The sequence below is a fragment of the Typopeltis vanoorti genome, chromosome 24, assembly GCF_054136105.1.
Source record: "Typopeltis vanoorti isolate ZY-2024b chromosome 24, IOZ_Tvanoo_1.0, whole genome shotgun sequence".
NCBI classification, from domain to species: Eukaryota; Metazoa; Arthropoda; class Arachnida; order Uropygi; family Thelyphonidae; genus Typopeltis; species Typopeltis vanoorti.
Genome location: NC_143572.1, coordinates 9,166,075 through 10,113,684, shown reverse-complemented (window position 1 = coordinate 10,113,684; position 947,610 = coordinate 9,166,075). Strand labels below are relative to the sequence as shown.

At 35.7% G+C, this 947,610-nt stretch overlaps 3 protein-coding genes across 6 annotated transcripts; all 3 read right to left on the bottom strand.

Moving 5' to 3' along the window:
- Nucleotides 1-32,969: 32,969 nt before the first annotated feature.
- Nucleotides 32,970-841,111, bottom strand: Usp32 (Ubiquitin specific protease 32). 2 transcript variants are annotated; one of them, XM_090413901.1, is made up of 34 exons: nucleotides 840,968-841,111; nucleotides 767,465-767,592; nucleotides 754,922-755,027; nucleotides 748,964-749,085; nucleotides 709,651-709,810; nucleotides 696,297-696,428; nucleotides 655,290-655,397; nucleotides 631,596-631,720; nucleotides 587,250-587,318; nucleotides 565,036-565,119; nucleotides 546,459-546,520; nucleotides 541,006-541,111; nucleotides 532,276-532,575; nucleotides 510,971-511,090; nucleotides 476,957-477,097; nucleotides 449,110-449,245; nucleotides 436,530-436,699; nucleotides 389,624-389,705; nucleotides 381,230-381,304; nucleotides 354,323-354,461; nucleotides 329,178-329,283; nucleotides 319,426-319,529; nucleotides 291,864-292,108; nucleotides 266,802-266,953; nucleotides 225,369-225,525; nucleotides 216,269-216,438; nucleotides 206,015-206,191; nucleotides 182,508-182,698; nucleotides 158,991-159,077; nucleotides 139,601-139,721; nucleotides 124,045-124,236; nucleotides 95,960-96,568; nucleotides 73,255-73,347; nucleotides 32,970-35,121 (listed from the first exon to the last, which is right to left on the bottom strand). In XM_090413901.1, exons 1-34 carry the CDS (start codon nucleotides 841,023-841,025, stop codon nucleotides 34,951-34,953), a joined length of 4,998 nt encoding a protein of 1,665 aa, XP_090270027.1. In that variant the 5' UTR covers nucleotides 841,026-841,111; the 3' UTR covers nucleotides 32,970-34,950. The 2 variants fall into 2 exon arrangements, with proteins under 2 accessions (XP_090270027.1, XP_090270028.1); XM_090413902.1 differs by lacking the exons at nucleotides 32,970-35,121; nucleotides 73,255-73,347 and having other exon boundaries at nucleotides 96,358-96,568; nucleotides 124,041-124,236.
- A 20,157-nt stretch (nucleotides 841,112-861,268) lies between these two features.
- On the bottom strand, nucleotides 861,269-862,753 carry LOC150092918 (zinc finger MYM-type protein 1-like). Its single transcript, XM_090414105.1, has one exon. It carries the CDS (start codon nucleotides 862,751-862,753, stop codon nucleotides 861,269-861,271), a length of 1,485 nt encoding a protein of 494 aa, XP_090270231.1.
- Nucleotides 862,754-909,670: 46,917 nt separating this feature from the next.
- Nucleotides 909,671-947,019, bottom strand: LOC150092917 (peritrophin-1-like). Of its 3 annotated transcripts, none has more exons than XM_090414174.1 (6): nucleotides 946,626-947,019; nucleotides 942,454-942,552; nucleotides 930,402-930,611; nucleotides 929,316-929,357; nucleotides 916,378-916,599; nucleotides 909,671-910,026 (listed from the first exon to the last, which is right to left on the bottom strand). In XM_090414174.1, exons 1-6 carry the CDS (start codon nucleotides 946,642-946,644, stop codon nucleotides 910,022-910,024), a joined length of 597 nt encoding a protein of 198 aa, XP_090270300.1. In that variant the 5' UTR covers nucleotides 946,645-947,019; the 3' UTR covers nucleotides 909,671-910,021. The 3 variants fall into 3 exon arrangements, with proteins under 3 accessions (XP_090270300.1, XP_090270302.1, XP_090270301.1); XM_090414176.1 differs by lacking the exon at nucleotides 946,626-947,019 and adding an exon at nucleotides 945,872-945,989; XM_090414175.1 differs by lacking the exon at nucleotides 946,626-947,019 and adding an exon at nucleotides 945,766-945,876.
- Between the last annotated feature and the right edge of the window lie 591 nt (nucleotides 947,020-947,610).

Here is a 947,610-nt window from a genome sequence, read left to right as displayed (position 1 = left end):
TTCACCGTTTCACTTTAGATTCCGCAGGCAAGCATTTAGCCTGCTGTCGCTACAAAATTTTAAACAGCCGGCAATATATAATTTTTTAAAATTTTTATTCGGTATTTGGCCTTATTTATTTTAATATTGATCATTCTAAGAATTTTTTGTTTTTATGATAAAAATTTTGTTTCTTAAAAATGAACTTATGAACCATGCCCAAGCGGTGGTGCCCCCTTCGTAGCGGCGCCCGCATGCACCGAATGCTCTGAATCCCCACTTCCGCTGGTCCTGAGTATGACATAGGTAAGATAGTAAACTGGAGAATATTATGAATATAGCCATATATAAAAAGAAACTGAAAAAAAGTTTCAAAAATCTACTAGATAGCTTATGAGAATATAACCTTCGGCATTGGAGTTGCCTAGGAATGCAACTTTATGACAGTGCGCTCTGTCCAGGATCCGGATATTCTCCTTTTACTGGTGCTTAAATCGAATTGCTCATGCCAGACAGCTGTTTCAAACATTGCCTTTGTTTTTACAACTGTTTATTTTTATTAGAAATGAAGAACTTAGAGACTAAAAACTCATAATACTAGATCAGTATTATGTCAGAAATTCTGTCATGCTGAATGTCAGATCTTCTAAGCTATTTGACATTAAAATATGGCTGGGTCAAAGATATGGTCCATAAATAAATTTCTCTTAGACCACGAGAGTGGTCTGAAAAGTTCACGACCTTGACCATAGAAGGCAATATTATCAGCAAGATATTTTTTGTAAGTTGGTACATCAGTCATAAACATTCATGTGAAATTGCAAGTCATTCTATCAAGACGTTTGTTTTATACAGCTGTCTGTATCCCTTGAAATGGATAAAATTGAGTATCGTGTAGTTATAAAATTCTTTGTAAAGGAAGGTTTAACGCCAAACGAAAGTCATTCGAAGATCATAAAAGTTTATGGGCACACTCTTCTCCTTCGTTTTCGACAATTAAGAAATGGGATGCCGAGGTTAAACGTGGCAGCAGCAGCCTTGAAGATGATTCACGTGAAGGACGTCCAACACCAGAAATCATTGATCAAGTGCACGATATGATATTGGAATACTGGAGAGTCAAATTGCGTGAAATTACTGAGACTACATGCATTTCAAAAGAACGTGTAGAACATATTTTGTATGGAGAATGGCAAATAAAAAAGCTTTTCGCAAGATAGGTGCCACGCTTGCTCATAGCAGATCAAAAACGCACTCGCGTGAAAATTTCCAAACAGTGCTTGGAGCATTTTAACAAGAATAAAACGAGGCGACTTGGATTGAGCAGTACCCACCAAAATCCAAACAGCAGTCAAAACAGTGGACAAAAGCCGGTTGTTCAGCGCCAAAGAAGAGAAAATCGGTTCCATCAGCATTCGGTTCCATTGGCATCAGTGTTTTTGGATGCTAAAAACATTTTTTTGTTAATTATCTTGAAAAGGGTAAAACAATAACTAGGGAATATTCTTCTGATCTTTTAACCAGACTAGGTGAAAAAATTCGTGAAATAATACCCGTTTGCAGAAGAAAAAAATCATCTTTCATCAGGACAATGCACCTACCTACAATGGTGTTTTGGCAATTGGAAAATTAAAGGATCTGCACTATGAATTGTTGGAACATCCACCCTATTTCCCAGATTTGGCTCCCTCTGACTTCTCTCTCTTCCCAAAACTGAAACCCTTCCTCGCTGGTCAGCGTTTTTCTTCGAATCATCAGGTGATTGCAGCTGTAGACGGGTATTTTGCAGATCTTTCTGAGAACCATTACATATACGGGATAATGGCGCTGGAATAAATGTATTAGTCTTAAGGAAAATTATGTTGAAAAATAAAAATAATTTTGAAATTTTAAATTCGTTTTTTCAATGTTAGGCCGAGAACCTTTTCAGACCATACTCTTAGATACTTTACATATATTCCATACATACACTGTATGTTATGCACATGTGCGCATGCGTGAGTGTGCATAACATGCACATTATCAGTATCAGTCTGCGTTTTGATCAGCATCATGGGATTTTGATAAGCACTTGAATGCAAAAAAGGATAACGTTGGTTACTATTAACTGATTGGTTCGAGATTATGTGACCCATCATCTCTGATTATCGCATCTTATTGTGCATCTTGATCCAACTTTCCAGCCTTCGGATATTGGTAAGTATCATTTTTTCTTTCTTTCTCTCTCTCCTTACCTTAACCATTCGCAACAAAACAGAGAAAACAATAGATCTGAACTCGGAACACGTGGACTATGAACAGGTGCTCATGATGCATGAGCAGACTAAGTTGGTCTAGAAAAGAATGGCCCACAGTTTAGAAACCGCAGCGTGCAATCCATCTACCGATACGCCCAACATCAAGCCAACAAAAGAGCAGGAACAGGTCACAGAAGACTTTGCACAGACTTAGAAGGTTTCGAACAAATCGGCCAGAACACAGGAAACAAGTAATGAAAATACAGACAGGCACATAGTGGCAGAGCCCAATAAAAGGTTAAGAATATCGTTGTCATGAGGCGGGACAAGGTACCGTGGACCGCATTAACCTCAGCTCTAAAATTTCGTGAAATAGAGTTCAGCAATTCCAAGAACACGAACGAAGGCGTCCGTATTCAGCCATGGGCAGTTGTCTTTCTGCAGCACAGTTACCAAATTTATTGACGAAAAACGTCTTTCCATACCTTTGCCTTGAAAAGCGAGGAAAAAAAACCTAAAGGTAGTGATGCATGATATCACTTAATCAGTGACAAAAGTAGTGGGGTCATATCCAGAATCGCGGATTACAGCTCATCACAATAAGCCGCATTGAATAGCAAATGGACAATGCGGCTTACGCAAATTAGTAAAGAGCAACAGAGATCTTTGACCTCACGATTGTCTGCGACTTCGTCATCAAACCATAATCTCTCCACCGAATGGCATCCAATGCCACCGCTGCTAAAAAAAAAAATAAAATAAAATAAATGGGCCATTCACAACGCTGCTGCAAGGTAGGCTTTCATTGAGTCAAGTGCGCGGAAGATCACGCAAAAACTACATGCAAAACACTGAGAAAAAATAAAGAAAAATTGAGAAAGGATCAGCATAATGTAATAATTGCAGTGGATCACACCATATCGAAGAAACTGGTAAAACCACCAGGGCCCCGCCTGACAAAAAGAGAGAGAAAAAAACCTATCGCGTCCAATCCTGAAATATCGGAAGACACACAAAAGCGTATACAGACACACGCCTCATACACAGAAGTGGTGGCTTCTAAAAAAAGCAACAAACTGGAACCTCCGCAATCCAAATGATCCGATAAAACTGCGAGGTTGCAACCATTTTGGCAAATATGCTTATTAGATATTACAATTCTAACCCCAGTCGAGAAGCCACAAACTTCTTTGTGAGACAAATGCAAACAAATCTCACACTAATCAATGATGGCTAACGAACGTAGAAAACTTATTTCATTCAGATCGTTTTCTGGAATGCCAACAGCCAAGGAAAGAAAGTGCATGAGCTTCAACAGTTCATGACGCCGACTTAAGACTGGTAAACGAAACGCATCTCCGCCCGACAGACAATTCAAGGCACAAAAGCTATGTTTTATATCATGGTGACACGCCCAACTCCAGGGAAGGCAGAATGGGTATATTTAACAAACGCAACACTGAGTACAGAGAAATTGAAAAACACTCAACTGCTGACATTGAGATCACAGTAGTGGAAATCCAGAGTCAATGCATGTAGCCTGGAAATCTACTCTGTGTAATTCTACCAGAAAAACGGAAATTTCAAACCTACTTAGACATAAACCGAGCAGTGCTAATAGCAGGTGACTTAAACACCAAAAAGTCAGCCTGAAATAGCATAATTACTAATCCAAACGGTAAATAATTAACGATTTCGTCTTCACAAGGAAAATGTCTCGATTGTGGGACCATTAGAACCCACACATTACAGAACAAGACGTCCCAATAATTTTTGACATCGGCCTATTCTGAAACGTCGCTCAGTAGTACAGGCCGAATGCGGCGGACGACTTTATCCAACACAATGCGGTACTACTTCACTTAGATATATAACAGGGAAGTACTTCTGACAGTCTATCGGTAATCAACTGGGAAAAGCTACCTAACACACTCTTCGAGATCATTGGTCCAGTGCCAAATATCAAATGCAAAGAGATGATTAACACTTCGATAAACAAAGCTGCTACCTCTTCAAATCTCCACCATGCTGGTAAGAAGCTGACATAAACTTAATCCCGAAACTGGGGAAAGCAAAGCAGTTCCCTCAGAATCAGCCTGCTCACTTGACTAGGAAAGATTGCCGAACGAGTGGTATTGATAAGATTGCAAAAAATCATGAGGAAAAAAAAAAACCTTATACCATATGAGTCTTTTGGCTTTAATGAGAATTACTCCACTGTACAACACATCGTGAGAGTCGTGGAACACATTAGCATGGGATAAAATTGGAAGCATCGTCTCACTAGACGTTGCAAAGTCATTTGACAAGAACTGTCATAGAGGGCTATTTTATAAACCAATCGATGTCAAACTACCATTAAGCCTGACCAGCCTTTTCTGTTCTTATCTTGAAGATGGGAAGCGCCGTGTGAAACTATACGGAATCAGATCAGCCGAACATGGGATTACAGCAAGAGTTTCTCAGGGCTTTCTACTGTCACCTTTACTCTTATCCATCCATATGGCTGACATTACCCACCTGTCCAAATGGATCCCAATGTTTGTTCAGAGGCCATGTAGTCATTTGGAAATGACATTTTTATCTATCGCACTTGGCCCCCCAAAAGCAAAACCGTTTTTTGTTCCTTCAGACCGCAACTAGAATAGAGCGTAGAACGGTCTTTCTTTGAGCGGCCTAGCGCAATAAATGAAAACAGAATTTCCATAGGGTTACACAGACATCTGAATAAACAGCAAGATTCATTTTAACTTATTCTTAGCTTAGTAGTCTTGCGAACGTCTGTTAAAAGTTAGTATATGCAGTAAATAACTGCAGAATAAAAGCAAATGTATGGAAATCGCAATAAAGCATATGATACAGCCCATCATTTGTTGCTATTTACGATTATTTCGATTGAAAACGAAATGGCTAAAAATTTAAATTTTGAAACAATGTTAGCTCAGTTGATGTGGCGTTTGCACACCACAGCGATTGACTACACGAAGGAAGACCTTTGTTTTGAATCTAGTCGGCGACTAGAAGAAATTTTTATAAGCCTTTTTTTTTTTTTCGACCGGTTCCCAACTTAGTTGATCTCTGGCACGGGAAAGCGGATTTTGTTATCCCGGAAACTCGGGTTTTTCGTCCCGTAAACTCAAGAAAATCGACCGTAGAACCCAAATTATTTCAGACATTAAATATATGGTATTAGGGTTAGTGACCACGAGATGGCGGTTCTTGTTAAGCCGTCTCTCTTCACTGCCTGCCACTTAATTAGTGATAGCTTTCGGCCAGCTATCTCTGATTTGGCACCAGGGGAGATAAAACTGCCCATTCAGTCTCTAAAAATTAGATAGGGCTGAAATTGCCTCGCCTGCTCCCTATACGGGAATAAAAAAGGCTTTAGCTGATTTTTTTTTATTTCATTTAATTGACTTTGCCTGAATATAAGTAAGACTAAGTTAAACGGTATAACTTAACTCTTTACGAGTTGTAATAGGTAAAAGATTTAATAAATATATTTTTGAATCCATAAATTATTTTAATCATTCTCCAAAATATGACACAAACGTATGCAAAACGAGAAGCAAATGATTTGATCCACAAAATGTGTTCTTCTTACTCCAGACACGAAATAAAAACAGCGCAAAATGCAGAGTCTGCTAAATATCAAATTGCCAAACAAAGTAAGGGATGAAGATATAAGAAAAAAGAAACGAAAATGTTGGATACAGAATAAGAGATTTCAAAATTAAAATGGAGATGGGCAGAAAATATTGTACTGATGAAAAACGATAGATGAAAACAGACTACCTAGTGGCATCCAAGCGAAAGAAAATAATTGCTGGGACTACTAGAGAGAAGATGGTATGATGTACTAGTGGAGATGGCAGAGAACGTTGGCACTGGCAAACCTTCAACAGGGAAAGACGGAAACGGATGTGGAAGACATATAACCAAAAAGGATTATAAAAAGGGCTTAATGGAAGAAGAACCGGTTAAATGATAGCTTTCAGCCACATCTAAGAATTTTGCCATCAAAAATGTGTTGTTCTCACTCCAGACACCAAATACAAAATCACTCCAAAACGCTCGCTTGAATGTCATGGCACATAAGCGGGCATAAATATGAGTGACACTGTCACTTATATGTATACGAAAACCAGAAGCAGCGTCACGTTTTAAATAACGTACCTGATTTTCATATTTTTTTTGATTCCTCTCCCTCGAATTACTGCGAATTTTCTTTCTGTTTTATAATTAATAGAAATCAGTGTATCTTCACTAGTTGGAGAAATACTAACTCAGGGCATCATCACCCAGTGTAATTAATACCACCCCCTATTTCACGGAGGTATCAAGTCGATATTGTCATGTTTCATCTTCGGAGTAAGGTCTTTGGTTTTTCCCCCTTCTTCTCACATGCAGTGCAGGCGATAGCCTTGGTCTTCATTCTCAACGAATTGTTATTACTGAATTAGGGAACAAGTATCTCCTACACTGTCAAATGGCCGCCAAATGATAAACTGGAGTGAACCAGATGGTAACGCATCTGTTGAAATCATCCGCATCAGCGGGTGCATAATCATGCTAATGTTAATCACTCTGCCAGATTGTGCCTTGAGGAAGTCCTAATACAGCAGGGTGCTCTGTATGAGGAGTCAGTTTTACTGGTCTTTGGGCACCCCCTGGGTGGGGTTCAGCATTCCTCACTTCATTTGAATGTCCATGCTGTTTGTTTCCTACATCAAATTCTACTATGAAAGATATATATACATATATATATATACTGTATATTCATTTTTATATATACTGACTATAACCGAGACTAGAATAACAATTAAATTTATACAAAACGCAACATGTTTCATTGGATTGTCCGACTTCTTCAGGCCTGGGAACATAGAAAGCAAATAAACACTATAAGAAACATCGTATCACTATAAAAACGACTATTATAAAATTCAGTTAGCTTTGAACTGTAGCTACAGTCCATGTTGAAGTTCTATTGTTAAGCAGCTGCGTGCGTCTGATTTTAACGAGTGTGCCAATATCGGATAACAGAACTGAAAGAGTCCAGTAGATTATATCTAAGGTTATTATTTATGTGATGAGGGTCCATAATAATTTCGTCAGACTCGACACTGCGGTGCTCCACCTCGTCACAGCATATATGAAGGTTTGAAGTTGTCCAGTTTATCTCATGTTGACGGCCTTCATCATTTGTGTTTACTGAAAACAGTACATGGCTAGACAGGGCACTTTCTCTAGTTCTTTTGTAGGCAATGTCCCTCTGGTGTTCTTCCAGACGTAGGAGGATGGATTTTTCAGTTTGGCCATAGTATTGGTTCCCGCAGTCACACATTATTTTGTACACTCCTGGGAATTGTAGATGATTGTGAGCTTGTTTGTATTTGCTTAAAATCGATCTCAGTTTAGGAAGAGTAGAGAAACAGGTTTTTATGTTGAACTTTCGTAAAATTCTGCTTAGTTTCGTGGAGAGCGAGATGATATATGGTAAGGAGATATAACCTTTGGGGTTGTCTTGTGTTTCTGAGTTGTTTTCATGGCGGCGGTATAGATAGTTTTCGACGAGTAGCTATTACTTGTGAAGGTTCTTTGTAGATGTTGTAGTTCATTTTTAGCTCTTCAACATCTGACAGTATAGATTTGGCACGATGTGCTAGGGTTGAAATGATACCTACTTTCTGTGATAGTGATGTGAGGAATCATGCAGGTATCCATCTGTGCGTGTAGATTTTCTAAAGATTGAGATTATAATAGAAGATGTCTTAGTAAGTCTTACGCCCAGGAAGGGATGAGATCCATTTTTATGCAACCTCCATTGTTAATTTGATATCTTGGTGGAAGTTGTTTAAATGATTTAAAAAAGACTGAAGGTTATCTGTGCCATGTTCCCAGATAAGAAATATGTCATCTACAAATCTCAGCCAAATGTTTGGTTTAAGAGTAGCTGAGGAGATTGCCTTTTATTCGAAATCTTCAAAAAAAGATGTTAGCAAATATAGGAGACAGGGGGGATGCCCATTGCCAATCCCTTATTTTGTTTGTAAACTTTTTCTCGTATTAAGAGTATCCGGAGTGAACGTAATGTGATAGCAAGGAAAACATCTTTTTTGAAATCTTGTTCTTTAAAATATCGAGAACCTCTTGAGTTGAACGTTTGTAAAGAGAGCCACCACGTCAAACTCACCATGATATCTGAAGGTCGGCGTTTTAAATTTTTGATTTTCGGGAAGAAATCTGTTGAGATTTTTATATATGAAGAAGAATTTCCTGTAAAACCTTTTATATATGAAGCCAGAAACTTAAATAAGCTGTAGGTAGGAGAGTCAATACTATCTACAATTGGTCTCAGTGTGCAGTTTTCCTTGTATATGGTAAAGATATGTATCATACATAAGCTCTCTCTCTCCCAAAAACTGGCAAAAATTCTTAGGAAATTCAACATTAGAACTTGGTTCACTATGTTTCTAAAACTTCGATACTAAGCAGACTTAAAATAGAACATCTCCTTCTCCAGTATCCAGGAGTCTACAAGATCATGTGTGAATGTGGCAAACCATATTACGGTCAGACGGTTAAATCTATCCTTTTACGTATGAGGAACACAGAAGAGACATATCCTACAATAGGACCAGGACCAGCGCTGTTTCAAGCCACGTTCTCTTCTCTATTAACTCAGATGAAGGCATTCAAAACCTCGTAGACTGGCCGAAAACTTCTAATATTCATAGTTGTTATGATGAGCTAGAAAGCAAGATAGTCGAATCTAAAGAAATATCCCTTGATTAATCCCATATAAACAACAGCCTTAGCTATAATCTTTCTGATGCACACAGTATCACTGTCCAATACTGGCACTCTCGTGACAAATCTCGCATGTAGTCAACTTTAACTGGAATTCTTCCAGCATGCATTGCTATTTTAAACTGTGCTTTGGTCTTTTATATTAGTTCTGTTGATGTAATTTTATTATGTCTCTGTTACTTAACACAGTGCTTTGTCTTTGATATCTGAAGAAGTTGAATTTTGTTCAAGGAAACTAGTAGTACCTCAGCATTAAACTTTATTCTTTTTATTCTCGGTATTATAGTCATTCAAATTAATTTTTTCATAACACTATCTACCGAGTAAATATATATATATATATATAAAGAATTGATTGACTAGAACCGAGATTTAATTAAAAAGCTTTTTAATATAAAAACACGACTAGTTTCGGCTTGTAACAGCCTTCATCAGGTGACATTATAAAAGAAAGCAAAAAGAAAAAACACTAAAACGCTGAAGCTTAATTAAACAATGACATCATAGAGAGTCATAATTGACACTAAATCGTTGTGGTTGTATTTAAAGCTGTTCTTTCGTTAGTTGTATTGTTGGGAAAGTGCGTGCTAGTAGCATCTCGTGAACTCCAGTACATGATTACAGCTAAATGACAATCTGGGAGGTTGTAGCTCAAGTTCTTATTTAGATGAATAGGATTGAAGATTATTTCTCTAGATTCCACGATTTTTCTCTCTAGTTCATCATTCCAACGGAAGATGTTAATAGATTTTTCCCAGCAGAATTTGTGACTTTGGTTTTCATCATTAGGGATTAGCCGAGAAAAGGATATGACTTGATAATGCACTCGCTCGCTGTCTCTTGTAAGTAATGTCCCTCGTGTGTTCTTCCATACGCAATTCGACAGATTTGTCTGTCTGCTCAAAAAAGGAATGTCACAATCACACAATATTTTATATACACCAGGGTATTTGAGTTGATGATGACAAGGTTTTGGGTGGCTAATTAAGAAACGGATCTTTGGAAGTGGAGTGAACAGGGTTCTGATATTGTATTTTCTTAAAACGTTTGCTAATTTATGTGAAACTGCACTTATGTAAGGAATAGATATATTGCCTTTGAATCTATTTGTTTCTTCTGAGTGATGTCTAGGAGGATTAAGAAGGAATATGTCAATGATTCTACTGGAATATCCATTAACTTCGAAAGAAGTTTTGAGATGGTTTATTTCTGTAAGAAGTTCAGTTGGGTCATCCAGAAGAGAACGGGCTCTATGACCCAAGGTGGAAACTATTCCAAGCTTATGAGGAGGGAAATGATGGGACTGACTGTGCAGATATCTCTTGGTATGTGTGGGCTTTCTATATATCGATATTTTGAGTTTACCAGAAGGGAGAGTCAGTTTGACATCAAAAAAAGGCAAAGAATTATCCGTTTTAAGCTTGGCAGTAAACTTAATACTTTGATGTCAGCTATTGAGATGTTCGAGGAAAACTATAAGGGATTCATGTCCATGGCTCCAAACAATGAAGATATCATCCACATAATGTTTCCAAACTTTAGGTGTTAAAATAAAGGAAGAGATAGCCTTGGTTTCAAAATCCTCTATGTAAATATTTGTGAGTACAGGGGATAAAGGATTATCCATAGCCAGTCCATGATTTTCTTTGTATATATTATCTTGAAATTTGAAGTAACTGGACCTGATGCAATGTGTAAGCAAGGCTAACATTTTTTGGATAACTGGTCATGGAGTAATGTTAGGACTTCATCTGTTGGGACATTAGTGAACAAAGAAGTTATGTCCAAGCTAGCCATGATGTCATCTTCATTAACTGTAATATCCTTGATGTATATAACAAATTCTGTAGTGTTCTTGATAAAGGATGGTGACTTGCCTGAAAAACGTTTTATGTGTTTTGTAAGATATTTTGAAAGGTTTACATCGGAGAATTGATACCTTCTAGAATTGGGCGTAATGGGGTGTTCTCTTTATGGATTTTAGGAACACCATATATGCGAGGAATTAACGAATGGAGATAGCGTAGAGATAAGCGATCGTTTTGGGATAATACAACCTTTCAAAATATCTTGCAAAACACCTAAAAACTTTTTCAGGCATGTCACCATGCTCACTGGCGCTCACGAGATGCTACTAGCACGCACTTTCCCAACAATACAACTAACGAAAGAACAGCTTTAAATACAACTACAACGATTTAGTGTCAATTATGTGTAGAGACTTTCTATGATGATCATAGTTTATTTAAGCTTCAGTGTTTTAGTGTTTTTTCTTTCTTTTGTAATGTCAACTGATTAAGCCTGTTACAAGCCGAAACTAGTCGTCTTTTTATATTAAAACCTTTTTACTTAAATCTCGGTTCTAGTCAATCAATTTTTTATAAACATGTGTATGTTAACCGAGTTAATGATCATTCTACAAGTCATTATATATATATATATAATGACTTGTAGTTTTGACTCGGAATTGGGATATGTTCATGCTTTTTATATACTGACTGAGATCCGAGAATTAGAATAAATAAACTACGCAACATGTTTCATCGGGGTGACGACTTCTTCCGTCATGATAGAACAGAGAAAGCCAATTAAAAACACTGTAAAGAAACATTGAGTCACTATGAAACCATACATTATAAAATCGACTATAAACTACAGTTATTTTGAACTGGAGATTCAGTCCGTGTTAATGTTCTATTGCTAGAAACCTGTGCGCGATTTCACGAGTGCGCCGATATCTGACAGAAGGGCTAAAAGAGTCAGGCAAATTATAGCTGAGGTTACTGTTTATATGAAGAGAATCCATGACAATCTCTTTAGACTCGATTATGCAGCGTGTGTGTGCGTGTGCGTGTGCGTGTGTGTGTGTGTGTGTGTGTGTGTGTGTGTTTGTGCGTGCAGGTTTGAAGTTGTTGTCCAGTTTATCTCATGTTGGCGGCCTTCATTAATTTTGTTAACCGAAAACTGGACATGGCTTGAGAGGGCACTTGCTCTAGTTCTTTTGTAAGCGATGTCTCTTTGGTGTTCTTCGAGACGTAGGAGGATAGACTTTTCCGTTTGGCCATAGTATGGTTTCCGGCAATCACATGTGATTTTGTACACACCTGGGAATTGTAGATGGTTGTGAGCTTGTTTGTGATTGCTTAAACTTGATCAGTTTCTTGGAGACCGTGCTGATGTATGGCAAGGAGATAAGCCTTTGGAGTCGTCCTTCAAACCTGCACATATTCCACAACGAGGGTAGAAACGTTTTAGAAACATAATCGAGTCTAAAGAGATTGTCATGGACACTCTCCATATAAACAGTAACCTCAGCTATAATTTGCCTGACTCTTTTAGCTCTGCTGTCAGATATCGGCGCAGTCGTGAAATCACACGCGCGCACAGGTTTCTAGCAATGGGATTTTAACATGGACTGTAGCTTCAGTTCAAAATAACTGTAGTTTATAGTCGATTTTATATAATATGGTTTTATAGTGACTCAATGTTTCTTTACAGTGTTTTTTATTGGCTTTCTATATTCTATCACGCCTGAAAAAGTCGGCCACCCCGATGAAACATGTTGCGTAGTTTAATTAATTTCATTATTTATTCTAATTCTCGGATCTCAGTTAGTATATAAAAAGCACGCACACACACACACACACACACACACACACACACACACACACACACACACACACACACACACACACACACACACACACACACACACACACACACACACACACACACACACACACACACACACACACACACACAAATAGTAAAGAAGTAATAAAAATATATAAACTCCGAAACAACATTAAAATTACTTCTTCACGAATATCCAATACAAACTGTAATGATATACACTACACACAGCCACAACTCGATCTGCTGTTCTTAGTTGAACACCAGCTGTCATCTTCTACAACTTAAGCCCTCGTCAGCAATCCCAAGGACAACTTGAATGATGCGTTCCGCGAATGATGTGCTTATGTCAAATCAGACATCGCTTGACAACGAGTACCCAGAGTTAATGCTTTTTCGTGTAAACTCGCCATACTCGCCATATTCACGAAAAGATATGATCTGCTCTCACATTTGTGGCCATTAATAATAATAATAAATAAAAAAAATTACTCCCCGTTACTGTCGAACCAACCTAACTCTTTTTAATGCATCGTTTCATAAAACCACGCGCCAAGCTATAGTTAATTTTCTTACTCCTAAATATCACGACGATTTAAAGAAAACGGGTAGCACACCAACATGCTGAAGCCAATTACATGACAATTCGACGAATTGCTGTTCGATGAATTGACTTTTCGAGGAACTGTCTCTCGTTTAATTGTTTTTTCGATATATTGCCTTTCAATAAATGTTTTCGGTGAACTTTCCGGATATCACTAAGGTCTTTATGAGATTTAGCTTGGTTTCTAATATTTTTTTTAGTATTTTTAAAAATTATTTAATCAGCCTCTTTTAATTGTTGTTTTAGTTTCATCTCTGTTTTTGGTTTTATTCACGGTTTTTCGGCTATAAGATGAAATTTCTGCGCTCAGTATTGGTTCTTCATTTCAAAAACTTTTACAAATTTTATACCATCTCAGCCCAATGAAGTTCTGTGGTCAGAACGATATCATCCTTGCCTTCAAACTGTATATACAAGTATGTCAAATTAATAATATTTTTTAATGTACTAAATCTCATTTAAATTAAATCTTATTTTTAGGCTACGTTAATTTGGGGGTAGCTCCATTACCAAAATATCATCGATTTTCCAGTTTACAATCAAAGTGTTACTAATTTTTAAAGTAATGAAGGTGAAAAAAATCCAATAGTTCTCATTATTATCCAATGGCAATGGAAAATGCAAGAAAAGAATGAGTTTTATTCTTAAGTTGGAACTTGAAGTTTTATATTGAATTTATATATATATATTATATAGAAAGATGTTTAATGATTAAAAAACCGAGAATTAATTAAAAGTTTTAATGATAAAAAACACAACTAGTTTCGGCTTTCTACAGCCTTCATCAAGTATCTTTTTTAGAAAGAGGAAACAATAATAAAAACTAAAGATTCTAAGAAACTGAGTAGCACAAACAAATTGCAGTACATAACAGAAATAAAAAAACGTTGTAAAATAAAGAACTTTTATAATTAAAAGACCAGAAGATAAATGATAAAATATACAAAGAGCCAACAAGTTTCACAAGCCACTGTCTAGCATTTTCAAGGCTGAACTGGTGTGAAAACAAATGCATTAAGTTACATTTAAAACATACACTTTAGTAACTGTTAGGCCGTTACATTTGATCATTCGTGTTTGATGGCATGCATGTGTTCGAATGCTTCAGTCAGAATCCGGTACATGACCACGTGTTGTGTAGTTTTTTGCATATTGTAGTTCTGTTGAACTGAGAGAGATGATGAGATTTTTCCATATGTCTTTAAGAATAATACCTTGATTTCTATTTAAATTATTGCCTGTGTGTAGTACCACAGCTGTTTCTTTTAAAGTTCTGTGTCTGTAGTCATTCTCGATGTAAGGCATAGAACTGTTTTTCCAATCTATTATGTGATTTGATGTTGAGAAATGATGAGCTAAACCAGATGTGATGATTCTATTATGATCGACATCCCCCACATGTTCCTTCTGTCTTATTTCAAAACTTCTAGAAGGCTGACCAATGTAAGAAAGGCCACACGTGCATGGCATTTCATATACTCCAGGACATTTGAAGAAAGGTACCTCATCTTTGGGTGATTGTAAGATTTGTCTGATCATGGTAGTTGGTTTAAAAACCACTCTGATGTTATGAGCTTTTAACATTCTCGCCAATTTTGTGGAAACTGAATTAATATATGGAATGACAGCTGTGGACACATATTGGGGCATCGTAACACGTTGTTGGTAGTTGTCTTTAAATAGCCATTTGTTTAAAATGTTAGAAGGGTATCCATTAAGAGAAAGAGTGTTAGCTATTAGTGACAGTTCTCTCTGTACATCTGCTTCTTTTGAAATAGACCAGAAATTTTGAAATTTCTGGTCTTTTAATAATAAAAGTTCTTAAAAAACCGTTGTATTAACATTCAAGTTGTTCTATTTTACTTGCCATTGTTTGCTGTATGCGTGGTAGCAGACTCTCGAGAACGCCAGTACTGAATAACAGCAATATGGCTATCAGGGATGTTATAGCTTAAATTTTTGTTTAAATGTTCAGGATTAAGGATGATCTCCTTGGATTCCACTATCTTTCTTTCAAATTCATCATGGCAGCGGAAAATGATTTCAGATCTATCCCAGGAAATTGAGTGACTTGAAAATCATCATGAGGATTGTCAGAGAAGAGAATATGGCTGGATAAGGCACTGGCATGTGATTTTTTATAGGAGATGTCTCTTTTATGTTTCTCCATATGAAGTTCAATAGAATTATTAGTTTGACCATAATAAGGAACATTATAATCACACCATGGTTTATATACACCAGGATATTTCAGATTGTGATGCTTAGGCTTTGTATGGCTTATAAGAGATCGGATTTTTGGAAGTATAGTGAATAACGTCCTGATGTTGTACTTCTTAAGGACTTTAGCCAATTTTTGGGAGACCGAACTAATGTATGGGATTGAGATGCTACCTTTAAAATTGGTAGTTTCTGTATTGCAGTGCCTAGGAGGATCCATAAGAAATTTCTTAACGTTTTTTTTATAATATCCATTTTGTTCAAATACACGTGAGAAGTGATTCATTTCTTTTTGAAGTTCATCTGGATCGTTTAAAAGAGACCGTTGTCTGTGTCCCAAGGTGAAAATAGTTCCGAGTTTTTGTGGTGGAAAATGATGAGAAAGATTGTGAAGATATCTATTAGTGTGTGTTGGTTTTCTGTATATAGAGATTCTAAATTTTCAAGAGCAGCATGAGAGTTTTATATTCAGGAATGGTAGGGAGTTTTGATGTTCTAGTTAGGCTGTGAATTTTATATTTGGATGTTGGTTATTGAGATGATGAAGAAAATCCATGAGAGAGTTTTTGCCGTGACTCCATATAATAAAAATCTCATCTACATAACGCTTCCGAACTTTTGGTTTAAACAAAAAGGACGATATAGCTCTTGTTTCGAAGTCCTCAAGGTAAATATTCGCCAGAATAGGGGATAAAGGGTTCCCCATCGGCAAGCCCTGGTTCTATTTATAGATGGTGTCTTGATATCGGAAGTTGACAGATTGAACGCAATGCTTTAATAAAGCAAACATTTTTTTGGATAATTTATCCTTTAGTAAAATTAATACTTCTTCAGTTGGTACATTTGTAAATAATGAAATAATATCTAAACTGGCTATAATGTCATTCTCGTTGATGGATATATCTTTTATATGTGATACAAAGTCTATTGGTGTTGTTGATGAACGATGAAGACTTATTAGAGAAAAGCTTGAGGTATTTTGCAAGATGTTTTGATAGCTTATAGGTTGGAGAGTCAATACCTTCCACAACAGGGCGAAGAGGAATGTTTTCTTTATGTATCTTCGGGACTCCATAAATACGTGGTATAAGTGGATGTAGGGAGTGTAGAGAAAGACGTACATTGCGAGGAAGTTGACTTGTATTCTGTAGTAAATTGTTAGTACGGTTTTGTAGTTCACGTGTTGAATCTTCCTGTAATATTGGATATGGGTCATCAAGGAGTTGAAGCATCTTACTATGCTTTCTTCAGAATTGAGGATGACTGTGGCATTTCCTTTATCTGCCAGTAACATTGTTATATTTCTGTTCTTTTTTAGATTTCTAATAGCTTGTCGTTCAGCTGAAGAAATGTGATCTGTTGGAGGTTTTGTATTATTAATAATAAAAATGGATTCAATACGTAGAAGTTTAGCCAAATGAGTAGGAAGGAGTAAAGAAGTTTTTCCATTTTAGTAAGAAGAGATTCTTCGGGAATAAATCTTGGTGAAGGAATGAAATTAAGGCCTTTGCTGAGAATATCTTTTTCAGCATCTGTATGAATATGAGAGGATTTATTTATTACCACTTCGTCTAGATTGACGTGGGCTTTTTTTAATATCACATGTATTTTGTACTCCCTTAAGATTCTCAAATTTCCTGATGAGAGTAATCTTATTATTATTTTGTATCTGTGTTGCTTGTATTTTTCTTTGGGTTTAGACTGCTTCGTTTATTTTAACACGCATTTTCCTGTTTCTGAAGTATGATTTGATGAGATGTATCATTTTTAGTGGAAAGTTTCAGATGATAAGTTTGTAAAGCGGGCTTTGGTGCCAGATCTTGTTGAGGGCTTTTGAGATGTCTAGGAAGACGGCTCTGGTGTGCTGATTCCAGTTGAATCCTGTGGTGATGTATTCTACCAGCCTGTGGATCTGTTGGGTGGTGCTGTGTTTTGATGGAAGTCGAATTATTCTTGTGGAATGATTTGTAGTTTGTTTGCATGTTCTAGGAGTCTGATGAGCATGATTTTCTCTGCTATTTTTACAAGGTTGGATAACAGGCTGATGGGATGGTAATTTTGTGGTAGGTGTGGGTCTTTGCCCGGCTTGTAAACTAGGATGATGTCAGCTATTTTCTATGACTGAGGAAGTGCTGTCTTTTGAGGATGGAATTTATGATGTTTGCCAGATGTACTGTGGCTCTGCGTGGTAGTGCCTTAATGACTTTGTTCGTGATTCCGTCAAGTCCTGGGACTTTTTTCTTCTTGAGGTGGTTGATGATGCCGATTATTTTAGGGGTGAGGTAGACGTAATAGGGCTTGTATTGTCATCGGGACGATTTATTGTGAGCCTGACTTTACGATGAATTTTGTATGTGTGGCTGATGTTTAGGTTCTCGTCTGCAGGCTGCATTGTTTTTCTAGGTTTCTTGCTATGACTTCTGCTTTGTCAGCATCTGTGTGCACTAGGTGTTGCTCTGCTTGAAGAGGGGAGGATTTGCACTTGTTGCTGAGGTTATTTAGGAATTTCCAGGTGGAACGATCAGCTGTGGAGATGGATGTGAGCTTGTTTTCCCATTGTTGATTTCCGTGGTTCTGGAGAGCTTCTTAGACTGATTTGTTTAGTTTGTTGAGAAGTGTTTTGTCTCAGGGAGGACGTGTGTTGTGGTATCTTTTCTTTTGTCTGTTTTTCCCCCTTATTAAGTTCATGATTTCTTCCAGGAGACGATTTTGTTTGTGGGAGGTCATGATTACTGTGGCCGCTGTTATGGCTTTCTTGATGTGGTTGGTGAGGTTCTTTATTGCCATGTCTATTTCTTCCTTGGCTTTTATGTGGGAACCGTCCAATATGTTCTGGTAGCACTTTCCTGAGTTTTTCCCAGATTATGGAGGATTGGGGGTAGGTGGTTGGTCTTTGTTTCCTAAATAAAGTAGAAATGGGTTGTGATCTGATGATAATTCGTTCAGTGCTTGGAGGCTGTACTGGTATTTGATGTTGTGTAGGATAGCGATGTCTAGGATTGGCTGTGCCTGTTGGGCTGTGGTGGGTTGGTCCGGCGGGTTCTATTACGACGGCGTTGTTTAGTCCTGTGTAGCTGAAGAGGATACGGCCATTATAGGGAGTATAGGCGAGGCCTTTAAACCCTATCTAGCTATTGAAGACTGAGTGGGCAGTTCTATCTTCACAGGTAGAAAATCAGAGATAGCTGCCCCTTGTCTATCACTAATTATAGGTGGTACTGATGAAGAGACGGGCAAACAAATGGTGCCATATATTAACAGAATAATAATTTAAAATTAAAAACTGATAATACAAAATAGTGCCGCGAGCTGGATTGAACATTAACGCGGGCTGGCTCAGGCCATATGTTTGACACTACTGGGTTAGAACCTTCCGACTTCTCGTTCAGTTTATTTTTGTGGTATTTTCTTGTTTTGCTATCACATAAGCAATTAGTTGCGGTTTTCTCTTTTCCTCTGTTCCCTAGCTCTCCGTATAAACAAACATGCTTTTTTCTCTTGTGCATTCCGCTTTTATAAAAGTATCATGTCACTTCAAATTGGAAAACCAAACTTCCATCAAGCTAGTTATTCACTTCGCTGTAATGTATTCATCATGCTGATTAAAGCATGATGAATTCTTTGGTGACGATTTCTGTTTTACAAACGGTGCTAGATTAACAATAATAATGTTATCAATTGTGTAGTGTACAGTTTAACTGCCTGCATGTATTCCTATTAAGCCAATTAACTGCAAACGAAAGTTACTTGGCATACAAATCAATGTTTATCCTTCCTTACTAAATTATTTTGTTAACTTGTGTTATATCATATGTAATATTATGCGCAACTTCGAGTGTTATAATATAAACATATTTCGGTAAAGGCTAAAATGTATCGATATGCAGAGGTAGGAATAGATGGCGCCAGTGACATGATATTTTATCGAAATTGTCACACTGAAAGAAAGCGCGAATTTGTCAAGGGCCAGTGACAAAGTGTGAACTGCGTTTCTAAAAATACAGTATCTTAATTTGTATGATCTCTTTATATCAGTGGTGCACTCAAGATTTAATCTTGGTTGGCGGGGGGGGGAAGCAATTGTGTAGACGATTTGAGACACATTACACATTGCATACGACCTGAGCGATTATCTGCAGCGATTGCCAATACATGATACTCGTGATCTCTAGTCTGGCTCGAGCACACGAAGTAGCGCTCGGTCCGCCCGGGCATTACTTCATTTGCCTTGGAATTTTGTAAAATTTTCTAGTGTTTTTTTCCTTTTTATTTTGGAGGGGCCAGGGTCCCTTGCCGCCCCACTGCTTTATATATATTCCAACCGATAAAAATAATAATACAGGAGTCAAAAATTGCTGATTTTTGCTCCAAATTAAATAGGAAAATGTATCACACAAAAGTTATTTACATTTTAATCGCTTTTGGAAAAGAAGTGTTATTTTCCTGTGCAGCTGAAATGACCGTGGATTGCTCAGTGATCGTTAATTTTGTCGTCCATTCCCCCTAAAAAAACTTAATGATGCATTAAAAGCGACAATGTTAAACTAGGCTTCAACATGTCTGATCATAAATTCTAAATAGTAGCATTAGCTAATGAAAATTCATAAGTTAATGAAAAATGATCATAAACTATATTTTTTACAGAAAGAGAGAAACAACTAACCCTTTAACGGTGGAATTTTGTTCCGAAATTGTGCATCTGCGGGGTTAATTAAAATCAAGTGCAGATAACTTAACAATGAACAGTATCAAAAAATGTAGAAAGAGAGATATATTAAGATTTGGTTTATTATTATTATAACGGTGTCTCTATGGAATCAATAGAATCATCATGGGAGACCCTACACTGCACACTAACCATTATTTACACAATACCCATCATACGTTTCCTTAAATTCATTCACGAACGAAGCATTTACAACCACCTCTGGCAACGCATTCCACCCATTTACAACCCTCGAAGCCAAGAAATCTACTCTTAGCACCCTTGTTAACCACACTCTTACACAATTTCCAGGGATGGCCCCTTGTTCTCTCCTTTCCTGCACTGGTCTTAAAAAAGTCATCAGTATCAATCCTATAAAATCCATTTAATAATTTATATATATGCCTCTATCATATCTCCTCTCCTACGTCTATTAGCTAGTTTATGGAGCCCAGAGATCTTCAATCTATCCTCGTAGGGAATATCCCACAGACCTGCAACCATCCTCTCTACCATTTCTTCATTACCAAGAAATCCAGGTGACTAGATCTCTGCGCAATAGTTTAAATGAGGTCTTATTAATGCTTATAAAGTGGAACAATAACTTCCTTATCCCTGCTCTTCAACAACCATGTAATTTGAATGTGATGTTTTGGCAACCTTTGCAATATGTCCTTTAAACTGAAGTTCTCTCCACAATAATTCCCAAGTCCTTTGCCTCTTCAATTTCTTGCAGTTGAGTTCCATTAATATAGTAAACAGCATGCGATCTCATCCTCCTGAAGTGCATCACCTTACACTTAGCCACATTAAACTGACAGTCTTAGCCCATACCTTCAGCCTATTTAAGTCATCCTGCAAGATATCTACATTATCTGAATTGACTATCGCTTTACCTAATTTTGCATCATCAGCAAACAAGTAGATATTTCCTTTCAAACTATTTCCAATACCATTAATGTACAAATTAAACAATAGAGGACCAAGCAATGAGCCCTGAGGTACACCAAGTCACCTGCCTTCTCCTGGACTCAGATCCTTCATAAACCACTCTTTGATATCTCCTCTAATCCAAATCAAAAGCTTCAGATCCATGCCCATTTGCTCTAATTTATGCAACAGAGTTCCATGTGGCATCCTCTCAAATGCCTTTGCAAAGTCCAGCAGTATCACTGAGTAAGGATTTCCTTTATCCAAATCCACTGTTAGTTTATTATAGAAAGTAATAAGTTACTGAGGCAAGATTTATTCTTCACAAAACCATGTTGCCCCTTATAAAGTATCATACTGCTGTCCACCCAGTCCTGAATTCTAATTTGTACCAATTTCTCAAAAACTTTAACCACCACTCCAGATATATTGATTGGTCTGTAATTTGCAAATGGAGCCTCCCTTATGCAGTGGAATTATTTTCCCCTGTTTCTACTCTATTGGAACTTTAACAGAACTGAAGCTTAAATTAAACAGCCTGGTTAGATGAGGTACTAATTCTCTTGCACATTCTCATAACACGTGCTGATATGCCATCTAACACACAATGGCAGTGTTAACATTAAGGTTCTGTAATATACTAAGCACCTCTATTTTGTCTATCCTTAGACTCTCATCAGTCAATGACACATTCGGCACTGCAATATCACACCAAGATGGAACACTTTTGCAAAATCTAAGTAACTCAACTATTTGATTTGCTTCTGTAATTTCCCTACAATCAACTTTTTAAAATAATCCTTCCATGGTTATTCTTCCTTTTACTTGCCACATAGCAAAGGAACTCCTTAGGATTTCTTTTGGACTCAACTAGCTTTGGCTTTCCTTACTATACAGGTTACTCTCTTTGCCTATAACCTTGTACTGCTCATGGGAACTCTCTTCTAATTTTTCTTTACCTTTTAACACATTTTCTTTATCTTCAACTCCTGCTTAATATTATGCATCCATCTTACTCCTACTTGATTTCTCCTTCTGACTCTGGGAATACAGTGTGATACAGCTTTCTTCAATCTCCCACGCACCATCAACATCTCTCCCCTTCAACTCATGACATAGCACTGCTGACTTCTCAGCTTGTCATAATCACCAGCCCTGTAATTCTACATATACTTCTTAACAGAATATTCAGCACATCTTACAATCTTCCAGGTCAAAACCACATGATCACTTTCCCAAAGTGCAGACAGTATAAGTAAATTACTTATTAATATGGTCTCCGATGCTATGACCAGATCTAACACCCTCGAATCTCTTGTCCCTTCCTTTACATGCTGTCTCACGTAGTTCTCTCTTAACTGTATAAACTCCATTTCCTTTGTTCCTTGTGACCATTCCTTCCCCCAATCCATGTCCCAAAGTTAAAATCCCCCATAATAATTACTCGCCCTTCACTCTTCATGCTAATTTGCCAATACATACTATCTACATTCCCCCTTGGATTATAACAACCGATTACATATTTCTCCTGTTGATCTCTATCTCACACAAAACAGCCTCAAATGAACTGCCCTCAACATACCTGTTACCTTGAGGCACTTCTACCTTTTTTGGCTTTAACGGCTCGCCTATCATTTGTAAAACTCCTCCTCCCATTCTGTAATAAAGGTCGAAATCGGTCTGGGTAATGACCCTTCCCATAATGCATAGCACTGTACATGTCCGCAAGATGTGCTTTGCATTATGGGATACTAAGGCACGTGATGGGAATTCATACCACCTTTACCATGAGTTGCCTCAGTCCTGAAGATACTTCAGGAGCAAACTTTGTTTGCTTACCTTTGGATAAAGAATTGAAGCAAGTACAGGTATCCTTCGTTATACCGGATTTCACTTTACGCGTTTCCTCTATAACGCGATTTTAAAAAGTTAATTTAAAAAATCGCAACCAGTAACAATTTCGCAGTCACCCTGTGCATGGGCACGTGACTTTGTGCGTGCACTGCTTCAACAAGGGGGCATCATGCTGCATGTCGTAGAACTAGTAAGCTCCATTGTTAGAGTCTTCTGCAATGCAAACATTATGGGAAAAAAGAGGTAATCGTGATCAAAATACTTCCAAGACTAAAAAACAGAGAAAAGCTATAACACTGGAAGAAAAATTAGAAGTTATAAAGAAAACCCACGCACACGCAACGGCTACTCAGAGGATTTGCTTGTTGTATGGCGGTCAAATAAAAATGCATGGATTACCGGAGCTGTGTTTGAGTCTTACTTTTGCAATGAATTGTGTCGTGAATTGATTTATTGTGACAGGATAAACGTACCCTTCAAAATTCTCCTACTTCTGGATAATGCACCAAGATATCCTCTAAGCATTGCTGAAAATATCATTTATTTTTCTGCCAAAAAACAGAACATCCCTCATTCAACCCATGGATCAGGGCGTTATTGCAACTTTCAAGAGTTATCTCCGTAGAACATTTTTGCAGCTAGTTCAAGCTACATGCACCAATGGTGAGGATAAATTTCAGTGAAAGAATTTTGGAAGAAATATATGACAACATTGGAGAGGCATGGGCAGAAGTTAAGCAGTCCTGCATGAAGGGAGTTTGGAAGAAAATTTGGCCTGGAGTTTCTGATTGTAATGATTTTGATCCTGAAAGTGAGCTCACCAATTCAAGACATGACATAGTTAAAATGGCAAAATCTGTTGGATTTGAGAATGTAGATGAGACAAATGTGGATGAACTGCTCGAGTCCCACTCATCAGAGCTCACTAATGAAGATCTTCTGGAAATGGAAAACAATATGAATGATGAAAGTGAGGAGCCCTTTGTTGCTTAGCCCATCAAACAGCCTTCAACAAAAAAATTGATTGAATTTTTTAAACACACTGACAGTGCCATCAGAATAATTGAAGAAAATGATCATAGAAGCGCCAAAGTTGCGAGAGAAATTCAGAATTCTTTGACTTGCTACAAAGAACTTCATAGAGAGATGAATGCTGCCTGTCAGCTGAGTCTCAACTGTTTCATTAAAAAAGTTGATCATCAGCCTATCATTCCAGGGACTTCAAGAGTGTGATGATCCAGACTTATCAGACCCAGTCTATTCATTATCCGATTGAAGACTGTCAGAAGTATGTAGTGTTTAGGTGTTTATGACATTGTATTAATTAAATTCATTCATCCATTAAAATTTGTTTTGTTTATAAGTTTAAATAATTCATTCATTAAAATTTCTTTTGCTCACAGGTGTAAAGTTTTCATTTTTTTTATCCTTCTGAAGAAATCCCCATCCCACCCATGCTAAATTCAACTCACTTTATGCGATTATTTCATAGAACCAATTAATTGCGTAAAGTGAGGGACAAATGTATATAAATTCTTGGTATCTTGCATTCTGAATAGAGAGCCTATAGAACAAGTAAAATATTTCAGCTATTTAAGCACATTTTTTAATGAAGATGGTAGGTTAAATCTGGAAATAGACAATGGAATAAGAGAGAAATTAGCTGAAACACCAAACTTGAAGTATATAAGTGTTCAAACCAGTTTTAAGCTATGGATCTGAGAGTGGGGTTAGAAATAAAGCACTCGATCAAAGACTAGAGACCACAAATATATAACGGTTCTGAGAAAAATTAGGGGAGTGAACCAATGGGATAATTGCAGAATCATATTAAAAATAAAGATATTAGAAAGGAACTTGACATTATTAGCATTCAAGAATGTGTCAGCAGTCAATCTAAGGGTGGTATGGTGATTTAAATAGAATGGGTGACAAAGGTTAGCAAAACAGGTGTTTGATGCCAAGATGACAAGAAAGAGATCCAGAGGAAAACCATGATCTAGGTGGATTAATTCAGTCAGAAGTGCCTTAGAAGCATGGAATGTTAGATACAACAGTATTGGAATACTCACAATAGACTGATTTGGAGGAAAATTGTTGATAGGAGATTAATAATAATGTAAACTTAATTATGTAGTGTTGTTATAGTAAACTGAACACCTCTTGAGGGTACATTATCAGGAAATTGATGATCTATAGAAATCAAACTGTGGGTTTCTATTTCAACATTCCTTATCACTGTATCTAACTTATCAATAACTGGACATCATTCAAGCCCAATTCCAGTATCATTAATATACAAATTATCAACAATGGTCAAAGTACAGAACCTTGTGGTACACAGATAATCACCATCCTCCTCTGTTAAATTGTGAATGAAGATATTTTATATGTTTTAATACTTCATTCACATTTAACATAATCCACCATGTCATAAGCAAGACTTGTAAATATTACTTGTTGTTAGTCTCTTGCTTGTAATATATTATTCATATAAATCCTTTGAGTTTTGTTATTAATTATTTAATCTTAGAATATGTGATAATAATGAAAAGACTCTATATAAACATGTCATTCATTTTATTTAGTTTATTCTGTAAAATTTATTATAAGAAACTGTGTGTATGTAAATTTAAATGTATTATTATATGAATTGTGATATATCTTTTTATTTCTGTATGTAAGAGTGATTTTATGTAATTCTTCTCATTGGATTTGATTGGCTGCTAAAGGAGAAATGGAGTTTATTTTAGTTAGCTCTTGCGAAGAACGTGAGCTACTGTGTATAAACAGAGAAGCCAGTGAATATAAGCTGAATTGGTTAGAACTGGATTTTGGTGGAAAGAAGGAACATAGTTGATTGGAAAACGAAAGTAAGGAAGAAGCTTTAGAGATAGCAGGGAGACCTATGAAAGGACCGGCAATTAATAGGCATCGTGAATTACTTCTATGGGAGTTCTGATACCACAATATTTTCCAAGTGGTTTGTGGAAGAATAGTGCAGAACCGAAGTTAATACATAGAAGAAAATATGGAATTAGTAGATAACTGAAACCTAGTGCATCAAGACATGTATACTTCTGTGTCTATACTTCAGTTATTATAGTGGAAGATTTCTTTAGAATTGTGTTGCCATAAAGTAAAAGTCTACAAGAATTTCAAATGTGTCTTTGTGAATTCGATGTGTAGAAACAGTAACCCGGTAAGAGTTGTCCTTTCTGTAACCTGTGAAGCTATAACTGTTAACTCTGTCGGATATATAACACTACTTAGCTGTAGTGTTATGTCGATTAATGGTCGAATGTTAGATGTACTGAAGTACTTTCCCCTCGAAATAATAAGTGTAGCCGGTCATAAGATTAATTATTGTAACATCTGGAAGGTCGAACTTTTAACTATTTTCAACTTGATTGACTGAACATAAAGAACTGATAAAGGAATATTTGATAATTTATGGATTGTAATTATTCTGAATACTTTAAACTGAGCTAATATATTTATATGATTCATCCAATTGCTTAGAGAGAAATACTAATGCTTTATGAATTAACAAGTGTTAACATTAGTCATGATCCTCAAACCTAATCGAGAAGTTATTAATGTATGAATGTGAATTTATGTAATTTTTTAATTGGATAACCTTTTGCAGATAGTTATACTTAAATGTATATATTGTACTTTTCCACATTAAATGTTTTCTTTTGTTGAGTTAAACTTGGTGTTTGCCTGATTTTCTTTCATTGCACCGCTCATAACATTATTCGGACCTTTGCAGAAGCCTTAAATACTAGTAATAGCCGTGGCCTGAAGATAAAGAGATAATATAAGTATAGTTGATGATTGATTCCTCTATATTATTTAGACTAATCTGAATATAGGGTGGTGCAGTATAATATACATTTCTTTATATTCAGATGAGCATCAATTAACAACTAACCAAGTATAACGGAAATTAAAGAGGTTAAGATATGACTAACAAACCAACATAAATGGAACAGTTAGCTAGGTAGGACGACATAACACCTGCATATAGACTCATTGTCACCAAACATCACCTTCTAATCAGCCAGCCACTCTCCATTCCATGTCACCAATATTTTGCAAATCCAAACCTATTAATTTGTATAACAATCTCCAATGGGAAATCCTGTACTACGCAAAATCCATAAGTAGCATGGTATTTCTATCCCCACACATCCAACTATGCTGTCACTCTATTATAGTCTGACAGAGACTGCTCAAGAAGTTTTAATTTTCTTATTTATTTTTTAATGAAAAAAGACTGCTTATGTCACAAGACAGAAAAAAAAAAAAAAGAAGTTATGTATATTATACACAATTAGATCCAAAAAAGTATAAACTAATTTTGCTTTGCTGGTAAACTATACTGCCAAGAGCAGTGATTTAGTTATTGGCTGTAAAAGCACCATGATGTTTTTATGTACTGCATTTCATGTTGTTTGAGAATAAGGAAAATGATGTGTAAACACTAATAAGATAACCAAAATAGGAATTAATGGAAATTTAAAAACATATACTTATAATTAAAGTCTGTTCATTACTATGACTATGCAAAGAAAAGCAGTGTTTAGTGATGCTTAAATTGTATCTGAAAATGGTGCTTCCACATTTTCAAAATGTGGCTTCTGTTGGAACAGTTGAATACATGCAGATGGAACCTATTTTGAAAGAGATTAATCTTCAATTTTTCTAATAGCAATATTTATTTTTCACCTTTAGTTTAAATTATTTTTTGATTAGACCAGGAGGAGGAGAAATGATTGTGGAAAAATGACATTGTGGGATAAAAATGGGAACAGAGCAACTGATGCAGAGGACATAGTGGAATTGTCCAATGAACACTTTATTGGAGTATTTCATCCTGGAGGAGTAAATTTTAATACTAGAGAGATACGGCAGGTTCAAGGTTTAGAGGTGCAGGAGGAGAGTGTGTTCCAAATACTGGAACACACTGTAAAACTGTGGGACTGGATGGTATTTCATGAGTTTTGAGGAATGGAAGGATGGTAAGATAATGCCATTGCATAGGGGCAGAAGCAGACTAAACCTAATTATAGGCCCAGTTTGTGTGTCATCAGTAGTTATGATCTTGGAGAAATTAGTTAGGGACCATACACAGCATCGGGCAGATGAGGATAATGTTATCTGTGAGAGTCTATGGATTTGTGAAGAGGTGCTCTTGTTTTAATAATATGCTAGCCTTTTATAATCAAGTTACAAGAGCAGTAGATGAGGGAAAGGCATATACTGCATTTTTCTTGGATTTAGTATAGGCATTTGAGAGGGTGCCACATGATAAGCTGATATTTAAGTTGCAGCACATGGTTTTGGATGTCAGGTTGGTCAATTGGATTCAGGATAGGCTGTCTGATAGGAATCAGAGAGTTGTGTATGGTTGGGCAGTTTCAAGGAGGCAGAGTTACAAGTGGGATCCCACAGGGCTCAGTACTGGGACCTATATTGTTTTACCTTTATACAGGGTGTCCCAAAATTCACGCAAGATTTAAATTTAGTGGCATTTGTGCGGTAAAGTGTTGCCAACGAGAAAAAAAGACAGCGTGACAGCTGACAGTTCAGGGTTATTAAAAATGACCACACACAGTGAAGAGAGTTTGTTGAATGGATAATGGAACAACAACAAGTGGATGCTTATTTTTCGAACAAAATCATCTTCAGCGATGAGGCTCATTTTCATTTTGATGGCGTTACCTCAACAAAATTGTAGCATTTGGGGTTCAGAAAATCCGAGTGATTGTTGAGAAACAAATGCATCCACAACGTGTCACTGTTTGGTGCGGATTTTAGGAGGCATCATTGGTCCATTCTTCTTCGAAAATGTGGCTGGTAAGGCAATAACAGTTAATGGTGCTCGCTATTGCAACATGATAATCCAGTTTTTTGTGCCTAAATTGCAAGATATGGATGTGGACAACATGTGGTTTCAACAAGACTGTGCCACATGCCATACAGCCCGAGAAACAATTCAATTACTGCATGAGTCATTTCCTGGTCGTGTAATTTCCCGTTTTGGTGATCAGAATTGGCTGCCCAGATCATGTGATTTAACACCGCTGGACTTTTTTCTTTGGGGTTTTTTGAAGTCTAAGGTTTATGCCAACAAGCCCACGACCACCCACACCTTGAAGGAGGAAATTGAGCGCTGTATCAACGAAATTCAGCTACATTTATGTAAAACGGTCATGGAAAATTTCGACAAAAGAGTGCGTGTGTGCCAGCAAAGCCGTGGAGGCCATTTACCGGATATGCTATTCCATGCATAACTCTATACTGTATACTTTATGAATCAATAAGAAATTACAATTTTTAATTAAAAACCTGCGTTTCCTATCAAAATTACTTCTTGCATGAATTTTGGGACACCCTGTATCAATGACATTGTCAGCAGATTGCAGGGGGGAATATTCAGTTGTTTGTGGATGATGTGAAACTGGGAAGGGTTATTAGTAATAGTGCAGATGTGGTAGTCCTGCAAGAGGATTTGAATAAGCCAGACAGATGGGCAAATGAATGGGGGTTTCGGTTTAATGCAGAAAAATGTAAGGTCTTGAGGTTTGGGACACATCGATGGGATGCTGTATAGCTTCTCTATACTGGAGGAAGTAGGGAAGACAAGAGATCTGGGGTTGATGATTGATAGAAACTTGAAATTCAGGAGACATATTGCAAAAGTGGACATATTCCAGAAATCACTGAAGGTAACACAGAAGATTGCTAACCTCTATGTTACAGAGGTCAGCATTCTTCTGCATGAGAAGAACGGTGACCTGCAGAGATAAAAGTTATCATTCCGTTGTATAAGACCCTGATCAGACCACACTTAAGACTATTGTGCTCAGATTTGGTCCACAGGATTTGAAAGGGATAAATTAACTGTGGAAAGGGAACAAAGGAAGATAACAAAGATGGTTTCCAGACTGTACAATGTCAGTTATGAGGATCAGCTGAGGGAATGTGGACTGCAGAGTTTGGTGAATAGAAGGAGAGGTGATATGATTGAGACTTTCAAACTATTGAGAGCTGGTTACAGGGTTGACACTGGGGAGTTCCTTCGCTTGATTGAACAGAGGGAAGGAGTGATGATAAATGGCCATCCTGGAAGTTACAGAAGGAAACTGAGCAAGAGGGTGAGGAGTGGTTTCTTTGCATGGAGGGTGGTGGAACCATGGAATGCATTGCCTGATAGAGTGGTGAGAGCGAGAATGGTCAATGAGTTTAAGGAGTGGTATGATAGACTGTGTTTCCTAGGAGGGACCTCCCACGATGAGTCTTGATAGACTGTGTTTCTAGGAAGGACTTCACGTGATGAGTCTTTTGACTGCATGGAGGCCTGAATAATAATAATAATTTTATACAATGAGGGTGGTGTGAAAGGTTCTTTCTTGGCCTCGACTATAGATCGCAATGCTATCGGCAAGATTTTTTTTTTTTTTCTAAGTTGGTACATCTGTCAAAAGCAAAAGTATTATCTGCGTCCCTTGAAATGGATAAAATTGAGTATCGTGTTATTATAAAATTTTTTGTAAAAGAAGGTTTAACGTCAAAAGAAATTCATTCGAAGTTCATAAAAGTTTATGGGCACTCTTCTCCTTCGTTTTCGATAATTAAGAAATGGGCTGCTGAGTTTAAACGTGGCCCAGCCTTGAAGATGATTCACGTGAAGGACGTCCAAAAAGTGTAACAACACCAGAAATCACTGATCAAGTGTACAATATGGTGTTGGATGACTGGTGCGTCAAAGTGCGTGAAATTGCTGAGACTATAGGCATTTTAAAAGAACGTATAGGATATATTTTTGCATGAAGAATTGCAAATGAAAAAGCTTTTGCACAAGATGGGTGCCATACTTGCTCACAGCAGATCAAAAACGCACTCACATGAAAATCTCTGAATAGTGCTTGGAGTGTTTTAACAAGAATAAAACTGATTTTGTGCGTCGATTTATTACTACTATGGATGAGACTTGGATTCACCATTACACACCAGAATCCAAACAGCAGTCAAAACAATGGACAGAAGCTAGTTGTTCAGCCCCAAAGAAGATAAATTCGGTTCCATCAGCAGGAAAGGTTATGGCATCGGTGTTTTGGGATGCTAAAAGCATTTTGTTTATTAATTATCTTGACAATGGTAAAACAATAACCAGGGAATATTATTCCAATCTTTTAACCAGACTAGATGAAAAAATTTGTGAGAAAAGACCCAGTTTGCAGAAGAAAAAAATCATCTTTCATCAGGACAATGCACCTACCCACAAAGGTGTTTTGGTAATGGAAAAATTAAGGGATCTGCACTATGAATTATTGAAACATCCACCCTATTACCCAGATTTGGCTTCCTCTGAGTTTTATTTCTTCCCAAAACTAAAACTCTTCCTTGCTGGTCAGCATTTTTCTTTGAATCAAGAGGTGATTGCAGCTGTAGAGGAGTATTCTGCAGATCTTACTGAGAACCACTACAGGAATGGAATAATGGTGATGGAATAAATGTATTAGTCTTAAGGGAGATTATGTTGAAAAAATAAAATAATTTTGAAATTATAAATTTGTTTTTTCATTGTTAGGCCGAGAAGTTTTCAGACCACCCTCGTATGTTAATTTAATGCAAAAAAAGAAAAAACCGCAATGGGTAAATAAAGTTATGGCAGGAGATGTTTGTTTGTAACTGTGGTGACTTAATGAATTCTACTTATACCATCTACAGAAGTGTTTATCACTTCTTATTTGAAATAATATCATAATACATATTTTTAAAAATCATTTACTAGTAAGAACTTCCTTACTGGTAAGTGCATTATAAACTGTATTATCAAGATAATTTTTTTCTTTGACTGTTTGAATAATTTAGAGGTGAGTAAGTGGCACCACTACACATTATTCTGGCAAATTTTTTTTTATTGCAAAACCAATAACATGTGTTAAAAAATCAACCTACGCACACTAGGCATCTGTATGGCAACATGTTTGATATACCTGCATATTTACAAACCAGGAATGATCAACACCCATTAATTATATTTATACTGGCACACCATCCATATAACAAACTATGATTTTAAACCAACCTGAACATTGTCAGCAGTTAAAATGGTGAGGAGTGTAATTAATTTTTTTGTTTATTTATTTATATTTTTTATTACTGAATGACCAGCAATCATACCATTTTCTGATGTATATTTTTAACATTCCTATGTTAACTTACTTGATGAAATAAAGCTGAAAATAAATTCTAAAAAAAATCTTGAACACATTTTATCTGACATCAGTACTTTGGTATGTGTATACTGCTATGCTGCCTTTTTTTTTTTTTTATTCAGAACACACAAACACTGATATTATTATGCAATTCATATATATAAATGAATGATGGATGACTGAAAGTAAAAAATAGAAAAAAAAAAAGTATTTACAAAACTTACAAGTCAATCATCACACTAAATGACAAAACATGTACAAAAGTTGCATCTGTTAAATTTCAATGAAGTTGTCCAAAACCAATCTGTACGTGAGAAGTCCAACAAAAACAAACATACTTTTAACATGGTAGCTAAACAAACACCAGTGTGTATTTATTAGATTTATAATAACTGTAACATAAAAATTAAAAAAAATCCTAAAAACAGACTGATATGAAGCTGATATCACTGCACCTAATGAAAAAAAAAAACTTAGATGAAATAAAATTTTAATTTTGCTGCCAGTGAAAATGCAAAGTTTGCATATTACTGGATATTTATTACCAGATAATTTTACTAATTAAACAAACAATAAAATTATACTAAAAATGTGTACTGGCTTTGTCTAGTTAAGGACTATTACAACAATATTTCCATTAATACTGTATTTGGTAAAGTTTCAGAGACTCTGAATCAAGAAAGAAAAACTGCATAACAGTTTAAATAATAAAAGAAGAAAAAAAATTTTAAAAATAAAAAATAAAATAAACTCTAGCAGACTAGCTTTTTTTTTTCTTTTATTTTTAAATTTCAACAAAACAGTTTTTTTAAAGATATATTTACAGCCTAGGACTTCTTAGGTGAATGCTAGTAAATCTGCAAAAACATTTTATATATATAATTTAACCCATTCACATTTTCTCCTTGTCTTCATATTTAAATACAGAAACATCAATTACTTTACATAACAGTGAATTACAAATCAGTACATATTCTACATTATCCACAAAGGAGGCAGCTATGCAACTTCTGGCCAGTGGAGCAACTCAGGTAGCCAGATGAGGGTAAATTAATAGGTGTTACCAAACCAGAACAACACTATTTACAGCTTGGTGATATAACAATGAATTAAACTGTGGTTAATAAACAACAATGTTACAACTTTTCTTTTTTCTTACCTCTTTTAAATATAGTAACCAAAGCGAGATCATATCATATACATAATTAACTTACATCAACGAAATGATCTCTGTTGTGGCACACCTTAACACTCATAACTGTACAAGACAACTGTTTCTTAATAATAGAATGGATACTTATTTATTTAGTTTTTGTATATACATAAAAAGTTGACATGCACAGTTCCAATTTTTTTTTTTTTTTTTAACTTTATGTATAAATTACTAATAGTCATTATCTTTTCAAATAAAATTACATGTACGTATGTGGGGAGGGGGTGGAGAGAACTTATGGATATTTTGTGTGCACACAAACTGTGTACTCTATATTATTTTTTATATATTTAATTAGAAAAGTAGAAATCTGTCATGATTATTTAAGGATTTCATCTAATTCAGAAAAGCTTCATTTCATAAAGTAAACCTCAATGATGTTTGATAAGAATAATTTTTAATCTATTTCAAGAGAAAGACCATTATTTTTAACCATTAAGGTGAAAGTTGTAACATTTTTTAAATAATATGTCAGTGTAATACATTTCTGCATATAAAATCTATATGCTAGCAATGAAGTTAATCTAATAAATAATAATATATAACCTTTATGAGTTCATAGCTCTAGTGATTTTACATAAAAAAAAAAAAAAAAAAAAAAAAAAAAAAAAAAAAAACATTTAAGGTGAAAGAAAAATCACAGGCAATACTTTGGGGATGGGTGAAGAAAGAGAGAAGAAAATGAAGCAAATTTCTTGAGCTTTTACAAATAATCACAGTTAAGCTTTTCCCTGTTCCCTGATATGTGAACCAGCAGCATTCCTGAGACATCCCAGCACTCTGTGGCACAGCAGTAAGGGCACTTTTTACTAAGTTCTACAGAAAACAATATCAGACACAGACAACAGCCTCATAAACCTGAACATTAAGACAAATCTATCAAGAATGTGCATAGATGTTGTCAAAACAAATAAACAAAAACAAAACAAACAAACAAAAAAAAACAGTATTATGATATTTAAAATTTGTTCTTTCTAGATCTATATTTCACACTATCATTTACAAAGAGTTATGTACAATGATGTCCTTTCTTCAGGTGAAATTTTGTTTTATGTTATTATTTTGATACAGTATCAATCTAGTAATACTTAATTGCTTTTTTTTTTTTTAAAGTTTAAATGAAATGCTTTCATCATTAAAATTTACATAAATTTTTACATGTATATGTAATAATTGCTTCCTTTTTTTCTATAAATCTGGCTGAAGGGTGAAATCATATTCACTTAACATTTATTTGGCAAATATTTAAAATCCAAGACTAATACCAGTGCATACAGTCACAAGAGGATTAGAAAAATACTTTGAGACTGCAGTTATAATCACTGAATAAAAAATGGATGTGTTGCCACATCTGTAGTACACAAAGCTGCTGTCTATACTTACAGAAGTGTATGTGTGTGAGTAAACACACACACACACACACACAAAGAGAGAGAGAGAGGCAGACATATCACCACTTTTAATCATCAACTGCTGGGATAAAGCTCTCTTAATGACCAGATAAGAAAATCAGGGATGATGAAAGGAAGTTACTGCAGGATACACATCTTCCTGAAGTCATTCTCAAACTCATCATCAATGTCACGGGTATCTGGAATTTTACCTGTCACATCGGGCATGTATTGCTGATGATCAATTCCTTCTCTTTCATAGAAAAGCATATATGCTGAATCTGTATCTATATGATCCAGCTGAATCTCCTGAAAAGAAACAAACAAATATGTCTATAAACTGCAGGATTTATTTACAAAACAATGGGAAGTTAATTATTAAGTTTTCCAACAAAGAAACAGAGGAATATTTGAAATCACAAGGAGTTACCTTTTGTATGTGTGGAGGTTATATTATATTATATAACCCCCCTACACACAATATATATGTATATATAATTTTTCCCCATCTCAAGTCATTTATATTTACATTTCACATGTGAAAGATTAAACTGTACTATAATTCATAAAAAGTTCATAGTATCAGTGTTTGCTTTCAAGTGTAATTTTGCAGGTTGAATGGCATTATGTTGTTCACAATCCCATGAACACAAAGTATAATTTCTTATTATTTTGTTTGAATTATCAGTCAGTGTTTTGTAAGTTGGTATTCCTATGCTTTTTTCCTGTAGTTAGTTACAAGTTGGATTGTTAACATAATGGTGATGATACTGTATTATGTGTGTTAATTATGTATGTTTTCAGGCTGGTTTGCCTGTTATGAGAGATAAAAACAAAACAAAACAAAAACATGTTTCCTGGCAAGAAAGCAGTTTTAAGTACAGTAAGTTAATATTGATAAGAGCCTCCGTAGTTCAGTCACTATAGACGAAGCCCTTTGGTCAGAAAGACCTGGGTTTGACTCCAGTCAGTGAGGAACCTTTATCTGGTCTCTTTTGACGTAAGGTGAATTAGCTGGTCTCATACAGAGATAGGGTTTTTTTTTCACACTGAAACTCAGGTTTTTCATCCGCCAGAACAGGCAAACTGGCACATGAACACATGCATCTACAGACATAGGACTAACCACCTTATCCTTGCGTTACAGTTGCAAGAATGAAAACCTTGACACCATAAAGGTAAAAGAGGAGGATTAAGAAAGAAAGAGTTACATGATATGACCTTCCCAACCTGTGACCTAACATCCAAAATATTTTTTTTCTTTTCTTTATTATTGAGAGCGGATACACTAACCACTCGTCCAACCAGGCCGGATAATTATCTTTCATCCTTCTCAACAACCTCCTGATATTCAATCTTACATGTTCCTTGTTCCCAGTCAAGTCATTTGTTCCTATTACCACTACCAACTGTTTTGCTTGCTTACTCTTCATATCCAATGCCTCAATCATCCTATTCATTTTACCTCCAGAAAAACAAATTTTGTGCATCTTCCATGCCTCTTGAATGTGTTAAAGGCATGGTATGATGAGCTATGTGTATGACAAAGGGATCTCCTAGATGAGTCTGATTCCATGGATGTGTTAGGATAATAATAAATATTTCAGACAGAAATTAACAGTCAATCATCATAATCACAAAGTGAAACTAGAACAAAGGACGTTAATCCTATTTATAGAGCTGAGCCATGTGCTAGAGTGCCACCATCCGAATGGTTACAAACTAAATTAAGACTGCAATAAGTGCTAAAACTAAAATGACTGAGTAACATAACAGCATTATATATTTTAAGAAAAGAGGAGGAGAAGAGAAGCAGGCTATTGTTTGATATTATGATGAGACTCTCCCAAATCTTTACAGTCATTCCAATTTAAGTTTGAGTGGTGTAGAAGTTCTCTGGCACACTCTGAATAACTGCTCAAACTGACACCAGATCAAGGCCAGATTTTGCAGGTTTATGTGGTGATACAAGATTGGTATTGATGATGGCTCATTAATTTGTGGCTGAATATTTGCAATAATAAAGCTATTATTTTTTATTCTTGTGAATATGTGTGTCTAATAATTAACACAATGCCTAACATGTAAAATCTCACACATACCACTGAAAAATATTTTTCTAAATTTCCAAAAAAGTGTTGGATTGTGTAGAATTAGTGCTGAGTCACATAAGATCTGGAGGCAACACTCAATGTCTGCAAGTTACATAAATGGAAGAAAAAATCATGCTGTTGTTTCAGAACTGAATTAACTCAGGATTTATCATAAAAGTCCATGTAATAAAAAAAAAAAAAAAAAAAAAAGGGTAAGAATTGTATAAAATTGTGAAAAAGATCATGATAGGAGAAAAGAGAAGAAAAAAGATACATGAAGTGTATTTAAGCTTGTAATTCTGTTATTGCATGAAACGAAAATAACCACAATAGCAAATGAGTCAATATACAGTTTATATAGGAGGAATGATGTCCAATTTGTAGATGTATGAAGTGATCTTGATGGGTAAAAGGACTTAAGTGAAAGATGGCTTGCACCTGAATGGTTGTGAAGTGGAAGAGAAACAAGAGAGAGGAGGGGAGTATTATGAGATTAGAAATATGAGCGTAACTGTGTGTGTGTGTGTGTGTCACATATGCAGATATTGTTGAGGTGAGTGTAAAATATGTAAAAATGGAAATGACTCCATTCTGTGGATAACAAATGACGATAGCAAAAGTGACTTGTAGATACTGTGGGTTCGAGGCTATCTGCTATGAAGTAATTTGGAGTACATAAATGGTTGCTGCTACAGATTGGAGATGAAAGGATTAGAGATGAGTAATGATATATATTGATAAATTGGGGTACAAAGTAAATAATCATTAAGCATGATTTTTAATAATAAACATGGACTGGAGGGCAAAAAAGTGCACGGGGAAAAGAGAATTAATATCAGTATAACCATGCATTGGTTAGAAATACAATTTTTTTTTTTTTAAATAACGAAACCTGTGGCGAGATCATAATTAAAAGAAACACACATATTAACCACAGTGAAAATGATTTAATTGCAAATATTTCAATAAAATTATGAAGAAATACAATTTTGCCACTACTTACAAACCTATCAACCAAATTTACAACTTGTTACCTTCTCCTAAGGACAAACTCTCACCTTTGATGTTGCCTGCCGTTTATGAGATTCCATGCTCATGCAAATTGTTTTACTTTGGACAGACAGACAGGTCTGCTAAGAAACACATCTCGGAACATCAAGACCACATTCGTCTTTTTAAACCGCAGAAATCTGGCCTCAACACGGAATTGAAAATCCAAGCCATAGGATCCATTGGGAAAAGTCTAAACTTTTATATAGATCTTTATATAAACGTTCATGTTTATATAAAGAAAGTTCTGAAGCCCTACTACATAGACCAAATTTAAACTGCAACGACGTTCTTACTATTCCTAAAGTATGGAAATTGTCATACAAAATTGTGTAAAATAATTATTAGTTTTTTTTTACTTCTGTAACACTTTACGCACGTTTAATGAGATTCTATTGTAATCATGTGCCCTAACTGTATGTTATTCCTATTATTGTTTAAACTACTGTACTAATGATGTCCGAAGATACTTAGGATGAAATATTTACAATTAAATAATTTTCACTGTGCTTAATACGTGTGTTTCTTTTAATTAGAAATACAATATCTTCATTAAATACAGACATACGCTGAACTGAGGTAATTCAGCATACATCCTCTGTCCAAAAAGAAACCGAACTTTTCGAATATAGAAGAAACTAGTGGCACCACCTGTTGTATCTTTTTGTTGTCGAAAGCGGCAACCTTCATTAGTGTTGTGTCAACTGTTTATGAAATTGGTTTCATTACAAGCCGAGCTATAGTGCCAAGAGCGACATTTTTTGACGAACGGTCGGAAAATGAGTTTCAAATAAAGAGCTGCGATTGACTTTTTGTGTTAAACTTCGTAAAAGTTTTATCAAAACGCATCGAATGCTTCAAAAAAGCATACGGTGATGAATGCCTAACCATGCCAAACACTGTACTGAAGCTGAGGGAGAGTATATTGATTGAAATAAATGATTTCAATAATTATAATTGGCCTGTGTTTTATTTTCTATCAAAAGTTCAGTTTCTTTTTGGACAGTGGGTACGTCTGTATTTAATGAAAAACTATGACAAATTTAGGAAACTCTTTCTTTCTTTCTTAATCTTTCCCTCTTTTACCTTTATGCTGTCGAGGTTCTATTCCTTATAACTGCAACCGTTATACGATGATAAGGTGGTTGGCCCTATGCCTTCTGGTGTATCCTATGTCTGTAGAAGTGTTACGTTCTCAAGGCTGGTTTGCCTGCTTGCAGGAGGCAAACCTCCCAATAACTACGGAGAAAAACTCTGCAGTGCATGCCCACGAACTGGCTACTTGGCTATGTCTGAGAAACATCCTAAGCTCCTCACGTGAGTGATGGGAATCAAACTCCTTTCCCAGGCATATGGTTGCGAAGCGCATAGCCACTTGGCTAACCATGCGGACTAGGAAACACTATGAAGCATATATATGGTGAAGCTGAATGGATGAGTAATCTCCTTAAGCAAGACATGCATAAAAAAACAAAATAATGTCAAGAGACTTTTGGGAGAGGAGGGATGAGGAACTGAGAGTGATATGCAGTATAGCCAGAGGAGTGACAAGCATAGCAAGGAAAGTGAAATTGAATTACAAGAAACAAAATCAACTAAAGGAAATCTGTTGCTATATGGTTAATAAAAGAAAGAATAAATTGAGTGATAATTTCACTAAAGTATTATACAACACGTAGATAAAAGGATGTCGATCAAGGTGGAGATTGCAAAGGAGCAATTTGGCTTCATGCCTGGTCGATCAATGACAGATGCAATCTTTGGGTTATGGCAGATGATGGAAACATTTTGAGAGAAACAATGGGAGCTACATCTGGTGTTTACTGATCTGGAGAAAGCATGTGATAGTGCCAAGGCAAGAAGTCTGGAGGTGTCTGAGGAAGAAGAAGGTACCAGAGAAATATGTCAGGTTGGTAGGAGATGTACAGAAATATGAAGACAAGAGTTCGGACCTGCCTGGAACAGACAAAGTTTTCAAGTGACAATTGGCTTGCATCAAGGGTCAGCATTAAGTTTGTTCCTGTTTATTATTGTGACGGAGGAGGTGAGAGAAGATGCGCCTTGGACAATGTTGTATGCGGATGACATCTTGCTGTGTGCAGAATCAAGAGAAGAAGTGGCAGCTAAACTGGAAAGACGGAGGAAAGTACTGGAAGAGAGAGAGGGGTATGAGACTGAGCAGAAGTAAGGCAGAGTACATGTGTTGCAAACTGGATGGCAGTCAGGAGACAGATCAGGAGCTGGAAGGAAATGTCATCAGGAACATTAGAGACTTTAGATACTTAGGTTCAACAGTGGAAGAGGAAGAGGCTGAGAAGGAAGTGGGATGGAGGAACTGGAGAGAAAGATGGCTGGAGTGCTATGCAATAAGAGGATGCTGATCAATCTAAAAGGCAAAATCTATAGGACAGCAGTGAGACCAGCTATGATGTATGCTATATAAACTGTGGCCCTGAAAAAATGACATCAGCAGGATGGAGGTAGCAGAGATGAGAATGTTTAGGTGGATGTGCGGTGTGACCAGAAAGAATCATCTGAGAAATGACTATGTGAGGGGAATGGTGAAAGTTATGAACTTAGGAGCGAAGATACAGGAGGCAAGGTTGAGATGGTTTGGTCATGTGATGAGGAGGGAGGATGAATATGTGGGAAGAAAAATCATGCAGATGGATGTGCAGATGGCCAAAGAAGAGATGAAGGGAGCTGGTGGAGGAGGACTTGAGGATGAGGAACTTGGATGTGGTTACAGCCCAAGACAGGAGGATGTGGAGGAGACTCACCATAAACAGCAACCCTACTTAAGCGGGACAAGCTGCAGAAGAAGAAGATTATCCAAGTTGAATAACTAATGTTGTGAAGAGATTAGGTAAGAGGACAGAGGTACACCACATCAATACCAACATAGCAAAAAGGCCAGATGGAACATCACTGTGCATTAAACAGATAATACTGGTAATGTCACTGACTTGGTTGTTTGAGTCTTAACACATGCAGTATCACAAAGGAACAGGAAAAAAGGAAAGTCTATTGTACAAAGATAGTGACAATGTAAAAAAAAACACACACACACACACACACACACACACACACACACACACAAAATGATAAAAATTGGGGGGGGGGGGATTCAAAACTTTTTTGTAAGGTGGGAGCCACATAAAATAAAAATAAATAACAGGCCAATCAGCAAAAAAGGGAAATGACTATATACCAATAAAGTATTTCATAGGAATGTTATTGTATAACTTGGAGCAGATGAGAATGGAAAATAAACTAGTGACATTAATAAGAGAGAGAGAGTGGTTTTTGTCAAAATGAAGCAAGTACAAACAATTTGCTTAAGAAAATGTGAAATCTGTGCAAAGTTATATATTCATGACAGTGCTTACATACTAAAGCAATAACATCACTGTGAATAAGACTATTTAGACATGATATTATTCGTTACTACAGCAAGTTTGAAAACTGAATAAAATATGCTGGCATAATTTTAATTCTTTCTAGGATCTCAATCAGTCAATGTGCTGAAACTCCTGGAAATATTGCAAGTTAATTCAGGTAATGAGATCATTTGGTATCTGTTTTTTTTTTCCCCCCAAGATAATGCCAAGGCAACTAAGGCTACAATTATGGCTGTTAATTGTATGTGTTGTGGGAGGGGAAGAGTGGGAAAGCTGGTCTCCATGAGCATCAATTAAAAAAAAGAACAGGAAATATCCATATATCACTAATAGAATTTGAACACAGATATCCTGTCTTTCCAACTGAAACACACATAATTTTTCTGATTGGGATGTGCTGCAATAATGATCATAGCCCTGACTCATCTCATAGAAAATCAGAAAAGTATTTAGAGGAAATTCATTCAGTAAGCATGTGACTAGAGTAAAGCTTAGTCATAAGAAAGAGTGGAGGAATATATGAATAACTTCAATAGAAGTCATTGATAAGGTCACTATTGTTTATTTTGTATATTAATGATATAGGTGATTTGAGGGGAAGTATTCAGTTGTTTGCTGACGATGCAAAACTAGAGAGGGCTATAATATAAAGGTAACATAGAGATGCTGAAGAATGATTTAAATAAACTGGCAGTGTGAGCAAAGGAAAATAGTTATCAGTTTACTGTGGTAATATGTAAAGTTATGAACTTTGTGAAAATATTACAAACCATGTATTACATCAATGGTACTGGACTGCAGGAAATTGATGAGGCTAAGGATTTGAAAGGATGGGACAAGGGAGATGATGTTGATAGAACACATTGTCACTAGTTAAAGAACTCAGTAATCTAGATGTAGCCTTATTAAATAGGAATAAGGCCACAGATGTGGTTGCCTGGATTCCTTAGGGATGAGGAAGTAGTAGAGAAGATTCAGAGATGAGTGACTAAGATTGTGATAGGTCTATGCAGTGTTCCCTATGAGGACAAATGAAGGTCATGGAAAGAGGAGTCTTTGACTCTATGGAGATACCCAAGAAATTAATAAATATAGTCAAACTTTGTTATAATGAGCATGGAGATAATGAGATCAGCTGTAATGAGCAAAAAGTCATAACGATTTTAATTTTAGCATATTCCCAATACAACTGCTCACGTTTATAACAAGTATACTACATGGATATACTATACAAATTTTGGCAGATATGAAAACATTCTTAGAACCTGTGTAGCTCAGTGGAAATGGTGACTGCCTGAAGGAAGACCTAAGTTCAAATCTAGTCGGCGACTAAAGGAAAATTTTCATAGCCTTTCTTCGGCTCGCGCCTGAGTTAGTTGATCTCTGGCATGGCCAAGTGGGTTTTTCCTCCAGGAAATTTGGGTTTTTCATCCTGTAAGCTCAAGAAAATCAACCGTAGAACCAACACTATCTCAGATAATAAATATATAGTGTTAGAATTAGGGACCATGAGATGGCAGCACTTGTCAGTCACATTCACTGGATGCCGGATATCGTTAGTGATAGTCTTGGGCCAACTATTTCTAATTGTCCTCTGGTGGACAATTGAACTACCCCCTCAGTCTCCAAAAAAGTTAGATAGGGCAAAAATTGCTTACCTATTCCCTGTAAGGGAATCAAAGGCATTAGCGGTGATTTTTTTTTTTGAAAACGTTCTTAACTGTTTGGGTAGCTCTTAGAATAGACAAAAATGAAAGGATTGATTTAGCTTTTATAACCACCTGAATCAGACTGCAGGCCAGTTTATAACCTAATCTTATCCACGGGGACCATCTCCTAACTACTAAACTCTCCAGTGTCTAACCTTTGGCCCTCCTTCTTCACTTCACTAAACACAACTGTAAAAATCAGTTAAAAATGAACCCTTCCATCAGAAACATGTTTAATAAAAGAAAGTGTCTCTTGGTTCACGAAAAAGTTGAAATTATTCATGACTTGGAACTTGGCGAGAAAAATGTTGAGGTGTGTAAAAAGTTTTCTTTGTCATCTTCAACAGTATCGACATTGTGGAAGAATAAAGATGTTTACATATTGGCACTGGAACAATGTAATGAATAAAAAAAAAGTGTGAACTTACGAATGTTGATGAAGCATTGCCTCAATGGTTCACTACACAATAAGTGCTGGATTTTCAATATAGTTTGATCTTGAAGGCTCAAGAGGAAAAATCTGGTAAACAATTTGGAAGCAACGATTTTGTATGTAACAATGATTGGCTGAAAATTGATTTAAAATTTGACATAACATCATTTATGCAAAAATTAATGGAGAGTCTTGTTCTGCAGCTCTGATAATAGCAAATGAATGGATTGACTGTGTGTTTGAAGAATCAGGATAATACTTTTGATCACTTCATCACTGAAATCTTCCTGAATTTTAAGATTCATAAATAAAAAGACTAATTGTTTTTATTATTAATTAGTATTGTTTTAAATACGGAGAAATAAACTTTGCTTATTATTAAGTGTATGATTTTAAAATTATGGACAAATAAATTCTATTTAATGTTAAGTGTACTGTAGTTTATACAAGCATATTCATACAAATAATACTAGGGATGTAATTTTTTTTTATTAAGTTATTATTATTACAGGCGACTCCAAGGAGTCCTTAGACTCATCAAGGGAGGCCCTAAACATCATGTCCATCACAACTATTCGATATTCACATGGTATCTGTCATACTTTGCCTTGAACTCATTCACTGTCATAGCACCCACAACAGACTCTGGCAGCTTATTCCACTCATTCAGCACTCTAAAAGTAAAAAACCCAGCTCTAACACCTTACTAACCACACTTTGCCCAGCTTCCATGGATATCCCCCAGTCCTCCCACCACCAGTCCTGTTCTCAAAAATATCCTCTGAATTAATCCTATAGAAACCCTTCAGCAATTTGAATGTCTCAATCATATCTCCACTTTTCTGCAACCCACAAATTCTCAACCTGTTTTCATAAGGTTCATTCCATAGACCTGCTATCATCTTGGTCACTCGCCTCTGGATCCTCTCAAGATGGGGTCTTATCAAGGCTCAATACAGAGGAACAATAACTTGCTTATCTCTGCTCGTCAAAGTATTCTTCAGCATCCAAGTGATTTGATGAGCTGATTTAGCCACTTTTGCAATGTGTCCCTTAAACTTCAACTCCCTATCCACCAACACTGAGAATTAAAAAAAATAGCCCGCAGATCACTGATATAGTGAGTAATGGTTACAACGAGGAAATTTTGTCAGTCCCCTGGTTCTCATTATAACCAAGTTCAACTGTATTTCATACATAATGAAACAAACAGCTTTGTTTATAAATGCCTTTATGATGAAATCAAATCTGATCCAAGCGTATGGAAAAATTATCTCACTGTATTTTAGTAAGTAACTGTACAGAGATGAGAGCTTCTTTAGTTCAGCTGGTACAGACAAAGCCCTTTAGTTGGAAAGACCTGGGTTCATATACTGTACAGGATGTGAAGAACCTTTATCAGGTCTTTACAACTGAAGGCGAGTTAGCCAGTCTCATATGGAAGTTGAAGGGTTTTCCTACAAGAAACTCAGGTTTTTCATCCCACAACTAGACAAATCAGCCATTAGAACAAATGCTATTTACAGATAAAGAATACTTATAAGCATAGGGCTAATTACCTTATTCTGGTTTATGGTTATGAAATTCAAGAACACTTCGAAGGTCGCGAATCGTACAGGGCTCAAAGTATTTTATTTTATTTTTTTTTGTGATTCAGTATGTTAAATATCACATTATAAATATAGTTCTGTTTGTTTATAAATATTGCACTTGAATGCAATATTTATAAGTGGAGCATGTATATTTGCATTTGCTCTTACACACATGGCCGTTGGCAGATTAGACTGCACCCTGAGGCAAACAATTAAATATCGCCCCTAATGGATTATAAGACAAAAATATAAGAAAATCTCCAATTGCTATTTTGTTTTTATTACAAGATAAACATTAATGCAAAACGATTATATAATAATATTAATTAAATGTTTGCTCTACAGGGATATCGCACAATAAAACTGTTTATAAGCTCTTCTAAATTTAAATTATAAGCTATATCCGCTTCTATCGATATAGTTGCTAGACCAACCAATCTTTCTTGGGTCATTGCTGTTTGCAAATAATTTTTAATCAGTTTAAGCTTGGAAAAACTTCTTTTCCACACTTGCTACATTAACAGGAATTGTTATCATAGTGATGGCACCTACCGCAATATGGCTAAACGAGCTCCCTTATTAAGCAGTGCCGTGAGGCAGGCTGCCTCTATGATACGCCCTGTCGACGGTACTGCTTACACATATAGTTAGTTTTCTCCTAGATATGTTTTTAATATCAAGAGATGAACCGCAGCAGTTACTTTATTTTATAATTTATTTGGCTCACTTTATATACTTACAAAATGTCTGATTAATTTCTTATTCATAGTATACAATATCAATGTATACTCTGAATACACTGATATTGTATACTATAAATGATTCACATTTGATACTTGTGGAGCACAACTTATACGACTTGCCTTCTTCAAAGATTTTGTTACTAAATTTGGCTACTGTTCACAATTCTGCTACATGCAGGATTGTGAACTTCAAAGTTTAGCAATTTATGAAAAGTGTTAGGTATAACACTTTTCATAAATTATAAATCAGAGTTCACTACATAATGTTCAGCATCAATGGTGTAAGATATTTAAATGTTCATCAGCCAGGGTATGCTAATTTTTCTATTTCAGGGAAAAAATGGTGGTCTAATGTTATAAATATTCTGATTATGGCTAGATATAACTGAGTTCTATACTCTATTAAACCATCTCAACTTTGCTTGCTATATCTTTGCTCCTAAGATCATAACTTTAACCATTCCCCGTAGTCATTTCTCTGATGATCCTTTCTGGTCACACTGCACATCCACCTAAGCATTCTCATCTCTGTTATCTCCATCCTGCTGATGTTATGTTTCCTCAGGGCCACCAACAGTTTCCACAGCATACGTCATAGTTGGTCTCACTGTTAAAGTTTGTACAGTATAGATTTCACATGTTTATCGATATCAATATAAAAATATTGATAAACCTGTGAAATCAAGTTACTTTCAATGATATTAAGTGAAAAAGACCATTAGGTCTGATTGTGGTTATGACTAGATAAACTTATTTTGAGCTGAATCCAGAGTTGGTGGATCTTTGAAGCAGGTAAGTAGGGTTTTATCTAGAAAGAAATTGAGCTTTCATTCCATAACTCAGAAAAATTGAAAACAGAATATTTGTACAAGCACACTGAAATGATACTAGATTAGGAAACACCACAGCTTATGTTGCATGACATGGGAATGCAATCATCTCTGAAACTATGAGAGATAGATTGGCTGCCTATCAATTTATTAAAAAGTTAGGGCTGCTAAAAGAGTTCTATCTACCCCTTTTTGGAAATGAAAAAGGATTAGAGACTTTTATTAGTACATGCTAAAGCCATGCTGTTCTAAGATTTAAGCAGTATGCAAAGTAAAATAAATATACATTATCTTTCTTTCTTAGTTGAAGAATATGCAAACTGGTTCCCTAACTAGAGGTGATAAATGACTTAACTTCCTTCATCCAGCCTTAAGGATATGTTAATCACACTATAGGTCAGTGGCGCACCCAGGGAGGGGCCAAGGGGCCCTTCCTCCCATCCAAAAGAAAAAGTTAAAATACACTAAAATTTTTCCAAAATACTTTTCCTAATTAAAATTATTTTTTTAATTTATGTTGTGTCGTGTCTTCTATTTCTATACTACTTATGAATTAGCAGTCACATAAGGTGAGAGTACCCTATAGCAGTGTTTCTCAACCTGTGGTCTGTGACGATGGGACAGGTGGTCCACAGGCAGACTTAAATTAACCAAATAAATCTATATATTTTAATTATCCAAACAAAACAAATTAAAACTGAATAAGTAAAAGTCATTGAAATAAAATGGATAGTTAAAAAATAAAATAAAAATAGTGGCAGAATGTTCATTCCATGAAAATTCTGCCACTATTTTTATTTGTAGCGGCAGAATGACGAGTAATAAAAAAGCGATTAAGTGAACAACAATATGGTTTTATTGCTTCCACTTTCCCTTGCTGTTTTGTCATATTTGAAATGAACATGTGTTGTCCACATAACCACATTTCAACCAATTGCTTGTTGTTTACTGATTTTTTGTTGAAGGGTTTCCTCCTTCAACCAAGGCTCAATATATCTTCAGAAGTGTTAAGTAATACTTGGACAAAGTGTGTTGTGAGTTAACCCCAGTATTTATATTTTTTAGGAAATCGCACGACTGAAAGATAAAAGCAAGCTGCCAGTTGAGTTGAAATGCTAACCTTCTTCAACTGAATTCCATATGTGAAACTGTCATAACAACCTTCACTATATATATATATATTTCTAAGTTTTAACATGTTTACGAATTTTAACACCTTCGGTTGAACTTTATTGCTGCTTTAGGACAGACGAACTCACACACATTGAATTAATAACAATAGTTTTTAGTTACTGTGTTTGCCAGTGCAACATATGGTTTTGCTTGAGTCTAAATAGCATAGTTTCTGTATGAAAGGACATATGATTCATTAATTAGTGTCATTTTTATCCCAATTGTCTCTAATTGCACTATTTCTTGAGAAATATATTACACAGACTGCTGGTACCTCATTCACTGACATAATAAAAGTACTTATTTTTCTTGCCAATGCAACCGCGGGAGCAAATTACTATCCCCCGCTCTGAACGTGCTTCAGGTTTTTTTCATTTGCGAGGTATATGCGAAACTTTTTAATTACTTTTTTCGAAAAGTAAAAATCAGGGGTACGAGTTATATTCGAGTAAGTATGGTGTTTCAATTATGGATAAGTACATTGGTACCTTCTTTAAACGGAAAAATAGCTCGGATAACAGTGATAATACAAAACGAGTTTGTAATGACAGTTTGTGTGCAGTTTCTGAAGAGAAAGAGGTCTGTAACGAATCCATAGAAACACAGAATTCCCATCAGTTGCAATGCGATAATATTAATACGCTCAATGAAAGGAAAGATTTGCTGACTTGCTGGACACTCGACCAGTGGATCTCATTCAAAGGTAAATACAATAGGTTATTTTGTAGGAACATTTTTCTGTTTTGTGACTTTTCTCCCTTTAGGGTAATTATGCCTACATTATTGTGTTATTATTCAACAATTGTTTACAGTTTTGAATGTGTTTATAAATCAATCAAGAGTAGCCTGATTACGAACGCATGATGAAAGGGATGGGGAGGTTTGGAGCTTCCCCAGATAGTATTCAAAAGGTAAATACAATTGGTTATTTTGTATAGGGCCCAGAAACTTATTAGTATAGAATTTAACCACTGGGAAAGCATTTGTATCCACCTCAAAACTCTGAAACAGAAATTGGAAACATATTTTCCGAATAATTTTTATAAGAAATTTCTGTGGGTTCACGATCCATTTCAGACTTGCAGTCATGAGAACAATCTTTCGTTATCAAAAATGAACAGTTAATTGAGCTTTCAAGTGGCAGTGGACTTAAAATGCAATTACTGTAATCATGGTTTGGCTCAATTCTGCATCTTGCCTTCAGTGAGAAGTGAATTTCCCAAATTATCTGAAGCATCGAAAATTGTCATTCAGTTTTCTACACCCTATCTTTGCGAGAAACGATTTTCATCGCTCCTTCAAATAAATACAAAATACAGATTCGTCTTAATGTGTGTGCCGATCTTTGACTGAAGTTGACCAATATTGATCCAGATATCCAGCAACTCTGCAATGCCGAGAAACTCATCCATCTTATTAAAAGTAAATAATTATATCATATTATTTATTTGTTTAATAAAAATTAAAACTTTGTTCGATGATGATATATTTTTACTCATTTACTTCCAAGTTAATTATGTTTCCATATATATTCAAAACATGCTTTTAGATTTATTATGTTATAAATGGCATTTTTTCCCAAATGTTGGTAATCCCCACATACGTTTTTAAAAAATTTACATAACTTAGTGGTCCATAGAATTGTTTTAGACATTTTACTTGTCCTTGAACTTAGAAAGGGTGAGAAACGCTGTCTGAGCCAGGCCAGAGAGGATCACAGGTATCATGTATTGGTGAATCATTGCAGATGCTCAATCATAGGTCGTATGCAATACGCTCGTATTCTGTGCTATTTTGCATTGAGTTTGTTGAAAAGCATGTCTTGAACTTGGAACTTCTTTCCCTCTCTGAAGAGTAACCTTACCATACGTAAATTCTTCAATAACATTTGAAGTTAAGTTAAAGTTCACTTTGTAAATGATTTTATTTTGTTTTTTGGATTTTGTGCTTCAAATTATGGCTGAAAAACATACGCAGAGTATTTTGTTGAACTATTTCAAAAAACCAAAAAAGGATGATTCAAATGTTAGTAGCAATGTTGGCGCTATTAATATTGTCAATATCGATTTGGATTCGGTTTCCCCAGTCGTAGGTCTGACAAAACCAGAATTATCCAGAAGTACTTCCTTAGTTATTAATAATTCTCACGACATCGCACGAAAGAACAAACATTTAATTCTGATGATAATTTAGATATTGTGAAAAAGTTGTGGCAACCAGAAAGATTTTAATTTTTCAAATTTAAAACCAAATTTTAATTTTCCTACAACCTATGCTGCAATTCACAACCAGTTTTCAATACACATGCTTTGAAAAATTTACATGGCTTGTGTACTCTCAAGTTGAAAATAGTGCGTACTGTAAATATTGTGTGTTTTTTGCACCTGCTATTGTTGGAAAATTTAAATCTGAAGTACCTGAGCAGTTAGTTATGCAAGGTTATAATTGGAAGAAAGCCATTGAAAAATTTAATAATCATCAAAAAACAAAATATCATATAATGGCTGTTATGACTTACAAAAGGCTAAACAATATTCGAGATGGAAAATGTATTCCAATCAATCGACAAATTGCTATCATACATTGCCTTGAACTTACTCACCGTCATAGCACCCATAACAAGCTCTGGCAGTTTATTCCACTCATTTACCACTCTAAAAGTAAAGAACCCAGCTCTAACACCCTTGCTAACCACACTCTTTCCCAGCTTCCATAAGTGTCCCCTAGTTCTTCCACCACCAGTCCTGATCTCAAAAATATCCTCTGAATTAATCCTATAGAAACCCTTTAGCAATTTGCATGTCTCAATCATATCTCCCCTTTTCCACCTATCAACTAATTTCTGCAACCCACAAATCTTCAACCTGTTCTCATAAGCTTCATTCCATAGACCTATCATCTTGGTCACTCGCCTCTGGATCCTCTCCACCTCCTCCCCATCAAGAAGGAACCTAGGTGACCAAATCTGGGCACAGTAGTTGAGATGAGGTCTTATCAAGGCTCGGTACAGAGGTACAATAACTTGCTTGTCTCAGCTCGTCAAAGTATTTTTCAACAACCAAGTGAGTCGATGAGCTCATCAATCTCCTGGAGTACAGTTCCACCAATATGGTATACTGCTGCTAATCTTTTCATCCCAAAATGCATAACCTTACATTTTATCACATTAAATTGACATCCATTCTCCTTAGCCCAGAACTCCAATCTATCCAAGTCGTCCTGCAAGATTTTGACATCTTCTACATTCACTATTGCCTTAACCAACTTTGCATCATCAGCGAACAAATGAACTGTTCCTCTTAGATCCTTCCCTATATCGTTAATGAACAAATTAAACAGCAGTGGTCCAAGAACAGAACCCTGTGGCACACCACTAGTCACAGGCCGTCTTTTGGATTCTACTCCTGAATAAACTAATCTTTGATATCTCTCCATCAACCACCCACCTATCCATCTCACCAACCCTATATCCATTCCCATATGTTGTAGTTTACGGATTAGAATTCCATGTGGTATCCTGTCAAATGCCTTAACCAAGTCCAGCAGTATCACTGTAAACCCATTACCCTTATCCAGTTCAGCCGTCACTTGTTATAAAACTTGAGCAAGTTACTGAGGCATGATCTACCCTTCACAAAGCCATGCTGTCCCCCGTACAGTATCTCATTTTCATCAATCCATTCCTATATTTTTCCCTTGGAAACGATTAGAGCCGATTAAAAAAACAGTAATTTCATTGCCTCCATTGGCGATTGGAGCCAATCGCCAATGGAGGCAATTTTCGAGCTTTGTTAAGAACAAGAATCGATGTGGGTGACAAAAACTTGGCTTAACATTTTAAACATTTTGCCAAAAATGCTACATTAACTGGAACATACAAAATCAAATTATAAATGTATGTAATGAAATCATTTTGAACTGTTTGGTTGAAAAATTAATTCGGCGAAATGTTTTTCAATTCTTGCAGATGAAACTTGTGACATTTCTACCACTGAACATCTTTCCTTGTGCGAGGTATATAGACGAAGAAAATGGCAACGAAGTTTGTGAACAATTTTACAATTTGTTCCTGTAATAAGCACTACAGGAAAAAAATTATCCGACAAAATATTAGAAAACTTAAATAATTATGGCATCGATTTGTCATATTTACGTGGGCAAGGTTACGACGGTGCCTCAATGAGCGGAAAGTTTAATGATGTCCAATCTCACATATCAGCTATATATCCACAAGATTTATATGTTCATTGTGCATCACATAGTTTGAATTTGGCAATTGGAAATGTTGTATCTGTGACTGAAATAAGAAATTGCATTGGCATAATTGAAAAGGTACACAATTTCTTCAATACCCATAAGAGATAGGACGTCCTTGTTGACAACTGATAAATATACACTGGATACTAAGAGGCAGAAACTACGCCAAGTTTTCCCGACTAGGTGGGTGGAACGCCATGAAGCCATCATGACAATGGTGGAATTATATGATGCAGTGATTCATAGTCTTGAAACAATAATTTCCTGAGAAGACAGAGACTCGTCCTCTAATGCAAAACTTTTGAATAATTCATTGTGCGAAGGTTTTATAATATCTTTATTTAGCTTGCAAAAAATATTTGTGTACACCTTACCATTGTCTAAATAATGCAAAAATCTGACAGTGACCTCTTAATTGCCATAAATTTTGTTGATGATGTTGTGGCTCAATTAAATACCATTCGTGAAATACCAGAGTCTTCATTTAAAGATATTTATGATGAAGCATGTATAAAAGGCAATAATTTTAATATTGACATTAAAAAGCCAAGGAGTACATCAAAACAAACATTAAGGTCCAATGTTCCAGCCGATTCTGTAGAAGAGTATTTCAGGAGAAATATTTTCATTCCACTTATTGATAAAATATTGACTCAACTTCAGGATCGTTTCACTCGGCACCACAACATTTTGAAAAAATTTTTTTCTCTTGCACCAAATGGAAAAGATACTTCAACAGCAAGTGCAATGGAAGATTTTTGGCAGTTGTGTGAATTTTATGCTGGTGATTTGCCTTATAACAAATCCAGCAATTTTGAACGCCGAATTTAAGTTGTGGTATACAAAATTTTAAAAACCGTTTGCAATAGCTCCATGCAAAAATGTCGTTGATGCAGTTTCAAAATATGACAAAATGATATATCCTAACATCTATAACTTATTAAAAATATTTGCAATGCGTCAGTGAAAGGTAATTTTCTAACTTACGCCTTTTAAAAACCTATTTAAGATCCATCATGACACAATCACGATTGAACGGACTGGCTTTGCTGTATATACACAGAGATTAATGTAACCACGAATTAAAAAGAAAAGAAAACTGGATTTTATTCTTTAAATAAATTTTTATAATCACCTAATGAATTTTATTTAATGAATGAAATTTAACAAATTTTAGTTGAACAGATAAAAATGGCAGACAGATGAACTCAAAACAATCAAACACAGAATAGCGATAGGATGGACCACCATGGGAAAATTACAGAAAATCTGGAAAACAAACAAGATATCTAAACAAGCCAAAATCAAACTATATGAAGCAATAATTATACCAACAGTCATCTATGGAGCAGAAGTGTGGACAGTTAAAAAAAGAGAAGAGAAAAAACTGCTGGCATTTGAAATGAAATGCTTAAGAAAATTAAATAGAACAAGTTGGATAGAAAAGAAACAAACATCACAGTCAGACAAGAACTATTGTATAAAAAGACAATAATAGAAAAAATTAGAAAACAACAATTGAGATGGTTTGGACACACTGTACGCATGGATGCAGACAGACTTCCTAATGTCCTAATCAATACTTTTCCAACTGAAAAAAAAGACCTGGAAGACCAAGAATTACCTGGCTGAAATTAATAAAGAACATCTCGGGATGCAGAACATATAAGGAACTTTTTCGAACAGCAAGGAATAGAGAAGACTGGAAGATCCTGCTCAAGAGAAGACTCAACCCGTCTTAGACGGAAGAGAAGAAGAAGAAGATAAAAATATTTTTAATGCAAATTTTGCATAAAAAATGTTTTTATCTGTTCAACTCGGCCCCTCCCAAGATTAAATCCTGGGTGCACCACACCTCTCACTTGAGGGTAATAGTAAAGTACAGGGTGGCCATAAATTAACTTTCCCTCTTTGGAGGTATCTGTAGCTAAAACTAATACACAGAATGAGACATTTTATATTGACTTTAGAAGGCATGTGGAGATGAATTCCATGAAAAAGAGATTTAGTACCAAAAATCGCCGATAGGGGAAATTTTTGCGCTGACAGAGCCGAAATGCAGTAAAATGCAGGTAAAAAGGATTATGCAAATTTTACTGTGCGTATGTGACAGCAGCGCCACCAATTCCCCTTAAAAAGGGATTGGGAACGTTCAGGCAGTTATTCGAATGACTGACGAATTGTGCTCAATATGCATCCTACCTTGCCTCAGCATGCTTTACTTGTTAAGTTGTTTTACCTTAAACAGTGCAATACTGTAGTGGCCCTTCGAGAATTTAGAAGGCTTCATAACTTGCGTAGCACTGAGAGCTATGATTAAGAAGTTTGAAGAAACTGGATCACTAGGAGTTAGACCTAGCAGAGGACAGAAAGCAGTGCAAGAAGAGACAGTAACAGATGTTGCTACTGCCGTGTTCGACGACACAGGGACCAGTACTGGTCCAAGTGCTAATGCCATAGCTCGCAAACTTGATATGGCTTATGGTGCAGTCTGGAAAATCTCACAGAAAATGCTTCACTTCTATCCGTATAAGTTCCGTCGTGTGGAAGCACTAACTACTGCAGATTATGATAAGTGTATGACCTTCGTGCTAACGTTTCTTGCCCGAATGGAGGTCGACAATGACTGGCATTGGAGAATATTGTAGGGTGATGAGGCTCATTTTTATCTGCATGAGTCAGTCAACACTCACAACTGCAGAATTTGGTCATCTGAACATCCCCAAATGATCCAGCAAGTACCACTCATTCTCCAAAAGTAACCGTGTGGTGTGGTTTCATAGCTGATTTCATAATAGGACCATACTTTTTTTGAGAATATTACCCCTACAGGTCCTGTAACCTGCTCCATTACTGGAGAGATTTATTGCCAAATGCTGGAAAATTTTGTCATTCCTGCATTGCAACAAAGACAATGTTTGGACTCCATAATTTTTATGAAGGATGGAGCACAGCCACACATCGAATGTTCAGTACAGTACCTTTTACGCCAGCATTTAAGTAATGAGAGGGTTATCAGTCAGTTCTTTCCGATGGCATGGCTGCCTCGATCCTTGAAAATCACTCCATGTGACATTTGGCTGTGGAAATCCGTTGTTTATGTTGGTGGCGTTCCCAACTTGCATGTCTTGAAAGAGAACACAAAACGGGCTGTTATGAACATACAATCCGACTCCTTACGCTCAGCTGTAGAGCATGTCGCACACCGGATGCAATTTGTTGTACACAAGAAAAATCAGTACATTGAAAATCGTGTACGTGGTCCAGGTGACCCTGATTTGAATAAAACATTATTTCCGGTGAGTTCAATCACTACATTAATTTCTGTGTCTCTCGTAAGTTGTGTTTTAGTTAAATTATTATAATTCTTATCATCATTGTAATGCACCACATATCCAGCTGGAATGAGTGACACGGCTGCTGCTTACACTGTCGAAATGTTATTATTCCATTTTATCTGCCTTTAATGTAATTATCCGCTTGTTTTCGACTACGCCATCGCCAAAATTTCCCCTACCGCCGACTTTTAGTACTAAATCTTTTTTTTTTTTTGGCAGAAATCATCTCCCCATGCCTTCAAAAGTCTCAATATAAAATTTGGTCTCATTCCATTTATGAGTTTTAGCTACAGATGCCTCCAAAGAGAGAAAGTTATTTTATGGCCACCCTGTAGTTCTACAGGGTTGCTACTAGATAGTAAATGGGAATGAACTATGGTGACATATCAAGATACTTAGTGATCAGAGGGTGAATAATCCAGCTGCCACTTATTCTTTCATATTTTGCCTGGAGAGAGTGAATCTGAGTAAAACTGAATACAGGAAACTGCAGCAAGGCATGTCTGTGGGTCGTTCACACTACACTGCATGCTTCTACTCTTAATAATATCCAACCACTAACTATGCAAACCATTTCAACTCTGATGACACTGCAGATAATGAAAACTCTCTCACAGAAACAATCGCAAAAACAACATATCCACTTTAAATTATATATTTGGATTAATCCTTTATCCACGTGTAAGTGTAAAATTCGATGCAGCATCATAATTCTTACAATGTTTAATTGCATCGATTTTACAGGAGTCACATCCGAAATTCAAAGAATTGTAAAATTGTATATAAGAGATGTAAACAATAATATCAGCACATATAAAATTATCCCAGAAAAATTTACATGATTCTGTAGATAAAAGATATATGAGTGTGTATTTCAAAAGAGAATCCCTCAGAGATTAGAAGTATATTAGAATTACCTACATAAGTAATACAAAATGCCCATCTGTATAGACCCAGAGGAATTAAACATACTAAAATAAAGTAAACAAGTATCTAAAAATAGAAGTTTAGGGGAAATTACCTTAGAGTTCAGAAATATATGTGATGTATCACTTGGTATAGGGTAGAATGGAAACCCAATGTAACAAAAGCAGTCTGATAGCAGAAGGGGGGGGGGCGGTATATATCAGAAGCTGTTACGCTATGCTGAAAAAGGGATTAAACTACACTTCAGGGAGATAGAAGTCAGTCTAGAAGGAAAGGAGTTAGCACGTGATAGGTACGGGGATCTCAGACCTTAGTTCAAAGTTTGCGTGGGAATATTTGGGGTCTATGAAACTTCGCGCAAGGTCCAGAGAGGCGAAACAAAAAGGTCAGGAATGGACTAAGGTGAATCGACTTGGAGAGATGTGACACCAGGGGAAAAGAGGGGAGTCGATCCATGGACTACGTACGATCCCAGATGAAGTCATGGAGAGTAATCGGAGGCGAAACCTTGTAGAGCGACCAGCGGCCCAGGACCAAGATGACCCTACGTCCGAGTGCCTACTACGCCGAAAGATCGCGCTCCAGCCCTGTGAGTAATTCCAGAGAACACGGTGTCCATGATGCATCTGAAGCGATAGAGCAAGCCGTAAGAATAGAGGGGGGATCCAGAATAAGCCTGAAGAGAAGATACGATTAAAGTGTAATTGTGCTTATGAAAGAATTAACGTGAGTTGAATTTTTTTGTCGTAAACTTTCTCTTAATTTATGATGTGAAGGACTGTTTCGGATAGACAGAATTCATAGGATTGAAAGATGTAATAGATTGAAAACTAATTCGTATGAAGTAAATCTGCTTTTACGGTAATTGAAAAGATGTTAATGAAAGTTTAAGCTTTACATTGAAATGGTTTAAAAGAGCTGATAAGAAAATTATAGAGTTTAGAATTGTAATGGTGTGAAAGGTTGATTGCTAAGTGAGTGTTACATTCTTTTTGTGAAAGTTAGAATTGGAGATTTTTTACTTGTCAAAGCATGATAATTCCTAGATTGTAAATGGGCTGATAGTTATTTGATATACAGAATTAATTTAATGATTTACGTATTTGATGCTTAGCTTTGAGAGAAAATGTTAGTTATTTGATATACAGAATTAATTGTTTGATGTTTAGATTTGATATATAGAATTAATTGCTTTATGATTTACGTCTTTTGTGTTTATAACATGCTGAAGAGTTGTCCTATGTGATGTTTTAATTTGGATGCTTAGCGTTGAGAAGAAATGATAGTAACATCATTTAAGTGCATATATTGAATTACTCTCTTAGAGTAAATAAATATGTTTGTTTTATTCATAAGAAGTGCCACCTGATCTTTTTAGCAACTGCACTGTTCCCAAATAAATCCGATCCTGTAAGCGGGAAAGAAATTAAATCTTGGTACAAACTTTATGTTAAGAGTTAGCCACGGCTGTAATTAACTGTATAGAGGTGCTTTACTGGAAGTATAAATATTTTCTTATGCCAATTAGAGATTTTTAGTGGCGCAGACTGGAATAATCAAATAAATTTCTAGAAATCTCAAGTATAAGTTTAATATACTGAAAGTAGGGAAAGGGAATTAAAGATTAAATGACTATATAGAATGGTAATGGATAAGGATAAAGAATAATAAAGTTAACAAAATGAGAACATAGAGACAAGTCAAAAGAAATAGATAGACAGATAAAAATGAAACATAGATATTTTACAGAGGAGAAGAAAACAGTATAGATATATATTACAAAGGTGCAGTAACATTAGAACATTAGTAAATAAATATTAAATAAAAGAAAGACACCTCCACATTTTACATAAGCAAACAAAGTTTGCGCCTGAAGTATCTTCAGGACTGGGGCAACTTGTGGCAAAGGTGGACTGAGTTCTGATCACTTTCCTTAGTATCCTATAATGCAAAGCACATCTCCTTGTGGACACGTATAATGCTATGCATTATGGGAAGGGTCACTACCCAGACCAGTTTCAACCTTTATTGAGGTCTCTTCAGTGGGAGCCAGACCTAGAAGTGAAGTTTTTTTCACTTGGTTAGACTATAAATTATATATTTAATTTAATCCTTTATCCAAGTATAAGCAAACAAATTTTGCACCTCAAGTATCTTCAGGACTCGGGCAACTCATGGCAAAGGTGGACAAACTTCACATCACTTGTCTTAATATCCCATAATGCAAAGCACCACCTTTGCCACAAGTTGCCCCAGTCCTGAAGATACTTAAGGTGCAAACTTTGTTTGCTTATACTTGGATACAGGATTAAACTAAATATATAATTTATAGTCTAACCAAGTGAAAAAAACTTCCAATATCCACTTTACCCACATCTGTTGTTTCAATTTCAACATAAATGATATTTACCACCATTTATTGGCTTGTAAACAAGACCTGTTGTTCCTAACAGAACCTCAATACTACTGTTCACCTTTATAAAGTACCATATTTTTCGGACCATAAGACGCACCTTTTTACATAGAAAAATTGACTTAAAATTGGGATGCGTCTTATGGTCCGAAGGTAACATTAGAATATGAATCTTTACATTGTACCGAAGCTGTTAGCGAAGTTCAATTACTGGCACAATATATTAATAAAATTAGTAAGTACGACACTGAAGGTAGGTACTTAAGTTATCTCGCTGCATGTGGTTGAATCACTGATTTAGAGCGTCAATAGTCATTAGTGTGTAAACATATGTGCTTTTGTATGTTCATTTGAATTATATTTTTTAAGTCGTTAAAATTTTTATCTTAAAATTAGAAAAAATGAGTGTAAAACAAAAAAGACTTTCATATAACGTGAGTTATAAATTAAATGTGATAAATTATGCAAAACAATATGGAAACAGAGCAGCAGAAAGACATTTTGGTCCACCACCAACAGAAAAAATTGTTAGCGAGTGGAGAAAACAAGAGGAACAATTAAAACGCTATGTAAACACAAGAAAACATTCCTTTCGCACCTAGAAAAATGGCCAGAATTAGAAGTGCAAATGAAAAATTGGGTAACAAATCATTGAAACATGGGAATATCTGTTTCTACAAAAATGATAATTTTTGAAGCGAAACAATGGGCAACTGCTAATGGAATTTTAGACTTTACCAGATCACTGTCTTGGTGCTTTAGATTTATGAAAAGACACGGGTCATGCATGCGTACAAAAACCACTCTAGCCCAAAAAATGCCTGCTGACTATGAAGCTAAAATTATACAATTCCATAGATTTGTCATATCAGCGAGAAGGAAATTTAACTTTGAGCTTAATCAAATTGCGAACATGGATGAAGTGCCTCTAACTTTTGATGTTCCTTCAAATCGGTCAGTAGATTCAAAAGGCACCAAATCAATAGTGATCAAAACAACAGGTCACGAAAAAACTCACTTCACTGTAATTTTAGCTTGTTGCACGGACGGAACAAAACTATTCCCCATGTTAATCTTCAAGATAAAAACGTTACCGAGAGATGAAATTCCTCGTGGCATTATTATCCACGTTCAAGATAAAGGCTGGATGGATGAAACAGAAAAAATTATGGATACAAAAGATATGGGCAAAACTTCCAGGTGTGTTGTTTAAAAAGCCTGCGATGTTAGTGTGGGATCAATTCAGAGAGCATAAAACAGAATCAACCAAGAAGTTTCTAAAAGAAATGAATACAGAATTAGCTGTCAATCCTAGAGGCCTTACAAGTCAATTACAACCCTTAGATGGATCTATTAATAAACCATTCAAAAATTTTATGAGGGAGAGTGGAACAAATGGATGGCAAAGCCAAAATACAATGTTACAGCAACAGGACGTATGAAACGGCCAACAATTTCAGAAGTATGTACCTGGGTGAAAATTCATGGGAAGCTGAGAAAGAAGAGACGATTATAAAGTCATTTAAGAAATGCGGGATAAGTAATGCGATGGATGGTACCAAAGATGACGCAGTTTTTGAAGGCAGTGACAACAATAGTTCAGATGAAAGTAATACGAACGGTGACGTTAACGAGATCAATGATAGTACCGAGAGTGAAGATGAACTGAATATTGCTAATATAAATGATTGTAACAATAAATAAAAATTAAGTAAGAATTTGTCATCATCATCAAATTCCTGCCATGTACCCTCAAGGGGTGTACAGGATATGACAGTACTAAATGAAAAAATTACATCATTACTAACTTCCTATCTACAATTTTCCTCCAAATCAGTCTGTTACCTGTCAAGACTCCAATATTATCATTATCAGATCTTATATTTCTATCGTCTAAGGCACTTTGTACCGTATCAATCCACCTATATCTTGGTCTTCCTCTGGGTCGTTTTGCTGCCAACTTGGCAGAGAACACTTGTTTTGCTAATCTTTCCTCTCCCATCCTATTTAAGTGACCATACCACCTGAGATTAGCTCTGCTAATGCATTCCTGGATGCTGACAATGTCAAGTTCTTTCCTAATATCCTCATTTTTAATATGATATTGCCATTGATGCCATCTGTTCACGTCGCTAATCTTTCTCAGGACTCTCATATCTGCGGTCTCTAGTCTTTGGTCAAGTGTTTTACTTCTGACACAGCTCTCAGATCCATAAGTTAAAACTGGTTTGAACACTGTCTTGTATACAGCTAATTTAGTGTTCCGACTAATTTCTCTCTTATTCCATATGAATTTATTCAATTGACTTCCCACCATACCAGCTTTACTGATTCTGTTGTCTATTTCTATATTTAATTTACCATCTTCAGTAAAAATCGTGCCTAAGTAGCTGAAATGTTTTACTTGTTCCACAGGTTCTCCATTCACAACACAGTTGACATTTTCAATGATTCTGCCTATTTTCATTGTCTTTGTCTTTTTATTGCTGACCTTCATACCATATCTATTACAACAGCTATTCAATTTAGTCAGAGAATCTTGCAGACTTGTAGCGGATTTATTTAGAAGTATAACATCATCCGCATAAAGCAAAGAGCTGAGATTAACATCTCCAATTTTGATATCAGGTTTAATACCACTTTCCTTCATAATGTGATCCATATAGATAATGAATAACAAAGGGGATAATGTACATCCATGTCTCACACCAGATTTAACATTAAACCATCTTCCTGTACTTCCTTCAATTCTAACTGCTGACTTACAACTCAAATAAAGACTAAGTATTGCTTGATATAATGCCCCATTGACACCATATAACTGCAGCGTATTGAATAGTTTCTCTCTTGGCACCTTATCATATGCCTTTTCCAAATCGACAAAGCTTAAATACAGATCTTTGTTATATTCCCATGCTTTCTCGACTATTTGTCGTAAAGTGAAAATCTGATCCTGACAGCTTCTGTTTGGCCTGAATCCAGCTTGTTCTTCACCAAGCTTTTCATCCACAATTCTTCTCAACTGTTTCTCAAGTATACTTGTATAGGTCTTGCCAGGAACACTCAGTAGGGAAATACCTCTGTAATTCTCATATTCTGTTTTATTTCCCTTTTTATATATGGGTACTATGAGAGCTCTACTCCAATCATCGGGAATTCGTCCCTCTGTCCAGGCTTTCTGAACTATGCAGTGCAGCCACTGTAAGACTTTTATACCACCATACTTCAGCATTTCTGGTCGAATATCATCTACTCCTGCTGCCTTTCCACATTTCAAGCCTTTGATGGCTTTTTCTACTTCAAGTACGGATATGTATTCCTCACTGCATGCCTGGTCAGTGTTTTTTATCACTGTGCTGTCATCACTGCTTGTTTCATTTAGCAGTTTTTCAAAGTAATTACTCCATACTTCAAGGATATCTTTTTCTCCTGTTTTCATGTCACCTTTATCATCTCTAACTCCTTTTACAGCACTCTTTCCTCCACTCCTAAGTTTCTACAACAACCTCCAGAATATTTTGCCACCTTCTTGATATTTATTTTCTATATTCTTGCCAAAGTCCTCCCATGACTTTTGTTTAGCTAGTTTTACACACTGTTTAGCTTTCTTACATTTGTCTCTGTATTCTGTAAGATTAAAAGCTGACTTATTTGCCAGGAACTTTTGATATGCTTTCTTCTTTTCCTTCACTGCCTCTTTAACTTACTGTGTCCACCAGGGAGTTCTGATTTTTTTATCCTTGCACACAACCTCACCACATGCCTCTCTGGCAGAATCAATCAATGTTTTCTTCAGAGTTTGCCACTGAATCTCCAAGGTTTGATTCCTGTTCTCAAACTCTTTCATTTTCTTTTCAATAATCTTTCTGTATTTTAGTCTACAGTTCACATCTAAGAGCTGCTCAACTTTTATTCGCTTTAAAACTTTCTTACATGTTATTCTTTTCAATATGAAATTCAATTTTATCCTGCTCAAGCCTAAATACTGATCACTTCCAATTTCAAATCCTCTGTACACTCTGGTGTCCTGCACCAGGGAGAAAACATCACTATCAACAATAACATAGTCAATGAGACTTTTCTTATTCCTAGCCTCTTCTCTCCATGTGAATTTGTGCACATTTTTATGTTGGAACATGGTGTTAGTAATAGCCAGTCCATGTCCTGAGCCGAAATCCAACAGATATTTGCCATTATTATTAGGTTTGCTCTTTTCTCCAAATTTTCCCAAATATTTTTGTATGTCTCACAATCATTTCCTACTCTGCTATTTAGATCCCCAACAAGGACCAACTTTTCCTTTTTCATTGTGTCAGTTGCTTTTTCTAAAGCGTCAAAAAATTCCTCCATTTCTACCTTAGTAGAACCTTCTGTGGGACCATAGGCACAAATAAGTCTCATTGTCCAGTTCCCCATTCTCATATTTGCCTACATTACTCTACTTGAGACTGACTGCCATTCAAGAAGATTAGCCTCGTATTTTGTGTTGAATATTACGGCTACTCCTTCTTTTCCTTGATTATCATTGCCTGAATATAACATTTTCTATTTATTGCTCAGAAAGATCTCACCAGTTTTGGTCTTTTTTGTTTCAGTCACCCCTATTATGTCGATCTGGTACTTATCTAATTTCTCAGCTAGCTCCATTTCTTTGCCATTCAGGCTTCTTACGTTGATAGTACCGATCTTTAACTCTGGTGATGTTGAGTTGGGGTTTGTTTTCAGATTTGTTCCAGTAGCTGACTTTTCGCTGTCCGCCCTGGTTCCCTGGCGAAAACAACGGGGGCCTTGTTTAACCGGGCGATGCCCCAGCCGGCATGAAATTTTGTCATGTTGTACCATCATTTTTTTATTTTGGTTTAACCAATAAGAATACAATTTGGTCGGCTAAAGCCCAAATTGCCAGCCCATCCTCGTTCGTTCAGTATCAAAGTAGATACCCAACAGGGCGCACCACGAGAAAGTGAGGATTGGACATTAGGTCAGAAGCCCTGGTCGGTTTTCCGCATTTCTTTAAAGGCTATATGGAGGTCTCCTCTCAGTTATACAGCTTTGACCCTTAAGCACCCCAGTAAGAATTTGTAAATATTTTTAAATAATAAAATATTTTTTTCTAAAAATTGTCTCATAAACTTGGGGTGTGTCTTATCGTCCGAAAAATACGGTATGTTCTACATGATTCATTCTGCTACCAGTACATTTGTGAAATCTGACATTCCCTATAGAGAGAATGCTAAATCTGAATTCCTCTCTTACCACTTTGCTGTGGCTCAACATTTACTTGCTCCACAGTTGCATTAATTTGCTTTCTCTGTTACTCTTCAAATTCTAAGAATCACTTTGTATTTTTTCATTATTGTCTTTAAAGCTTAATTTTCTGCAATCCAATACATGGAGGGGGTTGCCTTGCTTGGTTCCCTTCTCCAATTCTAAAGGTCAAGATGGAAGATATTTGCCATCAGCAATAATTCACTAATTATCCACTTATTTATCAGCAGGTGTTCACTTGATAATTTGCTCTACTCTCCCAACAATTTTGGAAATTTCTTATCCACTTCACCTGATAAATATAATGTAGTTCTCAGACAAACTGAAAAGAAAGGATCAAGTAATACAGTACTGCTAAAAGGATACAAGACACAGTGCTGGGTGAAGGGCCCACTATGATCATACCCACCTAACTTAAATAAATATGGATGCATTCAACTTCCCAAAAATTTGGGAAACAGTAATTGTTAGAGATACAGTTTACATCCTAGGCCACTTACAAATGCCCATAGAGGACGTCACACCTAGATAGGACTTTAGCAGTGCTGTGTATACCAATAGGCGCAAGCTGGGGTCTCACTCTGTATGGGGCCACATTTTAAAACCTTACATTTGAACAAACATTTGAAAATTCGGGGAAAAAAAAAATCTTCTATATTGTCAGTAAAGCGAAAAAACATCAAGTAGTCTTGTTCCATTGCACTGATTTGAAGAATAAAAGACAGCAAACTTACTATTACTAAATAGATTCATTGCAAAAGCTGATTTCTGGTCATTTCAGGGTTGATTATTTTCGCACATGTGAAATTCGTTTTTATTTTTGGGAAGAGACACAATAAATAAATTATGCAGCAAAAAAGAGTCAAATATCGTAGGACAGTAAAGGAAATTCCAAGTGAAATTTCCTTTACTGGAATAACACAGTACACGTAAAGACAAGTGACACAAAGGTCGCTCCCACAGTCAATCCATTAATAACTCTAAAGTCGCCATTCAGGGGGGGGGGGTAATTGCATGATAAAAGGTAGAATGCTGATGAAGTTTTGATCCATGAAAAATGATGGGGTGGTCTGGCTATTTCATCCACCTTGGCCTGTAGGGAGGTTAAGTGTCATTCGTACGCACATGTAACAATCGATAGCTTCGTTACCGTTATTTGGCTAGTATTTATAAAGCAGTATGCAAGTGTATATACCTAATTATATGGTTAAAGTAGTTGTTGCAGTCGGTAAGAATACATTTTTCAATGAATTTATTATTCTTATTTTACTGTTACTCGTTTATTTTAACGAAACCAAGAGCTTTTAACATAATTATTTAGTTTGTTTATTTATATTGCCTAGAAAGTTTGAATCCAGAGCTAGTAAAAGAAAAGGAAAAAAAACAGCTAAATAGTCAAAAAGGTGCAATTTTGTCTTTCTTTTCTTCTTGAAAATGAAGAATTTCATAGAACTGAAGTTATACCTCAAACTTCTCAGAATGAAAGTAAAACATTTGTTTCACTATTAGGAGACGAAAGTGAAAATGAAGAACATCAAAATGATGTAAAAAACATAGGAGGAGAGAAAAAAGTAAATGAAACAAATCAAGAGGGTTTTGATGAAAATTTTCAATTGGAGTCTGTACTTACCAGCAAGCAAACTATCTCTTATATTATCGATATAGCAGTGTGGGCAATTAGTATTCATGAACAATTCATCGAGTATATTTTAATAAATATGCCTCAGAATGTTCTAAAATCGAAAATTTAAAAAAGGAATACAATACACAGAATGCAATAGAATATATGTTAGAAATGTAAATGAATCACATTTTTACTCTAGAAAGGCAAATGGAATAAAGGAGAAACCAGAGTGGTTAATTTTTTCAGAAACCAGCAAAGCAATTTAATGCTTTGTTTGTAAATTGTTTTCTAAGTCAAATAATAGCTTAAAGAAGGGTTTTAATGACTTGAGAAATATAACACAAACATTACGTCATCACGATCGTTCTACTCAGCATATATGAGCGATGTGCACATACCATAAAAGAAAATCAAGTTCTGTAAATAGTCGAATTGCTTCTGAAGAAAATTATTGGGGAGAGGTTTTAACAAGAATAATAGCTGAAAAGCCAAAAGGCTATTTTTTTCTGGCGAGGTTGATATAAGTTAAGGGGATAAAAATCCCTTATTGTTTTTCAGCCAGTAAGCGAAACTAAGATCGAACACTACGATCTGTAACGTTTCATGCCGACGAACTGTCAGCGTATCCAAGCGTAAGTGACCACTTGGTAGTGCCACACCACGGCAACTCGTTGCAAAGGTGAAGCAAGCTTCCTCACTGTTCTTGATATTTTCTCATAATGTAAAACACAGCTCTTAAGAGATGTAGTACTGTTTTACATTATGAGGAGAGGTCACTACCCAGACCGGTTTCAACTTTTTTTGAGGTCTCATCAGTGAGTAGCTAGACCTAGTTAATATCAGAGTTTAAGTGAAGAAAACTTACATACTTTTGCTATACGATTGACCGAAAGGTGTGTCACTATATTACATTATAACATAGTATAACTAAGATGAAAAGCCAAAAGATTTCAGCCAGCTTACTGGCTGAAAAACAATAAGGGATTTTTATCCCCTTAACTTATATCAACCTCGCCAGAAAAAAATAGCCTTTTGGCTTTTCATCTTAGTTATACTATGTTATAATGTAATATAGTGACACACCTTTCGGTCAATCGTATAGCAAAAGTATGTAAGTTTTCTTCACTTAAACTCTGATATTAACTAGGTCTAGCTACTCACTGATGAGACCTCAAAAAAAGTTGAAACCGGTCTGGGTAGTGACCTCTCCTCATAATGTAAAACAGTACTACATCTCTTAAGAGCTGTGTTTTAAATTATGAGAAAATATCAAGAACAGTGAGGAAGCTTGCTTCACCTTTGCAACGAGTTGCCGTGGTGTGGCACTACCAAGTGGTCACTTACGCTTGGATACGCTGACAGTTCGTCGGCATGAAACGTTACAGATCGTAGTGTTCGATCTTAGTTTCGCTTACTGGCTGAAAAACAATAAGGGATTTTTATCCCCTTAACTTATAAGAATAATAGCTATCATTAAGTTACTGAGTAAACTAGGGCTAACATTAAGAGGCAATACAAATGATATTTTTTCTGATTCTTATGGAAACTATTTATCTTGTTTACATTATTTAAGTGAATTTGATGATTTTTTAAATCATCACATAAAAATGGATGCCAACTGTAGTTCTGGCAGATCAAATTATCTTTCTTACCCCACTTGTGATGAATTCATAGCAAATAAACTAAGAGAAATATTAATATCAGAAATTAAGGAAGCTGTTTATTTTGCAATAATACTTGATTCATTGCCAGACATTGCCCATAATGACCAACTAGTTATTTAATTATATTTAGGTACATTACCACAAATTCTGACATTAGAGAAACATTTATTGGGTTCATCAGTATTACACAATATAATTCCTTATATTTAGAAGAGGTAGTATTAAAAAATCGGAATTATTTTTGGAGATAAAAATGTGCAGAGAACAAAGCTATGATAATGCTGCCAATATGAAAGGTGTCTATACAGGTTTACAAACTAGGTTGAAAAAACATAGTCCCTCTGCACATTATATACCATACTCTAGTCATTCCTTAAATTTAATTGGCAATTATGCTGTGGAATCTTGTCTGAAAGCAGTGCAATATTTTTTCTTTTATTCAAAATGTATATAATTACTTTTCATCTTCAACAAGAAGATGAGGTATACACCTTAAACATTTAGAAAAAAATCTTTAACAGAGTAAGTGAAACGAGGTGGTCTGCAAGCGCTGATGCTATACTGACTTTGAAACACGGATATAAACAAATTAAAGAGGCATTACTTGAACTATCCATTTCTCCTAATGAAAAACCTATTTCTAAATTAGAGAGCTCATCATTGGCTAAACATTTTGACAATTCAGAAACAGCAATTTTAACAGCTGTGTGGGACAAAATTTTACAATGAATAAATGCTACTAGTAAATTTCTACAAGATCCCGATATGGATTTGTTAATAGCTAACGATTTGTCAGTCTTTAGTTGGTTTTATTTTAGATATAAGAAACAGTTTCGCTGCTTTAAATGAAGAACTTATTAACAGATGAGAACGAAAGAGTGAAAAAACGAAAAAAAAAAAAAGTGTGACGAAGTTTCACAATTTAACGATGAGATTATATTACATGGGAAAGAAAATTTCATTGTTAATACTTTTAATGTCATTCGGGATATGCTAATTTTGGAAATTAATGAAAGAGCAAAAAGCTATTTAGACAGATATGTTTGACATTTTTTTGAAGAAAGATGGAGATCAAGACAAGTACAAGACTTGTATTAACAAAATTTAACAAACTTATGGGACTGATATTGACTCAGAAAAATTTATTGATGAAGTTAAGCAATTTTTAATAATGATAGAGGAAGAAAATTCTTTAATTAAAAATATGTACAAATTTATAAACGATGGGTTAAGGTCTACTTTTCCAAATGTAGAAACAATTTTTAAAATATTTTTGACGATGCCTATTTCAAATGCAAGTGCTGAATGCTCATTTTCAGTGTTGAAACAAATAAAAAAAATTATTTAAGAAGCAACTTGCACCAAAATAAAACAAGTGACCTGTTGTTATCTTGCATTCAATCAGATGTAATGGATTCAATTAATCATGATGACATCATAGATATATTTGATAAAACCAAAGCCAGAAAAAAAACTTTTAGTTATTAATTTTTTTTTAAAATTTAAATTTGAACTGATTTATACTTTTTTTTAAATGCAAATATATGTATACTAATGTTTTGTTATTTTTATTTTATTAAAATGAGTTACTATGGAAATGTCGACTTTTATTTTCTATAAACTAAAAAAAAATGTGTACGAATTTGACCAACTGAAATAGACTTGTTCTTTTGAGGCCCCTCATAATGATGTTGTGCCTAGGGTCTCCAAAAGTATAAATGTGGCCCTGGACTTTAGAGTCACTCACGTGTTTCATTTAGCATTGTGCTGTTTTTGTGTGTGTTGCAAGTGTTAATTATACTCCCTGAAGATATCTCAGTAACAGACAAAATACTGGAAGCATTAAAATTAGTTTTTAATCACTTCTTAGTGCTGTCTATACTCCATTAAACCTCCAACATGATGCCCATAACCAAACCCAAGTGTCTTCTCTTCTATAGTATGCTCTGCACACTGTCTTGTGTCCCTTTGGCATTACTATAATGTCTAATAGAACAACCTCTGTGATTTCTCCCCACCCCCCTCTTTCCTTGAGCTGATTATTGTTTTCAATCTTATGATCCTAACACTCGCTTCAACTGAAGAACTCAAATAATTCTTGCTGGAATTAAGGTCTTCATTCCTCATTCCACTTAAAACCTCAATCACTCTCCAAATCTTGGCTTTTACAACAAGTGCAATATAAAATGGTATAAGAAAAAAATTCAGCAAAACTGACTAGGAGAAACTAGATTCACACTCACTTGTATGGATTCATTTCAGAAATTATGGACTTTACAACCATGTTATAAATAACTCTTTTAATTTCTCGACGTTTTGATCTTCATATTAAGATCATCATAAGCCTAAGTTCGATTCTCGTCATGATGGGAGGAATCTTTATCTGAACGATTTCAATCGAAGGTGAGTTAGCCGATCTCATACGGAGGTAGCAGGGTTCTTTCTCCCGGAAACTCGTGTTTTTCATCCCGCATACAGACAAATCGGCCCTTCAGAACACACACAATTTACAGACAAAAAATACTAGTTGTGGAGGTGGGCGGTAGATGGCATTGATTCGTAGTAGAGGTTCGGTGTAGTGGTTGAGACAGTTGTAGGCGTCCTCTCGCGATGAGTCTTCAGACTCCTTGGAGGTATCACGAATAATAATAATAATAATCATCTGGAGCATATACAAATATACAGGACAAGCTGAGGAAACAATGATTTGGTCACCAGTTATTCTACTGGCATGACCTCAAGTGGAAAAAAAAATACAAACTAATTAATTATTTAGAAACTACATCAAACTAAATTCTATTTAAGATAACATGAGCAAACATTCTTTCTAATGGATAGTTTTCTTTCAGTAACAATGATGTCCTATTTTTGGCATTACAATTGTTATTTTTGATTTAGGATCCTGGATTATCTATAGTCCTGTTTATAGTTAGCTCTTAGAGAGGAAGGTTCTGTGAGTCGAATATCTGCCCTCCATATGCTTGGGATTTTTAGACCATCATTATTGTTCAGATTGGGGTGGTTGATAATAATCTCACAGGCTTCCTTAAATTTGCGTTCATACCATGTTTTGGTGTAACGTAAACAACTGGTGCTTTTCCAGTCAATTCTGTGTGTTCAGGGCATGATCAGAAGGGCCAGCTTCACCATAGTTATTATATTTAATGTGTCGTTTATGTTCTTTTTGTCTGATAGGAATTGTGCATCCTATTTCCCCTATATATGGTATATTACAGGTGCAATAAATACAGTATACTCCAGGGTGGACCAGCGGAGGAGTGAGTAAGATTTTTAATTTTGCAGGAGGTTTAAAGGTGGCTTTGAGGTTTTATTTTTGTAGCATTCTGTTTATTTTATCTAATGTCCCTTTAATGTAAGGAATGGTTATAGTTTTATTGTAGTCTGGTTTATCTTTGTTTTTTTATCGAGGTCTTGTAGAGAATTTTGTTAACAGTGTTTTGGCTGTAACCATTTTTTAGAAAAGTATTACTGATAACTTTAAATTCGTCTTTCAGTGCCTGTTCACTGGAGCAGATCTTCAAAGCCCTGTTTTTTAGAGTATTAATGACACCTAGATTTTGTGTTGGGTGGTGGTAGGAGTTTATGTGTATATATTGGCCAGTATGTGTCGGTTTTCGTAACAGTGAAGGAAAGACTGCCAGAAGGAAGACATGTGACAAGTGTATCTAGAAACGGAAGTGTGTTCTGTTTTTCAATCTCAATTGTGAACTCTATGCGTTTGTGCTATTTGTTTAGGTGGCTAAGGAAAGTGTCTAGCGGCCATGGGACCAGATCGCAAAAACATCGTCAACGTATTTAAGCCAGACTTTGGGTTTTAAAGGAGAGGAATCTAGAGCATGTTGCTCAAAATGTTCCATATAAAAGTTAAAACACGGTTGTAAAGTTGCAATTTCTAAAATGAATGCTGATCACTATGTAACTAAAAGATAACACGTTTTTGCTTCAAGGATGAAACATATCTATGGATAATACTTTTCATTACATTATTAACTGATATTTCACCTTCACTATCACAGTATTTTCATAGACACAAGGTTATGACAAGAACATGCACAAAGGCGCAACTGCTGGAAAGCACGCAGGATGGATTCAAAATTACATAATCACGATGTCCTAACTGGTGCCCTTTTATGGGTGCTGTGAGGGTATCTTAATTGTTCAGCTATAATGATAATCTCCTAAATTTTGGTAGTGTGAGGCAGCAAAATTTGTTTAGATTAGGCTAGTAAAATATACATACTATGTACCAGTAGGTAACTAACATTCCAACTAGCCTCTCTTGCCCATCTTCGAAAGATGAAATTCATCCATTATCAGTGTCAGATGCGTATAAGAATACACTGCCAATGTAAAAATTTGACTATTATGGGCAGTCTGGTATATTATGGGAGAGTATTGTAAAAATAATCATAATTTAAAATTATGAACATTTTTACAAATTGTTTATGTTAGTACATTATTAGTTTTGGTTTCATAATATGTATTGGTTGGCACTTGCGATGTGCCCGTTATTGATGTTATTTTGTGAAAATAAAATGTTAAGCATTTAAAAAATTTATATACTTACTGGATTTGGATAGTTGTGTTACTTTCAGAAATTTTATTGTGATTTAAAATTATTAAGTGCTGTGTTTTGTAAAGACATTCTCATAACACTAACGGAGACGATACATCAGCCATTATACCTAAGTTCTTGCTTGCCACTTTCATGGAGTGCACATGCTCACCAAAGAGTTTGATGGGTGATTGACAGCTGACAGAGAGAGCATTTGGTATCGAAGTAACGGGGAGTAAACAACAGAGAACTAATGGAAGTTTAAAAACGCAGAGGGAGGAATTTTGTTCTTACGAAGTTTATTTAGTTGTGACAGTCAGAAGAATATTAATAGTAGATTCCGAAAAAGGAATCGTAGAACTGTGAGCATTTATAGTGGAGAAGTTAAGACTGTCAATGAGTCTTTGGACTACCTGGAGGTGTCAGGTAATAATAATAATAATAATAATAATAATAATAATAATAATAATGAGACCTATGATACCCAACTCTAACCATGGTGTTCCGTTAAAATTTCAGGATTTGTGAAGTGTTCCATTAGGAAAAGTTTGAGAAACCCTGGATTAAACAATAATGGCCCAAGGACTGAACCCTGAGGTACACCACTGGTCACCTTAAATCTGGCAGATTCACACCCAATGTATACTGCTTTTTGATGTCTGTCAATCATCCCCTGATCCAAGTCAAGAGTTTATATTCCAATCCCATATTCTCCAGTTTATGCAACAGCCTTTTGTATGGTATCCTATCAAATGCCTTAGAAAAATCCAACATTATCATAGTGTATGCATTCCCTTCATCCAACTTGGCTGTAACATTGTTATAAAATATGAGCAAATTGCTAAAACATGACCTTCCTTTAGTAAACCCATGCTGTTCCTTGCAGAGTATAGCATGTTTGTCTACCCATTTCTGTATGCGAGTTCTTACCAACCTCTCTAAAATATTCATTACCATACCAGAGATATTGATCGGTCGGTAGTTAGACACTTTAAATAGTTTAAATTGGCTGTATATTTGTTTAATCTCACATTTTGAATGGATATAGGAATTTTTTTTGGTTTGAAATAAAGACATTTCACTTTTTTTTTTTAAATTAAAAGGAAGAATCAAAGATTGGCAAGAATTAACTACTCAGTATGCATGGAGAATAATATCACAAGATTTTTCTATCCCCACTTTGTCTTTTCAGAATAAAATCTCTAGCACTGTAAATTCTACTGTTAATTTTCATTCATCAGAATTTCCCAAGTTGAACCATAGCATTTTATAATACTTAAATAGTATTATAAAAATACCTGTGCATTTAATTTTAAACAAAATATTGAATTTCTTACCAAGCTATACTTACTCGACAACTACTGTCATTATAACAGTACCACCGGTTATTAGGATTACAAGCATAGCATACATAATGGCCACCGCCAAGAATTCCAGAATGACACTGAAATATAAAAATATTCTAAATAAATTATGATTGCTAGTTAATTCTTATTAAAGTATTTATATCAGTTGTATTATTATTAGTAAACAGTAATACTTATCCATTACATGCTTTTTTTTTCTTTTGATAGCTGCAATTAAGATATATCTTTACAGTGCGCACACACACACACACACACATAAAAATTGTTTTTGTTGTCTGATATATCTGGTTTAGTCCGTAATAAACTATTGTTTTGAAAAATTAAAACAGTATATTTAATACATATTAAAACAAGTAAACAAGTGGATTATGTTGTCAAGAACATATGACAAATGCAGATATTTTCTAAATAGGTTTGATGCGAATATTGCATATTAAGAAGTTATATTTATTTAAATGACTCTTCATGAATTTATTTAGTTGTAAATTTAACTAATCCTTTCTTCAAACATATATATATATATTTTCAAAAATACAGCACATAAAATTTTGTCCATTCATGTCATCTGTGATAATTCTCTATTACATCATTTTTGTATCATAATTAAGTGTGTTACAACTAATATAAAAGCAACATATCACTGTTCATTCATTCCTTTCGAATTCGTTTTTCATGTTGACATGTTTATAGCAGTAAAAACATACATTCTGGTTACATTTCATTTTCATAATCTTCATATATCTACTAACTAATTTATGAATTTGAATTATTTTATCTTTTATATTTATCTTTATTTTTCTATTAGCTTTTATTGTACTTAGTATTTATTTATTATCTTTATTATTGACTGTCATTACTTTATCTTTTATTTTTAGTTGGTCTTGTTGGCCAAGTTGCCAGCATTATCCACTCTCTAACCAATAAGCTGTAGGATTAGAATTCAGTTCTGGGCATGGATGTTTGTACACGTCTTTAGGTGGGAGATGAATTTCAATGCTTGTGTGAGACCATCACACAACTTATTAGCAGTGGTGAATTCTCCATGCTTGCTGCGCAAGCATTGTTAATAAATGCATGCATTTATAAGCATTCCATTTAGGCTTTTATTTTTGTAGACAGAAGACGTTTTAAGCTTGCGCAGCAATAATTGAGCTTTGCGTTGTGTATCAAAGGCCAACGCTAGTCAAGCTATCTTGGCTTGGTTGGTTGTGGGAGCATCCAGGTCCTCGCTTCAGCACTGTGATTTCCATAGCATAGCCATTTCTGCTCCCTCCACATCATCTCACCCTGTTGCTTAAACACGGGCCATACACAGTCAAAGTAGCTCTAGCCAGTGAGCTTCAGCCAGCCTTTACAAGTGTGCATGTTGCTTGGGAAAATTAAGTTACAACCAACTTTTTATGACGATGTTATTGACCAGGTCATAAAGAAGAACTCTAGGGCAGAATTTGTATTCAAGTAGCTAAATTGAAAAAGATAGAATATCATTTGTAAAATAAATGTTGTATTTGTATGATTAAATGTATAAATTTCTAAATACAGGTAACCCTCGTATAACGCGGTACTTATACAACATGGACCAAAATTGTTGTAACCCTTGTTGAACGTGGTACTAATACAACACGGTTCCGATAAAAAACATGGCCTACAAATTGTAGTAACCCTTTATCTTTTCATATGTTTTTCACCGCGAGACTTAAAAATCAAATTTTATTTTCGTTAAATTTGTGTCTGCTTGTATCCCGCATGTAATTATAAGTAGCGAATTTATATTAGGGGAAAATACCCTTTAGCACGCATGTACCTCAATTGTTTGCCGTATAAAATGTTTATTGTTGAAAATTGTAATCGTTTCTGCCAGGAAAGTGCATTAAAAATCATAAGTGTGTTCATCTCAAGCTGAGCACTTTATTTTCTGGTGAGTTACATAAAATATGTAATGCTTGCTTTTTTGTGTAAAAAATTATTTTTATAGTAATGGCCACAAACTGCAATGAATGGGAAAAACCAACATTGAAAACAAAATTAATTTCTCTCGAAGAAAAATATTCAAAATCTTGGATAGATTGAAAAATGGAGAAAAACCAGAAGTTTTTGCAGGGACTTTGAATTTAAATGAATCAACAATTCAAACAATCAAACAAAATGAACATAAAATCCGAGAAAGTGTTTATTGCTGGGTCAACGATAAGTGTAAAGCGCGTTGCTCATATACGCGATATTCTAATGGAAAAATGGAGAAATCTCTAATGATTTCGGTAGAAGATTGCACCTCAAAAGAAAATTCCTATGGATGGAAATCTTATTAAACAAAAAACTCTCAAAGTTTATAAACATTTATAGTGCAGACCAGGTGTTCAATGCAGATGAATCCAGGTTATATAGGGAAAAAAGTGCAAAAATGCACCTATATTTTGAAAAATGAAAGATCAGCTCCTGGATTCAAAGTGTCCAAAGATAGAATTACTCTACTGTTTTATAGTAATGCATCAGGTGATTACATGACAAAACCAGTGTTTATTAACCAATCCTCAAATCTTCGTGCTATGAAAGATTAAAATATGCACTCTTTTATTTTGCCTAAAACATTTATGCATTATGTGCAATGAAGTTTAAGTACAATTTGTAATTTTTATACTATGTATTTGTTTCATAATTTATGTTTTCTTAACTTACATGAATTAAATAAAAATATATTTTTTGTTGGATATGTCAGTTGTTTATATATATAAAAAAAAAAAAAAAAAAGATTTCGGAACATACTTTTTTTTCGGAACATACTTCAGAACCCTACTTTTTCTATGTGATCTGAGACTCGCATAATGCGATTTATGTAACGTGGCATTTCTGCGGAACCTAACATCCGCATTATACGAGGGTTACCTGTACATAGTTTTAAATGGTCAGTAATCAGACTTCAATCACACCTCTAATTCCCTGAATGATAACAAGCGCAAGCATGAATTTCAAGACCAGCATTCGCCCCTGCTTATTAGAGGTCTGAAGTGGCTTGAAAATGTTCCATGTTTGGTTTCTAGAGTGTAAAAAATACAAATACATATACAGAAAGTACTAACATACTATTGGTTGATTAACCAACCTCTCATGTATGGGCTCAACACACACACAGGCCACTGAATTAGAAACTTTTATTTAATAGTATGTTGGATGTAAATGCCAATAGCAATCCTCTTCAATTCTCTATGCATAGTTCAGTGAGATATGGGTCAGAAACAGGCTTCATTAAATGCTTCAGTCAACTGCTGCAAACAGGAAGTTCTGTTTGTCCGTTCAAGCCTTCTCATTTCTGCCAGACTATCTTATTAGGATGACAGTTACGTCTCAAAGACAAGCAACGTGAGTTATCGTTCCACTGATTAAACACCTTGGATATCTCACCTTTTGAGAAACCACTCAGCTGTGCTGTTTTCAAATTGTGGCTCCAGCTAGACAGGCACCTACAATAATGATGAACACTATAGACAATTACTGAGCAGCAGCATTCTTAAATAGTTGCCTAGAACATGTGACTAAGTATTTTGCATATAAGTTGTGTAAGTGATATTTATGTATATCTGCATAAAAGTTTCTAATTCAATGGTTCGTATGTGTGTGCATATAAAATGTTTGTAAAATCAATAAAAAATGGAAAAAAAAAATCCTTAGATCATCCACAGCATGAATGTACAATAGGTTTACAAATAAATCTTTTGTGAGTGGGAGCTACATAAAAAATAATAATAATAAATAAAATAAAAGAATGTGAAATGTAATTGTAAAATGTTTAGGCAAATTGGTTGGGCATGTAAAAAGAAAGTGAATATAGAATGGAAGGAGGAGATAGTATACAGAAACAAGGAGAATGAGTTTGTTGAATTTCTGAGGGATACAAATCTTAAGCAGCATGTACGCAACTAGAGGCTTTAGTATTTTGGATTTGGTGAAACTTCACAAGATGTAGTTGTTAATGAGCTATTGACACAGCTGATAGCTGGCAAGAGTGACCATAAAGTACTTGTTTGAGAAGTGATGAAACAAGAAAAGGTTACTGCCAAAAATGGACATATGTGATAAAGTGTATGGTGGGTGATTATGGAAAGCTCACTAGTCAGCTAGCATCAATATGTTGGTTGATGAGCTGTGCAGAAAACAGTGTATGGAAATTCATAAGACATTATCTGACACAAGCAGTGTATAACTGCACACAAAGGTTTAAGCGAATAAATAGAATAGGAATGAAATCAAGCAAGTCGTGTTGGAAAAGAAAATGCTATGGAGAAGATACAAAACAGTTGGTGGTGATTGGTTCCATGAAGAATATAAGGTGTAGGCAAGGAAAGTGGTTAGGAATAAAATACAAGATTGGGTTTATGAACATAGTATTCTTTATGATGGTCAGCATTGATTTGTAAAGGGTAGGTCTTGTTTTATCAATTTACTTGCATTTTATGACAAGATGATGAGTGTGTTGGATAAGAGGATCATATGCAGTGATATTATTGGACTTTGCAAGTTTGATAGACTGCCACATGATAAGTTAGTGTACAAGCTGCAGGCGATGGGAATAGAGAGTATACTGGTTAGATAGATCAGAAATGGGCTCTCTGAATGATACAGCAAGTTGTGTATGATTGAGAGGTGTCTAAAAAAAGGTGGGAAACCAGTGACATGCCCCAGGGTTCTGTTCTTGGGCTCCTGCTGTTTAACTTGTTTGTAAATGATATATCAAGTGGACTGACCAGGTACCTTCAGTTGTTTGCTGATGATGCAGAGTTGAGGAGAATTATAAATAGCACTGCTGATATTAATTCCCTTCAGGAAGATCTGAATAGACTTTTGACTTGGATAAAGGAGTGGAGTTGTAGTTTTAATATTAATAAGTGCAAAGGGTTGCATTTTGGAGTGCAGAAATATAAGGCTGTAGATGAAATTCGAGATTTGGGATGATGGCTGACAGCAGACTGAAGTTAAGAAGGCATATTGCAAGTGTTGTAAAGACTGCATATTGTAGTGCCAGAAAAATATGAAGTACTCTAATATGTAGGGATAAGGAGGTGCTTGTGCCACTGTATAAAGTGCTGGTCAGATTGCACTTGGATTACTGTGCTCAGATTTGGTCACTTGGTTTTCAGTGTGATGTGGAAACACTGGAGAGGGTCCAGAGAAGATGACAAACAATATCAGGTCTCTGGAATGCCGGCTGTGAAGAGAGGTTGAAGAAACATGGACTGCAGAGTTTGGTTTAAGTTAGTGAGGGGATTTTATCCGATTAATCCAGAATGGATATAAAAAGAGTAGAATGGGAGGAGAAGAGCCATAAATCATCCCTGAAAGTTGTATAAGAGTGTGGTGAAGATGAGTGTGAGGAGTAGATTTTTTACATAGAGAATTGTAGTGAATCAAATGCATTACTGGAATATGTTGTTAATGCAAGGAGTGCTAAGAATTTAGGATTCAACATGACAGATTCGCTGCCATCTGAATGAACCTCCCACGATGAGTTGGCTGATTCCCTGGAGGCTATAATAATAATAAATCTGCTGCCATTCCCACTTTCCATGATGGTAGGTAACTCAAAGTTTCTAGCAGGTTTTGATATTAGATTCAGAATTTGTTACTAGTACATTTAGTATAACTCACATCATTCTTGTTAAAGATTTAATGGAAATAAAGCAGAAATTAGAGGAGCAAAAGAAGTGATAAGAGCTTGAAGTCCTAGGAAAGGGCATCTTCAAGAGCTAATGAGTTGTCCTTTGTACACTTGAATATAATTTTATAGCCTTGGTTTTTGGGTGGGAGGCTTTGATGCAAGCCTCCCACTAACATAATGCAGGTGGCTTACATCAAGTGTCAGAGGATTTGAATCGGGAGTGGATGGAGGAGGAGGGGGGGGATGGTCAAGTTTCATGGAAAGGAATGTGAAGAGGTCTGAGTGGTTATCAATGTTTGAAGACCAGTAAATGCAACAAATGAATGGAGCAAAGAAACCTGGAGCCAGAAAGGTCAAAAGCAGAGAATACTAAATTAGACATTCCCTGGTAGGCTATGTCAGATTTCAGAAAGGCACAGGTGGTGAAAAGAACTTCATAACTTCATATCTTTACATGTCAAGGTTTGCTTCAGCACTGCAATTATTCTCTGAGTAGTATTTGCAAGTTTTGCTATATGTCCTTGAACTTCAACTTCCTGTGCGCTAAAACTCCAAGATCCTCAAGCCTATTCAGTTTCTTCTAGCATAACCCCACTAATACAATACAACATTGGTTATCTAATCCAAGTGCATGACTTTGCATTTACTAACATTGAACTGTAGCCATTTTCACATGCCCACAATTTCAGTCTATTCACATCATTCTGCAAATAGCTGTATGCCACATGTCAAATCCTTCCCAATGTCATTAATGTACATATTGAATAACAATAAATACCAAGGACTGATCCTTGTGGCACACCAATAATTATCTTACACCCTCTGTCCCAAAAGAAACTGAACTTCTGATAGAAAATAAAACACAGGCCAATTATAATTATTCAAATCATTTATTTCAATCAATATATTCTCCCTCAGCTTCGATGCAGTGTTTTGCATGGTCAATTAATTCGTTAAATGAGTTTTTCATATATCGTTTTTTGGTATACTGTTGAGGGTCGTGGTTACTGCCGCTTGAATGTTTTCAATTGTGTCGTATTGCTTTCCTTTCATCAGCAAATGAAGTCGGGGGAAGAGAAAGAAGTCACAGGGTGCTAAATCAGATGAATATGGAGAGTGATCCAACAGACAAACTTGGTTTTTGCTCAAAAACTGTCTTACAATGTTCAAAAGATGAGACCAGCTACCTGCATCATGATATTCATGCCATACACGATGAATTTTTGTTATCAATCGCTTCAAAACCTTCGAGATAAAACTCATCGTTGACCCTTTGGCCTGGCAGAATGAAATCTTTGTGGATAATGCCCTTGGAATCATAGAAACAAATCAGCATTGTCTTTACTTTTGACTTCTCTAAGCGAATTTTTTTTGGATGCCCCTCTTCTGGTGGTCTCCACTCAGCACTTTGTTTCGGACTCATATGCAAAATACCACATTTCATCACCAGTAACGATCATTTCAAGGAAGTTTGAGTACTTATGAGTTTTAATGAGTTCCTTGCAGTGTTCAATTTGATACATTTTTTTTCTTGTTGGTCAATTTGTGGGGAACAAATCGCGAATTCAATTTACGAAGGTTCACACTCTTGGTCAAAATGTTCTGCAGAGTTGATTTTGGAATCCCCAATTCATCTTCAATCAATCTCATGGATGATTTCGGGTTTTCTTTGATGAAATCACGCACTTTTTGGATGTTAACATAGCTCGGTCCAGTTTTTTTGCCCCTGGCTTTTCGTCGTCCTCAAAGCATCTCACGACCACTTTGAAATCGCTTAAACCACTCGTAAACTTGAATATGGGATAAGCATTCATCACGATATGCTTTTTGAAGCATTTGATGCGTTTAAGTTAAACCTTTACCAAGTTTAATACAAAAGTCAATTGCAGCTTTCTGTTTGAAGCTCATTTTCCGACCATTCGTCAAAACACTGTCACTATAACTCGGCTTGTAATGAAACAAATGTCATAAACAGTTGACACAATACTAATGAAGGTTACCACTTTTGGCAATACAAAAATACAACAGGTGGCGCCACAAGTTTCTTCTATTTTCAAAAGTTTGGTTTCTTTTTGGACAGAGGATCTTGCATTGGAGGATGTGAATCTTGCAGACTCACATCCTCCAATACATCACTTTTATATATCTGTCAGTTAGCCAACCTCTTATCCATGCTAATATTTTACAATCCAATCCCACATTCTCCAGTTTATGTAACAGTTTTCCATGCTGTATTCTGTCAAAAGCCTTAGCAAAATCCAAAAATATTATGGTATATCCATTCTCCTTGTCTAACTCAATAGTAATATTATTATAGAATGTCGCTCAAACATGACCTTCCTGCAGTAATCTCATGCTGTTTACTGCAAAATATAATTTCTCTGTCAACAGCATGAGTTTACTAAGGAAAGGTCATGTTTGAGCAACCTGCTCACATTCTATAATAATGTTACCGCTGAGTAAAAAGACTGATGTTTCTGTATGCGAACTCTTAACTAACTTTTAAAAAATTTCACCACCACTCCAGAGATTATGACAGGTTTATAGTCTGATATATCAGTCTTTGCACTACCTAAAGTATGTATGGTAATCTAAACTTTCCACTTGTGGAATATTCACTATTCTTAGACTCAAATTATATAGCCTGATCTAAGGAACAGCCACTTCAACTGAATACTCTTTTAGCATCTGTGCTGATATCTCATCAGTTCCTATTGCAGTTTTCTCTCATTCAGTTTGTGCAATGGCTCTAGTACCTCCTGCTCATACAGTGAAGAGGTAGCAGTGAGTTCAATGTTGCATATACCAGGTCGATAGCTTTTAACAAAATGATTACTCATTAGTCACCTGCATCAGTAGAATTATTTTTTCATATTCATTCTTCCTTTTACTTGCAGCATAATGAGAGAAATCTTTTGGACTGTCTAGCTTGCAGAACCAGTTTTTTTTTTCATTCTTGGACTTCATACAACAGTTCTCCTCTGCCTGCTCCTTATAATTTTCATAACTGATATCATTCTTATGCACATGGTATTCCTTCCACTCATCTTTTTCTTACAAAGTTCTTGCTTAATAAGATTACACATCCATTTCACTTCTACCCTATTCATTTTCAAACTCCAAGGACATATTCCGATATTACAAGATTTAAGTATTTTTTAAACACTTCCTATGCACTGTCAATATCCTTCCCATCCAACAACTAATATCATCGTGAAGAACCCAGCATACTCTTCAGTTGATAAATGCCACGACAGGTTCATAACTAAGGTTTAAACTATGATCGCAAAAAACATGTAAAAGGTAGATCTTCTAAAGCACCACAGTTCTCCCAGTTAATAGATTGTTCAGCAGCATTTCACATACATGTCTTAGCCTACATATTACATATACATTTTTAGCTCTCTCACTTCTGCCTTGGGTCACAAATCTTAATGATTTTTATGATGATGGGCAGTTCAACCAGTTCAACACGTCTGCCTAATCATGTCTTTCTTTTATTGTTCCATCAGTTTTTGAAGTTTATGTTTCTGATACCAAGTTCAGCTAATTATGGTCAACGATTCATTTTAATAGAATGAAAACTGAGAATGAATTAAACAATGGCTTAATGACTCCAATACTTTCTATCACAGAAATACTGTTGGAGATATACTATTAAAATTTTTAATGTGCACACATGCAACTTAAAGCAAGTGAACTAATCAGACTTTAAAGTCCTGTGAGGGATGTTTGCTATGGACCGTTAGGTTGTCAGGCAGACCAAAGAAATAGTTTCTCATATCTTTGGGAGTTTTATACAACCATATTTATTAGGTTGTATAGTTCTGAAGATCTGCTGCTGATTGTTAAAAAAGTTTCTTCTGTTCGTGCTTATTGTGGTGAAGCATAGTAATCTTTTTCCATCTGATTCTGTGCAGGGTGCCCAAGGTCTACTAGACCTTAGTGACCATAATTGTGGAAGTGGATTCTTGTGTTCTTCAAGAATCCACTTCCACAAAAAAAAAGGGATGTTTGTTATAGACTGTTTGGTTGTCAGGCAGACCAAAGAAATAGTTTTTCATATCTTTGGAAGTTTTATACAACCATATTTATTGAGGTTGTATAGTTCTGAAGATTCTAAAAAACGTTTCTTCTGTTTGTGCTTATTGTGGTGAAGCAGAGTAATCTTTTTCCATCTGATTCTGTGCAGGGTGTCTAAGGTATAGTCTATTAGACCTTAGTGACCATAATTGTGGAAGTGGAATCCTGTGTTCTTCAAGATGGATATTGGTAGATTTTTTTTTGGTTTGTCTATAAAGTCGGTTTGCAAGTAGAAGGAATTTATATACGGCTGGAACTGAGAGGGCCGCACAGTTAGCCTAGTGGCTGTGCGCTTCGCAACCATATGCCTGGGGAAGGAGTGTCCTAGGTTCCATTCCCGTCGGTGATGTGAGGAACTGAAAGATCTTCCTCAGCCACAGCCAAGTTAGCCGGTCTTTGGCAGTAGGGGTTTTTCACCCCACAAAACATAGGATACACCGGATGTAGGGCTGACCAGCTTATCCTGTGAATGGTTTGAGGTCCAATGATTAATAAACCCTCGACACTGCAAGGTAAAAGGAAAATGAGATGATGGAACGGAGAGTGATGGGAGTTGGTTTTTAGGAGGTAAAGATAATGCAGTACAGAAAGTATATTAAAGTTCTTGCTATTTTTTCCTGAGATACCCCAGTTATAGGGAATGATAATAGCATTGCAGCAATCTATATTTTGAAAGAGAGAGACCCAAGTATTTTGTTAATTATATTAGAAATGTAACCATATTGTTCTTCTTTTGATAGAAAATAAAACACAGGCCAATTATAATTATTCAAATAACTTATTTCAATCAATATACTCTCCCTCAGCTTCGATACAGTGTTTGGCATGGTCAACTAATTCGTTAAATGAGTTTTTTTATATCGGCTTTTGGGATACTGTTGAGGGTCGTGGTTACTGCTGCTTGAATGTTTGCAATTGTCATATCGCTTTCCTTTCATCAGCAAATGAAGTCGGGGGAAGAGAAAGAAGTCACAGGGTGCTAAATCAGGTGAATATGGCAAGTGATCCAACAGACAAACTTGGTTTTTGCTCAAAAACTGTCTTACAATGTTCGAACAATGAGATGGTGCATTATCATGCAAAAGTGACCAGCTACCTGCATCACGATATTCATGCTGTACGCGATGAATTTTCGCTATCAATCGCTTCAGAACTTCGAGATAAAACTCACCATTGACCGTTTGGCCAGGCAGAACGAATTCTTTGTGGATAATGCCCTTGGAATCATAGAAACAAATCAGCATTGTCTTTACTTCAGACTTCTCTAAGCGACTATTTTTTGGATGCCCCTCTTCTGGTGGTCTCCACTCAGCACTCTGGTGCTTTGTTTTGGGCTCATATGCAAAATACCACATTTCATCACCAGTAATGATCATTTCAAAGAAGTTTGAGTCCTTATGAGCAGTTTTAATGAGTTCCTTGCAGTGTTCAATTTGATACATTTTTTTTCTTGTTGGTCAACTTGTGGGGAACAAATCGCGAATTCAATTTACGAAGGTTCAAACTCTTGGTCAAAATGTTCTGCACAGTTGATTTTGGAATCACCAATTCATCTTCAATCAATCTCACGGAAGATTTATTGTTTTCTTTAATGAAATCACGCACTTTTTTGGATGTTAACTTCACTCAGTCCAGTTTTTGGACGGCCTGGCTTTTCGTCATCCTCAAGCATCTATGACCACTTTGAAATCTCTCAAACCACTCGTAAACTTGAGTATGGGATAAGCATTCATCACAGTATGCTTTTTGAAGCATTTGATGTGTTTTGGTAAAACTTGTACCAAGTTTAACATAAAAGTCAATTGCAGCTCTGTTTGAAACTCATTTTCCGACCTTTCGTCAAAACACACTGTCACTCTTGGCACTATAACTTGGCTTGTAATGAAACAAATGTCATAAACAGTTGACACAACACCAATGAAGGTTGCCACTTTTGACAACAAAAAAAGATACAACAGGTGGCACCACTAGTTTCTTTTATTTTCGAAAAGTTTGGTTTCTTTTTGGACAGAGGGTGTATGTGAAGGTGTAAGAAATATGGTTATGTTCAGATGTGAGGGAATCTGGTTAGTACAGAGGTTGTTGGCTCTGTTAATAAGAGTTTATATATAACCATATATATTGGTGCATGTGCGTGTGTATGTGGGAAATGATGATGTGAGTACTGGTCTGTATGAGTAGGTTTTTTCTTAACTATGAAAGGAGTACCACTGAGAAGATGATGTAATTAAAATATCTGGAAAGCCAATGGTAATTTGGCCTATGGAATCTGGTTGCTGGCTGTTGAAGTGAAAAGGAATTGCAAATGGAGAACACATCATTAACATATATTAGTCAGAAGATTCAGGAGTGGCAGAGTCAAGAGTATGCCTTTCAGAATCTTCAATATAGAAATTGGCTAAGGGAAATAAGAGCAGAGATCACATAGCAGTATCCTCTATCTGTTTGTATATTTTTACTTTCTAAATGAAGCAGCCATGCTGGCTGCTTCATTTAGAAAGCTACTGACCATGGTATTAGTATTGTTTAAAACTAAATTTTATATTAAAGATGTGTAATAGCAGAATATTCTATATAAGTGGCATCTGATCACTAAGGGTGGAGGGAATTGAAGATTTGACAGAAATGGAAAAGAAAGCCATTTGTGAGAAATAAAAGTAGTAAAGAAATACATTAAATATATGAAAATTATAAAATTGCTCCATCCATAGAAAAAAATTGCATTGGCAAATCAGAAGGGTCCAAAGATTTGAAAGAAAGTATTCTAGAAAAATGTCATTAATCTGAAGGATTGTTTTTCCATAGTTTTATATGTTATTATGGGTTGATGCATTTTAGTTTCAACCACACAGAAGAATAGTATTAGATTCCTCTTCTGTTATATCAAAAAAGGTAACTTAGTAAAGCATTAAAAAAATGTATATCACTGTTCAATCTGTGGATCCCAATTTTCAAACCCTGACATCCAGTTGCATCAAACTGATATCTCCATTCATGTGCCCACCCCTCCTAGCCTATGCAAATTCTCCTGAACACCTACAGTATCAACATTATTATCAACAATCCTCCAAAACCTCAAATCACTTGCAAACAACTGAATATCTCCCCACAATCCAGTGCAGTGACAACATTCTTGCCACAAAATTCTAACAGCAATGGTCCAGCACTGAACCCTGTGGCACTACACATGTAATCTCCCTACTCACCCCTCCCCACCTTAGTTCTTAATCCAGTCCACCAACATGATATCCAAACCCATGCTTCTGCAAAATCCAGAAAACTATAGTGTATGCCTTTCAATCAACCACTGTTTCTGTTCCTATTACTCGATTACAAAAAGCAACCAGATCACTAAAATGTGCTCTCAACAAATCCATGCTCACCCTCATAAATAATATTGTCCTCTGGTCTTCCAATCCAAACATATGCACTAAATCTATCACCAAAGTAATTCTCACTGGCATGGATACATTCCTCACATTTCTCTGAACTGTCATCCTCTAACTAAACCCTGGTTCTCCAAAAAATGTGCCAAGGCTGTACAAATGAATAATCAAGCATACCACAACTGGCTTGCATAAAGAACTCCAATCTCTTTCAATGCTTGTACCTAAGCCTGAAATAGATGCAAGAAAACTATCAATGCTTCCAAAACAGAATTTGAATGGGCAAAAAGTAGGAAACTTGCAGCCTGCCCAAATGGCAGTTGTGCGTTTTGGTCTCTTGACAAAGCTATCGGCCGTAACTTTTGCCCAACACTAATTCCTGCTCCTATCATACCCAGATGGCTCTATTGCATCATCACCGACAGAAAAAGCCAATCTTCTGGCTTCACATTTTGCCTCCAATGCACGCAATGACAATAACTGATAATGGTAAATGCTAACAATTCCAGCTGCCCAACATACAATGTCCCTATACTGTTCTGCCAGAAAGAGATCAGAAAAATACTGTCCAAATTAAACACAAAAAGTCTCCAGGCTCTGATGGCATTCTTCCAATTGTCCTGAAGGTTTGCGCACCAGAACTAATTCCTATCCTATGCTGCCTGTACATGCTATCTTACTCTACTGGTATCTATCTCACAGCCTGGAAATTAGCCTATATTCAATCCATTCCCAAGAAGGGTGACAAATCACTGCCACCTAACCATAGTCCTATCTAAAGTGATAGGAAATTGATGGAGAAAATCATCAATTCCCAACTTCTACACTACCTTCAAGGCATCCAGCTATTAAGCGACCACTAGTATGGATTTCATTGCTGCCAATCAACAGGAGATCTATTCTCACATATCACCCATCTCTAGACAAATGCCATGGAGAAATTTGGCAAATCTCTTGATATCTCCAAAGCTTTTGATTGGATCTGGAAAAAAGGCTTGCTAAGCAACTCCCATCATCATTTGGACTGTGTTAGGGTGCTGCTGTTTGGATGCATGTTATATGTGATGGTAGATGGTTCCTTATTCTCTCACCATCCAATTAATGCTGGGGTTCCACAAGATTCTGTTCTCTAACCAATCCTCTTCCTTCTGTATATCAATGACCTACTTCAGTTGACTTCCAACCCAATACACAATTTTGCAGATGACAGCACATAGCATTCCTCCTTTTCATTTGATCAACCTTACTCTATACAACTCACCTGAATCTACAGAACATCAACCACCACCACTGTCCTTAATTCTGATCTCCAAACTACCCTCCAATTTGTTCAGATAACCTCATCAATTTCAATGCTAGCAAAACCCAGTTCTATTTTATTTCTCACAAAAAAGAACCTGCTGTTTTTTCCCCCAATATTATTTTTTTTTTAAAACACTCGAATTTCCTGAGTGTTTTAAAAGCCTCTCCTGGCATAAACACATCACAACCATTGCAGCCTTAGCTTCCAAAAAACTAGGATTTCTGTTTTGCTCAAGATGTTACTTCACCTCTGAACAGCTGTTAACTTTAATCCACCTAGCTATTGAATATTGCTCTTACATTTAGAGTTGGGCTCCTAAAAGCTCCTCAAAATGCTTGACTCAATACACAGGAGAGCAATTGGAACCGGTGGAACACGGACAGCTGCTGCGCAACACCCTTTTACAGTACACCTTGAAACCCACAGAACAAGTTTCTTTTCCTCCTCCTTCATCCCTGCTGCTGCTGTACTGTGGAACAGTCTTCCCCTTGATGTATTTCTCAAAGAAATATAATATATAGGCTTTTAAATCAAAATGTAAACAAGTTTCTCCTTTCCCAACCCACTACCCATATACGGTACTATGTACAATAGGTTGATCACCAACCTCTCATGTATGGGCTCAACATAAAAAAAACGTGCCAAAATCTGCATGAGTTCTTACCAATATTTCCAAAAATATAGCAGGTATAAGATATTTTACAGCTGTAGTTATCTATTATCTTCAACTTGGCTTAAGTGAATTATCAATTGTAAGATTTTGATTTAGAAGAACAGAGGCCATTAGGTGGATTTCAATTAGTTCACATAAGTTGACATGGTCAAGTGTGAACATCTAAAGATCATGCTGCTTCACTGACTTTCACTTTTCTCAATTCTTATAATCCTTCGGCTAAAATAATGGAGAAAATCATTAACAATCAACTTCTCGACTGTTCAGAAACCTTCCAATTAATTAGAGGCCATTACTACTCTCAAGTTCAGTTGCAGATTTCCTTGTCCATATCAGTCATATCTGGATATGGGTTATTAAAAGATTGGAAAAATTTGTGCAGTCAATCTGAACATTTCTAATGCATTTAACAGAGTTGAGATAGAGAGCTACCCTTCAAACTATCTTCCTATGCTCTGCCTTTAATTGTTTGTAGTTGAGTAGCTGGTTTCCTCCCTAGCTATTTAATGTCATGGTGGATGGCTTCCTTTCTTTAGCTTTCCTAACAATTTCCTAATAATATAGGCTGCTCCAAGGCACTGTTCTTTCACCTATCCTCTTCCTTCTACACAAATCACTTTCTCAGACCTCAAATTCCAACTATATTAATTTTTTGATGATGGCATACTTGATTTCTATACTTCAGTCGAAAAAATCTTGCTCAAACATTAAGAATGTCCGCAACCAATATCTTAAACCAATCTTTTTTTCAGCTTTCCTAACAATATAGGATGAAGGCATTGTTCTTTCATCTATCCTCTTCCTTCTACACACAAGCAATCATCTCTTCTTGGGCATATTCATTTCTAGCTTTTCCTACAAGAAATAGATCATATCCACAGCCTCTGAAAAACTGCCTTTTACTGATCAACTTACTACTTTTTATTTGTATAGCTACTAAACTTGTATAAATCCCAAATCTGGGTTACCTTAAAATGCTGTTTTCAATAAAAATTGCTCTAAAAATTCATGATGTCTGATACCAGACAATTGAGGATCTCCACTTGTAGTCTTACTCTCAATAACTATCCCACAAATAATCTGTGAGATAGTCATGCCACCTCTATAGATAGCTCAATGAATGTCATTCCAAATTGGTGTCCCTCATTACTCCACTTTCTTCTATGCTCATAAAAGTAAGAATAACAGCTAGTCAACATCCTTTCATAGTTCAACTACAAACCTATTAAACCTTTACTTCTTCCTCTTCCATTTCATCCACCTCCATTCTCTACAACAACCCTTATCACCTAATCTTCTCCAAGAGCAGCAATCTCTGTTCAAAAAAATCACAATACCAGATTCCTTTTTCTTCACTCCTCGAATCCACACATGATACTAATGTGTCTATAGCTTTTGCCACAATGTGTGAATGATACATTATTATTACACAGACATCTCCATAATTCTTGTGGAAAGGCTTAGACATTGGTCATACATTTTCACTATATTATTTAAGGAAATTACAAAGTACTAGGATATACATTAAAATAAATTTTAATATATTTCTATATTTCGGCAACATCACGTTGCCATTTTCAAGAACTTAAGTACAAGACACGTGCACGTAGGCACAACAAAACAATAAGTGAGGAAAAAGTATGAAGCTGTTATTTCTCCTTAAGTCCTGATGGTGCCCTCTAGCGGGCAATGTTGGTATTCTTGGGCGATTGGGCTGAAGGTCTTCTGATGTAGGTTTCCCAAATTTGAGGAAGTCTCATGCAGCCAAATTTGTTGAGGTTTGGATTGTTTCTTAGGGCTGAAGCTGATTCTATGAAAAGCCTTTCATAACTGTATTCGCAATGGTGCATTATCCTGGCTTTCTTCCACCGTATTCTATGGCAGGTATCCAGCGCATGGTCAGCAAGACCAGAGTGGCTGTATTGGTGAAACTGGATATAGTCCTTGTGTTCTGAAATTCTGATATTTGCTGTCCTGCCTGTTTGGCCAAAGTAGGACAGCTTACAGCTGCAAGGGACCTGGTATACACCAGGTAGGTCTGGGGGAGAGGTTGGTCTTTAGTAGGGCGAATAAGGGATGCCAATTTTTTATATGGTCTGTAACAAGAAGTTAAGTTATGTTTTTTTAGGATTTTTGTGATTTTTTCCGAGGTGCCTCGGATATAGTGTATGGTGATGGATGACAAATTGAAGTTGAAGCTATCAAGAAAACTGAATCGTCACGCCTTCCTGAAGCGCTGCTGGGATAACCAGGTAATTTCTAACTGTGTGAAATTCAAGCACCGTTTCTCTTCGCAAAAGGCACTTCGTATTTACAACCGTGCCAGCCAAGCCTTACTCAGAGAACAAATTGCCGCCACTCGCCGTTTCCTGAGTGAAGCTAACTCAGCTATACAGGCACTAGAAGATGACCTTTCAAGCACCTTAAGCCACGAAATTTGGTCTATTTTATACGACATCTCGTGCACTGCAGCGGAGAAAGAATTAAAAAAAGTACGAGATCGACATATTAAAAAGTTTGAAAAATTAAAAAAGGACGCGATCTCGAAACCACAACTTCCTACCGAAACGGTAGTTAACCTGTCATCACTCAGTGTGAAACCTGAAGCACTCGATGCCCTCGCATGTAGCCACAACTTTGCCATTGCGCCCAGAAGAATACCTGCTGAGGATATCATGATACGGATTGAACGCGGGATTTGACACCTTCCAAGCCATGTTGCCAACGATATTAGACTGGATGTAGCTTGTGTTCTGACCAAAGCTAAACCGCCCTAAAACCAACATGCCCAGTAAAGAAATTAAATCGCAACTAGAATTAAAGAAAAACAAGAAAATAATAATCACCAAAGCTGACAAAGGGAATGCCACAGTATTGCTGAACCAAAAAGATTACACAGGTAAGCTGAAATCTCTATTGTTAGATTGGGCCACTTACCTCCCTATCGAGTACAATCCCACCAACTCACAAATTAGAAAACTCCACAGGCTCCTTAAGAAGGTCACTTCTTGGCCTGTGAAAATCACCAACAAATTAAAACCATATAACTCCATGCTCCTTCCGTATTTATGGACTCCCAAAAATTCACAAAGAAAATGTGCCATTACGTCCCATAGTGGATGGCATTGATTCCCCCACATACAAACTAGCTAAACATTTGGCCAAAGCTCTCTCACACTATAGTGGCAACACACCTTCATACATAAAAAACTCAGCCCACTTCAAAGCCAGCATAGAAAACCTTACACTCAAACACACTGACATAATGGTCAGTTTTGATGTCTCCTCCTTATTCACAAATGTCCCACTCAAAGAATCCTTAGAGCTAATCCAAGCTAAATTTCCTCCCAATATCACAGCTTTATTTCAGTTCACAATGAACTCAGGCTATTTTGTTTGGCAAGGAAAATTCTACAAACAAATAGAGGGGACAGCCATGGGTTCTCCACTCTCCCCACCCTTGGCCAACTTTTATATGGAGACTTTTGAAGAGAAAGCCTTAACCTCTGCCCCACAAAAACCAACCATTTGGCTTCGCTATGTGATGATGATGTATTCGCTATTTGGCCACATGGCTCCGATGCACTCCTCTCCTTCTTAACACACTTAAACAACCAACACCCCAGAATCAAATTCACCCTGGAAGAAGAAAAAAGACCTACCTGGGGTATACTAGGTCCCTTGCAGCTGTAAGCTGTCCTACTTTGGCCAAACAGGCAGGACAGCAAATATCAGAATTTCAGAACACAAGGACTACATCCGGTTTCACTAATACAGCCACTCTGGTCTTGCTGACCATGCGCTGGATACCTGCCATAGAATACGGTGGAAGAAAGCCAGGATAATACACCGTAGCAAATACAGATATGAAAGGCTTTTCATGGAATCAACTTCAGCCCTAAGAAACGATCCTAACCTCAACAAATTTGGCTGCATGAGACTTCCTCAAATTTGGGAAACCTACATCAGAAGATCTTCAGCCCAATTGCCCAAGAATACCAACATTGCCCGCTAGAGGGCACCATCAGGACTTTAGGAGAAAGAACAGCTTCATACTTCTTCCTCACTTACTGTTTTGTTGTACCTACGTGCACGTGTCTTGTACTTAAGTTCTTGAAAATGGCAACGTGATGTTGCCGAAATATAGAAATATATTAAAATTTATTTTAATGTATATCCTAGTACGTTGTAATTTCCTTAAATAATATAGTGAAAAAAAAAAAAAATCTCCATAGAGTGTGAATTGTGGTAGGCCCATATTATTATTCATACAATACCTATCACACTTGAAATGAACACTCTTGCTAACTGTACAAAACCGAACAGTTTTGTAGAACAGAACCTTCAGGATTGTTCTTCCAGTTATGTATTGAAAAATTTCTTTATCTAATCTATAAAATCCTTTCAATAGTTTAGGTGTTTCTATCACACCCACCACACCCACTTTTTCTGCTATCAGCTAAACACTATAACAAAGACTGTCAGTCTATCCACATAGGAGCACTCCAGATACACAATACCAATTCCACATCCCTAACAAACCTAAGTAACTAATCTGTGCACATCCAGATGTGGAAGTATCAAAGGATTATAGAGAGGGATAATAACTATTTTGTCCATGTTTGCAACCTGTCTTCTGAACCTCAACTAGATGTACATAACAAGCCTATAATCAATAAGCACACAGCTTGCAATTTCTACAGTTTGAAGTGTATAACTTACACTACACTACTGTATAAATCCCTCCACTCAGCAAACTTTTACATAGAACATTTTGAAAATTTGTACTACTTTTAAACTCTGTCTGGTTAGATGATGATGTGTTAGCCATTTAGCCCTACAAGAAAGACGCTTTGGATTCCTTGGTAACTTACTTAATAGAACAGCCCAAAATTCACTTCATTAGATAATGAATCAAATAACTGTTTGCCTTTTATTGATACATTAGTCACTTGCTACTAGAAGATATCTACATAAACAATCACATTATCATCTAGCTAGCTAACAGTATGGAATTCCCAAAATACTAACTCATAGAGCCAGGGTAATTTGTTCTAATGATGCAGCCCTTTCCACAGAACTTGATTATCTTTGCCATACTTTCTTGTGGCCAAATGGCTACAGCTCCTTCAAAATAGATAAAATACTACATGGTCCCTTCCTCAAACACATAAGGGCAAACCACCAATAAATAAAATATAACCTTCACACCACATGCCAAATTAGCAAATCTGATCTGATCTCCTAAGGACAAACTCCACATCCTGGAGTGTATGAAGTTCCCTTTCACTTGGCCTACTATGAACAAATGGGAAGATTTGTTCACATCTGCTTTGGAGAACATTAGAAATACATTCACTATACTTAGGGCACTCCACACAGGATTAGATGGAAGAAAACCAATATGATATATAGAAGCCATTACAAATCAGATTTTATTATCACTATGTAGAACACATACATTCACAAAGTGATTACTCAGTAATTTCACTGTTTCTTTTGTTGTCTCCTTGCTATCAATGTTCATTAACTTTATTCATCCATAATCATTTTTCCTTTTACTCACAACATAACTCTTTGGAACTTCCTTTGGTACGCTTGGCTAATTTCCTTTCATGCTTTCATTTTGCCTTCCTCACCATGCCAATCACCCTTTCTGCTCATCTTTCTCCTTTTATATGTTCAACAAAATTTTCATTTTTTACACCTGCTTAATGATGCTACTCATCCATTTAATTTTTCTCTGAGTATACCATCTGATACTGTTTTTTTTTTTTTTTTTAAATTTAAACATCACTTGACTATTTTCATGCATTTCTAACATCCTTTCATTGTAGTATCTTATCCCATGGCATTGCTGCAAGTTGATTTCTGAGTCTGTCATAATCATCAGCTTTGTACATCACATAAACCCCCTTCTTAACCATGCTACCGGCCAAGACGTCTATAGATGTTCAAGTTATCATGGATGCGAAGTGCATATTAAAATTGTAATACCATTGATATTACATTGAAATATATGATGGATACGAAGCGTATGTGGATGCGTATTTGATCCATAATGGCTGGTAAGGTGGTTAATTGAAAATTCCATATGCTTAGTCACCTCCTAGGTAATGACTGCATGATCACTCTTGCCAACTGCAAGGAAGTGGTTACTTTGATTATAGACAAATTTCTCATGCTATCACCAGATGAGACTCTGTATCCCTTTACTACATGCTGTTTTAGGTTAACTTTTCTCAGTAGCTGCATAAACTTCCTCATTTTGGGTGACTTCCAATTTGAAGTTACTCAAAATGATTGCATCAGAGCTTTGATGCAATTTTTTTGCACCAATTGCCTCTACAAGAGTGATTTGTCATGGCTGGTATTAATTGCTGAAGTCAAAGTAATCATGCTGAAGCAATGCCAACAATGAAACTCAGTCTTTTGCATTTGATGTGACACTAAACACCAGATGCTGCAATTTTGCATGTCAGCATTCTGTTCTTTTTTAATTTGAAATTTAAAACTCTTATTATGTAAAGTTATGAACCAATTTGGATATCTTTATGCTACTATAGTTTAAAAAAGCAAAGATCAGTGCTATCAGTGAAGTCACACAGGAAATAAGCATGCATTATACAAATGTTTGAAATGACAATTCAAAACTAAGTTATATAAATGTGATGAATTCAAAACAACTTAAAACAAAAAACATACAATTAGAAATTAATCAAAAGGAAATCTAATTTCAACATACAAACTCAGAAGCATTTGAGATTGTCTGTGTGTTGAGGAAGGCATTGATGTGAGACTAATTTGTCACTTGCTCATGGCAACTGCTATTCTCACCTGCATCATTTCTCCTTGTTCTGAATCACAATATTACAAACAAAGCAAACTAGCGTATCCATGGATTTTTTGCACATTTTTCTCAGTTAAAGAGATGAGGAATTAATATTAAATTATGTGAAGACTATCTTAGACCTACCCCCTGTAGTAACAAACAGTTACTTAAAAACACTATCTCAAGAACTGTGTTTTAAAGTATTAACACCTTCTTTTAAGTCCATCAATGTCTTACACTCTCAGCTACTGTCACAATGTTTCAGTGAAGCTACTGCAACAATGCAGGCTGGCTGGTTGGCAAAGAAGTTAATGTATCCACTCTCCAATCTAGTTGTTGAAGGTTTAAATCCTGCTGTGGGCATGGATGCCTTTAGGTGATAGATGAATTTCATTGCCCTACTTATTGGATGCTTGAAAGAGTGTGGTCTCTAGAGCAGGATTTCTGGATTATGTAAAAAAAAAAATAAAAAAAAATATATAAAATGAATAAAAACAGAAAAATATCCTTAACTCACCTGTGCTACTAATGTGATATAATTTTACAACCTTCCACGAGAGGGATTCACATAAAAACTGAAGAATGTAATCGGATTTTGTTTTAATTTATTATTTTTTTAAATAATAATACCACATTTTTTAATGTGGTGATTATGTTTATTTATTAATTTTTTTATAAATTAACATATTGTAATATCAATATAATTTTTGGTCCTAAAAACATTTAACTCGGCAAAGTGATTAAATAAAGATAAATACTTACTGCTAAAGAATACAGTTTATACTTCAGAGAAAACGGATGATAATGCTCTTTTAGTTTATGCTGATGAAAGTCTTGTAAACCATAATTACTGAATACACTATGTTCACTGTTTAAAAAATGTCTACTATCTCCACGCTCCTCATTTAGGGGATGACTTGAAACAACACTACCATTTAACAGTTTTTTTTTAGATGGATCACCTCCACCAGTTGGAGAACTACATTTAATGCCACTAGAGTATGCACTACTACCAGTACTTGCTGCACATAAACGAGTACAGTTTTGACTAGGAACACTCTGAATACTGTGGTCAGATGGCCTCCTATTTAGGATTGGACTATTTGTTTTAAAATCATTATGGATTTCACCATTCATGAAGCAAGTTACTTCAGGATCAGTATTTACAGCACCATGTATATCTGATTGTGAGCTTGCTTTGCTGGTGTACTGTACAGATGCGTTCATTTTCTGCTGAAACAAAGTTACTGCTTTTCGTGGTACAGGAGCTAAGTAGTCAGTAGGATCAAATTCTTCAAATGGAAATCGAACTATTTTGTGTGACTTTACCCATCTTCCATTTAAGAGTTGAAATCGTTTCAGATGAATAATCTAAAAAATACATTAAAAATAATCAGACAGCCATATTAAGATTATATGCATTAGAGCAGGGATTCTCAACCTGTAGTATGCATACCACTGCTGGTACATGAGCCACTGCCTTACTGGTACATCTAATATCTTGTATTAAATATAGTGGTATGTCACTGGAAAAGGTTGAGAACCCCTGCATTAGAGTGTAAAAGAGGAAAACACTGGAATAATATGCATTTACTTCTTATCCTTATTTTGGATTTTTTTTAAGAGTGAAATTATATCATAAATGGAAATTAAAAATCAAAACAAATATAACTATAACCTGTCCTTTGTGCAATATTGATGAGATAGCAACTAGACCATCATAAACGTGTGGACAGACTTATGTGTTCATCGAACATGTTGTTTATTATTTTAACGGTATAATAGAACACAGAAACTAAGTAAATAATTAATTTATTAACTTGATGCTGATATTTCGCTGGTATTATAACCAGCATCTTCAGAGCACAAAAACACTGTTTGTCACAATACGCGAGACTACAACAACATGGTGTACTTCAACAAAATTGTAGCAGCAACACAAAGACTAGAGTCCTGATTTTGGCGCCCTCTATCTGAAAAAAAAAAAAAAAAAACGCTATCATATATTACTAGAGTCCTAGAAAAGTGCTAGTTTTTTCTTAAAAACTAGCACTTTTCTAGGGCTTTTCTTAAAAACTAGATCTGGGAGACAGTCATATTAAGAAAAAACTAGCACTTTTCTAGGACTCTAGTAATATATGATAGCGTTTTTTTTTTTTTTTTTTCAGATAGAGGGCGCCAAAATCAGGACTCTAGTCTTTGTGTTGCTGCTACAATTTTGTTGAAGTACACCATGTTGTTGTAGTCTCGCGTATTGTGACAAACAGTGTTTTTGTGCTCTGAAGATGCTGGTTATAATACCAGCGAAATATCAGCATCAAGTTAATAAATTAATTATTTACTTAGTTTCTGTGTTCTATTATACCGTTAAAATAATAAACAACATAGACCATCATAAATTTCCATTCATGGTCCAAATGCAAATTCCACATTTTCTTCTTTCCATTTCACTCTATATACAAATGATCCCCAATCCCCATATACACAAGGTAACAAAACCTACAGCACTATATCTGGGCAGGAGAGTAACAAAAAGGAAGGAATCAAGATATGTGTTTTTTGAGCAGCTGAACTCTTTAAGAGAGAGGAGGAAGAGAAGTTGGCTTTTAAGTTTAAATCTGAGAGGAAATGGATGTTGACCAGCAGCTGCATGTGTTCCTGGAAGGAAGTAGAGAAATGATGGATTCATGAACAGTGTTCACTAAAACACTGTCTATGAAAATACTTACCAAAATGGCATGAAGCAGAGAGAGAGAGAGAGTGTGTTACTGGAGTATGTGTGTGTGGGGGGGGGTCATCAATTAATCAGACTCTCCTCCTCAGAATGGTATCAAGCATTCTTAGAGGTTTTAGGTGCATCACTCCAAACATGCACATATTAAAATGGATGAGAATGGAATGGAAAAGGCACCTACATTTTTGAAGACTGAAGAAGCTCCGGCAGAGAATGTGAGAAATGGATATTATCATCTGCTTTCTGGTTGAAAGGGTGGTTAATGTATCTGCTCTCCAATGGACTGTAAGTTCTAGTCCTATCATGGGCACAGATGTTTGTGATTGTCTTAAGCAGCATATGAATTTCCATGCCTGGTGTGAGGCCACAACCCCATTTACTGGAAACCTGAAATGGTTTGAAATAGTTCTATGTTTGATCTCTAGAGTGGAGTTCCTGGATATGCCAAAATAAATAAATAAAAACAATCCTTAGTCCATCCGAATTACCACTATACTACAAATTTACAACCTTTCATGGGTCAGAGTCACAAAAATCAGCATGGGAAAGGGAAGAGAGATCTTTCTCACAAAAATTAAGAATTTTGATGTGTGGTAATATTGACATTTGGAAAGTTTTCTTGTCTCACTGACTAATAGCAAGGAGTCAATAGAGTGCATCCTGGAATATTCCAGGATGCACTCTATTTAATTTCACCAGTCTTTCACCTGTACTTAAGTTGATCTTTTTTTCACTGATCTCAAATTCTTGCTGATTAGAGTATACATCGTGACTCTCCATTTGACAAATCTTGCGATGCACAATTATTAAAAACTTCAAGATTGTCCATAACCAATGGAAGCTTTTAATAATTGTGCATTACAAGATTTGTCAAATGAAGAAGAAGAGTCATGATGTATACTCTAATCAGCAAGAATTTGAGATCAGTGAAAAAAAGATCAACTTAAGTACAGGAGGAAGACTGGCGAAATTAAACAGAGTGCATTCTGGAATATTCCAGCAACAATGGGGAAAAAGAGGGGAGGAAACCATCTCACCAAGAGATGCCGACTGCCTTAGACTATGGTCTAAGGTAGACCTATAATCTAAGTCAGTTCTATGGTGTGCTTTAGACCACAGGACAGAAGTCTTCTGAGCATGTCTCTGCACCAGATCTGATTAAATGCCAAAATGTCAAAAGTAACCAACATAATCTCCTAACCTTTCCATAGCTGGTATCCAAAAGCTGGAAGCAATGGTTATGAGATTTTCTGTGGACTGAGAGTATGAAATCCATACTATCAGTCACTAATTAGCTTGTGGGCTCCCATATGATGAAGTTAGCAGCTGATGGCAATTTTCATGAATGTTTGAGAGAAATTTAGTAAGAGAAACTGGATGGTAATTTGCTGGCTGACTGATTTTTTTTTTTGAATGGGCTAAAGATTGGCTTTTTTCCAAGCTACAGTGCAGATGTCAGTTGCATAAGAAAGAGAGAGGATAGTAGGATAGTCAGGACATGATGATTTGTTGGTGGTTAAGTTTTTAAAGATTCTTCTAATTTGTTTCTGATTCAGTTGCTCCCGGTAAAATAAAGGGTTATTTCCAATTCAATCAATCTGCCTTCCTCAAGAAATGCTCCCAAGGTTTACACACAACCTACAACTGCTTAAAAATGCATATCAACAGATCCCTTTTCGTATACAGAGCATTACTGTGCTACAAAACTGATAACAGTGAAATAAAATCATTTCCTTCAACCTTTACAACTGTGAAACAATCTCTTTTGAACATTAACTATTTTCGGTAGATGCAAATGATGACCAGTCTACTGGATATGAAGTGGAAGGTCTCAGATATCTTACGAAGATGCTATCGTGATACTAAAAGAAAGATATTACAATTGAAAGAAATTATGCTCAATCCCAGCCACCTGAGTATAAATATAAGTTATAAACAATACTTTGTTACTCAACTATGATTCAGATAACATGTTACATGAGTTCAACAATGCCATCAAGCACAGAATAGTTTTAAACAATAATTATAATGAAATTATGAATAATGAAAAGTTATAATAATGAAAGATGCTATATTCCTAATGTCTAGCATAATCAAACCATACAATCTTACAGAGGCAAATATTTTGAATCTTTTTAAGTTTCAAAATATTTGACTTGGTAAGAATAACGGGTTTTTAATATCCTTTTATTCAGTAACTTGACTATGCTAATAAATTGAAGCCTTCTAGGCTCACACATCAACAATCATAATCCTTAGATTCTTCTGACATACTTTAAAAATCTGACTGAGTAATTTTTTCCTTATCTATAACTTTATATCTATATCTATATATTTTTGTCTTATCTATAACAGTAATAAGGCTAACTGACCATGAGTATTATTATTAACATTTGACCTCTGTGGAGTCAAAGGACTCATCACAGGAGGTCCATACCCTCTCATGCAAAAAGATCATTGAACTTAAATCATTCACAGTTTCCACATTCACTACACTCTTAGACAATGCATTCCACTCACCATTCACTCTCCCAGAAAAGAATCTGCTTCTCACTCCCCCTGCTCTCGCCCACCTTATACAGCTTCCAGGGATGGACTCTTGTTCTACTTTTGTATGAAAAATCTCCTCCATATTAATCTGATAACAACCTCACACCAACTTATATGTCTCAATCATATCCCCTCTTCTTCTTTTATTCACAAGGCTCTGTAAGCCTCATTCCCTCAATCTCTCAACCTTATATCTAACATTCCATAGACTTGACAATGACTTAGTAATTCTTATTCTCTGGAACAGCTCCAATACATCTTTATCTCCTTGAAAGGGATGGACCAAATCAGTTGACCATATATATGCAGTCCTGATCAAAGCCAATACAAGGGAATCATAACCTCTTTGCTTCTGCATGTTAATGTCTTCCTCAATATTACCATAATCTATTGGGATGTTCTTACAATTTTAGCAATGTAATCCTTAAATCTTTAAGTCGCTGTCCACCATCACCCCCAGATCTTTCATCTCCACCACCTCCTTTAAAATTTCTATTAACTGTATACTCTGCATCGCACTGTGCCTACCAAACTTCAAGGCCTTGCGTTTTGCAACATTAAATGAAAGCTAAACTCATCGCCCACTCACTGCACATCTCCAGATAAGCCAGCCCTAATGTCATTAACTTGCAAGTTGAACAATAGTGGCTCCAAAACATACCCTGTGTGACTCTACTAGTAACCTTCCTCTTTTGGAATATCGTTCTTCCAAACACCACCAGCTGATACCTATCTGACAGCCAATCAGATCCACCAACTGACTAGTCTGGTATCTAATCCCACCTTTTTTAAGGTGGGATTAGATACCAGACTAGTCAGGTCTCTGTGCCAGGAACCATGTGCCATGTGGCAATATACCCAAGGAATTTGAAAAATACACCATTGTATGTGTGTCTCCTTTATCCAGTGACTTTGTCAATTTGTAATACATCAAGCAGATTGCTAAAGCATGACCATTTCCAAATAAATTCATGCTGACCATCATAATGAATACTGCTATTATCAACCATTTCTAAATCCTAGTTCTCACCAACTTCTCTAACACCTTAACAACTCCTGACACACAAATTGGCCTATAATTAATAGCCTCGGTTTTATTGACCTCTTTGTGAAGTGGAACAACCCCCCCCCCCCCTTCCATTTCTTTGGGACTCACCCTGTTGCAAGACTAATGTTAAACAGGTGCCATGCTGTTAATTTCTTAGAGCATTCCTTCAAGACATGCAGTGATATATTGTCAACAGTCCCTACTCCACCAAACCCTCCTACACTCTAGCTTCTCATGATGTTGCCTTTAAAGAGGATGAAATACATTGACAAACTGCTCAGTGAATATTTCAACTATATCCTCTGCATCAATTACCAATCTGCCAGTATCATCAACTAGCATCATTCTTCATTGTCAATTTTCTTCTACTTGACACAAATGAAAGAACTCACTAGGATTTTTCTTAGCTTGATTGGCCAATTTCTGCTGTCTTTACCAATCAAGTCACCTTCCTAGCCTGCTCTTTGCACTCTTTATGCAACTGATTATTACCAACATTTATCTTGTGTTGCCTCTACAGTGCTTTCTTCTTCTTCCCGATTTCACACTTAATTTCTTCATTCATCTATTTTACTCTTATCTTATTTAGCCTTTTCACCTTTGGAATACACTCAGACATTGCTGCTGTTAAGAAGTTCTTGATCAATGGCCAAGCAACACCTGTCTCCCTTTCACTCAACTCCTCTTTCCACACTATAGATCCCAGTTATCTCCTAATTTTCATAATCACAAGCCTTGTAGTTTCAGATACTACTTCTTCACTAAAGTTCTCATATGACTGGCTACAACCCAGGTGATCACTTCATGGTCACTCTCCCCAACTGGGGGAAGATTTACACTCTATTCACAATCACATCCTCTGATGATATAACCAGATCTAAGGCTCTTAAACCCACATCTGCATTCCATTATATACTGCCTAAGATTGTTGTCCCTTAAGAACTTGAGAAATTCACTCTCCTTATTCACTGATGCTGTCTCTTCATTTCAATCAATACTGCTGTAACTGAAAGCATCCATAACGATAACCTTTCACTTGCTCATTCCAAGTTGCCTATACATTTCTGTCTCCACATTCCCTGACCTGTATCAACACCCAACTAAAAATTTTATTTGATTAGCCCACCTCACACCATACTGTTTCAAAACCACCGCCTCTCCCCACCCCTTGTATCTCAACCTTGTGCAGACATAATTCCTCTGCTATCATCAGCAGCACTTCCAATCCTGCCTTGCCCTTCCTATTCTCATGAAAAAATCATATTCCTCCAGTTCCATTACCATCAAGATTTCCTTCTCTTCCAAACTTATTCCAACTATTTTTGGACACATAATGATTATTACTTCTTATTGTTGCATTGTTTATCAACATAAACAATGCAACAATTTCATTTCCCTTATTGATATTCCTGGCATTTGTAAATAACCATAACAATTCATTTCTTGTTCTATAGTCAGTCCTACCTATGCTGCCCTCATCTGTGACTTCTCCACACTTGCTGCTGTCTGCTCATCCTTATCCTTTGTCCCATATGCTCCCTCCCTTGACTCAACTTTCCCCATGTATTCCATTCCTGTGCTGACCATACTTGCAAATGCATTCATTACTGCTTTCAGAATCCACTCTCCTTACACTGTATCTCCTTGACCTCCCTGGTGTAACCTATTTTACTGGTCAACTTGCATTCAGTTCTCACATTCTCATCTCCATTCACACTGATCTTACTAGTCCACTCTTCTGCTCATTTATATCATCTCTGGCTTCCACTGATACTTGGTTTGTATCACTGATTACATTCCTTCCAGCAGCAGCAGCAGCAGCCATTCCAGGTGACTCACTCTAAAATTATTCCGATGCAGTCCATCACTCTTACAGAGTTCCATTTGTCCCTCAGACTCATCCCATGCCTTCACAAACTACACTCCTTTCTCTTCACACATTTCTGCTAACATTCCATTGAAAATCTTCCACAACTCATCATTGTCATACCTGGGCATACTCTTCCTACCACACTGTTGTCTTACATTCTCCTCAATAATCACTGATATCCATTCTTATGTTCTCTTTGCTCAACCAAATCATTCATTCCAACCCAAATCATTAACTCTTTCATATGCTTACTTCTCATGTCCAGCACCTCAATCACCCTGTCACCCTCTCATCCACCACACCTTTCATCTCCATATACTGCTACTCGAGTCATTTGGTACTTCTTTTTCTCCACTATCTTTCATTCATATCTACCATACGAATGGAAAAATGGTTCTTCACACCTGGACAATAAGCACAAAAAAAAAAAAAAAAACTACAGATCTAATCAACTCCTTTGGAACTACATGTCTCAGACTGATCCTTGGATACACTTGGATGGACCATGTCAGCTAAGCAAGAACCACTTGTCAATATAGTCAAAAAAACTACAACTCAGATGGCTTGGATATCAATTCAGACATCCTGAAGTCTCACCCCTTTTTGGGGTCCCTCATCCCATACAAACAAACCAGAAGATGGCAATCACAGTAGAGGAAGACCATGCAAACAATTTTGGCAATACATCTGTGAAACCATCGATAGGCTGAACTGTAAAACTCCATCTGACATCTACCAATTAGCTCAAGATAGATAAACTGGAAGATCATAATTTGCAATCTTTAATTTTTAATGTATATCTCTTTTCACATTGTATCACATTGTGAATAAACTATGATGATGATCTGCCATATGTCTCATCTCATTTCTCATCTTAATCATTTTATTTTTCAATTATTATATTTCAGTGGTTATTCCCACTATTGCTCCATCAGTCAAGCTTTCTTCTACTCTCTCAGTCGTGCCAGCTCTTGCATTGTCAGTCAGGCTCACTTCTATTTCCACATTTCTACTCTCTTTTCCTTTTTTAATCATTTCCATATTTGCTATCACATTCTCTGCAATCATATTCTCACACTTCACTCTTCTGGCTATCATTCTGAGTATTATACCCATATAGCCTTTTGCCCAGTACACTTCCCATTCACGACTTTCATCCAGATCACCACAGTCCATTAATATATCACTTTCTGCATATCCTCACTCGCCCACTTCTTTTTTTTTTAACCTCTCAACAAACACCTTTGCTCATACATATTAAACTCCCAACAACGAACTGTCTTAGTAAAATCCACACTGCTCAAGATACTTGATTTTCACACTGTGTATCTGGTTGTTCTTAGCATGATTTTTGTCATCATTAACTGTTATATACAAAATTGTCTACAAAATTTACTAACAATGCTGATAATTAATTTGCATTCATTCTCACTAATGAAATAAATTTTCAGTGCAATGCATAAATTCTTCAAAAATATAAAAAAATAAAAATAAAACTTATCTTTGCTCTAGTGCTACTACCAACTCTTGTTGTTAAGAAGTAAGCATAATTCTCCACTAAATTATGCAATGAACCACTTTTATGAAATGCTAGCAAAGTTCCAGTCAGAAGATACTATTCCAAATCTCTGCACTTTATTGAGGATAATCAAAGACCTTGAAAGTTTGTTAATCTATCCCTTTTTTTTTCTCAGCTTGGCCTACTATAATCTCAAATGCCTTCAAAAAAGTCCAAAAACATCACTAAAAAAATGACACACTAGATTACAGGTACTGATATAGTATATCATTTTTTCATAAAATGCAAGTAGACTACTAAAGCAAGACCACCACATCACAGAGCATCCTATATCTAGTAATGTAATCTTATATTAAATTACAGTCTGGACTAATCTTTCCAATATCTTAATTACATCTACCAGTGGCGCACTCAGGATTTAATCTTGGAGGGGGGCCGAGTGCTCAGGAATTAACCTTGGAGGGTGGGGCCGAGATGAGTAGACGATTTGCGAATACACACTATGCATTTCATACGACCTATGACTGAGCATCTACAATGATCGCTAATTCATAAGTAGTATAGAAATAGAAGACACAACACAACATAAATAAAAAAAATGAATTTTAATTAGGAAAAGATTTTTGGAAAATTTTCTAGTGTTTTTCCCTTTTCTTTGGGGGGTGCCCAGGCCCCTTGCCCGCCCCCCCCCTGGGTGCACCACTGACATCTATAAACGTACAGTCTGTAATCAGAAACCTCTGGTTTGTGCAATGGCAAAATTGCAATGGTATCTACCTTATTGCAAAATTTTTAGCAAACAACCAGGTTAAGGGGAACAATCAACTCTTTTGCACATTCCCTAAAAGGCACAGGATGATATGGCATCCAATCCCACAGCCTTATTAATATGGTTTACTCAATACTGTTTATACAAAACTTCTGGTCCTTGAAGTACTTTTTTCTCGTGGAAAGGCTTAGACGTTGGTTATGCATTTTTACTAAATAGCTTAAGGAAATTACAACATATACTAGGATATACATTAAAATAAATTTTAATACACTTCCAATATTTCGGCAATGTCACGTTGCCATTTTCGCAGGAACTTAAAAGCAAGACACGTGCACGCAAGCACAACAAACAGTAAATGAGGATGAAGCAGGAAGCTATTCTTTCTCCCAAAAGTCCTGATGGTGTCGCCTAGCAGGCAATGTTGGTATTCTTGGGCGATTGGGCTGAAGTTCTTCTGATGTAGGTTTCCCAAATTTGTTGAAGTTTGGATTGTTTCTTAGGGCTGAGGCTGATTCCATGAAAAGCCTTTCGTATTTGAATTAACTATGGTGTATTATCGTGGCTTTCTTCCACCGTATTCTATGACAGGTATCCAGTGCATGGTCTGCAAGACCAGAGTGGCTGTATTGGTGAAACCAGATGTAGTCCTTGTGTTCTGAAATTCTGATATTAGCTGTCCTGCTTGTTTGGCCAAAGTAGGACAGCTTACAGCTGCAAGGGACCTGGTATACACCAGGTAGGTCTGGGGGAGAGGTTGGTCTTTAGTAGGGCGAATAAGGGATGCCAATTTTTTATATGGTCTGTAACAAGAAGTTAAGTCATGTTTTTTTAGGATTTTTGTAATTTTTTTCGAGGTGCCTCGGATATAGGGTATGGTGATGGATTTAGAGTAATCCTTGTTGTGAGGGGGGGGGGGTTGTGGTTTATTGGTTTCAATATTTTTTGAATTTTTTTGGGGGGGGGATAGCTATTGGCTGAGAAAGTGGTTTAGTTCTGTGGTTATGGCATTGTCATTTGAACAGATAAGTTTAGCCCTGTTGTGTAGTCTCTATAATTAGCCACATAAAGCCATAACTTTCATAACTGCCTGTATGGGTGGGTTTTCTATAGACTGAGAAAACCAAGGTTCCATCAGGCTGGCGGGTGACTAGTGTGTCTAAGAAAGGAAGGCAGTTGTTTTTTTTCTTCTTCCAGGGGTGAATTTGATTCTGGGGTGTTGGTTGTTTAAGTGTGTCAAGAAGGAGAGGAGTGCATTGGAGCCATGTGGCCAAATAGCGAAGCCATATTGGTTGGTTTTTGTGAGGCAGAGTTTAAGGTTTTCTCTTCAAAAGTCTTCATATAAAAGTTGGCCAAGGGTGGGGAGAGTACTTTGTTTTCCTTCTGGATGTTTCACAGAATCATTTGCAGTAGTCAATTTCTCAATGTCTATTGAAGCCATTTCTTTCATAACTACTCTTCCTCTTCACAAAACAGAAAATCTCTTGGATTTCCATTAGCTTGACTGGCTATTATTATTTTTTTTAATTATACAGTCTTGCCAAAGATACTGTTACAACTCCCCCTGCCTTCACAGAAATGTGCGAGCCTGGTTTTGTTAGTGGTGCTGTGTGCAGCCAACATTTATGTGTTTATCAGCAGAGAGAGTTGTCTAGCTGTAAGGGTTAACATGCAGTGAAGATATTATGAGAACTGTGCAGGTGTAATAGCATTTCACAAGGTTGGAATGCAGCAACCTGTTATTTTCAACATGGATCAGTAGGATATTTATGTATTGGATTATTAACTGTTATAATGATACAGAAGACATATCTGACTGCCAAAGAACAGGTTGACCATGCTGCGTTAGGATGCAACAGCTTGTGAGGGCTGTGAAGGTACATCTCTGCTTGTAATCCTGTGAGAAAACAGAAAGTAAAGTCACGAGAGATGAATTAACTAACAGGTATACTAACTGATAACCTGGAGTGAGAACCTATTGTCATTCTATTGGACACTTCCCAACACCACAACTTATGCAGCAGAGGATGAGAAAATCAAAGGCACTTCCACAGTAGTATGTGAACAACAGACATAGATATCCTCTTCAGAGATGAGAAGATTTTCACCATTGAAGAATTGTTTAACCGCCAAAACAATTGGGTATATGCCCTGGGTGTTTGCACAGCATGTGCCATAGCACCCAGGATTCAGAGAAGTCATCACTCTGCATTAGTCATGGTTTAGTGGGGGGGGGGGGATTTTTGTATTAGGAGATAACCAAGTTGCATTCCTGCAAGAAAGGGAGTCAAAACCAAAGTGGATCAATATACTGTTGTGCTGGAACCTGTGGTATGTCCCCTGAACAACACCATGGCATGCAGTGGACCTTCCAACAGAACTCAGCCCCTGCACACAAGGCAAGGACCACAAAACAGTGATTGGAGGCGGGTGTATCTGAACAGATATCACCATCTCATTGGCCGCCTGGAAGTTCCAATCTCAATTCGTTGGACCTCAAATTGTGGTCGGAGATTATGCATGTAGCCTGCAAGAAATTACATCCCAGCATTATCAGCCTGAAGGTGAATTTGGAGCGAAAAGTAGCAGTGTTTCTATTGGATGTTGTGTGTGCTGCTATCAATATGTGGCTTCACAGACTTTGGGCATGTGTAAAGGCAAAAGGGGGACATTTCAAACATTGAGTGCTGCTATATGCATGTTATACATGTGGTTTGCATATACTGAAAGCTCTAAATAATTTACTGATAATTTAAAGGTTTAAGTGCTGATCAAGTTTTGATATTTCTGGCTAGACTAGGTTATGTGACTCCTACCAACAAAAGATTTATTTGTAAACCTATAGTACATTTGAACCATGGTAGGCCAAGGATTTTATTTTTATTGATTTTATATATATATATATATATATATATATATATATATATATATAGTCCAGAAATTGTGTTATATAGAGGCCAAACACAAAATTTTTCAAGCTACTTCATGCCTTCATCAGTAAGCAGAGTGGTGGACTCACAATGCAATGAAATTCATCTCCACATACATCTCCAAACATATTATATACTTTTATCTGCTACGCTTTGTCAGTTTTTGGGCATACATTTTACACTTGTCAAGAATTTCATGTTATTGTGTGCTATATCTCCTTCATAACAACTTTTTTCGCTGCTTTGCTAATTTCAGGGTTTTCATCCATTTCACTTCTGCCTTATTTACCTGATTTTTGGTGTCAACTGTGTTTTAACCAATACTTATTCCCTATTAATATCTTTTTCTTGTAGCACATCATTTCAGGGTAGTGATGTAGGTTCCCTATAATATTTTTCCATAGTCATCATTTCGCTGTTTCATATATATGTGTTTTTGAATGAAACCTTCTCTCAATTGATCACCTATCAAGTCACTACTTCATGCCTCTTGCCAGCTGGTAGCATAACATTGCTCACAATTACATCTTCTAAACCTATCGAGTTCAATACTTTAAAACCTTGTAATGGTTTTAAAGTATTGAACACACACATGGTTTCCAGTGCATGATATGACTGTTATTCCTAAATAATTCCAGAAATTCGCTCTTTTTTTTTTGCTTTCTTGCATTATCTCCTCTTTTCAATCTATATTTTCATAATTAAAATCCTGTTAGAATCATTTTTTTTTTTTTTTTTTTTTTTTTTTACTTGTTTAACCAAATTGTCTCAGACATATATATCATCATATTATACATCTTATTCCAATAACCTTTCAAAACAGCTCTAATTTCTCAGTTATCCTCAAGTGGATATAATTCTTGTTATCATTAAACAGTACTCTCCATCCTCCTTTTGTCCTTGTTATCCTTCAGGACAATTTATATCCCTGCATTTCTATTCTTGCCTGTATATCAAGCTCAGTTAACCAAGTTTCGTATCTGTTAATAATCCTCTAGTATGCTGACTCAATTAATGCCACAAACCTATCATTTTAATTTTGGATACTTCTTGCATTAGCACATTAACCTAAGAGAGCATCTGAAGATTGTAAATAAGTTATGATTACATTATTACTCTTGTGCTACTTCACTAGTCCACAACTTTGACAATTCTCCCTTCCCATTATTATTTTCCTAGATATGATGATAAAAAGCAAGCAGCATCCAACACACACAAAGATGAGGATTTTAATTTATACTTTTTTTTAAACAGTGTCTATAGTTCATTCATTTACTGAATTCTTTGTATAAGTTATGCAATTAATACATATTAAAGTAAAAAAAAAATATTCCAAGAATTATTAGTCCTAAAATGACAAGAAAAATTTATACAATATTTGAGTATCTGAATCAAAAGTCTTAGATTTTTAATACTACAATATATTTTAACTGTAGTTTATTATTCAATAATTAAGTAGATTCATTAGAACTTACTGACATGGTTGACTGAGTGGATAGTATATACATATTTTAACTGCAGTTTATTATTCAGTATCCAGGTAGATCCATTAGAACTTGCTGACTGGTTGGCTCAGTGAATAGCATGTCTTCTCTCACCAATACTGGATTTAAGGTTATTATGGCCCCTAAGTTATGATTGAAGAGATCCCCTCTACTGAGATAGAGGTCCATTTGAAATGTGAATGTCCTAAACTATAGCTTGTCTACCTTATGTGTAAAGCTGACACTGTCTCCAGCAGAATAGATTATAGGGTTTGAATTCCACAGAGGCAAGGATTTTTCCCAACGTCTAAGTGGTAGAGGATTTTTTTTGCATATATTAAGAAAAAGTATTGTGTTTGGCATTTCTAGGACATGGTTCCTGAATTATATAACCATTAACCCATTCAGAAGAATACTAAATTTTCCACAGGTTTACAATTTTTGGGGTAGGATGTGAATTATCAGCCTTTCCAAACCAACCTCTACTGTCCTGCAGTACAGCCTGTATTATCCAGAGGTACATCCTTAAATTATTCATCAAGTCATACCTGGCAGTCATATTTGTCAAGTAACCTCATTATATAAATGTACCTGCAACATAAGTATCCCTTTCATTATGTGGAAGAAATAACTAGACTCCTTGATGATAGATATCTTACACTGTTTGGCAAAACACCATCATGCTAACTTTCAGAGCCTCATTAATTTGGTCTCCAGTTTCTATACCTCTTTCTCTCTCTACTTACAAGCAGTGTGGGTGATATGTATTCTTTGAGAACAAACAAAACACATTCTATGAACTCAGTGTCCTCCCTATTCAAAATATTCTGATTGCTAGTATATGGGACTGACCTCTTTATTACTATTACCCTAGAATTATCCTGGTGCCTCTTACTCTTCCAGATTCTGCCTGGAGAGTCCACCTATAGAAGTATGAGGGAGACACTGCTGAGACTAAACATGGAAAGTAGAAATGGGTGCTACGTATATGAAAATCATGTTCAAGTTTCTTACCACCAACACTGGATGCTCCTGCTCTGTTTTCCATCATTAACCATGAAAGACTAATAAATACAGTAACATTGTAGATCAGAAAAAAAAATCTCCCATGATAACAATCATGAAAAAACAATAAAAATTAAAAGAAATAAGTAAAATGCATTAAAAAAATCCATATCAACTTCATCAACATATGTAGCCATGTACATCCACATAAATGATGTGCATGGCCACTTACATATAGGAATTTTGAACCAGACCTGTTATTTTTTACAGAATCTCAAATGGCAACAATTGAGGCTCTGTCCAATAGGTCAGTTAGCAACCCTTTGCATGATTTCTTCCATCATAATATGTGATGTTCTATGTCAAAAAATGCTAAACCTAGAAGTTCAGCTTCGGGATTTTAAGTTTTGCATTTTGGCACTCTAATTTCTGATAAATATTTTGAACTCTTGAGTGAAATCAAATGTGGGAACAAATGAGATGGTATAACATGCTAGGAGAAATGTAAGCAAGAACACAACTGTTAGAATGCAAGATAGTGCTTGTAGTGTGAAAGATGTGACAAAGTGCAAGAAAGGCAATATGAACGGAATAAAAAAAAAATGAAAAGAAGAGTGTAGCATATGTTAGAAATTTTGAGGTATTGATGAGTGCTACAGAAAATGGAGACTTGAAAAGTGCTTAGCAAACAGCTAAGCACTTTTCAAGCAGGAAAATAATGAAAAAAAAAAAAAAAAAAAGAATCACATGAAGTAGTAAAGGAAGGTTCAAGAAAGCAGAATCTGATAAAAAAAGATATAGTGATATACGATGATTGTTGGATGATATGATTTCAAAGAAGATAAGTATAGTATGACAGAAGATATGAAAGAGTTGGTGCATAAAGAGTAAAAAAGAAGAGCGATGTCAAGACTGTGCACCTGTTGCCATGATATAACAAGAGTGAGCTGAGCTTAATCATTTACATCAGCTGCAAATGGTTAAGAAGACTGTGTAGGAGAAATTGTGTGCATCATGTTGATGTATAGGATGACTTTCTCAGAAGAATTTGTACTAGCAATGAATGATATTGGTGTCAGGTGTCTGGAAAAATTGTTGTATAGTGAAAGAGTGAATGTGAAGTCAGAGAAACTAGTTATGTCAGGGTAGCTGCATGAAAATGTGCATTAAATCCTTGTTTTTCAACCTGTTCCACGTTGAAATTTTATAACCTCTAAGCAGCAGCAGATGTCGCACTAGCTAAAAATTGTAATTTTATAACATTGGATTTAATAAATAAAATAAACATTGGTTTATATTTCTGTCATAGCCATCAGCAGGACTGCGAAATATTTCTCCTATTTTCCCGGGTCCGCAGGTACAAAAAGGTTGAAGAATGCTGCATTAAATTACATGGTCCAAATTGTGGGTATAATGTCAGAGTGAGAATGATAGCTCATTAGAGATGATAGGAAATGTAGGAAACTAGTTTTGTCAAGAAAGAAAAATATAAACTTTGGAAATAAGGAAGGGAGGGAATTTGTCCAAGGAATCATTTGCAGCTACAAGCTTGAAATTGTCATGTTTTGATAGTTATCTGAATATCCATCAGCCTATTGGTTGACCTGCATGCACATTTACTAATATCAGAAGCATCAGGAGTATTTTGCAATATCAGATACAGTGGGATCAAAATTTACTGGCATCAGTGAGAACTGGCCGACAGAGAAGGATACTGTTACAGAAAGAGAACATGATGGGTTCAATGTATTCAGGAAGGGCAAAAAAGGTACAAATGTTGCAGACTTTTGCTAATGATTCCTGAAGTCTTAAATCCAACCAAAGTAGAAATCACCAGTGGTAGTATCAGTAATACTATTTGTATTTTCCTTTATATAGCAAATAGCAAAGTGCACAAATTCACACTAGATGCACTCACCTACTTCAACTGGCAAACATTTCCATTCACTCACAATTCTAGCTCTTATCCCCTTGCTTAACTGCACAAAAACTTAAACTTCCCACAGATACCCCTCTTATCCTGTCTCCACCTTCCACATAATGAAAAATTTTATCAATTATTATCTTACAATACCCTCTGAAAAGTTTATACAAAAGTGTCTGCCAGTATCTGAAGTCCACATACCCTCAATCTATCCTTGTAATCTACATTCCATATTTCTTATACGTCTTTGTAATTCTTCTTTGCAGCTTTCCCACATCTTATGTGTACCTTTGGAACATAGAAAACCAAATTTGCACACAAGCAGTCCAGGTGCAATAAAGAGGCAAAAATGGACTCCCATAATCTTACATGTCAATGTTAGCTTCAACATGATGATTATCCTCCGAGCTGTATTTGCAGTTTTTCTTATGTGACCTTTGAACTTTCTATTCAAATAACTCCAAGATCTTTAGCCTCATCAGTTACTCAAAGCATAATCCCACCAATGTAATATGAAGTTGGATATTGAATCATGCCAAAGTGCATAACTTTACACTCACTAACACTGAAATGACATCTATTATTGTTTGCCCACCATAACACCCTATTCAAATCACCATGGAAATGCAGTATATCAGTAGCATCTCTCATTGCTCTGCCTGTATTTGCACCATTAGCAACCAGTTGAAATCTCCTGTCAGGCCCTTTCCAATATAATTAGTGTATAGATTAAACAACAATGGTTCAAGGACGGGATTGCTCCCTGGGGCACACTACTTGTAATCTTAAATCTGGCAGATTCACATCCCACACCTATCAAATGTCTTAGCAAAGTCCAATAATACATTAGTGTATTCATTCTCTTTATCTAACTCAGCCATAACATTATAAAATATGAACAAATTGCTCAGACATAAGCTCCCTTCAGCAAATCTATGCTGTTCCTTGCAAATATAGCTTGTTTATTATTATTATGGGCAACTCCAAGGAGTCCTTACACTCATTGAGGGAGGCCATAAACATCATGTCAAGAAACTATCCAACATTCGTGGAGTATCTATCATACTTTGCTTTGAATTCATTCACAGTCATGGCATCCACAACAGACTCTGACAACCTATTCCATTCAATCACTATTTTCCAAGAAAAAAAAAAAGTTCTAACATCCTTGCTAACTACACTCTTACTCAGTTTCCATGGATGACCTTTAGTTCTCCTACCACAGCACCTGTTCTGAAAAATTTATTCTGAATTAATCTTGTAAAAATCCTTCAGTAATTTATGTCTCAATCATATCATTTCTTTTCCCACCTATCAACCAGTTTCTGTAACCCACAAATCTTCAACCTGTTCTCATAAGGTTCATTCCATAGATCTGCTACCATCTTGGTTACTTGAGTCTGGATCCTCTCCACCTCCTCCTCATCACCAAGAAACCCAGGTGCCCAGTAGTCAAGATGGGATTTTATCAAGTCTCAATAAAGAGGAACAATAACCTGCTTTTCTCTGCTCGTCAAAGTATTCTTCAGTAATCGAGTGATCTGATGAGCTGCTTCATCCAGCCATTTCTGTATGTGAGTTCTTACCAACTTCTCTCTCTAAAATATTTTCAATTACTCCAGAGATACTGACAGGCCAACAGTTAGCCATAACAGTCTTTGCATCCTTGTGCAATGGGATTATCATACATTCTTTCCATTCCTGTGGTATCTCTCCTGAGCTGAGACTCAAGTTATGCAAACATGTCAAGAGCCTAGACAATTCCTTTAGTATATGTGCTAATATTCCATCAGTCCCAAATGATGAATACTTATCCAAGTAATACAACAGTTCTTCAAACTCATTGTTCTGCACCTCTATTCTACACACACCTGGTTAACAGATCTTAGCAAAGTGAGCACTTATTAAATGAACAACTCCATCAGCTTTGACACTAGAGTACAATCTGCATTCAATAAAGTCATTCTTCCACATTCAATTTTAGTTATTACTTGCAGCATAACAAAAAAATTATTTTGGGTTGCCTTTAGCCTGTGCAGCCAATTTCTTTTCCTACTCCAACTTAGTTTTCTGTACAATACTTGTAACTTTTCAGGTCTGAACTTTATATATTTCATAATTCCTCTCACCCTTATTTTTTTCACATCTTATGAATCTCTTGTTTAATGAGATTGCACATATGTTTTACTCCCATTCTATTTGTTCTTCCAACTCTAGGAAATATTGCATAATTTATAAGCATCTTTCAAAGCTTTTCATGCACTGCTGATATCCTTCCCATTCAGCAACTGATACCATGAAAACAAAGAAAGTATTCTCTTTTGAGTTTGTCATAATTTCCAGATTTGTAGTTCAGTATATAACCTGATTTCAATTCAATTTTATCCTGCTCAAGACTAAATAGTGATCACTTCCAATTTCAAATCCTCTGTACACCCTAGTGTCCTGCACCAGGGAGTAAACATCACTATCAACAATAACATAGTCAATGAGACTTTTCTTATTCCTAGCCTCTTCTCTCCATGTGAATTTGTGCACATTTTTATGTTGGAACATGGTGTTAGTAATAACCAGTCCATGTCCTGAGCAGAAATCCAACAGATATTTGCCATTATTATTAGATTTACTCTTTTCTCCAAATTTTCCCAAAATATTTGGGAAAATTTGAAGAAACATGTCTCACAATCATTTCCTTCTCTGCTATTTAGATCCCCTACAAGGACCAACTTTTCCTTTTTTTTTTTTGTGTCAGTTGCTTTTTCTAAAGCCTCAAAAAATTCCTCCACTTCTACCTTAGTAGAATCTTCTGTGGGACCATAGGCACAAATAAGTCTCATTGTCCAGTTCCCCATTCTCATATTTGCCCACATTACTCTACTTGAGACTGACTACCATTCAAGAAGTTTAGCCTCGTATTTTGTGTTGAATACTATGGCTACTCCTTCTTTTCCTTGATTGTCATTGCCTGAATATAACATTTTGTATTTATTGCTCAGAACGATCTCACCAGTTTTGGTCTTTTTTGTTTCAGTAACCCCTATTATGTCGATCTGGTACTTATCTAATTCCTCAGCTAGCTACATTTCTTTGCCATTCAGGCTTCTTACGTTGATAGTACTGATCTTTAACTCTGGTGATGTTGAGTTGGGGTTTATTTTCAGATTTATCCTAATCTGTATGTTATAATTTTTCTTGAACTTAGTTATTGAGTGACTTTTTTTTCTTTGTGAATTACAGTGTCATTATCATTATTTGCTTCGAGACTATTTCTATTAGTATTTTTAGAACAGCTGAAATGTAGATGATATAACAAGATACCGCTGGATATATCATCTATGCAGACAATGACCAGTTTCCTTGCCATAATATAGCATCAATGGTGCCTCCAATATATCAATATTTGATTTCACTTTTCAGCCAAAACCAGCTGAGCTGCTCAACATCCCTTTACAGTTTAACTGCATATTCACCAAATAAATCTGCTACTCCCAGTCACTTTTTATTTTATCCATCCACCTTAATTCTGTGGAATAGTCTTCTCAATGAAACATTTCCAAAGGATGACAATCTCCAACAGTTCAAGAAGAATGACAACAGATTACTCCACTCTTAACTCTTGCCCACATATGGTATTTAAATGTAAATAAAAAAAAAAAAAGTTCAAAATGTAAACTGAGGACTTACAAATGCAGTTAGCAAAGCAACATGCTATAAATAACAATCACTATTTTTAGTTTGAGAGATTCCAAAATATGTATGCCATAAGAGGAGTGAGAGAATAGTGCACCTAAATCATAGAGAAATGTAAACATTAATGGTGTTACACTCAATGGGAAAGTCATGAAGAGTAATTGAAACTTTAAATATCTAGGAAGTACACTTTCTAGTGATAGAAATTTACATCAAGAGATAATGAAGATTTTACTGAGCCAAACCTTTTTTTTTTTAATGGTGTGAGTGGTTACTTTGGGATAGAGAGATTCTACTGAAGTTACTTTTTTACCTATTTTGTCTTATGCAGTAGAGACATAGAGACTAACAGAAGTAGAATATAAGCAATGGAAATTATTATTATAAAGTGACACCTCCACTACTATCATCATCCACACCAATGCCATCTACCACTCGCCACCACCAGCATTTTCTTGCTTGTAAATTGCATGTGTTCTCAAGGCTGATTTGTCTGTGTGCAGGATGAAAAACCTGAGTTTCCGTTACGGAATTGCACGAGAGATTCTGATATTGTGCTATGGAGGTGCAATTGCAAATTAAAGTTTTAAGGATAATGTTGGCAAAAATAAAGAAAGAAAGTATAAAAAATGTGAGCAGTAAGAATATTATGACACTAGAGTGTCGAAGAAATGCACGTGAACTCTTGCTTGGAGTGGTCTGAACATACAATGATCAATGATAATGAATTTAGAATGAATACCATAAAGACAGTATGAAATGAAAACTGAGAAGAGGGAGACCAAAAAGTAGACCACAGAAAAGGTGGAAAGACTGTTTAAGAGAAGATTTAGAAAAAACTAAACCTAAACTACAAACCGAAATTACAAAGAGAAAATTTGGGAGGATAGAAAGAAATGGAGAACTTTGATTTGCATGACCTGATAATTTCTGTTGGAGCAGTTCTTGATAAAGAAGAGGAGGAACAGTATGGCAAAGAAGAAAAAAAGTGTGCAATATATTCACTGATTTTACTTAGGTGTTAAAGGAGACTCTATAGTAGGCACACACACAAGATTAATTGACATAGCCTATTTGTTAAAACTTAAAAGATGCCAAGAAATTATTATATTTTTCCATGTATAAGACGATACTTTTTTCTAAAATTTTTAGACCAAAAATTGGGTCGTCTTATACATGGGGGGGTAACTGGTTGAGAGACTCGCAGTTTCCGTGGCGAAACTGCCGGTACCTTGTCTCAGCGAAGATGCTTCCGCCAATCACTAGCTTTTGTTAATTCTGTCGATTGATGTCATTAATGGCTGATTCTGAATAAACCAATGAGAACTCTGAAAGTAATCGTATGCCTACAACTCGTTGGCAGAGCAAGTTAATGCATTAACAATATTTTAAGCACTAGCCCATAAAAATGTCTGAAAATAAAAAATGATTGTCATATTCTTCAAAATGCAAGTTAAAAGTCACCAATTATGCAAAAGAACATGGAAATAAAGCTTCAGAGAGACACTTTGAATCTCTTCCTACTGAGTGTATGATTAGACAGTGGAGAAAACAGGAAGAACAACTACTCAAGATGCCAAAAAAGAAGACGGCTTTAAGAGGAAAACCAGCAAAATGGTTAAACTTGGAGTAGAGACTTAAGACTTGGATTATGGAGCAGTGCCAGAGTGGGATATGTGTGTCAACCAAGTTTATTTAATATGAGGCAAAAAGGTTTGCAAGAGAAATGAACATATTGATTTCACAGAAAATGCAAAATGGTGCTTCAACTTCATGAGGAAGGAAGGGTTGGCCATGAGAACACGAACCAAGTTAGCCCAGAAAATGCATCTTAAATGCATCTCAGTATGTATCTTAAAAATATTACCTAATTACTAAATATATTTTGAATATTTAAAAAAATATCAAATGTGTTCTGTTTTATGTTTAAAATATTGATTTCTTAATTTTGGGTTCGTCTTATACATGGGTTATCTTATACACAGAAAATATAGTATATACTTGTTTAATCCTTTTTTTCAAGTGTAAACAAAGTTTGTACATGAAGTAATTTCATGACTAGGTTACTTGTATATAAGCTAATGACTTCACATTAAGTGCCTTAGTATCCCCATAATGATTTTTTCACTTAGTTACAAATTAAATTAAAAATGCTAAGAAATTATATTCTTGTTTAATTCTTTCTCCAAGTGTAATCCTTATCCAAAACTTTAAATGACTAGTTTTAACCCAGATTATTTTAATAATAAGGTGTTACACCTTTTCACTATTTGTACGTGGGCTGTTCAATAAGTAATAAGACTAATTTTACTGTGGCGAAACCACTCATCACAATATTAATTTCTGTGGAATAAAGAAATGTTGCTGTATGTATTAACAAAAGAGGTCGATAGATGGCGTATACGGGCTGATGTGCCAGAGTGTCATGTGACTAAACGCAAGTGCTCATCGGCACGCCTACGAGGCGCGACCAGTCTTCGAAATGGAAGCGTCCTTGGAACAGCGTTATGCAATTAAATTTTGTGTGCATTTGCAAAAATCAGCATCGGACATTTTTAACATGATACACGAAGTTTTCCACGAAGAAGCAATGTCAAGGGCAAGTGTTTTTCACTGGCATAAAACTTTTAAGGAAGGAAGGCAAAATGCCAAATATCTTGAACGTGAGGGAAGACCTTCAACGTCCATCACAGAGACAATTATCAACACAGCAGCGATTATCATCAAGCACGTCAAAAGGAAGCGTCCATTGCTGAAGAATGGCTTCTTATTGCACCACGATAATACAAGGCCACATATTGCTAGTTGTGTAGTGGACGTTTTGCAGACGAACAACACAGATATCCTACCACACCCTCCATACAGTCCTGATCTCGCACTGTGCGATTTATGGCTGTTTCCTCAGCTCAAGAAACCACTAAGAGGCCGCCATTTCGAAAGCAACAAAGCATGTGTAAAAGCTGCGGAGGCGGTTTTGAAAGAACTCTCAAAAAACGGACTCTCACGTGTTTAAGAAGTGGACACAACGTTGGGACAAATGCATCGCGTCTCACGGTAGTTACTTCGAAAAAGACCATGAAAATGATGACGATTAAAGGTAATCTGTTTTCTGTATAAATATAGTCTTATTGCTTATTGAACAGCCTACGTATATGGGAAATATATGCCTTCTGCAATAATGTTCATCTTTGCAGATGATTCTGGGGAGTAGAATGGTTCTGCTTGGTGATGTTTTATATGTTACTGAGTGCCACTGATGACAGTCTGATGAGTTTAATTGTGTTTTATAGATGGCTCAGAGTTTTTAGAGAGAGAGGTATACCCTGTACCTTAATAGTACCTCAACAAAGATTAAAACTGGTATGGGTAGTGGCCCTTCCCATAATACATAGTATTATATACACCCAAATGGATGTGTGTTTCGCATTATGGGATACTAAGGCAATTATTGTAAGCCATTAGCCTCTATATACCAGTAGCCTAGTTGCAAAATTATTTCACATGCAAAATTTGCTTATACTGATAAAGGATTAAATAATAATATAATTTCTCAACACTCTTAATTTAATTGACATAGTCTATAAACTTTATTTGAATAATAATATACTAAATCATCATCATCATCATTTATTTATAATTTTATAGTTATAAACAGGGAAACCAATCAAAATAAATAAGTAGTCTGTGTACACTAAGAAAGGACTTGGGGGTTGTTATGACGTGAAGGAAACCATTCACTGTCATAGGATCTTGCTGGATTTCATCTAATATAGTTGAGTTGGGAATGTGGTCTTCCGAGGAGTAATCCAGGATATTTCTTAGACAAGTAGTTCCAAAGCCATTTATAATATTGGTCACTGCTTTTGTTGAGATGTTCCAGGTCTGGGAGCCGTACAGAAAGATAGACTGGCTGATGCACTTGTAAAGACAAATGTTCATCTCCTTTGAGATGAGGTTCGACTTTCATACTTTATTAAGACTTCTGTGGAACTGAAGTGCTTTCTTCAGTTCCACAGAACAGAAGAAAGCACAGGTAACAGATTGATTTGGAGAAAAATTGTAGAAAAGAAGTTGGTAATGATGTAAGTTTTCATATAGTACTATCATAATATCCTGTATACACCCTTTGAGGGTACATATCAGGAATTTGATGATGATGATAATATTCAAAACAAGCAACTGAATAACAAAATGTAGTTTAAATATTTTTTTAATATGTTATATTATATATTTAAGATATGAATGGACAGAAGATTTGTCTTTATTATTGAGTGGCTTTCTGTCTTATGTAATTATGCTATTATATTTAATTCACTAACATTTTTGCCATAACAGGATTAAAAGTATAGAATTGTGACCTACGAAAACACTTGACTCAGTCAAGTGTTCTCATTGAAATTGCATTTTAGTATTTTAAATGTTTGCTATAATTAATTAATTTTTTTGTTTGCAAGAATTATAAAAATGAATTTCACTTTGGGCTCTCTCTCTCTCTCTATATATATAAACACATTATCTGCCAGCCTAGTTGGCTGAGTGGTTAGCGTATCTGTTCTCCAGCCAAAAGGCTATGGATCAAATCCTGCCATGGGCATGGATGTTTGTGATCGTCTTTCACCTTCCTACATTCATTCATACAACTATATATACACTCCCCCAAGATGGAGTGGGTCGCCATGGTAGAAGTAGACCCATCCCTTCTGCAATGGGATTTTCAGCAGATCCAGCACCAAGTGGGATATAACACTAGGAAAAAGAAGAAAACACATTATCTATTTAAAAATATCACATTAGGTCAATTCTAGCAATTGTCATCTCTCAGTGTCTGAATCTGTGCAAGAAACAAGATATTTTATTGAGCCTTACCCCCCACACACTTGAATAAATATATATCAGGGAAATTATTTTTTGCAACATTTTCATAAGCATTTTCAAAAGATTTGCTTTGTATTTTTAACTATTTAACATAAACATGAAATTTTAAAGATTTCTTACCTGTTTGAAATTTTTTCAAAAGAGTTATACCATTTGTTTTGTTCAAAGAAAAAAAATGGTTATGTGTGTGTGAGAGGCAGGTGCATCTGAAACTGGACTATTTCTTTGCAAACTGATAGTCAGTACCCTCTTGTGTTTGCTATTTCTCAATCAGGAAATAGTCTCTATATACAAGTAGCTCAATTGAGAAGGTACCTCATATGCAAACTTTCTCGGAAACTTTAATTTATATTATAACCCAGTGGGGAAAAAAATTTTGAATATCTCTGGTCCAAAATATTTTAATAATAAGGTGATATACCTTTTCAGAGCCTCCGTAGCTCAGTTGGTATTGACGAAACCCTTTGGTTAGAAAGACCTGGATTTGATTCCTGTCCAAGGTAGTTAGTCTCATAATGGAGCTAAGGTTTTTTTTCACCCAGAAACTCGGTTTTTTGTCCCCCAGAAACAGGCAAACTGGCCCCGAGAGCACACACATCTACAGACATAGGGCACACCTGGAGGCATAGGGCCAACCACCTTATCCTTGAGAAGGTCGCAGTTGTGAAGTCCACAGCTAAGAACCTTAATGGTTCGTGAAAAGCTTAAGAAGAAAATATACCTTTTCACTACCTGTATATGGGAAATATGACTTCTGCATTTATTCAAGCCTTGGTATCTCCTGGGTTTGGCTCCCACTGATGACATTTAATAATGTTAATCTTTGGGCTTGCATGCTTCCTGGGGAATAGACTACTTCTGCTCAGTAGTGGGATTTTGTCTCTCACTGAGTGGAGCCACTGATGAGTTTCTTGTCCTGGAGTAATGAGTTGAATAGTGATCCTGTAAGGTCACTTACAGGATCACTATTCAACTATTGACCAGTTTCACCTTTATTTAGTTATCCTGCAGATCATTCAAAGTTTTTGGAGAGGTATTCCCTCCTCTTGCACTTTAATAGTATACCTCAATAAAGGTTGAAACTGATCTGGATAGTGACCCTTTCCATAATGTATAGTATATACATTCAAAAATATGGTGTGCTTTGCATTATGGGATATTAAGCAATTGAGTAGCTCGGTCATGAAGCTACTTCACAAGCAAGCTTTGTTTGCTTACACTTGAATAAAGGATTAAACAAGAATATAATTTCTTAGCAACTTTAATTTATATTCTAAATTTAATGATATGTGTAAAGATTTGTTTTGTTTTCTGTAAAGAACACTAAACGAATTCTGTAAAGTTAGTTCTCAGATTATAAATAAACAAAAATAATTAAGAACAAATGTGCACTTTTAAGACTGACACATATGATATGTTAGAAGATAACTGTCTCATTACATTTTTTGTTCTTCAAGAAAAAAAGATACATTCAAACTAAGCATAACTGGGCAAAAATAAACAACAAAAAATTCTGATATTTTTTTTCCAACTTGATAGAATATTTATGTGAAGTAAATGATTACAGGTGTAATCATTTACTTCATAGTAAATGATCAGGTTTTTTTTTATCACTGATAAAAAAAAAATCAACTATTACAGTGTGGAAGTTTCTTGTATTTTGTCCTATTGTTAACAACAAACTGTATGATAAAAAAATAAAACTCTTGATAAAAGACCAAAAGGAAAACCTAGAACAAGATGAAGAGACACCATTAGTCAAGACTGTAACATCATATTACAATGTCCAAACTGGAGAAGTTTTGGACAGACAGGGTTGGAGGCAACAAATCCAGGAGCCTAAGACTCGAGTTGGGCTGTAGAGACACAAGAAGTATGATAAAAAGACTAGAAATACAAAAATATACTGTATACATTTAGTCTATTTATATATTTAAAATTAGAGCTTTACCTGCATACTCTGAGGAATATACATTTCTCATTTCAGTGATACTGCTCTAAAACATCTAGGAATGCAAGTTAATATGATGACGTGTTTTCCTAAGCATGAAAGATTATGACACCTCATAATAAAGATAATAGTCACACCCATCATATTCATGTTACTGGACTGTTGTATGTTTCACATCCATATTTTGGTGAACATGTGAACACATTATAGTTGGTGGAGAGGTTAATTTTACTAGTGTTTATGGAAAGCTTGTAAAATATATATGATGAAGTCAAATATCTTTCAGTGCAATATTAGGCATTCTTTATTAGCAAATTCATAGTGTGAAATGGAATATAATCAGAGTTAAGCACAAAGTATATATATATATTTTTAAGATATTCATTATAGACAAGTGAATAATGAAGGATGCCTTTGAAATCTATCTTTAAACAATAAATTACACAATACCACAGTAATTCACTTAAAAAAACCCATTCCCAGTGGTTGCTTACTTACTAATACAGGAGGTAACCTCCAGATCTGTAATTTTTTTGAAGCAAGTTGATGTTGCTTGCATTTGGAACAATAATATTTCTCTTCTTCTCCCAACTGTTCTTCTTTGGTAAAAGCTTCTAAACAATCATGAAGGTTAATTGGCTCTGTTTGTTGTCGCCGTGTTTGTTCCACACTTTCATGATCAGTGAAAACCTATATTGAGAGAGAGAGAGAGAGAGAAGGGGAAAAAATACCATTCTTAGGCACATCATGAAATTATGGAAACAACTACCATGTTGGATAAAAGTTTAGTTTAATATAAACCAAAATATACAAGCTGCACTACAATCTGCATGGTATGATAAAGTTACTGATCAACTGTTAAAACTATTGGCCTGACCTCTAGTAAAAAAAAAAAAATCTTACCATCAAAGCTAGAGTCCTGTTATTATTATTATCTATAGGTTACAAAATTAAATTAAGCTAGAGAGCAACATGTTCACACAAAAAAATTACTTTAAGTATACACACATAAATTACAACAAACCAGTATGGATGGTGGCCAATAAAAGCTGAAAACCTGCTTAGAGTCCTAAAATTAGTGTTTGCTAGAAAACTAAGTGGGCTGAATGTGTGCCATCCAAATTCTTGGGATTTTTATGCCACCATCATTGTTAAGATTAGGGTGGTTAATCAAAATTTTACAGGCTTCTTTAAATTTCTGTTCATACCAGGTTTTTGTATGATGTGAAGAATAAGTACTTTTCCAATCAATTTGGGGTAGGGTGTTAAAAGCATGATCTGAGAGGCCTGCTTCAGCAAAATTGTTAAATTTAATGTGTTGTTTTAAAGTTTCTCAGGAGCTTCCCTCTCTATATTTCCTTTGAGAATCATAATCTTGGTCTTTCTAGGATTGAGTTGAAGTCCTCTGTTCTTACTGATTTTATTAACTTTGTTAAGGGTTTGTCCTAGTTCTTCCTTGTCAATACAAAGGAGCTATATCATTAGGTTACCTCAGATTACTGATCAATCTGCCACCTATTCTAATTCCTATGTTGAGCTCATCCAATACTTCACACGTAATATCCTCAGCATAGATACTAAACAAGTGAGGAGAAAGGAGGCATCCTTGCTGACCTGAAGCCAATCAGTTAATCCGATGCCTGTTCTTACTGTGACTTCTTGCTCACTATACAAGTTAGCCATCAACCTGATGTATTCAGGAAAACCCTTTAATTTCATTACTTCCCACAATTTCATATGCTGAATGCAGTCAAAAGCTTTGGAGTAGTCTATGAAACACATTACCACAGAGAGTCTAAATTCATTATACTTTTTAATGATCTGTTCAAAGCAAACTTTCTGATATCTATCTCACAGCCAGTCATTGATCCACCTCAGAAGTGTGTTATCCAATCCCATCCATTTCAATTTATTTAAAAGCTTGTCCTGTGGCAGTTTATCAAAGGCTTTTGCAAAATTTAAGCATACCACTGTATATGTATCTCCCTTGACATCTGTCACCTTGTTATAGTACATAAGTGCAAGTTAGTAAAGCATTATCTCCCTTAGGAAGTCACAGTAAGAAAAGGCATTGGATTAACTGATTAGATTCAGGTCAGCAAGGAAGTAAGGCAAGGATACCTCCTTTCTCCTCACTTGTTTAGTATCTATGCTGAGGATATCATGTGTGAAGTATTGGATGAGCTCAACACAGGAATTAGGATAGGTGGCAGATTGATCAGTAATCTGAGGTAACCTGATGATATAGCTCCTTTGTAATGACAAGGAAGAACTAGGACAAATCCTTAACAAAGTTAATAAGATCAGTAAGAAACAGTTTAGGTAAACAGTTTATACCAATTTGAAAAATTATACTGAATCATTAAAGATCACTTTCAAAAATAAAAATTATTCAAATATTCTAAATTTCAAAAACACATCTACTTGTATGTATTAAACTCTTAATGGTACAAGATTTTTGACAATTATGATAGTATGAAAGAAGATGAACATAAAGAATGAATGTAATGTATGTAAACACATGCTGAAATTTACATTCACCCTCTTTCACACTATTGTAATTGTCAAAAATCTGGCACCATTAAGACTTTAGTTACACTGAGCACATTCTCTTTGTTCCACTGAATTTCTGCTCTACCAAGAAATAATCACATCAAGTCCACTTTCCTGACTAATGGCTTTACTGAATTATACTTCGATAAGATAATTAATAATTATAGTTTCCTCGTCATCTGCCTCTCATCGAAATAGTGATACAGAGGTTGTCCATTGTGTCACCATTCCCTATGGTGAAACAACGCATTAAAGGACTTTCAGAAGATATAGCCAGACTACTTCGATTCATTGGCCTATGAGTGTCCTTTTATTCTATCAACAAGATATCTACTTTTCTAGACATAGCTAAAGATAAACTTCCACCAGTAGCCCATCGTGAAGGAAGTGTATCAAATTCTTTGCCAGTGTGGATTATGTAGTGTGTATATTGGCCAAACACATAGATTTGCAATTGTGAGTCAAGATAAACATGTAGACTACATTAAGTTCCATGAGCCAGAGCAACTGGGACTTGCAGAGCACACTATCACCACCGCCACCAGACACAGCATTCTTTGGAAGAAAATTAAGGTTTTCCATAAAAGTAACAATCTCTTGGAATGTTTACACTTTGTATAAATTCCAAGAGATTATGGAAAATAGTTCTTTACAAATTTCAGAATTAATTTAAATTTTATTTTATTTATATTCAATCTTGTTAAAGTAATTTTTACTAGATTAATTAGACCATGATCACATGCATGCAGTTTGTGTGTGTGTCAATATTGAATATACCCGTTTCTTATTGTTCAATTTGAAATTCATATTGAAGACGCTATTGATATGGGATGAAATTTTTATACTAATAAAAATATATATGTAAGTTAAATCGATTTTATGTTATTTATTAGTTATGTCTTACATTCCTACATGTCAAGTAATTAGAGTATAAAGTATAGATAGAGAAGATATGAGAACAAAGCTCAGAATGAAGAGTATTTCATTTGTACTTGATATAACTGGATGAAAGTGAGATTGAGAATAGCAGGTCTAATGAAAGAATGAATGAATAATGAGTGTGGCGTATGATTTGGGGGTTAGGGAAGAAAGTACTTATGCTGAAGCATGAAATAGGTTGATTGTAGAAGGAAATGAATAGCAGAAGTATACAAAAAGGAAAGACTAAGTGGCAGGCTAAAAAATGTGGAATATAAAAGAGTGGACAAGAAAGAGAGAGAGAGAGAGAATTGTGGAAATGAGAGGGCAACAGACATGAACATGGGGTGTAAGAAGTAAGTAATAGCATGTAGTAGTGAAAAAAAACAAAAAAACAAAAATACTATTACTACTATATCGTGATTCAATGATTTGAATGATGCAAGATATAATAGAAGTGCACTACAGAAAGCATCACTATAAAAAATGTGCCTATAACAAAGTAAGGAAAAGACCCAGCCAAAGTCCAATAAAACTAATGCAATTTTAAGTTTACTAATACAAATAGTAAAAACTCTTTTAAAAACTTTTATGACAGAAGTGAATTTCCTAGCAAATGATGTCACAATCAGTTAATGGAAATTGTGAGAAATTACATGTTGAAGATAGAACAATGTTTATGTCTGGAAAATCATACATAAAGAAAGGAAACTGGCAGAAATCAGAACAAAGGAAATAGCAGAAATCAAATATGAACAAGTACAAGAAAGAAAGAAAGTACAAGAAGAGTATGAAATTATAGAAATGAAAACGCACAATTAATGCTGAAATTTCAAAATGTCACAGCAGCTTAAATCTTCATAATGAACTTTTAATGGTGCAAACTGTACCATTCAAATAAACAAAATTTAGATTTAAAAAAATCAAAAACTAAATCAGTTTTTTATCAGATAAAGAATTTTTCAAATACAAAATTAGTTGTTACCCACACAGATTTCTTAGCTTTTAATTAAACTCCAAATTAGAGAACAGTATCAATTTATCACTAAAAAACACACAGTGATAAGTTTAATATGTAAATCTTTCATCCCAAGTATCTTGGGACATCCTCAGTACAGTAATTCAAACAATACTAGGAATAACATACAGTTAGGGCTCATGATTACAATGGAATCTCAATATGCATGCAGCAGCATGTTATAGAATTAAATTAAAATATAACTGAAAAAAAAATAAAATAAAATAAATAAATAACATATAGATTATTTTACACAATTTTGTATGACAATATCCCATACTTTAGGAATAGCAAGAACGTCATTGTGGTTTAAATTTGGTCTGTGTAGTAGGGCTTCAGCACTCTCTTTATATAAACGTTCATGTTTATATAAAGATCTATGTAAAAGTTTTGTCTTTTCCCAATGGATACTATGGTTTGGGTTTTCAACTCCGTGTTGAGCGAGGCCAGATTTCTGCGGTTTGAAAAGACAAATGCGGTCTTGATGTTCTGAAATGTGTTTCTGAACAGATCTACCTGTCTGTCCAAAAAGTAGGACAACTTGCAGGAGCATGGGACCTCATACATGCCAGGTAACATCAGAGGTGCTAGTTTGTCTTTAGGAGAAGGTAACAAGTTATAGATCTGGTTGATGGGTTTGTAGGTAGTTGCAAGATTGTATTTCTTCATAATTTTTGAAAGACATTCGAAGATGCCTTTGACATAAGGTATGGGAATCCTATGTGCTTCTTCTTGTCTAGGTTGATGTGTGGGGAAGTGACTGATGATTTTTTTGAGTTGTTTTAAGATTGTATCCATTTAGTATGGCTGTATTTTTGATTATTTCTAGTTCTTGGTTTGGAGATTCTTCAGAGGAGCAGAATCTGTGCGCTCTGGTTACTAATGATTTAATGATGCCAAATTTTTGAGATGGAGGATGAGCGGAGGAATTGTGAATGTAGCGACCTGAAAATGTAGGCTTGCGATAGACAGATGTGACGATGGAACCATCTTCTTTTCTTTGAATGTGTAAATCCAGAAAGGAGATATCCTGTGAAGATTCTTTTTCTAGCATAAAGTTGATGCGAGGGTGGAGGTTTATTTTATCTAGAAACAGGTGTAATTCTTGTTCGGAACGATCCAAGACTATAAAGATGTCGTCGACATATCGTAGCCAAATTTTTAGTTTGGGTTCATATGTTAAAATTTTTTCTTCAAGGTATTCTAGAAACAGGTTTGCTAAGTTTGGCAATAAGGGAGACCCCATTGCTGTTCCCTCCTCTTGTTTGTAAATTTTACCTTTCCAAGTGAAGTAACCGGATGTAATAACAAATTTGAATAATTCAACAATATCGGAAGGAAATTTTTAAGCTAATAACTCTACTGTTTCTTTATGGGGAATGTTAGTGAAGAGGGAGACAATGTCGAAGCTAATTAACATGCGAGTTTTTCACAGTTGAATGTCTTTTATTTTTACGTGAAACTCTGTGGAATTTTTAATTGATGAAGCTATTCACCGTAGTGGTAAGTACATTGAAAAAGTCAAATCGTTCATATATCTTGAAAGAACTATTCAAGAAGATGGAAGATGCAAGTTAGAAATGCAAAGAAAAATTGTTATGGCAAAAGAAGTGTTAAAAAAAAAAAAAGATCATTTATTACAAGTAAGATAAGTAAACACATACGGAAAAGATTAATAAAAACATTTGTTTGGAGCATATTCTTATATGGCGTGAGATCTGAACAGCAGAAGACTGGAAAAGAATTGACATGTTTGAAATGTACTATTGAAAAATATTGCTAGCAGTAAACCGGAGAGAAAGAAAAATCAGCGAAGAAGTCCTGCATGAAATAAAAGAGAACTGAGTAAAGAAAGATGAAATTCCAGATTACAAACATATTAGAAGAAAAGGAAAAAGAGGAAACCAAAACATACATTCTTAAAGGAGGTTATAAATTATAAAAGAGGAAAAATGGAAATAGGATGACCTAGAAAAGGGAACTCTCCATAGTCAAAAGAACTATCCCTTAGAATTATGTTGAAGAATTCATAGAGACAATGAACTTACCATACATGTAAATTATGGTAAATAAACCTAAAATGAAGCACTTACTACTTATATTTCATGACAAGTATTTCACTACATCAGAGTGAACACATAGAAAGCGCATAGTTACAAGAAACAAGAATGAAATGACATCACAGAGGAGTGCTTTCATTCTGCTACTCTCTCTCTCTCTGCCCAGTTGCATGATATTATTACGAACTCGTAGGAAACAGTAAGCAAGGCCTTGCACTCTATTGCCACTTGGCTTGAAAAGTGCATGTAAAAAGAGTTTCAAAAGAAAATTTATTAAAGCAGGTGCGTTGAACCACGATTTGGATGAATACCCAATATTCAGCCAAAGCTTACTGCATTAAATTTTAAAAAGATATGTTTTGAAAAAAAATTTCTTTTAATGTGTAAAGATAATGTTCAAAGCATTTGTTTGTACAATTAAATTCAGAATGCTTAAAATTTAATTCACACGTTATGGCCAAATTGTAGAATAAAGATCGAAAAAATGTGTAATAATTGTTACTACAGGCCAGAGAATGCAGAGGGAGATGATTTGGAAATGTTCAGACAGATAAGACTGCTAAGTGATAGGAGGGAGATAATAATGGGTCAATACTTAAATTGACTGGAAGGAGGAAATATCATGTGTGAGTAAGGAGAGTGAATTTTCTGAGCTACTCTGGGACAATTTTATGCAGCATGTAGTTGAAGCAACACATGGGATTTGAGTGTTAGAATTAATAATATCATCTCACACAGTGATGATGCCACCGGTTGGGGAAAGTGATCATGTGGTTTTGACATAGGGAGTGGCTAGCCAGGTGCAGTGGATCTCAATCAGTCGAAACGAAGAGAAATCAGTAGTGCCTGGGATTTGATTACTTAAGGCAATGTCAGAATGTATACCAAAGATCAGGAGAATGAATAATGCAGGAACTTCTTAGAAAGAGGATCATATGAAAGAGTTATAAAGAAGAAGGTATCCATCAGCAGCATGAGTATAAGATGCAAGCTAGGAAGGTGACAAGTATAGTAAGAAAAGAGAAATTGGATTATAAAAAGAGATTGCCTGAAGCAATTAAACAAAATCCTAGAAAACTCTATAGTTATATATATATATGTGTGTGTGTGTGTACACCATGAGATGGATTATATATTTATGTATACCATGATTGTATCTAATTAGGTCTGTGTGTGTGTAGATATATACGTGGGTGGTCTCAAAAGTTCTCAGCCTCAACCATAAACGGCAACACTACTGGCAAGAGTTTTTTTTTCTAAGTTGATACATCTGTCATAAGCATCGATGTGAAATTGCAAGTCATTCCATCAAGTAGTTTGTTTTATACAACTGTCTGAAGCAAAGGTGTTGCCTGTATCCCTTGAAATGGATAAAATTGAGTATCGTGCAGTTATAAAATTCTTCATAAAAGAAGGTTTAAAGCCAAAAGAAATTCATCTAAAGTTCATAAAAGTTTATAGGCACTCTTCTCCTTCATTTTCGACAATTAAGAAACGGGCTGCCGAGTTTAAAAGTGGCCATACCAGCCTTGAAGATGATCCACGTGAAAGACATTCAAAAAGTGTAACAATACCAGAAATCATTGATCAGTGCACGACATAGTATTGGATGACCGGCGAGTCAAAGTGTGTAAAATTGCTGAGACTATAGGCATTTCAAAAGCTTTGCGCAAGATGGGTGCCACATAGATCAAAAATGCACTCACATGAAAATCTCTGAACAGTGCTTGGAGCATTTTAACAAGAATAAAACTGATTTCATGCATTGATTTATTACTATAGATGAGACTAAGATTCATCAGTACACACCAGAATCGAAACAGCAGTCAAAACAATGGACAGAAGCCGGTTATTACTCAGCGCCAAAGAAGACAAGGTCATGGCATTGGTGTTTTGGGATGCTAAAGGCATTTTGTTTATTAATTATCTTGAAAATGGTAAAACAATAACCAGCAAATATTATTCCAATCTTTTAACCAGACTAGACAATAAATTTCATGATTGTAGAAGAAAAAATTCATCTTTCATCAGGACAATGCACCTGCCCACAGAGGTGTTTTGGCAATTGAAAAATTAAGGGATCTGCACTATGAATTGTTGGAACATCCACCCTATTCCCCAGATTTGGCTCCCTCTGACTTCTATATCTTCCCAAAACTAAAACTCTTCCTTGGTGATCAGCGTTTTTCTTTGAATCAAGAGGTGATTGCAGCTGTAGAGGGGTGTTTTGCAGGTCTTACTGAGAACTGCTACAGGGACGTGATAATGGTGCTGGAGCATAAGTGTATTAGTCTTAAGGGAGATTATGTTGAAAAATAATAATAATTTTGAAATTATAAATTCGTTTTTTCATTGTTAGGCTGAAAACTTTTCAGACCACACACCCACCCACACACAATTGCATCCGAGAATCTTTCCATAACCAATGTGATGACATGGCCACCAAATAGTAAAAGTGAATATGGTTTTGACCTGGGAGGGTCTAAATGCAGTTAAGAGAAGGTATATGTGGAATTACAGCACTGGTAGGTATGGTAAGCTTAGGAGATTGCTTGGATCAGTGCCATGACATGTGAAACTGCAAGGGCTAGATGTTGATAGTGCATGGGAAGCAGTAAAGGAGTATTTGAGAGAAGTATTACAAGACAGCATTCTTACAGCAGGGAGAATAAATCAAATGGACGAATACCATCATTAAGCACTAATCATATTAGAGTTACAAAAAAAAGAAAAACTTGTGGAGGGAATTTAAGGAGATAGGTGACCAGCAGGGTAACCAGTGTGGTAACGCAAAAGCACAGTATAAAGGGGAATTAACAGCACGTCCAAAGATAATCCCAGAGTTCTTTCAGTATGTTGCAAGTAAAAGGAAGAATGTTTATGGAAAAATGATTTTAATGAATGCCAATGGTAGGGAAGCAACTGAATTAGGCAAAATAGTAGAATTACAAAGTGAACACTTTGCAAGAAACTGAGGTAAATGAACTAGAAGTGCATAGCATATTATGGAACCTACATGTGAATTTAGTTAAGGATAAGATGGTATACCAGCTTGAGTTTTACAAGAAGGTGCTAGGGAATTGGCAGTGGCTTTGACTATGTTATTTAATCTAAGTGTCAGTTTTGGGTTAGTCACAAGGAGGGGTGGAAAGAGGGGGAAAGTAGTTCCATTGCATAAAGGAAGCTCTGAGATTGATGTAGCAAATTACCAACTCATCAGCATATCAGATGTTGTTGCCAAGGTACTGGAGAAGTTGATCAAGAGCAAAATACAGGAATGGACAGAGAGAAATGGGATTTCCACTATCATTAATTTGTATATTAATGATATAAGAAAGGATCTGAGAGGAACTGTTCAGTTGTTTGCCAATGAAGAACATTCACCAAACAAGGGTAGAGCAATAGTTAATACAGATGATGTTAAAATTTTGCAAGATGATTTGGTTAGACTGGCAGCCTGGACAAAGGAGAATGGATGTCAGTTTAATGTGGCAAAGTGTAAGGTTATACATTCTGGAGTGAAAAGATTATTGGATGTGTATCACATTGATGGAACTCTACTCCAGGATAGTGAAGGAGTCAGAGATTTGGAGGTGTTAGTGGATAGAGAGTTAAAGTTTAGAGGGCATATTACAAAAGTAACTAAATCAGATCATCGGATTATTTGGTTACCGAAGAACATCCTCACGAGCAAACATAAGTAATTATAAGCAAGATGGAGTCTTACCAAGGCTCTTTATCAAGCTTTGGTAAGACCCCATCTTGACTACTGCATGCAGATCTGGCCACCTGGGATTCTTGGTGATGAGGTGGAGAGGATCCAGAGGCGAGTGACCAAAATGATAGTAGGTCTATGTAGTGAACCTTATTTCGGATTGAAGATTTGTGGGTTACAGAAATTGGGTGACAGAAGGAAAAGGGGTGATATGATTGAGACATACATATTACTGAAGGGTTTTTATAAGATTAATACAGAAAAAAATTTTTCAGAACAGGTCTGTGGTGGGAGAACCATGGGAGAAAATGTTGGATAGTGCTTGGCGCAATGTTCGAGTCTCCCTTGATGAGTGCAAGGACTCCATAGAGTAGTCATAATAATAATAATATATAGGCGAATATTCATCATGTGCTAAGTGCGCGGTGCTCATCCACTGAAAGCATAAAAATATAATATCAATGATATTATATTTTTGTATTTATTTCTGTTAAAGAATGAACTAATCGTTTCCATGACTTTGCGTGATTCCTGAAAGCAAATACAATATACTAAAGCTTCATGAAGAGGACACTTTGATGCATAAATATTGCATGACATTCATGTTAATAGCCTAGGTGTATGTTCAAAATACACACACACACACACACCTTTGAGCCCTTTGAAAAGATTATAGATGCTGCAGTAGGTCAAATTATTAGCATTCTAGTAGTTTTAAACCACCCAGAATGGGAGCTCTGAGACAGTAGCACCTAGAGGCTCAGACTGGTTATTGTGTCAACCAATCTAATTGAATGTTGTCATTTATCATGAGTTGCTGTTTTTGTTTTCTGAGTTTCATCTGTTTTGCGTGTGTGAAGTGATGTGGTAGGCAAGTTTTTATATATAATAGAGATAAGTTTTTAATATATAATTTTCGATAAATTTATAACTTTTTTGCCCATATTTTCATGCAATAAGAAACAGTATTGTAGTTGAAGGAGGTTAACAAATTAAGGATATGATTATTGGAACTTGGAATGTTTTATCATTGCATAGACAAAAAAACCTTGATAATGCTCCTGGATGAACTTAAACCTTAAAATATAGACATCATCTGTTTACAGGAAATAAGATTGAAAGGAGAAGGTATTATTGAAAAAAAGGACTGTGCAATATAGTGGCAAGATCTCACGACATGCATTCAATGACTGCATTAACTTCACGAAAGAAGTATACAAAAAACCATCCTAAAATACATATTAAATCCCTTAACAATTGTCTCGATTACAATGTCACCCCAAAATTCATAGTACGCAGCAAAAGCACAATTCCTGGAAATAAAAAAAATTATCGACCATCCAGAGCACTCATAAAACAGGCCCGAAACAAAAGATTTAAAAAGAAAAAACAGTTAAACAATTAATCGAAACTTGACACGGAAAAAAACGGAATGCTCTAACACCCCCATAACAACGAATGTGCAGCTTCCAACCCTTCGGATAATACCACCACACAACCTACACCAAACAATTCAATTATAAACTTATCACATTATTACTTCACACCCGATGAAATCCGATTCCTAAACAGAAGGTCTAAACTTCGTAATATCCCAAAATACCAAACAAAGATATCATCATCATCATCTTCCTTATACCCTCTTTTACCTTGTGGTGTCGAGGGTCCATTGATCATCGGACCTCACTCAGTTTTTACAGGATAAGGTGGTCAGCCTTATGCTCTGGTGTATCCTATGGCCTGTAGTGTTGAGTTCTCAAGGCCAGTTTGCCTGCTTTGCGGGATGAAAAACCCCAGAATAAACTGGGGGAAAAACCCTGCTGTCCACGCCCAAGACTGGCTAACTTGGCTATGGCTGAGGAAGATCCTTCAGCTCCTCACGTCACTGACGGGAATCGAACCTAGGACACTCCTTCCCCAGGCATATGGTTGCGAAGCGCATAGCCACTAGGTTATCATTATCGAAATCCAAGCTCAACTAGAAACAGACCCCGACAAAGAAATAATATTCCAGAAAATAAATAACACCTTAAATAGCAAAATAAAAGTAAAATCCAACATTACTCCCAACCTACAAAAAACCCTGATATTATAAATAAAGAACCCGAATATAACGATAACGATTGCAAATGCAGACAAAGGTGACACAGAAGTCATCATAAACAAAACAGATTACCACAAAAAATAATATCATCATTATCATCATCAAATTCCTGCAATGTACCCTCAATGGGTGTACGGGATATGATAGTACTACATTAAAAATTTACATCATTACTAACTTCCTATCTACAATTTTCCTCCAAATCAGTCTGTTACTTGTCAAGACTCCAATATTATCAGATCTTACATTTCTATTGTCTAAGGCACTTTTTACCATATCAATCAACCTAAATCTTGGTCTTCCTCTGGTTCGTTTTCCTGCCAACCTGGCAGAGAACACCTGTTTTGTAATCTTTCCTTGCCCATTCTGTTTAAATGACCATAGCACCCGAGATTAGCTCTGCAAACGCCTTCCTGGATGCAGACAATGTCAAGTTCTTTCCTAATATCCTCATTTTTAACATGATATTGCCAGTGATGTCATCTGTTCATGCCTCTATTCTTTTTCAGGACTCTCATATCTGCAGACTCTAGTCTTTGGTCAAGTGTTTTACTTCTGACCCAGCTCTCAGATCCGTATATTAAAACTGGTTTGAACACTTGGTCTTGTATACAGCTAATTTAGTGTTCTGACTAATTTCTCTCTTATTCCATATGAATTTATTCAATTGACTTCCTACCATACCAGCTTTGTTGATTCTGTTGTCTATTTCCATATTATATTTATCCTTCTTCCCTAAAAACCGTGCCAAAGTAGCTGAAATGTTTTACTTGTTCTATAGGTTCTCCATTCACAATGCAGTTGACATTTTCAATAATTCTGCCTATTTTCATTGTCTTTGTCTTGTTATTGCTGACCTTCATACCATATCTATTACAACAGTTATTCAATTTAGTCAAATATTTTGCAGACTTGCAGTGGATTTATTTAAAAGTATAATATTGTCCGCATAAAGCAAAGAGCTGACATTAACATCTCCAATTTTGATCAGGTTTAATACCACTTTCCTTTATAATGTGATCCATATAGATAATGAATAACAGAGGGGATAATGTACATCATTGTCTCACACCATATTTAACATTAAACCATCTTCCTTACTTACTTCAATTCTAACTGCTGACTTACAACTCAAATAAAGACTAAGCATTACTTGATATAATGCCCCATTGACACCATATAACTGTAGCGCATTGAATAGCTTCTCTCTTGGCACCTTGTCATATGCCTTTTCCAGATCTACAAAACTTAAATACAGATCTTGGTTATATTCCCATGCTTTCTCGACTATTTGTCGTAAAGTGAAGATCTGACCCTGACAGCCTCTATTTGGCTTGAATCCAGCTTGTTCTTCACCAAGCTTTTCTTCCACAATTCTTCTCAACCGTTTCTCAAATATACTTGCATAGATCTTGCCAGGAACACTCAGTAGGGAAATACCTCTAATTCTCACATGAGTTTTATTTCCCTTTTTATATATGGGTACTATGAGAGCTCTACTCCAATCATCGGGAATTCGTCCCCCTGTCCAGGCTTTCTGAACTATGCAGTGCAGCCACTGTAAGACTCTTATACCACCATACTTCAGCATTTCTGGTCGAATATCATCTACTCCTGCTGCCTTTCCACATTTCAAGCCTTTGATGGCTTTTTCTACTTCAAGTATGGATATGTATTCCTGGCTGCATGCCTGGTCAGTGTTTTTTACCACTGTGCTGTCATCACTGCTTGTTTCATTTAGCAGTTTTTCAAAGTAATTACTCCATACTTCAAGGATATCTTTTTCTTCAGTTTTCATGTCACCTTTATCATCTCTAACTCCTTTTACAGCACTCTTTCCTCCATTCCTAAGCTTCTTCAACAACCTCCAGAATATTTTGCCACCTTCGTGATATTTATGTTCTATATTCTTGCCAAAGTCCTCCCATGACTTTTGTTTAGCTAGTTTTACACAGTGTTTAGCATTCTTGCATTTGTCTCTGTATTCTCTAAGAGCACGAGCTGACTTATTTGCCAGGAACTTTTGATATGCTTTCTTCTTTTCCTTCACTGCCTCTTTAACTTCCTGTGTCCACCATGGAGTTCTAATTTTTGTATCCTTGCAGACAACTTCACCACATGCCTCTCTAGCTGAGTCAATCAGGGCTTTCTTCAAGGCTTGCCACTGAATCTCCAAGGTTGGGTTCCTGTTCTCAAACTCTTTCATTTTTCCTTCAATAATCTTAGTACATTTTAGTCTACAGTTCACATCTGAGAGCTGCTCAACTTTTATTCGCTTACTGGCTGAATGAATCAGGGGTTTTCTTCAAGGCTTGCCACTGAATCTCCAAGGTTTGGTTCCTGTTCTCAAACTCTTTCATTTTTTCTTCAATAATCTTTGTGTAAATGACCAAAACACATACCAAAGAGTTCTAAATGACCCCTGCCCCGATAATAATTTTATAATAATTTATGAAATTATAATTATATCAAAAATATTAATGGAGCATTTATTTTAAATTGGGAAATATATAGAACAATTATGGATTTAATGATTAAAATGAATTTGCAATAAATTATGATGAAATTCTTTGGCATTTTTGGGAGAAGCCTATAACTAGTTTCTCCACAAATATTTCCCCATCTGGGAAAAAAAAAAAAGATGAATATGCTATTAGCTGATGTGAAAAGACATTTTCTCTTAGAAAGTGAACTATGGAATCATTTTATTCGTTAGCATTGGAAATGTTTTTTTTTTTAACACGTTCATTGCCAAGCTGAAAATTGGAATTTCGTGTGGTGGCCAATTTTTTTTTTTACTTGATAGCGATGTCCACTCGATAACGCATGATCGACTGACAGGTGAGAACTCACATCACGCGATATCGCGTGATTGGCAATGAACGTGTTAAACAACTGGTATGGTCTGTCAATACAATTACTACAATGGAAATATTTTGACTGTCATCTGCATCCAATTTTTTAACTTGTTAAAGTGAAGTAATGTTGTCTATTTTGGTGGATTTACTTAAACTAGATTTTGGCTGTTTACTTGTTCTTTCATTGTGGTTTGATATTTAGGTTTCATTGTTTTGTTTTTTAAATTCATTGCTATCTCTGGATTTGCTTTACATTATTAATCATAGATATGTACTTCCTTTTCCTATGTCACAAAGATATTTTGTTGTTTGCATATTTTACATTTTGCAAATTTTAACTCTTCACATAAATCATAAAATTTTCATATATTGCTTTTTTATTATTCCTGTAAAAACTATACTCTGCCAATATTTTAAAACAAAATGAATACTTCATGATCTAAACAGATTTTATAACTGCATAATGCAAACTTAAAATATAAACATCAAAGAAAGTGCCTTATAGCAAATGCAATAAGCCTTTGTATGAAATGACATAAAATAAGGGAAGGTTTTTCTTGATTCTTTGCATTTATTATGATGCATGTCATAGGAATTTTTCTGATTTTGCTTAAGTTGAATATATGAAAAACACACTGATTCAGCCAAATATTCTATGCATACCTAATAAAAAGGGTAAAATTTTCTTTATCACGATCCTAAAATAAGCTTTAATTTTAACATACACACTGAAGCATTATAATTTATTCATTAGATGAAGTAGTAAACATTCAGAATTTCTGATTTTGCCTAAAAATAAAATAAATAAATAAAATATAAATGACTTACTCTTTCTTGAGAAGTTTGATAACGTAGGTGTAAGGCAGTAGGATCCCAATCTATGGCAACATATGCGGTATTAAAGTTGAATTCTTCATCACAGCACCCTATCTGACAACCTCGACAAAACCTAAATACAGTAAAAATAAGAAGAATCATGCTTTTCAAATCCAAGGATGAAACTTATTACTTGAAAGCAAAAGAGAAATTCAGATTGCATTATTGATATTAAAATTGTAGCTCCGCAAATCTTGTTTTTATAAGGTTTAGAGCTACAATTGTAAAAGTAGGCCTTATGTAACAGTGAAATGATAAGGAAATATTTTCTCTTATGAAAGGCGAATATCATCCCTGTCCAATTACATGCTGACAACAAGCTGCAATCTCTTTTACTTCTAATACTGAGAATGTTAAAGCAGAGTCAAGATATATGGATTATAAGACAAAAATATAAGAAAATCTCCAATTGCTATTACATAATAATATTAATTAAACATTTGCTCCATGGGGATATTGCACAATAACATTGTTTATATGCTCTTCTAAATTTAAATTATAAGCTATGTCCATCTCCATCGATATAGTTGCCAGACTAACCAATCTTTCTTGGGTCATTGCTGTTTGCAAATAATTTTTAATCAGTTTATGCTTGGAAAAACTTCTTTCTGCACTCGCTATGCTAACAGGAATTGCTACGGCGCCTACCACAATATGGCTGAACGAGTGCCCTTTTTAAGTTGTGCCGTGAGTCAGGCTGCCTCTATGGTACACTCTGTCGACGATACTGTCCGCATCTTTCTGTTAGCTGAGTAATAGTTTCAATGTGATCTATTGTCGAAAAGCCTTTTTTGAAACCGGCCTATTCTTTGTAGCTTCATTGATGGAGGTTTGTATTCTGTTTAGGATGACTCTGGCAAATATTTTATGTGTGTGCGCTAATATTAAGCCGTTCATATCACGGCACCCTTATTAAGCTGTGCCGTGAGGCATGCTCCCTCTATGCTACACCCTGTCGACGGTACTGGCAGCCAAATTTATCAGAAAGTGTTGAATACCACTGCCACAAGATATAAATCTAAGAGAAGGCAAACTCTCAGTATCGAGGGTAAACCATAATGCAGTTTTTGAAGAAAGTTATTTCTTTTAGTAACTGGACTACTACTGTTGTCCATACGAAGATGTGTCAGCACACCATCTGAATTAGAGACAGAACATTATATAAATTTTAAGGAAAAAAATTATACTTTCTTCTTAACTGTTGCCCATTTTCAAGACATTGTGTATATGTACATCTACTGGTGACAGGAAGGAAACAGTATTTCTGGAGACAGAAATATCAACAGTTCAATAAAAATGTCTATAAATAAACTCTCAAGGCAACACATTTGGTCAGCAACTACAACAATACCTTGCACAGCAGGTTTTGATAGCATGGTTTATAATTTTTAACAATAAAAAAAAAAAAAATTAACAGTAGTAGGTATTTGAGATGAACTTTTTCTCAAGTCATAAAAGCAACAATGGGCGACGGGACCATTTCAATATCAGAAATTCTATTGAAAACGTTGGTGACTAGTGGCTTGAAGTAACTGCTAGGAATATGAATTTTGTGGCGATATGTTTTTAATATAATGTGAGAATGCAATCACTAGTTTTGAATTGTAAGTCAAAACTGTTTTTGAAGACATTGTGCTGATAAGGAAAGGTCTTGGATTTGAAACTTTGGATTCTGACAATGTGCGTGGGAATGCACTGACTTGCATTCAAATGACCTAGATGATGAAACTCTCATGGATATGGATGAACAACATTTATATGAAGAAGAAGAAGTAGATAAAACTGTCACTGTAGCACCTAAAAAATTCTCATTAAATGAGCTTTCAACTTTTATCAGAAAACAGACGATGCTTCTGATTTTTTTAGGGATGCCGATCTTAACATTGAAAAAACTATGCAAACTACATTGTTTAAATACAATTTTTCCAAATAAATTATCAACAATAAAATCTTTACTTTTTTTGTTTGTTTCATTTTAATCGTTTTTTTAATTTTACCGTGTGCAACAATTAGTATTTCTGGTGAGCTTGCAGTAAACAATGAATAATAATTTTTTTTTTTCTTCACTAACACTAAAAATAATGCCTGTAATGCATTACTATAGCACATTATAATAATGCTTTAAACAGTACAGTTTTGTATAGCACAGAATGTTTTTGGCACTCATTAACTGCGCTATGCAAGTATCAAGAAATTGTCATCTTTTACTTTAACTTTTACTTTTACTAAACGCTGTATAATAAAACGCTGTATAACAATTAAGGTGTTCTTTAAGGATATTTTCTAAAGCAAGGTAATTTATGGTAATACTTTTACACTGAAGCATACTGAGACAAGACAAGTTTTTGAAGGATGCTAGCTTGGAATCAGAGTGCTTTGAATTAAAACAAGGAATTCTTATTGAACTGATTGTGGGTATATATGGGTGTAGCAGAAAACTCAATTTGTAAACCTTGAAAAGGTTAATGTTTAATGAACCTTAGTTGCATTAAAGACTTTACTCATTAATTATAAAAACTTCAATTTCTTTTTAATAACAAACCCAAGACTTAAATTTAGGGAACCCCTAATCCAGTAAAGGAAGAGAGAAAAAAGTTATTCAACAGTGGAATGGTGAGATGAGCATGAGTTATGGAATCTTCACATGGACTATTATGTTCATCTACTTGTATTAGTGTCTTTTAATACAAGATGCATCAGAAATAAGGGTATTTGAGCTTGTGACACTGACCGAGGGAAATATGACAAACATTTGGAATATATGAAACTTGGTTTTAACCAAGTTTTTATAACTTTAGTTGATATACACAAGAAATAGAAGGATACAAAATTTTCTAGAGAAGATAAACAAGATAAAGGAATAATGTATTGCCATCTTTCAAACTCAGGAAGAAAGAAAGAGATGAAAATACATTACAGTCATGATATAACGATGAGATTAATAAATTCCTAAATATTCATAACATACTAAGTACCCTCTAGAGGTTTACGATGAACAATTTTCTTCTAAATTAATTTGACATTTGTTAGGGCTCTAAGAGGGTGGTTCAAAACATTCTCGGCCTTGACCATAGATGGCAACGCTATCAGCAAGTTTTTTTTTTTCTAAGTTGATACATCTGTCATAAGCATCCATATGAAATTGCAAGTCATTCCATCAAGTAGTTTGTTTTATACAGCTGTCTGAAGCAAAAGTGTTGTTGTCTGTATCCCTTGAAATGAATAAAATCGAATATCGTGCGGTTATAAAATTCTTTGTAAAAGAAGGTTTAACAGCAAAAGAAATTCATTCAAAGTTCATAATAGTTTATGGGTACTCTTCTCCTTTGTTTTTGACAATTAAGAAATGGGCTGTTAAGTTTAAACGTGACCGTAACAGCCTTGAAGATGATTCACGTGAAGGATGTCCAAAAAGTGTAACAACACCAGAAATCATTGATCAAGTGCATGATATGGTATTGAATGACCGATGAGTCAAAGTGCGTGAAATTGCTGAGACTATAGGCATTTCAAAAGAACGTGTAGGATATATTTTGCATGAAGAATTGCAAATGAAAAAGTGTGCAAGATGGGTGCCATGCTTGCTCACAGCAGATCATAAACGCATTCGCATGAAAATCTCTGAATAGTGCTTGGAGCGTTTTAACAAGAATAAAACTGATTTTGTGCGTCGATTTATTACTATGGATGAGACTTAGATTTTCAACATTACACACCAGAATCCAAACAGCAGTCAAAACAGTGGACAGAAGCCAGTTGTTCAGTGCCTAAGACTGTTCCATCAGCAGGAAAGATCATGGCATCATGTTTTGGGATGCTAAAGGCATTTTGTTTATTATCTTGAAAAGGGTAAAACAATAACTGGGGAATATTATTCCAATCTTTTAACGAGATAGACAAAAAAATTCATGAGAAAAGATCCTGTTTGCAGAAGAAAAAAATCATCTTTCATCAGGACAATGCACCTGCCCACAAAGGTGTTTTGGCAATGGGAAAATTAAGGTATCTGCACTATGAATTGTTGGAATATCCAACCTATTCTCCAGATTTGGCTCTCTCTGACTTCTATCTCTTCCCAAAACTAAAAATCTTCCTTGCCGATCAGCATTTTTCTTCGAATCAAGGAGGTGATTGTAGCTGTAGAGGGGCATTTTGCAGATCTTACTGAGAACCACTACAGAGATGGGATAATGGCACTGGAGCATCACTGGAATAAGTGTATTAGTCTTAAGGGAGATTATGTTGAAAAATAAAAATAATTTTGAAATTATAAATTCGTTTTTTCATTGTTAGGCCGAGAACTTTTCAGACCACGCTCATAATATCGTCAAGAACTGTCTTTTAAACATACTTTAAATCCATCTAGATATTATTCTTACTATGAGTATTTTTTTTATGATCTACTTTTGGTTACATTTTTTTTTCTCTCCACTTCTGTTTAACAAATTACATCACCTTTGAGACCACATTTCTGGATACTAATTATGTCATTTCATCTTCATATTTTAATGTTTGTGCTACATATTCATTATCAAAAGTAAGAAGTTTAGTAGTAAAAAATGAGTGCTAGAAGTGTTTCTGTAAAATGAGAGAAAAAGGTGTGGTGAATGTTTGTGACAAAAGGAGCAATAATGAATGAAACCCAGAGGGGAATTCAGGATGTAAGTGAGAGAATGATCGGGTTGTGAGTCAGAAGAAAGATAACACAAAAGAAGTGGAAGATGAGAATAGCAAGGTGTGTAATGAGAGAGAGACAAAGCACATATGTGGAGTCTTTCAGATGACTATGCAGTAGCTTAAACAAATGATACAAAAGAGAAGAGTACAAAGGGAGATCATGAAAGACAGTAAGAGAAGAGACAATATAGTATTCTATGAACTAGAGATATGCTTGATGATTGTTTTCTGGTATGGAGATTAAAGATGCCATTGAAATGCAGAGGGAAAGAGATAATACTTTTGGCAAGTAGGAATGATTTACGTCTATTGCCAATTTATGATAGGAGCTAACTCAGAAGGGCAATACTTGTAAACGAGTCAAATCACAGGTTGTGCAGCTTTTATGAAGAGAGTGAATATGATGAATGAAAGGACTTGTGTATGACTGATGGACTGTTGAATGGATTTGGAGTTAATGGCATTTTTTTTTAATATACACATACATCAGTACCACACAAGAAAGGTCCCAAGATCCAAACATAACAGTATTGTGTGTGTGGGCAAGTGGTTAGAGAGAAGAAAGGAATTTGTTATGTTTCTTGAAGAGCTGACGGTTGTAATCATTGGAGAAAACAGTATGGTGAAGACTGTTCTGTCTCTTCAGATGATTTGCTGTCAACTACCATTCCTCCACTTCCCTCTAATCATGTAGAAATGTGAGCAGCTGCTAGTCAACAGCCATACACAATTCAGCTTCAAACCAACTACACATTTTTCTTTTTCATTCTATATCCCATTAATGAGACAATAATAAAGGTTGAAACTGGTCTGTGTAGTGACCCTTCCCATAATGCATTGCAATATACACTTCTGAAAGGAAGTGCATGCTTTGCATTATGGGATACTAAAGAAACTGATGCAAAGTCAACAGCCTACATATACAAGTGTAAAATCTCTCATGATAAGTAACTTATCATGTTCTTCTTTACATGTTTTTCTAAGGAGATTGCACTTAAAGAAATGCCAATTTTATCTGTAATAACCTTGTATTTGTAATAACTTAAGCATGGGCCTTTGTTAAAATAATGAGGCATATGATGTCATTATGTAACACTGTTAACCCATGTCCATATATGGCAATTTCAAAAGCGAAGCATGATGTCATCATGTTTGGATGTCAATACATGACCATATATGGAAGTTTTGAGAGACAAGCACATGTGTAGAATGGAAGTTTGGGCCTTTATAAGGCGAAATGTCAAGAAGGACTTTGTCTTAAGTTTCTCAATCTTCTCTTACCTAGATCCGCTGCCATGTGAGGTCCATTGTCGGTAATCGGCAATTGACCTCAATCTTCTCTTACCTGGGTCAGCCACCACGTGAGGTCCACTGTTGGTAATCAAAAGAGAAGCATTGTGGGTTTGAGGGTTCTCAATCTTCTCCTACCTAGATCCACTGCCATGAGAAGTAGTGTGTAGATCATTGGAACATCTTGCTAGGAAAAAAGCTACACATTGTAGCCTTTTTAAGGGTCCTAGAGGGCATAGAATAAATTTGGTGGGAGGTCAAGAACAAACCAGCAGAAGGGAAAGAAAAAAAAAAAAAAGAGCACTTTCATGTGGGAAGAAGATTCATGTAAAAGGCAGTGCTGAATAAGAATTATAAGTACTTATATATGGGATATTTCCAAGAAAGAATGTACATCAAGTGTCTACTTATGGGTAAAATAAGATTGTGTAAGTTAATATTGAAATAAGCTCACTAAAGGTGTTCTTAATCTCAACTGTATATAATTAATTATTGCAAGAGCAAGAAGAGTACTGTACTAGATAATGTGAATTAATATTGAATCAAGCTTACTCGAGGTATGCTTGATTTTCAGTTTGTGTATGTATGACAAGCAGGATATTCCAGATTGTAACTTAACTTTAAAGGAAGAAATAGAACTAAGTCTGATTCAGGAAGAATTGAAATTAACAGAGAACTGTAATCCAATTCTATATATATGTGTTAATGTGGATCGGACTGTGTAAATAATCCTTTCTGATTTAATTAAATGGTTTGTGAACAACACATTGGACTGATTCTGTCAATGTAATATCCTGAAAATTTTGAACCTGCATAAGATTAAATTTAAGTGATCAATAATCAGGCCATAACTAATTAAAGATAAAGATTAACATAAGCGGGAAACACAAATATCTGCTTTACCTTTAAGTTGAAAATCTTATAATCTCACACTCAATACATGGTCTAACTGGCACAGTCGAAAAACAAAACAAATTTGTTAGAGTATAGAGTGTGAGAACATAAACATAGTGGAAATAATAAATGGTGGCAGTCAACCAATCATGACATTTCATGAAGTTTAAGTAAAGAACAAAAAAGAAGTAGGGTTGAGAAATATACCAAAAGGTAACACAAGTAGTCTAGTAACGAAGATACCTCATGCATAAACTTGGTTTCTAACATTTTGGTAAAGGATAAGCAAGAATATAATTTATTGTTAAATATAACTTATTAAGTGCAGTAATTTTTTAAGTTACTATTAAAGTTGATGTAAAGAAAAAAGAATAACTGGTTCTTGTAAGAAATCTTAGCATCAGAAATGGGAGCGAATCCTTGAACATACAAGAAATACTCTGTTTAGGATATTGATAGAAAAAAGGCAAAGCAAACATTATTAGTATGTATATGTTGGATTTCTAATCAAGACATTTCACTATTTATTAATACCAAAGCATTATAAAAAAATACATAAATTCACATCGAAAGAACACACAAGAACTAAGAAAAATCTTATAACATTAGTAGTGATAGTGATATCTTCAGACTAATTTAGGATATTAAAGAGGTTTGAAACAGGGAGTTATAGCTATTAACTTTTGATCAGAATAAAAATAAGTATTACACTGAAAATAAAGTGCATGAAAGTTTTAAAAGGAATTCTGAGACACATTCAAAAGGGAACTGTAAATACAAATATTTATATATTTGAATTTATAGATCACTAATGTATTTGGAGAAGAAAAATAAAAAAATAAAAATCTTATAACATTAGTACTGATATGATATCTTCAGACCGATTTAGGATATTAAGGAGGTTTGAAACAGGCAGTTATAGCTATCAGTGATGTATATACTTCCCTGATAGTTTTTAAGAAAACGTGACAATTGGGAATATATTAAATAGAAGAGTTGAGACTGTCAACAAGTGATTAGTAAATAAAAGAAGATATTTGAGCAGATGTTCTAATTAAATGTTTGAATAAATGCTATATGAAAGTTTCATTTTCTGTCTAAAGGATGCTGGATCTATTTATTATTCTATTGGAAAAAACAACCGATGGAATTAGTAAAATCTGAAACTGTAGTAAAGTGGCTTAACATGAAGAGTTCTTTATTTATGAAATAGTAAAAGAAACTGATTTTTCTCTGGTAAAAAATTTGGCGATTTGTGCATCGTATTGAACTGCATGAGGTAAGATTAATTATACTTCAGTAAAACAGGAGAATGAATGATAAAAAAATATATGGCAAGTAAGAAAATTAAAAAAAGATCCTGTGGAAGTGAAGAACAAACAACACTTTTTGTTTGTACAAATTTGTACAAAGTGTTTAGTCTGGTAGACAAGATTAAGTATATGCTGAACAAACCAGTTATTAAATGAGTCAAAGAGTGAGTGCTTTTATTCTTTTAAGATAAGGAAATCTCTCAAGTGTAAACTTATTTTAGAAGGCCTTGGATCCAATTAATTTTGTAGTTATTTATTTAATTTGATTTAAAATGAATATAGTGTTTTAGTTGCATTAAACGTATATATTTTTTATTTGGTTTCGAGTCAACAATTTCAATAATTTTTTGGATTCTAAAAGGGATAGAATAAAAAGTCATTGCACCGATCGGACTGAACTCTTGTGTAATTACTTAACACTTGGTGTTAAAAACAGTCTCTTTGCAGATATAACATAAATGATACAACTGACAGATTTTTTTTTTTTTTTAAATAACTGGAACAGCTAAGCTGATGATAAAAAATAACAACCAGACCAGTGCCCAATAATCCAGATGTGGTCATATCAAAGCCTTATAAAGGGGAATGATAACTTCCTTTATCTCTGCTTGTTAGTGTATCAGAAGGCTTCATCCCAACTTTCTTTCAAAATGCTTATTTTGTATTATACTTGCCATATAAGACAACCAAAAATTTTAACTACCTGCTGACAACTGTTTACAAACTGCTTTTACTTTAATATACCAGTCTTTGATTTCATATAATCACACCAGTAAGGTTTTATTAGGATTTCGATTAGCAAACAAGCTTACTCTATTGAATACATTTAATTAAATATGTTTATATAAAAACATATTAATATACTCAGTATATTAACATAATACCAATACCCTAAAAACAATATGGGTTGGATTTTTTTTTTTTTTTTTTAAATATCTGACCCAAGGCCTACTAGCAACCATGATGAAGTTTACTATCCTGATGCTACTTAGAAGGTAATTATTTTCATATGTTGCTGTATTATGCAACAAAAGAATTGAATAATTTTACAAAATAATTTTGTAAAATTATTAGTAATTGCTGTGCTATTTTGGTTTTACACCGCAATGCTAAATGTGCCTCTCCATAGATCATCTACACCATGGAAACAATAAATCTGAAGTCTTTGCAATGTTTTTGATTTCCTCTTTACCCACTTGGGTGCTATAATGTGGATTTTAATTTTTGATACAATGTATCCAACACTCACTGTGTCTTAATATGTCTTCCTTTAATCTTCGGTCCTTTATTATCTTCTCTGTTACACCAAATTCTCATACAACAGGCCAGTTGTTGTGCTCCTTGGCAAATGCTACAACTCTCAGCTTAAATCCAAGTTCATAATTCATTCGTGTAGTGTTTGGACCCATGATGGGCCATATGGTATCTTGAAATCATAGAAATAAACACCAATAAAGAAAGAGTTTTAAAAATTCAAATAATATCTTGCATGCCAATATATATGGTAGTATTATGGGCTACTTGGCCACTTCTGTACTATGCCTCCTAAACTTCAATTCCCTATCCATCAACACCTGCAAATCCCTGGCTTCATCAAGTTAAAAATTTTATGGCATTTTAAACAAGTTTATCACACAGTTTACTTATTTTAAAATTAGAACTTTACTGCTAATCTACCAAAAAACAGTAAGTGTTCAGATTGTAACTTGTTAGTCCCAGATAACATGATAATGATCTGACAAGTTTCTGTATATGCTATGAGTCATTAACCCACATGTGAGCCAAAAACTTATTGGAACACAGTATGTGCATCTAACATAACACTGCTACACAACATTACTGTAGGAGCTAGACAACTGTTCTTGATGCTCCCCATTTTCTGAATTCAAAGGTACAGATTTTATACAAAGAGTATAAGATGAACCCCCCTTGTTTCAGCAATTTTTTTTTTTTTTTTTTTTTTTTTTTTTTTTTTTTTTTTTTTAAATTTCAAATATCATCTTACATGCTAATGTCATGACGTTCTATTTTCATGTTGTGTTCTAATTTACCATCTAGTTTCAAGTCATTCTTATAAATAAAATAACTAATTGCGAATTGATCACCGATCCAAAAGTAGGGAAATTTATAATTATACTGCGCCAGCCTATTTTTAGATTAGTCTATATAAAATAGTAGAATCAATTCTTAATTAAGTTAGCAGTCTTCTCATTAGGCCGAATCATTTATTATTGTTCTACTTGTTGGGTTCCTGCAAGATTCGAATATTTATGAACGGTGCAATAAAAAGGAATTCAGGCAAACACAATAATTAGATTAACAAAATAAAACATTTAATATATGATATATATAACAAATACAAGAATTCGGCTTTAAAATGAAACAATACAATTAACTTAATACATCTTGCTAAGTCACTCATGCCAATTCAATGTTCTAAACTTTCACATACAATCCACAGCTTCAAAATCACAAGCTTTCTTAACTCAAGTTAATAAAACGAAACTTCTCATTTGATCAGTCTACACACATCTATCAGTTGTACTTAATGTTTAAATTCACAGCAGGCACTAATCAAGGTAGACAATATTCCAAGCAATCTTATTTCGGATCTTGAACTTCTAAGATACGCAATAGTTAATGTTAGAATGAATAAACATGTATGACTACTCTTACCAGATACAATCTTCAATACATCAATTTATTGCGAGCACACTTATGAATTAACTTATTTCAGCTAGCGGAACACATTAAATAAAATTCTCCAACGCTTTAACTGAACTACTGTTAATCGCGCTTCACTACTCTAAAAAAACAGCAATAAGGTACTGATATCCTTCCTTGTTTACTTTTCTACAACAAGTTAAGTTCATTATATTCTTCTCAGGGCAACACAGAATTAAGACGTAATCCAAGATTAACTGGAATTAATCAGAATTTCCCATTGAATGTCCAGTTCTTTATTTATCCGATTACGACATCAATTTCCCTCTATAACCACAGCAGATTTCACTTGCAGCTGAGTATAAGATTCACTACGTTTTTTTGCTCACTTGTAATACTATGCTCTTGAATTTCTGCCCGAAAGAATTTATAATCTTTCTTTCACTTCTTTGCTTGTATCGTACCTTCCTTCAGGCTCCGCAAAACTCTTTTCTTTTCCTTCTATAAAATTCTTATTGCCTCCCCTTTCTCCTTTCTGGTTCCAAGGTCAGGCACTCTTCGACTCGTGCTTGTTTATTTCATGCGTCTCCATGACAACGCATGAACGTAAACATTTCGCTAATGTAATACAACGCTCTACTCTTACATAACTCATTACATAACATTAAAATTTCACAAATAAGAATAAACAGAATATTTGAGCTACATAATCAGCTCTTTCATTACGTATACAATTATTTATAATAATACTTTTCGTTACATCATATATATATTTCAGTTATTATAAATTCTACACATATTATTGCCTAATAAATTAATAGTAGGTTAAGTTTAGAATAAATAATTAAATAGTAATCCTTAATTAAGGAATAATAAATAATTTTTATGCAAATCATGATTAATATATAACAAGCAATGTTAAATGTGAATGAAAAAAAATAAATTACACAACATAGTTTCATTCACAATTTAACACTAACATATATGGTAATATTATGGGCTACCTTGCCCACCTTCTGTACTATGCTGGCTGAACTTCCCTATCCATCAACACCCTCAAATTACCAGCTTCATCAATTTCCTGGAGACAGTGCTATCTATGTAATAAATGTATAACTATTAGTTATACATTTATCCCGCATAGTATTGCTATCCATAAATTTCTGAACTCTGCACCATTGATAAACTTCTCTTATGCCTTAACTACCACTCCCAAGATACTAGATGGATTATAATTTCCTATAATTTTGTCCCCCCACCACCCTCTCTCTCAGGACTGGGTGGTGGGGGGACAAGTGATTGCCGGTAACCCACTTCTGCAAGTGGGTTACCGGCTATCTGTGATGACTGATGGATCTTTATGCTCAAACATTCAAACTAATGGTGATGTTTTCTGAGGCTTTGTTCTCTCACTTCCTTCTATAATCAATAATCTTCTCCAGTTGACTCCAAATCGAATATACAGTTTTGCTAATGAAAGAACACCACACTCCTCTTTCTCATTTGACAAACTTTGCACCATATAAATTACCAAAATTCCAGAATATTAACTGCTACAATCCTGTATCTGATATCAAACCATTCTGCAGTGGTTATAACCTTTTAATTTCAATGTTAGTACAATTCAATTCTGTTTTATTTCTTGTAAAAAAAAAACCTTTTCTTTCAGTCATAATTTTGACAACCACAAAATATCTAGTGTTGTAATTTTCAACAGAAGATATTTTTTGTAGGGGTGAAGGGTCAAAGCTGTATAACTGAGAGGGGACCTCCACATAGCCTTTAAAGGAATGCAGAGAACAGACCTGGGCTTCTGACCTAATGTCCAATCCTCACCTTCTTGTGGTGCACCCCGTTGGGTGCACCACGAGAAGGTGAGGCTTAAATCACAATATCAAATGATGGTACAATATGATAGAATTTCATGCTGGCTGGAGCGTCGCCCAGTTAAACAAGGTCCCCCCCCCCGTTTTCAGCAGGGAACCAGGGGTGAACAGTAAAAAGTCAGCTACTAGAACAAATCCTAAAACACACCCCAAACCCAATATCACCTGAATTGAAGATCGGTACTATCAACATAAGAAGCATGAATAGCAAAGAAATGGAGCTAGCAGAGGAATTGGATAAGTACCAGATTGACATAATAGGGGTGACTGAAACAAAAGAGATCAAAACTGGAGAGCTCTTTCTGAGCAATAAATACAAAATGTTATATTCAGGCATGACAATCAAGGAAAAGAAGGATTAGTCATAGTATCATCATCATCATCATCATCATCATCAAATTCCTGCCATGTACCCTCAAGGGGTGTACAGGATATGACAGTACTACATGAAAAAATTACATCATTACTAACTTCCTATCTACAATTTTCCTCCAAATCAGTCTGTTACTTGTCAAGACTCCAACATTATCAGATCTTATATTTCTATCGTCTAAGGCACTTTGTACCGTATCAATCCACCTATATCTTGGTCTTCCTCTGGGTCGTTTTCCTGCCAACCTGGCAGAGAACACTTGTTTTGCTAATCTTTCCTCTCCCATTCTATTTAAGTGACCATACCATCTGAGATTAGCTCTGCTAACGCATTCCTGGATGCTAACAATGTCAAGTTCTTTCCTAATATCCTCATTTTTAATATGATATTGCCATTGATGCCATCTGTTCACGCCTCTAATCTTTCTCAGGACTCTCATATCTGCGGTCTCTAGTCTTTGGTCAAGTGTTTTACTTCTGACCCAGCTCTCAGATCCATAAGTTAAAATTGGTTTGAACACAGTCTTGTATACAGCTAATTTAGTGTTCCGACTAATTTCTTTCTTATTCCATATGAATTTATTCAATTGACTTCCCACGATACCAGCTTTGCTGATTCTGTTGTCTATTTCTATATTTAGTTTACCATCTTCAGTAAAAATTGTGCCTAAGTAGCTGAAATGTTTTACTTGTTCCACAGGTTCTCCATTCACAACACAGTTGACATTTTCAATGATTCTGCCTATTTTCATTGTCTTTGTCTTTTTATTGCTGACCTTCATACCATATCTATTACAACAGCTATTCAATTTAGTCAGAGAATCTTGCAGACTTGTAGCGGATTTATTTAGAAGTATAACATCATCCGCATAAAGCAAAGAGCTGACATTAACATCTCCAATTTTGATATCAGGTTTAATACCACATTCCTTCATAATGTGATCCATATAGATAATGAATAACAGAGGGGATAATGTACATCCTTGTCTCACACCAGATTTAACATTAAACCATCTTCCTGCACTTCCTTCAATTCTAACTGCTGACTCACAACTCAAATAAAGACTAAGTATTGCTTGATATAATGCCCCATTGACACCATATAACTGCAGCGTATTGAATAGCTTCTCTCTTGGCACCTTGTCATATGCCTTTTCCAAATCGACAAAACTTAAATACAGATCTTTGTTATATTCCCATGCTTTCTCGACTATTTGTCGTAAAGTAAAGATCTGATCCTGACAGCCTCTATTTGGCCTGAATCCAGCTTGTTCTTCACCAAGCTTTTCTTCCACAATTCTTCTCAACCGTTTCTCAAGTATACTTGCATAGATCTTGCCAGGAACACTCAGTAGGGAAATACCTCTGTAATTCTCACATTCAGTTTTATTTCCCTTTTTATATATGGGTACTATGAGAGCTCTACTCCAATCATCGGGAATTCGTCCCTCTGTCCAGGCTTTCTGAACTATGCAGTGCAGCCACTGTAAGACTCTTATACCACCATACTTCAGCATTTCTGGTCGAATATCATCTACTCCTGCTGCCTTTCCACATTTCAAGCCTTTGATGGCTTTTTCTACTTCAAGTATGGATATGTATTCCTGACTGCATGCCTGGTCAGTGTTTTTTATCACTGTGCTGTCATCACTGCTAGTTTCATTTAGCAGTTTTTCAAAGTAATTACTCCATACTTCAAGGATATCTTTTTCTCCTGTTTTCATTTCACCTTTATCATCTCTAATTCCTTTTACAGCACTCTTTCCTCCATTCCTAAGCTTCTGCAACAACCTCCAGAATATTTTGCCACCTTCTTGATATTTATTTTCTATATTCTTGCCAAAGTCCTCCCATGACTTTTGTTTAGCTAGTTTTACACACTGTTTAGCTTTCTTACATTTGTCTCTGTATTCTGTAAGAGTAAAAGCTGACTTATTTGCCAGGAACTTTTGATATGCTTTCTTCTTTTCCTTCACTGCCTCTTTAACTTCCTGTGTCCACCAGGGAGTTCTGATTTTTTTATCTTTGCACACAACCTCACCACATGCCTCTCTGGCAGAATCAATCAATGTTTCCTTCAGAGTTTGCCACTGAATCTCCAAGGTTTGATTCCTGTTCTCAAACTCTTTCATTTTCTTTTCAATAATATTTCTGTATTTTAGTCTACAGTTTACATCTGAGAGCTGCTCAACTTTTATTCGCTTTAAAACTTTCTTACATGTTATTCTTTTCAATATGAAATTCAATTTTATCCTGCTCAAGACTAAATAGTGATCACTTCCAATTTCAAATCCTCTGTACACTCTGGTGTCCTGCACCAGGGAGAAAACATCACTATCAACAATAACATAGTCAATGAGACTTTTCTTATTCCTAGCCTCTTCTCTCCATGTGAATTTGTGCACATTTTTATGTTGGAACATGGTGTTAGTAATAACCAGTCCATGTCCTGAGCAGAAATCCAACAGATATTTGCCATTATTATTAGCTTTGCTCTTTTCTCCAAATTTTCCCAAAATATTTTTGTATGTCTCACAATCATTTCCTACTCTACTATTTAGATCCCCAACAAGGACCAACTTTTCCTTTTTCATTGTGTCAGTTGCTTTTTCTAAAGCCTCAAAAAATTCCTCCACTTCTACCTTAGTAGAACCTTCTGTGGGACCATAGGCACAAATAAGTCTCATTGTCCAGTTCCCCATTCTCATATTTGCCCACATTACTCTACTTGAGACTGACTGCCATTCAAGAAGATTAGCCTCGTATTTTGTGTTGAATACTATGGCTACTCCTTCTTTTCCTTGATTGTTATTGCCTGAATATAACATTTTGTATTTATTGCTCAGAAAGATCTCACCAGTTTTGGTCTTTTTTGTTTCAGTCACCCCTATTATGTCGATCTGGTACTTATCTAATTCCTTGGGAATTAGTCATAGTATTCAGCACTAAATACGAGGCTAATCTTCTTGAATGGCAGACAGTCTCAAGTAGAGTGATGTGGGAAAATATCAGAATGGGAAACTGGACAATGAGACTTATTTGTGCCTACTGTCCCACAGAAGGTTCTCCTAAGGTAAAAGTAGAGGAATTTTTTGAGGCTTCAGAAAAAGCAACTGACACAATGAAAAATTGTTGGGGATCTAAATAGCAGAGTAGGAAATGATTGTCAGACATACCAAACTATTTTGGGAAAATTTGGAGAAAAGAGCAAAGCTAATAATAATGGCAAATATCTGTTGGATTTCTGCTCAGGACATGGACTGGTTATTACTAACACTATGTTCTAACATAAAAATGTGCACAAAGTCACATGGAGAGAAGAGGCAAGGAATAAGAAAAGTCTCATTGACTATGTTATTGTCGATAGTGATGTTTTCTCCCTGGTACAGGACACCAGAGTGTATAGAAGATTTGAAATTGGAAGTGAATCACTATTCAGTATTAAGCAAGATAAAATTGAATTTCATATTGAAAAGAAGAACATGTAAGAAAAGAAAACACTGATTGACTCAGCCAGAGAGGCATGTGGTGAGGTTTTCTGCAAGGATAGAAAACTCAGAACTCCATGGTGGACATAGGAAGTTAAAGAGGCAGTGAAGGAAAGAAGAAAGCATATCAAAAGTTCCTGGCAAATAAGTCAGCTGGTGCTCTTAGAGAATACAGAGATAAATGTAAGAAAGCTAAACACTGTGTAAAACTAGTTGGCAAGATATTCTGGAGGTTGTTGAAGAAGCTCAGAAACGGAGGAAAGAGTGCTGTAAAAGGAATTAGAGATGATAAAGATGACATGAAAACTGGAGAAAAAGATATCCTTGAAGTATGGAGTAATTACTTCGAAAAATTGCTAAATGAAACAAGCAGTGATAGCACAGTGGTAAAAAACACTCAACAGGCATACAGTCAGGAACACATATCCATACTTGAAGCAGAAAAAGCCATCAAAGGCTTGAAATGTGGAAAGGCAGCAGGAATAGATGATATTCGACCAGAAATGCTGAAGTATGGTGGTATTAAAAGTCTTACAGTGGCTGCACTGCATAGTTCAGAAGGCCTGGACAGAGGGATGAATTCCCGATGATTGGAGTAGAGCTCTCATAGTACTCATATATAAAAAGGGAAATAAAACTGAATGTGAAAATTACAGAGGTATTTCCCTGCTGAGTGTTCCTGGTAAGATTTATGCAAGTATACTTGAGAAACAGTTGAGAAGAATTGTGGAAAAAAAGCCTGATGAAGAATAAGCTGGATTCAAGCCAAATAGAAGCTGTCAGGATCAGATCTTCACTTTACGACAAATAAGTCGAGAAAGCATGGGAATATAACAAAGATCTGTATTTAAGTTTTGTAGATCTGGAAAAGTCATATGATAAGGTGCCAAGAGAGAGAAGCGGTTCAACACGCTACAGTTATATGGTGTCAATGGGCCATTATATCAAGCAATACTTAGTCTTTATTTGAGTTGTAAGTCAGCAGTTAGAATTGAAGGAAGTACAGGAAGATAGTTTAATGTTAAATCTGGTGTCAGATGAGGATGTACATTATCTATATGGATCACATTATGAAGGAAAGTGGTGTTAAACTTGATATCAAAATTGGAGATGTTAATGTCAGCTCTTTGCTTTATGCGGACGATGTTATACTTCTAAATAAATCTACTACGTCTGCAAGATTCCCTGACTAAATTGAATAACTGTTGTAATAGATATGGTATGAAGGTCAGCAATAAAAAGACAAAGACAATGAAAATAAGCAGAATCACTAAAAATGTCAACTGCGTTGTGAATGGAGAACATGTGGAACAAGTAAAACATTTCAGCTACTTAGGAATGGTTTTTAGTGAAGATTGTAAATTAAATATGGAAATAGACAACAGAATCAACAAAGCTGGTATGGTAGGAAGTCAATTGAATAAATTCATATGGAATAAGAGAGAAATTAGTTGGAACACTAAATAAGCTGTATACAAGACTAAGTGTTCAAGCCAGTTTTAATATATGGATCTGAGAGCTGGGTCAGAAGTAAAACACTTGACCAAAGACTAGAGACTGCAGATACGAGAGTCCTGAGAAAGATTAGAGGTGTGAACAGATGGTATCAATGGAAATATCATGTTAAAAATGAGGATATTAGGAAAGAACTTGACATTGTCAGTATCTAGGAATGCGTTAGCAGAGCTAATCTCAGGTGGTATGGTCACTTAAACAGAATGGGTGAGGAAAGATTAGCAAAACAAGTGTTCTCTGCCAAGTTGGCAGGAAGAGACCCAGTCCAAGATATAAGTTGATTGATAGGGTGAAAAATGCCTTAGACGATAGAAATATAAGATCTGATAATGTTGGAGTCTTGACAAGTAACAGACTGATTTGGAGGAAAATTAGATAGGAAGTTAGTAATGATGCAAATTTTTCATGTAGTACTACCGTAGCCTGTACACCCCTTGAGGGTACATGGCATGAATTTGATGATGATGATGAAATTCCTCTTCTTGGGATTATTTTAACCTCCAGTCCCCTCCCCCACCCCAAACTTTAAATCTGAACAGCTGTTGACTATTAATATGAGAAAATGCTGCTAAAAGAGCTAACTATTAGCATAACAGAAATAGAAAGCTCTAATTAGACCATTCTAATATCACCAAGTGCAAGAATGTTAATGTAAGAAGAGAACGAAGATAAAGGAAGTGTAAGAATCTTAATGTATGCACAGTAGTAATTCATGTATAAGCTTCGCTTTTTCAATACAGACTGAAACGAAAAACACGATTTGTTTTCTTCTCTCTAAGTTTTAAAAAATTATGATAATTATCAATACTTTTTCCTTATTTACACTTACAGTATTTACCATGTGATCTACATTTTATGCATACTGTTCAAATATAACTGTTTCCTTATTGTTTTAATTCTAATTTGAATGATGATATCATTAGCAAATTACAAATAGTACTAATAACTCATATCTTGTGGTTCTTTCCATTTAATTCAATATGTATAGTAAGGAACATATTCCACTTCATTATTACAAACTGACTATTAAATGTTTAGGTGGATTGTTACACTCCCTCATCCCATTCTTATCTCTTTATGATTCTGTTCCATTAAAAAAAAGTAGTATGCTTATATAAATGTGTAAAGACAAAAAAAGGAAGAAGGGAGGAAAAACTTTCTATACAAGCCAATACAGTAGAGTATTTCAAATGTTAACAATCTGTAGCTATAACAGCAACTGTACTTTTCAATAAATTCTTACCTATACCATGGACAAGATGCACATAAGAAGCCATCCTTCTGTACTGCTTTCAGAGTAAATGGATATTCGTAACCTAAGCTGTCATCACTATTAAAAAGATAAATGCAACAAAAAAAAAAGCAAACTTTTATTTTTCATTTATTTCTAGATTAATTTAAAAAGTGATTTGAAGAATAAGGTATTAACTTAATGCTGGATAGGCTTGTTTTTAATTTATAAATTAAAACATACAAGAAATCATTTCTTAACATTTGGAAAAACAATCCTGATTTATGTTTAATATATGTACTGGATAAGCCAATATAGTAAAAAAGTTTAGCACTTTTTTTTTTTTTTAAAAAAAATAGTAATTCAGACGTAAAAGGCTAAAAAATATAAAGCACCAGCACCACATGGGACAAGAGTTATGGAGACAAATATCAATATGTACTTTGCACCTAAAGATTGTAGTCTCTCTCTCTCATTCCAGGTAGAACAAGATACTGTAGAGAAGGAATGATGAGGAGTATTTAATACAATGAGTTTGAGCTCACTTAGTGAAAATGGATGGTGACTGATTTTTGAGTTGTTAACAGGTTTTGGGGAACATGGTGGATTTATCAACAGAAGAAGAAAATATCCTTATTCTTCATATAACAAACTAACACTACTGATCAACTTCTAAAAGTTCATCTACAATTACTCCTGAATTAGTTTTTAAAAATATATTCTTTTCAAAGTTCTCTTAGCATTAATCAGAGAGTTATTACTAAAGTATTTCAGGAATGAATGAGAGTCTCAATTTGAAAATCAATTTTTTCTAGAAATAATGGAATAGACTCTGCCTCCCCCCCCCCAATGAAAGACCAGATCTATAGATTTAACCAACAATATGTTTAACAATACAACACAATTTAGCATGGAAAGAAGTATGCTTGGTATCACAAAAGGAATACATGGATAAGAAATCAAACCGAAGTCTCTGACATTATAGGAAGAGTGAAACATCTGAAGTGGCAATGGGCTGGGCATATTGCTCGAAGACAAGATCAACAATGGACAAAAGAAGTACTGAATTGGATTCCAAGAGAGGAAAAACGACCACAATGTCAACCTAAATCACAGTGGATTGATGATATCATCAGATTTGCAGGAATGACATGGAAAAGGAGAGCCATGGACAGAGTTTTGGAGTAATCTTAGAAAGGCCTTCATCCAGCAGTGGATCAACAATGGCTGATGATGATGTTTGGCAATAGTAAGATTCTTGTGGCCTAATAGCTAATCAACTATGGGAAGATACCAAGAAACAGTCTTTAAATGACAACTTAAATCCTATTCAGTGAATATACCAATGGCATATTCATTGTCTGGAAATAGTAATTCTGAACTAAATCTTTTTTGCTTCACAAGTTATCAAAATATAATATTTTAAATTAAACTGGAAAGAAATAATAAATTGCTGCTTTTAGATATTTTGATCAACAAAGACAAGAGGGTGGTAAACCAGGATATTTAACTAATGAATTTTTAATGCAACATGTGCCATTATCACAATTATTATTACACGCATATTCACAATAATATAGTAATTTTATTACTGCAAATATTTCAACCAGAAACTAACTGGTCATCATCAGTGCATCAGCATGATCACAAGGTGAAGCTGTAACAAAGAATGTCAATCCTATACAGAATTAAGCCATGCTGATGCATTGATAATTACAAGATAGTTTCTGGTTTTTTGCATTAATAAAATTACTCTATTCTTGTGAATATGTGTGTATAATAATCAGAATATTCAAGAATTTTGTTTATGGAAAATATTTACTAAACCGATATTTTATTGTAAAATAATATAGCAGCAATGCTTGTGGTTTTGATATTACTGGTCAACTACAGAGGCTGTTAACCTTAACCTCATCTAATGGATAGGTTATCGGTGCAAACAGCTTACCATTCCGCAGCATGAAGAAGTTGCAAGATATACATACATACGTTCCTATGTTGTTGAAATTAAAATACCTGTAAACAATTTTTTATACTGAGTGCAATGAAATAATCATCAAGTGGAAAAGAAACTTCATCACACTGTAAATAAATGTATCCAGTTTGCCATTGCTGAAAAACCTTCTCTTCAGCATTTGTGATACCTGGCTGTCATGATATTATTTCATGCAGTCACAATTGAGAGAATACAGCATATGCTTTACTGTGATATAAAATGAATAGTTGAGAGAGAGAGAGAGAAGATATAATTTACACAGAGAGAGATGTTGTACAAAAAAGGAACGGATATAAATAAGATAGAGTTGGAAAATATAAGAAATACAGAAAAAACATAAGGAATGAATAGTTGTATTCTTTACATTTCTTATTATTTCAAGTTCCTATTGAGGAGTTTAGGTATCTTCACTGTTGTATTATTATTATTATTTTTTTTTTTGAGTGAAGATTAGATGGAAAGCTATTCTCTGTTTGTGGACTGATAGTTGTCAAGTGAAAATGCTGAAACATTCCATACAGCTGTTGTTTGTTTCAGTGCTGGATAGCTGTATTTTATGAAGTAAACTGTTAATGTTTTTTGTACTTGAAACAAGTACTAAAAACGTTATGCTTGAGGCAAGGCATATGTTGAATACAAAAGGTATGAGTTGTCATTTTCTAGTGTGATTGTGTGCGATAAAATTTGTTGCTGCTGTTTCCCTTAGTGAAGTTAAGGATTCATGAAGTTTGATGCATGTGGTTTGATTTGCCAGAACAAGATAGTCAAGTTCTCTGTTATGTCTGAGTCTGACTAAAATATTTTAATTTCTGCCTTTGCATATATTTTGTATTTAATGACAGAAGACCCAATATTTTAATGTTATGAATTTTTATAAACCAGCCATGCTAAGTGAAAACTTGGCATGCTGGTCCCAAGCCTGGATAAATGGGGAGGGTTGAGCACAGGGATAGCATCGCAGTCTGAGAAAAAAAATTTTGCTATGCAAGCTGAAACTTTCCAAAATGTGATAGTGGATAAAGAAAATAGAATACGAACTGCCACGAACACGAGGCATCTCTGTGAAAGTCCTTCTGGGGAAGCAGAGATGCAGAAGAAAGTGACAGACACCTTATCAAAACACAAACTTAGACTGGGATGTTGGCACCATGTCTGAAACTGGGAAAACGTACCAAGTCTCAAGAGTTCAAGAAAAATACAGATAAGAAATAATGGGATTAAGTGAGATGAGATGGATAGGAACTGGAAAAATCAAAACTCTGGTCACTACTTAATCTACTCTGGGAACCAAAATACGAATGACCACAGAAAAGGAGTGCACTAATGATGACAAAGAAAGCTCATAGTGCACTAATGAAGTGGAACCCAATATCGGAAAGAATATTAAGGCTGGGAACCAAAATACGAATGACCACACAATAGGATGCACTAATGATGACAAAGAAAGCTCATGGTGCACTAATGGAGTCGAACCCAATATCAAAAAGAATAGTAAGAAGACTAATACTAAAGCTGGCAAGCAGAACATCACAATAACTGCTATATAGGCGCCAACAAACAACATGATCCAGGAAGAAAAGGATAATTTCTATAACAATACAGAGAAGTATAGAAAAAACAAATGAAAAAGATATGCAACTTATAATTGGAGACTTTAATGCTAAGGTTGGAAATGATAATACTAATAAAAAACTGTTATTGGAAAGAATGCAGAAGGAGAAATAAATTAAAACGGAGAGTTGCTTATAGACTTTTGTATGTTCAACCAGCTTGTAATAGAAGGGAGTCTCTTCCAACATAAAAAAATACATAAGTGGACATGGATAGCACCAGATAGGAAGACCATTCTTTTGGACTGTTCTTTCTGCAGGCATGTAAAGAGGTCCAGAACTGTTGTGGGGCAGGTGTCTCTTGACTTCACCCAATGCTCCAGTTCATCCCACACATTTTCAATAATGTTGGGATCAGGATTCTGTAGAGGCCAGTCAAGTGTGGTGGTGTTCATGTCCACAAACCACACTGTTACAGCAGAAGTCTTATGACACAGTGTATTGTCTTGCTGAAGAGACACTGGTCAGTTCTGTAGAAATGTCACAAAGCAGGAAGCATTGCATTATCTATGCTATGCTTCCTCAATGGACCTCAATGTTCATAGCAGGAAAAACATGACCATACCACCTCAGAATTTCATAGTTGGGTTATGCACATTGCTAAGAGATATTCAACAGGTGTCTGCCATCCCACACCTGTTTGGAAGAGGGTGTAGCGTGATTCGTCGCCTCATAACACAGCTTTCCAAGCTTCCACGTCCCACTGTACATGCTCTTTGCACCGCTGAAGACAATGCAGTATGTTGGTACGGTTAATATGGGGGGGCTTGCATATTGCAGTCATACCATGGAAACCCATGTTATGAGCATTGGTTCTGAATGTTTTTGTGCAGATTTGTGTTCCAGTCAATGCTAGAAGTGTCAATGTGTCGGCTGACAAATGATGGTTTTTACATATTATCCTTCATAATCATGTTCAGTGAGCATGGTGGGTCGTCCATTACAGGTATCTCTTGCAGTGGACTCCCTGTACTTCCATTTCAGTATGGCATCAGCAACTTGACTTGAGATGGCCCAATATATCAACAATTGGCCGAACAGATAGGTTGATGGCAACATGGGATAGTATCTCAATGACTCTTTCAAACTCCATCAGTTCTCTTCTCACAGCCATTTCACTAGACAGTTACACTGACTTGGAAGTTTCATATTCCTCCAATTCATACTGGCTACAAACATGCGACTCATTACATGCACGATGCACCTTGCCCATGTGAGTGTCTGTTGATTTCTTTCCAAGCAAGTGTGTGTGTGTAATTTGTTAATAAAATATATAAAAATAAAATTTGGTTTTCATAAGTAGCAAAGTAAAACATCAAATACATAGGCTTGGGGAAAGAATCTGTAAACTTAGGGGAAAATATTAGATGGCTTAATTAATAACAGGATAAGTTAGTATACAACAAACAACCTTTAATAATTAAGGCAGAAATTAAGGTGGCACCAACACTGAGAAATAGAGCATCATGCATCTTGAGAGACAACAACAACAAAAAAAGACAGAAGTAGATCTCTCTGATATAACTAATTTATCTTTACTGGTTATCCAGAGTGGGCCAATTACAAGTTTTAAAAGAGGTAAACCGTGAGTAGACATATCGGTACACAATAAATAACGGAAAAAACTCACGTAGAAAGATTATTTATTAGTATAATTTTCACCTGTGTGTCACAGGCATCCTCAGTACATTAAGCTCAAAATTAAACACTAACTGACAATTCCAAAAAGCGCCACCTAAGTAGCTGGTGTAAGATAACTAAAAAGGTCAATAACTTTCCTTAAAAAAAAAAAAATTAATACAATAAAAAGTTAGGAAAGATTAGCTGATTTGTAAAGTACTATCTCCCATAAAGGGGACAGACGTAAGCCGTCGGATCTGTTTAAGTTAGGAGAATAAATAATCTTTCTACGTGAGTTTTTTCCGTTATTTATTGTGTACCAATTACAAGTTGTTATATGTATGAAGCTCAAATGCAGCTGTTAGATAAGAGGTGTCCCTGTGATAGTGTAATTTTTAGTTGCATTGCTATTTAACAAAAAGATTAAAAATGTCAGGGTTACTTACAAAACAGGTCAAAAAACTATGCAGTTTGCTGAGGTTACTTCTTAAAGATAGAAATCCTTTCCAAACAATACCCAGGTGTTTACAAAATCTATTATTCCTGCAGAAGGCTTTACATTAGTCAAACTGAGAAACATCATGAAATTAGGGAGGATATATATAAGCAATGTTGCTCATTAAAGACAAGTAACCTTAGCTTTAACCATATGCCACATTTGCAAAGCAACAATGCTAGACTAGAACAGACCTACTGTGACATATTTGGAAGACCATTTTTATACTTTGTCATTTTAAGGAATTTAGAATAGTTATTTACTCATTTGAAACTCTTAGTAGGAATAAATGCTTGATTTTGCACAATGTATGGGAGTTGTTTATTAGATTATGCAATACTTCGCACTTTATTTCAAAATCACTAGTAGGCAATGTGGGAATGTAGAGACAGAAAACAAAATTTGAAAAAGGATACTCAAATTTTCTATAGCTTATAAGAAAGATTATCAGGCTTCTTCTTTCTCCCATTCCCCTCCAGAAGCCACCAAACACAACATATTTTGCTACACTGAAGCAGCAAAATATGTTAATTGTTATGGACATCCATATTTTCATAAGCCTTTTGAGAACATGGACAAAACAAATTTCATTTGTTCATCCACATGCATATATACAGTCGATTGTCTCACTATATCAAACTCACAGAGACCATAGGAATAGTTTTCTATAGTGAATTTCTTTTAGTACAGCATTGTGCCTAAGGAGCTTTATGTGGGATTTTTTTCAGTAGTTTGTTAGTGAGGGAGTTTATTTTATCATAGTTGTGTATGCAAGTGACAAAATGTTTTGTAAGCTCAAATTTGGCTTACATCAGACAATTTGTAGTGGCAAAAAAGATGCAAATTACATACTAGAAATGCAAAATATAAAAAAGTACAGTATTACATTAGTTTTTACATTTTGCTAAATGAATTACTTACACCGTTTTAATTCAGTATGTCGAATGACATACTGAATTATGTTACTATAATTGGCATAATTCATGATGCTAAATGCATCATGTCTGTAGTTCTATTTAATAATTATGCTACTTAAAAAAAAAAAAGAGGGTGTAAGTAAAATATTTTCAAAATAAATGACCACAGTTGTTAACAAAGACTTGCAGAATAATTGAATGAAAAATTTATAATCGAACACAAGATTTATTCATGCAACATTGAATAAATCTCCTTATCTAGCTCTATATTCTGATTACATGGTGCAGTAGATTTATCAACCAAAATCATCATCAAATTCTTGACATGTACCCTCAAGGGGGTGTATAGGATATGATAGTACTACATAAAAAACTTACATCATTACAAACTTGCTATCTACAATTTTTCTCCCAATCAATCTGTTACCTGTCAAGACTCCAACATTATCAGATATTATTTTTATGTCTTCTAAGGCACTTTTACTGTATCAATCCACCTATATCTTGGTCTTCCTCTGGGTCTTTTTCCTGCCAACCTAGCAGAGAACATTGGTTTTGCTAATCTTTCTTTTCCCATTCTGTTTAAGTTACCATACCACCTGAGATTAGCTTTGCTAACACATTCCTGGATGCTAACAATGTTAAGTTCTTTCCTAATTTCCTCATTTTTAATATGATATTGCCACTGATGCTATTTGTTCACACTTCTAATCTCTCTTAGGACTAAGTTAAAAATGGATTGAAAACTATCTTGTATACAGCTAATTCAGTGTTGGCTTCTGACCTAATGTCCAATACTCACCATCTCATAATGCACTCGGTTGGTTATCTACCTGGATACTGAAGGAACGAGGATGGGCAGGCAAATTTGGGATTTAGCTGACTAAATTATATACTTATTGGCTTAAACCACAACATAACAGAATTTCATGCCAACTGGAGGTGTTGCGCAGTTAAACAAGGCCCCTATTGTTTTTGCCAGGTAACCAGGGTGAACAGCAAAAAGTCAGCTACTGGAACAAATCCTGAAATACACCCCAACTCAACACCACCAGAGTCCAAGATCAATACTATCAACATAAGAAGCCTGAAAAGACAAAGAAATGGAGCTAGTTGAGGAAATGGATAAGTACCATATCGACATAATAGGGGTGACTGAAACAAAACAGACAAAAACTGGTGAGATCTTTCTGAGCAATAAATACAAAATGTTATATTCAAACAATAACAATCAGAGAAAAGGAGCAGTAGCTATAGTATTCAACACTAAATATGAGGCTAATCTTCTTGAATGGGAGGCTGGACAATGAGACTTATTTGTTCCTATGGTCCCACAGCAGGTTCTAGGTAGAAGTGGAGGAATTTTTTGAGGCTTCAGAGAAAGCAACTGACACAGTGAAAAAGTAAAAGTTGGTTCTTGTTGGGAATCTAAATAGCAGAGTAGGAAATAATTGTCAAACATAAAAAAAAAAGAAAAAAAAAGGAAATTTGAAGAAAAGAGCAAAGCTAATAAAAATGGGAAATACAGAGGATGATCGGTTAACAAACATAATCCATTCAAAGACGATTTCGCTACCCAAATTGTTCGTTAACCGATCATCGATTTACTATAGACTTTTATGGGAATTTGATTAATTCGTTATGGAGACCCAAAAAAAAAAATAAAAAATTATATAATTTCTTACTACGTTTATTTATAATAAAACAATAATAAATACTTGCACAGTCTTGCATTTTCTTCAGGCATGTTTTTTTTCTCGTTTATGGGGCATTAAAGAATCTGTCCAATGTCAATTGCTTTTCTCTCTTCTTCAGGATTTTTCAGAAGTGATTAATAGCACTGGCGTTGTAGAGATCCCCAAGCCTATTGACCTCAACCTGGTTTGGGTGCCATTCTAAGACCATTATTCTGACATCTTCCCACTTCTTTAAAAGATCTTTAATAGCATATGTCGGCATTGGTCATCTTTAGTCTTCCTCTTTTTCAGAAGAAAACACATCTCGCTGAGTTTCTTGGTGTTCTTCTGTCACCAGAACATTTTCGTGTTCCATTATGAGCTCTTCAATGTCATGTTCATTCACATCCAATTCCAGATCTCTAGCAGTTGTCACAATTTCATCCATAATTTCAGCAACATCATCTCCCGTCTCCCTGAATGCAGGATGGACACAGCTTTCGCCAAGCAGAATTCAACTATCGTTGAGTGACTTCTGACCACACCTTTTGAATGAGCCAGATAGCTTCAAGAATATCAAATTTTTCTTTCCAAAACATTTTTAATGTCATTGTTGAGGAGAACTGGCATGCTTCAAAACACCGACGAAACAGCACGTGAGTGTACAATTTCTTGAAACCCGCAATAACCTCCTGATCGATTGGCTGAATCAACGAAGTGGTATTTGGAGGCAGAAACTGAACTGTCAGCCAGGGAAAGTCTTCCAGCAAATTATCTTCAAGGTCTTTTGGATGTCCTGGTGCATTGTCCAATAGGCATTACAACATGTTTAATGCCAGACTCCTTCTAAATTTTGCAAACCATCCAGTGGTAGCCTTGAATTCTATCTCCTCGTGTGACGAATGTGGAGTTTGTTTCTTCAGTTCTTCAAAAATTTCTCTAGCCTTCTCTTGAATGATAGTCATACTAGTTACATCTGACTGTATACCTAGAGTCCGAATAATAAATCAAGTAGGGGTTAAATGGATGAATAACATCATTAAGCTTGAGTTGCAAAAAAAGAAACAACTATGGAGGGAATTTAAGGAGAAGGGTGACCGGCAGGCACATGAACGGTATAAAGCGCAGGCCAGAAGGGTGACGAGTGTGGTAAGAAAAGCAAAAAAGGATTACGAAAGAACATTGGCCATGCAGGCTAAAGAGAATCCTAAACAGTTTTTTAGATATGTAGCAAGTAAAAGGAAAAATGTACATGGCAGATTGATTTTAAAGAGTGCCGATGGTAGGGAGGTAATTGAATCAGTTGAGATAGTTGAGTTACTGAGTGAGCACTTTGCAAAAGTATATCATCCAGGTGGTGACATTGCAGAAACGAATAAACCAGTAGATTATGCGGGAATTGTGGTTAATGAAGTGGAGGTGAGTAGTCTATTGCATAACCTCAATGTCAATACATCTGTGGGATTGGATGATATACCAGCTCGTGTTGTACGAGAAGCAGCTAAAGAATTGTCAGTACCCTGGACCATTTTGTTTAATTTGAATCTCGGGTCTGGGTTAGTCCCGAGCGGGTGGAAAGAGGGGAAAATAGTTCCACTGCATAAAGGTGGTTCCAAGACTGCTGTTGTAAATTACCGACCGATTAGCATATCAGGAATCATTGTCAAGGTCTTAGAGAAAATAGTCAAGAGGAAAATACAGGATTGGATAGAAGAAAATGGGATACTGTATCGGGGACAGCATGGTTTTGTGAAGGGTAGGTCATGCCTCAGTAACTTGCTCACGTATTATAACACAGTGACGGCTGAACTGGATAAGGGTAATGGGTTTACGGTGATTCTACTGGACCTTGCCAAGGCCTTTGACAGGATTCCACATGGAATTCTAATCAGTAAATTGCAGCATATGGGAATGGACATAGGGTTGGTGAGATGGATAGGAGGGTGGTTGACGGAGAGATATCAGAGAGTGGTTTACTCGGGAGTAGAGTCCACAAGACGGCCAGTGACTAGTGGTGTGCCACAAGGATCTGTTCTTGGACCACTGCTGTTTAATTTGTTCATAAATGATATAGGAAATGATCTGAGAGGAACAGTTCATTTGTTTGCGGATGATGCGAAGTTGGGTAGGGCAATAGTGAATGCAGATGATGTCAGAATTTTGCAGGATGATTTGGATAGATTGGAGGTCTGGGCTAAGGAGAATGGATGTCAGTTTAATGTGGCAAAATGTAAGGTTATGCATTTTGCCACATAATGGTGGAACCGTGCTCCAGGAAATTGATGAGGCACGAGATTTAGGAGTGTTGGTAGATAAGGAATTGAAATTTAGGGGACACATTGCAAAAGTGACCAAAACAACTCATCAAATCACTTGGTTGCTGAAGAATACGTTGACAAGCAGAGACAAGCAGGTTATTGTTCCTCTGTATCGAGCCTTGATAAGACCCCATCTAGACTACTGTGCTCAGATTTGGTCACCTAGGTTTCTTCTTGATGGGGAGGAGGTGGAGAGGATCCAGAGGCGAGTGACCAAGATGATAGCAGGTCTGTGGAATGAACCGTATGAGAACAGGTTGAGGATTTGTGGGTTGCAAAAATTGGTTAATAGGCGGAGAAGGGGAGATATGATTGAGACATTCAAATTACTGAAGGGTTTCTATAAAATTAATTCAGAAGATATTTTTGAGAACAGGGCTGGTTGTGGGAGGACTAGGGGACATCCATGGAAACTGGGCAAAAGTGTGGTTAGTAAAGGTGTTAGAGCTGGGTTCTTTACTTTTAGAGTAGTGAATGAGTGGAATGCGCTCCCTGAGTCTGTGGTGGATGCTGTGACAGTGAATGAGTTTAAGGCGAGGTATGATAGATACTGTATGAATGTCAAATAGTTGTGATGAATATGATTTGGGGCCTCCCTCGATGAGTCTAATGACTCCCTGGAGTTGCCCATAATAATAGTAATAATAATAATAATAATAATCTGTTTTCATTTCCCTTTCTTTTATCCAAACTAAAAGCAATTCTCCATTTTTTCATGGATGGCACATCTTTGTTTCTCAGATGTGATTTTCGTTACTCCTTTAGTTGCTTGAGTCTTCTTGATTATATTTTTCATAGCTAAGATTGTGCCTATTGTAGACCTGTTCAAGCCATACTGCCTAACAACATCATACATCTGCCCACTCTCTATCTTGGCTGTTATCTCTTGCTTGGTTTCTATGGTGAGCACAGTTCTTGATACGCCACTCTTTTTTAGGCTCCATAATATTATCAGTTTTTTGTTATTAAATAAAAAGTTCAGAAAAGCACTTACAAAAATTCGGAGAACAGAAATCAACTAACGCACAAAAAGGTTATGTATACAACTGTCAAAGTCTTGTTCCAGAAACCATTCATAGATGGCAGTAAAATACAGTTCTACAAATCTTACACACAGCGTCGCTTCTTCTTGTGTTTGTTCTGTGAGGTGTTCATTATCTGAACATGTGTTTGTTGTCTGAACTGTTCGTTAACCGATCACCCACTGTACTTGTTGAATTTCTGTTCAGGACATGGACTGGTTATTACTAACACAATGTTCCAACATAAAAATGTTCACAAATTCACATGGAAAAAAGAGGCAAGGAATAAGAAAATTCTAAATGAATGTTATTGTTGCTAGTGATGTTTTCTCACTGGTGCAAGACACTAGAGTGTACAGAGGATTTGAAATTGAAAGTGATCAACATTTAGTCTTGAGCAGAATAAAATTGAATTTCATATTGAAAAGAAGAAATAAGAAAGCTTTAAAGCGAATAAAAGTTGAGCAGCTCTGAGATGTGAACTAGATTAAAACACACAAATATTATTCAACAAAAAAACAAAAGAGTTTGAGAACAAGAATCCAAATTTGGAGATTCAGTGGCAAATCCTGAAGAAAACATTGATTCAGCCAGAGAGGCATGTGGTGAGGTTGTCTGCAAGGATAGAAAAATCAGAACTCCATGGTGGACACAGGAAGTTAAAGAGGCAGTGAAGGAAAAGAAGAAAGCATATCAAAAGTTCCTGGCAATAAGTCAGCTTGTGCTCTTAGAGAATACAGAGACAAATTTAAGAAAGCTAGACACCGTGTAAAACTAGCTAAATAAAAGTCATGGGAAGACTTTATCAAGAACATAGAAAATAAATATCAGGAAAGTGAAAAAATGTTCTAGACTGTTGAAAAAGCTCAGAAATGGAGGAAAGAGTGCTGTAAAAGAAATTAGAGATGATAAAGGTTACATGAAAACTAGAGCAAAAGATATCCTTGAAGTAAGGAGTAATTACTTGGAAAAATTGCTAAATGAAACAATCAGTGACAGCACAGTGGTAAAAAAACACTCATCACGCATGCAGTTAGAAATACATATCCATACTTGAAGTAAGAAAAGGCAATCAAAAGCCTTAAATGTAGAAAGGCAGCTGGAGTAGATGATATTCAAACAGAAATACCTCTGTAAATTCTCGCATTCAGCTTTATTTCCCTTTTTCGTATATGGGTACTGTGAGAGCTATACTCCAATATCTGGAATTCATCGCCTCTGTCCAGGCTTTCTGATGTATGCAGTGCAGCTGCTGTAAGACTTTTATATCTCTATACTTGAGCATTTCTGGTTAAATATCATCTGGTCCAGCTGCCTTTCTACATTTAATGCTCTTGATGGCCTTTTTTCCGTATTTTCATGTCACCTTTATCATCTCTAATTCCTTTAACCCCACTCTTTCCTCCATTTCTGAGCTTTTTCAACAACCCCTAGAATATCTTGCCAACTTCTTGATATTTATTTTCCATGTTCTTACCAAAGTGCTCCCATGACTTTCGTTTAGCTCGTTTTATACAGTGTTTAGCTTTCTTACATTTGTCTCTGTATTCTCTAAGAGCACAAGCTGACTTATTTGACAGGAACTTTTGATATGCTTTCTTCTTTTCCTTCACTGCCACTTTAACTTGCTGTGTCCACCATGGAGTTCTGATTTTTCTATCCTTGCAGACAACCTCACCACATGCCTCTCTGGCTGAATCAATCAATGTTTTCTTCAGGATTTGCCACTGAATCTCCAAGCTTTGGTTCTTGTTCTCAAACTCTTTTTTCTTCAATAATGTTTGTGTATTTTAGTCTACAGTTCACATCTGAGAGCTTCTCAACTTTTATTCACTTTAAAACTTTCTTACATTTTCTTCTTTTCAATATGAAATTCAATTTTATCCCTCAAGACTAAATGGTGATCCCTTCCAATTTCAAATCCTCTGTACACTGTAGTATCCTGCATCAGTGAGAAAACATCACTATCAACAATAACATAGCCAATGAGACTTTTCTTATTCCATGCCTTTTCTCTCCATGTGAATTTGTGAACATTTTTATGTTGGAACATTGTGTTAGTAATAACAAGTCCATGTCCTGAGCAGAAATCCAACAGGTATTTGCCATTATTATTAGTTTTGCTCTTTTCTCCAAATTTTCCCAATTTTTTTTTTTTTTTTTTTTTTGAATGTCTGATAATCATTTCCTAATCTGCTATTTAGATCGCCAACAAGGACCAACTTTTCCTTATTCATTGTGTCAGTTGCTTTTTCTAAAGCCTCAAAAAATTCCTCCATTTCTACCTTAGTAGAAACCTTCTGTGGGACCATAGGCACAAATAAGTCTCCTTGTCCAGTTTTCCATTCTGATATTTGCCCACATCACTCTACTTGAAATTACCTGCCATTCAAGAGATTAGCCTAATATTTAGTGTTGAATATTATAGCTACTGCTTCTTTTCTCTGATTGTTATTGTCTGAATATAACATTTTGTATTTATTGGTCAGAAAGATCTCACAAGTTTTTGTCCTTTTTGTTTCAGTCATCCCTATTATGTTGATCTGGTACATATCCAATTCCTCAGCTAACTCCATTTCTCTGCCATTCAGGCGTCTTATGTTGATAGAATCCAATCTTTAACTCTGGTGATAGAGTTAAAGATCGGTACTATCAACGTAAGAAGCCTGAATGGCAAAGAAATGGAGCTAGCTGAGGAATTAGATAAGTACCAGATCGACAAAATAGGGGTGACTGAAACAAAAAAGACCAAAACTGGTGAGATCTTTCTGAGCAATAAATACAAAATGTTATATTCAGGCAATGACAATCAAGGAAAAGAAGGAGTAGCCATAGTATTCAACACAAAATACGAGGCTAATCTTCTTGAATGGCAGTCAGTCTCAAGTAGAGTAATGTGGACAAATATGAGAATGGGGAACTGGACAATGAGACTTATTTGTGCCTATGGTCCCACAGAAGGTTCTACTAAGGTAGAAGTGGAGGAATTTTTTGAGGCTTTAGAAAAAGCAACTGACACAATGAAAAAGGAAAAGTTGGTCCTTGTTGGGGATCTAAATAGTCGAGTAGGAAATGATTGTGAGACATACAAAAATATTTTGGGAAAATTTGGAGAAAAGAGCAAAGCTAATAATAATGGCAAATATCTGTTGGATTTCTGCTCAGGACATGGACTGGTTATTACTAACACCATGTTCCAACATAAAAATGTGCACAAATTCACATGGAGAGAAGAGGCTAGGAATAAGAAAAGTCTCATTGACTATGTTATTGTTGATAGTGATGTTTTCTCCCTGGTGCAGGACACCAGAGTGTACAGAGGATTTGAAATTGGAAGTGATCACTATTTAGTCTTGAGCAGGATAAAACTGAATTTCATATTGAAAAGAATAACATGTAAGAAAGTTTTAAAGCGAAAGTTGAGCAGCTCTCAGATGTGAACTGTAGACTAAAATACAGAAATATTATTGAAAAGAAAATGGAAGAGTTTGAGAATAGGAATCAAACCTTGGAAATTCAGTGACAAACTCTGAAGGAAACATTGATTGATTCTGCCAGAGAGGCATGTGGTGAGGTTGTGTGCAAGGATAAAAAAATCAGAACTCCCTGGTGGACACAGGAAGTTAAAGAGGCAGTGAAGGAAAAGAAGAAAGCATATCAAAAGTTCCTGGCAAATAAGTCAGCTTTTACTCTTACAGAATACAGAGACAAATGTAAGAAAGCTAAACAGTGTGTAAAACTAGCTAAACAAAAGTTATGGGAGGACTTTGGCAAGAATATAGAAAATAAATATCAAGAAGGTGGCAAAATATTCTGGAGGTTGTTGAAGAAGCTTAGGAATGGAGGAAAGAGTGCTGTAAAAGGAATTAGAGATGATAAAGGTGAAATGAAAACAGGAGAAAAAGATATCCTTTAAGTATGGAGTAATTACTTTGAAAAACTGCTAAATGAAACAAGCAGTGATGACAGCACAGTGATAAAAAACACTGACCAGGCATGCAGTCAGGAATACATATCCATACTTGAAGTAGAAAAAGCCATCAAAGGCTTGAAATGTGGAAAGACAGCAGGAGTAGATGATATTCGACCAGAAATGCTGAAGTATGGTTGTATAAGAGTCTTACAGTGGCTGCACTGCATAGTTCAGAAAGCCTGGAAAGAGGGACGAATTCCCGATGATTGGAGTAGAGCTCTCATAGTACCCATATATAAAAAGGGAAATAAAACTGAATGTGAGAATTACAGAGGTATTTCCCTACTGAGTGTTCCTGGCAAGATCTATGCAAGTATACTTGAGAAACGGTTGAGAAGAATTGTGGAAGAAAAGCTTGGTGAAGAACAAGCTGGATTCAGGCCAAATAGCGGCTGTCAGGATCAGATCTTCACTTTACGACAAATAGTCGAGAAAGCATGGGAATATAACAAAGATATGTATTTAAGTTTTGTCGATTTGGAAAAGGCATATGACAAGGTGCCAAGAGAGAAGTTATTCAATACGCTGCAGTTATATGGTGTCAATGGGGCATTATATCAAGCAATACTTAGTCTTTATTTGAGTTGTGAGTCAGCAGTTAGAATTGAAGGAAGTACAGGAAGATGGTTTAATGTTAAATCTGGTGTGAGACAAGGATGTACATTATCCCCTCTGTTATTCATTATCTATATGGATCACATTATGAAGGAATGTGGTATTAAACCTGATATCAAAATTGGAGATGTTAATGTCAGCTCTTTGCTTTATGCGGATGATGTTATACTTCTAAATAAATCCGCTACAAGTCTGCAAGATTCTCTGACTAAATTGAATAGCTGTTGTAATAGATATGGTATGAAGGTCAGCAATAAAAAGACAAAGACAATGAAAATAGGCAGAATCATTGAAAATGTCAACTGTGTTGTGAATGGAGAACCTGTGGAACAAGTAAAACATTTCAGCTACTTAGGCACAATTTTTACTGAAGATGGTAAACTAAATATAGAAATAGACAACAGAATCAGCAAAACTGGTATCGTGGGAAGTCAATTAAATAAATTAATATGGAATAAGAAAGAAATTAGTCGGAACACTAAATTAGCTGTATACAAGACTGTGTTCAAACCAATTTTAACTTATGGATCTGAGAGCTGGGTCAGAAGTAAAACACTTGACCAAAGACTAGAGACCGCAGATATGAGAGTCCTGAGAAAGATTAGAGGCGTGAACAGATGGCATCAATGGCAATATCATATTAAAAACGAGGATATTAGGAAAGAACTTGACATTGTCAGCATCCAGGAGTGCGTTAGCAGAGCTAATCTCAGATGGTATGGTCACTTAAATAGAATGGGAGAGGAAAGATTAGCAAAACAAGTGTTCTCTGCCAGGTTGGCAGGAAAACGACCCAGAAGAAGACCAAGATATAGGTGGATTGATACGGTACAAAGTGCCTTAGACGATAGAAATATAAGATCTGATAATGTTGGAGTCTTGACAAGTAACAGACTGATTTGGAGGAAAATTGTAGATAGGAAGTTAGTAATGATGTAATTTTTTCATGTAGTACTGTCATATCCTGTATACCCCTTGAGGGTACATGGCAGGAATTTGATGATGATGATGATGAACTCTGGTGATGTTGAGTTGGGGTGTATTTCAGGATTTGTTGCAGTAACTGACTTTTCGCTGTTCTCCCTGGTTCCCTGGCAAAAACCCCGGGAGGATAATTTTGTAATGTTGTACAATCATATTATATTGTGGTTTAAGCCAATAAGAATACAATTTGGTTGGCTAAATCCCAAAATCATTCAGTAACCAAGGTAGATACCTAACAGGGTGTATCACAAAAAGGTGAGGTATATTTGATGTATAAAGCTCAATTACTTGTGTGAAAGGTTGTCAATATTCTTTGAATTAATAACAAACGGTTTGCTATTGTAACTGAAATTAAGCAGAATAAGGCTTGATATAATTATACTTATGAAGCGACTAATGATTCTTGTATCTTTAATTTTTTCTTCAATTTTAGTGTAACTATGTAATATAAATGGTTTTAAATAACATTATTCTGTGTATGTATGCATGTGTTTGCATGCTTGGTATCACAAGACTGGATCACAAAAGGAATACAATACTTGGATAAGAATAAACCAACATCTCTGACATTATAGAAAGAGTGAAACATCTGAGGTGGCAATTGGCTGGGCATATTGCTCAAAGACAAGACCACCGATGGAAAACAGAAGTACTGGATTAAATTCCAATTGAAAAAGAAAATAACAACAATTTCGACCAAAATAATGATCGATTGATGAAAACATCAGATTTGCTGGAGTGACACAAGGAAGAAAAGCCACTGACAGACAGTCTTGGAATCATACTGGAAAAGCCTTCAGCCAGCAGTGGATCAACAATGGCTGTCATAGTGATGACGTGTTTATGTGTGTAATAACAGCTCATCTTTCCCTCAACTTGTCAGGCTTGGTGAACTGGAACAGCTTACCAATCCTACAAATGAGAAACTACAAAACCTATATTGCATGAGTACTGTATGCATGTCTGTGTAGGAGACAAAGCAGTGGCGGCCCATACATAAGCACTGCAACACACCCAAAGGAAAAAATGAAAAATTTAAATTTTGTTTGTGTTTATAAATAAGAACAATGCTTACAACATTATATAAATGCAATATAACATGTTAAAGGTTACAGCTTATGTTTCGACAGTGATTGAATAGTTAATAATTGGAATTGTTCGATTAACGATTTTGATTACGAAACAAATACACTGCGATCTAACACAGTGTCGGAATTATCACGTTCGACCAATCGCAGCCAGTATCGCCGATATTTGTTTGCGCTTGTGATTGCATGTTACAAGTCATTCCAACACTGCTCAAACGAGCAGTGTTGGAATGACTTGTAACATGCTTGCGCAGGTAACTTCTGTGGGATAAGAAACTTATTATTGGTGCGTGTTCGTGGTGAGGGTGAACTATTTTTTGCAAATCTTAATTTATTCTGTTAAAATAACATAATTATTTATTATAGATACAATGCTGAATTATGACAAGTGTCACTGTTGAAAATATGAAAAGAATTATATTTTTCAATTATCGTTACACGAAACAAATACACTGCGATCTAACGCAGTGTCAAAAGTATCGTGTCTGGCCAAATGAAACCATACTTGCCGATATTCATTTGTGCTTGTGATTGCATGTTACAAGTTCATTCCAACTCACACTGCTCGTTTTGGCAGTGTATCATATGCTTGCGTGCATTATTTCTGTGAGATACGAAACTTTTATTATTGGTGTTTGTTCATGGTGGGGGTGAAATATTTTTAATAAAGCCATTTTTTCATATGTAAATTTATTTATTAATAAATTGGTTACTGATTAGGATAAAAAGAATTATTTATTTATATTTTTATTTTGTATATGCAGAATCCCCACTTAAAATTTTCACCGGCCACCACTGGGACAAAGGTTAAGGCAAAGGAAGGAACATCTCTTCAAGAAACATAAGCATGTTTCTTGAAGAGATGGACGTTATAGTCCTTTGGAAAAACAGTGTAGACTATTCCAGAAAATAGAAGCAGATGTAAATAAAAGGGAAGTGCAAGAAGTTGTTTTGATAGGTTTGAAGCTGGACAGTAAACATTAATCTGCTGATTGTGTTCACAAGCTGGAAGAATGATGGTAGCCAGTCTGGTACAATAACTTCCAAGTAATTCAGCTTCCTATAAATCCACTGCTATGAGGAACCAAATGTTATCAATATATGTTAATACATGTGTTTTCTAGTTGCTTAGCAGAATAGAAAAATAGAATAGAATAGAAAACTCAACTTTCTGCAAGAAAAAAGCCCACAGCACTTTCACATGAGACTTTCAAACTCACCATTAGCTGAAAGGCCCTTATAAACATTTCCTTCAACCTAGGTCTTTCTAATAAATGGCCATTACTTTTAACAAATTATTTAAGTAAGACACAAAAGGTAAAATGAAATGTGATGGTCACAGCCTTATAAAATTCTAAATGTACTGTCTTGTAAAAGTTTTGTGCTTTCATCTTTCATTTTCATTAACGGTCAATGAGTTTAAGGAGTGGTATGATAGACTTTGTGTTTCTTAGGGGGAACCTCCCCTCGATGAGTCTTGACAGACTTTTGTTCTTAGGAAGGACCTCCCATAATGAGACTTTTGACTCCATGGAGGCCTGAATAATAATAATAATAATAAATTCTTAAAATGAAAAAAAAAAAAAAAATAAATAAATAAAATAAATAAATAAATAAAATGAAATATATATTTTTTTGGAGGTTTTTAACAATGGGCAGTCTGGAAGACTAATCCCCCCCCACACACACAAGCATGTTATGCTAAAATGCACCATGACAATGATTAACAGTATGGGTGTGAAAAATTAATAAACAAAATAAGTAATGTATATAAATTTATGTGTAAAGGTTAGTAATTTGTAGAAATAAAAAAAAAATCAGATAATATCTGTTTGATTATAGGGAATAGGGAGATTATTAAAAGTGCTAAAATAATGACTGCATACATTGATGAAGAGAAGGCACTTGATTAGACTATAATAAATTTAGTTTAATCCTTTATCCAAGTGTAAGCAAACAAAGTTTGCACCTGAAGTATCTTCAGGACTGTGGCATTCGTGGTAAAGATGGACCAGCTCTCATCACTACTTGTCTTAGTATCTCCCATAATGCAATACATTAAGGGAAGGGGCACTACCTACACCGGTTTCAACCTTTATTGAGGTCTCCTCAGTGGAAGCCAGACCCAGAGGTATTGATACTAAGGTAGAAGTAATGGAGAAGTCATATTTACTTATACGAGTTGCCAAAAGGTGTCTCACCTTGTTATTAAATTACTCTGGATTTAGAGAAAGATATTGGAAGTCTTTTCCAACTTGGTTAGACTATAATAAATTTAGTTGAATCCTTTATCCAAGTGTAAGCAAACAAAGTTTGAGCCTGAAGTATCTTCAGGACTGAGGCAACTTGTAAAGGTGGACCAAGCCTCATCACTACTTGTCTTAGTATCTCCCATAATGCAATGCATTAAGGGAAGGGTTACTACCCAGACTGGTTTCGACCTTTATTGAGGTCTCCTCAGTGGGAGCCAGACCCAGAGGTGGTGATACTAAGATAGAAGTAATGAAGATACTTCAGGAGCAAACTTTGTTTGCTTACACTTGGATAAAGGATTAAACTAAATTTATTATAGTCTAATCAAGTGGGAAAAAACTTCCAACACCTTCTTTAAATCCAGATTTAAATGGAGAGTAATTTAATAATAAGGTGTGACACCTTTTGGCAACTCGTATAGGTAAATATGACTTCTCCATTACTTCTACCTTAGTATCACCACCTCTGGGTCTGGTTCCCACTGAGGAGACCTCAATAAAGGTCGAAACTGATCTGGGTAGTGGCCCTTCCCTTAATGCATTGCATTATGGGAGATACTAAGACAAGTAGTGATGTGAGCTTGGTCCACCTTTACCATGAGTTGCCTCAGTCCTGAAGATACTTCAGGTGCAAACTTTGTTTGCTTACACTTGGATAAAGGATTAAACTAAATTTATTATATATGATGGTTAATGGGGAGAGAAAGAGATAAGCTGTCCTTGCACATGAGCATGTTGTTACCCCTCCTCAATGGCAGTGCTTAGCTAGAAAAACTTGCTTTCTGCAAATCCTGCACAGTCTAGAATAGCTGAGTTTAATTTCAGGCTTACTCCGGTATAGCTTGTTGTTATTCTCTCTATTTCGTGATGTTTGCTACTGGGATATTAATTTTTATCTTATAACCTGCTTGTAATCTGTGTTGAAACAGGTAAATGACTATATGGAACAAGTTTACTTAGCTGCAGTGTCTACAGACTTATTCTCCTTGATTTCAATGTGGTTAGGAATCTAATATATGCAAACAACCAGCTGGAGCCTCCTTATCTGGTACAACAAATCTTAGATTTGAGAGGTCACAATATAAATAATTCACCTTATGTTGCATTTCAGTTTTGTTATTTAATGCAAGCTCAGCAGTATAGTTGCTAGTACATTCTAGTGGGATCAGACTGAATATTATGCTGTCTGGGAAGACAGCTGCAGAACCTGCAAGAGAGACTGAAGGTTCTGCAGCTGCTGATGGAAGATGAAATGTTTCACTAAAATGCACAAGGAGGAGCTAAATGATGGAATGCAACTCTGCCATGGTTGCAGTGCATTTTGTATTGGCTCTCCTGTAGTAATGCTTTTATTCACAAACCAAAGGGACATACGGCAGTCTGAAAGGTAATGAACATGACAATCATTTGCTTCAACATAGTTTTTTCATTGAATATGAGTCTTAGGAACTATGCTTCTGCTGCAGCATTGACTTTGTTTGTCAGGAAAATCTAAACTCATTTACAGCAGCCAGTTTAAAAGAAGTTTGACAGCTTGTTGCAACATCTCTGACAAAAGATGGTAAAGTAAACAATCATCACTTACAAATGGAGGAAATTGATCTGTTATTGAGTTACTCTGGACACTTAATACAGAACCTTGGGATCCTAATTGGACCTGGAAGACTTGGTTAGAAAAGTTTTTGAGAGGGAAGTTTCCTCTGAGACTAAATTCTGCAATTATTTCAATATGTGAAATCTCCATGATATGTCACGTTTTTTTCTATGCCAAAGAAAACTGATATTAAGTGCTCATGTTTTAAGAAAGCAAATGGATGCTTCCAGTTAGATTAAATGATCTACTGTCAGATTGTGGTAGGAAAAAAAAAAACTGTTGCTCCCTCCAGAAACCACAAAAGACCAGAGTCAACCAATTTTTCTAGATCCTACACAACCACTCAGGGCAAATGGATGGTAATTTGTTGGCATTTCTGGATTCTTACTTGGAGATGCAATAATAAATGGATTTTGTCAGACTTTTGGAAATTCATTCTTACAAAAAAATTCTACTAAATAAGTCAAGTAGTTGATTAATAGAAGATGTGACAGATCTTTAACCATCTCATAATTGATGCCATCTGATTCTATGGCAGCTGGTTGGCAATGAAACTTTGAGTTCTTTTTTTTGAATGGTCTATTGTAATCTTCCAGACCATACAAAGATGTTGCCTGTGTTCTAGCTTTTATTTTACCTATCATCCCAAAGTATATCTGCAACTGCTTTCGGGGGAGCAAATTGGTCTATTCTTTCCAAGATTAAAGAGGGGTAAGTGAAATATCCACTCTTCATTTTTCCAGATGTTGTTTTGGACCTTTTTGGTGTTTGATGATGGTTATCAATGATGCAAATTGGATCCACAAGTCCTTTTGGCTCTGAAGGCAAATGCATTGTGCTTGGGCAGAAAAAGATTTAATAGCAATTAAGTTTCATTAGTGGGATACCGTGGAATATACCCTGAGCTTTCATGCTGGTTGTATATTTTGAATTCCACCAATATTTGATGAAGGCAACAATAAAATAAAATAATAGTTATGAATAGTTTATAATTCACAGCAAAATACCAAAACATGCAGTGAGAGAGAGAGATGCAGTGAGCAACGACATTGCGAATGAACTAAGTTCATAAATACTGTGCATTAGCTGATTCATGGGAGAATATCAATGTTGCTACAACTGTTGTATGAGTGAATGCAGCATTGTATAAATGGGCATTGGTCATAATTGAAAAGCATCATATGAGCTGATCATCATAATGCAGGCATTACTATACTAGAGATAAAATATCTGTAGTAATAATTTTTCTGCAAAATTAATTCAATCAAATGTATCACATCATCATATCTTACATAAAGATTCTGGAAAAAAATTATTTCTTTTAATGTTATTCAATTCAGAACAAGTTATATTAATTTTATTATTTACCAGTCCTGTGCATGATTTGGTACAGCAGCTTCAGAAGGGGGGAGAGGAGAAACTAAACGAGCCACTTGAGTCCATACAGCTCGATATAAATCCTGATTGGTGGTCATTTCATTGTATGGAAAAATCAAAGGAAGTCCAAATAATGTTGGCCGAGTCTTCTGACTGGATAAAAAGTATACATCTTGTCGAATCTATTTAAAAAATAAAAGTGCCATTAATAAAGTGATAAAAATGTATACTGATCAAAAATAGCAGACAAAATGGATATATTTTGTTCAGTACAAACACAAAGCAAAATTCACAAAGATATTACATTCTCAAAAGTATCTAACAAAATTTTGTGCAGGTATCAGCTTATATCTCCATAAGTGGAGATATAAGCTGATACCTGCACAAATGACATCAGCAGTAGGTGCAGGTCTTACTAAATTACAAGAAATGCTTGAGCACAGAAAGATTCATAACATTGAATCTTCCATCTTTTAATAACAGCCACTAATTAAAAAAAAAAAAAAAAATCTGGTAGGTAAAGAAAAATCCATGGATAGGGATCAGCAAACCTTTACTATCTATCCCCTCATAGATGTCCCTATTAAATAAGAGATTAAAGATTAAAATTATGATTAATAAGACTGACTGAAGGTGCATTTTCTATTTGTGTGTGTGTGGAGGGATGGCACTGTATTTATTTTCATAGTAATACTGCACCTGGCGAGCATTATTTTATTATTAATATTACACAGGCACTTCCATGAAGTCCCAAGACTCATCATGGGAGACTCAACTATCAACACAATATTTATCCTACCTCACTTAGAAACAATTAACAGACAAAGCACTCACAACTTACTCAGGCCACTCATTCCATTCATTCACCACTCTCTCCAAGCAAAAAATCTAGTTTTCACCCCCTTGCTAATCACATTCTTACCCGACTTATAAGGCCTCTTGTTCAGCCCACATTTTACCAAGTGCTGAAACATTTCCTTTGTATTAATCCTATAAAATCTTTTAAGTAACTTAAATGTTCCTATCATATCCCCTTTCCTTTTTAGATTATCAACCAAATTTTGCAATTTGCAAACTCTCAATTTATCCTTATAAGGAGCATTCCACAGATCACTCACCATCTTGATCCTTTCCACCATTTCTTCATCAACAAGAAAGGCAGGTGGCCAGATGTGAGCACAGTATTCCAGATATGGTAGTATCAAGGCTTTATAAAGAGGAATGACAATGCCCTTATGCCTGCTTGTTAGTGTGTTCTTTAATAACCAAGTAATCCTTTGCACTACCCTGGCTACGTCAGCAATATGCCCTCTACTCTTCAGCTTTCTATCTAATACTACTACCTCCAAATCCCTGGTTTCATCAACTTCCTGAAATAGTTCCCTCAATGTGATACACAGCTTGTATTCTTTGTATCCCAAAATGCATAACTTTACACTTTTCTACATTACATTGACATCAATTATGTTTTTCCCATACTGTTAAGCCTATTTAAATTGTCTCTATACTACCTCGATTAACTATAACCCTGCCCAACTTTGCATATCATCAACAACTCCCTTCAATTTATTTCCTATATCATTTATGTACAAATTAAACAGCAGTGGTTCAAGCAGAGCTTTGTAGCACATCACTAGTAACCTGCTTTCTCCTGGATTTTGCTCCTCCATACACTACTTTTGGTATCTCCATCAGCCACCCTTTTATCCATATCACGTTTCCTATCCATTCCCATTTGTTACAGTTTGCATAACAAAGTTCCATGTAGTATCCTCAAATACCTTTGCAAAATTCAGAAGCATCATCGTGCAACCATTCCCTTTATTCAATTAATTTGTCACTTTATTATAAAAAGTTAGATTACTAAAGCATGACCCAGCACTTCACAAAGTTATGCTGATTGTCATATTCTAATCAAACCATTCCGAATTTTTTTTTTTACCAACTCTTTCAGTATTTTTACCACTATTACTGCTGAGATACTGATTGATCTAAAATTTGCTACCACAGACTTGGATACAAAGGGATTATTTTGTCCTTCCACTCTCTTAGGAGTTTGCCAGAGTTGAGACTTAAACAGCATAGTCAAACACATCACCAGTTCCCATGCACATTATGCACATTCTCATAAAATGCAACCCAATAGCCCATCACATTAAATTCCAAAGCCGTATGTGCATTCAGATTCTACAATATGCTAAGTATCTCCAATTCTTCAACCTCTATTCTCACATCAGTCCTTGTCAACAATATCTTCACTTAGAAGATATAATTTTGCAAAATGATTGATTGCTCAGTAGCTCAACAATTTGGTCTCCTTCTGTTAGTGCTCTACCATCTTTAAAGTTATCCTTCCATAGTCATTCTTCCACCTACTTGCTGCATAGCAAAAAAAAACTCTTCAGGAACTGCTTTTGCTAATTCGGCTAATTTATTTTGATAATCTGATTTTGCCTTCCTTATGCTGGTCACCTTTCTCCTTATACACCCTCCACAACATTTTATTTTTTTGCAGCTCATGCTTCATGATACTACTCATCCATCTAACTCCTATCCAATTTACCCTCCGACTTTGCGTATACAGTGTAATATTGCTTCAGAGAAAGATGTTGGAAGTTTTTTTCCCACTTGGTTAGACTATAATAATTTTTTTTTAATCCTTAATCCAAGTGAAAGCAAACAAAGTTTGCGCCTGAAGTATCTTCAGGACTGGGGGAAACTCGTGGCAAAGGTGGACAAAACTTCACATGCCTGAGTATCCCATAATGCAAAACATCTCCTTGCAGATATGTATAATACATGCATAGCATTATATAGACATGTATAATACATGCATAGCATTACACATGCCCGCAAGGAGATATGCTTTGCATTAGGGGATACAAAGGCAAGTGATGTGAAGCTTTGTCCACCTTTGCCACGAGTTGCCCCATGGCCTGAAGATACTTCAGGTGCAAACTTTGTTTGCTTACACTTAGATAAAGGATCAAACTAAATATATAATTTGTAATATTGCTTCTTCTAGATATCCCTAGAATATCCTTCCCTTACAGAACTTTATGCATTGATACCGCTTCAAGTGGCTTCCTAAGTGTATCATAATCACCTGCTTTGTAGTTCCACATATACACTTTGTTAACTAGAATTTCTATGTTTTGCTACCTCCCAAGTAAAGACCCCATTTTCCTCACTAAAGGCAATGAATAAACCTTAGTTATGGATAGGTTTTCTGATCCTATAACCAGATCCAATACTCTTGTACCATGAGTCCCCTCCATCACATTCTGCTTCAAGTAATTATCTCTCAGTAAGCATATAAATTTCATTTCCTTCCTGCCATGTGACTTTCCTCCTTCCAATCTATGTCTCTGAAGTTGAAGTCCTCCATAATAATTATTCATAACTTAATTTATTTAATGGTATTACCTCCAAACAATTTTCTCAAAAGATGTTTTATTAACTGCTTATATTTTGCTGAATTTCAAATCAGCATCATCAGAGCACAACACGCTGCAATGGACAAAAGATCCAGAGTCCTATTTTGGCACCGTCTAATGTTAAAAAAAAACAAAACAAAAAAAAAAAAAAACATTATACAGCCATGTGGGATGATGTCATCCTCTTAGGATGACAGTCTCCCAAATATTTGGCAAATTAGGAGACCATCATCCTAAGAGCAACTCTCACATAGCTGTAATGTTTTTTTTCGCAACATTAGAGGGCGGCAAAATAGGACTCTAGATCTTTTGTCCACTGCAATTGTATTGTTTCACTTACTCACCATCATGTGTACAAGTGTGTTGCTCTGATGATGTTGATTTGAAATTCAGCAAAATATAAGCAGTTAATAAAATATCTTTTGATAAAATTGTTTGGTGTTGTTAATACTGTTAAAATAATTCAGTTATGAATAACCATCAACACCTAAGCTTATCTGTTAGATCAATAATAATTAGTTGACTTGCATTCACTGTGCTAATCTGCTGATGCATGCCTTCCACAACATCCCTGGCACCCCCTGGACTATAGCAGCAACCAATTTTATATTTTGTCCTACTGGCAATAATCTTACACTAGAGTGACTCAAAAGAACTGCCATCTACCTGGCTGACTCCTACTCTTCTTGCTTGTAATTCATTTGCTATTGGCAGCAGTACCCCACTATATTCTCCCTAAAAATACTAAATCCATCATATTCTATCCATGTAACTAAATTATCTGCTGTTAGGAAAGTCTTGCTAATGCCTACAATGTTTGGTGCGGCACCAATGCCAAAAACTCCTCCCTCTTGTTTACTGATACTTTTGGCACTGGTATATAGAAACTGCAACATCCCTGTATGTTCCCAACCACATTTACCTCCTGAATTGACCACACTATTCAATATTTTTGCTTGACTAGATTCTACATATGTTGATGATTTTCACGTGTGGAGACACCCGAATTTCTTTAGTTTTCCCGAATTTGTGCTTCCACACTCTCAGTGAACAAAGCTCTTTCTAGACACTTAACTCTGAATCCATTTAAGTGCAGTCTACAACTTTCACACAAAGTGCCTTCTTCTTCTAGATTTCATGCTTAATCTGCTCATTCATTCATTTTACATCTACCTTATTAAGCCTTGTGACCTTTGGAATACATTCATGTATTAATGCTGTTATGTATTTTTGCATCAGTTCCCAAGCAGCATTTATTTCCTTACTGCTCAACTCCTCATTCCACGCTATAGGCTCCAAGTTGTCTCCTAAGCTTGTCATGATCACCAGCCTTGTACTTTCACATATATCCTTTCCTCACAGAAGTCTTTATATAACTAGCAACAACCCATGCTACTATTCATATTAAGTGAGGTGATCACTCATGATCACCTCACTAACTGGAGAGAAGTGCAAAACCCCACTCATGATGAAGGGATCTGATTCAAAACTCTCGACCCTCGAGTGCCTTTCTTCACATGCTGTCTGAGAGAGTTCTCTCAAGAACTCAAATTCAGTTTCCTTATTCCCACATGCTATCTCTTCATTCCAATCTATACTGCCATAATTAAAATTGCCCATTATAATCACCCTTCCTTTGTTCACTAACTCAAGTTGTTTATACATTTCATCACCACCTTCAACTGACCTATAGCAACAGCCAACTAAATATCTCTTCCTATCAACAACCATCTCACACTACACTGTCTCATAACCATTGCCACTATTTCCCTCTTTCATGTCTACCTTATGTGGAGATAATTCCCTTGATATTATCAGCAGCACTCCTTCTCCCTTCTTCTCATGTCTATCATCTTGAGAAACACTGTACCTTCCATTTCTATTCCTGTTAGGATATCATCTTCATTCAATCCATGTTTTACTTATTCCGATGATTTTGGGGTAAATAAGCTCAATAAGTGAAATCATTTCATCTCCCTCATTTCTGATACTCCTGGCATTTCATAATAAACATAGACATTCACTTTTAGGTCTATAACCAGTCCTATCCAAGCCACTTGTTGATTGTGATTTTCAGATCACATCTATTATTCAAGGAAAAAATGAGTGTATGGGTGAGTGAGGGGTGATTAAGGGTCAAAGCTGTATAAATGAGAGGAGACCTCCACATAGCCTTTAAGGAATGCGGAGAACCAACCAGGGCTTCTGACCTAATGTCCAATCCTCACCTTCTCGTGGTGCACCCTGTTGGGTATCTACTTTGATACTGAACGAATGAGGATGGGCTAGCAATTTGGGATTTAGCCGACCAAATTGTATTCTTATTGGTTAAACCAAAATAAAAAATGATGGTACAACATGACAAAATTTCATGCCGGCTGGGGCGTCGTACGGTTAAACAAGGCCCCGTTGTTTTCACCAGGGAACCAGGGCGGACAGCGAAAAGTCAGCTACAGGAACAAATCTGAAAACACATCCCAACTCAACATCACCAGAGTTAAGGATAGGTACTATCAATATAAGAAGCCTGAATGGCAAAGAAATGGAGCTAGCTGAGGAATTAGATAAGTATCAGATCGACATTATAGGGGTGACTGAAACAAAAAAGACAAAAACTGGTGAGACCTTTCTGAGCAATAAGTACAAAATGTTATATTCAGGCAATGACAATCAAGGAAAAGAAGGAGTAGCCATAGTATTGAACACAAAATACGAGGCTAATCTTCTTGAATGGCAGTCAGTCTCAAGTAGAGTAATGTGGGCAAATATGAGAATGGGGAACTGGACAATGAGACTTATTTGTGCCTATGGTCCCACAGAAGGCTCTACTAAGGTAGAAGGGGAGGAATTTTTTGAGGCTTTAGAAAAAGCAACTGACACAATGAAAAAGGAAAAGTTGGTCCTTGTTGGGGATCTAAATAGTCGAGTAGGAAATGATTGTGAGACATACAAAAATATTTTGGGAAAATTTGGAGAAAAGAGTAAATCTAATAATAATGGCAAATATCTGTTGGATTTCTGCTCAGGACATGGACTGGTTATTACTAACACCATTTTTCAACATAAAAATGTTGGAACATGGTGTTAGTAATAACACCATGTTCCAACATGGTGTTATTACTAACACCATGTTGGTGTTGTACATCCTCTGTACGACTGGTGCAGGACACCAGAGTGTACAGAGGATTTGAAATTGGAAGTGATCACTATTTAGTCTTGAGTAGGATAAAACTGAATTTCATATTGAAAAGAATAACATGTAAGAAAGTGTTAAAGCGAACAAAAGTTGAGCAGCTCTCAGATGTGAACTGTAGACTAAAATGTACTAAGATTATTGAAGGAAAAATGAAAGAGTTTGAGAACAGGAACCCAACCTTGGAGATTCAGTGGCAAGCCTTGAAGAAAGCCCTGATTGACTCAGCTAGAGAGGCATGTGGTGAAGTTGTCTGCAAGGATACAAAAATTAGAACTCCATGGTGGACACAGGAAGTTAAAGAGGCAGTGAAGGAAAAGAAGAAAGCATATCAAAAGTTCCTGGCAAATAAGTCAGCTCGTGCTCTTAGAGAATACAGAGACAAATGCAAGAATGCTAAACACTGTGTAAAACTAGCTAAACAAAAGTCATGGGAGGACTTTGGCAAGAATATAGAACATAAATATCAAGAAGGTGGCAAAATATTCTGGAGGTTGTTGAAGAAGCTTAGGAATGGAGGAAAGAGTGCTGTAAAAGGAGTTAGAGATGATAAAGGTGACATGAAAACGGAAGAAAAGGATATCCTTGAAGTATGGAGTAATTACTTTGAAAAACTGCTAAATGAAAGAAGCGGTGATGACAGCACAGTGGCAAAAAACACTGAACAGGCATGCAGTCAGGAATACATATCCATACTTGAAGTAGAAAAAGCCACCAAAGGCTTAAATGTGGAAAGGCAGCAGGAGTGGATGATATTCGACCAAAAATGCTGAAGTATGGTGGTATAAAAGTCTTACAGTGGCTGCACTGCATAGTTCAAAAAGGCTGGACAGAGGGATGAATTCCTGATGATTGGAGTAGAGCTCTAATAGTACCCATATATAAAAAGGGAAATAAAACTGAATGTGAGAATTACAGAGGTATTTCCCTACTAAGTGTTCCTGGCAAGATCTATGCAAGCATACTTGAGAAACGATTGAGAAGAATTGTGGAAGAAAAGCTTGGTGAAGAACAAGCTGGATTCAGGCCAAAATAGAGGCTGTCAGGATCAGATCTTCACTTTACAACAAATAGTCGAGAAAGCATGGGAATATAACAAAGATCTGTATTTAAGTTTTGTCGATTTGGAAAAAGCATATGACAATGTGCCAAGAGAGAAGCTATTCAGTACGCTAAAGTTATATGGTGTCAATGGGGCATTATATCAAGCAATACTTAGTCTTTATTTGAGTTGTAAGTCAGCAGTTAGAATTGAAGGAAGTACAGGAAGATGGTTTAATGTTAAATATGGTGTGAGACAAGGATGTACATTATCCCCTCTGTTATTCATTATCTATATGGATCACATTATAAAGGAAAGTGGTATTAAACATGATATCAAAATTGGAGATGTTAATGTCAGTTCTTTGCTTTATGCGGATGATGTTATACTTCTAAATAAATCCGCTACAAGTCTGCAAGATTCTCTGACTAAATTGAATAACTGTTGTAATAGATATGGTATGAAGGTCAGCAATAAAAAGACAAAGACAATGAAAATGTCAACTGTGTTGTGAATGGCGAACCTGTGGAACAAGTAAAACATTTCAGCTACTTAGGCACGATTTTTAGTGAAGATGGTAAATTGAATATAGAAACAGACAACAGAATCAACAAAGCTGGTATGGTGGGAAGTCAATTGAATAAATTCATATGGAATAAGAGAGAAATTAGTCGGAACACTAAATTAGCTGCATACAAGACAGTGTTCAAACCAGTTTTAACTTATGGATCTGAGAGCTGGGTCAGAAGTAAAACACTTGACCAAAGACTAGAGAAAGCAGATATGAGAGTCCTGAGAAAGGTTAGAGGAATAAACAGATGGCATCAATGGCAATATCATATTAAAAACGAGGATATTAGGAAAGAACTTGACATTGTCAGCATCCAGGAATGCATTAGCAGAGCGAATCTCAGGTGGTATGGTCACTTAAATAGAATGGGAGAGAAAAGATTAGCAAAACAAGTGTTCTCTGCCAAGTTGGCAGGAAAACGACCCAGAGGAAGTCCAAGATATAGATGGATTGATACGGTACAAAGTGCCTTAGACGATAGAAATATAAGATCTGATAATGTTGGAGTCTTGACAAGTAACAGACTGATTTGGAGGAAAATTGTAGATAGGAAGTTAGTAATGATGTAATTTTTTCATGTAGTACTATCCTATCCTGTACACCCCTTGAGGGTACATGGCAGGAAATTGATGATGATGATGATGATGAAAAATGAGTGTTTGAAAACAAAGACCAAACATTGGAGACTTGCTAGTCAACTCTAAAGAAACATGGATTGATTCAACCAGAGATGTATGTAGTGAAGTTGCTTGCAAGGATAGAAAAATCAGAACTCCATGGTGAATTCAAGATGTTAAAGAGGCAGTTCTGGAAAAGAAGAAAGCATATCAAAAATTCCTAGCAAGTAAGTTGACAGAATGCCATGAAAGAATGCAGAGAAAAATGTAAGAGCTAAGTAAGCTACATGAAGAAGTAGCTAAACAAGTCATGGGAAGACTTTTATAAGAACATTGAAAATAAATATCATGAAGGGTCTGGAGACTATTGAAAAAGTTTACAAATGGAGGAAAGAGTACTGTAAAAGGAATCAGAGATGATAATTGTGACATGAAAAATGGAAATCATGAAATCCTAGATGTCTGAAGCAATTACTGTGAAAGACTGTTAAATGAAACAAGTAGTGACAACACAATGGTAGAAAACATTCAAGAGGAATGCATTCAGAAGTGAATCAGTACTTGACATAGAAAAGCCATTAAAAAGCTGAAATATAGAAAGACAACTGAGTGGAATTCAACCAGAAATGCTGAAATACTGTGCAAAGTGGTTGTGCTGCATAATACAGAATGCATAGTCAGAAGGTTGAATTCCAGGTGACTGAAGCAGATTGTACTCATTTATAAAAAAGAGGAAATGAAACTGAATGAGAGAAATTACAGAGGAATATCTCCAATAAGTGTTCTTGGTAGATTCATGCAAGTACACTTTGAGAAGACACTAAGAAAAATTGCGGAAGAAAAAACTGAGGAAGAACAAGCTGGTTTAAAGGCCAATAGGGGTTATCAAGATCAGATTTTTACGAGAATTTCTCAAACAGTTGAGAAATTCTCGTAGATAGGCCTGTACGTTGGTTATGCATTACTAAATCAGTTAAGGAATTGACAACGTAGATACGAATATAAATTAAATTACACTTTAATATATATTTCCGATATTTCGGCAACATCACGTTGCCATCTTCAAAAGGCACATACACGTAGGCACTACAACACAGTAACTGAGAATGAAGCGACTAAGTTTAACACACGTGAACCACAGTGGTAGGATTTTTTATTACGTAAATATTTCGTCCTAGGTATCTTAGGACATCATCAGTACAGTAAGGCAATACTAGGAATGACAAAAGAAAGGGCGTGTACTACAAAGGAATCCAAATTGCGTGCAGTGGCGCGTTGCGGCCTGAACTTAAATTAAATTAAATTGAGCTAAATTACTTAAATTCAATTAAAATTACACGACGTTGCCGAAATATTGGAAATATTTATTAAAGTGTAATTTAATTTATATTCGTATCTACGTTGTCAATTCCTTAAGTGATTTAGTAAAGTTGAGAAATTGTGTAAACATAGAAAGGTGCCAGGTGAAAAGCTTTCCAAAATGCTACAATTATATGGGATAGTATGGGATAGGTGGAACCAGAACTCCAGAAATCGACTCACCACAGGTGAGTTATTAGAAAAAAGTAACAAGTGAATTTTTAGCCTTGCTTTAAATGCAGTCAAATTATATTATTTTCTTTGCATAGTTTACACTTTTTTTATTTTAAAACATCACTTGTCATCACGGTGAATTATTTGAACACAGATAACTGCCAACAGTGACTGTTTCCTCTTAGTCATAGCGTAAAACAATTATCTTCACTTACTTCTGTCCTTTCATATCCTTTAAGGTTCGAACTTTATTTTTCTTTCTATTTGAAAAACTATGAAAAATTAAACACTCATTAAAAACTTAACCAACCACATCTTTTCCCAACAGTTGTTATGTTGTCATTGTCATAACATGGTAATTGATAACTTTGAAACTTTTTTTTTCTATATGAAAGACTTCATAAATAACGAGTTCCAAAAATCCCCTAATTTCCCTTACAGTGGTTATAGTGTTCTCTTCACATCACGCATGCTTCCATATGCATCACACTCTGGGTTCTTGTTTCAGTTATGAATGAGAAAAATTAGCCACTATTGTGTGTTATTCTTAAGGTGCTTCATTTGAAAACAGTAAATATGTAAGTTTTTCATATTATGTATACATTTAAATTAAATTACAGTTAGTATTTCTAGTAAATAAATTTTATAAAGAAATCGATGCATTCATATCGTTCAATATTAGGTTTACATGTATGTGTAATATGCAGAACATACATAATAGACAATCGATTAAAAATAATAATTGTATTTTTCTCAAAATATAATTTCATTAACAAAATAAACTGACAATTATAAACAAAGAAAACTTAAATTTGGCACAATCTAATTAAATGCTGTAGTACAGGGATGGCTAACCTATGGTGCATGTGCCAAAAGCGGTGCACTGTATCCCAATGATAATAAAATATGAGCCTATTTATGCAAAAGATATTAACCAAAACTGATATGCAGGAAAAAAAAGCTAAAACTTAGTCATTATTTTTAGCAATTTTATTGTTTTGTGTACATCTTTTGCACATTCACTTGTATGATCCTGAAGTGCCAAGTATTACCAACAGTGGTGCATTGCAGGTTTATATCAGTCAGTTTACAACTGATACTCGTCTACTACGGAGTTGTACTTTGTTTGTCCTTTCCTAACATTTGCAGTTTTGTACTTTTTTGAAAATTAACCCTTGTTTTCACATTCAGACCCATCACAGTGTGAAAGAAAAACAGAAGATGATAGCAGACGTGAATTCAATGAACAGTGGGAAAATGAGTTCTTGTTTATAGCAAATCCATAAGGAAAACCTTTGTGCATTGTTTGTGAAAACACTTCCTCACATAAGTCATGATCTTAATACACACTATAAAACACAATACACTGAAATAGAAGGAAAACTGAAGCTAGTGCTTGGGTCAGTTACAGAGAGAGAGAATATGTGATTAAGAAAAAGGGAGAAATTAAAAGAATGCGAAATATGTTTGTTAAAAGAAGTTATCAAAGTTTGGCGATGACAGAAGCACCCTACAAAATTGCTTTAGCATTGGCCAAAAAAATAGAGGTCTTTTCTCTGATAGAGAAGAAATTGTGAAGCCTTGTCTCCAAATATTTGCAAGATGTCTTGGTGATAAAAATATTGAAAGGAAAGTAGACAAACCATGCCTAGAAAATCTACAAAAGATTCTAGTAAACTCATCAGTATTTGTGCTGACGGAGCGATGTCAATGATAGGTAAAGTCAATGGGATTACAACTTGACTTGAAAACATTTTCAGTCGTCCTTTACTAAAATATCACTGTATTATACATTAAGAGTCACTCTGTGGAAAAACTTTAAATTTGCAGCATATTTTGTTACCGGTTGTGAAATGCGTGAATAAAATTAGAGAAAGAAGAGTGGATTAAACAGAATAGAATTTAGAGAATATTGTGAAATGTTAGATTTGGAATATGGCGATCTCGTTCTTCATTGTGAGGTGAGCTGAATTTTTAGAGGACAGGTTTTGAGTAGATTTTGGATATTGAAAAATACTGTTCGTAATTTTCTAGAAGAGAGAAAAATGAACTGCCTGAAGAAAGAGCCCTTTTATGTGATAACAACTGGCTTTGAGTAAAGGGGGATAAAAATCCCTTATTGTTTTTCAGCCAGTATGCGAAACTAAGATCAAAAACTACGATCTAAATGTTTCATGCCGACGAACTGTCGGCGGATCCAAGCGTAAGTGGCCACTTGGTAGTGCCACACCAAGGCAACTCGATGCAAAGGTGGAGCAAGCTCCCTCACTATCCTTGATATTTTCTCATAATGTAAAAACACACAGCTCCTAGGAGTTGTAGAACTGCTTTACATTATGAGGAGAGATCACTACCCAGACCGGTTTCAACCTTTTTTGAGGTCTCATCAGTGAGTAGCTAGACCTAGATAATATCAAAGTTTAAGTGAAAAGAACTTACATACCTTCGCTATATGAATGCCAGAATGGTGTGCCACTATATTATATTATAACATATTATAACTAAGATGAAAAGCCAAACGGCTATTTTTTCTGGCGAGGTTGATAAGTAAAGGGGAATAAAAAGCCAGAAAAAATAGCTGTTTGGCTTTTCATCTTAGTTATAATATGTTATAATAACTAAGATGAAATGCATTATGAATGAAATGAAAGAAAACACAAACAGAGTTATGATGAGCTGTGTTGCATCCTACATTTTAAATCCACATTAAAGGAAAGCATATATCACTATAATTACATCATACTATACGTATTTTTTTTATAATCTACTTTATAATATTTATTATAAAGTAGATCGATAAGCCTGAATAGCTCAGTGGAAAGGGCACTTGCATCTTCTGCACCAGGCTGCTCAAAGATAAGACTTCAGTCAAGTGTACTTGCCGACTGAAGGAACTTTTTCAAAGCCTATCTTCAACTGGTTCAAGAGTTGGTCGGTCTCTGGCATGGGCAAGCAGGTTTTTTTTCCTACCAGAAACTCAAGTTTTTCATCCTGTAAACTCAAGAAAATCCACCGTAGAACCCACATTAATTCAGACAGAAACATATCCTGTCACGGTTAGGTACCAAGAGATGGCAGCACTTGCTTGCCAGTCTCTTCGTCAGTGGCATCTTATAATTGGTGATAGTCATGGGCCAGCTATTTCTGATTGGCTACTGGTGGAGAATGAACTGCCCACTTAGTCTCCAAAATCTAGATAGGGTTAAAAGGCCTTGTCTACTCCCTATAAGGGAATAAAAAAGGAGTTAGCTTTTCATCAATATTATTATAATAGATCGATACCCTGGGTGAGTGAAATTTTTTTGTGACTAGTAGATTTAAATTGTATTTCTGGAGACTTGGGTGGAACATTATACAGAGCAATATATTATTATTATTATACAGGCACTTTCATGAAGTCCGAAGACTCATTGTGGTTGACCCAATCTATCATACTTCTCCTTGAACCCATTAACAAAACACTCACAACTGATTTGGACAACCCATTCACTCATCCACAACTCTCTAAGCAAAAAATTTAGTCCTCACACCCTTACTAACCACACCTTTATTCAACGTCCAGGGATGACCCCTTGTTCTGGTCCCACTACTCAAGTGTTGAAACATTTCCCCTGTGTTAAATCCGGAATGAAGGGCTTAATTTATTCTTAAGCATTTCATTCAGGATTTAACTGAGTTGCAAAATTTCAAAAGAAAAAATACTTGTAAATAGGCAAGAATAGTAATTGTAAATATGCTAATAATAATTTTGGTAATTTTCTATGTATTATTTCATAAATGATCCTATAAACAACTGGCAGGAAACAAAACATTGTTTAGATTGTGTTGTATTATGAAAGTCAGAGCAAAGTATAGATTGTAAACGAATTGTAAACATAACCCCAGGCAGTTGCCGTGCAAAGTTGGGACACATGCAGGACGCTATTGAACGGAAAAAGTGCTGTGTGTGCAGAAAAGGCTTAAGTGACGTCTGCAAGTGATGACGTAATAGAGAGAGCAGACGTGAGGAGTATAAAAGGAAGTGGCGGCGCGAGCAGAGCTCTCTCTCTCTCTCTCTCTAGTTTTTTTTAGAAGTTTGGGTTCAAGTGTGGGTCGTAGAGTGGGCGAAAATGGTCAGCGCCGATGATATGGTCTAATAGCAGTTCAGTCTGAGAATTTTTTTCAATGCAACGAGATGACCAGCGAACACCAAAGTTCACGAAGCTCCAGCTGTACCATTCCATTAGAAAAGTTTTGAGCACGTGAAGTTTAAGTGAATCATGACTGTATTCACAGGAAAGTCGAAATGGAGGACGAACGATCTCAATACAAGGCACCTACTCGAAGAAAGCCTGAAATAGGATCAGATAAGAGGAATCTCTTGAATGTCTTAGCTGATCGGTAATGTTAAGTTTTTATATCCTTGTATTGTATTCTTAGACCACTGTGAATGAAAGTGCTAAATTTCTAATAATCGGACCTGTTGATATATCTTAGGAGTTCAGAAATTAATCCTCCAGAAAGGAATTAGGTTAATTCTAGAAGTAAATTGTTCCTGATATTATTAATAGTCAAATCTAGAGTGTCATATTTTAACATCTAAGAGGAGAGAAAGATAATGATTTACGAGGTTGAATTAAGTGAATGGGAATACCTGTCTCTGCTAATGTCTTTCAACATAATATGCTGATTGCAAAATAGACTTTGTCTGCTTGTGTAATATTGCATTTTGGGATCTAGCATTTAGTTTGATTAACATGTATCATGCCTTAGTGATAATAAACATTACTGTTTTATTTACCCAATGTGCCTGATATTTCAAGTCAATGCACCTCTTGCTAAAAAAAATTAGAACCTGAATAAGTTGAAGCGCGGGAGTTTAAGATAAGAACGGGCTACGACTGCAATCTAGTCTGAAATAAATATAGTAAGGATTTATTTAATTTGTTAGATTTTGAAAATGTGATAGTCTGCAAGTCAAATCTCTGACAAGAATTTTTCTCTTGCATAGGAATTAAGATGGCACAGCGAAACAAATAAATTTTCTTAATTCCAAAAAGGGTTTGACCTCAGATTTTCAATCAGGGAGAATTTGCTTCTAACTTGAAGCAATCTCTGTTTTGAGGTTTGCACACGTTTCAAAATTTTGAAGGATAGGCCATGGAGGGTTATAGAAACGGTGCATTGGATAAGAATCTAATTCGAGTAGTAACAACACAAGATTTTGATAGGTAAGAATAATTAAGGAATAGAATAGAGTTGATCAATAAGTAACAACATATATATAGGAAACCAACAACGTTTCACCTGTATCTCTCGTATAAAAATTTTTAAGCAACTTAAATGTTTCTATCACATCGCCTCTTTTTCTTATACCAATCCACCACGGAACCCACATTAATTCAGACAGTAACATATTCTGTTACTGTTAGGTACCAAGAGGTGGCAGTACTTGCTTGCCATTCTCTTCGTCGGTGGTGTTTTATAATTGGTGATAGTCATGGGCCAGCTATCTCTGATTGGCTACTGGTGGAGATTGAACTGCCCATTCAGTCTCCAAAAGCTAGATAGGGTTAAAAGGCCTCGCCTACTCCCTATAAGGGATTAAAAAAAGTGTTAGCCTATGATTAATATTATTATAGTAGATAGATACCCTGGGTGAGTGAAATTTTTTTGTGGCTAATAGATTTAAATTGTAATTTAAATCTACTACTTCAATCTATCCTCACAGGGAACATTCAGCAGGCCAAAATTTCTCAAAAATCTGTACAAACAGATTTTTGAGAAATTAGTTATATTCTGTACTTTCTTTATAAAAAAAAACTACACCAATTTTATTTTCTATCATAGTTATATACAGTCGATTCCATTTAATTGGGCCACCGGTTAATTGGGGCAGCCGCTTTTTTGGGCCAAATCTCAAAGAACGGAAACCAAACCAACATATTAATACATAATTTAAACGCTTAATTGGGACAACTTTTCGCTTAATTGGGCAGTAGCTGAAAAGGAATTTAGCAATTTTGATATATTTCATGGATTTTTCGAAAATATGGCAACACTAGCGTGATGCGAATCAGTTATCTTTCGTCGTGCATCTGCTTAAGAATCTACCCTTACTATATACTGTACCTAGCGATATCGATTTATTGTGTCAATTTTATTTAAAATTTTTAAATCTTTGCCAAGAAGCCAAGAAATGATTTTACACTTTCAAGTAAAATTGCTTTGCTGGATAAAATTAAAAGCCAGCCATTAAATACAAGCCATTGTAGACTTGCTGATATAACTGGTGTACCAAAATCTACCATAGCGCGTCTCCTACAACAAGAAAATCAACTGCATGAGGAGTAGACTTTACAGAAAGAAATTCTAGGAACATCCAAAAGAAAGCGTGATGGAAAGGATCCAGAAGCCGAAGAAGCATTAGATCAATGGTTTTCTATAGTTAGCAGGCGAGGCGTGAATGTCAGCGGCCCAGTGTTGAAGGTGAAGTCAGAGGAGATCACTAAAAAGATGGACCACAACGATTTTAAAGCAACTGCTGGTTGGTTGTCTCTATGTAAAGCGAGACACAATATCAAATTAAAAAAAGCGCACTGCAAAAAGGGCAGTGCCGACAATGTAAGCGCTCAACAATGGCAAAATACTAAAATCCTTACTTTTTTAGAGAATTCTGTTCAGATGATATTTACAACGCTGATGAAACCGGCCTCTATTATCGTGCTACGCCAGACGGCTCCCTGTGTTACAAGCACATTGCACTGTCAGGGTATAAAAGGGCAATGGGCTGCATTACTGTGTTATGCTGTGCAAATATGTCGGGTACAGACAAACAAAAACTACTAATCGTAGGAAAAAATGCTAAGCCTCGATGCTTTAAGGGGTTAAGAATAGAGAGTTTACCAGTAGAGTACCATGCCAATAGTAATGCGTGGATGACTTCTGAAATTTTTCGAAACTGGCTTACGAGTTGGGATGTAGAATTACAACGTAAGCAGAGGAAAATTTTGTTGCTTCTCGATAATTGTGCTGCACACCCTCATTTAGATAATCTAAAAAATATAAGGCTGGAATTTCTTCCTCCTAATACAACATCCTTAGTACAACCAATGGACATGGGGATAATAAAAAATTTAAAGATGTTGTATCAAGGAAAATTGGTTAATTACATACTGGAATCCATTGATGAAAACTTATTAACAAGTTCATCAACAGTCAGAGAGATCAGTGCAAAAATTTCCATTTTGCAAGCAATACAGTTTGTCTCTGACAGTTGGCGAGCTATAAAAAGCAGCACAATACAAAACTGCTTTGCTGTTTGCAGTTTAAAACCTTTGGAGGTTCTTGAAATTCTGAGTAGTGATGAAAATGAAGACCTACTGCAAGCTCCTATCATGAATAATGAAGAATTTTCAACAATAGATGACAATTTACCATGTTAGAATGAAAATGAAAACTTTGAAGATGCAATTGTTGAAGTCATTAAATCCAAGCGTCAAAAATTTGATGAAGAATGCGATGATGAGGATGATGACCCACCTATGCTTGTAACTAATCATGAGGCCAAAAAATTTATAGTCAGGTTACAGCGTTATTTTATGCAGGAAGGTAATGAAGGAAGCCCTACATCTGCACTGAATATCTGTGCTGATTTTGTAGAACTGCAAAATTTCAAAAGCAAAAGACAGACTACACTTGATGCATTATTTTTTCTGCACAATTTATAGTTTCTAAATCATTTAAGGAATTGAACAACGTAGATCCGAATATAAATTAAATGACACTTAATAAATATTTCCGATATTTCGGCAACGTCACGTTGCCATTTTCAAAAGGAACTTACAAAAAGGCACGTGCACGCAGGCACTACAACACAGTAAATGAGAATGAAGAGATGAAGCTATTGTTCTCCTAAAAGTCCTGATGGTGCTCTCTAGCAGGCTTCATCTCTTCATTCTCATTTACTGTGCTGTAGTGCCTACGTGCACGTGCCTTTTTGTAAGTTCCTTTTGAAAATGGCAACGTGACGTTGCCGAAATATCGGAAATATTTATTAAGTGTCATTTAATTTATATTCGGATCTACGTTGTTCAATTCCTTAAGTGATTTAAAAATGCATAACCAACGTATAAGCTTGTCTACGAGAATCAACAATTTATAATACAAATATTTTCTGTATTTTGGTTTAATAAACCATTAAAATAGGTACCTAATTATTATTTTATTTACCTGCGTATTACATATTTTATTTTAGAATTTATTATTAGTTCATTTAATTGGGGCAGCCGCTTAATTGGGCCGAAATGGATTAGTCCCAAAGTGTTCCATTTAAGCGGAATCGACTGTATTATTATTATGTGACACCTTCAGGGAGTCCAAAGACTCATCGAGAGAGGGCACCTACTCTACAACTCTCTGTCTCCACCATTCAAATCTACCGACTACAACTAACCACAACTACACGAACGGCATCTACTGCCCATCACCACCACTAGTATTTCCACAGACAATCACAAACATCCATGCCCACGGCGGGATTCGAACCAGTGGCCTTTTGGCTGGAGAACATATATGCTAACCACTCGTCCAACCAGGCCGGCACACAATATCCTCAATTTAATCTCTTGGCTCATCAAGAAGCATAAAATATTTACTATCTGGTCCTCCTCAGAAAAAAGTTTGCAGACTTTTGTGGTAAAAGTTGAAATTGCCACCTGTATGTACATTTATGCATGTTTAATTGATTTTGTGTCACAAGTCATCTTGGATTGGAGCCCCATTCAATGCTAAAAATAACAAATATAGAACTGGATTCATCTCATTAAACTTTTTTTTTTTTTTATGAATGAAAATTTCAATTTCATAATTTTAGTTTCTTTCTTGGGAATATGATGTGCTACTTTGGCTGTGTGGAAGTACAAATATAAACAACATAAAAGTACTGGTGAACATGATATCTAAGAGACAGCATAAATTGTATATTACAAGATACCAGAGAGAGAAGTATTAGAGATGATGCATACTAGAAGGAAAGGATAAAATTAATTAATGATATGTCGCCTTGGTTTCATTATACAACAGAGGAACAGAGTAAATAATGAATGGTGCAGTAGTAAGAATGTGTTTGAGGATGAAAGGACTAGCTCATACATGAGAGGCTGATTGATCAACCTATAGTACATTAGTACTGTATATGGGTAGTGGGTTGGGAAAGGAAACCTGTTTACATTTTATTTAAAAGCCTGTATATTGTAGTCCTTGGGACATTAGGATAAAGACTGTTCCACAGTACAGCAATGAAGGAAGAGGGAAAAAAAAACTTGTTCCATGTGTTTCAAGGTGTACTGCGAAAGGATGTTAGCTGACAGTTGTATGTGTCCAACGGGCTTAGTACTGAGTAGAGGAATTATTGCTGCTATTTCAGATAAATATTCGCCATGGAAATATCTGTAGAATACACAAATTGCAGAGACCAGACATTATGTGAAAGCAAGGAGAGTGAGCTGGTAAGAGATGGGACATTTATCTATCTAATTACTCTCCTCTGTATTGAGTCAAGCATTTTGAGGGAGCTTTTAGGAGCCCCTACTCCAAATGTGAGACCAGCATTCAATAGCTAGGCATATTTGTGATTTGTATAAGGTTAACAGCTGTTCAGAGGCGAAGTAAAGTCTTGAGCAAAAGAGAAATCCTAGTTTTTTGGAAGCTGAGGATGCAATGGTTGTGATGTGTTTATGCCAGGAGAGGCCTGATGTCAGGGTTCTATAGTTGGCACTGTAATTCAGTTCTGGTGAGTTAAGAGATCTAATAAGGGTCTTCCAGATCACGGGCAAGATTAGTCCTAAAAAACGTTTCTAAATAACAACAAGTGAGATCATGCACGCTCTATGCATGCATTGTACGTACTCTGTTCTTTGTCTAATATAATTGGAATCAGTTGATTATAGTTTGTAACAGTTTTTTTACTTTTTAGTGCCTTACATCAGTTATGTACCCTGAAGATGCCAACAGCCTTAGTTGGTGAAACTAGTTGGTATAATATAGTTGTTTATTATATGTACTTGATCAATATAGTCCCATTATAAGTCATTCCGGTGCTTTTATGGTCAAGAAAATTAAATGTTTTTTAACATGAAATTGTGAATGTTATCAAAATAATAATGGGAGAAAATAGTTCTTTTTTTGTGAGAAATATGGAAAAAATAGCTCAAGAGGAGTATTGCTAAAGATAGTATCAACTTCAACTCAGAACCATGACAGAGATGGAATGGAGTGAAGTTAAATGGGTCAAAATATTTAGTACAGTGTGAGATGGTAATTTTAGGTAAATCAATTTAATAGATAGGCAGGTATTCTTATGGCAGAATTCAACTATAGTTTGATATCCAATGTTGAAAGCCACTGTAGATTCCCTCCCCGACACTTCATGTATTTCTTGCAGGTCACCATGGAAATGCCCAAGGGGCAGTCACCAATTAATTTAGTAAGTGCAAAGAATACAATAATTAGTATGGGGGATTTTGGTTACGGAAATACACACTGTGTTGAATAAGTATTGGAAGAGCATTGAATTTCAGAGAAACTTAAAATGCACACAACTCAATAAAATGTTGGCACTCCTGTTTGATTGTGATTGCACTTTCCACCCATTCAAGCATACACTCTACCACTTTATGGTAATATGAGTCAAGTATTTTGGACCATTCTTCCTTCAACATGACTGCCACTGTTGGACCCAATGGTCATCATACACCCAAAATTTTCCAATTTTTATAAACTTGTGTGTGTGTTTGCTTAGAGTATAATGAATGGATAGGTGAATGGAATGCATTGCTTGAGAGTGTGGATAATGCAGAAACAGTAAACAAGTTTAAGATGTGGTTTTGATAAGGAATGTGTTTGGTAGTAAGAAACTCCTGCAATGTGTCATTTCACTCAATGGAAGTCTGGAGATAATAATGTTAAATCATCAGAATGTGCCATAGTGAAAGTAATCTACCAGCTATTATATGTTTGCTTTTTTTTTTTTTTGCTTAACTTGCATATACAATCAAAATCAACATTGTTATAAATATTACTATTTTTTTTCATAGCAAAAAAAGCTGTCATAGTGATATGATTACAATCCTGTCACATAAAATTTCAGGCTATCTCTTCTTCTTTAGTATTCTGCAATTGAATAGGTTCTTCTTTTAGTAGCAGAAACTTTCCTTCCACTCTCTTCTGTTCTGAGCCTTCTTTTTCAAGGTTGTGTACCTGTCTCCATTGAGTATGTCATCTAGAATCATTTTCCTTACTCTTCCCTTGGGTTTTTTTCTGTCTATTTTTCCTGATGATTCCATTCCCTCTCAGAATATGTCCAATCCAGTTTCCCTTGCTTCTTTTTATCTTCCTTAACAGACTTCTTTCTTCTTCTACTCTTTCTTTTTAAGACCTCATCATTAGTTATTTTATCTGCCCATTTGATTTTTTCCATCCTTCTCCAAATCCACATCTCAAAGCTTTCCAAAATCTTAATTTCTTCTTTCTTCAATGTCCAAGTTTCAGATGCATAGAGGGCAACACTCCACACATAACATTTTATTAGTCTTTTCTTCAGGTTTCTATCCATTTTACTTCTGAATAAATTCCATTTTCATTTAAAGCCATCTCTTCCCATCATTATTCTTGCTTTATGTCACTTTTACATCTTCCATCACTGCTAAGATATTTAACACTTCCTAGATATTTAAATGTCTTTACTTGATTCAATTTTTCCCCATTTATTCTGATATCCATATTTGCCTCTTTCCTTGCTATTTTCATCACCTTTGTTTTTCTGATGTTAATTTTCATTCCATAATTGATACAGGATTCCAGTAATCTGTTCAACAGATGTTGTAGTCCTGTTTCAGTGTTTGATAGTAATGTTCTGAGCCTTCTCATTCAAGCATACATGCTCATCTGCGTATCAATGTCAGTTGCGTACCTTATTGCAAATATCTGTCTACCTCCAATCTTTATTCCTTCTTCAGAATTCTACAGTGCTTCTTTTAACATTGCTTCGGAATACAAGTTGAACAAAATTGGTAACAGAGAACAGCCTTGTCTTACTCCTTGTCCAATGATACCTGGTTCTGTTGTACCATATGTCTCTCACCATGGCAGTTTGTCCCAAATATAGTGAGATAATTAGCCATCTGTCTTTCCAATCTATACCAATCTTTTCCATTACTTCCACCATCTTATCCCATTTTACAAAGTCAAAAGCTTTCTCAAAATCTATATAACAGATGTTAACTTCTTTATTCACTTCTAGACTTCTTTCACTTACTATTCTTAACAGTCCAATCGCATCTCTTGTTCCCCTACCCTTCCTGAAACCAAACTGATCCTCTCCAAGAAATTCTTCCACTTTAGATGCAATTCTCCGTGTTAAGATTCTCATAAGTATTTTTGATGTATGGGAAACGAGGCTTATTGTTCTAAAATCCTCGCAGTTCACTGCATTACTTTTCTTTGGTATAGGTATAAATATTTAGGCTATATAAACCAAAAAAAAAAAAAAAACCTTAATCTTTTCAAATTTTTCCATGATTGCATAATGAAAGCTATCACAGTGAGAATTTTCAGCTTCTTAACCCATTAAAACTGCAGTCTATTAACCAATAAGTCACTGACTCTCTTAGCAGTACATGTGGATGGTATGTATAAAATAATGCATATAAAAATTCTTAAATCAATTATGTTATTAATTCATTTTCAAAACAAAAAATATTACATATGAATGTTCATTTATGAAAATGGATAAATAGAAGATTGTGGCATGACATCATGTTTGGCCTCCCTAATAGAGTTTACACTCACTTACTGTACAGTGCTCTATGGGTTTTTGATTTTTCATAGATGGGAATGACATTGAAAACATATTCTGTTGTTCTGTTTATTTTACACATTTGCATTTAAAAACCATTCCTAATGAAGGAGCTATTTCTGATGGAAATGGCTCCTTAGCTTATGCATGGTTTTTTAAATGCATACATATTAACATAAAAAGTAAACCAACTTTACTGTATAAAGCTTAAAGTATAAAGGAAAATATATTTTTTTGATGTCAATGAGCAAAATTTTACTATATTTTTACCATTTTTCGATGGTATGCAATAATGAAGTTCTTAGGCACAACATCTGTGAGATCAGCACCAGAAGAATTACTGACAAGGCTGGAGGACATACTCGATGGATAGCTTCCAACAGCACCACATCCTCCTAACCAAGGCATATTAACAGCAACAAATATATTTGAGCCATTAGGGCAAGTCTGTAAAGAGAAACCATGTTTGAATAATGTTCATACTAATATGCATGAATGGCAAACCTAAAGTAGTTTTACAATATTGAAAGATACAGAAATATATTGGCATCACATACAGCTATGTAATTCTGTCCAAATTTGCATCACCTATGAACACTATTCAGAAAATTTGGGATGGTGCATCAAAAACCTTGTTTTGATGCTATTCAAAAGAGGGCAGTTTGGTTAAACAATGATATCAGAGAAAGTCTGTGTCTACCTTATGTTCTTTCTAGAATTACTTCCATAGGTAACTTGAGTAGCAACTGTTCAATACCCAATCAGATATTGAACCCACTGAATCTATTGTTCCTCCTCTTTAATTTTCTCTGTTTTTTGAAACAGTCTTGAACACCAATTGTTCTGAAGGACTATAACCTCTGGACATTTAAAAAGAACAATAACAGATTCCCACCTCTCAAATCTTGCTTATATACATCACTCATGTACTGAGGCTCTGTAACTTGGGTGAAATAAGGCATTTCTAGTTTGAAGTCATATAAATGATGACTAGGAAAACTGTATTCTCTTATTTCCCCATTGCTCTCTAATACAACATCCAATAAATGCTTTTGTACTTTTACTTGGGCCCATTAAAGACAACAGTTAATAATCAATTTCTGATACGAACTCTCAATAGGTGTATAGGAAACTAAGCTGCAACATATAAAAACACATTATTGCTGGCTTCAAGTGAACAATTTTCTTCCAAATTAACCCACTGTCAGGTTTCCAATATTGTCATATCTTACATTTCAGTCTTCTAGTGCAGTACCTAATTGCATCAATCACCCTAGATCTTAATTTTCCTCTGGGCCTTTTTCTATCTTCTGACATCAATTGCTCTTTTGCTAAACTTTTACCTTTTCCTGTGACCATACATGCTGTAGATTACATATACTCACTTATTCTTGAATACTAACGATACCGAGTTTCTTTTCTACCCCCCCCCCCTTTAGAACTCTCAAATCTGTGGTCTCTTGTTTTTCAAGGATTTTATATCTAACCTATCATATCCAGATGTTAAAACTGAAAATCTTATATTGCTAGCTAAGTGTTTGACTGAATTCTCTCTTTTCTCATACAAATTTCTTCAAGTGGTTCCCCACCATATCATTTTTGGTTATTCTATTAACCAGTTACATATTTAATTTGTCATCTTTGCTAAAAAAACGTGACTAAATACCTGAAACGCTTTACTTGTTCTACAGGTTCTTCATTGAGAATGCGCTGATTTTTTTCTGTTTATTAATGGTTTTCAGAGCAATAGCAACCTAGTTGGCAAAGTAATTATCATATGTTATCCAACAAACAGGCTATAAGTTCAAATTTCACATGTAGAAGTGGACCACCACTCTGTTTATTAGAGGTCCAAAATCGAATGAAAAAAGCTTCATATTTGGTCCCTAAAACAGGATTTCTAGATTATCTAATCCTCATCATCATCATCAAATTCCTGCCATGTACCCTCAAGGGGTGTACAGGATATGACAGTACTACATGAAAAAATTACATCATTACTAACTTCCTATCTACAATTTTCCTCCAAATCAGTCTGTTACTTGTCAAGACTCCAACATTATCAGATCTTATATTTCTATCGTCTAAGGCACTTTGTACCGTATCAATCCACCTATATCTTGGTCTTCCTCTGGGTCGTTTTCCTGCCAACCTGGCAGAGAACACTTGTTTTGCTAATCTTTCCTCTCCCATTCTATTTAAGTGACCATACCATCTGAGATTAGCTCTGCTAACGCATTCCTGGATGCTGACAATGTCAAGTTCTTTCCTAATATCCTCATTTTTAATATGATATTGCCATTGATGCCATCTGTTCACGCCTCTAATCTTTCTCAGGACTCTCATATCTGCGGTCTCTAGTCTTTGGTCAAGTGTTTTACTTCTGACCCAGCTCTCAGATCCATAAGTTAAAATTGGTTTGAACACAGTCTTGTATACAGCTAATTTAGTGTTCCGACTAATTTCTTTCTTATTCCATATGAATTTATTCAATTGACTTCCCACGATACCAGCTTTGCTGATTCTGTTGTCTATTTCTATATTTAGTTTACCATCTTCAGTAAAAATTGTGCCTAAGTAGCTGAAATGTTTTACTTGTTCCACAGGTTCTCCATTCACAACACAGTTGACATTTTCAATGATTCTGCCTATTTTCATTGTCTTTGTCTTTTTATTGCTGACCTTCATACCATATCTATTACAACAGCTATTCAATTTAGTCAGAGAATCTTGCAGACTTGTAGCGGATTTATTTAGAAGTATAACATCATCCGCATAAAGCAAAGAGCTGATCCTTAGCCCACAAATTGTAAGAATACTTAAGTGTTATAGGTTAACAGCTTCTCATGGGATTCATATAAAAATAAATTGAATAAGCAACATGAACTATTATTATATATTCAAAATAATTCACAAATTATTTTATTTATTTTTTTATGAAGCATTACTAAATTTCATTATTTCATATTAAAGTAATACATGTTGGCATATATACCACCTACTTGTGTATACAGCAGGAAATAAAAGAATCTGTAGCCTCAACTTAACTTCAGAAACAGGATATACCTGTATACAGGATGTTGGAAGTTTATTTTACACTTGGTTGGATTATAATAAAAATTTAATTTAATTCTTTATCCAAGTGTAAGCAAACAAAGTTTGCACCTGAAAATATCTTCAGGATTGAGGTAAGGTGGTACATCCCTTGGCAACTCGTAGCAAAGGTGGACCAAGCTCTCATCACTCCTTGTCTCAGTATCTCCCATAATGCAAAGCACATCTCTTTGCAGACATGTATACTGCCATGCATTAAGGGAAGGGCCACTACCCAGAGTTGATACTAAGGCAAAAGCAATGGAGAGGTCATATTTACCTATACGAGTTGCCAACCGGCGCACCACCTTATTATTAAATTACTCTGGATTTAGAGAAAGATGTTGAAAGTTTATTTTGCACTTGGTTAGACTATAAAAAATTTAGTTTAATCCTTTATCCAAGTGTAAGCAAACAAAGTTTGCGCTTGAAAATATCTTCAGGACTGAGGTATCCCTTGGCAACTCGTATAGGCAAGTATGACCTCTCCATTGTTTTTGCCTTAGTATCACCACTCTGGGTCTGCCTCCCACTGATGAGACCTCAACAAAGGTCGAAACTGGTGTGGGTAGTGGCTCTTCCCTTAATGCATGGCAGTATACATGTCTGCAAGGAGATGTGCTTTGCATTATGGGAGATACTGAGACAAGGAGTGATGAGAGCTTGGTCCACCTTTGCTACGAGTTGCCAAGGGATGTACCACCTTACCTCAGTCCTGAAGATATTTTCAGGTGCAAACTTGGTTTGCTTACACTTGGATAAAGGATTAAACTAAATTTATTACTGACATTTCAGAATATACAGGATATTCTGAAATGTCAGTATATAAAAATGTAGTTGAACACTAATTTATTGTTATTATTTTGATGAAATCAAACTACTAATTTTGAATTTTTCTAATTAGTGGTAGTACAAAAAAAAAATGTTCACATGCAAAAAACAACCCTTCCCTAAGAAAATCAGACACCCTTTGCATATTGCAGAGGAATGTGGAGTGAGAAATGCATAATCCTCTCAGCCAATTTAGCCATCCATAGTACCAATGTACTATTGATTGACTAACCAATATCTCTTGCATGAGGAAACAAGAACTAATCAGGTATTTTCCCACCACAGAAGTCAGTCAGTTCTAGTTCTGCTTTTTGTAATAAAAATGTGTTACTAAGGTCATTTTCAAACTGACAGTAACCACATCAGATTAAATTTTTGGGCCAGCCTTCTGCCATACTGAATGGATATTCTGATCTTATTGTCACAAATTGTTTGCTGTTTCGTGCAGTAAACAATTTGTGGCACTTGTAATAGCACTCATAATGTTGTGTGTGTGTGTGGTACATATGTACAAGTAAATGCATGCATGCACACACACCTAAAACAGTAATGCTGACCCAGATGAAAGCCTCATATCATTCTATGTTGTCTTAATTAGAATTACTATAATATAGCAAAACAGGACAAATGCAGCATAAAGTCTGTTATTATTATTATTACATGACACCTCCAGGGAGTCCAAAGACTTATTGAGGGAGGACATCTCTACAGCTCCGTCTCCACCAGTCAATCCACAAACTACAATGAACCGCATCATCATCATCTACCCTTCTATCACCCACCACCAATAGTAATTTCACAGACAATCAAACACCCATGCCCACGGTGGGATTCGAACCCACAACCTTTTGGCTAGAGAGGAAATATGCTAACCACTCAGCCAACCAGGCCGGATATGCTATATGAATATCTGAATGGGTATATTTGGGATTTCATACATAGGTGGAACAAAATATAACTTAGACAAAAAATCTGAGCAATACCCATTTATCAGGATTTTTAAACAAATTATACTACATCACTTTTGGAAGAACTACAAATCTTTCCTTATACCAACAGATATGTATGACATAATAAATTCTCTTATAAAAGCTATTCATCCAGTTTCATAAGGTGAGGAAAAGATAAAAAAATATACCTTTGGCCATTTCCATATAACTGATATGTGTTCAAGAGAAAATGTAGTCAAATCTGTTGCTGGTCTATACTTAACTACAAAGATACTACAGATAAGACAGGATAGAAGGACATAACCAACAGATTAATTTTATTTGTTTACAAAGCAATAACAAAAAAAGAGAATACACTTAGATATCTCTGGGATCAAAACTATATGGAATTCCAATTTCAAAGAGGAGGCGAGAAAGCATGGACATGAACTTCTCTAGAATGCAATTTTATTAGCCTACACATGGCATTTATTTGATATAGGCCTTATGGCCTCTCATGCATATATTTTAAAAAAAAAGTTAGGATTGCAGAAGCAGATCAAGCCATAAAGTAAGCATATGTGAGGTCTATCAATGAAAGCTGTTCACTATTGTCTTTATCCAAAAATAAAATCGAAGTTTTCAAATGAAAACAATTGTGTCATCACCGTCACCACCACCAACAACAACTAATGCTTTTTCTGGACTACAGAACATGACTAGCAGAAACTCTCAATATACAATACGAAAGTGTGGAAACAACTTCCAAAGTAGGATACAGCTCATTTTAAAACCCCACGTCTTCTAAAATTGATATTTATAATTCATGAAGGAGCTTCCTTCAATGAAGCAAATATCAAAGAAAAAATGCAGGTGAACTTATAAGAAGAAACACAAAAGAAAGTATTTTACAAATGTGTGTGCTCCTATGTGCATGTGACTATGACTATCCTGAATGAAATGAAGAAATCAAAAGATCAACTCACTTGGAATTCTTATAATACTGGATAACATAAGAATGAGAGCAGCTATGCGATTATGTATGTTTTTTCCTCTGAGAGAACATCAGGTTGTGATGTTAATGATCAAGAGGACAGAGAACATTAGCATACTAGGAAGAATCACTGGTGAGGAAGCAATTAAATGTTTGGAGAGTGGATAGCATTATTTGATATTTTAGTAGACATACTGAGGAATGTGTATAATACTGCTGGTGATAAGAAATGCTATCACTGTTAGAAATAGTTGAAGTGAAAATTAAGGTTTAAAAACAAGAAACCAAAAATTTTTGTCAATGAAGATAAAAGAAAAGAAGCTCAAGTGGAACATTCAAACACAACATATCAAGAGCGAATATGTACACAAATGGCACCTCTGTAAAAATAGTCAAAGAGCACATGCATAACTGGGAAAACCGAGATGAGTAGTGATTAAAATAAAAAAGTTGAAAGTTTAGTTTCTGTTAGGAAAAATAGGTGTGGTTTGGCATATGTAAGTGATGTGCACCTAGAAAGTTCTGGCAGAAATAAACTTTGGCATAAGGGAGCTAAGGACATTCTTCTTGAAGTCATGATCAAGGGCTATACCTCAGACATCTAAAAGACTGATGGAACTAATATGCTTCCACCACACAGCAGATTATGACAAACTTCAGTGAAGTTTGACTGGTTGCAATCAAATCATTTGCTTATGCCTTAATGCCGGTTAGCACATTGGAAACCCCAAACATATTATGAGCAATGACCCAATTAAGATTTTCCCTATTTCTTCCCATGCAATTTTATGTCAAACATCACAGACACAGAAAGAGATTCAACATTTTCTTTCATTAAAGATATAACATTAAAATGACTATTCCACAGTCTTCACAACTGGGCTGAAACTAATGATAAGGTTTTAGTAGACTTTCCAGGTCAACCAAAGGGCACAGTGTACCTTACATCTGTGGCCCAGCATTTCATGCAGCTATAATAAGGTACACTGTGTCCTTTGGTTGAAAAAGGCTGAGTTTGATTCTTATATTTATATTGATTTATTTGTTTTTTGTTTCGATTGAAGGTGAGTTAGATGATCTCATACAGAGGTAGTAGGGTTTATTCTCCCAGAAACTCAGGTTTTTAATCCTGCATATGGGCAAATTGGCCTTGAGAACACATGTAGTTACAAAAAATAGTAGTGGTGGCAGTAGGCAGTAGATGACACTGTGTGTAGATGATGATAGTAGTGGTTCTGTGTAGTTGGTGGATTAAATGAAGTACCCTCCTCCCAGTCCTTGAACTCCTTGGAGATGCCATGTAATAATAATAATAATAGAATTTAATCCAATCATAAAATCAGAGGGTTGCAAAACTGGTAATCTTCTGCATTACACGTCCTACCCAATATCGGCCTAGCTCAAAAATAACCTTGAAAAGTCAAGGAAGGAGAAAAGAAACAGATTACATGCTGAAAAAAAAAAAGAAAAAAAAGCTAAATCTTTTTTGGATTCATTAAGTAATTTAAGTGGAAATAGTTTCAAGTTGCAATCTCTAATCTGAAAAAACTACATCTACTTTTCCTAACAAACTTGTTGTTAAATATAGTGCATATGCTAATTGTCTCTGTACTATATTTAGTAACACGATAAAGCTGCCCCTCACCTCAAGGTTTAGGATAACCCTTGAAGTTTCATCTAAATCAGCACAAATGGAACATGTCAAGTTAATTTTTAACTCATGTTAAATAAACAGTGATATCAATTTATTCACTATGTTAATTTGAAAAGTGTTTTATTTGAAACTGTAAAAAATGAAGGATTCCTGCATTTAAAATGAAAGATATAAGTCATTAACCATAGGATCTGCTGTATATCTATCTGAGAATGACGCAAGCACTTAAATGCCAATTAATAAAATATGGAAATTTCTGGATTTAAATAACAGATGTTAATTTGATTTGTAATCAAATTCAAATGAAATCTAATATAACTTCAATATCACCACCTCAAATACTAAAACCCATGCCTTAAAATCAGTCTATCTCTGAAATTATTGTATTTGGTAATTTATAATCCTAAAATTCTTCCCATAGTTAATATTTTCTGACTACTGTCTATAGTATGTTATCTGAAACATGTTTTATGTACTCTGATTTCTTGTGCATAATTTTTTGAGTACTATTTCTTATAATGAAGCCATTATAATTTGTACCTATCTTTGAAACGAAACACTGCATTATGTTTACAAACTATAAAATCTAACTAAAGTGTGAATAGATGACAATGTTAAAACATTTTCAACAATGACAAATATCCCAAAAGAATTAAGCACAATATACAGTAACTAGGGGAATGACATCTGCAAAAGGCTATAAACAAAAGAAATGTTAAAAAAAAGTACATTACATAAGTTTTTAATGAGTTTTCCTCCATTTTTATATTTTTTTTTGATTATGCCAACTCATGGCATGCCATTATTGAAACAAAAGGCTATAAACCTATAGTACATTAATATTAATACTACAGAGAGGCAATGAATTAGACAATATGGTCAACCCTGCTCAAAGACCAAACATGAAACTTTTTTTTTTTTTTTTTCAAAAAATAAAAAAAGAAATAAAAATAATAAGTAGGGTGATGTTCTCACACTGGGCATGCAAATCACTACCACCTAAATACATTTGCAAACATATATATCACTACAGGATTTGAAGTCAAAGCTTCTGGTTAGAGAGCAAAGATATTGTCCACTTAGCCAACATCTGGATGGCAAAAAATGATTTTAAAAAAAGTATGATTCGGCTTCAAATCCTGTAGTGATATATATGTTTGCAAATGTCTTTAGGTGGTAGTGATTTGCATGCTCAGTGTGAGAACATCACCCTACTTATTATTTTTATTTATTTATTTATTTTTATTATTATTTTATTATTATAAAGAGAAAATAAGAAATTATTATTTTTTTAAATGTCAATTGCAAGATACAAAACATTCACTGCACCTCAAGTAAATTTAGATTTAGAGGTGTCATAATTATGTCTCTTCTACATCTAAATTCAGAACTTTCCAAATATGGAGATGGTTTGGAAGCTTTCTCTGTATCAGGATTCTTCCCCCTTCTTTAAGAAATAGTGTAGGTTCTTACTACAAAAACGACCTTTATCATCATAATTTCTGATACCTGACATATCACACCTGACTGGGTAATAAGTGAATGACTAATTCTTTTCAAGAACTATTTAATTTTATCCTTATCTTCTAATTATGATTTTTCTTGAATGCTAACAGGAACAATATTATTTACTCAATCGAATCATTCCAGTTTTGTGACCACATTTTTATTAAAAAAGACTGTTTTTTAAAACTAAACAAGTACTAAAAAACAAACCCGACAAGTTTTGTTAGTCGTCAGACTAACATCTTCAGGAATAAACATAACTAACACTTTAAAGCACAAACTATAAGAAATTATGAAAAAACAAGTTCATTTATTGGTATTATGAACATCAAAAAAGTTTGTTAAAAAACCGAATAACAGATCTATACAACCGTTAATACGTGTTAACAAGCATTGTTTCCAGCTAACACGTATTAACGGTTGTATAGATCTGTTATTCGGTTTGTTAACGAACTTTTTTGATGTTCAAAAGATTTTTACCTTGGGTATAATATATGTTAAAAATACCAAGTAATTTTATAACCTTGGTTTTAATTCTTTTTCCCAAGTAAGCAAACAGAGAAGTCAGTCAAGTTTGCACCTGAACGTGGTTCAAGACTTATGGTGGTGGTAGTGGTGCAACACCAAGGCAACTTGTGGTAAAGATGGATTAAGTTCTGATCACTTTCCTTAGTATTTCCCATAAATGTAAAACACATCTCCTTGGAGATGTATGATGTTATACATTATGGGTGGGGGTCACTACCCAGACCGGTTTCGACCTTTATTGAGGTCTCATCAGTGAGTAGGCAGACCCTGAAATGCCAAGGTTATAAAATTACTTGGTATCTTTAACATATATTATACCCAAGGTAAAAAACTTTTCACATCTTTCTCTCATCCGGAGATTCTTAATTAATAAGGTCAAAGCACCTTGTGGCAACTTTGTTGCAGCAATTGGATAAAATTGATGAGCTCTGTATTACTTAAACCTTGGCATTTCAGGGTCTGCCTACTCACTGATGAGACCTCAATAAAGGTTGAAACCAGTCTGGGTAGTAACCCCCACCCATAATGTATAACATCATACATCTCCTAGGAGATGTGTTTTACATTTATGGGAAATACTAAGGAAAGTGATCAGAACTTAATCCATCTTTACCACGAGTTGCCTTGGTGTTGCACCACTACCGTAAGTCTTGAACCACGTTCAGGTGCAAACTTGACTCACTTGTTTGCTTACTTGGGAAAAAGGATTAAAACCAAGATTATAAAATTACTTGGTATCTTTAACATATTTTTTGATGCTCATAATACCAATAAATGAACTTGTTTTTTCATAATTTCTTATAGATTGTGCTTTAAACTGTTAGTTATCATTACCCCTGAAGATGTTAGTCTGATAAGTAACGAAACTTGTCGGGTTTGTTTTTTAGTACTTATTTAGTTTTAAAAAACAGTCTTTTTTAATAAAAATATGGTCACAAAACCGGATACATAATAAAATTAATAAAAGTTGTCAAATAGTGCTTGTTTACCTGACTTCCACAGTGAACTAAATTATCAGTTTCTGAATCACCAATATTATCTCCATGTGAATCTTGAGTGGTACACATTGTGTTTATGTTATTTTTAGATAAATCACCATTGACAGCAAGAGATGGAGCTTTTTTGGGGATATGAATAGTTCCTGAACAGGATCCAGACTCTACAGACAACCAAAAATTAACACAATTTTAAAAATGCACAAATGTGTATATAATTTATATTGCAAGAAAAAAAAAAGATTAGTATGAGAGAATGAGTAGATGCAAAACAGCAGACAAAATTAAACAAGTTCATATAATAAGATGATACAATATTTAAATTTCCACTGAAAAATTTGTTTTACTCTAATCACTGCTAACAAAATATAACTACTGTATATCCATTTGTAATTTGACATAGCTTGATCACTTGTATTTTGCTAGTCAGCCAATAAAAATAAAAACCTGTGTATTTGTAAATTAAAATTTCAGTTATCTTACTGAAGCTTTGAGGTTTACTTAGTTACACATTGCTTTCTTTGCCAAACCCCATTGTCAGACAGTTCACAGTGGGAATAGATATATTCCCATGAAATTAATAAAACAGAATTATCTAACAATGAGTTGGTTAATTACATGGTATTTATTTCATCTTCTTTTCAATGTGTGTGTGTTTATATATGCACATGCACACACACACACAGTCCTATCAGAAACAGCCATACTCATATATAAACAAAATGCCCCTAGTAACACATCTTGCCTTGGATCATAATAACTACTTCAAATCCATTGCAGAAGAATACTCATTTCTAGTGAAAAGTGGGTGATGTTGTACTTCCTTTAAATCTTTAGTAAGTTCCACTAAGAAATAGGGTCATGTTGGCCATGTCCTAATTCTAAATTCCAGTTCATCCCACAGATGTTTTATTGGATTCAGCAAGGATTCTATGAAAGTTATTCTCTCATATGTGTTTACAATTACAGTTTTTATAAATGTAGCATTTATCACACAAATGTCCTGAACATCAATGCGAAAAATAGTATTCACAAATCCATGCACTATGACTAATGAATTTAATTTATATAATTAATTATCCAAATAAAATATAATCAAGAAATAAAATCCAATAACCCCTCGATCATGTGAAAAAAATGAGGTAATATTTTCCTAACAGTCATATCAATGTAATGCCTTAGTGTGATTTCTAACTAGGGGCATTTGAATTAAAAAAAAAAAGGGAGGGGGTTAGGTTAGAAAGCTAGGAAACTTATTTTCTTTTTGAGAGGAAGATTGAGATAAGGTGTGTATATGTGGGCTATGAAATGAGGAAAGGTTTATTCCCAATAAAAAAGGCTTCTGTTTTTCTTTTAGTGTCAGCAGTACTTCAGTATCAGATAGCTGCATAAAGTGGATGAGAATGTAGGAATGTTAGAAACTGAATTTTGCAGTATAAAAAGAAATGATGGGAGAGGAAATATAGATAGCTTTTAAAAAACAAATATTGACTAATGTATCAAAGTAATCCCTAATTATTATTATTATGTGGTATCTCCACAGAGTCCAGAGACTCAAATTAACTATTATATACACAAACCTATCATATCACTTTTTAAACTCATCCACTGTCAATTCATAGTGAAGAATTTATGGAGACACAACATGTGTTAGAATAATGACTTTACTTATCATTAAGAAAGTAACATTCAACCTCTGTATTGAGATCATCATCATGAAAATATACATATGTACAGGATACAAGCTACATGACACTACATTATACAAAAGTAAGATGAATCTAAATGTTTGCTAATCATTTATCCTAGCCTGACCTCTGGCAAAAAAAACTACATTAAACAATTTCTAAAGTCCTCTCATATTAAGATTTTCTTCTGTTTGGGGTTGTTCTGGATGCTATATGGGTTGAAGATGGGTCCTAACAAATTCTTTGAATAATTTATCCAACATTCTTGTTCAGATTTGGATGATGTTTCAGCATTTCACAGGCTTCGAATGTGAAAATTTGCAAACCTTTAATACACTATTACTGCAAATGGGCTAAGGATTTTTCTATTTTCTATTTCATTTTTTGCATAGTCTGGAAACCCAGTTCTAGAGAGTTCATGGTACTTTTTAAAGCCACTTTAGGCCTCCAATAAGTGAGATGGTGGTCTCACACTGGGTGATGAAATTCATCTACCATCTAAAGGCAATCACATATCCACTGTGGGATTCGAACTCACAGCTTGCTATTGCAGAATGGATATGCTAACCACTCAGCAACTAGTTTCTTTCTAATATCTTAATTTTTAATATTAAAAATATTAGATTAGATATTAGAAATTTCCTTCATAGTGTATCGAGTGTAAAGGGTACACCATTTTTAGGAAGGACAGAGAGAATAGGAGAGGAGGAGGCATGCTGCTAATGATATCAGATGACTTGAATCCAGTTAGAGTTGAGACTCATGATTGTAGTACTACTACTATTAACATTATTTCATGTGGCAGTGAGTTTTAAGCCTCTGGTGTGAGGTGGAATCTAACAAGATCAATTACATAGCTGGGTGTTGTTACAGACCTGGTGAATCGCTTGCTAGTGATGAAGGAATGCATCACCAAATAGAGAAAATGAGCGTGAAAAGAGTAATCATAATGGAAAACTTTAATTATCCAAATATTGATTGGATAGTAAAATCTCATGAGAAGAATGAAAATGCATTCATTGAGCTGTTATATTGGGACAACTTCCTCAAGCAGCATGTGACAGAAGGAACTCGAGGTCAAAAAGTGTTATATTTGATTATAGTGTCAGAGGGCATTTCAGTTAAAGACGTAACTATTCTGCCTCCAGTTGGTGACTGTGATCATGCAGTACACACTTGGAAAGTAATTAAGTTTATGAATGCTCCATTCAGAAAAGGTTATATGCTGAACTACAAAGCAGGAAATTATGACCAACGGAGTTCATTATACTGAGTTCAATGAAATGGGATCAGTTGATGGATGGGAAGAATATCGACAGTGCATAGGAAGCATTTAAACAATACTTAAATCATGCAATATCAGAGTGTGTCCTGAGAGTTCGAAGAATAAATAGGGTAGAAGTCAAATGGATGTATAATCCTGGATTAATCAAGAGATTCGTAAGAAAAGGATAATGTGGAAGGAATACCTTGTGCATAAGGATGACATCTGTTATGAACGTTATAAGCAGCAGGCTAGAATAGCCACAACTATTGTATGGAAAGCAAAGTCTGAGTATGAAAAGAAACTGGCTCCACATGCTAAAGATAACCCACAAGAATTCTATTGATATGCTGCAAGTAAAAGAAAGAATGTGTCCTACGTGCATACAGTGGAAACCTGTCAGACTTCATCCATGCTACACCAAGTGCAGTCGACTGGATAATCAACCTAGACGACATTCAGTTGTAGCCTATTCTTGATTCTTGAGTGTCTCTTTTATGACTGTATTATGTCTTCTTATTGTACATATGTCTATTACTATGTCCATATATATATTAAGGATTAATGTAATGTAACTTTTCATGTGTGAGCCATACGCTAAATAAATAAATAAATAATAAAAGAAAGAATGAATATGAAAGAATAACTCTTCTAAATCCAGATAGTGTGAGGGTTACAGATGCAGAAGAGGTTGTTCAGCTAATGAGTGCCCATTTTGTTAAAAGCTATCAACCTGGTCTTCGCAACATAGAGCTCACTGCTACCTATTCACTGGATAAAGAAATGCAGGTATATGAGGACGAGGTATTAGAGCTGTTGCACACACAAAATAAAAATTTAGAAATAGGGACTGATGGGATATCAGCACATTTCTGAAAGATTATTCAGCTGAACTGGCTATTCCTTTGACCAGGCTGTTTTAATATGAGTCCCAAAACAGGGAAGATTCACAGGAATGGAAGGTAATTCCACTGCACGAGGGTGGTGCAAAGACCAATGTACCCAACTATTGACCAATTAGTATCTCAGGAGTGGTGGTGAAGATATTGGAAAAATTGGAAGATCATGTTTTAGCAACTTGCTCACATTCTATAACAATGTTACTATTGAACTAGACAAAGAGAATGGATATACCATGATACTTTTGGATTTTGCTAAGACTTTTGACAAAATATAGCATTGTAGACCGCTGCATAAATTGGTGAATATGGGTTTGGGTTACAGAATAAGAGCATGGCTGTCTGACAGATATCAAAAAGTGGTATACGGTGGATGCGAGTCGGCAAGATTTATAGTAAGCAGTGGTGCACCACAAGAATCAGTGCTTGGTGCATTGTTATTCAATCTGCACATTAATGTTATTGGGAAGGATTTGACAAGCGACATACAGTTATTTGCTGATGATGCAAAGATAGGTAGGGTAATCAGGAATGCTGCTGATATGCAGCACTTGCAAAATGATTTGAATAGGCTGGAATTGTACCCATGGGAAAATAGATGTCAGTAAATGTAAATCATGTGAAACATATAGATCAAGTGAAATGTTTTCCATTCACAATGCAGTTGATATTCTAAATTGCTTCCCTATTTTCATTGTCTCCTTGTCTTGTTACTGCTAACATTCATACCATATCTATTACAACACTTATTCAATTTAGTCAGGGAATCTTGCAGACTTGTACTAGATTCATTTAGGAGTATAACATCATCCACATAAAGTAAATAGCTGAGATAAACATCTCCCATTTTGATATCATGTTAAATACCACTTTCATTCATAACACGATCCATATAGATAATGAATAGCTGAGGGGATAAAGTACATCCTTGTCTGATAACAGATTTAACATAAAACCATCTTCCTGTATTTCTTTCAATTCTAATTGCTGACTTACAACTCAAATAAACGCCAAGTATTGCTTGATATAATGCCCCACTGACCATACAACTGCAGCATTTTGAACAGCTTGGCACCTTGTCATATGCTTTATCCAGATTTTTGTAATATTCCCATGACTTCTCAACTATTTGTTCATCATCATCAAATTCCTGACATGTACCCTCAAGGGGTGTACAGGATATGTAGTACTACATGAAAAATTTACATCATTACTAACTTCCTATCTACAATTTTCCTCCAAATCAGTCTGTTACTTGTCAAGACTCCAATATTATCATTATCAGATCTCATATTTCTATCGTCAATCCACCTATATCTTGATCTTCCTCTGGGTCATTTTCCTGCCAACCTGGCAAAGAACACTCGTTTTGCTAATCTTTCCTCCCCCATTCTGTTTAAGTGACCATACCACCTGAGATTAGCTCTGCTAATGCATTCCTGGATGCTGACAATGTCAAGTTCTTTCCTAATATCCTCGTTTTTAATATGATATTGCCATTGATCCATCTATTCACACCTCTAATCTTTCTCAAGACTCTTATATCTGCAGTCGCTAGTCTTTGGTCAAGTGTTTTATTTCTGACTCAGCTCTCAGTTCCATAAGTTAAAACTGGTTTGAACACTGTCTTGTATTTCTCTCTTAATCCATATGAATTTATTCAATTGACTTCCTACCATATCAGCTTTGTTGATTCTGTTGTCTATTTCCATATTTAATTTACCATCTTCACTAAAAATCATGCCTAAGTAGCTGAAATGTTTTACTTGTTCCACAGGTTCTCCATTCACAACACAGTTGACATTTTCAATGATTCTGCCTATTTTCATTGTCTTTCACTTTTTATTGCTGACCTTCATACCATATCTATTACAACAGTTATTTACGTAGACAGGCTTATACTTTGGTTATGCATTATTAAAACACTTAAGGAATTAAACAACGTAGTTAAGGATATAAATTAAATTATACTTTAATAAATATTTTCCAATATTTTGGCAATGTCACATTGCCATCTTCTAAAGGAACTTACAAAAAAAGCACGTGCACGTAGGCACTACAAACACAGTAACTGGGAAAGAAGAGATGAAGCTATTGTTCTCCTAAAAGTCCTGATGGTGCCCTCTAGCGGGCTAAGTAGGTGTTCTTGGCCGTTGGGCTGAAGTTTTCTGCTGATGTAAGCCTCCCAAATTTGGGGCAGTCGCATACAACCTAATTTGTTGAGGTTTGAAGAATTTCTTAGGGCTGAGGCTGATTCCATAAATAGTCTTTCGTATTTGTATTTGCTACGGTGTATTACTGTAGCTTTCTTCCACCGTATTCTGTGGCGTGTATCCAGAGCATGGTCCGCAAGACCAGAATGGCTGTACTTGTGAAACCAGATTTAGTCCTTGTGTTCAGAAATTCTGATATTCGCTGTCCTGCCTGTTTGGCCAAAGTAAGACAGATTATTCAATTCAATTTTTTCAATTCAACAGTTATTCAATTTAGTCAGAGAATCTTGCAGACTTGTAGTGGATTTATTTAGAAGTATAACATCATCCGCATAAAGCAAAGAGCTGACATTAACATCTCCAATTTTGATAATACCACTTTCCTTCATAGTGTGATCCATATAGATAATGAATAACAGAGGGATAATGTACATCCTTGTCTCACACCAGATTTAACAATAAACCATCTTCCTATACTTCCTTCAATTCTAACTGCTGACTTACAACTCAAATAAAGACTAAGTACTGCTTGATATAATGCCCTATTGATAGTAAAGTGAAGAGCTGATCCTGACAGCCTCTATTTGACCTGAATCCAGCTTGTTCTTCTCCAAGCTTTTCTTCTACAATTCTTCTCAACCGTTTCTCAAGTATACTTGCATATATCTTACCAGGAACACTCAGTAGAGATATACCTCTGTAATTCTCACATTCAGTTTTATTTCCCTTTTTATATATGGGTACTATGAGAGCTCTACTCCAATCATTGGGAATTCGTCCCTCTGTCCAAGCATTCTGAACTATGCAGTGCAGCCACTGTAAGACTCTTATACCACCATACTTCAGCATTTCTGGTTGAATATCATCTACTCCTGCTGCCTTTCCACATTTCAAGCCTTTGATGGCTTTTTCTACTTCAAGTATGGATATATATTCCTGACTGCATGCCTGGTCAGTGTTTTTTTAGCACTGTGCTGTCAGCACTGCTTGTTTCATTTAGCAAATTTTGAAGTAATTACTCCATACTTCAAGGATATCTTTTTCTCCTGTTTTCATATCACCTTTATCATCTCTAACTCCACTTACAGCACTCTTTTCTGCCAAAGTCCTCTGATGACTTTAGTTTAGCTAGTTTTACACAGTGTTTAGCTTTCTTACATTTGTCTCTGTATTCTCTAAGAGCACAAGCTGACTTATTTGTCAGGAACTTTTGATATGCTTTCTTCTTTTCCTTCACTGCCTCTTTAACTACCTGTGTCCACCATGGAGTTCTAATTTTTCTATCCTTGCAGACAACTTCACCACATGCCTCTCTAGCTGAATCAATTAGGGTTTTCTTCAAGGCTTGCCACTGAATCTCCAAGGTTTGGTTCCTGTTCTCAAACTCTTTCATTTTTCCTTCAATAATCTTTGTGTATTTTAGTCTACAGTTCACATCTGAGAGCTGCTCATCTTTTATTTCCTTTAAAACTTTTTTACATGTCACTCTTTTCAATATGAAATTCAATTTTATCCTGCTCAAGGCTAAATAGTGATCACTTCCAATTTCAAATCCTCTGTACACTCTGGTGTCCTGCGCCAGGGAGTACACCTGTTCTATTATTTTATTATTAATAACTAGTTTACTTCTAACTGGAGTTTGTCCACAAAATGCCATTGTTTTAGTTTTATCTATGGATATTTTCATTCCAAACTGTTCTACTATAATGTTTAAATTACATACTGCTCTTTGTAAAAAAAGTTATTGATCATTAAGTAATCAAGAAATACTGTCAACTGTTATAATAATCAGAACATTCCAATGTGATGGCCTGACTAGACTTGGGTAATGATAATATAATTGTTAATTTGCACTAAATCATAACCATACAATTTAAGATTAATTTAATTAAACCTAGCTGCAATCATTTTGGTTTTACCAGTTGTTTTACTAATATGTTTGCTGAACTTAAGTTTACTATTAAGAAAATCATCCAAATCCTTGTATTTATTAACTCACTCTAAACTCAGTATAACTATCTAATTGGTACTTTCAATATGTATACATGAACTTGTTCATTTCATATTTGATATCCTACTCAATGTCAACTCTAATATCTTAAGATCATCCTCTAAGGATGGAAATTATACCTGGCTTCATATCCCAATAAGAAAACCAACGAATGTCAATGTCATCTAACGTTCATTGGTGTTTACAGGAAAAAGCAGATAGAGTCAAGGCCTGTAACTTGTGTATGTTCTCTGGCTGGTTTACAAGTTATTCTGAATATTTTAAAAAAAAAAAAAAAGAAAGAAAGAACTCAGAGTTTTGGATAGCCTGCATTTAGTGAAAAGGCTCATATGAAAACTTCTCTCATAGTATGGCATTCTTGAAAATGAAACTAGGGTGTTCTGTTCAAAGGGTACTATAACTCCTCTCTGCACTATGAATGTAATTCTCACATGAAGTCTTCATTGTATGTGCATATTATTGTGTGTAATCAGGGTATACTACTAATGGATTAATGTTTGTTGGAAAGGTAACACTTTTTTGATGTCCTTATAATACCAAGGACAAAATTAGTTAATTTATTATCCTTATTGCTTGAGTAACAAATGAAGATTAACATCAGCAAGGAAACAGGCAACCATATTCACACATCACAAACAGATAAACATCAGCCAACAGGGGAAAAAAAAAGTTGAAATTAATTAAAGTAGTACACTGCATTCAATTTTAAAGGATGCATTGTTGGTTTGTTAGGAATGCCATCAAGGAAAAGAATTATTTACAGATACACTATTTCTCTTACTCCTGCTTGCTTATGTTTTTAGTGGATTAATAATTATGGAAAAGAACTCACTACAGGTGGTTTGACAAACCATCTGTCATTTAATTTCAAGATAAGAAATATGTTAACATATTGTATAATGATAAACAACAATCCAGCATGAGTGGAAATTACAACAACAACAAAAAAAAAAGATCATTCAAATGATTCTTTGCAAATAAATTTTTAAGTTTCATAAAAAAATAAAATTTTCACAAACCTGCTAATGCCATTCTCTGTATTTGAGTTAGGGTTTGTGGCTCTTTATGCAGTTTTATTTCTTCACTATTTGATACTTCTGGAGGTAGTGATAATTCATAGGCAAATAAGCAGCCACCTATCACCATCCTTATTTTCTGGTCATCTGCTGGCAAACTCTAAAAAAAAGAGGCAATGGCATGAAACTTAAACAGCACATACTTTAATTAATTACCAGAATATGTTCAGTAGAAACTTGATTATACAAAAAAGAAAGTGAACGGTACCATGATATAATACATTACAAAAACCTATTTTATTGGTGGCCTGGTTGGCTCAGTGGTTAGCGTATCCGCTCTCCATCCAAAGGCTGGGGTTTTGAATCCCACTGTGAGCATGGATGTTTGTGATTGTCTGTAAAAATTCTAGTGGTGGTGGGCAGCAGATGCCGTTGGTGTAGATGATGTGGTTTGTTGTAGTTGGTGGATTTGAGTGGCAGAGATGGAGAGTTGTAGAATAGGTGCCCTCCCTCGATGAGTCCTTGGTCTCCTTGGAGGTGTCACATAATAATAATGATAATTAATGAAAATATGTATTTGCAAATCACTGCAATAGTTTTGAAAACAGGCGACTTGAAAAACTGGTACAAAAAAGTCTGAAGCGGTCACGAAGATAATTGCTTTCATGGTTTGGTAAAACAATACACTTGACCTTGAACAACACAGGGGTTAGGAGTATCAACCCCCCCCCCCCCTTCCTGCATTGTTTGAAAATCTGCATATGACTTTTGACTCCCAAAAACTTGACTACTAATAGCTTACAATTGACCAGAAGCCTTACCAATAAACAGTCAATTAATACATATTTCATATGGTGTGTATGAGGTTTGACAATTTAATTCCTGGAATGCACTTGTAAAAAGCCTACGTTCAGAACTATACATCAGTGGATACTGTCACCTTTGAAGTAGTCCCCTTGTGCATTTATACACTGGTTTAGATGGTGTTCCCATTTTTGGAAGCAGGCGTGAAACTTTTTCTGGAATAGTCTTGGGTTCTTTTATCACATTATGCTGGATATCAGCAATGTCAGAAAATATTCATCCTTTTAGCGCAGTCTTTAATTTTGGAAACAGACAGAAATCACAGGGAGCTAAGTCGGGTGAATAAGCTGGATGACCTAATTCGGTAATCAATTTTTTGGGCAGAAAATTTCTCACGATGAGCATACTATGGCTTAGAACATTGTCATGATGGACGACCCACTGGTCAGCCCACAATTCAGGTCTTTTTCTCCAAACAGAATCATGTAATCTTTTCAGCACCAGTAAATAGCATTGTTTGTTGACTGTTTGTCCCTGTTCAATGAATTCATAGTGGACTATCCCCTTGTGATCAAAGAAACACACTAGCATGGTCTTGAACAGAGAATATGATATGCATGCTTTTTTCAGGCATGGCAAACTCAGGGTTTTCCAGTGCATGATCTGGCATTTTGTTTCAGGATCGTACTGGAAGCACCAGGTTTCGTCACCCATAATTACTCTCGGAAACGTGCTTATTTGCAGAAAGATCAGTCGCAACTTGAAGCTGCTACTGCTTCTGTTCATCCATCAAGATCAAGGCAAAAACTTCACAGAAATCTTTCGCATACCCAATCCTTCAGTTAAAATTACCCAGCCTGTTTCTCAATTAATTTGCAATTCATTAGTCATTATTCACACACTTCATCATCTGTCAGACCATACCAAATCTCGCACTCTGTTCACATTTGAATCTGCTATTTTTGTTTTTGACTGCCCACTTCTGGGGTCATTGTTCAGATCTCGCCCACCTTTGAATCTCTTATACCACTACAAGACAATTGACTTTTTCAGAGCCATCTAAACCATATGCCACTTTCAACTGCTCCAACGTTTTAGTAGCAGTTTTGCTGATTTTCACACAAAATTTGATGTTAACATGTCGCTCCAAATTTTGATCACACATTTTTATTCTAAAGTTTACATGCAGATATCTATTGTTTTTGCGATAGCCAACGAGCAAATGGCTGTATTGGCTCAAGGTTTATGCACGCATTAGCTAAAGTATGTGTAAAGATGATTACTCACATGTCTCCAACCAAATCACCACATGGATGACACTACGCAGCTGTTCCAGGATTTAAATTGCCACACCTCGTATGTACTATATTCTTACAATAAAGTAAGATAGAGAAAAGAAAATGTTATTAAAGAAAATCATAAGTAAGTGAAAATACATTTACAGGACTGTTGTATTTATTGATACTGTAAGTTTACGTCATCCGTTTACAAGATGAATTGTATGTCTATCAATACCTACATAAATATTGTCTTATATACAGAACACTGTAGATGTTATACATATTACTAATACTAGACATCAAAAATGAAAACATAATGTGAAAAAAAAAACATATTTATTTACAGGTATAATAATTTACGCATTGATAATGAAAAAGCAACAATACACTAATTAATGAATCGTTTATAAAATTTTTATTTTATGCTAATTAATTAGTTTAACCAATTAACTAATTAATAACAATTTATTTTATGCAGTTATGATTTAATACTGCATCTTTATGTTTGTTTACATTTCTCATTACTACAAATGGCCATGTATGGTCTGTAAATGTTTGTGTGTGCAAGTTTTGATAAATTTTAACTTTTTAAAAATAGATTTGTGTATAGTTTATGGTAGCAAATGATAAAATAGAATAATAGCTACTTATATTTTATGCATTCATGACATACCTAACTTTTTTCTTAATTTTTTTCAATATTTCTAGGCCAAGCAGTTCCTCTGCGAGTTTTTTTTTTTTAATTGTCGAAAATCTCAAAAAAATTTTCCAATGTATTTATTTAAAAAAAATGTGTATAAGTGGACCCGTGCAGTTCAAACCTGCATTCTTTAAGGGTCAACTGTACTGCCTTGCATATTGGAGGCCTGAAGCGACTGCCACATTTTGGTTCACAGAGCAAGGTTTTGGGTTTTCCCCATCCTCCTTATATGCTGCGTGGGAGACAGATTCATGGCTATGCTAACAAGCAAATCATCCAGATGCCACTTATATTACCAAGTAGCACCTGGAGGGAGTCCAGGTATAGTGGTTTGCAGTTTGCAAGGGGGGGGGGGATGTGGAATGTTAAGGATAATACAATGGACTGGAGACTATATGCTTTCTCTGTGTGGGAGGCAAGCTTGTGAGTCTTTCACACATGATGCTTTTACTCTTTAACTTCAACACAAATTGAGAGTTAGTGTTATTCATAATAGTGCTTCATGCTATAAACAATATCACAGGGAAAATAAATAATCAATTTATTGAACTTACTAATACATCACAGGATTTCTTAACCAGTATCATCAGACCACAAATTACAAATGGAATAAACCAACACCTATACATATCTGTACATATTCAAATTCTACATGAAGAAATAACTGGACATTAAGAATTTCAATTAGGTATGTGGAAACTAAAATTGGCATAACAACCCAACAAGTTTGCCTTCCTTAAAAGATGCTGGGACACCAATACCATTTCTAATAATCTAAAATTCAAAGAGAAGTTTCATTTTGTAGGGCAAAATGTGTTGACACCTGGCATTAATCCATAAACAGACCAGTAGCATCAATGTTAAGCTTGCAAAAACCAATGGTACTATCACTTTATTGCAAGAATCAGAAATTGACTAGTTTATGCAGATAATCAAGTGATTACCATGCATACTAAAAAAACTGTCATCTGCTTTCCAATCCCCAGCATTCTGAATGTTGGTTGATTCCTAAAATGCCTCCTGAAGATTATGTCTTTGAAGCAGAATGCCATTTTGCTCATTTAGAAACTTAATTTGTTAGCACAAACTTTTAAATTTCATATACAATCACCTCCCCCTCTTGCCCCACCAACTATACATTTATTTCACGGATTATATAGTCCTATAAAAAAAAGCATGGGAAATGTTGTTGAATCAACTGTATACACATATTTTCATTAAAAAAAAATGTAACCAAATACAGTTTTTTCTTAAAAACTGTATTTGGTTACATCAGTAACATGCAGTGGCTAAGTAACTATTTTGAATGTAGAAAAAGAATGATAGGGTAGTTAGTTCATCCTGATTGCTATATATGTGTATTCTCTAGCCAGTTTGTTTATTTTGCAGAATGAAAAACTCTACAACCTCCTTATGAACAACTGGCTAATTAACCTTCAGCAGAAAAGTTCATATGGCTATTACTAACAAGGTTCAGATACTATTTATTACCATCATCATCAATTTTCTGATATGTATCCTAAAGGGGTGTTCAGACTGCTATGACAGCCCTACATGATTAATTACAGTAAGTTTCATGGCTTACACACATAACAAAACTTACATAGAATTTATACAAAAACTCTAATATATTTCACCCAACTTTACGTGGACATGGCCAGTGAGATAGACAGTTAACTACATTCAAAATATGAATTAAATGAGTGATAAATCATGTGCATATTGGCTTGTGTCTCAATTGCAACTGAAGTATATGATATTACACTATTAGAGTTCAAAGGAACAATTGTAGTAGGTTGTGTAGATAAAAAAAAAAACTAAAAAAAAAAAAAAAACTGATGAACAATTAAATGGTGATCACTGCCCAAAGCTCGGATACTGGCATGCAGTCTGATGGTTCAGGTTAGGATGATTTCTTCACATTTCATGTTTCAAGAAAATATGACTGAATTTGAACTTCCAGAGTGAAGAAGTTTTGTCTGGTTCCAAAGAACTCTGTGCCTAATGTCAACAACATGAGAAGGCAGGCCAGACTTGTCAGATTCCAAAAATGTAATACAGTCATCTAATCAATTCTAATCAAGGTAGAATGGCCAGTCTGTCCAAGATAGGAAGGATGACATGAGTAGAGTACTTGATAGACATCTGATAAGAAAAGAGGTGATAATGTATCCTTTGTTGATGGCAAGAAAGAAGAAAGTTTCTGAGCTGGTTTGAAGGAAGCACATAGACTGAATTTATGGAAAAGGATGAAAATTATCAATAATTTTTGAACTGTATTTTGTTGTATCCATTATATAGCAAATTGCTTTTAATTTTATTCAGTTCATTTAACAAAAGGGAATTAGAAGAGCAGATCATATGAGCTCTGTGTACAAGACTCTTGATAATACCCATTTTTTGTAATGAATGTATCTGCCAGTAAAGGCTGGATTCTGATAAACTGAAAATTCAACATGACCTGTGGGATTACGAATTATTACAGTATCCAAAAAGAGTAGATGATTATTGGATTCATGTTCAATAGCAAACTTGATACGGAAGTACAAGGAGTTTATTAAGTAATTAGTTTCTCTAGGAACTGAAGTAATTCTGACTCAGTATGGGACCAGATTGCAAATATATCATCAACAAAATGAAACCATATATGAGGCTGAGGGAATATAGTGTCAAAGAATTATTTTTCTAAATGCTTTATGAAATAATCAGCTATGGCTTGTAAAAACAGCCTCATTGATGGTAAATTTAAATAGTTCTTCTGGGAAATCAGATGTAAAAACTGAAGAGACTCTTGTTATTAGACAAATGTAGATCTATTATTTTCTCTTTGAAGTGAAGACTGTTTTTGATATAAGAGCTGTGTATGGCCAGTGAGATTCCATGATGAGAGGATGTTTTGCAAAGTAGTAAGTTGGAGAGCCAATATAGTCCATTACTGGGTATAGTGGGTTGTCATTCTTGTGCATTTTAGGAAGACCATACAGAGGAGGTAGGTGGGCATGATGAATTCGTAACTTCTCAACTTTAGTAGCATCCTATGATTTTACATTGTCTAATAATTTATTTATTGATTTGACTTTTTGTGGAACCCTGCTGATAACAGTGTAGGTTGATGTATCTCTTAATAAGATATTAATTTCATGACAACAGTGGCATTACCTTTATCAGCCTTTGTGATGTCAATACTGGTGTTCTGGCATAGGGAGCAAAGAGCTTGTACTTCTGAGAAGGGTATATTTAAAAGAGGTGATTTTGCTTGGTATAAAATTTGGGCAATCTCAAAAGTAATTTATTAGCTTCATCTGTGTAATTCTCTTATACCTTTATCTAAATTTACCATGATTTGTAAGTAGGTATACATCAAGGGAACAAGGAAAAATCTGGAGCTTGAGACAAAACATTTAATTCATCATTTGTTAGTGGTCTACTTGTTAAATTTATAATCCAGCTGTTGCAGTTAGACTCAGTTATTGAGCATGCTAATGGTGTAATATCATATACTTCAGCTGCAACCAAGATATGGGCTAATATATACATGATTTATGACTTATTACTGATTCATCTTTTGAATGCAGTTAACAGTCCATTGCCCTGATTATGTCCACGTAATATCAGATGAAATATTATTATTATTAAGAGAGGCTCCAGGGAGTCAGGGACTCAACGAGGGAGACCACATACTAAATACACCAACTACCATACTTGTTCTTGAATTCATTCACAATGCATGCACACACAACATCCAATGGCAATTCATTTCAATCACATACCACTATGAGAGAAAAATCTAGCCCTCATCCCCTTCTTAGCTTCCAAGGATGCCCTCTCATCCATTGCACTCACTCCACTGTATCAGAATCAAAATGGAAACCAAGAGACCAGACCTGCACAATATACTGGAGTTTTTCAATAAATTCTATATAATTTTTGTTACATGTGTAATGCCATGAAATTTACTTTAATATGTCTATGGCATATGTTTCATTAAAGCTACTAACTACATGATTAAGTTGACATTATTATTATTCTCCAATCCACAATTTTCCTCCAAATTAATCTATTACTTATCAGCACTCCAATATTGTCATAGCTAACATTTTATTCTTCGAAGGCATTCTCACTGAATCAGCCCACCTAGACCCTGGTCTTTTTCTGGGTGTCTTTCCTATCTCCTTGGCATCAGACACTTCTTTTTCCAACCTTTAAGTGGCCATATCACCTAGATTAGCTCTGCTTACACATTCCTGAATGATAACAATGTCAAGCTCTTTTCTAACAGCTTCATTTTTAATATGATTCTGCCATTGATTCACTTTCTCAAACTCCTCAAATCTGTAGTCTAGTTTCTCTCTTATTCCATATGAATTTATTCAGCTGTCTACCCACCATACTGGCTTTGCTTATTCTGTTGTCTATTTCCACATTTAACTTATGATCTTCACTAAAAACTGTGCCTAAATAGCTGAAATATTGTACTTGTTCCATAGGTTCTCAATTCAGAAGGCAGTTGATGTTCAATTGTTCGGCCTATTTTCAGAGTTCTGGTCTTTTTATTACTGACTTTCATGTCAATCTTGTTACAGTTGTTATTCAATTTAGTTAGAGAATCCCAGATACTTGCACTAGATGTGTTTAGAAGTACATCATCTGCATAAAGAAAAGAGCAAACATTTTAATAAAATTATAGAGACAACAACTGTGTTAGGAATAATTACTTAATTTCCTGATGTTTCGACCTTCATATTAAGGTCATCATCTGGAGTACACACACACAAACAAAGACAAGCTACATTACATTTCTAACAGTAAGCCAAAGTGACAATGATTTGATCAATCGTTATTCTACTGGGAGGAAAATACCTTACATCAAAGCTATATTCTATTTATAACATCATTAGAGAACAAATTCATATAGATGTTTTTAATACAGCAAAGTGGTGGCCTAATCCATAATTAACAAGAGCGTTATATTAGAGTTATGATCCTGGATGCTTACAGTCCTAATTATAATTAACTCTTAGATCAAAAGGTTAAGTGGGTAGGATATGTGCCATCCATATTCTTGGGATTTTTACACCACCATTATTGTTAAGATTAGGGTGGGTGATAAGAATTTCACAGGTCTTTTAAATTTACGCTCGTACCATGTTTTGGTGTGATGTAAACAACAGGCCTTTCCAATCAATTCTATGTAAGAATATTCAGGGCATGATCAGAAAGGCCAGATTTACCATAGTTATTAAATTTAATATGCCATTTATGTTTCTTTATTCTGATAGGAATTGTGCATCCTGTTTCACATATATAGGACAAATTACAAGTACAATGAATACAGTATACTCCGGGGTGGGCCAGTGGATCAAAGTGACAATGATCAAAGCATTGTCACTTTGGCTTACTGATAGAAATGTAATGTAGCTTGTCTTTGTGTGTGTGTGTATACTCCAAACGATGATGACATTAATATGAAGGTCGAAACATCGGGAAATTAAAGTAATTATTCCTAACATGGTTGTAGTCTTCATAATTTTACTAAAATAAATGCTGTTCACCATGTAACACTAAAAGAAAGAAAAGAGCAAAGTTTGATATCTCCAATCTTAATATCAGATTTAATGCCCCTTTCTTTCATAACATGATCCATATAGATGATCAATAAGAGTGGAGATAATGTGCATCCTCGTCTTACCCCTGATTTTACATCACACCATCTTCCTGTATTTCCTTTAATTCTAACTGCTGACTTCCAACTTAAATACAGACTACATACAGCTCTGTATAATGTTCCATTTACCCCACATAACAAGGTACCTTTGGGTACCTTGTTATATGGCTTTTCCAGATCTACAAAACTTAAGTACAGATCCTTGTCATATTCCCATGATTTTTCAACTATTTGTCAGAAAGTAAAAATCTGATCTTGACAACCCTTGTTTGGCCTGAACCCAGCTTGTTCTTCTCCAAGTTTCTCTTCCACAATCTTACCTGCAATACTTAATAGAGAAATTCCTCTGCGATTCTCACATTCAGCCTTATTCCTTTTTTTTTTTAAATAGATGGTACTAAGAGCACACTCTACTCCAATCACTGGGAACTCACCTTCTGGCCATGCCCTCTGAATTATGCAGCATAGCCACTGCAAAACTTTTATACCTCCATACTTAAGCATTTCTGGTTGAATATCATCTACTCAGCTTTTGCATTTCAAGATTTTGATGGTTTTGATATGTACTCCTCTTTGCCTGTTTCAATTAATAATCATTCAAAGTAATTATTCCAGACCTCTAAGATATACTTATCTTCAGTTTTCATGTCATCTCTATCATCTTTGATCTGTTTTACAGTTCTCTTTCCTCCATTTCTAAGATTTTTCAATGGCCTCTAGAACATTTTGCCACCCTCCCGATATTTATTTCACACAATCTTAACCAAGTCTTCCCATGACTTTTGTTTAGCTAATTTTATACATAGTTTAGCTTTCTTACATTTTCCTCTGTATTCTTTTAGGGTATCTGCTGACTTATTTGCTAAGAACTTTGGGTATGCTTTCTTCTTTTCCAGAACTGCTTCTTTAACTTCTTGTGTCCAAAAAGGGTTTCTTACTTTCTCTCCTCGCATACAACTTCACCACATACTTCCCTAGCTGAATCAATCAATGTCTCCTTCAGAGTTTGCCACTGTGACTCCAAGGTTTGGTTCTTGTTTTCAAACTGCTTTAAATTTTCTTTGATATTGTTTGTATAGTTGAGTCTACAGTTTACCTATTATAAAAGCTGCTAAAATTTAATTATTTTTAAAACTTTCTTACACATTGTTCTTTTTTTAATGTAATATCCATTTTTATCCTGCTTAGCACTAAGTAATGGTCACTTCCATTTCAATTTCTCTGTACAGTTGTTTATTGAACCATCATGAAGATATCACTATTAAATGATGTAGTCAATTAAGCTTTTCTTATTTCTTGTGTCTTCTCTCCACGTGAATTTTGTGCACATCTTTACGTTGGAACATGGTGTTAGTAATGACTATCTGTGTCCTGCAGAGAAATCCATCAAATACTTACCATTATTATTAGTTTTGCCCTTTTCACAAAATTTTCCTACTCTGCTATTCAGATCTCCAACAAGGACTACTTTTTCCATTTTCTTTATGCCAGCTGCCTGTTCTGATGACTTGGAAAAATTCTTCCACTTCTTCCCTAAAAGAACCTTCTGTGAGACAATAGGCACAAATAAGTTTCACTGTCTATTTACCTGTTTTGAAGTGTGCTATTCATTTTAATGGTACCTTCCTGAAAACCATTACTTAGTTTGAAGATTTTCTCATTTCTTGCATCTTCTCTCCACATGAACTTGTGCACATCTCTATTTACGAACATCATAATAATAATGGCAAGTATTTGCACAAATAAATTTCATTGTTCATTTCAATATTTTGAAGTTTGCCCACATCACTCTACTTGAAACTGCCTTCCAATCAAGAAGTTTATCTTCTTGTTTGATGTTTAATGCTATCACTACTCCTTCCTTTCCTTGATCATTATTTCCTGAATATAATACCCTATACTGATTATTTAGTATGATCTCACCTATTTTTGTTTTCTTTGTCTCAGTAATGCCAATTAAGCACATGTGGTACTTTTCAAATTCTTCTGCTGCAAGTTCAATTTCCTTTCCATTAATATTCCTTATACTGATGGTTCCTATCTTCAGTTCTTCTGATGATGGGTTTATTCTTCTTCTTACAGATGTTGAGTTAGAGCTTCTCCCAGTAGCTGACTTTTCAATGTTTTCCCTGGTTCCTGGAAAAAAGCAGTGGGGGCCCTTGTTTAACCAGGGCGATGTCCCAGCTGGCAAGAAATCGCATCATGTTGTACTATCATATGCATTTGTGGTTTATGCCAACAGACAGTACAATTTGATCAACTAAGTTCGAAATTGCTAGCCCATCCTTGTTTGTTCAGTACCTAGTAGATACCTACTAATGGGGGCACATCACGTGAAGGTGAAGATTGGACATAAGGTCAGAAGTTCCATTCAGTTTTCTGCATTGGTGAAAGACAATGTGGAGGTCTCCACTTAGTTATTTAGCTTTGACCCTTAAAGTGACCCCAAGAAATTATTTCATTTGAAAATAAAAATTGCTACTATTATTATTATATTTATTTACTTTTTAGCAAAGCAAAATAAACATCCATATATTGAAAGCTGGACATGAATATTTTCAACAGGAGCCTGAACCTCCATTGCTGAATTTTTACACTATGTGGCATTCTGAAGAAGTCCTTATTGAAAGGTAACTTGGGGAAATGTGGCCCAGGCTCTACTATTTCAGTAGCATTCTTTTTTCAGAAATGGTTTGATAGAACAAATATCACTTATAGAATATTAAAATAATTTATATGTTCAGTATTCTCCCCACCTCCACCTCAGATGTAAGAAGTTGCAAAAGAGCTGTGTTCATTGAGAGAGCTAGGAAAAAATAAGTTTAAATTTAAAATTGTGTGTATAATAGCTGTGGTTGGTAGGGAGTGTTCAGTTTAGTTAAAGTTCTGTATTAATAAAAGTTCTTTGTGTTTCTTGTATGTAGCTTTGGGCATAAGCAAAATTATGTGAAATGTAGATCACCTCGAAAGATGAATGCAAGTGGCATAGTTTTTCAAAAATGGTGAGCTGCCATGAATGCAATATATATGCTTGGAGAGAGATTGAAGATATTTATGTGGAGAAGATTAATAGGAGAGATGAGAGAGTTTGGGTGTGCAAAGAGTGAAACATGCTTGTGGATTATGAGATCTCAGTGAATGTGAATGGTAATAGGCAAAAGATCATGGATGCAGTTACGGAAGCAAGCAGAGCAGATTGAATGGTTGAGTGCATGGAAGTCGATAATGGTAAGATATCAGGTGTAACTGGCAGCTAGTTAGTAGTGGTGGTGATGAATGCACAATGTAATGAAAATGCAACTGGAATAAATGGCAGTGGGAAAGTAATTGAAGAGATGAAAGCAGAGTTGGTAAAGAAGAAGCAAGAGATCAAACATATGAGGAATGAAGTGAGGAGAATTACAGCTTTGCATGGAAATGTGAGGAAGAATGTGTTGAGAGATGGCCTTTTGAAAGAGATATCTATTGATTTGAGCAGCCCTGTATGGGGAATTCAATGACTGGAGGTGTGGTTAGTGAAAAGCACACAAGGTTTATTTTCTAGGAGGTAAAATAAGCAGGGTGATTGAAGCAAATAAGAGGAGTAAGCAAGCAAAAGAGTTGGTACAAATGATTTGGTAGATAATCAGGAGAATGTAATGATGGATATCAGAGGGTTGTTAAGGAGAGTGAAATATAACTTTGTTGGAAGTTAAGGTAAGGTAAGGTCAGCATATTGCCCAGGCATGATAATGATGAGTTGAGAAGATGAATAAAGATTATAAATGGCATGCTTGCTGAGTTGTGTGAGGAGAAAGGAGTTCATTTTGTGAATGTGTGGGGTGAATTTGAGGGATGGATAGAGCTGTATAAATGAGATGGGCTACATTGAAACAGATTTGGGATGAGTCAGTTGGAGAAATTGTTGCTGCAAAAGAAAGTTATGACTGAAGTGAATGAAGGATTTGAGGAAGCAAGAGATGTTGAAGAAGAGCAGGAAAGTTTGTGAATGAAGAAATAAGTGGCATGTGAAGAAAATGAGAGAGAGAAGGAACACAAGACAGACATGGAAATGGGAGTTGGGGTCAGGGTGGCAGGGAGACATTGCATGAGAAGTGTAGATGATGGTTTCAAAAGTGGTAATGTATGAGTGTGTCAAGGATGTAGGAGGTAACATTTAGGTCTGGGGAGAGGTGTAACATCAGTGATGATAGAGAGGAATGGTCAGGGAGAAGTATGGAGGAGGCATATTCAAGAAGTAGGATCAGTAAGACTTTTTTAAAGAAACAGAAATGAGCTAGTTTGTATGTTTAATGAATGCTAGAAGTATCTGAAATAAGAGAAATGAAATTGTAGCAGTGATAGAGTTCATTTATACAAAAATTGTTATAATAAGTGAGATGTGGTTGGACAAGGATGACATTTTGACAGGAACAGAAAGATGGAGGGACATATAGGGCAAAAAGGGAGGAGTGATGTTGTTGATGGCTAAGGAGTTGTGCCCATCTAGGGTGGAAATGAAAGAAACACATAGTAGCAGTAGTTTTGAAGCATTATGGTGTGAAGTGGAGGAGGGATCATTATGGGCAATTTCAATTATAATATAAAATGAAATGAAGAGATCTGGAACCAAAGAGAATGAATTTCTTGAATTGTTGAGGGACAGCTATCTTAGGCGGGATGTAACAGAGGGTACACACGGATCTTGTCTTTGATTATCTCTTCAGAGGATATTATTGTAAACGAAGTATCAAGTATTCCTTCAGTTGTAGAAAGTGACCATGAAGTGATTAAAAGGGTAGTGACCAGTCATATCAGTACTTTTGTGAGAAAGGGCTATATGCAGAATTATAAGGGAAATGATTATGACAAACTCATGAGGTAGCTTGCAGTTATATATCATGGAATGAGGAATTGGATGGGAAGGAAATCAAGGCTGCTTGGTCCCTACTCAGGAACTGTCTGGCAGAGACAATGACAGTGTATTCCAAAGGTCAGGTGATCAAATCATCATCATCATCAAAATTCCTGCCATGTACCCTCAAGGGGTGTACAGGATATGACAGTACTACATGAAAAAATTACATCATTACTAACTTCCTATCTACAATTTTCCTCCAAATCAGTCTGCTACTTGTCAAGACCCCAACATTATCAGATTTCTATCGTCTAAGGCACTTTGTACCATATCAATCCACCTATATCTTGGTCTTCCTCTGGGTCGTTTTCCTGCCAACCTGGCAGAGAACACTTGTTTTGCTAATCTTTCTTCACCCATTCCGTTTAAGTGACCATACCACCTGAGATTAGCTCTGCTAACGCATTCCTGGATGCTGACAATGTCAAGTTCTTTCCTAATATTCTCATTTTTAATATGATATTGGCATTGATGCCATCTGTTCACACCTCTAATCTTTCTCAGGACTCTCATATCTGCGGTCTCTAGTCTTTGGTCAAGTGTTTTACTTCTGACCCAGCTCTCAGATCCATAAGTTAAAACTGGTTTCAACACTGTCTTGTATACAGCTAATTTAGTGTTCTGACTAATTTCTCTCTTATTCCATATGAATTTATTCAATTGACTTCCCACCATACCAGCTTTGCTGATTCTGTTGTCTATTTCTATATTTAATTTACCATCTTCAGTAAAAATCGTGCCGAAGTAGTTGAAATGTTTTACTTGTTCCACAGGTTCTCCATTCACAACACAGTTGACATTTTCAATGATTCTGCTTATTTTCATTGTCTTTGTCTTTTTATTGCTGACCTTCATACCATATCTATTACAACAGCTATTCAATTTAGTCAGAGAATCTTGCAGACTTGTAGCGGATTTATTTAGAAGTATAACATCATCCGCATAAAGCAAAGAGCTGACATTAACATCTCCAATTTTGATATCAAGGTTTAATACCGCTTTGCTTCATAATGTGATCCATATAGATAATGAATAACAGAGGGGATAATGTACATCCTTGTCTCACACCAGATTTAACACTAAACCATCTTCCTGTACTTCCTTCAATTCTAACTGCTGACTTACAACTCAAATAAAGACTAAATATTGCTTGATATAATGCCCCATTGACACCATATAACTGCAGCGTATTGAATAGCTTCTCTCTTGGCACCTTGCCATATGCCTTTTCCAAATTGACAAAACTTAAATGCAGATCTTTGTTATATTCCCATGCTTTCTCGACTATTTGTTGTAAAGTAAAGATCTGATCCTGACAGCCTCTATTTGACCTGAATCCAGCTTGTTCTTCACCAAGCTTTTCTTCCACAATTCTTCTCAACCGTTTCTCAAGTATACTTGCATAGATCTTGCCAGGAACACTCAGTAGGGAAATACCTCTGTAATTCTCACATTCAGTTTTATTTCCCTTTTTATATATGGGTACTATGAGAACTTTACTCCAATCATCGGGAATTCGTTCCTCTGTTCAGGCTTTTTGAACTATGCAGTGCAGCCACTGTAAGACTTTTATACCACCATACTTCAGCATTTCTGGTCGAATATCATCTACTCCTGCTGCCTTTCCACATTTCAAGCCTTTGATGGCTTTTTCTACTTCAAGTATGGATATGTATTCCTGACTGCATGCCTGGTCAGTGTTTTTTTATCACTGTGCTGTCATCACTGCTTGTTTCATTTAGCAGTTTTTCAAAGTATTTACTCCATACTTCAAGGATATCTTTTTCTCCTGTTTTCATGTCACCTTTATCATCTCTAACTCCTTTTACAGCACTCTTTCCTCCATTCCGAAGCTTCTTCAACAACCTCCAGAATATTTTGCCACCTTCTTGATATTTATTTTCTATAATCTTGCCAAAGTCCTCCCATGACTTTTGTTTAGTTAGTTTTACATACTGTTTAGCTTTCTTACATTTGTCTCTGTATTCTGTAAGAGTAAAAGCTGACTTATTTGCCAGGAACTTTTGATATGCCTTCTTCTTTTCCTTTACTGCCTCTTTAACTTCCTGTGTCCACCAGGGAGTTCTGATTTTTTTATCCTTGCAAACAACCTCACCACATGCCTCTCTGGCAGAATCAATCAATGTTTTCTTCAGAATTTGCCACTGAATCTCCAAGGTTTGATTCCTGTTCTCAAACTCTTTCATTTTTTCTTCAATAATCTTTGTGTATTTTAGACTACAGTTCACATCTGAGAGCTGCTCAACTTTTATTCACTTTAAAACTTTCTTACATGTCATTCTTTTCAATATGAAATTCAATTTTATTCTGCTCAAGACTAAATAGTGATCACTTCCAATTTCAGATCCTCTGTACACTCTGATGTCCTGCACCAGGGAGAAAACATCACTATCAACAATAACATAGTCAATGAGACTTTTCTTATTTCTAGCCTCTTCTCTCCATGTGAATTTGTGCACATTTTTATGTTATAACATGGAGTTAGTAATAACCAGTCCATGTCCTGAGCAGAAATCCAACAGATATTTGCCATTATTATTAGATTTGCTCTTTTCTCCAAATTTTCCCAAAATATATGTGTCTCACAATCATTTCCTACTCTGCTATTTAGATCCCCAACAAGGACCAACTTTTCCTTTTTCACTGTGTCAATTGCTTTTTCTAAAGCGTCAAAAAATTCCTCCACTTCTACCTTAGTAGAACCTTCTGTGGGACCATAGGCACAAATAAGTCTCATTGTCCAGTTCCCCATTCTCATATTTGCCCACATTACTCTACTTGAGACTGATTGCCATTCAAGAAGATTAGCCTCGTATTTTGTGTTGAATACTATGGCTACTCCTTTTCCTTGATTGTCATTGCCTGAATATAACATTTTGTATTTATTGCTCAGAAAGATCTCACCAGTTTTGGTCTTTTTTGTTTCAGTCACCCCTATTATGTCGAACTGGTACTTATCTAATTCCTCAGCTAGCTCTATTTCTTTGCCATTCAGGCTTCTTACGTTGATAGTACCAATCTTTAACTCTGGTGATGTTGAGTTGGGGTTTGTTTTCAGATTTGTTCCAGTAGCTGACTTTTCGCTGTTCGCCCTGGTTCCCTGGCGAAAACGAGGGCCTTGTTTAACCTTGTTTAATGAAATTTTGTCGTGTTGTACCATCATTTTTTATTTTGGTTTAACCAATAAGAATACAATTTGGTCGGCTAAATCCCAAATTTCCAGCCCATCCTCGTTCATTCAGTATCAAAGTAGATACCCAACAGGGTGCACCACGAGAAGGTGAGGATTGGACATCAGGTCAGAAGCCCTGGTCGGTTCTCCGCATTCCTTTAAAGGCTATGTGGAGGTCTCCTCTCAGTTATACAGCTTAAATAGATGACTGAAGAGATGAAACATGCAATCTGGAAGAAAAAAGGCATTGTGGAGGCAGAACAAAATGAGAGTGGTAATAATCAGTTATATTAGGAATACAAAAAGTAAGCAAGGAAGGAAGGTGACTCATTTGGCAAGGATAGCAAAAATGCAATATGAGCAGCAGTTAGCAAATGAAAACTAAAAGAAATCCTATGGAATTTTTTCAATATGTGGCCAATAGAAGGAAGAATAATTATGGGAGGGTGATGTTGATCAGTGATAATGGTAGAATGATAACTGCTGTAGGAGATATAGTAGAGGTGTCAAAAGAGCAAATCACTAAAGTATTCCATTCTTGTGAGTGTATAACACAATGCAGAACTTGAGAACAGTGGGAAGGAGGGGGGAAAGGACCACTGATGATGAGTGAGCAGAAGGTATGCGAGGAATTAAGTAAACTTCATGTCAATAAGGCCACAGGACTTGATGGTATATCACTACGTGTCTTGAGGAAATGTTCTAGGAATTAACAGCAGAGGTAACTTTATCTTAACATGAGTCTTAGATTGGCCCAAATTCCAAAAGAATGGAAAGAGGGCAAAATTATTCTACTTCATAAAAGGAGAGATAAGACTAAGGCTTCAAATTATAGACCAATCTACTTGTCTGGAGTTGTGGTCAAGGTGTTAACATCTTGACCATGATTCAGAACCAGGTTGGCAGCAGCAGAATTCTCTTTGATGGACAGCATGGGTTTGCTATAGGAAGATCTACTTACTTATTATAACAAGGTGACAAATGCGTTGGATAAAGGGGGGGAGGATGCATACACAGTAGTATATTTAGATTTTGCAAAAGCCCGAAACAGACTGCTACATAACTGGAGTTGGATGTTAGATTAGTGCAGTGGATTGGATACTGGCTGTCTGATAGGTATCAGAAGCAATATATCAGAAGAGGAAAATCATTAGTGGTGTGCCCCAGGGATCTGGTTTGAGACCAATGTTTTTAATTTGTACGTAAATGACATTGGAAGGGGGATTGAATGGTAATATAAAGTTGTTTGAAAATGATGCAAAGTTGAGGAGAGCTATGAGAAGTAGAGCAGATGTAGCCTGGCAAGAGGACACGAATAGACTGGATGAATGGCCAAATATGTGGGGATATCAGTTCAATGTAACAAAGGGTAAGGATTTTTAAAAATTGGGATGCAGAGTATAAGATTGGTGGAGATATCTTAGAGATGGCAGAGAAGATGAAAGATCTTGGGGTTATGGTGGATAGGGACCTGAAATTTCAGGGTCATTTTGCTAAAACTATGAAGACAGCATAGCAGATTTTGACAATTCTGACACATAAAAGTATGGATGTTACTATTTCATTGTACAAGACTTTGATCAGACTGCATATGGATTATTGTATGCAGATTTGGGCACCTTCAGAAGGATAATGAGTTATTGAAGAGGGTTCAGAGATGATGGGCTAAATTGTTTTTGGGTCTCTGGAATGAGAATTATGAGAGATTCAGAGAATGCAAATTGCACAGTTTAATGGATAGAACAGGAAGGAGAGGTGCATGATCGAGATATATAAGTTGGTAAGGGATAATTAGCAGATTAATTTGGATGAGATTTTTCATAGAACAGCTGGAGATGGGGAGAGAAAAACAGGCAATCCCTCGAAGCTGTATAAAAAGGTTGTGAGCAATGGGTGGGGGTGAAGAGTAATTTTTTGCATGGAGAGTAGTGAGTGCAGAGACAGTGAATGCATTTAAGTCAAGGTATGATGAACTGTGATGATCTATGAAGGTCTGATGATGATGATAATAATCAGTGACACCTGTGGGTAAGTGATTAAGTAGCAACCCGATTTTTTAACAACTGGAGATTGCAGTCCTTAGGGAAAGCTGTGTGCAGAAGTCTGTTCCAAAGCACAGAAGTAGATAGAATGAAAGAGGAGCATGAGAAATTAGTTTAATATGAATCACTGAACAGTATAGGATGTACAGTATATAACTGATAGGATGCTGATCAGCAGATGCTTGTGTGTTTACAGGCTTTACAGGAAAGTAAGGGATTATGGCAGCCAGTTTAATGCAACTGTGCCCATAGAAGAGGTACAAGGCAAAAACAGTATATTTATAAAAAAAAAAAAATAATAAAAATGACTGGACTGATGTGAGAGTGAGATCACCAAGCATTTTTAGAGATATTTATGGAACACCACAAGATATTAAATTAAACATTTAGTAAGTTTAATTTAATTTATACTCAAGTGGAAAAAACTTGCAACAACCACACATATGTGAAAACAATATTCTATGATAAGGCATATTTGGAATTTATATAGCATTGGTAGTTCTATACATGAAAAGTAATATCATGGGCAAAAGGCATTAAAAAAAAAAGCTTCATTTATTAAGCAGGCTGGAGGTGTCAGTCAGTCCAGAAAAAGATATCTGATCATCTTGCATGAAGATCTCAGTAGTATTAGGTATGTCAGAAAGTGGCACATGGGTCTTTCTTGCATGAAATAAATCAGGAATGCATTTTGGTGGCAGTGAAGATAAAGAGCTTGTCTTTAACCCATTGATATATGGCAAGGAGATCAGTGTTTGAGTCATTAATTATGAATATTTTGTAGCTTGTGTTACATGAGCATTGCGAAATTTGTCAAATGATAAAGAGAATGAAGAATACTGCCGGAAGCAAAACTATGAATAGGATTTCAGATTAGTGACAGAAGGTGATTTATGCATAGAAAAAAGTGCATGTGCTAAAAGCCTGAGCTTCCCAGTTGTTAATGTGGATGTTACATTTCTTCACATTTTCTTGAGGCTATCCTTGAAGCAAAAGAATCATCTGAGCCAGAGCTCAGTTTAAAGAAGAAGAATATTTGTTTTGACAGATGGTATATGGTTCTTCTTTGTCCTCACCATTATCTCATTTCACTTGAGGTATTCTGCCCTGGGTTGTTGATGTCTACAACTGGGCAGTTTGGAGATCATTTTTCATACAAGAATTCATGTGAAACAGGTTAAATGTGGTAGACCCATTTACAGGGCATCTCATTACATGTCCATATCAACTGAGCCAGAGCTCAGTTATTTTATCAGCAGAGATGGTATATGGTTGATGTGATCAAGCCAATGAAGTAAATGTGAATAATCTTTCGTCTATATTCATGTAGCTAATTTCAATAAATACACATATGTACTCGTCTTTCCAGTGAATTTTAGAATTCTTTAGAGGAATGTTGGTGGTATTTCCAATTTTTTCCCACGTGCATGCCATATGTGGTTCACATTTTGAAACTATACAGCTAAGCTGGAATGACAGCAGCCCAATAAACTAAATGTTTGGTTGTAGCATGGATGTCTCAGTCATCTGACTCACTTTCTACAAAAGATCCAAAAGATGCACTAAGAGGTTTCAAATAACACTGAATTCCTTCATGGGTGTCAGCATTTGCTGGAAGATGAATGTCAAGATAAGAAAAATGGTTGGCATTTTGCTAGGATTACAACATCCAGCGAATGACAGACACCTGCATTGAATGGGATGGAATAAGTAGTGAAACACTTTATTTTTTTAATATGTTTACACCCAGATCATTTCTTCTGTGCACCAAAAATGTTAATAATTGGATGCACAGTTTCAGAATGAGGGAAAATAACATCAACATGCATTAAAAGCTTTCTCCTCTATCCTATAAGTTAGTTATTTTGATTTTAAAAAGAGGTTTTCCACAAATGAAATGAAGAATTATTGCCAGTAAAGAACTAAACACAGCCCTGCTTTATGCTGCTTCAAACAGATCTGAACACCTTCTGATCACACTTGTCAAAACATTGTCACATAAGTCTCAAAACAGCAATAAATTTTGGTAGATGACTAATCTTTGTAGAATTCTTCAGAGAACTTTCTAGTCAACAGAGTCAAAGACTTTGGCCAGATTGATAAACGCAAAAAACAGCCTACAGGCCTGAAACTGCCATGAGATTGTGAAAGCAGAGCGCTAGCAAGAATAGAATTTCCTGGCAACAAACAATAGAGAAATAGATACTGCAATAATTGTCACAGCTTGACTTATCACTTTTTTGAAGACATCTACAATCAAGGCATCATGTCTTTGTTGTTCAGATCTGACCAAAAAGGGACGTAGGCTGGTGCTTGAGTTTTGAAATTTGAAAATCTTAGTGGAGAAGCCTTCAGGATCAGCAGTCCTGTTGGCCTGCATATACTTGAGAGCATATTCAACTTCAGTCCAAAGTAGAAGAAAAGTGAGGTCATTCCAAATTTGACTCTTAGGAAATATTTTTGAGAAATTCATCACTGATAAGCATGTTTTCAGTGAGATCTTTAAAATTTCTTCTCTAGAGAGCACTGATAAAGTAATAATGTCCATGAAAGGGTCCAATGTATGCTTGGTGTCAAAGAAGCCAATGAGATCAAATGGCAATGTGCTGCATTTGCTGAGATTATGCAACCATTACCACCACTGATGTTTTTGAAGTTGCAATTTTTCTTTATGTTCCACTTTATTTCCTGATCTGTTTTAAAGAGTGGTTAGTGTCATTCTGTCACACTTGGATTTCCCTAAAATTTTCAAACTACAATTCATTTTCATTCAAAACAAAAACGGGGGGGGGGGGGACTTACTGCCAGCCAATGTTGGCAAATATGCTCGGAATGCTTAGCAGATGGCTATGATATTATTATTATTATTATTTGACACCTCCAGGGAGTCCAAAGACTCATCGAGGGAGGGCATCTACTCTACAACTCTCTATCTCAACCAACCATAATCCACTAATCCACTAGCTACAATGAACCACAACTGCACCAACACCATCTACACCACTACCACTAGTATTTTTATAGACAATCACAAACATCCAAGCCCATGGCGGGATTCGAATCCGCAGCCTTTGGCTGGAGAGCAGATACACTAACCACTCGGCCAACCAGGTCGGCTATAGCTAATTATCATCATGTTATTTGTTATATAACCCATCAGGAGAGTTAAAATCTTACATAAAACCAATTTCAAGCCATACCTGACATCTATAGTATTCATGTATATGCTTCTCCAAAAATTCTGATAAGTCGCCTCTTTAGATATCTTTTTTTTTAAATCCTCCAGTCATTAATATTTTCATAGGTAAAGATTATGTAATGTTCGTGTGGAATGATTTCATATGAAACCAATTTGTATTACTCTATGTATCTCCAACTTTCAAGACTTTTCAATTTAACTTTGTTGACCCAAAAAGTTAACATTTTGAATATAAAAGATAATAGAAGGATTGTTATTATTATTATGTCAGCCTGGTTGGGCAAGTGGTTAGCATATCCACTTTCCAGCCAAAAGGCTGCAGATTCCAATACGATGGTGGGCATGAATGTTTATGATTATCTGTGAAAATTTTACTGGTGGTGGGCAGTAGATGATGATTTGCTGTTTGCTGGAGTTGATGGATTGAGTGGTGGAGATGGAGAGTTGTAGAGTAGGTATCTTCCCTTGATGAGTCTTTGGACTCCCTGGAGGTGCCACATAATAATAATAAACTAATAAATAAAATAAAATAATTATTGCATAGGCATCGCTACATAGTCCCAAAATTCAATGTGGGAGATCCAAACTATCAACACAATATCTATCATACCACTCTTTAAAAACCATTAACAGAAAAAGCACTTACAACTGACTTACGCAACCAACTGCATTTCTTTAACACTCTAGTCCACACAACCTTGCTAACCACACTCTTACTCAACTTCCAGGAATGACCTATTGTCCTGTCTCCTCCTCTCTAGCAATTGCTGAAATATTTCCTTTGTATTAATCCCATAAATTCTCTTAACTCGAATGTTTCTATTATATCTCCCCCCTTTTTTTACACCTATCAACCAATTTTTGTAATCCACAATCTCTCCTCATAGGGAACATTCCACAGACCACTCATTATCTTGGTCACTTGCCTCGTGAGCCTCTCCATCACTTCCTCTTCTCCAAGAAAGCTAGGTGACCAAACTTGAGCACAGTATTCCAGATATGGTCATATCAAAACTTTATAAAAGAGGAATGACCACTCTCTTTTCTCTGTTTACAAATGAGTTCTTCAATCAACAAGTAATCCCGTAAGCTATTCTGGATACTTTATCAATATGAATCCTAAACTTCAAATCTGTCTACCCAAACCCTCCTAAAATACCTAGCTTCATCAATTTCCTGGATTATATTTTTTTAAATAACGAAACCTGTGGTGCGTTCATAATTAGAAGAAACACACGTATAAACCACAGTGAAAATTATTTAATTGTAAATATTTCATCCTAAGTATCTTAGGACATCATCAGTACAGTATTTAAACAAAAATTAGGAATAACATACAGTTAGGGCGCATGATTACAATATAATCTCATGAAAACGTACATAACGTGCTAAAGTAGTACAAAAAAAAAACACGTTAATTATTTAACACAGTTTTGTATGATAATTTCCCATACTTTAGGAATAGTAAGAACGTCGTTGAGGTTTAGGTTTGGTCTGTGTAGTAGGGTTTCAGAACTTTCTTTGTATAAACGTTCATGTTTAAATATAGATCTATGTAAAAGTTTAGCCTTTTCCCAATGGATCCTATGTTTTGGATTTTCAATTCCGTGTTGAGAGAGGCCAGATTTCTGCGGTTTAAGAAGACGAATGTGGTCTTGATGTTCCGAGATGCGTTTCTGAACAGACCTACCTGTCTATCCAAAGTAAGATAATCTGCATGAGCATGGAATCTCATAAACACCAGGGGTGAGAATTTGTCCTTAGCAGAAGGTAATAAGTTGTAAATTTGGTTGATAGGTTTGTAAGTAGTGGCAAAATTGTATTTCTTCATAATTTTAGAAAGACGTTCTGAGATGCCTTTAACGTAAGGAATGGGAATCCTATGCACTTCTTCCTGTCTGGTTTGATGTATGCAGAAGTGACTGATGATTTTTTGAGTTGTTTTGGGATTATATCCATTTTAGGATGGCTGTATTTTTGATAACTTCTAATTCCTGGTTTAAAGATTCTTCAGAGGAGCAGAATTTGTGTGCTCTGGAAACTAGTGATTTAATAATGACAGATTTCTGAGATGGATGATGAGCAGAAGAATTGTGAATGTAGCGACCTGAGAACGTAGGCTTGCGAAAGACGGAAGTGGCGATGGAACCGTCTTCTTTTCTTTTGATGTATAAATCCAAAAAAGAGATACTCTATGGAGATTCTTTTTCTAACGTAAAGTTGATGCGATGATGAAGAAGGTTCATTTTATCTAGAAACAGTTGTAATTCAGGTTCGGGATGATTCCATACTGCAAATACGTCATCGACATATCTTAGCCAAATTTTTGGTTTGGGTTCAAAAGTGAATATTTTTTCCTCAAGGTGTTCTAGAAACAAATTTGCTAGGTTTGGTGATAAAGGAGATCCCATTGCTGTTCCTTCCTCTTGCTTGTAAATTTGACCTTTCCAGGTGAAGTAACCTGATGCAATAACAAATTTGAACAATTCAACTATATCAGACAGAAATTTTTTGAGTTAGTAATTCTATTGTTTCTTTATGGGGAATGTTAGTGAAGAGGGAGACAATGTCGAAGCTGATTAACAAGTCAGTTTTTGATAGTTGGATGTCTTTAATTTTTGTGTGAAACTCATTAGAATTTTTGATTGAAGAGACTGAGTGGCCTATGTGAGGGCGGAGAAGGTTAGATAAGAATCTTGATAACTTGTACGTTGGACAGCCGATACAGTCTACGACAGGTCTAAGTGGAACATTAGTTTTGTGTAGTTTAGGTAAGCCATAAATTCTAGGAGGTCTTGCATGGTATGTTTTAAGTTTTTTGATTGTTTCTTCATCTAAGGAGGAAGTTTCATTAAGTAGCTTATTTCATTTTCTGAGTTGACGATTCGTAGGATCAAAATCCAATTTGGAGTAAGTATTACGATCTCGAAGAAGTAAATTAATTTTTCGGTCATATGAATTGGTATCAAGAACCACAGTGGTATTTCCTTTATCAGCTCTAGTAATGATTAAATTTTTGTTACGTTTTAAGGAAATAATAGCTTTTAATTCCGACGGTGGGATATTTAATTCTGAAGGTTTGGCATTGTAGATCACTTTAGCTACTTCGAAACAAAGTTTGTTGGCTTCAATACCGGAGAGATGCTTGATGTTTCTTTCTATATTATGTATAAAGTCTAAATATGGGAAACACTTTGGTGAAATCGCAAATTTATGGCCTCTTGCTAGAACATTTAATTCATCTTTTGTTAGTTGACGGTTAGATAAATTGACTACCCATTTTTCCGTTGGTAATTTGTTAGTGATCTTTTTTGATCGATTTAATAGATTAAGGTATTTAATATGTAGAGCACTATTGCTTTTATCAAAAGCTTTTTTTCCCGAATTCTTTGAGACAGTTATAATTAATTGTAGCAATTCTTGATTTAACATATTTGACAAATCTGTTTCTAGTTCATGCTTAGACACTCGTAACTGATTGAGTAGTAAGGAATGACTTGCTTTTTGATAGATTTTATGGGCGCCTGGAGATTTGATGGTTTCTTTCAGTTTTGCAAAGGTTGGAATAAGATTATCACGTCTGCACTTTTTTAAAAAAGATATTCTAGCTCGTAGCTTACCCTGTTTTAGTTGCAGTTTTCCTAGTAAGTTTGTCTTCTGCGCTGTCATTTCCCCGTGGAATAAAACTTTTTTAAATAACGAAACCTGTGGTGCGTTCATAATTAGAAGAAACACACGTATAAACCACAGTGAAAATTATTTAATTGTAAATATTTCATCCTAAGTATCTTAGGACATCATCAGTACAGTATTTAAACAAAAATTAGGAATAACATACAGTTAGGGCGCATGATTACAATAGAATCTCATGAAAACGTGCTAAAGTAGTACAAAAAAAACAAAAAAAAAAACGTTAATTATTTAACACAGTTTTGTATGATAATTTCCCATACTTTAGGAATAGTAAGAACGTCGTTGCGGTTTAGGTTTGGTCTGTGTAGTAGGGCTTCAGAACTTTCTTTGTATAAACGTTCATGTTTAAATATAGATCTATGTAAAAGTTTAGCCTTTTCCCAATGGATCCTATGGTTTGGATTTTCAATTCCGTGTTGAGAGGGGCCAGATTTCTGCAGTTTAAGAAGACGAATGTGGTTTTGATGTTCCGAGATGTGTTTCTGAACAGACCTACCTGTCTGTTCAAAGTAAGACAATTTGCATGAGCATGGAATCTCATAAACACCAGGTAACATCAAGGGTGAGAATTTGTCCTTAGGAGAAAGTAATAAGTTGTAAATTTGGTTGATAGGTTTGTAAGTAGTGGCAAAATTGTATTTCTTCATAATTTTAGAAAGATGTTCTGAGATGCCTTTAAAGTAAGGTATGGGAATCCTATGCACTTCTTCCTGTCTGGTTTGATGTATGCAGAAGTGACTGATGATTTTTTGAGTTGTTTTGGGATTATATCCATTTAGGATGGCTGTATTTTTGATAACTTCTAATTCCTGGTTTAAAGATTCTTCAGAGGAGCAGAATTTGTGTGCTCTGGAAACTAGTGATTTAATAAGAAATCTGGCATTATTAAATCACTAGTTTCCAGAGCACACAAATTCTGCTCCTCTGAAGAATCTTTAAACCAGGAATTAGAAGTTATCAAAAATACAGCCATCCTAAATGGATATAATCCCAAAACAACTCAAAAAAATCATCAGTCACTTCTGCATACATCAAACCAGACAGGAAGAAGTGCATAGGATTCCCATACCTTACGTTAAAGGCATCTCAGAACGTCTTTCTAAAATTATGAAGAAATGCAATTTTGCCACTACTTACAAACCTATCAACCAAATTTACAACTTATTACCTTCTGCTAAGGACAAATTCTCACCCTTGATGTTACCTGGTGTTTATGAGATTCCATGCTCATGCAAATTGTCTTACTTTGGATAGACAGGTAGGTCTGATCAGAAACGCATCTCGGAACATCAAGACCACATTCGTCTTCTTAAACCACAGAAATCTGGCCTCTCTCAACACGGAATTGAAAATCCAAACCATAGGATCCATTGGGAAAAGGCTAAACTTTTACATAGATCTATATTTAAACATGAACGTTTATACAAAGAAAGTTCTGAAGCCCTACTACACAGACCAAACCTAAACTGCAACGACGTTCTTACTATTCCTAAAGTATGGGAAATTATCATACAAAACTGTGTTAAATAATTAACGTTTTTTTTTTGTTTTTTTTTGTACTACTTTAGCATGTTATGCACGTTTTCATGAGATTCTATTGTAATCATGCGCCCTAACTGTATGTTATTCCTAATTTTTGTTTAAATACTGTACTGATGATGTCCTAAGATACTTAGGATGAAATATTTACAATTAAATAATTTTCACTGTGGTTTATACGTGTGTTTCTTCTAATTATGAACGCACCGCAGGTTTCGTTATTTAAAAAAGTTTTATTCCTTCACGGGGAAATGACAGCGCAGAAGACAAACTTACTAGGAAAACTGCAAGTTTCCTAGTAAGCTACTAGGAACAGGGTAAGCTATGAGCTAGAATATCCTTTTTAAAAAAGTGCAGACGTGATAATCTTATTCCAACCTTTGCAAAACTGAAAGAAACCATCAAATCTCCAGGCGCCCATAAAATCTATCAAAAAGCAAGTCATTCCTTACTACTCAATCGGTTACGAGTGTCTAAGCATGAACTAGCAACAAACAATTTAAATATTACAGAACTAGAAACAGATTTGTCAAATACGTTAAATCAAGAATTGCTACAATTAATTATAACTGTCTCAGAGAATTCGGGAAAAAAAGCTTTTGATAAAAGCAATAGTGCTCTACATATTAAATACCTTAATATGTAGAGCACAATTCCTGGACTATAGTTCCCTCAATGTAGTACACAGTTTGTAATCTTTATATCCCAACATGCATAACTTTATACTTTTCCATTAAATTGACATCCATTATGTTTTGCCTATGCTGTCAGCCTATTTAAATAATTCTGCAAGCTCTAAATCACCTTGATTATCTATTACCCCAACTTTACATCATCAGCAAATAACTCTGAATATCATCCTTCAAGCTGTTTCCTATATCATTTATATACAAATTAAGCAGCAGTGGTCCAAGTACAGAGCCTTGCAGCCCACCACTAGTTACCTACCTTCTGGATTCTAATCCTCCATATACTACTTTCTGGTATCTACTCACAAGCTATAATTTTATCCAGTTTCATACCCATCCCCCAATTTCTTGTAGTTTGCATGAACAGTTTCACGTGTCAAATGCCTTTACAAAATTCAGCAGTATCCATCGTGTAGTCATTCATTTTATCCAACTCAACTGTCACTGCATTATAAAAAGTTAGATTATTAAGACATGATCAACACTTCACAAAGCCCTGCTGTCCCTCAAGGAGTATATCATATTCTTATGCACCCATTCCTGAATTCTCTTTTTGACAACCTTTTTCAGCACGTTTACCACCACTCCTTAGATATTGATTGGTCTATAATTTGTAACCACAGACTTAGATTCTCCTTTATGCAAAGGAAATATTTTGCCTTCCTTCCCTCTCTTGGGACTTTGCCAGAGCTGAGACTTAAATGAAACAGCCTGGTGAAAGGCATCAACAAGTCCCATGCAAGTTTTCTTAAAATGCAAGCTGATATCCCATCCAATCCAACAGCTGTATTTGTATTCATATTCTGCAATATCATAAGCACTTCCAATTCATTAACCTTTGTTCTCAACATCAGTCCCTGTCACCTTTGCCATAACAATATCTTAACTTGAATAATATAAACCTGCAAAATGGTAACTCAGTAGCTCAATTTTGTGTGCCTCTGCTACCATTCTACCATTTGCATTCATTAAATTTATCTTTTCATAATCATTCTTCCTCCTACTTGCCACATAATGAAATAACTCTGAGATTTCTTTTTGCTTGCTAGGCTAATTTCTTCTCAATTTCTGATTCTGATATGCTTACTATGCCATCACTTTTCTTGCCTGATCCTTGTACTGTACACGAGTTAGCTGATCATCTTCTCTATATACTGTCCACAACATTTTCTTTGTTTGTAGCTCATTCTTAAGGATACTACTCATTCATCTAACTCCTACCTGATTTACCCTTCTGACCTTGGGTATACAATGTGATATTGCTTCCTTCAGATATCCCTTGATTATCTCCCATGCACTGTGAACATACTTCCCTTATAGATCTTTACGCTATGGTTATGCTTAAAGCTGCCACCTAAGTGTCACCTAATCACCCCTTGTAGTTCCACATACTCTTTTTTAACTAGAATTTCCACGTTTTGCTACCACCCAAGTCAAGGCCACATGATTACTTTTCCCAACTAAAGGCAATGTATAAACCTTAGTAATTGACAGATCTTCTGATCCTACAACCAGATACAACATTCCCGTACCCTCAAGTCCTTTCTGTTACATTCTTCTTCAATCAATTATCTCTCAGTAAGCATATAAATTTCATTTCCTACCTGCCATGTGACTTTCCTCCTTGCAATCTATGTCTCCAAAGTTGAAATTCCCCATAATAATTATACGACTTGCATTCAGTGTACTAATCTGTTGATGCATGTCATCCACATCACCTCTGGCACTCCGTCTTATAGCAGCAACCAATTTTATATTTTGTCTTATTGGCATCAATCTCACATCAGATTGACTCAAAAGAACTACCATCTGTATGACTTATACCTACTCTTGCTGGCTGCAATATATCTGCTATCATCAGCAGTATCCCCCACCTCCTGTCTCTACTTTATCCTCCCTGAAAATACTAAACCAATCACATTCTATTCCTTCAAATACATCATCTGCTGTTAGCCAAACCTCACTAATGTCTACAACTTTTGGAAGGGTTGCATTAAATACCCAAAACTCCTTCCTCTTATTCCTGATACTTCTAGCATTAGTATATAGAAACTAGCATCCCTTTAGGTCCCAAATTACCTTTACACTCTGAAGTGACTTTCCCATTCAATACTGTTGCCTGAGAGACTAGATTCTGCATTTTTTGCTCATTCACTACATGGGTGCTTTCGCACGCATGCCTGTATCTGTCCTAATTTCTTTAGTTTTTCCTCAATTGGCACTTCCACTCTCTCATAACCTAATTCCGAATCCATTTAAGTGCAGTTCATCAACACTGTACAAATCTTTCTGTCCATCAAACTCTACATCATTGCTTCTGCACAATCTGTATATTGATTCATTAGTTATCACTGACCTCCTTCTCAGTTTGCTTCCATTATAATGTGGCAGCTGGAACACAATCACCACCTTCCCACTCTTCTTTTTAGCTTCTTCCAAAAACACTTGTCACCTCTCAGGTAATTGGTTCCAGCCAAATCAATTCTTTCACCTTCCCTTTCTGCATTCTAACAGTATTGCTAATATTATTAATTTTTGCAACAGGGAAATAAGATTTTGTAGCACTTTCGTGAAGAACTCCCCTTATCATAGAATCACCACAGAAATTTATATGCTTATTCACTTTCTGTCGTTTATTCTTACAAATTTCCTTATGTCTTCTGACCTATTGCTTTTTTCTGTTCTCAGTTTGACTGATCTATTATTATTTTTGCAGCCTTTTGATATTGTGTTTTGTCTGTGAAGGATTACGTACAAGTGTATATACTTCAATACAGAGACATATGCAGTTAGTAAATACACAATCACTTGTTTCCTCAATGAATAATAATATTTAAAGAGTTGGCTTAATTGGCTTAGTAGCTCAGATGATCAAAGCTACTGCTTGTTTACTGCAAGGCTGCAAGTTAAAATCTTGCCTGAGGTATTAATATTTTTAAAAGTCTTTTCTGGATGAGTTTGTTTTACTTGAATTAAAAAAAAAAAAAAATTCTCAGTTAAGAATGCATACAGGAAGATGCATTTATAAATAGGTACAATTCATTTACACCACACTATCTTTTTTTAAAATTTAATGGTTAAAATTTCTCTTCTCAGGGGTGTTTAAGGGTCAAAGCTGTATAACTGAAAGGAGACCTCCACATAGTCTTTAAAGGAATGCAGAGAACCGACCAGGGCTGCTGATCTAATGTTCAATCCTCACCTCGTTGTGCACCCTGTCAGGTATCTACCTGGATAATGAACAAATGAGGATGGGCTGGCAATTTGGGATTTAGCTAATCAATTTGTATTCTTAATGGCTTAAACCAAAACATAAATGATGGTACAACATGACAGAATTTCATGCCAGCTGGGGCATCACATGGTTAAACAAGGCCCCCATTGTTTTCGCCAGGGAACCAGGGAAAAGAGAGAAAAGTCAGCTATTGGAACAATCTGAAAACACACCCCAACTCAACATCACCAGATTAACGATTGGTACTATCAACATAAAAAGCCTGAATGGCAAAGAAATGGAGTATGAGGAATTAGATAAGTACCAGATCGACATAATAGGGGTGACAAACAAAAAAGACAAAAACTGGTGAGATCTTTCTGAGCAATTAATACAAAACGTTATATTCAGCCAATGACAATCAAGGAAAAGAAGGAGTAGCCATATTATTCAACACTAAATATGAGGCTAATCTTGAATGGCAGGCAGTCTCAAGTAGAATGATGTGGGCAAATATGAGAATGGGAGCACTGGACAATGAGACTTATTTGTGCCTATGGTCCCACAGAAGGTTCTACTAAGATAGAAATTGAGAAATGTTTTGAGGTTTTAAAGAAAGCAACTGACACAATGAAAAAGGAAAAGTTGGTCCTTGTTGGGGATCTAAATAGCAGAGTAGGAAATGATTGTGAGACATACAAAAATATTTTGGGAAAATTTGGAGAAAAGAGCAAATCTAATAATAATAGCAAATACCTTGGATTTCTGCTCAGGGCAGGGACTGGTTATTACTAACACCATGTTCCAACATAAAAAATGTGCACAAATTCACATGGAGAGAAGAGGCAAAGAATAAGAAAATTCTCATTGACTGTGTTATTGTTGATAATGATGTTTTCTCCCTGGTGCAGGACACCAGAGTGTACAGAGGATTTGAAATTGGAAGTGATCACTATTTAGTCTTGAGCAGGATAAAATTGAATTTCATTTTGAAAAGAAAAATATGTAAGAAAGTTTTAAAGAGAATAAAAGTTGAGCAGCTCTCAGATCTGAACTGTCGACTAAAATACACAAAGATTATTCAAGAAAAAATAAAAGAGTTTGGGAACAGGAAACAAACCTTGGAGTTTCAGTGGCAAGTACTGAAGAAAAAAATGATTGATTCAGCAAGAGAGGAATGTGGTGAAGTTGCCTGCAAGGATAGAAAAATCAGAACTCCATGGTAGAAACAGGAAGTTAAAGAGACAGTGAAGGAAAAGAAGAAAGAATATCAACAGTTCCTGGCAAATAAGTCAGCTGCTCTTAGAGAATACAGAGACAAATGTAAGAAAGCTAATCAAAAGTCATGGGAAGACTGGTAAGAACACAGAAAATAAATATCAAGGAGGCAAAATATTCTGGAGGTTGTTGAAGAAGCTCAGAAATGGAGGAAAGAGTGTTGTAAAAGGAATTAGAGATGATAAAAGTGACATGAAAACTGGAGAAAAAAAAGATATCCTTGAAGTAGGGCATAATTACTTAGAAAAACTGCTACATGAAACAAGCAGTGAGAGCATAGTGGTAAAAAACACTTAACAGGCATACAATCAGGAATACAGAGCAATCAAATTTTGAAATGTGGAAAGGCAGCAGGAGTAGATGATATTCGACCAGAAATGCTCAAATATGGAGGTATAAAAGTCTTACAGTGGTTGCACTGCATAGTTCAGAAGGCCTGGACAGAGGGACGAATTTCCGATTGGAGTAGAGCTCTCATAGTACCCATATATAAGAAGGAAAATAAAACTAAATGTGAGAATTATAGAAATATTTCCCTACTGAGTGTTCCTGGTAAGATTTATGCAAGTATACTTGTAAACGGTTGAGAAGAATTGTGGAGGAAAAGCTTGGTGAAGAACAAGCTGGATTCAGGCCAAACACAGGCTGTCAGGATCAGATCTTCATTTTACAACAAATTGTTGAGAAATCATGGGAATATAACAAAGATCTGTATTTAAGTCTTGTAGATCTGGTAAAGGCATATGACAAGGTGCCAAGAGAGAAGCTATTCAATACGCTGCAGTTATATGGTGTCAATGGGGCATTATATCGAGCAATACTTAGTCTTTATTTGAGTTGTAAGTCAGCAGTTAGAATTGAAGGAAGTAGAGGAAGATGGTTTAATGTTAAATCTGGTGTCAGACAAGGATGTACATTATTCCCTCTGTTATTCATTATCTATATGGATCACATCATGAAGGTGGTATTAAAATCAAAATTGGAGATGTTAATGTCAGCTCTTTTCTTTATGCGGATGATGTTATACTTCTAAATAAATCTGCTACAAGTCTGCAAGATTCCCTGACTAAATTGAATAACTGTTGTAATAGATATCGTATGAAGGTCAGCATTGAAAAGACAAAGACAATAGGCAGAAACATTGAAAATATCAACTGCATTCTGAATGGAGAACCTATAGAACAAGTAAAACATTTCAGCTACTTAGGCACGATTTTTAGTGAAGATGGTAGATTAAATATGGAAATAGACAACAGAATCAACAAAGCTGGTATGGTAGGAAGTCAATTGAATAAATTCATATGGAATAAGAGAGAAATTAGTTGGAACACTAAATCAGCTGTATACAAGACCAAGTGTTCAAACCAGTTTTAATATATGGATCTGAGTCAGAAGTAAAACACTTGATCAAATATTAGAGACTGCAGATACGAGAGTCCTGAGAAAGATTAGGGGCACGAACACAAGGCATCAATGGCAATATCCTATTAAAAATGAGGATATTAGGAAAGAACTTGACATTGTCAGCATCCAGGAATGCGTCAGCAGAGCTAATCTCAGGTGGTATGGTCACTTAAACAGAATGAGCGAGGAAAGATTAGCAAAACAAGTGTTCTCTGCCAGGTTGGCAGCAAAACGACCCAGAGGTAAACCAAGATATAGGTAGATTGATACGGTAAAAAGTGCCTTACACGATAGAAATATAAGATCTGATAATATTGGAATCTTGACAAGTAACAGACTGATTTGGAGGAAAATTGTAGATAGGAAGTTAGTAATGATCTAAATTTTTCATGTAGTACTATCATAGCCTGTACACCCCTTGAGGGTACATGGCAGGAATTTGATGACGAATTTCCCTAAAAAGAGAGAGAGGTGCAGCTTACTGCATCTCTCTCTTTCTCTTCATTATAATTCCTTTCTACTGACCAAACCAATTCTATTCCCATAACATACCAGAGATCTAGGGATTTAAGATTAGTGATTCAGGGCATCTTGCATTCCACTTTTCAAATTGCACATTTCTGAAAAACCTTAGTACTGTTCCTGAGACACTCATTTATCCTTTACCATAAAAGTGTATAATGTAACTAGCCAATTGGTCTACTTCAGACAAACACAACAGAATAACATGCAACTTGAAGAACATGGCATGGGCGTAGGATGAGCAGGATACACTCCCCATCCCCTCAATGTTAACTGTGTGTGTGTGAATGTGGGTTTATGGCTACTCACGTTCCAAATTCACCATTATTCTTCATAGAAGCAATTTAAATCTGGATTTTTTTTTTTTTTTTTTTTTTTTTGCCTCATCATTAACACACAGTTATATTTAAAATTAGTAAACATATTTTAAGATTACGCCTTCTAATCACCAAGCAGTCTATAACTGCAGACACAAAAAATGGTTATTACCAGAAGTTTAGTTCTGGTTTTGTTTCAGCTACAATTTTTAATATTCATTGCATGTTGGATTGTTGTGCACAGTGAATCATAAAATAATTAGTGCTCAAAATGCACTCATTTGAACTCTGGTGAATTTTTTTTTAATCGTTATTTTTCATCATCATCATCAAATTCCTGACATGTACTCTCAAAGGGTGTACATGATATTATGATAGTACTGCATGAAAAACTTACATCATTAATAACTTCTTATCAACACTAACTGCAAATCAACCTGTTATCTGACAAGACTACAACATTATCAGATCTTATATTTCTGTCTTCTAAGGCACTTTTTACTGTATCGATCCACATACGAGGGTGTTTTGAAAAGTTCTCAGCCAAACAATGAAAAAACGAATTTATAATTTCAAAATTATTTTTATTTTTCATCATAATCTCTCTTAAGACCAATACATTTATTCCAGCGATGCTCCAGCACCATTACTCCATCCCTGTAGTGGTTCTCAGTAAGATCTGCAAAATACCCATCTACAGCTGCAATCACCTCCTGATTCGAAGAAACATGCTGACCAGTGAGGAAGAGTTTTAGTTTTGGGAAGAGAGAGAAATCAGAGGGAGTCAAATCTGGGGAATAGGGTGGATGTTCCAACAATTCATAGTGCAGATCCCTTAATTTTCCCATTGCCAAAACACCTTTGTGGGCAGGTGCATTGTCCTGATGAAAGATGATTTTTTTCTTCTAGAAACTGGGTCTTTTCATACGAATTTTTTCATCTAGTCTGGTTTAAAAGATCGGAATAATATTCTCCAGTTATTGTTTTACCCTTTTCAAGATAATTAATAAACAAAATGCCTTTAGTATCCCAAAACAGCGATGCCATGACCTTTCCTGCTGATGGAACTGACTTTGTCTTCTTTGGCGCTGAATAACCGGCTTCTGCCCACTGTTTAGATTTTGGTGTGTAATGGTGAATTCAAGTCTCATTCATAGTAATAACGATCCAAGCACTATTCAGAGATTTTCATGCAAGTGCGTTTTTGATCTGCTGTGAGCAAGTGCGGCACCCATCTTTCGCAAAGCTTTTTCATTTGCAATTCTTTATGTAAAAATATCCTACATGTTCTTTTGAAATGCTTATAGTCTCAGCAATTTCATGCACTTTGACTTGCTGGTCATCCAATACCATATCATGCACTTGATCAATGATTTCTGGTGTTGTTACACTTTTTGGACGTCCTTCACGTGGATCATCTTTAAGGCTGGTAGGGAGACGTTTAAACTCAGCAGCCCATTTTTTAATTGTCGAAAATGAAGGAGGAGAGTGCCCATAAACTTTTATGAACTGCGAATGAATTTCTTTTGGCGTTAAACCTCCTTTTACAAAGAATTTTATAACCGCATGAGACTCAATTTTATCCATTTCAAGATATACAGACAACACCTTTGCTTCAGACAGCTGTATAAAAGAAACTACTTGATAGAATGACTTGCAATATTTCACACAGATGTTTAAGACAGAGATACCAAATTAGGAAAAAAAAAAAAAAAATCTTGCCAATAGTGGTGCATCTATGGTTGAGGCTGAGAACTTTTCAGACTACCCTTGTATATCATGGTTTTCCTCTGGGTCTTTTTCTGCTGACCTGGCAGAGAACACTTATTTTGCTAATCTGTATTTAATTCACCATCTTCATTAAAACTGTGCCTAGGTAACTGAAATGTTTTACTTGTTCTATAGGTTCTTCATTCATGATGTAGTTGATATTTTCAATGTTTCTGCCTATTTTCATCGTCATGTTATTGCTGATTTTCATACCAAATTTATTTAAAAGTTGAATGTCATCTGCATAAAGTAAAGAGCTGAGATTAACATCTCCAATTTTGATATCTGGTTTAATACTGCTTTTTTTTCATGAATGTGATCCATATAGATAATGAATAACAGAGGAGATAATGTGCACCCCTGTCTGACAACAGATTTAATATCAATAGATTGTACCATAATTTTATTTGTGGTTTAAGCCAATAAGAATACAATTTGGTCAACTAAATCCCAAATTGCCAGCCCATCCTAATTCATTCGGTATCCATGTAGATACCTAACAGGGTGCACAACGAGATGGTGAGGATTGGACATTAGGTCATAAGCCTGGTTGGTTCTCTGCATTCCTTTAAAGGCAATGTGGAGGTCTCCTCTCAGTTATACAGCTTTGACCCCTAAGCACCCCTCCACACTTATTTTTTATATATTAATTCCACATTAGATCTGGCAGAACCAATAACACATTAGTGTTGTGTTAAGGTGTAAGGATGAGGAAAATTGACAAAATTGTCACTTTTCAAGCAAAAGTGACATTTTGCTTGAAAAGTTGGATGTTTGTAGTTTTGAGAAACAATTCATGTGGAAAATTATTTCAGACAGAATAAAAGAGCAAGAAAAAAAGAGCCAAGTGAATTTGCATTTAAAATTTATTGGGCCTGTTATGCAGCTACTGCTGCTCAGGTTTTAACAGGCCCAATGAAAGCAGGAAATTGAACTATGAGGGATCATCTATCAGCCAAACCATTCACTGTAGACTGCAGTGTGATTTTTAGGGAGTTTTTTGATGCATCACTGCAAGTAATATTGGCTTAGCTGACCAAGTGGACAGCCAAACAGAAGAATCACACTAGGAAATAGTGTTCCGACTATATAAAGGCTATGTGTTTAAAAATAAAACTATCTGATATGTGCATTATTCCAGTGGCTACTTATAGAAGTAATATGTATTATGGCAATGACACACACACAAAAAAAACAACAACAGAAAGATTGGTTGTGAGCGACCCAAAAGAGCCCTGGAGAGAAGAATGTACCACAAGATAAAAATCACAGAATTAGAAAGATGACCAGAGCAAAGATTACTGTGAAGTACTATAAAACATATAAATGGAGATTGGCCAGCTACATCAGCAGATTCACAGATGAAAGACAAAATCAAGCACTGAATGGGCACAACAGAAAGAAAGAAAGAAAAGGTCAACAAACAATAAGATGAATGGATGATCTACAAAGATTTAAGATAAAATGGTGAGCATAGCTAAGAACGAAGATAACTGGAAATTTACAGAAGAGGCCTGTATCCAGCAATGAATGAAAAGAGATTCAAGTGGTAATAATTTGATGGATGAAAAGTAACATCTTTAGTGGAAAAGCGAGTCAATTTTTTTTATGAGGAAGCTTTGATGTGATTTATGTGTTTATGCCAGAAAAGGCCAGGCATAAATGTCAGTCCAGTAAGAGAGTTATGATGACACTTCGTGATTTGTGTATTACTGAAATATGGAAAGGTGAAGGTCCTTTTTGAGGAAAGGAAAACGAGACTTGTCAGCAACACCAAAAGTGACTAAGTTATGCTTGTCCCATTGTAGAATGGTATGCAAAGCAGTTTTAAAGTAGAAAGTCTTAAAGCATGGGATGTTTGTGCATTGCATCATCAATTTCCTGATATGTACCCTCAAGGGGAGTACTACAGGATTAAATTTACACTATTAATAATCTATTACCAGCAATTTTCCCCCAAATCAGGCTATTACTTATCAGCATTCCAACATTTTCATATCTAACATTTTGTTCTTCGAAGGCACTTCTCACTGAATCAGCCTACCTAGACCTTAGTTTTTCTCTGGGTCTCTTTCCTACCTCTTTCACACCAGATACCTGTTTTGCTAAAGTTTCCTCATCCATTCTATTTAAGTGGCCAAACCAACTTAGATTAGCTCTGCTCACACATTCTTGAATATTAACCATGTCAAGTTCCCTTCTAATATCTTTGTTTTTAATACAATTCTGCCGTTGATGCTATCTGTTCACTTTCAGCCCCTAATTATTCTCAGAACTCTCATATCTGTGGTCTCTACCAGTATAAGCCAGTGTTCTGGTTTGAACACCGTCTTTTATACTGCTAGTTTAGGGTTTTGGCTAATTTTTCTTTTATTCCATATGACCATACAAGTTTGCTTATTCTGTTGTCTATTTTCAAATAAATTTGCCATCTTCACTAAAAACTATCCAAAATAGTTGAAATATCTTATTGTTCTATAGGTTCACCACTGATCCTGCTAAAGTTTTTTAATGTTCCTGTCGATTTTCAAAGTTTTAGTCTTTTTATTGTGGATTTTCATGCCAAATGTGTTACAGCTCAGCTGTTATATAATTTAGATAGAGAACCCTGGAGACTTGCACTCTATGTTTAGGAGTACAAATTATCTGCATAAAGCAAACAGCGATGTTTATTATCACTAGTTTTAATATCAAGTTTAATGCCACTTTCTACAATGATGTGATCCATATCGATGATGAATAAGAGTGAAGATAATGTGTATCCTTGTCGTACATCTGATTTTATATCAAACCATCTTCTTGTATTTCCTTCAATTCTAACTGCTAACTTACAACTTAAAAATAGATTATATCTTGCTCTGTATCATGTTCCATTTACCTTACATAACTGTAGTGTTTTGGAAAGATTTCCTCTGGGCATCTTATCATATACCTTTTCTCAATCTACAAAACTTAAGTGCAGACCCTTCCATGATTTCTCAACTATTTTTCATCAAGTGAGAATCTGATCTTAACGATCTCTATTTGGCCTGAACCAGTTGTTAATCTGTAAGTTTCTCTTCCACAGTTTTTATCACCTCTTTTCAAATATGGTTGCATAAATCTTCATGGAAACATTTTAGTAGAGAAATTCCACTGTAATTCTCACATTCAGCTTTATTCCCCCCCCCCTTTTTTTTTTTTTTTTTTTTTTTTTTACAGATAACCTATGAGAGCTCTAATTTAATCATCTGGAATTCAACCTTCTGACCAGACTCTCTGAATTATGAAACCACCACCAAGACATGCAATGATTAACCAGAGAGAAATCTGGCTACCCAATTAGAGATGAAAGATGACAATTTCATAAGCAGGACTTAATGCAGTCACAATCAAAATCTGGAAATCTCAAGAGCAAAGGTTTCCAAAGCATGTGTTTCAGTGTTTGGTGATGTAGGTTAACAGATCTGCTGTAGATCTGGAGTCATGGAACCCATACAGATAGTCATTGTTTTACTGGTGGACCTCTAGCTAGTGGAGTTGACTGTCGATAACTTTCTCCATTATTCTGGAGAAGGCAGAATTAGAGTGACTGGCCAATAGTTTGATGGCAGATTTTTTTGTTCTTTTGTTGAACATTTAGGATCTTCCATGTCTTTGGATAAGTACCAAAAAAAAAAAAAAAGGAGCAAAAACAATCAGGATTAGAAGACAAAGATTCTTCTGATGTATTTTTGCTGAAAGACCACAAGAGGAATATGATACCATGTTTCTAACATAGTAGATGACACTTTGTTTTTGTCATCTTTGCATAAGTCAGAGGAGAAGAATGATGCAAGGAGGTCTGTTTTTATCTGTAGGTCTAGTAACAGTGGCAACATGTTTAGATGAAAGTGGTACTAGGGATCAAAAGAAATGAATGCTATTTGGGCATGAGGGAAGTTTTCTGCTTTGACACTTTCAGAGTAAGATTTGGAATTGTTAAAGGCAGTCTTACATTTTGGAGCATGAAGCTGTATTTATCAAAAGTTACTTAAAAAAAAATTTTTTTTTTAAAAGAAAACATTTGGAAGTGGGTGGAAACTAAACAACAGCTATTGCTAAATTTCTTACTCATAAATGGGGAATAAAAGCCTTCATGCTAGTGAGAATAATTTCTGTAACTCACTATTAGCAATTCTAATAAATGTTAAGAAATATTAGCAAGTATATAAAGGTCTGTATCTTTCTTTCTTTCTTTTCTTTTTTTGAAAACCTGGAAAAACGAGATTGTTAAAACTGTAAATTAGATTTAACATATATTTTTCCAGGTGATAACTAAAGTAATGGTACTAAGAAAGGCACACACAGAGAGAGATCATAACGTGAACTAAACAATGTGATAAGCAAGTGAGCTACATGAGATGTGGGCATCATGATAAACATTCTGAATGAAGCTTCATTCCATCTTTGATCTAATAATTCTTCCTTTAATTTATGAGGATTATGTTTTTTGATGTTAAGATGAGTTTGGTTCTACTTTTGATTCCAGCATTCAGTTCTTCCTAACACTCAACCTTGTTAGAATTAATTCAGTGTATAGGGCTTAAGAAATCAGCTCCCCTTATAGGGAGGATGCGAGTCCTTTTAACCATATCATCTAGCTTTTGGAGGCTGAGTGGACAGTTAAATCTCCACCAGCAAGCAATCAGCGATAGCTGGCCCAAGACTATCACAAATTATATGCGGCCATTGATGAGATGGGCAAATAAGTGCTGCCATCTCTTGGTAGCCAATCCTAACGGGATATGTTATTGTCTGAAATGATGTGGGTTCTATGGTTAATTTCTTTGAGTTTTCAGGACAAAAAACCTGCTTGCCCATCCAAATAAGATAGACTAACTTGGGAAATGGCTGAAGAAAGGTTTAGAAAAAGTTCCACCAGTTGGTGACTGGACTTGAACTTAAGTCATCTTCAGGCAGCCTGGTGCAGAGGATAAAAGCACTACTTCCACTGAGCTATGCAGGCCCTTAGGACTTAACATAAAAATTGTTAATACCATGAAGAGAAAAATGTCTATTTTCATTTTAATGGGAAAAAAGTCTTAATATTATAAAAAAAATCTTTCAAATGATTCTTAATGTCTGAAATATTCTGACTAATGCCCATAAAACAGACATAATGAAGTATAAAAATGATGAAATATTAATTATTTTGCTGATCACTTTATGAAGATTTTAATCATGCAGATGAAAAACTTCATATACTTACCTTAAAAATTGCCCCTGCTACTTCAGCTATTAATAACTGTTGTGGAAGGAGCTGACATAATGTTCCTAGTTGTTGCTTAAGTGTCAAATATTTGTCATCATGATTAAGCCTTAAGCCATATTTTACTGGCACACTGCCATCTAGTCGAACAACTTAAGGAAGAAAAAAAAATAAGGAAAACACAACCAGACATAAAATCAACGTTAAACAGAAATCAACATTCACTGTGTAGAATTAAGGAGACAAACTCCCATGTCAGAGCAATTACTTTACTTTACTAAGATAAAATAACATGACATTTCAACCATTATATCAGGGTCCCAATCAGAAATACAAACAGATATGCATACGCACACATACATGAACACTGGGACACAAGCTGTATCACAATACACTTTAGTAAGTTGCAAAATAACTGCTCTGGTCAACCCTTGATTCAAGCCTGACCTCTGGTGAAGGAAAGAAAAGAGAAAGAGCAAAAATTCAAAAAAACAAAAGTCATAATTAAAAATTTAAATAAGGGGAACTATGTCAGTTGCTACTACTTAGTTCTATTATTTTTCAGTTCTGTTTATTGTCCATCAACCTTTACTTCAGCCACAGTACTCTACCTTTATACCCATGTAAAGAAGGGCTCTGTTGAGAGAACAAATCCTGAAGAAATGCAGATATCTGGCACTAGACCAAAACAACATTTTACAGCTAAAATCAGATCTAGGAATGTAAATCACAATATTTAAGATGTTCTCGAAAGGATCACTGACAACTGTGCAAAACACGTTTGGTATAAAAGCAAAGAAAAACTTATAGCTAAGTTCTAAGACTAAAACAATAACAATAGGAAATTAACAGACAACCTAAAGGCAATGTCCCGATGAGCAATCAACTACAAACTACCGATGTGAGTAGCAGCCAACCACCAATAAAAAAAAAGATTACAATAAGGCAATAGTCATTCTTTATGGAATATCTGAGAAAATAGAACACTAAAAATCCTTAAGGCAAAATTCAAACCACTCCCGATATCACAATATTAACACGTTCGCTGCCACGCTACTTTGGCATGGTCTGTTCCCCTACGCCGAGCAGTTTTACTTCTTCAAGGTCAGTACGATAATCTCGTTACCGGAGGTAAACGTCCTACGAGTATACTCGTAGTTGGCTTGTACAGAGCATATACGGTCTATGAGAATACATAGTTTTGATGCTAGCCCCACAAGCCAAGCATTTTCACTTCTTCAAGGTCACTACAATAATCTCGTTCCCGGTGGTAAGCGTCATACGAGTATACTCGTAGCTGGCTTGTGAAGCAGGTTTACCCACTACGAGTATACTCGTAGTTGGCAGCGAATGTGTTAACAGGCCTGCTCAGCTCCTATAAAGATCCCTTCCTCCTTGCCCACCCAGGGGTATACAAATCCGGTGCACTTACCTCACACATAGAGCAGTCTCCTGTAGTTCTCAAGGTAAGAGCAGTCTCCTGTAGCTCTCAAGGTAAGAGCAGTCTCCTGTACTTCTCAAGTGTGGGATAAAAAAACCTGTAATTTACTATGTATGAGGAAACAGGTTGTACAGTCCCATAAGAAAAGAAAAATATAAATGACACATTAAATTCCTTAATTATGGAAAATCAGGCCTTTCTGATCATGCACGTCAAGCATGCCAAAGAACTAACTGGAAAGGCATACCCAGTCTTTATAATACCAAAACTTGTAAAAAAGAAAATTCAAAGAAGCCTGTGATATGCTCATCCATCAACTGAAACTCAACAAAGATGATAGTTTAACAATTCCAACCTCTGGAAGGCCCATCAGCAATCCACATAGCGTATAAGAATATAGAACAGAAGAACAGGTTAACAGAACTCCAAAACTTTCAAATAAGAAAAACCAATGGTTGATGGACAAACAGAATCTAAAAATAACCAGATTGTAAAGAATTAAACGACCTAGTAGAAATATCAGTGTTTTAATTATTACTTTCATTATTTAATTTTTGCTCTTCCTCATTTTCTTTCCCTCACCAGAGGTCAGGCTTGGGTGAAGGATTGAACAGAGCAGTTATATGTGTATTCTGTTATAACTTTCCAGTCTGTGTGTGTATTCCCGATGATGAGTGATATAAAGGTTGAAACCAAATGCTTTAAACATGAATATAAAAATAATTCAACTTTCTTTATGGTAATACAAAACATTTTTTTCGTTCATAATTTAATAATGTATATGGATTAAGGATTTGAAACAAAGAAGTAATTTATAAACACTGAATTTGGATATAAAGTTGTAATTATTAAAAAGATATACACGATGGGACTGCTCTAAACAATGGCAATACAGGAGATGAATGATGAAGAAAATGTCCACATTTTCAGAAAGTGAATTGTTCATGAACAGTAACTAACCACTAAACACATATTGAAGTAACAATATTATCTCATAAAAAGACATCTTAAAAAAAGTGAGAAGAAAGTTGGATGCAATTTATTAGTTACTTTACTGACATCATTTTACAGTATCACATAATTAGTGATACTGTTATGGCAATGCTGCTCAAATATCAGAGCAGAATTTATGTTCTCAACAATTAAAACAATCATGCCAGCCAGCTGCATTTAAACTACAGCCAACTTTCCACTTCCTCTATATTTTCTCATTTTTTCACATTAATTATTTTTTCTTTTTAAAGAGATATCACTCATTTTCTTTCTCTCTCTCTCAACCCTAATTCCTCAAATAGCTTAAGAAACAAACATATTTATATTATACATGCAATATGTTTATATAATTTATATGTTCATATTGCCAAAAAGGATCAAACAAGTGGAATTGTACTAGGAAAATACACTATGGATTATATATGGATTATACACTAGGGATTATAAATAAAAGGTGACAATAATACACAAGAGCAGTATAAGGCACAGGCAAGAAAGGTGACCAGTAGTATGGTAATGAAGGCTAAGGCTATTTATGAAAGCTAGCTGATGAGGCCAAAAGAAACCCTAAAGTGTTCTTTCACTATGTGACAAGTAAAAGGAGGAATGACTATGGAAGAATGACTTTAAAAAGTGCTTAAAGTAGAGAAGTAACAGAACCAAACCAAATAGTTGAATTACTGAGTGAGCATTTTGCAGGGATGTATGTAGTGACATTGACTGATAGGAGAATAGAGGTTGAAGAAATGGAGGTGCTTAAAATACTGCAGAGCCTGAATACAAACACAACAATGGAATATTGGCCCGTGTATTACAAAAATGTGCAAGGGAATTATCAATTCTTCTGATCAACCTGTTTAATTACAGTCTCAGCACTGGAATGGTGCCAATGGAGTGAAAGAGGGCAAAAGAGTCCACTGCATAAAGGAGGCTACACGACAGAAGTATCAAATTACAGGCCAATCATCATTGGTGTAAAGGTATTGGAGAAAGGCAGAATTCAAGACTGGGTGGATAGAATATGATACTCTATAAGAGACATGATTTTGTGAAATGTAGGTCTTGCCTTAGTAATCTGATTACATCACCATCATCATAACACCAATTACGGGTAGACCATATTGGTCTGTTCCGGTTTCATTATCCATCCAACATCCTTTTTTGAAGTCTACCCTGCCTTCTCTTTCCAATTGGCTTATATTTTAGTATTTGTTTAGGATGTCGGGTGTTGACAATTCAGTTCATCATCATCAAATTGCTGACATGTACCCTCAAGGGGTGTACAGGATATAACAGTACTTCATGAAAAATTTACATCATTACTAACTTCCTATCTACAATTTTCCTCCAAATCAGTCTGTTACTTGTCAAGACTCCAACATCATTACCAGATCTTATATTTCTATCGTCTAAGGCACTTTGTACCATATCAATCCACCTATATCTTGGTCTTCCTCTGGGTCATTTTGCTGCCAACCTGACAGAGAACACTTGTTTTGCTAATCTTTCCTCGCCCATTTGGTTCAAGTGACCATACCACCTGAGATTAGCTCTGCTAATGCATTCCTGGATGCTGACAATGTCAAGTTCTTTCCTAATATCCTCGTTTTTAATATGATATTGCCATTGATGCCATCTGTTCATGCCGCTAATATTTCTCAGGACTCTCATATCTGCAGTCTCTAGTCTTTGGTCAAGTGTTTTACTTCTGACCCAGCTCTCAGATCCATAAGTTAAAACTGGTTTGAACACTGTCTTGTATACTTATCTTGTATAATTATCTAATCATCTTGTATATAATTTAGTGTTCCGACTAATTTCTCTATTATTCCATATGAATTTATTCAATTGACTTCCTACAATACCAGCTTTGTTGATTCTGTTGTCTATTTCCATATTTAATTTACCATCTTCACTAAAAATCGTGCCTAAGTAGCTGAAATGTTTTACTTGTTCCACAGGTTCCCCATTCAAAACACAGTTGACATTTTCAATGATTCTACCTATTTTCATTGTCTTTGTCTTTTTATTGCTGACCTTCATATCATATCTATTACAACAGTTATTCAATTTAGTCAGGGAATCTTGCAGACTTGAAGCGGGTTTATTTAGAAGTATAACATCGTTCGCATAAAGCAAAGAGCTCACATTAACACCTTCAATTCTGATATCATGCTTAATACCACTTTCCTTCATAATGTGATCCATATAGATAATGAATAACAGAGGGGAAAATGTACATCCTTGTCTCACACCAGATTTAACATTAAACCATCTTCCTGTACTTCCTTCAATTCTAACTGCTGACTTGCAACTCAAATAAAGACTAAGTATTGCTTGATATAATGCCCCACTGACACCATATAACTGTAGTGTATCGAATAGCTTCTCTCTTGGCACCTTGTCGTATGCTTTTTCCAGATCAACAAAACTTAAATACAGATCTTTGTTATATTCCCATAATATAACTTAATACTTAGTATCTGGTATACTTTAAGCAACCTTCAGCTAGTATTGGAAACTATTCCATACCAATTGTTTGAAATTTAGATGTATAATCATGTTTTAATATATATATATATATATATATATATATAAACATGTTGCTCTCCAGCCCAATGTAATTTTGTAACCAACAGATAATAATAATAGGACTCTAGCGTTGATGTAGTCAAGGTTGATTTTTTTTTTTTTCAGAGGTCAGGCCAATAATTGTTGTAATGGTTGGTCAGTAACTATAGCAAACCATGTAGATTGTAGTGTAGCTTGTTTCTCTGTATATAGTGTATATGCTCCAGAAGATGACTTTGATATGAAGGTCTAAACGTCGAGTGTTGATTTTGGTTTATATTAAACTAAAGTTTTACTCAAACATGGTAGTTGTCTCCATAATTTTCTGAAATGTACTAACAAGCAGAGATAGAGAGGTTATTGTTGCCTTATGTAAGTCTTTAATAAGGTCACATCTAAACTCCAGGATTTTGTGGGGATAAAGAAGTTGTGGAGAGGATCCAGACGCAAGTGACAAAGATTGTGGCATGTCTATGGAATGTTTGAGAATAGATTGACAGTCTATAGACTTCAAAATTTAGCTGATAGGTGAAAAAGGAGACATGATAGAAGCATTTAAATTATTAAATGGGTTTTATAGGATTGACACTGAACACTTTTTTCAGTACATGGCAAGGAGAGAGAGAGAACAAGGTGTGACTGTAGAAGTTGTGTAAGAATGTAATTAGCAAGGTCATTAGGACTAGGTTTTCTGCTTGGCAGGTGGTTAATGGGTGGCATGGGTTGCCAGAGGTGGTTGTGGGTACTTCATGAGTAAATGATGACTAGTGTGTGAATAAATGGATCTTCCATGATTTGTCTTCTAACTCCATGGAGATTCCTGTATAATAATAAAAAATAAAATATCTTTAAAAATGCTTACAGGAGAAGCTTATTACCTGATTTGGGGGGAGGGGGAGGAAGAAAGATTATTTGTGTGAATCAGTAAAAAAAGGGGAAAATCATCAACCTAAAACATGCCATATATTTCTGCTAAGAAGAATTAGACAGAGAGAGAAGGTATTCCAAGAAGATAATATCTGATCTTGAATAATTAAGTATTTAAAAAAAGCATTTATGAAAGATATTATAAAAATCTTTCATGCAATAATACAAGAACATAGGTAAAAGTTTTGATTCTACTTAAGTTATTTGATCCTTACCTTACAGTGAGGATCAAATAACCAGTAAACACTTAACTAGCTAATAATAAACATTTCTCAAGTTTTCCTTGCATGTGTAGCAAAAAGGCACCTGAGCAAGAAAACACACACACAATTAACAGAGATAACATACTAGCCTCAATGACTATTATTGTTGATAGTGATATCTTCATGCTGGTTACAGAGGATTTGAAACTGGAAGTGACCATCATTTAGTTTCAAGTAGAATAAAAATGAATAGCACATTGAAAAAGAATAGTACGTAAGAAAGTTTTAAAAAGAATTAAGTTAAGCAGCCTGTACAGGTAAACAGCAGACTCACATATAAAATGAAACAGTTTGAAATACAAGAACCAAATCTTGGAGTCTCAAATGCTGAGGAAGACATTGACTGATTCAGGTAGGAAGGCATGTGGTGAATTTGTTTGCTTCTACTTCTAAATCCTTTTTATAACCAGTTTTGGCTAGAGGCCTCCCCAATTTGTTTCCAACTTTCTCTGTTGAAAGCTTCCCGATGTCAACATTCTCAGGCCATCACCACCACTAGGTCATCCTTATAACTTCGCTCTGGTCTTCTTGGCGCTTATCTTCTTCTTCATATGGATGACATTGGGTGATTCTCTTTGTCCACTATTGCATTTTATCCATGCAATATGTCTTGCTCATCTCCATTTTAATTTTAAAATCTATGAAGCCTGCAAGGACAGAAAAATAAGAACAACATGGTGGACTAACGATGTTAATTATGACTGGTTTGGAAAAGAAGAAAGCATACTGAAGGATCCCAGCAAACAATCAGTTGATGCCCTAAAGAAGCCAGAGAAAAATGTGAGAGAGCTTAATGTCGAGTAAAAGCTGAACAAAGTCATAGAAAGACTTTGGTAAAAATATAGAAAATAAATATCAGGAAGTTGGAAAAATATCCTGGAAACTATTGAAAAAAAATTAGAAATGGGGAAAGAGTACTATAAAAGGAATCAGAAATAGTAAAGGTGACATGAAAATTGAACATAAGGATTCAAGATGTCTGGAGTAATTATTTAGAGACTTAAACGGAACAATCAATAACAGAAGAGTAGAAGAAAATATTTATGAGAAACGCCAATGTTTGAGGTAGAAAAGCTATTAAAAGCCTGAAATGCAAAAAAACACCTGCATATTTAACCAGAAATGCTCAAATACAGAGGTAGAAAAGTTGTGCAGCTGGACAGTGCATAATTCAGATGGCATAGACAGAGGAGCAAATTTCAAATTGAAGTAAAGGTCTCATTGTTCCCCTCTGAATGTGAGAATTGCAGAGGAATTTTTCTATTCTACGTAAGAATTTTTTTACCCACGTAAGAGGGTAAGAAAAAGTGTGAAAGAGAAACTCGGAGAAGAACAAGCTGAGTTCAGGCCAAATAGAGGTTGTCAAGATAAGATTTTCAGTCTGTGACAAATAGTTGAGAAATCATGGAAATATGACAAGGATCTGTATTTAAGTTTTGTAGATGTGGAAAAGGCATACGACAAGCTGCCAGAGAAAACCTTTTCAAAATGCTACAATTATATGGTGTTAATGGAGCACTAACAAAGCAATATGGGAGGAGTATAAATTAAAGATACCAAGAAATTATATACTTGATTTAATCCTCTATCCAAGTGTAAGCAAACAAGTTTGTGCCTGAAATATTTTCAGAACTGGGACAACTCATATAAAGAAGCTTATGATTTCACATCACTTGCCTTAGTATCCCATAATGCAAAGCACATAACCTTACGGGTGTGTGCTTTTTTTCTATTCCATGTAAGAATTTTCTTACCCACATAAGAGGGTAAGAAAAAGCGTGAAAGAGAAACTTGGAGAAGAACAAGCTGAGTTCAGGCCAAATAGAGTTGTCAAGATAAGATTTTCAGTCTGTGACAAATAGTTGAGAAATCATGGGAATATGACAAGGATCTGTACTTAAGTTTTGTAGATGTGGAAAAGGCATATGACAAGCTGCCAGAGAAAACCTTTTTGAGATGAGACCTTTATTGAGGTCTTATCGATGGGAACTAGACCCAGAGTGTAAGCAAAAAAGTTTGTGCACACTTGGATAAAGGATTAAACCAAGTATATAATTTCTTGGTATCTTTAATTTATAGTATAACCAAGTGAAAAACCTTCCAACAACTTTCACTAATACAGAGTATTTTAATAATAAGGTGTAACACCTTTTGGCAACTAGTATAAGAAAGTATGACTTCTGCATTACTTCAACCTTGGCATTAAGGCTAATGACTTCATATCACTAAGGTGAGTGATGTGAAGTCATTAGCTTCTATATATGAGTTGCCCCAGTCCTGAAAATAGTTCAGCCACAAACTTGTTTGCTTACATTTGGATAAAGGATTAAACCAAGTATATAATTTCTTGGTATCTTTACTTATAGTATAACCAAGTGGAAAAATTTCCAACAATATGGGAAGATGGTTTGATGTGAAATCAAGTGTAAGACAAGGGTGCATACTATGTCCACTATTATCCATCATTTATATGGACTGCATTATGAAAGAAAGCATCATGAAACCTGATATTAGAATTACAGATATTAAACTTAGTTTGCTTTATATAGAAAATGTTGTTCTGCTAAACACACCCAGCTCAAGTCCCCAGGATTCTGTGAATGAACTGAATAACAGCTGTAACAAACTTAGCATAAAAAAATTAGCAATAAAAAGACTCAAATATGAAAATAAGAAGGATCATAGAAAACTTCAGCTGCATTCTCAATGGAGTAACTATGGAACAAGTAAAATATTTTAGCTATTTAGGCACAGTTTTAATGAAGTGGGAAAAATAAATATGGAAATAAACGAAGCTGATATAGCAGGGAGTCACCTGAATAAATCTATATGTAATAAAAAAGAAATCAGCCAAAAATTTAAAAAAAAAAAAAAAAAAAAAAAAAACCAGTATAGAAGACTGTTTGAACCACTTTTAAGTTATGGATCTGAGAATTGGGTTAGTAATAAAGAACTTCTTCAAAGACTAGAGACCACAGATATGAGAGTTCTGCAAAAAATTATGGGAGTGAAGAGATGGTATTAATTCAGTAATGACAAGGAATTTATTAAATGTTAACATTTGAGTAATGCAACTACTAGTTTCATGTGCCTACAAAGAACTGATGGCTTTGTTAAGGTAATTAACATCAGAAATATATGAGTAAATAAATAAATTCATGCTAACAAATAAATGTGAAGTCGTGTGGCATGCATTAGCTGTCTGAAGTTAATGACAGAAGGTGATTGTTGAAGTGTATGATGTTAAATGATTTAAAGAGTAATTTCTATATGCCACTTAATATCAGTCCTTGGTTTTTATTCAGTGATCCATGTGAATGGAATGACCATAACTGATTTCTTCAGAAGTCTAGAATAAAAATTTTCTTCTACATAAGGCATAGTAGGAATGTTCCATCAGCTGTGTGGTTGATCAGACCAGATTTATCTTTTATGCTCAAGATTATTTTGATGTTGTGATCATTGAAAAGTGATGCTATTTTAATTGATAGACTGCAAATATATGGAATTGTGATCAAGTATCTATATCGGCTATTCTGGTTATTTGGAAAGGTAGAGTTTGAAAATAAAATCCTGTCAACTGTTTTTCTGGACTAATCATTGAAAAAAAAAAAAAAAAAAGAGTAAAGTTTGGTGCTCATTTTGTACAACAGTTACTCTGATATCACATCAGAGTAGAATAACTTTTAAACAGATTCAAACTGTTTGCTATTGTTAAATGTTTGGAGGAAGTGTTGTTCAGTGAGAGTTTGAAAGCGTAAAATCAGGGAAACTAGAGATATGAGGAGGGAAGACATCAAGTATGTGTTTAGTCACCCTGGGACAAATCAGTGTGAATGCATGAATGACTGTGAGTGAAGAATTGTCTGCAAACAGTTGTATGCAGTTTACCAGGTTTCAAATCTGAATGAGCTGGTAATGATATTATGAGAGGGTAACTGTGGATTCAAGGGGATGCTGAAATGCACACATATATGAATACCAAAGTATCAGAAGTAAAGGAAGTTTTCGGTATTGGTTAGCTCGATTTGGCCAAAAAATGTTTGGCATCAGCAAGACCTGGTTGACAGAATCATGTGATTACAGGGATAGAATGTAAGAGATATAGTGGTTTCAGAGAAGACAGAGGAAATGGGACAGAAGGAGGAGTATTATTAGCTGAAGAATTTCACCCAACAAAAATAGAAGTTAAGGAGGATTGTAGATATGAAGGAAATGGTTCATTTGAGGTGCTGTCTGGTGCAAGATAGAGGCCAATAGGACAAAATATATTGCTGGTTGATGCTATTAGACCTAAGGAGTGCAGAGGAAGTTGTGACATGCATCAGCAGATTACCCCATTCAGTGCAGGCCAAGCAATTATCATTGGAAATTTCGACTATGGTGATACAGATTGGAAGGAGGAAAGGGCAAATGACAAAATAGAAATGGAATTTATACAGTTACTAAGGGATATTCCTGAAACAGCATGTGATGGAGGGGACCAGGATTTGAGAGTGATGGATCTGGTAACAGCATCAGAATAACTATCTATAACTACATTAGCAACTCTACCTTTAATCAAGTAAAGTGACTATGTAGTCTTGTTCTGGGAGATTGCTCAACATCTGGAATTCTCACTTGAGAAAGGGTTCATTTGAAAGTACAAACTGGGGATTATAAAAAACTCGGTGGCAGCTTGGAGCATTGCCATGGCATAAGAAGCTACAAGGAATAATTGTCATAAGAGCATGGGAAGCAATCATAGATTCTTTGAAAGTGGCAGTATCAAACTTAGATATCCAGGATCAGAAGGATAAACAGAGTGGGATAAAGTGGATGAGTAGCAATATAAAGCAGGAACAGCAAAAAAGGAAGCATTGTGGAAGGAATATGAACCAAAAGGTGATCTGCATGTGATGGAAAATTATGATTATGAGAAAAAATTAGGTATGTAGGCCAAAGTAAATTGAAAAGAAGTTTTTTGCTATATAGGAAGTAAGAGAAAGAATGATTATGGAAGGATAACTTTATTCAGTGCTGGCAGTAGGAAAGTGACAGAAGAAAATAAGAAATAGTTGTGTTACAAAGTGATCACTTTGCAAGGGTATATTGTCTAGGTGGACTTTGCAGTTACTGCTGTGACAGAAGCTGACAACATGAGAATTGAGGTAGATGGAGGTACTCAACATGTTGAAAAATATCACTGTGAATACAGTAGTGGGAATGGATGGTATTTCAATTTGTGTGCTACAAGAATGTGCAAGAGAACTGGAAGTGCCTCTGACGAAGATGTTTAATCTAAGTCTCAGCTCTGGCAAAGTTCCAAAGGCAGTGAAAAGGGAATAAAATAGTTCCATTACATAAAATGTATCTTCGAGACTGAAGTAGCAAATTACAGACCAATTAGTATCTCGAGAGTGGTGGTGGTTCAAGTACTGGAAAAGTTGGTTAAAAGTAAAATTCAGCAATGGGTAGATAGGAATATGATGCAATATAGGGGCAACATGGCTTTACAAAAGGGAGCTCCTGTCTCAGCAATTTATTCACATTTTATAATAAGGTGACAGCAGAATTGGATAAAGGAAATGGCTACACTATGATACTGCTGGACTTTGCAAATGCACCTGACAGAAAACTGTATGGAAAACTATTACATAAGATGAAGCAAATGATGGGAATGGATATGAATCTGATGGCATTCATAGGAGGTAGCTGACAGACAGACATCAGAAGATGGTGTATGGTGGAGTGGAATCAAGGCAAATGAGGGTGACCAGTAGAGGTGACCCAGGGCTCTGTACTAAGGTCACCACTCCTTAATTTGAGCATTTATAATATAGGGGAAGATATAAGGAAGGATATTCAGTTGTTTGCCAATGATACAAAACTATAGAGGAGAATAGTTGATAAAAGTGATGTAGATGTCATGCAGGATGGTTTAAATAAATTGGCAGTGTGGGCAAAGGACAATGGTTATCAATTTAATATTGTAAAATGTACAGTAATGCGTTGGGATGAAAATATTGCATACGTTGTATCACATGGATAGTACTGGATTACAGGAAATCGACAAGGCTAGGGATCTGGAGTGGGAGAGGGGGGGGAGTGATGGTGGGTAGATGTTTGAAGTTTAGAGATATAGTGCAAAATAGTTCAAAGGATTACTTAGATGTTGAAGAATACAATGACAAGTAAACATCCATCCTTATAAGGCTATGATTCTGTCATATGTTGACTACTGTGCATAAATATTATCACCTAGGTGGTTTCTTAGAAATCAGAAGGTGGTGGAGAGGATTTAGAGATGAGTGACCAAGCTATCACAGGTCTGTGGAATGCTCCCTATGAGAACAGACTGAAGGAGAATGTGTGGGTTGCAGTTATCAGAGTTTTAGAGTTCAGTAGACAAAGAAGCATGGACACAATAGAAGCTAATAAGTTACTAAAGGGATTTTATAAGATTGACACAAAAGAAATTTTTCAATACATAAGAAGTAGGGGAGAAGAACAAGGGATCACTGCTGGAAGTTGTGTAGGAGTGTAGTTAGTAAGGGTCTATGGACTTGGTTCTTTGCTTGGAGAGTGATGAATATGTTTAAGGAGAAGTATGATAGGTATTGTGTTAATAATGGATGGTGTGGGTATCCTGCAATGTCTGAACTCCATGGAGATACCTACTATTACTACTAATAATATTAATAATTTAATTTTCATTTGGTATTGACCTTCCAAAGACATTATTTTCAATTTTTATGTTGCTATTCCAAAATCTTGTTGATTATTTAATAATAAATATGTATCAAGTATAACCAACAAAAAAGGAATCAAAACAGAAAATTATTTTTTCTTAGATACCTTACTCTTTTTAGATGACTAAATGATATTTGGAGCAACTAAACACAATAAAAAAAAGCAGTAATTAAATTGAATTGAATTTAATAATAAAACAATATAATACACTAATCTCCCAAGAAAAACAAAACAAAACAAAGGGAATTAAAGGAAAAATACCCATCTGAACTCAAATAGTAATAGATAATAAAATAATTGAATAAGTCAAGAATCTTAATTATTTGGGATATAAATTAAGTTACATTGAAGTTACATTTGTAAAAAAATGAGAAACTCTCCAAAGTAAATGGAATAATAAATAAAGCATTTAAAAGCCAACAATGATCACCAAAAAAGCACGAATGAATAGTTTACCAAAACTTACATCATTATATGGTAGTGAAATATGAGGAGGAGATAAAAGAATCATTGCAGCAGAAATGAAATATATGAGAAGAACAGTAGGTTATACAAGACTAGATAAAAATAGAAATTGAGACATAATGAAAGAACTAAACCAAACACCAATATGGAAACAACAGAAAAAAAAAATACAGAACAAAACAGAAAGAGAATCTAGAACAAATGACATATCACAGGATACTCAAAAGACAATGAAACTAAAGGCAGAAGAAACAGAGGCAGACTGATGAAATGCTGGCTGAGACCAGAACAGCTAGCTTGGACAATTTTGATCTTTTTTTGCTGAAGTAGTATCATGGAAGATATGTGCTATAAGCATATATGGGATTAATATATAAAAAAAAAAAAAAAAATTTTTTTTCTAAGATCTGTAGAGGCCACTTTGCTCTTTTTATATGTGATTTCCATCCACAAAATGTTGCAAACATATAGTGCATTAGTACAATAGTTGGGCTAAGAATTTTCTTTTCTATTTTTTATTAATTACATGTATATATTTTTGTAGTTTTATATATTTCTTAATGTTTTCTACATAAGAGTGGATGCAATATTTGTTTCCCCCTCTCTTTCTTTCAATTAATTGCAACCAGTTTAACCTGAAATCTTTTAAATGTAAAATGGACTTGAGCTAACTATTAACCACACATACCCAGGTGGTGCTTGTGATTAAGCTACGTTAAACTTGTGCTCCAGCATTTTATCGTTATTGCAAGTGTTTTTCGTGCAAAATAATCAGTAAATGGAAAACTAATAGAGGGTACTAAGGAGCCGATTATTTCCGCACAACTTGTAAGTACCCATAGTCCATCAAATCAGTTATCTTTACAATTAAAAAACAGCCACGTGAAAGCATATGTTATGCCTACTATACAAAGTAAAGATGGCGGCAACAAAGGCCAACAATGAAGGAGTATCTCGAGTCCCATCAGCATAGTGCAGTTCATTGCCAACAAACACCGAATGACAATATGAAGTGCCGCAGTTGTGAAACAAAAGTTACTGGCAAAAAACAAACAAACAAAAAAATTTGGTATGCAATTTCTGTTGCCACTAGCTACATGCTTCCTTCACAAAAATAGATGAATTGCTGCATAAACTTTTTATCAATCTCAATCAGCCTTTCTTCTGTTCGATGTGCCTTCCTTCTGTAAAACAGCTACCGAACTCTGGCAAATGAGCCGAAAGCCTCGAACAACACCTTAATACTATGATCAAAACTTTCTCTTCCAAAATCCGAGTGCTGGAAATTAAGCTCGAGATACTCGACAACCAGAGTCCAATCACAAGTGCACCCTTGCCCACTAACGAACTCCACAACCTAATTGCATCAATGGTACATGAGTCGATCGAGGCTGAAAACAAGAACCTTAACACCATTATTCTGATGGAACGAACTTTCCATGTCTCCTGAAAGTGACCTGGGATACACCAATAAGCACATCAAATTAATAATGGCGATAAACAACATTTTAAAGTCAAGTTAAAGGACAGTTGCCCCCCAATCATGCATATGTGCTCGACCTGACTTACATTTGCTGAGAGGGAACAAAAAACGCCAACTTCGAAGAAAACTTGGAAAAAAAAAAAAAAAAAAAGCCAAATTGGAGACAACAGTTGGATTAGACTACAAACAAGCCAAACTAGTGCAAAAATCAAGTGGTGCCTCTAGTAGCCACCAAGGAGACCAGTATGTAGGCACTGCATAGGAAATGTGCAAGACCTTTGAGGTCAAATACATGCACCTCACAGAACCTTGAATATCCACTTCATCAACATCCATTGCCTCAACTCCAACCTTAATAGTGTCCACTAAACTCCCACTTACTCTTTTTAGCAGAAACCCCCCCCCCCCAGCACTATCCATCTCAACCTTCCAAACTATACACTGTTTGACTCCTTTCAACACAAGAGTGGCATCTGTGCATATATCCGCTCTGACATACCCTGCCAGAGAGCACCTAACCTAGAATCGTCTAACTTTGATCTTCTTTGGTTGAAATTATCCCTTCCCCATTCAGTCAAATTCATTCGCTGTCTCTAGCTCTCCTAATGCCACCAAATACTCTGAGTTCTTTAATTTCATATCCTTAAAAACTGATTTTCTCAATCCCACTCTCTTAACAGCAAAATCATCCTCCTAGGAGCCTTTAATGTCCATAACACCAACTGGTTTTCCTCCTCCAGTTGTAAGGATCTTGCAGGCAGGGATGAAGAAAAATTTGCCATCATTAATGACCTTACAAAAATTGTTCATATGCCAACCAGAATACCAGATAACCCGAACCACTCCCTAAATCTCTTCCTTACCAATGATTTCTCCAAATATGCAGTGAATGTAGTAAGCCCCCTGGGTTATTCTGACTACAATCTAGTGCTTATCCCTCCCATGCAACAATGCTTACACAGTCACTCCCACATAAGAGTAGTTTGGCATTATAACAGTGCCAAGTGGGATAGTCCCCCCGAGACAACTATGTTTCATTCCCATGGTTGGACTATTGTTTATTTCTGATCCAAACATATGCACTGAATGTATCACCAAAGTAATCCCCACTGGCATGGAAACATACATTCCCCACACTACATTGAATTGCCATCCCCTATCTAAACCATGGTTCTGAAAAAGATGTGCCAAGGCTGTACAAATGAAAAATCAAGCATACCACAACTGGCTCAAATCAAGAACTCCATCCACCTTCAGTGCTTATACTGAAGCCTGAAACTGAGGCAGGAAAACTATCAATGCTTCCAAAACAGAATATGAATGGGCAAAAAGCAGGAAACTTGCAGCCTATCCAAATGGCAACTGTGCCTTTTGGTCTCTTGCCAAAGCAATCGATCAGAACTTTTGCCCTACACTATTCCCATCCCTATCATACCCAGATGGCTCTATTGCATCATCACCCACAGAAAAAGCTAATCTCCCGGCTTCACACTTTGCTTCCAATGCACGCATAACTGACAATGGCAAATTCCCTCCAGTCATTCCAACTACCCAACATACAATGCCCCTATATTCTTTTGACAGAAAGAGATCAGAAACCTATTGTCTAAATCAGCGCTTCCCAAACTGTGGGCTGCGTCCCCCTTGGGGGCAGTAGGTTTTGTTCAGGGGGGCCGTGAAATAATGAAAACAAATTTAAAATGTTTTAAGACTAAGTAGATTTTTTTATTTTAAAAGAAACGTATTTAACTTTTATTATTTATTATTTCTTTTTTGTTATTTTTTATATTTTAATGGAAAAATTCACACATTGGTGTTGATTCAGAAACTTTGCTTCCTGCGTATTTCGGCACTTAACGAATATTAGTATATATTGCTTATTCATATGTTTCATTTCAAAGCAGTGGTTAATTGTATTTACTTCGAATGCTCTCCAGGGAAGCTCCAAATCTTCCTGTCCCTTTCATCACGCGTTCGTAATCAGGGACTGTTGATATTGACTTTATATACATATTAAAACTCGTTTTATATTATCACTGTCATCCGAGCTAGTTTTCTGTTACCAATAAAAGTTTCGCATATACTTCACACATGAAAAAAAAAGCTTAAATAAGTTCATGTGGGGAGATAGTAACTCCCTTGCAGTGGTAAACGACATGCCCTCCCTAACAGCCACTATACTGCAGAGGCAATAAAAACAAGTACTTTTATTATGCCAGTGAATAAGGTATGAGGAGTCTGTGTAATATATTTCTCAACACATAGTGCAATTAGAGACAACTGGGATAAAAACATACTAATTAATGAATCACATATCCCCTCATACAGAAACTATGCTGTATAGACTGAAACAAAACCATATGTTGCATGGGCAAACACACTATCTAACTAAAAACTATTGTTATTAATTAGATGTGTGTGAGTTCGATTTCCCAAGGCAGCAATAAAATTCAACCGAACGTGTTAAAATTCGTAAAAGTGTTAAAACTAAGTAATATATATATATATATATATATATATATATAATGAATGTTATGGCAGTTTCACATATGGAATTCGGTTGAAGAGAGTTAGCATTTCAACTCAATTGTCAGCTATGCTTTTATCTTTCGGTTGCGTGATCTTTTTTAATACCGCACCAATCATATGCACATTTTAATAACCTGCCATTGCTGTCTATTTCGCGTTAGGCTTAATTACCTTAAAGGGAGAAAAGTCACAAAAGAGAAAAATGTTCCTGGTCTGGGGATTCCCTTATTTAGGTAATATTCACTAATTTCCAGTTATTAGTCTGTGGTGTGCCAGTATCGGTAAGTGGTGATATTATTTGATTTATTCTACGTTAAAAAATTTAACCCTGAGATGGATAAGTGGCTGATAAAAAATTAAAAAAAAATCCTGTGAACAATCAGAAGAAGCAGAAACAGACTCAAGAAAAAGGACAGTATTTCATATTTTACCTGAACAGCCCGCATCGTCTTCAGAACCAAACGGTAAGAGGCAAAAAATGTAATATATGCATTTGATTTTTGCAATATTTGCTGTGTATGTTTTGTATTGAATATAAATACAATAAATATTATAATAATATATCTCTCTATTACGATTTTTTTTCGAGGGGGGCCATGAAATATTTTAATTTTTGCAAAGGGGGCCTTGACATCCAGAAGTTTGGGAAGCACTGGTCTAAATTAGACACAAAAAAAATCTCCTGGCCCTGACGGCATTCCTCTAACTGTCCTGAAGGTCTGTGCATCAGAACTGACTTGTATCCTATGTTGTCTCTTACTCCACTGGTATATATATATCCCAAAGCCTGGAAATTGGCCTATATTCAACCCATTCCTAAGAAGGGTGACAAATCATTGCCATCTAACTAATGCCCTATCTCACTCACCTCAGTCCTATCTAAAGTGATGGAGAAAACCTTCAATTCTCGACTCCTACATTACCTCGAAGACACCCAGCTATTAAGTGAGCATCAGTACAGATTCTGTCAATTCAGATCAACTACTCTCATATATCATCCATCTTTGGACAAATGCCAGAGATAGATGATATATGAGATATATGATATATTTGGCGAATCTCAAGTCAATATCTCCAAAGCTATTGACCAGGTCTGGCACAAGGGTTTACTAAGCAAACTTCCATCATTTGGACTGCCTCAGGACTTCTGCAGTTGGATTGCCAGATTTCTGTCTGGATGCACACTATGTGTGATGGTAGATGGTTCCCTATCCTCTCACCATCCAACTAATACTGGGGTTCCACAAGGTTCTGTTCTCTCACCAACCCTCTTCCTTCTGTATATCAATGGCCTACTTCAGTTGACCACCAACCCAATACACAGCTTTGCAGATGACAGTTCTGACTTCCAAGCCATCCTTCAATGCTAATAAAACCCAGTTCTGTCTTATTTCACACAAAATAGAACCCCCCCCCCCAATATTGTTTTTGATAACACTCAAATTTCCAGACAAGATGAGATTTCTCTTCTTGGAATTACCCTGACATCAGGCCTCTCCTGGCATAAAAACATCAGAACCATTGCATCCTCAGCTTCCAAAAAACTAGGATTTCTCTTTCACTCAAGACATTACTTCACCTCTAAACAGCCTGGTAACCTTATACAAGTCATCAATCCGCCCAGCTATCGAATACTGCTCTTACATTTGGAGTGGGGCTCCTAACAGCTCCCTCAAGATGCTTGACTCAATACAGAGGAGAGCAATTAGGTTGATAAATGAGCCATCTCTTACCAACTCACTCTCCTCACTTTCACACAGACGTTTGGTCTCTGCAATTTGTGTATTCTACAAATATTTCCAAATATTCATCTGAAACAGCATCAATAATTCCTCCACTCACCACTAAGCCCACTGGAACATGTATAGCTGCTGCCCAACATCCTTTCACAGTACATCTTGAAACCCACAGAACAAGTTCTTTTTCCTCCTCCTTCATCTCTGCTACTGCTGTACTGTGGAAGTCTTTGCCCTGATGTATTTCCCAAGGAATACAATATACAGACTTTTAAATTAAATGTAAACAACTTTCTCCTTTCTCAATCCATTACCTATATACGGTACTAATATACTATAGGTTGATCAACCAACCTCTCACGTATGGGCCCAACATAAAAAATAAATTGATACGAGGATCATAAGAAGTCATCATCAAATTCCTGACATGTACCCTCCAGGGGGTGTACAGGATATTATGATAGTACTACATGAAAATCTTATAATCATTAATAACTTCCTATTAACACTTTTCCTCCAAATCAACCTGTTATCTCTCAAGACTCCAAAATTATCAGATCTTATACTTCTGTCTTCTGAGGCACTTTTTACTGTATCAATTCACCTATAACTTGGTCTTCCTCTAGGTCTTTTTTCTGGCCAACCTGGCAGAGACGACTTGTTTTGCTAATCTTTCCTCTCCCATTCTGTTTAAGTGACCATACCACCTGAGATTAGCTTTGCTAATACATTCCTGGATGCTAATAATATCAAGTTTTTTCCTAATATCATTGTTTTTAATATGATATTGCCATTGATGCCATCTGTTCATGCCCCTAATCAATCTCAGGACTCTCATATCTGTGGTCTTTAGTCTTTGGTCAAGTGTTTTATTTCTAACCCAGCTCTTAGAACCCTAAGTTAAAATTGGTTTGACACTGTCTTGTATACAGCTAATTTTGTGTTTTTAGTAATTTCTCTCTTATTCCGTATAAATTTATTCAGTTCACTTTCTACCATACCAGCTTTGTTGATTCTGTTGTCTATTTCCATATTTAATTTATCATCTTCACTAAAATCATGCCTAAGTAGCTAAAATGTTTTACTTGTTCTATAGGTTCTCCATTCACAATGCAGTTGATATTTTCAATGTTTCGGCCTATTTCCATTGCCTTTGTCTTTTTAATGCTGACCTTCATATCATATCTATTACAACAGTTATTCAATTTAGTCAGAGAATCTTGCAGACTTGTACTGGCTTTATTTAAAAGTATAACATTATCTACAAAAAAAAAAATATTCCCTTCATTTGTTTCTAGTGTATGTTGCATGTCCTGTACAAACATACTGTGAATTTGACCATTTCATTTCCATTAGAGATTCAATGATGGTAAATCAAATTTTCCATCCTGGATGACTGTGGATAGTATCTCCTGTTTGCAACTATGGGTTGTGGGTATGAATCCCACTTTGGCATGAATTACACGAATGTTGTGGGAGATGATTTTCACAACCCAATGTAAGACCACAACTTTAAATTTTGAAATGTGTTATAAGTTTCTAAACTTTGAAGTGGGATTATCTTATGTATATATAAAGTCAGAAAATATCTACATTTTATTTATGATTGTCTCACTATTGATGTAAAATATAAACAAAAAACCTAATTATTTAAGTGAGGTATCTCAGTTATGTGCATACAAATCTCTTCAGTGCATCCCAGTGCACCAAAGAGATTTGTATGAACATACAATAAGTGCTGAAATTCAGACTTAGAGGACAGTACGGTGACTGTGTGCTGCTACACAGAAGCAGATTCAACTGCTCAAAATGTCAAGAATGTTACAGTAATGAAGTACAATCAAGGTGCTCCTCCATATCAACAACTGATAACATTTATTCTCATCAGTGTAATTATTTTTGACAGAACTATAAGGTAGTCAGTCATTCACAACAATTTTATTTCCTTGAAGTCTCTGCAAGATGAGTTCCTACATGACTTATGGGTAGGCACTGATAAATGATTTGATGGTATTTCCTTTGGAACAAATATTATGACAAAAGTGACATTTTCCTTAAGTGCACTGTCATTGATGATGACATGTGGATCAGAAAGCAGAAGACAGCATTTGGAATGGAAACCCTCACAGCATCCCATGTCAAGAAAAATCAGAACTTTTGGTGGGAAAAGTGAGCCTCACATTGTTTGTGGGATTCAAGGACTAATTCTCAAACAGTATCAGCAAAGGAGAATGAGGATAACAGTGCATACTACAATAAGATAAATGATAAGATGAAGACAGCAATTTGGAGTAAATGTTAAAGAATGCTATTATAAGGTGTTTTGCTGCTAAATGACAATGATCACTCCAGTAGTGCAAGCCAAACTATGAAAACGCTCCACATATCACAAACTTTGAAATCCCACAGTATCTCAATACAATATAGACCTTGTTCAATCTAATTATCACATACTTGGGTCCTCTGAAAGTACTTATTTTGAAGTACTTTTTACAAAATGAAGGCCTTCATTTTGTTATTGATCAAAAGGAAGGGGGAAGGATGTATGTGATTTGTAGAAAAAAAAAAAACCTGCAAGCACATGAAAGCTTCTGCACTTTTGGTCCAGGAGTATTCAGAATCAGTTGGCTATGGTGAGAAGTGATATGTCTCGTTATACTCTGTATTGTTGTTCATGCCAATTTTAATAAATATTGTGGATGAATATTAAAAAAAAAAATAATAATAAATATTCATTACTGTTTCATAGCAGTCCATCTAATGGTATAACAGTTTAGAATGGAAGTACAGCAATCCCACAATTAATGCACCCAATGCGTTCTTTAAAATGGTCGTATTAATTGAAAACACACCAATTGTTATGTACCTCTTTTACTTCTATTACCTTTACTATCTATATATATTTGTATGTTTCACTACTCACTCATACACAGTTATTTCCCTTCTAGCTTCTGTAATAGTTTTACAAAAAAATCTAGCAAATCAGCTATCACCCTTCTATCCTTAAACAAACTAAAATTCAGGCAGCTCTTAAGTTTAGTCACATGTAATTCTTTCATTCATAAGGGTTTTATCTAAGTATGGGACAAGGCCTTAAAATATAACCTCCGAGACAGTCCGCCTGTTAAATATTGACGAATTTATATTTTGCTGCGCCAGCCAATACATAGGATAGATGAGACTCTTATCCAAGGTGGCTCTCAGAGTATTACACAGTGATGAACTTTCTAACACTAATTCAACTAATCTCAGCAGTCGTGGTCTGGAGAATCAAACTATGTTCATATATCCCTCCCGCTAGGTTCGATAATAATTTTCTGAGTGGCTATTTGAATTCCCAAGTCAGGCTAGATTCAGGCAAATACTATAAAACATATTTATTTAGGTTTAAAAGATATACATGAGAAAATTAAAGTACATGGTTAACATAATCACTTTCCTAGTAAAATTCTGATATCATTACTAACACAAGAATACATGCATAATAACTAGATCCACAGAGTTTTCTATAAACATACAAACTTCAGGCTTAATTTAACATTATCTTCAATCACTCTCTGATCACTACTCATATCTCACAATATATCTCAGTTATCTCAATCACAGATCCCTTCTAGAGAGACATTTTTCAAGACAGGGACAGGTCACTGCCAAATTGGAATAATCTCTACGGCATGTCCATACACAAATTAACCTATAGAGTTCACTCAAATCTTTAATTGGAAATCAGATACTTTAACATTCTATGTTACCATCCCATGGAATGACTTTCTGTTCTATCATCAGCCTAGTCTGGACATCAAGGCACCTTTGTTATGCGATTCTCCGGGTCACTTACGATAACAGCACGGCCTGGTTCCCCGAGTCGAAAAGGCGATGTGCCGCTCTGGACTTTCTCTGGTACCGCAGGCACACATCTGGATTACCAGTCACTCGATATGGCTTAGCTACTCTGTTATGAAGAGATAGCTAGCCTTGCCTCGCAAACATCGATAGGCCTCTCACAACTTCTACGGCCGACCCGGAATCTTCACGTTGTCGGAGAACGTGAGCCAACGTCCCCGAGAGCAGGAAACAGGAACCAAAAAGCCTCGTGTGGGGGGAGCTTGACCCTTATATTCTTCCCTTTTTTCTCAGAGATTCTCGCGCTTAGCTACATTTTTTACCGCACGGCACTCATCCACGTGTGCTTGGCATTCTTCCGAGAATACGTTCTCGCTTCGCTTTCCTTATAATTTCTCTTTCCCTTAGGCCATACGTTATACTGGACAGCTAAAGTGTGACCCTTGGACTTTAGCTTACACTCAACTTGCTTTCATACAATACATAGAATGGGATACTCTAATTAAATTATAATCTTATATAAATTCCTCTATTCGACTCTGTACAAACGGGTTAAATCTCACATTTCTTATGCTAAACATTTCTTCAGTTTTTGCCTTAAAGTTATAATGTACATTTTTATTTCCTTGCCAAAGCACAACATTCTCTGCCTACAATTAAAGATAGTTGTTCCTGAATAGAATTAATCTTTTGTTCCAATTTTTGATTATTCAGGACACAACACAATCAAATATAATAACCTATGGGAAAAAGTATAATTCGTTCCTCAAATTTCTTTTTTGACCCTTTATTTTTTTTATAAAAAAATTAGGGTATGTCCCAGAGACTAGTTAAAAGAAAACCATGAAGCTGAATGATAATAAAACATATTTAGAATATAAATTTATTATTCTACTTCTTAACAAAGAATCGAGCTAATGTAGTTTGGTGGGCATTCTGTTTCTGTTTTTTGCATACAACTGACGGTATGGCCTCATTGCTTTTTCTACTCTTCTGGAAATTTTACCACTTCTCTCTTCATCAGGGTCAACCTCTTAGGATTGCTGCTTAAAAATTTTGATTGTACGAAAAATATTTTCAAATTGTTTTTGTGAAATCTCTTTTGGCTGACTGTCAGTGTCAGTTAAATTTTCTTCATATTTTTCAGGATCTTCACACTGTGCATCTAAATTTAGCAGGTCAGAATCACTTTGTTGGTCACAATAGCCCACTTCTTCCATAATTTTCTTCAAAATCTCTGGATAATTTGCAGCGACTTCCTTATCTGCACTTGCAACTTTGCATGTGATTCGAATATTATGTAGGCTATTTCTCTTTGTGAAACACTCAAAACTACCCAGCACTAGCATGGAATTCTTCTTTTCCATCATTGATAATCCTTTCTTTCAAGGTTGCAAAGAGACTTAATGCTTTTGATTTAATAAGGTCAGTGCTTAGTGCAGTTCTTTTTTCACACAGTTTACCCTGGATGACTATATTTTCCAGGCAGTTGCCTCCTTCTGCATATGTGTCCAAAATATTGCACAATTCTCTTGTCAATTATGTTTGTCAGTCTTGTGTGGATATTCAGTTCTTCTAGGATACATTTGTTTATCTGTCCAAGACACTCTTAACATTCTTCTCTAGCACCAGAGCTCAAACATCTCAATTCTTCTTCTATTATCTTATGTCACTGTCCAAGATTCAGAAGCATAGAGAAAGATAAAAAAAACTAAGGTTTCTACAAGCTTAATTTTGATCTTTTTGGAGATGTGCCTGTCTTTCCAGATCTTAGTATCACAAATGTGAAGCAGCTGTCAGGTCAGCTAAACCAAACAAATCAGAAACACAACCAGAAAAAGCTAAATATATGGGCTACTGTGGAGTATGTCAATACCCAAATAGTTTTTCTAATGCTGAAAGTTGTGTTTTCAGTCACTCCTGATACTTTTAAAGTTTTAAAAGCAAACAACAATGCTTTACCTTATTTACAATTTATTACAATGTATATATTTTATTACTCATGTATAAAATATTTTGCATGTAAAACTAAAATTTAATGAAATTTAAATATGAAATTTTTTTTTAAATCTAGCATACCCACAACTTCCAAATGAAGACAACTTTCCATTGGAAGTGGAAGTGAAAGGTAATTAAAAGGATCAAATCGAACGCTTGTGTGGCCGCATACTTTACATTTGACTGTCGATTGTAGCTGACCATGAAACAAATCAACAATGATCGAACGATTGCGCAAAATATGATTTTCCCAAGCTTCTCTAGCTACTTCTCCATCAGGTCGCCCATCGCTATCCTTCAGTTCGATGTATGGTTTTTCATGAACTCTAAAAGCAAAAATCATTGCATTTTTTTTTCCATATTATGATAAAATATACAGTTATATTTGTTGATTCTAAAATGAATTAATGTCATATTAACTTTTAATAACTACAGAAGATCAATGTGCTAGATATAAACTTTTCAATATTTCTTGTATGAAACAACTAATAATAAAGTTTATGTAAGCATAAAATTTTAAAAAATTAATGTAAGTACTATAAATATAATGAATTTCTTCTAGAATTTAAGTCCAAATGAGAGTTATCACAAAGAGTAGGGTTGGCTGCTATAATACACACAAATCACTCAGACAAACTTCAAATCCTCCCCCCCACTCCAGCATGTTTCACGAATCTCTGAATTCATGAAAAACGCATTTTACAGCTGGATAGATGGTTGACAAATGTAACATCTGATTAGAAAAGAGTTGGAGCTGAAATCATATCAATGAAGTAAAAATGCTTAATATGGGTATTTTTAGTTAAATGTGAGTTAGACATTCTCATGTAGACTGCATTTCTCACCCAAATCTGGGATTTTCCTTCTGCAAAATAAGCAAAGAGACTAAAAAATAAAAATCCATTTAAAATAAAAACATGTTATTTTCTTCAGGAAAACAATGCAAACAGTGAAAAGTCAGCTATCACAACAAATTCTTAAACTCAACATCAATGAAGAGAAATGAAGATAAGCACAATCAACATGGGAAGTATCCATAAAAAAAGTCAAAAGAGCAGAAAAATTGGAGAACTATTTCATACTAACATAACTAGTGTAAATGAGACAAGACAAAATCAGGTAAGATTCTACTAAATAATAACTATAAGATGTATTTAGACAACAATGATCAGGAAAGAGCATCAACTGCATCAAATATTAAATATGAAGATAAATTTGAATGGTAGGCGGCTTTAAGTAAAGTGGTGGGGACAAATTTCAAAATGGGGAATTGGACAACGAGACTTATTTGTGCCTAAAAGAATTTTTTGTAAAAGAAGTCAGATGGCATAAAAACGAAAAGTTGGTTCTTGTTGGAGACAAGGAAATGGATCTAAAACATATATAAATGTTTCAGAAAAGAGCAAAGTTAATAATAATAATAATAATAATAGGTATCTGGTGGATTCCTATTTAGGACACGAATTGGTCATTATTAACACCATGATCCAAAATAAAATTTGCACAAATATACATGGAGAGAAGACTCAAGAAATAAGAAAAGTCTCATTATCTCATCCCAATATGTTACTGTTGCAATTTATTGTCACACTGGTTCATGATACTAGATAAAAAGGGGATGGGAAAGAATGCTGTTTAGTGTCGAGCAAGATAAAAATGAATACGTTATTGAAAGAAAAAATATGTCAAAAAAACTCAAGCAGCTTTTAGAGCTGCAAACTCGAATTAAAAGTTCCAGTAAAATGAGTCACAAGGTGTTATGAAAGCATATAGAGAAAAGTTTTTGAAAACAAAGCACATGTAAAAGTATCTAAACAAAAGGCAAGGTAAAACTGGCAATAATATAGAAGATAAATATCAGGAAGGTTGTGAGATGTTTGGAGACTATTAAAAAAAGCATGGAAATGGAGGAAGGATAAAGGAATTAGATGATAAAAGTGACATTGTAAAATCTTTCGTGATAAGTGATTCCATAACTTATGTTGTTTTACAATAGTTTTAATTCAGGAAATGTACAAAATTTATATGTAAAATGTTCAATGAGATATTATTCCCCATATGTTGTTGTGTTAAGCAAAATGGAATTTTCTTTGTTTCCATAATGTGTTTTTACATGAATCAGCAAGTTTACGGTGAGATTAACAGCAGAATAAAGAGGATTATCACGAGAGAAAAAGTTACAAAGAGTCACGAAAGATGATGTCATCACATCAAAGGGTCAGTAAGTACCAAACACAAAGGAGTTGAAAAGCATGCAAAGATGATGTCAGCATGCCCAGAGGTAAACGTGATAGGTGCAAAAGTGAAGACAAAGGAAGCTAGACACATATAAGGCAAACAGTAAGCAAAATGATTACAGGATTCTCAATGCTTACTCTTGTCAGCAGACAAAGAGAAGGCTTTGTGTGTCTGCATTCAGGATCCTCAAGATGTGTTCGTGTTTGAAGAATTTTATCGTTCATGATCAGAGGGAATAGAAGAGAAACTTCGGCTATCAGCAACGAGGATCACCTACACGGAGACTTTGTGACAAGACATTAGGAAGGAAGAGATCAACACAGAGAATAGAAAGGTTAAGAAGAATTCTGTAAGACATTTGGTCAACGAAAGATTGTTTGTGAAGGAAAAACTTGTGAGTAACCATATTTCTAAGAATATGTGTAGAATTTGCATTAGTCAAATATATGTAATGTGACAGAGAGATATTGTGTAGAAAGTAGTTAATTTGACCAGATCAGTGTGTATCATGATTATATGATGTTAAAGTTATTGAAGTTGAAAGTTTATTTTTCACTTGGTTAGACTATAATAAATTTAGTTTAATTCAAGTGTGAGAAAACAAAGTTTGCGCCTGAAAATATCTTCAGGACTGGGGTAAGGTAGTACAACACCGGCAACTCACAGCAAGCTAACATCACTCCTCTCTCAGTATCTCCCATAATGCAAAACACATCTCCTTACGGATATGTATAATGTTATGCATTAAAGGAAGGGCCACTACCCAGACTAGTTTCGACCTTTATTGAGGTCTCTTCAGCGGGAGCCAGGCCCAGAGCTTGCTCCACCTTTGCTGCGAGTTGCTCGGTGTTGTACTACCTTATCCCAGTCCTGAAGATATTTTCAGGCGCAAACTTTGTTTGCTCACACTTGGATAAAGGATTAAACTAAACTCATTATAGTCTAACCAAGTGAAAAATAAACTTTCAACATCTTTCTCTAAATCTAGAGTAATTTAATAAAAAGGTGGCACACCATTTGGCAACTCCTATATGTAAAGAGGACCTGCCATTGCTTCTGCCTGGTATCTCAATCTCTGGGCTTGGCTCCCACTGAAGAGACCTCAATAAAGGTCGAAACTAGTCTGGGTAGTGACCCTTCCTTTCATTATAAAATTATTATATACAAAGGGATTTTAGTAAATTTACAAACAACGACAATTCTGTATATATTTTCTTCAGGCAAAACTAGTAAAATGAACATGATACAACATTGTATCATGTAAGATGTTACATAATCACGCCAAAGTGCACCATGACCTTACTTTTATTAACACTGAACAGATGCCATTTTAACATGCCCACAATTCCAGCCTATTCAAATCATTCTGCATTACTTACTGCATATCAGCAGCACTCCTGATTATTCTTAGCATCATCAGCAAATAGCTGTATGTGGCATGTCAAACCCTTCCCAATATCATTAATGTACATATTGAATAACAAGGACTAATCGTGGAGGATTAGTCCGTGAATCCTGCAGATTCACACCCCCACGACTTTTTGATATCTGTCAGTCAGCCATCCTCTTCTTCTTCTTTAGTATTCTGCAATTGAGCAGGTTATTCCTTTAGTAGCAGAAACTTTCCTTCCACTCTCTTCTGTACTGAGCCTTCTCTTTCAAGGTTGTGTACCTGTCTCCATTGAGCATGTCATCTAGCATTGTTTTCCTTACTCTTCCTCTGGGTCTTTTTCTGTCTATTTTTCCTTCGATGGCATCTCTGATGATTCCATTCCCTCTCAGAATATGCGAGATCCAGTTTCCCTTGTTTCTTTTTACCTCCTTAACAGACTTCTTTCTTCCTCTACTCTTTTTAAGACCTCTTCATTAGTTATTTTATCTGTCCATTTGATTTTTTCCATCCTTCTCCAAATCCACATCTCAAAGCTTTCCAAAATCTTAATTTCTTCTTTCTTCAATGTCCAAGTTTCAGATGCATAGAGGGCAACACTCCACACATAATATTTTATTAGTCTTTTCGTTAGGTTTCTATCCATTTTACTTCTGAATAAATTCCATTTTCTATTAAAGGCATCCTTCCCATTGCTATTCTTGCTTTTATGTCACTTTTACATCGTCCATCACTGCTAATAACACTTCCTAGATATTTAAATGTCTTTCCTTGATTCAATTTTTCCCCATTTATTCTGATATCCATATTTGCCTCTTTCCTTGCTATTTTCATCGCCTTTGTTTTTCTGATGTTAATTTTCATTCCATAATTGATACAGGATTCCAGTAATCTGTTCAACAGATGTTGTAGTCCTGTTTCAGTGTTTGATAGTAATGCCTTGTCATCTGCGTATCTTATTGCAAATATCTGTCTACCTCCAATCTTTATTCCTTCTTCAGAATTCTCCAGTGCTTCTTTTAGCATTGCTTCGGAATACATGTTGAACAAAACTGGTGACAGAGAACAGCCTTGTCTTACTCCTTGTCCAATGATACCTGGTTCTGTTTTACCATATATGTCTCTCACCATGGCAGTTTGTCCCATATATAGTGAGATAATTAGCCTTCTGTCTTTCCAATCTATACCAATCTTTTCCATTACTTCCACCATCTTATCCCATTTCACATAGTCAAAAGCTTTCTCAAAATATATATAACAGATATTAACTTCTTTATTCACTTCTAGACTTCTTTCACTTACTATTCTTAACAGTCCAATCGCATCTCTTGTTCCCCTACCCTTCCTGAAACCAAACTGATCTTCTCCAAGAAATTCTTCCACTTGAGATGCAATTCTTCTTGTTAAGATTCTCACAAGTATTTTTGATGTATGGGAAATGAGGCTTATTGTTCTAAAATTCTTGCAGTTCACTGCATTACTTTTCTTTGGTGTAGGTATAAATATTAAGGTCATAAAATCTTTTGGTAGTTCTCCTTTGTTATAAATTAAATTTATTATATTGGTTATTTCTTCAATTCCTTTCTCCTGAAATTGTTTCAGGAATTCTGCAGGTATTTCATCTATTCCTTCTGCCTCTCCACATTTTAGTTTTTTAATGGCCATTTCTACTTCTGTCTTCAAAATGTCGCCTAAATCATCTTCATTTACCTTCTTTATATCTTCTAATAGCAACTCATTTGGTCTATTTTCCTTGTCATATAGATCTTCATTGTATTCCTTCCATCTCATTAGGATTTTATCTTCATCAGTTATGATTTCTCCATTCTTATTTTCTATGCCTCTAGCTGGAATTCCATTTCTCTTGTGATTCGTGCTTCTTGCTTTTTCATATAAAAGATCATACCTTCCCACTCTCTCATAATTTTCCATTTCTTCACATTGTTTTTTAAGCCAATCTTCTCTACTTCCCTTCTCAATCTGTCATTCAGGGTTCTATATTGTATTTTCCCTTCTGGGGTGTCTTTATTTTTCCATTTTCTTCTTTCTTCCATTAGAGAAATCATGTCATTAGTTATCCAAGGTTTTTTTTATTCTTTTAGCTCTTACATATCCAATTTCTTCTTCTGCAATCTTCTTTATTTTCTCTTTAACTTGTTTCCATTTCTTTTCCTCTTATCCATGCTAATATTCTATAACCCAAACACATTTATGCAATTATCCAATTTATGCAACAGTATGCCATGCTGTATTCTGTCAAAAGCCTTAGCAAAATCCAAAAAGTATCAAGATGTATCCATTTCCCTTGTCTAACTCAGTGGTAACATTATTATAGAATGTGAGCAAGTTGCTAAACCATGACCTCCTATTAGTAAACCCATGCTGTTTATTGCAAAGTAGAGATTCTCTGTCAAACCCATTTCTGAATACGAGTCCTAGCCAAATTGTCCATAATCATCACAAATACTCCTCAGATACTGATTGGTCGATAGTTGTATACATCGGTCTTTACACCACCCTTGCGGAATCTTTCTCGTTCTGAGACTTAAATTATATATCCTGGTCAAAGGAATAGCCAGCTCAGCAGAAGACTCTTTTAGTATCTGTGCTGATATCCAATCAGTTCCTATTGCATAATTCTTTTTCAGTTTGTACAACAGCACTAGTACTTCCTCCTCATACACAAGCTTTTTTCATACAGTAAAGAGGTAGCAGTGAGTTCAGTGTTGCATATATCAAGTTGATAATTTTTAGCAAAATAGGTACTCATTACTAGAACTGCCAAGGAGGGGGGTGGGGGTGGATATGCAGACATCAGTGAGACAGTTGAGTGTAAGAATGTATATAATGTACCCGAGCCAGTATTAAGGACAAGAAATTGGAATGGGATAGTTAGAATAATACATCAAGATAGGGGTGGGACAAAGGGACCTCTGCATTTCATGTATACTAATGCCAGGAGTATTAGGAACAAGAAGGAAGAATTTTTGGCCTTGGTTGGCTCTTCCTAGCCACAGGTTATTGGCATTATGAAACATGGCTGACGGAAGATGATATAGTTAGCGGTACAGAGAGAATAAAATGGGGGGGGGGAGGATGTTATTGATGATAGCTGATGAGCTGCAGCCAAGCAGAATTGAAGTAGTATTGCAGGGTAGTGAAAAGAGCTCATTTAAGGCTATTTGGTGTGAGATTGAGACTAGCAGAACAAAATATACAGTTGGGTGCTGTAGACCAGGTGATGGAATAGATGGTGAGGATAGTATGCATAAACAAATTGATGAAATGAGTGGAGAGAGGGTAATTATTATGGGGGATTTCAACTATGGTAACATTGATTGGAAGGAGGAGAGGACACGTGAGGAAGGAACTGGATTTTATTCTATTATTAACGGATAACTATCTGAGACAGCATGTAATTGAAAATACTAGGGGTTTGAGAGTGCTTGACCTGGTAATAGCATCTGAGAATTTGACTATAACGAATATGACCATGTTGCCACCTATTGGTGAGAGTGATCATAAGGTATTGACCTGGGAGGTGGCTAAAGGTGTGGAATTTTCGACAAGGTATATGTGGAATACCGTGCAGGCAAGTATGACAAGCTTAGAAGATTGCTTGGTTCGGTGCCATAGACGTAAAACTGCAAGGGCTGGATGTCGATAGAGCATAGGAAGTGGTCAAGGAGCATTTACAGGAGGTTATGGTTGATTGTATAGGGTCCGAATTGTAAAACAAGTAGGGGTTAAATGGATGAATAACACCATTAAGCTTGAGCTGCAAAAAAAGAAGCAACTGTGGAGGGAATTTAAAGAGAAAGGTGACCTGCAGGCACACAAATGGCATAAAGCACAGGCCAGAAGAGTAACGAGTGTGGTAAGAAAAGCAAATTATGAATGGAAACTAGCTATGCAAGCTAAAGAGAATCCCAAACAGTTCTTTCAATATGCTGCAGGCAAAAAAAAAACTGTACATGGCAGAATGATTTTAAGGAATGTCGATGGTAAGGAGGTCACTGAATCAGTCGATATAGTGGAATTACTGAGTGAGCACTTTGCAAGAGTATATCATCCAGGTGGTGACATTGAAAGAGTGAAGGAACCATTAGTTTATATGGGAATTGTGATGAATGAAGTGGAGGTGAATGGTTCTATTACAGAACCTTAATGTGAATACATCTGTTGGATTGGATGGTATACCGGCACAGGTCTTGCATGAAGCGGCTAAGGAATTATCAGTGCCCTTGACCATGTTGTTTAATCTGAGTCTCGGGTCTGGTTTAGTCCCAAAGGCGTGGAAAGAGGGGAAAATAGTTTCACTGCATAAAGGAGGATCCAAGACTACTATTGCAAATTACCGACCGATCAGCATATCAGGAGTCGTTATCAAGGTCTTGGAGAAAGTAGTCAAGGGAATAATACAGGAATCGATTGATGATAATGAGATACTGTACGGGGGACAGCATGGCTTTGTGAAGGGTAGATCATGCCTCAGTAACTTGCTCAAGTTTTATAACACAGTGACAGCTGAACTGGATAAGGGCAATGGGTTTACAGTTATACTGCTGGACCTGGCTAAGGCAGTTGACAGGATACCACATGGAATTCTAATCCATAAACTACAACATATGCGAATGGATATAGAGTTGGTGAGATGGTTAGGTGGGTGGTTGATGGAGAGATATCAGAGAGTAGAGTCCAAAAGATGGCCTGTGACTAGTGATGTGCCGCAAGGTTCTGTTCTTGGACCACTGCTGTTTAAATTGTTCATAAACGATATAGGGAAGGATCTAAGAGGAACAGTTCATTTGTTCCCTAATGTTAATGTGACAAAATGTAAGGTTATGCATTTTGGGGTGAAAAAATTAGCAGCAGTATACCACATTGGTGGAACTGTACTCCAGGAGATTGATGAGGCCAGGGACTTGGGAGTGTTGGTGGATAGAGAGATGAAGTTCAGGGGGCACATTGCAAAAATGGCTAAATCAGCTCATCAAATCACTTGGTTGTTGAAAAATACTTTGACGAGCAAAGACAAGCAAATTATTGTTCCTCTGTACCAAGCCTTGATAAGACCTCATCTCGACTACTGTGCCCAGATTTGGTCACCTAGGTTTCTTTTGGATGGGGAGGAGGTGGAGAGGTTCCAGAGGTGAGTGACCAAGATGATAGCAGGTCTATGGAATGAAGCTTATGAGAACAGGTTGAAGATTTCTGGGTTGCAGAAACTGGTTGATTAACGGAAGAGGGGAGATATGATTGAGACATTCAAATTGCTGAAGGGTTTCTATAGGATTAATTCAGAGGATATTTTTGAGATCAGGAATGGTGGTGGGAGAACTAGGGGATATCTATGGAAGCTGGGCAAGAGTGTGGTTAGCAAGGGTGTTAGTGCCGGGTTCTTTACTTTTAGAGTGGTAAATGGGTGGAATAAGCTGCCAGAGTCTGTGCTATGACAGTGAATGAGTTCAAGGCAGGGTATAATAGATACTGTGAGAATGCCGAATAGTTGTGTGGACATTATATTTAAGGCCTTCCTCGATAGTCTAAGGACTCCATGGAGTCGCCCGTAATAACAATAATTAGTTGAACAATCTCTTCTGCATCCATCAGTCACCCTCATACCATCTGCATTCAATAGTTATTCTTTCATACTGATTGTTTCTTTTACTTGAAGCATAATGATAGAATTATTTTGGGTTGTCTTTAACTTGAAGAGCCAGTTTCTTTTCATACTGAGACTTAGCTTTCCATACAACACATGTGACTCTTCTGGCCTGCTGCTTCTTATTATCATAACTGATATTATCTTTATGCACATGGTATTCCTTCCACATCATCTTTTTCTCTTGCAAATCTTTTGCTTAATTAGATTACAAATCCATTTTACCCCTACTCTATTTATTCTTCAAACTCTAGAGACACATTCCGATATTGCATCATTTAAGTATTTTTTAAACAATTTCCATGCACTCTCAACAGCCCTAGTACTTCCATTCCCATCCAACAACTGATATCATGACACACACACACCGGCCATGATACACAAACACATATGTGTATATTTCAGCGCTGAGCTAATTGGTCTATGGCAGTGTTTCTCAACGTGGGCAATTTGAATATTTGGGGGGAAATTTGAAAATGTACATATCATCATCATCATCAAATTCCTGACATGTACCCTCAAGGGGTGTACAGGATATGATAGTACTACATGAAAAAATTATATCATTAATAACTTCCTATCTACAATTCTCCTCCAAATCAGTCTGTCACTTGTAAAGACTACAACATTATCAAATCTTATATTTCTATCGTCGAAGGCACTTTGTACTGTATCAATCCACCTATATCTTGGTCTTCCTCTGGGTCGTTTTGCTGCCAACCTGGCAGAGAACACTTGTTTTGCTAATCTGTCCTCGCCCATTCTGTTTAAGTGACCATACCACCTGAGATTAGCTCTGCTAACGCATTCCTGGATGCTGACAATGTCAAGTTCTTTCCAAATAGCCTTGTTTTTAATATGATATTGCCATTGATGCCATCTGTTCACGCCCATAATCTTTCTCAGGACTCTCATATCTGCAGTCTCTAGTCTTTGGTCAAGTGTTTTACTTCTGACCCAGCTCTCAGATCCATAAGATAAAACTGGTTTGAACACTGTCTTGTATACAGCTAATTTAGTGTTCCAACTAATTTCTCTCTTATTCCATATGAATTTATTCAGTTGACTTCCCACCATACCAGCTTTGCTGATTCTGTTGTCTATTTCTATATTTAATTTACCATCTTCAGTAAAAATAGTGCCTAAGTAGCTGAAATGTTTTACTTGTTCCACAGGTTCTCCATTCACAACACAGTTGACATTTTCAATGATTCTGTCTATTTTCATTGTCTTTGTCTTTTTATTGCTGACCTTCATACCATATCTATTACAACAGCTATTCAATTTAGTCAGAGAATCTTGCAGACTTGTAGCAGATTTATTTAGAAGTATAACATCATCCGCATAAAGCAAAGAGCTGACATTAACAACTCCAATTTTGATATCATGTTTAATACCACTTTCCTCCATAATGTGATCCATATAGATAATGAATAACAGAGGGGATAATGTACATCCTTGTCTCACACCAGATTTAACATTAAACCATCTTCCTGTACTTCCTTCAATTCTAACTGCTGACTTACAACTCAAATAAAGACTAAGCATTGCTCGATATAATGCCCCATTGACACCATATAACTGCAGCGTATTGAATAGCATCTCTCTTGGCAGCTTGTCATATGCTTTTTCCAAATCGACAAAACTTAAATACAGATCTTTATTATATTCCCATGCATTCTCGATTATTTGTCGTAAAGTGAAGATCTGATCCTGACAGCCTGTGTTTGGCCTGAATCCAGCTTGTTCTTCACCAAGCTTTTCTTCCACAATTCTTCTCAACCATTTCTCAAGTATACTTGCATAGATCTTGCTAGGAACACTCAGTAGGGAAATACCTCTGTAATTCTCACATTCAGTTTTATTTCCATCTTTATATATGGGTACTATTAGAGCTCTACTCCAATCATCGGGAATTCGTCCCTCTGTCCAGGCTTTCTGGACTATGCAGTGCAGCCATTGTAAGACTCTTATACCACCATACTTCAGCATTTCTGGTCGAATATCATCTAATCCAGAGGAGTAGATGATATCCGACCTTTCCACATTTCAAGCCTTTGATGGCTTTTTCTACTTCAAGTATGGATATGTATTCCTGCCTGCATGCCTGGTCAGTGTTTTTTTTATCACTGTGCTGTCATCACTGCTTGTTTCATTTAGCAAATTTTCAAAGTAATTACTCCATACTTCAAGGATATCTTTTTCTCCCGTTTTCATGTCACCTTTATAATCTCTAACTAGTTTTACAGCACTCTTGCCTCCATTTTTAAGCTTCTTCAACCACCTCCAGAATATCTTACCACCTTCTTGATATTTATTTTCTATATTCTTGCCAAACTCATCCCATGACTTTTGTTTAGATAGTTTTACACAGTGTTTAGCATTCTTGTATTTGTCTTTATATTCTCTAAGAGCACAAGGTGACTTATTTGACAGGAACTTTTGATATGCTTTCTTCTTTTCCTTCACTGCCTCTTTAACTTCATGTGTCCAACAGGGAGTTCTGATTTTTTTATCCTTACAGACAACCTCACCACTTGCCTCTCTGGCAGAATCAATCAATGTTTTCTTCACAGTTTGCCACTGAATCTCCAAGGTTTGATTCCTGTTCTCAAACTCTTTCATTTTTTCTTCAATAATCTTTGTGTATTTTAGTCTACAGTTCACATCTGAGAGCTGCTCAACTTTTATTCGCTTTAAAACTTTCTTACATGTTATTCTTTTCAATGTGAAATTCAATTTTATCCTGCTCAAGACTAAATAGTGATCACTTCCAATTTTAAATCCTCTGTACACTGTGGTGTCCTGCACCAGGGAGAAAACATCACTATCAACAATAACATAGTCAATGAGATAAGACTATTACACTTTTTTATATAATCTTTATCAAGTAGCTTTATTTTATCCTCCTACATGTTTCGCCAATCTGTTTCTATTGGCATCCTCAGGGAATACAAACTAGTAAGCTAAAATGAAGGTTACAGACTAGGTTATAACCGATGGTTCTAAATCATACAAAAAATTGGTATTGTGCATGACAATGTGCGTGTCTCGTTAACGTGATTTATTCGTAATGGCTCATGATGTAATTGTTATGAAAGTTCATTTCTTTGATGTTTAATGATCTGATAAAAGTTTTCAAAATTTCTGCTAAAATTAGACCTTGATTCTTGTTTAGGTTTTCAGTTTTACGGATGACTGTAGCTGCTTCTTTAAAGGTTCTTGAATGGTAGTTATCTTCTATGTATGGCATAAGGCTCTTATCCCACTCAATGTGATGGTTAGTAGAGGCAAAGTGGCATGAAAGGCCTGAAATGTCTTGTCTGTTATTTCTGACATATCCTATGTGTTCTTTCTTTCTCGTTTCAAAGCTTCTAGATGTCTGACCTAAGTAACTAATACCACATGAGCAAGGAATATTATATACTCCAGAGTACTTGTAGAATGGGTAAGGATCTTTCGGTGATCTTAAAAATTTCCGAATAGTGTTGATTGGTTTGAATGCCACTCTGATCCTATGAACAGGATCAACGAGTTCACCAAACGAAAGGTACGCAATCTTGAAGGTTTAAAAGGCAAAAAAGATAGGTATTTAAACCATCTGACTTTTTTTAAAAAGATGTAGAGACAATAGCGTGATCCCAAAATTTCTTCGTTTGAAACAATATTATAAAACTAGACAAGCCAACTTGATTTACCAACGAACTTCGTATGCTCTTCTTAGAGAAAGAATTCGCCATACGAGATTCATGCTTAGCAAAATAGACTCACAGTGCTATAATTTATTCACAGATATCTCTAATAATCTTGACGCTGAGACATGGCAACTATTAGACAATATGATTAACTACAGTTTTACCAAAACATTTAATCACAGCAAAAAGACACAAATTGATAAATTCAATATACTGTATGATAATCATAACAACTGCAAACCGTCTCTACCAGATAACCAAGTGATAATTAACCTATCTAAACACGTTTTAAGTAAACCAGAGATCTCTATCCTCAAAAAAGGATTCAACTTTGCTTTAAAACCCACTGTCATTCCTAAAATAGAGTTCATCTGCAACTTAGAAAAAGCCTTCTCATTACTACCAGCTCCAACAGCTAATGACTTGCGATTAAAAAGCAGCATAATCCTTTCAGCTCAGTCAAGATCTCCTAACACAAACTCTAACCAAATGGAAAGAACACTGCTCAAATTAAGGAATAATAAAGATATCATCATACTCAAAGCCGACAAAGGTAATAATACAGTTATTTTAAATACTTCAGATTATAAAGAAAAAAAAATCTATTATCTGATAGGTCTGTATATGAAGTTCTCAGTAGAGATCCTACCACAAAAAACCATAATGACACCAATGAATTATTACGTGGAATGAATAACTGGCCTATTGAAATTATAAAAAAATTAAAATCTATGCACCCACTTACTCCTAGATTGTATGGCCTTCCGAAAATTCACAAAGAAGGTATAGCATTACGTCCAAGAGTTGATGGAATCTATTCTCCCACTTACCAACTATCCAAGTATCTTGCCAAGATTTTACAACAACACATTCACGTCTCGGATACTTATATTAAAAACTCAAAACATTTTATAGATAAAATAAAAAACATCCCTATTTTTGAAGAGGATATGCTAGCAAGCCTGGACATCACATCTCTGTTTACTAACATTCCAGTGGTTGAGGTCATCAACATCTTAGACAAATTGTTCCCAAGAGACATCACTACTTTGTTCAATCACTGTTTAACTTCTATTTCATTTGGCAAAAAACGATCTACAAACAACTCACTGGATTAGCTATGGGTAGCCCCCTCTCACCTCCTTGTGCTGACTTATTCATGGAAGATCTAGAGAAAATAATCTTAACCCAGATCTTTCCAAAACCGAAAATTTGGTACAGATATGTAGATGACATCTTTATCATTTGGGATCATACTAAAGAAGAACTAAAGAATTACCTCAACCAAATCAATAGTTTCCACAATACCATCAAATTCACATTAGAAATGGAAAAAGATAAAAAACTGCCATTCCTTGACATTTTAATAAAGAAACAATCCAATAATAGTATCAACCTATCTGTATACAGAAAACCTACAAATACTGGACGTTACCTCCATTTCAACTCAGCTCATCACATATCTCAGAAACTTAGCATTATCCATAGTCTCAAGAAAAGAGCTATACAGTATACGACAGATAAGGATGACCTACTAACGGAATTAACCACAATATCTAGAGAACTTTCTTTAAATGGTTACCCAAAAAGACTCTATAACAAGATTCTATTTACTGATATACCACATCGACAACGTGATGACATCCAATATATCAGTACAATTATGATTCCTTTTGTCAACAACCTTTCCAAAAAATTAGCTAACCTATACGTTAAGGGGATAAAAATCCCTATTGTTTTTCAGCCAGTAAGCGAAACTAAGATCGAAAACTACGATCTGTAACGTTTCATGCCGACGAACTGTCAGCGTATCCAAGCGTAAGTGACCACTTGGTAGTGCCACACGGCAACTCGTTGCAAAGGTGGAGCAAGATCCCTCACTGTTCTTGATATTTTCTCATAATGTAAAACACACAGCTCTTAAGAGATGTAGTACTGTTTTACATTATGAGGAGAGGTCACTACCCAGACCGGTTTCAACCTTTTTTGAGGTCTCATCAGTGAGTAGCTAGACCTAGAATAACAGAGTTTAAGTGAAGAAAACTTACATACTTTTGCTATCCGATTGCCCGAAAGGTGTGTCACTATATTCTATTATAACATAGTATAACTAAGATGAAAAGCCAAACGCCAATTTTTTTCTGGCGAGGTTGATATACGTTAAGGGGATAAAAATCCCTATTGTTTTTCAGCCAGTAAGCGAAACTAAGATCGAAAACTACCTTTGCAACGAGTTGCCGTGGTGTGGCACTACCAAGTGGTCACTTACGCTTGGATACGCTGACAGTTTGTCGGCATGAAACGTTACAGATCATAGTTTTCGATCTTAGTTTCGCTTACTGGCTGAAAAACAATAGGGATTTTTATCCCCTTAACGTATATCAACCTCGCCCGTTTGGGTTTGGCTTTTCATCTTAATTAGCTAACCTTTTAAAACCACATAGGATCAGAGTGGCATTCAAACCAATCAACACTATTTGGAAATTTTTAAGATCACCGAAAGATCCTCACCCATTCTACAAGTACTCTGGAGTATATAATATTCCTTGCTCATGTGGTATTAGTTACTTAGGTCAGACATCTAGAAGCTTTGAAACGAGAAAGAAAGAACACATAGGATATGTCAGAAATAACAGACAAGACATTTCAGGCCTTTCATGCCACTTTGCCTCTACTAACCATCACATTGAGTGGGATAAGAGCCTTATGCCATACATAGAAGATAACTACCATTCAAGAACCTTTAAAGAAGCAGCTACAGTCGTCCGTAAAACTGAAAACCTAAACAAGAATCAAGGTCTAATTTTAGCAGAAATTTTGAAAACTTTTATCAAATCATTAAACATCAAAGAAATGAACTTTCATAACAATTACATCATGAGCCATTACGAATAAATCACGTTAACGAGACACGCACATTGTCATGCACAATACCAATTATTTGTATGATTTAGAACCATCGGTTATAACCTAGTCTGTAACCTTCATTTTAGCTTACTAGTTTGTATTCCCTGAGGATGCCAATAGAAACAGATTGGCGAATCATGTAGGAGGATAAAATAAAGCTACTTGATAAAGATTATATAAAAAAGTGTAATAGTCTTATGAATAACTGTCAAGAAAAAATTTAACATAGTCAATGAGACTTTTCTTATTCCTAGCCACTTCTCTCCATGTGAATTTGTGCACATTTTTATGTTGAAACATGGTGTTAGTAATAACCAGTCCATGTCCTGAGCAGAAATCCAACAATTTGCCATTATTATTAGCTTTGCTCTTTTCTCCAAATTTTCCAAAAATATATTTGTATGTCTGACAATCATTTCCTACTCTGCTATTTAGATCCCCAACAAGGACCAACTTTTCCTTTTTCACTGTGTCAATTGCTTTTTCTAAAGCCTCAAAAAATTCCTCCACTTCTACCTTAGTAGAACCTTCTGTGGGACCATAGGCACAAATAAGTCTCATTGTCCAGTTCCCCATTCTCATATTTGCCCACATCACTCTACTTGAGACTGATTGCCATTCAAGAAGATTAGCCTCGTATTTTGTGTTGAATACTATGGCTACTCCTTCTTTTCCTTGATTGTCATTGCCTGAACATAACATTTTGTATTTATTGCTCAGAAAGATCTCACCAATTTTTGTCTTTTTTGTTTCAATCACCCCTATTATGTCGATCTGGTACTTATCTAATTCCTCAGCTAGCTCTATTTCTTTGCCAGTCAGGCTTGTTACATTGATAGTACCGATCTTTAACTCTGGTGATGTTGAGTTGGGGTTTGTTTTCAGATTTGTTCCAGTAGCTGACTTTTCGCTGTTCGCCCTGGTTCCCTGGAGAAAACAACAGGGGCCTTGTTTAACGGGCGACGTCCCAGCCGGCATGAAATTTTGTCATGTTGTACCATCATTTTTTATTTTGGTTTAACCAATAAGAATACAATTTTGTCGGCTAAATCCCAAATTGCCAGCCCATCCTCGTTCGTTCAGTATCCAAGTAGATACCCAACAGGGTGCACCACGAGAAGGTAAGGATTGGACATTAGGTCAGAAGTCTTGGTCAGTTCTCCGCATTCCTTTAAAGGCTATGTGGAGGTCTTGTTGTGTCGCTTTCTTCCTTATCACAACTATTTTAACCTTTTATGCTATATCTCCGTAATACACTCTATCGGTAATAATAGATTTAGTTTAATCCTTTATCCCAGTGAGAGCAAACAAAGTTTGCGCCTGAAAATATCTTCAGGACTAAATATAGTGTTGTACTATCTTATCCAGTAAGTAGTGCAACACCAAGGCAACTCGTGGCAAAGGTGGAGCAAGCTACCAGGCACTTCTAACCCAGTATCTCCCATAATGCAAAACACATTTCCTATGTGGATATGTATACTGTTATGCATTAAAGGGATTGGCCATCTACCCAGACTAGTTTCGACCTTTATTGAGGTCTCTTCAGTGGGAGCCAGGCCCAGAGCTGGAGATACCAGGCAGAAGCAGTAGCAAGTCATCTGTGCCTATGGGAGTTGCCAAAAGGTTTATCACCTTTTTTAAAAATTACTCTGGATTTAGAGAAAGAATTTAGAGAAAGATGAAGAGACCTCAATAAAGGTCGAAACTAGTCTGGGTAGATGGCCAATCCCTTTAATGCATAACAGTATACATATCCACATAGGAAATGTGTTTTGCATTATGGGAGATACTGGGTTAGAAGTGCCTGGTAGCTTGCTCCACCTTTGCCACGAGTTGCCTTGGTGTTGCACTACTTACTGGATAAGATAGTACAACACTATATTTAGTCCTGAAGATATTTTCAGGCGCAAACTTTGTTTGCTCTCACTGGGATAAAGGATTAAACTAAATCTATTATAGTCTAACCTAGTGATAAATAAATTTTCAACATCTTTCTCTAAATCCAGAGTAATTTTTAAAAAAGGTGATAAACCTTTTGGCAACTCCCATAGGCACAGATGACTTGCTACTGCTTCTGCCTGGTATCTCCAGCTCTGGGCCTGGCTCCCACTGAAGAGACCTCAATAAAGGTCGAAACTAGTCTGGGTAGATGGCCAATCCCTTTAATGCATAACAGTATACATATCCACATAGGAAATGTGTTTTGCATTATGGGAGATACTGGGTTAGAAGTGCCTGGTAGCTTGCTCCACCTTTGCCACGAGTTGCCTTGGTGTTGCACTACTTACTGGATAAGATAGTACAACACTATATTTAGTCCTGAAGATATTTTCAGGCGCAAACTTTGTTTGCTCTCACTGGGATAAAGGATTAAACTAAATCTATTATAGTCTAACCTAGTGATAAATAAATTTTCAACATCTTTCTCTAAATCCAGAGTAATTTTTAAAAAAGGTGATAAACCTTTTGGCAACTCCCATAGGCACAGATGACTTGCTACTGCTTCTGCCTGGTATCTCCAGCTCTGGGCCTGGCTCCCACTGAAGAGACCTCAATAAAGGTCGAAACTAGTCTGGGTAGATGGCCAATCCCTTTAATGCATAACAGTATACATATCCACATAGGAAATGTGTTTTGCATTATGGGAGATACTGGGTTAGAAGTGCCTGGTAGCTTGCTCCACCTTTGCCACGAGTTGCCTTGGTGTTGCACTACTTACTGGATAAGATAATACAACACTATATTTAGTCCTGAAGATATTTTCAGGCGCAAACTTTGTTTGCTCTCACTGGGATAAAGGATTAAACTAAATCTATTATAGTCTAACCTAGTGATAAATAAATTTTCAACACTCTATCGGGTAGCACGTGGTACCTCTGAGGGACAATGGAATTTCCTCCAGAACGAAACAGTACCAGAGTATCAGAGTGTCTGAGATTTACCTCTCGTAAAACGCCAAGAAATTTATTTGTTTCGCTGCGCCACTTAACGCTAATATACCCTTTTTAATATCCTGCATAGGTTCGCATTAATATTTTATAAGAGGTGCATCGGATTCCAGAAATCACAGAAAGTCTTTGTTAGAATCAAAAGCAAAGTTTATTAATTCTCAAAAGTAGATATACTTAATAACATTAATTCAAATCCATCTTAAAGGAGATCCATATAAAGCATAAAACATTCAAACACTACTATTATACTTATAACATATTATGTAGCAGCTATCTAAAGTAAGAATGCATTATTTATGTATTATTATCACAGTTATTCTAAAACTCCGTAGCTCTGTCAGACTACTCAAGATAACATTCATATCTTTCACAATCTCTTTATAATTTGTCAATTCTTCACTCTAAACATATCCCTAATTTCATTCAATATAAAAACGAACTTTAACACATCGACAGACAATAAGAATAAATTCAATATCCTTCTAAAGTGATAGCAATACAACCTTATCCTATTACCATATTAACGTGGGCACAAATCTTACATTCACATTCAGTAAAACACAAACAAAGTCTACTTATGTTCCCTTTATGGTTCTTTATTGCATCATAGGTTCACAGGAAACTGGCCTTCTGTGGACAGCCGGACTTGCTTCTTTTCACGGAGAATGCCGCCGAGACCCATAGCTGCCTATCGGGGTCCCTCCGATACCGAGGCACTCTCACCCTATGCCACCAGGAGAGAGGGGAACACACAGGAGATCCAGGAACAAAAAGCCTTGTTTCAGGGTCGCATGACCCTTATATTTCCCTCTCTTCTTCTGGGCATTTCTCGCCCCTTTCGATGTCCAGCGAACTCTCACGTGCTCTTACGCCAGGGCGTCCATTCTCTCCCCCGCTATTGCATGTACGCTGCCGTCACGTTGTTTGCTTGGGGCGAGCCGCTCCCTCGCGTACAGCTCCGTAACCTTTGGACTTGACTCCCCCCCACACACAACTGTTGAATTTGTGCTTACATTCTATAATTCTTTTATACATGTTATTTTATAAAGCTCTGACAATGTTTTACATTTTCAATATTAATTTAACCTCATTTGCAAATGGCACAAAATATATACTTATTTAACTTTTTCATAACAGAACACACTTGATGTACATATACATATTACTTATTTTACACTTAGAGGCAATTTACTGTATTTATTTCCCTTTTTTTTGTTTGGAAACCCATGTTAGATTGTGATAAGATAGGAGTTCATAAAATTCTATCACAATCCAACAGTCTCCTCTCAGTTATACAGCTTTGACCCATACATGTACATATTTATATTACACCTTTTCAGAACTTAGCTGACTATTATGCTGGGGGGGGGGGAGCATCAAAATCTTCGAGACATTGAGGTGGGGCATCAAGAGCTTTGAGACGTTGAGGTGGGTTATGATCCAAAAAACGTTGAGCAATACTGGTCTATGGCTATAGGAATGATTTTACCCATTATAAAAATAAAGTATTCCTTACATACATTTGGTAGAAGTCACATTTATATCAAGTATAAATATTAATTTGTGGCATTCATGTGAATGTCACCCTAGATTGATTCATGATTTCAGCCTTCTGTCTGCTCCAGACAGAAGGCTGAAAATAATAAAACACAAGTGAGATTCATGCAATGTTAAACATAATGAGCTAGACTTGAAATGCCATTAGAGATGAACAGGTATTAAAACGGATATTTAAATTAAAAAAAAAAAAAAACAGTATTTAGCAAACCATCTCTAATAATCTGAAATATTAACAGCTTTGTAAAATTATTACATTAAGAGTTGGTTCTTAGTTTATATTTATTTTGTTTTTTTAATGTGAACTCACCCACAGAATGTTAGATAATAAAAGGATAACACAGTCCATGCAGCAAACAGTATCTTTAATTATACTACCGTATTTTCTTGAAGTAGTTAATTAATATTTCTGGTCATTCTTGAAAAGCATCTCCAGCATGCTTGTAGATTAAAAACATCAAGAATTGTATTTCACCATCATCAAATTCCTGATATATACCCATGGGGGGTGTACAGGATAATTACGATAGTACTGCATGAAAGTTACACCATTACTAACTTCTGATGAATAATTTTCCTCCGAATTAATTTGTTATCTGTCAGGACTTCAATATTATCAGATCTTATATTTCTGTCTTTTAAGGAACTTTTTTAACTGTATCAGTCCATCTACATCATGGTCTTCCTCTGCAAAAGTTCTTTGTCAGATTGGCATTTCCTCACCAACCTGGCAAAGAGAACCCTTGTTCTGCTCATCTTTCATCTCCCATTTTGTTTAAGTGACCATACCACCTGAGATGAACTCTACTAACACATTCTTGAATGCTAACAATGGCAAGTTCTTTCCTCATATCCTAATTTGTAATGGGATATTGCCATTGATGCATCTATTCACACACAAAAAGAAAAAGGCTGTGTTTGCACAGCCTTTTTCTTTTTTTCATCATAAATGGCCTTGTAGAAGCTGACGTTCTCATTAACTGCATGGTAAACCTTTGTAAACCGCTCAATGTTAGGATCTTGCTCCACAAGCTTAGCAAATCCTGCTTCAATGAGAAAGGCTTCAGCTGATTATTTTATCATAAACTTTCTTGGCTCTGGATCTTCTGATTCGTTGTGTTCTTGTGTTTCTATCAGCTGTTTCTCTATCTCCATAAAGTCTTCATTTGTTAGTTCTATTGAATGGGACTCTAGTAAATCAATGATATCATTATCATTTATGTCCAATTGCAGTGCATTGCCACTATCCATCATTGCTTTTCTAGCTTTGGCAATGTTTTCTTTTTTGAAGCATCGAAAATCATCATGGAATTGAGGGCACAGTTCCTGAGGAAACTAGTTCCCGAATTAATAATTATCTTTATGGGGAGCCTTGGTATCTTGTAAGTATGGGGAGGCAAAAGTTGGGTCGTCCATAACCCGGGGACTGCCTGTACTTCTGTAATTCTTGCATTTAGTATTTCCCATTTTACAGTTGAGTAATATGAGAGCTCTGCTTTAATCATCTGAAATTCGACCCTCTGACCAGGACTTCTGAATTATCCAATGCAGCCACTGTAAAACTATTATACCTTCATATTTGAGCATTTATAGCTGAATTTCATCTACTTCAGCTGCCTTTCAACATTTCAGACTTTTGATGAATTTTCCTACTTCAAGCATGGATATGCATTCCTGTTGGGAGTTTTCTACCATCATGCTGACACTGATTGCTTCATTTAGCAGTCTTTCAAAGTAATTACTGCAGACATCTAGAATATCTTGATATGAGACTGAAGGATTGAGACAGCTCTTCCCATGCCCCTGCCAGTAGTGTCACCCTTGTGGTACATTGCTGGTGCTTCAGACACAAGAAGCCACAGAGATGTAACACTGGTAACATGAAGCTAATGTCTCAAACCAGGAGTCCAAACGTACCAAGCCTCCAGGACAACTTGTAGCAACCATGATAAAAACACAACTCAAAAAACTGTGTGCTGGCTCCATTGTGGCCCAGAATAACAAGGATCATGTTGCTTATCTGGGAGGAGGGCAAGCTTTGAAAAATAAGCTACAGTCTCCTAAACAACACTCTCTCAAGATTTATTCCTTAAACATAGAAGGAACATCTAAATCAAACCGAAGTCATCGGAAAAATAGCCAAAGACAAAATGATTGGTGTCCTGGTTCTCCAGGAAACCCATGTGCCTGACACAGCTCTCAACAGACTAAAGATCCCAGGTCTAATTCTTGTGTCTTAAAACTGCCATCCCAAGCATGGCCTGGTCTCAAGGACATAACCCAACGTATGCCTGAAGCAGAATATCCCATAGGTATTAAAATTAAAAACACCACCATCTACAAAGTCTACAAACCATCATTGCAATCCTGGTCTGACCAGATGGACTGGCTGCCACCTCACCCTGCTATCTATGTTGGTGACTTCAACTCTCATCACACCATGTGGGGGCAATTCCTCTACAACCAAGATGGTAATGATCTGGTTAACTGGATGGATATATATAACCTGTATTTGATCTACGACGCCAAGCAAGAAGGCACTCTTCACTCAGCCGGATGGAACAGAACCTACACCCTAGATCTGTGCATAAAGGCTCTAAAGACTACCCTCTGCTAACAACCAGAACCATCTTCAACAGATTCCCTAACTGCCAGCATTGTCCTACACTAATAGAGACAGTCACATCAATCCCAATCATCAGTGGAACACCAATCGGTAGATAGAACCTTCGCAGATCCAACTGGAATGTATTTGAGAAGCAAATTGAACAAACCATTACAGCAATATCATCCACCCCTAATTACTATCCCAGATTTGTCAAAGTAATCAAAACTGCAGCCAAAGCCTCTATTCCTGGAGACTACAGAAAACAATACATCCCATGCTGGAGTAAGGATACTGAGGAATTTTTAGCCAAATATGAAAAATGAAGACCCAACTATTGCTAAGGAGCTCGTAGCAATGCTCGACAAAAACAGATAGAAAAGATGGATCTCAACCATCCATGAACTTGACTTCACCAAATCTAGCCAGAAAAGCTGGTCACTTCTGAGAAAATTACGGGAGGGCAGAACCAACAACAAACAAACCACACAGATAACCCCTGATCAAATGGCTAATCATTTACTGAAAACTTCCAAGATAAGTCCCAGCTCTACCAGGAAAAATAACTGTGCAATCTTCCCTCAGAAAAAATCTGAAGATGGCCTGCAAACTTCCTGAACTTATATAGCCAGTTTCTCTTTAAGAGGTACAGAAAGCCTTAAAACTCACTAAGAATGGCAAGGCTGCATGAGTGGATGGAATCCTCCCTGAGTTTCTAAAACATCTTGGCTAATGAGGTCAAACATGGCTGACCACCCTTTTCTCAAAAATTATAACAACTGGAAAACTACTAAAACTGTGGCGAGAAGACAAAATAATTGCTGTGCCCAAACCAGGGAAAGATCCAAATAATGTCAAAAATCTATGACCTATCTCCTTGCTTTGCTCCACCTTTAAGCTATTAGAAAGAATTCTCCATAAAGGATTTCACCACTCATCAAAAGAGCACTCCCGATTGAACAAGCTGACTTCAGGCCAGGAAGAAGTTGCTGTGACCAGGTCCTGGCCCTGACAACACAGATTGAAGCAGGCTTTCAGAAGAAACTTAAATCTGGAGCCACTTTCATTGACCTAACATCAGCTTATGACACAGTCTGGATCAGGGACCTCCTACTAAAGCTAGGAAATATTATAAGGCGCAAAAAAACTTTCCAGCTTTTAGAATCCATTCTCTCCAACAGAAAGATCCAGGACCATATTGGTGGAAAAAAGAGCAGGCCCAGATTTCTCCACAACGGTCTTCCACATGGCTCTGAGTTATCCCCTTTGCTTTTTAACATCTACATGTATGACTTACTATATACCAGCTCAAACAAGTATATGTATGCTGATGACCAGTGATCCTACATCAATCTACCTCCTTTGCCAACCTGGAATCAACCTTGAACACAGACTTGAACATCCTGGAAGAGTACTTCAAGCAGTGGTGCTTGAAGCCAAATCCAACAAAAACTGTGTCTACAGTATTTCACCTGAACAATACAGAGGTGAATCGACATCACATCTCAACCTTTCTTTCTGTGGAAAAATGGTAGAACACGAAGCTCACCTGAAATGCCTTGGAGTGAGCCTGGACAGAAGCCTAACCTATAAAAGGCACATCACCAACCTGTTCAACAAAATTAAAACGAGAAACAATATCATTTCAAGTCTTGCTGGAACAACCTGGGGTTGTGGTACAGAAGTCCTAAGGTCATTTGCACTAGCCCTCATATTTTCTACAGCAGAATACCGTGCCCCTGCACCAGACACTAATAAATCCACTTAGTCTTCGCCTAAAATCAAGAAACCCTTTTCTGATCCATGGACGAACTCTCTTCAGCTGCCTTACCTTTGACATCTGACATGTGGGGAGAACACTGGTCGAACAAACTCCCAAGAAATTGTTTCCTGATTGAAGATCCCTGTGCTCTGCAGCCTGGTTTTGCCCTTCCTAGGAAGATTTGGTCATCTATCAATAGGATCAGAACTAACCAGGGCAGACGTGGTTACCTAATGAATAACTGAAGACTGTCAGACCATTCTTATTGTGAGTGTTCCCCTCTAGCCCAGACGATCACTCATATTGCGAATGACTGCCCAAGGCGCCAATTTCATGGTGGTGGCCTCCAGGACATCCACGAAGTGACAGATGAGGCCCTGAACTGGCTTTCTGGTCTCGACATTGACCTGTAGCTGCTTTTGCCATAAGAATAAATAAATAAATAAATGTCACCTCTACATCTTCGATTCCTTTTACAGTACTTTTTTACTTTTTTATCCATTTCTAAGCTTTTCAATAGCCTCCAGAATATTTTGCCACCTTTCTGATATTTATTTTCTATGTTCTTACCAAAATCTTCCCATGACTTTTTTTTAGCCAGTTTTATAAAGTGCTTTGCTTTCTTACCTTTTTCTTGCTATTCTCTAAGAGCACAAGCTGACTTACCAGGAACTTTTGATATGCTTTCTTCTTTTCCTTCATTGCCTCTTGGAGTTCTGATTTTTCTATCCCTACAAACAATCTCACCACATCTCTCTGGGTGAATCAATCAACGTTTTCTTCAGGATCTGCTACTGAATCTCCAAGGTTTGGTTCTTATTTTCAATTTCTTTCATTTTTCTTGGATGATGTTTGTGTATTTGAGTCTACAGTTCACTTCTGAAAGCTGCTTAACCTTGATTTGTTTTAAAACTTTCTTGCACACACTTCTTTTCAATATGAAATTCAATTTTATCCTGCTCTAAACTAAATAGCGATCACTTTCTATTTGAAATCCTCTGTACTCTTGTGCCTTGAAAATCAGTGGGAAAACATTACTGTCAACTATAACAGAATCAATAAGACTTCTTATTTCATGCATCTTGTCTCCATGTGTATTTGTGCAGATTTTTATATTGGAACATTGTGTTAGTAATTAACTAATACACCCTGAACAGAAATCCAGCATGCATTTACTATAATATTAGCTTTCCTCTTTTCTCCAAATGTTCCTAAAACATTTCTATATTGTATTTATTAATTAAAATAATAGATTTGGATATCTACAATAAATTTATGACTTTCTGGAACTACTATAATCATTTTATTAATAACAATTATTAGAAAAAATAGTCCTGTGTAAAGATATTTAAATATCTTTATGATTTTTGGTAGCTGAAGGTTTTACTATTAGTTCAGTTAATTAAAAGTGAAATAAAAGATATATAAAAATATCATTATGTTGATAAAATTATATTTATTAAAATGATATTTGAGTGTAAGAAAAATATAGAGCACTCTTTGTAGTTCTGCAATTAGTAATTGTTGACTAGCAAAGCCATTAAACTTAATAACGCCTCTTGGTTTGTGTCATCAGTGAAATTAGTTTTACTTTTTCATGATGAGAGTTTTTAGTGAGCGGAATGCATTGCTTGAGTGCATTGTGAATGCAGGTAGTGTAAATAAATTTTAAGCTCATTAGGATAGACATGCTGCTGGTTGAATGGGCCACCGAAGACAAGTCTGTTGACTCCATGGAGGTTACCAAAATAATAATGATAATTATAATAATTTAGCAGCCACATTCAAGAATTGGCAGAATGTACATACCTTCCTACATTGCAGGAATTAAAATCCTGTAGAAGTTTTTTTTATATTCAGTGCATGAAATGGAAAAGAAACTACGTCACACTGTCCACAAACATATCCAACCAATTAATGAAAAACTTCACTCTACTATCTATGATTCCCAGCTGTTGTGACATAATTCATGCAATTGCAAATAAGAAAATACAGTGTGTGGTGTACTGTCATATGAAATGAACGGCTGATAAATAAGAGAGAGAGTGTAAAAAAAAAAAAAGGAACAAGTAGAAGAAGATAAGGAAGAAATGGAAATATTCCTTTTATGAAATAAAGAAAGATGTAAGGAACAAATAATTTTTTCATGGATTCCTTATTATTTAAGTTCCTAATGAGAAGTTAATATATCTTCACTCTTGTCATTTTGGTATTTTAAGTTCAGATTAGATGGACTAGTGGAATCTGTTGTTTTTGTGTCAAGTAAAAATGCAAGAATGTTCCATAACAGTTGTATTCGGTTTTAAATAGAAACTAAATATGCTTAAAGGCTGGCATGAGTTATCAATTTCTTGAGTAAGTGTGTGCAAAGAAATTTGTTACTGCTGTTTCTTTAGAGAACTTAAGGATTGATAAAGAACTTGTATTTTGACTTTCCAGAACAGGATTTGCCAAGTTTTCTGTCATGTCTGAGTCTCTGACTAAAACATGCTAGCTTCTACCTCAGCAGATATTTTGTATTTAATGCTAGAAGAATCAATATTTTAAGGTTATGAATGTGAGTGAGAAGAAGGGTCATTAATCTGTTTAATATTTTATTTTATATGCTGTGTGTGTGTGTGTGTGTGTGTGTGTGTGTGTGTGTGTGTGTGTGTGTGTGTATACTTTGTTAATAAAATGTATAAAAAAGAAAACTGAGTGTTTTGTGTATGCAGCATAGTGAAACACTGAATACACAGGACTGGTGTTAGAACCTGTAAGGTAAGGGGGAAACCATGTTAACATTAAGTAATAGTATTAGTCAACAAAAAATTAACTGTCCTGTTTTACAGTGTAAAACAGGACAGTAAATTAAAAGGAAATGAAAGAATTACCTGTTTAAATCTTCATGCAATCCATCCATTAAAAATGCCAATAACTCTTGAGAGTCATGTTGTTGAAACCCATTAAAACGTGGAGCATATTTACCAATAGTCCACTGAAAAGTAATCCGTTCAAATCATGTTACTGGTTTTGTAAAATAAATAAAAAACTAAATATAAAGCAAATAAAATATACTGAAATCAGAAAAATGGGAATCAAATTAATTTATATCATACTAGACTATTACATAACTGAAAGGTGTGGTCTCGCAGATAAAAGTACATTTCTTTGTTAACACACTTGTGATTTCATGAAAAGCTTGTGCAACATTTATGTAGAAGCTACTAGTTAAAAGCTAACATTTATTATGTATACTGGTACAATATATCTTAAAAAATTTCTTTTTGAATAGTATGTCAGTTTCGTAGAGGTGAAAACATGATGCTTATATTCTTAAGTAGATTGTAAAATTGTAAATGATAAAATGATTCCCATTACCTAGAAGTTCCTTATTTTAGCTCAAAATTCAAATATTAGTTTAATTAAATTTTTATATATATATATATATCTCAATTTTTCATCTAATTTTTCTTATATTTTAAATCAAGATGATTAATGACTGCTATATCAGGTAAACACGCACCTGCCTATCTGCTAAAATAATAATAATTACCATTAGACCTCCACCCCACATGCTGACCTGATTGGCTGAGTGGTTAGGTATACGCTCTCCAACCAACAAATTCAAATCTTGCTAAGGGTGTTTGTGAATGCCCTACTAACTGCATACCATACATACTGCTGTAAACCTGTGTCCTGTTGCAGCACAACCTTTAATGTCTGCACCATAAAAATCAAATTAAAACAATCCCACACACACAGTTCATCACACCATGACTTAAATGCATTTGCTGTCTCCACATCTACATTTCCAGCCAATGCATTGTAATCATTTACCATTCTCCATGCAAAAATCCTACTTCTCGCTATGCCCTTGCTCACACTTATACAGCTTCCTGTTCTCTCCCTGTCTCTATACATTTTATGAAAAAATCTGATCCACATTAATCAGGTAACAACACTGTATCAATTTATATGTCTCGATTATGTCTCCTCTCTTTCTTCTATCCACTAGATTCTGCAAATTGCATTCCCAAATCTGGAAGAATTTTACACCAACTCTTAAGAATAATTATACTTACTTCAAGACTACAACTTCTGACTCCAGTGATAATATTTTACAATAATCATATTTTAGGATTCAGATTCATCCATCTAGAATAAGCTATACCATCAGATTTGCCATATTTGTACTACAACAACATTGTTTACTGAGAGTCTGGCTTTAACCACCTCACCGGCCATTATGGATCAAATACGCATCCTCATACGCTTCGTATCCATCATATATTACAATGTAATATCAATGGTATTACAATTTTAACATGCACTTCGCATCCATGATAAACTTGACGTCTATAGATGTTTTGGCCGGTGGCGTGGTTAATAGCCAGAAACTCAATAAACAATGATGTGTTTGTAAATATCATACAAAACATAAGACATTCAATGATCTGTATATTCAGATCATTGAATGTCTTCATGATATGAAGGATCTGTATTTAAGTTTTGTATATCTGAAAAAGTCCATAATAAGTTACTAAAAAGCAAAACTCTTCAAAATACTACAACTATGATGTAGCCAGAACATTATGCAGATTAGAGCTGAAGAATTTACAGAAAGATGTGAAAATCTGATGTGAAATCAATTGTAATACAAGGTTATATGTTATTATCTCAACTAATATTCATCATCCATGTGGATTACATGATGAAGGGAATGAGCATTAAACAGGATATCAAAATCGGAAATATTAAACTTGGCTCCTTGATACAGAACACATACATAATGAGAGTTGTTGATAGAGGGAGAGAGAAATTGTCATGAATGTTCACCGTTTATTAATACAGAGAGGTTCCTTCTACTTATTATGACCATTACTAGAAAAATCTCCAGGAAGTCAGGGATTCATCGAAGGAGGCCAAACACCTATACTAGCTATCATATATTTTCCTCAATTCGCTCACACTACTTGCACTTATCACATCTAACAGTAACTTTTTCATATGACTCTAACATGACTCTTTCAATAGTTCGAAGGTCTCTGTCAAATTCCTAATCTGTTCTCATAATCTATACATTCCACAGTCCCAATATTATATTTAACACTGCCTTTGCATTCTCTCCAATGTATCTGCATTACTTCATAAGGTAATGCAGATACAGTGGTCATATCAAGGAGTCATGTAAAGAGACAAAACTTCTTCCTTATTGCTACATATCCGTTCAAGCACTGCAGTTATCCTCTGAGTAGCATCTTCCTATCTACTAGAACTTCAGATCCCTAGTCTGATCACTCTCTTCTAGCATGATCCTATCAATATAATATCTCCATTAAATATTTCATCAATTCCAGCCTATTCAAATCATTTTGCAAGTGCACCATATCAAACGCATTCCTGATTACCTTGCCTATCTTTACATTATCAGCAAAGCTACATGTCTCCTGTGAAATCTTTCTCAATGTTATTAATGTACAGACCAAATAATAATGAATAAAACTGATCCTTTAGATATGTCACTGGCCACCTGATATCAGTCAACTACCCTCTTATCCAAATTAATAATTTTTAACCCAATTACACATCCTCCAACTTATGTAATAGTCTTCCATACTGTATTCTTTCAAAGGTCTTAGCAAAGTCCAAAAGTATCATGGTGTGTACATTTCTCATTTTTTTTTTGTCCAACTCAAGAGTTGGACATCTTTTTTGGGACAATAGAAAAATCATGGAATCTTTTTTGGGACAATAGAAAAATCATGTCCTTTTGAGAGGATGAGTGTTTCATTATCGGTTAAAGGCCGACCGAATACGTTGACGATCCAATTATCTGGAACTTGGAAAGGCTTCATCTGTTTAGAAACAAGAACATCATATTTGTGGTTTAGATGTTGATTCTGTTTTTTATAAGAACGTTGTAAAGAGTGTTTTAGCTACATCCAGAACTATGTTTGAAAGATGTGGTTCTAAGTTTGTGGAGATATAGAGATCAGAAACTAGCTCAATGTTAATATCCAGATCATGTTTAGCAGCTTTGAACTGATTACGGATTAAAGATAAACTGGTGTTCCTGTATATATTATGAGCTCCAGGAGATTTAATGGTTTCTTTAATCTTAGTGAAATTAGGAATTAATTTGTTGTCGTGACATTTTTTTAAAAAGATGATCCTCGCTCGTAACTTACCTTGAGTTACTGATAGTTTGCCTAATTTACTGTTTTTTATTTTTTATTTTTGGTGAAGTTTTCCCCGTGAAGGAATAAAATTTGATTTTTTCATGATACTTGTGACATAATGATTAGAAATATATACACGTTAGCACAAGAATAATGTTTAATTTGTCAAATATTTCGGTCTGAATATTACAGACCATCTTCAGTGGCTACATAGGAATAGTTTTAAAAAACAAAGTGGAATACGAACAATTTAATACTAATACTTAGCGATATGACATTACACGGCGCGTTCTATGTATGAATGATCAATTGTTCATATTCCACTTTGTTTTTAAAACTATTCCTATGTAGCCACTGAAGATGGTCTGTAATATTCAGACCGAAATATTTGGCAAATTAAACATTATTCTTGTGCTAACATGTATATATTTCTAATCATTATATCACAAGTATCATTAAAAAATCAAATTCCTACTTAAAGCTATTCATCCATTTATCTCCTACCTGATTTAACCTTCTGACTAAGTATATATTCAGATACTGCTTTCTTCAAACACTCCTTGATCACCTCCCATGCACCAACAATCTCTCCCCTCCGTATTTTTATCCCATGGCTCTGCTGAAAGCAGACTCCTCAGCTTGTCATAATTACCTAATTTGTAATTCCACATATATATCCCTTCTTAATAGAAAATTCTACATCTCAATTAACAAGGTCGAGACTACATGATCATTTTCTCTAAACAGAGGAACCGTTGCTAGATTGGTTAGTGTTCATTTTGCTGATACAATGAACAGATCCAGCACTCATGAACCTCATGTCCCCTCCATTACATGTTGCCTTAGATAATTATCTCTCAGCAGCTGTATAAACTGCATTTCATTCCCTGTCTGTTACTAATCTATCTCGCCATAGTTGAAATCCCTCATAATAATTAATCAACCTGTACTTATCATGCTAATTTGCAAGTGAGTGTTAACTTTATTCTCCCATATACTTTTTGGATTATAGCAACAACCAATTACATATTTAGTCTTGTTGGTCTCCATCTCACACCAGACAGCTTCAAATGAACTGCTCCCTGAATCCCTATTACCCTGATGTACTTTCTATTCCTTTTGCTTTAATTCCTCTGTTATCATTAACAAAACTCAATCCCCATCCTGATTCTTCTGTCTTCTCCTATCTCTTGCATTCTATTCCTATGACCATACCATTCTCAGTCAACCATATCTCACTAATACCTTATGGGATACTCCAAATGGGATACTTACATTTTGAGACATCTTTTCAGATGTGCTTTTTAGCTAATGACTATAATCCCCAAAGAGTAGACAAAATACTAAACGCTCCTTGGAAATCCCCTTCACTGGCCAATATGCAAGATTACAGCAAATTGTTACAATCCTATATAATCAGGGAACATCCAAAAAGATATCTAGAGTGCTTAATAAATATCAGCCCCACACCATATTTAAACCATATATCAAATTCATAACTCTAATCTGTTCACATAAGGACAAACTTTCTCCTGTTTCACATCCAGGAGTGTAAAGTGCCCTGGACACACAGGAAGAATTGTTGACATCTACCTTGGAGAACATAAAAAATACATTTGGCACTATTGTTATAGCAAGTACTAGCAGATTATGCCTTGGATACCTCTTCATGCAGGATAAAATGGAAGAAAACATAAGCACTAAACAGAAGTTATCATAAGTTAGAGAGATTGTTTTTGGAATCAGCAGCAACTTTAAAAACATTCTCCAAATCTCAACAAGTATGGTTGTATCAATTTACCAAAAATCTGGGCAGTCATTTTAAAATCTAGTACTTGTTTTTCTCTCTCTTTATCAAACAACAGATGGTGCCAATTAGAATTTTAGTTCCTTGTGTTGTCCGTTAGAATGTTTTTTTTTTTTAAATTTTTTATTTATTTATTTATTTATTTATTTATTTTTTAACTGATCCCACTGTTAACTAACTTGTCGTTGTTCGTGTACTGTGACAAACGGTTTTTGGGGTCTGAAGATGATGGATATAATACTAGCAAAATACCACCAAATAAGTCAAATAAATATTAATTATTTTCTTATTATTGTGTGTTGTGAATTAATACAATCAAATAAATTGACATGAAATGTCAACACATATGCTTTGCTACTTGTAGAACACCAAAAAATCAGATATGGTAATATCTGGAGTAGCCTCAAGGGCTCACTTTAGTGAGCACGGGAGTTGAGAACCCATAGTCCTGATGCTGGACCATGCCTTATTTCATGTATTATACATCTGTTATATTATCTGTAGACTGGTTCCTACTCTTCTTTCCCTAATCTTTCCTACTTTACTTTTCCTCATCTCTTCTTCAGCTAAACTAATACTGAAGAAGGCAACAGCAAACCATTTCTGCATATATTTTGCCAAGAAAATCTTATGAACAGAGGCTTAAGTTAATGTGATATGGTGCTGAAAGATGGGACACCCAGGTCAGAAGGCACTGAAATGGCTACTGGGGAAGAGCAGAGGAAACTTCCAATGAAGGTAACAAGAATGATGAAGCTGAATCAAAGCCTTCTGGAAGTTCAATTTCTGATAGAGTTAATCTCAGAAGAGGAGGCCTCCGATTTACTGATTTACATAAAATAGGAACATGGAATGTAAGAAGCATGTATCAAGGAAAACAAAAACTGGAACTGATAAAGAAAGACATGAGAGGAACTCAAGTTCAGATTTTAAGAATCAGTGAACTGAGATGGAGAGGAATGGGTTACTTTGATACTGATAATTTCATGATAAATTACTCTGGATAAGAAACCTTTGAAGAAATGGAGTAGCATTCATAGTTAGAAGAGAATACAAAAAATACATTTTGGGCTACAGTCCAGTGTCTAATATATCTAATCAGAATAAAGTCATATCCAGTGAATGTTACACTTATACAGGTGTATGCACCCACTAAAGTGAAGTTAAATTGAAATTAAGGGCTAAGAAGAAACAAAAAGATAGTAATAGATATGATTTAAATCATATAAATGAAGCATTTAAAGTAGCAGTTGGAAAGAAATTACAAAGTTTGGAGAAGACAGGAAGAGAATTGGAAGACGTGGGAAGAAACAAAATGTACAGTCAACAGTCATAGAAACAAAAAAGAAGACTAAGTAAAACAATAAGAAAGAAAGAAAGACCGTAAATGGCTGTCAGAAGAAGCTATTCAAATAGCAGAGGAAAGAAGAAAATGAAACTTCAGAGAAACAAAGAAAGGGTTAGACAACTGAGTGCAGATTTCTAAAGACAGGCTAGGAAAGATAAGGAAAAACATCTAAACAAAAGGTGGAAGGAAATCGAAGAAAGTAGTATTACAGGTAGAACAAGAGATCTGTTTAGAAAAATGAATGATGTTACAGGGAAGTTTATCCCTAGATTAGGATTTGTAAAAAATAATTTGGGAAAAATGTCTAAATGGAAGAACAAGCAGTGAAAAAAAGATGGAAAGCGTATGTAGAGGACTTGTACAAGAAAGATAATAATATTGAAGGAGAATTTGTTGAGGAATTCATGATAATGAAAAGTGAAGTGCTATCAGCAATGGAACATCTGCCAAAAGGAAAAGCTCCTAGAGCTGACGGTGTGTCAGTGGGATTATTAAGAGCAGCTGGGGAAGAAGTAGTGAATATATTGACTGAAATTTGTCAACATGTTTGGGAAAAAATATACTGGCCTAAGGATTGGAAAACATCAGTGTTCATCCCAATTCCAAAAAAATCAAATCCCAGAAATTGTGAGAATTATAAACCATCGCTTTAATTTCACATGCAAGTAAAGTTATGCTGAAAGTGATCCAACAAAGGCTGGAGCCATATGTGAATAGACAAATTACACAAGAACAGACAGGCTTTAGGAGAGGTATAGGAACTAGAGACCAAATAGCAAACATGAGATGGATTATGGGAAGAACAAGAGAATTTCAGAAGGAAGCATTCATTTGATTTACTGATTATAAGAAAGCTTTTGATTGTGTGGATCACAACAGACTGTGGATTGTAATGAGATCAATGAGAATACATGAGCATCTAATTGGAGAAACAGGCAGTGTTCAAGTGGAAAAAGGGGTCCGGCAGGGTTATATACTGTTGCCCTATCTTTTTAATCTTTAAAATGAATATATTATGAGAATGGCTAACTTAGACAAAGATCCAGCTGGAATTAGGACTGGTGGTAGGAAAATAAATAATTTAAGATATGCAGATGATACAAACTTCATAGCAGAAACTAAGGAAGATCTGGAGTGGTTGATTCTATTGGTTAAGAGGGAGAGTAACAAAGCTAGGCTTAATTTAAACATCAGCAAAACAAAAGTGATGGTTTCTGGCAATTTAAGTGAATTTATAATAGAGGGAGATAAAATAGAAATAATTGAAAGTTATGATTTACTGGGATCCAGAATCAGAAATGATGGTAAATGTGAAGATGAAATTAAAAAAAAAAAAGCTGTCAAACCTGACAAAAATTATGAAAGATAGAGGAGTGAATAATGCCACAAAAGTTAGAATTGTCAAAGCAACGGTATTTCCAGTAGTGACGTATGGATGTTGGAAGCTGGATTATTAAGAAGAAAGACCATTAAGAATCCTACAGACTTCAAGAATGACCAATAAGAAAGTTTTAGAGAGTATAAAAACAATGCTCCTTGGAGGTGATGATTGTGAAACAGAAGTTGATGTATTTTGGAAATATTATGTGAACTGATAAATCATTGGAAAAGACAGTTATGTTAAGGAAGATTGGGAATGAGAAACAGAATGAGAAGAGGAAGACTACAAAAGAGTTGAATGAACCACATGAAAGAACTTACAATTGCTGAAAGAAAGGACAAGAGGCCAAGTGGGATGGAGAGCCTTTGTGTACAAGATCACCAATGGTCGAAAACGATGATGGCACATAACAACAATATCTGGAGTGCTGACAAGTAATAGATTAATTTGGAAGCAATATAATGATAGGAGATTAGTAATCATATAAACTTGATCACGTAGCACTAAGTATTGTGTACATCCTTTTGAGAATACATATCAGGAAATTTCTGATAATATTAGCAACTTTATTTTGAAACCAGGGTATATGTTTCCTGGTTGCTGCTGCCAAAGAATCATAAAATAAATTATACTATCATTAGTGAAAACGTTTAATGCCTACTATCAAACAGCATAACAGAGAAAAACATTTGATGATAAATTATTAAATATTACTAACATGGATAATTACCTACATTTATTTTTAAGTTAAGAAGCTGGTAAAAACATACACAGAAAAATAATTTAAGAGCCTCTGTTGGACAGTTGATAGTAAATCCTACATAAAATTTTTCAGACCCTGTCTAGAATGTAAAGAACCTTATAAAGGTTCTCTGCATCCTACATGGGATCCTTAGTTGAAAATCAACTGAGGATGAGTCGGATGGTCTCATACATAGGTGGCAGTATTTATCCTTCTGGAAACTGGCTTTTCATCATGCAAAACAGAGAAATCAATCTGAAAATACATGCAACTGACATACTCAGCAGACTATACAGATAGGACTAACTGTCTTATCCAAGAGCATCCATAGTGTTATATGAAGCCAAGTAACTTCCATGTAAAGTCAAACTTAATATATTAAAAGGTGAGGTGAAGTAAGAAAAAAGAATTTTCCTTTTTAAACTTCATTCTTTCAAATAAAATGAAAGATGAACATGATGTGTTATGGTATTCTATCAACTTGAAAAAATGATTACAGACTGAAACAATGATTGCTAGAATTAATATTATGCAGTTTTATAAAGCATCTATAATTTTTAACATTTTTTCACACTATAAAAGAAATAACAATCAAGCTTCTAAAAAAATTCTTTTATCCTTTATGTGAACAAACTTAAGATACAAAAGATTCTGATTCAACAAATGCCAAGTAAGACAAGTCAATTCAATGTTAGCCAATGATTTCCTGCATCATATCTCTGTTGCACTAAATCTATTCATTAATTATGAGATTAAAAGCAAACTAGCAAAAATTACATGCACAGAGGCAGGTAATTAAAATGTAATTTATGCACGTATTCAAATTATAATGCTAAAGTGATAGTTCATACACACTACACGTGTTCCGTGGTAAACATCTGATGAATGAACCACCTTGCAAATATCTGTTTTTATTCAGAAAGTATGAAAAATTTACATAATGTGTCAAAAAAACACGCTTCTCTTATGACAAGAATAAGAACTTGTTTCTGTTTTCACTAACTGCATCTTTTAATATACTAGACACCAATTTTACATTTCTATCTATATTTTCTAGGAATGTGAGTGATTGAAACAGAAAACATTTAATAATAATAATTTAATAAGAATAAAAAAGACAAAAAATATTTATTGTTAAAAAGGTAAATTAAGTAATAATTTTTAGATAATGAAACAAGTAACTTACCCTTAGCTTAAGAGGGGCAATAGTTCTCGATGTGCCACTCCACAAATCATGAACTAAGTCTCCATATCTTTTAGCTATGTGACCTTTCATACCCAATGGATTAGTCCTATAAATAAAATGCATTTAGCACTGATTTCAGATATTGTTGGTTTATATACTGACTCATTTTCTTATTCTTCATTTATATAAAGTTATGTTTTTTTTTTTTTTTTTACACACAGTACATACAAAGTACACATATGAGACATACAGTGTGCCTGTTAAGTAATGAGACAACAACTATAATATCAAAACAAAGAACTATATTTGGAATTTTCCATTACACAGATTCAAAATAATCACCCTCCAACTCCACACAATGTTTACATCTGTCGTACAGGTGTTTGAAGACATTGTGGAAGTCCTGAATGGGAACCTCCTTCAGTGTCTGGATCACACTGTGTTGGATGTTTTTAATGTTGCAAGTGATCTTCTTTCAAGGCACACTTCATCTTTGGGAAGAGGAAAAGTCAGCAGGAGCCAAATCTGGTGAATGGGGTGTGACTGATCATGCAGATCGACTTCGAAGCCAGAAACCATTTCACAGGCTTTGTACAGTGCGTGGGCACACTGTCATGCAACAGAAACCAATTGTTATGGTGGAACAGTTCTTTCTTGACATGTCACATGCAGGCATACAGATGCATTACTCCTAAATAATACTGACTGTTCACTGTGGTGCCCTCAGGAACAATCCTCCACATTTTCGTATCTTCGTGCAGAAACTGGCCATCCACAGTGTGGTTCATCTTCCAAGGACATCCTTCCCTCTTTAAAAGTTGAAAATTGCTGCATCACCTGAATCAAAAGTTGCATCTACAATTACAACACTAGTGGTTAAAACTATAAACATGTTTGTTACTTTTATTCAAGAGCTGTCCTGTAAAAAATCAATCTCATTACTTAACAGGACATACTATGTATTTAGTTTGAAATGTAGAATGCAAAAACACTTCTCACATGCTAAAGCATACTCAGAAATCGGGATGTACAATATTTTCTAATCTAAACAATTACAGAGATTTCATATGTTAAGACATTAGTATAATGTCTTGATCAATTTGGTACTAGATTAATGACAAGTACTAAAGGACAATATGATTAAATATTACATTACAATAAACTGCATTCTTCTTTCACCTTCATATTACTCCAGTTTTTAAAGTTTGCAAAATTATCTTCATTTCCAAGGATCTAGTGTTGTGTAAAGAACATTTTCTGGGAAGCACATATTGTCTCTTTATGGTAAGAGTCTCATAACATTTTAGATGTTTTAACATTCACCATAGTCCCTAAGAAGCTAAATCCATGGGGATGCTGCATGCTTATTTAATAACAGATGTAATTTGTGTGTGTGTGTGTGTGTGTGTGTGTGTGTGTGTGTGTGTGTGTGTGTGTGTGTGTGTGTGTGTGTGTGTGTGTGTGTGTGTGTGTGTGTGTGTGTGTAATTAAGCAAATGTCATGCCAGCCAGCTCTAGTGCAGCACATTAAATATGACTGCTACTGTTTTCATCAGGGAACAAGGGTGAATTATGGAAATTCAGTTATTGGAACAACACTTCACACTTGATATTACTGAAGACAGGATCCATCGATGTAACAAGGATATTAATTAAAAAAAATGTCATGTCGATATAATTTCACCAATTATATTGACATGGTAGGCAAGAAGATGAAACAAGTGGAATACTCCTAGATAACTATATGATGTTTTACTGAGGGAACAGTGATCAGGGAACAGAAAGAGGATATTATTATTATTATTAGGGGTATCTCCATGGAGTCAGTAGACTCATTGTGGGATACCCAAGCTATCAAAACAATATCACATCTCTTCTTGAATTCATTTACAGATGGAGAACTCACAACTGAGTCATGCATTGCATTCCACTCATACACCAGAGGAAAAACCTCATTCTCACACCCTTGTTAATCACACTTTTCCTTAATTTCCAGGGATGACCTCTTGTTCTTCCATCACTATCACACAGTGGAAACATTTCCCCTGCATCAATCTTATAAAAACTTTTTAGTAATTTAAATGTTTCTATCATATCCCCTCTTCTCTGCCTATCAATCAACCTTTGCAACCCACAAGCTCTCAATCTATCAATGTAGGGAGAATTTTTTACATCCCTCACCAACTTAGTCACTCTTGTATGAACCCTCTCTACAACCTCCTCATCTCTATGGAATCCAGGTGACCAGACTTGAGTACAGTAATCCAAATGTGGAAGTATCAACACCTTATAAAGGAGAATAATAACCTATTTATATCTGGATGTTAGTGCGTTCCTCAATAACCAAGTAATCCTATGTGCAATCTTGGACACTTTAGCAATGTGTCCCCTGAACTTCATCTCCCTATCCACCAACACTTCCAAGTCCCTAGCCTCATCAATCTCTTGGAGTATTGTTCCATCAATGTAGTACACAGCTGGTAATCTTTTAATCCCAAAATGCATAACTTTACATTTTTCCACATTGAACTGATATCAATTACCTTTTTCCCATTTTGCCAGCTTATTTAAATCATCCTGCAAACTCTCAACATCAGCGCTTGATTTTTTATTGTGCTAACCAACTTTGCATCATCAGCAAACAACTGAATATCTCCCTTTAACCATTTCCTATATCATTTATGTACAAATTAAACAAGAACAGCCCAAGCACAGAGCCCTGAGGCACACCACTGATCACCTGCCTCATCCTGGACTCTGCTCCTCCACACACCACTTTCTGGTATCTCTTCCTGAGCCATTCTCTTATCCATATCATCAGTTTAGTATCCATCCCCATCTGCTCTAATTTGGGCAACAGTATTCCACGGGATCCTGTCAAAAGCCTTAGCAAAATCCAGAAGTATCACTGTGTAGCCATTTCCTTTGTCCAAATCAAATGTCATTCTATTATAAAAAGTTAATAAATTGCTAAGGCTGGATCGACCTTTGAAAACCAACATTAAACGTGAAGATAACATTCTTGAGTGTCAGGCTATTTCCAGAGGAGTGAGGCAGACAAATTTCAAAATGGGAAATTTGTGCCTATGGTCCCACAGAAGGTTTTAAGAGGAGAGAAGAATAATCAGGAGGGCTCTATAGCTTCTTTCTAAAGAAAGAAGCTCTCTTCCAAAGAGCTCTCCTCTTGCATTACTGGCCAATCTTCTTCTTCTTTTGATGTACAAAATTCTGTGCATTTTGAATCTTGATCATCAGGTATGATTATAAGAGATAGTGACATCATGGTCAGTTTTAATATAGCCTCTATTCACTGATGTACCCCTGAAAGAATCCTCAGACTCTCTTCCCCCTGTTATATTCAGCCTTATTCACCTCTACCATTCATTCTGGCTGGCATGGAAAAACCTATAAGCAGATTAAAGGCATAGCCAAGAGCTCCTCGCCAATCTTTACATGGAACATTTATAAACATGGTCCTAAACTCTGACCTACTCAAACAGACAATATGGCTGTGCCATGTTGATGATGCATTCTCCATTTGACTACACAAGAGCGATACATCAAAACAATTTTTAGCACACCTCAACAGCCAACTCCTGAGGATCCATTTCACCATTGAAAAGGAAAACAATAACTGCCTACCTCTCCTTGACACTCTAGTTACCCAACTACTAAATGGATCTTAATCATTTACACTGGAAGGTATATCCACCCCCTTCGGCAGCATAGTGTTATCGAAACCTTAGCAAACAGAGCTAGAACCATGTGAAAGGACCACATTAGCCTCTCCATTGAAATCAAGCATATTCAGGCCATATCTTTAGCCAATGGCTTTCCCTTTAATGAAGTTAACAGAGCTCTCTGTCTATCGGTCCTAATCCCCCCCCCCCCCCAACTCAAAACAAAAAAATCCATTGCTATCCCCTACATCTAGGAAACAATAGAAAATATTGCACACATCCTAAAAAAAAAAAAGTATAATATACATACCTTCTTTAGTCCTTACCAAAAATTAGGAACCCAATCTGCTCACCTAAAGATCCTCTGAACCATCTAGGGTTTGCACTGTCCTGTGCTCCTACAGGCTTAAATACTTTGGAAAATGGGAAGAACTCCCAACATTCATATAGAAGAACACAGAAAATATGTCCTTCATTTATAATAGTCATTCTGGGGTGGCAGACCATGCCATGGATACACATCACCAAATTCAACAGAAAAACACCTTCCTCCTATAAAACTGCTCTGACCTGCTTAGAGGAACAGCCACACCATGTGGAGCTATTCCTCTAATAACAGGGACAGTAATATTCTAGTTAACTGGATGGATACATATAACCTGTATTTGATTTACAATGCCAAGCAGGAAAGCACACTCTCCACTCAGATCTGTGCATTGTCTCTAAAAGACTCTGAAGACCACCCTCTGCCAACAACCAGAACCATCCTCAACAGATTCCCTAATAGTCAGCATTGTCCTACACTAATAGAGACAGGCACATCAATTCCAGTCATCAGCGGAATCTCTAGCGTCATCCAGTCATCTACCAATCTCTAGATGGAACCTTCGTAGGTCCAAATGGAATGCATTTCAGAAACAAATCGGGCATTAGAGCAATTCCACCCACTCCTAATTGCTATCCAAGATTTGTTAAACTAATCAAAACTGCAGCCAAAGCCTCTATTCCTAGAGGCTACAGAAAACAATATATCTCATGTTGGAGCAGAGAAACTGAGGAATTTTTAGCCAAATATGAAGAAACTGAAGACCCAACTGTTGCTAAGGTGCTCATAGCAACCCTGGATAAAAACAGAAAGGAAAGATGGATCTCAATCATCCATGAACTCGATTTCACCACACCTAGCTGGAAAAGCTGGTCACTTCTGAGAAAATTAGGTGGAGCAGAACAAACAACACATAAAACAAGAGATAACTCCTGATCAAATGGCTAATCATTTATTGAAAACCTCCAAGATACATCCCAGCTCTGTGTACGGTTTACTCTATGTAGGAAAATTACTGTGCTATCTTCCATCAACAAATCCTGAAGACGGGACCAGAGCTTCCTGAACTTGTACACCCAGTATCTTGGGAAGAGGTAAGGTAGCCTTAAAACTCACTAAGAATGGCAAGGCAGCAGGAGTTGATGGTATCCTCCCTGAGTTTCTAAAACATCTTGGTCAACAAAGCTGGCCACCCTTTTCTCAGAAATTATGACTGGTAAACTACCAAATCTGTGGTGGGAAGGCAAAATAATGGCATGCCCAAATCAGGGAAAGATCCAAATGATGTCAAAAACTATGACCTATCTCCTTGCTTTGCTCCACCTTTAAGCTATTAGAAAGAATTCTGATAACTAATATTTAAGGAATTGACAGCGTATACTAGAAATATAGATTAAATAAACTTTAATATATACTTTCCGATATTTTGGCGAACGTCACGTTGCCATCTTCTTGGGAACTTACTGCAAAGACACGTGCACACAAGTACTAATAACAGCAAATGAGACTGAAGCTAGGAAGCTAGTGTTTTCCTAAAGTCCTGATGGTGCCCCCTGACAGGCTATATTGGTAGTTCTTGGCCTTTGGGCTGAAGTTCTTCTGATAAAAGTTTCCCAAATTTGGGGCAGTCTCATGCATCCAAATTTGTTGAGGTTTGGCATGTTCCTAAGGGCCGAGGCTGATTCCATGAATAGTCTTTCATACTTGAACTTGCTGCGGTGTATTACTGTGGCTTTCTTCCATCTTATTCTGTGGCGAGCATGGTCTGCAAGCCCAGAGTGGCTGTACTGGTGAAATCGGATGTAATCCTTGTGTTCTGAGATTCTGATATTTGCTGTCCTGCCTGTTTGGCCAAAGTAGGACAGTTTGCAGCTGCAAGGGACCTGGTATACACCAGGTAGGTCTAGGGGAAGTGGTTGGTCTTTGGTGGAGCGGATAAGGGATGCCGGTTTTCTATGTGGTCTGTAACAAGTGGTCAAGTCATGTTTTTTTAAGATTTTATTGATTTTTTCCGAGGTGCCTCGGATGTAGGGAATGGTGATGGATTTAGAGTAATCTTTTTTGTGAAGGGGAGGGGGTGGTGGGTTGTGGATAACTGGGTTAAGTATTTTTTGGAGGGGGTAGTCGTTGGCTGAGAAAGTGTCACGGATGTGATTCAGTTCAGTGGTTAGGGCTTGATCATTAGAACAGATTATTTTTGCCCTGTTGAATAATGTCTTAATAACTCCATATTGTTGTGAGCGGGGGGTGATGGGATTGTTGGTGAATGTATCTGCCTGTGTGGGTGGGTTTTCTATAAACTGAGAAAACCAAGGTTCCATCAGGTTGGTTAGTGTGTCTAGGAAGGGGAGGTTATTGTTTTCCTCTTTTTCCAGGGTGAATTTGATTCTAGGGTGTTGGTTGTTTAAGTGTGTTAGGAAGAAGAGGAGTGAATCCGGGCCATGTGGCCAAATAGCGAAAACATCATCAACGTAGCGAAGCCATATGGTAGGTTTTTGTGGGGCTGAGTTTAAGGCTTTCTCTTCAAACGTCTCCATGAAGAAGTTGGCCAAGGGTGGGGAAAGTGGTGAACCCATGGCTGTCCCCTCTATCTGTTTGTAGAATTTTTCCTGCCAAACGAAATAGCCTGAGTTCATTGTAAACTGAAATAGGGCTGAGATATCGGGAGGAAATTTAGCTTGGATTAGCTCTAAGGTTTCTTTGAGGGGGACATTCGTGAATAGGGAGGAGACATCAAAACTGACCATTATGTCATTATGTTGGAGTGTAAGGTTTTCTATACTGGCTTTGAAGTGGGCTCAGTTTTTTATGTGTGATGGTGTATTGCCAGTATAGTGTGAGAGCGCTTTGGCTAAATGCTTGGCTAGTTTGTAAGTGGGGGAACCAATGTCATCCACTATGGGACGTAATGAGATTACCAACAGACTAAAACCCTATAACTCTAGACCCCCCCGCATATATGGGCTCCCAAAAATACACAAAGAAAATGTGCCATTGAGATTACCAACAGACTAAAACCCTATAACTCTAGACCCCCCCGCATATATGGGCTCCCAAAAATATACAAAGAAAATGTGCCATTATGACATTGGTTCCCCAACTTACAAACTAGCCAAGCATTTAGCCAAAGCGCTCTCACACTATACTGGCAATACACTCACACATAAAAAACTCAGCCCACTTCAAAGCCAGTATAGAAAACCTTACACTCCAACATAATGACATAATGGTCAGTTTTGATGTCTCCTCCCTATTCACGAATGTCCCCCTCAAAGAAACCTTAGAGCTAATCCAAGCTAAATTTCCTCCCGATATCTCAGCCCTATTTCAGTTTACAATGAACTCAGGCTATTTCGTTTGGCAGGAAAAATTCTACAAACAGATAGAGGGGACAGCCATGGGTTCACCACTTTCCCCACCCTTGGCCAACTTCTTCATGGAGACGTTTGAAGAGAAAGCCTTAAACTCAGCCCCACAAAAACCTACCATATGGCTTCGCTACGTTGATGATGTTTTCGCTATTTGGCCACATGGCCCGGATTCACTCCTCTTCTTCCTAACACACTTAAACAACCAACACTCTAGAATCAAATTCACCCTGGAAAAAGAGGAAAACAATAACCTCCCCTTCCTAGACACACTAGCCAACCTGATGGAACCTTGGTTTTCTCAGTTTATAGAAAACCCACCCACACAGGCAGATACATTCACCAACAATCCCATCCCCCCCCCCCCCCCCCCCCGCTCACAACAATATGGAGTTATTAAGACATTATTCAACAGGGCAAAAATAATCTGTTCTAATGATCAAGCCCTAACCACTGAACTAAATCACATCCGTGACACTTTCTCAGCCAACGGCTACCCCTCCAAAAAATACTTAACCCAGTTATCCACAACCCACCACCCCCTCCCCTTCACAAAAAAGATTACTCTAAATCCATCACCATTCCCTACATCCGAGGCACCTCGGAAAAAATCAATAAAATCTTAAAAAAACATGACTTGACCACTTGTTACAGGCCACATAGAAAACCGGCATCCCTTATCCACTCCACCAAAGACCAACCACTTCCCCTAGACCTACCTGGTGTATACCAGGTCCCTTGCAGCTGCAAACTGTCCTACTTTGGCCAAACAGGCAGGACAGCAAATATCAGAATCTCAGAACACAAGGATTACATCCGATTTCGCCAGTACAGCCACTCTGGGCTTGCAGACCACGCTCTGGATACTCGCCACAGAATAAGATGGAAGAAAGCCACAGTAATACACCGCAGCAAGTTCAAGTATGAAAGACTATTCATGGAATCAGCCTCGGCCCTTAGGAACATGCCAAACCTCAACAAATTTGGGAAACTTTTATCAGAAGAACTTCAGCCCAAAGGCCAAGAACTACCAATATAGCACGCCAGAGGGCACCATCAGGACTTTAGGAAAACACTAACTTCCTAGCTTCAGTCTCATTTGCTGTTATTAGTACTTGTGTGCACGTGTCTTTGTAGTAAGTTCCCAAGAAGATGGCAACGTGACGTTCGCCGAAATATCGGAAAGTATATATTAAAGTTTATTTAATCTATATTTCTAGTATACGCTGTCAATTCCTTAAATATTAGTTATCATGTTTAACCAGCGTATAAGCCTCTCAACAAGAATAGAAAGAATTCTCCTTAAAAGAATTTCACCACTCATCGAAAGAGCACTCCCGACTGAACAAGCTGGCTTCAGGCCAGGAAGAAGTTGCTGTGACCAGGTCCAGGCCCTGTCAACACAGATTGAAGCAGGCTTCCAGAAGAAACATAAATCTGGAGCCACTTTCATTGACCTAACATCAAGCTTATGACACAGTCTGGATCAGGGACCTCCTACTAAAGCTAGGAAATATTATAAGGTGCAAAAAAACTTTCCAGCTTTTTGAATCTGTTCTCTCCAACAGAAAGATCCAGGTCCATATTGGCGGAAAAAAGAGCAGGCCCAGATTTCTCCACAACGGTCTTCCACAGGGCTCTGTGTTATCCCCCTTTGCTTTTTAACATCTACATGTATGACTTATCATATACCAGCTCAAACAAGTCTATACGCTGATGACTTAGCGATCCTACATCAATCTACCTCCTTTGCCAACCTGGAATCAACCTTGAACACAGACCTGAACATCCTGGAAGAGTACTTCAAGCAGTGGTGCTTGAAGCCAAATCCAACAAAAACTGTCTACAGTATTTCACCTGAACAATACAGAGGCGTATCGACATCTCAACCTTTCTTTCTGTAGAAAAATGGTAGAACACGAAGCTCACCTGAAATGCCTTGGAGTGAACCTGGACAGAAGCCTAACCTATAAAAGGCACATCATCAACCTGTCCAACAAAATGAAAACGAGAAACAATATCATTTCAAGTCTTGCTGGAACAACCTGGGGTTGTGGTACAGAAGTCCTAAGGTCATTTGCACTAGCCCTCGCATTCTCTGCTGCAGAATGTTGTGCCTCTTTCTGGGAAAGAAGTGCACACGAACATTTTAGACACCCAGCTAAACTCTACCATGTGCACAATTAGTGGGATAGTGTGAAGCACCCCTCTCCCCTGGCTGCCTGTGCTATCTACCATTGCTCCACCAAACATACGGAGAAGACAAGCCTCGATTAAAGAATTTAATAAAGCAATGAGCAACCCACTCCTGCCGCTGCACCAGACTCTCATAAATCCACCTAGTCTTTGCCTAAAATATAGAAAGCCTCTCTGGTCCATGGATGAATTCTCTTCAGTTGCCCTGCAATCAACACCTGACATGTGGAGAGAATACTGGCCCAATAATCTTCCAACAAACGGCTTCTTGGTAGAAGATCCCTGTGCTCTGCAGTCTGGTTTTGCTCTTCCTAGGAAGATTTGGTCATCAATAAACAGGATCGGAACTAACCAGGGCAGATGTGGCTATCTACTACATAAATGGAGGCTGTTAGACTATCCTTATTTTGATTGTTCTCCCATGGCTCAGATGATTACTCATATTGTGAACGACTGCCCAAGGCGCCAATTTCACAGTGGTGGCCTACAGGAAATCCACAAGGTGACAGATGAGGCCTTGGATTGGCTTTCCAGACTGGACATTGACTTGTAGTTGTTCTGTATTCCTTTTGCCATAAGAATAAATAAATAAATATAGAACTGATTTAAATCAGGGAGACTATTTCTTGAATCCACCACAGCACTACAACATTCCCCAAACTTAAATAAATTTGGCTGCATCACATTACCAAAAATCTGGGAACCATCATTTTGAGACCTTGAGTAATTGTCAACATCACTGCACCTATAGAGAGTGCAAGTTAGGACTGCAGGAGTCTGTCTTTTATAATCTGTCTGTGTTTGGCTTCCTAGTGGTGTGCACGATGTGCTCAATATATTCAATATATTTCTTTGGGCCTGAAGATGTTATGGTGAGAAGGCAAAATATTGTCATATTAATCTAATTAGCTAAATACATTTAGTTAGTTTAATTATTAGTGTGAGACATTTGTATTTCCTAATGAGTAAAAGCAGGACAGAATATGAATGAGTAAGGAGAAGTATTTCATGGTATTGTTTAGGGACAATTATTTTATACAACGGTATTCTCTTCTTTAAAAATGGAAGAGAGTATTTGGCAGAAGAAGAACGAGTAGTCTAACGCACATGCTAGGATAGTGATGAGTCTGACGAGGAAGGAGTTGTCAACTTATGAAAGGAGAACATCTGTGGAAGTAAAGCAAAAACCTAGAGAATTTGAAAGTTACATATCTAGTCAAACAAAGGTAAAGTATGGAAGAGTAAATTCAGTTATTGCCGATGGCAGATAGGTCACAAGAACTGAAAATATAATAGAAACATTCAATGAGTATTTTGTGTATTTCATATCAGGGAGTGGGAGGAGGAGTAGATGCTAAATATAACCGGGAAGAAAGAGGGGAATGATTGGAACTTTAGGGATGTGAAATATTTGGAAGTTTTCATAAGACTGTGGGACCTGAAAGGGATATCATTGCATATATTAAGGGACTGTGCAGGGAAAAAAAAAATTTTTTTTTTATTTTTTCCCGCAACAACATTTCTTTTTTTGATGCAACAACATTTCTTCATGAGGTCACTCATTTCAGTAATTTTCTTAAAAGATGAAAGAAAATTAGCCAATGTATAACGGAACATCCAAGTCAGAAGATGCTGAACAATCAAGAGCAAATCTTTCTTGGCACAATCATATCACTTATATAACATCATCAGCTTCCAGAAAACTTGATGTCCTTTTCTGCCCAATATGATACTTCTCTACCAAACTGTTACTTTGTATAAATCCCAAACCTGACAAAACTTGGAATACTGCTCTTATGTTTGAGATGGTGCACTATGACCTCCCTAAAAATTCATGATGCTGTTCAGAAAAGGGCAGTTTGGTATTAATGACACATTTTTTTTTAAGACTTTCTTCAGTCACTTTCCCACAGAAGATCAGTTTCTGCATTGTGTCTGTTCTACAGATACTTCCATGGACACTGTTCAGTAGAACTAGCATCTGTTATACCTCCCATTTCTGCCAGATCTACAGGAACTCGATCAATAGCTGCTCGACATCCCTTTAGAGTTGAACTGCATACTCATTGAAACTGCTACTCCCAGTCATGTTTCATTCTTCCACCTCAGTTCTGTGCAACGGCCTTAGCTGTTGGAGCTCTTACTCCAACTCCCCATGAAAAAGTTTGTGCTACATTTCTTCATGAGGTCAGTCAATTCATTAATTCTAATTACTGTTACTCAGTACTTTTGGAAGATGAATAAGCATTTACTATATGATTCAGGAATAAATCATATGTGGATAAATGAAAACATTATGTCTGTTGTCAAAGTGGATACAGCGAGTTGATAGCTTTTCTACAGTTCTTGCAGCCAAAAGGTTGCAAAGTTTGAATTCTACTGTGTATGAATAAACACATGCTTCAATATATAACTAATTTTACCATATACTTAACACCCGCTTTTGAAGCTATTTCCACATGAAGAATCTGGACCAAGTTTTTAATTGATAGATAAGTGTCACAGTAGTCCACCAAACATCATCCTAAATCGTTTACTGCAGAAGTTTAAAATAATAATAGTAATAATAAGAAAATAAAATAATGGTTTTAAATATGGACTACATATATTTTTTAGTGTGGACTACTCTATATTTTGAATGATGTTGCAATTTTTAGTAAGCAATATGCACACAGTATTGATTTGCTGGTATGACAGTGCTAAAATGAATTTGTTAATGCTGTTTGCTTTTGGCTAAATCAATCTTGTTTTACACAGGTGATACCGGAGTCTACCTGTTCTAATAAACCCATTCTGTTTCAATGTCTAACTAATTTTATCATAGACTTAACACCTGCTTTTGAAGCTATTTCTACAAAGAATATGGACAAGTAACCTGAAATTTAAGCTTTGCTTTAATGATGAAGACTTAACATAATCACAGCACTAGTTTGGGAACTAAAAAATTAAAGTGATATTTTTAGAAGGATAAATTTTAATACAACAATTATGCAATATCAAAAAAGGTAAATTCTGCTGGGCTGGCTGACCAAGTGGTCAGCATATCTGCTCTCCACCCAAACTGCAGGTATGAATCTCGCTGTGGGCATGGATGTTTGTGATTGTCTATGAAAATACTAGTGGTGATGATGATGGTAGTTGCAGTTTGTTGCAGTTGGTGGAAACAGTGAGTTATAGAGATAGAGTAGGTGTCCTCCCTTGATGAGTCTTTGGACTCCCTGGAAGTGTTACATAATAATAATAATAATTTACTAATTATATGAAGAGCCAAAGGCTTCTGTGCGACGGCCTTAGCTGTTGGAGCTCTTACTCCAACTCCTCATGAAAAAGTTCGTGCTACATTTCTTCATGAGGTCAGTCAATTCATTAATTCTAATTACTGTTACTCAGTACTTTTGGAAGATTTGAAACAATATGGGATGTAATATCCCTCAACTTAAATAATGATAATAATAAATATTTTGAATCCAGTAACAGTCAGAAGAGAGCAGCTCCTCTTTTCAATCAATCAGAAAGTCATCTGTATTTAGATGGCAGATGACATTCATCAGGCAGTTTAATACTACACTGCAAACTAGAGGCAAGAAAGACCACATTTAATCTGTGGAGTAGTGTTCATTTATTAGACCTATTCATCTACAGTACTAATGTGTTCTAGGTTTAACCTTTTCATTGGCAGAAATGTCAATAAATCAATTTTAAAAATTCTTTGCAATTGCAAGATGTTCTGCCAGTCAAACCAGCAGATCAGCAAAAAAAGTCATGGCTATGATAAATGTGAACTAATGGATCACACCTCGAATACCATCTCCCAAAGTTAAAAAAAAAATAATAAAAAAATAAAAATAAAAAAAGACCAGTTTTCTATAAAAACAAGTTAAAATTGATACATATTCTTAACATCAGTTACTGCACTCCAAATCCAAATAAATATGGCTGCTCAAAACTGTCTAAAACTTTGGAAATGTCAGTATTCCAAAAAACAAATAAATAAAAATGATCTTCATAAGGCAATCAACGATGCCTTATGAAGATCATAAGGGTGCACCCAGAAGAAACACTGAATATATTGGGTACTCAAAAGCCATAACTTTACAACTCTGTGTGCTCTACAATATGTTTTTATGTCATCAGTGACCTGGATGGAATGGATATCACTTTAATGAGTTATGGAATAACTCAAGTATTGTTATTCCATAAGTCTTCAATCATGTAGTTAAGTCAATTCCAAAATTATTTATAAGTAATTAGATACCTTGAGAATTTAAAGTATTTTTTAATAAATGGATTGCATGATTCTCTTATTAACAAACAATGTTTTTTTTTTGTTTGTTTATTTATAGGAAGCTCATGTGAACTTCAGTTTCATGCAATTTATTGAAATTCGTATTTTCCGTCTTTTATAACATTATTTAATAATTTTATGATACATCTCCTTATGATGAACATACTGTTTTTTTTTTTTTCTAGCTCTTCTTCACTGACTACTGAAGAATTCAAATCTAATTAGAAAACTAGTAATTTCTTTATGAGCAATTAGAAAAGTGTCTAATGCATACAGCATTCTATGTGTGGGTTTATGAATATATATAAAGCCAAATGACTAGTTCTTTTACACTTACTTGTGAGTTGGTTATATGTGTTGATAAAGAAATCGATTGGTTTATTAACATCATCATCATCCATTTACTGACATGTACCCTTATTAACAACAGAGAACTAAAAAAAAACTGAATATTTTAATCTACATGAGATATTTTAAAGGATAAATCAAGGAAGATAAAAAATAAATTAAAGCTGCCAAGAAGTTATATTCGTGGTTTTATCCTTTACCCAAATGTAAGCAAGCAAAGTTTGTGCGTGAAGTCACTTCATCACTGGTCTACTTGTATATTGAGGCTAATGACTTCACATCATTTGCCTTACTATCCAGACCAGTATCAACCTTTATTGAGGTCTCATCAGTGGGAGCCAGACAAAGAAGTGATACCAAGGTTGAAGTAATGCAGAAGTCACACTTCCATATACAAGTAGTCAAAGGTATCACACCTTATTACTAAAATACTCTGGATTAAAGATAGATGTTGAAAGTGTAAAAACTTAGTTATAAGTTATACTATAAAATAAAGAAGCCAAGAAGTTATATTCTTGGTTTCATCCTTTATCCAAGTGTAGGCAAATGTGACGCACGTGCAAGCTTTGTTTGCTTACACTTGGATAAAGGATGAAACCAAGAATATAACTTCTTGGCTTCTTTAATTTTTAATAGAACTAAGTGAAAAAACTTGCAACATCTATCTCTCATCCAGATTATTTTATTAATAAGGTGTGATACCTTCTGACTACTTGTATATGGAAATATGGCTTCTGCATTACTTCAGCCTTGATATCACTTCTGGGTCTGGCTCCCACTGATGAGACCTCAATAAAAGTTGAAACCAGTCTGGGTAGTGGCCCTTCCCATAATGCATAGTATTATACACCATAAGGATGTATGCATTGCATTATGGGATAGTTATGCAAATGATGTGAAGTCATTAGCCTGTATATAAAAGTAATCCAATTGTGAAGTAACTTTATGTACAAACTTTGCTTACACTTGGATAAAGGATGAAACCAAGAATATACTGTATTTATCTGTGTATAAGACGAACCCTATATTTTTGAACCCAAAATTAAGAAATCAATATTTTAAACATAAAACAGAACACATTTGATATTTTTTTAAATATTCAAAGTATATTTAGTAATTAGGTAATATTTTTAAGATACATACTAAGAAATTATGCATCACTCTCAGTTCTGGGCATATCATTTTCTTCATCGTTTTTTTTTATTATTTTCAGACATTTTTATGGGCTAGTGCTCAAAATATTGTCAATACCCTGTCAATGAGTTGCAGACATATGAAAGCTTTCACAGTTCTGATTGGTTTAATCAGAATCAGCTGTTAATGATGTCAACCAACAGAGTTTATAAAGGTTAGTGATTGGCGGAAGCCTGATCACAGAGACAAGGTACCGGCAGTTTCGCCATGGCAACCGCAAGTCTCTCAACTGGTTACCACCTGTGTACGAGACGATCCCCAATTTCTGGTCTAAAAATTTAAGAAAAAAGTATCGTCTTATACACGGAAAATTACGGTAACTTCTTGGCATCTTTAATTTATAGTATGACGAAGTGGAAAAACTTTCAACATCAAAAGGTGAAAAAAGTAATTATCAGCAGACGTAGTAAAGGATACAATCCCAGCGTAAATTTCCATATCATGAATAGTCTAGCAGAACTGCAGTGACAAACAAAGTTCTGCACACCAGCATTACATAATTATGAAACAATATGTGGATTTAAACAAAGTGGATTTTGAGAGACCATGTGCTTGAGACCCTACATCGTTTTAGGGATACTATTTTTCTCCATCTAGAAATGCAGAAAAACTATTACCCTAAAAAGACTATAATTCAAAAAGTGACAAATTATTCTAGGAATCTCCCTATACTACTTTACATTCCTAACCTAAACAAGTATGGATACTTCCAAACATCTGGGAGACCATTATTTTGCATTTAAATAAAAAAAAACGAGACGTGTATAAGTGCTGCCAGAGTATGTAGTCCAAATATTTGAAAGCTTGCTCAATTCAAATTACTTTATCCTTATTTATTATATATTTATAATATAAATATTAATATTATAATATTATAAATATTAATATAAAATATTATAATATTATATATTTAAGTTAGTTGGTGAAAATGACTGTTAAGCAAAATATTAGATTAACATATTCAATTTTTTATTTGTGGTTATTAACACAGAAGTAACAAACTGAAAAGTAAAAAAATAGTTTAATAACCATCATCATAATCAAATTCCTGATATGTACAGGATAATTACGATAGTAATCTTATATTTCTATCTTTTAAGGGGCTTTTTACAGTATCAATCCATCTACATCTTGGTCTTCCTCGGCATCTTTTTCTTGCCAACATGGCAAGAACCTTTGTTTTGCTAATCTTTCATCTCCCATTCTGTTTAAGTGACTATACCACCTGAGATTAGCTTTACCAACACACTCCTGAATGCCAATAATGGCAAGTTCTTTCTAATATCCTCATTTTTAATGGGATACTGCCATTGCTGACATCTGTTCACTCGAAATTAAAGATACTAAGAAATTATATACTTGGTTTAATCCTTTATCCAAGTGTAAGCAAACAAATTTGTTTGCTTACACTTAGCATCATCATAATCAAATTCCTGTATGTAGAGAATAATTTGATAGTACTACGTGAAAGTGGAAAAACTTCCAACAATCTGTTCATTCCACTAATCTTCTAAGATAGGGGTCAGCGAACCGGGGTAAATTACCCCAAGTGGAGTAAATATGAAATTCTTGGGGGTAATGAGGACTCAATAGACATAAATAAAATTATATAAAAAGCACGTTCCTTGTTACGACAGAAATTTTTCTTCTGGCAACACTGCATCTGGCCAATGTAATATACGTGTTTAGGAGACGTCACGCATTGCTGAACTCCAAACAAATTGGTTGCTAAGGTGTTGTCAAGTGGCTAAACAGATATTATTTGTGAGTTGTCTATTACCCACCTTAATCTTATTTTTTGACAAGTGTTTTTGCTTTGTTTAAGTCGATTTAAGTAGTTAATTTATTTCAATAGTTCTATTTTAAGTGTAAGATTTTCATTTATTAACCATATTTTAGTTTTATGTTAGTTCGATAATTTGATTAATATATTTTCTCCTTGCTCGATTAATTTTTGATGGTCAATAAAATAATTAAATTAAATACTGCCTTCATCTTGAGGACATGTCTTAGTGCCATGTTTACCAATTAAATTATCGTAAATTTAAATGAACTTTAAAAACCTTCAATCAATTCAAGTTGATGTCATCCCTTCAGATGACATCAACTAGAAAAAGAATATACCAGGAAGAATCCCTCAATTATGGGTTTACACAAATAGAAGACAAAGGAATAATGAAACCACAGTGTGTTGTCTGTTTGAAAGTACTGCAGAATCTTTCAAAAAGAGTCAATTGAAGAAACACTTGGATAATTTGCACTCACATCTGTCTTCCAAACCGTGGGAATACTTTGTAAATTTGGAATGTCTGTCAAAAGACAAAGACTGGACAGCAACTTGAGAGGTACATTCGATCAATGTTCAGCATCAAAGGCTAGCTTTGAAGTGGCCTGGTTGATTGCCCGAAACAAAAACCATATACTATTGGTGAGGAATTGGTTAAACCAGCAGCTTTGAAAATGGCAGAGATTATGTGTAGTTAGAAAGAAGCCAAGTAACTAAATTCGGTGCCCTTGTCTGCAAAAGTTGTGAAAGAAAGAATTTCTATTTTAGCAGAAAATGTGAGGGAACAAGTTATTTCTTCAATAAAAGAGAGTAAATGCTTTGCTATTCAGCTTGATGAGACTACAGATGTCAGTAGTAATTCGCAGCTGATGGTGTATGTTTGCTACAAAGGTTTACATGCAACTGAAGAGGAATTGTTTTGTTCTCCTCTCGAGTTGCGATCTCGTGGAATCGATGTCTTCAATAAAGTTAATGAATACTTTAATAACGTTAATTTAAAGTGGGAAGACTGCATTGCTGTGTCTGTTGATGGAGCTCCAGCTATGTTGGGTCATGTAAGTGGTTTTTTGGCTTTGATGAGAGAGAATAATTCAAAAATTGAAGTTAAGCACTGTATGATCCATCGGCAGGCACTGCTTGTGAAACATTTGGAACCTGCACTGGAAGCCGTCATGCATGATGTTATCAAGGTTGTCAAAGGATATGCACTAAACACGCCACTATTTCGTGAATTATGTAAATATGGTGAGGCTGAATATACAGACCTACTTTATCATACAGAAGTGAGGTGGCTCTCACGTGGAAATGTTCTGAACCGAGTGTGGGCTCTCAAAACCGAACTGGAAATTTTTATGGTTGATCAAAAGCATGTTCTCGCAGATAAGTTTACAAACTCCTTGTGGGTTGCACATCTCGCATATTTAGCTGATATTTTTGAGTATGTGAATGCAATGAACAAGGAATTGCAAGGAAAAAACAACAATATAATTTCAGCCAGAGAAAATATTTCAGCGTTTGGATCAAAGCTTTTATATTGGAGACAGAAAGCAGAACAAAACAAGATAGCTCCCTTTTTGGAAGATTGTGAAAATATTACTTTTGAGGACATCAAGGATACAGTTATAAGGCATCTTACCAAACTCAAAGAGCGGTTCTGATTACTTTCCAGATCTTGATTCACATACTGTCAGTTGGGTTGTAGATCCCTTTACATGTGAAATTGCTGATGTAACAGAAGAGCCTCAAGGGTTGGCAGAGGCACTTCTTGAACTTCGATCCAATAATGAAGCACGTATTGAATTTGAAAACAAAGCAGATCTATCATATTTTTGGATGTCAATTTTGAAAGCTGCAAAGGCTTTCAAAATTGCACATGAGGAGGCAGTCAAAAAGTTGCTGCCTTTTGCAACAACCTACCTTTGCGAACAAGGATTTTCCATTCTAATGAACATGAAAACAAAGCAGAGAAATCGATTCGACCCTAGGGACACTATTCAAATTGCTCCGACATCAAAATACCCCAAAAACAACATAATTTCTCCAAAACCTGAAGTGAAAAAGTTTTCAAACAAATCCTTCTGTTTCATAATGAGGATATTAATTTATTTTATCGCATTTATTTTATACTTTTTATATTTATAATTGTATTCTCCACATAAATAGATTCAATAAACCTTTTTAATTTAAATAATCTATGATTTTCTCCCTTTCAAATCAAGGGGGGTAACGTCGGTGTACATAAATATATTTTGGGGTAATAGGTAAAAAAGTCCCGCGACCACTGTTCTAAGAGCTTTCATATCAGAGGTCTCCACTCTTTGATCAAGTGTTTTATTTCTAACCCAACTCTGAGATCCATAAGTTAAAATTGGTTTGAACACTGTCTTGTATATAGCTAATTTAGTGTTTGACTAATTACTTTCTTATTCCACATAAATTTATTTAGCTGACTTCCTACCATACCACCTTTGCTAATTCTGTTGTCTATTTCCATATTTAATTTACCATTGTCATGGAAAATTATGCCTAAATAGCTGAAATGTTTTACTTGTTGTATAGGTTCACCATCAGAATACAGTTGATGTTAGCAATTTCCACCTATTTTCACCATCTTTGTCTTTTTATTGCAGATTTTTACATAAAATTTATCACGACAGTTATTCAATTTAATCTTGCAGACTTGTACTGGTTTTATTCAGAAGTATAACATCATCTGCATAAAGTACAGCGCTAAGATTATTAACATGATCAATTTTGATATCAGATTTAACACCATTTTCTTTCGTAATGTGATCCATATAGATAATGAATAACAGTGGAGATAACGTACACCTGATTTTACCTCAAACCATCTTCCTATACCTCCTTCAAGTCTAACTGCTGATTTACTGCTTAACTAGACTATGTATTGCTTGATATAATGTCCCATTTACACCACATAACTATAGCATTTTGAAGAGCTTGTCTCTTGGCACCTTTTCATACGACTTTTCCAGATCTACAGAACTTGACATGTTCGCTGCCACACTACTTCGGCACAGTCTGTTCCTGTACGCCGAGCAATTTCACTTCTTCAAGGTCAGTACGGTAATCTCGTTGCCGGCGGTAAGCGTCATACGAGTATACTCGTAGTTGGCTTGTGCAGAGCATATACCATCTATGAGAATACACAGTTTTGATGCTAGCTCTACAAGCCAAGCATTTTCACTTCTTCAAGGTCAGTACAGTAATCTCGTTGCAAGCGGTAAGCGTCATACGAGTATACTCGTAGTTGGCAGCGAACGTGTTAAATACAAATTCTTGTTATATTCGCAAATTTTCTCAACGTGAAAATCTGATCCTGACAACCTCTATTTTGCCCTAATCCAGCCTTGTTCTTCACCAAGGTTACCTTCTTTTTTTTTACTTCCAATTTTTCTTGGATGTTACTCAAGTATATTTGCATAAATCTTACCAGGAACACTCAGTAGGGATATATTTCTGTAATTCTCATATTCAGTTTTATTTTGATTTTTATAGATGGGTACTATATGAGAGCTCTTATCAAATCATCTAGAATTTGGCCCTCTGACCAGACCTTCTGAATTATGCAATGCAGCCACTGTAAAACTTTTATACCTCCATATTTGAGCATTTCTGGCTGAATTTCATCTACTCCAGCTGCCTTTCCACATTTTAGATTTTAGATAACTTTTTCTACTTCAAGTGTGGATATGTATCTTGACTGCATTCCTGTTAGGAGTTTTCTACCACTGTGGTGACACTGCTTGTTTCATTTAGCAGTCTTTTAAAGTAATTACTCCAAACATCTAGAATATCTTTATCTTCAATTTTAATGTCACCTTTATCATGTCCAATTTCAATGTCACCTTTATCATGTCCAATTTCTTTTAGAGTACTTTTCCTCAATTTCTAAGCTTTTTTAATGGCCTCCAAAATATTCTGTCACCTTCCTGATATTTATTTTCTATGTTCACATGTCTTCCCATGACTTTTGTTTAGCCAGTTTTACAGAGTGCTTTGCTTTCTTGCATTTTTCTTGGTATTCTCTAAGCGCACGTGCTGACTTACTTGCCAGGAACTTTTGATATGCTTGCTTCTTTTCCTTCACTGCTTCTTTAACTTTCCGAGTCCATCATGGAGTTCTGATTTTTCTATCCATACAGACAACCACACCACATACTCTCTAGCTGAATCAATTAATGTTTTCTTCAGGACTGCCACTGAATATTGAAGGTTTTGTTCTTGTTTTGAAATTCCTTCCTTTTTTTTTTTTTTTTGAATGACGTTTGTGTTTTTGAGTCTACAGTTTACCTCTGAAAGCTACTGAAACTATGATTTGTTAAAAACTTTCTTACACACTCTTCTTTTCGATATGAAATTCAATTTTAACCTGATCAAAACTAAATAATGAATACTTTCTATTTCAAAGCCTTAGTTTACCCTTGTGTCCTGATCCAGTGGAAAACATCACTGTCAACTATAACATAGTCAATGAGACTTGGACAAATTAGTCAGGCATTTACCATTATTATTAGAAATGCACTTTTCTCCAAATTTTTTTTTTTGGATGTCTGGTAATCATTTCCTATTCTGCTGTTTAGATCTTTAACAAGGACACCAACTTTTACTTTTTCATTGAGCCAGCTGCCTTCTCTAATATCAAAAAATTCCTCTATTTCTTCCTGCTAGAACCTTCTCTGGGACCATAAGCAGAAATGTCTCATTGTCCAGTTTTGCATTCTGATATTGGCCCACATAACTCTTCTTGATATTGCCTGCCATTTAAGAAGATTAGCCTTGTAGTGTTGAATACTATGGCTACTTCCTCTTTTCCCTGATTGTTATTGCCATAGTATTCAGCACTACAAGACTAATCTTCTTAAATGGCAGGCAAACTCAAGAAGAGTTATGTGGGCAAATATCAGAATGCAGAACTGGACAATGAGACGACATGTACAACAAGCGTTTCTTATCCCTTTCATTTTTTAAAATAATTTTTAAATTTTTTAATAAACTTAATTATAATAAATAAATATAATATTCCCTGAATATAACATATAACCTGTTTTTGTGTTCTTTCTGTTAGTCACACCTATTATATTGATCTGTACTTATCCAATTCTTCTTCTAGTTCCATTCTTTTCTGTTGATGCTTCTTATGTTGATAGTACAAATCTTGAACTCTGTTGATGCTGAGTCGAGACGTGTTCTGGGATTTGTTCCAGTACCTGAATTTTCTCTATTTGTCCTAGTTCCTTGATGAAAACAACAGCAGCCTTTTTTATTGGGCAATGCTCCAGCTGGCATGAAATTCTGTCATACTGTATACTATCATTTTGCATTGTGGTTTAAGCCAATAATGGCCCTTTATTTTCCTATTTCTTTATGTTTTATCCCCTTCTCGCTAAAGCTTACCAATGTTGTTGTTGTTGTTCTTTTCCATAGTAAACAGTACATTTCACAGCTAGCAACTGTTTCTTATAAGTGAACATGTGTACTAAAACATGATGTGATGACTAATATCACAAAATGATAATGATGTGTCCCATTTCAAAAAACTCAAATGGAAACCTTGGCAATTTGATTTTTTGTTGCACATAAGTTACATTTGGTTACAATATGAGATAACATTGTTTGACAATTGCAAGTCATGAATTATCATATGTTGGTGCATCAGATTACTGGTATGCTGTACTTTAACTGTGAATTGTATGGTACAATGGATACACATTAACAGTATGAACAGCCTAGGTATCAAAGAAAAATTGTACAACAAAGTACTTGTATTAAATTGTACCTCATTTAATGTCACACCCAGTTTACGTCTTTTCGTTTAGTGTCAAAGCTTCCATTGGCCTACATGCATTTGTTCTTTGTTGCCTACTCCATTTACCATCATGCATTGTTCACATGATACTCCTGTGAGGCCTGCATGATTACTGGTTGAGGAAGGCATGGAACACCGCTGCCCAGTCAGTTGTTCTCCAAGCGTTTTGTTGATTGGTTGTGTATAGTGACTTCTGATTTCATTTTTAGATTTTTTGGCGGGATAGTATTGTGTGACTCGTGTTTATTGCACCACTATATGTTCTGCAGTACCATAGTGTAAGTTAATTTAATTTTATGTTATTATTAAGAAAGACTCACAAAATTAAACCCATGGGTTTAATTTTATGAGTCTTTCTTAATAATAACTAAGAGATCTCAATATTCGGAAACTGGTTCGGCAAGTAAAGCATCAAGAAAGGCCATCATCAGTTTAACCACAAAACAAGCAATAATAAAAGACCATAATCAAGGGCTTAGTATTAACTTGTGAGAAATATAGCATGGTTAGGACCACTGCAATATGACAACTAAGAACAAAGGATTGCTGGAAAAAATGTGAGTGATTCCTCAACTACACTTTTTAAAGAGCAAGAAATAATTTCTGAAATGGAAAGACTGTTAGAATTATGGATTAGAGTGCATCCATAGAGGAGAGAGAGAGTTAAACATTTCCTCCGTTGAAAACTGCACCGGGACCTATTTTAAAAAGCTGTTGAATGAGAGGAAAAAAACAGAAACCCCCTGCATAGTTTCTTCAAGCCTCTGGCAAGAGATTCTCCTTCGATCTCAATAAAAGAAAGCACCATCACCTTCATACTCTTCTAGTAAAAAGATTCCACTCTATAGCACATTTATTTAGATTAATAAAATTATGGCACAGAGTAAAGAATTGAGTGTAATATTCCTGTGTGAGTCAACATACACTGGTTTCTTAAGTTACAATAACTCAAAAACTGCATGATAAATTTTTATGCAATTCAGTGAAAAGCAGTATGATATGAGATGTAAAAGAAATACCCTGAAAAAAGTCAGTAACAAATAGGTACATGAAGACAATGGTCAAAATGAGACTGTCAAAGTGCCTCAATGTGGTCACCCCCTCACAACAATACAGTGCTCACGGTGATGTTTCATACTGTTTATAATGGTGTGCAGGAGCTCAATTGGTAATAATAACTATTGCTCTGGCAAGGCTATCATAAGTTCCCCAAGGTTTTGAGGAAGGGAATTGATAGCAGCAACATGAGCATCCCAGACATGCTTAATAGGAGTAATGGCAGAACTGGCTGGACAGTCCATACATACAATAATCTCTTCTTGAAGATATTGGTGCATGAGTTTTGCTTGATGAGGATATCATTATTGTCTTGCAGGATAAATGTCTCTTCTATCACACATGCATACCGATGAACACAGGGGTTCAGAACCTCATCTATATAAGTTGTAGCACTGAGAGTTCTGCTAGAAAGAACATACAGGTCACTGCATCCATCCAACATCACACTACTTCTACCATAAGTGTCCCTATCACAGATATCAGAGGGATGATAATGTATCCCTGGTTGTCTCCAGATCAGAACATGCTTGTATCACTTTGTAGAGAAAACAGGGACTTGTCTGTAAATAATACAGATCCCATTAGTCTTGGGTCCAGTTGACATGGAGACTGGCCCATTTCAAATGTTCTCTCCATGTGGTGTGGGGAATAGGACAATCCTAAGATTGCCCTATCCCCCATTGCTCAGTGTCAGCCCCGATATTACTCAGTGTTTATGTCCATGAAGATGACTAAGTGACCTAGGTATAATATTCGCATACTAATTTAATAACTAAATAAATTTAGTCATTATCTGTAGATGTGTCTTTATTCTACTAAACATCAATATGAGTGAGAATCAATGTCTAAGTATCCATACCAGCTTAGGGATGAATTGTTATGGTACTATGCTATTTGCTTATGAATAGTAAACTTTGCAATGCCATATAATTTACTAGTTACAAGTGGAAAATTCCAATACTTAAGTTAGGAAACATAACCCACAACCTTTTTCCTGTTATATTTTTCTAAATAAATATTAATTCTCACATGAAAAAAAATTGACTTATAGGACATCACACACATCACAATGTACCTGTTTAGTTCATATAAATGTCTATTAGAAGTGAAGTACAAAGTGAGTGGTCTTGTGTTGCTGACACACTGAAGTGCAGAATTCATGAAACATGTATTTCCAAGATTATTAAGACCTGTTGCACCTCTTTCAGTTGGGCCTAAAATATACAAATAAATAAATAAAAACAATATATCAACAATAAATAAAATAGAAACAATATATCAACTGCTAAAGTATGTGAAAATAAAGTACACACACAAATATGAGAGAGATTATACATTATTTCCAGAAGCTGTTAGCATGCCATCTGATTTATTTAAAAATAAATCAGATGGCATTTTTATCAAATAATTATAAGCACTACATTGGTTACAATTACACAAAACTGCTAATAAAATTACTACTATTTTGTTGCCAAAGCGGTGGTAGTCTGGTATGCTCTGTTGTAACTGCTATGAAGTAACTGATACGATAATTCACACCATAGACTACTGTTACACAAACATTGCCATAAACTACTGAAAGTCCCAAATATAGCCCCACCACAGGTACCATGATATTCTAAAAGAAAATTCACTATGACAAAAACCATCTATTATAACAAACTATTCCCATGTTCTCTATCTCTATTAGTCTACTGTTGTTGAAATCAATTGCATACAGTGGTCAAGTGTGTTGTGGATGTGGACACATTGAATCAGTTTAAGACACAGTTGGATGAGCATTGTATGCAATAGTGAGTACCTCCCATGATGAGTCTCTGATTCCATAGAGGTCGGGTGTTGATAATAATAATAATCCTTTCACCAAGCTGTTTCATTTAAGTTTCAACTCTGGAAAAGTCCCAAGAGAGTGGAAGGAGGGCAAAATAATTCCTTTGCATAAAGGAGGTTCTAAGGAGTGGTGGAAAAAAGGGTCAAAAAGAGTATTCAGGAATGGGTGGATAAGGATATAATATTCTGAAAGAGGCAGCATGGTTTCCGGATGTATTACTAAGACATATATTCATCATGTCTTAGTAATCTGCTAACTTTTATTTTTTTATAATGGAGTGACAGCTGAGTTGGATAAAGTGAATGGTGGTTACACGATGATACTGCTGGATTTTGCAAAGGCATTTGACACATGGAACTCTGCTATGCAAACTACAACAAATGGGGAGGGATATGAAACTAGTGATATGGATAAAAAGGGTTGCTGATGAACAGATACCAAAAAGTAGTGATGGATAATCAGAATGCAGGAGAAGGCAGATGATAAATGGTGTGCTACAGAGCTCTGTGCATGGACCACTGCTGTTTAATTTGTAGATAAATTATATATGAAATAATTTGAAGGGTGATATTCATTTGTTTGCTGATGATGCAAAGTTGGGTGGATGATGTACAGAGCTTGCAGAATGATTTAAATAAGTTGACAGCATGGACAAAACATAATGGATGTCAATTAATTTTGGAAAAGTGTAAAGTTATGCATTTTTGAATATAAAGATTACAAACTATATACTACACTGAGGGAAGTATATTCCAGAAAATTGACAAAGCTAGGGATTTAGGAATTGTGGCAGATAGAGAGTTGAAGTTTAGAGAGCATATTGTTAAATTAACCAGGGTAGCTCAGAGGATTACTTGGCACCTGAAGAACATACATTAACAAGCAGAGATAAGGGAGTTATAATTTCTCTGCATAAAGCCTTGATATGACCACATCTGGATTACTGTGCTCAAGTCTGGTCACCTGGCTTTCTTGGGAAAGAAGAGTGTGGTGAAGTGGATCAAGAGGCGAGTGACCAAGATGGTGAGCAGTCTGTGAAATGCTCCTTATGAGGATAAATTGAGAGTTTGTAGATTGCAAATTTGATTGATAGGCAAACAAATGGGAGGGGATAGATGATAGAAACATTTAAGTGAAAGGATTTGATAGGATTAATACAAAGGAAATTAGCACTTGGCTAGGGGGGGGGGGGGCAGAACAAGAGGTCATCCCTATAATTTTGGTAAAGAGTGTGGTTAGCAAGGGAGTGAGGACTATATTTTTTGCTTGGAGAGTGGTGGGTGAATGAATGGAATAGGTTTCCTGAGTCAGTTGTGAGTGCTTTGTTTGTTATCATTTATAGAGGAGGTATGATAGATATTGTTGATAGTTTGGCTATCCCACAATGAGTCTTAGGACTCCATGGAGGTACACGTGAAATAACAATAATAATGATATTATTATTATTATTACTATGGGCTACTCCAGGGAGTCCTTAGACTCATCGAGGGAGGTCCTAAACATCATGTTCACACAACTGTTCAACATTCTCACAGTATCTATCATACCTTGCCTTGAACTCGCTCACTGTCATGGCACCCACAACAGATTCTGGCAGCTTATTCCACTCATTTACCACTCTAAAAGTAAAGAACCCAGCTCTAACACCCCTGCTAACCACGCTCTTGCCCAGCTTCCATGGGTGTCCCCTAGTTCTCCCACCACCAGTCCTGATCTCAAAAATATCCTCTGAATTAATCCTATAGAATCCTTTTAGCAATTTGAATGTCTCAATCATATCTCCCCTTTTCTGCCTATCAACTAGTTTCTGCAACCCACAAATCTTCAACCTGTTCTCATATGGTTCATTCCATAGACCTGCTATCATCTTAGTCACTCGCCTCTGGATCCTCTCCACCTCCTCCCCATCAAGAAGGAACCGAGGTGACCAAATCTGGGCACAGTAGTCGAGATGAGGTCTTATCAGGGCTCGGTACAAAAATACGACACCATTGTTCAAAAACTATAACGTGAGAGAATTTGTCCAATGTGATGTGTGTGGAATGTATGCATTCCCGAATGAGGCTGGAGTTTGGATTGAAAGTGATAGTGGTGGGAGAATGTGTAGATAGTGTATGCAAAGTCAGGAGTCGAAGTATGTGTCAGGTTGTGAGACAGTTATGGTTGAAGAAAGCCAGAATGTGAGTGAAAATAGTGGCATGATAGGGAATTGCAGTGTACAAGATGGCAATGTGAGCGGTGATCTAAGAAAGAGTGAGAGCAATTATACAGAAAGAGAAAATGGTTTGAATGATAAAAAAATGAGGAATTATTTGTAGGAAGTGAGATCGCTAGGTTGCGTGCAGTGATACAAAATGCGCAGCGGCAATTAGAGCACCTGCAAAACTCTTTCCAGAGTGATTCGGCTAATGTAAATAAACAGCGTGGGAGAGTTTCCGAAATGAAGGAAAGAGTGTTGTATGGTGACTCGTTATTAAGAGGAGTAATAGATGGGAGTGCAACTAAATCATACTTACCGGGTGCGAAATTTAAGGATGTAAGTGAGAGTATTAGAGTGCAAAAACAGAGGGTGAAAGAATTAATAATTGTGGCGGGTACGAATGAATTGAAAGGTGATACATTTTTTTATGAGAGAGGACTTGAAAGTATTGTTAAAGGTAGCGAAAGAAAAGAGTGACAGAGTTAGAATGGTGAGTCTGTTACCGTGGTATGACAGAGAGGAGTTTAGAAGGAGGGCCATAATCGCAAATGACATTATGCGCAGGTTACGGACGGTGTGGTGTGGAATGAGTCTGATGGGCGAAAGGACTTATACAAGATGGATGGCCTGCATTTGAATGGACTTGGTGTGCGGAGACTGGAAAAAGTGTTGCTGAATGAAGTGAAAATGGATGTGCAGAACCAGGGAAACTAGAACTACCAAGGAGGGGGGAAGTGGATATCCAGACATCAGTGAGACAGTTGAGTGTAAAAATGTATATAATGTACCTGAGCCAGCAATAAGGACAAAAAATGGGAATGGGACATTTAGAATAACGCATCAAGATAGGGGTGGGACAAAGGGATCACTGCAATTCATGTATACTAATGCCAGGAGTATTAGGAACAAGAAGGAAGAATTTTTGGCCTTGATTGGCTCTTCCTGGCCACAGGTTATTGGCATTAGTGAAACATGGCTGACGGAAGATGATATAGTTAGTGGGATAGAATGTGTAGGTTATAGTATGTTTAGGAGGGACAAAGAGAATAAAATTGGGGGAGGGGTGTTATTGATGATAGCTGATGAACTGCAGCCAAGGAGAATTGAAGTATTGCAGGATAGTGAAAGGAGCTCATTTGAGGCTATTTGGTGTGAGATTGACACTGGCAGAATAAAATATACAGTTGGGTGCTGCTATAGACCAGGTGATGGAATAGATGGTGGAGATGGTATGCATAAACAAATTGATGAAATGAGTGGAAGGAGGAGAGGACACATGTGAGGAAGGAAATGGATTTTATTCAATTATTAAGGGATAACTATCTGAAACAGCATGTAATTGAAAATACTAGGGGTGTGAGAGTGCTTGACCAGGTAATTGCATCTCAAAATTTGACTGTAATGAATATGACCATGTTGTCACCTATTGGTGAGAGTGATCATAAGGTCTTGACCTGGGAGGTGGCTAAAGGTGTGGAATTTTTGACAAGGTTTATGTGGAATACCGTGCAGGCAAGTATGACAAGCTTAGGAGATTGCTTGGATCAGTGCCATGGCATGTACAACTGCAAGGGCTGAACGTCAATAGAGCATGGGAAGTGGTCAAAGAGCATTTACAGGAGGTTATGGCTGATTGTATACCTAAGGTCCGAATAGTGAAACAAGTAGGGGTTAAATGGATGAATAACACCATTAAGCTTGAGCTGAAAAAAAAGAAACAACCATGGAGGGAATTTAAAGAAAGGGGTGACCTGCAGGCACACGAACGGTATAAAGTGCAGGCCAGAAGGGTAACGAGTGTGGTAAAAACAGCAAAAGCCGATTATGAAAGGAAACTAGCTATGCAAGCAAAAGAGAATCCCAAACAGTTCTTTCAATATGCTGCAAGCAAGAAAAAAACTGTACATGGCAAAATGATTTTAAGGAATGACGATGGTAAAGAGTTCACTGAACCAGTCGATATAGTGGAGTTACTGAGCGAGCACTTTGCAAAAGTATATCATCCAAGTGGTGACGTTGAAAAAATGAAGGAACCATTAGTTTATACGGGAATTGTGATGAATGAAGTGGAGGTGAATAGTCTATTACAGAACCTTAATGTGAATACATCTGTGGGATTGGATGGTATACCGGCACGGGTCTTGCATGAAGCGGCTAAGGAATTATCAGTGCCCTTGACCATGTTGTTTAATCTGAGTCTCGGGTCTGGTTTAGTCCCGAAGGCGTGGAAAGAGGGGAAAATAGTTTCACTGCATAAAGGAGGATCCAAGACTACTGTTGCAAATTACCGACTGATCAGCATATCAGGAGTCGTTGTCAAGGTCTTGGAGAAAGTAGTCAAGGGAAAAATACAGAAATGGATTGATGAAAATGAGATACTGTACAGAGGACAGCATGGCTTTGTGAAGGGTAGATCATGCCTCAGTAACTTGCTCAAGTTTTATAACAAGGTGACGGCTGAACTTGATAAGGGAAATGGGTTTACAGTGATACTGCTGGACCTGGCAAAGGCGTTTGACAGGATACCATGTCAAACGCCTTGTCTGATATTAGATATATAATCTTTAGTCCCTCGACCTTTTCTGAATCCTACTTGTTCTTCTGAGATCTGATGGTTTATAAAACTTTGTAATCTCTCCTTAATAATGTGTAGTAAAATCTGCTGGTATGTGAGATAAGAGCAATGGTGTGGCAGTTTTTCACAGTTGTTGGATTGATGAAAATGAGATACTGTACAGAGGACAGCATGGCTTTGTGAAGGGTAGATCATGCCTCAGTAACTTGCTCAAGTTTTATAACAAGGTGACGGCTGAACTTGATAAGGGAAATGGGTTTACAGTGATACTGCTGGACCTGGCAAAGGCGTCTGACAGGATACCATGTCAAACGCCTTGTCTGTTATTAGATATACAATCTTTAGTCCCTCGACCTTTTCTGAATCCTACTTGTTCTTCTGAGATCTGATGGTTTATAAAACTTTGTAATCTCTCCTTAATAATGTGTAGTAAAATCTGCTGGTATGTGAGATAAGAGCAATGGTGTGGCAGTTTTTCACAGTTGTTGTCATTGCCTTTTTTTTGTAGATTGGGATAATGGTGGAACTAGTCAAGTCATTCGGCCATCTTCCAGATTTTGTTGCATAAATCATGTATCCAGTTGACTGCATTCACTCCACGGTTTTTCAGCATTTAAGCTGGTATTGAATCAGGACCTGAGGCTTTGTTTTTTCCTTAATTTTTTGATTGCTTGTTCTACTCAATTTTTGAGGATCTCCGTTTCCATGTTTTCCATAGCTCCTTCGTCTTCTTGTTGAATAGCTGGGTCCTTGTAAAGCGCAGCCCAATACTCTTTCCATCTTCTGGCTATGTCATTGGTGTCATTTAAGATCATGCCATTTTCCTCTGCAATTATATTAATTTTGATTTGAATTTTTTTGGTTATATCCTTAACCTTCTTGAATAAATCTGTTGTTTCATTAGAGTTGGAGTGTCTTTCTATTTCTTTATAGATGTTTTGGATATAGCTATTTTTATCTTTTTGACAAGATTTTTTAATAGCTTTATTCAGGTTCAGGTAATTTGGGTTTAGCCAATCTGTTGTTTTAATTTGTTTCCTTTTTTCAATTAGTTCTAGGATTTCTTTTATAATCCATGGACTCTCTATCATTCTTCTTTTTTATTGGGATGTTTTTGGTTGAAGATTTTGGAATGGTTTGTTTTAGGTGTGTCCAATATGATTCAATGTTTCGTTCCTGAGGTGTGCTTTTTTGTTTCTTGAGCTATGTCCATTGTAAATTTGTCCATTTGTGAAAAATCATATCTTTTGTTTTGTTGCTGTTATTCTTGTTTGCTTTCAGATGGATCTTTAAATTGGAGATTAATAATTGACGGTCTGAACCAAAGTCTGCTTTGGTTCAGATACAAAAGATTACCTTCATATACAAAAGATGCAAAGTTTTATAGTAGCACCAAACACAGTAGCTAGCAAAGTACATTTGTCCTAACATCCTCATTAAAATTTTTAGTTATTGCAAATACGCAGTGACACTAATGCAGTTGGACACAGAAAGCAAACGATTCATGTAAAGCAATTTTCTAAGTGAAGAAAACACACACACACACAGTGGCGGCTCGTGACCTGAAATCGTAGGGGTGCTGCAACTTTCGAAATATACATATACACTATAAGTAAAGTGTATACCTGATTGGATAAAATATCAAAATTATGTTAAAAAAAAAAAATTAAACATGAAAAATTATTGTTTATTATCGATAAAATTATACAGTTTGGTATAATTCAAAATTACTTAAAAATAAAATATATTCTTCTTGTTTTGTTTCATGAAAAAATATTGTTTATTATCGATAAAATTATACAGTTTAGTATAATTCAAAATTACTTAAAAATAAAATCCATTCCTTTAATTGTAATGTCCAAATATTTAAAGAGACTGAGTAAACACGATAAGCACTACGAACACTCTACTACTGGGCAAACTGCATATAAACAACAGTGGAACTGACGGACGGACAGTGCTGCCACATTACGCTAATAGCTCGCATCTCACTATGATGTGCATATGCTTGAGAGCATAGCAATATGACACTGTGGTAAACACAGTGCTGCTAGTGTCCTTCGCCCTTCAAGTGCAGCAAGATGGGTTTTTATTATTTTTTATACAAAATAAGAGAATTGTATAGGTTTGTTGATGATAAAATCAACAATCCTATACAATTCTGTATAGGATTGTAGATTTACAAATACAAATAAATTAATAAATATATTTATATATCAAGAAAAATTGGGGATGCTGCAGTTCTGCAGTGCCTATGCATGAGCCGCCTCTGTACACAATATATATATATATATATATATATATATATATATATATTGTGATTGTTCATTTTTACTCAGTAGAAAATATTATTAATTAGTTTAAATGACTGACACCATTTAAATAAACCATGTCACCTCTTCATCTCTTGGTATCAGTCATTTAAACTAATTAATAATATATATATATTCACATCTGAGCTACTTGAATATAGACGCTAAGGACTTCTTATCACTTGCCTTAGTATGTATCCCATAATGCAAAGCACACCCTATTTTAGTCCTGTATAATGCAATGCATAATGGGAAGGGTCACTAAGCAGACCAGTTTTGACCTTTATTGAGGTCTCTTCAGTGGGAGCCAGACCTGGGAGCAAATACCAACTTTGAAGTAATGCAGAAGTCATATATATCTCATATACAAGTAGACAAAAGGTGCTTGACCTCTTAATAAAAATCTCTGGATGGGAGAAAGATGTAGAAAGTTTTTTACCTTGGGTGTAATATGCATTCAGTCGCTTAACACATTTTGTATGTTATATGTATTATATATTGTATTCTTACAATAAAGTAAGCTAGAGAAAAGAAAATCTTATTAAGAATAATCATAAGGAAGAGAAAATACATTTACAGTACTACACTATATCGATACTGTAAGTTTACGTTGTCTGTTTCTCTCATCCAGAGATTTTTATTAAGAAGGTCAAGCTCCTTTTGTCTGCTTATATATGAGATACATATGACTTCTGCATTACTTCAACCTTGGCATATATCCCAGGTCTGACTCCCACTGAAGAGACCTCAATAAAGGTCAAACTGGTCTATAGCCAAACTATATTCCACATTGGCTTAAACCAAAATCAAATATGATGATACATGATAAAATTTTATGGCAGCTAGTTAAAACCACTTGGACATAACTGATGTTAATGAGACAAAGAAGACTAAACAGGTGAGATGCTGCTAAATAATAAATACAGGATGTTATATTCAGGCAACAGTGATCAAAGAAAAGGAGGAGCACCAATAGCATTCAAACACAAACACACAAATAAACTTCTTGACTATAGGATAATTTAAAAACAGGGAATCAGACAATGAAACTTATTCATCCCTAAAATCCCACAGAAGGGATTGTAGGTTCCCCTTAGGAAGCAGTGGAGAAATTTTTTGAATCATTAGATAAAGAAGGCAACATGAAAAAAACGGAAATGTTGATCCTTGTTGGAGATCAAAGCAGAGAATAAAATGAATCCCATATACAGAAATGTCTGAAAAATTTGGAGAAAAGGTGGAAAAGCTGCTAATAATAATAGTAAGAATCTAATGAACTGATCAGGACATGGACTAGTAAACGTCCTGAACTCAACTAAAATCATATTTGAAAATCAAGATGTGTACAAATTCACATGCAGAGAAGACGTAAGTCTTACTGACTATATTATCACTAACAGTGATAACATCACACTGGTTCAGGATGTAAGAATATAGAGAGGATTTGAAACTGAAAATGATCATCACGTTGTGGTTAGGAGAAAAATAAATATATTGAACAGAAAATATCAAAAAATATGTCACAAGTTTTAAAAAGAATTAAACTTGAACAGCTTTTAGAGGTGAACTACAGACCCAAGTTTACAGATATTATTCAAGAGAAATACAAGAGTTTGGAAAAAGAAACCAAACCTTGGAGTCCAAGTGGCACTTAGAAGAAAATATACAGGGTGTTCGGGATAAATTTGACAGTTTCGTAAGGAAAAAGAAAATCTTCTTTGTATCTATTAAATTTAATGAATTGACAAAAAAACATTACAGGCAGAGTTAATTACAATACTATCAACAAGATTTACTCAAAATAACCACCATTAGCATCGATCATAGCTTCAATTCTGCTTCAGAACCTCGAACAAGCTGATGCTACAGTCTCCCTGGGAAGGGCCGCAAAAACTGTTTTAATTTTATCCATTAACTGGGCTTTTGTATTACTGGAAGTGCGACTGGTGTCTTTTTCAACTGCGCCCCATACAAAATAATCCATGGGGTCTGGGGAGTTTGGAGGCCAAACATTTGGACTGGTGAAGTCGTAGAAATTTTCAGACAACCATTTTTGACTTTTCCCAGAGGTGTGGCAAGGGGCCGAATCCTGCTGCCATACATACGGCCTACCATTGGCTACCCTTGTTATCCAGGGCTTGACTACAGTTAGCAACTCCACGAACAAAGCCCGAATTCCAATGCCAGGGTTCTTCAACACCTGTTCCTGCAGATTTGCGAGGAATTCTGCTGTACGAACGCAATCAGATCGTCTGCTAGGGATCTTTCTTCTTGCTACATCCTCGTAGTCACCATTGCAAGTCTCTAGTTCATGCCTGATTGTTTTTACTGTATTCAGGGAGCATTGGGCAGCAGTCGCAATATCCTTATTTTGATGGCGGGCACGAATCATCATGATACAAGTTATTCTCTTCCATGATTCAGGTGGGTTCCAGCTATCCATCCTTTCTGACATCTTGTATATGAATGAAGAAGGGTCCAAACTTTTAAATGAAGAGAAGTGTGTGTTAATACATGTAACTTACGGAAAAATATAATTAATTATAAATATGTCAAATTTATCCCGAACACCCTGTATCTATTGTAAAAACAGAAAGATTTTTTTTCTTTAATTTTTTATTGTATGCTTGATTCGAAATATATTTAATATTATTTCTTATCTTAACTTCTTTTAGTCGTAACTCCAAGTTGTAATCGTTGCTTGAGCCAGTCATCACTTTTAATCCTTTAGTCTACAATTCCCCCCCCCCCCCCCCCCCCAAGGTCGTAACTTTGCAACTTTCACGTGTGTGGAGTATAGATTCAGGAATTGCCTCTGGCTGGAACCAATTCTTTTTTTCTAACTAGCTGGCTTTCTCTTACACTGATCTTTAAAAATGTATTTGTATAACAACTGTGCCATTAAAGGAATTGTTTGTCTTTCCTGTACATGTAAGAGAAATACTCAGCAGAACACAGAATTATCTCTAATATTCAATCCTAATTCAAGCAACGTTTGATATTTAAAATTAGTCAGTCGTGGTTAACTTTAAGGACACACAGGTTCTATATTTTTATAAGAAGTGCATTGGTAAGTCAAAATCAGGCAAGTTATTAACAAACAAAACAATTTATTCATACTAAGACATGGTAATTACAAAAATAAAAGAAATAAGATTTCACACATATCAAATTTATCTGGTTCCTTTCAATTTTGCTAAGTAACAATGCAATGCATGTGTCTGGTTCTCAAATTAATCACTTCTAGCCTTTAGCTTAAAAACAATGATAAATATATACATTCACATATACACCAGGCACACAGGAGGTCGCTTGGTGTCGCACGGATTAGATCATCGGCTTGTCGAGAGCTCCTGAAAAGATTAGTATTATTTTGTGTTAACATTAGATATTTTACTAGAATTTTAAGTAGTATTGTTTGCTTTTTGTTTCTTGGTGTGTCTGTGCAATTTTTGCGTGTTTTCTGTTATTTTAATTATTATTTTTAAGAAAAGATAGCATACACATGGCACCGATAAAGAAAAAAATGGCAGCCAGGTCGCCATGTTTGTTTAAGAGTTTTGATGTAAACGAATTTATGCAATGTGCTGTCTGTGAGATGTATGCCTTGTGAAGAGCGGTAGGAGTCTGGTTAGAAAGTGATAGTGGAGTTAATATGTGTAGAAAGTGTAAAGAGAATGAGGACTTCAAGCGTGTTTCGTGTATCGAGACTGATATCGTTAACGGTAGTCAGAATGTAGAAAATGGCGGTGTACTAGAGAATTGCGTGGTAGTGCCAGATAGGTGTGAGAGCGTCGCTGAAAGTGTAAATGAAGGTAGAAACACAGAAAGAATGGATGATTTGATCGATAATGAAAATGGTGAGATAAATGCGAGTAGCGAAATTGCCCGTTTGAATGGCGCGATACACAGAGCCAAAAGACAACTGGAGCGTATGGAAAAATGTGTGTTGAACGTACCAACAAATAACCGGCGGAAGTCTGTGACGGCAAATAATAGAATGTTCGTAAATGTCAATAAAATGAAGGGAGCAAGTGCTATATGGGGATTCGCTATTAAGAGGCGTAATAATTGAGAGTTTAACGAAGTCGTACCAGCCGGGTGCGAACATAAAGGACGTCAGCGAATCTATTCGACTGCAAAAACAGAGGGTGAAAGAGATGATAATCGTGGCAGGAATGAATGATTTGAAAGAGGACAAAATGGAAATGATAGAGGATGTGAGGGAGTTGTTTGAGGTAGCAAAAGAGAAGAGTGAGAGAGTTAGGATTGTGAGTATTTTACCACGGTATGACAGCGAAGTGTTTAGAAGGAGGGCCATAATTGCCAATGACTTTATGCGTGGGTTATGCGTGGAGAGTGGTGTGGAATTTGTGGATGTGTGGAATGAGTTCGATGGGCGAAAGGACTTATATAAGATGGATGGGTTACATTTGAATGGAGTTGGTGTACGGAGACTTGAAAGAGTATTGATGAATGATGTGGAAGTGGATGTACAGCCTCAGGGAAACTAGATTTATTAAGAGGGGGGGAGTAGATATGCAGACTTTGGGGGGGGGGCAGTTAAGTTAATGAATGAGTATATTATGCCCGGGCGAGTACGACGGACAACAAATCAGAATGGGATAGTTAGTATAAGGCATCAAAGTAGGGATGGGACAAATGGGCTTCTGCGATTCATGTACACTAATGCCAGGAGTATTAGGAACAAGAAGGAAGAGTTTTTGGCCATGGTTGGCACTTCCAGGCCACAGGTTGTCGGTATTAGTGAAACATGGCTGACAGAAGATGATAAAGCTAGTGGGATTGAATGCGATGGGTATAGCGTGTTCAGGAGTGACAGGGTGAAAAAAAGGGGGGAGGAGTGTTATTGACGATAGCTGATGAGCTTCAGCCAAGGAGTATAGAAGTTGAACTGCAGGATGGGGAAAAAAGCACATTTGAGGCTGTTTGGTGTGAGATAGAATCTAGCAGAACAAAATATACAATTGGGTGCTGCTATAGACCGGGTGATGGAGTGGATGGTGGGGATAGTATGCATAAGCAAATAGAAGAAATGAGTGGAAGGAGGGTAATTATTATGGGTGATTTCAATTATGGTAACATTGACTGGAAAGAGGAGAGGGCACATGGGAGGAAGGAATTGGATTTTATGCAGTTATTAAGGGACAACTATCTACGGCAACATGCATTGGAAAATACCAGGGGGCAGAGAGTGCTGGACCTAGTAATTGCAACTGAGAATGTAGCTGTAACGAACATGACCATGTTGCCACCAGTTGGTGAGAGTGACCATAAGGTCATGACTTGGGAGGTGGCTAAAGGAGTCGAATTTACAATTAAGACAGGGTACATGTGGAATTGCCGGGCTGGTAAGTATGACAAGCTTAGGTGTGTGCTTGGCTCAATGCCATGGCATGTAAAACTGCAAGGGCTGGATGTTGATAGTGCATGGGAGGTGGTTAAGAACTGTTTGCAGGAGGCAATGGTTGACTGTATACCAAGAGTCTGAATAATAAATCAGGTAGGGATTAAATGGATGAATAACACTATTAAGCTTGAGCTGCAAAAAAAGAAACAATTGTGGAGGGAATTTAAGGAGAAGGGTGACCATCAGGTGCAGGAACAGTATAAAGCTCAGGCCAGGATGGTAACAAGGGTGGTAAGAAAAGCAAAAGCAGATTACGAAAGGAAATTGGCCATGCAGGCTAAAGAGAATCCCAAACAGTTTTTTCAATATGTTGCAAGTAAAAGGAAAAATGCTCATGGTAGAATGATCTTAAAAAATGCTGAGGGTAGGGAGGTAACCGAATCAGTCGATGTTGTGGAATTACTGAGCGAGCACTTTGCAAGAGTATATCATCCAGGTGGTGACTTTGCAGAAATGGAAGAACCAACAGCTTATACTGGAATTGTGATGAATGAAGTAGAGGTAACTAGTCTATTACAGAACCTCAATGTCAATACATCTGTGGGATTGGATGGTATACCAGCTCGTGTCGTACGTGAAGCGGCCAAAGAATTGTCAGTGCCCTTGACCATTTTGTTTAATCTGAGCCTCAGGACTGGGTCAGTCCCAAGGGGGTGGAAAGAGGGGAAAATAGTTCCACTGCACAAAGGTGGTTCCAAGGCTGCTGTTGAAAATTACCGGCCAATCAGCATAACAGGAATCATTATCAAGGTCTTAGAGAAAATAGTCAAGAGGAAAATACAAGATTGGATAGAAGAAAATGGGATACTGTATCGGGGACAGCATGGTTTTGTGAAGGGTAGGTCATGCCTCAGTAACTTGCTCACGTATTATAACACAGTGACGGCTGAACTGGATAAGGGAAATGGGTTTACAGTGCTTCTACTGGACCTTGCTAAGGCCTTTGACAGGATACCACATGGAATTCTAATCAGTAAATTGCAGCATATGGGAATGGACATAGGGTTGGTGAGATGGATAGGAGGGTGGTTGACGGAGAGATATCAGAGAGTGGTTTACTCATGAGTAGAGTCCACAAGACGGCCTGTGACTAGTGGTGTGCCACAAGGATCTGTTCTTGGACCACTGCTGTTTAATTTGTTCATAAATGATATAGGAAAGGATCTGAGAGGAACAGTTCATTTGTTTGCGGATGATGCGAAGTTGGGTAGGGCAATAGTGAATGCAGATGACGTCAAAATTTTGCAGGATGATTTGGATAGATTGGAGGTCTGGGCTAGGGAGAATGGATGTCAATTTAATGTGGCAAAATGTAAGGTTATGCATTTTGGGGTGAAAAGATTGGAGGCAGTTTACTGCATTGGTGGAACCGTGCTCCAGGAAATTGATGAGGCACGAGATTTAGGAGTGTTGGTGGATAAGGAATTGAAATTTAGGGGACACATTGCAAAAGTGGCCAAATCAGCTCATCAAATCAATTGGTTGCTGAAGAATACGTTAACAAGCAGAGACAAGCAGGTTATTGTTCCTCTGTATTGAGCCTTGATAAGACCCCATCTCGACTACTGTGCTCAGATTTGGTCACCTAGGTTTCTTCTTGATGGGGAGGAGGTGGAGAGGATCCAGAGGCGAGTGACCAAGATGATAGCAGGTCTGTGGAATGAACCGTATGAGAACAGGTTGAGGATTTGTGGGTTGCAAAAATTGGTTGATAGGCGGAGGAGGGGAGATATGATTGAGACATTCAAATTACTGAAGGGTTTCTATAAAAATAATTCAGAAGATATTTTTGAGAACAGGGCTGGTTGTAGGAGGACTAGGGGACATCCATGGAAACTGGACAAAAGTGTGGTTAGTAAAGGTGTTAGAGCTGGGTTCTTTACTTTTAGAGTAGTGAATGAGTGGAATGCGCTCCCTGAGTCTGTGGTGGATGCTGTGACAGTGAATGAGTTTAAGGCGAGGTATGATAGATACTGTATGAATGTCGAATAGTTGTGATGAATATGATTTGGGGCCTCCCTCGATGAGTCTAATGACTCCCTGGAGTTGCCTGTAATAATAATAATAATAATAGTCAGTTTCACACACATTTCAACTCAATTTAACTTAGACCATTAACAGAATTATGCTTAACTAAGCTTCACAATCAATCTCTCCTTCAAACATTAACTCTTAACAATAAACTTAACATTAACAAATGCTCATCACTCTACATATAACAATCTCACAATAATTCAGAAGCACGGTTTTCCGACTTCACAACTTTACATTATGCTAGCAACTATGTAATCAACATTCCCTGCTCTACGGTTCACAATCCATAATAGTTCTACATTAATCTTACTTGAAACATTTCTCAGTCAGATCAGCATTCAAAATCCTAGAGATCACGAACATAATTTTCTTCTTTCCCGTTAGAACTGCAAACAGACACTATTCCACAGCTACGACGACACAGCATTCTCAGAGATTGCTTAAAGAACTTCGCGATGGGATGTCTCGAACAGGCTGACCGCTGTTAAAAATTTCCTACCATCGTCAGAATACTGCTAGCAGGATATCCCCCCCCCCACATCCTTGGAACGGCTGGGCACAGGATCTTCTTCGAAGTGACACTGGAACAAGTCAGGAACAGACAGCCTGGAGCAGAGCACCTGCCTCTTTTTTTTATTCTACCTTCACGGTCTTGGAATTTCTTCAGATCAAGTTCCATGGATGTTCTACCAGGGGTTCCTTCCCCCCTACAAAATCGCTAAGTCATGGCAGGAAAACCCCATAACTTGCTGACTTTCGTGCCTGGCGATAGCCTCAAGTCTATATTTCTAATCATGTCTGGGCTATCTCTTTGTTTGTACAATATTGGCGGTCAAACACTTCAGCAATTTAGCAATTCATTCTAATATTTTATCATATTAGATAAAACACTTATGAAAAACTGTTAAGTAAACTACAAGTATTTTGTATTGACTTTCTTTCTCAAGTAAAATCGGTATATAAGAATTTTGTACATAATTCTTTCTATACAAGATTTTACACTATTGATTCACACCTATGGAGAAATAGGGTAAAATGCCCCCTCCCCCCCCACACAAAAAAAAAAAAAATTGATATACAGTGGTGCCTCGTAGTTCGTATTTAATTCATTCCAGAAACCCATTCGAACTATGAATCGTTCAAAGTCTGAATCAAGATTTTGCATAAGAAATAATGGAAAACGAAATAATCTGTTCCCACATCCAAAAAATTTCAATACTTTTTTTTTATTTTATCTATTTTAGGTTTTTTAATGTTAATAACTTAGAAAAAATTAAACAAAATAATCTTATATTTATTTTATTAACTTTAATTATTACAACATAAAAATAACAGTGCAGAATATTTTTTTAATATAAAAATCACAAAGATGAAAATAATGCTCTCGTTGTTAAGTGTCTTCTTTCTGCTTCTTAGCTGGAGTTGACAATGCTGATTCACGTTCTCTTTTTTCTGCAGAGAAGAATCTATCTAATGTTGTTTGGAACTTACAATTTTCTTTGATATTTTTCAAATAACCCATCACGTTGTCATTGAATAAGTTGATATTCCTGGTCACTACTGTCTTATTAGGGTGCCATTTTTTCAGTTTGTGTTCTAACCCAAATAGAGAACAATTCTTGAAGGTCGGCATTGGAAATGCATCCTTTGGAGTCCTTCTCTTCCATAAAAGTTTACTTTTCCCATTCTTTTTGTTGTTGATCATGAAGATGTTGAAGTTCTTCTGTGCTGAGTTCAATTTTATGATCATCTATTAACTCCTCTACATCCTCATCACTCACCTCTAATCCCATAGCTTTACCCAAAGACACAATTTCATTTACAACAGACTCTTCTTCACAGCTTACTACTTCACTGACTGAAATACAATCTGGCCAGAGTTTTTCCCAAGCAGAAATCATTGTTTTAATAGAAACTTCTTTCCATGCCTTATCGATGATCCTTAAGCAATGAAGAATGTTGTAATGCTCTTTCCAAAATTCTTTAAGTCAGTTCGGTAGCATTGGTTATTTCAAAGCACTTTTGAAACATAACCTAATATACAGTTTTTTGAAGTTTGAAATCATTTGCTGGCCCATGGGTTGTATGATAGAAGTGATATTGGGCAGCAAAAACTTCTTGATGAAACTGAATTCACCAACTAAATCCTCCTCTAAATTTGGGGGATGAGCAGGAGCATTGTCCGTCACTAGAAGAGCTTTTAATGTTAGATTTTATTCAGTAAGATAAGCTTTTACAGTGGGAGCAAATTCTTGATAATTCCACTCAGTGAAAAACTCTCTGGTAACCCACGCTTTCGTGTTGGCCCTCCACATAACACCGAATTTGCTCTTTTTAAAAATGCATGGATTTTCAGAATGGTAAATGAGCAAAGGCTTTATCTTACAGTCTCCACTAGCATTACCACAAAGCAGCAAAGTAATTCTATCTTTCATAGGTTTATATCCTGGTGCCATCTTTTCTTCTTTTATAATATAGGTTCTTTTGGGTATTTTTTTCCAAAAAAGACCTGTTTCATTGTAATTAAAAACCTGTTGAGATACAAATCCCTCACTATCCACATACTCCTTAAAGGTTTTTACAAATTTGTCCGCTTCTACATCTGCACTCGCAGCCTCTCCGTGCATGACAACACTATGGATACCAGTTCGTTTTTTGAATTTATGGAACCAGCCTCTACTTTCTTTAAACTCCCCATTTTCAGTACTGGCCTCAGGTGTGCATTTCTTAAGTTCACTATGCAGATGTTTGGCTTTCTCACAAATAATTATCTCGATAATAACGTCACCACGTAATTGCTTCTTGTTTATTCACACTAAAAGGAGTTTTTCCATCTCTTCAAATAACATGCGATCTCCTGAAGGTCAATGTTGTCACACCTTTAGCCACATTTGCTGCTTTTATTGCTTCCTTATTCTTAAGAATGCTACTTATCATTGATTTTGACATTTTAAACATCGTGTACCGCTTTTGTGTTTCATGATAGTCTCTTTTTTCATCTCAATTGTCGATACTACAACTTTTCTTTTAGGTTTTGTTCTTTCTACATTCTTGGATGCCATGGGCAATAAAAAAAAATGCCAAAAACAGTTAAAAATTCTCTAGACAAACATATCGCGCAATGACTAGGCTGTATAAAGTAAGGGACAACGCCCAGCGGACTGAGACAGACACATACTGCACAGGCAGGGGAAATGAGTGGGGGAGAAGCATGCCCAATGGCATGCCAAAACTGTCTAATGCTATATGACTCTGAGCTCCTGGACCATAGTTCGAACTTAGAAATGCCGTTTGAACTCTGGAACGTTTGAAGTTAGAAGCATTCAAACTATGAGGCACCACTGTGTATATATAGATGTGTGTGTGTGTGTGTGTGTGTGTGTGTGTAAATAAGTTTTTTTATCTTGGGAATAATGTATATTAGGGTTACCAAGTAATTTTATAAACTTGGTTATTTTACTCCTAATCCCAAGTAAGCAAACAGTTAAGTTTGCGCTGAACGTAGTTCAAGTCTAAAGGTGGTGCAACACCAGGGCAACTCATTGTAAAGGTGGGTAAAGCTCTGATCGCTATTCTTAGTATTTTCCATAATGTAAAGCAAATCTCACTAAGAGATGTATACTGCAATACATTATGTGTGAGGTCACTACCCAGACTGGTTTCAACCTATTTTGAGGTCTCCTCAGTGAGTAGCTAGACCCTAAATACCAAGGTTTTAGTAATACAGAGCCTTATCAACTTTACATATACAAGTTGCTATAAGGTGTTTTTATTTTGAATAAGAATCTCTGGAGGAGATATAGATGTAAATAAGTTTTTTTTACATCTATATCTCCTCTAGATTTTCTTATTCAAAATAAAAACACCTTGTAGCAACTTGTATAGGTAAAGTTGATAAGGCTCTGTATTACTAAAACCTAGGTATTTAGGGTCTAGCTACTCACTGAGGAGACCTCAAAAAAGGTCATAATGTATTGCAGTATACATCTCTTAGTGAGATGTGCTTCACATTATGGAAAATACCAAGAACAGTGATCAGAGCTTTACCCACTTTACAATGAATTGCCCTGGTGTTGCACCACCTTTAGACTTGAACTACGTTCAGGCGCAAACTTAACTGTTTGCTTACTTGGGATTAGGAGTAAAATAACCAAGTTTATAAAATTACTTGGTAACCCTAATATACAGGGTGTTCGGGATAAATTTGACAGTTTCGTAAGGAAAAAGAAAATCTTCTTTGTATCTATTAAATTTAATGAATTGACAAAAAAACATTACAGGCAGAGTTAATTACAATACTATCAACAAGATTTACTCAAAATAACCACCATTAGCATCGATCACAGCTTCAATTCTGCTTCGGAACCTCGAACAAGCTGATGCTACAGTCTCCCTGGGAAGGGCCGCAAAAACTGTTTTAATTTTATCCATTAACTGGGCTTTTGTATTACTGGAAGTGCGATTGGTGTCTTTTTCAACTGCGCCCCATACAAAATAATCCATGGGGTTAAGGTCTGGGGAGTTTGGAGGCCAAACATTTGGACTGGTGAAGTCGTAGAAATTTTCAGACAACCATTTTTGACTTTTCCCAGAGGTGTGGCAAGGGGCCGAATCCTGCTGCCATACATACGGCCTACCATTGGCTACCCTTGTTATCCAGGGCTTGACTACAGTTAGCAACTCCACGAACAAAGCCCGAATTCCAATGCCAGGGTTCTTCAACACCTGTTCCTGCAGATTTGCGAGGAATTCTGCTGTACGAACGCAATCAGGCTATCTGCTAGGGATCTTTCTTCTTGCTACATCCTCGTAGTCACCATTGCAAGTCTCTAGTTCATGCCTGATTGTTTTTACTGTATTCAGGGAGCATTGGGCAGCAGTCGTAATATCCTTATTTTGATGGCGGGCACGAATCATCATGATACAAGTTATTCTCTTCCATGATTCAGGTGGGTTCCAGCTATCCATCCTTTCTGACATCTTGTATATGAATGAAGAAGGGTCCAAACTTTTAAATGAAGAGAAGTGTGTGTTAATACATGTAACTTACGGAAAAATATAATTAATTATAAATATGTCAAATTTATCCCGAACACCCTGTATATATATTTCCAGAAAAAGAACAAAGCATATATTGAAAATTCCAAGCAACTAAGTTGGAATGTGTCTGAGAAAACGGAACATGTGTAAAAGGTAAAAGTAGCTAAACAAAAGTCATGGGAAGAATACAGAAGAAAAATATCAGGAAGGAGGCTACCAAAAAAGTTAAGAAATGGGGGAAAAAGTAGAGTGACAGGAATCAGAGATGATAAAGTTATGATGAAAACTGATGATAGTCTGGAATAACTACTTTGAAAGATTGCTAAATGAAACAAGCAGTGGCAACTTGCACATAAAAAACTTCACGAGGAATGCTATAAGGATATCAATATTTGAAGTAGAAAAAAAGATATCAAAAGCTTGAAATATGTGGATATGTAGCTGGAGTAAATGATATTTTATCAGAAATGCTTAAACATAAGGAATAAAAGTTTTGCAGTTCCAGAAGAGTGAAGTAGAAGTTTCATAGTTTCCATTTGTAAAAACAGGGAAAAAAACAATGTAAGAATTCATCATCATCATCATCAAATTCCTGCCATGTACCCTCAAGGGGTGTACAGGATATGACAGTACTACATGAAAAAATTACATCATTACTAACTTCCTATCTACAATTTTCCTCCAAATCAGCCTGTCACTTGTCAAGACTCCAACATTATCAGATCTTATATTTCTATCGTCTAAGGCACTTTGTACCGTATCAATCCACCTATATCTTGGTCTTCCTCTGGGTCGTTTTCCTGCCAACCTGGCAGAGAACACTTGTTTTGCTAATCTTTCCTCTCCCATTCTATGTAAGTGACCATACCATCTGAGATTAGCTCTGCTAATGCATTCCTGGATGCTGACAATGTCAAGTTCTTACCTAATATCCTCATTTTTAATATGATATTGCATTGATGCCATCTGTTCACGCCTCTAATCTTTCTCAGGACTCTCATATCTGCGGTCTCTAGTCTTTGGTCAAGTGTTTTACTTCTGACCCAGCTCTCAGATCCATAAGTTAAAATTGGTTTGAACACAGTCTTGTATACAGCTAATTTAGTATTCCGACTAATTTCTTTCTTATTCCATATGAATTTATTCAATTGACTTCCCACGATACCAGCTTTGCTGATTCTGTTGTCTATTTCTATATTTAGTTTACCATCTTCAGTAAAAATTGTGCCTAAGTAGCTGAAATGTATTACTTGTTCCACAGGTTCTCCATTCACAACATAGTTGACATTTTCAATGATTCTGCCTATTTTCATTGTCTTTGTCTTTTTATTGCTGACCTTCATACCATATCTATTACAACAGCTATTCAATTTAGTCAGAGAATCTTGCAGACTTGTAGCGGATTTATTTAGAAGTATAACATCATCCGCATAAAGCAAAGAGCTGACATTAACATCTCCAATTTTGATATCAGGTTTAATACCACATTCCTTCATAATGTGATCCATATAGATAATGAATAACAGAGGGGATAATGTACATCCTTGTCTCACACCAGATTTAACATTAAACCATCTTCCTGTACTTCCTTCAATTCTAACTGCTGACTCACAACTCAAATAAAGACTAAGTATTGCTTGATATAATGCCCCATTGACACCATATAACTGCAGCGTATTGAATAGCTTCTCTCTTGGCACCTTGTCATATGCCTTTTCCAAATCGACAAAACTTAAATACAGATCTTTGTTATATTCCCATGCTTTCTCGACTATTTGTCGTAAAGTGAAGATCTGATCCTGACAGCCTCTATTTGGCCTGAATCCAGCTTGTTCTTCACCAAGCTTTTCTTCCACAATTCTTCTCAACCGTTTCTCAAGTATACTTGCATAGATCTTGCCAGGAACACTCAGTAGGGAAATACCTATGTAATTCTCACATTCAGTTTTATTTCCCTTTTTATATATGGGTACTATGAGAGCTCTACTCCAATCATCGGGAATTCATCCCTCTGTCCAGGCTTTCTGAACTATGCAGTGCAGCCACTGTAAGACTCTTATACCACCATACTTCAGCATTTCTGGTCGAATATCATCTACTCCTGCTGCCTTTCCACATTTCAAGCCTTTGATGGCTTTTTCTACTTCAAGTATGGATATGTATTCCTCACTGCATGCCTGGTCAGTGTTTTTTTATCACTGTGCTGTCATCACTGCTTGTTTCATTTAGCAGTTTTTCAAAGTAATTACTCCATACTTCAAGGATATCTTTTTATCCTGTTTTCATTTCACCTTTATCATCTCTAATTCCTTTTACAGCACTCTTTCCTCCATTCCTAAGCTTCTTCAACAACCTCCAGAATATTTTGCCACCTTCTTGATATTTATTTTCTATATTCTTGCCAAAGTCCTCCCATGACTTTTGTTTAGCTAGTTTTACACACTGTTTAGCTTTCTTACATTTGTCTCTGTATTCTGTAAGAGTAAAAGCTGACTTATTTGCCAGGAACTTTTGATATGCTTTCTTCTTTTCCTTCACTGCCTCTTTAACTTCCTGTGTCCACCAGGGAGTTCTAATTTTTTTATCTTTGCACACAACCTCACCACATGCCTCTCTGGCAGAATCAATCAATGTTTCCTTCAGAGTTTGCCACTGAATCTCCAAGGTTTGATTCCTGTTCTCAAACTCTTTCATTTTCTTTTCAATAATATTTCTGTATTTTAGTCTACAGTTTACATCTGAGAGCTGCTCAACTTTTATTCGCTTTAAAACTTTCTTACATGTTATTCTTTTCAATATGAAATTCAATTTTATCCTGCTCAAGACTAAATAGTGATCACTTCCAATTTCAAATCCTCTGTACACTCTGGTGTCCTGCACCAGGGAGAAAACATCACTATCAACAATAACATAGTCAATGAGACTTTTCTTATTCCTAGCCTCTTCTCTCCATGTGAATTTGTGCACATTTTTATGTTGGAACATGGTGTTAGTAATAACCAGTCCATGTACTGAGCAGAAATCCAACAGATATTTGCCATTATTATTAGCTTTGCTCTTTTCACCAAATTTTCCCAAAATATTTTTGTATGTCTCACAATCATTTCCTACTCAACTATTTAGATCCCCAACAAGGACCAACTTTTCCTTTTTCATTGTGTCAGTTGCTTTTTCTAAAGCCTCAAAAAATTCCTCCACTTCTACCTTAGTAGAACCTTCTGTGGGACCATAGGCACAAATAAGTCACATTGTCCAGTTCCCCATTCTAATATTTGCCCACATTACTCTGCTTGAGACTGACTGCCATTCAAGAAGATTAGCCTCGTATTTTGTGTTGAATAGTATGGCTACTCCTTCTTTTCCTTGATTGTTATTGCCTGAATATAACATTTTGTATTTATTGCTCAGAAAGATCTCACCAGTTTTGGTCTTTTTTGTTTCAGTCACCCCTATTATGTCGATCTGGTACTTATCTAATTCCTCAGCTACCTCCATTTCTCCATAGTTCAGAAAGCCTGGACAGAGGAACGAATTCCCGATGATTGGAGTAGAGCTCTCATAGTACCCATATATAACAAGGGAAATAAAACTGAATGTGAGAATTACAGAGGTATTTCCCTACCTGAGTATTCCTGGCAAGATATATGCAAGTATACTTGAGAAATGGTTGAGAAGAATTGTGGAAGAAAAGCTTGGTGAAGAACAAGCTGGATTCAGGCCAAATAGAGGCTGTCAGGATCGGATCTTCGCTTTACGACAAATAGTTGAGAAAGCATGGAAATATAACAAAGATCTGTATTTAAGTTTTGTCGATCTGGAAAAGGCATATGACAAGGTGCCAAGAGAGAAGCTATTCAATACGCTGCAGTTATATGGTGTCAATGGGGCATTATATCAAGCAATACTTAGTCTTTATTTGAGTTGTAAGTCAGCAGTTAGAATTGAAGGAAGTACAGGAAGATGGTTTAATGTGAAATCTAGTGTCAGACAAAGATGTATGAAGGAAAGTGGTATTAAACATGATATCAGAATTGGAGATGTTAATGTCAGCTCTGCTTTATGTGGACGATGTCATACTTCTAAATAAATCCGCTACAAGTTTGCAAGATTCCCTGACTAAATTGAATAACTGTTGTAATAGATATGGTATGAAGGTCAGCATTAAAAAGACAAAGACAATGAAAATAGGTAGAATTGTTGAAAATGTCAACTGTGTTGTGAACAGGGAACCTGTGGAACAAGTAAAACATTTCAGCTACTTAGGCACGATATTTACTGAAGATGGTAAATTAAATATAGAAATAGACAACAGAATCAACAAAGCTGGTATAGCAGGCAGTCAACTGAATAAATTCATATGGAATAAGAGAGAAATTAGTTGGAATGCTAAGTTAGCTGTCCACAAGACAGTGTTCAAAACAGAATTAACTTATGGATCTGAGAGCTGGGTCAGAAGTAAAACACTTGACCAAAGACTAGAAACCGTAGATATGAGAGTTTTGAGAAAGATTATGGGTGTGAACAGATGGCATCAATGGCAATATCATATTAAAAACGAGGATATTAGGAAAGAACTTGACATTGTCAGTATCCAGGAATGCGTTAGCAGAGCTAATCTCAGGTGGTATGGTCGCTTAAACAGAATGGGCGAAGAAAGATTAGCAAAACAAGTGTTCTCTGCCAGGTTGGCAGCAAAACGACCTAGAGGAAGACCAAGATATAGGTGGATTGATACAGTACAAAGTGCCTTAGACGATAGAAATATAAGATCTGATAATGTTGGAGTCTTGACAAGTAACAGACCGATTTGGAGGAAAATTGTAGATAGGAAGTTAGTAATAATGTAATTTTTTTCATGTAGTACTATCATATCCTGTAACACCCCTTGAGGGTACATGGCAGGAATTTGATGATGATAGAAAAAAAAAAAATACTGCTTCACTATTTTCATCAATGAATTATACATCAGTTTCTTCAGTTTGAAGAGTACAGCTTATTAGAAACATTTCCACATTAAATGGGCCAGAAAAAACACTCTGAACTTGAGAAACAGAAACTTGGAAATGTACAAGTAGTCTAGTTGTGAAGTATTTGACATCCTGACATCTACCTTGTACTTGATGTCAGGATGCAACGTTAAGCTGAACTGTCAGACTTCCAATGGGGGAGGGAGTGGTAGTTGCATGTCACGCCAGTGGTCTTTGTGTCTATAACATTGCTAGCTGTCTTAGTATACCGAAATCCATTGCTGCTTATGTCATGGTGCTACCACAGTTGGTGGCCTCCCAGGTGCTACAATGCCCTGGGAGGCCACCAACACTCACTGACTGTGATCCAAAAGCTTGTCTTAGAATGTTTGAGCATCCCATGTATCATCAACAGTGGACCTCACAGTCAACCTGGAAAATGCTACAGGGACATCTTTCAGCACTACAACTGTCCACAGAGAGATGCATATCTTAGATTACTATGCAGAGCTTCTGTGAGCAAGCCACATATTACCCCAATGCACAAGCAACATTTGGAATGGTGGCTTTAACACCATTCCTGCACTGTAGATGACTGGAAACGAGTTCTGTGGAGCAATAAATCACAATGTCAAACGTTTCACTTTGATGGTCACTTCTGGATTTGGAGATTACCCGGGGAATGGTTCTGGCAGGTCTGCATCTTTCCAACTGTCAAGTATTGTGGAGGCTTAATAGTGGTATGGGGATGTTTCGGTTGGATGAGATTGGGTCCATTGGTGGATGGGTCCTAAACCATGATATCTGATGGCTACCTGGCACGAATTTGTCCAGCTACCTGGACAATTTCATGCTTCTGATACTGTAGAAATACTTCAGCAGTGACTCTTGCATGTTTCAGCACGACAAAGATCTATGTCATATTGCCCTGCATGTTCAAGGCTGGTTCAACACAGAACAATGTTCAAGTGTTGTACTGGTCAGCTCAAAGTCCAGACCTCAACACCACTGAACATCTTTGGGATGAATTAGAATGCTTAATTCACTCAAAACCAAAGCAGTCAGCATCAGCAATGGGAGTAGCTTTGTAAGAGGAATGGAAGAATATTTCTGCTGCTATGTATCATAAATTGGTCGGAAGCATGCCAAGAAGGGTAGTTAAGGCCAAATGTACTAGAAATGTAATTAAAACACATTTTTTTGACCACAATAAGTGACCAAATACTTTTATCAACATAGTGTATATGGAAAATATAACTCTTGCACTGATTTAACCTCAGTATCTCCCTCAATGTAGCTCACACTGATGAGATCTTAATAAGGTCAAAGACAACTGGGGTAGTGAACCTTTCCTATAATGTACAGCAGTAAATATGCTTGAAACGAAGTATGCTGTGCATTATGGGATACCAAGACAACTGATGAGAAGTCAACAGCTTCTATATACAAGTAACCTAGTCACAAAGATACTACACATTTTATGTTTGTATAAAGGATTATAACAAGAATAGTATATTTGTCTAGTAAAATTTACTAGGAAATGCAATAATAAAACTTTGCATTTCATACTTAACACACACACACACACATACCTTGACTTCTTTGATCCAGCTTTGCATTTATCAAACTAGACATTTCTTCTGGCCAGGTTTGATCTTTATTTCTCACTGAAAAATAATAATAATACAAAATTCACTACTATTATGAGACATGTAAAGGACTGGTATAAAAGATTCTGAGGACCACACAGAACTAATATAAATATGCAAACAACTATTTATCCCCTATACTTTTTAACATCTATGTGTATTTACTCATACCAGATCAAGCAAGTATATGTACGCTGATGACCTAGTGATCTTACATCAATCCACCTCCTTTACCAACCTAGAATCAATCTTGAATACAGACCTGAACACCCTGGAAGAATAATTCAAGCAGTGGTACTTGAAGCCAAATTCAACAAAAATGGTGTCCTCAGTATTTCACCTGTACAATGCAGAGGCGAATTGACAACTCAACCTTTCTTTCTGTGGAAAAATGGTAGAACACGAGCCTCACCCAAAATATCTTAGAGTGAGCCTGGACAGAAGCCTAACCTATAAAAGGCACATCATCAACCTCTCCAATAAAATTAAAAACAGAAATAATATCATTTCAAGGCTTGCTGGAACAATATGGGGTTGTGGTGCAGGTCCTAAGGTCGTCTGCACTAGCCCTAGCATTCTCTAAAGCAGAATATTGTGCCCCTGTCTGGGAAAGAAGTACACACACACACACACACACACACACACACACACACACACACACACACACACACACACACACACACACACACACACACACACACACACAAACACTAACATCATAGACACCCAGCTAAACTCTACCATGCATACAATTAGTGGGACAGTGAGAAGCACCCCTCTCTCCTGGCTGCCTGTTCTATCTAACATTGCTCCACCACACATATGGTGAAGACAAGCCAGGATTAAGGAATTTAATAAAGCAATGAGCAACCCACTCCTGCCCCTACACTAGACTCTCATAAACCCACCTAGTCTTTGCCTCAAATCTAGAAAGCCTCTCTGATCCATGGACAAACTCTTTTCAGCTGCACTGCCATCAATATCTGACATATGGAGAGAATACTGGTCCAACAATCTCCCAACAAATGGCTTCTTGGTAGAAGATCCCTGTGCTCTGCAGTCTGGTTTTGATCTTCCTAGGAAGATTTGGTCATCAATAAACAGGATCAGAACTAACCAGGGCAGATGTGGCTACCTTCTGCATAAATGGGAGCTGTCAGATCATCACGCTTATTGTGAGTGTTCTCCCATGGCTCAGACGATTACTCATATTGTGTACGACTGCCCAAGGCGCCAATTTCACGGTGGTGGCCTACAGGACATCCACAAGGTGACGGATGAGGCCTTGAATTGGTTTTCCAGACTGGACATTGACCTGTAGTTGTTCTGTATTCCTTTTGCCAATGGATATTTATTCTTCTTACAAGTTTATGCTGAAGGCCAAAGTCTTTTGCCTTTTTTTCTTCCTGATTTTTGTTTACAGACTTCACATTTCACAAGAAAATATCTTTCCAACTTAACATTTAAAGGGTTTATGTGCTCAGAAAGTGTCTGCCTGATCTATAATAAGAACCAAAAATTCAGTAGAGCTGAAAGGCCAGTGAAATCCTTAATTAAAAACAGTAATGAAAGAGAAATATACAGGATGCTTCTAGGCTGTATTAGCCTTTTAGCAGCAAAATACAAAAAGAAAATTGTGCCAAAGGTTTTGTTCTATGAGCTTTAAGTCAATTTCAAAAAGAAACCAATTTTTGCTCAGCCATGAAATAATCATGGATATTTATTTTCTTTGAATTTTAATAAACATGTCGACTTGTTTCATATTTTTAATAACTTCTAATATAAGATATTGTTATTCTTACTTACTTCCTTCCATCAAAATAAAAATATAAATCATATACATTATTAATTTTGAGCTAACCAGAATGATACAGATTGTGTCTGTGAGAGAGAGAGAGCACCAGTGCAGATGTGTAAATTTAAGATTACATAAGCAGATAGCAAATAAAAAAAAAAAAAAAAGAAGGGGAAAAGTCTGCAATATGACCAGATATGCAGCAAGACGACCTTCAGTAAATCTGCAGTTAATACACTGCAGTTGTAACAGTTAGATGATTATAATCATTGTTTATCCAGGAACTTCTCTTGAAACCACATAGAGAAACGTAACATAAAAAACAATTATTAACTTTCCGTGCCAAAGCCTCTTATTACAGAAGCCTCTTCACAGTTCTACCACTATACACGATTTACTTCATGTAAAGTGGTGGAAACTGTTGAACTCTAAAAAAAAATGTTTGACCATCTGATCTTATATTTGACAGTGTGTGTGGTGGCTGAATGTAGTACAGAATTTTTTTTAAAAAAATCATCACAGGCATTTAATAGTAGTGATTCACCTTTCTCAGACAAGTGCTGTTCTAATCAAATCTAGCAAATGTTTTTGGCTTCAAAGAGAGAGAAATACTGACAATAGCAATGCAAAAGAATTAATTTGAGATCTGCAAATCTTCCATGGAGAAGAAAAAAATACATTAAACCTTTTACTTTAAATGTAAAGCATAAATTTAAAATAATAATAATTAAAAAAAGAAAAAACAATGTTAGGTCTGCCAACCTATGATTAGAGGATTGAATAATCCACAACAATACAAAGTTGTAAACCAAATCAGTAGAAGACAAAAAAAAAAGCACACTGTACAACTGTCTCTCATTAGCTCATTTCATGATTCCACTAACAGAGGGTTTTACCTTAACAGGAATAGAATATAATAATAGTGTAACTTATAGAGATGCAAATGCTATGACAGAGTAGCTAAATCATTAAGTTAAATCAAATAGCCAAGCATATTTTGACTGAAATCCCACCAGTAATATCATTTCTTCCAATGCACTACCTTCTATGATAATTGATAATTCTTGTAAACTAAGCAGAAAAAGGATATTGGATAACTATTGCACAATAAAATATTTATCAAAAGCTGTGTTTCTTCAATTTTTAATACTTGTAAAATGTATTATTAAATGATGATATATTAACACTCTGGTATATTTTTATTTAGTACAAGAACTCCAGCATATTTAAGGTTGAATAACCAATATGTTTGGATAGTCAAAAATTAGTATCCCCATTATAGCACATTAATCTGGTGATGTGTTATGATGGAGTTTTAATCACCTTTTTTCCATAAATGCTTCCAAACTAAATAACGGGACTGGATGTTTAGACCCAAGAATATTCCCATTATAACACATCACTCTTTAGAATATTAAAGCCATATTTAATCACCTTTTTCCAGGAATGCATACATACTGAATATTAAGACTGGATATTTAGAACCAAAATATTGTAAAATATTAAGTTTCTCTATAGTGCAAGCGGAAGAACAATGCTAAACTGCACCCTTCAATTGGAAAAGGCCTAAGATTAATTCTCATTGTGATGGGAGAAATCTTTATATGGTTTTTTTTTTCAAGATAGCAGGGTTTTTTTCTCCCAGAAACTCGGGCTTTTCATCCCACATACAGCCAAATCAGCCTTCAGAACACATGCAATTTAAAGAAAAAAAAAAACTAGTGGTGGTAGTGGGCAGTAGGTGCTGTTGTGTAGATGATGATGGTAGTAGTGGTTTTGTGTATTTGCTGGATGAAGTGGCAAAGATGGAGTGTTGTAGAATAGATGCCATCCCCTGATGAGTCTATTCCTTGGAGATGTCACAAAATCATCATCATCATCATCAGACCTCTATCACAAACACAGCACATCATACTGTGACTTGAGTGAATTCCCTGTCTCCACATCAACCACACTTTCAGGCAATACATTCCAACCACCCATAACTCTAAGCAAAAGAACCCAATCCTCACTATTTTTGCTCACATCTTTATACAGCTTCCAGGGATGGTTTCTTGTTCTCCCTCTGTGCCCACCCATCCTATGAAAAATTTGATGCACGTTAATCTGGTAATAACTCAAAATATTCAAGTAGAGCTGACCACAGTATTTATCTATGAAACAGGGAAATAAACGTGAGAATAACAGAGGAATTTGTCTCCTGAGAGTTTAAGGTAAGATTTATGCAAGCATACTTCAGAAGAAAATGAGAAAAACTGTGAAGGAGAAATTTGGAGAAGAACAAGATGTGTTTAGCCAAACAGGGGTTATTGTTATGATCAGATTTTCATTTTTAAGACATATACGGTTGTTCAAAGATTAGAAACAAGACATGAAACTTCTGGAATTGATTCAATGGCAAAATTACACTAAAAATGAAGATATTAGAAGGAAACTTAAATTGTAAACATTCAGGAAAGTAGGAGCAGAACTAATGGTCATTTAAACAGAATGAGAGAGGAAAAGATAGCAAAACAGTATGGCAAAGGAAAAAAAAAGTAAAGACTGAAATCTTGGTGGACCGATGCACTTACAATACTGGAATCCTGACTAATATGGAGTCAGGACTAATATGACTGATATGGAGGAAAATTGTTGACAAAGTTTTTTATGTTGGGCTCATACAAAAGAGATTGTGGTCAACCTGTTATATGTTAGTAGTGTGAATGGAAAGAGATCTGGGAAAGAAGGAATTTGTTCACATCTGATTTGTATTCCTTGAGAAACACATGAGAGGGGAGGATGTTCCAGAGTACAGCAACATGAATGAAGGAGGAGGAAGAGAAACATGTTCTGTGAGTATGGAGTTGGACTGTGAAGGGATTTTTGGAGTCAGCTACATGTTCTTCAATGGATTTGGTAGAGAGACAGAGAGAGAGAAAATTACTGATGCTAGTTCTGATGAATATTTCCCATAGAAATATTTATAGAAGATGCATGCAGAAGAAACTAAACATCTATGTGAGATGTTTAGTTTCTTATGTTTAGAGTGAGTTGGTATGAGATGAGTCATTAATCAGTCTGACTGCTTTCTTCGGTATTGCATCAAGTATTTTTAGGGAACTTTTGGAGCACTGGTCCAGATGCATGAGTAGTACTAGCTGGATGGTGGGGCTGGGGAGAATTTGTGATCTCTACAGGATTTATAGCTGTTCAGAAGTAAAGCCTTGAGCAAAAGAGGAATTGGATGCTGAGGAGGAAATGGTTGTAATGTATTTATGCCAATAGTCTTGATGTCAAGGTAATCCCAAAAGAGGGAAATCTCATCTTGCCTAGAGATTTGGGTGTTGTCACTGACAACACCCAGAGGTAAGGCTGGGAGAATGTGGTTGTTTTTATTTATTTTTATTTTTTTTGGAGGGAAGATAAGGCAGAACTGTGTTTAACAGATATTGAAATTGACAAGGTTATCTCAGCCCCATCAAAGAATGGTTTGGGGATCAGAATTCAGGTCTGCCGAGGTTGCTGCTCTGTGGATTGCAATGCTTTCTTTGGTATAAGATTAATCAAGTTAGAAGGATGAATGTAATGTACTATTGTTAGCACAACTGTCTATTGAAACAATGGTCAACTGGAGCAGATCACTGATGTACAGAAGAAAGAGCATGGGATGAGAGGACAAAACCTTGTGAAACCCCAGCATTAGTTACACAGTTAGAAGATGGAGAATTGTCCATCATTATGCACAATTTGCATCCAGTAAGAAAACTGGCAGCCCAGTTGAATTCTTGGGACAGATTGAATGACAGGAGCTTACTTAACAGACCTGGTCGAAAGCCTTGGAGATATCAAGTGCAGCTACTTGGGATTTGCCAAACTTTTCCATGGTACTTATCCAGAGGTGAGCAGATTCCCTGTTGAATGGCAATGGCAGAATCCATACTGGCAGTCATTTATTAGCAGGGTGCTTTCAAGGAATGTATGAGTTGGGTGTTTTTGGTTTTCTCTCCATTACTTTCGAAAGGACTGAGGTGTGTGTGTGTGTGTGTGTGTGTGTGTGTGTGTGTGTGTGTGTGTGTGTGTGTGTGAGAGGGAGGGAGGGGAGAGAGATATTGGGCAGCAGTTTGATGGTAAGGATTTGTCACCATTCTTGGAAAAAGGTTGGATGTGGGCTAATTTCCAGGGTATAGGGCATATGCCAGTGGAGTAAGAGAACATAAAGGGGTAACATAGAGTACGATTCAATTATGGAGTGCAAATCTTCAGGAGAAATGGAGGAATATCATCAGGTCCAAGGGACTTGATCTAATTTGCACAGGGTTTTTTTTTTTTTATCACTTTCTGGTGAAAGGTCAGAGGAAGCAATGAGTGTTGGGTGTTAGAAATGGTTGGAGGCAGGCATTTGAGGAAATGTATTGATGCCAGGAGACTGGCTTTTTTCTATGGGTGATACAATAGATTTATCTGGGTGAAGTAGTGGTAGGAGCAATGTTGGGCAAAAGTTGCAGCCAACTACCTGACAAGAGACCAAAATGCATTGCTGCTGCCATTTGGGCATGATGCAAGTTTCCTGCTTTAGGTTCTTTGGAAATTTTTTTTTTTTTTTTTTTCATGCATTGATGGTTTTCTTGCAACTGTTTCAGGCTTTGGTGTAAATAGTAAGGAATATTTGTTCCTCACTGCTTACACAAGTGAAGAAGATGGTGTTCTTGATGATAGCCAGTTCAGTATGCTTGGTTCATTTGTACAACCCTGTTGCATTTTTTGTAGAACTTAAGCTTAATTAAGGGATGGCAATTGGGATGAAAGCAATAGTCCAAATGAAAGGAAATAAGGCAAAGAAAGAGCAGAGGTCATCCCCCCCCCACATTCTTATAATGCCAGATGACTCTTGGTTGAGAATCATTGTGTGGATGAAGAGATAAGCACAAGAGTGTGGTCTGAATTACCTAAGGGAGATACAAGCTTCATAGTACATTTGGAGGAATCATTAGTAAGGAAGAGGTCCAGAGTGTTTGGTGTTATCTAGTAGTCTGGTGGGCATGTGAACAATTTGTGTAAGGTCATTTGTGATGGCAAATGTTTCAACATATCTACCTGATTGGTCTGCGCAGTTAGAAAAGGAAAACCAGTTGGTATTGTGAATGTTAAAATTGTTGAGTAAGATAAACTTACTATTACGAAAGTTGGACTGAAGGGCATCAACTTTCAAGGAGAGGAAGTTGAAGAGTTCAGAGTGGTTGGTGACATTGGGAGAGTGATACAGACAGCATATAAATTTGATAGAGTAGGACAGAGAAATTTTTGGCCAAAGCAGATTGTAATTAGGAGATTCTAAGTTGAATGCTCTCTGGTATTGTATGCACAAATACCACAGTTGAGCTGAAAGGAGTCAAAGACTGTATATTTGGGAAAGTTGAGATGGGTAGTGCTTGGAGAGGGTGAAATTTTGGTATCTGTAAGGAAAAAAAGTAGGTGGGTTTTTTTTCATACTGGAAGTGATAGTGGACACAGCTGAAGTTGGATCTGAGACTACATATATTTGTAAAGTGGTTGGGTCATACTTATTCTTTATGCATACTTTGGTTTTCAAGTTGGCTATTAACAGCACGCAATTTCTGCAATAGTATTCCTCTTCTGTAGTCAATGTTCTCTGTTTTGTCACCTTTGTCATTTTTCTTCCAGCTGTTGAGGAGGAGGCACAGTGGGCAGAAGAAAGGCTGGTTCAAATTCATGAGAAGTCTATATGCCGATTCATCAAATTTTATACAGTGAACATGTGACCACTCGCAACAAAAAATCACAGAGAAGGAGTTTTTCCAGTGTCTGTGATAATCAACAGCACCACTGGATTTATCAGTGCTGTGTTAGCTATGCTCAGAACGCTGTTGTCATTAGGCTTTGTTGCTACCATCTCTGAATTTTACGTTATGCACTAACAAGCACTTGCACATGGCTGATATATGATTAAAAAAGACTTATGAGAAACTTAGAGTACTTACAGGTTTTTTAGTGATATTAATCCTTTTTAAGAACTGGTGCGATGGTCTTACTTGGTGAAATTTATATAGGAAATCACTTTTTCAATTGGTAATTTCTAATATTATAAACTTAATCATAGTATTCTGAATATCGCTCAAGGATAGATATCAGAAATTGGATGATGATTTTGCTATTCTTATGTCATACATTATGGTCATAAGAAACAGGTGTGCTGTGTATTACAATATAAAGTCATATTTAAGTATCACTTTAATACTTTAATAAATAAGGACTACTGAACAAACTCCTATAAACAATTTTACATACATTTTATTTTACTTCATACATTTGTATGAAGTAAAATAAAATGAAAAAAAAAAATTAACATTTAGATAGACTTCAGAATACAATTGTAGTAATAACTAGCTTGTAAAAATACTTTTATAAGATAAAAAGTTTTAAATTAGATTTTAGAAATTTATGCAGATTGTGATGATCTGGTATAAGAATAAAGTTATGAATGAACATAAAATGCCAACTATCAAAAAATTTAAAAACATACTATAATAAAACTTTACTACCTTCAATAAGAATCTGTTCATTTTCTTCAATGTTCAACTGTTCTAAGGTTAAATCTTCATCCTCCATAAGAATTAAGTTACTCTATAAAGATATGCAGAAGTAAAAGGAAAAAATGTTATAAAATAAAAGTTCAAGTAGGATTTACTCTAATCATATATATTCTTGCATAATTACAGTTTAGGGTGAACAAGTTTTACTTATAATCATTCTTCACTTCATTTGTGTACATTATATATATTATATACAGCTAAGTTGACTAGTATTTCATATCCAGAAGTTAATTTTGCTTTCATTAGCTATACATGAAAGAGACAAACAATTGGAGAAAGCCTGAGCGACTCAGTAACTGCATTGGCAGTCGTGTATGAGCTGCACTGTATGGCTTGCACTACTGCTCGTCATACTACAAGCCATAGAATGCAGCTCAGCAGTATTGATACTGCATTCGATTTGGATCTGAATAGAGACAATACAGAAGAGATAAAAAGAAAGAAAAAAAAAGCAGCACTGGATCCAAGGTGATTCTGATCTTGAAATATGTTTGTGTAGAATAATAAGAAATCACAGTACTCTGTGCATGTAGTAAAGTGCTGCTGATAGACTGGTGACAGAGTATGAAACTTCCTTAGCTCACACAGTGAGAGGTAGCATACAATGCCCATGACTGAATATTTTTGAGTGTAGCTAATAATACTGTCTACAGTAATGCCAAGGTTTCGATAATATCTTTCACATGATACCAATATGACAAATAGCAAGCAGACATGCTGTATTCAGGTAGAAAATTCTGCTCATCTCTTCTCCATGATGAGAGAAAAATTTTAGTTCACAAATTAATAAAGGGGAAGGAGAGTTTTCAGCTTAATTGCCAGTTTTAATTAGAATTACTGAGAAAAAAATCATTCCACCAGAAACTTGTCTGTCTCCAGAAAGAAAATAAAGGATTAATGTTATATAATTGATTTTTGAAAAATGTCGTTAAAATGGATGTAACTTTAGTTAATGTTATAATGTAAAGTTGACTTTGGCAATATTACATAATGGTGGCAAAAAAAAACGTGGACTTGCAAATATACATAGTTCAAGTACTACGTTATATTCTGGCCAATACCAGTAAATCTGAAGCTGACACATGTATGTGAAGATTGAAGAAAGTGAGTGGTAAGGAAGAAACTGTCCAACATGCAATGATGACCAAAGAGGAAGCCGACAATCCAATCACAACAGACAAGTGGGAGACCATATGTGGTATTGTGGAGTATCTGATTAATTTCATTCAGATACAACAGTTCCCCCCCCCCCCCCCCCCCCAAATAGCTAACCTTTACATGGAAGACTTTGAGCAACGAGCTCTAGATTCAGCCAGCCTAAAGTCTGGCTCAGATATGTCAATGATATTTTTGCCATTTGGCTCCACAGCTGCAAAACATTAAATACATTCCTTAGCCACCTGAACAAACAACACAAATGTATCCAATTTACCATTGAAATCGAAAACAACAACTCTCTTCCTTTTCTAGACACACTCGTCACACATCTTGCTCAGATTGTCTCTCCTTTTCTATCTACCACAAACCTACACACACAGGCCAATACATAACAAAAATTCATACCACCACCCAACACAAAAACTAGGAGTCATCAGCACCCTCAAACCCAGAGCACTAACAATTTGCTCGAATGAACAAGCTCTGAAGCAAGAATTTGAAATCATTAACCAAATATTTGTAAAAAATGGCTACAATAAAAAAACAGTTCACAAAATCCTCCATAAAATACCACTAAAAAACAAAAAAGATTACCAGAATGCCATAGCCATACCCTATGTTAGAGGCATTTCAGAAAAAATAGACAGAACACTACATAAATACAACATCAAGACTACTTTCAAACCTCCAACAAATTAAGAAATTTACTCAGTTCTTCCAAAGATCCTCTTCCATACCTGGCCCACCCAGGGGTTTGCAAAATCCAATGTACATGCAACCTACCCTACATAGAGGAAACAGGATGCATGATCCTAATTAGAAAAGACAAACACAACAATACATTAAATATCCACATTGTGGTAAAACAAGCCTATCAGACCACACACTCCAAACATACCATAGAATAGACTGGAAAGGCACCAAGTCCCTACACCGCATCAAAACTGGTTTGAGAGAAAATTCAAAGAAGCCATGTGAAATGCTAAAACACTATCGAAACCTTGAACAAAAATGATGGATTAATCATTCCATGAATGTGGAGGACCCATATGCAACCCTCTATAGCAACCAGAACAAGTCCAGAAGAAAATCTCAATACAAGAGGATTTTAGAAATTTTAATGTAGTTCTGTTTTTAATTTATTGTAATTTAATTTTAATTTATTTTTATATTTATTGGTTTAAAATTTTTTTAAAAATCTATATCTATCTATTTTTTTAAATTTAATATATTAATTTAGTTTTTTTTCACAAGAGGTCAAGCTAGTTAAAAGATTAACCAGCAGATTCATTTTACCTTTGTAAAGTGTAGTGGCATGTAACTTATATCTTATACATATGTATTTTCCTGAGGATGACCTAAAATCGAAACATCGATTGTTACTTTCCTAATATTAAATAAAGTAATTATTTTAACACATGTGGTGTGTCTCCATAAATTCTTAATTATGAATGCTGACCACTGTGTAATAACCTTAAAAGAAAGAATGTTTTTTTATTATTATTTTATTTTATTTTTTTATAGGTGACTGATATGTTAAGAAGTCCTAATAAATGGAATTGGAAATAAATGGGCTAAGTGAACATCCCCCCCCCCCCCCCCCCGCGCCATTTATTGCAGGATGATATGTGCTTTTAATACTCTCTTGCAAGAATTTAATGGTATAATTAAATTCACTTGTCTGTTTCCAGAAAGAAAATGAAGGATAATGTTATGTAATTGATTTTGAAAAATGTTAGAAAAGGGCACTCTACAATGGATGCAGCTTTCTGTTTAAAATTACTTATAGAAAAAAAGAGAATTTAATTTGGAAACTCATCTTTTGTTTATAGATTACAAAAAAGCATTTGACAAAGTAAAAAGATACATACTGTTTGGTATATTACAAAGAATAAATATACCTAATATTTTACTACATGCAATATTGAATATACATAAAGATAATGAAATAAAAATAAATGAAAAGTTGTCTGAAAAACAATCTATAAACCAAGGAGTACGACAGGGATGCCCTCTGTCTCCAACACTTTTCAATATTTACATTAATGAAATATTAATATAGTGGAACACCTTAAACAATCAAGGTATAGAAATTTCCCGGAATACAAAATAAATACGCTATTATTTGCAGATGATCAGGTAATAATATCAGATAAGGAAGACAATTTACAAAGAGCAATATACAATTTAAACATTACAGTAGAACAGTTTGGAATGAAAATTTCCATAGGTAAAACTAAAACAATGGCATCATCATCATCATCATCATCAAATTCCTGCCATGTACCCTCAAGGGGTGTACAGGATATGACAGTACTACATGAAAAAATTACATCATTACTAACTTCCTATCTACAATTTTCCTCCAAATCAGTCTGTTACTTGTCAAGACTCCAACATTATCAGATCTTATATTTCTATCGTCTAAGGCACTTTGTACCGTATCAATCCACCTATATCTTGGTCTTCCTCTGGGTTGTTTTCCTGCCAACCTGGCAGAGAACACTTGTTTTGCTAATCTTTCCTCTCCCATTCTATTTAAGTGACCATACCATCTGAGATTAGCTCTCCTAACGCATTACTGGATGCTGCCAATGTCAAGTTCTTTCCTAATATCCTCATTTTTAATATGATATTGCCATTGATGCCATCTGTTCACGCCTCTAATCTTTCTCAGGACTCTCATATCTGCGGTCTCTAGTCTTTGGTCAAGTGTTTTACTTCTGACCCAGCTCTCAGATCCATAAGTTAAAATTGGTTTGAACACAGTCTTGTATACAGCTAATTTAGTGTTCCGACTAATTTCTTTCTTATTCCATATGAATTTATTCAATTGACTTCCCACGATACCAGCTTTGCTGATTCTGTTGTCTATTTCTATATTTAGTTTACCATCTTCAGTAAAAATTGTGCCTAAGTAGCTGAAATGTTTTACTTGATCCACAGGTTCTCCATTCACAACACAGTTGACATTTTCAATGATTCTGCCTATTTTCATTGTCTTTGTCTTTTTATTGCTGACCTTCATACCATATCTATTACAACAGCTATTCAATTTAGTCAGAGAATCTTGCAGACTTGTAGCGGATTTATTTAGAAGTATAACATCATCCGCATAAAGCAAAGAGCTGACATTAACATCTCCAATTTTGATATCAGGTTTAATACCACATTCCTTCATAATGTGATCCATATAGATAATGAATAACAGAGGGGATAATGTACATCCTTGTCTCACACCAGATTTAACATTAAACCATCTTCCTGTACTTCCTTCAATTCTAACTGCTGACTCACAACTCAAATAAAGACTAAGTATTGCTTGATATAATGCCCCATTGACACCATATAACTGCAGCGTATTGAATAGCTTCTCTCTTGGCACCTTGTCATATGCCTTTTCCAAATCGACAAAACTTAAATACAGATCTTTGTTATATTCCCATGCTTTCTCGACTATTTGTCGTAAAGTGAAGATCTGATCCTGACAGCCTCTATTTGGCCTGAATCCAGCTTGTTCTTCACCAAGCTTTTCTTCCACAATTCTTCTCAACCGTTTCTCAAGTATACTTGCATAGATCTTGCCAGGAACACTCAGTAGGGAAATACCTCTGTAATTCTCACATTCAGTTTTATTTCCCTTTTTATATATGGGTACTATGAGAGCTCTACTCCAATCATCGGGAATTCGTCCCTCTGTCCAGGCTTTCTGAACTATGCAGTGCAGCCACTGTAAGACTCTTATACCACCATACTTCAGCATTTCTGGTCGAATATCATCTACTCCAGCTGCCTTTCCACATTTCAAGCCTTTGATGGATTTTTCTACTTCAGGTATGGATATGTATTCCTGACTGCATGCCTGGTCAGTGTTTTTTATCACTGTGCTGTCATCACTGTTTGTTTCATTTAGCAGTTTTTCAAAGTAATTACTCCATACTTCAAGGATATCTTATTCTCCTCTTTTCATTTCACCTTTATCATCTCTAATTCTTTTTACAGCACTCTTTCCTCCATTCCTAAGCTTCTTCAACAACCTCCAGAATATTTTGCCACCTTCTTGATATTTATTTTCTATATTCTTGCCAAAGTCCTCCCATGACTTTTGTTTAGCTAGTTTTACACACTGTTTAGCTTTCTTACATTTGTCTCTGTATTCTGTAAGAGTAAAAGCTGACTTATTTGCCAGGAACTTTTGATATGCTTTTTTCTTTTCCTTCACTGCCTCTTTAACTTCCTGTGTCCCAGGGAGTTCTGATTTTTTTTTATCCTTGCACACAATCTCAACCACATGCCTCTCTGGCAGAATCAATCAATGTTTCCTTCAGAGTTTGCCACTGAATCTCCAAGGTTTGATTCCTGTTCTCAAACTCTTTCATTTTCTTTTCAATAATCTTTGTGTATTTTAGTCTACAGTTCACATCTGAGAGTGCTCAACTTTTATTCGCTTTAAAACTTTCTTACATGTTATTCTTCTCAATATGAAATTCAATTTTATCCTGCTCAAGACTAAATAGTGATCACTTCCAATTTCAAATCCTCTGTACACTCTGGTGTCCTGCACCAGGGAGAAAACATCACTATCAACAATGACATAGTCAATGAGACTTTTCTTATTCCTAGCCTCTTCTCTCCATGTGAATTTGTGCACATTTTTATGTTGGAACATGGTGTTAGTAATAACCAGTCCATGTCCTGAGCAGAAATCCAACAGATATTTGCCATTATTATTAGCTTTGCTCTTTTCTCCAAATTTTCCCAAAATATTTTTGTATGTCTCACAATCATTTCCTACTCTACTATTTAGATTCCCAACAAGGACCAACTTTTCCTTTTTCATTGTGTCAGTTTGTTTTTCTAAAGCCTCAAAAAATTCCTCCACTTCTACCTTAGTAGAACCTTCTGTGGGACCATAGGCACAAATAAGTCTCATTGTCCAGTTCCCCATTCTCATATTTGCCCACATTACTCTACTTGAGACTGACTGCCATTCAAGAAGATTAGCCTCGTATTTTGTGCTGAATACTATGGCTACTCCTTCTTTTCCGTGATTGTCATTGCCTGAATATAACATTTTGTATTTATTGCTCAGAAAGATCTCACCAGTTTTGGTCTTTTTTGTTTCAGTCACCCCTATTATGTCGATCTGGTACTTATCTAATTCCTCAGCTAGCTCCATTTCTTTGCCATTCAGGCTTCTTACGTTGATAGTACCGATCTTTAACTCTGGTGATGTTGAGTTGGGGTTTGTTTTCAGATTTGTTCCAGTAGCTGACTTTTCACTGTTCGCCCTGGTTCCCTGGCGAAAACAACGGGAGCCTTGTTTAACCGGGCGACGCCCCAGCCGGCATGAAATTTTGTCATGTTATACCATCATTTTTTATTTTGGTTTAACCAATAAGAATACAATTTGGTCGGCTAAATCCCAAATTGCCAGCCCATCCTCGTTCGTTCAGTATCAAAGTAGATACCCAACAGGGTGCACCACGAGAAGGTGAGGATTGGACATTAGGTCAGAAGCCCTGGTCGGTTCTCCGCATTCCTTTAAAGGCTATGTGGAGGTCTCCTCTCAGTTATACAGCTTTGACCCTTAAGCACCCCTATTTTGTGGCATTTTGTGGACAAACTCCAGTTAGAAGCAAAATAGTTATTAGTAATAAAATAATAGAACAGAAAAATACTTTCAGTTATCTTAGATGTGAAATATCATATGAAGGAGAAAAAGAAAAAATTAAAAACTTCAAAATTTTCACAGATTATAGGCCTGATAAATAGAACACTCAACCCAAATATAGTACAAAAAGAAACACACTTGAAAATATACAATACTTTAGCAGTGCCCACATTGTTATATGGCAGTGAAATTTGGGTAATAAATAAACAAAATTAACAAAGAATAAAAACAAGTGAAATGAGATTTATGAGAACTGCAAAATACACACTAAAAACTAAAAACACTAAAAGGAACGAAGACATCTTAAAAGAACGAAAAAGAAAATCAATAGAAGAAAAACTAAACAATTATAAACAAAAATGGATTGAACATGTAAACTGAATGGCTAACACCCGACATCCTAAACAAATACTAAAATATAAGCCAATTGGAAAGAGAAGCAGAGTAAACCTCAAAAAAGGATATTGGATGGATAATGAGACTGGAACAGACAAATATGGTCTATACCCGTAATTAGTGTTATAATGCTGAAAAATGTTGTTGTTAAAAATGGATGTAACTTTAGTTAATGTTATAATGTTCGTGGTTCTGACATGCATGCTGCATTCTGGCCAATACCAGCAAGTTTGAAGCTGGCACGTGCATGTGAAGATTGAGAAAGAGAGAGTAGACAGGAAGAAACATGGCTGAGTAATATGTGATTACGGGAAGTCATAACTGAAGATTCATCTGAAAGTAGTTATTTCTTTCAAGAGATAAGCAACCACCAGAAAATAATCTAGAAGCAGGCCTTGAATACTGTTTTGTTATGGCAAGGTAATGTGTGGTGACAGGTACCCATTTTGATAGAAGAAAGGGTTATAGGAATGTATTCGGTACTATGGATTTATCTGGAAGTAATTATTCCCATCAAACGATGTGCGAGTACCAGAAAAAGGCCTATCTGGAATTATATATTAATTTATATTAATTATTCCCATCAAACAATGTGCGAGTACCAGAAAAAGGCATAGAATATAGTTTTCGTTGTAAGAAATAATGATAGCTTTGGCTACTATTTGTATACAAATAAGCCTGAGTTTGTTCCTGGCAATAGATGAAATGAAGATGGAACATTTTCTCTTGCAGGAAGCTGCATGTTTCTTCTGAACAGTCTTTCTCGTAATAGTATGTGCATTACAGAATACTGAAGACAACTATTATTCAGACAAGGATAGGAAATGAATCAAGTAATCAAGATTACGTTTATGGAACTGTAAAGCAACAGTTTAATGTATTTTGTCTTCATGTTTAACTTTCTGGAGTAAGGTTAATATTCCTGAGAATAATTTTTACTCAAACTACAGAAGTAAAACGTTCTCCTTATTTTGTAAAGAGTATTAACTGTGTACTAGAGTGAGAAAATTTTCTCATTTGAACTGATTATATTAAAATGCAATGGCTGTTAATCTCAGAGTGGATTACTAAAAGAATGTGTTTCATTTATTTCTTGTTTACTGACTGTAGTAAAAAGCTATAGTTATTTAATTCTAGAGAGGATTAGTACAGGAATTTGTTTCCTTTGTATTATTTATTGTTGGAATTTTTTAAAATTCCTGAGTTTAAATTCATGCTGGTGCATGTGTGAGAGAGAAAGTGTATTCTCTTACAGTTTTCTTATGTAAATAATTATGTTTGTATATTTATTTAATTAAACATTGTTTCTTTTGTATCATACTTTTTCCTGTCTTAACTTAAAGATAAAGATAAGTGAATGTAATATATGAGTTTTATCAGTTTGGGGAAAACTAGAAGTGTTTTCAAGGTAGATGAATATATCAGAAGGAAACCAAAGACACCTAAATGATATTCATGGTACAGATGGGGGGAGGAGCCGATGGCAAAATTCACCAAACACCTTGGAAATAACAAGGACAATCATGTGAGTTTCTCCAAAGTTTTCTTTGGCTTGTGTCCAAAGGCTATTAAAGGTAGCTAGATTTACCATGGAAAAAGAGTGACAGAATCCATACTGGTGATGACTAAGTAATCAGTAAGTCTGCAAGGTAGTGTTACTTGCCTTCTCCATTACTTTCAAGAGAAATGTCTTTCTTCCATGCTCTTGGGTAGATGCCATTGATTACAAAAGATTACAGAGGCAACATACAATGGATTTTAATTCTGAATACAAGTCTTTAGAAAAATTCAACGGCTACATCTGGACCTGGAGACATATTAGGATTCTATATTATGGAAAATTTTTCTTGTGTCTTTCTGACAAAAAATCAAAGGAGGCATGTGGTCAATTGTTCAAGGTGAAGTGGCAGGTAATTTTCCTTAGTCTATATATTATGAATTGGAAGATACAATGGCATAGTCAGAAGAGACTAGAAGATCAACTGTCTTCTTGTCCCTCACTAACTACCACGAGTATGAGAAATTTTTTTTTTTTTTAAACAGATATTTCAGGCTGTATTGCAGCTAAGTTTGAAGTACTGATTTTTTTACTTTAACCACTGTTTTCTTATCTAGGAATGCTTGTAAGATACACACTTGTAATACACATTTGTAAGAGAACCAAAAAAGGAAACGTTTTTCCCATTTTTCTAATAGGTAAAATAGGTATAATTTTTCCTATTAGAAAAATATTCAATACATCATATGATGTATCAGGATCATTTGGTAAGTTTAATTTACTTTCAGTGGATACTGAAGTATTCATTATTTTCTATGCAAGTGTCTGGTGGTTTATCATTAAGTAATATCCTTGCTATAATTTTTGTGATGTGTGGGTTCATTCAAAAAATGGTTTTGTTCTCATTGATCAAAACCATTTTTGGAGTTGTTTCTGGAATGAGACAGTTTGCGACTGATGTGCTCAATAGAGTACTCACAATCATCAAGTTTAGGTATGATAAAATTATCAGATGGTGGAATAGATATATGTGCTTGAGATGCTATTGACATCTTCTTAGCTTCCACCTTCTAGAAATGCATATGAGGATCTCAAGACAGGTGTGGCTAACTTCCTTTTTGCATCCTGATATTTTTTTTTCTGCTTTAATTTTTGTATTTTTTTCATCTTTCCATTTCTGACATGCATAGGAGCAAGATGGATGATCTTCCTGATAGTCAACACATTTAGCTTTCTTTGCAGAGCAAGATTTGTTAACATGCTCTTTACTACCACATTGGGCACAAGTGAGAGAGCCATGACAGGCAGTCTGGGCATGTCCATAATTCTGACATTTAAGACATCTTAGTGGATTAGGGATGAATAGTCTAATAGGACAGTTGAGATACCTTGCTTTTACAGATGTTGGAGACTTATATATATCAAAAGTAAGGACGATGTTCCTGATTAGAACCAGATGACTATCCCTATATATCAGGATATACTTGAAACCTGTCACTCCTTGATCTTTAACATAGAACATATCTCATCAGGAACATTAAGGAGATCCTATTCTGATACCACTCATCTACTCTTCTGAGGTGTTACTGTGATTGGAATTCCAGCCATTGATGTTACTCTCAGGAGTTTTTCAAAATGTTGTTGACATGATATTTCCACAAGGATACCACCAGAGCATAGTTTCTTAACAGCTTTGGGAGATACTGCCAGTCCCAAACCATTTTTAATAAAGAAAGGTGACATTTTCCCATTTGGCTTTTTATCTGCTATATGGATGATCAGAAACAGTGGTACAATGATACTGGTATCACATACCTTTTGTTTCTTACTTCTGTTACCAAATGATGTATCTATAGTATCAGTACCTGGATGATGATGAGGCCGAATGAACTCTTTCCACTTCCATCTGTCCCTGGAGAGTCCGAACAATTCTGTCCAGTTTGGTGTTGCTTTTTATGATTTGGTTTTCAGATCCTCTTTTATTTTGTCTATCCATCTAATTCTGGGTTGCCCTTTGGATCTTTTACCTTCCATCGCTATATTCAGGGATTTAGATGGTAATCTTTCTGTGCCCATTCTGGTCACATGGCCAAACCATTGCAGTCTTCTTTATTGAATTTTGTCTATTATTGTTATTTCTATCTTATTGGGACCTTATTAGGGCCAAGAAACACTTGACGATGAAGAATTCATGCTCAAGGGGTTTGTTGTTCAGTGCCAGAGCTCTCCGCTCACTATAGGCCATCCAGGATAGCTTGTCTTGCTAAAGATAAGGCCAAAGTAGTTCAAGACTACAAGGTACATCTTTTCTAGATGTCCATGGGTCACCCCACATGACAAATGTGGTGGCAGGACATATGATCCCAGTGAGGGTGGGCTGAAAGAAAAGAAAAAGAGATCTCCCAGTACTATCACTGTGAGGTTCCCCTCTACCATGAAAAGGTGCCTCGTGGAGAAGGATAATGGCAGGAAGTGTTCTCTCTTCAGATTTTACAGTTAATGCATGTGTTCTTCAGGGTTTTGTTATTTCACCCACCCTCTGCCTCATATACAAACAACCTTCTCTCACCGACTTCAAATCCTGTTCACAGTTTTGCAGATAACAGAGCTCATTACTCATTCTACTCACCTTGTAGTATTCAACATCTCAAGCTTCATGAACACAGTATAGGTGAGTAGTCTTGAAACTACTTAGGTAAAAAAGGTATAAGACAACAACAAACTATGAATGTAATGCAGTTGTTCAGGAAAGATTACTGTGTAAGTTAGCCTAAGAAGAAAAATCTGTTCATGCCTGGAGAGTTGACCATTTATAAAATACAGGTGAAATGAAATGAGATCTTTCTTGTGAGAAACAAGACAGAATTGTGTTTTTATTGCAGCAAAGTTGTCCAAGTCTCATTGGAAAATGGTAAAAAGATCATGTACATGCATGCAATTTATGTTATTGATGCTCTTGTTGCTTGGAATATTTAAACATTACAAGGTTTATGAAATGCAGAAGAAGAATGGAGCACACTGTCATCAACAAACTTTGGACATCATTTGAGGTTAGTGTGTGAAGGTAATTATGTAGAGGAGGAAGAGTGTGAATGAAATTACAAAGTCGTAGGATAGTTTTTGCTGTTCAGATTTCCCTGCCACTGCATATTATCTGGTTGTTCTCTGTATGACAAATAGTGAATGACCAGATACTATAAACAAAGGAACAGAATGACACAGTGATCAAAGTGAGCACTGGCTGAGGAGGGAAAGGGTTAATTACAGCTCTTGCTGCAATTTAGCCCCCCCCCCACACACACACCAATATATGAAAGAATCTACAATTCTTCATTTTTTTTATGCAAAGCCCATCCACAATAAGGATTTTTTCCATTTTTATTAATTTTTAAAATAATAATATATATATTTTTTTAATTGGGTCCAGAAAGCCTGCTTTAGAGATGAAATATGGAACTTTTCAAGCAACTGCAGGCTTCCACTAAGTGGGGCAGTAGTCTCACACCAGATGATGAAATTCATTTACTACTCAAAGACATCACAAATATTCATGTCTATGGTGGATTCGAACTCAGGTCATGTTGATTGGTTAACTGAAATGCATATGCCTGGGAGGTCAATATCTCTTGATTTTACTTTTACTAGTTTGATTGGAATTATGGCTAAAGCAATGAAGGCTATGAGGCTAGTGTATCACATGTTCTCCAGCTGACATACCTGTTTTGATGTAGGGTGAAGAACTTTACATTTCAGAAAGAGAAACCCTGCCACTTTGGGGAAAATTAAACCTAAGACCTTCCATCTAAAGAATAAATGCCATGTCATCTTCATAACAGCAACAAAAATGCTCAACGTTTACTTATGTTTTAGTCAAAAACAACACAGTAAACAATATCATCATGTCACATATATATACTCATACATATACCCGAGTGAAAAGCAGTGTTACAAACAAAAGCAGAACAAATCAAATGGAAGCAAATAGTTTTCAAAATGGATCACTAGGTAGAAGCATAGTCTAGGATGATGAGGATGATGGTACCTATAGTACATGCATAAATGTTTTGCAGCTGTTTTCAGAAGTCCAAAATGGCAACTATTTGTAAGGAGTTTACAACTATTGAACAACGTGCTGTCTCTTCTGAGTAAAAGGACTTCCTGCAAGGGACATTCATAAAGAAACATCAATAACTGGCAAACATATGCTGACTATTTTTGGGATTCCCTAGAATACTGCTGGCTTATTTTCAGAAGCATGGTAAAAATCTGCATGCCACATCATACTGTGAAATTTTACTGAAGCTTCAGGATGCAGTTTACAGAAAATATCCAGTCCTATTGACAAGAAGAGTATTGCTTCTGGATGACAATGCAAGATCTCATATAACTATAGGAACCTTGAAGAAAATTAAAGAATTTCAGTCAGAACTCCTTCAGCATCTTCCTTGCAGATGTGACCTCACCTCAAGTGACTTTCACCTGTTTGTCCTGCTATTTGTCATCAATCTACTTTGATGGCAAACATTTTGCTGATGATTAGGAGGCTGAAAATGAGGGTTAGCAGGGAAAATGTGGGGTCGACTAAGACAACAAACAGCAGAATTCTGTTGCTGGTTTTGAAGGACTGATAAAGTGATGATACCAGCATATGAATGCTGAAGAGGATTATGTAAAGAAAAATAAGGGTTATTCTGAGGTTTGTATTTCATTTTTTATAACCATTTGTAACTTACAACTTCTCGTATATAAAGGAACATCGTGGTTACAGAGATGCTTGCCTTTTCACTTTGATGCTTTAGCCAAAAACAAGGTGGGAAATGGGAATACAAATACCTTTAGGACAAATAAAAAAAAGGGAGTACACTAAATTTCCAAGTGCTTCCATTCATAAATCAATAAAAACAATGTTGTAGCAAAGAAAATGAATAATAATCATCTTATGATGGAAGACAATGGCACAAAGGAATTTTAAATTAAAACTACTTGATCATTATCATCAAATTCCTGATATGTACCCTCAGAAGGTTTACAGGATATTATGATAGTACTACATTTATACCATTACTAACAACCAATCAACAATTTCCCCCTCAAAATTACTCTATCAAGATTCCAACATTATTGGATTTTATATTTCAGTCTTCTAAAGCACTTTTTTACAATCCACCTACACCTTGGTTTTTTCCCACCAGGTCTTTTTCTTGCCAACCTGTCAAAGAACACTTGTTCTGCTAATCTTTCCTCTCCAATTCTATTTAAGTGACCATGCCATTTGAGATTAGCTCTGCTAACAAATTTCTAAATGTTAACAATGGCAGGTTCTTTCCTAATATATTCTAATTTCTAAAGAGATATTGCCATTGATGACATCTGTTCACTCCACTAATCTTTTTCTAAAATTAAAGCTCCCAAGGTTTTATTTTCTTAGTTTAACCCTTTATCCAAGTGTAACAAACAAAGTTTGCATAGGAAGTTTCTTAGCATCTTTAATTTATAGTATAACCAAATGAAAAAACTATCAACATCTATCTCTAATCAAGAATATTTTACTAATAAGGTGTGATACCTTTTGTTTACTTGTATATGGAAATATGACTTCTGCATTATTTCAACCTTGGTATTACTTGTGGTTCTGGATGCTCATTGATTGCTGTAGTTAAGGTATTCCAAGAGAAAAAGGATACTGGGCAGAACAGTAGGTGTCAGGCCAATGGTGGGAATCCACATATCACTAATGCTTGGTGACCGTAAGTTGTCCTGCCTTGTGAAGTATAAAAATTAAAGATTGTGAAATGGCTGGCATGGAATTTAACTATGGAGATGAATGGTGGTCTTTCCTAGACCACAGTCCAATGTACTCACTTCTGTATAGGTTTCTGAAGTAAATGCTCAGTCAAGTTACCAATGCATCTAGAGTCTGCACAAAAGAAATGTTGCTGAAAAACTGAAGACTGAAAAAAAAGGGCCTTTTCAAATGACGCTAATTTCCAGGTTTGCTGTGTACGTGGAGGATTAGACAAAAGCCAGAGGAATGGTACACCTGATGTCAAGGTCTAGGAGAAACATGTGGCAGCATTATGGTATGATGATTATTCTGCCTGGAAATCTTTGCAGATTATTATTATTATCATCATCATCCAGGCCTCCATGGAGTCAAAAGACTCATCATGGAAGGTCATTTTTAGGAAACACAAAGTTTATCATACCACTCCTTGAACCCATTGACTCTCTCAGGCAATGCATTCCAAGGTTCAACCATCCTCCACACAAAGAAACCACTCATTACCCTCTTGCACACAGCCTCATTTCTTAACTTCCAGGGATGGTCCCTTGTCATCGCTCCTTCCCGCCGTTCCACCAAGTGAAAGAACTCTCCAATGTCTACCCTGTAACTGCCTCTCAACAGTTTAAAAGTCTCGATCATATCACCTCTCCTTCTTCTATCCACCAAACTCTGCAGTCCACATTCCCTCAGTCGATCCTCATAACTCATATTGTACAGTCCTGAAACCATTTCTGTTATCTGCCTCTGTACCCTTTCCACAGTCAATTTATCCCCTTCAAATCCTGGGGACCAAATCTGAGAACAATAGTCTAAGTGTGGTCTTATACAACGGAATGATAACTCTTTTATCTCTGCAGGTCAGTGTCCGTCTCAGTATTGCAGCAATCCTCTGAGTTACCATCACCACCTTCGCAATATGCTCCATGAATTTCAGTTTTCTATCAATCATCACCCCCAGATCTTGTCTCCGCTACCTCCTCCAATCGAGTATGCATCCTCCCATTGATGGATCCCAAACCTCAAGACTTTACATTTTGCTGCAATGAACTGACATCCCCATTCATTTGCCCATCTGTCTAGTTTATTCAAATCCTCTTGTAGGACTGCCACATCTGCACTATTACTAATAACCCTTCCCAGCTTCACATCATCTGAAAACAACTGAATGTCCCCTTGCAATCCATTGACAATATCATTGATATAAAGGTTGAACAATACAGGTCCCAGTACTGAGCCCTGTGGAACCCCACTTGTAACCTTCTGCTTCCTTGATATTGCCCCACCATACACAACTCTCTGATACCTATCAGTCAACCAATCCTGAAGCCATTTGACTAACCTGACATTTAAACCCACTTGCTGCAACTTAAATATCAGCTTATCATGTGGCAGCCTGTCAAACGCTTTTGCAAAATCCAAAAAAAATGGCAGTAATGCCTTTCCCTCATCAACTGCTCTTGTCACTTTATTATAAAAGACAATCATATTACCAAAGCAAGAGCACCCCTTAACAAATCCATGTTGATTCTCACAGATGACATTACCCTCATCTGCCTAATGCTGTATATACTCCCTCACTAATTTCTCCAAGACCTTAAGGTACCAAACACACTTGTGGTGACTGTGCTCCCAGATGGTACTGATGTATTCTAGCACAGTGTTTCTCAACCTGTGGTCCGCAACAATGGGTCAGGTGGTCCACAGGCAGACTTAAATTAATTAAATATATATATATATTTTTTAATTATCTAAACAAATTAAAATTGAATAAGTAAGTAAAAATTATTGAAATCAAATGGAGACTTAAAAAACAACAACAAATATTGTCAGAATGTTCAAAGGCGGAAGCAATAAAACTATATTGTTGTTCACTTCACCTTTTTTATTATTCGTCATTCTGCCACTAAATTTGTAGTGGCAGAATGACATTAATAAAAGAGAGGTGAAGTGAACAATAATATAGTTTTATTGCTTCCACCTTCCCTTGCTGTTTTGTCAGATTTGAAGTGAATATGTGTTATCCACATTTCAACCAATTGCTTGTTGTTTATTGATTTTTATTATTGAAGGTTCCCTCCTTCAACCAAGGCTCAGTTTATCTTGAGAAGTGCTAAGTGATACTTGGACAAAGTGTGTCCTGAGTTAACCCCAGTATTATATATTTATATATTTTTTGGAAAAGTGGCTTAGAACTAGGACTTTGAAAAGAAGGGCAAATGAAACAGGTGATGCTAACCCTAATTTTGATACACGTGTTGTAACAGCGAGTAAATCTGATACTATTAAAGAAGAAACAAGCAGTTCAAAGAAAAAATACAGTAGGAAATATAACAGTTCATGTATATTATTTCTGGGAAAACTCCCATGTTACTCCTCTTTATAAACTATTATGATTAGAGCTATTTTGCCTGCTTCAGTTTAGGAGTACCCCTGTTTAAATGTCATTGGCTGTTTACTCATGGATTCTTAGGGCATTATGAGTGTAGATGTACTAAAAAGTATATGTAGCCTAAGGAATAGAAAATTGCACATACCTTTTTCTGGGTGTTGTGGCTTTTCCTCAGTCTGCGATGTCAAAAACTGCAGAGTGTGTGTGTGTGTTGGGGGTAGGCAGTTTGGTAGAATAAGTTAGAAAAAACCCGGGTTTTTTTCGTAACATATAGAAACATATACTTTTATATAGAGTGGGGAAAAAATGAAAGGGTTAATTTTTTTAAAATAGGGAGGGGAAAGGGGAAAGGTGGTTGACGGGGTGTGGACCGTTTCGACTATTCGTGGTTGTCATCTGAACACATTGGGAAAGTGGAAGCTATGTCAGGTCGGGTGAGTGCTTCTGCTTTAGAGGTGTTTGTGTTGTCTCCTATTGGTCGGGGTTGTGACCTCAATTTTATGTTGTGAAGCTTCCAAACCTCGGAGATTATGTAGGGCCTGTGTACGTTGATAGAGTTCGCGTCACACTTTATAGCTATTGTTTCCGATATTCTGAGCATTGTTTTGTTGTCTTGTCTGTCTATTATGATGGCCTTGTCTATCTGCGGGGTGTGTTTTTGTTCAAGGGCGTGAACAGCTATTTCCGTTTTTCCTGTGTTTTGTATACGATTTTTCTTTTTGATGTTGCGTTTGTTAGTGTTTAAATGTTCTGGAATAGGGATGTTACAGTCACGGAAGTGTTCTTGTAGTCTTGCCCATAAAGACCTGATGGTGGAACCTGTGTAGGTGATGTCACAGTCTTTTTGGCAGGGAAATTTATAGACTACATTGTGCTGTTCAAATATTTCTTTTTGTGTGTGAGGTTTGGTGGATTTTAGGAGGTTTGCCAGTTTTTGGCTAGTGGTGAATACCAGTTTGTAGTCAGTATGTTTGAAGATGTATTTATAGGCTTTGTATGTGTTTTGGGTGTATGGTAGTTTGATAATTTTTTGTGTAGGGAAGTTTGTTTTGGTACTTGGGTTGTTTTGGCGGTTTTTTGCCGTCTTGTTTGCGTAGTTAATCAGTTGTGTAGGATAGTTGCGATTTAAGAAGATCTGTGTTAGTTTTTTTATTTCAGCGTTTAGGCTATTTTGATTGGTTGAAAATTTGTAAGCATTTATGAATTGTGATAAGATGACGGATTTTTTAACAGAATACGGATGGTATGAGTGAAAATGGAGGTAGTTTCCGATGTGTGAGGGTTTGTGGTATATTTTCGTGGCTATTTTGTTGTGTGTTCTGGTTAATGTCAAGTTTAAGAAGTTGATGGATTTGTTCTGTTCGGTTTCTGTGGTGAATTTTAATCTGTTGCTGTAGCTGTTTAGGGATGTTTTTAAGGTGGTGATGTGTGTGGGATTACCAATGCACAGAATATCGTCTACGTATCTGCCATAAAAGGTGATGCCGGGGGGAAGGGAAGGGTGGAGTAGAAGTGATTCTATATGTGCCAGGAATAATTCCGCTAGTTTTCCACTGATGTTTTGGCCCATGGTGAGTCCGAAGATTTGTATGTACATGTTGTTGTTGAACTTGAAGAAGTTTGCCGAGATTACTAGTTTTATTAAGTTAATAATGTCAATGGGCGTTAGTTTAGTACGAGAGTGCAGGGTGTGGTCTTCTGTGAGTAGTGTGTGTACGATGTCTAAAGTTCTGGGGACGTCCACGTTAGTGTATAAAGAGGCCGCATCCAAGGAAGTGAGGATGTCTTCTTGGGATAGGGTTAGGTTTTTTATTTTTTTGAAAAGGTCGTCCGTGTTTTTTATCATGAAGTTGGACGTTGTCTTTGAATTTATCATGAAGTTTGTCATGAAGTTTGACGTCTCTACTCATAACTCCCCCACCAACACCCCCCCCTCGATCACAAACACCATTAAAAATAGCCTTCACCTAACGCACATACCAACATAAGCTTATGTCATGGTCGCACGTCACATGTTCAATGAGTGCATAAACTTTACAAAAAGTACATACCAAAAAACCATCCTAACATACACCGCTCCAAAAATACAAATAACTTTCCTCAAAAAATGCCTCGATCACAACATCACACCAAAATTCGCGACGGTACGCAGCAACAGCACGATTCACGGAAACAAAAAAAATCTGCTACCGAGCATCCCGTGCCCTCCTAAAACAAGCCATAAACAACAGATTTAAAAACAAACAACAAGCATATTCATACATTCACAAAACAAAAAACAGATTGAAAAAGCTACTAGAACCACTAATGAATGGGCAGTTTTTTGGGATAATACCCAATCGCACATCAACGACTACACGCTATTATTAGAAGATCGACACGCAAAGAAATGGTACACACTAACAAACACCCAATACAACAATCGCGTCGCTTCCAACCCTTCGGATATTTCTGCCCTAGAACCAACAAAAAACAATTCCATTATCAATCTATCACACCACAATCTCACGCCCGACGAAATCACCATCCTGAACAAAGGATTAAACTTTGGTGTTTCCCCAAAATACATACAAAACAGAGACATCATTACCGAAATGCAAGCGAAATTAGAGTATGACCCTAACAAAGAAACAATATTCCACAAAATTAACAACATCATAAACAGTAAAATAATAATTAAACCCAACATCACCCCCAACTTACAAGAAGCCCTTTTATCCCTAAAGAAGAACCCGAACATTATTATCAATAAAGCGGACAAAGGGGACACCATCGTCATCACAAACCAAGCTGATTACCACAACAAGATAACAGCCATCTTAACCGACCCACACACCTACCGAAAAATACAAATTGACCCCACCTCCGACCTCATAAAACAAATCAACGATACCCTACACATCCTAAAAAATGAAAATAAAATTGACAAAACCACACTGAAAAACACAATCCCCCGCACCACACGCACCCCTTGTATGTTCGGACAAATAAAAACCCACAAAGACAGGTACCCGATGAGACCAATAGTCTCCTACAAAAATACCACCACAGCCCCTTTATCAAAATTCGTAGCGAAACTCCTCAAACCTTTAACCACAACGTCCAACTTCATGATAAAAAACACGGACGACCTTTTCAAAAAAATAAAAAACCTAACCCTATCCCAAGAAGACATCCTCACTTCCTTGGATGCGGCCTTTTTATACACTAACGTGGACGTCCCCAGAACTTTAGACATCGTACACACACTACTCACAGAAGACCACACCCTGCACTCTCGTACTAAACTAACGCCCATTGACATTATTAACTTAATAAAACTAGTAATCTCGGCAAACTTCTTCAAGTTCAACAACAACATGTACATACAAATCTTCGGACTCCCCATGGGCCAAAACATCAGTGGACAACTAGCAGAATTATTCCTGGCACATATAGAATCACTTCTACTCCACCCTTCCCTTCCCCCCGGCATCACCTTTTATGGCAGATACGTAGACGATATTCTGTGCATTGGTAATCCCACACACATCACCACCTTAAAAACATCCCTAAACAGCTACAGCAACAGATTAAAATTCACCACAGAAACCGAACAGAACAAATCCATCAACTTCTTAAACTTGACATTAACCAGAACACACAACAAAATAGCCACGAAAATATACCACAAACCCTCACACATCGGAAACTACCTCCATTTTCACTCATACCATCCGTATTCTGTTAAAAAATCCGTTATCTTATCACAATTCATAAATGCTTACAAATTTTCAACCAATCAAAATAGCCTAAACGCTGAAATAAAAAAACTAACACAGATCTTCTTAAATCGCAACTATCCTACACAACTGATTAACTACGCAAACAAGACAGCAAAAAACCGCCAAAACAACCCAAGTACCAAAACGAACTTCCCTACACAAAAAATTATCAAACTACCATACACCCAAAACACATACAAAGCCTATAAATACATCTTCAAACATACTGACTACAAACTGGTATTCACCACTAGCCAAAAACTGCAAACCTCCTAAAATCCACCAAACCTCACACACAAAAAGAAATATTTGAACAGCACAATGTAGTCTATAAATTTCCCTGCCTAAAAGACTGTGACATCACCTACACAGGTTCCACCATCAGGTCTTTATGGGCAAGACTACAAGAACACTTCCGTGACTGTAACATCCCTATTCCAGAACATTTAAACACTAACAAACGCAACATCAAAAAGAAAAATCGTATACAAAACACAGGAAAAACGGAAATAGCTGTTCACGCCCTTGAACAAAAACACACCCCGCAGATAGACAAGGCCATCATAATAGACAGACAAGACAACAAAACAATGCTCAGAATATCGGAAACAATAGCTATAAAGTGTGACGCGAACTCTATCAACGTACACAGGCCCTACATAATCTCCGAGGTTTGGAAGCTTCACAACATAAAATTGAGGTCACAACCCCGACCAATAGGAGACAACACAAACACCTCTAAAGCAGAAGCACTCACCCGACCTGACATAGCTTCCACTTTCCCAATGTGTTCAGATGACGACCACGAATAGTCGAAACGGTCCACACCCCGTCAACCACCTTTCCCCTTCCCCCTCCCTATTTTAAAAAAATTAACCCTTTCATTTTTTCCCCACTCTATATAAAAGTATGTTTCTATATGTTACGAAAAAAACCCGGGTTTTTTCTAACTTATTCTACCAAACTGCCTACCCCCCCCCCCCCCCCACACACACACTCTGCAGTTTTCGACATCGCAGACTGAGGAAAAGCCACAACACCCAGAAAAAGGTATGTGCAATTTTCTATTCCTTAGGCTACATATACTTTTTAGTACATCTACACTCATAATGCCCTAAGAATCCATGAGTAAACAGCCAATGACATTTAAACAGGGATACTCCTAAACTGAAGCAGGCAAAATAGCTCTAATCATAATAATAACAGTTCATATTTGGAATTCGAGTTTACTTGGTGTGGAGATGAAAGTGAACAGAAACCTCAATGTGTTTTGTGCTATGAAGTGTAGTCGAATGAGTGCATGAAACCTGCGAAACTCCGACGACATTTAGAAACTAAACATTGTGATGTGAAAAATAAGCCAATTGAATTTTTTCCGCAATTAAATCATGGGAAAGATATAGTTTCGGCCATGGGTTCCATTAATAGCAAAGCACCGGAAGCATCTTATCTCTTAAGTTTGCGCATAGCGAAAACAGGGAAACCTCATTCTATCGGGGAAAATTTGCTACGTCCAGCTATAAAGATGTGGTAAAAACGATGTTTGGCAACACATTACTAAAAGACGTTGATTTGATTCCTCTTTCCAATGACACTGTCGGTTGCAGAATTAATGATATGGCAGGTCCTTCCTTCCTTTCCGTGTGATGATACCGTGAGTTCCATTTCACGGGAATGTACGACACCATCTGAGTCCCCCCAAATTTTATCCGGGCTCCAGAACTGGCACAGCTGACGAATCAGGCTATGGCTGGGTCAGTATTCCTGACTGTAATTCCGTGTATGTGTTCGCGGGACCGGTTTGCCTGCTTGCAGGATGAAAAACCCCGATAAACTGGCAGAAAAAACCCTGCTGTCCACGCCCAAGACTGGCTAACTTGGCTATGGTTATATCGTCGACAGGAATTGAACCTAGGACACTCCTTCCCCAGGCATATGGTTGCGAAGCGAATAGCCACTAGGCTAACCGTGCGGACATATGGCAGGTGACGTAGAATCTCAGTTAATCGAAAGAGTTAAGAAGAGCCCTTTATTATGCGTTACAAATAGACGAGACTACGATGTTACAAGTGATGCGCAGTTAATATGCTACGTATATTAACTGCATGCTAAGATATGTGCATAATAACAACATTCATGATGATATTCTGTTTTGAAGAACTTTGTCATCCCAAACAACTGGAGAAGAAATATTTCACACTCTCAATAATTACATAATACACAAAGGGATCCGGTGGGAAAAATGTATAGGTTTCTGTTCGGATGGACCTAGCGCCCTTACAGGCAGGCATAGTGGGGTCGTTTCTATGGTCAAAGAAGTAGCTCCGGATATGATTTGGAGGCTAAAGCTTCCATACATAGGGAAGCTTTAGCTTCCTTTGGAGGCTAATGCCACCAGAATTGAAAACTGTGATATATAACGCTGTAAAGCTAGTTAATTTTATTAGAGCTCGACCATTAAATAACAGGTTATTTTCAGTACTCTGCGATGAAATGGGCAGCGAATATATACAACTTTTGCTTCATTCTGAAATTCGCTGGCTTTCGAGGGTCAAAGTACTAACAAGGTTATTTCAATTAAGGCACGAAGTTTTATTATTTGTAAATGAATGTAATTCTGATTTTGCATCACTCCTTGTTGACGAAGCATGATTATCAACACTATCCTATCTTTCACACATTTTTTTGAAATTAAATGAACTAAAGCTCTCCCTTCAAGGAAATTCTTTAACTGTTCTTGATGCCTACGACAAAATAAAGGCATTCAAGAAAAAACTGGTTTAATGGATTAATTATGTAAAAGATAATTTGCACCTTTTCCAACATTGGAATCCTTTTTAGTGGAAAATGATATTTTTGTTGATTCTGAGTTTCTGGAAAGGGGTTTGTGAACACCTCAAAAATCTGAAACGGAATTTTGAAACACATTTTCTGGATAACTTTTATAAGAAATTTCTGGGGGTTCGCGATCCATTTCAGGCTTGCAGTCACAAGAATGACTTTTCGTTATTGAAAAAAAGAACAGTTAATTGAGATTTCAAGTGACAGTGGACTTAAAATGCAATTCCGTGATCTTGGTTTGGCTCGATTTTGGATCTCGCCTTCAGTGAGAAGTGAATGTCCCGAATTATCTGAAGAAGCATGGAAAATCATCATGCAGTTCTCTACAACCTATCTTTGTGAGAAAGGATATTCATCGCTCCTTCAAATAAAAATAAATACAGAAATCGTCTTCGTGTGTGTGCCGATCTTTGACCAATATTGCGCCAGATATCCATCAACTCTGCAAGGGCCGAGAAGCTCAACCATCTCATTAAAAGTAAGTAGTAACATAATTAGATCATATTATTTTTTGCTTAATAAAAATTAAAACTTTGTTCAATGATGGTACACTTTTAATCGTTTACTTCCAATTTAATTAATTATGTTTCCATATGTATTCAAAACATATGGAAACATTTTAGATCATTATGTTATAAATGGCAGAGTTTTTCAGAAATGTTGGTAATTCCTACTTAGGTTTTTAAAAAAATTTCAAAAAGTCAAATGACGTATAGGGAAATAAATTAAAAACACTATGTTTATTTTTGAAGTATAACTTTAATTCCAACATTCTAAAATGTTATTTTTCTTACTTTTCTGTTTGCAAAATCGTTGAGGACATTGTCGAAGTCTATTTCATCACTCAGTTGCTGTTTTATAGACAGTATGGCAAGATTTCTTAAACGCCAAAAAAGTGCCACCTGGGGCAGATTGCTTCCCCCCCCCCCAGCTACGTCTCTGTAAATTAGTGGTCCGTAGAATTGTTTTAGGCATTTTACTGGTCCTTGGACTTAGAAAGGTTGAGAAATGCTGTTCTGGCAGAACAACAAACTGTGCCACATTATTAGTATCAATTCATCAGTAGGTTGTCAAATGCGACAGCAAACATCATGACTGCTGAATTTAATGTATTTGAATCTCATTGAACATCACTGAGATTACAGATCAACAGATCCAGCATCTGAATCCTCTACCCAAAACACTTGTAGATCTATAGCAAGCAAACCTAATGATATATTTGGTCTGCTACAGTCACTGTCCCTTCAATATATCAATGGTGCTATAGGAATTTGGCTGAAACTAAACTCTTCAGAAGCTATAATGATAACTGACCCTTATACTTAAGTGTATGTACTCCATACAAAACATAATTTTTTATCTGAAATAAACATACTGACACCTATCAGATGACAAGCTGAGTGGCTACAGTTATGGCCACTACCACCAAATATTATCTGAGAACCACATGTTTAGCCTTTCTATGATGTGTCTAGTTGTTTGCTATAATAATGATATGAAGCATGCGATAAATTTGAAATAATATAGATAAGAAGTGCAAGTCATCAATTAATTATTTCCATTACTATTAATTTGCATTCACAGCTGCATCACAGTCCCTGAAATTAGGCAAGAACTAAAAGCAAAAACACATAGTTCCTTACAGTATGTAGGAGAGTTGTAACATTTAGATGGAAATATTACTTACTTATCCTCTTTATGACCAAGATCCATTTTCACCATTTACCTTTGTGCCACTAATTCTGTTTCACTCCAACTCTCCCAACCAGCTATTCTTCCCATTTCTATCAATCTCTGCTGAATTAGTTCAGGCCTTATCCTTTTCCTTCTAGGAATCGATTTCAAAGCTATTCTTGGAGTCTCTTTCTCCATCAATTCTCAGTACATGTCCAATCTATTTCCATCTACATATTTTTATTTCACTGGTGATACTTTTTTTTGCTCAGTTCATTTATATAATTCATCATTTGTTATATATTGGGAGCAAAATATTTTTAATATTTTACTCAAACACTTCATTTGAAAACTATTTAATTTAGCTCCTGTTTTTTGTCATTTTCTATGTCTCTCATTCATATAATAATACAGCCTTAATATTTCTATTGAAGAAGTTAGTTTGATTTTATTATAATATTTGGATGATTTCCATATATTGTTCACTTTTCTGAAAGCAGTATTTGCTTTTTGACAATCTTTGCTATATATCCCTTGTCAGCTCCACCTTCAGTATCAACATTAACTACCAGTATGAAAAAATCTATGGAAATATTAGATAGGCTTAAATGAATAGAATATATTATAATACAGCTATATCGCCTGCTTCAGAGTCTAAGGACTCCCTGGAGTCACCCAAAATAATAATAATAATAAATAATAATGGTTGTTAATATATTTAGATATATATATATATATATATATTATATATATTATTATATATATTATTTAGAATAGAATATATTTTTATATTTCTAGTACTTTTATTACATAATCATAATTTGCTGTTAATGGTATAACAAAATAAGAAAGTTTCTATAATGTCATACATTATGTTTTTAATTAAAAAACTGGCCAGTGAGAAAAGGTAAATCATGTGCTATATACAAATATTATAAACTGAAAGAAAAAAAGAAAAAAAAAAACTGACAGAGAATTAGTTTTTTCTTATTTTTAATCTTACCTAATTACACTTAACTGGTGGTGTATTTCTTATTCTTATAAACTTTATTCAAGATGATTAATTTTAGAAAAACATTTATTTTTTATACAAACTGTCTCCAAACATTCACCAAATACCCTAAATTTTTTTTATTGCTTATTCAAAATCTTAATTAGAAATCACTGCACACAGGGTTTAAAGTTTGTGCACATGCAAAGTTTTTATTTAGAGAAAACAAAACATATTTACTTTTTCACAAAAATTTATAATTTATGTTATCTGCAATACTCTCAGTAGCAGCTGCTCCCACTTTTCCAGAATAACTCAAATAAACAGAAAACCTCTGCAAAACTTGCAACTAAAGCAATACTAATGACGTTATTCTTACAACTATTTATAACGTCCACCTGTTGAAAATAACCTCTCTCTAAATTGGAAAAGAAAAAGCTCGAGTCCTATGAAGAAGACAATACTGTATATTTGAAATGAAATAAATTTACTGTCGGTTTGGATATTACATGGCATTTTTGAAGGAGCTGTTTACAACATTGTTTTCAGGGAAAAAGGATAAGAGAAGTACCCGAGGAGAGTGTACTGAATTCATGTTTCCCTGGAGCCAAGATTAAGGATGTTAGTGATGCTATAGGGAAGCAAAGCAAGAAGGTGAAAGAAATGATTATTTTGGTATGATTAATCTGGGAGGTGACAAGTTTAGTATGAGAGAAGACATGAAAGAATTTCCTGTACAAGCAAATAAGCAGGGTGGGAAAGTACACGTTGTGAGTCTGTGCAACAGTATAATAGCGGTGAGCTGACATGAAGAGCTATGATTGTGAATGAGCCAGGTTGTGTAGGAGGAATGGTGTGGTGCTTGTGAATGTGTGGAGTGAATTTGATGGAAGGAAAAATTTAAATAAGGCTGATGGTTTGTATTTGAATGGAATTAGAGTTATGTGCCTAGAAAGTATTGTTCGGTGAGGGTTTGGAAGTGCAGTCAGGGAAACTAGAATGTTTAGCATGGATGCAATCCACGCTAAATAGGAGACAAGTGTAGGATAAAGCAACCTTCAGATAAGTGAGAGAGTGATCATACGAGGCTGAATGCAGCTTCACAGGTTATGGGATGGGGGGAATTGCAGTTTAAGAACAGTAATGTCAGATGTATTTGAAATAAGGGACAGGGATATCTGGGATTGTTAACTCAACTTGGTGAAAGGTTACAGGCATTAGTGAGATTTGGTTGACTGAGGATAGTCATGGGGATAGAATGCAAAGGATATAGTATTTTCAGAGAGGACAGAGGGAATTAAGTAGAATGCAGAGGCATGCATTGGCAAATTAACAACCATTATTATTTATTATTATTATTATTTTGGGTGACTCCAGGGAGTCCTTAGACTCATCGAGGGAGGCCCTAAACATCATGTCCACACAACTATATGACATTCTCACAGTATCTATCATACCTTGCCTTGAACTCGCTCACCGTCATAGCACCCACAACAGACTCTGGCAGCTTATTCCACTCATTTACCACTCTAAAAGTAAAGAACCCAGCTCTAACACCCCCGCTAACCCAAACTCTTGCCCAGCTTCCATAGGTGGCCCCTAGTTCTCTCACCACCGGTCCTGATCTCAAAAATATCCTCTGAATTAATCCTATAGAATCCCTTTAGCAATTTGAATGTGTCAATCATATCTCCCCTTTTCCACTATCAACTAGTTTCTGCACCACACAAATCTTCAACCTGTTTTCATATGGTTCATTCCATAGACCTGCTATCATCTTCGTCACTCATCTCTGGATCCTCTCCACCTCCTCCCCATCAAGAAGGAACCGAGGTGACCAAATCTGGGCACAGTAGTTGAGATGAGGTCTTGGTACAGAGGTAGAATAACTTGCTTGTCTCTGCTCGTCAAGGTATTTTTCAACAACCAAGTGAGTTGATGAATTGATATAGCCACTTTTGCAATGTGCCCCCTAAACTTTATCTCCCTATCCACCAACATTCCCAAATCTCTGGCCTCATCAATCTCCTGGAGTACAGTTCCACCAATGTGGTATACTGCTGCTAATTTTTTCACCCCAAAATGCATAACCTTACATTTTGTCACATTGACATCAGCGAACAAATGAACTGTTCCTCTTAGATCCTTCCCTATATCGTTAATGAACAAATTAAACAGCAGTGGTCCAAGAACAGAACCCTGTGGCACACCACTAGTCACAGGCCGTCTTTTGGATTCTACTCCTGAATAAATTAATTAATGATATCTCTCCATCAACCACCCACCTATCCATCTCACCAACCCTATATCCATTCCCATATGTTGTAGCTTACTGATTAGAATACCATGTGGTATCCTGTCAAACGCCTTTGCCAGGTCCAGCAGTATCACTGTAAACCCATTACCCTTATCCAGTTCAGCCATCACCTTGTTATAAAACTTGAGCAAGTTACTGAGGCATGATCTACCCTTCACAGAGCCATGCTGTCCCCTGTACAGTATCTCATTTTCATCAATCCATTCCTGTATTTTTCCCTTGACTACTTTCTCCAAGACCTTGACAACTATTCCTGATATGCTGATCAGTCGGTAATTTGCAACTGTAGTCTTGGATCCTCTTTTATGCAGTGAAACTATTTTCCCCTCTTTCCACACCTTTGGGACTAAACCAGACCCGAGACTCAGATTAAACAACATGGTCAAGGGCACTGATAATTCCTTAGCAACTTCACGCAAGACCCATGCCGGTATACCATCCAATCCCACAGATGTATTCACATTAAGGTTCTGTAATAGACTATTCACCTCCACTTCATTCATCACAATTCCTGTATAAACTAATGCTTCCTTCATTTCTTCAGTGTCACCACCTGGATGATATACTTTTGCAGAGTGTGCGCTCAGCAACTCCACTATATCGACTGATTCAGTGACCTACTTACCATCGTCATTCCTTAAAATCATTTTGCAGTGTACAGTTTTTTTTCTTGCTTGCAGCATATTGAAAGAACTGTTTGGGATTCTCTTTTGCTTGCATAGCTAGTTTCCTTTCATAATCAGCTTTTGCTTTTTTTACCACACTCATTACCCTTCTGGCCTGCACTTTATACCATTCGTGTGCCTGCAGGTCACCCCTTTCTTTAAATTCCCTCCACAGTTGTTTCTTTTTTTTGCAGCTGAAGCTTAATGGTGTTATTCATCCATTTAACCCCTACTTGTTTTACAATTTGGACCCTAGGTATACAATCAGCCATAACCTCCTGTAAATGCTCCTTGACCACTTCCCATCTCTATCGACGTCCAGCCCTTGCAGTTGTACATGCCATGGCACTGATCCAAGCAATCTCCTAAGCTTGTCATACTTGCCTGCACGGTATTCCACATAAACCTTGTTAAAAATTCCACACCTTTAGCCACCTCCCAGGTCAAGACCTTATGATCACTCTCACCAATAGGTGGCAACATGGTCATATTCATTACAGTCAAATTCTGAGATGCTATTACCAGGTCAAGCACTCTCATACCCCTAGTATTTTCAATTACATGCTGTCTTAGATAGTCATCCTTTAATAATTGAATAAAATCCATTTCCTTTCTCACATGTGTCCTCTCCTCCTTCCAATCAATGTTACCATAGTTGAAATCCCCCATAATAATTACTCTCCTTCCACTCATTTCATCAATTTGTTTATGTGTACAATCTCCACCATCTATTCCATCACCTGGTCTATAGCAGCACCAAACTGTATATTTTATTCTGCCAGCCTCAATCTCACACCAAATAGCCTCAAATGAGCTCCTTTCACTATCCTGTGATACAACTTCAATTCTCTTGGCTGCAGTTCATCAGCTATCATCAATAACACCCCTCCTCCCATTTTATTCTCTCTGTCCCTCCTAAACACACTATAACCTACACATTCTATCCAACTAACTATATCATCTTCCGTCAGCCATGTTTCACTAATGCCAATAACCTGTGGCCAGGAAGAGCCAATCAAGGCCAAAAATTCTTCCTTCTTGTTCCTAATACTCCTGGCATTTGTATACATGAAATGCAGTGATCCCTTTGTCCCACCCCTATCTTGATGCGTTATTCTAAATGTCCCATTCCCGTTTTTTGTCCTTAGTGCTGGCCCGGGTACATTACATACATTCTTACACTCAACTGTCTCACTGATGTCCGCATATCCACTCCCCCCTCCTTGCTAGTTCTAGTTTCCCTGGTTCTGCACATCCATTTTCACTTCATTCAGCAACACTTTTTCCAGTCTCCGCACACCAAGTCCATTCAAATTCAGGCCATCCATCTTGTATAAGTCGTTTCGCCCATCAAACTAATTCCACAACTCCACGAATTCCACACTGCACCGTCTGCATAACCTGCGCATAATGTCATTTGCGATTATGGCCCTCCTTCTAAACTCCTCTATGTCATACCGCGCCAAAAGACTCACCATTCTACTCTGTCACTCTTTTCTTTCGCTACCTTTAACAATACTTTCAAGTCCTCTCTCATAAAAAATTTATCACCTTTCAATTCATTCGTACCCGCCACAACTATTAATTCTTTCACCCTCTGTTTTTGTACTCTAATACTCTCACTTACATCCTTAAATTTCGCACCCAGTAAGTATGATTTAGAGTAAGTAACTATCGGACATAGACTGGATGGAAGATGAATGGTCACAAGGAGGGATGGAAATGAAATTTATACAGCTGCTAAGAGATAAGAGAGACAGCATGGAATGAATTGGAAACAAAGTTTGAGAGATCATGGATGTGGTCATAGCATCTGGTCATAGAAGTGACCAATATAGCCATACTACCTCTGCTTGGTGGATGATTTCCAGATTTCCAGACATTTAGATTTTTCTGTTAAGAAGGGGTATATGTGGAATTATAAAGCAGATAAGTATGACAAGCTGACAAATGCTAAAATTTTATTGAAAAAAACGTAAGTAACATATAAGACAGAGCACACAAAAACTGTCATAACTCCAAATAACTAATCTAAATGGGAAATAATGGGAGTTGCAGAGACCCACAGGACAGCCGAGGGGAAAATTGACATAAAAAACGCAAGCATATTTTATTCAGGAAGGAAATATAACTATCACAGAGAAGGTGTAGTACTAATCATTAAAAAATGGCTCCTAAAATTTAATAGTTGATGTAAGACCAGTTTTCTCTAGAATCATCTTAGTAAGATTCAAAGCAAAAGAAATATATATAAAAATAATGGAAGTTTATGCCCCAGACCAATCTCATGAAGTGGAGGAATATAGCCAATTCCTTGAACAACTGCAAGAAGAAATCAGGCGAAAAAGTACAAGAGATATCCTGAATATTATGGAAGATTTTAATGCAAAGATCTGTTAGTACTCTGAAGATAAAGCAGAAGTAATGGGAAAATTTGGTCATGGAGAGATGAATAAGAGAGGAGAGGACTTGAAAAATTTTTGCAAAATAAATCAACTGTTAATCACAAATACCTTATTCTACCACAGGCCACAACACAAATACACCTGGACATCACCAAACAATGAAATCAAAAACTGTATAGACTATATAATCGTTAATAAGAAATGGAAACATTCTTTCCAAAATGTCAAAACATTAAAAAAGATTGACATGGATACGGACCATAAAATACTATTAGCCAAACTAAAAATCATTTTCAAAAGAAAGAGAATAAACCACCAAAAACAAAAGATAGACATCTCAAGACTCAATGATAGCTTGACAAGATCTAACTATCAGAGAACTTTAAAAGAAAAATTATATAACCTTGCTTTAGATACAGTCTTGGAGTCTTGGAAAAAAGATAAAGAAATTATTAACTTCTGACACAAAAGAAGAAATACATAGAGTAACAAACAAATGAAAAATAATGAAGCACCAGGCATAGACAACATTCAAAAAGAACTTCTAGGGAAAAAAAAAGGAAGAGGAAAAGCATAATAAATTACCTAAGGGAACTGTTCAACAAAATCGTAAAGAAAGGAAATTTACCAGCAGAATGGAGAACAGGCCCATACACAAAAAAGGAGATGTCAGATCCCACACTAACTATAGACCTATCACCCTTCTAAGCCAATGCTATAAAATATTCATTAGGATTCTTCAAAACAGAGTTAAACATTCCTATGAAGAACAGATGGAAGAAGAGCAAATGGGATTTAGAAATAGCAGAAGCACAATAGATGCAATTTTCACATTAAACAGATTAGCAGATCTTGAGAGACAAAAATAAAAAAACTCTACTGCTGTTTTATTGACTTCAACCAAGCTTTTGACTTAATAAACAGAAGCAAACTTTGTTGGACCCTCTGTTTTATAGAATTTTAAAATTCTAGAAAACAGAGGGTCCAACAAATACCTATTAAATTGTATCAAGAATTATGAACTGTAATTCATAAACACAAGCAATAGTGAATTACGAAAACATAGAAACAGATCAAATAGCTATTAAAAACTAGTTATGCAAGGCTGTCCAATTGTTACCATATTTATTCAACCTGTACCTAAAAGAAGTAGTAGACGAAGGACTACAGATATATGAAGGTATAACTATAAATGGAAGAAATATAACACATTTAAAGTATGCTGATGACATAGTTATCACTACAGACAGCCAAGAAATATTAGAAAATATCCTGACCAAGCTACATCAAACAAGTAACAAATATGATATGAAAATCAATTTTAGTAAAACAAAACTAATGACAATAGGAAGAAAAATGGAAGCAATCCAAATGAAAATAGGAAGCAATAATATAGAACAAGTAAAGCAGTTCAATTACCTAGGATCAATGATCATTGAAGATATAGACTATTTCGGAAGCATCAAACACAGAATCAATAATGGACGGATAACAATGGGCAGACTACAAAAAAATATGGAACAATAAAAGATTAAGCGAAGAACTCAAATTAAAGATATATATAACAATGATAATTCCCACAGTGCTCTACGGCTCAGAATGCTGGATCTTAAGAAAAAAAAGAAACAGATAAACTCAATGCTTTTGAAATGAAATGCCTAAGAAAAATCAATACAACAAACTGGACAGAAAGAAAAACAAATGAGAAAGTCAGAAAAGAACTTAACTTTAAAGAAACAATAAGTACAGCACTAAAAAAGACCCAACTAAGCTGGTTTGGACATGTTTCAAGAATGAATCCAGAAAGACTAACAAACATATTATTAATTGGTAGGGTCAAAGCTGTATAACTGAAAGGAGACCTCCACATAGCCTTTAAAGGAATGTGGAGAACCGACCAGGGCTTCTGACCTAATTTCCAATCCTCACCTTCTCGTGGTGCACCCTGTTGGGTATCTACCTGGATACTGAACAAACGAGGATGGGCTGGCAATTTCAGAATTTTGCCAACCAAATTGTATTCTTATTGGCTTAAACCAATATACAAAATGATGGTACAACATGACAAAATTTCATGCCGGCTGGGGTGTCACCCGGTTAAACAAGGCCCCCTGTTGTTTTCGCCTGGGAACCAGGGTGAACAGCGAAAAGTCAGCTACTGGATCAAATATGAAAGCACACCCCCAACTCAACATCACCAGAGTTAAAGATCGGTACTATCAACATAAGAAGACTGAATGGCAAAGAAATGGAGATAGCTGAGGAATTAGATAAGTACCAGATCTACATAATAGGGATGACTGAAACAAAAAAGACAAAAACTGGTGAGATCTTTCTGAACAATAAATACAAAATGTTATATTCAGGCAATAACAAGGAAAAGAAGGGGTAGCCATAGTATTCAACACAAAATACAAGGCTAATCTTCTTGAATGGCAGTCAGTCTCAAGTAGAGTGATGTGGGCAAATATGAGAATGGGGAACTGGACAATGAGACTTATTTGTGCCTACAGTCCCACAGAAGGTGCTACTAAGGTAGAAGGAGGAATTTTTTGAGGCTTTAGTGAAAGCAACTGACACAATGAAAAAGGAAAAGTTAGACCTTGTTGGGAATCTAAATAGCAGAGTGGAAATGATTGTCAGACATACCAAACTATTTTATTAAAATTTGGAGAAAAGAGCAAAGCAAATAATAATGGCAAATACCTGTTGGATTTCAGCTCAGGACATGGACTGGTTATTACTAACACAATGTTCAAACATAAAAATGTGCACAAATTCACATGGAGAGAAGAGGCAAGGAATAAGAAAGTCTCATTGACTATGTTATTATTGATAGTGATGTTTTCTCCCTGGTGCAGGACACCAGAGTGTACAGAGGATTTGAAATTGGAAGCGATCATTATTTAGTCTTGAGCAGGATAAAATTTAATTTCATATTGAAAAGAATGACATGTAAGAAAGTTTTAAAGCGAATAAAAGTTGATCAGCTCTCAAATATGAACTGTAGACTAAAATACACACAAAGATTATTAAAAAAAAATGAAAGAGTTTGAGAACAAGAACCAAACCTTGGAGATTCAGTGGCAAACCTTGAAGAAAACCCTGATTGAATCAGCCAGAGAGGCATGTGGTGAGGTTGCCTGCAAGGATAAAAAAATCGGAACTCCATGGTGGACACAGGAAGTTAAAGAGGCAGTTAAGGAAAAGAAGAAAGCATATCAAAAGTTCCTGGCAAATAAGTCAGCTTGTGCTCTTAGAGAATATAGACAAATGTAAGAAAGCTAGGCAAAATATTTTGGAGGTTGTTGAAGAAGCTTAGAAATGCAGGAAAAAGTGCTGTAAAAGGAGTTAGAGATGATAAAGGTGATATGAAAATGGGAGAAAAAGATATCCTTGAAGTATGGAATAATTATTATTATTATTATTCAGGCCTCCATGGAGTCAAAAGACTCATCGTGGGAGGTCCTTCCTAAGAACATAAAGTCTGCCAAGACTCATCGAGGGGAAGTCCCCCTAAGAAACACAAAGTCTATCATACCACTCCTTAAACTCATTGATCGTTCTCGCTCCCACCACTCCATCAGGCAATGCATTCCACGGTTCAACCACCCTCCACACAAAGAAACCACTCCTTACCCTCTTGCTCACGGTTTCCTTTCGTAACTTCCAGGGATGGTCTCTTGTCATCACTCCTTCCCGCTGTTCAACCAAGCGAAAGAACTCCCCAGTCAACCCTGTAACCACCACTCGACAGTTTAAAAGTCTCAATCATATCACCTCTCCTTCTATCCACCAAACTCTGCAGTCCACATTCCCTCAGCTGATCCTCATAACTATGCTTGTACAGTCCTGAAACCATCTTTGTCATTCGTCTTTGTATCCTTTCCACAGTTAATTTATCCCCTTCAAATCCTGGGGACCAAATCTGAGAACAATAGTCCAATGTGGTCTGATCAGAGACTTATACAACGGAATGATAACCCTCTTATCTCTACAGGTCATTGTCCTTCTCATAATCGCAACAATCCTCTGTGTTACCTTCACCACCTTTGCAATATGTCCCCTAAACTCCAGGTTTCTATCAATCATCAACCCCAGATCTCTTGTCTCCCCTACTTCCGCCAGTATAACTCCTCCCATAGAGTATGCAGCATCCCATTGATGTTTCCCAAACTCCAATTACTCCAACAAATTGCTAAATGAAAAAAGCAGTGATAGCACAATGGTAAAAAACACTCAACAGGCATTCAGTCAGGAATACATATCCATACTTGAAGTAGAAAAAGCCATCAAAGGCTTGAAATGTGGAAAGGCTGCAGGAGTAGATGATATTCAACCAGAAATGCTGAAGTATGGTGGTATAAAAGTCTTACATTGGCTGCACTACATAGTTCAGAAGGCCTGGATAGGAAGATGGTTTAATGTTAAATCTGGTGTGAGACAAGGATGTACATTATCACCTCTGTTATTCATTATCTATATGGATCACATTATGAAGGAAAGTGGTATTAAGCATGATATAAGAATTGGAGATGTTAATGTGAGTGCTTTGCTTTATCCGGACGATGTTATACTTCTAAATAAATCCGCTACAAGTCTGCAAGATTCCCTGACTAAATTGAATTACTGTTGTAATAGATATGGTATGAAGGTCAGCAATAAAAAGACAAAGACAATGAAAATAGGTAGAATCGTTGAAAATGTCAACTGTGTTTTGAATGGGGAACCTGTGGAACAAGTAAAACATTTCAGCTACTTAGGCACGATTTTTAGTGAAGGTGGTAAATAAATATGGAAATAGACAACAGAATCAACAAAGCTGGTATTGTAGGAAGTCGATTGAATAAATTCATATGGAATAAGAGAAATTAGTCAAAACACTAAATTAGCTGTATACAAGACAGTGTTCAAACCAGTTTTAACTTATGGATCTGAGAGCTGGGTCAGAAGTAAAACACTTGACCAAAGACTAGAGACCGCAGATATGAGTGTCCTGAGAAAGATTAGAGGCGTGAAGAGATGGCATCAATGGCAATATCATATTAAAAACGAGGATATTAGGAAAGAATCTGACATTGTCAGCATTCAGGAATGCGTTAGCAGAGCTAATCTCAGGTGGTATGGTCACTTAAACAGAATGGGGGAGTTAAGATTAGCAAAACAAGTGTTCTCTGCCAGGTTGGCAAGAAAACCACCCAGAGGAAGACCAAGATATAGGTAGATTGATATGGTACAAAGTGCCTTAGATGATAGAAATACAAGATCTGATAATGTTGGAGTCTTGACAAGTAACAGACTGAGGAAAATTGTTAATAGGAAGTTAGTAATAATGTAAATTTTTCATATAGTACTATCATATCCTATACACCTCTTGAGGGTACATGTCAGGAATTTGATGATGATGATGAAAGGACAGTCCAGCAGAAGAAGACCAAGAAAGAAATGGATTGACAATATTAAAGAAAGCACCAACTTAAACTCCATAATTGAACTTTATAAAAAGACAGCAGACAGAAAGAAATGGCAAAATTCGTCTTTGAGGAACTTAATCCGCCATGAGCAGAAGAGAAGAAGAAACCTGTAATCCCTCCTCCACTTATCTAGATTTCTTTTCAATCTTAAATAATATTTTATAGGCAAAAAAATTTAACTGTTCTGTGTAAGATGCAAGCATGTTCAAGAAGAGGCTAAGAAAATTTGTGGAAAGGAAACCTTCAAGACAAACAAATGTTGTTCAGATTAAATTTTTACTTTAAGACAAACAGTTAAGAAATTATTGGAATATAACAAGGATCTGTATTTAAAGTTTTATAGATCTGGAAAGACAGGATACGACAAGATGCTAAGATAAAAGCTGTTCAGTATGCTACAGTTATATGGTGTAAACAGGATATTATACAGCAAAACACTCTATATTTAAGATGTAAATCAGCAATTAAAACTGAAGGAAGTACAGGAGATGAGTGTAAGTCAAGGTATATATATATATGATCTCCACTTTTATTCGTTATCTAATAAAGATCAAATGCCATCTAATAAGTGACATTAAACCTGATATCATAATTGGAGCTGCTAATCTCAGCAGATGCTTGATTTATGCAGATATTGTACCCTTATATAAATCCAGTATAACAGTCTGAAGGATTTCTTTACTAAAATGGAATAATTGCTGTAATGAAAACTTGGCATGAAAATTAGTGATAAGAAGACAACTATGAAAATAAGCAGAAACATAGAAAATATTAACTGCATTCTCAATGGTAAACATACAAACCAAGTAACGTTTCAGATATTAAAGGCACTGTTTTTAATGATGGTAGCAAATTAAATATGGAAATAGATAACGGAATATCCAAAGCTGGCATGGCAAGGAGTCAAATGAATAAATTAACATGGAATAAAAGAGAAATTAGTCAAAGTACTAAACTAGCTATATACAAGACAATATTCAAACCAATTTAACTTATAGATATTTCCATGAGTTCTAATTGCTGATTTACATCTTAAGTATAGACTGTGTTTTGCTGTATAATGTCCTGTTTACACCATATACAGTAGCATACTGAATAGCTTTTATCTTAGCATCCTGTCATATCCTTTCTTTCCAGATCTATAAAACTTTAAATACAGATCCTTGTTATATCTCAATAATTTCTTAAATGTCTGTCTTAAAGTAAAAATGTAATCTGAACAACATCTGTTTGTCTTGAAGGTTTCCTTTCCACAAAGTTTCTTAGCCTCTTCTTGAACATGTTTGCATAAATCTTGTCACCTGACAGCTGGATTAGAAATCATTGACTATTGATGTAAACTTATCACAGTCAATCCTAGTAACTTGTATGCCCTTTGGGGTTGCATGTGTGTATATTCAGAACATGATGTATACATAGCTAAATTTTCAGAAGAATTATTTATAACAAGCATGTGTAATGTAATCACTTTTTGTTAACAATGAAACCATTTTGTCTATTTTAATAACTTTGAGTGCAACAGATGAGAAATGTACAAAGTAGCATCTTTCAGAGAAAATTTAAAAAAGAATGTTATTATATCATACTCAAAAAAGAAATGTTCTTTAAAGTATGATATAACATTATTTCATCAAAAATTAGAAAAATAATTTTATATCTCTCCGCTAAGACAATAACACACAACACCAACTCTTTTATAAGATAAATAACATTGTTTTATATAGGAGAATAAAAACAATATAATCTATTTGTAAAAATTAGAATGATTCCAGCTATTCTATCTTTTTAACAAAAGGTAAAAAAGATAGTAGCTGGAATATTCAAAAAAATAGTTGAGCTTTAGATGGCACTGTTTCAACAGACAACAGTATTATTATTTTTTTTTTTTCTTTTCCTTTCTTATTGGTTAAATGAAGCAAAATATTTTGTATACTGTAACATGAAAATTTTCTAACCATTAGACGTTCATTAATTATTCTGATCCTGTTTCTCTATCTACATAGGGAGGAATATATAATTGAAATACTTCAAATAGGACACAAATTTTAAATTGATCTATATATGTTTCAGAGATCGTCAATACATATTTTATAATAATTAAGAACTGTATACTTCTTTAACATATGCACTGGGTAATGTCTGCAATTGATGGGAAGCTTCAGCTTATTTATGCTGCTTCTGCATTGAGTGGTCACATTTTCACAAAGCTTATACGGAATGTTAGTTTAACTTTTTCAGTAGAATTTTCTTTGTAAAATTAACATTTGTGAAATGTCTTAATGATATTGAAAATATCAAATGCAATTCAAACTGATTGCAACTTACATATATGTAATCTGTATACAAACAAAGATGCATATGCATCTTTGTTTCCTAAAGAAAATTTGTTTTACATAAAATTGTGGGCTTTCTTTAGCCAGTGACTGCATTATAAACAGCTGTTAAATATATTTTCTGCAACTGAAATTTTGAAAGAGGATGATAGGACCAAATGTAGTTAGTTAACTACTATGTTTGGTACTACAATAACTGTTTCTGGCATGCATGTAGTATAGCGTTTATAGGAGGGTATGTATTTTTCATTATTGTGGGTCCTTTCAGTTGCCTCTAATTACACAAATTGTTGCTAAATATAGTACATAGATTGTAAATGTGTCTGTACTGTATTTAGTGATACAATAAAACTACTTGTTTTTCATGCTATAGGAAGATTTTTACTGTAATGTGCAGAAAGAATAGACAATGAATCAAAATTCATCAATTCCTGAATAAAAAATAAAACCTCATATGTATCATAAGAAGTGGACTGCATCCATTGATCTTCAACAAAATACTAAAATATGTGAGATTTCTATTATTGATAAGACAGGAGAACTGCTGGCAAAAAAAATAATGAACTTGAGATATTCACAAAAGGGTAAATAATTCCAATGATGACTGAAAATTAGTTATGTGTATATTACTAAGTAAAAAAGTGAATACTGATCATCAGTGAATAAAAGGAACTCCTTAAAAAACCTTCTTAAAAAAAGATGAATTGCTGTCCCATTAACCCACATGTATTTCTGCAATGCCTAGAATGAAGAACCTTATCACTGGATTAGTCCTTCCCTGTAGTTATTTACTGAGCTACCAAATGTATATGGTTGTGGTCTGCTAACAAATCTCTTTCACTCTCCTCATAAGTTTTTTTTTTAAATTTGCATTAGGTTCGAGGATATCTGGTGTGAGGACATGCTCTCACAAACTTCTGTAAGATTGGTGATTTTTGTTGATTTATTGATTGCTTTCTTAGATTAATTAGTATATCTTTAGTACATACTGTAGTATATATTTAGTGTATTTATTGTATTAGTGCATTTAATAATGTAATGTAATGTAATTGTAGAAATAGTGTTAGTTTTTAATAGTCTTAAGAATGGCACCCAAAACTTGTCACAACAGGGTAGTGTCTAAAGCACAAGTTAAAGTAGTTACTACTACTGAGGAGAATCTTTGTCCCAATGAGCAGAAACGTTGTGGGAGCGATAATGATAACATAACCAAGGATAATCTAACAGTGGAAATATTCTGATTAAAAGAAATTATTAGAAAACTGACCAAAGTATTGGCAGAAATAAAAAAAGCATTTAACAATATTTAGGATAACAAAAATGATCAGAATAAGTAGAGGCAGGAAAGCAATGACCTTGGTGGTAATAATAATAGTAATAATAAGTCAATTAAAATCTAAGAAAAAAAAGAAGCCATAAGGTAGGGCAATTCAATCATTAAATTTGTGCTTGTTGACAGAATCACTATATCTAGCTTCTTTGGGGCAAAAATTAAAGATATAACAAATGTAATAGAGAAACAGAAAAGAAAAAGAGATGGTAGTTCTTGTTCAAACTAATGATTTAAGTGGCAACAAATATAGTAAGAGAGAGGATGTGAAAGATTTGTTTTAAGAAGCAAGAAAGAAAATTGAGTGAGTAAAAAGTACAGTTTGCTACTGAGATACACAGTACAGAGTTAAGCAGGAAGATTATGATAGCAAATGATTCAATGCACAGACTGTGAAGAAGAAATGTGTACAGTGTTTGATGGAAGAAAAATATAAGAGAGATGGCCTGCATTTGAAAAATTACTTAACACTCATCATCATCATCAAATTCCTGACATGTATCCTCAAGGGATGTAAGGATATGATAGTATTACATTAAACTTACATCATTACTAACTTCATATCTAAAATTTTCCTCCAAATCAATCTGTTACCTATAGCTCCCATATCATCAGATCTTATATTTCTATCCTTTCAGGCATTTTTTATTGTATCAATCCACCTATCTTGGTCTTCCAATGGGTCTTTTTCCTGCCAACCTGGCAGAGAACACTTGTTCTGCTAATCTTTCCTCTCCCATTCTGTTGAAGTGACCATACCACCCGAGATTAGCTCTGCATACACATTCCTGGATGCTAACAATGTCAAATTCTTTCCTAATATCCTTGTATTTAATATAATATTGCCATTGATGCCATCTGTTCATGCCTATAATCTTTCTCAAGACTCTCATATCTTCGGTCTTTAGTCTTTGGTCAAGTGTTTTACTTCTGACCCAGCTCTCAGATCCATAAGATACAGCTAATTTAGTGTTCTGACTAATTTCTCTCTTATTCCATACAAATTTATTCACTTGGCTTCCAACCAAACCAGCTTTGTTGATTCTGTTGTTTATTTCCATATTTAATTTACCATCTTTACTAAAAATTGTGCCTAAGTAGTTGAAATGTTTTACTTGTTCTATAGGTTCTCCATTCATGATGAAGTTGATATCTTCAATGTTTCTGCCTATTTTCATTGTCTTTGTTTTGTTATTGCCGACCTTCATACCATATTCAATTTAGTCAGGGAATCTTGCAGAGTTGTAGAGGATTTATTTAGGAGTATTACATCATCCGCATAAAGCAAAGAGCTGACATTAACATCTCCAATTTTAATATCAAGTTTAATTATATGTTATCTATATGGATAATTGATCCATATAGATAATGAATAACAGAGAGGGATAATGTAAATTCTTATCTGACATCAGATTTAACATTAAAGCATCTTCCTGTACTTCCTTCAATTCTAACAACTCAAATAAAGACTAAGCATTGCTTGATATAATGCCCCATTGACACAATACATAACAGCTGCATTTTGAATAGTTTCTCATATTTGCACTGGTCATATGCCTTTTCCAGATCTAAAAGTTAAATACAGATCTTTGTTATATTCCCATGATTTCTCAACTATTTGTCGTAAAGTGAAAATCTGATTCTGACAGCATCTGTATGGCCTGAATACAGCTTGTTATTCGCCAAGCTTTTCTTCCACAATCCTTCTCAACCATTTCTCAAGTATATTTGCATAAATCTTATTAGGAACACTCAGAAGAGAAATAATTCTCTAATTCTCACATTCGGTTTTATTTCCCTTTTTATATATGGGTACCACGAGAGCTCTACTCCAATCATCTTGAATTCATCCCTCTGTTCAGGTCTTCTGAACTATGCAGTGCCGCCACTGCAAGACTTTTATACCACTATACGTGAGCATTTCTGGTCAAATATCATGTACTCCAGCTACCTTTTCACATTTCAGATTTTGATGGCTTTTTTTCTATTTCAAGTATTGATATGTACTCCTGATTGCATGCCTGGTCAGTGTTTTTTACCACTGGACAGTCACTGATTGTTTAATTTGGCAATTTTTTGAAGTAATTACTCCAACATAAAGGATATCTTTTTCTCCGGTTTTCATGTCGCCTTTATCATCTGAAATTCCTTTTACAGCACATTTCCCTCAATTTCTGACACTCTTCAACGACCTCCAGAATATCTTCCCACCTTCTTTATAAACTTTCTTACAGGTTCTTCTTTTAAATATGAAATAACATTTTATCCTGCTCCAAACTAAATGGTGATCACTTCCAATTTCAAATCCTCTGTATACTCTGGCATCGTGCACCAGGGAGAAAACATCACTATCAACAATAACATACTCAATGAGACTTTTCTTATTCTTTGCGTCTTCTCTCCATGTGAATTTGTGCACATTTTAATGTTGGAACATGGTGTTAGTAATAACCAGTCCATGTCCTGAGCAGAAATCCAACAGGTATTTGCCATTATTATTAGCTTTGCTCTTTTCTCCAAATTTTCCCAAAATAGTTTGGTATGTCTGACAATCATTTCCTACTCTGCTATTTAGATTCCCAACAAGGACTAACTTTTCCTTTTTCATTGTGTCAGTTGTTTTCTCTAAAGCCTCAAAAAAATCCTCCTCCTATCTTAGTAGCACCTTCTGTGGGACTATAGGCACAAATAAGTCTCATTGTCCAGTTCCCCATTCTGATATTTGCCCACATCACTCTACTTGAGACTGCCTGCAATTCAAGAAGATTAGCCTCGTATTTAGTGTTGAATACTATGGCTACTCCTTCCTTTCCTTGCCTGAATATAACATTTTGTATTTATTGTTCAGAAAGATCTCACCAGTTTTGCCTTTTTTTGTTTCAGTCACCCCTATCATGTCGATCTGGTACTTATCCAATTTCTCAGCTAGTTCCATTTCTTTGCCATTCAGGCTTCTTAAGTTGATAGTACCAATCTTGAACTCTGGTGATGTTGAGTTCAGGCAAGTTTTAGGATTTGTTCCAGCAGCTGACTTTTCGCTGTTTGCCCTGGTTCCCTGAAGAAAATAACAGGTGGAAAGAGGGGAAAATAGTTCCACTGCATAAAGGAGGTTCCAAGACTGCTGTTGAAAATTACCCGCTGATCAGCATATCAGGAATTGGTGTCAAGGTCTTGAAGAAAATAGTCAAGTGGAAAATACAAGATTGGATAGATGAAAATGGGATACTGTATGGAGGACAGCATGATTTTGTGAAGGGTAGATTATGCCTTAGTAACTTGCTCACGTTCTATAACACAGTGACGGCTGAATTGGATAAGGGTAATGGGTTTACACTGATTCTACTGGACCTTGCTAAATTCTTTGATAGGAAACCACATGAAATTCTAATCAGTAAACTGCAGCATATGAGAATGGATAGGAGGGTGGTTGATGTAGAGATATCAGAGAGTGGTTTATTCAGGGGTAGAGTCCAAAAGATGGCCTGTGACTAGTGGTGTGCTGCAGGGTTCTGTTCTTGGACTACTACTGTTTAATTTGTTCATTAACGATATAGGAAAGGATCTGAGAGGAACTGTTCATTTGTTTGCTGATGATGCAAAATTGGGTAGAGCAATTGTGAGTGCACTGGATGTCAAACTTTTGCAGGATGATTTGGATAGTTTGGAGGACTGGGCTAGGGAAAATGGATGTCAATTTAATGTGGAAAAATGTAAGGTTTTTCACTTTGGGGTAAAAAGATTAGCAGCAGTATATCACATCGGTGGAACTGTACTCCAGGAGATTGACAAGGCCAGGGATTTGGTAGTGTTGATGGATAGGGGAGTTGAAGTTTAGGGGACACATCGCAAAAGTGGCAAAATCAGCTCATCAAATCAATTGGTTGCTGAAAAACACTTTAACGAGCAGAGATAAACAGGTTATTGTGCCTCTGTATCAAGCCTTGATAAGACCCCATCTAGACTACTGTGCCCAGATATGGGCACCAGGGTTTCTTCTTCATGGGGAATAGGTGGAGGTGATCCAGAGGCGAGTGACCAAGATGACAGCAGGACTATGGAATGAACCTTATGAGAACAGGTTGAAGATTTGTGGGCTGCAGAAATTGGTTGATAGGCAGAAAAGGGGTGATATGATTGAGACATTCAAATTACTGAAGGACTTCTATAAGATTAATTCAGAAGATATTTTTGAGAATAGGACTGGTAGTGGGAGGAGTAGGGCCATCCATGGAAGTTTAGTAAGAGTGTGGTTAGCAAGGGTATTAGAGCTAGGTTTTTTTACTTGGAGAGTGGTAAATGAGTGGAATAAGCTGCCAGAGTCTGTTGTGAGTGTCATGACTAAATGAGTTCAAGGTGAAGTATGATAGATACTGTGTGAATGTTGAATAGTTGTTCTGACATGATGTTGGGCCTCCCTCGATGAGTCTAAGGACTCCTTGGAGTTGCCCATAATATAATAATAATACCTAACAGGGTGCACCACGAGAAGGTGAGGACTGGACATTAGGTCAGAAGCCCTGATCGGTTCTCTGTATTCCTTTAAAGGCTATGTGGAGATCTCCTCTCAGTTATATAGCTTTGACCCTTAAGCACCCCTGATATATATATATAATTATAATAAATGCAAGATTTTGCAAACAATGCAGAAATAACTTGTGCAATCTTTTCATAAAATGCTGTTTCACTGCAATGGCTGGAAATATTTCATTTTATTGTTTGATGACACATTCTGAAGCAGATATAATTTATTTTTTATTTTTTGCACCTCCTCCAAAGTGACAATTATTTATACATGTAAAGGCATAAAGTTAAAATACTGCAAGAGACTTTCTGATAGAGGAAATTCAGGTCTGGCCTGGTTGGCAGAGTGGTTAACATATCCACTCTTTAATAATCAACAGGCTGCAGGATGCAATCCTGCCATGAAAGTGGATGTATGTCAATGTCTTTAGGTGGGAGATGGATTTCATCACCTGGTGTGAAACCACCGCTCCGCTTACTGGAGTCCTTAAGCAGCTTGAAAAAGTTCCATGTTTGGTTCTCTCTAGAGAGGAAAGCAGATTTTTCAGACTTCGCAGAAATAAATTTAAGAAAATAGAAAACACACACACACACACACACACACACACACACACACACACACACACACACACACACACACACACACACATAAAATTAATAAAAATAGGAGTCCACGCGGTTAGCCTAGTGGCTATGCTCTTGGCAACCATATGCCTGGGGAAGGAGTGTACTGGGTTCGATTCCCATTGCTGACGTGAGGAGCTTAAGGATCTTCCTCAGCCATAACCAAGTTAGCCGGTCTTGGGCATGGACAGCAGGGCTCCCCCCCCCCCCCAGTTTATCTGGGGTTTTTCATCCCGCAAGCAGGCAATCCGGCCCCGTGAACATATGGATCTACAGCCATAAATACTTAACCCCTATGAGGGGGCTCGTCTTGCCCCAATAGGGATGGGGGGGGGGGAGGAAACTCCATATGATAAATAAATAAATAAATAAAAATAGGAACAAAATCCTTAATCCATCCACAGTATGAATATGCTATAGATTTATAGAAGCCTTTCTTGGGCAGGTGCCACCTAAAAACCAGTTTAAGTCAACTGATTTAATGGGTTGCAACCTAATAACAGTTAATCCATTAATCACTGTGCTATTAAGGGATTAAAAGCTGGGCAGGATAATTGCGTGGTAAAAGAGAGAAAGAGGATGATCCTTTAAAATCCTTGAAAAACTGAGGTAATTAGTATATTGGATTGACTCTGGCTAGTAGGAAAGTTAAGGGGGACATATAGTTCTGTTCTGATGATGCAAAGGTGGAAAGAGTGATAAGGGATGACGAATATGCGCTCCAGTCATTATCTTCTGTTATGCAATTATCTAAAGTATTTATCTAAAATTAGTAATTATCTAAAGCATAAATTATGTAGTAACTATGTTCTTTATCAATGAATTATTTCAACGAAAACAACATGTCATTACAATTAAGACAAATAATTTCAAGGCATTCAATTAACTGTATACACACAAACTTAAAATCATCTTAAAGTAACATTTTATGGTTTTTCTGTGTACTGACAGTGTCTACAAAGAGAAAGCCAGCTAGCTATCAAGTTTAAAAAAATATAATATATAATGCTAATTACTTCATCTTTGTACAGCCAAAGTCTTGCATCCTCTGTTCTAAGACGTAATCGTACACACAAGAAGTCAAAAACTTGCTTTAATGTGGCCATTCTACTAAATGATGCCATATATGCTAAGTATCTTTTTGGAATCGCTGGAACATGACTCGCATAAGATGATGGAGGACTACCTGGAGGGGGGGGGATTAGTAATAAAAATTGACACTATTCAGTTACAGTAATCTTTCAAAATTTTTCCATGAAAATAATTCTTTTAAAAATTATTTTTCATTTATTAATTTGCAACTATTTATTATTAATTATGTTGATATTATTAGAAAGGAGATGACATATATATATATATCAACTAAAATCCTTTAATAACTATATCTGATATTTCCCTGAAATCAAATGGGTTACTTCATTTGAGAGCAACAAAATAGTATACAACATGTACAGAAGCACTACATTGGTAAAAATGTTAAAAAGATAAAGGAATCAAGCCTACAGTTCTAAAATGCCATCTGATGGATATGAGTTGGTGGTGCTTCTTAGTTGTACTGCTATCCCGACCAAATTCAGATTGGGATAGCAGTACTTATGTAGCTTGTAAATATCATGTTTGGTCTCTAGAACGGGATTCTAAACTTAATGCACCCAAGGTTAGGTAATGTTCTGGAATAAGATTATGATAAAAGACAGTGACCTGAGTAAAGGATCAGGCTCTTTTCACAGTGTAAAATGGAAATTGTGTGAATCAGTTTCACTAGTTCTTGTAATGTTTTTTTTTTTTTAATAAAAATCGTCTCCTGTTTTTAACTAATGCTGTCAAATGATTCAGGTGAAAAATTGAGTTTGATACAGTCTCTCGCTATTGCAAACACCATTAGTAAAAAGTCTATCAAATATTTCTAGGTAGGTAGGGACAATGCTAAAATAACTTCACTATAGTAAACAATACACTAAAACAAAAATTCTTGTGATCCCTATGAATTAGGTATGGTTAGAGTTATTATTAGACTGTATGAAATTGGGTATAATGCCACTTTCTTTGAGCCCTCCATAGCTTTGGCAGTTTCAATGCATCCCTTTAAGGTATCTATAACACAAAGAACCTTTATTGGGACTTTCAAAATTAAAAACAAGTCAGCCAGCCTCCTATGGAGGAGGAGAGTTTTTATCTCCAAGGAATTCAACTTTTTCATCCCTCAAAACAGGCAAACTGGCCCCATGATCATGAATATATAACTACAGGCACAATATAATAGCTCTTACAGGATGCAGTAGAGGAATGGCATACTGGCTGCATTAAAATGACATGAATCCTAATGAGGAGATGGAAGAGGTGAAAGGACGACTTTCCTTAAAAATGTGATCTATACATATCATAAATGACTAAGAAGATTAACAGCTACCTTCAATCTGTTGATCTGTCAAGCCATCTTTCCCTAAAATCTGACTGCCTGTCTATATATCAAATATGAGCTATTTACTGCTCCATGTATGGTGCTATTTAACAATAATGTTTTGATCAGTTTCCCATCCCACACAAACTCACATCTTATCAGATTTTCACTCTTGACATTAAGGTGAGAATATGGCAACTGCTGTTTTGTCATGAATATCCTTCTTTCCTAAGACTGTCTCAATGATTTTTCTCAGCCTCTTTTCAAGCACAGCTGAACAACTTTTGCTGATATATTTAACTAGAGCTATTCAGACATGTTTTATACTGCTAGCATGACAGCTTTACTCGTTTGAGATTAATCTCATCTTGTTGATCATGCTTTCAGAATTATGCAGTGGAGCCACTGTAAAACTTTTTCTACATCCATTACTGAAATTTACTCCTGATTTAATCTCTCTTTTCTCTTAATGTTTCACTAGTTACTTCATTTAATTTTTGAAACTAACTCTGGATAACAAGAATGTAAGTTTTTATATAATTCATCTTTTGAGATTATTCTTTCATCCCCCCCAATAGATTCAAGAACATTTTGTAATCAAACTTATCTTTTATATTGTTTCCAAAGTCTTCCATTGAATTTTCTTTAGCTAGTTTTCTTCTTCCTTTCCCAGTCATAGGCCTAGTGGCCTGTTACAGTATCTTCACATCTTTTCAAAGGCCATCCTCTATTCCATCTCCCTTGAGGTCAATATCTCTGTATATTTTTGGGGAGTCTTCCTTCACTCATTCTTTCTGTATGTTGTCTCCAATTCTCTCTCTCTCTTTCTCTCTAAAGATCACTGTAGTCTAAGACAGGTATCACCTCAATATTGTATCCAGCTGTTTTGCACATGAATCACATTTCAGAGCTTATCAGTCTTTTCTATTTGCTTGAATTATGGTTAATGCTTCTAAACCATATGCTAGGATGGGTCTTGCTTATTAAATTTGGATTGAATATCTGCTTAACAGTTTTTGTTATTTCTATATAACTGGTTATTTTATGTTGCATGTCTTTCTCTCTTTCATAAGATAAGTGGTAGCTGAGATATTTGAATGTATTAACCTGTTACATAATAATATTGTTGATGTAAATTTTGCTTCTATGAGGGCAGCCTGAAAAGTTCTCGGCCTTGACCATAGAAAACAATATCAGCAAGATTTATTTTTCTTAATTTGGTACATCTGTCATAAGCATCCATGTGAAATTGCAAGTCATTCTATCAAGTGGTTTGTTTTATACAGCTGTCTGAAGCAAAAGTGTTGTCTATATCCCTTGAAATGGATAAAATTGAGTATTGTGCAGTTATAAAATTCTTTGTAAAAGAAGGTTTAATGGCAAAAGAGATTCATTCGAAGTTCACAAAAGTTTTTGGCACTCTTCTCCTTCATTTTCGACAATTAAGAAATGGGCTGCAGAGTTTAAACGTGGCCTTGAAATGAAGGACGTTGAAAAAGTGTAACACCACTAGAAATCATTGATCAAGTGCATGACATGGTATTGGATGACCAGTGAGTCAAAATGCGTGAAATTGCTGAGACTATGGGCATTTCAAAAGAATATGTAGGATATATTTTGCTTGAAGCTTTAGGAAAGATGGGTGAAGCGCTTGCTCACAACTGGTCAAAAATGCACTCTCATGAAAATCTCTAAACAGTACTTGGAGTGTCTTAACAAGAATAAAACTGATTTTGTGTGTCGATTTATTACTATGGATGAGACTTGGATTCACCAGTACACACCAGAATCCAAACAGCAGTCAAAACAGTGGACAGAAGCCGATTGTTCAGCACCAAAGAAGACAAAGTAGGTTCCATCAGCATCGGTGTTTTGGAATGCTGAAGGCATTTTTTTCATTAATTATCTTGAAAAGGGTAAAACAACAATCGAGGAATATTATTCCGATCTTTTAACCAGCCTAGATGAAAAAATTCGTGAAAAAAGACCCAGTTTGCAGAAGAAAAAAAATCATATTTCATCAGGACAATGCACCTGCCCACAAAGGTGTTTTGGCAATGGAAAAATTAAGGGATTTGCACTATGAATTATTGAAACATCCACCCTATTCTCCAGATTTTGCTCCCTCTGACTTCTATTTCTTCTCAAAATTTAAAATGTCAATTTAAAAGGCAAACTAAAACTCTTCCTTGTTGGTCAGTGTTTTTCTTCAAATCAAGAGGTGATTGCAACTGTAGAGGGGTATTTTGCAGATCATACTGAGAACCACTACAGGGATGGGATAATGGCACTGGAGCATCACTGGAATAAATGTATTAGTCTTAAGGGAGATTACGTCGAAAAATAAAAATAATTTTGAAATTATAAATTCGTTTTTTCATTGTTAGGCTGAGAACTTTTCAGACCACCCTCATAATTGGGTCTCGGTCTATAAATACCATGACTTTGGTTTTGTAAGTGGAGATCTTCATATTATATGTTTTTGCTATTACATTTCATGAAAAGGGCTGCTTGCTGTAGTGAATCTTATCATCAGCAAATAAAATTGTGTTGATGTTGGTGTTATAATTTATTTGAATGCCAAAACTAGTTGCTTCTCTCCACTATGTTATAATTTTATTAATATAAATATTAAAAGAGTGGACACCTGCATTTATGTTCTGCGATTCAGATTTTTGTGTGGCTATCTTTATTCTAATTTGGTCGTTGTTATATATATTGAAAATTGCTTTAACTGGTTAGAATTATTAACTTAAGGAATTCACAACATACACTAGAATATAAATTAAATCAAGCTTTAATATATATTTCCAATATTTTAGCAACGTCATGTTGCCATCTTCAAAGGAACTTAAAATAAAGACACGTGCACGCAGGCACTACATACAGTGAATTATTTTTCACTGTATTTATTTTTCACATTATTCACTGTATGTAGCGCCTGCATGAACGTGTCTTTAAATTCCTTTGAAGATGGCAACGTGACGTTGCCGAAATATTGGAAATATATATTAAAGTTTAATTTATGCTCTTGTGTACGTTGTGAATTCCTTAAGTTAATTAATAATCATGTATAACCAGCGTATAAGCCTTTCTAGAAGAATAACTGGTTAGGAATGTTGTCATCTCTTAAAATTTCCAGTAGCTTATTACAGTTGACTTTATCAAAGGCTTTTTTATAATCAATGAATAATATTTGGCTCTCTAAATTGAATTCTCTTCTTCTTTCTACGAAACGCTTGTGAGTGAAGCGTCTGTGCAGGATCTACCTTTACAGAAACCATTTTGTTCTTCTTTTCCAAGAATATTTTCATAATATTTATTTAATTTAGTCTTTAAGAAACTTGAGTATATTAATATCTGGTATTTAAAAGTCAAATGCCTCTATAGTTTTGACATAATATTGCCTTCTTTGAAGTGGGGATGATCATAGCATTTTGACAGTTTTCTGGTAGTAATTGGCCATTTAGGATCTCATTCAATTCTAGTAGTTTGTATCTGAAGTTGTCTCTAGAACACTTGAAAAGTTCCATATTGATGCCATCTTCACCTGGGGTTCTATTTTTCTTGCATTGTTTAAGTGTTGACTCCAAATCTTTAAGAGTAAAGGAGTTTGTTGAGTTATTTGCAAATAATGGTTCTGAGAGTGGGTTGTCATCAATTGTCCATAATTCGTTAAGCCAGTCCTCAAAAGGTATGGTATTGATTCTCTAAGGCTATTATTCATGTGCCTTATAAATTTATATATTTGTGTTTGAGGTTTATCCATATTGCTTTTTACCTGTAACAAAATTGCTCCATTGAACTTTGTCTTTTATGTGTTTCTCTTTTTGCTATTGCTCTTTTGTGTTTATATTCAGTTTCACCTATTTTGTTTGTGCTTAATCATTTTTTTTATAGGCTTTCCTCTTTTCATCTATGATTTTTCTGATTTATGGGTTCCAGTTACGAAGACCTTTTTTTCTCTTCCAATGTTTTTCATTCCCAAGATCTGTTAGGTTGAATCTTCTGAAATATTGCAGAGATGATTCCACTCTTCATTAATAGATTCATCTGAGGGTAGTTGCTGTAATTTTTCATTTATTTTTTACTGATATAGTTTTCTTTTATCGGAGTTGGAAAATGAGCTGACTTTCAATCTAAGTTCTCGGTTGCCTAATGGATACTAGTACTTTATCCATTTGGGGGGAAGGGGGGGGGCTGTATTGATGAGAATGATCACATAGAGAATGATCTGATTCAATTTCAAAGCCTCAGAAGACTAACATTCAGAATGAATGTACCTATTTTATTATTTGCTATAGTATAGTCTATAATAAATTTCAATCCTCTTGCTGACATTTATGGATGTATTTGTGTTTGAACACTGTATTCAATAGTCTTAGATTATTATAGATAGAAGTCAATCTTTGGCAGTTTCTATATTTTACTAATTCTCCAAAAGTTCTGACGTGATTTTGGATTTTCATATTGCTTACACGAGCATTTAAATAACCCAGCAGTAATAACATGTCATTTTTATTTATTTTTCCTGTTATATATTTGGAGTTGGTTATAGAAGTCTGAACTTTCCTCTTCTCTCCCCTCTTCCAGAGTGTATAATTCAAGAACTAGTTTACTACTTAAGTTTCCTGCATTCATTCCAGGAGAAATACAAGTTTAAAAGCACAGAACTTTCTACATGATTTCTTCTTTTCCTACACTAAATTTATATACATCTTTGTGCTGGAATGTTGCAGCTAGATTTACTAGTAATAGTTAGCCTACTCATATAAAGCAATAACCAGAAGGTATTTACCAGTTATATCCATAGAATCCTGGCAAACCAGATCTGCATGAAGCAAGAGAGATGTGATCTTATTAAAGCCTTGAAAAGTGAAAAAAATAATCTCCTCCTTTCGTGTACAGGTTAGTTTCTTCAATCTTGCAGTTATCCAACACAATGACATAACTAACATAGCAGCATAGCCTTAAATTTCAACTCTATCAACCATCATCCATCCCTAGGGCCTTCACATCAATAGCCACTTACAGCAAATTTGCATCAACATAATATTCAGCCTATAGTGTCCTCTGTGCAAAATGAGGACAATAAGACTGCAGTTCACAATTAACAAGAATAAGAACACTCAACTGATATTGCCACAGAACTAGTCTGTTCAAACAGCCTATAGAGATACTGTATCAGGCTACATCATTCCAAATATTATTAATATATAGGTTAAATAACAATGTTGCAATTATAAAACCTCGTAATGCAACAATGATCGCATCCTCCTCTTCCTAGATTCAGCACTTCGATACATCACTTGAAAGCTGTCAGTCATCCATTCTCCTATCCCTATTTTTCATACTCAGTTCCCCTGAATATCATACTACAGTGTGGAATCCTGTCAGATGTCATGGCAAAATCCACATAACAAAGCTACATAGTATAACTAAGATGAAAAGCCAAATGGCTATTTTTTTCCTTGCGAAGTTAATTAAATTAAGGGAATTAATAAAATTAATTAAATTAACTTCGCCAGAAAAAAATAGCCGTTTGGCTTTTTATCTTAGTTATAATATAATATATGGGCACACCTTTCTGGCATTTGTATAGTGAAGGTATGCAAGTTCTTTTGATTTAAACTTTGATATCATCCAGGTCTAGCTACTCACTGATGAGACCTTAAAAAAAAAGGTTGAAACCGGTCTGGGTAGTGACCTCTCCTCATAATGTAAAGCAGTATTACATCTCCTAGGAGCTGTGTGTTTTTACATTATGAGAAAATATCAAGGATAGTGAGGGAGCTTGCTCCACCTTTCCTTCGAGTTGCCTTGGTGTGGTACTACCAGGTGGTCACTTACGCTTGGATTCGCTGATAGTTTGTCGGCATGAAACTCTTAGATCGTAGTTTTCGATCTTAGAGTTTCACATACTGGCTATAAAATAATAAGGGATTTTTATCCCCTTAATTTAAAGCTACATAGTACTGTATCTGTTCCCTTATCCAACTCGACTATTACTCTTATCACAGAATTTGAGTAGATTGCTAAAGCAAGACCTATATTTAAGAAACTATTCCATTCTATAGATGATCAAAGTACTATTTCCCTATCTACCACTGAATGCAAGTCCTAATGAGTCTCTCCAATACTATGGCCATTCCAAGGATAATGACTGGTCTGCAACTGGTTGCATAAGCTTTAGCTCCACTGCAGTACAATCAAATTATCTTGTTCTCCTTCCATTCATTATGGAATCATGCTCATGAAGACAACATGCGCACCTAGACAGGAGCACTGCTAATTATTCTCTGCACATTCTTTCAGTACCCACCTCAATATCTTCAATCCCACTAACCTGTCCCAATAAAAATCCTACTAACCTGTGCCTTTAATATTCTTAACTTGGCCATGTTTATCCTATACTAATGAGTCAGCCTGTCCATCTGGAATGTATACACTAAAGTAATCACTTTACAACTCAACTATTTCTAGTTTATCTGACTACCATCCACATTCATTAAGGTTATTCTACATAAAAAACAATGTGCCACACAGGAAATGCAAAAATACGAGAAAAGAAAGAAGCAGACTCATAACATCATGGTAATTCTTCCTTCCTGTTACATTACACAACAAAAAATTTCATACATTTCCCTTGGAATGTTCAGCTACTGTCATTTCAGTAGCTGAACATTCCAAGTAGCTGAAACCAATTTTGCTTTCCACACCATGGCTTATCTGGCTCCTACATCTAGTCTTGTCATCTTTTTCTCTCTCTTCTCCTGGATTCAGATATTTTCTTTTTTATGTCGCTCGTGTTCTAAAGTATTACTCATCCATTAACTTTAATGTAATTTATTTTCCTAATTCTGGAAATGCAGTCAGATGGATAACTTCCTTCAGACATCCTACTGCTTCCCAGTTTATTATAGTTTACTCTTATAGCAAACACTGATATACCTATACCTACTGGGCTATTTTTCTCAATGTCTTGCCAATGGATGATAACAAAGCCATGCCTTTGTAATTAAGAAAACAGGAATAATTAAGAAAATTAAAAAACAGCCCAATTATTAAAAAAATTAGTCAATGTCAGAATGGCCTTCAAACCAGTTAACACCTTTTTCCTAGTTTCTTAGGAACATTCCCATAAGACAATGTTTTGTTTTGTAAACATCCTGGGGTATACAAGATTCCTTATTCTCATGGATATGGGTGTATATGGGTCAAACTAGTAGACGTTTTGAACTACATAAAAAAAAGAACATATAAGCAATGCTGAAAATAAGAGAGAAGAAAGAAGTGGACTCGTAGCATGCATCTTTGCAGAAGATTGCATAGTAGATTATTAAGCTTTCTCCATGCCTTAGTAGAAATAAGTAGTTTTGTCTTTTGTCAGAATGTTCAAGGAAACTACCAGTCATTTGCTAACACATTTGTTTAGTGTGCTACTAAACAGAAACAAAAGACTTGCACTTCACAACATCTGGAAGTCATTAATTATTTTGCGTAACATTTGCAACCTTTCTTTTGCCAGCAATCACATACAATGCTTACAAAACAATGAGCAAGCTGCGCATGATGTGCCTAATGATACATGTGATTAAGCTATCAATCTAGTATTTTTCAACTTATAGAAATAACAGCTCTTGGAAATGTTTGAGTTTTTGTTAGTGTTAAATATCTTGCTGAAGATGCTGTCAGCCATAAAGACAGCTAAACATGTCCGAGAGACATTGTTTTAACAAATAAAAAAAGAGTCAAACCTGGTTAATCATTCGTAGTTGTTATAACTATTCATAGTTAATTACAGTAGTATTTCGCTAATCCAAACTGCAGTTTGAAAGAAAAAAAAGTTTTATTTAATAATTATTATTTTAACTATTATTATTTATTTTATTATTATTACAGTACATTATTTTTTTTTCATACTGCCGATTGTACAGTTATACTGTAGGCCTATTTTGATTTATTGTGTGTTCACGTTTGCTTTTTTATACTGTACAGTACGTACTGTATTGTCGGCATGAATCACCGCTGTTGTTAATGAACGGATTAGTCACCACTATTGCACAATGTTTGTGTATCTTTACGTTCTTTCAACAACAACAACAAGGACTTAGTCTATAGATAATGCCTTGCGCAAACACCTCAGGAAAACATAAATTAAAGTTACTTATGATTGGAAAATCAAAAAACCCAAGACCATTTAAGAAATGCTGCCTTCTGATTTTATACCAAAGGCAATGTAAAGGATGGATGAATGTCAAACTTTTTTCAAACTGGTTTCACAAACAATTTCCTACTGTCTGTTAAAACTTATTTTAACAGACAGTAGGAAATACGAAATAACGAAGATGATACAGAAAGCACTTTTATTATTGGATAACTGTCCTGGACATCCTCCAGCAGATGAATTGATCAGTGAGGATGGAAATTTTACAGCTATGTTTTTGCCTCCAAACTGTACTCCATTGTTGCAACCAATGGATCAGAACATAATACAATCCATTAAATTAAAATATTGTAAAGACCTGCTTTTAAATGTAATTTCCCAAAATTATAATGTTACCACATCAATAAAAAATATAAATTTGAAGTATGTAGCATTCTCAGTTGCTGATGCTTGGGAAGCCGTTGAACCTGAAGCAATTCGAGTGTCATAGAAAAACTGTGGCCTTCTAGAATTTACCAAGATAACTAAGGTGATACACAAAAAGAGGAAATTCAAAACATGCATAATTTGGTTAAAAATATAAATCCAGATGTTGAAATTTCACAGACAGATGTTACGGAATGGATTATAGGTAAAACCAAAAGTGAATTCGAAATCAAATCAGATGCTGAAATTAAAATTATGACGCTACAGAATGAATTAGAAGATGATGCTGACACTAAAGAACTTGAAGAAAAAAAGAAAAAAAAGTAAACATGAAGAGTCAGTTGACAGTTTTAATATGTGTATAGAATGGGCTGAGCAGAATGATACGCAACGAAGATCATCAAACTTCCTACCAAAATACCTGACAATCTCTCCAAATTTCCTACACACTTGACCTCTTTCTTTACACCACTGAAGATGATGCTGCATGTTGGCTCAAGTAATGCAGGGCTTGCATATTGTGGTCCCTCGGTTCTGAATTTTTTTTTGTGTAGAAGATTTTAAATATGGCTGTTTTTTTATGGTTTTTTTTTTTTTTTTTTTTACATGGCTGTTTTTACACATTTTCCTTTGTAGTACCTTATGGTCATGTTTGGTGAGTATGGTGGGTCGTCCACTGTAGCTAGCACTTGCAGTTGACTCCCCACGCTTCCATCTCAGAATTTTGATAACTGATTGTTGACCTGGGATGGCCCAATTTGCCAAACATATATAACATGAAATCCAACAACATGGAATCCTATCATAATGCTTTTATCAAACTCCTTCCGTTCCTTTCTTGTAGCTGTTTCACCCAGACACAGTAGCACTGAGTTGAAATCATCACATTCCTCCAATTTATACTGGCTACAAACATGTAACCAGTATATGGAGAAAAAATAAATCAAATAGTAATGACAAGTACCAACTGGATTTTTTTTGTTTGGGGACATGGACTAGTCATTACTATCACCACATTCCAGCACTTGATCAAAGACTAGGAACACAGATATGAGGGACCAGAGAAAAATTAGGGGAATGAACAGATGATATCGATTTAGAATCATATTAAAAATGAAGATATTAGGAAAGATTTTGACATTGTTAGCATTCAAGAACGTGTGCACAGGACTAATCTAAGGCGGTATGGACACTTAAACAGAATGATTAGCAAAATAGGTGTTTGATGCCAAGAGGGCAGGGAAAAGATCCAAAAGAAAACCAAATATTAGACAATATTGGAATGTTTACAAGTAACAGATTAATTTGTAGAAAAATTGTTGATGGGGAGATAAGTAGTAATACAAACTGAATCACATATTACTATCACAGTATCCTCTACGTCCTTTGAGGGTATATATCAGGAAATTTATGATGATATTGTCTGTGTTGTTAATATTCTTGAGCAACATCATCAGTAATAATCAATGTATAAGCTTTAACAACAGAATAAACATCAAAAGAAAACTGAGTTTCAGTTACCAATAATCACTACAAGAAAATTTTTAAAGGTTTATTCTAAGAGATATATTTAATTTAAATGCACAAAGTGTAGGATATTTCAAGAAATGCACCAAAATCCTTAATGAGGTAGCCATAAGGATAATTTGGTTAACTGATTATTCTTCTTTTTTATAAGGTCACACCAATCAATCACACAGACTGCAAACAGTACTGATTAACTGAACTGGCATGTGTCATTCTCCTATCATTTTTTCCTCTAAATCAATGAGTACATAAGCAAAAGAAAGTCATTGTTTACAAATAATTCAACTTTGAATATGTCATACTAGCTTCACTTCTTTTTTATCACTCTTTATGAATACTCTTTGGAAAATGTTTTGTCTCAATAAACTGCTCCCAAAGACTAATACAACCTGTGGTCATTCAAGAACATCAATAAAATAATTTCTGCCATGAACCTCTACCTTTTTATCCACAGTAAGAAATTATATGAAATGATATTTTGTAGACAGGTTACCTATCTGTTTGCTGGTAGCATGAATTATTGAAGTTGGTAGAATGTAAAAATAAATGAAGGCTGAAGACTTATTTTTATCCACAACAAGAAGACTTATTTTTATCCACAAAAAAAAAAAAAACAGCACGATGCAAAAACAACACTGTAGGCTTCATGCTTCTGTATCATTTTCCTCATTCAACTCCAGCAAAGAAAAACATTAGTATATCCAAAGAGACATTAGCATAATCTTGACTAGCCTAGTTACTAAACTCCAGGTTAGAAAAAAAAAAAGAGCAGGCGAGCTGTCCTTGGTTATATATATTCTTCTGATGCATGGTAACTCAGTTGTCCTGTTTGAGAGTTTTCGTGTGATGACATAATGCAATTGTATACAAGAGAAACCAAAACTATGCATGTATTCCAAGGATTTAGACAACCAAACTCAACAGGAAACATTATGAACTACATTACTATTAAATGTTTTGCTACAAAATGCTGCTGCTGAAAGCAAACTGTTAGCTGTGTAGCACTCGAGCATAAGAGCTAAAAAAAGAAGAAAGCAAAGGAACATTTTAGAATTCAGAAAATTCACATACATACCATATGCAATGCTTCCTGTAACTCCTGACCAAGTGCTTGCAGGCTGACGAGTAGTATTTACTTGATGCCTATACAGTTTCAAGGTGATGGGATAAAGCTCTAATTCTGGTCTGTCACTATTATAAGGCATGATTACCTAAAAAAAAAAAAAAAAAACTCAATTAAATTCTTACATAATGTACTTGTCTACTTGCATACATATTTATATCACTTGCTGTTTCAGTAATCATATGATAGAAAAGTGATAGGGAAAAAAAGCAAACACTGAAATCCAACTCTTCTAATAATTGTTGACGGCTGATTTTATTTCTATGTGTGAAAGTCCTTTTTAATACTGCAGTCAAATTCTGATGCAACATGGATTTTGTAGAAAAATTACAGAGGCTGCATTGGGTTTTTTCTTAAATATTAAGAATTACTTACTTGGTTTATAGTAATTGGGGCATAGTGATTCTGAAAACCGTGTTTTCAGAATCACTATGTTCGTGTATCCATTTTTCTCTATTACATATTTGTTAGTGCAGTATGTTCATAATTACTTTTATATAAATAAATTCATTTTCATACATATTACTGATTGAAGAAAACATTGAATTCTGTATTATGTTTGCCTCAACAGAACTGCCTACATGCTGCTTTCCCTCACCATCACTTTTCTATTATTGAATATCCAAAAGTCATCTCTGAGCTGTTGTAAAAACAACCCATAAGACACAATAAGTGATAATAAAAAGATTACATTTACATTGCTAGCCATTTACTTGTAACCATAAGTAAAAACACAAACTTAAGGACACTAGACAAAGCATTTTACATTGTTTCTTTTTAATTTTATTTATTTATTACCATGGTAAAAGCAGATTATGTAAAATGTCTAAATAGTGCTGGCCAAATGTACCAGCTCTCAGCTGGTACACTAACCATGAATGTCTTCAGATGGGAAATTAATTACGTTGTCCAGTGTGATGCTCTCGCTTTGCTTACTGGAAGCCTAAAGTGGATTGAAAATGTTCCACATTTAGTCTCTAACACAGAGGATTTTCTGGGTTATGCAAAAAAAAATAAATAAACAAACAAACAAAAAAAGACTTAGCCTACCCATGGTGTTCTCACCTAAGAGAGGTTTACAACTTTTTTGCATAAAAATAGTCCAGATATTTTTTGTTATATCTGATAAAAAAAAGCTTCTGTAAAGAAATAATGACAAAACATAGCAGAATATATTAAGAAGCATTTCATGAGCAAAGACAAAAGAAGCGGCTGTTAACTTTGCTCACATAATGTGCAAAGCAAAACTAAAACGATAAAGGTTTAACCTTCACTCTGCAATGAGACATGCTGTCCCTGAACTACACATACTTGACAAACATATTAAGACTGTTGATATTCAGAAGAATTTGAATCTAATGATATGACTTTTTAACCAGGTATATATGTCCAACATTTCTCATAATTAAAGTACATGATTTAGCTAGGGTTTGGATATTCCAAATGATTCTTTAGAGATTTTGAGATCCAGATTGCAGGCTAGGAACTTACTTTCACCTGGGACATTATTTCATTTTCATTCTGTGGTTTATTTAGCAATATTTCTAATCAATACCTATTTCAAAACACTACAACTGCTATGAATCAAATTGTTGGAGAGCGTTTATTTATCCCACAAAAGAAGTCTGAAAAAGTTCTCCTTCACAAAACATATACAAATCCATACTCATTGCTCATTCAGTCCAACTGAAATGAAATTTACAAAAACATCTCCAATATAAAGAACAAGGTAGGCTACTCAGCAACAAACTAGGAGTCCTATTTTTGTGAGTCAATTTAGTTATACAAACTTCCCACATTATTGTGTGTACAGGTCAGCAGATCATACAATGAACATTGAATACACAAATAATGATCACAAAACATCAGACTAGTGTCACGTTCTAAAATCATTTAACATGTAAGTTGATATGGAACAAAAAAGTACTATTACCTCCATGTAAAATTTGGAATTTATGAAGCAACAGTCTATGAGATCAGTGTATTAAGTAATTTTGTGTTTATTTCTGGTTGGGTTGCTTGTTTTGCATGTGAAAAACCTGAATTTCTGAGAAAGAAAGAAAGAAAAAAAAAAAAAAAACTACCCCCCCCCACTTCAATCAAGCTCAGATGGAAAAAACGGTCAAAGGATTTTTATTTGTTTGTTTGTTATAAAGGTGAAACACTGATATGACTAATTCTTGCTGGATGTTACAATAAGACATTCCAAAAGTAAAAGAACAATTAATGGTAGTGTGGAAGACAGCAGTAAATGAGGATGAATGCATATCAATATGTTCCACTCCTCTCTCTCTCTCCTTTTATTATAACTAGGGAAAGAAAAAACTGAATTTCTAAAAAATAAATAAATAAATAAATAAAAAGATTAAAAAAAAACGCTTCTCTGATATTATTATTATTATGGGCAACTCCAAGGAGTCCTTAGACTTGAGGGAGGCCCTAAACATCATGTCAAGAACTATTCAGCATTTGCACAGTACCTATCATACTTTGCTTTGAACGCATAGACAGAAAACATGCAACACATTCCTTGTGCTGACATTAAATGTATTTGTGTGGAGGGGGGGGGGGGAAGAAGGGAGGGCATGGGTAGAGAGTAGAAAATGGGCATGAATAACTAAAATATGCTACTTTTACTCTTTTCACTTTCACAAAGTACAATAATTTTACATTGATTTTGCTTATTATATATAGAATCACAGACACCTAGAAATTCATATATTTCAATATTATAAAAATCTAATTTCTTTGATTATATTTTCAAATATCTACAATTTAGTATAATTTAAGTCTGAATACTACTGAATAGCCTGAAAATTCTATGTAGTCTAATAATAACTGCTTTCTTTTCCTTCTTTCAACAAATGGATGATATTGTAGTAATGTGTATTGCTATTGAAAAAACATATATATAACACAATCAATTTTTTTCCTTCTTCCAACAAATGGATGAAGATGTAGTAATGTGTATAACAGTGCTATTGAAAAAATAGATATAACAATCAATTTCTCCAACAGCTTTTAACCTCTTTTTTACCCTTTTCATTAGGAGAGGAGTATATTCATCCCATATGCAAGATATTTCAAAACCTATGTGTTGACAATGGTTCACAGAGCAGGAATCCATTAATTAATTCTTTTTGAACAGCTGGAAGTTGTGACTCATGGGATTCACTTAATGAGGAAGTGTGTTCCAGACTAAGAGGTAAATGAAATGGAATGAAAGTAGAATAAGAGAAGCAGGCTTCATGGATGGTGGTTAAATTGCAAATAGATGTTGACATTTCATCTGAATGATGATTCCCTCTCTCACACACACTCAATCCAACTACTACCACAGACGTATGTTTCTCAGCTTTTTATCAGTTGATTTATGGTTTATTGGGCAGTAGGTTCAACAAAGGTCATACTGCAGCAAAGATTACAGCGCTACACAAGATATTACTAAATGGTCAGAACGAGATAAATTAGTAAATAATATGTATGCACAAAAATGAAGTTAAGCAATGCAATATCCATATATAAACAAAATTGGTAATCAAATGTCTTTGTATAAATCAATTCTTTGTAAAAAGTTAAAATGAAAATGAAAAAAATGATAATGCAACTAATGGTATGATGTATACTGAATTTTTCACACATATGAAGTGGGTCATCAGCTCTCAGTAAATAAGAATGTGTAAGAAGTTTGCACTTGTCAGTCAGGATCCACATATGTGGAGCCCTTACAAATACAATTTCTCTTCTGTTTCTGCAATGACTAGACTACCAATGCTTAATTTCAGGCTTAATATCATGTAGTTTGTTTGTTTGTTTGCCAGTGCTTTCTACCATGATGACTGCCATTGGAAATTACCTTTTACGTGGGTGGACTGAAAAGTTCTCGGCCTAACAATGAAAATAAGAATTTATAATTTCAAAATTATTTTTATTTTTCAACATAATCTCCATTAAGACTACTATTCCAGTGAATGCTTCAGTGCCATTATCCAGTCCCTTAGTGGTTCTCAGTAAGATCTGCAAAATACCCCTCTACAGCTGCAATCACCTCTTGATTCAAAGGAAAACGCTAACCAGGGAGGAAGATTTTTAGTTTTGGGAAGAGATAGAAGTTGGAGGGAGCCAAATCTGGGGAATAGGGTGGATGTTCCAACAATTCATAGTACAGATTCCTTAATTTTCCCATTGCCAAAACACTTTTGTGGGCAGGTGCATTGTCCTGATGAAAGATGATTTTTTTTCTTATGCGAACCGGTCTTTTCTCACAAATTTTTTCATCTAGGCTGGTTAAAAGATCAGAATAATATTCCCCGGTTATTGCTTTACCCTTATCAAGATAATTAATAAACAAAATGCCTTTAGCATCCCAAAACACTGATGCCATGACCTTGTCTTCTTTGGTGCTGAACAACTGGCTTCTGTCCACTGTTTTGACTGCTGTTTGGATTTTTGTGGGTACTGGTGAATCCAAGTTTCATCCATAGTAATAAATCGACACATAAAATCAGTTTTATTTTTGTTAAAACACTCCAAGCACTGTTCAGAGATTTTCATGTGAGTGTATTTTTGATCTGTGCAGCACCCATCTTGTGCAAAGCTTTTTCATTTGCAATTCTTTATGCAAAATGTATCCTACACATTCTTTTGAAATGCCTATAGTCTCAGCAATTTCATGCACTCTGACTTTAAGTCATCCAATATCATATCGTGCACTTGATCAATGATTTCTGGTGTTGTAACACTTTTTGGACGTCCTTCACGTGGATCATCTTCAAGGCTGGTACGGCTGCGTTTAAATTCGGCAGCCCATTTCTTAATTGTTGAAAACGAAGGAGAAGAGTGCCCATAAACTTTTATGAACTTCGAATGAATTTCTTTTAGCATTAAAACTTCTTTTGCACAGAATTTTATAACTATAGATACTCAATTTTATCCATTTCAAGGGATACAGACAATAGACAAAATAAACTAATTGATAGAATGACTTGCAATTTTACATCGATGCTTATGACAGATGTATACCAACTTAGGAAAAAAAAATCTGGCCAATGGTGTTGCCATTTATGGTTGAGGCTGAGAACTTTTCAGACCACTCACGTATCTTGTAAACTGTCTGTAGTCTCTCTATTGTACTGTCAAACAGAAAGACGAAAAAGTGTGAACTAATTTAGCAGCTGCAGCATCATTTCCTTAATTCCAATGTGGCTGAGAATCTAGCACAACCAAACATCAAAATAAAGAGTCTTCATTTTGTGCAACACCTCACCCAGAACTGGATGCCATTCAATTTTGCTGTAAAATGACTGCAATCAGGTGGGATTTGGTTGGAGATAGTAATGTCAGGACACAGCAGCACAGTCAACAAAGATATCTGATTTTGAACCATCAGTACAGATTGGCAAGAAATCAGAGTGGGCTGCTCTGTGTGCATTAAACAATTGCAAGTAGACAGAGATGGAGTATGAAACCTCTATAGTTGACAGTGTGAGTGGTTGCAGCATGGAGTGCAAATCTGCCATGGAGAGATGATGTTATGTTTGGTGCAGGTAATGTCAACATTCATGCCAACAGCTTTCATAATCTCTTGAAGCGTGCATACCAAAAGGATGAAATGGCAGTCTGACGTGAATGATACTGGATCTCCCAACGTACAGAAAAGAAATGTATGATGCTCTGGAAGAGACTTTATTTTTAGGACATAATTAAGACAGAACTATTTCCATCTAACAGAGCTGGTTCATTCACAACATAAAGACTCTGAGTGGGCAATGTGTGAAACGCACTAGTAGTTATCTGTACACCCTGATGATGATGAATGGGATAAAACCATCGCAGGCTATTCGTGCAGAACCACAGACCTGAGACCCATAATATGGCTTTGAGCATATAAGAGCATGGTAAAGATGAAGCAAGGAAGATTGATGCAGACCCCATTCAGTAGAGGATAGAGTGCGAAGGAGATTCAATGCTCTCTTGAACTTTTCACTTAGTTAATGAACAATTTGTCCAATTGTTAATTCAGGATCTGGGCGAAGAGTGTGTATTTGACAGAAGTGTAGACACACTTTTTTCTACTTGAAAACCTGAACTCATTACTAATAGCCCATGCAAAGATATATTTAATTGCTTGATGAAACTGTCTTTCAAATTACTTTTGTGTTATGGCAGTGACAATAATTTGTGAAGTAATCAACAAAATATAGCACATTGTTTACAGTGGGAGGAAGCTGTTCAGTGATTGAACAACTTCCAGGGATGACCCCCTTGTTCTGGTTCGCTCTAGCTAAGTGCTGAAACATTTCCCCTGCATCTATCCTATAAAACCCTTTATGCATCTTTATGCATAATATGCCCCGGTTATTGCTTTACCCTTATCAAGATAATTAATAAACAAAATGCCTTTAGCATCCCAAAACACCGATGCCATGACCTTTCCTGCTGATGGAACCTACTTTGTCTTCTTTGGTGCTGAACAACTGGCTTCTGTCCACTGTTTTGACTGCTGTTTGGATTTTTGTGGGTACTGGTGAATCCAAGTTTAATCCATAGTAATAAATCAACACATAAAATCAGTTTTATTTTTGTTAAAACACTCCATGTTTTTATCATATCCCCTCTTTTGTTCTTATCAACTAACTTCTGCAATCCGAACACTTTCAATCTATCCTCATAGGGAACATTCCACAGGCCACTCACTATCTTGGTCACTCGCCTCTGAATCCTCTCCACCACTTCCTCATCTCCAAGAAACTCAGGGAACCAGACTTGAGCACAGTAATCCAGATGTGGGTGTATCATGGCCTTATAAAGAAGAATAACAACTTCCTTATCTCTGCTTGTTCATGTGTTCTTCAACAGCTAAGTAATGTTATGGGCTACCTTAGTAATATGTCCTCTAAACTCTCTGTCTACCACCACTCCTAAATCTCTAGCTTCATCTATTTCCTGGAGTACAGTGCCATTAATGTGATACATGGCTTGTCATCTATTTATCCCAAAATGCATAACTTCATAGGAGAGCAGTTGGCAGCTTTTTAAATTCCAGAGGTCTGACATTAACCGTTTTCTCTGATTTCATACAACGGCAAAGGTTGAAGATTAAAAAAATTATTTACTTGTGTTGGATGCTTTCCTAGTTTTGGTATAGCAATGACTGAGTCATGCCAAGAATCTGGAAACTCTTCCTCTGCAGGTATTCTGTTGTATATTAAGAGAAAGAGATTCACAGAAGACGATGGAAAATGTTTTATCATTTCATAATGGATGCCATCATGACCTACTGCACTAGGATGAGACAGTAAAAGAGCTTTTTTTCACCCTTAACAAATGGTTGATGGAACACTTAACCCCATTGGTTGAAAAATTTTGCTGCTATTTCTCTTGTTGCTCTTTCAATATTAAAAATTCAGGAGGATATGAAGCTAAGATTCTGGCAAATTTTTCTCCCAAAATGTATGCAATAGTTTTGGGATCACCAACAACACACCCATTATGGGTTAAGGAAGACAAATGGTGTGAATCTACCTCTCATTTTCTGGATTTTATTCCATACAATTTTTGCAATGGTTGTTTGATTATTTGATGAGGTAAACTGTATCTAACATTATTTTTGATTCTGATTTCGCACATAATGTTCTTGGGCCTGAGCATGTTTAAAAGCAATTAATGTCTGATATGGTGGGGTATCTAGAAAATATACGCCATATTCTGTGTTGATCTTTTTTGGCTGCCTGGCACTCTGCCTTCCACCAATTCTTCGGATAAAGTGAAAATTGAGATGACGTTTTGGGAACTGAGGCTGTTGCTGTCTGGGCAATGCCTTTTGCATACGTTACTGCTTTACTGATAGACCGATTCATTGAAAGACTGTATCAGCATTAAAATTTGACACATGGGAAAAAGTATTCCACTCAGCTAGCCTGAGTGGAATACTTTTTCCATACAAGCATCCTTGTAGGAGAACATGGTCTGTGTGAAGATATTGTGTAAATAACATGAAAATGATCACTTCCGTAGATGTATTCAATATTCCACATGGAAAAATAGCATGGCAAAAGATTATGAGATCTACAGCAGAATATGAGTGGGCAGGCATACGGAAGAAAGCACTGAGTCTATTATTCAAAAGACAAAGGTCATTATTATTAAGGATTCATTCAATGATGCATTTGTGTCAGCACTACTTACAGAGTGCTGTATCCATTGAAGTCATCTATAAGAAGTATGGGCTCAGCCAATTGCAAGATAAGGTTATCCAGATCGATTTCATCTAACTCAATACCTGGTAGTAAATAAATTGAACATACCATAATAAGAAATCCCATGGATAGCAAATTGCTACTATTCTAGAGCAGTATTCAGGCTGGACATGATGGAAAGGAGTATGACTACCAACTAAGATAGATATGAGAAAAACCAATTCCAGTTATGTTCCTGTATACAGCAATGAAATTCGTTAAAGTAGAATCCTCGCTGGGTTTTGAACATGTTTCCTGCAGAAACAGAAAGTCTCGTGTTTCTGAAGCAAAATTCTGACAAAACCCATGTCAGTTTCATTAAAAATTTTTTTCTATTGTTCTGGCTTTTGTAGACCTGTCCGATTTTTGGGAGGTTAGGGCCTACCTTTGTCAGGTTTATATTTATCAACTGATTTTGGGAAGTATGGATATTCAGTGTTCATCTCTTCCTCTGGAAAAATATGGAATACATCTGATGCATGAAATATGGATATGCCCATATTTCTGATATTTAAAGCATATTAGTAGAATATGGATGTACGGTCTAATAAGACAGCTGAGATACCCTATTTTTACAGATTCTAGAGCCTCAGGTGTATCAAAAGTAACGATGAAATTTCTGGTTGGAACCAGGTAACCATCCTTACATATCAGGATGTGTCTCACACCTGTCACTCCCTGACCTTTAAGCTCTGAATACATCTCCTCATCAGGAACGTCAAGGAGATCCTATTCTGATGTCACTCCTATAACAAGAATTGAGTGCTTTATAAGGTGTTACTGTGATTGGTATTCCAACCACTGATATTGCTCTTAGAATGTTGCTGATATAATGCTTCCAGAAGGATATCACAACAATGTACTTTCTTAACAGTTTTGGGAGATCCTGCCAGTCCTTCTAAACCCTTCTGAATAACGAAGAGTGACATTTTCTCTATTGGCTTTTCACCTATTGCATGGATGATCAGAAACACCAGTACATTTTAGTGGTATTACATATCTTTTGTTTCTTATTTCTGTTACCAAATGGTGTATCTACAGCATCAGTACTTGGTTTGGACCCTTTTAAGGTCCCTGAAACAACTGAGGGTGAAAAATTCCAACTCAAAGGGTTTTTTTGATTCAGCGTTAGAGCTCCCACCCACCATAAGCCACACATGGATACCCACTGACAAGCAAGCAATAACTACGCTTGAAAGAGAAACCCTGAGCTACCCCAGACATTATACCAGCACAACAGCAAGCCTTGGGTAATGATTCCAGACAGTGAGAGACTTACTAAAATTAACCCTTGTAGGCAAGTCCACTACCTGACTGATCCTACCTAGGTCATCCAGAATTGCCTGTCTTGTCAAAACAGAAGCAAAATAGCACAAGATTACCAGGATCTCCCTTTCCGAATGTTTGCAACAAGTCACAATGCATAGCAAACATGGCAGGGCATTGTATCCCAGTGATGGTGGTCTGGAAGAAAGGATAAAAAAGAAAAGACTCAGAAGTAGAGTGAAGAATATGAAAAAAAAAAAAAAAAAAAGGAGAAAAAGAGGAAGAATGAAAAGGGCTAGTACCATCACTAGGAGGTCACCTCCACCACAAACAGGTGCCCCACAGGGAGCTTTTAAAGAGAAGTTCACTGACACTGTTCAAGAAATTATTTGGAACATTTCCTTCTTTATAGTAACCCATAAAACAGTAAACATCCTCTTTCAGATAGCATCAAGGATTTTTAGGTCAGTTTTAGATACACCAGTAAGTTTGCAGCCAGATGCTGAAAGGAACGTCTTGAAAGGACAGCTGACAATCTGGAATAGTTCAATCTTGAAGAAAAACTATATGTGTGAAACTAGTAAAATAACTAATCTTAATTGTTTTGAATTATTACAGTAACCTGTATATTCCCATGATGGAGCATACAAGGAAATTCCCAAACTTTTGAAATAAAAATGTTCCTGTCTAACTTAGAAGCTATTTGGCCTTGTTGCCTTTAAATTATTCTCCTCCACTTTGTATATACCACTGCCAGTGTTTCTTTCATCTTTTGAAAGATTTCTGGAATGCTTCTTTCAGGATACTGCACAGGTCCACTAGTGATCTTTTCTTTGTCAAGTCAATAGACTTAAAACATTGGCCTTTCAATGTCAATTTCAATTTGGAGAATAAAAAAAAAGGCTGCTGGTGTAAGGTCAGGCAAGTAAGCAGGCTGTGGAACGACAATTGTTTTGTGTTTCACCAAAAATCGATGGATTAGTAATGATGTGTGTGCAGCTGCATTATCATGATGAAGCATCCACTGGTTTTCCCTCCAAGCATTACGACTTTTTTTTTTTCCGATAGCCTCACAAAGACATTGCATTACTTCAAAATAATGCTCCTTGTTCAGTGTCTTGCCTTGTGAAAAAAATTCATGGTGAAACTTGCAACATTTTCGTCAATTTTTGATGTTGATGGTTGCCCTGAACTTCAGTCGTTGCTGACTGAAGTTCAGCCATCTTTGAAACGTTTCCACCGGTGGTACATTTGAGTCCAGCTAAAGCCTCATTCCCAAATGCTGTTTTTTAACATTTCAAATGTCTCTGTGGGAAGTAATGAAAATAATGGATTTTCCTCAACACACTATCAGGTTGATAGCCAACTTGTACAGGGAGCAAGAAGCCATGGTAAGAATAGGTGTTGGACTGACTGGCTTCAGGTGGGAAAAGGTGTTAAGCAAGGATGTTTACTTTATCCTCACTTGTTTAGTATATATGCGGAGGACATCATGTGTGAAGCACTGAATAAGCTCAAGGCAGTAATTAGGACAGTGGTAGATTGATCAGTAGTCTCAGGTATACTGATGACTCCTCTGTAATGACAAGGAAGAACTAAAACAAATTCTTCATAAAATTAACAAGATCAGTAATAACAGAGGACTTCAACTCAATCCTAGCAAGACAAAGATTATGGTTCTTAAAGAAAATACAAACAGGGAAGCTTTTGAGAAATAAGTGTATACCTTAATGGAGAAAGAATTGAGGAAGTCAACAAGTTTGACTACCTGGGATCCATTATTAATGTGAACAATTGCTGTTCAGAAAACGTCAGAAGAAGATCAGGAATGGCTAAAACAACAGTTAGAGACTTGTCTAAAATCTGGAAGGATGGATCTATCTCCATGGGAACAAAGTTGAGGATTCTAGATGCAGTAATTTTTCCAACTGAGACTTATGGATGCGAGACTTGGAACTGAAAGAAGTCAGATAAGAAAAGAATAGCTGCTTTTGAGATGTTGTGTTACAGAAGGCTGTTGAGGATATCATATACTGAAAGGAAATGAATGGGTGTTAGAAAAGATCAGTAGAACTTTAAGGCTCCTTAAGGATATTGACAGAAGAATGTTAAAATATTTTGGACACATTGAAAGGATGGAAGGAGAACTTCTTAGAACAGTAATAGAAGGTAAAGTTACTGGAAAAAGAGGAAGGGGTAGACCATCAGTGAGATGGATGGATGGATGGTGTGTGTGTGGAGTGACTGATCTTCAGAAAGTTGAAGCTTCCAGAAAAGCATACAACAAGACTACATGGAGAGGCCTGGTGTGGTACATCACCATAAGGCATCTGTGGATATCCAGTGAACATATGAATGAATGTCTCTGTGAAAGATTTTCCCAATTTGACGCAAAACTTCACACAAATTCGATGATCAAGAAAATCACATATTTTAAACACAACAAAAAATCGCCAGATGTACCAAACATGTTGACACAAACAGATGTAGTACAATAACTAAACAAAATATCATGTTGTGGTTTTTGCTAGGCTATTTCCCAAATTCCCACTAGATTGCAATTCATGAAGCACACAGCTAGAAGTGCTTGTTGGTGCTATAATTCAAAAGATCAAGAATTTCCCAGACAAGCTATGTATTTTAGTTTGTTATTTATTAAATCCCTTCAGGAAATGATGAATAACATACTAATTTCAGTCATGAGAGGAAAGAAAAGCATTTGAAATTTGCAGCTTTAATGATTTATATTCATGTGCATTCATGTAGTTGATGTAGTTGACCAGGTTCATTTTTTTAGGAATTGCTGTTACTGATTTCTGGCTCAAGTGTCCAACTCAGTAAAAAGAAATCTTATTTAATTATTCTAGCTGAAGTTAAATTTACTTCAAACATGTCAATATAAATAATTATATACAAACTTATTTAGTAAAGATATACAGAAGCCATTAAACTGCAAATTAACAATAATTCACTCTCATACACTTTCTTTCCATTTAAATTGTGCAATGAGTACTACTATTGTGTGCTGAGCCCAACTAAATTAAATAATTAAACTCATAATGTAAAAATCACAAGACAAAGATGACATCACATTAATAACTACACATTGTATTTCAAGCAAAATTTCACACACAATATTCTCACGACAGACAGAGTGAACAGAGTAGGCAAATATTATGTTAATCCCTGTACTGAATCTCACTTCAAGGTTTATTATTAGTCATTCATTCCATTTTCAACAAGAGAGAGGGAGAAAGAATTTAGTGGAAATAAGGATTTTTTTTTTTTTTTTTTTTTTTTTTTAAATGGTGGGCCCATATACGAGAGGTTGGCTGCTCAACCCATAGTACGTTAGTACTGTATACAGGAAATAGTCCCAACATCCATTAGTACAGAGAATATTCATCAACAGAAATGCTCACGCTTCCATGCAACATAAAGAAGTAAAACTTCTTATATAATTTAGTCAAGTAAACCTATTACAATAGTTTCTCCTCTTCCAATCACTAATGACAGGAATTGTCAACTCGCTTATCTCAATTAAAACAAAGAAATCTTAAAGAAGGACTTTAAAGGCAGGAGGCATATTTGCCTTTACCTTGATTACCTTGATGGACCTGTGGTTTCAGTCAGGATTTCCTTCATGACTGCAGGTCGTAAAGAGTCCAGCTATTCCTGTCTTGGGCTTTTCTTCTTCATTTTCTTCCAACTTTCTTAATCATTGGGTCTTCCAGGTTTCCTATTGGTATCTCTTGGATACCAGTTTGTAACTCTGACTGTCCATCTGTTGTCTCTCATTCTGGCGAAATGTCCTGCCCATCTTCTTTTGCTGTTGTAGATTGTTTTTATATCTGTGAGTCCAGACTTCTTCCTGATTTCTGTGTGTCTCACGTGGTCTATTTTGTTTATATTGCATATTCTTCTTTTTATTGCACGTTGAGTTGTTATTAAGCTTTGTTCTTCTTTTAAAGTTGTGTTCCATGTTTCACTGCCATAAGTTAATGCTGGTAAGATGTGACTATTGAAAAGATGGGCTCTTATGTCTATATCTATGTTTTGGTTCGTAATAGTTGATTTTATTTTGTTGAAAGCTATCCAAGCAGCTCTTTTTCTCCTTGCTATTTCATTTGATATATCATTATTCATTTTTATGAACTGGCCGAGGTAGATGTATTCTTCAACTTTTTCGATGGTGAGATTCTAGAGTGATTGTATGATCTTTACAGTATTTGTTTTTCATCCATCTTGTTTTGTCAGGGTGTATTTCCAATCCAATTTTTTTGCCAGTTTTGGTTTATGTTATTCAGCATTGATTCTAGGTGTTTGGGTGAGTGAGATATTAATACCACATCATCAGCGAATAATAGGATATTTAATATTTCACCATCAATGTTTATTCCATCTTTCATGTCAATTTTTCGAATGATACTGTCCAGAGTAGATGTGAAGAGATTAGGTGATAAGACATCACCCTGACGTACTCCTCTACTTAAGTTAATTTTAATCGGGTGATTGAGAAGGGTGATATTTGTTGTGCTTTCTTTGTAGATATCGTTTATGAGTTGGACGTATGCTTTTTCTACGCCTTGTTCTATTAAAGCTTGTAATACTGCGTTATGCTCAACAGTGTCAAATGCTTTTTTAAAATCTATAAAAAGAAGACAAAGTGGGATCTGGTATTCTCTGCATCTTTCTGTTAGCTGAGTAATAGTTTGAATGTGATCTATTGTTGAAAAGCCTTTTTTGAAACCAGCCTGTTCTTTGCAGCTATTTTCATTGATGGAGGTTTAGGATGATTCTGGCGAATATTTTATATATGTGTGTGTGTGTGCTAATAGACAGCTAGATCTGTAGTTACTGATGTCTTCTTTATTTCCTTTTTTATAAAATAAAAAAAAAATAATGAAAAAAAAAAAAGGAAATATTTGCCTTTACTTGATTGTATTTATGTACACTTCTTAAAATTAAACTTCTGGTTTGTTCCTTAAGCTGCATTTTTTTGTACCTAAAATTTATCTAATAGGATGTGTCGTATAAGCTAAATGATTCTTTTAAACTATCAGTTTGAATAGTTGCACGGTCGTTTACGTCACACATTTAACCTAGTAATGAATACATTATTATATTTACTTTTTTTGTAACCCATAGATTCTATGAAGGACGGACACATTATGCTTAAACACATACAATTGTGTTTAAGCATAATGTGATTGAATATGCAAAAAAGAATGGCAATAGGGCAGCAGAGCGGCACTTTGGGTCTTTACTACAGAAAAAATAGTATGAGCTTGGAGGAAACAAGAGTAGCAGTTAATAGAAGCAAATTCTAAAAAACAAAATTTCTACAGAAAACCCACAAAATAGCCAGAAATTGAAAATGAATAAAAACTTGGATAATGAATCAAAGAACATTGGGTTGCTGAGTATCTAAAAAAAATTATTATTCAACGAGCAAAATTATTGGCAATAGAAATAAATATCATCGATTTTACAGGGTCACCATCATGGTGCTTTAGATTTATAAAGAGAAATGATTTATGCATAAGTGCAAAAACGAAAATATCACAAAAAATTCCAGACAAATTCGAAAATAAAATTATTGAGTGTCACAGATCTTTCACCGATAGCTAATATGGATGAAGTGCCCTCGAACAAGACTGTTGACTCCAAAGGTAAAAAAACAAACAAAAAAACTTAATGCGTTTCATACTATGAAGAATTTTTCCCCTCAAATTCCTGACATTTATCCTCAAGGGGTGTACAGGATATGAGAGTACTACATGAAAAATTTACGTCATTACTAACTTCCTATCTACAATTTTCCTCCAAATCAGTCTATTACCTGTCAAGGTTCCAACAGTGTCAGATCTTATATTTCTATTTTCTAAAGCATTTTTTACCGTATCAATCCACCTAGTGTTCTCTGCCAACCTGGCAGAGAACACTTGTTTTGCTAATCGTTCCTCTCCCATTCTGTTTAAGTGACCATACCACCTGAGATTAACTCTGCTAACGCATTCCTGGATACCGACAATGTCAAGTTCTTTCCAAATATCCTTGTTTTTAATATGATATTGCCATTGATGCCATCTGTTCATGTCCCTAATCTTTCTCAGGACTCTCATATCTGCGGTCTCTAGTTGTTGGTCAAGTGTTTTACTTCTAACCCAGCTCTCAGATCCATAAGTTAAAATTGGTTTGAACACTGTCTTGTATACAGCTAATTTAGTGTTGTGACTAATTTCTCTCTTATTCCACATAAATTTATTCAGTTGAATGAATTCCTACCATACCAGCATTGTTGACCATGTTGTCAATTTCCTTATTTAATTTACCATCTTCACTAATAATCGTGCCTAAGTAGCTTAAATGTTTTACTTGTTCTATAGGTTCTCCATTCAGAATGCAGTTGATATTTTCAATGTTTCTGCCTATTTTCATTGTCTTTGTCTTTTTATTGCTGACCTTCATACCATATCTATTACCACAGTTATTCAATTTAGTAAGGGAATCTTGCAGACTTGTAGCGGATTTATTTAGAAGTATAATATCATCTGCATAAAGCAAAGAGCTGACATTAACATCTCCAATTTTGATATCGGGTTTAATACCACTTTCCTTCATAATGTAATCCATATAGATAACAAATAACAGAGGGGATAATGTACATCTTTGTCTGACACTAGATTTCACATTAAACCATCTTCCTGTGCTTCCTTCAATTCTAACCGCTGACTTACAAATCAAATAAAGACTAAGTATTGCTTGATATAAAGCATACCAACACTATACAACTGTAGCATATTGAATAGCTTCTCTCTTGGCACCTTGTCATATGCTTTTTCCAGATCTACAAAACTTAAATACAGATGTTTGTTATATTACCCTGATTTCTCAACTATTTGTCGTAAAGTGAAAATCTGATCCTGACAGCCTCTATTTGGCCTGAATCCAGCTTGTTCATCAAGCTTCTCTTCCACAATCCTTCTCAAGTATATTGGCATAAATCTTAGAAGGAACACTGAGTAGAGAAATACAAAACATTTCTTCAAAGCAGTGTTCAAAACATTTTCAGGATTGCTACTGTAAATGTTTTCATTTATTTCAATAAGGAACACAAAAGGGGTAGTGTTCTCTAGAGAAGTTAAACAACTTCATTCAGATTAATTAGATTATATATAGAATTGAATATATATTTAAGTGAGAGAAGAGTTGTTGGAGTACTTGAAGCGCATGTTTTAGATATCAATTTTTCATGAGTAGAGCACTATTTATTAAATGCCATGGTAATGAAGATTAGGGCCACTTTCTCTTTATTGAATATGCACCTCTGTCTGGAGTCACTATGTGAAGTGTGCAGTATGTATTCTTTAGATCATACAAAAAAATTTCGAACTTTAATCCACATCACAGGAGTTGGTGTGTGTGCAAAGTGCAGTTTGAATGAAGAGATGATGATGAAGGGCAATGGACATATGGCTGAGGATGAGAAGCAGCAAGGGCACAAATGTGAGAATGCCACAAGAATGAATGCTCATTTAAGTAAGTCATTACTTTTATGCTCATCAGTATATGAGCAGAATCTCCACAGTTACATAGATCATGGAGAAATCTAACATTTTTTCTTCTTCATGGTACAGATTTAAATTGTTCATCTCACACCTGTCCTGGTAGCTTATGTTCACAGGTCTTTTTATCATCTTTTCCTTGAATACATATTCTTCTTCTCTCAAGCACCTACCACTGCCGCTTTCACTCAAATGTAGACAGATCTCCCTGACTTTCAAATTTACCCCACACATCCACATACCCTCAAGACTTCTGATAAGGTATATACTTCTTAGCTGAATCCTGCCTAGAGAGGGTTGCAAATTTATCATACATCAGTATTCTTACCAGAGCCGGTTTTATCATTAGGCAAACCTAGGCAATCGCCTAGGGATGCTAAGACGTGTGTATGTTTGCTTGTGTGAGTATGACAAAATATATATAGAGAGAGACAATGTTGATTCTCGTAGATAGGCTTATACATTGGTTATGCATTTCTAAATAACTTAGGGAATTGAAACAACGTAGATACGAATATAAATTAAATAATACTTTAATAGATATTTCCGATATTTCGGCAATGTCTCATGCATGGTCTGCAAGACCAGAATGGCTATATTTGTAAAACCGGATGTAGTCCTTGTGTTTAGAAATTCTGATATTCGCTGTCCTGCCTGTTTGGCCAAAGTACGACAGTTTACAACTGCAAGGGACCTGGTATACACCAGATAAATCTAGGGGAAGTGGTTGGTCTTTGGTAGAGCGGATAAGGGATGCAAATTTTCTGTAAGGTCTGTAACAGGAGGTGAGGTCATGTTTTTAGGGGGCGCCGAAATTTTTTTGCCTAGGGGCATCAGATACTCTCGGACTGGCCCTGATTCTTACTGCGCTTTAGTGTGAATTATCAGGAAACCTTGCTCTAGAAAGATAGAACCTTACCTTTTCAAATTAATTCAGACTTCCAAGAAAAAGAGTAGTGGTCTTATTCCAGCAGTGAAAAACATCAGCTACCTAGACATTCACAATGGTATTCCTTTAAGAATATAACATTGGCATAAACTAAAGAGCTGTGAATACCTCTGATTTTCCTTCATAATATGATCCGTAAAGATGACGAATAAGAGAGGAGATAGTGAATATCCTTGTCCTATATCTGATTTTACATCGAACCATCTTTCCTGTACTTTCTTTAATTCTGTCAACTTACAATTTTAGTATAGACTACATATTGCTTTGTACAATGCCCCATTTTATAGAATGTAAAATGAAACATTTTTAACAGCATTTCTTATAGTATATTATCATATGCCTTTCTAGACCTGCAAATCAAAAACACAGATCACTGTTACATATCCATTTCTTAACTATCCCACTTAAAGTCTGATAATACTTATTTGCCCTGAACCCAACTTGTAACTCCAAAAATTTGTCCTCAACCCTCTCCCACCCCCCAACACCACCAAGAAGTATACACCTGGAAATTATACTCAGTAAGGAATTCCACTAACTATTACATTCAGTTTTATTGCTGCCTCCCCCCTTTATAGATAGGTCACTATGAGAGCTGTACACCAACCACCTGGAATCACCACCATAATTCATGACCAGGCTTATGAATTATGCAATGCAATGTGGCCAATGTAAAACTTTTATACTTCCATATTTCGATATTTGGCAAATTTCTAACAGTTCAATACCATTCAGCTTAACTTCCATATTATAGATTTCTGAAGACTTTTTCTACCCCAAGAGTTGATATGCACTTCTACATGCATTCTGCTTGACATTTTCTACCACTGATTATCTCATGTAATCTTTCCAAGTAATTATTCCAGCACTCAGAATGATTAATTTAAATTTTAATGGCACCTCTAGTTTTCAATTCTCTAATTTTTTTTTCTTCATTCTGATTTGTTTAACTATGACTTGTTAAACTACTTTTACTCACAGTTTTCTTATATTTTACCAAGTACTTTCAGTATTTCTTCTTTTCCTTCAGTTCTTACAAAAAACTTTAATAGATGCTTCTCTGACTAGATCAATCAATGTTATCATCAGACCATGCCACCAAGTCTCTAAAATTTGGTTCTTGTTTCCAAATTCATTTTCTCTCCTTATGTATATTTGATTCTACGGTTCACCACTGAAAGCTGACTAAAATTCTTTTTAAAATTGTCATTCATATTTTACTTTTTGATATGATATTCATAAAAATTTTATTCTACTCAAAACTAAAAATGATAACTTCCCACTTCAAATCTACAATAAAGTCTTGCATTTTGACTACCCAGCTGTCAGACTGTGTTGCTAAGTGGATCCAATTGGGGGGACGGGTATGTGTGTTAAGGCTTCAGATGAAAAACCATGATTTGGCTGTGGCACAAACCTATGCACCTAATCTGGAGTCAGAATACTCTGCCTTCCTAGAGGAAGTGGATGCTGCTTTTGACAGGGTGGCAGACATGGAATCAGTCCTGCTAATGGGTGACTTTGATGCACATGTTGGAACAGATGACCAGACATGGAGGGGTGTGGTTGGGAGGAATGGTGCTCCTGATCTTAACGCGAATGGGTTGAAATTATTGGACTTCTGCTGTACTAACACCTTGTCCATAATGAATACCTTCTTCCAGCACCGAGAAGTCCATAAGTATACCTGGTACAGGGATACACTAGAACAAAGGTCTCTGATTGACTTCTTCATAGTCTCAGCAGACCTATTTTCCTCAGTGTTGGACGTTCATGTGAGAAGAGGGGGCAGAACTGTCAACTGACCACCACCTTGTCGTGTGCACTCTATGGCTTCAGAAACCAGATGCTACCATCAACGCTGGTATATAATATATAATATGATATATAATATGATAGGCTATACGCGTATCCAAGCATACTGCAGATGTTGAGGAGTGGAAGCTGTTCAGAACAGCTGTCACTGCCTCTGCACTTTCATGCTGTGGCAGAAAGCGGCTCGCTGTGGCAACGAGCAGTGAGAAAAGGACACCTTAGTGGAACCAAGAAGTCCAAAAAACCGCCCGGGCAAAAAAGGAGTAATACCTAACATGGCTTAGGGTCAGGTCACCTGAGATGCGTTTGCAGTATGCTGAGGCACGAAAAGCTGCTGCTGAGGCAGTAAAGACAGCAAAGCAGAAGGCTTGGGAATCCTTTGGAGAAAGATTAGACTCATCCTATGCAAATGCAAACAAAGTATTCTGGCAGACCATCCACCGCCTTCGAGGGAGGAAATCGTGCACAGCAAGGGCAATTAAGGCCTCTGATGGTGCACTTTTTAACAACCGAGAAGGATATCCTCCACAGATGGAGGGAATACTTTGAGATCCTTCTTAACCCGGGTGGCCCAGCAGTTGTGGACATCCAAGAGGTGCAGATCGGAGCAATGACTAGTCTCACAGCAGAAGAGGTCCATTTAGCAATAAATTCGCTAAAATCGGGCAAGGCTGCTGGCGATGATGAAATTCGGCCCGAAATGCTAGAAGCCTTAAATTGAGACGGTGTTCTCTGGCTGGCTCGAGTGCGTCAGGCTGCTTGGATATCTGGGCGAGCACCAAAGCAATGGCAGACAGGCATAATAATACCAGTCTTTAAGAAGGGAGACCAGAAGGATTGCAGTAACTATCGTGGCATCTCTCTCTCTGTTCAGCCTGCCTGGGAAAGTGTATGCTAAGTGCTTGGAAAGATGGTGCAGGAGCATAGTTGAGTCAAAGTTCCAGGAAGAACAATGTGGCTTTCGTCCTGGTAGAAGCACAACTGACCACATCTTCACTTTAAGGCAAATCTTTGAGAAATCTTGGGAATATGCCAAGAATGTCTACACATGTTTTGTGGACTTGGAGAAGGCATATGACCAGGTTACTCGGGATAAGCTTTGGCAAGTAGTACAGGAGTATGGAGTGGATGGCCAACTATTAGCTGTCATCAAGTCCCTGCATGAATGCCCAGAGTTTTGTGTCAGGGTAAACAGCACAAAGTCTGAACCTTTGCCAGACTCCGTTGGCCTCCGCCAAGGATGTGTTCTGTAACCCCTCCTTTTCATAATATTTATGGACTGGATTGATAGGTACAGCCGATGCAGCGAGTGTGTCAGAATTGGAAGATGTAGCATTGGATGTCTGCTTTTTGCAGATGACCTAGTTCTGCTTAGCTCTTCCACAGATGACCTCCAGCAGACCCTGGATAGGTTTGTAGCTGTTTGTGCAGATGCCGGAATGAAGATCAGTGTCGCCAAAACTGAAACATTTGTGGTCTCAAGACAACCATCCCAGTGCACTCTACATGTAAGTGGAGTTGCAATGAGGCAGGTTGAGAAGTTTAAATACCTTGGGTCCATATTCACGAATGATGGAAAATGGGACGTAGAGCTAGATACTCGAATTGGCTTAGCAAGCTCAATACTGCGGGAGCTTGGCCGTTCGGTAGTATTGAAGTGGGAGTTAAGCCAGAAGGCAAAGCTGGCTGTCTTCAATACAGTCTATGTCCCCCATCCTCACCTATGGTCATGAGAGTTGGGTAATGACCGAAAGAATGCGGACACGAATCCAAAGCGGCTGAAATCCTTCGAGAGGTTGTGGGGCTAACAAGACTCGACAGAGTCAGAAGCTCTGCAATTTGGGAAAACCTTCAATACTCAACTGCTGCTTCTCCGCGTTGAGAGATCACAGTTATGTTGGTATGGGCACCTGGTCAGAATGCCACAAGAGAGGCTCCCTCAGCAGGCTCTCTTTGCCAAGCCAGAGGGTGGGAGGCCAAGGACTTGCTGGATAGATTATATCCAAAACCTTGGGTGGACACGTTTGGGAATCCCACCAGAACACGAGCTTGGTGGCAGAGGATCGTGACCAATGGAAGTTCCTCTTGCAGCTGTTGCTCCCCACAACCCACTTAGGAAAGGTGGGCCTTGAAGATAGATGTATGTATGTATGTATCTTGACTATGCATGAAAATATCACCATCAAGAATAACACAGACTATGACTTTTCTTATTTTCTTATTACTTGTGTACTCTCTCCATATAAATTTATGCCCATCTTTAAACTGGAACTTGGTACTATTAATGAATAGACCATTTCCAGAAACTGAAATCATATTATTATTATTAACTCTAGACTTTTTTCCATTTTTCCCAAAACATTTCTATATGTCTAGTATTTCCTATATGCCTAGCTGGTTGGTGCCTTCACTGCCTGGTTAAAAACTACCACCTTCCTTATTGGGGACCTAAAGTACCTGAGGTCTGGTCCCTAGACTAGATGGTAAGACTTCTACCCCTTCTTCTGCCAAATCTTCTAACATGCAGGGTGAGTAATACCTTCAAAGCCATGGCAAATAGATTCAGAGTCTCTCCAATCTTTGAGAGTACAGCAGTAATATAGTGCTACAGTCTGTAATGCAGTGCTAAGTCTGGCCACCAGAAAATACAGGGGAATAAAAGTGATTATCATGTTCAAGAGGCTTCCCAATCAGCTGGTGCATAATGCTGCCTGCTACACTAGTAATTTGTATCTGGAGGGAGGCTGCATTGTGATATGCAGGAGTGCTGTTCAGGCCACATTATGGCATGGAGACATACTCTGCATGGGTGGCATAGTTTATATCTTTTCCCACTGAATGTTCATCAGCTCTTTTTTTTTTTTCCTCACTCTCCTCAGTTCTTAACCTAAATGGTAGCAAACTCAATTAGATAGATATAATGTCACTGCAGTTACTATAACAAATCATAAAAAAATGCTCCCAAAATTTTAAAAACTTAAAAAAAACAACCCTCCCTCTTTTACCTTGTAGTGTTGAAGGTTTTCTATTCATTTAACTGCAACCATATCTTGAGAATAAGGAGGCATAGTTAACCCTATGCCTCCTGATGTGTCCTATGTGTGTAGAGGCGTGAGTTTTCAAGGCCAGTTTGCCTGCTTGCAGGATGAAAAACCCCAGATAAACTGGGGAGAAAAAACCTGCAGTCCATGCTCAAGACTGGCTAACTTGGCTATGTCTGAGAAAGATCCTAAGCTCCTCACATCAGCAACGCATAGCCACTCGGCTAACTGTGTGGACCTTAAAAAAAAAAAAAATCTTCTGCATCCACTTCACCAATAATGTATGGTATAAATTAGAAGATGTTCACTATCACTTACAGAGATCAAAACCTGATCTGATGTTGACAAACTCCAAATTACTGTTACAACAACTACAGTCCATCTCAACTGCCCAAACAATACTCTCTATGATTCCTTCTGCCACAAGGGTGGTACTTGTGATTTTGTGCAATCTGATATCTTTGTCAAAGGATGATTAATCTTAAATGGCTCTTTTTTGGATTTTCTACAGCTTTAAATTCCCTTGCTCCATTACATATCATTCATTTGTTGTTTCTACTACTCTAAGTTCTGAAAATGACTCTGACCTCTGACTTTTTTTATCCTTCAAACCTGATTTCCAACTATCCTAACAGTGAAGTCATCTTCCTTGGTGACTTTAATATCCACAACTCCAAATGGCTCTTTTTTTCTAATTCTACTGACCAAGCTGGAAGAGAGGCTGAAGTATTTGCTGTAAGAAATTACCTAAAGCAATTTGTTCATCTACCAATCAGAAACCACAACAATTCTTCTCTCTCATCCAACACTCTAGACCTTTTCTTAACTAGTTCTCTTTCAATGGATACATTGATGAGATAGCATCTGCTCTTCTTAGTTAACATCATAATCTTGTCCAAGTTTTCCATCTAGTGGAATGCCCTCTCCTCCCTCAACCATTCACAACTACGTATCCTTTTAAACTACAACAATAGCACGTGGGAAGATCTCTGAGAATTTTTACTTCTTTCCATAGCAAGACCACTTTTTTCCAAACTCTCCTGGGAAACAGTAGTCTGATTTTAAGTGATAATTCTGGATTGGGGGGAGGATGAAAGTCTTCATTCATGCTGGAATGAAGACTTTCATCCTCCCCCAATCCAAAATTCCCACTTAATATTAAAACTACAGTTTTCCAAGAGATACATCAAGGTAGTCCAAGAAAAACAGCCTGTTGCAAGCAAAGAAAAATTCCAGTTTATAAGCAGCCTACACTAAAACACTTGCAAAACAATCATTAACTGTGCTAAGTCATCTTGAAACGAAAGAAAACTTGCCTTCCACACCCATGTTTATACCTTTTTTCCCCCTGCAAAAGCTATTGGGTGTAATATCCCTCCATTTGTGCTCCAGCCTTTCACTCACCCAGATGGCAACATCACCTAAAGCTGTCCTCCTTGCATCATTCTTCTTATCCAATTCCTGCATAGCTTACCAAGGCAAATCACCACCATCTTTATCTGGGATACTGCACTGATAGCCATGGCTATTGTAGACTTCTGCCAGAATGATATGTGAAGAATCCTGATCAACCTGGACACCAAAAAGGCTTTTGTCCTGATGGCATCACAACATGCTCAAGAGATGTGATACTGAGCTAGTATCTGTCTTTTATCTTCTCTACACTATATTATATTTGGCTGGCATCAATCCCACAGCATGGAAGCAAGCACATATATAACTAATTCAAAAAAAAAAAAAAGTGTCTATCTTCAACTTAATTCTCACCTCAGTGATGGGTAAAGTAATGGAAAAAATAATCAGCATTCAACTTCTTGAACATATAGAGAACTACTACTTACCTAATCAGTGAAAACATAAAATATGGATTCCATCAATCAAGATTCACAGTAAATCTCATCGCCTACATCACCCACCTTTGGACACATGCTATGGAAAGGTTTCAAGAATAAACATTAGCCTCAAACTCTTTCTTTTAAAGTTACATGGTGATCAGCATTCATATTTACGAATTTAGGGATACAAACACACGTGTTGAAATGATTATTTTACTTATTATTAACAAAATAACACTTGACGTTTCGACCCCTGTATTGAGGTCATCATCAAAAATATACATGTGTATAGGAAACCAAACTACATGCTCTTGCACTCTATAAAGGTAAATTAAATCTATGCCGTGAATTAATCTTTTTCTTAGCCTGACCTCTAGTGATAAAAAAAAATAAAATAAATTAATTAAAAAAAAAATTAAATCAATCAAATAAAAATAAATAATAAATAAAAAAACTACAATAAACTCTGCTGAAGTCCTCCTGTACTAAGATTCTTCTGGATTTGTAAGTTCAGATTGTTATACTACAATTTTCTTCTGAGCTTGTATAGTTCAAGTTGCTATTGAATGTTAAAGGGGAAAAAAAATCACTTCAAGTCTTCTTGTATTGGGATTTTTCTTTGGCTTGTTCTTCTGGTTGCTATAAAGGTTGCAAATGGGTCCTCCACATTCTTGGAATGGTTAGGCCATCATTTTTGTTCAGATTTGGATTATGTTTGAGCATTTCACATGCTTCTTTAAATTTTCTCTCGAACCAAGTTTTGGTGCAGTATAGGGACTCGGTACCTTTCAAATCAATTCTATGGTATGTCTGGAGTGCATGGTAAGGGTGAACCATCCCAATTAGGAAAGACGAACACAAATGACACATTAAATACCCCCATTTTGGAAAAACCGGCCTTTCTGACCACGCACTCCAAACATACCACAGAACTGATTGGAAAGGTACCAAGTCCTTCCACTACACCAAAACCTGGTTCGAAAGGAAATTTTCGTAATGCATTTTCCCCAATAGCTAACTTTTATATGTAAGACTTTGAGCAACAAGCTCTAGAGTCAGTGTGCCTAAAGGCAAAAATTTGGCTCAGATACGTTGCCGATTTTTCTATATAAGTTGTCCGATCTAAAACAACAGTGCCATTCCCTTTATCTGCTTTTGTGATTATAATGTCCTGGTTATTTTTTTAGGGATTTAAGGGCCAGTTTTTCCATTTTATTTAGATTGCTGCTTAGTTTTTTGTTTGAATTTAGTATACAAGATGTTTCTATGTGTATTTTGTCAGCTAGATTGGCAGGGAGGGATCCCTGCCAATCTAGCTAACTTTTAAACCTCTCTCGATATGATAAATGATATCAAGTTTGTTTACTGACCTCGGGGCAATGGCGTAGTTTAGACCTTTCTCCAGCAGTGAGAGTTCACCTTGGGTGAGATTGTAGTTTGATTGGTTGATAACTAGGCCGTGGTCCGATGGTGGTTGGTTGCTCCTCACTTCGTTTGTGGGTGATTGGCTGCTCCTTGTGATGTCGGTTTGTGATTGGCTGCTCCTTTCGTTATGGCGTCCTGATTGTCTTGTGCTTTCATGTTGTTGTAGTGCTTGAAACTTCATTATTAATTTTTCCTTGTTTCTGAGTAATAGGTGCTTGGCCAAGTCATCTGTGATCCTGTCTAAAATATCCCAAATTTCTGGATTAACGTAGCTGGATAGCTCTCATTTTAGTTGTAGAACTTTGGCTTGGATAAATGCTAGGTTTTTTCTTGCCTCGTGGATCTGTTCCCTTAACAAAGCTTTTTCCAACCGAGCATAGATACGGAGCGCTTTAACTAATTTTTGTTGGGGCTTTAAAGGTGGTTTTGATGTTGTATTTGTGTAGTGTTCTGTCTATTTTTTCAGAAATGCCTCTAACATAAGGTATGGCAATAGCATCCTTGAAATCTTTTTTGTTTATACTAGTATCTCTGTGGAGGATCTTGTGAATAGTTTTTTTACTGTATCCATTTTTTTATAAATGTATGGTTGATGATCTTGTATTCCTGGTTTAGAGCTTGTTCATTTGAACAAATAGTTTGAGCTCTGTGTTTAAGGGTGTTTATGACCCCTAGTTTTTGTGTTGGGTGGTGATAAGAATTTTTGTATATGAAGGTTTGCAGTAGACTGAGAAGGAGAGACAGCCCGTGTGACGAGTGTGTCTCTAGGAACGGAAGAGAGTTGTTTTTTTTCCTATTTCAATGGTGAATTGGATACGTTTGTGTTGTTTGTTCAGGTGGCTAAGGAATGTATTTAGTGCTTCGCTGCCGTGGGGCCAAATTGGGAAAATATCGTTGATGTATCTGAGCCAAATTTTGGGCTTTGGGCACGCTGACTCTAGAGCTCGTTGCTTAAAGTCTCCTATATAAAAGTTAGCTATTGGGGGGTGGGGGTGGGGGGGGGGGGGTGAGAGCCCATGGCTGTACCCTCTTTTTGAAGGTATAAATTGTTTTGCCACACGAAATATCCGGAACGTGGGCAAAGAGGGCCGTATGTTGTGTAGAAATATGTTCTGTAGGAGCTAGACAGTATCATTGATCGGGACATTGGTGAAAAGGGACATTATGTCAAAGCTGACTAATAAATCTTGGATATCAAACAATTAGGTGCAACATGAGGTGAGATGAGGATTGGACATTGGGTCAAAAGACAGTCTTTGAATTCCTTATAAGCTATACAGATGCCTCATCTCAGTTGCTAGCTTTGACTCCCCCTAAGCACGTGCGCATAAACACATACGCAGCCATATTTGAAAGTTTGCAATATATTTTAATACAGCAAATATTATGTGGAGCAAATGAATCCAAAACAATACACTTATCAATTATATTGTGATTATTATTTCTAGAAGAAAGAAGGCAAATAAGGGTTTCCATTTTTTAACATTGGGTTAAAGATCAGCTAACTTATCGGTGGTTCTTGAAACAATTAACTTCCTTTGATCCAAGGAGACCGGATGTTACACAGTTTACTGAATATATTAGTCTGGGATTTCGAAAAGTGAAATAACCTAAATTATGACTTCAAACAATTTTAAATATTAATATAATTCTAAAATACTACCTGTCTTGGAAGAGCTGGTGATCCACCATACCACTGTTGTAAAGCTCGCCATACAGCTTCAGGAACTAATTCAAAATCTCTTCCTCTAGTTAAAACTATATTCCTTTTCAGTTTACCACCTTCCCCAGTTAAAATCATTACCTAATAAGACAAGACAAAACTTTTATATCAGATATTAATAATCCAATAATTTATTTCAAATAAGTTGAACATAAAAAAAAAAAAAATTACATCCTACTAAAAAAAGGGCAAAACTATTTGCTGTGCTTAAAAACTGTGGATTTCAAATATCCCATGGTATCTCTCCATAAGAGATCATGGAAGGGGGAGTAAAAATACATGGACAAAGTACCTGATTATTCAAGTCGAATATTTTATTATATAACTTGATGTACTAGGTCTATTTCTATAATGTTACTCACAAATGTAGTTTCAAGTATAAAAATGTCACCTTGATCACCATAAATTTGATATGTAAATGTGATACCCTTAACAGGTGTTAGGATACTACATAACAATGTTCACATCATTATTACATTCATACTGACAATTTTCCTCAAAATTATTCTGTGATCTGCCAGGATTTCAATATTGTCATATCTTATATTTCCGTTTTCTGAGAAGTGAAAATAATGGGATCTTGACAGATAAAAATGTAACAGAATGAAATAGCATTGAACATACTGCATTTTTAGTGTATCAGGATATCTGCATCAACTAAAACATACATATAAATAATGAATAAATGAAATAAAAAAACAAACAAATAGAAAGGAAATGCAAAATAGAACTTACAGAACTGTTACATCATTCATATTATTATCATTTGACTGCCTAGTTGACACAGTGGTTAACATCCCATTCCCTAATACAGGCAGTAGGTGAGTTCAAATCTCACCTCGCTATAGGTATGGGTATTTGGGAATTTCTTTAGGTGGGAGATCAATTTCATCAACTGAGAGACCACAATCTGCTTAATGAAGCTTAGAAAAGCTTCCAAGTTTTTTCTCTAAGAAAGGTTTCTTGGTTATCTAATTCTTAGTCTGTTCATGGTAATAGTTTACTATAAGTTTAAGCCTTAGATAGTGAAATTATGATTATTAAGGAGATGCCATGCATCTATCTCAGTCAGTCAAACAGATAAAACTATTTCATTTACATAGAAAATTATTATAATGGGATAACTGCACTGCTATTCATAATGCATCAAAACACATTACTGTTTTTTTTCAGAGCTTGTCTTAGTAAAAACCTGTTTACTGTGAGTTTGAATCACAAGTAATACAGGAATGTTTGCAAAAGCAAACTCTGATCAAGCTTATTACCTAGCTGAAAACAGGCCATTAGTTCAAAGTGTGGAGCCTGCATAACTTAGCTGGTATAGACAAACCTATATTTGCAAAGACCTGGGTTTGAATTCCAACTATGACATCAGGAACTGTTATCAGATTTATTCAATCAAATGGCTGAGCTCACAGACAAGTGGAGGTTTTTTCAGCCCTCAAAACAGGCAAGCCAGCCCCATGAACACACAGGCATAAATACACCCTCTGTCCAAAAAGAAACCGAACTTTTGATAGAAAATAAAACACAGGCCAATTATAATTATTCAAATCATTTATTTCAATCAATATACTCTCCCTCAGCTTTGATAGAGCATTGTCAATTAATTTGTTAAATGAGTTTTTTTTTTTAATCGGTTTTTGGGATACTGTTGAGGATCGTGGTTACTGCCGATTGAACGTTTTCAATGGTGTCGTGTCGCTTTCCTTTCATCGGCAAATGAAGTTGGGGGAAGAGAAAGAAGTCACAGGGTGCTAAATCAGGTGAATATGACGAGTCCAACACACAAACTTGGTTTTTGCTCAAAAACTCTCTCACAATGTTCGAACGATGAGATGATGCATTATCATGCAAAAGTGACCAGTTGCCAGTATCACAATATTCATGCTGTACTCGATGAATTCTCACTATCAATCACTTCAAAACTTCAAGGTAAAATTCACCATTAACCGTTTGGCCAGGCGGAATGAATTCTTCGTGGATATTGCCCTTGGAATCGTAGAAACAAATCAGCATTTGTTTCTACACTTCATTTACACAAATCATTTACTTTTGACTCCTCCAAGCGACTTTTTTTCGGATGCCCCTCTTCTGGTGGTCTCCACTCAGCACTCTGGCGCTTTGTTTCGGGCTCATACTCAAAACACCATGTTTCGTCACCGATCATTTCAAGGAAGTTCGAGTCTTTACGAGTGGTTTTAATGAGATCCTTGTAGTGTTCGTTTGTTTCGGGCTCATACTCAAAACACCATGTTTCGTCACCGATCAATTCAAGGAAGTTCGAGTCCTTACGAGTGGTTTTAATGAGATCCTTGTAGTGTTCAATTCGATACACTTTTTTCTCGTCGGTCAACTTGTGGCAAACAAATTGCGAATTCAATTTACGAAGGCCCAAACTCTCGATCAACATGTTGTGCACAGGAATCCCCAATTCATCTTCAATCAATCTCATGGACGATTTCGGGTTTTTTTTGATGAAATCACGCACTTTTTTGGATGTTAACTTCGCTTAGGCCAGTCTTTGGACAACTCGGCTTTTCATCGTCCTCAAGTGTCTCACGACTACTTTGAAATCGCTTAAACCACTCATAAACTTAAGTATGGGATAAGCATTCATCATTGTATGCTTTTTGGTAAAACTTTTATCAAGTTTTACCGAAAAGTCAATCACAGCTCTCTGTTTGAAACTGATTTTCCGACCGTTCGTCAAAACACACTGTCACTCTTGGCACTATAACTCGGCTTCTAATGAAACAAATGTCATAAACAGTTGACATAACACTAATGAAGGTTGTGCCACTAGTTTCTTTTATTTTCGAAAAGTTCGGTTTCTTTTTGGACAGGGGGTGTACCTATGTGTTGGCAAAGACGTGGGTTTAAATTCCATCTATGATATCAGGAACTGTTAACAGATTTATTCATCAATCAAATAGAGAGTTAGCTGAAGTCACAAGCAAGTGGAGGTTTTTCATTCCTCGAAACAGGCAAGCCAGCCCCATGAACAAACAGACATACAGGCATAAATACTTGCTTTTAGGGAATGCAGCAGAGGGGGTGGTGTGCCAGCTGCATTAATTTGTTATGACCCCTAATCAGGGGATTCTACTCGAAGAAAGGGTGAGTGGGCAGGCAGAGTTAAAGAACTGTTCACACCAGTGAAGATTACACTTCAACCTATCCACTCCTTACTAAGAGAAGCAAGTTTTAAATACTTATGTTATAACATACTGATCTTAAATCTACTATTTTACAAAGAGGGCAAAAGAAATGATGTTCAGAACTATAGACCTATAGCTAACCTGCCAGAATTCACCTCCAAAATTCTAGAAAAAGTAACACACACACACACACACACACACTACATTATAGAACTACATCTTATAGTATCAATATGGTTTCTAAAAACAAAAAAGTGCTTACCAGAAGAAATGCATGTAGAAAAAATTTTCCCTTGGTTATAAATTAAATTAAACTTGCCTAGAAACGTGTGGACACTTCAAATTTGTGCATGAAGTAGAGGCTAATGACTTCAAACAAATTACTGAAGTATCCCATAACACAAAGCATATCAGAAGTGTACAATGCTATCCAAGAGGATGTGTGCTTTGCATTAGGAGATACTAAGGTAACTTATGTGAAGTCAGCCTATATATACAAGTAATCTAGTCATGAAGATATTTCACATGCAAACTTTGTTAGCTTACACTTGAATATTTAAACAAGAATATAATTTACAAAACATTACTGTAGCTATAAATAACGCACTTCATAAAAATAAATTCACTTTCTTATACTTCTTGACTCAATTGCAGATTTTGACACACTGCTGACCAAATTATACAAAATTGGTTAAGAGAAACACTCTGTACCTAGTTCAGGAATTATCTCACCAAGAGAATATAAGTAATGAAAACAGGCATATATCATAGTCAGGGTATGCAGATAAAGTGCAGGGTTCCTCAAGGCACAATATTATCATCTTTTGTTCAACATATACATTAATACACAGATGATACATTATTAACAATGCATAGATATCAATGCAGTTTCAAAGCACAACAAGACTAAATGAAAACCTACCTCTTCTATAATTTAACTATGATAAACACTAAAATGTAGATGCTAATTATAAAAAAACCAAGGATCATATACACCATGCATGACTTGTGTTACAAGTCATGTAATACTGTTGCAACAACAAATTGCAATGCAAATGCCCCAAATCATATCCATAACACATGTAAATATCTTGGCCTTTACATGTCCACCTTACTGGACAAAACATATTGAATATATACACTAGTGGACAAAATTGTGGAAACCTTTTGGAAAAAGTGTATTTTTGAGGTTTGATGGCTCATAACACCACTTTTTTTTGATGTAATACCATAAAATTATATATCAATGGAAAGATAATTTAATAAACAATGTAATGCAACAAAGTTTGTTCAATTATCTGTATTCTATGAAAAGTTATAGCCAAATAACCAGAAAAAAGAAGCACAACTTGCTTAGGTTGATATGAAGTAGCTTTCCTTCATTTGAATGTAGCAAATGAGCATGAGTGTTTAGAGAGCCAATCAGGTGTCATCTTGTTTTGGCAATGAGCCAATAAGGTCACAGTAGGATTCAGCTATTGATGTCATGTATTGGAGCTGAGAGGACGACATTTGTCAGTGTGTTATGTGTGATTGTTATCAAGTTGGTTGGTTTTTTTTGTGTTCTTTCATTTAGTGAGCTTGTAAAACGTAATAAAATTAAAGAAATGGCACAAAGAGTTGACTAGTCACCCAGAAAGTGATGTAAAATAGTACTATTAAGTGAACAAGGCTACAGTTATGAAGAAATTAGAGGAAAAATTGGTGGAAACTTAACCAAAGGTGGCATTTCTAAATTTTTGAAAAGGTATAAGGAGACTCAGTCATTACAAAACCAGACTGGTAAAGGCAGGAAAAGGTGCACAACAGCAAGTGATGATAGAAGAATTGGGAGACTGTGACTACGTGATAGAAGAAGATCATCTGGGTGTATACAAGATGAAATGGTGCAATACAATGTGAAGTTGAGTGCAAGGACAGTTCGCACAGACTGCAGGAATTTGGTCTAAATGCTAGAATTCCACGAAAAAAGCCAATTTTTATCCCTCAAACAAAGGTTGAAAAGATTAAACTGGGCTAAAACCCATGTTAACTGGAGAGCAGAACAATGGGACAGTGTTACATTGCGGTGATGAGACCAAAATCTCCCTGTTTGGTAGTGATGGCATAAAATACGTAAGGAGAAGAATCGGAGAAGATTTGCATCCTGATTGCATTACACCTACAGTGAAACACCCACTTAGTGTTATGATCTGGGGTTGTATGACATCAAAAGGTGTGGGCAGAATTTGCGTGATTAATGGCAATATCTTCTTCCTTTCCAGGCTTATAGGCCAAGTGGCCTGTTCCGGACTCAATTCCATCTTTTTAAGAGTCTTCTTCTGCATCGAGTACCTTTTGGGTGGTAATGTAGAATTTGTTTAGGTATTCTGCTTCTATTCATTCTCAGTATGTGTTCTTTCCATTTTTCTCTATAGCAAATAACTGTTTCATTTAGGGAGGTTGTAATTCCAAGTTTTTTTCTGATTTCGCTGCTTTTCATTTTGTCCATTATTGTGACTCCTTCAGTTCTGCGCAGAAATTTCATTTCGAATGATTCAATTCTTCTTTCATCTGCTTTTTTTATTGTCCATATCTCACTGCCATAAAGTAAAGTTGGTTTAGCTACTGTATTGTAGATTCTTATTCGTGCGTGTTTTTGTACATAATCGTGTTTTAAAAAATTTATTTATAATGCCTGTTACTTTTAAGTTCGATATCTTTGGTTCTATATCTGCTTCATTTTCATATGACATTGTGCAACCTAAATATTTGAATGTATTAACTTGCTCTATTATTCTGTTGTTTATTACTATTTTGCTTCTTATTGGATTAGCACCTTTGAAGGCCAAATGGGAATATAAATGCCCAAAAATACATAAATGAAATACTTGAGCCCAAACTGAAGCCTTCCACGCATGATCTTTTCCAAGATAATGAAGCATTTAAATTTCAACAGGATTCAGCTCCATGTCATGTTGCTGCTATGTGCAAAATATGGTTTCAAGATAATCAATATTCCACTGCTGGAATGGCCTGGGAATAGCCCTGACCTTAACCCAATCGAAAATCTATGGAGCGGACTAAAGAAACTTGTTAGTGAAGCAACCCACCAATAAAACCCAATTAATAGAAGCAATAATTCAATCTTGGTTTCACATTATAACAGCTGCAGAACTAAAAAACTTGGTTCACTCCACATTGTAAGGCCGTAATTTACTCTAAAGGTTATCCAACTAAGTATTAACTCACATTGTGAGAATTTTTGTATATCTAATTTTTTTCTACGTGTTTCACTTTTCTTTTTTATAACTGCTGTTCTAATAAAAAATCCTTCATAAAAGTTATTGCATTACATTCTAGATTAAATTATCTTTCCATTGATATATAATTTTATGGTATTACTCCTAAAAAAAGTGGTGTTATGAGCCATCAAACCTCAGAAATACACTTTTTCCAAAAGGTTTCCACAATTTTGATCACTAGTGTTCATACCAAAATCTGAATCATTGCTGTAGTTTAAATAAAAATGATTTCAACTAAAGAAGAAAAAAATTCACATAATAAGGAATATATGAATCACTACTCAGATATGATGTAACTGTCCATGTATGCAAATCTCTCTAAATTGGAAAAATTACATAATTGTTTCAACAGTGCCTTTTGGAGGCTTAATATGCACTATCCAATAACTGAATTCCTTACTGGTAACACAAATATTCATCATCAGAAATCTGAAACACGATGTGCTAATACTGATAATTTACCTCAATAAAACTTATCATATCATAATATTATAAGTTAATATCATAATATCAACTTTGCGTGGAAGTTCTGGGTTTAAATTATGAAATGTGAAAGAGAGTATAAATGAAGTGAATGAAAGCAGCATTAAAATAGCATAAGCAAAAGTTAAACCAATGGACACAATAACAAGCATGATAGGTAGCAAGATGACAGTGTGATTGACCTGGTAGAAATATCAAAGAACAGCAGGGAAATAATTGAGGATATGAAAGTGAAGTTGGCAAAGATGAGGCAAGCGATGAGGAAATTGCAGAGATTAACAGGTATGTATGGAAGGGAGAGGAAAGCTGGAATAAAAGATGGTAGTGTGAAAGAAGTTGCCAATGATTTCAGAATGACCATGTATGGGAATTCCATTATTAGAGGTGTGATAAATGAGAAGATGCATAAGGTTTGCTTCCCAGGGTATAGAATGAGCAGAATGATTGAAACATTCAATATGAGGAAGAAGCAGGCAAGAGAGTTGGTAGTGATAGTAAACACAAATGATCTGGATAGCAACAGGAAAAAGGAAGGATATCAGGAGGCTGCTGAAGAGAATAAATGAAAACAGTGTGGGAAGAATGGTAGTCAGCATGCTGGCCAGGGTATGATAATGATGAGACGAGACAGCAAGCCAGGGTTATGAATGGGATGCTAGCTGGGATGTGCATAGAGAAAGGAATTTGTTTTGTGAATTTGTGGGATGAATTTAAGTATAGAGCTGTATAAAAGAAATGGCCTATATTTAAATGGATTTGGTGTGAGTAAGTTGAAGAAACTGTTGCTTCAAGACAAAGCGATGGCTAAAGTGAATGGAAGACTTGAGGAAGCAAGAGGAGTTGTGAAAGAGCAGGAGAATAAGCTAAGAGAACTTGTGAATGCAAAGGCGAGTATTGTGAGTGGAGAGAATGAGAGAAAAAGGATCACAAGAGAAACAGGGAAACAAGGGAGGTCAGGTGGACAGAGAAACCCTGTGTGAGAAGAGTGGATGATGGATACAGGAGAGGAGTTGTGTACAACACAAGATTGGGATGACTAGGGATGTGGGGGGAAAACAAACAGTTCTGAGGAGAGGTGTAAGATCAGCGATGATAGAGACGAGTGACCGGGGGGGGGGGGGGGGGGTATGAAGGAGTCACATCTGAGGAATTGGGTGGGGGAGGCTTGCTATAGATCCAGAAATAAGCTAGTATATATGTTTACAAATGCCAGAAGTTTTGAAATTTGAAATTATAGCATTAATAGTGTATTCATCAAAAATTGTGGGAATAAGAGACATGGTTAGATGGGGATGATGTTTAGACAGGAGTATAAATGGATGGGTATGATGTTTTTCATGCATATTGGCAAGAAAGAAGCGGGGGGGGGGGCTGTGGGTAGTAGAGGAGTTATCCTTAATTAAGGTGGAGACGAAAGGAGCAAACAATGCATTATCTAGATGGATGTTGCTAATAGAACTGGTAATGTGGAGGATAGCAAGAAGGAAATGTATAGGCAAATCAGTCTAGCTACTAAGAAAAGAGTGATTATAGAGGTGATTTTAATTATGGTAATATAGACTGGAATGAAGAAGACAGCATCTGGGAGCAAAGAGAATGAAATGAATTTCTTGAGTTTTTGAGGGACAACTACCTTAAGCAGTAGCAGAGGATACACACTGATCAATGGTTTTGGATTTAATTTTCTCATTAGAGGATGTTTCTGTAAATGGAGTTTTTAATCTTTTCCACTTGGTGAGAGTGACCATGAAGTGATTACTTCGGTGGTGGCCAGTCATATGAGCAATTCTGTGAGAAAGGGATATATGTGTGGAACCATAAGGCTCTTGATCATGAGAAACTCAGAAAAGACAACCTGCAGCTATATCATGGTATGAGGAATTGGAAGAAAATGAGATCAGTGCTGCTTGGGACCTGTTCAGGAGCTGTTTGGCAGAGGCAATGTCTGAATGCGTTCCAAAGGTCAAGAGGCTGAATAAGGTGGGTGTGAAATAGATGAAGCATGCAATTTGGAAGAAGGCATTATGGAGGTAGCATAAGATGAGTGACGGTGATAGTCGGTTGCACAAGGAGTACAAAGTGCAAGCAAGAAAGGTAACTTGCATGATAAATGTAGTAAAAATGCAGTATGAACAGCAGTTAGCTAATGAGGATAAAAAAAATCCTAGAGTTTTCTTCCGATATGTGGCCAGTAGAAGAAAAAATGATTATGTAAAGATGACAATGGTTGGAGAGAATGGTAGAATGATAACGAGGATAAAAGAAATCCTAATTCATAAAGATATTTTATCCTCTTGAACGTAACATCATGCAGAACTTGAGAGTAGTGGGAAGGGAAGAGGAGCTACTGATGGTGAATGAGCAGAAGGTATATGAGGAAATGAGAAAAGGTGATATCAATAAAGCCATAGGATTTGATGTTATATTACTGCTGTTCTAGGCAGTTAACAACAGCTGTAGCTTATCCATTCTTTTAGTTCACATGAGATTGAAAAACAGAACATACTTCCGTTTCTAGATACACTTGTCACACGTCTTCCTTCTGGCAATCTTTCCTTCACTGTTTACTGGAAACCGACACATACGAGCCAATATATACACATAAACTCCTACCACAACCCAACAAAAACTAGATGTCATTAACACTCTAAAAAACATGGATCTGAAGATCTGCTCCAGTGAACAGGCACTGAAAGACGAATTTAAAGTTATCAGCAATACTTTTCTAAAAAATGGGTATAGCCAAAACACTACTAACAAAATTCTCTACAAGACCCCAATAAAAAACAAAGACAAACCAGACTACAATAAAACTATAACCATTCCTTATATTAAAGGGACATCAGATAAAATAAACAGAATACTACAAAAATACAATCTCAAAGCCACCTTTAAACCTCCAGCAAAACTAAAAAGCTTACTCAACTCATCCAAAGACCCACTCCCTCCGCTGGCCCACCCTGCAGTATACCATATTTATTGCACCTGTAACATACCATATATATATATATATATATAGGAGAAACAGGATGCACAATTCCTATCAGACAAAAAGAACATACACGACACATTAAATATAATAATTATGGTGAAGCTGGCCTTTCTGACCAAGCTCTAAACACCTTACATAGAACTGACCGGAAAAGCACTAGTTGTCTACATCATACCAAAACATGGTATGAATGCAAATTTAAGGAAGCCTGTGAGATTATTACTAACCACCCCAATCTGAACAATAATGATGGTCTAAAAATCCCAAACATATGGAAGGCATATATTCGACCCACAGAACCTTCCTCTCTAAGAGCAACTATAAACAGGACTGTAGAAAATCCAGGATCCTAAATCAAAAATAACAATTGTAATGCTAAAAATAGGACATCATTGTTACTGAAAGAAAACTATCTGTAAGAAAGAACGTTTATTTATTCATGTTTTCATAAATAGAATTTAGCTTGATGTAGTTTATAATTTTTTTTTCCCCACTAGAGGTCATGCTAGTAGAATAACTTGTGATCAATTCATTGTTTCTCTAGCTTAGTGTATGTAATGTAACTTAGCTTGTCTTGTATATTTGTATATGCTCCAGATGATGATCTTAATATGAAGATTGAAACGTCGGGATATTAAAAGAGTTATTTATAACACGGTTGTAAAGTCCATAATTTCTAAAATGAAAGCTGTAGCTTATTTATTTTATCTTGAATCTCAGACTTGCCCAAGTTCCAAAGGAGTGGAAAGAGGGCAAATTTGTTCCACTTCTTAAAGGGATGATAAGACTAAAGTTTTGAATTACAGACTAATCTGTTGGTCTGGAGTAGTGGTAAAGGTGTTAGAGAAGCTAGTGAGAACCAGGATTCAGAACTGGGCTGATGATAACAGTCTCTTTAATGGACAGCATGGGTTTCCTTTGTGTTTTAGCAATCAACTTACTTACAATAACAAGGTAACTGGTGCAATGGATAAAGGGGAAACATACATGATGATATATTACTTTAGTTTTTGAAAGATTGCCACATGACAAGCTGGTAATTAAACTAGAACAGATGGGGTTGGATAACATATTAGTGCATTGGACTGGGGATTGTCTGTCTGAGAGATCTCAGAAAGTTGTGTATGAAGGAGTGATATCCCAGAGAAGTAAGAGGGTTAGTGGTGTACCCCAGGGTTCTGTTTTGGATCCACTGCTATTCAATTTGTATGAAAATAATATTGAGAAGGGCTTGAATGGCGATGTACAGTTATTTGTAGATGATGTTTAAAGTTTGGAAAGCACAGATGGAATGCAGAGTATACAATTGGTGGGGATAATCTTAGAGCAGGTGGAGGAGATGAGAAATTTGTGGATGATGGTAGATAAGAACCTGACATTACAGAGATATTTTGCTAAAAAAGTAAGGGCAGCACAGTGCATTATGAGAATGATGCAGAGATCACTGACATGCAGGAGTAAGGATGCTATGATTCCTTTGTATAAGGCTTTCATCAGACTGCATATTGATTACTATGTGCAGATTTGGTCGCCAGGTTTTGAAAAAAATGGAGAGATGTTGAAAAGGGTTTAGAGATAATTAACTGAGGTAGTTTTTGGTCTCTGGAGTGTAGAGTATGAAGACAGATTGAGGGAATGCAAATTGAAGCAATCTAGTGGATAGAAGGACAAGGGTAAGCTATAAAGTGGTAAGGAATTATAACCAAATTCATTTAGATCAGATTGTTTAGAGAATGGGTGGAGACAGGAGAACTAAAAGAGTCCATCCTCGGAAAGTGTATAAGGAGGATTTGAGCAATGGAGTAAGGAATGGGATATTTGTGTGGAGAGTTGTGGGTGGTTGAAATAAATTGCCTGGAGCATGGTGAGTGTGGAGATGGTGAATGCATTCAAGACAGTATGATGTGCTGTGTGTGTGATGGAGGACCTCTCACATTGAGTCACTGACTTCATGGAGGTCTACTACTAATAATAATAATAACTGGCTCATATTTCACTGCATTTCAAATATAAACCAGAGATAATAAATATCTTTTATAATTTAGTTTGTTTCATGTTGTAACACAGTGAAATAAGTTATATACAACAGATATGATAACAGATATACATGAATATATAAATTTCTATGGTTTAGTAGTTCTGTAGAACATTTCGGGTATTGAGACAACATGTATTTAAAATATATAAGTTTAATAAAATGAACAAATAAGTCCTCAGACTTAATTGACATTGGCAGGGGTACTAGCAAAAGTCATACAAACACACAAAAAAACAAGACTAGAAACAATTAATTACACATAGTAGATATTATCAGAACTTCAGAACACGTACATACAAACAAGTAATCCATATAAGAAACATGAAATAATTCCTCTATAGGCATTGGAACAATGCTAGTTGTTGTATGCATGTTCTGTAGCATGTCACATGTTGTATCCTAGGTCTGCGGAATTTAGATTTTTAATGAAAGCAGACCAAACTTGGTATAGGTTTAAGCCTTGATTTTTATTATATTGTGTGGGGTTCTGTAGCATTTCAGAGGCTTCCTTGAACTTTCTTGTAGAACAATTATGATCGATATATGGCATATTGCCAAACTACTTGATGGCCTGTATTTGTTGTATGGAATGATGCCACAACTGATTTATGCATTATAATATATATATATATATATATATATATATATTTATTTTTATTTATTTTTTATTTTTTGACATCTTTTACCTTTTCAGACATGCACATCTCTCCAGATCTTTCTGTCCACGCTAAATAACAAATGCCATATGAGCAATGAAACTAATAAATGCCTGGTTTTTTCACTGGATGATGTGAAAGTTTTCATGGATGCAAGAACCTGGAGATTTTATATCAGGACTCAAAAAATTATGAAAATCCTACTCGACACGAAAAAAAAAAAAAAAAAAGTATTTGCTTCCCCACCAACCACAAATTTTGCAATTTTTTTTAATGAAGATTCCTATAGAAGATTCCAATACCTACATAGATTTAGACGGGGATCCAACATGGCATACACAACATAAAATTAATGATATAATCAAAAAGTTACTTAATTGGCCAGAAGAATTTTAAAAAATTGTTAACAATGAAACATCCTTTAGTCCTAAGAATTTATGGAGAACCAGAAAATCCACAAAAAAGGATATTCTGTTACATCCAATTGTGGATAGGAAAGATTCCCTGACCTCAAACTTGGAAAACTGTCAAATCTGGTAGCTCCATACATAGAAAAGAAAGAATCATACGTGAAGAATAGGTTACATTTTATTGCAAAGGGCATCATCATCATCATCAAATTCCTGATATGTACCTTCAAGGGGTATACAGGATATGACATTACTATGTGAAAAATTTACATCATTACTAACTACCTATCTACAATTTTTCTCCAAATCTGTTACCTGTCAGGACTTCAACATTATCAGATCTTATATTTCTAACTTCTAAGGCACTTTTTGCCATATCAATCCACCTATATCTTGGTCTACCTATGAATCTTTTTCCTGTCAACCTGGCGGAGAACACTTGTTTTGCTAATCTTTCCTCTCCCATTCTATTTAAGTGACCATACCATCTGAGATTAGCTCTCCTAACGCATTACTGGATGCTGACAATGTCAAGTTCTTTCCTAATATCCTCATTTTTAATATGATATTGCCATTGATGCCATCTGTTCACGCCTCTAATCTTTCTCAGGACTCTCATATCTGTGGTCTCTAGTCTTTGGTCGAGTGTTTTACTCCTAACCCAGCTCTCAGATCCATAAGTTAAAATTGGTTTGAACACTGTCTTGTATACAGCTAATTTAGTGGTGACTAATTTCTCTCTTATTTCATATAAATGTATTCATTTGACTTCTATCATACCAGCTTTGTTGATTCTGTTGTCTATTTCCATATTTAATTTACCATCAGCTGAAATGTTTTACTCTTTCTATAGGTTCTCCATTTACAATGCAGTTGATATTTTTAATGCTTTGCTTATTTTAATTGTCTTTGTCTTTTTAATGCTGCCCTTCATACCATATCTGTTACAACAGCTATCCAATTTAGTCAGGGAATCTTACAGACTCATAGCAGATTTAGTAGTTCTAATTAGGGAATCTTGCAAACTTGTAGCGGATTTATTTAGAAGTATAACATCATCCACATAAAGCAAAGAGTTGACATTAACATCTCCAATTTTGATATCAGGTTTAAAACCATATTCCTTCATAATGTGATCCATGTAGATAATGAATAACAGAGGGGTTAATGTACATCCTTGTTGGACAATAGTTTTAACATTAAACCGTATTCCTGTACTTCCTTCAATTCTAACTGCTGACTCAACTTAAATAAAGACTAAGTATTTTGATATGCTTTCTTCTTTTTCTTCACTGCCTCTTTAACTTCCAGTGTCCACATGGAGTTCCGATTTTTTTATCCTTGCAGGCAACCTCACCATATGCCTCTCTGAATGAATCAATCAACGTTTTCTTCGGGGCTTGCCACTGAATCTCCAAAGTTTGGTTCCTGTTCTCAAACTCTTTCATTTTTTCTTGAATAATGTTTCTCATTTTGGTCTCCAGTTCATATCTGAGAGCTGCTGAACTTTTATTTCACTTTAAAACTTTCTTACATGTTCTTCTTTTCAATATGAAATTCAATTTTATCCTGCTCAAGACTAAATGGTGATCACTTCCAATTTCAAATCCTCTGTACATTCTAGTGTCCTGTACCAGGGAGAAAACATCACTATCGACAATAACATAGTCAATGAGACTTTTCTTATTCCTTGCATTTTCTCTCCATGTGAATTTGTGCACATTTTTATGTTGGAACATTGTGTTAGTAATAACCAGTCCATGTCTTGAGCAAAAATCCAACAGGTATTTTCCATTATTAATTTTGCTCTTATCTCCAACTTTTTCAAATTTTTTTTTTTGGATGTCTGGCAATCATTTCCTTCTCTGCTATTTAGATCCCCAACAAGGACCAACTTTTCATTTTTCATTGTGTCAGTTGCTTTCTCTAAAGCCTCAAAAAATTCCTCCACTTCTACCTTAGTAGAACATTCTGTAGGACCATAGGCACAAATAAATCTCATTGTCCAATTCCCCACTCTGATATTTGTCTGCATCACTCAACTTGATATGGTCTGCCATTCAAGAAGATTAGCCTCGTATTTAGTGTTGAATACTATGGCTACTCCTTCTTTTCCATGATTGTCATTGTCTGAATATAACATTTTGTATTTATTGCTCAGAAAGAGCTCACCAGTTCGTCTTTTTTGTTTCAGTCACCCCTATTATGTCGATCTGGTACTTATCAAATTCCTCAGCTGGCTCCATTTCTTTGCCATATAGGCTTCTTATGTTGATAGTACTAATCTTGAACTCTGGTGATGTTGAGTTCGGGTGTGCTTTAAAATTTGTTCCAGTAGCTGACTTTCCGCTGTTCACCTTGGTTCCCTGTCGAAATCAAAGTGGGCCTTGTTTAACCCAGCGACGCCTCAGCTAACATGAAATTCTCTCATGTTGTACCATAATTTTATTTTGTGGTTTAAGGCAATGAGAATACAATTTGGTCGGCTAAATCCCAAATTGCCAGTCCATCCTTGTTCATTCAGTATCCATTTAGATACCTGACAGGGTGCACCACGAGAAGGTGAGGATTGGCATTAGTCAGAAGCTCTGTAGGTTCTCCTCATTTCTTTAAAAGCTATGTGGAGGTCTCCTCTCAGTTATATAGCTCTGACCCTTAAGAATCCCATTATTATTGCAAAGGCAAAAGATTTAAATACAGAGCCTTCGGACATCCTACAAAGTTTAGATGTACATGGGGTCTGCTACAAAAGCTTTTCCCACTAAACACAGTCAGACTATACAAACACTTCAGAATAAATATTGGGAACAATAAGAAGGGCCTACCATGAGTTGCATCCCACCCCCCATTACCAGTCTTAGCCAACCTCTTTATGGAAAATTTCTAAATGTGCACTGTTGAAAACTCACAAGAAACCAAAAACCTGGTTACATAACATTAATAATATTTTTGGTGTTTAGTGAACATTGAATGATTTAATTCAATTTAAAGATTATCTGAATGGCCTTACATCCTAACATAAAAATTCACTCTTGAGCTGGAAGATCACAAAAAATTACCATTCCTTGATATCCTTCTCAAAGTAAACAAAGAAGAAAAAGATTAACCTTTTCAGTATACAGAAAAGCTACTGTAACTGAAAGATGCCACTTTCCACCATCATCCATTATAAACAATAAGCATGATTTTAGTCTTTGTGTCTGGGGGGGGGGGGGGATGTGTATAAAGTTTGCTAGTATTCCTGACAATATTAGTCAGACAACTTAAGAAACTTCTATGTTAAATAAATTTGTTTATTTTATTAAACTCATTATATATCTAAATGCAAGTGGTCCAATACTAGAAATGTTCTACAGAACAGGTATACATATTGCATAACATAACCCAATTCTTTACACAACCAAGCACTACAAAAATACATATGGTGCAGCTGTGAGAGAGCATGTCATGTGCACAATGCTCAACAATCTGTTACAAAATTTCAGACCAATTACAGAACACTAAAATAGAAATTTGGAAGATCATCAACACAGTAAAGCAGGTAACAACCACACCACAAAAATCACAAACAAAACCCAACATCTGTTCTCCATTATCTGATTCTCTTCATAACATCTTGCCCAAGCTTAAAAGGCTGTTGGATTACATCATTTCAAAGTCAGCATCACATAATTTATCATTAATATTATTTTAATAACAAACCTTAATTGCAAAAATCAATAACTGCAAAAAAGAGGTAAACACCCTTAGGTGTCAAATGGTGCATCTCTTGCAAAAAGAACTGCAAATAGAGGGCAGAACAAAAGAAAAGATTTAAGCTCCATAATGCAAATGACTGACACAACCACTGACAGTCATAACTATGGACATCACTTCTATTAATCGAGGACTACAAGAAAATAAAGACAGACCACCACCAATCGCTTGTTGTACCAGAAAAAGTCTGTGAGACTGCATTCCAGATGCAAGCAAGAAAGTAAACTCAACATCAATTCTAAATGACAAGCAACTCCAAAATTCAATCCATATATCTGAACACTGAACCCAATAGTTTAAAAACCTTCTATATCACGCAAGAAAAACTACACGTTTCTGTGGACTAAGGATTCACAGGTATTTATAATAGTACTGAAGTTTATGTCATTTCAAGTGAATCTGACCTAACCAATATAGTGTATTAACTCTTCTCTCCCCCCACCATCCTTAGAAGCAAGATTTAAAATTATTCCTAAAATTTATAGCATGGTGATCTTAATTATGAACAAGCATATCCACTCAGAAAATGTAAATTTCACATTGGACTTTTTGAGGAAGCATATAGACAACACTTACACAAATTCTTACCTCACCATCTTCACAAATACATGAAGCACAGAGAAATACTAGTTTATATTGATAACTAGTTTATATTTGTGTTATATTGATTACATTACAATATAACACAAATACTAGTTTATATCGACAAACATTGGTGTAATAATCTTGAGATTGCTATAAATATCAGAGAAGCTCCAGCATTCAACATTAACCATTACCAGTCCTACATCATATGTAGACCAAACAAAAAAGGAGGTGGCTTTATGGCGTTTATTAAGGAAAAGTACAGCGTGACAGAAAAACTCTCATTTCAAACAAGCAGAAACACTAATTTTGGAAATCATAACTGATGACAGTCACACACTAAACATAATATACAGACCTCCAGATAATATTCTGTACAGCTTCCTGTATAAATTAGAAACATGGATAAGCAGCATTGACACCTGTACATGTTGGCTAATCCTAAGAGGAGACATTAACATCAATATCTTTCACCATGACTTTTCAAAACATACAATGATATACCAATTCAGTTCAACATAAACTCTACCATAAATGTTCCAGTGACAGAAGAAATACTAAGGAATTCACTAACACAATTATGTATAATCATAAATATTTGGGCTTCCATCAATATATATACATATTACTACTTTATCTCAATTTCATTCCAATATGCCTCCCCAACACTGCAAAACTCTACCAGATAATTCCAACTCTGCTATAATAGTAAGGAACACTGCAGACAACCTTATAAAAACAAAGAATGGAAATGCATACTCAAAATAAATTATCCCTGTAACTTTATATAAGAAATTCAAACTTCTGTTTGCAGAAACATATAAGCAAAGGTAAAAGAAAATCACTGGAAAAGACTAAAAAAAAAAGTCACCCGACAACACTCATCTAAAAACATTATATAAAAACACAAGCAATAAATTAACAAAAATTTGCAGAACAAAAAGATGCTACTACTTTCAAAAATTTATGGAACATAATGCCAATATGAAGCAAACCTGGGCTACACATCATCACACAAAGCTTTTATCACACCAAGAGGAAGTAGAGATTCATTCAACTACACCTTGATAAATAATATCACACAACTCAAAGAAGATAATCTTCCAATGATCAACAAAAAATTACCAACTTTCTGTTGGTAATTTCATCAGCAAACCATGTATTTTCTACCTGTTACTAAACAGGAACCAAAGAATGCTCTCACCAAAAACCACTCCAGGAACAGACAAAATAAGACTTACAGATCGTTTAACACACTTTGAATTGAACAAATACATCCTATACTTTTGTCCCATACATACATACATAGACTCATGAACACTAGTACTATTCCACAACAACTAAAAACTGTGATAATTACACTGATTTATAAATATGATAAAAGAAATGATACACAAAACTACAGATCTATAGCTAACCTATCAGCAACAGTAATCTCCAAAATTCTTGAAGAAAAATAACATATGCTAGACTACAGAACTACTTATAGAAAGATAACATTATCTCAAAAAACCAATATGGCTTCCAGAAAACAAAAAAGCACCATCATCTTATTAGAAGATATATCTGATGCCATAAATGAAGTTCTCAATAAAAACAAGTCTGCTGTCCTTATACTTTTTTTAACTTAACGAAAACATTTCACACGCTTGAACATGATATACTGCTAACCAAACTATATTATTATTATTATTATTATTAAGAGAAACCACCAGGGAGTCAGAGACTCATTGTAGTAGGTCACATACTGCACACACCAGCTATCATACTTATTCTTGAATTCATTCACACTGCTTGCACTCACAACATCCAATGGCAATCCATTCCAATCATGCACCACCCTATGAGAGAAATATCTAGCCCTCACCCCTTCTTAGAGGCATTCAGTCTCATCTTCCAAGAACGCCCTCGTCCTTTCCCCACCTTCCATAAATTGAAAAATTCCATCAACTGAAATCCTGTATGACATACTACACACACCAGCTATCATACTTATTCTTGAATTCATTCACACAGCTTGCACTCACAACATCCAATGGCAATCCATTCCAATCATGCACCATACTATGAGAGAAATATCTAGCCCTCACCCATTCTTAGTCATTCATTCTCATCTTCCAAGAATGCCCTCTTGTCCTTTCCCCACCCTCCATAAATTGAAAAATTCCATCAACTGAAATCCTGTATGACCCTTTCAGAAGTTTGTAAGTCTCAATCATATCTCCCCTGTTTCTCCTGTTTGCTTGTGTCTGCAGTCTACAAATTCTCAATCTGTCTTCATAATCATATTCCACAATTCTAATATCATTTTTAACACTCTCCTTTGTACTCTATATATCATACAATATATCAGAATCACAACGGAAACCAGGAGACCAGACCTGCGCACAATAATCCAAGTGAGGTCTTATCAAGACATTGTAAAGAATCAAAATGACATCCTTATCTTTAGATGTGAATGTTCATTTCAGCATTGCAATTATCTTTTGAGTTGTATTTGAAATCTTTGCCACATGACCCCTGAACTTTAACTTCCTATCTATTAACACCCCAAGATCAATAGTCTCATCAGTTTCTTCTAGCCTAACCCCACCAATATAATACGATGTTGGATATGTAATCACACCGAAATGAATGACTCTACATTTACTGACACCCATTTTCCCATGTCCACAATTCCAACCTATACAAATCATTCTTCAAGTACTGCATATCAGCAGCATTCCTGATAACCCTACCTATCTTTGCATCATCAGCAAATAGCTGTATGTCACTTGTCAAATCCTTCCCAATGTCATTAATGTACAGATTGAATAACAGTGGAACAAGCACTGATCCTTGTGGAACACCACTAGTTATCTGAAATCTTGCAGACTCACATCCCCTGCATACCACTTTTTGATATCTGTCAGTCAGCCATCCTCTTATCCATGCTAATATTCTATAACCCAAAACACATTTTCTCCAATTTATGCAACAATATGCCATGGGGGGGGGGGGGGGGTTCATAAGCTGTTTTAACAATTTGTAGCATGGAGCATCACTAACATCTACTATAGGTCTTGGTGGGCAAACTGGGCTTGTGGATTTTAGGTAAACCATATATTGGGGGGGGGGGGTTGAGAAACCGAAGGGTTTGAGTTTTTCTGTGATTCCCATCAGCCAGGAAGATATTTTTTTTTAAGTAGGCTTTTTAATTTTTTTGTATAACCTGAGTTTTCATGGGATTGTGATTTAGTGTGATGTAGGGAGAGTAATCATGGAGAATAATATCCATTTTCTGATTATATTTCATTGCATTATCCTTATCTGCTTTTGTGATTGTCATCACAAAGGTTTGCCCAGTTAAACAAGACCCATGTTATTTTCACCAAGGGAACAGGGCAAACAGTGAAAAGTCAGCTGCTGGAACAAATCCTGAAACACATCCCACCTCAACATTACTAGATTTCAAGATCGGTACTATCAACATAAGAAGCCTGTAAAGAAATGGAACTAGCTGAGAAATTGGATAAGTACCAGATTGACATAATAGGGATGACTGAAGAAAAACGACAAACACTGACGAGATCTTTCTACGTAATACATAAATATGTTATCAGGGAAAAGATGGAGTAGCTATTGTATTCAACACTAAATATGAGGTTAATCATCTTGAGTGGCATGCAATATCAAGTAGTGTGATTTGAGCAAATATCAGAATGGAGAACAGGACAACGAACCTTATTTGTGCCTAATGGTCCCACATAAGGTTCTATTAAGGTAGAAGTGGAGGAATTTTTGAGGCTTTAGACAAAGCAACTGACGCAATGAAAAAAGGAAAAGTTGGTCCTTGTTGGATATGTTAATAGCACAGTAGGAAATGATTGTAAGACATATACAGAAATATTTTAGGAAAATTTGGAGAAAAGAGCAAATCTAATAATAATAACAAATACCTTGGATTTCTTCTCAGGACATGGACTGGTTATTATTAACACAATATTCCAACATAAAACTGTGCACAAATTCACATGGAAAGAAGAGGCAAGGAATAAGAAAAGTCTCATTGACTATGTTATTGTTAATAGTGATTTACATTCTAGTGTCCTGCACCAGTGACAAGAGGATTTGAAATTGGAAATGATCACAATTTAGTCTTGAGCAAGATAAAATTGAATTTCATACTGAAAAGAAGAAAACATATAAGAAAATTTTAAACCGAATAAAAGTTGATCATCTGTTAGATATGAACTGTAGACTAAAATACACAAACATTATTCAAGAAAAAATGAAAGAGTTTGAGAACAAGAACCAAATCGTGGAGATTCAGTGGCAAGCCCTGAAGAAAACATTGACTGATTCATTCAGAGAGGCATGTGGTGAGGTTCTCTGCAAGGATAGAAAAATCAGAACTCCATGGTGGACATAGGAAGTTAAAGAGGCAGTGAAGGAAAATAAGAAAGCATATCAAAGTTCTTGGGTCAGATTGTGCTTTTAGAGAATACAGAGACAAACGTAAGAAAGCTAAACACTATGTAAAGCTAGATAAACAAAAGTCATGGGAAGACTTTGGTAAGAACATAGAAAAGAAATATCAGGAAGGTGACAAAATATTCTAGAGGTTTGTTGAAAATCCTCAGAAATGGAGGAAAAAGTGCCGTAAAAAGAATTAGAGATGATAAAGGTGACATGAAAACTGGAGAAAAAGATATCAGTGTTTTTTACCACTGTGCTGTCACTGCTTGTTTCATTTAGTAATATTAATGCAAATAAACTTGGGTCACAGTTGAGAAGGATTGTGGAAGGGAAGCTTGGTGAAGAACAAGCTAGATTCAGGTCAAATAGAGGCTGTCAGGATCAGATTTTCATTTTAAGATAAATAGTTGAGAAATTATGGGAATATAACAACGATCTGTGTTCGTAGTTTTGTAGACCTGCAAAAGGCATATGACAAGGTGCAAAGAGAAAAACTATTCAAAATGCTACAGTTATATTGGTGTCAATGGGGTATCATATCAAGCAATAGTCTTTATTTGAGTTGTAAGTCAGCAGTTAGAATTGAAGGAAGTACAGGAAAATGGTTTGATTTTAAATCTAGCGTCAGACAAGGATGTACATTATCCCTCTGTTATTCATTATCTACATGGATCACATTATGAAGGAAATGGAATTAAACCTGATATCAAAATTGGAGATGTTAATCTCAGCTCTTTACTTTCTGCAGATGATGTTATACTTTTAAATAAATCCGGTACAAGTCTGCAAGATTCTCTGACTAAATTGAATAACTGTTGTAACAAATTTGGTATGAAAATCAGCAATAACAAGACAAAGTCAATGAAAACAGGCAAAAACATTGAAAATATCAACTGCATCATGAACGAAGAACTTATAGAACAAGTAAAACATTTCAGCAACTTAGGCACAATTTTTAGTAAAGATGGTAAATTAAATATGAAACAGACAACAGAATCAACAAAGCTGGTATGGTAGGAAGTCAATTGAATAAATTTATATGAAATTAGAGAGAAATAATTCAGTTGAGTTCCTACTGTCTACACTGTACTGTATAAATTAGCTGTATACAAGACAGTATTCAAATTAGCTGCATTTTATTTTTAACCTAACTTACTGATCTGAGAGCTGTGCTAGAATTAAAACATTTGACTAAAGACTAGAAACCACATATATGAGAATTCTGATAAAAATTATGGATGTGAACAGATGGCATCAATATCAAACGAGGATATTAGGAAAGAACTTGACATTGTTAGCATCTAGGAATGTGTTAGCAAAGCTAGTCTCATGTGGTATGGTCACTTAAACAGAATGGGAGAGGAAAGATTAGTAAAACAAGTGCTCTCTGCCAGGTTGACAGGAAAAAGACCAAGATATAGATGGACTGATACAGTAAAAAGTGCCTTAGAAGACAGAAATATAAGATCTGATAGTGTTGGATTCTTGACACATAACAGATTGATTTGGAGAAAATTTGTTGTTGGTTTATCCTCTACACCCCTTGAGGGTACGTATCAGGAATTTGATAATGATGATGAACTTTCTGAGAGCAGCAAGTTGTCCAGAAAATAGATTATTTTTCAGAGGTGATGACTGGGAGAGGATATTGGCAACATCAAGTCTGGTGTTGTTGGATATTTCCAGAACTAAGTGACAGAAACTACGTTCTACATTGTACACTGAGTATTATGTTGTCTTTTTGTGTGTGTTACATGCTATTTGTACTCCCAGAAGATGTCTCAGTGAATGAGATGAAGTATGGAAGCATTAAATTTTGGTTATAATCCTTTTTTAGTGATGTCAATAGTACATTAAATCTCCAACATGACAGTTTAATGACGTTTATAACTTGGATACATGAAGTCAAATATATCAATATGTAGATGGAGACACCACACCACTAAAAATCTACATATGCATTAATGCTGCTCTGTCCAAGGCAAAACAAGACCTGAACAAAATTCCAACCGACTTCTACCAAAATTCAATTATAATGAACAGCACCAAAACAAAGATGTTAATCATGTGAAATCCAAGAATCATACATTCTGCACCACTTGTGTCACACATATGCCACCACTACCACCAATAGCTGCCAATGCCCCAAAACACATGCTAAATTCCTTCATCTTTAAAAAGACTGCATCCTTACATGGACAAAATATATAGAATATCTACATACTAAAATCCACATCATTACAGCAATTTCCATCCAAGTAAAAGATATATGTGCTAAGTTATTGAGTAGCATGGGTAGGAGACATGATCCCACTGCTGAACTGTATGTCGTTGAAGCATCTGGTTATGTAAACAGTTGTAGTGGTTTATGTTACATGAAATGTGTGTCTGTTGTTACAATAGGTTTGTTGAAATAATTCCATAGTAACATTAGGTAGTATTTCAGGTTTTTAATTCTCTGGATTTTTTGTATTGCCCTCAGGGATTTGGCTATTTGGTAGCTCTCATATACATCATATCCAGTAGGACTTTAGGAGAAAGTATAGCTTCCTGCTTCGTCCTCATTTACTGTTTGCTGTGCCTGCGTGCACCTGTCTTGCTTACAAGTTCCTGTTGAAAATGGAACGTGACGTTGCCGAAATATTGGATTTGTATTAAAAAGTTATTTTAATGTATATCCTAGTCTACGTTGTTATTTCCCTAAACTATTTAGTAATAATGCATAACCAACGTTTAAGCCTTTCCACTAGAATTACGATAATCCACGGAGATTCTACTGCACGTAAAGCCCGCCATTAGGGTAAAATGAAGTTGAAGCTATCAAGACAACTTAATCGTCTTGCATTCCTAAAACGCTGCTGGGATAACCAGGTAATTCCTAACTGTGTTAAATTGAAGCACCGGTTCTCTTCGCAAAAGGCTCTTCGCATTTATCATTGTGCCAGTCAAGTGTTGCTAACTTAGCTATCCAGGCACTCGAAGATGAACTTTCAAGCACCTTAAGCCACGAAATGTGGTCTATTTTGCACGACATCTGGTGCACTGCAGCGGAGAAAGAATTTAAAAAAGTACGAGATCAACACATCAAAAAATTCGAAAATTTAATAAAGAAGAATGCGATCTCGAAACTGCAACTTCCTACCGAAACGGTAGTCAACCTTTCGTCGTGTATTGTGAAACCTGAAGCACTCGACTCCCTCTCACATGGCCACAACTTCGCCATTGCGCCCAGAAGAATACCTGCAGAGGACATTATGATTATGATACAAGATGAACGCGGGATATGACGCCTTCCTAACCACGTCGTCAACAATATCAGACTGGATGTGGCTTGTGTTCTGACCAAAGCAAAACCACCTAAAGCCAACATGCCCATTAAAGAAATTAAATCTCTACTGGAATTAAAGAAAAACAAGGAAATAATAATCACCAAAGTGGATAAAGGGAATGCCACAGTATTGCTTAACCAAAAGGATTATACAGGTAAGCTGGCTGAAAGCTCTATTGTTAGATCGGGCTACTTACCTCCCTATCGAGTACAATCCCACCAACTTACAAATTAGAAAACTCCACAGGCTCCTTAAGAAAGTCACTTCTTGGCCTGTGGAAGTCACTAACAAATTAAAACCATTTAACTCCATACCCCCCCCCCCCCCCGTATTTATGGACTCCCAAAAATACATAAAGAAAATGTGCCATTACGTCCCATAGTGGATGGCATTGATTCCCCAACATACAAACTAGCTAAACATTTGGCCAAAGCTCTCACACACTATACTGGCAACACACCTTCATACATAAAAAAACTCAGCCCACTTCAAAGCCAGCATAGAAAACCTTACACTCAAACACACTGACGTAATGATCAGCTTTGATGTCTCCTCCTTATTTACAAATGTCCCACTCAAAGAATCCTTAGAGCTAATCCAAGCTAAATTTCCTCCTGATATCACAGCCCTATTTCAGTTCACAATGAACTCAGGCTATTTTATTTGGCAAGGAAAATTCTACAAACAAATAGAGGGAACAGCCATGGGTTCTCCACTCTCCCCACCATTGGCCAACTTTTATATGGAGACTTTTGAAGAGAAAGCCTTAAACTCTGCCCCACAAAAACCAACCATTTGGCTTCGATATGTAGATTGATGTGTTCGCTATTTGGCCACATGGCTCCGATGCACTCCTCTCCTTCCTAACACACGTAAACAACCAACACCCCAGAATCAAATTCACCTTGGAAGAAGAAGAAAACAACTGCCTTCCTTTCTTAAACACACTAGTCACCCGCCAGCCTGATGGAACCTTGGTTTTCTCAGTCTATAGAAAACCCACCCATACAGGCAGATACATTCACCAACAATCCCACCACCCTTCCTCACAACAATATGGTGTCATTAAGCCACTACACAACAGGGCTAAGCTTATCTGTTCAAATGACAATGCCCTAACCACAGAACTAAACCACATTCTCAACACTTTCTCAGCCAAATGGCTACCCTCCCAAAACAATTCAAAAAATATTGAAACCAATAAACCACAATCCCCCCCCCCCCCCTCACAACAAGGATTACTCTAAATCCTTCACCATACCCTATATCAGAGGCACCTCGGAAAAAATTACAAAAATCCTAAAAAAGCACGGCTTAACTTCTTGTTACAGACCATATAAGAAATTGGTATCCCTTATCCGGTGCACTAAAGACCAACTCCCCCCCCTAGACCTACCTGGTGTATACTAGGTCCCTTGCAGCTGTAAGCTGTCCTACTATGGCCAAACACTCTGGTCTTGCAGACCATGCTCTGGATACCTGCCATAGAATACGGTGGAAGAAAGCCACGATCATTCACGTAGTAAATACAAGTACGAAAGGCTTTTCATGGAATCAACCTCAGCCCTAAGAAACAATCCAAACCTCAACAAATTTGGCTGCATGAGACTGCCTCAAATTTGGGAAACCTACATCAGAAGACCTCAGCCCAATCGCCCAAGAATACCAACATTGCCCACTAGGGGGCACCAGTAGGACTTTAGGAGAAAGTATAGCTTCCTGCTTCGTCCTCATTTACTGTTTGCTGTGCCTGCGTGCACATGTCTTGCTCACAAGTTCCTGTTGAAAATGGCAACGTGACATTGCTGAAATATTGGATTTGTAATTAAAAAGTTATTATAATGTATATCCTAGTCTACGTTGTTGTTTCCCTAAACTATTTAGTAACAAAAAGAATGTTACTGTTAAATAAAAGAAAGAATGAATGTGGAGAATAACTTTACTAAACAGATGATATTCTAGTGTTAGAAGCTAATAAGATTGTTCAATTAATGAGTGCTCACTTTGCTAAGATATATCAAAAAGATATATATAAGGTGCATGCTACCACTATGATGAATAGTTAGGGATGCATCAGAATGAAGTTGAAGAGCTGTGTATAACTTCATAAGAATTCAGCAATAGGGACAGATGAAACCTCACCATGTTTGATAAAGGAATGTTCAGCCGAATTGGCTAGGCCTTTCACTTGTTTGTATAGCTTGAGTCTCAGTTCAGGAATGATACCATAGAAATGGAAAGAATGTATGATAGTTCCATCATACAAGGGTGTTGCAAAAATTGATAGGATTAACTATTGACCTATCAACATCTGCTGTCTTGGTGAAGATTTTAAAGAAGTTGGTAAGAATTTGCATACAAATATGGGTAGACAAGTTATACTCTACAAGAAACAGCATGGGTTTACTAAAGGAAGGTCATGTTTAAGCAATTTGCTCATATTCAATAACAATATTAAAGCCAAGTAGGATAAAGGGAATGGATACACTGTGCTAATGTGTAATGGATTTTGGTAAGGCATTTGATAGGAAACCGCATGAAAGACTGTTGCATAAATCAGAGAATATGTGATTGAAGTATAAACTGTTGACATGATAAATGGATCACTGACAGATATGAGAAAGTGGGAATGAATCTGCTAGATTTAAGGTGACTAGTGGTGTACCTCAAGGTTCAGTCCTTGGGCCATTGTTGTTAATTACGGAATTGTTTGCCAATGATGTGAAGATAGGCAGGGCAATCAGGGATGATTCTGATATCCAGCACTTACAGAATGATTTGAATAGGCTGGAAATTTGGGTAAATTAACATGGCTATCATTTAAATGGCAGTAAGTGTAAAGTTATGCACTTTGGTGTGATGAGGCTAGGGATCTCGACGTAATGGTGGATAGGAATTTGAAGTTCAAAGGTCATATAGTAAAAATTTCAAATACAGCTCAGAGAATGAAACCTCAACATGTAAGGATAAGGAAGTCCTTTTGCCTCTTTATAAGGCTTTGATTAGACTGCATCTGGACTATTGTGCGCAGATTTAGTCTCCGAGGTTCAAAATGGATAAACAAGCTGTGGAAAGTATGCAAAGAAGAGTTACAAAGATTATATCAGGATTATGGGATTTAGATTATGAGGAGAGATTGTGAGTTTGTGGATTGTAGACTCTGGTTAACAGAAGAAAGAGGAGTGATATGATAACGGTTTATAAACTTTTGAATGGGTGTTATAGGATATCATCTGCTGAAATTTTTCGTTATATGGAAGGTGGGGAGAGAACATGGGAGAAATTCATGAAAGTTAAGTTCGTTCGCAGTCAAGAAAGGGGAAAGATCTAGGTTTTTCTCTTACAGAGCAGTGAGTGAGTGCAATAGTTTGTCTTGAGAATTTGTGAGTGCATCTAAAGTGAATAAATTTAAGGGAAGGTATGACAGCTAGTTTGGGTGACCTGTAACCTCCCTCAATGAGTTCTTGACCTCCCTGGAGGTCTCAGATAATAATAATAATAGCAATAGAATTATGTGGTCACATCAATGTGTAAAAGTATTTCAAGACTAATCGTAAAAATAAAGTTCTTTACTAGTTGTAAAAAGTAGTAGTTGCATAATATTATGAAGTCCTTGACTTTGTGATATATATAACACATAGCCTCTCCCACAAATACCGCCCTCACATTCTCATGGTAGAACCTGTTATCACAAACAAGGATCTGGTGACTAGGTATCAGTGGTATAACTGAAACATCTAAACGGGAGTAAATGCTTGTGTATAAAATGCATGTCTGGATTCTGAGGTAGCAGCCTTACCACCAGAATAAGAACTCAGTGGGCCACAAGTCTCCAAAAATTTAAATACTATTTTCAAGTCAGATAAATGCAGAAATCAGACGGGATTCATGATATCAACTAAAGCTGGAAAATAGGACACAAATTAGCCAATGGAATGCTAAAGCACTCTATCAAACAGGAAAACTAGCATAACTAAGAAAGTAGATGGAAAAATATAAAACTGAATTATTGGGGGTTAATAATGAGATGGAATGGTATTAGTAGAATAAATTTTCCTAGTGTGAACGTGTTTCGGGGATGCTTAATATAGCTGATATACATCAACATGGAGTTGGAATTCTCATGAGCTAAAGATTTAGTCAAGCAATGATTGGATGGAAATCAATTTTGGAATGAATAACAACAGTAAATTTTAAAACTAAATTTGCAAGGCTAAGAGTTGTTAGTGATGTGTCCAAACTGAGAATTCAATCCCTTGAAGAAAAAGAAAAGTTTTAATCTACTTGATAAAACCTTGATGATGATACAAGGTAACGGGGGCATACGAGGGCTGTTCGATAAGTCCGTGCAAAGTCTAAGAGATGGCGCCACCAGTACATAACGAGGTTATTTTTAGTTGCTGGCAACTGTTGGAGGATCATACAAAGTTTCAGTCAGATAGATCTATTACTCTGTGTTTGGCTTTCATTTGAATCGATCAAGTACTGTGATTTGTGAAAAATGGATGAAAAAGAATTTTGTGTAGTGATTAAATATTACTTTTTGAAAGCAAAATGGCTCAGAAAACCAAAGCTAAGCTTGATAAACTTTATGGCGAGTCTGCACCTTCGATTAGAATGGTTTATAAGTGGTTTAGTAACTTTCGAAATGGCCATATGAGCACAAGTGACGCTGAACGTTCTGGACACCCTGTTGAGGTCACTACTCCAGAAATTATTGAAAAAATCTATGATATAGTGATGGATGACAGAAGAGTGAAGGTGCATGAAATTGCTAAGGCTGTGGACATCTCAAATGACCATGTACATATTTTACATGAACATTTACATATGAGAAAACTATCTGCAAGATGGGTGCTGCATTTGCTCACACTGGATCAAAAGCATCAATGTGTGAATGAACTGTTGCAGAATTGTTCGATTTATGCTACGAAGTCCTTTCGCACCCCCCCCCCCACTCCAAATTAGGGGATAGTAGTCCGAGGGCTCCCTCGGACAACTATCTGTTTCCAAACATGAAAAAATGGCTGGCAGGAAAGAGATTTTCATCAAACGATGAGGTGACTGCCGAAACAACTGCCTATTTTGAAGAATTGGACAAATCATACCATGAATGGGATCAAAAAACTCGAGCATCATTGGACTAAGTGTATATACCTCAAAGGAGACTATGTTGAAAAATAAAAAAATGTTTGTCTCAAAAAAATTATGTTTTCTTCATTTTTGCACGGACTTATCGAACAACCCTCGGACTTCTCATGGACGGCTTCAATGCTAAAGTTTGTACAAATAATGAAGGGCTGGAGAATATAACAGGTGCGAACAAGGTTTGGGAGAGAGAAATGTAAGTGGCAAACTGTTGGGGGAACTGTGTGGCAAATATAACTTAGCACAATTCTTAGTAATAGGTGGCACAATCTTCCAGCATAAGAGAATACATAAAGTAACCTGGACATCATCAGATGACAAAACACAGAATCAAATAGATCATATTGCCATCAGCCAAAGGTGTAGGAAAATGTTATTAAATGTCTGAAATAAAAGAGGTGCTGATATTGGCTCAGATCATCACCTAATAATAAGATCTATGCAGTTATATATTTGAAAAAATCATCAGGGAAAAACATTTAATAGAGAGAAATTTGATATTGCTAAATTACAAAATGCTGACGTCTGTAATTGGTTTAAAATAAAGTTAAGGGAAAATATGGATATTAATTTTGATGGAGGAGATGATAGAAGGAATGATAATATAGAGGCTAAATGAAAAAAGTAAAAAAAGTCCTTAATGGTGCAGTTGAACATGTTTCAGGATATGCAAAAATAAAGAAAGAATAGTTATCAGCAGAAACTTGGAGACTGGTGGATGAAAGGAAAAAAAAATATAAAGCTGAAATTGCAAGAAATACTCCTCAAAAGGAAAATGAACTTAAAGATAAATATAAGATTTTAAATAAAGAAAAGGTAAAAGAAGTGCAAGGAAAGATAAACTGCAATGGTCTGAAGAACTGGCATTGAGGGCACAACAAGCTGCAGACAAGTATAACAGGAGAGAGTTACACAGTATTATAAGAAGACTTTCTGGAAAAACCATGCAAAAGAATGTCCCAGTGAAGGATCTCAATGCTAAAATTTAAGTGTCAACAGAAGAACAACTGGAAAAGTGGAGGCAACATTTTAGTCAAATCTTAACAATAACAGTGATAGAATACAAACAGAAATAAAAAAAAAAAGGAGTAGATGAATTAAAAAGAGATACCAGCCCACCATCTAAATGGGACATAGAAAAAAACTATTAAGGAAATGAAAGATGGGAAAGCGGCAGTAACAGCAGAAGTTCTAAAATCTGACACCACCACCACCACAGGTATGCTCCACTCTCTATTCCAAGATACGTGGGGAAAAGAGACATTCCCTAGTGATTGGAATACAGGAATAGTGAAAATCCCAAAGAAAGGAGATTTAGAAAAATGTAATAAATTGGAGGCATAAACGTGCTATGTGTCATTAGCAAAATTTTCTGCATAATTATTCTTTCAAGAATCTTAACAGTAAACTGAATTCTCTAGCAAAATTATGTTAAAATTAATAGACAAAGGAAATAGTAGGAAATTATTCTAATACGTGTGCTGTGTCTTTATAAATTCTTCACTATGAATGTATGTATGGCAGGAACCACACATAAAGGTGAAGAGAGAATTCAGAGGCAAGACCAAGATGATGAGTGGTCTATGCAATGAGGACAGATTGTGCCCTCAGATGTGATAGACACATTTAACTTACTTAAAGGGTTTATAGGACTGATGCAGGGGAAATGTTTTAGAACTTGGCTGCAGAATAAGAAGTTATACCTGGAAGTTGAGTAATGGCATGGTTAGTGGTGAATGAAAGTAATGGGTTGCCAGTGTCAAGTGTGAAAAATCTATCCTACCTCTCCTTGAACCCATTAACTTTGTTAATGGGTTCAAGGAGAGGTAGGATAGATTGAGTGACTAGTTTTGGTCTCTCCTGATGAGTCTTCAGACTGTGAAGGTGCCTGTATAATAAGAATAAAAGGAAATCATGGGAAACATAACAAAGGACATAACAAGATACAGAGCAAAGGAGGTGGAATACTGTATACTGACAACAGAACACAAGGGCAGCTGGAACCTAACAAAGAACACAAAATTATATGAAAGAATACAAATGCAAACGACAATAAGATACATATAAAGAAGTAACAGAGTATGAAATTATAATAATTAAAATGCAGAATCGATGTTTAAATTTTGAAATGTTTTATCTTAATGTTTGTGTGGGTAACACAAAATGTTACCCACACAGATTAACTTCTAATTAAAGTTTGAATTTTAAAAAATGCTAAATACTATGCCATATTTAATTTACAATTCTGAAAATAATTATCAACTTATGCCAGCTGTCCATCATTAGATCTCTTTTCAATTAAGAAGCTGACTTGTTTGCATTAGCTGTGTAAATCGGGAACTCACTTGTGTTCCCTTCCTCTTTTAAATAAAGATGGGCAAATATCAAGTTTACAGCTCAAGTTTCCATGTTATTTTAATTTTAATGTTACAAACTTCATATATTTATTATGAAAATTTCAATTAAGTTACATGAAGTTAATAAAACATTTTAAAATTTAAATGTTAATTCTGGATTTTAATTTTTGGTCTCTTCTTTCTTGTCTTGCATTAATATTTGCATTTGTACTTTTCATGTCATTTTTGTGTGCTTCATGCAAGGATCCTGCCAATCTTTCATGTTGTCATCAATGTATGATTTCTTCAATTTCCTTTGTTGTATTTGCTGTCATTTCCTTTGTTCTGTCCTTCCCGGTTTCTTTGTTTATTATTATTATTATTATTTTGACACCTCCAGGGAGTCCAAAGACTCATCGAGGGAGAGTGTGCCGACAGCATCGAACGATTGGTCCCCTCCAACTACTAACCGCGCTCAAACTTACTTAACTGAGCCATTAGTAGCAGAGGCTCTACCAATCGACCAACCTTTGCCGGCAAAAATTATAGGAATTAGTGAGACTTCTATCCCAATGGCTTTAACAGGCTTTTAAGGCCCACAACCTTCCAAGCATGCTTGGATTTCGTAACCGAAATACGAGGATAGAATGGTCACTCCTATGCCTCGGTTCCTGTGAAACAAACAATGTTCTGCCATCAATGTACAATATCCTATGTTTCATGGAGACAGAGTGAGGGGAGTCCTTTTTTTCCTAAACTGTATAGAAAAACTTGTCCATAAAAACTATAGCTCTGGTCCCTAGATGGGGAGGGGGAGAGGGAATAGTGAGTAGCTACCATAATTTTTTTTTCTTAGTTTCACTTCTTTTTCACTAAGTCAATTAATACTTTATTTCTTCCTTTTTTTCAGGAATCATTATCTTTACTTAAGCCACAGCTATGAATCCCTTTTTATTTTCTGTGTGTGTGGGGGGGGGGGGGGGAAGATGAGTTGTTGTATAGTCATTAATGTGACTGGCATTTTATTATGTGTTTGATGAGAAATTTTTTTTTTTTTAATGATGCAGAATTCACCATTTTCACAAGTGAATTTATTTATATAAATTTATTTAAAGCAATAAAAATTAACATCGAATGTTTATTCATATCATAGATATCCAATATTATTATGATTAGTTCGGAGAACTAAATATTTAAAATTTTAATTTTACATGTGATATTCTTCTCTGCCATCAATTCTTTTGACACTAGTATATTCTTGAAATATCAATGACTAAGATCATAGTTTTTTTTTGTCGGTAGAATAGAAATGACATACCTTTAATGTATTGGGTATTATTAAGGCAGTATTATCGATAGAAGGTGGATGCTGAGGAGTAGCTAAATTTTTTCTCATGATACTTGGTGAATGACTGGGAGTCCTTGGAGATTCTGGAGCCTGCATATAAAATTGAACACAACAATTAAAAAAAAAACATTTTTTTATTTTATTTGCAGGAACCAAACATAGCAATCACTGTAATGAATGAATAAGCATTTGTGATATTCATTTAATTAATAACAAAAAACCAAAAGCCTGTTAATTCAGCAATTAATATTTTAATCTTTGTTCTTATTAGAGCTGAAAGACTTTACAGAACACTAACATAGCAGATCATTAATGATTCACCATCAAGATTGCAGGAACACTTATCATTATACATCATGAAAATTATGGAAACAACCACTATGTTAGAGTAAAACTTTAATTTAACATAAACCAAAATAAACACTCGACCTTCGACCTACACACAATTTACTAAATTTGGTGAAGTAGGCCACTCAAATCATGCTCTTAACACTCTACACCAAATTGATTTAGAAAAGTACTTGTTCTTTACATCATACAAAAATACAAATGGAAATTTAAAGAAGCGTGTGAAATTTTGATTAACCATCTTAATCTTAACAGTGATGGTGACATAAAAATCCCAAGAATTTGGATGGCACACATTCAGCCCACTTAGTTTTCCAGCAAACCCTGACTTTAGGACTCTAAGCAATTTTTCAGCTTTTATTGGCTGCTATCCATAACAGTTTGTTGTAATTTATATGTACACTTAGACAAGTTTGTTTTTTTTCCGCCAGAGGTCAGGCCAATAGTTTTAATGGTTGATCAGTAACTTTAGCATACCATGTAGATTGTATATATGTGTATACTCTAGATGATGACCTTAATGTGAAGATCAAAATGCCGAGTGTTTATTTTGGTTTATATTGAACTAAAGTTTTACTCTAACACGGTAGTTGTTTCCATAATTTTCATGATGTATTCTGATCACCATGTAAGCATGAAAGAAAAGAACACTCATCATTAGTTTAAAATCAGAAAGCAGTAGTACTAAGCCATTGTAACTCATGCTTTACACTTTACTGCTGGGATGGAACAACCTGGTAGGCATGTTCTACAGGTAATCTCCAAATATAAACACAGTGCTCTGAACTGGAGTGTAGAGGTGAATTGGGTTAAAGGCCTAAAAATCAAACGGATGACTGACCCGTAGGCTAATAATTGTAGAGAAGTGACAATTTCATATAACACTTATTTTACTATTTCATTGAAATATATAATTTATAGATGCAGTTCACTGCGTGATAAAGCCATAGAGGAGCTGAGCTTTTGGCAATGGATACCTCCATAGTCTTACCAAATAATGAATAATTATTTATTTGGAATTATCTGTGAATCAGAAGAGAAATGTAGTGAATATTGATTTACATTGAATTGCTTTTAATTCTTTGAATGCAATTTTCTATGCTCATAAAGATATATGGGCATATGCTCATATATTGATAACTATTTCTGTTATTGAAATTATATTCTTGTTTAATCCTTTATCCAAATGTAAGCAAAGTTTGCATGCCAAGTATCTTCACAACTAGGCTACTTGTATATAGAGGCTAATGACTTCACATTAATTGTCTTAGTATCCCATAATGCAAAGTCACATCTCCTTTCATGTATATATAATGCTGTGCATTATAGGAAGGACCATTACTCAGACTGGTTTCAACCTTTATTAAGATCTCATCAGTGGGAGCCAGAACCAGAAGTGATACCAAGGTTGAAGTAATGCAGAAGTCATATTTCTATATATAAGTGGTCAATAGGAGTCACACCTTATTACAAAAATGCTCTGAATTAGAGATAGATGTTTGAATTTTTTTTTTAACTTGGTTATACTATAAACGGGTGGTGTAGTGCAATACATAACCTCTCCCACTGAAATGCCAACCTCACCTTCCTGTGGTCCATCCTGTTCTAAAAGTACAAACGAGGCACTGGTGACCGAGTATGGGCGGTATAACCCTAACAGAGTAAATGCTGTTAGATCTGCCTATCCAGAGGCGCTAGGTAGCAGCCCTACCACTGCACTTACCTAGCAACAGGTTAGTAACCTGCCCTGGAGAAATTCAAAATACTTTCAAGTCTCATGCAAAGAAAAGCCACACAGACTATCAGGGAATAGACCACAATTCAAGAAATGGTAAACGAAATTGGAAAAAGGAACACATAATGAAGATTGCAACATGGAACTTAAGGAATTCACAACGTACAATAGAATACAAATTAAATTAAACTTTAAAAATATTTCCAATATTTCGGCAACGTCACGTTGCCATCTTCACAGGAACTTAAAATAAAGACACGTGCATGCAGGCACTACACACACAGTAAATGAGGAAGAAGCGAGGAAGCTATTGTTTTTCCTAAAAGTCCTGATGGTGCCCCCTAGCAGGATATGTTGGGATGAAGGTCTTCTGATGTATGTCTCCCAAATTTGGAACAATCTCATGCAACTAAATTTGTTGGGGTTCGGCATGCTTACTAAATAACTTAAGGAATTCACAACGTACAATAGAATATAAATTAAATTAAACTTTAATAAAGATTTCCAATAAATAATAAATATTGCCAAACCTCAACAAATATTTCCAATAAATAATAAATATTGCCAAATCTCAACAAATTTGGTTGCATGAGACTGCCCCAAATTTGGGAGACATACATCAGAAGACCTTCAGCCTAACGGCCAAGAATACCTACATAGCCCGCTAGGGGACACCATCAGGACTTCTAGGAAAAACAATAGCTTCCTCGCTTCTTCCTCATTTACTGTGTGTAGTGCCTGCATGCACGTGTCTTTATTTTAAGTTCCTGTGAAGATGGCAACGTGATGTTGCCGAAATATTGGAAATATTAATTAAAGTTTAATTTAATTTATATTCTATTGTACGTTGTGAATTCCTTAAGTTATTTAGTAAGCATGTATAACCAACGTATAAGCCTTCCTACGAAAATTGCAACATGGAATGTGAGAAGCATTGCACACAAAGAAGAAGAACTTGATAAACAACTAAGCCAAGCTAACATAAAGATATCTATAGTAACAGAAACAAAGAAAAAACAAAAATGTACAAAAGAAACAAACTATATATACAAATCTACAGTGGGGTAAAAAAAGAAAAAAGAGTAAAAGCAGGTATAATGATTATAGTACATAAATCCCTGAAGAACAATATTGTATATTAAAACTATTTGAATGAAAGACTAATAGAAATTAGACTCAAGCATTAAGAGACCACATAACAATAATTGGTGCATATGCACCAGTTATGCCCCTTTTTGGCAGATTCAACTTACAGTCATGACATAGCCCTACACTCGTTCTGAAAATGTTCCGCTGGTGGTCAGTCGACCGAAACGGTTCGCACCCCCGTTAACGTTCTCCCCTGCCCCAGTTTTCCCATAAGTAAACCAACCCTTCCCCCCAAAAAAGCACCCTTAAACACAATAATATATATATTTATATATATATATTATTAAAATAAACCCGGGTTTCCAATTTATTCTTCTCACGTCAACCCCCTCCAACGCTCCCTTCCCCCTTGTTATAAACAACCTTCAGCAGAAACATAGAATTTGAAGACATCCTAGTATCAAAACAAGGTATGTACAAATTTTTCCTCCTCTTTTATTCTGCTATAATTGCCTTCACTACTCACCCATAATGCCCTAAAAATAGCCAATGTGTTTAAAATAAGGGACACTCCTAAACAAAAACAGACAATAATAGCCGTAATAATAATAATAATATATTTTATAAAGAATTACAGAATGCCATAGATATAAAACAAACAAACAAAACTGACTATTTACTACTAGCAAGAGATTTAAATGCCAGAATAGGAAACAAAAAATACAAAACAAACACAGGTAAATTTGGCAAAGATACATGTAATCAAAATGGTTGCAGATTGTGCGATTTTGTCATTTATAATAATATGAGAATAATGAATCAATGTTTAAACACAAAGAAATACATAAATATACTTGGTCAACCAGAGGATACAAATCAGTAATTGACTACGTTATCACAAATTTTAAATTAGCAGAGCTAATTTTAGATGTAAGAGCATATCGAGGTTTTCAATTAAACTCTGATCATTATATGGTATCAGCAAAAATTCGATTTAAACCAAAGTGGCTAAAAACACATAAAATTGAAAATTCTTACCAGCCAAGCTGCAAAATTTCTTTATTACAGGATCCTCAAGTTAGACAACTATATCAAAAATGCAGAAACTTAAAAACAGAAACCACACATTGAATCAAGTGACATAGAAGATGAATGGAAAATTTTGAAACAAATTCTCACAAAAGCAGCAACAGAAACCTTAGGAATAAAGCGCAAATGAATTAGAAAAAGAGGACTATGAGACTGGAACAAAGAAATAGAAAATATAATAAAAACAAAAAAGGGCAGTTACCAGAAATGGCTCTAAATTTCAAGACAATAGAAGCAAAAATAGAGTATAAAAGAAATAGTGCACTTGCAAAACGAGAAGTAAGGAAAAAACATAGAGAAAGATGGAACAATTTCGTAACAGAACTAGAAAAGGATTTATTTAAGCCACAACCCAAAACCTATAAAGTAATAAAATACATGAATAAAGAAATAAAAGAAAAGATAAAAATACAAACAATAGATTTAGAAAAATGGGTGCCCTATTTCCAAAATCTCTGGACAGATGAGAACAATGAAATAAAATTTTATAAGACAAAAAATGACCTAATAGAAAATATCACAATGTTAGAACTGAAAAATATAATAAAGAAGATGAAAAATAGGAAAACACCAGGAGAAGATTATATAAATATAGAAATATACAAAAATGCAGGTGAAAAATTTAATGAAAGACTTCTGAAATTTATTAATATGGTTTGGATGTCCAGAAAAACTCCTAACTCTTGGAAAAAAGCACTGGTTATCCCAATCTATAAAAAAAGGAAATAAAGACGATTGCAATAACTATAGGGGAATTAGTCTGCTGAATACAGGATATAAAATATATGCAGGAATATTAAAAGAGAATACTAGAAGAACAAAATGGTTTCCAAAAAGGCCGATCCTGCATAGATCTAAATTTTTACTTTAAAATTATTAACAGAAAAGAGAAGAGAATTTCATAAAGAAACACACACGTGACCTTTATTGATTATGAAAAAGCCTTTGATAAAATTAGTAGACAAAAATTGTTTAAAATATTAACCGATTTAAACATACCAAACCAACTTTCACAAGCCATTCAAGAAATATATACAGGAAATAAAATAGCAATTAAATTAGAACACATCTCAGAATGGAAAGATATATCAAGAGGAGTATGACAAGGATGTACCCTCTCACCTCTGCTTTTCAATATATATATAAATAAAATCATAACAATCTGGAAACAGTATAACCCATTTGGTATACAAATGACCCTGCAAATGAAGATACACTACTATTTGCAGATGATCAAATAGTATTAGCTACATCACAAGATGATTTACAAAGATCATTAAATGATATCTCTAAACAATATAATATGACAATATCTAAAGAAAAAACAAAAATAATGGCATTCAAAGGAGAAAACCCAATAAGAAGTAAAATAGTAATAGATAATAAAATACTAGAACAAGTAAACACTTTCAGATACTTGGGATGTCATCTATCATACGAAGAAGAAAAAGATATAGACACTAAAATATCAAACTTTGTCAAAGTAAATGGCATAATAAATAAACGTGTGGACAGACTTATGTGTTCGTCGAACATGTTGTTTATTATTTTAACGGTATAATAGAACACAGAAACTAAGTAAATAATTAATTTATTAACTTGATGCTGATATCTAGGACTCTAGTAATATATGATAGCATTTTTTTTTTTTTTTTTTTTTTTGTGTTAATCTCTCTCAGATAGAGGGCGCCAAAATCAGGACTCTAGTCTTTGTGTTGCTGCTACAATTTTAAGTACACCATGTTGTTTTAGTCTCGCGTATTGTGACAAACAGTGTTTTTGTGCTCTGAAGATGCTGGTTATAATACCAGCGAAATATCAGCATCAAGTTAATAAATTAATTATTTACTTAGTTTCTGTGTTCTATTATACCGTTAAAATAATAAACGGCATAATAAATAATATATTTAAGCCACCCTAGTACATAAACACACTAGAATCAGACTATATAATGTCTTGTCAAAACCAACTCTACTATACCAAAGCAAAACATGGACCATAAAAAGGAAAGATGAAAAACAAATTCAAACAGCAGAAATGAAGTTCCTCAGAAAAACAGCTGGATATACCAAGTGGTACCACAAAACAAATGAAGAAATCTTACAATCCCTGAAAATAAAACCAATTAATTGCTACATAAGACAGTATAAACTTCACACACAAATTTTGGCTTGCTTAAATGGCTATAATATTTAAATCGAATAGACAACAGCAGACCCAAAAATATTATACAGATACAAAATAAGTGGAAAAAGAACAATCGGAAGACCAAGAAAGAGATGACTACTTCTTCCTAAAATCCATGTTAGGAAGAAGAAGAAATTATATTCTTGGTTTAATTATTTATTCAGGTGTAAGCAAGCCAAAATTTGTGTGTGAAGTAATTTCACGAATGTGCTACTTGTATATAGAGGCTAATAACTTCACATCAAACTGTTGGCTAATATATCCTAATAGGTGAACTGGATATAGAGATAGGATGGCTACATTATTAGTACTATCAATAGTTTTCCTCAAATTAATCTATTTGTCAAGATAGTAATATTGTCGGATCTTTACATTTCAGGCTTCTATGATAGTGTTCATTAAACTTTTGGAGGTTGCAGCTCTACATAAAATAAATTTTTTTTTATAGAAATTGCCACTTAGTGAAAGGCTAACAAAAGTTGCTGCTGAAAAGATAAGTTTATTTTTGTAGTAAAGTAGTGATTTGGATTTGCTTTTTGGTGTAGTTTTATTTTTTATAGCTTAGTGTAACTGAGTGATTGTGAAGATTCGTGTATTTGAAATACTTTTATTTTTACTATTTTTGAGACTTGCAGTGAACAATGATGACAAAATGGTAGTACACATGAGATGATGCAATTGGGCAGCAGGAAAATCAAATGTAATTAACAGCATGAACTTTTCAAGGATGGTATGTTGTCATGAATGCAACATGTACAAGTGTTGGAACGTGAAGAATGTCTTTGTGGAAAGATTAAACAGGAAGCAAGAGAGGATATGGATATGTCCAACAGAAGAACATATATGGATATGTTCTTCTGTTGGACTATGAATTATCAGTAAATGAGAAATCAGGTGACGATGAAATTAAAGAGTGCATAACTGGAGGAGTGAATGACTGTATAAATCATGGAACAGAAGCGAAAGAAAGTATAACTGAAGAAAGGGAAGCAAAGGAATATCGGAATGGGAAAACAAATGATAAACTGACAGTGTAATTGCCAGGATTCAAAACAAAAAAATCAGTTTATGAGAATAAATTGAAAAATATGCACAGCGAGATGAGAAATTTGGTGGATAAGAATGGATGAGTTCAAAAAAAATTGTTAGAAAGAGTACAAGGAGAAAAAAAAAGAGGTGACAAATGACTCAACAATAGCAATGTGTGGAGATTCAATTATTATAGGTGTGGTAAATGAGAGATTCCATAAGGTGTCTTTTTCAGGAGGGAGAATTAGCAAGGTAATTTTCTGTTGTGATTCTGATACAGCAGAGGGAGAGAGAGAGAGTGCAAAGGAAACTATTCGCGATTGTGGAATACTGATTACGAAGACAGATTGAGAATTTGTAGACTGCAGACATTAGCAAACAGGAGAAAGAGGGATGGATAAGATTACAAACTTCTGAAAGGATCATACAGGATTTTAGTTGATGGAAAATGGAAAAAGGACAAGATGGCATCCTTGGAAGCGGAGAATGAATGCTGCCAAGAAGGGGGTGAGATCTAGATTTTTCTCTCATAGAGAAGTATGTGATTGCAATGAATTGCCATTGCATGTGTGTGTGTGCAAGCAATGTGAATGAATTCAAAAACAAGTATGATAACTGGTGCATGTAGTATGTGGCCTCTCTAAATGAATCTCTGACTACCTGGAGGTCTCTCTTAATAATAATAATACAATGCACATATCTTTATAGACATGTATGATGCTATGCATTATGGGAAGGGACACTATCCAGATCAGTTTCAACCTTAATTGAGGTCTCATCAGTGGGAGCCAGACCCAGAAGTGATACAAAGGTTGAAGTAATGCAGAAGGTGCCACTGATGAGAGAACTCTCCTCTTCTCTCACACAGAATGCTCTAATTCCCAACCACTCCCAATCTCGTGTCCACTGGCACTACAAAGGTACTAAGCAGGATGACTAGTGGAACTTTTCCTTTTCATGGTTTGACTATTGCTTCCAATCTTATCACCCAAACACCTGTCCTCCAAGCAACTGACAAAAATTAACCTCACTAGTATGAAGTTCTTCGTTCCCAATTCTATCCTAAATTCTCATTCCCTTTCCAAACCCAGGTTCAATAGAAGATGTATCAAAGCAGTTGAAGATAAAAACTCAACTTACTGCAGGTGACTTGGAAACAAAATGATACCATTAGGAAAAGAAGACCTTTGGTATCTAAGTTACTTAAGAATCTTGTGATGTCTTTTTTCCACCAAAAGACAACAGTAGTTATAATTCTGACACTGTTTTTGGTATGGTAGTAGGTAATTTTCCTTGGTCATTTATGCAGAATTTGAAGAATGATGCCAGGAGGTCAGCAATATCTTTAGACGTTGTAAGAAAAATTGTGAAAGATGTTTGCAAGGGGACTAGGAAGAGTAATGTCCATTTGGACAAAAGGTGAGTTTTCTGCTGTTAGTGAAATTTGGATATACTAATGGACGTTTTGCATCTGTTACATGCTTTAGCATGGGGGTAAATATGAAGCTGAAACTGCATTGTGCAAGCCACTTGCAATACGTTGAATTTTTTTGCACCACCTTGGTAATTCTTGTTGTTAAACAATGACTCCAGTTTGCTTTGTTGTTGTTTGTTTCGCAATTTTCTTTAATCTTATTTCTCCATCTCTGTTCTTTTTTCCCTCTTTCTCTACTCTTCCATCACTTTATTTATTAAGTGAATTATTTACTTTGTGATCAAGAAATTATTATTATCCCAAGATCTCATGGAGTCAAAGACTCATCTAGGAAGTCCCTTTGTCATACACACAGCTCATCATACCTTGCGTTAAAGACATTCAAATTCTCTGCAGACACCACACTCTAAGAATAGGCATTCCAATCATTCAAAACTCTGCATGCAAAAAACCTGCTTCTCACTCCATTGTTCATACCCTCCTAATACAGCTTCCACGTATGACCTCTTGTTCTCCCCGGATCTCCCACATTAGTTGTATTTCATGGCTGTGATTCATCATCATCAAATTCCTCCCATGTACCCTAAGGAGGTGTACAGGATATGATGGTACTACATGAAAAAAAATTACATCATTACTAACTTCCTATCTACAATTTTCCTCCAAATCAGTCTGTTACTTGTCAAGACTCCAACATTATCAGATCTTATATTTCTATCGTCTAAGGCACTTTATACCGTATCAATCCACCTATATCTTGGTCTTCCTCTGGGTTGTTTTGCTGCCAACCTGGCAGCAAAACGATCTCTGCTAATTTTGCTAATTAGCAAAGCTTGTTTTGTTAATCTTTCGTCGCCCATTCTGTTTAAGTGACCATACCACCTGAGATTAACTCTGCTAAAGCATTCCTGGATACCGACAATGTCAAGTTCTTTCCAAATATCCTTGTTTTTAATATGATATTGCCATTGATGCCATCTGTTCATGCCTATAATCTTTCTCAGGACTCTCATATCTGCGGTGTCAAGTATCCGTTAAAGTGTTTTACTTCTGAACCAGCTCTCAGATCCATAAGTTAAAACTGGTTTGAACACTGTCTTGTATATAGCTAATTTAGTGTTCTGACTAATTTCTCTCTTATTCCATATGAATTTATTCAATTGACTTTGTTGATTCTGTTTGTCTATTTCCATATTTAATTTACCATCTGCACTAAAAATTGTGCCCAAGTAGCTGAAATGTTTTACTTGTTCCACAGGTTCTCCATTCACAACACAGTCGACATTTTCAATGATTCTGCCTAATTTCATTGTCTTTGTCTTTTTATTGCTGACCTTCATACCATATCTATTACAACAGCTATTCAATTTAGTCAGAGAATCTTGCAGACCTGTAGCAGATTTATTTAGAAGTATAACATCATCTGTATAAAGCAAAGAGCTGACATTACCATCTCCAATTCTGATATCATGTTTAATACCACTTTCCTTCATAATGTGATCCATATAGATTATGAATAACAGAGGGGATAATGTACATCCTTGTCTCATACCAGATTTAAAATTACACCATCTCCATGTACTTCTTTCAATTCTAACTGCTGACTTACAACTCAAATAAAGACTAAGTATTACTTGATATAATGCCCCATTGACACCATATAACTGTAGCGTATTGAATAGCTTTTCTCTTGGCACCTTGTCATATGCCTTTGACAAATCGACAAAAAACTTAAAAGTACAGATCTTTGTTATATTCCCATGCTTTCTCGACTATTTGTCGTAAAGTGAAGATCTGATCCTGACAGCCTCTATTTGGCTTGAATCCAGCTTGTTCTTCACCAAGCTTTTCTTCCACAATTCTTCTCAACTGTTTCTCAAGTATACTTGCATAGATCTTGCCAGGAACACTCAGTAGGGAAATACCTCTGTAATTCTCACATTCAGTTTTATTTCCCTTTTTATATATGGGTACTATGAGAGCTCTACTCCAATCATCGGGAATTCGTCCCTCTGTCCAGGCTTTCTGAACTATGCAGTGCAGCCACTGTAAGACTCTTATACCACCATACTTCAGCATTTCTGGTCGAATATCAACTACTCCTGCTGCCTTTCCACATTTCAAGCCTTTGATGGCTTTTTCTACTTCAAGTATGGATATGTATTCCTGACTGCATGCCTGCTGAGTGTTTTTTACTACTGTGCTGTCATCACTGCTTGTTTCATTTAGCAGTTTTTCAAAGTAATTACTCCATACATCAAGGATATCATTTTCTCCCGTTTTCATGTCACCTTTATCATCTCTAACTTCTTTTACAGCACTCTTTCCTCCATTCCTAAGCTTCTTCAACAACCTCCAGAATATTTTGCCACCTTCTTGATATTTATTTTCAATGTTCTTGCCAAAGTCCTCCCATGACTTTTGTTTAGCTAGTTTTACACAGTGTTTAGCATTCTTGCATTTGTCTCTGTATTCTCTAAGAGCACAAATTGACTTATTTGACAATAACTTTTGATATGCTTTCTTCTTTCACTTCACTGCCTCTTTAACTTCCTGTGTCCACCAGGGAGTTCTGATTTTTTTATCCTTGCAGACAACCTCACCACATGCCTCTCAGGCAGAATCAATCAATGTTTTCTTCAGAGTATGCCACTGAATCAACAAGGTTTGATTCCTGTTCTCAAACTCTTTCATTTTTTCTTCAATAATCTTTGTGTATTTTAGTCTACAGTTCACATCTGAGAGCTGCTCAACTGTTATTCACTTTAAAACTTTCTTAGATGTTATTCTTTTCAAAATGAAATTCAATTTTATCCTGCTCAAGACTAAATAGTGATCACTTCCAATTTCAAATCCTCTGTACGCTCTGGTGTCCTGCACCAGGGAGAAAACATCACTATTAACAATAACATAGTCAATGAGACTTTTCTTATTCCTAGCCTCTTCTCTCCATGTGAATTTTTGCACATTTTTATGTTGGAACATGGTGTTAGTTATAACCAGTCCATGTTCTGAGCAGAAATCCAACAGATATTTGTCATTATTATTAGCTTTGCTCTTTTCATCAAATTTTCCCAAAATATTTTTGTATGTCTGACAATCATTTCCTACTCTGCTATTTAGATCCCCAACAAGGACCAACTTTTCCTTTTTCATTGTGTCAGTTGCTTTTTCTAAAGCCTCAAAAAATTCTTCCACTTCTATCTTAGTAGAACTCTGTGGGACCATAGGCACAAATAAGTCTCATTGTCCAGTTCCCCATTCTCATATTTGCCCACATTACTCTACTTGAGACTGACTGCCATTCAAGAAGATTAGCCTCGTATTTTGTGTTGAATACTATGGCTACTCCTTCTTTTCCTTGATTGTCATTGCCAGAACATAACATTTTGTATTTATTGCTCAGAAAGATCTCACCAGTTTTTGTCTTTTTTTGTTTCAGTCACCCCTATTATGTCGATCTGATACTTATCTAATTCCTCAGCTAGCTCCATTTCTTTGCCATTCAGGCTTCTTATGTTGATAGTACCGATCTTTAACTCTGGTGATGTTGAGTGGGGGTTTGTTTTCAGATTTGTTCCAGTAGCTGACTTTTCGCTGTTCGCCCTGGTTCCCTGGCGAAAACAACAGGGGCCTTGTTTAACCGGGCGACGCCCCAGCCGGCATGAAATTTTGTCATGTTGTACCATCATTGTTTATTTTGGTTTAACCAATAAGAATACAATTTGGTCGGCTAAATCCCAAATTGCCAGCCCATCCTTGTTCGTTCAGTATCCAAGTAGATACCCAACAGGGTGCACCACGAGAAGGTGAGGATTGGACATTAGGTCAGAAGCCCTGGTCGGTTCTCCGCATTCCTTTAAAGGCTATATGGAGGTCTCCTCTCAGTTATATAGCTTTGCATAGGTGGTAATTTTGTACAGCTTAATACAGTGCCTGCTGATCTTTTATTTTGTAGTTATCTGTATCTGTTACAGATTATTATTACTACTGAATGGGCAATTCCATGAGTCTGAGGACTCATCATGGGAGACCCAATCCACACAATATTTTTCATACTTCAGCTTAAATCCACTAACATACAAAGCACTCACAAATGACTCCGGCAACCCATTCCATTCAATCAACTCTCCAAGCAAAAAATCTAGTCCCCTCACCTTCATTCACTCCCAATTTCTAGGGATTACTTCTTGTTCTGCTCCCTCTAGCTAAGTGCTGAAATATTTCCTCTGTATTAATCCTATAAAATCCTTTAAGTAAGTTATCCTTTATGTATCTATCATATATCCCTTCTTTTTCACCTATCAATCAACTTTTGCAACTGACAAACTCAATCTATCCTCAGGAAGAAGCATTCCTCAAATCACTCACTATCATGATCACTCGCCTCTGGATACTTTCCACCATTTCCTCATTCCCGAGAAACCCAGGTGACCAGACATGGATACAATAATCCAGCTGTGTCCATATTATGGCTTTATAAAGAGGAATGACAAATCCCTTATCTCTGCTTGTTAGCATATTCTTTAATAACCATGTTATCCTATGGGCTACCCTAGCAATCTACCTTCTAAGCTCTCTATCTACTACTCGAAAATCCTTGGCTTCATCAATTTCCTGGAGTACAGTTCTTTCAATGTTGTACATAGCTTGTAATCTTTTTATCCCAAAATGTATAACTTTACACTTTTCTAAAATTAATTGACATCTCTTATGTTTTGTCCTTACTGTCAGCATATTTAAATCATCCTGTAAGCTCTTTGCATCACCTTGATTAATTATTACCCTACACAACTTTGCATCATAAGCAACAACTGAATATCTCTCTTCAAATTATTTCCTATATCATTTATGTACAAATTAAACAGCATTGGTCTGAGCACAGTCTTATGGCACACCACCAATCACCTGTTTTCTTCTGGATTCTGCTCCTCCATATACTACTTTTTGGTATCTGTCCATCAGCTATCCTTAACCAGTTTCATATCCCTCTCCATTTGTTCCAGTTTGCATAACATAATTTCATGTGATACCCTGTCAAATTCTTTTGTAAAATCCAGCAATGTTATTATGTACCATAATTCAGTCTTTAATTCAGAGCCAGTGTCCCAATTTATATAAATTTATTCAAGTTACTGATAAAATTAATATGTTTGTAAACAATAAAAGAAAACTGAGTAAATCGCAGATATGTTTATAATAAGGTTTCATTGCAAAAGGTTTTAATACAGAAATTAAAATATTCAGAGGGGGGGGGGGGAATTTAGAAAAAAGAACAGATAAAATTTTAAGTGTTACAAAAATACAATGAGATTTTAAAATCAATTCTCAATAACAAATCACCATTTGCTACTTATAGAACAAATAAAACATTTCAGCTATTTAGGCACAGTTTTTAATGAAGATGGCAAATTAAATTTGAAATAGACACCAGATTAAGTAAAGATGGTATGGTGGAGAGCCAGGTGAATAAATTTATATGGAATAAGAGGGAAATTGCCAAAACACTAAGTAGCCTGAACACCCACTGAAGGTACATATCAGGGAACTGATGATGATTGAAATTATTGGTTTCTCAAGCTTTATCTAGTAATATATTCCATGTTGGTTTAGGGGAAGAATTTAATTTTTGCAAAGGTATAGTACGCCCACAGATATAAGACCCTTCGTTACTTCTGTGCATGTCAACAGAAGGAGAATCCATTCGGATAATAGGGTAATCAAACCTTATTGTGGGATGAGTTGTTTATTATTACACATTGGAAAATTAACTTATTTTTTATGACCAACGTAGTCTTTAAAGTGGTAACTATTTTTCTTGTATAACAGTTGGAAAATTTTACCTATAAAGCATGTGATTTTGCGTGTTTGCGACCAATTTGTACATCATTTCTTTCTCCCCTTCAGCATGAATAGACTATTCTTGGCACAAAGCCAAGCGAAGCTGAAGCAAGTGTGGGCATATTATATTTCTGTGATATTTCTTGTGGAATAATTTTGCTGCATGGATTAATCTAACACCTCATCTAAGAATGTATATTTCAACTATCTTCGTCTTCTTTTCCCTGGTATTTTCCCTTCTAACACATTTATAATCTATTTGTTTTTGTCTTCACATGTCCTGAGTATTTCATCTTTCTTTCTTTGATTGTCTTCTTTAATACTCGGCTCTCTTTTATATTTCATGCAAGACCGCTTTGTTAGTTTTTCTTTTTCTCCAATTTATTCCTAGCAATACTCTCCAACAGTATGTTTCAAATGCTTCAATTCTTTTCCAGTCTTCTGCTGTTATAGTCCAAGTCTCACAACCATATATTAATTTCCAAACAAACGTTTTATAAATCTTTTCCATATGCCTTTACTTATCTTACTTGTAATAAATGATTTCTTTTTCTTTAATACTTTAAGTCCATTAATCAGATAAAACATCATCGATCCTAAATAATATCTGTTTTAAATCCTGTTGATTCTCGACTGACATAGCTCTATCATCATCAAAGCATATCATATGCATCTTCTCTCCACCTACAGTTACCATGTACTTCGTTCTTTAATTAATTTCACTGCATTCTCCATATAAAGACTGAAAAGTAAGGGTAATGAGGCACAACCATGTCTTAAACCTTTCTTGATTTCTACAATTGCTTCATTACACTTCAGATAACTAACTCTTAAGTCCATTCTAATTTCCTTCATTATTTGAAAAGCTTGTTTCACCGTACATTCTTGAATGTACTTTTCTAAATCTATAAAAGCAATGTATATAGATTTATTCACTTCTTCAGTCTATTATTGTTAGTATTATTTCTCTAGATCCTTTACCATTCTGAAGTCTAAACTAATCTTCATCTAAATAACCTTCAATTTTTGATTTTATTCCATGCTTCCCTATATTCAGTATGATCATTGAAGCACGACTGAGTAAACCTAATGCTTGATAATTTTTACAGTCTGTTGCATTCCCTTTCTTGGGTTTATTGCCATCCAACTTTCACAGAAATCAAATACTTCCTGTCCTTCTTGATAGCTTAACCTAATTACTTTAAATAAGGCTTCTTGTGTTGCTTCTCCCAAAATTTTTTAAATTTCCGATGGTATGGTATGTCATCTGTTCCTACAGTTTTCCAGTTGGATAATTCATTAATCGCTCTTTTAATTTCTTTATGCAGTATCTCTGGTCTAAGTCTTTATTTTTCAACTTCATATTTTGGTTCAATAATTTCACTATTTATATTTTCTCTGCTATATAAGTCTTCAAGATATTCCTTCCATATCTGCTATCTCTTTGTCATCCATAAGTAATTTTCCTTTTTTTGTCTCATATAACTTTACTTTTTGTTTTGGGATAGCAGGTGTGCACAGCAATTGATATACATGTTGGCTGCTCCTGTTTTTAATTTCTATTCAACTTCTTTACATATTTCTTCTATCCAGTTCTCCTTTGCTTATTTACAGTTTTCTTTAATGTTATCTTTTAGTCTTCGATACTGTTCCTTGCCTTCTCTAGTCTTCTTTTTCCTTGTGTTATTTTGCTCTTCTATTAACTTTAGTATCTCATTTGCTGGAATTTTGTAAATCCTAACAATTTGTCTGATCTTTTAGTTATTTCCTTCGTGATCATCAGTCTTTTTCACAGTTCTTCTCAAGCATGCAATCTGTTTCTTTTTTAGATTCATTTTTTATACCTGATGGAAGGCAAAATCAAAGGAGATCATGAGAAGACATAACCAATGCAGAACCAAAGGAATTCTCAGAGGTCTTTTGCTACATGGTAAGTAAAACAAAGAATGATTAACGAAAAATAATTTTAAACACACAACCAGCCATGGTGGATATTCTTATTTATGTTACTTCAACAGTATCTCACTGGTATTGTAATTTTAATGGTGCACTTCACATTTACGTTTTTGTTTGATGGAAATATACAACATGGCTGGGTGGGTGTTATGAATGCTGATGGTAGGGAGATGACAGAAGCAGAAGAAATAATTAAATTACTAGTGATCACTTTATGGGTGTGTATTATTCGAGTGAAAATAATGCAGTGACTGAAGTTATAAGGATCAATATCAAAACAGAGTTCGATGAAGTGGAGGATATAGGATATTAAGAAATCTTAACATGAATATTGCCAAGGGAGTAGATGAGATCTCTTCTCTGGTGCAGCATGCTGAAATTGAGGGGTGTTTGATCAGCATTGGCTATTTGCAATAACATATAGTTACTTCTCTTCCTACATTGAGTCACAGAGCAATGAAAATCCATCATTTTATCCTTGAAATCTTTCAGCATTCTTTGGCAAACAGATGTCCATCAACGAAGGGAAACACTTTTCCTCTTCATGAATCTCGTGATCCAACCTTGGCTCAATTTCAGATCTGTGTGACTGCTGCCTCGTTTTGTAGCTAACTCACGCGTTTTGAAATATAACATTTCATGTGAAACACAGTAACCATCTTTAAGCAAACCTAACACACATTCAAATAAGTTGATGTCCCACACAATGAAAATCCTAGAAAGGGTTCTTGATGGAAGACTGAAGAAGGAGGTGAAGATTGCAAAGGAACAATTTGGCTTTGTGCCTGGTCGATCGATGACAGATGCTATCTTTGGGTTACAGCAGATGATAGAAACATTTCGAGAGAAGCAACAGGAGCTACATCTGGTATTTATTGATCTGGAGAATGTGTATGATAGAGTGCAAGGCAAGAAGTCTGGAGGTGTCTGAGGGAGAAGAAGGTACTGGAGAAATATGCCAGTGTTGGATTCTGAATGAAGAGAAATTTAAATTATTAATACTCTCCTCAGAATCCAACATAATCCACCATGGCAAAGGCTACATTTGTAAATATTATTTAATGTAAATCACTTGTTTATAATTTAATATTCATATAACTACCTTTAATTTTATCTAATATTTAATTATTTAATCAAGAATATATGTATTAATAGTAGAAAAACTCTGTGTTAAAATATTATCAAGCTATTTAGCTTATTTCTATGTTAATATAGAATTTATATTTGATAAATTAACTGCGCATTAATTGAAATGTAAATATTCTTTATTTATTCCTATTTGTAGAAGTTTAGCATTATGCAATACCTCAATTTTATTATATTTTGTTTGGTTGTCATGGAGACGTATGTAAGTGAGTGAGCACGTTTTGGAACACCACGTGAAGAGACGGTTTATTGAAAAGAGTTTTAGATCACGAGAACAATTTAGGTGGGAAGAAAGGATAATAAAAAGGAAGAACGCTGAAATTATAGAAGAAAATTAAGAGATAGATTAGAGAGAGAAAGGAGAGGATTGGCATTAGATTGGAATCGGAGCATTCGGGAATAACAGTGCGATAATAGCGAGTCGGCAAGTCACTCAAGCAGCTAATAAAGTCTACTAGTCGAGAGGCGGTTAGCTAATAAATTGTAGAATAACAATTATAGCTACGGAAGACAGCTGAGTGACTACTAAATAGACTAGCGATATTTGAGTTGAGATTCAATTTCAGGGCTGACCTTTCAAGGACATACAGAACCTTGAAGCAAAGCACAGAGTTATTAGGGAATAGTAGAGGCTGTAAAGTTGAAGTTACCGTTAGCTGTGCTTAGAAATATATTGCCTAAAGAATTAAATGAATGCAGGAAGAATGAACAGCTGTGCATATAAAACCTCAAGTTAAGGAATTATTGTGTATTGCCTTATTTCATAAGAGATCAGCAGTATTTCATGCAAGAACATTTGTTTATGTGTATAGTGACCGACGATTAATTCAGTTATTGCTTAGAAGAATTATTTTAATGGGTGCCGTATACTGTTTAAGTGTTTACAGTTATAAAAAGTGTTTACGTATAAGTAGGTGAAGAAAAAAGATTATCGGTAAGATTATTCCAACCGTTAATATTCCTATACAGAGAAGTGTGAGAGTTTCATCCTAGAATTTCCTTATACTAACAGTAACTATTGCGAAAATTAGCTAAAGTGAAAATTTATAAGTGTTTGCTTGTGAAGAGGTATTACTGCAATTTTTATTTTATTTAAAACTTAAAGAACTATGAGATATTGATGTGAATGATCATTAAGGAACTTTATTAAATAGCTAAAAGGAACTGTGAGAAGACTGTATTATAGATAACAGAATTACCATTGTCTGAGTTTGCATGACTTTATTATCAGAAAGGCTGAAGTGTTTATAATAACTTGTTTAGTATTTTGATCTTAAGTGTATAATTTGTGATTATAAAATTAAATGTTTTTTGTTAATCTAAAGTTGTATTTTGCCTGAATCTCTTTTACTGCACCATTCATAAAATATTCGAACCAAAGCGGGTAAATTAAGTAAGTCAAATATACTCGGCCAGTATATATTTTAAGGAGAAATAGTTGAAGGTTGATTTTTCGTCAATTCTTGAACTAATTCAGATATAGAGTGGCGCAGTCTTTAAATATAAATTTTCTCTATATTTGAATTAGAAACCAACTAGCAACTTATTATTTTGTTTAAGAACATCATAGTGACCTATATGTCGGATCCAAAGTATAGATTGAGACGAAGTAGGATCCAACACCAGGCTGGTACAGGGGATGTACAGAAATGTGAAGACAAGAGTTCGGACCTGCCTGAGAGAGACAGAATGTTTTCCAGTGACAGTTGGATTGCATCAAGGGTCAGCATTAAGTCTCTTCCTGTTTATTATTGTGATAGAGGAGGTGAGAGAAGATGCACCTTGGACTATGTTATATGCAGTTGACATCGTTCTGTGTGCAGAATCAAGAGAAGTGGCAGCTAAACTGGAAAGTTGGAGGAAAGCACTGGAAGAGATAGGAGGTATGAGACTGAGCAGAAGAAAGACAGAGTATATGTGTTGCAAAGTGGATGGCAGCCAGGAGACAGATCTGGAGCTGGAAGGAAATGTCATTAGGAAGGTCAGTGACTTTAGATACTTAGGTTCAACAATTGAAAGCGGATGGTGAGGCTGAGAAGGAAGTGGGATGCAGGATGGAGGAACTGGAGAGAGATGGCTGGAGTGCTATGCGATAAGAGGGTGCCGATCAATCTAAAAGGCAAAATTTACAGGACAGTAGTGAGACCAGCTATGACGTATGCTATGGAAACTGTGGCCCTGAGGAAAAATAACATCAGCAGGATGGAAGTAGCAGAGATGAGAATGCTTAGGCAGATGTGCAGTGTGACCAGAAAGGATCGTCTGAGAAATTACTATGTAAGGGAGAAACGGTGAAAGTTACAAACTTAGGAGCAAAGATACAGGAGGCAAGGATGAGATGGTTTGGTCATGTGATGAGGAGGAAGGAAGAGTATGTGAGAAGAAAGGTCATGCAGACTGACGTGCAGGGGAGGAGGAAGAGCAGGCAGCCAAAATAGAGATGGAGGGAGATGGTGGAGGAGGACTTGAGGATGAAGAACTTGGATGTGACTACAGCCCATGACAGGAAGTTGTGTAGGAAACTCACTACAAACAGCGACCCTACTTAATACAGAAGAAGAATGCTTTTCTTGACTTACTGCTGTTTTGTAATGCAAGTTTCTGCTAATATCACACATTACATTCAGTCGCTGTAAACTCACATCTTACTGCTCGATTGCCATGTTTTTTTGAAAAATCAATAACTTTGAGTTTAAAACAAGTACCGTAACTTGAACATTTCTCCATATTTCAAGCAAAAATTACTAGTAATTTACAAGACTTGAGATAGGTTATGAACAATCCATCATGAATGACTAATGAGAAGTGAAAGTGGAGGGGATGTCTGGCTGTGCATGCACACTTTCACCTAAACCTCACCTCATTCACCACTACACCCCCACACAATCCAAGATTAAGATGTTAATGCTCCCTCTCCCACATTTCTTCTACTGGTTGCTTCTCCATGCATATGATTGGTGCTGTATTAACAAAAGATCACGCGACTCAACAACAAAGATAAGACAATGATTATTGAGTTGAAATGCTGATTCTCTTCAACCAAATTCCAAAATATCTGAAGCTGCCATAACAACATTCACTATTTCTTTTAACACTATTCCTTGCACAAAAAAAAAGTTTAAAACTTTTTTCTTGTGCAAGGTATATGTGAAACTTTTTCATTTCTTTTTTCGTAAAGTAAAATCAGGGGTGTGCAAGATATATACGAGAGCAAGTTACATTTGAACAAATACAGTAACAAAGCTTTTGAATGCATTCATGAATTTTATGATAGTTCACCAATGATCCTTCCAAATTACCTTTGATAGCAATATCATGTGTATTATGCATTATACTGCTAATAATGCTATCTAATTATTATTATCTAAGGTTTGTTTCAGTTCTTCAAATTAATGACAAAAAGAGATAGATTTAACTTACCTGCAATGAATTTTTTTTTGACACTGAAAGAGATGAAGATGATCCCTGATGATGCTGCAAGGAGACTTCACTGGAATTTCTTGGGCCAAATGCAGATTCACTGTTTACAGAACCCACACTACTGCTCAAGCTATGTGACAAAGAGGAAGCCACATCTTCACCCACTGTAGTGATGCTGGATAAAATAACATTTGAATTGCCATCTTCTGATGCCTGTGCTACACTACCATCTACTTTACGCTGCATTTTACTAGTACGTTTTAAACTACCAGATGGATAACATGAAGCACTGCTACTGACCTAAAATGAGAGAGAGAGAGAGAGATCACTATTAGAAATCAGTAACTGAGTGAATTATTTTCTTATTGTTGGTCTTATAAAAGAGCAAAACATTAAAACCCATTTAATTCTAATCTCAAAGAATCACCAAAAGATGAGATCATATCCCCATCCAACTATTTCTGGATACAGGTCCTAGCCAGCCTTTTCAATATCTAACCACCTCCAGAGATAGTGAAGCTATAATAAGGTGCACTGTCCATCCTAGCAGCAACCTTGCACAATGAAACTATCCTGCATTTCATCCCTTTCAAATCTTGTTCTTGATACTCAAAAAATTGGTATATATATTGCTAATTTACTTTCTCATTCCTTTAAAACTCATGCCAATACTCCATCTAATCTAAGTTAGAAATTAATCTTTCAAATTACTTACATGATAATACATGCAATATTTGGATGTGGCAACCATATTTAAAGGTCTGTTGACATATCATTAATGCAGTTCTAAATTAAACTACATGAAGACTCAAGTCATAAGAGGGATGCCCTCTATTTGTGCTGTTGGCTTGCCTTAGATGATGGACAGGAGGCCTAAGAATTAAAGTTTTTCAAATCTTGGAAAGTTGAATACAACCATTTATTAAGATTAGATTATGCTGGTTTTTTAAATCTAGTAATGATTCTAAAAACAGTCTTTCAAGTTTGTATTTAATATGATGGAGAATGACAGTTTTCTTCGATACAATTCTGTGCAAAGTATCCAATGCATGGTCACCTGGAACAGAGAGAGAAAGAAGTGGATCCTTAAAAGGGCAGATAAGAGAAGACAGCTTCAAATGAGGTTTGAAATTAACTGAAAATTTGGACAAAAGATCATTATTGCCAATTCATTATGATACAATACACTGAGATGAAAAAGATTACAAACTTTATTGTACCTGATGGTACTAGGAATTTGAAGGTGATGGTGGATGGGGAGTTCGAGTTTTGTGACATATTGCGAGAGTTGGTAAAGCAGTTTAACAGATCACTTGGTATAGAAAAATATACTGACAACTAGGAACAATGAAGTTCCTAGTTGTCAGCATACTTTCCAACTCATTCCAACTTATAGCACTTTGTAATGCCCTAATATCTGGACTACAACATACATAATTTAGCTTACTTTTCTGGGAAATGAGTGGTGAAGAAGATCCAGAGGAGTCATCAAGATGGTCACAGATCAGTTGTTTGCCCTTATGAGAATAGACTGAAGGACTTAGGACTACAAAATTTAGTTGGTATATAAAAATGAAGCATATCAAAAGTTCCTGGAAAATAAGTCAGCTTGTGCTCTTAGAAAATACAGAGACAAATGTAAGAAAGCTAAACACTGTGTAAAACTAGCTAAACAAAAGTCATGGGAGGACATTGGCAAGAACATAGAAAATAAATATCAAGCAGGAGGCAAGATATTCTGGATTGTTGAAGAAGCTCAGAAATGGAGGAAAGGTAGCTGGAGTAGATGATATTCAACCAGAAATACTCAAGTATAAAGGTAAAAAAGTGGCTGCATTGCATAGTTCAGAAGGTTTAGACAGAGGAAAGAATTCCAGATGATTGGAGTAGAGCTTTAGTTGCACCCATATATAAAAAGGGAAATAAAACTGAATGTGAGAATTACAGAGGTATTTCCCTACTGAGTGTTCCTGGTAAGATTTATGCAAGTATACTTGACAAATGGTTGAGAAGGATTGTGGAAGGGAATCTTGAAGAACAAGCTGGATACAGGACAAATTGGGGCTGTAAGGATCAGATTTTCACTTTACATCAAATAGTTGAGAAATCATGGGAATATAACAAAGATCTGTATTTAAGTTTTGTAGATTTGGAAAAGGCATATGACAAGGTGCCAAGAGAGAAGCTAATCAAATCGCAACAGTTATATGGTGTCAATGGAGCATTATATCAAGCTATGCTTAGTCTTGATTTGAGTTGTAAGTAAGCAGTTAGAATTGAAGTACAGGAAGATGGTTTGGTATTAAATCTGGTATCAGACAAGGATGTGCATTATCCCCTCTGTTAACCATTATATATATATGGATCACATTATGAAAGAAAGTGGTATTAAACCTGATATCAAAATTCGAGATGTTAATTTCAGCTTTTTGCAGATGATGTTATACTTCTAAATAAATCTGCTACAAGTCTGCAAGATTCCTTGACTAAATTGAATAATAGATATGGCATGAAGGTCAGAATTAAAAAGAAAAAGACAATGAAAATAGGCAGAAACATTTAAAATATCAGCTGCATTCTGAATGAAGAACCTATAGAACAAGTAAAATATTTCAGCTACTTAGGCACGATTTTTAGTGAAGATAGTAAATTAATATGGAAATAGACAACAGAATCAACAAAGCTGGTATGGTAGGAAGTCAACTGAATAAATTTATATGGAATAAGAGAGAAATTAGTCAGAACACTAAATTAGCAGTATACAAGACAGTGTTCAAACCAGTTTTAACTTATGGATCTGAGAGCTGGGTCAGAAGTAAAACACTTTACCAAGAGTAGAGATCGCAGACATGAGAGTCCTGAGAAAGTTTAGAGGCATAAACAGATGGCATCAATGGCAATATCATATTATAAACAACGATATTAGGAAAGAACTTGACATTGTCCGCATCCAGGAATGTGTTACCAGAGCTAATCTCAGGTGTTATGGTCACTTAAACAGAATGAGAGAGAGAGGAAAGATTAGCAAAACAAGTGTTCTCTGACAGGTTGGCAGGAAAAAGCCCTAGAGGAAGACCAAGATATAGATGGATTGATACAATAAAAAGTGCATGTACCCTCAAGGGATGTACAGGATATGATAGTACTACATGAAAAAAAATTACATCATTACTAACTTCCTATCTACAATTTTCCTCCAAATCAGTCTGTTACTTGTCAAGACTCCAACATTATCAGATCTTATATTTCTATCATCTAAGGCACTTTGTACCGTATCAATCCACCTATATCTTGGTCTTCCTCTGGGTCGTTTTGCTGCCAACCTGGCAGAGAACACTTGTTTTGCTAATCTTTCTTCACCCATTCTGTTTAAGTGACCATACCACCTGAGATTAGCTCTGCTAACGCATTCATGGATGCTGACAACGTAAAGTTTTTTCATAATATCCTCATTTTTAATATGATATTGCATTGATACCATCTGTTCACACCTATAATCTTTCTTTCTCAGGACTCTCATATCTGAGGTCTTTGGTCAAGTGTTTTACTTCTAACCCAGCTCTGAGATCACAAGTTAAAATTGGTTTGAACACTGTCTTGTATACAGCTAATTTAGTGTTCTGACTAATTTCTCTCTTATTCCATATGAATTTATTCAATTGACTTCCCACCATACTAGCTTTGCTGATTCTGTTGTCTATTTCTATATTTAATTTACCATCTTCACTAAAAATTGTGCACAAGTAGCTGAAATGTTTTACTTGTTCCAATGTGTTGTGAATGAAGTCAGGTTCTTCATTCACAACACAGTTGACATTTTCAATGATTCTGCCTATTTTCATTGTCTTTGTCTTTTTATTGCTGACCTTCATACCATATCTATTACAACAGTTAATCAATTTAGTCAGAGAATCTTGCAGACTTGTAGCGGATTTATTTAGAAGTATAACATCGTCCGCATAAAGCAAAGAGCTGACAATATCTCCAATTTTGATAACATGTTTAATACCACTTTCCTTCATAATGCGATCCATATAGATAATGAATAACAGAGGGGATAATGTACATCCTTGTCTCACACCAGATTTAACATTAAAATCTTCCTGTACTTCATTCAATTCTAAATGCTGACTTACAACTCAAATAAAGACTAAGTATTGCTTGATGTAATGCCCCATTGACACCATATAACTGCAGCATATTGAATAGATTCTCTCTTGGCACGTTGTCATATGCCTTTTCCAAATCGACAAAACTTAAATACAGATCTTTGTGATATTCCCATGCTTTCTCGACTATTTGTCGTAAAATGAAGATCTGATCCTGACAGCCTCTACTTGGCCTGAATCCAGCTTTTCTTCCACATTCTTCTCAACCATTCCTCAAGTATACTTGCATAGATCTTGCCAGGAACACTCAGTAGGGAAATACCTCTGTAATTCTCACATTCAGTTTTATTTCTCTTTTTATATATGGGTACTATGAGAGCTCTACTCCAATCATCGGGAATTTGTCCCTCTGTCTAGGCTTTCTGAACTATGCAGTGCAGCCACTGTAAGACTCTTATACCACCATACTTCAGCATTTCTGGTCGAATATCATCTACTCCTGCTGCCTTTCCACATTTTAAGCCTTTGATGGATTTTTCTACTTCAAGTATGGATATGTATTCCTGACTGCATGCCTGGTCAGTGTTTTTTACAAATGTGCTGTCATCACTGCTTGTTTCATTTAGCAGTTTTTCAAAGTAATTACTCCATACTTCAAGGATATCTTTTTCTTCTGCAAAAATAATTACTATATATGTTGGCGTTTAAGACTACTCTCAAATACTACAGAAAACCCCTCGAAATCATTGGTCATATTTTATGGCAAGTATAAAAAGGGAAACTTAATTTCTTGGATGAACATTTAGGTAGTTACAATACATCATTATATAAGAAAATAAGCTGTGTTTATAAACCAATCAGATTAATTTTTTGTTACATAAATTTATTTAAAATATTACAATAGATGTAAGTCTTAAAAAACAAATAATAATTATTAACCTCAATTTTCATGTTAATTTTCTTTATCATATGTTGAAACTAGTTCTTCAGATTCATTCTTTAAATGATCATCATATAGATCCCAGTTCGAATCTGGTGAATTGATTTTGTTTTCGTCGTCATCAGTGTCCCACAACCGATCATCTTCCGTACCATCCATAAGATTAGAGATACCACACCTTTTAAATGATTTTATTACAGTCTCTACTTTTACTTTATTCTATGCTTTGATCACAAAATTGCACAACATATCAAGTGATGTAGCATGCATAGATCCACCGTTTGTAAACGATTTGTCACCAGTCAACATTCAATTATTCCACTCTTCTCGCATGTGATCTTTAAATGGTTTGTTTAAGCAGACGTCTAGTGGTTGCAATATAGAATTTAAACCATCTCGTATAACAGCAATTTTTGCGTTATTTTTTTGTAGAAGACTTTTAGTATTCTCAGTTAAATGACTATGAAACATATCCCATACTAATAAACTGCGTTTCTTCATTATACTGCCTGGTCGCGTATTTCACCATTATTTATCCATAATTTCACGCTATTTTCGTCCATCCACTTTTTCGTGAAAACGTACAAAAACACCAGAAGGAAATTTTATCTTAGGTTTGGTTTTACGTTCGAAGATGATCATTGGTTTTAACTTGGTTCCATCAGCCAAACATGACTACACAACTGTAAACCTTGTTTTTTTCATGACCTGTACTTCGAACTAGCACACTCTTACTATCTTTAGACTCCACTGTTTTATTGCTTATCATATCAAAGCTCATAGGTGTTTTATCCATATTTCCAATATTTGACAATAGAAATTTATGTTCTTGTCTCAACTGAATAATTAATTTATGGAAACTGGCAAGTTTGTGGTCAAGATCTGCTGGTAGTTTTTGACAATTTTCATTTTTTGTCTGTTCCTAAAATGATTACACCATCCTGAAATAGCTTGAAATTCAATACTTTCATCTGGATTCAACCTTGACCATTTTAGTGCATATGCTCTAATCATATCTCTTGTAACAAGATATCCATTCTGCCTTTGTTTGAATACCCATTCTACAACGTGATTTTCCAGTTGCAGCCATTGCATTTCTCATTGCTTATTTTTTTCTTTGGCAATTTTTTTGAAACATCTTCTTTCTTCCTCCATTCTCTTACCATCTTTTCGATTATGTCAAACTTTCTTGCAGAGAAGCACAGTTATTGGTTTGCTTTGCCATTTCAATTACCCTTATTTTAAATCTAGCTTCATACCTTCTTTGTTTTGTTGCTGGTTCCATGATTTTAAATGATAATTTAATAATCTTAAAATTTAAAAAAATGCAAATTTAATAACTAATTAAAATTGGGGCTAATCACTTTTAATTAGGATAATTTGCATAAATACTAAATCTATGCTATGCAAAAAAATAATGGATATGCATAGATATAAAAATAACAGATATAACAACAATACCTAACGTTGCATTAATACAAGAAAGAAGAAACTTGGGGGTAGTCTTATACAACTAACATAAGCTTAAAACCTAAATACAGCCTAAAATTTAGGCCTCATCTTATACGTCGACATATGCGGCAATTAAGGTTAAGTGGCATCCATATTTATTTATTTTTATTCTAAATCTATAGTACATTTGTACTATGGGTGCACTAAGGATTTCTTCCCCCCCTCTATATATATATATGCTTTTCAATCACTGTTCATCTCACCTTTTCAACTGGACATTACAATTCTTTTCATCAACAGTGGTAGCTGTGCATCTGGACTAATATCCAAGGGCATAGCATATAACCTTGAATCTTATTTTATTGAGCTTTGTTGATTAAAAAAAAAAAAAAAATTATTACTTCATTCTGTAAAACTGATTTCACAAGTAATAATCTCTTGTCCAACTTTTCCAATTATGACATCATATTCCTCAGAAATTTAAATGTTGACAACTCCAATTAGTCCCCACATCAACTATTATAATCCAGGAAGTAAAGATACTGAACAATTGCTATTACCAATGAATTTACATACTGTTCACATGCCTTTTCAAAATTACGGGCAATCAAGATCACTCTCTTTTACACAATCAATCTCTTCCCTACCAATATCTTTAAGTATATTGTGAATGAGGTTTGTTCTCTACGCACCAAGATCACAATGTAGAGTTGATTTCCTGTCGAAAAATACCAACCTTCTGATTTCTATTCTGCATTTACTTGGATTTTTTTTTTCTTTTTTCCAAACAGTTCCAGGGAACACATCATTTAAATGAATCTTATCTATATGAAAACATTTATTCCACATTAACTTCCTTGTCTCTTATACACAGTCTCCAATAAATATGCCAAGCTATTCAAATTAATAATCAGTAAATCTCACCTAGACTTTGCCCAAATCAACTCTCTTTTCTACCATTATGAAGCTTGAACAATTTGAAGAAATTAGCCACTTCTCACATGAAAACCAAATCAACTGGTGGTATAATAGTGATTTCTATTATCAAAGTAGCAAAACAAGTGTTCTCTTCCAGGTTGGCAAGAAAAAGACCCAGAGGAAGAACAAGATATAGGTGGATTGATACAGTAAAAAGTGCCTTAGAAGATAGAAATATAAGATCTGATAATGTTGGAGTCTTGACAGGTAAAAGTTTCTCAACTTTCCAAATCTGCTACAAGTCTCTTCCTGGCAGATTCCAGAAAGAGCCTCTCAATATTTGTATTTGCTGTAGTCAATAGAGTGGCCTTCTTTCAGCATATCCTGTGGTGGCTGTCTAAAGCATAGTTAGGAAATTCAGAGTGACTCTAATGGTGGAACTGGATGTAGTCCATGTGTTCAAACAGCCTGATAGCTGTCCTGCTTATTTGGCCATAGTAGGACAGTACAATTGCAAAGTATCTGGGAAGTCTAGGGAATGTTGTTGGTCTTCGGTGGAGTGGATAAGGGATGCTTTTTTTGTGTGATCTGTAAGTGGTTGTAAGTTTGTATTTCTTTAGGATTTTTGTTACTTTTTCAGATGTACCCCCAGATATATGGAATGGTGATAGATTTTCTGTAGTTGTATAGGTAATTTTTGTAGATATTTTCATGGGTTAGTGCCCCACAGAACTGGTTCACTTTCCTCTAAACATGTTAACACACAAGCAGATGCACATCCATACACAGATCAATTCCATAGTTATCAAACCAACTTTTCATCCTCTTTCATTTCAGCTTCATCTGTTCCTGGGAAGCTTTTCCATAATGTTTTCTCTACAACCTCTAAAAGAAACACATTAATTACTTTCCAGCGCATCATACTATTCTATTATAGGTTTTGCAACCGCTTGTGCAGGTGACATCAGCATAAAAAAATAGATGAGAATTGAACAATGTCTTTTTTCCAACCGAAGGATGCATGTTGCATCATCCTTTCAACTGTGTTATAAAAAATTATATATTAATTAATTCAATTCCAGAGTAAATATTTACAGAAATTTCTTCTTGTTCTTGAAAGCAGAAGAAATTTCTGAAAATATTTCTGAAAAGACAACAATCTTTCCCCAGCTATACAAGTAATTCATATGCATAATATTACTACGATAAAGTCAGTAAGTAATATATGAGAACTGAATAAAATGAATCAAGACTAATATCTTTAGAGATAAGAATCACATCCTAAAAAAATAATTTGCATTGACAACATACCTGGAAATCAATATATTCATTCCATGTTCGCCACCAGTCCATAGAAATTAGATACCAGAACTGACCAACTTGCATACCTCTTCTTTCTTCTCTTTCTAGCCAACACCTGAAAAAAATCAAGCAAAGTACAGAAAACCAAAAAGAATACCAAAAAAAAAAAAAAATTAAAAAAATAATAATACTTAAACTCCAAGCTAATCAGATGGCAAAATTACTCACTTGTTAAAATGTTCCATCTCAATTAATGACCCATATAATTAGCTAACATATATTAGTGGCCAAAATTGTGGAAACCTTTTGAAAAAGTGTATTTTTGAGGCTTGATGGCTCATAACACTACTTTTTTTTGGTGTAATACCATAAAATTATATATCAATGGAAAGATAATTTAATCAACAATGTAATGCGACAAAGTTTGTTCAATTATCTGTATTCTATGAAAAGTTATAGCCAAATAACCAGAAAAAAGAAGCACAACTTGCTTAGGTCGATATGAAGTAGCTTTCCTTCATTTGAATATAGCTAATGAGCATGAGTGTTTAGAGAGCCAATCAGGTGTCATCTTGTTTTGGCAATGAGCCAATAAGGTCACAGTAGGATTCAGCTAGTGATGTCATGTATTGGAGCTGAGAGGACGACATTTGTCAGTGTGTTATGTGATTGTTATCAAGTTGGGTTTTTTTGTGTTTTTTCATTTAGTGAGCTTGTAAAACGTAATAAAATTAAAGAAATGGCGCAAAGAGTTGACTGGTCACCGAGAAAGCGATGTAAAATAGTACTATTAAGTGAACAAGGCTACAGTTATGAAGAAATTAGAAGAAAAATTGGTGGAAACTTAACCAAAGGTGCCATTTCTAAATTTTTGAAGAGGAATAAGGAGACTCAGTCATTACAAAACCAGACTGGTAAAGGCAGGAAAAGGTGCACAACAGCAAGTGATGATGGAAGAATTGAGAGACTGTGCCTACGTGACAGAAAAAAATCATCTGGGTGTATACAAGATAAAACGGCGCAATACAATATGAAGTTGAGTGCAAGGACTGTTTGGCACAGACTGCAAGAATTTGGTCTAAATGCTAGAATTCCATGAAAAAGAGCCATTTTTATCTCTCAAATGAAGGTTGAAAATATTAAACTGGAGGCTGAGCCCCCCTAGTAGGAATATAAATGCCCAAAAATACATAAACAAAATGCTTGAGCCCAAACTGAAGCCTTCCGAAAGTGATCTTTTCCAAGATAATGAAGCATTTATATTTCAACAGGATTCATCTCCATGTCATGTTGCTGCTGTGTGCAAAAAGTGGTTTCAAGATAATCATATTCCACTGCTGGAATGGCCTAGGAATAGTCCAGACCTTACAATCGAAAATCTATGGAGCCGACTAAAGAATCTTGTTAGTCAGAAGCAACCCACCAATAAAACCCAATTAATAGAAGCAATAATTCAATCTTGGGTTCACATTATAACAGCTGCAGAACTAAAAAAACTTGGTTCACTCCATGGGAAGGCATTGTAAGGCCGTAATTAATGCTAAAGGTTACCCAACTAAGTATTAACTCACATTGTGAGAATTTTTGTATATCTCATTTTTTCTGTGTTTCACTTTTCTTCTTTATAACTGCTGTGCTAATAAAAAATCCTTTATAAAAGTTATTGAATTACATTCTTGATTAAATTATCTTTCCATTGATATATAATTTTATGGTATTAAACCAAAAAAAAAAGTGGTGTTATGAGCCATCAAATCTCAGAAATACACTTTTTCCAAAAGATTTTCACAATTTTGGCCACTAGTGTACAAAGAAACATACAGCTGGTTTTTATTGTTGCAATGTTCACAAATCTGTGTTTACAGAAGACATTCCAATTCACACACACTCAAACAGTTCTGTACAAAAAACATGCAAAAAAAAGGAAGACAACATACCATTTCTTTCCACCCAACTCTTGGATTTTGACCAATTTAACCTACAAAGGTCCCTCCACTTCATGTTTGATCGGTCAATGAGGAGATGCTCGCTGTCCTTTCCAAATGCAAAGGGCAGTAAGAATCTGGGCAGTTGTTACATTTTAAGTTTTTTTCTTGTTTCTGAAATCTGTTCTTTCAAAAGAGAGCCTTATATAGGAGTTAAACTTCTTGGGATTGATGCAAATAGAAATCCTTGTTTTGCTATCCCTTTAGATCTGCTAGACTACTGCTTTTCTCTGAGACCTTTGTATCCCTTATTCTTGTTGCCATTATCCTTTCATAATTCATAATCTTTGCACGGCAACACTATACTGTTAATCTTTTTTTTTTCTCCCTCTCTCTCTCTCTCTATATATATATATATATAGGTATGTATTGGCAGGCCTGGTTGGCCGAGTGGTTAGTGTATCTGCTCTCTAGCTAAGAGGCCGTGGGTTCAAATCCTGCATAGGCATGGATGTTTGTGATTGTCTTCCACTTTTATACATTCATTCACCCAAGTATAGATACACTCTCCCAATATGGACTGGGTGGGAATAGTAGACCCAAAACCTCCCTCAATGGGAGAGGCCTTCACCCTCAGTATGTCGAAAAATAGGCTGTTCATCATCATATATATACTGGGATTACAATCCCTAAGTCTAATCAGCAAGTATAATCATGTTTCTCTAGAGTCTAAAGATGTCACACAATCATTTCATTCCGATGGTCATTCAATCATTGAATGACCATAGAAGATAACTTCAATGAATGCTGATGATAAGGAGGTGACCATATAAGAACTTATGGAAGTGATAACCAATTTTCTGAATGGTAGGTATTGTCTTAATATTAAATTACTCAATTTCCATACCAAAGTGAAAACAAATTTGGATAAAAAAAATGGTTACATGATGATATAGCTTGTCCTGCAAAGATATATGACAGGATACAACTACCACATGTAGAATTAGAATCCAAGAAAAAGTAGATGACTAGTTGTGTGCTAATTTGGTAGCTGCTATTTAATTTGGATATTAATGATATAAGAAATTATTTGAATTACCAAATATTTCAACATGTCAATTTACAGGTCATTATCAGCAGCAGGAAGGCTAGTGTAGTACAAGATACTACATTAACAATGGAATATTTAAAATTCTATGAGCTGAGTGATGGTATAAAAGGAAAACATAATATGTGAGTGTTAGTAATTGATATAGGCATGTATTATAAAAATCAATGATGTCTGATAAGAATAACGATTATCCAGATTTTTGATAAGGAAAGGTAGTTCTATCAATTCAGATTAGAATAATGAAGAAAGGCTTCAGCCTCTCCTTAAATAAACATTTGAACTCAAAGTGGCATCAATGGAGTAAGTGCATTCTAGATCAGAAGATTCTATGGCAGGTGTCAATTCCATGCTGCACTAGGCCAAATATTTAGATTTCTTATTAATGATACAGGTCTAGTGTATTTGTAATTTTTTTTTTCCACAGAACATTTGTCTGAAATAGGAAAGGTAGCAATCACAGGAAAGTTGGTAGATGCCAGAAAAAGTAGATTATTTATCTTTAGAAGAGGGAAATGTGGAGTGTGTGTGTGTGTTGAATGGAATAAATCTAGGAACTAGGTTATACTTGTTGAGGATTCTTGAAATTGATTCAGAAATGCCAGTATATGCAATTAGGACTCTTCATACTGTTTCAGGGTTGCTGGAAAGAGAGATTTGTAACAATCAAAAACAACATGTTTTTGATTGTTACAAACAATCTCAGCATGTTGGATACTGAGAAATTCTTGCTTGAGATCTTGTGGGTTGGAACACATAGTATAAGCTTGATGCAATAGATTTTACAATTCCAATTTTTGGAAAAGATGGTGAGATATGTAGCAACCAGTGTAGGTAGGTTTACAGTAGATGGAGGTAATCAATTCAACTGAAGGAGAAGGAAAGCAAGATAACTAGGCATGCCAGTTTAATGTCCTCTTCTATTTTCATGGTAAATTTCTCTGGGGGTGTGGATTATCTATTTTTGCTAGAAAGGCAGGTAAGGTGTCTTCCTTATTGATGACGAAAACATCATCAATGCAACACACCAAAAAAGGGAAGATTGAGGCAGTATGGAGAAGCGATTTGTTCTTTAGACTCCCTTCTATCAGAAGAATTTAAAAAAAAAAAAAATCACTGTCATCTAATGGATATAAAGAACCCACCATTTGGAAAATGATAGTTACAATCCTTGAGCCAGACTACAATCTGATGTTAAGAAGATTTCCATACCTACTTTCATATGTACACTGCTTTCAAACTAACATGAAAATCATCTTCTTTCCTACCATCAACTAAGATAAATTGTCTCCACTGTCCTTTCCTGGTGTATATCAAGTACCCTGTTCATGTTGACTTTGCTATTTTGGACAGACTGTCCATCCTTCTAAGATTAGAATCCAATAACACCATGATTACATAAGATCTGTAGAATCAGATGGTTCAGGCCTTGCTTTCCAAGCCATCATACAGAATTCACTGGGATCAGACAAAACACTATAGATGAATTAAATTTGATTGTCTATTCCTTGAAATGTGCAAAACCCAGTGTCATCACCCTAATGTTAATTGAACAGACTTCATGACTATCTTCAAGTATTGGGAAGTAGTTGCCATAAATTGTTCATCGTTTTTTAAAAATGAATTTTGAATTACACAACTATACCTGATTCCTTGGAACTTCAATAACATTTTCTCCTGCTCACTCAGCTGTCACCAAGACAAGCAAAAGCAGCATACTCATGCTGTTTGATTCATTCTTGGTTACAACATTCAAAATATGAATTTTGAATATTGTAATCAATTCTTTTGCTCTCTCCCAGAATGACACTTATGTTATAGTGAGCGAAATATATAGGAACTGTTAATAAATTCTAATTTCCATTACATGAGAAATCATTTTTTCAAGTATTATTAAGTTTAGGGTATACTAATGACATCAATCAACTTCGTTCTTCTTGTGGAATTTTTTCTGCCATCCTAGTACCAAATGCCTATTTTGTTAATCTTTCTTCCAAACTCAACATTATGCTAATAATGTCAAACTTCTTTCATCATCTTTGTTTTTATTGTGAATCTGTCAATGATGTCATCTGCTCCACCTTATTTTCTCAAGAGTCTTTGATCAATTATTCTATTTCCAGCCCTACTGTCAGATCATTAAGTTAAAACTGATCTAAACAATGTCTTGTATACTGCTGGGCTGGTGTTCTGGCTTTCTTAATTTCTTTCTTAAAATTATGAAAATAAAATAAAATAAATAAATAAATAACAAAATTAAAATAAGGAAAAACCCTTACTCAATTTATGATACTAATGTATGATTGGTCTATAACCTTTTATAGTTAGGAGTCACATAAAAAGTATGTATAATAGTATTCTAGAGGACACATCCAAAAATTATTAATTTTGTGAATTATCAAAAAAAATAATTTCACAAAATAACATACCTAATTATTTCCCCTTCTTCTTCTTTTGAAAATGGCTTTAAACCAAAAATAACATGGCACACCTAAATTAATTAATAATAAATGTAAAATAGATAATAAAAATAGTGTTTAAATATTAAAGACTGTTTTATTACTGTTAAACTGTACTATTCTGAAACTTTATTAAAATATATAATAAGAAATTGCCTGGTTTCAAAAAGGAAAGCAGCTAAGTTCTGGTTTTATATTCACATCTTGTTAATTAGAACATTCACTCATAATAGAAAAATATTTGATTCTCATCAAATAGGTTGAAGTTGGATACTATACAAAATGTCATGTTGGAGGCTTAATGGATTTTTACAACACTCAAAAAGAATTAAAATAGAATTTAATACTTCCTATATTTCGTCCTAGTCACTAGGACATCTACAGGGATTACAAAAACAATTAATGTAACATATACACAAATAACAAACAATACTAAGCCCAACCACGTGGGTGACACTAAAGTCCTATCTAGGTAGGGCGCCCTCTAAGGGCAGTAGTAGGTGGCCTGGAATGTAAGGTGGGAACTCTGGTGATGAGTGTTTCCCAAATCTTCGGAAGCTTAATGCAACCGTATTTATTGAGATTTGGTTGATTTTTGAGAGCTGCTGCTGCTGCTTCTAAGAAAAGTCTCTCTTTCTTGAATTTGCTGTGGTGGAGCATGGTGGTTTTCTTCCATGATACCCTGTGGGTGGTGTCCAAAAAATGGTCAGCCAAGCCTGAATGGCCATAGTTGTGTTTGAAGACGTAAGACTTGTGTTCCTCTAGACGGATGGATGCTGATCTGCCTGTCTGTCCAAAGTACGCCAGCTTACAGGAACAGGGTACTTTGTAAACTCCAGGCAGAGAGAGAGGAGGGAGCTGATCTTTCGTAGAATGGATAAGGGTAGCAAGTTTGCGGTGGGGCTTATATGCTGTGTGTAGGTTGTACTGTTTTAGTATCTTGGCTATTTTTTCGGATGTGCCACGGATGTAGGGTATGGTGATGGCATTTTTAAAATCTTGTTGACGAGAAGGACGGGGAATGGGGGAGGAATTGATTATTTTTTTGATACTGTGATTGCTGTAGCCAGTGGAGAGGAAAGTGCTGTGTATGTGGTCAAGCTCAGTAGTGAGGGCGGTTTCACTGGAACAAAGATTGTGGGCTCTCTTGGTAAGAATTTTAATAATGCCATATTGTTGAGAGGGGTGGTGGTGGGAGAGTTTGTGAATGTATATGCCTGTGTGTGTGGGTTTTCTGTATATGGTGAAGGTAAGTGTATCATTAGGCAAGCGTGTGACTAAGGAAGGGTAAACAATTGTTCTTTTCCATAGTGAACCGGATTCTTGGATGTAGACTATTGAGATGACTGAGGAAGGAGTCTAACGTGTCTGGGCCATGAGGCCAAATAGAGAACACATCATCTACATATCTTAGCCAGATAGAAGGTTTGAGTGGAGCTGAGTCTATGGCCTCGTTTTTCGAAATCTTCCATATAGAAATTGGCAAGGGGGGGTGAGGGGGGGGGAAACCCATGGCAGTTCCCTCTATCTACTTGTAGATTTTTTTGTTCCAAGAGAAATATCCAGAGTTAATGGTAAAGGAAAAGAGATCTAAGATGTCAGAGGGAAAAACGTTTTCTAAGAGAGATAAGGTGTCAATTAAGGGAATATTGGTAAACAAAGAGGAGATATCAAAGCTTACCAATATGTCTGTCTAATTCAAGGCTAAATTTTCTGTGAGGGCTTTAAAGTGGGTCGAGTTTTTTATATAGGAAGGGGACCTTCCGGTGAGGGGGATCAGAGAGTTGGCCAGCTGTTTAGATAGTCTATAGCAAGGTGCATTGGTGGCATCTACTATAGGCCCGAGTGGGAAATTGGGTTTGTGGATTTTTGGTAAACAGTATATTCGGGGAGGATGGAAGCGGAAAGTTTAAGTTTTTTCGTGACGTCAGGGGGCCAGGAAGATACTTTTTTGAGTAAGATTTTTAGTTTCTTAACTTGTGTTTTTATGGGGTCGTGTTCTAGTGGGATGTAGGTAGCACGATCGCAGAGAATAATGTTTATTTTATGATTGTATTCACTGGTATTAAGGACGACTGTGGCATTACCCTTATCCGCTCTGGTGATGACGATACTTTTTTCTTTACGTAGTTTCAGGAGAGCCGTGCGTTGGGCATATGATAAATTACTTTTTGGTGGCGAAGAATGCGCGAGGATGTTGGCTACGTCAAGCCTGATGTTGTTAGCTATCTCCGAAGGTAAGCGACCGATTCCCCGTTTGATGTTCACCATTACGTCAAGCACCGGCACTTCCTTCGGAGCGACGGCAAAATAACGGCCGAGGCAAAGGGTGCTGACGGCATCGTCGTTGAGCCTTTTGGAAGAGAGGATTTTTATGATAATTTTTTATCACTACAGCAATGCAAGAGCCCTATTATTATCTATTGGTTACAAAATTACACTGGGCTGGGAGCAACATGTTTATACAGGGTGTTCGGGATAAATTTGACAGTTTCGTAAGGAAAAAGAAAATCTTCTTTGTATCTATTAAATTTAATGAATTGACAAAAAAACATTACAGGCAGAGTTAATTACAATACTATCAACAAGATTTACTCAAAATAACCACCATTAGCATCGATCACAGCTTCAATTCTGCTTCGGAACCTCGAACAAGCTGATGCTACAGTCTCCCTGGGAAGGGCCGCAAAAACTGTTTTAATTTTATCCATTAACTGGGCTTTTGTATTACTGGAAGTGCGATTGGTGTCTTTTTCAACTGCGCCCCATACAAAATAATCCATGGGGTTAAGGTCTGGGGAGTTTGGAGGCCAAACATTTGGACTGGTGAAGTCGTAGAAATTTTCAGACAACCATTTTGACTTTTCCCAGAGGTGTGGCAAGGGGCCGAATCCTGCTGCCATACATACGGCCTACCATTGGCTAACCTTGTTATCCAGGGCTTGACTACAGTTAGCAACTCCACGAACAAAGCCCGAATTCCAATGCCAGGGTTCTTCAACACCTGTTCCTGCAGATTTGCGAGGAATTCTGCTGTACGAACGCAATCAGATCGTCTGCTAGGGATCTTTCTTCTTGCTACATCCTCGTAGTCACCATTGCAAGTCTCTAGTTCATGCCTGATTGTTTTTACTGTATTCAGGGAGCATTGGGCAGCAGTCGTAATATCCTTATTTTGATGGCGGGCACGAATCATCATGATACAAGTTATTCTCTTCCATGATTCAGGTGGGTTCCAGCTATCCATCCTTTCTGACATCTTGTATATGAATGAAGAAGGGTCCAAACTTTTAAATGAAGAGAAGTGTGTGTTAATACATGTAACTTACGGAAAAATATAATTAATTATAAATATGTCAAATTTATCCCGAACACCCTGTATATAAATATTAAAAACATGATTATACATATAAATTTCAACCAATTGGTATGGAATAGTTTCCAGTACTAACTGAAGGTTGCTTAAAGTCCTAAAGTATGCTAGATACTAGGTATTAAGTAGGCTGAATATGTGCCATCCAGATTCTTGGAATTTTCATGCCGCCATTATTGTTGATATTAGGGTGGTTAATCAGAATTTCGCAGGCTTCTTTAAATTTTCTTTCATACCAGGTTTTTGTATGGTGTAGAGAGCAGGTACTTTTCCAATCAATTTAGTGTAAGGTGTTGAGAGCATGATCTGAGAGGCCTGCTTCACCAAAATTGTTATATTTAATGTGTCTTTTGTGTTCTTTTTTCTTTATAGGGATTGTATGTCCAGTTTCACCAATATAAGGTAAGTTACAGGTGCAGTAGATGCAATAAACTCCAGGATGTGCCAATGGGAGGAGAGGATCCTAAGAGGAGTTGAATATGTTTTTTAATTTTGTAGGTGGTTTAAAGGTGGCATTGAGATTATAATGGTGTAGGATTCTGTTGATTATTTCTGATACCCTTTAATGTATGGGATGGCTATGGTTTTACTGCAACCTAAATTCTTTTTTGATGAAGTTTTATGAAGAACTTTATTAATAGTATTTTTGTTATAGCGATCATTTATAAATGTGCTGCTAATAATTTTTAATTCTTGTTTAAGACTTGCTGATTAGAGCAAATTGTTGTAGCTCTGTTTTATGGGATTCAGAGTAATCTGTAAAGAGAACTATTAACCCTTTTATTTCTAGTGGTTTGGTGAATAATCACCTTTTTGAAGTTGGTTTCCTAGCCTCCCAGTGGTTTTACAGCACACTTCTTGGTAATCAAAGGGTTAAATAAAAGCTCAAACTTGGCAGATACCCTAACAGATTGTGGGGGAAGAGATTTTGACAATAATAAACTTAGAATCTAAAAGCACACCCCAACTCAATATCACCAGAGTTAAAGATCGGTACTATCAACATAAGAAGCCTGAATGGCAAAGAAATGGAGCTAGCTGCGGAATTAGATAAGTATCAGATCGACATAATAGGGGTGACTGAAACAAAAAAGACAAAAACTGGTGAGATCTTTCTGAGCAATAAATACAAAATGTTATATTCTGGCAATGACAATTAAGGAAAAGATGGAGTAGCCATAGTATTCAACACAAAATAAGAAGCGAATCTTCTTGAATGGCAGACAGTCTCAAGTAGAGTGATGTGGGCAAATATCAGAATGGGGAATTAGACAATGAGACTTATTTGTGCCTATGGTCCCACAGAAGGTTCTACTAAAGTAGAAGTGGAGGATTTTTTGAGGTTTTAGAAAAAGCAATAAACACAATGAAAAAGGAAAAGTTGGTCCTTGTTGGGGATCTAAATAGCAGAGTAGGAAATGATTGTCAGCCATACAAAAATATTTTGGGAAAATTTGGAGAAAAGAGCAAAGCTAATAATAATGGCAAATATCTGTTGGATTTCTGCTCAGGACATGGACCAGTCATTACTAATACCATGTTCCAAGATAAAAATGTGCACAAATTCACATGGAGAGAAGAGGCAAGGAATAAGAAAATTCTCACTGATTATGTTATTGTTGATAGTGATGTTTTCTCTCTGGTGCAGGACACCTGAGCATACAGAGGATTTGAAATTGGAAGTGATCACCATTTAGTCTCGAGCAGGATAAAATTGAATTTCATATTGAAAAGAATAACATGTAAGAAAGTTTTAAAGCGAATAAAAGTTGAGCAGGTCTCAAATGTGAACTGTAGACTAAAATATACAAAGATTATTGAAAAAAAAAATGAAAGAGTTTGAGAACAGGAACAAAACCTTGGAGATTCAATGGCAAGCCTTGAAGAAAACCCTGATTGATTCAGCCAGAGAGGCATGTGGTGAGGTTGTATGCAAGGATAGAAAAATCAGGACTCCGTGGTGGACACAGGAAGTTAAAGAGGCAGTGAAGGAAAAGAAGAAAGCATATCAAAAGTTCCTGGCAAATAAGTCAGCTTGTGCTCTTAGAGAATACAGAGACAAATGTAAGAAAGCTAAACACTGTGTAAAACTAGCTAAACAAAAGTCATGGGAGGACTTTGGCAAGAACATAGAAAATAAATATCAAGAAGGTGGTAAGATATTCTGGAGGTTGTTGAAGAAGCTTAGAAATGGAGGAAAGTACTGTAAAAGGAGTTAGAGATAATAAAGGTGACATGAAAACAGGAGAAAAAGATATCCTTGAAGCATGGAGTAATTACTTCGAAAAATTTCTAAATGAAACAAGCAGTGATGACAGCACAGTGGTAAAAAACACTGACCAGGCATGCAGTCAGGAATACATATCCATACTTGAAGTAGAAAAAGCCATCAAAGGCTTGAAATACAGAGACAAATTGGAAAGGCAGCAGGAGTAGATGATATTCGACCAGAAATGCTAAAGTATGGTGGTATAAAAGTCTTACAGTGGCTGCACTGCATAGTTCAGAAGGCGTGGACAGAGCGACGAATTCCTGATAATTGGAGTAGAGCTCTCATAGTATCCATATATAAAAAGGGAAATAAAACTGAATGTGAGAATTACAGTCTTTATTTTGAAGATGGTTTAATGTTAAATCTGGTGTGAGACAAGGATGTACATTATCCCCTCTGTTATTCATTATCTATATGGATCACATTATGAAGGAAAGTGGTATTAAACATGATATCAGAATTGGAGATGGTAATGTATGCTCTTTGCTTTATGCGGAAGATGTTATACTTCTAAATAAATCCGCTACAAGTTTGCAAGATTCCCTGACTAAACTGAATAACTGTTGTAATAGATAAGGTATGAAGGTCAGCAATAAAAAGACAATGAAAATAGGTAGAATCATGAAAATATCAACTGTGTTGTGAATGGGAAACCTGTGGAATAAGTAAAACATTTCAGCTACTAAGGCACGATTTTTAGTGAAGATGGTAAATTAAATATGGAAATAAACAACAGAATCAACAAAGCTGGTATGGTAGGAAGTCAATTGAATAGATTCATATGGAATAATAGAGAAATTAGTCAGAACACTAAATTAGCTGCATACAAGACAGTGTTCATTCCAGTTTTAACTTATGGAAATGAGAACTAAAAGAAGTAAAACACTTGACCAAAGAGAAGAGATCGCAGATATGAGAGTCCTGAGAAAGATTAGAGGCATGAACAGATGGCATCAATGGCAATATCATATTAAAAATGGGGATATTAGGAAAGATCTAGACATTGTCAGCATCCAGGAATGCGTTAGCAGAGCTAATCTCAGGTAGTACAGTCACTTAAACAGAATGGGCGAGGAAAGATTAGCAAAACATGTGTTCTCTGCCAGGTTGGCAGGAAAACTACCCAGAGGAAGACCAAGATATAGGTGGATTGATATATCCAAATTAGATGATAGAAATATAAGATCTGATAATGTTGGAGTCTTGACAAGTAACAGACCGATTTGGAGGAAAATAGTAGATAGGAAGTTAGTAATGATATAAATTTTTCATGTAGTACTATCATATCCTGTACACCCCTTGAAGGTACATGTCAGGAATTTGATGATGATGATAAACTTTTCATTCAAAAATAACCAATAGCGAAAATGTGGCACTGTGGGTGAGAAATTATAGTGAATTTTGCATATTACATGAGCAATATAAACAAAATGAGCAATACTGACTCTATAGTCATTCAACTTGCATGGTGTGTCTCACATTTCCTGAATGTGCGTTGCTTGTGAAATGTTTCTATAGGAATATGAAAAACACTGCAGAGTACTTCGCAAGTACAGACACCTGAAGCCTACAATAAAAAGGGTCCAATGGCATAAATGCATGATTTATTGCTACAAAGGGACAGGCAGTTTGACAGTCCACCCAGGAAAAGGGCATAAATTGGAATTCCCACAAATGACTGAAGTTGTTGCAATTGCAGTTGTTGAGGAGTCAAATGAGAATGCTGTAGGATCACGTAGTATACATGTGCCATAGAAGACAATTAGATTTGTCATACAGAATGGTATGGAGAACTTTGCTAAAGCATTATACACGTAAATGCTAAAGTATTTACATGTATAAACTTGGTCATAGCCAAGAGTTGCAAACCGAAGATGCCAGCATCTGAGAAATATTTGCATTGACATTTCTAGCACAAGTGGAAGTGGAGACTAGAATTGGTCTTGGAATATCCTATGAAGTGATGAAGCACATTTTCATGTTTGTGGAACAGTAAATGCTTAAATCTGCCACCTCAGGTCTACAGAGAATTCCTGTGCATTTCAAAAAGTTCTTTTACATTAGTTAAAGGTCAAAATATTATTATCACACTCTCCATGGAGCTGTCATGTTAAATTATACTGGTTTATAATTTAATTGTTAATTGACGTCGACTGCACCATTCTAATATTCTATGTCTATTAACAACTTTGTATTTCTATCAACCGCACCTTTGTTATTCTTTTACACGTGCACCTTAGGCCTAACTTACTTCTACTTTACTCAGTAATAACTATAATCTGCTTAAGACAGACCTCTCTATTAATCCCTTATAATCTTCTTTATGTTCCCACTGCTAGTGAATGACCTTTGTTATTAGTCTATCCACGATAAACAGGTTACCAACTCTCAAACTATGCAATTAGAAAAAATTTATTTGTTTAATGACTGCGCCATTCTAATTTGGATATATAGCTTGAAAATTAAAGTATTGAACATAGGCAAGATCAAATTTAACATACACAATCTCTTATGGCTAGTTGTGGAGATTTTTAATCAAACAAGCTCACAGGTTCACTAATTTTTTGGGAGGCAGTGCATTGGCAATAGATCAGGCAAGATAGTTATACAAACAAAACATTTTATTTTGATCTTGGTATGAAACTACAGATCACAATGTAAGAGGGAGAAATATCTTTCTCAACCTAGTCATATACACATTAAGTGCAACATACAATAACTTTCTCTTACATAACACTTGCTTAACCCTTTATATTGTTAACTCATCTAAATTTAACATACAGTTATTCCTTATGTGCTAACTTAACTAATCTTTGTTCATTCTACATACAAAATTTACATTCATTTCCTTTCATGACCATAACTGTTTACTTAACTAGTTATTAACAATTTCCTGTAAGCATTTTCATTACATACATAAATTCCAACAATAAGCTTTTAAAACATTAACAAAATTTATGCTTACTAATAGTAGCCTTTACAGATACAGTCCAGTTAACATGAACAATTCTTCAGCTAGGTTTGCTTAACCTCTTTCTGTAATACAATTATTGACTGGACTATATGGTGGTTCTTCAGTCTTGCAGTTGCCAGGAAATTTAGGTAGATTTCTCTGTCGGAACAGGAAATGAACTGCCGATGTCTTCTTCTATGCCCACGGATAGCTGCATGCTCTAAGCATGTCGTTGCGATCTGGCCGGAGTTCCATCGAAATACAGCCTCACCTCCTCCACCAGAACTGTGTCTACTGAAAGGGGCTGGTGGCAGAAGCCTTCAAAACTCAGGAAGGAGAGCGATAGAGTGACCAGTGAGAATCTTCTAAATCCTCTATTCTCTATATTTTTGAGAGCCCTCTCAGCCCTCTTAAATATCTCATTCTATATAACCACACAATTGTTGCCAGGATCACCTGGTGGCACAATGACATCACATCAGCAGACTCTTTGCGAGAAACTATATCGTAGGTGAATATTTCTATGTTCGCAAGAACTTGCGAATGTTTGTTTATGCACAATCATTGTTATAATCTCCACTCATCCTCTTTCCTTCGTTTTACATACAACTTAATAAAGCTTATTTTTGTGCACTTTTACAGTAAAATTTAAAACTCATACAATTACTATATATTACTACATAAATTCTTATTTTATATATGTGGAAACCGCTCACAACATATTTATCATATAGAATCTTAAAATCCATAACACTCCTTGCATTAACAACACATTCTGTTAATGCATTCCATTCATTGACAATTCTCTATGTAAAAAATCTACTCCTACCACCCTTCTTCACCACACTTTTACATAACTTCCAGGAATGACCTCTGGTTCTTCCCCTCTCGCCTTCTACTCTTTTTATAATCCTCTCTGGATTAATTTCATAAAATCCTCTCACCAACTTAAATAACATATTAGCTCTCTTCCTCCTATCCACCAAATTCTGCAATCCACATTTATTCAACCTCTCTCGAAAGCCAGCAATATCTCCTGATATTGTCTTAGTCACTCATCTCTGGACCCTCTCCAATGTCTTCATATCACACTGAAGAAAACCAGGTGACCAGATCTCAGCACAACAGTCCAAGTGTGGTCTGACTAGTGCCTTATAGAGTGGCATAACCACTTCCTTATCCTTGCATGTTAGAGTACTTCTCATCATAGAAGCACTATGATGTGCAGCCTTTGCAACACTACAAATATGCCCTATAAATTGCAGTTTACTGTCAGCCATCATCCCAAAATCTCTAATTCATCCACTTCCTGCAGTATGGCACCATCAATGTAGTACACAGCCTTATATTTCTGCACTCCAAAATGCAACACCTTGCACTTATTGATATTAAAACTACAACCCCACTCTTTTGTCTAAGTAAAAAGTCTGTTCAAATCTTCCTGAAGAGATTTAACATCAGTCGTGCTAATTATAATTCTTCCCAACTTTGCATCATCAGCAAATAACTGAAGATCCCGTCAATCCACATGATACATTGTTTACAAACAAGTTAAACAGCAGGGAGCCCAGAACAGAATTCTGGGGCAAGCCACTTGTTACCCTTCTTTTTTGCGACACTGCTCCATTGTATACAACCTGCTGGTATCGTTCAGAAAGTCAATCTCATCCATCTAACCATATACCATCTATTCCCACTCTCTACAGCTTGTACACCAACTTATCATGTGGTAATCTATCGAATGCTTTTGCAAAGTCTAAGAATATCACTGTATATGATTCTCCCTTATCTAACACACTTGTCACTTTATCGTAAAACGCAAGTAAATTACTAAAATGGGATCTACCCTTTACAAATCCATGCTGACCATCATAAAGAATGCCATGCCCATCAACCCAATCCTGTATTCTATTCCTTACCAATCTCTCTAACATCTTGACAACAACTGCAGTTATATAGACTGACCTATAGTTGGAGCCTTCTTAGAACAATGCCTGTGGAGTGGTACTATTTTGCCTTCTTTCCACTCTTTAAGAACCCTACCCACTTTCATTAAATAACCAGGTCAAGGGAATAGCCAATTGTGGTGCACATTCCTTAAGAATACGTAGTGATATGTCATCCATTCCCACAGCCTTATTCACACATCACCCAAGCAACATCAACATCTGATGCACATCTGTTTCTTTCACTTCCAGTTCTCCGAATACTTGCCTCCCTTCTACATATTGCACCGGATCATTTATACCAGTATGATATAGGATGATAAAGTGCTCATTCAATAATTCCACTATATCCTTTGCAGCTATTAGTCTGCTGCCATGAATATCCACAAATGGTAATCTGCCATAGTTATTCTTCCTCTTGCTTGTCATGCAGCAGAAAAATTCCCTCGAGTTAATCTTGGCCTGATCAGCCAATCTCCTCTTGCATTGCACCTTTTCTTTCTTTACCATGCTCGTCACCTTTCTAGCCTGCACTTTATACTCTTCATGGATCTGATCACCACCAACTGTCTTGTACCTCCTCCATAACATTTTCTTTTACAGTACAGTTTGCGTGATTTCACTGTTCATCCATTTCACTCCTACTCTATTTACTCGCTTAACCCTCGGTATGCAGTCATACATTGCTTTTGTCAGATACTGCCTTGTGAGTTTCCATGCATTGTCAACATCTTTTCCGCTCAGCTTATCTACCCAACATACTGATGCTGACTACAGAACTTCCTATAATCACCTGCTTTATACTTCCGCATGTATCCATTTTGGCAATGACCTGTTCTTGTTTCATCACTTCCGAAATAAGTACCTCATGATCACTCTCACCAACCGGCATCAGTGTCAACACTTCATTAACAACTACATCTTGTGAAGTTATCAACAAATCCAAAACATTAAAGCCTCTAGTTGTTTCAATGACATGCTGCTTAAGTTACTTATCTCTCAGAAATTCCACAAGCTCACTCTCCTTGTTTCCATACACTATCTCCTCCTTCCAGTTTGTATTCCTCTAATTAAAGTCTTCCATTAGGATCACCTTCTTTTTACATGCCCAATTAATTTGCCTAAACATTTCACATATATTGAATAGGATTTATGGCCAAGTTCATTACTGGGCAATTTTTCTTCAAAGAAATCCATCAAACTGAACCTGTGACCTGCATAGTCATGGCTGTATATTATTAGGACATGTTGAGCAGTTTTGTCATCCTGTAACTGCAGCAAAGAGGGTGCCAAACACAACAGTGTTGATGCAAGACAGAGCATCTCCTCACATAGGACATAAAGTTCAAGAATCACTGCATCAACATTTCACAGAGGTTAGAGTAATTGCTCACTTCATATGAAATGGCCACAGCATTCATCTTTTGGGGTTACCTCAAAAGCATGGTATATTGGGACAAAGTTTTTCACCACAGATTTGAAAGACAAATTCCCACATCCATGTTGCACTTTAATGGAATAACTTACAGCAAAAACAAATAATTAAACAACAGGTTTATAATTGATTTCAATATTTAGTCTCAGTAACAGAGATGTCATCAGGAATACAATGTTAAAATTGTAATAACACACACAAAATCACACAATAAACAATAAGCGAAAGAAATTAGAATAAGTAAAGACTAAAGGGGGTGACCTCTGTGGATGTTGTTAGCTAGCCTTAGATGTTAGGTGGAAGGCCTAAGAATTAAAGTTTTCCAAATTTCGGAAAGTTTAATACAACCATATTTATTAAAGTCAGGCTGGTTTTCAAGTGCTGCACATTCTAAAAAGAGTCTTTCAAGTTTGTATTTGCTGCGATTAAGCATGGGGTTTTAATAAATAATAAATAAATATTAATAATTGATAAATAATAAATATGGTTGTATTACACTTTTTAGGTGTCAGCTCTATGTGATATGTTTTTTGTATCACATTATTTTATGAAATGAGCAAAATAAACAGCAATGAATAACTCACTTGCCATTGGACACTGAATCATTTTGCAATCATGTATCATCTGGTTCACATTAATGTAATTTTCTCATACTCACAGTGCCATATTTCCCTATCAGTCATATTTGAACTTTTTTTTTTTTTTTTTTTTAATTGTTAGAATCACTTCCCCATGCTCTGGTCAGGAAACCCACAAAGTTTGAGGGTATTTCAGCTACTGGTTCTCTCAGATTGCTATGAACGGGGGTGCTTTAATTTGAACCACCCATTATATATATAAAACTATGACAGCTGGAGTGAACTCAATAATAAAAATTATTTTTTAGGTACCAGGTACTCTTGTATTAGCAATACAATCTAGTTGTTTTCACTGTTATTATTTAAGTTTATTATTATTATTTTTTTAATTTACAGATTATGCTGGCTCCATCTAACTGTCAATACCTTTTTGTGCATAGTAACTTCTCTGTAGAGAAATGTGTGATCCATTAAATAACTTTGCAGATAAATGTTTTCTTAATATGCAATAAAAATCAAATATTAAATTTCACATCACAAATTATTCAAATAATTCTACTTTTGAGAGAAATTTGTGACATGAAATTAAGAATTATCTACACGTCAGCACAAGAAAAGTATATTTAATATACTGCCAGATATTTCGGTTTGAAAATAACAAACTGTTGATCATTCAAAATTAGAATGAGCTGCGTGATCTTACATCGTTAATCACGATATCATTTCACTGAAGAAAGGTAAACATAAGAGTGCAGAATAGTTACATGCATAAATTTACAATGTCATAGAAAAAACAATTTATAAAATCATACTAAAGATAACATTAGACAGATGTAGTACCTAAAAAGTCTTATTTAAAAAAAAATGAACGTGTTATTCAGATCAAACTTTACCATACTTTTGATGGTTTTAGCAGTCATACTGATTCAAGTTAGGGTGGTGAAGTAAGCCCTCAGCACTCTCTTTGAATAGGCGTTCGAATTTATACCGCCATTTGTGTAGAAGGCGAGTTTTGGACCAGAGAACGTTGTGGTTTGTCTCTATTCCGTGCTGTGCCAATCCAGACTTATCGGATTTGTTGTGAAGAATATAAGACGATGTTCCTGTACTGTTTTTCTATAAAGTGTCCAGTTTGTCCAAAGTAAGAAAGACGGTAGTCACATGGAACTTGGTACACACCAGGAAGATACATAGTTGAGCATTTATCTTTAGATGAGGAGAAATAGGTGGATATTTTATTAAGAGGAATATAAGTAGCTGTTAGATCATATTTCTTCAAAATTCTTAAAACTGGTTCTGAAATTCCAGAGATATATGGGATTGGAACGTGACATATTGATTCTTTGTTGTTTTGGTTTGGTTTGTAGGAGTCGAACAGATGTTGTGTTGTCCTTTCGGAGAAGCCATTTAATTTGATGTATTGTTTGATAGTAGAAAGTTCTTTCAGTAAATGATGGGGAGTTGAATAATTAGTCTAGCTCGTTGAATTAAACATTTTATGATTCTTGACTTTTGAGACGGACGATGTGCAGATTGAGAATGTAACGTCCGGTAAAAGTGGGTTTTCTGTTAGACTGATGTTGTTAAAATACCTGATGGCGAGTAGATGAGAAGGATGTCTAAAAAGGATAATTTGTTGTCATTTTCAATTTCCATGGTGAATTTGATATGAGGGTGTAAATTATTGATTTTAGCTAAAAAGGAAGGTAAGGAATCTCTGTTGTGAGGCCACAATGCAAAAACGTCGTCTATATATCTAACCCAAAATGAAAGTTGAAAGTATATAGATGAAAAAAGGATGTCTTTTAAATGCTCCAAATAAAAGTTGGCTAGAGAAGGGGAAAGTGGACTTCCCATGGCAGTTCCTTCTACTTGATTGTAGAATTTGTCTTGACACAAGAAATATCTGGAGTGCATTACAAATCCGAATATTTTTACGATATCTTGTGGGAAGATGTCAGTAAGTAGGCAAATCTTGCTATTTTTTGAAAAACTCTTCTGATTTCTTTAACAAATTAAAAATGTCTCCATACAACCCACTGAGCTTATGGCAAGCTTTGATGTAGAATTTCTATTCACAAGTGTACCTCTCAAAGAGACTTTACAACTATTTACTGACATCTTCCCACAAGATATCGTAAAATTATTCGGTTTTGTAATGCACTCCGCATGTTTCTTGATTTCTAAATAGTTTTCTTTCTTTCAGTTAAAGGAACAGATGTGAGATCATCAAAAATTATTAGACAAAATTTCCTTGATTGTTATTTTGAAATAAATTTTCAAGATACTTAATTGAGCCTCCGTAGCGTAGTTGGTACAGACGAAGCCCTTTGATCGGAAAGACCTGGGTTTGATTCCCGTCCATGATGTGAGGAACCCTTATTTGGTCTCTTTTTACTAAAGGTGAGTTAGCTGGACTCATATGGAGGTAGAGGGTTTTTACACCCGGAAATTCGGGGGTTTTGTCCCTCAGAACAGGCAAACTGGCCTGTGAACACACATGGATCTACAGTCATAAAATACATACTTAATCCCTCATTAGGACTCAAACAGTCCTAAGGGACAGTGGAGGATAAGGGGAACCCCACATGAATAAATATAAATAAAGGATATTTGACTGTTCGAAAGTAAGTGGATATTGAATACCACATTATTTCTTAGCCGAATAAGAAACTCAAAAACTGGAAATCTAAACTAAGAGTTTCATGCCAAATATAGAAAACTATATAAAGTTCAGCGAGTCCAAGCGTAAGTCAACACCTGGTAGTGCAATGCCAGGGCAACTTGTAGTAAAGGTGGAGCAAGCTCCGATCACTGTCCTTAATATTTTCCCATAATGTAAAACACAGCTCCTAGGAGATGTATTACTGTTCTACATTATGAGAGAAGGTCACTACCCTTATTTCAATAATTTTACTTCGGCAAAGTAAAATTATTCAAAATTAAGTGGATATTGAATACCACATTATTTCTTAGCTGAATAAGAAACTCAGAAGTGAAGCCTGTTGGCTCTTATTTTGGTAATTGTACTTGTGCACCTTTTGGCAACTCGTACAGTAAAGAAATAAGCTCTGACTATTGAAACCTTAGTATTACAGCTAGGTCTACCTACTCACTGATGAGACCTCAAAAAAGATCAAAACCAGTCTGGGTAGTGACCTGCTCTTATAATGCCGAAGTAATACATCTCCTAGGAGCTGTGTTTTACATTATGGGAAAATATTAAGGACAGTGATAGGAGCTTTCTCCACCTTTAATACAAGTTGCCCTGGCATTGCACTACCGGGTGTTGGCTTATGCTCGGACTCGCTGAACTTTATCTAGTTTTCTATATTCGGCACGAAACTCTTAGATTAGATTTCCTATATCTTTGAGTTTCTTATTCGGCTAAGAAATAATGTGGTATTCAATATCCACTTAATTTTGAATAATTTTACTTCGCCGAAGTGAAGCCTGTTGGCTCTTATTTCAGTAATTATATTTGACTGTGTTTCCTCTAAGTAATAAATTTACTTTGTTTTGCTCATGCCTATAGGGCTGTGGTGGAGTGAGACACAGATTTATTCATTATACACAGTTTCATTGCACCTTGAATAAAAATCCACTCTTAGTTCATAAAAACAAATCTTTCTGTTTTATTTAAAAAGAGGACTGCATCTGGTAGTCTCCACCAAACACACACTGATTTGCTCACTAAGAGCTCAATCAACATAAGTGTAAATGATGCATGCCCAGACAAATTATGATCATGCTTTAAAATTCAATGGAGTTGCCTGTGTCTGTAGTCATTACTAAATTAATAATACACACAAAAACTATGCTACATTTGTTAGTTATTGGATACAAAACAGACCACACCCAATTTTTTTTCAAAACAAAGCCTTTCATAAATTCACACACACACATAATTAGATTTTACAGGATAGCAAGTAATCTGTTCCCTACCAGAGTAATTTACTGCACTACCCATAATATGACAACCATAAATTACTGGATATTTATTTCTTCTTTTTCTTCAACCTTTTGGTTCTGTCCACTGCTGGACGAAGGTCTCCCCCATGATTTTCCAGACCACCAGGTTTTCTGTCTCTCCCATCCATCTCACTCCTATCATTTGTTCCAGTTCATCCCCCCACTTTCTTCTTGGTTTTCCTCTTTGTCTTGCTCTATTCATTGGTCTCCACTCTGTTGTTTTTCTAGTCTATCTCCCGTCACTGCATCTGGCAATATGGCCAGACCATCTCCACTTAGCCTGTTTAATGTATTTTACAATATCCATGACACCTGTTTGAGATCTTATCCAGGTATTTGTCTTCCTATCTCTTAATGTTATTTTTACAATACTTCTCTCCAAGTGATGTTGTGTTCTTCTCGGCTTTTTGTTTAGGGCTTCTGTTAAAGTCCATGTTTCTCCTCCATATGTTAGGACAGGAAGTATGCAATGGTCGAAAGCTTTCCTTTTTAGACTCATAGGGATGTTACTTCTGAATATCTCTCTCATTTTCCCATAAGTCATCCATCCAAGGTGAATTCTTCGTTCAATCTCTTTTCTTTGGCAATCCTCAAAGAATTGCCAAAGAAAAGAGATTGAACGCCCAAATATACATACGGAGTAACTTGTTCTATTTCATGGTTTTCAACTTTGACAGTTCTATGGTTTATGTATTTATTCATCACTATTTTTGTTTTTTCTCTATTTATTTTTAATCCAATTACTCTGGAGACTTCATTTAGCTGATTTAGTCTTTTTTTCCAGATCTTCAAGATTATCTGCTATTAGAACAATATCATCTGCAAATTTCAGATGATGCAGTCTTTCTCCATTTATGTTTATTCCTTTTGTTTCTCAATCAAGGCTTCTAAAGACTTCCTCTAGTGCAGCTGTAAATAATTTGGGAGATATGATGTTGCCTTGCCAGATGCCTTTTTGTATTGGGAACTTTTCACTGTTTTTATATAATTTAATTACAGAAGTTGCATTATTGTAAATATGTTTTAGTGTTTCAATATACGGTTTCTCAGTTCCCTAGGTTTCAAGTGCTTTTAGTGTTGCAGATGTTTTAACTGAATCAAATGCTTTTTCATAGTCTATATAGGCCAGATATAAGGGTTTATTGTATTCAATTGATTTTTCAATGAGCTGTCTTAATGTGTGAATATGGTCCAAAGTATTGTAATTCTTTCTAAATCCAGCTTGTTCACAGGATTGCATTCCCTCTAGTTTAGATTTTATTCTATTATTTATAATTTTTGTGAAAACTTTATATATGATGGGGAGTAGGCTTATAGGTCTGTAGTTTTTAATTTCTTCCTTATTGCCCTTTTTAAAAATTAATATTAGAAGTGAATTGTTAAAATTTTTTTGGAATTTTTCTCTTTTTAGGCATTTATTAAACAGTTTAGTCAACTGTTTGATAATAGAGCTTCCTCCCAGTTTTAAGAAGTCTACCATAATTCCATCTTCTCCTGAAGCCTTTCCATTTTTCATTTCCTGCAGTGCCATTTCAACTTCACCTTGTAAGATCTCAGGGGCATCGTGTTCTTTCTCACTCGAGTTATCCATCGATGATTCTTGGATGTCTCAGTCTTTGCATTCATAGAGTTCAGTATAAAATTCCTATTTACATTCATGCCTACTATTCTTTCCTTCAGATGTATAGGTTATATGCAAAGGATTCATATCTAATTAATGAAGATCGAATATAATTATTTAAAACTTTAGAAATTTAAAAATAATCACAATTATAGAATTTCTCTTAATTATTGATGAATTATATAACTGAAAAATAAAATATCTTTTCCCTTCTAACATAACTCTGGTTTCTATAGAAGCATATGTAATGATCTGTAAAACGTGCCCGACAGATGGCAAACAAGAAGCATGGAATAACTGTTGTGTTCCCACTCCATGGGCAAGTAAAAAAGCACAGCAATTTGTATGGTGTCACTATCAAAAGTTATGATAATCAGTTCAAAATAATGTAGCTTACCTGAAAAAGTAAACTCAGGAGATCAAGTGGCAAATTTTGACCAACACTCCACACTAAATATTCATCTAAGGTAATTGCACCATCCTATAAAATTAAAATACAGTACATGAAATAAATTAACTGAAAATGGAGTAAATGGAACAGATGTTTTTTGCATGCAGTTTTTCTTTACTAAGCTTAGAATAAACCATCCAATATACTTAATAGGTGCAAATATGTTTGGTCTACATTTATTGCATTTTTTAACACTCAATACATGAATGAAGAAGTTGCGTGCACACACACATTCTGCATTAAAAAAAAAAACACCTTTAAATCTTATTTTATTGAAATCTGAAATATATATCTATGGAATATTTTTATACTTCCATTTCATTACTAGCATTCTTTGAAATCTTCAATTTCCTTTTGTTATATCGATGCTGTTACTGGTATCTTCAGGTTAAAGTCAAAACGCAAACTGCTCACAGCTGGTTCTACTTACATAATAATAAAGTGCTTATCAAATTTTGGTATAGAGTTCGGTGAACTCTCACTATAACAAAATCAAAGGCATAGTTGGCAGATAGTTTGCTAGTGAATTAACTTTAGCATAACATTACGCATACGAGGCTTAGGTTCAGGGCTTTTCAGCGGAGTTTGTTATAACAGTGTGCTGTCGTGAGAATCAACTATATATTCATTTTTGTCTATTCATAATAAATTACACACACAAAAGGAATCTTACAGATGGTATTGGTAAGATTTAAGAATTTTAAGATTTATTTTATGATGGTTACATGGTGTACCTATTTATAAGACGTTCCATGCAATGTGAGACTTCCTGGTCAACATTTTCTTGTTGGCAAAACACATGGATATGTATTAAATATAAATGTATTTACCAAACTGCTGGTATTCAGCTGCAAAGGATAAAAAGATAAAACTGGAGAATACACTATAATCATGATCACTCATATATTTGATGAACATGGCTATAATTCTTAGTTATTAGTTACTTCATACTGTAGTTCTTAAATCAAGCAATGTTTTAATGAAATCACATTATAATTCAACTTCCAATAAGTATTTTATGAAATGATTTGTACTTTTGATTTTTTTTTCCAATTTGATTAAAAAAAAAAAAATCATCAAACACCAATTAAAAAAGCAACTCCTGAAAGTAACAATTTATGATTGGTTAATTGATTTATGGTTTACTGATGCAAGGAAAAAGCAAAGATCATACTGCACCATATCAAAGGTTACAGCAGTACACAAAGTATTAATAAATAGCCATAAAGAGATAAATTAGTAAATAATATGTATGTATAAAATATGAAGCCAGTAATGCAGAATCTATATATAAATAGAATTTATGATCAAATGTGTTTGTATAAATTAATTCTTTGTAAAAAGTTAAAAATATCATGCAAACATCTCCCTGAGTGTATACTGCTCAACCAAATAAGTAAAAATTTCATTCCTCTCTCATGAAAAGTGCTGGATATGATGATGAGATGAATTTTGCATTTTTTGTACATAGGTGGGTCACCAGCCCTCAGTAAATAAAAATTTCTAAGATGACTGTGACTTATAGAGCCTAGCAAGAACAACTTCCTCCATTCTGTTTCTACATTTGCCTAGACCACTAAAGCTTAATTTCAGGCTTTCATGCAATTTGTTTGTCAGTGTTTCCTGCCACTGGGCAATTAACTTTGATCTTAAAAACTGTCTGTATATGATACTGTCAAACAGCACACTGAAAAGATATAAGTTGCAAGATGATATAAGATAAAAAGATATCATCTACATTTACCTTAATTCTAATGTGGCTAAAAATCCAGCACAACCAAACATCAAATTTAAGGGTCTTCATATTTTATACAATAGTTGCAAAATCTCACAGAAGATGTGGATTATGCACAGGAAATTATACAAAAGAACTCAATGAGTGCATATAAATTACACACTTTTAGTAGTGGTTTTATTTTATGTGCTCAAGTGAGCTGAATGGAATGCAACTCTGCTGTATAATTACTGCAATCAAGTGGGATCTAGTTGGAGATAGTGATGTTAGGAAACAGCAGAAGAGCCAACAGAAAATCACAGATCTTGAACTATCAGTATAGATGGGAAAGAAATCAGAGTGGGTTGCTGTATGATGAAGCATGAGACTTCTGTGGGTGAGAGGTTTAAGGATGGGATGCAAACCTGCAAGGGAAGAATGCTATTATATTTGGTGCAGGTAATATTGCCATCATTTCTGCCAATAGCTTGCATAATCTCTTTAACATGCATACCAAAGGAACATATAGCAATTTGACATGTGCGATAATGAATTTCCCAATACAGAAAAAAAAAGATATTAAATCATGTAGAAACCTCTGGAAGATCATTTATCTTTATGGCAGAGTTAAAAGATAACCGATTCTATTTGATAAAGCTAGTCCATTTATTTCAAAATTAAGGCTTTCAGTGGGAGATGCGCAAAAAGTACAAAAAACTATCTGTAACACCTAATGATGGTTGGGCCCAGTCATATCGCAGGCTACTCGGCCTTGAAGAACCATAGACTTCAGACATAATCCAACCTTGAATGTATAGCTGCACAATAAAGATGAATAAATGAAAATCGCCACATATCCCACTCAGTAGAAATAAGAGTGGTGCAAACGAGATTCAATGCTTTCTTGCACTTTTCTATTAGCTGACAAATGTGTGCAAAGTATAAGTATTCTCTCAAAGATGAATCCCAAGAATTTAGCTTCTGTTGCTACTGGAATAGAAGTTTGTCCCATTCTCAACTCAGGATCTCGGTAAAGTGTGTGTGTTTGACTGAAGTGTACACAGACATTTTTTTCTGCTGAAAACCTGAACCCATTATTAAGAGCCTCATGGAGACATGATCGATTACTTGAAGTTGTTCAGTGTAAATAAATAATAAATTATTTTCTTATCAATTAAACCTCATGTTACAAGAAGGACAGCAAATTTCAAAGTCATCAACATAAATCATTGCCTACAGTGGGAGGAAGCGGTTTGATTGAGTTAATCTTGACAGCAAACAGCCCCAGGGAACATTATACTCTCTTCTTGATGAAATCAGATGTTCTTGTTTCAGGAATGCGTCTCTTATGCATATTTCTAAATGGATTTTCTTCAATATCTTATAAAGGCAGCTGGTCAGAGCAATAGGTCGATAATTGTTTGATTGTGTTGGATCCTTTCCTGTTTTGGTATGGCAATGACAACTGACTTATGCCAAGAATCCAGAAACTCTTCCTTTGTTAGAATTCTGTTATATAGTAAGAGAAGGATATCCACAGAAAATGATGGAAGATGTCTTATCATATTATAGCAGATGTCATCAGGATCCACTGTGCTGGGAGTGAGGTAGTAAAAGAGCTCTTTTTAGATCCTCCTTAACAATTGGCCAATTGTATGGATAACACATTGGTAGAGCCTGTTTCTCTTGTTGTTGCAATATTAAAAAATCAGGAGGATATGAAGTTGTTGTTGAGATTCAGGAAACTTTTTTCCCCAACGTTTCTGCAATAACTTTGGGATCAGCAACAACACATGCATCAGGTTCCAAGGTAGACAAACAGTGTATTTTGTATCTACCTTTCATTTTCTGCAATTTATCCCATATCATATTTTTACACTGGTTGTTTAATTAATCGATGATGTAAATTGGATCCAAGATTGTTTTTTGACCCGAGCATATTTAAAAGCTATTAAGTTAGTTGTGTCAGCGTATTCTAACACTCTGTCATCCTTGATAAATGTCTTGCTCTATCTTGATTTTTTGGCTGCTTGGCACTGTGGGTTCCACCAAGGCTTTGGATAGTGGAAATTAAGATGATGTTTTTGAAATGACGGCTGTTGCAGCATGGAGAATATAATCTGTTACATACTTCATTGCTTCAATGATAGGTGTTTGGGCATGTCTTTATTTCTGGCATTTAAAGCACCTCAGTGGATTAGGGATGTACAATCTAACAGCAGAGTTGAGATATCCTACTTTTACAGATGGAGGAGGCTTCAGTGTATTAAAAGTAAAGATTATGTTCCTAGTCAGAACAAGGAGATCCATCCAAATGTATCAGGATGCACCTACCTATCCCTCCCTCATCTCTAAGCTCTGAGCATATCTCCTCACCACAAATATCAAATAGATCTCATTCTGATCTCTACAAGAATTAAGTGTTTTGTGAGATATTACTGTAATTGGTATTCCACCCAATGATGTTGCTTTGCTCTCAGTAGTTTTTCAGAACATTGCTTAACTGTGTTGGGAGAACCTGCCAGTTTTTCCAAACACTTTTGAATAAAGAAGGGTAACATTTTCCCTATTTGCTTTTCACCTGTTGCATGGATGATGAGAAAATGTTTTGTTTGGTACCACAGCTCCCTCACCCACCATGGAGCCACATATGGATGCTCACTGAATGGCTAGCAATGACTGCACTTGGGAGTGGAATTCCAGGACTACCCTGGACACTAAACCAGCACCATAGCAAGCCTTGGGCACTGTCCCCTGGATCTTGTTGTAGGAGACTTACTGCAACACTGCTGACATTGCAGGCAAGCCAACTAGCTAACTGATCCTGGTTTGACAAGACAGACAGTACCGCCTGTCTTGTCAAAGCAGAGACCAACGTATTGCAACACTATTAGGATCCCCCTTTCTGGATGTCCTGCACAGCAAATACAGTGACAGGACATTGGATCCCAGTGATGACATTCTGGATGAAAGGCTAGTAAAAAAAAAGGCACATAAGAAGTAGAGTGACAAAAACATGGGAAGAAATGCAAAGAAAAAAAGGAAGAAAGTATCAATATCATCACTGGGCAGTCCTCCAAAACGAACAGATACCCCCATGAGGGAAACAATTCATGAAAGAAACAATAATAATAAAAAAATGTAATCAAACAACAGCAAAACAACAATGAATTGCTTTTTTTTCATTTCAACAAATGAAAAAAGCAATCCATTGAAAGACAACTACCAAAAATTCACAAATCATCACAAATCACTGAAACCATAAATTATTCAATAAAACAATGCAGTGAAAAATTAACAATAATGAAATTCCACCAAAACACCAAACCATATAAGAATTAGAGTGAGATTACATCTAATAACCAAGTATCATCTGTCTAAATTTATTATTATTTTACAGGCACCTCCATGGAGAATGAAGATGCATCACGGGAAACCCAAACGAACAACACAATTTATCATACCTCTTCTTGAACTTATTAACAGACATGGTGCTAACAACTGATACTGACAAACAATGTTCCCTCTAATTTTTTGCTGTGAGTGTGCGCAGAAATTTGCATATGTGCAAAATTTGCTTTCTTTTGAAAAGTATGTGCGCACCCATACGAGCCACCATACTGATCATTTAAGCAAAAAAGTTAAAAGATTTTAGTTCAGTCTTTACATTCTGGTGTCAATGGGACGTCAGTCAGGTCACCCCAACTACCCACCGTGTTCCCACACACGGCAGTAGCCTCCCCAGTAAACAGTCGGAAATCACGATTCACAAGCCTTGGGCAGGACTCGATCTAAGGACTTCACGCATGCGAGGCCAACACGATACCGACTGTACTAGATAGGATTCTAAGTGTGTGTATTATTACCATAACCAAGTAAGTTGTGTGACATCAATCACAGAGCTAACATAAATATTTTATATGTATTTAATATTGATCTGATTAGAAGAAATAAAGTAAAAAAAAAAAAAATAACACTAGTGACTGATTGCCTTCAATTAAATTTTCTAACTTTGCAAATAACTCTAAACATACATAATAAAATATTCCCATTACTAATTCTCACCTTGTTAAACATTCATAATAAATTTTAATTTCATCTTGAAAATCTAGTGTGCGCATATATTTTGCTTTGTGCACTAGTTGTAAAACATGTGTGCGTGTGCACATCTTAGAGGGAACATTGCTGGCAAACCATTCCATTAATTCACAAACCTCCAAGTGAAAAATCATTACATCCCATTTCTCCATGACTGTATGGCTCTTAAGATCCCCATGAGATCAATTATGTGGCGTCAGTTCTCTGAATTGAAAATTATCAAAACATCTTGCTAGCCGTTTAATGTATCGCATCAGGTCCTCTAATTCTTACATAAAGAATTCAGCTCATCTCATCCAGAAACTCTAATAGAGACTCATCTTCTGACATCCTCACAAGTTTCAACATAGTATGTCTTGATTAATGTTCCAGTGGATGATGCATTTCTACTTAGATATCTTTTTCCATGGGACATTGCAAAACTGTTTCAACATTGCCTCCAATCAAATTTCTTTTGGTGAAATAATTTTTTTTTTTTTAAAGACTAAATCAAAGTGCTGCCCCCTATCACCTCTGTCAGATGATCTCTTCATAGAGAATTTTGAACTAGATTTTCTATCTCAAACCACTTTTGAAACCAGCCATTTGGCAAAGATACATCATGAAATCTTCATTATTTGGAAACATGACCTTCCCAAGTCTACAGCTTTTTCTTCATTCTCTCAATTCATTTAAACCTACAATTAATTTTAAATTAGAACCAGAAAAGGATGGTAAATTCTCATTCCTAGATGTCCTCATCATAAAGAAACTTGGCAATGATGTCGCTCTGGAGGTATATCATAAGCCTACCCACACAGTATGTTACATTCACCATCCTTCTCAAAAATCAGCTATCATCCACACCCTCAAGAACTGAGCATGTTCGATTTACAAAATGAAGATCAGTTTACGACAGCACTTCAGGCCATCTCTTATTTATTTGTTCTTCACAATTATTCCAAAAGAGCAGTTAACAAGATTTTATTTTCAAATCATCCCTCTTTCCATAATCTGAAAGTCCAAATACAGAGATCTGATTGCCACTGCATACATTGTCCATCTATCCATTAGGATTGCTTCTTTGAAGTGAGATAAAAGGAACGTGTTAGAGTGTTAAGCATAAAAGAAATATTTGGCCCCCATACTTCAACTACTAACTACACAATATCTCTGCCATACTATATTTAGATAAAAACTTTTACTCCTCCAGACTCCTAAACATATCCATCCAGTTATCCAATCACATGGTTTTCTCAACAAAAACCAAGGACTTATATCAAATGACATCTGGAAATCTCTCATTAACCTTTCAACATCTCAGATTTTAATTTTTTCACTGATCATTTCCAGTCCTTAATTGATGACAGGAAATACATGACATGCACATTTGCATTCTTGTTTAAGATGAATTTATTTATTCTCTTTTGTAATGATTTCTTAAGTGTTTAGACAACTCTATTATTATCTATTTTTATATTTTTTTGTGCTAATCATAACTCCTGAAGAAGCCACCAGTTTTTAAGGGCGAGCAAAAACTAGTTGGCATGAGATTCAAATTAGTAAATAATTTGAATCTCATGTAAAATTTGTATGCTACAAAAGAAGTCTTATCCTAACAAAACATATTTAAAAAAAAAAAAATTAAGATTCAATCAATATCTAGCAATGTGATTTTATTAATTGTACCAGTAACATCTCAAAGATATACATCTTAAATTAACAAAGAGTCAATTGGACCCATTCATAAATTGCATGATGTCTTTAGGAGAAGGGTGGATTAGTCCTGCCTAATACCTCTTCTGACTTCTCTATGTAATCTCTTATATTCTTCAATCTCTGTGTCCTCTTTGTTTCTCCAACCACCTTCTTTCGATTAGATCCCAGGTTGAATCTGATATCATGGGCATCTTGGTCTTCTAACTGGGCTGCAATATTTGTTGGTTGTATCCTGTATTATAAGATATTATAACCTTGACTTCTTCCCAAAGCATTTCAGGTGAGTTTTCCTCACCAGTCTCCAAAAGATCATACAACCAAGTTGATGTTTCTTCTGTGAACCTACTACAAGTTACTCTGACATCCAGTCTAGTGGGAGATGCCTGACTTGGAAGGTTTCCAAGTCTTACTTTGGTTCTTACTAGTTGAAGATTGGTACTACAGTCTGTTCCAGGACAAGAATGCACATCGCAAGTGGAGGTTTCTGTGGTTTAGAAATTCATATGGTATATTCCGGTAATTGGACCACATTTTTTTTAATAAGCTATATAAAACACAATGAATTAATAAAAGACCCGACAAGTTTCGTAAGTCATTTGACTTACATCTTCAGGGGTAAAAGGTAACTAAAAGTTAAAAACAACAAAAAAGAGATTAACAGTTCATACTATACAGTTGTAGACATCTGACTATTCATAAAATTAAAAATCAGAATGCAGATTCAAAGCAGTGCTAGGTTTAAACAATGCTGGATGATGCCATGTTCTGTTGTTCATGTTCATAATGTCTGAGGTCTAACTGAGGTATATTTTTTATTAAAGCTGACCAAACTTGGTGGAAAATTAATCCTTGATTTTTATTGCATTGTGTTAGCATTTTAAGCATGTTTGCAGCTTCTTTAGATTTCCTTGTGTAACAGTTTTTTCCTATGTACGACATGTTTGTATTCTGCCATAGTACATTGTGGCCGGTGGAAGTGGTATGGAAAGCTAGACCTGATTTTTGTTCTCTTCTGTTTTGTACATCCTTTTGGTGTTTGTTCATGCGAATTTTCCCAGATCTTCCTGTCTGTCCTACGTAGCAGATGCCACAAGAACAATAAATTTTGTAAACACCTGGTTTTTTTAAAGGATGATGAGGAGGTTTCAGGGGGATGTAGAAATCTCAAAATTTTTTCCAGCGGCAGAAAGACTACTTTGATGTTATATTTGTTAAGTAATTTAGCCATCTTGTCTGTAACATTTTTAATATATGGAAGTGTGATAGTGTTTTTGAAATCTTGTTTCTGAGAGATGCTTGTAAGAGATGTGTGGAAGATTTTTTTGATAGTCTTGGTTTCATAACCATTCTTTTGAAAGATCTGTGTTAGATATTCTAATTCTTCATTTCTCTGTGCTGGAAATGTTATACGCTCTGTCCCTTAGAGTTTTTATTATGCCTATTTTTTGTGAAGGGTGGTGGTGTGAGGCCACATTAAGAAATCTCTCTGTGTTGGTGGGTTTTCTATATATTGAGAAAGAAAGTTTATTATCCTTTTCATTGGCTTCTAATAGAATGTCTAGAAAAGGCAGTTTTCTAAGATCTTCTTGTTCCAAAGTAAATTTTATATTATTATGCAAATTATTTAGGTAATCTTTGAAAGAAATGAGTTCATCTGTTGTTCCTGGCCATATGATGAATATATCATCGACATAGCATAGCCATATTTTTGGTTTTTGATGATAACTGTTTAAAGCATTATTTTCAAAGTTTTCCATAAATAGGTTAGCTAAAGCCGGAGAGAGGGAAGAGCCCATAGCCAGTCCTTTTTGTTCCAGAAATTTGTCTTGAAACATGAAAAAAGTATTATTTATACAATGTTTATAAAGATCTACGATGTCCAGAGGAAAAAGGTCTTCTAGGAGATTCACAGTTTCGTTTCTTGGAACATTTGTAAATAGGCTGATAACATCCAAACTTGCTAAATGTCTGAAGGTCCAATATAAATATCTTTTACTTTTTCAATAAAATGTGTACTGTTCTTGATGAAAGAAGATGTTTTTCCTGTATTAAGTAAAATCATATCAATAAGGTCTAGCTTTCCATACTACTTCCACCGCCCACAATATACTATGGAGGAATACAAACATGTCGTATATATTAAAAAACTGTTACATAAGGAAATTTAAAGAAGCTGCAAACATGCTTAAAATACCAACACAATGCAATAAAAATCAAGGATTAATTCTCCACCAAGTTTGGTCAGCTTTAATAAAAAAATATACCTCAGTCAGACCTCGGACATTATGAACATGAACAACAGAACATGGCATCATCCAGCATTGTTTAAACCCAGCACTGCTTTGAATCTGCATTCTGATTTTTAATTTTATGAATAGTCAGACGGCTACAACTGTATAGTATGAACTGTTAATTTCTTTTTTGTTGTTTTAACTTTCAGTTACCTTTTACCCCTGAAGATGTAAGTCAAACGACTTACGAAACTTGTCAGGTCTTTTATTAATTCATTGTGTTTTATATAGCTTATTAAAAAAAATGTGGTCCAATTACCGGAATATACCATGTGAAGAATACACATTATCCAATCCTAAGAAGGATGATAAATCTTTATATTTACATTATCATCCAATTACCTCAATTCTCTCTAAGTAATGGCTTACCATTATTGTTACATTACTAACACTCATCACCATGAAGACTAACTAATAAATAACTGCCAGTTTAGATTCCACCACGGTTGATCAACAGAGGATCTACTCACTTATGTAACCCATCTCTGGACAAATATCATAGAAATATTTGGCAAATCTGAAGTGGTTGTCCTTGATATCTCGAAGGCTTTTTGATTGGATCTGGCACAAAGGTCTATTGAGCAAGCTCTCATCATCTGGTAACCCCCCCCCCAACTTTTGTAACTGGGTGGTCAGCATTCTAACTGGATGTAGATTTTCTGTGATGGTGGATGCTTCCTTATTTTATAACTATACAACTAATGTAGGTCATCACATTCTTCTTTCACTCACCCTCTTCCTTCTGCATATCAATGATCTACTCCAGCTGACTACAGTCCAATAAACAGTTTTACTGATAACAGTCCATTGCACTCCTTTTCATTTGAGTAACCTTGCAATGAACAAAGTCACCACAACTTCTAGAACAACCTTTACTAACCCAAATTCTGATCATTCATCAATGATCAGAATTTGGGTATTTTTTCTATTTGGGTTAATTGGATTATTTTTCTAGCACTGAAGTTGAAATTCAATTTCAATGCTAGAAAAACGCAATTTACATTATTACCCCCCCCCTCCAAAAAAAAAACGGTTATACTTTTGAAAACACCCAAATCTCTATTATTCAGAATGAGATTTATTCTAACCTCCAATCCTATGGCAAGCAAATATATTACAAATATTACCTTCTCCTGCATCCAAAAAATTAGATTTCCTCTTCTGCTTGAGATATTACTTCCACATAACTAATTTTATACAAATCACAAATCCACCTGAACACCACTCTCATATCTCTGGTGAAGCCAGAGATATGAGAGTGGTGTTAATAACAACTTGTTATTAACACCACTTATTATTAACAACTTGTTATTAACCACTTGTTATTAACAACTTGTTATTGAGAGTGGTGTTAATAAGAACTTGTTAATAACAGTGGATTCTATACACAAAAGAGCAGTCTGGGTGACTAACGATCCTTCTTTCACTAACACACTTCCACACAGGCATTCAATTTCCACTGTTTGCATCTTCTATTGCAATATTCATCAGAAATGACATTAATAATTCTGCAAATTGAAAAATTCATTCAAAGTGCAGAAGCCAATTAAAACTTCCTCACAGTTCAAATCCAAACCTACAGAACAAATTTCTCCTCTTCTTTGTTCATCCCTCCTAATGCTATCCTCTGGAACATTCTCTCACCTTATGTGTTTCCAAAGAAATAATCCATAGCTCTTCAAGTCAAATGTGAAGAAGTTTCTTCTTACCCATCCACAGTACTCGTGAACTAAAGGTTGCCCAACCTCTCGTGGATGGATTCTCCATTTCAAGAAACTTTTTTAGAAATCCATTTCCCATGTGAATTTTTTTAAAAAATAACAAGTACTAGTACTCATCTTTGCTGGCTAAAAAAAGCAAAAATTAAAGGATATGCAAAGAAAACTTTATTAAAAAAAGTTACTGATACTTTTACCTCACAATGTGATGATGTTTTTCAGAATACGAAGAGAAAATTAAGTATATAACGAGTATATAAAAATAAATAAAATGTATAGAATAAAGTTTAATAACAATTTTATATAGCATATGTTAAAAAAGTTTTATATAGCAAATATCTTAACAATAGGCATAGTGAAAAATGTCATATTCATTAAATAACTAAGTTTATTTACATACTAGGTAAATGTGTTAATATTGTTGTTGTTGTGTGCCATCCAGTCATTTTTGACTCTTGGTGATGCTGTGAACAAAGGCTCTCCATCCCACTCAGCCTCTTGTCCTTTCTTTCAGTAATTTAGGGTGACCAGATTTTCAAAACAAAAAAGGGACATCCTGAATTTTTCAGCAATTAAAAAAGGGACAAAAACGGGATACTTCTGGTATGCTCTACATAAAAATGGAATAACATATAATTATAATTACAGAACACAGGACTGAAGTGTGCATTATAATTATGGAGTATCAGCATTATCATTATATTTATATGAAGACATTATTTCTTCCAAAATTGTTGGTTCTTTCAAGATGCACTCATAAAAGAAATGTCAAAGTGTGTCTTGATCACAATTATTGCTTTCATAGGCTTGGTGTTGAAGTGGTTCTTTTCATCAGACCACAAAGAACTCATGAGAGAAAAAATTCTCTCTACAGCTGCGTTTGTTCCTGGGATTGCCATAACAAATGCAACAACTGGCAGTATATTTTTGTAGTGGATGTTTTTTTCTTGGAGCACCTTAAACACGTCACACCACTTTTTGCCCACTTCAGGGATTGTGTCCTTCTACAATGAACTCCATCATGGAGTTCACAACTTTATTTATATGGCTGACTTCATCAAATATTCATCTTCGTCAACAATACTGAATATTTCACTGTCAACATCACTGATTGCTTTTAGGTTGCTTGCAACTTCGGCCCAAGTTAGTGGAGTTTGCAACTTAATCCAGTGAAATGCTTTCAATAGCTGGAAATAATAAGTCCATTTGCTTAAATATTAGGAAAGTATCATAAAATAAATTTGTAGTGTCTAAAAATTCTTTTTCATCAAAGACGCCATCATCTTTGAACTCTGAAATAATTGATGACATTTTAAATGTTTGAAAGTTCTCAGTTTTCCTATTTGTAATTTTCTGTCTGAGCAATTCCAATTCTTGTACCACTTCAGTTGCCAGAAATATTTTCCATTTCTATTTTTGTTATTGTTGCTGATAATATTTTAAGCTGGCTTTACATGAAATGGAGCCAAAATATTGATTTTGGCTAGTGAAAAATGTTTTCAACAATGCAGGGCATTTATCTACCCTATAGATATAAAATGATAAACCTTTTTATGAAACGTTTTTTGTCAAGTTATTTGAAATGCTGTGAAACTCAGGGGCTACCCTGAGTATCGAGTCTTCAAAATTCAAGGAGAACCGGCCTACCAGTCTGGAACTCAAGGGGGGGGTGCAAGGGGAGGGGGGACTGAACCCCCTTTCGAGTCTTCAAAATTCGAGTCATCAGAATTCAAGGAGAACCGGCCTACCGGTCCAGGACGGAGGGGAGACATAGTCCCCCTAGTCTTGTGATAAAAAGTAAGATCTGAGTCCATCATACATGTCAATAATCCTCTTCGCAGCTGTAGTAATGATAACCATCTTTTTTGTACATTACCTAGAACACACTTGTATTCAATTTCTATAAACGTGAAGAAATTCTTCAATTCCTCTACTCTCATGGTGTAAATGTGGAAATATTGAAATATTTTATTTACAATTGCTTCGATACCACTAGGCAAAATATCAGCACTGGTCTGTACACCATTATGAACAACATGAGCACCACATCCAATAGCATGAATGTTCATTTTTAACCTTTTGTTGAGTCTTGAAAATACATTGTTGGAACCATCTCATTTGTATCCACCGAAGTTGGTGTTGCATTTACCTGCAGAAAATGCAATAATTTTCTCAGTCAGCTGCTGTTTCTGCAAAATATCCAATATATGATTTGCAAGCAGTTCTGCTGTTTGTCCTATTATGTTCTGAAAATCTATCACTTTAACCTAAATACCTTTATTCTGGATGAAGTACCTAACAAGGACAGGCACCAACTTCAAATCTCTGTGGTTTGATGTGTCTACCAGAACTAACACATATTTGGCTTGTTTCAATTCAATTGCTGTTTCTTGCATTGCGTAAGGTGCCAGGACATTCACTAAAATTGATTGGCACTTTTGTTCGCCCATATGTAAATTTCTTTGGAAATAAATTTCTCACTATTGCAGAGGTGCAGTGTCCATTGACCTCAAAGAAAGGTTTTGTTTCACTGCATGAAATGCAAAGAAACCTTCTTGAGCTTTTTACAAGACATTTACTTTCATCAGTTAATTTCCCTTTTGAATTTTTCATGAAAAATTATGCAACATCTTGACTTGAACTGCGAGCAGCAGCTGCCAATTTATGTTTTTGCTTCGTCAAATGCTGTTTTATATCGAATGGCCTCTATGTTCAATTGAAGAAACTGAACGACACGCAGTACATACTTGTTTGTTGTTTCATCGATCGTCTTTCAAGAAGGGATATTCTTCTTTTAAATCCTGAGTGAAACTAGACTTCCCTTTTGGCATGAAAAAATCTGGATGAAATATCACCACTCACAATATATACTTGCTTTAACTTCCACAATTACTAACAGACCGGCATAAGAAGCACAAAACAATGGTATGGTAGACAAAGTAACCTTCTTATTGCAATATTTTAACGTCCTATCACAGAGAGAGTGCATTCATAATGGTTGATAATAGTCATAGCATGCATGTTTTGTCACCAGAAGAGACATTATCCTTTCCATATTCAAACATACAAGAATGAAGTCATGCCACAAATTCAAAAAAGGGACAAAATGGGACTAAAGTTAATAAAAAGGGACAATTAGTGTCCTGTTAAGGTTTTATCGGGACAACAGGACCAAATACTAAAAAAAAGGGGACGTCTGGTCACCCTTTAGCGATCATTGCCTCCAAAGAGCATTCTGTCTCTATATTCTTTAAAACCTTATTGGTTCTTCTTGCAGTTGATGAGATTCTTAACAGTCTCCTCCACACCCATAATTCAAATGAATCAATTTGCTTTCTATCTTTCTTCTTAATAATCCAGCTTTCACATAATAATCCATACGTCACTACTGGAAATATCGTTGCTTTGACAATCCTAACTTTCATGGCCTTATTCACACCTCCATCTTTCATAATTTTTGTCAGATTTAACATCACTTTTGTTTCCCCATGACTATCTTTCTTTTAATTTCATGTTCATATTTACCATCATTTCTGGACCCCAGTAAATCATAACCATCAACAATTTCTATTTTTATCTCCCTCTATTATAAATTCACTTAAATTGCCAGAATCCATCACTTTTGTTCTGCTGAGGTTTAAATTAATCCCAGCTTTGTTACTTTCCATCTTAACCAATAGAATCAACTGCACCAGATCTTCCTTAGTTTCTGCTATGAGGGTTGTATCATCTGCATATCTTAAATTATTTTTCTGCCACCAATCTTAATTCCAGCTGTATATTTAATATTTATAGTGATTATGTTATGAGAACTGCTGATTTAGATAAAGATCCAGCTGGAATTAAGATTGATGTGTACTGTCCTAAAATACACTGCATATCACACTGAAGACTTAGGTGAAGATTATTCAAGTAAGTGGCACATTAATTTAAACTGTCATCACAATGTTTATAAATTTAACATGTTCGCTGCCATGCTCCTCAGGCATAGTTTGTTCCTGCACGCCAAGCCCTTTTTGTGTCTTCAAGGTCACTACGAGTAATCTCGTAGCTGGCTAATCAGACAGAATTTGGTTTCATACGCCAACTACAAGTAATCTTGTATTGATGAGTCAATGGAGTTGTGGTGCAATAGACTGGCGTTTCGGCAATACATAAAAAACAAAAAACATAAATATGCCGTGAAATTCTATGAACTATGCAAATCGAATGGCTTGGTGATAAAAATAAAAATTTATACAGGAAAATCAGAATCCTCTTTAGCGAAAATGGGTCACGCATATGATATTGTATTCCACTTGATGGAAGAATGTTTAGACAGGGGTTATGTATTGCATATGGACAATTTTTATAATTCTGTAGCTCTGATGGAATCACTTACCGACAGAAAATCATACGTGTGTGGAACGCTGATAAATAATAGGGAAAACAATCCACCAGATATTATTCAGAAGAAACTAAAGAAAGGGGAATTTGTCTGGCAAAGAAGAAGTACTGTTGTAGTCAGCAAATGGAAGGATAAGAGGGAAGTTCTTTCCATTTCAAATATGCACAAATTTGAAATAGTTGTAACACAAAATCGGAATGGTAAATTTCAATTAAAACCAAACATCGTTAGGGATTATAATTTGGGGATGTCAGGCACCGATCTTTCTGATCAAATGCTTTCTTACTATTCCACCTTACGAAAGACAATTAGATGGCCAAAGAAATTGGCAACACGCATTATTGAGGTATACATTCAAAATGCACATAAATTTTATAACACGATTGCTGGAAATGCAATGACTGCGTTAAAATTAAGAGATCAATTTATCTCAGTTTTTGTTGGAATGGATAAGCTTACAGCATCAGAGAATATCAGGAGGAATCGGGATTTTCATTATTTGGAAATTTTACCACCAAGAAAAAAAAAGAATTGCCCGACAAAGCCATGCCGTGTGTACACGAAACAAACGAACATGTGAAACATTATTACTGTCCTGTTTGCCAGGAAAAACCACCATTATGCGTGGAAAATTGTTTTAAAATGTACCATTCTTAATTTGAATAAATTGTTTTTTTATTTTATTGATTAGTTTTTATTTTTACTGATTTTATTAGTTTTAAATTGATTTACAAATTATGTGTTATACTACGGATTATCTCACGCTTGGCATAGAAGGTTGGTAATTGACATACGAGTATATTTGTAGTTGGCTACTGAGGCACACATATAATATACAATATTTTAGTTGAAATTATTTCCCTTCTACCACGTCCCCAGACGTGCTCTCTGCTTTATTCAGAATCCAAGGGTCCAAATTAAGGTAAATACATTAAGGGTTAACTCGTGTTTGACATAGGAGGTCGGTAAATCGACATACGAGTATACTCGTAGTTGGCAGTGAACGTGTTAAATATTACTTCCGGATTTTTTATTTTTAAATTTCACATGCTGCTCATTATTATCATGTGTCATCGCTGCACAGGAGGTTGACTACCATGTCTATCCACTAACTTCATTCCTGTGCCTCCTTTGCACATTTCTCATATGTCAAATACGTCCAGTTTTTAATATTGCTGCTCCAAGTAATTCTTTGCATTCCTCATTTCCTCTACCATTTCTTCCAGTACTGCTTTTGTAGGCTGTCATATCTTAGCAAATATTTGAAATATTTGGGCTTTCTTGTTTTGATAGTTTTAAGAAGACTTCTTTTTTTCTCCTGTCATTTTTAGAACTTCTGCATTTGTTTTCCTCTGTGTCCATGACACCTTTATAATTCTTCTTAAAATCTACATCTCAAAAGCCTTAATTTTGTCTTCTGCTTCCTTTAATATTGTCCATGTCTTAGCCCCAAACAGTAGTACTGACCATATATAGCATTTTTCAACCTTATCCTGCTTTTTATGCTTAGATCTCTAGATGTCAGGAATATTTTTCGTTGTGTTGAATTTCTCTCTAGCTATTTAAATTGTTCTTTTTATTTCTCTTGTGCTTCTTCCATCTTCTGTTATTAAAGTGCTGAGATACGTAAATTTGTCTAATTGCTGAATAGGTATGTCATCTATTTTTATATCAATTTTAGGTGCTATCTTTTTTCTGGTTATTGCCATTTAAAAAGCAAACCATACTCCTCATTCATAACTCTTACTTTGTTGATTAGATTTTCTAGATTTTTTTTTTATTTTATGCTAACACAACTGTATTGTCAGCATATCTTAGACTGTTTATATTCCTACTGATATTCTTTTTATGTTTTCAACTTCCTTGTATATTTCTTCAGTATATAAATTAAAGTGTATAAGTGTATTGGGGATAGTATACATCTTTCTTGTACACCTCTTTGGATTGTAAATTCTTTAGACATCTCATTGACCCTTATTGCTGCTGTTTGTTCCCAGTATAGATCTGTTAACAACCTTATATTTTTTTCTATCCAATCCTATTTTATTGAGACACCTGATCGGTTTCATATGATTGATTGAATCAAAAGCTTTGGTGTGGTTTGCAAAGCTTTTGATTAAAAAGAAAAAAGAAAAAAAAAAAAGTCTTTTTTTTTTTTTTTTTTCTAGATATCTAACATTACTGTTTTTGGAATGAAAATACTATCTCTTGTTCTGTTTTTTTTCTTTGAATCCAAACTGATTTTCACCTATTTCTCAGTTGAATTTTCTTTTGTTTCTTTGCAGAATAATTTTTATCAATATTTTAGCAACATGACTCATGATGCTAATTGTTCTATAATCTGAGCACTGTGCTTTTTTGGAATGGGTATGAAGATAATGTCTCAGTTCTTTTGGGAGATATGTATTATAAATTTGGTTGCACACCATTGTCAAAGCATTTATACCTATATCATTAAGAGCTTTAAACATTTCTGCTGTTTTCTTATCCTTCAATCCCTTTATTGCATTATAGACTTAACTAAGAAGAATATCAGGACCATCTAGGTTGTTTGTGTTATGTTTTTCTTTTCTACAAAGAAAAACATAGTACAGTTGCTCTGTGCATTCTTGCCACCTTCCCAGTATTTTCTCCTTATTAATGATAGGTTTATCATCTTGTGATTTTAAGATATTGCTCCCTATGCTTTTCCTATTCTTGTATGTTAGTTCATTTATCTTGTTGTATAAATCTTTCTTTGTGTGCCTTAGCCAGTTCTTTTATCTCTCTGCATTTATCTGTATATCAAGTTTCCTTTGCTTTCCTGCATTCTTTTTTATGAGTTTGTTCACCCTCTTATAATCTGGTTTGTTCTTCAGCATTTCTTCCATCATACTGAGTATTTCCTTAGTCATTCACGGTTTCCTTTCAGTTCTGTTTTTCTTAGGCAATATCGTTTTTGATGTTTCTTGGATTTTTGTTCTGAAAGCATCCCAGTTCTGTTGAGCTGTTTCTTTTGTTACACTTATATTACTAAGTATATTATTCATGGTTTTTATTGAAATCAGATGCAAATTTACCTTTTATACTGCCTTCTTTAAGAATACTGGTGTCATATTTTACACTTGTCTTGCTTCTTTTTGTTTTATAATTTTAATCTTGCTGTTACCACTACTGGATTATGATCCAAGTTAATGTCTGCTCACAGATATGTCTTTGCTTGTTTAATGAAATTTTTAAATCTGTCTTTTATCATGATATAGTAGATTTGGTTTCTTGTCAGGTCTCCTGGACTCTTCCAGGTGTCAATTCTTCTCAGATGGTGTTTGGACATTGTATTAGTTATCACAAGGCAATTTTCTGCACAAAACTGGATAAGTTTCTGATCCAACTTTGGCATTCGTATCTCTCATTATTAGCAATACATCATCTGATTTTGTTGTGGAAATTGCTTCTTGAACTTGCTTGTAAAATTTCAATTTCATTCTCTTTGTGTTCTGTAGTAGGAGCATATACTTGAACTAACTATATTAAAGTCTGGCTACAATTTTCACCATTATTATTCCTTATCATTAATGGGCCAGTAGCCCAACATGCAGTTAGCAGTGTTGTTCTTCATCACTACTGCTACATCATTTGTATGTGTTGGACACCTGAATACACAATTGTATGGTTTTTTCCTTTGAATTTTTCCTGCTTCTTTCCATCTTGCTTCATGAAGTCCATTATGTGTAATCTCATATTTTCCATTTCTCGGAGAAGTTTGTCAAGTTTTCCAGGTTGTTACAATGTTCTGACATTCCATGATGCTATACTTAAGGTTTTTACATCTCCTAGGAGATGTGTTTTACATTATGGAAACTAAGAATAGTGATCAGAGCTTACCCCACCTTTACTACGAGTTGCTGCTGTCATGAAAGATTTGCTTACGCTCGGATCCGCCGAAACTTTTATAGTTTCTATCTATATATTTGGCATGAAACTCTTGGAGTTTCTCTATTCGGCTTTGAAATAATGTTGGATTCAACATCCATTTAATTTGAATAATTTTGCATCGCCGAAGTGAAGCCTTTTGGCTCTCTAGTTCAGCAGTTAGTCATATCTAATATTTTGTTCTTCTAAGGCACTTCTGACTGAATCAATCCACCTAGACCTTGGTCTTCCTCTGTGTTTTTTTCCTGCCATCTTGGTATCAAAAAACTGTTTTGCTAAGCTTTCCTCTCCCATTCTGTTAAGTGACCATGCCACATAAGATTAGCTGTGCTCACACATTCTTGAATGCTAACAATGTCAAGTTCCTTCTTAATGTCTTCTTAGTGTTTTGGCTCATTTCTCTATTATTCCATATAATTTTATTCGACTGGCTCCCCAAAATACTAGCTTTGCTTATTCTATTATCTATTTTCAAATTTAAATTGCCATCTTCACTAAATAACTGTGCCTAAATAGCTAAACGATTTCTCAACTATTTGTGGAAAAGTGAAAATCTGATCTGACAACTTTTTTTTTTCTCCATCTGAATCCAGCTTGTTTTTCTTTCAGTTTCTCTTCCACAATTTTTCTCAACCTTTTTTCAAGTAGGTTTGCATAAATCTTACCTTGGAACACTTAGTAGGGAATTTCCTCTGTAATTCTCACATTCAGTTTTATTTCCCTTTTTTTTATAGATGGATACCATGAGAGCTCTGCTCCAATCATCAGGAAAATCCAAATTCGAAAAATTTTTACTATGGTTCTGTCACTGCTTGTATCATTTAACAGTCTTTCAAAGTTATTACTCCAGATATCTAGGATTTCCTTATCTTTAGTTTTCATATCACCTTTATCATCTTTGATTCCTTTTATACTCTTCTCTCCATTTCTAAGCTTTTCAATAGTCTCCAGAATGTTTTGCCACCTTCCTGATATTTATTGTCCATCTTCTTACTAAAGTCTTCCCATGACTTTTGTTTAGCTACTCTAACACAAAGCATAGCTCTTTTACATTTTTCCCAGTATCAACAATGAAGGAATTTGCCAACTTATTTGCAAGGAACTTTCAGTATGCTTTCTTCTTTTCTTAGACTGCTTCTTCAATTTCTTGTGTCCACCATGGTGTGCTTATTTTCTGATCCTTGCAGATAAGCTTGCCACATGCCTTCCTAGCTGAATCTATCAATCAATGTTTTCTTCAGATTCTGCTAGTGAGACTCCAAGGTTTGGTTCTTGGTTTCTGAACTATTTCATTCTTTATTCATGTTGTATAGGTGAGTCTACAATTTACCTGTAAAAGTTGCTCAGCTTTATAATATTTCTTCTTTATAAAACTTTCATACATACTGTTCTTTTCAATGTGATATTCATTTTTATCTTACTAAAAATGCTCAATTCCATTTTCATATCCTCTGTACACTCTTGTATCCTGAACCTTCATGAAGATATCATCAAGGGCATTAGCCTTGCCCTTTTCACCAAATTTTCTCAGATATTTCTGTATCCAACAAGTATTCCCCCACCCCTTTATGTCAACTGCCTGCTGTAATAGCTCAAACTTCCTCCACTTCTATCTTAGGAGAACCTTCTTGGGAGAACTATAAGCACGAATAAGTGTCATTATACATTTCCCCATTTTGAAATTTGCCCACATAATTTTACTTGAAACTACCTTCCAATCAAGAAGTTTATCTTCATTATTGCCTGAATATAACATCCTGCTATCATTTAGTAAGATGCCACGTGTTTTTGTCTTCTTTGTTTTAGTGATGTCAATTATGTCCATGTGGTGCTTTTACAGTTCTTCTGCAAGCTGTATTTCCTTTCCATTAATACTCCCTATATTGACAGTTGCTATGTTAAATTCTACTGACATTAGATTGGTTCTTCTTCTGCATGTTGAGCTTGAATCTAATATAATTTATAACAACAAGAAAACATAATGGCAAAGGTTGGTCGATTGGTAGAGCCTCTGCTACTAATGGCTCAGTTAAGTAAGTTTGAGCGCGGTTAATAGTTGGAAGGGGACCAATCGTTCGATGCTGTCGGCACACTCTCCCTCGATGAGTCCTTGGACTCCCTGGAGGTGTCAAAATAATAATAATAATAATAATAATAATTCTATTATAAGCTATCAGTGTATTAAGAGTTACATAAAATAGTCATAATATTTTGATTAGACAATGTATGTGGAAATCATGGAATATGAACAACATTCAATAGTGTAGTGATAGCTCTTACTAACTATGCCAGTGAAGCCAGCATTACATTATTTAAAAAAACTGATATTTAATTATACATACTTGATTTTCATTATGAATACTCATTATTTCATTACAGATGTCTGTTATTTCAGCTTCTGAAATAGGTATCTGAAATGAATGCAAAGTGATATTAGCCAAAAAAAAAAAAAAAAAGTCATAATAAGAGTTAAATTTATCCATTGGCATATCAAAATGACAGCTACATATTAAAACAAGCACCAATTTATTACTCATATTATAATAAAATGGAATTCTAATGTGACAATACATGAAGCAATTAAAAACAGAAGTTGTAGCTATGTCTGTGTGAATAAAGTATCAATGTATGTAGTTCTGAGATTTGCAACCTCTTGCTTGCAAAATAGATCTTACTAAACCAATTATCTGCAATAATTAAGATTATTAAATCACATAAAAAATGAATCCCATTTTCTGATACTATATTACTTCATTATAAATATCCACTTCATCTCCATTTACAAAACACAGATACAGAGCAAATCTGTATGGTATACAGGGTGTTCGGGATAAATTTGACATATTTATAATTAATTATATTTTTCCGTAAGTTACATGTATTAACACACACTTCTCTTCATTTAAAAGTTTGGACCCTTCTTCATTCATATACAAGATGTCAGAAAGGATGGATAGCTGGAACCCACCTGAATCATGGAAGAGAATAACTTGTATCATGATGATTCGTGCCCGCCATCAAAATAAGGATATTACGACTGCTGCCCAATGCTCCCTGAATACAGTAAAAACAATCAGGCATGAACTAGAGACTTGCAATGGTGACTACGAGGATGTAGCAAGAAGAAAGATCCCTAGCAGACGATCTGATTGCGTTCGTACAGCAGAATTCCTCGCAAATCTGCAGGAACAGGTGTTGAAGAACCCTGGCATTGGAATTCGGGCTTTGTTCGTGGAGTTGCTAACTGTAGTCAAGCCCTGGATAACAAGGTTAGCCAATGGTAGGCCGTATGTATGGCAGCAGGATTCGGCCCCTTGCCACACCTCTGGGAAAAGTCAAAATGGTTGTCTGAAAATTTCTACGACTTCACCAGTCCAAATGTTTGGCCTCCAAACTCCCCAGACCTTAACCCCATGGATTATTTTGTATGGGGCGCAGTTGAAAAAGACACCAATCGCACTTCCAGTAATACAAAAGCCCAGTTAATGGATAAAATTAAAACAGTTTTTGCGGCCCTTCCCAGGGAGACTGTAGCATCAGCTTGTTCGAGGTTCCGAAGCAGAATTGAAGCTGTGATCGATGCTAATGGTGGTTATTTTGAGTAAATCTTGTTGATAGTATTGTAATTAACTCTGCCTGTAATGTTTTTTTGTCAATTCATTAAATTTAATAGATACAAAGAAGATTTTCTTTTTCCTTACGAAACTGTCAAATTTATCCCGAACACCCTGTAGATCTTGCCATGTTGAGCAGGTGAAAGTTGCCTTAAATGAGACATGTAGACTCCTTACTGGTTGAGACTGATACCTCATGAAAACTCTATTGTTTAGCTAGTATAGCACCTCCAGATATTAGATGGCGGCTAGAAATGAGAGGCTGAAGGCATCCGTGTCTACATAATCCTCTATTTGAATATCAACCTGCCCATCAATGGTTAAAATCCAGGAAACGTTTTCTTCATACCACCGAAAACCTTACCGAACCACTCCAAAAATGAAGACTAGCCTCATGGAAGACAAGAAACAATCACTTACAGATTGCATTGTATCATCTGAAAGTCTTCCACCAGGCCACAGAGAAAACTGGACTATCTGGAAAGCTTTAAATAGGCTACAATGTGGCATTGGAAGATTCAAGGATAATGTAAAAAAAGTGGAGACTCTCATGTGAATCATCCCTATATGAATGTGGGGAGGAGCAAACTATGGCTCACCTCTTGAACTGTAGGTTATGTCCCTTTAGTTGTACAATGGACGATGTGATTAATGCGACACCTAATGCTTATGATCTGGCCAAATTCTGGGCAGCAAAAATTTGATGGACCTTCTTGGTGTATTTATGATGTAAATTGTGTTGTTTTTCTTTTCTTTTTAATTCCAATATATAATCAATTATTTTTTTTAAATTTATGTGTATGTGAGCTATGTTGCTTCTGACGTGAATAAAGTAAATTAATTTCTGGGTTATTGCAGGATGGTTTGTCAAAAAATAAAAGTTTCTTTAGTAACTTTTTCTGATTAGCCATTTTGGAGGAACTGATTAAATAGGATTGGACATTCTAATTTTCATTTGAGTTCGTCATTTTTAGAATGTTCAAATCTCTGTTTTTCATGTTTTGATTATATCTAATTTTTGTTGAGGGTGACGGAATGAACTCGCTTGTAGGTACCTGCCTGCATGGGTTTTTTTTTGTACAGACTTCTTCCTCCAGTAATATTTTTGTTGACAAAGATGTCTAGGAATGGTAATTTTCTGTTCTTTTCTACTTCTAATGCAAATTTTATTTTCAGATGCCAATTATTCAGATAATATACAAAATCTTCAAGGTTGTTGTGGTATGTTTCCAAATGATAAAGATGTCATCAACACACCTCCACCATACATGTGGTTTTAAAATCGCTTGTGCGATAGCTGATTCTTCAAATTTTTCCATGTGTAAGTTGGCAATCAGAGGTGATAGAGGTGAGCCCATTGCCAGACCACATATTTGGTAGTAAAATTTTCCTTTCCAAGTAAAGAATGAAGATTTTAGGCAATAAAAGAAGAGATGTGTGATTCTGGAAGAAATAGGTTTTCAAGTATATCTACCGATTCTTCTACAGAGATGTTGAGAAATAACGAGACAACATCTAAACTAGTTCTGATGGAGAAATCTGAACGTTTGAAAGTTCAACTACAAAATGCATCGAGTTTTTCAATTAGGAGTTTGTAAGTTCGATATGAGGCTTGAGGAGGTTAGATTACTGTTTAGAGAGAAAATGTGTTGGAGAGCTTCTGACATCAACTGGTGGATGTAGAGGGATATCTATCTTATGAACTTTAGGCATATAATGGAGTGGTTGAATGTCTAGATTTCAGTTGTTATTTTTTAAGGTCTTCTGTAAATTCAAAAGTACTTGAGGTCAAATCATTAGTTTTTATATGTGATGAGCAAGTGGGATCATGGTCCATTTCTGAATATGTGGTAGCGTCTGATAAAATGGAGGTGATCCTGATGTGATAGTCTGCACTATTTGAAATGACTTGATTTTCTCCTTGTCTGCTTTAAGTATAATGATATCATCAATGTTACGTAACCTTCTCAAAGCATCTTTCTCTAAAACTGCAAAATAATTTTTTTGGCATGCAACTGTTTAATAAAACTGAAGCACTAAATAATCTGGTGGATAATGCCTCTCCATAAGATGACAGAAATTTAGTAGTGGTTTTTCCAGCACTGATCATTATGTCTACTTTTGGAAAGTGTCCAGGAGTAATGGCATAATTAGTCCTTGTATACATTATTATGATTATAGTTTGAAAATTTAAATACAAATTTCTTAGAATTCAGAACAGTTCTATTTTTATGAATTCTACTGTATAGAAGCTCGAATTTTTCTAATAGATTCTTTGTCTATTCTTGGGACCCTCCTCAAATGAATGCTATCTATGGCATTCCATACATTTGGAGATACTGAATTAGCCAGAATATAACATAGGTGATATACTTCTTGTTTGATTGCAAATAAGTCTGATCTAGTTTTTTTATATATTTCAACTCACAAAACTTGTGCTCCTATATTATCCTCCATGCATTGAAGAATGTACATTTTCTTTGATTCTTAAAAATGCAGGGATTATGGAGCTATCTCTGCAATTTTTCAAAAAATAAAGTATTGGAAAGTGATAGTTTCTTGCATTTAAGCTTTTTCTAAGGAACATACCCGTTTCTTTGTCTCCCAGTCAAGACAATTCATTTGGATACACATACACTTCACTATGAGCAGATTTTCTTGAATAACAAATAACCAGGTTTTAACTAGCATATGTTTTTTATTTATACTAGATGTATTTCCTCAACATCTTATGTTGTCTATATGGCTAACAGCATCTTCAGTAGGCTGCTTAACATAAGTAAAAAAATCAACAGAAAAATAAACATTTTCTGACAGCTTATTAATTGAATTTAATTGTTTTCAATACATACAGTCTTGCCACAAAGACCTTGAAGATTTTATATATATATTTTCTGAATAATTGACATCCAAAAATAAAATTCACACAGAAGTAGAAAAGTGCAGAAAATTAACATTCTTAGACATTCTTGTCAACAAAAACATCATTGGAGGATTATCATTAGAAGTCTATAAGAAAAAACCTTACTACAAGTTAGCATTAAACATCAAACATGAAGAAAAACTTCTTGATTGGAATGCAGTTTCCATTAGGGTTATATGGACAACTTCAAAATATTGAAATGGACAATGAAGCTTATTTGTGCCTATGGTTCTATAGAAGATTCTTCTAGGGAAGAAGAAATTCTGAGGTGTTTTGCAAATCATTAAAACAGACAGCTGACAAAGAAAATGGAAAAAGTGATACTTGTTGAAGATTTAAACAGCAGATTAGAAAATGAATCCCACCAAGCATATAGAAACATTTTGGAAAAATTTGGAGAAAAGAACGAGGCTAATAATAATGATAAGTATCTGATGGATTTCTACTCAGGATATATGGACCATTACTAACACATTAATCTAATAGATAAGCTTAGATGTTGACTGTTATTCATGACTTACTTTTCACGGTATTAACAACACCACACAATTTTATCAAAGAGATGTTTTATTAACTGCTAATATTTCGCTGATTTTCAACTCAGCATCATCAGAGCACAACACACTTGTACACGCGACAGTGAGTGAAACTATACAATTGCAATGGGCAAAAGATCTAAAGTCCTATTTTTGGCACTCTCTAATGGGGGGGAAAAAAAAAAAAAAAAAAAAAAAAACTATGCAAGAAAAACGAATGTTTTTCTCCATCTAATCCTGAGTGAAGGAGTGTCCAAAGCCTGGTCTGCCAGTCCCGACTTGCCATAGTAATAGTAGCGAATGTATTTTTCATGTTCTTCCAGGCGGACGTTAACTGATCTTCCTGTTTGCCCATAATAGGCCAAGTCACAGTCACAAGGAACTTCATACACTCCTAGGTGTGCTACAGGGTGAAGTTTATAGGCGAGCGGATCAGAGTTGCCAGCTTGACATGAGGTTTGAAAGTGGTGCGAAGGCCATGTTTCATCAATATTTTGGCTATCTTTTCTGATGTACCTCTGATATAGGGAATAGAAATGGTCATGTTGTATTCTTGTGTATTAGGAGAGGGCAGAGTAATGGGCCTATGTAGTATTTTATCTATTCTGGAGGGACTATAGCAGTTGGCTAAGAACGTATGGTGCAGATATTGGAGTTCTGTGATCAGAGCTGTATCATTAGAACAAATGGCTCTGGCTCTGTGTGTAAGTGTTTTTAAAATGCCATACTTTATCGGCTTTTGTAATAATAATATTTTTATTATTATATAACTTTTTAAGGCAGTTATTTGATTACATGGCATATTGCTTTTTGGAGGCTTAGCCTTGTTTAGAATACTTGCTATATCTAGTCGCACGTTATTGGCCATTGCCAGCAGAAGATCGTGAATACCCCGTCTTAGCATACAACCACCCGTATTTATGGATTACCAAAAATCCACAAAACTAATATCCCCCTATGCACCATAGCCGATAGCATAAATAGTCCCACATATAAACTGGCCTGGCATTTAGCCAAGTCACTTGCCCTCCTTACTTGACAACTACTCTACTTTTGTAAAAAATTCAGTCCATTTCAAAACACTGGTTAAAAATCTTATCCTAAAAAATTCAGACATAATGGTTAGTTTTGATGTCACCTCTTTATTTACTAATGTACTACTTATAGACACTCTTGATTTAATCAAGTCTAAATTTCCCCCTGATATTTTTGAATTATTTAAATTTACCATGAATGCAGGTTATTTTACATGGGGAGGAAAAGTCTACAAACAGATTAATGGTACTGCTATGGGTTCCCCCCCTCTTCCCACGTTAGCAAATTTTTACATGGAACACTTTGAAAACAAAGTACTTACCACAGCTACATACAAGCCACAAGTGTGGTTACGCTATGTCACCTACCTAAACAGCCAACATCCCAAAATCCACTTCACAGTAGAAAAATAATCAAATAACTATTTACCATTTCTTGACACATTAGTCACCTCTTTCAGATGGATCACTATCTTTTTCCATTTACAGAAAGCCTACACCCACAGGAAGATGCCTACATAAATAATCACATCATCATCCAGTCCAACACTATGGCATTTTAAAAACACTTACACACAGAGCCAGAGCCATTTTTTCTAATGATACAGCTCTGACCACAGAACTCCAATATCTGTGCCATATGTTCTTAGCAAACGGCTATAATCCCTCCAAAATAGATAAAATACTACATAGGCCCATTACTCTGCCCTCTCCTAATACACAAGAATACAACATGACCATTTCTATTCCCTATATCAGAGGTACATCAGAAAAGATAGCCAAAGTATTGATGAAAATGGCCTTCGCACCACTTTCAAACCTCATGTCAAGCTGGCAACTCTGATCCGCTCGCCTATAAACTTCACCCTTTAGCACACCTAGGAGTGTATGAAGTTCCTTGTGACTGTGACTTGGCCTATTATGGGCAAACAGGAAGATCAGTAACATCCGCCTGGAAGAACATGAAAAATACATTCGCTACTATTACTATGGCAAGTCGGGACTGGCGGACCATGCTTTGGACACTCCTTCACACAGGATTAGATGGAGAAAAACGAATGCGCTTTTCAGGAGTCGTTATAGATCTGAAAGATTATTTTTTGAGTCAGTAATGGCTTTAAAGAATTTGCCCAACCTTAACAAATATGGTTGCATTAATTTGTCAAAAATTTGGGAGACTGTTATACTAAGAGAAACTCCTGTATTTTCCCCCCATTAGAGGGTGCCAAAAATAGGACTTTAGATCTTTTGTCCATTGCAATTGTATAGTTTCACTCACTGTCGCGTGTACAAGTGTGTTGTGCTCTGATGATGCCAAGTGGAAAATCAGCGAAATATTAGCAGTTAATAAAACATCTCTTTGATAAAATTGTGTGGTGTTGTTAATACCGTGAAAAGTAAGTCATGAATTACTAACACATGTTCCAACATAATGATGTGCACAAGTTCATAGGGAGAGAAGACACAAGAAATAGGAAAAGCCTCATTGACTATGTCATTTGTTGACAGTGATAACTTCATGATGGCTGAGGAGTGTACAGAGGATTTGAAAATAGAATTAACCATCACTTAGTTTTATGTAAGATAAAAGTGAATATTACATTGAAAAGAACAGTATGCATGAAAGTCTTAAAAAAAGAATTAATGCTGAGCAACTTTTACAGGTAAACTGTAGACTCATCTATACAACATAAATCAAAAATGAAACAGTTCAAAAACCAAGAATCAAATCTTGGAGTCTCATGCGCTGTATGTGCCGGGGGGACAGAGCCTCCCTAGTATATATATAAAAGGAATAAAGCCAGCCTGGCTGGCCAAGTGTTTAGCATATCCGCTCTCCAGCCAAAAGACTGCGGGTTCAAATTCCACCACGAGCATTGATGTTTGTCTGTGAAAATACTAGTGGCAGTCAGCGGTAGATGGTGTTAGTGTAGATGATGGAGGTAGTGGAGATTGGTGGAGACAGAGTTGTAGAGTAGACACCCTCCCTCGATGAGTCTTTGGACTCCCTGGAGGAGTTGCTTAATAATAATAATATTCAGTACCTACTAACAAGTTGCACTACATGAAGGTGAAGAATGAACATTAAGTCTGAAGCCCTAGTCAGTTTTCTGCATTCCTTAAAGGTAATATAGAGGTCTTCTCCTAGTTATTTCACTTTGAGCCTTAAACAATGCAATTAATTTAATTACTTAATCAAATTTAATTTAATTGCTTCATCAGCTGTTTGCATGAAATGTTAATATGCAAAAAAAAAAAAAAGATATTCTCAAAGGGCATTTGCAGAAAAAAGTTGAAATAAATAGTCAAGAGATCTCAAACAACATTTTGCATAACTTGCATGACATCACCATTCGTCCTACAAAACTCAGATACCATTAAGCAAAAAAATTAATTTAACAAGATATGTTTTCATTTGTTTCAATGCCAAATGGAATACAGTCCAATTTATATTCTTCTGTAAGACTGAGGTGCGTGTGTGTGTGTGTGTGTGTGTGTTTTGAACAAATCATGTAGATTGCACCAATTTACACTGATTTCTCTCAGATGCAATAGTTATCCTATCAACCATGAATGGTATTAAATTTCTATACCGAAAACTTCAGCACAGATTTAAATATACTGCTAATGATAATCCTCTTTTTTTCTATTTTTTTTTTTTTTATTCTTACATTTTTAGTAGGTCCTCAGAACTGACTTCAACAATAAGCATTTCATCATAGGCCTTTAAACACTAACTGCACCCAAATTAACCTAACTACTTTAGCAAAAATGAAAATATTGACCTATTCTAATATGTTTATCTTAATGTGCAATTAGTCCATTTGACTGGAGTTCGTTTTTTTCTTTAGAAGTAAAAATATCTTCTTTCTCCTGTCAAGAAGAAAAGTAAAAGCTTATCATTTTTACTTTCTTTAATAAAATGATTGAAAAAATATATATTACACTGCTTTAAGCTATTCTAATGTACTTATCTTAAAGTATGTATCTAGTTTATGTGACTGAAGTAGCACTTTTAATAAACTCATTTTAGTAAAAAATGAGTTGTCCTTTCCTTTAGAAGTAAAAACATTATCTATTCAGCTGAAAAGAAAAGGAAAAGCCTATCATTCTCACTTTCTTGAATAAACTGATGCAATGCTATTAATAAAAATTACAAGTTCTGATACCTGACCTGTCTTTGTTTACCGAGGATCAGCATACATTTTACATAGTAATAGGATATATAATATCTGATTATTATCCACAATTTATATTCTTCGGAATTATCCAAATTTTCATGAATCCTACATTCATTCCCCCCCATTGTCAGTGGCTCTTCTGTCTTATCAATAATAGCTATCTCATACATGCTGGTATTTTGTTATAATACCACTTCTTATAATACAAAGAAGTTCATTCTTACTCAGGAATAGATACATTTTTAATATGTTTATGAAGAATGGGATAAAGATGTTCTGATACCGTGAAAAACATTCCAACCTCAACAGACACTATATTGCAGAAGTAAGAAAAACAAATAGCTTTGTTTATCACTAAATACAGTACAGAGACATTTACAGTCTATATACTATATTTAGCAACAATTAGTGGAATTAGAGACAACTGGAATGACAGAGGGGAATGGAGAAAGGTATTGGAGGAGAGAGGCATGAAAATTAACTGGGTAAAGACCGAATATATGTCAATGGGGAGTGACGAGGATATGATCATACTACTCCAGGGTGAAAGGTTAACTTCAGGGAAGAAATTCAAGTACCTTGGGTTAGTCATCGAGATGAATGGCGACCTGGATGAGGAAATACAGCACCGAATAACATGCAGCTGGATGAACTGGAGGAAGATGAGTGGAGATCCTGTGCGACAAGAGAGTGAGTTGTAAGATGAAAGGAAAGCTGTATAAGATGGTGGCGAGGCCGGCGATGCTCCATGGCATGGAGACGTGGCCTATAACAAAGGCACAGGAGAGGTAGATGGAGGTGGCAGAGATGCGGATGTTGAGATGGATGAGTGGCGTGACAAAGAAGGACAGGATAAGGAATGACTACATTAGAGGGACGATCAAGGTGGGACCGATCGGTAAGAAGGTACAAGAAAGCAGGCTGAGGTAGTTTGGTCATGTAGAGAGGAGGAGTAAGGAGTATATTGGTAAACGAGTGGAGCGTATGAAGGTGGAGGGAAGGAGGAAAAGAGGCAGGCCCAAACTCAGATGGAGGGATAAGGTGGCAGAGGATCTTAGGGAGAAAGGATGGAGTCGGGAAGATGCCCTGGACTGGAGAATCTGGAAGAAGAAGATTAAAGATGGGAACGTCGATCCCATTTAACACGGAATAAGGCATAGCGAAAGAAGAAGAAGAAGAGACAACCGGAATGACACTCATAATGGAAAAATACTCCCATTCCATAGACTATGCTGCATGCTAGCAAAATAGATTTATTGTAGCACTAAACATAGCTGTTAACTAAACACATTTGTCCTAACATTCTCTTTCAAATTTTCAGTTCCAGAAAATATGTATAACAGCTGTTTATAATGCAGTCACTGGATACAGAAAGCAGACACCTCATAAATGCTAATTTCATAAATAAAATTCTACAGAAAAGGTTGCAATAAACATGCTATGTCTACATATGCATAGATATAGCATGTTTATTGCAACCTTTTCTGTAGAATTTTATTTATAGAACAGAAAGGAGCAGAAGTTTCCTTCAGAGGTATCTTGTAGAACAGTGCTTCCCAAACTTCTGGATGTCAGGGCGCCCTTTTCAAAAATTAAAATATTTCACGGCCCCCCTCGAAAAAAAATCTTAATAGAGAGATATATTATTATAATATTTATTGTATTTATATTCAATACAAAACATACACAGCGAATATTGCAAAAATCAAATGCATATATTACATTTTTTGCCTCTTACCGTTTGGGTCTGAAGACGATGGGGGCTGTTCTGGTAAAATATGAAATACTGTCCTTTTTTTTTTTTTGAGTCTGTTTTTGCTTCTGATTGTTTGCGAGAATTTTTTTTTTTTTATCAGCCACATATCCATCTCAGGGTTAAATTTTTTAACATAGAATAGATCAAATAATATCACCACTTACCGATACTGGTACACCACAGACCGATAACATGAAATTAGTGAATATTACCTGAATAAGGGAATCCCCGGACCAGGAACATTTTTCTCTTTTGTGACTTTTCTCCCTTTAAGGTAATTTAAGCCTAACGCGAAACAGACAGCAAAGGCAGGTTATTAAAACGTGCATATGATTGGTGCGGTATTAACAAAAGATCGTGCAACCGAAAGATAAAAGCATAGCTGGCAATTGAGTTGAAATGCTAACTCTCTTCAACCGAATTCCATATGTGAAACTGCCATAACATTTATTATATATATATATATTACTTAGTTTTAACACTTTTACGAACTTTAACACGTTCAGTTGAATTTTATTGCTGCCTTGGGAAATCGAGCTCACATACATTTAATTAATAATAACAGTTTTTAGTTAGATACTGTGTTTGCCCATGCAACATATGGTTTTGTTTCAGTCTATACAGCATAGTTTCTGTATGAGGGGGCATGTGATTCATTAATTAGTGTGTTTTTATCCCAGTTGTCTCTAATTGCACTATTTGTTGAGAAATATATTACACAGACTCCTCATACCTTATTCACTGGCATAATAAAAGTACTTGTTTTTATTGCCTCTGCAGTATAGTGGCTGTTAGGGAGGGTGTGTTGTTTACCACTGCAAGCAGTTACTATCTCCCCACATGAACTTGTTTAAGCGTTTTTTCATGTGTGAAGTATATGCGAAACTTTTATTGGTAACAGAAAACTAGCTCGGATGACAGTGATAATATAAAACGAGTTTTGATATGTATATAAAGTCAATATCAACAGTCCCTGATTACGAATGCGTGATGAAAGGGACAGGAAGATTTGGAGCTTCCCTGGAGAGCATTCGAAGTAAATACAATTAACCACTGCTTTGAAATGAAACATATGAATAAGCAATATTTATTAATATTCATTAAGCGCCGAAATACAGAGGAAGCAAAGTTTGTGAACCAACACCCATGTGTGAATTTTTCCATTAAAATATAAAAAATAACAAAAAAGAAATAATAAATAATAAAAGTTAAATACGTTTCTTTTAAAATAAAAAAATCTACTTAGTCTTAAAACATTTTAAATTTGTTTTCATCATTTCACGGCCCTCCTCAACAAAACCTACGGCCCCCAGTTTGGGAAGCGCTGTTCTAGAAAACAAAAGGTATCTCCTGAAAACAGATGCAGATTTCTTATCCTTAATAAGAAAACTAAATGTTCAACTCTGGATCTGGAATCCTTAATTCAAACACTGCAGTGTTCTATGTTCAAGAATCACCAAAAGCACCTGCAATTTTAGTGGCCAGTTTTCTCTAAAAATCATAACAAAAATCAATCATTTTTATTTTCTTACATCCTTTTATAGATTCAGCACTATTATTTTTTTCTAGATGAAAGACTAATAAGGAAAGGAACAGCCATTAATTAACTTAACTTACTGCTCCTCTCCCTCACCCCCAACAGCTATCTTGCAATACTATCATAGCACATAAGAGTTAACTTTCAAACACTTTTCTTTCTATGTGAAAGGCCTCAAAGTTCCAACCCCTGCCCACAAATTCTCTCACAACTGCATCATGTAATGTTCTTCTCATTCACTCATGCTCCTGGTTTTCATTTCACAGCTGAAATGAGAAAAATGAGCCACCATTATGTGCTATTATGGTGATTTACTTTGAAACAGTAAATCTCACACATGCACTTCAAGTAAATCTAATAACTTCATAATATCATGGATACACTTAAATTACAGTCATCAGCTACAATAAATTTCTAATCAAATCAGTGCATTAATTTAGTTCAATATTAACCTTACATGTATGTATTGTACATAATATGCACAACATGTAATGGATAATCTATTATTTAAAAGAATTATTTCTGCTTTTCTCAGAAATAACTGCATTAACAAAATAAACTGGCAATTATTATTTTTTTTATTATTATTATTTGACACCTCCAGGGAGCCCATAGACTCATCGAGGGAGGGCACCTGCTCTACAGCTCTCTCCACCACTCAATCAACTAACAGCAACTACACCAACGCTATCTACCGCCAGCCGCCACCACTAGTTTTTCCACGGACAATCACAAACATCCATGCCCACGGCGGGATTCGAACCCGCAGTCTTTTGGCTGGATATGCTAGCCACTCGACCAGCCAGGCCGGCTTATTTTTACAATTTTAACATGAATTAGCTTAGTGTACATTTTACACATTTTACATAATGAAAGACTTTTAATACTATTATTAGAAAAATATATATATACAGTTATCATGAAAGGATGTGCCAGAGTCTGGATCATGTAACTGACTACATCCGAAAAACATCGTATAAAATGAGTCTGGCTTCAGAACAAAGTGCTACCTACTTTATTGTTTTCATGAATTTTAATTGTCTTTTACTGACTACTGTTTATACATAATGAAACAAATGGAAGGAAACAAAAACTACACTTTTAAGTTTTGTGAAATGGTGCAAAGTTCAAGTCAAATCGCAGGGATCAGAAAGTGTTAAAAATACTTGAGAAAAGAGTTCTGTTGTGTCATTAAGTAAGATGTGATTTCCAAAACAAATGATGAAAGTGATCAAGTGGTTATGCTACAAAGAAAAATGTGTTTTGTAATTATGCAAAAAATATCTTGGAGCTGCTGACTCCAGATTACAAAGTTTTTGAGGAGCTTTAAAAGTGAAGACAGTTAGGTTTCATGAAGCATTCAATTCTTACAAAAAATGGTGTGACAGACTTGGCCAAAAATCACCCAGGAAACATACCTCAAGCTACTTGGTAAAGAAAAAGGAATTCTAAAATGTTTGAGCACTTAAGTGCTTTTTTAATAAAACTTATTGCATAACTAAATTCGATCCATTTACTGACTTCAAAATCTTGAGTTCTGCTAAAAAGACATAATGTAAGAGGGTGGTCTGAAAAGTTCTCTGCCTCAACCACAGATGGCAACACTATCGGCAAGATTTTTTTTTTTCCTAAGTTGGTACATGTGTCAAGCATCCATGGGAAATACAAGTCATTCCATCAAGTAGTTTGTTTTATACAGCTGTCTGAATCAAAAGTGTTGTCCCCTTGAAATGGATAAAATTGAGTACAGCAATTCCTCAATTAATGTGCCTAATGCATTCTTTAAAACAGGCACATTAATCGAAAATGCACTAATCGAATATAGTAACCTATGGGAAAATGTATAATTCGTTCCTCAGATTCCTTTTTTGACCCGTAAGTTTTTTTATAAAAGAATTCGGGTATGTCTCAGGGCCTAGTTAAAGGAAAACCATGAAGCTGAAAGACAAAACATATTCAGAATATAAATTTATTATTCTGCTTCTTAACAGAGATTTGAGCTAACATAATTTGGCAGGCATTCTGTTTTCTTTTTTTCATACAACTGACGGTATGGCCCTATTGCTTCTTCTGCAAATTTTACTGGTTCTCTCTTCATCAGGGTCGGTCTCTAAGCATTGCTGCTTAAAAACTTCAATTGTACAAAAACTATTTTCAAATTGTTTCTGTGAAACTTCTTTGGGCTTGTCAGTGATTTTCTTCATATTCTTCAGGATCTTCAAGCTGTGCATCTAAATTTAGTAGGAAAAAACACTCAACTTCTCAGAATGAGATTTAATTAACTTAGATTCATTTGAAAAGCCTCTAAAATCATTTGCACAATGTGCTTCCTAACGGCTTGCATATTGCTAGCAGTAATTTCATTCGACTTTGCGGCTTTATAACCAGGCTGAGATTTCTCTGATTTGGCCAAAAAAAAAAAAAGGCAGGTTTCATCGACATTAAATATTTGTTGATCACAATAGTCCCCTTCTTACACAATTTTCTTAAAATTTCTGGACATCTCCTTATCTGCACTTGCAGCTTTGCCTGTGATTAGAACATCATGTAGGCTATTTCTCTTTTTGAAACGCTCAAATCACCCAGCACTAGTGAGGAATTCTTTTTCGTTTCCATCATTGATAGCTTTTTTTCTTTCAAGGTTGCAAAGAGGTTTAATGCTTTTGATTTAATAAGGCCAGTGTTTAGCTGGATCCGTTTTTGGTTACAATCTTCGATCCATGTAAAAAGAAGTCTCTTTAATTCAATTATTATAATACTTTGATTTTGAGTGCACGCATGATGAACTTGAAGCAGCCTTACCTTTCTCTTTGTATTCAGCAGTTGATTCACCCATTTTTGTGTTCTTGTCCTATCTTTGCTCTGGACTCGCCTTGTTCATTTTTCTTTATTATTTCAAGTTTTTCTTCCAATCACATTACTTTTCGAATAATTTTCACACTTCTATTTTTTGCTTACTAATTCTTTTACTCATGATTAAAGGTTAGGAAAATAATTTAAAATAAAAAAGTAAGGAAAACAATTGTATGAGATAAGATCAGCAAAATGTTATGTAAAGCAGATGACATAAATTTTGGCCATAAATTTGGAACATAGTGTACATGGAAATAGTGTAGTATGCCATTAAAAAATAACTTTGTAAAATGTTTCAAACCGGTAACTAAATTATTTCATCCTAGTGAGTGATTTTTTTAAATAGTTAGCCATAAAAAAATGTAAAGATCAAAAATTTTTTAAATCTGTAACATTTATTTTTAAGATGTGGCGCATTAATCGAATTTGGGTATCAAAATAAAAATGATGCACTAATCGAAAACACACTAATCGGGGGCACATTAATCGAGGGATTTCTATATTGTGCAGTTATAGAATTCTTTGTAAAAGAAGGTTTAATGCCAAAAGAAATTCATTCAAAGTTCATAAAAATTTATGGGCACTTTTCTCCTTCATTTTTGACAAATAAGAAATGGGCTACCGAGTTTAAACGTGGCCATACCAGCCTTGAAGATGGTCAACGTGAAGGATGTCCAAAAAGTGTAACACCAGAAATCATTGATCAAATGCACGATATGGTATTGGATGACCGGCGAGTCAAAGTGCATGAAATTGCTGAGACTATAGGCATTTCAAAAGAACGTGTAGGATATATGTTGCATGAAGAATTGCAAATGAAAAAGCTTTGCACAAGATGGGTGCACCGCTTGCTCAAAGCATATCAAAAACGCATTCACGTGAAAATCTCTGAACAGTACTTAGAGCATTTTAACAAGAACAAAACTGATGTTGTACGTGGAGTTATTACTATGGATGAGACATGGATTCACCATTACACACCAGAATCCAAACAGCAGTCAAAACAGTGGACAGAAGACAGTTGTTCAGCGCCAAAGAAGACAAAGTCAGTTTCATCAACAGGAAAGGTCATGGCATCGGTGTTTTGGGATACTAAAGGCATTTTGTTTATTCATTATCTTGAAAAGGGTAAAACAATAACTGGAGAATATTATTCCGATCTTTTAAGCAGACTAGACGAAAAAATTCGTGAGAAAAGACCTGGTTTGCAGAAGAAAAAAATCATCTTTCATCAGGACAATGCAACTGCCCACAAAGGTGTTTTGGCAATGTGAAAATTAAGGGATCTCCACAACAATTCTATTCTATGAATTGTTGGAACATCTATCCTATTTCCTAAATTTGGCTCCTTCTGACTTCTATCTCTTCCCAAAACTAAAACTCTTCCTCGCTGGTCCATGTTTTTCTTCGAATCAAGAAGTGATTGAGGAAGTATACTGAGAGTTGTAGAGGGGAATTTTGTAGATCTTACTGAGAACCACTACAGGGACGGGATAATGCCACTACTTCAGACCACCCACGCAGATACAGGTCAAGGCTTGATAATAGAACAATACCAAAATGACAAAATGTAAAGAATTTATATCACTTATTGTTGATGTTATTAAACAAGAATTAGTTAAGAAAATCCAACTCCAGTAGAGTGGGTTTTCTTCTAGATACTTCTAGAGATATTTCAACAGAAGAACTTGTTCTTTATGGAAGATGCACATTCACAATTGGAAATTGAAAAGACATTTCTTTCCATAATTCCTCTCTAAAAACTCAACAGCTGAAAGATACTTTGATGCTGTAGAGCAGTGGATGGCAACCTTTTTAATATGAAGGGCGCAATGACGCTCGCAGGAGCTGTGTTGCCGACTCCTCCTGATTTAAATAATTAAACTTAAAATTACAATTGGCATGAATTGTTTTGAAATGTCTTTCTATATTACTTTTTTTTAGAAATAGCCACACTATTACTGCTTAATAAACAAATACATTTGCCATTATGATTGATAAAGCAAGGCGCTCGCATCTGATCTGACAGATACATGCTAATTGTTAACATGAATATTCTTTTTTTATTCATTTTTTATGGTATTTTATATTGGTTCATATGTGACAAAAATATGTTGTAAAAGCGAGGTAAATAAAAGAATGTTAAAATTTGAAATCTCATTTTTCTTAAAAACAACTAATCATAGAATTTCTAAGCCTGAAATGAGAGAATAAATGCCTGTGTCATGAGTCCTCCGTAATCTTCAAATTTTATATTACGCTCTTCATATTAAAAAGGTTGCTGACCTCTGCAAGATGTGCTTTACATTTATGGAAAATACTAAGGAAAGAGGTCTGGAGCTTGCTCCACCTTTACTACGAGTTGCCCATAAGGCACTACTTACGCTTGCATCTGCCGAAACTTTTAGTTTCTATATATTCGGAACGAAACTCTTACAGTTTCTATATTCGGCTATGAAATATTGTTGGATTCAATATTTATTCACTTAATTTGTACCATCATGTATTATATTTGCAGTGTTTTTCCTTTATGTTTTCTTGCATTTTAGCACATTCTAGTAATGAATGTATCTCTCAGATATACTGCGATCTATGCTGCAAAATTACCACTGCAAGCTCCAAAGCAGCTTACAATAATTTCTCTGAGGATGCAGTAAAAATTCACTGCATCCTCACTGATTTTTTATCTGTGATAAAAAACGCAGGTCAGCAATGCAGCGCCTGCGGGCACTGCATTGCCGACCTCTGCTCTAGAGAAAGAAATAAGCATGATATTCTTACCTAAGATTGGTAAATTAGTAGGCATTGGAACAGGTAACACGCATGAAAAAAAAAACAGGGGCGGGCCTAGTGATGAGACATGCCAGATCTTACATCAACAATTGTACTGTACATAATTTGAATCTACCATTTAAAATTCTATTAAACATGTTTCCCATTGATGCTTGAAAGAGTGATAAAAAAAATTGCATGCCTTTAACAGAGTTCACCAAAAAGACAAAGAATTGGAAAAGTAATAGCCATGTTACAAACAATAATCCTGAATTTTAAGTATCTAGATTCAGTAAAGTTGGTGTCTAATAGTGGGAGTACTAACTGCATTTGGAGTAAATAAGTAATCAAAAAGAGGATGATGCTGCAACATCGAAAGGCTTGTTAAAGAAAATTAAAAATCCATTTTCTCTCAGATTTTTTAACTTCAATCAACCAGCACTGTTTTTCAGAAGGAAAACCTACTATAAAAAATCATGTGGGCAGTATCTTCAATGCCCTGACAGATGTGAAAAACTCTACAACCTTTTGAGAAGAAATTTTTGGATAATATAAATAGTTTAAGTATATAAAATATATATAATATTTTATATACATAAAATGATATTTCAAATAATGCATGTAGAGAACTATTCGAATGTTAGATGAAAAAACTAACAGATGAAGGACTAATGCATCTGACAAAAAGATTTAGTGAAAATGAATCAGAAATTGTCAAGACTGTCACAGTATATTTGATACATTTACTTTAAGGTCTTCAGGTCTTAGTCTGAAGAAATGCAAGATTTTGGGTAAATGTTTCAGCAACTATTTTGATAATAATGAAGAAACAGTTTCAATAAATTTGGTGAAAGAATGGCATACAAGATCTGTGAAAGAACAATGAATAATACTGATATTTCCATGAAACTGTAGCCGTTATATGAGCTAATACATTGTCATGTCAAATGAATCCAATAAAAGGAAAGTTGAAATCATCAATGAATCTCTCTTCCTTGAATGATTGATTTATTCATGAAACATATGAATGGCTCTTTTCATCTTCCCTTTACCCTCTTTTACCTTGAGGTGTCAAGGGTTTACGAATCAACGGACTGAACAGTTCGCAGGATAAGGTGGTCAGCCCTACGCCCCGGTGTATCCTACGTCCGTAGTGTTGAGTTCTTAAGGCCGATTTGCCTGCTTTGCGGGATGAAAAACCCCAGGATAAACTGGGGGAAAAACCCTGCTGTCCACGCCCAAGACCGGCTAACTTGGCTATGGCTGAGGAAGATCCTTCAGCTCCTCACATCACTTTCCTCAGTACTTTCCATAATATACAGTACATCTCCTAGAGGACATGTATGATAAATAAGCCTTTGGTTCTCTATTTCAGTAATACATGATGGTTTATTTATTTTCAGTTACAATCTAGAAATTAATGAACAAAGAATAATAAAAAAAAAACTAAACCATACTGACATCGGAGGCCGCGGTATCTCTCAGATACAATTTACTGTCAAATATCACAAACCTTTATGTAACATGTGTTAAACCAAACTGACAGCAAAAAACAGTGCAGAATATCACTCACACCATATGAATGCACAGCTACTCATGACCTCCAAGCTATATACTGAATTGTACAAGAATATTTATATTAAACATTTTGCATGTATCTGATCACCTGCGAGCTCTGCACGGTTAAGTTGACTTTCAAAACGAAACTAAAGTGGAGTTCAAGCACAACCACTATCTAATGATTATTCAAAGCAAATCATGTGAATATGAAAAAGAACAGCTAATTGATGGATGAAAAAATTCTTCCGCTTGATCTCGTTATTCCCATGCTTTGCAGTTCAGGATCTGAAAATATTCACTATCGAAGATAAACAAAACAAATACACTACTCCACCATTATCCGCTGTCAACCCAGGTCCGAAGATATTAAATGGAAAATTCCAAAAATAAAAATTTATAATTTAGCAAATTGGTAATATCAGCAAAGTGGATATTAGATCGAACATTATTTCAGGGCCAAATGTTTGTGGAAACTAAAAAAGTTTCGTAAGTTGGCATGACAGCTTACGAGAATACGATCACCTCAACCCGAGTTGCACTACCTAGTTGACTCAAGTATCTAAGGCAATTTGAAGGGAACGAACCTAGAACACTCCTTCTCCAGGCATATGGTTGCGAAGCGCACAGTCACTAGGCTAACCGAACGGACCTGAATGTTTCTTTTCTATAGGAATTTTTTCAGATAAATCAGTGGATAAGTGGTATTTTGCAAATAAGAAATTACAGCTGGAGGACATAAGAAGCCATTATGTAAATGAAGTGTGAGTGGCATACATTTTAAGCCCACATAAAGGAAAGGATTTTTCTGCTTAAAAATGAATATCATATTGAAATAAATAACATATAACCAAAGTTAAAAATATTCAGTCAAGCAACTTCAGAGTTGAACTGTAGACTAAAAAAAAAAAAAAAAAAAAAAAAAAAAAAAAAAAAAAAAAAGGTGTGAGCTAGACATTCTGCAGCAGAATACATAGTCTATATTTATGCTGTAAGCCAGTAGTTAAAAATGAAGAGATACAAGAAGATGGTTTGATGTAAAATCTGGTATAAGACAAGGATACACACTATTCTCACCATTATTCATCATCTATATGGATCATACTGTGAAGGAAAGTGACTATAAACCTGATATCAAAATTAGAGATGTTAATCTCAGCTTTTCATTTTATCTAGATAGTCATCACCATCATCATCAAATTCCTGCCATGTACCCTCAAGGGGTGTACAGGATATGATAGTACTACATGAAAAAAATTACATCATTACTAACTTCCAATCTACAATTTTCCTCCAAATCAGTCTGGTAATTGTCAAGACTCCAACATTATCAGATCTTATATTTCTATCGTCTAAGGCACTTTGTATCGTATCAACCCACCTATATCTTGGTCTTCCTCTAGGTCGTTTTGCTGCCAACCTGGCAGAGAACACTTGTTTTGCTAATCTTTATTCGCCCATTCTGTTTAAGTGACCATATCACCTGAGATTAGCTCTGCTAACGCATTCCTGGATGCTGACAATGTCAAGTTGTTTCCTAATATCCTCGTTTTTAAAATGATATTGCCATTGATGCCATCTGTTTACACCTATAATCTTTCTCAGGACTGTCATATCTGCGGTCTCTAGCCTTTGGTCAAGTGTTTTACTTCTGACCAGCCCTCAGATCCATAAGTTAAAACTGGTTTGAACACTGTCTTGTATACAGCTAATTTAGTGTTCCGACTAATTTCTCTCTTATTCCATATGAATTTATTCAATTGACTTCCCACCATACCAGCTTTGCTGATTCTGTTGTCTATTTCTATATTTAATTTACCATCTTCAGTAAAAATCGTGCCCAAGTAGCTGAAATGTTTTACTTGATCCACAGGTTCTCCATTCACAACACAGTTGACATTTTCAATGATTCTGCCTATTTTCATGGTCTTTGTCTTTTTATTGCTAACCTTCATACCATATCTATTACAACAGTTATTCAATTTAGTCAGAGAATCTTGCAGACTTGTAGTGGATTTATTTAGAAGTATAACATCGTCCGCATAAAGCAAAGAGCTGACATCAACATCTTCAATTTTGATATCATGTTTAATACCACTTTCCTTCATAATGTGATCATATAGATAATGAATAACAGAGGGGATAATGTACATCCTTGTCTCACACCAGATTCAACATTAAACCATCTTCCTGTACTTCCTTCAATTCTAACTGCCGACTTACAACTCAAATAAAGACTAAGTATTGCTTGATATGATGCCCCATTGACACCATATAACTGTAGTGTATTGAATAGCTTCTCTCTTGGCATCCTGTCATATGCCTTTTCCAAATCGACAAAACTTAAATACAGATCTTTGTTATATTCCCGTGGTTTCTCCACTATTTGTCGTAAAGTGAAGATCTGATTCTGACAGCTTCTATTTGGCAGGAATCCAGCTTGTTCTTCACCCAGCTTTTCTTCCACAATTCTTCTCAATCGTTTCTCAAGTATACTTGCATAGATCTTGCCAGGAACACTTAGTAGGGAAATACCTCTGTAATTCTCACATTCAGTTTTATTTCCCTTTTTATATATGGGTACTAGGAGAGCTCTACTCCAATCGTCTGGAATTCGTCCCTCTGTCCAGGCATTCTGAACTATGCAGTGCAGCCACTGTAAGACTTTTATACCACCATACTTCAGCATTTCTGGTCGAATATCATCTACTCCTGCTGCCTTTCCACATTTCAAGCCTTTGATGGCTTTTTCTACTTCAAGTATGGATATGTATTCCTGACTGCATACCTGGTCAGTGTTTTTTTATCACTGTGCTGTCATCACTGCTTGTTTCATTTAGCAAATTTTCAAAGTAATTACTCCATACTTAAAGGATATCTTTTTCTCCCATTTTCATGTCACCTTTATCATCTCTAACTCCTTTTACAGCACTCTTTCTTCCATTCCTAAGCTTCTTCAACAACCTCCAGAATATTTTGCCACCTTCTTGATATTTATTTTCTATGTTCTTGCCAAAATCCTCCCATGACTTTTGTTTAGCTAGTTTTACACACTGTTTAGCTTTCTTACATTTGTCTCTGTATTCTCTAAGCGCACAAGATGACTTATTTGCCAGGAACTTTTGATATGCTTTCTTCTTTTCCTGCACTGTCTCTTTAACTTTCTATGTCCACCATGGAGTTCTGATTTTTCTATTCTTGCAGACAACCTCACCACATGCCTCTCTGGCTGAATCAATCAGGGTTTTCTTCAAGGCTTGCCTTTGAATCTCCAAGGTTTTGTTCCTGTTCTCAAACTCTTTCATTTTTCCTTCAATAATCTTTGTGTATTTTAGTCTACAGTTCACATTTGAGACCTGCTCAACTTTTATTTGCTTTAAAACTTTCTTACATATTTTTCTTTTCAAAATGAAATTCAATTTTATCCTGCTCAAGACTAAATAGTGATCACTTCCAATTTCAAATCCTCTGTACACTCTGGTGTCCTGCACCAGGGAGAAAACATCACTATCAACAATAACATAATCAGTGAGAATTTTCTTATTCCTTGCCTCTTCTCTCCATGTGAATTTGTGCACATTTTTATGTTGGAACATGGTATTAGTAATGACTAGTCCATGTTCTGAGCAGAAATCCAACAGATATTTGCCATTATTATTAGTTTTGCTCTTTTCTCCAAATTTTACCAAAATATTTTTGTATGTCTCACAATCATTTCCTACTCTGCTATTTAGATCCCCAACAAGGACCAACTTTTCCTTTTTCATTGTGTTTATTGCTTTTTCTAAAACCTCAAAAAATCCTCCACTTCTACTTTAGTAGAACCTTCTGTGGGACCATAGGCACAAATAAGTCTCATTGTCTAATTCCCCATTCTGATATTTGCCCACATCACTCTACTTGAGACTGTCTGCCATTCAAGAAGATTCGCTTCTTATTTTGTGTTGAATACTATGGCTACTCCATCTTTTCCTTGATTGTCATTGCCTGAATATAACATTTTGTATTTATTGCTCAGAAAGATCTCACCAGTTTTTGTCTTTTTTGTTTCAGTCACTCCTATTATGTCGATCGGGTACTTATCTAATTCTTCAGCTAGCTTCATTTCTTTGCCATTCAGGCTTCTTATGTTGATAGTACCGATCTTTAACTCTGGTGATATTGAGTTGGGGTGTGCATTTAGATTCTAAGTTTATTATTGTCAAAATCTCTTCCCCCACAATCTGTTAGGGTATCTACCAAGTTTGAGCTTTCATTTAACCCTTTGATTACCAAGAAGTGTGCTGAAAAACCACCGGGAGGCTAGGAAACCAACTTCAAAAAGGTGATTATTCACCAAAACCACTAGAAATAAAAGGGTTAATAGTTCTCTTTACAGATTACTCTGAATCCCTTAAAAACACAGCTACAACAATTTGCTCTAATCAGCATGCTCTTAAACAAGAATTAAAAATTATTAGCAGCACATTTATAAATGATCGCTATAACAAAAATACTATTAATAAAGTTCTTCATAAAACTTCATCAAAAAAGAATTTAGATTGCAGTAAAACCATAGCCATCCCATACATTAAAGGGTTATCAGAAAAAATCAACAGAATCCTACACCATTATAATCTCAATGCCACCTTTAAACCACCTACAAAATTAAAAAACATATTCAACTCCTCTTAGGATCCCCTCCTCCCATTGGCACATCCTGGAGTTTATTGCATCTACTGCACCTATAACTTACCTTATATTGGTGAAACTGGACATACAATCCCTATAAAGAAAAAAGAACACAAAAGACACATTAAATATAACAATTTTGGTGAAGCAGGCCTCTCAGATCATGCTCTCAACACCTTACACTAAACTGATTGGAAAAGTACCTGCTCTCTACACCATACAAAAACCTGGTATGAAAGAAAATTTAAAGAAGCCTGCGAAATTCTGATTAACCACCCTAATATCAACAATAATGGCAGCATGAAAATTACAAGAATCTGGATGGCACATATTCAGCCTACTTAATACTTAGTATCTAGCATATTTTAGGACTTTAAGCAACCTTCAGTTAGTCCTGGAAACTATTCCATACCAATTGGTTGAAATTTATATGTATAATCATGTTTTTAATATTTATATATAAACATGTTGCTCTCCAGCCCAGTGTAATTTTGTAACCAATAGATAATAATAGGACTCTAGCGTTGCTGTAGTCAAGGTTTTTTTTTTTCACCAGAGGTCAGGCCAATAATTGTTGTAACGGTTGGTCAGTAGTAACTTTAGCAAACCATGTAGATTGTAGTGCAGCTTGTTTCTCTGTATATAGTGTATATGCTCCAGAAGATGACCTTGATATGAAGGTCGAAACGTCAAGTGTTGATTTTGGTTTATATTAAACTAAAGTTTTACTCAAACATTGGAGTTGTCTCCATCATTTTCCAAAATGTATACTGAATAGGGGTACTTTGATTTGAAACACCTAATACGTATATTTAAAAGAAAAATAAGAAAATAAAATTGTAGAACAGTTTTTTATTTACTTATTTTGTCTTTTTTGTTTATGTCTTTTTTGTTTCAGTCACCCCTATTTTTTGTATTTGGTCTTGAGTCAGTGATTTTCCAGATTCTAAAAGAAACAGATAAAAGTCATTGCACCAATCAGAATTGAACCCTTGTGTAATAATAAACACTCGGAGTATCTAGACAAATATTTATAGAGACAATCTCTAATCTCGTTACAAATGGCGATTAATAATCTTTAAACACTATCCTTCAGTTATTAACTTCACAGCTCCTCCTTGGAGAGTAGTTAAAGATGCATATAAAAACTTTTCTGAGATTAGAGAACTTAACTTGGTAGTTTATTAGACCTTTTTGACTTTTCTTCCCTGCTTTTCTTCTCTTTGCTTACTGTTATTACCCAGCAATAGCTGTTCTAGAAACAAAATCTAACATACATGCCTGTTTCTGAGATTCAAATTTTGTTGCTTGAGCGAAACTCAAGCAACAAAAATGGCTGCCATTACTACAGTGCTCACACAGATATATGGCAAACAACTTTACTGCTTATAACTACGTTTAAGTCTCTTTCGTTATGCTACAACTTTACCAGATGACAGTTCTGATAATACTAAACATATAGATGCATTTAAATGCAAACAAACTACATATATACTTTTAGATTATGTAACAAAACTTATTTCTCATTAATTCCACATTAATGAAATTTTCACTAGTATATATAAAACTGTAAAAAACACACATAACAAGTAAAACAATTATGGATATTTTTAAAATTATGTTCGTGAAGAATTATATCAAAACATTAAGGCATGAGAAAAGAATATCACAATGTTAGCCTTTAAGAATTAGCAGAGCTAATCTAAGTGCTTAAATAGCATTACACTGGAAAAGGATAGAAAATGTCTAATATGATTATCTTTAAAGGTACCTGTGGCATGATTATAAATAATAAATTACATGATAACCACAGTAATTAACTTTAATGAAATGAAATTACAGATATTTTGTACTGAAAATAACAGTACATCATCATCAGTGTGTAGAAACAAGCAATCAAAGGAACCGGATTATAAAGTACATACAGCAGTCGGTTATGGACTGCTGTATGTACTTTGGACTCGTCACTTTTGGACCTGGCTCCCACTGATGAGACCTCAATAAAGGTTGAAACTGGTCTGGGTAGTGGCCCATCCCTTAATGCATAGCATTATACATGTCTGCAAGGAGATGTGCTTTGCATTATGGGAGATATTGAGACAAGGAGTGATGAGATCTTGGTCCACCTTTACTACAAGTTGCCTCAGTCCTGAAGATACTTCAGGCGCAAACTTTGTTTGCTTACACTTGGATAAAGGATTAAACTAAATTTATTATAATTTTAATAATATTATTTATTAATACTAATTTGTAGCATACAGCAAAAGATTTGAATTGGTAAACCACCAACTGCTGTATATACTTGGAAATCCGGGTCCTTTGATTGCTTTTTTCTATACACTGATGATGTACTGTTATTTTCAGTACGAAATATCATTTCATTAAAGTTAATTACTGTGGTTATCGTGTAATTTATTATTTATCTAATATGATTGATACCAGGTCAATCATGGAAAAAGATGGTACAGCGTGACATAATTTTACAGGTTGGGTGTCACCAGGTTAAACAAGGCCCTTGTTGTTTTTGTCAGAGGAAACAGGATGAACAGCAAAAAAGTCAGCTACTGGAACAAATTCCAGAATATATCCCAATTCAACATCAGCAGAGTTCAAAGACTACACCATCAACATAAGAAAAATCAATGGAAAAGAAATGGAGCTAGCAGAATTGGATAAGTACTAGTTACATAGTGATCAGCATTCATTATTAAAAACAAAAATTATGGAAACTACCATGGTTATAGTAAAATTTCAGTTTAATACAAACCAAAATAATCACTCGACATTTCGACCTTTACATCAAGGTAATCATCTGGAGTATACACATATATACAAAGCGAAGTTACGTTACAATCTACATAGTATGCTAAAGTCTCAATAATATGGTCAACCATTAAAACTACTGGACTGATCTCTGGTGGAAAAACATAAAAATAAATAAATATTACAGCTCTCTTTGCCCACATACTACATTCTGATTACTTTGTGTGGCAAAGTAATGTTTACCTACAAAAAGAAGGTACAATCGTGGGCTCACCACTATCTCCTCCAACTGCTAACTTTTGGGTGCGTTTGAGAAATGTGCCCTAGATTCCTTTACTTTAAAATGTACAGTTTGGCTTAGATATGTTGACGATATTTTCATTATATTGCCACATGTCACCAAACTTTAAACACCTTCCTCAGCCACCTGAACAAACACGAGTGCACACAATTTACTACTGAAATTGAAAATCAAAACACACTTCCTTTCCTGGATACACTAGTCACATGTCTTCCCTCAGGCAGTCTATCCTTCACTGTCTACCACAAGCCTACTCATACAGGCCAATATATATATGCTAACTCTTATCACCACCCTTCACATAAACCTGGAGTCATTAAGACTCTCAAAAACAGAGCTATAACAATTTGCTATTATAAACAAGCTCTTAAACAAGAATTACTAAAGCTGTATAACTGAGAGAAGACCTCCACATGGCCTTTAAAGGAATGCGGAGAACCGACCAGGGCTTCTGACCTAATGTCCAATCCTCACCTTCTCATGGTGCACCCTGTTGGGTATCTACTTGGATACTGAACGGACAAGGATGGGCTGGCAATTTGGGATTTAGCCGACTAAATTGTATTCTTATTGGTTAAACCAAAATAAACAATGATGGTACAACATGACAAAATTTCATGCCGGCTGGGGTGTCGCCCAGTTAAACAAGGCCCCCGTTGTTTTTGCCAGGGAACCAGGGCGAACAGCAAAAAGTCAGCTACTGGAACAAATCTGAAAATAAACCCCAACTCAACATCACCAGAGTTAAAGATCGGTACTATCAACGTAAGAAGCTTGAATGGCAAAGAAATGGAGCTAGCTGAGGAATTAGATAAGTACCAGATCGACATAATAGGGGTGACTGAAACAAAAAAGACCAAAACTGGTGAGATCTTTCTGAGCAATAAATACAAAATGTTATATTCTGGCAATGACAATTAAGGAAAAGATGGAGTAGCCATAGTATTCAACACAAAATACGAGGCTAATCTTCTTGAATGGCAGTCAGTCTCAAGTAGAGTAATGTGGGCAAATATGAGAATGGGGAACTGGACAATGAGACTTATTTGTGCCTATGGTCCCACAGAAGGTTCTACTAAGGTAGAAGTGGAGGAATTTTTGAGGCTTTAGAAAAAGCAACTGACACAAAAAAAAATGAAAAGTTGGTCCTTGTTGGGGATCTAAATAGCAGAGTAGGAAATGATTGTGAGACATACAAAAATATTTTGGGAAAATTTGGAGAAAAGAGCAAAGCTAATAATAATGGAAAATATCTGTTGGATTTCTGCTCAGGACATGGACTGGTTATAACTAACACCATGTTCCAACATAAAAATGTGCAAAAATTCACATGGAGAGAAGAGGCTAGGAATAAGAAAAGTCTCATTGACTATGTTATTGTTGATAGTGATGTTTTCTCCCTGGTGCAGGACACCAGAGTGTACAGAGGATTTGAAATTGGAAGTGATCACTATTTAGTCTTGAGCAGGTGAATTTCACATTGAAAAGAATAAAATGTAAGTAAGTTTTAAAGCGAATAAAAGTTGAGCAGCTCTCAGATGTGAACTGCAGACTAAAATACACAAAGATTATTGAAGAAAAAATGAAAGAGTTTGAGAACAGGAATCAAACCTTGGAGATTCAGTGGCAAACTCTGAAGAAAACACTGATTGATTCTGCCAGAGAGGCATGTGGTGATGTTGTCTGTAAGGATAAAAAAATCAGAACTCCCTGGTGGACACAGGAAGTTAAAGAGGCAGTGAAGGAAAAGAAGAAAGCATACCAAAAGTTCCTGTCAAATAAGTCAGCTTGTGCTCTTAGAGAATATAGAGACAAATGCAAGAATGCTAAACACTGTGTAAAACTAGCTAAACAAAAGTCATGGGAGGACTTTGGCAAGAATATAGAAAATAAATATCAAGAAGGTGGCAAAATATTCTGGAGGTTGTTGAAGAAGCTTAAGAATGGAGGAAAGAGTGCTGTAAAAGGAATTAGAGATGATAAAGGTGACATGAAAACAGGAGAAAAAGATATTCTTGAAGTATGGAGTAATTACTTTGAAAAACTGCTAAATGAAAGAAGCAGTGATGACAGCACTGTGGTAAAAAACACTGACCAGGCATGCAGTCAGGAATATATATCCATACTTGAAGTAGAAAAAGCCATCAAAGGCTTGAAATGTGGAAAGGAAGCAGGAGTAGATGATATTCGACCAGAAATGCTGAAGTATGGTGGTATAAGAGTCTTACAGTGGCTGCAATGCATAGTTCAGAAAGCCTGAACAGAGGGACGAATTCCCGATGATTGGAGTAGAGCTCTCATAGTACCCATATATAAAAAGGGAAATAAAACTGAATGTGAGAATTACAGAGGTATTTCCCTACTGAGTGTTCCTGGCAAGATCTATGCAAGTATACTTGAGAAACGGTTGAGAAGAATTGTGGAAGAAAAGCTTGGTGAAGAACAAGCTGGATTCAGGTCAAATAAAGGCTGTCAGGATCAGATCTTCACTTTACGACAAATAGTCGAGAAAGCATGGGAATATAACAAAGATCTGTATTTAAGTTTTGTCGATCTGGAAAAGGCATATGACAAGGTGCCAAGAGAAAAGCTATTCAATACGCTGCAGTTATATGGTGTCAATGGGGCATAATATCAAGCAATACTTAGTCTTTATTTGAGTTGTAAGTCAGCAGTTAGAATTGAAGGAAGTACAGGAAGATGGTTTAATGTTAAATCTGGTGTGAGACAAGGATGTACATTATCCCCTCTGTTATTCATTATCTATATGGATCACATTATGAAGGAAAGTGGTATTAAACATGATATCAAAATTGGAGATGTTAATGTCAGCTCTTTGCTTTATGTGGATGATGTTATACTTCTAAATAAATCTGCTACAAGTCTGCAAGATTCTCTGACTAAATTGAATAGCTGTTGTAATAGATATGGTATTAAGGTCAGCAATACAAAGACAAAGACAATGAAAATAGGCAGAATCATTGAAAATGTTAACTGTGTTGTGAATAGAGAACCTGTGGAACAAGTAAAACATTTCAGCTATTTAGGCACAATTTTTACTGAAGATGGTAAATTTAATATAGAAATAGACAACAGAATCAGCAAAGCTGGTATGGTGGGAAGTCAATTGAATAAATTCATATGGAATAAGAGAGAAATTAGTCTGAACACTAAATTTGCTGTATACAAGACAGTGTTCAAACCAGTTTTAACTTATGGATCTGAGAGCTGGGTCAGAAGTAAAACACTTGACCAAAGACTAGAGACCACAGATATGAGAGTCCTGAGAAAGATTATAGGCGTGAACAGATGGCATCAATGGCAATATCATAATAAAAACTAGGATATTAGGAAAGAACTTGACATTGTCAGCATCCAGGAATGCATTAGCAGAGCTAATCTCAGGTGGTATGGTCACTTAAACAGAATAGGCGAGGAAAGATTAGCAAAACAAGTGTTCTCTGCCAGGTTGGCAGCAAAACGACCCAGAGGAAGACCAAGATATAGGTGGATTGATACAGTACAAAGTGCCTTAGACAATAGAAATATAAGATCTGATAAGGTTGGAGTCTTGTCAAGTAACAGACTGATTTGGAGGAAAATTGTAGATAGGAAATTAATAACGATGTAATTTTTTTCATGTAGTACTATCATATCCTGTACACCCCTTGAGGGTACATGGCAGGAATTTGATGATGATGACATTTATAAATAATGGCAATAGCAAGAAGATCATCCTGTGTTTTATTTTATATCAAAAGTTCGGTTTCTTTTTGGACAGGTTCATAAAATTTTGTCAAAAAATAAATATAATATAGATTACAGTAAAACCATAGCTATCCTATACATTAAATGGTTATCATATAAAATAAATAGAATTCTACACCATTACAATCTTAATATTACTTTTAAACCACCTATAATCCTGATTTACACTTGCACGTGGACCCCCACTTCACCGTGCAGGCATTCAAAACCAAAAATCCCACAGAATAGGTTGGTCAATCCTTATTCCAAGAGTGTCCTTATGTTTCTAGATGGTGTGTTCACAGTGTTGATTTGTCTGTTCTGAGGGATGAAAAACCCTCTTCTTCTGTATGAGACCAGCTAACTTACCTTTAGTCAAAAGAGACGAGATAAAGGTTCCTCACATCATGGATGGGAATTAAACTCAGGTCTTTCCGACCAAAGGGCTTCGTCTAAATTTACTGAACTCCTCCAAGGATCCTCTCCCCCTTTCCTTAGCCCACCCTGGGGTAAACCGTATCCACTGCATCTGAAACTTTCCTTATATTGGTGAAATTGGATGCACAATTGCTATCCATAAAAAAAAGAACACAAATGACATATTAAAGTTAACAATTTTTGGTAAAGCAATAGCTGTTCTAGAAACAACAACTAACACGCATTCATCTCGTTCTTAACTTTACACCGAATTGATTGGAAAAGTACCTGTTTTCGTTGCATTGTGCAAAAACCTGGTACGAATGCAAATTTAAAGACACTAGTAAAATTTTGATTAATGATCCTAATCTTAATAATAATGGTAGCATAAAAATCCCAAGGATCTGGATGGCACACATTCATCCCACTCAAGTTCAAGTTTTTCAGCAAATTCTTACTTTAGGACTCTAAGTAATAATTTAAGTTCTTATTGGCCACTATCTATACTGTTTTGTTCTAATTTATGTGAGCAATTATGTGAAAGCATGTTACTTTCTAGCTTAATGATTTGTTACCAATTTGATAACAGAACTCTAGTTTTGATATAGTAAGGTTTTTTTTTTTTGGAGGTCATGCAGAAGTTTGATTGACCGATTGACGATGGCAGAAGAACGATTGACCAAATTATTGTGACTTTAGCATACCATGGAGATTGAAGTCACAGTAATTTGGTCAACAGTTAGAACTACTGGCCTGACCTCTGGTGGGGAAAAAACACCTCATTATATCAAAGCTAGAGTTCTGTTATTATCTATTTGGTTGCAAATCATTAAGAGAAAGCAACATGCTTTCACATAATTACTCACATAAATTAGAACAAAACAAAGCCTGTTTCTTTGTATATATGTGTTTACCCCAGATGATATCCTTGATATGAAGGTCAAAACATTGAGTGATTATTTTGGTTTATATTATACTGAAGTTTTACTATAATAGTAGTTATTTCCATAATTTTTTTAATAATGGATAAGTACTAGGTGTTACTGAAACAAAGAAGACAAACACAGGTGAGACCTTTCTAAGGAAGAAATACAAGATATTCAGGCAATAATGATCAGGGAAAATTAGTAGCCATAGTACTCAACACTAAATTATGAGGATAACCTTAAATGGCACGCAATATCAAGTAGAGTGATGTGGGCATGAGACTTATTTGTGCCTATGGTCCCACAGAAAGATTGGAAGAATTTTTTAAATCACCAGAGAAGACAGCTAACACAACAAAAAAGGAAAAGTTGGTCATTCTAGAAGATCTAAACAGCAGAGTAGAAAATGATTATCAGACATATAGAAATGTTTTGGAAAAATTTGCAAAAAACGAACAAAGCTAATAATAATAAGTACCTGCTGGTTTCTGTTCAGGACATTGGCACTATATTCCAACATAAAAATGTGCACAAATTCACCTAGAGAGAAGATGCAAAAAATATGAAGTCTCATTGACTATGTCATTGTTGATAGTGATTGATTTCCTCCCCCCCCCCCTTGGTTCAACGAAATAAGAGCATAGAGAAGATTTGAAATTGGAAGTGATCACCATTCGGTTTTGAGCAGGATAATGTTGAATTTTTTATTGAAAAGAAGAGTGTGTGTATGCACCGTGTGTGTGTGTGTGTAATAAAGTTTTAGAATGAATCAAACTTGAAAAGTTTTCAGAGGTGAAATGCCAACTCAAATACACAAACATTATTGAAGAAAAACTGAGAGTCTGAAAACAAGAACCAAATCTAGGAGATTCAGTGGCAAACCATAAAGAAAACATTATGGAAAGTACGAAAGCTTGTGCTCTTAGAGAATACAGAGAAAAATACAAGAAAGTGAAGCACTGTGTAAAACTGGCTAAACAAAATTCATAGGAACACTTTGGTAAGAGGGGAGTCTATTGAAAAAAGCTTATAAATGGAAAAAAAGACTATAGAGAATCAGAGATGATAGAGGTGACATGAAAACTGAAGATAAAGACATTCTAGATATCTTCTGGAGTAATTACTTTGAAATGCTGCTAAATGAAACAAGATGTGGCACATTTGTAAAAACACTCAAACAGGAATGCAATTGTTGGGAATACCTATCAATACTTGAAGTAGAAAAAGCCATCAAATATCTGAAATATGGTGAGGCAGCTTGAGTAGATGATATTCAACAAGAAATGCTCAAATATGAGAAGTATAAGAGTTTTATGGTGGCTACACTGCATAACTCAAAAGGTCTGATCAGAGCGTTACATTTCAGATGAATGTAGCAGAGCTCTCTCATAGTACTCATCTATTACAAAAAAAAAAAAACTAAATGTGAGAATTACACAGGAATTTCCCTATTGAGTGCTCCTGGTAAGAATTATGCAATCATACTTGAGAAAAGGCCAAGAAAAATTATAATGGGAAGCATGGAGAAGAACAAGTTGGGTTCAGGCCAAATAGAGGTTTTCAGGATCGGATTTTCACTTTAAGACAAACAGGTGAGAAATCATAGGAATATAACAAAGATCTGTATCTAACTTTTGTAGATCTGGGAAACGTGTTCAAAATGCTAGTTAGATGATGTAAACAAGAAATTATGTTGAGTGATACATAGTCCAAATTTGAGCTGTAAGTTAGCAGTTAGAATTAAAGTTAGCATAGATAGTATAGAAGATTGATGTTAAACCAGGTGTGAGATGAGACAAGGATGCACATTATTTCCACTATCTTTATTACTGAATCCCATTATGAAGAAGAGTAGTATTAGGTATTAAACCTGATATAAAAATTGGATATTTAATCTCAGCTCTTTACTTTATGCAGATGATGATGATGTATTTCTAAAATCCATTACAAGTCTGGAGGATTTCTTGACTAAACTGAATAACTGCTATAATTAATTTGGTATGAAAATCAGTAATAATACGACAATCAATGAAAATAGCTAGAAATATTCAAAACATCAACTGCATCCTGGATACAGAACCTATAGAACAAGTAAAACATTTTGGCTATTTGGGCACAATTTTTAGTGAAGATGGCAAATTAAATATGGAAATAGACAAACGAATTAGTAAGTTGAATGCATATCCTTTTTACAGTCCGGTGATTTTTTTTTTTCAAGTAAAAGTATGATCATATCAATCCCTGTTTATCCTGAACCCAGTTGTTATTCCCCAAGATGCTCTTGTACAATTTTTATTAGCCTCCTTTCAATGTATATTTGTATAAATCGCATATTTAGTTCTATTTCCCTTTTAACAGATGAATACTCTATCGAACTTGGAATTTGACTGTCTGATTGTCTTAAATTATGCACTATAATCAATAAAGTCTTTATACTTCCATATTTAAGCATTTTTGGATGAAGCATTTTCAAATTGTAATTTAACATTTCAGGGTTTCTTATGGCTTCTTATGTTATGCTTAGCGACAGCTTCATGTTGGAGGTTTAATGGAATATTATCAGCACTGAGAAAGGATTAAAACTAATTTCAATACTTCCAATATTTCGTATCAATATCAGGGATTACAAAAAGTTTTTTGTAATCCCTGAAGATGTCTCTGTGACTGATACGAAATATTGAAAGTATTAAAATTAGTTTTAATCCTTTCTCAGTGCTGATAATATTCTATTAAACTTCCAACATGAATTCTTCACAGCACTTAGGCCTCAACACACAGCTTAGTGACAGCACAACAGTAGAAACAATTAAACAATCTCAGTTAACAATTTTCCAAAAGAATTACTCTACACATCAAGAATATTCATAATGACAATTTTTGTCATCTTTATTATCTCTATCTTTTACAGTAATAATAATGTTAAGTACTAAGCATTTCAACAGTGAAGAATGTTTTGTCACTTTTGTTACAAATATCTGCTATATTCTTATTATAGTCTTCCTATGACTTTTGTTTAAGTACTTTTACCCAGAGCATAACTTATTACATTTTTCTCTGTATTTTATCATTGAACCTGCTGACTTACTTACAAGGAGATTTCAATATGCTTTCTTCTCTTTTAGGAGTGCCTCTTTTAACTTTTTGAGTCAACCAGTCAACTGTTGTTTTTTTTATTCTTGTGCACAGCTTCATAATATGCTTTACAGAATGATGCAATGAATATTTTCTTCAGATTCTGCCCCACAGTCTCCAAGGTCTTGTTCTAATTTTCAACTCTCACTTTCTCCAATAATATTTGTATAATTGAGTCTAGAGTTCACCTCCATAATTAGGAAGTACAACATTGACATCACTAGTGTTATTGAAACAAAGAAGACAAAAACAGATGAGATACTTCTAAACAACTACAAGATGTTATATTCAGACAACAATGATCAGAGAAAGAAATGAGCAGCTATAGTATTCAACATCAAACATGAAGATAATCATCCTGAATGCAGGTAATTTCAAGTAGGGATGTGATGGGCAAACATCAAAATGGGAAATCAGACAATGATATTGATTTATGTCAATAACCCTGCAGAAGGTAGCTGCCATGAATAAAAAGGAAAATGTGGTCCTTGGAGAATTAAACAGTATGGTAGGAAATGAATACCAGGCATATAGAAATTTGGGAAAATTTGGAGAGAAGACAAAGCTACTAATAATGGTAAGTACTTGTTGCATTTCTGTTCAGAACACAGTTTAGTTATCCCTAACACCATGTCCCAGCATAAAGATTGGCACAAATCTGTGGAGAGAAGACATCAGAAATAAGTTTCATTAACTATGCCTATTGATGGCAATATTGTTGTACTGATTCAGGACTCAACAGCAGATTTGAAACAGGAAGTGATAATTTAATTATGAGGATAAAAATGAATATTATAATGAAAAGAAGAATGTAAGATTTAATATTACATATTTTTTATATATATTTAACAAATGCAAAATACATAAGAAAAATATGTAATATTTAAAAATGTTTTAAAAAGTAGAGCAGCTTTTAGAGGAGAACTGTAGACTCAAGTAAAGAACTAATATTCAAGAAAAATAAAAGAGTTTCAAAACAATAATCAAATCTTGCAGATTTGGTGGCAGAATGTGAGAAAACGATGACTGATTCCGCCAAAGAGCCAAGCAGTGAAGATGTTTGCAAGTATCAGAACTTCATGGTAGAAATACCTAGTAAAGTAAATTAGCATTTGCCTTGAGAGAATACAGAGAAAAATGTTAGAGAAAGTAAAAGCAATGTATAAAAGTAGCTAAACTTTTGTTTAGCTACAAAATGCAGTAAAATGTTCTGGTGGTTATTGAAAAAAGTTAAGAAATAGAGGAAAGCATACTGTAAAAGGAATCAAAGTTAGCAAAGGTAACATAAAAGCTGAATATAAAGATATCTGAGATGTCTGAAGTAATTACTTTGAGAGTGTTAAATGAAATAGAAATATATCCATGTAAAAAAATATCCAAAGAGTGCTATCAGAAGTACATTGCAATACCTAAGGTTGAAAAGCTATCAAAAATGTGAAATGTCAAAATGCAGCGGAGAAGATATCACTTTTTTTAATTTTTTTATAATATCATTCCTCTTCTCATGTTTACTGTCTGCAATCCATACTCTCAATCCTTTATAACTCTTCTTTACATGCCTCTCCACAATTCCTTTAACTCCTTGAAAGCCAGGAAGCTAAATCAGTGAACAGAACACAAGGTGTGATAGTGCCAAGACCTGCAAAGAAGCAAAATAACTGCCTTATCTGTACATGTCAATGTTGGTTTCAGAATTACAAATATCCTCTAAGTTCTTTTTGCATTTTTAAAAATTTATGAAGACGATTACCATGTTATAATAATACTCAGTATGTGCAATCTTTTCTATATGACCTCTGAACTTCAACTTCTTATCCACTATAATTACAAGACTCTAGCCTCATCAGTTTCTTCAAGCATAATCTTACAAATGCCATTGGAAATCTCATCATGCCAAAGTGCATAAATTTATACTTACTAACTAGACTTGACAGTCATTATTATTTTCCCTGCCTACAAAATATTTGTATGTACTCCATATCACTAGCATCATTGACTGCCCTGCCATCTTTACATCAGTGAACAGCTGATTATCTCCTATCAGGTCTTTCCCAATGTCATTATTGTACTGAATGAAGAACCGTGGTCCAAAGATTGATCCTTTGGGTACAATACTGGTCACCTTAAATCTGGTGGATTCAATAAGAATCTCTTTATAGTTTGTAGGACTGGAAAAGATGTATGATAGGTGCCAAGAAAAAAAAAAAAAAGGTGTTCCAAACACTAAAATTATATGGTGTAACTGGACATTACAGTAAAAAATGTATTTAAGTAGTAAGTCAGTAGTTAGAATTGTAGGAAGTAAAAGATGATTTGATATAAAATCAGGTGTAAGACAAGGATGCCCAATATCACCACAATTATTCATCATCTATATCAGTGTTTCTCAAAGTGGGGCGTATGCCCCATAGGGGAGCAATTAGAAAATGATGTTGCATTCATCACCTCATCACTGATATACTCAAAACACTCACCATTGTCGGCGAGGGGGTGGGGACATCAAAATCTTTGAAGCATTGAGGTGGGGCACGATCCAAAAAATGCTGGGAAATACTGATCTATATGGATCATACTATGAAGGCATTAAATCTGATATACTGTATATGTCGGCATATAGGACAACCGCCGTATAAGATGAGGCCTAAATTTTAGGCTATTTTTAGGTTTTAGGCTATTTTTAGGTTTTAAGCTTATGTCGGTTGTATAAGACGACTCCCCAATTTCTTCTTTCTTGTATTAATGCAACGTTAGGTATTGTTATTATATCCGTTATTTTTATATCGATGCATCTCAGTTTTTTTTTTTTTTTTTTTGCATGGCATAGATTTAGTATTTACACGAATTACCCTAATTAAAAGTGATTAGCCCCAATTTTAATTAATTATTCATTTTGCATTTTTTTAAATTTTAGGATTATTAAAATTATCATTTAAAATCATGGAACCAGCAACAAAACGAAGAAAGTATGAAGCTCGATTTAGAATAAGGGTAATTGAAATGGCAAAGCAAACTAATAACTGTGCTACTGCAAGAAGAGAAGATGGTAAGAAAAGGAAGAAAGACGATATTATAAAAAAATTGCCAAAGAAAAAAAAAATGTGCGATGAGAAAGGGGATCACCTGATGGCCGCAACTGGAAAATCACATTGCAGAATGGTTATTTGAACAAAGGCAGAATGGTTATCTTGTTACAAGAAATATGATTAGAGTATATGCACTAAAATTGTCAAGATTGAATCCGGATGAAAGTATAGAATTTCAAGCTACTTCAGGATGGTGTAATCCTTTTAGGAACAGACAAAATCTGGTAATACGACAAAAAACAAAATTGTTCAAAAACTACCAGCAGATCTTGACCACAAACTTGCCAGTTTCCATAAATTTATTATTCAGTTGAGACAAGAACATAAATTTCTATTCTCAAATATTGGAAAATATGGATGAAACTCCTATGAGCTTTGACATGATAAGCAATAAAATAGTGGAGTCTAAGGGTAGTAAGAGTGTGCTAGTTCGAAGTACAGGTCATGAAAAAAAACAAGGTTTACAGTCGTGTAGTCATGTTGATGGAACCAAGTTAAAACCAATGATCATCTTCAAACATAAAACTAAACCTAAGATAAAATTTCCTTAAGGTGTTTTTGTACATTTTCACGAAAAACGATGGATGGGTGAAAATGGTGTGAAATTATGGATAAATAATGTGTGGAACATGCAACCAAGCAGTATAATGAAGAAACACAGTTTATTAGTATGGGATATGTTTTGTAGTCATTTAACTGAGAATACTAAAATTCTATTAAAAAATAATACAAAAATTGCTGTTATACCAGGTGGTTTAACTTCTATATTGCAACCACTAGATGTCTGCTTGAACAAACCATTTAAAGATCACATGCGAGAAGAGTGGAATAATTGAATATTGACTGGTGAAAAATCATTTATAAATGGTGGATCTATGCGCACTGCATCACTTGATGTTGTTCAATTTTATGATGGAAGCATGGAATAAAGTAAAAGTAGAGACTGTAATAAAATCATTTAAAAAGTGTGGTATCTCTAATCTTATGGATGGTATGGAAGATGATCTGTTGTGGGACAATGATGACGACGAAAACAAAATCAATTCACCGGATTCGAACTGGGATCCATGTGACGATCATTTAAACAATGAATCTGAAGAACTATTTTCAACAGATGATGAAGAAAATTAACATGAAATTGAGGTTAATAATTATTATTTGTTTTTCAAGACTTACATCTATTATAATATTTTAAATAAATTTATGTAACAAAAAATTAATCCGATTGGTTTATAAACACTGCCTATTTTCTTATATAATGATGTATTGTAACTACCTAAATATTTATCCAAGAAATTAAGTTTCCCTTTTTATACTCGCCGTATAAGATGATCCATGATTTCGAGGGGTTTTCTGTAGTATTTGAGAGTCGTCTTATATGCCGACATATACAGTAATTAGAGATGTTGATCTCGGATCTCTACTTTCTGCAGATGATGTTATAATCTTAGATAAATCCAGTACAGGTCTGCATGATTTTTAGCTAAACTGAACAGTGACAAACTCAGCAATAAAAAAGACAAAAACTATGAAAATAGGCAGGCACATTAAATACCATTTGAATCCTGAAATGAGAATGTATAGACAAGCAAACCATTTCAACTATTTAGGCACAATTTTAATTAAGATGGCAAATTGAATATGGAAATAGATAATAGAATAAGCAAAGTTAGTATAAGTAGCAGTAAAACAAATTTATATGGAATAATAAAGAAATAAGTCAAAAAATAAATAAACTAGCTGTATACCAAGACAGTGCTCAAACCAATTTTAACATACTGATCTGAGGGCTGAGTTAGAAGTAAAACAATTGATCAAACACCAGAGACAACAGATATGAGAGTTCTGAAAAAAATTAAGGAGGTTGATAGATGGCATTAGTGACAGATTCATATGAAAAAGATAGATATTAGGAAGGAATCTGATGCTAGTATTCAGCAATGTGTAAGAAGAACTATTCTCAGGCAGTATGGCTACTTAAACACAATGGGAGGGGATAGGTTTAGCAAAAGAGGTATGTGCTTGATGTCAGGATGGTAGGAAGTCCTTAGAAGTCCAAACTATAAGATCTGATAATATTAGAAAGCCTCACATGTAACAGACTAAAGTGAAGCAACACTGTTGATAGGAAGTAATAATGTAAACAGTTTTTGATTAGTACTATCATTATCCCACACATCCCTAAAGAGTACACAACAGGAATTTGACGAGTTCAACTCTGAAATTTACTCAATGTGATTCTTTGTTAAAACTTTGGTGTATATTAATATGATATTCATTTTATTAATAGTAACATTATATTAATATGATATTCATTGTGGTTGGAGTCTTGACAGAAAACAGATTGATCTGGAGGAAAATTGTTGATAGAAAGTTAGTAATGATGTAAGTTTTTCATGTAGTACTATCATAATATCCTGTACACCCCTTGAGGGTACATGTCAAGAATTTGATGATGATGATATGATATTCATTTTTACCTTGCTCAAAACTAACTGGTAATCACTTCCTATTTCAAATCTCCTGTATACTCTTGTATCCTGAGCCACAAACACACACGCGTTTATAGTTTTTTTTTTTGAGGATGGGTTGTCACGCTACTCTAATAAAAGTACTGAAAATTACTAAAGCATATATAATATCTTTTTGTTTCTATTGTTAGGAAACAAAATAAATTTTCTTTGATACACTGCAATAAGATGATTTTCATTTTTAATTCACAAAATGAATATTATTCTTGTGTAGGTTTTTGTGGAGAGGGGACATGATATGAATGTCCTCTTATTGTACTGAAAGTTGACAAGGGAAACTCAACAGGAGTGTTATATCCAGTATAATACATAGAAAAATTCAAAGAGTGCCTTGATTCAAGCTTTGATTCCAAGAATATATGGGGTCCCTAAGGCACATGAACAAGACTTACCATTAAGACCTATTGTTAATACAAGTTACTCTCCAACTTCACTGCTATGCAAATATCTAACAAATCCTAAACCTCCCCCCCTCCCACACAGGCAACATCCTCTCTTAAATACAACACACTTCATAAAAAAGCATAAAAGACATTACAAGAGATACTACTGATATACTTGCAAGCCTGGATACAGTGACTCTATTCACCAAAGTACCAAGAACAGAAATCACACAACTATTACAAGACTTCTTCCCACCAGACGTAGTTGATTTCTTTAAACATTGCATCAATAGCACTTTTTTTTTTTTTTTAGATTCCAAGAGGAATATTTTGAACAGAAAGGACTAGCAATGGGCTCATACCTCTCCCCCTTGTTAGCAAATCTATTCAAGGAGTAGTCTAGGTAAAAAAAAAAAAAAAAAAAAAAAAAAAAAAAAAAAAAAAACTGAGTATCAAGGAATACAACCTAAGTTTTGGAAGAGATATGTTGACAATATTTTTTTTCATCACCTGGCCCAGCTGTATTATCCAATTAGAAGATTTCTTTTATGTATCTCAAGAATCCTCATCCTCAAATTAAGTTTCCTGTTGAATTATAGGCAAATAGGTCTTCGGCATTTTTAGGTACACTTATTGAGGTATCCAAACAGAATACACTCAATTTCTCAGTCTACAGAAAGCTAACAAACACCAGAAATAATCTACATGCATCCCATTACCACCCAAAAATAGGCATCATTTGTTCCCTATGCAACAGGGTTTACAGAAATTCCACTCATATTGATAAAAGGAACACAGAGTTACAATATAAAAAAAAAAAAATCAGCTAACGCCTTTTTATTCCCGTATATACGGGAGTAGGCGAGGCCATTTAGCCCTATCTAACTTTTTGGAGACTGAGTGGGCAGTTCAATCTCCACTGGTACCCAATTAGAGACAGATGGCCCAAGGCTATCACTAATTAAGCGGTACGCAGTGAAGAGAGACGGCTCAAATGTGCCGCCATCTCGTGGTCTCTAACCCTAACACAATATATTTAATGTCTGAAATAATGTGGGTTCTACGGTCAATTTTCTTGAGTTTACAGGACGAAAAACCCGAGTTTCCGGGAGGAAAAACCTGCTTGCCCGTGCCAGAGATCGACTAACTCGGGAACCGGTCGAAAAAAGGCTTAGAAAAATTTCCTCTAGTCGCCGACTAGACTCGAAACCAAGACTTCCTTCGTGCGGCCTAGTGCGGTGGTGTGCAAACGCCACATCCACTGAGCTACACAGGCTCTCAGATATTGTAACTCAGAGTTACAATATCTGAGTCAATTCTACCAAAGAATGATTACAATAGAACATTAATAAAAAAAAATCTTACATTAACCTCCAGAACAATCAGATGAACAGGATACCAAGACTTTAGAGGAGAACTGATTCTTACACACACACACACACACACACAAGCACATGTGTGCGCACAATGTCACAGATAAAGTAGCAAGGATAATTCATCAACAAAGTATAAAGGTTGCCTTCTACCCAATCAACAAGATCTCTAATAATGTGTTAACCTCTTAAACACCTCCCATCCACCAATGAAAAAAAAAAACCAGATGTTTACAAGATCAGTTGTATCTGTGGGTTAGTGTACTTAAGCAGCCAGACAGGTATGCAGATCAGAACACTTTAAGGACATTCAGAACAAAAGAAAACACAAATCATGACTGGCAGCACATAAAACTACAATAAAACAAGCATTATGGCAACAAACAAACAGAATGCTTCACACAGATTACAGATTTTCTCAAAGGCATTCAAAGAATCAGCTGAAATGATGAAGCACCCTCCACTTACATGAAACTCTCTGAACAGTGCTTGGAGCGTTTTAACATGATTTACTACGATTATGATTTACTATGATTTACTACGATTTATTACATACCAGAATCCATACACCAGTCAAAACAGTGGATAGAAGCCGGTTGTTCAGCGCCAAAGAAGACAAAGTTGGTTCCATCAGCAGGAAAGGTCATGGCATCGGTGTTTTGGGATGCTAAAGGCATTTTGTTTATTAATTATCTTGAAAAGAGTAAAAACCATAACCGGGAATATTATTCCAATCTTTTAACTAGACTAGATGAAAAACATTTGTGAGAAAAGACCTGGTTTGCAGAAGAAAAATCATCTTTCATCAGGACAATGCACCTGCCCACAAAGGTGTTTTGGTAATGGGATAATTAAGGGATCCGCACTATGAATTGTTGGAACATCCACCCTATTCCCCACATTTGGCTGCCTCTGACTTCTATCTCTTCCCAAAACTAAAACTGTTCCTCACTGATCAGCATTTTTCTTTGAATCAAGAGATGATTGCAGCTATAGAGGGGTATTTTGCAGATCCTACTGAGAACCACTACAGAGACAGGATAATGGCACTGGAGCATCGCTGGAATAAATGTATTAGTCTTAAGGGAGATTATGTTGAAAAATAAAAATAATTTTGAAATTATAAATTAGTTTTTTCCTTGTTAGGCTGGGAACTTTTCAGACCACCCTCATACACTTACTGTCCAACCACAGATGTGAGACCCCTTGACACTTCTGCGCATGGCAGAAAGCGAATCCATTCCGATAACAGAGTAATCAATGCATTTCATGGGATGAGTATTTATTATTATACGTCAGAAAATTAGCTTTTCTTTCATGAAAATTCTAGTTTTAAAGTGGGTAACTATTTTGCTTGTAGAACAGTTGAAAATTTTATGTATAAAGCATGTGATTTCACGTGTCGGTGACGAATTTGTACATCGCCTTATTCCTTCCTTCCCTTCAACATGAATTGACTCTTCTTGGCACATTGCCAGCCAAGGTTCTCACATCTGTGGTTGGACAGTAGGATAGAACTACATATTATGAATCTAGCAAATTCATGAAGCCTTGATATAATAATGACAACAATTTAAGAGAGCTATTAAAATCTTACCCTATAATGCTGCTCCTGGTGTTGTTTATTGTCTTGTTGTACAAGCAACAAAGCTCTAATCATCTGTCGAACTTCAATATGTGACAATACTCCATCTCTGTCTTGATCAAAAACTTTAAAACAAACTGAAAGAGTATTTCAAGTTAAAAATATGTACATAATGTACATTCAAGCACATTCGTTTAATGAATAATATATATATGCTCAATTTCATATGAAAGTTTAAATTATTTACACTTATTTCATATTTCAAAAAAAAAAAAATTATAAAATATTATATTTATTATGACAGCATAAAGACTATCAAAACTGATAATGCTATTCAGTGTCATTGCAATATTATTAGTTTTCATTAAAAAAATCTTAAGTCTGTTTAAAATACAATCTCAAACTGAATATAATATCAATATTTCAATATACATAACATCCCATTAAACCTAATTTTGATGTTCCAAGTAAATGCCAAAAAGCCTGCCCTTCAAACATGTCACTTCAACTAATTTCCTATTCATCTCACAAGTTAATCAAGCCAACCTGATTGGATGACTGGATACTATCTCTATTCTCCAATCCACAGGTGTGAGGTTCAAATCCAACACTGACATGGTTGTTTATAAATGCCTTTACAGTGGCATATTAATATTATCACTTGGCATAAGACTGCTACTCTGCTTACCAGAGCCTAAAGTGGCTAGAAAAACTTTCCTTTTTTAGGTTCACTAGAGTGGGGTTTTTTGGATTAGTCCATTACCCATCTGCTGTACTAAAATACACAAACTAACTACAGAAAACAGTCAGTATTACTTGTATATTTTAATCAAATGTTTTTTTTTTTTTTGATTTAGCAAAGACTTTCAAAGGTGTTGCTAAAATCTAAATGAAACTATCATGTCCTGCTCAGCAAATGATTCAATGAAGTATATATCCTATATAAAATTTCTAATAAATTTTATATAACTTTTATAAGACTACTGAAAACAAATCTGCTATTTATTAATGTCTGCCATCATTGGCTATCAATGTTCGTTAATAAGAGTGCATGTATTATAATTTACACAACTTATCCATAGAATTGGCTGAATATATGACTTTGTTAATTAAACTCAATAACTTGTTGAAAGAAGCAGCAGCTTTCTAAAAATAAAAAGAGAACTTGACTCTTCAAGGGGAACTTTTTCATAATGAAAGTTATCTATATTATATATAATATAATAAATAGTATATAATAAATTTATATTATATACTACATAATATAAAAGCATATGATATGATGTCACACTGTTTGTTGGAATATCTAGATTAAAATGATATTACTATGGAGATGAACAGACAAAACTGTATGAATGAATTAAGGACTGACCAGAAAGCAAATCAAAAATATTCATTCTCTCTTTATATAAAAAAGGGAAGATTTTGGTAAGAATATAGAAAATACATATCAGAGGGTGGCAAAATGTTCTGGAGACTATTGAAGAAGCTTAGAAATAAAGGAAAGAGTAATGTAAAAGGAATGAAAGATGATAAAGGTGAGATAAAAATTGACGATAGGGATACCCTAGATGTCTGGAGTAATTATTTTGAAAGACTGTTAAATGAACAAAGCAGTGACAGAACCATATTAGAAAATTTTCAAGAATAATGCAAAGAGATGTACATATCAATACCTGAGGTAGAAAAACAGTCAAAAACTTGAAATGTGGAAAGACAGCTGGAGTAGATGATTTATGACCAGAAATGCTTAAATATGGAGGTATAAAAGTTATGCAGTGGCTAAACTTCTTAATTCAGAGGGACAGAAGGTCGAATTCCTAATGGCTGGAGTAGAACTCTCATAGTACCAATCTATAAAAAAGAGAATAAAGATGAATATGAGAAGTATTACAGAGGAATGTTTTTACTGAGTGTTGCAGGTAAGATTTATGCAAGCATAATTGAAGAGGTTGAGAAAGATTGTGGAAGAGAAACTTGGAGAAGAACGAGCTGGGTTCAGGCCAAATAGAAGTTGTCAAGATCAGATTTTCACTTTAAGACAAAATCAAAGGAATATGAAAAGGAGAATAAGCAAAGCTGGTATTGTGGGTAGCCAGCTGAAAAAAAATTTATGTGGAATAAGAGAGAAATTAGTCAAAAGATCAAGCAGCAGCAAAAGACCAAACAAGACAATAAAGACTAGAGACCACAATTATGAGGATTCTGAGAAAAATTAGGGGAGTGAATCAGTGGCATCAATAGCAGAATCATTAAAAATGAAGACATTATTAACATTCAAGAATGTGTTTGCAGAGCTAATCTAAGGTGGTATGACCACTTAAATAGAATGGGTGAAGAAAGGTTAGCAAAACAGGTTTGATGCCAAGATGGCAGGAAAGAGACCCAGAGAAAGACCAAGGTCTAGGTGGATTGATTCAGTCAGAAGTGACTTAGAAGCACAAAATGTTACATTATGAGTGCTCACAATAGTTTGATTTGGAAGAAAATTGTTGATAGGAGATTAATGATAATGTAAACTTGATCATGTAGTGCTGCTGTCATAGTAACCTAAACATTACAGAGGAATTTTTTATACTATTATTATTTTTATATTTATAGAATTATTATATATTAATAATTGAGGATGATGATGATTATAAAAAAATTTACTCTCTCTTTATAAAAAATATAGTTCAGTTATTAATATATAGAATGATGTCATCATTCAAAGGAGTTAATTCTGAAACTAAGAAATCCCTGAATCAAGCAATGTTGTGGCTTAAAAGGAAGATCTGAACAGATTGTATGAGTGGATAACAGTATGAAATTGTCAGTTCAATGTTGCAAAGTCCTGAAATCTGGTAGGCAACAATGAGATGCAAAGTATACAATTGGCAGGGAAATTTTGTAGGAAGTTAAGGAGACAACTCATCTTGGAGTGGTGGTGAACAAGAATCTAAAGTTCAAAGGTCACGTTGCACAAGTTGTAAAGTCATCACATCATATTACAGCAATGATGTGGAGGACCTTAACGCACAGAAATATACTTCCATTGTATAAGGCTTTGATCAGCTTTATATGGATTATTATGCACAGATTTGGTTCCTTGATTGTTATGGTGATGAGGACATATTGGAAAAGATCCAGAGAAGGCAGACTAAGGTGGTAACTGGATTTGGGGATGTGGGATATGAAGACAGACTGGGAGAATGCAGTTTGCAAAGTTTTGTGAATAGGAGGAAGAGAGAAGATATGATTGACAGTTGTTGGAAGTTTTTCCAGTTGGTTATACTATAAATTAAAGATGTCAAGAAATTATATTCTTGGTTTAATCCATTATTCAAGTGTAATCTGAAGTATCTTCAGGAGATGAAGTCATTAGCCTCTATATACGAGTTGCCCAGTCCTGAAAATACTTCAGGCGCAAACTTTGTCTACTTACACTTGGATAATGGATTAAATAAAGAATATAATTTCTTGGTATCTTAAATTTATATTTAAGTAGGTAAAGAGTTATTACCAGGTTAATGTGGAAATTTTTTACAGAATGAGAAAAGGGGTGAGAACAACAGAACATCCCAGGAGGCCATATAAGGAGGGTGTGAGCAGGGACAATGCCTGAAACTGTGATGAATGCAGATACATTGAATAAGTTTAAAGCATAATCCTTCATCCAAGTGTGAGCAAACAAAGTTTGTGCCTGAAAATATCTTCAGGACTGGGGTAAGGTGGTACAACACCAGGGCACTCCTTGCAAAGGTGGAGCAAGCTACCAAAACTCCTATCTCAGTATCTCCCATAATGCAAAACATCTCCTTGCAGATATGTCTGTTATGCATTAAGGGAAGGGCCACAACCCAGACTAGTTTCGACCTTTATTGAGGTCTCTTCAGTGGGAGCCAGGCCCAAGTGGAGATACCAGGCAGAAGCATTAGCAGGTCATCTCTACCTATAGGAGTAGCCAAATGGTGTGCCACCCCTTTTTTTAATAAATTACTCTGGATTTAGAGAAAGATATTGAAAATTTATTTTTCACTTGGTTAGAGTATAATAAATTTAGTTTAATCCTTTATCTAAGTGTGAGCAAACAAAGTCTGCGCCTGAAAGTATCTTCAGGACTGGGGTAAGGTGGTACAACACCAGGGCACTCCTTGCAAAGGTGGAGCAAGCTACCTATAGGTAGAGATGACCTGCTAATGCTTCTGCCTGGTATTTCCATTTGGGCCTGGCTCCCACTGAAGAGACCTCAATAAAGGTCGAAACTAGTCTGGGTTGTGGCCCTTCCCTTAATGCATAACATTAGACATATCCACAAGGAGATGTGTTTTGCATTATGGGAGATACTGAGATAGGAATGATGTTAGCTTGCTCCACCTTTGCAACGAGTTGCCCAGTGTTGTACTACCTTACCCCAGTCCTGAAGTTACTTTCAGGTGCAAACTTTGTTTGCTCACACTTGGATAAAGGATTAAACTAAATTTATTATACTCTAACCAAGTGAAAAATAAACTTTCAACAAGTTTAAAGCATGGTTTCATGGACTTTGTGTTCTACAACGAGTCTTTTGTCTCCATGGGGATTGGGTGTTAATAATAAGATATTCTCATATCTCTGGGAAGTATTCGGTATTGAGATCACATTATAATATAAATAAGGAGTTTATTGAAAATAAGCAATTAAAACCTGACAAGTTTCGTGAGTCGTAAGACTTATATCAGGGGTAATGGTATATGAAAGTTTTAAACAACAAAAGCCTATTAACAATTAATTACACATATTAGATATTTTTGATAACTTCATAACTGTTAAAATAATTGATAAACCAGAATACAAATGATAAATTTGTTACTGTATGCATGTTGGAACATTGTTAGTTGTTGCTATCAGGCATGCTATATCCTAGACCCATGGCAGTTAAATTTTTAATGAAAGCAGACCCTATTTGATGTAAAATTAAGCCTTGATTTTTATTGCATTGTGTAGGGATCCTTAAGAATTTGTGAGGCTTCTTTAAATTTTCTTGTAAAACAGTTATCAATATATGACATTTTTGCTTGTTGCCAGAGCACTTGATGGCCAGTAGTGGTTGTATGGAATGTCAGGCCTGATTTACACTTGTTTCTTTTTTCGACATCTTTTATGTGTTCAGACATGCAGATCTCTCTTGTATGGCCTACATAACAAATGCCACAAAAGCAATGACTCTCATAGATGCCTGGTTTTTTCATGGGGTGATGTAGAGGTTTGGTGGATGTAGGAATCTTGATATTTTTTGTAAAGGTAAAAAAAGCCACTTTTATGTTATACTCGTGGAGCAACACAGCCACTTTTGTCTAACATTCTTGATGTAAAGCAGAATGACTGCATTCTTGAAATCTTGTTTAAGTAATGGAGTTGCAGGAGATATATTAAAAATTTTTCTGATTGTCTTGGATTCAAAACCATTGGTTTAATGTGGTCAAGTGTAAGGTGACATACTATATTGATGGAAATGAACTGCAGGAAACTGGTGAGGACAGGGACTTGGGAATGATCGTTGACGGGGGGGGTTTGAAGTTGCGAGGGCATATTGCAAAGTTAGGTTCTGTTTCACATAGTGCAGTTCTTCATTCCTTTTAATTAATGTTAGATATATTGTATGCCCTGTCTCATAAGTTTTAATTATGCCTATCTTTTGCAATGGTGATGGTGTGAAGTGACATTTAAAAATCTTCCCATTGTGGTAGGTTTTATTGTATATGGAGAAGAATAACCTTTTTTCCTCTTCATTTACTTTGACAAGAATATTGAGGAAAGATAAATTTTTTGTGCTGCTCTAGTTCAAGAGTGAATTTTATATTGGGATGCAAGTTGTTCAGATAATCTTTGAAAGCAATCAGTTCATTCACCATTCCCGACCAAATGACAAAAATATCACTGACATAATGTAACCAAAATTTTGGTTTCTTCTGTTTTTAATGCATTAGATTCTAAGTTTTCCATAAGCAGGTTTCCGTAAAAATGCCAGGCCTGATTTATGCTCTCTTCTTTTCTTGACATCTTTTATGTGTTCTGAGTACATTGAAACTTGCTAAGATGTCATTCAGCCAAAGCAAATAGAATCTAGAAAAACAGAACTAGCTATCTTAAGAGAACAGATCACAGCCACTAGATCAGAGTTTTCAAAGATAGATCCAAATACGTTTACTGTACATAGAGAATTGGCTACGTTGCTACCATCTGACCTATGGGATAGCATTGACAGAATTACATCCAACAAAGCTACAGCAATTGCAAATCATCTTTCTTCCAAAGTCCTGTCAAAAATGAAAAAAAAAAAAAAAAAAAAAAAAATCTCCTAATGAAAGGTTTTAATTTTGCCTTATTTCCACAGAACATCATAGGAAAAATTGAAAAAGGAATCTACAATCTTCCTAGAAATTTGGCAGATCTGATCTGCATACAAACTTAAGCCTTATTGCTAAAATGTAAATTACCACATAGAAACTTACCAAAATCAGAATTCATAGCCCTTAAAGAATTAAGATGAGATAAAAATACAGTAATAGTCAATGCAGATAAAGGAAATACAACAGTAGTTATGAATTTAGATATATATGCAAGAAAAATGAACATCCTATTAGAAGATTCCAATACCTATTCATCCTTAGACAGGGATCCCACATGACACACACATAATAAAACCAATAATTTGATCAAAAAGTTACCTAATTGGTCAAAAGAATTTAAAAAATCTTTATCATCAAAACATCCATTAGTCTCAAGAATTTATGGCACACCAAAAATATACAAAAAGGATATTCCGTTACAGCTCATTATCTCTCCCATCTACGGATATTCTGTAGATGGGAGAGATTCTCTGACCTCAAATTTAGCGAAATATCTGATATCACCACACATAGGAAAAAGAGAATCATCTGTAAAGAATAGTTTACATTTCATTGAAAGGTAAAGGTAAATGATGATAAATATAGAACTTTCAGACATCTTAATAAGTCCTGATGTAGTCACTCTCTTCACAAATGTACCCAGAAACGACACAGTGGATTTAGTTGTAAATCTTTTCCCATGGGACACTGTAGGCCTATTCAAGAGCAATGCATGGAAAACACTTTTTTCATATTTCAAGACAAATATTGGGAATAAAAAGAAGGACTTGCAATGGGTTCCCCACTTTCTCCAGGCTTACCCAACCTGATTATGGAAAATTTTGAAACTATAAAAAGTAATTTGGTGATAAGGTATGATACATTCTGGCAACTTATATATGGAAATATAACTTCTGCATTACTTCAACCTTGGTATCACTTCTGGATCTGGCTTACTCTGATGAGACCTCAATAAAGGTCGAAATCAGTCTGGGTAGTGACCCCTCCACATGTATAATATGGAGGGGTCATATGGGCATGTATAATGCATAGCATTGTGCATGTCCATAAGGATATGTGCTTTGTTGGAAGTTTTTTTCCACTTGGTTAGACTATAATAAATTTAGTTTAAACCTTTATCCAAGTGTAAGCAAACTAAGTTTGCTTACACTTGGATAGAGGATTAAACTAAATTCATTATAGTCTAACCAAGTGAAAAAAAACTTCCAACATCTTTCTCTAAATCTAGAGTAATTTAATAATAAGGTGAGACGCCTTTTGGCAACTCGTATAGGTAAATATGACTTCTCCATTACTTCCACCTTAGTATCACCACCTCTGGGTCTGGCGCCCACTGACGAGACTTCAATAAAGTCGAAACCGGTCTGGGTAGTAGCCCTTCCTTTAATGCATAGTATTATACATGTCCACAAGGAGATGTGCTTTGCATTATGGGAGATACTAAGACAAGTGATGAGAGCTTGGTCCACCTTTACCACGAGTTGCCTCAGTCCTGAAGATACTTCAGGCACAAACTTTTGTTTGCTTACACTTGGATACAGTATAAGCAAACTTAATTAAACTAAATTTATTATATGTGCTTTGTATTAAGGAATATTAAGGCAAGTGATGTGAATTCATTAGCCTCTATATAAGAGTTGCCCAGTCATGAAGTTACTTCAAGCTCAAACTTTGTTTGCTTACACTTGGATAAAGGATAAACCAAGAATATAATTTTTTTGGCATCTTTAATTTATAACCCTACCCCTCAACCGTTTGTGTATTTAGGCCTGGTTAGAACTCAGATTGAATGTTTAATGGAATGGAAAAGAGCACAAGAAGTGAATTATATCATACTTAACAAAATAATAATATTCTTGTTGTAATCTATATTCAAGCATAAGCTAAAGCATGAAGTATAATATACAGAGCAAGGGCAAATATTCTGGATGTGCTGGTTGTGCAGTGCACACCCACAGAATAGCAAATCACAGATATTATATTTTTGCATTTATTCCTGTTAAACTCTCCTAATTATTTCCTGGCTTCAAGTGATTCTAAAATTAAACACAATATATTCATGATTCATGGACAGGATACTTTTCGATAAGTAAACATTGCATCACATTAGTGTTAATAGCTCAGGTATGTGGTTACAAATACACTTTTGAGACCTCTAAACAGACATGCAGATGGCACAGTGTATCAAATTCTTAGTGTTGCAATGGTTTTAAATGACCCAGAAGGAGAGGCAGTGTGCATGCTGAGACAACAGCACCCAGAAGTTGTTAGTGGATGTGACTGCTTATTGTATGAAGCAATCCAATTGAACATTGTTATTTGTCATGAGTTGCTGTTTGTGTTTTCTGAATTTCATTTGTTTTATGTGCATGAAGTGTGAACTGACATGTTTATGTTGAAAGTTTATTTTTCACTTGGTTAGAGTATAATAAATTTAGTTTAATCCTTTATCCAAGTGTGAGCAAACAAAGTTTGCGCCTGAAAGTATCTTCAGGACTAGGGTAAGGTGGTACAACACCAGGAAACTCCTTGCAAAGGTGGAACAAGCTACCAACACTCCTATCTCAGTATCTCCCATAATGCAAAACACATCTCCTTGCGGATATGTCTAATGTTATGCATTAAGGGAAGGGCTGCAACCCAGACTGGTTTCGACCTTTATTGAGGTCTCTTCAGTGGGAGCAAACTGTTTGCTTAAACTTGGATAAAGGATTAAATTTATTTTTCACTTGGTTAGAGTATAATAAATTTAGTTTAATCCTTTATCCTAGAGTGAGCAAACAAAGTTTGTGCCTGAAAGTATCTTCAGGACTAGGGTAAGGTGGTACAACACCAGGGCACTCCTTGCAAAGGTGGAACAAGCTACCAACACTCCTATCTCAGTATCTCCCATAATGCAAAACACATCTCCTTGCGGATATGTCTAATGTTATGCATTAAGGAAAGGGCCGCAACCCAGACTGGTTTCGACTTTTATTGAGGTCTCTTCAGTGGGAGCAAACTGTGTTTGCTCACACTTGGATAAAGGATTAAACTAAATTTATTACAATCTAACCAAGTGAAAAATAAACTTTCAACATCTTTCTCTAAATCCAGAGTAATTTATTAAAAAAAGGGTGGCACACCATTTGGCAACTCCTATAGGTAGAGATGACCTGCTAATGCTTCTGCCTTGGTATCTCCACTTGGGCCTGGCTCCCACTGAAGAGACCTCGATAAAGGTCGAAACTAGTCTGGGTTGTTGCCCTTCCCTTAATGCATAACATTAGACATATCCGCAAGGAGATGTGTTTTGCATTATGGGAGATACTGAGATAGGAGTGTTGGTAGCTTGCTCCACCTTTGCAAGGAGTGCCCTGGTGTTGTACCACCTTACCCTAGTCCTGAAGATACTCTCAGGTGCAAACTTTGTTTGCTCACACTCGGATAAATGATTAAACTAAATTTATTATGACATGTTTATGATACCGATATAGACAAGTTTTAATATATATTTATAATTTCTATAAATAACTGATACCTTTTTTGCTCATATTCACAATGGGAAACAGTGTTGACAGTGTACTGAATGTTCCATTTTCTGCCAGAGATTTTGCATTGTTTGATTATAGTTGAATGATGTTGGACTTGTGCATAATAAGTAAGTAAACATACCTTCTAAACATACCATTCCTTGGGGGGGGGGGGGGATTACACTATATAAAAAAATTTCCTTTATGGCATGACTATTCCAAGAGCTGTGATGATTACACTGCAATCTCAACAGATTAAATGGTATTCCCTTTGCAAGAGTCTATGCTCTCAACATTGCCTGCTGAATTACTTACCATTATTATTATTATTTTAGATAAGTAGGGCTTCAGTACAATATGATGATGCTGATATATGATTTATTTAACTCACAATTTCACCTTCAAGTCCGAGTTGTTTCTTCTTCTTCAACCTTCTGGTTCTGTCCACTGCTGGACGAAGGTCTCCCACATGATTTTCCAGATCACTCGGTTTTCTGCCTCTCCCATCCATCTCAGCCCTTCAATTTGTTCCAGTTCATCTCTCCACCTTCTTCTCGGTCTTCCTCTTTGTCTTGCTCCATCCATTGGTCTCCACTCTGTTGTTTTTCTAGTCCATCTCCCATCAATATGGCCAGCCCATCTCCACTTAGCCTGTTTAATGTATTTTACAATATCCACGACACCTGTTTGAGATCTTATCCATATATTTGTCTTCCTATCTCTTAATGTTATTTTTACAATACTTCTCTCCAAGCGATGTTGTGTTCTTCTCAGCTTTTTGTTTAGGGCTTCTGTTAAAGTCCATGTTTCTCCTCCATATGTTAGGACAGGAAGTATGCACTGGTCAAAAGCCTTCCTTTTTAAACTCATAGGGATGTCACTTCTGAATACGTCTCTCATTTTCCCATAATCCATCCATCCAAGGTGAATTTTTCGTTCAATCTCTTTTCTTGGCCACTCCTCAAAGGATAACAATTGGCTCAAATATACATATGAAGTGACTTGTTCTATTTCATGGTTTTCAACTTTGACAGTTCTATGGTTTGTGTATTTATTCATCACTATTTTTGTTTTTTCTCTATTTATTTTTAATCCAATTACTCAGGAGACTTCATTTAGCTGATTTAGTCTTTTTTCCAGATCTTCAAGATTATCTGCTATTAGAACAATATCATCTGCAAATTTCAGATGATGCAGTCTTTCTCCATTTATGTTTATTCCTTTTGTTTCTCAATCAAGGCTTCTAAAGACTTCCTCTAGTGCAGCTGTAAATAATTTGGGAGATATGATGTCACCTTGCCAGATGCCATTTTGTATTGGGAACTTTTCACTGTTTTTATATAATTTAATTACAGAAGTTGCATTATTGTAAATATGTTTTAGTGTTTCAATATATGGTTTCTCAGTTCCCTAGGTTTCAAGTGCTTTTAGTGTTGCAGATGTTTTAACTGAATCAAATGCTTTTACATAGTCTATATAGGCCAGACATAAGGGTTTATTGTATTCAATTGATTTTTCAATGAGTTGTCTTAATGTGTGAATATGGTCCAAAGTATTGTGATTCTTCCTAAATCCAGCTTGTTCACAGGATTGCATTCCCTCTAGTTTAGATTTTATTCTATTATTTATAATTTTTGTGAAAACTTTATATATGGTAGGGAGTAGGCTTATAGGTCTGTAGTTTTAATATTAGAAGTGAATTGTTCCAATTTTTTGGAATTTTTCTCTGTTTTAGGTATTTATTGAAGTGTTTACTCAACTGTTTGATGACAGGGCTTCCTCCCAGTTTTAAGAAGTCTACCATAATTCCATCTTCTCCTGGGGCCTTTCCATTCTTCATTTCCAGCAGTGCCATTTCCACTTCACCTTGTAAGATCTCAGGAGCATCATGTTCTTCCTCACTCAAGTTATCCATAGATGATTCTTGGATGTCCCAGTCTTTCTCTAAATAGAGTTCATTATAAAATTCCTGAATTCTTTTGATTATTGCATCTCTATTTTTATCAGTTCACCAGTGATGACCTATGTCCTCTAAGAGTGGAGGCTTTGGAAGGAAGTGAGACAAATGATTTTGAGAGCATATGGTGTGAGGTAGAGGTAGGCAAGACAGGATATTTAGTGGGGTGTTGCTACAGACCCAGGAGCACAGAGGATGGGGACCAGGAGATGTTTAGACAGCTAAGTTTGGCAAGTGCAAGAAGAATGATTGTTATGGGAGATTTTAACTACAGTAGTATAAATTGGAGAGAGGAAGATACATGTAGCAATAGGGGAATGGAATTTCTAGAATTCTTAAGGGACAAATGTCTTAGGCAACATGTAACAGAGGGAACAAGAGGTTCAAGAGTTTTGGATTTGATTATAGCATCAGAAGAGTTGATAATAACTGAGTTGACATCTCTCCTACCAGTTGGAGAGAGTAACCATATGGTTTTGACTTGGAAAATGAATAGACATGCAGGAGTATCAAAGAGATGGGAACTTATGTGGAATTATAATGCAGGTGATTATAATAGTCTTAGACGTCAACTTCGGGAAGTTTCATGGAGGGAGGAATTGGAAGGCCAGGATATCATTAGTGCGTGGGAAATTGTGAAAGAATATTTGTTAGCAGCAATGGTAAGTTGTATACCACGAGTGAAGAAGAGGACACAATTTGGAGTAAAGTGGATGACAAACAATATTAAACAGGAATTGCATGCGAAAAAGAGGCTATGGAAGAGATATAAGGAGACAAGTGAAGAGAAGATGCATGAAGAATATAAGACACAGGCCAGAAGAGTGATTAGTGTCGTAAGGAAAGCAAAACTGGAATATGAGAGGAGATTGGCCCTAAGATCCAAAGAAAATTCTAGGGAATTTTTTAGCTATGTGGCCAGTAGGAGGAGAAATGACTGTGGAAGAATGATATTGTGGGATAAAAATGGGAATAGAGTGACTGATGCAGAGGACATAGTGGAATTGTTCAATGAACACTTTATTGGAGTATTTTATCCTAGAGGAGTCAGTTTTAATGCTAGAGGGATAGGGCTGGTTCGAGGTTTAGAGGTACAGGAGGAGAGTGTGTTTCAGATACTGAGTAATCTGGATGTCAGTAAAGCTGTGGGACTGGATGGTATTTCACCATGAGTTTTGAGAGAATGTGCTAGGGAAACTGACAGTGCCTTTAACCTGGCTTTTCAATGAAAGTCTGGCTTTGGCAAAGGTGCCCAGGGAATGGAAGGAAGGTAAGATAGTGCCATTGCATAAGGGTGGTAACAGACTGGAAGTGTCTAATTATAGGCCAGTCTGTGTGTCATCAGTAGTTGTTAAGATCTTGGAGAAAGTAGTGAGAGACCGTATACAGCATTGGGCAGATGAGGGTAATGTTATCTGTGAGAGTCAACATGGATTTGTGAAAGGGTGCTCTTGTTTTAGCAATATGCTAGCCTTTTATAATAAAGTTACAAGAACATTAGGGAAACATCTATGAGGGAAAGGCATATACTGCAATTTTCTTAGACTTAGCGAAGGCATTTGACAGGGTGCCACATGAAAGCTGATATTTAAGTTGCAGCACATGAGTCTGGATGTCAGATTGGTCAAATGGATTCAGGATTGGCTGTCTGATAGGTATCAGAGAGTTGTATGGTGGAGCAGTTTCAAGGAGGCAGAGGGTTACAAGTGGGGTCTCACAGGGAGACCAGTATTAGGACCTATATTGTTTAACCTTTATATCAATGACATTGCCAGTGGATTGCAAGGGGATATTCAGTTGTTTGTGGATGATGCGAAGCTGGGAAGGATTATTAGTAATAGTGCAGATGTGATAGCCCTGCAAGAGGATTTAAATAAGCTAGATAGATGGGCAAATGAATGGGGGTGTCAGTTTAATGCAGCAAAATGTAAGGTCTTGAGGTTTGGGAAACATCAATGGGATGCTGCATACTCTATGGGAGGAGTTATACTGGAGGAAGTAGGGGAGACAAGAGATCTGGGGTTGATGATTGATAGAAACCTGAAGTTTAGGGGACATATTGCAAAGGTGGTGAAGGTAACACAGAGGATTGCTGCAATTATGAGAAGGACACTGACCTGCAGAGATAAGAGGGTTATCATTCCGTTGTATAAGTCTCTGATCAGACCACACTTGGACTATTGTTCTCAGATTTGGTCCCCAGGATTTGAAGGGGATACATTAACTGTGGAAAGGATACAAAGACGGATGACAAAGATGGTTTCAGGACTGTACAAGCATAGTTAGGAGGATCGGCTGAGGGAATGTGGACTGCAGAGTTTGGTGGATAGAAGAAGGAGAGGTGATATGATTGAGACTTTTAAACTGTTGAGAGGTGATTACAGGGTTGACACTGGGGAGTTCTTCCGCTTGGTTGAACAGCAGGAAGGTTTTTAGCATTTCAGGCCGAATTTCGTCATCACCAGCAGCCTTGCCCGATTTTAGCGCTAAATGGACCTCTTCTGCTGTGAGACTAGTCATCGTCCTGATCTGCACCTCTTGAATGTCCACAACTGCTGAGCCATCTGGGTTAAGAAGGCTCTCAAAGTATTCCCTCCATTTGTAGAGGATATCCTTCTCAGTTGTTAAAAGTGCACCATCAGAGGCCTTAATTGCCCTTGCTGTGCACGATTTCCTCCCTCGAAGCCTGCGGATGGACTGCCAGAATCCTTTGTTTGCATTTGCATAGAATGAGTCTAATCTTTCTCAAAAGGATTCCCAAGCCTTCTGCTTTGCTGTCTTTACTGCCTCAGCAGCAATTTTTCATGCCTCAGCATACCGGAAATGCATCTCAGGTGACCTGACCCTAAGCCATGTTAGGTAGGTCTCCTTTTTTTCCCGGACAGCTTTTTGGACCTCTTGGTTCCACCAAGGTGTCCTTTTCTCACTGCCTGTCACCATGCCGAGCTGCTTTCTGCCAGGATGAGAGTACAGAGGCAGTAACAGCTGTTCTGAACAGCTACCACTCCTCCTCAACATTTGCAGTATGCTTGGGAATCTCTTTGAACCTGGAGGAAATGTCATCTGCAAAATTCTTCCTCACAGCCTCATTTTCTAGTGCCTTCTACTTCATACTGTATAGCTGCTTAGGCCTACCGGTATTAATGGTAGCATCTGGTTTCTGAAGCCATAGAGTGCAGACAACAAGGTGGTGCTTAGTTGACAGTTCTTCCCCTCTCCTCACACAAACATCCAGCACTGAGGAAAATAGGTCTCCTGAGACTATAAAGAAGTCAATCAGAAACCTTTGTCGAAGTATTATTATTATTAAGAGAGACCTCCAGGGAGTCAGGGACTCATTGAGGGAGGCCACATACTTATTCTTGAATTCATTCACACTGCTTGCACACACAACATACAATGGCAATCCGTTTCAATCACGCACCATCCTGAGAGACAAATCTAGCCTTCACCCCCCCCCCCCTAGCGGAGTTCATTCTCGGCTTCCAAGGATGCCCTCGTCCTTTCCCCACTCTCTATAAATTGAAAAATCCATCAACTGAAATCCTGTATGACCCTTTCAGAAGTTTGTAAGTCTCAATTGGAATTGGAAGAGTATAATAATGTAGTCAGACTAAGCTGACCAGATCAACTTTGTCTTTGGATGATGTTATGTGGGAGGGGTGACAGACATGAAATGATAGACAGCTGTGCCTTATAATCCCTTTCCAAGGCACAACTGTCACTCGAATTTGTCCTTACAAAGTTGAATTTGTTGATGGATCTTACATCTGCTGTACAGTTCAGTGCAGACTGAAATAGAAGCTAAAGTTTTTGGTTCAAGTTACTTGTGATATTCTGCATTCTTAACTCCCCTGTTCCTTGGATGGCTTGATATACTTATTGAAATACTAATGGGTACCAGTGAGTTGATACCCAATTATTGGATAGTTAGAGTGCCTAAAATCAAACCTAAAAGGATAAAAATTCAAAGGTCAAAATGATTATCATAATTTATAGAGCAATGAATATGGCAAAATGCAGTGATGAAATTTTGAGCCAGTGAAGATCATAATACCCAAACTAGAATTAAGGTATTCTAAGCTGGTATTTTTATAAGGTAAGTTATTACATATTGTGGAAAACAACACTCACTGTCCATTTCAGTCATTAGCTATCCTTATGGTCGGATGGATTTAGTTTCTCTATTGTAGTTGAGGTATGACAATATTCACCAGATATATATATATATATACATTTTTTTAAATACCGAAGCAAATAAGACCAAAAGTCTCCATCTGGTTTTCCGGGGGGGGCACTTTTTTTTTCACATGTGATACATTAGCACCACCAATGGGGCCAGCAAAGGATTAGATAATCTGGAAACCTCTGCTCTACAGAGCTAACACAGAACTTTTTAAAGTCATTTTAGGCCTCAAATAAGCCAAGCATTTGTTCAAGCTGGGTGGCAGAGATATTTACAAACATCCAAATCCACAATGTGTTGGTGTTTGTATGGGGGAGAGGGAGGGGAATCACCCACTCAACCAACCAGACTAGCAACTTAAGGTTAAATTCACCTCATAGCCTAGGTGTAAGCGATTCATAAGCAGGTCTTTCCAACACCAGCAAAAATAAATCCTATATTTTGGATTCCTATTTTCTTGCATTCATTCCTATTTTTTTCGGTTTCTACATTTTCACTAGATTATCAATGCATAATTTCAGGCTTAATCTCAAGCAATTTGCTTGTCAGTGCTTCCTACCATGACGACAGCCAATGGGCAATTAGCTCTGATTTTATAAACTGTGTGTAATGTGTAATATGGTACTTTCAAACAGTATGTTGAAAGTGTATGAGCTGATCTAGCAGAGGGATCTGTAGTCTTATTTCCCTTAATTCCAATGTAGCTAGGGAATCCAGCACAACTGAACATCGAAATTAATGGTTTTCATTTTTCACAACAGTTGTTAAAACCTCACAAAGCACATGATGTGAATTATGCAAAGGAAGGAAGATAGCCTATAAAGAACTCAATGAGTATGTATAAATTACACACTTCAGGTAGTGGTTTTCTTTTATATGCAAGTGCATATAATAGATCTGATTTGAGATAGTAATGTCAGAAAATAGCGGCACAGCCAATAGAGGTTGCAGATCTTGAATCATCAGCATAGATGGGCAGGAAATCAAAGTGGGCTGCTCTGTATTTTGGCTCAAGGACATTTAAACACTATTAAGTTAGTTGTGATAGGGTATTTACGAAATGCAATCAACACTCTGTCTTAATCTTTTTCAGATACCTGGCACTCTGGGTACTACCAAGGCTTTGGAAATCAACATATGCTAACCACTTCTGGGCAATTAGCTCTGATTTTATAAACTGTGTGTAATGTGTAATATGGTACTTTCAAACAGTATGTTGAAAGTGTATGAGCTGATCTAGCAGAGGGATCTATAGTCTTATTTCCCTTAATTCCAATGTGGCTAGGGTAACTACATTGGAATTAAGGGTACACTGGAGAGCAGATACACTAATCACTCGGCTAGCCAGGCTGGCCGAGTGGTTAGCGTATCCGCTCTTCAGTCAAAAGACTGCAGGTTCGAATCCCGCCGTGGACATGGATGCTTATGATTGTCTTTGGAAATACTAGTGGCAGTGGTCAGCGGTAGATGGCGTTGGTGTAGTTGCGGTCAGTTGGTGAATTGAGTGGTGGAGACAGTGTTGTAGAGCAGGTGCCCTCCCTCAACGAGTCTCTGGACTCCCTGGAGGTGTCAAATAATAATAATAATATGATGCTTTTGAAATTGCAGCTGTTGTAACATGGACAATACAATCTGTTACATACTTCACTAGAGGAACAGGGCTCCTGTAAAGATATAGTGCAAATAACAGGAAAATGATTGCTTCCATATGTGTTCTCTCCAATATCCCAAGTGAGCAGTGGAAAAATGGCAGGAAAGCCGACTAACAACTATTGCAAGAATATGAGCAGGAAGGCATCTGGAAGGAAAAATTTAGTCTATTATTCAACAGGGAGAGGTGATTATTGTCAGAGACTTTTTCAATGATTTGATCTCATTTATTTGTGTTAGCACTACCCCACAGAGTATCGTGACCATTACACCCTCTGTCCAAAGAGAAACCGAACTTTTCGAAAATAGAAGAAACTAGTGGCTCCACCTGTTGTATCTTTTTGTTGTCGAAAGCGGCAACCTTCATTAGTGTTATGTCAACTGTTTATGACATTTGTTTCATAAGAAGCTGAATTATAGTGCCAAGAGTGATAGTGTGTTTTGACGAACGGTCGGAAAATGAGTTTCAAACAGAGAACTGTGATTGACTTTTGTGTTAAACTTGGTAAAAGTTTTACCAAAACGCATCAAATGCTTCAAAAAGCATACTGTGATGAATGCTTATCCCGTACTCAAGTTTACGAGTGGTTTAAGTGATTTCAAAGTGGTCGTGAGACGCTTGAGGACGACGAAAATCCAGGCCATCCAAAAACTGGACTGAGCAAAGTTATCATCTAAAAATTGTGTGATTTCATCAAAGAAAACCCGAAATCGTCCATGAGATTGATTGAAGATGAATTGGGGATTCCAAAATCAACTGTGTACATTTTGGCAGAGAGTTTGGGCCTTCGTAAATTGAATTCACAATTTGTTCCCCTGCAAGTTGACCGACGACCAAAAAATGTATCGAATTGAATACTGCAAGGACCTCATTAAAACCACTCGTAAGGACTCAAACTTCCTTGAAACAATTGTTACTGGTGATGACAAAACGTGGTGTTTTGAGTGTGAGCTGGAAAACGCAAGAGTGCTAGTGGAGACCACGAGAAGAGGAGCATCCAAAAAAAAGTTGCTTGGAGAAGTTGCTGATTTGTCTCTACGATTCCAAGGGATCCACAAAGAATTCATTCCATCTGCCAAAACGGTCAATGGTGAGTTTTATCTTGAAGTTTTGAAGGATTGATAGCAAGAATTTGTCGTGCATGGCATGAATATTGTGATGCAGGCAGCTGGTCACTTTTGCATGATAATGCACCATCTCATCGTTCGAACATTGCGAGAGAGTATTTGAGCAAAAACCAAGTTTGTGTTGGAACACTCGCCATATTCACCTGATTTAGCACCCTGTTACTTCTTTCTCTTCCCCCGACTTCATTTGCCCATGAAAGGAAAGCAATACGACACTACTGAAAATGTTCAAGTGGCAGTAATCATGACCTTCAACAGTATCCCAAAAACCGATATAAAAAACTCATTTAACGAATTAATTGACCATGCCAAACGCTGTATCAAAGCTGAGGGAGAGTATATTGATATAAATGATTTGAATAATTATAATTGGCCTGTGTTTTATTTTCTCTCAAAAGTTCGGTTTCTTTTTGGATAGAGGGTGTAAATTCACCAATAAGAAGCATGGGTTCACGCAGTTACAAGTTAAGGTTATCAAGATTGATTTTAATCTTTAAAAAGGTACCTGTGGCATGACTATAATCAACAAACAAAATAACCACGGTAATTTAATGAAATTAAAGTACAGATATTTCATACTGAAAATAACAGTACATCATCAGCATGTAAAAACAAGCAAATCAAAGAAATGGGAATACAAGGTACATACAGCAGTCAGTGGTTTACCAATTAAAAAACTGTTGCCTCATGCTAGAAATCAAATAAATTGAACATACTGTAATAAGAAATCCCACAGATAAGCAAATCACTACTGCTTCCAGACCAGTATTAAGCTGGGCATAATGAAAAGAAGTACAACTGCCAACTAGGATAGCTACTCCATGTGCTGGATCATCTTCACTGTTGTTCTCTCATCACTGGGTTTGAACATTTCTTGCAGACAGAAACAAAAAAGGTTTGTTTCTGCAACAAAACCTTGATACCATTGATATTCTGGCAAAACCCACAACAGTTCTAGCGTAAAAATTTTCCAATTGTTTTGGCTTTGCAGATTTATCTAATTTCTCGGAGGTTGAGGGCTTACTTTGTCATTATATTTATCAACAGATTTTGAAAAGTATGGATGGCCAATGTCCATCTCTTTCCCTGGAAAAATATTCAATACATTGTGTGATGTGTCAGGATCTTCAGTAAGTTTAAATTACTTTCATTGGATACCAATTTTTTTTTTTTTTTTTTTTTTTTTTTTTTTTTTTTTTTTTTTGTGTGGAGGTGCCTGGTTGTTTATCTTTAAGTGATATCCTTGCCATAATTTTTTTGACAAGTGAGTTCTCCTTAAACGGAACCATTTTTGGAGTTGTTTCTGAAGCAAGAGTGCATTTCATGCAACTGATGTGCTCCACAGAGCAGCACTCACAATCATGAGTTGATGTATGGCAAAATTATCAGATTGTGGAGTAGACATGAGCTTGAGTTGTTGTTGACATTTTCTTAACTACCACCTTCTCAATGATCTCTAGAAAAGTGTAGTGGTGACTAACTTCTTTTTTGCATACAGATATGATATATTTTGTTCTGCTTTAATCTTTTGTATTTCTTTTTCATCTTTCCACTTCTGACATGCACAGGAGTAGGCTGGATGATCTCCTTGATGGTCGACACATTTAGCTTTCTTTGCACAGCAAGATTTGTTATCATGCTCTTTACTGCTATAATGGGCACTGGTGATAGAACCATGACAGGCAGTTTGGGCATGTCCATATTTCTGACATTTAAAGCATGTCAGTGGATTAGGGATGCACAGTCTAACAGGATAAATGAGATATCCTACTTTTACAGAGGAGATTTAAGTGTATCAAAAGTAAGGATGATGTTAATCTTTAAGCTCTGAACACATCTTTTCATCATTAACATCAAGGAGATCCCATTCTGATATCATTCCTCTACAAGAATTGAATGTTTTATAGGGTGATACTGTAACTGGTATTCCACCCATTGATGTTGCTCTCAGTAATTTTTCAGAATGCCGACATGATGCTTCCACAAGGATGTCACAAGAACGTAGTTTCTTAACTATTTTGGGAGAACTTGCCAATGATTCTAAACCCTTTTGAATAAAGAAGGGTGACATTTTGCCTACTGGCTTTTCACCTGTTGCATGGATGATGAGAATAATTTGCACATTTATACTGGTATTACATGTGTTTTGTTTCTTATTCCTGTTATTAAATGATGTATCTTTATTATTAGTATAGTAGCAACATATTTGGCTGAGACCTTGTTAGGGCAGCTGAAGTATTGGAGGATGAACAATTCATGCTCAAGAGATTTTTACTCAATGCCAGAGCTCCCAACCCACAACAGAGCCATACATGAACACTGACAACCAGAAAGCAATGACCACATTCGAGAGTGAAACACCAGGGTTACCCCCAGATGCTATACCTGCACCACAGCAAGCCTTGAGCCTTTTCCCAGACCGTGGGATAGAAGATTTACTGCGACAACGTTGACCCTTGCAGGCAAGTACCTCTAACCTACTGATCCTGGCTGGGCCATCCAAGACTACCCATCTTGCTGAAGCAGAGGAAAAAGTTGTTCAAGACTACTAGGATCTCCCTTTACAGATGTCCACAGGCTGCACAGCTCAGTAAATATACCAGCAGGGTGCTGGATCCCAGTGATAGTGATCTGTAAAAAAGGCTAGTAGAAAAAAGATTCAGGAAAAACAGAGCAAATAATATGGCAAGAATACAAAGAAAAAGAGGAAGTATGAAAAGGGCCAGTAGCATCACTGGAAGGGCCACTCCATCATGAAAGGGTGCCCCATGGCGAGGACTAAGGTTCTGACAATACTGATACACACACACACAATATAGATAATTATTAATGCCCTGAAATTCCTAATAAATATTTAAGAATAATAAAAGAAATGGATGAAGAAAGTTAGTCACATTACTGCACAGCAAACAACATTGAAAAGCACTGAGGATGTGACAGTGTTGCATAATGTCTGGATTACTTTTTAACAGTCACTAATTGGATTATGAAAAAGGAAACAAGATAATGAGAGGAACAAAATATAATCTCACATTACAGCTAGATCTAGATGATGCAGAGGAAGTTTTAATATCAAAACATGCTGATGCACAGATAAAATGAGAAAAATTGCATAAGAATGAAAAAGTGAAAAAGGTGGACTTAATATGAATGGACAAGAAGTTCTTAAATTGAATCACAAATTCCAAAAAGAAATTAAAATTGACCAAGTAAAAGAATTTTACATAACTGAGAACTAAAAGTGGAACAATGAGACAAATAATGAAAGCAAATGCTGCTTTCAGAAAACTGAATAATTTATGGAAATTGAAAAAGAAAATGACAAATTAGACAATTTTCAAACCATGTGTTTGTGTAAAACATTAAAAATATTTTGGTTACAACGCATAACAAATGATGACTTATATAAAGGGATAAAGCAAAAAAAAAAAGTATCATCAGTGACATAAACAGATGCAGATGGAAATAGATTGGACATATAGATGAGAATGGATAGAGGAGAAATTCCAAAGGTAGCTTTCACATGGATCCCAGAAAGAAAAGCCTAAATCAACTTTGAAGAGAATGTCAGGAAAATAAAGAAAGATGGCCTACTTAGAAGAGCTGGAGGAAAGCCAAATTAGCCACAAAAGACAGAACTAACTGGAGAAGATGCATTTCAACACTATGATGTGCCACAGAGCATGAAAATGAAAGATATGTAAGCATTTTCTTGCAAATAATCTGATATTCTGTGCTTTATGATCTCTTAAAGAGCACATAGCTCTTTTTTTACTTTGAGGTTGCCATTCTCAACTAAAGAAACACCAATGAAAGAAAAAAAGGTTAAGAATATCTATATTTGAATTTGAAAATTCACAAGTCAATTTAGACAATCTATACGAGTACGAGGTGTGGCTATTAAATAATGAGACAAGGTGCGCTGTGAATCGTGTACTCGTCGCAGTGGAATGCGCTTGCGCCGTGAATGACCTTGAAGGTTCTAGAAGCAGTTGAGATAAGTATTGTTCACTGTTGCTCGTAGTTAGTCTGTAGGCAGTTATAAAAGAAACAGGTGTGAAGTCACTTTGCCGGAATAATGTCTAAACAAATTTATACTGACGTCATGGAATGGCTGACAGCAGAGCTGGACTTGCAGAAGATCACATGTGATGAGATCTGGATTTTCCAGTACCCAGAAAAGTGACAATCGATACACTGGAAAACTCCCACATCACCGAGAATGAAAAAAGCAAGAACGAGCAAGTCAAAACTGAAGGCAACACTGATTGTTTTTTTTTTTAATATCAATGGCATGGTAATAGTTGAATGGGTACCAGAGGATCAGACAGTTAACCAACATTATTGCCTTGAGGTTCTGGCCAAGCTGAGAAAACGAGTGAGGAAGAAGAGACCCAATCTGTGGAAGAACAAAGCTTGGATTCTCCATCAGGACAATGCTTCAGTCCACAGTACCTTGTCTATAAAGCAGTATCTAGCTGATAAAAAGATCCCAGTGTTGGACCATCCACCTGACTCACCAGATTTAGCTCCATGTGACTTTTACCTTTTTCTGAAGTTGAAATCCGCATTGAAGGGCACCCATTTTCAGTCAGTGGATGAGGTAAAGTAGAAAACGGCAGCGCTACTGAAGCAGATAACACCTGATGACTTGCAGCACTGCTTTCAACAATGGAAAATTCGTATGCAATGGTGTATAGATAGTGGAGGGGAGTATGTTGAAGGGGATAACAATTAAGTTGTACAATTGTAATAATAAACCACATTTCTGCAACTAGTCTCATTATTTAATAGCCAAACCTCGTATATCAAAAGATCAGTAACTAAGGAAATATCATTAAAAAAATTAAGCATATAATTCAGATAACAGTAAGAAATATAAAAGAAGATATCATTACTTACATTTCTGTCTTTCAATTAGTGGCCCTCTACAGCATGCTGATATTCCGCATGCCATTTCTTTAAAATCTATATGTCCATCTCTGTTTTCATCAAAGGCATTAAAAATACCTAAAAAAGAAAAAAAAAATTAACTAGCTAGTTTTATTTCATTCATTTTTTGTTCTTCCATTTCAAAAGAATATTTGTACTGCAGGTTGATTCAATTACTGAACATCTGAAAATAGCAATGGACATTCTACACTTAACTACACATGTCTGTCCACTTCAAATCTCATGATAATAAGCAAACTGTTGCCATAAGATCTTTACATGACATATGTCTCAATAAACAAATGAAACTATTTCATTTTATCTACCCTATATATATAAAATAATAAGACATTTTATGTCACATTTTGAAACTCAGGGGGCTACCCTGAGTGTCAAGTCTTCAAAATTCAAGAACCGGCCTACCAGTCCGGAACTCGGGGAGGTTGGGCACCGTAGCTGTCAGGGGGAGCTGAACCCCTCCTTTCGAGTCATCAGAATTCAAGGAAAACCGGCCTACCAGTCCGGAACTCGGGAGGGGGGGCGTTGGCACCATGGGGGGCATAGCACCCCTAGTATATATATATAATGCATGTAGTATGTCAATCCTATAGCACATTAGTATAGTGGGTGGGCTACAGCATAAGGACAAAATACAGAATACTATTTTTTTCGGGTATTACTTCTGGAAAAATTTCCATGTTACTCCTCTAAATAAATATCAGTTTTTATGGCTATTTTTGTTTAGGAGTACCCCTTTTTATAATGTCATTGGCTTTTTACTCAATTTTTAGGGCATTACAGATGCTTTAAAGACAGATTCATAAAGAATATATGGAAAGAATAATTTTGAACATACATTTGAAGGATGTTCCTGGTTGTCTTCTTATTCAGTGACATCTGCTGTATGGCGATATACATTTGTATTACTGCTGAAGTATAACTGAAAGGAAGTGGGGGGGATTGGAAATGCGGAGAAAAAGAGATGTGGGAGAATTGCAGGTGAAGCAAGAGGTATGCCAATTTTAAAACCCAGGTTTTAAGGATGGGCTGAAAATTTTTTGGGAAGAAAGTGAATCAATAGATGTACCAGCACCTAGCAAGCAAGTGGTGGCCAACCACACATATTTGATAACCGAGGTCAAAGTACTCTGTCCAGGCTCATACAGACCAACTGCAGGGCAACTACAGCACAAATCGCATCTAGTTTCAATGTCGGAGGTCCAAGCAGCATCAGCAAGCGAACGATATGGCATACCCTACATACCATGGGCTATGGGAGCCAGCACCCTAATTGAATACTGTTAACAGCTCATCATCTGACAGTGCGGCTTGCCTAGTGTCGGGACCATCAAAACTGGACTTCTGCAGAGTGAACCAGAGTTGTGTGGTCTAATGAATCTCATTATCAGTTGTACTGAGATGATGGGAAGATGCAGGTGTGGCGTTGACAGCATAAGGCCATGGCTTCGTTGTCCCAGGTCAGCTCTGTTCAAGAACGTGGTGGCTGTGTAATGGTTTGAGGAGCCTTTTCATGTGACATATTAGGTCCCTTAAAGTGTCTTGAGAGGTCCTTAAATCCTGCGAGCTACCAGAATGTGCTGACTGATCACCTAAACACTTTAACATCCTTCGCATATCCTGGAGCATATGGCCTGTTTCAGCAGAACAATGTGTAGCCCACTGGCCTCAACTACCCAGACATGACTTGAGAAACACTCATCTGAGTTGAAGACCATCCAGTGGTCTCTAAGGTCCCCAGGTATGATCGAATCCCTCTGAAATGCCATAGAGCGAGACATCATATCCATGTATTTGGGACCGACATCTAAGGTACTGTTGTGGACAATGCTGCAACAGGCATGGCTGGAATTACCTCTGGCATCTGGTGGAGTCAATGCCTTGGTGAGTACAGGCTGTTAATTGTGCTAGAGGAAGACTGACAAGCTATTAGGTAGGTACCTCTAATGTTTTGTCCAGTGAATGTATTATTCTTTTTATATATTCTTTTTAATATGTTCAAAACGCTTCTGTAGCACAATTGGAAGAATGATGGTATGTTGTGCCCTTCGATTGGAAAAGGCCTAAGTTTGATTCTCATCATGATGGAAGGAATCTTCATATATGGGTTTTTTTTCAATTGAAGGTAGGTTAGCTGATCTCATACAGAGATAGCAGGGCTTTTTCTCCCAGAAACTTGGGTTTTTCATCCTGCATACAGGCAAATCAGCCTTCAGAATATACACAATTTACAAACAAAAAAATCCTAGTGGTGGTGTAGATGATGATGATTGCAATAGCATTTCAGTGTAGTAGTTGTTGGAATAAGTGGTGGAGATGGAGAGTTGTAGGTGCCCTCCCTCAATGAGTCATTGGACTCCTTGGAGGTGTCACGAAATAATAATAATACTCAAGTGTTTCAAATCCTCTGTATACACTGTATTCTGGTACGAAGATAGCACTATGAACAATAATCACTAAGACTAGAGTAATTATTTGGACAATAGATCAAGTGTTAACTAATAAATATTTATTAAACCTACTAGTTTCACCAAACCTTAGCTGTTGGCATCTTCAGGGTACAAGCACTTAGGTTAAAAAACATTACGCAAATATGAATAACTGTAAAATTCTAACGATTATAGTTACAAACTAAAATAGCATTGAACGTGAGTGATACATGTATCGTATGTACATGATTAACTAGTTGTTGCTAAGGAACATTCTGTAGTTTGCATTGAAGTTCATTTCCTGTGTGTTAAGAGATCTAATTAGGGTTTTCCATATCTCTGAGAGTATTAAACCCTGGTTCCTGTTAAGGTTATCAACAGAGCGAGCGAATGTAGCTACTTCTTTAAACATTCGGGAGTGGTAGTCTTCTTCTATGTAAGGGGAACAGCTTTTATCCCACTCAATGACATGCCTGATATGTCTTGTCTGTTGTTTTTGACGTAACCAATGTGCTCCTTCTGTCTAATTTCGAGGCTTCTTGATGTCTGCCTGATGTAATTTGAACCACATGAGCATGGAATATTGTAAACTCCAGCATATTTATAGAAAGGATGGTTATCTTTTGGAGATCTTAGTAGTTTCTATAGGTTTGAATGTCACTCTTATTTTGTGTGGTTTGAAGAGACTAGCGAGCTTGTTGGAGATGCCACTCACATAACAGAATTGCGATGGTTTTGATATATTGAGTATCCTCTCGCTCTCTTTGTGGTGGGTCAAAGAAAAGGATTTTGTTGGTGAGTCTTCGTGGGTAGCCGTTCAAGTACAGATTATTAGATATCAATGTTAACTCATCTTGAAAGTTCTTGTTATCTGTTGTGATGCGGACAGCTCTTTTCTTTAACCCGTGTACTACGCTGAGTTTGTGAGAAATATGGTAAAAGGAGCTGAAATGTAGATAGTGACCTGTATTTGAAGGTTTCCTGTAAACTGATTGGTTTATATGGCCATTAATTTGCTTCTTAATTAAGATGTCTAAGAACAGCAGTTGTTTGTCTCTTTCAAGTTCCAGAGTAAATTTAACAGAATGATGAAAGGAGTTGATCTTATTGAGGAAGTCAAGTAGGTCATCCTTGTTGTGGTTACATACAATGAAGATGTCATCCACATATCTCCACCAAATTGTTGGTTTAGGAATTATTTGAGATAGGATTTTATTTTCAAGGTGTTCCATAAATAGGTCAGCACAAGAAGGTGAAAGTGGACTGCCCATTGCCAAGCCAGTTAATTGTTGGTAAATCGTATTCTTCCAAGAAAAATAGTTTTAATTTAGGCAATGATCGTACAGTGAGGTTATATCTTCTGGGAACAAGGTACCTAGGATGCTGATGACCTCCACCACGGGAACGTTTGTAAAAAGAGAGGTGACATCTAGGCTAGCTAGAAGATCATTTTCTGATATGGTAATGTTTTTTAATTTTTCCACAAAATGTTGTGAGTTTCTGGTGTAACTCTCTGAGTTATGGATATGTTGTTGTAGGAGTCTGGAGAGATGTTTGGACAATAAGTAGGAAGGTGAGTTGATTCCATCCACAATAAGGCATAAAGGAATCCCATCTTTGTGCACTTTTGGAACACCATAGTGTCTTGGAGTTAAAGGGTGCATGGATTTTAGTTTTTTAATCAGATCTGTTGGCCAGCTGGACATATTGCGTAGTAATTCTTTTGTATCATTGTGGTTTTTTAATGTAGGATCTTTCATTAAAATACGGTAAACAGACAAGTCCTATAGTAGATTGTTTACTTTATCCTCATAATCCTTGGTGTTCAGTATGACAGCACTGTTGCCTTTACCTGCCTTAAGTATTATGATGTCTTTGTTCCTTTTTAGATTATGGTGGAGGTCATCAGCATCCTAGGTACCTTGTTTCTACAAGATATAACCTCACTGTACGATCATTGACTAAATTCAAACTATTTTTCTTGGAAGAATACGATTTACCAACAATTAACTGGCTTGGCAACGGGCAGTCCACTTTCACCTTCTTGTGCTGACCTATTTATGGAACACCTTGAAAATAAAATCCTATCTCAAATAATTCCTAAACAAACAATTTGGTGGAGATATGTGGATGACATCTTCACTGTATGGAACCACAACAAGGTTGACCTACTTGACTTCCTCAATAAGATCAACTCCTTTCATTATTCTATTAAATTTACTCTGGAACCTGAAAGAGACAAACAACTGCTGTTCTTAGACATCTTAATTAAGAAGCAAATTAATGGCCATATAAACCTATCAGTTTACAGGAAACCTACAAATACAGGTCGCTATCTACATTTCAGCTCCTCTCACCATATTTCTCACAAACTCAGCATAGTACACGTGTTAAAGAAAAGAGCTGTCCGCATCACACCAGATAACAAGAACCTTCAAGATGAGTCAACATTGATATCTAATAATCTGTACTTGAATGGCTACCCATGAAGACTCATCAACAAAATCCTTTTCTCTGAACCACCACAAAGAGAGCGAGAGGATACTCAATATATTAAAACTATCGCAATTCTGTATGTGAGTGGCATCTCCAATAAGCTTGCTAGTCTCTTCAAAAATAAAATAAAATAAGAGTGACATTCAAACCTATAGAAACAATTCATAAACTACTAAGATCTCCAAAAGATAACCATCCTTTCTATAAATATGCTGGAGTTTACAATATTCCATGCTCATGTGGTTCAAGTTACATCGGGCAGACATCAAGAAGTCTCGAAATTAGATAGAAGGAGCACATTGGTTATGTCAAAAACAACAGACAAGACATATCAGGCCTGTCATCTCATTTTTCTATAACTAACCATGTCATTGAGTGGGATAAAAGCTGTTCCCCTTACATAGAAGAAGACTACCACTCCCGAATGTTTAATGAAGCAGCTACAGTCGCTCGCTCTGTTGATAACCTTAACAGGAACCAGCGTTTAATACTCTCAGAGATATGGAAAACCCTAATTAGATCTCTTAACACACAGGAAATGAACTTCAATGCAAACTACAGAATGTTCCTTAGCAACAACTAGTTAATCATGTACATGCGATACGTGTATCACTCACGTTCAATGCTATTTTAGTTTGTAACTATAATCGTTAGAATTTTACAGTTATTCATATTTGCGTAATGTTTTTTAACCTAAGTGCATGTACCCTGAAGATGCCAACAGCTAAGGTTTGGTGAAACTAGTAGGTTTAATAAATATTTATTAGTTAACACTTGATCTATTGTCCAAATAATTACTCTAGTTAGATGATCAAGAAAATAAACATTCATTAATCACTAAGACTATTTTTCTTTGTCTGGTGATAATGCTTATAAAGCATTACTACCAAACATGTTTTTTTTTGTAAGCTAATTGCAATGATTCCCACAATTCACAACTTATTTTAACAGTATTACAACACCAACAAAACTAAATTATAAAAAAGATATTTATTAACTGACTTATATTTTGCTGGATTTCCAAAGCAAACAACATGTTACAGTTTACATGTGACAATGAGGAATTGAAACAATTCAAATTGTAATCGATAAAAAATATGCATAGGTATAATTTAGCATCTCTAATGTCATATAAATGAGATATTACAATTGTGTCGGAGTTGATCTTAGGATGACAGTCAACCAAATTTTTGGCAGATTAATGCAGCCATACTTGTTAAAGTTAGGAGAATGCTTCATAGCCATTGTTGACTTCAAAAATAATCTTTCTAACCTGTAACAACTTCTTTATATCACAGTGAAGTAAAGAGGTGTCCAAAGCATATCCTGCCAGTTCAGACTTGCCATAATAATGGTGGTGAATGTATTAATGTTCTCAAAGGCAGATGTTAATCAATCTTCATGCCTTTCCATAGTAGGCTAAATCACAGTCACAAGGAACTTCACATACACTCTAAGATATTCTAGAGAATGGAAATTGTCCTTAGGAGAGCAGATCAAAGTTGTTAATTTGACATGTGGTATGAAGGTTATATTTTATTAGTACTTCAGCTATTTTTTCAGATATACTTTGGATATGTGGAACAGGAATAGTAGTGTTTTGTTCTTGTGTGTTGGTGAGAGGAAAGTAGGCGGGTCCTGTAATATTTTATCTATTTTGTCGGAGTTGTAGTCAAGTTCTGTGCAAAGAGCTGGATCATTAGAACAAATAGCCCTAGCTCTGCATGTTAAGTGTTTGAAGAATTCCATTATTCTTATACAATTCCTGCTTTTTTTCAAACTCAAAGAAAAGTTTTATTTGGATAAGGTATATCGTATTTACAGATGGGCAAGTTTAGTGCTTCTACATAAAAAAAATGCTGCAGCTCACTATACAGAGCTTACCAAATAAAACAGCACTATAACAGGTCTAACATTAACTATTTCTTCTTCTTCTAGCTTTACAACTCTTTATGAGTTTTAACTTGCAAAACAATTTTTAGCCATTCTTTTCTTTTCTGTGCAATATTCTTCCAATTCTTAACTTTTACAGTTGTAAGATCTTTTTTGTACATCATCAATTCTTTTTTTTTGGTCTACCTTTCTTCTTCTGTTCTAATGGTTCCCATTCAAATATGTTTTTAACTCCTCAATCTTTTTTCATTCTTTCTATATGCCCCATTTAGCATGGTTGGGGCATATAGAAAATCTTTGCGACTTTATGACTATATTAGACTATTATTATTATAAAGTCTTTGTGACTTTATATATATCTTACTATATCTTTACCATTAGTTAGTTGTTCAAGTTCAGTGAAGAAATATTTAATGTTTTAAATTCTGAACTATAGACTTTCCTATATCACATCTCCAGTGTCAGGAAAAAAAGAAATCACAAGGGTACAAGACACTTTAAGAAATTTGAACTCCTCCAACAACACCAATGTACTATGCTCTGACTGCAAATTCCCCACGATTGTGTGATTATAAATTTATTGTGATAGGCACTGAAGCTCAGTCAAGGCCATAACTTTGCTATTACACCTAGGCAAGTTCCAAAACAAGAAATTATGATGAACAAAGAATGGGGCATCGACATTCTTCTACCTTCAATAGCCAATAACATTTGTTTAGATGTAGAAAGCATTCTAACCAAATTGAACTACCAAATAGAAAGAAATAGCTACTTAAAAAAAAAAAAAAGTTATATAAGAATAAAAATACGGTGGATTCCAGTTAATTTGACTAAATTAAGAATACCATAATTTGGCCGAAATTCGAGTAATTAGAGCATCCAGTTACATGAAGTTGCATGCAAGGAGTTTAAAAAGTGCACGTATATAAAAGACAAGTTTTTTGTTTATTGAGTAGTCAAATTACTGCTTATAGATAAAGTAAAATTGCTTCAATTAAAGTAAAATATTTGCTATAAAATATAATTTTATTTAAATACATATTAAAAGCATGCAATTAACGATGTTCTAGGAGCTGACCACGTGTAGCTTATCTGTTTTTTTTACCAGCTGAAAAATTAGCACCAGTATCTAGTGCAGATATAGCATTACCTTCCTGCATTAAATAGTTACAACTCTATTTCAAGCAACCTGGATAGGCACTCATTTAAGCTTGGGATTGTCATCCTCATCACTTTGTTCTTCTAATGTCCTCTGATGTTTTGCTGCAATCTCCATCACAATTTCATCCTCAAAATCTTCATTTTCATTATGGCATTGTAAACTATCATCAATAGATCCAACTCTTCAGTTTCTGATATGGCTCATGTCTAATGGGATGTTATTTTCGCTACTGGGCATATCTGGCATACCCACATTTGAATGCTTAAAACCACAGTGAACAAAATAGTGGCCAATGGTCTTGTTACTTCACCAACAATAGACCATAAACTGCAATGCTTGTAAAAGATTAAGTTCTGTGCTGACGTCCTTAGCAATTGTTAAGAACTAGTAAAAGTTTTCTTGGTTTCCATTGTAATTCAATGCCCCGACTCATAAGCCAATTCATAAAATCAGATGTCATCCACACATTTTTGCAAACTCTCCATTCTAATCCCTTTAAAGAATTGAGACCTGGCCCTTTTGAGAATAATTAAGTTTTGGTTTACTAGTTCCTGACATACATGAACACCATAACACTGTTACAAGATCCATTGCTTTCTTTGATCCAAATGGTGGGGCATGTTTATAACACAGGGAACTATCAATGTGGCACAATAAAATAGCCCTGTGTCATCAGCATTGTAGATATCTTCATCATTTTCTAACTTCGTATCTTCTAAATTTTTGAAGCAATATATTACATAATTTTTCTGATACTGCATGTGGTAGAGGTTACTGGCTGGCCCAATTAAATGGCATTGCATCCAAATAAACAAAGCAAATTCTTGTTATTTTCTCATTTTGTTCTTGTTCTTCTAGACTTGTCCCAATAAATGGGCTGCCCTGATTAACCAGTGGACCAATTAACCAGCATGTACTGTATTGTGCTTATTATTAAAGCATAAGGGTAATGCTATTGTTATCATGAATCAAGAGGATTACATTAAAAAATATATTTTAAAAAATACAGGATGACAATTCCACTTACCAAATCATAGACTGCAACCCTGTGACATCTCCAAAAAAAAAAAAAAAAAATAGCTACTTCTTGGCCAAAAGAAATCATTAACAAAATAAAACCTGTTTATGTTACACCACCTGATATTTATGGGGATCCTAAAATCAAAACACAAGCTTAGAATGGGATGCTGGAATGTTAGAACAGTGTTTGAAACTGGGAAAATATACCAAGTCTTGAGAGTTCTAGAAAAATACAGATTAGAAATAATGGGATTAAGTGAAAAGAGATGGATAGGAAGTGGAGAAATCAAATTAAACTCTTGTCACTACTTAATCTACTCTGGAAACAAAATATGAATGACCACACAAAGGAAGTTGCACTAATAATGACAAAGAAAGCTCATGGTGCACTACTGGAGTGGAACCCAATATCAGAAAGAATACTAAATTCTAGATTTAAAGATGGCAAGCAGAACATTACAATGCTTGCTATATATGCATCGACAAACAACATGATCCAGGAAGAAAAGGATAATTTCTATAACATGCTACAGAGAAGTATAGAAACAACAAATGAAAAAGATATGCAACTTATAATTGAGACTTTAATGCTAAGGTCGGAAATGATAATACTAATAAATAAACTGTTATGGGAAAGTATCTAGAAGGAGAAATAAATGAAAAATGGAGAGTTACTTATAGACTTTTGTATGTTCAACTAGCTTGTAATAGGAGGGAGTCTCTCCCAACATAAAAAAATACATAAGTGGACATGGATAGCACCAGATAGAAAGACAGACCCAAATAGACCATATATTTATAACAAGGAATTGGAGGAAATCACTCCTGGATGTTGGAGTTAAAAGAGTAGTCAAGGAATATTCAGATCACTTTCTCCTTACCACTACTATAAAAGTAAAAATATTTAAAAATAAACAATGAACAATAGGAAGAGGTTTAGAACAGAAAAACCAAACAAAAGAAAAATAAAACAAAGAGAGATTAGAAATAAATTTCCAACAACTCTACTGGATAAATGGGATAAACTAAAGAGAGATAACATAGAGGAAAAATGAACAAAGATTAAAGACATACTAATAAGCATATCAGAAAAAAATACTGGCATTTCGAACTAATACCGACAAAGAATGGATATCAGAACACACTAAATTAAAAATAGAGGAAGGAGAGAGAGAGAATAAAAGAGAAACTGTTACAGACTGGGAAACGTGTTGAACAAGAACCAGCAGAAAGATATCGAGCAATTAACAAAGAAATAAAAAGAAGTACAAGAAATGATAAAAGAAAATACATAGAGAATCTAACACAAGAGACAGAGGATGCTGCATATACAAACGTCCCTAGAAAGTTGTGTGATATTACAAGGAAATTAAGTGGAAAAAGAAATAAATGGATAGTTCCCATATACAATAAAGGAAAACTATTATTAAATGAAAAAGAACAGAAAAATAGATGGGTAGAATTCTTCTCGGAGAAATTTCAAGAAATGGCTGATGGTGACCAGAGCCTAGAATTAAATGAACAAAATGCATCATTGGATATAAAATTGAACAAAATAACAAAAATAGAACTTACAAAAGCAATAACTCAAATCAAAACAGGTAAAGCACCCAGAGCAGATAACATACCAGGTGATATACTAATATATCACCTGGTATGTCCAGGTGATATATATATTATATCCCTTACTAAATGAAATATGGCGGAAAGAAGAGTGGCTTAAAATATGGAATACTGGATTACTGGTTAAATTACCCAAAAAAAAAGGGGGAACCTATCTGAATGCAAAATTTGGAGAGGTATAACACTGCTGAGTGTTATAAGTAAAATACAAGCAAAGATAATATTAGAAAGAATCAGAGGAGAAATAGAACAACTAAGACCAGAACAGGCAGGATTTAGAGCCAATAGATCATGTACCGACCACATTGCTACTTTACAAATTATCTTAGAACAATCATTGGAATGGCAAGCAAGCTTATATTTAAATTTTATTGATTTTGAACAAGCTTTCGACAGTATAAACAGATCTTCCCTATGGAAACTACATAGACATTATGGACTCCCAAAAAAATAAGAAGAATAATTTTAAAAAATATATGAAGATTTTGAAATTACAGTAATACATGGAAATACCCTCTCAGAACCTCTTAAAACAAAGACAGGAGTAATGCAAGGTTGTATATTCTCCTTACTATGTTTTTAATTATCACAAACTGGGTGATGAGAAAAGTATCCCATGGAAATAGAGAATTATAATGGTTACTTCAAACCCAACTCCACAATCTAGATTTTCCAGATGATATTTGTTTACTTTCACAGAAACACCAACATATAGAACAAAAAACAACAGCACTAGTAGAAACAGCCAAAAAAAAGTTGGTCTTAGCATAAATAAAAATAAAACAATGTTGACGAAAATAAATGCAAAGCAAAATAAACAAACAATAGAAAAACACCGCTTAAAGAAGTATAATAGTTTATATACCTTGGCTCAATAGGATCAATAAAAGGAAGAACTACTGAAGATATAAATAGAAGGAAACAAGTGGCTTATTCAACTTTCAACCAACTTAGAAATATTTGGAAAAACAAGAATTTGTCTATAAAAACTAAAACGAGAATATTTAACTTAAATGTAAGAGCAATACTTATGTATGGATCAAAAACGTGGATGTTAAACAAAAAATATAGATAATAATGTCCAGGTCTTCCTAAACTAGTGTTTACAAATGATTTCTTTCTTTCTCTCTCGTACTCCTAAATGGACCATTGGGTCACTCATGGCTGGTAGATGATATTCTTTGTTAGCCTCCTTCAATCATCTTGGTATTTTGTTCTTGATGTCAGTTGAGAAAGGGAGGAATTTGTCCATTTTAATCAAGGTTGGCCCCTAACCCTTGATCCCGGAACGATTCCTTCTAGCACTTGCTTTGGAATGCCATTAGCCCTCTCCACATGTCCGAACCATTTCATCTGTCTTCTTCTGATGACTGTCAGAATATTTTCCCTTTTTCTCCCATCTATTGAATCAATCAGTTTTTGGACATTTTCATTGGTTTTATGAGGGGTATAGGTAATTCTCAAAAGTCTTCTGAAAGTTTTCATTTCAAAAGACAGGAGTCTCCTCTCATCTTCCCTCAACAAAATCCAGGCCTCACAACCATACAAGAGGATAGAATACACCAAGGTGCCAATTAGTTTTAAGTCTGGTTATGATTGCTATTCTGTTAACTCTCCACAAAGTTTTAACTTCTGTAGGGCTACGGTTGCCTTAGCAATTCAGTATTTAATGTCAGTTTTTGAGTGGCCATCTTAACTCAACGTGCTTCCTAGATAAGTGAACTTGTTTACATTCTCAATTTGTTTATTGCCAATTTGTATCTTTAAGAGTTCAAAGTCTGATTTTGAGGTTATCATTGTTTTTGTTTTTTGTAGGTTTATGTATAATCCATATTTTTTTAATGTTCCGAAAACGCGGCTGGTTATCTCTTGCAATTCTTCTTCTCTTTCTGCCAGAAGATCGATATCGTCTGCAAAACGTAAGTTATTTATTCTTAGTCCACCAACTACTATTCCAGTGTCATATTTATGAACAGCTTCATCTATGACATATTCCAGAAAACAATTAAAAAGAAGAGGGGACAAGATGCATACCTGTCTTACCCCCCCCCCCCCCCATTCTGCCTGGAATAGTTCACTGCCATAATTTTTAATTTCAATTCTCATATCAGATGAGGAATAAAGAGATTTAATAATCCTAATGATTTTTTGTCAATACTATAATGTTCTAAAATTTTCCATAATGCCTTGTGCCATATTCAGTCAAAAGCTTTATGAAGGTCTAAAAAGTTGTGATGGATTATTTTGTTATGTTCTATGTATTTTTCACCTAGTATGTGTATTGTAAGAATATGGTCGATTGTACTTCTGGACTTCCGGAAACTTGCTTGTTCATCTGATAGTATGTTTTCTATTTTCTTTTCGATTCTTGACAATATTTTAAACAGAATTTTGCTTGGATGACTAATAAGGCTTATTGTTCTATAGTTGATACATTTATTGCTGTTTCCCTTTTTAGGAATAGGTACAAGGACAGAAGTCTGCCAATCAGACAGCCAAGTCTCTGTGTTCCATACATCCTAGAATAAATTTAGCAAAGGTGTCTATGATGATGTCACCTCCTTCGCGTATTAGTTCCATTGTAACACCATCAATTCCTGGTGATTTTCCTATTTTTGAGGAGCTAACTGCTGCAATGACTTCTTTTAATATCGGGTAATCTCCTTCCTCCGAACAAAATTCCATCCAAAATATCGTCAATCAGTTGAGGGTCCTTTTGAAAAAGCTTGGTTGCGTAACATTTCCATCTATCAACTATTTTCTGGTTATTTGTGATAGAAGTTCCATCTTCATCTTCTATGCTCCAATTAATTGCAGTAAAAGGTTTGGTTAACTTATTGATAATTTGAAAAGCACTTTTAAGATTATTTTTTTTATTTAAGACCTCTTCTATATTTTTGCATTCATCTAATATCCATAAGTTTCTAGCATGTTTGATTGCTTTTTTTTTTTTAATAATCTTGGTAATATTTTTATACTGTCCTCTTCTCTATTATCACTGCTATTAATATGAGATTTCAAATTTCTTCTTTCGTTGCATAAGTCCAAAATATTTTTGGTTATCCATAGTTTATTGACTTTCCTTTTGTATCCAAGAATTTCTTCAGCTGTCTCAGTTCTCTTTTGCAAGAAGTATTTGGTTTTAGATTCGATATTATTATATTTTTTGAAGCTTGTGTCAAAAATTTGTTTTAATTTGTATTTATACAGTGTATTTATTTGCGGATCTTTTAATTTTTCTAAATTATATCTTTTACGAGTTGATTTTGTAGGTAATATTTCCCTCATTTTCATATTCAAAGTTGTGATGACAATATTGTGGTCGCTGCCAATGTTGACTCCAGGAAATGATCTGGTTCTTGTGAGGTTGATGGAGTTTTAAAATTTTGTGCTTACAAGGATAAAGTTGATTTAATTGTGAGTTTCACCATCATGGGAAGTCAATGTCTATCTTCTGGAAGGTTTATGGGGAAGTAGAGTGTTAGTAATGACGAGTTCATTTTGTGAGACAAAATTTATCAATTCAAAACCTCTTTCATTTGTATTGGCATAGCCATACGGTCTGACAAATGGGTGAAAATTCTTACCGATGTCTGTTCCAATTTTGGCATTCCAATCGCCCTGAACAATCAAAAGGTCTTTTCTATTTGCTCCGGTGATTGTTGCAATAAGTTGACCATAAAACTCCTCTACTTCAGAGTCCTCGTGGCTTGTGGTTGGGGTATAGACCTGTATGATGGTGATATTGAGTGGTTTTCCTCTTAGGCCGACTAGAGCAATTCTGCTATTGATAAGATTGAATTCCATGGCAGAATTTCGTGATGATTTGTGTATCAAAAACCTGAAACCTTCTTTTCTGCTGCAGTCACATCCAGAGTTTACAAATGATACTGGGAATATATTGGCCAAAACACATATCAAAAGAACAAAGAACTATGGCACAGAACAATCCAGAAAGTCATGTTGCAACAGATACATGAAAGGAAATGGAGGTAGTTGGGGCATGTGTTGAGGGAAAAAGATAAAATAATAGTAAAACAAGCTCCACATTGGAACCCATAGGGTAAAAGAAGATGGGAAAGGCCAAGAGAAACATGGAAAAGAAATGTGGATGTTACTGAAACAATACTGAAAGAAATAGCAAATATTAATAAAAACTGGAACCAAATAAAAGCAGAAACCAAAAACAGAGTCCAGTGGAAAATGGTGGTAGAAGACCTATGTTCCCAGGTGGAGTGAAGGGAATTAAGTAAAAAAATTCCTAAATCTAATATTCCCCTACACCCTATGGTCAATAATATGTCAATAACATAGACAGTCCAAAATCTGATTTAAATTCTAATTTTAAATTAGCCTTTTAAACACCTAGAACACCAGTGGTAGGTACCTTGAACAGTCTAATTAATAGAAATTGTGTGTTGGATGCTAAATACCTTCAAGAAACTGCAGGCTTATAATAAAATAGTCTTTATGCAGATAAATTATAAAATATGAGAGTTATTAAAATAAGTCACTAATTTATCAGTGTTATTTAATAAAATTTTAAACGAAATGTATAAATGAGTGCAAAATGTTAAAATGAGTTTTCCCAGAAATAATATCTACCAAAATGTATAAGATTAGAAAGAAGAGAATAACATGCTTGTTTACATAAAAATGGTGTCAGAAGCCAACTAGGAAACTACTAAAGAATTAGCATTTTCAAAATGCCAATAAGTTAATATTTGAAATCATTTGTAAATGATTCTGAGGAGACTTAACTGAGATAACAGACTGAGTAAATGAAGAATAAAGTTTTAGTAGTAAATAATCAGGTAATAATTCAAAAAAGGTCATAAAGTAACTGACAGAGAAAATCTATAAAATATAAAAAATAAGGATCAACGGTGAATAACTAGAAGAAGACATCCACAGAGTCTATAAGTAATGCATAGAAACTGAATAAGACCTATGACCTAATGTCCAATCCTCACCTTCTAATGGTGTATCAGATCATTAGGTAATCCTATCTGGAAATTAACTGTATGAGGCCAAGCTTAATTTGAGACTTAAATGATAAAAATATATTCTGTTGACTTAAATCACTTCTGTATTGAATTTAAATATGATATAAAAATTAGAGATATTAAATTTAGATCATTTACTTTACATAGATGTTATATTCCTAAGTAAATACAGTGCAAGTCTTCAACTGGTGTAATAAATTTGGAATGAAACTAAGCAAAACACTATGAAAATAGGCAGGAATGCAGAAAACATCAATTGCATTAATGGAGAACCTATAGCAAATATTTCAGCTTTTAGGTGTAATTTTTAGTGAAGATGGTAAATTAAAAATACATATAGATAAAATAAAAAGTAAAGCAGATCTGCTAGGGAATCTGCTGAGTAAATTTATATGAAATAAGAGGAATTAGTTAAAACACTAAACTAATAGTATACAAGTATGCATCTAAACCAAATTTAATTTATGGATTTGATAGAAATAAACTTGATTAAAGAGTAGAGACCATAGGTATGATAATTCTCAGAAAAATCAGAAGAGAGAATGCATGTCATCAATGGCAGAATCATAATAAAAATAAAGGTACTGAAAAGAAGCTTTATAGCGTGAGTATTCATGAATATATGCGAGTGAACAGAGCTCATCTAAGGTAGCACAATCATTTAAAAAGAATGGAAGCAAGGTCAGACAAATGAATGTGATAGAAGGATGACATGAAAAAACTGCAAGATCTAAGTGCAGTACTGCAAAAGACTAAAATTTTAATATTTCAAAACACACTGGATACCTAACAAATCACTTATTAATACTATCAGAGGAAAAACTGTTGACAGAAGACTAATAATCATGTAATTTAAGTGCAGCAGATGTCCTATTACTATGATTAATGGAGACAAAATAAATAAATAAAAAAGTAAGTTAATAAATAACACTGCATTAAAAGAATTTTATTATCAAAGCAACTGGCATCTGTTTTTGTTTAGCCTTTACCTTATAAACTTAAATGTTATTTTATGTTGCCTACTAGAATGATACAGTATACAGATAGTGTTACAATAGAGAATATATTTTAAAAAATGCATTTCTTGTTCAAGAAAATAAAGCAATTTCATTTTTCAAGAAAAGGAACTGTGAAGCACAATTGTAAATTACACTTTGATATAAAAAAAAAATTGAAAAAGTTAAATTTAAATGAAATATGTTTGTTTTTGGAAACTTGCTCAAAATGAAATATAATTAACATACATACACAACTATCCACTGCATTTTAATAAAAAATAAATAAAACTTGAAAATCATAACAAAGAGTTTAAATGAAAAAATGATTTCTTTAGTAGCATTCTAAAACAAAATAACTCCTTTATTGAATCACAGTTCAATAGATGGATAACTATGAATAGTGCATATCTTCAGCAAAACTGCTGAAGGGCATTACCTATAACAGAAAGTCAGTTTTACTAGATAAAGTACATTGATCATTTTCATAATTACTTGAGGCCCTGAGTCACACTTCACTTATTTTTGGAGGAAGAAAGCAACAGAACTTTCCTACTTTTCTGATATCAAGTGTGAGACAATCTGTAAAAAAATTCTTTGGATACCTGATGTACATAATGGTTAATGAAGACTTTAGTTCATGTGCCTCATCAACATTTCCTTCAGATTTTGAATCATGGGTACTTTTGCATATGCAGAGTCTGGTACAACTTTGTCAACATTAAGAATTTCTTCTTCAAAAGGTTTAGGAATGAGGCTGACAAAACAACTCCACATCTTTGGATATCACCTAAAGACTGATATTTACTTCTTCAGTTTCTTTTTTGTTCTTGTTATATGGTGGATGTGAACACTTCAAAATCAGGCACAACTTGAGGCCACAAATTTATCCATGACACTGACTGCAATTTCTGACTCATATTCTCCCACACTTTGCCAATTTTATCTATAATAATATCTCTGAGGTTATAACTCTTCCAGAATTCATTTAATGTTGGTTGTCGTCTCCAAGAGTTGTCACACTGCTCAAATATAAGTTTATGATACTTCAATCTTAAAGTTTGAAATAAAATGTTGACCCACTGATTCAATTAATAAGCAGTGTCTAAAGGTGAAAATTTCACTTTTTGAATTTATGGAATACTTAAGATATATATAAGCTAACAAAATTAATGAATTATCACTAAACAAGAGAAACTTCTAAACCAACCTCTTTGGCTGAAGATATTGCTACACTGCTAGTAAAATAATTCATAAACCTAAAAAAAATTATAGGCTATCCACACCTTTCAACAATTATTCTTATCACCAAGAGTCAAAAATTATCACAATCTTCAATGCTCTCGAGTTCTCAAATGATAGATAAGGAATGACTTCATTCTCAAGGCTCCCAAGGCATTCGACCCCAACACTAATGTTGGATGATGTATATTCTTTTGGGAATCTTTTTCCAGTGATAACATGTGACCACAGTTCTTACTAATGATTATGACATATCTATTTATACTATTCTATTAGTGCAACCTCTTGAATAAGTGTCATGAGCAACATGTGACTACAGAATGTTTTAGCATCTTTTTTTTCATTTAAGTGCTACCCCCCAAAAAATATGTTCTTATACCATGAGACCAGACAAAAAGATTTGCTCTACTCCCAAGCAACATATACAGGGTGTTCGGGATAAATTTGACATATTTATAATTAATTATATTTTTCCGTAAGTTACATGTATTAACACACACTTCTCTTCATTTAAAAGGTTGGACCCTTCTTCATTCATATACAAGATGTCAGAAAGGATGGATAACTGGAACCCACCTGAATCATGGAAGAGAATAACTTGTATCATGATGATTCGTGCCAGCCATCAAAATAAGGATATTTCGACTGCTGCCCAATGCTCCCTGAATACAGTAAAAACAATCAGGCATGAACTAGAGACTTGCAATGGTGACTACGAGGATGTAGCAAGAAGAAAGATCCCTAGCAGACGATCTGATTGCGTTCGTACAGCAGAATTCCTCGCAAATCTGCAGGAACAGGTGTTGAAGATCCCTGGCATTGGAATTCGGGCTTTGTCACGTGAAATGAATGTTGCAGCCTCTACTATGAAGCTTGCACTCAATGAAGACCTCCGCTACTACTCATACAAGCGCCACAAAGGTCAGCTGCTTACAGAAAAGGCCCGTGAAAAACGTTTGATAAACGCGAAGAAACTTCTAAGCAAAGTGAAACATCCTGCGGAACCACAAACAATCTGGTTCTTTTCCGATGAGAAAAACTTTTGCCAGGATCAAAAACACAACACGCAGAATAACAGATGGCTTGCATACAGTACAAAGGACATTCCTCGGGTAATGCAGACTAAATTTCCCCAAACTGTGATGGTTTTCGGATGTGTATCCTCTGAAGGCAATGTGATGCCTCCGCATTTTTTCCAAGAGGGCCTCAGGTTGACTTCAGATGGCTACGTGGAGTTGCTAAACACTGTAGTCAAGCCCTGGATAACAAGGGTAGCCAATGGTAGGCCGTATGTATGGCAGCAGGATTCGGCCCCTTGCCACACCTCTGGGAAAAGTCAAAAATGGTTGTCTGAAAATTTCTACGACTTCACCAGTCCAAATGTTTGGCCTCCAAACTCCCCAGACCTTAACCCCATGGATTATTTTGTATGGGGCGCAGTTGAAAAAGACACCAATCGCACTTCCAGTAATACAAAAGCCCAGTTAATGGATAAAATTAAAACAGTTTTTGCGGCCCTTCCCAGGGAGACTGTAGCATCAGCTTGTTCGAGGTTCCGAAGCAGGATTGAAGCTGTGATCGATGCTAATGGTGGTTATTTTGAGTAAATCTTGTTGATAGTATTGTAATTAACTCTGCCTGTAATGTTTTTTGTCAATTCATTAAATTTAAGATACAAAGAAGATTTTCTTTTTCCTTACGAAACTGTCAAATTTATCCCGAACACCCTGTACTTGCCTTGCCACTAATAGGCATTATCTAATTTCCCTATTTGGAAAAAAAAAAAAAAAAAAAAATCGTGGTCAGTGAATTTGACTATGATTTTTTCAATATATTCCAAAATAAAAATAATGGTAACATGGATGCCATGTTATGTGGTATCATGTCAGTGCATATTGTAATACTATCACAGTATTCTGTATGCCCTTGAGGATATACAGGGTGTTCGGGATAAATTTGACAGTTTCATAAGGAAAAAGAAAATCTTCTTTGTATCTATTAAATTTAATGAATTGACAAAAAAACATTACAGGCAGAGTTAATTACAATACTATCAACAAGATTTACTCAAAATAACCACCATTAGCATCGATCACAGCTTCAATTCTGCTTCGGAACCTCGAACAAGCTGATGCTACAGTCTCCCTGGGAAGGGCCGCAAAAACTGTTTTAATTTTATCCATTAACTGGGCTTTTGTATTACTGGAAGTGCGATTGGTGTCTTTTTCAACTGCGCCCCATACAAAATAATCCATGGGGTTAAGGTCTGGGGAGTTTGGAGGCCAAACATTTGGACTGGTGAAGTCGTAGAAATTTTCAGACAACCATTTTTGACTTTTCCCAGAGGTGTGGCAAGGGGCCGAATCCTGCTGCCATACATACGGCCTACCATTGGCTACCCTTGTTATCCAGGGCTTGACTACAGTTAGCAACTCCACGAACAAAGCCCGAATTCCAATGCCAGGGTTCTTCAACACCTGTTCCTGCAGATTTGCGAGGAATTCTGCTGTACGAACGCAATCAGATCGTCTGCTAGGGATCTTTCTTCTTGCTACATCCTCGTAGTCACCATTGCAAGTCTCTAGTTCATGCCTGATTGTTTTTACTGTATTCAGGGAGCATTGGGCAGCAGTCGTAATATCCTTATTTTGATGGCGGGCACGAATCATCATGATACAAGTTATTCTCTTCCATGATTCAGGTGGGTTCCAGCTATCCATCCTTTCTGACATCTTGTATATGAATGAAGAAGGGTCCAAACTTTTAAATGAAGAGAAGTGTGTGTTAATACATGTAACTTACGGAAAAATATAATTAATTATAAATATGTCAAATTTATCCCGAACACCCTGTACTGTATATAAGGAACTGATGATGATCTAAATATCCATTGATATAATTCAGATAAAAAACCACCTTTTAGGTGGTTCTTTATCTGAATAAAACTTAAACTTTATTAATATGTACAATCAACATTCAGACTTAAATGTTGATTGTACATGTTAATAAGGACCTTTAATAATTTAATAACACAGAAGTTAAAGAAACTGAACATTTTAATCATGTAGTGTGCTAATCCACTTTGTCCATCTATCAGAATGCCCATAATACAAAAGTTTATACTGACAATTGTTAAATAGTAATTTCTATTGTTAGATAGAAATTACTATTTAACAATTGTTAATTGTTAAATATTAAATATTAATTGTTAATTGTTAATCTATTGTTAAATCTTCAGTTTAATCTTATTATACATTAATTTACTGTTTCTTGAATCTATCCTTTTGCTTACTTAAAACCATATACTATCAAATTCCTACTGGCTACTCTATTGTTATATCGCTGCTTACCCTTGATTATATCTTATTCTACCTCTATAATAACCCTCCTTCTAATCTACTGTTGTGCCCTTAAGATATTAATTCAGATCTACCTCCTCTTCAGATATTGGCAAAATTTATATTTTGCTGCGCCAGCCAATATCCTATAACAGAAGAGACTCTTGTTCAGGAAATATTTCTAAATTCTAAAGGGATACACACAGTTATTTTATCTCACGCTAGCACTGTGCAGATTCAGTTAGCAGTCGTAGACCGAATCTCACTTAAGCAATTATATCTAAATTCCTTCCCACCAAAAAGGTTCTATTTCATAAGTGGTGGTTTGAATTCGTAATTAGGCATAAACTCAGGTATAAGGTACAAAACATGTTTATTGGAAAAACATAAAACATTTACAGCTATGTAAGTTAAAATACTCAATGGATCAAAATTCACTCTAAGTGAAGGGTTATACTAAATCACAATGAATCAGAGCAAGTTAAATCCTTCAATTATGAAAGGATAAGATTAGGTTTAAGCATAATACTACTACTATATAATTCCTTTCACAAGTTATTCACAGAACACTTTCATTAATACTCTATCAATAATTATCTTAATTCTAAATTTCATTTAAGCAAGTCTAGCCATTCACAAATTACTGCCTATTAACAACTCTTCTTTGTTCCACAAGGGCTTAATTAATTCAGTCAAATTCTCACTAAAAGTTCTCTACTAGTGTCCTTTAGTTACAATGTACACAAATTTCTTGTTCTTCTAAACGAATTTTAACATAGAACGAAAACTCTTACATTACCGGATCCTTTCAGATTTCATGCCGCCATCTCATATAGGTCTGGATTACCTTACTGCCTATTCTTTGGCCGTCTTTGCGCCTGGCGATGTACTATGCTTTTTCTTCTAATCGTTTCCTACTGTTGCGTGCTGTCTATCGCTCCGCAGGAAACTTTCTCCAATGGGACATTCTGCTAAGGCTCAATTCCACATAGGCTGTCATATCACGATCAGCTCTGCTTGAAAATCTTCAAGCATTCTCAAGAAAAGAACCTGCTGTCCGTCATTATCGTAGTTGGCCCACCGCTCTCTCACGAATCCTCCGACCAACTCCCACTAAAACTCGAATCCGGCACCCAAAGATCAAAAGGTCAAGAAAAAACCTAAAACGGCGTGCTTCGTCTTTTATTTGCCCTATTCGGGTGCCCTCTATTCGATGTGGGTTTCACCCACAAACCCCATCGTTCATGCCCTTTGGGTGATCCTACACTCTCCCTAATCTGTCAGGTCACATTATTCTAGGTAGCCGCTCTGACGCCATTTTTCCGCGTAGGTATAGACTCCATCGCTATGCTCGACTCATACAGATTATACGCGATTATTCTGGATTACTACTTATAACATTCTCAGAATATAGCAATGTACTAGACAGCTTACATGGGAATTACAAATAACCTAACAGTAACTCTCACTATATGGCAAACATAGACTACACATTATTATAAAATATAAAACAATACTTCATAATTATTAGCTGATGTGCAGATATCTCCTTAGTCAGTAGTAGTTATCATGTTAAATCCTGAATAAAGAATTTACTTGTAAAGCTCACTATTCAGGATCTAACACAATGTATATATGTCCTACATACTACAAATACTAATAACGGATGAACTTCTTATGCTGGCCTGGTTTGTGAGTGGATAGTGTATCGAACCACAGCAGGATTCGAACCTGCAGCCTTTTGGCTGCAGGTTCGAATCCTGCTGTGGGCATGGATATTTGTGATTGTCTGTGAAAATACTAGTGGTGGCAGGCAGCAGATGGTGTTGATGATGCGGTTCGCTGTAGTTGGTGGATTGAGTTGTGGAGACGGAGAGTTGTAGAGTAGGTGCCCTCCCTCGATGAGTCTTTAGACTCCTTGAAAGTGTCACGTAATAATAATAATGTCTTCACTTCTCTTGGTATTCTTGTATAATGAATAAGGGAAGTTAGTTTTAATATTGGTTTTATCTGAAGTTTGTAATTGGTATAGTATGCCCACACTTTAGAGATCTCCACTTGGAAACTTGCCAAGAATAGTCGATTCATGCTGAAGGAGAGAAAGAAATGAAGGATGTATGAATTGGTCGCCAACATGCGAAATCATGTGCTTTATAGGTAAAATTTTCCAACTGTTATAAAGCAACATAGTTAACTACAATGATCATAAAAGAGAAGTTAATTTTCCGATGTGTAATAATAAACAACTCATCCCACAATATGGACTGATTACCCTATTATCGGAATGGATTCTCCTGTTGACATGCGCAGAAGTATCGAAGGGTCTCTAATCTGTGGGTGAACTATATATACTGAATGTTGTTGTTTTTTTTTAATTTTTTTTCAGATACATCTTTAATATAAAGAACTATTATTGTTTTGGAGTGATCTAATGGCTCTATTAGTATATGTCCTATTAGGTGCAGGGTTTAGCAACCTGTATTTTTTAGGATTGTAACCATTATCGGTGACATTATAGGAAAAAAAAACATTCCAATTCTTTTCGGAATAAAATGTCATTTCAGAAAACATTTAGCACTATTGGCTGATGTTTTTATTATGCCACATATCTATGTAGGAGAGTTGTATGAATTAATGTTTGAATATGGGTATGGATTCATATAGCATAATAAAATTTACCTCCAAATAGCAATGGGTTCTTCTCTCACCATGCTTTTCACTTTTTTTTTTTTTTTTTGTGTAAACTTTTGAACAAAAAAAATATAATAAGTTCTTGCCCATTAAAATCTCCCTTTGGCAATGCTACACTGGCCACATGAACACAAGACAGGTATATTTTTAGCACACTCAGATAACCAAATCTATAGAATATAACTTACTTTAGAAAATTAAAACCGTTGTTTACCATTTTTGAGACATACATTAGCCTCCAGACTCAAGCAGGATGCCATAAAAACAACTCTTTGACTGTTCCAAAAGGAAACAGTTAAGATATTTGAATGCTTGCTTGCTTGGTATTCTATGTTCTTATTCAAAATTACTTTACAGAGAAAACCTCACACATACTATGCAATATCTGAACATTTATTCACACCATCTCCACCATCCAGACAAATATATGGCATAATAAAAATATCAGAATGTAAAGTTGGAGTTATTTGTTCAAATGACATTTTACTCAAAAAAAAAAAAACATTTTAATGAATAATTCTAAAAAAATAAACAGGCTGCTAACTCTGCACCTAGTAAGAGACAAACTAACAGATTGTCACTAATAACTCAAAAATGGTAGCAGTTCTTTATATCAAAGGAGCATCTGAAAAAATTAAACATTTAATAAATACATTTTTAAAACTTTCTATAAACCAATTTAAAACTAGCTTCCCTTATTTGTTTTCAAAAGATGAAGTTCATCCATTATCAGTTTCTGGAGTATATAAGATACAATGCCAATATAAAATAACGAACAGTTATTCCTTAATAAAAATACCAAAATTATACATTTATGAGCCAATATATAAATTCTCATATTATGGACAGTCTGGTAATGTGTAGCAAAACAGAGAGAGAAGAACACAGGAATAATATATTATTCTGAAGTTAAATGTAGACATGATTGAAAAAATTATTTAACATTGATTAACTATAAATATTTCAATACATGTATTGTGAAAAATCATCAGTGCAATACAGTTGAAAATTAAACAACAATGAAGGTATATGGAGAATGGAATCTTTTCTTACAGTCGCTAGGGGGGGAAAAAAGGATTGAATGAAGTGTGTGAGTGATTAAAAAAACATTATAAAAACTTTCAGAATTAAACAGTACAGTTCTTAACAATAATTTCCCAGATTTTTGGCATGGAAAGTCCATCATTAAGGGTGAAATATGAGTGATGCAAAAGTACTTTGGGACTTTTTTTAAAGACACTCATATTTATGGGAACATTTATGTAGTAATTTAAAAGTGTCATTCCAAAGGTTCCTGTGCTAACATTAACTTTAGAATAACGAACAGTTATTCCTTAATAAAAATACCAGAATTATACATTTATGAGCCAATATGGACAAAGTCGATTAGAAAGGCATATGCTCGACACCCTACTGGAATTAGATGGAGAAGAATTATTACTCTAAAAAACACTATGCCTTTAAAGTGATGACAGATTATTTTAGGAGTCTGCCTATGCTTTACACAACACTCCTGCCATAAATGAGTATGGATGTAAAAGAACTTCGAACAGGGAGACTAATTCTGGATTTAAAACAACACAGTCAAAGTATTTGACTATTTACTTAAAATCCTATGCTTTTATTCAAATTACTTCTTTTACCATGTTATCTTTATCATTGACTTATTACACAGCAGTTACTGTTAAACCAAATACTGAATTAAAATATTAAATTTTATTTTTTTATTCTTTATTAATAAACCTAAAACTTCTAAAACAGTGTTTCAATGCTTAAGAGAATAACCCAACTCACTGAGAATATATGAAGGAAAGTCAATAAGTAAGTTACAAATGGTTATAAAACATAAAACTAGCAAAATTATGAACCTCAAAAAAACAATTATTTTTCTGCATAATTCATACACTTGGTTGTTGAAAGTTTTTCCACAACTATCTATCTTTAATCCAGAGTATTTTTAATAATAAGGTGTGACACATTTTTGGCAACTGGTATATGGAAATATGACTTCTCCATTACATCCACCTCAGTATCACTACTTCTGGGTCTGGCTCCCACTGGTGAGACTTCAATAAAGGTCAAAACCAGTCTGGATAGCGAGTTATGCATAGCATAACTTCCCTTAATGCATAGCATTATACATGTCTGCAAGGAGATGTGCTTTGCATTATGGGATACTGAGGCAAGTGATGAGAACTTATACCACCTTTGCCACGAGTTGCACCAGTCCTGAAAGATACTTCAGATGCAAACTTTGCTTACTTACACACTTGGATAATGGATTAAACCAAGTATATAATTTCTTGGTATTTTTAATTTATTTATATTCCTACACCTGTCCCATCGCTTCAACAGTCCTTCAAAACCAGCAGCATAGAATTATAATCTCAGTCAACTCCACAGCCTGTTATGTAAACTAACTCCACACATCATTTTCAACCTGTCAATTATCAGCAAAAAGTCTGTCAAGAAGATGCTGTTTGCTAAGCTGCTTTTTCAGCAGGCTAAACAGAGTGAAAGTCATGTGGAGTGGGTTGAGCCTGTAAGGTGGTTGCTGAAGGAGTTCCCACTGAAATTATTGAATTCTCTCCAGGACTCGTATAGCTGTATGAGATTGTCATGCAGGTGCAATACTCCCTTGTCAGTACACCTGGAAGTATTCAGAGAATTGCATCTCAAAGCTTCCATAAAATTGCACAATACAATGTGACATTCAAGTTTTCACCACACTTCTTAAAATGGGCCAGCATTACTCCTTGGGAATCCCAAAAGACCATACACATAAGCTTTCCTACTGATGGTATAACCTTGAACTTCTTGTTTGCTGTTGAAGTGAGATGTTTCCATTGCACTGAAGCAGTTTTTGATTTGGGTTGGCAGTAATGAACCCCACAATTCATCCCCTGTAAAAATCCTGTTTAATCTCCTTTATGGTATGTGCAAGGCTAAACCCATTCACTTTCATTTGGTGATGAGGGATCAGTTCTTGGAGCAATCACTTTGCACATACTTCCTGAAAATTTAAATAATCATGCATTATGCTCCAAGTTAGACTCTTAGACCAACCTATTGCACTCACTATGCTGTTCATCATTATTTGAATATCACCTCATATCATACATTCCTTCTGTCTCACAGAAGCTTCTGCTGTAATCTCAACAGGGCAACGAGATAGGTCTTTATTGTGAAGCGTTGAGTATTCCTGAAAAAATATCTAGACACAGCTGTGAACTGCTGCATGTGACAAACACTTCTTGCCATAAAAAAGATACATCTCTTTATTAATGTCTTTGCTGGAAGTCGTTTTGCTCACAAAAACAGCACAACAGTATGCTGTTTGACAGATGTCCAATCAAACAAGGTTGCCATTTTAGACTGCTGAAAGAAGGCACAAAAAGTGCACATGCTTCTACTGCATTCTGTTATATCGATGTTTCTATATCTATATGATTTATGCTTAATTTGTTGTTTACTTAAATCTATCCTTTCTTACCTAAAACCTTATACAATCAAAATCCCACCGGCTGCTCTAGTGTTATATATTCACCTTTTGTTATTTATTCTTTCTTCTCTTACTTTAATCTTATTCTTATATCTAGAATTGTTTCCTCTTCGGATACTGGCAAATTTATATTTTTTGCTGTGCCAGCCAGTATCCTATAGTAGAAAAGATCCTTACTCAGGGAGACAATACTAGATTCTTAGCTTTCTTACACAATATCTCATTTAAACTGCCGTATAGATTCCGATTATTGCAGTCGTGACTTAAATCTATTATTATATTCACTCTCTAAATCCTTCATGCCAAAATAGGCTCTATTTTTATAAGTGGTAAGTTGGAATCGTAATCAGGCATGACTCAGGTTCAGGTAAATATATGACATGTTTATTGGAATATCTAAAACACAATACAAAAATCATACACTCAATTATGCTCAATACTAAGTAAAACTCGAATTAAGAGGTTAACACTTTCTAAATTAATTAAATCTTATAAAGCATGCTAAACACAGTAACTGCATGCTAATGTTACTGAGATGCTAAATTCTACTATTCTTATCATATCAAGTTAATCCTATCATATACAAAATTACAAAAGATCCCTTCCAAACAATTCTTCTTACTCTCAAAGGATGTTAACTTTCTAAATGGAGACTGTCCACAGAGTTCTTTAGAATACAGTTCTTAATTTCACATTCGTAAACAATCTTCTCTCTTCTAATGAACTTTCACACAAAATTAGAGTAATTGCACCTTACCGAGCTTTTTCCGTGTTGTTCTGCTACACGTGTATGTCTGGATACTTCTTATCTATTGGCTGTCCATACACCAACGAAGGGGTTACGCTATCTTCATTCCTTCTGCCGAAAACGGACTCAAATCTTTGCGTTTCAGGAACAATTCGATGGGACTTTTCAGCGACGGCTTGATTCTGCTAGGACTGGATTTTTTACCTTCAGCTTTGCATAGAATCCTACTTCATTTTAAGAACGCTCGCAGTCCGACATCTTATCACAGACTTCACCCCCCCTTACGCGAAAATTCCCCGCTAACTTCAAAACCACCAAAACAGGAAAATGTTACGACCAGAGAGAGTGATTTCCGATATGGGCTCAACCCCTTATGTTCTTCTATAGAGCACCCTCTTTTCTCAGCCCCCTTTTTGCACACGGCCCTTATCTTTTCACCCCATTGGGTTCATCCTTCGCTTTAACAACACTGCTATACTTGGATTCACAGAATACATGAGACTTGGATTACTCGGAAAATTACGTTGTAATTTTCCACGTAAGCTATAGCCGCTAGCATTACGCTGTACACGTGTAGCTTTATGCCTTCCAGGAATTATTACTTAGCAACTTTTTAGATGACTCACAGCAACTTTTACATTGCTTAAGTGAGGCTTAAATTTAAATTAGATTATCTCTCTTTTTAGACATACTTAAAAATGAAATCTTAATATAATCACATCAGCTTAAATATAAGGCACTTGAAATAAAGAATAATTTTATTTAACAAAGTGAAGAAGTTTCACTTTTAATTACAGCTGATGTGCAGGTATTTCTCTTTGTCAGCAAGTTTTATATGTTAGATTCCAAATGAATAATTTCTTTCCAAGATTCCTTCATTTAGGATCTAACAAAGGCCCCCTCTTTTTATATAAAAAAGTTTTTCTAATTCTTTTATAAAAACTATTTTTGCTTCTCCCTCAATCCTCTGGGGGACAAACCTTGCATTCTTTCTGGGCCTGAATTCCCTAAGAGGGTTAATTATGGTCTGCCTAACACCTACATAGTTAATTTCCAGAGTGTCCTTGCCGTTCTCACTCTTTTCGCAGATTGCAACCTTTTCTTCCTCTGGTTTGATTATCTCAGGTAACTTTACGGTCCTTGACAGGAAGACCTCACTCAGTTTCGGATTTTTGAGTGTGTTAAATCCTGTGTCTCCATCCCCTTTAGCCTGCGATCCCCCTTCGGCCCCTGTGTTCCCTTTTCTTCTTCTCTGAAAACAAACTTCCCTTCTAGTGAAATCACAAGAAAATCCAAACTTAAATTGGAAATCACTTCCTAGGATTACTCTTAGGTGAGGAAGAGAGTTCCTTGGCAGGACTATAAAATTGTGCCAAACGGATATTCCAAATTTTGGCAAGTTCACGCTCAGCCTCACAAATTTAGTAGCTTGGGTAATAGTGGAGGATATTCCCAGAAGCTTGATAGGTCTTCTTAGGTGTTTTACCCTTCCCTTCATATATGGCTCAATCTCCCTGAAGTAGTTATCGGGGAGGGATAATAGAAGCCTGTGAGCCTGTGTCTACTAGTGCCCTAAAGTTTCTCCCACATATCCTTCCTTCAACTGTTAATTCCGTGTTTCCCTTTTGATTTTTGTCCCCCCCTTTCCTTCCCTCCTGTTTGTTATACACGTGACTTTGCCTCAAAACGATAGTTCTTTGAATTCCCTTGTTTGCTGAAGCAGTTACGGGCTAGATGTCCCAACTTATTGCAGCTATAGCATCTTGGGGACTCCTGGAATTTGTTCTTCCTTAAATAATTTTTTACTTCCTTTATGAATTTTTCTCTCTACAATAACTACAAGACTTATAAAATTTCCCTGACTCTAATATCTGTATCACTTCTTACGTGTTCATTCTATAAGGAAAGCAAATTCTTTATCTCTAGTCGATTCCTAATTTTACTCACGTGCTTACCCTGACTGTTAAAGGTCATTCCTTACTAAAATAAACGAATCCTCTAATTTCTGTCTGGGGCCGTCTCCTCTTCAGATATTGACAAATTTATTTTTTAAAGCTGCGCCAGCCAATATCTTAGAATAGAGGAGACTCTTATTCAGGGAGACTTTTCCAGACCTTTGGTGCACATAGGTGAATAAATTTAGTGCTTAAACTCATAAATTAAATGCTCTATTCTGGCTAAGTATCTGGTTTGCAGTCGTAACCTCTATAACATGCTATGCCTTTCTTTAAATCCCCCCCCCCGCTATGGTTCAGATTAATGAGTGGTAGTTTTGGTGCATATCACAGGCAAAACTCAGGTATAAAAGAAAAAACATATTTATTGGAATCTAAAGACATAATATACACTTAGACCAATCTCACTTTCAATTAGTTCAAGGACATGCTAAATCAAACTTTTTCAAACTGATTAATACTCTAATACATGAACAATAAATCCTTCTTTTGAGTTAGACTTAATTACATATAGTGTAATTAAGTCTAACTTTATACACTTAATATACACTTCTACTCAATTTTCTACCTACTATTTTAGTCTTGCATATTAAGCTACTCACAATCATCTATAATCATTCCTAACAATTTGTCTTATGGATATCAGCCACCGCTAAATAATCACTTAAAGTTCTCAAATACTGTCCATACTCGATTATTACATTACAATGATCTTTCCCTTTTACCGACTGGGTAATTATACAACAAAATCTGTACTTTACCATTTCTTTGGGGCAGGATCTCCAGGTCCATCTGACCTGTCCTTCTTTGTTTGGATTACCTTTCGATACTTCCATAAGCCTATGTCCACGTGGTGGGTCACTATGGTCATCAGATTAAACTATGCTCTATACCTGGAGTTTTTCCATTGTCTATTCTCGATCTGTTTCAGGTCATCCTCGTTTCTAGCTGCCAGTTCATAACATATGTCCGCGATATTATTCCGTCAGAACTTTCAGCGGAGGCAGCATATGCCGACATCTCACGCTTTAGTACCGGCAGAAATTCAGACATTGAAGAGAAAGCAGCACCTTCCGATATCGAACTATCGCCAAGAAACACCATCAGGAATTACCGGTCCACGAGAGAAGTCGAATCATCATCCAGCAAAATAGGCAAAAAAAGCCTTGAGAAAGGGGTGCAAACCCTTTTTATTCTTCCTTTACTCCCCCCCCCCCTTTTTTTAGCACCCTCTTACTTTCTGCGATATTTTTCCTGCCCGCTACTCACTTCGTCATATCACGGGATCACTATCAGCAACTTCCAGGAAACGAATGTGCATCGCTTTCCGAGATTGTCAATATCTCAGACCCACCCGTGACCTTCGGACTATTGTTTACATCTAATTTACCCATTCATTGTATACATGATGCATTTCATATAATACTAATTTATACATGAAGTTCTTTACATGGTATTAAATTCTACTAAAAGGAGGTAATTCTATTTCTATTTACAGATAGTACTTTATTTCTTCTCCTCGAGTACAAGTTTTTTCTCTCAGCTGATTTTTATGACTTGTTAAATCCTGAATGAATCGCTTCTTTAATAAAGTGCTTCATTCAGGATGTAACAAAGGTCCCCTAGAAGTTAAGCTAAATACCTTTCAGTAGTATTACTCGCAAGAGAAAACTAACAAACATTCTAATGTTACCGAGATGCAAAATTCTACTATTCTTATCGCATCAAGTTAATCCTATCATATACAAAATTACAAAAGATCTCTTCCAAACAATTCTTCTTACTCTCAAAGTAGAGTAACTTTCTAAATTGAGACTGTCCACAGAGTTCATTAGAATACAGTTCTTAATTTTACATTCGTAAACAATCTTCTCTCTTCTAATGAACTTTCACACAAAATTAGAGTAATTGCACCTTACCAAGCTTTTTCTGCGTCGTTCTGCTACACGTGTATGTCTGGATACTTCTCATCTATTGGCTGTCCATACGCCAACGAAGGGGTTACGCTATCTTCATTCCTTCTGCCAAAAACGGACTCAAATCTTTGCATTTCAGGAACAATTCGATGGGACTTTTCAGCGACGGCTTGATTCTGCTAGGACTGGATTTTTTACCTTCAGCTTTGCATAGAATCCTACTTCATTTTAAGAACGCTTGCAGTCCGACATCTTATCACAGACTTCATCCCCCCATTACGCGATAACTCCCTGCTAACTTCCGAACACCAAAACAGGAAAACGTTACGACCAGAGAGAGTGATTTCCGATACGGGCTCAACCCCTTATGTTCTTCTATAGAGCACCCTCTTTTCTCAGTCCCCTTTTTACACACGGCCCTTATCTTTTCACCCCTTTGGGTTCATCCCTCGCTTTTACGACGCTGTTATACTTGGATTCACAGAATACATGGCAACGTAATTTTCCAAGTAAGCTATTACCGCTAGCGTCACGCTGTACACGTGTAGCTTTATGCCTTCCAGGAATTATTGCTTAGCAACTTTTTAGATGACTCACAGCAAATTTTACATAGCATAAGTGAGGCTTAAATTTAAATCAGATTATCTCTCTTGTTAGACATGCTTAAAAATGAAATCTTAATATAATCACATCAGCTTAAATATAAGGCACTTGAAATAAAGAATACAAATTTAACATAAAGTGAAGAAGTTTCACTTTTAATTACAGCTGATGTGCAGGTATTTCTCTTTGTCAGCAAGTTTTATATGTTAGATTCCAAATGAATGATTTTTTTCCAAGATTCCTTCATTTAGGATCTAACAATACACTGTCATACAGTGCTGCATACTGAAAATTATTCACTTCCTATTCATTTGTTCTGCTTTACTCATAACTTACTGGTTTTCCCTCATATATACATGTAATAGTAACTGCTGTGTAATTAAAAACTAAGAATGTAATTTAAATATTCGTAAAAATAAATAATGAAATAACACAGGACTATCAACTTAATCTTATAATGCCATTATGGTTATAATTCATTCTGCACATTATTCTTATCTCTATCAGTTTTTCAAAAAACAGACCTGTTTCTGAATAATTGTGAATTATTAACATCTGACCTCCATGGGAGGTACACACATAGGTATACATCATAGGAGGTACACATTGTGGCACACAATGCTCAATCAACTGTGATTTAAACTGGTTCAATGTGGATTCAATGTTGGATAGCCACTAGAAGGCTACATGGTGTGTTTGTAGAGAGCCTGAACAGATAAGCATTATTTTGAGTAATAATTGGTAAATTTGCTTGAATCTTACATAGCATTATGTACTTTTCGTATCTTAGCATGTCTGTGTGATTTTTGTGTGTTTTCTGAATATTTTAATTAGTAAATTGATAGATAAGATTATTTGTGCACATGGCCCCCATGAAGAGAAATACAAAGATGGCGGCTAGGTCGCCATCCTTGTTTAAAAATATTAATTTAAAGGATTTGATTCAGAGTACCGTATGCGAAATGTATGCATTAAGGAGAGCGGTTGGAGTCTGGTTAAACAATGATAGTGGAGTGAATGTGTGCAAAAAAGTGTAAGGAATGTGAGGATTTAAAGAGTGTTTCAGGTCGTGAGGATGATATCGTTGTTGAAAGTGAGAATGTAGAAAATAGTGTGTGAAGTATGAATGCAAGGTAGTAACAGATAGCTGTGAGAGTGGCGTTGAAAGTGAGAATGAAAGTAAACATACAGAACGAATGAATTAACGAAAAATAAAAATGACGAGGCTGATGCAACGAGTGAGATCGCACGGTTACGCGGAGTGATACACAGGGCAAATCGGCAGCTGGAGAGTTGGCAAAAATGTTTACCGAGCATATCGACTAATAAACGACAAAAGTATGACAGGACAAATAAGAGTATGACAGTGAGTGTAAACAAAATGAAAGAGCGAGTGTTGTACGAAGATTCTTTAGTAAGAGGTGTGATAGTTGAGAGTTTAACAAAATTGTACCAACCTGGTGTGAACGTTAAGGATGTAAGCAATTAGAATGCAAAAGCAGCAGGTGAAAGAATTGATAGTAGTAGCAGGTAGAAATGATTTGAAAGGAGACAAAATGGCTATGAGAGAGGATTTGAAGGAATTGCTTAAAGTAGCAAAAGAGAACAGTGAGAGAGTTAGGATGGTGAGTCTGCTGCCACGGTATGACAGCGAAGAGTATAGAAGGAGGGCCATAATTGCTAATGACATTATGAGTGAATTATGCAGGAGCAGTGGTGTGGAATTTGTGAATGTGTTGAGTGAGTTCGATGGGCAAAAGGATTTATATAAGATGGATGGTTTACATTTGAATGGATTTGGTGTACGGAGACTTGGAAAAGTGTTGTCGAATGTAGTGGAAGTGAATGTGCAGAATCAGGGAAACTAGAGTTATTGGGGGGGGGGGGGAGGTAGATATGCAGATTTTAGGGAGACAGTTGAGTGTATGAATGTGTGTAATATTCCCGAGCGAGATTTTAGGGAGACAGTTGAGTGTATGAATGTGTGTAATATGACCGAGCAAGTACGAAAGACAACAAATCAGAATGGGATAGTTAGTATAAGGCATCAAAATAGGGATGGGACAAATGGGCTTCTGCAATTCATGTATACTAATGCCAGAAGTATTAGAAACAAGAAGGAAGAATTTTTGGACTTGGTTGGCACTTCCAGGCCACAGGTTACTGGCATTAGTGAAACATGGCTGACAGAAGATGACACAGCTAGTGGGATTGAATGTGAGGGGTATGGTGTGTTCAGGAGTGACAGGGAGAATAAAATGGGGGGAAGGAGTGTTATTGATGATAGCTGATGAGCTACAGCCAAGAAGAATAGAAGTGGTACTGCATGATAGAGAAAAGAGCACATTTGAGGATATTTGGTGTGAGATTGAAACTATTGAATAGCAGAACAAAATATACAGTTGGGTGCTGCTATAGACCAGGTGATGGAATAGATGGTGGAGATAGTATACATAAGCAAATAGAAGAAATGAGTGGAAGGAGGATAATTATTATGGAAGATTTCAACTATGGTAACATTGATTAGAAGGAGGAGAGGACACATGGGAGGAAGGAATTGGATTTTATGCGGTTATTAAGGGATAACTATCTGCGACAGCATGTAATGGAAAATACTAGGGGTCAGAGAGTGCATGACCTAGTAACTGCATCTGAGAATTTGGCTGTAACGAATATGACCACGTTGCCACCAATTGGTGAGAGTGATCATAGGGTCTTGACTTGGGAGATGGCTAAAGGTGTGGAATTTACAATTAAGACAGGGTACATGTGGAATTATTGGGCTGATAAGTATGACAAGCTTAGGAGATTGATTGGTTCAGTGCCATGGCATGTGCAACTGCAATAGCTAAAAGTTAATAGTGCATGGGAGGCGGTTAAGAAGTGTTTGCATGAAGCAGTGGCTGACTGTATACCTAGAGTCTGAATAATAAATCAAGTAGGGGTTAAATGGATGAATAACACCATTAAGCTTAGGCTGCAAAAAAAGAAACAACTATGGGGGGGATTTAAGGAGAAAGGTGACCGGCAGGCACATGAACGGTATAAAGCGCAGGCCAGAAGGGTAACGAGTGTGGTAAGAAAAGCAAAAAAGGATTACGAAAGAACATTGGCCATGCAGGCTAAAGAGAATCCTAAACAGTTTTTTAGATATGTAGCAAGTAAAAGGAAAAATGTACATGGCAGAATGATTTTAAAGAATGCCGATGGTAGGGAGGTAACCGAATCAGTTGATATAGTTGAATTACTGAGCGAGCACTTTGCAAGAGTATATCATCCAGGTGGTGACATTGCAGGAATGAATGAACCAATAGATTATATGGGAATTGTGGTGAATGAAGTGGAGGTGAATAGTCTATTACAAAACCTCAATGCCAATACATCTGTGGGATTGGATGGTATACCAGCTCATGTCGTATGTGAAGCAGCTAAAGAATTGTCAGTGCCCTTGACCATTTTGTTTAATTTGAGTCTCGGGGTCTGGGTTAGTCCCGATGGGGTGGGAAGAGGGGAAAATAGTTCCACTGCATAAAGGAGGTTCCAAGACTGCTGTTGTAAATTACCGACCGATTAGCATATCAGGAATTGTTGTCAAGGTCTTGGATAAATTAGTCAAGAGAAAAATACAGGATTGGATAGATGAAAATGGGATACTGTATGGAGGACAACATGGTTTTGTGAAAGGTAGATCATGCCCCAGTAACTTGCTCACGTTTTATAACACAGTGATGGCTGAACCGGATAAGGGTAATGGGTTTACAGTGATTCTACTGGACCTTGCTAAGGCCTTTGACAGGATACCACATGAAATTCTAATCAGTAAACTGCAGCATATGGGGATGGATATAGGGTTGGTGAGATGGATAGGAGGGTGGTTGATGGAGAGATATCAGAGAGTGGTTTATTCAGGAGTAGAGTCCAAAAGATGGCCTGTGACTAGTGGTGTGCCACAGGGTTCTGTTCTTGGAACACTGCTTTTCAATTTGTTCATTAACGATATAGGAAAGGATCTGAGAGGAAGTGTTCACTTGTTTGCTGATGATGCAAAGTTGGGTAGAGCAATAGTGAGTGCACAGGATGTCAAAATTTTGCAAGATGATTTGGATAGTTTGGAGGACTGGGCTAAGGAAAACGGATGTCAATTTAATGTGGCAAAGTGTAAGGTTATGCATTTTAGGGTGAAAAGATTAGCAGCAGTATATCACATTGGTGGAACCGTGCTCCAGGAGACTGATGAGGCCAGGGATTTGGGAGTGTTGGTGGATAGTGAGTTGAAGTTTAGGGGCACATTGCAAAAGTGGCTAAATCAGCTCATCAAATCACTTGGTTGCTGAAAAATACTTTAACAGGCAGAGACAAACAAGTTATTGTTCCTCTGTATCGAGCCTTGATAAGACCCTATCTAGACTACTGTGCCCAGATATGGGTGCCAGGGTTTCTTCTTGATGGGGAGGAGGTGGAGAGGATCCAGAGACAAGTGACCAAGATGATAGCAGGTCAATGGCTTATGAGAACAGGTTGAAGATTTGTGGGTTGCAGAAATTGGTTGATAGGCAGAAAAGTGTTGATATGATTGAGACATTCAAATTACTGAAGAGTTTCAATAAGATTAATTCAGAAGATATTTTTGAGAATAGGACTGGTGGTGGGAAGACTAGGGGCCATACATGGAAGCTGGGCAAGAATGTGGTTAGCAAGGGTGTTAGAGCTAGGTTTTTTACTTGGAGAGTGGTGAATGAGTGGAATAAGCTGCCAGAGTGTCTGTTGTGGGTGCCATGACTCTGAATGAGTTCAAATATAATAGATACTGTGTGAATGTCGAATAGTTGTTCTTGACATGATGTTAGGGCCTCCCTCGATGAGTCTGTCGACTCCCTGGAGTTGCCCGTAATAATAATAATGTGTCTACATCCACAACACACTCAGGACATGCATTGCACTCACCAACCACTCTCCATGCAAAGAGCCTGCTCCTCACTCCTCTGCTCACACCTCCTTATACAGTTTGCACTGATGGTCTCTTGTTCTACCCCCTCCTCTCAAATTCTATGAAAAATCTCTTCCAATTTCAACCTGATAACAACCCCTAACTAGCTTATATGTCTCAATCATATCCCCCCCCCCACCACCAAACTAATATTCACAGAATTTTGCAACTTACATTCTCTCAATCTGTCCTTGTACTCCAAAGACCACCTTTGTGAATCTTCACTGAATCCATTACGACACATCCTTGTCACCATGAAAACACAGTGAAGAAATCTGTGCAGAATAATCCATATGAGGCCTGATCAAGGCCTCATAACCTCTCTATTTCTGCAGGTCAGGTTCCTCTGCATCATTGTCATTATCTGATGTGAGGTCTTCAGTGTATACTTCACATCCTATTGCTGCTTACCAGATTTCAAAATCTTACACTTTGCAACATTGACCTGACAGTTACACTTACCTGCCTATTCATACAATATATTCAAGTCCTTTTGTAACATCCACTTGACTCTAAATCGCTGTACCAGTTTTGTATCATCTGCAAACAGCTGCATATCACTAGTTAAACCCATCCCAATATTATTAACATAAAAATTGAAAAACATTGGTCTCAAAACAGATCCCTGCAGTACACCACTAGTGACCTTCCTCTTTTGGGATACAGCACTCCCATATACCACTTCTAATTCTTGTCTGACAACCATTGATCCAACTCAGAAATCTGTTATCCAATCCCATCCGTTTCAATTTATTTAATAGTTTGTTGCATGGCAGCTATCAAAAACTTTTGCAAAATCCAAGTAAACCGTTGTATATTCATCTCCCCTGTCTAAGATAATTGTCACCTTGTTATAGTACATAAGTTAGCAAGACATGATCTCCCTTTAACAAACCCATGCTGACAACCACATAGAACACTACTGTTATCAACCCATTTCTGTATCCTACTTCTCACCAATCTCTCTCTCTCTCTCTCTCTCTCTACTACCTTCACCACAACTCCAGATATATAGATTGGCCTATATTTTGAAGTTACAGCCTTATCATTTTTATGCAGTAGAACAATTTTACCATGCTTCCACTCCCTTGAAATCTGTGCTGTTGAAAGACTTCTTAATTCCACTGCCAATTCTCTGGAACATTCCCTTAAGACATGTCATCAAATCCTATTGCCTTATTGACATCAACATTATTTATTTTCTCAAATATTCCTGCTCACTCACAATTAAGCCATCTTCTCCTATGTCCTCTACACTTAAGTTCCTCATGATTCCACCTTGATCAGGATGAAACACCTTTATAAATTAATCACTGAATACATCATCAATGTCTTCTTCAGCCGTTACCATTTTCTAACACTTTCATCCATTAACATCATCTTACCATGATCATTCTTCCTTTTACTTGCCACATATCTAAAAAACTCTAATGTTTTTCTTCACCTGATTTGCCAATTTCTGTTCATACTGCACTTTTGTGAGTCACTCTCCTGGCTTATTCTTTATACTCTTCATGTAACTGATTATTACCATTATTCATCTTGTACTTCCTCCAAAGTACCTTCTTTTTCCAGATTTCATGCTTAAGCTCCACATTCATCCATTTTATACCTACCTTATTCAGCGTTTTGGCCTTTGGATTACATTCACACATTGATGCATTTCTTTGTCAGTTCCAATGCAGCATTTATTTTCTTACCGCTTAACTCCTCGTTCCATGTTATAGCTCCAACCTGTCTCCTAAGCTTGTCATAATTGCCAGCCTTATAATTCCACATATATCCTTTCTTCACAAAAGTCTGCATATGCTAGTTACAACCCAGGTGATCACTTTTGCCAACTGAGGGAAAGTGTGAAACTTCTCTCACAATTAAATCCTATGATAAAATGATTAGATCTAGAACTCTTGATTCTCGCATGCCCTACTTCATGTGCTGCCTGAGAGAGTTATCTCTCAAGAACTGGAGAAATTCATTTTCCATATTCCCAACTGCTATCTCTTCATTCCAATCTATACTGCATAATTAAAATCACCCATAATAATTATCCTTCCTTTGTTCACTAATCCAAGTTGTTTATACATTTCTTCATCAACACCCGCCACATTCCCGAGCCTACAGCAACATCCAATCAAATATGTCTTCCTGCGAATACCCAAGTTACCACACTGCATCTTAACCACTATTTTCCTCTTTCATGTCCACCTTATATATAGACATAATTCCCCTGTTAATAATCATCATTAGCAGCAGTCCTCCTCCCTTCTTGTCCTTTCTATCCTTGTAAAAAATACTGCATCCTTCCATTTCCATTCCAGTTAGAATATTATCTTCATGCAACCATATTTCACTTATTCCAATGATTTTGGGGTGAATCACCTCAATCTTCAAAACCATTTCATGTCCCTTATTTCTGATACTTCTGACATTTGTAAACAAACACAGTAATTCATTTTTAGGTCTGTCCCAATCTAAGCCACTTGCTGGTTGTGATTTCCCGACCACACCTATCCAGTCATCTTTATCACCACTTACACATATATCTGCTCAGTCTCAACTTTCCCATCCACATTGCAATATACTCCATCTTCCTACACACACATTCACCACTACTTAACATCCACTCTTTCTGTGCCATGCCTTCCTGTCCACCTGGGCTTCCCCCATTTCCCTGTTCCTCTTGCATTCCCATTCATCTCTCACACTACTATTGTTTCCGCTGCCAAGTACTTCTGTCTCTTCAATACCATTCTCCTGATTTTTCCCTTCATCTCTTACAAGCATCATTCACTGTACTTCCATCCAGCAACACTTTCTCCTGTACACACACATCCCAATTATACATGGGTTGCATTTGAATGCAACCTATCATGCCTGTATAATTTCATTCTTCCCTCAAACACATGCCATACATCTACAAACTGTACTTCCTTCTCCTCACATAGCTCCACTAGCATACCATTCATGATTTTAGCTCTCTGTCACAACTCATCATCATCGTCATTCCTCAGCAACAAACTGACAACCTTTCCTACAACACCGTTATCTTTCACTCTTCTCAACAGCCTCCTGATATTCACCCTCACATCCTCCTTATGTCAACTTAGATCATTTGTTCCCACAATCACAACTAATTCTCTTGCTAGTTTCTTCCTCATGTCTGATGCCTCAATTATCCTACTCATTCTTCCTCCTGATAGCAGACCTTATGGACTCTCTCAATAACTAGACTTCTAACTTTGGAATCTCTCTATATTGATATACAGATTACAAATAAGATATATTATTTTTAAACTTCATACATTTTAGTATTCACCTTAATCAGAAAAACTATCAAGATTAAAAATACTTACCCTCACATAAAAGAGTTGGCACAGGAGGTGATATTAGAGGGATCAATGTATCAAGGTCTAAGCGCCCAGTTCGTGATTGTGTTTTAAGCAACCAATATCGTTTTTCAAGATCAATAATGTCCTTCTCTTCCACTGGCAAACAAAAAGAATTATTAGAATATATCATTAATGAAACCTAAAAAAACATATGATTGCTTTCAGTCGCCAACCGGCAAAAACAAAAGCAGCAAAATGCATTTAAAAAAAAAAACAGCCTTTCATACTGCTGGGAAAGATGTCAATGGACACCATAGTGTGAGAAACAAACAGCCAAGGTAATCTGCTGCAGTCAAACCTTAAAAAGATGTAAGATGACTTTGCTGCAATGACTGAAGCAATCCTATGGAGCATACTTTCCACAAGAGTACAATAACAATTAATGGGAATTTTTGGTCCATTCTTCCTGTACGCATGTAATGAGGTCCTGGACTATTGCCATGTGTTAGTCCCTTGACCTTACTCGACGTTCCAGTTATCCAATAGTGGTGATGTTCTTATCCACAAACCAGGCAGTTACAGTAGCAATCTTATGACACAGTGCAGTTTTGCTGAAAGAGACAATGGTCAGTTCCGTAGAAATGCCACAAAGTAGGAAACGTTGAATTGTCCAGAATATTCAGGTACCTCTCTGAGTTCAATGTTCATGGCACCACAGAGGTCTGAGGCCAAACCAGGAAAAATAGGAGCATACCATAACCAATGCCACCCCTGAATTTCATAGTTCAGGTTGTGCACTCTGGTAACAGATGTTCATCAGAGATCCACCACACCCACAACTGTTCATCTGCTTGGCAGAGGGTGTAGCATCATTTGTCGCTCCATAACACAGCCTTCCAAAGCTTCCACATTCCACTACATGCTCTTTGTACCATTGAAGATAATACTGCATGTTGATTCAGGTAATGTGGAGCTTGCATATTGTGGTCCTACCATGGAAACTCATGTTGTGAGCCTCGGTTCTGAATGTTTTTTTTTTGCAGTTTCGGGTTCCAGTTGGCAGGAACTCTGCATTCAACATGTCAGCCAACAAAAGGCAGTTTTTATATATTATCCTTCATAGCATCCTACGATCACTTTTGGCGAGTGTGGTGGATCGTCCACTGTGGGGTAGTACTTGCAGTTGACTCCTTGTGCTTATCTCAGTATGGTATCACTGACTGTTGACCTGGGATGGCCCAATTTACTGAAAAGATAGGCCTACAACATGGCATCTTACCACAATGCCTCTTTCAAACTGCATCAGTTCCATTTTCACAGCCATTTCACCTCGACACAATTGCACTAACTTGGGAATATCATATTCCTCCAATTTATACTGGCTACAACCACGACTCGTTACAATGGCATGATGCACCTTGCCCGTGGAGGGGGGGGGGGGGAATTGTCCATTGATTTCTTCCCAAGCAGTGCATATATATTCACAAATTCTTCAATTACCATAATTTAAATCTTGAGTCATTTAATACACAACACCAGTAAGTAAACAAAGGTAAATTTTTATTATTAAGAAAGACCTCCAGAGAGGCCATATACTACACACACACACACACCAGCTATCATACTTATTCTTGAATTCATTCACACTGCTTGCATACATATCCAATAGTAATCCATTCCAATCACACATGATTGGAATGGATTACTCACTCTATGAAAGAAAAATCTAGCCCTCACCCATTTCTTAGCAGCATTCATTCTCTGCTTCCAAGTATGTCCTCTTGTCCTTTCCCCACCCTCCATAAAATGAAAAATTCCACCAACTGAAATCCTGTAAGACCCTTTCAGAAGTTTATAGGTCTCAATCATATCACCCGTGTTTCTTCTGTTTACTAGTATCTGCAGTCTACGAATTCTCAATGTCTTCATAATCAGTATTGTACAATCCTGATATCTTATTTAACACCCTTCTTTGCACTCCCTCTACTATATCAGAATCACAACAGAAACCAGGAGACCAGATCTGTGCACAATAGTCCAAATGAGGTCTTATCAAGGCCTTGTAAAGAAGCAAAATGACAACATTATGTGACATGTGAAAATTCGTTTCAGCGTTGCAATTATCTTTTCAGTTGTATTTGCAATCTTTGCTACACGACCCCTGAACTTCAACTTCCGATCTGCTAACACACCAAGAACCCTAGATCATCTGTTTTTTCTAGCATAATCTCACCAATGTAATAGAACATTGATATCTAATCACACCAAAGTCCATAACCTTACTTTTATTAACATTGAAATGACAGCCATTTTCCCATGCCCAGAATTCCAGTCTATTCAAATCATTCTGCAAGTACTGCATATCAGCAACATTCCTGATTACCCTACTTATCTTTGCATCATCAGCAAATAGCTGTATGTTGCTTGTCAAATCCTTCCCAATGTCATTAATGTACAGAATGAATAACAATGCACAAAGGACTGATCCTTGAGGCGCATCATTGGTTACCTTGAATCTTGCAGATTTGCACCCCTCATATACCACTTTTGATATCTATCAGTCAGCCATCCTTTTATCCATGCTAACAGTTTATAATCCAAACCCATATTCTCCAATTTATGCAACAGTGTACCACGCTATATTCTGTCAAAATGAATACACAATGATACTTAGCTATATTCTGTCAAAATGAATACACAATGATACTTAGCAAAATCCACAAGTATCATCGTGTATTCATTCCCCTTGTCTAGTTCAATGGTAACATTGTTCATCGACTTGTTAACATCATGTTAATTGTTCACTGCAAAGTAGAGATTCTCTGTCAACCCATTTCTGAATGCACACCCTAACCAACTTTTCCAAAATCTTCGCCGCCACCACCACCCCTGAAATACTAATTGGTTAATAGTTGGAGACTAAACATTGACTTTCAGGATGGGTGTCCAGCTTTATCATCTACCAACTCTACCCAGAGAGGTGGATATTCACTATGGATCTTATTGATCATATATCTACATGGCTATTGGTAATATTAATGCTAATTTGCCTATGAGTCTACTGTCTATTTTCTATTTTAGTCTATTTTTGCTGACTTAGTCTAATTAGTTCATTTTTTATAAATAGACTAACTTTTTGTTAATTCTATAATTTACTATGCAAAAGTGAAAATATCATACTGGATAATTTAACATCATAAAATTCTAACCAACAATCAACTGTGATAAAACACAGATAGTAATGATGCAGAATTTTAAAAAGACTTATGAAAAAGTTTTGAAAAGATTTTTGCTAGGGAATTGTTGATGGAAGCCCAGTTCAACATTACAGTAACATATCAAATATCTTTTTGTTAATTCTATAATTTACTATGCAAAAGTGAAAATATCATACTGGATAATTTAACATAAAATTCTAACCAACAATCAACTGTGACAAAGATAGTAATGATGCAGAATTTTAAAAAGACTTATGAAAAAGTTTTGAAAAGATTTTTGCTAGGGAATTGTTGATGGAAGCCCAGTTCAACATTACAGTAACATATCAAACTGAGTCTGTAACATTTCTTTTATGAGAAAACAAAAGAAGATGAACTGTATATCTGTGGTTAAATTGTGCAAACTATCTAAAAGATAATGCACTACACATTTATGGATCAATTTTACTTCTATAAATGTGGCAGAGTTAACTGCTGATACATTCTGACAACAAATCACTGATCTGTAGTATCAAATGATGGGATGCTAGGAGAATTATAGTAAATAATGAAAATTCACTGTTTTGTACTACAGTCCAAAAATTGTGCTATTATAACATTTTGGGAAGTCATCTTGTAGGTTTGGGAATTTAGCTGAAACTTATCATCAGTGTTTAATGTGAATCAACTGTATTCAATTGAGATATTAAGCTTAGATCTCCAAGCAAGTCGTACCATGCTTAGCACCAAGTGATTCAGGAGTTCTTGAGCAAACTGGCCCACTCCTCCTTCTGGGAGAGCATGCTGGACACTTGATTTGATTAATATCCTGAGTCTCCATATAATGTACGATGTGGTGTGGTATTGTCATCCATAAAAATGACTTCTTTGCCCACAGCGCCACGGAACAATTGAATGACATTGAAGAACTTCATTGCGATATTGTTCACCAGTAATAGTCCCTTTTTCCAGCACTTGTAGCTCGGTGCATCCATTACGCATAATGCCTCCCCACACCATGAACCCAGTACTGCTGTATCTATCTCTTTCAAAAACATTCTCATGATGGTAAGCCATACCACTTTCATACCAGATCAAGTGTTGTCTAGAAATGAAGGAAGGACTAAAATGATTCTCACCTGTACAGAGTACATTAGATAACTGGTGTCTTGTCCAATTTTTTTGGATATAACAACACTGAAAACATGCTCTACAATGAGCTGTGGATAAAGGGATGCAAACTACAGACCTTTGGGCATATATGCCTACTTGTCACATTTTGTCGAGATATCCAACTCTGTGTGAGGTTGCCAACTTTCTTGCAATATCTGCAATTCTGTGAACTTCAAGCTTTCCAATAATTCTTCCCTGTGAAATCATTTAGATAATGTCTTTGAGACATTACAAGACATCCAAGTTTGCAACTTTATTCCTTCAAGCACAATTCACTTAGTGAAGCTGTTTGCCTTTGATTCTATTGAGTGCTACCATGTGAACCCTTTCTATGCAATTTGAAAATTTGAATGTGTATCTGCTTTCTACTTGAAATCGTCAGTTATACAAATTGCCACAAGCTGATTTGTCTGAATTTTCAGTTATAATCTTCAAAAATAGTGTTTGTCCTTAGGTTTTGGACAATAGTGTGTATGATGCTAGTATCATACACACTATTTCCCTAACTCTTTTTCTCTAACTTTCATATATCTGCCTACAGAATAACAGAGAGAAACAACTGAAAGGATTGGTTGATTTGGATTTATGGCCGAAGAAACTCAGCCTACGAGGTTAGTGTATCATGTGTCTGTTTATTGCGTATGTTCTAATAGCCAGTTTGCTTGCTCTGCAGGATGAACTGAAAGGATCCAACGGATGGTAACCAACACAACAACTGGCCGATGGAATTATGTATATAAAGCTCAGACTGAAGAATGCAGTTTTTGAGTTTGGAGAAATGAAAAGAGGTGAAGTAGCAGAAATGCATGTCAGTAAGAGGGTTTCACAGTAAGCACACAAGTGGCCTTTAAAGTTCATGGCAGGTGGGAGAAACTCAGAATCATCATGGAAACTGAATGTGTAGAACAGGCTATAAAAGTTTGTATCTTTTTATCTCTGGTGAATGTCTCAAAGAAGAAAACTAATTAGGCACTGCCATCTGAAAAAGCTCTCTTGAGTCCTTGACTGACCGAAACTTGCATTTTTTTTTGCAATGTTTAATTTAATTTTTGAGTATTCTAGTTAGGGGTTTATCTTTAAATGCTGTCATATTTTGTGGGAGTGCTAAACACCTTTCTCCTTTCATATTATTTCCAAGTTTAAAAAACATTTTCCTTCAAATTTCCAAAATTTATTTTGTCATAAGGGCTGGCCATGCAAACTATTCCATAAATCAGCATTCTTCTCACTCTCCAAATATTAAGTTTAATTTCTTTTTCAAAAGTTATATAAACAAATCACAAGTATTCAGTGAATGAATGATCAACTTCATTAATTTAAAGTATGATGATATTCTGAAATTTTCAAAATTGAAACTACTGATTCTTCTTCATGCAGTAATAGAATGAATACTATAGAAAGTAAGTGAACTTCAATTTTCTCTTAGTTTTATAACCAAATTAAAATGATAATTTTTTATAATTCATAATATTAGTCAATGATGTGCAACAATGGTGAAATTATCACTGTAAAAATTTAAGATGTTTACAATAACAAACTATCAACTTGGAGTGGGGGGCTAATGGATAGGTATCAAAAAGTGGTCTATGATGGATGTGAATCTAACAGATTTAAGGTGATCAACAGTGTTCTACAGGGATCAGTCCTTGGACCATTGTTGTTCAATCCATACATTAAGGATATTGGGAAGGACCTGACAGGAGATGTTTAATTGTTTGCTGATGATGCAAAGACAAGCAGGGAAATGAGGAATGCTGCTGATATACAGCACTTACAGAATGATTCGAATAACCTGGAACAGTGGGAAAATGATATCAGTTCAATTTTGTAAGTATAAAGCTACGCATTTGGTGTGATGAGATTTCCAACAGCATGTTATATTGATGGGATTATGTTACAAGAAACTGATGAGGTTAGGTATCTTGGAGTTATGGTGGATAGGAAACTGAAGTTTAAAGATTACATTGCAAAAATTGCAAATACAACTCACAGGATAATTGCGATATTGGAATGTCATTTTTGCTTCTTTACAAGGCCCTGATATGACTGCACCTGAACTACAGTGCAAGATTTGGTCTCCTTAGTTCAGAGGAGATAAAGAAGCTGTGGAAAGAGTGTGAAAAAGAGCTACAAAGATAATATCGGGATTATGGAACGTATCTTTATATGGAACTCTCAACGTATCTTTGTAATCTACAAAGATACGTTGAGAGTACGTGAACTGCAGACACTGGTAGACAGCAGAAAGATGGGTGATATGATAGAAGTCTGTAAACTTTTTAAAGGACATTATAGGGTATCGGTTGATAAAATTTTTCATTGTGTAGAAGATGGAGAGAAAACAAGGGGACTGCCATGGATTTTTCTCTCACAGAGCAGTGAGTGAGCAGAACAATTTGCCTAAAGTAGTAAGCACATCCAGTGTGAATGAGTTTAAGAGAAAGTATGACATCTGGTGTGGGTATGATGTGTCCTTGACTCCCTGGAGGTCTCTGATGATAATACCAATAATGGTATCAATAACTGCTATTCAATAACCATGAAAGCCTTTCTTCTCTCTGTGCCACATTTTTGTTTTCTTACATCAAACATCTCTTCATTACACTATGTTAAACATCAGCAATAGCCTAATTACATATTGGGCTAGTAAGTTACAATCAGACTACTCAAAAAACTAAATATACTACAGGTCGCCAACCTACTGGGTGGGAGTCACATATGGCAGGACGGGAAGATAGGCTCTTCTTCCCTTTTATGCACAATGTAGCACTCTCAAAAATATGTTTTAACTCTTATAGCATCTGAGATTTTTTTTTAAATGAGAGACTGGTTAATCAGAGTATAGTATATTAATACCATCTGCAAATTTTTGTGCTCTTTAAACTTCGGGGGGGGGGGGGGCAAGCAAAAAAAAAAAAAAAAGACAGTTTACATTAACACTTATAAAGCTTTTCTTTTAGTGTTGCACAGTGGTCAGCATTTATTTTGGAAATTATGGACTTTACAAACGTGTTATAAATAACTCTTAATTTCCCGAAATTTCGATCTTCATATTAAGATCATCATCTGGAGCATATACACACACACGATAGCTGAGTTACATTACATACAGTAAGCTAGAGAAACAATGATTTGATCACAGGTTATTCTACTGACATGACCTCTAGTGAAAAAAATAAAAATAAAAAAAATACAAATTAATTATTTAGAAACTACATCAAGTTAAATTCTATTTATGATACCATGAGCAAACATGCTTTCTTATAGTTTTCTTTCAGTAACAATGATGTCCTATTTTTAGCATTACAATTGTTATTTTTGATTTAGGATCCTGGATTATCTACAGTCCTGTTTATAGTTACTCTCAGAGAGGAAGGTTCTGTGGGTCGAATATGTGCCTTCCATATGTTAGGGATTTTTAGACCCTCATTATTGTTCAAGTTGGGGTGGTTGATAATAATCTCACAGGCTTCCTTAAATTTGCATTCATACCATGTTTTGGTGTGATGTAAACAACTGGTGCTTTTCCAGTCAATTATGTGTAAGGTGTTCAAGGGCATGATCAGAAAGGCCAGCTTCACCATAGTTATTATATTTAATGTGTCGTTTATGTCCTTTTTGTCTGATAGGAATTGTGCGTCCTGTTTCCCCTATATATGGTATGTTACAGGTGCAATAAATACGGTATACTCCAGGGTGCGCCAACGGAGGGAGTGGGGTCTTTGGATGAGTTGAGTAAGCTTTTTAATTTTGCAGGAGGTTTAAAGGTGGCTTTGAGGTTGTATTTTTGTAGTATTCTGTTTATTTTATCTGATGTTCCTTTAATGTAAAGAATGGTTATAGTTTTATTGTAGTCTGGTTTATCTTTGTTTTTTGTTGATGTCTTGTAGAGAATTTTGTTAATAGTGTTTTGGCTGTAACCATGTTTTAGAAAAGTATTGCTGATAACTTTAAATTGATCTTTCAGTGCAGGTTCATTGGAGCAGATCTTCAAAGTCCTGTTTTTTAGAGTATTAATGACACCTAGTTTTTGTGTTGAGTGGTTTCGATCTTCTTAATATGAAGATCAAAACGTCAGGAAATTAAAAGAGTTATTTATAACACGGTTGTAAAGTCCATAATTTCTAAAATGAACACTTATAAAGAACGTGCACAGAGTGAAACAGGTATAATATCATTGATGATGCTTGTTAATAACAACAAAAGGTTATCTGGTGGCAGGTGATCAGCAAAATATATATGCCACATGTAGAGTGAACAAACATGACTAGGTGAATGTTAAACTTACAGATGAAATTTAATTTTTATTGGTATGAAGCAATATAATGAGCACTAGAATATATTTCACTTCAGGCAAAATCTGTGAGAAAAATTGTACTTCAGTAAGATACCTTATGGAGTAGCATTTTTTTCTTTTGACAATCTTATATTTGTCTAAATTTATCTTGTCAACAAGTATGCAATTACATGTACTTGTTTTTTTAAATATTAAAATCTGACTGCTCAAAACCTCATTTTAAGGTAAAAATCCAGTTTTAATAATTGTTGCACTAAATGAAAACATTATTAAATTATATTATAAGATTAATATTAAGATTAGGGCTAATAATTAAATTATTAGCCCTAATCCAATGTCTACTTGATGTTATGGTTCATATTTAATGGACAATATAAGGACAGTCATTCACAAACAAAAAATACACCAATCGTATTTAAATAAGCAATAAATGGATTTTATCAAATTTTATTTATTACTGCACTTCTGTTATGCTCAAGATCAAATGTGAAACTAAGAGCAAACTCCAAAATCTAAGGAAGAAACAAACACAGGTAGTCAGAAAACCAACACCAGATATCATATAACACAATGCTTTTTTTTTTCTTGTTGATTCATCATAATTTTCTAATATGTATTCTCAAGGGATGTTCAGGATGAGATAACAGTAATACATAATTAAGTTTACATTATTACTAGCTTCCCATCAACAATTTACTTCTATATCAATCCACTATTTGCCAGTTCTCCTATACTATTAGGTCTTACATTCTGGACTTCTGAGGCACTGCATTATTCCTTTATTTATCTGTTTAAATAATCACGGCAGTACCTTCATCTAGTTCTGCTCATATATTCTTGAATATGTCTTCGAACAAGCATTTGTTTCTAACTGAACTTTCAAATTCAGAAGTTCAAAGCTCGAACATCAGAAATTTGTAATTTTGGTTAATTTCTATCACCTTCTATACAAATTTATTCATCTAGATTTTCACCATACTTCTGCTTGTTTTATTATTTATTTCCATATTTAATTTGCAACTTTCTTTAAATCATAAAAAAAAAAAAAAAATTGTACGAACTAGATTATATTATTTTACTGGATTTCAAACTGGCATCCTTAAAGCACAGCTACTTATTATAGTCTACACATGATAGTAAGTGAAAACTAACTATCATATGTAGGAAAAAACTTTAAAATTTTAAGTTCCTGTGAAGATGGTAACGTGACGTTGCCAAAATATCAGAAATATTTATTAAAGTTTAATTTAATTTATATTCTATTGTACGTTGTCAATTCCTTAAGTTATTTAGTAAGCATGTATAACCAACATATAAGCCTTCCTACGAGAATTACTATCATCCACAGAGATTCCATCGCATGCGAGGCCTGCCAATATGGTAAAATGAAGCTGAAGCTATCAAGGTGACTGAATCGTCTGACCTTCCTAAAACGCTGCCAGGATAATCAGGTAATCCCAAATTGTGTTAATTCAAACACCATTTCTTTTCACAAAAGGTTCTCTGAATTTATAACTGAGCCAGACAAGCACTGCTACGAGAACAAATTGCCACCACACGCTTTCACCTAGCTGACGCAAACTTAGCTATTCAGATGCTTGAAAAAGAGCTTTCCAGCACGTTAAATCACGAGCTTTGGTCAATTTTATATGACGTCTCTTGCACTGCTGCGGATAAAGAATTTGAAAACATAGAGGTCAACATATCAAGAAATTTGAGAAATTAAAAAACAACTCAACCTCTGAACCTAAACTTCCAACCAACACTGTGGTCAACCTTTCTTCAGTTAATTTGAAGCCCGAAGCACTCAACGCTCTTTCACGTGGCCACAACTTCGCCATTGCTCCCAGAAAAATACCAGCCGAGGGTATAATGACCCAAATTGAACACAGGATCCGCCACCTTCCAAACCACATCGCCAACAATATTAGACTAGATGTAGCTTGTGTTCTCACCGAAGAAAGACCACCAAAAACCAACATATCCAATAAGGAATATAAAGTCCTGCAGAAAATGAAGAAAAACAAAGAAATAGTAATCACCAAAGCAGATAAGGGAAACGCCACAGTAGTACTTAACCAAACGGACCACACAGGTAAGCTTAATGCTCTATTATTAGATTGGGCTACTTACCTCCCTAATGAATACAATCCCACCAACTCACAAATTAGAAAACTCCACAGGCTCTTTAAGAAGGTCACTTCTTGGCCCGCAGAAGTTACTAACAAATTAAAACCGTTCAACTCCATACCCCCCCCTTGGATATGTGGACTCCTAAAAATACATAAAGAAATGTGCCATTACGTCCCATAGTGGATGGCATTGATTCCCCCACATACAAATTAGCTAAACATTTGGCCAAAGTGCTCACACACTATACTGGCAACACACCATCATACAAAAAACTCAGCCCACTTCAAAGCCAGCATAGAAAACCTTGCACTCCTACATACTGACATAATGGTCAGTTTTGACGTCTCCTCCTTGTTCACAAATGTCCCACTCAAGTAAACCTTAGAGTTAATCCAAGCTAAATTTCCTCCTAATATTTCAGCCCTATTTCAGTTCTCAGTGAACTCAGGCTATTTCGTTTGGCAAGGAAAATTCTACAAACAAATAGAGGGAACAGCCATGGGTTCACCACTCCCCCCCCCCCTCCCTTGGCTAACTTCTTTATGGAGACTTTTGAAGAGAAAGCCTTAAACTCTGCCCCAGAAAAACCAACCATATGGTTTTGCTACGTTGATGATGTGTTCGCTATTTGGACACACGGCTCTGACACACTCTCCTTCTAACCACACTTAAACAACCAACACCCCAGAATCAAGTTCACCCTGGAAAAACATCAAAACAATAGCCTCCCGTTCCTAGACATACTAGTCACCGCCAACCTGATGGAACCTTGGTTTTCTCAGTTTATAGAAAACCCACCTATACGGGCAGATACATCCACCAACAATTCCTCTCCCCTCCCACAACAATATGATGTTATTAAGACACTACACAACAGGGCTAAACTAATCTGTTCAAATGATAATGCCCTAACCACTGAACTAAACCACATCTTCAACACTTTCTCAGCCAATGGCTACCCCCCTCCAAAAAAAAAAAAAATCCAAAAAATATTGAAACCAATAACCCCTCCTCCCCCTTCACAAAAAGGATTACTCTAAATCCATCACAATTCCCTACATCCGAGGCACCTCGGAAAAAATTACCAAAATCTTAAAAAAACATGACTTGACCTCTTGTTACAGACCATATAGAAAATTGGCATCCCTTATCCGCTCCACAAAAGTCCAACCACTTCCCCTAGACCTACCTGGTGTATACCAGTTCCCTTGCAACTGTAAGCTGTCCTACTTTGGCCAAACAGGCAGGACAGCAAATATCAGAATTTCAGAACACAAGGACTACATCCGTTGTCACCAGTATAGCCACTCTGGTCTTGCAGATCATGCTCTGGATACACACCATGGAATACGGTGGAAGAAAGTTACAGCAATATACCGTAGCAAATTCAAATTTGAAAGATTTTTCATGGAATCAGCCTCAGCCCTAAGAAACATGCCAAACCTCAATAAATTTGTTGCATGAGACTGCCCCAAATTTGGGAGACATACATCAGAAGACCTTCAGCCCAACGGCCAAGAATACCTACATAGCCTGCTAGGGGCCCCATCAGGACTTTTAGAAAAAAACAATAGCTTCCATGCTTCTTCCACATTTACTGTGTGTAGTGCCTGCGTGCATGTGTCTTTATTTTAAGTTCCTGTGAAGATGGAGATATTGGAAATATTTATTATTGTACGTTGTCAATTCCTCAAGTTATTTAGTAAGCATCAGAAAATATGGCGAGTATACAAGCAATTCAACCTATAAACATTCAATTCAAGTGTGATTTGTGAGAACAGAAAACACATCATTTTTAAAAATATAAACAGCCACAGCCCCATGTTCTAGTAGCTATGTATATTCTTTCTAACTCATCTAGTATATGTGATATATGCTATGATTCTGAATGTATGTTTTTATCTCATTATAGTTATGGAAACTGTGAAAAAAGTATGGAATTTACAAGCTAAAACTGACCAAAAGTTATAAATTGAACGTGACATCACAGTATACAAGATGATACTGAATCAGAAAAAAGATAAAATTTCAAACTGTGAACAACTACAGAAACAAAGAAAAGGAAAACTAAACAACAAAGGATAATGAATAAACTTGAAAATCCAATAAGATCTGTGCAGTGATGCATAAAAGTTAACACAAATCAAATTATTTTTGCAAATTGCTTAGACAGCCTTCAAAATTACTCAAAATTTCTCCCTGTACAGGGATTGAATAGCATTGAGAAAACAAGTGCTGAAGCAGCTAGTTTTTCAACATTTCCTTTTATTTCCATCAAAAATCTATCCATATTACTTGCTATTCACAAAACATTATGCAGTTTATCCGAGTGGCCAAAATGATCATTATGTTATTTGTTAAGAACCTAACCAATAATTCCAGATCTATCTGGAATTTTTAATGGAAAACTAATAATAACTAACCAAAGTAATATTACAACCCTTTTTAATGTTTATATCATTCTGTAACATACCTCTTTGGGGTTTATTCCAGAAAACAATCATGATGATTCATTGTATAAAGAAATAATGTAGTCAATACATAAAAAAATATTCAAATAAATAAAAATAACTCATACAGTGTGTGACTCCAGCTAATGTCTGATAAAATGTAGGTGTTTCCAAATTATTAGACAGACTGACAGTACTGAGTTCACTCATCAACCATTTTGTAAGAGAAGTTGTTTCATGTTGATGAAGTAGCCAATCACGAAACTCTTCAAATGTCACTCGTTCGCTCTGAAATAAAAAATGAACAAATAATATTACTTATGAATAAAGATCATAAATTAAAATGCACTTATGCACATTCCTAAACACTAATATTTATAGTGCTACTTTACATTAATAGAGATTTAAAACAAATACCTGTTACAGAAAATGCTAACGTTTTAAGATGATTCAAACATACATACAATCATATAAACTGTGACTAAATACATTAAGAAATACTTAATGTATTTAGTTCATTACAAGCTCCTAACAACACAATCAAATCTTATATTACTATTTTCCACAAAAAGATCCCAAATACCAAATTTCATGAAAATCCATCCAGCTAGAACAGCTATGTTATGTGTGTACAGACAGGTAACTGGACTGATGCTTAATGCGTGTTTAAACATACTGCAAAATGTACCCAAATATAGCTTTAATGAATGTAGAATGCTAAAATATCACCTACTTCACTGTTTCCTAATTACTATTATTACTACTCTCTCTCTCTCTTCATTATTGATTGAAAAGTTTTTTTTTTCTTAAAAATCAATAATTAGGATAATCAGTGAAGGATAAACATGGAGATTTGAGTTTAAGGCACTGGTTATGAAAGAATCTTGAAGCTTCTTGTAAAATGATGAACAAAAATGGAGTGTACTCTCATCGGCATAGCTATTGATACGATGTGAGGTAAGTGAGAGGTCATTTAGTTACGATAAGAAGAGAGGGGTGAAAACATGGAACCTTGCAGTACTCCAACATCATGAGGAACAGGAATGAATAGGAATGGTTGTCAAAAATCATTAAAATATTGGTAGTTGAGCAGTCTTAATTTTTTTTTTTTTTTTTAAATCCTTCCTTTTTAAATTCTAATAGCTGAATTTTTTTAGCATTTAGCATGATGAAATGGCAGCAGTTATACAATTAGTTCTGCATTTTTAAACTTTTTTTTTCTTTTTTATGTAAATCCTAACCACAAAAGATGCTAATGCACCTATAGTGCTTAGGTTCTGTGGGCAAAGGATTAGATGTTCTGAACTCTGCTCTGGATGCCAAACATAGAACTTTTTAAAATCACTCAATATAACTTAGCGACTAAGAGTTAAATTAATGGTGCATTTGGATATCAGTCTACATACCTGCCTAATTTAGTCATCAACACTCATTTCATTTTAATGCATGTTTAAGAACTCAGATCTGAAGACTGTTATAGAGAAATGATGAATTATCATATCCCAGCAAAAGTGGGTTCAAGAAAACCAAAACCACTATAACAATTAAATATTTCTAGGTTTTTTTTTTTTTTAATTTATTTTAATGCATTATGCTCTATAACTGTTATAACATTTATGTGTACACTAAGAACTAAGATAGAGAATGTGAACAAATTGCTTTGTAAATATCCATTATACAAATATATATAATAATGTAAACTTAATTGTGTGGTAATCATGTCTTGTACATTCCTTAAATGTACCTATCAGGAATTAATGATGTGTAAGAAAACAGAGAGAGAGAGAAAGAGATCTGTATATACATAATGTTGTCCCCAGGAAATGCATTGAAACTTAGTGTTTAATGGCTTATTTTCAGTGAAAAGTTTTTATATTAACATAAGTTGAACTTTTTTTTTTTTTTTTTGACTCCCACACAAGAGGTCATAAGACTTAAAACACAACACTGCTGTAAGCCTCAAGTGGTTAGAAATTTATTAACAAGTTTCTTGAAAAGTTGGCAGTTGTATTCATTGGGAAAAACAGTATCAGAAAGGCTGTTACAAAGAATGGACATAATAGATAAAAGCAAGATGAGAGGTTAGTTTGACATATCAGGAGGCAGACTGCATATGGATGTTGACTAATGGCTGCTCTTGATCTTGTGCTTAATGAAAGGTGGAGAAATGGTAGTAGCCAGTTCAGTGGGCCAATGCTCCCAAAAAAGTACATATAAAAAATGCATATTATAGAAAGAAAGAGTGCCTATGAGAAAGTCTGTATGAGAGAGATCATGTATTAAACAGACTGCTGTCTTCTGTATATCTACAATTCTTAGAAGTTTTGGGTGCATTACTCCAAATGCAAGAACAAAATTCTAAGGTCAGCCATATTTTGGATTTATCAAGTGTTAAGATTTAAGCAAGAGAAAAGTAATGTTTTGAATAAAAAAAAGATTAGGATTCAAAGTTTTTTTGAAGGCAGACAGGCAATCCATTCACAAAGGGAGTGATCAATCTGTTCATTAAGGCCTCAATGCCAGATATGATCAAATGCATGGGAAATATCAGGGGCAACCACACGGGTTTCTCCTATCTTTTGAGCATACTAAGATGAGGGCAATGGGAAAATAGTTTAACACATTCATGCAAGGCAAAGTCTGCATATGCAGAACTGACAATGGGAAATAGTTTTAGCATATGTATGCCACTTCTGCGTTGGGCGACTGTATTTTCACAAACTTTCTACACCATGTTAGTTACTACTTTTTCGGAAATTTTATTTGTAAAATTAGCTTTTGTGAAATGTTTTAGTAATATCAAAAATCTCAAATGCAATTTGAGCTGATTTCATATTGCATACATGCACACATCTTTATATGCATCAGAATATGCTTTGCATAAATTGTGTGCTTTCTGTACCATACATAAATCTTCAAGTGGTCTAGTGGTAAGGATACCTGGCTTTCACCCAGGAGACCTGGGTTCGATTCCCAGCATGGGAAGTTTTTATCTGCAAGCCTCCATAGCGCAATTGCAAAAACAACGATACATTGTGTCCTTCAGTTGGAAAATTCTTAAATTCAATTCTCGTCGTGATGAGAAGAATCTTTATATTTTTTTTTTTTGCCCAGCCTGGTTGGCTGAGTGCTTAGCATATCCACTCTCCAGCCAAAAGGCTGCGGGTTCGAATCCCACCGTGGGCATGGATGTTTGTGATTGTCTATGAAAATACTAGTGGCTAGGTGGTAGATGGCATTGCTGTAGTCATGGTTTGTTGTAGTTGGTGGATTGAGTGGTGGAGACAGAGTAGGTGCCCTCCCTCGATGAGTCCTTAGACTCCCTGAAGGTGTCACGTAATAATAATAATAAATGGCTGCATTATAAACAGTTGTTAAGCATATTTTCTGCAAATGAAAATTTGAGCTGTTAGAACAAACGTGTCCAGTTAGATTTGATGTGTAGTGATACAAAGATGAGGGCAATGGGATGATAGTTTAACCCATTCATGCAAGGCAATTGTCTGCATATGGAGAACTGACAATGGGAAATATATTTAGCACATGTATGCCACTTCTGCATTGGGTGATTGCATTTTCATAAACTTTCTACACCATGTTAGCTGGAGCTTTCTCAGGAACTTTATTTGTAAAATTAGCTTTTCTAAAATGTTTCAGTAATCAAAAATCTCAAATGCAATTCGAATTGATTTCAAGTTAAACACATGCATGCATCTTTATTTGCTTTAGAATATTTGCTTTGCATAAATTGTGTGCTTTCTGTACCATAGATAAAAAAATGGATGCATTATAAACAGCTGTTATGCATACTTTCTCAAATGAAAATTTGAGATGCTAGGACAAATATGTCCAGTTAGATACGATGTTTAGTGATACAATAAATTTGTTTTGCTTGTTTGCATGCAGCACAGTGTCTCTGTGGAAGAGGAAAATTTCCCATTATGGAGTGTCATTCCAGTTGCCTCTAATTACACCAATTGTTGCAAAATATACAATAAAATCTCGATTTAATGGACCCGAATTCAACGGCCTTCGGATTTAATGGACATAATTTGACAAATAAATACAGATAATGAAATAATTAATAAAAAAAATAATACGATGGTTAATCGGAAGCGATCAGCAGTATTAATAAATAATGTCTTCGGATACATTCGCATATATTTGTGATATTTCGTGTGTACTCATAATAGTTCGTGTGCACGTGTTGACAATGAGGAAGAAGTGGTTCCAGCTGGTCCGTAACTATCAGTGGTTAGAGAACACGTGGATGACATCATCTCGTTCATAGGTGCAGCTTCAGATCCAGAGGTGATTGTGTATTACGAACATTTTTGGCAATTTTGATCGTTAATTATTAAGAAACAACATAAAAGTGGAAAGCAACTGAAACTTGATGCTTTTTTCAATCCCAATCCTCAGTAAATTGGTATTTACATAAAAATGTTCCCATTAAAATATATTAATACTGTACCACTGAAAGTGTTTTATTTTCAATGCTATTCCTAAGATTCGTGATTTAACGGACTTTTGATTTTATGGACAAGCCTTAGCTTCTAATAGTCCATTAAATCAAGAGTTTACTGTATTATTATTATCATAATCATACATGTATTTCCATGAAGTCAGGAGACTCATCGTGGGAGATCCATTATTCACACAATACCTTTCCTTAAACTCAATCCTGATAAATCACCCAGAACCACCTCTGGCAAACCCATTCCACCCATCAAGCAAAAAAAGTCCTAACACTCTTGCATAACTACCACTGGTGATGATCCCCTTGTTTTCTCCCTTCTTGCAATGTACTGAAAAAACTTCTTCAGCATCAATCCTAAAACCTTTTTAATAACTTAAATGATTCTATCATGTGTCATCTTTTTCACCTATCAAGCTTTGAAACAACAGACCATCAATCTATTCTCAGAAGGCATTCCATAGACCTGCCATAATCTTTCTCTCTCGCCTCTCCGCAACTTCATCATCACAGAATCCAGAAGTCCAGATGTGGCCTTATTAAAGCTTTGTATAGGAGAACAATAACCTCTCTATCCCTGCTTTTTAGTGTGTTCTTCAACAATCATGTAATCTGATGTGCTGTTTTGTTACCTTTGAATTATGCCCTCAAAACTTCAACTCCCTGTCCATGATCATCCCCAAGTCCCTGGCCTCATCAGTTTCTTGCAGTTCAGTTCCATCAATACAGTACACAGCTTGTAATCTCTTCCCAAAGTGCATCACCTTACACTTGGCCACATTAAACAAACAGCAATTTACCTTTTTTGTCCATTCTGTTAGTCTAAGTCCCTGCAGGATCTGTGCATCACCTTCATTTATCATTTATCTTCCCAGTTTAGCATTGTCAGCAAATAACTGAATATTTCATGCCAAATCATTTCCTATATCATTGATATACAAATTAAACAACTAAGGACAAAGTACTGAGTACTGTGGTACATCACTGATCACTTGCCTTCTCCTGGCCTGACTTCCTCCATAAACCACTTCTTGATATCTGTCCCTCAACCACCCTAGATTTAATTGAAATCACCAGATTCATATCTATCCCCATTTGCTCCAATTTATGCAAGAGAGTTCTATGCAGAATCTTGTCAAATGCTTTTGCAGTCTATCAATATCACGGAGTAGCCTTTCCCTTTTTTTTTTTTTTTTTTGAGAGCTTGGTCCACCTTTACCACGAGTTGCCTCACTCCTGAAGATACTTCAGGTGCAAACTTTGTTTGCTTACACTTGGATAAATTAAACTAAATTTATTATAGTCTAACCAAGTGGGGAAAAAATTTCCAACATCTTTCTCTAAATGCAGAGTAATTTAATAATAAGGTGACACGCTTTTTGACAACTCATATGGGTAAATATGACTTCTCCATTGCTTCCATCTTAGTATCAACACCTCTGGGTCTGGCTCCCACTGACGAGACCTCAATAAAGATCGAAACCGGTCTGGGTAGTGACCCTTCCCTTAATGCATAGCATTATACATGTCCGCAAGGAGATGTGCTTTGCATTATGGGAGATACTAAGACAAGGAGTGATGAGACCTTGGTCCACCTTTACCATGAGTTGACTCAGTCCTGAAGATACTTCAGGCACAAACTTTGTTTGCTTACACTTAGATAAAGGATTAAACTAAATTTATTATTATCAATTGTTACTTGATTATAAAAAAGTAAACAAATTACTAAGGCAAGAGCAGTCAATGTCACATCTGACATTGCAATGTCACTGCTTAGATGGTATACTCCTGAAAAATGTTCACTCAGTAATTCAACTATTTGTTTTGATTCTGTTGCCTCCCCACCATTAACATTTTTTAAAGTCATCCTTCAATAGTCATTCCTCCTTTTACCTGCCACTTAGCAACATAACTCTTTAGAATTTGTTTTGGCCTCATCAGGTAGTTTTCTCTCATAATTTGCCTTTTCCTTCCTTATCATACAGGTCACCCTTCTTTCTTGTGCCTTGTAATGCTTATGGACATGTTAATCACCTTTTTCTTTACATTCCCTCCATAACTTTATCTTTGTCTACAACTCCTGCTTAATGAGGCTATTCATCCATCTAACGCCTATCTGATTTACCAATCTGACTCTAGGTACTGTTACACCCTGATATCTTAAGAATATAGAATTCTCAGCTATCATGGTGTAACATGAAGAATAAATAAAATAAATTAAAAACCCTGCATAAAAGATAATAGTTGAATTAATTAAAAGAAAAAGAAAGATTCTTGCATCCAATAAAATATATAAAAAATAAAGGTGTTTGTTAAACTAACTAACAAAAGAGAGAATATATTAATGTTGTAATATGATATAAAAGAGAAATTTAAACTAAATAAGACAGAAAAGGATTAGTCATAAGAGATGGTATGTGAGAGGCTAGAGATTAAAATATTAAGTGAATTCATAGAATAAAATTTGGAAAGGGGATTAAGTTAGAGGATAGTGGAAGAAAAACAACAGACTATCACTCAGGGCCGATTCCCGGATTGAGACATCGTTCGGCTCGCCGACCAAAGGACGTTTGGCAGAAAAACGCCACCCTAATTGGTCGGTGAAGTAAAAACAAGTAGAGGGCGGAGAAAAGAAGTTAAAGAGGGTGCCATTAGGAGAGCAAGTATAAAAGGGTTGGAACCCCCCCCCCCCCCCCCCACGAGGGCTTTTTGGTTTTTGTTTTGGTTCTGTTCCCGAGTTTCTCTACGAGCTCCGTGGCATAGGTTTCACGCGGTTTTCCTGAGTGAAGATTGGGGTTATATCTCCGTCATCACAACATGGAAACAAAAGTGAGTGGGATTTCGATTCCGGATTTCCTATGTAAGAAGTGAAGAATGCCATAGAGTCAAAGAAAAGGAAACATATTCTTTGTGTTTCAACTTCAGTGACAACCACTAGAAAGGGAAAGCTGTAAAGATATCGATATCCACGTCGCGAGTTGCATAGCCGTCATATAGATGATTCAAAGTGTGTCCTGAATTACGAAAGTTTAAGACCGTGTAAGCATAGTTCAACTCCAAAAGGAACATAGGAGTAGCAGATTATCGGAGAGGTTATACCAAGCTAGTTCAATCAGAAAAAGGTAAAGGCCCATATGAAAAACTCAAGATAGAAAGGTACTGTAAAAAGATATCTAATGTTAACTAAAATTTGTCTGTAATAAGTATCATTATTCTAATACGGAACTGTTGAAGTGACCAAGGAAAATTTATACTAGGACTTTAGTATCTGACAGAATATATTAAAAGTAAGCTGGCTAGTGTTAATGTTATGTGAATAATTAAGTGTCCTGAGAATTTTGCATGTCTATTGTAATGTATAGGAAAGTTAAAATGTCATAGTTGTGTGTTAGTGCAGTAAAAGGTTTAGTTAATCTACTTAAGTTTGAATAGTTAAATAGTGTGAATTAATCTTATATGTCCATGTCACATGAAGTTATGTGTTGAATTGTTATGGTGGCATGATCGTAATACCATTATAGGATCATAGCCTAATTACTTGTAATAAGTTCATGTTAGTTTGTAAGTATTTAGTTTAGCATTGAATTGAGTAATAACAAAAATTGAATTGTACCATGTTAAAGTTTTTAATAAACCTTTTGTCCAATGATAAAACAGTTGTCTGAAATTGCTGTCCGATGCACCACTTGAAAAATTACGAACCTAATCACGCGGGAAATTAATGTGTTAAGAAACAAGATAAAGTGTCACGACTGCAACACTGTTTCACTTTCAGACATATTTGAGTTCTTTCTCCTTGTTTTTGTATATAATATCTCAAACTAAATATCCCAAAAGGCGCAGTATAAATACAAATATTAGGGGTACTAAGGGGAGAAATAACTTAAGTATTAGAAAAAATTTTGGTGATATCTCATGCATAGATAATAGTTGAACATAGATAAGCGGAAATTATAAAATAGAATAAAAATCGTAAAATGGGACACAACAGTATACATTCAGATACAGCTTTTGCAAACACCCCTTGACCACCTCCCATGCACCAACAATATCTCTCCCCTTCAAATTTGTATGCACTGCTGAAAGCTTACTTCTCAGCTTATCATAATCACTTGCTTTGTAATTCCACATATATCCCTTCTTAACAGAAAAGTGTGCATGTCTAGCAATCTCCCAAGTCAACTGCTGAATAGGATCTCCATGAAAGTATCTAAAAAAAGACATGTGGACAGAATTTGAGAAGAAAGGGGGCATCATTTAGCAAAACTACCCTCTTTTCTTCAGCATCAAGGATTTTCAGAGGTTTTTGGTGCACCATTCTAAATGCAAGTAGTCTTCTAAAGTTTGGTGAATTTGAGATTCACGAAATAGATGAAAAAGCAATATTTGCAGGGGGGGGGGGGGTTCAAAGTATCTGGGAGAATGAGGATACTATGAAAGTAAGCATTTGTGTGTTAAGAAAGGCTGGCAAGGTGTTGTTCTCCAAGAGGAGAAATCTAGCTTTAACTGATGAGCTGAGTGTTAATTAAAAGAAAGGGAGAAAGAATTAGGATTTTTATTTTATTTTTTTTTTTTTGTAGAGAAAAAGAACTATGGTTTGAAAGAACTGAAGGTTGCATTGTCACCTTTCTATTGACGGATAGTGTGAGATCAGTGTTAATGGTTCTGTTTGTGCCCTTGCTTACAAGCCCAGCAAGATTTATTGTATAAGTAGAGGAATGGAGAGTGCTACTGATATCAACAATAACACAATGGATAGCATTTGAGATCAGGTCATTTATTCGTATGAGACGGAGGATGGGTGATATATCAGAGCCTTGAGGAATACCAGCATTATTAGAGAAATCTGAGGAGAGAACACAATTTACCTTTAATGCAACAATGAACCTTAGGGAAAACTGGCAACTTAATAACAAATGGTGGAAGACAGAACATAAGATAGCAATTCGCTGAGAAATCCTCTATGCCAGACCCTATGAAATGCCTCAGAAATGTCATGAACAACAGCACAGGTTACTCCAAACCTTTCTATAGAATGTGTTTAATGATGGGTGATGTAGGCAAGAAAATCAGCTGTGGTTCTTGAATGGTGAATACATACTGGCTGTCAATGACTGATTACCTTCTCCATTATTTTAGAAAAATAGGTCAATAGTCTGATGGTAGACATTTCTTTTAATTGGCTAAAGGGCTTAATTTATGTTAGGGTGTGGATACCAGTTGCTAAATATAACAGTGTAGAGATGATGAAGGAAGGGTATTTGTTCAGGAGCATAACTTTAAGTACAACTAGCATTAAGGAAAATAGGAAAATAGCATTAAGACCAGAAGCCTGCCTTCTTGAACAGCTAAATAGATAGTTGTTCAAGAAACTTCTAGTGACTTTCTGGCAGAAGATTACAAGAAGCACTGAGTGCATTATTCCTTGTATAGGAGATCATTTGCTTTATGACTGCAGTTTCTTCCTAATACAGTAACCATTTAATTATCTTTGTAAACATATAAGGATTGAGTACTAGTATTTCTTTATTTCTCAATATCAACATTTTAATATTTAATTAACCAATTTGTCTGAATTTCATTTTAATTAAAATTTGTGTGTGTGTATATTACAGCACATGGTTCAGCATCATCATCAAATTCTTGACATGTATCTTCATGTCAGTGGGAGTAGGTCAGGATAATTCTGATAGTACAGTACTACATGAAAAAGTTCCACCATGGATATTATAGCAATATGCATCCTACAGAAAAAGTGAAAAAAATCATCAAATCCCTGATATGTATCCTCACGGAGTGTAGAAAATAATATGACAGAACTCCATTAAAAAGTTATAGCATCACTAACTTCCAATCAACAATTTTCCTCCAAATTAATCTGTTATCTGTCAAGACCCCAATATTATCAGATCTTATATTTGTCTTCCAAGGCACTTTTTACTGTATCAATTCATCTACATCTTGGTCTTCTTCTGGGTATTTTTCCTGCCAACCTGGCAAAGAACACTTGTTTTGCTAATTTTTCCTCTCCCATTCTGTTTAAGTGATCATATTAAACTGAGATTAGCTGTACTAACACATTCCTGGATGCTAATCATGGCAAGTTCTTTCTCAATATCCTCATTTTCAATATGATAGTGCCATCTGTTCACTCCACTAATCTTTCTCAGAACTGAGGTCTCCAGTTTTTGATCAAGTGCTTTAGTTCTAACCCAACCCTTAGATGCATAAGTCAAATTGGTTTGAACACTTTCTTCCACACAGCTAATCTAGTTGAAAGTTTATTTTTCACTTGGTTAGACTATAATAAATTTAGTTTAATCCTTTATCCAAGTGTGAGCAAACAAAGTTTGCACCTGAAAGTATCTTCAGGACTGAGGTAAGGTAGCAACAACACCAGGCAACTCGTTGCAAAGGTGGACCAAGCTAACATCACTCCTATCTCAGTATCTCCCATAATGCAAAACACATCTCCTTGTGGATATGTATAATGTTATGCATTAAGGGGAGGGCAACTACCCAGAGTAGTTTCGACCTTTATTGAGGTCTCTTCAGTGGGAGCCAGGCCCAGACGTGGAGATACCAGGCAGAAGCAATAACAAGGTCATCTCTACCTACAGGAGTTGCCAAAAGGTGTGTCACCTTTTTATTAAATTACTCTGGATTTAGAGAAAGATGATGAAAGTTTATTTTTTACTTGGTTAGACTATAATAAATTTAGTTTAATCCTTTATCCAAGTGTGAGCAAACAAAGTTTGTGCCTGAAAGTATTTTCAGGACTGGAGTAAGGTAGTACAACAATGCTAGGTATCTCCGTATCCTTCTGCCTGGTATCTCCATGTCTGGGTCTGGCTGCCACTGAAGAGACCTCAATAAAGGTCGAAACTAGTCTGGGTAGTGGCCCTCCCCTAATGCATAACATTATACATATCCGCAAGGAGATCTGTTTTGCATTATGGGAGATACTGAGATAGGAGTGCTGTTATCTTGCTCCATCTTTGCAACGAATTGCCCGGTGTTGTACTACCGTACCCCAGTCCTGAAGATAGTTTCAGGTGCAAACTTTGTTTGCTCATACTTGGATAAAGGATTAAACTACATTTATTATAGTCTAACCAAGTCAGAAATAAACTTTCAACATCTTTCTCTAAATCCAGAGTAATTTAATAAAAAGGTGGCACACCGTTTGGCAACTCCTATAGGTAAAGATGACCTGCCTTTGCTTCTGCCTGGTATCTCCACTGAAGAGACCTCAATAAAGGTTGAAACTAGTCTGGGTAGTGGCCCTCCCCTTAATGCATAACATTATACATATCTGCAAGGAGATGTGTTTTGCATTATGGGAGATACTGAGATAGGAGTGATGTTAACTTGCTCCACCTTTGCAACAAGTTGCTGGTGTTGCACTACCTTACCCCAGTCCTGATGATGCTTTCAGGCACAAACTTTGTTTGCTCACACTTGGATAAAGGATTAAACTGAATTTATTATAGCTAATCTAGTGTTTCGACTAATTTCTTACTTATTCCATATAAATTTATTCAGCTCACTTCCTACCATACCAGCTTTACTAATTCTGTTGTCTATTTTCATAATTAATTTACCATCTTCACTAAAAATTGTGCCTAAATAGCTCAACTATTTTACTTATCCTATACTATTCACCATTAGGATACAGTTGATGTTTTCAGTGTGTCTGCCTATTTGCACTATCTTTGTCTTTTTTATTGCTGATTTTCATACCAAATTTATGTAGTCAGGGAATCTTGCAGATTTGTACAGGATTTATTCAGAAGTATAACATCATCTGCATAAAGTAAAGAGCTAAGATTAACGTTGCGAATTTTGATATAAGGTTTAACATCACTTTCCTTCATAATGTGAATCGTATAGATAATGAATAACAGCGGAGATAATGTGCACTCTTGTCACACATCTGATTTTAACTCAAACCGTCTTCCTGTACCTCCTACAATTCTAACTGCTGACTTATAGCTTAAATAAAAACTATGTATTGCTTGATATGATGTCCGATCATACCATATAACTATGACATTTTGAAGAGCTTTCCTCTTGGCACCTTGTTGTATGCCTTTTCCAGATCTACAGAACTTGAAACAAATCCTTGTTATATTCCCAAATTTCTCAACCAATTGTCTTGAAGAGAAAATCTGATCCTGACAACCTCTATTTGGCCTGAATCCAGATCATTCTTAACTAAGCTTTCTTGCCACAATTTTTCTTAGCCATTTCTCAAGTATACTTGCATAATCTTAGCAGGAACACTCAGTAGGGAAATACCAGCTGCCTTTTCACATTTCAGGTTTTAATGACTTTTTCTACTTCAAGTATGAAAATATATATATATATATATATATATATATATATATATATATATATATATTCCTGACTGCATTCTTGTTGGGAGTTTTCTACCACTATGCTGATACTGCTAGTTTTTCGAAGTATTTACTTCCGAAGATATTAATCAAATCAAATAGCCAGCACGCTCCCAAGATCAAAACCCCATAAAACACATTTAGGATGCAACAGGGAGACCCATTGCTGCTCCAGAAAACAAACAAGGTCTTATCCTCGCTTTGAAGGAGTGGGCCAGTTTGCTCAAAAACTCCTGAATCACTAGGTGCTGAGCATGGTACAATGTTGTGAGAGCTGCATCACAGTTTGGGGTGGACATATTCCATACATAAAATGTCTCTCCACATAGTTTTCTCTAAGCACCGTACTTTAATTCCTTAATTACGTCTTTAGGAAATTTGTAACTTTTGCCATAAAAATATTACAATTTAATTTGTACGAAATTAATAACACATTTTTTGTGTAATATAATTTATTAGTATGCTGGCAATAAATTTATGTCCACACTTGGCTGTAGTTATGAAACTTTTTTCAACACAGATAAAAATATAGTTTGTCCTTAGCTTTTGGACATTAATGTACTTGTCACTGTATAGATGTATATACTCCAGATAATGACCTTAATTAAAGATGCCAAGAAATTATACTCTTGGTTTAATCCATTATCCAAGTGTAAGCAAACAAAGTTTGCACCTGAAGTAACTTCAGGACTGGGCAACTCGTATATAGAACCTAATGACTTTACATCACTTAACTTAGAATCCCATAATAAAAACCACATCCTTATAGACATGTATAATGCTGTGCATTATGGGAAGGGCCACTACCCAGACCAAATAAAGGATTAAACCAAGAATATAATTTCTTAGATCAGTTGATATAGACAAAGCCCTTTGGCAGAAAGACCTGGGTTCAATTCCCGTCAGTGACATGAGAAACCTTTATCTGGTCTCTTTTGATGAAAAGAAGTTAGCCGGTCTCATGGAGATAGGGGTTTTTTCACACAGAAACTCTGGTTTTTCGTCCCCCAGAACAGGCAAACTGGCCCCGTGAACACATATAAATTACAGTCATGAATATTGCCCTTAGGGAATACAGCAGAGGAGTGACACACCAGCTGCATTAATTTGTCACAAGCCTCTCATTAATGGGGGGGCTCAATCTATCCTAATGGATGGATCAGAAGAATAGAATAGAATAGGATAATTTCTTGACATCATTAATTTATAGTATAACCAAGTAGGAAAATGGCCAACATCCATCTCTAATCCAGAGTATTTTAGTAATAAGGTGCGACACCTTTTGGCGACTCATATATGGAAATATGACTTCTGCATTACTTCAACCTTAGTATCACTTCTGGGTCTGGTTTAGTTAGGTTAGGTCTAGATCTGAGCATACCAAGAACAAATAAGGTGCTAGTATATCGCCTTGCAGGACTCCTGTTGTCACTGGAAAGGATTCGGATGTTTCAGTTTTAAAGATTACTGTAGCATTGTAGTCTTTATAAGGTGCTGAGATTGCTTCTATGGTCTACCCTCAAAAATTATACAAGCAATCTCAGCACCTTATAAAGACTACAATGCTACAGTAATCTTTAAAACAGAAACATCTGAATCCTTTCCAGTGACAACAGGAGTCCTGCAAGGCAATGTACTAGCACCTTATTTGTTCTTAGCATGCTCAGACTACATCTTCCGGACCATCAACACAGAAGATCTTGGTTTTAACGTTAGCACATCCACCCACACGATGCAAGTAACTGATCTTAGCTTTGCTGATGATGTTGTACTTATTGATACAGAACCAACAAATGCACAAAAACATCTGTCTACTAGCGGCACAGGCTAAACTTATTGGTCTGCATATCAACATCCAAAAGTCCAAAGTATTCTCAATAGGTTATGAAAACTTAATACTTCATATAACAATAAACCCTTAGAAAGAGTAAAGGACTCTCAATACCTTGGATCGTACATCAGCAATACAGAAAATGATATTAGAAAACATAAACAGCTGGTTCTAGTCTTCCATAACAAATCCACCCAATCTGGAAATTATCATTAAAACAAAATTAAGACTATAGCATGCAACCAGTAGATCCATCTTCTTGTATGGTTCTCAAACCTGGACAATAAGCAGGAAAAAAACTACAATCTAATTAACCCCTTTGGAACTACATGTCTCAGACTGATCCTTGGATACACTTGGATGGACAGGGTCACTAACTCAGCTGTGCTAAATCTGGCTAAGCAAGAACCACTTGTCAATATAGTCAAAACACTACAACTCAATAGACATCCTGAAGTCTCATCCTTTTTGGAATCCCTCATTCTATATAAACCAGAAGATGGCAATCACAGTAGAGGAAGACCATGCAAACAATTTTGGCAATACATATGTGAAACCATCAATACGCTGAACTGTAAAACTCCATCTGACATCTATCAATTAGTTCAAGATAGAAAGACTTGGAAGGCTATAATTTGCAATCTTTAATTTTTAATATAAATCTCTTTTCTCTTTTCACATAGCAGTATAATGTGAATAAACTATAATGATGAAAGTCTCTGTAGTACAGTTTATAATACCTTGGTTTGAATTTCACCTAGGACATGAAGAACCTTTAAAAAAGCTTTCCAACTGAAGGAAAGTTACTAAACAAAAAGTTTTGATACATACATGTGTTTAAAATGATAAGGGCAGAATAGGTTTTTGTCATGCTTAGACATTTTTTTTTTTACCTCTAATTGCTGATAAGAGCAATGAAATCTTGTGTGAAGGGTAGTCCAAAGTGTGGTCTGACAGTCCGGACTTATCATAATAATGGTAGCAAATGTATTTCTTATATTATCCAAAGCAAATATCCCTGTCTTTCTATTGTACTGTGACTTGGCCTACTACTGACACATAGGAAGATTAGTTAAAATCCATCTTGGAGAATATAACAAATACATTCACTACCATTATTATGGCAAGTCTGGACTGGCAGACCAAGCTTTGGACTCCAAAGAATCGATGAAAGCCAAAGAAAAAATATCAATGTGCTATATAGAAGTCATTACAGATCAGAAAGATTATTTTTTTAGATGCAGCAATGCTATGAAGCATTCTCTTAACCTTAACAAGTATGACTGCATTAATCTGCTGAAAATTTGAAAGACTGTTATCCCAAGATCAACTCCTATACAACTGTAATATCTCATTTATACAACATTACAAGATGCTAAATTATGACTTGACATCTTTTTTGTCTATTACAATTTGAATTGTTTCAATTCCTCATTGTTATGTGTAAACTGTAATGTGTTGTTTGCTCAGAAGATGCTGGTTTGAAATCCAGCAAAATATTAGCCAGTTAATAAACATCTTTTTAAAATTTAATTTGTTTGGTGTTGTAATAATGTTAAAATAAGATATGCTAAATGTAAAGTGAGGTATATATATTAAAGAAAAATAAATATATACACTTGTGTAAATAAAATAGACACAGGCTATACAAGCATAGCTGGAGTTCAAAGCAAAAAAAAAAAAAAAAAAAGTCAGTTTGCATTGACAAGCATTAAAATTCATAATTGCATCTACACTTTTCTTTTAATCTATCAGAAATTAAAATAAAAATCAGGCTGAAGCAGAACATTCTGACATTAGTCTATCTCTACAGCCAGGCCTTAAATAATGAACTATCTTTAGACAAATGATGTATTCTCAGACACAGGACAAATTCCTAAACATCTGTTTTTCTTGGTAGCTCTCAGACTTGTTAATAGATTAATGGATACAAAGTATATTAATAAAAGGTAAGAAAAATTTATCTGATATTCTCTCTCAGTGAGAAAGAGAATATCATATAAATTTTTCTTACCTAGACACAGTGAGTGTCTAACAGAGAATATAATCTGTTTACATTACTGACTTTTCTCCAGAGTGATGTTTCAATGCAAACATTGCTTGATCCAAAACAAGACTGACCTTCAAGGAAACTAAGCAAAGAAATTCAATTGCTATCTTCAAAGATCAGCAGCATCCAATATATAAAACAGTCACTTATCTTAGAAATAGTCTCTTTTCTTTCCTCAGTTTTTTTCTGAATCAAAAGTTCACATCAAGTTACATTATGAAAACAGATCATGTACTTTATTTTATTTATTTATTCATTTTTTGACAAAAATGTTCTAGTAAGTTTACACCCACAAGCAGAAATTATCTTTCTTTCCTAATCCAACTTCTGATGATGAGCACAGAATCACTGGTTTATTGGATTTTGACTGAGCTGTAAAAGAATACTCCTTTATACTTGTTATTTCATATGTTCCATTTTACATATAGTCTTGTTAACTGTTGTTCCTTCTGAGGATTTATTTGAAGCTTGTTTATTGCTATTAAACAATTTCCTATTTATCTATGTAGATTTTATTCTTTTTTTTTTAATTATCTTTATTTTATTTTTTTATTATTCACCTAAAATCTTTCTGATGACAAGTGCTTCTTGAGGTTATAGGAAACGGTGTGTGTATGGGAAGAGTATGTTTCTACTTACTTCCCTCACACACGCACTCCAAGTGGTTTAAAATTCAAAATAAAAAGAAAATATTGAAACTAGACTCCAAATACAGCTTGCATACAACTTCATATCTCAGAATATCTCATATGTAACCTAACCTCATAAATTAACCTATTTAACATCCCGTTACACCCATTAAGAGATTAAACACTTTATAACCAAAATAAAAATCTTTAATTTTCAAAAAAAGTACAAGTACACACATGAAAGAAATGACTTAACCACTAAGCAAGTGGCAGTATACTTCAATTCACAACAAGAAAAACACTTAAATGTGCACAACTTCCATTCAATCACATAAACCAAGTTATCCTATATGAATAAAAGCTTCTGGAACTTCAGTTTCTTGCTCCCTACAGAATTTCATTCTTTGAGTTCCTACAGAAGAAAGACTAACACAAAACAAAAATGCACGCCAGCAACATAAGTGCAAAATCTTCTTGAATCTTAAAAGTCACAGAACACTGAAAAAAACATATCTTGGCTTTATCCAAAGCACTTCTATAACTTAATTTTCTATCAGATCATCCCAAAAGTAATGTCGTTTATTTTATACCATACTTGTTCAAATGTCTCAACTTGTCTAAACATGAATTTTTATAAGTACCGCTATGCTGAGGCAGTCTCATTCTAAGGAATTCCATCTTGCAAGAACATCATACATAAGCTATTGTTTAAATAACCTCTTTATTACTACAGAGGTCACTGAAGAGCATATTAAGCACATCATGCTTTATGAGTTCAAAAAAGGCAACAATGCTGCTAACACTGTAAAAAATGTGCAAGAAGTGTATGGCGATAATGTTTTGTATGTGCAAAAGTGCCAGCGATGGTTCCAAAAATTTTGATAAGGAGACTTTGGCTTGAAAGACTCAACTCGCTCTGGGCATCCTGTCTCTCTCTATCAATAATGATATGCTGGAAACTGCTATTGCACAAAATGCCAATTAAACTTTGAAGATTTAGTAAAGATTTTAATTCATTGTCATCAACCATCCACTGCCATTTGCAAGAACTTGGAATAGTGTCTAAGCTTGGTAAGTGGGTTCTTCACAATCTGATGAACAACGCTTGAAGAGAGCGTGCCAACATCTGTATTGCTCTTCATTCTCGAGAGGTTCAATCTCCGTTTTTGAGTCGTGTAGTCACCAATGATGAAAAGTAGATACTTTTCAAGAATGTTAAGTGCTGAAGGCAGTGGGTTCATTCAGGGGAACAGGCTAAACCTTAGCCAAAAACAAGATCTTCACCCTCAGAAGTTATTTGTTAAGCATTTGGTCGGATATGGCTGGTATTATAGATTTTGAATTCTTGCCACAAAACCAAACAATTACAGCTGAAGTATACTGTGAACAACTCGATTGAGTGAATGAAAAACTGAAAAAAAAGATTTCTGGTCAATAGAAAGGGTGTTGTTTTTCACCGTGATAACGCACACCCTCATAGTGCAAGAATCACTTGTACCAAGATTGAGGAACTCGGTGGGGAAAACCTTCACATCCCCCATATTCTCCTGATCTTGCACCTTCAGATTATTACTTATTTTGAAGTTTGCAACATTTCATTAATGAAAACAAATACAATATAATACGTTAGCGGCACTGAAATTGAGCCTATGTGACTTCTTTGCCTCCAAACCTCCTGAATTCTATAGAAATGGAATTATAAAGCTTTCATAACATTGGAAGAGCATTATTAATTCGAATGGAGAATATATACTTGATTAAATTAGTATGTGATTTATTTTTTATATCCTTTCAAAACTTAATGCTAAAAATGACATTACTTTTGGGATGACTTATATATGAAAGTATCAACAGATTGCACTGGATAAACTGCTAAAACCAATAGCATCACTTTAGAATGAATTAACTTTCTATATGAAAGTCTCAACGTCCTCCTCCTGAAAACCTTATCAACACTTCAGAACAATCTTGCCTTCTATGTGAAAGCATCTGAAGAAATAACTAAAATGCCAACAGTTAGAAATCGCCTATCAGATTGACAATCCTAAATGAATCAACTTTACATATGGATTAATGACTATAAAAACTTCATGCATCTCTTTATAAGAAGAATATCTCCTCAGAGTCTTCTATTTCTAACTTTTCTTATTATTTCTGTCCATTCTTCATATATTGAAGACACAGAAATGCCACAGTTTTCTTTTCTCTTGATGTTTCTTTTCTAATCCATGAACAGCTGAATGCTTAGCAAGATTCAATAATATTCTTTTTGCTGCACACATGATCAGAAATGCAACTGAGAAGTCCACTATTATGTGCTGTGATTACTGCTTTTCCAGTGTTTGGCTTGACACGACGGAGTTCCTTCTTCATAGTGCAAAAAAAGTTCATTTAATTACAATTTTGTAATGAAACAGCTAGAAATTATAACAGTTTGTCACTTCATTCAGCATTCACAATTATCATCTCACACCAAAGTAAACTCATTTACTTTTGCTTCACTCACTATTGACAGCATAAAGTAAACAACATTTGTTTAGATAAACACCAACCTTACAACTTTTGACAACTCATACAAAATTATAATTTGCCTAAGATATTTATATAAATACATTTATTTTATAACTAAGCGACTTCAGAAGCCAAAGATAAAAATAACAATTCAAATTGTCTTGCTAGACATACAGAAACAAACATACATTTAAACTACAACTTTACAAATACCACATTTCTAATTTCTTAACTTTAATTCATTAATATATTTTAAACTTGTGGGATATCTGTATTAAAATTCAGATGTTCCATAAGTGTAAAATATATTTTGCTTGAATCTAGTAAAAACTGGGATTGTTTTATTACAGTTGTAATCTGACAATGCTAGTAAAAACTAGGGTTGTCAGATTTTCACTTTAATACAAATAGTTGAGAAACTATGGGAATATAGCAAGAATCTACATTTAGGTTTGTAGATCTGGAAAAGTACAAAATGTAACAATTATAGAATTATCAGTTTAATCAGTCATCCAAGCAAAATTTTCCTAAAACCTTACTCTCTAGGACTGAGAGGAAAATAGAAAGTGTACTTTCAAAGAACCAAGCACAATTCTGTAAAAACAAGAGTACAATACATTATTTATTGTTGTTGATTGTTGGCTGCTAGAGGGCCAGACGGTCGGTCGTATTTTCAGGGAGCTCCCGAAAGCTAAGTATAATTTTGAATAAAAATTAGAATATAGGTTAAAATCATAACGCAATATTGTCTAATTTTGGTAGTTTGTTGTGTCTGTGTGATTTTGGTGTGAATTCCATTATTTAATTCAGTATTTAACGATACGTTTCATAGATTTGAATATGGCGCCAATGCGACGTAAGATAATGGCATCCAAAAATACGACGCCATTGTTCAAAAACTATAATGTGAGAGAATTTGTCCAATGTGATATGTGTGTGGAATGTATGCATTCCCGAATGAGACTGGAGTTTGGATTGAAAGTGATAGTGGTGGGAGAATGTGCAGAAAGTGTAAGCAAAGTGAGGAGTTGAAGTATGTGTCCGGTTGTGAGACAGTTATGGTTGAAGAAAGCCAGAATGAGAGTGAAAATAGTGGCTTGATAGGGAATGGAGATGTACAAGATGGCAAATGAGAGCGCTGATCTAAGAAAGAGTGAGAGTAACTATACAGAAAGAGAAAATGGTTTGAATGATAAAAAAAAAGCGGAATTATTTGTAGGAAGTGAGATCGCTAGGTTGCGTGCAGTGATACAAAATGCGCAGCGGCAATTAGAGCACCTGCAAAACTCTTTCCAGAGTGACTCGGAACGTAAATAAACAGCGTAAGAGTGGGAGAGTTTCTGAAATGAAGGAAAGAGTGTTGTATGGTGACTCGTTAAGAGGAGTGATAGATGGGAGTGTAACTAAATCGTACTTACCGGGTGCGAAATTAAAGGATGTAAGTGAGAGTATTAGAGTGCAAAAACAGAGGGTGAAAGAATTAATAATTGTGGCAGGTACGAATGAATTGAAAGGTGATAAATTTTTTATGAGAGAGGACTTGAAAGTATTGTTAAAGGTAGCGAAAGAAGAGTGACAGAGTTAAAATGGTGTGTCTGTTGCCGCGGTATGACAGAGAGGAGTTTAGAAGGAGGGCCATAATCGCAAATGACATTATGCGCAGTTTATGCAGACGGTGTGGTGTGGAATGAGTTTGATGGGCGAAAAGACTCATACAAGATGGATGGCCTGCATTTGAATGGGCTTGGTGTGCGGAGACTGGAAAAAGTGTTGCTGAATGAAGTGAAAATGGATGTGCAGAACCAGGGAAACTAGAACTACCAAGGAGGGGGGCGGGGGAGTGGATATGCAAACTTCAGTGAGACAGTTGAGTGTAAAAATGTATATAATGTACCTGAGCCAGCACTCTTCTTCTTCTTCTTCTTCTGCAGCTTCTCCCACTTAAGTGGGATCACTGTTTGTTATGAGTCTCCTCCACACCTTCCTGTCTTGGGCTGTCACCACATCCAAGTTCTTCATCTTCAAGTCCTCTTCTACCAGCTCCCTCCATCTCTTCTTTGGCCGCCCACGCTTCCGCCTTCCTTGCACATCCATCTGCATGACCCTTCTTCCCACATATTCGTCCTCCCTCCTCATCACATGACCAAACCATCTCAACCTTGCCTCCTGTATTTTCGCTCCTAAGTTCGTAACTTTCACTGTTCCTCTGACATAGTCATTTCTCAGATGATCCTTTCTGGTCACACCGCACATCCACCTAAGCATTCTCATCTCTGCTACTTCCATCCTGCTAATGTTATTTTTCCTCAGGGCCACAGTTTCTATAGCATATGTCATAGCTGGCCTCACTACTGTCCTATAAATTTTGCCTTTCAGATTGATCGGCACCCTCTTATCGCATAACACTCCAGCCATCTCCCTCCAGTTCCTCCAACCTGCTTGTATCCTGCATCCCACTTCCTTCTCACCTCCTCCATCTTCTTCCACTGTCGAACCTAAGTATCTAAAGTCTCTCACCTTCCTGATGACATTTCCTTCCAGCTCCAGGTCTGTCTCCTGGCCACCGCCCACTGCGCAACACATATACTCTGTTTTACTTCTGCTCAGTCTCATACCTCTCTCTTCCAGTACTTTTCTCCATCTTTCCAGTTTAGTTTCTGCTTCTTCTCTTGAATCTACACACAGCAAGATGTCATCTGCATACAACATTGTCCAAGGTGCATCTTCTCTCACCTCCTCTGTTACCACCTCCATCACAATATTAAACAGAAACGGACTTAATGCTGACCCTTGATGCAAGCCAACTGTTACTTGAAAACTTTCTGTCTGTCCCAAACAGGTCCGAACACTTGTCTTCACATTTCTGTACATTTCCTGCACCAACCTGACATATTTCTCCGGTACCTTCTTCTCCCTCAGACACCTCCAGACTTCTTGCCTTGGCACTCTATCGTATGCTTTCTCCAGATCAATAAATACCAGATGCAGCTCCCTTTGTTTCTCTCGATATTTTTCCATCATCTGTCGTAACCCAAAGATAGCATCTGTTGTTGATCTACCAGGCATGAAGCCAAATTGTTCCTTTGCAATCTCCACCTCCTCCCTCAATCTACCATCAAGAACCCTTTCTAGGATCTTCATTGTGTGGGACATCAACTTTATTCCTCTGTAATTTTTACATTCTTGTGCATCCCCTTTACCCTTGTAGATGGGAACAAGAGTACTCTCCCTCCATTCCTCGGGTATATTTTCCTGTTGGCAAACTTTCATGAACAGGTCCCACAGCAGGTCAATTCCCTCTTCCCCCAGTGCCTTCCATGCCTCCACTGGAATTCTGTCGGGGCCCACCGCTTTTCCATTCCTCATCCTCTTCATGGCCTCCGTCACTTCCATTCTACTGATGTTCTGCACCATCCCCTCAGAAGGCTGCCCATCTCCTCTGTGAGTCCTTGCATTTTCCTCATTCAGAAGTCCCTCAAAGTATATTTTCCATCTGTTTCTTATGTCCACATCCCTCCATAATACTCTTCCTTCAGCATCTTTGATCTGCCTCACATGTAAGATGTCCTTAGCTGCTTTATTTCTACACTTCGCTAGTTGGTAAATTTTTCTCTGTCCTTCCTTTGTTTCTAATTGATCATACAGATCTTGATATGCCATGGCCTTCGCCTGTGCCACAACTCTCTTGGCTTCTTGCTTTCTCTCTTTGTACACCTCTCTGTCCTCTTCCACTCTCGACTCATCCCACTTCTGCTTTGCCTTCCTCTTAGCTGTCACTGCCACTTGTACATCATTATTCCACCACCAACCCTCCTTCTGCTCTCTAATCTTTCCAGATGTCTCACCAAGCACCTCGATTGCACAGCTCAGGATTACTTTTGAATTATGTTTCCACCAATCTTGTACACTTTCCAGTCCATCCGAAATCCTCTCTAACACTCTCTCCCTAAAACGATTCCTCACACTCTCTTCTTTTAAGCGAAACCACTTAATTGTCTTCATCCCATGGCAACCAGAAGTTCTTATCTTCGATCTTATTTTAAAGTCTGCGCACAGCAGTCGGTGTTGTTGTGCTACTTGATCTGTTGGAATTACCTTACAATTTGTCACAACCTTAAGATGTTTTCTTCTAGTCAAAATGTAGTCAATTTGTGAGCTGTTGTTACCACTTCTAAATGTTATCAAATGTTCTTTCCTCTTGAAGAAAAACGAGTTCACAATTGCCAGATCAAATGCTACTGCAAAGTCCACAACCCTCTCTCCTTCCTGGTTCATCATTCCCACTCCGTGGCCACCATGCACCCTTTCACAGTCTCTATTCTGTCTTCCTATGTGCCCGTTCAAGTCTCCTCCGACAATCACCATCTCATTTTCTTCCAATTCCCTCATTTCTTCATCTAACACGTTCCAGAACTCATCTTTTTCCTCTGCTGTACAGCCAACTTGCGGGGCATATACACATAATACGACCACCCGCTCTTCTCCAAGACCCAATTTCATTCGCATGATCCTGTCGTTCCTTCTACCCACGTCCAGTACTTCACCCTTCATTCTGCCACACACCACAATTCCTACACCATTTCTTCCCTCGTTATTCGCTCCAGAGTAGAACAATTTATATCCATCTCCCAGTTCCTTTGCCTTTCCCCCTTTCCACCTTGTCTCCTGCACACATAAAATGTCCAACTTCCTCTTCCTCATCATGTCTGCCACCTCTCTTCCCCTTCCAGTCATGCTTCCAACATTCAGTGTTCCCACTTGCAACATCCTCTCCACCTGCTGGGCTCGCTTCTTTAACCGCACCCGCCCTTGATGCGGTAGCCCTCGTCCACTTCTCACAGCTGTAGGGCGATGTGGCTGCGTGTCGCTTAAGGGGTACGCCCTAGCCCTTATATCATTTTCTCTTCGACTCATAATCATAGTTTGAGTTGGCACTGAAGTTTTACGACCGGATGCCCTTCCTGACATCAACCCTCACATTTATCCGGGCTTGGGACCGGCACCTATTGAGGCTAGCTTGCCTCCTTCTGTGGCTGCATAAGACGAAATGACTTAGCAAGATAGGAAAGACTTACCCCTAGCCCTCGAATACTCGAGTACCTGAGCCAGCACTAAGGACAAAAAATGGGAATGGGACATTTAGAATAACGCATCAAGATAGGGGTGGGACAAAGGGATCACTGCATTTCATGTATACTAATGCCAGGAGTATTAGGAACAAGAAGGAAGAATTTTTGGCCTTGATTGGCTCTTCCTGGCCACAGGTTATTGGCATTAGTGAAACATGGCTGACGGAAGATGATATAGTTAGTGGGATAGAATGTGTAGGTTATAGTGTGTTTAGGAGGGACAGAGAGAATAATATGGGGGGGAGGGGTGTTATTGATGATAGCTGATGAACTGCAGCCAAGGAGAATTGAAGTTGTATAGCAGGATAATGAAAGAAGCTCATTTGAGGCTATTTGGTGTGAGACTGAGACTGGCAGAATAAAATATACAGTTGGGTGCTGCTGTAGACCAGGTGATGGAATAGATGGTGGAGATAGTATGCATAAGCAAATTGATGAAATGAGTGGAAGGAGGGTAATTATTATGGGGGATTTCAACTATGGTAACATTGATTGGAAGGAGGAGAGGACATGTGAGAAAGGAAATGGATTTTATTCAATTATTAAGGGATAACTATCTGAGACAGCATGTAATTGAAAATACTAGGGGTGTGAGAGTGCTTGACCTGGTAATAGCATCTCACAATTTGACTGTAATGAATATGACCATGTTGCCACCTATTGGTGAGAGTGATCATAAGGTCTTGACCTGGGAGGTGGCTAAAGGTGTGGAATTTTTGATTAAGACAGGGTATATATGGAATTACCGTGCTGGCAAGTTTGACAAGCTTAGGAGATTGCTTGGATCAGTGCCATGGCATGTACAACTGCAAGGGCTGGACGTCGATACAGCATGGGAAGTTGTCAAGGAGCATTTACAGGAGGTTATGGCTGATTGTATACCTAGGGTCCGAACAGTAAAACAAGTAGGGGTTAAATGGATGAATAACACCATTAAGCTTGAGCTGCAAAAAAAGAAACAACTGTGGAGGGAATTTAAAGAAAGGGGCGACCTGCAGGCACACGAACGGTATAATGTGCAGGCCAGAAGGGTAACGAGTGTGGTAAAAACAGCAAAAGCCAATTATGAAAGGAAACTAGCTATGCAAGCAAAAGAGAATCCCAAACAGTTCTTTCAATATGCTGCAAGCAAGAAAAAACTGTACATGGCAAAATGATTTTAAGGAATGACGATGGTAAGGAGGTCACTGAACCAGTCGATATAGTGGAGTTACTGAGAGCGCACTTTGCAAAAGTATATCATCCAGGTGGTGACATTGAAAAAATGAAGGAACCATTAGTCTATACGGGAATTGTGATGATTGAAGCGGAGGTGAATAGTCTATTACAGAACCTTAATGTGAATACTTCTGTGGGATTGGATGGTATACCGGCACAGGTCTTGCATGAAGCAGCTAAGGAATTATCAGTGCCCTTGACCATGTTGTTTAATCTGAGTCTCGGGTCTGGTTTAGTCCCGAAGGCGTGGAAAGAGGGGGGAAAATAGTTTCACTGCATAAAGGAGGATCCAAGACTACGGTGGCAAATTACCGACCGATCAGCATATCAGGAGTCGTTGTCAAGGTCTTGGAGAAAGTAGTCAAGGGAAAAATACAGGAATAGATTGATGAAAATGAGATACTGTACAGGTGACAGCATGGCTTTGTGAAGGGTAGATCATGCCTCAGTAACTTGCTCAAGTTTTATAACAAGATGACAGCAGAACTGGATAAGGGAAATGGGTTTACAGTGATACTGCTGGACCTGGCAAAAGCATTTGACAGGATACCACATGGAATTCTAATCCATAAACTACAACATATGGGAATGGATATAGGGTTAGTGAGATGGATAGGTGGGTGGTTGATGGAGAGATATCAAAGAGTAGTTTATTCAGGAGTAGAGTCCAAAAGACGGCCTATGACTAGTGGTGTGCTGCAGGGTTCTGTTCTTGGACCACTGCTGTTTAATCTGTTCATTAATGATATAGGGAGGGATCTAAGTGGAATAGTTCATTTGTTCGCTGATGATGCAAAGTTGGGTAGGGCAATAGTGAATGCAGAAGATGTCAAAGTCTTGCAGGATGACTTAGATAGATTGGAGTTCTGGGCTAAGGAGAATGGATGTCAATTTAATGTGAAAAAATGTAAGGTTATGCATTTTGGAGTGAAAAGATTGGCAGCAGTATACCACATTGGTGGAACTGTACTCCAAGAGATTGATGAAGCCAGGGACTTGGGAGTGTTGGTGGATAGGGAGATGAAGTTTAGGGGGCACATTGCAAAAGTAGCTAAATCAGCTCATCAACTCGCTTGGTTGTTGAAAAATACCTTGACCTCTGTACCGAGCCCTGATAAGACCTCATCTCGACTACTGTGCCCAGATTTGGTCACCTCGGTTCCTTTTTGATGGGGAGGAGGTGGAGAGGATCCAGAGGCGAGTGACTAAGATGATAGCAGGTCTATGGAATGAACCATATGAGAACAGGTTGAAGATTTGTGGGTTGCAGAAACTAGTTGATAGGCAGAAAAGGGGAGATATGATTGAGACATTCAAATTGCTAAAAGGATCCCATAAGATTAATTCAGAGGATATTTTTGAGATCAGGAATGGTGGTGGGAGAACTAGGGGACACCTATGGAAGCTGGGCAAGAGTGTGGTTAGCAAGGGTGTTAGAGCTGGGTTCTTTACTTTTAGAGTGGTAAATGAGTGGAATAAGCTGCCAGAATCTGTTGTGGGTGCTATAACAGTGAGCGAGTTCAAGGCAAGGTATGATAGATACTGAGAATGTAAAATAGTTGTGTGGACATGTTTAGGGCCTCCCTCGATGAGTCTAAGGACTCCCTGGAGTAGCCCGAAATAATAATAATAATAATAATTTATTTAAAATACATCTCACTGAAGAAAAAAAAATTGAACATAATAAAATACATCACAATTTTATAGATATACAGAAGACCTTCGATTCAGTATAGCAAGAGGCATTGTGGAAAATATACCAGTATGGAATAGATAATAAAATAGTATGCCTAATTAAAACTCTTTGCCGTTCCTTGGAAATGTTAATAGAAATGAATATCAACTACAGCAAGCCTTTCAAAATGGAAAGAGGTGTCCACCAAGGCTGTATACTGTCACTTTTGCATTTTAATGAATTATATAACAAATTAGCCTTAAAAAACAAGGATATTGGAATTACAGTTGGTGGGAAAAAAATTAATCTCAGATACACCGATGACATTGACCTAATAGAGAATGAACATCAGTTACAAGAATAGACAGTTTCTATGGCACTTAGTGATTATGAATTATAGATCAGCATTCACAATTCAAAAACAATATCTTCAGGCAATAAGACTATGAATATTTCAGTTAACAACCTACTTGGGAAGCATACAATACAGAGATGACCAGTCTAAACATACATTAAAGCAGACATTGCTGAAGCAACTGTTGCTCTTCAGAGGTTACGGCCACTTCGGAAAGACAATATAATGCAGCTAACAATATGACTATTTCATTGATACCCTTATTAACTCTGTCTTACTATACAGATGACAGTTGGATATTGCTAAAGGAAGATGGGAAAAGACTGTTTGTCTTCAAGATGAAGTGCTACAGCAAACTTAAGATACCATATACGGCACATGTAACAAATGATGAGGTTACAAAGAAATCCCATTGCTGAAATATGTCGGAAACTGTTCTGTGGCCGGCTACATAGCTAGATCAGATAGCTTAACTAAAAACAGCAATAGAGAGCTTGACTTCTGGTAAAAAAAAAAAACACCAGGGATGATCTAGTAGCACCTGGATAGATAATATTGGAAAATGGAATTTGGGATCTCCTTAACAAAGTTAAAGAGATCTCAAAACAGAAATACTTGGAGGGAATATGTTAAGACTATCACTTTTATAGTGCCTCAACTGTCTCCATTGACTATAGGTTAAGAAGAAGAGATCTGGGAAAAGACACATAACAAGGAGTGCTGAGAGAAAAGTTTCAAAATGCTACAAATATATATGGGATAAACAGGACATTATACAAGGCAAATAATCTTTGTTTGCACTTTAAGATTTCTGTGGTTATGTTTAAACTCCTGAAAAATTGTTTAGCAATGAAGGATGATGGATGATGGCATACATAGCTAGGTGGAATTAGTGCACTTCAAAACATAATGTGCATCATATCCAAGGTCAGTGTGCATCAATTTTTGATGAACACCAGACTTGGTGTAAGATGATGTGGTCCATGTGGCATTTCCTTAGATTCATGACAGGAGACTATATAACAGAAACTGTGATTTTAATGTTGTTAAAAAGAAACTATTCAAGAAGAGAAACTTGTTGGGCATTGTATTCTTTTTAGCTTCTTTTAATGATATTAAAAGCATATTATTATTCTATACAAAAGCAAGACAATAAAAGATTGAAACAATTCCATGAAAAAACAACAGCTAGTGTTCTTAGTCCTTGGGGAAAACCTGTGAAGAATGCTCTTCCAAAGAAACACAAGTATCTGCTGATGAAGCTGAAATTAACCAGCAGATGCTTGTGTTTTCAGCTTAAGATGAAATGGAGGACTAATGGTGGCCAGTTCAGTGACGCTGCACCCAAGAAAATATCTAAAGGGAAAAAAAGCATAAGGCAAAAACACAATATCTAGGGAAAAAGTTATTTAAGTGAGTGTCAGAATAATGGAAGGATCACCTCTTAAGCAGACTACCCTCTTCTGGAATGCATCAAATATTTTTAAGGTGGTTTTCATGCCTCATCCAAAATGCGAGAACGGTATTCTAAGGGCTGGTAGAATCTGAGATTCACAGAATTTTCTCATTTCTCATCTCATTTTTCTTTTACCCTCTTTTACTTTGCGGTGTCGAGGGTTTTTATTAATCATTAGACCTCAAACCGTTCACAGGATAAGGTGGTCAGCCCTACGTCTCAGTGTATCCTATGTCCATAATGTTGAGTTCTCAAGGCTGGTTTGCTTGCTTTGTAGGATGAAAAACCCCAGGATAAACTGGGGAAAAAACCCTACTGTCCATGCCCAAGACCAGCTAACTTGGCTGTGGCTGAGGAAGATCCTTCAGATCCTCACGTCAATGACGGGAATCGAAAATAAGGACACTTCTTCCCCAGGCATATGGTTGCGAAGCACACAGCCACTAGGCTAACCGCACTGACCAGTGTCATATGAACTTAACTCAAAAAGTGTACATTCTCTTAATCTGCCCTCCTACTCAACATTCCAGAGTCCTGAGACTGCCAGTCACCAATGAGGAAATATTAGTGTGCGCGCACGCGCACACACACGCACGCACACACACGCTTCCTCATTCCCCAGACAGCGATATCCAAGTGACCAGGTCTGTGCACAGAAATTCAGATGAGGCTTTATACAGTGGAAATATCATTCTTATGTCTACTTGCTAGTATCCTTATGATATTTGGTAGCAAACATAGCAGTACCTGTAAAACAGATGAAGCAGAAAGAAACTGTAAGCCAATGAGAGGCGATCACTGATTAATGTAACCAACTTCTTGTGGGGAGCATAAAGGGTTTTTTGGAAAGCTTTTGTTCCCCTTTTCCAAGCATGAGAACAGTATCTAAGATTAACTGGATTTATGCAGTATTATTTGCTAGATGAGTGAAAAATAAGTTCTTGAAGAAAAAGGAAGACATGCTTTTTAGAGACTTAGAAAGCTATTGTTTGTGCCAGGAAAGGCTAGTGGTCTGTCCAAAAGGAGACCTGGTATTAAACTAAGATCTTTTTTTTAACATGAAAAAACACCTGGTTTGAGAACATTCAAAGTTACTCACAATCCTCAGTCTTTGAAAAATATCTGCTGAAGGCAGTGGTGTTGTAGATTTTGAACTGTTAGATATTTGTGCACCTCAAAGCGCATCAAATAAGTAGAGAGAATGCAATGTACCATTATCAATAAAATTAATTACACATACAATTATTGGTCAGTGAGAAAAAATCATCTTCATATAGATGTAAGAGAACAGGAGTCTGGAGTATTCCCGCATCAATGTGATGAGGAAAATTGAAGAGAAAGCATGCACCATGACAAGCAGTGATTGAACAGCCAGACAAAGAAACAGCCAACTCAGTTACAGAGAGTGGAAAGTACCTAAAGGATACCAACTGACTGATCAAATGTCATCAATGTAGATATTGCACAACATGTGATAATGTGCTGCTTGATTACTAACAGCAATACACTAGCATTTCTTTCAGATAATCAGTGGAAAAGGAAAGGAAATTTTCACTTGTGAACACTGAAGTGAACACAGATTAGTTATTACCAATACCTGCTTCCAGAAACACCCACGACGGACCTATATTTGGACATCTAATATTGATAGGTCAAGACACCAGATTGATTACATCCTGGCTCTACAGCAGTGGAAGACAAGCATCCATGATGTGCATACTTGTCCGGGACCAGATTGTGGTACAGACCATCAGCTAGTAAGAGCCAAAGTAAGACTAAGACTCCAAAAACTTCCAGGTCAGACCCATCCCACTAGACTGGATGTTAGAGTAATTCCTAGTGGATTCACAGAAGAAACATCAACTCGGTTGGATGATTTTTTGGAGACCAATGAGGAGAATTCACCAGAAATGCTTTGGGAAGGAGTCAAGATGATAATACAGGATACAGCAAAGAAGTATCTCAGCCCAATAAGAAGACCAAGAGACCCATGGATATCAGATTCAACATGGGAACTAATCAAAAGAAGGTGATTGGAAAAACAGAGACACAGGGACTGAAGAATACAAAGGATTACACAGAGAAGTCAGAAGAGCCATCAAGCAGGACAAGGAAAAGTTCTATACTAACAAATGTGAAGAAATAGAGTTCCAGATGAGAAGGCACAATTATAAGAAGATGTTTCATTTAGTTTGTGACTTAAAGCCTAATTTGAAAGTCATCAAAGACAGGAGTGGATCATTACTAACAGAAGAGTTGGAAATCAAAAACAGATGGAAAGAATACTGTGAGGAACTATACAGCAGAGTGGATAAAGAAAATGTGGAGCCCTCCCACCAGGAAAATTTTGATTTTGATTTGGAACCTCCTCCACTTAGGCATGAAGTTGAAAGAGCAGTTAAGCAGCTTAACAGCAATAAGGCCTCTGGTGCAGATGAAATCCCAGGAGAGTTAATTAAGGCCACAGGGGAAGGAGGGATAAGAGTGTTTCATAGATTGATTACAAGGATATGGTAGACAGGATCATGGCCTAGAGATTGGAAGAAGTCAGTTTTCATACCACTACATAAGAAAGTTGATATGAAGGCATGCAAGAATTATAGAACTATTAGTTTGATATCTCATGCAAGCAAAATTTTATTGAAGATCATGCTAAATAGGATTAGGGCCAAAGTTGAGGCAGAGATGCCTGAGGAACAAGCTGGTTTTAAGAAAGGTAAGGGCACCAGCGATCAGATCCTTTGCCTTAGACAGATCATAGAAAAATATAAAGAATTCAGACTCCCTCTGGTAATGTGTTTCTTAGACTACTCTAAAGCTTTTGACTGTATTGAGCATGTGAAGCTGTGGGAAGTAATGAAAAGAATGGGTTTCCCTCAACACACTATCAGGTTGACAGCCAACTTGTATAAGGAGCAACAAGCCACGGTAAGAACAGGTTTTGGATTGACTGACTGGCTTCAAGTTGGAAAAGGAGTTAGGCAAGAATGTTTACTTCCCCCTCACTTGTTTAGTATATATTCAGAGGACATCATGCGTGAAGCATTGGATGAGCTCAGGACAGGAGGTAGATTGATCAGTAATCTGAGGTATACTGATGATACAGTACTCCTCTGTAATGACATGGAAGAACTAGGACTAATTCTTGACAAAGTTAACATGATCAGTAATAACAGAGGACTTCAACTCAATCCTAGCAAGACAAAGATTATGGTTCTCAAAGGAAATACAAACAGAGAAGCTTTTGAGAAACAAGTGTACCTCAATGGAGAAAGAATTGAGGAAGTCAGCAAGTTTGAATACCTGGGATCCATTATTAATGTGAAGAATTGCTGTTCAGAAGACGACAGAAAAAGGTTAGGAATGGCTAAAACAACAGTCAGAGACCTGTCTAAAATCTGGAAGGATGGATCTATCTCCATGGAAACAAAGTTGAGAATTTTGGATGCAGTTGTTTTTCCAACAGCGACTTATGGATGTGAGACTTGGAACCTGAAGAAGTCAGATAAGAAATGGATATCTGCTTTTGAGATGTGGTGTTACAGAAGGCTACTGAGGATATCATATACTGAAAGGCGTACAAATGAATGGGTGTTAGAAAAGATCAGCAGAACTTTAAGGCTTATTAAGGATACTGACAGAAGAAAGTTAAAATATTTTGGACACGTAGAAAGGATGAAAGGGAGACTTCTCAGAACAGTAATAGAAGGTAAAGTTCCTGGAAAAAGAAGCAGGGGTAGACCATCAATGAGATGGATGGATGGCGTGTGACTGATCTTCAGTGAGTTGAGGCTGCCAGAAAAGCAAACAACAGGACTACATGGCGAGGCCTGGTGTGGCACATCACCGAGCATCGGAGTGACCATACGGCATCTATAGATGCCCAGTGAAGATAATAGTAAACACTGAAGTGCCCAAGGAAGATAACTTCAGTTTGGATGTTTAAATTAAGAATCAAAGACAAGAGAATGTAATAAATTTAGTTTAATCCTTTATCCAAGTGTGAGCAAACAAAGTTTGCACCTGAAAGTATCTTCAGGACTGGGGTAAGGTACAACATCGGGCAACTTGTTGCAAAGGTGGACCAAGCTAACATCACTCCTATCTCAGTATCTCCATAATGCAAAACACATCTCCTTGCGGATATGTATAGAGTTATGCATTAAGGAGAGGGCCACTACCCAGACTAGTTTCGACCTTTATTGAGGTCTCTTCAGTGGGAGCCAGGCCCAGACGTGGAGATACCAGGCAAAAGCAATAGCGAGGTCATCTTTACCTATAAGAGTTGCCAAAAGGTGTGCCACCTTTTTATTAAATTACTCTGGATTTAGAGAAAGATGTTGAAAGTTTATTTTTCATTTGGTTAGACTATAATAAATTTAGTTTAATCCCTTATCCAAGTGTGAGCAAACAAAGTTTGCGCCTGAAAGTATCTTCAGGACTGAGGTAAGGTAGCAACAACACCAGGCAACTCGTTGCAAAGGTGGACCAAGCTAACATCACTCCTATCTCAGTATCTCCCATAATGCAAAACACATCTCCTTGTGGATATGTATAATGTTATGCATTAAGGGGAGGGCAACTACCCAGACTAGTTTCGACCTTTATTGAGGTCTCTTCAGTGGGAGCCAGGCCCAGACGTGGATATACCAGGCAGAAGCAATAACAAGGTCATCTCTACCTACAGGAGTTGCCAAAAGGTGTGTCACCTTTTTATTAAATTACTCTGGATTTTGAGAAAGATATTGAAAATTTATTTTTCACTTGGTTAGACTATAATAACTACCTTACCCCAGTCCTGAAGATACTTTCAGGTGCAAACTTTGTTTGCTCACACTTGGATAAAGGATTAAACTAAATTTATTATAGTCTAACCAAGTGAAAAATAAACTTAACATCTTTCTCTAAATCCAAAGTAATTTAATAAAAAGGTAGCACACCTTTTGGCAACTCCTATAGGTAGAGATGACCTTGCTATTGCTTCTGGGCCTGGCTCCCACTGAAGAGACCTCAATAAAGGTCGAAACTAATCTGGGTAGTGGCCCTCCCCTTAATGCATAACATTATACATATCCACAAGGAGATGTGTTTTGCATTATGGGAGATACTGAGATAGGAGTGATGTTAGCTTGCTCCACCTTTGCAACAAGTTGCCCGGTGTAGTAGTACCTTACCCCAGTCTTGAAGATACTTCCAGGAGCAAACTTTGTTTGCTCACACTTGGATAAAGGATTAAACTAAATTTATTATATAACTGGTAATTAATTTACGGAATTAACAACGCATATGAAGTATATTAATTAAAGATAACTTAAATGAATCACTTCTATATTTCGGCAATGTCACATTGCCATCTTCAGGAACATAAAGATATGGTATGTGTACTAAGGAACTAACAAAGCAAATGAGGAAGAAAGTAAGAAACTAATTTTGTTCCTAAAGTCCTAATGGTGCCCTCTTGCGGGCTAATTTGGTAGTCTTGGCAGTTGGGCTGAAGTTCTCATAATGAAAGTCTCCCAAATTTGGGGCAGTTTCATGCACCCAAATTTGTTGAGGTTAGGAACGTTTTTTAGAGCTGCTGAAGATTCTTTGAATAATCTTTCGTATTTAAACTTGCTGCAATGGATTATTTTTGTTTTCTTCCAACGAATTTTATGGTGGGTATCTAAGGCATGGTCTGCCAACCCAGAGCGGCTGTACTGGTGAAACCGGATGTAGTCTTGGTGTTCTGAAATCCTGATATTTGTTGTTCTGCCTGTTTGGCCAAAGTAGGACAATTTGCAGCTGCAAGGGACCTGGTATACACCAGGTAGGTCTAGGGGAAGTGGTTGGTCTTTGGTAGAGCGGATAAGGGATGCCAACTTTTTATATGGTATGTAACAGGAAGGAAGGTCATATTTTTTGAGGATATTAGTTATTTTTTCAGAGGTGCCCTGGATGTAGGGGATAGTGATAGACTTGGTGTAGTCTTTATTGTGGAGGGGGGTTGTGGTTTATAGGTTTTAGTATTTTTTGGATTTTTTTGGGGTTATAGCCATTGGCTAAGAAAGTGTTGAGGATGTGGTTTACCAAATTAGCCCGCAAGAGGGCACCATTAGGACTTTAGGAACAAAATTAGTTTCTTACTTTCTTCCTCATTTGCTTTGTTAGTTCCTTAGTACACATACCATATCTTTATGTTCCTGAAGATGGCAATGTGATATTGCCGAAATATAGAAGTGATTCATTAAAGTTATCTTTAATTAATATACTTCATATGCGTTGTTAATTCCGTAAATTAATTACCAGTTATGTCTAACCAACGTATAAGTCTTACTACTAAATTTATTATAGTCAAACCAAGTGAAAAATAAACTTTCAACAAGAGAATGGCTATCAGAATTGATAAAGCAATCAAGACAGCAAATAAGTATTAAAAAAAAAGTGTAGCAAGGAAATTCTGAAGTAGAGGTGATCAAAAAGATTCCAGGTTTGGCATTCTCTGAGACCCAGTGTTCAGATCTGACATATGTTCAACTATCATCCTCATGATGGAAAGAATTGTTTAAAATGCAGTTCTAATAGTTCAGTTAGTGAACAGTTACTGTTGAGATTCCTAGCCAAGTCTCTGTGAGAAATTACAGGTATAGTTTAAGTTTGTTTTTTTACCTTATTAGCAAATTATGCTAACAAGTGCAAAAAGAGGTATTATAACTGTGAATTATGTTTTCTAAGCAACTATCGGCAACAAAAGATTGTAAACGTAGATTACATCAATACCATAGGTGGGTTAAGTTTTTTTTTTTTTTTTTTTTAGTTTTTATTAAACACATGTTGCTTGGAAAGAAGAAAATGGATACCACAGTGTGTGAGAAACAAATAGCCTTGGTGCCCACCTTAATAAGATGTACACTTCCTTTCGCTGCAATGACTGTAGCAATCCTGTGGGGCATATTTCCCACAAGAGTATGATAGTGATCAATGGAAATGTTGAACCATTCTTCCTGTAGGAATGTAATGAGGTCCTGGACTGTTGTGGGAAGGTGGATGTCCCTTGACCTCATGCAACATTGCAGTTCACCATATTGAACATCCCACAGATGTTCAATAGGGTTGAGATCAGAGCTCTGTGGTGGCCAGTCAAGTGTAGTAGTGATGTTCATGTCCACAAACCATGCAGTTACAGCAGCAACCTCATGACACAGTGCACTGTCTTACTGAAAGAGACAATGACCAGTTCTGTATATAGGAAGCAATGCATTCTCCAGAATGTTCAGGTACCTCTCAGAGTTCAATGTTCATGGCACCACAAACAGAGGTCTGAGGCCAAACCAGACCTCTGTTTGTGGTTAGTATGCTGTCATAGTAACCAGGAAAAACAGGGCTATACCATCACACTGCTAACTCTGAATTTCATATTTAGGGTTACGCACTCTGGTAAGGGATGTTCACTGGGGACATCTGCCTCACCCATTCATTTAGCATGAATTGTTGCTCCATAATACAGCTTTTCAAGCCTTCAACATCCCACTGTACATGCTCTTTGCACTGCTGAAGAAGATAACACTGAATGTTGGTTTGGGTAATGTGGGGCTTGTATATTGCAGTCCTACCATGAAACCCATGCTGTAAATGAAACTTGCTTCTGAATGTTTTTGTGCAGATTCAGGTTCTAGTCGATGCCCAGAACTCCATTCAACGTGTTGGGCAATGAATGGCAGTTTTTACAGATTATCCTTTGCACCACCCTACATCACGTTTGATAAGTGTGGTGGGTTGTTCATGGCTGTAGCACTTGCAGTTGACTCCCTGTGCTTCCATCTCAGTTTGGTATCACTGATTGTTCACCTGGATGGCCCAATTTGTCAATATGGCAGAATCATATCAAAAATGAAAATATCAGAAAGGAACTTGACATCATTAGCATTTATAAATGTGTCCACAGAGCTAATCTAAGGTGGTATGGCCACTTAAATAGAATGGGTGAAAAAAGGTTAGCAAAACAGATATTTGATACCAAGATAGCAGAAAAGTTGGAAGAAGATGGAATGATTCAGTCAGAAGTGCCTCAGAAGCACGAAATGTTAGATATGACAATACTGGAGTGCTCATAAGTAATAGATTAATTTGGAAGAAAATTGCTTATAGGACATTAATAATACTGTAAACTTAATCATGTAGTGCTGTCATAGTAACCTGAACACCCCTTGGAGGTACATATCAGGTTCAGTTGCACTAACTTGGGAGCATTTCATATTCCTCCAGTTTATACCAGCTAGAAACACGTGACTCAATACACAACACAATGCACTTCACCTGTGTGTGTGTGGGGGGGGGGGTTTGACTTCTTTCCAAGCAGTTTATTTCTCATAATATGTAAGAATTAAACAGGATTTTTTATTTGAATTTTTGGAGTTTATATTTTTTGAACATAGGTAATAAGTAGTATCCTCTTTGTTAGATAATGAATTATTCAATATTAGGTCCACGCGATTAGCCGAGTGGCTATGCACTTTGCAACCATATGCCTGGGGAAGGAGTGTCCTAGGTTCGATTCCCGTTGGACGTGAGGAGCTTAAGGATCTTCCTCAGCCATAGCCAAGTTAGCTGGTCTTAGGTATTCCCACAGTTTATCTGGGGGTTTTTCATCCCGCAAGATGGCAAACCGGCCCCATGAACACACACTGATACAGTCATGAATATCGCCCTTAGGGGGATGCAGCAGAGGGGTGGCGAACTGGCTGCATTAATACTCCAGTAACCCCCTCATTAGGAGGGGACTCAACCTGTCCTAGACAGATAGGATTCAATAATGTTTCTTGCTGATAAAAAAATGAGACCCAAAATTTTTCTGGAAATGGAGTGAATCCTTCCTTTTAGTTTCTTAGCTTTGAATGATGCTAATAAGAGGATGTGAGATTTTAATTTCACACCATATGAGAAAATATTGTTTTTGGAGCCAACTAGCTTATCAGCAAATAAAATATTTCTGGTACAAGCTAGTTCTACCAAGCTGTTATGTTGCTAAGATACTGGTTAGATACCGATGCAAAGAGATACTGTGTAACTTAATGAAAAATTAAGAGGAAAAAAATTTATGGTAATGTTTCAAGATTGTAGAAGCTGAGATGAATATTCCCTATCAATGTAGAATAGTCTTGTCACTTGCTTAAGGAAACCAAATGAAGACATCAGATTAGTTTAAAATTCACTGTCATGACATAATGTAGTGGCATTATATTATATACATATGTTGTTAAAAAGATGTTTTTAATATGTTCATACAACAAAGCTATAAAGAAGTGACCACTTCTGGTGATCCTTACAAGTTTACTATAGTGAAAACTAAATGGAGAAAAAATAATGAAATTTTTATTTTTCAAAATCAGGCTTCCAAGTTTCTAAAAAACAATCTACAAGAAGGCATGCTGAAGATGTCAAATGAAATATTACTACAGGAAAACAATTCCTATTTTAAATTTTTTCACAATTTTTTTTTTTTTAGTGGAATATATCAATATAAAGTGTTTACAAACTTGGTAAGCTGTAAATTAGGATTTTAAATACTGAATTCTTTTTGTTATACTCTTCTTTGCATATCATTCAGGTGGATGATTAATGATTCCATTGAGACAATGAAGCATTCATTAAACTTAAATAGAAATACAAATGATAATGCATTTATTCATATTTCAAGCATAACTGAAAAACTAGAACCTGTGTTAAACTTACATCACTAAAGAAATCGGCAACAGCTTCAGATACAAAACCACCATCACAAGCTTGTATGAGTCTGACCATATCATCCTTAATGACATGAGTTCCAGCTTCATTTGCACAGAGATTGAATATAACTAAATGGAAATAATATAGATATTTCATGATTTTGGATGCATTCAGTAGTTCAATATTATTGATTATTCTTATCTTAATGATTAAGATGTTTTAAAGGAACATGAAGCAAACATAACTTTAGTATATTTCATTCTTGTTACAAAGCCATCAATAAGAAGAGACAAGAAGATTGGGTGACAGCAGTTGAAATACGAATCATATTAGCATGTGTGTTTACTTGCTTGTATCACACTCACAGCTGAGTCAAGGAGAGATTACAGTATTAGAGTTCAATAGAAGGGAACAGAAGAACAAATTGTGTGAGCTCTGCATATTAGAGTTTTGGGAGTTCAGGGCCTTTCTGAACATCAGTTCTACATTGAATATGTGAAACCTCGAAAGTCTGGTCTAGGACAGCATAGTATTGACACTAAACACAGTATTCTGTGGGAAGTATTCTGTGGGTATGATCCTGACATGCAGATAAACAAGTTATTATTCCTCTTTGTAAGTCTTTGATAAGGATTCATCTGAATTACTGCATACAGATATGGTAGCCCAGGTTTCTTGCAGTTGTGAACGAGGTGGAGCATATTCAATGACCAAGATGGTGACAGGTCTGTGTTATGCTCCATATAAGGACAGACTGAAGAGTTGTTGACTACAGAAGCTAGTTGATCAACAGATAAGGATGGGATATGATAGACACATAAGTTGCTTAAGGGAATTTATAGGATTGATGTGTAGGAAATATTTCAGCACGCAAATAATGTGACTGAATAAGAGTGTGATTAGCGAGGAGTGAGGATTAAATTTTTTGCTTGGAGAGCAATGAATGAACGGAAGAGATCAATCAGTTGCACATGCTTTGTTAGTGAATGATTTCAAGATGAAATATGACAGGTATTGTACAGGTATTAAATATCAATTAATTATTGATAATTAATTTTTGAAACAGACCTCCCACGATGAGTCTATGGACTCCATGGAGGTGCTCATATGTAATAATAACCTATTTGGACTTTAAGTTCCAGAACATCTCTTTTTATCTGCTTTTTAGCATTCCACATTAAATGTGAAAAAGAGAAGTGGATAATTTTTTCCTTTCTGATGACATGAAGAGATGTCATGACTTATCTGCTTCCTTGCACTAAATGATCAATCTAACCTTTATCATCATCAAATTCCTGCCATGTGCCCTCAAGAGGTGTACAGATATGATAGTACTACATGAAAAATTTACATCATTACTAAATTTCTATCTACAATTTTCCTCCAAATCAGTCTGTTACTTGTCAAGATGCCAACATTATGAAATCTTATATTTCTATCGTCTAAAGCACTTTGTACCGAATCAATCTACCTATATCTTGGTCTTCCTCTGGGTCGTTTTCCTGCCAACCTGGCAGAGAACACTTATTTTGCTAATCTTTCCTCGCCCATTCTGTTTAAGTGACCATACCACCTGAGATCGGCTCTGCTAACGCATTCCTGGATGCTGCAATGTCAAGTTCTGTCCTAATATCCTCGTTTTTAATATATATTGCCATTGATGCCATCTGTTCACGCCTCTAATCTTTCTCAAGACACTCATATCTGTAGTCTCTAGTCTTTGGTCAAGTGTTTTACTTCTGACCCAGCTCTCAGATCCATAAGTTAAAACTGGTTTGAACACTGTCTTGTATACACCTAATTTAGTGTTCCGACTAATTTCTTTCTACATGAAAAGAGAGAAATTACTTGTAACACTAAATTAGCTGTATTAAAACAAGACAGTGTTTTAACTTATGGATCTGAGAGCTGGGTCAGAGGTAAAACACTTGACCAAAGACTAGAGACCGCAGATATGAGTCCTGAGAAAGATTAGAGGCATGAAATTTTTCAAATTTTTCATGTAGTACTATCATATCCTGTACACCCCTTGAGGGTACATGGCAGGAATTTGATGATGATGACTAATTTCTCTCTTATTCCATATGAATTTATTCAGTTGACTTTCTACCATACCAGCTTTGTTGATTCTGTTGTCTATTTCTATATTTAATTTATCATCTTCACTAAAAATCATACCTAAGTAGCTGAAATGTTTTACTTGTTCCACAGGTTCTCCGTTCACAACACACTTGACATTTTCAACGATTCTGCCTATTTTCGTTGTCTTTGTTGTTTTATTGCTGACCTTCATACCATATCTATTACAACAGTTATTCAATCTTGTAGATTTGTAGCGAATCTTGTAGATTTGTAGCAGATTTATTTAGAAATATAGCATCATCCGCATAAAGCAAAGAGCTGACATTAACATCTCCAATTTTGATATCATGTTTAATACCACTTTCCTTCATAATGTGATCCATATAGATAATGAATAACAGAGGGGATAATGTACACCCTTGTCTCACACCAGATTTAACATTAAACCATCTTCCTGTACTTCCTTCAATTCTAACTGCTGACTTACAACTCAAATAAAGACCAAGTACTGCTTGATATAATGCTCCATTGACACCATATAAATGTAGCATATTGAATAGCTTCTCTCTTGGCACCTTGTCATATGCCTTTTCCAAATCGACAAAACTTAAATACAGATCTTTGTTATATTCCCATGATTTCCCCACTATTTGTCGTAAAGTGAAGATCTGACCCTAACAGCCTCTATTTGACCAGAATCCAGCTTGTTCTTCGCCAAACTTTTCTTCCACAATTCTTCTCAACTGTTTCTCAAGTATACTTGCATAAATCTTACCAGGAACACTCAGTAGGGAAATACCTCTGTAATTCTCACATTCAGTTTTATTTCCCTTTTTATATATGGGTACTATGAGAGCTCTACTCCAATTATCGGGATTCATCCCTCTGTCCAGGCATTCGGAACTATGCAGTGCAGCCACTGTAAGAATTTTATACCACCATACTTCAGCATTTCTGGTCAAATATCATCTACTCCTGTTGCCTTTCCACATTTCAAGCCTTTGATGGCTTCTTCTACTTCAAGTATGGATACGTATTCCTGACTGTATGCCTGTTGAGTGTTTTTTACCACTGTGCTATCACTGCTTGTTTCATTTAGCAATTTTTTGAAGTAATTACTCTATACTTCAAGGATATCTTTTTCTCCCATTTTCATGTCAGCTTTATCATCTCTAACTCCTTTTACAGCACTCTTTCTTCTATTTCTAAGCTTCTTCAACAACCTCCAGAATATTTTGCCACCTTCTTGATATTTATTTTCTATGTTCTTGCCAAAGTCCTCCCATGACTTTTGTTTAGCTTTCTTACATTTGTCTCTGTATTCTCTAAGAGCACAAGCTGACTTATTTGACAGGAACTTTTGATATGCTTTCTTCTTTTCCTTCACTGCCTCTTTAACTTCCTGTGACCACCATGGAGATCTAATTTTTCTATCCTTGCAGACAACTTCACCACATGCCTCTCTAACTGACGCAACCAGGGTTTTCTTCAGGGCTTGCCACTGAATCTCCAAGGTTGGTTCCTGTTCTCAAACTCTTTCACTTTTTCTTCAATAATCTTTGTGCGATTTAGTCTACAGTTCACATTTGAGAGCTGCTCAACTTTTATTCGCTTTAAAACTTTTTTACATGTTCTTCTTTTCAATATAAAATTCAATTTTATCCTGCTCAAGACTAAATAGTGATCACTTCGAATTTCAAATCCTCTGTACACTCTGGTGTCCTGCAGCAGGGAGAAAACATCACTATTAACAATAACATAGTCAATGAGACTTTTCTCATTTCTTGCCTCTTCTCTCCATGTGAATTTGCGCACATTTTTATGTTGGAACATTGTGTTAGTAATAACCAGTCCATGTACTGAGCAGAAATCCAACAGATATTTGCCATTATTATTAGCTTTGCTCTTTTCTCCAAATTTTCCCAAAATATCTTTGTATGTCTGACAATCATTTCCTACTCTGCTATTTAGATCCCCAACAAGGACCAACTTTTCCATTTTCATTATGTCAGTTGCTTGTTCTAAAGCATCAAAAACTTCCTCCACTTCTTACTTAGTAGAACCTTCTGTTGGACCATAGGCACAAATAAGTCTCATTGTACAGTTCCCAATTCTGATATTTGTCCACATCACTCTACTTGAGACTGCCTGCCATTCAAGAAGATTAGCCTCGTATTTTGTGTTGAATACAATGGCTACTCCTTTTTTTCCTTGATTGTAATTGCCAGAATATAACATTTTGTATTTATTGCTCAGAAAGATCTCACCAGTTTTGTTTTTTTTGTTTCAGTCAACCCTATTATGTCGATCTGGTACTTATCCTAATTCCTCAGCTATCTCCATTTCTTTGCAATTCAGGCTTCTTATGTTGATAGTACCAGTCTTTAACTGATGTTGAGTTGGGATATGTTTTCAGATTTGTTCCAGTAGCTGACTTTTCGCTATTCGCCCTGGTTCTCTGCCGAAAACAACGGGGGCCTTGTTTAACCAGGCGACACCCCAGCCGGCATTAAATTTTTTCATGCTGTACCATCATTTTGTATTTTGGTTTAAGCCAATAAGAATACAATTTGGTCGGCTAAATCCCAAATTGCCAGCCCATCCTAGTTCGTTCAGTATCCAAATAGATACCCAACAGGGTAGACCACGAGAAGGTGAGGATTGGACATTAGGTCAGAAGCCCTGGTCGGTTCTCCACATTCCTTTAAAGGCTATGTGGAGGTCTCCTCTAAGTTATACAGCTTTGACCCTTAAGCACCCCTCTAACCTTTATTAGTTGCAATTTACTGTTCTTTTTTCATGTACCATTTTGTTATCATCCATTAATGGAATATTTAACATGTATTCCAAGAAACTGTCACCTTCTTATGGCATCTGATCATTTCAAATTATCCATTTTTTGGCATTCCACATGAAATGTGAAAAAGAGAAGTGGATAATTTCTTCCGTTTTGATGGCAACTGAAGAAGTGTTCATTGTGCTGACGTAAAACATGAAGTAGTCTTTATAGTCATCCAATCTGATATACAATCATGTTAATTTAATCCTAATGTTTTCATAGATATCATTTGTAGTATGTGGTTAGATAGTTAAATGCCAATAACCTATCTTTAATAATACAAAGGAAGCCACATATCTAAAAGTATATTCCATGTTATACACTAATAAACTGTATTATATACATAAATAGAATTAGTAGAAGTATGCAGCCACATATATTTTCACTCTCTTTTGCTGTATATGTGATTTCATTAATGGACTGTACATATTTACTGTTTCTGTTTTAGTTCATGGGAAGTATATTGCAATGACAACAACTAAAATGCTAAGGACTTACCAAATATCTTAATAAAAAAAAATTAGAAATCAATATCCTAGAACAAACTACTGTGTATGTATTCAATTTTTAGCAAACTTCCAAATTACTCAAAAAAGTAAATGTATTTCAAGATTTTAATTCTAAAGAGCCTCCATAGTTCAGTTGATAACAATGATGTTCTCCAGATGGAAAGACATGGGTTTGAGTCTTGTCTAAGATGCAAGAAATTTTCTAATGTCTTTTCAAATGAAGATGAGTTAGCCCATCTCATATGGAGATGAGAGGGTTTTCTTTGCAGGAAATTGAAGTTTTTCATCTTGCAACACATACAAACTGGCCTGAAAATAATAAACACAATTGGCAGAATTCTCAGTCGGATGGCCTTAACCATCCATATAATGAAATTTTTAGAAGCCATTATCTGGCCATGATAAATGCTGAGCTTAAAGCTTAGGAAATGTAAAGATTTTATTCCAAATACTCTCACATTTGGATAACATTCGATAAGGAATTTAAACATTAAACAAACTTAAATGTTGTAAACTGTTCCATTAGGTACTTACATTTAACTTTCTCTTCTCTCTTGCCTCTTGTAAGTAGCACCAAACCACACAACAAGTCTTTGAATGTTATACCCTTATTAGTACCACCACATGCTTGAAAGATGTGCTACCAAGATACATATACAAATTAAAATATACATAATAAATATACTATAATTATACTATAGAAAAAATACAAGAAAATGAACACATTGAGAAACAATGGAATAATATAAAAGAAATTATTGCATTAGCAGTATATGAAAGTCTAGGGATGCACAAAAAATATCATAAAAATAAAACAAAGTACACATATGGGACAATGAAATAAATTCAATAATTGAAAATAAAAAGCTGGCCTTTAAAAGATGGATAAGTAAGAAAAAACAAGATGAAATTCAATATATATATATATATATATATATATATATAAAAATATGGACAACAGTCAAAAGAGAAACCAGAAAGAAACAGAGAAAGCTGGGAAAAATTTGTATACCTAGAAAATGATATATACAAAATAAGATCCAATACAAATAAAATACTTCTTCTTCTGCAGCTTCTCCCATTTAAGTGGGGACTGTTGATGATGAGTCTCCTCCACATCCTCCTGTCTTGGGCTGTCACCACATCCAGTTCTTCATCCTCAAGTCCTCTTCTATCAGCTCCCCCATCTCTTCTTTGGTTGTCCACTTCCTCCTTCCTTGCACATCCATCTGCATGACCCTTCTTCCCACATATTCATTCTCCCTCCTCATCACATGACCAAACCATCTCAACCTTGCCTCCTGTATCTTCACTCCTAAGTTCATAACTTTCACTGTTCCCCTCACATAGTCATTTCTCAGACGATCCTTTCTGGTCACACCGCAAATCCACCTAAGCATTCTCATCTCTGCTACTTCCATCCTGCTGATGTTATTTTTCTTCAGGGCCACAGTTTCTATAGCATACATCATAGCTGGCCTCACTACTGTCCTATAGATTTTGCCTTTCAGATTGATCGACACCCTTTTATCGCATAACACTTCAGCCATCTCCCTCCAGTTCCTCCAACCCGCTTGTATCCTGCATCCCACTTCCTTCTCAGCTCCTCCATCTTCTTCCACTGTTGAACCTAAGTATCTAAAGTTCCTCACCTTCCTGATGACATTTCCTTCCAGCTCCAGATCTGTCTCCTGGCCGCTGCCCACTGTGCAACACATATACTCTGTCTTACTTCTGCTCAGTCTCATACCTCACTCTTCCAGTACTTTTCTCCATCTTTCCAGTTTAGTTCCCCCTTCTTCTCTTGAATCTGCACACAGCAAGATGTCATCTGCATACAACATTGTCCTCCATCACAATGTTAAACAGAAACAGACTTAATGCTGACCTTTGATGCAAGCCAACTGTTACCTGAAAACTTTCTGTCTGTCCAAGACAGGTCCAAACACTTGTCTTCACGTTTCTGTACTTCTCCCGCAACAACCTGACATATTTCTCCAGAACCTTCTTCTCCCTCTTACACCTCCAGACTTCTTGCCTTGGCACTCTATCGTATGCTTTCTCCAGATCAATAAATGCCAGATGTAGCTCCCGTTGTTTCTCTTGAAACTTTTCCATCATCTGCCGAAACCCAAAGATAGCATCTGTTGATCTACCAGGCATGAAGCCAAATTGTACCTTTGCAATATCCACCTCCTTCCTCAATCTTCCATCAAGAACCCTTTCTAGGATTTTCATTGTGTGGGACATCAACTTTATTCCTCTGTAATTTTTACAGTCTTGTGCATCCCCTTTACCCTTGTAGATGGGGACAAGAGTACTCTCCCTCCATTCCTCAGGTATATTTTCCTGTTGGCAAACTTTCATGAACAGGTCAATTCCCTCTTCCCCCAGTGCCTTCCATGCCTCCACTGGAATCCTGTCGGGCCCACTGATTTTCCATTCCTCATCCTCTTCATGGCCTCCGTCACTTCCACTCTACTGATGTTCTGCACCATCCCCTCAGAAGGCTGCCCATATTCTCTGTGAGTCCTTGCATTTTCCTCATTCAAAAGTCCCTCAAAGTATATTCTCCATCTGTTTCTTATGTCCACATCCCTCCATAATACTCTTCCTTCAGCGTCTTTGATCTGCCTCACATGCAAGATGTCCTTTGCTGCTTTATTTCTACATTTCGCTAGTTGGTAAATTTTTCTCTGTCCTTCCTTTGTTTCTAATTGATCATACAGATCTTGATATGCCATGGCCTTTGCCTGTGCCACAACTCTCTTGGCTTCTTGCTTTCTCTCTCTGTACACCTCTCTGTCCTCTTCCACTCTCGACTCATCCCACTTCTGCTTTGCCTTCCTCTTAGCTGTCACTGCCACTTGTACATTATTATTCCACCACCAACCCTCCTCCTGCTCTCTAATCTTTCCAGATGTCTCACCAATCACCTCGATTACACAGCTCAGGATAACTTTTGAATTATGTTTCCACCAACCTTGTACACTTTCTAGTCCATCCGAAATCTTCTCTAACACCCTCTCCCTAAAACAATTCCTCACACTCTCTTCTTTTAATACAAATAAAATACTAAAGCACATAAATGCAGATATAAAAGAAATTGCAAATATAAATTACAAAAGAAATTTAAAAGAATTCTTGGATTACTTTACAAATCTTTGAACAGTTAATACTAACATAAAAAAAAATATAAAAAATTATACCAAAAATTTACTAAATGCTTAAAATGATATAATAACAATGAAAGAATTAAAGGACAACCTAAGTAAAATAAAAAATGGTAAATCAGCAGGATAAGATGGGATAAACTCCTAACTATAAAAATTTGCAGGAAAAAACATCAGAGATCATTAAAATTTCTGAATAAAATATATATAAATGAACAAATACCAATAGAATGGAATACAAGTATAGTAATACCTATATTTAAAAAGGGAGATAAAACAAAACCCGCTAATTACAAAGGTATTAGTTCACTGAATACATGCTACATATTATTATTATTATTATTATTATTTGTGACACCTCCAAGGCGTCCAAAGACTAATCGGGAGGACACCTACAACTGTCTCAACCAGTACACCGAACCTCTACTACGAATCATCTCCATCAATGCCATCTACCGCCCACCTCCACCACTACCACAACTAGCATTTTTTGTCTGTAAATTGCGTGTGTTCTGAAGGGCTGATTTGTCTGTATGCAGGATGAAAAACCCGAGTTTCCGGGAGAAAAAATCCTGCTACCTCCGTATGAGATCGGCTAACTCACCTTCGATTGAAATCGTCCAGATAAAGATTCCTCCCGTCGCGACGAGAATTGAACTTAGGCCTATTCCAATCGAAGGGCGCAATGTACCGTCTTTCTTCCAATTGCGCTAATATATTCCAATATATAGTAGAATACTTAACGAAAAAATATTAGATCTGTGTGCGGTAATCTAGATAAGGCCTTATCAAAACCTTATAAAGAGGAATAATAACCCTGTTTATCTGCATGTCAGGATGTTATTCAATAACCAAGTAATACTATGAGCTGTTTTAGACACTTTTGCAATATTACAACTGACTGATTTTTCCCTTTCGGTTGTTTCCGACTACAGGTGACTTTGTAGGCTTTGCCCAAAGTATTACTGGTGAGATTTTTACAGGGTAGTTCACCGTTGCTTTACCCAACCTCCCTATTTTATCCGGGCTTGAGACCAGCATATGGCTGGGACATATTCACGACCATAATCCATGTGTGTTCATGGGACCGGTTTGCCTGTTATGGGGAACGAAAAACCCGAGTTTCCAAGAGAAAGAACTCCTCACCTCCGTATAAGGCCAGCTAACTCACCTTTAGTTGAAAGAGACCAGATAAAGGTTCCACATGTCACTGATGGGAATTGAACCCAGGTCTTTCCAACACCAAAGGGCTTCATCTATACTGACTGAGCTATGGAGGCTATTGCACAACTGTCCTCTGAAATTCAACTCCATATCCACCAACATCCCTCCCCAAATCCCTGGCTTCATCAACTTCCTGGAATGCAATTCCATCAACATGGAATTCAGCTGGTAATTTTTTCAGTTCTAAATGCATAACCTCACACTTTGCCACATTAAATTGACATCAATTCTTTGTCCATACTCCCAGTCTATTTAAATCATTCTGTAAAATATCAATAATTTTTTTTTGACTATTGCTGTATTATCTAATTTTGCACCAACAACTAAATATTTCCCCTTAAATCATTTCCTATGTCATTAATGAGCAACTTAAATAGTAGTGGCCAAGTACAGAGCTCTGTAGCATGCTACTATCAGTCACAGGTCTTCTACAGGAATCTGCCCTGTATAAACAACTGTTTAGTATCTGTCCAACAGATAAATGAATTTAGAAAAGGATGCTCTATAATGAATGCAGCTTTTTATGTAAAACTACTTATAGAAAAAAGAAGAGAATTTAATTTAGAAACTTATCTTTTGTTTATAGATTACGAAAAAGCGTTTGACAAAGTAAAAAGATATACTCTTTTTACGCGATAGATACGTTCCTAAAAATTACACGTAAATAGAATTTGCATAAAAAGAACTACTGACTCCATACAAAAAGTGAAGATTGGTTCCAAACCTGAAATATAAACAAAATAATGAAAAAAAAAAAAAAAACATTAAATTCGTTAGGCTCATAAGATTTTTATTTACATTTCATGGAGAACACACATACATAATAAATTTTAATAACTTTAAAAAAAGCATTCATTTCAGTTGTTTGCTAAGGATTCTATAAAAAAAATTGTTATTAGCTATCAGTTTCTGACAATAAACGTGAAAGCTTTAGTTTTCGTGAGACTGTAATATCACTAGAACTACTAGATATGGCATTATCGTCATCGACTTCCACCTCAACTTGTGGAATTCTTCTTGTCATGTCTTGAACAAAAATACCACTGGTTGTTTCAGTAGTTTTAGGCATGAACTCAGTTATTAATCGCTGTGTTGATGCTTTAGATAAGTCACAATATAATTCTCTATATGAAGACATTAACAACTTAAGCTCATGTGAAAACTTCCCAGCACGTTCTTCATTTGGATCATGTCAGGCAAAATAATTGCCTAAATTACTGGCCAGTTTAAGACCTTCTTTAATAATATCAGCGGTAAAAGTAGGATTATCTGGATCATTATCTTCTTTGCTTTCAGGAGTCTCAGAAACAATCTCCACTATTTCGTCTTCGCTAAGAGGTTTATCAATTAACAATTCTTCGATATCTGCCGACGTAAGATAATCGAATCCTTCTCTGCCAATTTCACATGCCAAACTTATTATACTGGGGAATTCTGCAGTATGATTGAAGGGAACAGGAGCATTCTCTTTAACACATGCAGGCCAAATAGCTTTCCAACATGCATTCATAGTTTCTGGTCTCAATTCAGATAATGATAATCGAACCTGATCAATACAATCCATAATTGAAAATTTTTCCACATATCCATAACTGAGTGTTTCATCGTAATTTAGCTTGTTCGAAACGTACTGAAATGTTCATCTGACATAATATGTTTTAAAAGTCGCAATTATACCCTGATCTAGAGGTTGTAGCAATGATGTGGTATTGGGCGGCAGAAAAAAAAATTGCACATTTGGGTGTTCTATGGCAGGATGACCGGGTGCATTATCAAGAATCAAAAGCACTTTAAATTCGAGACCCTTGTCATTCAAATAGCGTCTAACTTCTGGCACAAAATGTTTGTGGAACCACTCAGTGAAAATATCAATGATTACCCAAGCTTTTTTGTTGGCCATCCAATGAACTGGCAATTTTTGAAAATCTACGCCTTTCACTGGCCGTGGTCTTAATGATCAATTTATGAGTACTGGTTTTAACATCCGATCTCCTAAAGCGTTCGAACAAAATAGGAGTGTTATGCGATCCTTTGCTGCTTTGAACCCACCAACAGTTTTTTGCATTTTTGATACGCAAGTTCTGTTTGGCATTTTTTTCCAGAAAATGCCGGTTTCATCCATATTCCAAACTTGTTCATGAGTGTAACCTCCATCTTCAATTATTTTAGCAAGTTTTTGTGGAAATGCTTGAGCAGCTGTTTCATCAGCAGAAGCCGATGAAATTTTTATATTTTACTTTTAATAAACTTAGCCAGCCAACCATTGCTTGCATGAAATTCATATTTTTTCCTCGATTGAGATGAAGTATCTGGCTGCAGTTTTTTAATCTGTTCATAAAATCTCAATGCTGATTGCTTGATGGAATTTCTGCCAACTGGCATTCTTTTTTGTACATTATCTTCTATCCACATCACTAAAGCTTTTTCGGCCTTTACTAGAACAACATCTCTTGTGTATGATGACAATTTCGCACTCAATTTTGTACCAGAACATACCGCTTTTCTAATAGCCTCTTCATTTTTCTTTATATATCTGACAGTTGATTCACGGACTCCAAAATGCTTACCCACAGCCATCGCACCTTCCCCAGTTTGAAGACGATCTAAAATTTGAATTTTTATATCCAAGGAAACGGCTTTCCTTTTTTTTTTTTTGGTTATCGACAACATCATGTGAGGGCTGGATTAATATCTTCAGTTAATGAAATGAAAGTTTGAAAATTACATATAGCTTACCATTTGTTATTTCTTGGCAAAATTATTAATTTTATAACACGATTTTTATTTTGATTTCACTTAAAAAATGCGAATACAAAAAATGCGGTAATTGTGTTGTCTACTCAAACACCAAATTCAAACTGATAAGAGCCGTTTTTTTATGTGCAGTCAGTTATGTAATTCGGGGAATTTCCAATAAATGAAATTCGTAAGAATTTAGAATTTTCTTAATTGAAATGAGAATGCAATTCTACAAAATTCTGAGAATTTTGTAGAATTACGGATTTTTTCCTAACTTAGACTTTAGGTTGGTCGCGTAAAAGTGAATAAAAATCGCGTAAAAAAAATTATTTTTGATATCCCAATTCGCGTAAAAAAAATTCGCACAAAAAGAGGTTTAGGTGTACACTGTTTGATATATTACAAAGAACAAATATACCATTTTACTACATGCAATATTGAATATATATATAATAATGAAATAAAAATAAATGAAAAAATGTCTGAAAAATAATCTATAAACCAAAGAGTAAGACAGGGATGTCCTCTGTCTTGAACACTTTTTAATATTTAGACTAATGAAATATTAATACAGTGGAACACCTTAAATAATCTAGGTACAGAAATTTCCCAGAATAACAAAATAAATATGCTATTATTTGCAGGTGATCAGGTAATATCATCAGATAAAGAAGACAATTCACAAAGAGCAATATATAGTTTAAACATTATAGCAGAACAGTTTGGAATGAAAATTTCCATAAATAAAACTAAAATAATGGCATTTTGTGGACAAACTCCAGTTAGAAGTAAAATAGTTATTAATAATAAAATAATAGAACAGATAAATACTTTCAATTATCTTGGATGTGAAATATCACATGAAGGAGAAAACGAGAAAATTAAAAATTTCAAAATTTTTACAGGTTATAGGCCTGATAAATAGAACACTCAATCCAAATATCGTACAAAAAGAAACGTGCTTGAAAATATACAATACTAAAGCAGTCCCTACATTATTATATGGCAGCGAAATTTGGGCAATAAACAAACAAAATAAACTAAGAATAAATACAAGTGAAATGAGATGCATGAGAAGAACTGCAAAATACACATTATTAGACAAAAAAAAAAGAAAAGAAAGAAATAAAAAGAAAAAAAAAACTAAACAATTACAAGCAAAACTGGACAGAACATGTAAACCAAATGACCAACACCCGATATCCTAAACAATTAATAAAATATAAACCAACTGGAAAGAGAAGGCTGGCTAAACCTCAAAAGAGGATATTAGATGGATAATGAGACTGGAACAGATCAATATGGTCTATATCCGTAACTGGCATTATATAATGGATATACTATATTATATTATTATATTTATAATAATAATATATAAGCAATGTCAGTATATAAAAAACTAGATGTGTTCAGCCAATTTGAATGAAAAAACTGAAATCAAACTCCATGTACTAGTTTACTTCATTTCACTTTGAAAATAAGAAACTAGACCAAAAAAACATGGATACGATCAGAGAATCATATAAAGGTGTTTTCATGCCTATTCATGCTTATCCTTTTTCAAGCAAGTCTAAGTTAATTAATCTCAGACAAATCGGGTGAGATTTCTCTAAAAAGCTTTTTGTTTCCACAAACTGAAGCTTAACTATTTCATCTACAAGTTACAGTACAGCAAATGGAAGGCACTGTTACATTTATTTAAGTACTAATAATAAGATATTCTGAACTACTCAGGATATGTTATTAACATGAATCATTTGGAAAAAAAAAACAATTTATAAGGACTGAAGTCACTATTGTTTTATAGCCAAGTTATAAAATAATGTTTGTCATGCAATAAACTATGGCTATAAGATGCCTTGGTAACATACCACTAAAAAGATGAATTTTATCCAGATATATATTCTATATTTACATCACGTATATGCCTTTTTATCAGTACTTTTGATTAAAGAATTCAGTGGTCTGTGAACTGTTTTTAATCACTAGTTTCTCATCAGAGATGGCGAAACATTCTTAATACTGCTGAAAGTTGCATTTTTTAATAAATGAACTGATATTCTGTGTGTAAATCATGATTATAGAAGAATGAGCCTGAAAGTCTTTTTAGGTTCTCAAAGAATACAATTTGAAGGCAACTCCAATACCATCATAGGTTGGATTCTTTTCTTTTTTTTCCCCAAGCCTTTAAAAAAGTAATAGCTTTTTCTCCCCAAGGCAAAGCATTGGTTTCATAACCGGACTATAAAATATAAGATAATTATTTTATCCTTTCTTTTAATAATTTTTTATGATAAATGAAGCTTTTTAATTTTATCTTCTATAATTATGATTTTGGCACTAACTGAGAGGTTTCCTGTGGTATTTCTGCCTTGTCTCTTATGAGATATACCAATTCCAATGCGAGCAGAAGTCTTAATCAAAAGTAAGGTGAAACAACAAAATTACATGATACCACAGTAACAAACTTCATTAAAGTTGATTACTGTGGTTATTATGTAATTTTTTTTGCTTTATAGTCATGCCACAAGTACCTTTAAAGATTAGAAATAATGTGAATGGGCAGCACTAGGCAACTCTCTCTCTCTCTCTCTCTCTAGCTAGCAGCTATATTCTTATAAACCTTTTATGCTTGAAACTTTAAGTTAAGAAGTCAACCAATGTTTCTTTGCTTAGTTATTATATAGACATTTTTTTTTTAAATGTGATTTTATACAATTCCATACTATTATTACCATCTAACATGAATCAAAACTGAAGTGGCTCGTTTAAATTTTTAATACAGATCTAAATGCCATACTTCATCTCAACTGACAGAGCCAGATTGGCTGATGTACATACACTCCGTTTCCAAAAATAGGATCTGTATTTCAAATGCAAATACCTTTCAAACTAAACTGTTCATATGTTCAGTTTCTTTTTGTTTAATACACAAGACAAGAAAAAAAAAAAGTGAAGCCTCCTTAGCTCAGTTGGTTTCAATGGAGCTTGGTTGGAAAGACCTATGTTTGAATCTACCTATGATGGAACCTTTTTTAGGACTTTTTCAATCAAAGGTGAGTTAGCCAGTCTCATACAGAGGTGGAGGGTTTTTCCTCCCAGAAACTCAGCTTTTTCAAACCTCAAAACAGGCAAACAGGTCCTGTGAATACACATCTACAGACCCAGAATACAACTGGAGAAGGCAGGCAATAGGAAACCACTTTATTAAATAGTGTGCTTGAATGTTATCCTTTACAGGACAGGACAATGAGCAAATATGAGAAATTGCAGAAGCAGCAAGAGATTAGCAGGACTGAGAAGAGAAAGAATCAGATTGTCTGAAATGAGGAGTAAGTTACATATGGAGACAATGATCAGGTGAGTACTTAATGAAAGTGTAAAAAATCATGTTTCCCTAGTACAAAAATCCACCTTTATTAGTCACACCATGTGGATGGCAAAAGGTAAAGCAAAAGAACTGTCTTGGTTGGCACAAATGATTTGAGAGGCAAGAAGTATTCCATGAGGGAGAAGTAAAGGAGTTGTAAGAAGAAGCAAAACTGAAGAGTGAGAAAAGTGAAGACCAGGTTTCCTGTCTTGCTATGATAGAGGCAAACCAAGCAAGAGAGCATTGGTAGCAAATGAATCAATACATAGGTGTGAAGAATGAACGATACAGGATTTGTTGATCTGTGTTTGACGGAAAGAAGGATTTGTATAACGTTGATGGACTGCACCTAAATGGTTTTGGTGTTAGTTGCATCTAGAGAGGGCTTTGTTCATCAAGCATGTTAAAGCTCAAATTCAAGAAAACTTAAGAAATTAGGTGGAAGCAGTTGAATTTGCTGAAGGCATGAGATGAGTGAGTATGAGAATGACCCAGTGCAGAATCTAGTCTCTCAAGTAAAAATATTGAATAGGATAATTAATTCAAGAAGTAAAGGTGGGTGGGGGCCTAAAGAGATGCTGCAGTTTCTATATACTAATGCCAAAAGTATCAGGAACAAGAGAGGAGTTTATGGCCTTGAAAAACAGTGACTGCTGGGAGATGTTTAGTTTCTTTTTTTTGTTGGTTTTTACTTATGTTAAGCAACCTCCTGAAGCTGTCAGTCATACTGACAGTGAAACATGTCGAGGAAATAACATGTAGTATAATAAAAAAAAGTCTAAAAATAAAAACAAAGTTAGAACACGAAGAACCCTCACAACCAGTCTACTTCTATGGGAAAAATATGGCATCTGAAATGATTTAACCTTGCAGCCTTCCTAGATTTATCTCCAGAGACATCAATAAAGGTCAAAATCGGTCTGGATAGTGACCTTTTCCTATAATGTTTTTGCATTATAAGATACTGAGGCAAATGAAGTCAACAGTCTCTATGTACAAATAAACAAGTCATGGAGATACCTAATGCACAAACATTGTTTGCTTATGTTTGGGTAAAAGATTAAAACAGTATAATTTCTTGTCAGGTATAATGTACAATATATCATCCCCATATCTCTACAATTATGCCATTCAATGGTGCTACTTTTCTTGGGGAAAAAGGTATAGATAGAAGTCATTACCAGGGGACTAATCCCCTTTCAATCATCCCCTGAGGCAATTTCTATATGAAGCATTTTAAAGAAAATGCTCTTAGCACTGCTAGTCTCAAGACAGCCATCACATTAAGATGGCTGTCTGATGCTCTGTATTTGGCTGCATGTCCCAAACATATTAATCACTTTTCTCCATCACTTCAACAGCAACATCTCAGAATTTAATTTAGATTATAAAATAAAATATATATATATATATATATATATATATATATATATATAAATAAAGTCTGCCCTCTCTACACCTTAGCAACATAATTACTTAATGGTACTCTTTCTTGCAGACACAAAACTGTCTTGTATTTATTCACAAACAATCCCATAATTTTCCTTCCCAACAATATACTGTATTATTTAAACAAAAATCTCAGTAATAAACAGATATTATTTTTATTATTTGTGATACCTCCAAGGAGTCCGAAGACTCATCGCGGGAGGACACCCTGTACAACTCTCCCTCTCTACTACTACACAGAACCTCTGCTACCAAGCGCCTACATCAATGCCATCTACTGCCCACAACCACCACAGCTCGTATTTTTTGTCTGTAAACTGCGTGTGTTCTGAAGGGCCGATTTGTCTGTATGTGGGATGAAAAATCCGAGTTTACGGGAGAAAAAAAACCCTGCTACCTCCGTATGAGATCAGCTAACTCACCTTCAATTGAAAAAGTCCACATAAAGATTCCTCCCGTCATGACGAGAATCGAACTTAGGCCTTTTCCAATCGAAGAGCACAAAGTATCGTCGTTCTTCCAATTGCACTACGGAGGCGCTTAAAAGAAAAAGAACTGCTACCCCTGGCAGGACTCGAACCCGCAATCTCCGGTTTAGGAGACTGATGCTTTATCCATTAGGCCACAGGGGCTTGCTTAACGTGGCATGACTAATAATGTGGATTTTTGTACTAGGGAAACATGATTTTTTATGCTGTCATTTCCAAACATCATAAATGTTTGGAAGTAACCAGCGTTTTCAAGTATCACCAGCTGCTGTCAGTCAATATTTCTGAATATTCCAGTACACCTACAAAGTTCTATTTCATCCCTACTGCCAAACATGGAAACATCACTGAGCATGCATAGTATGTACAAATGCTACCTCTAATATATATTATTCCCCTATGAAATGCTGTAAATACTTAACTCTATGCACTTATTGTTTAAGTATGAAAGACTGAAATTACTTCCTAATGAACCAGTGATCTACTGTAAAAGGTCACAAAATTTTGTAGTTGCATAATTACATCTAATTTCCTGCAATTGAAAGGAGTGTCTCCCATGACTTATAGCATAAAAAGTAAGAAAACAGCATAGCTGTTATAAATAAAATCTAAATACTTATATTTTATACATTACCTCAGCTAATTTCAATGGTACGAATTCTCCTAAAACCTCTTTGATGAAGGCTTGTCTTGTTATGATACCATTCAGGTTGGAAACGCGTTCAAATGCAATTTTTAGCCGCTTCAGTTCTGCATCATTCACTAAAAGTAAGAAAAATTATCTTCAGCATACATAACTACAGAAAAACTAGTAGAAAATCAAGAGTAATATAAGATTAATAAATGTTAATGGCATTCACAAGCGGCATGCTACTAATCTTGACAATTAAAGCTATTTTATTAAAAATTCATGATTACAGTAGGAATATAACAAATAAACAGATATAAAGAGAACTTGTTTATAATTGTTACATCCAAAAAGCTGCTACAAATGATAAAAGCAATAAACCTGTGTATGAACTGCATGAAAAGTAATATACTGTGTTCATAATAGAAATGTGCCAATTTTAATAATGAAAGGGTCCAAATATTAACTTGAAAGAATGGTGCTTTTTTTTTTTTTTTGACTAATAGAGTAACGACGAGATATATTCTGAGTGGTCAGTTTACTAGATATTCATTACTAAAGCAAGCAGCAATCCTTCAAAGATTCCACAGGGTGCCAAAAGCATCACATAAAGATACCAGACTGTGAAACTTGCAGCATCTTCTATTTTTGATTCAGATTTAACTGCTCAGATCACTGTTAAACTGTAAAACATAGGTCTGAATCATGTCTAGGATACAGGGAACTTTTGAAAGTCAGGTTTTTCATCCTGAAAATACACAATTAACAAATATAATGACAATCAAACCCAACCAAAACCCTACCAGCAGCATATTTCACCTCAACTCTCACAGATGCAGAAATGGACTGAGAAACCATTGAAGCAAGTTCAAGTCACCATTATCCTCATGAACCATTCCCAAATTATACAAAGCTTATAACAGGCTGGATAAAAATATAAGCATGAAGAAATGCTCATATGCAACAACTATTAGCAGGCAGTAGAATTCTGATGTCGCTCCAGCTAACTCAAGCCAGTATAGCTTGACGTAATATTATTATTATTAGACCTATAGGGAGTCAAGTACTCATCAATGGAGGCTATATGTCACTCTCACCAGCTGTCATACCATCTCTTAAACTCATTCACATTACATGCATTGACTACTTCAGCAGGGAAACTGTTCCACTCACTAACAGTTCTATGAGAGAAAAATCTAGCTCTCACCTCTTTCTTAATCATACAAATCATACACAAACTTAACTTCCACAGATGTCTCCTTGTCTTCTCCCAGCTTCCATATAATATAAAATTTTATCAACTGATATTCTATTATGCCCTCTCAAAAGTTTATCCTCATAATTTATCAATTGATAAATTTATCAATTTATCCTCATTATCAACATTTAATAATCCCAATATTATCTTTAACTCTCCTTTGCACTTTTTCCACAGCTTCTTTATCCCCTCCAAACCCAAAAAAAGGACCTGACAGATCTTGAATTATTTGTTGATGATGCAAAGATAGACCAAATCTGCACACAGTAGTCCAGGTTCAGTCATATCAAGGCTTTGTAAAGACGCAAAATGACTTCCATATTTTTACATGTCAATGTTCGTTTCAGCAGTGTAATTATCTTCTGGAGTGTGTTTGCAATTTTTGCTATATGGCCCTTGAACTTCCCATTCCTGTCCACTACAATTTCAAGATCTCTAGGAACGTCACTTACTCCAAACATAATCCCACCAATATAATATGCAAATGAATATCTCATCATGCCAAAGTGCATAACTTTACACTTACTATAGTTCGCCCACCGATTAGATATCCTTCGACACTTCTGTGCATCTCAGAAAAAGGAGAATCCATTCCGATAATAGGGTAATCAGTCCGTATTGTGGGATGAGTTGTTTATTATTACCGGTCGGAAAATTAACTTCTCTTTTATGATTATTGTAGTTAACTATGTTGCTTGTATAACAGTTGGAAAAGTTTACCTATAAAGCATGTGATTTCGCGTGTTGGCGACCAATTCGGACGTCCTTCATTTCTTTCTCCCCTTCAGCATGAATCGACTATTCTTGGAAAGATGCAAAGCAGGGACCTACAAATGGTGGGCGAACTATAACACTGAATTGACATCCATTATTGTTTGCCCACACCTCCAGCATATTCAAAGCATATTCATGACAAGGCAATCAAAGATGCTACTGTTAAATGCTGTATATCAGTAGCATCTCTGATTGCCTTGTCTATCTTTGCATCATCATCAATAAATAACTGAAGATCTCCTGCAGGTGCTTTTCAATATCACCAATATATAGATTAAACAACAATGGTCCAAGGAATGATCCCTGGGGCAAACTACTGGTCACTTTAGGTCTGCCAGATTAGCATCTCTAATATACCACTTTCTATACCTATCCAACCCAATAATCAACATTCCAATCCCATATTCTACAGTTTATGCAACAGTCTTTCATGTGGTATCCTATCAAATGCCTCAGCAAAATCCAACAGTATCAGTGTATCAATTCCCTTTATTCAACTCAGCCATAACATTATTACAAAATATAAGCAAATTGCTCAGATGTGACAATCCATTAGTAAACCTAAACTGTTCATTCCAAAGTATGGCTTCTTAATACGAGTTTTCTGTATATTAGTCCTTACTGACTTCTCTAAAATCTTCACAATCACTCTAGAGATACTGCTTGGTCAATAGTTAGATATATCAGTCACTGTCACCTTTGAGCAATAGAATTATCATACATTCTTTCCATTCCTGTGGAATCTTCTCTGTTCTGAGACTCAAATTACATAGCCTGGACAAAGGAACAGCAGCATGGGATTGTGCACTGTCATGAATCAAAACAGCTCCAGAGCTGAGGAAATGTTTTTTGTTATGAACAGACTGCCGTTTTATAGGATCTTACAATAAAGACTGTGTTTATAGTTGTTCGTTGAGATAAAGTTAATGAGCAAAACACTATAATCTGTCCCTAAACAGGATACAAGTAATTTTCCTGGAGGCATATGCTTAAATTTCTTTGCAATTGGAAATCCACTATGCTGCCACTGCATCGATTGCTGCTTACTCTCTAGTGTCACATGAGAAATACAGATTTCATCTCATGTCCCAGAATGGTTCAAAAATTTGCCATTTTGTTTATGATTATCTTTCAAAAAGTTTAATATATGTGTTTTATTTTGTGATAATCAGCAAGCATTGTTGGCACCTATCTTGCAGATAATATGTAATACTGCCAGTGTTCCACTATTTTGTGTAGGTAAGGAATGAGAAATGTAATAAATTGTACTCAACTCAGAAATTGTGAATTTTCTGTTTTCTTGAATCTTTTCATTCACCTTGTCAAGCAGATTAGCAGTGAGCAGCAGTCAGTTCGGTTTTTATCATGCACATTCATCCTTCCTCTGAACATCCTATGACATCTCATGATTCCATCCTCATTGCAATTTTTTCCATACTTCAGTACTAATTTACCAATATTGTTATTCTTGTAGATAAACTTACATGTGCATGATACATAACTGATCATTTTTAGAGAAAGACAAAATATACTATCATATTAATTAAAAAACTAATCAACACTTCCATAATTTCGATAATGTTACAGTGTCATGTGTAGGTATATATAAATAAAATAAAATTGATAAATAAAAAGGAATATGGATGAGGCACATCCAGACTCTAAGTTCTGATCATACATTCCAGTGACAGGAGGCCTGTACAGTGATCTTGCAGGAGTCAAGTATACAACTGATATATTGTCAGTTCTCAGGCTATTTTTAAGTTCACTATCATGTCATAAAATTAGTAAGATAAGAAAAACAAAAATCCAGTTATGAGATAGTCAGTGGTAAAATTAATGGATGCCAAAAATGTTCACTTAAAATTTATTGGCAAATTAACTGTTAATTTTTAGGGAAAGGCAACAGGTACGATTATATTAATTAAAAAACATTAATTAATACTATCTATATTTCGATAATGTTACATTACCATCTTCAGGGAATATAAAAAATAATGATACGTGCAGGCAGGCACTAACACTGAACAAATATGGCTGAAGACAACAACTGAAGTAGGTCCTAGAATCCTAAAAGGTGCCTATTGGGCTAAATTGGGTAGTAGTCTTGGCTGTTGGGTTGATGTTCTAAGAATGCAAGCTTCCCATATTTGTGGCAGTCTCATGCATCCAAATTTGTTGAGGTTTGGGGAGTTTTTTTTAGAGCTGAGGCTGATTCTAGGAATAATCTCTCATATTTAAACTTGCTGCGGTGTAGTAAGGTGGCTTTCTTCCAGCGTATTTTATTGGGGGTCCAAAGCATGATCAGCAAGTCCTGAGTGGCTGTATTAGTGGAAACAGATAATCCTTATGTTCAGATATCCTGATATTAGCTGTCCTGCCTGTTTGCCCGTAGTAAGACAGTTTGCAGCTACAAGGGACCTGGTATACTCCAGATAGGTCTAGGGGAAGTGGCTATTCTTTGGGGGAGCAGATAACAGATGCCAATTTTTTTATATGGTTTGTAACAAGTTGTCAAATCATATTTTTTTTAGGATTTTTGTTAACTTTTCAGACGTACCCGGAATATAAAAAATGATGATAGATTTAGAGTAGTCCCTGTTATGGGAGGGGGGGGGGGGGGTTGAGGTTAATTAGTTTTAATATTTTTTGGATTTTATGGGGGTTGTAGCCATTGGCTACGAAGGTGTTAAGAATATGGTTAAGTTCAGTGATAAGGGCATTGTTATCTGAACTGATTAATTTTGTCCTGTTATATAGGGTTTTTATAATCCCATATTGTTGGAAGGGGCGATTGCTAGTGAATGTTTAGTCTACCTGTATGTGCAAGTTTTCTGTAAACAGAGAAAGCCGGGGATCCATCAGACTCGCGTGTAATCAAAGTGTCTAGGAAAGAGAAATTGTTATTGTTTTCTTTTTCCATGGTAAACTGGATCCTGGGGTGTTGATTGTTTAAGTGTGATAAGAAGTCGTGGTGTATCCAAGCCATGTGGCCAAATAGCGCAGCCAAACAGTAGGTTTAAGTGAAGCTGAGTTTAAGGCTTTTTCTTCAAAGGTCTCCATAAAGAAGTTGGCCAGAGGTGGAGAGAGTGGAGAACCCATGGTTGTCCCCTCTATTTGTTTATAGAATTTTCCCTGCCAAATGAAATAGCCCGAGTTCATGGTGAACTGAAATAGGGCTGAGATATCGGGAGAAATTTCTCTTAGATGAAGTCCAAAGTAACTTTGAATGGGACATTGGTGAATAACGAGGAGACATGAAAACTGACCATTATGTCAGTGTGTTGGAATGAGAGGTTTTCTATACTGGCTTTAAAGTGGGCTGAATTTTTTGTGTGTGAAGGTGTGTTGCCAGTATATTGTGTGAGCACTTTGGATAAATGTCTGGCTAATTTGTATATGGGGAATCAATGCCATCCACAATGGAACGTAATGGCACATTCTATTTATGGATTTTTGAAAGTTCATATATTCTGGGGGGTTTAGAGTTAAAAGATTTTAGTTTGTTAGTCATTTCCACAGTCCAAGAAGTAACCTTCTTCATCAGAAAGGAATTCCAAAAAGTAAGATGTAAGCACATCAAAAAATTCGAAAGTTTAAAAAAGAACTCAGCTTGCAAACCTCAACTACCTCTCAACACAGTAGTAAACCTGTCATCCCTTACCTTGAAGCCTGAAGCAATCAGCACACTCTCCCTAGGCCACAACTTCGCCGCAGCACCGAAAAAAATACCTTCTGAAGAAATACTGATTCAGGTAGAATGTGGTATCCACTACCTTCCCAACCATATTGCCAACAATATCAGAGTAGATGTAGCCGGTATTCTTACTCAAGCTAAACCTCCAAAAAGCAACCTATCGAAAGAAGAATTCAAAGAGCTCTACAGGAAATAAAAATTAACAGTAAAATAATAATTACTAAAGCGGACAAGGGAAATGCCACGGTAGTTTCTAAACAAAACTGACTACATAGGTAAGCTTTCCTCTTTACTATTAGATCAATCTACTTACCTCCCGATAGAATATGATGCCACCAGCTCCCAAATCAGAATACTCCATAGGCTCCTTAAGAAGGTTACTTCTTGGCCTGTGGAAATGACTAACAAACTAAAACCTTTTAACTCTAAACCCCCCAGAATATATGGACTTTCAAAAATCCATAAATCAAATGTGCCATTACGTTCCATTGTGGATGGCATTGATTCCCCCACATACAAATTAGCCAAACATTTAGCCAAAGTGCTCACACAATATACTGGCAACACACCTTCACACACAAAAAATTCTGCCCACTTTAAAGTCAGTATAAAAAAAGTCTCACTCGAACACACTGACATAATGGTCAGTTTTGATGTCTCCTTGTTATTCACCAATGTCCCATTCAAAGATAATTTGGACCTCATCCAAGACAAATTTCTTCCCGATATCTTAACCCTATTTCAGTTCACCATGAACTCAGGCTATTTCATTTGGCAGGGAAAATTCTATAAAGAAATAGAGAGGACAGCCATGGGTTCTCCACTCTCTCCACCTCTGGCCAACTTCTTTATGGAGACCTTTGTAGAAAAAGCCTTAAACTCAGCTCCACTTAAACCTACTGTTTGGCTACACTTTGTAGATGATGTGTTTGCTATTTGGCTGAATGGCTTGGACTCCACAACTTCTTATCACTTAAACAATCAACACCCCAGGATCCAGTTTACCATGGAAAAAGAAAACAATAACAATCTCTCTTTCCTAAACACTCTGATTACACGCCAGCCTGATGGATCCCTGGCTTTCTCTGTTTACAGAAAACCTACACATACAGGTAGATACATTCACTAGAAATCGCCCCCGCCCCCTCCCAACAATATGGGATTATAAAAACCTTATATAACACTGCAAAATTAATCAGTTCAGATAACAATGCCCTTACCACTGAACTTAACCATATTCTTAACACCTTTGTAGCCAATGGCTACAACCCCCATAAAATCCAAAAAATATTCATCGTCATCATCATCATGCATATCAAGGATTTAGGCCTAGCATGGCCTGTTCCAGCCTTAGAAGTCATCATTGAATCGTTTAAGAGGACATCCCAGTTTTCTTTTTCCTAATGGCTTGTATTTTAAGGCTTGTTTTGGTCCAAAAAATATTAAACCCAATCAACCTCAACCCCCCCCCCCCTCCTCCATAACAAGGACTACTCTAAATCTATCATCATTCTTTATATTCCGGGTACTTCTGAAAAGTTAACAAAAATCTTAAAAAAATATGACTTGACAGCTTGTTACAAACCATATAAAAAAATTGGCATCTCTTATCAGCTCCCCCAAGGAATAGCCACTTCCCCTAGACCTACCTAGAGTATACCAGGTCCCTTGTAGTTGCAAACCGTCTTACTATGGGCAAACAGGCAGGACAGCTAATATCAGGATATCTGAACATAAGGATTATATCCATTTCCACCAATATAGCCACTCAGTACTTGGTGACCATGCTTTGGACACCTGCCACAAAATACGCTTGAAGAAAGCCACTTTACTACACCGCAGCAAATTTAAATATGATAGATTATTCCTAGAATCGGCCTCAGCTCTAAAAACTCCCCAAACCTCAACAAATTTGGATGCATGAGACTGCCCCAAATATGGGAAGCTTGCATTCTTAGAACATCAGCCCAACAGCCAAGACCCAATTTAGCCCACTAGGGGGCACCTTTTAGGACTCTAGGACCGACTTCAGCCATATTTGTTCAGTGTTAGTCCCTGCATGCACATATCATTATATTTTTATGTTCCCTGAAGATGGTAATGTAACATTATCGAAATATAGGAAGTATTAATTAAAGATTTTAATTAATATAATAGTACACGTTGTCTTTCCCTAAAAATTAACAGTTAATTCCAATAAATTTCATTTAGATGAACATTTTTGGCATCCATAAATTTTACCACTAACTGTATCTCATATAACTGGATTTTTGGTTTTCTTATCTTATTAATTTTATGACATGATAGTGAACTTAAAAATACTGCCTGAGAACTAACAATATGTCAGTTGTATACTTGAATCCTGCAACATCACTGTACAGGCCTCCTGTCACTGGAATGCATGATCAGAACTTAGTTTCTGGATGTGCCTCATCCATATTCCTTTTTATTTATCTATTTTATTTAATTTATATATCTACTTACACGACACTGTAGTGACCCTTTCATGTGTGAGAGTTATCATAAAAACTAAAATAATATATCATAAAAATAAAGGTAACCCTCATATAACGTGGACGTTAGGTTCCATAGAAATGCCGCATTATGCGAGACTCAGATCACATAGAAAAAGTACGGTTTGGTTCCAAAGTCGTTTTTTTTTTTTTTTTTTTTTTAATTATATGAACAACAATGAAATATCAAACAAAAAAATATTTTTTATTTAACTCAAGTAATTCATCTAAGTTAAGAAAATATAAACTATGAAACAAATACATAGTATAAAATTATAAAAATTACAAATTCTACGTAGACTTCATTGCACATAATGCATAAATGTTTTATGCAGAATAAAAGTGCATATTTTAATCTTCATCACTATCTTCATAAATAACATTTCATAGATGTTCTTTATTTATGAGTGGCTGGACGTAGTCATCACTTGAAATCTCTTGGACATCATTTGAATACTTCGGCTGGTTTAGTTATCAAGAAGTTAATAAAACCTTGCTTGCCACTATGCTGCAATTTTTTATTAAGTTCATAATACTGAAGCTAAACAAATATCCAATTGTTTCGTGAATTATTCGGAGCGCTCCACTGAGGGATCATTATCCATAAAATAACTTCTTAACTTTCTTGCCAAGTCCAATCCTTCTGCTAAATTCTTTAACGGATTCATCATAATCAGCATCTTCAGCAGACCTTTCCCCACCATTTGGATGATGAATCTTGGTCAAGTTCTTTTAAATCTTTATAAACTTTGAGAGCTTTTTGTTTAATAAGATTTCCATCCAAAGGAATTTTCTTTTGGAATCTTCTATCCAAATCATTAGAGATTTCTCCATTTTTCCATTAGAATATTGCATACACGAGCAACGCGCTTTGCACTTACTGTTGACAAACCATAACATTTTCTTGGATTTAATGTTCATTTTGTTTGATTGTTCAAATTGTTGATTCATTTAAATTCAAAGTCCTTGCAACATCTCCTGATTTTCTCCATTTTTCAACTGATCCAAGATTTTAATATTTTCTTCGAGAGAAATTAATTTTCTTTTCAATGTTGGTTTTTCCCTTTCATTGCAGTTTTAGTGGCCATTACTATAAAAATATTTTTTACATAAAAAAAGCATTACATGTTGTATGTAACTCACCAGAAAATAAAGTGCACAGCTTGAGGTTAACAGGCTTATGATTTTTAATGCGCTTTCCTGGCAGAAAATGAAAAAAATTTTCAACAATAAACACTTTATATGGTAAACAATTGACGTACATGCTGCTAGAGGGTATTTCCCCTAATATAAATTCGCCACTTATAACAACATGCGTGATACGGGCAGACACAAATTTAACGAAGATAAAATTTGATTTTTAAGTCGCGCAGTGAAAAATATAGGAAAAGATAAAAGGTGACTACAGTTTGTAGATCGTCTTATATCGAAACCGCGTTGAACAAGGGTTACTACAACTTGTAGACCATGTTGTGTAAGGACCGCGTTATACGAGGGTTACCTGTGTATATATATATTTTGTAACTCAAACTTCTAGTTTTGGTTTCCTTTCCTCTTGGCTACATACAGTAAGAATTTATGTGACTCCCACTAATGAAAGGTTGTAAACCTATAGTACCTTAAGGATCTTTTTCCTTAAGTTTAAGATGGACTTTCCACAAGTAATATAGCAATCAATGGGAATTTTGGGCCATTCTTCCTGTAGGCATGTAATGAGGTCCTGGGCTGCTGTGGGATGGACATCACTTGACCTCACCCAACGCTCCAGTTATATAGCATTTATTTATTTTATCTAGAGACCATATATTACTTTTTCAAGCGACTTCAGGCCTCCAATAAAAGGATTTCAAACTGCTGCCTGTGCCTGTTATTAGGAAAGTGGATACACTAACAACACAGCTCACCAGGCCAGCAAATATTTGTGCTAGGCCTGGAAATATGTAATCCTGCCCCTCCCCTTTTCTTAGTTTTAAATAAAGTATTCTGTTTGATATATATATTCTTGTACTTATTCTATTATATTTTAATGTATCATTATCAATTAATTTTTTTTTCAGGCCAGTGATTTAACATTTTAGATACTAATACTCAATATGTTTTTCTTTTAGTTTTGTTTTTCTTATTTTTTTTTCATTCCTAGTCAAGTTCTGATATAGCTGTGCTATCCTTCAAACTATAGTTTCAACTTAAATCTAAACCTGTAGCTATTTTATTAAAAGCAGCTACAAATGTACATTTTTCCCCACAGTGCCTGAAGTAATGGCGTGATCTGCAATGCCAGAATGGCTGTAGTGTAGACACTGAATGCATTTTTTATATTCATCAAGATGGAGGTTGAAAGTAATTTAATTTGATAAAGTAAGCCAATTTGCAAGTATAGAGGATCCCTAAATGCTGTGATAATAAAATATGAAGAGGATCATTTGGTAAAAAAATAAATATATAAATATAAAATGATAAAAATGGGGGGGGGGAGATCCTTACCCATCCACAGTACAAATGTACTATAGGTTTACTAATAACCTTTCATGGGTGGTAACCACAAAAAGTGGTAATTAAGGATGACCAAATTTTTTATTAAAGGATTTAAATGTTCTCTCTTAAGAATTCCTAACTTTTTTTTTTTCCAGAGATGTCAACATATGGATGGAACAGTAACTTGATTTTTTTGGGAGGGGAGTAAGTTTGGGGTCAGGAGTTTTCTTGTTGATTTTGTTATGGGAGTAAGAATGGTTAAAAATGGATTTTGGAGAAGATTAACTTCAGTGGCAGAGCTAGTATAGTTTAAGATAAAATATTAACTTAATAATTAAGTAATACTAATATATTATCTTTAGACAACTGTTTCTTCCATTAAACTCAAAGCATGAGTGACAATCAGCAGCTAAGTATACACACCAGGTTTGCACTACCCTACATCCACCTTTTAATTACACAATTTTTCTTGTCTTATTTGAGAAAAAGTGATAGTCTTCAATTAAAAAACAAGAACCAAACTTTAGATGTCCACAGGGAAAAGGAAAAAAAAGGGAAAAAAACACTGAATGACTGAACAAGGGAAACACAGAATCTGCAAGGAAAGACAAATGAATGTCATGAAAGACTCAAGTTAAAGAGGCAGTCCTGCAAAAGAAGAAACATCAAGTAAGTCGGTATTTGCCATTAAAGAATACAGAGAAAAATGTAAGAAAGCTATGTGCAAAAGTAGCTAAACAAAAGTCATGGGAAGATAATGGAAAGAATACAGAAGATAAAGTGAGGATATTTCTGTGTCTGATGTAGCAATAATGATATGAGAATTGAAGTTAATGAATTTGAGGTACTTAGGATATTGCAGAATTTAAATGCCAATACTGCTGTAGGTTGGATGGGATATCAGCTTGGTATTACATGATGGCACAAAGGAATTGTCAATACCTCTTACTTGGCTATTTAACTTAAGTTTGAGTTCTAGTAAGGTACCTTGGGAATGGAAGAAAAGTAAAATAGTTTCTTTGCATAAAAGAGGTGTTCTAAGATTGCAGTAGAAAATTACAGATCAATCACCATCTCGGGAGTAGTGGTGAAAGTATTGGAAAAGTTAGTTAAAGACAGAATTAGAAAAAGACAAAAAGAGTAACTCTAAGCAGGCCAACATGGTTTTGTTAAAGGTCAGTCTTACTTTAGTAACTTTTTATAATAGAGTGACAGGTGAGTTGGACAAGGGGAATGGCTACACAGTGATACTATTAGATTTTGCTAAGGCTTTTGACAGGATACTCCACGGAATACAGTTATGCAAATTAGAACAAATGGGGATGGGTATTAAACTGTTAAACTGGTGATGTGGATAAGAGGATGGCTCATGGACAGATACCAAAAAGTAGTGTATGGAGGAGTAGAATCCAGGATGAAGCAGGTGACCAGTGGTGTTCCACGAGGTTCTATGCTTGAGTCATTATTATTTCATTTGTATGTAAATGATATAGGAAATGACTTGAAGGGAGATATTCAGTTGTTTACTGATGATGCAAAGTTGGGGTAGCACAATAATTAATCACACTGATGTAGAAAGCTTGCAGGATGATTTAAATAAGCTGGCAATATGGGCAAAAGATAATGGATATCAGTTCAATGTGGAAAAGTGTAAAGTTAGGAATTTGGAGATTAAAAGAATACAAATGTGTACAACACTGATGGATCTGTACTCCAAGAGATTGATGAGGCTAGGGACTTGGGGGTGTTAGTGGATAGAGAGTTGAAGGCATATTGCTAAGGTGTCAAAGACAGCTCATATGATTACTTGGTTATTGAAGAACAAACTAACATGCAGAGATAAGGAAATTATTATTTCTCTTTATAAGGCATTGATACATCCATATCTGGATTAGTGTGCTCAAGTCTAGTCCCCAGAGTTTCTTGCAGATGAGGAAGCAGTGGCTAGGGTTCAGAGACGAGTGTCCAAGATGGTGAGTGGCCTGTGGAATGTTCCTTATGAGGATAGATTGAAGGTGTATGGATTGCAGAAGTTGGTTGATAGGAGAAAAAGAAGAGATATGATAGAAACATTTAAGTTACTAAAAGGTTTTTATAGGATTGACAGAGGGGAAATATTTCAGCAGTGGGATAGTGGTGGAAGAACAAGAGGTCATCCCTGGAAATTAAGTAAGAGTGTAGTCAACAAGGGTGTGTAAGGACTAGATTTTTTCACTTGGAGAGTGGTGAACGAACGGAATGTGTTGCCTGACTCAGTTGTGAGTGCTTCGTCTGTTAATGAGTTCCAGATAGGCATGATAAAGATTGTGGATAATTTGAGTCTCCTGCAATGGGTCTTCTGACTGCATGGAGATGCCCATATAATAATAATAATAATAATAATAATAAACAGGATGAAAAGGATATTCTGTATATCAAGAGTAAACTATTTTAAAAACTTATTAAATGAGACATACGATGACAACACTGGAAACATCCAAGAAGAAATTAGCCATGAGTACGTAACACAGTGAACTAGACAACAGCTAGGAACATAAAAAAATATCAAATGCATTCCAACCTGTAAAACATTCATCTATATATTCATAATTTTTAGTGAATATAGTATTATTTCTGGGCCTCTGTGGGTGGCCTCGAGCACTGACCACTCACTCTGATAACACATTTCACCCATTCATTCACCACTTGCAATGAGAAAAATTTCCTCTACACTTCCTGGGCAATATCATCTCCATTATCAGGGATGATATTGCCCAGTTTTTATGTCTCAATATCAACTTTTCTCCTCCTATCTGTCAAGCTCAAAAAGTGTGATTGATTGATCTCATCCATCCCTTTAGGACGGGTAGAGTTCCCTAATGATGGGTTCACAACGAATTTAATGCAGCTGGTTCATCACTCCTTGCTGCATCCCCTAAGGGTAGTGTTCATGACTATAATCCGTGTGTGTTCGCAGGACCGATTTGCCTGCTTGCGGGATGATAAACCCCAGATAAACTGGCGGAAAAAAACCTGTTGTCCACGCCCAAGGCCAGCTAACTTGGCTATGACTGAGGAAGATCCTTAAGCTCCTCACGTCCTCGATGGAATCGAACCCAGGACACTCCTTCCTAAGGCATATGGTTGCGAAGCACACAGCCACTAGGCTAACTGCGCGGACCAGTGTCATATGAACTTAAAAACTCAAAAAGTGTACATTCTCTTAATCTGTCCTCCTATACTCAACATTCCAGAGTCCTGAGACTACCAGTCACCAATGAAGAAATATTAGAGTGTGCACACACACACACACACACTCTAATACTTCCTCATTCCCCAGACAGCGATATCCAAGTGACCAGGTCTGTGCACAGAAATTCAGATGAGGCATTTATACAATGGAAATACCATTCTTATGTCTACTTGCTAGTATCCTTATGATATTTGGTAGCAATTTTCTGGATAAACTTTACAAGTTTCCCTTTAAACTTCAACTCCCTGTCCTTCAACAATCCTATATCTTTTTCTGCTTTCCCTTCGTGAAGTTCTGGAGTTCACCCAACATATCATTCTCATTCCACCTTCTCTGCAGGGCTTCAGACTTAGCAACATCAACAATTTCTAAACAAAGAATCAACCTATGCTGTTAGCAACATTCTAAACGCCCAAAATTTCATATGTAAAATATTAGAGAAGTGAAAAATAAGATTAATTTGAAAGAGAACTGTTAACTGGAAGTCAGTAATAATGAAAACTTAATTATATAATCAAGTTTTGCCACCATAAAGAACTCTGCCTTAAAAGCATCTCTAGAGTACGGTCTCTGTTTTCTGTCTTCTCCCTTTCTTCTTCTTACATGCAGTGTGTGTGTGTCACTGCCACTGAGTAATTACAGCTGGTACACTGTAATTACTCAACTATGGGGCTAGCACCTCCTCTAATCAAGGGTAAGTGTCTACAGGCCAATGTCAAGTAGTTCATATGACACTGGCCTGCTGTTAACATTTTGGGAGGCTTTCTAATCAGCCGGCAAATAATGAAAACTTAATTCCATAGCTGCTTACTCTTCCAGGTTATACCTGGAAGAAACACCAATATAGTAGCTTGCAGGGAATATTGTCGAGGCCACAAAGTCTGAGCATCTCCCTTTGCTTGAGTCATGTCCACAAATTCTTCTCCTATTGCATGCTCCTACTCCATAAATTTAAGCAATATTCTAACATGAAATGCAGCATTAAAAATTATGACTGCAGTTAAAAAAAATCTCCAATAAAAAACAAAACATATATCAAAAATACAAGGAAAAATTGCAAAAAAAAAAAAAAAGAAAAAAAAAAAAAGAAATACACACGTTCTTCTTAAGCATCACAAACACCCTTAAAGTTCTTAGCTGCAAGCACAACAGTCATCCATTTTTTTTCTATCCTTAGCCAACTCCAAGTTTCGCAAGTTCAGCTTTTCCATGTCCATTTCGATGTTATCCATCCATCTTCTGTGGGGTCTTCGTCTAGAACATCTTCCATTTGGGTGATGTAAAAAGGTTCTCCTCACAAGCCTGTTATCCTCCATTCTTTCCAGATGTTCTAACCAAATAGTGCGATTAGTTCTGATTTCATTTATTATTAGTGGCTTCTTACAAAGTTCCTAGTTCTTTATTTGTTCACCTTCTCCATGCATCTGTTACAGTCTTTAATTGGCTAAATATTTTTCTTAAGATTCTGTTTTCAAAGCATTATAATTGATCTTCATCAGATTTTGTTATATTGCATGTCTCTTCACCATATAATACAACTGGTCTAATTAGCATTCTGTAAATATTTATTTTATATTCACATGACAAATTTGTAGATGAGAGGAGGTGCTGAAGTGAAAAATATGATTTATTACCTACTTGGATTCTCGTCTTTATTTCTGTTTGGATCTTATTATCTTTAATTATTATAGAGCCTAGATATTTAAATTGTATTGAGCTTTCCAATATCATGTCAACAAACTGACTAGCTGATGGCTTATCAAGATAATGATCTTAATAAGCCATCTTTAAATATTATACTTTTAAATATTCTGTTTTATTTTGATGGCAAAATAATACTTATTTTTTTGGAAGAGGTTTTAAGGTCTATAAAAGTTTCAGTTATATCGTCTGTACTTTCTCCTATGATATCAATACCGTCTTGCATACCCCAGGAATGACACAGAGCATGATACAGTACTTTTAGTCGTTTCTCAAATTACTTTTTCCAAAACTATGAATAATATAGGTGATATCACATCTCCTTGTTTTAAACCTGTAAAGATGCGAGATGTTGAATGACTCTGAAAATATGCTGTTAGTGAGGGCTCTACATTGATTTTCCTGTACACATTTTAACCAGTCTGATTAATCTTTCTGGTATTCCAAATTCCTTTAAGATTTTCCATACTTTCTTGACGTATGCTTTTTGGAAGTTGATGAAGCGATTATGACTTTCTTTATTGTACTCAGGGCTGGCGGAAGCGGGCATGCAGAGCATGTGGGCGCCGCTACGAAGGGGGCACCGTCGCCGAGGCACCGTTCATAAGTTCATTTTTAAGAAACAAAATTGTTATCATGAAAACAAAAGATTCTCAGAATGATCAATATTAAAATAAATAAGGCCGGATACACCGAATAAAAATTTTAAAAAATTGTATATTGCTGCTTCTTTGATCAGCCAGCTGTTTACAATTTTGCAGCGAGAGCAGGCTAAATGCTTGCCTACAGAATGTTGTGTTTAGTGCAGTCTATCTAAAGTGAAACGGTGAACGGTTTTTATGTGCAGAAACGAATTTTCGTACAAAACATTTGTTGCTAGTTAACCAGTCATATGGTACGCATCTCAGTAGGCTACTGACAGTAGCGCAGTGTGCACTATTATTTCGTCTCTGTGTCGTGTTGTGTAATAATTTCTTGTGGGTATAAAATAGAAATGGAATCAAAAATTAAAAAAAGTTATCCAGTGCACAAAATCGTAAGCGTCATGCTGCGAAAGAAGCAGAATTTAAGATACAAACTGGGGCTCTTAATAAATTTGTTAAAATATTCTGATACAGATTGTAACCAACTCGATACATCAGAAATCACGGTTGAAGAACCGTGCACATCATCCAGTTTGCAACTATTGAACAAGATAACAAGACGCAGGATTTAAGTGAAAAACAGTTAGATTTCGTTGTAGTTGACCATGAAACTAACACATTGTTAGTCTCTGTAAATTTAGAAGATCAAGGTGAATGGGGAAATATTGATGAAAAATTAAGAGTTGTTTTAATTGAAATGGGACCTGTTCAAAATAAAAATATAATATATCCCAGAGATACATATGGCCGTAAATTCGGTGACACGTATTATAATAGAAAAATAGAAAAAAGGGCGCTCATGCCAAGAAAATGGCACATTTATTCCTAAACTTTAAATTCCGTTTTTTTGCTTTTGTTGCAAACCTTTCGCACCTACCGAATCAAGTAGTCTTGTAGAAGGTTATAACGATTGGAGAAATGCAAGTACAACTTTGCATAGACATGAAACTAGTTTAACTCACATGAAAAATTTCTTAAAATGGAAGTTGATAAAAATTTAAAAAACAAAACTACTATTGATTGCCAGACTCAATGGAAAAGAAACATTGGATGAGTGTTTTAGAACGCTTGATTGAAATTATAAAATTCCTCAGTAGCCAAAATTTAGCTTTTCGCAGATCATCTGATAAATTATATAAAAGGAATAACGGCAATTCTTTAAAATTAGTCGAACTGTTTACGAAGTTTGATCCCGTTATGGAAAATCATGTTGAAAGGACCCTACAATGAAACAGTAGAGTACGCTATTTGAGTAAAGACAGTCAAAATGAAATATTGGAAACTTTAAGTAACGCAATCAGGGATACAATTTTATTATCAATTCGAAAATCTAAATATTATTCCATAATTTTTGACTGCACACCTGATGTAAGTAAAACAGAACAAATGACCATTATTATTCGCTTTGTTTCCTGTGACAATGGAATTGTCAAGATCAGGGAAAACTTTTTAGGTTTTGCAGATATATCAGATTCCACAGGACGTGGTTTATGTGCAACAATAATGGAACAACAGGAAAAATGGAACATTCCCAATGAAGACATGCGAGGTCAAGGGTATGAAAATGGGACAAATATGAAAGGGAAAAAATATGGGCTCCAAAATTTGCTTTTAAACAAAACTCCTGGAGCTTTTTACGTGCCATGTGCTGCTCATACTCTAAATTTAATCATTAACGATGCAGCCAAAGTGAATGTAGATACAATTAGTTTCTTTGCAATTATTCAAGAAATATACAATTTGTTTTCATTCTCTTACAAACGTTGGGCAATTCTTTTAAAAGGATTGCCCAACGTTTGTAAGAGAATGAAATGCCCTTCATGCTGAGTTGGTAAAAAAATTAACATTGAAACAGCCATTAGAAACGCGATGGGAAAGTAAAATTAATCCAATCCGCCCTCTACGATATCAGTTACGAGAAATTTATGATTCACTTTTTGAAATTTTAATTAATGAAAATTTTAATAAAACTCAGTATGAAGCACAAACATTATGTGCTAAAATAAAAGACTACAAATTTATTTGCTCTCTTATAACTGGGAATGATTTACTTAGTAGAATAAACCCTGTGAGTAAAATGCTTCATGACAAAAATATGAACATTACACTTGCTTTAGAATCTATCGAAAACTTAAAAATATTCTTACAAGAGTATCGATCAGATGCAAATTTTAAAGAAATTCTAAAAATGGCAAAAGAACTGAGTAAAGAGGTGGATGGAGAACAAGAATTTAAAACTGGTACGGAAGTTCGATGAAGAAAATAGACACGACAATTTGACTACGAGCGTCATGACAAAACGCCACAATCGCCAGAAGATAAATTTAGAGTGAATGTGTTTTATACACTTCTAGACATTGCAATGTGTTCATTAATAGAACGTTTTGAACAGCCAAAAACATATTATGATAATTTCAGTTTCTTGTATAGATTACTACAAATTAATAACGAAGATTTACGAAAAAATTGTGACGATTTAGAGATTCTCTTGAAGGATGGCAACAATAAAGACGTAAATGCAATAGAACTATATGACGAATTATGTGCTTTCTGGGATATTTTTCGGAAGGATAATTTAAATATTCAAAACCCTTTTGATATTCTTAATTTTATTGTGTCCAATAATTTATCTTTCCCTAACTTTTCAATTGCTTTAAGAATACTATTAATCTTACCTGTTAGTGTAGCGAACGGTGAACGTTCCTTTTCCAAGTTGAAATTGATTAAAACCTACTTAAGAAAAAGTATGTCCCAAGAAAGGATTGTTAGTTTGGCTATTGAAAATGATATATGTGCGGAATTAGATGTTAAGACCATTATTTCTAATTTTGTGAATATGAAATCAAATACCCTAAAATTTTAATTTTAAAAAAATTCAGGTATATTTATGTAATTTAATTTATTTTGTTATGCTGTAAAGATGTTATTTTTTGAATACTTATATTAAATGTTCTAATTATTTCTGAATTCTTTTCTTATTTTCTCATCTATCTTGAGTTTCTTTTATTTTCCTAAAAGAGAGTTCCACTTATAAAAATTATTAAAATTTTTTTACAAGTTACTAAGAATTTAGTAACTTGTAAAATGCAAGAATTTTTGAAACCTTAATTCAAATAAATTTTAACTTTAATTAAAATTCATTTTAATTTTGTTAGCGATTCGGGTCGGTGAGAAGGCTATAATCCTTGTATTGTTATATTCAATGATTAAAGTGAAGTGGCTTTTATCAAAATTTGCTTTAACTTTTGAGAATTTTTGAATATTCAGGTTTTTAACGATTATCCTGCCTAGTCAACAACCTCGGTTCATTACATTTAGCGAATCAACGTGTGGCTGTTCTGTCAAAATTTACTTAAGAAATTTCAAATAATTTAAATTTGTATTATCGTAAAAGAACCACACACGCCCGGATCGTTACAAGGGCGCTTAGATAGACATTGTATGCGGGCGACAAAGACCCTAGCGCCGGCTCTGATTGTACTCCCAATTTTTCTCTAGAATTTGTTTCAAGGTAAAAAGGTGATCAATGGTTGATTGACTTCTGAATCTGGCTGATATTCTCTGATAATCTCTTCTTCATGTGGAATAATTCTTTTTAGAATAATATCATGCAGGATTTTGCAACTAGTATTTAAAAGTGAGATGCCTCTGAAGTTTTCGCATTTTCTTTTATCACCTTTTTTGTGAATGGGGATTATTAATGATTCTTTCCAGTCTTCTGACAGTTTTTTATTTTTTCATATGAGTTTAATTAGTGTGAACATTTTGTTAGTTAATTCTCTTAATCCATATTTAATTTGTTCAGATGTGATTTTATCAAATCCTGCAACTTTATTATTTTTAAGAATTTTAATGTTTGTTCCTATTTCATTAAATGATGGTTCAAAGGTAGAATAAATTCTAGTAGGAATGTTACTTTGGGATTTTGGCAGTTTAGCAGCTGCTTGAAGTATTCCCTCCACCTTTCAGCCATCTGTTTGTCATTTGAAATAATTTGTCCTTCATTATCATTAAATTATTGCAGTTCTTGATTGATAGCCTGTCTTTAGTTTATTTACACCTTGAAAAAAAAGTTCCTTGCATTTTGATATACGAAGGTGGTCTTGGAAAGTTCTCAGCATAAAAATTAATTTTATTTTTCAACATAATCTTCCTTAAGACTAATACATTTATTCTAGCAATTCTCCAGCAGCATTAACCCATCCCTGTAGTGGTTCTCAGTAAGATCTGCAAAATACCCCTCTACAGGTGCAATCCCCCTCTTGATTCAAAGAAAAACGCTGACCAGCAAGGGAGAGTTTGGGGAAGAGATAGAAATCAGAGAGAGTCAAATCTGGGGAATAGGGTGATGTTCCAACAAGTCATGGTGCAGATCCCTTTAATTTCCCATCGCCAAAACACCTTTGTGGGCAGGTGCAGTGTTCAGATGAAAGATGATTTTTTGATTCTGCAAACTGTCTTTTCTAATGAATTTTTTTTCATCTAGTCTGGTTAAAAGATCAGAATAATATTCCCCAGTTACTATTTTACCCTTTTCAAGATAATTAATAAACAAAATGCCTTTAGCATCCCAAAATACTGATGAAATGACCTTTCCTGCCGATGGAAACGACTTTGTCTTCTTTGGTACTGAACAACAGAATTCTGTCCACTATTTTGTCTGCTGTTTGGATTCTGGTGTGTAATGGTGAATCCAAGTGTCATCCATAGTAATAAATCGACACACAAAATCAGTTTTATTCTTGTTAAAACGCTCCAAGCACTGTTCAGAGATTTTCATGCGAGTGCGTTTTTGATCTGCTGTGAGCAAGCATGGCACTCATCTTGTGCAAAGCTTTTTCATTTGCAATTCTTCATGCAAAATATATCCTACACGTTCTTTTGAAATGCCTATAATCTCAGCAATTTCATGCACTTTGACTCACCGGTCATCCAATACCATATTGTGCAGTTGATCAATGATTTCTGGTGCTGCTACACTTTTTGGACATCCTTCATGTGGATCATCTTCAAGGCTGGTACGGCCACATTTAAACTCGGAAGCCCATTTCTTAATTGTCGAAAATGAAGGAGAAGAGTGTCCATAAACTTTTATGAACTTCGAATGAATTTCTTTTGCCGTTAAATCTTCTTTTACAAAGAATTTTATAACCACATAATACTCAATTTTATCCATTTGAAGGGATACAGACAACACTTTTGCTTCAGACAGCTGTATAAAACAAACTACTTGATAGAATGACTTGCAATCTCACATGGATGCTTATGACAGATGTACCAACTTAGAAAGAAAAAAAATCGTGCTGATGGTGTTGCTATCTATGGTCGAGGCCGAAAACTTTTCAGACCACCCTCGTATATTCTCTTTTTCTGTTTTATAAATTCTTTTGAATAGTGTCTTTTTTCTTGCCTAATAATCATGTCTGATTCACTGTTAGCACATCTATAGTTTTGATAATTATTGTTATCCTGTTGGTTCTGAAGCTATTTAAGCTTGGTTTCTTTTTTCATTTATATTGCTTCTTTGCATCTATTATTAAAACAATTTATTATAGTATGAATAATTTTGAATCCTAAAACTTTTTCAGATGCACTGTTTATACAACACTTTATTCCATTCCATAGAGTTTCAATATTTTCAGTTTCTTCAATGTTATTAAGCTCTGCTTTTATTTCATTAGAGTAATTTAATCTTAAGTTATTGTTTTTCAAATATATATTATATATATAAAAAATTCATATAATTTTTTTTATATTGTTGTTTCTTATATATAAGAAATTCACGTTGAACAATGAAATCAGGGGATTGATACCAATTTCACGAGCAATGAGAACACCAATTACAGATATCCACACATGCTCTGTTATTCAGCACTGAACATCAGCTGTGTTACCCTCTATGACTATAGCTTTTGCTACATCATGCATGCTGTACTGAGGAACATAATGTCGTCCATAAATATCATGGTGTAGCCATTTCCTTTATCGAATTCTGCTGTCACTTTATCATAAAATGTGAATAAATTACTAAGACAGGACCTACCTTTTACAAAGTCATGCTGCCAACTATAGAGTATCGCATCTCTATCCACCCAATGTTGAATTTCACCTTTAACCAACTTCTTCAATACTTTAACAGCCACTGCAAATATATTAATTGGTCTGTAGTTTACTGCTTCTATCTTGAAGCCACCCTTATACAATGGAACTATCTCACCCTCTTTCCAGCCTGGAAACCTGCCAGAGTTGAGATTTAGATTGTACTTCAGAGGCAATGTCAATTCTCTTGCACATTCACATAGTACATGGGCTGACATGTTGTCAAGTCTTACTGCTGTATGGTGAACACCTCCTCAATATGGTGAACACCTCCTCTCCATTTATTCTCAATTTTGATATGCATCAGTCACATCAGCAACCGCAAAATCAACCTGAATGATACACCTTTGCAAAATGATCACTCAGCAACTGAACTATTTCTTTTGCCCCTGTCAACCATTCTACCAAAAGCACTTTGAAGTCATCCTACCATAGTCATTTTCCCTCTTACACGGCATAACGAAAAAAACTCTTTTGGGTTTACTTTGGCCTGCACAGCTAATTAATTTTTTCTGATTTTTATCTGATTTGGCCTGTCTTAGTCAACTGGTCACCCGTCTTGCTTGCACTTCGTACTGCTCATGAGGATACTGATTACCTTTTTCTTTATGTTCTCTTCATAGTGTTTTCTTTCTTTCTTTCTTTTTTCTTTTTTTTTTTTTTTTTTTTTTTTTTTTTTTTTTTTTTTTCAGCTCTTGCTTTATATCTCTCTACTCATCCACTAAATTCCCACTTGGTTTATCCTCATGACCTTGGGTATACAGTTATTAGATTGCATACCAAGGTCAGGAGGATAACCTTCTCTCAAACAATCTCTGACCACTTCCCATGCACTAGTGACATTCTTTCTTTATAGCTTCTCGCCATGGCAATGCTCCAAAATGACTCCTAGGTATGTATGGTCATTCTCCCCAATTGGAGGCAGAGTGTCTACCTTGGTTATGGATATATTTTCTGATACTATTATCAGATCCAACACTCTCAAACCCCTTGTCTTCTCTTTAGCATGTTGTTTCATGTAACTATCACTCCCGAATTCTAAGATTATACTGACATTTTGGATTATCTATCTCTAAAGTGGTGATCACATACAGTCTAGCCACCCAAACAGCGAGATAATCTTCCTTAAAGATTCCCACATGCACAATTCTGGCTGGCTCGCTTTTTCTAACTTCAAAGACCAAGCTGGAAGAGAAGCTGAACTGTTTTGCTATCAGTAAGAAGCTAATAAAAAAGGTTAACCTACATACTAGAATTCCAGATAATCATCATTCTCCCAACACTGACTCTTTTCTGAACTAGCTCTCTCTCTCTCTCTCCAAATACACTACTAGAGTTACAAAGAGAAGAACATCAGTTCTTCTCTTGGTAACTCTAGCCATAACCTTGTCCATATTTATTTTCTACAGATATACTTCTCCCAGCCAATCTCAGTTTCATATCCTATAGCACTATAATGGTGCCAATTGGGATGACCCTTTGGGATTTCGGTGCCTCTTTTCCAAGGTTCTGTTTTTTTCTGCTCTTCTGATCCTAGAACTTTGATTTGATAACTTTCATTATTAGATTGGAAGAAGTGCTCAGATTATTAAAAATTACAATTATTATTGTTTTTTTCCTTATTGCACTCAAAATTCATGATCGAAGCTTTGGTTGTCCAACAAATATGCCATAACAGTCTAAAGAAATTCAGCATACGCTCAATGGCACAAGTTAAGAACTCCAGCATTTCATCATTCAGCTTACACTATAGCCCATAACAACTGTAAAAAAAATAGGGTTTCTGTAAGATTGATTCAGAAGATATTTTTGAGAATAGGACTGGTAGTGGGAGGACTAGGGGCCATCCATGGAGGATTGGTAAGAGTGTGGTTAGCAAGGGTGTTAGAGCTAGGTTTTTTACTTGGAGAGTGGTAAATGAGTGGAATAAGCTGCCAGAGTCTGTTGTGGGTGCCATGACTATAAATGAGTTCAAGGTGAAGTATGATAGATACTGTGTGAATGTTGAATAGTTGTTCTTGACATGATGTTGGGCCTCCATCGATGAGTCTAAGGACTCCTTGGAGCTGCCTGTAATAATAATAATAATCTTTCTTTGTCATCTTGATAAAACCATGGCAACATCTTCTAAATATATGGCAGTTCTTGGCATCAGCCAACTCTTGTTTAGATGACCAAGGCAACCCCCCCCCCCACTATTCCATAAATCAGCCGTGGTATGCCTCGTTTCTTTTAATAGAAGCAAATCATAAAAAATACTCAATAGCTTGATCCTAATGAGTCCTCCAAGCCCAAATGGTATCATTCCATTTGTACAGAGCTTCTGCTCCAGAATTAATATGTATTGCCTTTACATGCTTATCTGGCATCTATTCAACAGCACATAAGCAAGCTTTTATTCAACTTGCAGTCTGCGAGGTTAGTCTAGTGCAGTGGTGTTCAACCTTTTTTTACTATGCGAGCTACTTTTCCATAAAAAGTTATTCGGCGATCTACTCTCTTATAAGTTATTTGGCAATCTACTCTCTCAATATAGATCACGTTCCCCCAACCTGATATCTGATTATGCACAAATAAACAACTAAAAAAAAAATACACAACTAAAAACTTTATTTGTGTATTTAAAAATTTATTTATCACTTTTAATTATTTTAATACAACAACAAAAAAAAATTTAAAAAAAAAATATATATATATATATATATTGGAATAAAATATTTATCTCTATTTTGGAAAACCAAAGTTAGAAAAAACAACAGATTGATTACAAGCTCACAAGTTACAGGAAATGCCGGTTGATTATTAAAAAAAAAAAAAAAAGTTAATGTGAAATTTGGCACTGTTTGGACCTCACAATATTTTCATATCAACTTTACTATTCATATCAACTCAAACCCAAATTACAAATTCATTTTTTATGACGTTCATATTTGAAAAAGCGGATTCTGACAAGTATGCTGATCTGAAACATGACAGAATTTTTCGCACAATATCAGTTAATATTGGGAATTTTCCATGTGCATACTTCCAAATGACTTCATTATTTATTGGTTTTAAATGTAAACTATTCTGAATGTTTATTATCTCAAGTTCTACTTCAGCTTGGTTTATATCAAACAGCCCACTAATTTTATTTGAAATTTCTGATGTTCAAATTTTCTTGAAATGGATTATTGATAAAAGTTACAATCATTTTAGTTTTATTAAAATCTTTAAATCTTGAATTTATTTCTTCCTCAACTAATTCTATTTCACGAATAAATTCTTTTAAATCATTGCGATGCATTTCTTGAATTTGTTCAAAAAATTTCAATAAATATGGGAAATGTCTAAATTCGCAGTCATTTATATTTTTCTTTAATAAAAGTAAGTATTGTTGGAAAGTTTTTATTGAACTTGTCAATTAAATTTCTATCTCTACTTGTAACTCTAAATTTAAATTGCTTAATTTCGTACAGAAATCTACTAAAAATGATAAGTGTAACAACCATCTTTTATCACTCAATTGTGGATAAATATCTCCTTTTTCATCAAGAAAAATTTTTATATTGTTAATTAATACAAGAAATCTTTCTAAAAATTGACTTCTGCTGAGCCAGTGAACATTATTGTACAACAGAAGTTCCCTATCATCATCTGCCTGTAATTTAAATAACTGCTGTTGCAGAGCTTTTCCTCGAACAAAATTTACAATTTTAAATGTAACATCCAAAACATATTTTGTGTTTAATCTTTTACTACATAGTACTTGTTGGTAAATAATACAGTGGTACGTTAAAAAATCTGGATATTTGTCATCGTTTTTACATAATGAAATGAAGCCTGATTTATTACCTATCATTGCAGGAGCACCATCAGTAGTAATAGACACAAGTTTTAAAAGGGGAAGTTCATGTTGTTTCACAAATTCATCAAATGCAGGAAAAAATGTCTTCTCCCCTAGTCCTTCCCAATAATGTATAATTTTCAAAAGTTCTTTACTTGAATAATCTTGAAATACCATGCGAATAAATACCATTAACTGAGCAATATCAGTGAAGTCGTTTGATTCATCAAATTGTAATGAAAACGCAACACACTGGTGAATGTCTGACATTAAATGAGTATTCAGATTGGCACTTAAAATTTCAACTCTTCTCATAACCGTTGTTCTGGAAAGTTGTAAATTCTTTAATATTCGAAATGATTTCAATTTTATTTTTAAAATCAGAAAATAAAGATTCTGCTGCTGCAAGAAACGATTCTTTTATTAACTCTCCATCAGTAAAAGGCTTTTTTGTTTTTGCTAATAAATGACACTTTCAAAGATGCAATAGTGACTGATATTGGTTTATTTATTACTTTCGAAATCATATTTTGTTGTCCAGAAAGTCCTGCCTTTAAATTTATAATTTTTGATTTACATATTTCGGAATTTTTGGGAAAATCTTCATATTTTGCATGTAGCGATCAAAAATGTCTCTCAATATTACCTTTTGTTGGAATTGCTACAGATGAATTACAAATCAAACAACAACACTTTCCATTTACCATTGTAAAGAAAAAATCCGCTTCCCATGCCTTGTGAAAATTATACGTCTTTGATTTCTTTGATACACTCATGATTCTTCTGGTTCCCATCTGCCGTACGGCTGCGGGAGGGCAGCTATATGCTACCATTCTAGGGAGAGATGATTATGAGCAAGGTGGTTTCCCGTTGCCTTCCTTGCCGTAAGTATTTATGACTGTAACCTGTATGTTCACGGGGCCGGTTTGCCTGCTTGCGGGATGAAAAACCCCAGATAAACTGGCGGAAAAAAACCTGCTGCCCACGCCCAAGACCGGCTAACTTGGCTATGGCTGAGGAAGATCCTTAAGCTCCTCACGTCGTGGACGGGAATCGAACCTAGGACACTCCTTCCCCAGACATATGGTTGCGAAGCGCAAAGCCACTAGGCTAATCGCGCGGTCACTCATGATTATCCTCAAATTAAACGAAACACATACGATGTGCTTTTGTTATACGTCTACTTTTGCTATCCAGTCATTACTGCCACATTGTAAACTTTTATTATTATTCAACTTTGTATACTTGTAATTTCTATTAATTACTTGATGTCTTTTACTCTATACTTTATTCTCTGTTATTCTAATTTGCTGTGCATGCTTTCTCTCTCTCAGAATCTCTCGTTTATCTTATTATGTGCTATGTTTATCTACCTTTTGCATTACGAGTCTTATGCCTAAGATATTAGAAAATTTATTTAAAATGAGACTGTGCCACTAATATCTTTGATTAGCAAAAAGAACTCAAATATACGGCTGGTCGATTTCTCTCTCTCTAACACAAATTCCTACATTAAAACTTTCACAAACAGTCGTGGTCTATTCTTTTTCTTAATTTTATGCTTTGGCCAACTCACTTAAATTCCCGCTCAACAAGTCCGATTTATTTTAGAAACAGTGCAGTTGTAAATAAACAAACAGGCAGCACTCTTTTAACAAGAAAGTCAAATGACAATTATTTACATTACTATGAAATATACACAATTTTAACGTAAGGGAGATTGCTTTCTCTATCCATCTATAAACACTCTTTAGCAAAAATTAGAACCTTCTTTTTTCAACATTAAATACTTTCTTTAACACATAAGGTTACCTACTCTCAGTTTACAAATTTTTACTCATTAATCTCTAAACTTACTCGTAAAGAGGTTACTTAAATCTGTGTTAAGTTATCTTGACACATTTGATATCAACCTCTAACATGCCAATTGATTCTCTTATGGACATTTCTTAACACTATTAAACATACATCTTAAGACTTTCTGGTATCAACTATAAAAGGAATTATATAAAAGTTTTGAACTTACAAAGGCTCTGTATCTCACATTCAGTCAAGTCTTCACTAAAAGTTCTATGGCAATTCTTTAGACTCAGATCTTCTTCAGGAAATTTTGGCTTGGCTGCATCTCATTGGGAATGTAGCGGGCTGTGGGCTCATTCAGCTCCGGCAAAAGGTTACTCTCGCTCGGCAAAAAGAAAAACTTACGAGCGAAGGTGCTTCGGGAAATTGCCTTGCCTTTTCTCCTCTGCTTGGGCTCGCCGAAAATGCCTGGACGACTGCCTTCTTTTTCTGCTGTTTCAACAGCTAGAACTGCCCCAACTGTTAACTGGATCCCTCTCTGGCCTGGAAACTTTTCTCCTGCAATTGGAACTCTTCCTTTCGGCAATTTGAAACCTTGTCTGCAGCCTAGAAGTAGTCTCTCTCTCTAGCGATGTCTCAAACCGAGAAGCGCCTTTCTGGAAGTGGGAAACTCCTCTCTCAAGCAACGTGGATCCGGGCAGCCTCTCTGACAGCGACTCTGGACAGGGCGGCCTCCTCTCTGACAGCAATTCTGGAACCAGGACCCCCTTCTGTTTGCTTCAGTCCCTTTTTATTAGGCCTCCTCTGAGACCTCACATGAAGTTTGGCAACCCCCAAAGAATCGGTATGAGTCTTTCATCTTAAGTTTCAAGTTCGGCACGCCTTTGGTTCTCCTCCGCTTTCTTTTGATTGTAAGTTGCCGGCCATCGGAAAGTTGTTTGAAATCTTTCTGACTGACTTCGGAGATGTTTACACTTAGAGCCTGCAAGCCTTTCTCATACATACAAGTTTCAATAACAATCTTTCTAATGCTGCCATGAACACTCTAACATATTCTTATCAAAGCAGTATATACAGTTAGCTTCAAAAGAATTATTTACAATACAAATCTAATACAAACTATACCAAGACAAACAAAGTTTATTTTATAACAGTATTCACATGGGACTTAACCTAAGTAAAAAATCGATGTAACGTGCTTTGGAATATTTAATATTTAAGCTACAATCGAGTTTTTTTTTACACTTTGCTTATAATCGTATTCACTTGGCTCGCTGTTTGACTTCCACTGATCCAAATTAATTCATTTACCCAGACTTATAAGAAAATTACTGATTTGACAATTTTAACGAAAAATTAATAAACAATAGCAATACACTTAAAGCGAATTAAAAATAATACAAAATAATGATAAATAAAATATTATGTTTTCAGTTTTAATTAAATTTGTAAGTAAGGAGGAATACACAAGAGATCGACCAAAAATTGCTCCGCGATCGACAGGTTGAACACCCCTGGCCTAGTGGCTATGCACTTCACAACCATATGCCTTGGAAAGGAGCGTCCTAGGTTTGATTCTGTCGTTTCCGGCTGAGAAAGATCCTTAAGGAGCTTAAGGATCTCTCTCAGCTATAGCAGCAGGGTTTTTCCTCCCAATTTATCTGGGGGTTTTCATCCTGCAAGCAGCCAAACTGGCCCTGTGAACACACATGCTACAGTCATAAGATATAGTACTTAATCCCTCATTAGGAGGGCTTAATCAGTCCTAAAGAGCAGTCGAGGAACGGGGGAACCCCACACGAATAAATAAATTCAGTCTGTTCCAAAATAAAATAAAAGAAATCAACAAGTTAAAGTAAACTTGCCAAGAAATTATATTCGTGTTTTATCCTTTATCCATGTGTAAGCAAACAAAGTTTGTGCATGAAGTATATTCACGATCAAGTTACTTGTGCATAGAGGCTAAATAACTTCACATTAATTGCCTATGTATCCTAGAATGCAAAGCATACAACACCCTTTCAGACATGTATAATGTTATGCATTATGAGAAGAGCACTACCAGACCTTTACCAAGGTACTGTTAAAATCATTATCAGTGGGAGCTAGACCCAGCAGATAACACAAGGTTGAATTACTGCAGAGGTCATATACAGTATTTCCCATATAGTAGTCAAAAGGTATATCACCTTATTCTTAAAATTCTCTGGATTAGAGATAGATGTAGAAGTTTTTCACTTTATTACAAATTAAATTAAGCTTGCCAATAAATTATATTCTTATTTTATCCTCTATCCGAGCATAATATATAATGTTATATACTACATTATATATTATGCTTGGATAAAAATTATGCTAGATAGTAGCCCTTCCCATACTACATTATGGGAAGGGCTACTACCTAGACTAGTTTTGACCTTTATTCAGGCCTCATCAGTGAGTCAAACATAAAGGACATACTAATGCTGAATGATTGTAGAGGTCATCTTATAGAAATTAATCTGAAGCCATTTAGCCTCTATATAAAAGTAGCTTAGTAGTGTATAAACTTCACATGAAAACTTTATTTGCTTATACCTGGATAAAGGATAAAACAAGAACAATTTCTTGGCAAGTTTAGTTTAATTTAATTTGCAACCAAATGAAAAACCCTCCTACATCTATCTCTAATCCAGAGAATTTTAAAAATAAGATGATACACCTTTTTACAAGTTGTATATTGGAAATATATGATCTTGCATTAATTCAACCTTGCTATTTCACCATTTTGATTGACACCGGATTGTGGCCTAGTGTGTGTGTTGAGTTATGATCGTTTTGCAATTTGGAATGGCATTCTGCATTTCATGAAATATCAAGTTAAGACTTTGTTTAGATGCAATTTAATTGCTATCGCTTTCTTTAGCCTACGCTTAATATTGCTGGCAGTCCTTTGCGGGCTGCGGGATATTCTACAAAAATTTCTGCTGGCAGGACTTTAGACCTGCAGGATTTTTATTAACGTTCATACGCAGTTAAAATGATATGAGCGTACCTGACCTAGACGTATTCACTGATTTCCTCGATAAAGAGCCGGCTCTTGTACTTATTGATAAACTCCAAAAGAAGTTCAAGCTGACATGGCCTACTAGCATGATTGACCCCGACATCATTATCGAGTCACTCGATATAAGGCTAGCACTCACTTTTATTAAAAAACTAATCAAAAATTTTGAACAGGATTGGCCCGGCTATTTAAACTTGTATTCCCCACCTGAAGTCGACGTTGAGGAAAATAAAGACTCTCCTCAAATGGAGGAAAAACTCAATCTAGTTGTCTCTACCTCTAATCCTTCTGATCAAGGAGAAATCCACGCTCGTAAGAGAAAAACTTAAGAACAATAAAGCTCCTGGACCAGACAGCATCTCAAACAGGGTGATCAAGCTGCTGCCTCGAAAAGCTATAGTGCACCTGACTAGTATAATAAATGCAATCTTAAGACTTCACTATTTTCCTTCCACCTGGATACTGGCTGATGTGATTCCTATACATAAGCCAGGCAAAGACCCACACTTACCGCAGAATTATCGTCCAATCAGTCTCATCTCCAATATGGGTAAGGTTGCAGAGAGGGTCATCCTCTCACGACTCCAAACCTCAGTAAATGACCTAAATATCCTCCTTAAAGAACAGTTTGGTTTTCGACAACACCATAGTACTACCCAGCAAATCCACAGAATTGTCGAATACATCACCACCAGCTACAACTGGCGCCAGTGCACAGGAGCTGTTTTCCTAGACCTATCCAAAGCATTTGACAAAATCTGGCATTTTAGACTCCTGCACAAACTTATCTCAGCCGGTACTTCACTAAAAATGGTTCATCTAATCCATTCATATCTTCAGAATAGATCAATGCAAATTAAAATCAACAGTTCTACATCATCCCAGCGCCATATCTTTGCCAGAGTGCCGCAGGGATCTCTACTGGCTCCATTGCTGTTTTCTGTATACATGTCAGACATCCCACACAATCCGATGACTTCTGTTTTGGCCCTGTATGCGGACGATACAGCAATACTAACCAGATCTCTCAGACCCCACTTCATTACCAGAAAGCTTCAAGAAAACCTTCTAAAGATGGAGGGTTGACTTCCAATCTCCAAGTGGAGATTGGAAGTCAACCCCCTGAAAAGCTCAGCCGTTATTTTCTCAAAAAGGCCAATGTCTCCAGCAGGAGATGTGTTACTATTCAATACTAAAATCCCCTGGCAGACAGAAACAAATTACCTGAGTGTGATTCTCGACAAAAAGCTATCTTTCAACCAACACATTCAAGTCTGCGTGCGCAAAGGCATCTAAAGCCATAGCTCAGATCTATCTGCTAATTAATAGAAATAGCAAGCTCAGCAACAGAATCAAATTGCAACTATACCAGATGATGATTCGTCCTATAATCACCTATGCCTCTCCAGCCTGGAGCCACACCTCTAATACTAACATTATCAAGATACAACGAGTGCAGAACAAGTGCTTGAGAATGATTCTGAACGCCCCGTGGTATGTTAGAAACAACCAACTCCACAGAGACACAAATATTCCCTATATTCTCTCTTTTTTACAATCCTTAGCATCCGAATTTTTCCTAAAGACGTCCACACATCCCAACGATTTGGTTCAACAAGCTGCAGCATAACGAGCCACCAAAAGCTATATTAGCCTCCTATAACGATGCATAATCTCCATGCCCATTCAGGGCGAGCAAACTGCTCGTAAATTTTACCTTCACTGTAACCACAACAGATAGCGGGGAATATGAAATGCATTTTGCTTCACCCTTAAAGACATAAATGTCAATTGTCCTTGCTATTTCTTCTTGGTGTAGGTCCCACTGATCCTGGCGAGTGAAGTGGTTCTGTTTGGTGGCCAGTTTCTGACTGAATACTGAGTGGAGCCACTACTGAGGGTTTTTTATTTTTATTTTTTTATGATGCAAAGACATCAAAGGTCATACTGCACTAGGACATAGGTCACAGCAGTACATTTGGTAATTGGTTAGTAGGACAATCACAAACATCCATGCCCTTGGTGGGATTTGAACCCTAGGCTTCTTGGATGGAGAGTGGATATACTAACCACTCAGTCAACCAGGCTGGTGCTGAGTTTTCTGTTCTGTAATAATTCAGGTCAGAATGATGAGTTAAGTAGGGGGACCCTTTAGAGTCACTCAGTTCAAATTTACAGTGATCTTGGAGATCATTCAGAGTTTTTGGAACGAAGTATCCCCTACACCTTAACAGTAATTCAAAAGTCAAAATCAGTCTGTGTGGTGATCCCCCTTCCCATAATGCATAGCATTATACACATCTCATAGAGTATGTACTTTGCATTATGAGATACAAAAACAATTAATGTGGTCATTCAGCCTCTCTCTATATATAAATAGCTTAGTCGTGAATACTTCACATGCAAACTCTGTTACATTTATATTCTGTTTGCTTACAAACAAAATATAAATGTAAATATAGACTTAGATGAAATCTAAATTCTTATAAATGGAGAGTCAAATTAGTAAATTTGACACCCATTTAGTTGGTAAAAGCAGTGCCCTAAGGATTATCTCAGCAGCAGCCAGTTATATGAATACTTTCATGAGGAAAAGATATACAGGAAAACCTCGCTTAACGTATTAATTAATCCAATTAATGCGCACTAAGCGAAATCACATTAAGCCAATACAATAAACAATAGGAATAATTATAATTCACCCATCAGTTTGCATTAATTTAGAAAAAAAAAAATACAGTATAAGCTATATTAGAGGATAAAATCAAAGTAAATAAAAATCAATTGCTTAAATTTTTTATTTAATATCTAAACATTTGATTGAGCTACTTTTTTACAAAAAAATTAAGTAAAGATGTTTGAATCGTGCTCGACATTTTCATCTTCTAATGCAATTTGCAACAGCTAGTGATCGCTTTATTAAGATTTCGGCGGACTTCAAAGCTTTGTTCCATATCAGGATCAGCAAAAAAAATTTCCTTAGCATGCTTAATGTGATTGAAAACTAGCTCAAGTTCTTTTGCAGTTAGCTTCTTATTCATAACATTCTCTTCTTCTTCATATGTATGGTGCTCTCCTAGTTGAAGGAGATCATTCTCACGTTCTGAATAGGAATCGAGCAAGTTTCTTACATCTTCATTATCCAGTTCATTAAATCCAAGTTCTTTTCCAATTGTGCTGATTTCTTCAATAATGTTAGATCTTGAATTTTGCACATGATAAACTAATATTAGGCTTCAGTTTAAAGTTGCCTTCTGCATTGCCTCCTAATAAAAGTATAAGACGATCTTTAGATACTTTGTATCCTGGTTGAGATGCTCCAGTTTTAGCTACGAGTTTTTGTTGGCATATGCTTCTAAAAGAGACCAATTTCGCCGATCGTCATAATCACCCTCCTGAATTATCCTTTGCAATTCTTCAGGAAACTTGGCCTCAGAATCTTTATCAGCACTAGCAGATTCCCTAGTTATTCTTATGTTATGCACTCCAGTTCGATTTTTAAAATGGTCAAACCATCATAAACTCGCAGTAAAGCTTTCATGTTCCTCTTGAAATTTGGTCTCTTTCAAAGAGGTAAAAATATTGAGAGCTTTTGCCTGAATATTCCCTGTACTAAGAGGTATTCTTTTTCGGTTAAAATCCTCAATCCAGAGTGACAGAAGATGCTCCATTTCAATCATTAAATGTCTTCTATTTTGGGTGATCTGCATGCTTAAAGAAGTAATAGCACCTTTTCCTTGTTCTTTGCTCTTATTTAATATATTCCAAACTGTAGACTCACTGTATCCCAGGTCTCGCACAATCATTGTATTACTAGGACCACTTTCATGTCAATTAATGACTTACAGCTTTTCCGCTCGCTGCAGATTGGCGACAAAAAATTTCACATAACGTAAAAAAATCACGTTAACTGATTAATCACTCACAGGTAAAGCTGGAAATAGTATTGTTTCACTCAAATGTGCTAGCTGATTATTGCGCATATTGAATTCACCTTAAATGAGGTTTTCCTGTATATAGAACTACAAGGTTGGAGATTATGTAAAGCACAGGAGACAGCTTGTAGCTATATCATGCAATGAGGAATTAGAAGTAAAGGAGATCGATGATGCTTGGACCCTACTCGAGAAATATCTAGCAGAGGCAATGTGTGAATGTATTCCAAGGTCAGCAGGTTAATAAGATAGGTCTGAAATGGATGAATAAAGAGGTCAAGCATTAAAATTTTGAAGTTACTATGGAGGGAGCATAAGGAGAGTGACAGTAATCAGTTACAAGAAGATGCTAAAAAGAAGGCAACTTGCTTGGTGGGGATAGCAAAAGTGCAGTTATGAGCAGTAATTAATGAATGAGATCAATAAATCCCAGAGTTCATCTAATATGTGTCCAGTCTTAGAATGATTATGGAAGGGTGATGTTGGTTGGTGAATATAGCAGACAGTGCAGAGGATATGGCTAGGAACGCAATTCATGTATTTCATCCTTGTGAATGTGAACATCAAACAGAACTTGAATAGTTGGAAGGAAAAAGTAGGCAGAAATGATGGTGATGAGCATGCATGTGTGAAACGTGAGTAAACATTAATAAGACAGTACAACTTGATATACTGCTGTTTTGATGGAATGCTCTAGGCAGTAGCGTAGCTAGAGGGGAGGTGGAGGGGGCGGTCTGCCCCGGGCGCCACTTTGAACCTTTTTGAACTTTTACAGTTAGTTCTAAAATACAGTCTTGAGAACTCAGTTCCAAATATTGTAATACTGCTGCGAATTTTCCTCACGATTGCTGTAAGAGGAGTTTTTCTAAATAAAAGAATTACTTACATTAAATTAAGGGGATAAAAGCCGTTTGGCTTTTCATCTTAATTACCTACATTACTATGAAATAGACTTCGGCAACGTCATCAATGATTTTGCTAACAGAAAAGCAAGAAAAATAACATTTTAGAATGTTGAAATTAAAGTTTTACTTCAAAAATAAACAATGTTTTAATTTATTTCCCTTTACGTCGTTTTGACTTTTTGTGGTATTTTTGGTGTGTGTTGAGAGGGGCGGCAAACTCAGGGACAGCACTAGCTACACCACTGGCTCTAGAGAATTAACAAATGCCTTGACATACTTCTTTAAAATGAGCTTTCCACTGAGTCAAGTTCCAAAGGAGTGAAAAGAGAGCAAAATTGTTCTGCTTCATAAGAGGTGACAAGACTGAGCCTTCAAATTATAAGACAATCTGTTGTCTTTAGTTATGGTTAAAGTATTAGAGAGGTTAGTGACAACAGCAACATTTTCTCTGAAGGACAGCATGGGCTTGCTAAAGGAAGTTCATATTTTAGCCATCTACTTACCAAGTACAGTGACAACTGCATCAGACAAGGGAGATGTATACATAGTGGTATACAGTCAGTCCCTGACTTACAACGGGATTCTGTTCCGACGATCCTGTTGCAAGTAAGAAATCGCTACATAAACCAAAAGAATATGTAAACAATCAACATGCCTGAATGGTCATATTTTTAACAAATTTTACTCTTTGTTTATAATGAAATAATGCAACGTACAAATTATTAAAATAAATACTGTATGCAGTACTATAATAAATAAAAAGTGTACAGTGTTCCTGTACAGTTACCAGTAAAATAATCAGCTGGAAACACATGGAACAAGAGTAATCCTTCAGAGCTACTGCTTTATTAATTGGACAATTCATCAACAAAAAATTCTTCAGATTCACTGTGCAACAAAGTGCTCTAAGGATAGTTCACCAGTTGTATACCTTGTGAAAGGTCTAGGCTCATCTCCAGCCGGTGAGGTGAAAGCAGAAGTGCGCTTCTTTAAACATATGTAGGTTATAAATAAGCCGTTGAGTGTTGCTATAGACCAGGAGGTCCACAGGAAGATGTAGATGCCATGTATCAACAAATCAGCACAATGAGTATAGACTGAACAATTATTTTCAGAGAATTTAACTATGGGGACACTGATTGAAGGGAAGAAAGGGGGAAGATGGAAGTGGGATGCAGTTGCTAAATGAAACAACATGTTATAAAGGGGTCAAGGGATTTGAGGGTCTGATAATAGAGAAGAATATGTATCCATAACCAAGGTAGACACTCTGCCTGCAATTGGGGGAGAGCGACCATGCGGTCTTGTTTTGGGGAAGTTGCCAAACATGTCAAATTCTCTGTCAAGAAGGGGTTTATGTTCAATGATAAGGGTGGTGATTATGAGAGACTTATATATATATATATATATATATATATATATATAGTGAAACCTGTTGGTTATCCATAACTATAGAATAACACATATGACACAGTAAATAACTTTATTATGTAAATATTTTGTCACATGTATCATAAGACATCATCATCAATACAATTAGCGAACAACAATAGGAATTGAATTCAAAAAACAGTAGTGTGCATGCTTAAATTGAAATCTCTCTACGTATGCAGTCACATGTTCATGGATTAAAACTATTAGGCTGAAATTAAAATTAATTAAATTATAAAATATAACAGATAAATTATTTAATACAACTGAGGATAACAATTTCCCAAATTTTTGGAATAGTGAGACATTCATTCTGATTAAGATTGGGTCTATGAAGTAAGGTTTCAACACTTTATTTATATAAACATTCATGTTTATATATGGATCTATGCAGTAGCTTAGCGTTTTGCCACTGGATCCTGTGGTTAGCATCTTCGATTCCATGTTGCGGAAGGCTAGATTTGTGAGGTTTGATAAGATGTGGTCTTGATGTTCAGAGATATGTTTATTTATGTATCTTCCTGTTTGTCCACAGTAAGACAAGTTACACGAACATGATACTTCATATATTATTGGCGAGAGTTTGTCTTTCGGAGAAGGTAGCAAGTTGTGAATTTGGATGATGGGTTTATAGGTAGCAATGAGTTGATATTCTCTTTCCATGTTGGGGTCTATTTCCTCAAATAACTAAATGCCTTATTTAACAGAGTCAGATGATTCTGCCATTTTTTTTTGAGAGGGGGGGGGGGACTTAGTTCTGTACTTTTTTTTTTCTCTTCTTTCTGTTCTACTTTCCTGTGCCTCTAGCTCTGTAAGGTCTTTATTTGGAAGATCTTCTTCCACAGCTTTTGCCAACTGCTTTATTTCTTCGTTGTCAACCTACAACTCCGGCTCTTCGGCTAGCAGGACCATTAACTTCTTGTAAGTCCCTTGAATTCTGTGAATGTATGAACATATAATTTAGTAATATTTCCCAAAGACCTTTCATACACTCTACTGTCATCTCACTGCAAGCTGCATTTACATACTTTGCACAATGCAAGATATTACATTCTTTCAAAAGTAAGGTTTTCTCACCCTCAGTATTAGCAACAGTATGAGAAAAAGTATTTCTTAAATAACATGGCTTGTAAGCAGCAATGACAGCCTAGTTTACGGTTACAGGAATGAAGTGTGATTTTGGCAAGCATGTCAATAGGATGGGTGTCACTAAATATGAATGGTCATAAGATGCATACACTGTTAAATTGGGAACTGAATGCATTTAGATATTGCACAGGCCTTTGAAAGGTTGCCAAGCTGGAAATTAAACTGTAACAGATGATACTGGATAACAGATTGCACTGGATTGGACACTGGCTGTGTAATAGATATCAGCAAGTTGTGTATGGGAGAGTAATATCCCTGGAAAGTAAAATCACTAGTAGTGTGTCCCAAAGGGGATGTTGCTATTTAACTTTTATGTTAATGATACTAGGAAAAGTTTAAATAGGTACATGCAATTGTTAGCAGATACAAAGTTGGGAAGAAATACGAGTAGAGAGAGAAGAGCAAATGCAGCTTTACCAGAGGACTTGAATAGACTGAATGAGTGGGGTAAGCAATTCAATGTTGCAAAGTATAAATTTTTTTAAGAAAAGATAGGAGACAGTATGTATACAATTGGCAGGTATCTTAGAGGAGGTGAAGGGATCTGGAGTGATGGAGGATATGCATCAATTCAGGGGACAATGCTAAAATTGTCTCCAAAATCAGTGTCATCTACCCTGCTGCCATAATCCATTTTGGCAATGATGTAGAGAACAACCAATGAGTAAGTAAAGGGATCATGATCTCCATTGTATAAGGCCTTGATTAGACCACATATCTTAATGTGCACAGAGTTCGTCACCTGGTTTTCATAAGAATGAGAAGATATTGGAAAAGGTCCAGAGATAATCAATTAGGTGTTTTCTAGTCTCTGGAATGTTGGGTATGAAGAAATGCAATTTATGAAGTCTTCAGGAAAAGGGATTATTACCTGATGAATGTGGGAAGTTTTTCAGAGAATTTGGAGGAAAACAGGTGAGAAGAAAAGGCAATCCCTGGAAACCGCATAAAGAGGGAATAAGCTTGGGGTGAAGGGTATGTTTTTTTCCATTGGGAGTAGATGACTGGAATGCATTACCTGAGAGTATGATGAATGGTTTGATGAGGTGTGTGTGTGTGTGTGTGTGATAGAGAGACCTCCCACAATGTCTTTTTGACTCCATAGAGGTCTGATAATGATAATAACTTCATCACATGAAGGCCCATCAGTGACCACCAAGAGAGATTCTATTACTTTCATTCCATTGCAGATCTAAGTAAAATTACCCACTAAGAAAGTTTGTGTAGTCATTCTTGATAGTTTGGGGTATTCCCCTCCTTCTCATGAAAGGATGCAAATCTGTAACGCATTAGCATCATCTAAGAATCACATAATCTGGAAATCCTGTTCTAGAAACCAAATATGGCACTTTTTAAACCATATTAGGTCTCCATAAGCAGAGTAGTGGTTTTACACCAGGCAACAAAAATCATCTACTGCTTAAAAACATTCATGCCATAGCAGGACTCAAATCCACTGCTTGTAGGCTGAAGAGAAGAAATGATATCCACTGAGCCAACATTTCATCAAGTCTGTGGTAGTAGTGTACTTACCAAACTGTTTTGTATTTGGATTACGAGAGAGAAGAAAACCTTCTCTTCGGTTGTTCAGGTAGTGAATGACTAGAGAAGAAAATTTCTTGATTTTTCTAATGGTATTAAAAAGCACTATACTTTCACTCAAGCTCCAGAAAGGAAAACAAAATCATATTATAAAAGGGAACTGTCTTTCTTGTAATCTTATAGCATCTAACACTGAATGAAACACATGATGTTAAGATTATGCATCCCAATCTACCATGAGAGTATAAAAGACAGCTTTGCAATCCAAAGAAAATTCTAGGGAGTTTTTTTCTTTACGTGGCAAGAAAAAGTAAAATGCTTATGTAAGAATATCTTTTGTGAATGTAGATGTTAGAAAGTGAACAGAGGAAATGAAATGGATGGAAGTGTTGAAAATATTACAAAATCTTGGTGCAAATAGAATCGACTGAGCATGTGTAAAGGAATATGAAATAATCAACTGCATGTTTGACCTAGGTTACTTTGATTTCTGAATTCTCATAAATTTCCCAAATTAGTTGACTGAGGAAAAGATGGTCCCATTGAACATTGCTGGTGCAAAAAGAGCATCAAGCAAAGATTGGTTTAGTATTTCTAGAATGGTTATTTATTAAAATCATGGAAAGCATGATTAGGGCCTGAATTTTAGAACTGACTGACATCATGGATTTTGTACAGGAAGTGTCTTACAGGACTTTGTATAAAAACGCCATGAAAATCTACTCATATAATAAATTAACAATTAGAGTTCCATAAGCACAGTGGTTGCACTATGATACTGCTGGACTTGGCATTATGGGAAGGGCTGCTATCCAGACTGGTTTTGACCATTATCAGTGGGAGACAGACCCAGAAGTGATACCAAAGTTGAAGTGAGGTGTGAATATCTTTTCACTACTTGTATATGGGAAATATATGACTTCTGTGTTACTTCAACCTTGGTATCACTTCTAGGTCTGGGTAGTGGCCTTTCCCATAATGCTTAGCATTATACACACCCAGAAGGATGTTTGCTTTGCATTAAGGGATACTAAGGCAATTAATGTGAAGTCATCAGTCTCTATATACAAATAGCCCAGTCATGAAGATACTTCATGTGCAAACTTTGTTTGCTTACACTTGGAGAAAGGATAAACCAAGAATATAATTTCTTCATATCTTTAATTTAAAGTAAAAACATAGAAATTAAATATTCTGGAGACCATTGAAAAAGATTAGAAATAGAAAAGAGTGCTGTAAAAGGAATCAGAGATGATAAAAGTGACATGAAATCTGAAGATAAAGATATTCTAGATGTCTGGAGCAATTATTTTCAGAATACTATATGAAACAAGCAGTGATAGCATGGTGTTAGAAAACACTCAACAGGAATACATATAAATGCTTGAAGTATTAAAAAACATCAAAAATTGAAATGTGGAAAGGCAGCTGGAATAGATGATAGTCAACTGGAAATGCTCAAATATGGAAGCATAAATGCTTTACAATGGGTATAATGCATAACTCAGAAGACCTGGTGAAAAGGTTGACCGGAGTAGAGCTTTCATAGTATCTATCTATAAAAAGATAAAACTGAATGTGAGAGTTACAGAGGAATTTTCCAACTGAGTGTTCTTGGTAAGATTTTGCAAGTATACTTAAGAAAAGCTGACAAAAACTGTGTACTCCCACCAATGACTTTTTCGCTTAAATCCCTCCTCTTCTCCCAAAAAAAAACTTCTATCTTCAGATCCTTCTCTCTCTCTTCTTTCCCTCCCCCTCTCAAATGCTCTCTGCCCACCCTTAATAATAATATTATACATATAAAAAAAAACAGGTTTTTTCAAATAATTCCCCCCACATTACTTTACCCTGCACTCAAACAAACAAAAAAACAAAAAAAAACAAAAAAAAAAAAAAAAACCTTCCTTTAACAGCAGATGAAGGCACATCACTGGGATAAACAGACAGAAAACAACATCCAAAAAAGGTTTGTCCAAATTTTCCTCCTATGTTATTCTTCGTATATTAGTTTTATAACACTTCAGTAATGCCCTAAGTCAGGGGTCTTCAACCTTTCAGACACTGCAGGCTGCATTAAAATTTTCAATGAAGCCCGCAGACCACTAAGCTATACTGCGGTATTTAAAATTGTAAGATGCTTTCCAGATTCACAAGGAATGCTGTGCATTTGATACTTTACATAAAAGTCTATAAAAATAAACAAACTCGGCTTTAAGAGTGTAGGTAGGAGTCAGGTTCATGATAAGTAAATACAATCAATACTTGAAAAAAAGATAATTTAATGAAGAAAACATTCATTTTTTACTTCAATGGGCAACTTGGCAATGTTTTTCCTTGACCAGCTTGTCAATGTTGGAAGTCGCTATGTGCAGAGTATTCTCGAGATGTTGGTCCGTAATCTGAATTCTTGTCTTGGACTTCACATGCTTCATTCTGGAGAAGAACTGCTCATATAAGTTCTGTGCTTCCTAACAAAGTGCACATCTTCAAAGCATGCCAGCAAAAATTAGGGAATGCATCCTCAGAAATGTAGTCTTTGTAAAATGTAAGCAAGTGTACATTGAATAATTTTTCTTTCAAATAAGAGTTGTTTTGGAGTCAGCTCCATTTGTACTGAGTCTGGTATTTTGGCAGCATTGGCACTGAAAATAAATCTAAAGAAGACTTGGTTACGAAAATCACTAAATCTCTCTTCGAACTCATTTCATAACACAGCTAATTTTGTAGCGTATTCATCAAGAGACGAACAGTTAGACTCAGCGAGAAGATGAAAATGAGTTAAGTCTTTTTTTGCAAGTTGTGCCTCCCAAAGTTTGAGCTTGGCCATAAAAGCTTTGATGTAATCAAACAGAGTGTGCACCAGTTGATCTTTGGATTGTAGCCGCTTATTTAGGTCATTCATATGCAACGAGATATCGGTCACAAAGGCAAAGTCTGTCATCCACTTCTGATCGTTAAATTCCATAATCAGATTCCCTTTGGTTTGTGCACGAACTGCTGTATTTCGCTCCTTAAGTCAAAGACTCTTAAGAACCTTCCTTCTGCTCAACCAACGCACATCACTATAATAAACCACATCGCTGTGACCCACTTTGCGCTCTTGGGTCAAAAACTCTTGGAATTGATGAAGATTCAATCCTCTTGCCCTAATAATGTTGATGACAGTCACAATAACTTTCATGACATTCTCAAATCCAATAGTTTTCGTGCACAAATTCTCCTAGTGGATTAAACAGTGGTCATGGACGAAATCTCTTCCTTCTAGTTCCGGTTCTTTCCATAGCAGCACAACAAACCCTTCGTTCTTTCCCCATATCAGGGGCACCATCAATTACCACACCCTCGAGGTTAGTTAAGCTGAAGTCGAAACGCTCGAGCGTTTTCTTGGCAGCTTCAAGAATATCAGTGTTTTCGTCGTTCCCTTCGTAGGTACGAGTGCTAGCAGTTCTTCTTTCACATTGAATTGTTGATTAATGCCACGGACAAAGATAGCCAGTTGTGCTATATCCTTCACATCTGTTCTCTCATCTAAAGCAAGTGAATATGATGTAAATTCGGACGACCGTTTTTTTATAAAGTTCCTTCAATGTCATTGACAAGTTCTTCGACACGTTGTGATACAGTCATCCCCAGACAAACTCGGTTTTTTAAACACTTCGTTATTATTTGGGTACAGAATATCCCCAGCAGCGATGAGACACTCTTTTACAAACTCGCCATCCAAGAAGGCTTTTGATTTTTTAGCAATTTTTTCAGATATTACATAACTTACTTTGACGCATGCTTCGCTCTCTTCCATCTGCCTTTTAAACATACCCTGTGACATTTTAAATCAATTTGGAGACGGCTTACTTTGTCCACACGAAGCTACTCTTGAAGGTGATCGGAATTGGATATATGCTTTGTCTCAGTGTCGTTTTATATGGTATTCTTTTGATACTGAAGCTGACTCACGACAAATAAAACACACTGGCTTATCGTCAATCGGCACAAAAAAAGAACAAACTGGTCCACTTTTCATTAAAAACCCCACCATATCTTGATTTACGCATTTTACTCGTAGACGCCATAGTGATGAAAGGTGTAACCAAAAAATGATCCAAAATGGCCGTGTAACGGTTATTGTCCACTGAATATGTCTCACAATAATAAAAAAAGTCTGGCAATATAAAACCACAATAGGCTATGACTGACACGACGAACCTGTGTGCGCTTATACACTAATATCACATTATTCACGACTGACTGTGGATGAGATCCTCTTGTATTTATATGAATTAATGAAGTATTGAGAACCTTCGAGATGTATCTGGAAGGCACTAGGCAGTGCACTCGAATGAAACTACTGCTTCAGCCATCTACCTGCGATGTTAGTACTAATACTTAAGTACCACTTGGCACTGGTAGATGGCTGAAGAAGCATGTCTATTTAATATTTATTTTTATAGGATTTTATGTAAAGTATCAAATGCACAGCGTTCCTTGTGAATCTGGAAAGCATCTTATAATTCTAAATACTGCAGTATAGCTTTAGTGGCCTGCAGGCTTGATTGAAATTATTTTTTATTTAATCGCATTTTAACGTCAAGTAGTTTTTTTTTTTTTCTAAATTGCCAAAAGGCCATGCATTGAAGACTCCTGCCCTAAGTTTTTGGGTAAAGAGTCAATGACATTGTAAAAAAAGGAGCACTCCTAAACAAAAGTAGGCTATATTAGCCATTAAAATAATAGTTTATTTTAGAGGAGTAACATGGGAATTTTCCTAGAAATAATACCTATAATATCTTGTGTAAGGGAAGTTTGGAGAACAAGCTGGTTTCAGGCAAAACAGAAGTTTTCAAAATCAGATGTTCACTTTAAGACAAACAGTTAAGAAATCACAGGAAGATAAGGATTTGTATTTAAGTTTTGTAGATCTAGAAAGTAAAAGGCATACAAAACAGAGCAAAAGAAAAAAAAAAACTGTTCAAACACCACTCACCCAAGTTATATGATATAAATTGGACATTATATCAAGCAATATACTGTCTATATTTGAGTAGGAAATTAGTAGTTAGCATTGAAGGAGGTACAGAAGATGGTTAGCTGTTAAATCAGGTGTAAGACAGGAACAGATATACAAAACACATTATCTATATGATGTTATTCATTATCTATATGGATCACATTATGAAGGAAAGTGGTATTAAACCTAATATCAAAATTGAAGACGTCAATCTCAGCTGTTTACTTCATGTAGATGTTATACTCCTAAATAAATCCAGTCAGTCTGCAGGATTCACTTAACTAAACTGAATACTGCTGTAATAAATTTGGTATGAAAATCAGCAATAAAGAGACAGACAATAAAAATATGCAGAAACATTGAAAACATCAAATGCATCCTAAATAGAGAATCTATAGAACAAGTAAAATATTTCACCTATTTAGGTGATAAAAAGGTGATAATTTTGATACCTATCTTAACAGTTTTTAGTGAAGATGATAAATTAAATATGGAAATAAACAGAATTAGCAAAGCTGGAATGGTAGGAAGTCAAGTGAATAAATTTGTATGAAAGAAGAGAAAAATTAATAAAAACACATAATTAACTATATACAAGGCAGTGATCAAATCACACCAAATTTAACATATGGATCTGAGTTAGAAATAAAACAGGAGACCACAGATATGAGAGTTGTGAGAAAGATGGCAATAATGGTAGTATCATATTAAAAATGAAGATATTAGGAAAGAACTTGATATTATGAGTACTCAGGAATTTGTTGGCAAAGCTAATCTTGGGGTGGTACATTTTACCAACTTTTCCTCTTCCATTCCTAGACAGAATGAGAGAAGAAAAGTTAGCAAAACAAGTGTTCTTCGCTCAGATGACAAAAAAAAGACCTGGAGAAAGACCAAGATCAACTGATACAGTAAAAAGTGTCTTAGGAGACAGAAATATAAGTTCTGATAATATTGTAGTCTTGATAATAAATGAATTTGGAGGAAACTTGTCAATAAGAAGGTGGTAATGATGTATTTTTTCATGTAGTACTATCATAATATCCTGTATACCAACACACACACATTGAGAGTACATCTCAGGAATTTAATGATAATGATTTTTTTTTTTTTAATCTACAAAATCTAAATACAGATTGCTGTTAAATTCCCATGATTGTTCAACTATTTATTTTAAAGTAAAAATGTGATCCTAACAATTGGTATATGGCTTGAACTCAAATTATTCTTTTGCAAATTTTTCTTCCAGGAAACTTTTTTTGCTTCAAGTAGCTTGCATAAATCCTACTTAAACACTCATCTGGGAAAAGCTCTAATTCTCACATTCATTTTTATTTTATTTTTTTTAAAAACAGACAGAATCAGAGCTCTACAAGATATAGAATGCAATCTTCGGATAAGCCCTTCTGCAGTGTAAATACTGTAAAAGTTTCGCATCTCCACATTGGAATTGGGTAAATATCATCTACTTTAGATATCTTTCCACATTTCATGTGTGATGGCTTGTTTCTTCCTCAAGCATTCGGACGCATTCCAAAATACAGTCCTCTTGACTGATCTATTAGTGTTATCATAATCTTTCAAGATCATCAATTATTCCAGACATTATGAACATTGTCATCTTCAGTTTTCCAGTTATTATTATTAAGTAGGATCTCCATGGAGTCATAAAAATTGCAGGAGGCCCATCTCACAAAACATGAAGTCTATTACTCAATAATTCCTTAAAAAGTTGTTCACTGTCCACTTTCACTACCATGAAATGTATTATATGAGCCAACCACTTTCATTAAAAATAAAAATATAAATTTTTTTTTTTTTAAATATCACTTCTCACCCTCTTACTCAATACTATGTTATATTTATTTCCAAGTCCATCCTCTATTTCTGACCTTTTGATTATCCAAACAGTCTGCCATCTTTGTGATATTTACTATCCTTATTCTCATGAAAGTCTTCTAATGACTTGTTTCACTACTTTTATATAGTTCCTTTACATCATATTATTATGGAGAAAAATGTAAAGCACCTCCATGGAGTCTGAAAACTCATCGTGGAAGACCAAAACTATCCATATAATCTATCACAGCTCTCCTTGAACCCATTAATAGACAAATCACTCACGACTGACTCTGGCAACCCATTCCAATCATTCACAACTCTCCGAGCAAAAAATCTAGTCCTCACACCCCTACTAACTACACCTTTATTCAACTTCCGGGGATGACCTCTTGTTCTGTCTCCTCTAGCCAAGTGCTGAAACATTTCCCCTGCATCAGTCCTATAAAATCCTTTAAGTAACTTAAATGTTTCTATCATATCCTCCCATTTTTGCCTATCAACCATCTTTTGCAATCCATGAACCCTCAACAATCCATCCTCATAAGGAGCATTCCACAGACCACTCACCATCTTGGTCACTTGCCACTGAATAGTCTTCACTGCTTCCTCATCCCCCAAGAAACCCAGGAGACTACACTTGAGCACAGTAATCCAGATGTAGACATATCAAGGCCTTATAGAGAGGAATAACAACTTCTTTATCTCTACTTATGTTCTTCAATAGCCAAGTAATCTTTTGAACTACCTTAACAATATGCCCTCTAAACTTAAACTCTGTCTACCACTACCCCTAAATCTCTAGCTTCATCTATTTCCTGGAGTACAGTTCCATCAATGTGATACACAGCTTGTAATCTATTTATCCCAAAATCTACAACTTTACATTTCTCCACACTAAACTATACCCATTATCATTTGTTCATACTGACAGTCTATGTAAATCATATCATCCTGCAAGCTCTCCACATCGCCATGATTATTTATTACTCTACCTAATTTTGCATCATCAACAACTGAATATTTCCTTTCAGGTTATTTCCTATATTCTCTCAGAGAACCCGCTGAATAATTACTTGCCAAGAACTTCTGATATGATTTTTTGTTTTTCCAAAATTGCCTCTTTACCTTCTTGAATCTGTCAGGAAGATCAACTTTTCTATCCATGTAAAACATCACATATCCTTGTCTGAATTAAGGTTTCCTTAATATTTTGTCACCTAGTTTTCAAGGTTGCATTTTCTAACTCACATATAAATATTATTGGCGGAAAAAAATAAGTCTATAGTTTACTTCTGAATGCTATTCACCTATGACTGATTTCTTTGCATATGTTTTTTAAGCTTTGAGACATTTTTATTTCAGTATATTATTCATTTTTATCCTCCTCAAAACTAAATGTAACTGCTTCCTATTTCAAAAATCCTGTATACTTTTATCTAGACTCAGCATGAAGATATCATTATCAACAACTTTTCTTATCGTGTTCTCCCATGTAAATTTGTATACCTCTTTTTAATTATTACTATGATTAACATTATTATTAGTAGTAGTAGCTGCTCACGCCCTCTTTATACACTTTCCAGTGATAGCCTATTGTTCTACCTCTCTCCATTTTATGAAAAATCTCTTCCATGTCAACCAGATAACCCCTACGTTACTGTATTACAGTGAAATATGGACAATAAAAAAAGCAAAATGAAAGAAGAATTGAATCATCCAAAATGAAATTTTTGCATAAAACTGAAGGAGTCACAATAATGGATAAAATGAAAAGCAGCAAAATCAGAAATAAGCTTGGAATGACAAACTCCCTACAGTTATTTGCATCATCTTCTTTATACCCTCTTTTACCTTGCGGTGTCGAGGGTCCATTGATCATCGGACCTCAATCCGTTTACACGATAAGGTGGTCAGCCCTATGCCCCAGTATATCCTATGGCCTGTAGTGTTAAGTTCTCAAGGCCAGTTTGCCTGTTGTGCGGGATGAAAAACCCCAGAATAAACTGAGGGAAAAACCCTGCTGTCCACGCCCAAGACTGGCTAACTTGGCTATGGCTGAGGAAGATCCTTCAGCTCCTCACGTCACCGACGGGAATCGAACCTAGGACACTCCTTCCCCAGGCATATGGTTGCGATGCGCAAAGCCACTAGGCTAACCGCGTGGACTTTATTTGCTGTAGAGAAAAATGGAAAAAACATGTACTGAGAATGAATAGAAGCAGAATACCTAAAAAAATTCTATATTATCACCCAAAAGGTACTCGATGCAGAGGAAGACCCTTAAAAAGATGGAACTGAGTCTGGAACAGGCCACTCGGCCTATAAGCCTGGAAATTATTATTAACATCTGACCTCCATGGAATCAGAGACTCATCGTGGGAGGTACACGCTATTGCACACAATGATCATCCAACCATGCCTTAAACTGATTCAATGTGTTTACATTCACAACACACTCAGGCCATGCATTCCACTTGCCCAGGCCCGTTCCGTACCAGGGTGCAAAGGGTGCAATGAATTCTAGCGGCACAATTTAGGGGTGGTATAATCGAACACGTTTAAAAAATAGCGTTTTTAAATAGGGAATAAATAATACATTGAACTGTTTGTGCATATTTGTCACCTTCGAATGTGAAAGATTTCAACACTAGCAACAAAAATGAAACACAAAATATTAGATATGCTTAAGTATTCAAAATATTATTCAATATTAAATTGCACTCCCGATTCCACACATGAAGAACAGATAACAATCATACGATTCATATTTTTTAATAACGACAGTACAAAGATAGAAATACATGAGCATTATTTAGCTTTTTATCCTATAACTGATAATACTGGTGGTGGCTTAGTAACATATTAGATTTTTTAGAAAAAGAAAAAATAAATATTCACAATATGCATGGGCAGGGTTACGATAAGGGTTCGAACATGAGAGGAAAAAATAATGGCCTTCAAAGAAAAATATTAGATATAAATCCTAGGGCATTTTATGTACCTTGTGTTGCCCATAGCTTAAATTTAGTAATAAATGACGCAGCCACAATTGTTTCCGATTCAGTAGAATTTTTTTTCTTTAATTCAAGAAATTTATGTCTATTTTTCTTCTTCCACTTATTGTTGGCACGTTCTTCAAAATCATGTACCTACATTAACTGTTAAACCTCTTTCTGATACTAGATGGGAAAGCAGAGTATCAGCCATGAAACCCTTAAAATATAATTTAGGAGAAATCTATGACTCATTATATGAGTTATATGAATAGAGGCGCAAAAAAATTTCAGGCAAAGTGTTTGGCAATTAAAATAAAATCATTTAAATTTATCTGCTCAGTTGTGATATGGTACAATATTTTGTCATGAGTGAATGTAGCTAGTAAAGTGTTACAAAAAATTGATTCTAGTATTGAAAATGGTATAGAAGTATTACAAAATTTTAAAAAATATTTAAAAAATTATAGGTCTGGTGATGAATTTCAAAATGTTTTATGCGAAGCAAGAGAATTAGCGAAAGAAATAGAACTTGGTACTACGTTTCCTCCTCTATCAGTAATTCTACGATGTAAAAAGAAAAAAATGTTTGATTATGAAAGCGCAGATGAATCTATTCAAGAGCAAGAAAAGAATTTTTAAATCAATTTCTTTTTCGCCATTTCAGACGAAATTTAAATTCTTTAAACGAAAGATTTGAACTATTGAAATTACATAAGGATAATTTTGGCTTTCTTTGTGACATTCCCAGTTTATCAAACATTCCGAAAGAAACAAGAATGAAATATTGTCTAAATCTACAAAATAAATTATCTAATGACACCAGAAAAGAAACTGATATAAATGCCCTAGATTTATGCGATGAATTAGATACTATTAAAGATTATTTAAAACCACAAGACATGGTTCTACATCTAATTAGATCTAGATCCAACAATGAAAAACCACAAAGAGACCAATCTCTTATTACCACAAGACATGTTTAGATATTTTGCAATTTATATTGAAAATAATTTAACAATGTTGTTTCTGAATCTGGTAATAGCTTTACATATTTTTTTAACAATACCATTAACAGTTGCATCTGGAGAAAGATCCTTTTCAAAAGTAAAATTAATAAAAAATCACTTACGATCAAGTATGACAAAAGAAAGACTAAAACTTTTATCCATATTAAGTATAGAAAATGAAATATGTAGCAATTTAGATTTAGAAGATATCATAAAACATTTTTCTGTAATGAAAGCCAGAAAAACATCTCAGCAGGAAATGAATAAAAATAAGTTTTTTTTACTATTTTTGTTTTTTCTTTATTTTAATATACATAGTAGTATAATAAAATGATTTGTAACGTGTTATTGTACTTCAGAAGGCACAAATATTTTGCACCCAGGCGGCGCAAACCCACGGAATGGCCCTGCACTTGCCAACCACTCTCCATGCAAAGAACCTTCTCCTCACACCCTCTTCATACACTTTCTAGTGATAGCCTATTGTTCTACCCTTCTCCCATTTTATGAAAAATCTCTTCCATGTCAATCTGATAACCCTTGACTAGCTTATGTCAATCTGATAACCCCTGACTAGCTTGTGAAAAATCTCTTCCATGTCAATCTGATAACCCCTGACTAGCTTATGTCTCAATCATATACCCCTCCCCCCTTCCTGCTATTCACAAGGCTTTGCAATTTGCATTCTCTCAGTATGTCCTCGTACTCCATATTCCAAAGACCACTGATAATCTTTATGAATCTTATTTGGGCCCTTTCTAACATATCGTCATCACCATGAATAACCCATAAGAGGCTTGATCAAGGCCTTATATAATGGCATCATAACCTCCTTATTTCTACATGTCAGGGGCCTCTGCATCGTCGCCATTATTTGAAGTGTTATCTTACAACTTGTGCAATGTAATCCCTGAATATCAGGTCCATTTTTATATTGAAACAAGGAGCTAGAAATGACTTGAATAGGTCCTGAAGTGCAATAGTAAGGTCCCCACCCCATTATTATTGGCTTTGTTCTTTCTCAAAATTTTCTTAAAACATTGCTTTGTCTGGTATTCATTTCCTACTTCTATTATTGGATATCTGACAAGGACCAGCTCTTCTTTTTTTTCCTGACAGCTGTCTTCTCTAATGACTAAAAATTCCTACAGATCTTCCTTAAAACCATCTAGAGCACAGATCTAAATAAGTCTCACTATGCAATTCTCCACAAACTAATATAGATCTACATTATTCTACTTAAAATTGCCTGCCATTTAAGAACTATCTTCATGTTCAGCATTGAATGTTATAGATCTTCCTTCTTTTTTCTTTCTTTTTCATTACTGCTTGAATATAGCATCTTACAGTTATTATTCAATAATAGCTACTTATTTTAGTCTTCATCTCACTTCACTAACCATATCAACACGATACTTCTCTAATTCTTATTATTATTCCATGGAGTAAAGTAATCAGTACTTATCGTGAGAGGCCCACTCAACCAGCTACGTCTATCATATTGAACTTTAAAATAATTTTCACTCTGCATTCAACTATCTAATAATGTTTCTTTTTTTTTTTTTTCCATTGATAATTCTTATTGCTGATAGTGCCTACATTCAATTCTGCTAATGATGAGCCTTGGTAGCTGACTTTTTTAATGTTTGCCCTAGTTTTCAGACAAAAACAGTACATCTTGTTTTACAAGGCAATGCCTCAGCTGGAATAATATTTCATCATAGTGCACATTCTCTTTCAGTTTGAGGGTAAAATTTTGGTTAGAAACTGAAGAGAGAGAGTTAGTGTGAGTGTCCAATCATGACCTTTAAACCACCTCTATCCAAGTAGTTGAGGATAAAATTCTGGAGGGCAAATCTGAAATGTGAGCAGTGTATGTATGTACGTATAATCCATGAGGGATAAGGCCTGTGAGTGTGACAGGATTTCAATCTAATAGCTTACACAAGTAGCATCTTTAAACAAAAATTTTTCAGTTGTTCTGAACGCCACTGAATATAACCACATTCTACTTGAGGATTCATGGAAAACTAATGCAAAACAAGAAATATTTTAGAAAATATAGTTTCTTTCTGTATTTCCGAATTATTATTTTAATTAGATTTTACTTCAAATGAAGATAGACAAACTACTATTTGCAGATGATCAAATAGTATTAGCTACATCAGAGGATGATTTACAAAGATCATTAAATGATATCTCAAAACAATATAATATGACAATATCTAAAGAAAAAACAAAAATAAGGCATTCAAAGGAGAAAACTCAATAAGAAGTAAAATAGTGATAGATGATAAAATATTAGAACAAGTAAATACTTGCAGATACTTGGGATGTGATTTATCATATGAAAAAGAAAAAGACACCAAAAGATCAAACTTTGTCAAAGTAAATGGTATAATAAATAATATATTTAAGCCATCCCTAGTACAAAAACACACTAGAATCAGACTATATAATGTCTTGTCAAAACTAACTCTACTATACGAAGCAAAACATGGACCATAAAAAGGAAAGATGAAAAACAAATTCAAACAGCAGAAATGAAGTTTCTCAGAAAAACAGCTGGATATACCAAGTGGGACCATAAAATAAATGAAGAAATTTTACAATCCCTGAATATAAAACCAATTAATTACTACATAAGACAGTATAAACAAAAATGGATAGAACATTTAAATCGAATGGACATCAGCAGACTACCAAAAATATTATAGATACAAAATAAGTGGAAAGAGAAGACCAAGAAAGCGATGGCAAGAGACTGGAACAGGCAACCTGGCCTAAATTACATGTTAGGAAGAAGAGAGGGAAGAGATTTTACTTCACTTTTTTTTTTTTTTTTTTTTTTTTTTTAATATTTTTATTCTGTATAAAGTGATATTAATATTTTGCATTTTACTGTTCAATGAATTCCCCAATTTCTGTTTATTTCTTAAAATATGATTTTTTTTTTCTTACTTAGATGCTAGACTCTGTAGATGGGATATTAAGAATTTACAAAAGCGTGATAGGGTTTAACAGCACCAAATTTAACAATGTTTATTTACTTTTGTAACTTTTCACTATTTTTCTATGCACTTAAGATAGACATTTTATAATCTAGATGTTTATAATCTATAATAATCCAGATGTTTTTTTTGCAAGATTTTGATTCATTAATTTATAAAATAATTGTTTGACAAAAATAATTCATCATAAAATATTAATACTAAAATCACTTGCGTTTAATATTTATATTTGTAAATTTTTTAACTAAGTTTCATAGCTATTGTCAATACAGTTATAGGAAAACTCTAAAAAGAACAATTTAATTGAAAGCATGTCATATGTGCACTACAGGCTGAAAAAGTAGCTCTATTTGCATTAAGAGATATACAAAATAAATTACAATTAATTAATTATTTTTAAATATTAGCATAATTTAATTACTATTAAGGAACACATGAAAATGGTGAGTATTAGTTAATATAACTCCCCAAAATTGGGAAAGTTTTAGGCAATCGCTTAAATTGCTTTTGTGAATGCGGGCTTCACAGCTTTCTTTGTAGAGGCTTTCCAGAAGAAAGCAACTTCTGTGTAACGGTTTTGTTCCACTAAATCCTGTGTTTTGTAGATAAAGCATGGCTTGCTTAACTAGATTTGCTTGTATGGAGATTCCTTAGTAAGAGGTGTGTTAGTTGAGAGTTTAACAAAATCGTACCAGCCCGGTGCGAATGTTAAGAATGTAAGCGAGTCAATTAGAATGCAAAAGCAGTGGGTGAAAGAATTGATAGTGGTAGCGGGTACAAATGATTTCAAAGGAAACAAAAAGGCTATGAGTGAGGATGTGAAGGAATTGCTTGAGGTAGCAAAAGAGACAATTGAGAGGGTTAGGATGGTGAGTCTGTTGCCACAGTATGACAGTGAGGAGTATAGAAAGAGGGCCATAATTGCTAATGACTTTATGCGTGAATTATATTTGATGAGTGGTGTGGAATTTGTGGATGTGTGGAATGAGTTCGATGGGCAGAAGGATTTATATAAAATGGATGGTTTACATTTGAATGGATTTGGTGTACGGAGACTTGGAAAGGTGTTGTCGAATGTAGTGGAAGTGAATGTGCAGAATCAGGGAAACTAGAGTTATTAAGGGGGAGTTAGATATACAGATTTTAGGGAGACAGTTGAGTATGTGAATGTGTGTAATATGCCCAAGCGAGTAGGAAAGACCACGAATCAGAATGGGGGTTAGCCTAGTGGCTTTGCGCTTCGCAACCACATGCCTGGGGAAGGAGTGTCCCAGGTTCGATTCCCGTTGTAGACGTGAGGAATTTGAGGATCTTCCTCAGGCATAGCCAAGTTAGCCGGTCTTGGGCGCGGTCAGTAGGGTTTTCCCCGCTAGTTTATCTGGCGTTTTTCATCCCCCAAACAGACAAACCGGCCCCATGAACATACGCCTCTACAGTCAAAAATATATCCCCCCCCCCCAGCGGCAGACCAGGTGACGGGTCGGTTGGGAGTAGTACTAACAAGAAGTTGCATCTAAAGTAACACGCAGCCCCTGCATGGGAAGCGGGAATAACGCGTAGTAGAAGAAGAAGATCAAAATAGGGATGGGACAAATGGGCTTCTGCAATTCATGTATACTAATGCCAGAAGTATTAGGAACAAGAGGGAAGAATTTTTGGTCTTGGTTGGCACTTCCAGTCCACAGGTTATTGGCATTAGTGAAACATGGCTGACAGAAGATGACACAGCTAGTGGGTTCAATGTGAGGGGTATGGTGTGTTCAGGAGTGACAGGGAGAATAAAATGGGGGGATGGAGTGTTATTGATGATAGCTGATGAGCTACAGCCAAGAAGAATAGAAGTGGAACTGCAGGATAGAGAAAAGAGCACATCTGAGGCTATTTGGTGTGAGATTGAAACTAGCAGAACAAAATATACAGTTGGGTGCTGCTATAGACCAGGTGATGGAATAGATGGTGGAGATAGTATGCATAAGCAAATAGAAGAAATGAGTGGAAGGAAGGTAATTATTATGGAAGATTTCAACTATGGTAACATTGATTGGAAGGAGGAGAGGACACAGGGAGGAAGGAATTGGATTTTATGCGGTTATTAAGGGATAACTATCTGCGACAGCATGTAATGGAAAATACTAGAGGTCAGAGAATGCTTGACCTAGTAATTGCATCTGAGAATTTGGCTGTAATGAATATGACCATGTTGCCACCAACTGGTGAGAGTGATCATAGGGTCTTGACTTGGGAGGTGGCTAAAGGTGTGGAATTTACAATTAAGACAGGGTACATGTGGAATTATTGGGCTGATAAGTATGACAAGCTTAGGAGATTGATTGGTTCAGTGCCATGGCATGTACAACTGCAGGGGCTAAAAGTTAATAGTGCATGGGAGGCGGTTAAGAAGTGTTTGCATGAAGCAATGGCTGACTATATACCTAGAGTCTGAATAATAAATCAAGTAGGGGTTAAATGGATGAATAACACCATTAAGCTTGAGCTGCAAAAAAAGAAACAACTATGGAGGGAATGTAAGGAGAAAAGTGACCAGCAGGTACATGGACAGTATAAAGCGCAGGCCAGAAGGGTAACGAGTGTGGTAAGAAAAGCAAAAAAGGATTACGAAAGGACATTGGCCATGCAGGCTAAAGAGAATCCTAAACAGTTTTTTCGATATTTTGCAAGTAAAAGAAAAAATGTATATGGCAGAATGATTTTAAAGAATGCTGATGGTAGGGAGGTAACAAAATCAGTTGATAAAGTTGAATTACTGAGTGAGCACTTTGCAAGAATATATCTTCCAGGTGGTGAAATTGCAGAAATGAATGAACCAATAGATCATATGGGAATTGTGCTGAATGAAGTGGAGATGGATAGCCTATTGCAAAACCTCAATGTCAATACATCTGTGGGATTGGATGGTATACCAGCTCGTGTCGTACGTGAAGCGGCTAAAGAATTGTCAGTACCCTTGATCATTTTGTTTAATTTGAGTCTCGGGTCTGGGTTAGTCCCAAGGGGGTGGAAGGAGGGGAAAATAGTTCCACTGCATAAAGGCGGTTCCAAGACTGCTGTTGTTAATTACCGACCGATTAGCATATCAGGAATCGTTGTCAAGGTCTTGGAGAAATTAGTCAAGAAAAGAATACAGGATTGGATAGATGAAAATGGGATATTGTATGGAGGACAACATGGTTTTGTGAAGGGTAGATCATGCCTCAGTAACTTACGTTTTATAACACTGTGACGGCTGAACTGGATAAGGGTAATGGGTTTACAGTGATTCTACTGAACCTTGCCAAGGCCTTTGACAGGATACCACATGGAACTCTAATCAGTAAACTGGAGCAGATGGGGATGGATATAGGGTTGGTGAGATGGATAGGAAGGTGGTTGATGGAGAGATACCAGAGAGTGGATTATTCAGGAGTTGCATCCAAATGACGGCTTGTGACTAGTGGTGTGCCTCAGGGTTCTGTTCTTGGACCACTACTTTTCAATTTGTTCATCAATGATATAGGAAAGGATCTGAGAGGAAGTGTTCACTTGCTTGCTGATGATGCAAAGTTGGGTAGAGCAATTGTGACTGCACAGGATGTCAAACTTTTGCAGGATGATTTGGATAGTTTTGAGGACTGGGCAATGGAAAATGGATGTCAATTTAATGTGGCAAAGTGTAAGGTTATGCATTTTGGAGTGAAAAGATTAGCAGCAATATATCACATTGGTGGAACCGTACTCCAGGAGATTGATGAGGCCAGGGATTTGAGAGTGTTAGTGGATAGGGAATTGAAGTTTAGGGGGGGGGCATTGCAAAAGTAGCTAAATCAGCTCATCAAATCACTTGGTTGCTGAAAAATACTTTAACAAGCAGAGACAAAAACAGAAACAAGTTATTGTTCCTCTATATCGAGCCTTGATAAGACCCCATCTAGACTACTGTGCCCAGATATGGGCACCAGGGTTTCTTGATGGGGAGGAGGTGGAGAGGATCCAGAGACGAGTGACCAAGATGATAGCAGGTCTGTGGAATGAACCTTATGAGAATAGGTTGAAGATTTGTGGGTTGCAAAAATTGGTTGATAGGCGGAAAAGGGGTGTATGATTGAGACATTCAAATTACTGAAGGGTTTCTATAAGATTAATCCAGAAGATATTTTTGAGAATAGGACTGGTGGTGAGAGGAATAGGTGGCCATACATGGAAGATGGGCAAGAATGTGGTTAGCAGGGGTGTTAGAGCTAAGTTTTTTACTTGGAGAGTGGTGAATGAGTGGAATAAGCTGCCAGCGTCTGTTGTGGGTGCTATGACCGTGAATGAGTTCAAGGCGAGGTATGATAGATACTGTGTGAATGTTGAATAGTTTTTCTTGACATGATGTTAGGGCCTCACTCAATGAGTCTGTCAACTCCTTGGAGTTGCCCAAAATAATAATAATAATAATAATAATAATTTGTTGGGTTCTTTAAGAGAAATGTATTCTTGATGTTCTTCAAGACAAATTTGTGCATAAGCCACAAGAGTTGGGGATTCTGTAAACTCAATGATAAGATAGGGGATAAGGACAAAAATAATTATCTTGAATCAGGATTATCGAGAATAAATAAAATGTATTGTCAACTAAGTGGTTAGACAGCTGATTTACATCATGGAAGGATTCATGTAATTTCACTATTACTTTCTTTAATATGATTACTCAGAGGTGCACATATAGTCTTACAGTATCCATTTTTCTGTAACCAAATAATGTAATCCAATCAATAGGCTGAGAGTTGGAATCCCATTGTGAGCATGAATGTTTGTGACCAGCACTACCATCCTGCATATTGGTGGCCTTAAGTGATTTGAAAAGGCCTGTGTTTGGTCTCTTTCAGATTATCTAACATATACAGGCTTGCAAACTTATGCACATGAAATTCATTAAAAAAATAAAATTAAATTAATGAAAATTAATTCATTTCCTACCTATTTGACAACAAGAACCAACTCTTCCATTTCTTTATATCAATTATCCTCTTTAATGACTCAAAAAATTTCCCTCAATTCTTTCCTAAGTGGGACAAGAGGTATATATGGTTCAAAACAGAATAAGTCACCAATTTCTCCCTATGAAATGTGCCCTTTATAAATCTACTTGAAATTGACGGCCATTCAAAAAGTTTAAACTACAATGTTAAACATTTAAGCTCACTTTCTTTTATCTTGATCATAGGTACAATTATAATCATGTCAACGTTGGTGTTAATGAGATGAAGAAAACAAAAACAGGTGAGATACTCCAACTGTTTTGTTTTCTTCATCTAATTAACACCAATGCTGACATGATATTTCCATAACTGCAATTTAAGTCTGCAGTTATGGAAATTGTCTACATCTTTTCCATTGATACTTCTTGTGGTGATGATACCCAGCTTCAATTCCACTGAGTTTGAGGGGGGGGGGTGTTCCAGAGTAGCAGACCTAGACCTTTCTCTATTTACTCTAGTTCCTTGACAGAAACAACAGGAGCCTTGTTTAACCAGACAACACCCCCTACTGGCATGACATCTGATCATGTTTTTATATTTCTCAATCATATTGTTTCCACATACAATACAATATACAATTTGGTCACATTAGCCAATCTCAATTCCTTCAGTATCTAGGCAGATATTTAATGATAGGAAACATCACAAATCCTTGATTCTCTACATGTGGAGGTCTCCTAACTGTCTACTGTTGATCCTTAAAGGATTGCTGTAGCAAGCTCTATAATTGTTTATGCATAATACATATTTTGAAATTTTTCAGATTTTAATTGCTGAATGTCAATATTTCAAGTGTGTTAGAATTTAAGGTAATCCCATCCATAAGAGGCTGTTCAACACACCAAAAAATCCACTGACTCATTGTGGGCTCACTCAACTAAGTATCATGTCTATAATACCGAACCTTGAAATCATTTCCACTCCTTACACTCCAGCAATGCATTCCCGTGGAAAGGCTTAGACGTTGGTTTTGCATTTTCACTATATTATTTCAGGAAATTACAACGTACTAGGATATACATTAAAATAAATTTTAATATATTTCTATATTTCGGCAACGTCACGCTGCCATTTTCAAGAACTTAGGTACAAGATACGTGCATGCAGGCACAGCAAAACAATAAATGAGCAAGAAGTACGAAGCTATTATTTCTCCTAAAGTCCTGATGGTGCCCTCTAGCGGGCAATGTTGTTATTCTTGGGCGATTGGGCTGAAGGTCTTCTGATGTAGGTTTCCCAAATTTGAGGAAGTCTCATGCAGCCAAATTTGTTGAGGTTTGGCTCGTTTCTTAAGGCTGAAGCTGATTCTATGAAAAGCCTTTCATATCTGTATTTGCTACAGTGTATTATCCTGGCTTTTTTCCACCGTATTCTATGGCAGGTATCCAGAGCATGGTCAGCAAGACCAGAGTGGCTGTATTGGTGAAACCGGATGTAGTCCTTGTGTTCTGAAATTCTGATATTTGCTGTCCTGCCTGTTTGGCCGAAATAGGACAGCTTACAGCTGCAAGGGACCTGGTACACACCAGGTAGGTCTAGGGGAGCAGGTTGGTCTTTTGTTGAGTGGATAAGGGATGCGAATTTTTTTATAAGGTTTGTAACAAGAAGTTAAGTTATGTTTTTTTAAGATTTTTGTGATTTTTTCTGAGGTGCCTCGGATATAGGGTATGGTGATGGATTTAGAGTAATCCTTGTTGTGAGGGTTGTGGTTTACTGGTTTTAATATTTTTTGGATTTTTTTGGGGGGGTAGCCATTGGCTGAGAACGTGTTGAGGATGTGGTTTAGTTCTGTGGTTAGGGCATTGTCATTCGAGCAGATAAGTTTAGCCCTGTTGTGTAGTGTCTTAATGACTCATATTGTTGTGAGGGGGGGGGGATTGTTGGTGAATGTATCTGCCTGTATGGGTGGGTTTTCTATATACTGAGAAAGCCAAGGTTCCATCAGGCTGGTGGGTGACTAGTGTGTCTAAGAACGGAATGCAGTTGTTTTTTTCTTCTTCCAGGGTGAATTTGATTCTGGGGTGTTGGTTGTTTAAGTGTGTTAAGAAGGAGAGGAGTGCATCGGAGCCATGTGGCCAAATAGCGAATACATCATCTACATAGCGAAGCCAAATGGCATTCCACTTGCCAATAGCTCTCCATGTAAAAAATCTATTCCTCACACCTTTCTTCACCACATCTTTATATATCTTTCAAGAATGGCTTCTTGTTCTTTCCATCTTACTGTCCACTCTTTTTATAATTCCATCTGTATTAATCTGGTAAAATCCCTTAACCACCTTGAAAGTCTATATCATATTTCCTCTTTTTCATTCTGCTATCCACTAAACTCTGTAATCCATATCCTCTCAGCTGCGCTGCATAACCAACACTCCAGAGTCCTGATATCACCTTGGTCATTCATCTTTGGATCTAGTGTTTCCACATCACAATGTAAAGTAGGCAACCAAATTTGAACACAGAAGTGGTCTGACCAATGCCTTATATTAGAGGCACCGCCATCTCCTTATACTATGTCAATGTACTTTTTACCATAGCAGCAGTAAAATGTGCAGTCTTCGCAACACTTGCAATGTACCCTCAGACAACTTGCTGGTAGTCCGCTGTCTACCATCACCCCAAGATTCCGAATCTCATCCACTTCCTGAAGCACAGTACCACCAATACAGTATGTAGTCTTATATCTCTGCACTCTGAAGTGTACCACCTTGCATTTATTAATATTAAAACTACAATCCCACTCATCTGTCTAAACTGAAATCTAGCTGATCTAACTTTATATCATCAGCAAACATTTGAAGATCCCAGTCAATTCACATGAAATATCATTAACAAATAGGTCAAACAGTAAAGGCCCAACAACAGAACCCTGAGGCATGCCACTAGTCACCTTCCTTTTCTGAGACACTGCTCCATCTATACACAACTTGCTGGTATCATTCAGAAAGCCAATTTTCAATCTATCTAATCAATCTGTTATCTAATCCCATCTTCTGCAGCTTATACACCAACATCAAATTCCTTCGCAAATTCAAGAAAATCACTGTATATTAATCTCCCTTATTCAACATATTTGTCACCTTATCATAAAATGTAAGCAGATTGCTGAAACAAGACCTGCCCTTCACAAACCCATGCTGACCAACAGGGAGAATCCTATGCCCATCAAACCCAATCCTGTCTTCTATTCCTAATCAGTTTCTCCAACATATTAATGACAAATGCAGATATGACTGGTGATTTTATGATAAGGTGACAAATATCCAATATATTTGTCACCTTATCATAAAATGTGAGCAGATTGCTGAAACAAGACCTGCCCTTCACAAACCCATGCTGACCAACAGAGAGAATCCTCTGCCCATCAAACCCAATCCTATCTTCTATTCCTAATCAGCTTCTCCAACACATTAACGAAAAATGCAGATACAGACTGGTCTATAACTGGAAACTTCTGTCCTAGAACCATGCTTGAGGAGAGATACTATTTACCTTCTTTCAACTCCTCAGGAACCTTCCCAATTGCAAGACTTTTATTAAATAACCAGGTCAAGGGCATAACTAACTCTTCTGCACATTACTTAAAAATGTGGTGATATGTCATTCATTTCAACAGACTCATTAACATCTAACCCAAGCAACAATTGCTACACTGCTGATTCTTTCACCTTTAATTCTCCTAATATAAGGGGGACCAGAAAGTAATCAATTATTTTTAATAGGTCATTTTTAGCCAATTGTTTTTTTTTTCTTAAATAATACATAAATTATTAAATTTGATTTTTATTTAAATATTAGCATTATTTTTCTATTTAAAAAATCCGTTTTTTTTTTTTAATTTTAGATTATTTTTTTTAATATGGCGGACTTTAAAGTTGAAGAGCACCATTTATGTCATTGTATGCTGTTTTTGTTTCACCAAGGAAAGAATGCTACCAAGATCATTTGCTCAACTTATGGAGACATATTGAAGGTTAACAAATGTCAGCGATGTTTTATGAGATTTGCAGAAAAAAATTTTGATCTCTCTGATCGTCCTCGATCTATTATTATTATTATTATTATTATTATTAAACAAGACCTCATGGAGTCAAAGACTCATCTAGGAGATACTTTTATCTCACACACATCTCATCATACCGTGTCTTAAACACATTCAAACTCCTTGCAGACACCACACTCTCAGGCAAGGCATTCCAATCACTCACAACTCTGCACGAAAAAAACCTGCCTCTCACTCCCCTACTCACACCCTCTTTATACAGTTTCCAGGGATGACCTCTGGTTCTCCCCTGATCTCCCACTATTCTCTGTAGAACTTCTCCACCATTGATCCTATAACAACCCCTTACCAACTTGTAGGTCTCTATCATATCTCCCCTCTTCCTTCTCTCCACTAGACTCTGCAAATTACATCTTTTCAATCTTTCCTCATACTCGACATTCCAGAGGCCAGAAACTACCTTAGTCAGTCGCCTTTGGACCCTTTCCAACATCTCTTCATCCTTCTGAAAACCAGGTGACCAAATCTGGGCACAATAGTCCATGTGTGGCCTAATCAAAGCCTTATACGATGGAACAAGAATCTCCCTACTTCTATACGTCAGTGTCATCCGCATCATTCCTAGAAGTCTTTGTGTTGTCTTCACAATTTTGGCGATGTGTCCCCTAAATTTTAGATCCTTATCCACTATCACCCCCAGATCTCTTATTTCCTCTACTTCCAACAATATATTCTCACCAAGCATAAATTCTGCATCCCATCTTTGTTTTCCAAATTTTAAAACCTTACATTTTGCAACACTGAATTCACATCCCCCATTTGCTTGCCCAATCACTCAATTTATTCAAGTCTTCTTGCAAGGCCACAACATCTTCACTACTCTTTATGGCTCGTCCCAACTTTGCATCATCTGCAAACAACTGAATATCTCCATCCAAATCTTCGCCAATATCATTAATATACAAGTTAAATAGTAATAGCCCTAAAACAGACCCCTGAGGCACTCCACTAGTGACTTTCCTTTTCCTGGATATTTCACTCCCATACACAACTTGTTGATACCTATCAGACAGCCTGTCTCCAATCCAATGCACTAATCTAATATCCAACCCCATCTGCTCTAGTTTGACTGTCAACTTATTATGAGGTACTCTATCAAAAGCTTTTGCAAAATCCAAGTATATTACTGTGTATCCTTCTCCTCTGTCCAAGGAAGCAGCCACTTTATTGTAATAAGTAAGTAGATTACTAAAACATGACCTCCCTCTAGCAAATCCATGCTGTCCATCAAATATTATACCATTGTTGTCAACCCAACTCTGGATCCTAGTTCTCACAAGCTTCTCCAACAACTTAACCACAACAGCTGACACACAGATAGGCCTATAGTTTGATGCTTGAGTTCGATCACCTCCTTTATGAAGTGGCACAATCTTGCCCTCCTTCCACTCTTTAGGAACTTGACCAAGTGCAAGAATCGTATTAAAAAAATATGTCAAGGCAGGTGTCAACTCTCTGGCACATTCCTTAAGAATATGCGGTGATATATTATCAAGTCCCACAGCCTTATTTACATCTAGTTTACTCAACTCCCCAAACACCTCTTGCTCACTTACAGTCAGTCTCTCCTCCCCATCATCAACTGCTCTTAATCTGGAAGACCTCTTACTCTAGATCAGCGCTTCTCAAACTGGGGGCCGTGAAATAATGAAAACAAATTTAAAACGTTTTAAGACTAAGTATATTTTTTTATTTTAAAAGAAACGTATTTAACTTTTATTATTTCTTTTTTGTTATTTTTTATATTTTAATGGAAAAATTCACACATTGGTGTTGGTTCACAAACTTTGCTTCCTGCGTATTTCGGCGCTTAACGAGTATTAGTAAATATTGCTTATTCATACGTTTCATTTCAAAGCAGTGGTTAATTGTATTTACTTTGAATGCTCTCCAGGGAAGTTCCAAATCTTTGTCCCTTTCATAACGCGTTCGTAATCAGGGACTGTTGATATTGACTTTATATACATATCAAAACTCGTTTTATATTATCACTGTCATCCGAGCTAGTTTTCTGTTACCAATAAAAATTTCGCATATACTTCACACATGAAAAAAAGCTTAAACAAGTTCATATGGGGATATAGTAACTCGCTTGCAGTGGTAAACAACACACCCTCCCTAAGAGCCACTATACTGCAGAGGCAATAAAAATAAGTACTTTTATTATGCCAGTGAATAACGTATGAGGAGTCTGTGTAATATATTTCTCAACAAATAGTGCAATTAGAGACAACTGGGATAAAAACACACTAATTAATGAATCACATGTCCCTTATACAGAAACTATGCTGTATAGACTGAAACAAAACCATATGTTGCATGGGCAAACACAGTATCTAACTAAAAACTATTGTTATTAATTAGATGTATGTGAGTTCGATTTCCCAAGGCAGCAATAAAATTCAACCGAACGTGTTAAAATTCGTAAAAGTGTTAAAACTAAGTAATATATAATATATATAATGAATGTTATGGCAGTTTCACATATGGAATTCGGTTGAAGAGAGTTAGCATTTCAACTCAATTGTCAGCTATGCTTTTATCTTTCAGTTGCACGATCTTTTGTTAATACCGCACCGATCATATGCACATTTTAATAAACAGACTGCCTTTGCTGTCTGTTTCGCATTAGGCTTAATTACCATAAAAGGAGAAAAGTCACAAAAGTGAAAAATGTTCGTGGTCCAGGGGATTCCCTTATTCAGGTAATATTCACTAATTTCATGTTATCAGTCTGTGGTGTGCCAGTATTGGTAAGTGGTGATATTATTTGATATATTCTACGTTAAAAAATTTAACCCTGAGATGGATAAGTGGTTGATAAAAAATAAAAAAATCCCGCGAACAATCAGAAGAAGCAGAAACAGACTAAAAAAAAAAGGACAGTATTTCATATTTTACCAGAACAGCCCGCATCGTCTTCAGAATCAAATGGTAAGAGGCAAAAAATGTAATATATGCATTTGATTTTTGCAATATTCTCTGTGTATGTTTTGTATTGAATATAAATACAATAAATATTATAATAATATATCTCTATTACGATTTTTTTTTCAAGGGGGGACCGTGAAATATTTTAATTTTTGCAAAGGGGTCCCTGACATCCAGAAGTTTGGGAAGCACTGCTCTAGATGACGATGCTCCTAAGACTCTTGCTGAATCAGATCCAAAACAAACCATACAAGAATTAGCAGAGAAACTTAATTCATCATGGTCAACTGTCCAAGAGCACTTACATAAGAGTGGCAAGGTGTATGTGTAACAGGGTGTATGTGTACCACATGAACTGTCAGAAAACAATAAAGCACAAAGATGGGTGATTTGCAATTCATTGTTGACCAGACAACAAAATAACCCCTTTTTGGAACGAGTTGTAACTGGTGACGAAAAATGGGTGCTGTATAAGAATAAACGCAAAAAACAGTGGCTTTCTCCAAATCAAACTCCAATTCCAACACCTAAAGATGGACTTCATCCACAAAAGGTTCTGCTGTGTGTTTGGTGGGATATTCATGGAATTATTCATTACGAACTCATGGAACAAGGTAAGACTATCACAGCAGCCATCTACTGTGAACAATTAGAGCGACTACATCAAGCATTGTTAATCAAACGTCCTGCGCTTGTCAATCGAAAAGGAGTAATTTTGCAGCAAGATAATGCAAAACCACATTCTGCAAGAATGACTCAAGAAAAAATTAGGCAGTTAGGATGGGAACTTCTACCACATCCTCCATATTCGCCAGATATTGCCCCTAGTGACTATCACTAGGGGCAATCAAGATGATGTCCAAAGGAGTTTGATATCATTTTTTTCCTCCAAAGGAAAAACTTTTTTCAAAAAAGGAATTCTAAACTTAGTAGATCGTTAGAATAAGGTTATAATTAACGATGCCGATTATAGAATTGAATAATGTTAATTTGTTCTTTAATAAAATGTATATTAAAAATGTAGTTCAAAAAATTGATTACTTTCCAGTCCTCCTTATACTTGCCTTCCTTCTACATGTTGCACAGCATCATTTACACCAGTATGATATACACTGATGAAGTGTTCATTAAATAATTCCACTATGCCATTTGCAATGGTCACACTGCTAACATAAATAGTCACCAGTGTCAAACTGTCATAATTATTTTTCCTCTTACTTGCCATATAGCAGAAAAATTTCCTTGGATTATCTTTTACCTGACTGACCAATCTCCTCTCATTCTACTTTTTTTTTTTTTTTTTTTTTTATGCTTGTCACCTTTCTGGCCTGCAGTTTATATTCCTCACGCATCTGTTTACTACAAACTTGTACCTCCACCATAACAACAAACTTTACTACAAACTTGTACCTCCTCCTTTTGCCACACTGCTTGCTTGATTTCACTGCTTATCCATCTCACTCTATGCATTTGTTAACTCTTGGTATGCAGTTATTGCTTGTGTCGGTGCCTTATTTCTGCCGAGCTCATAAACTCAATGTACTGCTGTTAGTTGACTATGAAACTTCTCATAATCATCCACTTTATACTTCCACATATATACCTTCTTGATAACCAATTGACTACCTTGTTCAAAACCACATCCTGTGAGGACATCAGCAAATCATCATCATCATCCATTCAGTGATTTAGGCCCAGTGGCCTGTTCCAGTCTCTTTCCATCTTTTCTTTGGTGATCCCAGACCTAAATCCTCCAAATGGGTGGTATCGGATGGTTGTTGAAACCAGTCTGGGTAGTGACCCTTCCCATAATGCATACATATTATACATGTCCGCAAGGAGATGTGCTTATTTGTAAAAAAAAATATAAAACTATGAAAATTATTTGAATGAAATATGTCTTAAACTCAATTCATAATCGAAGTCATTGTTGAGTTACTGTAATATCCAAAGTTCTAATCTTTACAATCTAATTCTAATCAATGATCTCACAAAAAAAAAAAAAAAAAAAAAAAAAAAAAAAAAAAAAAAAAAAAAGAACACTAAACATATTTTTGTATTTTCAGATAATAAATTTCAATAAAATCAATACAGCTTTCCCAAAATAACATTTGTATGGATGACAAAATGAATTAATAGGTCAAAATGCACTTAACAACTTCTCATTCATTTAAAATTTAATCCTAAACATCTCAAACATCATGGCAAGTTTTAATTTCCCTTTCCTCTTCATAAATATCCCCCCCCAACATTAATAGTCTTTCTGCAATTTTGCTGTCCATACTGGTTACCTCACTTGGAAAAATGAAACATACAACAATCAGAAACCTTAATTTTAATTGAACCTGTGACATAGTAATCAAACAGTAAATGACTAATGAAATTAGCATGAACATTTTATATCAATATTTACAGTACATCACTATGGAACCACAAACAATTCAAAGAATACAAGCAGCACATCACTGCCTTGCATTAAATATGATGTATTTTCAAATAAAGTACTGAGGCCTTATTACACTGGCCTAATTTAAATGAGAATTACTATCTTCCTCCATCCCTCTAGAGAGAGAGAGATTATCCTATAATCAGAAATGATTTATTATATATTTGATAATCCCAGCACATGGAACTTACTGTTATTGGTTAACCAATTTGTATTTGCCTTATATGCTGTCTTTCTGAATTGCTCATTTTTCCACACTGATGATGTAACGTTAGTTTCAGTACAAAATATTTGTGGTAATTTCAATGAAGTTATGTACTGTAACATGTTCTCTCTCTCTCAACTAATCTGAAGGCATTTTATAGGCTCTTTCCTGCCTCTTATTCCCGATTTACAGAGAACATTTAGCAAAAAAAATACTCTTAGCATAGCTACTCTTAAGACTAATATCTGGTTAAGATATTATTATTATTACGTGACACCTCCAGGGAGTCCAAAGACTCATTGAGGGAGGGCAGCTACCCCACAACGCTCTGTCTCCACCACTCATCACCAACTACATCGAACCGCAACTACACCAACACCATCTTCCACCCATCACCACCATAGTATTTTCACAGACAATCACAAACATCCATGCCCATAGTGAGATTCGAACCTGCAGCCTTCTGGCTGTAGAGCAGATATGCTAACCACTTGGCAAACCAGGCCATTGGCCTCAATCACAATGATTCGAAAAATTCGAATCCCACCATGGGTGGGATTCGAACCTGCAGCCTTCTGGACGCAGATATGCTAACCACTCGGCCAACCAGGCCATTGGGCCTCATGACCCAAACTTGTTACACACACTCTTCCATCATCTTAATAGCCAACAACAAGGAATCCAATTTACTAGAGAAAAGAACACAGTCTGCCCTTTCTAAACACTAATAGTGCATCTTTCCCAATTAAATTATTTTTCACAGCATATAGAAACTTACAGAGGCAGCCTATTCATAAATAATCCCTTCACCCCCTCTCTACTAACAGATGTTAGCTAACACTGCCAATAATCTTTGTTTTGATATACTCCTTACAGCTGATATGACATTTTCTAAGCTGAATGCTATAATCCCAACATAACCATCCATCTGTTCATTGGATATCAACAGTGCCATATGGTCAGTGAGATGCTCACTAATATGCCACGCCAGTCCTCATCATGTGGTCCTGTTATATGCTTTTCTGGAGGCTTCAACTCTGAAAATTAGTCACTCAAGACACACCATCCATCCATCCTTCTCATTGATTGTCTATCCTTCGGATTATTCCAAGAACTTTACCTTCTATTACTGTTTTGAGAAGTCTTCCTTCTATCCTTTCAATGTTCTTCAATCATTTTCCTTAAGGAGCCTTAAAGTTCTACTGATCTTTTCTAGCACCCATCCATTTGCAATATAATAAAATTTGTGAATTGTACAACCAACAGCACAGAATTACAGTGACATTTATGATATTCTTTATATCTGAGATATCTTATTAAAAATAGTCAGGACTCAGAGACTAAGAAATACAGCTGCTATAATAATGAACCCCTCATCATTATAGCTTACAGACAACCACGAGTGTTGAGATTCAACTGTATGAACCACGATGAGTCTTGTTCCTCGATGGAGATAAAAAGATGTGTGTGCTGGATAGGGATCTAAAATTTTGAGGACAACAACAAATTCTGGCAATGTGATGTGGAGGACACTGACCTATGAAAGTAAGGAGATTCTGGTTCCACCACATAAGCATTGATTAGGCCACATATAGACAGTGTGCACAGGTTAGTCACCTGGTTTTCAAAAGGATGAAGAGGTATTGGAAAGGGTCAATTGACTAAGGTAATTTCTGATATGGAATGTTGAGTATGAAGAAAGGTTGAGAAGATGCAATATACAGTCTAGTTAGTGGATAAGAGGAGGAGAAGGGGTAATATGATAGAGACATAGAAGTCAGCAAGGGGTTTTCAGCAAATTAATGTTGAAGAGGATGTTGCCCTAGACACAATTACTGAATAATCATGTCTAGGATGTGACAAATTATGCAAAACTTTGTTTTTAACGATACATCCCAATAAGTCAAGGAGTTCTAAAGTTATTGATAGAAATATAGGTAGATGGATGTTATCAGAATGCCACAAAATCTGAATATGAATGAGAGTGAGATTTCCCAAAAAGAAGCAGTGTATTACCACTTGATACCAGCATGGTGCAAGATATGTTGTTTTTGCTGTTTGCACTTTTTTGATGATGCACTAACCACACACATTTGTTGAATGTTTTTTTAAAAAAATATTATTACTACTATTTAAAATGTTTATGAAAAGAATCTTAGATTTTAAGGCATTTATATATTTTCTAACAAACATTGCAGAGAAACTGAAGATATCAAAACTAGTGTTTACACATTTCCTTGGAAAATAGACTACTACTTTCATTATCACCAAAAGCATAAAACAAACTAACGTGTTCCTGACAATGTTAGTTAACTTCCAAACTTTGTCATTATTATTATTATGTGACACCTCCAGGGAGTCCTAAGACTCATCGAAGGAGAGTGTGCCAACAGCATCTAATGATTTATCCCTTCCAACTACTAACCACGCTCAAACTTGCTTAACTTTTTCTGAGCCATTAGTAGCAGAGGCTCTACCAATCAACCAACTTTTGTCATGTTAAACTATCTGATTAATCTTTGTTTCAATAAATTTTAAGGTGCTGATATTATAAAAATAATTCTAATGTTTACCAGGTATTAAAGTAGCTAATATTACTATCATCAAGTACACCATAAAATGATGATCAAGCATACTAGTCCTGTTTTTGTAATGTGATATAAAGTTATTCTTAACTTTTATAAAGAACCGCATTTGACCAAAACCTGGGTTTCCTCCCTGTCTCTCCTATAGGTCTTAAAATTCTCACCGATGATAATTCTATCACCGAAAAGTTGCTCAAAAGCAATAAAAATGAATAAAAACGATAAAAACACTTATGTCCAGAATCAGATAACACTTTGATGATGTAATAGTCAATATTACATTCAGCAGGGTTTCCAGACTATGTAAATAAATTTTAAAAAATAGAAAAAATATATATAAAATTAATAAAAATAGGTAAAAAAAACATAACCTACTCGCAGTACAAATGTACTATATGTTTACAAAAAGCCTTTCATGGGCGGGGGTCACATAAAAAACTTCTTAGGGTTATGTAAAAACATTCTAATGCTATTGCTCAGAAGTCACACAAGAAGCTAAGCCACGTGTTCACTGTTTTATATGAAGAAAGGTGAATACAGATTTCAAGAAAATTCTTGTAGATGTTACTTTAAGCGTCTAAATGCACAAAATGAAAGGGGGGTGCATGTGTGGTGGGTTTAGCTGTAGAGAAATACAATGTGCACTCATTCCCAACAATGCTGGTTTCAAATTCAGTCTATGATGCAAGGAACCTTAATTGTGGATTTTCAATCAAAAGATGATCTCATACAGAGGTGGAGGTTATTTATTTATTTTTTTTTTTTTTAATCTTGGAAACTCTGGGTTTTTTGTCCTTCAAAACAGGTAAACTGGCCTATGAACAATACCTACAAATATGGAATACTACTGGACAAGAAAGGTAATAGGAAACCACCTTGATCTATAATAATTCCCTACTCAAGTGGCACTGCTACTCCACCAAACACTGGGTTGAGGGAAAATACAACTACTGGATATGATGTAACCCCAAAAAGACAGTAGAACAAATTATGCACAGATCATAATCAATAACTTTATCAGTCTTATCCGTCTTTATGCTGGCCTGGTTGGCTGAGTGGTTAGAGTATCCACTCTTCAGCCAAAAGACTACAGGTCTGAATCCCGCTGTGGGCATGGATGTTTGTGATTGCCTGTGGAAATACTAGTGGTGATGGTAGGTAGTAGATGGCATTGGTGTAGTTGTGGTTGGTTGTAGTTAGTAGAGAGTAGGTGCCCTCCCTCGATGAGTCTTTGGACACCCTGGAGGTGTTATGTAGTGGTAATAATAAACCATCCAACAATGTGAAAATATTTCTTTGGTTTTTGGACCAAGTTTGCTCATCGAAAACAAAGTCCTGAACATCTTAATACATTATACGTATTAAGCTGTCATTCTTACTGTGTATGAACATCATAAACAACCAATTGTATGTCTGACTTATGGAGATTGGATTGTTCAAAACAAATATCACGGAAGAAGTACATCTGTCTGCCAAATGATATTTGCTTTATAGGAGAAAAATCACTAATCTCACTGGTGAACATCTTCTGGAACTTGGCAGAGGTTACAAATTTATTAAACTCGCAATGATTTCCATCATGACTATAACACTGACTAAGTGAAGCTTTATTTAAAAAAAAAAAAAAAAAAAGTCTTTATGTAAACATTTTACTGCATACAAAGGGGGAGGATGAGAAACTTACTAGAATGATCCAAATGAATGATATTTCTAATGGAACATAAATAACTGATGTTCAGTTGTTAATGCAAAATAATAATATGCATGTGTAATAATAAAACCAATCATGTTGGGCACATAAATAATAATAGTTCATTACTGTTATAGAACGGTAATGTTTAAACAAATATAAAAAGCTTTTATTTCCAAGCTCGTGATTATTTAAATGACAATGCTGAATAACTGACAAACACTTTGGGGAAGATCATTTTCAGTTAATTCCACAGATACACTCTTTTGGATGAACTACAGTGAAAAGAACAATTACGAAATATATAAAACCACCTGAACTACTTCTTGAATCGGGAAAGCATGTTTTTAAGTTGGCATTATAGAACTCAAGACTAAAATGTATTACTGGCATTTAATAATCAGGTTCCAATGCTCGTTATATTCTTAGGCTTAACAACCATAGGACTTTTATAAGCAACTTAAACCAAATACGTCTCCAAATGATAGTTGAAATCTAACTCTCTATTAGTACGGTCGATTGCATTTCTTATTTTGTGCCAATATAGAAACTGTAAATCAAATAATGTGGGTAAAAAAAAAAAAAATTCAAAAAAAGTTAACATAAAAACGTATAAGTAATTTTGAAACAGAAGTCGGTTCCGATAGATATGTATACATATAAATATTATCATTTACCTCTCTTTATGGCATCTTCATATAAAATGCAGCACGGTTTAGAATCCCTTGCTCCCATTCTACTTGAACATCACTATCATTTACACCTGCTTACAGCCATAACAAACATAATCTAAAACTATGTCGTCTGCACAGATTACGTCTCCAACGCCAGGCCATGCCAATTTGTCACATGACAACATACGGGAATATAGTTGAATAGGTGTATATATACACTAGAGTGGAAAAGCAGAAATATAGCATTTAAAGTATAAATAAATAAATAGAAATATATAAACAAATACCACATACAAAAATGCAATCGAATACTGATTTCGGATTCTTTCATTCAATGATCATTTTTAATGATGGTAAGGCCAAAGACCTACGCACATATATATATATAATATATATATATATATATATTTTTTTTTATTATTATTTTTTTCCCCCCCAGTTTCCAGTAGTATAAGACTTATACTCCTGTATACTATGAGGGATATGTAATGTTCAGAATGCTGCCTCAGTATACTACATCAATAAAAAATACAAGCTCTATTCTAGAGTTCGTATACCGAATTGTATAAATGCATTTAAATAAATTCTTAAAGTATGTTTTCAGGTTATTATTATTATTATTGTTGTGTTGTTGTTGCTGTTGTTGTTTTTCTTATTATTATTTGAGATCTTCACGGAACTAAGAATTCATGAAGAGAGGATATACACCACCCAAAAAAGCTGTCATATCTTCTCTACTAAATTAGATTCCCCCCCCCCTTCAACTATTCAACTCACTCACTACTCTATGAGAGAAAATCTAGATTTTACTCTTTCTTTACCGTGAACACAATGTTCATGGGTACCCCATGTTCTCTCCCCACTTTCCATATAACGAAAAATGTCATTGGAAAATATCCTCTAATACTCATTTAGAAGTTTATGATCCTCTATCACATCATCCCTCTTTGTCATGTTAATCAGAGTCTGTAATTCACATACTCTCAATATGTCTTTATAACATGTGATTTTTAATTAAAAAATTAAATCTCCTCATAACATCCAAAAAAGCATTATGAAAATATAGCTACATACCAAATTTAAAAAATAATAAATGGTAATCATCATCATCATCCTTTAGGAATTTAGGCCCAGTGGCCTGCTCCAGTCTCTTTCCATCTTTTCCTTGGTCGTCCCTGACTTCTATATCTTCGAACTGGGTGGTATTGGATCATTTCTTTTGGTAGTCTTAAACTGTCCATTCTTTTGATATGTTCATTCCACTTCTTTCGGTATTCATACACTCTGTCCAACACTGAGTATATTTTTAGTTTTCAACGTATTTCTGTTCTTCTTTTGTCCCAAAGAGTATAACCTGCTGTCCTTCACAGGAATTTCATTTCTCCAGTTTTTAGGGTACATAATTCCCATCCGTACAGTGGAGAAGGTCTTGCCAAAAGTTTATAAACTCTTATTTTTGTATGCTTATGAACTTGGTTAGGTTCGAAAAAATTATTGATCATTCTTGTTGTCTTTAAAAAATCTGAAATTTTGATGTACGTGTCAGTTTCTTTTGTATATGATACAGCATATCCAATGTATTTGAAGTAGTTAATTTGTTCTATTGTTATCTTCCCAATTCAAGCTGTTGTTATGTTATGTTATGTTATGTTATGTTATGTTATGTTATGTTATGTTATGTTATGTTATGTTATGTTATGTTATTGAGTGAAAACATATGAGTTATAGGGTGATATCTTTCACTTGTAAAACATAAGTGAAATTTTCTTGAGTTTTTCTCTTAATTTTTTTGAGTTTACGAGACGAAAAACCTGAGTTTCTCGAAGAAAGAAAAACCCATTTGCCCTTGTCAGGGATCGGCCAACTCGGGAACAGTTTGGGAAAAGGCTTATTCAAAGTTCCTCTAGACGGCGACTAGAAATGAAATTACTATGCTCTTTCTTCCAGCGGCCTAGCGCGTGAATGGCACACGACACTGAGCTATACAATGCTTTGTAGTACAAGATAGAGGTCAACAGGACGAGATATAAACTATATTGTTGGTCAGTGCTATAGACCAATGCAGAGAAAGATCTGGATCCCATGCATTTGCAGATTTGCTCAATTAGTGCAGGCCGAGAAATAATTGTGGGTGACCTTGAACTATGGGGAGATTTAGAGTGCATTTTTTCTTCAATGTATGCTGAGTAGAGAGAGAAACAGTGGTCATCCTGGAATTTGTATAAGATTATGTGGTTGATAAGGGTGTGTGGACTGTATTTTACTATATTTTATATTTGGAGAGTTGTGAGAGTTGACTTAAGGAGTATATGAGAAGTATTATGTAAATAATCTTCACTGTGAGTTTCCCTCAATGCCTTCCAACTTTTTGGAGTTGGCTCAAGTGTGCCGCCATCTCGTGGTCCCTAACCCTAACACAATATATTTAATGTCTGAAATAATTGGGTTCTACGGTCGATTTTCTTGAGTTTACAGGACGAAAAACCCGAGTTTCCGGGAGGAAAAACCTGCTTGCCCGTGCCAGAGATCGACTAACTCGGGAACCGGTCGAAAAAAGGCTTAGAAAAATTTCCTCTAGTCGCCGACTAGACTCGAAACCAAGTCTTCCTTCGTGCGGCCAAGCGCCGTGGTTGGCAAACGCCACATCCACTGAGCTACACAGGCTGTCAGTATAATAATAATAATAATAATAATAATAATAATAATAATAATAATAATAATAATAATAATAATAATAATTTTTAAACCTCGGTTTATTATCTTTCAAAGAAATTACATGAGGGTAGGATACATTTTTGTTACATGTTATTAAAATTATTATGATTAGGACAATATAACACTATAATTAATGTTAAAGTTAATTATTATTATTATTATTATTATTATTATTATTATTATTATTATTATTATTATTATTATTACTGATACCTCCAAGGAGTCCGAAGACTCATCGCGGGAGGACATCCACAACTCTCTCCACACCCAACCTCCACTACGAATCATCTCCATCAACGCCATCTACCGCCCACCTCCACCACTACTACAACTAGTATTTTTTGTTAACATCACTTTACTTTAATTAACATCACTTTACTTTCAATTTTCATTACTTCTCTGAGAATGGCATATATTTTATAATGTTTATAGGCAATAGTACTATAACTTCTCATTACACTAACTCTTAGTAAGGGAATACCGTGAGTAAACATATAAATACAAAATTAATGACGGAAAATCTCACCTAAAAAGATTTTTTTAATATTCAGTAGATGTTAAGCTCAAATTAAACAATAACTGACAATTCCAAAAAGCGCCACCTAAGTAGCTAGTGTAAGATAACTAAAAAAGGTAAATAAAATTTCCTAACAAAAAAAAAAAAAAAAAACCTATATATATACAATAAAAGGTTACGAAAGATTAGTTGATTTGTAAAGTACTATTTCCCATCTTTTCCTACTAAAGCCTATATTAATCCTGACAAAGTTGTAGTAAACAATTCGTCACATGTTTTAACAGTTGCTGAAAAAGATATTCTAAGCAAAGGTCTAAATTTCATTCCCTCACCTAAGTTAATTCCAAAAGAATCTCTACTTACTAAAATAGAAAAAGCCAGTTCACTTATTCCTAATCATTTGGCAAAACTTCTCCGTATTGAATCCATCTTCATTATCAATAATGCTGAACCTCCAAGAGATAATCTTTCTCCTGCAGAAAGACAGGCCTTGAAGAATCTTAAAAAAGCCAAAAACATCATTATTTTACCTGCAGATAAAGGCAATGCCACAGTCGTCCTCAATTCTAAAGATTACCACAATAAAATGCTTCAATTGCTTGAAGACAACATTACATATTCAATTCTTCAGGATGATCCAACAAGGGAACTACAAAACCGCACAAACAATCTGTTAAAGACTACATTTGAACTTCCTCACAATATACGCCTTTCTATACGTTCTCTTCACCCTCTTATTCCACGCATTTATGGAGTTCCGAAGAAACACAAAGAAAACACCTCTCTTCGCCCAGTTGTGGAAGGAATTGATGGTCCTACTTATAAGCTTTCGAAACATCTTGCAGAATATCTCAAGTGTTTCTCCAATAAATCTTCATCGTTCATCAAAAACACCACAGACTTCGTTTCTCATATCAAAAATATTTGAATCAGTGAAAATGATATCATAGCAAACTTTGACATCATCTCATTATTTACTAACGTCCTTACTGAGGAGGTATTAACATTACTTAAGGGCAAATTGTCTAAAAAGATATTTGCTTTACTAAAGCATTGTATTCAATCTGGTTACTTCAGATATATATCGAACTGCGTATTGAGGAGCATAAGAGAGACATCTCCTATAAAAGATCACATGTATCTGCGCTATCCAGTCATGTTCTTTTCTCTAATAACCCTCATGACGATTACAGACTCACTCAGTTTGCTGGGATAAATCCGAAAACATTTTTCGCTGTAGTGATGAGTTTGAAAGAAAAATCGTGGAGTCCAGAGAAATCCTCCTTAAACCTGAACATTTGCGATTTGAGTTATAACATCCCTGATAGCCATACTGCAGTTGTTCAATACTGGCGCTCACTAGAAGCTGCAAGCACGCATACAACAAACAATAGCACGTTAGATAGAACGACTCGAAAAATACAACGTTTTTGTGTCAATTATGAATTGCATTTTTTGCCTGCAATTCTCAGTTTTTTGTAACTTCAATTTTTATTACTGTATTCTACCTTTAGTGGATACCTGAAGAAGGCTCTAAAAGGCTGACACTAGTTGTATCATTATCATTGAAATTTAATATTTTATCTCGGTTTAAAGTCATTTAAAATTTATTCTCTAATATATATATATATATATATATATATATATATATATATATATATATATATTAGAGAATAATTAGATTTAAGTATAAAAGTTTTAATATAAACACACTACTAGTTTCGGCACACCATGGCGCTAGGCTGCACGAAGAAAGACTTGGTTTCGAGTCTAGTCGGCGACTAGAGGAAATTTTTCTAAGCCTTTTTTCGACCGGTTCCCGAGTTAGTCGATCTCTGGCACGGGCAAGCGGGTTTTTCCTCCCGGAAACTCGGGTTTTTCGTCCTGTAAACTCAAGAAAATCGACCGTAGAACCCACATTATTTCAGACATTAAATATATTGTGTTAGGGTTAGGGACCACGAGGTGGCGGCACATCTGAGCCGTCTCTCTTCACTGTGTACCGCTTAATTAGTGATAGCCTTGGGCCATCTATCTCTGATTGGTACCAGTGGAGATTGAACTGCCCACTCAGTCTCCAAAAGTTAGATAGGGCTAAATGGCCTCGCCTACTCCCCATATAAGGGAATAAAAAGGCGTTAGCTGATTTTTTTTTTACTAGTTTCGGCCTGTAACAGCCTTCTTCAGGTGACATTATAAAAGAAAAACACTAAACATTGAGGGTTAAAAGACTATGAACAACACAGACAGTCTTTATACATAATTAGCATGAAAACGTTGTAGTTGTATTTGAAACTGTTCTTTCGTTTGTCGCATTGTTGGGAGAGTGCGTGCTTTTTGCATCACGTGAACGCCAGTACATGATTACAGCTGAATGACTATCTGGGAGGTTGTAGCTTAAGTTGTTATTTAGATGAACAGGATTGAAAATGATTTCTCTAGATTCCACAATTTTTCTCTCTATTTCGTCACTGCAACGGAAGATGTTAGTAGATTTTTCCCAACAGACTTTGTGACTTTGGTTATCATCATTAGGATTAGCCGAGAAAAGGATATGACTTGATAATGCACTCGCTCGCTGTCTCTTGTAAGTAATGTCTCTCATGTGTTCTTCCATACGCATTTCGACAGATTTGTCTGTCTGCCCGAAATAAGGAATATCGCAGTCACATAATATTCTATATACACTAGGGTATTTGAGTTGATGATGACAAGGTTTTGGGTGGCTAATTAAGGAACGGATCTTTGGAAGTGGAGTGAACAAGGTTCTGATATTGTATTTTCTTAGAACTTTTGCTAATTTGTGTGAAACAGTACTTATGTAAGGAATAGATATATGGCCTTTGAATCTATTTGTTTCTTCTGAGTGATGTCTAGGAGGATTAAGAAGAAATTTGTCAATGATTTTCTTGGAATATCCATTAACTTCGAAAGAAGTTTTGGGATGGTTTATTTCTGTAAGAAGTTCATTTGGGTCATCAAGAAGTGAACGGGCTCTATGTCCCAAGGTGGAAATTATTCCAAGTTTATGAGGAGGGAAATGATGAGACTGACTGTGCAGATATCTGTTGCTATGTGTGGGCTTTCTATATATCGATATTTTTAGTTTACCAGAAGAGCGAGTCAGTTTGACATCAAGAAAAGGCAAAGAATTATCCGTTTCAAGCTCAGCAGTAAATTTAATACTTTGATGTCGGCTATTGAGATGTTCGAGGAAAACCATAAGGGATTCATGAATTCATGAAGAAGGCTGTTACAGGCCGAAACTAGTAATGTGTTTATATTAAAACCTTTATACTTAAATCTCGGTTCTAGTCATTTAATTCTTCATAAATATATATATATATATATTTATTTATTTTTTTTTTAAATAGATTTAATGACTAAAAACCGAGATAACTTATAAAGATGTTAATAATAATAATACGACTAGCTTCGGCTTATAACAGCCTTCCTCAGGTATTCTTAAAGGACAAGAATAGTAATAAACATTAAAGTATCAAAACAAACTGGAAATTACAGGTAAAAAATTGCCACACATAATTGATACATAAAAAACCTTGTATTTTTTCAAGTTTTTACCTGTAATTTCCAGTTTGTTTTTCAAACACACTACTGTCTCTTTGTACTTGTTCTATTATTACAATTTTAAGTCTCTGTAATTTTTTTATATATTTCTTTGATTGTGATACCTGAGGATGTTGATATATATATATATATATATATATATATAAACCAAGTAATTTTATAAACTTGGTTTTTTTACTCCTTCTCCCAAGTAAGCAAAACAGTTAAGTTTGCCCCTGAACGTAGTTCAAGTCAGGTAAAAAACTTTTTATATCCCCAAGGTAAAAAACTTTTTCTCAGTTTTTATATATATATATATATAATATAATATAATTTATATTATATTATAATATATATATAATTTACATATATATACATATATATATATATATATATATATATATATATATATATATATATATATATATATATATATATATATATATATATATATATATATATATAGATCGAAGGAGGAAGAGAGCTGATGACCTTGTCAGGGAGGCACTTTTGTAGAAAAGCAATTTCATATCCATGGTATGATTTATTATGTGCTTTTACTGCAATTATGGCTCTGGTAATCAACGTCTTTATGTGTATGTTAACTAGGCCGAGACCTCCAGCTTCTATTTCATGAAAGAGTGTTGTATGGCGCATTGATTCATATTGTGAACCCCATATGTATGCTGTAAAGTGCCTGTGAATTTTATCCACCCAGTGTCCGTGGCACTGAGCTACAAAAGCCTTAACAATAATGACGATAATAATAATAATTATTATTGTTATTATTATTATATAACATATAATAATAATTATATCTTATATATCTGTTATTATATCTGTACTAAACCGAAAATATAATATGTGAGTAGTCTAAGTGTAAATAGCCGTATAATAATGATAACACTTTGTCCGATTAAAAGAAAAAAAAATGAGTTGTCGCCTGTCATCGTTATTATTCTGTTATATGAATTCCACATTATGCAAATTATAAAGATATTAAGAGTGAAAAGTATAACAAGAAAATACAAAATTAATGACGGAAAATCTCACGTAAAAAGATTTTTTAATAGTATAATTTTCGCCTGTGTGTCACAGGCAACTTCAGTACATGTTAAGCTCAAATTAAACAATAACTGACAATTCCAAAAATCGCCACCTAAGTAGCTAGTGCAAGATAACTAAAAAGGTCAATAAAATTCCTAAAAAAAAAAACACCTATGTATACAATAAAAAGTTAGGAAAGATTAACTGATTTGTAAAGTACAATCCCCATAAAGGGGATAGACGTAAACCATCAGATCTGTTTAAGTTAGGAGAGTGAAGTAAATTTTCACATGTTTCTTTATAAAGCCGTTCTTTGAGGAACCGACTTTTGTGAAGGACTCTTGTCTTTTTCCAATGAACTCTATGTCTGGCTAAGATGGCATGTTCTGCAAGTCCAGACTGTTCAGGTTTAAGGTACTGAATATAAGACTGGTGTTCTTCTAGTCAAATAGAGGCAGATCTTCCTGTTTGTCAGAAATAAGATAATCCACAAGAGCAAGGAATCTGGTAGACACCTGGATAAATAAAATGTGGAAGCTTGTCCTTAGGAGAAGTGAGAAAGGTAGAAATTTTTCTGACTGGTCGAAAGGCAACAAAAATATTCAGTGGTCTTAAAACTTTTGCTATACGTTCACGAATGCTGTGTACATAAGGGATAGGAATGCGCGTTATTTTCTGTATTTGAAGAGGAAGACATATTAAAATTACTCCAAGCTCTTTTGATGAAGGAATTCTTGTATCCATTAGATAGAAAGGAAGAAGTAATATATTGCAGTTCTTTCTGTAAGAGAACGTCTGAAGAACAAAAGGAGTTGGCCCGATGAACCAGTGTTTTAATAGTTCCTGCCTTTTGACTGGGATGGTGATGAGATTCAGCATGGATATAATAGCCAGTATGAGTATTCTTTCTATAGCCTGAGAAATGTAGGTTACCATCTGGTTGGCGAAGAATTGGAAAGAAAAATCCGAAAACATTTTTCGCTGTAGAGATGAGTTTGAAAGAAATCCTTCTTAAACCTGAACATTTGCGATTTGAGTTATAACATCCCTGATAGCCATACTGCAGTTGTTCTATACTGGCGCTCACGAGAACCTGCAAGCACGCATACAACAAACAATAGCACGTTAGATAGAACGACTTGAAAAATACAACATTTTTGTGTCAATTATGTATTGCATTTTTTGCCTGTAATTCTCAGTTTTTTGTAACTTCAATTTTTATTACTGTCTTCTATCTTTAGTGGATACCTGAAGAAGGCTCTAAAATGTTGAAACTATTTGTATCATTATCATTAAATTTTAATATTTTATCTCGGTTTAAAGTCATTTAAAATTTATTCTCTAAAATGTATCATTACAACCGAGTAGAAGATCAAGAATACATGTATATGTATATTTTAAAAAGGATTGAATGACTAGAACCGAGATTTAAGTAAAAAGGTTTTAATATAAAAATACGACTAGTTTCATATTGTAACAGCCTTCATCAGGTGACATTATAAAAGAAAGAAAAAAGAAAAGCACGGAGATTAGTCATTGTTGCAAGTATTTAGGATGGCTTTTGGCCTCTTGTATTTGAAGAGGTCAGTTTCTTCATAGTTTGCTGCCTGTTTATCTAGATCGTTGGGGTGTGTAGAGATCTTTGTGAAGAATTTTTCTGCTGTAGTTAGTAGGAAGGAGTAGATGTAAGGGATGTTTGTATCTCTATGCAGTTGTACGTTCCTTACAAACCACGGTGCATCCAATATCATGCGCAAACACCTATTTTGCACTCTCTGTAGCCTGAGGATGTTGGTGTTGGGTGTGTGGCTCCAGGCTGGAGATGCATATGTCACCATGGGGCGGATCGGCAGCAGGTATAGGAGCACTTTGATTCTGGTATTTAGTTTGCTTTTTCTATTTATTAGAGGGTAAAGTTGTGCAATGGTTTTATATGCCTTCGTGCATAAGGCTTTGATGTGTGGTTTGAACGTTAATCTTTTGTCCAGAATTACTCCAAGTTATTTTGTTTCTGTTTGCCAGGGGATTTTGGTGTTGAATAGATAAAGGTCCCCCATGGGAGTTACCATTCTTCTGGTGAAAAGTATCGCTACACTCTTTTGGGGATTCACTTGTAATCTCCATTTGGAGAACCATTGTTCTAGTTGTAGCAGGTTTTCTTGTAGTTTTTTAGTGACAAGATGTGGTCGTAGAGATCTTGCAAGTACTGCTGTGTCATCCACATAAAGTGCTAAGATGGATGACATTGGGTTGTGTGGGATGTCTGCTTATATATCGAGAATAAGTACGGTGCCAATAGGGAACCTTGAGGAACTCCCGCAGAGATCCGTCGCTGACTTGAAACTGTACCATTTATTTTGACTTGTATGTGTCTGTCCTGGAGGTAAGATTTAATTAGGTGGACGATACTTGGTGGTATGCCTGCTGAAATGAGTTTGTGCAGTAATCCCAAGTGCCATATCTTGTCAAAAGCTTTCGCTATGTCAAGGAAGACTGCTCCAGTGTGCTGGTGCCAACTGTAACCGGTGGTGATGTACTCAATTATCCTATGAATTTGTTGAGTAGTACTGTGATGTTGTCTAAAGCCAAATTGTTCCTTAGGAATGATATTTAACTCATTTACTGAGGCTTGGAGTTTAGAGAGAATGATTTTTTCGGCAATTTTGCCTAAGTTTGAGATTAGGCTGATGAGTCGATAGCTTTCAGGCAGTTGTGGATCTTTACCTGGTTTATGCACTGGGACCACATCTGCAACTTTCCAATAGCTGGGGAAATAGTTAAATCGGAACATGGCGTTGATTATGGTGGTGAGATATACGACAGCTCTTCGGGGCAGCAGTTTAATTATTCGATTTGATATGCCATCTGGGCCAGGGGCTTTTTTATTCTTTAGCTTCTTGAGAACTTCATAGATTTCCGCTGGTGAGGTGTTTGAAGGTATGTTGTTGCAGGTATCGGTGACTTTCAGTGCATGTCTGACATGGAGGTGGATTTTATAGACATGCTTGAAGTCCAAGTTGTCGTATGTAGGGCTACACTGTTTTTCTAGGTTCTTTGCTATTTCTTCAGCTTTTTCTGCATCCGTGTGTACTGGTCCCATGTCTGACTTGAGTGGGGGAAGAGATTTGTTTTTGTTTCTGAGACTTCTTAATATGTTCCAGATGGGTTGTTCGCCGGGTGATACAGAGGCTAGTTTGGCTTCCCATGTTTCGTTCCTGTGAGCTTTAAGTGCTTCTCTTACTTCATTGTTAAGTTTATTGAGGATCTTTTTGTCCTGAGGTGCACAGGTGTTTTGGTACCTTTTCCTTGCTTTGTTTTTGCCTAATTAAATCCATGATGTCTTCTGGTAGTTGGTTTGGCTTAAGAGTGGTTTTGGTAGAGGTGACAATCTTTATAGCTGTGTTGATTTGCTGAGTCAGGCTTTTGACAGCATTTTCAATTTCTTTTATGGATCTGATGTGAGGGACAGGTCCAATGTGTTCTGATAGTACTTCTGTTAGTTTTTTCCATGAGATAAAGGAGTGGGGAGGAGGCAGCAGTTGTTCTTGCTTTCCCAGCTGGAGCAGGATTGGGTCGTGATCAGATGCCAGCTCGTTTAAAGAGTCTAGGCTATACTGTAACTTAATATTTTGTAATATAGCAATGTCAAGTATGTCGGCTGTGCCATACGTACTATGACGTGTTGGTTCTGCAGGGCCTACCACCACTGCATAATTTGAACTAGAGTAGCTGAAGAGTGTGTAGCCGTTTCTGTTTGTGGTTTTACTGTTCCATGCCGGGTATTTCGCGTTTAGATCACCGGCAATGATGACTTGATCTTTATTGCCTAGGACGGTATCTAGATCTGAATATAGTAGGTTCTTTGATGGAGGGTTGTAAGCTGCGTAAAGTGTTAGTTTCCCAGCTGAGGTAGTGGGTACTACTGTTCCTGTGAGCTGTAGATTTTTGGTTGAGGGGCTGGTTACAGAGTGGTGATCGATGTGGTTTTTTATGAAAATGGCGGTGCCTCCTCCTCTGTAGTTTATTCTGTCATTTCTGTGGAGAAGGTATCCTCTAACTTTGGGGTTGTCTGCTGGTCTTAAGTGGGATTCGTTTATTAAGATGATGTCTGGGTTGTATCTTTGTACAAACTCTTGGAGTTCCAGAATCTTGTTTCTAAGTCCGTTTGCGTTCCAAGCGATGATCTGTAGGGAAACTGCAGTGCTTTTATTTTTATGCATTTATGAGAGCTGCTAGGATGGATTGGGTTTCTTGTTGAAATCTTTTTCTGGAGTCCGATGTGGGGTTTGATTTGCTGAAGTCTTGCAGCATATTTGCAAGAGAGTTTGTAATGACGGCTGCTAAATTTGGGTTATATTGCGCCTGAGTGGTCTTTGTTGAGCGGACTACATCTGCGTAGGACTTTGTCTGCCGATTGAGGTTTGCTTCGATCGGGGCTTCTGGTTGCGCCAGTTGGTTTTGTATCGTGTTTTGTCGACCTCTGGAGGGTTGAGGAGTTGGAGCTACTGTTTTTTGTAGATTAGTAGAGTTAGCAGATAGTCTGTTTTTTTTTTTGGGTGTTGTATACATCCTTTGCAGTTTGCTGGATGCGGGCCCCCACAGTTTGCACATTTAGCAAGGGTGGATTTTGGCTTGGTGCAGGTATATGTGGGGTGGCTCTCCCCGCATTTTAAGCACTTGTATTCTGCTTTACATAATCTCTGGGCATGGCCATATTTTTGGCACCTGTGGCACTGTCCTGATGAGGTTCTTTTTCTTAGTGGTTCTGGGCTGATTTTTAGCCCACAAATTGAAGTTAGATCATATATGTTTTTATATGCCTGGTGGATCTCTACTAAGACGAGCGGCATTGCACTTTTGTCTGCTCTGGTCATACTGCTGACCTTGATAGGTGGTAGGTGTTGGTAGCAGAGATCGGCGGCTATGTCTTCTGTATGTATGTGCTCTGATACTCCACGGAGAACCACCTTCAAGCTCCTCTCGGAGTCAAGGGTGAAGGTGTGGTATTGCACACCTTTATTGTCTAGCTCCTTTGTGAGTCTGTGGTAGTTTATAGTGGCGGGGTGGATTTTGATACCATCGTCTAAATTCTTTGCTGTAGTGTATGCTATCTGTAGTCTAGTCATAGTGGCCCTTAGTTCTGTCCACCTATTCTTTTCTCTTAAGATAATTGAAGGCAATTTCTCTTTAGTGGAGGCAGGAGGGTCACAGTTGTGTCCGTCTTCCTCCATACCTTCATCTGTGGGTGGTTCTGTCGTCTGTGTTTTGCGTTTTTTCCGCGGGTGGGCTTCTCCTTGATCCTAGGGGAGGGGAATTGGAGACCACCAAATCCAATTTTTCCTCTATATTAGCAGTATCCTCGCTTTCTTCATCATCTCTCGTTGTGGAGTACAGGTTCAAGTATCCTGGCCATTCCACTTCAAATTTTTTTAGCAATTTTTTGAGTAGGCTCAGCGCCAGACATTTGTCTGGTGTTTCTATCAGGGCGTCGGTGTCTATGTCAGTCATAATTACGTCTAGTAGGTTTTGATTTGGGGTTGGTCAATTACTAAAACTGAGAATTAATAGCGAAACCTTACTTTTCGCTGTGTGAATCTCAATCAAAATGCACTTCTTTGTTTCGAATGCAACTGGAAAAGTTTTCCAGAAGTTAGCTTTTCTGTGATAGCTACCGTCAAAATCCAATGACGTATTTTCTTTTTCAGAAATCGCTACAATTCCTAAATTGCAACTAAATCAAAGTCTTACTTCTATATATCAATCAAAGCGCATCTCCAAATTCACTGAGTACTTCACTGTCGCCATTTTTCCCATTGTCCAAATCATAACTGATATTAAATCGTTGTGGTTGTATTTAAAGTTGTTCTTTCGTTTGTTGTATTGTTGGGAAAGTAGGCGTTAGTTGCATCTCGTGAACGCCAGTACATGATTACAGCTGAATGACTATCTGGGAGGTTGTAGCTGAAGTTATTGTTTAGATGAACAGGATTGAAAATGATTTCCCTACATTCCACGATTTTTCTCTCTAGTTCATCATTGCAACGGAAGATGTTAGTAGATTTTTCCAGCAGACTTTGTGACTTTGGTTATCATCATTAGGATTAGCCGAGAAAAGGATATGACTTGATAATGCACTGGCTCACTGTCTCTTGCAAGTAATGTCCCTCATGTGTTCTTCCATACGCAATTCAACAGATTTGTCTGTCTGCCCAAATTAAGGAATATCACAATCACGCAATCTTTTATATACACCAGGGTATTTGAAATGATGATGACAAGGTTTTGGGTCACTTATTAAGAAACGGATCTTTGGAAGTGGAGTGAACAAGGTTCGGATATTGTATTTTCTTAGAACTTTTGCTAATTTATGTGAAACTGTACTTATGTAAGGAATAGATATATTATTATTATTATTTGACACCTCCAGGGAGTCCAAAGACTCATCGTGGGAGAGTGTGCCAACAGCATCGAACGATTGTTCCCCTTCCAACTACTAACCGCACTCAAACTTACTTAACTGAGCCATTAGTAGCAGAGGCTCTACCAATCGACCAACCTTTGCCAGCAATCTATATATTGCCTTTGAATCTATTTGTTTCTTCTGAACGATGTCTAGGAAGATTAATAAGGAATCTTTCAATGATTCTCTTGGAATATCCATTAACTTTGAAAGAAGTTTTGGGATGGTTTATTTCTGTAAGAAGTTCATTTGGGTCATCCAGAAGAGAATGGGCTCTATGTCCCAGGGTGGAAATTATTCCAAGCTTATGAAGAGGGAAGTGATGGGACTGACTATGCAGATATCTGTTGGTATGTGTGGGTTTTCTATATATCGATATTTTGAGTTTGCCAGAAGAGCGGGTCAGTTTGACATCAAGAAAAGGCAGAGAATTATACGTTTCAAGCTCGGGAGTAAACATAAGGGAATCATGTCCATGGCTCCAAATAATGAAGGCATCATCTACATAGCTTGTAGATGATGTCTTCATTATTGTACTGTCGTTCACGAGATGCAACTAGCACGTACTTTCCCAACAATACAACAAACGAAAGAACAGCTTTAAATACATCCACAGCGATTTAATGTCAATTATATATAGAGACTCTCTATGATGTTCATAGTTTATTTAAGCTTCAGTGTTTTAGTGTTTTTTCTTTCTTTTATAATGTCACATGATGAAGTGACACAACTCAGTCCATCGCCCAGTTCTTAAAAGAACTGGGCGATGGACTGAGTCCTTGACTCTTTATCCCGTCATCTGAATGAAGAAAATCTGTGTGGATGCAGTGTTATTGAGCTAAAAAGCTCTAGTCATGGCTGGGTAACGGCAATAGCCCAGCGTCAGTTAAAACTTCAGCTACAGCATTGCCATTTGTTACCCTGGAGGTCCTAAAAAGGACTTTTTCCCATATATATATATATATATATATATAGTCTTTCTTATGGTGTGTAGGAGAGGGACAGGGCATCAATTATCAGGAATGCTAGGTGAACTTTAAGGACTCGAAATATGTAATCAAATAATGGTGTGGTAAAATTGCTAACAATTAAAATTGTTAATAACAGTAATACAAAGGTATTGAGATTTAAAAACTAAATGTAATTAATAAGGTCTGTGTAGCTCAGTGGAAGTGGCGCTTGCGTCCTCTGCAGTTGGTTGCTCAAAGTCAGACTTAAGTTCAAGTCTAGTCACCAACTGGAGGAACATTTTCTAAGAAAATCGACCGTAGTACCCACATTACTTCAGACAGTGACATACCTTGTTAGGCTTAGGTACCAAGAGATGGCAGCACTTGTTTGCCTGCCTCTTCATCGGTGACTGCTATAATTAGTGATAGACATCTGCCAGCTATCTCTGATTGGCTACCGGTGGAGATTGAACTGCCTACTCAGTCTCCAAAAGCTAGACAGGGTATAGAGGCCTCGCCTACTCCCTTAAGAGAATAAAAGGTGTTAGCTGATTTTTATTTTAGAATGTAATTAATAATGTAATGCCATGTAACTTTTCACTGTTAAAGGCTATAGAATTAATTTCACAAAATGAATTACTTGTAAAAAATGATGATACCTTTAAGGAGGTTAACGCATATGCAAAATGATGAATATATCTATTAATGATGTATTTATTTTACTGCTGTGTATTTATTTTATTTGTATAATAACAGTAATACAAAGGTATTATGAGTTGGATCTAAATGTAACTAATTGAAATACCATGTAACTGATCCCTGTTAAAGACTATGAGAAGTAAATTCACAAAATGAATTACTTGTAACAAATAGTAATACATACCCCTAAGGAGGTTAGAACAAATGTAAATATATGAAGTATATATCTACTTATGATGTGTTTATTTTTGCTGCTATTTATTTATTTGTTATTGATCTCATAACAGTAGTACAAAGGTATTAAGAGTTAAACCAGAATGTAATCTGTATGTATATATCTATTTATGATGTAAATATTTTACTAATATGTATTTACTTGTTATCGTTTTAATTAAATATACTCAGTGGAAGTGGTGCTTGCGTCCTCTGCCCTTGGTCGCTCGAAGTTTGACTAAGTTCAAGTCTAGTCACCAAACGGAGGAACTTTTTCTAAGCATTTTTTCGACCGGTTCCCGAGTTAATCGATCTCTCTCTCACGGGAAAGCGGGTTTTTCCTCCGGAAACTCGGGTTTTTCATCCTGTAAACTCAAGAAAATCGGCCGTAGTACCCACATTATTTCATATTAGTGTTAGGGGTAAGTACCAAGAGATGGAAGCACTTGTTTGCCAGCCTCTTCATCGGTGGCTGCTATAATTAGCGATCGACATGGGCCCGCTATCTCTGATTGGCTACCGATGGAGATTGAACTGCCCACCCAGTCTCCAAAAGTGAGTGGGCAGTTCCAAAAGTTAACCTCTTCAACTCCCTATAAGGCAATAAAAGGCGTTATCTGATTGTTTTTTCACTTTCACAAATACTTTCGCAAATACTTTCATTAACCAATCACTACAATTAACTTCTAAGGTTACTATAGTGATTGGCTAATGAAAGCATTTGATTAAGCTGTATTAATCACACCTACTTCGAAGCTAGGGTTAACTTTTATGAAGAGAGTGGGATTAGCATACATATTTATTATTATTATTATTATTTAGGGAGGACGCTGTGTAGGCATACAAACGGTTGCATGGTTGTATCGCTGGTCCCGTTTTTTTATAGGTTTAATGTGGTTCTAACTCCTGGTTTTAATTTAAAAGTGTCATAAAGTAACTCTACTTGTCATGCTAAAGACAGTGATGTATAATTCATTAAAATCGGCCAAGTGGAATCCCAAATCCGAGTGTGCTGAAAATTGAACACAGTTTACCGTGGTCACTAACGAGCATAAAACAAAGGGCGTCGCCACACGTTTACAGTTGCCAAGGGAAGAAAGGTGCATGAAGTGCAACAAGTGCCTGAAGGAATTACCATCCTATGGAAGTCATATAACCTGCAGGAAATGCCTTAGGAATCTTCACGTTTTCATGTTCCGGAGTTTCAGAAACAACATGGCAACGCAAATCCAATGCCAAACGAGAGGAATGGAAATCCTTAAACTGCAGAGCGAACAAAGAAACGCCGCCACCCATGACGCAACTGATTATGCCAGAGGCAGAATCAGACGATGAACTGAACAGACAAAAAATACCGGTGAGTCTTATAATTTGATTTCCGTAAATTTATTACTAGAAAAAGTTTTAGAAAATATAAAAGCCAGCTTGGTAGACCTTGTCCAAGAACTATTTGATAAACAAATAACAAAAAAATTAGCAAATATGCAGAGTTTGTTCAATTTAATAATACAACAGTCGAACAAGTCTTACAAACGCTAAAAGACATTAAAACCAGCATTAACGTACTAACTGACAGGCAACACAAATTGATAAAAGACACATCCGAACTCCATCAAGAATTTAATTCCCTAAAACTACAATACGAACTTTTAAATCAACAACATAAAAAAGACCTTGTCATAAACGGTCTTCCAGAAACTGAATCCACAGAAAATCTCAGAGACATAGTTTTAAACTTAGGCCATGCAATTGACATCCGAGGCATAGGAGTGACCATTCTATCCTCGTATTTCGGTTACTAAATCCAAGCATGCTTGGAAGGTTGTGGGCCTTAAAGGCCTGTTAAAGCCATTGGGATAGGATAGAATTGACATCCCCCTACAGCATAATGATATTTAGACCATTAATTGGATTCCCAGGGGAAAACAAAAAACAAGGCTCGCAACGACCCGCACCAGTCATAGTTCGTCTGAGAAGCAAGGCTACAAGAGGCAATCTCATAAAAGCCAGCAGACTAAAAAAAACCAGTTGTCAAGGAACTTAAACGCAACGCAAGACAATATACCACTCTTTCTATCTGGGTATTTAACACCTTTCAATGAGAATCTGTTGTATCAAGCAAGAAAAGCAAAAACAGAAAAAAAATATCAATTTCTGTGGATCAAAGACAGCAAGATACTATTGAGAAAGTCACAAACTTCAAAGTCTACACAAATAAAAAGCTCGGAAGACATAGATAGTCTGCCAGAGTGATACAAAAAACTCCAATTTAGTTCAAAAAGAAGACCCCAACACAACAAAAATGAATGTGAACCATCAGATAGATGTAATTACACCAGAATACATCAGCAATTGTACTTTCGACTCGCTTGATGCATGGAAACAACACACAGCACAAGCGAGAGGATTATCAATCTTGAATATTAACATCAGAAGCATGATTGGTTACACTGGAAATTGGTTGCTGTTTTCATCTGAGGAATTACACCGGTATTATTGATATATTGGTCCTAACAGAAGTATCCATAACTAATGACGAAGCGACTGCTTTCCAAATTCCAGGCTTCCAACAACATAGATCATGCCGCCAAACAAAAAGATGGGTGGAATATTAATATTTATCGAACACAAATTAATAGCAAAAGAAACTGCCTATCAATTTGAGCATGCTGAAACCCTTTGCCTCGAAATCACTAATACCACAAATAGACAGCATCCCATAATACTAAATGCAATTTACAGGCCACCAAACTTAAACATGATAAAATTCTTGCACGAATTCAATTGCTGGCTTTCATGCCAAAAAATATGCTCAACTCAATACCTAATGATAATCGGCGACATACACATAAATATTGCAAACGAAAACCAGAACAACACTGTACAATACTTAGACACGCTATCCATGTATAATTTAATACCAACAATAACATCATGTACTAGAGAAGAAATATTCGGAAATACCATCACTGCTTCCTGCCTAGATCACATAAATGTCCGAGCACCACCAAACCGTTACACTGCATCAGTCATAAAATGCAAAGTAGCAGATCATTACTTCACGGCTCTGAACCTGCACACCTAGACAATATCTATGCAATGTCCCGCAGAAGAAAAGCGACAGCAAACAATAATAGACGAATAAATAGTCAACCACGAAATAAGAAAAACAGACTGGGAACACCTGGCATCAGATATCTTATACAACAACATTAAACTCACACTGGAGAAAATATATAAGAAAGCTGCAAAGAAAATCAGAATTCGCTCAAAAACAACCCAAAATCCTTGGATAACACAAAACTTAATCCTAGAAATACACAAAAAAAGGATGCTCTATGGAAAGAAGTAAAGCGATATCCAAATAACACTGTTTTAAAAATTGAATATAAGATAACAAGGAATCGTCTTTCAGAAAAATAAGGGAACAACATCTCTCTTGGAAGACTTTAAAGACGTAAATAATACCGCCTTAGACAAAAACAAAATTGCCATGGTTGTCTTTATTAATCTAACTAAAGCATTTGATACACTAACACATCACACCTTGTTAGAAAAGCTGAGGCATGTTGGAATAGACTGGCCTCTGCACAGGTGGTTTACAAACTACCACCCAAATAGAAAGCATATCACATGTACAGGGTCAAACCGAAGTAGCTCTCTACTTCGGTTTGACCCGAAGTAGCTATTTAGAAGAGTACAGCTCCGCAGGGAGCCAGTGGCGGACCTAGAACTTTTGCCGCCCAGGGCGGTCTCCAATTTGCCGCCCTTTCTAAGTCAAACAAATGGTGGTTTTTATAAATTAATAAACATAAATAAATAATTGTAATTGAGACAAACTATAGGTGGGGGCTTTTTTACCATTGGATGCCATATTTAAATTAGGCAGTAAAAAAGGAGCCCGCATAAGTTGATATACCTATAAATGCAACTTTTATAAAAATACAAGATACTTTTTTAAAGGCCACAAGAAACTTAAGGAGGCCGCAGGTTCCCCACCTATGAGACAAAACATATACCTAATTTACAAAAAAAAATTACCGTTAGATATTTTTTATTTTATATTTATAAATAAATAATTTCATTTCCTTTTGGATAAACAAACAAATTGTACACATATGTGTATGTAAACATATTTATATATTTACTCTTCTAACTTTCATAGTAGAAAAATCGTGCATAATGCTCTCAAAATTTATATTATTTGTAATTTCTTGTTCTATGGACAATATTGCAAGATTTTGTAGTCTTAAATCACTCATTGTGGAACTAAGATAATTTTTTATCAACTTCAATTTGAAGAAGCTCCTTTCGCAACTAGCGACACTGATAGCAATTGTTAAAAAAATTCTTAGCAAAATTACAATGTTGCCTACAGAATTTTCCAATCTATACTGTTGAATAAATTTTAGTAGATCTAGAGGGCCTTCTCCCCCGTTTTTCCAACGTTTTGCCTCTTCTTGTAGTGTAGGTACAGCCTTAAAAACCTGGATCCTTTTTCTTTCAATATGGAACTGTTCTTTATCAATGTCAATTAAGTCATTTATTTGACATTCAAATTCTTCATTTAGTAGGTTACATGGTATTATACACGAATATTTTCTTGCAAGGACATGCAACTGATCAAAGCGTTCTTTTATTTCCTTTATAATTCTATCCATAGATAAAAACATTTCTCTTCGTACTTCTTGTTCTAAGAATAGCCCCACGTCTCGTGAATTTTCCCCACTCATATTTTTTCTCCTTCTAACTCGACGCTCAGTCGATATCTCCAACTCTTCACAAATTGTTTTGGCTGCTATAACAGCGTTTTTTATTAGCGCATCTCTTTGTTCCATGAAATGGGTTTGCAAAGAATTTAGTTTTATATGGCATTGACGGATATTTAACCCTTTTATTTGCAGGTATTTTTGCGCGTCATTAATTTCCAAAAGGATGGGTTCCCATAAATTGAGATAACATAGAAAAGAAAAAGATTGCATTGAATTGAGTAATATTCCGGCATCTGATCTCGTTTTACTATTTTCTTCTTCAGATGTCAATTTTTCTAAAGCGCTTAAAATGTAAAAAAATTGGTTTTTTACTATAGTTACCGCTTCTGCTCTAGCGCTGCAGCGAGTTTCTACACTGCGTTTAACACCTTGACCAGTGACAGAAAGTAAAACATCCCATCGATGAGTGGAAGAAGAAAACAACGAAAACAACTGTTCAATAGTTCCAAAAAATGTTATGGAATCGATAGCAGTAGAAGCTGCGTGTAAACATGCCAGGTTTAAAGAATGATTTGTACATGCTACAAATTCTGCATTTGGATTTATTTCCTTAATGCGAGTTTGAACACTGTGCTTTTCTGCCATGACGGCAGCATTATCGTAAGTCTGTCCTCTGCAATTTTTTATATCTAAACCGTCATTTTCTAATTTTGTTAAAATCATATTTGTGATTTCCTCGGCAGTTTTTCCTTTAGTTTCTACAAAGTCAATAAACGATTCTACAACTTTAACTTCGCTACCATTAATAACTACATATCTAATAATTTGACTGGTTTGATCTTTGTGAGAAATATCTGGAGTGCTGTCAAATATCATACAAAAGTATTTAGCTTTCTTTATTTGATCCATAATTGTTTTTCTCACTGCACCTCCCAATAGCTCTATGAATTCGTTCTGAATCTTCGGCGACAAATAAGAGATACTATATTTATTACCCATCTTAATTTTTATTACATGTTTACGTAATACTGGGTCGTACTTAGCCAACAAGCTCTAGAAAATTTCCTCTATTTTCCATTGAAATGATGTCTTTCTGATGACTTTTGCGATGACCTCGAAACGCCAAATTTTGTTTTGCTAAGAATCTAATTATATCAAGTATTCTTGTAAGAATTTCCTTCCATTGTTCAATTTCCTTATCACTATTCTGTTGTTGTAGTTTATCAAAAGTTGCGCCATGTCCAAGTCTTATTTCTAATTCCTTCCATTGGGAAAATGATCGAATGTGCAGTGGGCTCAACTCGTGTTGACTTATTTTGGGATGAAGTTTCCACCATTTGTTAAAACCATTTTCCGTGTTAAAACTTGATTGACAAAGATCATCAAACAGTTTGCAGCAAAAACAATAAATACTTTTCTTCGATGGTGAATACACCATCCACGATGTTAACAGCTTTTCACCATTAGGCAAAATTTGAAAAAACCAGTCGCGATTAAGCTTTCTTGTTTCACCTTTGGCTTTAATTGTATTACCAGGACGTTTTACTCCTTCACTAAAATCGGCGTTTAAATTTTGAATTGCAAACGGACCTTGACGTACCAGGAATACTCTTGTATTGTCGTCAATCTTGTTAGGCCATAATCCAACATCTTTCATAGAAATAAACGGAATAATATGTGCAGCAGACTCTTTATCAGAACTTGATGAACTTTCTACTTCTTCGCCAGTATGTGAGCCAGGTCTTTCCTCTTCAACAACATTGGAATAAGTTGTTTCGCCTTCGCGGGCGGCTTCTTTGCCAGTACTTGAGGCAACAATATTAAAAGAACTAGAAGTTGATTCACTGGAGATGTATTTGAGTAGTGCTCCAGTATTTTTATTCTGTATTTCCTCCCTTGCCTTCTTTTTCTTTCTAAATGACGCTCTGCTTTCTTTTATTCGTTTCATCCTACGGATATATTAAAAAAATAAATTATAGAAATAAATCGTCTATTTCGTATTTTCGTATTTTTTAATAAATAATAAATTTCGTGAAATTTCAATAAAACACAAATAATTTGTGCTACTTTAATGCAATAGAAAACAAAAGAAATTTAATTTGTAATAACTTACCTTAGAACAATTTTCTGAAAACTGAAACAGTAATATAAATTACTACTTGCAAGTTACATAATATTTGAACCACCATGCAGTAAAGAGTGCGTACAGGTCAACTGCTTAAGTTAAGCGGCTTAACTTATGAAAATATATCGGATATCGCGGACCTTCAAGATTATTCATACGCGGCCGCCACTGTTTCGTCTAGTATCGTTGCCTTCGTACATTTCAAGCACCAACATAGAACAAAATACTGTTCGCGCAGCGAGAGTTGGCCTCTGAGGGACGAAGTGGAGGCAGAGACGTAGCCTCGTGAGTGTGACTTAGCCGCATCATCTCTATGGTAACGGTAATACTAAGCATTCGATAAACATCGAGCACGGAGTAGTACATAGAACTTCTACTCGACGTCGGCACCATTGATGTCTGTATCCGAGCAAAATTTTTAGAGATAATATTTTCTACCCTACATTGACTTGACGACGAGGAAATATATTCGAAATCATATAGTAATTCATAATTCGTGGAAATCGAATAGTAAACTTATGAAGTGAACAAGTTGTTTTTTACAACTATAACTAAATATAAAAAATGTCGCCCCCAAATATGTGCCGCCCGGTGCGGACCGCACCCACCGCCTTCCCTAGGTACGCCACTGCAGGGAGCTGTACTCTTCCCAACTCCATACAACATTTACATGCATGATATTAATCAGCTACTCCTCAAAGGTAAGATACTTCAATATGCAGACGATACAGCTATAATATCCATCCATAATAACACGAGCATAGCCCAAACAAATATGCAACATGACATAAATCTGATCATAGATTGGCTCACGAAAAACTCCATACACCTAAACTCAGATAAGACAAAATTAATGATATTCAGAAATCCACTGACTCGACCAGTTGATAACAAATATATAACCATCCAACATAAAAACCACACAGAAAACCACTACAGTCACTCAGATTCAAACAATACGATACCTTGGAATTTACTTCGATGCAGATATGAACTGGAATAGCCACATAAACCAGCTACACAACAAACTCCGAACAATAACTGGCAAACTCTACAGGTTAAAAGACATAGTTCCCACACGCCTAAAAATACTAATATACAATGCACTATGCCAAAATATATTAAGATACGCTATACCAATATATGCTTTCTGTGCACCCTACAAACTAAATAGATTAATGTCGTTATGGCCCAAAATGATAAAACTGATCTTTTGGGAAAGAAAAGACAATAAAGACTTTATATACACTGCAATGTCAGAACACAAAATATTGACAGCAAAACACATATGTCACTATGCAGCTTTGCTAAAACATTATTTCGATGCCAATTACAGGACAGTCAGAAATACATACCGTATAACAAGACCTCAGACTACTAATTATATCACATATAAATATGATAATCACTACGGAAAGGCCACACGAAACTTCACATTCTAGACATGATAAACAAATTACCTTTTGAATACAGAAACCTTACAAACTATAATAGCCTGAAAATAGCTCTAAGGACATACTATGAACAAGAAACACACACACAAAATACCATACAAACTTAATGAAACACAATATATTCGTTCAGGCTTCCAGTTCAGAGACGCATCAATACATTCAAAGTTATCGTATGTGTGGGTGTGGGTGCGCGCGCGCCGAATTTCTCAATCATAGATTTCGTAGCTTCCCAACACAGCAAACAAACCAATAAATAATAACCAACCGGTGTCATCCTCAGATAAGCTTCGAGGATGAAAGCTGAGAAATTACACCTCATCCAAGACAAAGAAAAAAAAAAGAAAATATGTATCATATGTAACTAAATTCATGTTAAGTACGTATCACATGAAAAACAATGTATGTAATGTATTATATTATATGATTTATATGTAATTATATGTAAACAAATGTAGGTAATGTAAGTATCATATGTAATCAAATGTATGTAATGTAATAAATAAAAAAATGTAAAAAAAATGCATATATATTATTACTATTATCATTATTTGTTGTTAATTTTGAAATATAAATGTAATAGATAAAATGTAGAAAAAAAAACTAGTATATATATATATATTTATACAAATTTAATCCATAACCAATATTGTCAAAATGAAAGAGATTACTCTTAGCATATTATATTAATCATTGTAAATATGTATGTGAAAAAACGTAAATTACAGTGTTATTATTAATTAAAAAAATATTATTAATATTATTTTCAATTTAAAAATAGCATTGTGAAAAAGTGAAATGAATCCATTCAGCATTCCCTGCTGATACCAAAAAAGAAACTATGAATATAATTTGAGAATTAATTGAACTGCAGATGAAAATATAAATGTAAATGACAAAATGCCGAAAAAAAATTATGTATATTTATCTAAAAAAATTATTCCACAACCAATATCGTTAATATGAAAAATGTCCCTCTCTTAACACATGAAATGAATAATCGTAAATAAGTATGTTAAAATGGAAAATACATTGTTAGTTATTATTATTTATGTATTTAAATAAGATATTCACTTAACATTAAATACTGAATATTTGTAGTGAACAAGTCATGCAGTGTTCTTTTTATTCAGACTGAATGTAGTTTGGACAGCAGTATGTCATGTTCAAGTGTATCAAAAGCTTTAGTTAAGTCACTAAGTATGAGGACAATGAACTTGTTTTTATCGAGAGCTATGTTTATGACGTCAGCAATATCTTCTAATAAGGTGATGGGGCTTTTTGTTTTCTGGAAGCTGTATTGGTTTTGTGAGATTATGTTGTACTTTTGTAAATTGTTCTGTAGTCTAGTGTGTGCTATTTTCTCAAGAATTTTGGAGATGACTGGTAGGTTTGTAATTGATCTGTAGTTCTGTGTATCGTTTCTTTTGCCATGTTTGTAAATTGGAATTTAATTGAAATTGTTTGTAATTATCGCAGTTTTTAGTTGTTGTGGAGTAATACCAGTGTCGAATATTATGTTCATGAGTCTCAGAAGTATAGGATTTATTTGTTCAAAGTGTGTTAAAAGGTCTGTGAGTCTTATTTTGTCTATTCCTGGAGTAGTGTTTGTTTTTAGCTGTAAGAACTCTTCCTCCAGTTCCTCATTTCTTACTGGTGGGAAATATACATGGTTTGATGTTGACTTTGTCTTGGTAATTTTTTTTGTTGACCTTGGTAGATTATCTTTTTTGAGTTGTATGATATTGTTTGTGAAGGAGTAGTTGAATAGGTCTGCTAGTTCCTTTTGGTTCATATCCTTACCGAAGTTTTTTGCGATAAAATCTTGTCGTGAATTTTTTTTTAAATAATAATAATCCAATTAATAATAATATTGCTAACTTATTATTTAACAATGCAGCCTATTTTACCAGAGGAGAAAAATCAGACGAACAGCTGAAGACAACAAAAAATACATGGCTTTGAGTCTGAATTTCTTAAATTTATTCATTTAAAACGGATTAGATATTATAAAAATCAATCTAATAACTCATAAAAAAAGGCGTTAGCTGATTTTTTTTGATCTAATAACTCTTGTCGAAGAACTTTTCGACAAGCAGAACGCACAAATCACACGTGTGATTTGTGCAGAAATCACAAGAAGATATACGCGCGCGCGCGCACGTACACAAAAAAAAAATAATAACGAGTACTAGAAGTTTGTCAAATGTGATAATTCTGCAGTAGAAGAAGTCCTATACAGCCGTAAGAGATATTTAAAATAGTGATGATATGGTAACATACAACTAGGCTTGCCAGGTGTCCCATTTATACGGGACTGTCTCGTATTTTGCGTCGAATTTTGTTGTCCCGTGTTGTACTTGTACGAACGGCCTAATGTGTAGTACTTTTAATATAAAGGTAAAATTATAAATATTATGTTAAGCAACTATAATTTTCAATATTATTTTCGAATAATCCAATTTAAATTAATTTGTAAGCCATAAAAACTGACAATTCGAGGAAATTAACTGTGTTTACAGTTTGCAGCATGGCGGCAACTGTCCCTTTCATTCGTCGCTTTTTATGTATAAATAAGCATTTTATTTATACTTTTGTGCAGATATATTGCATTTGCTTATTTTCAAACAGTTCTTATTTGGACATTGTGGGGTGCGGTATCGGTACAGTACGTGGATATTATTTCAATAATAATAATTATTATTCCTGATACCCCCAAGGAGTCCGAAGACTCATCGTAGGAGGACATCTACAACTGTCTCTACACCTAACCTCTACTACGAATCATCTCCATCAACGTCATCTACCGCCCAACTCCAACACCACCACAACTAGTAATTTTTGTCTGTAAATAGCGTGTGTTCTGAAGGGCCGATTTGTATGTATGCGGGATGAAAAACCCGAGTTTCAGGGAGAAAAAACACTGCTACCTCCGTATGAGATCGGCTAACTCACCTTCTATTGAAATCGACCAGATAAAGATTCCTCCCGTCGCGACGAGAATCGAACTTGGACCTATTTTAATCGAAGGGCGCAATGTACCGTCGTTCTTCCAATTGCGCTACGGAGGCGCTCAATAAAAAAATAATATCTCGCCTTTTTCGAATGTGCGATATTTAGTTAATACATAAAATATATAATTAAAGGTAAATTGATTTTCATTATTAATTATACAAATGTAAATTAAATTTTGTTTCTTTGCTGAAGCCCTTAAGCAAAGATTTGTTGCTTTGCAACGAAGCTGAATGCAAAATCTGTAGACGAATGTTTAGTATTGCACATGAGGGATGATCGGATATTGCATAACACATTAACACTCAGAAATTGAGCATTTCGAAAACCAAATACGGGACATCCATGTCCAGTGAGAAAACCTCATAAAAGCCGGCAGGCTGAAAAAAAAAAAAAAAATGTTAAGGATTTGAGGCCTCGCATGATAATACACCAATTTTTCTGTCAGAGTACTTAACACTGTTCTACTAGAATCTCCTGAGCCAAAAAAAAAAAAAAAAAAATCGTGGAATGGGATGCAGAGATATTCTTGAGGAAGTCACAAACTTCAAAGTATATACAAACGAAAATATCAGAAGACATATAGGCGACCATAGTGAAAGCAAAAGACTTCTAATCACTTTAAAAAGAAGTTGGCAACATAAACCAAAAATGAATGTGAACCATCAAAGAGATATAATAATACCAGAATGCAGCAAAAGTTTAGTCTCTGATTCGCTTGACGCATGGAAGTAACATAAAGAGATCCTGCGTATGTTGCAGGTTATCTGAATGATTATACTGATGTTATTGACATATTGGTTATAAAGAGGATATTTGCTACTAACGACGAAGCGATTACCAGAAATTCCAGACTTTCAAACAACCTTTGTGTGTGTGTGTGTGTGTGTGTGTGTGTGTGTGTGTGTGTGTGTGTGTGTGTGTGTGTGTGTGTGTGTGTCTCGGCAAAGAGATTCTTTTAATAGTAAAATAAAGTAGTTGTACAACACCACCTAATACCAAATGCCATTTATAAGCCACCAAATTTAAACAACTTAAAATTCTTGCAAGAAAACTAAACTGTTCGCTCTCACCCGAAGAATCATGCATAACTTAATACTTAATGTTAACCGGCGATCTAAACACAAACATTACAAATACAAAGCATAACTATACTGTTATGCTTTGTATTTGCATCCCCTACATTAGTGATGGCGAACCTTTTTACCCAGGTGTATCAAAGATCTTTTTTTTTTTTTTTAATATTGACGTTATTGATATGCCCTTGCATACATGCATTAGAAATTTAACTACATAATCATAGATGGTGACTTATACATATCATATTAGGCTATTTATTTAATAGGACATTGATATAAAATCTATGAATTCATATTATACATTTAATTTAATAAAGTGAAATTACAAACTTACATTACATTTAATGACTTTTCTGTTGCTGAGTACTGGTAGAAAATTGCTTTATAGGAAAGCTATAGTGTGTACATTTTAGTGCCACACAGGCAGCGCTCAAATCATTGCTCAATATATTTCTCCCTTTCGATTTGATATTAGTTGAGGCAGAAAATAGAGTTTCACATGAGTATGTAGAAGAGAAAATTGTTAGAAGAGCTTCAGCAAAGATTTTAAGAGCATGAAAATTTTCGGGAAGGCTATCCCACACGCTTAGAATTTTAGTCTGAACTTTTACACGCGGTATCATGCAGACCTTCCCGCTCAAGTTCTTCTAATTCATTTCTAAGAGCAATAAACTTTCTTTTCCAGATAAGATTATACTGGAAGTCGGCTAGTTGCATTTCTAGATCTTTTAAATCCAACCACTAAAAGCCATTTAATTTAAGATCAATGAATTCTGTTTCATCAGGATATTTTATGAATTGGATTGTTTGTTCCAACATTCGAAAATTGCTCAAATCTAGAAGAAAACGACTCAGTTGCTGACTTTAGAACTTCGATAGATTGGTTGATATGTTGCTCACGATTTTTGGCGCTGGTTTCGTTAAAAACAATTTTTACTCTTGGGAAATACTTAAAATTGTTACTTTCTAAATCACGTTGAAATATTTTGAGTTTATTCTCAAAGCTCTTGATCATGCCAAACATAACATGGACAGATTTTACGAAACCTTGCAATTGTATATTAAGTTCATTCAGGTGCAATGAAAAATCTGTGAAAAACATCAGCTTACTGAGCAAAGTAGAATCGTTCAACTGAGAAAATTCGTGCTCCATGGCCTTCGTATTTAAATATAATTTAATTTCATTTAAACATTCAACAAACCGTTCAAGTACTTGGCCACGACCCAACCATCGAATATTATTGTACATTAATAGACCATTGTACACTGATTCAACTTCGCTTAAAAGTGAATTGAATTCTCGTTTGTTTAAAGAACTGGCAGCAATACAATTAGTTACCTTTGTCACAATTCTCATCACATCATCCAAATCCTTTAAGCCTGATTTCGCACACAGTGTCTCCTGATGTATAATATAATGGAAACAAACCAGGGGATGACCAACATATTATGTAAATTGTTTGATTAAACCGACATTACGGCCAACCATATTAGGCGTGCCATCAGTTGTAATCGAAAATATTTTCGATAAATCTATCTGTTTCTCACGGAACACTTTAACAACACAGTCGCATATGTCTTTACCTGTCGTGTTTTGAGGTAAATTTTCTAACTGTAACAGTTCCTCGTGTATAGAATCACCGTGAACATACCTTGCAATAATAGCCAATCGAGCTGATGACGTAATATCTGTAGTTACGTCGAGACAAATGGAAAAATAATGGCATGAGTTGAAGTCTTGTTGTATTTGATTTTCTATACTAGCATTCATTGATATAACTCTGTCTTTAATAGTATTCTTACTTAATGGTAACTCTTTCATTCGCTTTACAATAGCTTCCTTATTATGAAAGTCCTCAAATAAAAATAGTGGACACTTTACGAAAGCTTATTTAATATAATCACCATCACTAAGTGGTTTCCCATCTTCAACAAACTTCTTATGTGAAATATTGTAACTTGCGGCTACTAAATTTGAAGGTCCTGAAACAAATTTAATTAAAGTCCCTGATTGTGATTCTGCCAGTTTTAGATGTTGCGATATGAATTCTTTGCGTTCTTCAAAAGTTTTTTCTAGGAGCCATTTGTGCTTAGTTTCAAAATGTCTTCTTACATTCCAAGTTCTACTCACAGATAGCTCACCACACAATTTACAGGGAACTTTATCGCCTCTATCAATAACACCATATTATTCAGTTCAGGCATCTTGGAAATTTCTTCCACTTCCTTTCTGTGATAATTTTGGTTTTTTATTAGTGCTAGCTTCCATTGTAAAAGGGTTCAAAAATTAAAAAAGAGCACAATTATATACAGCGGTAATTAAGCAGTAATAACTAATAAGAACTAACAATTACTGGAAATGAATTATACACCAGCAACTCAAATTACTTAAGTGACAGACCATGCAAGACTACCACTACTTCTTTCAGCAGGGTTGCCAGATTTATTACCGGTATGTTCGTAGCGGTAATTTCACACAGAAGTAAAATGAATACTTTAAGTTTTTAATATAGAAAGCACGTATTTATAATTTTATATCATATAATATTGATAATAATTTTTATAAGTTTTTATAATCTCATATGTCTATGCAGAAATTATAATGATTAAGAAAGAAAACGTAAACTTAAAACGCTCGTTGTTTATAGGCTAGTTACAAAATTAAATAGAAATAAGCTAACTACAAAACAAAATAGAAATAGGCTAACTATAAAATATAATTCTTTCAATGAACCGAAAGCTACCTTCGCTTTAACTGAGAGCGATCTTAGACGATTTATCGCAGTTTTTTTTTTTTTTTTATCAGAATACCAATATTTTTCAACATCCAAGGTGTGTCACCTGAAACCCTCAAGTGTGTCAGTGCTTACACGCGTGTCATAGGTTCGCCATCACTGCCCTACATGCACTGCTTGGAAAAAAGTGAACAGACGCCATAGTCTATAGTACAAACAGTCATGGCGCTCACCTTAATAGTAGGACCTCCTTTCGCTGCGATGACTGCAACAATCTTACGGGGCATACTTTCCATAAGCGTAAGATCAATGGGAATTTTGTTTTGGACCATTGAATGGTCCATACATGCTTACAGGAAGAATGGTCACCATTCTTCCTGTAAGCATGTAATGAGGCCCTGAAGTGTTGTGGGGCAGACGTCCCTTGACCTCGTCCAAAGATCTGGTTCATCCCACAGATGTTCAATAGGATTCAGATCAAGGTTCTGTGGAGGCCAGTCAGTGTGGTGAGGTTCATATCCACAAACCATGCAGTTACAGCATTAGCTTTATGACAAGATGCATTTTCTTTCTGAAAGAGACAATGGTCAGTCCCGTCGATATGCCACAAAGTAGGAAGCATTGCATTGCCAGAATGTTCAAGTATCTCTCGGAGTTCACTTTTTGTGACACCATCAACAGAGATCAGGGGTCAAACCACGAAAAACAAGACCATACCATCACACCGCCATCCCCGAATTTCATAGTTGGGATTATGCACTCTGGTAGGATACGTTCATCAAGCATCTGCCACACTTTCACCTATCAAAGAGTACTATATCTCTCTGAGATATACTATTAGGTACAACTGATAACAGGATTCATGAGACCACAAGATTCTGTTCCATTATGCACAGGTGGAATTTTGATGGTCCTGACACCAGGCGAGGCACATGACGAGATGTGCCTGATGTCGAGATGTCAACAATGGTACAAGATTAGAGAGTCGGCTTCCATAGCCCATGGTATGCTGGGTACGCCGTACCATTCGCTCGCTGGCACTGCTTGGGCCTCCGACATTGAAACTGGATGTGGTTTATGTCGCCGTTGCCCTTGCAACGGCAACACAAAAAATCGGCCAGCACTTGCTGGGCATACTTTCCATAAGCGTAAGATCAATGGGAATTTTGTTTTGGACCATTGAATGGTCCATACATGCTTACAGGAAGAATGGTCACCATTCTTCCTGTAAGCATGTGGTAGACCCTCGTGGTAGACCCTCGTGGTAGACCCTCGAGAACCTTACGGTTCTTACTGATCAGGCTATAGAATGCTCCATCTGTCTCGCGCAGATAATACGTCCACGATCAAAGTCGCTAAGATCTCCACATTTACCCATGTTGTCGATTGCGATACACTACTGGGAAGTAGTGTTGCCAAATGAAAATTACTAAAAACAGCTAAATCTTAAAAAAAAGAGTTAAAAAGGAGTTAAAAATAAAAATTTGAAGCTAAAATTTTAAAAGTAGTAGCTGATACTTTTAAGTTACTGTATTCAAGTTGAAGTGATACTTGCATATAAGGGGCTAAATGCATCTTCCATGTGGTCTTCTGCGCATAATTCACCCACGTTTTCACTTAGATTTTCAGCTTTATTATATGTGGCCATCGTTCCAATATTACTCAGTGTAGATGCTGGTAAATTACAGTCTGTACAGCACTTGTTGTTACGCCTAAGGCAATACTTGACTGACAAAATAGCTATCAGCATTGGCAATTCCATGTTGTTTCTTAATTTATTTTACCTACATTCATGGAACTAAAAATTCGTTCAATTTCCGCATTAGAATTTAGCAGTATTAATAAATTTATTGCACACTGAGCAATTTCTTTGAATGGATTCATTCCAGATGCATCTTTATATTCTCGTACTTCAGTCCAGAATAGCTCAGTGTTTTCTATATTTGTCTATTTAATTAAGTGGATATTATTGTACTGGTATTCAGCAGCAGCAGCAGCATATTTTTCTGTTTTCTGCATTATTTCTAAGATGGGAGTAGCAGGTTCTTTCATGTTTTAGGATATTATGAACAGAAAAAGAAGACATCATTCTTAAAATATTCACGTTTTCCGGCAACCTTTACTTAAGCTGTTTGAAAAGACCAAGAAAAAACTGCCTTGCTCTACTTCTAAGATTTCGCTCATCATTTTGCGTTATTTTCTTTTGTGTCATCAACTCTGAAATTTTTCTTTCAAATCTGTAACCAAGATTTGGACTGGGATCCAAATAGTCATCAATCTCTGACTCTAGAGGGTCGACTGGATGATGGTAGCACTAACATATTAGAAATAGGGCGAATCAAACGAGAAAGGTCTTCAAATAATCTCATCTTATCTGCACTGTTAGATGTGAAAATTTAGTTGAACTTGAACTTGCTGAACTTGAACTAAACAGGAAGCAAAAATAATAGGTACAACAGATTCCTTTCATCTTTGCACATATCCCACAAAATTTGTGCTTTGTAAATTTTTCAGTCACACTCATGACTTCGAAGTGAGTTCTTAATTCCAACCACTGGCTGAAAATTCTGTCTACTGCAGGTTCAATGGAGAGCCATCTTGTTGCACAATTGCTTACAATTTTCAGAGGAGCATACTTTTCTTTGATAGTTTGATACAGCTCTTTGTATGCTGCTTGTCTTGAAGAAGAATGTGAAAACCACATATGTTTCGTCAACTAAAAATTCTAATTTTCTTGGGAGAGATTCTGCACAGGTGTGAGACATTGTCAGTTGTAATGAATGGCATACACATCTAATTAAAATTAAGGAGGGAATATATGCTTTCAGTTGTTCATAAACGCCATTATTGACACCAACCATAACACTGGCATTGTCTGCACCGATTGCAATGAGATTTTTAATGTCCAGTTTCTTGGTCAAGAGCTCTTTTTTCAGTGCAGCCACAATGCCACTAGCGTCACACTTTTCTAGAACCACCATGCTCAGAAATGTATGCATAGTTTTGTTGAATTTCCTGCTATAATAAATGATGGCCATTCCTAAAATCTTATTCACTGTGATATCATTCTATTCGTCTATTAGCAAGCTGAAATTTTCATCTCCAATGTCCACAATTAGATGTTCTTCAAAATGCTCACTTAGAATATTCTTTACAATTGCAGAGCACTTAGTTCGGTGCATTTTTACCTTTGGCATAATTTAACTGTCTGGGATGATATTTTTGCAAAGATATACTAGATGATCGCAACTGTTGAATGATGAGTGACAACAAAGAAACAATGCTAACCTTTAAAGTTCGCGGTCTCATCAGACTTTTTCACAAGCATATTTGTAATAGGAACAGAATTATATGGAACTGCAGCAAGATGTTTCTTAGTTTCGCTATGCTTTACAAGCTGACAATATTTAGCAGCTATATCACATCTGCAAAACTTATAGTGGCCTTTTGTAGCATTACCAGGAACTTCACACAACCATTTACTAAATTCCCATTTGCAACCACTCCCTCCTATATTTTTGCTTGTAAGCTTTATTTTTCTCTTTGCTCATTTTTGAAGAAGGGTATACAACTCTTTACTGCAACGAATTACGATCAGTCTTTGAAAACTTCCCACTCGCTATCGTAACTACCAGCCAGAAAACTGTGGGCCACGTGACTGATGACGTCATTATTCGTTTGAAACGTGTACGATGCTCGTACCAAACGTACAATACAATTCCTTATCAAATGCGAACATCTGGAAAACTTTTAATACAATTTCTTTAACAGTAAGTTACAAAAACAACTAAAAAGAGCTGAAACTAGTTCTGAAGTAGCTACATTGGGAACTAGGTGCTAGATTAAAATTTTTGGAGCTAGGGAAGAAAAAAAAGAGCTAAATTGGCAACACTACTGGGAAGCCCGATGTCTGCATGTTTACCATCTGCTTTCGGTTTGGATATGTTTCACTTTGCGCGCGGGGGGGGGGGGGGGATGTCAGTGTCAACTTCCCATCACCGCTATCTGTAATGTGTTGTTCATTGAGTGTACGTAACAATGAACATCATGAATTTACTAGGGTAAGGTCATATTTCTGTAAGTTCTTTTTTTTTTTAAATGTTACCTTTGAATCAGAGGGGTGAGATGGATATACCATGATACTTTTCGCCTGTGTTATGGCTTTTGACAGAATATAGAATGCTATATAAATTGGAGAATACGGAATTTGATTATAAAATATCATGGATAAGGAGACGGATGATTGACAGATATCAAAAAGTGTTATAAGGGGAATGTAAGTCTGCAAGATTTAACATGACCAGTGGTGTACTACAGGGATCAATCCTTTGGCCATTGTCATTAATATTTATATTGACGATATTTAGAAGGATTTGAAGGGTAATATGCAGCTATTTGCTGATGACCGAAAGATAGACATGGTAATCAGATGTGCGAATGGCATACAGTACTCGTAGAATGACTTGAATAGGCTGGAATTGGGGTATGCGAAAATGGTTATCAGTTCAATGTTAGTAAATGTAAAATTTTTATGCACTTTGGTATAATGTGATATCCAATGTTATATTATGTTGTCAGGATTATGCTAGAAGAAAAGCAAAATATTGGAAATACAACTCAGAAGACGATTATAATTCTAAATCGAACCTTGACATGTAAGGGTAAGTAAGTTATTTTGCTACTTTAAAAGGCGTTGATACAACCTAACTTGGATTATTTTTCAGTGATCGGGTCTCTGATTTATACAGGGTGTCCCAAAATTCATGCAAGAAGTAATTTTGATAGAAAACATAGGTTTTTAATTAAAAATTGTAATTTCTTATTGATTCATAAAGTATACAGCATAGATTTATGGATGGAATAGCATATCGGGTAAATGGCCTCCACGGCTTTGCTGGCACATACGCTATCTTTTGTCGAAATTTTCCATGACTGTTTTGCATAAATGTGGCTGAATTCCGTTGATACAGCGCTCAATTTCCTCCTTCAAGGCGTGCGTGCGTGGTCGTGGGCTTGTTGGCATAAACCTAGGGCTTCATAAAACCCCAAAGAAAAAAGTTCAACGGCGTTAAGTCACATGATCTGGGCGGCCAATTCTGATCACCAAAACGGGAAATTATACGACCAGGAAATGACTCATGCAGTAATTGAATTGTTTCTCGGGCTGTATGGCATGTGGCACCGTCTTGTTGAAACCACATATCGTCCACATCCATATCTTGCAATTTAGGCACAAAAAAACTGGATTATCATGTCGCGATAGCTGTTATTGCTTTACCAGCCGCATTTTCGAAGAAGAATGGACCGATGATGCCTCCAGCCCAAAATCCGCACCAAACAGTGACACGATGTGGATGCATTTGTTTCTCAACAATCACTCGTGGATTTTCTGAACCCCAAATGCGACAATTTTGTCGATTAACCGAGCCATCAAGATGAAAATGAGCCTCATTGCTGAAGATGATTTTGTTCGAAAAATAAGCATCCACTTGTTGTTGTTCCATAATCCATTCAACGAACTCTCTTCGCTGTGTGTAGTCATTTTTAATAACCCTGAACTGTCAGCTGTCACGCTGTCTTTTTTTTTTCTCGTTGGCAACACTTTACCGCACAAATGGCGCTAAATTTAAATCTTGCGTGAATTTTGGGACACCCTGTATAACGATTCTGATACAGGAGTGTGAATGAGAGTTTTCAAGATAATATCGGGATGCTGATTATGAAGGAAGTTTGAGAATTTGTAGACTGCAGATCCTGGCAAGCAGAAGAAAGAGGAATTATATGAGTGAGACTTACGAATTTCTGAAGGGGTGATAGAGGATACCAGTAGATGGAATTTTTTATTTTTTGGATGGTGGGGAGAGGACGAGGGGCATCCATAGAAGCAGAGAATCAATGTAGTCAAGAAAGTAATGAGAGATAGACTTTTCTCCCTCAGAGTTGTGCATGATTGGAATGGATTTGCCTTTTGAGATTGTGAGTGCAGGTAGTGTGAATAAATTCCAGGAATGGTCTCTCTCGATTTGATTATGGCTTTTCTAATTAATTATTATTAATCTTATTTTCTACGATGCTCCTTTTGTTCAATAGGCAGAAGTTGGTGCCATGATAAGTATTGGCTAATCGAAGTTGCTAGAAGTCCAGTGAGTAACTTAAATTTGTTGTCAGGCAACTTATTTAGCGGTAATTACTTGAAATAAGGACTATACTTATCAGTGACGCACGAGGCTCTAGCTGGGAGCCTGAAAAATTAGGCCCAATTTAGAACTCTAGCGCCTCCGGCCTCGCCTGCTTCGGTAAAAGTGTAAGTATGGGACTGCTTGGAACAGCCGCTATTCCTTTGTTTTTCAAAATCACAAGTGACTAGTCAGAACTGTCTAAATCAGAACTATTATTATTATTATTATTATTATTATTATTATTATACAGAGGGTGCTTTAGCAGCAAGCAGTCGCAAGTACGCTATTTCGATGCTCCCATATTTTAAGTTGCAAAGTAGATCTTTTCTTGTGAATTAAAATTTAAAGTACATCAGTGAACTCCGTTCTTCAAGACGAACATACAGATGTAAAAACTGTAAGTATCTGTTAAGTAATAAGTAAAATATAAGTATTCAAAGTTCGAAGTATACGTTGGTCAACTACGCGAGAAGAGAACAAAGGAGGACGCCATATTAGAAAATACAGCAAGATCGTCAAACAAGAAATATGAAGTGCTACAAATGCCAAGAAGACCTAACGGGGGAAGAAAACCACGTAACATGCAGGAACTGCCAAAGAAACATGCATTTTTTATGTTCAGGATTGTCCGAGACTACTTGGCAGCGAAAATCAAACAAGAATCGTGACGAGTGGAAGTGTCCCCATTGCAGAGATAACAAAGGAACGTAGCCTTCGACCGCAGGCGGAAAACAGCCAACGCAGAAAACAACGGCATGCAGTAAACAGCTATCAACAACAGAGGGAATTAAAAACAAAGAAAACAACAACAGAAACCCAGGTGAGCCATCTTTAAATGCATTACTTGAAAATAGATTACAAAACCTAAAAGACAGTTTAATCGATTTTGTTGGAGAACTATTTAAAAAACATACCGCACAAATTACAGAAAAATTTAACCAATACGAGGCATTTATTAAATTTAATAATAACTCGATAGAAGATATGTTACAGACCGTTAGAGAAATTAAAAACTGCGTCAAAGAGCTAACTGAAAGACAGCATAATTTAATTAAAGAGACAACGGACCTACAGCAAGAACTAAACTCTCTAAAACAACAGTACGAGCTCTCAAACCAACAGCAGCACAAAAATGACCTCCTCATAAATGGTCTCCCAGAAATAGCTACTGAACCTCTAAGAGACACTGTAATACAACTAAGCCAAAAAATCGGCTCCCCCATTGAACCAAGAGACATCCAGTCAGTGCATCGGTTACCACAAAAAAGGAAAAGAGAAAATAATACCCGTCCTTCTCCCGTCGTAATGCGACTCACCAACAGCCTAACAAAAATTACACTTATAAAAGCTAGCAGGATTAAAAATCCAGTAGTAAAGGATCTGAAAGGAGACCACGACAACTTGTCTGAATACCTTACCCCACACTATCCGAAAATATTCTACCAAGCAAGGAAAGTAAAAACAGAAAACAATTACCAGTTTATATGGATAAGAGACAGCAAAATATTCCTTAGAAAGACACAAGACTCAAAACCAATCGAAATAAAATCCGTAGATGACCTCAACAGGCTGTCACATTGAAAGGAATATTGACAACTCGTGAAGAAGGACCAGCACCCCAACCAACATGAATGCACACCATCAAGCAGACGTAATCACCCCGGAACATGATAATTGCCACATTCTGAAATCAATATCAGAATGGAAACAACTGACAATCCCAAAAAAGGACTATCTATTCTCCACATCAACATCAGAAGCATTCAAAAATACTGGCTGACCCTGCAAGCTTATCTGAAGGAAGATATAGACGAAATAGACATTTTAATACTGACTGAAGTATCTACGATAAACGAAGAGGCATCCTCCTACCAAATGCCACACTTCCAACAACACAAACACTGCAGACAAACAAAACGAGGCGGTGGTATAATAATATTTACCAAACATAAACTAGAAGTAACAGAAATAAACTATAAATTAGAATACGCAGAAAACATATGCATCGAAATTAAAAACATCAAACAAGAAAACTCCCTGATATTAAACGCAATATACAGACCACCCAACTTAAGCACCACAAAATTCCTAGAAGAACTAAACAGATGGCTTTCAGCCACGAAAGTAGGCACCTCAAAATACTTGATAATAATAGGAGACATTAATATAAACATTAGGAACATAAATAACAACACAGAACAATACCTAGACCTATTATCGGCATATAACATAACCCCATCCATACAGTCGTATACACGAGAAGAGATAGTCGGAAACACAACAACCTCAACCTGCATTGATCATATAAATATAAGGGCCCCTCCAAACAGCCACACAGCAGCCGTCATAACATGCAAACTAGCAGACCATTACTTCACAGCATTGCAGTTACACACTGAACCAGAACCCATAAAAATCACTGAGACTACAAAACAGTATCATAGCATTGTAAACGAAGCAATAGTGAACGATGAAATCAGAAAAACAGACTGGATGCATCTTTAGACTCTGCTGAAGCTGTATATAATAATCTTAAACTTGCATTTAACAAAATATACAACAAAGCATTAACAAAAATAAAAATACGTCCCCAAACGAAACAAAATCCATGGATAACAGACAACATACTAACAGACATAAAAGAAAAGATGCCCTATGGAAACAACTTAAGAAGTCGCCGAACAATATCGCTTTAAAAGCTGAATACAAAAGAAAACGGAATCTCCTAACAACCCAGATTAGAACGGCAAAAAGAAATTATTACAGCAACAAATTAACAACAGCTCAGAATGACATAAAGGAAACCTGGCACCTGATTAATGAAATGCTGGACAATATACACAGAACCACTGCCTCAGAAACAATAAAACACAGCTTTGCCTGCGATCCCAAATCCCTCAAACAGTTGGCAAACAACTTTAATCAGCACTTCGTGAACTCTGTCCAAAAGCTACAAGAAACAACCTTTCCTCACACATACGAACATTCTCCACTAGGTCCACGAGCAACCCAGTCGATGTGGTTCCCCACAGTAACAAAAGAAGAACTATCACTGGCAATTCAACAAATTAATCCTAACAAAGGACCGGGGATAGACGGAATCAGACCAAAAGACATCAAGAAACACTCAACCGACCTACTTCCAGTTATACAAAAACTGTTAAATAAAATCTTCGAAACGGGACACATACCTGAAACACTGAAGACTGCATTAATCACACCCATACACAAACAGGGAAAAAGAAACATAATAAGTAATTACAGACCTATCGCCACGCTGCCTGTAATCAACCAAATCATGGAACGCATTGTACATCAGAAACTCTCCACATACGTTGAAAAATTTCAAATCATACCCAAAACACAATATAGCTTTCAAAAAAATAAAGGAACAGCAACACTCCTGGAAGATTTCACAGATCTAATAAACGCTGCATTGGATAAAAACAGAATAACATTAGTGGTATTCATTGACCTAACAAAAGCATTTGACACACTAACACATAAAACCTTGTTAACGAAACTTACCCATATCGGAATTGGAGGTCTTCTACTCCAGTGGTTTAAAGCATACACGAAAAACAGAAAGTACATCACACGTATAGGATCAGTACACAGCAAAGAGGTACATGTAACCTGTGGAGTACCACAAGGAGTTGTCCTATCTCCCATTCTATTTAACATATACACACACGACATAAGCCAATTCCCCCTAAAAAGTAAAATCTTCGAGTATGCAGACGACACTGCCATAGTATCCATTCACAACACTGCAAAACTCGCTTACAAAAATATGCAACACGACATCAATCAAATCACTAACTGGTTAACCGAAAACGGCATATATATAAACCCTGGAAAAACAAAGATAATGATATTCAAAAACCCCCAAACCCTGCCCACAGAAACTAAATATCTCACTATCAAACATTCATCCTCCTATACACAAAGTGCAGAACCTAAAATCACAACCATCACACGGGTGAAAACAACACGCTACCTTGGACTTCACTTCGATGCAGATCAAAGTTGGAATAGCCATACAAACTACCTACATACCAAGCTTAGGATAATAGCAAGCAAACTATACAGATTAAAAGACATTGCCCCAACCCACATAAAAATACTAATCTATAAAGCATTATGTGAAAACATTTTAAGATATGCAATCACTTCATACGCATTCTGTGCAGACTACAGACTTAACAGGCTACAATGGTCGCAAGATAAAATGATAAAACTGATATTCTGGGAACAACCCACTCTTATGCAGGAAGCATGGACAAAACACAAAATATTTAAGGTGAAACACTTACGCCACTACACAGTCATGTTAAAACACTACTACAGCCCAACATATAGAGTAACCAGAACAACATATCAAATAACAAGACCACAGTCAACAAACTACATAACATATAAGTACAACAATCACCACGGCAAAGCCACCCGAAACTTTTACGTACCTGACATGATAAACAAACTGCCGTTCGACAACAGAAACCTAGGAACATACAGAGAGCTGAAACAGGCACTACATAAATATTATAGCGAGAATGAAAATTAGAGCAATTCCTGTTTCTCTCTCCCCCACCACACAAATACACACACACACACACACACCTATGACAACCCCCCCCCCTCTCAAAAAACTATCACTACAAGAACACAAAGAAACAAACACACCATGTCTAAATCCAACCCTATTTGCACAAAAAAAAAAAAAGTTAAAACTGTAATAGCAGTCGAAGTCTTTCAAGCACGTACCAACAAACAGTAAAATCAACACCTGGCTTGTGACCACTATAGGAACACAACCATGAAACCACCACCCTCTGTCATCTATTATCTTCCTCAGATAAGCTCTGCTAAGCTTCGAGGAAGAAAATTACTAACTTGCAAGTATCTGTCATACACACTTGTAATGCGTTATAAATATTACATACATATAATTACTACAGCAACTATGTATGCAATTCATCTGAGACATAAAAAAAAAAAAAAAAAAAATTCTGTATAATCCTTATTGTAAATACTGTAAATATTATTATTGTATATAACTTATACTGAGACATAATAAAATGTAAAAAAAATAAATAAAAAAAAAATAAAAATAATAATAATAATTATTATTATTGAATTGTGTGTGTATGTTGCATTACTGCATTGTATCGTGAATTGTGTGCACATTGGTGCCAATCCATATTTAGCTAGTTTAAAAAAATGTATATTCATATTTATAAAATGTACTCTGCATTTTGTATATCGAATTTTCGTACTGTACAGAAAATATAATATGTTTTTCATTGTGTGTGTGCAGATACTCTGTGTGATAGTAAACTTTATCATTTTCATTGTAATAATAAATAAGTCGTTTATAAAAAAAAAAAAAATAAAAAAAAATTATTATTATTATTATCATTATTATATTCTAAATTCAAAAATTCTGTATAAACCTTATTGTAAATATTGTAAATATTATTATTGTATGTAATTTATACTGAGACATAATAAAATGTTTAAAAAAAAAATTATTATTATTATTATTATTATTTATCATATCATATCTACTACATCATATCAATATGAATATCCATACTGATTTGATGTAGTAATATATTATTAGTATTTATTCTTAATTTGCCAAACTGAGACCTTTCTGGCTCCATAAGTTGATACATTCTTATGTTTGCATTGTCGATCTTGCCATGATGTGAGCAAAGGGAAGTTTTGAAGACAAATGGCAAAATTCAAGACATATATAGAATTCATGATTTGCTCTGAAACGCATTCGCCTTAGAAGTTATGGATAATCTTGGTTGCTAGATTTTGCTTTGTAGGCTATTGACTTTCCTAGATAAAGATGTTTTATTGACATTAGCGATTTTTACTTAGTTTTCATTCACAAGCAATACGTGTCAATTATTTGGACTGAACATCTTGATTAAGCTTTAGATTAACCTCACAGCCTCTGAAATGATCTGAGGTTAATCTAAGTGCTCTATGGAATTTCTGTATTTGCAGGGCTCAGTACTCGAAGCGGAAGAAAGTGCTGCTTAATTAATTATTTTTTTTTTTTACGTGGAGATTAAACTATTGTCCATAGAACATTTAAGGGAAGGTGAGTCTGTTTATGAATTTAGTATATTTTAGACATACCTAGTGATAGCGTTCATGTTTTTGCTGGATTCTTTCAGGCAAGAGATCACACACAATTAAGAGATAAAAGGGCTATTAGTAAGTGGTAGATTGTATACTCGTACTTTGTGTATTATGAAATATATTATATTATTTTATGTTTGGAAGATGATGTAGTGTTGACTGCGGATTATGTAGTTTATGGAACCCCCCTATGAGTTCTCGGGCTTATATATATTATATGCCAGAAAGTCCAAGTGATAATATAAAAGACGCTAAGTGGCTAAGCTATGAAATTGCCAAGAATGTCAAAAACCTAGCTAAGCAAATAGTTATTTTATATCATAATTATTGTCCACTATTGAACAAAAACATGAAATTAAAATTGAACTTGAAAGTGAAAACAAATTTATTGATGATTATTAAAAAATAGAACTTGAAATTGAACTACAGAATATGCAAGCCATCTTAGTGTCTTCCGCGCCTCAAACTTTTTTCACGTTTTTTTTTTTTTTTTTTTTTTTTTTTTTTTACTGAATAGCATATTCTGTGTTTGCATTTCGATTTTGTCAAATTCAGTCTGAATTTCTTTTCTCAATTGTAAAAGTGTCCTAGGCGTTCTCCTGTAAACCTCATTCCTCAAATGCAGAAACCTTTGGAGATCAAGTCCCAAGAGCAACATAGCCACTCCATTGGATCACACTATCAGTTCAATTTCATGGCAAAGTATTAAGCAAGTTGCATATGTCGGGTAACATAGTGAGATAATAATTTATCCTGAAAAACATTGAAGAGTTATAGTCTTCTCAACTTTTCAGCATTGACTGGTAAGAGTCCCGACACATGATAGTAATTTTCTCCTTTAACTGTATCCTTAAAAAAGTACGGAACAATCAATCCTTTAATGGATATTGCATCCTAGACAGCTACTCATGGCTGGTTTAGTTGTTGTTCCCACGTAACATTAACGTTTTCTAAGAATTAACACACACACACACACACGTAACTGTACCGATGGAATTTATCATTTAATTTAAAGGAGGCTTCATGGGATCGTATGGTCTTGTTTTCTGGAACTTCTTTACGGTGATTAATAAACAGTACACACATTTGGAATCTTCTGTCTGCATAATATTGTAAAATAACACGGATCAAATGAGGTCACTAAGATTTAAATCCTCTTAATGTATTATTCTTCTTATAAATCTCCTAGAGATATCCAGTTCCGCACTCAAATTAACGTTTAAAAGTCTTCCGTAGACTTTGAATCACCACAATGCTAGCATTTTCGGCGTGATGACAAAACGTGGTTTTCCTGAGTTTGGCAGGTTATCAACAGCGGGTCGTAACTTTTAAACATTTTCTCTGAGTGGTGCATTTTCTCTATATTCTTCTTCCCACTTTCCCCATTCTCTTTCAGCATTTCTTGTTTTCCTACATTTCTCAAATATGAAAAATTTTCTAGCGGTTTTAAATTTATTCCTTATTTGATATTTAATTATTTATTTTTTATATCTGAAAAATATAAAGAGATATATTAAATAATTCTAGCCATAACATACACTTAACGTAACATAATCTAATCAATACCACAATCTGGTGACTTTTGGACAAACCTGTAAATTTCAACGCGCAGTGCAAAAAGAATTTTGCTTTTATTTTCTTAGCCAGTACAGATATTATGTTTCGTTTTAGATAAATTTTGGTAATAATAAATACCACTGTTTCAAAAGTAATAAACAGCCTTATGGGAATAAGCATATAGTAACTTGATCAGAGATATACATGTACGGTTACCAAATATCAGAAATTTTTACTGTGTATGTTTTGTATGTTGAGTTGATCTCCAAAACTGCAGATCTGGCTGTTCAAGAAAAATTCGTATTTTTTGCATACTGAGTTAATATACAACAGCTTAAATTTTTGAAAGTACAATATTATCAACAAAATAATATAATAATTTTACTTGTAGAAAGTTGGATATTTTAAAAAATTTCTGATCTCAAACAGAATCTATCATGCTTCTTATGCCTGCATTTTTGCTTGTTTAAAATACAATGGATTTCACACGTGACGACATATGTTATATGTCATATGTGTCAATAATATTTTGTCAAAATAAATAAAGAAACAAACAAATTGAATAAATCTAAATAAAACAAATAGAAAGTGACTATCAAAATATGAAAGTTTTCTTTGATAACAAAACAGCTAAATAGTTAATATATATCTTCGCAGTAAAATCACGGGTCTATAGATATGATAACGCAGGTACAATTTTAACTGATATGCATTGTTTCCTAGTCGACGTTTTCCGATTAAAGGTACGTGGATAAGAATCTACAAAGTTAAAGTATCATTATTTCTCATAAAACATGCGATAACGTGTCAGGTCAATTGGTATGACAAAGTAAATATTTCGGTTATTTTTCCAGTTTCTGAAATCTAACTGGATATTTAACGATATTTTCATATTTATTGAGATAGTTCTGAGAAAACTACTAAAACTATTGATGTTTTCATGATTTATTAAAAAGAAAAAAAAAAATGGCCGTAGTTCAAATTAATTTGAATTTTGATACAAATGCAAGTTATTTATAGTTGGAATTACTTTATGTCAGAGGTTAACAAAGCAACGGCCTTCCTGCTTTGTTAACGTATATAACTAAATTATATATTTAACGTTAGCACATACACCGTGTGTGTGTGTGTGTGTGTGTGTGTGTGTGTGTGTGTGTGTGTGTGTGTGTGTGTGTGTGTGTGTGTGTGTGTGTGTGTGCGCGCGCGCGCGCTAACATTTTAGTTTAAAGAATACCTAGTTATAGAATAACTAGGTATTCTTTAGGATAACGGATAATTTAGAGCATGAAATAACATTTTTATTTCATACTTTATCTAGATAATTCATGAAATACATAGGCATTCTATAGAATAACTAATTAGATTTAGTCAAAGCATCTAAAAAAAACTATTCGTTGGCAAAATGTTGCAATAGTATGTCATATTTCTAGAATAAAGAACACGATTTTCACTTTCATAAATTTATTTATCAAAAAAAAAAAATATTGTTTTATGTATTTATTTATTTTATTTATTTTTTCCCAATCTCGCGCGAAAATTGAAATTCTGTTCGTACGCTTGTCAGTTCGCCTAAAGCAGTGTTTATAGTTACGGTGTGCTTCATACAAATATAACTCGACCTTTGAATTAAGTCGTCATCACATATTGCGGCAATATTATTTCATAATGCAAGTAGTGTTATCAACAGGGTTACTTAATTTTTTTCTTATATTGGCGGTGTTAGTAAAATAGTTAATCAATAAACAACGATTTGATCTTTAAATATAAGGAAAGAATTTCTTGTGAAATTGTTCCAAAACTGTAAACAACAGCAGTATACGAAAGGAATAGTTTGTTGAACAACTGCATTTATGGAGAATGCAGTTCAATGAGCTCAAGCACATCAAATGGGTTACATTAAAATGTGCGGTTGACTGGAAAGATGTAGATTTTTGCAAGAAAATATTTTAATGAAAGACAGTTGTCAGACAACGAGTTATTCGATGAAATTTCATGTTTGAGAAGATATGTATTATCAGCTGAAAATTTTCTGGAATTGAACGAGAACAAAATGGAGATTGGCATTTGAATTGTTTGTTTATCAGAAAATTTTTATGTCTCGAATTTGCATGAATGAAAAATGATCACTCTAACTATAACTGAATGAGTTGCGTGAAACATTTTTTTTCACACAAACATTTTGCAGTCAGTCTAACATCTTTCCTTACATGTATCTTTCATAAAAAGCTAACCTGCACCACTCGATGATCAGGGGCGAATTCTCCATGTTTGCTCTGCGCAAGCTCATTAATTGAGAAAGAAGTAATATTTATTTGTTAATAAATGCATGCATTTATAAGCATTCCATTTAGGCTTTTATTTTTTTAGACAGAAGACGTCCTAAGCTTGCGCGGCAATAATTGAGCTGTGAGTTGTTTATCGTAGGCCGAAAAATGATCATTCTGAGAGAATAGAATTCGATTGATCATTGGATTCTGGTTTTTGCTGTCACTGTGATCGGACGTATTCCTTTAGACTCTACCTAGTTGATTTTTATATAAGGTTTTTCGGGAAGCTCGCATTGCACTGGAACTAACACAGTTCATGACCTACTATCTCCCCCTCTTTATGAAATATTCAGAGGTCTAATGGCCGGCAGGCCCCACCCGCAATGAGGATCAGTGGTGGTTGAATGGTTTTTTAGGGAGGTAGGTCGCTGCACTGTGTCCAAATAAGCTCCTGAAACTCCTTTTCCTCTTTTTTTAGGCTAGTCTCCTATAACAGACTAACTTTTTGCTGGTAGACGCTTATTCTAAGCTGTCTACGGGATTTGCTAGTAGACTCTCTACAGGATTACCCGGGAAACTGCTAGTTTCTCTCAGGGCAAACTATGGACTCTCCATACGACCAGCTTGATTTCAAACAACTTTTGGCTATCTTTAAGCATGTAGGAGAGATACTACAAAGGAAATGGCCAGGAAAAGTGGCAATCCACCAGGTAAAGGAGGTGGAGATAGAGGACTGTCAATCCCCTGACCCTCTCCCCAGCACTTCTCATGATAACACCAGAGAGATTATATCACCGATTAACGACCAGCCCCTAGTGGACTCAGATAACTCTACAGACTACCAGGTTGTCAGCAGAAAGAAGCGCAAGAAGGGGGTCACCAGCTGCAGAACCTGAAATAGTATATCAAATGGATCTAGTGCAAGAACAGAGACAGATATACTGACACAGCCCAAAGAGAGTATTCCACCAGTAATCCGGAGATCTAAGGAAAAATGGTCGTCACTTGCACAAACGATGAAGAACAATAACATCAAGTTCTCATCAGCCAAAAACACAAATGATGGAGTCCGCATACAGCCCAAAGGAACAACGGAATACCGCTAGCTCACCAGACTTATGGATGAACAGAAATTACCATATCACACATACCAACTGAAAAGTGAAAAAAACTTTAAGGTAGTTATCAGAGGATTGGTAGAAAACATAACATCAGAAGAGATATCTACTGACCTCAGATCACAAGGCTTGGAGCCGATCAAGATCTCTCGCATGTATCGAGCAGACAAGCGTCCCATGCCTCTGGTCTTAGTGGAGATCAGTAAAGATCAGAGAGAAATCTACGATCTCAGAATAGTCTGCAACTTGGTGATCAGGACTGAGCCACTGAGAAGAAAGGCATCGGCTGGTCAATGCCATCGCTGCCAAAAATATGGGCATGCGCAAATGCTATGCAGAGCAGATTACAAGTGTGTAAAGTGCGCTGGCAACCATCCCTCGCACACTTGCATCAAGCCAAAGACCATACCTGCTAAATGTGTGAACTGCAGCGGCCCACATCCTGCGAATTACAAGGGTTGTTCTCTACATCCATCCAACCTCCAAAAGTCTAGACAGGAATCAGTCCCATCCATTCAGAAAAGTATCATGAGATCTGCACCTGAAATCAAAGCGCAGGTAGTTACGCCAGATAAATCCTATGCTTCGGTGGTTTCCTCGCGTAACACTGAGGTACTCCCTGCAACTAGCAGTCAAAACTCCTCAACAATACTCGCTGCCTCACTAGGGGAGATGTTAACGGCCTTTAGCAAAACAAATCCAAGCCAGGCTGACACCAACAAATTCCTTAGGTCATCTCAGGTCATCTTCTCTATGATTAATGACTAATCCGGCCTCAACATTAAATTCTATGCAGATAGTATTCTGGAATGCAAATGGTCTCGACAACAAATTTTGGAACTACAGGAATTTACAGATCATTTACAAATTGATATTCTCCTCATTAACGAGACTCACCTACGTCCCTGCGATAATCCCAAACTCAGAAACTACTCGTTACTTAGAAATGACAGACGCAATGCTAGAGGTGGAGGCACTGCCATCTTTGTCAGAAGAAACATCCGCTACAATGAGATTAAGAAGACCAATACATCTCACCTCGAGGAGACAGGCATAGAAATTCATACCAACAATGCAGGCAGCTTAAAGATTTATTCTGTATACAACCCCCCTGGCAAACCTCTTCTCCCCTCTGATCTCTCTGAGCTACTAGACGCCAATGACGCAATAATTGTAGCAGGAGATCTCAATTCCAAGCATCCTTTATGGAACAGCAAGAGTTTTAACAACAACGGAATGATCCTCTACAATTTTGCATTGAAGAGAAATATTGTTATTGTAGGCCCGATCGAGCCAACACATTACGGAGTGATTGGCAGACCTGATGTTTTGGATATTGCTATATTTAACAACATTTCTCATCAATTCCAACTTCAAGTGGCTGACGAACTTAGCTCAGATCACAATCCAGTACTTTTAAGTTTAGGAGTGGAGCCTGAGCTCATTCCCAGCCAATCCCACACTAACTTTGCAAAATTCAAGGCTAAAATGAATACTATCATAGACTCAGTACCTACTATCTCTTCCCGTGGAGAAATTGACGTGGCAGTCAACAATCTTGAATGTAAAATACACTCTGGCTTATCCACAGCTTGTTCTATTTCCACCCCAGCTCAAGTAAACTTACTTCCTGAAGAAATCCTTGCTCTGATCAGGAACAAAAATAGACTCAGACGCCGCTATCACAACACGCTATCTCCGCAAGACCGTCGAGAACTAAATAGAGCTTCCAACCTAGTCCGTTATGCATTAAAAGATCACCGGAACCAGCAATTGGAAAGAAAACTCTGTTCTCTCAAAACTGAAGATAATTCACTGTGGAAGTTGACTAAAGCTCTCCGTATGGATCGCTCTAACATCCAGCCCATTCACGGAGAAAGAGGTCTTGTTTACAGAGATAATGAAAAAGCAGAAGCTTTCGCTGACGCTCTCCAACTTCAGTGCCGTCCTAATTATGTGCATGCGGATCTGGTCTTCATAGAGAAAACATACCGTCAAGTACGCTCCGCGCTTCGGCAACCTTGTAGCCTTGAAAATATCTGTCCCACCTCACCTAAAGAGGTCTATTCAATCATTAGGAAGCTTAAAAACAAAAAAGCCCATGGTCCAGATGAAATTACCAACAAAACAATTAAAGCCCTCCCACGCAAAGCTGTCATGCATTTAGTAGCCATTATTAATGCAAGGCTGAGATTAAATTATTTCTCCTGAAGATGGAAACAAGCTAATATATTCCTTATACTCAAGCCTGGTGAGGCACCTCAAATGCCACAGAACTATAGACCTATCAGTCTTTTATCATGCCTAGGAAAAATCACAGAAAGAGTCATTCTCAACCGACTTAATGAGGAAGTGAATAAAAATAACATAATTCCGAAAGAAAAATTTTGTTTCCGTACCGGACATAGCACTACACAGCAAATTCACAGACTGACTGAATTCATCACTACAGGCTTTAACTGGAAACAGCACACAGGAGCTATCTTTTTAGATGTTGCAAAAGCATTTGATAAGGTGTTGCACAAAGGTCTCATCTATAAATTAATTTCAACAAACATCCCTCTTTACCTTACTAAAATTATTGACTCCTTTCTACAAGACCGTAAAATCCAGGTCAAGTTGCGTGGAATTCGATCCTCATTGAAAAAAATCACTGCTAGTGTCCCTCAAGGCTCGCTGCTCTCACCGTTGCTTTTTAACATCTATGTTTCTGATGTTCCTAGCACATCACTAACCACTATAGCTCGTTATGCGGATGATATGGCAATTCTTAGCAGATCTCTCAGGCCACATATAGCTACGCAGCGCTTGCAAACTGCAGCAACAAATTTGGAGGACTGGTTCAGAAAATGGAGAATATCTGTAAATGCCGATAAAAGCACTGCCATTCTCTTCACAAGAAGACAAGCATCTCACTTTGGAGAAGTTAAACTTTTTAACATAGCCATCCCATGGAGAACTAGCACCAAATATATAGGCATTCAACTTGATAATCATTTAAACTTCAACTCCCATATAGTTTATGCATGCAAAAAAGCAAACTCTGCAATTGTGCAACTCTATTCTCTCCTCAATCGAAGAAGTCAAGTCAGCACTGAAAACAAACTACGGATCTATAAAACAATTATCAGACCATCGTTAACTTACGGATCACCGGCATGGGGTCACACTTCCCCCATCAACATCAAAAAGCTACAAGTTATTCAAAACAAGTGCCTCCGTATGATTTTCAACGCCCCGTGGTTTGTCAGAAATGCTCTCTTACACCGTGATGCCGATATTCCAGATATTCCCACGTTCCTCCATAACAGTGCTGCTGCTTATTTTGCCAAAGCAGCTGTTCATCCAAATCAACTCATTCGAGAGTCTTCTAACTATGACGAACACGACAGGTGGAAACATAAGCGCCCGAAAGCAGCTCTCCTTATCGGTTCAGGTGCCTCTGTACAGTCCTAAATAGGGTGAGCCAGGTGCTCGCTAATCTTTAATACAAGACTATTTCATAGCGACGAAGGGATCGGAGTCCATGGGACTGATATCCATCATGTCACATCAGTTATCAGTTATCAGCTATCATAGGCCGATGCTTGCTCGTCTAGTTAAAGCTACCTTTGGCTTGCTCGGTTGTAGAAGCTTCCAGGTCCTCGCAGCAGCACTGTGATTTCATGCGCGCGCATAGCCATTTCCGCTCCCTTCACGTCGTCTTGAACACAAGGTCATACGCAGTCAAAGTAGCTCTAGCCAGTGAGCTTCAGCTAACCTTTACAAGTGTGCATGTTGCTTGGGAAAATTAAGTTACAACAAACTTTTTATGACGATGTTATTGACCAGTTCATAAAGAAGAACCGTAGGGTAGAATTTATATTCAAGTAGCTAAATTGAAAAAGATAGAATCTTCTTCTTTCACTATGCCTTATCCCATGTTAAACGGGGTCGGCGCACCGATCTTTAACCTTCCTCTTTCAAGTTCTCCGGTCCAGGGAGTCCTTCGGACTCCATCCTTTCTCCGTAAGATCCTCTGTCACCTTATCCCTCCACCAGATCTTTAACCTTCCTCTTCCAAGTTCTCCGGTCCAGGGCGTCCTTCGGACTCCATCCTTTCTCCGTAAGATCCTCTGTCACCTTATCCCTCCACCTGAGCTTGGGCCTGCCTCTTTTCCTCCTTCCCTCCAACTCCATATACTCCCCTCATTTACCAACATACTCCTTACCCTTCCTCTCTACATGTCCGAACCACCTCATCCTGTCCTTCTTTGTCACACCACTCATCCATCTCAACATCCGCATCTCTGCTACCTCCATCTTCCTCTCCAGTGCCTTTGTTATAGGCCACGTCTCCGCGCCATGAAGCATCGCCGGCCTCACTATCATCTTATACAGCTTTCCTTTCCTCTTACAACTCACTCTCTTGTCGCACAGGACCTCGCTCATCTTCCTCCAGTTCATCCAGCCGCATGTTATTTGGTGCTGTATTTCCTCATCCAGGTCACCATTCCTCTCGACGACCGACCCAAGGTACTTGAATTTCTTCCCTGAAAAAAAGATACAATATCATTTGTGAAATAAATGTTGTATTTGTATGCTTTAACGTACATAAATTTCTAAATCTATAGTTTTAAATGGTCAGTAATTCATTATTCCGCTAATCAGACTTCACTCACTCCCTGAATGATAACAAGAGCAAGCGTGGATTTCAAGACCAGCATTCGCCCCTGTTGATGACCTGTAGATTTCTAGCAGAACTTCTTCAAGTAAAATAAGTTTTTCTTCACAATCACTAAATTGTAACCTTGGGTATATTATTGTTGTATTATTCCATTCCTATTGCCCAATTTATTAAAACCATCCTCAGTTATTTCTTTCTTTCTATTTTTTTAAGTATAATAGACAATACAGAGTTGAGCATGACCTTTTCCACGGTCTAATCCGGAGACGTTAGTAAGCACAGTAGAACCGCTCCAAGCTCTGGGGAGTCTGGCGTCTGAAGTGAATTTCATTTTTTTCCCCTTGTAAACTTCTATTTTCTATGGTCTGTTCTTGTTCTCCTAAAATAATTTTCTTTTTATTGCCCAAAGCACATAATATGTTCGACCCAGCCAATCACACTCATCATCTTAACCTGCATCACATATTACATACACAGACAATCTTCACTCAATACAAAAGTGTACTGACTTGCATTTCTACATTTATATTTGTATCAGCTGTAGAAATTTCAGTCTTCTTCTTAGTAGCCATCTTTATCGGACAAAGTGTTCCAAAACTTTGTTTAAATCTTCTTCATCTTTTATAATCCTCCAAAAATATATTTAAATAATATTGAAACAGACAAATCTTTGTTGTAGCGTGGAACATTGCTTCATACAGAGTCCTTTTAATATCCAAGTTGTATTAAAAGGACTCTTTGTGGAAAGAGTCAGTTTCGAATCGTTCCTTCGACTCAAGATAAGGACTTTTTCACTGCAGAAGAGCTAGTCTCATAAAGGTTGGTTTTTTCCTCAGGGAAAGCGGGCTCTTTCAAATGCAGGGTAACGGTAATATACTATCACGGTTAGCTACCTTTGAGATACAACAAAAACAATTGCAACGAACATAAAATTATCAATCATATGCACAGCAATTTATAGAGATAAGGTCCTGAACCCGAGATCCTGAGCTCAACGAGGACGATAATGTTCGTTGTCAATGAGCGAAGCTCGTGAACCAATATCTTGAGGAAGAGACTGTCGTACATAAGGAATTAATCCTAGCCATCATGTGTGGGCATCAATGGTAGTTATTACCAACTGATCTCCTGGACAACATTACAAACATTACGAAAATCCTTGTGAGCGCTGTATTGCTGTGAGGGGATCCCATTCCTTATTAAGCCACTTTGACAATCTGATTTTGACCTATTCTTTTTAACCATTGTATTCATCTATCCATTTGTTACTGAGTTAAACTATTTATTTGCTATACAATATTTATAGGTGTATCTTTCGTATCTCAGATTACATTGATGTTAAACAGAATTGCATAAAATTTCATACAGTTTTCGAGTTATCGTGATTTTCTCTTTTTTCCTTAATTTATGGAAACCAGTGTATGAAAAATTTATATGTTCTTCTAGAGGCAAAACATACATATCTAGATGGTGTACAAGTTACAGTTGTCTTGTGGCACTCTAGTGCCATACTTTTAAATTAATTTCTTGCTAAAGTTAGACAAGTCAATTCCTGGTAGTGAATCAAATGATAAACAAGGATAAATGTTATGGGGGAAAAAATTGAAAAAAATGGAACGATTCTTTTTATTATTTTTTTCAAAAGAATCTTTCCATTAGTTTTATTTTTTTCATTGTTATGGTTTTTCAAATATTTTTAATCAGTTTTATTTATTTTTGCATGGCCTGTGTAGTTCAATGAAAGTGGTGCATGCATTCTCCGCACTAGGCAGCCCAAAGATAGACTTAAGTTCAAGTCTAGTCGCCGACTGGAGGAACGTTTTCTAAGCCTTTCTTCTACCAGTTCCAGAGTTAGTATATCTCTGGCACCAGCAAGTGGTTTTTTTCTTCCGGAAACTCCGGTTTTCATCCCGTAAACTCAAGAAAATCTACTGTAGAACTCCCATTATATCAAACAGTAAAATACACTGTTATGTACCAAGAGATAGTCTTAAGCAGCTATTTATGATTGGTCACCGGTGAGGATTGAACTTCCCACTGAGTCTTCAAACGCCAGATAGGGTACTCCTAAAAGGCATTAGCTGATTTTTTTTAATTATTTTTAGCTAAACATTGTAGCCTCAGACTGTAAGCATTACTGAGACCTGGATTTTGGAGGCAGATATACTATGGATATGCAGTTGAGTGTAAGATGCACAATATTTAGGAAGGACAGACATAATAGGAGAGGAAGGGTGCGCGCGCGCGTGCGTGCGTGCGTGCGTGCGTGTGTGTGTGTGTGTGTGTGTGTGTGTGTGTGTGTGTGTGTGTGTGTGTGTGTGTGTGTGTGTGTGTGTGTGTGTGTGTGTGTGTGCGTGCGTGCGTGCGTGCAGCTAAATGATACAGAGGTTTTGAATTCATTCAGGGTAGAAAGTTATGAATAATTAGAAGAAACACACGTATAAACCACAGTGAAAATTATTTAATTGTAAATATTTCATCCTAAGTATCTTAGGACATCATCAGTACAGTATTTAAACAAAAATTAGGAATAACATACAGTTAGGGCGCATGATTACAATAGAATCTCATGAAAACGTGCATAACGTGCTAAAGTAGTACAAAAAAAAAAAAAAAACGTTAATTATTTAACACAGTTTTGTATGATAATTTCCCATACTTTAGGAATAGTAAGAACGTCGTTGCGGTTTAGGATTGGTCTGTGTAGTAGTGCTTCAGAACTTTCTTTGTATAAACGTTCATGTTTAAATAAAGATCTATGTAAAAGTTTAGCCTTTTCCCAATGGATCCTATGGTTTGGATTTTCAATTCCGTGTTGAGAGAGGCCAGATTTCTGCGGTTTAAGAAGACGAATGTGGTCTTGATTTTCCGAGATGCGTTTCTGAACAGACCTACCTGTCTGTCCAAAGTAAGATAATTTGCATGAGCATGGAATCTCATAAACACCAGGTAACATCAAGGGTGAGAATTTGTCCTTAGGAGAAGGTAATAAGTTGTAAATTTGGTTGATAGGTTTGTAAGTAGTGGCAAAATTGTATTTCTTCATAATTTTAGAAAGACGTTCTGGGATGCCTTTAACGTAAGGTATGGGAATCCTATGCACTTCTTCCTGTCTGGTTTGATGTATGCAGAAGTGACTGATGATTTTTTTGAGTTGTTTTGGGATTATATCCATTTAGGATGGCTGTATTTTTGATAACTTCTAATTCCTGGTTTAAAGATTCTTCAGAGGAGCAGAATTTGTGTGCATGAGATTCCATGCTCATGCAAATTATCTTACTTTGGACAGACAGGTAGGTCTGTTCAGAAACGCATCTCAGAACATCAAGACCACATTCGTCTTCTTAAACCGCAGAAATCTGGCCGCTCTCAACACGGTATTGAAAATCCAAACCATAGGATCCATTGGGAAAAGGCTAAACTTTTACATAGATCTTTATTTAAACATGAACGTTTATACAAAGAAAGTTCTGAAGCCCTACTACACAGACCAAACCTAAACCGCAACGACGTTCTTACTATTCCTAAAGTATGGGAAATTATCTTACAAAACTGTGTTAAATAATTAACGTTTTTTTTTTTTTTTTTTTACTACTTTAGCACGTTATGCACGTTTTCATGAGATTCTATTGAAATCATGCGCCCTAACTGTATGTTATTCCTAATTTTTGTTTATTTGTTTAAATACTGTACTGATGATGTCCTAAGATACTTAGGATGAAATATTTACAATTAAATAATTTTCACTGTGGTTTATACGTGTGTTTCTTCTAATTATGAACGCACCACAGGTTTCGTTATTTAAGAAAGTTATGAATGTTATGCTAATAATAAGCTACTAACATACAACAGTGACTTTGAAGCTTTCACATATCAGGTGGAGTCTAACAAGATGAATACATGGTAGCATGCTGTCACAGACCTAGTGGATCGATTACTATTGATCACGAAATGCATTATGAAATAACCATGATGGCTATTAAGCAATTAATTATCATTGGAGACTTTAATTATCCGAATATCAAGTGGGCAGAACTGAAACATCATGCGGAGAAAGTCGAGTTTCTTGAATCAATCCGAAACAACTTCCTCAAGCAGCATGGAGAGAGGGAACTTGAGGTCAGGAAGAGAGAGTGTTGACTTTAAAGGAACTTTTATAAACCTTTCTTGAACTGTTTCCTACGTGGGTCGTTCTCTTGCACGAGTAAGTGGGTTTTCTTCCAGAAACACGTTTTTGTCATCCCAGAAACTCAAGAAAATCGAATGTAAAACTCACGCTAATTCAAACAATATTATATGGATTAGGTGTTGTCTGCCGCAACAAGATGGTGGCAGTTGTCTGCCATACTCACCTATCTGGATGCTAATTAAGGTCATTAATAGCAGGCCAGATTTCCGTAATCGGCTAGTAATGTGCAGCCAATAGCCGAAAGTAAGAGCTAAACCACCTCACCTGAACTGCCTCATCTTTGGGGATAAAAGGTGTTCGCAGATTTTTATTTTTTATTTTTTTAAATAACCATACTGTTTCATAGTATTGTTCACTGGAAGAGAGGGATATCGGCAGTGCATGGAAAGTATTATAAAATACTTTAGTATAAATGTTGCAATATCGGAATGCGTTCCTAAAGCTCAAATAATAAATAGGATCGGTGTGAAATGGATGTGCAATCTTATTAAACAAGTGATTCTCAAGAAAAGGTGTGGAAGGATACTATATATGTGTCCATTTAAGGATGACATCAATTAGGAAAATTACAAAGCTCATGCTAAAAGTTACAAGTATTTGTAACTTTTAGCATAAGTTATACCTCCTTTGACAAGTTACTTGTCCAGGAGGCATAACTGTGGCCCTAAGATATATCTTTTCCAATAAAATAAAATTCGGTAAAGTCTTTTTTTATTCCTATAAAGAGTAAGGGAGGATGCTTTAGCCCTATCTTACTTTTTGGAGTCTGAGAGGCAGCCAAACCCCACCATTGCTAATCAGTGATAGTTGGCCCAATACTATCACTAGTTCTAAACAGTATCTGGTGAAGAGAGTAGGGCAGATAAGTGCTGCCATCTCGTGGTCGCTAACCATAACACAATATATTATTATTTGATGTAGTGGGCGCTATCATCTATTTTCATGAATTCAGACATATCCAGGATAAAAATATATGCTTTTCCCTGCCCGAAATCAACGAACTAGGGAAATAATCAAGGAGAAGCTAAAAGAGAGTTCCTGTAATTTATGACTAGAATTGAACTTCCAACACTCTATCTTCGAGCGTTCTAGCACAATGGATGCAAACGCCACTCGGAATATGAAAAGAAAGTATTGGCTTTTTTTGTTTGCTGAGAACAGCCAAAAATAATTCTGTGTTTATGGTATAAGTAAAATAAATAATGATTGTGAAAGAATAACCTCACTGAATGCAAACGGTATATGGGTTGTAGATACAGAAGAGACGGTTTTAATGAATGTCATTATGCTAAGAGCTATTCATATCAGTAATGATTGCTGTATCTACACTGCAGTATATGACAGGTGTATGAGGAGGTACTAATGCTGTTGCACCAAGTAATTAAGAATTCAAATATAGGTTTCATGCTATATGCTAAGGAGTGTTCAGCAGAATTTGCTGGTTACCTTGAATCTCAATACATAGAAGATATTACAGGAGAAGACCGAATGTATGATAATACCTCTGCACAACATCATGCAAAGGCTGATGTACCTGACGGTTGACTTAACCATATTTCAGGAATTGTAGTGAAGATATTGGAATGTTGGTGAAAGCTCCCGTGCAGAAATTCGTTAACAGTGAATCTATATTTTGTAATGAACAGCACTTGTTTACTGAGGGCATGTTTGAGTAACTTGATCAAACTGTATGACAATGTTATTCTTGATTTACAAAAAGGGTATGGATATACCATGATATTATTGGACTTTGAGAAAGTTATTGACAGGATACAGCATGGAACGCTGTTTTATAATTTTTGGCCATTAGGGGATATGGAATGGGATGCGATTATAAACAATTAGTTTGGGAAAGAAGATAACTCACTGAGGGGTATCAAAAATAGTGTATGTGAAGATGATTCTTTAAGTTTTAGGGTGACCAGTGGTTTTAGGGTATTCCCCAAGGGTCAGTTCTTGACCCATTACTATTCAGTCTCTACATTAATGACATTGGAGATTTGATGGAAACATACAGCCAGCTGCTCGCTGATGATGCAGAGAACAATGAGGGATAAAATGCAGCACTTGAAGAATGATTTAAACAACCTGCAATTCTGCGCAAATGAAAATATGTGACAATTCAATGTTAGCAAACGTATTTATTAGTGTGATGACATATCCAATAGTGAATCGTATTGCTGAGGTCACTCCTTATGAAGCTAGGAATCTTAGAGTTTTTTTATAGATGGAAATTTGAACTTTAGTTTCTTCTCAGTTTCAAAGAGGAAACTGAGAAGAAACTCTGCGAAATTTGAAAAGGCTGCAAATACAACCGAGGGAATAATAACAATTATGAAACGAACATTGAGTTTTAAGGAAAAAAAACAGTAATTTGTCTTCATAAGGCTTTAATGTAATCTCCTGGATTATTGTGAACATATCTGACCTCGTTTTCGAAGTGATACCACTACAGTGAAAGAGTTGATTATACTGATTGATTATGTTCAATATAATTAATATATTGTTTATATTAAGGAGCCTGTGTAGCTCAGTGGATGTGGCGTTTGCATACCACCGCGCTAGGCCGCACGAAGGAAGTCTTGGTTTCGAGTCTAGTCGGCGACTAGAGGAAATTTTTCTAAGCCTTTTTTCGACCGGTTCCCGAGTTAGTCGATCTCTGGCACGGGCAAGCAGGTTTTTCCTCCCGGAAACTCGGGTTTTTCGTCCTGTAAACTCAAGAAAATCGACCGTAGAATCCACATTATTTCAGACATTAAATATATTGTGTTAGGGTTAGAGACCACGAGATGGCGGCACATTTGAGCCGTCTCTCTTCACTGCGTACCGCTTAATTAGTGATAGCCTTGGGCCATCTGTCTCTGATTGGGTACCAGTGGAGATTGAATTGCCCACTCAGTCTCCAAAAGTTAGATAGGGCTAAATGGCCTCGCCTACTCCCGTATATACGGGAATAAAAAGGCGTTAGCTGATTTTTTTTTTTTTTTGATTGTTTATATTGAAGATTTGATTATATCGAGTATATTGGTATGTAGATTGAAGGAGAGACTGATAATATGTAGAATCCAGACACTGGCAAACAGTAAGAGACAAACTTCTAAAATGGTTATATGGGATATCAGCAGATGGAATTTTTCATTTTATGGAAGTGTCCAGATGACGAGAGGGAAGTCCATGAAAGTTGAAAATGAATGCAGTTAAGAAAAGGGCGAGAGCTAGATTTTGCTATCATAGTTTTTGCGTGATTAGAATGGTTTAACGTTTGAGGTGCTGAGTGCAATTAGTGTGAATGAATTCAAGAAAAGATATGCCAGGTAATGTGAATGATGGGTAGCTTCTCTCAATGAATCCTTGATTCGCTTAAGGTCTATAATAATAATAATAATAATAATAATAATAATAATAATATAACGGAGTATAATCATGAAATTGTCTCTCTAAAATATTCAAATTGATTTGCAGGGAAAAAAATTTTTAAATGGTGAATAATTAAATAAATAAAAATGCGCCTACCTAACCATGTGTTATCTCCCAATGTGTAAACGTACAGAATAAAAACTACACATATCGGCCACTGAATTAGAAACCTTCATGCTAGACATCACGTAGACATCACTTACACAGCGCATATGCAAAATACTTGGTCATGGCGTCACCACGTGTTGTAGGTAATTCTTTAAGAATGCTGCTGATCAGTAATCATCAATAGTGTTGATCACGAGTGGAAAAATAAAGGATCTCTTGGACTTTGATTAAGGATTTACTGTTGTTGCCCGTCTGGCTGGAGCCATGGTTTTGAAAACAGCAAAGCTGAATGGTTTCTCAAAAGGGGGAGAAGTCGCGGATGTTTAATCAGTGGAAAAATAACCCGCAACTGTCTAGGAGGCATATCTGTGGCCCTAAGATATTGTCAGGAAAGAAATTGTCGTCGTCTGAGAAGACTTGTACAGACAAACAGAACTTTCTCTGTGCAGCAATTAACCGAAGCATATAATGAAGGCTGTTCGCGACCCATATCTCACCGAATTATGCACAGGAATTGAAGAGGATCGGTATTGGTAGTCGTTAAAGGAGGTCCAACACAGAATTAAATAAAAGTTTCTAATTCAGTGGCCGGTACGTGCATTACGTTTTACTTTTAGTCGCTGATTAGAAAACTTTTTTCTCTGCTATTTTTTTTTCCAGCTAGTTTCCAAATACTAGGGATTTCTGGCATATGTAAACAAACATTTTTCCTGAAAACTCAGATCCTATCTCTGGAACTCTGAGAAATCGCCCATCGAGCTCATATATTCGATTCAGTAATATCAGTTGGGGTTATGAGCACCACGTGGTAGCATTTGTCTGCTGTAGTCTTGACAGACTGGAGGCAGTAATGTTCAGAGGAGAGTCTTCAAATAGTCAGATTGTTAGAAGAGGAATACGACAGGATTTAGTGCTGTGACTGCTGTAGTTTAATATCTCTATAATTGATTTTTTTATAAATGTGTGTGTGTGTGTGTGTGTAGCATGCTCAGCAAAGCCATCACTCCGCGTAGTGGAGTGATGGCTTTGCTGAGAAGAAAAGGGAATTTGTTCCATACAATGACTTTTCTTGCTTCAATCGATATCGTTGTTTCCCTACTTTTTATCAGGGTTTCAAACCAGAAAATTTCAGGAAAAATGTTTTCAATCTTTCTTGTCTGGATTCCAGGAAAAAAAGTTTGAGATTCGAGGCCTTTCATAAATTTATATTTACAGAAAAATGCCAAATTTATTATAATTTTTAATTTAGTAAAATAAGTAGTTTATACGACTATTATAATACTTTTTTAGGAGTATTAAAATTTTATTTATTTAAGAAATAATGAAACGACTTAACAACTGCAATGAATATAATGCTATTCGTTATTTTATACATCCTTATGTGTTTCTTTTAAATATAATACACTGATATTATTATATGACTACAAATCAAGTACAACGAAAGAGCCACACGTAAAGACGTTTTTATTACACTTAACCGCTCTCAGTCAATTCGTTCACAGATTATCCATGTAATCACAGGATTCCTTTTAAACAAAAACAGATCACTATAAATAATCAACGGACTGAAATGTATGGTGAAGTTATTATTTTTCATTTTTAGTTTTAAATTCGGATTGCATTTGATAACTTGTTGGTAAGATAAAATTATTATTTTATAGTTTCAGTATATTTTCACTTTAACTTCGAAATCAAAATAAATCAATCCACCGTTTGGAAATGTTTCAAAAATGTAAAAATGATGAAGCAAGTCAATGTAGTTATTGTCCAAGGAGATATCATGTAAGCCTGCTTGTAACTTGTAACTTCTGTCGCATGATGGACCTCAATCCCATGGATTATTATCCCTTCATCACTAGGAAATAGATTTGTGTTAAAGATTAACGAGCACTTGGCTCACCCTATTCATGGCAGTGCGGAAGCGCCTGAACCGAAAAGCAGAGAAGCTTTCGGTTCAGCCCAAGCAACTCCTGAATGAGTTGCTTGGGATGAAAAGCCGCTTAGGTGAATAAGTAGTGGTAGTGTTACGGAGCAACGAGAAAATATCTGGAATATCAGCAACGATATGCAGGAGAGCATGTCACTTGTTGATCATGGAGAAGATGACTTGGGTATTCCTGAGGAATTTGTTGGTGTCGGCTTGGCTGGGGTTCATTTTGCTAAAGGCTGTTAGCATCTCCCCTACTGGGGCAGCAAGAATCAGTGCAGAGTTTTGGCTATAAGCTGCCGAGGCTCCGTGTAAAATTCGCGGAGAAACCGTAGAAGCGAAAGTTTTATCGGCTGTAACACCCCGCGCTGTGAAATCTGGCGCAGGTCTCATGGCTTGATTCTGAGTGGGTGGGGCTAACTCCACTCTTGTCTTCTGTAGGTTAGAAGGGTGAATTGAGCAGTCCTTATAGTTGGCTGGATGTGGGCCGCCACAATTCGCGCATTTAGCAGGTGTAGACCGTGGTTTTGTGCAAGTGTGCGAGGGATGGCTGTCACCGTACTTTAGACACTTGTAATCTGCTTTACATAACTTTTGTGCATGCCCAAATTTTTGACAGTGATAACATTGACCGGCGGATGCCTTTCTTTTGGTGGTTCGGTCCTGATGATTAAGCTGCAGACTATCTTAAGGTCGTAAATTTCTCCGTGGACTTTACTGATCTCCACTAAGACCAGAGGCATGGGGCGCTTGTCTGCACGGTACATGCGCAAGATCTTAATTGGTTCAAGGCCTTGTGATCTGAGTTCAGTAGCTATTTCATCAGATGTAATGGTTTCTGCCAGACCTCTGATGATTACTCTTAGGTTTTTTTCACTCTTGAGTTGAAATGTGTGATATAGGACATTCAATTCGTCCATAAGTCTGGTGATCAGGCGGTAGTTCAACGCCCCTTCTGGTTGAATTTGGATTCCGTCATCTGTGTTCTTATCTGATATAAATTTGATGTTGCTGTTTTTCATTGTCTCCGCGATTGATGACCATTTTTCTTTCGATCTTAGAATAACTGGAGGAATCCTCTCTTTGGGCTGTTCCCTTGAGTCTGTCGCCCTTTCTTCAACAGGTTGTGCTGTTGTGTCCATTGGAGCTGTACTTTCCAAGGGCTGGGGTAGTATTTCAGGATCTGCTGCAGGGGACTTTTTCTTTCTCTTCTTCCTTCTGACCTCCTGAAAGCCATTGGAGTTTGAATTGGGGATGTCTTCAGTTGTTGTTGCTGGCTCGCTGGCATTGTCATGTGAAGAGGGAAGAAGTTCAGAGGGTTGGAGGTCCTCTGTCTCCACTTCAAGAACCTGGTGTTTTCCGATTTTATCGGGCCATTTTGTGTTTAGTATATTGCGTAAATGCCTGAAAAGAGTCAATAGTTCTTTAAAACTGAGATCGTCAAAAGGCAAATCCATGTCAAGGCGAAAGCATTAATGTGGGGAGAAAGACCTGCCTTGTCCCTTCTGACTGTTACCGGAAAAATTGCGTTACCGAAAAAAGTCTTATCTGCTCTGCTGAACGACCACGCTGCTGACGCTACAGGATAGCTCAAAACTCGCGGACTCAGCTCACTCTAATCATGTAAGCCTGCAATGGTGGCGAACCAAACGTTTATAAACAATTAAAACGATCACTTAGTTCAATGGTGGCGAACCTTTTTATATGGGCGTGCCAAAAAGTTACAAATCGAGTTGGTGACGTGCCGGCGCGTGCCAAAAATTTAACAATTGATTGGCTGATGTGCCGGGCAATTTATAACAGGGAAAAAATTAATAGAAAATTAATCTAACTTAATTTATAAATTTATAATATATGTATTTATTTACAATATTTTATAAATAATTATTTATAATTTTTTAAATAATATTTTATTTTATTTACAATATTTATTTATATATAAATTTATAATGTTATTCAGTGTAAAATTGATTATTGTATTATTAAATTGATTTTCATTATGTTCGTTTAAAAAAAAACAATAGTGAGAAAAATATTTATGCATTGTAACTCACTATCGAAGTTAGCTGAGCAAGGGAAGCAGCAGAAGGATGTCAACATGTAGGCGAAACGCTTACCATATTTACTCGAAAATAACTTAACTGGCACCCCTGATTTTACTTTACGAAAAAAGACATTAAAAAGTGTTACATATGCCTCGCACATCAAAAATATTTAAACATGTTCCCGTCGAGGTGAGTAACTTGCTCCCTGCGGTTAACACACGTCATATCCAACAACCATTATATTGCAGATGCAAGAAATACAAGTAGGTTTTATTGTATCCCTGATTAAGGTACTTTTGCAGTCTGTGTAATATATTTCTCAACAAATAGCGCAATTAGAGACAGCTGGAATAAAAACCGCACTAACTAATGAATCACACGTCCCCTCTCACAGAAACAACACTGTATAGACCAAGCAAAACCATATGTTGCACCGGAAACAGTATCTAACTAAAAACTCTTGTCCAATTTTTCAATTACATGAAGTAAGTATTTGTTTTATTGCATTTGAAATTCTGGATGTCATTATGACAGATCACAAAGGCTAACTTAAAATAAAATTCTACCACGAACTGAAATATGCCATATAATGCATGTGTGAGTTCCTGTGCCAACTCAAACGCAAACAAGCAGCAATAAAATTCAACCGAAGGTTGAAACTTTGTGAGTTGAACCGTTCGTGAGAATGATAAACGACACCCCGTCGTGAATGTGTTAAAACTAAGAAATATATAGTGAATGTTGTTATGTCAGTTTCACATGCTATGGAATTCGGTTGAAGAGAATTAGCATTTCAACTCAACAATTGTAGGTTGCCTTTGTCTTCGGGTCGCGCTACCTTTTGTTAATACCATACCAATCATATGCACATCTTCATAGCTGCTCCTGCTCTCTAATGTAAAACAAAATTTAACTTGTACGTATCGTAACAATTAAAAAGAAAAGTTGAATAATTTATAAGCGTATAAAAGGATAACCTGTAAATCGTTGATGTGCCAGCAAAATTCTCGGACGTGCCATAGGTTCGCCATCTATGAGTAAGGGATCAAACACTAGGGACTGATGAGGCATTTGGAATGTAAACATGAATCACAGTTTGAAAGAAGTGTTGAAAACAATACGGAACCTTCAAGTTGCTCAAAAAGAATTACGGGAGATCAGTCAATTTTAAGCTTCTGTAGAACAAAAAAATTAAGTGAGTGATAATTAAGAAATTAATTGCGTAGACTAGTCGCCGAAGATGAACTCACAATTCGAATGCAATAGTCTTATAAGTGAATCAATTTCAAATTAGAATTATCTGTTACCAAAGAACCTGTAAGGTGTCTTTTGGGCTTCTAGGAACATTAAAAAGAAGAGCAAATAACAAAAATTAAAGAATTAACAAAAATGGATCGCCGTTTTACTCTTACTTCGAGTGAAACACTATTGAAACAAAACATATTTCGGTACTGTTGTTCAGATGATACAATTTTTGTTTAATTTATCACTAATTCGGATAACTGGAAAATGTTCATCAACTGATATTCAATATTCTGTGGACTTACGAATGTAAAAGTTTGGAAGACAGAAAGTGGCAGTTTGATGCAGAAATTTGGACCTGAATACTCAGTTGAAAATTTACCCTTTCTTGATTGTGCCTTTCATTTAACAATGTTAACGCATTTTATATATATATATATTTAAAAATAGGATCGATGAAAAATCACGTAATGAATTCGAAATTGATTATGATAGTGCAGAAAGCTTTGAAATGGAAAAAATAACGAAGTATTTGATCATAGTGATAGAAATGCGTCTTCCCTGGTATTTCAGAATGAAATACCTAGTGAAGATATTTAAAATGCTACATAAAAGTACACACGAAATATTGTTAAAATATTTAGAAAAACTCCAACAAAAATAATGTCTTCCAGGAAGACGTGGGGAAAAAAAGAGTTCAATAAATCTGCCTTTAGTTTTAGACATAAAACACGATGGAAGTATTTTGTTACTATGACTGAAAGATTCTTAAAACTGAAAAATTGAATTAAAAAGCTATAATTTATACCCTATACCTACCTTTGTACCCTAACTAGCTTTTGGAGATTGAGTGGATAGTGAAATCTCCACCGGTAGCCAATCAGAGATAGCTGGCCCATGTCTATCACTAATTATAAGCTGCCACCGATGAAAAGACTGGCACACAACGGCTGCCACCTCTTGGAACCTAATCTTAACAGGATGTGCTACTTGTCTGAAATAAGGTAGATTCTGTGGTCAATTTTCTTGAGTTTACAGGACGAAAAACCAGAGTTTCTGGGATATAAAAAAATGCACTTTCTACTGCCAGAGACGAGTGACATGGAAACAGGTCGAAGAAAGGCTTAGAAAAAGTTCTTCCAGTCGGTGACTAGACTTGAACTTAAGTCTAACTTTGAGCGACCGAGCTCAGAGGATACAACCACCACTTCCACTGAGCTACACAGGCCTTTCCAGAATGAATAGTGCTGTGTTAATTATTAATTAATATAAAACTTCTCCAAAAATTACAACTATAAAAAACAACTACAAAAAAAAAATAAATAAAATTTTACTGTAAATTAAGGAAAACTGCCACAGAAATGTACCAAGACCTAAATACACAGAATTTAGTATCATGGAATCAGCTGGAAAAGAACAAATAATTTTGAACTGTTATACAAAGCATTAATGACAATTATTAAACCAAGTAGTACAGAACGTGATAGAATCTTTTCAGTGTCAGTTAATTTTGTTACTAAAATACGAAATCGATTAACTTAAAAATTCAAAATCAGCTAATGCCTTTTTGTTCCCGCATAGGGAGTAGGCGATGCCGTTTTCAGCCTTATCTAACTTTTGGAGACTGAGTGGGCAGTTCAATCTCCACTGGTAGCCAATCAGAGATAGCTGACCCAGGGCTATTACTAATTAATTGGTACACAGTGAAGAAGGCGGCTAGCAAGTGCTGCCATCTCATGGTTCCTAACCATAACACAATATATTTTAATGTCTAAAAATAGTGTGGGTTGGATGGGATGAAAAACCCGAGTTTCTGGGAGAAAAAACTCGCTTACTCGTGACAGATCGACTAACTTGGGAACCGGTCGAGAAAAGGCTTATAAAATGTTCCTCTAATCAGCGATTAGATTCGAACCCAAGTCTTTCGTCGTGTGGTCAAGCGCCATAAAGTGCAAACTCCACTTTGATTAACTTATAAAGCCATAAATGATATATTTTTGAAAAACGTATTTCGTAAATGAAAAAAGCAATTAGATAATATTTTTGTAATTTTAATAGAGAATTTTTTATATTATTACATGCCATCTTGAAATGACATATTACTTGTATCTGATATATGTTAATTTTCAGATTTTTTTTATGTGTAATTAAAAATATATACACATATAAGTAATGGCATGGATTGTTTACAGGACAGCACTTTGAATAAAAGTGACAAACGTGTTTATAGTTGTGAGGAGTAGTGTGTTGTCTTCGCAGATGCAACTTTCGAGTTGAATGACGCAGCAGTTCCGTTTATTTCGGCTATTTTTGTTTACTTTGTGCTCAATTTTTTATTGTATGCATTAACCCAAAATAACATTTCTTATAATAAAGCTTTTTATTTCAATTTATAATCTGTATTTTATTCATTGCATAAATGTATTAATGACAATAAGACGTAAAAAATACCAATGTATTGAAATTTTAAAAGATAATTTTCAATGGTGAAAATTATATAGATAAGTCGGGGGAAGTCCCTGCACGTGTAAAATAAATAAAATACAATTTTCACATACAACATTGACTTTAATTAAAACAATATATATACAGCATGATTATTTCGATATTTTGAAGTAATCGTTCTTACAAGAACTAAGCAAGAAGAAAAAGTATTATTCTCAAGACTTACAATACAGCATCATAAAGCAATTCGAATTTTAATCTATAAGTAATTCTTTTCATACATTTTATTACTTTTACAATTAATTATGCATATGAAATTCCATTGATCCTATATATTAGATAGTGTCCAATGCCTGGACAAGATAATTTCATATATCACAAGCCATCAGCGGAAGCTACACTAGCAACAATCATCAGATACCTGAATTCTTTCTCGTATGTTCTGGAAAACAGCTAAACTGATAAAATAAAAAAAGGCATTATATGTATACATAATTAATAATATTTCTCTTTATATATATAATTTATTCTCTCTCTCTCTCTCTCTCTCTCTCTCTCTCTCTCTCTCTCTCTCTCTCTCTCTCTCTCTCTGTCTAATTGTTCCTGGCAAGATCTATGCAAGTATACTTGAGAAACAGTTGAGAAGAATTGTGGAAGAAAAGCTTGGTGAAGAACAAGCTGGATTCAGACCAAATAGAGACTGTCGGGATCAGATCTTCACTTTACGACAAATAATCGAGAAAGCATGGGAATATAACAAAGATCTGTATTTAAGTTTTTTCGATTTGAAAAAGGCATATGACAAGTTGCCAAGAGAGAAGCTATTCAATACGCTACAGTTATACGGTGTCAATGGGACATTATATCAAGGCAATATTTAGTCTTTATTTGAGTTGTAAGTCAGCAGTTAGAATTGAAGGAAGTACAGGAAGTTTAATGTTAAATCTGGTGTGAGACAAGGATGTACATTATCCCTTCTGTTATTCATTATCTATATGGATCACATTATGAAGGAAAGTGGTATTAAACATGATATCAAAATTGGAGATGTTAATGTCAGCTCTTTGTTTTATGCGGATGATGTTATACTTCTAAATAAATCCGCTACAAGTCTGCAAGATTCTCTGACTAAATTGAATAACTGTTGTAATAGATATAGTATGAAGGTCAGCAATAAAAAGACAAAGACAATGAAAATAGCCAGAATCATTGAAATGTCAACTGTGTTGTGAATGGAGAACCTGTGGAACAAGTAAAACATTTCAGCTACTTAGGCACGATTTTTAGTGAAGGTGGTAAATTAAATACAGAAATAGACAACAGAATCAGCAAAGGTGATATGGTGCGAAGTCAAATGAATAAATTCATATGGAATAAGAGAGAAATTAGTCAGAACATTAAATTAGCTGTATACAAGGCAGTGTTCAAACCAGTTTTAACTTATGAATCTGAGAGCTGGGTCAGAAGTAAAACACTTGACCAAAGACTAGAGACCGCAGATATGAGAGTCCTGAGAAAGATTATAGGCGTGAACAGATGGCATCAATGGCAATATCATATTAAAAACGAGGATATTAGGAAAGAACATGACATGGTTAGCATCCAGGAATGCGTTAGCAGAGCTAATCTCAGGTGATATGGTCACTTAAACAGAATGGACGAGGAAAGATTAGCAAAACAAGTGTTCTCTGCCAGGTTGGCAGGAAAATGACCCAGAGGAAGACCAAGATATAGGCGGATTGATAAGGTACAAATCCCCCTAGACGATAGAAATATAAGATCTGATAATGTTGGAGTCTTGACAAGTAACAGACTGATTTGGAGGAAAATTGTAGATAGGAAGTTAGTAATGATGTAATGTTTTTTCATGTAGTACTATCATATCCTGTACACCCCTTGAGGGTACATAGCAGGAATTTGATGGTGATGATGGTGGTATATACATATATATATATATTTTTTTTTTTTTTTCATTCGTTTTTCCGTTTTTGGATCCAATGATTTATTGACACACAAGCGAATCCACGTTGAGATGCATCGAATACATTTAATTTTGAATATGACCGGATAATTAAAGCGCATCCGTAGCGTAATTGGAAGAACGACGGTACATTGCGCCCTTCGATTGGAATGGGCCTCAGTTCGATTCTCGTCGCGACGGGAGGAATCTTTATCTGGACGATTTTCAATCGAAGGTGAGTTAACCGATCTCATAGGAAGTAGCAGGGTTTTTCCTCCTGGAAACTCGGGTTTTTCATCCCCCATACAGACAAACCGCTCTTCAGAACACACGCAATTTACAGACATAGCATACTAGTTATGGTGGTGGTGGTGGAGGTGGCCGGTAGTCTACTGTCTCAACTACTAGTTGTAGCAGTTGAGACAGTTGTAGGTGTCCTCCCACGATGAGTCTTCGGACTCCTTGGAGGTCAGGAATAATAATAATAATAATTACCGTAGTTCCATCCTTTTGTATACAGCTCCATTATGGGAAATCACTTGCTATGATATAGTTTTCCATTGTTTTGCTTATATCCTTCTGTTGGCATTATACCGAAAATGAAGAATAGCATAAAACTAAACTGGCGCTGAAGAATTTAATAAAAATGTGCTCAGTCTGAGATTATTTCTTCTTTTTCTGCCATTATTAAGCCTTGTTGCTCACTCATAGTGACGATGGTTTCATTACCATCCCGTCACCTTCTCCTTGGTCTTCCTCTGCTTCTCTTTCCCATTATGATTATTATTAAGAGAGACCTCCAGGGAGTCAGAAACGTATCGAGGGAGGCCATACTATTTGCGACAGCAGTCATACCTGTTCTTGAATTCATTCACTGCTTGCACTCACAACATCCAATGGCAATCAATTCCAAACATGCACCACTCTATGAGAGAAAAATCTAGCCCTCATCCCCTTCTTCACAGCAATCATTCTCAACTTCTAAGGATGCAATCGTGTCCTTTCTCCATCCTCCATAAATTGAAAAATTCAATTTACTAAAATTCTGTATAATCCTTTCAGAATTTTGTGTCTTAGTTCATATCACCCTTAGTATAAAATTATTTACATTATTTGTGCATTTCTTATCCTGCTTTATTTCTATATGATTTTTTCATTCTTATTTTTGTTTTTGGATCCAATCATTTGTGAGCTCAGATTATTTCATATAAAGAATAAATTCACTAAAGTGATTTATTTCCCATAGGGATCACGCGAGGCTGTTTTAGCCTTGTCTAACTTGTGGAGATTGAGGGTGGTCAATCGAACCCTTCTCTAATCAGAGGTAGCTGATCCAAGACTATCAGTCATTTTAATTGGCATCCAAGGAAGAGAGTAGGGCAAACAACTGCCGCCAACTCATGGACCAAACTTTAACACTCTATATTATTGTCTGAAAGTATGGTGAGTTCTATAGTTAATTTTCTGAGTTGTTGTACAAAATAAAAACATGTTTTCGGGAGAAAACGCTTTACTTTCCTGTGCCGGAAATCGGCAAATTCAGGAAATGGTCAAAGAAAGGCTTAGAAAAAGTTCCTATATTCAATGACCAGAATCAAACGATCTTTCTTTGGGTGGTGTAGCCCTTCAGATGCAAACATCATCTTCACAGGTCTACACTTCAAAAATTTTGTATACGGAACTGGGTATTTTTGATATCGCATTCGAAAGTCATGAGAATGTAGATCCCAATTCTGTGGGATCATTGAATAACAGCTATAAAGTTTTCGAATTTTTTAAGAGAGGATGCTCTAGTTTTCAGAGTGTTTTGAATTGGTGATTAAGTCTAAGTTAAAAAAATGAGTTCTTTTCTCACTTAGAAATCTTTAAAATAGCTTTAATAATCATTAAGAATTAAAGCCAGTAATTCTTTCATTTTTAATAGGAGTAGATGGAGTTAATTTGGCCTCAACAAACATTTTTTAGAGATCGATCTCTGCCCTTCAGCCAACACTGATAGTGAGCTCGAAGCTATCAATGAATCAAAACATTTCAGGGAGATTAAGGCCCTACATCCTAACAGTTACATTATGTTTGATATAGTGTAAGATCTATGGTCGATTTTTTAGAGCTGCAGTGTTTAAAACCTGTGTTTCTGGGAGAGAAACTCTATTTTCCGGTGACAAATATCGACTAACTTGGGAGTCGTTTGAAGAAGGCCTATACAAAGGTCCTCTAGTTAGCGACTAGAATCGAACCTATAACGGCCTTTCATTCGGTTTCTATCCTGATGGAAGTAACTGCTATTTCCAGAGGTTGCATAAATGCCTAATAATTATTTTAGATTTGTTACTGTATTTTATTTCAAGCATTTCATGTTTGGAAAGATCATAATATGCTAATATCTTGAATGAGCAGAAAAAAGAAGAGAGTTCTTAATGTTAGCTTTGAAAACTACTAGATTATAATATTTGGAAAAGAATAGGATCATTCCAGAAGAAAGCAATAAAGGGAAAGACAGTGATTGATGAGGGACTCTCGTGTTTGCTCTCAAGAAATTACGGTTTTCAGCGGAATTTTGTGTTATAATTAAAAAAAAAAAATACGCTTGTCTTTGTACGTGTGCGCTCACCCGCTTTTTTAAAGTATATTACAAACTTTGATAGTTTCTTTTAAAGACACTCGAGATGTTGCTGAATCTTTAGCACATTAGTGCTAGACAGGGTTTAACAAAGACTTAAACTGTGGGACGCTTTTTGAATAAGTGGAGGCAGCCTTTTGGAGAAAAATTGGTAAGGAAGGCTGTGGCTGTTCTACAGAACAGAGTAGATGAAATGATCTTTCCTCAATTGATACCTAACAGTATTTACCAAAAGTAAAGTCTAGTTCCGCTGGCGGAGCGGAACAAGAACAAGGAAGAACTGAAATTTGTTCTCTGAAAACTGTGAAACTGTAAATGGGTAGTAACTATCCACTGGACCTCTCTTAACAGATTTAGAAGATTGGAGGAATTATGGATGCTAATTCTAGTGAACAACCATCATGCAGAAAAATTTATACAGGACAAACCGAACAGCTACGCTTAAGAATGATGAAGGATGGTCATTAATCCACCTAATTGCTTTTCTATCTTCTATAATAAGTCAAGAAATTTTAGAGAATTGTTACGAGCAACTTTCCAAATGTGTTTGGAAAGTTGTAATTTGTAATTTGTATAGAATTAATAATTGTTCATATGCAAAGTAATGTCTGAGGCGAAAATGTAAAACCTAGTTTCTTAGATAACCAGAAATCGATATGTGCATATTTTATTGTCGTGTTCGATTTCCTCTTTCCAAGGGTAAAGAGAAGAGGTATTGAATGTGAAATATTCCTTTATTTCTCTTGCCAACTTAATCTAGCCTCCTTTTAAGTCAAAGAAAGAAGTATTATTTCACTACATGAATCAAAACAGGTCTATTCCTTAAATATCTCAAGGAATAACTATGCAGCCCCCTGTTATTTCTTACTTTTCCATGGACAAAGGTGGTTCTCACCTCTAGTTAATTTTTTCAAGAACCTTAGGTTCATTCAGTGAGTTTTTATCTTTATAAGCTAACGATCTGGAAATTATTTCGCAATATATCTAGTGGAAGAAGATTATGGGTGAGCAGCTTGATTGTGCAAAGCAGACTCCGATTAGATAACTAACAACTTAGCGCAATCGTTTGAGATGTTTAGTGCCAGACGAGTATGTGCAATGCAAAATGTTGATATTTACTAAACGTTTGGCTATTTTTTTTCGCCATCTAACGATGGGATAAAAGATAAAATTATATTTTGTACAATAATATGTTAACTGCAAGGACGTCGAAGTCAGGACTATATGACTATTATTATTATTATTATTATTATTATTATTATTATTATTATTATTATTATTACTACTACTAATGATTTTGTGTAAATAACAATGGAATCCGTGAACAAGTCATGATTTACTATAGCAATTCATTATCAGCATCCAGTGCGGGGTTCATATTTTTCTTATATCCTGTGGTGTGTGCTTAGTAAACTATAGTTGATCACTAATGTTATAGTAGGAAAAGACGTTTTTTGAATACCTATTATATGTCAAGCGAATATCATATTTTCTTGAACTGCGAGAATTACTGGTTTTGTGAACGTGATCTACTCACCCTGGGTAAGTACATCACATATATGAAAACGTCACAATTATCAAACATATAGAAGAACACAGTTAACAGGAGTAAAAAACTAGCTTCACAGTTTGGAATGATTTGAAAAAGTTCCATGTTTCATTTAACGGAGTTTCCGGACTATGTGAAAATAAAATATAATAAAAATAATAGTAAATAAATCAAACTTAAAAATAATGATAAATTCTTAGCCTGCTCACGGCACTAATGTATCATAGATTTATGGAAAAAAAAAAACGGAGTTCAGAATACGACTTTACAATAATGACACAAATGAGAAACTCGTTATGAAATATTGCAAGGAAACTATTTTGAATGAACCATCAGGTAAATGTCTTCATTTACCTGATGGTTCATTCTAAATAAATAAAATAAAGAAAGAAAGGGAAAAAAAAATCAGAATTTTTAAAAATATATATATATATGTTGTGCCTAATTAAATAAAATATCAGCCAACGGTCAATGGATTAAAATCGCATGTAACATAGCCAGGATTATTAATTTTATTTGTTTATTTATTTATTCGTTTATTTTTTGAAGTAAAGGGAAGGGATGGGTGTTATGATGAAAAGAAAGATATTTTACAATAAAATTTTGTTTTTTCTTAGAAAATAATATTATATACTTTTTTTTTAATTTTATAGGAAAATAAAACGAAATACTGTACTTACTATCTTCACACCCAGCTTCTTCCGGATTATCGCATACTCTTGACGTGGGGTTGAAATGTAAGCCATTCGGACAGTTGTGTTCATAAGCTAATCCGTGATCGCACATCAAAAATTTACCGCAATCTGTTTCATGAGGAAGAAGCGTAACCAGTGGTTCGTTTACTGGTGGACACTCATGGTGAATTTTTCCTTCAGGTTTTGCGGGAGTGGTTCTGGAAGGATCTAAAAAGAAAAAAAAAGAAAAAAAGATATTGCTTATTAAACAATAAATAAATGATTGTCAAAACGAATAAATACCGTTCAGACAAACGATAATATTCTTTTAAAATCTTCAGACAGAAAGAAGGAAGAAAGCAAGTCAGTGGCAGCTGTCGAACAGGTAAGTCTTTATAGACGGAATAGAAAACGTGAGAGTCTTCGTATGTTAGTCCGTAACTAAGATAATTTCGGTTAGAAAGATCTGGGTTCGAATTCTGTCTACGACAAGAGAGAGAGAGAGAGTTAGTTGTTGAAAAACTGGCCAGAGAATGTGCGAAACTGACAGACAGAAAACTGTGCATATAGAATTAACGACACTTTGGAGCTTTAGATTTCTGTGAAATCAAATTACTTAACTGTTAAGCCTAACGTGAAAGAGAAGATGATAGCTTGCAGAAGAATTGAATATATATACCTCCTGTAAGGACGGAGGGTACATTTGTTGAGGAGTAGACGATACTATTCGAATCAGGGAATCCCACAACCAAATCATTATGGTTTCAAATTTGTAACGAGTATCAGTATTAGGCAAGCTCAGCTATATGACTAACGGCTGTGGGTTTCAATTTCACTGTGGGAGTGGTATTTGCGAAAATCTTCAGGTGCGTTTGATGTTTTCTTGCGTGAGACCATTGTCACGCTGTTTACTGGAAGCCTGAAGTAGTTTGAAAAAATGAACATGTGAGGTCTTCAGAGCAGGCCTCTTGGCTTAACTAATACTTGAAAAAATAAATAAATAAAAAAGTGACTCGTTTCGATAGGAGTCCCTGGACGTTGTCCAGCTGGACAGCCAAAACAGCTCAAGCTAACATTTGAATCGAAAATGTTTAAGGATAGCAAATTTAATTAATTTTGCAAAGTGAATCAAACTCCAAACTAAGATTTGAAATAATTTTAGAGTAAGAATGGCTCAAGAGTGGTTGGTGATTTTACAGTTCTTTAGATGGAGTAATGCTACTCCAACTAAACTCCATCTAACTCAAATAAGACTCGAAGGTTGTATACAACTGTTGAACTCTATTTTTTTAAAGTATTTTTTTTTAATGTAAATCCCAAGTACGAAAGGTTGCAAAATGCAGTACATTAGTAGCGTCATTGGACTAAGGGTTATATAATCCGAAAATCTGTTCTTAGAGAACCAAACATGGAACTTTTTCAAGCCACTTCAGACCTCCACTATGCATTTTTGACCTATGCATGTTCCATATAATAAAGAAGGGAAGTGCGTGCGTGTGTGTGTGTGGGGGGGGGGGTGCCAGGACCCCTTCCCCATTTTTTTAAGGACATGTCCCAGTAATTCATCAACAGTTCGATGAAGTGATTTCTAGTACTGTATCGTTGTTCGGAAAACATTTCCATAATTTCCATTATGTGAAACCATTCCAAGAAGAAGTCAATAAATAATAAGAATAGGAAGAAGAGTAAAAACAAAACAACATCGAGTTTTTGCAAAATGTGATTTGCTACATTAATTTTGGTTACTACAGTGGGCCTTTATATTACGCATGTTCTTATATATATATATATATATATATATATATATATATATATATATATATATATATATATATATATATATATATATATATATATATATATATATATATATATATATATATCCTCTTCCATGGATTCGCACTGCCACAGGATCATTCGTGTAGTTATATTAATGGAATGTACGATAGCCAATATAAAATGTAATAATCATATTTCATTTTATCTTCAGATACTATAAGAAAAACAGTTCTCGTTAAACACACATATCAAGTTTTAGAAAGTGTAATGAGTTTGGTTCCTTCCTGCCTACAAGGCCAACTCGATTAAGGCATCTTAACTGCCAGAACAACTTTAATTAATAGTCAAAGGAAATACTCTGTTCTAGCTTTGAAAATTATAACCGAGAACTCTGCTCCTAGTGAATGTTCTTGTCAAACGTATTCCTTTAATGTTTAATGTATGATTAAATATCGCATGTTTGATGAATGAACATAACATAATCTTGCAATACATACGCAGTAGTGATATAACCAGAATAGCCAAGTTGATCGAGACCGAAAATACTCTGTAGTTATTATGAATATAAATGCTTGATATTTATCGTGTTTATTTTTATTTATTTATTTATTTATTTATTTATTATGTGTTTATTTAATTTGCATTTTTTTTAATAAAGGTAGATACTGCACAGGGGTAGCTGCATTTCACGAAACAATAAAATAAAATAAAATCAGCACTCTAAAAATGACTCGGGGAACCATTGCAGCAGATACGGTTTAGATCCTAATAATTCATGTAAGAATAAAAGTGAGCGGTATTCTTCTTTTATTGATGATGAAATTTAAACAGGGAAGTTACGTTTCATTGACCAACTTATGTGTAGGAGTGCACTCGCACCCACGCCTAATTCAGAAGTAATGAATAAGTTGGGTGACTTAAGCAGATATTAAGATCTACTTCCATGTCTTTTTTATAGAGTAGGTTTAAAATGACAATAATGCATAGCTATGAATCTAGATGACATTAGAAGTATACGCATTACGTAACGCAGCCATTATAAAAGTTTTGCAGAATAACACAGGATGCGGTCGCATTAAACGAACACGAGAGTTGAGTAATACGTTTCTGAAACTAAAACCGACAAGGAAGAAATTTTATAGATCATATCAGGTAGGAGAGTGATACAAGTTGCGTAAATTGTACTGCATCCCCCCCCGCGCCCCAAAGAGTTGTGCATTATCTGTAACGAAAGCATTTGACAAGCCTAAGATGAAATGCAAATTTCAATAATAATGATGGAATAGAAATGATGATGTTGTACCTAAGGTAGAATATTACTGACAAAAGAAGAAATATTACTGACAAAAGAAGAAATATTACTGACAAAAGAAGAAATATATATATATATATAAACGAAAACTTATATTACTGACAAAAGAAGAAATATATATATATATATATAAACGAAAACTTATATTACTGACAAAAGGAGAAATATATATATATATATATATATATATATATATATATATATATATAAATATAAACGAAAACTTAATCTTCTATATTAGAAATAAAGAAGGGGTCTTTAAGTATTAATAAATGTTGGTATAATTCTTATAAGACAATACCATATACCATCAGTAACAGTAAACAAACTTAACCAAATTATTACGATGTCAGAGCGCTATCCGAGTCGCACTAACTTCAGTACTTTGCATTGTAAAATTAGGATGTGAATTTGATTTGATAGGGTTTTTTGTGCTTGATAGTTGAGTCTCTCAAATAAAGAACAATTATGGGTTCCCACGGAGCTTTTAAGGAATTAAAAAACAGACGGAATAATCCTGTATATATAAAACTAGCAAGATTTGTTCGCAGTTAACGAACTAGCAAAAATGCAGGAATACTGTGAGCATTTCAAGATGGATGACGGATATTTCATGATGCTGTAAGTTAGTTTCGCAACAGCCAAGGCCTAAGCTGGGGCGAGAATTTAGATATTTATTTGCTGATCATCATCGTATCTAGCTTGAAGTTTAGACCCACCATGTTTATTGGTGTAGGTATGACTACATTAGCGCTGAAAACTAGGGCATTTTGTAAATGAAAATATCCATATGATTCATTTTCAAAAATTACATTTCTAACCTTATTTTGTTTAAAAAGGATTTCTTTTTTCAGTGTAGATAAAATACGTTTATAAAAAATATGTCAGTCCGTGATAAAAAAAAAAAAAAAATGAAAATGTTTGTAAATGAATTATAGGCTGAGGGCTACTACTCTAAGTAGATCGATGTTATCTGATTGGACTGAAATATGTGATAAAGCATATGGCATATCATATCTTAACGGAATTTTCCACTTAACACAGCATAAAATTTGCATAGAAACTGCATATCTGTTTTACGCAGCTCACAATCGTCAGTGAAAGTGTAATGTAAACAATATTCATGACGTCACCCGTTAATGAGATTGCTATAGAGTATATTATAGACTCATTCACTTTTATGAGAGTTTGAAATCTCACTGACAGTCAGTGCCTACTTTATATTAGTAGGTTCCCCAGAATTGTTTCCTATTTGGGATCCTTGACATTTACTCCTACATAATCTAGAAGTAAATAGCCAGAACGCAGAACGCAGAATGATACTGTTTTGACGGGTGAAGCATAAATGCTTTTCATATTCCCCTCCATCTGAAAAGGAAAGTACTTTGGGTGGAGAATTATTGAGCTTTAAACTCGCCCTTTCGGGGCGAGTGAGATTAACTGTGTTCAGCTGAGCATAGAATTGATTTGGGTCTCTTGTATTTGTATTATAGTCTGAAGTTTGCTTGATCAGTGGGTTCGGATGATTAATTGTCTTGATGAAGAACTTTTCAGCTAGGTCGTGAAGGAGAGATGTGATGTAGGGAATGTTGACTTCTCTGTGAATTTGAGAGTTTCTGATAAACCACGGGGCATCCAAACGCATTCTCAGACATTTGTTCTGTATTCTCTGCAGCTTTTGAATATTTGTTTTCGAAGCATGACTCCATGCAGGAGATGCGTAAGTAATGACTGGGCGTATTACCATCTTGTATATGAGCAGTTTGTTCTGAGTATCGAATTTACTTTTTTCTGTTGATCATGAGGTAGAGCTAAGCTATTACTTTGAATGTCTTTGAACTTATGTGTTCTATATGATTGGCGAATTGTAGTTTTTTATCGAGATTACTCAGAGATATTTGACTGTATTCTGCCATGGGATTTTAACACCTAGTAAATGTATATCTTCCTTGATTTGAGGCTTTTTTCTAGTGAACAGTATGGCCGAACTCATCTGTGGATTGGGTTGGACTCTCCAGTCCATCAACCATTTCTCTAATGCGTGAATACTGTTTTGGAGTCTTTTGACAGCTAGTTTGGGGCTGAGAGATCTTGCTAATAATGCAGTATCATCAGCATATAAAGCAGTGATTGTTAAGCTTGGGTTTTGAGGGATATCAGCAATATAGATAGAAAACAGCAAGGGGGCCAAGAGTGAGCCCTGCGGCACTCCCGTCAGAAACTTGCGTCTGGTTGATACAGTTGCATTTATTTTGACTTGCATGTATCTGTCTCTGAGGTAAGAGTGAATTATTTTAAATAGATTAGTAGGCATATTGAATGCGATGAGCTTGTAGAGAAGACCCCGATGCCACACCTTATCAAAAGCCTTTGCAGCATCTAAAAATACTGCAGCTGTATGAAGGTTCCGGTGAAGCCTTCGGAGATGTATTCGATCAGCCTGTGGATCTGCTGAACGGTGGAGTGGTTTTTTTCTAAATATACGTAGTTGGTCCGTTTGTGATTGAAGCCTAGTAAGGACTACTTTTTCTGAGATCTTTCCAAGGTTAGACAGAAGACTGATAGGTCTGTTGCTTTCAGGGAATTGGGCGTTTTTTCCAATCTTTTTGATTGGTGTGACATCTGCTATTTTCCATGTTAAAAGGAAATACTTGAGTCTAATGATGGCATTAATTATGTTGACTAGATGTACAATGGCTTTTCTGGGGAGTAGTTTATTTTGTTTGTAATTCCATCTGAACCTGGAGCTTTATTGTTGTTCAGGTGGGTTATAATATTTATAACTTCTGTTGGAGAAGTGGGTGTGAGAGGTTCTAGGTCATCTTTTTGTTTGTTATGGCCTGCCTAACTCGATACAGTTTCAATCTCATCTACAAGATTCAGCAGTGAATCTTGTAGATGAGATTGATGTTCAAATTTTCATATGAGGGGTTGCATTGAGTTTCCAAGCTGTCGGCCAGAGCCTCTGCCTTTTCCTTGTCAGTATGAGCTATTCCTTTCGTGGTCTGAATTGGGGGGTAAAAGTTGTCTTTTAGTGCAGAAGGTTCTCAGAAACTTCCAAATGGAGTTGTCGTCTGGATTTAATTTCGTTAACTTAGATTCCCATTCTTGGTTTCGATGTTTTTGGAAGGCTTTACAGACTTGTCTGTTTAATTTATTCAAATTTGTTTTATCTTGAGGGGATCTTGTGTTATGATACCTCTTTCTGGTTTTGTTTTTCAGTCCAATTAAATCCATGATTTCCTCGGGGATCCGATCACTTGGGTGAAAGACTGTAGTTTGGGTAATTGACTTTATTGCATTTTTGATTTGACTGGTAAGGTTGTTTGCAGCCAATTCTATCTCCTCTTTAGTGTGAATAGTAGGGACTGGGCCAATGTGATCAGGTATGATTCTGGAGAGTATGTCCCAAGATATGAAAGAGTGGGGAGGGGAGAATTGTTCTTGTGTACCAAGTTGAAGCAGAATAGGGTTGTAATCGGACGAAAGTTCATTTATTGTTTCCAGCTGATATTGGTATCTGATGTTTTTGAGGACGACTATGTCAAGTACATCTGAACTTCCAGTCGAGCTGTGATGGGTGGGCTCTGTGGGTCCAGTTACAACAATAGAATGTTGCGTTGAGTAATGGTTTACAGTTCGACCTTTGTTGTTGATTGTGGAGCTATGCCAGGCTGTATGTTAAAGTTACCAGCCATGATGATGGAGTCTGTGAAGCCGAGAATGGAGTCCAAGTCAGATACCAGCAATGGAATGCTGGGTGAATTATATGCAGCATATATTTTGATATTGCCAGCATTGTTGGTATGAACTTCAATGCCTGTTATCTCTAGGTTCTTGGTTTGGGGATTGGTCAGAACATTGTGGCTTAGATAGTTTTTAATGTATATAGCTGTTCCTCCTCCACTGCTGGTGAGTCTATTTGTTTTGCACATAATATAGTTCCGTAATTTGGGATTATTAGCTGGCTGAGATGTGTTTCATTTACCAGTATTATGTCAGGATGGTGTCTGTGAGAGAACTCTTGCAGCTCCAGAACTTTGTTATTGAGTCCGTTGGCATTCCATGCAGTGATCATGAGAGAGTTGGGATGGAATTTTCTTTTATTCATTATTGAGGGCTGTCAGAATTTAGTGGATACCTTGTAGGAATCTTTTTGGGGAGGACGGCGAAGGATTCGTCAAACTGAATTCTTGAAACATGGTAGCTAGTGAGGCAGTTGCTACTGATGTTAGATTTGAGCTTATATGATCATGAGATGGAGTAGCCTTTGTTCGTGCTGCCTCTGCATAAGTTTTAGGCAATTGTTTCCTTTCTGGAGTTGTATGACTTGCACGGCTGTCTTGAGCATCGCTGAAATGTGTTGGAAGGGTAGTTTTTCCTGACCCTCGGTTATTTGGGTGTGTAATGCATCCCTTGTAGTTAGCAGGGTGAGGTCCTCCACAATTGGCGCATTTAACTGGAGTGGATCTTGGTTTTGTACACATGACGGTCTGGTGGCCCTCGCTACATTTTAAATACCTGTAATTTGCCTTGCAAAGTTTTTGGGCATGGCCAAACCTTTGGCACCTATGGCACTGCCCAGCTGTCGACTTCTTCCTTAATGGTTCAGTAGAAATTCTGAGGCCACATATCGTTGTCAGTTCATAAATCTCTTTCTGTGTCTTATCAATTTCTACGAGTACCAGTGGCATTGGCCGCTTATCTGCCCTGAGCATCCTGCTCACTTTCACTGGTGTTAGGCTCCGACTCATAAGATCAGCAGTGATTTCTTCACAGGTGACACCCTCGGTCACTCCGCGAAGCACTACCCTTGAGATTCTTCTCACTAGGTAAAGCAAAAGTGTGATATGGAAGGCTTTTGTTGTCCATTAATCTTGTCAGCTGTCTGTAGTCAGTGAGTGAGGCTGGCTGGATTTTGACTCCTTCATCTTGAGTTTTAGCCCAGGAGTATGAGATTTTATGTTCCCTAAGGGCTGATGTGACAGTGGTCCATTTGTCCTTGTTCCTTAGTATTACTGGTGGAACCTTTTCGGTGTTCCTCGGGACATCTAATGTTGGTATGTATTCATCCATCTGGTCTTCTATAGTTCTTCTTCTTTTGTTAGCGTGCTCCCCCCCTGAGAGATGTTTTGACAGGGGGATTTTGGTGACAGAGCAGTAATGAGTTCATCTTGTGAGATCTCATTCTCCTCCTCCTCTCCATCCTGATCATTAGAGTGAATATATTGTTTTATAAATCCTGGGCAGTCAGATTCTAACTTGCCTATTATGAGTTTGAGTACCTCTAGGGACTGCTCATTATTAAGGATCTGGATCTGTTCTTTGATGTTTTCCATGTCAAATAACGATTTCCTGCCAGCAGAAATTGGTTAATAGCAGTATAAATAATCCCGCAGGGAAGGGGGACCTGCCAGCAAGTGTCCTGTAGACTGAGTTGGTCTACTAGCAAAGTCTTGTTAGAACCTACTAATTGGGGAAAAGGAGTATCAATATCTCACTTGGCCACAGTTTAGAAACCTACCTCCCTATAAAACCTTAATTCCACTACTGGTCCTTGTTGCGGGTGGGGCCTGCCGGCCATTTGACCTCTTGCACATTTCGTGCAGAGGGGGAGACAGTAGGAATCACACTGTGTTAGCACCAGTGCAATATGAGATTACTGAGAAACCTTGTATTCAATGTAATCAGGCTCAGTCTAAAATAACACGTCCGTTCTCATCAAAGTCGCCATTCACATTCCATCAACGAACTCATGGCAAGAATTTAGACATTATTTATAGGGGAATACCTTTCCAAAGAAAAAAAAAAAAATTGAGTCCCCAAAAGGACAGACCTTAAGATAGGCCTGCACCGATTTGGCATAAGGCAGAAATAACGACCAAAAGAAAAACTCATTCAAGTAAATAGCCAAAACTGCCAAACACCATTTATGGTAAACAAAAATGATTTAGAACCACCAAGAGAACTGTCACCTTGGCGATCTGAATGCTGCAAGTTTTAAAATTATTATTATAATAAACTGAACTGATGAACCGAATATAGACATAAATTACGTAACGACAAAAAAGTGTTTTGCATTTCATTGAAACAAAATTAAAACGTATAATACTTATCATTTAAAAAATATAATAATATAATTGGATGGTAATTACCAGACAACCAATGACCAGCTCTGGAGACTAAACACGGAACTTTTTCAAGCCACTCAAGGGGAGCGCAGGTCTTGCACTTACTAATATACTTTTGCGTGTAATAAACTTTTTTATCGTTTGAAAGTCAACAAATTTAAATAAGAAATATGGTGACAGACAATAAGCTTATTGCGAATTGATGTGTATCAACTTGGGAACTCTCGGGTTTTATTAAAAAATGCACAAATATATAGTCATAAATATTACATATATTATATGTATATTTTTTGTATAGGAAGTTGGTAAGCAGTTACACGACGGCATTTTTTTTTAAATAAAAACGTTTCAATGGATCCAATAATGTTGATTTTTTTTGTCTATATTTTTTGCGCATTTTATCACTGGTTTACTTCAACATTTTTTCCCTCTCGCCACTTTTCAATATGGATGTCATCTCTCGATCACTTTTCTCTTGTAATCCCCCATCCCATCCTGCAGCGAAAAAAAAGAAAGAAAGAAGTTGGACACGACGACACAAGATCGGTTCCGTTGGTACTAAGATCTTTTGGGCGTACGGTGTTTTGGACCTTACCACCGGAAGTGCAGTGTCTAAAAAGAACCCATCCCCAACTACTTTCTTCAAGGTTGATAAAAATAACACTTTTTTTTTTTATCATGTTTGTGGGAACCATCTTTTGTCTGTGTGTGTGTACGGTAGTTAATTATTTCGACTTAAAGTATATTTAAATTAAAAAATAAAATAAAAAATAAACGCTTATAAGTTACTGACTGTAGCTAGATTTGGTGACTTTTCATTTCTTTTGGAGACGTTTTTGTTTTGTTTTGTTTTGTTCTGTCAGATATAGTGTGAAACTAATGGATTTAAATAAATTTACAAAAAACAAAAACTAACGATATATATACATGTAAAAAGTTTTTTGCCTTGGTGTAATATACGTTAAACATACCAAGAAATTTTATATACTTGGTTTTAATAATTTTCCTAAGTAAGCAAAACAAAGTTTTGCGCCTGAAATATATTCACGTCTGAGCTACTTGTATATAGAGGCTGATGACTTCATATCACTTGCCTTAGTACGTATCCCATAATGCAAAGCACATCCCCTTTCAGGCGTGTATAATGCAATGCATAATGGGAAGGGCCACTATCCAGACCGGTTTCGACCTTATATATATATATATAGACTCGAGAGAATATAGTTTGGTCATATATCCACGCCATCACAGTTTTTTCATTTCGACAATAAGATTGCCACTTTTGCTGATACTGGAGTATTAACTGTGGTAGCACTTTTCTTTTCACAAAGAACTTTGTATTTGTTCTTAGGAACTTATCAAACAGTAATGCGAGGCAAGTTGAGCTTGCGGCCTATATCGGTATTCGATATACCATCGTCACTAAATTTAATAATTGTAATCTTAGCATTTAATGTAACATGTTTATGAGTCGTCTTCTTTTCACTGAAGCAACAGCACCCTTCCTTAGATTTTTATCTGCCATTATTAGCAATAATAAAATAAAATAATAGTTACGTACAGTTTATAATTCACAGGCGAAACACATCACAGAGATGTAGCGAGCACAAAAGAGAACAAACAGTTCACAAAAACTGCGCATCGGTTGATTTACACGTGTGTGTCATATCGCTGAAACCGTCGTATAAGGGAACTCAGCGTCGTATAAATGGACATTAGTCATAATTGAGAAGTGTCGTCGTATGAGCAAATCGACGTAAAGGGAAACGTCGTGAGGCGGGACCTTCCTGTATTCAGTTAGATTTCAGAATGGAGATAGGTCAAGAGATTAAGAGGCCGCAAACTACAACAGCTTAGCACACACATGATACAGTTGAAATAACAAACACTCTCCCTCGATGAGTCTTTGGACTCCCTGAAGGTGTCACATAATAATAATAATAATAATAATAATAATAATAATAATTTTGTAAGGAATGCTGACTAATTGGTTGATTGGTTGTAGTTACCGCTGAAGCAACTGTGACTATGAGGCCAACGAAGTATGCATAATATTATATTTCATTGCGTGTGTGATCCCTCCTCCGGAATGCCTGTTTTCCAAATGAAAAATCAGCATTTCTTCCGAGTGGGAAAACCCTTCCATAATCCGCGGACTCGCTAACTAACCTTCAGCTGATAAAAAAAAAAAAAATCTTAGTGATCCGGATTCGAACACAGGTGATTCCAACTGAAAAACAAACTTAGCGACTTCTTCTCGACCGCATTACGGAGGAGTTACAAGGAATGCAGTGGATCTTCTTACCTACTGGTAAGAAGATAAATCTACTTTGCCGATTACCTGCTCTATTCTCAATGCTCAGCACTTTTTCTTTCTTTCTTTTTTTTTAATCGTCAGTAAAAAAAAAAAAAAAAAAAAAAAAGATCTAAAATCACGATGACTGTTTTCTTATTCAATTGCTTCAGTGATTTTAGATTTAAAACTTGGTGAAGTAAATTATTATTTTTTTTTAAAATAAATATTGCAAATGAAATATGACTACCATGTTAATAACCATTCAGTTTGATAACGTATTCAACAACAATCTTTGTAAAGCTATTTCTGGTGATATCAAAGAATAAGATTCTTAAGTTACATCAAAATGTAGTACAATAATTTGGCAATATCACAACTCAGAATTTCAAAGAAGAATTAAAGACTGTTAGACAATAGTAACATAATAACGAGATATCATACTGTTAAAAAACAACAGGGGAGAGTTGCCTAAATTGTACTTCAGGTATTTTTCATAAACCAATTAATATAAGCGGTATCTAGCGGCTGGCACAGAAACTAAATGACTAGTCTGTATTGTAGGAAAAAAGTTGAGAGGTTACATTGTGATTTTCATGAGTTAACAAGGTCGAAAAAAATCAGGGAAGTTCTTCAATGTAAATTTTTACTTTATTTATATAGATGATATTGATCGAATAATAACATTTCACGGCACGTGACTAGATTTTTTTTGATACTAGACTTGTTATATTATTTTCAATATTTGTTTTATAAAAACCATTTAACTCTTGTTAAGGTTATGTTAGTTTTTTAAACGAAATGCATAGTTTCCTAAATCGTACCACTGTAGTGTTTCTAGTGTGTAGTGTATGGGTTCATGAAAGTTGTGGTGGTGTACTGAAAGAGGACAAAATATATTACTGCCCCAAATGTGAATTATAAAAATCCCTAAACATTTTGTAATTTTTCAATTTTGTTTATAAATAAATTGACTTTCTAGAATAAGTTTCATATTACTGTCATTTCCTTATTCACAGTTATTAGGTACGATTTTGGAAACAGACCAGTACGATTTCGGCACTGGGTTTCCTAAATAGTACCGATTGCAGGGTCATAGAAAAACGTTTAAAACACTTGCAAAACAGGAAAAACGTGCTAAAAATACAGACATGAGATGCATAAGGAATCAATTTGTAGAAGCAAACATGATTCATCATATCATTTAAAAGCATATTGGGCAATAAATATGTCAAAAATATCTTAAGCAGTACGATTTGGGCAACTCTCCCCTATGGGTATTGAATTTGCTTGAATTCAATGGTTGCAATGCAAATTAAAATTTCAGATTTGCAATGCAAATCTGAAAAGAAGAATAAACATATTTCAACATAAATTCCCTAAAGAAGAAAAAAAAAAACTTGAAATTTGCATTAATTTTTATATGTACCTATAGTTTCTTCTGAATCCTCATCTGAAGTTATTTTTTCACCTAAAGGAAAAACGAAATTAATGGGAAATCAGAATTTTCATTAAGCCAATAAGTTTTTACAGATTATTATTATCTTATGTTTCTGTTTCAACAAATTTATGAAATCTGCAATAAAATTTAGGAAAAGAATTCCAGGTGAAAATTATTCAGGCCAAGGCCTAATTAAATTCATGCTAGGTCCTAATTTAAGTTGCTGCTCATTATGATCACTGTTTTTGGCGAATCGTTTTGTTTATTTATTTATTTACCGACAGAGCCTGTGTAGCTCAGTAGAAGTGACGTTTGCATTCTACAGCGCTTGACCGCACGACGAAAGGCGTTCGAATTTAGTCGCCGACTAGAGGAACTTTTTCTAAGCCTTTTCTGGACCGATTCCATAGTTAGTCGATCTCTGGCACTGGCTAGCGGGTTTTTCCTCCCGGAAACTCTGTTTTCGTCCCTTAAACTCAAGAAAATTGGCCGTCGAACCCACACTATTTTCAGAAATTAAAAATATTGTGTTAGGGTTAGGGACCACCAGATGGCGGCACTTACTAGCCGCCTTCTTCACTGCGTGCCGATTAATTAGTGATAGCCTTGGGCCAGCTATTTCTGATTGGCTACCAGTGGAGATTGAACTGCCCACTCAGTCTCCAAAAGTTACATAGGGCTTAAAAACGCCTCGCCTACTCCCTATACGGGAACATAAAGATGATTTTTATGTTAGATGATTTTTTTTTATAATAACTATTCAGGATTTAGATATAACATTTCAATAAAAATTTATATCATTATCATAATGTTTAATAAATTCTGTAGTAATTCAAAACTCTCATATTAAATCAAAATATCACCTAACTTAAAAACATATTCATTATATACTAAATTTTAAAATCACTGACTGTCACCTTTTATAATTTAGTGCCGTATATACCGGCCTATGTTGCGTAAGAATATGATACCTTATTAAAGATGCGAAACTAAAAGTAATTAGAAAACGGTTTCAGATGTTTAAAAGCAATGTTAACATTTCATAAAACTAAAAATATTGTAAATGTCAGCTACCTTTACATCCTGCATTTTCCGGATAATCACACACTTTAATTTCGTCATTAAAGTGAAGTCCCCGCTGACATTTTTTGATATATGCAAGACCATTTCTGCATATATAAAATCTAGTACAATCTGTTGGATGTGAAAGAATTTCAGGAAATTCTCCATCTGTTTCTGGACATCTAGAGTCTCGAATACCAAAATCTTCGACATTATAAAAATCTATAAGTAAAATTTGGAAAAATTAATATGCTAGTTTAGTTAAATTTTCAACGCGAACAGAAGGAACGACAGATAGAAAGAGAGATAAGGACAGAACCTAAATTGCCGTAATCAATTTACTTAAAAATGCAAAATATAAAAGTACTTTTTGTCAAAAACATTTTAAAACATTCAGAATTCCTTCTCTTCTCTCCCACCACCTCTAGAAATGCATCATGTTAAAAAAAATTAATGGAACTCCCCATTTTTCTGAAATACTGCAAACATATCAATGAACTCTAAAGGATTAAAGTCGTGGAGAGTATTGAGGTGTTTGTGCATTACAGTTAACTGAAATTCATCAAATTTTACACATTCCATTTTAGCGAGCAATTATTCGCACTGTTACACCACGATTTGGTCGTCTGAGAGGCAAGAGTAGGGAGGAAATGGACCAAAGAAATTCAGGCAGACCACACAAAATGGTGAAGAGGAATATAGAATTTTTCCTGCGTCCCACCTATGAAACCTTTCAAACAGCAGTTTAGAGCGCAGATAGCTGTAAAATTGTTCAACTTGTGTGGCTAACAGCTCAGCTCATTGGATATTAGATGACTGGAAAGCTGTGGCATGAAACGTGACAAATTATTATTTATATATTCTTCAATTCAAATGGAATGACGTCTGAAAGAAGCACATTATTTAGACTATATTGTCCCGTCCTCTAAGTAGGGCAGAGTGATATTAGAGTGTACAGATGCATTTCTGGCCTTGGTCTAGGATAACTTGGCGTCTTTTACCAGACACCAAATGTCACATCAGTACCCTTCTGACCCTTCTGTGATGCCTACGCTGTGGCGATTCTAGTATTGACTTGATAATACATCATATCTTAATGCAATAACTACGTTTGTGTGGTCTGAGAAAAATGGGAATGCAAATATTATATTGGCAGGCATGGAGTCTCTATTTGGACACTATAGAGCAGGGTTTCCCAAACATTTTGCCATCACACCTCCCTTTAGTGTAATCTTAATGTATACACCTCCCCTAAAAATCCAAACACTAAAATGAACACAAATGAACAATGAAAGCAATCTAGTCAACTTTATTTTTAATAAAAATATAAAAATTTAAAATGTTCAAATGAAACAATGAAACAAAAATAATTATTTATCGTAAACAATTATATAATCCTTCATAACCGCCTTTAAATGAGATGGATGTTGCCGCTTTTGACCAGTTAGGACTGTTCCGGGAAATCAAGGAACAATCTTCGACAATGCTAGGCGAATATCATGTCCGGAATCCAATCGATTTTTTAACTTTGTCTTAACACTGATTAGTGTTGAAAATCTAGATTCACATAGATAGGTTTTAGCAAATGGGATTAAGGCTAAAGAAGGCAGATTTATTGTAACAATGTACAACTAAAAGATTCTTCACACCTCCTGGACTCTGTCTGTACCTCCCCAAGGAAGATACACCTTACAGTTTGGGAAACCCTACTATAGAGCCTTAGGAAAGAGTTAGAACTTCGGTTGAAGTCTTCATTGTTTGCTAAAGGAAATGACTGCTATTTGTAGCAGAATGGGACAAAATGAATATGTCTGTTTATAAAGGGTAGTGGAAAATTTTTCAGGAACAGGACACCTGTCACTGACTAGTGCACTGATGTTTGTACTTATGGCTGAAGCAAGATTATGAGGCCAGTATATTATCTTTGTTAATTACGTGTGTTATTTATGCAGTTTATCTGCTTTGATTTCAGTATTTTCTCCAGATTTTATGGAAGCAGAAAATCGAAAAGTTCTTATCAAGTTCATCGCGCCCTTGAAGGATTTGAAACCAAAGATATTTCCTTATAGGCATCAATAAGATGTGCATCAAGAAAAGTATTCTAGATGAAAACTTAATGAGCAGTCACCTTAGTCAAACAGTAAGTTTTTCCCTAGGATACTAAAACACGTTACAAAATAACTTTGTATATTATTAATTCTCAAATGCAAGCTCACCAGAATCTTGGACACCACTCGAAGGGAGCGATTCAGGTTGTTTTGGTGCGATTGAGAATTGTACGGTAGTGGTTCGTTAATCTTTTTTCAAGGTTTTCAATATTTAGACAGTAAATCTAATTTGTTGATATTCTATTGCGCTGGTTGTTTCGTCGTGTATATCAATATCATCGGGAGTTGTCAAGTGTACATATTTGGCGGGCTACTGTACTTACTGGGCAGTACAAGAGTGAGAAGGGACTTGGAGTGCGAGTTTTCTGGATTAGCATGATCATTTTGATCACTTTTATTTGCAAACGAATCATTAGAAGTGGTCGTATGATTGGATTCTAGGCTTCTGAGCTCTCTCTCTCTCTCTGTACTTACTGTTTGACTAAGGTGATTTCTCAATATGATATTTTTCTTTGACTTCTGATAATGCTATCGACAGAGATATTGAGCGTGATATAGACAACGGAATTATCTTTATACTGATTGAGTCTGCTCTATCTGGCCTGCAAGAGTTGTGCTTGTACAGTATTCAATCACACTTGAACATACAAGTGTACAGAGTTTTTCAGCTAAGATTTTAAATGTTAGAAAGGGTATAAAGGGTTAGAGAGGTTAGAAATTAATCTCCTCATATGAGGGGAGATTATTTAGTTATCGACGTCAACATGTATATGTGTTGTTTTAGTAATCTGGTCAGGTTTTTTTATTACAAAATAACAAGAGTAATTGAGAATCAATACATATATAAAAGGTTTTTAGATTTTATAGAACAGGTAAAACATTTCAGCTACTTAGGCACGATTTTTAGTGAAGATGGTAAATTAAATACAGAAATAGACAGCAGAATCAACAAAACTGGTATGGTAGGAAGTCAACAGAATAAATCTATATGGAATAAGAGAGAAATTAGTCAAAACACTAAATTAGCTGTATACAAGACTGTGTTCAAACCAGTTTTAACTTATGGATCTGAGAGCTGGGTCAGAAGTAAAACACTTGATCAAAGACTAGAGACTACAGATATGAGAGTCCTGGGAAAGATTAGAGGCATGAACAGATGGCATCAATGGCAATATCATATTAAAAACGAGGATATTAGGAAAGAACATGATATGGTTAGCATCCAGGAATGCGTTAGCAGAGCTAATTCTCAGGTGGTATGGTCACTTGACCAGAATGGGAGAGGAAAGATTAGCAAAACAAGTGTTCTCTGCTAGATTTGCACGAAACAGACCCAAAGGAAGACCTAGATATAGATGGATTGGTACGGTAAAAAGCGCCTTAGAAGACAGAAATATAAGATCTGATAGTGTTGGAGTATTGACAGGTCCTTGAGGGTACATGTCAGGAATTTGATGATGATAATAATGTGTTTAGATTTTGTAAAAGCCTTTGAAAGGCACTACATAACAAGTTGACATTTAGTTTGCTGTAATTGGGTTTAAATATATTAGTGGACTGGATTAGTAAATGGCAATATGATAAATATTAAAGCGTTGTGGGTGTATAGAGTTGAATTGAAAAAAGGAAAAGGAAAATGGAAAAAAAGTTATAAGTGGAATTCCACAGTGCTCAGTACAGAGTATTCTTTTCAAATTTTATATTAATGATATTTAAATAGTTTACAGGAATACATTCATTTCTATGCAGATTATGAGAAACTGGGAGATGGGTGTTAGGAATAATGCTAATATACTAGTTCTTCAAGTTCTTCAAGAGAATTTGAACAGGCTGGAAAGTGGGCGAAGGAGCCACTTTTAGCATGAAGAGAAAAGTGATCCATGGCTCTTCACTCTCCTCCCATGCTTCTTTTATTCTGTTGAATAACTTATTAATAATGCAGTAGAGTTAGTTATTAATAATTGAAGTGACTGGATGACGTATGATCACTCCTATACCTTATATAATTTTGGGAGTGAAGCCTTCTGCTAGAAGACTTGGTAGGATCGCGGATTTCCTTTCCATTGAGAGTTAGTAGGACAATCACAAACATCCATGCTCATGGCGGGATTCGAAATAGTCTCTTGGCTCTCCAGCCAAGAGACTATTTCGAGGATACGCTAACCACTCGGCCAACCAGGATTGCTAATGCAGTAGAGGGAGAAAAGGATACTGATAAGCGGCAGATATAGTTTTCATACATACAGATGGCATGGTTATAGCTTCAGATACTAAACCTTTACAGTAAGACAGATAAATTAGAAGAAAACTTTTTTTAAAAAAAAAAAAGAGCTCAATTAATATCAGAAAAACAAAAACATTGAAGTTAGGAAAAAGATAGAGGAAATAACAATACTTTTCAACAATCAGATAATAGGGGAAATTAATAGTTTTAACCACATAGGTTCGTTGATCACATCTAATTTAAATAGTACTGAAAAAATTAAACACAGAATCTCGATAGAATGAATAGCGACTGAATTACGAAAAATATGGAAAAGTAATGCATATCCATCCGCATGAAACTAAACCTCTACGATTAAGTTAGTATTCTTATTATCTTTTATGGAGATGATAACATGGACAATCAGAAAAAATGCTGAAAGAAAACTATTACGCAAGTGCATGGTGAATTGATAAAACAGAAACACAAATAAATGGCTAATCACCATCCATGAGGGGGTTAAAGGAAATTATTTAAGAAAAAAAAAGATTTGGAAGATGATTGGGAATTCATCTCATTGTAGCTAAGTATAAGGTTGCATTTTGGAATACAAAGATGAATATCTGGTTGCTCTACTTGGGAATTCTATGAATAATCAAAAGTCGTTCTGTATCATCATCATCATCACTGGAGACCTCCGGGGAATCAAGAGAGGACTCATCCAATGAGGCCATACACAGACGTGTATAGGCCATGATTATATAACCCTTTTTCTCCTCTTTTCCAACTTCTTCCTCTCAGAATATGAGACCAAATCTGCACACAATAAACCAATACAGTAGCATTAAGGCCATAAAGTGATTTCTTATTGTCATATGTCAGTGTTCGTTTCAGTACGGGAATTATCTCCTGAGTTGTATTTGCAGTTTTTGCTATGTAACTTTTGTACTTCACCTTGATTATACTTCACCTAGGGATCTTGATAACTTCAAGATCCCTAGCCTCATCAGTCTCTCCAAGCATAATCCCATTAATATAATATGCCACTGTAAATCTCATGACGCCAAGGTGCATTAAATCTGGTGAAGGGGTGAACAACTCGAGTGGGGTGAAAGAGAAAGTTGCCCAACTAAGTCCAGTAGACGTCAGATATGAATATAAGAAAAAGCCGAGAGTTAACTTGTCATGTCTATACACGAATGTTAGGAGCATCAGAAACAAAGGGGTTGAGTTTGTTGCTATGTTGTTAATGTTGGTACCTAAGATTGTTGGTATTAGTGAAACCTGACTCCTAGAGTCAGATGTGGTAACTGGAATCGAGTGTAAAGATTACAGCATTTATAGGAAGAATTGACATGATAGGAGAGGAGTGGATTTGTTGCTAATTATATCAGGTGTTTGGGTCCAGTTAGGGTAGAATTTCATGAAAGCAATGATAGTGATATTGTCGAATGCAACAGTGAAGTTTGAGACTATCTGTGTGAAGTGCAAATTAACAGGATCAAGTATACTTTGGGGGTGTTACTGAAGATGGGAAGGAGGGGGTTCATTTGTTAGGAACGTTAAAATTCCTTTCCAAATTACCCTGATATATACTTATCCATTGAAACACGGAAAAATGATGCAGTTTAACAAGAACTGTGCTATTGAAAAAACATGTTTAAGTGTGTATATATATATATGAATTTTCTGTTTACATCTTCCATGTCAAAGTGAAAAAGTAAAGCTCAAATAATTTGAAAATTGGAAATAAAACAGTGACATGTTCTGGTTAACTGACTTCGACAGAGTTCTCTCTCTCTCTCTCTTTCTACACCAGTAGTAAACCGGGCAATAAGAATAAGATCAAAATAAGATAAGGAATCGTGACGTCCTTGTGTGATAAGATGATTGACGTCATTGTGAGGGAGGCGTTGCGTGACGTCACGTCAGGTAACTGCAGGTTTGAAGTTACCTGAATTTGATTCTAATGTGAGAAATTTACTCATAATCGATTATTCTGTTCACCAGGCTAAGGACAGCACGGAAATTGCTGATGTTTTCATAAAAGGTTCGCATCACCGTAACCTCAGCGTCATTCTACTGACACAAAATTTATTCTGTAAAGGAACATATTTTCGGACAATTTCTCATAATAGCCATTATGTTATTGCATTTAAAAATCCCCGAGACTCTTTACAATTTTCTCATTTAGCTTCCCAAGTATTTCCAGGACATACGAACGTGTTAGTTCAGATTTATAAAGATGCAACACGGGAACCCCACTCATATTTAATTTTAGACTTTAGACAGGAAACACCCAATATTTTACGCTTAAGGTCGCGGATCTTGCCAGGAGAGGAACCCAACACAGTGTTTATTCCTGAATGGCTGATAGACTCAAACGATATGAATATCTCATCAAGTACTTATCTCATTCCTCTTCCAAACAAGCAAATGATGCTTTAAAACACTGCACCTCCAGCCAAATCACGACGCTGTGTGAAATCTGCAAAAATGTTATATCTGGTGATATTCCACTAAATAACCACCAGAAGTCACGCCTACGAAGGGAAAAATAATAATAAGAGCACTAAGCAACAAATCGCTTCCCTTCATTACTAGAAGAAAACTGGTTTTACAGCACGGCGGAGCACTGTTCCCATTATTAGGCAGTATCATTGTTCCTTTATTGAGTTCACTTATTAGAAAATGAATCATATATTTAAAAAATGTATGCTCCCCCAATCACCAGAGGAGCGTGAACTGTACACACTAGATGACGAGATGAGTGCCATTTAAAAAATCAGAAATAAACATCCAGATGAAAAAGTAAAAGCATACTTAAGTACTTTGCAAAAGAATTTAGGTTTGAAAAACCAATTGGATCACACAGAAGGAGAGCAACAGGAACATAGACTGTCACATCCGATACCTACACTGAGCAAACCGAATACCCAGACCTTTTCCCGTCAGCCATCAACATCAGCCAGTCCCAGTGAGGAAAATGCTTCCAGTCCACTCCCAGCCCGCAGGAAAGCTCGAAGAACCAGTACCAAGTTCGTCTTTTTATCTCCCCGAAAGCTGCGTGGGAATAAGAAACTGGTGTGGAAAAAATGGTAAGTGAAAAAAAAACATTTTTTTTAAAAATTATTTTTTATTTTCAGTAAATGATCTGTTACAGCATTTGTAACTACAATATCATTTAGCCACAAATCCTTAGAATAACATTTGCTAATAATATTTTGCATAGAATGACCACGACATCTCAATATTAAAAAATATACACAGTGCAAACCACACGCGACAGATTCCTTAGCTTGTACAGGTACACTATTATAATGCCATATATTAGTGTGATATTCAGAAAGTTAATAATATCGCTTTCGGGTGGACGACTGAAGCTATCGACAAAATCGCCGTGTTTGTCTTTGATATAGATAGCTTGCCAATGTTGTGGCAATTCATCACGAGCACAAACTCCTAAACCCACTTTTCTTGTGGCGGGTTCTAACTCTAGTATGCTTACTAATTGTTTCAGTGTTCATAGTCCAGTAACACAGAACGACCCTTTGTTATGGATAATGTACACTCAAATTCTGCATAAAGAACCACTGTGATGTTTTCAGGAAGAGGTTCAGCAAATTTAACTTCGAGTCGCACACTTCCTCTTCATAACAGGCTGACATGGGGGGGGGGGGGGGGGCAACGGCATTTTGATCTGGCGATAAGTCAAATCCATAAAGAACGTTTCCCTTTACGTATTCCTCATAAGATATGTCATTACCACAGTCTCTGTTCTATTTGCCTAGCGATGTGAACAGTGACATGTAACATCTGCTATAATTCCTTTCTTTGAAGTTCGGAGTCAAAGGTTGCGAGGGATACTGAATACCGTCAGCTGTCACCACAAGAAAATTGAGATTGAAATGATCAAAGTTAAATGGATTTCTGTTGAAAGTGCCATTAAATCCATCACTAGCGACCAGTTCAATAATTAATCTAGATGGTATTTCACCTTAGATACAGATTGTCTCGTGTATATGGGTATATCTGACATACCCTTGGGAATCGAAAAATAAGACACTTGCACTCGATTGATGGGATATACCATGTTTGACTTGTCTACCGCAGACAGGCGAGCCAGTTGAATCATTGGGTTTATTTTGACTTTGCGGACAAAAAGTGTAGCCTCTTCAATTTGCACTTTAGCCTTAGCATCAGCATTTGCAGTCAGTAAACAAAATTCGGGAGAACTGCGAACCAAACGAACATGGATAGAGACATTGTTGATCAAGTACCGGTCTTGATGCATGATATCAGCGTGTATTCGCCCAAGCATTTCGACACATTTCGATTGGTTAATTCGAGCTTGTCGTCTACGCATCCCACATTCACTTTTGGTAAGCATATCACTAACATTAGCCACATCATCTTTAACAAATAGTTCATTTGTCAGTTGACTGTTTTTAGCATCTCTGTCATAATTTAGCAGGTTTTCAATATAAGCCCTATAAGGATATATTGTCTGATGTCTGATGCTACAATCACTAGTTTATCTTGGAGAAAAAAGTCAATTTGACTGAATAGGAAATGGAAAAAATTGTTCACGACACCAACTGAAGAATCTTCAACAGGCTTACCATCATTGTCAGTGATGCGCACACAAACGCGTAGGTATGATTTTCCCAAAAGCAAGTATTATTCAGATGTATCTGGTATGCAAAATTCCACAGGACCTCCACTGTCACTACTGGATATTGGTTGGTAGGTGACATAAGAACTTCTTTCCACACACAAGTTGACACGAGGGTAGGAAAAAAGATCTAACTCTGACATCATATCCTCAGCAAAAGATGTCATCTCGCTTGCGTTTTTTAGTATCTTCTTGCTTCCTTGACCTCTCTGAAGCTGAGCTGAGTTTTTCAGCAATGGTTTTCCCAGCTTCTGATGCTCTGTTTATGAGGGCTCGACGTACAGGTATTACTTCCAATACATCTCCTATCATATACTGACCGGCTTTTAACACGTTCATTGCCAATCACGCGATATCGCGCGCTGCGAGTTCTCACCAAACGGCCGATCACGCGTTATCGCGTGGACGTCGCTAACTAAATAAAAAAAAATTGGCCATCACACGAAATTCCAATTTTCAGCTTGGCAATGAAAGTGTTAAGGCGTGACGACCGACAAATTGAGCTGCAAGTTTTAAAAGTGGACTTAGAAAGGAGAAGGCACTTCTGAAAATGCTACCTAATCCGTACCCACGCTGTATTGGGGGCCCTAAACACTTGAGCCCCACCTGCCTGCAGTGTGTAATATCTGAAATAATCAGTCATCTTTCACTTGTCGGAAGTGTAATTTAACTATTGTCTTGTCGCCACGAAAGTGGAACAACTCGCTGCTGTCAGAACGAATTTCAATGCCAATTGACTGAAATATTTGTTTTCGTAACGGATAATAATCAGGGTGAGCAAAAACGAAAGAACACTTGGTGCTGCACTGAACAACTCGTAACAATGGTGCACATGGATCACCAACTATCTGTTCTTGGATTAAATCAGAATAAACAAAATATGCGGCTACACCCCTCTTTATATCAACTGGATATTTCCCTGTAATTGTACCTTTCAATTTAACACCAATCTGATTAAAACCCAGTAGAAGCCTCAACCCTGGGGCCTCGTTTGGAAACAACAGGTTGTAATCTTTTGGGACTTTCAGAGAAATGGTGTTGTTCGGACTCCTTTTTCCAGTAATCACAGAACTCACATCAAATACTGCCTGAAGAAGTTCAGAGGGTGAATTGTAACTGCAATGAGGAATCTTGTACACTTTGTAAAATCCTTCTTTAGGCTTTTCGAAAACATTATTTCCTGTGATGTTGTTGTTGTCGATATTCTTGACTCCTCCCCCTCCACCACCTCCACGTATCATATGAAGCTCATCGTAGCCGGAATCGATGTTATTAAATTATCCTGGAAGATGAATTTCTGCAAGAGCAACTTTCCATTTACCTGGAATTACCACACGAGATCTAAGTCTGATCTTGTGTGGTAATTCCACTTGAAATTTCGTTTGCGTGTTAGTAGGAAACATTTTCATACTGGCGTTACTGGGAAGGGTTAAATAAAACATCTTCGCTACGAACCCGAGAATTATACAATGAGGGATAACCGAGCCACTTAACAAAATACTGAAGCTTTCCTTTCTGTTTGCGCTGCTTAAGTACTCTTTCGATTAGATACACGTCTTCTGGAAGTTCATTGGGTATATCAGCCTTTTGCAGTTGGGGTTCATAGAAAGTTCCCTCCATTATCTCTCCGTTCCGAGCGCGAACTCTCTATACTACAGGGTTTCTATTAATAACCTGAGCAATACTGAACAATTCTTGTGTCCAGTTGTCCAGTTACCCTAAAACCCTTTTCTAAATTTGTGGGTATCATCACTTAAAACCACACTATCGCCTACGTGAAATTTTGGTTTGCTAGCCTCCTCTTGGGTTCCATACAAATATTTCCAAACACGATCCTCGTTGTGCAGGTTAACTTCCGAAGGAGCCATACAAATAGTGCGGTGTGGTGTGAGATTATAAGTATGTACAAGGATCGGCAAAACTTTTCGTATAACTTTTACTTTTAGTATACGTCATCCATTTGTAGATCTTTGTTTTCAATGTTCTGATAAATCTTTCTGCGATCGGTGTTTTAATTTCGCTCCTGGTCGTGTAGAAATGAATATTATGATTCTTAAATAATGCACGAACTTTCTTGTTGCAAAACTGTTTTCCTTGATCTGTGTTTATGTAACATGGCAGTTCTTCTTTAAAAATAGACTCGAAAGCATTAACAACAGCGTCTGCTGATTTCTTCTTCAGTGTTCGAACCCACGCAAATCGGGAAAAACAATCAATGCATACAAGAAGGAAACGCACTCCCCCATTATCTTTTGCATGGGATGACATATCTGCCAAATCACATTGAAAAGTGTGTAAAAGTGTCGGGACTTTGATTTGATTGCGTTTAAACTTTCTTCTAATGGGCTTATGTCTCACATAAATAGGTTATGTTGCTAACCAACTTTTCATGTGGCAAATTTGTATGTTCAATGCTTTACAGAATGTAAAGCTTTGAAGTATCAAAGCTTTACATTCTGTAAAGCTTTGATACTTCCAAAACTAACTATTGTATTAGGATTATAGTAATCTGCTAACTTTTCCATCACAAACAATAAGGTTTTTTTCTTTGCATGTGAAACTCAAGAACTATCGCAAAACTGCAGATGCTTGCTTTAATAGCAGTACTATTTATACTTGTGTATTTTGAAATTTCTATACTAATATGGGAAGCAGTATCAATATCAGCCAATCGCACGTCTCATCAGAGAAATGTTACGACAAGAAAAACACCACAGACTGTGGTGATGTCAGAAAATTCCTATTTCTATGTGTTATATTCAGAAAGATAACATTGTAAATAATATCTGTGAAATAAAATGTGTCAACTTACATGAACAAATGGTGTCGTTGATGTGTCAACAAGCGAAAACACAAAGTGACGTCAATAGCGGATGTGTGTCACCCTGGGAAATAAATTTCAAATAAAGCTGGAATGATTTTTCGCTCTATCGAACATCAATTTTTGTCCATATGAGTTTTATGTAATATTCATGTGTTATATGTTTTCTGTTCTGTTTTTGCTATATATTGTGTGTAATGATACCTTGATGTGCACAACTGTATAGTAATACATTTACTATACAGTAATACATTTACCTGCCATTTTTCTCACGGTTTTCGGTGCTGTTTTCTGACTCATGCAGCCAACATTGGCAATCCCCACGAGAAGAAGAAAAGCGACTGTTCTTTCCATGGCTGTAACAAAATAAAATTGTTAACCAGCATTTAAAAACTAGTCGGAGGGCGCGCACACGCACACATACAGGCACATTCTACAGAAATGAATATGCAGTTTATGTAATAAACTTCAATCAAAGGTATTAAAAATATTGAAATTATTTTTCGGTATTAATTCCACAGAAACAACTACACATTATTAGACAACATATGTGTCTAAGCTCAGTAATGTTTGGTTAATTTTGTATTATAGAAACTGCTTAATTTTGCTAAATTACTGCATCAAGATCGTTTAGATTTTAAAAAGTTATAAAAAGTTAAACTGGTATTTATATTAAAGTTAGAATACATACTATTTATTTTTTATTGACATTTGCAGTAAACTAAAAAATATGTATGCAATTGAAATGTAAAAAATTAAAATTTAGGCAGAACAACAATTTTGAAGTTCTTCAAAGTGATAATAATAATTTTTAAAAAATATTTCGTTCTTCTCTTTTTGTTTGTTTTCTGTAAACATTCCAAAAAATTTAACTCAGATTAAAAAAAAAAAAAATGAAGCACATTTGAGTTTATCAAGCACAGTAAGTTTTTTTTTTTTTTTTTTCAAAGCTAAATAATTATAAAAACTGGGGAAGAAATAATACTTGTTGTACGAAATGTGTTACAATAGTACAGAATTTGGGGAAAAAATTCCGCTAATGCCTTTCATTCCCCTATTGCGGTAGGCGAGATCGTTTTAGCCCTATCTAACTTTTGGAGACATGGCCAATTTTTGGATATGCAAACAAAGTTAATTAATTCTATCTGACTTCAGAAAGAAAAGAAATCTCCAATTAGTATTATTCCATTTTCCATTCTTATCTTTGGCTAACATTTAAAGTTTCCGTTATTGTTCAAGTCCCGAAGATTCTGTTGTGAAATGAGTATGGAAAACTTTGATAACAGCATAATAATAATAATAATAATAATAATAATAATAATAATAATAATAATAATAATAAACATTATTATTAATAATAATCTAAATATATAACTGATACGCAAGATGTATCATCTTGAGCATCAGTTATATAAAAAAAAAAGCTCCAGTCACTGACTAGAACTTTTTTTTTTTTAAAGCCTTTCTTCGACCGGTTCGCCAGTTAGTCGATTCCTGGCGCGGGCAAGCGGGTTTTTCCTCCCTTAAATTCAAGAAAATCGACCGTAAAACTACACTTTTTCGGACAATAAATATAATATATTAAGATTAGGAACCATGGGATGGCAGTACTTGTCAACTGTCTCTTCACTCGATGCTGTTATAATTAGTTTAGGGGAATGAAAGGCATTAGCGGAATTTTTTCACAAATTCTGTATTATTGAAACAAATTTCATACCACAAGTATTATTTCTTCCCCAGTATTTATAATTATTTAGCTTAAAATAAAAAACTTATTGATGCATTCAGTTATCTTACTCTAGTAATAAGACGAGAGAACCGCAACAATAAAAACAATAACCTATTAATTAATATATTATTTATTTATTTATTTTTATTTACAAAAAATAATTAAAATTATCGAATTACACTTTCACACATAATTTTATCACAGAGTGAAAAAAATTTTAAAAATTAACAAAAAACAAAAGAAATTATTTTTCGTGAACTGCTTACTTTAGATGAACTAAGTCATAGATGGCGAACCTATGGCACGCGTGCCAGAGGTGGCACGTCCGAGAATTTTGCTGGCACGTCAACGAATTACAGGTGATATCCTTTTATACGCTTATCAATTATTCAACTTTTTTAAATTGTTACAATACGTACAAGTTAAATTTTGTTTTACATTAGAGAGCAGCTATGAAGATGTGCATATGATTGGTACAGTATTAACAAAAGGTAGTGCGCCCCGAAGACAAAGGCAACCTACAATTGTTGAGTTGAAATGCTAATTCTCTTCAGCCGAATTCTATAGCATGTGAAATTGTCATAACAACATTCACTATATATTTCTTAGTTTTAACACATTCACAACGGGGTGTCGTTTATCGTTCTCACGAACGGCTAAACTCACAAAGTTTCAACCTTCGGTTGAATTTTATTGCTGCTTGTTTGCAAACGTTTGAGTTGGCACAGGAACTCACACATGCATTATATGGCATATTTCAGTTCGTGGTAGAATTTTATTTTAAGTTAGCCTTTGTGATCTGTCATAATGACATCCAGAATTTCAAATGCAATAAAACAAATACTTACTTCATGTAATTGAAAAATTGGACAAGAGTTTTTAGTTAGATACTGTTTCCGGTGCAACATATGGTTTTGCGTCTATACAATGTAGTTTCTGTGAGAGGGGACGTGTGATTCATTAGTTAGTGCGGTTTTTATTCCAGCTGTCTCTAATTGCGCTATTTGTTGAGAAATATATTACCCAGACTGCAAAAGTCTCTGTACCTTAATCAGGGATACAATAAAACCTACTTGTATTTCTTGCATCTGCAATATAATGGCTGTTGGATATGACGTGTGTTAACCGCAGAGAGCAAGTTACTCACCTCGACGGGAACATGTTTAAATATTTTTGATGTGTGAGGCATATGCAACACTTTTTAATGTCTTTTTTCGTAAAGTAAAATCAAGGGTTCCAGTTAAGTAAATTATTTTCGAGTAAATATGGTAAGCGTTTCGCCTACTAGTTGACATCCTTCTGCTGCTTCCCTTGCTCAGCTAACTTCGATGGTGAGTTACAATGCATAACTATTTTTCTCACTACTGTTTTTTTTTTCTCAAATGAACATAATTAAAATCGATTTAATAATACAATAATCAATTTTACACTGAATAACATTATAAATGTATATATAAATAAATATTGTAAATAAAATAAAATATTATTTATAAAATTATAAATAATTATTTATAAAATATTGTAAATAAATATATATATCATAAATTTATAAGTTAAGTTAGATTAATTTTCTATTAATTTTTTCCCTATTAAAAATTGCCCGGCACATCAGCCAATCAATTGGTAAATTTTTGGCACGCGTCGGCACGTCAGCAACTCGATTTGTAAATTTTTGGCACGCCCATATAAAAAGGTTCGCCACCATTGAACTAAGTGATCGTTTTAATTGTTTATAAACGTTTATGTAAATAAAAATAATATAAAACAAACACAAACAACAAACAAATAACTGACTCGGAAAAAATCTATAACATATTTGTAATTCCTTCAAACAGCTTACCTTCACTTTAATATGAAACAGAATCTTCAATTACGTTTAGAAATTGAATCAAATATATATAGCTAAAAGAACTGAAATAACTAAGTGATAAGCATAAATATCATACCTTAGTATTGTTCTGTCATATTCTTGATAACTGATTATGACATTTCGATAAAACAGCGTATTTTCGCATCTGGTGTCTGATTACTATGCGATAATGAAAGAGGATAATTCTGTATAAAGTTATCAAAGAGCAATTGCTCAAGAAATGGAGATAAAGTCAGATTATCATATCTTTAATTTTTGCCTATTGCACATAAGAGGTGTTACATCTTTGAGAGTATATATATATATATATATATATATATATATAATTTCTCTTGAAAGAGAGAATTATTAAAGTAATATTTTATATTAACATCACATATGAAAGGTTGCCATGTATTCTCCTGTGGACATGGCCTTTGGTTCCATAATGCTGGCTGCCAAAAGAGAGGCCCATGGTAGGATTGACTTTAGTCCCCTGCTTCCAGAAATTTTTCTATGCCTTTCCTCGACTACTTCCTGAATTACTTGATTTTTAGCAAGAGCGAGTAAATTTTTTTCTCACTGCAAACTCGAAAATTTAACCACGCATTTGAATTAAATAAACAAATAAAAATAATAAATACGTTAAACCATTTTATTTCCCCAAAGGGAGTAGGTGAGGCTTTTAGCCCAATCTAACATTTGGAGACTGAGACACAAACTACATCCTTAGCCAATCAATGATAGCAAGTTCAAGGCTGTCATTAATTTTAAAAGACATCTGGTAAAGCGCCAGCAGTCAAGTGGCGCCATCTCGTTTTCCATAACCATAACACAATATATTTACTTGCCTGAATAAAGATAATACATCTAATGGAGTTTATCCGACTTTCTAGGAGAAAAAACCCACTTGCTGGGGAAAAATTCGGCAAACTCAGGAACCGGACGAAGACAGTTCCTCCAGTCGGCGAATAGAATAGAACTTACGTCTTTCTGTGGGAGGCCTGGCACTATGAATGCATTCCCCATTATCAGAGGGCTTTACAGGCACTGAAAAAAACGTAGAACTCACACTTACAATTACAGATAATAATGCAAGTGTTAGGGTTCAGGGCCACATGATGGTTGCAGTTGCTGCCGTACTCTATTCCAGAAAAGAACGCTTCATTGATAGCTTGAACTCATTATTAGTGAAGTTTAAAGAATTGACATTCTCTGTCTGTCACTTATATTCAAAAAGTTAGTTAAAGTTAAAGGAGCTCTAGCCTTAACTAATTGGGGAATAAAAGGCATTACAGACTATATATTTATGAATGGCTGCAAAACCTACAGCAAAAAAAGAATGCCTAGTTTAAAATTCTGTGTTGAATGGGTGTAATATTTTTGACGTCATCTGTGATTATTTTAATTGGAATAGAGCTGATGTAATTATCTTTTCCAGATTAGTGTTCGTATCAGAAGTGCTGTAATCATAAACAGCATTTCTTATCTCAGGTTTGATATAAAGCTTGGTTTCATTTTACTATAAATGTGAAAATTTTTTGTGTGCAATAATTTACTGCCTCACAAAATGAATTTTTGTACAAAAACTTTTCATTACTGTTATTTGAATTTCAAAAATTTCATCCTGAAAATTTACTGTAGTGTTTTCGGTTCTGTAAGACTTCATTTTAATTTGACAAGATAGTTATAACTACTTTTCATTTCCTTCAAGCGATGTGAATTTTTACAAATTGTCATGTCCTGTCTTTAATAAAGTCAAATGATATGTCCGGGTTTCTGACTAAATCAGATATTTATGCTGGAGAATACCTACTGGAGCAATGATTACAATAA

What these genes read in the sequence shown, in the direction of transcription:
- Usp32 (XM_090413901.1), bottom strand. Translation starts at nt 841,025, where the DNA reads ATGGGAGCAAGGGATTCTAAACCGTGCTGCATTTTATATGAAGATGCC. An exon ending in TTGCCCCTCTTAAGCTAAGG is followed by an intron (nt 319,530 to 329,177) that starts GTAAGTTACTTG and finishes ATTACTTTTCAG; the next exon opens with TGGACTATTGGTAAATATGC. An exon ending in TTGCATGAAGATTTAAACAG is followed by an intron (nt 292,109 to 319,425) that starts GTAATTCTTTCA and finishes TTTTGCTTTTAG; the next exon opens with AGTTCATGAAAAACCATACA.
- LOC150092918 (XM_090414105.1), bottom strand. Translation starts at nt 862,753, where the DNA reads ATGGATCAAATAAAGAAAGCTAAATACTTTTGTATGATATTTGACAGC.
- LOC150092917 (XM_090414174.1), bottom strand. An exon ending in AACCGTGAGAAAAATGGCAG is followed by an intron (nt 930,612 to 942,453) that starts GTAAATGTATTA and finishes TTTTACTTATAG; the next exon opens with ATTTTTATAATGTCGAAGAT. An exon ending in GGAAAATGCAGGATGTAAAG is followed by an intron (nt 929,358 to 930,401) that starts GTAGCTGACATT and finishes TTTTTCCTTTAG; the next exon opens with GTGAAAAAATAACTTCAGAT.